The 1,090,023-nt window shown below is 51.2% G+C and overlaps 307 protein-coding genes and 6 non-coding genes across 313 annotated transcripts in view; 144 read left to right on the plus strand and 169 right to left on the minus strand.

Moving 5' to 3' along the window:
- Window positions 1-5,606: 5,606 nt before the first annotated feature.
- Window positions 5,607-7,739, plus strand: UHO2_03814 (putative urease; the record flags this gene model as incomplete). Its single annotated transcript, XM_041559771.1, has 2 exons — window positions 5,607-5,637; window positions 5,704-7,739. The coding sequence occupies 2 exons, from the start codon at window positions 5,607-5,609 to the stop codon at window positions 7,737-7,739; spliced, it is 2,067 nt and encodes a 688-aa protein (XP_041415705.1).
- Window positions 7,740-10,741: 3,002 nt separating this feature from the next.
- On the minus strand, window positions 10,742-12,461 carry UHO2_03815 (uncharacterized protein; the record flags this gene model as incomplete). Its single annotated transcript, XM_041559772.1, has 4 exons — window positions 10,742-10,920; window positions 11,021-11,349; window positions 11,455-11,542; window positions 11,630-12,461. The coding sequence occupies 4 exons, from the start codon at window positions 12,459-12,461 to the stop codon at window positions 10,742-10,744; spliced, it is 1,428 nt and encodes a 475-aa protein (XP_041415706.1).
- Window positions 12,462-13,719: 1,258 nt separating this feature from the next.
- Window positions 13,720-14,704, plus strand: UHO2_03816 (uncharacterized protein; the record flags this gene model as incomplete). The annotated part of the gene is made up of 2 exons (XM_041559773.1): window positions 13,720-13,941; window positions 14,024-14,704. The coding sequence occupies 2 exons, from the start codon at window positions 13,720-13,722 to the stop codon at window positions 14,702-14,704; spliced, it is 903 nt and encodes a 300-aa protein (XP_041415707.1).
- A 728-nt stretch (window positions 14,705-15,432) lies between these two features.
- Window positions 15,433-17,638, minus strand: UHO2_03817 (uncharacterized protein; the record flags this gene model as incomplete). The annotated part of the gene is made up of 4 exons (XM_041559774.1): window positions 15,433-15,816; window positions 15,901-16,614; window positions 16,663-17,555; window positions 17,605-17,638. The coding sequence occupies 4 exons, from the start codon at window positions 17,636-17,638 to the stop codon at window positions 15,433-15,435; spliced, it is 2,025 nt and encodes a 674-aa protein (XP_041415708.1).
- A 5,647-nt stretch (window positions 17,639-23,285) lies between these two features.
- UHO2_03818 (uncharacterized protein) lies at window positions 23,286-23,486 on the minus strand (the record flags this gene model as incomplete). Its single annotated transcript, XM_041559775.1, has 1 exon — window positions 23,286-23,486. One exon carries the CDS (start codon window positions 23,484-23,486, stop codon window positions 23,286-23,288), a length of 201 nt encoding a protein of 66 aa, XP_041415709.1.
- Window positions 23,487-24,842: 1,356 nt separating this feature from the next.
- Window positions 24,843-26,300, plus strand: UHO2_03819 (uncharacterized protein; the record flags this gene model as incomplete). The annotated part of the gene is made up of 1 exon (XM_041559776.1): window positions 24,843-26,300. The coding sequence occupies one exon, from the start codon at window positions 24,843-24,845 to the stop codon at window positions 26,298-26,300; it is 1,458 nt and encodes a 485-aa protein (XP_041415710.1).
- A 95-nt stretch (window positions 26,301-26,395) lies between these two features.
- UHO2_10247 lies at window positions 26,396-26,509 on the minus strand. Its single transcript, XR_005960755.1, has one exon. It is a non-coding gene; the product is annotated as a ribosomal RNA (ribosomal RNA).
- A 605-nt stretch (window positions 26,510-27,114) lies between these two features.
- On the minus strand, window positions 27,115-29,090 carry UHO2_03820 (putative exonuclease REC1; the record flags this gene model as incomplete). Its single annotated transcript, XM_041559777.1, has 4 exons — window positions 27,115-27,150; window positions 27,444-28,751; window positions 28,893-28,961; window positions 29,052-29,090. The coding sequence occupies 4 exons, from the start codon at window positions 29,088-29,090 to the stop codon at window positions 27,115-27,117; spliced, it is 1,452 nt and encodes a 483-aa protein (XP_041415711.1).
- Window positions 29,091-30,947: 1,857 nt separating this feature from the next.
- On the minus strand, window positions 30,948-31,814 carry UHO2_03821 (uncharacterized protein; the record flags this gene model as incomplete). Its single annotated transcript, XM_041559778.1, has 2 exons — window positions 30,948-31,530; window positions 31,564-31,814. 2 exons carry the CDS (start codon window positions 31,812-31,814, stop codon window positions 30,948-30,950), a joined length of 834 nt encoding a protein of 277 aa, XP_041415712.1.
- A 4,187-nt stretch (window positions 31,815-36,001) lies between these two features.
- UHO2_03822 (uncharacterized protein) lies at window positions 36,002-39,777 on the minus strand (the record flags this gene model as incomplete). Its single annotated transcript, XM_041559779.1, has 4 exons — window positions 36,002-36,366; window positions 36,397-37,076; window positions 37,155-38,276; window positions 38,861-39,777. 4 exons carry the CDS (start codon window positions 39,775-39,777, stop codon window positions 36,002-36,004), a joined length of 3,084 nt encoding a protein of 1,027 aa, XP_041415713.1.
- A 3,896-nt stretch (window positions 39,778-43,673) lies between these two features.
- On the plus strand, window positions 43,674-45,872 carry UHO2_03823 (uncharacterized protein; the record flags this gene model as incomplete). The annotated part of the gene is made up of 1 exon (XM_041559780.1): window positions 43,674-45,872. The coding sequence occupies one exon, from the start codon at window positions 43,674-43,676 to the stop codon at window positions 45,870-45,872; it is 2,199 nt and encodes a 732-aa protein (XP_041415714.1).
- Window positions 45,873-46,076: 204 nt separating this feature from the next.
- Window positions 46,077-46,174, plus strand: tRNA-Arg(ACG). Its single transcript has one exon. It is a non-coding gene; the product is annotated as a tRNA-Arg (tRNA).
- Window positions 46,175-48,420: 2,246 nt separating this feature from the next.
- Window positions 48,421-50,292, plus strand: UHO2_03824 (uncharacterized protein; the record flags this gene model as incomplete). Its single annotated transcript, XM_041559781.1, has 1 exon — window positions 48,421-50,292. One exon carries the CDS (start codon window positions 48,421-48,423, stop codon window positions 50,290-50,292), a length of 1,872 nt encoding a protein of 623 aa, XP_041415715.1.
- Window positions 50,293-50,636: 344 nt separating this feature from the next.
- UHO2_03825 (uncharacterized protein) lies at window positions 50,637-57,392 on the minus strand (the record flags this gene model as incomplete). The annotated part of the gene is made up of 1 exon (XM_041559782.1): window positions 50,637-57,392. The coding sequence occupies one exon, from the start codon at window positions 57,390-57,392 to the stop codon at window positions 50,637-50,639; it is 6,756 nt and encodes a 2,251-aa protein (XP_041415716.1).
- Window positions 57,393-57,994: 602 nt separating this feature from the next.
- Window positions 57,995-62,116, minus strand: UHO2_03826 (uncharacterized protein; the record flags this gene model as incomplete). Its single annotated transcript, XM_041559783.1, has 1 exon — window positions 57,995-62,116. The coding sequence occupies one exon, from the start codon at window positions 62,114-62,116 to the stop codon at window positions 57,995-57,997; it is 4,122 nt and encodes a 1,373-aa protein (XP_041415717.1).
- Window positions 62,117-63,009: 893 nt separating this feature from the next.
- Window positions 63,010-64,263, plus strand: UHO2_03827 (uncharacterized protein; the record flags this gene model as incomplete). The annotated part of the gene is made up of 1 exon (XM_041559784.1): window positions 63,010-64,263. One exon carries the CDS (start codon window positions 63,010-63,012, stop codon window positions 64,261-64,263), a length of 1,254 nt encoding a protein of 417 aa, XP_041415718.1.
- Window positions 64,264-64,755: 492 nt separating this feature from the next.
- Window positions 64,756-65,606, plus strand: UHO2_03828 (uncharacterized protein; the record flags this gene model as incomplete). Its single annotated transcript, XM_041559785.1, has 3 exons — window positions 64,756-64,956; window positions 65,050-65,127; window positions 65,226-65,606. The coding sequence occupies 3 exons, from the start codon at window positions 64,756-64,758 to the stop codon at window positions 65,604-65,606; spliced, it is 660 nt and encodes a 219-aa protein (XP_041415719.1).
- A 298-nt stretch (window positions 65,607-65,904) lies between these two features.
- On the minus strand, window positions 65,905-69,438 carry UHO2_03829 (uncharacterized protein; the record flags this gene model as incomplete). Its single annotated transcript, XM_041559786.1, has 1 exon — window positions 65,905-69,438. The coding sequence occupies one exon, from the start codon at window positions 69,436-69,438 to the stop codon at window positions 65,905-65,907; it is 3,534 nt and encodes a 1,177-aa protein (XP_041415720.1).
- A 1,138-nt stretch (window positions 69,439-70,576) lies between these two features.
- On the plus strand, window positions 70,577-71,468 carry UHO2_03830 (uncharacterized protein; the record flags this gene model as incomplete). Its single annotated transcript, XM_041559787.1, has 2 exons — window positions 70,577-70,645; window positions 70,740-71,468. The coding sequence occupies 2 exons, from the start codon at window positions 70,577-70,579 to the stop codon at window positions 71,466-71,468; spliced, it is 798 nt and encodes a 265-aa protein (XP_041415721.1).
- A 139-nt stretch (window positions 71,469-71,607) lies between these two features.
- On the plus strand, window positions 71,608-72,906 carry UHO2_03831 (uncharacterized protein; the record flags this gene model as incomplete). Its single annotated transcript, XM_041559788.1, has 1 exon — window positions 71,608-72,906. The coding sequence occupies one exon, from the start codon at window positions 71,608-71,610 to the stop codon at window positions 72,904-72,906; it is 1,299 nt and encodes a 432-aa protein (XP_041415722.1).
- A 357-nt stretch (window positions 72,907-73,263) lies between these two features.
- On the plus strand, window positions 73,264-73,761 carry UHO2_03832 (uncharacterized protein; the record flags this gene model as incomplete). Its single annotated transcript, XM_041559789.1, has 1 exon — window positions 73,264-73,761. The coding sequence occupies one exon, from the start codon at window positions 73,264-73,266 to the stop codon at window positions 73,759-73,761; it is 498 nt and encodes a 165-aa protein (XP_041415723.1).
- Window positions 73,762-75,664: 1,903 nt separating this feature from the next.
- On the plus strand, window positions 75,665-78,475 carry UHO2_03833 (uncharacterized protein; the record flags this gene model as incomplete). The annotated part of the gene is made up of 1 exon (XM_041559790.1): window positions 75,665-78,475. The coding sequence occupies one exon, from the start codon at window positions 75,665-75,667 to the stop codon at window positions 78,473-78,475; it is 2,811 nt and encodes a 936-aa protein (XP_041415724.1).
- A 1,831-nt stretch (window positions 78,476-80,306) lies between these two features.
- Window positions 80,307-83,717, plus strand: UHO2_03834 (uncharacterized protein; the record flags this gene model as incomplete). The annotated part of the gene is made up of 1 exon (XM_041559791.1): window positions 80,307-83,717. One exon carries the CDS (start codon window positions 80,307-80,309, stop codon window positions 83,715-83,717), a length of 3,411 nt encoding a protein of 1,136 aa, XP_041415725.1.
- A 736-nt stretch (window positions 83,718-84,453) lies between these two features.
- On the minus strand, window positions 84,454-89,326 carry UHO2_03835 (uncharacterized protein; the record flags this gene model as incomplete). The annotated part of the gene is made up of 2 exons (XM_041559792.1): window positions 84,454-89,101; window positions 89,235-89,326. 2 exons carry the CDS (start codon window positions 89,324-89,326, stop codon window positions 84,454-84,456), a joined length of 4,740 nt encoding a protein of 1,579 aa, XP_041415726.1.
- Window positions 89,327-90,496: 1,170 nt separating this feature from the next.
- On the minus strand, window positions 90,497-92,119 carry UHO2_03836 (uncharacterized protein; the record flags this gene model as incomplete). Its single annotated transcript, XM_041559793.1, has 1 exon — window positions 90,497-92,119. One exon carries the CDS (start codon window positions 92,117-92,119, stop codon window positions 90,497-90,499), a length of 1,623 nt encoding a protein of 540 aa, XP_041415727.1.
- A 533-nt stretch (window positions 92,120-92,652) lies between these two features.
- On the plus strand, window positions 92,653-93,663 carry UHO2_03837 (uncharacterized protein; the record flags this gene model as incomplete). The annotated part of the gene is made up of 3 exons (XM_041559794.1): window positions 92,653-93,138; window positions 93,211-93,242; window positions 93,324-93,663. The coding sequence occupies 3 exons, from the start codon at window positions 92,653-92,655 to the stop codon at window positions 93,661-93,663; spliced, it is 858 nt and encodes a 285-aa protein (XP_041415728.1).
- Window positions 93,664-94,395: 732 nt separating this feature from the next.
- UHO2_03838 (uncharacterized protein) lies at window positions 94,396-95,804 on the plus strand (the record flags this gene model as incomplete). Its single annotated transcript, XM_041559795.1, has 4 exons — window positions 94,396-94,522; window positions 94,615-94,916; window positions 95,037-95,468; window positions 95,643-95,804. The coding sequence occupies 4 exons, from the start codon at window positions 94,396-94,398 to the stop codon at window positions 95,802-95,804; spliced, it is 1,023 nt and encodes a 340-aa protein (XP_041415729.1).
- Window positions 95,805-96,410: 606 nt separating this feature from the next.
- Window positions 96,411-97,919, plus strand: UHO2_03839 (uncharacterized protein; the record flags this gene model as incomplete). The annotated part of the gene is made up of 1 exon (XM_041559796.1): window positions 96,411-97,919. One exon carries the CDS (start codon window positions 96,411-96,413, stop codon window positions 97,917-97,919), a length of 1,509 nt encoding a protein of 502 aa, XP_041415730.1.
- Window positions 97,920-98,164: 245 nt separating this feature from the next.
- On the minus strand, window positions 98,165-99,007 carry UHO2_03840 (uncharacterized protein; the record flags this gene model as incomplete). Its single annotated transcript, XM_041559797.1, has 4 exons — window positions 98,165-98,193; window positions 98,287-98,490; window positions 98,569-98,856; window positions 98,956-99,007. The coding sequence occupies 4 exons, from the start codon at window positions 99,005-99,007 to the stop codon at window positions 98,165-98,167; spliced, it is 573 nt and encodes a 190-aa protein (XP_041415731.1).
- A 450-nt stretch (window positions 99,008-99,457) lies between these two features.
- Window positions 99,458-103,615, plus strand: UHO2_03841 (uncharacterized protein; the record flags this gene model as incomplete). Its single annotated transcript, XM_041559798.1, has 1 exon — window positions 99,458-103,615. One exon carries the CDS (start codon window positions 99,458-99,460, stop codon window positions 103,613-103,615), a length of 4,158 nt encoding a protein of 1,385 aa, XP_041415732.1.
- Window positions 103,616-104,269: 654 nt separating this feature from the next.
- UHO2_03842 (uncharacterized protein) lies at window positions 104,270-105,484 on the plus strand (the record flags this gene model as incomplete). The annotated part of the gene is made up of 1 exon (XM_041559799.1): window positions 104,270-105,484. The coding sequence occupies one exon, from the start codon at window positions 104,270-104,272 to the stop codon at window positions 105,482-105,484; it is 1,215 nt and encodes a 404-aa protein (XP_041415733.1).
- Window positions 105,485-105,680: 196 nt separating this feature from the next.
- On the minus strand, window positions 105,681-108,767 carry UHO2_03843 (putative SEC26 - coatomer complex beta chain of secretory pathway vesicles; the record flags this gene model as incomplete). The annotated part of the gene is made up of 2 exons (XM_041559800.1): window positions 105,681-108,327; window positions 108,457-108,767. The coding sequence occupies 2 exons, from the start codon at window positions 108,765-108,767 to the stop codon at window positions 105,681-105,683; spliced, it is 2,958 nt and encodes a 985-aa protein (XP_041415734.1).
- Window positions 108,768-109,795: 1,028 nt separating this feature from the next.
- Window positions 109,796-111,001, minus strand: UHO2_03844 (uncharacterized protein; the record flags this gene model as incomplete). The annotated part of the gene is made up of 1 exon (XM_041559801.1): window positions 109,796-111,001. The coding sequence occupies one exon, from the start codon at window positions 110,999-111,001 to the stop codon at window positions 109,796-109,798; it is 1,206 nt and encodes a 401-aa protein (XP_041415735.1).
- A 104-nt stretch (window positions 111,002-111,105) lies between these two features.
- Window positions 111,106-115,143, minus strand: UHO2_03845 (uncharacterized protein; the record flags this gene model as incomplete). Its single annotated transcript, XM_041559802.1, has 2 exons — window positions 111,106-111,475; window positions 111,572-115,143. The coding sequence occupies 2 exons, from the start codon at window positions 115,141-115,143 to the stop codon at window positions 111,106-111,108; spliced, it is 3,942 nt and encodes a 1,313-aa protein (XP_041415736.1).
- Window positions 115,144-115,807: 664 nt separating this feature from the next.
- UHO2_03846 (uncharacterized protein) lies at window positions 115,808-120,034 on the minus strand (the record flags this gene model as incomplete). The annotated part of the gene is made up of 3 exons (XM_041559803.1): window positions 115,808-116,453; window positions 116,597-119,286; window positions 119,549-120,034. 3 exons carry the CDS (start codon window positions 120,032-120,034, stop codon window positions 115,808-115,810), a joined length of 3,822 nt encoding a protein of 1,273 aa, XP_041415737.1.
- Window positions 120,035-123,024: 2,990 nt separating this feature from the next.
- On the plus strand, window positions 123,025-126,105 carry UHO2_03847 (uncharacterized protein; the record flags this gene model as incomplete). Its single annotated transcript, XM_041559804.1, has 1 exon — window positions 123,025-126,105. One exon carries the CDS (start codon window positions 123,025-123,027, stop codon window positions 126,103-126,105), a length of 3,081 nt encoding a protein of 1,026 aa, XP_041415738.1.
- Window positions 126,106-126,403: 298 nt separating this feature from the next.
- On the minus strand, window positions 126,404-126,510 carry tRNA-Glu(CTC). The gene has a single exon. It is a non-coding gene; the product is annotated as a tRNA-Glu (tRNA).
- Window positions 126,511-128,276: 1,766 nt separating this feature from the next.
- On the plus strand, window positions 128,277-129,614 carry UHO2_03848 (putative ENO1 - enolase I (2-phosphoglycerate dehydratase); the record flags this gene model as incomplete). Its single annotated transcript, XM_041559805.1, has 1 exon — window positions 128,277-129,614. One exon carries the CDS (start codon window positions 128,277-128,279, stop codon window positions 129,612-129,614), a length of 1,338 nt encoding a protein of 445 aa, XP_041415739.1.
- Window positions 129,615-130,092: 478 nt separating this feature from the next.
- UHO2_03849 (related to ERV25 - component of the COPII-coated vesicles) lies at window positions 130,093-130,855 on the minus strand (the record flags this gene model as incomplete). Its single annotated transcript, XM_041559806.1, has 2 exons — window positions 130,093-130,214; window positions 130,300-130,855. 2 exons carry the CDS (start codon window positions 130,853-130,855, stop codon window positions 130,093-130,095), a joined length of 678 nt encoding a protein of 225 aa, XP_041415740.1.
- Window positions 130,856-131,381: 526 nt separating this feature from the next.
- Window positions 131,382-131,663, plus strand: UHO2_03850 (putative NOP10 - nucleolar rRNA processing protein; the record flags this gene model as incomplete). The annotated part of the gene is made up of 2 exons (XM_041559807.1): window positions 131,382-131,408; window positions 131,496-131,663. 2 exons carry the CDS (start codon window positions 131,382-131,384, stop codon window positions 131,661-131,663), a joined length of 195 nt encoding a protein of 64 aa, XP_041415741.1.
- A 473-nt stretch (window positions 131,664-132,136) lies between these two features.
- On the minus strand, window positions 132,137-133,933 carry UHO2_03851 (uncharacterized protein; the record flags this gene model as incomplete). The annotated part of the gene is made up of 1 exon (XM_041559808.1): window positions 132,137-133,933. The coding sequence occupies one exon, from the start codon at window positions 133,931-133,933 to the stop codon at window positions 132,137-132,139; it is 1,797 nt and encodes a 598-aa protein (XP_041415742.1).
- Window positions 133,934-140,115: 6,182 nt separating this feature from the next.
- On the plus strand, window positions 140,116-141,420 carry UHO2_03852 (uncharacterized protein; the record flags this gene model as incomplete). The annotated part of the gene is made up of 2 exons (XM_041559809.1): window positions 140,116-140,193; window positions 140,293-141,420. 2 exons carry the CDS (start codon window positions 140,116-140,118, stop codon window positions 141,418-141,420), a joined length of 1,206 nt encoding a protein of 401 aa, XP_041415743.1.
- A 653-nt stretch (window positions 141,421-142,073) lies between these two features.
- Window positions 142,074-143,069, plus strand: UHO2_03853 (uncharacterized protein; the record flags this gene model as incomplete). The annotated part of the gene is made up of 1 exon (XM_041559810.1): window positions 142,074-143,069. The coding sequence occupies one exon, from the start codon at window positions 142,074-142,076 to the stop codon at window positions 143,067-143,069; it is 996 nt and encodes a 331-aa protein (XP_041415744.1).
- Window positions 143,070-143,659: 590 nt separating this feature from the next.
- On the plus strand, window positions 143,660-144,215 carry UHO2_03854 (uncharacterized protein; the record flags this gene model as incomplete). Its single annotated transcript, XM_041559811.1, has 2 exons — window positions 143,660-143,845; window positions 144,093-144,215. 2 exons carry the CDS (start codon window positions 143,660-143,662, stop codon window positions 144,213-144,215), a joined length of 309 nt encoding a protein of 102 aa, XP_041415745.1.
- Window positions 144,216-145,032: 817 nt separating this feature from the next.
- Window positions 145,033-146,853, plus strand: UHO2_03855 (putative RLI1 - Protein promoting preinitiation complex assembly; the record flags this gene model as incomplete). The annotated part of the gene is made up of 1 exon (XM_041559812.1): window positions 145,033-146,853. One exon carries the CDS (start codon window positions 145,033-145,035, stop codon window positions 146,851-146,853), a length of 1,821 nt encoding a protein of 606 aa, XP_041415746.1.
- Window positions 146,854-150,041: 3,188 nt separating this feature from the next.
- tRNA-Ser(GCT) lies at window positions 150,042-150,161 on the minus strand. Its single transcript has one exon. It is a non-coding gene; the product is annotated as a tRNA-Ser (tRNA).
- Window positions 150,162-151,521: 1,360 nt separating this feature from the next.
- On the plus strand, window positions 151,522-152,571 carry UHO2_03856 (uncharacterized protein; the record flags this gene model as incomplete). The annotated part of the gene is made up of 1 exon (XM_041559813.1): window positions 151,522-152,571. The coding sequence occupies one exon, from the start codon at window positions 151,522-151,524 to the stop codon at window positions 152,569-152,571; it is 1,050 nt and encodes a 349-aa protein (XP_041415747.1).
- A 661-nt stretch (window positions 152,572-153,232) lies between these two features.
- UHO2_03857 (uncharacterized protein) lies at window positions 153,233-153,646 on the plus strand (the record flags this gene model as incomplete). The annotated part of the gene is made up of 2 exons (XM_041559814.1): window positions 153,233-153,468; window positions 153,514-153,646. The coding sequence occupies 2 exons, from the start codon at window positions 153,233-153,235 to the stop codon at window positions 153,644-153,646; spliced, it is 369 nt and encodes a 122-aa protein (XP_041415748.1).
- A 1,628-nt stretch (window positions 153,647-155,274) lies between these two features.
- UHO2_03858 (putative Protein VTS1) lies at window positions 155,275-157,449 on the plus strand (the record flags this gene model as incomplete). The annotated part of the gene is made up of 1 exon (XM_041559815.1): window positions 155,275-157,449. The coding sequence occupies one exon, from the start codon at window positions 155,275-155,277 to the stop codon at window positions 157,447-157,449; it is 2,175 nt and encodes a 724-aa protein (XP_041415749.1).
- A 1,837-nt stretch (window positions 157,450-159,286) lies between these two features.
- Window positions 159,287-166,354, plus strand: UHO2_03859 (uncharacterized protein; the record flags this gene model as incomplete). Its single annotated transcript, XM_041559816.1, has 1 exon — window positions 159,287-166,354. The coding sequence occupies one exon, from the start codon at window positions 159,287-159,289 to the stop codon at window positions 166,352-166,354; it is 7,068 nt and encodes a 2,355-aa protein (XP_041415750.1).
- Window positions 166,355-168,093: 1,739 nt separating this feature from the next.
- On the plus strand, window positions 168,094-171,057 carry UHO2_03860 (uncharacterized protein; the record flags this gene model as incomplete). The annotated part of the gene is made up of 1 exon (XM_041559817.1): window positions 168,094-171,057. One exon carries the CDS (start codon window positions 168,094-168,096, stop codon window positions 171,055-171,057), a length of 2,964 nt encoding a protein of 987 aa, XP_041415751.1.
- Window positions 171,058-171,260: 203 nt separating this feature from the next.
- UHO2_03861 (uncharacterized protein) lies at window positions 171,261-174,281 on the minus strand (the record flags this gene model as incomplete). Its single annotated transcript, XM_041559818.1, has 1 exon — window positions 171,261-174,281. One exon carries the CDS (start codon window positions 174,279-174,281, stop codon window positions 171,261-171,263), a length of 3,021 nt encoding a protein of 1,006 aa, XP_041415752.1.
- Window positions 174,282-183,432: 9,151 nt separating this feature from the next.
- UHO2_03862 (uncharacterized protein) lies at window positions 183,433-185,856 on the plus strand (the record flags this gene model as incomplete). Its single annotated transcript, XM_041559819.1, has 1 exon — window positions 183,433-185,856. One exon carries the CDS (start codon window positions 183,433-183,435, stop codon window positions 185,854-185,856), a length of 2,424 nt encoding a protein of 807 aa, XP_041415753.1.
- Window positions 185,857-185,991: 135 nt separating this feature from the next.
- UHO2_03863 (uncharacterized protein) lies at window positions 185,992-186,468 on the minus strand (the record flags this gene model as incomplete). Its single annotated transcript, XM_041559820.1, has 1 exon — window positions 185,992-186,468. One exon carries the CDS (start codon window positions 186,466-186,468, stop codon window positions 185,992-185,994), a length of 477 nt encoding a protein of 158 aa, XP_041415754.1.
- A 925-nt stretch (window positions 186,469-187,393) lies between these two features.
- UHO2_03864 (uncharacterized protein) lies at window positions 187,394-190,708 on the plus strand (the record flags this gene model as incomplete). Its single annotated transcript, XM_041559821.1, has 1 exon — window positions 187,394-190,708. The coding sequence occupies one exon, from the start codon at window positions 187,394-187,396 to the stop codon at window positions 190,706-190,708; it is 3,315 nt and encodes a 1,104-aa protein (XP_041415755.1).
- A 256-nt stretch (window positions 190,709-190,964) lies between these two features.
- On the plus strand, window positions 190,965-191,369 carry UHO2_03865 (uncharacterized protein; the record flags this gene model as incomplete). Its single annotated transcript, XM_041559822.1, has 1 exon — window positions 190,965-191,369. The coding sequence occupies one exon, from the start codon at window positions 190,965-190,967 to the stop codon at window positions 191,367-191,369; it is 405 nt and encodes a 134-aa protein (XP_041415756.1).
- A 329-nt stretch (window positions 191,370-191,698) lies between these two features.
- Window positions 191,699-194,198, plus strand: UHO2_03866 (uncharacterized protein; the record flags this gene model as incomplete). Its single annotated transcript, XM_041559823.1, has 6 exons — window positions 191,699-192,265; window positions 192,335-192,451; window positions 192,558-192,965; window positions 193,164-193,372; window positions 193,399-193,629; window positions 193,844-194,198. 6 exons carry the CDS (start codon window positions 191,699-191,701, stop codon window positions 194,196-194,198), a joined length of 1,887 nt encoding a protein of 628 aa, XP_041415757.1.
- An 8,133-nt stretch (window positions 194,199-202,331) lies between these two features.
- On the plus strand, window positions 202,332-207,812 carry UHO2_03867 (uncharacterized protein; the record flags this gene model as incomplete). The annotated part of the gene is made up of 1 exon (XM_041559824.1): window positions 202,332-207,812. The coding sequence occupies one exon, from the start codon at window positions 202,332-202,334 to the stop codon at window positions 207,810-207,812; it is 5,481 nt and encodes a 1,826-aa protein (XP_041415758.1).
- Window positions 207,813-208,127: 315 nt separating this feature from the next.
- On the minus strand, window positions 208,128-208,763 carry UHO2_03868 (putative NHP2 - nucleolar rRNA processing protein; the record flags this gene model as incomplete). The annotated part of the gene is made up of 1 exon (XM_041559825.1): window positions 208,128-208,763. The coding sequence occupies one exon, from the start codon at window positions 208,761-208,763 to the stop codon at window positions 208,128-208,130; it is 636 nt and encodes a 211-aa protein (XP_041415759.1).
- A 1,950-nt stretch (window positions 208,764-210,713) lies between these two features.
- UHO2_03869 (uncharacterized protein) lies at window positions 210,714-211,256 on the plus strand (the record flags this gene model as incomplete). The annotated part of the gene is made up of 1 exon (XM_041559826.1): window positions 210,714-211,256. One exon carries the CDS (start codon window positions 210,714-210,716, stop codon window positions 211,254-211,256), a length of 543 nt encoding a protein of 180 aa, XP_041415760.1.
- Window positions 211,257-211,461: 205 nt separating this feature from the next.
- Window positions 211,462-211,665, minus strand: UHO2_03870 (uncharacterized protein; the record flags this gene model as incomplete). Its single annotated transcript, XM_041559827.1, has 1 exon — window positions 211,462-211,665. One exon carries the CDS (start codon window positions 211,663-211,665, stop codon window positions 211,462-211,464), a length of 204 nt encoding a protein of 67 aa, XP_041415761.1.
- Window positions 211,666-212,217: 552 nt separating this feature from the next.
- UHO2_03871 (uncharacterized protein) lies at window positions 212,218-213,069 on the minus strand (the record flags this gene model as incomplete). The annotated part of the gene is made up of 1 exon (XM_041559828.1): window positions 212,218-213,069. The coding sequence occupies one exon, from the start codon at window positions 213,067-213,069 to the stop codon at window positions 212,218-212,220; it is 852 nt and encodes a 283-aa protein (XP_041415762.1).
- A 571-nt stretch (window positions 213,070-213,640) lies between these two features.
- UHO2_03872 (uncharacterized protein) lies at window positions 213,641-214,783 on the plus strand (the record flags this gene model as incomplete). Its single annotated transcript, XM_041559829.1, has 1 exon — window positions 213,641-214,783. The coding sequence occupies one exon, from the start codon at window positions 213,641-213,643 to the stop codon at window positions 214,781-214,783; it is 1,143 nt and encodes a 380-aa protein (XP_041415763.1).
- Window positions 214,784-215,214: 431 nt separating this feature from the next.
- Window positions 215,215-216,278, minus strand: UHO2_03873 (uncharacterized protein; the record flags this gene model as incomplete). Its single annotated transcript, XM_041559830.1, has 2 exons — window positions 215,215-216,162; window positions 216,255-216,278. The coding sequence occupies 2 exons, from the start codon at window positions 216,276-216,278 to the stop codon at window positions 215,215-215,217; spliced, it is 972 nt and encodes a 323-aa protein (XP_041415764.1).
- Window positions 216,279-223,150: 6,872 nt separating this feature from the next.
- Window positions 223,151-225,625, minus strand: UHO2_03874 (uncharacterized protein; the record flags this gene model as incomplete). The annotated part of the gene is made up of 1 exon (XM_041559831.1): window positions 223,151-225,625. The coding sequence occupies one exon, from the start codon at window positions 225,623-225,625 to the stop codon at window positions 223,151-223,153; it is 2,475 nt and encodes an 824-aa protein (XP_041415765.1).
- Window positions 225,626-226,624: 999 nt separating this feature from the next.
- Window positions 226,625-228,109, minus strand: UHO2_03875 (uncharacterized protein; the record flags this gene model as incomplete). The annotated part of the gene is made up of 1 exon (XM_041559832.1): window positions 226,625-228,109. The coding sequence occupies one exon, from the start codon at window positions 228,107-228,109 to the stop codon at window positions 226,625-226,627; it is 1,485 nt and encodes a 494-aa protein (XP_041415766.1).
- Window positions 228,110-228,552: 443 nt separating this feature from the next.
- UHO2_03876 (uncharacterized protein) lies at window positions 228,553-229,468 on the plus strand (the record flags this gene model as incomplete). Its single annotated transcript, XM_041559833.1, has 2 exons — window positions 228,553-228,633; window positions 228,722-229,468. 2 exons carry the CDS (start codon window positions 228,553-228,555, stop codon window positions 229,466-229,468), a joined length of 828 nt encoding a protein of 275 aa, XP_041415767.1.
- A 127-nt stretch (window positions 229,469-229,595) lies between these two features.
- UHO2_03877 (uncharacterized protein) lies at window positions 229,596-230,753 on the minus strand (the record flags this gene model as incomplete). The annotated part of the gene is made up of 1 exon (XM_041559834.1): window positions 229,596-230,753. The coding sequence occupies one exon, from the start codon at window positions 230,751-230,753 to the stop codon at window positions 229,596-229,598; it is 1,158 nt and encodes a 385-aa protein (XP_041415768.1).
- A 348-nt stretch (window positions 230,754-231,101) lies between these two features.
- On the plus strand, window positions 231,102-232,883 carry UHO2_03878 (uncharacterized protein; the record flags this gene model as incomplete). The annotated part of the gene is made up of 1 exon (XM_041559835.1): window positions 231,102-232,883. One exon carries the CDS (start codon window positions 231,102-231,104, stop codon window positions 232,881-232,883), a length of 1,782 nt encoding a protein of 593 aa, XP_041415769.1.
- Window positions 232,884-233,049: 166 nt separating this feature from the next.
- Window positions 233,050-233,815, minus strand: UHO2_03879 (uncharacterized protein; the record flags this gene model as incomplete). Its single annotated transcript, XM_041559836.1, has 2 exons — window positions 233,050-233,097; window positions 233,192-233,815. The coding sequence occupies 2 exons, from the start codon at window positions 233,813-233,815 to the stop codon at window positions 233,050-233,052; spliced, it is 672 nt and encodes a 223-aa protein (XP_041415770.1).
- A 1,136-nt stretch (window positions 233,816-234,951) lies between these two features.
- Window positions 234,952-236,409, plus strand: UHO2_03880 (putative ATP-dependent RNA helicase DHH1; the record flags this gene model as incomplete). The annotated part of the gene is made up of 1 exon (XM_041559837.1): window positions 234,952-236,409. The coding sequence occupies one exon, from the start codon at window positions 234,952-234,954 to the stop codon at window positions 236,407-236,409; it is 1,458 nt and encodes a 485-aa protein (XP_041415771.1).
- An 838-nt stretch (window positions 236,410-237,247) lies between these two features.
- On the minus strand, window positions 237,248-237,685 carry UHO2_03881 (uncharacterized protein; the record flags this gene model as incomplete). The annotated part of the gene is made up of 3 exons (XM_041559838.1): window positions 237,248-237,280; window positions 237,371-237,503; window positions 237,654-237,685. 3 exons carry the CDS (start codon window positions 237,683-237,685, stop codon window positions 237,248-237,250), a joined length of 198 nt encoding a protein of 65 aa, XP_041415772.1.
- Window positions 237,686-239,048: 1,363 nt separating this feature from the next.
- On the plus strand, window positions 239,049-243,089 carry UHO2_03882 (uncharacterized protein; the record flags this gene model as incomplete). The annotated part of the gene is made up of 2 exons (XM_041559839.1): window positions 239,049-239,910; window positions 239,941-243,089. The coding sequence occupies 2 exons, from the start codon at window positions 239,049-239,051 to the stop codon at window positions 243,087-243,089; spliced, it is 4,011 nt and encodes a 1,336-aa protein (XP_041415773.1).
- An 8,270-nt stretch (window positions 243,090-251,359) lies between these two features.
- UHO2_03883 (uncharacterized protein) lies at window positions 251,360-252,079 on the plus strand (the record flags this gene model as incomplete). The annotated part of the gene is made up of 1 exon (XM_041559840.1): window positions 251,360-252,079. The coding sequence occupies one exon, from the start codon at window positions 251,360-251,362 to the stop codon at window positions 252,077-252,079; it is 720 nt and encodes a 239-aa protein (XP_041415774.1).
- A 4,482-nt stretch (window positions 252,080-256,561) lies between these two features.
- Window positions 256,562-258,372, plus strand: UHO2_03884 (uncharacterized protein; the record flags this gene model as incomplete). Its single annotated transcript, XM_041559841.1, has 4 exons — window positions 256,562-257,252; window positions 257,559-257,704; window positions 257,870-258,258; window positions 258,321-258,372. The coding sequence occupies 4 exons, from the start codon at window positions 256,562-256,564 to the stop codon at window positions 258,370-258,372; spliced, it is 1,278 nt and encodes a 425-aa protein (XP_041415775.1).
- Window positions 258,373-260,584: 2,212 nt separating this feature from the next.
- UHO2_03885 (uncharacterized protein) lies at window positions 260,585-261,394 on the plus strand (the record flags this gene model as incomplete). The annotated part of the gene is made up of 2 exons (XM_041559842.1): window positions 260,585-261,013; window positions 261,179-261,394. 2 exons carry the CDS (start codon window positions 260,585-260,587, stop codon window positions 261,392-261,394), a joined length of 645 nt encoding a protein of 214 aa, XP_041415776.1.
- Window positions 261,395-266,604: 5,210 nt separating this feature from the next.
- On the minus strand, window positions 266,605-266,722 carry tRNA-Ser(GCT). Its single transcript has one exon. It is a non-coding gene; the product is annotated as a tRNA-Ser (tRNA).
- A 936-nt stretch (window positions 266,723-267,658) lies between these two features.
- UHO2_03886 (uncharacterized protein) lies at window positions 267,659-271,162 on the plus strand (the record flags this gene model as incomplete). The annotated part of the gene is made up of 1 exon (XM_041559843.1): window positions 267,659-271,162. The coding sequence occupies one exon, from the start codon at window positions 267,659-267,661 to the stop codon at window positions 271,160-271,162; it is 3,504 nt and encodes a 1,167-aa protein (XP_041415777.1).
- A 3,261-nt stretch (window positions 271,163-274,423) lies between these two features.
- Window positions 274,424-274,861, plus strand: UHO2_03887 (uncharacterized protein; the record flags this gene model as incomplete). Its single annotated transcript, XM_041559844.1, has 1 exon — window positions 274,424-274,861. One exon carries the CDS (start codon window positions 274,424-274,426, stop codon window positions 274,859-274,861), a length of 438 nt encoding a protein of 145 aa, XP_041415778.1.
- Window positions 274,862-275,399: 538 nt separating this feature from the next.
- UHO2_03888 (putative general amino acid permease) lies at window positions 275,400-277,124 on the minus strand (the record flags this gene model as incomplete). Its single annotated transcript, XM_041559845.1, has 1 exon — window positions 275,400-277,124. The coding sequence occupies one exon, from the start codon at window positions 277,122-277,124 to the stop codon at window positions 275,400-275,402; it is 1,725 nt and encodes a 574-aa protein (XP_041415779.1).
- Window positions 277,125-278,489: 1,365 nt separating this feature from the next.
- On the minus strand, window positions 278,490-280,067 carry UHO2_03889 (putative Ariadne-1 protein; the record flags this gene model as incomplete). Its single annotated transcript, XM_041559846.1, has 1 exon — window positions 278,490-280,067. One exon carries the CDS (start codon window positions 280,065-280,067, stop codon window positions 278,490-278,492), a length of 1,578 nt encoding a protein of 525 aa, XP_041415780.1.
- Window positions 280,068-281,566: 1,499 nt separating this feature from the next.
- On the minus strand, window positions 281,567-282,867 carry UHO2_03890 (putative RPL10 - 60S large subunit ribosomal protein L10; the record flags this gene model as incomplete). Its single annotated transcript, XM_041559847.1, has 2 exons — window positions 281,567-282,139; window positions 282,778-282,867. 2 exons carry the CDS (start codon window positions 282,865-282,867, stop codon window positions 281,567-281,569), a joined length of 663 nt encoding a protein of 220 aa, XP_041415781.1.
- Window positions 282,868-284,347: 1,480 nt separating this feature from the next.
- UHO2_03891 (putative RPL28 - 60S large subunit ribosomal protein L27a.e) lies at window positions 284,348-285,344 on the plus strand (the record flags this gene model as incomplete). Its single annotated transcript, XM_041559848.1, has 2 exons — window positions 284,348-284,498; window positions 285,052-285,344. The coding sequence occupies 2 exons, from the start codon at window positions 284,348-284,350 to the stop codon at window positions 285,342-285,344; spliced, it is 444 nt and encodes a 147-aa protein (XP_041415782.1).
- A 636-nt stretch (window positions 285,345-285,980) lies between these two features.
- On the minus strand, window positions 285,981-288,848 carry UHO2_03892 (putative MIS1 - C1-tetrahydrofolate synthase, mitochondrial; the record flags this gene model as incomplete). The annotated part of the gene is made up of 1 exon (XM_041559849.1): window positions 285,981-288,848. The coding sequence occupies one exon, from the start codon at window positions 288,846-288,848 to the stop codon at window positions 285,981-285,983; it is 2,868 nt and encodes a 955-aa protein (XP_041415783.1).
- Window positions 288,849-291,665: 2,817 nt separating this feature from the next.
- Window positions 291,666-295,611, minus strand: UHO2_03893 (uncharacterized protein; the record flags this gene model as incomplete). The annotated part of the gene is made up of 6 exons (XM_041559850.1): window positions 291,666-291,860; window positions 292,030-292,583; window positions 292,653-293,114; window positions 293,173-293,261; window positions 293,414-294,751; window positions 294,869-295,611. 6 exons carry the CDS (start codon window positions 295,609-295,611, stop codon window positions 291,666-291,668), a joined length of 3,381 nt encoding a protein of 1,126 aa, XP_041415784.1.
- Window positions 295,612-295,718: 107 nt separating this feature from the next.
- Window positions 295,719-297,155, minus strand: UHO2_03894 (uncharacterized protein; the record flags this gene model as incomplete). The annotated part of the gene is made up of 2 exons (XM_041559851.1): window positions 295,719-296,926; window positions 297,077-297,155. 2 exons carry the CDS (start codon window positions 297,153-297,155, stop codon window positions 295,719-295,721), a joined length of 1,287 nt encoding a protein of 428 aa, XP_041415785.1.
- Window positions 297,156-302,355: 5,200 nt separating this feature from the next.
- UHO2_03895 (uncharacterized protein) lies at window positions 302,356-303,285 on the plus strand (the record flags this gene model as incomplete). Its single annotated transcript, XM_041559852.1, has 1 exon — window positions 302,356-303,285. One exon carries the CDS (start codon window positions 302,356-302,358, stop codon window positions 303,283-303,285), a length of 930 nt encoding a protein of 309 aa, XP_041415786.1.
- Window positions 303,286-303,914: 629 nt separating this feature from the next.
- On the plus strand, window positions 303,915-304,402 carry UHO2_03896 (putative FMP43 - protein found in mitochondrial proteome, uncharacterized; the record flags this gene model as incomplete). The annotated part of the gene is made up of 2 exons (XM_041559853.1): window positions 303,915-303,978; window positions 304,074-304,402. 2 exons carry the CDS (start codon window positions 303,915-303,917, stop codon window positions 304,400-304,402), a joined length of 393 nt encoding a protein of 130 aa, XP_041415787.1.
- Window positions 304,403-304,810: 408 nt separating this feature from the next.
- UHO2_03897 (uncharacterized protein) lies at window positions 304,811-305,950 on the minus strand (the record flags this gene model as incomplete). Its single annotated transcript, XM_041559854.1, has 1 exon — window positions 304,811-305,950. The coding sequence occupies one exon, from the start codon at window positions 305,948-305,950 to the stop codon at window positions 304,811-304,813; it is 1,140 nt and encodes a 379-aa protein (XP_041415788.1).
- A 374-nt stretch (window positions 305,951-306,324) lies between these two features.
- UHO2_03898 (uncharacterized protein) lies at window positions 306,325-309,180 on the minus strand (the record flags this gene model as incomplete). Its single annotated transcript, XM_041559855.1, has 1 exon — window positions 306,325-309,180. One exon carries the CDS (start codon window positions 309,178-309,180, stop codon window positions 306,325-306,327), a length of 2,856 nt encoding a protein of 951 aa, XP_041415789.1.
- Window positions 309,181-310,050: 870 nt separating this feature from the next.
- Window positions 310,051-310,817, plus strand: UHO2_03899 (uncharacterized protein; the record flags this gene model as incomplete). Its single annotated transcript, XM_041559856.1, has 2 exons — window positions 310,051-310,191; window positions 310,287-310,817. 2 exons carry the CDS (start codon window positions 310,051-310,053, stop codon window positions 310,815-310,817), a joined length of 672 nt encoding a protein of 223 aa, XP_041415790.1.
- Window positions 310,818-310,846: 29 nt separating this feature from the next.
- UHO2_03900 (uncharacterized protein) lies at window positions 310,847-312,049 on the minus strand (the record flags this gene model as incomplete). The annotated part of the gene is made up of 1 exon (XM_041559857.1): window positions 310,847-312,049. The coding sequence occupies one exon, from the start codon at window positions 312,047-312,049 to the stop codon at window positions 310,847-310,849; it is 1,203 nt and encodes a 400-aa protein (XP_041415791.1).
- Window positions 312,050-313,440: 1,391 nt separating this feature from the next.
- Window positions 313,441-317,148, minus strand: UHO2_03901 (putative serine/threonine protein kinase B-related Ukb1; the record flags this gene model as incomplete). The annotated part of the gene is made up of 1 exon (XM_041559858.1): window positions 313,441-317,148. One exon carries the CDS (start codon window positions 317,146-317,148, stop codon window positions 313,441-313,443), a length of 3,708 nt encoding a protein of 1,235 aa, XP_041415792.1.
- Window positions 317,149-319,467: 2,319 nt separating this feature from the next.
- On the minus strand, window positions 319,468-322,188 carry UHO2_03902 (uncharacterized protein; the record flags this gene model as incomplete). Its single annotated transcript, XM_041559859.1, has 1 exon — window positions 319,468-322,188. The coding sequence occupies one exon, from the start codon at window positions 322,186-322,188 to the stop codon at window positions 319,468-319,470; it is 2,721 nt and encodes a 906-aa protein (XP_041415793.1).
- Window positions 322,189-327,880: 5,692 nt separating this feature from the next.
- Window positions 327,881-330,277, plus strand: UHO2_03903 (uncharacterized protein; the record flags this gene model as incomplete). Its single annotated transcript, XM_041559860.1, has 1 exon — window positions 327,881-330,277. One exon carries the CDS (start codon window positions 327,881-327,883, stop codon window positions 330,275-330,277), a length of 2,397 nt encoding a protein of 798 aa, XP_041415794.1.
- Window positions 330,278-330,705: 428 nt separating this feature from the next.
- UHO2_03904 (uncharacterized protein) lies at window positions 330,706-331,467 on the plus strand (the record flags this gene model as incomplete). Its single annotated transcript, XM_041559861.1, has 1 exon — window positions 330,706-331,467. One exon carries the CDS (start codon window positions 330,706-330,708, stop codon window positions 331,465-331,467), a length of 762 nt encoding a protein of 253 aa, XP_041415795.1.
- Window positions 331,468-332,049: 582 nt separating this feature from the next.
- On the minus strand, window positions 332,050-332,968 carry UHO2_03905 (uncharacterized protein; the record flags this gene model as incomplete). The annotated part of the gene is made up of 2 exons (XM_041559862.1): window positions 332,050-332,741; window positions 332,845-332,968. The coding sequence occupies 2 exons, from the start codon at window positions 332,966-332,968 to the stop codon at window positions 332,050-332,052; spliced, it is 816 nt and encodes a 271-aa protein (XP_041415796.1).
- Window positions 332,969-344,183: 11,215 nt separating this feature from the next.
- Window positions 344,184-344,651, plus strand: UHO2_03906 (uncharacterized protein; the record flags this gene model as incomplete). Its single annotated transcript, XM_041559863.1, has 1 exon — window positions 344,184-344,651. The coding sequence occupies one exon, from the start codon at window positions 344,184-344,186 to the stop codon at window positions 344,649-344,651; it is 468 nt and encodes a 155-aa protein (XP_041415797.1).
- Window positions 344,652-345,237: 586 nt separating this feature from the next.
- On the minus strand, window positions 345,238-347,733 carry UHO2_03907 (uncharacterized protein; the record flags this gene model as incomplete). Its single annotated transcript, XM_041559864.1, has 1 exon — window positions 345,238-347,733. One exon carries the CDS (start codon window positions 347,731-347,733, stop codon window positions 345,238-345,240), a length of 2,496 nt encoding a protein of 831 aa, XP_041415798.1.
- Window positions 347,734-348,218: 485 nt separating this feature from the next.
- On the minus strand, window positions 348,219-349,850 carry UHO2_03908 (putative Cytosol aminopeptidase; the record flags this gene model as incomplete). The annotated part of the gene is made up of 1 exon (XM_041559865.1): window positions 348,219-349,850. The coding sequence occupies one exon, from the start codon at window positions 349,848-349,850 to the stop codon at window positions 348,219-348,221; it is 1,632 nt and encodes a 543-aa protein (XP_041415799.1).
- Window positions 349,851-350,541: 691 nt separating this feature from the next.
- Window positions 350,542-351,390, minus strand: UHO2_03909 (uncharacterized protein; the record flags this gene model as incomplete). Its single annotated transcript, XM_041559866.1, has 2 exons — window positions 350,542-350,846; window positions 350,934-351,390. The coding sequence occupies 2 exons, from the start codon at window positions 351,388-351,390 to the stop codon at window positions 350,542-350,544; spliced, it is 762 nt and encodes a 253-aa protein (XP_041415800.1).
- Window positions 351,391-352,019: 629 nt separating this feature from the next.
- On the plus strand, window positions 352,020-353,384 carry UHO2_03910 (putative PRS4 - ribose-phosphate pyrophosphokinase 3; the record flags this gene model as incomplete). The annotated part of the gene is made up of 1 exon (XM_041559867.1): window positions 352,020-353,384. One exon carries the CDS (start codon window positions 352,020-352,022, stop codon window positions 353,382-353,384), a length of 1,365 nt encoding a protein of 454 aa, XP_041415801.1.
- Window positions 353,385-353,736: 352 nt separating this feature from the next.
- Window positions 353,737-354,795, minus strand: UHO2_03911 (putative MAP kinase Kpp2; the record flags this gene model as incomplete). The annotated part of the gene is made up of 1 exon (XM_041559868.1): window positions 353,737-354,795. The coding sequence occupies one exon, from the start codon at window positions 354,793-354,795 to the stop codon at window positions 353,737-353,739; it is 1,059 nt and encodes a 352-aa protein (XP_041415802.1).
- A 1,559-nt stretch (window positions 354,796-356,354) lies between these two features.
- UHO2_03912 (uncharacterized protein) lies at window positions 356,355-357,118 on the minus strand (the record flags this gene model as incomplete). Its single annotated transcript, XM_041559869.1, has 2 exons — window positions 356,355-356,640; window positions 356,742-357,118. 2 exons carry the CDS (start codon window positions 357,116-357,118, stop codon window positions 356,355-356,357), a joined length of 663 nt encoding a protein of 220 aa, XP_041415803.1.
- Window positions 357,119-357,979: 861 nt separating this feature from the next.
- On the plus strand, window positions 357,980-361,609 carry UHO2_03913 (uncharacterized protein; the record flags this gene model as incomplete). Its single annotated transcript, XM_041559870.1, has 1 exon — window positions 357,980-361,609. The coding sequence occupies one exon, from the start codon at window positions 357,980-357,982 to the stop codon at window positions 361,607-361,609; it is 3,630 nt and encodes a 1,209-aa protein (XP_041415804.1).
- Window positions 361,610-362,908: 1,299 nt separating this feature from the next.
- On the plus strand, window positions 362,909-366,699 carry UHO2_03914 (uncharacterized protein; the record flags this gene model as incomplete). Its single annotated transcript, XM_041559871.1, has 2 exons — window positions 362,909-363,361; window positions 363,505-366,699. The coding sequence occupies 2 exons, from the start codon at window positions 362,909-362,911 to the stop codon at window positions 366,697-366,699; spliced, it is 3,648 nt and encodes a 1,215-aa protein (XP_041415805.1).
- A 1,307-nt stretch (window positions 366,700-368,006) lies between these two features.
- On the plus strand, window positions 368,007-371,966 carry UHO2_03915 (related to SAP155 - SIT4-associating protein; the record flags this gene model as incomplete). Its single annotated transcript, XM_041559872.1, has 1 exon — window positions 368,007-371,966. The coding sequence occupies one exon, from the start codon at window positions 368,007-368,009 to the stop codon at window positions 371,964-371,966; it is 3,960 nt and encodes a 1,319-aa protein (XP_041415806.1).
- Window positions 371,967-372,347: 381 nt separating this feature from the next.
- UHO2_03916 (putative PFY1 - profilin) lies at window positions 372,348-373,172 on the minus strand (the record flags this gene model as incomplete). The annotated part of the gene is made up of 3 exons (XM_041559873.1): window positions 372,348-372,479; window positions 372,567-372,704; window positions 373,062-373,172. The coding sequence occupies 3 exons, from the start codon at window positions 373,170-373,172 to the stop codon at window positions 372,348-372,350; spliced, it is 381 nt and encodes a 126-aa protein (XP_041415807.1).
- Window positions 373,173-373,691: 519 nt separating this feature from the next.
- Window positions 373,692-374,546, plus strand: UHO2_03917 (putative TPI1 - triose-phosphate isomerase; the record flags this gene model as incomplete). The annotated part of the gene is made up of 2 exons (XM_041559874.1): window positions 373,692-373,800; window positions 373,909-374,546. 2 exons carry the CDS (start codon window positions 373,692-373,694, stop codon window positions 374,544-374,546), a joined length of 747 nt encoding a protein of 248 aa, XP_041415808.1.
- A 133-nt stretch (window positions 374,547-374,679) lies between these two features.
- Window positions 374,680-375,867, minus strand: UHO2_03918 (putative ERG10 - acetyl-CoA C-acetyltransferase, cytosolic; the record flags this gene model as incomplete). The annotated part of the gene is made up of 1 exon (XM_041559875.1): window positions 374,680-375,867. The coding sequence occupies one exon, from the start codon at window positions 375,865-375,867 to the stop codon at window positions 374,680-374,682; it is 1,188 nt and encodes a 395-aa protein (XP_041415809.1).
- A 1,327-nt stretch (window positions 375,868-377,194) lies between these two features.
- Window positions 377,195-378,664, minus strand: UHO2_03919 (uncharacterized protein; the record flags this gene model as incomplete). Its single annotated transcript, XM_041559876.1, has 1 exon — window positions 377,195-378,664. One exon carries the CDS (start codon window positions 378,662-378,664, stop codon window positions 377,195-377,197), a length of 1,470 nt encoding a protein of 489 aa, XP_041415810.1.
- Window positions 378,665-382,174: 3,510 nt separating this feature from the next.
- On the minus strand, window positions 382,175-384,919 carry UHO2_03920 (uncharacterized protein; the record flags this gene model as incomplete). The annotated part of the gene is made up of 1 exon (XM_041559877.1): window positions 382,175-384,919. One exon carries the CDS (start codon window positions 384,917-384,919, stop codon window positions 382,175-382,177), a length of 2,745 nt encoding a protein of 914 aa, XP_041415811.1.
- Window positions 384,920-387,411: 2,492 nt separating this feature from the next.
- Window positions 387,412-388,041, minus strand: UHO2_03921 (uncharacterized protein; the record flags this gene model as incomplete). The annotated part of the gene is made up of 1 exon (XM_041559878.1): window positions 387,412-388,041. The coding sequence occupies one exon, from the start codon at window positions 388,039-388,041 to the stop codon at window positions 387,412-387,414; it is 630 nt and encodes a 209-aa protein (XP_041415812.1).
- A 1,034-nt stretch (window positions 388,042-389,075) lies between these two features.
- Window positions 389,076-393,596, minus strand: UHO2_03922 (uncharacterized protein; the record flags this gene model as incomplete). Its single annotated transcript, XM_041559879.1, has 1 exon — window positions 389,076-393,596. One exon carries the CDS (start codon window positions 393,594-393,596, stop codon window positions 389,076-389,078), a length of 4,521 nt encoding a protein of 1,506 aa, XP_041415813.1.
- A 1,845-nt stretch (window positions 393,597-395,441) lies between these two features.
- Window positions 395,442-397,247, minus strand: UHO2_03923 (uncharacterized protein; the record flags this gene model as incomplete). The annotated part of the gene is made up of 1 exon (XM_041559880.1): window positions 395,442-397,247. One exon carries the CDS (start codon window positions 397,245-397,247, stop codon window positions 395,442-395,444), a length of 1,806 nt encoding a protein of 601 aa, XP_041415814.1.
- A 383-nt stretch (window positions 397,248-397,630) lies between these two features.
- Window positions 397,631-398,612, plus strand: UHO2_03924 (uncharacterized protein; the record flags this gene model as incomplete). The annotated part of the gene is made up of 2 exons (XM_041559881.1): window positions 397,631-397,742; window positions 397,843-398,612. The coding sequence occupies 2 exons, from the start codon at window positions 397,631-397,633 to the stop codon at window positions 398,610-398,612; spliced, it is 882 nt and encodes a 293-aa protein (XP_041415815.1).
- Window positions 398,613-399,422: 810 nt separating this feature from the next.
- On the plus strand, window positions 399,423-400,573 carry UHO2_03925 (putative DNA repair protein RAD51; the record flags this gene model as incomplete). The annotated part of the gene is made up of 2 exons (XM_041559882.1): window positions 399,423-399,509; window positions 399,599-400,573. The coding sequence occupies 2 exons, from the start codon at window positions 399,423-399,425 to the stop codon at window positions 400,571-400,573; spliced, it is 1,062 nt and encodes a 353-aa protein (XP_041415816.1).
- Window positions 400,574-401,971: 1,398 nt separating this feature from the next.
- Window positions 401,972-403,477, plus strand: UHO2_03926 (uncharacterized protein; the record flags this gene model as incomplete). The annotated part of the gene is made up of 1 exon (XM_041559883.1): window positions 401,972-403,477. The coding sequence occupies one exon, from the start codon at window positions 401,972-401,974 to the stop codon at window positions 403,475-403,477; it is 1,506 nt and encodes a 501-aa protein (XP_041415817.1).
- A 1,396-nt stretch (window positions 403,478-404,873) lies between these two features.
- On the plus strand, window positions 404,874-405,614 carry UHO2_03927 (uncharacterized protein; the record flags this gene model as incomplete). Its single annotated transcript, XM_041559884.1, has 1 exon — window positions 404,874-405,614. The coding sequence occupies one exon, from the start codon at window positions 404,874-404,876 to the stop codon at window positions 405,612-405,614; it is 741 nt and encodes a 246-aa protein (XP_041415818.1).
- A 116-nt stretch (window positions 405,615-405,730) lies between these two features.
- On the minus strand, window positions 405,731-408,385 carry UHO2_03928 (uncharacterized protein; the record flags this gene model as incomplete). Its single annotated transcript, XM_041559885.1, has 1 exon — window positions 405,731-408,385. One exon carries the CDS (start codon window positions 408,383-408,385, stop codon window positions 405,731-405,733), a length of 2,655 nt encoding a protein of 884 aa, XP_041415819.1.
- A 1,140-nt stretch (window positions 408,386-409,525) lies between these two features.
- Window positions 409,526-415,012, plus strand: UHO2_03929 (uncharacterized protein; the record flags this gene model as incomplete). Its single annotated transcript, XM_041559886.1, has 1 exon — window positions 409,526-415,012. One exon carries the CDS (start codon window positions 409,526-409,528, stop codon window positions 415,010-415,012), a length of 5,487 nt encoding a protein of 1,828 aa, XP_041415820.1.
- A 1,324-nt stretch (window positions 415,013-416,336) lies between these two features.
- UHO2_03930 (uncharacterized protein) lies at window positions 416,337-419,453 on the minus strand (the record flags this gene model as incomplete). Its single annotated transcript, XM_041559887.1, has 1 exon — window positions 416,337-419,453. The coding sequence occupies one exon, from the start codon at window positions 419,451-419,453 to the stop codon at window positions 416,337-416,339; it is 3,117 nt and encodes a 1,038-aa protein (XP_041415821.1).
- A 2,721-nt stretch (window positions 419,454-422,174) lies between these two features.
- UHO2_03931 (uncharacterized protein) lies at window positions 422,175-423,155 on the minus strand (the record flags this gene model as incomplete). Its single annotated transcript, XM_041559888.1, has 1 exon — window positions 422,175-423,155. The coding sequence occupies one exon, from the start codon at window positions 423,153-423,155 to the stop codon at window positions 422,175-422,177; it is 981 nt and encodes a 326-aa protein (XP_041415822.1).
- Window positions 423,156-429,663: 6,508 nt separating this feature from the next.
- UHO2_03932 (uncharacterized protein) lies at window positions 429,664-434,822 on the minus strand (the record flags this gene model as incomplete). Its single annotated transcript, XM_041559889.1, has 3 exons — window positions 429,664-430,998; window positions 431,077-433,321; window positions 433,906-434,822. 3 exons carry the CDS (start codon window positions 434,820-434,822, stop codon window positions 429,664-429,666), a joined length of 4,497 nt encoding a protein of 1,498 aa, XP_041415823.1.
- Window positions 434,823-437,509: 2,687 nt separating this feature from the next.
- Window positions 437,510-441,285, minus strand: UHO2_03933 (uncharacterized protein; the record flags this gene model as incomplete). The annotated part of the gene is made up of 3 exons (XM_041559890.1): window positions 437,510-439,779; window positions 439,878-440,086; window positions 440,369-441,285. 3 exons carry the CDS (start codon window positions 441,283-441,285, stop codon window positions 437,510-437,512), a joined length of 3,396 nt encoding a protein of 1,131 aa, XP_041415824.1.
- A 2,851-nt stretch (window positions 441,286-444,136) lies between these two features.
- Window positions 444,137-445,306, plus strand: UHO2_03934 (uncharacterized protein; the record flags this gene model as incomplete). Its single annotated transcript, XM_041559891.1, has 2 exons — window positions 444,137-444,412; window positions 444,524-445,306. 2 exons carry the CDS (start codon window positions 444,137-444,139, stop codon window positions 445,304-445,306), a joined length of 1,059 nt encoding a protein of 352 aa, XP_041415825.1.
- Window positions 445,307-445,782: 476 nt separating this feature from the next.
- On the minus strand, window positions 445,783-446,273 carry UHO2_03935 (uncharacterized protein; the record flags this gene model as incomplete). Its single annotated transcript, XM_041559892.1, has 2 exons — window positions 445,783-446,060; window positions 446,231-446,273. 2 exons carry the CDS (start codon window positions 446,271-446,273, stop codon window positions 445,783-445,785), a joined length of 321 nt encoding a protein of 106 aa, XP_041415826.1.
- Window positions 446,274-447,347: 1,074 nt separating this feature from the next.
- UHO2_03936 (uncharacterized protein) lies at window positions 447,348-447,958 on the minus strand (the record flags this gene model as incomplete). Its single annotated transcript, XM_041559893.1, has 2 exons — window positions 447,348-447,686; window positions 447,776-447,958. The coding sequence occupies 2 exons, from the start codon at window positions 447,956-447,958 to the stop codon at window positions 447,348-447,350; spliced, it is 522 nt and encodes a 173-aa protein (XP_041415827.1).
- A 360-nt stretch (window positions 447,959-448,318) lies between these two features.
- On the minus strand, window positions 448,319-449,614 carry UHO2_03937 (uncharacterized protein; the record flags this gene model as incomplete). Its single annotated transcript, XM_041559894.1, has 1 exon — window positions 448,319-449,614. One exon carries the CDS (start codon window positions 449,612-449,614, stop codon window positions 448,319-448,321), a length of 1,296 nt encoding a protein of 431 aa, XP_041415828.1.
- A 983-nt stretch (window positions 449,615-450,597) lies between these two features.
- On the plus strand, window positions 450,598-454,449 carry UHO2_03938 (uncharacterized protein; the record flags this gene model as incomplete). Its single annotated transcript, XM_041559895.1, has 1 exon — window positions 450,598-454,449. One exon carries the CDS (start codon window positions 450,598-450,600, stop codon window positions 454,447-454,449), a length of 3,852 nt encoding a protein of 1,283 aa, XP_041415829.1.
- A 293-nt stretch (window positions 454,450-454,742) lies between these two features.
- UHO2_03939 (putative TUP1 - general transcription repressor) lies at window positions 454,743-457,168 on the minus strand (the record flags this gene model as incomplete). Its single annotated transcript, XM_041559896.1, has 3 exons — window positions 454,743-456,507; window positions 456,601-456,682; window positions 456,796-457,168. 3 exons carry the CDS (start codon window positions 457,166-457,168, stop codon window positions 454,743-454,745), a joined length of 2,220 nt encoding a protein of 739 aa, XP_041415830.1.
- A 9,102-nt stretch (window positions 457,169-466,270) lies between these two features.
- On the plus strand, window positions 466,271-467,866 carry UHO2_03940 (uncharacterized protein; the record flags this gene model as incomplete). The annotated part of the gene is made up of 1 exon (XM_041559897.1): window positions 466,271-467,866. The coding sequence occupies one exon, from the start codon at window positions 466,271-466,273 to the stop codon at window positions 467,864-467,866; it is 1,596 nt and encodes a 531-aa protein (XP_041415831.1).
- Window positions 467,867-468,039: 173 nt separating this feature from the next.
- On the minus strand, window positions 468,040-469,428 carry UHO2_03941 (putative VPS74 - protein involved in protein-vacuolar targeting; the record flags this gene model as incomplete). The annotated part of the gene is made up of 2 exons (XM_041559898.1): window positions 468,040-468,740; window positions 468,828-469,428. The coding sequence occupies 2 exons, from the start codon at window positions 469,426-469,428 to the stop codon at window positions 468,040-468,042; spliced, it is 1,302 nt and encodes a 433-aa protein (XP_041415832.1).
- Window positions 469,429-469,994: 566 nt separating this feature from the next.
- UHO2_03942 (uncharacterized protein) lies at window positions 469,995-473,063 on the plus strand (the record flags this gene model as incomplete). The annotated part of the gene is made up of 1 exon (XM_041559899.1): window positions 469,995-473,063. One exon carries the CDS (start codon window positions 469,995-469,997, stop codon window positions 473,061-473,063), a length of 3,069 nt encoding a protein of 1,022 aa, XP_041415833.1.
- A 124-nt stretch (window positions 473,064-473,187) lies between these two features.
- UHO2_03943 (uncharacterized protein) lies at window positions 473,188-473,814 on the minus strand (the record flags this gene model as incomplete). Its single annotated transcript, XM_041559900.1, has 2 exons — window positions 473,188-473,598; window positions 473,674-473,814. 2 exons carry the CDS (start codon window positions 473,812-473,814, stop codon window positions 473,188-473,190), a joined length of 552 nt encoding a protein of 183 aa, XP_041415834.1.
- Window positions 473,815-479,464: 5,650 nt separating this feature from the next.
- UHO2_03944 (uncharacterized protein) lies at window positions 479,465-480,964 on the plus strand (the record flags this gene model as incomplete). The annotated part of the gene is made up of 1 exon (XM_041559901.1): window positions 479,465-480,964. The coding sequence occupies one exon, from the start codon at window positions 479,465-479,467 to the stop codon at window positions 480,962-480,964; it is 1,500 nt and encodes a 499-aa protein (XP_041415835.1).
- Window positions 480,965-481,270: 306 nt separating this feature from the next.
- Window positions 481,271-482,184, minus strand: UHO2_03945 (uncharacterized protein; the record flags this gene model as incomplete). The annotated part of the gene is made up of 2 exons (XM_041559902.1): window positions 481,271-481,321; window positions 481,417-482,184. The coding sequence occupies 2 exons, from the start codon at window positions 482,182-482,184 to the stop codon at window positions 481,271-481,273; spliced, it is 819 nt and encodes a 272-aa protein (XP_041415836.1).
- Window positions 482,185-482,685: 501 nt separating this feature from the next.
- UHO2_03946 (uncharacterized protein) lies at window positions 482,686-484,884 on the minus strand (the record flags this gene model as incomplete). Its single annotated transcript, XM_041559903.1, has 1 exon — window positions 482,686-484,884. The coding sequence occupies one exon, from the start codon at window positions 484,882-484,884 to the stop codon at window positions 482,686-482,688; it is 2,199 nt and encodes a 732-aa protein (XP_041415837.1).
- A 1,710-nt stretch (window positions 484,885-486,594) lies between these two features.
- On the minus strand, window positions 486,595-488,973 carry UHO2_03947 (uncharacterized protein; the record flags this gene model as incomplete). Its single annotated transcript, XM_041559904.1, has 1 exon — window positions 486,595-488,973. The coding sequence occupies one exon, from the start codon at window positions 488,971-488,973 to the stop codon at window positions 486,595-486,597; it is 2,379 nt and encodes a 792-aa protein (XP_041415838.1).
- A 735-nt stretch (window positions 488,974-489,708) lies between these two features.
- Window positions 489,709-492,714, plus strand: UHO2_03948 (uncharacterized protein; the record flags this gene model as incomplete). Its single annotated transcript, XM_041559905.1, has 1 exon — window positions 489,709-492,714. The coding sequence occupies one exon, from the start codon at window positions 489,709-489,711 to the stop codon at window positions 492,712-492,714; it is 3,006 nt and encodes a 1,001-aa protein (XP_041415839.1).
- Window positions 492,715-492,799: 85 nt separating this feature from the next.
- On the minus strand, window positions 492,800-495,498 carry UHO2_03949 (uncharacterized protein; the record flags this gene model as incomplete). The annotated part of the gene is made up of 2 exons (XM_041559906.1): window positions 492,800-493,717; window positions 493,798-495,498. The coding sequence occupies 2 exons, from the start codon at window positions 495,496-495,498 to the stop codon at window positions 492,800-492,802; spliced, it is 2,619 nt and encodes an 872-aa protein (XP_041415840.1).
- Window positions 495,499-496,407: 909 nt separating this feature from the next.
- Window positions 496,408-499,257, minus strand: UHO2_03950 (uncharacterized protein; the record flags this gene model as incomplete). Its single annotated transcript, XM_041559907.1, has 1 exon — window positions 496,408-499,257. One exon carries the CDS (start codon window positions 499,255-499,257, stop codon window positions 496,408-496,410), a length of 2,850 nt encoding a protein of 949 aa, XP_041415841.1.
- A 429-nt stretch (window positions 499,258-499,686) lies between these two features.
- Window positions 499,687-500,219, plus strand: UHO2_03951 (uncharacterized protein; the record flags this gene model as incomplete). The annotated part of the gene is made up of 2 exons (XM_041559908.1): window positions 499,687-499,842; window positions 499,932-500,219. The coding sequence occupies 2 exons, from the start codon at window positions 499,687-499,689 to the stop codon at window positions 500,217-500,219; spliced, it is 444 nt and encodes a 147-aa protein (XP_041415842.1).
- A 232-nt stretch (window positions 500,220-500,451) lies between these two features.
- Window positions 500,452-500,967, minus strand: UHO2_03952 (uncharacterized protein; the record flags this gene model as incomplete). The annotated part of the gene is made up of 1 exon (XM_041559909.1): window positions 500,452-500,967. One exon carries the CDS (start codon window positions 500,965-500,967, stop codon window positions 500,452-500,454), a length of 516 nt encoding a protein of 171 aa, XP_041415843.1.
- Window positions 500,968-504,922: 3,955 nt separating this feature from the next.
- Window positions 504,923-506,356, plus strand: UHO2_03953 (uncharacterized protein; the record flags this gene model as incomplete). The annotated part of the gene is made up of 1 exon (XM_041559910.1): window positions 504,923-506,356. The coding sequence occupies one exon, from the start codon at window positions 504,923-504,925 to the stop codon at window positions 506,354-506,356; it is 1,434 nt and encodes a 477-aa protein (XP_041415844.1).
- Window positions 506,357-506,628: 272 nt separating this feature from the next.
- Window positions 506,629-510,090, plus strand: UHO2_03954 (uncharacterized protein; the record flags this gene model as incomplete). Its single annotated transcript, XM_041559911.1, has 2 exons — window positions 506,629-508,902; window positions 508,954-510,090. 2 exons carry the CDS (start codon window positions 506,629-506,631, stop codon window positions 510,088-510,090), a joined length of 3,411 nt encoding a protein of 1,136 aa, XP_041415845.1.
- Window positions 510,091-511,723: 1,633 nt separating this feature from the next.
- UHO2_03955 (putative TRX2 - thioredoxin II) lies at window positions 511,724-512,367 on the plus strand (the record flags this gene model as incomplete). Its single annotated transcript, XM_041559912.1, has 3 exons — window positions 511,724-511,768; window positions 511,927-512,178; window positions 512,335-512,367. 3 exons carry the CDS (start codon window positions 511,724-511,726, stop codon window positions 512,365-512,367), a joined length of 330 nt encoding a protein of 109 aa, XP_041415846.1.
- A 1,089-nt stretch (window positions 512,368-513,456) lies between these two features.
- Window positions 513,457-515,217, plus strand: UHO2_03956 (putative malate synthase, glyoxisomal; the record flags this gene model as incomplete). The annotated part of the gene is made up of 2 exons (XM_041559913.1): window positions 513,457-513,484; window positions 513,647-515,217. The coding sequence occupies 2 exons, from the start codon at window positions 513,457-513,459 to the stop codon at window positions 515,215-515,217; spliced, it is 1,599 nt and encodes a 532-aa protein (XP_041415847.1).
- A 2,480-nt stretch (window positions 515,218-517,697) lies between these two features.
- On the plus strand, window positions 517,698-523,093 carry UHO2_03957 (uncharacterized protein; the record flags this gene model as incomplete). The annotated part of the gene is made up of 2 exons (XM_041559914.1): window positions 517,698-517,799; window positions 518,300-523,093. The coding sequence occupies 2 exons, from the start codon at window positions 517,698-517,700 to the stop codon at window positions 523,091-523,093; spliced, it is 4,896 nt and encodes a 1,631-aa protein (XP_041415848.1).
- Window positions 523,094-523,815: 722 nt separating this feature from the next.
- Window positions 523,816-526,236, minus strand: UHO2_03958 (uncharacterized protein; the record flags this gene model as incomplete). Its single annotated transcript, XM_041559915.1, has 1 exon — window positions 523,816-526,236. One exon carries the CDS (start codon window positions 526,234-526,236, stop codon window positions 523,816-523,818), a length of 2,421 nt encoding a protein of 806 aa, XP_041415849.1.
- A 227-nt stretch (window positions 526,237-526,463) lies between these two features.
- On the minus strand, window positions 526,464-526,578 carry UHO2_10248. The gene has a single exon (XR_005960756.1). It is a non-coding gene; the product is annotated as a ribosomal RNA (ribosomal RNA).
- Window positions 526,579-526,871: 293 nt separating this feature from the next.
- UHO2_03959 (uncharacterized protein) lies at window positions 526,872-529,226 on the minus strand (the record flags this gene model as incomplete). Its single annotated transcript, XM_041559916.1, has 1 exon — window positions 526,872-529,226. One exon carries the CDS (start codon window positions 529,224-529,226, stop codon window positions 526,872-526,874), a length of 2,355 nt encoding a protein of 784 aa, XP_041415850.1.
- A 517-nt stretch (window positions 529,227-529,743) lies between these two features.
- UHO2_03960 (uncharacterized protein) lies at window positions 529,744-533,085 on the plus strand (the record flags this gene model as incomplete). The annotated part of the gene is made up of 4 exons (XM_041559917.1): window positions 529,744-530,743; window positions 530,843-532,602; window positions 532,647-532,679; window positions 532,837-533,085. 4 exons carry the CDS (start codon window positions 529,744-529,746, stop codon window positions 533,083-533,085), a joined length of 3,042 nt encoding a protein of 1,013 aa, XP_041415851.1.
- Window positions 533,086-541,177: 8,092 nt separating this feature from the next.
- On the plus strand, window positions 541,178-545,728 carry UHO2_03961 (uncharacterized protein; the record flags this gene model as incomplete). Its single annotated transcript, XM_041559918.1, has 4 exons — window positions 541,178-541,190; window positions 541,306-541,486; window positions 541,769-541,977; window positions 542,076-545,728. The coding sequence occupies 4 exons, from the start codon at window positions 541,178-541,180 to the stop codon at window positions 545,726-545,728; spliced, it is 4,056 nt and encodes a 1,351-aa protein (XP_041415852.1).
- An 846-nt stretch (window positions 545,729-546,574) lies between these two features.
- On the minus strand, window positions 546,575-547,783 carry UHO2_03962 (uncharacterized protein; the record flags this gene model as incomplete). Its single annotated transcript, XM_041559919.1, has 2 exons — window positions 546,575-546,851; window positions 547,047-547,783. 2 exons carry the CDS (start codon window positions 547,781-547,783, stop codon window positions 546,575-546,577), a joined length of 1,014 nt encoding a protein of 337 aa, XP_041415853.1.
- Window positions 547,784-548,569: 786 nt separating this feature from the next.
- Window positions 548,570-552,629, minus strand: UHO2_03963 (uncharacterized protein; the record flags this gene model as incomplete). Its single annotated transcript, XM_041559920.1, has 2 exons — window positions 548,570-548,758; window positions 549,048-552,629. 2 exons carry the CDS (start codon window positions 552,627-552,629, stop codon window positions 548,570-548,572), a joined length of 3,771 nt encoding a protein of 1,256 aa, XP_041415854.1.
- Window positions 552,630-555,199: 2,570 nt separating this feature from the next.
- Window positions 555,200-556,606, plus strand: UHO2_03964 (uncharacterized protein; the record flags this gene model as incomplete). The annotated part of the gene is made up of 1 exon (XM_041559921.1): window positions 555,200-556,606. One exon carries the CDS (start codon window positions 555,200-555,202, stop codon window positions 556,604-556,606), a length of 1,407 nt encoding a protein of 468 aa, XP_041415855.1.
- A 1,040-nt stretch (window positions 556,607-557,646) lies between these two features.
- UHO2_03965 (uncharacterized protein) lies at window positions 557,647-561,810 on the minus strand (the record flags this gene model as incomplete). Its single annotated transcript, XM_041559922.1, has 1 exon — window positions 557,647-561,810. The coding sequence occupies one exon, from the start codon at window positions 561,808-561,810 to the stop codon at window positions 557,647-557,649; it is 4,164 nt and encodes a 1,387-aa protein (XP_041415856.1).
- Window positions 561,811-562,644: 834 nt separating this feature from the next.
- On the plus strand, window positions 562,645-563,616 carry UHO2_03966 (uncharacterized protein; the record flags this gene model as incomplete). The annotated part of the gene is made up of 1 exon (XM_041559923.1): window positions 562,645-563,616. The coding sequence occupies one exon, from the start codon at window positions 562,645-562,647 to the stop codon at window positions 563,614-563,616; it is 972 nt and encodes a 323-aa protein (XP_041415857.1).
- An 896-nt stretch (window positions 563,617-564,512) lies between these two features.
- UHO2_03967 (uncharacterized protein) lies at window positions 564,513-568,739 on the minus strand (the record flags this gene model as incomplete). The annotated part of the gene is made up of 3 exons (XM_041559924.1): window positions 564,513-566,989; window positions 567,131-567,640; window positions 567,740-568,739. 3 exons carry the CDS (start codon window positions 568,737-568,739, stop codon window positions 564,513-564,515), a joined length of 3,987 nt encoding a protein of 1,328 aa, XP_041415858.1.
- A 2,023-nt stretch (window positions 568,740-570,762) lies between these two features.
- UHO2_03968 (uncharacterized protein) lies at window positions 570,763-572,688 on the plus strand (the record flags this gene model as incomplete). Its single annotated transcript, XM_041559925.1, has 1 exon — window positions 570,763-572,688. The coding sequence occupies one exon, from the start codon at window positions 570,763-570,765 to the stop codon at window positions 572,686-572,688; it is 1,926 nt and encodes a 641-aa protein (XP_041415859.1).
- An 8,065-nt stretch (window positions 572,689-580,753) lies between these two features.
- On the minus strand, window positions 580,754-585,142 carry UHO2_03969 (putative xanthine dehydrogenase; the record flags this gene model as incomplete). The annotated part of the gene is made up of 1 exon (XM_041559926.1): window positions 580,754-585,142. One exon carries the CDS (start codon window positions 585,140-585,142, stop codon window positions 580,754-580,756), a length of 4,389 nt encoding a protein of 1,462 aa, XP_041415860.1.
- A 1,035-nt stretch (window positions 585,143-586,177) lies between these two features.
- Window positions 586,178-589,303, minus strand: UHO2_03970 (putative RAD16 - nucleotide excision repair protein; the record flags this gene model as incomplete). Its single annotated transcript, XM_041559927.1, has 1 exon — window positions 586,178-589,303. The coding sequence occupies one exon, from the start codon at window positions 589,301-589,303 to the stop codon at window positions 586,178-586,180; it is 3,126 nt and encodes a 1,041-aa protein (XP_041415861.1).
- Window positions 589,304-590,000: 697 nt separating this feature from the next.
- UHO2_03971 (uncharacterized protein) lies at window positions 590,001-597,509 on the minus strand (the record flags this gene model as incomplete). Its single annotated transcript, XM_041559928.1, has 1 exon — window positions 590,001-597,509. The coding sequence occupies one exon, from the start codon at window positions 597,507-597,509 to the stop codon at window positions 590,001-590,003; it is 7,509 nt and encodes a 2,502-aa protein (XP_041415862.1).
- A 1,130-nt stretch (window positions 597,510-598,639) lies between these two features.
- UHO2_03972 (uncharacterized protein) lies at window positions 598,640-601,447 on the plus strand (the record flags this gene model as incomplete). Its single annotated transcript, XM_041559929.1, has 1 exon — window positions 598,640-601,447. One exon carries the CDS (start codon window positions 598,640-598,642, stop codon window positions 601,445-601,447), a length of 2,808 nt encoding a protein of 935 aa, XP_041415863.1.
- Window positions 601,448-601,758: 311 nt separating this feature from the next.
- UHO2_03973 (uncharacterized protein) lies at window positions 601,759-602,471 on the plus strand (the record flags this gene model as incomplete). The annotated part of the gene is made up of 2 exons (XM_041559930.1): window positions 601,759-601,776; window positions 601,866-602,471. The coding sequence occupies 2 exons, from the start codon at window positions 601,759-601,761 to the stop codon at window positions 602,469-602,471; spliced, it is 624 nt and encodes a 207-aa protein (XP_041415864.1).
- Window positions 602,472-602,989: 518 nt separating this feature from the next.
- UHO2_03974 (putative MSW1 - tryptophanyl-tRNA synthetase, mitochondrial) lies at window positions 602,990-604,231 on the minus strand (the record flags this gene model as incomplete). Its single annotated transcript, XM_041559931.1, has 1 exon — window positions 602,990-604,231. One exon carries the CDS (start codon window positions 604,229-604,231, stop codon window positions 602,990-602,992), a length of 1,242 nt encoding a protein of 413 aa, XP_041415865.1.
- Window positions 604,232-606,247: 2,016 nt separating this feature from the next.
- On the plus strand, window positions 606,248-607,945 carry UHO2_03975 (uncharacterized protein; the record flags this gene model as incomplete). Its single annotated transcript, XM_041559932.1, has 2 exons — window positions 606,248-607,088; window positions 607,287-607,945. 2 exons carry the CDS (start codon window positions 606,248-606,250, stop codon window positions 607,943-607,945), a joined length of 1,500 nt encoding a protein of 499 aa, XP_041415866.1.
- A 1,121-nt stretch (window positions 607,946-609,066) lies between these two features.
- UHO2_03976 (uncharacterized protein) lies at window positions 609,067-612,675 on the plus strand (the record flags this gene model as incomplete). Its single annotated transcript, XM_041559933.1, has 1 exon — window positions 609,067-612,675. One exon carries the CDS (start codon window positions 609,067-609,069, stop codon window positions 612,673-612,675), a length of 3,609 nt encoding a protein of 1,202 aa, XP_041415867.1.
- A 539-nt stretch (window positions 612,676-613,214) lies between these two features.
- On the plus strand, window positions 613,215-613,940 carry UHO2_03977 (uncharacterized protein; the record flags this gene model as incomplete). Its single annotated transcript, XM_041559934.1, has 1 exon — window positions 613,215-613,940. One exon carries the CDS (start codon window positions 613,215-613,217, stop codon window positions 613,938-613,940), a length of 726 nt encoding a protein of 241 aa, XP_041415868.1.
- A 46-nt stretch (window positions 613,941-613,986) lies between these two features.
- On the minus strand, window positions 613,987-615,168 carry UHO2_03978 (uncharacterized protein; the record flags this gene model as incomplete). Its single annotated transcript, XM_041559935.1, has 1 exon — window positions 613,987-615,168. The coding sequence occupies one exon, from the start codon at window positions 615,166-615,168 to the stop codon at window positions 613,987-613,989; it is 1,182 nt and encodes a 393-aa protein (XP_041415869.1).
- Window positions 615,169-620,627: 5,459 nt separating this feature from the next.
- On the plus strand, window positions 620,628-626,945 carry UHO2_03979 (uncharacterized protein; the record flags this gene model as incomplete). The annotated part of the gene is made up of 1 exon (XM_041559936.1): window positions 620,628-626,945. The coding sequence occupies one exon, from the start codon at window positions 620,628-620,630 to the stop codon at window positions 626,943-626,945; it is 6,318 nt and encodes a 2,105-aa protein (XP_041415870.1).
- Window positions 626,946-633,745: 6,800 nt separating this feature from the next.
- Window positions 633,746-637,237, plus strand: UHO2_03980 (uncharacterized protein; the record flags this gene model as incomplete). Its single annotated transcript, XM_041559937.1, has 1 exon — window positions 633,746-637,237. One exon carries the CDS (start codon window positions 633,746-633,748, stop codon window positions 637,235-637,237), a length of 3,492 nt encoding a protein of 1,163 aa, XP_041415871.1.
- Window positions 637,238-637,757: 520 nt separating this feature from the next.
- On the plus strand, window positions 637,758-639,584 carry UHO2_03981 (putative 26S proteasome non-ATPase regulatory subunit p58; the record flags this gene model as incomplete). Its single annotated transcript, XM_041559938.1, has 1 exon — window positions 637,758-639,584. One exon carries the CDS (start codon window positions 637,758-637,760, stop codon window positions 639,582-639,584), a length of 1,827 nt encoding a protein of 608 aa, XP_041415872.1.
- Window positions 639,585-639,691: 107 nt separating this feature from the next.
- Window positions 639,692-640,795, minus strand: UHO2_03982 (uncharacterized protein; the record flags this gene model as incomplete). The annotated part of the gene is made up of 1 exon (XM_041559939.1): window positions 639,692-640,795. One exon carries the CDS (start codon window positions 640,793-640,795, stop codon window positions 639,692-639,694), a length of 1,104 nt encoding a protein of 367 aa, XP_041415873.1.
- Window positions 640,796-641,532: 737 nt separating this feature from the next.
- On the plus strand, window positions 641,533-646,263 carry UHO2_03983 (uncharacterized protein; the record flags this gene model as incomplete). Its single annotated transcript, XM_041559940.1, has 1 exon — window positions 641,533-646,263. One exon carries the CDS (start codon window positions 641,533-641,535, stop codon window positions 646,261-646,263), a length of 4,731 nt encoding a protein of 1,576 aa, XP_041415874.1.
- A 12,340-nt stretch (window positions 646,264-658,603) lies between these two features.
- UHO2_03984 (uncharacterized protein) lies at window positions 658,604-659,002 on the plus strand (the record flags this gene model as incomplete). The annotated part of the gene is made up of 1 exon (XM_041559941.1): window positions 658,604-659,002. One exon carries the CDS (start codon window positions 658,604-658,606, stop codon window positions 659,000-659,002), a length of 399 nt encoding a protein of 132 aa, XP_041415875.1.
- A 2,141-nt stretch (window positions 659,003-661,143) lies between these two features.
- Window positions 661,144-662,277, plus strand: UHO2_03985 (uncharacterized protein; the record flags this gene model as incomplete). Its single annotated transcript, XM_041559942.1, has 1 exon — window positions 661,144-662,277. The coding sequence occupies one exon, from the start codon at window positions 661,144-661,146 to the stop codon at window positions 662,275-662,277; it is 1,134 nt and encodes a 377-aa protein (XP_041415876.1).
- Window positions 662,278-662,410: 133 nt separating this feature from the next.
- On the minus strand, window positions 662,411-665,275 carry UHO2_03986 (uncharacterized protein; the record flags this gene model as incomplete). The annotated part of the gene is made up of 1 exon (XM_041559943.1): window positions 662,411-665,275. One exon carries the CDS (start codon window positions 665,273-665,275, stop codon window positions 662,411-662,413), a length of 2,865 nt encoding a protein of 954 aa, XP_041415877.1.
- A 370-nt stretch (window positions 665,276-665,645) lies between these two features.
- UHO2_03987 (uncharacterized protein) lies at window positions 665,646-667,702 on the minus strand (the record flags this gene model as incomplete). The annotated part of the gene is made up of 2 exons (XM_041559944.1): window positions 665,646-667,218; window positions 667,383-667,702. 2 exons carry the CDS (start codon window positions 667,700-667,702, stop codon window positions 665,646-665,648), a joined length of 1,893 nt encoding a protein of 630 aa, XP_041415878.1.
- A 4,149-nt stretch (window positions 667,703-671,851) lies between these two features.
- Window positions 671,852-675,850, plus strand: UHO2_03988 (uncharacterized protein; the record flags this gene model as incomplete). Its single annotated transcript, XM_041559945.1, has 1 exon — window positions 671,852-675,850. One exon carries the CDS (start codon window positions 671,852-671,854, stop codon window positions 675,848-675,850), a length of 3,999 nt encoding a protein of 1,332 aa, XP_041415879.1.
- A 219-nt stretch (window positions 675,851-676,069) lies between these two features.
- Window positions 676,070-678,061, minus strand: UHO2_03989 (uncharacterized protein; the record flags this gene model as incomplete). Its single annotated transcript, XM_041559946.1, has 1 exon — window positions 676,070-678,061. The coding sequence occupies one exon, from the start codon at window positions 678,059-678,061 to the stop codon at window positions 676,070-676,072; it is 1,992 nt and encodes a 663-aa protein (XP_041415880.1).
- A 609-nt stretch (window positions 678,062-678,670) lies between these two features.
- UHO2_03990 (putative SMC1 - chromosome segregation protein) lies at window positions 678,671-682,399 on the plus strand (the record flags this gene model as incomplete). Its single annotated transcript, XM_041559947.1, has 1 exon — window positions 678,671-682,399. One exon carries the CDS (start codon window positions 678,671-678,673, stop codon window positions 682,397-682,399), a length of 3,729 nt encoding a protein of 1,242 aa, XP_041415881.1.
- A 152-nt stretch (window positions 682,400-682,551) lies between these two features.
- On the minus strand, window positions 682,552-683,523 carry UHO2_03991 (uncharacterized protein; the record flags this gene model as incomplete). Its single annotated transcript, XM_041559948.1, has 1 exon — window positions 682,552-683,523. The coding sequence occupies one exon, from the start codon at window positions 683,521-683,523 to the stop codon at window positions 682,552-682,554; it is 972 nt and encodes a 323-aa protein (XP_041415882.1).
- Window positions 683,524-683,917: 394 nt separating this feature from the next.
- Window positions 683,918-685,051, plus strand: UHO2_03992 (putative KRR1 - required for 40S ribosome biogenesis; the record flags this gene model as incomplete). The annotated part of the gene is made up of 1 exon (XM_041559949.1): window positions 683,918-685,051. One exon carries the CDS (start codon window positions 683,918-683,920, stop codon window positions 685,049-685,051), a length of 1,134 nt encoding a protein of 377 aa, XP_041415883.1.
- Window positions 685,052-685,203: 152 nt separating this feature from the next.
- On the minus strand, window positions 685,204-686,727 carry UHO2_03993 (uncharacterized protein; the record flags this gene model as incomplete). The annotated part of the gene is made up of 1 exon (XM_041559950.1): window positions 685,204-686,727. One exon carries the CDS (start codon window positions 686,725-686,727, stop codon window positions 685,204-685,206), a length of 1,524 nt encoding a protein of 507 aa, XP_041415884.1.
- Window positions 686,728-687,325: 598 nt separating this feature from the next.
- On the minus strand, window positions 687,326-689,524 carry UHO2_03994 (putative acetolactate synthase; the record flags this gene model as incomplete). Its single annotated transcript, XM_041559951.1, has 1 exon — window positions 687,326-689,524. One exon carries the CDS (start codon window positions 689,522-689,524, stop codon window positions 687,326-687,328), a length of 2,199 nt encoding a protein of 732 aa, XP_041415885.1.
- Window positions 689,525-690,617: 1,093 nt separating this feature from the next.
- Window positions 690,618-693,815, plus strand: UHO2_03995 (uncharacterized protein; the record flags this gene model as incomplete). Its single annotated transcript, XM_041559952.1, has 1 exon — window positions 690,618-693,815. The coding sequence occupies one exon, from the start codon at window positions 690,618-690,620 to the stop codon at window positions 693,813-693,815; it is 3,198 nt and encodes a 1,065-aa protein (XP_041415886.1).
- A 370-nt stretch (window positions 693,816-694,185) lies between these two features.
- UHO2_03996 (putative 40s ribosomal protein s20) lies at window positions 694,186-694,659 on the minus strand (the record flags this gene model as incomplete). Its single annotated transcript, XM_041559953.1, has 2 exons — window positions 694,186-694,445; window positions 694,551-694,659. The coding sequence occupies 2 exons, from the start codon at window positions 694,657-694,659 to the stop codon at window positions 694,186-694,188; spliced, it is 369 nt and encodes a 122-aa protein (XP_041415887.1).
- A 592-nt stretch (window positions 694,660-695,251) lies between these two features.
- Window positions 695,252-695,750, plus strand: UHO2_03997 (uncharacterized protein; the record flags this gene model as incomplete). The annotated part of the gene is made up of 2 exons (XM_041559954.1): window positions 695,252-695,411; window positions 695,482-695,750. The coding sequence occupies 2 exons, from the start codon at window positions 695,252-695,254 to the stop codon at window positions 695,748-695,750; spliced, it is 429 nt and encodes a 142-aa protein (XP_041415888.1).
- A 1,777-nt stretch (window positions 695,751-697,527) lies between these two features.
- UHO2_03998 (uncharacterized protein) lies at window positions 697,528-698,757 on the minus strand (the record flags this gene model as incomplete). Its single annotated transcript, XM_041559955.1, has 4 exons — window positions 697,528-697,790; window positions 697,860-697,870; window positions 698,155-698,377; window positions 698,457-698,757. The coding sequence occupies 4 exons, from the start codon at window positions 698,755-698,757 to the stop codon at window positions 697,528-697,530; spliced, it is 798 nt and encodes a 265-aa protein (XP_041415889.1).
- A 711-nt stretch (window positions 698,758-699,468) lies between these two features.
- UHO2_03999 (uncharacterized protein) lies at window positions 699,469-700,219 on the plus strand (the record flags this gene model as incomplete). The annotated part of the gene is made up of 2 exons (XM_041559956.1): window positions 699,469-699,844; window positions 699,924-700,219. The coding sequence occupies 2 exons, from the start codon at window positions 699,469-699,471 to the stop codon at window positions 700,217-700,219; spliced, it is 672 nt and encodes a 223-aa protein (XP_041415890.1).
- A 3,260-nt stretch (window positions 700,220-703,479) lies between these two features.
- Window positions 703,480-704,599, plus strand: UHO2_04000 (uncharacterized protein; the record flags this gene model as incomplete). The annotated part of the gene is made up of 2 exons (XM_041559957.1): window positions 703,480-703,920; window positions 704,027-704,599. 2 exons carry the CDS (start codon window positions 703,480-703,482, stop codon window positions 704,597-704,599), a joined length of 1,014 nt encoding a protein of 337 aa, XP_041415891.1.
- A 793-nt stretch (window positions 704,600-705,392) lies between these two features.
- UHO2_04001 (uncharacterized protein) lies at window positions 705,393-709,772 on the plus strand (the record flags this gene model as incomplete). The annotated part of the gene is made up of 1 exon (XM_041559958.1): window positions 705,393-709,772. One exon carries the CDS (start codon window positions 705,393-705,395, stop codon window positions 709,770-709,772), a length of 4,380 nt encoding a protein of 1,459 aa, XP_041415892.1.
- Window positions 709,773-710,103: 331 nt separating this feature from the next.
- UHO2_04002 (uncharacterized protein) lies at window positions 710,104-713,025 on the minus strand (the record flags this gene model as incomplete). Its single annotated transcript, XM_041559959.1, has 2 exons — window positions 710,104-712,614; window positions 712,711-713,025. The coding sequence occupies 2 exons, from the start codon at window positions 713,023-713,025 to the stop codon at window positions 710,104-710,106; spliced, it is 2,826 nt and encodes a 941-aa protein (XP_041415893.1).
- Window positions 713,026-714,332: 1,307 nt separating this feature from the next.
- Window positions 714,333-715,445, plus strand: UHO2_04003 (uncharacterized protein; the record flags this gene model as incomplete). Its single annotated transcript, XM_041559960.1, has 1 exon — window positions 714,333-715,445. The coding sequence occupies one exon, from the start codon at window positions 714,333-714,335 to the stop codon at window positions 715,443-715,445; it is 1,113 nt and encodes a 370-aa protein (XP_041415894.1).
- Window positions 715,446-715,746: 301 nt separating this feature from the next.
- Window positions 715,747-716,240, plus strand: UHO2_04004 (uncharacterized protein; the record flags this gene model as incomplete). The annotated part of the gene is made up of 2 exons (XM_041559961.1): window positions 715,747-716,076; window positions 716,166-716,240. 2 exons carry the CDS (start codon window positions 715,747-715,749, stop codon window positions 716,238-716,240), a joined length of 405 nt encoding a protein of 134 aa, XP_041415895.1.
- A 2,526-nt stretch (window positions 716,241-718,766) lies between these two features.
- Window positions 718,767-724,367, minus strand: UHO2_04005 (uncharacterized protein; the record flags this gene model as incomplete). The annotated part of the gene is made up of 1 exon (XM_041559962.1): window positions 718,767-724,367. One exon carries the CDS (start codon window positions 724,365-724,367, stop codon window positions 718,767-718,769), a length of 5,601 nt encoding a protein of 1,866 aa, XP_041415896.1.
- Window positions 724,368-726,701: 2,334 nt separating this feature from the next.
- Window positions 726,702-727,682, plus strand: UHO2_04006 (uncharacterized protein; the record flags this gene model as incomplete). The annotated part of the gene is made up of 1 exon (XM_041559963.1): window positions 726,702-727,682. The coding sequence occupies one exon, from the start codon at window positions 726,702-726,704 to the stop codon at window positions 727,680-727,682; it is 981 nt and encodes a 326-aa protein (XP_041415897.1).
- Window positions 727,683-733,362: 5,680 nt separating this feature from the next.
- On the minus strand, window positions 733,363-736,542 carry UHO2_04007 (uncharacterized protein; the record flags this gene model as incomplete). The annotated part of the gene is made up of 4 exons (XM_041559964.1): window positions 733,363-734,287; window positions 734,345-734,520; window positions 734,554-734,863; window positions 734,954-736,542. The coding sequence occupies 4 exons, from the start codon at window positions 736,540-736,542 to the stop codon at window positions 733,363-733,365; spliced, it is 3,000 nt and encodes a 999-aa protein (XP_041415898.1).
- A 6,121-nt stretch (window positions 736,543-742,663) lies between these two features.
- Window positions 742,664-743,642, minus strand: UHO2_04008 (uncharacterized protein; the record flags this gene model as incomplete). The annotated part of the gene is made up of 3 exons (XM_041559965.1): window positions 742,664-743,166; window positions 743,260-743,354; window positions 743,458-743,642. 3 exons carry the CDS (start codon window positions 743,640-743,642, stop codon window positions 742,664-742,666), a joined length of 783 nt encoding a protein of 260 aa, XP_041415899.1.
- Window positions 743,643-744,231: 589 nt separating this feature from the next.
- UHO2_04009 (uncharacterized protein) lies at window positions 744,232-744,654 on the plus strand (the record flags this gene model as incomplete). The annotated part of the gene is made up of 1 exon (XM_041559966.1): window positions 744,232-744,654. The coding sequence occupies one exon, from the start codon at window positions 744,232-744,234 to the stop codon at window positions 744,652-744,654; it is 423 nt and encodes a 140-aa protein (XP_041415900.1).
- Window positions 744,655-745,485: 831 nt separating this feature from the next.
- UHO2_04010 (uncharacterized protein) lies at window positions 745,486-746,469 on the plus strand (the record flags this gene model as incomplete). Its single annotated transcript, XM_041559967.1, has 2 exons — window positions 745,486-745,804; window positions 745,883-746,469. 2 exons carry the CDS (start codon window positions 745,486-745,488, stop codon window positions 746,467-746,469), a joined length of 906 nt encoding a protein of 301 aa, XP_041415901.1.
- Window positions 746,470-747,446: 977 nt separating this feature from the next.
- On the minus strand, window positions 747,447-748,703 carry UHO2_04011 (uncharacterized protein; the record flags this gene model as incomplete). The annotated part of the gene is made up of 1 exon (XM_041559968.1): window positions 747,447-748,703. The coding sequence occupies one exon, from the start codon at window positions 748,701-748,703 to the stop codon at window positions 747,447-747,449; it is 1,257 nt and encodes a 418-aa protein (XP_041415902.1).
- A 1,199-nt stretch (window positions 748,704-749,902) lies between these two features.
- Window positions 749,903-750,244, minus strand: UHO2_04012 (uncharacterized protein; the record flags this gene model as incomplete). The annotated part of the gene is made up of 2 exons (XM_041559969.1): window positions 749,903-749,951; window positions 750,132-750,244. 2 exons carry the CDS (start codon window positions 750,242-750,244, stop codon window positions 749,903-749,905), a joined length of 162 nt encoding a protein of 53 aa, XP_041415903.1.
- A 3,626-nt stretch (window positions 750,245-753,870) lies between these two features.
- Window positions 753,871-754,404, minus strand: UHO2_04013 (uncharacterized protein; the record flags this gene model as incomplete). The annotated part of the gene is made up of 1 exon (XM_041559970.1): window positions 753,871-754,404. One exon carries the CDS (start codon window positions 754,402-754,404, stop codon window positions 753,871-753,873), a length of 534 nt encoding a protein of 177 aa, XP_041415904.1.
- A 2,047-nt stretch (window positions 754,405-756,451) lies between these two features.
- UHO2_04014 (uncharacterized protein) lies at window positions 756,452-757,320 on the minus strand (the record flags this gene model as incomplete). Its single annotated transcript, XM_041559971.1, has 3 exons — window positions 756,452-756,538; window positions 756,611-757,223; window positions 757,295-757,320. The coding sequence occupies 3 exons, from the start codon at window positions 757,318-757,320 to the stop codon at window positions 756,452-756,454; spliced, it is 726 nt and encodes a 241-aa protein (XP_041415905.1).
- Window positions 757,321-758,935: 1,615 nt separating this feature from the next.
- Window positions 758,936-759,220, plus strand: UHO2_04015 (uncharacterized protein; the record flags this gene model as incomplete). The annotated part of the gene is made up of 1 exon (XM_041559972.1): window positions 758,936-759,220. One exon carries the CDS (start codon window positions 758,936-758,938, stop codon window positions 759,218-759,220), a length of 285 nt encoding a protein of 94 aa, XP_041415906.1.
- A 3,042-nt stretch (window positions 759,221-762,262) lies between these two features.
- On the minus strand, window positions 762,263-762,697 carry UHO2_04016 (uncharacterized protein; the record flags this gene model as incomplete). The annotated part of the gene is made up of 1 exon (XM_041559973.1): window positions 762,263-762,697. The coding sequence occupies one exon, from the start codon at window positions 762,695-762,697 to the stop codon at window positions 762,263-762,265; it is 435 nt and encodes a 144-aa protein (XP_041415907.1).
- A 684-nt stretch (window positions 762,698-763,381) lies between these two features.
- On the plus strand, window positions 763,382-764,768 carry UHO2_04017 (uncharacterized protein; the record flags this gene model as incomplete). Its single annotated transcript, XM_041559974.1, has 5 exons — window positions 763,382-763,426; window positions 763,502-763,847; window positions 763,923-764,177; window positions 764,252-764,275; window positions 764,359-764,768. 5 exons carry the CDS (start codon window positions 763,382-763,384, stop codon window positions 764,766-764,768), a joined length of 1,080 nt encoding a protein of 359 aa, XP_041415908.1.
- A 1,512-nt stretch (window positions 764,769-766,280) lies between these two features.
- On the minus strand, window positions 766,281-767,924 carry UHO2_04018 (uncharacterized protein; the record flags this gene model as incomplete). The annotated part of the gene is made up of 1 exon (XM_041559975.1): window positions 766,281-767,924. The coding sequence occupies one exon, from the start codon at window positions 767,922-767,924 to the stop codon at window positions 766,281-766,283; it is 1,644 nt and encodes a 547-aa protein (XP_041415909.1).
- Window positions 767,925-768,295: 371 nt separating this feature from the next.
- Window positions 768,296-769,318, plus strand: UHO2_04019 (uncharacterized protein; the record flags this gene model as incomplete). The annotated part of the gene is made up of 1 exon (XM_041559976.1): window positions 768,296-769,318. The coding sequence occupies one exon, from the start codon at window positions 768,296-768,298 to the stop codon at window positions 769,316-769,318; it is 1,023 nt and encodes a 340-aa protein (XP_041415910.1).
- Window positions 769,319-769,533: 215 nt separating this feature from the next.
- Window positions 769,534-770,252, minus strand: UHO2_04020 (uncharacterized protein; the record flags this gene model as incomplete). The annotated part of the gene is made up of 2 exons (XM_041559977.1): window positions 769,534-769,625; window positions 769,733-770,252. The coding sequence occupies 2 exons, from the start codon at window positions 770,250-770,252 to the stop codon at window positions 769,534-769,536; spliced, it is 612 nt and encodes a 203-aa protein (XP_041415911.1).
- Window positions 770,253-770,998: 746 nt separating this feature from the next.
- Window positions 770,999-771,736, plus strand: UHO2_04021 (uncharacterized protein; the record flags this gene model as incomplete). Its single annotated transcript, XM_041559978.1, has 1 exon — window positions 770,999-771,736. One exon carries the CDS (start codon window positions 770,999-771,001, stop codon window positions 771,734-771,736), a length of 738 nt encoding a protein of 245 aa, XP_041415912.1.
- Window positions 771,737-775,662: 3,926 nt separating this feature from the next.
- UHO2_04022 (uncharacterized protein) lies at window positions 775,663-778,683 on the minus strand (the record flags this gene model as incomplete). The annotated part of the gene is made up of 1 exon (XM_041559979.1): window positions 775,663-778,683. One exon carries the CDS (start codon window positions 778,681-778,683, stop codon window positions 775,663-775,665), a length of 3,021 nt encoding a protein of 1,006 aa, XP_041415913.1.
- A 1,568-nt stretch (window positions 778,684-780,251) lies between these two features.
- UHO2_04023 (uncharacterized protein) lies at window positions 780,252-781,133 on the plus strand (the record flags this gene model as incomplete). The annotated part of the gene is made up of 1 exon (XM_041559980.1): window positions 780,252-781,133. The coding sequence occupies one exon, from the start codon at window positions 780,252-780,254 to the stop codon at window positions 781,131-781,133; it is 882 nt and encodes a 293-aa protein (XP_041415914.1).
- Window positions 781,134-781,783: 650 nt separating this feature from the next.
- UHO2_04024 (putative CDC10 - septin) lies at window positions 781,784-782,785 on the plus strand (the record flags this gene model as incomplete). The annotated part of the gene is made up of 1 exon (XM_041559981.1): window positions 781,784-782,785. The coding sequence occupies one exon, from the start codon at window positions 781,784-781,786 to the stop codon at window positions 782,783-782,785; it is 1,002 nt and encodes a 333-aa protein (XP_041415915.1).
- Window positions 782,786-783,153: 368 nt separating this feature from the next.
- UHO2_04025 (putative TOR1 - 1-phosphatidylinositol 3-kinase) lies at window positions 783,154-790,335 on the minus strand (the record flags this gene model as incomplete). The annotated part of the gene is made up of 1 exon (XM_041559982.1): window positions 783,154-790,335. The coding sequence occupies one exon, from the start codon at window positions 790,333-790,335 to the stop codon at window positions 783,154-783,156; it is 7,182 nt and encodes a 2,393-aa protein (XP_041415916.1).
- A 432-nt stretch (window positions 790,336-790,767) lies between these two features.
- On the minus strand, window positions 790,768-792,759 carry UHO2_04026 (uncharacterized protein; the record flags this gene model as incomplete). The annotated part of the gene is made up of 1 exon (XM_041559983.1): window positions 790,768-792,759. The coding sequence occupies one exon, from the start codon at window positions 792,757-792,759 to the stop codon at window positions 790,768-790,770; it is 1,992 nt and encodes a 663-aa protein (XP_041415917.1).
- A 656-nt stretch (window positions 792,760-793,415) lies between these two features.
- Window positions 793,416-793,706, plus strand: UHO2_04027 (uncharacterized protein; the record flags this gene model as incomplete). The annotated part of the gene is made up of 1 exon (XM_041559984.1): window positions 793,416-793,706. One exon carries the CDS (start codon window positions 793,416-793,418, stop codon window positions 793,704-793,706), a length of 291 nt encoding a protein of 96 aa, XP_041415918.1.
- A 513-nt stretch (window positions 793,707-794,219) lies between these two features.
- Window positions 794,220-797,579, minus strand: UHO2_04028 (uncharacterized protein; the record flags this gene model as incomplete). The annotated part of the gene is made up of 1 exon (XM_041559985.1): window positions 794,220-797,579. The coding sequence occupies one exon, from the start codon at window positions 797,577-797,579 to the stop codon at window positions 794,220-794,222; it is 3,360 nt and encodes a 1,119-aa protein (XP_041415919.1).
- A 740-nt stretch (window positions 797,580-798,319) lies between these two features.
- UHO2_04029 (uncharacterized protein) lies at window positions 798,320-798,805 on the plus strand (the record flags this gene model as incomplete). Its single annotated transcript, XM_041559986.1, has 1 exon — window positions 798,320-798,805. The coding sequence occupies one exon, from the start codon at window positions 798,320-798,322 to the stop codon at window positions 798,803-798,805; it is 486 nt and encodes a 161-aa protein (XP_041415920.1).
- Window positions 798,806-799,909: 1,104 nt separating this feature from the next.
- On the minus strand, window positions 799,910-800,263 carry UHO2_04030 (uncharacterized protein; the record flags this gene model as incomplete). The annotated part of the gene is made up of 1 exon (XM_041559987.1): window positions 799,910-800,263. One exon carries the CDS (start codon window positions 800,261-800,263, stop codon window positions 799,910-799,912), a length of 354 nt encoding a protein of 117 aa, XP_041415921.1.
- A 454-nt stretch (window positions 800,264-800,717) lies between these two features.
- Window positions 800,718-801,234, plus strand: UHO2_04031 (uncharacterized protein; the record flags this gene model as incomplete). Its single annotated transcript, XM_041559988.1, has 2 exons — window positions 800,718-800,828; window positions 800,983-801,234. 2 exons carry the CDS (start codon window positions 800,718-800,720, stop codon window positions 801,232-801,234), a joined length of 363 nt encoding a protein of 120 aa, XP_041415922.1.
- Window positions 801,235-802,696: 1,462 nt separating this feature from the next.
- UHO2_04032 (uncharacterized protein) lies at window positions 802,697-804,928 on the plus strand (the record flags this gene model as incomplete). The annotated part of the gene is made up of 1 exon (XM_041559989.1): window positions 802,697-804,928. One exon carries the CDS (start codon window positions 802,697-802,699, stop codon window positions 804,926-804,928), a length of 2,232 nt encoding a protein of 743 aa, XP_041415923.1.
- A 223-nt stretch (window positions 804,929-805,151) lies between these two features.
- Window positions 805,152-806,225, minus strand: UHO2_04033 (uncharacterized protein; the record flags this gene model as incomplete). Its single annotated transcript, XM_041559990.1, has 4 exons — window positions 805,152-805,229; window positions 805,510-805,708; window positions 805,803-805,847; window positions 805,987-806,225. 4 exons carry the CDS (start codon window positions 806,223-806,225, stop codon window positions 805,152-805,154), a joined length of 561 nt encoding a protein of 186 aa, XP_041415924.1.
- Window positions 806,226-808,825: 2,600 nt separating this feature from the next.
- On the minus strand, window positions 808,826-809,668 carry UHO2_04034 (uncharacterized protein; the record flags this gene model as incomplete). Its single annotated transcript, XM_041559991.1, has 1 exon — window positions 808,826-809,668. One exon carries the CDS (start codon window positions 809,666-809,668, stop codon window positions 808,826-808,828), a length of 843 nt encoding a protein of 280 aa, XP_041415925.1.
- A 2,155-nt stretch (window positions 809,669-811,823) lies between these two features.
- UHO2_04035 (uncharacterized protein) lies at window positions 811,824-813,611 on the minus strand (the record flags this gene model as incomplete). Its single annotated transcript, XM_041559992.1, has 1 exon — window positions 811,824-813,611. The coding sequence occupies one exon, from the start codon at window positions 813,609-813,611 to the stop codon at window positions 811,824-811,826; it is 1,788 nt and encodes a 595-aa protein (XP_041415926.1).
- Window positions 813,612-814,556: 945 nt separating this feature from the next.
- UHO2_04036 (uncharacterized protein) lies at window positions 814,557-815,264 on the minus strand (the record flags this gene model as incomplete). Its single annotated transcript, XM_041559993.1, has 1 exon — window positions 814,557-815,264. The coding sequence occupies one exon, from the start codon at window positions 815,262-815,264 to the stop codon at window positions 814,557-814,559; it is 708 nt and encodes a 235-aa protein (XP_041415927.1).
- Window positions 815,265-816,325: 1,061 nt separating this feature from the next.
- Window positions 816,326-816,682, minus strand: UHO2_04037 (uncharacterized protein; the record flags this gene model as incomplete). Its single annotated transcript, XM_041559994.1, has 1 exon — window positions 816,326-816,682. One exon carries the CDS (start codon window positions 816,680-816,682, stop codon window positions 816,326-816,328), a length of 357 nt encoding a protein of 118 aa, XP_041415928.1.
- Window positions 816,683-819,533: 2,851 nt separating this feature from the next.
- Window positions 819,534-822,721, plus strand: UHO2_04038 (uncharacterized protein; the record flags this gene model as incomplete). Its single annotated transcript, XM_041559995.1, has 4 exons — window positions 819,534-820,949; window positions 821,127-821,144; window positions 821,240-821,465; window positions 821,586-822,721. 4 exons carry the CDS (start codon window positions 819,534-819,536, stop codon window positions 822,719-822,721), a joined length of 2,796 nt encoding a protein of 931 aa, XP_041415929.1.
- Window positions 822,722-823,024: 303 nt separating this feature from the next.
- UHO2_04039 (uncharacterized protein) lies at window positions 823,025-824,752 on the plus strand (the record flags this gene model as incomplete). The annotated part of the gene is made up of 3 exons (XM_041559996.1): window positions 823,025-823,262; window positions 823,359-824,027; window positions 824,097-824,752. The coding sequence occupies 3 exons, from the start codon at window positions 823,025-823,027 to the stop codon at window positions 824,750-824,752; spliced, it is 1,563 nt and encodes a 520-aa protein (XP_041415930.1).
- Window positions 824,753-826,329: 1,577 nt separating this feature from the next.
- Window positions 826,330-826,926, minus strand: UHO2_04040 (uncharacterized protein; the record flags this gene model as incomplete). The annotated part of the gene is made up of 1 exon (XM_041559997.1): window positions 826,330-826,926. One exon carries the CDS (start codon window positions 826,924-826,926, stop codon window positions 826,330-826,332), a length of 597 nt encoding a protein of 198 aa, XP_041415931.1.
- Window positions 826,927-827,974: 1,048 nt separating this feature from the next.
- Window positions 827,975-830,980, minus strand: UHO2_04041 (putative SEC24 - COPII coated vesicle component; the record flags this gene model as incomplete). The annotated part of the gene is made up of 1 exon (XM_041559998.1): window positions 827,975-830,980. The coding sequence occupies one exon, from the start codon at window positions 830,978-830,980 to the stop codon at window positions 827,975-827,977; it is 3,006 nt and encodes a 1,001-aa protein (XP_041415932.1).
- A 605-nt stretch (window positions 830,981-831,585) lies between these two features.
- UHO2_04042 (uncharacterized protein) lies at window positions 831,586-833,618 on the plus strand (the record flags this gene model as incomplete). The annotated part of the gene is made up of 2 exons (XM_041559999.1): window positions 831,586-833,430; window positions 833,526-833,618. 2 exons carry the CDS (start codon window positions 831,586-831,588, stop codon window positions 833,616-833,618), a joined length of 1,938 nt encoding a protein of 645 aa, XP_041415933.1.
- Window positions 833,619-834,063: 445 nt separating this feature from the next.
- On the minus strand, window positions 834,064-834,660 carry UHO2_04043 (uncharacterized protein; the record flags this gene model as incomplete). Its single annotated transcript, XM_041560000.1, has 1 exon — window positions 834,064-834,660. One exon carries the CDS (start codon window positions 834,658-834,660, stop codon window positions 834,064-834,066), a length of 597 nt encoding a protein of 198 aa, XP_041415934.1.
- An 11,624-nt stretch (window positions 834,661-846,284) lies between these two features.
- Window positions 846,285-849,971, minus strand: UHO2_04044 (uncharacterized protein; the record flags this gene model as incomplete). The annotated part of the gene is made up of 1 exon (XM_041560001.1): window positions 846,285-849,971. The coding sequence occupies one exon, from the start codon at window positions 849,969-849,971 to the stop codon at window positions 846,285-846,287; it is 3,687 nt and encodes a 1,228-aa protein (XP_041415935.1).
- Window positions 849,972-850,914: 943 nt separating this feature from the next.
- UHO2_04045 (uncharacterized protein) lies at window positions 850,915-851,430 on the plus strand (the record flags this gene model as incomplete). The annotated part of the gene is made up of 1 exon (XM_041560002.1): window positions 850,915-851,430. One exon carries the CDS (start codon window positions 850,915-850,917, stop codon window positions 851,428-851,430), a length of 516 nt encoding a protein of 171 aa, XP_041415936.1.
- A 2,013-nt stretch (window positions 851,431-853,443) lies between these two features.
- Window positions 853,444-854,463, minus strand: UHO2_04046 (putative transposase; the record flags this gene model as incomplete). The annotated part of the gene is given in 3 exon segments (XM_041560003.1): window positions 853,444-854,112; window positions 854,132-854,316; window positions 854,376-854,463. 3 exon segments carry the CDS (start codon window positions 854,461-854,463, stop codon window positions 853,444-853,446), a joined length of 942 nt encoding a protein of 313 aa, XP_041415937.1.
- Window positions 854,464-855,468: 1,005 nt separating this feature from the next.
- Window positions 855,469-857,883, plus strand: UHO2_04047 (uncharacterized protein; the record flags this gene model as incomplete). The annotated part of the gene is made up of 1 exon (XM_041560004.1): window positions 855,469-857,883. One exon carries the CDS (start codon window positions 855,469-855,471, stop codon window positions 857,881-857,883), a length of 2,415 nt encoding a protein of 804 aa, XP_041415938.1.
- A 1,767-nt stretch (window positions 857,884-859,650) lies between these two features.
- On the plus strand, window positions 859,651-865,767 carry UHO2_04048 (putative chitin synthase 8; the record flags this gene model as incomplete). Its single annotated transcript, XM_041560005.1, has 2 exons — window positions 859,651-859,982; window positions 860,097-865,767. The coding sequence occupies 2 exons, from the start codon at window positions 859,651-859,653 to the stop codon at window positions 865,765-865,767; spliced, it is 6,003 nt and encodes a 2,000-aa protein (XP_041415939.1).
- Window positions 865,768-867,370: 1,603 nt separating this feature from the next.
- UHO2_04049 (uncharacterized protein) lies at window positions 867,371-868,884 on the minus strand (the record flags this gene model as incomplete). The annotated part of the gene is made up of 4 exons (XM_041560006.1): window positions 867,371-867,834; window positions 867,892-868,164; window positions 868,291-868,580; window positions 868,697-868,884. 4 exons carry the CDS (start codon window positions 868,882-868,884, stop codon window positions 867,371-867,373), a joined length of 1,215 nt encoding a protein of 404 aa, XP_041415940.1.
- A 3,283-nt stretch (window positions 868,885-872,167) lies between these two features.
- On the minus strand, window positions 872,168-873,817 carry UHO2_04050 (uncharacterized protein; the record flags this gene model as incomplete). The annotated part of the gene is made up of 1 exon (XM_041560007.1): window positions 872,168-873,817. One exon carries the CDS (start codon window positions 873,815-873,817, stop codon window positions 872,168-872,170), a length of 1,650 nt encoding a protein of 549 aa, XP_041415941.1.
- Window positions 873,818-874,699: 882 nt separating this feature from the next.
- Window positions 874,700-875,089, minus strand: UHO2_04051 (uncharacterized protein; the record flags this gene model as incomplete). Its single annotated transcript, XM_041560008.1, has 1 exon — window positions 874,700-875,089. One exon carries the CDS (start codon window positions 875,087-875,089, stop codon window positions 874,700-874,702), a length of 390 nt encoding a protein of 129 aa, XP_041415942.1.
- A 6,739-nt stretch (window positions 875,090-881,828) lies between these two features.
- Window positions 881,829-882,721, plus strand: UHO2_04052 (uncharacterized protein; the record flags this gene model as incomplete). Its single annotated transcript, XM_041560009.1, has 2 exons — window positions 881,829-882,096; window positions 882,225-882,721. The coding sequence occupies 2 exons, from the start codon at window positions 881,829-881,831 to the stop codon at window positions 882,719-882,721; spliced, it is 765 nt and encodes a 254-aa protein (XP_041415943.1).
- A 241-nt stretch (window positions 882,722-882,962) lies between these two features.
- UHO2_04053 (putative Rad51-associated protein Brh2) lies at window positions 882,963-886,007 on the minus strand (the record flags this gene model as incomplete). The annotated part of the gene is made up of 1 exon (XM_041560010.1): window positions 882,963-886,007. The coding sequence occupies one exon, from the start codon at window positions 886,005-886,007 to the stop codon at window positions 882,963-882,965; it is 3,045 nt and encodes a 1,014-aa protein (XP_041415944.1).
- Window positions 886,008-887,761: 1,754 nt separating this feature from the next.
- UHO2_04054 (putative GFA1 - glucosamine--fructose-6-phosphate transaminase) lies at window positions 887,762-890,002 on the plus strand (the record flags this gene model as incomplete). Its single annotated transcript, XM_041560011.1, has 2 exons — window positions 887,762-887,764; window positions 887,906-890,002. 2 exons carry the CDS (start codon window positions 887,762-887,764, stop codon window positions 890,000-890,002), a joined length of 2,100 nt encoding a protein of 699 aa, XP_041415945.1.
- A 265-nt stretch (window positions 890,003-890,267) lies between these two features.
- Window positions 890,268-891,878, minus strand: UHO2_04055 (uncharacterized protein; the record flags this gene model as incomplete). The annotated part of the gene is made up of 1 exon (XM_041560012.1): window positions 890,268-891,878. One exon carries the CDS (start codon window positions 891,876-891,878, stop codon window positions 890,268-890,270), a length of 1,611 nt encoding a protein of 536 aa, XP_041415946.1.
- Window positions 891,879-892,361: 483 nt separating this feature from the next.
- UHO2_04056 (uncharacterized protein) lies at window positions 892,362-895,234 on the minus strand (the record flags this gene model as incomplete). The annotated part of the gene is made up of 2 exons (XM_041560013.1): window positions 892,362-892,592; window positions 892,670-895,234. 2 exons carry the CDS (start codon window positions 895,232-895,234, stop codon window positions 892,362-892,364), a joined length of 2,796 nt encoding a protein of 931 aa, XP_041415947.1.
- A 943-nt stretch (window positions 895,235-896,177) lies between these two features.
- Window positions 896,178-897,348, minus strand: UHO2_04057 (uncharacterized protein; the record flags this gene model as incomplete). Its single annotated transcript, XM_041560014.1, has 2 exons — window positions 896,178-897,000; window positions 897,101-897,348. 2 exons carry the CDS (start codon window positions 897,346-897,348, stop codon window positions 896,178-896,180), a joined length of 1,071 nt encoding a protein of 356 aa, XP_041415948.1.
- A 1,273-nt stretch (window positions 897,349-898,621) lies between these two features.
- UHO2_04058 (uncharacterized protein) lies at window positions 898,622-899,704 on the minus strand (the record flags this gene model as incomplete). Its single annotated transcript, XM_041560015.1, has 3 exons — window positions 898,622-898,892; window positions 898,992-899,161; window positions 899,261-899,704. 3 exons carry the CDS (start codon window positions 899,702-899,704, stop codon window positions 898,622-898,624), a joined length of 885 nt encoding a protein of 294 aa, XP_041415949.1.
- Window positions 899,705-900,670: 966 nt separating this feature from the next.
- On the minus strand, window positions 900,671-901,987 carry UHO2_04059 (uncharacterized protein; the record flags this gene model as incomplete). Its single annotated transcript, XM_041560016.1, has 1 exon — window positions 900,671-901,987. The coding sequence occupies one exon, from the start codon at window positions 901,985-901,987 to the stop codon at window positions 900,671-900,673; it is 1,317 nt and encodes a 438-aa protein (XP_041415950.1).
- A 107-nt stretch (window positions 901,988-902,094) lies between these two features.
- Window positions 902,095-906,125, minus strand: UHO2_04060 (uncharacterized protein; the record flags this gene model as incomplete). The annotated part of the gene is made up of 2 exons (XM_041560017.1): window positions 902,095-902,313; window positions 902,838-906,125. 2 exons carry the CDS (start codon window positions 906,123-906,125, stop codon window positions 902,095-902,097), a joined length of 3,507 nt encoding a protein of 1,168 aa, XP_041415951.1.
- Window positions 906,126-906,152: 27 nt separating this feature from the next.
- On the minus strand, window positions 906,153-907,148 carry UHO2_04061 (uncharacterized protein; the record flags this gene model as incomplete). Its single annotated transcript, XM_041560018.1, has 1 exon — window positions 906,153-907,148. The coding sequence occupies one exon, from the start codon at window positions 907,146-907,148 to the stop codon at window positions 906,153-906,155; it is 996 nt and encodes a 331-aa protein (XP_041415952.1).
- Window positions 907,149-908,029: 881 nt separating this feature from the next.
- Window positions 908,030-909,139, plus strand: UHO2_04062 (uncharacterized protein; the record flags this gene model as incomplete). The annotated part of the gene is made up of 2 exons (XM_041560019.1): window positions 908,030-908,739; window positions 908,848-909,139. The coding sequence occupies 2 exons, from the start codon at window positions 908,030-908,032 to the stop codon at window positions 909,137-909,139; spliced, it is 1,002 nt and encodes a 333-aa protein (XP_041415953.1).
- Window positions 909,140-909,446: 307 nt separating this feature from the next.
- On the minus strand, window positions 909,447-910,067 carry UHO2_04063 (uncharacterized protein; the record flags this gene model as incomplete). Its single annotated transcript, XM_041560020.1, has 1 exon — window positions 909,447-910,067. The coding sequence occupies one exon, from the start codon at window positions 910,065-910,067 to the stop codon at window positions 909,447-909,449; it is 621 nt and encodes a 206-aa protein (XP_041415954.1).
- A 1,390-nt stretch (window positions 910,068-911,457) lies between these two features.
- On the plus strand, window positions 911,458-913,080 carry UHO2_04064 (putative ATP2 - F1F0-ATPase complex, F1 beta subunit; the record flags this gene model as incomplete). The annotated part of the gene is made up of 1 exon (XM_041560021.1): window positions 911,458-913,080. The coding sequence occupies one exon, from the start codon at window positions 911,458-911,460 to the stop codon at window positions 913,078-913,080; it is 1,623 nt and encodes a 540-aa protein (XP_041415955.1).
- Window positions 913,081-913,495: 415 nt separating this feature from the next.
- On the minus strand, window positions 913,496-916,811 carry UHO2_04065 (uncharacterized protein; the record flags this gene model as incomplete). Its single annotated transcript, XM_041560022.1, has 5 exons — window positions 913,496-914,735; window positions 914,827-915,265; window positions 915,331-915,737; window positions 915,821-915,969; window positions 916,053-916,811. The coding sequence occupies 5 exons, from the start codon at window positions 916,809-916,811 to the stop codon at window positions 913,496-913,498; spliced, it is 2,994 nt and encodes a 997-aa protein (XP_041415956.1).
- An 8,844-nt stretch (window positions 916,812-925,655) lies between these two features.
- UHO2_04066 (uncharacterized protein) lies at window positions 925,656-926,678 on the minus strand (the record flags this gene model as incomplete). Its single annotated transcript, XM_041560023.1, has 1 exon — window positions 925,656-926,678. One exon carries the CDS (start codon window positions 926,676-926,678, stop codon window positions 925,656-925,658), a length of 1,023 nt encoding a protein of 340 aa, XP_041415957.1.
- An 823-nt stretch (window positions 926,679-927,501) lies between these two features.
- Window positions 927,502-929,030, minus strand: UHO2_04067 (uncharacterized protein; the record flags this gene model as incomplete). Its single annotated transcript, XM_041560024.1, has 2 exons — window positions 927,502-928,182; window positions 928,269-929,030. 2 exons carry the CDS (start codon window positions 929,028-929,030, stop codon window positions 927,502-927,504), a joined length of 1,443 nt encoding a protein of 480 aa, XP_041415958.1.
- Window positions 929,031-933,087: 4,057 nt separating this feature from the next.
- On the minus strand, window positions 933,088-935,829 carry UHO2_04068 (uncharacterized protein; the record flags this gene model as incomplete). Its single annotated transcript, XM_041560025.1, has 3 exons — window positions 933,088-933,856; window positions 934,169-934,582; window positions 934,610-935,829. 3 exons carry the CDS (start codon window positions 935,827-935,829, stop codon window positions 933,088-933,090), a joined length of 2,403 nt encoding a protein of 800 aa, XP_041415959.1.
- Window positions 935,830-939,562: 3,733 nt separating this feature from the next.
- On the minus strand, window positions 939,563-939,949 carry UHO2_04069 (uncharacterized protein; the record flags this gene model as incomplete). The annotated part of the gene is made up of 1 exon (XM_041560026.1): window positions 939,563-939,949. The coding sequence occupies one exon, from the start codon at window positions 939,947-939,949 to the stop codon at window positions 939,563-939,565; it is 387 nt and encodes a 128-aa protein (XP_041415960.1).
- A 5,967-nt stretch (window positions 939,950-945,916) lies between these two features.
- On the minus strand, window positions 945,917-946,381 carry UHO2_04070 (uncharacterized protein; the record flags this gene model as incomplete). Its single annotated transcript, XM_041560027.1, has 1 exon — window positions 945,917-946,381. One exon carries the CDS (start codon window positions 946,379-946,381, stop codon window positions 945,917-945,919), a length of 465 nt encoding a protein of 154 aa, XP_041415961.1.
- A 1,375-nt stretch (window positions 946,382-947,756) lies between these two features.
- UHO2_04071 (uncharacterized protein) lies at window positions 947,757-951,383 on the minus strand (the record flags this gene model as incomplete). Its single annotated transcript, XM_041560028.1, has 1 exon — window positions 947,757-951,383. One exon carries the CDS (start codon window positions 951,381-951,383, stop codon window positions 947,757-947,759), a length of 3,627 nt encoding a protein of 1,208 aa, XP_041415962.1.
- A 107-nt stretch (window positions 951,384-951,490) lies between these two features.
- Window positions 951,491-952,915, minus strand: UHO2_04072 (uncharacterized protein; the record flags this gene model as incomplete). Its single annotated transcript, XM_041560029.1, has 1 exon — window positions 951,491-952,915. One exon carries the CDS (start codon window positions 952,913-952,915, stop codon window positions 951,491-951,493), a length of 1,425 nt encoding a protein of 474 aa, XP_041415963.1.
- A 1,809-nt stretch (window positions 952,916-954,724) lies between these two features.
- UHO2_04073 (uncharacterized protein) lies at window positions 954,725-955,431 on the minus strand (the record flags this gene model as incomplete). Its single annotated transcript, XM_041560030.1, has 3 exons — window positions 954,725-954,823; window positions 954,870-955,019; window positions 955,183-955,431. 3 exons carry the CDS (start codon window positions 955,429-955,431, stop codon window positions 954,725-954,727), a joined length of 498 nt encoding a protein of 165 aa, XP_041415964.1.
- A 2,319-nt stretch (window positions 955,432-957,750) lies between these two features.
- On the plus strand, window positions 957,751-958,651 carry UHO2_04074 (uncharacterized protein; the record flags this gene model as incomplete). The annotated part of the gene is made up of 2 exons (XM_041560031.1): window positions 957,751-958,022; window positions 958,135-958,651. The coding sequence occupies 2 exons, from the start codon at window positions 957,751-957,753 to the stop codon at window positions 958,649-958,651; spliced, it is 789 nt and encodes a 262-aa protein (XP_041415965.1).
- Window positions 958,652-958,916: 265 nt separating this feature from the next.
- On the minus strand, window positions 958,917-959,960 carry UHO2_04075 (putative delta(24)-sterol c-methyltransferase (erg6); the record flags this gene model as incomplete). Its single annotated transcript, XM_041560032.1, has 1 exon — window positions 958,917-959,960. One exon carries the CDS (start codon window positions 959,958-959,960, stop codon window positions 958,917-958,919), a length of 1,044 nt encoding a protein of 347 aa, XP_041415966.1.
- A 333-nt stretch (window positions 959,961-960,293) lies between these two features.
- Window positions 960,294-961,058, plus strand: UHO2_04076 (uncharacterized protein; the record flags this gene model as incomplete). The annotated part of the gene is made up of 3 exons (XM_041560033.1): window positions 960,294-960,424; window positions 960,507-960,635; window positions 960,719-961,058. The coding sequence occupies 3 exons, from the start codon at window positions 960,294-960,296 to the stop codon at window positions 961,056-961,058; spliced, it is 600 nt and encodes a 199-aa protein (XP_041415967.1).
- A 599-nt stretch (window positions 961,059-961,657) lies between these two features.
- Window positions 961,658-963,358, plus strand: UHO2_04077 (uncharacterized protein; the record flags this gene model as incomplete). Its single annotated transcript, XM_041560034.1, has 1 exon — window positions 961,658-963,358. One exon carries the CDS (start codon window positions 961,658-961,660, stop codon window positions 963,356-963,358), a length of 1,701 nt encoding a protein of 566 aa, XP_041415968.1.
- A 256-nt stretch (window positions 963,359-963,614) lies between these two features.
- UHO2_04078 (uncharacterized protein) lies at window positions 963,615-967,586 on the minus strand (the record flags this gene model as incomplete). The annotated part of the gene is made up of 1 exon (XM_041560035.1): window positions 963,615-967,586. The coding sequence occupies one exon, from the start codon at window positions 967,584-967,586 to the stop codon at window positions 963,615-963,617; it is 3,972 nt and encodes a 1,323-aa protein (XP_041415969.1).
- A 1,347-nt stretch (window positions 967,587-968,933) lies between these two features.
- On the plus strand, window positions 968,934-969,660 carry UHO2_04079 (uncharacterized protein; the record flags this gene model as incomplete). Its single annotated transcript, XM_041560036.1, has 2 exons — window positions 968,934-969,028; window positions 969,183-969,660. 2 exons carry the CDS (start codon window positions 968,934-968,936, stop codon window positions 969,658-969,660), a joined length of 573 nt encoding a protein of 190 aa, XP_041415970.1.
- A 1,080-nt stretch (window positions 969,661-970,740) lies between these two features.
- UHO2_04080 (uncharacterized protein) lies at window positions 970,741-972,120 on the minus strand (the record flags this gene model as incomplete). The annotated part of the gene is made up of 1 exon (XM_041560037.1): window positions 970,741-972,120. The coding sequence occupies one exon, from the start codon at window positions 972,118-972,120 to the stop codon at window positions 970,741-970,743; it is 1,380 nt and encodes a 459-aa protein (XP_041415971.1).
- Window positions 972,121-972,476: 356 nt separating this feature from the next.
- UHO2_04081 (uncharacterized protein) lies at window positions 972,477-974,927 on the minus strand (the record flags this gene model as incomplete). The annotated part of the gene is made up of 2 exons (XM_041560038.1): window positions 972,477-974,290; window positions 974,738-974,927. The coding sequence occupies 2 exons, from the start codon at window positions 974,925-974,927 to the stop codon at window positions 972,477-972,479; spliced, it is 2,004 nt and encodes a 667-aa protein (XP_041415972.1).
- A 1,759-nt stretch (window positions 974,928-976,686) lies between these two features.
- UHO2_04082 (putative clathrin-associated adaptor complex medium chain) lies at window positions 976,687-977,970 on the minus strand (the record flags this gene model as incomplete). Its single annotated transcript, XM_041560039.1, has 1 exon — window positions 976,687-977,970. The coding sequence occupies one exon, from the start codon at window positions 977,968-977,970 to the stop codon at window positions 976,687-976,689; it is 1,284 nt and encodes a 427-aa protein (XP_041415973.1).
- A 518-nt stretch (window positions 977,971-978,488) lies between these two features.
- UHO2_04083 (uncharacterized protein) lies at window positions 978,489-980,186 on the minus strand (the record flags this gene model as incomplete). Its single annotated transcript, XM_041560040.1, has 1 exon — window positions 978,489-980,186. One exon carries the CDS (start codon window positions 980,184-980,186, stop codon window positions 978,489-978,491), a length of 1,698 nt encoding a protein of 565 aa, XP_041415974.1.
- A 507-nt stretch (window positions 980,187-980,693) lies between these two features.
- UHO2_04084 (uncharacterized protein) lies at window positions 980,694-982,789 on the minus strand (the record flags this gene model as incomplete). The annotated part of the gene is made up of 3 exons (XM_041560041.1): window positions 980,694-981,872; window positions 981,938-982,127; window positions 982,203-982,789. 3 exons carry the CDS (start codon window positions 982,787-982,789, stop codon window positions 980,694-980,696), a joined length of 1,956 nt encoding a protein of 651 aa, XP_041415975.1.
- A 568-nt stretch (window positions 982,790-983,357) lies between these two features.
- Window positions 983,358-984,425, minus strand: UHO2_04085 (uncharacterized protein; the record flags this gene model as incomplete). The annotated part of the gene is made up of 2 exons (XM_041560042.1): window positions 983,358-983,628; window positions 983,710-984,425. The coding sequence occupies 2 exons, from the start codon at window positions 984,423-984,425 to the stop codon at window positions 983,358-983,360; spliced, it is 987 nt and encodes a 328-aa protein (XP_041415976.1).
- Window positions 984,426-984,713: 288 nt separating this feature from the next.
- Window positions 984,714-986,690, plus strand: UHO2_04086 (uncharacterized protein; the record flags this gene model as incomplete). Its single annotated transcript, XM_041560043.1, has 1 exon — window positions 984,714-986,690. One exon carries the CDS (start codon window positions 984,714-984,716, stop codon window positions 986,688-986,690), a length of 1,977 nt encoding a protein of 658 aa, XP_041415977.1.
- Window positions 986,691-987,359: 669 nt separating this feature from the next.
- On the plus strand, window positions 987,360-990,005 carry UHO2_04087 (uncharacterized protein; the record flags this gene model as incomplete). Its single annotated transcript, XM_041560044.1, has 1 exon — window positions 987,360-990,005. The coding sequence occupies one exon, from the start codon at window positions 987,360-987,362 to the stop codon at window positions 990,003-990,005; it is 2,646 nt and encodes an 881-aa protein (XP_041415978.1).
- Window positions 990,006-990,403: 398 nt separating this feature from the next.
- Window positions 990,404-992,221, minus strand: UHO2_04088 (uncharacterized protein; the record flags this gene model as incomplete). The annotated part of the gene is made up of 1 exon (XM_041560045.1): window positions 990,404-992,221. One exon carries the CDS (start codon window positions 992,219-992,221, stop codon window positions 990,404-990,406), a length of 1,818 nt encoding a protein of 605 aa, XP_041415979.1.
- A 278-nt stretch (window positions 992,222-992,499) lies between these two features.
- UHO2_04089 (uncharacterized protein) lies at window positions 992,500-993,750 on the minus strand (the record flags this gene model as incomplete). Its single annotated transcript, XM_041560046.1, has 2 exons — window positions 992,500-993,596; window positions 993,672-993,750. 2 exons carry the CDS (start codon window positions 993,748-993,750, stop codon window positions 992,500-992,502), a joined length of 1,176 nt encoding a protein of 391 aa, XP_041415980.1.
- Window positions 993,751-994,744: 994 nt separating this feature from the next.
- UHO2_04090 (uncharacterized protein) lies at window positions 994,745-996,415 on the plus strand (the record flags this gene model as incomplete). Its single annotated transcript, XM_041560047.1, has 1 exon — window positions 994,745-996,415. One exon carries the CDS (start codon window positions 994,745-994,747, stop codon window positions 996,413-996,415), a length of 1,671 nt encoding a protein of 556 aa, XP_041415981.1.
- A 442-nt stretch (window positions 996,416-996,857) lies between these two features.
- On the plus strand, window positions 996,858-997,602 carry UHO2_04091 (uncharacterized protein; the record flags this gene model as incomplete). The annotated part of the gene is made up of 2 exons (XM_041560048.1): window positions 996,858-997,055; window positions 997,159-997,602. The coding sequence occupies 2 exons, from the start codon at window positions 996,858-996,860 to the stop codon at window positions 997,600-997,602; spliced, it is 642 nt and encodes a 213-aa protein (XP_041415982.1).
- A 459-nt stretch (window positions 997,603-998,061) lies between these two features.
- On the plus strand, window positions 998,062-998,715 carry UHO2_04092 (uncharacterized protein; the record flags this gene model as incomplete). Its single annotated transcript, XM_041560049.1, has 1 exon — window positions 998,062-998,715. One exon carries the CDS (start codon window positions 998,062-998,064, stop codon window positions 998,713-998,715), a length of 654 nt encoding a protein of 217 aa, XP_041415983.1.
- Window positions 998,716-1,000,740: 2,025 nt separating this feature from the next.
- UHO2_04093 (uncharacterized protein) lies at window positions 1,000,741-1,001,226 on the minus strand (the record flags this gene model as incomplete). The annotated part of the gene is made up of 1 exon (XM_041560050.1): window positions 1,000,741-1,001,226. The coding sequence occupies one exon, from the start codon at window positions 1,001,224-1,001,226 to the stop codon at window positions 1,000,741-1,000,743; it is 486 nt and encodes a 161-aa protein (XP_041415984.1).
- A 487-nt stretch (window positions 1,001,227-1,001,713) lies between these two features.
- Window positions 1,001,714-1,002,875, minus strand: UHO2_04094 (uncharacterized protein; the record flags this gene model as incomplete). The annotated part of the gene is made up of 2 exons (XM_041560051.1): window positions 1,001,714-1,002,707; window positions 1,002,832-1,002,875. 2 exons carry the CDS (start codon window positions 1,002,873-1,002,875, stop codon window positions 1,001,714-1,001,716), a joined length of 1,038 nt encoding a protein of 345 aa, XP_041415985.1.
- Window positions 1,002,876-1,003,716: 841 nt separating this feature from the next.
- Window positions 1,003,717-1,009,569, minus strand: UHO2_04095 (uncharacterized protein; the record flags this gene model as incomplete). The annotated part of the gene is made up of 1 exon (XM_041560052.1): window positions 1,003,717-1,009,569. One exon carries the CDS (start codon window positions 1,009,567-1,009,569, stop codon window positions 1,003,717-1,003,719), a length of 5,853 nt encoding a protein of 1,950 aa, XP_041415986.1.
- An 869-nt stretch (window positions 1,009,570-1,010,438) lies between these two features.
- Window positions 1,010,439-1,011,401, plus strand: UHO2_04096 (uncharacterized protein; the record flags this gene model as incomplete). Its single annotated transcript, XM_041560053.1, has 1 exon — window positions 1,010,439-1,011,401. One exon carries the CDS (start codon window positions 1,010,439-1,010,441, stop codon window positions 1,011,399-1,011,401), a length of 963 nt encoding a protein of 320 aa, XP_041415987.1.
- A 107-nt stretch (window positions 1,011,402-1,011,508) lies between these two features.
- Window positions 1,011,509-1,011,940, minus strand: UHO2_04097 (uncharacterized protein; the record flags this gene model as incomplete). Its single annotated transcript, XM_041560054.1, has 1 exon — window positions 1,011,509-1,011,940. One exon carries the CDS (start codon window positions 1,011,938-1,011,940, stop codon window positions 1,011,509-1,011,511), a length of 432 nt encoding a protein of 143 aa, XP_041415988.1.
- Window positions 1,011,941-1,012,678: 738 nt separating this feature from the next.
- Window positions 1,012,679-1,013,911, plus strand: UHO2_04098 (putative 3-deoxy-D-arabino-heptulosonate 7-phosphate (DAHP) synthase isoenzyme; the record flags this gene model as incomplete). The annotated part of the gene is made up of 1 exon (XM_041560055.1): window positions 1,012,679-1,013,911. The coding sequence occupies one exon, from the start codon at window positions 1,012,679-1,012,681 to the stop codon at window positions 1,013,909-1,013,911; it is 1,233 nt and encodes a 410-aa protein (XP_041415989.1).
- A 112-nt stretch (window positions 1,013,912-1,014,023) lies between these two features.
- Window positions 1,014,024-1,019,750, minus strand: UHO2_04099 (uncharacterized protein; the record flags this gene model as incomplete). Its single annotated transcript, XM_041560056.1, has 1 exon — window positions 1,014,024-1,019,750. The coding sequence occupies one exon, from the start codon at window positions 1,019,748-1,019,750 to the stop codon at window positions 1,014,024-1,014,026; it is 5,727 nt and encodes a 1,908-aa protein (XP_041415990.1).
- A 716-nt stretch (window positions 1,019,751-1,020,466) lies between these two features.
- Window positions 1,020,467-1,021,747, minus strand: UHO2_04100 (uncharacterized protein; the record flags this gene model as incomplete). Its single annotated transcript, XM_041560057.1, has 1 exon — window positions 1,020,467-1,021,747. The coding sequence occupies one exon, from the start codon at window positions 1,021,745-1,021,747 to the stop codon at window positions 1,020,467-1,020,469; it is 1,281 nt and encodes a 426-aa protein (XP_041415991.1).
- Window positions 1,021,748-1,027,744: 5,997 nt separating this feature from the next.
- Window positions 1,027,745-1,029,112, plus strand: UHO2_04101 (putative platelet-activating factor acetylhydrolase ib alpha subunit; the record flags this gene model as incomplete). Its single annotated transcript, XM_041560058.1, has 1 exon — window positions 1,027,745-1,029,112. The coding sequence occupies one exon, from the start codon at window positions 1,027,745-1,027,747 to the stop codon at window positions 1,029,110-1,029,112; it is 1,368 nt and encodes a 455-aa protein (XP_041415992.1).
- A 302-nt stretch (window positions 1,029,113-1,029,414) lies between these two features.
- On the minus strand, window positions 1,029,415-1,030,141 carry UHO2_04102 (putative 1,4-Benzoquinone reductase; the record flags this gene model as incomplete). Its single annotated transcript, XM_041560059.1, has 2 exons — window positions 1,029,415-1,030,013; window positions 1,030,114-1,030,141. The coding sequence occupies 2 exons, from the start codon at window positions 1,030,139-1,030,141 to the stop codon at window positions 1,029,415-1,029,417; spliced, it is 627 nt and encodes a 208-aa protein (XP_041415993.1).
- An 826-nt stretch (window positions 1,030,142-1,030,967) lies between these two features.
- On the minus strand, window positions 1,030,968-1,033,013 carry UHO2_04103 (putative glycine--tRNA ligase GRS1; the record flags this gene model as incomplete). Its single annotated transcript, XM_041560060.1, has 1 exon — window positions 1,030,968-1,033,013. One exon carries the CDS (start codon window positions 1,033,011-1,033,013, stop codon window positions 1,030,968-1,030,970), a length of 2,046 nt encoding a protein of 681 aa, XP_041415994.1.
- Window positions 1,033,014-1,036,258: 3,245 nt separating this feature from the next.
- On the minus strand, window positions 1,036,259-1,037,374 carry UHO2_04104 (uncharacterized protein; the record flags this gene model as incomplete). The annotated part of the gene is made up of 3 exons (XM_041560061.1): window positions 1,036,259-1,036,650; window positions 1,036,726-1,036,883; window positions 1,036,938-1,037,374. 3 exons carry the CDS (start codon window positions 1,037,372-1,037,374, stop codon window positions 1,036,259-1,036,261), a joined length of 987 nt encoding a protein of 328 aa, XP_041415995.1.
- A 1,204-nt stretch (window positions 1,037,375-1,038,578) lies between these two features.
- On the minus strand, window positions 1,038,579-1,040,001 carry UHO2_04105 (uncharacterized protein; the record flags this gene model as incomplete). The annotated part of the gene is given in 4 exon segments (XM_041560062.1): window positions 1,038,579-1,038,875; window positions 1,038,888-1,038,890; window positions 1,039,027-1,039,928; window positions 1,039,956-1,040,001. 4 exon segments carry the CDS (start codon window positions 1,039,999-1,040,001, stop codon window positions 1,038,579-1,038,581), a joined length of 1,248 nt encoding a protein of 415 aa, XP_041415996.1.
- A 1,142-nt stretch (window positions 1,040,002-1,041,143) lies between these two features.
- On the plus strand, window positions 1,041,144-1,041,863 carry UHO2_04106 (uncharacterized protein; the record flags this gene model as incomplete). Its single annotated transcript, XM_041560063.1, has 1 exon — window positions 1,041,144-1,041,863. One exon carries the CDS (start codon window positions 1,041,144-1,041,146, stop codon window positions 1,041,861-1,041,863), a length of 720 nt encoding a protein of 239 aa, XP_041415997.1.
- A 680-nt stretch (window positions 1,041,864-1,042,543) lies between these two features.
- On the plus strand, window positions 1,042,544-1,045,219 carry UHO2_04107 (uncharacterized protein; the record flags this gene model as incomplete). Its single annotated transcript, XM_041560064.1, has 1 exon — window positions 1,042,544-1,045,219. The coding sequence occupies one exon, from the start codon at window positions 1,042,544-1,042,546 to the stop codon at window positions 1,045,217-1,045,219; it is 2,676 nt and encodes an 891-aa protein (XP_041415998.1).
- Window positions 1,045,220-1,045,826: 607 nt separating this feature from the next.
- Window positions 1,045,827-1,046,294, plus strand: UHO2_04108 (uncharacterized protein; the record flags this gene model as incomplete). The annotated part of the gene is made up of 2 exons (XM_041560065.1): window positions 1,045,827-1,046,155; window positions 1,046,240-1,046,294. The coding sequence occupies 2 exons, from the start codon at window positions 1,045,827-1,045,829 to the stop codon at window positions 1,046,292-1,046,294; spliced, it is 384 nt and encodes a 127-aa protein (XP_041415999.1).
- Window positions 1,046,295-1,047,888: 1,594 nt separating this feature from the next.
- UHO2_04109 (putative CAR2 - ornithine aminotransferase) lies at window positions 1,047,889-1,049,280 on the minus strand (the record flags this gene model as incomplete). The annotated part of the gene is made up of 1 exon (XM_041560066.1): window positions 1,047,889-1,049,280. One exon carries the CDS (start codon window positions 1,049,278-1,049,280, stop codon window positions 1,047,889-1,047,891), a length of 1,392 nt encoding a protein of 463 aa, XP_041416000.1.
- A 548-nt stretch (window positions 1,049,281-1,049,828) lies between these two features.
- UHO2_04110 (uncharacterized protein) lies at window positions 1,049,829-1,052,636 on the plus strand (the record flags this gene model as incomplete). Its single annotated transcript, XM_041560067.1, has 1 exon — window positions 1,049,829-1,052,636. One exon carries the CDS (start codon window positions 1,049,829-1,049,831, stop codon window positions 1,052,634-1,052,636), a length of 2,808 nt encoding a protein of 935 aa, XP_041416001.1.
- A 238-nt stretch (window positions 1,052,637-1,052,874) lies between these two features.
- Window positions 1,052,875-1,054,058, minus strand: UHO2_04111 (uncharacterized protein; the record flags this gene model as incomplete). The annotated part of the gene is made up of 2 exons (XM_041560068.1): window positions 1,052,875-1,052,985; window positions 1,053,075-1,054,058. 2 exons carry the CDS (start codon window positions 1,054,056-1,054,058, stop codon window positions 1,052,875-1,052,877), a joined length of 1,095 nt encoding a protein of 364 aa, XP_041416002.1.
- A 730-nt stretch (window positions 1,054,059-1,054,788) lies between these two features.
- UHO2_04112 (uncharacterized protein) lies at window positions 1,054,789-1,056,200 on the minus strand (the record flags this gene model as incomplete). Its single annotated transcript, XM_041560069.1, has 3 exons — window positions 1,054,789-1,055,721; window positions 1,055,822-1,055,894; window positions 1,055,989-1,056,200. The coding sequence occupies 3 exons, from the start codon at window positions 1,056,198-1,056,200 to the stop codon at window positions 1,054,789-1,054,791; spliced, it is 1,218 nt and encodes a 405-aa protein (XP_041416003.1).
- Window positions 1,056,201-1,058,898: 2,698 nt separating this feature from the next.
- UHO2_04113 (uncharacterized protein) lies at window positions 1,058,899-1,059,764 on the minus strand (the record flags this gene model as incomplete). Its single annotated transcript, XM_041560070.1, has 3 exons — window positions 1,058,899-1,059,207; window positions 1,059,310-1,059,606; window positions 1,059,702-1,059,764. 3 exons carry the CDS (start codon window positions 1,059,762-1,059,764, stop codon window positions 1,058,899-1,058,901), a joined length of 669 nt encoding a protein of 222 aa, XP_041416004.1.
- Window positions 1,059,765-1,062,159: 2,395 nt separating this feature from the next.
- On the minus strand, window positions 1,062,160-1,063,125 carry UHO2_04114 (uncharacterized protein; the record flags this gene model as incomplete). Its single annotated transcript, XM_041560071.1, has 1 exon — window positions 1,062,160-1,063,125. The coding sequence occupies one exon, from the start codon at window positions 1,063,123-1,063,125 to the stop codon at window positions 1,062,160-1,062,162; it is 966 nt and encodes a 321-aa protein (XP_041416005.1).
- A 473-nt stretch (window positions 1,063,126-1,063,598) lies between these two features.
- On the minus strand, window positions 1,063,599-1,067,765 carry UHO2_04115 (uncharacterized protein; the record flags this gene model as incomplete). Its single annotated transcript, XM_041560072.1, has 2 exons — window positions 1,063,599-1,066,792; window positions 1,066,913-1,067,765. The coding sequence occupies 2 exons, from the start codon at window positions 1,067,763-1,067,765 to the stop codon at window positions 1,063,599-1,063,601; spliced, it is 4,047 nt and encodes a 1,348-aa protein (XP_041416006.1).
- Window positions 1,067,766-1,068,825: 1,060 nt separating this feature from the next.
- On the plus strand, window positions 1,068,826-1,071,405 carry UHO2_04116 (uncharacterized protein; the record flags this gene model as incomplete). The annotated part of the gene is made up of 1 exon (XM_041560073.1): window positions 1,068,826-1,071,405. One exon carries the CDS (start codon window positions 1,068,826-1,068,828, stop codon window positions 1,071,403-1,071,405), a length of 2,580 nt encoding a protein of 859 aa, XP_041416007.1.
- Window positions 1,071,406-1,071,778: 373 nt separating this feature from the next.
- UHO2_04117 (uncharacterized protein) lies at window positions 1,071,779-1,072,630 on the plus strand (the record flags this gene model as incomplete). The annotated part of the gene is made up of 1 exon (XM_041560074.1): window positions 1,071,779-1,072,630. One exon carries the CDS (start codon window positions 1,071,779-1,071,781, stop codon window positions 1,072,628-1,072,630), a length of 852 nt encoding a protein of 283 aa, XP_041416008.1.
- Window positions 1,072,631-1,072,822: 192 nt separating this feature from the next.
- UHO2_04118 (uncharacterized protein) lies at window positions 1,072,823-1,075,282 on the minus strand (the record flags this gene model as incomplete). The annotated part of the gene is made up of 1 exon (XM_041560075.1): window positions 1,072,823-1,075,282. The coding sequence occupies one exon, from the start codon at window positions 1,075,280-1,075,282 to the stop codon at window positions 1,072,823-1,072,825; it is 2,460 nt and encodes an 819-aa protein (XP_041416009.1).
- A 2,157-nt stretch (window positions 1,075,283-1,077,439) lies between these two features.
- On the plus strand, window positions 1,077,440-1,080,721 carry UHO2_04119 (uncharacterized protein; the record flags this gene model as incomplete). The annotated part of the gene is made up of 1 exon (XM_041560076.1): window positions 1,077,440-1,080,721. One exon carries the CDS (start codon window positions 1,077,440-1,077,442, stop codon window positions 1,080,719-1,080,721), a length of 3,282 nt encoding a protein of 1,093 aa, XP_041416010.1.
- Window positions 1,080,722-1,088,842: 8,121 nt separating this feature from the next.
- The window catches only part of UHO2_04120 (uncharacterized protein), a gene marked incomplete at both ends in the record, with an annotated part of 5,610 nt that continues 4,429 nt past the window's right edge, over window positions 1,088,843-1,090,023 (plus strand). Inside the window, one exon of the mRNA XM_041560077.1 lies at window positions 1,088,843-1,090,023. This exon is cut by the window's right edge and continues 223 nt beyond it. Within this exon, the coding sequence (XP_041416011.1) occupies window positions 1,088,843-1,090,023 (1,181 nt within the window).

The following is a 1,090,023-nucleotide window of genomic DNA, read 5'->3' on the forward strand; positions in this document are numbered from 1 at the left end:
AACCCTAACCCTAACCCTAACCCTAACCCTAACCCTAACCCTAACCCTAACCCTAACCCTAACCCTAACCCTAACCCTAACCCTAACCCTAACCCTAACCCTAACCCTAACCCTAACCCCGCTCCTTCGATTGGGCTTCTCCAGCAGAGTGAGCCCTCCTGTCGATTGCGATCCTCTTAATTGCACTCGCTTTGATTGCGCTCCTGTCGATTGCACTCCTGTTGATTGCACTGCTGCAGCAGAGTGAGCACTCCTGTCAATTGCGCTCCTCACTGCTGCTCATCTCTCGATTGCGCTCCTCTTAATTGCGCTCCTCTCAATTGCGCTCCTGTCGATTGAGCTCCTCTGAATTGTGCTGCTCCAGCAGTGGAGCGCTCCTCTCTCCGCCTCTGCTCTCGATTGCGCTCCTCTCTACAGCGCTCCTGTCAATTGTTCTGCTTTTGATTGCGCTACTGTCGATTGCTCTTCTCTTGATAGCACTCCTCTTGATTGCGCTCCTCTTGATTGTGATCCTCTTGATTGCGCTCCTCTTGATTGCGCTCCTCTCTGCTGCTCTTCACTCGATTGCGCTCCTGTCCATTGCGCTCCTCTTGATTGCGCTCCTGTCCATTGCTCTGCTCTCGATTGCGCTCCTATCCATTGTGCTGCTCTTGATTGAGCTCCGTGCTGTTATCAATTGCGCTCCTCTCTCTTCCTATGCTCTCGAGTGAGCTCCTGTCGATTGCGCTCCTCTCGATTGCGCTGCTGCAGCAGAGTGCTCGCTCCTGTCGATTGCACTCCTCTTGATTGTGCTCCTGTCGATTGCGCTCCTTTTGATTGTGCTCCTGTCGATTGCTCACCTCTCTCTTGCGCTTCTTTCTCTTGCACTCCTGTCGATTGCACTCCTGTCAATTGCGCTCCTCTCTCTTGCTCTGCTCTCGATTGAGCTCCTCTCGATTGCACTTCTGTCGATTGCGCTCTTGTCGATAGAGCTCCTCTCTACTGCTCTGCTCTCGATTGCGCTCCTATTGATTGCTGTCCTGTCGATTGCGCTCCTGTCGATGGGTCTCCGGTCGATTGCGCTCCTGTCGATTGGTCTCCTGTCGATCGAGCTCCTCTTGATTGGGCTCCTGTCGATATAGCTCCTCTCTCCTGCTCTCCTCTCAATTGCGCTCCTGTCGATTGAGCTCCTCTCTGCTGCTCTTCTCTTGATTGCGCTCCTCTCCATTATGCTCCTCTCCAATGTGCTCCTGTTGATTGCGCTCCTCTTGATAGAGTTCCTTTCGATTGTGCTGCTCTTGATTGTTCTGCTCCAGCAGAGTGAGCGCTCCTCTCGAATGCTCTGATCTCAGTTGCGCTCCTGTCAATTGCGCTCCTCTTGATTGCCCTCTTTTCGATTGCACTCCTCTCTCTTGCTCTGCTCTCGATTGCACTCATGTCGATTGTGCTGCTCCAGCAGAGCAGGCGCTCCTGTCGATTGCGATCCTCTCTCTTGCGCTCGTGTTCATTACGCTCCTCTCTCCTGCTCTACTTTCGATCGCGCTCCTGTTAATTGCACTCCTCTCTCTTGCGCTCCTCTTGATTGACTCCTGTCGATTGCTCTGCTCTCCATTGCGCTCCTCTCTCCTGCTCTGCTCTCAATTGAGCTCCTGTCGATTGCGCTCCTGTCGATTGCTCTGCTCTCAATTGCGCTCCTCTCTCTTGCTCTGCTCTTTCTTGCACTCCTGTCGATTGCGCTCCTCTCTGCTGCTCATCTCTCGATTGCGCTCCTGTCGACTGTGCTTTTGTCGATTGCACTCCTCTTGATTGCGCTCCTGTCGATTGCGCTCCTCTCTCTTGCTCTGCTTTCGATTGCGCTGCTCTGAGTTGTGCTTCTGCGACAGAGTGTGCACTGTCAAGCAGTGTGCTCCTCTTAATTACGCTGTCCAGCAGTGCGCTGCTAGCTGTGAGGCACGAGGAAAATATCAGTCACGGGTGGTAGATGTTAGATCAAAAAGGGGTTACATAACACAGGTCACATGCCAAAAAGGTTAGATCGAAACAATGATTTCAAAGTATCAGTAATGTGCGCAAAATACTTGATCGAAACAAAGAACACATATTTAACAAAAGGTGCGAAAATATTAGGTCAAAATAGAGGTCACAAAATGTTAGATGCGTCTCAAGAATGTTAGATTGTATTTGATGTCAAAAATGTCGGTCAACATGCTCCAAATGTTAGATCGGGTTTGAAATGACGGTTAGTCTTGTGCTCCTTCGACTTGTGCTCCTCCAGCAGAGTGAGCGCTGTCCAGCAGTGCACTCCTCTTGATTGTGCTGCTCCAGCACAGTGTGCACTGCTCTCGATCGAGCTCCTCTAGATTGTGCTGCTGCAGCAGAGTGAGCGCTCCAGTCGATTGAGCTCCTGTTGATTGTGCTCTTGTCGAATGAGCTCCTGTCGATTGCTCTGCTCTCAATTGAGTTCCTGTCAATTGCGCTGCTCTTGATTGAGCTCCTGTCGAATGCACTCCTGTCGATTGCGCTCCTCTCAGCTGCTGGTCTCTCGATTGCTCTCCTGTCGATTGCGCTCCTCTCTCCTGCTCTGCTCGTGATTGCGCTCCTCTCGATTGCGCTGCTGCAGCAGAGTGCTCGCTCCTGTCGCTTGCACTCGTCTTGATTGTGCTCCTGTCGATTGAGCTGCTGTTGATTGCACTTTTGTCGATTGCGCTCCTGTCGATTGCGTTCGTCTTGATTGCGCTCATGTCGATTGTGCTGCTCCAGCAGAGTGAGCGCTCCTCTCGATTGCGCTCCTCTCGATTGCGCTCCTCTCAATTGCGCTGCTCTCAATTGTGCTGCTCCGACAGAGTGTGCGCTGTCCAGCAGTTCGCTGATGAGATTGCGCTTCTCAGATTGCGTTGCTCCAGCTGTGCGTTGCTCTTGAGCTGTGCGTTGCTCTCGAACAGTGCGTTGCTCTCGAGCTGTGCGCTGCTCAGATTGCGTTGCTCCAGCAGAGTGTGCGTTGCTCCAGCTGTGAGTGCGTTGCTCCAGCTGTGCGTTGCTCAATTTGCGCTGCTCCAGCAAAAATAAATTTGTTTGCGTTGCGGCACTTGAGCAGTGTAAATTTCGAGTGCGTTGGGGGTCAACGCAGTCGCGTGAATTTCGATTTTGGCAGAGCGCAATTGTGTGTTGCCCGCAAGCAAGACACACCGGCTAGGGCTAGGGCTAGTGTTTGCTCCTTCGATTGTGCTTCTCCAGCAGAGTGAGCACTCCTGTCGATAGAGCTCCTCCAGATTGTGCTGCTCCAGCAGAGTGTGACCTCCTCTCGATTGCTCTGTTTTTGATTGCGCTCCTGTCCATTGTGCTCCTGTTGATTGCACTCCTGTCGATTGCACTCCTCTCCAATGAGCTCCTGTCGATTGCGCTCCTGTCTCTTGCTCTGCTCTCGATTGGGCTCCTCTCGATTGCACTTCTGTCGATTGTGCTCCTGTCGATTGTGCTCCTGTCGATTGGTCTCCTGTTGATTGAGCTCCTCTCTTCTGCTCTTCTCTCGATTGCGCTCCTGTCGATTGAGCTCCTCTCCAATGAGCTCCTGTCGATTGCGCTCCTGTCGATAGAGCTCCTGTCGATTGCACTTCTCTCTGCTGCTCTTCTCTCCATTGCTCTCCTGTCGATCGAGCTCCTCTTGATTGAGCTCCTGTCGATTGCGCTCCTGTCGATTGCGCTCCTGTCGATAGAGCTCCTGTCGATTGCGCTGCTCTTGATTGTGCTGCTCCAGCAGAATGAGCGGTCCTCTCGATTGCGCTGCTGCAGCAGAGTGAGCGCTCCTCTCGAATGCTCTGATCTCAGTTGCGCTCCTGTCGATTGCGCTCCTCTTAATTGAGCTCCTGTCAATTGCACTCCTGTCAATTGTGCTCCTCTTAATTGCGCTCGATTTGCGCTCCTGTCAATTGCGCTGCTCTAGCAGAGTGTTTGCTCCTTCGATTGTGCTTCTCCAGCAGAGTGAGCCCTCCTGTCGATTGCGATCCTCTTAATTGCACTCGCTTTGATTGCGCTGCTGCAGCAGAGTGAGCACTCCTTTCGATTGCGCTCCTCACTGCTGCTCGTCTCTCGATTGCGCTCCTCTTAATTGCGCTCCTCTCAATTGCGCTCCTGTCAATTGAGCTCCTCTGAATTGTGCTGCTCCAGCAGTGGAGCGCTCCTCTCTCCTCCTCTGCTGTCGATTGCGCTCCTCTCTACAGCGCTCCTGTCGATTGTTCTGCTTTCGATTGTGCTACTGTCGATTGCTCTTCTCTTGATAGCGCTCCTCTTGATTGCGCTCCTCTTGATTGCGCTGCTGCAGCAGAGTGAGCACTCCTGTCGATTGCGCCCCTCTCTGCTGCTCTTCACTCGATTGCGCTCCTGTCAATTGCGCTCCTCTCCAATGAGCTCCTGTCCATTGCGCTCCTCTTGATTGCGCTCCTGTCCATTGCTCTGCTCTCGATTGTGCTCCTGTCCATTGTGCTGCTCATGATTGAGCTCCGTGCTGTTATCAATTGCGCTCCTCTCTCTTCCTATGCTCTCGAGTGAGCTCCTGTTGATTGCGCTCCTCTCGATTGCGCTGCTGCAGCAGAGTGCTCGCTCCTGTTGATTGCACTCCTCTTGATTGTGCTCCTGTCGATTGCGCTCCTTTTGATTGTGCTTCTGTCGATTGCTCACCTCTCTCTTGCGCTTCTTTCTCTTGCACTCCTGTCAATTGAACTCCTGTCAATTGCGCTCCTCTCTCTTGCTCTGCTCTCGATTGAGCTCCTCTCGATTGCACTTCTGTCGATTGCGCTCTTGTTGATAGAGCTCCTCTCTACTGCTCTGCTCTCGATTGCGCTCCTGTCGATGGGTCTCCGGTCGATTGCACTCCTGTCGATTGGTCTCCTCTCGATTGCGCTCCTGTAGATTGCTCTCCTGTTGATTACGCTCCTCTCTCTCGCTCTGCTCTCTCTTGCACTACTTTCGATTGTGCTCCTCTCTCCTGCTCTGCTCGTGATTGCGCTCCTCTCGATTGCGCTGCTGCAGCAGAGTGCTCACTCCTGTCGCTTGCACTCCTCTTGATTGTGCTCCTGTCAATTGAGCTGCTGTTGATTGCACTTTTGTCGATTGCGCTCCTGTCGATTGCGTTCGTCTTGATTGCGCTCATGTCGATTGTGCTGCTCCAGCAGAGTGAGCACTCCTCTCGATTGCGCTCCTCTCAATTGCGCTGCTCTCAATTGTGCTGCTCCGACAGAGTGTGCGCTGTCCAGCAGTTCGCTGATGAGATTGCGCTTCTCAGATTGCGTTGCTCCAGCTGTGCGTTGCTCTTGAGCTGTGTGTTGCTCTTGAGCTGTGCATTGCTCTCGAACAGTGCGTTGCTCTCGAGCTGTGCGCTGCTCAGATTGCGTTGCTCCAGCAGAGTGTGCGTTGCTCCAGCTGTGAGTGCGTTGCTCCAGCTGTGCGTTGCTCAATTTGCGCTGCTCCAGCAAAAATAAATTTGTTTGCGTTGCGGCACTTGAGCAGTGTAAATTTCGAGTGCGTTGGGGGTCAACGCAGTCGCGTGAATTTCGATTTTGGCGGAGCGCAATTGTGCGTTGCCCGCAAGCAAGACACACCGGCTAGGGCTAGGGTGCAGGGGCGATACAGTTATGTCCAAACAGAGAGAGGGTGAATGTGAAAGTAACAAATATGGGAGATAGACTGATCCAAGTTGGATCGCATTATCCTTTCTCGAAACGAATGCAGCTTTGTCTTTCCCGAGATTGTTGGCTTTGGGCAAGAGGTTGGATATTGCGGCAGGCACCGCGATTAGGTTCGAACCGGGTGATAGTAAGACTGTTACACTGGTGGGAATAGGCGGGACGAAGATCCTCGCTGGTGGAAACAATCTAGCTTCTGGACCCCTCGACCAGTTTCTCACTACGAGCGAGAGCAAGCAGGCCTTGGTGAAACGAATCGAAGCAGCAGGATTCTCCAACGAGCCTATCCCAGAGATGGCAGACGATTCCAACCCACCACCACCATTCGAACTCAGTCGAGATGCGTATGCCGCATTGTATGGCCCAACAGTAGGCGACAAAGTTCGTCTAGCCGACAGCCCGCTCTGGTTGGAAGTGGAGAAAGATTACACCGTGTACGGGGATGAGCTTAAGTTCGGTGGTGGAAAAGTCATTCGTGATGGTATGGGTCAAGCTTCTGGTCGACCCGATAAAGCCGTGTTGGACGTGGTAGTGATCAATGCGCTGATTGTTGATTGGTGGGGGATTGTCAAAGCAGATATTGGCATCAGAGGTGGGCATATTGTGGGGATTGGGAAGGCAGGTAACCCGGCGATAATGGATGGAGTGGATCCGAACCTTGTGGTTGGGTCTTGTACCGAAGTTATTGCTGGTGAAAAGTATATCGTTACCGCGGGAGCGATCGATGCTCATGTGTATTACATTTGTCCGGATCTACACGAGGAGGCACTAGCGACGTGGATTACAACTCTCATCGGAGGAGGCACTGGTCCGACCGCGGGAACTAGTGCTACGACTTGTACTCCGGGACAGGATCAACTCAAGAACATGATGATTGCAACGGACAACGTTCCATTGAACTTTGCGTTTACAGGTAAAGGCAACGATTCGGGTTTGGCGGGGTTGGAAGATCAGATTAAAGCCGGTTGTGCAGGGTTAAAAATTCACGAGGATTGGGGAGCAACACCTGCAGCCATCGATGCATGTTTGACGGTGTGCGATAAGTATGATGTTCAGTGTAACATTCATACAGATACGTTGAACGAGAGTTGCTTTGTGGAAGGGACTCTGGCAGCATTTAAGGGGAGGATGATTCATACTTATCATTCGGAAGGTGCCGGTGGTGGGCATGCTCCCGACATCATCCAGGTTTGCGGAGAAACCAACGTCCTACCCTCCTCAACGAACCCCACGAGACCTTATGCGAAGAGCATCCTGGATGAACATCTGGATATGCTGATGGTGTGTCATCATCTCAGTAAGGATATCGTGGAGGATGTGGCGTTTGCGGATTCGAGGATTAGGGCGGAGACGGTGGCTGCCGAAGACGTGTTGCAGGATAGTGGGGCTATTTCGATGATCAGTAGCGATTCGCAGGGTATGGGTCGGATTGGGGAGGTTGTTTCGAGGACTTGGAGGACTGCTAGTAAGATGGCTGGCTTGATTGGACCATTGCGAGTGCCGGAAGGGGGAGTGCGGGGGGAAGGTGAATTTAGGGTGCCACATCCGAGTGAAGCTGTTTCGGACAATCTGAGGATTAAGAGATACGTGGTGAAGTATACGATCAATCCGGCTCTCGTTCATGGTTGTTCGCATCTGATTGGGTCGATCGAGCCAGGCAAGCTGGCTGATCTGGTTTTCTACTTGCCGAGCAAGTTCGGTGTCTGCCCGGAATTCGTTTTGAAGGGTGGACAGGTGGCGTGGGCGCAAATGGGTGATGCAAATGCTTCCATTCCAACGGTGCAGCCGATCTATGGAAGAGGCATGCATGGTGCGAACGCCAATGCTGCGCCGCACAATTCGGTGCTTTTCGTCTCTCAACTTTCCGTTAAGCATGGTATTGTGAAGCGTTACGGAGTCACCAAGAGGGTCGAGCCGGTGAAAGGATGCAGGAAAGTTAGTAAGAAGAATATGAAACTCAACACGCATACGCCTGATCTCAAGGTCGATCCGGAGACGTATGAAGTGACGGACGCGGGGATATTGTTGACTGTTCCGCCTGCGGAGGAGCTGCCTTTAACTCAGAGTTTGCATCTGTTCTAAGCGGCAATACGGAATGTAATGGAACTGGTTGGATAATGCGTTATGGCTGTTGTACAGATGTGTGTGTGTGTAAGTCTAGGCTGTGTGGCGTGGTGAGGAGAGCTTGCGGTCGAGGGCAAGCGACCCTCACCAGCGACCCTCACCAGCACAGCAAGCGCCTACAGCATGAACAGCCTGGTCATGCTCGAAGAGTACATCGAAGACGTCACCGAGCTCCAGCTTGAGGGAGCTCTCAAAGATCATTCCTGAGATTTTGCTCAGGTATGACATCAAGAAGCCGATTGTCGCACCCACAGTGCAGAGGTATGGTGCGACCGCTGGCCTTGGAAAGAGCGCAAAACAGCCGTCGTTCCAGGAGAGAAGCTTGCTGGTTCCTTGAAGCACATGTAATTTCATCATGCCCACTTTTCCTTTCGTCGAGTAGTATTGAGATCGGTATACTGGTTCTTAATTGCCCTTGCTGCCTTCTCATCTTGAAAGAATCTTTATGTCGAGCTTGTACCACTCAACACAGTCTAATGCGTGGACTGTATGTCGCTCTGTATGAATATTCACACGAGACCGGCTAGTTGAAATCGCAAGGATGAGGAATGTGATGCATTGCATTCAAGACAGTCGACGACAGACAGCGGTGAATGGGGATGGGTGGTAGTTCTCATTAGCTGTTGAGACGCACGGCAAACGAATGAAATTCGAATGAAGAGATACCAAATGGGGGTGAGGAATATTCGAAGCAGAAGTAGCGGGCGCAAGGAGCCTACGCCTTGCTAAGGTATGAACCGAAGTTTTCGAAAGACACCTTGCCCTTTTTATCTAATGCGAAGCCGAGCAACTTGTCATGTTCTGGATCCTGAACTTTGAGGTAGTTTTTCTGGTGGAGGAGATTGTGCAGATGGGTTAACTCTGTGTCTCCCAGATTGTACCCGGTGCTCGTTTTTACCTTATTCCATCGAGGCACACTATAACCAAAGAAACTTGTACTTTGTCGTTTGGGGAACGGAAGCCCGTACCTAAGGTGCTGAACTATTATACCATACTTATTCCCGAATTTTTGGACTCCGCTGAGATGCTTACGAACTTCATTTTTCTGGTCAATGTATACCTTGGGGTTTCGAACATCGTTTCCAAATATCTTTATGAAACTGTAATCATCTCCAATAGTAGGGCGGCCAACAAGCCAGACCTCCTTGTAGGTGCTCATAGCGTCATGCACTTTGGTTGTAGGAACTCTTCCTGTAAAAAGCACCGGTATGCCATTATAATGTATTTCAGTGCCGAATTGCCGATGCAAATCACTGCCTGTCAGGGGTGGTCTGTTTGGATCGAAACCGACCTGGTTAGTAGTGTAATAAAAAATTCCCCTGGTTTCAGGTGGAGCTCCAGAGCTAGAAGAAGCACCAGAGTCCATCGGCGCTGCATAGCAAAGTAGGGCTGGGAGAAGCAATAGGACGAGTGCTGAGAGCAGCACCATCCATTGCTGAAAGGTTTGACGCATTGCCAGCATTACTCGAGAGGACGAAGTGGCAAGGAGAGGTCGATGAGGGAGAGACCCGAATGAGACAGGGATACGCGGGTCTTCTTATACCTTCTGAGCCCTCCTTCCAGAAGGACAAAATTTTGCTGTTACATGGCCACGTGTGGCGATAGCTCTCTCACGTCTTTGCGTTGTGTTGCGCATCTCGGTCAGCCACCTTTGTGGAGCCTTCATTTTCCCTCTTTGTCTGAGATCAAACTTCAGCAACATTGCGCCGTGGTCCGTGGCACCGATTGATCTGGTGCAGGTGCGAATTTGAGTCGGTACAGTACATTTAGACACCAACACATGAAGGTACGAAAGTGCTGTGGGGCAAAGTGCTAAAGCTATCGACAAAGAGAGTATGCCAGCAAACAATGCTTCATTCCACCAGTACAATGTGGATGTGTTGCCCTAGGAGATTCAACGTGTGATTTAAGGCAACATCAGAAAAGCTTACCGCATCGACATTGTTAGGAGTAACTATCCTGACTGTGCATTCGTTATCGACTGGCAGACACCTTGGAGGCGAAGCTTGCTTTGCTGTTCGACCTCTTTCACTCGTTGATGTCTTTTCATAACAGTCCGAGTCAAGAAGAAATGTAGCATTGATGCATAGTGTGGGATCTCTACGCCACGAAGGAAGTCCTCATTTAGACTTCTGTCGTTCCTCTTTGCCGTTCTTGTTCTTTGCAATGATAAAGTATGAAGAAGTTTGGTCCCGATAACTGGCGATCGGGGAGAGTCTGAGTACGATGTCACTACTGTTTTAGGGCAGAAACATATATACTCGATTGACTGAACGAACGTGGTGAGAGCCTAGTGCTCTCAGCTTGATATATATACATCTATGTGGCACATGCCGAATGTGGGAGTAACCTACTTAATGATCTAGCTTGACAACGAGCGGGGCTGTGTTATACCCGACCTCTGGTCAGATCGGCACTGCCAGATCTCCGATTAGGTTGGCCTTGTCTGATCTCTTCCGCATCGGCTTATGTCAGCTTTCGTCATCATATTGGATCGTTACCTTCGGCATCCTTAACCTGCGACATTTCGGGTTGCAGCTGTGAACAATTTGGGTAGAGAGTCACCTCCGTGATCTTGGCCTTTGCCCCGCCCTTGAAAGTATGAGTGAGACGCTCAGCGAAGGATGTCAACGCAATCAGCAGACATAGTCAGGATAGTAGATGATTGTGTAAGAGATGCCAAGTATGCGATGATCTCTCGGTACTGCAGGCCAATTTCGAGTGAAACGGGACGGTCTAATCTCGCGGTGGGTTCTTCAGCGTCGAATCAAAGTCTATTGACGGTTCTGTATGAGTATGCAGTGGAGGGGTATATGGGATGAGATGCAACTGTGCCAAAGAGAATACGATGAGAGAGCAGCGGCTGTTCAGAGCCAAATGATAAGGTGCGCCGCCAATGAGCCAGGAGTGGCGAAAGGACCCTTGGGCAATCGAGGAAGAGATGAACGGATGCACAATTCCTACGCAGCTTTCCACCCGCCTCGGAGAGCGTCTGCACATTCATCCGCTTTGCGACCCATTTCTGCGAAGAAGCCGAAGAGAGAATGGCTGATCAGGTCCTGCCAGATGCGACTCCAGAGGTTGACGATGTTCGATCGCATGATCACGTCGTACATGAGGTAGTCCCGGTATTGGTAAGCTTCGAGTTTGCGAACAGAGGTAGGAGGCCGTGAGTACTTCAGCCCAACAGAGACCAGCGGAACGAGGAGGGAAACAAGAGCAATATGCAAGGAACTCACTGGCTACGGCTCTTGGATTGACAAAGATGAGGGGCCGCTCTTTGCTGCGGATGTGAATGTCGTAGCTCGGAAGAAGACACTCGGAGACGAGGCATTCGGGATGCGTTCGAAAACGGAGGGGACCGCCATCTGGACCAGGTATTGGCGTAGTGTTGGCATCTGTCTGGAGAGTCGGAAGGAACCACTTTGCGTCGAAGATCGTGATGCCGTTCCAGCAGCTGTTCACGAGAATGGGCTCGCCTCTGCGCAAGCTGGCAACATCTTGTTCGCGCTTGAAGTAAGGCCACAATGGAGTGGGTCGAAAACCGTCTACATCTCGCATGACCCAGCTGATAGTGGACATGACCAATGACAGGAGGCGGTTGCGCAGCATTTCACGTAAGGGTCAGCGAGCCATTGAAGACCGTCGCAATGAGGTATTGAGCTACACTTACGTATCATAGAAGCCGAGAGGCAGGTAGTCGAGAGCGCAGACTTGATCGAACCGCCCTTCGTTGGTGGACAGGAGCTCCAATACCGATTCTGTGGCATGATGCAACCGTGAATGCTATGTTAGCGCTATATTGACATGGTGGGCATATCTAGAAGGAAGGCGTTCGTGACGCTTACCAGGACGGAAGAAGATGTCGTTCAGCCAAACGAGCTTGGAAAAAGTACGGTTGTGGAGACCGTAGATGCCGTCACTTATCGGACTAAGAGCCTCATTTCTGATGATGGCGAGGCGATGAATGCGTTCGAGATCTTGTCTGCGAGTATTGTCCAGCATGCGAACGCGATTCTGAATGCCCCGTTGATTGAAGCTGTGTTGGAGCTGCGAGAGATGCTGTTTTGTGTGATCCTCAGAGTTGCTTTCATAGATAGAGAAGAAGACATTGTCCTCACCAAGTTGATGAGCAAGTTGGAGAAGTGAGTTTGAGAAGGCAGGAAAGAGGTGCTCTGAATTATAGAGGTTGATGGCGACGAAGACAGTCTGATTATTGGGAAGCGGTAGTAATGCGGGAATCGAGAGGCCACGTCGGGAACTGGTTGTGAAAGTTCTCCAAGCGACGGTGCCAAGAAGAGCTAGCAGTACCGTTGCTTTAATGTGCTGTCTTGGTCTGTCGCTTTTGCTGTGACGTCGAGAGGCAAGAGAGATCAGCATGGAGGTGGTTGCTGTAGGAAGACCGATCCAGACGAGAGCAAGATAGATGTGCAGTGTCGAGAACATCTGAAAGTAGAAGTGAGCTGCGATCGAGCAAAGGATAGGCAAGCCGACAAGCAAAGGGACCAGCCCAGAAGATGATTCGTCGGCGAGAGACCCTAGACGACGTGCCCATGGTGGCGTGCTCCATGCATGCTTGTTTGTTGACAGATGCGCATCGAGAAGCTCGAGCCCAGCGATATCATGAACCTCTGCCTGCAACGGAAGCAGAGGAAGCTTCTGGGGATGCTGATGAAGCATGGACTTGGATGAGAGGGTATGAGGATGGTGGAGGAAAGCAAGATTGGCAAGACGATCCGGAAGAAGGCCATGCAAGAGTCGAGACAGCTATCGACCGAACAAGCATGAGAAGGATAAAAAGTCGGCATCAAACGAGAGGAGCGAAGCTGTAAAGCTTGCATGTGTGCGCACGCCTAGCAACAGTATGCGTCTTGATGCAAGTAGGCCGGAGCTTGGAAAAGGGAAGAGGCTCACATCAACAATGGCATGTATGTACAAGCTCGATGGAAGAGCAGAATTGGACAACGGGTGGGAGCGTCGTTTCATTGTCGACAGGGTCCTGCATGTGTGAGGCTCGAGCGGCCAGGGGAAGGGGATGAGGTGCATACAATTGAAAACTGTGGATAAGACAGAAAGCTGTGCGTTGACATGACAACGGTTATGAAAGGGGGTTAGCCACTGTTGGAGTTATGCAGGAAAAGATAGTCGACTCAACTGAGACAACTCGACGAGTGTCAGTGGCGGTGTTAGAGTATATATATATATCGAAGGGAGCCAGATTGTGGCCCTAACGAAGTGGTGTTTCTACTTTCAACTGGACCTGGAGCAAACGATCTACTCTCAGAAGCACCACCAGCCCTTTGCTGAATGTCGAACAGAATTCAGCAACTCTGATCTGCTCTGCGTCGGCGCAGGAGTTGACCGTCCTCAGCACTAAGCGAGGGCATGAACCAGAGCCAAAGCCAAAGCCAAAGGAAAACGCAAGAGAAAGCTGTGCTGCTCGGCAAGAATGGGAAGGTGCAGCAAGTCTGCTCTCGGCTAAAAGGGTGTTTGGCGATCGTTGAACCTGATATGCCTTGCAAAATTCAGAGCTCAATGTAGGAACAAGGCCGTGTGCTTGGGAGCTCCGCACAGTAGCGGATCACTGCCTGAAGAGGAAAAGAAAAGGGGGTCTCGGCTCCTGCAGAACTGGCGAGGTCTTGCGCCAAAAGGTAGGAGCGTCGAAGAGCTGGAGAGACCACGATGGCCTTACTCGCTTACAGGAAAGCTCGGGTGAGCGACGCCCTCGAGCTGCATGCTCTTTTCCCAGCACGAGTCCACCTCGCTAACAGACGCTCTTTTGCGCCTTCCGGGGTAGAGACTCAGTCTGATCTTTCCTCGAGTCGAACACTTTCGAGAGTGGGGCTAGACACTCATATATGGAGCAGTGTATTCCTGGATCGAAGACAGTCCCCAATTCAAGCACTTCGCTCCCTTCTCAGGCCTTCCTCACCCTATCATGCGTACCCGCCCCTTTGCCTTGCTGGCTTCAATCTTGAAGCTAGTCGCCCTGGTGTCGTCCGCTCCAACATCAACGGGGAGCTTGAAGGCGGTCACTATGAATGTCGCAGGCCTTCCTGCTATCTTCAACAACAACGGAGATGGAGACAAAAAGGAGAATTCGATCACCATTGGCAAGAAGTTCGCACAATACAACTTCGACTTGATCAATGTGCAAGAAGTAAGTTTCAGCAAGCAGAAAGAGTGTCATCAAGAGTGTCTTCTCCCAGCTGACACAGAGACCACATTTCTCGTGTTTCTAGGACTTCAACTATCACGCCTACATCTACGACCACGACGATCATCCGTACCGCACCCCCACCTCCGGCGGCGTTCCCTTCGGTTCTGGGCTCAACACCTTGAGCACAATCCCCTTTAGGGACCTTCTCCGTGTCAAGTGGAGCAAATGTGACCTCAGCCAAGGCGACTGCCTCACACCCAAGGGCTATACTGCCGTCACACTGGAATTGCCGTCAGGAGGCGAGGTGGATGTGTACAATCTGCACATGGATGCCGGCGACCACAGCGGCGATTCCAGTGCTCGCAAATCCAACTTCGATCAGCTCGCCAAAGCCATCGCCGACCGATCGGACCCAGCCGGAAGAGCAGTGATCGTAATGGGCGATACCAACAGCCGTTATACACGTCCTCTAGACAATCTATCACAGTTTCTCTCTCAGACCAAGCTGATCGATACTTGGGTCGAACTGGTAAGGGACGGTAAAGCTCCTGCTTCCACAGACCCTGCTCTGTTATGTGCTGACCCCATTCCGACAACGACCAACTGCGAAGTGGTGGATAAAGTGTTCTACAGGAATGGCAAAAGCGTCACATTGCGACCTAGCGACTGGCAGTACCTGGCTGAAGAGTTCGTCGATAGTTCGGGCAAGCCTCTATCTGATCACGCGCCTATCTCGGTCAATTTTACTTATATCACTGCTTGAATGTCACCTTTATCTCTCTCAAGCATCGTGTTAGCAATGGTCAGGACAAAACGGATGATATGGGGAACAGAGGTTGGCGTGCCCTTAATGAATGTTGACCAGACTGAAAGATGTCCTAGAATGAGCTTTGCCTGAGCACTCGAGCAGACAGAGAGACCGGCGGCGATGACCAGCCGATTTGATTTGTGCATCACGTGATTTCATCGAAAAGGAGTTGAAGAGCGTCGTCGAGATCAATCGGAGGTGTGTCAAAGTCAGTGATCACAAGTGTTGATTGCGATGAGTAATGCTATTCTAAGTACATGTTGAATTGGGTGCTTATATATGTCTCAATCCTCCTTATGTGTGCATGTTATGCTAGGGGCCAATGAGGCAACATCATGGATAGTGAGCATGAGATTTGGGAGGAAAACACTGGCTGCCTGGTGACCAGTGTCTTTGGCTTCAGTGGTTGGCCTGGGCAATGCACTTAATCCAAGCAAGCAATGTTGGTGATTATTGTGTGGGCTTGGTGAAGTTTGCATTTGCATGCATCTATCACTGAAGTATCACATGCTTCAACTCCCCTCCTTGCCAACAGAGCAACCATACAGTCCTGCATTAATGATTCCAAGGTGGGTACTGATCTTTGACAGGAGTTTCCCCAAGACAGGCTTCATGAGGAAATTGGTGATGTTGTCTCCAGTCTTAACATACCTAATCATTATATCCCCTTCTTGCACATGGTCTCAGATGAGATGGTATTTAGTATCAACATGCTTGAGTTTTGAATGCATGGCCTGGTCCTTTGCCACCTGAATACATCTGGTGTTATCCATAAGGATGACAGGAATGTGATTGCCAAAACCAAGTCCACAGAGGAGGTGCCTATGGAATAGAGCCTCTCTAGTGGCAGCTGATCCAGCAATGTATTCAGCCTCAACTGCTGAGCTGGCTATGCACTTCTGGATATGAGAGTTCCAGGTGACAATGCTGCCAAAGACTTTTATGATCAAACCTGAGGTGCTTTTCCTATCAACATTAGGGTCAGAAGCCCAGTTCATGTCTGTATAGGCTTCTATGATGTTTCTGGTAGTGTCTGCTCTGCCAATGCACAATACATTGTCTTGAGTCTGGTTCAAGTACTTAACAATGCATAGTGCCACTAGCATCATTTCTTCAGTTGGTTGAAACATATGTCATGTGAGGGTATTGACCATGTAGCTGATGTCTGGGTGGACAGTATTTGGTACCCAGAGTAGCTTTCCAATGAGTGTGGGGTAGGTCTCCTTTAGTTTGCCACTGTTTGTGAGGCCATTGGTTGCTTTTGTGGGAGTGGTTCTCATTGGTATCCAGGTCTTTTCATCAGGTTTGATCCATTCCTTGATGATTTCCTTGATATATGCTCTTTGATCCAGGTCCATAGTGTGTTTTGCCTGGTCCCTTGTGATCTTGATCTTCAAGAATTCTGTCACTGGTCCATTGTCCTTGATCTTCCATTTATTGAGGATTGCTTGTTTCACTTCATCTACCTGTGATCTATGCAGAGCCATAATGAGCATATCGTCTATGTACATGACAATGATAACCTGTTCCTGTCCTGCTCCCTTAGAATATATGCATGGTACTCCCCAGACTGGAAAGAATCCCATGTGTCGCAGATGAGAATCCATTTCCTTGTACCACTCTTGTCCAGATTGCTTGAGGCCATAGAGGCTCTTAAGCAGCTTATACACCTTTCCAGGGCGGGCATTTGTACCTTCAGGTGGTTTAAGGTAAATATTGTGTTCAAATCTTGCATTGATGTATGCCTGCTTTACATCTATGGAGTCCAATTCCCAATCTAGTTTAGCTGCTATTACAAGTACTGTCCAAATCACATCTCTGGGTACTACTGGCACAAAGATCTCCATGTAGTCCAAACCCTTCCTCTGTGAAAATCCCCAAGTGCAAAGTCATGCCTTGAACTTGTATGGCACCCCATTCACATCTGTTTTGACATTGAGTACTAGTTTTGAATTGATGAGGTGTGCTTTCAATGGCATATCAACAACTTCCCATATGTTCATGCTTTCAAGGCCTTCCAGTTTGGCATGGATTGCTTCATGCCAATGAGATTGATTTGGTCCAGCAAGTGCCTCTTTCACTGTTGGTTTTAGGTTTGTGACACTGGCCATGTTTTCACTTGTCATGTGGTGTGCAATGTGTGGCGATCCTGATATCTTTCCTTGATGCCAAAGTTTCTGTTGGAAATGGTACAGTTCACCTGGTGAAGGTAATTGCGATTGTGTCTTCAGGGCCACTGCAACTGTCATCAGTTGGACCCAGGGATGCACTTGGTTGATTTTGCTAATGATGTCATTGTTCCTCATTTCCATTGGTTCTGCAGTTGTTACCAGCATGTGCTGATCTCTCAGATTTGTTTGATCACTTTCATTTTTCAATTGATGTATATCTTTGATTGGTCCCCATTGCTCCTCATCATGGATGTCTTGCTCAGTATAACCCATATCCTCAATATCTCCCATATGATACTTGGAGTCCATGTCTAGACTTGGTATCACTTCTGTACATTCCTCCCATGACTTGCTTTCCAGGAATTTAGCTGCATTAGACCAAAAAACTGTTGGGTTGTGCTTTGGGGATATGAACTTCCACCCCTTATGTTCCTCATCATATCTGATGAAGATGGCAGGTATAGCTGGGTCATCAAGTTTCTTTCTTTTCATCTTAGGCACATGTACCCAGGCAAGACATCCAAAAGTGTGAAGCATATTGAATGGTTTCTTGGGGTCTCTATCATAGAATACATGATACAGAATGTGGCCTTGGACATTTGGTATCAAGTTCTTTGTAAAGACCACTGCTTTGACTGCAAACAGCCAGAAAATCTGGGGCAAACTGTGGGACCACATCATTACCATCATCATATTCTTGATTGTTCTTATCATCCATTCTGCCTTTCCATTTTGCTCACTGTTGTATGTTGATGTCTTCTGCCATCAAAATCCTGCATCATTCTGCCATGCAATCACATTTGCATTGATCCATTCTGATCCATTGTCAGACCAAAGAGCCTTGAGTTTATATCCAGTTTGGGTTTCAGCATAGTTGATCCATTCTTTCAGTATTTGTAATGCATTGGCCTTTGAACATAGGGGTTTAACATATGTGAAACTGGATGCATCATCCACTGCCACCAATATGGAGGTGAATTCTGTCTTAGTCAAAAAGTGTGTTGCCAAGTCAATGTGTATGAGCTCTAATGGGTACTTGGCACATTTGCCAATGCTTTGCCCCATCCATTCTTTCATCGACTTGCTTACTATGCAATCTTGACATTCATATGGCCTAATCTTGATATTGTATATGTTTTCTAGCATGTGGCTCTTGTCTTGGCCAGGGTGACCACATCATTCATGAATGAAGTCCCTAGTGAAACTTCATGGTTTTGGTGGGTCATTGGCATTGAGTCATTCTGGTAAGTTGTTCATTTTGTCATCTATCATTGATATGAGGGCTTCTGGCTTTGTTGGGTGGATTTCCCAATGCCTTGTATGGGTATTGGTATATCCTTTTACTTCATGACCATTGGGCCACTTAAGGTGTGTGTCACAGGGCCAGCGGGCCAGTGTATGAAGGGTGCGCCAAATTGGCTGATGGCATTCATGGTAATGTCACAGGGTCAGCAGATCAACATATGAAGGGTGTGCCAAATTGATCAGTGCCAAATCATCAGGAATTGACAAAGCTAATCAGGCTGGTAGCACATATGATTTACAAGATCAACTGAACTCTGGGTTCCAGCTTAATCTCATGAGGATCAATTGGGATCAGCTGGATCAGCATGCCTCAGCAAGTTGGCTGACATGAGCAAGTGTCAGGAGATTCAGGAAAGAAGATACCAGCATTAGAAGGAGAAGCATATGGAGATAACCACATGTAGGAGTGGGGGACCAAGCTCAGCATCATGTGGACAGTTACCGCTCGAGGGGTATGTGCATATAACTGTCAGCGGTCGCATGCCCAAAACCTGAGATCGGTAATAGAGTCTCGTCTATTACAGATCCTGTCGAGTTATGTGGCAGCACTTGTGGTATTGCAATTCTTGGCGAAATATGTAGTAGAGCCATCTCTATCACTTTCCTCACTTGGAACTGCAGTAAGGGTTTTGCTATTGCAGGTTTTGACTGACCACTGTGGACACTCTATCCAGAGGTAGCTTGGCACGATCAATAACAATGTGAACTTGTACTGACACCAAGGTCTGGTGTAAATATGATTGCTGGTGATGTCAACATGAGTGTCCAGTGTGTCAACTATTGCTTGAAGTGATCCCTGGACTGCAGTGGACTACTGCCTTTGGTTCTATCTTTATCTGGACTGCTGGTTTGCTATGAACTGCCTTTGGACATCAGTGAGCAGTGATACAACACATGTGCTACAATGAGAAGCAATCTATTTCATTGCAACTATGCTGACTGAAACTAATGAGTACTTATGCTTTTGAAGTAATACTAGTTATATGGTGTAGAGTGGATGGGGATCCACTTGACCACTTATGGTGAGGGGGTATGGTTATATACATCTTCGCAGTGTTGCCAGTGACACTGCTCTGGCTCTCCCTCCAGAGAGTACCCTCTTCGCCGAGTGCTGTACAGGAGTCCCTGATGAGGCGCCTCCTCCTCATTGAGCCCTGCTTGCTTATTGCTCCTGTCTGTCCTGAGCTATGTGTCGACTTCTTTGACACTGCTCCTCCTCCTCATGACCTGTTTGCCAGTGTCCTTGATACAGCTTATCCTCCTTCCACCAATGATGGTTCTTCAGGTCTTTATCCTGTGACCCCTGAGTGGTAACCAGCTGCATGCTCCTGAGCTTGGTCCTCTTCTTGGCGATGCTTGGTCCTGCTCCTCACATGTGAAGTTCATCGCACTATTGTCCTTGCCACTGATCTCTGCAGAATCTGCCACATGATCATGTCTACTACAGATCCTGGTGGAAATCGTGATACCACCTTCACACATACTGATCTCACTGAGATCTGTCATAGAGCCGATTCTACTGCAGATCTCAGTGAACTCTGCCACAAATCCTACAATTTGCCTGATCCCCTGATTCCTGCGCTCCCTCCATATGAACCAACGGGTCTTCCTGCTTCCTGCGCATTCAGGCCCATGACAATAACCACACAGGACCAAGCACAGGGGCGACCACATGACCAAGGGGTTTGGTCACAAGGTCCAACAAGTGGCTAAAGGGATTCACAAGATAAGGTCAAGAAGGTGGTTGCTGGTAAAGAGAGAAGGAGCTGTGAATGGAGATTGGTTAAATGAAGAGGAGGAGCTGTGTCGAAGGGGTCATCACACATCATCAGGCAGAAAGAGAGCATGAAGGCAAAAGGGCAGTGTTGCATAACCATTATGCTGTGCAAATGGTAGGGGCACAGCTCTTAGTTATGTATCATTGCAATAGCAGTGCTTTTGCAATGACCCTCAAATGTGTGTGTTGTATCACCATTAGGCATCAACTGTAGGCGGTGTTCTCTGAACACTTGCAGTCCAGTCCTTCAACTGTAGGTGGTGTTCTCCAAACACTTGTGGTCCAGTTCTCAACTGTAGGCAGTGTTCTTCAACACTTGCAGTCCAGTCCCTTACTGTAGGCAGTGTTGCTCGACACCTGCAGTCCAGTCAGTTATTGTAGGCAGTGGCTCACACCTGTGGTCCAGTAACTCCTGTCCTCTGTAGGCAATAAGTATATCATGGTCCAGATGACATCCTAGAGCATTATCAACAGTACTGCAAACACTTGTACTGTAAGGAGAGGGTATCACTCACTCTCCAATGAACAGCAAATGTGCTGCACAACCTCTGAATGGAGTGTTAAAGGTGGTCAGTCGAGACTTACCAGTCAGAGATGTCTGGTTACATTTAGTCAAAACATACCAAGTAGATCTTACTCAACCAATCTCATCTATACCAATCAAATAACACCCAAAACTAGTCTCTGGCGCGCGACCACTTACAGTGTGCATTATCTGGATTAAACATCACACATACACCATCATTCATTAGAGCTTGCACTGACATTAGATTTACACTTGCTTCTGGAATGTAAAGTACATTGTTGAGATATACTTTGTGTCCATCAACATTGACAATGACTTGGCCTCTAGCCTTGATTTCAAATTTCATTCCACCAGCAGTTTTCACAAATCTGGTGCATGGAGATGGTGAAATGAGAGTCATATTGTCATTTGTAATATGGTCAGTTGCCCCTGAGTCTATAACCCATGAGTTGGGTTGTTGTCCCAAGGGAGTGCAATATGCTGATGCAACAGTGCACCAGATTTCCTAGATGGGTGTTTGATTGTTCTTTGATCTGGCAGCTGGGTCAGTGATGTTATTAGTTTGGTATTTGCCATTCAGGTTCTTAGGGCAGAAACAACTAATGTGGTTTTCTCCCTGACAGTAATAACATCTTCGACAGCCATCAGGACCTGGTTTTCCCATGCTGTATGCATCCTGGTTTGTGATTTGCCCATTAGCGATGAAAGCTTGTGTGGTCTTGCCTTCAGTTCTGTGGCTTGGTTTCATTGCCATGTCATCTTGTTGTTTAAATAGGGCTGCACAAATCGCATTGTAGTCCATTCCTCAACCATTGTCTTGCAAGTTCATGATGCATGTGTTGTAGGCAGTCACAAATCTCACCTGATCAATAAGAGTCTTGATCTTGAGAACTCTCATCAGATTGAAACCCATGGCTTTGGCCTTGGCCCAATGCTTGTTTAGGTTGGTGGTGAATTTACAGACATCTGCATTAAACATGTGGATCCTTCTGGCCTTGTAGAGAAGGGTTGATTCAGCAATGTGTTCCATCTTGGTGAGGTCTTTCTTGAGTCAGGCATACAATTCATGGGTCCTCCATGATTCAGTATTTGCAGGTCATATGAACAGATAGTTCATGTTATCTTGACCAATGAGCTTTGCATTGCTCTGGATGATCATATGGAATTTTGCATCCAATTTCCAGTCATACTTCTTATCACCTGGTTTGGTGGTGCCATCAAGGTGCTTGAGAGCTGGGGACCATGAGGCCAGTATGTCCCAGAAATGAGGGTTCCAGGCATACCAGTTCTTTGTGGTTAGTTTGGGAGTATCCTTTATGTAAGCGGTCGCGCGCCAGAGACTAGCTGGGGTTGATTGAGTAAGGACTACTCAATATGATTCACCTAAATGTAACCAAGCATTGTCGCCTAGTGAGTCTCGACTGACCACCTTGAACACTCCATTCAGAGGTTGTGCAGCATGGACATTGTTTGTTGGTGAGTGAGTGATACACCCTCCCCTACAGTACAAGTGTTCACAGTACTGTTGATAATGCTCTTGGATGTCGTCTGGACCATGATATGCCAATCGCCTACAGAGGACATGAGTTACTGGACCGCTGGTGTGAAACACTGCCTACAATAACCGACTGGACCACTGGTGTCGAGCAACACCGCCTACAGCAAGGAACTGGACCACTGGTGTTGAAGAACACCACCTACAGTGATGAACTGGACCGCTAGTGTGAAGAACACCACCTACAGTTGTTGACTAACGGTGATACAACACACACGTTGAGAGTCATTGCAAGAGCACTGCTATTGTGAAGATACGTAACCTAGTAAGTATAGAGTAAGTAGTTGAGTTTCAGAGTGGATGCCCATCCACTCGAAAGCTATGGTAGAAAGAGAGTATTTATATGTTCAATCGGTGTTTTCCCTCGACACCTATCCTGCTCCTCTTGAGGGGCCTTTGTCCCCTGTTAGGCACTGCCTTGCCCTGCTGGCATCATCCCCTTCGATACTGCACTCCTACTGTTTGCTCGGCATAAGGGTTATGCAACACTGCCCTCTCACCTTCATGCTCTCCTTCTATCTGATGTGTGATGCCCCCTTTTGGCACAGCCCCCTTTCAACTTAATCTTGTGAATCCCCTTTTGAACCTCGTGACCATACCCCCTGGTCATGTGGTCACATTGGCTCAGTTCCATCTCGACTTGTTCAGATCAGCCAACTAGTTGAAGCATGCTGATTCGACTGACTCTGATGTCGGCACAGCTCCGAATACTTGTTTGGATCGGCTGACTAGTTGAAGCATGCTGATCCGACTGACTCTGTCATCAGCACAGCTCCGAATACTTGCTCAGATCAGCTGACTCATTGAAGTGTACTGGTCTGGCTGACTCTGACTGATCCCATGAGATCGATCTGGATTCCCAGGGTTCAATCGATCTCGTAAATCATGTGTGCTGCCAACCTGATTAATCTTGTTGATCCCTGATGGTTTTCGACTCTGATCAATCTGGTGCACCCTTCATATGTTGATCTTCTGCACACCCTTCATATACTGCTCCGTTACGCGACATTATCATAACTGCTGCTGATCATTTGGCGCACTCTCTTGCGCAGGCCAGCCGTCCCTGTGACACTTTAGTGCATTGTTGAGTTGGGTCACCTCATGGAGGAAACCTTGGCATTTGGAAGGTAGCTTGTACAAGGAGGTCTTGGCTCATTTGTGTAGGGTGGATTGTGTGATGATGTTCCAGAGGGTGTTAATATTCATTTTGTTGATGTCATGAGGTCGAGCAGGAGTTCACTTAGTTTGCTGTCATTGCTGTCAGAGTCATTGGAGGAGTCAGAATCAGATTCAGTGATTCTTTGATGTTCTGCAGGTACCAGAATCATTTCGGCCTGATCATCAGAGGGTTCCTCATGTGAGGGGTCATTGGTGGGATGCAGATCATTGGGTTGTGAAGGCATGGTGTCGAGGATTGTGTGGCAAGAGCATTCAGACTCTTAATCAGTTGAAGAGCATTGTCAAGATCAATCAGAGGTGCATCAAAGTCAGTGATCACAAGTGTTGATTGTGATGAGTAATGCTATTCTAAGTACATGTTGAATTGGGTGCTTATATATGTCTCAATCCTCCTTATGTGTGCATGTTATGCTAGGGGCCAATGAGGTGACATCATGGATAGTGAGTGTGAGATTTGGGAGGAAAACACTGGCTGCCTGGTGACCAGTGTCTTTGGCTTCAGTGGTTGGCCTGGGCAATGCACTTAACCCAAGCAAGCAATGTTGTTGATTATTGTGTGGGCTTGGCGAAGTTTGCATTTGCATGCATCTATCACCGAGGTATCACATGCTTCAACTAAAGGCAAACCGTGTCTGGACTGGACTCAGCCATCGCATTGCTCTTTCTCCGCTCCGCTCTTCACAACACCAGTCCGCTCTTTGCTCCTCTCTTCACTACCATCGCCTTCTCCAAAGCCAGGTACACCATAACCTGGTTAGTCGATTCTTTGCCCTCCCTGTACTCCCTCCCTTGCCACTCGTTTCTGCGCTCGACCGGCCCCTGTTACGGCGGGCTGGGAGCCTCCTTGTCGAGCTTCGAGGACCTCACGGGTCTTTGCCTGCAATCCACCCAGTTTATCTGCACATTATTTTTAGTCGTTTTTAGTCTCTCGTGCGATTGAGTCCAGACGGGACGGCCAACCTTGACAGGCTTCTCAATTTTGCGGTTTCTTGCTCGCGTTTTGGCAAGGAGGACGACAGGGGAACCTCGACAAAATACTATGCAGGGCGGTGGGCAATCAGAAGCTCTCCGACATGCACACTGGTGCGCACGTTCTCAAATCTTGCTCAAGTCACAGGGTAGACTTGAACAGAAGCGAAGAGACCAGGTTGCCCCCGCTTGGGCGTGAATCGTCATGTGGTCGTACAAGCCGGTGCTAGACAAATTGGCCGAGACAGAAGGTGTCGATCTTGTTTCTTTCATCCCAACCTCGGCTCCTGCGAGTAGTCGTGCCATTGATACCGGTGGATGTCTTGCAAACCTTCGGCTCGTGCCGCGAAGGGTTGATTAGAGCCTCTTCTCGTCGGGCCACCGGTCCATACTTGTCTCCTGCCGCGGCCTGGTGTTCAAGCTGTCTCTGCTATCTGCTTGTGTCAATACCCTTTTCTGAAGCGAACGTGTGCACATCTATATAGACCTCTCTTCAACTGCTACAGCTGATCTGACCCTTTACTGAGGTCACACACTACAAGACCCATAGAGTAAGGCTCGAGAGCTCAACCATTATCGAAGAATCCAGGTCAGGTCGTCTATTGTTCAACATGCGTCAATGGAAACCAGCGCTGCTGGCGCTTGCCAGTACGTTGGGATACGGCACATCACTTTGGCCAACAACGCAACAAGGACAGGCAGTCGATCCTAGTATCCTCACCAGTCTTGGCGCCTGGTCGTTCTACGTGCCAAACGGCGACATCGGTCGCTACGACATCCCTGATGCGGTCTTCCCCGGCTGCGAAGTTGACCAGGTCAATCTCTTCATGCGACACGACTTCCGTGGTCCATCAAAAGGCGTTGGTTCTGGCATCGCGACCATGATATCTAACATCGTCAACGCCAGCAACGCCGAAGACTCCTCTTGGAATTTCGCAATCGGCGATGGACAGAGCCATCCCGAGCTTCACTTTTTATCCGGTCTGAAAGATAGCTACAAGGCAGTTCCCTCCGAATTGCTGACAGCGTACGGGGAACAAGATGCCCACGCGAGCGGTTATCGTTTCAAGAAGATGTACGGGTATCTGCTGGGACACATGGACTGGTACAACACTCCTGTCAACCAGTCTCTACCAGTCTTTGTGAGGACCACAGATCAAAGTCGTGTCAATGTGACCAGTTGGACATTCTCCGAGGGCTTCATGGGGCCAGACTGGCGCAACCGTCTTGCTGCACCGCTCTTGACCCTTCCAGATAGCTCGAAGGCCTACAACGATTCCCTTGCCGTTGGTACCTGTCCATTCTCCCAGAACGATACCTCATCGGATGATGCTTTCGCGATTTGGAACGACGTCTATCTGCCCAAGGTCGTTCAAAGGCTTCAGCGCGCTCTTCCGAACCTCAACCTAACCACATCTGACGTGCAAGCGATGCAAAATGCTTGTCCCTTCCAGTCTGCCTATCTCAGTCACCTTTCGCCCTTTTGTGCCATCTTCAACCTGCATGAATGGGAGTTGTATTCGTACGGACAGGATCTTCAGCAGTTTGAAAATGCCGGATACGGCGGGCCATTCGGTCGTGCCTGGGGCGTCGGCTGGGTCAACGAGCTTCTGGCTCGATTGACTGATTCGCCTGTCACAGATCGAACTTCGACCAATACGACGCTCGATGCTGACAAAATCACATTCCCACTTGGCCTTCCTGTCTACCTCGACTTTACGCATGACACCCAGTTGGCTTCTGCAGTTGCCGTGATGGGTCTGCTCAAAGACGGTCGCAAGCTCGACCCTACCAAATATCCCAGCAAGGACAGACTATGGAACACAGCTCACATTGTGCCCATGGGAGGCCGTATGGTCGTCGAGCGACTGACCTGCAGGGGTAAGCCGCAGAAGTACGTGCGCATACTCCTCAATGATGCTGTTCTTCCAGTTTCTGGTTTGAAAGAATGCGGCGTACAGGCTCAGGGAAGGAAGCATGCCGCTGCCGGGCTTTGCAAGCTGAGCGACTTTGTCACCAGCCAAAGCTTTGCTCAAGCAGGCGGGGACTGGAGGAACTGTTATCTTTGAGCGCATCACGACACTTGATCGGCGTTGTGCCACGTTCAAGCTTGATACGTTCGCAAGTCGAAAAGAGGAGCAGGGGGAAGAAAGGACGAGAAAAGCACAGCAGCACCTAGGATTGTTGCAGTTTCCCACACCCCAGTGTTAATTGAGCGACACCTTGCGTAACTTTTCAGATCAGACGGGATGCGGTGCTCACAAGGTTCTATGTCCGCAGGAAGTCATTTGCGGAGGCACAAGCCCTTTGAAAACACAAACCATCAATCGGTCATTCTTTACTTGCATGATAATGCGATTACACTGTCTACGCCTTTGCTCTGACTTATCGCAAAGTCAGAGCTGGCCTGCAACTTGTCCACCGGCTGCCATGGATGCGACAAAGATCAACAATTCCTTCAATGGATCGTCTTGAGGCACGCTGCAGTGCCAACACAAGTCCTTCTGATCTTTCGACGCAGCCGGCTTAGCAGCAGCCAGGATGGGTCCGCCATCAACTATACCACCAGTGGAGAATGCACGGGAATGAAGCACACGGAAGAAGACTCGCGTCATTCTCACCCTCGGGGTCATGGTGCTCTCGCTCACCTACAACCCTAAAACGGCACAAATGCAGGCTGCCGAACTGTTTCGCTTTGCTAATGCGTTCGAGGAGGATCGACTCTTCCGTGTGGCAAAGTGGGCAGGAATGTTGACGAATCTCACACGAGGAGCGACCAAAGCCCAGAGGTGAAATCGATTCTAGGAGGCCGTGACACACAGACTGCAGGCACAAGTAACCAAGTAGTGATGGCTGCGGCTCGGCCATGAAGGCTATTTGTATTCATACAATTAAGGTGCTCGTGTCGAGTGGGCAACACTGTGGACCAAATAACGAAGGTTAGATGCAAGATTCCGAATGTCGAGCAAATCAACAGATCAGTTGTGCCGAATTCCGAAACCAAACCCGCAGAATAATAGGAGCCAACGTTCGCGTTGTTGAAATTTGGACGAATCGAAGAAGCGACAAAGGCAAGACGTGGTCAGGAGAAGGACAAGGTCGGAGCAATAGAAGTCAAAAGAGAGTTCAGGCAAAGGACAAGGGTCAGTGCCGCGGATAATGTAAGGATAAGTCAACGCAATAGTTGTGTTATCACATGCTCGAGTACTTACGAGAAACTCGCAGAAAGCATCTTGTTCTTCTTCGAGCGCCGCCTGACCCGCGGCTGGGCCGGGTGCGGCGAATGCGGCCGCTTGAACCGCAGTGCGTCGATACTTTGGCATCATGAACTGAAAGCTAATGAGGCCGGCCTCATCCATTCGCAGGGACGTCTTGATCGAAGATCGGAGGACTGTCATGGTCCTTGAGAGTAGAGTAAAGTCGTACCACTGCTCGGTACTGCCAGGAAGGGCTATGAACTTTTCGATAACGCCAGTAGGATCGGCAGAAGAGAGACTGGCCGGGAAGTCCATCTCAGAGGAGCCTGTGTCCGAGATGGCCTTGAACCTGAGCATGCTCGCCGACTTTGGCCTGTTCGAACCACGTATGGATCTAAGAGAATTGCTGAGGTCAGCATCTTCGTCATTAGTTGACGAAGAGTGCGGCGAAGTCATGAGAATCGAGAGCTTTTTGCAGCTGGCATCGATCTCGGAGAAGGCTGACTGCATGAGATCAGATCCGACGATGACTTGTGCGACCATACTGCGCGGGTCAAAGATCATGTCAGTCAAGAAGCTCGGCTCGTACGTGGATATGGAGCAACGCGTTACTACGTTGGCTTCTTGCTCGAGCTCTAGGACGAGTGGATGACCGTGACCTTGATAGCTGAGTTTCATGCGAGTAGCCTTGGGTGTAGATGAAAAGTGATTTCGGTCAAAGCCTCGTTCGACTGATCCACCCCTGTCTCCGCCGCCGTAGGGTTCGACTGTGCCGTCGCGTGTTCGGCCATAACCTCGGCCTCGGTGAGATGCGCTACTTCCAACACCTGCTGCGTCGTTGCGCAGATTGGAGTGACCTGACCCGGTGCCGTGGGGTCGCGAAGGTCCTACGCCGCCAAAGATGTTGAGACAAGAGATCCAAGTCTGTAGATTAACCTCGAAGGAGACGCTAGCTGGCTCGTCGTCGTTTGCGTCACCATGGTGGCCGTATTCATCTAGGCCTGCTGCACGTTGTGAGCGGTTTCGAGCTGTTTCTGGAGTTGGAGAAGCATTTGGCGTTCGCTCATCCTGTTGATTGTCCGAGTCGGCTTGCGATTGCGCATCAGCAATTTCATCTTGATCTCTTGAGGTTCTGGGAGGCTTTCTACATTGCGGGCGCTTTGTCCTGGGGCGTGATGAGTTGCCGTTCTGAACGCTAGTAGTGGGCTTGCTGAAGGTGTAAGAGTCGAACATGTGAGAATAGAGATAGGCATGGGCTTGCAAGGTTCGATTGAGTTCGGTCACGATTTCCAGCCCTGAGCTTGACGCAATGATGACAGCATGCTAGCGAGTTGAGACAATTGCCATTAGCCGCGCATAGACACGGAGACAGATCCGTGATGACGGGAGAAGGGAGGTCAGCCCATGCAAAGCTTGGCGAGGCATATCGAACGAAAGAAGCTGCCGAGCCAGATCGATACTTACGGTCTGGATTGCGACAGATTTGAGGAGATTAGCGAGACCTGTCACATCGGAAACGCTAGCGAAGAGTGTCTGACGAGATAACGTTGGAAGCGTGCAGAAAGGCCGGAACCCTGAGTCAGCCCGAGACTATGATGGGAATGACCATGAGCGTGTTCTTACCAAGGCGGTAGCCTCGTGCGGTGGTGCTTCTACCGGCATTGCAGAATCCTTTGACCTGACGGGCCCAGCGAGGATGGCGGGGAGAGGATGCGATGATGTGTTTGGCAGGTAAGGAGGAGTCGGAAGAACAAGTGTTGAACTCAGCCAAAGATCTGCAACAGCACAGGACGCGCACAATCGGGGTGTGAGTGTTACTTTGGACCCTGAGACTCTCTCCCAATTGAAGATAACAATTAATACGCGGCATTATCGGGGTCATGATCAGACTCCCTTTAACAACAGTTGTATGTTCTATGTAATGCTTAGTTTTCATAGTGTGAACCTAAATGACAAACACATATATATACTCCATTCGCCACTCTAGTCCTATCCGAGGCAGGACATGTCACTTCATTCATACTCCTATGTTGCTATGATACTGAGTGCCACTGAGCTGTCGCCATGACAACAATCATGTATCTCATTGTGCTTCTCACTTAAGTAAGCCTCCTGTGCCTCAGTGTCTCAGCCATGACATGTGCATCTTGCTTGAGTTGCCAATGCATCTTCAACTCCCCCCTTCGGCAGGATCTCCAGCCCTATCATCCTAGCCAATTGTGAGGTGTTGAGACCCTGTAAAGGTTTTGTTAAGACATCTGCAATGTTGTTTGCTGTCCCAACATGTTTGATTGCCACATCGCCCTCTTGCATGTGATCATGGACAAAGTGATACCATGTGTCAATGTGCTTTAACTTCCAGTGTTTGGCTGGATCTTTACTCACCTGCATGCATCCCTGGCTATCAGTGTATAGTATGGGCCAAATGTCTGTGATCTCCAAATCCCAGAGCAAATATGAGAAGAACAATGCTTCTCGTACCGCTTCGGAAGTGGCAACAAACTCTGCTTCGACTGCTGACAATGCTACACATTTTTGAACATGAGACTTCCAACTCACTGGACATCCATACACATATGTTATTGACCCTGAGGTGCTCCTTTGTCCATTTGTGGGGTTGGATGCCCAGTTTGCATTGGTATACATCATTACCAGTGTATCTGAGTGCTTGTTTGCCTCCCCTCCTAAGTGTAACTGATATTCATTCGTCTGGTTCAGGTACTTTACCACGTGAATAGCTGCCTTCCATGCACTGTCAATTGGGATCAACATGTATCATGATAATACACCAATGGTGAAGGCAATATCTGGTCAGGCTGTGTTGGAGACCCATAATAGTTGGCCGACCAACTCTTGATATTTCTTTGCTTGCTGAGGGTCACATCTCTCACCTCCAGCAACATTCACTATGCTCAGCATAGGTACCCAAGATTTCTCATTTGCTCCTCCTAACCATTTGTTCACCATTTCTTTGATGTATGCCATTAGACCCAGAGATATCTTCCTCTGTCTTCTATCACATGTGATCTTGATACCCAGAAATTCTTTGATTCTCCCATTGTCTTGCATCTCCCATTTGTCCATGATCTCTCACTTAGTGTGGTCTACCTCATCACGACTGGGTGATGTTATCAGCATGTTGTCCACATATGCTGTGATGATCATGATCTTGTCACCTGTCCCTCTTGAGTATAGGCATGGTGCGCTTGGCATGCAGTGAAATCCAATCATCTGGAGATGTGAGTCTAACTCAATGTTCCATTCTCAGCCTGATTGTTTCAGACCATACAGTCCTTTCACTACCTTCAATACTTTTCCAGGTGGTATCTTGATTCCTACTGGGGGCTTTAGATATACATCATGGTGTATAGTAGAGTTCAGGTACACTTGTTTTATGTTAATAGAGTCTATTTCCCAGTCTCATATTGCTGCAATGGTGATCACCCCTCAAATGGATTGGATGGGTGCTACTGGTGCGAAGACCTCTGTGTAGTCGATGCCCTCATGTTGGGTGAAACCTCATGCCATGAGCTGGGCTTTGAACTTTGTCGGCACAAGGTTCGCATCGGTTTTGATCTTGAGTACCCAACACATGTCGATGGTGTTTGCACCCTTCAGGAGGTCGGCGATCTCCCATGTGCCCATCGCTTCTAACCCATCCAGCTCCTTTTGCATGGCTTCTTCCCAGTGCTTTCTGTCTTCTCCATTCATTGCTTCATGTATGGTTGGGTCCAGGTTCTTTCTCCATTCTGGTTGCATCGCCACAAGTCCAAAAGCTTTACTGTCAATCTGGGCTTCAGCAATTGGTCCTTGTTCCATCACCTCCACCATTCCTCCACTTAATCTTTCTTCTGAATCTGTCTCCATATCCATGTATTCTTGTAGTGGCCCTTCATCTGTTTCGTCGAATATATTTTCTTTGTTATATCCTAGATCTTCAAAATTCTCTTCTGTCATCATCGCTGGGGGCACCTTTGTGTCAACCAGTTGCCACTCCATTCTGTCTGACCAGCACTTTGATTCCATGAATTTTGCTGAATTGCTCCAGAATATGTTCAGATTATAGTCCAGGCTGTAGAATAGCCAGCCCTTTCTCTCTAGACTGTATCCCAAGAAAATGGATGTGACAGCTCACTGGTCCAGTTTCTTGTTGTCCCGTTTGACTTTGGGTATGTTTACCCATGCCAGACAACCAAACACTTGTAGGAGTCTTAAAGCTTGCTCCAGTGACTTGCCAAACATGGCTTGATAAGGGAATTCATTATCAACACTCAGAGTGAGGTTTATTTTGAATGCTGCAGCTCTGATCGCATACAGCCAGAACTTCTTGGGTAGTCTCCTCTGCATTAGCAATGTCCTTGTCTTTTCTCCAAGGGTCCTGTTCATTCTCTCTACCCATCCATTTTGTTTACTGTTGTATCCTACAGTGGTTTGCCACTCTATGCCCCTTTCTAGTGACCATTCCAATGCATCATTGCTTCTCCATTCGGTTCCTTGATTGGATTGGATCACTTTTAGCTTCTGATCTGTCTGTGTTTCCAGGAATGAAACAATCCTTTTGAGTTGTGTAAATGCATGACTCTTTCATGTCAATGGCTGTGCATACACATACTTGCTATGGTTGTTGACCAGCACTAATGTGCATGTGTACTCTGTCACATGGGACGAATCTATTATTAGATCAATATGGATAAGATCCAGGGGCCCTATGGCTCTTTCGCTGCTACCTTGCCCCATTCGAGTGCTTGTGCTCTTGGATCGTATGCACTGCTCACATGTCAGAGTGGTGTTTGGATCCAATTCCATGGTATGCTTATCTTTTAACTTGCTCATGATCACCTTAGTTTTATCCCTCCCTGGGTGTCCGAGATGCTCATGCCATAGTTGTTGCTTCGAAACTTTTGGCTCATTCTCAATATGCTCGAACTCCTCATCAACACCTTCAAACAATGGTGTTGATGTGGCCATTGCACTTTCTTGCCATGTGTCACCTCAGAACTCCAAAAGTCCTCACTTGCGATTCTTTGCAATCTTAAGTGTCATGCCATTTGTTAGGAAAATTTGACTGCCGGTTGTGTCCAATATCACTCGTGCTCCTTCATCTGTTAATGAATTCGTTGACAGAAGGTTAACATTAAGGTGCTTCACATATAATACATTCTGTAGGGATATTTCCCCATAATCTGTTGATATGCTTGCATCTCCTATAGCTGCCACTTCCAAGACCTCGCTTCCAGCAGTAATTATCCGCTTTTGGCAAGTTCTCAGATGGATGAGCATGCTATAGTCATTCACCATATGATAACTTGCCCCTGAATCCAAGATCCAATGAGCTGTCTCTTTTGTGTTTGGGGGGTCTTGCCACTTCAATGGGAGGGTGAGGGAGCACCACGCTTCCTATTTAGGTTTAGCAAGGTGGGAGTCTTTGGGGATGGTGACCGAGGCGTCGCATTGGCTAATACCATGCCCAGGTCACTTGCAGATCCAGCATCAGATTCGGTGTGGTCTGCCTGTGTTCCTCGAGCTCATGTGGCTGTTGTCAGCCTCAGCTTTGGTCCCTCTGGTCCATTTGTTTTGATCATCATTGCCGGCAGTTCTAGTGCTGGCTTGTTGGGGGTCAATCTTTTGCATGGGGATGCTCTCGACAGTGGTCTGCTGGATGCTTAGTGCAGTGGTGAGGGTGTTGAAGTCGATTTGATGGACAGTAGTGACTGTCTCCTTATACACTGGATGCCAGATCATGCATTTCTGCAGAGCCAAGAACAATGTATCATTGGCAAATGGTTTGCCGAGGAGGCTGCTTTCAGTCTGTATGGACTGGATCTCTTGAATTAGCTTTCTGACATCTGAGTGAAACATCTTTGTATCATTGAGCTGCAAGATGAGCACAAGTCTGTGAGATATTTTGGTGGTGTCAGGGGTCTCGCGCCTGAAACCCAGGTCGGTCTGTCGAGATACTCGGTGACTATCAAACTGTGCGACAGCTATTGTCTCGGTATCGGTGACTATCAAGTTGTGCAGTGACAGCAGGTGGCATTCGTTGTATATTCTATCGTAGGTTTCGGCTGACCTCTGTGGACACTCCGTTCAGGGGTAGCTCAGCACGATCAATATCAATGTTATGATGACACCAAGGTCTGGTGTGAGTGTTGATGATGATGAGGTTGATGGTGTTGGTGATGAGATTGGTGATGTCGATGATAATGAGGTTGATGGTGTTGGTGATAAGGTTGGTGGCATCAACACGAGTGTCCCGTGTGTTGACTTGATGCTTGAAGTGATCCCCGGACCGCAGTGGACTACTGCCTTCGGTTCTATCTTGATCCGGACCGCTAACCTGCTATGGGCGCCTTCGGACGTCAGGTAGTGGTGATACAACACACACACTATGATGAGGAGCAACCTTGATAGATTGCTGCTATGCTGACTGAAACTAATGTATACTTATGCTGAAGTGATAACTAGTTATATGGTGAGTAGAGTGGATGAGGATCCACTCGACCTATGATGATGAGAAAGCATGGTTATATACCTCTACTCAGCATCGCCAGCGATGCTGCTCCTGCTCTCTCTCTCCAGAGAGTACCTTCTTCATCGAGTACTGCTCAGGGGTCTCTCCTGCTTGGCACCCCTGTGCCTCTTGAGCTGTGTCGACTCCTTCGACACTGCTCCTCCTCCTCATGACCTGATGTCAACTCCTTCGACACTGCTCCTCCTCCTCATGACCTGGTGTCAACTCCTTCGACACTGCTCCTCCTCCTTTGATCAGTGACAGTTCCTTTGGCTCTTGTCTCTCGAGCCCCTGAGTGGTAACCATCTGCATGCTCCTTGAGCTTGGTCCTCTTCGTGGCTGTGCCTGCTCCTTGAGCTTGGTCCTCCTCGTGGCTGTGCTTGGCCCTCCTTTGCATGTGAGTCCATAGGAGTCCATGGTCTCCATGGAGACTGCACTACAACCATGCTTTCTACTGATCTCGACTAGATCTTCGATACCTGTGCTCCTTCCATATGAACCCGTGACCCTCCTGCTTCTTGAGCATCCAGGCCCATGACACTACCCCCCTCTTAAGAGCCGAGCTCCGTCGAGGCATGCTCTGATCTGGTCCATGCTGACTCCTCCTCCTCCTCGACAACATCACCAACATCATCCTTCCTCCTTCTCTTCAACGTCATCCTCCTTCCTCTTCCTCTCTCTACTCCTCCTGTTCTCTCCTCCTTTCTCTACTTTGTCTACTCACTCGTCCCCCCTCCGACACCTCATACTCCTGGATGAGGTCGGGACAGTTGAGGTTCTCTACTGGTTCCCATGAAGCAGCTTCCTCTGAGTACCCTCTCCACAACACCTTGTACTCTGTAGTCCCATTGTGTGAACGCTTGTCGATGAGTGCTTTGACTTCGAAGTCGAGGTCCTCATCTGGAAGTGATGGTATGGTGGGTTGTTCAGCACGTTGAGGAAGAGAACTTGTTCTTGCTGGCTCGAGCATGGAGACATGGAACACATCATGCACCCTAAGGTTTGCTGGCAATTTGATTCGATAAGCTTGGCGTCCTACCCGTTCCTGAACTGGGTAGGGTCCTGCAAACCGGGTATCTAACTTGGGTGTGGGTCTCCGTGTCTTCCAGTTTCGACAGTTGATATAGACCATATCACCCACCTTAAACTCGATGTCCTTGTGCTTCCTGTTATACTGGTCTACTGATCTCTGTTGTGCCTCTCTGATCTGCTCCTGGAGGTACTTGCAACGCTCCTTTCCATCCATGAGGTACTCGAAGTGACCTGGATCATTGACTCCTAGTCGTCGAGGGATGTCAGGATGAGCTTTGGGGTTCCATCCATAGCATGCAAAGAATGGTGAGACACCAATGCTGTTGTGGACCGTGTTGTTGTACACAAAGGCTGCAGTGTCCAGCAGGTTGACCCAGTCATCCTGCTCATAGTTGCAGTACATCCTGAGGTATTGCTCTATGACCTGATTGACCCTCTCTGTCTGACCATCGGTTTGAGGATGGTAAGCCATGCTAAGTGAGTGCTTCACACCCATTTGCTCTGCAAATGCCTTCCAAGCTCCTGATATGAACTGCCTGCCTTGGTCCAATACCATGTGATCTGGATATCCAAAGAGTCTAACCATGTGTCCATATAGCAATACTGCAGTCTGTTTGGCCGTGACTGTCTTATGGGTTGGAGCTAGTATGGCAAACTTGGTTAACCTGTCAACAATGACTAAGATAGAGTCATAGGTCTTGGAGTCATACTTCTTCGATGGTGGTAGTCCTTCGATGAAGTCGAGGGATATGGAGCCCCAGGGCCTGTCTGGTGTTGCTAGTGGCTGTAGCAAACCATATGGACGATGACGAGGAGCTTTGTACCTAGCACATACAGGACAACTTGCTACATAGTCTGCAATCCAAGCTGTCATGTTTGGCCACCAGTAATGTCATTGAGCTGCCTTGATGGTAGCATCTCTTCCTACATGTCCAGCAGTAATACCATCATGGCATTGGGTCATCACCATGAATCGCAGATGCTCTACAGAGAGAGACTGTCCATCTACCTCTTTGGCACTCCTTGAGTGTCAGTTGTTGGTCCTCCCTGGCATGATCACTTTGGGGATAACCAACCTTCCTCCACTGTACCATAGGTTGTCCCTGACCTCGAAGGGCTTCTTCCTATGTATCTCCTGTAGCTCTTGGTCTAAGGGCTGGAAGATCTTGACCAGGTCTCTGAGACCTTTTGATGCTATGGACTCCATCGAGATCATGGGGGCCACTAGGAGCGAGTCATGGTCTGCTGTCTCCTTGAACACTCGAGGAGGCAGTAGTTGCCTCACATTGTGATCCTGCTCTTCACCAGCTGGTTGCATGTCTGTCCTTCTGGTGAGAGCATTGGGTTCACCACCTTTGTCTCCTGGTCGATACTGCAATATGAAGTCGAAGTCTGCTAGTAGTATTGCCCATCGAGCCTGTCAACCTGTGATGCGTCTCTGTGACTTGAAGTACTTGAGGGCTTCATGGTCAGTGAGGATGACCAGTTGGTTCGGTAGTCCAGCTAACATGTGTCGCCACTGAGTGAGGCAGGCGACCACAGCTAGGAGCTCCTTATCATGGATCTCATAGTTCTTCTCGGCAGAAGACATCTTCCTAGAGTAGAAGGCCACTGGATGCCATCGTCCTTCATGCTCCTGCTTGAGTACTCCTGCTATAGCAAAGTCACTTGCATCAGTCTCCAACCTTGTTGGAAGGTGGTAGTCGAAGTGCTGAAGCACTCCTGCTGATGTGAAGGCCTGGATGAGCTTGTGGAAGGCCTGTTGGGCCTCCTCTGGTAGCTCGAACTTCTTGAACCGTTCTATAGGCTTTACCAGTGCTGTCAAGGGCTTGGCTATGCGAGCAAAGTGGGCTATGAACCTTCGATAGAAGTTGGCAAAACCCAGGAACCTCTGGATGTCATGGATTGACTCTGGCATTGGCCACTCCTTGACAGTGCACACCTTTTCTGGGTCCATCTCTATGCCCATTGGCTTGATGATGTACCCCAGGAACTCGACTGTCTTGGTGTGGAACTCACACTTCGACAGCTTAGCAAAGAGCCTGTTGCTCCTTAAGCGAGTGAGGACCTCAGTGACATGCTTCACATGTGCTTCTTCAGTGTCACTGAAGATCAGGAAGTCATCTAGGTATACTACCACATATATCCCAATGATGTCTCAGAAGATGTCATTGATGAATGACTGGAAGTGAGCCAGAGCATTGGCTAGGCCAAAGGGCATCACTAGGTACTCATAGAGTCCCAACTGAGTGCCAAAAGCTGTCTTCCATTCATCTCCTTTAGCAATCCGGATGAGGTTGTATGCTGCTCTAAGGTCTAGCTTGGTATAGATCCTTGCCTTCCTGAGTAAGAACAGCTGCTCCTCGATGAGGGGCAATGGTGCCCTGTTCTTGACAGTGATCTCGTTGAGACCTCTGTAGTCCACACAGAGTCTGAGACCTCCATCCTTCTTTGGTACGAAGAGCACTGGTGATTGTGCCAGGCTCTTCGATGGTCTTATGAACCCCTTCTCGAGGTTCTCATCCAAGTACCTCCTCAACTCGGACATCTCCTTGGGTCCCTTAAGGTATAGGGGCCCTTGAGGTGGCTTACCTCCTTCCATCAACTCGAGGTGGAGATCATGCTTGGTATGATGGGGCAGCTTGTCTGCTTCCACCTCATCAAACACATCTTGCAGGTGTTGGTATGGCTTTGGTATGTCTGCAGCCATCACCACCTTGTCTACCTCCACCTCCATCTTGACTCCTTTGTCTGCACCTGTAGGTACAAAACCAAAGGCTGGGAGTGATGATGGTGGCTCCTCCAACAGCATGAACCCTATGGGTCCATCTTCCAGAGCTGCTCGTAGTATGCGCTCTGCTGAGACAAACTTGTTACCATGAAGGGTTGGTCTCCTCATGGTTAGGTCCCCTGCTCTTGCTGCCTCAGGGGGTCTCCTTGGGGGTTGGTCCTGCTCCTGAGTCTTGAACTCCAGCTGGCCTGTATCCCATTGTATGGTGGGTTTGAGCCTCCATAGCTCAGTGAACCCCAGGATGAGGTCATAGTCCGCAGTGTCAGCCACTGAAGCTTCGACCACACCCAGATTGTGTGTACCAATAGATACCTGCATGCTCGCAGAACTATTGATGGAGAGTTGGTGCCCGGTGACACCATGGATCGATCTTGTTTTTATGGGTTTTGTGGGTATTTGGTACTTACTAATGAAAGAATCTGAGACTATGGACAAACCAGCACCGGTATCAGCTAGTATCCGAGCAGGATGGTCTTGAACCATTCCAGAGAGCTCCAGTACTGCTTTGCCTCCACTGGTAGAGAAACATACTTGACAATCTTGATATATACAGAGTGATGGCGAGGAGGTTTGTAGAGCAATGCATGCCATCAGTGCATCACCCCACTGATGTTTCCCTCATCGTCATCATCATCATGCTCCTCCTCGTGATCAGGGTCCATGGGTTGCTGGTATGAGCTGAGGTCCATGGCCTCGGGGTCACCCGTCTCAGTGCTGCCTGTGTGGCCATCTCCTGAGTTGGTGGCCTCCTCAAAGGGGTCTGCTGTGGTGACCATAACCTTTGGTCCCATGGGTCAAGAGCTAAGAGGGTCTACCCTCCTGCTGGGGCAGTCTCTGGCCCAGTGGCTGATACCCTTGCATACATGACAGGTGTTGATACCTGATGGAGCAGGGCTTCCTTGCTTCGAGGGTTGGGTGGGATGATGAGGAAGGGGTCAGTTTAGGTTTTGTATAGTTGCTTGTGTAGTTGCTTGTGATGGTGATTGAGCTGGATAAGGTTGAGTGGGTTGTCGGATGGGGATCGAACTTTGATTTGGCCGAGACCCAGTTCTTAGTGGAGGTGACGTGGCATTTGGGAGTGAGTGTCTAGCCGAGGACTGCTGTAGTAGCATCCTCTGTCGATCGATCTCCTCAACCTCTCGGTACCACTCCCATCTCTTCCCAGGTGGGTTCCTCTCGAACTTCTCCTGTATGCTGCGAGTGAGACTTCCTCTGAAGAGATCCATCACTAGCTCATTGTCATCTAGATTGACCTGTCCCTCCAAGTCTCTGAACCGCTCTACATGATGTGTGGCGGCACCAGGAGCATCACTTGTGAGTCTGAGAGCCAACAGCTTGTTGTATGCCTCCATCCTAGCATTGCGTGGGTTGAACTGCTCTGACAGTCGCTCTGTGAAGTAGTGCCAATCATTGAACAACCTTCCTTCTCTAGCTCTATCAATACAGAGCTTGGAGGTCCACCACTCTCTTGCTGTCCCTTCCAGTTGAGCACCCATGTGGTTGATCATCCTAGTCTGCTCATACACCTGGTTGAACTTAAACCATGCTTCGGCTTCTAGAATGAAGATCTCCATGTCTCGGGGATTGAACTTTGGGAAGGGGGTGGCGATGGGCTTTGACCGGTTAAGCTCTGCCATGATGCTGGTGTCCTCCTCATGGTCCAGGGGGTAAGGGTCCATCCTAGTCCTGCTGTAGGGGTCCACCTTAGTCTTGACATATCTTGGCCCAGTAGGTGAAGCATACTTCTCGTAGTTGATGTCCTCCTGCTCATCCAGGTTGAATGAGACTGATTGTCTTGGTCGTGGAGCTGGAGTAGGAGTCTGTGGGTCTCCTATCATAGACTCATCTCCTCCTCCTGCTTGGTCTTCTGAGTGAGAGAGGTCCATTGTCTCCTCCCTGCTCAGTTGAGCTCGTTGTAATCGTTCCTCTCGATGACCCTGTCTGGTAAGCTCTAGCTGTGCTTCCAATAGAGTGAGTAGTCTATCGAGCTTATTGTTGAGGTCTGGGTCCGTCATGGTGATCGTGAGGAGCTGTGTCATGGGCCTGGATGCTCAAGAAGCAGGAGGGTCATGGGTTCATATGGAAGGAGCACAGGTATCGAAGACCTAGTCGACACCAGTAGAGAGCATGGTCGTAGTGCAGTCTCCATGGAGACCATGGACTCCTATGGACTCACATGCAAAGGAGGGCCAAGCACAGCCACGAGGAGGACCAAGCTCAAGGAGCAGGCACAGCCACAAGGAGGACCAAGCTCAAGGAGCAGGCACAGCCACGAAGAGGACCAAGCTCAAGGAGCATGCAGATGGTTACCACTCAGGGGCTCGAGAGACAAGAGCCAAAGGAACTGTCACTGATCAAAGGAGGAGGAGCAGTGTCGAAGGAGTCGACACCAGGTCATGAGGAGGAGGAGCAGTGTCGAAGGAGTCGACACAGCTCAAGAGGCACAGGGGTGCCAAGCAGGAGAGGCCCCTGAGCAGTACTCGATGAAGAAGGTACTCTCTGGAGAGAGAGCAGGAGCAGCATCGCTGGCGATGCTGAGAAGAGGTATATAACCATGCTTTCTCATCAATAGGTCGAGTGGATCCTCATCCACTCTACTCACCATACAACTAGTCAATACTTTAGAAACACAAGTACTCATTAGTTACAGTCAGCATAGCAGCAATCTATCAAGGTTGCTCCTCATCGTAGTGTGTGTGTTGTATCACCACTACCTGACGTCCGAAGGCGCCCATAGCAGGTTAGCGGTCCGGATATAGATAGAACCGAAGGCAGTAGTCCACTGCGGTCCGGGGATCACTTCAAAGCATCAAGTCAACACACTGGACACTCGTGTTGACGCCACCAACCTTATCACCAACACCATCAACCTCATTATCATTGACATCACCAATCTTATCATCAACACCATCAACCTCATTATCATCGACATCACCAATCTCATCACCAACACCATCAACCTCATCATCATCAACACCCACACCAGACCTTGGTGTCATCATAACATTGATATTGATCGTGCTGAGCTACCCCTGAACGGAGTGTCCACAGAGGTCAGCCGAAACCTACGATAGTATATACAACGAACGCCACCTGCTGTCACTGCACAACTTGATAGTCACCGATACTGAGACAATAGCTGTCACACAGTTTAATAGTCACCGAGTATCTCGACAGACCGACCTGGGTTTCAGGCACGAGACCCCTGACAAGCTGCTTGAACGAACCACTCTAATGTCAGGGGTCTTGCGCCTGAAACCCAGGTCGGTCTGTTGAGATACTCGGTGACTATCAAACTGTGCGACAGCTATTGTCTCGGTATCGGTGACTATCAAGTTGTGCAGTGACAGCAGGTGGCGTTCATTGTATATTCTATCGTAGGTTTCGGCTGACCTCTGTGGACACTCCATTCAGGGGTAGCTCGGCACGATCAATATCAATGTTATGATGACACCAAGGTCTGGCGTGAGTGTTGATGATGATGAGGTTGATGGTGTTGGTGATGAGATTGGTGATGTCGATGATAATGAGGTTGATGGTGTTGGTGATAAGGTTGGTGGCATCAACACGAGTGTCCCGTGTGTTGACTTGATGCTTGAAGTGATCCCCAGACTGCAGTGGACTACTGCCTTCGGTTCTATCTTGATCCGGACTGCTAACCTGCTATGGGCGCCTTTGGACATCAGGTAGTGGTGATACAACACACACACTACGATGAGGAGCAACCTTGATAGATTGCTGCTATGCTGACTGAAACTAATGTATACTTATGCTGAAGTGATAACTAGTTATATGGTGAGTAGAGTGGATGAGGATCCACTCGACCTATGATGATGAGAAAGCATGGTTATATACCTCTACTCAGCATCGCCAGCAATGCTGCTCCTGCTCTCTCTCTCCAGAGAGTACCTTCTTCATCGAGTACTGCTCAGGGGTCTCTCCTGCTTGGCACCCCTGTGCCTCTTGAGCTGTGTCGACTCCTTCGACACTGCTCCTCCTCCTCATGACCTGGTGTCGACTCCTTTGACACTGCTCCTCCTCCTTTGATCAGTGACAATTCCTTTGGCTCTTGTCTCTCGAGCCCCTGAGTGGTAACCATCTGCATGCTCCTTGAGCTTGGTCCTCTTCGTGGCTGTGCCTGCTCCTTGAGCTTGGTCCTGCTCATGGCTGTGCTTGGCCCTCCTTTGCATGTGAGTCCATAGGAGTCCATGGTCTCCATGGAGACTGCACTACAACCATGCTTTCTACTGATCTCGACTAGATCTTCGATACCTGTGCTCCTTCCATATGAACCCGTGACCCTCCTGCTTCTTGAGCATCCAGGCCCATGACAGGTGGCTTCGTTCATGAGACTGTTTTTGATCTTTCTCCATACTTGATTGAAAGTAAGGTACTCTTTGATTACATCTAGAATGAGGTAATTTACATTGTGTTCTCCGGTAGTGTCAATTGTTCCATGCAGGGTGTTAATTAAAGCATCATCGAGGGAGTGGCTCCATTTCGGGTGCTTCTTGTCATATGTTCCCTAGAGATGTTTCATCACATGGGGCATGGATCAGAGGAAAGATTTCACGTGAGCGCTCCAGCTATAATGGCTGTGTGACATGAGCTTTGGCACAGGTTCAAGGAGTTTTGCTAGGGTGCGAAAGTTATATCACTTGTCGCCATCATCAAAGTTGGAGTTGGAGTTGGTGTCTTCATTGGCTTCATTGTTGATGACCTCTGGCTCATTCTCGTTCATGGCATCATTGTCTACCCGAACCTGGGTGTTCTTGCCTTTTCTGCTTCCTTTGATCCTTATTTCGGTGTCTTCTACCATTGTTGTTGATGAGTTTTGGTTGGCTTGGTGATAGCTTCTTCAGACTCTTAATCAATTGAAGATAACAATTAATATGTGGCATTATTGGGGTCACAATCAGACTCCCTTTAACAACAGTTGTATGTTCTATGTAATGCTTAGTTTTCATAGTGTGAACCTAAATGACAAACACATATATATACTCCATTCGCTGCTCTAGTCCTATCCGAGGCAGGATGTGTCACTTCATTCATACTCCTATGTTGCTATGATACTGAGTGCCACTGAGCTGTCGCCATGACAACAATCATGTATCTCATTGTGCTTCTTGCTTAAGTAAGCCTCCTGTGCCTCGGTGTCTCGGCCGTGACATGTGCATCTTGCTTGAGTTGCCGATGCATCTTCAACTCTCCCTCACTTTCACTCCACAATGATGGATTTATTCGAGTCCCGCCTGGAACTCAATCGCACGAAACAAACCCAAAATTGTATATACAAGACCGACAAATCTCGACGGTCAAGGCGGCGGTGAAAGACTTGGCACACACGACTATGTCGGCATTCACAAGTCTTCAAACGTTGCCAAAGCCGCCATGGATGCATACGAGCAGAAGAGTGCAGACGAGATCATTGGCCTGAACAACAAGCTTCTACGCCTGGCCGAGGTCCTGCCGTTCAATTCTTGTCGTTGTTGTCCACTTATCTCGGACTCCGAGTCATCGTCAAAGACCACATCTCCTATCACATCAATGAAACGCAGACTACTGTGAGGAAGCGTTCCGTGCCATAAAGCTGCGTGGAAGCGTCATAGCCGCTACTATTTTGTCAGACTTTGCATAGTTCTTTTCTTCTTATGCGAGCCTTTTTTCCGTTCTCCGCTTCTCGTTTCGCCATCAGCATTACGCTAAGCGAATCTTTTTGTCGATTGAGCCCCCTTGTCATTGAAGACACCGACGAGAAGTGTGGGAGAGGGCTCGCTGCTGATGAACGCGTCCGGTCACGGTCGTAGCCCTTGGCCATCCTACGCCATTTAAGTCGCTCAGACGACGTCGACGAGGCTCTTCCAGTCATCCATATGCTCCGCATGCACCTCTAAGCTGGCAGATGTTCATCATGTCAGGCATCGACCTCACTCAAATTTTGCGAGGACTGGCTAGCAGTGCTCTCTCAGCGATGACCGAGCCTGCTCTCCTCTGGTCCGCCCCCATCACTCTGCTCATCTTGCTGGTACCGACAGCAAGGAATCTTGCTGTCGAAGCAGTCTGTCAGGTCTATGTGACATTCGTGCACCGTCCATTTCAATTGGCTCCCATCGACTATCTTTTCTCTGGCGAGGAAAGGCCGCTTCCTGCCTCTAATTCGCTTTGGTCTAGCCTTCTGGCCGCAACTACGCTTAGATGGCGCGTCCTCAGGAAAGGGGGTTTGAGGCATGAAAAGGAGATCAATTGGGATGATCCTGACGCTGTCAAGGATGGCGACATGATTCAAGCGTGGGATCAAATCGCCGAGTGGGACCAACAATGCCTTCATCCGAGCAAGCTCGAACGGTTACGTCGCGTTGGCGATCCGATCGCCGACAATGCACTGGATCGAGTTGACTCGCCGTCATCCACGCGGTCGACCGATATACTGCGTAACATCTATGACCAGGCATGCACCGACGCCTCGTCACGTGCAGAGCCTGATGCATGCAAAACCTTCTGGAAGGCAGTTGATCGGAGGCCACCGCCAGGTGCAGGTGCTCTTGGTTTGGACTGGTATCGTGCACGCTACGGAGCACAAGCAGCAAGCAGTCTCGAGCTATGGCCACAGCACCCATCCACAAAGCAAACAGAACCGAGTTCCACCGTACCGATCTGGTTGCCATCTAACGACGATTCGATCGATGCTCAAAATAGCTCGGAAGAGCTTGAGGCCGAAGCTCAAGTGATTCGAAGAGGCCAGGACGTTTTCTATCGTTATGCAGGACCCATGCTCACTGTCCTACTTCACTTCAGTCTCGCTGGTGGCTTTGCCTCGCCAAGGATCACAGAGGTGCTCAAGCAGACTGCCTATCTTGTTCCCACGGCTGCGGCCTCTCGTGCCAAGGGTACAAAGCCATCTACCGCATCCCTGCTCCCTACCGTCAAGGATCTCCAGCAGATGTTTCACGTCGACAAAGCACGAGCAGATCGAACGTGGAGTCGCCTGCTCGAGACGACCCAGTTTGTGCTAGATGTCGTGGAGAACGCGGACAGTCTTCGTCCTCCCTCTGCGAACATGCCTGCACCAACATCTTCCGCAACATCAGCAAACGTGGACGAGGCTGCACTCTCGCCGCCGGAACGAGGTGGGGAGGGCTGGCAATCCGCAGTGCGCGTTCGCCTCCTGCACACCAACGTCCGACGCCGCGTGCTCAAACTCGCTGAAAAGCGACGCAACGACGACTCGAATACCAGCGAAAATGTGTACGACGTCGAGAAGAACGGCGTCCCGATCAATCAAGAGGACATGCTTGGTACGCTGTGTGCGTTCTCAACAGCTCCTCTGGCCATGCTGCAAAGAATCGGTGCAACGCCCACTGCCCAAGAGCGCAAAGACTTCATCGGGCTCTGGAGACACGTCGGGTTCTACATGGGCCTCGAGCCTGCCCTCTTGCGGCGTGCTTTCGGTGATCCGTATGCTGCTGATCGCACTCTATGGTGTACTATCTTGCATCTCTTCAACAAGGTCGAGATCCTAGGCGACCAGCAAGGTGACGTGAAAGGTGCTGTGGGCCCAAGGATGCAAGGACCGACGATTCCAGTGCTGATTGCATGTGCGAATCGGCCACCTTTCCACACACCATTGTCTGCACATGTGGTCATCTCTCGACGCCTGCTTGGCAAGTCGTTGGCTGACGCACTGGCTTTGCCAGCACCTTCGGCTAAGCGAGAGGTGCTGACAGACATTGCTTTCCTCGGCATGTGTATTCCTATTCGGTTTGGCTCGATCTATCCACGTTTGCGTTGGGAGAGGCGCAAGCTCGAGCTGTCGCGGCCTCTGCTTCGACGACTGATCGTGTTCAGCCTTGGTAACAAGCGAACCAAGTTCGAAATGCCTTTGCACGCTTCCAAATCCAGCGCAGAAACAATATCACTCCAGGGTGAAAAGGTCAATGTCGAGACGCAATCGAGCTCTCACTTGGATGTTCCCGAGGACAAGGAGCACAACATGTACCTCGTTCGTCAGTGGAAATGGCTGATGCGCGAGATGGTAGCCGTTGTTGCTCTATCCGCCTCGAGCGTGGCTGCTATCGTGGTGTCCGCTTACGTCTACGTTCCACTGCATTGAGGGTTCTCCCTTCATAGGATAAATGCAAAGGATGTCAATCGGATAGCTTCCATTCGATCAAGTACAGCGTACGTGATGCGGCACCGAGCCTCTCAGAGAGCGCCACGGAGCAGCGATGTGAGAGGTGAGGTTCGATGTTTATGAGAAGAGGTTCACAAAAGGTGGCATTTGTTTAGATAAACGTTCTTTCACTTTGGTATTAATGGCCGGTTGGCCCAATGGTAAGGCGTCTGACTACGATTGTTAAAACCTCGGTTTGGCCTGTAATCAGGAGATTCTGGGTTCGAGCCCCAGGCTGGTCAATTCTTTTTGGGCTTTTTCTTTTCTTTTTTTTTTTTTTTTTTTTTTTTTTTTTTTTTTTTTTTTGGCCTTTCCGTTTCTGCTTGTGTCTTCATTGCAGGATAGACGGGCGGCGTTCGTCTGATCTATAGCGTTCGCTTACAAGGTCGCTTCCAGTAGCGCCACTCTCTCACGAACCACAATGGTATCAAAAGAAGGGTCCAGACGTTTTGAATCAAAAGCCGAAACCACCGAAGCTGCAGCAAGACATCTGCTGTGCACGGTATCGACACCCTTTCTAGGCGAATGAGGCGCAGACAGCGGTGAAGGTGGCTTTCAATTCGGCCGTTGAGATGAAAGGGAGGCCGTCTCAATTTATCGGCGATGCATCAGCAATTGCCGGGTCACGTCAGATTGCAACATTCATCAAGCATTCACAAACGTCGATGTCAAAGCGACGGCTCACACGCTCTCAAAACAACGTCGGCGTGAATCTGGCGAAAGTGCCGGACGAGGTTCGCGATCGGGTTGGGTCAGCCTGACGACTTTCATGCCGATTTGATGCTTTGCAACTCTCTGTATATCCCGTTTTAGCCGTGTTCCATTGCGCTGGATCCCAAGCGGAATTTTTTGTTGTTGTTGATGTTGTTGATGGTTTTTTCTTTCTACTCTTCTCGATTCCTGGTAGGCAGGGAAAAAGCGTTTGCTTCGCTTCGGACGCTTTGCATCCATTGGGTAGCTTGATAGAGGTAACAGGCAGCACTTGCTTGATACTGATTTTCTTCTTGGATCCACGTCTCTGTCTCCCAACACCCTTGCTTTCAGCCTATCCACTACGGTGTTTGTTGATCTCGAGGCAGCTGTCGGTGCTTTTGAATCTTGTGTGTCCCTCCAAATCTCAACATGCTTTCAGTCTCTCGGCTCCCCGCTGAACCGCTTCCACGCCTCTGTGTCTCGCTCTCGCTTTCGTCTCTCGACTCTTTCTTGACGGCCGTCGTATCCCAATTGCGAACCTAACTTCTTGTCGTGTCCGCGCTCTAGTGCCCCCCGTGTACCACACACTCATATACTCGTATTTCACCATTGTTTCGGGTCGGTCCGCAATCACGCTACGAATCGAGACATGCAAAATTAGCTTTGGCGATCTTCGCTGTTCCTGTCGACTTTTGGCTCTGTTTGGAGCAATATCATTCGGTGCACCTCATGCAGGAAGTTAGAAGGTCCATCTGGGGGGTAGTCTGTGCAAAAAAAGGCATGAATGGTCAGTCTGTGCAACTCGAATTGCATGAGTGGCATCCTGTGTGAGCTTCCGACATCTGTGTAACGGCTGTGTTCCCCTCATCACCGGGATCTTCTCTCAGAGCAGGAAGCAACAGACGTTGGGAGTGGAGTACAGAAACTTGATACACCCTATCTTAGCCGCTCATGGCAACCACCAACACATAGATGCTTATTTCCATCCTCTTGGATGACACCGAGGCGCTGTAGCTCGATTCGCTCGCCTGCTTGCCTGTTTGCTAGCTTGCTGCAGACTCTTTATCAGCCGTGGACCTTGCGCAGCTTGAATCTTGCTCTGTCCGCCTCGTGTCCCATCCCGAGCTTCCTGTCCTACCTCCCACTGATTCCTTCGCCTCTTCCTACTCTGCCCGCTTCTGATCGTAGCCCTTGCGTGTTCACGATCCAGCTTGCCTGTGACCGGCTAGGGACGTCCGTCAACGCTTCACACCGTCGCACGAAGCAGTTCATGCATTGCTAGGCCAAAAGTACCTTTGTCTATTCTCATCCGGTCGCCAGACGTCGCATACTCGGCACTCCCTTCTCTGATCGCCCATACCTTTGCTCCATTCAGCACCCTCGCATCCTCAAGCCTTTCTGCTCGCGACAAACGCTTGCTCCCGCACCTCTTCCCTCGGTGCAAATTGTGCAGGAGTTCACCAAGATCGTATAATCCAACGGTCCTCAATCCAGCCGAAGAGGCGTCAGACCAATCGGTCTTCACTCGACGCTCGCATCGACAATCGAATCGCCTGGTGTCCCATCATCGACCTTTCAGTAGCTTGGACTCTCGCCCAAATCTGCTGTTGGACAGCCAGCTACTCGTCGTGACTCTGTTCTGATCAAGCCTTCGCGCCTTTCATCCAACATCTCGGCGTACAATCTGTGATCATTTCTCATGGTCAAGGGGCCAAACCAGAGCTTGTTTCAGGTAGTAGGCTTTCTTGGCACAGATCAGCATTACCCTTGAGACAGGTACCTCAACCTCGCTTTGATGAAGGTCGCTCTGCCCCTCGAGCTCGTGGATCTCATCCTACAACATTCACTTGGGCATCGGGACAGCTCTGTCGAGAACAATGACTCCCGTTACAGCCGAGAGTCGCAAGCATTGGATAGCCCGACAGCACTATCAAGCACAACAAGGAGCAATGTGGATGGTCTAATCAATCTCCAACACGCCATAGCCATTAGCCCCTTGTCCAAGCATCATCAGATACGCTTTCAGCCAGAATTGTATCGACATGTAACACTACAAAACGTACAAGCTATCGACTTGTTCGGGCGCACCATCTCGGCCCGTCCCGATCTCACGAATCAGCTCTCCTCCCTTGCTATCTTCAGCGACGATACCGTCGATGGTCGTCCTCGCCAATTTTCGTCCCTACCGATGTCAGCCAACCGTAACCAAGCTACAGTCAATGTGAACGACGCGACAGCGGACGCCATATTGTCGGCCTGTCCGAATGTGACGCACTTGTTGCTCTCCTGCACCCAATTCAGCAACTTGTCGGCAAGCTTTTATAGCTTGTTGCGGCCTAAAGAGGTCACCTTGATCAACGTGAGCAAGCCGGCCGATCTCAACGGTATTGTCACACGCCATCGTGACCTTACTGCTGCCGCTCTGCAAAACGACCCCAGAATTCAGGCCGCCCTGGGCAACGTCACAGCATCACAGACCGAACAATCGCCCTCCTCGTCGAGCCCATCAGCTTCAGAGCCACCAGGGAATCTAGCGGTTGCAACAGCGTCGCCGCGCATAGGCGAACGCGAACCTTCACTCTCACACTTGCATCTGGTCAACTTCGATGGGCGGTTGATACATCATTTGGCCACTGTCTCTTCCTTGACCCATCTCGTGCTTACATACCCCCTGCTCCCGGAAACCAGACCGGGAGTGCCTGGGCTGTCGATCATCCCTCGCTCGCTTCTGATCTTGCTCCTTGGCTCGGGCAACATCGTTCGCATCATCATCCGTGCTCCTCTCTCGACATGCATTCGGATCATGGAGGAGCTCGCGCCCATCGAAGATCGCAATCTCGTCTTTCGACCTATCCGCACAGTCGCTGATCCACTCTTTCCTGCAGACCCAGCTCGACACCCGACCACTATGGCAGCGCTCGGCGAACGAGCCTCGGCCCTCTTTGATGCGCTTGCAGCGAGCGGGCTCGATTTACTGGCAGAATTTTACAACCGTGTTCGCCTCCATCTTCATAAATCGCGATCGCCTTCGCGAGCACCCTCTTCGTTGGATGGAGATCCAGATACCAGTCGTGATTCGTCGAGACGACGGAGTCACAGCCGTTCATCCGACAGCACTGGCTCAGGAAACGGCGCCACGTCGTCTGGATGGGGAGAGGAGGAGGACGCTGAAAGGCCTCCGCAGACGTACGAAGACGCATCAGACGGCAACAGTGAAGATGACTTGGACGAGTCCGGTGAAGAATTCCTTCTCGGCCCACAACCTTCCTCGACAAGGCTTGCGGGCGTCAGCATTGATGCACCACCTCTCAACATCCCCATCGAGGAGCTGTTACGTGACGAAGGTTTCACACACGCCGGCCTTGCCGGCCAGCTCGGTGGTCGCCGCAGCGGCAGTAGCAACGAAGCTAGTACGAGCACCGGAACCGGCAGTGGTAGCGGCAGCGGTAGCATCTTGACTTCCTCGTCATCCGCTGCCTCCTCGAGCCATTCTCGGAGACAGCGACAGCAACAGGACTGTCTACGTCAACGCGTTCGTCGAGATCCCTACTCCGTCCGTCCAACAGACCTCCGCGGCGCAACGCAAGCCAACATTGACGTCTGCGCGCAAATCTATGAAGCATTGGCTTCAAACGCTGGCATCGAACAAGAAATGGGCTTCTGGTAGGACAACAAGATTCCAGGGTAATCATGTCACATTCACTCATCACCAAGGTTTTAAGGTAGGGTAATACAATATGCTGTTTCTCAAATTTCTGTGTAGCATGTCCGAAGATAGGGCGATTGCCGCCAGTGCCAGTCAAGAGAGAGTGAAGGAACAGACGTCGACAGCGATGCTTCGGTGCGCCTGGTGCCTGAATTCAAGCGCAAGTCTTCACTGTTTGCCTCCCTTCGTGATTGAGGTATCGATGGATGCTCATGTACACATCGAGTTGCTGCTCTATGATTGAGAAAACAAGTGCGAATGTATTGCTGCATTCCATGTGAAATCCGTGAAGTGTGACGTGCGCACTACGTGAGGTAAGACTCGAGACTTTCACCAAGTGCACCTTCGATCTCAGTTCGGAACTCGTTGGCATGCTGAACGATCTCTTCGTCGTCATCCTCGAGCAATTCAGACAATTGAGCAATGGTCTCGGGCACCAAAGCGAGCAAGTGGTCCTTCTGAGCGTGCCACATCTGCGTGAGCAGCTGCGTGGCGGTGGAACGAATGAGCAAGCTGTTGGTTGTGCGTGTCGCTGATGCACGCTGCAGCAACTTCGAATTGAACAGCTTGAGCGTCGCTTCATCGTTGACGTTCTTGAGCAGACCGACAAGAACAGGGCCAACAAGCGAGACAAATTCGTTCGACTCGACGAAGCGAGTTTTCGTGCCGTTGAGGAGATTCATCTGATCCAGGAGCGGAGAGACAATCTTGGCAACGCGCGTAGGGTTCCAGAACACACCTTCGTCGTTCTTCGCCGAGAGTTGGATCGATCGGATGACCTGGCTCCAGAGCTCTTTCTGCAAGGCTTGCGTGCTGCCGGAGACGCGAGTGGCCTTGCTCCAAGTGTTGAGCAGCTCAATCACCTGATCCAAGAGCACAGTGTAGTACGAAGAGACTAGGCTACGAAGCGTCTCGGAAAGCGAGTTGAAGGTCTTGAAGAGCACAATCTGTCGAGCGACGATACCATCCGCTTCTGCAGCCGCGTTCGCATCGTCGTCGTCAACCAGGTCAAGAACCGCCCAGTCGAACATGCGCATAAACAAGGGTCGGAAAGAAGCCTCGTTGAGCTTGAGCACCATGCGCATGAATGCAGATCCGACAAGACTCGATTCGATCTGACCAATCGAGGCGGATGAGAGCTTGTCGTCCTGAGAAAGGCTATTGCGGCGAAGGTCGAGAGCGCGAAGTAGGAAGCGGTAAACCAACTTATAAGTGGCGCTGATAGCTTCTCTGTCGCTTTGTCGCAGAGCTCTACCCAGGAACTCGGAAACACTGACGAGTCGCTCTGCCCTGACATCGGCTTCGACCTTATTCGAAGCGAGCTCCTCATCCCAGACCTTGAATGTAGCCTCAAAGACCTCCTTGGCAGGAGTCTTGCGAATGAGGGTCGAAACAAGCAAGTTAAGCGAACGTTCACTCGCGGTCGAAGAACCCCTGACACTTGATATGGCCTTCTTAAGCTCCGGCGAGATGGACATGCGAAGAACCTGGGGCACGTGCGATGTCATGAAAGTCGATACGGAACTGAACAGTCCAGTGATAGTGTCAAGTGCACCGGTGCGCAAGGACGAGATAGTCGAGCTGGCGGAACCTGCAACACCAACAATGTCGGTTCCGTCGTCATCGGTCGTAGCAGCGGTAACGGCTGCAGCGAACGAAGGCTGCGAAACGACCGACAAGCAGAAGGGTACCAGTGCGGCGATGTGGGGAATCAGACGAGGGCCCAACTTCGTGGTGAGGCGGCGTGAGATCGAGAAGACGCTGATGCGTGCAGCTGACGGCACAGCGCGATGTCCACCTTCGGCCTCGGCACCAACCTTGCCCAGCTTGATCAAGACGGGAAGCGTCGAGGCCAGAGAGCCATGCTCGTCAGGCTGAGCTGACGACGAGAGAGTCTTGAGGGCGTCCAAAGCTGCTTGGCGCAAGGCCTCTGCATCGCTGCCCCCTGTCGAGAATGCGAGGGATGACTGAATGACTTCGATCGCTGCCTTGACGATGGTAGGTGTGAAGGTGGTGACAGTGGCGCGGTCCGTGGACGTGGGCTGCATAGCAGCAACACGACTGGCAAAGAGGGAGAATCCGCTGGTTCTGTGCGGAACATCTTCGCCTTCGACGAGGCTGGCAACAACGGTGAGAACGTTGGCAACGGGTGCAAACGGCATGGCACTGTCCAAAACCTCCAGAGCGAGCCCAGCAATAGTAGGGTGACTGGAGCGGGTCCTCGCAACAGTCTTCAGGGCTAGCTTGATAAATGTCTCGAGCTCGGGACCTATCTGGCTTGCCGGAAGCCCCTCAACCTGCTTGGCAAAGGCCTTCGATCTGAGAACCTGGCGGATGAACATGATGAGCGCCTGAACCTGTCGCAAGGGTTCAGATTCGTGGTCAACATGCTCTTTGTCAAGACGTCCAGCGCGGTCAAGAAACACATGCTCACTAAGCGATCCGGTCTCGTCGCGATGAGTGAAGATACGCAGAACCTCTTCCCAAATGTGGTGGAGGACACGCACCTGCACCAAGGCGCCGTGCGGCGATACAACAGCAAGCGGCAGCTGCAGCGTCTGCTCGGCATCCGATCTTGGCTGTTTGACAATCTTATGGGCCGAACGGTCGACGAGGAGCATAGCGACAGCAGCAGCAAAGTCATCGGGGCCAAGGATGTCGACGAGGAGTTGGAAGAACCTCTGTCTTCGGTGACGGGGAACATGAGCAGCGGCGTCGGTGAAGATGCGCACAAATGCACGCGCTTCGCAGAGCAGGGCAAACGTGTCCTCCTTTGCAGCGTCGCTGGCCTTGAGAGAGAGGACCAGTGCCGGGACGATGCTCTGCAACACCTTTTCGACCACTGAGAAACTGAAAGCATCGTCGCGTTGCAGCACCGTCGAGCCAACAAAGGTGAAGATGGGCATGACGTTGTGAAGCACTGCCTCGGGAGCAAGATTGGCGATCTTGGAGAGAAGAAGCAGAGCATGCTGGAACGTCTGCGGGTTGTTGGAACACTTGACGACGCTAACGATGATATCGGCTCGAAGCGCCTGAGTGACGTCAGTGGCCATGAGTGCACCCTGTTTGAGCAGGCCTTCAAGCAACTTTTCAATGCAAGCCATGGCAAGCTGAAGCATCTGCTCTGCATTTGCGGCCAGGAGACCAGAGTGCAGGTCGACGGCCAGACGAAGCACCTCGAACAGCTCGTAGAGGAGGATGCCGGAGGGAGCAAGCTTGTTGCTGACGGCTGACTCGAGCACGGCGACCAAGATGGCGCAGGTGCGCTTCATCGTCTCGTCGGAGCTGAGCGTTGTGCGAGCTCGCTTCGCCTCGGGTCCACTGAGAGCCTTGGAAGTGATCACCTCACGAAGCTCGGAGAAGATGGCCACGAGGATGGCGGAGTCCACTTGTAGCTCGCGCAGAGCCGAAGCGACTTCGGGCGAAGCAGGCAACGAAGGATCAGCGACGATGCTGGCGAGGTGAAGGTAGATCTCCTGTCGCATCGCGGGCGCCAAAGCGGAAAACAGGCCAGCTTTGTCAAGCGCTCTAACGGCAGCCTTCTGAACGAGGCGCTTACCGTTCTTTCCGGACACCGCTTCCAGATACAGCGACCATGCACCAGTGGAAGCATTTTCAATGACGGAACGGCAACTTGGATCGTACGATGCAAAGAGAAGCTCAATGTAGAGCTCGCGGTCTTCGATGGTGCGCAAAGCCTTGGTGGCTGCGGCCGCGTTGCCCTCAACCACGGTTCGAACGAGTGGCAGAAGCATCTCGAGCTTGGCTGCGTTGCTGACAGCTGCAAGCGACTGCAAGAGCACAAGACGACTGCTCAATGAGTCGGCGCACAAAACGTGCGAGAGGAGGAAACACACCATGGCATGCTTGTGACCGATCTCCTTGCGTCCATCTAGGCGGTTGATTTGCAAGAACTCGGCGTGGAGCTTGGGCAAGATGTATGAATCGTTTCGGAATCCAGATTTGCGCTCGACGAGGTGGTCAAGGTAGTACATCAGCGAAACGAGATCGATGTATTGCATGTCAGCTGAGCCAGCCATACCATGGAAGGATTCATAGCCGAAAATGTCGAGCTCCTTGCCCTTCTTTTTGAGGGCCTTTGCGCTGTCTCCGATTCGCTTGCAGATCTGGTGGATACGTTCGAGAGCAGAAACAGCCGACATTCGGATGGCAGACTCTGCGTCGGTGAGAGCGATGAGCAAGAATGGAACAACGACTTGGAAGTCCTTTGGTTCCTGCTGCGCGGCAGTTTGGGCCTGGGCATGCAGGTAGGCGTCGGCGTGGCGAAGGGCAGCAAGGCGTACAGGCGCGCTATATGGAGCTAAAGTGTTGGTCCAAACAGAGGCCAAGAACGGCAGGCTGGAGTCGCTGATCTTAACGAGCAGGATCTGCAACAGCAACTTTGGCAGTGAGCTTGGCAGAGGCGAGGTATTGACCGCCGAGTAGAGATTGCCCAACAACTTTTTAGCGTGCGTGACCTCAGCCGGCACGTGGGAGGTGAGGAAGGTGTCGAAGGCAGGTACTTCAATGCGACGCACAAGCTGGATGAGGAGGAAGTACACCAGAAGTTGAGCACACTGCTCGGTTCCAGCCACTCGGTAGAATGTGTCAAGCTGCTTGACGTGCGGCGAGACCTTCAAGGTGTCCTGCAAGCTGAGGAGCGACAACTGCTTAATTTGCTCCGAGGAGAGAGCGCCAGATGTCGAAAAGGACGGCAGCACAATGCTTTCAAGGGTGTCATCAGAGAGAGCTACAAGACTTTCTCCTTCCAGTTCTTCGGCCAAGTAAATCAGAGACAGTAGGGCCAAGTCTCGGGACATAGCGGTCGACGTTGAGCCTAAGTTCTGAGTGTTGCCATGCGTGGTAGAACGGAGAAAATCGATCCAGCTCTTGCGGCCGTCTTTCGAGATCGATGCAAGGTGGGATGCGACGGTTCGGGCAACAGCATCGTTGGCTTGGGCAGGACTCATTGACTCGATGCCAACAGATGCGATGGAACGGAGCAGCCCACCGACCTTTTTGCTCTGTGAGACCGCCTTGATGGTCGAGCTCACAATCGCGCGACGAGCGGATTCCTGAAGCAAGTAGGGCCACACAGCCCGTTGAGCAACGTTGTCCTGTGCATCGCTGTAGCGATCCAAGTATGCATCGAGGAGGAACGAGAGGTGCAGGTCGAAGCGCTCTACAGGGATATTGTCTTCTTCCAGAGACTCCACGACGAAGGTGAGGAGGTCGCTTTGGTCGAAAGCATCAAGCAAAACGGTAGGCTGAGAGTACAACACCTGAAGAACGTCGACAGCAGAGTCTTGGATACGGGCATGAAGAGCTTCACGCACCATGGTGTCCTGTGGAAGGGCTCTGCCGTCTTTGATGTCCTTGAACAGCTGCTTGACCGCAAGCGAACGCTGCGAGGCTTCGGCAGAGTGAATCGAGAGCCAGAGAATGTCAGCCTGACCATCAGCGTTGAGCTGGCCGTTGGAGGCTTGGTCGAGCGAGGTACCCGACTCGATTGCTAGAACAGCCTGCACGATCTGCCAGATGGCTGCAATCTGTGCTTCGGATTGACCCTTTCGAGTACAGTTGCGGAGGGCTGCGTCAAAGACGTAAGGCTTGCGGCCACGCACAGTGTGTAGGGTCCGGAGCCGGTTCTTGTGCGCTTGATCCAGAGCCTCGCTGGCAAAGTGAGCTTCAAAGGCAGTCTCGGGTGCCTGAGATGAGCCGACTGGAGCCCCGAGACGGAGACGCAGGAGAAGTTCACAAGTTTGGATGCAGAGTTCGTCGTGTACTACCTGACCTCGTAATAGCGTACTTAGAAGATCGGCCGAAAGGGTGTGTGGAAGACGAGCAGTCAAAGCTGCGAGGAAATGAGCAAGGAAGGCTCGGGCATCGTATGCTTTGGCGAGCGAGAAAATCGAGCTGCCTGCCTCGGGCGATGAGACGAGAAGAGCTGCCAAGCTGTCGGGAATCAGTCGAGTGGCGGATGTAGATTGCGTCGTCAAGGCGTCCGTGATCGCGTTGGAGCTTGCACAGAGTACGAAGGCGCACGAAAGAAGGGCACGGGTGATGGCCGAGGTCATTTGAGAGGATGCAAGCAGCTTTGCAAGACTAGTGAAAATGCCTTGGATCGCCTCCTTGCTGAGCGGGAACGACTGAGCGATGGTGCACAACAGCATATAACCTCCAATCTGAGCATCCTGTCCAAGCGAAGCAGTGCCGGCCACGCGAACGGCAGAGGGTAGCAAGACTGTGAGAATGGCTTGAGCATCTGCTGCGCGTGACTTTGCCGACTTCTTAGAGTTACTGGCGGATTTGGAGAGACCAGCAACGTGCTGGGTGTCGTCCATACGAGAGCGAGCGGCGCACACCTGAACTAAGGTCGAAGTCCAGAAATTGATAAGCGCACGGTGTGGAGCGACTCCAAGCTCGAATGAAATATCGTTTGCGATGAGCCCAGAAATCCAACGAAGGAGGTCCAAGCTGGCTGTGGTGGTGGCGGGAGCGAGAATAGCGGCGTGCAAGACACCAGCAGGTAGAGGGCTGGCAGACTTCTTGACGGAGAGTAGAAACTGAAGATGGGGCTTTCCGTCGAGCTTGCAGATGGAGAGCATGCGCGCAAACTGCTGAGTATCGTGGTATGGTAGGAAAGCAGCAAGAACATCCTCTACGCTGAACTCGTGGATACGGAAGCGGCGTACGAGCCATTCAAGACACTTGGATGCACCTTTGCTGAGAAGAAAAGGCGATGCGAGGTGAAGGAACTCCTTGACTGCCTTGTCGATCGTCTCGTTCTCTTCCTTTGGTAGCATGAGGCGATCCATGCTCCTGCTCTCCTCGCTAAAGAGGATTGAAGAGCGGGGCCACTTTTGCAACGATGCATCCTGTGATGAAAGTTCGGTCCAGCCGCTGGCACTGAGAGCGTGAACGGTATAGAGGTCCTGCTGAGCTGCAGTTTTGGGTGGGAATAGGTACGATGTGTGCTTGACCAAAGAGGCAGCTGATGTGAGTCGCTCAGCATTGTGCGAACGCACATTAGCGAGTTGCGCCGCGAGGGAAGACGCCATCTTTCAATCGTGATGAATCTGATTCTTGAAGTCGTTGAACCAGAGTCGAAAAATGAAGGGGGTGTCAGAGTGCTCAGATGGTCTACGGTGTCGCCGATAGCATTCTAAGCAAGTTTGGCGAGGTGTGAGGTGAGCGAGTGGTAGAGAGACATGGTGTTCTTCGCATACTGATGAAGAGCAGACAACGACGCTGAACTCAATTCAGTTTCTTCTCATCTTCTTCTTCTTCTTCTTGACTGTCACTTTTTTTTTTTTTTTTTTTTTTTTTTTCGCGTTCAAACTCTCTTTTTGCTGCTTCTGTGCCACATCCTTAGAGCCGGAAAGGAGAAGACAGAGAAAATCAATCAAGAATCACAAATTCACAGAATGACTTCCGACATCCGAATAACTTTGGCATGGTCCAACTCCACTTCTTAGCCTCACTCGCGCGAATGGCTGAGCTCACAGGCCTGGTGTGTCCACACACACTCTCTCTCACTATTGCGGATCAACACATCCAGCATTCAAGGTCTGGGTTTTGATCCTCCTCTGTCTAACATGATGTCTGATAAGATTGCGCTTCAACAATGTCTCTGAGCATGTGGAACATGTATATTTGACGCTCAGTCATCGGCAGGCTCTGGCTCGCCTTTAAAGTAGTTGCGATAGATGACAATGGACTGACCTTTGCTCAACTTGGGCGACGTTCCGGTCGGAACCTTGTTGCCCATCCTGTCCAGCTCGTATTGAATGGGCTTGAGCGCTGGCTTAGAGTCACAAGCTCGAATGCCGTAATGTGCTCCCTTGCCAACAAACAGCGGACGGTACCAGCGGACACACTTGTGGCCATCAGCTGGGCCGGTTTTAGCCGCAGTTGAGCTCTTGACAGGGGTCGAGTAAGGAGACACGTCACCTTTGCCCTGTCGATGACTGCTAAAGTCGTCAATAATCGTGCATGCCTCAGGCTCGTGGTCGTGACGGTCAGGACTGGGTGGACGCTCATAAGGTCGTTGGATCTTGGTGACCTTGTACCGCGCAAGTGTCTTCTCGTTGTGCTTCTTGTTGACTGTGTCTGCCAGTCTAAGCTGATCCGTCAGCGAGAGAGGCACGTCAATCTTGCGCGCTGCAATGATATCGTTCAGGCTCAACGCACGTCCTCTCGAAGGGGCAACGCGTGTTGCTGAAGGCGTCAGTTGCCGAGAGACCGTTCGGGCGGATCGCAAGGGTCGTCCTGTAGTCGAAGCAGCAGCAGCAGGTGTGGCTGCGCCTGCCATTGTATTGCCGAGTCCACTCTGGCCCATGATGCCGCTGGGTGCAGCTGTCGCTGACCCGGCATCTTGGCCGTCAAAGTGGCTCGTCGCGAAAGCTGCGCTGACACAAGCATCGTCGCCAGGCCCTACGGAGGGAGTAGCTGAGGCTTGAGCATGCTCCTCTGGGCTAGCCAGTGGTGAGCTTTCGTCAGGTGCGACTTCACTCGAAGGAAGTTCCTCGACATCTGAGCTGGTGGCTGCGCTGACACTCGAGCTGATCTTCGGCGCACGGTTCCTTGCTTTCTCCTGCATGGCCAGACATCGCAGTCGTTGCTGTTCAGGGTCCAGCATCACTGGAGGAGCTGGGCGCGTAGAGGAGGGCATTCGGGTCGGAGGCGCAGCCATGTTCGGACTTGACGAACGAACGGGCGCTACATTCGCCGTCTTTGTGATCGGCCTCACAGGTCTATACTGAAGCGTCGGACCGGATGCTACCGGCTGAGGTTTGACCCCACTTTCAACGGCTGGAGTCTTGGACACTGAGGCTGCTGTTTGAGCATGCGGGTCTAGTGACGTGGCATGGCCCTCCTCGATGTCCTTGACTTCAGCTCTGTCCGCTGCAATGGTTGTTGCAACAGCGGAGGTCGCAGCCTCCAACATTGTCTCTTCGATGACTCCTGCCATGATCACATCAGATTTCGTATCTGCATCTGAAGCTGACAACTCGGAGGATGAAGGCACAGAGACAGCCTCGTCGTCTGCATTCGCCACAGCAATCGAGGCCTCCGCAGCTGTCAAACCAGTTGCAAAGCGTTGCAGCGGCTTCTGGGAAGGTGCAAGTCTAGCAATTGCCATCGGCACTGGCCTCGACGTGGGACGAGCTGCAGTCGTCGGAGCGACAAAAGTGGCAGGCCGCGGAAGACGTGATCCGGGACCAACTGCGGAAGACAGAGGAGCTGTTGCAGATGCTGACTTTGGCCGAGGTAGACCGCTGAGCGACCGAGCTTGCTTTGTGGGTGAGGGCTGTTTAGAACCGAAGACGGCTGAAGCTGGACGTTGTAGACGAGATGCCTTCGATGCTACGGAATGCCCCTGAGTTGCAGACGTGGGTTTTGATCCAGATTGCTTGGCAGCTAAGTTCGAAGCTTGCCCAGATATCGAAGAAGCATTAGTAGCTGATGCTGCTCGAGAAAGGGCGGCAGGAGGAAGAGATGTGTTATGGCCGCCGATTCTGCCCGAACCTATGCTGACTACACGTGCGGTCTTGGAGGCTACACTTGCGAGTCTCATGCCGCTTGGCGCTGATGCCTCTCCTGACTTTGCTGTATTCTGGCGCGATACGACTGCTGGCTGAATAGGCACGCGGCGAGCAGGTACTCTCTCTGGCTTGACGCCAAAGTCATTGCTCCTCGCTGAGCTATTAGCGTAGGTTCGACGTGGCGAATAGGAAGGCTTTTCGGGTGAAACCTTGACACCGAAATCGGCTTCGTGCTGATGGATGGGGACGCGTCGAGCCGTCTGTCGGAAGACTGGACAAGGGGTTTCTGGCTTGAATTCAGCGACCTTCCTCGGCGGCGTTGCTGCCATCCCAGCCTCTGCCATTGATGGGCTGCGAGCTGAAGACGACTGTGCTGCAAATTGCGATTCTGTACGTCGTGGAGATCTGGACATTTCCGGGAACAGTTGCGACTTGATGGGTGAAGGGGTGCAAGCGCTGTGCAGCTCGACGCTGATTATCTGATCAGGTTTGCTGGGGGCCTCGCATGTTGACTTTGGCTCAGCGAATCTGACTGATGGTGTATCAGGTGCCTGGACAGCCTTTGAAGGTAAAAAATTCCTTCGTACCTTGGACTCGTCCATTAGAGGCGTAGTGATATTCTCGACAAGCTTCTGAGGAGACCGGGTTGGTTTGGCGGGACTCGGCGTACGCATGGACCTTGATGGCATACGAGAAGGGCTCGCATGCACATCGGCGACGCTGGGCCCAACATTGAATGAAGTACTGAAAGCGGAAGAAGAGATGAAGGGAGAAGGCAGGATCGTCTGGTGGGTCATCTTGCTCGAAAGAACTCTAGTTGAAGGCGTTTCAGGTACGGCTTGGAGAGGTGCGAGGCTCTGTAGGCACGCAAAACGCGAAAGACCTGTGCTAGGCGGAACCGCTGGAGCTGCGGTTGGTTGCTTGAAAGGCGTAGAGAGCTGCAAAGGTGTGGTTTTCTGTGCTGCTGCAAGAGATTGCTGAAAGAGTGTGGTCGGTCCAAAGAAGAGACCCCCGTCAATTGACTTGGTCGGAGACGTGGACAGCTGAAGTGCTTGCAGGGACAGCCTTGGCGAGCGCCTCGGCGAGCGCATGGGAGAGACGAAGTCGCGGTTGTGAGCCATTGTAGCGCCAATGAGCGTCTCAACTGAGCGGATGGGGCTCTGCGAACGCCGTGGAGAATCCTGAGGCTGTTTAGAAGGACTCTTGGCCTGTAAGCCACTTGGTATGGTAGTCTGTGAAGCAATGAATGGGTTGATTGCGGGCTTCTCGCAACTCTTCTGGTCCGGCTGCCCTTGGTCGAGCAATTCGATATCTGACGTCCCTCTTAGCTGAACCACCGTTTGTTGAGACTTGGGACTCGACAATTCCTGCTGATGTTCGTTTGGAGGCTCCATGTCAGCAGCAGCCCCGCTGACACTGATAAGTTCAGAATTTTGATGTGCTTTCTTTCCATCATCTCCACTTGAATTCGGGTGCAGGGCGAGAGTTTCAGGCGAGGAAGGGCGAGTGCTGCTAGATCGACTCTTTGTGGGAGACTCTGGGGCACTTGGCGATAGTGCTGGTGATGATAGCAGCATCATCCGTGTCCGCAAAGGAGTAGGTGTGGGTTTAGACCAAGACCAACCGTGCGTGATCTGGTCATTAACAAGCATGGTGTCGTCCGGATTGAAATTGATGGATCGCCGCCTGGCGAGATCAAGACTATCCTTGTGCTTTAGACGCTTCTCGAGCACTCTCTGTTCGTAATGCATGCGCTTCTTCTTTTCCGCCGAAGATGGCTTTCCAAAGAAGACGAGAGTGGAGTCGTCCGATTCGTCTGAGGAGGATGCGATATCATCGCTTTGAAGGATTGGATCGCGACGCGAAGGGGAAGTTTTACGAAGTGGCGAGCTTTGAGAGCGCAATGGAGAAGGATTGCGAGCTGCGCTGCTGCTGAACGGAGAGTTGAGTCGAGAACTGCTGAGCTTATCATCTTCGAAAAGGCCGACATCAAGCGTTTTAGCAGATGTTGAGGCCTGGTTGATGGGTGAGTCGCCCAGATTCTCCTTGTTCAACGCATGCTGTGGTGTCAGGCAGGGAGCACCCGAGAGTCGAAGGCTTCGGCGCAAGCGACGAGGACTGGCATTAAGAGGTGATGCTCTTACTTGGAAAGATCCAGCATGGTCGGTAAGGAGCGACTTGCTCGACGGACTCAGAGCATCCAGCGCTTCCGGAGGCGTGGGTGTTTCCACTTGCATGATGGCCGATCCGATATATACAAGGGGTAAGTGGAGTCGATGATCTAATGGCTAACGAGCAACATCAAGCGCGTGATAGGGTATGACGAGCGTGGCAGGGTGATGGTCTTCACTCGACAAGAGATGAATGAATGCTGTAGGCAGCTCGCTGATGTGTCCAAGTGTAGATTCAAATCGATGAAGTGATGCGTAATCCAAGAAGGGAAAGGTTCGGGTCCAAACGATAGAGAGGGAGCGCGATCGGTGGAGATGGTGATGGTGTCAAGACCCTGCAATGGAAGCAAGTCAGCCGACTCAAGCCAAAGCCCAAAGATGCACCAAATGTAGCGGAACCGAAGAGGATGATGAGGGATTGCCTTAACAAACCGCAAAGCCCGATAAAGTTCAAGGAAGAGCATCATAGATTTGCATTGCAGTCTTCAGAGTATGCAAACACATACATACCATCAGGCGCTTACACCCTCTCGGAATTTCAACAGCTTTTCTTTGACGCTGCAGCCTTACCTTCACGCGTCCCTTGGCTCAGGTCAATTCAGCGCGTGGAAAAGGTCACGTGCAATGGTCACGTGCAATGGTCAAGTGCATAGGTCACGTGCAATTGATTTTTCTGACCAAGTTCCCCGATCCTTGGCCGATTCGCTCACCTCCACCTTGGGCCTTGATACATTTTGGCTCTCGCTTCGACCAACCCAAAGAGGATTTCGCAAGCTTGCATTGATTGACGGCAGGCCGCATGACTGAGTCTGATTCAGGTGCAACTGAGCCTTCGAGGCCTTCCCACACTGCCAGACAGCCCCACTTCTCCATCTCTCCATCGCCATCCATCTTCAAACATGTGGCCATAAGGCTGCTTCGACCATGCCCATCTCCACCACAATACTGATTCATACACTATGAAAGGATCAAAGCTCTTGTTCCGATCAGTTGACAAGTCAGCCGTGCGAGCGGTATCGCAATCCTCAAGGCGGTGTGTACATACCGTCATCCCTAGCTCAAGTCGTTGCACCCTGCCAACTAAGGTGCAACCTGTCGGCAGATCATGTTTACTTTCCCAGCCCGCCGAGCTTTCGAGAGCGATCTGGCCTGGCACACATGTGAAGCTTACGAGTGGCAAACATTCTCTCCTCCTCTCGGAAACGCAAGATTCGGGAGCGCCAGAAACACCGCGTGGCGCCAAGGAGGGAGGTATCTCGGACCATGAATATCAGACCAGGGTCGGAAAAGCCTGTCGAGTGCTGGTCGATAGCTTGCCTGACTTTATGCAAAAGGGTGTAGTCGATCTCGAGGACCTGGACCCTAACTACGAGTCTTCCCACTCTCCAGGAAGGCGGTCAAAATGGAGCGCCAAGGGCCTTCTTCCCAGCCTGTCGCCCTTCCTAGGACAGAGCTTACTAAGACGCTCGGCATGGTCACAGAAGGGCAAGGTCAAGGTGGCGGAAGATGAAAACGTATTCGACAGTCTTTACCATCCTTCCATCGCATTCGAATTTCGACCGCCAATTCCGCACATCAGCCTCGGCAAGTCAGAAGGATCCAAGGTAGACAAGAGCTCCCCACGCAAAGCTAGGACGCAATCCGACGAGTCCGATGATCGAAGAAGCAGCTCAACCTCGCTCGAAGTGTACGAAGAGTACTCGCGCGGCGGACCCACGATATGCTTTAACGGCCGTACCATGTACGTCGCCAGCTCACACCTGCTCAGACATGCTTTATCGGCCCTGTTCCACGACACTTGCCTCCATCTTGAATCTGCCCGCTTCGAAGGCCGTTCCAAAGCAGGCAGCTCATGGCCAGGGATCAGCCCTTACATCAAACGCAGCACCCAGCCAGGCACAGATGCCGACTCGTCTCATGGCGGCTCTTGGCAGGACAAGCTAGTCGTCAGGCTACGGTTCGAGGGAATCTCCCGTGTCTCCTCGCATCCGCACACGTACACTGTCATCTTCAAGTACGAGTTTGATCGTGCCACCGGTATGATTGCTCGTCACATCGTCGACAACATTCAGCCTGTGCCTGGTAGCAAGGTTTGGGCTGGACTCAGCAACGCCTGGGGAACACTGAGCCCGTATGGCGTTGCGGGTGGCGGTGCAGCACCTGGTGGAGGTCCTGCCGCTTGCGCTCCAAAGGTCGCCGACAGAGGCGATTGACTCCACGCTGCAGTCATTTCAAGTGTGCTTATGATTCTACCCTTATTTCAGTCTCCCTCCAATTCGATGCTGGTATAGCAGCTTGTCGCAACCCTCAAATGTACTTTAGTCTCGCTCTCTGAAGGATCTGTGACGGCATACCACACCTCTCATCAATCATTATGTTCCACCATCATGCTTGTCATTCAGCGTCAAGCACGAAACTTGGCCAAAGTTGGGCGGAAAATCGGATTGTCGAAAATGCTGGTCTAACATGTCAGGAAATTGAGTTTTGAGACGCGCGCGTTGACGCGCCAACTTGGCTGCTTTGTGCGTAGAGAGCAACACATGAGCAGCTCAGCTCAAATTTCCGAACAAGCCTGCAGCTTGTGTTGGTCTCCCTTGTCTCCACCTCGCAGGATTAGCGGTCACTCCTTTCGTCTACACCACCATCTCGCTCCTCATCTCTTCACCATTAACCAGCGGTGAAGCTCGCATAGCGGCCCTTGTATCATGTTGATGCCACGACAGTCTTCATATCCGCAGCATCCGATGATGCAGCAGCAACAGCAACAACAAATGCAAGGGCAGCAACAGGCTCAATACGATGCCCAATACGCTGCTGCACAGATGCACATGCCTCCGCAACCATCACAGCACCTCATCTCATCTTTGCAGCATTGCGTATCATCCGCCGCGAGCTGTGTTCAGACCGTAAGCATATCACTTTAGCATGTCGAGCAAAACGCGTCGATCTGTACTGACCTTATCTGGTGCCGATTTCTCAATGTCCTTGATTGTGTACAGATGAAGGAGGCGATCGACACACTGGAGTTTGCGATTCAAGACCATCCACGACTCATGACTGTACTCAAATCTCAACGCGTAAGTCGTTCTCCCTGCTCACCCTCATCCTCGCCAGCCGTCCACACCGAGCCGTCCATACTGAACTCAACCTTTCACTTCTCTCTCTGCACCTGTAGCACTTCGACCTTGTCTCGCAAAGAGACATTGAAAGCGCCCGAGAGCACGTTGCCACTGAAGTCCGACCTTACGTCGAAGAGCTCTGTCGCAGGGCAACAGCCGAAATCCAACGTCAAGATCGTCGTGCAGTCGCACTCAAGAACAAGTACGAAGCTTTGCAACAAAGGATCCAAAACATTCGCTCTATTGACCTACACCAGTCCAAGCTAACCTCAGCAGCGGCGGAAGAGAGCAAGGAAAAGGAGGCCGAGACGGAAGAGAAAAGGCAGGCGAGGGAAGAGCTTCAAAACCAACAGAGAACAATGGCACAGTTGAAGGCCAGGAAGGAAGCCCTGTTAGCGAAGGCAGACGAGTTGGAGAGCGAGGCTGGCATGTCTTAGAGGCGGAAGGAAGGAGTTGTTTCGATGCGGTCGCATGGCCTTCTTGTACTTCTATCAACGTGATTTGCTAACCACCAGAGTCCTATCTGCGCATGGCTGAGTCCGCTTGATTGGCGCCCGGTGTGTCTGGCGGAACAAGTCTGCTCAGAGACCATCTCTAGAAAGTGCGCTCGCAGGCGCCCATGCGAAGGCCCCACAGTCAAAGGCAAAGGAGAGATGATAGTTTGAGATGAAAGTGCTTAGCAGCATCCCTTTACAAAAGCATCCGAGCGAGGTTTCCGCAAGTGGATGAGAAGATCTAGAGCTCAACCTTGGCTCCTTTCTTTCCGGCTACATCCTGGTTGATAGCTTTCAACCTCTTCTCCAGCTTATCAATATGCGCTTCCGCTTCAGCAAACATCCTCTTCACCGCCTCCGGATCATTCACTGGAGCGGCAGCCTCCCTAAACCGCTCTGCATTCTGCTTATACAGTCTCTCCAACACTTCCGTTACAGTTTTTGCGATCATATCCGGCGTCGCATCGTTTCCGCCTGGCGGAGTGATGTAGACGTTGGGTGCAAAGATGCGTTCGTAGCTCGGAGGTGCATCACCTGAACCACTGCTGCGGCGGGGAGAAAGAGGACCGTAGTAGCCCTCGTCGTTGAAATAGCCACGATTGACACCATCTGTTTGCATGCGGTCCAGATGACGGACCATTCGAGCGGAAGAGGCGAGCGACGCAGAGGCTCGTCGATAGGTGTAGATGTTGGAGAGCAGGAGAATGAAGATGATGCCACCAAAGACGAGGGTTTTGAGGTTGACTCCGCCTTCGATGCCGACCATCTCGAGGGCGCCACCAATGAGATCGCTGACCATTCCAAATGCGTCCATGACCGTGTCCAAGATTCTGCCACTGCCGCTGGCGTCGCTGCCAGCACCTCCACTGCCAGCGCCGCTCGAGCCGGCAGCGTCATCATTTGCACCGCTGGCAGAACGCTCTCCTGCAGCAGCAGCGCCTTTGCGACTGTTCGGCCCGGGCGTAGCAGCACGAGCGATCTCCTCCACAGCAGCGGCATCATCACCTTCCTCCTTGAATTCAGACGTGTGGTCTGTCAAGTACTTCCTCACCGCCTCATCAAGCTCCTTGTAGTACTGCTTTTGGCCATCCAGCGAAGCTCTGTCAATGATACTCTTCAACATGCTGCGTCCCGACCACTCCACCTGACACGTCACATAAACTCTCGACACATTACCGGTTCCTTCCCAGGTGATACATGTCTTGGTCTTGACACAGAAACTGCCACCACTTGGCACATCCGGCGTGCGCGTTGTTGTCAGAGTGACGACATAGTTGTCGAAATCAACGTGCAAGTTCTCGTCTTGCAACACACACTTGGTCTGCTTAGGTCCAAATCCACCGGCAAGAGGCTTGATGTACGAGATGTTGCGCGTGAGAAGGTTGCGGTTGTCCGAGCTGGGGTTCCATTCGGAGATTTGCAGATCCATGAGCTTTTGATCGTTGGTCCAGAACTCTTTCATGAAGCCAGAGGTGAAGAGGAGGTTGTAGATCTTCTCGGGAACGGCGGGGTAAGTCGTGTCGAGTACATTCGAGGAGAAGTGTTCTTTCTTTTCTTCGCATGGGCAGGTGGTTTTGCGATGTGCGGCCCGCTTGCCGCCGGGTGCTGGCGAACGACTTTGTGGGATAAGAGGTGTGCCTGACCTTGCGGCTGCAGCGGCGACTGCGGCCAAATTTTCATCTCGAACGCCAGTCTTGGTGCCCTTGAGCTTACGCTTGAGTCTGGCTCGCTTTGATTGCTTGGAGTCACCGCCATCCTTGCCCTGTTGTTGCTCGGAATCACCTCCCTTGCCCTCACCTGCGCCGCCGGGAAGGGCGGACGAATCGGCATCATCCTCAACCTCTGAGTACTCGTCAGAGAGCTCAGCTTGATCGGCAGCAGCGATTGGCACACCGGGATGCGACAGCTTCCAAATATTGACGATGAGGTCGTAGGTGGCATCTCGTGAGAGGAACGAGGTGAAATTGTGCTTGGATTGCAATGTTGCGATCTGGATGGCATTGGGAATGACAAAGGCAGTCATTCTCTTTTCGATCGAGATGACCTCTGAGAAGGGCATGACGACGTTGGTGACCCAGCCAAAGATGTTGGCTTTGAAGCAGAGGTGGTTCTCCGAGATGTAGAGTCGGCCTTGGATGAGAATCTCACGGACCAAAGCGCAGCCGTAGTCTTCGATGAGGTAGTCATCCTCAGGTACTTGCGGGAAAAGCTGGTGGAATTCGTGGTTGCGCTTCGAGCTTGCCACAGCGAAGCCGGTGATCTGTGGGCCCATGTCTTCGGGCCATGTCGTCTCGCCGTCGATCTGATCGCCTCGGCCGCCAGCTCCACCGGCCTGTGGTGGAACGAGACCTCCACCGCCAATGGGATGGGCTCCGTCCGGTGTCATCAATGGCGATGTGATGGGCATGCCTGGTACACCACCGATGGAAGAGAGGAGAGCAGCTGATGCGGCACCAAAGCCGGCAGCTGCACCGAGTCCACTGACCGAGGATCGATCGCTGGTGACAGAGCCGTCGTAAGACATAAAGCTACTTGTGCTGCGATCGCGTGTTGGTCGATGCGGTTGAAATTGGTTGCCATCTTGGTCTTTCTCGATCATGGTGCCTGTCGAGGGGTCGCGATAGATGCCGCCTTGGAAACCCGATACATGTCCGGCCGCGCCTTCCTCGCCTAGATCCGTGCCTAACTTCTTAGTCTCTTTCTTCTTCTTGGTTGATGGAGGCTCGGCATCGGCTAGGGCGGCTTGACCATGCTGCAGTACGGCCGCATGACCGACCCCCATACCAGCCATTCCGCTTGCTGCCAATGCACCAGCGATACCATTGGAAGGCGCGTTCTTCTTACCCTTGCTGGCTTTGCTGATGGTGCTGCTGTCGCTGTTCTTGCGAAGTCGCAGGAAGGGCACGGGAGCAAGGCCGCTGGATGAGCCTGCATCCGATGGTCTACGTGGACTGCCATCCGTAGTTGCTGGGAGATCCCCGGGCCGGAGGAGAGCACCACTTGATGCGCTCTTGGACATGGCCTGATTGTGAGTGGGCGAGATTCTGCCTTCCATCATGGTGCTAGCACGTTGTGGTCCGCCCCTGTTTGCGTCAGCATTGGGTGTGAGAGCAGAGTCGGAGCGCTGCATGGGGGCGTAGAGGTTGTCCTGGTTGATGATCTCTTCGAGCGAGTCGGATCGAGGCAGTTCAGCACGGATGGGTGCAGGTGTGACCAAGGTGGGCATAGTAGACGAAGCAGTCAAAGAAGGCGAGCTCGGTGCGTTGACGCCAGGCTGCTTGGTTGCTGGAGAAGCTGTATTGTGAGAGAAAGAGGACACCCGTGCTTGAGCAGGAACGCGTGGCGTAGTTGGACCAGGACCGTTAGCATTTACGACATTGGACTGACCAGTGCCGAAAGCATCTATCGAGAGGCTGCCATCGCCTGGACGATTGGAGGGAGTGTCATGCTGTGGAGCTTGCCGGACAATGACAGGGTTCGAATTGGTGGGATGTTGTGTGTGAGAATGGTGTGATGTGGACAGATGATCATGGTCATCGTCAAGGACACTACCGCTATCGTCGCCGTCCTCGTGATCATCTTCATGGTAGTCTTGTGCGGTAGCCATCGCTCTTCTCATGAGCTCATGTCGGTTGAGCGGCTCTGACTTGCCATGGCCATCTTCGCTCCTGTCGATCTTTAAGCCTCGTCGAGAGGTTTTGCCGGTGCTGGGAGCGAGAGCGCCAGTAGGCTCACTTCGCCATTGACTGTGGTTGGAAGAGGATGGACGAGCCATGTTGCGCTGCAAGTTAGATGCAGATGCGGACAATGTACTGTTGGGATCAGATTATCGGATGATGGATGTCACTCGTCTTTGAAGATGGTATAAGCGATAAAGGACCAAGGTGCTGTCGTTGCTGCCGTCAAAGAGTTGTCCCGGATGGCTGGCTGTTCTTCAGGAGGCCTTGCTGCTGTAGCAATGATGCATCACGTGATCAGTAATGAAGGCGTGCGCGTCTAGGCTGGACTCAACAATCGACTCGCTCCGCTTCTCCCCTGTTACGGCGGGCCGGAAGCCTGCTTGTCGAGCTTCGAGGACCACACACGGTCTTTGCCTGCAACGCACTTAGTTTGTTCGTGTTAGGTATATACAATTTCGGTCTTGTTTCGTGCGATTGAGTCCAGACGGGACGCTCAAAAATGAAATCACCGCACGAGCCCGCCTTTCCAACTTTACACGCTATGCGATGCTGAAGATTACAATCCAGTGAGACGCTAAAGGATGACTGATGCAGAGCCGATCTGGTCAGAGGACCGATCTGAACAGAGATCGGGTACAACACAGTCCCGCTCATTGTCAAGCTAGGTCATGAAGTAGGATACTCTCACGTTCGGTATGAGCCTCATAGATGTATATATATCAAGCTGAGAACACTAGGTTCTCACCACGTTCACTCAGTCAATTGAGTATATATGTTTCTGTCTTAAAAGCAGCAGTGACATCGTACTCAGACTCTCCCCGATCGCCAGTTATCGGGACCAAACTCTTTCGCTTTGCAACAAAACGACGCTCAGACTGTGACTGTGGTGTCAGAGCGAGCCTCAGGGGAGTTCGGATGTGGAGCGAGTCCAGGGTGGCGCTTTTGTTCGCCTTTTTCACACGGGCTCGGCATCGTCTTGATGAGGCACAATCAGTGGAGAGAATGTGAATGGACCATGACCGCATCGGCAGTACCGACTGTCGACTGTCACGTTGCTTTCGGCATCGATCCGACCAGGATTCAAAGACGAGAAAGTGGGTAAGACAGCAGCTGAAGACGGTGTGTGAGTGATATGATAAAAACCTCACCGATCCAACCAAGCAGCTCGCAACGCTGAGACATTATTCCTGCATCCCCACCACCATCTCAAGCCGGAAGCCCCATAGAGCCAGTATGAGCCATGAGAACGAGCCTCTCGTCGTCTCGACACCAGAAGCCTGTCTACACCAGTCGGATCTAGACGTAAGTCTTTCCCTCTTGCGAGCATTATATGATGCATAAACTTACGCGCAACCTCTCTATCTGGCCTCCGTTGGGGTGGTCTTGGTACTTGCAGACCTTGAAGCATGACGAGTGGCTTGGCGACAATGTCCTAACTTTCCATGCCGAGTGGCTCAATGCGCTCAGCGGGCAACTCGACAGAGGCAGCTCCTTGTCTCAGGTTAAGATGTTTCCGCCTTCTGTCGTAGAAGTGCTGTGCACACTTGATCATGCCTCTTTCGAAGACGTTGCGGCTATTGTACCAAGACCGAAGGAAGGCTACCTACTTGTGCCTGTCAATGACCGCTATAGCCCATCAAGTCCAGGCCACGCATCTTTAGGAAGTCATTGGAGGCTTCTGCTAGTGGCTGCAAGTAAGCCAGTCGCCCATCATCTAGACTCTCTCGGTGATTGCAATCAATCCGCAGCCAACGCAGTATACGCCAGCATACTCAAGCTCATACAGCCAGGAAAGAATCACAGCAAAGCTACTGCCGTTCCTAGAAAAGTGCACTGTCTTCAAGGACAGGTCAACGGCAGCGACTGTGGCATCTATGTCCTTCTTCTCTCTAGCCTTTTGCATCGTCAACTCAACAAGTCATCATCAGATCCTTGCGACGTCGACGCTGTTGTCGAAGCAGTTTGCGCAGACGCCACACCAGACAATGTCGGTCGCTTCCGTCAGGCATATCTTGACTGGCTACAGAAGTGGGGGGATATCACGCACCATCAAGAGCATGTCGAGCCAAGTCAACAGATCAAGGCTCGTTTTCTAAAGCTTTTCTCGGATCTCGGTGTGGAGTAAATAAAGTTGGCCATATTTAAAGCACGAACTAAAGAGATCATTGAATACCTTGAGTGACCTGTGTTGCTTTCTTCTTGCTTGTGCTCAGCCATCGCCATTCCTCGAGTCCCCACAAGCTCTCATTCGGTCGGCGGACACGATGGCCAAGACGGCTGATCCAGTGCAGGCTGCACGCAAAGCTGCCATCAAGCGCGAGGCCAAGCGCAATCGTGAGCGCAAGGAGCAAGCACAAGAAGCGCGTCTCTTGCGCCAGGACACCACTGCGCTCGAGCGTCAGATTCAACGACTCGAGTCAAGGCAGGGCACACTCGATGCAGAGGAACAAGAGGAGCTTAAACGACTACAGGCAGAAGCTGCAAAGGTCAAGCGCATCAAGGAAGAGTACATTCGCAACCATCCCGATCATCGCAACTTTGTTCGCGGCTACCAAGACGGTGCGAGCAGCTCAAACGGTCAGAAGACCAATGATCGACCTCACATCCCCGCCGCCTCGCAGTTTCGAGCGGCCCTTCCAGCAGCGCAATTGACTCAGCGAGATCCACGATGGAGCATCTACTACGATGCCATCTTCAACCCCTATGGTGCGCCACCGCCGGGCATGCCTTACCTCGAAAAGTCGCATGCACAGCTTGTTGCGGAGGGTCTTCTAGATGATTCCAAACCGCCACCGCTGCCGGAAGAGACTGCCGAGTATCAATGCCTTGGCTCGGATAATGACAGCAACGACTCGAGCATTGATGAAGATCTGAAAGACATTGTTATGCCTGCAGGGCCGCCTCCCATCAGGCTCCTTCCTGATCACCAAGACATGCAAAGAGGGTTCACCGTGAACAACAATCCATCTAGAGGCAGAGGGCATGGGCCCAGCGGTGGTGGCAGGGGCCGAGGCATGGAGGAGCCTCGCCATCAGAGCGGAAGGCAAGGACGTGATCCCAACCAGCAGGGTAGTGCAAGGCCGAATCGCAATCCTTCCGGTCTACCACCACGACCGCTAACTGGACCTTCAGCACGACCAGCTCCACCGATGGCGTCTGCTAAAGCATCTTCATCACGCCCGCCAGTTCCAGGATCTGATCCACCAAGACCTCCAGGACCCCCGCCATCGATACCGGACGGCGTTGTCATTGCTGCAGAGCCTCAGCTGCGTGACTTGAAAAAAGAGTCGACCGCCTTTGTACCAGCCGCATTACGTAAGAAACAACAAGAGGAGAAGGCAAGAATGAAGCGAGGTCTGCCAGGAAGGATTGATGCAGCACCCATTTCGGAGGACATGTCGAGCGAAGCTTCGGCAGCGGCTTACAAGGAGAAGCCGGACCTACTCAAGTCGGTGCAGGCGCATCTGCCGCCAAAAAGCACGGGTGGACAGTCAGAGTCGAGTGGCAACAACAGCAAGAAAGAGTACGATGAATTTCTTGACGAGGTGGGGGACTTGCTGTGATCTATTATCTTGGTCAGAACAAGGTCTGATTGAATAAGTGACATTTTACGAGACTCTGCTGCATGTCATTGGCGATACCACTTGCCCACTTCATTTCAGAGATGGCGAAGTCGATGCGGCCACAATGGTGGGGCGATCATGAGATCACTTCAGCAAGGGAAGTTTTTCGGACACGGCATCAGATGAAGTGAAGACCTTGTGTGGGTCTAAGGGGCAGGAGGAAAGGCAGGAACAGTGACACACTGTAACGTGCTGTAGGGCATATATACTCTCTGCGTTTTGCATCACCTCCAAGCCGTCGCCCGTAATCGGCCCAGCCTGCAGCCCAACGTCACTCAGCAACACTCTTACATCAAAATGAGGATCGCAAGCATCACCCTGTCTGCCCTCGTCTTCGCCTCAGCATGTATGGGCGCTGTAACAAGAACTATCTTTAAAGATGTTTGCAAGAGCGTGCTCGAATGCAATGTTACCGGTGACGATTCACCAGAAGCAGCCCTTCGGCAAGTGGATGAGCACGCGCTGTACTCCATGTTTTGCAACACAGGCTGCGATTACGCCGTCAACAAGGCCATTTCACACGCATTCGGCACCAAGGTTAGCACGATCTGCAGTGTCAAGAAGGTGGAACTCAACGTCAAGCAGGAAAAGTACACGGCAAAGGACAATGATGAGTCGAAACGAGAGAGTCAATGGTTCTCAAGAACAGCAGAGATTGCTAGGAGGGATATCAATGCGTACACGGTGGGAAGCGCTCAAATCTCGTTTTGCTGCATGGACAAACGTGGTGTGGACTACACGGAGGATGCGGCAAAGAGGCTCAACCTAGAGATGTCGATATGCAAGTGGTTGTGAACGTCGAGACGGAGAGGTAAGTGATACTACTTGTAGCAGAGGCCAACGGCTCCCTCATCCCGAGCCCGATGCAATGCACCCGATTGAACGAAGCCATTACGATGAACATCTCAGCACTTTGACCGAGAAAAGTCTGTTGCGGTGCGACTATGTCAATTGCACAGAGCAGGTGCAAAGTTAAAAGAAGTGTCAGCAGAAGTGTATGGTGGGAGAGCATCGCACAAATACGACGCTTGGGTTGCAGCCGTCCCAACAAATCCGCCCACTTTCATGCCGCTTTGATGCAACACGTCAGCACCTTACCTGTAAGTTACTTGTCAGCTTGGCTGCGTTGATGTCAAGCCAATCGATGCTCATGCATTAAATATCGATGTGATGCTGTCTCTCGGAAAGCGTCACCCATAATCGAGTTATGGTGATGTTCCGAGGCAGCGATGATGTCGAGCCCGACGGACCCACAAGAGAGACGCGTGCGCGAGTGAATGATTAGAGAGAGCCTTGCGCTGGAAGCAACTGGAAAGAAAAGAAGGGCTTCAGGAGCCGCTCTGTGGGGGGAAGAGATGCGATTGTGATTTCCGGTAAAGGAGAAGGACACACAGCTGCTGCTGCTGGTTCGTGCGAGCTTGAGTGTGTGTGTCTCTCTGTTTCCTCTTCTCGAGAGTGTGGCTTTTTTTTTTTTCTTTTCTTTTCTTTTCTCTTTCTTTTTTCTTTTTTTTTTCTTTTCTTTTCTCTTTCTTTTTTCTTTCTTTTTTCTTTCTTTTTTCTTTCTTTTTTTCTTTCTTTTTTCTTTCTTTTTTTTTTTTTTTTTTTTTTTTTTTTTTTTTTTTTTTTTTTTTTTTTTTTTTTTTTTTTTTTTTTTTTTTTTTTCCTCTCCCCCTTCTGCTGCTTGTGCGTGCACAGACATTTCAGCGAAAGCTGTCAAAATTCGAGTTCAACAGCAGCGCGCTCGCTCGCTCGCTCGCTCACACATCAAAGTTGCAATCTCAACTTTGTGTGGCTTCACAGAGGCGCTCTCTCTCTCTGAATCAGCTCCACTCCATTGCTCAACGGTAGAGTTGCGACGAGAAGTCCAACAAGGAAAGGGGTTCCACTGGACCTCCTCTTCAGCAACGACCATCATCTCCATCATCCATAGCGTCAAACTTTCACTGTGGGCTCATTCAACAAGATCTGCCGAAGCATTGCGCCCCAGACGTAGTGAGGCCCCGCTAATCCAACTAGGCCCCCTGCGCCCACCTCTCACTTCCTCCTCCACCAGGAAACCCGGAGACATCGTCACGCACCGCTTCTCTCATCAGCTTTTTACGCGAGCTAAACGGCCACTCGCACCGTCTTGAACGTTCGGTCCTGTTACTGCAAATCCTTTCTTCGGCGCGATTCCTCCGTCTTTCCCAGCCGCCCCTGCGAACGCTCTTTTCTTGCGAAACTCGCTTCACTCACGCCTTGGACTCCCTTAATGACCGCCACATCCGACCCATCGACCGCAGCTTGTCAAGATCCTGCTGCCAATCGCAATTTCACGCCATCATCGGCAACACATCCGCACAACCTCACTGCATCCGCATCAGCTGCGCCATCTGGCCCACAGCCGCCATCAATCGACACGGATCCGACCCACTTGCCTAGCAACGAGGCTCTAAAACAACATCCCGGCACTGCTATCGCTCAAGGAACCGCCGCTGAGATCGGATCAAAGCAGAAAGAGTACCAGCGCAGAGCCAAGCATCTCTCGCTCTCCACATCCAAGCTAACACCCTACTCCCGCCAAGGAGACTCGCCCAGCTTCCAAGCTGTCCTCAAAGACTTTGATCGTCTCCTCAAGTCGCTTCCCATCCCTATCCACCCTCTCGTACCTACCATCCTCGCTAGGCTCATATGCCGCATCTTTCGATCGCAAAACATCATGGCCTCCAACATTGCATTCGACATTGCGCTCTTCTTCTGGCGAATCATCATCAGCCTCTTCTTCCGTGAGATCCGTCCCCGTTCAGCATGGAGAGTGCCACGCCAAGGCCCCGTCATCTTTGTTGCCGCACCACATCACAACCAGTTCCTTGACCCACTCTTGCTCGCCTCCGAGGTGCGTCGTGCTTCGGGACGTAGGGTCGCTTTCTTGATCGCAGAGAAGAGCATCAAGCGTCGCTTTATCGGTGCAGCTGCTCGTATCATGCAGTCCATTCCCGTCGCGAGAGCTGCCGACAGCGCAAAGGCAGGCAGAGGCTTCATATCGCTTCATCCATCTGGCGATCCTCTTCGTTTGCAAGGACACGGCACAGCATTCAAGTCTCAACTTCAGCCTAAGGGTCAGATCATGCTGCCCAAAGCCTGTGGTCATGCTACCGTCGAGGTGGTGCAAGTCATCAGTGATACCGAAGTCAAGCTTAAGAAGGAGATCAAGGACCAACGTGCTCTCGACATGCTGCGAGGCAAAGTCCCGCAACCCGACACTTCAAAATCAGCCAAGAGTAACGCTAAGGCGATGGACAAGGTGACTCACGATCTTTCCGAAGACAAGGGCTGCAAGTACTCCTGTCTTCCGTTTGTCGATCAGACCCAGATGTACGCCAAAGTGTACGAGAAGCTCGCCGAAGGAGGCTGTCTCGGTATCTTTCCCGAAGGAGGCAGTCACGATCGTACCGATCTTCTCCCGCTCAAAGCCGGTGTCGTCATCATGGCTCTCGGCGCCATGTCCGCAAACAAGGACCTCAACGTTCGTATCGTGCCCGTTGGTCTCTCGTACTTCCACCCACACAAGTTCCGCAGTCGTGCTGTAGTCGAGTTTGGCTCCCCGATCGATGTTCCTCGTGAACTGGTCGGTCTCTTCGACCAAGGTGGAGAAGGTAAGCGCAAGGCTGTAGGAGAGATGATGGATATCGTCTACGATGGTCTCAAGGGTGTCACGCTTCGTGCGCCCGATTACGAAACTCTGATGGTCATCCAGGCTGGTCGCCGACTGTACCGAGCTCCAGGTCAGTCGCTCAGCTTAGGGCAAACGGTCGAGCTGAACCGCAAGTTCATCATGGGCTACCTCCAGTTCAAGGACGAGCCGCGAGTCGTCAAATTACGCGACGAAATCCTTCGATATAACAAGAAACTTCGTTATGCAGGTCTGCGTGATCACCAGGTTGAACGGGCGACAAGGGCAGGATGGCGCAGTCTCGGCCTTTTGGCCTACCGTCTCGGGTTGCTCGGTCTCTGGGGTGGCTTGGCGCTTCCAGGTGCCATTCTCAACTCACCCATCATCGTGCTGGCCAAGATCATCAGTCACAAGAAGGCCAAAGAGGCTTTGGCAGCATCACAGGTCAAGGTGGCTGGACGCGATGTGTTGGCGACCTGGAAAGTGTTGGTCTCGCTTGGTGTTGCACCGATTCTCTACTCGTTCTACGCAGGCCTCGCTACCTACATCGCACACAAGGTCGACGTCTCGCCAGGCACACGTGCGCTCATGCCACTATACGCCCTCATTGTGTTGCCGACCATGTCGTACTCTGCGCTCAAGTTTGCTGAGGTCGGAATTGACATCTACAAGTCGCTGCCTCCCCTCTTCGTCTCGCTGATTCCCGGCAACCACAAGGTGATCCTCGATTTGCAACAGACGCGAGCCAAGATCAGCGCCGACATGCACGCACTTATCGACGAGCTCGCCCCGCAGGTATGGGAGGACTTTTCCGAAAACCGAATGCTGCCGAATGCCACTGCGCCACCGCCGCCCGAGCGAGAGGCATTGGTGTGGAAGCAGAAGGCAGCGACGAGTGGTGCAAGCAACGACGCACTCAGCCACCCTCTTCAATGGATGGACGAACGACTGTTTGGCTGGGGTCGTCGACGTCGCTCTTCGACACGTCGTTCGATGACGGCGGAGGATATCAAGACTCTGCGTAGTGCCAGTGCTGCACGCGAAGCCGCTGGTGGCGACAGCATTGCAATTGACGAAGAGGAGGAGAAGTGCGAGGACGAGGAGGGAGAAGGGTCATGGGACGATGCTTCCGAGGGCTCAAGCTATACGGAGAGTGGCGAGGAGGACGAGGGCGACTACGAAGCTGTGTTCTCGATGCTCAACCCACAGACCTTGATGAATGGGCTGCGTGGTGGTGGACGAAGCCCAGGCACACCTGGATCGTCGGGTCGACGCAGCCGCACGCACTCTCGTTCACGCAGTGGAAGCCGTGGCAGTCTCGGTGGTAGCGGTGAAACGTTCGCTGAGAAGCGCAATAGGAGCAACCAAGATCTGCGAGCACTCATGAGGGAAGGTGGCGCCATGTCGCCTACCACTACGCGCTCGGGCAGTATCCTGGATGGTGCTGGCAGCAGGACGTCGCAATCGAACAGAAGCTCTGCACTGCCGGCCAGTCTCACGACTACCAGCATCAACGGCAATGGTGAGGGCAAGAGATCAAGAGCGGACAGTGGAGCTACTTGGCGTAGAAACCGCACCCACTCGTTGTTGGAAGACGTGCACGTGGCGGAGCTCAAGAATGCTGGGCCTGCAGCAAAGAAGTTGCCATTCTCAGCGGCATCGCAGGCATTCGAAATGCAGCACGAAGGCGGAGCCAAGCAAGCCGGGTTCTTGCCCAAATTGGAGGATATGAAGAGCGCCGAGAACACGCCGCTATCCACACCCAAGCCTGAAGCTCAAAGGACGCTGTCTTCGGCCACGCAAGCCACACGAAGGACGGTTAGCGCGGCTACCGATCGTTCCAACAAGGAGGCTTAAGAGAGTCTCGCTGATTCAATATTTTCGTCATCGGGTCGTCTGTGCACAGCTATGACCACACAAAAAATCAATCCATCAGAGACAGATGCGACGCAGTCGTGCATCCATTTTGCAATTTTTGATTCGCCGTGGAAACGAGAAACAAGGCCTGCTGCCCTTGTGCAGCAAAAAGAAAAAAAGAAAAAGAAAAAGAAAAAGAAAAAGAAAAAGAAAAAGAAAAAGAAAAAGAAAAAGAAAAAGAAAAAAGGCCCTTCTTTGAAATTTGCAGCTCCGAATCCGCTTTCTTGCTGCTAGCTAGCCTTTTGAAGAGAGCTGATCTTGCCCTTGGCAACCCGGAAGGGCGTCTTGGCTACTATGGGCTTCTGTGTGCCTAGCTTACTTTTAAGAATTGTGTGCCCTTTTGTTTCGCTTCATTTTCCTGCTTTCGTGCTCTCTCATGATGATATTTTCAGACGTCCGCAGCAGCACTAGTTCACGACGCCAGCAGCAGTCGTCGAAAATCCACTGATCCATTCATTCATCCATTCATTTATTCATTTGTCTGTCTTTTCCTTTGAAAAATGCCGTCTTCCGGTCGGTCAGCTCTGTCTGTCTTTGCGAGTGAACGTCAGCAATAGTGTGAGTGTGAGTGTGAGTGTGAGTGTGAGTGTGAGTGTGAGTGTGAGTGTGAGTCACGTTGAACTGAACAAGAAAGAAAGCAGCTTTGTTTTGGCTCACGTTGTTTTCTGCTTCAAATGCCAGCTCAGCTTCCATGAAATTGATTCTCATTATCGCGGATTTGGTGAGATTTGTGATTTCTGCGTTCCTTTTGTGGGCTCACATCGCCCTTCATCTCTCTTGTTGATCGGAGCAGCCCTTGTTGAGCAGTATTTGTCGAGCAGCCCTTCTCACTGGCATCTCCCTCCTGCCATCCCATTCCATTCCATTCAGTTTGCGCGCCACTCTCGGCTGCTCCGCTTTTGATCACTCGGCGCCTCAACGGCTCTTCCGACGTCGAGATACATGATCGTCAGCACAAGCGTCTCGCTCTCTCTTTTCTTTCTCTTTTCTTTCTCTCTTTTCTTTCTCTCTTTTCTTTCTCTCTTTTCTTTCTCTCTTCTTTTCCACTCGATCCTTCTTGCCGCGTCCATCCACCGCACTCCACCGCCTTTGTCTCGGCTCAGAACGGCTTATCGGTCCGGCAATCTCATTCGCACCTCCGTCTCCATCTCCGATTCACTGAGACACAATCAGCACGCGCACTCTGACGCTCCATCTCGCTTTGGTCCACCATCATCCTGCGTCCATCCTGTCAATTTATTTTTTTTAACCCTCCAGTTCCTGGAGCTTACCCGTCCCCGGATCATCATCTCATCCAATCGAGTCTCCTTGTCCTCACCATCAACACAACAACACTCCTTCCAACACCATCACGCAACAGCATCGGCCCATCCTCATCAACTCGGTCATTCTCGCAGTTGACACAGAAAAGCATTGTATACTATCCCGATCCATCGACTCAATTCAGGCAGCCTACAATCTCACAGGCTTTGCACAACGCGCATCTACAGACGGCTCAAACCAGGCATCTCACCGAATCCAGCTCGCCTGCTACAGCATTGCATCCACAAACAGGCCTCAGTGACTCACCGCAGTCGACAAACCCATGCAAAGCTAGAGCGCATCATCCAGATAAGACTGCCAAGGATCACGCCCATCATCTCAGCCCCAAGGACTAGCAACCCCTACAAGTCCAAAGGAACAAGGAGACAGTAGACATTGCCTTTGCTTTTCTGGGTGCTCACGTAGCTAGGAGCAGAAGAGGTCCTAGTTCAACGCCAAGTGCCAAGGCATGTCACACTCACATGTCCCAACATTAGCCATGGCCTCGCCCTCTCCTAACACCTCGACTGCTTCTTCAATCCGAGCCGGCTCCACAGCAGCACTCCTCAACCCTGCACGCAGATCCTTTCTAGACGAGTCTGCGCTCTCACCTCAAGAATACATCGTCTACCTCTCAAGCTTTGCAAGTATCAAACCTGCTCCCAGTAATCAACCAGATCTCATTGACGAGCAAGATGGTTTGCGTTACTTGCGCCAAGAATGTGGCATGTCAATCGCCGACGAGCTCGAGATCTTGCCTCTCTTTGAGCGTACACCGCTAGGCCTGGCATCTGGTCATTTTTTCGCCATGCTTCGTCTGGTATCATGGGCTCAACAAGGCAAGTCTGCCACCAAGGATCTCGTCTTCACTCAGACCAAGCCTGCTCGCATCGCCCGCCCAAAAAAGATTTCGACACCACAGAGTGCTTCGGCAGCCACTTTTGGCAATGTCCAACAAATCACTTCCCCCGGACCAAGGAGCCTCACTGCCGGCCCATTACCGCTCCTATCGGCGTCTGCACCACCGACCAAGATTCCACCACAGAAGCCAGACTCCAGCACTAAACCGCTTCTGACGCCAGTACGTGAGGAATTCAGTTTGAATTTCAACGAGCAACCTGATTCTCCGCGAGACGCTTTCAAGCCTCCACCTGCCGTTCCAGCCAAGCCGCAGATGCCCAAGTTGGTCGCTCCCAAACCCAAGTTCGCCAACCCCAACATCCCACTTAACCTCGAGCAGTCGCAACGCAAGCCAGTGCCTATCCCGCCATCCTCGAGCGCAAATCCATTCCACGACGGTGCAACATCCACAACTAGCTACGCAAGCGGTTCTGGTTATGCTGTCGCAGTTGGAGCCGCCTCAACACTGCCTACCAACATCTCGACCCCTTCAGGTGCATTGCTTGGCTTCGATCCGGCGCCAAATCCGTTTAAGCAGAGCAAGCCACGCATTGTCAAGCCTACGCCCGTTCGCGCTTCTTCACCAGCATCCAACCCCTTCCGAAACGGTACACCAGCAATGGCAGCCCAAACTCACTTCCCCAAAGTGGTCTTTGACCAGGCAAACGACGCCTCTTCCCAAGCCAGTAGCTCTCGCTCACGTCAGCAGCATCAGGCCGATCGTCTTGGTGCCTCGTCGCCTCCACTCCCACCCCGCCCTGGAGACCGCAACCCTCCTCCTCTGCCACCGAGACACATCAGCCCACTCATTCAAGCAGGTCTCAATGCACGGAGCCAAGTGCGCAGAGCCAAGGAATCGCTCCCACCCAAAACATTCACCGTCTTGCAGTCGTCAGCAGCCAAGCACGGCGGTCATCCACCAGCAAAGCCTCGTCTGTTGAACGGTCAAACAGCACCACCAGAGATCGCTGCTGCCACTTCGCACGCCAAGAAGCGTTCCATGTCGGGCACAAAGTCGTTCTTGGGTAGCAGCAGTGCACTGAGTCACCCATTGCAGCGTCGTGATTCGGAGCAATCAGCATCGGACGTAGGACGCAATGATACCGAGTTGGGCACTGCAGCCCGTCGTACGTCTAGCCAATTGCAGCCTGGTATTAGTGGCGATAGCGAGGTCGGCGCCGGAAGTTCTATGGTCTCGCACGGCGTTTTGCATCAGCAACGGCAACACACAGTCCCTACAGTAGCGCCCAAGCCCATCTATGCAAAGAAAGCGGGATCAGCCAGCGGCGGCGGTGGCCAAGATTCATCCTCCTCCGTCTCCAAGGTGAAAGCTACCCTCCCATCCTGGTTAAAGGAACAGGAGGAGCTCCAACGAGAAGCGCTCGCATCGGGATCAGAACCGCCTCCGCCACCACCTATCCAGCCTACAGAGGGTGGCGTTCGCGGCAGGGCATCACGCACAGTAGTAGACAATCTCACAGACTCGGCTGAAGCCATGTCAGACGAAGCCGCCGCTGCCAACGCCGCATCCATCGACCGTCACAACCCTTTCTTCCCTCCTCATCGCCGAGATGAAGGTCGCAGTCCCCATCCCCGTGCTGCCGGTCCTGACGTGGAAGGATTCGACGACAGCCAAGTGAGCAGCAACCGTCCTCTCGGTCGTTCGAAAACTACTGGTGCATCCGCCAATCGCCCTCCCCCACCTCGCCGCCCACGCCCAGCAGGAGCCACCGATGCAGATATTGCTGGAGAAGAAAACGGATCCGCCGTCTCTTCCAACGCTCACTGGGGCCACTCACTCGAATCTGGCACCTATGCAGGCTTCAAACCCAACAAAGAACCCAAGAACTCGGGCGGATTGCGGCTAGTCCCGCCCTCCAAGCAAGCAAGGATGCTCAACATCGCCAACGCAGAACAGTTGGAGAAAGAAGGTATTCGACCTGCCCAGGACCTGCGTAAGGTTAGCATCACTTCCACTTCCCAAGATGACGCCAATAATGCCGGACAGCAGCAAGGCGGGGGTGGAGCGAATAGTGAGAATTCCTCTGGGAATGCTCCGATGAGTCCGACTACGCCTAGTGGAAACTATCCGACATCGCACCAGATCCAACCTAGTGGATTGATGCGTCGTCAGGGCTCGCTGGGTTCGACGATTCGGGAAAAAGTGTCGGATATACTCAGACTGCAAGATCAACCACCGAAGGGTCAGCGTGGGGTCGATCTGTTAACGCAAGATATAAACAGGTTTGTGGATAAGAACGAATGGCTTGCTCGCAAGCGCGACTCTTTCGTTCGCTCGACGAGCGGTAATGCTGCACGAGAGAAGGAGAGATTGCTCAACAGCAGCGAAGAAGACCGCATGCACTCCCGCGGTGAGGTTGAGGAAGAGGAGGATGATGGACCGCACCCCGACACCGACCCTTCGCAGGATTTTAAAAGACATTCCTCCTCGCATCACAGATCGATCTCTGGTAGTGATGGCAATCGAGACCCTTTTTCCTCACCACCTCCCAAACCTCACTCACCAAGCGTAGTGCAGTCACACCAACACGAACATAACCCACACTTGCATCAACCTCCTCCTCAACACCCCGCCACCACCAAACAGTTCGATCCTCAAACTGGAGGACTGCGTAGAAGTGGATCCCTAAACCCAAAGAGATCGAGTTCTTACAATTACCCTGCCGCGCCAAGTCCGCCTGGTTTTGGAAGGGACGGTAATCAGACTTCCGCCGCATCAGCAACAGCGGCGGGGGGAGGCAGACGTTGGAGCTCGTTCCATCAACCGCATAACTCTTTCTCGCAGTTGCAGTCTCACTCTAGCCAATTCTTGAATCAGCACCCGCATCAACACGAGGCAAGAAGAGACTTGAGGGGTTCAGCAGTTGATGAAGAAGATGCGGATGAAGATGTGGATGAGGTGATCGTTGGCGCTAGGGGTGGCACAAGCGAACTTCACAGTGGATACGCTCAGCTTTGAGAGTGAAGGAATAGTATTTCATCGTATGGAACCCCTGTCTAATTCAATACCATCTATATCCAGCTTCCATCAGAATTGGTTGTGTGAGCTTGCTTGTAGATGATAGAATGTGAAGAAGTTTTAGTCCCGATAACTGGCGATCAGGGAGAGTCTGAGTAGGATGTCACTGCTGTTTTTAGATAGAAACACATATACTCAATTGACTGAGAAAAAGATTGTGGCGGGAGCCTCGAGCTTCCCGCTTGATATATATACAAAGTGAGTGGCACTGGGTACATCCTACTTAATGACGAGGTCTGACAACGAGCGGGACTAGGTTGTACCCGATCCTCGATCTCCGATCAGGTCGTCCTTCGCCCGATCTCTTTTGTATCTGCTTACGTCAACCAACATCATCATATTGGATCGTCATTCTCAATAGTAGAAGCGTTTGTGAGCGTGGTCCGGAAGCTAGAAAAATAAGAATGCGGGCCAAGTCGGCAACCTTGCAAGTGACCGCTTGGAGGACTGGGCATCCCTGTACTTTGCTCATCTTGCTCTCCCTGTCAGCTGGCTCTCATGCATTCATAAGCTCAACAGGACCTTCAACATCACTTCTCATCCAACTTGAGAGACCAGGAAAGGTTGCAAGTTTTGAAAAAGATACGATGCCATGAAAATCATAAAAATGTTTGCAAAGGGAAGATTATATAGATAGAAGCATAGTTTATACCATGCCTGCGTAGACAAAGCACAATCACATCTTGCCGCGAGGGTCGTCTTTCTTAACGCCGTTGTTGGTTCCAGCACTGGAAGCACTAATGGCAGAAGAAGAAGCAACACCCATTCCATGATGAGAGATCGACTGACGTTGAGCCATTGACAATCTTGCCATGACACCTGGTGGGGGTGGAGGTGGGTGGCTGCCATCTCTTCGAGTGAGCTGAACACCAGGGCCTTTGATTCCCATACGTTTGTTGTATCTGTCGATCTCCCATTGTGCAAGACCGTCCGGACCCGACCAATTTGCAGACGAAGTTCGTGGTCGACGAATGCGATTGGCAGTACGTTCACCCGGAAGAATCTTTTCGAGTTCAACTGGTCCTTGTGGGATACCAAAGATCTCGTCAGCATCCACTGTGAGCTGTGCCAGCAAGGCAGAATCCAAAGCATCTCCCTGAGTCCACGTTGGCATAGCAGCTCGCTTTTGAATAGTCTCTTCATCCTCCGAGTCAGAATACTCCGAAGCAATGTCAGGCAAGACCTCATCGGCTGCACCGCCACCTTGCTGAGCATCATCGCCCCATTCTTCGAATCGACCACCTGCTGCATTCTGCATTTGAAATTGGAACTGAGCGGCACGATGCAGCTCTTGCTCTCGCATCGCTGCAGTGTTTGCGGCGTTCTGAGGTTGAGCAGCGTTCGAAGCCGCAGCTGCAGCTTGGTGCTGCTGTTGTTGCTGTTGCTGCATCTGGAGCTGCTTTTGTTTCTGCATCTGCATCTGCAACTGTTGCTGCTTGGCTTGTTGGAAGGGATTCGACGACGAGAAGTTGACATTTGCCATCGACTTGGCTCCAGCTTGAGGTGCTGCCGAAGAAGCAAGCGATGCCTTGTTGGCAGCAGCCATCATTGAAGCTGTTGCAGCACCATTGCCGGCCATCGCGCCCGCTCCTGGAATACGAGGTGCGGCTCCAAAGCCTGCAGCAGCAGCAGCTGCTGCTGCTGCGCCCGCCTTCATTGTAAGCTTGATCTGCTGCGGTGGTTGTTGTGTGTTGGCCTGAGATGGCTGAGCGCGCTGCTGTTGTTGCTGAGGAGCAGCTTGCGAAGTAGGGCCAGCTCGAATAGAGGGCTGGCTGACAGTGCGAACCATCTTTGGAGCACCGATCTGAGATGTAGCTGCCAAAGTGCCTGGACGAGCTCCAGTAGCAGCAGCAGCAGCAGGTTGCTGTTGTTGCGGCTTGCTCTGTGTCTGCAACGCGGCAGCTCCACCTTCCCTATCGTTGGTGACGCGACGCTTCTTGTTGCTCTCGTCCGCCTGCGCTTGGTGTTGCTGCGCCGATGTCTGCATGTACCGGCTCTTGACGCCAGTATAGCTTCCGTTGAGTGCACTTGATGGTCGAGTAGGGGGTCCGCTGCTGACGGTGCTGACCGCACTGGTCCTCGAGCTTCCCGTGCTGTGTGCGGTACTTGAAGCTGAAGAGCCTCCGCCACCGACAACAATGTTTCCGAGCAATGCTGCAGGTATAGCCGCAGGTGCTCCGACAGATGAAGCAACACTAGCGTCGGCTCCTCGCTCGGTTTGTTCTCGAGCACGCTTGCGGTTCTCCTTCTCGAGCTCCTCCTCGGCAACTGCCTTGGCACGCTCTTCCTTTTTGGCCGTGAGCATTCGTCGACGTTCTTCCTTCTCCTTGGCTTTGCGCTCTTCCTCCTCGATCTGCTTTTTGCGGAGCATCTCTGCTCGGGCGAGACTGCTGAGTTTGCCGTTGGTGGTGGAAGAGGCAGCGCTGCTGGACGGCGTCGAGTTGGCCTGTGGTGCCTTGGAAGCCGGTGGAGGGCTGGCGAGCAAAGCACCTGGGATGGCAGGAGCAGCATTTGCTGGTCGTGCCGCTGCTTTGGCCTCTGTCTGGGCAGCACTGGCAGTGCTGGTGGGAACGCCATTTGCTCGTGGTTGGAAGGTGCTGGATGCCGAAATCTTGGTTTGAGCGGCAGCAGTGGACGATGCATGCAAGCCAAGGAAGCCCTTGATCTTCTCGCCAATGCCCCACGTCCTTGATGGTGAAGTGGAGGAAGCGGGAACACCAGATTGTTGCGTTGTTCGTGATGTCGACTGAGCCTTGAGTTTGGAGGGCGAAGCGGCGTTGGCGGCAGCTCGAAGTGCGCTTGCTTTAGTCGGTGATGTTGGACCTGACTTGGCGAGCGCCTTGGCTGCCGCTTTCTTCGGCGATAGTGCGGCAGCCTTAGCAAGACCTGACGATTTCGTTACAGCATCTGGAATCGATGCAGGTGCAACCGTCTCCTTGCTTGCTACGTTGTCAAGTCGGGCCACATCTTTGCTGGGCACGATCGCCGCAAGAGCCGCAGGAGCAGTCTCGATTGGCTCAGGCGTGTTCTCCCGTGACCGTGCATCAAAGAACTGGCTGTTAAGCTCGACCTTGGAGGTGGAAAGGATCGTCGAGGATGTCGAGACGATGCGATCTTTGCTGGCCGGCTCAAGCTTCTCCTCAACAGGAGTCTCAGGCAGCGACTTGTCGGCCTCACGCGATGCATGCTGCGGCTGCTGCTGCAAGTGGAAAGATTGCGCAAACGGCAACCGGCTGCCTTGCCAATTTTTGGGTGGCGAGTGAAGTGGTGTAGTGCTTCCGGCTGCAGCGCTCGAGAGTGTTGGAAGCTTTGTTCCCTGCTTCGGGCTGCCAAAGAGGGCGGCAAGACTTCGCGTTTGTGTTGTCGGGCTGCGTGGTGCTTGCATACTGCTGGCGGACTGGAACAAGCTTGAGCCATTCTTGGACTTCGGACCAGGCGAAGCAGCACGAGCATCTTCTTGGATCTTCTGCTGCTCAGCCAGCTTACGGGGAGACTTGCGCACACTACCAGTGCGAGGCGGCAGTCTCACGGGTGAAGTAGCAGCAGCGCGAGAAGGGGAGCGTGTCGGAGATCGAGGGGTGGATGAAGCCTTGATGGTTGATTCACCGCTTCTGCTGCCTGGCGCGATCTTCTCTGTCGAGTCAGAGCCAGAATCGGAGGATCGCGGGTGTGCTTCTTGAACGACGTCATCAGACGTTGAAGCTGCATCTGACGATACCGGGGCAGTTGTCGCGACAAGAGCAGGCTCGGCAGGCTTGACAGGAAGGGGAGCAGCTATGGTTTCCGCCAGCGCAGGAGAAGCGACTGAGCTGATCGATTGTGAGGCTGAGCTGGAGCTAGCTCCACTCCCAGTGCTTCTTGCGACGTGAGCTAGATTGTTGCGGAATTGCTCGAGCTTGGACGCAGGACCGACTGCTGGCGCTTTCTTGACAGCAGGAGTGATCGCGGAAGATTGAGACTTGGCAGCGAGCATAGCAGCACCAAGCTTTGACATCTTGTTGGGTGGAGCAGCCGAACCGAGACCAGCTTCACTGGCGACCGGCAGGGCCTCGTCACTCTTGCGCTTCTTTCCACTGATACCAGCGTTGGACGAGAGAGCGGCGTGCTTGCCTGTAGCTTCGCCTGCGTTGGCACGAGTGTTGGCCTGTGTATTGGCAGCCGTCTTCTTGTACATGGCCGCAAAAGTGGCGCCAGCGACAAGGCCAGCTTCGTCAGCATCCGAGTCGGATTCCGAATCTTCATCGCTCTCAAGTGCCTCCTGGTCGGCAATCTGCTTGCGCAGGCTCTTGTTGAGGAAGCTGGAGCGGAATCCAGGACCAGCAGGGGTGGAAGCAGGATGCAAGGTGGTGGTCACATTGCTCGGGCGGGCATCGAGTGCAGCAGCGGGCAAGCTCTTCTTAGCTCCGTAAGAGGCAAGCGTGCGCTTGACAGGCTTATCCGTGTTGCCATCCTTCTGTTGTTGGAGCTTACTCGTCAGAAGCGCAGAGGCAGCTAGGCGAGCATTCTCGAGCTTCGGATCAGTTAGCATGCCAGAAACGGTGTTGTCGTTGGAACGAATAGTGTCGTTGGTATCGGATCGAGAAGACACCGAGGTGAGATCGCTGCCAGACACCTGCGAAACGGCTATGCTTGTGACGTTGGACTCGGTTTGCTGAGTCTGAGATCCACCCTGCTGTGCATTCGCAGCAGAAGCTCCAGCGTCCGAGTCGCCGTCATCTTCCGAAACCTCCTCTTCCGAGTCGATGATCGAGGTTGCGTCCGCAGTCTCCTCCTTGGTAAACTCTTTCGTCCCCTGTGTAGATGCAGATTTGGGTGGCGAAGCATTGAGGGGTGGAGTAGAAGCCCTGGGAATGGCCTCGATTGGTGATGCATCCTCATGTATTGAGGCATCGATAGCCATGCTGTCGTCCTCGATTGCAATATCTTTGCGAGCACCTTTCTTAGTTGGCGCAGTCTTTGTTGATTGCGCATTTTGCTTCTGAAAAGCTTTCCCTGCATTCAGATCGCCGAGCACTTTTCGCGTTGGTCTCGGCGCTGGAGACTCAGGCGCTTCATTGACGACCTCAATCGTCTTGGCCTTGGCCTTGGCCTTTCCTTTGCCTTTCTGTGGCTCTATCGTGGAAGGTGTGCGCAATCGCGAAGAAGGTGCTGGAATGGGTGCGTTCTCCTTGTCAAAGACATCGGCTGCATCGATGAATGGATCGCTACTGGTGTTGAGAGGGGCACGACTTTGTCCTGTTGCACCGCGCGTACGAGTGCGAGTGGGCGACTTCAAGAGTTCACCGGCAAGCTTGGAAGGAGATGCAACGGTGCGCGACGTGGTGCTGTTACAAAGTTGAGTTACAAAGATGAGGTAGATAAAAAGTTGACGGTGGGTCGCGATCGTCAGTCAAGGTTAGCCTGGATTGTTGTGAAGCTAGGGCAGGACATAGGTCAGCGGGCAAAGAGGATACTCACGCATACTTGGCAAAAATGTCGTTGGCATGCAAAAGGCTGTCTGCGATGAAGTCGACGCCCTGCTCTTGTAAGTTCTTGTAAAATAGGGACATGTCACAGCATTTGCGCATGTTGTTGACGTGGCCGAGAAGGTTCGCCTCGGGTGTCGAAGGGGAGGCGTTGCTACTGCTGCTGGAAGAAGCTGGTCCATTCAAAGACGGCTCGAGAGCAGGAACGCGGCGCGAAGCCGCACGTACGCCAGGCATGTTTGTAGACTGTAGACGTCGTATTGCTGATGTCGAGTTATTTACGCTAAGGGTTTGTCGGTGTGACTCGGACGAGGTTGTTGGACCACTTTGGTCAAGAGTGAACGACGTGCGAACTCCTGGTGCTGGGGGAGGACGAGCTGAGTATTTGTAGCTGAGCAGCAGGTTATATGGACGTCGTCTCAGGGGCTGAGATGCCAGCAAGTGGTAGGTGCTGGCTAAGAAAGGGACGAAAATGCGATGCACTGCCTAGCCAACATCTGGATGAGTATCCGGAATCCACAAAGGAATAGCTATCCGCCGTATATGGTGATGAAGGTGATCTTGAGGCAACGATGGCTAAGATGGAGAGCGGATGGAGGAAAGGAAGCCGCCAACCAGAACGGCGAACAGACTCGCTAGCTAGCTGTCAAATGGTCAAGCCCAAAGCGTCACCCTGGGACAGGCGCACACACCCTTACACCAAAATACAACAGCAGAGAGCAGGCAAGCAAGCAACGCCGAATGAACGCAGTTGAAATCCGCCAAAATTGGCTGCAGTACCTTCCAAACATGTACCTTCCAAACAGAACACTCTTTTGTACAGCAGCAAATCGCGACTTGTGCTTCCTCAGCCTCGCACAAGGATGCCACCTCTGAACACCTAGGTCACGCCTCGAAAAGTCTGCCACTTTCTGCTATCGAAGCTTGTCATAGCAAGCAGCAGCGTCACACGGTCATCGCTTGCAGCTCAGCATGCTCTGCACAGAGGCATAACGCGGCTCGGCTGTGTTTCGCAAAGATGCACCAGAAAAACTGCACCTTTTCAAGCGCGCTCCAAGATGGCTTCACGCGCTGGAACCGCACGTGATTTCAGGTGCTATAGATTTTAAAAGCTGGTCTTTCACTGTGACACATGTCGATCTGACATCGGCCAAGAAAATCACAAGCCTCTAACTGCTCCAGAAGTTTGGGCAACTTGCATCAAGTGTGCGATTTCGAAGGAAGTTGTGCGGCATGGTGCGTGTATTGCGATCTTCAGAAGCCTCTACCTAGATCCTCCCGGAAGCACAGCGTTGTACCAAGTCTTGACTCGCCTACATTCCAAGCATCCAGCCCTTCCGCCGTACGGGACTCGCTGTGATATGGAAGAACCGCAATCTCGCAAACGCGCTCGAACAGCCGCTCGATGACAGAGCTCAGTCTAGCACCGGTTTGAGCAAAGTCTGGTTGCGCATTAACTTCGAGTAGCCACACCTTGAGTTGGCGCCCTTTTGCATCTGTCTCGTCGTCGTATCCAACCATAAGATCGACACCAAAGACCTCGAATGCATTCGGCCACATTTGCCAATGAATGCTTCCAGCTTTAGCAGCAGCTTCAAACGAGGCACCAATCACTTCTGCAGCTTTGCAGCGCACATCTTCCATCATCTCCGGGGATAGTGTTTGGGCAGGCGAGTCTGAGGCCTTCGCACCTGGATCTCTGAATGACGACCCTCCTAGGTCTGACCAGAGAAAGACGTTCTCTTCCTTCGGTCGAGCATCGTTGCCTACTGCGAGCCTTCCATCCTCTTGCAAGCACGTGTTGGTCAAGTGGCATTCAAGCTCGTCCACTGTAGCTTCGCTTGGCTCTCGGTATGCTAGGGGAGCAAAGAGCGCAAGCATGTCGTCATGCAGGTATACAGCCAACCCCGCGACGCACAGCACATATGCACGAAGATGGAATTTGCGGGTGTTTGATCCTCTCCTATCGCCAATGTTGAGCTTTTCTGACGCTTGCGCAGCTTGTAAGTTGCTGTCGACAGAGCTGACGGGATCAACTAAAAGTGGAGATCGAATGTATTCTTGTATCACAAAGTGTCGCAACTGGCTTGCCATCACCGAAGTGTCTTTGCCAGCATACCCAGATCCATCCTGGTCAAAACTGCTGCTCGTGCCAGCCCTTTTCTCGCCCTCTTCGTCGCCGTCGTCGTCCTCCTCTTCGTCCTCATCATCAGATTCGGGCTGAAACTCCTCAAAGATGGTCTGCAATTGCTCTAGCGTGCTGAAGATGCGAATGCCATTCCCTCGGTCTGCCATGCCCGGCTTGAGGATGAACCATCGCACATCGTCTCCTCTGCCTTGATCGATACAGCTATGATTGGTCTCGAGGAGCTCGGCTAGGTCGTATAGATCGTCCATCAGAAGCTCGTCCAGCTCGTCTGCGAATTGGATCTCGAGGTGCCATGTCTTCGGTGTACATGTGCGAAAACGCTTGGCTGCGGGACCGGGCGGAAGCTTGACGGCATATGTATTGAGTGCCGATGCAAGGTAGTGCTTGCGGATCAACGCTTTCCTGATGACGTAGCTGGAGCACTGAGGCTGCTTGCCCTTGGTAGACGAGCAAGAACTAGGAAGCAGCTCCTCGAATGGAAGCAGATCGTAGTCGGCCAAGTAGAGATCCTTGCCCGGTGGAGCGACAGGCGCTCCTTGAGCATCATCGGCATCACGTTCGCCTACGCACCCTCCAATGCCGTCGCCGACTTCGATTTGCCAGCCATGTCGGGCAAGCACTTTTTCGGTAGCTCGCACCGCTGAAGTCTGGGTATAGTCGGCTCCTGGAAAAGATACAAACGCCTTCTTCGTGCCTACATCGGCCGAATAGAGCGCAGCTGAGGCCATCGCAGCAGCTGTATGATCTTCTGGAAGAAGTTCCGGTCGATACGATGTCATTGAAGAGTTCAGAAGAGAAGGAGGTGTCCAGTAGTAAGCATGAAGAAGACTCGCACGAATCTCGAGAAGATTTGACATTTTCCCAAAAAAAAACAAAAAAAAAAAAAAAAAAAAAAGGAAAAAAAGAAAAAAGAAAAAAGAAAAAAAAAGAAAAAGAAAAAAAAGGACCGAGAAAATGAGCGTGCAAAAAGGGCCGAAATTCGAGATCTTGCTTGAATCGGGGAGAGGATCGCCATTCGACTTTAGGGGGTATCAAAGTTTTTGCATTTTTAAAAACCCGGGTTTTTTCAAGAGCGCATTTTTCAAAAAAACGCAAAAGCTTACATAAGCTCCACAAAGGGGAAAGAAAAACCGCATTTTCAAAAATGCAGCTCAGGAGGTGTGTTTGTGAAAATGCGGTTTTTTTATCACTCCACATCTTCTCTCCTTTCCTCACTCTCATTGCACTTTTGCTCACTCCCTCTTCCTTGCACTCATTCAACATGACCTCCTCCACTGATGATTCTGGTGACATCTCTGCAGAGTTGTTATGCCAATCCACTACACCTACAAGCTCTGCAACTCAGACTGAAAGCATGCCTGTGCTGTCTCAATCTGGTTCTACAAGTGCTCCTGACATCCACACTTCCTGTCCAACTCGAGCCTCTAGATCTGCCACAGGCAAGAAGAACTTGACATGGTTGGGTGCCAATGTTCTTCACCTTGTCACGATCCTCTACAACAATGACTCCTACCAGCACACTCTGCTGCCATCTCAAGAATCAGCTGAGAGTGATCCAGCCCTCAAACTTTGCAAACATCCCATTTTTCAGGATATCTCCAAGATGATTTTCCCAGGCACATCTGTCGATCCCAATTGCATCAAGTCCAAGCTGAGGTGGCTGCTAGAGACATACTACAGGAAGAAGAAGAAGCTTTCACCCACTGGAGCTGGTACACTGCTGGAGGACATGGATGCATCCAACCTGGTAAGTTTTGGTGATCTTCGTTGCTTGCAATAGTATGCTTGGATGCTGATTCATACTTTCAATTTTAAACAGTCCTACATATCTTGCATTGCCCTGTCAACAAAGTATGCTTGGTTTGAAAGGATGCACAAGATGATGAATGGCTGATTCAATGCTGATCCCACAGCACTTATCACAACTCCCAGTCTTGACTTCACCAGCAATGATGAGCCTGACATGCCTTCGAATGGCTCAGCTGACATACCCATGGATATTTGTGGCAGCGAGCTGTATGATCACAGTGCTCATGGCTGTGGTTTGCCTCCTATTCTCAACTTGATTGAACCCACCAACCCCCTGGCTGCTGTTGCATCCACTTCTGGTGCATCCTTTGCTGGCACTGGTGATGATGACATCTTTAACACATCTTTGCCTCCACCTTTGCAGGCTCAACCACCTTCCTCCACTGCTGGTGGTTTGGATGTCTCTGATTCCACCTCTTCTCAATCTTCAGCCCAGCTCTCTCCCAGCACCAAGTGCAAGTGAGGTGCCCTTGATCACAAGTGCAACACACTTGCTGAAGCTTTCTATTGTTCTTCCATTGATACCCTTCAGATCCACCTGCAGCTTGAACAGGAATGCACCAGACATGAGAAAATACTGGAGGCTGAGCATACCAAGCACGAGGAGATGCACCTGCATCACGAGAGGGAGGAGAAAGAGTACAATGAATGTGTTCATGCATGTGATCATGAAATGGTGATGGAGATGGTGCACCTCCTTGCTTCTCAGGCCAGTGTCGAACAGGATGCTCATCAGAACACCAGCAACAACAACAACACAGACTCTTCATTCAATCTTCCTGTCTTGTAGCATTACATGTACTATCATCCAGTCTCAATGCAAAGTCATTTCTGAGTGTTTTTCTGTAGAGTGCAAGTATGAGGTGAATAAAAATGATGTGCAGCACAGTCACATAATGAGCTCAAAAGCATTTAAACAAAATTTTTCACTCTCACACCTCTTCCATTACTACCACCACTCCACTCTGCAACCTTTTGGCATCGCTCTTGCTGCCATCCCCCCTCTCCATCCCCCCTCTCCATGCTCCCTCTCCAACTCCCTTCCTCCTTCCAGCCATGGTGCACTACAGCAACAAGCAAGTAATTCTCAATGACATTGTCTGCACTCTCGAGCTCTCTATACCTGCAGAGGTCATCCAAAACACCAACAGAGTGCAGCACTCCTGCAGCACTGACATCGACAACTTGGACAATGATGGCAACCCAATTCCGCTCTCATGACACCTTGTCTGCTTGTACACTTTCATATGCAAGCAAAGGTACACAATCACACGTTGCACTCCTCTTGGCTGCACTGATAAGCTTATCCACCTTCTCAACAGGTATGAATCAAGCAATCATAGGATGTATCATGGACTTGTTCATATGTTGCCTGAAGCATTCAACAATCTCGCCATCTGACTCCAGCAAACAGAGGCTTTCCAGTGGAACTACAGCAGCTCAGGTGTGATGTCTCTCAACAAAGTGCAAGAGATTCTTTCAGTGGCTCTGTACAGACTTGGCCATTCTGGAAATGGAGGTGGTGAATGTGATGCTGCTTTGCAATGTGGTTGCGGTGTTGGGAGCATTGTTGGATACACCAATCACACAGTTGCTGGCCTCCTCGAGCTAAACAATGAGGTCATGCAGTTTGCTTCAGAGGGAGAGAGACAACATGCTTCTGCCTGGGTGCACAATACAACTGGGGTTGAAGAGTGGGGTAAGGGCTGGCTTGTGGTGGATGGCACACACATCCCTCTTGCCTGGAAGCCAGGAGTGCTCAGTTGAGAGCACTTCTGCTACAAAGGCTTCCACAGCATCAATGTAGTGCTGGTGATCCTGCCACACTCACTGCAGATTGTCGAATCAGTTGTTGGACAGCCTGGCAGTGTTCAGGATTCGAAGGTTTGGGCCTCAGGCAGCAACATCCTGAAGAAGCCTCGCCTGTACCTTGACGAAGGTGAGTTCATCTGGGTTGATGGTGGATATGGCCATTCTGCCTTCACAGTTGGACCATTCTCTCACATTGCTGCCAACAAGAGTCGAGACCTTCGACACTTCAACTACATGCTCTCTCGAGTCCAAGTACAAGTCGAACATGCCATTGCATACCTGAAGAACCGCTTCCAGTGCCTTACAGGCTATCATGGTAACATCTACCATTTCAAGGACTGCATCACTGCTGCTGAGACGATCCAAGCCTGCATTGTTGCCCACACCTTTGCAAGTCAATATGACTGTCCTGCTGATATTGCTGACCTGCTGTTGCCCTCTTTCTCTGAGGATGAGGTGAGTGAGGTTGTTCAAAGCCTCCAACTTGATGCCAGTGATACACAAGAGCTCAGGAGGACAAGACGCACAAATCAGCAGGAATACGAACTGGATCTTGCCACTGCAACACAAGGAATGTCACAGTATGCAGTGTCAAGACTTTGAAGTTCTGCTGCACATGATCTTCGAGAGGGTTTGTTCCAGGCACTGTTCAGATCCACTGGGCACAATGAGGAAGACACTACTGCATTGTCTCGACATCATGAGAGGACTACTGTGGACTACATTGCCATGACTCAAAGCACATCAGCTCGGAGACAGGAGCAAGTCTTGACACAACCATTCTTGATCTGACAGGCACTCTCTCTTCTTCTGTTCAATACAATTCTTCTCACCACCATATGAAACATTACATTGAGTGCATTGTGTGAAGAGGAAAGCAAGATATAAGCAAGCAATGGGTAATAGCGATGAGAGTGACAAGTAACATGACCACTGTTAGGTTACGTATTTTATCGGCCATATGATTTCATTGCATTTTTGGAAACCCGCTTTTCCTTGGGGGGGGTTCAAATTCCCTCCAAAAACGCGCTCTCGAAAAAACCCGCGTTTTTAAAATCGCAAAAACTTTGATACCCCCTTTTGGCTTGTATGACTTTCGCGAATCTTCGGCACTTTGTTCTCGCGCCTTCACGAAGCTGTCAAACAGGAAAAGTGCCTACAAAAAGAGCGCATGAGCCAACTGCTTCATGCCTGCTAAGCGCCCCTTGCGCACCATGACGTCTACAGCTGTAGTCTCGGCTGAGTCGCTTCAAAAGACCCTTGAAACATACACAAAAGGAGCTCCAGATCCAATCTCACCTTTCCTCTCCCCTACACTACCGCCGAGTAGTATCGAACACATCCCCAGCCGCACTCGTGGCCATCGAAGCCAGGCACCGCGGCGCTGACTCCACAAATATGAGCCACAACGCAGTTGTGTTCAGCACGATCAACTTCGAGGAGCTGCCGCTTCACTTCGAACATCACTCCACTCAGTCTCTTCGACCATCATCAATCGAAGATGAAGACGACCCACGATCATTGCTGTACCTCTTCGATGACAACAACTTCGAGCGAGCAGCCGCCTTCCTGGCCATCGAAGAGGCGCGCCGTCAAGCACAGGCTAGGGCAGAAGTCTTGGCGGAGGCCGAAGCTCAGCAACGCCGACTCCTTCAGCAACAGAGAGCTAGAGCACTCGCTGCTCGTCTCGAACAGCTCCTTGAGGAGGATGAAGAGCTAATTGATATGCTCGGCAGGCGTATCCTTGCTACCCGAGGTTATCAGGTTCCGGACCTCTGGCGACCTCAGCACTACCACCATTTCTACCAAAGTCACGGTCTACAGTATTACCACGGCATGGCCTCCGACATATACGGATCACAGTATGCTTCAACTTCTGCCCCAATTGCCGCCAGCACCCCTCGCCGCCCTCGAGCCTCTGACATTCACACAGCATGGGATCACTTTGAGGACCACGCCAGTCTCTCTGACTATGCTAGAGCAGGCCCTTTCATCCATTCAGCACCTCTTATCCTCCAAGGACATGCTCCGTATCCACCACGACTTGCCCAGCCATCTGCTCTAGCATCTACACCCCCTCATGGGCAACTCTACGCTTCGATAAGTGACGTCCCAAACCATCCTTATACAAGGATTGCCATTCACCCTCTCACTGGTGTTCCTATGCTTCTCGTCGAGCAGGACACGGAGGCGGAACGACCTCCACAAGCAGTGCAAGCTTCCTCAAGCAAGGACTTCGAGCCCAGCGGCGCTCGTTCTGAGTCCGACGACGAAGCTGACGACTGGCCCATCGAAGATGAGTCCGACCTAGACTGGCTTGGTCGTGAACTGCTGCGCCGTCAAGGTGGCGCAAACGTCTGGATTCTAGGTACAGATGACGGCAAAGGCAAAAACGCTCAGCAGCCTCAATCTAAGTCGAAATCCCAAGAAACGGCACAGAAAACACTGCCTACCGTCTCGGAACCTACCACGTCAAACCCTCTCAGCACTGCATCTGCGGTGGCAGCAGGTCTCGCTCAAACTACTAGCTCAACAACACCAACTCTTCCCGTCGAGGTAGAAGAAGTCGACAGCGACCACGAGCTGGCCGGTGCTACTAGCGCACTCGATACAAGCGGAGACGACGTCGCTTGCATCTTCAGTAACCCATCGCAACGTGTTGCTGCCGCGCTTGCACGGGCTGCGTCGGACCGTCACCATTCCTCTATTGCCTCGAACACGGAGGCAGACGGCAGCGCTAAGCGTTCAAGTAGACAGAGAGAAGCTACGGTCATGTCTGAGTCGGAAGAGGAAGAGCTCGAGACTGTTGGTATTCCTGTCAGCGACGACAAGGATGGCAAAGGGGATGATGCGAGCAGTTTAAATGACCGGCCTAGAAAGTCGGTGAAGGTGGTCGATTTGCGCTGATCTGGTCGATTTGGTATTGACTTTCCACGCCTCGAGGAGGCTCAGCTTCCTTTTCAAGAGGTGGCAGGTGTTCTCTACTTTGCAAGAGCAAGAGCATCAGAAGAAACGTAGCAATCTAACGTTTATCACCCACCTTGTTCGATAAGGTGCGTTTGTTGAGTCAAGTTTCCTCTCGGTCGAACGATGCTTGATTTGAGTTGGGATTGCAAATCAGTTGATCACTTCAGTCTATATGGAACGCATGATTACTCTTCTGATGGTGTACCTTCGCTTCCTGCAAGGGAGAGGCGGAGTCCAAGCAAAATGTAAATGTGTTCGTCAGTGCAGTGCATGGCACATGTAGTTGTGTCCGCGTCAATGGGCTTACCTTCACCATCGTCAGCCACATCATCATCATTGGCGATGTCGCTTGCATTGATGTTTATCTCGGCCTGTCCTCGCTTCAATCTCGCCAAAAGATCCTGTCCGAGCTGCGAGCGAGACTTGGTGCCGTACGAGAGCAAGTCTGCTGGCAAGTCACCGTCCTTGTTTGGGATGGTTGGGTCGGCTCCTGCTTCCAAAAGCTCGTTAACTGCACCAATGCGAGAAAGATGACAGGGTCAGCTTCCAACATCGTTAGCATGTTGCATAGATGGGATCCCGGGCTTACCAATCCAGTTCCTGATCTCCTCGACTTCCTTCCCTGCTTCACCATCTGGGATTTCGACATTAACAGCCGCGTGCAAAGGAGTGTCTGCGTTGGTTCGATCTTGGTGGTCGACGTCGATCTCCAGGTTCAGAATCTCTGGAAGGACCTGTGTGGACTGCGAGGAGGCGGCGTAGTGAAGTGCATTGCGGCCTACTCCGTCACTATGATTGGCATCAAAGGCGCCAGAGGAGACGATCTCTTGAAGAAGCTCGAGGTCATCCGTTCGAGCTGCATGTAGCAACCTCTTGTCTGATCAGCAGAAGCGATCAGATTGAGCGAAAGGGACACTTGAAGATCGGTTAGTCTTTCAGTCGTTAGCATTGTTGAGGTAATGGAAAGCGCGCTTACTCTGAACATCGATCTGCTGGATAGCGTCGTCGTGGTTCTCCTGATCAGCCATGGTTGCAGCCCGTTATGTGTGCTGTTACTGGTGCGACTTAGCCGATGAATGCGTGGGAGGACGATGGAGCTGATGGTGAGAGGTTGCTCGGAACAAGAATACAGTATCAAGTGTTGATCATGCACACGCACAGCTAAGCAACAAGCCGAGTGTTGGACTGTGCTGTTCTGCATCAGCACCCGATGTAGTGCGGACAATCGGGGCGGCAAAAATTCGGGTTGCGGAAATGGTTTAATGTGGATTCTCTTGAATTTTTTCTCTGTTTCCAAGCGCGTTTGTTGGCTACAGAAAAAAAGTTTGGATTGGAAGAAAGTGCTCCACACTCGGCCTCCTCAACTTGAGTGACACTGTTCACACCCTGACACCGACCTTCACCTTCATCCACCCTCTCTTCTCTACCATCTCAAAGGTCAGCCCGAGTAATCGAGCTGAAGGAGGCGAAACCCCAAAATGCCCGGCGTCAAGAGAAAGGCCGAAGCCTCGACCTCCACACCTTCATCTTCAAAACATACAGCCAGCCCATCAGCACGATCCAGACCACAGTCGACGCCTACTTTGTCACGTAAGCCCAACAACGGAACCATTTACATGGATGATAGCGATAACAATGATGGCTTCGATGATGGCGAGGACTTGCTTGATTCGGCCTTGCATGGAACCGGCTCAGCTGCTCTGCCAGATGCATCAGACGATGATGACGAGGACAGCGAAGAGGACGATGAGGAGCACGAGGACGAGGAAGCTTCTGAGGCCGCATCACAGGACGAGGTTGAGCTCGCCTCAGATCAAGATGATGACGATGATGATCAAGTTGACAGCGATGATGAGGAGGAGGCAGAGGACAGCTACGATCACGTGGAGCCTGGCGAGGCTGAGCTCATGTCAGACGAGGACATGGACGGCGGTTTCGAAGATCTCGAAGCTGATGGCGACGACAACGGTACAGCCGGTGCACAAGCTGCTTCAGCTTCTGAGAACGCAACTGCTGCAGCATACGAGTCTCGCAGAACCGCTAAGAGCGCACTCTACGCTCTCCCGACAACTGCAGAAATGCAAGGACTGAAGGAGACTGGCGAGCTGTTCAAGAACAATGTCTTCAGGCTCAAGGTCGACGAGATGCTTCCCGAAGTGCGTCCCGCATATCACAAGGCCAGCGCGCTCGATCTTGTCCTCCGCAGGCTGCATCAGCTTTTCGAGTCTCTCGCTCCCATTGACCCCAAGCCCGTTGGCGAGGCGATCAAAGGCTTCCAAAGGCACACTTCCGGCTCTAAAGTCCGCATTCCCTTTCCCGACCCAGCTCCCAAGACCGACGCCAACTACAAGCTTGGCTTTGAGAAGCCTTCCGCCATGCACCTCGTCGGCAGCTGGCCACTCAAGTCCGCTGCTAAACGCCCAGAAGGGATTGACGTCGACGTTGCCGCTGTCATGCCATCAAGCCTCTTCCAGCCCAAGGACTACGTCAACTTCCGATACTTCCACAAGAAGGCATTCTACCTCGCAGCGCTCGCACACGCCATCCAGACCGCAGAGGACGAGCATGACGTTCACCTCGGAATCACTGCCTCGTTTGCGCTAGTCGACTCGGATCCACGACGACCCATTTTGATGCTCAAGCCGATTCACGACAAGTCCGAGACGGATTTCTCCAAGCTCAAGTGCAACATTCGTATCCACCCTTCCATAGAGCCGGACACCTTCAAGCCTATTCACCTAGGCCCTCTGCGCAGTAACGTCCGTGTAGCCGCCACAGACGCTGCAGAATCCTCTACCGGTGCTGCTTCGAGCGCAGCCGCAGCTACACCTCGCTACAATGCCGCGGTTCTCGCCGACACACTGCATCTTCCCCACCTCGTCTACTTACACAAGGTAGCACAAGCTTGCCCTGCTTTCGCGGACGCATGCCTGCTGCTCAAGACATGGGCCTTCCAGCGTGGATTTGGTTCTGGTGGACGTTCCAACCCAAAGCGCTCCGAAGAGGACTGCCGTCGACTTGTAGCCGGTACTGCCTCTTTGCGCTTCATCCTTGCCATGATCCTTGCTCACCTCTTACAAGGCGAGGAGAAACGTGCTTCAGGCAAGCGAGACACGACCAATGCGGGACGAAGCAAGCTCGCCAACAGCTTCTCCAGCTACCAGCTCTTCCGTGGTGTCATGGACTGGCTTGCAAAGCACGACTTCCGCGTCAATGCTTCGTTCATGAAGTCTATGCCAGAGGCTGGTCTCGTTTCAAGGTCAGACAAGGTGCCGCGAGAGGACTTCAGCAAAGTCTTCGACCGTGTTCTGGTTGACCCTAGCGGAACACTGAACCTGTTTGCCTTTGTCCCTACTGGGTCGGTTGACCTGCTGCAATACGAGGCGAGGAGGACGTTCGAAATGCTCAACGATCCCAGCTCGGATCACTTTGATGCCCTGTTCTTGCAAGATCGAACTGCCGCACCGTTCACTTTCGACGAAGTAGCCCGTATCGATCTGCCTGTCTCTGCTGCCAAGTCCACCGTAAAGGACAAGAGCAACGGCGTCGGTGTATCAACATCAACACCAACCCAACGCGCAGACTTCGGCACTTCGTTCCAAGCCGCTATGATCCAAGTCAGCACCACCGCTTCGCGTGCACTCGAAGGTCGAACCAAACTCGTTGCGCTCCTGCATCCAGCGACAGGGGGTCTCGCTGGAATCTGGCGACTTGACGGCTCCAGGCCAGCAGCCTCGAGCGATGCTGAGATCGGTCTCGTCCTCGACGGCGAGCAGGCTTGGAGGATGGTCGAGCACGGCCCTTCAAGCCAGGAAACCGAGAAAGCGGAACAATTCCGTGCATTCTGGGGTAAGATGTCTGAGTTGCGTCGATTCAAGGATGGTCGAGTGCTGGAGAGTGTGGTATGGCCCGTCACCACGCAAGCTTCGCGCTTTGCCATCCCACGACGCATTCTCTCCTACGCACTCTACCGCCACCACGCCATCCACGAGTCGCAGATCCATTTTGTCTCTTCCAACTTCGAGTCGCTGCTTGAAACCGACACAACCCTCGCTAGGACCGCACATTTGGTCAGCACCGAAGATAAAGGCTTTACCCTCGTCCAATCCGCATTCGACCAGCTATCCAAGGATCTGCGCGCGCTTGAATCTCTACCACTCTCCATTATTTCCATTTCGCCTGCTTCTCCCGGCTTGCGAGGAACAAGTACATTCGTCCCAGCTCCCATCAACCTTGAGCTGCTCGGCGATCGCATCCCCGACTCTGCATCCTACTTGCCCGTCCAGGACATTATCATCACCTTCGAAGGCTCCGGCAAGTGGCCCAATGAGCTTGCCGCGATTCAGGCTATGAAGGCTGCCTTCCTCGAGCGCATGTGTCTCGAAATCAGCAACAAGATCGCCAGCACCACTTGCCGCGTTGTCTTTGACCCGAACGCCACATCGAAGATGGAGGATCAGTGCAGTTTGGAGTTGATTCTTGGGAACGGCTTTGCTTTCAGGGCAAGCATCATGCACAACAGGGAGAAGGTGTTGCTCGAGCGCATCCTGGCTGACCGATTCGAGTCGGCCGGTGCCAAGCGGCGCGCAAGGAAGATCCTTCACGAGTGGCAACGTCGATTCGAGGCATTGCCTTTGCACCATTCCTACATTGCCTCGATGGGTCATCGTTTCGCCTCATTCGGTGGAGCAGTGCGATTGACGAAGCGTTGGCTGGCTAGTCAGATGCTCTCGTCGCCCGCCATCCCAGAGGAGCTCATTGAGCTTGTGTGCGCTGCAGCATACCTGTCTCCGGAGGAAGGAGCGCCAGCTTCGGCAGTAGCAGGTCTTTTGAGAATTCTGCGACTGCTAGCCAACTGGAGATGGAAAGAAGAGCCTTTGATGGTCCCCATTCAGGCAGTCATTGATTCAGCCGAAGCCAAGTCCATCTACACCTTCCCCGCCGAGATGCGCACCGAAGTCGAAACTCACTTCAACGCCGCACGAGGCAGTGACCCTTCCATGATGCATCGCGCATGGTTTGTCGCCACCGAGACAGATCTTGAAGGCCTTGCATTTGGCCGCAAAGGTCCGGTAGGAGGCATAGCGGACGGAGTCAAGAAGCTCGCCAAAGCAGCTGTCTGCGTGCTCGAAGAAGCCACGTCACTCACCGAAGAGGAAGTTCTCGCTCTCTTCACTCCTTCCCTCGACCACTACGACTTTGTCATCCACCTCAAGCCCTCGGTGCTCCCTCGTTACAGCGAGAATGTTCGCGCAGATCCAAGCGTGTGGGGCGGCAAACGGACCAAGTATGCTAACGACGCAAATGCGAGCGTCAACGCCGGTGATACACGGCTCGGTTCAACGCCCAAGCCAGGCTTCGATCCAGCTGAGTCCTTCCTCGCTATACTTAGAGGACTCTACAGCGATTCGTTCAGGTTGTACCACGACAAGCACGGTGGTAGCGTGATCGGCGGCCTGTTTAACCCTTCGCTGGATAGGGAGAGGGACTTCAAGGTAGGACTTGGATTCTCTTCTTGCCCCACAAGCTCAAAGGCTGAGAAGACGCAGGTGCAGTTGAACAAGGTCGCTATTATGGCTGAGATCGAGAGGCTGGGTGAAGGGTTGGTTGAGAAGGTCGAGGTTAGGAACGCTTAGACTATCCATGCGCATTTGTAGGAGATTATCTAAGTGCCCACATATCATGACTTTCTCCGTCGCTATCACCCGCAAATCTGTGAAGTGAGCAAACGTTCTTGATTGAGCTGACAGCTTGAGCTGTCGAGCACAAAGGGCCTGAGGATGATGGATCTGGGTGAAGGGCCGTGGGCGCACCCATTCGACGCCTGACGCACAGGAGAATCACAATTTTGCATCACGTGATCAGTCATGAAGGCGTGCGCGTCTGGGCTGGACTCAACAATCGACTCGCTCCGCTTCTCCCCTGTTACGGCGGGCCAGAAGCCTGCTTGTCGAGCTTCGAGGACCTCACGGGTCTTTGCCTGCAATGCACTTAGTTTGTTCGTGTTAGGTTTATACTTTCTCGGTTTTATTTCGTGCGATTGAGTTCAGACGGGATGCTCAGCTTGTGCATTGAAGCGAAAACCTCCACCTGGTCCCGTGCAGCGGGAACAGAGACAGACACGAGAATTGCGCGTTCTCGACCCTGCATGGACGCACAGACATCATCCCCTCCCCGCTCTCTTTCTCGACACCATCTGAGTCGTTTCCTTGACACCGCTTGCACCCTATCCACACTCAACGAACCATCCCATCTTTTCAATGGCAGGTAGTCGTCTGCAATCAACAACAATGACCGACCTTCTCGACCCATCAGCGCTGCTGCACGTCCTGCAGCAGCTGCTTCCTTCTTCCGAGCCGCAACTCCGCTTGCCATCCGATGCACTTTCCGCCATAATCCATACCATCATGACCCGTCTGGACTTCCGACTCACCGGTCTCTCTGAAGATGATCTTCTGCTGCAACCTTCCTCAGACGAGTCATCTTCTTCCTCCTCAGGCGCAACCTCAACCAACAAGCTCCCCGCAGAATGGAACAGCAAAGGGCCCGACCACTACTCGTTCCGCTACAAGCACCACCAGTCCTCCCTCGACTACCTCGTCAAAATAGTCAAACTCGGCAACAAGGCTGTGATACATGGCATCGCCATGCAAGGAAGTAAGACGAGTACGATGGAAATCCCACTGAGCGATTATCTCTCGCCTTCGTTCTTCCCCTATCCGCACGCTAAGAAGGAGGGTGAGAGAGATGAGCCGTTGGTGAATGGATTCATTGGAAGTTCGAGGCTGAAGGATCTAGTGATTGCGTACAAGACACAGATCCTGCAGACACTCGTGCCAGGGTTGAGGAAGGATGGGTACACCGAAGAGTCGAGCTCTAACACTGGCGATGGTCGCAACAACCCTTCATCCTCTTCGTCCTCGACTCAGCCAAACAGGCCCAACCAACCTCGTCCGCCCTTCGCAGGAGACGAAGACGATCCGACATACCCCTCTCAACCGTCCTTCCGTAATCCACTCACCATCGGTGATCGAGACTTGGACCCACTGGGAGGCTCACTCTTAGCCATGCCCCCACGTTTCGGCGGAGGAGGAAGTAGTGCTCCCCCGCCCCTCTTCCCAGGCGGAGACACGGGTGGAGGCATGTTCGTCGGTCCCGACCATCCCATGTTCCGCGATCGATTCCGACCTAATCACCCAGAGGCTGGTCCTACAGGGCTGCCTCCTGGTGCTGTGCCACCGGGAGCTAGGTTTGATCCGATCTATCCTTCAGGTGGAGGACCGTTTGGTCCAGATGGTAATAACCCGGATGTTGGCGGAGCAAGGCCTCAGGGTGGGAGAGGTGGTCCAACGAGTGGTGAGCCTGATTGGGATGAATTAGCGCCTCCGCGAGGTGAGAATCCCATTGGTGGTGGAAGGGGAGGTAGAGGTGGATTTGGAGGCGGGTTCGGCGGACTCGGCGGTGGTGGAAGAGGAGGTCCTCCTCCTGGTGGATGGTACTCTTGATCCCAGCCGCTGATCGTCGCTTCAATTCAATCACTGTCCTGCAGCGCTGTTCACGTCCACAATCACAATCACAATCACGATTGCACTAAGATCCACATTTTAGTCCCGAATCACGTTCTTCACAATTATGCAGATCTCTGAAAAAGCTGGTAAACGTGTGCTGATATCATTGAACAATGTGTAAAACTGCTATCATCTACTCCTTCGAAGCAGCCTTCTGCGCCAAAGTAATCTTATCACCCAAACTCAAAGCAATACCCTGCGTCTTACTCCTGATCCTGACATGTCCCTGAATTGTTTTTCCATCCGGCAACAACTCGATACTCAAGTTGGCCAATGCATCTTCTCCGAACAACGACCTGGCATACATGTTTGCAGACAAAAATCCGCATTCTCCCGCCAAACTTGCCTCGGGGGTGAGACAAGACATGTTGGTGCTCTTCATGATATGCGCGAGGTATTCTCGCAGATCGGTGATGGAAGTGTTGACGTTGACCTTGTTTTCCCATTCGAACTCGGTCCACATCGCACGGAACTGAGCTTCGTTGCAGTATGCGGGTGCGATGTAGTCCATGATGTCGATATGGATGTCGTTGAGAACAACGCACTTGGCGTCACCGGCGGATTGGGTGCCTGTGCCTGCTGCGCCTTCGTAGATGATGTTGCCAAAGATGACACCAGTCTCGGTGGAAGAGACCTTGATTGTGGCTTTGATCGATTGGTACGAGTAAGGGGCGAGAGTGTAGTTCGAAGGTCGCTCGACGAGCTTGAGATCGCCGAGGGTGGCAAACTCGATGGAAAGGTTCTGCAACGTCTCGGCAGTCTGATTGACCACAAGGACATCGAGCAAGATGTCGAATTGGTGCACGTTGACGTAGGCCTCAGCGTAGACTGGATCTGAGAAACCAGTGAGCTGAACGACACGAGCGAGCTTGCTGATAAAGTCGTCCTTCACTGCCTCAGCTGCACCCGTCGCCTGCGTCAACTCTCGCTCGTACTCTTCTGCTGCATCATCTGCTGCTTTCTTGCTAAATTGACGGAATGAAAGCAAGTCATCTGGCTGGACCTTGACCACTTTGGTCTCCTTGGCGAGCTTCTCTGCAGCCTTTGCCTGCTCGTGCTCGACCATCTTGGTGTACGCCGCTTTTGTATCATGCAAGAAAACCTCTTTGGCCTCGGCACTCTCCGGCTCGACATCCTGAATCGACGAAGCAAGAGTCTCGACACAAGCCATGATACGCTCGGTGGAGTCCTCGTCAATAGGCGAAGCTGCGAACTTGGATTCACCAACACGCACGATGCTGGTCATGAAGAGCATCGACTCGGCACGCATGCTGTTCTTGGCAGTTGCATCGGATGAGAGTTCCGCGAAGCGCAGGACGAGCTTGGTGAGCGTCGAGGCGAGAACGGTACCTGTGTAGAAGTCACCAAGCAAGAGCAGCGATCGAAGAGGAGGCTTGGATGCGTTCTTGACGGCTTCAAGGCGTGCAGCCTGGTTGGCTTCAGAGCTGAATGCTGTCTCAGTGGCGTAGGTGCCGTCTGCACGAACTCGGTTGGCAGCCGACGAAGGCACCTTGGCAGCACCGCCAAGCGCTGACGAAGACGAAGCAGCATCCGCCTCCTCCTTGCTGGTACCGTCCGCTGCTTCGGCCGTCGAAGACTCTAGTAGACGCTCTTCTGCCGCCAAGATAGGCACCTCGCCGATCACCTTTCGAATCTGCTGCATAGCCTCCTTGATATCCTCGATGCTAGCGCAGTATTCTCCGACGATCCACAATGCGCCACGGAAGACCTTGCCAGACTTAATGTCCGCGAATGTGCGGAGCAGCTTGTCGACAATGCTGGATCGCAGGTCGGGGAACTTCTCGACTACCTCGCGGACGAAAGCAATGACATCGACAGCAGAAGGGTTGTTCGAGTCGCCAAGAAATTCCATGAGCACGTGAACGACGTTGGAGGCGACTTCGGAGAACTTGATGGCGCAAGTGTGAATGGACTGGATGAGAAGCTGGCGGTATTCAAGGTTCTTCTCCTGCGATTGCGATGAGTCGGTGGTCTTCATGAGCTCCTTCTTGAGAAGCAAAACGACTTCTTCGATGTTGCGGCTGGAGACCATCTCGAGTGCGATGCGAAGCGCTTTGCGACGGACGTCCATGTCGGGGCTGCTGAGAACGCGGAGGAGATCCATTACGAGAGGGTCGATGACGTGCTCATGCTTGGTTCGGAGGGCGTCGAGACGGTCGAGGACGATGAGCTTGACGTTGTTGTCGCTCTCCTTGACAATGAGTTCGATGAGGGCGCTGGCGGTCGCTTTGACTGCAGCTGCGTTCTGAGTGAGAGTGGTGAGGGTGGTAGCGGCATCGTACTTGACCGAGTGGCTTGGAGCAGCAAGGAGCTCAGAGACTGCGCGGATGTAGCGAGGGCGGTTGGGCGAGTCGCCGCGGCAATCTTTGCGAATCAGCTCAATGATAGCAAGCTGCATGAGCTCGTCTTGGGATGCGACTTGGTCTCCGAGGCCGAGGAAGTACTGGACGGCGCGTTCTGGTGCAGTGTGACAGAGGAGAACAAAAGCATTGCGCTTGCAGGTGGTGTCGGCTTCAGCAGCAAGGAAGGTCTCCATGAGCTCGGGTGCGTCGACAATGAGGTTCTCGTTCTGCTGGAATATCGAGTAGACGCAGAAGACGGCGTTCTTGCGGACATAGCTGTGACGGTGCTCGAGACACTGGCGAATGGTGGGGATGAGAGGTTCGAGAAGTTCGGGCTCCTTGACCTTTTGAAGGAATCGCAATGTGGAGCCTCGGATGTATTCATTAGGGTGTTGCAAGTCGTTTCGGATGGCGTTGCTGCATAGTCAAAGCAAGATACAGAAGGGTGAAAGTGTATAGGAGAGAGGTCAGTAGGCTGCGTGATAAAAGATGTCCGCGAGACATCCAGCATGCCATAAGCCGTAATTCGGCGAACTATCTACCTACCAAACAAGAATCATCTCCTGCTTGAGGTTGCCCTTCTCATCGAGCTTGGGGCAGACCTCCCAGTAGAAGTGAAGCATCTTTTTGAGCTGCTTGTTTCGGCTTGGAAGAACATATTGGATGACTGGCATAAGCAAATTGGGTTGCGGTGAGCCATTAAGGGTCGAGACAATGATGCGTCGGAGAGTCTCGAGCTTGACCTCATCAGAGCCGCGCTGAAGGTTGTTGCGCAGATCTTGCGTCGAGAGCTCGATACCGTCGCTGCTAGGGTCGGGAGCAACGACGGTGTATGCGATAGCCTCAGAGGATGACATCGTAAGTGGGCAGCGGGTGTAGCGGACTACACGTCAGGCACCTGGATTGAGTGTTGATATGTCTTTTGTTGCCTGGCTGGTAGAGGAGGGGTGAAGTTGGTCCGCAATCGCGCCTATGTCGAGGGGTTCGGGCGCCAATCTATCTTCGCAGTCCAATACAAGCCTGTGCTGCTGTGGAAGGTGAAAGCAGACGAAGCGAAAGGTGAGGTGACGTACAATGAACGGTGAGACGATGAGATGCGAATGTGTGGATCTGCAGACGTGTTGGACTCGGAATGCTTTGCTTGCTGCGTGGCAGCCAAAGCAATCTTCCAGCTCAACACCGCTCGGATCACTTCTCTCCCTTTGGCTGCTTGCTCGCTGTGTGTGCTTCCCGCTCTGCGCGTCTGTTACGCTCTGCAACCGCGTTTCTTCCATTTTTCCCTGCAAGACCCTTCAAAATTTTCAATTCCAACAACGCATGTTGTATTCCAGAGTTTGTATTAATTGTTATCACTCGCACGACAACTTCGGGGACCTTGAGCACCATCAGATATGTTCAGTTGTTAAAACGTGAGGAAGACGGGTCCCGATGATAAATGATCGGCGATGGTCTGAGCACAGTATCGCTGCTGTTTTTAGAACAGAAACGCATATAGTCAATTGACTAAAAGAATGTGGTGAGAGCCTAGTGCTCTCAGCTCGATATATATACATCTGTGTGGCACATGCCGAATGTGGGTGTATCCTACTTAATGACCAAGTCTGACAACGAGCGGGACTAGGTTGTACCCGATCTCTGGTCAGAGATCGGGTATATGACCAGATCGGCTTACGTCAACTTGCATCATCATATTGGATCGTTCCCTTCAGCATTAGTATGATGTGGTTCAGAGGATTATGAGTCCGTGCCGGAACGGAGCGGGAACCTTTGTAACCTGAACAGGCTTTCTCTCCGGTATTGAACGGAACGCGTGGGTATCATTGCTAATGTAAGTGAAGAGGCGTACAGGTATCCACGACGATTCTGTCCAGAAATGATGTTTCCATCAAGCTTCAAACACGACCAGTCGAGCTGAAGAAGTGCTCGCTGACGTTCCGTCCTTCCGAATCCAAGCTTCCGCCAGCTTCCTTCCTGCTTCTGTAGGTTGGCTAAATGCAACCGACCTTGCTCTGCTGCCGTACATGTTGACCAGTCCTGCCAAGTCAAACCCATAGACACTGTTGTCTGCTGCTGCCTCTAGCATTGCGCTTGCCAATCCTGTGCGTCGCCAAGTGGGAATGACATGGATGCGGAAAACGCCCACGGGCGGTGTCTTGGACGATGGCAAGGCGTCGGAGACGAAGATGGCGTCTTCCGCATCATTCCACACCGTACCTACCTTGACTTTGGTAGCCTCCGTGTCAAGGGTATCAACACCGCCTTCATTTTCCTTATTGCTTTTTGACGCCAGAACTTCTCTGGCTTGACCTACTGGCACTCGTCCGACCACAGCAGCTCCTGCTGCCCGGCCTGAGCATACAGCTACCAAAACCTTGCATCCCTGAATCTCCGCAATGTCCACCGATGCCGCGCCCAAGGCATCATCAACAGTCTGCAAGAGCTCGTTGACCTTGAGCGTCGCAACGCTGTCCTTGAGCGTCGCCATATCATAGCATCGGATTTCAACCGACTCCGACTGATCAGATGTCTCGCTTCCTCCGCCGCCGTTCTGCTTTCCGCGCAGTACCGACTTGCCGCGAACGAGGTTGCGTCGTGTGAAGTTGAGCTGTGCCACCATCTCACTGCACGTGTTCAGCGCTTTGGCACTCCAATCAAGTCCTTTGACCGTTCTCTCGTGGTGTCGTGCATGCAACGTACAGTCTTCAGCCGATGAAGTGTCGTACTGCATATCGCAATCGTTGCATCGGATACGGATGCGCTGTCCGAGATCGAGAATCAGTTGTTCTGGCTCTCGCAGAGTCGCAGATGCTGATGTCGATTTGGATTGAGACTTGCGTGTCGCTGGTTTGGCATGACGAACCGTAGGGAAGAGCGGTGTGTGGACAGAAGCGAGGATCGGACTGCTCCGTGCTTTCTGCATCGCCTCGTCATCGTCCGTTCTGCTGGAGAAGGGCAGCGGCTGTGGGTGAACGTCCTCCGTCATAGCACGGCGACTGCGACCAGCGTAGGTCGTCATCTTCTTGGCGGCTGGTCGGAGCGGTCCAGGCGCTTCCTCCGTAGCTTCTTCGGTCACTTCGTTGTAAATCTGCATGGCTGTTCATGATATCAAGTGAATGTGGGAGGGGACACGCAAGAGTGGTCAGAATGTTGTTGCACTGAAGTACTTTGGAATTGACACGCAAAACGACAGCACTACTACGTACAAGTTGGAGTTGAGGGGGGAGGGCTAACGAGTGACTTGGCGCGTGAACTTCCCTTGGCTGAAGCTGCTACCTGTGAACGAATGATGTCGAGCTGCGAAAGCGTGGTTAGTGCCTTGGCCTCCGTATTGCGGTCGCTTGACGCAGGCAACTTTTCTCCAGCAAGCTTGAAGAGGTGGACAAAGTCACTGAGCAAAGCAAGGGGGATGGCGCTCCTGTTCTTTTCGGCCTGGCTGACTTTCGTCGCTTCGGCGAACTGCTTGGAGACAACGGCGGCGCGATCGCAAATCTCGTGCGGCACGCCAGCAAGCGCTGCCACCTGTGTGCCATATGACGACTCTGCAATGCCATCCACAAGGCGGTATCTGTGATCATCAAATGCAGTGATGAATGGAAGAATAAAGGTTGGTCAGTTAAAAAGTCTTTGGATGATAACGTCTTTCTTTGAGGGTGCTACTCACGTGAAGATGACCTCGCGCTTGGCGTCGTCCACAAGCACCTGCATGTGCTTGTTGCTGACTCGCGAGTACGAGTCGAAATCGTAGGCCAGGTTGGTGTAGTGTGTGAGGAAGAAGGTCAAGCATCGCGTTCGGCTGACCAGATGATGCAGCACTGCAAATGCAATAGCTTGTCCATCGAAAGTGCTGGTGCCTCTGCCCAACTCGTCCATGATGACCAGCGAGCGCGGTGTGCATTCGTTGATGATACGGGAAGCCTCGAGCATCTCGACCATGAAGGTACTGTTGTTGCGGAAGATCTGGTCATTGGCTCCCATGCGCGACGCGATTCGGTCGACAGGCGAGATACGGGCACTCGCGGCAGGCACACGGCAACCAAGCTGGGCAAGGATCACAGCAGTGGCGCTAGTTCGAGCTGTCGTGCTCTTACCAGCCATGTTACCACCAGTCAATATGATCACCTCATCATTCTTGCCACCCAGTCGGATGTCGTTGGGAATAAATTCAACGTTGTCACCAGCGATGCAGGGGTGTCGAAGCTCTTCAAACTCGAGCAGAGCGGTCTCGTTGTCGACCAGCTCAGGTCTGCATGAAGGTTCGCCAATAGCATATGAGGCTTTGGCGAGCGAAAGCAGGCAGTCGATCTCGGCGACTGTCTTGACGGCCTGCAGGAAGACATCGCTCTTCTCTGAGAAGCTGGCAAAGAGGCTCTGGTGGAATTGCTTGAGCGCAGCAAGTCGCGTCTCACGAGCCTCCTTGATGTCCTGCACCAGGTCCCGCACCTTGGGCGAGTACCAGCGGTTGCGGTCCTTGGTGCCGCTCAGCTTGGTCCAGTTGCTAGGCACCTTTGTGGAAATGGGTACCTCAATCTGAAAAATGTCCTTTGTGCCGAGATGCTTCCAGGCGCACTTGGCGGCGGTGAGCTTGAGCTGCTGGCGGTACGACTCGATCTCGCTCTCGAGCTGTGCTTCGACCTCGGCTATGGCGACTTCCGCACGGTCATACGGCTCGAAAGCGCCTTCGATGGGAGTGAAAGAGCCATCCTCGGCGACTTTGAAGCTGGACTGCAAGTCCCGGGCCATCGAAGAGACAGATGGAATAGATTGCAGAAGGTCGTCGATGACCTGAGTCTCGAAGTCCTTGCATTGAGCTCTGAGCTGACGGACAGCCTTTTCGAAGCAAGCAATCGCTTTCAGCACAGCAGTGAAGTCTCGTGGTCTGCACTTGCCAGCACGGACGCGAGGCACGATGCGTTCGATGTCGGGTAATGCTTTGCCAAAAGTCTCGAATTCGTCGCCGAAGCCTTGATTCTTGAGCAGATCCTCGACAGCGTCTTGACGAGCACGAATCGCATCGGCTGCAGCGAGGGGGGCCACGAGCCAAATCTTGAAAAGACGTTTTCCGAAGGGTGTCACGCAGCGGTTGAGTAGGCGGTGCAGAGTGCCTTCGTCGGTCCCTTCGTCGTTCTGCAGGACATTGAGATGCGTGAGTGACTGGGCATTGAGCACGAGACACTTGTCTTGACGCAGTGGATCAAAGATGTTGAAGTTGCGGCTCGAGCACAAGTCGCGATCGAGGTTGAGCTGAGCCAAGTAACAGAGCATGCCACCCAAGGCTGACATTCCACATGGCTTGTCGACCATGGAAGCGATGCCTTCCGGAAGCAGCGATGGGTCGACAGGATCGAGCGACTCGACTCGGGCATCGGCGTCTACCTCGGGGTTGAACAGGGCGTTGAGCTTGCGCAAGGTAGTGTCCGGCTCAAAGAATTCGACACCAGGCTTGAGCATGGTGATCTGAGCTGTTGTAGGCACCGTGCTTTGGAGGACTCGCAGGGTAGGTGCAGAGAGACCTGCCTTTTCATGAAGCACTTCCTTGAGTCGTAGAGAGCGGAGCAAAGTCTCGAGCCGAGTTCGCGACTCGTCGTCTTCAAATTCGGTCAAGTTGAACTCGGCGGTGGCAGCGTCGAGCGTGCACACGCCAAAGATGGGGCCGTTGCGTCCAGCCTCGCTTGACTCTTTGATCGAGACACAGTAGCTGTTGAGGTCGTCGGGTAGCGAGGCTGCATCGACAATGGTACCGCTTGTGAGCACGTGTCTCAACTCGCGGTTGACAATCTCGGAGCCACCGCCGCGCGAGCGCTCTCCTACACGCATGCCTTTGGCCACAGCGGTTTCGGTCTGATCGACACGTCCGACTTTGTAGCCAAGGGCGAGGAACTTGGCTGCAAAGATGTCGAAGGAAGCTTCGGGAACGCCGACCATCTTCATCTTGACTCTGTCGGTGAGCTTGAGATCGAACTCGCGGTGGCCGATGAGCGCATCTTCTTCGTAGAGCTCGTAGAACTTGCCCTTCTGGAAGAACAGCACAGTATCCCAATGGTTCTGTTTGATGCGCCAGAACTGCTCCTCGAAGGGCGTAAAGTCCTTCCAAGCCGACTTGGGAATGTAAACGGTGCGAGAGTCGTATTCGCCATCGCCTGGACGGTTGCCGTCCTTGTCGCGCAGATCGACCAGGAAGCTGTAAGCCTCCTCGTTGGCGGCTTTCTTGCGCTTCTCTTCGATAACTCGTCGCTCAGCTTTAGTGAGGTGGGACAGGGATGCTAACGAGGGTCCATTGCGAGCCACGTCACTGCTTGCACCAATCAGTGAGCGAGACGACAATGATCGCGGGGGGGCAGTGCCCATCTTGAAGGAGGACAAGGCTAAGTTCGAGCCTGCTGGCCGTGATGAAGAGGCGACCGGAGATGAAGATTCGCTGACCTTGCTCTTCTTGGTCGTGGTCTTGCTGCATTTGGATGACTTGCCGAAGTCTTGAGCATCGCTGTCTTGATCGGGCGCAGGCTCATCATCTTCGTCGGAAACATTGGCGGCGTCCACAGGAAGCTCTTCGTCGTCCTCGTGGTGATCATCAGGAACGATGAAGTCGTCTTGATCGCGTGTCTTGCGTGCTCGTTTGGCAGCATTGCGTTTGCGACCTTTTGAAAAGCTCGGAGCTTCATCTTCACTGTTGCTGTCGACTGCTGCGGCGCCATCCGAGTCGGACTCGGCGTATGTGACGGGTCGCTTTGTTGCAGCCCTACGTCGAAAGAGTGGCTGTTCCTGCTCCTCTTCATCATCCAGGTCCATGTTGTCAACGTCGCTGCTTGGGGGTGGGGTCAGATTTTCAGAGTCAGATGACTTGGTCTCCTTGGCAGGCGCCTGTGTAGTTGCTTGGGGGCTGTTAGTGGAAAGGGAGCTGGAGCGATGATAAGTGGGGGAAGATGATGGCGGTCGGTAGTCACCCTTGTCGGCAGCAGCGTTGCTAGTCGGTTTTGAGGCGCGAGAGTTAGACCTGTCTTTGCTAGGTGGAGGCGTATCGAGCGGCTGGGCTTTGCTTGACTTGAGCGAAGGCGAAACGTCTTTAGTCTTGCTGTTCGAGCCAGATGCGCTCTGCTCCTGTGTTGCTGGTGATGGCTGAGGGACAGCTTTCTGCTGTTGGGTCGGTGTGGCTTTTGGAGTGGCTTGTGAAGCTGGAACCTTGGAGAAGAATCCCAGCAGCGAAGACTGCTTGGCTCCCGCCTTGCTTGGAGGCATCTTGGGCGTGGGAAATCGGAGAGAAGCCGAGCCGTTGTTTGCGTGATGGTGAGCTCGGTCCAGTGGATCCCCTTTTGTTGAGCCGAACCGATTCGCCCGTGGGTATGTGTTTTGCTGATAATGTGATGCTGAGTGCTGACGGATACTGAGACAAGGAAGAGATGCTAGAACTATGCTGGGAGAATCTTGTGAATGGATAGATAGAAGATGGTCGAAGAACAAAAGGCACGTCGTATGTTCCGAAGGCCCCTTATGATAGAGAAGGTCAGGCTTCGTCGGTTGGCTTGGCTTGGTCTGAGCTTCGCAATTTTTGGCTCAGCTCGCGTTCCCTTCTTCTGTCTCACCTCCACGAAGCCACGGTCCTCTCTTCGATTTGTGCGTGTTGCTCTTTGCGCGACGCGCGACGCGGTCACCAACCTCATTTTTTTATTTTTTTTATTTTTTATTTTTTTATTTTTTTATTTTTTATTTTTTATTTTCTTCCTTTAATTTCTTCCTGTGGGTTGGAAGCTGTCTTATACCACAGACTCTTCACACGCTTAAACAACCCTTTGTTGAAAGGAGGCCAAGAGTCACAAGATTCAGTAGCATTACTATGGCCGCGAAGACACTCGAGCCAAAAGTCATCAGGTTGTTAGGGAGTTGGAGCTTCCTGCCGCCCGCTTCAATTAGGTACATCAGAGTCGGTACGCCAGGAAGGAGGGTCTAGAGATTTCAGGAAGCGTCTCTGAGGAGGTCTCTCATTCGTCACTGTCGGACATGGTTGAGGACGCTCGTGAGGCTTGTCGGCAAGCGCAGATCTTGTACCCGAGGCTTGTGGCCATTGATGGCCGCCGAGCAAGGATGTGCGAGTCGCTTCTTGTGTCAAATGTTGGCTGTAAGAAGCGTCGCGGCCAAGCTCATCATCCAGCGCTCGAATGCGTCCGCGCGATTCTGTAGCGCTCGCATCTTTGCTCGCACGTTCGCCTCCCATGAAGCCACCCCCACTGTGTTCTGGCACCTGAAGCGGCATTATCGTACCGGCCGTTCTTTCTTCCGCTGCGGTTAGTCGATCTAATTGACTCAGAAGATCCTGCGGCCCGTCATAGTCCTCGATGATGGTCTCGCTCGCTTTTCGCTTCTGCGAGATCAACGACGATGCGCTTGTCGGCATCGCGAATGATTCATTCCTGTAAGCCCCCAAGCTCTGCATATCGTTGCCCAGAACCCGGCTCTGGAAGCGGTACTCTCTCGGCTTGTCAGATGCTTCCTGCTCCCTCGCGCGTTGACAGCAGACATGTCTGCAATCGCTTTTGCACTTATGCTTGCACCTGAAAAGTGTGATGATAGCACCCGGAGAGAAAGGTTCCAAGTTCCGGCGTCGACGTTGGAGCATTTCGATGAAAAGAATTAAGGCAGCATGTCAATTTCTATCCCCTTGTTGCGCCCAGTAGCATTTGTGTCATGTACTCACCTCTTCGGACTAGCACTGTCGTTGTTCGTTTCTCGCATCAGCAAAGTGTCCGCATTGCCATGAAGATGTTGCTTTGTTGAAGGGTCGTCCCCATGCATGCTAGGAGCAGCGTCAAAGTCACCCATGCCACCTTCGCGGTGTTCAACGCGTGCAATACGGGTCCTGTGGGAACCGCTGGCCATGTCGACAGGGATCAGACTGGCCTGCATCATGGTGCCAGCAATCTCATCGCATGCTGCAAACGTCAAGATGCGCATGAGCGGATCCTCGAGCTGCACATGCAGGGTGAAATGCTTCTCCCTGTCGAATCTCCAGATGGGCATACGACGGAAGTCGACATAGCCGCTATCGGATGTGAGTGTGAGAATGCATACACTCAGAGCCATCTTCGAGACCTTGCTTTTGAGCATGCATGTCGCTCGATTCTCCACTCGCACCGTGACATCAAGAACAATCTTCATACCGACAGGCGATGGTTGAACACAGTCGCTAGAGCTTTGTCCATCCCCTCCAGGAACGACGAGAGATCTTGTCGAGGTCAAAGGTGCCGATGAGCGTTGCATGACCTCGAGACCGATGCGCGGCACAGAGCGAGCAGCATTGATCACCTTGCTGCCGAACGGTGGGTTGCGACCAAGGATCATCTCCACCCTTGCCGGAGTCGTGCTGGCTAAGCTTTGCCAAGTCGTAATGCCTGCGTTGGCCAGTGCCTTCACCGAACGTTCGCCGATCTGATCGATTTGTCGGAGCATCGCCGGCGAGCCGTCCCACGCACCTGCAGCGATAGATCTTGCCAGATCGAGTGACGCTTTGCATGCTGTGCCGTCTCGACGGTAGATAGCTACATCAACCGCAGCTTTCACGATTCGAGTGGCGTGGGGAATGATTCGCCTGATGTCACCGGTGGGATTGACATCGCCTCCGGCCGACTTTGTCAGCTGGGACAAGTTGATCGCAGCAAGATGGGCCTGTATCAGTAGCGAGACCTTGTCTGCTACCCTGGCCACTTGACGCGGAGGGAAGCGGATCTCTATGTGCGTTCGTAGGGAAGCGAGGATGCCCTTTTCTCCCTGTCTCATCCTTTGTTCACCAAACTCTTCCGCTTCCGCCACGGCTTCGAGTACGGCCTTTGTGTTGGAGCTGTCTGGCATCGACATGATTGCCAGCATGGTTTTGTAGCGTAGGAAGAAGCGCGACATGATATCGCCGTACTCAGTGGAGATGATCTCCGCAGAGTCTTCGGGGCATGAGATCAGCGACGCCACTTGAAGAGCAACGAGCGTCTTGGTGCAGAGATGTTGCAGGATCTCTTCGACGCTGTCGAGACCGATGCCTTCATCTTTGCTGAGGTAGTAGGTCGGATTCTTCTGCAGTCGAGTCCACATGAAGCTTTGTCGGATCCAATCCTTGATCTGCGCCTCCGTCGTTCTGCCACGCAGGCCGACCTCGGCGTTGACATGCTCGACCAAATCGGGTGCCAGGCTGGATTCGATGTCCCGGCTGCCGCTCACAAGCTCGCGGTAGTGAGCCTGGACGGTGTCTTCGCACATGATCACAGCTACGCCGCTGCGGTCGAATTGAGGTCTTCCGGCACGGCCCATCATTTGAATGAGATCGAGCTCAGACATCTCGCACCAATGTCCATCGTACTGCTTAGTACCTCGAATGATGACGCAGTAGGCAGGCAGATTGATACCCGTTGCAAGGGTCGTTGTGCAGCACAAGACCGCTATTTTGTCACTGAGAAAAGCTCGCTCGACGGTTCGTCGATCGCCGGCAGACAAGCCGGCATGGTGAAAGGCTACACCAGATGAAGCGAGCTTCTGCAAGTCTTCGTCGTCAAACGTCGTTGCCTCGAGGCTTCGGTGGCCTCCGCCGGCCAAGGATGGAGCGCGCCCTCCATTTTCTCTGGCTTTCTTGCATGCCTCGACAATGGTGTTTGCTGCTTGCACAGTGGAACGTCGGGTGGCGCAAAAGATCAAACACGGTCGACCTGCGGCGTGTGTCTCAATGAGCTCGAGCAGCTTATGGTTGAGGTATGCCTGGAAAGCAAATTCATCCTTGGCCTTCGGATAGCTGTATACGTGCTTCTCGAGCTGACAAGGTCGATACGCTTCGCCGAATTGAAACATCTCCGCTGGCGGGCTGTCTTTCAGCGGCACCGCCGCGGCTGCTGGCCGCATGTGCTTGTTCGATCCGATCCAAGCTGCCACATCTGCGAGGTTGGGAACTGTTGCCGAAACAGCCACGAATCGTACGTGGTGGCCCCTATTCTTGATTCTGGTCACGACGACCTCGAGACGAGCACCACGTTGAGCTTCGTTCAGGATGTGCACCTCGTCGATCAAGACGAGTCGGATAGTGGAAAGGATGCCCGACTGCTCGTCCCATTTACGAGTCAGGCTATCCCACTTTTCGGGCGTTGTGACGATAAGTCGGCTCTTGCGAGCTACGTGAAGACCATGCACGGAATCTCCAGTGAGCTCAGTGACGCTGCAGCCGACGGGACCGAAGCGTGCAGACCAGTCGCGTGTCCTCTCGGCGCACAAGGCCTTAGTCGGAGCCAGGTAGACGGCTCGGGCGCTTTCGGCCTCTCTGGTGAGCATACGGATCAGTGCCAGTTCGAAGACGACGGTCTTTCCTGATCCAGTCGGGGCAGACAGAACAACGTTTTCGCTTGTTTCGAACACCTGAAAGATCACGCGATCGAGTATAAGGGCATTCTGGCCGTCAGTTTCGACGAGCTGACTCAGGCTCATGGAGCTGCAGCCTACATACCTTTGGAAAGCAGGTTGACTGCACCGCATTGAAGAAAGGAAATTTGAACAGAGGCCGATAGATTGCCGCTAGTATCTCGCACAAACATCAGCGAGATCGAAGCAACGTCAGCGGAAAAGTCCCAACAGCAGACCGGGGATTTCAATTCTACTCACGCAAAGAAGAGTTCGGTACCAGACGAATCCTGTTTCCGGCCTCAGGCTCAGCGTAGAACTCTTGCGATTCCCGGCGTAAGGGTTGAGGCCTCCGAGCTTGGAATGGGTGTGTCGGTCCCGCTTCGATGTTGCGGCTCCATTGTTCAATGTTCGGTATCCCTTGACCCAGGTGTGAAGCGGGAGGATAGATTGGAAGTGCTGGTACAGGTGGCACTGGAGGCGAGCCTGCTAACAGACCAGCAGCTTGTGCCCTTTCGAAGTCGAAGTTATGTCTGATGAACGCAGCATCTTCGGGTGAGATGTCTTGTTCTTGATCAGTAGGTGGAGGAGACGTCTGCCAGAAGGGCACCGCCAGCGCGTTGGCCTGGATGCCCTGAGCATGTGGGTCGCCGTACTGAATGGAACCCGTATAGCCCCGAAGGTCGGCGACGACAGCATCTCCATATCTGTAATCGTTGAGCTCGTATTGCTGCTCTAGGTTTTCGAAACTGTACTGATTCGCCATATTGTGTTCTGACACCGCCCGAAAGGATCTGTAATGATACTCGAAGGTGCTCGTCGACGATTTGAACAGCCCACAGATGCTGATGTTGGTGGTCAGAAGGAACGACGAATTCGCCACTCAGCTTCATCCTGTAAATTAGGGTCAAACTCTCCAACGTGTACCGCATCCGTGGAAGCTCAGCTCAGCTGGCCTTCTTCGAGTCAGAGGAGGATTGTCGGCTTTTCCGAAGAAGCGTCCGTGTCGTTGAGCAGCATCGGATCGACTGCGCTTCTTCTATCTTCGGTACCTCGATGCTTCACTAAGCAATCAGCGTCGGGCTTTCCGACGGGCAGTGCGTGTCGGCGAGGCGAATGATGTTCGAAGCTAGTCCCCTTCTTTCACATCAAGTCGGCAGCTCCGAAAGCCTTTCCGCTCGGCATGATAGATTCTCTGCCTGCTCAGCATCAGGTGCAGGAACCAAGCTCAACATTTGTCGAGCTCCTTCTGCTGCGTCGACACTCGTCGCGAAGGTTTGCAAACGAATGCGACTGTATCGTTACAGTAATTTAGTCAGGTCAGGAAATAAGGAAGCCTTTGGATACGAAGCTTTCTTCAGTGCACTTGGTCAAGCTTGATCGACTCTGAAAGCACCGATATCAATGGCTACAGCTCAACAGACCAAGGCGAGCCTAGCTGTCAGGCTGCGCAAGGTGGACTCCCCGATACTCGAGCAAGGATCGAGATCGGTTGTCGTCTGCCGGTAACTCTTTACGCGTTGAATACGCAGAAACAATTTTAAAAAATAACAATATTAAAAACGAAAGGAGCTTCATCCTTCACGCGAAAGCTGTACGAATTCGCTTCATGATGGCTGCAGGCTGTGTCGGTGTGTGTGTGTGTGACTGCAGACTCTCGCGGTGATAGGATGGGGCAGTATCGAAGACCTTTCTGCTTCAATTGGACTCATCGTCTGCGAAGGTCGATGCTCGCGATGAAAGACGAACGTGGTCCAAAGTGTTACAGCGACGCGCCCACATTCGCTAAATCTTGATCACTTTGCCTTGTCACTCTGTCTGCGAAGCTTTGTGCACAAACTATGACTGTGATTGTCGGAATGGCCGAGCTCCTTCAACATCAGAGTGTATCGAGGCGGAATGAAAGGAACCAAATCGCTGCTTGACAATGTGTTCCTTTGGGAGATCCGAACAAGAAGCCGAAGCCCCTTCTCAAGCCATACTTCTGTTCCCCTTCAAGATCACAGACAGCTATCGGCTCTCCCGCATGCTGTTCCTGCTGCTGGTGCTGCTGCTTGCTTCTTTCTATCAATGGTAATGAGACGGATTGGAATCAGAAAGGAACCAGAAAAAGGAGACGCCTGGTGAATCAGCAGTTTGCAGCGGAAGGGGCATTGAATAGCAGCTCAGCTTGAATCGATGCATAGATCTGCTTGCGCGCGACGTTCTGCCCCAACTTGTGTGAGAGAAAGCAACACGTGGCTAGCGTCGCTATGTATCGTGTCCCTCTGGACTTGTCCTCCCCCCCCCTCTTGGGGGTTAAGCGCGGGGCAGACACATTTGGCGTGTCTGATCTGTATCTCTGCGAAAATGTCGTTAGACGGTTCTGTTGACCAGAGGGATCCCAGACAGCACGCGTAAAGAGCACCCGATGTCAAAGGCGGCTTCGATCAATTTGACCAACGTGCTGGGCTGCTTCGGCGTCATTGGGCTGGGCCTCGAGAAAGCCAGGTCTTGGAAAAGCCAAAAGAAGGTCATCTTGAGGCCCGCGGGGAAGAAAGAAGGGTGGAGGTACCAGAGAGGATATCAGTCGACCATAGGTTGCGAGATACCATATTTGCTCGTTGCAGACAAAGAATTGAACACAGGGTTATAGGGCTGCGAAGCGAGAGTCTCTCATGTTCAGGTTCCTCGGTCACGGTCACGCTTCATTGTAGACGCCTGTGCCTCAACCAAGCGTCACTGTTGAAGGGCGTGCGATTGATAGCGTTGATCACGAGTATCGATTGCGATGGTAAGCATCAAGTAAGTACAAGATGGTTCGAGTGTATATATATCTCCTCCAGCGTTCTATGTATGCGTGTATGATACAAGGAAGACAAGACTGAAACATAACGGGCAACTATGTCAGATGTCTGATAGCTGGTATGCCGATGCCCATCGCGACAGTCAATCCAGGTAAATATAATGCGTATCCGAGTGAGCCAAGTTAGGCAAAGTGTGAGATCGATCTCATCTGATTTCTTTTATTTTCTTTTTCTTATTCGATACTGCTCACCTGGTATGTCCGACTGATGACAGCTTGCTGCTGTCTCTTAGCCTCACAACAGGGGTCGTGTCGCTCTTCTGTATTGTTCGCTTCTCGCGGTCCCGCCTGTGTGCGTTCTGTTTGGCGTTGAGCTCTGTCGAGCCTGCAGCTGCAGCTCCATTCATTCACTCTGGCTGCCGGTGTTCAAGCTCTACGGTTCATTCTGTTGGTGCCTCGCCTTGACGCTTGTCCTTCAAGGTGGGTCGTAGAGATCTCCGCCTCCACGCAGCTTGTTTTCCTCTCTGCTTTTCGCATTCTCTACCTTTCTGCCATCTCATCAACAACCGGTTGCCGGTGGGCTAGCAAGGATCCAAGGCTCAGGCTGACCGTAGCTGCAAGACCTCCGTACGTCGGTGCTCCTCACCATCTTCACGCAATTGCCGTAGCTGCTGCTACTTTGTTATACATTCGACGAACAGCGGCCATTGAGACGATTGCGACGTTCGGAAGGAACTGCGACTTCCACCTGATTGCCTTTCACAACTGCTCCGACACCGTTTCACCTTGTTCATCCTCCAACATCCATTCCTGCGACAACTTCGACCGGCTGGAAACATTATATCATCACCTCACGTCGGATTGACGCTATCGGCTTCTTGTGACACGACATATCCGACATGCTTCAATAGTCGCCGCCACACGTCACCTGTCTCTCCTATCCCTTGCGAGTTCTCCTGACGGCGTTCACGATGTTCTCACGCTCACGGCATTCCGACTCCAAGAGGCTGAGCGCCTCCCGACCCAACGCCGATAGCCGCAGCTCGGTCTCGGATGCAGCCCTCAACGCAACGTCACACCAACAAGCGGCTGCCATCCCGACACAGCAGAGCGCAGCGCTACCCGTAGAGATGCCTTCAGCCGATGTGCCGACAATAACAACCACGAATGGAACTCCACTCGCAACGTCCTCTGCCACATTCTCATCTTCCATGGCTGCAAACACGGCTCGACCCGAATACTATCAGCACAACACAGCCGCGCAGACCTCAAACTGGACCTCACCACTACATCGCTCGCATGCCGCTATCATCGAACCCACCGATGTCACAAACAGCAGCTTTTCGGTCACGTCGCTCGACAGCTTCGGTGCCATCTCGATGGCAGGATCTACCGCGGCAGCAGAATACGGCAGTCAGAACGGATCACGCTATGGGATGAGTCCACCTGGCTCTACGCTCGTGGCACCTAGAGGCGAGCTCTCATCAGCCTCGATACGTAGTCGAAGGAACTGGGACGAGTTCGAAGGCAAGCCTGTCTCACCACTACCTAGTCCTGCCGTCCAAGACGAACAAGCCAGAGACATGTTTGATGTTCCCGTTGCCTCTTCTTCCAGACTCGCCACCAACAACAGCCCTTCTACTCCATCCGCTCCTACCACCCCTGCCAGGAACTTCTCAAATGAATCGCTACCGAGCATGGGGGGCGATGCAAAGACCATGTCCTCCCCAAGAGGCGGGACACAGAACGAGGTTGCAAGTCGAAACTGGTCTTTCTTCAACTCGAATCCTTCTGCTCCATCTGTCACACGTGCGCCCAGCATCAAGACCGCCAACCTCACGAGACGAACGGATCATGTTGGCGGCAGCGAACCTGCGGAGCCATCTACGCCGCTCAGTTCAACTGCACCAAGAAGCGCATCCAGTGCCAACAACCTCGCTCACGGCCTCGCAGCAAGGGTGACCTCTGCAGACCTTTCCAGTCGCATCCGTTTGCCTTCCAGGTTGCCCACTCTACCCACAGACAGCGGAAGCATTGGAGGTGCCGGTACAACCAACGCCAGAGCCACCTCGGCCATCTATTCGCAACCGCAGCACTTCGGCTATCCGCGGCACACACGCATAAGCAGCGGAGAGTCAGCGTTATCTGCCGAAGTGACCATGTACTCGCCACTCTCGGCCCTTGACCCACATACGGGAGAACTCTTCAATCTCAATTCAACCTCGCAGCTTTCCCTGTCAGCCATCTCGGATGCACCCAGCGCCACTCTCGAAGGCTTACCACCAAACATACCATGGGCACCCGACAGTCCTCATCGTGCACGCAGTCGAAGCCAGCTCTTGCTAGATGACGAACACCGCAGCGCACAGTCGTCCCCGGCATCTGCTGTGCCTTCTCGTATTGAGTGGCAGAGACCATGGAGAGAGGCTGGCGATGCCTCCACCGACTCTATCAGCGCCCTCATGCCAAGTGCAGCGCAAAGAGCAAGTCCCCCACCCACACGATCCGAGCTTCATCCTCCCTCTTCATCGTCGATAGCCGGCCCGAACGGCACAGTGGCATCGCAGGACCAAAGCTCAGATGAAACAACAAGGAATCAGGGACACTCAAGGCGTCGGCAAGGACCGTCTGAATCGGCAACGGGTAGCAGCATCTCGCCTGTCCCTTTGAGCCGTGAGAGACCAAATCAACCTGCGATCGTAGAGTCACGAGAAGAGGAGGAAGACGGAGACCAGATTGGTCCGTATCGCATCGAGAAGACGCTGGGTATGGGTGCATTCAGCCGTGTCGCTTTGGGACGCTTAATACGCAGCTCATCGGGTACTTCTGCGTTGCGATCTGATCGAATGATCTCGTCGCTTCCCGCGTTGCGGCAACGAGCTCTGCAGAAGAGCCACCAAGGTCAAGTGGAGGGCAACGACAATGTGGTGGCGCTCAAGATGCTCGACCGTGAGCCTTGCAACAACAACGAGCGTCTCAAAGTCAGTTGGGTCCGTGAAGTTGAAGTGCTCAAGCACATCTCGCACCCGAACCTGGTCCGGTTCATCACTTCATTCAGCACACCCCTCCATCATACGCTCGTGCTCGAGCGAGTTGCAGGAGGCGAGCTGTTCGATGCGCTCATGTCCAACTTTGATCAGCTTGCACAGCGCGAATGGCTCGTTCGTGTCATCTACACCGAACTTGCCAATGCGATCGGCTGGATGCATCACATCAACCTCGTGCATCGTGACATCAAGTTAGAGAACATTCTGATGACGGTCGATCTGTTTGCAGCAACTGCTGCCGCAGCCACTTCAGCAAGCTCCGGAACGTCTTCAGAGCCATTACGCCCTCACCATCTGCCTGCTCATGGCCCTTTGATCAAGCTGACTGACTTTGGTCTCTCAAGATTCATCGACCCGTCCAATCCACTGCTCGAGACACGCTGTGGCTCGGAGGAGTACGCTGCGCCAGAGCTCATCATCGGGAAGAAGTACGACGGTCGCAAGACGGATGCTTGGGCTCTTGGTGTCGTGCTGTATGCACTCATCACCGGATCACTGCCATTCATGGAGGAAGTCAATGTTGGTGTCAACGGCGCACGAGAGGGTCACGGCGAAGAGCGCGATCCAAAGCAACGCAAGCGACACCTGCTTCGAATCGCAAAAGGCGACTTACGATGGCCATCGCCTGCCAATGACAGCAGTGCTGACCAGCCTGATCCTTCGACGTGTCCTGCCAACATGCGTCTCGTCACCCCGGTGGCCAAAGCGATAGTAGCTCGACTGCTTCGACGTGACTCGACCAAGCGAGCTACGCCATGGGAGACATGGGACGAGCAGTGGCTTCTGGGAGGAAGCTTCGGATACGCTAATCTGGCCTCAACACATGGAGGCAGCGGGGTAGGTGGCTCAGCTATGCCTCCTCGCCAAGTGCCAAATGAGGCCTCTGCCGGCGGCGAACCACTCGATTTGCACCCGGATCCACGCTCGCAACAAGGACAGAGTTGGTTGGAAGCAAATGCAGCTGTGCGACAGGATGATTTAGACCCTGTTGCCCGTGACGATTGACGATGCTCGAACGGCTCTTCGCACCTTGCAACAGGTGCAATTCTCAGTTGAGAGTTCGATCCAGCATTGAGTGCTAGCCACAATCATTTCTTTGTGACCGACCTGTACTCTAGAAATAATACATACGCACATTGAGGAATCTTCCACTATGCTTATTCTTAGTAGACGATCGGCAGCACTGCGTGCAAGCTTTCTAAGGTGATACGATGTGCTCATAATCATAGATGTACCCGAAAAAAATGGTAGTTGTATTGACGGATTCGACGTTGAAAACAGGTCAATCTAAGAGGAAAAAGAATTCCCGGCCAGGGAATCGAACCCTGATCTGAGCAGAACAATCGGACAGCTTGGTATAACTTTTCGTCAAGTGAGAGTGCCCTATACTAACCATTGTACTAACTGGGATTGGTTAAAAAAAATAAACATGGTGTGTAACATATATGAATCTGAGTTGTCTCCAGGCAACATCCAAGATCAGGATGTCACTCCTCGTTGTGGCAGTACTCAAGCTACAGCACCCAGAAACGGAGGCCGAGACGAGTACGTTCGGCTGAGGGACGCAGCAATCCCAACCGCCTGGTCCGTAGCCGTATGCTACATGTTCAATCAGGTCGTTAATGCGGAATAAGCGGACGTGCCGGCGTGTCAATGACGAACGGAGAGATCCGCGTCTGAAGTTAGATACAGCATGTCCACGACTATGAGTGCTGTGCTCAAGATGCTGAGTGTTTGTGTTCAGGGAAAGGAAGGCAATCAAGGCAGAAGTCAAGACCTGGAACACAGAAGTGACTTTGCATGTGAGTTGTTGTGGGTAGTCAGAGTACGACACCGTGTGATGCACCGCGCCGATCCGTGAAAGCCTTTCTAAAGGTGGAGCCATACTTTCAAGAGCCTAGATTGCGGTACGAGCTCGGACCCATCGGCTTTCGCATGGTCGGGCTCGTGCAGAAAGATGTTAGCGTTGGGCTCGTTATGGTTCTTTTCCTCTGGCGAGGCCTGCTCCTCCTGCGTCTCCTACTCGTCCCGAGTGGTATTGTTTGTACGGGCGAAACCGGAATAGAGCTGCTTCCGCGCACCTTGCCCGCCGCCCTCCCCGCCTGGTACCTGGCACTCTCAACTCTGGTCATCCGACCTGACCCTTAAGCTGTCACTTTGGGAAAGCAACCCCGCAAAGCTACCTGACTCTTCTGACGCTCGTACAGGCAGACGCTGCAACTGTCGATGCCCTGCATACCCCGTCATCGAGCAGCACAGCCGCTATGCCGCTTAGCTTGAGGCTTCGTCGGTATTGTGCTTCCCTGCTGGACGTCGTTGTGCACACGATGCGCAGGGTGTAGCGAAAAGTTGAGATGGTTTGATGTTACCCGATCCCGCCCACTGCCATCGGTGGCTTTCTGCCCCCGATCTGAAGTCGATCGCATGTCTGAGCTCTTGCACGTCGCTGCCCACTGACTTTTCTCCCGTCTGCGGCATTGCTCGTCCGTTGCGACCGATCCAGTCATTGTTCGTGACTCGCTGCCACTTGTCATCCCGTCTGCCGATGCATGGTCAAGACTCTCGTCACCGCTGCTGCATAGAGTCACTTTATCGATCAGAGGCCTAATCACCGAATCAGCAGCGAGACAACGAAGGCAACGCGTCTCTGACTGCAAGAGGGAGTGTTGGACTTGAGGCAAGAAGATAGGGTCGAAAAAAAGGGTACCAAAAATGCAGATCTTTATCGAAGCGCAGAGAACGTAGCTTGACGCAAATAGTTCCTGCGTATGGCTACACATCGTCTGTCTTTCTGCGTGGAGGCAGCGAACGGAACTTCTGACTCGCTTGGCCCATGCCCACACAAAGCGCACGCACGCACGCACGCACGCACCTTTCCGTCGTTGTGTGTTGCTGAGAGCGTGCGCAATATTTTTTGGCTTCTGCAACGCAGAGAGAGAGAGCGCAACATCCTGCGAAGGCCAAGGAAGCAGCGCAAAAGCCAACACCTCGGCCATCGATCCACAGAAGGCAAAGAAGATGAATCTTCTTGGTCCCGCAGGCTGGGAGCTGTGTCGACGCCTGTTCAGGCAAAAGCTATATGCCGACCCTGCAAGCCGGTCTGCCTTCTTCTTTTGATTCACCATCATCCCAATCTCTCTCTTCCTCCTTCCGCATAACAACACATCTTCTTCAAAATGGCTATCCAGAAGATCCAGGCCCGCATGGTCCTCGACTCCCGAGGCAACCCCACCGTCGAGGTTGACCTCACCACCGAGAAGGGTCTCTTCCGCGCCGCTGTCCCCTCCGGTGCCTCCACTGGTATCCATGAGGCCGTCGAGCTCCGTGACGGTGACAAGTCCCAGTGGATGGGCAAGGGCGTCAATAAGGCCATCGACAACGTCAACAACGTCATCGCTCCCGAGCTCATCAAGGCCGGTATCCCCGTCACCTCGCAGAAGGAGATCGACGACTTCCTCATCAAGCTCGATGGCACTGCCAACAAGGGCAAGCTCGGGGCCAACGCCATCCTTGGTGTCTCGATCGCCGTTGCCAAGGCTGGTGCCGGTGAGCAGGGTGTTCCCCTCTACAAGTACCTCGCTGAACTCAGCGGTATCAAGGCTCCTTACGTCCTCCCCGCCCCTGCCATGAACGTTATCAACGGTGGTTCGCACGCTGGTAACGCTCTTGCCTTCCAGGAGTTCATGATTGTCCCCACTGGCGCCAAGAGCTTCACCGAGTCCATCCGCATCGGTACCGAGGTCTACCACAACCTCAAGAAGGTCATCAATACCAAGTACGGCATTGACGCTACCAATGTCGGTGATGAGGGAGGATTCGCACCTAACGTTCAGTCTGCTGACGAGGCTCTCGAGATCTTGACCGAGGCCATCAAGAAGGCTGGCTACGAGGGTCAGGTTCACATCTCGCTCGATGTTGCCTCATCCGAGTTCTACAAGGACGGCAAGTACGACCTTGACTTCAAGAACCCCAACTCTGACTCCAGCAAGTGGCTCACCGGTAAGGAGCTTGCCGACGTCTACCTCGGCTTCATCAAGAAGTACCCCATCACCTCGATCGAGGACCCCTTTGACCAGGACGACTGGGAGGCCTGGTCGCACCTCCGTGCCCACGCCGGTATCACCATCATCGGTGATGACCTTACCGTCACCAACCCTCTCCGTATCAAGACCGCCATTGAGAAGAAGGCTTGCAACGGTCTCCTCCTCAAGATCAACCAGATCGGTACCATCTCCGAGTCGATCCAGGCTGCTCAGCTCGCTCAGTCCGACAGCTGGGGTGTTATGGTTTCGCACCGATCCGGTGAGACCGAGGATGTTACCATCTCGGACCTCGTTGTTGGTCTCGGTGTCGGTATTATCAAGACTGGTGCTCCATGCCGATCGGAGCGCACTGCCAAGTACAACCAGCTCCTCCGCATCGAGTCGCTCGAGCCCTCGGCTGTTTACGCCGGTATCGACGGCTTCACCCAGGGCGAGACCGCTCCCAAGGTCATCACCAACAAGTCCGCTTAGAGCGCAGGATCGTGGTGAAAAAGCTCGTATTCCTGTGATGACATAGCCTCAGTGTAGGCACATGCAATTGTAGATCTAAAACAGATAATCACGGATCAGTGTGGCCAGCGTGATGACTCAAAGTAGCAGAATTGGCTCAGTCGAGTGACATGTGAGCCGGCAATGAGTTTCAGATGCGAGTATGAGCGAGAGTTCATCGGAACCGCCGTGCAAGGTTGCGAAGCGAAAGCTATGCTCCCAAGGTTGATGGCATCTCGGACCGCGGACAAGTGCAAACTGTACAGATACAATCGTTTCAATGGTTCCAGCCGTTTCACCCGTTTCGTCAGGGTCGTAGAGCGCGCAGACTTTCAATTGTGTGAGAGCGTCTTGGTCTGATGATGCGTTGCATTGCTGTTGGAAGGATCTCCGTCCTCCTCATACGGCTTCTCGCCTTGTTCGGCTTTAGTACGGACTCAAAGACGACAGAGGAGTAGCACTAGTCGATGAGGTATTTGCGCTTGAAAAAGTTGCGCAAGTGGAAGACCTGCCATACTCCCAATGCTACCAATGCCACCAATGTGAGAATGGCAAAGTTGGTTACTCGCATGTTGGTCGACACTGCGCATCAGAGGAAAGAAAAGGTACAGAGGTCAGTTGCTGGTTCTCGATTTGACTTCAAACTGTCTCTTCTTCTTGTACATACGATTTGTGTCTGCCATCCTCAACTCTCGCTTCTTCAAGTACTCCATCTCGTTCACAATCTCATTTGCTACAGCTTCCAACTTCCTCACCTCTGTTTCCAACCCACTCAAACTCTCCTGATTGGCAATGGCATTGTAGTCCACTGCATCTGCTCCAATGTCCACATCCAAATCGATCGTCATCACTGGCACATCCGACCCGGTCTTTGATGTTTGCGTGTTCTTGAAGCAGACGCCAAGGTCGGCGTGAGAGTGAGTGTTGATCGCCAACCGGGTTTCACCTTTGATGTTCTTCTTGGAGAGGTAGACGTTGTTGTGTTTGCTTCCGTCGACGACTTCCACATCGACTCGTTGGGAGGAGAAGTCAAAGGGCTCCTTAGCAATGGTAGAGGCTGTGATGATCACGAGCGAATCGGAAAGCGCGTAGTTCCAGATGCATTTTGTGTGTGGGTGTGTTGCTGCGGGGAGGTCGAACTTGATTGCTGAGACAAGGGTTGTGGAGAGGAAAAGGACGAGAAGCAGACTCGCTGCCGAGCAGAAAAGGTGCCGCAACATCATTGCTGTGGTGTTGGAAGCGGGTCGAAGGATGCGTGCAGAATTGAAGGATCGTAAAGTGGTCGTTAGCGGGATCGAAGAAGGGCGGTGAGGGCCTTGCAAGATCTCTCAGAGAGCCAGGTGAGAGTGATGCAGACAGAACGAGTATGCTGCTGCTTTGTCGGTGCCGAAAGTATGACGGCAGGGATTGCGTTGAGCGACGAAGATTGATGATGATGACCAGAATGACAGATTTAGGCTGGATACCACGCTCAGACCCCAAATTGGTCGGAGTGGACACGACACACGGCCTTGCTGGAAGGTTACAGACAGCTGTGTGCTTCGTGCATGTCTCAACTAACATTGGGATAAAAATTCCGACCCAACGTTCAAGTTCTTCTCGTGCGATTGAGTTGCAAGAAGAAAGCAAAATGTGGACTGTCGGCGGCAAATCAAAAAATTCCTCTGCAGCCAACGTCAACTTTTCTCGACACCATCCAGACTTCTCCATTCATACCCGCCATCACCAAACCCACAACATCTAGCCAAGATGCATCTTATGTTCACTGAAGACAAGGTACGTTCTGGATACCAACTAACGAGCTCAAGATATAAAGTACAGGAAGCTAACGTTTCTCTGACTTGTTTCTTTGGATAATGATAGGACGGCAAGCGTATCTACACTCTCAAGAAGAAGACCGTCGAGGGTGTCATCACAAGGTCGGCTCACCCTGCCCGCTTCTCGCCTGACGACAAGTTCTCTCGACACCGCGTCACTATCAAGAAGCGCTTCGGCATCCTCCCCACTCAGCTCCCAGCAAAGCCCATGTAAAGTGGCCCATTCCGACATCCGACTGCGCAACCCAAAAGCTCATAATGAGCCCGACCAGCCCTGCTTCTTTCGATCACATCCGCATTCGTTCCACCTTATTTCTTTATCGCATATACCCGTCAGCGCAGATCTAGCCTCTGCATAGGCAGCTGTAGCTGACATCAGGTCAGGCCGACATTTGAATAGCGGCCATCTTACGACGAAAAGCCGATTCCGCAGCGCGAAGCATACCTCTGCTGCATCGCAAGGTCGTCTCTCGTTTCGTTGTACACCATGTCTGCTCGCCGCCTGATTTGACAAGTCTCCTTCCCACTTCAGCAGGCTTTCGGTCTGCTTTCAGTCTTCATCTCAATCTTGTAGCAGTATCCAACTCGTTCTCAAACTCTTCGTGCAAGTTCTACGATCTCTATGTCTGTGTGATTTGGATTGGATTAGAGGTGCTCGTGTGAAAATGATATCAAAGCGATAGGCCATCACCCAAACCGTGCCAATCTGCGACGACGCATCTCTTCAGCGCTCACTTCTTCGGCTTCTGACTCTTCGTCCTCATCTTCATCTCCCGCGCCAACACTCCCGCTTCCTTTCGCAGCCGTACTCGACTCGGGCTTTTCCTCCTCTGCGATCTCTCCTCTCGCCAGTCTTTCTTGCTTCTCCTGCTCTTCTCTGGCCTTCTTGCGTGCCTCTTCACGCATCCTCGAGATACGGTCTACATCTTCTGGAATGACCTGCTGCTCACTGCAATCGCGATGCGTCGGATTGCGATAGTTTGGGTTGTCCGCGGCGAATCGGGCTGCTGCTTCTGTGTCACCAAGACTCGCCGCTAGTGCAGCCTGTAGTTCCGCATCCTCATCATCGTAGTGTCGATCTTGACGCGGTCCGATGACAGCACTTGCCTCGGGAGCTCCAGGTATACTGAATGGATCCACGTGCTCGTCGTCGCTTGGAATCTCTTCGTCATCATCGACGATCTCCTCGACGTCTTCGTTGTTACGATTGGCTGCAACCATGGCTGGACTGAGAAAGGGTGAGCGATGTGATAGCGAAGAGGGACGGAGCTCTTCGACATCGCTTGAGAGGTTGTCATCGCGTGATTCATCCAGGTCAATGGCCTCGTCGCGGGTGAGACCGGATTGTCGCTGTTGAGCTCGACGTTTTCTTCGTCCGACAAGTCGAGAGGATGAAGAGGACGAAGACTCGGCTGCGGAGCTGCCTGCAATGTTGACTGAGCTGCTGACTCTTGAAGACCGATTAGAACTGGACAAACTCGCTTCCATCGCTCTTCGCAAGTCATCGTCTACAGGATCGCTGGAACCGGTGCGATGACGACGTCTTGACGGTGCAATCGCATCAATGTCGGCATCTGTCTCGAGCATAGAGCTGTCCCCTTCTGCGTCGGCTTCGTTGCTCGATGTTCTGACCTGACGCACCCGCGATCGGCTAGGTGTGTCGGGTGCATCTCCGCCAGCATTGTGTTGTGCGAGGCTGGCACTGAGAGCTGCTTGCAACTCAGCGTCTTCCTCCTCATCGCCAAATCCGAACATACTTGATGCACCGCCAAAGTCGCCAGCGCTCGGTAGAGAGCTGCCGGAAGGCTTGTTAGACTTCGTCTCGGGACGAAGACCGAGACTGGTGGAGTTGACAGTGCTTGAAGCTGATGCTGCGCCTGGTGGCGGAAGGTGGCCTGCCATCTGATCTGCATCCGACTCGTGGAGACCCTGGCCCGCACTCCCTTCAGCAGCCTGGACGACAAAGACTGTGTAGCCCTCTGACTCGGCGGTGTGAAGCAGCGTGCCGAGGTAGTTGTTGCCGATCCAGCTTGGTTCTGCGAGGAAAGAGTTGAGATTATACCAGAACTTGCTTGTGGTGCCAAACGAGCGGATAGTGAACCAGTGACTGTCGAGGTTGAGGACGAAAGCCTTTTCCTGTTCTGGTGCATCGTGGCGTGATCTGTTAGCTGCGGAACGCCAGTTGAAGATGGAGATTCCCCAGACCTGGAGGGCTCTTTCAAGTACTGATGCGCTGAAGAAGCCGGTATCGTCCATATTCAAGCTGGAGCGATCTCGCGATGCAATGTCGGCTTGGCTGAGTCCGAGTTCGGAAGCCTCGAACTGGTCAAGCTCAGCTGCAATCTGAGCTAGTTGTGAAGCATCGTAGTATTGTCCCTGCAGCAGCGCATTGAGTGCGTGCTGGGCACAGAGCATGCTACCGGACTCCTGCCTTTCATGGTGGATGTAGGCAATGAGCTGCTGTTGCGGCGTTGACGAGGACATCGCTGATAAGTGCGCGATACGGCAATGGTTTTCCTCGGGTGCCGTACAATACAGCTGCTTCGATCCGCTTCCAACGAGTGATGATGGGTCTGAGCATGGAAGGTAGATACATACACAGTCCGATGATTGCGCGTCGCTTTTGCTCAGCGTTTATCTGATTCATTCGAACCTGTCTCAAATCGAATCTGTTCTGCTGTTGGTGTGGAGGCTTCGCAGCTTCAAAGCGCGTGTGTATTGCTGAAGGAAACGATCCAGCAAGGCACGAGAGGTGACATGAGTTGACATAACGAAAGATCGGGCAGATCGGATAGGACAGATCTGGAGACGAATCGGGCAAAGACGATCTGATCGGAGATCGGACGGAGCTGATGTAACAGGGATCGGGGACTATTGAGTCACACTCGTTGTCTTAGCTTGTCATTAATTAAGATGCTCCCACTCCTGGGATGTGCCGACACTTTGTATATAGATCAAGCGGAGAGCTCAAGGCCCTCGCCACACTCTTCTCTTAGGTCAATATAGTATAGTGTTTTAGCTCAATAGCGTGAACACTGTGCTTAGATTGACATCTCCCGATAAGCGTCGATAAGAGCCAAATCTAGTTGAAGTAGATAAAAGCTACACAAAGTGTAGAGATGGTGAAGGTAATGCTTATGGCCGAGTAAAAGGCTTGAGCATCTGAGCACGGACCACATGTGTCACAACCTACTCAAGACAAATGCTTTGTTATGCTCCGCAGTCGATGCGGCTCTCTGCGGCTCTTCTTTTGTATATATAGACTCCTTCTCTCTCCTCGCTCTCTCTCTCTCTCTCTAATTATCATCATCAATCACACGAAAACTTCAACTGGCTCCCAACGTGGGGCTCGAACCCATGACATTCATACATCAAGAGTCCGACGATAAGCATAATGCTGCCATCGACATGAGCAGGACAGACAGGAAGGGAGGAGAGAGATGATGATCAGGTGGCAGTGACTGTGGGCAATGGTTGGGAGGAGGGTTGGCTTATGCAGGTGGTCAGGATACTACAGTTAGCGAACCCAGCACTGACAGCAGAGGAGGCAATTGTATGGGCAATGGGTCTTGTCAGCATTAGCAATCAAGCTCCAAGAGGGGAGGCAGAGAAGATTCCCAAGGATGTCTCGAGTGCCATTGCACACATTAAGAAACTTAGTGATAACAACTGGCACACCTGGGAGCCCACCTTTATTGACTGTCTGCAACGGGTGTGTAGTGCAAAGGAAATCTTATATGGCAAAATAGCACCTGGAAGCGAGGGATATGATGAGGACCTGGACAAGGCACTGGTAGGTCTTATCCACGCTTGCTGTGATGACAGCCCAGAAAGCCACATTGACACATACACTGTCAGGGGTGTGGATGAGGAGGCCCAACTTGTAAGTATGCTTTATGCTAAGCTTAGGAAGGCACTAACATTGAATGATGCAGTGAAGTGAGTGGGCCTGCAGGACTGCATCCACACTGTATGCCTGTACAATTGGGATGTTGTCAGGCTAGGCAAGGAACTTGATGTCATGGGCCTGGATGCTCAAGAAGCAGGAGGGTCACTGGTTCATATGGACGGAGCACAGGTATCGAAGACCTAGTCGATACCAGTAGAGAGCATGGTCGTAGTGCAGTCTCCATGGAGACCATGGACTCCTATGGATTCACATGCAAAGGAGCACTGAGCCCATATGCGAGGAGGACCAGGCACAGCCACGAGGAGGACCAAGCTCAAAGAGCAGGCGCAGCCATGAGGAGGACCAAGCTCAGATGGTTACCACTCAGGGGCTCGAGAGACAGGAAGTCGACACAGGTCATGAGGAGGAGGAGCAGTGTCGAAGGAGTCGACACAGGTCATGAGGAGGAGGAGCAGTGTCGAAGGAGTCGACACCACTCAAGAGGCACAGGGGTGCCAAGCAGGAGAGGCCCCTGAGCAGTACTCGATGAAGAAAGTACCCTCTGGAGAGAGAGCAGGAGCAGCATCGCTGGCGATGCTGTGAAGAGGTATATAACCATGCTTTCTCATCATCATAGGTCGAGTGGATCCCCATCCACTCTACTCACCATACAACTAGTCAATACTTTAGAAACACAAGTACTCATTAGTTACAGTCAGCATAGCAGCAATCTATCAAGGTTGCTCCTCATCGTAGTGTGTGTGTTGTATCACCACTACCTGACGTCCGAAGGCGCCCATAGCAGGTTAGCGGTCCGGATATAGATAGAACCGAAGGCAGTAGTCCACTGCGGTCCGGGGATCACTTCAAAGCATCAAGTCAACACACTGGACACTCGTGTTGACGCCACCAACCTTATCACCAACACCATCAACCTCATTATCATTGACATCACCAATCTTATCACCAACACCATCAACCTCATTATCATTGACATCACCAATCTTATCATCAACACCATCAACCTCATTATCATCGACATCACCAATCTCATCACCAACACCATCAACCTCATCATCATCAACACCCACACCAGACCTTGGTGTCATCATAACATTGATATTGATCGTGCCGAGCTACCCCTGAACGGAGTGTCCACAGAGGTCAGCCGAAACCTACGATAGTATATACAACGAACGCCACCTGCTGTCACTGCACAACTTGATAGTCACCGATACCGAGACAATAGCTGTCACACAGTTTAATAGTCACCGAGTATCTCGACAGACCGACCTGGGTTTCAGGCGCGAGACCCCTGACACTTGACTCCATTTGGAATGATGCTGCACGTTTTGGGAAGCGCCTTGATGAGGACCTAAAGAAATCCATGCTCTACCATTGCACGGCACAAGATTGGTTCTATGCCAACTCCATTGATGCACTCAAGATGGCCAAACCAGACTGTAAGTATGATGAAGCCTACCATGCACTCGCCAAGAAACAGCAGGATGGTGAGATTTCAGGTCATATCAGAGGAGCAGCCAGGGTTGCTACAAGCATGGAGCAAGGGGGTACTGGTCAGGTGGAGCAGGGGCCCAGGGGCAGGCATGATCTGCGTAATCCCTCAGCTCCTCCAAGATGCTATGCATGTGGGGGACCCAATCATATTGCTCATAATTGCACAAACACCAACAACCACCCCATACCAAACATGAGCGAACCTGCTGCTCGTATGACACAGGAGGCGAGTCACTAGGAACTTGGGTGCACCTTCCTAGCGATCGACAGGGGGGAGCAATCAGCATACAACACCTGGATTGTTGATTCAGGTGCAACTCATCATATGGTAAATGATGAGAGAATGCTGCTCACCTCGATGAGCAAGGATGGTCAGATCAGTATGGCAGGGGATGAAAAGCTTCAGGTAAAAGCCATAGGAGATGCCTCCCTTTGGGTCAGTGAGGCTGCCATCCAGCTATTGGATGTGCTCTATGTGCCGAAGCTCAATTCTAATTTATTGTCCATACAAGGCTTGATCGAGAATGGTGCATGAGTAATCTTTGATGAGTCTGGGACTACCATAAAGCAGAACAATGGTACCCAAGTGCAATTCAGGAGGAACAGGAGACAAGGCCACTTCGACATGTGAGGACAAGCACTGGCTTTGGAGCTGGAGGAGACAATCAACAATGTCCCAGAGGACAACCAGAACACAGGAAACCAAGACAACAACTCGAAGGAAGATAAAGATAGCTACCTCTGGCATGAGGTTCGGACACCCAGGACAAGATAAGACAAGGCAAATCCGGGCACACTACCTTGGCACTGATGAGAGAATGGAGCATGAATCAAAGCACTGCAATGCATGCAGTCAAGGGAAACAGACCCAAGTGCAGATGAGCCAATCGGAGTCGAAGAGAGTGGAGGCACCACTAGAGTTAGTACATGTAGACTTGATGACAGATCTTAAGGGCCATGCCAACTACCACTATGCACTAGTTGCTGTGGATGACTTCTCCTCCCTGATCTACATGGAACCACTCTGCACTAAGAGTGCTGCACTCCTGGCGCTGAGAAGGTGGATTACCAGGATGGAACAAGCAACAGACAGGAAACTCAAAATGCTCTGCAGCAACAATGGAGGAGAGTGGTGCAGCTTAGGAGCTGAAGACTGGCAAACTCAAGAGGGTTTCAAGTGGCAAAAGAGTGTCCTGGGGATCAGTGTCCAGAATGGATGGGCAGAGAGAGCAATCAGATCAGTCCAAGAAAAGATGTGCTCAATGCTCATTGGTCAAGCTTGCCCCAGAGAGTTGTGGCCATATGCAATCACAGCAGCAGCACATGTGATGAACCTTACCCCATCAGCCACCAAGACCATTCCCCACGAGGCCTTTTATGGAACCACTGTGCACAAGCTGGCCCAGCAGCTGCAAGTCTTCAGATGCTTGGCATGGGTCCATGTTCAATGGAAGGACCAGCAGGGCAAGTATGGGGCTAGAGCAAAACCAGCCATCATGATTGGATATGACGACAAGCACAAAGCATGGAAGTTTTGCAACCCGGACCAGCCTGGATCAATTCAATGGAGCAACTCAGCAATGTTCCATGAGGATAAAGGATGGAGTGATCACCAACAGGAGGCAGTCCAGCCCATGGTGACCATGGAGGTCGAGGAGGAGGGTGTCATGCCAGCCATAGTGGAGGAGGAAACCAGATCAGAAGCCACAGTGGAGGATCTCCTACCAGCTGTAGACAGCACAGTGTCATGGGCCTGGATGCTCAAGAAGCAGGAGGGTCATGGGTTCATATGGAAGGAGCACAGGTATCGAAGACCTAGTCGACACCAGTAGAGAGCATGGTCGTAGTGCAGTCTCCATGGAGACCATGGACTCCTATGGACTCACATGCAAAGGAGGGCCAAGCACAGCCACGAGGAGGACCAAGCTCAAGGAGCAGGCACAGCCACGAGGAGGACCAAGCTCAAGGAGCAGGCACAGCCACGAAGAGGACCAAGCTCAAGGAGCATGCAGATGGTTACCACTCAGGGGCTCGAGAGACAAGAGCCAAAGGAACTGTCACTGATCAAAGGAGGAGGAGCAGTGTCGAAGGAGTCGACACAGCTCAAGAGGCACAGGGGTGCCAAGCAGGAGAGGCCCCTGAGCAGTACTCGATGAAGAAGGTACTCTCTGGAGAGAGAGCAGGAGCAGCATCGCTGGCGATGCTGAGAAGAGGTATATAACCATGCTTTCTCATCAATAGGTCGAGTGGATCCTCATCCACTCTACTCACCATACAACTAGTCAATACTTTAGAAACACAAGTACTCATTAGTTACAGTCAGCATAGCAGCAATCTATCAAGGTTGCTCCTCATCGTAGTGTGTGTGTTGTATCACCACTACCTGACGTCCGAAGGCGCCCATAGCAGGTTAGCGGTCCGGATATAGATAGAACCGAAGGCAGTAGTCCACTGCGGTCCGGGGATCACTTCAAAGCATCAAGTCAACACACTGGACACTCGTGTTGACGCCACCAACCTTATCACCAACACCATCAACCTCATTATCATTGACATCACCAATCTTATCATCAACACCATCAACCTCATTATCATCGACATCACCAATCTCATCACCAACACCATCAACCTCATCATCATCAACACCCACACCAGACCTTGGTGTCATCATAACATTGATATTGATCGTGCCGAGCTACCCCTGAACGGAGTGTCCACAGAGGTCAGCCGAAACCTACGATAGTATATACAACGAACGCCACCTGCTGTCACTGCACAACTTGATAGTCACCGATACCGAGACAATAGCTGTCACACAGTTTAATAGTCACCGAGTATCTCGACAGACCGACCTGGGTTTCAGGCGCGAGACCCCTGACACACAGTAGGCGCCACCAACACAGCAGTACTGAACCTGGACCCAATGCTTGGGGAAGCAATGAATGGTGAGGATGCCCAGCTCTGGAAGGAGGCAATACAAAAAGAGCTGGAAGGACTTGAGGCAATGGGGACTTGGGAGGTGGTGAATCACCCACCAGGAGCACCACTCATGGACTCTAAAGTCATGCTTCAGCTAAAGCTCGATGCTGATGGTGTGCCCATAAAGCACAAGGCATGACTGGTGGCGAGGGGCTTCACACAGAGAGTAGGAATCAACTACCAGGAAACCTTCTCTCCCGTAGCACCCCTTGGAGCAATCAGAGCTATCCTAGCACTAGCAGTACAGAACAACTGGGAGGTGCATGCACTGGATATCACAATGGCCTACTTAAACTCCAGGTTAAAAGAAGCGATCTATATGAAACCACCAGAGGGATCAGGAGTAGCACCTGGACAGGTATACAAAGTGGTCAAGGGCCTGTATGGCCTAAAGCAGTCTGGGTGAGAATGGAACCAGGAGTTCGACAGGTCTTTGTGATGCATGGGATTCTTCCAGGTAGAGTGTGCTCCCTGCATCTACACCAAGGGATGGGGCAAAGATATGGCCATTGTAGTCATCTATGTCAATGATACATTAGTCATAGCACCACAGCTGGAAACAGTCCTAAAGGTTAAGAAGCAGATCAGTCAGAGATGGAAGATGGAAGATAGTGGCGAGGTCTCTCACTTCCTCAGCATCAAAATCAGTCGAAACCATATGATGTGCACCATGATGGTTGGTCAGTCAGGGTACATTGACCAAGTGCTGGCTAAGCACCTGGACAAATGCACCAAGCCAACCATGGTTCCAATGCAGAGCATACCAGAGGGAACCCTTGTCGCAAGCACAGCACAACAGAAGGAGTATCTGGTGAATGTTGGCAAGCTGCTCTGGGTTGCCAACAGCACCCAGCCCGACCTTAGCCTCACCATGAGTGTCCTCACTAGACACATGCATGAACCATCTCAAGAGCATTATCAGGCAGCACAATGGGTCTTATGCTACCTCAAAGGCACAAAGAATGTTGGATTAGTGTATAGGGGAAATATGTTGCAAGAGCCACTGATTGCGCATAGTGATGCAAACTGGGCAAGTGATGCCACCATTCAGAGAAGGAGTACATCAGGGTCAGTGGCATTAGTGTATGGGAACCTAGTAGCCTGGAAGTCAGCAACACAAAAATGCATATCATTGTCTGCTGTTGAGGTGGAGTTCATTGCAGCCATGGAAGCAACATGTGAGGTGCTCTTCCTCAAGCAGCTGCTATGCTCGATTGGCATTGCCACAGGCACCCCAATGGTCTACTCAGATAACACTGGTTGCATACAGGTTAGTAAAGACCCAGCACAGCACTGGAAGCTTAAGCACATCGACACCAAGTATCACTTCATCTGTAACAATGTTCAAGAGGGAAGGGTGCAAATCAAGTACATGGACACCACAAGGAATTTGGCAGATGTACTCACCAAGCCAATTGGGAGACAGGCAATGCAGCAAGCAAGATCTGGGCTACACCTGCAAATACTGGCAGTGGCGTACAAAACAGAGTCCCCAAGCTATGCAATGATGTTAAAGAATGGAGGATATACCTTGAAACAACAGCATAATGAACAGGGTACATATGCTGTTGAGGGGGGGAGTTGAAGTAGATAAAAGCTACACAAAGTGTAGAGATGGTGAAGGTAATGCTTATGGCTGAGTAAAAGGCTTGAGCATCTGAGCACAAACCACATGTGTCACAACCTACTCAAGACAAATGCTTTGTTATGCTCCGCAGTCGATGCGGCTCTCTGCTGCTCTTCTTTTGTATATATAGACTCCTTCTCTCTCCTCGCTCTCTCTCTCTCTCTCTAATTATCATCATCAATCACACGAAAACTTCAACTAATCTTTCAACATGTATGTCTGCTTCGCTCGGCAGAGTGTAAGACCCATTTTTATTTTTATTTTCCTCTTCTTTTTCCTTTTTCCTTTTTCATTTTCATTTTTTTTCTTTTCTTTTTTCTTTTCGGTGTGATGAACCCTGGGGATCACGACTCAATTTCGACAGTGCGCAGATGTGACGCAACGCAAAGACCATCATCATCATCAGCATCGCCACAGCCTCCTATCCACATTCTTTGATATCGTATCAACAAAGCTTTACAGTCACACACCCTTCGATCGCCTTAAAGTGAGGATCGGACATCTCCAACCAAGCGCTCGGGTCCAATCTACTTCTCAAGTTGAGCATCTGTCAAATTCACATCGTCAAGTTGAGCCACAGCAGCTTCTTCTTCAAACGGAACACTCACAAGATGCCGACCTCTTCCATTGTTCCAGGCAGAACGCATGAGAAACGCAACCTGGCGATTCTGGCAGCATCTCTGCTGCTGCTGCTCCAGCAGACAGCTTTTGTCTCTGCTTCGAAACAGACCCTCTCTCCATTCGACTGCGGGAATGTCGCCGTCTCATCGAAACAGTCATTCGATCTCTCCAAAATTTCCTATCCCATCCGCACTTCCAACACCGAGTCAACACCTCCATCAGAAACAAAGACTTCGATCGACATTGATCTCTGCAAGCCGCTCGATGCTGACCCAAATCGTGACGAGAAAGATCAGTGCCCGCGTGGAACAAGGATATGCATCACAATCGAGACCATCAAGGACGGCAAGACCATCGTGACGCAAGCAATCCCAGTAGCTTATTCCGGCGAGTCAGGCGGAAGTAAGATTGAAGCCAAAGTAGAATGGGGCGAAGAGCTCGAAGGTGGAGAGAAGAGCATCGAGCTTCAATTGCCAGGTGCCACGTACGCTGGCCGTGAGCAGAAGGCGGAGCTTGAGCTTGTTTGCGATCCAAAAGCAGACGCTGACTCTCATCCCACTGCTCGAAGCTATGACCGTTCAGATGGAAAGCTGAAGCTTCGCTGGCCGACCAAGTTCGCCTGTTCTTCTGCTGCCAGCAAACCAGGCAGTGGAGGTGGGTCTCCGTCCAAAGGCGGCTCTGATGACGGCGACAAAGGCAACAGCGGAAGTGGATCAGATGCTTCAAGCGGATGGGGCTTCTTCAGTTGGCTCTTCTTCCTGCTTTCTGTCGGCTTCGTTGCTTATATGGGTATTGGAATGTACAACAACTACAACAATTACGGTGCAAGTGGCTGGGATTTGGTTCCGCATAAGGACTTTTGGAGGGAATCTCCTTACATTGCTCGCGATGCTGCTTCTCATGTCTGGCAGACAGTTTCAGGAAATCGCGGAGGCGGAGGCGGGTTCGGAGGATCTGGCGGTCGCGGAGCCTACGAGCCGATTTGAGCAAAGCATCCCGACTAGACACATTTCCGTTGTACGCATGCTTATCATCGTCAATCCTAGTGTTGTCGGATCACTCGAGCGGAGAAGGAGCAGGATTGCATGCATCCTCAGTTTTGCGAGCTCGGTTCGGACGGAACTATCGCAAGGGAGTGCCTGTGCGCGATAGGGACTTCATCCCGACGCTTTGTGAGACCTGTGACGAAGCTGATCGGCAGATTCTTCTGCTCCGAAGACGAACGCAGCAACAGCTCTGAACCTTGTTTGAGTTCAAGAGCTCTCAAGGGCTGATGCAGAGTGCGGAAGCCAACTGTGGAAGCTACGTTGAAGCCTTCCCGCACTCGCACGCTCCCGCACACTTGAACTTCGCTGCCGACAGGACAGAGCAAGACAGGGCGAAGATAGATATATTGTGCTCTCCGCTTCCAAGATCCAAGCTCCACCCCATCTCCTGTCACAAACCACTCTACGCTAGCTCATCAGACCAGCTCAACATCCCAACCTCCCTCCATCAAGTCCCCCGCAGGCACCTCAGCTATCTCTACTCCGATTGCAATCACACTCGATAGAGGCACAGCTTACTCACCGCGACCATGAAGAACGAGGCTCCGCAATTAAAGAATGAGGGCATTGATCTGCTGAAGGAGGAGAAGGAGGTGAAGAAGGAGGCCCAACATATTCTCACTCACGTACTTGCCAATGCTGGCTACGGTAGCATCTCCAGAGAGCTGGGGGGCATCCTGGCCAGGGAAGGCTTTTTCATCCGCAACACCAAGGCTGTAGGTGTTCTTTCCATTCGTCATGACTTTCGTCTGTTTGCAGTTAGGTGGATTGGCAGCCCTACGAGGACCGTGCTGGATGCAGTTGCCTCCCTCGACTCCAAGCTGCGATGCCTTAGACTCACGAGGCACTGACAGCCTCTGCGTCTCTCCATTCCCCCCCCCCCCCCCCCCCCCCCCGCGCAACAGTACAACGACCAAAGGCGTTATAAGATTTGCAAAGACGTTCTTGGTATCTACAGTACAGTACAGCAACGATGCCCCATCCTCGCTCAGGTCTCCTGCAAAGACTCCCAGCCCCTCCAAGGCTTCTGCAGAAAGCCCTTCAAAGCGAAAGCGTGTGGCCAAGAAAGGGGACGCAGACGAGTAGAATGCGTATGTGATGGATCGGAAGTCTACGAGAATTGCTCTAGCTTTTCGACACGCATCCATGGCGACCGCAACCGAATCTATTTTGCTTGCAATATACCGCTTTCCTATCCCTATCAAACCAGCGAAGCGTTCAAGACATATTGTCCTTGAGTGCCTCCATCCTGTCGTTACGCTTGCCTTCAATACTTGATCAATTTATGATAACAACATCGTCATCATCTTTGACAGCTGCAATGCTGTAGCTGTGTCGTACTGTAGCGAGCAAGTCGCCTTGCTTGACGCGGTATCCACTGAGGTCACTTTGATTTCAAATCAAAAAGTCCCTTTCGGAGGCAGCTCGCGTGCCAGACCGTCACATCGGCGAAAAGCCAGGCTGTTCCTCCTCTCTTCCTTCTCTGCTGCACTGAAATTTGTATTTAGCGAGACATCAGCTCGAGTCCGCGCCAGCTTTTTTCAATTCATCTTATTGTTACATCGCGCAGATCCCATTTCAAAACTTTTGAAAGTCTGTATCCAGTTTTTCTCCCTTTCCTCCTTGCCTGGAATTTGACGTTCTTCTTGCTTGCTGAGTTGGAGGTAACAGCAAAAAAGCACAGTACAGCACAGCGCAGTGACAGACGACCTCGACCTCTCCCTTTTGAGCAAAAGCAAAACGCAATAATGACGGCGGCAAGGCGGGCTTCAAGCTCTTCCATTGGGTAGTCTGTTACTTCATTTCCACCTTCTCTCTTTACCATCCTCTCTTCACCCTACCACGCCTCGATCTTTCGCTCTGCACAGCAAAGAGCAACGAGGTGTCAGCCACAAAGTCCACCATGGCGCCCGTACAACAGGAAAAGGAGACCCGTATTGCCATCGTCAACTCGGACAAATGCAAGCCTAAGAAATGTCGTCAGGAATGTAAGAAGTCGTGCCCCGTCGTCCGTATGGGTCGACTCTGTATTGAGGTGACACCGACCAGCAAGATCGCCTTCATCTCCGAATCTCTTTGCATTGGTTGTGGTATCTGCCCCAAAAAGTGCCCCTTCGACGCCATCAACATCATCAAGCTTCCCACCAATCTCGAGAACGAGACCACCCACAGATACAGCGCCAACTCGTTCAAGTTGCATCGTTTGCCAACACCACGTGCTGGTCAGGTTCTTGGTCTTGTCGGTACCAACGGTATTGGAAAGTCGACAGCACTCAAGATCTTGGCAGGCAAGCAGAAGCCCAACTTGGGCCGTTACGACGACCCACCCGACTGGCAGGAGATTCTCAAGTACTTCCGTGGTTCCGAGTTGCAGAACTTCTTCACCAAGGTGCTTGAGGACAACATAAAGGCGCTAATCAAGCCTCAGTATGTCGACCACATTCCCCGTGCCATCAAGGGGAAGGCTTCCGTCACTCAGCTCTTGGACGGCAAGCTCGAAAAGGACAACAAGCAGATGGTCATCGACATGCTCGACCTTAAGGAGGTCCTCGAGCGAGACGTCCAGCAGCTGTCGGGTGGCGAGCTTCAGCGATTCGCCATCGGCATGTCGTGCATTCAAAACGCCAACGTATACATGTTCGACGAGCCATCGTCGTATCTCGACGTCAAGCAGCGTCTCAATGCCGCCCGAATGATTCGCTCCCTTCTCGACTCCAACACCTACGTCATTGCCGTCGAGCACGATTTGTCCGTTCTCGACTACCTTTCCGACTTTATCTGCTGTCTCTACGGTGTCCCTTCCGTTTACGGTGTCGTTACCGTCCCCTCGCCCGTTCGTGATGGTATCAACATTTTCCTCGATGGTTACATCCCCGCCGAGAACATGCGTTTCCGTGAGGAGTCGCTTTCGTTCAAGATCTCCGAGACTGCCGAAGACGAGGTGCTCGACAGGACACCCAAGTACGTCTGTCCACCCATGACCAAGACTCTCGGTAACTTCAGCCTCAACATTGAGGGTGGAGAATTCAGCGATTCCGAGATCATTGTATTCCTCGGTGAGAACGGTACCGGTAAGACTACCTTTGTCAAAATGCTTGCTGGCAAGCTCGAGCCTGATCCGGGTGCCAAGAAGCCTCCTCAACTCAACGTGTCAATGAAACCCCAGACCATCGCACCCAAGTTCCAGGGTACCGTCCGCATGCTCTTGCTCAAGCAGATCAAGGCTGCCTTCATGCACCCTCAGTTCCAGACCGATGTCGTCAAGCCCATGTCGATCGAGCCCATTATCGACAACGATGTTCAGACCCTCTCCGGCGGTGAGCTCCAGCGTGTTGCGCTTGTCCTTGCCCTCGGTAAGCCTGCCGACATCTACCTGATCGACGAGCCATCCGCCTACCTCGACTCGGAGCAGCGTATCATCGCTTCGCGTGTCATCAAGCGTTTCATCATCCACTCGCGCAAGACCGCCATGATCATCGAGCACGATATCATCATGGCCACCTACCTTGCTGACCGTGTCATTGTCTACGAGGGTCAGCCATCCGTCAAGGCCACCGCCAAGCGTCCCGAATCGTTATTGACTGGTATGAACAGCTTCTTGGCCACTCTCGAGGTCTCGATGCGTCGTGATCCTACCAACTACCGTCCACGTGTCAACAAGTTCAACTCGATCAAGGATAAGGAGCAGAAGGCCGCTGGCAACTACTTCTTCTTGGAGGATTAAGCGCGTGTTGCGTATAAGTCCTCTGCACTGCATTGCATCATGCCTTCTCCCCGTTGACAGAGCGAGAAGGCCCAAAAAGGAGGGTGATCGTCCTAAGTTATCTTCACTGAGGATATCCTCTAAGCGCAAGCGTTTTTGAGAGCTTGTGTATCTCTGCGACGCATGTCGTCTGTACATATACCGTTGTTGCAACTTCATCCTACATTCTGTAATCCATCCTGTCAGTGTGTCACGCTCCTTGTATCCACACAGTGTCTTGCGAGTGAAGCTTAAGTCAGGACCAAGGAAAGAGAGTAAGTCCAGCTTTGCATTGCTCACGCGAAACTGTTTTGTAACAATTGCTCGCTCTAAGCTCGCATTGCCTTTGCATTCAAAAGGATCGTGAAAGGATATAGGTGTACAAGAAGTAAGGGGGAGTTGGGAAATGGTAATCAAGGTAGGTTCCCATACGTTTGAAACCCAAATCAACCAGCATCACAACTCGTCGTGATACAACAGCGAAAGTGTGCTGAGAGGAGAAGTGCGGGGTTAAAAGAGAACAGGGTATCAAAACCAAGCCGATTTGAGAGAGGAGGAGGAGGTGTTTCGACCGGTGCGCGGGGAGGATAGGTTGGCGTGTTCAGCTATGCAATATAGTCAGTGCGTTTGCTTTTCACGTTGGCATGCGCAGTATGCCAGGCTACTCAGCTATCGCTTCGGTGGTCCAGACAAGGTCTTCCTCGCCGTTGTGGACGCCACCAAGAGTCAGGAAGGACGCTTTCCCGGTTGTGCATCCCAACTCTTTGGTGCCGTATCTCCAAAACGGCTCGGTCGATGATGGTCCTAGCGGTTCGAGGGGATGCCCCTCTTCGTCGGGAGTCGTATGGCGGGCTCCTTGATGTCGTCGGCAAAAAATTGACGTCGTCACCGTCAATTTTCCACTTTTCACTTTATTATTATTATTATTATTATTATTATTTTTATTATTTTTTTTAATAACAATGCATTCAATGCGATCATGGATCAGAAACTAAATACTGCTGGAGATTGCGATCCAGTGCGACGCCAAAGGATGACGTGGGGCCAATCTAATCAGAGATCAGGCAGGGCCAATACAGTTATATGACCGATATGATCAGAAATCAAGCCAAGCTGGTCTCACCAGAGATCAGGTGCAACATAGTCCTGTTTGTTGTCATGGTAGATCATTAAGTAGGAGTACTCCCACCTTTGGCATGTGCTGCTCACATGTATATATATCTCAAAGAGAGCACTAGGCTCCCACCACATTCCCTTAGTCAATTGAGTATATTTGTTTCTGTCTATAACTAGCAGTGACATCATACTTAGACTCTCCCTGATTGCCAGTATCAGGACCCAAACTTCAACAGGTTATGAGCCCAATCAGCCAATATGCTACCAAATTTGATATCAACAAGAGGTTTCACCATCAACATGTTGAACCCTGACTACTCATTGTACAAATACTTTGTCGAGGTGATCGAGGAGCTCCTCCCTTGCCTTCCAGACATAGTACAAAACCATTATTGTCAATTGATCAATGAAAATACCTATGGTACACCAAAAGAACCAAAGGCTGGGCCGATCTTAAAATACACCAGAAAGACAAATGTCAAGCAAAAAGTGACACCCCTGTAAGCAGTCGTGCGCCTGAAACCAGATTGGGTGTTTCTGATTGATTTCGGTGAGATCGATTGAGTAAGTTCTACTTGGTAGGTGTCATGGGCCTGAATGTTCAAGAAGCAGGAGGGTCACTGGTTCATATGGAAGGAGCACAGGTATTGGAGATCTAGTCAATACCAGTAGAGAGCATGGTCATAGTGCAGTCTCCATGGAGACCATGGACTCCTACAGACTCACATGCAAAGGAGGACCAGGCCCATATGCAAGGAGGGCCAGGCACAGCCATGAAGAGGACCAAGCTCAAGGAGCATGCAGATGGTTACCACTCAGGGGCTTGAGAGACAAGAGTCAAAGGAACTGTCACCAGTCAAAGGAGAAGGAGCAGTGTATAGGGAACCAGCAAGCAGGTCCTGAGGAGGAGGAGCAGTGTCGAAGGAGTCAACACAGAGGCACAGGGGTGCCAAGCAAGCAGGATAGCAAGGAGGACAGGAGTGGTGCTAGAGGGGCCCCCTGTACAGTACTCGATGAAGAAGGTACACTCTGGAGAGAGAGAGCAGGAGCAGTGTCACTGGCGACACTGTGAAGAGGTATATAACCATACCTTCTCATCATCAAAGGTTGAGTGGATCCTCATCCACTCTACACACACACCATAACTAGTTATCACTTCAGCATAAGTATATATTAGTTTCAGTCAGCATAGTAGTAATCTATCAAGGTTGCTCCTCATCATAGTGCATGTGTTGTATCACCACTACCTGATGTCCGAAGGCAGCCCATAGCAGGTCAGCAGTCCAGATATAGATAGAACCAAAGGCAGTAGTCCACTGTGGTCCAGGGATCACCTCAAGCATCAGTCAACACACTGGACACTCATGTTGATGCCACCAACCTTATCACCAACACCATCAACCTCAGTATCATCAACACTCACCAACCTTATCACCAACACCATCAACCTCATCATCATCAACACTCACACCAGACCTTGGTGTCATCATAACCTACATATTGATATTGATCATGCTGAGCTACCCCTGAGTGGAGTGTCCACAGAGGTCAGCCAAAACCTACAATAGTATATACAACAAACACCACCTGCTGTCATCACACAACTTGATAGTCACCAAGCAACTAACTCATTGAGACCAATACCAAGACAATAGCTGTTGCACAGTTTGATAGTCACCAGGTACCTTGACAGACCGACCTGGGTTTCAGGCGCGAGACCCCTGACACTTCGTTCCTTAAGATGGGTCTTGAAAAGGTCAATCAGTTTGCATCAAAGGTGGTCTTAATTGTACCCAGGAGTTCAGGCACATGCCAGCATGGAAGACAAGGCTTCACATCACTGCCATCACCATCCCCAGAGGCTGAGATTGATAGATTGCCTGACAAGTGGACATCCCAGCCAAAGGGGGCAGTAGTTCAACAACAGCATGATCAGTCCTTGCCCAAAAAAAGGTTGAGGGATTGCCCTCATCGTCGGCTTTCGTATGGTGGGCTCCTTGACATCGTTGCCAAAAAGTTGACATTGTCACTGTCAAAAATTCGGCGAAAAAAAACGACGCCTGTGAGATTCGAACTCACGCCCTCAAAGAGGATATCCTTCCACCGGCGCTTGCTGGTTGCTATTTTCACTAATAGGTAGCAGGGATACGTGTTAACCACTCCACCAAAGCGTCCTGTATTGATATTCTGGGTTATCATCGATAAAATAAAGCTTCGCACGTTGTTTCACGCCGAAACTCAACTTTAATGCGAAGCAACTGATCCCTCGACGTTCATCCGACGTTGCGATAGAGATTGATCCGGTAAAGCTGCAGTTAGCTTACACTGACGAAGAGCTCAGCCTGATCGCTGCTGCTGATGAGTGCAGGGAGCTACACGAGGATGCCAAGGTGGCAAAGCTCGATGTCGGTGTCTGGACTCGTGAGCAAGCATGCTCGATGATTCCTGATTGCCTCGACCTGGATTGCATCCTATCGTTGAGCTCAGCCTTCTGTCCTAAAGTCAAGACGTTGGCCTCCTTTGACATGAGACACACCATGAAAAGGTGAAGCAAGAGGCTGCCGAGATTGAGGACAGACCGGCGGAGGAGATGAAGCTTTCTCGACTGAGGGTGGTATGAGTTCGTGTCCTGCTTCGACCACGGCTGGTGGCATGACAACACAATAGACTCAGGGTTCAGAAGTGTTGTTCTTTTTGTGTCGCTTAACTTTTCAATGTTTCAGATGGATGCGCACGCTCTGTCGTTCTATGCAGCTCGAGCTCGCAGGAATTCCTACGACCAAAATTAAACTCACCTTTCTTCACTGCGCCTCAGCTTTGAGTTACAGTTGTAGCATAAGCTCGGTTGAATGCGACCGATCGTTGTACACCTTCATTATTAAATGGCCGACGCAGTGAGCGCCGTCGACTAGTGGCGACGTCCGACTCCTGACGCTCGACGACCGGGAACAATGAAAGGAGAAAGGAGGCAGAGTGACGGAGAATGTGAAGCCGAGTTGAACGAGGAGACTCGAAGAGGAAGAGAAGATGAAGGGCCGAATGCCATGGCTTTTCTGTACCGACAGCCCAGACACAACACCTCCCGCTCGCTCGACTAGGGCTGTTCTGGGCCCCGTTTGTAAAATTGTGCACAGGAGAGAGTGTGTGTGGAATGCCGCCCCCCTGTGCGCTTCGCCTTCCTCATTGTTGGCGTAGGCTGTGTCGGACATGAGCGCCCGTGATGTTGGACAAGGAGCAGGATCCTGAACATCCATTCTATTGAGAGATCGCCGTTGGTACGTCCGTGTGAAGCAGTCCAAGCCCTGAAAAGACTTGAAACTTGCTGGCCCCGACGGATGCGCAGAATGTTGATGGTTGATGTCTGCCTCCCTTTCTCCTTTGCATGCCGAATAGTCAGTCCACTTCCTCAATCTTTGTCTCCTCAGATTGGTCCTCCCTTACTGACCTTGCTTATCAACCACCGCCCATTACGACCAACCAACGTCAATTCTCCTTTCGAGTCGATTCTCATCCTTCGACACTGACTCGTGCAACATGCGTTTCGGTGACTTGGCTGCGGCTACAGCCGCGCTCGTCGGTCTTGTCAAGGCTCAGTCCTCGAATTCAATCATCAGCGGTGATGGACCGTCCGCCCCCAGTCTCACTCGCACTGCTGCCCTCGGTAGCTGGACGCCCAAAGCTTCTTCCGACGGACTGACACCACCCTCTTTGGACGGCGAGGGTCGAACGATCAACATCAACAGCGCCAGCGACTTTTGCTTGCTCATGCCTCCTGATCCGACCAAGGATAACGTGGTAGATGCTGAAGCTATCGCCGTCGCCTACTGCATCAACCCTACCAATGGAACGCGACCCATGCCCGACGGCTTCATCAAGACGGCACACTTCCGTCGCACACCTCAATATGTGCAGATCTCAGGCGTGTACAACCCCGCTGTGATGAATCTCGGCAACAACGACTGCGGTGGCGAGTACGACTCGGAAGGTGCGGAGGGTGTCGGCAACCCTGTAGGAGTGACGATGCGAAACGGCAATTACTTTACTCAGTTCGTCGGAGCATGCGATATCCCTGGAAGCCCCCTGTTCTGTATGCGCATGTGCCCCAACTACGAGTACTGCAAGAACACGTACGACATGATGGGATGTCTTTGGAACCAGCCGGGAGACTATGACCAGCCTGAAGCGTTCACCAACTGCGACGCCGATGCTGATCGGCCCATCGGCGTGTACAATAGCAGCTACACTTTCAGGCAGGGTATGAGCGTCACTCCTACGCCAGTGGCCGCTCCAGCTTCGTCCAACTGCCGCACTGTCGCCTCGCCTACTGCTAGCGGTGTCACTTACACTTGGAACCAGCAGGCTGCCGCCTCGATTTCTGCCTCGTCCAAGTCCGGGTCCGGCTCCGGCGGTGGCAGCAGCAGCAGCAGCAGCAGCGGCGGCGGTGGCGGTGGCGTCGGCTCTTCTTCGGGCTCATCGAGTGGCTACAAGAGCGGTGCTGCTTCCACGTCTGGCATGATCAACGTCTATGCGCTTGGTGTCACTGCTGTTCTTGGTGTCATCGTCGGCGGCGCTCTGCTCGTCTGAGCCCATCACCCTCACTGTTCGCAGCTCATCTGCTTTCTCCCGTCGTCTCGTACAGCTTCTGCGTGTAAGTTTGAAGTGTTCTTGCTTAGTATGATGGTGGTGCTATTGCTCAACGACGATGACGACCCGAATGAGGGGTATCCGGCTAAATTAGAAACTTACCCGATTGTCCTCAAACACCAACATGGTCCGTGGCAATCTGTTCATACTCTCCCCTGCAATGTCCTCTGTCAAAGCAGCATATGCTTTGTCCAATCTGTCTAATTAAACACTATGATGATGAGCTCAAGCCAGTCTGCTTTTTTTTTTCCTGAATGAAGAGCTTTGGGCAGCACAATGAATGAATGCGATGTTGAAAAGTGAAGACGTTTGGGTCCCGATAACTGGCGATCGGGGGGAGTCTAAGTACGATGTCACTGCTGGTTTAGACAAAAACATGTATACTCAATTGACTAGATGAACATGGCGAGAAGGTAGTGTTGTCAGCTTGATATATATACACCTCTGAGGCTGATACCGAGTGTAGGTGCTTTCTACTTAATGATGATGTCTGACAACGAGCGGGACCTAATCTCCGATCAGGTCTGCTACGCCCGATCTCTCTCGCATCGCCTCATGTCTGCTTAGATCACCATGTTGGATTGTCTATTTTCGACATGCGATGACCCGATTTGACGATGGCTGGGAGAGCCGATTAGATGCCATCTGGATGAGGAGCCGTACGGAAAAGAAGGGTGCAGCATCTCAAAAGGGATTGGAGCTGGGCGCAGTTGGAGAGCGTTGTCGTGCTCTTCTCCAAGCGAGGCAGAAGCCAAGGTGTCTAGCCGAGAAACGCGCCAAAGAAGGGTCAGAAGACTCAAGAGGCCAGCGTGGCCAAGCCGACAACGAGGCGCGCAGGTAAAGTTGCATAGCTTGGCAAGCTCAAGGTATTGGTGATTCTAGCCTAGCTGAAGAGCCACCTGATATTTCTCGTCAACAGCCGTTCGCATTGCAGTGCAGTCAAAGCCTTGCCTATCACGATGAGAGAGGGAGTGAAAACAAGGGCACCATCTCACACAGACTTGCTACTGTGTGAGGCCTGAGAATGTGGTTCGGCATTGAGCCGAAGTGAGCGAGTTGCGTGGGAATAAAAATGAGGAAAAGAGTCGGGATGGCAAGCGAGAGTGAAGAGAGCAAGCAAGCAAGGAGGATCGAGTTGTTGTGCTGCTTTGTTGTGCTGCTTTCCTTGCCGCTCCTCGATGAATTGATGACACTCTGTGCTCTGCTGCAAGTTACACGGGTTGGCTGGCCGTCAGCAGCTGCAGCCCTTTTCCTGTCGGCTTGTCCCCGCCTTCCCGGAATTTGTCGATCGCCACTGGCCATTCTGTTTGCACAAGGCGATTCTATCATCTCGAAGCGAGGAACCAAAGTATCAATCAGCCAAGCTTGAGTTTTGGATTGCTTTGTGTGCGTGTATGGAAGGCCGTGCCTGTGTGCTTGTGTGCTTGTGTGCTTGTGTAGATCTGCGAGCTGCTTCTGGCGCTGTTGGCTCGCTGCTCACCTTTCGTATCCGCGTTAGACTCGCCTGTAAGCTCTGATTTTGTATTTTGTATTTTTATGCTTTTTCTGGCTTTGCTGTCTCATTCGTCACAACTTCAGCCACGCATCTTTTGCTAGCGAGAGACAACAGCTGTCGCAACCTTGAGCTTCTTCTCTTACCCTTTCTTCCACCATCCCATTTCCTTCCTTCCCTCATTCAAACGTACGCTTGCACAGCTTGATCCTCGTTCTTTTGCCCACCCTCTCCTTCCACCAGCCTCGTGTGCTTTGAAAGCCCTGGCTCAAGAGGTCATCATCCTTTCTTCTTTCTCCACACTCCCTTCCTTCGATCTCGAAACCTGGCGTTGTCAAGTAACACCATCCTGGCGTCCTTTCAAGGATCAACCTCGCCCCTGACCCGGTCAGAGTTCCGGTTTTTTCTTTTTCTTTTTCGAACGAAGCCTGCTTCCCCCCCCCCCCCCCCCCAAAGGAACCACTCCTGCTTGATTTTTGAAAAGTGTAGGCAAGTAGCATCTCAATCAACGCACCTCTGGTAAACCTTGTCGAATCTCTCCATCTCTCAGTCCAAGCATCGCTCGACTCTTCGGAGCAAAGTGGAACCATATTAGCTCTCAGTCTTTGTCAAAGGACAAAAGGAAGCAACAGGCGCCCCCACCCAAGCCCCCTCACATCTTCATCTTCGCTCGCACTTTCAGGCAACAGCCCAGCTAGTGTTGCCCATTCGATCGGATCGTGCATCGTACCCATTCTTGTTTCTACCGCAACGGATCCGTACTACACCCTCTTCCGCTCAAGGATAACCAATTTTTGCAACATCGCCCTCGTTTCTCATCGGGAAACTCTGCCAGTTGCGACCAAATAGTCTGGCTCGTCAAAGGTACGTGCTCCCTAAGCCCCTCTTTCTACAGAATGATTCTCGTGATCCGACCGGACGCCTGTAGAGGCGTAAAATGAAGTTGGACATCACTGACAATCCTCCTTTTCTCTCTGATCCAATATCCGCCCACTTTGTGCAACTTTTCTCACGTATGCAATCGCTCCACGATCTTCATTCCTGCTGTCACGCGATCCCATACCGACACCGAACCGTTGGGTGCAACCCCCCACTCTCGTGATATGCACATCCGCCACGCCTTACAACATCACTCTTACCCTTGTGCAGGAATGTCCGACTTTGGCCTTTTGCGATCTCCTTTGACACCTTCAAACAACTCTATCAACCGCGCCAGCTCTCCTTCTGGAAACCGTCCCATCACCATGAACCCTCACGGTCGCTATTCGCTCGGCAAGGGCGCAACGACCGAACAGATGATGCGTCTCGCCCAGCAGGGCAACGCCGGCCACGACAATGCCATTCGCAGCCCTTCCATGGGCGGTAATGCTGTCATGTCTGGCGCTTCTGGCTCTCGCAATCTTCGTCCCAGCTCTGAAATGCTGCCCACCATGAACCACCACGGCACCCCCGAAACCGAGGCCATTGATCGCTGGTTCGAGGACTTGCAGCACTACGAGGCCACTCTCGAAGAGATGGCAGCTGCCTCGCTCGACCAGAACTTCAAGGAAGAGCTCAGTGCCATCGAGCAGTGGTTCCGCGTTCTCTCGGAAGCTGAACGTACTGCTGCTCTCTACAGTCTGCTGCAGGAGTCGACGCAAGTCCAGATCCGCTTCTTTATCACTGTGCTTCAGCAGATGGCTCGCAGCGACCCCGTCTCTGCCTTGCTCTCGCCCAGTCACCATAACTCCTCTATGGCCGACCAGATGGAGGCCAAGCTCGCCAGTCTCGGTCTAAAGTCACCTAGTGCCATGAAGGCTCCTCCGTCGCCTGGCGGAAACCGAGGCTACCGTCAATCTTCGGATGCCGCGGGCTTCCTCTCGCCCAACGTTGCTGCCATGTATAGCCCTGGCAATGCTGATGCCGCTTCCACCCTCGCCGCTCAGCGAGCCAAGCTGAAAGCCAACCGCACCTCGGCTCCCGGTACTTTGCTTGGCGAGAGCCGCAATTCCTACTCGGGCGGTCAGCTCGACCAGGTGCAGGAACGAGGCGGCTCGCCTAACCCGCAGCAACAGCAGCAACACACGCTTTCGGGCGACCACTCGCGTCCCAAGTCGACCGATCTGAGCAACAGCGTCGGCCGTTCGCCCCGAGCTAGCGGTCCCCTCGACGATCAGCTCTCCCCCATCACTGCCACGGGCAACTGGTCGAGCATGGTCAACACCCCACTCGTGCCCATGTTCAGCGACAATGACAAGGCCGGCACTGGTGAAGCCAACGTCAATCTCGAGACCGCCGCGGCTCAGCTTGCGAGCCTGCAACAGCAGCAACACCAGGGCAGTGGCAACGGACGCGTCATGGTCGACCCCGATATGCCTCGATACCGTCGTAAGAGCAACCAGAACCAGGCTGGTGGTGCTTACGGCCAGGGAGGCAACATGTACGATCAGACCAGCCCTGGTGTCTCGCCTAACATCGGCATGCAGTCCGGCTGGGGCCAGAACGACAACTTTGGTCGAGGTGGTCTCAATGCTGGCTCCTCCGCTTTTGGTGGGAACAACGGTGGCAACCAGTTCAACATCCCACCCATGAGCCCTAACGCGCTTGCAGGTCTGCAGAGCCCCTCGGGCGGTCTTGCCAACCCTCTCAACATGCAGATGATGAATGCCATGGCAGCCATGGGTGGCTTCAACCTGAACAACATGAACGCTGCCCAGTTCCTCGCAATGCAGCAGCAGGTCCTGCAGAATCAGCAGACCTTGTCTGTGTTGGCACAACAGCAGCAATTGCAGCAGCAGCACGGTCGCAACCTCCGTTCTTTCGGTGGCGGTGCTCTCTCCCCTGGCATCAGTGGCCAGGCTGGTGGACGAAAGAGCCCTCGAGGTGGAACCTCGCCCTCAGGTCGACCTGTTGCTTTACCCGGGTCTTCCAACAGCGGCGGAGTTGGCGGTGCAGGAGCTAGCAACAACACTGCTGGCGGAGGAGGAGAAGAGGAAATCGCAGACTTGGCTACGCTCGAAGATGTGCCTGCTTGGCTGCGCCAACTGCGTCTACACAAGTATACCCCGAACTTTGAGACGAGCAACTGGAAGGAGATGGTGCTCATGGATGACAAGAAGCTGGAAGAGAAGGGAGTCGCTGCTCTGGGTGCTCGACGCAAGATGCTCAAGACGTTTGAGCTCGTTCGAAAGAAGTACGGCATCAAGATGGATGGCGAGAACGAGCCTGGGTCTGGAGTTGCCGGCAGTCACAACGGCAAGGAAGCCGATGGTGAGGATGCGGGAGAGAGCAACGACGCCAATGAGGTTGATCGTGAACTTGGAGGTGGAGCGGCCAGCAAGGAGTAGGCCTTTTATCTCGCCTGTATCGCCATGCCCCTCGTTCCTGGCCTCACCCACACTCTTTTCAATGTAGTTTCGTCTTTGTTCTTTCTTTGTACATTTGCAACCACAATGATGCTATCTGATCTTCATTCCGCAGCAAAGATTTCTGGTCGGAGGCTCTATTAATCGAGGTTCGAAGTGAAGGCAAAATGGTGATGCTGCCTGTCACGTGATATGACCGCGCCGACAAACGTCAGATAGTTGGCTCTGTTGACTGTGAATTTGAGAACGCGCTATATTTGAGCCAAACAGCAGAGTATCTGACCACGTCCCACTGCAACTCAGTCCAAGTGTTGGTCTTTTGACTTACTTTTCCCGGCGCGTGGTTCGATAGGCGCGCGTCGAAGCTTGAGAGAGCAACACAGCAGACACTGAAAGAGACAAAGACCTGACTTAGACTGACATCGGATAGCAGAATCTTATGTGAGCGCAGCGGAATGAGAGAGAGAGAGAGAGAGATTGAGAGAGAGGGCAACAAGAGGACGCCTTGCAGGATGCATTGCGTTGCTTCTCATGCTTGCTCTCTATTTGAGCTTTTCACCACCATCATCACCTCGACACCTTTCAACTGCGACTTCGTGCCCGTGTCTTGCTGTTCCATAGGCCTTTTCACCCTGCGTCACAACAGCCGTGTTCCTTGACTTGCAGCAGACACCAAGGACAAGAAGCGAATACTTCTCAATCCTAACGACCTCTGCCTCCTTACGAACTGTGTGCCAACAACACATACGACAGACCACGACGACACCTAACGACACTTTTCTGCACACGGTCAGCCCACAACTTGCCTAACAGATTCAACAATAGACTGATCTCAGACTTGATTCGCTCAGGTAAGTTGCGCTTTGTTCCCCTACCTCTCACACCAAAGCGGTACCATGGGCGGTGAACGTACACAAGGAAGGCATCGGCAGACCAGCCCACCTTTTAGGATGAACGTGGATGCGTGACCTACAGAGACAAGTAGATTGCGACACAAGCTTAGCTACTGTGCGTCGTTGGAAGCGTGAAACCAACACTCTTTCACTGCTCCTAGACGGCGAAGACTTGAAAGTATAGCAGCACAGCAAGTCAGAAAAATTTGGGCAGCAGCTCCAGTCAAACTCTGTCGCCAGCCTGGCAAAAAGCGAAAGGGTTTCCAGGAATTCCCCGTTCTCACTCAAACAGACTGCCGAGCAACAGCAGCGGATCCGTCCTAGCGTCCTGGCTCGCAGTACCTGTAGCAACAAGGCTATTATGCTCAACCTTGTCAACGGTATGAGCAACACGGGGCATCATCAAAATCTTCCCTGTTGTGCCCCTGCAAACACGCGCGTGCTTTGGTCTTGTTTCATCTTGCACCACATGCACGCACACGCAGAGATACGCACACGCAGAGACACGCACACGCAGAGTCTCACGTCTTGTTCTGTTTGCCCACCTGTCAGCTATCCGATCCTCCCCGATACGCTTCTCACTCCATTACCAACACCGTCATACCCTTTTCCTTTTCCTTTCCCTTTTCCTTTTCCTTTCCCTTTCCCTTTTCCTTTCCCTTTCCCTTTCCCTTTCGACGCTTCATTCCGCTGACTCGCCTCTTCATTCACATTCTTTTGTTCCCGCTTCGATTCGCTTCCGCCATCACATTCTTTACTGCTTCCGGTTCTTAGCTTATAGCTCAGCCCAGGTCTCATTAGCGACATCGCAGCTTCGACAAACACTCTGCGGCAACAAAGTCCCATCCGCACAAACACAGCAAGTTCGACACCGCTTCACCGTATCTTAGCCCCCGCAGCGGCTTGAGCTGCCCACATACGCAAACATGGACCCCTCAGGTCCCGACAGCAGTTCCGAAGGGCTGTTCGAAGGCAACCTTCCTCCCTCGCCCTCACCCGCTTCAAGGCTGACATATCCCGCTTCACCCAACGACGTGCCCACATCTTCCAGTCTTGCCTTCCGACCACCACCTCGACCAGGTTCGTCCTTGCGCAAGGGCAGGAAGAGTGACTTCAACACTCCCGCACCGCCTCCGCTTCCCACAGCACCCATGTCTGGCTACGAGCACCGCCCTCTCGCCGACGCTACCAACTTCGGCTCGCTTCACAACAGGATTCGCGACGCACCCATGCTTTCTTCACCTTCGAAGACCGCCGTCCATTCCGGTGGATCTGCTACCCCAAGTCGCCAATCGTCCGAAGCCGGAAAGACTGTCGACTTGACACGTGTGGTCCGCGAACGTCTGCAGGTCTTGCGCGAGGAGAATGAGAGTCAAGTCAACTCCGCCGGTCTCCTGGGTCAAGGTCTACTAGAGCTGCGCGGCAAAATCGAATCGCTGATGGATGAGCTCGCTGAAGAGCTCAGCGCGGCTGAAGACCAGTCCGAAGACAGCCATGGTGGCAAGCCAGGCAATGCAAGGATCCGTGACCTCGGCGAAAAGATCGAAGCAGAAATCGAGGACCTCGAGAGGCAAAAGCAGAAGCTCTTCTCCGAGATCACTGCTCACAGCGCCGACGTTGCCAATGGCCATGTTGACGACACCTCCGTGCTCAGCCTTTCCGAGACTCCCTCCAAAGCTACACGCGTCGCTGATGCCATTCGCCACCTCACCGCCACTCCCGGCAAGTCGCCAGCCGCATCTACAGGTTCGACACCTCGACAGACCGACCGTCGCAGCCGCAACGCTGCTGCCCGTCAGGCCAAGGCCGACACTGACCTCATCAACGAGATCCAAGCCGGTCTTGTGCAGGAAGTGCGTCGACTCCAAAGCTTGCTCAAGGAGCGTGACGACCAGCGTGTCTCCCTCGAACGGTCTCACACCGAGCTTGAAAAGCAGCTCGACCAGTACAAGCCTCGTGTCATTCAGATGACCGAGACTGAAGATGCACTCAAGCAGGAGAACTGGGATCTCAACGTCTCCAAGCAGAACCTCGAGGAGCAGCTCTCTCAGATCAAGTCGGCACTTAAGAAGGCCGAGCTCGACAATGCCCGTCTCAACAAGCATGTTACCAAGGCGCGTGAAACTGTCGACTCGCAGCGTCTGCAGATCGATGGCCATGTTGCCGAGATCGAACGTCTCAACAAGTCACGCGAAACCGAAATCGCTCTTGCTCGAAGAGAGCGTGCCGGCATGCAGCGAGATGTGTCGGACCTTCAGAGCGAGCTGCACAAGTTCCGCAACCAGCAACCAAACAACGGCGGTGTTTCTCGCAGCGTCTCCAACAGCTTCATGTCCGATGTAGCCAACGACGATGTCAACGGTGATGCCGATGCCCTTGCTGCTCGATTGCGTGCTGCTTCCGGTGAAGCACCCCAATCTCCTAGCGAGTCCATCTACTCGACGGATGGTGCGGTTCTCTCGCCTCTCGGCAACCGTCTTGGCCGGGACAAGGAGACGCAGGACTTGCGTGCCAAACTTGCCATGGCTCAACGCAAGGCAGGCAAGGATGCTGCCGAGAAGCGACGCGTTCGCGAGAAGAACGCTGAATTGTCCAAGCTGCTCGTCAAAGCTGGTGTCAAGGTCCCACAAGGGCTCGTCGACGATGCTGAAACCAGTGAGGACGAAGAACTGCACTGGGTGGACGAGAACGACGTCCACAGTCCCTCTGCCAAGCGTCTCTCCACTCTTCGTGTCAGCCGCCCCGCTTCCTCCATCCGACCTCGCTTGGGTCGCAAGATGGGCATGGTCTCGAGCAACTCGACCGACTCTGTCGTCGAGTATGCCGAGTTCGAAGACGACTCGCACGTTGGCACACCGCCTGGTCCGGATGATGCATCGCCCTCGCGCGCCAGCCTCGAAGGCATGGACCCGGCCTTTGCGGATTTCAATCGATCCGACCCTGCCAATTCCAGCATCGACAGCATCACTTCTCGTAACGCGCCGCGAGGCCACCGCTCTCGTTCTTCTATTGGAAGCAGCCCTCTCGCTCGCAATGCTCACTTGCCGCAAGAAGGCGACGAACAGGAGAGCCCCTCGCAACAACGTGTTTTGCCGAAGGGTGGACGACGAAGCGGAGCCGCTGTTCGCCTGGCTTCTGCGGAGTACGAGCCAAGCGCACTCGGCAACGAGCTGGGCGGTCTTGCAGCTGAGCTTGAGCAGCACGACATCCGCGAGATGCTCGAATCGAGCATGCAGACCGATGATCTACCAGACCTTATCGCTCCAGCACTGGCCAAGCGCGAGGAGGAACATAAGGCGCAGATTGCATTGATCCGAAGCGAGCACGACGACGCTATCAAGGCCATCCACGCCGAGCACTCTGCAAAGGTGTCAGCATTGCAAGGTCAGCACACCGAGGCAATCACAGTACTCAAGCAGGCGCACGAGAAGGAGATCGACAATTTGACCTCTACCCACGAGAAGAGCTTAGCCGACAAGGACGAGGGCCACGCCGCGCAAATGGAGGCAGCTCTCGCAGAGCGTGCCAAGGTCCACGACGCAGCCCTTGCAGAGGCCCGTTCGCGTCACTCGCATGCGTTGGCAGAGCAGGTGGCCGCCTCTAGCGCCGCCCTTGCCGCCGCTGTAGCCTCTCACAAGACCTCCAGCGAAGAACACGAGCGCAAGGTCAAGGAGGAGAGGGAACTCAAGGAAGCTTCTCACACCTTTGCCCTCTCCCAAAAGGACCGTCAGCATCAGGAAGCCCTCGATGCGCTTAAGGTATTGCATGCTGATGCGCTTGGACGTCTTCGTGAAGAGCACAAGCAGATCATTGCCATCCGTGAAAAGGCGCTTGAGGAGGCTGATGCACAGTTGATTGAACGGGAGAAGGCGAGCAAAGAGGCCTCCGAGTCGCATGCAGCCGAGATTGCCGCTCTGCAGGAGTCTCTCAGGCAAGCAGTTGCCAAGCATGAGAAGGCGAAGAAGGAACTTGCTGAATCGCACGCAGCGGCTATCGCTGAGTTGCAGCAACGTCATCAGGAAGAATTGGGCAAGCACGAGGCGTCCAACAAAGAGCTCGCTGCTTCGCACGCTTCCGAACTCACCAAGCTTCAAGACAATCACCGAGATGTGCTCGCCGAGCATCAGAAGACCAACCAGGAGCTCTCCGCTTCGCATGTTGCCGCTGTTGCCGCCCTGCAAGACAGCCACCGCGAAGCTCTCGCTGACCGTGACGCTCAGCTGGCCACCTCCAAGCAGCAGCTCGAGGCACGCGACCAGGAGCTTCGCGCCGCCAACGTCGAGATCGAGGAGCTCCAAAAGAGCATTGCTTCGCTCCGTACCGAGACCGAGCAGCTCAAGCAGCAGCTCGCCGAGCTCCAGAAGACGCACACTGCTACTGAGCGAGAGCTCTCCGAGACCAAGTCCAACCTCGACATGATCAACGACAAGGTCCGAAGGCAGGAAGATCAGGCTCGTGAACTGGCCCATCAGCGAGAGGCTGAAGCCACTGCTGCAGCTGCTGCCGTCGCAGCTCGATCTGAAGCATTGACCGCTACCGAGACGCAGAAGGAGCAACTCGAAGCCGCCCATGCTGTTGCTGTTGCTCAGAAGGAGCGCCAGCATCAGGACGCTGTCAAGGAGCTTGAAGACCGACACGACACTGTGGTTGCTCAGATCCGTGCCGAGCACAAGCAAGCTCTCGAGGGCCGTGACGAGTCTGTCCAGAGGCACAAGCAGCTCGTTGCTGAGCGAGAACAGGAGCTCGAGAAGCAGCGAAGTGAATTGCAGAAGACGCAGAGCAAGATCCAGGCTCTCGAGCAACAGCTTGTCAGCGAACGCGAGCGTGCAGCCGAGGCGCAGCGAAGCGAAGTCGAGAAGGCCCAGGCCAGGATCCAGCAGCTCGAGCAACAACTCGTCACCGAGCGAGAACGTGCAGCCGAACAGCAACGCAACGAGGTCCAAAAGGTACAGGCTCAGATCGTCGTGCTCGAGCAGCAACTTGTCAGCCAGCGAGAACAGGCTCTTCAGGATCACAAGAAGGAGGTCGAGAAGATCCAGTCACAGCTGCAGACTCGGGAGCAACAGCTCACCAGCGAGCGCGAGCTGGCAATTGGACAGCAGCGTGGCGAGGTCGAGAAGGTTCAAGTTCAAGTTCAGTCTCTCCAGCAACAGATTGCAAAGCTGCAAAGCGAGGCCAGCACAGCACAGCAATCTCGTACGACCGCCGAAGCCAACTTCAAGGGATCTCAGAATGCCTACTCGGTCCTCCAGAAGCAGCACGACGAGGTCAAGGCCAACGTCACTTCGCTCCAGTCCAAGGTCCGCTACCTCGAGTCTTCCATCGCTGCTCAGCGCTCTTCTACTGAGCAGAACCGTATTGCTTCTGACAAGGAGCTGCAGACTATCCAGTCGGCGCTCAACACGGCTCAGAAGAAGGTGCGCGAACAAGAGGCTACCATTGCCAAGGCTGAGGCTGCTGCCGCAGCTGCCCTCGCCGCAGCTGCTGCCGCCGAAGCACAGTTGCAGGCCAAGAACGAGGCGGCGATGGACACCGAGAATGAGGCTGACGATTTTGAGGATGCTGTCGAGGCTGCTCAAGCTCCGACGCCCGAGGTCGTTCAAGAAAGGGAGTTTGCAACACCGAAACCTCCCGCCATCGAGCTGAAGGAGTCGTCATGTCAAACTGACGACGAGGCTTGGCAACGCTTCCAGCAGCAACGCAACGCAGCCGTTGCGAACGAGCCTGTCTCGCCCCTCCAGCCTACGAGCGAGGCCGTTGCTGCTCAGAAGAATCTGGTCATCCTCGGTGGGTCTTCGAATCGCCCTCGTGACTCGGTCGGCACTTTTGGAGGCGAACACGCTTCCTCGCCTGCCGCTGTCATGTTCGGTACTGACGCCTTCGCTAGCCAGAACCAGAGCCGCAGGCCCTCAGTCGACTCCACATGGTCGCGACACACGGACAGGAACGAAGCTATTCCTCCCGTCCCGCCTCTCCCTGACAAGACCAAGGCACCGATCATGTCGATGCCACCACCGCCCTCGATGCCTCCGCCTTCGATGACGAAAAGGAATGTTGGCCAAGCACCGCCGCGGCCCACATCGCCCCCTCCCGCGGACTTGTTGACGCGCGCTCAGCAGCGTCACCTGCAGGTGCCTCCCGGATCGAGCGAGCAATCTCGATCTGTCTCACGAGCTTCTGGCCGCAGTGGCCCACCGCCCAGCGCCTACCCGTCCAGCAGCCGTGCTCGTCAGCAGAGCTCTGGCACTGGCAGCATGCGATCGCGAACCTACTCGAATGATTCGCAAGCCAACACAAACCCTCTCGATGCTAGCATCTACAGCAACTTGGCTTCCGGTCGCAAGAGCGTCGGCTCTCGCAAGTCAGCTGCTCGCCGACCTGCGACGGGTCCTCGCCAGTCCTCTGCCGCTTCGTTCGTGTCGGATGTCACGTCGGAGGTCAGCCGTCGCCTGTCGACGATGTCCTCGCGTGCTTCTGAGGCCGATGCCGGGGACGAGACCTTTGTGGCCCGCGGTCAAGGTGCTGGCGGCAAAGCACACGCTCAGCGCGGTCTCTCCGAGTTGGGCGCTGACGCGACGGACCCTGCTATCATCCACGCCATCACTCAGACCATGATTGGCGAGTACATGCACAAGTACACGCGCAAGTCAATGGGCCGAGGCGGACACTCTGAAAAGCGGCACCGTCGCTACTTCTGGCTCCACCCTTACACCAAGATGCTCTACTGGACTATCAGCGATCCTGGTGGGGCCAAGGTGTCAGAGGGCACCAGCAAGAGCGCTTCGATCGAAGCCGTCCGGGTGGTGGAAGACAGCAACCCCAATCCGCCCGGCTTGCACCACGAAAGCATCATCATCACCACAGCTTCACGTGAGGTCAAGGTCAGTGCACCTAGCCGCGAGCGACACGATGCCTGGCTTGCCGCTCTCGAGTACCTTGTACACCGACCTACGATTCAGGAGGCAACGGTGATCGCCAGCAATGCTGCACCCGAGCTGTTGAGCGATGCTGAGAACGACGCCACATTGATCGCTCGAAGTGCAGGAGGCAGGACGAAGCCTCATGCTTTAGCAGCGACATTGGGCAGCTCATCGATTATGGGTTCACGGAGACTTTCGGCTCAACGCAGCTTCTTGACTCGCCGATCGTCGGATCAGGTTTTGCGCACCGAGTCAACCCCGCGTCGACGCCAGGGAAGTGTTGGAGCTCAAAGCGTTCTCTACCCTTCGCTGGGCAAACGTCGTGATGTTGCCGCCAAAGAATGGCTGCAGCAGCACGAGCACGATCGAGAGATGTCGGTCTCGATGTCTCCCAGTGAGAGTCTGCGAGGGGCCATCTACTCTGCTAGTCTCCGAAGCGCCGAGGCAGCTGAAGAAGAGTACGATTTTCTCGATCTCACTGCGACTCAGTCAGCCATGCGACGTGCACTCGCCAACGATGATCCTCGACTCAAAACAGCAGAACAAATGCTGGAAGAAGACGAACCAGAAGACTGGGATGGACTGACCAACGTTCGTGCCTGTTGTGATGGCAAACATGACGTCGGATCACTCGCTCACAACCACACTCACCAGCACAGACCAGGAAGTGCTACAGGCAGTCGTAAATCTACCCGTCTGCATCGACGCGAGTTTTCGGGTGGATCGAGATTCTCTTCTGTCGGTCTGAAATCGAAGCTTGATGCTGCTGTCAGAGCTGCAGAGGAAAGAGAGGCTCAACAGCAACCACCTGTACCACGTCTTCCTGCTTCATTGTTGCCCAACGGCGTAGGGACGGGGAGGATCGTGAGGGAGAGCATGGACAGTCAAGCTTCCGTCTCAATGCCTACGAATCAGGCTGGAGATAGGTTGAAGATTGTCGATGCCAACTTTGCGAGTGTGTTTGGTGAGCCTGTTGCGGCTAATGCAAAGGCGAGTGGGAGTGGAGCGCCGAGTTACGGAGAGAGAATTGGTCAGATTAGGAAAGCGAGACAGTCTGCTGGTAGTACCAAGTAGCGAGTTGTTGTTTGATCGAATGTGATTTCTTGTTTCCCTGTTCTGTTCTGTTCTTAGCTGTGCTTGTGAGTGTGACTGTCTGTTGAGATGATGTCAGTCTAGGCTTGGGCCACAGAATGTCGGCAGAACACACTATCCAAATTTGGCTGTAAGCTGGCTACCTTATCCGGTTCAAGCTGGCATGGTGGACAAGGTTTTTCTTGTCTGGCGTAGAAGCTTAGCTTGTTCGAAGACTTAGGTTTGAGTTGGTTCAGGGTCCTGTAGTTGCACGTCGCTAAGATGAAGCGTGTGTCGGACCCATACAATGTGAAACGCTAATCATTTGTCATATCTTGATCCTGAACGGCAGATTTGGAGAAGGTGAGGCTGTGATGTCCCGTCATTCGGCGGCAAGGAAAGTGGATTGCTGAATGGCGGCAGCACCGCTATCAGCATACACGCTACGTGAGAAGAGCTTCTTTGCTGGTGACTTTAGAAGGTCGTCTCTTGGCCGTATTGTGCCTGTCTGTGCTGTTTTACTGTCGTGGGAACGCGTGATCTGCTAAGAAGCAAGAAGCAAGGGTGGAAAGATGCCCTCGAGACAAGATTGACTTGCCTGCTTCCGCTGCGGGAACAAATCCGGAATAAAATCCGCATTACCTCTTCCGCTTCCCCTGCTGTTGTTGTTGCTGCTGCTGTGCCGCACGTCGCTCACGCCTCTTTTGTGTCAAAAAATAATTTATTATTTTCTTTGACTGCTTCTGTTGTGCTCTCATGGCTGTCGCGCGCTCACTCGGCATCTGCCCCCGCCTTTTCTCAGCCTGATCAATTAATTCTTCGCCTTTGACTGCCTTGCTCTGCCCACTTTGTGTCAGCTTCTCAGCCGCACCGCCGCCGCCGCCGCCCTCTTCGCGATTCGGCACCGATCTGGCATTTCTTCATCATTCGTGATTATTGATTGTTGCCTTCTCAGTCTCTCGTGGTTGATTCGAAAGTTGCCGATTCCGCCTTTCCCTCCCCGTTCTCATCCTCACCATCCATCCTCTCTTCCTTCTTTCATTCCAACAACCCACCCTGCTTGTTTCGACAAGATTGCCTTTCGGCTCTTGGCTGACTCTAGACCATCAGAACGATTTCTATCCGACACTTCTCGTCTGCCAGCATTCACGTTTGCCTTCGGCTCATCCGTTTCCTTTCGGAACACCTCCGTCTCCTTTCGGAACACCTCCGTCGAATCTCGGCTCGCTACCTTTACCCTCGCCTCTCTTCCAGAACCAGACTCAGCACTAGCGACCGTTTCATACTTGGCATCTCCTTTCGTCAACAGTACTCTCAAGATCGGTGGCTGAGCTCTCAATTAAAACGCGGGCTTTCTGTAAAGTCACTCGTATCATCGGCCGCGTCTCCGAAACGTTTTTCCTTTTTTTTCTTTTTTCTTTTTTCTTTTTTTCTTTTTTCTTTTTTCTTTTTTTCTTTTTTTTTCTTTTTTTCTTTTTTTTTCTTTTTTTCTTTTTTCTTTTTTTCTTTTTTCTTTTTTTGCGTTCACATCCACATCGGCTTTTACGACGGCTCGCCACCCTTTTTTCGAGGCTGGTAAACGCTCCTCGATCGCAGCGATCACGCGCCCTCAAGCTATTCTGGCTGACGACCGCGCCACAACCTTCTGAAACCTCCCCCGTTACGCAATATATGATCTAGCTCAGCCTATATTGGCTTCATCACGTCGAGAACACGCTGCCGCATTTGCTACCGCACACACAATGTCGAATCATCCACATTGGCACGACCAGCAAGCTCAATACTCGGGCCAGCCTCAGTCACGCCATCATCCTAACATGGGCCCTTACGCAGGTCCTTCTCCTTCATTACAGCAGCAAGGCACTCCATACTCCAACGTGCCACAGCACGGCGGTCAATATCAGCAAGCACACCTTCCGCCTTCTGTCGGTCGACAACCACCTCAGCAGCAGCAGTGGACGTCTTCCGGCGGAGGAGGATCACAGGATTATGGTGGTCCCAGTCCTGGCAATTCGTCAGGCGCGCGCTCGTCAGCACCTTATGCCTCTGGCTTTGACGGAGGTAATCCTTCTGTAGGCAACACTAACAGTCCTATGCGACAGCACGGTACTCATCCATCCCCATATGCATCCACCTCTCCTTACCCACCGCCTCCATCCGATTCGCAGATGCATCTAGGCACAGGCGGTGGTCTGCCTAGCCAGTACGATTACAACAACAATCATGGTCCAGGTCCAGGTGCATACTCGCATCCTCATCATCCTTCATCACAGTCCCAGCAACAGCAGCACCCACCACCACAGCATGGCCACCCTTCACAACAGCAGCAGCACTGGAACTCTAGCCCCTTACCATCCGTCTTGCAGCCTCAGTCGATGGGACCAGCCTCAGGTCCAGGTGGCCCCAGTGGCCTCCCTGGTCTTCCTCCGCAGCATGCAATGGATCGAGCCTATGGCGTACCCAAGCAGGAAGACGACATCGACGACGACGACGGCGGCCCATACGACGACTACGATGCAAAGGGCAAAGCACGCGGTAGCGATGCAGCTCAGACAGCCAACAAGGCCACCAGCGACTTTGTCAAAAAACTCTTCAGCATGCTCGATGACAAAGCCTACGAAAGCGTCGTCGCTTGGTCTCCTTCCAGTGACAGTTTCATCGTCAAGGACATGAACGATTTCACAAAGCATGTCTTACCACGCAACTTTCGCCACTCCAACTTTGCCAGTTTCGTTCGTCAGCTCAACAAGTACGACTTCCACAAGGTCAAGAATCCCGAAGATGGTTCCGCCACTGTTGGCGAGCATGTATGGGAATTTCAACATCCTCACTTTGTTCGAGGGCGCGAGGATCTGCTCGAGAATGTCAAGCGAAAGATTCCCGCCAAGAAGAAGCCCAACGTCAAGGGAGGACTGTTGGAAGCTGATCGGGATGACAGCCCTTCAATACCATTGCCTGTCGAAGCCGGAGCTGACAGGTCCGCCGAATCGAATGCTGATCTCAGAGCACAGGTGGCCAATCTTACAGCCGTACAGGACCACATGCAAAACCACATCTTGGCACTCACAAAGCAGTATCAAAGTGTCATTGGTGAGATGCTTACGTTCCAGCGGAACATGGTACAACAGGATCAGTTGATGCAAAATTTGATCCAGTACTTGATGAGTTTGGAGCAGGATCGAAAACCCCATGGTATTTCGGCGGCTACCTTTTCGCCACAGAACCATGGCAGTGGTGCCAATCCTTCCAATGATGGTTCCTCGTTCATGGCTCCGGATATGCCTGATAAGCTCGCTAGATCGTTTCGAGATGTAAGCGGCTCGAGGTTTGGCCAGATGAATCGAGGTGATGGATCCGGGAGCAGCAACAGCAACAACAACAATTTGAAGGCGACACAAGGCCCCTCTTCGGTCGGCTCATCGGGCCCTGGTGCATCCAGCAGCACCAACGCTGGTTCTTCAACACGATTATCTGGCATGACAAGCGCACCTTCCACTGCTGCTCCCTTGTCTCCCAAGAGCGTTGCTTCGCCAATGGACGGCAACACTGGCAGGACTCCCGAATCATCTCAGCAACTCACATCGATGACGATGCAGCCGCCGCCTCGTCTCAGTGGTAGTGAAGCAGCAAACAACAGCCTCGCCAACGCCAACGGACCCGGCGACACCAGGCCCAAACTCGACGCTCGCAACGGCTCCCCCAACTCTGTCCCTGGCTCCTTTGACAGCAGCAACCAAAACAAAGAGAATTCGTTAGCACCAATGGACAAGAAACGCTCCCAGTCAGGTCCCGCCAACCTCCTTCGCGTCCGTCGCAACACCTTTGTACCGGGTTGGACGGTCCCCCCTCGAGTCCTCTTGGTGGACGATGACGAGGTTTGTCGAAGACTGTCGTCGAAGTTCTTGCAGGTGTTTGGCTGTTCTATCGACTATGCAGTCGACGGAATGTCAGCGGTGAACAAGATGAACCAGGAAAAGTACGATTTGGTGTTGATGGATATTGTCATGCCCAACTTGGATGGTGCTTCTGCCACATCGCTGATCCGACAATTCGATCCGAAGACACCGATTATCTCGATGACGTCGAATTCTGGACCGAGCGAATTGATTAGCTACATGTCTTCCGGTATGACCGACATCCTGCCCAAGCCATTCACCAAAGAAGGCTTGTTGAATATGCTAGAGAAACATTTGTTGCATCTGAAGACGGTACAACAGCAGCACAGAGGCTCAGGACTGGGAGATGGAAGTGAAAAAGGTCTACACCAGGCGCTCAACATGAGCATTAAGCAGATCTCTCCCACTCCCGCTCCTTCCGGTGGTGCCGGCCATCCTTCCGGTAGCACCCCATCTAAAGGGGCTATGAGCAGCGGAGCCGCAGGAGGTGATGGAAGCCTAAACCCACTCGCAGGAATGGGATTCACGGATGAAGAGTACGTAGCGATGCTACAAAACTTGATCGCTGCTGGAACGGGGAATGACGATGATCTGTTCGGAATGGGCCCGCTTTGTAGTGCCAGTGACGATGCAACGCCAGGTGGAAGGTGTTCATTCGGTGCGACTCCAACACCGGGATTGAAGAGAACTGCGTCTGGCAATGACGGTCAGCAACAGTATTACGATCAGGGACAGCAACATGGAAATGGAAACGGAATGAGGAATCAGTTGGACGGGAACAAGAGGAGGCGGTATAATGAGATTTCCTGATCCCTCCGGCCCACTCTCTGTGCTATGAAGGTGAGCTTTGGGTATTCATCCACACACATACTACTCGGAAGGGAATACCACTGTAACTAAGTAGGTTTTTGACTAATTTGTATTTGTTCTCTCTCATCATGACTTCTCTTATTACCACCACAATCTGTGCGCACAACCTTGAGCCACATACTTGACGTCTCCGTCCATTACGACTACTCCAGCGCAGCGACCAGAGTGGAGATAGAAATCGGTTCCCACTCCCCTTCCCCCTCTCCCTCTGTGTTGAGGCGGTGAAGGAACACAACATCATCATCGATAAACACCTTGACCGACTTTTCCTTCCCCTTTCCACCTCCTCCAGCTGCACCAGAAGGACTCTTCGACACTCTCCAAACAGCCGTTGTAGCAGTGGGAGAGATTCGATGAACCTCTGAGGTCTTCAACAAGAACATGTCGTGTGTCGCGAGTTCGTCGATCAGGACGCTGCGGAAGGTTGCCACTTCCTTCTCGCTATCGTCCTGAAGTTCTGGTGTTGTTGCTTTCTTGGGTGCGGAGGAACGATGTCGAGAGGGTAGAGTAAATGCTGGTGGTCTGAGCTTACCGCGTTGATCAAGAGGATGGTCTAAGGCAGAGTTGATCAGGTTCAGACCTAAGCAGAAGCCGATGTTCGCCGCATCTTCTTCCCTCTCCCCTTCCTCAACAAGATGGTGGTGGAGAAAGAATGAGCGCCAGAACTCGTACCATTCTGCCACCTCGCCTAGCTGCACTTGAGGCTGTTTCAGCCAGTCGCACAGGACTTGGAGCCATTTGGGAAACAGATCCGCCACAACCACTCTCTTCACCGTCGACCGTCCAATCACGCCTTTCCAACCTAGTGCCACGTTCAGGGGTTCCAGGTTCTGATTCACAGGATCAACCCTGAATTGTCTTTCCAGGTACGAACTCAGCCTGGGCACGAGTGTGGATAGCATCAACCCTTCCCATTCTCCCCTGCCACCTTCTTTTTCGGTGTAAAACTTTCGCCACTGACCCAATCCTTTGCTCGGACCTTTATTTAGACTAAGCACTTTAAGGCCGGATCTGAGGCGTCGTTTCGCTTCATCCAGCACTTCCTGCATCCGCGGTATACCGAGTAGTGGTAGCCAGGGGAAGACCACATGCTCTAGTCCCCACGTCGAGGTTCTTGCATCCCACATGGCGATACCGGCTCTGAGTTTGGGTAGGAGAAGTTGTTGGATAATGTTATCGAATATGAAGGTGGGGAGGAGTGGGTGCCAGGTTTCGAGGAGTACAAGAGCTGAGGAAGGATGGTGCGGTTTGAAGGCATTGTTGAGTGAAGAGCGGATGGAGGGCATCCAGAGGGTCCAGAGGAGTGATTCGTAGGATGTCATCACTACCGCTGTAGCAGTCTTCTTAGTCGAGGTTGGTGAAGGACGGATTACCGCAAGCCACTGCTTGAGATAAGACACCCCAGCATGAGGTTGTCTCAGCGGAGTCCACGAGCCAGAGCTCCATAGAACCCGGAAGATGGGCGCAACAGCTCCAATCACCGCTTCGTCCAATCCTAACTCCAAGATCTCATCTGCGAAATTTGCCCCCAGCTCCTGCACCAATGGCGTGAACCCATCCAACACCTCCTTCCCCCTGTCTTCCACCTCTACACTCGCTCTTCCACTCCCCTCCTCTAACTTCCTCACCAAGACCAAAACTTCTCTGATGCGCTGCGTCTTTGCCACCTCCGCAACCTGCTTCCGTTCCTCCATCTCGCTTTCCCTCTTCAACCACCTCCTCCTATCCATGATCTGTCTTCCTTCCCTCGCCAACGCAGCCAGTGTCTGCCCATTCGCATCGCATATCAACCTCAAATTATGCTGCAACTCCGGCAACACGCTCTGACTTGCTGTCGGAACACCCTTCTTCCTTCCAAGTGCAGAAGCCAAATCAGTAACTTCTCGAAGTTGGCCGCTACTAGCATCGTAAATCTTTTCTCCTCCCGCCGGAGCCGGGGCTGCACCGATCTCAGAAAGGATCTGCTCGTAGGTTCGATGTTCGATTTTTGGCTTGCGAGGTTTCTTTTCCCTCTCGGGTTGAGTCCATACTGGTCTCTTCTCTTTCTTTCCCTTCTGCTTCTTCCCTGAAGGAGGGGGAGAGGGGGAGCCTTGTCCGCGCCGCCTAGCTTCATTGCGAGCTTGCTGAGTCTTCTCTTTAAGTCCACCATAAGCGATACCTGCACGTTCAGGTCGAAGTTGGACCTCGATGGGAGCAACAATGCCTTGACCGGACTTGCCAAGTCCTCCTCCCGTCCATCCCATGGACGCTAGATATGCGGACGGATCGAATTTGCTCCCAAACTTGATGCTTGTGGGCGGTATTGAGGGAGGTGGTGTAGGCTTGGAGGCGCGTTGGAAAGCGGAAGATGGTGCAAGAGTGGGTTTTGGGGCGGCAAAGGCGGTAGGTAGACCTGCTGCTGAGAGTTGTTCTTCCATTGCAATTCCTTGTGGAGGTGCAGTTGAGGGCGCTGCTGTTGCTGTTGTCTTTGCTGTTGAGATACTGGGAGCGACTTCGTGAGGCGGCACCTTAGTATCAGACACCTTTGATGCACCTGCAGAGACGAACATCGATAGTGAAGTGAGGCCACTTTTGCGTTTTGATGGACCCCCTTCTCCCTCTTGGTCATTGATGGATCTGCTTCCGATTCCTGCTCGTGCACCAATGCCTGCTCTTCCGCCTGCATTTAGAGCCTTTGGTGGTGTTGGCTCACGTGGCTCGCGTGATATCTGTGATCCTGAGCCTAACCCGCCCCTATGCTGTCGAGAGGAGTGAAACGAGGTTGGTTGAAAGTCGTCCACTACCTCTTTCTCCTCGTCTGCCTCTTCCTCTTTTGCTTGCAAGGTTTCGGCTTCTGCATCGTCCTCTGAAGCATCCTTCCGTTGTGTCGTGCTGCTCGAGGCGGGCACAAAGGCCTGTCCAGCCCGGTAATCCACCTTCCTTCCCTTGGCATCTCTCGCTCTAACCGTGCTACCCATCCCACCTTCTGCTTCATTCGCCGCGTCCTCGTCATCCCCGAAGATACCGTATACCGCATCATCCTTGCTTCTTCTCATCCTCTTGCGTGCGTGAGAGCCAAGTCCAGAAGAGGAACCTACGTCGAGATCATCTTCGGGTGCGGAGGAAAGGTCGCTATCATCGTCCAAAAAGTCGTCTGCGAAAGGGTCTTTCCTGTGCCGTGCCATGTTCTGTTCACCGCAGCTTCTGAGTACTATATGAACGCATTGGGAGGTTTGAGGCGGTGCTGGTGTTGTTTGCGATGGGAGGGTGGGAGTTGGAGTGGAGTAAGAAGGAGGGATGGAAGAACTGAGCGTTGGCTTGAAAGGGTGCAAAAGAATTTAAGATAACAATTAGTATACGGCGTTATTGGGGCCACGATCAGGCTCCCTTACTACAGTCATATGCTTCTTGTAATGCTTGGTATTTTCATAGTGTGAACCTAAATGACAAATGCATATATATACCTTGTTGCCACTCTGATCACATTTGAGCAGAAAGAGTCACTTCCCTCATACCCCTATGTTGCTGCTTCATGAGGTGCCCTATGAACTGTTGCTATGGCAACCTTCATACATTTCATTGTGTTTCTTGCTTATGCAGGTGCTCAGTACTATGGTGTCTTGGCTGCAGCTCATGCATCCCTCTTGGGATGCTGACACATCTTCAACTCCCCCTCTCGGCAGGATCTCCAGTCCTATCATCCTAGCTAATTGTGAAGTATTAAGACCCTGTAAAGGCTTCATTAAAATATTGGCAACATTGTTTGCTGTTCCAATGAATTCAATTGCCACATCACCTTCTTGCACATGGTCATGAACAAAGTGATAACATGTGTCGATGTGTTTTAACTTCCAGTGTTTAGCTGGGTCTTTACTTACCTGGATACATCCTTGACTATCTGTGTAGAGTGTTGGCCAGGCATCCATGGTTTCCAAATCCCAAAGCAAGTATGAGAAAAATAACACTTCTTGTACTGCTTCGGAGGCTGTGACAAATTCTGCCTCAACTGCAGACAACGCCACACATTTCTGGATGTGAGACTTCCAGCTGACCAGACATCCATATACATATGTTATTGCTCCTGAGGTGCTTCTCCATCCATTTGTGGGGTCCAATGCCCAATTTGCATTGGTATACATCATTACTGGTTTATCTGCATGTTTGCCCGACCCTCCTCCTAAGTGCAATTGGTACCTGCTCATCTGATTTAAGTACTTTACTATGTGAATTGCCACCTTCCATGCACTGTCAATCAGGCTTGACATGTATCACACCAATGTACCCACAGTGAAGGCAATATCTGGTCAAGTGGTGTTGGAGACCCACAATAGTTGGCTGACCAACTCTTGATACCTCTTTGCTTGTTGAGGATTGCATTTCTTGCCTCCAGTGATGTTTGCCACACTCAACATAGGTATCCAGGATTTCTTATTTGCTCCTCCTAACCAATTGTTTACCATTGCTTTAACATATGCCATTAAATCCAGGGATATCCTCCTCATTCTTCTGTCACGTGTGATTTTGATACCCAGGAACTCCTTGATTTCAAAATCTTCTTCAGTCGTCATCGCTGGAGGTGTCTTTGTGTCAACCGGTCACCACTCTGTTCTGTCTGACCAACACTTTGACTCCATGAACTTTGCTGAATTACTCCAGAATATGTTCAGATTGTAATCTGAGCTGTAGAAAAGCCAGCCCTTTCTCTCTAGGCTGTATCCCAAGAAGATGGATGATACAGCTCGCTGATCCAGCCTTTTGTTGTCTTGCTTGACCTTGGGTACATTCACCCATGCCAAGCATCCAAATACTTGTAAGAGGCTTATGAATTGCTCTGGTGACTTTCCAAACATTGCTTGGTAAGGGAACTCATTGTTGACACTTGGAGTGAGATTCATCTTGAAAGCTGCTGCTCAGATCACATACAGCCAGAATCTCTTCAGCAGTCTCCTTTGTGTCAAGAGTGTCCACATCCTTTCACCCAGGCTCCTGTTCATTTGCTCCACTTGCCCATTTTGTCTGGTATTGTACCCTATGGTGGTTTTCCACTCTATACCCTTTTCTAGTGACCATTCTAATGCATCATTGCTTTTCCACTCAGTCCCTTGATTGGATCGGATTGCCTTTAGCTTTTGATCCATCTGTGTTTCCAGGAACAAAACAATCCTTTTGAGTTGTGCAAACATGTGGCTCTTTTGCAACAATGGCTGTGCATGCACATACTTGCTATGATCATTGACTAGCACCAGTGTGCATGTATACTCTGTCATGTGGGACAAGTCTATTATCAGATCAATGTGAATAAGGTCTAGGGGCCCCATGGCTCTTTTGCTGCTACCCTGCCCCATCCAGGTGACCATACTTTTGGATTGTATGCACTGCTCACATTTCAGAGTGGTGTCTGGGTCCAGATCCACAATGTGTTTGTCCTTCAGTTTGTCTATGATTGCCTTTGACTTGTCTCAGCCTGGGTGTCCTAGGCATTCATGCCATAATTGTTGTTTTGAAATTTTCAGCTCATTCTTAATATGTTCGAACTCTTCATCGACACCTTCAAACAATGGTGTTGATGTGATCATTGCACTCTCTTGCCATGTATTGCCTTGGAACTCCAAAAGTCCATGCTCATAATTCTTTGCAACCTTAAGTGTCATGCCATTTATCAAATAGATTAGTCCACTGGTATTATCCAATATCACTCATGCTCCATCATCTGTCAATGAATTTGTTGACAGGAGGTTGATGTCAGGGGTCTCGCGCCTGAAACCCAGGTCGGTCTGTCGAGATACTCGGAGACTATCAAACTGTGCGACAGCTATTGTCTCGGTATCAGTGACTATCAAGTTGTGCAGTGACAACAGGTGGCGTTTGTTGTATATACTATTGTAGGTTTCGGCTGACCTCTGTGGACACTCTGTTCAGGGGTAGCTCGGCACGATCAATATCAATGCTTTGGTTATGATGACACCAAGGTCTGGTGTGAGTGTTGATGATGATGAGGTTGATGACGTTGGTGATAAGGTTGGTGAGTGTTGATGATAATGAGGTTGATGGTGTTGGTGATAAGGTTGGTGGTGTCAACACAAGTGTCCAGTGTGTTGACTTGATGCTTGAAGTGATCCCTGGACCGCAGTGGACTACTGCCTTCAGTTCTATCTTGATCCAGACTGCTAACCTGCTATGGGTGCCTTCAGATGTCAGGTAGTGGTGATACAACACACACACTACAATGAGGAGCAACCTTGATAGATTGCTGCTATGCTGACTGAAACTAATATATACTTGTGCTGAAGTGATAACTAGTTATGATGTGTGTAGAGTGGATGAGGATCCACTCGACCTATGATGATGAGAAAGCATGGTTATATACCTCTTCTCAGCATCGCCAGCGATGCTGCTCCTGCTCTCTCTCCAGAGAGTACCTTCTTCATCGAGTACTGCTCAGGGGCCTCTCCTGCTTGGCACCCCTGTGCCTCTTGAGCTGTGTCGACTCCTTCAACACTGCTCCTCCTCCTTGCTATCCTGCGGCTTGCTTGGCACCCCTGTGCCTCCTGAGTGGTGTCGACTCCTTCGACACTGCTCCTCCTCCTCATGACCTGGTGTCGACTCCTTCGACACTTGTCTCTCGAGCCCCTGAGTGGTAACCATCTGAGCTTGGTCCTCTTCGTGGCTGTGCCTGCTCCTTGAGCTTGGTCCTCTTTGTGGCTGTGCCTGCTCCTTGAGCTTGGTCCTCCTCATGGCTGTGCCTGGCCCTCCTTGCATATGGCTCGGTCCTCCTTTGCATGTGAGTCTGTAGGAGTCCATGGTCTCCATGGAGACTGCACTACGACCATGCTCTCTACTGGTATCGACTAGATCTTCGATACCTATGCTCCTTCCATATGAACCAGTGGCCCTCCTGCTTCTTGAGCATCCAGGCCCATGACAGTTGACATTGAGATGCTTGACATACAATATGTTTTGTAAGGGAATGTCCCCATAATCTGTTGATATATTAATGTCTCCTATGGCTGTCACCTCCAGAACCTTGTTTCCAGCAGTGATTACATGCTTTCAGCAGGTTCTTGGGTGGATGAGCATATCATAAGAATTTACCATATGATAGCTTGCACCCGAGTCCAAGATCCAATGCACTGTTTCTTTTGCATTTGGAGGTTCTTGCCATTTCGATGTGTGAGTGATGGAGCACCACACTTCCTATTTAGGTTTAGTGAGGGGGGAATCTTTGGGGATGGTGACCAAAGCATCACACTGACTGATACTGTGTCCTGTTCATTTGCAGATCCAGCATTGGATTTGTTGCAGTCTGCTTGTGTTCTTCAGGTTCGCATTGCTGCTACTGGTTTCAGGTTCCCCAGTCTGATCATCTTGATCATCATTGCTGGCAGTCCTGGTGCTGGCCTGTTGCAGGTTGACCTTTTGCATGGGGATGCTCTCGATGGCTGTCTGGCAAATGCTCAATGCAGTGGCAAGAGTGTTGAAATCGATCTGGTGAACAGTGGTGACTGTCTCTTTGTACACCAGATGCCAGATTGTGCATTTCTGCAATGCTGAGAACAATGTGTCATTGGCAAATGGCTGTCAGGGGTCTCGCGCCTGAAACCCAGGTCGGTTTGTCGAGATACTCGGTGACTATCAAACTGTGTGACAGCTATTGTCTCGGTATCGGTGACTATCAAGTTGTGCAGTGACAGCAGGTGGCGTTCGTTGTATATACTATCGTAGGTTTCGGCTGACCTCTGTGGACACTCCGTTCAGGGGTAGCTCGGCACGATCAATATCAATGTTATGATGACACCAAGGTCTGGTGTGGGTGTTGATGATGATGAGGTTGATGGTGTTGGTGATGAGATTGGTGATGTCGATGATAATGAGGTTGATGGTGTTGATGATAAGATTGGTGATGTCAATGATAATGAGGTTGATGGTGTTGGTGATAAGGTTGGTGGCGTCAACACGAGTGTCCAGTGTGTTGACTTGATGCTTTGAAGTGATCCCCGGACCGCAGTGGACTACTGCCTTCGGTTCTATCTATATCCGGACCGCTAACCTGCTATGGGCGCCTTCGGACGTCAGGTAGTGGTGATACAACACACACACTACGATGAGGAGCAACCTTGATAGATTGCTGCTATGCTGACTGTAACTAATGAGTACTTGTGTTTCTAAAGTATTGACTAGTTGTATGGTGAGTAGAGTGGATGAGGATCCACTCGACCTATTGATGAGAAAGCATGGTTATATACCTCTTCTCAGCATCGCCAGCGATGCTGCTCCTGCTCTCTCTCCAGAGAGTACCTTCTTCATCGAGTACTGCTCAGGGGCCTCTCCTGCTTGGCACCCCTGTGCCTCTTGAGCTGTGTCGACTCCTTCGACACTGCTCCTCCTCCTCATGACCTGGTGTCGACTCCTTCGACACTGCTCCTCCTCCTTTGATCAGTGACAGTTCCTTTGGCTCTTGTCTCTCGAGCCCCTGAGTGGTAACCATCTGCATGTTCCTTGAGCTTGGTCCTCTTCGTGGCTGTGCCTGCTCCTTGAGCTTGGTCCTCCTCGTGGCTGTGCTTGGCCCTCCTTTGCATGTGAGTCCATAGGAGTCCATGGTCTCCATGGAGACTGCACTATGACCATGCTCTCTACTGGTGTCGACTAGGTCTTCGATACCTGTGCTCCTTCCATATGAACCCATGACCCTCCTGCTTCTTGAGCATCCAGGCCCATGACAATGGCTTCCCAAGAAGACTGCTTTCTGTTTGAATGGTCCAGATCTCTTGAATTAGCTTCCTTGCATTGGAGTGGAACATCTTTATGTCACCAAGCTGTGAGATGAGTGTGAGTCTATGAGATGTCTTGGTAGCTTCATTCGTGAGTCCATCTTCAATCTTTCTCCACACTTGATGAAAGGTAAGATACTCTTTGATTACATCTAGAATGAGGTAGTTGACATTGTGTTCTCCAGTAGTGTCAATTGTTCCATGGAGTGCATTGGTCAAAGCATCATCAAGGGAGCAATTCCATTTTGGGTGCTTCTTGTCATATGTTCCCTTGAGGTGTTTCATTGCATGAGGCACAGATTGGAGGAAAGACTTCACATGGGCACTCCAGCTGTAGTAGCTGTGTGACATGAGCTTTGGTACAGGTTTGAGAAGCTTTGCAAGGGTACAAAAGTTATATCACTTGTCGCCATCATTGAAATCTGAGTTGGAGTCAGCTCCTTCATCAGCTTTGTTGTTGATGGCCTCTGGCTCATTCTTGTTTGTGGCATCATTGTTGGCTTGTACCTGGGTGGTCTTGCCTTTCCTGCCTCCTTTGGTCTTTGTGCTGGTGCTGACCTGGGTTTTGGTGTCTTCTACCATTATTGTTGATGGGTGTCATGGGCCTGGATGCTCAAGAAGCAGGAGGGTCACTGGTTCATATGGAAGGAGCACAGGTATCGAAGATCTAGTCGATACCAGTAGAGAGCATGGTCATAGTGCAGTCTCCATGGAGACCATGGACTCCTATGGATTCACATGCAAAGGAGGAACGAGCCATATGCGAGGAGGGCCAGGCACAGCCACGAGGAGGACCAAGCTCAAGGAGCAGGCACAGCCACAAAGAGGACCAAGCTCAGATGGTTACCACTCAGGGGTTTGAGAGACAAGAGTCGAAGGAGTCGACACCAGGTCATGAGGAGGAGGAGCAGTGTCGAAGGAGTCGACACCACTCAGGAGGCACAAGGGTGTCAAACAAGCAGGATAGCAAGGAGGAGGAGCAGTGTCAAAGGAGTCGACACAGCTCAAGAGGCACAGGGGTGCCAAGCAAGCAGGAGAGGCCTCCTGAACAGTACTCGATGAAGAAGGTACTCTCTGGAGAGAGAGCAGGAGCAGCATCACTGGCGATGCTGTGAAGAGGTATATAACCATGCTTTCTCATCATCAAAGGTTGAGTGGATCCTCATCCACTCTACACACATCATAACTAGTTATCACTTCAGCACAAGTATATATTAGTTTCAGTCAGCATAGCAGCAATCTATCAAGGTTGCTCCTCATTGTAGTGTGTGTGTTGTATCACCACTACCTGACATCCGAAGGCACCCCATAGCAGGTTAGCAGTCTGGATATAGATAGAACCGAAGGCAGTAGTCCACTGCAGTCCAGGGATCACCTCAAGTATCAGTCAACACACTGGACACTCGTGTTGACGCCACCAACCTTATCACCAACACCATCAACCTTATCACCAACACCATCAACCTCATCATTGTCAGCGGTCGCGCACCTGAAACCTGAGATCAGTAGTAGTATCAGTACTATCACCGATTCTGTCGAGTTATGCGACAGCGCTAGTGGTATTACGATTCCTAGTGTAATATGCGACAGAACTGTCTCTGCCACTTTTCTCGTTGGAATCTGTAGTTGTATTGATGTTGTGACAGATTTCGACTGACCACCATGGACACTCCGTCCAGAGGTAGCTCGGCACGATCAAACTACAATATGACTCTAAGTGAACTTGATGTTGACACCAATGGTCTGGTGTGAGTATGGATAGATGACGTCAACACGAGTGTCCAGTGTGTCGACTAATGCTTGAAGTGATCCCTGGACTGCAGTGGACAACTGCCTTTGGTTCTATCGATATCCGGACCACTGGTTTGCTAGAACCGCCTTCGGATGTCAGGAAATGGTGATACAACACACACGCTTCAATGAGGAGCAATCTGTTGATTACTACTATGCTGACTGTGAACTAATGATACTTATTGCTTGAAGTAATACTAGTTTGCTTGATGAGTAGAGTGGATGAGGATCCACTCGACCACTTAGTGACGAGAAGGTATGGCTTTATACCTCTTTGCAGTGCCACCAGCACCACTGCTCCAACTCTCTCTCCAGAGAGTACCTCCTTCGTCGAGTGCTATGCAGGAGTCCCTGTAACCCTACTCCTGTCCCTCTTGAGCTGCGTGTTGACCTCCTCGACACAGCTCTTCTTCCTCATGAACTATATGCTGGTGTCCTTGACACAGTTCTCCTTCCTCCTAACCGGCAACTGTTCTCTTGACTCCTATCTTGTGAACCCCTGAGTGGTAACCAGCTGCAATCTACTGAGCTCGGTCCCCGTCTTGGCAGAGCTTGGTCCTCTGCACATGTGAATTCATCGTACAAACATCCTTGTCACTGATCTCTGCGGAATCTACTATACGACCTCTCCTACTACTGATCTCATCAGAATTCGTGATATCATCCTTGTTCATACCGATCTCACTGAGATCTGTCATAGAGCAGATTCTACTGCAGATCTTGGTGACTTCTGCTGCAAATCCTACGATCCTACGATCCCCTGATTCCTGCGCTCCCTTCATATGAACTGGCGGTTCTTCCTGCTTCCTGTGCACTCAGGCCCATGACAATCATCATCAACACTCACACCAGACCTTGGTGTCATCATAACCTATGCATCGATATTGATCGTGCCGAGCTACCCCTGAATGGAGTGTCCACAGAGGTCAGCCGAAACCTACGATAGTATATACAATGAACACCACCTGCTGTCACTGCACAACTTGATAGTTGCTGAACAACTAGCTTGTCAAGACAGATACCGAGACAATAGCTGTTGCACAGTTTGATAGTCACTGAGTATCTCGACAGACCGACCTGGGTTTCAGGCGCGAGACCCCTGACAATGGGCTTCGATTAGCTCAGTTGGTAGCTTCTTCAGACTCTTAATCAATTTAAGATAACAATTAGTATACTGCATTATTGGGGCCATGATCAGGCTCCCTTACTACAGTCATATGCTTCTTGTAATGCTTGGTATTTTCATAGTGTGAACCTAAATGACAAATGCATATATATACCTTGTTGCCACTCTGATCACATTTGAGCAGAAAGAGTCACTTCCCTCATACCCCTATGTTGCTGCTTCACGAGGTGCCCTATGAACTGTTGCTATGGCAACCTTCATATGTTTCATTGTGTTTCTTGCTTATGCAGGTGCTCAGTACTATGGTGTCTTGGCTGCAGCTCATGCATCCCTCTTGGGATGCCGATGCATCTTCAACTAAAAGTGACCGACTTCCGGAAAAGTGAGACTCCACTTTTTGGCGCTGTTGGACCCCGCGCTTTGACCGTACATGGCGTGGTTATCTTTGCTCTCTTCTTGATCTTCTGTTCATCACTCAACATCTGGCAAACTCCGGCATCCACCAGTATCAGCTGATGCAGGCATAGTTGAACCTCTCACAGGCCTGGGTTCAGCTTCGATGATGTTATAACGATCATCAAGCTGGCTCAGCAGCATCCTTCTCAGATAAACGGGTCGTTTGGCCCCTGCCTAGCGTCTAAATCAGCAACGATGCGCGGACATAGCTCATCAGCCTTGGTTTTGGCTGTGATCTTGCTGATAACGCTTCCAAATTGTATCCAAGCTTCGTTCCTAGGTACGCTACTCTTCGGCAAAGACACACTCGAACCGGTCCGCAACGCAATCCAGCAAACCGAGCAGCTCCGCCAAGAAGTCTATGGCTGGTATAAGCACAATGCTACCCAACAAGCCAACTTTACCGTCACTCCAGATCCCGCCGACGTGTACAAGCTTCTACCAGCAGAATACTCAGGTCGCAGCCTGGTAGCTCCGGATGGATCGTATTACAAGGATGTCGAGGGGTACTACAAAGGCGAATGGTCAGGGTGGGATTTCAGCACGCAAGCCAATCGCTCGCTTGCTACCGATTCGAAGCTTAGTCACACCCTCGCTGATAAGGCACCGAAGGTGAGTGACGAGCCGAAGTATGTTGAAGGCGTAGATCCGGAAAAGCTTAGGTTGGATCGCGGCTCGTTCAATTGGCTCACTACTGAGCTTAGCCATGTCGATGTGCATCTGCGGGAAGAACATCTTTTGCCGGGAAATGTCTCGCTCATCACTGGCAGTCTCAGCTTCAATCAACCAAAGGGGTCCCGAAGCGAGGAGGATTCGGTCGACTTCTCACTCGAAGGCCTCCACTTCCTCCCCACAGGCAGTCTCTTTCTACATGCCCTCGCGGAGGAAACACCACATTCCACCGACGTCCGTACATCACTCAGTCTGATCCCAGAGGGTAACAACGAGACTAGGAATGCAACAATCTCTGCGATCAACAAAGCTTTTCAACTGCGCATAGATATGCTCCAACGTATCATCGACAGTGGTTCGTACGATGGCGACGACTCTCCCTCCGTCTCTCCTGCTCTCAAGCACAACTGTTCGCTCCATGTTTACGGGCAATTCTCTTCCGCTGGGCCCTTTGCTGAGGTGCAACCTCAAATCGATGCGCTAGAAAGCGAAGCAAAACACAGTACAGGCATATCCACCATCCCTCGCCCACAGCTGCGCCTTTCGTTGACAGCTTTCTCACCAGAATGCCAAGTTGTCCTCGCCACTCACCGGGCAGCACCGCTGACGGGTCTGCTACAAATACGAATCTGGAAAAAGGCAGTCAACTACGCGATCATCTATTTCCTCGTTCTCCTCTTGCAGACGTATCTGCTGGTGCAGCAGATGGAAGCAACCGCCACCCCAAGCGGACTTCTAAAGGTCAGCGATAAGACTTTCCTGGCTCAGTCCGTACTGGATGCTTATGGATGTCTGATACATCTGAGCGTGGCGGTGGCGTTGAAAAACGAGACGGAAAAGCCACTTTTGGCGTGTGCATTTGTTAGCGGCGTTTGTTTCTTGGGTTTTGGTTACAGGTACACGATTACAGTGTATAGAGCTCAGGCTGATGCTGGGCCTTCGCTACCGACTGCTGCAGAGCCTGGGGCTGGGGAGGGTGAGAACACGATCTTCAACGCAACGCTAAACACGATCACCCCTACCACCAACACCAACACCGCCACCGCCAACGCAGAAACCACAGCAGAAGCAGACCGTGCACGACGTCGCGGAAGAGTCATCTTGGCCACCGGTCTGTTCCTGTTCATGGTCGGCTTCTTTCCAATCTTTACCATCACCCTTCTCCTTCCCGTCCTCTATTCGTTCTGGATCCCTCAAATATACCGCAACGTGATGAGAGGCACTCGAAAGGCGATTCTCAAGCGCTGCGTGGTGGGTATAACGCTAACGAGACTGTTCGTACCGATGTATTTGCTGTTATGTCCAGACAACGTGTTGATGTCGGAGACGAGTAGATGGGGGTGGGTGTTAGCCGGCTGGTTAGGGTTGCAGGCGTTCGTGCTGGCGGGTCAGGATTTGTCAGGGCCGCATTGGTTCTTGAGGCAGAGCTGGGTGCCACAAGGAGCGGAGGTTGGGGTGTGGGAGTATCATCCTCCCCTCTCTGGCGCCGAGGAGGATGGGGAGGAGGGGAGAGTCTATGGAGATTGTCCCATTTGCCTTAACCCCATTGAAAAGAGGCAGAAAAAGCAGCGGAGGCCTGCGGCGAAGAGCAAATCTTGGTTCGGCTTCAGCGGTTCAAATCGTGGATATGACAGATTGGAGCAGGCGGAGGAATTTGATTTGCCTTATTCTGTCGACAAATCTTGCTCCCGGCACCAACCTCGGCCAGGAAGGGAAAACAGAACTACAGGAGTAAGTGGTAGGGTAAAGCACCATCTAGCGAAGACAGTACACCGGATGCTGGCATGGAAAGAGAGTTTGGGAGCAGCTAATGAAGCGATAAGGGGTAAACGCATGGATGTAATGATTGCACCTTGTTCGCATGCCTTCCATACAAAATGTTTGGAGAGATGGTTGGGGATTAAAGGTGAATGTCCTAGTTGTCGTAGCGCTTTACCATCTGTGTAGGAGTTCAGAAGCAATGTTACACGAATCAGACTTTGAATGCAATGCTAAGTGCTGAGTGCTGTATTGCGAGTGCATGTGATCTGCGGGTATCTGTATGAGTGTCTTTTGTAGCTGAACTTGGAAGGTGGTGGTGAACTAGTGGAAAGCAAAAGAAACACTCTTCCTTGCTCCCTTCTGCCCCTGCCCCTTGCCTTTCTCGCCTACTGTCTCTGCCTGCACAGCGCCATCTACCATGTTCTCCCTTGCTCTTCTGGCCTCCTTGCGCGCCTTCGCCTTGCCGCGCAAAGCCTTCTTCAATTCCATTTTGATCTCTGCTTTGCTCTTCACCTTCCCCGCTAAGGCCCCTCCTCCCTTCGCACCAGGTTGTAACGTAGACTTTTCCTTGCGTCTTTGCGCATCCTCACGTTTCTTTTGCTGGATCGCTGCCACTTGTGATTTTTTCTGTTGGATTTGTTTCGTTTGGGACTCTGTTTTGGCTGAGACAATGGATTCAGTGAGGGAGAGGAGGTGGGATAGACCGGAGTCCTCGGCGAATTTCTTGCGTTTTGGTGGGGTAGGGGGGGCGGCGGCGGCTTTGCGGGCGACCTTTAGGGGCTTGGCGCTAGCAGCCATTATAGACAGTATGAAACGGAAAGATGGTGGATGGTTTGGGTTGGAGATGGTAAAGAGGAGGGGGAGAAAGGACTTGTGTGGAGAAGAAGCAAGTGAAATTTTTGGCGGGGCTCGGGAGTCGGGGCAAGAAACAGGGTCTAGGACTGATCTTGGCAAATCGCCGATGTCAACAAGGTCTCACTCAGCATTCCGATTTATGGTTGGCTATGATTTTCCGAAAAATCCACGGCAAACTGAGACTGCTGCTGCTGCAATACTCTCTCTCTCTCTCTCTCTTTCTCTGGGTGGCTGTAAGCGTGACTTGGAGCGAGTCAGTTCAGCCACCTTCCTCTGCTGCTGCTGCTGCTGCTGCCAATTTCCGTGCCTGTTCGGATCTGAGAGCCGAGCTCTGTGTGTGTGTATTCCACGCGCAAAATGGCGACTTTGGTTGGAATGAGCCTCTCTGCTTGTGCGTTGCAATTGGTAATTGGCTGTTGGCTTCTTTCTCTTGATTTAACCCCACTCAGCGGACTGCACTGCACTGTACACGCTGCTCTGCACTCTCTCTGTCGTCGATCGACTATCTTTGCCTTTGCTCCCGTCACCACACATCCTTTTCGTCGTCTTGGCCATCAATCGGAGGTGTCGCAATCCCTGCTTCTCACTTGGCTCCAACTCATATTGTCAGCCTCCGATATTGGCTCTCTCGACTAGACCCACCGAAAGCAATCCTTCGAGATCATCACCCTAGTATTTCGCCCGGCTTCCAGCGGTTGCAGCGGCACTTTCTCATTGACCGATCTAGAGCCGACAGGACAATTGACACAGTCGCTCCCAACTTTTGCTCATGTCCGCATCTCGTCTGTAGCTCGCTCCACTTTGCCACGAGCTAATTGCACCTCATTCAGCATATCCAGCATAACGAGCTTAGCGGTTGCTACGCCCCATGTCGCCACCTCCTGCTGCCGACAACAACGCCTCCTCATCTTCGTTAGCCAATCGAGCCGACGCTGCATCCCCGCCACGAGCTTCATCCTTCTTTGCACGTCTCGGCGCTCGTCGTCCCAGAACAGCCAGCAGGATCCATCAGGTCTCATTTGCTGCTAGCACTTCCAACCTCTTATCACCCTCTGCTAACGGTTCCAGCTTTTCAGATTTACTCAGAAGCTCGTCTTCGTCGCAGGTGCATCTTGCTTCCTCTCCTCCTGCAACCAACTCTCCTCGACCTACTCGCATCTCACTGCAGACCACATACACCTCGCCCACTCTCGAGAGAGTCCCTCAAGGAAGGAATAGTGGCAACGCCAACATGACCAGCACCAATGCCTCTTCGCCACAGGCTGGCGGTAGCGCCCTTGGTCGGATGTTTCGTCGATACAGTCAGGGTGGTGCTGCACGTAGTGATTTGCAAGCTAGACCTTCGACCCGCGACCGTGATTCTTTCAGCGTCTCCCGCAACACTAGCTCTTCCGCGCTGGACAGGGACATCGGCAGTCCATTGCGTCCATCCACTCACGCAGCCGTATCTTTGCCCTCTGTCCCTCGCTCTAACTCGGCCATCCTATCCACAGTTCCCTCAAACGACAGTGGTGCAGGCATCCCTGCTTCTCGCACTCTGCCAACTTTGGCTGCCGCAGAAGCCCCAGCTTTCCCTTCTCCCGTTATCGCATCAGCCATCACCAACACGCAAGCCTTGGACAGCTCCTCCGGCGCCAACACGCTATCGTCAGCAAATGCCGTAATTGCTCAACCCACCTCCACCGTTGCCGACACTCCTCTCGCCGCAACGACGGGCGCTTCAGGCACACCCACAGCCTCACGCCCACTGAACGGCATGCATCGCATTCGCCTCGTCCCGCATCTCGAGGCGACAAGATCGCTCCACTTCGAACCCATCGAGCGTGATCTCAAAGAGGGCGCGGGAGCGGTCAAAGTCGGTCGCTTCACTGATCGTCAACCTTCGCAGCGTGATCAACTCGCAGCCACTCTCGCAGACGCAACTGGTGCAAATCACGATGCCTCCTCGTCCGGAGAGTTCGGATCTGTTCTGCAAACCCAATCGAGTCGAGGTCAGCCAGGCGCTCGTGGTGGAGCGATCCCCATCAGTGGCAGTCGCGGCGGCGGCGGTCGCATCGACTCGTCCCGCATCGCATTCAAAAGCAAAGTCGTCAGTCGAGGTCATGCCGAGATCTGGTGTGAAGCAGGTGGCAAGTTCTTCATTCGCGACACAAAGTCATCTTCGGGCACTTTCCTCAATCACATTCGCCTGTCGGGCCCAAACATGGAGTCAAGACCATTCGCTATCAAGGACGGAGATGTGGTGCAGCTCGGTGTCGACTATCAAGGAGGCACAGAGGAGATCTATCGTTGCGTCAAGATGCGTGTCGAGCTCAACCGAGGCTGGCAGCGCGAAGCTAGTCAGTTCAACGTCAATGCTCTGCGACAGTTGCGAGCGCTGCAAGGTACTCCCATCTCGCCGCCCGAGGACAAGGGCAAGACCGCCTCGGCAGCAGCGCTGCTTCCCACCAACAGGCAAGGCGTCAGTGTCACCGACTGCTGTATCTGTCTATTCTCAGTAACAGTATGCCAAGCGTTGTTCATTGCGCCTTGCTCGCACGTCTTCCATTACAAGTGTATTCGACCATTGCTCAACTTGCATTACCCAGGCTTCTCGTGTCCTCTCTGCCGCACCTTCGCAGACTTGGACGCAGACGTTGAGGAGGACGAGGCGTGGCAAGAGGCGCTCTTGCAGGAAGCCGCAGCGGCCGAAGCACGTCTAGCGCAGGGTAAGCAGCCTTTCGAAGTTGGCACTCCTGCGGTCGAGCTAGATGCACCCATCACTGCAGCTATGCTGCCATCTCTGACGAGTGCACTCACGAACGGCGCTAGAGCTGATGGCCCAACGACAGGCTCTGCTCTCGGAAGACTGCCACTGGCCACAGGCTCTTCGGCATTGCCTGCTGAGTTGCACGCCGCACATGCCACTGCCAACCCATTGTTGGGTAGGGGCACAGCAGCTTTAAGCAAACGCAAGAATGATTGGGCTCGACCCGACACGGCAGTCGGATCAAGTGTCGGTCCTTTGGGCGGTGACAAGACCTTCGCTATGGATGATGCTGCGGAGCCAGCGGGCGTATCAAATGATGCAACCCATATCACTGCCGAATTGGGCGAGATGGTAGTTACCGACCGACTTCTGAACGAAGATGCCACAGTCTCTGTCGACCCAACAGCGTTAGTCCCCAGTGCAGCTTTGCAGCGCACCGGTCCTGGCGCCGGCGACGCTGGCTCTCCTGTCCGTCGAGGCTCCGGACCGATCGCTATCGGCAACGCACACCGAGCCATGCCCTCATCGTCCAGCCTAGCGAGACCCACTGGGCTGGGCAGCCTGGAAGAAGGTTGGCCCTCTGTGGGTGCAGTCGGAGGCTTCTCCCCTGGTCTCGAGGAATCAGGCACACCCCTCAACCATACCTTCTTGAGCACTTTAGCAGAAGCTCCGCAAGTCAACACCTCTTCACCTTCAGCAACAACAACAACAACAACAACAACAACAACAACAACAGCAGCAGCAGCAGCAGCAGCGCGGAATTTTCCGCCAGGCCGATCGGCACCGGCCCAGATACTAGTGCCGGCCACCATCCATTCAGCGGGGATGAGCCGTCTTCGGACCACCGCTGAGCATGGTGTGTGTGAAGGCGCCGTAGGTGAGTATGGTGGAAGAGGAAAGAAATCTAGTGACGGTGGAGAGGATGTGGACACGGCCGAGGAAGAGATGGGTGGTGCTTCTCTCGGTGCTGCTTTTACCAACGCAGCTGCTCATCAGAAGGGCAAGGCGAGACTCGATACTCAGGTCGGCGAGTCTCAGCACAATGTCGCCCTGGGAGGTGACGGATCGATCAAGCTACCCATCGATGCGGTCGACCGATCGCCGAATGCCATTATACCAACAGGCGCACGGGGCCGTAGTCGAAGCCGCAGTCGCAGTCGAGCAGGCAAAGAAGCCATTCCATCGGACTCTGATGACCCTTTCCAACCCTGTGAACATCCTCCAGTCCCTCGCACCGGCCCTAATCTCAACGCTAGCGCTTACATGTCGCATCAGCAGAGCACCCACGGCGCAAGGCAGGTCAGCACCGACCGCTCTTTCAACCCCAGCCCCAGTGGAGGCAATGGCAGTGGAGACAGTGTATCGTCCCCAACTTCGCCAGCTTCGGAGTCGAAGATGGCTCGTTTCAAGAGACGTATTTCGCATGCTATGTGATTCTTTTACGCTACGCAGGGCAGTTTGTGTTTCGTTTGCATTTTGCTTCTTGGTCTCTCTTGTTTTCCGACAATCAAGCATTCTTTCATCCCCTCAGAACAGCCTTGCCGGCCTCTCTGATAGCATCAAAGCCCTCGGCAATGAGACTAAACTGTCGATCGACGAGATCAACAGTAAGCTGGGTGCTTTCCCTACTCATTTCACTCAGGCCATTGACAACAGGTTCACTCAGCTCTCCTAGCAGAATGAGCAACACATGCATGAGATTGTCCAGGAGTATGCTGCCCCTCAGCTGCCTGCTGAGGGTCAGCTGCCTGCTGAGGGTCAGCTCCCCTCCAACGAAGTAATGCCCTTGCCAGCCAAGCAAGAGGCCTTTGCCACCAACAAACAGGATGGCAGAGAAGTTGGTCTAGCCCAAGTGACCAAAGACAAGATCAACTGGTCTGAGGATTTCAACAATGCCACCAACAACCACAAGATCTTCAATGCCTCTAAGGATGCTCGCATCCCCAAATTTCGTCCCTACAATGACTCAACTGAGGAGACTGCTGGCAAATGGCTTCAAGATTTCATCAAGGTACTAGTCAAGGGCAGAGCCAGTAAGAGCAGGTGGTCAGTTGCCATCTCTAGCTGTCTGGAGGGCTCCCCACTTGGGTGGTAGCATGCCTTCAGGAAGAAATACACCTCCTTCCTGTGGACTGTGTATTGACAAGCCTTCCTGGAGGCTCATGAAGAACAGAACCCAGCCTTCACAGCAAGGCACAAGATCAAGGCACTTGCCTTTAAGGATATGGACAGCTATATAAAGGACTTCCACAAGCTTGTGTTCTTGCTCCACTGGACAGCTTCACAGACTCTGAGTGGGTCAATTGCTTCTGCGAGAAACTCCCCTCTAGGTACCATGACCTCATCCATGATATCCAGCAGAAAAACATTGTCAACAACTTTGAGGAGGTTGTGCAAGAGGCTTGTAACTTTGAGAACAGCAACATGGCCATGCAGAGCCAGCTTGCTGATCACACAACCAAGGACCCTTCCAGTAGACAGCCTACCCATTTTGGTGTGTGGAAGAAAGTGGAGTGCAAGCCTATGTTGCTCCATGCTGCTTCCCTCAAGTCCACCCAGAACAATTGGCTGAAGGGTGCTCACCAACCTGGGCCAAAGAAGCACACACCTACTCTTCTGGTTCCACTTGTGGACAAAAACACCAAGTGTTATCATTGCCACAAGTTTGGTCATTTCTCTCGCAACTGTCTGCAGAGGACTAAGTGCATCAGCATGCACACACTGCACACAATGACTGCAAAGTTGATCACTTGCCAAAAATCAATTGTCCATCTTCCTGACAGCTTATGGGTGTTCATGCTTGCAGATACCAGCTCTTCCCACAACTATGCTGCTGGAGACTTCCTCGAGTTTCTGCAAAGGAACAGTAACCAAATCACAGAGCACAAGCATGGTTCAGAGGTCATCCAGACTGCCTCTGGCAAGATCACAACTGCTTTAAAATTGGTCACATTCCTGTTGACCATTGCTGGACAATGGGTGATGCTCAAGGTGTTTGCCCTTGATCTCCACAAAGGCTGTGACTTCAGTCTCATTGTGGGATTACCCTTCCTATGACAGACCCAAGCTGAATTTGTCTGGCACAATGACAAGCCTGCCCCCAGTTTGAAATTGCAGATCAATGGACACATGGTACAGGTCAGCTGTGACATGAGCACTGAGGACTTGCCTACGAAGGTAATTAGTGTGCTCAAGACTCAGGTCGGAACTCTCCAATCGCCTGATCCCGCGATTCCTGGGCGTGGTCTCTTCTCATACAAATCCAGTTCTTCTGCGCATCCAGTCCTATGACAACCCCCTCTACGAGTTGACCGAAGGAAGCCCTCGGAAGGGAGCAGCGATTAACATGAAGGAGCCTCAAAAGCACATGTTTAACGAGCTAAAGGCGGTGGTACAGAATATGGTTCTTGGTCTTCCCCAGCTTGGCAAGCATTATTACATTGAGTCAGATGCATCTGACACCACAATTGGTGCTGTCCTATCACAAGTTTGTTGTGATTGGCAGGGCCAGCAGTTCAATGACAAGGAGTTGCCCCCCAAGTCAGCCCTACAGCCAGTCGCCTTCTTCTCCAAGCAACTATCCAAGATGGAGAGGAACTACTCTGCCAGGGAGCGAGAGTTTCTTGGTGGCATTGCCAGCATGACTCACTTCTGCTGTTACATTGACAGAGCACCTGGCAGGTTCACTTGGGTAATGGACCACAAAGGTATTGTCTATTTCTGCACCCAATGCAAGATCACTCCACACAAGTACTGCTACCTTGATTGCATCAAGCAGTATGATCCCCACATCATCTATAGAAAGGGTGATGAAAACATAGTGGCAGATGCCCTAAGTTGACAACCTGGTTTGGCTGACAACAATGAACCCAGCAATGACTTAAAGTAGGTTCTGGTCACAAGAAGAAGATCAGCTCTCATTGGTCCTTCTGGGCCTACCACTCTTAAAAGGCTCACTGCCAAGGTGACCAACAGCGAGCTTGCTATCAAGCCAGGCATGGCAGAAGCAGTCACAGAGATCATAGCTTGTGAGAGCCATCCCACCTGGCTCTACAACGAGCAGAAGGCGCTGTCCATTGCAGAGACCACTGTCAGTCAGTAAGCGCCAAAGAAGCCCTACCCAGCGTGGACACAGGTGGACTTGATGATGGTGACATAGCCAAGGCATTACAGAAAGTGGAGCACTGGGTGCTAGAGTTGTTTGTCAAAGATGGCCACCTATTCTGCCTCAACAAACTTGGTTCTCAGGTAGTTGTCATCACCTTGTTTGAGAGAGCTTGCTCTCTGACAAAGGCCTTACACAACAAAGGAGGACACCAAAAGCAGAGCACCCTCAAGAACCTGGTAATGGATTGGTATGCCTTCCTGGTCATGCTTGCCATCTGCAGAGCAGTGGTACGCTTGTGCATTGAGTGTCAGATTGCAGCAAAACCAGGGAGAAACTATGGTCCCCTCCATCCCTTTCCCAGGATGGACGCTTTTGAATGATGGGGGCTGGATTTTCTGTCCCTGCCCAGCTTAAGAGAATACAGCCGATGCACTGCGTATGATGGAGAATCTGATCTACAGGTATGGAAAACCGTCATCCGTCGTATGCGAAAACCGGTCTCATTGGTTCCCTCGACCACCTCCTCAGCAGAGCTCCTTCATCGGAGAGGCCGACCTTCGTCGCTGGGATGCCATGGAAGCAGGGGATACGCAGTCACCATCCAACAAAGGTGATCCTCCTGCATCTCTGCCACTGCAGACGAAGACAATGCCTCCCCCAAGCAGCTTGATCCTCCATCATAATCCCCTGCCCACAGCCAAAGCAACGACGATGACTCCAGTTCCAAAGGAAAGGGTGTCAGCAGTCATGCGCCTGGAACCCGAAGTCTATCATAAAAGCCTACTAAGAGCTTTCTCGGCAAAATCTATCATATAAGCCTTTTAGGACCTTTCTTGCTAGAATAGATTGTAACTATTCTTTAGAACAGATTCTGACTAACTGCTGTGGACACTCTGTCCAGTGGTGGCACAGCATGAACAATGTCCAATGGTTTCCTTAGATAACACCAAGGTATGGTGTGAATACATCTGACTCAACACAAGTGTCAGCAGTCGTGTGCCTGAAACCTGAGATCGGTAGTAGTATTGATACTATTACCGATTCTGTCGAGTTATGCAACAACACTAGTGGTATTATGATTCTTGGTGAAATATGCAATAGAGCCATCTCTATCACTTTTCTTGCTCGAATCTGTAGTTGTAGTAATGCTATTGCAGATTTCGACTAACCACTGTGGACACTCTGTCCAGAGGTAGCTTGGCATGATCAATATCAATACTTCAGTGGTGAACTTGATGATGACACCAAAGGTCTGGTGTGAGTGTGGGTACTGGTGGTGTCGACACGAGTGTCCAGTGTGTCAACTATCGCTTGAGGTGATCCCTGGACCACAGTGGACTACTGCCTTCAGTTCTATCTTTATCCAGACCACTGGTTTGCTATGAACTGCCTTTGGACATCAGTGAGTGGTGATACAACACATGCACTACAATGAGGAGCAATCTATTGATTACTACTATGCTGACTGAAAACTAATGTATACTTATGCTGAAGTGATAACTAGTTTTATATGGTGTAGAGTGGATGAGGATCCACTTGTCCACTGATGATGAGAAGGCATGCTTTTATACATCTTATGCAGCGTCGCCTGTGACACTGCTCCGGCTCTCTCTCTCCAGAGAGTACCTTCTTCGTCGAGTACTATCCAAGGGCCCCTGATAAGGCTCCTCCTCCTCCTCGAACCATGCTTGCTTGTCACTCCTGCCCTCCTTGAGCTGTGTCGACTCCTTCGACACTGCTCCTCCTCCTTCGATCAGTGACAGTTCTCTTTACTCCTATCTTGTGTGCCCCTGAGTGGTAACTGTCTGCATGTCGCTGAGCTTGGTCCCCATCTTGGCAAAGCTTGGTCCTCCCCATATGTGAGCTCAGTCCTCCTTGCATGTGAAACGTCGTATGAACATCCCTATTGCTGATCTCTGTTGAATCTGCCCTATGATCATGCTTACTACCAATCTTGGCAGAATCTGTGATATCATCCTTGCTCATACCAATTGCACTGAGATCTGTCATAGAGCTGATTCTACTGCAGATCTCAGCAAATTCTGCCACAACTCCTATGATCTGCCCAATCCCCTGATTCCTGTGCTCCCTTCATATGAACTAACGGGTCTTCCTGCTACCTGCGCATTCAGGCCCATGACAACAAGCATCCAGAGTGTTGATGGTTGATTGAGTTGATTGATCCCTGGACCACAGTGGACAACTGCCTTTGGTATGAGATTGAGAGAGCCAGACCACAGTATGAAACCACCTTCAGTGTTGATCGATATCCAGACCACAGAAGAGTACTGCCTTCAGATGGTGTCAAATAGTGGTGATACAACACACATGCTAAGATAGATGTAATGCTCTGCAATTGCAACTTGTTGATGGAAACTACTAAGTATACTTATGTTGAAGATATAGCTAGTAATATGTAGAGTGGATGAGGATTCACTCAGTCACTACAACAAAGAGAATGTATGTTTTATATAGACATTCCTGCAGTGTTGCCTGCAACACTGCTCTTGCTCTATGAGGCCTCTTTTGCCCCTGCCCCTCCTCCTCTTGTCTCTCCTACCAATCCTGTCTTCCTTACAATGTCCCTCTTCTTTTAGCATTGCTTCCCCTGCTCCCTGCAGATGAGGAGACCTTGTGCTGTTTCATCATTGATAGGGGCCATTCCCACTTCATCCAAGTGGCAAAGCACACCCTCCTTCATCTTGCCCATCCTCTTGCACCGAGTTCATTGTTGTGTAGGGCCCCTGTGTCATAGGAGCTGGATGCGCAGGAGGTAAGAAGAAGTTGAAGTCATATGAAGGAGCGCAGGAATCGCAGGATCGGGCTACACGAGAGCTTAAGGGAGAGTTTGCTGAGATCAGTAGGAGAAACGATCCTATGGTATAACTTGTCAGGATCAGTAGGAGAAATGATCCTATAGCATAACTCATTGGAATCAGTAGGAGAAACGATCCTATGGCATAATTTGTTGGGATCAGTAGGAACAAAGTCATTACCACAGAGTTCAGTGGAAATTGTAATATTATGCTGAGTACAACAGGTCTCATGAGAATCAGTCAGAGAGGCACCCCATCACTGATATGATGAGGGGAGGATACCCTACAAGGGGAGGACACCACCAGATGAAGTAGGGGTCTGGCACGATGATGAGGTGGTGCCAACAGGTGGGTGCCGACAACCAGAGGGCAATGAGAGGGGGTGCGAGTTGCCACTCAGATGAAGTGGGACTGGCCCCTAACAGAGATGAGACAGCACAAGGCCCATCCATCTGCAGGAGGCAAGGGAAGCAATGCCAACAAGTGGCATCACAAGAGGGATGGGGAGGATAGTAGGGAGGAGGAGCAGCAGCAGTGTCACAGGCAACACTACAAGAAAGGTATATAACCATGCTCCCCATCATAGGAGAAGAGTGGATCGCCATCCACTCTACACCATACACAACTAGTTATCACTTCATTCAAGTATACATTAGTTACAGTCAGCAAAGTCACAATCAAATAGATTGCTTCCATCATAGTACATGTGTTGTATCACTGCTCACTGATGTCCAAAGGCAGTTCATAGCAAACCAGCAGTCCAGATAACAATAGAACCAAAGGCAGTCATCCACTGCAGTCTGGGGATCACTTCAAGCATTTGGTCAACACACTGGACACTCATGTCAACAACATCAACTATCTCAATCACACCAGACCTTGGTGTCTTGCAATACCATCAACATTATTGATCATGCTGAGCTACCTCTGGACAGAGTGTCCACAGTGGTTAGTTGAAACCTGCAATAGCAAAACCATTACTGCATCTTCAGGTGAGAAAAGTAATAGAGATGTCTCTACTACATATCTTGACAAGAATTGTAATACCACAAGCATTGTTGCATATCTCAACAGGATTCATAATAGATGCATTTCTACTACAGATATCAGGTTTTGGGTGCGCAACTGCTGACACCCTGCTTCATCAGAGTGGCAGACCCAATGTCATCACCATATGTCCCATTGCAAGATCTGTGGGAGAGGCATCCTCAACCTGGTTTTCTGCAAGGTCTGTCATACAATCATGAAACTACTGATCCCAGCGGGCTTCATTGTAAGATCTCGCTTGTACTGATTTGGACAAATTCTGTCATAGGACCTCAATACTACCAATCTCAATGAACTCTGTCATAACCCTTCATTTTGCCTGATCCTACAATTCCTGTGCATGGTCTCTCCTCCTATGATTCCAGTTCTTCCTGCTGTCACAGGGTCAGTGGGTCAGCGTATGAAGGGTGCGCCAAATTGATCAGCAGCAATCATGGTAATGTCACAGGGTCAGCAGATCAGCACATGAAGGGTGTGCCAAATTGATCAGTGGCAAATCATCAGGAATTGATGAAGCTAATCAGGTTGATAGCACATATGATTTATGAGATCAACCAAACTCTGGGGTCCAGGTTAATTTCACATGGATTGATTGGATCAGCCTGATCAGCATGTCTCAGCAAGACAGCCAACATGAGCAAGTATCAGGAGATTCAGGAAGGAGGATACTGGCATTAGAAGGAGAAGCATATGGAGATAACCACATGCAGAAGTGGGGACTGAGCTCAGCATCACACAGATGGTTACTGCTCAAGGGGTATGTGCATATCGCCACACAGGACCAAGCACAGGGGTGCCATGACCAAGGGGTTTGGTCATGAGGTCCAACAAGTGGCTAAAGGGATTCACAAGATAAGGTCAAGAAGGTGGTTGCTGGGGAAGAGAGAAGGAGCTGTGTCAAGAAGACTGGAGATTGGCTAAATGAAGAGGAGGAGCTGTGTCAAAGGGGTTGTCACATATCATCAGGCAGAGAGAGAGCATGAAGGCAAAGGGGCAGTGTTGCACAACCATTATGCTGTGCAAATGGTAGAGGTGCAGCATCAATGGGATTGATGCCAGCAGGAGAGACAGTGTCAAAAGGGGATGAAGGCCTCTCAGGAGGAGCAGGATAGGTGTTGCAGGCAACACCAATTGAATGCATAAATACTCTCATTCTACTATAGCATACAAGTGGATCCTCATCTGCTCTACTTACTATATACTTACTCTTTACTTGACTCTTAGCTACATATCATTGCAATAGCAGTGCTTTTGCAACAACCCCCAAATGTGTGTGTTGTATCACCATTAGGTGTCAACTGTAGGTGGTGTTCTCCAAACACTTGTGGTCCAGTTCTTCAACTGTAGGCAGTGTTCTTCAACACTTGCAGTCCAGTCTCTTACTGTAGGCAGTGTTGCTCAACATCTGCAGTCCAGTCAGTTATTGTAGGCAGTGGCTCACACCTGTGGTCCAGTAACTACCATCCTCTGTAGGCGATAAGCATATCGCAGTCCAGATGATGTCCAAGAGCATTATCAACAGTACTGCAAACACTCATACTGTAAGGAGAAGGTATCACTCACTCTCCAGTATCACTCACTCTCCAATGAACAATGAATGTGCTGCGCAACCTCTAAACAGAGTGTTCAAGGCAGTCAGTTGAGATCTACCAGTACGAAGTCATCTGGTTACATTTAGTTGAAACATACCAAGTAGATCTTACTCAATCAATCCCATCTATACCAATCGAATAACACCCAAAACTAGTCTCTGGCGCACGACCGCTTACACCACTGTATAAAGCAGGGACCTTGCACAACGATGAAGTTGGTGCTAGCAGATAGGTGCGGGCAACAGGAGGGAGATGAAAAGATGCAGGTTGCCACTCAGATGAAGTGGGAACTGCCCCTGGCAATGATGAAGTAGCATGAGGGCTGTCCATCCACAAGAAGAGAGGAAAGCAGTGCCAATGAGCAGCAGCCCAACATGGATGGGAAACAGCAGGAGGGACGAGGAGGGGACATAGGGTTGAGGGGACCTCACAGAACAGGAGCAGTGTCACAGGCGATGCTGTGAGGATGGTATATAACCATGCTCCTTGTCATAGCCAGTGAGTGGATTGCCATCCACTCTACACCATAAACTAGTTATCACTTCAACATAAGTATACATTAGTTTTCAGTCAGCAAAGTTGCATTCACAAGTAGATTGCTTTCATTGTAGTGCATGTGTTGTATCACTGCTCACTGACATCTGAAGGTGGTTCATATAACCAGCAGTCTGGATAATGATCAACACTGAAGGCAGTTCATAGCAACCTGTGGTCCAGCTTGCAATCATAGAACTGAAGGCAATTGTCCACTGCAGTCCAGGGATCACCTCAAGCACTCAGTCAACACACTGGACACTTGTGTTGGCACCACCAACCATCTCATTCACACCAGACCTTGGTGTCAGTACAAGTTCATATAGTCATTGATTGTGCCAAGCTACCTCTGGACAGAGTGTCCACAGTGGTCAGTTGAAACCTGCAATAGCAAACCCACTACTACTTCTTCAAGCAAGAAAAGTCATAGAGGCTTCTTTGCTACATATCTTGACAAGAACAGTAATACATAACACATTGTCACATATCTCAACAGGATTCATAGTAGATGCATTTCTATTACAGATATCAGGTTTCAGGCACGAGACCTCTGACACACATGTCGGAAGTCCCTTGCAGACCCCTTTGATTCTCTCGCATGAATCCTCACTGCCTTTTGTTCGTTATCACTCCCCTTTGATCACCATTGTTCCCCTTTGTACTTAAGGAGCACCCTTCAGACGATTAGCAGAACACAGTCAGACATGTAAGATATACAGCACATGCATAAACTGTCCCATAATTTTACATGTCACCATACATCACTCTAATGCTCAATAGCTATAAGTTGTATTGCCACACTGTCTGATATCATCTGAAAGCCCTGCTTCTTCTCTCCAAGACTGGGTAATTGATATTGACATTGACTAAAAAAATTGTGCTATGAAGAAGAGCCGATTTTTTTATTATTGTGGGACAGTTTATGGAGCACTCCTTGAGAACACCTTAGTACTTTGTATTCCCTCCTTTGGCCTTCAGAACCACCTTGATGTGGTCTGGCATGCTCTCTATTAGCATCCTACATGTCTCTGGAGTGATTGCTTTCCATTCAGCTTCACATCTCTTGAGCAGTTCATCCCTGGACTTTGCAATCATACTATACTGTGAAAGTCACATTTTGAGATGGTGCCAGAGGTGTTCAATCAGGTTTAAGTCTGGTGACTGCACCAGCCATTGCATAACCTTAATGCTATTGCTTTCCAACCATGTTGTTGTCTTCTTTGACATGTGTTTCAGGTCATTGTCTTGCTGAAATGTGATGTCAGTGTATGCATGCTGAAGCCACAAATCTGAGATTGTTTTTAAAAGCTTGTCATTCAAGATATCAATGTATTGGTCTGAATTCATTGAACCCAGCACCAAGCACATACCTCCCACCCCTTCCCACATCATACAGCCTCAGATCATGATGGAGCTGCTGCCAAACTTGACTGTTGGCCTGACAAGCTTGCTGTTGAAGCTGGCATTCTTAATCCAACAGAACTGCTTACCATTCAGTCTAAAGAAGTTGATCTTCATCTCATCGGACCATACCACATTCTTCCAATCCTCAACAGTCATGTCCTTGTGCTCATTAGCAAATTTGAAATGGGCTTTGCAATGTCTCTTGAGTAGCTTCAGTTTTTTCACTAACCTTCATGCTTTGTAACAACAGTAATGAAGTGCTTTTCTTACTGTGGTTGGGCATGTTTTGATTTGAAATGTCTCCTGCAGTGCATGACATGCTTTCCTGACCATGGAGGTTGAATTGAGCTCAAAATAGTGATCCAGGAAGCAAACATGATGAGGCTGGAGTTTTCTTGGCTGGCTGCCCTTTGACTTTGGAACATCAGCAGAGGTGCTTTTGCTGATGTGATTCACTGTAGACTTGCTCATACCAAGTTGTTCTGCAACTGAATGGATAGATTCCCCAATTTGGATGTGAAAGAGTGCCAATTGGTGCCTCTCTGGGGTGGTTTTTGGCATGATGGTATAGATATGATGGTGTCAGACTGGAAGTGCTGCTGGATCGCTCACAGTCATCTGATTGAGCTGAAACTTTCCATGTCACTACTTTCGATGTGTATTAAGGTGCCCACCAAGTTACATTGCAAGTTTCATTGTAGTCAAAAGCCCACAAGGTCAGGAATGGAGTGGTGTCACTATTTGGGAGCATGCTCCATAAACTGTCCCACAATAAATAAAAATTTGGCTCTTCTTCATAGCACAGTTTTTTTTAGTCAATGTCAATATCAATTACACAGTCTTGGAGAGAAGAAGCAGGGCTTTCAGATGATATCAGACAGTGTGGCAATACAACTTATAGCTATTGAGCATTAGAGTGATGTATGGTGACATGTAAAATTATGGGACAGTTTACATGCATGCTGTATATAGAGGGGATTCACATTTCCCCTCCACTTCTGAAATTCCAAGCTTCCCTTCTAACGCATCTGAAGGCCCTAGGAAACATGTGTGACTGCTCAGGGTCCAACTCAACTCCATGGTCCCAATCGTGAAACTGAGCCTTTCAACTCTTCTGTGATCACCTCACCTGCTTGGCTAACGACAGCAACTTAGCATTAGTTCTCAGCATCATTACTCCCACCGTCCTTCTTTTTTTTTTTTTTTTTTTTTTTTTTTTTTTTTTTTTTTTTTTTTTTTGGACACCACATCTGTACTCGCTTAACAGGCTTGAACAACGACGGCCTTGGTTCATACTTGTCAGCATTTGCATTCCAGCATTCGTCGTGTCCTCGGTTCGGACTTCTACGCCTCTCTAATTAGCCTTCGATCGGCCAGGTCCATCCTTCTTCTCATTCGCCAATCACCAACGGCTTGAACAGCGAGCGGCCAACTAATCCGACACAAATCAATCAGGAGGCTCAGACACTTTCAAAGCTCGACATGGAACAGTGAGCGAGAAGGAGGCGAGCTAAACTACAGCCCACAGCTGTGATTGTGACCACTTTCAGCTAGTCATGAGGGTCATACGAGCGTATGATGGTCGCTCCATCGTCGTCAACCAGCCTTTATCCCAGTTTGCCTCGCTCGATGATCTCCTCGACACTTTCTCCTTAGCCACGGAGATCCCTTCCGATGCCATCATTTGCATGACCTCCGATGGCAGTCAGCTCAAGCAAGAACTGCTCAATCGCATCATTCACCAATCACACAATTTCCCATTTGCATCTTCCTCCACAGCGGTCGCAAAGCCACATCCGTCAAGCTCAACACATCAGGACACACACCGAGATGGCAGTCCAAGCGAGTCGCAATCGCAAGAGTTTTTCGTCTACAATCGTGACTTTCTCTACACAGATCCAACAGAGTTAGCTGCCGAGCTGGCTGAGCATGCGACTTTCGAACCCGTGCCGTCGCTGCCAGATGTTGAGCTGTCGTTTCCACCAACGCCCAAGTCTCTCGAAGCCCTCGTCAGCTGGTCCGCAGAGATCGCCAGTCTTGTCACAAATCACCAACTTACCTGCCATGCCTTGCTCGAGAGGATCACGCTCATAGCTCGCAGTCTTCAAGTCGCTCTCTCCAATCTTCGGGATCATGCCGACAATATCGAAAAGGGAGCCAAAGCGCTGATCGATGACGTCGCTCAGAAGGAGCTGACGAGGATGCAGAGTCTGTTGCAAGGCTACGAGCGTGATCTGCGCATCCTCGGAATGGTTTCCATTCATCCTCGTCTCCAGTCGGTCAACGCTGCTGCAGCATCTTCGTCTTCCAGCTCAGCGCAGAACGGCTCGAACAACGGTCAGGCAGCGAAGTCAAAGCACAGAACTCTCGGCGACTATATCAGCAAGTCCAAGATGAGCGCTGTGGCTGATGCTTGTCATCGCGTCTACACAGAGCTGCGGGAGCGTATCGAAGGCATCGAATCGGAACTTTCACTCGTTCGTAACGATACTCAAGGTCTTTCAGATGAGGTGCAGTCCACGACACCTGAGGTGGCAGATGAAACGTATCAGCGTGTCCTGGAGGCAGAAGCAAGGACTCGTCAGCTGCATGCATTCATCCAGTCGACATGCTCACCTGATGCACAAGGGTGGCCAGTTGCAGACAAGATCGATCGCGAGACCTTTGATGAGATCGTCAACAGCTCCAACGAGCTCCTCCTGCTGGACGAAGTGGTACGAGAGGGTGTCCAGCGCTTGACGCAGGATCGAAATGACATTCTCGAACGCAGCTTGCATCTGCTCATCGACATCTCTGGGATTCAATCCGAATTCACAGAGACTGGATCTCTGCTGGCTGCTGTCGACGCGGATCTTCACTCGAATAAGCTCGATGGTTTCAAGCATCTGCATCGCCTTAAGAACATGCTCTGGGCCTATGGTGCCACTGTGGTTGAAGTGGTCCGAAGACGTGAGTTTGCGAAGCACTTCCTTGGCAAATCTCAGTCGCTGGCTGAGATTATGGCGAAAGTTTCGGCTTCGGAGTGGAAGCGCAGACAGTTTTACCGCAGCGACATCTCCTCATTGTTGCCATGGGAAGTCAAAGGCATGGAAGACAAGCCACCGAGCCTGGAGATCACCACACCGCGTGTCAGCAGCGAAGGAATGGCTGATCTCAGTCTTCCAGATCTCGAAGCGTTTTACGAGCTGCTGGACCACGTCGACCTGCGACTGCGCGAGGAAGAGGCGGAGGGTGCAGATGGCGTTACGAGCCCAATACCTGAGGTCAAGGCTGCTCTACAAGCTCTAGCTGCAGCTCTGCAAGACCTAGACGACGAGTTCGTCAACCTCGTCAACCAGCAACTACTAAATCAAAACAACGAAGTGGAAGGCTCAGACGAGGATGAAGATGAAAGTGGATCTGATACTTCCATCCGAGCAAGGAAACGAATGCGACGCCGTCAGCGCCTCACTGTTTCGCTCGCGGCGGCTAACAGCGAGGAGATGGCCCAACTTCGAAACGAACTTGCTGCTGCTAAAGCTGCAAAGGAGGAAGCAGAGAGGACTCTGAAGGCTGATAACGAAACCCGCATATTGGGTCTCAAGGCCGAGATCGAGACATTGAAACGACAGATCGAGACAGGCAAGTCGGACGTGTACAAACTGGAAGCAGAGAAGCGCGAAGCACAGAGCCGAATCGAGACGCTCGATGCTGATCTCGAGCTAGAGCGCGAGCGCCGACTCAACATGGTTGATGAGGTGAGTCAACTGCGCCGTGACTTGGAGCAGAGTCATCGTACTGAGGCGGAAGCCAGGCAAGAAGCTATGGAGGATGCCGATCGAGTGGCTGAGCTCGAAGCACAGGCACATGAGCTTCATCTTGAATTGGAGGAAGCCAAGAGTGCACGCATTGACGCCAGCAATCGCATCGAGGCCTTGCTCAGCGAAGGATCAAGCGTCGAAGGCGAGCTGCGTACCGCTCAAGCCCGAATCGATGAGCTCACCGAGCAGCTGTCGAATGCGCATGCGGAAGCTGCAAAAGCACGAGAAGCAGCGGCAGAGGTGGAAGCCGTCAAAGAGCGACAGATCCGGTCCTATCGCGCTGAGGCAGATGGCGACCGTGCCATTCTAGAAGAGAAGGTGCGGGCGCTCAAGGCTGATCTGGATGCCAAAGAGCAGCTCCTGGAGAAGCAGACCGCCATTGCCAACCGGGCGGAGCAGAGTCGCATTCCTGACCGTGAAGCTATCGAGCTTCTGCGTGGACAACTGCATGCTGCCGATGTGGCCCATGAAGAGATCGTCAAAGAGATGGACCGCGCCAAGGAGCTCGCTGACGAGGCCGAGGCGGCTCGCAGAGAAGCAGAGGCGAGTCGTCAGCAGTTGCTTGAACGCACAAGGGGTCTGCTCGCCAAGACAAGCTTGTTGCGAAAGACGGTGCGAGCGATGCCGACTCATTCTTCGTCTCGTCAAGCATCGTCGCCCAGCGTTGCGCCGAACAACGGCAACAACACCGCGTCGACTTCGGGGGGAGCCGTCACGGCACAGCGCGCGATCGCAGCTTCTACGGGCAGCCTCTCGGTATCCGAAATGTCCGACTCGCAACGACAGGCTGCTCTTGAGGCCTTTGAAGCCGAAGCCGAGGGCGCCAACTTTGATACTACTCTCGAGGCATTGCGAGCATTCGATGTTGCCGAGATGTACGAAGAGGTGAAGGGCAAGCTGGACTCACTCAACGTCTTGGTGCGCAAGTGGCAGAAGGCGTGGAAGTCGGCCAACGAAAAGGTCACCAAAGCCAACGCCGCCGCTCGGGAGAAGATTGCTGTGCGCAACTTCAAGCCCGATGACCTGGCTTTGTTCTTGCCAACGCGAAACTCGAACCTTGCCTCGAAACCTTGGGCTGCGTTCAACATCAGCTTCCCTCATTTCTTCCTCAATGCTCAGGGACCCCTTGCTGAGCAGCTGCGCACGAAGGAGTGGATCGTAGCTCGAATCACAAAGATCACAGATAGGGTCGTACCTGTGGCTGATGGTGCAAAGAAGGACGACAAGAGCGCTGCAGACTCGGACGATCCGAACCCGTTCAAGCTGCCTGAAGACGTGCGATATTTCCTCCTGGATGTGGAGACGTACACTGGCCACAGCTCGGCGCCGCCTTCGTTGCGCAGCAGGAAGAGCTCTTCGGCTGCGATCGGTGCAAGCACCAGCAATGTTGACAACAACCATGCCGATGGCAAGAGTGCGAACGGACACCATGTGGATCGTAAGGAGGCCCAGAGCCATCCGAGGAGTCAGAGTGTGAGTGCCTTGACTGGGGTCAAAGGCTTGTCAAAAGGTGATCAGACCGGATCCGTTGCTGAAGTCGCACGCCTCACTGAGGAGCCAGGCGAGCTGAAACAACAAGCTATGCATGAAGCAAGGGGTGCTGGCGATGCACAGACGGGACCAGACGACGATCTGGCAGCTCAGGCATCCGGCTTCTCTCTTCAATCCGTTGAACAGTCAACTCCACCCATGCAGACGCCTGAGTCCTCGCCACATGTTGGATCCGCCGCGGTCTTCTCGGGACCTACCTCCACCGAAAAGAGCAAGTCCGCTGGTCAAAGCGAAGACAAAGCTCAGCAAGCCACCTCGACTACAGAGCCGCGATCTGCTACAACAACGACTTCCGCACTGACACGCGCATTGCGTAGTGCTTCACCCGCCTCGTCACTTCGAGCTGAGAGCGCTCTGAGCAGCAGTGGAGCAGGTAGATGGAGGGCTGGCTCGTCGGCTTCGGCCAATGCGACGCAGTGGCCTCCACGCAGCATCACGGGCATTACAGAGGAAGCCGATGCACGCAGACGTGACGGTGCTGTTGGAAATGACGGGGACGCTGCCTCAAGTACGACTGGCTCCACGAGTCATCGCTCGACGCTGATCGAGCATGCTACGATGGTACCCGCTTTCGGTCGCACTCCCAACAAGCGCCGTGGAGATATGGCGGGACGAGTGCAGAATGCCTCTCCGTCCGGACGTGCCGCGAGGCGTCAAGGAGGAGGCGAGAGTTCGGATGACAGATCGTTTGACGGACGAGGTGTCACCTCTGCACCAGCGTCGCAGAGCCGATCGGACGGTATCGCCATTCGCATTGCACGACCTGCGTTGCAGTCTGACTTGGTCGATACAGCCGTCTCGAATCCCTTCTCACAGTCTCCTGGCCCTGCATCGCTGCCAGCTGATCGTGATGGTATGGGTACACTTGGGCGCGCTCAGGCACGACGCAAGTCGAGCCTTTACATCAGCTCGTCTGCGAGTGGAGCCGAACAAGGGGAACAGCGCCGTGACGAGCCTACGCCAAAGGTGCAACGTTGGCCTAGCGATGCCGCTTCGAAGGCATCACAGCGCACGGCGTCGTTGGCTTCAACTGCGTCCGCATCGAACCAGGGCGGTAGTATCCGGATCAATGGGCGCAGCATCGTCTTTGACACGCTCGGTACGTCGGGTCAGCACCGCAGACAAGCCTCGTCGTCGTCGTCTGCGGCCACTACGGTGGTAACCACTGCACATGCCATCCCCGGTGCTTTCCCGTCGTCCTTTTCTTCATCTGGCTCGCTCGCCGGACCATCTTCGCCTCATGTAGGTGCCGATCAGTCTGACGAGGCTGCTCCTTCGACTGCGAACAGGTCAGCGTTCCGCTCCCCGAGCTTTGGCACAACGACTTCATCTCGTCCGGCACTCAATTCGACACAGAAGCCGTCATTCCTGAGCCAGACACTGGGCAGATTCACTGGTGCCGCAGCACATGCTGTTCAGGGACCACCGTTCGGGCCAACGCCAGGTGGTGAGAGTGCACGAGAGGCAATCACGATAGGCAAGCAGACGTATGGACGCAATTCTCAGTCTCGACCTTCGCTATTCCAGGCTATTGTGCCGCTGCAGGATGGACAAGGTGAGCAGAGGGAGGGGGGGAATAAGGGAACGCCAGAATCTGCAGGAGGCGTTTCGGGGTTCTCGAATGTTTCTGGGTCGAGTGCTGAGGGGATGTTGAAGCGCTTGACTGGTGGGTCGCTGCAGCGCTAGTCATTAAGCTTCGGGTGTTCAGCCAAAGAGCTGATTGCATCGCATGTATCAGTACAACCCAGAGTCATCTTCAATGCTGAGCAAATTGATGACGATTTTCATCTTGCCGGATGCTGTGTGAGGGTGAGGCACAGACCAGAAGCAGGCGCCGTGAGTTGTATGCTGAGTGAGTGCCGTGCCAACCAAATGTGATTGACAGAGACGGCAAAGCTAGAGATCTAATGTACAAAATACTGGAAACGTTGAGTCGCTGGAGCCGAGAGAGGTAAGAGAGAATGCAAGATAATGGTCGATGAAAGTGTGGGAGAAGGAAGGTTAGACAGCAAGAGCGACCTGATCGCTCAAAGTCTGAACCTGCTTGTGCAAACCAGCGTAATCCTCCGAGTAATCCTCCTTTGCCTTTGTTGCGTCCTTTCCCTTTGCTGCAGCCTTCTTTCCGCCTCCTGGAACGATCATAACGCAGCTCGTTGGTCTTTTCGTTGCGCTTGCTGCTCCCAAGGCCTCCTTGCTGTCAACAAAGATGTATGGGTTGCTCGTATCTTCGCACAGCACCGGGATATGACTGAGGATATCAACAGGAGAAATATCGCCTGCGAGGATAACAAGGCCTTTCTCTCCCTTTCGCAAAGCTTTTACTACTTCCTTAACACCACGTTTAACGTGACCACGAGACTTGGAGGCTTTCTTGGTAAGCTTAAAGAGTTTCTTGCTCATCTTGGGTTGAGCGAGTGGCTGAGCGATTTCGGAAATGTTTTGGGCGGTTGAGGCGGATAGGTCTTCGTCATCAGAGGCGTCGGCGGCAATGTCAACTTCGACTTTGATCTTCTTCTCTTTCTTGTCCTTCTTGGAAGATTTGGAAGGGGTGGAGTCAACGTCGGTGTCAAGGTCCATAGCGGCAACTTCGGATTTGCGCTTGGACTTTTTTTCCTTTTTGGATTCGTCTTTGGCCATCTTTGCGATAGGACTGGGGGTGTGAGGAGGGTGACGATGGTGACGATGGTGGTGGTGATTGTGATGATGCGCGGGTGTAGACCATGATTGGCAAAGCGCAGAAGAGGACTCTTCTCCGCTTTCCGGTTTGGAGACTTTTTTTTCTTCTTGTTATCGAGCAGCTCAAAATTTGACCGAGACTTTAAATTTCACTTTCCTTTTCGATTTCCTGTTCTGTCCTGAAGAGCAGTTACGGTTTAACAATTCAATCTTTTTCCCGATGGCCGATCACGAGACCTGAAGCAAATTTCTCGTGCGAAATTGCGGTAAAAGCGCCTGTCAACCGCAGTTTTTCTGCTTCAGCAGAGCGAAGAGAAGGAAGGAAAGCCCAAAAAAAAAAAAAAAAAAAAAAAAAAAAAAAAAAAAAAAAAAAAAAAAAAGCAAAAAAGCAAAAAAGCCTAGCTGAACTGACAGACTCTTGTTTGGCTACCCTTCTTCTCTCACCACAACACACCATCTCCATCTTAGTGATGGTTACAGCTATGCTCCTAGGTCGGTGCATCCTCACCTACCTCTCTGCATCGACGTAGCAAACAATCCCTCTATCTTCTTTCCTTCTCGTAAGTGTCTTCGCAAAGAAGGCTTTCGTTCCGAAGGATTACAAAACAACCCACGCATGATGTTCGTGATTGCGTATCCAATCAGAAATTTCTATACACGAATCAGATGATCAGAACATCGCAAAGCCTCTTCGGACCTCGCCAAGAGCATCAGAACCGTCACTGACTGTTCTTCTGGCTTCTTGTTGGTGACCCGGATCGGTAGAAGCGCAACTATACCCCTCTCTCCTCACTCTTGAGCGCAAAGGCCAACTTGGACCGTCATCCCTAGGTGTGTATCCAACGTTCAAGAGCATCTCATAGAAAGTAGACATCATCGCTGCAGCTGGCATTAACTCGACGAAAGGATGCTACAGCATTTTACAAACTAGAGTCTCGCGGTCTTGGTTCGCGTTAACTTGGCAAAGCTTTCTGATTATACGTCGAAACATATGCCTTAGCTGCGCTCGCGATCGTTGTTGTTCTTCAAGATGCGTCTTTGCGGCTACTCTGACTTGGTCTCAGTCTAGAGCTCAAGTTGCTGACTTGCAATCTCGTTGGCGTTTACAGACGGCTCAAGTTCTGTTGCGGACACAATGCAATGCGTGCGTTCGGTCTCCCAGTTGGTGCGCGCTCCTAGACCAGCATCATCATTGTTGACGGCTTCAAGTAGAACCGTTTCATCGCAGACCCCTGCACCTGACCGTAGGATTCTGGTAAGCATCACTCCCAACGTAATCCCTTTTTATCCATTCTTTCCCCCCATCCGTCATCTTCTGTGGATGACTGGCGCCGGTGCATGTGGTGCGGTTGAGTCTTCACGGATTCGTACCGCGTCCCTAGCACAATATCGTCTGATTGGGAGCGACATCCTCGACACATGAGGAAGCCATGAGCCTGTCCCAACCGACGGGCGAGTGGAAGTGTAAAAAACGCGATAACCCTGGCGGCGGCTTTGCCTAGATCCATGTGCCCTTGTCACCTCTTCGCCTGTGTTTGCGCTTTCCCCATCTTCCCTTGTTCCCCGAAACCCTTTCTCGAAAGGGTGGAAGGTAGTTTGGCGAAAGGGGTTAGTGCCGGGATGAATGTACTTGGGCTGGCACCCTAATTTCATAGCACTTGGAGTGAGGTACTATGTACCAATGCTCGTTTGAGGCTACAACCTAGGGTTTTGGCCACATTCCCTTCCTCCTTTCTCCCCTTACTTTTTCGATAGTACAAATGGACGAGGATTACTGACATACATGCTCGCATTTGTTCATTGTGTGCTGTGTAGGTGAAACCATTACCTCCTTCAAGTTTGGATAAAACCGCCGAAAGTTTTTTCGTCCCGAATCGACAAGATCCGAGTTTTCATTGCGAAGACTTTACAATGGTGCTCAAGGGTTTCCCTCGACATCTTACGGACCAGCTGGGACGGTTGGATGAAACGAGGTTGATGCCGAGTTGGTTGCCTTTGCCGATCGATCCTGCTACTCATCAGAGGAGGCATCTACGTTCTCCCCTTTACCAACCCTCCGCTCCTTCAAAGGAGGGCGATGCAGATCGATGGGAGCCAATCCCGAACCCAACCCCTCTGTCGGCGGAAGGTCGGCCAATCTTGCGCATATTCGTAATGTCATCCAAGAAACGAATCCACAAACTCGCCGTTATCCGACACCGTACCCGCACCCGTCTCGTCTCTGCCCTCCGTACCGCCATTTTTCGTCTGCAAGACTCTGATATCGATGCAGCTCAGACGCTTGATCTGCGCAAACAGGTAATCATGCTTATCGCCAGCCCAACCGCCTACAGTCGCAAGATGGAAGTATTGGTCAGCGGAATGGAAAAAGCTCTACGACGAGTCACTTCCACTCCAACCCACAAATTCACCCCCATCGAAATGAAAAGTAGCGACCAGCGCTACGATAAATAGTGAGTCCCCCCTCCCCCTAACATACCTAGATAGAGGGTGTGGTGTAATGTGGTGGGAATGGTCAGCCAAGATTACATTTTGTATCACCTCCTTCGGGAGGGATGCTGGAAATTACCGTCCGAATTTTGCTTCATGATGGATACTTTTTAGGCTGTTTAATGAGCTACCAACCCCCCTTTCTCCTCGTTCCACAACTCGCCATAACTCAGCCGCTGGTGATAGGTCTGCTAACCACGTCCGAACTTGTTTTATTGGTTCGTTGCTGTAGTACCTTCAGCTCTTCACCTCGTACAAGATAGAGGAAGAAAGAATGTGAGTAAGACAGTAAAAGCAATGGAGGAGGTGGTGGGTGGTATACTCGAATGATGAGCCCTATCAACATATCACGACGGTCTTCGTACAAAGCCATGGCGAATCCGCCCTGCCACTAAACCCATTTTCCAGGGCATTAATCTGAACACAACGATATACACACCTTGCTCGACCTCAAACCTTGTGCTTATTGCTTCTTCGAGAGAGGAAAGGAATAGGATGCTGACAACGATCTTGGTTGTTCTTGTCGGCGCTATTAGGTCTTTTGATACCCTTGGCTTTGATGATACGCTCCGAATACAAACGTTGACGGCTTACCATGCCAGTCCTATCAACTCTTACCATGATGTTTGCTGTGACTGTGATGAGGGGAAAGCGGTTGTTGAGAAGAAGACGGCTGGAAGTGTGATAAGAAGGTCTTTGTTCTGCACATGAGTTTGGAGCGGGCGTGGACATCTCGTCTTTGGTTCACTTGTGCTCGCTTCTCATCTTCACGCTGTCTTGATTCTGCCTGTCTCTTGCGAATCGTCGCAACAAAACACATGACACCCTCACTCTCACAGCCATTTATCATGATCGATGAGGAACATCAAATCTTCGTTCTACGATCCAAGAACAAACACAATGTACAATTCATGCTTCATCCTTTTCAAAGATCCTTATGGTTCAGAGCTTGCTTCGTCTCCTTCGGCACTCCCACAAGAAACGGCAAACCGAGAGCATTCAACCGTCTAAACGGCCACCTGATATACCCTCCAAGAGGCTTATGATTCCACCTATCCTCGAACCTAGTAATCTTATTTCCCGCGTCTCTTTCCATTACCACGGTTGAGATTATCTCTTTAGTCATACCTAAACCTTTCACCTTATATCTTTGCTTCTGCGCATACTGGACCTCACCTGGTTCTTGCTTGACTAGTTTCCAAGCTAGCGTTTCGGACTCGGAGAAGGCTGCAGGCACACCGTACCATTGCGCGAGGTACTGGCGGCTACCTTCAGCATGACAGATTGGATCAGCAAAGATAGCGCTCGGCGACCAAGAGCGAGCAAAGATGGCAGGGGATGGTTTGGCGGAGGCTAAATCTTGAGCATCACGAACGAGTTGAGCGGTTTCTGGGGTTGGATCAATGTGTGGGGTCGACTTGTACTGGTCGAAGTCATTGCTCTGAGGCAAGGTGGGTGTGGTGGAGGAAGACATGGTGGAATAAAGCGCTTGTGAAGCTCTTTTGATATCTGCGGCAGGTTTGCCTAGACGAAAGATCTTCTGTTTGACGTTCACGGGTGCAGCGGCTGCTACGTATGTGGGTGGCAAATTTGCAGAGACGAGTGCGGCACTGCTAGCTGCCAAACCAAGCGTGGGGATAAATCGAGGCTGCAGAGCTAGAGCAGAACCAGCAGCAGGAGCGACGGTGATTCCGGCGAGAAGAGAGATGAGGGTTGTAGTGGTAATAGCAGAAGTGGAGCCTTGTTGACGGAGTAGAGAGATAGGCCAGAGTTGCATCGTAAATCTTTGAGGTCGTTGCGATGGTGCGCGGATGAAACGAGCGAGTGGGTGGGGAAGGGTGCATAGATAAAGCTTTTCCCTATGCTCAAGGGGCGACGTTGCACAAGATACATCCTCATGCTGTGAAACACACGCGGGGATTCGTGACCAGTTTGTGATTCATCCTTGTCCCAAGCCAGCCACCTCTTGGACTATGTGTAGGATTGTGAATCATCGCCATCATACATCGGCTCGGTTTCGATGAAGGATGAAATGGTGAATATGCCTCCACACTCGCACACACACTGACACGCTCACGTCAGCTTTACGTTCCGCGGAGTGACCAGTGACCAATTTCCCGCATTTCGAGCTTTGTTACATTCTACCTTGCCGACAAATGCTCCCGAAAAATCACTGGAGCGGGCGACGTTTCTCGTGCGGTTGGAAGGACGTCTTCTGTCTTTGCTATCCGACTTTTTTCCGACCGCTTGACCACTTTTTCCACACTCCTTCGTCCAACTCATCTGTCCAACACCTTTAAATCATCGTCTTCGCTACACCAACGCCGCCTGTTCATCAAAACATAACGATGACTTCCGCTTCAAGGACAGCATGTAGAACTATCCTGCGTGGCGCCCCCACCCCCACCTCAAAGCGCAGCATCTTACACTCTGCTCGAGCAGCCGCAGCCGCAGCTTCTTCATCTTCTTCCAGCACCTCCTCTTCCAGCACCTTCTCTGAGACACCATGGCAACCCTTACTCAAACCCGGCATACTGCCAGCATACGACGAAGCACTCTCCTATCTCTCCTCCCACTCCTCCCACCTTCGCTCACGCCTCTCCACCATAGACACCGACTACGCTTCTCTTTCCCCTGCCGACCGCGCCCTTCTTAAAGAATCGTATCAAATCGCAGCTAGCATCAACGACCCTTCTCTTCTCGCTGCATTCCAATCCTCCTCTCCCACCACATACGATGCTTCCAACCCTGCCTTTCGACATCTTCGAGAGCGAGTTTGGCGTAAGGACTCCGGTGTACTAGCGAAGCTGATGGAGAGGTGTAGATTGATGCATATCTTTCCGGATGTTTTGTCGGCGATTACGCCCGTGGTTGATGTGCAGTTGAGCTTTGGCGAGGGAGGAGGGTATACGGATCATATCAGTCAAGGCGGGGATGTGTTGGCCGGGGTGTTTGTTCCCGTGGCAGATTCGGTTAAGGCTCCCAAAGTTGAGGTGAACGTCTTCCACACCGAGCCTAAAAAGTACACACTTGCAATAGTGGATCCCGACCAACCGAACGAAGAGACACAGAGCTATAAGACGAGCTTGCTGGCGCTCAAAACCGATATTAGTCTCTCTGCCACGAGCTCCCCTCTGATTGATTTGGGTAAAGATATGGCAGTAGAGTACATCCCCCCCCATCCACAACAAGGAACAAACTATCACCGCTACACAACCATCCTTTTCGAACAAACCTCTACCTCCTCCGGTGGAAGAAAGGTAGAGGTGGGTGATAGAGATGACTTCAACCTAAAAGACTACGTGGAAAGGAAAGCATTGACCCCGGCAGGAATTCACTTTTGGCGAGCCAAATGGACTCCCGAATCCGCCGAAACGGTCAGCAAGGTATACAAGCAAGTGTTGAAGAGAGATGAACCGAAATATACAAAGCCTCCTGCGCTGGATAAGGTGAGGAAGGTTGTTGGTGATGCTGGAAGTAAGTGGTTCTAAACCGTGGAGCTAGCGAAAGAGAAGATAGACTTGTATTCTTTCTGCTATACAACCATTCGAATTGATACCTCAAAGATGTGTGAGAACGAAGTGTTGTGATGTGAGAAGAAAGCATCCTGAGGTCTAAGAACACACCGTCAATGCATCGGCTGTGAGAGATCGCATCTCATCGACAAAAGCCTCTCTCCCTCCGAGATCACTCTCAAGGTCGTCTCGTCCGATCACAAACGCACACCCAACAAGCGCTTTGCTCAAAAATCACATGCGAGGTTCATTCTTCGCTGTCCATACGCCTGATATTCAATTCCGCTTCGCAATTCCGCTTGGCAGCTAAGTACATCGGACAGCGGTAATTGTCACTTGGTTAGAATGGTGCGCTCCGCTACTGCATCCCATTTCCACCACCATCATTACCTGGACTGCGAGGAGGATCACGTCCACAATCCATACTTCTTACTAGGCCAAGTCTGCCAAAGTCTAATAGTCCCGTCTTCACTTCCACTAGCTGCCAATTCACCGTCCGGAGAATAACTGACTGCGTGAGCAGGACCATGATGACCCTTGTGCAACTCTCTTTCCTTCCCTGATTCGAAATCGAATATTCTGACCCAACCGTCTCCGCTGCTCCCTGCTACAAATCTATCTGCGAGAGTTGGGTGGAGTGATGCTGATGAGACTGGGACTTGGAGTGTGTGTTTTTTCCTCATTTCGCGGGTTAGTGCGTCGATGAAGTAAACTTCCTTACCGCTGGTTACGGTGAGGAGTTCGCCCAAGATGCCGGATGAGCGTTCCATAGAAGTAATAGGATCCGAAAAAGACATTTCGTGAGTCTTGGAGAGTGTTCGAGTGTCCCACCATCTAATCACCTTATCCTCCCCTGCACTAACCACTGTACTCTCTCCTGCGGGACCTCTATGCCAAACAGAAGATTTAATCACACCTTCATGCGCCAACCCCCCTTCGCCGATACTAAAAAGTTGCGCCTCCGCATCCGGACGATTCAAATCAAACAATCGCAACTTCTTCTCATGTCCAGCTGTAACAACTCTCTTCCCTTCCCCATTGATAGCCACTGTTCGCACAATATGGTTGTGCGGAAAAGTGTGCAAACAGTCGCCCGCGAAGGTGTCCCACACTTTCGCACTAAAATCAGCAGATCCAGTAACAGCGATGGATGCATCACCACCAGATAACTTGCCACACCAAACAGCACCTTTGTGTCCAAGGAAGGTTCCAACCCAGTCTCCGAGCCAATCCCGAAGCATGGGATTGCCATCTTTGCAGGAGGAGAGGAGGGAGTATGTGCCGTCATCCTGCAAGTCGGAGAATTCGAGATGGACTACTGGTCGGGTGTGGCCTGAACATGTGAGTGGGACCGACTATCAAAGGGAGATGGATAGAGAATACGGTAGTTGTCAGTATCGAATGAAAAGGGTTTGATCCAGGGAGGGTGGAAGGGGTGAGAACGTACCTTTTGAACTGGTGTAGAAGTCATAATGAAGTACAACTGCTAGCCGGGTGTATCGGTAATGAAGAGCGTAGTCGATTGCTGGTGTTCGCGTTAGGTCGTTGAAGCTTGAAACAGAATCCTATCTCCAGAGCTGAATCGTGGTTCGATTTGCAATCCGAGGAAGGAAGCCAATGCTGCAATCAATGCGATGCTTTTTTTTACAGGTGCTGGTCTTGTGTCGAGACAGGCGACGGAACGTTGCAATGGGTACAAAGTGAGCCAGACGATATGAAGAGGTGGGAAGAAGACCAAACAGGGCTGAAACAAGTGACGCCGTTGTTGTGAAAGATAGTTTCCTGAAATTGATTGCCAGAACGTCAACTATAGATGCTGATAAAGAACTCAGATGCCGAGCTGCGAAGATTGGGGAAAAGCGAGGCACGAGACTGTCTTTCAAGAAGCCTGGCCCGTCACAGGGACGGTGACTGCTGTGATTCTCGTTTCGCACCTGCGAAGAGCTTAGCTTAAAAAATGATTTTCGTTGGGAATGCACAAGTCGTCGACGTTGTTTCGCTGTGTTTCGTCAGCTTCGGATCGTGTTCGTTAAAGAGATGCTAGGAAGAGTGAAAGATGGGTCAATCAAAGCACGGCAATTGTGAGCCAGAGCTGAAGATGAGTTGGTGTGGAAAAGAGAAAGAGTGCAAGAATCCTCGGGACTCGTTGTTGGTTGCAAGGAAAGTTAAGTTGTTGGCTCCAGCGTCGTCGTGAGTTGAAGAAACATCGGAAAATTTCCAAGGTTCATCCAGAATGCTGATAGAGCGAAGCTTGTGAAAGCAAACACTGCTTATTCACAAGCTTCACCCAGACACATGAAATGCATCAAGGTTGACATGACAACAGCTCAGGAGCTCTGCAGGAGAGACACTCAACTCACCTGAGGCTGCTCAATGTTCTCAGAGATGATGTGAAGATATATATACTCATGTTTATGGCCTTAGTTCACTTGAATATGATAGGCATTGCAGTTGCTACATGCCTGTACAAAGATAGCCTGATTGTGGCCTCAATGAAGCGGTGCATATATTTCAACTTTGTGGCTTCTTTTGTTGCTCTTTCATTAAAATTCAACCCTGCCAAGAGGAAGCCAGAGTTGAGGCATTCAGAATTGCTGTAATGGTGTTGTTCTAAGTACAAGCTCAAGTCCGGAGGGGGACTTGAGGGGGTATTAAAGTTTTTGCGTTTTTAAAATCGCGGGTTTTTTGAAGAGTGTGTTTTTCAAAAGAAACACAAAAGCTTACATAAGCTGTGCAAAGTGAAAAAGAAAACCGCATTTTTTAAAAATGCAGGTCAGGAGACAGTATTGTGAAAACATGGAAGGGAATTCACTCCACATCCCTTCTCTCCTCTTGTCACTCTCATCACTCTTTTGCTTACTCCCTCCTTCCTTGCACTCATTCAACATGACCACCTCCACTGATGATTCTCTTGACATCTCTGCACAGTTGTTCTGGCAGTCCACTACACCTACAAGCTCTGCAACTCAGACCAAAAGCATGCCTGTGCTGTCTCAATCTGGTTCTACAAGCACTCCTGACATCCCCACTTCCTGTCCAACTCGAGCCTCTAGATCTGCCACAGGCAAGAAGAACTTCACATGGTTGGGTGCCAATGTTCTTCACCTCATCACAATCCTCTACAACAATGAGTCCTACCAGCATGCTCTGCTGCCATCTTGAGAATCAGCTGAGAGCAGTCCAGCCCTCAAACTTTGCAAACATCCCATTTTTTGGGAGATCTCCAAGTTGATTTTCCCAGGTGCATCTGTTGAGCCCAATCACATCAAGGCCAAGCTGAGGTGGCTGCAAGAGACATACTACAGGGAGAAGAAGAAGCTTTCACTCACTGGAGCTGGTATGCTGCTGGAGGACATGGATGCATCCAACCCAGTAAGTCTTTGCAATCTTACTTGCAACAGCATGCTTGAATGCTAATTCTATTGCAGTATCCCATTGTATGTTCAAACAGTCCTACATATCTTGCCTTGCCCTGTCAACAAAGTACACTTGGTTTAAAAAGATGCATGAGATGATTAATCACTGATTCTATACCAATCCCACAGCACTTATCACAACTCCCAGTCTCGACTTCACCAGCGATGACAAGGCTGACATGCCTGTCATGGGCCTGGGTGCGCAGGAAGCAGGAAGACCTGTCAAGTCATATGAAGGGAGTGCAGGAATTGAGGAATCAGGCAGATCATGGGAGTTGCAATAGAGTTCCCCAAGATCTGTAGAAGAAACAGCTCTATGACAGATCTCACCTAGATCAGCACAAGCAATAATGGTATCACAAATCCTGCCAGGATCAGTAGTAAACAGGATTGTATGACATATCCCATGGAGATTAGTGGCAAGGATGATTGTACAACAGACCCAGTGGAGATTAGTGGCAAGGACATTTGAGGTTGCCACCAGATGAGGGAGGGGCCCTACATGATGATGAAATTGGCACAAGAAGATGGGTGCCAAAGTCAGGAGGTAGATGAAAGAGGGGGCATGCACTGTCATTAGGATGAAGTGGGGTGACCCCTATCAATGATGAGATGGCGCTGGCTCTCCTCGACACAGGAGCAGGAGAAGCAGGGCTCGGCAAGGAGGATGTAAGCGGTCGCGCGCCAGAGACTAGTTTTGGGTGTTATTTGTTTGGTATAGATGGGGTTGATTGAGTAAGGTCTACTCGATAAGTTTTGACTTAAATGTAACCAGATGTCTTTGACTGGTAAGTCTCAGCTAACCACCTTGAACACTCCATTCAGAGGTTGCATGGCATGTACACTGTTTGTTGGAGAGTGAGTGATACCCTCTCCCTACAGTATGAGTGTTCACAGTACTGTTGATAATGCTCTTGGACATTGTCTGGACCATGATATGTTAATTGCCTACAGAGAACAGGAGTTACTGGACCACAGGTGTGAGACACCACCTACAATAACTAACTGGACCACAGGTGTCAAGCAACACCACCTACAGCAAGGGACTGGACTGCAAGTGTTGAAGAACACCACCTACAGTTGACACCTAATGGTGATACAACACACACATTTGAGGGTCATTGCAAGAGCACTGCTATTGCAATGGTACAAAACTAAGAGTCAAGTAAGTAAGTAAGTAAGTAGCATGTAGAGTGGATGAGGATCCACTTGTATGCTATGGTAGAATGAGAGTATTTATGCATTCAATTGGTGTTGCCCATGACACCTATCCTGCTCCTCCTGAGGGGCCTTCATCCCCTGTTCAACACTGTCTCTCCTGCTGGCATCAATCCCATTGATGCTGCACCCCTACCATTTGCACAGCATAAGGGTTATGCAACACTGCCCTTTTGCCTTCATGCTCTCTTTCTGCCTGATGATGTGTGATGACCCCTTTCGACACAGCTCCTTCTCCCTTCACTGGCGACCACCTTCTTGACCTTATCTTGTGAATCCCTTTAGCCACTTGTTGGACCTCATGACCAAACCCTTGGTCATGTGGTCACCCCTGTGCTTGGGCCTGTGTGACTATATGCATGCACCCCTCGAGTGGTAACTGTCTGTGTGATGCTGAGCTTGGTCCCCCACTCCTACATGTGGTTATCTCCATATGCTTCTCCTTCTAATGCCAGTACCTTCCTTCCTGAATCTCCTGGTACTTGCTCATATCGGCCAACTTGCTGAGGCATGCTGATCCAACTGATTCCAATTGATCCTTGTGAGATTAACCTGGAACCCAGAGTGTGGTTGATCTCATAAATCATATGTGCTACCAGCCCAATTAGCTCTGTTGATCCCCAATGATTGGCACCAATCAACTTGGTGCACCCTTCATATGTTGATCTGCTGATCCTGTGCAACATTACCATGAATGCCGTCGATCAATTTGGCGCACCCGTCTTGCGCTGGCCCGCTGGCCCTGTGACAGAGGAGACACCCCAGTAGAGACCTCTACCACAGTACTCGACGAAGATGGTACCCTTTGGAGAGAGAGCCAGAGCAGAGTCGCTGGCGACACTGCAAAGATGTGTATAACCATACCTTCTCATCCTAAGTGGTCAAGTGGATCCCCATCCACTCTACACCATATATTACTAGCTATAACTTCACATAAGTATACTTAGTATTCAGTCAGCAAAGTTGCAATCACAGTAGATTGCTTCCATTGTAGCGCGTGTGTTGTATCACCGCTCACTGAGGTCCAAAGGCAGTGTAAGCGGTCACATGCCTGAAACCAGATTGGGTGTTTCTGATTGATTTTGGTGAGATCAATTGAGTAAGAACTACTTGGTATGTTTTGATTGAAAATAACCAGACAGCTTCATTCTGGTAGGTTTCAGCTGTCCACCTTGAACACTCTGTTCAGAGGTTGCATGGCACATCTGTTACTTCCTGGGGAGAGTGTGTACACTCTCTTATACAGCATGAGTGTTCATAGTACTGTTGCTTATGCTCTTGTCATTGCCTGGACTGCAATATGCCTATCACCTACAGAAGACAGGAGTTATTGGACTGCAGGTGTTAGACACCACCTACAATAACTGACTGGACCACAGGTGTTGAGCAACACCACCTACAGTGATGGACTGGACTGCAGGTGTTTGAGAGGAACACTGCCTACAGTGCTGATGTCTGATGGTGATGCTACACACACATTTGAGATGTTGTTGCAAAAGCTTCTTGCTATTGCAATGGTACATAACTAAGTAAGGGTAAATAAAGTAAAGAGTAGAGTGGATGAGGATCCACTTGTATGCTATGGTGAAGTAGTAGTATTTATGTGTTTGGAGGGTGTCATCCATGGCACTGCTCCTGCTCCTCTTGGAGGAGTGTCCTTGTCCTCCTCCTTCTCCTCATGTGCCATTCCCCTTGATGTTGCCTGTCCTCCTCATGGTACCAATGTTGGTCCTTTCAGCCCATCCCCCTCTCCTCCAATCTGTGGCCATTCCTTTGGCCCCTATCTGATGGCTCTCCTTGGCCTTGTGACCATCCATATTGTTCCACTCCCATCCATGCAGTCTACCTTGTGACTGGGTTATGCAATCAAGAGCATGTCCCCCCTGTGGTAACCTGCCACCTGCTCTTGAGCTCAGACCTTCTCTTGGCTGAGCTCAGACCTTCTCCTCTCATGTGAAACCTTTCCCACTGTCCTGACCTCCCCCTTGACCAAGGAGATCTTCCCTACCAAATCTCCCATTGTCTCCTTGTAGTCCAGTGGTTTGTTCCAAGCTGGTGGCCACTTCTTGCAGTGTGATTGGTGAAATCAACTGGATAGTCATATTCTGATTGATTTCAGCAGAATCAACCAGACAGATGTGACATGGTCATTGTCAGGTGAGAACAACTGGAAACCCATGATCTGGTTGGTTTCCCAAATTTGTGTGCAAAAGGCTCCTCATATCTCATTTTGGATCTTCCTGTGCAGCCTCTATGACAGGCAGTTCATAGTAACCAGCAGTCCGGATAACGATTAGAACCGAAGGCAGTCATCCACTGCAGTCCAGGGATCACCTCAAGCACTCAGTTGACACACTGGACACTTGTGTTGGCACCACAAACAATCACACTCACACCAGACCTTGGTGTCAGTACAATGTTCCTATAGCTATTGAACATGCCAAGCTACCTCTGGATGGAGTGTCCACAGCAGTCAGTCAAAACCTGTAATAGCAATCACACTACTACATCTTCAAGTGAGAAAAGTCATAGAGGCTCTTCTATGACATATCTTGTCAAGAAAAATAATACACAGCACTCTACCACATATCTCGACAGGACCTGTAATAGATGCGGTTCTATTACAGATATCAGGTTTCAGGTGCGAGACCTCTGACAACACCTTTTTGAGTTGATATGACCATCCTGCTGATATTGCCGACCTGCTGTTGCCCTCTTTCTCTGAGGATGAGGTTAGTGAGGTTGTTCAAAGCCTCCAATTTGATGTCAGGGATACACAAGAGCTCAGCATGACAAGACACACAAATCAGCAGGAACATGAACTGGATCTTGCCACTGCAACACAAGGAATGTCACAGTATGCAGTGTCAAGACTTTGAAGTTCTGCTGCACATGATCTTTGAGAGGAAATGTTCCAGGCACTGTTCAGATCCACTAGGTGCAATGAGGAAGACACTACTGCATTGTCTTGACATCATGAGAAGACTACTGTGGACTACAATGCCATGACTCAAAGTGCTTCAGCTAGGAGACAGGAGTGAGCCTTGATGCAACCATTCTCAATCTGACAGGCACTCTCTCTTCTGCTGTTGAATACAACCCTTCTTACCACCATATGAAACATTACATTGAGTGCATTATGTGAAGAGTAAAGCAAGATATAAGCAAGCAATGGGTGATAGCAATGAGAGCAGGACAAGTAACATATGCTTACTGTTAGGTTATGTCTCTTATTGGCTGTATGACTTCATCACATTTTTGGAAACCTGCATTTCCTTGGGGGGTTCAAATTCCCTCCAAAAACGCGCTTTTCAAAAAACCCGCATTTTTCAAAACGCAAAAACTTTGATACCCCCTTTGGCTGTTTCTGCAATTTGAGTCCAGAAACTCCCAAGTCCCCCTCTCCATTTTGGGAATTTTTACCTTGTCGCGTCTCCCTCAACTGCCAGGCAGAGCGAAGAAAATGCACACTCAACTCTCTCTCTGTTTGCTTCGAAACATACACATGGAAGGCTTGTTGGGTGGACGCGTAGAGGAAGATCGCTTAGCCCGATCGTCTCCCCGCCCGATTCCGTGCTCTCGGTTTCTTCAAAGACTTCAATGACACACCCCTCTCTCTGTGTTGCTGCTTGAATCGATATCGGGCTGGATAGGGTTGATAGAGGTACACGGTTGACAAGAATGCTGAGTGTGAATATGGCCGGGGCGATTAGAGGGTAGGTCTCTCCCACTGAGTCTTCTTCGTCTCAGTATGGACGTAGTACCAGCTACCCAAGTTTCTCGACTTCCTAGGGACCCATCCTGGTGCTAAAGGCGGTTCATCTTCGGACGAAGGCGACATTTCAACATCCGCACCTGCCCCACCACCGCCTCCAACTTGTGTTGGCTGTGAAGCCACTTCTTCCGTCTGTGTCGGTTGGGTCGACTGTGCAGCCTGACTAGTCGCCCCAACAGCAGCCTGCTCAGAAGGCTTAACCGGAGTCTCAATCGCTGCTGTTTTGGCCTTCTTCTTCGCCGGAGTCCTCAGCTTATCCTCCACAACTGCCTCTCCCTCCTCATCGAAATCACCCGTCAAAGCCCTACTCAACCTATCCCTCGCCATAGCCAACGCCCCCTTGAACGCCGCCGTCCTAGTCCAAGCATGAACCGTAACCCGCATCGCCTTCACACATCCACTCAACAAACCCGCTACACTCAACCTAGCCCTTAGCTCCACCTGCGTGTCTTCATCCGCTGCCAACTTTTTATCTTCCGGCTTCTGCTTCATCTGCTCCACCACCCTTGGTCCATCCGAGTGCATACCGAACGAAGGATAGATTCTTCCTGCTACATGTCCAATACTGAGCGTCGTTTCTTTCGGAATGCGCGACTGGAGCCTATCGCTGAGCGAAATCATCACGAATCCTTGAGGAAGGGGTGGCATGGGAGGGAAGCCCGGTTTGCCAACCAGAATGCTCGGCTTGGGCAATCTAGCCTCCAACGCTTTCGCCTCTTCCTGTCTCGCTGCTGCATCCAAACTGTCATCCTGATCAAGCTTTCTGATGCTAGCTTCGATCTCCGCTTTGACAGCATTGTACTTGGCCGCGGTCATAATCTGACAGATCTCCCCTGAGACACGAACGGTTTTGGGCATCTTCGGATCTTCGTAAATAGCTGCTAGTTGGAGGACGTACGATGCGTCTTCATCCAGGATGATTGCGGGCGGGTCTGGTGCGCCAGTTTGCTTTTCCGCCACGACGGCGGAATTGAGTTGACGTTGCAGTTTTTTGATGTCGCTGTTGGAAAGTTTGAGCCGGACAACGTCGCCCACCCAGATACGTTCGAGACCGAAGTAGATGCCTTGGTAGTAGCGCATCCCCTGCGGTGCATCGCCCGACGCACCGAGGTCTCGAAGCACACCTTCCGGAGTGTCAGATCCAGAATAGGCGTCGGTCAAGTTGTATAGCTGACGCAAACAGGCCACTGACTCGACCGCAAACCCGAATGCAACCATTGACTTGGTGTAGTCTGGCGGGGGAAGATGCGCTTGCCTCGACAGATTCATATTCGGATACTCGTTCTGCTTGAACAACCAAGGATGGTCGTCCTTCGTACCCAAATCACTTTCGATCAACTCCTGCGAGATCAATCCCATCAAATACGGCGTCAATGAAGAACCAGGCACCTTAACCTTCTCCGTTGTCCCAGCGAATGTGATTAGATACGACATCTTCTGTTCCGTCTCCCCACCCAGCGTCGGCGGCGAGACCGCACGTCTCGTCGGCGCCGTCATAGCTTCCAAACTCGTCTTTTTCTTCACGTCATCGTCATTATCGTACCCTAGCATTCTCATAAACTCGATCGTAGGATCCAACACCACCGCAGGCCAAGCGGTAATTCTTCTTGCCGCATTGCTCGGATCAACAACCGGCTGATCCAATTCGCACCAGACCACCTCTCCAACCCTGAACCTTTCCTTCTCGCCTCGCTTATACTCATGCATCACCTCCTGATCGCGTTGCGGCACCGAAGCAATACTGACTCCTGGCACAAGACGACTCACCTCCGCCCCGCGAACAATGATCGAAGATTGAGTCTGCACCTCCGCTTCCTCTCCATTCTGCGACTTTCTTCCCTTCCGACCAGCGTTCGCAGCAGCAGAAGCAGTCGCAGGATCCTTCTTCCTCTTCGTCCCTCCCGCAGCCTTCTTTGGTGTACTAGTACCCCCGGTCGATGCACGTGGCCCCTTATGACAGTACCTACACCGACAGTTAGCAGTGTTCATATCAGGATCCATCAACAACCATACAAGGTGATCCACCGTCTCTTTTGTCGAGCGGAACCGATGCGCTTGACTGCCGAAAAGATACGGATCAGTGCGTGGGTCGTTGGCTGGACCTTTCCGCTGCTCGGTGAAGGTGTAGTGCGTGGGGAAATCGTAGAGCTTCCATTTGGTCTTGTTGCGGGAGGTTGGGGGAAGTTTGAAGTGCTGGGCTAGCTGCTCGCCTAGTGCGGCACGCCAGTTGTCGTGCCGCTTCTCTTCACGTTTGAAGATGTGGTGGTAGTTGACTTCCACTTCGTCTTTGCTGGGGATGGCAGTGTTGGGTGGGCCGTAGTTGGGATCGCCATCGGAGCGGGGGATCTTGATGAAACCGTCCGGACGGAAAATCTCTTCGTCCTGTGCGACTTGTTCTGCGGACAACATGGTGGCTAGTGGACGAGATGGTGCAGGTCGGAGAGCGCCTGTGCTGGTGTTGGGTGTAGTGTAGTTGCGGATTGATGTTGAAGACAAATTGCGGAGGTGCTGCTAGCGTATTGTCCGGAAGGTTGGAAGTTCCCGCTTGCGAAAAGGCGTGATGATGCAGGAGACCTGTTGGACTGCTGTCGATGAGAACGCTAAGCAACACAGCACTTATCGGGCGTTGGACCAAGTGCGGAAGTGGAGGGTGACCCTTAAAGTCAGAAGAGGCGGACGCTAGGATGTGTGTGTCTGTCGATGCTGCGTACGGATGGACGCAGGTGAGATTGCTGCGGAATAAGGGTTCGAGGATAAAGTGATGCGGGTAAGAAGAGTGAGGTTTCGCGACGCAACCAGTATTGCTGCGCTTCTTTTATGCTGGCAAGGAGCGTGAGTGACTTGAGCCTCCAAATGTGGCTTGCTTCGATATGACAGCAGCGTCAGAAATTGTTAGAGTTCAGCCACCTATAAGCGGCAGATGATGACGGCAATGAAGGGAGTGAATCAAGGTCGTGGCTTGAAGAAAGCAAGAAAGCAAGAAAGCAAGATGAAAGCCTCTTCTGAGCGTGGCTTTGCTGGTTTTCGCGTTGGACGCTGAGCAGCCGACGCGCAGCCGAAAAAGTCCAAAATGGCCGAGAAAGAAGGACCCTCTTCTGCATCACGTGATCATCCCAATTTGGTTATGTTTCGTGCGATTGAGTCCAGGCGGGACTGCGATTTTCTTCGCAAAGCTCTTTCAACCAACACCACAAAAGCTGCGCCTTGGCTTTCTAATCTTGATCTGTGCTCGTTAGGCTGGCTAAGCCTGCTACTTTCATTCCGCAAATTCACATCTGCTGACAGACACAGAAGGCCGGGCCTCGGCTTTCTGAAGTGGAGAGGGATCGATATCATCAGGTCAAAGCAAGTGAGTGATACAAAGCAATGCGGAATAAAGTGGCTGTGTGCGCGGGTATATGGTCGTCTTCAGAAGTCGGTAGCGTTCTGTTCCTGCTGAGCTCTCCTCAACGCCCTTGTCTCCTTAGCAATCGCATTGCAATGCTTCTCGAACAGTTGAACAAAGGGCTTCAAGCTTGTCTTTTCCCAATCTTGCTTCACTGTTGCTCCCAACCCATCAGCTGCGGCTCCTAGCTCGTTCTTATAGTTGCTCTTGACTGCTGGTAATGCATCCTTGTGCGATGCCTCGTACGCGTTGAGCTCGCGAAGCAGCTGTGCGACGGTAGGACAGCCGTTCTCGGGGTCAAAGTCGAACACTTTGCTTGGCTCGAGAGGTACACAGACTCGACCTGTGGCTGGGTGAACGACGAAAGGCGACTTGAGCAAGTGGTTGAGATGTTTCGAGACTTCGGCGTCGATGCGAGGGTAGGTGTATTGGAGGATGATGTCTTCGAGACAAGGACGCCAGATGCGTTCGCTCTTGTATTCGCCGGCTCGTTGGGCGGCTTCCATAACATCTTGCCACTTTTCGAGACTCGATCGGTTGGATGACCTTTCCCATTTCGAGCGGAGCTTCTCGATTGCTTCGGCTTCGGGTGAGGGCAGCAGCTGGAGTAGAACACCCCACTGTTCTGGCGAGCGGAAGCAGTCCTGGTCCTTGAGCACAGTGTCGACGAAAGCAAGCTTCAACGGACCACTCTCGCTTCCCTCTCCATCAATAGCACGTCGCAAGCTCGGATGCAAACTCCTTCCACCAGCACTACCCATCCAACCAGCATCGACTTTCTTGACTTGGTTAGCGCCTCCCTTGATCACCTCGAGCCAGCCCACGATAGCCTTCCTCGCATCATCCGCCAGTTCAAACGCTTCTTTATCCGAGATCCAGCAATGGATACCACGACGACCCGAGTACACCCAGAGCAGATGCTTGAACCCGAAATCTTCCCTCAGTGCCTCATCCAGCACCTGCACCGCGACAGCAATGAACGCCCAGCATCTTTTGCAGATACCTTTGCCCGAACAACACGTTCGCACTTCATCGTAATCGGTCATATCGATATCGAACACAAGCTCCCGTTGGACTGGCTTGAAAGAAGCTTTCTGGACGGTTTTCCTGTCTTTGGGCTTGGCAGTGTAGACAGGTCCGATTTCGAAACGGGCTGGGTTTAGACGACAGACTTCCTTCTTGAGCTCGTCGGCTGATGCGAAAGAGTTGTAACGGAGGTAAGCTTCATTTTGGAGTGTAAAGGCGAACTCGCGATGGGTGAAGCATTTGGTGGCCGACATGTGGGGGAGATCGTGGTTGAGCCAGGCGAAAAGCTGTTTCCAAGGAAATAGTCGACGGTAGAAGCTGAGCATCGACATGGGATCGGACGAATCGCGTATCTCGATGGCTCGCTCGTCGATCGACGTGAAGGCGTTGTCGGGGAGATTGTCGTCCAGGTCCATGTCAGGAGGCGGGGGTCGAGCGGCAGGGAGCGCCGAGGAAGACGCCATGACTGCTGCCGAGGCCATCTTTGTCTAGAAGCCGGTGTCAGGGAATTGTAGAAGCGAAGGCAAGTAACTAGTGAGCTTCAAAATGGTGTGTCCGCTAGAGAAGAGACTTGATGGTTAGCAAAAGCAAGGTCTGAAGCTGCTCGTAAACGCTCTTGAAAGAGTGTTGTTCGCCATTCCAAAAAAGGCGCGTTTTGGTGTTCGTCGAGTAAATTGACGTCTTCTTCGCTTTCTTCGCGAAGACGCGTCGATCGGATCGGATTTGGATCTCGCTGTGGGGATGCTGTAATCGGGCTGTTCTCCTGCGTTGATGCAAGCTCGGGCCACGCTGCATATCGGTCAATTCTCCAGCGATGCTTCCTTTCTCCACAGCCGAGGTTGCTCAACCTCGAATGCATCTTCTGTACTTCTCTCACTAATACCATCATTGCAGCTGCAGACCACACATCCGCTGTCTCACCATCATGGTGCCATACAACGGAGCTCGCACAAAAGTGCAGCTCAAGCTGACCATCCAACGATGCAAGATGCTACAAGAGAAGAAGGTGAGTTCGCACAGCTTCTAAGCTTCCCGTGCACATGCCCGGCTCAGACACTAATCCGCATCATCCTTCGTCGCTTGGCGCTTTGCAGGAAGCCATGGCCAAACAAGCTCGTCGAGACATCTCCGCTCTCGTCGAAAAAGGTAAACTCGAAACAGCCCGTATCAAAACTGAAGGCATCATCTCCGAAGACATCCATCTCGAACTTCTCGAGCTCATGGAACTCTACGCAGAGACTCTTCTCACTCGTTTCGCACTCGTCGATCTACCCACTCGCGAACCGGACATCAGCATCCTCCCCGCCCTATGCGCCATTGTTCACGCTGCGCCACGTACCGAGCTCAAAGAGCTGCACGTACTGAGAGAGATGCTCATGGCAAAATATGGTCGAGAATTCGCACAGGATGTGATGGATAACAAGGACGGCTGCGTACCAGAGAGGGTCATATCGAAGTTGTTGGTGGATACACCGGATGCAAAGTTGGTGGATCTGTATATCTTTGAGATTTGTAAGGCGTATGATGTGGCTTTTTCCTCGCCGCTCTTGCCCGAGGCAAAGGTGGAGGAGCCTGAGGAAGAAGAGGAGGAGAAGGAGGTGGAAGAGGAGCTAACTGGCGATGCAGCAGATAAAGAGAAGGGCGCAGATGGATCTGCAAAAGTCAAAACGGAGAACAAGGCAAGTGATGCAGCAAAGTCAGATGGTGCAACAACCGATGGAAAGGGAAAGAATGGTACAGCTAAGCCAGCAGAGATAGCGGCGGTACCACCAAAGAAGAAGACGGACAAGGAAGAGTACGATTCATTAGAAGCACGATTTGCTGCTCTCAAGCGTCACTAAGCAGCCATGCAAACATGGTCATCATACGGAATAACACATATCGTTGAAAAAGAGGTGTGATGTTTGCTAAGGACCATCGGGTATAGAGTGTTACACACTGGTGATAAAAGTACATGACGTTGCTGTTCTATTGTGCTGTTTGAGGTTGAGCTTGCGACGTCGAATGCAAGCTTTGCTTCGCTGCTTCGCGAAGCCTTTGAAGCGTCTGCGCTTCGTAGGCTTTGGAATACACTGCCGCCGCCGTCGATGTTCCGCCATTTGTCTTCGATGGGCCATGCTCTTCTTTTAAAACTTCCGCTTGGGCAACATGCGATCTTCTCGATGGTTGTACACGGCCAACGTTGCTCGGCCGCAGGATCCCATGCTCCTTGTACCACTTGACTCTCTCGGGCTCTACAAAGACTTTGTCCTTGCTTTCGCTTCCATCTCCTCGCTGCACCTTTGTATAATTTGCCCACCCGATGTAGCATTCTTCCAGCAGCCCTGTGCATCGCATCTCGCCGCCGGTCACTACCGCTTGCCATGCATCTTGAAGAGTCTTGAAGGTAGCCAGCGCCATCAACTCTCTCTTCGTCTTCTTCGCCGAGGAAGATAGCTGGAACTGCAGATGCTCTAGCTCTCCAAACTGATTCGCCAAGGTGTTCGCCATTGGCGTTGACAGCGGTGCATCCGGTGCTGAGAGAGATCCTTCCGGTGTACCGGCAAGGTGGGAGAGTTGAGACGCAGGAAATTGCACCCTGACCGTCTTGTCTAGCGGATGAAGCTCTGGCTCCCTTTCAGCCTTTGCTTGCTCTTCATCCTTCCTTTTCTTAGCCGCTTTTGCATCGTGCTTCTGTTTCGCCTTTGCATCGATCTCTTCCTGCTTCAGCTTCACCAATCGCCTAGACTCTTCTTGCAGTTCGGCGATCTTTGTTATCCTCTCTCTCGCCCTCTTGTCAGAATCCTGCCGCTTTGATAGGGCCTCCTTCTCACTGCGCTCGAGTTCATCCGCCATTTGCCGGCGCTTGCCTTCGTACTGCTGCTGTCTTTCTCGCTTGGCTGTGTCCTCCGCATTTCGCTGCACGGCCCGCGCTCGGGCAGCGGGGTCCATAAGCGTCTCATAGGCGAGGTTGATTTCGTGGAAGCGAGCTGCAGCTTTGATGGGGTCGACATCTTTGCCTGCTTTATCGGGGTGGTAGCGCAGGGAGAGCTTGCGGTAGGCTTTCTTGATCTCTGCTTCCGTGGCTGTGGGTGGGAGGGAGAGGACACGGAACGAATCGTCCATTTCGGAGAGGGAGAAGGACATCTTGATTGCTGCCCGAGCAAGGTGCTCTCTAGGCTGGCCTCTGATTGTCGATCCTGGCGTGGTATGATGATGGCTCAGAGGTGAGAGTAGAGAGTGAGAGGGAAGAAGGTCGAGTGCTGAGTTGCGTGGAGGCAGGCAAAGGGTTCAAGGCTTGAGTTAGACTCCGTCTTCCGAGAATTTGGCCCACTTTTTCGAATTTCGAATTTGTGCGTAGAGAAAAGCAGAAATCTTGATCAGAAATTCCTCAAAGAAAGCGTTACGAAATGACTATACCTTCCACCTTTACCTTCGACTTCGATCTTTACTCCATCAAACACTGAGCAATAGCTTTGAGGGAAAGTCAACAAGATGGTTTCGATAGCCCGAACGACAAGAGCTTCGATCGTGGAGCTGGCAAGCAGCTTTCGAAGCGTTGTGACCGTGAGCAGCTCAGCACGAGTAGCAGCTCTGGCTCAACTACGAGCTGGACCTTCCCCTAGGACATTTCGAACGTCTACCACCCTGGATTCGGCATCTTCAATCACTATCGACTCAACGAAAGCTGCCAGCCAAGGCTCCAGCGAAACCAAACCAGTCAAGCCAAAACGCAAGCGTCGCACGACGGAAGAAATGGAAGCCATCCGTTTGGCCAATCAAGCTCTTGGCGTCCCAATTCGTAGTCGAAGACGAACAAGGCGAGCTGTGGGAGCTGCTATTGATTTAGATGTTACAGAATCAAGTGTGCAGAAACCAGAGAAGACGGGAAAACCCGGACGACGAAAGAATAGTCAACTGTCGGAAAAAGGGGCAGCAAGACTAGCAAAGAAGGAAGCGCTTGCAGCAGCAAGAGCAGCAGCTGCAGCAGCAGCTGCAGCGAATGATAGAAAAGTCTTGACCGCAGAAGAGACGGAGTATCTGCTGTCAGAGATGACGTACGACCACCTCCCACCACGAGGCCAATGGAAGAAGGCATTCCCCAACTCCAAAGCATACGAGACCAGCTATCGATACTTTATCAGCAATCGTTCAACGATCAAAGACATAATCTCAAAACTTGGAATTACCTCGGAGGAACGCAAGGGGGAAAAGGTGACCATTATCGAAGGGTACCCCGGACCAGGAACGTTTGCTGACGAAATGCTCAAGTTGCCCAAGGTGGAGAAGGTGATTGCGCTCGAATCGACGCCTTGCTACGTCAGCAAGCTTGGACTTCTTAAAGCTCAAATGGAAGAAAAGCAGCCAGGATCGGGTGAGAGATTTGACATTCTCGAGTCGTCTGCGTATATGTGGACTACGTACAATAAACTTGTCGATTCAGGCAGGCTTGCACACCTCAACAACCGGGTTACGACTTCGGATGGCTCATTTGTGGATTTCTCCACTTCAGATTTCATCTCGCTTCCTCATTCCGATGCAAGCTGGCAGAAGCTTTCGCCGATCATCTTCTTCGCTCAACTTCCCAACACTGTGTATGGTGAGCAGCTTTTTGCGCAGATCATCACAGCTATCGCCAATCGAATCTGGTTGTTCCGACACGGACGTATCCAGCTCAGTTTCATTTGTGGAGAGTCTCTTGCGAAACGATGCTTAGCTGAAGCAGGAGACAAAGCTTCGCGTGGTAAGCTTGGAACAACGGTACAATGTCTCGCAGATGTTCAAGTTGGTCGTTACGCACACGAGTTGCAACCGCACGGCCACCACTTTTTCCCACCCACAATGGCCATGGGTCCCCGAGTCACAGTTTCGGGAACTTCGCTGATCCCGAACAGCAACCCATCCACCGGCTTGACACGTACAGGGATGGTAATGATGACCGTTACACCCAAGCAAGAACCGCTGGTGAAAGCAAGCGAGATCGAAGCATTCGAGTTTGTCACTCGAAACCTCTTCATTCTTCGCACAAAGCCAATTGGGGATGCTCTGACACACGTAGCTCCGGGAGGACAGAACGTGCTCAAGATGACCAGCCCAGAACAGGTCCAGAAGGGATTAATCAAGAAAGAGGAGGTAATATTACCAGATCATGTCGTGGGAGAGCTGACGAACGTGCAGTGGGCATGCTTGGCTCGGATGTTTGAAAAGTGGCCTTTCAGACCAAGAAATTTGTTCGAGGAGGGGAGAGTCAAGGTTGAAAAAAAGCACCGCCACTAAACAACGACACATCTCGCAATTCACCAATCCATCATATACTATCATCAAGTCATCGTGCTAGACCGCGCTTGATGAACAGGCTCGTAGCAGGAAAGGGCTTAAATGTCTGGGAGTGTGTCTGAGTAGTGGGAGATAGCATTCCGTTATATAGCTACAGTTTTGAGATTCATGCATCTTGCTCGAGTCCATGTGCTGCTTTGCGTCGGAATGCGGCCTGTGAGAGGAACGAACAGAGAGTGAAAAAAGACAATGTCAGCTAGATGGCCTACAGATGTACTTAAGTCTGGGCAAAGAGAGTTGGAACCTACCTGATCACGCAACCACTGCCTGTACTGCTTAATACTGCCAATCTTTTCTCCATAGTAGTCCGGCACTGGGTTCTGCACAGATTGTCTTGTCGGATCCACCCTGTTCCTCTTGATGTGCTCATAGAAATCGTGATCCTTCTGCGCGATCTGCTTTGCATTCTTCCTGTGAAGCAACGCCCAAATCGAAGCGCCAACTGTGGGGCCTGTAAGCCAGCCGAGACCTGTGCATGCAAGAGTCAAGCCGGCGTTGATGTAGATTGGATCTAGACCAGCAATGGAGTTGCTAGGGTCGATTTCGAGAGTGAGAAAGTAAGATCCGGCTGCAGCACCTGCGAGAAAGGTGGTGGGGATGGTGGTGACCATGCCTGCGAGACGACGAGATCTTCGGAGTTGAAGGTATTTGCCCCAGCTGAGGCAGTCGATGTTGCTGGGTGTTGGAGATGTGGAAGTGGTGGAGGTGGAAGGTGTTGTTGCCTTGAATGGGCCGTTGATGCTGCTGTTGGAGGAAGAGGAGGAGAGGGCTCGAGAGCTGCGAGTGAGTGCTGAATGACGGAAGGCGCTGGCCACCATGCGAGACGATGATGCGCCTGCGGTGACGCCGACGTTTCTTGCTGCTGCCGACATGCTGTTGGAAGCTCGTAGCTGTGGTGAGGAAGTTGTGAGAGCAGGGAGACGATGTCAGAGAGGTGTGTCGAGAAGGATAATGAATGTCTGAGCGTCGAAAGGTCGAGTGGAGATAATACTCGGCCGTGAGAGAGAATGCGCTGGAAGGCTGATCACAATAGAGCTCAGAGAGCTCAAATTGAGGCAAAAGAAGAGAGAACAAAGCGCTCCCCAATACAATTAATTGTTCCTGAGAAAGAAAGGAAAAGATAGGAAAAGTGAAAGAATTGCGATTATTAGATCGGGCAGAAAAGGTGGAAAAGCTGTCGTCGGCTGTCGATACGCTCGTCGCCTTCCCTTCCCCTCTCACCTCATCCTTCTTCTTCATCATCATCAACGAAGCAGCTCTTGTAACAAAGCAACCAACATTCTCATCCAGCTCAAATCACTCGCAAGAAGCTGCACAAACCCTTGACCCAGCCTTGACTATATTCGGCTGTCACTCAACCTCTTTGACAGCAAGCAATACCACGACAGAGCGACTCTGCGTTCCAAACAATCGCGCTCGCACTCGCACTCGCACATCCTACCTTCAGCGCCAGCATAGTCTTTTGTAGTGCTCTCATAACTTGCAAAACCATCGCAGTTCCTCCTTCATCCCGTTGTCGCTCTCGTTGAATCATCGGCAGCAACAACTCGAGCCTACACTGCCTACAAATATCTGTGCACGTACGGCTCTCGCACCTCATCTCGTCTCGCAGCGCACTTTCGACCTCTTCGAGCAACAAGGTCTGCCCTGCAACACCAACACCAGCAATCTCCCACAAACTCCATCTCTGACCCAATCTCGTTGCTTCACGCAATTCACCTTCCTTGCTACACTAGTGGGTCAATCTACAATTGCAGCAGTCGTCACTCCATCTCATTGGAATCCTGTATTTCTAGACCAGACCGCAGGCTATTCCGTCGCATCTCAACCCGAAGTGCAACACACAATCGACGCTCCTCCAAGTCCCTAGTCGATTAGAAATCACATCTTTGAGCAACGAAGCATTTCAGCTCGCATACCCATACCGAAGACCATAACTTGCACGAGTCGCCCTCCCACAACACACACACACACACACATATATATATATATATATATATCATACACAATGTCGTCAGCAGGGCCAGCGTCAGGACAATCCGAAGCAGCTTGGAAGCAGCAGATCGCTTCCAAGATCGCCAAAGATGAACGTCCTCAAACTGAGGATGTCCTCAACACCAAAGGCAACGAGTTTGAAGACTACTTTCTGAAACGGGAACTTCTCATGGGTATCTTCGAAGCCGGTTTCGAACGTCCTTCCCCCATCCAAGAAGAAGCTATCCCTATCGCCCTCACCGGTCGTGATATTCTTGCGCGTGCCAAAAACGGTACTGGCAAGACCGCCGCCTATGTCATTCCTTCGCTCGAAAAGCTCAACACCAAGAAGAACAAGATCCAGGCTGTTCTCCTTGTGCCCACTCGTGAGCTTGCTCTTCAAACAAGTCAGGTCGCAAAGACACTTGGCAAGCACCTCGGTGTTGAAGTCATGGTCACTACTGGTGGTACCACTTTGCGAGATGATATCTTGCGTCTAGGACAGACTGTTCACATGCTTGTCGGTACTCCTGGTCGTATCCTCGATCTTGCCGGTAAGGGTGTAGCTGATCTCAGCCAGTGTCATACTTTCGTCATGGACGAGGCCGACAAGCTTCTCTCGCCCGAATTCACCCCTGTCATGGAGCAGCTTCTCAGCTTCTTGCCCAAAGAGCGACAAGTCATGCTTTTCTCCGCCACTTTCCCTCTGATCGTCAAGGACTTCAAAGATCGCAACATGGTCAAGCCGTACGAGATCAACCTCATGGACGAGCTCACCCTCCGTGGTGTCACCCAATACTACGCCTTTGTCGAAGAGCGACAAAAGGTGCACTGTCTCAACACGCTCTTCTCCAAACTCCAGATCAACCAATCCATCATCTTCTGTAATTCCACCAACCGTGTCGAACTGCTCGCCAAGAAGATTACAGAGTTGGGATACAGCTGCTTCTACTCGCACGCCAAAATGCTTCAATCCCACCGAAACAGGGTTTTCCACGACTTTCGTAACGGTGCATGCCGCAACCTGGTCTGTTCGGATCTTTTGACGCGCGGTATTGACATTCAAGCGGTGAATGTGGTGATCAACTTTGATTTCCCGAAGAACGCAGAGACGTATTTGCACAGAATTGGTAGGTCGGGTAGATTCGGTCATTTGGGTTTGGCGATCAACCTAATCACGTACGAGGATAGGTTTAATCTGTATAGGATCGAGCAGGAGTTGGGGACGGAGATCCAACCGATTCCGAGCAATATTGATAAGAGGTTGTATGTTGCCCCGAGTCTTATTCAGGAGGGGGAGAAAGGAGGTCAGAATGGGAATAGGCAGGAAGGTAGACCGGTGATTCCGCCGGGTCAGCAGGCTATGCATGCAAGTGCGATTCCGCAGAATCAGAACTTCAGTAATAGTGTACCGCATAGGCATAGGGGTGGTGGATCACGAGGCGGTGGTGGTGGTACGGGTAGGGGACAGGGTGCCCCGCCTGCGCAATAAGACGCCCAGCACAGCGCCCATGTTCATTGCGAATGTCGAAGCTTGCCTGACACATGCAAGCCGTCGAGATCGTTCACTCTTGACATCTCACCCTGGCTCTGTCGTCGAGGCATCTTTCCGAGATCCTCTTGCCACTAGCCAGGAATGGTCACAGATTCATCTTTTCTCGCTCACGGAGCACCCAACCTCAAACACATCCTTCATGAGCGCAGTCATCAGCATCACTCAACCACATCTCGCTTGCCTTCGATACTCTCCTAACACCTCACGTATCCATTTCCCTTTCGCGACTTCCATCACCTTTCTTTATCGTCAAACACGTAGGCTGGCAAACACATCCCTCGCTATCTGCCGATTGTCCTCTCTTTCACCCATCTTCACATCTCTTCCCTCATCAAATCCCATCTGTTTCGTTCACATAGCTCGTCTTCGTCCTCTCATTCCCGCCATCCTCTCACTCTATCTTTTCGCACGTCATCACACCCCCTCTATCCCATCTCGTTCCGACGATCTCCTTCCGTTCACCTCACTCCCCTCCACACACATCTCCTACTCTCGTCACTATTCAATCCTATCGCCATCATCCCCACAAAAACATCATTCTTGTCTGTTTCGAGCCTGAGACTGTGCTGAATTGAATTTGATGTGCTGTTGTACATGATTTGTGCGGCGCTTGTTCGAAAGCGATGCGGGTATACTGCAGAATTGCGTGGGTTGTTTTATGCTGGTAAAAGCTCTGCTTGCTGATGCTTTCACATTTCGTGCCCTGTATCTGATCTAGAAAGGTACCGAATGATGTCTGTAGCTGGCTGAGCGTTTTCATTCGTCTTGGCTACGGCTATGCTTCGAGAGTATAAGTATTTTTCTCCAACTACCATCAACCCAATCCCAAATGCAAGCATTTTTTTTTTTTGTCAGCTACCTTTTCATCTCAAACAAAGACTTGGGAGGTGACACTTACCTCGACTTCAAGCTCAGACCGCAACCAATCTATGCGATCAGGAGAGATCAAGAGATGGGTTTCGTCTAGATCCATGATGATGAATCGATTACGTTCGTCTAGGGACAGGATGAGTTGTTTTACTGCTGCGTCGCTACGATGAGCGATACGGGAGGAGAAATAGCGAAGTGCGAGGAGCAAGAGTCAGCACTGGAGAAGGGAGAAGGAAGAAGGGAGAAGGGAGAAGGGAGAAGGAAGAAGGAAGAAGAAAGAGGGTGTGGGGAGACGATAGGTGGGGACTTACCAAGTCAGAAGCATTCCTTTGTACGCTTTCATCCTCAAAACACCTCTACAGCTGGGGAGAAGAGAGCAGATGGAGCGTGTTGGCAGCGAGTATGAGCCTGTGTGATGTAATAGACTGAGCTGGTGGGGTGGTGGGTTCGTGGGTTGGTGATGGAAGAAGAAGAGCAGATGGGGAAAATGCTGGTAAGGAGGAAGGGGCTGAGTTGGACGATGCGTTCTTTGTGCTGGAGATAACGATCCAGCAGAACACGATCTGGTGACTGATTGGGGAGGGTTAATCAGATTGGAGATCAGGCAGGCCCACATGATGATGATCGAGGGCAACAGTGACACATCTGTTGTCACAGATGGTCATTAGGTGGGATATTCTCACAGACAGCCACAAACCAGAATGTATATAGATAGTAAACAGAGAGCTTGAGCTACCACAGTGTTCTTTCCCAATGTCAATATAGTATAGTGTTTAGCTCGATAAGCTTGGACACTGTACTGTGACTACTACCTCCTGATAAGGGTCAATCGGAGTTCTATTTTCCAGCAGGTTATGAGCCCAAATTGTCATTTTCACTACCTCCAATCAGACACTTAAAATGATGTCTAACATCAGCTACTTTCTATATGACAATTTCATCACCCTGGTGCAAGATCTCTTGCCCCAGTTACCAAAAATCCTTCAGAATTGCTTCAACCAAGTAATGGCAAATGAAGTGTATGGTACCCCAAACTCCCCAAAGGAGGACCACCTATTGGAGTTTGCCATCACTGGTGATAACAAACAGGTGATTACTCCAGTCTCCATTATGGTCAAGTGTGTTAGTGCACTCTACTATGGGTTGCACAACCTCAGCCCATTCACCAGCCAAATCAAGCTTGGCAGACAGATGCAAGCTAGGGTAAATCTCTTCCTCACTAATGAAGGATGGGATAGTTGAAGTAGATAAGGCTACACAAAGCGTAGAGACAGTGAGGGTAGTGCTTACGGCCGAGTAAAAGGCCTGAGCAACTGAGCACAGACCACATGTGTCACAACCTACTCAAGACAAAATGCTTTGTTATGCTCCGCAGTTAATGCGGCTCTCTGCCACTCTTCTTTTGTATATATATAGACTCCTCGCTCTCTCGCTCTCTCTCTCTCTCCCACCATCATCATCAACAAGACGCCTCAACTCCAACCACTGACGAATGACTTCAACGCACTGACGAATGACTTCAACTGATTAAGAGTCTGAAACTCAACGCAATGCCGCCATCGACAAGAGCTGGACAGACGGGAAGGGGCGATGATGATCAAACGACCACAGGCAACGGACAGGAGGAAGGATGGCTCACGCAGGTAGTCAGGATCCTCCAGCTGGCGAACCCAGCACTAACGGCCGAGGAAGCAATCGTATGAGCTATGGGTCTCATCAGCATTAGCAACCAGACCCCGCACAGGGAAACTGAGAAGATCCCCAAGGAGGTGTCGAGCACCATTGCGCACATCAAGAAGCTCAGCGACAACAACTGGCACACTTGGGAACCTACCTTCATCGACTGCCTCCAAAGAGTACATAATGCGAAGGAGATACTGTATGGCACGGTAGCGCCTGGAAACGAGGAATACGACAAAGACTTGGATAAAGCCCTCATGGGCCTCATCCACGCCTGCTGTGACAACAGTCCAGACAGCCGTATCGACACCTACACCGTCAGGGGAGTGGATGAAGAAGTCCAGCTCGGTAGCACACTCTATGCCAAACTCAAGAAGGCACTAACATTAAACGACGCTGTAAAGCGAGCAGGACTGCAGGATCGTATTCACACAGTGCGCTTGCACAATCGAGACATTGTCAGGCTAGGCAAGGAACTCGATTCGATCTGGAACGATGCAGCACGCCTGGGAAAGTGTTTCGACGAGGACCTCAAGAAATCAACTCTCTATTGCTGCACGGCCCAAGATTGGTTCTATGCCAACGCCGTCGACGCACTGAAAATGGCCAGACCAGACTGTAAGTATGACGAAGCCTACCACGCACTCGCCAAGAAACAGCAGGATGGTGAGGTCACCGGCTGTATTAGAGGAGCAGCAAGGGTTGCCACAAGCACGGACCAGGCGGAGCAAGGACCCAGAGGCAGGCGCGATCCTCGCAACCCCTCGGCCCCTCCAAAGTGCTACGCTTGTGGAGGACCTAATCACATTGCTCGAAACTGCACGAACACCAACAATAACCCCGCACCTAGTAGAGACGGACCCACCCCCAATCCAGCACAAGAAGCGAGTCAATAGGAACTCGGGTGCACCCTCCTAGCAATCGGCAGGAATGAGCAACCAACATCGGACACCTGGATCGTCGATTCGGGTGCAACGCACCACATGGTAAACGATGAAAGAATGCTGCTCACCTCGATGCACAAGGACGGTCAGATCTGTACTGCTGGAAATGAAAGGCTTCAAGTGAAGGCCATAGGAGACGCCTCCCTTCGGGTTGGCGATGTAACCATTCAACTATTGGATGTGCTCTATGTGCCGAAACTTAATTCTAATTTATTATCAGTACAAGGCTTGATCGAGAATGGTGCACGGGTAACTTTTGATGAGTTTGGAACCATCATTAAGCAAAATGACGGTACACGAATACAATACAAGAGGAACAGAAGAAAAGGGCAGTTCGAAGTACAGGGAAAGGCACTAGCCCTGGAGTTGGAAGAGACACTTGACGATGTCCCAGAGGACAACCAGAACACAGGAAAACTAGATAATGCCCCAGAGGGCAATAAGGACACGAAGCATCAAGACAGCTACCTATGGCATGAGAGGTTCAGACACCCAGGACGAGACAAAATGAGGCAAATCCGGGCTCATTACCTAGGTACCGATGAGGAAATGGAACATGAGTCGAAGCACTGTAACGCGTGCAGCCAAGGAAAACAGACTCGAGCACGGATGAGCCAATCAGAGTCGGAAAGAATGGAGGCACCATTAGAGCTGGTACACATAGACCTGATGACAGATTTCAAAGGACATGCCAACTACCACTACGCACTAGTTGCTGTGGACGACTTCTCCTCCCTGATCTACATGGAACCACTCTGCACAAAGAGTGCTGCACTCACGGCGCTGAGGAGGTGGATAGCCAGGATGGAACGGGCAACGGGCAGGAAACTCAAAACACTCCGCAGCGACAATGGAGGAGAATGGTGCAGCATAACAGCCGAAGACTGGCAAACTCAAGAGGGTTTCAAGTGGCAAAAGAGCATCCCGGGGATCAGCGTCCAAAATGGACAGGCGGAGAGAGCAATCAGGTCGGTCCAAGAAAAGATGCACTCGATGCTGATTGGTCGAGCTTGCCCCAGAGAGTTGTGGCCGTATGCAATCACGGCAGCAGCACACGTGATGAACCTTACCCCGTCAGCCACCAAAACCATTCCCCACGAGGCCTTTTATGGAACCACCGCACACAAGCTGGCCCAGCAGCTGCGAGTCTTCGGATGCTTGGCATGGGTTCATGTTCAACAGAAGGACCAGCAAGGCAAGTATGGGGCTAGAGCAAAGCCAGCCATCATGATTGGGTATGACGACGAACACAAAGCATGGAAGTTTTGCAACCCGGACCAGCCAGCGTCAATCCAATGGAGCAACTCAGCAACATTCCATGAGGATAAAGGATGGAGTGATCGCCAACAAGAGGCAGTCAGGCCCGTGGTGACCGCGGAGGTTGAGGAGGAGGGTGTCACGCCAGCCGCAGTGGAGGATCTCCTACCAGCCGAAGACAGCACAGTAGGTGCCGCCAACACAGCAATACTGAACCTGGACCCAACGCTTGGGGAAGCAATGGACGGTGAGGATGCCCAGCTCTGGAAGGAGGCAATACGAAAGGAGCTAGAAGGACTCGAGGCAATGGGGACTTGGGAGGTGGTGCACCAACCGCCAGGAGTACCACTTGTGGACTCTAAGGTTGTGCTTTGGCTGAAGCTTGACGCTGATGGTGTACCTGTTAAGCACAAGGCGCGACTGGTTGCAAGGGGCTTCACACAGAGAGAGGGGATCGACTACCAAGAAACCTTCTCTCCAGTAGCACCCCTTGGAGCGATCAGAGCCATCTTAGCACTAGCGGTGCAGAACAACTGGGAGGTACATGCTCTGGACATCACTATGGCTTACTTGAACTCCACGTTAAAGGAAGCAATCTACATGAAGCTGCCAGAAGGATCAGGAGTAGCACCTGGCAAGGTGTACAAGGTAATCAAGGGTCTATACGGCCTAAAGCAGTCTGGACGAGAATGGAATCAGGAGTTCGACAGGTCTTTGCGACGCATGGGATTCTTCCAGGTAGAGTGCGCTCCCTGTATCTACACCAAGGGACAGGGTGAAGATATGGCAATTGTGGTCATCTACGTCGATGATACATTAGTCATAGCACCATGGCTGGAAACGGTCCTAAAGGTTAAGGAGCAGATTGGCCAGAGATGGAAGATGGAAGATAGCAGTGAGGTCTCTCACTTCCTGGGCATCAAAATCAGTCGAGACCGTGCAATGTGCACCATGACGATTGGTCATTCAGGGTACATTGACCAAGTGCTGGCAAAGCACCTGGACAAACGTACAAAGCCGACCATGGTTCCAATGCAGAGCATACCGGAGGGAACCCTTGTTGCAAGCGCAGCGCAACAGAAGGAGTATCTGGTGATTGTTGGCAAGCTGCTCTGGGTTGCCAACAGCACCCAGCCCGACCTTAGCCTTACCGTGGGTGTTCTCGCTAGGCACATGCGTGAACCATCACAGGAGCATTACCAGGCAGCACAAAGGGTCTTACGCTACCTCGAAAGCACAAGGCAGGTTGGATTGGTTTATAGGGCAAGTGAGTCGCAAGAGCCACTAGTCGCACACAGCGATGCAAACTGGGCGAGCGATGCCACCATACAGAGAAGGAGTACATCGGGGTCAGTGGCGTTAGTGTACGGGAATCCAGTAGCCTGGAAGTCAGCGACACAAAAATGCATGTCATTGTCCGCTGTCGAGGCAGAGTTCATTGCAGCCACGGAAGCAACACGTGAGGTGCTCTTCCTCAAGCAGCTGCTATGCTCAATTGGCATCGCCACAGGCACACCGACGGTCTACTCGGACAACACTGGTTGCATACAGGTTAGTAAGGACCCAGCACAGCACTGGAAGCTTAAACACATCGGCACCAAGTATCACTTCGTCCGTAACAACATTCAAGAGGGAAGGGTGCAGATCAAGTACGTAGACACCATGAGAAACTTGGCAGACGTACTCACAAAGCCCATTGGGAGACAGGCAATGCAGCAAGCAAGATCTGGGCTACACCTGCAAATACCGGCATCAGTGTACGAAACGGGGTCCCCGAGCTATGTGACAGTGTTGAAGAATGGAGGTCACACCTTGAAACAACAGCATAATGAACAGGGTACATATGCTGTTGAGGGGGGGAGTTGAAGTAGATAAGGCTACACAAAGCGTAGAGACAGTGAGGGTAGCGCTTACGGCCGAGTAAAAGGCCTGAGCATCTGAGCACGGACCACATGTGTCACAACCTACTCAAGACAAAATGCTTTGTTATGCTCCGCAGTTAATGCGGCTCTCTGCCGCTCTTCTTTTGTATATATATAGACTCCTCGCTCTCTCGCTCTCTCTCTCTCTCCCACCATCATCATCAACAAGACGCCTCAACTCCAACCACTGACGAATGACTTCAACGCACTGACGAATGACTTCAACTGGGATGTGACCCATATCCTCAATCTCAAGATTGAGGGACCAATTGAACTCACCTGTGACATCAAGACATGTTGACCAGTTAAGGGTGAAGCTTCCATGTTGGTTAGAGGGAGCACACCTGCCTTCGACCCAAACAATTTCGATCACCACCTCTGTCTAACTGGTCATGATGCTACACCAGTGCCAACCCTGGAGCTCAACAATCTAGCAAACCACCATTTAAAGGTATTGTCTGGGTTAAATGACAAAAAGAGGTGGGATGAACATGACCTCCTAGACCTGAGGATAGTTTCTGTCCATGCATGGCAATGTAAACTACTTGTGACCTTGTCTGTCATCCCTTTCACTTGGAACATTCTTGACTGGAAGGTAACAACCTTCGAGGACACTGACTCACTCCCAGGTTGATCATAATGCATAGCTTCTCAAATAGATTGTGCACCAAGTACTTTGCCAAACATGGAGATTGGCTGGTACTGTTCACCATGGACTTGTTTGACTGGGTGGTGAAGAAATGTACTGCACACTCCATTGCTAAGGAATATGAATTACTTGCTATTACATATGCCTTGTGTTGGGATCAGATCAGGAGTCATGCATATGATTTCTTGAACAAATGGGAAGCACATGTTTCTGAGCTACATGCCTATCTGCAGGAACCTTGGACACCCATACACTGGTATCGGACCTTCAAGCAAGCCATCAGAGTGCCTATGAGTGGTGACAGCTATCCTGCTGCCACAATGATCATATGGGATGACAGCATGCCAGAACCTGCTGTCTCCTTAGCCTTCGCCGCCACATTGGCAAATGTGGGCCGCCTGCCTGAGTCCTGTAGTAAAGCAAGTCTCTGGCATTGCCAACTAGGTCAAGCGGTCGCGCGCCAGAGACTAGTTTTGGGTGTTATTCAATCAGTATAGATGGGATTGGTTGAGTAAGATCTACTCAGTATGTTTTGACTAAATGTAACCAGATGTCTCCAACTGGTGAGTCTTGGCTGACCACCTTGAACACTCTGTTCAGAGGTTGCACAGCACATTTGCTGTTTGTTGGAGAGTGAGTGATACCCTCTCCTTACAGTACATGTGTTTGCAGTACTGTTGATAATGCTCTTGGACATTGTCTGGACCATGATATACTTATCACCTACAGAGGACAGGAGTTACTGGACCACAGTTGTGAGCCACCACCTACAATAACTGACTGGACCACAGGTGTCGAGCAACACTGCCTACAGTAAGGGACTGGACCACAAGTGTTGAAGAACACTGCCTACAGTTGAGAACTGGACCACAAGTGTTTGGAGAACACCACCTACAGTTGAAGCCTAATGGTGATACAACACACACATTTGAGGGTCATTGCAAAAGCACTGCTATTGCAATGATACATAACTAAGAGTCAAGTAAAGAGTAAAGTATAAAGTAAGTAAGTAGAGTGGATGAGGATCCACTTGTATGCTATGGTAGAATGAGAGTATTTATGCATTTGATTGGTGTTGCCTGTGACACCTATCCCACTCCTCCTGAGGGGCCTTCATCCCCTGTTTGACACTGTCTCTCCTGCTGGCATCAATCCCATTGATGCTGTGCCCCTACCATTTGCACAGCATAATGGTTATGCAACACTGCCCTTTTGCCTTCATGCTCTCTTTCTGCCTGATGATGTGTGATGACCCCTTTGACACAGCTCCTCCTCTTCATTTAACCAATCTCCATTCACAGCTCCTTCTCTCTTCACTGGCAACCACCTTCTTGACCTTATCTTGTGAATCCCTTTAGCCACTTGTTGGACCTCATGACCAAACCCCTTGGTCATGTGGTCGCCCCTGTGCTTGGGCCTGTGTGGCTATATGCATGTACCCCTCAAGTGGTAACTGTCTGCATGATGCTGAGCTTGGTCCCCTGCTCCTACATGTGGTTATCTCCATATGCTTCTTCTTCTAATGCCAGTATCTTCCTTCCTGAATCTCCTGACACTTGCTTGTGTTGGCCAACTTGCTGAGGCATGCCGATCCAGCTGATCCCAATCAATCCTCATGAGATTAACCTGGAACCCAGAGTTTGGTTGATCTCATAAATCATATGTGCTACCAGCCCGATTAGCTACATCAATTCCTGATGATTTGGCACCGATCAATTTGGTGCCCCTTCATATGTTGATCTGCTGATCCTGACATTACCATAATTGCTGCTGGTCAATTTGGCGCACCCTTCATACGCTGGCCCGCTGGCCCTGTGACAACTGCCTCCCCGACTCAACAACACACAGACAATGCCTTTGTCGAACAGGCGATCCAGACCATCCAGAAGATTGCTTGGAGTCTGCTATATGACTTGAAAGTGGATGAGCAATGGTGGCCACATGCTATCACACAGGCAACTTTAATTCATAATCAATTGGCAGGAAGTACATGGGGAAACATTATGCCATTCGAGCTCTTCCATGGCAAACACGCTGAACTCCACAACATTTGACACTTCGGCTGTATTGCTTACATTGTCCTCTGAGGCAGTACCTGCTCAACATGGTTGTGCAACCACCCAATGGTCAGCAAGCATCTTCAACCATGTGCTCTCTGGGGCATCTACCTGGGTTTTTCAGATGCACCCCATGCTGTCAAAGGCCATAAGGTGTGGCTCCCTGCACTGGATCGCATCGTTGTCACAATAGATGTCTGTTTCTCTGAACTCACATGACCAGGAGTCGAAACCACCCCTCCTGAGTGCCAGGTACTTGCAGGAGATAGTGAGCTCCACCAGTCCTACACTTGGCTTCCTGTCAGCAATGCCAGTGATGACACTGAACCTGAGGATGCAACCCCACTCTCTTTGCAACCATACTCTCACCAGCAGGATCCCAGATGAAATTCAAGTAATTCCTCAGATTCCTCAAGCTATGGTTGTGACTGGGACAGAATGATGTCTGAGTTTGAGGACACCAGTGAGATAGTCATGGATCTTGATGCCATTGCTGCTGACTTGTGTGCTGAGCTGGATGGGGTACTGTCTGAAAGGGGGACTGTTCAGCAGGCCCCAACTCACACCAATACTCAAGAAACTGTGTCCCTGCTCAGGATGCCTCGGAGCGATGCTCTGACAGATGTCTATGATGGTGTCTCTGTCCTTGGATCCACTCACACCAAATCACTGGACCCATTGAATCTGTTCAGATATACAGCCTTTGCTGCAATGTGCTCTGGCACCCAGGCACCCACTCTTGGCAATCACCACCTGGATTGCATGGCATTTGCAGTTGCAGTCATGAATGGTACTGCACTCATTGCAAGTGGCCAGCAGTTGTGGAGCACTGATGGTATTCTCCTAGAACCCCTTTCACTTAATGAAGCTAAAGCACATGATGATTGGGGCAAATGGGAGGAGGCAATGACTAATGAGATGGCCAGCATGCACAAGATGAGCATCTTTGTGTTGGCTGACATTCCTGCCGATGGCAAGCTCATCAGTGCTTGCTGGGTGTATAAACTCAAACTCAATGCCCAATGTCAAGCCACATGATACAAAGCCCACCTTGTCACTCAGGGGTATGCTCAATGCCAGGGCCTTGACTATGACCAAACCTTTAGTCTGGTCATCCATTTACAAACAGTCCACATACTACTTGCCATTGCACAACTATATGGACTGTATGCCATTCAACTCAACATCAGCACAGCCTTTCTCAATGGCAAAATCAACAAGGACATGTATGTCCAAATACCACTGACTTTCGAAACAGCCAAAATGGAAGGGAAATGCTACAAGTTACAGAAGGCCCTATATGGTCTCAAGCAGGCCAGATGACTATGGCACACAGCCCTTGATGAACAACTTCAAGCTTTCAGTTTCAAGCATTGCCATGCTGAACCATGTGTATACACACATGGTTCCAACAATGCAATGGTATTACTCACCATCTATGTCAACAACTTGCTGGTTATAGGAGCAACTGCATCATGGGTCAAGGCAGTACAACAACAACTCTCAAGCACCTTCAGTATCATGGACCAAGGTAACATGTCCCACATCATTGGTTTCAACATACATTACAATCAGGAAGGATGTACACTTATGATTGATCAAAGGGGATACATCAAAGGGGTTTTGACAAAGTTTGGTATGGATGAGGCATGGACAGCCCCAATGCTGGCAATGGAAATGATCAATACCCTTGGACTGCAGGAAGGTGATATGGCCAGCACAGAAGAGGTGCATCATGTCATGGGCCTAAATGCTCAGGAAGCAGGAGGGTCGCTGGTTCATATGGAAGGAGCACAGGTATCGAAGATCTAGTCGACACCAGTAGAGAGCATGGTTGTAGTGCAGTCTCCATGGAGACCATGGACTCCTACAGACTCACATGCAAAGGAGGACCGAGCCATATGCGAGGAGGGCCAGGCACAGCCATGAGGAGGACCAAGCTCAAGGAGCAGGCACAGCCACGAAGAGGACCAAGCTCAAGGAGCAGGCACAGCCACGAAGAGGACCAAGCTCAGATGGTTACCACTCAGGGGCTCGAGAGACAAGAGTCAAAGGAACTGTCACTGGTCAAAGGAAGAGGAGCAGTGTTGAAGGAGTCGACACCAGGTCATGAGGAGGAGGAGCAGTGTCGAAGGAGTAGACACCACTCAAGAGACACAGGGGTGCCAAGCAGGAGAGGCCCCTGAACAGCACTCGATGAAGAAGGTACTCTCTGGAGAGAGAGCAGGAGCAGCATCGCTGGCGATGCTGTGAAGAGGTATATAACCATGCTTTCTCATCATCAATAGGTCGAGTGGATCCTCATCCACTCTACTCACCATAACTAGTTATCACTTCAGCATAAGTATATATTAGTTTCAGTCAGCATAGCAGCAATCCATCAAAGGTTGCTCCTCATCGTAGTGTGTGTGTTGTATCACCACTACCTGATGTCCGAAGGCGCCCATAGCAGGTTAGCGGTCCGGATCAAGATATAACCGAAGGCAGTAGTCCACTGCGGTCTGGGGATCACTTCAAGCGTCAAAGTCAACACACTGGACACTCGTGTTGATGCCACCAACCTTATCACCAACACCATCAACCTTATTATCATCAACACTCACCAACCTTATCACCAAACGTCATCAACCTCATCATCATCAACACTCACACCAGACCTTGGTGTCCTCATAACATTGATATTGATCATGCCAAGCTACCCCTGAACGGAGTGTCCACAGAGGTCAGCCGAAACCACGATAGTATATACAATGAACGCCACCTGCTGTCACTGCGCAACTTGATAGTCACCGATACCGAGACAATAGCTGTCGCACAGTTTGATAGTCACCGATTATCTCGACAGACCGACCTGGGTTTCAGGCGCGAGACCCCTGACACATCACTATGCATCGCTCATTGGATCACTGCTGTGGATTGCCCAAGGCAGCAGGCCTGACATAGCTTTCACTGTAGGTTGCTGTGTGCAGTTCATCACAAACTTGTTGGGGGAACACCTAGTGGCAGCCAAGTGCATGCTGAGGTATCTCAAAGGGACAGTTGGGGTTAGTCTCATGGTGCACATGCCAACCAGCAAATGGATACTTACAGGATGGGCCGATAGTGACTGGGCCAGGTCATGCAACTGCAGAAGGTTGACATCTGGGTACATCTTCACTATTGGAGGACTGATATGTAGTTGGTCTTCCTGACTTCAGCTGACAGTTGCAAACAGTTTGGTAGAAGCAGAGTATGTAGCATTAGCAGCAGCAGCAAGAGAACTGTTGTGGACCTCAATGCTCTTGCAGGAGCTGGAGCAACCAGTGCCAAGGACAGCTGAGATCCATGTAAGTGTTGAAACTTTGACCTTCCACTCCCACAATGGGGAACTTGTCTATGATCAGAACATACCAATCCTGTACAGTGACTCATCAGGAGCATGCACAATTGCAAATGACCCCCAACATTTCAAGAGGACTAAGCACATCAACATTGTTCATTTCTTTCTGCAGGACAAGATCACTAATTGACGACTCATGGTGGCCCCAGTCCAAAGCAGCAAGAACCTTGCCAACATACTGACTAAGCCACTTACAGCACTGACACTCCTACATGTCCAAGGACTATTTGGCTTGACAACATCACAAATGCATACTGGATTGAGAGGGGGTGCTGGAGATAATGATCCAGCAGAACATGATCTGGTGACTGATTGGGGAGGGTTAATCAGATTGGAGATCAGGCAGGCCCACATGATGATGATCGAGGGCAACAGTGACACATCTGTTGTCACAGATGGTCATTAGGTGGGATATTCTCACAGACAGCCACAAACCAGAATGTATATAGATAGTAAACAGAGAGCTTGAGCTACCACAGTGTTCTTTCCCAATGTCAATATAGTATAGTGTTTAGCTCGATAAGCTTGGACACTGTACTGTGACTACTACCTCCTGATAAGGGTCGATCGGAGTTCTATTTTCCAGCACTTTGAGGGTTGGTTGGGCCACTCCTTGCCCCAAGTTCAGCTTTGTTGGCTCGCTTGGCCTAACAGACTACGTTCATGCCACTTTCTGTCCTGAGCCCGTGCATCAGACACACCCAAAACAAGCAGAGACTTGGAATACAGTTGAAGATGCGCCGGCATCGGCATTCCAACAGGATTCACAGGGTCCGCAGAGCACAGGCGAGACATCGATGAAGCGAAGTCATGCATAGATGGTGTGCATGTGGGATGCATAAGCATTGCCATAGCAACACTCAGGAGTATTACAGGAGGCAACAACTCAGGAGTGATACGAGGAGTAGCTCATCACAGTCCAGCATGTCTAGGAGGCAATGATCAAGTATATATACCCTCACATACATAGCATCCATTGATAGAAATAATAAGCATTCGAGAAGTCATATGCCTGTGATCAGGAGCTTGTTAGTAGCTCAGGACAAGCGTACCACACGTCGTAATCTTCAAATAATACGACTGCTGGACCATTCGAAAGCAACTTTGGTCAACAGCTCAAGACTCCTTGACGATGCTCTTCGAGGTCGAGCGAAGCTAGCTCATCGAGAAAGACGAAAGCTGAACGTGGTGGAAATAGAAATTGACTTCGAAAAGGCAGCACCAAAATTGAAACATACCAAAGAGACAACCTGCCTTGGTATCGAGCAATCTTCTTCCAACCTGCACTCCTACACAGTTTGTTTCTTCCTGTAAGATCCAGAGACGCTGGGTGCCGGGAGGTGAAGAGTGGTCGAAGGAGCCCAGCATGAGCCAGAATCAAATGCAGTAGCGAGTTGAATATTGGCCACATTTGAAACAAAATCCCAAACGCCTAAACAATGGGCAGGAGTTGCAGATGTGTCGGCACTCCAACCTGTATACAGGAGCATTAGCCGAGACACCAAGGGGCTGAGAACATGCATAAGCAATGAAGACAATAAAGCACATGAGGGTTGCCATACCAATGGCTCATGTGCTCCACTGCAGAAGGTGGCAACTCAGGGGTCTTATAGGAGGTAGCTCAACTCATTTGAGCATGATCAAAGTTGGCAATAGAGTATATATATGTCCACTAAGGATGCAACTGATGAACAAGAAATACAAGCTTTTTCACAAGAACATATGCCTGTGGATACAAGCTTGTTAGTAGCTCAGGACAGTGTACAGTCTTGGTAATCTTCAACTGATTAAGAGTCTGAAGCTCCACCAACTGAGCCATGGAACCCATCAACAACATGGTAGAAGAAACCAAAACCTAACCTGGCACAAGCAGGGCCAAAGGAGGTAGAAAGGGTAAAGCAGCCCAGTTGTGAGTTGATAACAAGGCCATCAACAAGATGGAAATTGAGGTGCTTGACAATGATGCCAATGAAGGAACCAACTCCAACTTTGACCTTGACAGTGGCAGCAAGCAACACAACTTCTGTACCTTGGCAAAGCTCCTCAAGCCAGTGCCCAAACTCACATTGCACAACTACTACAGCTGGAGTGCCCACATCAAGTCCTTCCTCTGATTGGTGCCACACACAATGAAACACCTCAAAGGAGCTTATGATAAGAAGCACAACAAGTGGAATCACACATTTGATGATGCCCTAACTAATGCCCTGCATGGTACCATCAACACCACCATCAAATACAATGTAAACTACTTGATTCTCAACATCATCAGAGAATATCACACTTTCCATCAAGTCTGGAAGAAGATTGAGAACAGCCTGACTAACAAAGCTACTGCAATCTCACATCAACTCACACTCATTGCTCAGCTAGGCAACATCAGGATGTTCAACTCCAATGCTCAAAAGCTTATCCAAGAAATCAGATCTATTCAGATGGAGAGCAGCCTCCTGGGAAAATTGTTTGCCAATGACACTCTGTTCTTGAACCTGCAGAAGTGCACAATATGCCACCCCATGTACAAGGAAACAGTTGCAACCATCAGTCAGCTCAACTTTAATGCCCTCACCACTGCTTTGACCATCTGTCAGTCTGCAATTGAAAGTAACCCCACCCAGAAGATAGACCCCTGCCAGGCCAGTGCTAGAATCACCAGCAGTGACAATCAGGACAAATCAGCCAAGACAGACAAGAAGGACAAGAAAGATGATGGTTGCACAAGTGTGAGGGTTGCAGCCAGACCCAAAAAGATCCAATGCTGGGTGTGCAAGCAATCTGGACACAGAGCCAGGCAGTGTGATGCTTCTGTAACCATTCCCAAGAATTCTCCTCTCACAAAAGCAGACTAGGAGGTCTGGTGTTCCTTCACACTGAGTTGGCAGAAGCCCCTGAATTCAAAAGAGACATGTTGTTGGATCTTAGACTCAGGGGCCAGCTATCACATGGTTAATAACTATAGCATGCTCATTTGCCTAAGAACTTGCTGTCAGCGGTCACTCACCTGAAACCTGAGATCGGTAGTAGTGTTGATACTATTACCGATTCTGTTGAGTTATGTGACAACACTAGTGGTATTTTGATTCTCAGTGAAACATGCAATAAAGCTGTCTCTATCACTTTTCCCACTCGAATCTGTAGTTGTAGTATTGCTATTACAGGTTTTGACTAACTGCTGTGGACACTCCATCCAGAGGTAGCTCAGCACAATCAATATCAATACATGAGTATGGTAACACCAAGATATGGTGTGAGTATCTTGTTGGTAATGTGATTGGTGGCATTGACATGAGTGTCCAGTGTGTCAACTATTGCTTGAGGTGATCCCTGGACCACAGTGGACTACTGCCTTTGGTTCTATCTTTATCCAGACTGCTGGTTTGCTATGAACCACCTTTGGACATCAGTGAGCAGTGATACAACACATGCACTACAAGGAAGAGCAATCTATCGATTACTACTATGCTGACTGAACTAATGAGTACTTATGCTTCTGAAGTAATACTAGTCATGGTGTGTAGAGTGGATGAGGATTCACTTGACCACTTATGGCAAGAAGGTATGGTTATATATACCCCTTCACAGCGTCGCCAGTGACGCTGCTCCAGCTCTCTCTCCAGAGAGTACCTTCTTCACTGAGTACTTGTGCAGGGGTCCCTGATGAGATGCCTCCTCCTCATCAAGCCCTGCTTGCCCATTCTCCTGTCTGTCCTTCTGGAGCTGTGTGCCAACTCCTTTGACACTGTTCCTCCTCCTCATGGTCTGTTTGCCAGTGTCCTTGACATGGCTCTTCTTCCTTCAACTGGCAATGGTTCCCTTGACTCCTATCTTGTGAACCCCTGAGTGGTAACCATCTGCATGCTCCTTGAGCTTGGTCCCCTTCTTGGCAGTGCCTGATCCTCCTCGCATGCGAGCTTGGTCCTCCTCACATGTGAATCGTCATATGAATATCCTTATCACTGATCTCTGCAGAATCTGCCATATGATCATGCTTACTACAGATTCTGGTGGGATTCGTGATATCAACTTCATTTGTGCAGATCTTGTTGAGATCTGTCATAGAACTGTGTCTACTACTGATCTCACTGAATTCTTCTGTAATTCCCATGTTCTGCCTGATCCCTCAATTCCTGCGCTCCCTTCATATGAACTACGGGTCTTCCTACTTCCTGCGCATCCAGGTGTCAGCGGTCACGCGCCTGAAACCTGTGATCGGTGGTAGTACTGATACTATTACCGATTCTGTCGAGTTATGCGACAGTGCTAATGGTATTTCGATTCCTAGTGAAATATGTGACAGAGCCACCTCTGTCACTTTTCATGTTGGAATCTGTAGTTGTATTGACATTATGACAGATTTTGACTGACCACTGTGGACACTCCATCCAGGGGTAGCTTGGCATGATCAAAATACAATACAACTCTAAGTGAACTTGATGTTGACACCAATGGTCTGGTGTGAGTATGGATTGATGACATTGACATGAGTGTCCAGTGTGTCGACTAACACTTGAGGTGATCCCTGGACCTCAGTGGATGACTGCCTTCAGTTCTATCGTTATCTGGACTGCAGGTTTACTATGAACCACCTTCGGACATCAGTGAGCAGTGATACTACACATGTGCTACAATGAGAAGCAATCTATTGATTACTACTTGCTGACTGAAAACTAATGTACTTATGCTTCTGAAGTAATACTAGTTTATATGGTGAGTAGAGTGGATGGGGATCCACTTGACCATTTGTGACAAGAAGGTATGATTATATATCTCCTCGCAGCATCGCCAGCAACACTGTGTCATGGGCCTGGATGCTCAAGAAGCAGGAGGGTCACTGGTTCATATGGAAGGAGCACAGATATCGAGGATCTAGTCAATATCAGGAGAGAGCATGGTCATAGTGCAGTCTCCATGGAGACCATGGACTCCTACGGACTCACATGCAAAGGAGGACCGAGCCATATGCGAGGAGGACCAGGCACAGCCACGAAGAGGACCAAGCTCAGATGGTTACCACTCAGGGGCTCGAGAGACAAGTGTCGAAGGAGTCGACACCAGGTCATGAGGAGGAGGAGCAGTGTCGAAGGAGTCAACACCACTTAGGAGGCACAGGGGTGCCAAACAAGCAGCAGGATAGCAAGGAGGAGGAGCAGTGTTGAAGGAGTCGACACAGCTCAAGAGGCACAGGGGTGCCAAGCAGGAGAGGCCCCTGAGCAGTACTCGATGAAGAAGGTACTCTCTGGAGAGAGAGCAGGAGCAGCATCGCTGGCGATGCTGTGAAGAGGTATATAACCATGCTTTCTCATCATCATAGGTCGAGTGGATCCTCATCCACTCTACTCACCATACAACTAGTCAATACTTTAGAAACACAAGTACTCATTAGTTACAGTCAGCATAGCAGCAATCTATCAAGGTTGCTCCTCATCATAGTGTGTGTGTTGTATCACCACTACCTGATGTCCGTAGGTGCCCCATAGCAGGTTAGTGGTCCAGATATAGATAGAACTGAAGGCAGTAGTCCACTGCAGTCTGGGGATCACTTCAAGCATCAAAGTCAACACACTGGACACTCGTGTTGATGCCACCAACCTTATCACCAACACCATCAACCTCATTATCATCAACACTCACCAACCTTATCACCAATGTCATCAACCTCATCATCATCAACACTCACACCAGACCTTGGTGTCATCATAACCGAAGCATTGATATTGATTGTGCTGAGCTACCCCTGAATGGAGTGTCCACAGAGGTCAGCTGAAACCTACAATAGTATATACAATGAATGCCACCTGCTGTCACTGCACAACTTGATAGTCACCGATACCGAGACAATAGCTGTCACACAGTTTGATAGTCACCGAGTATCTCGACAGACCGACCTGGGTTTCAGGCGCGAGACCCCTGACACACTGCTATTGCGATGATATGTAACCGAGTAAGTAAAGTATAAAGTAAGTAAGTCAAGTCAGAGTGGATGCTGATCCACTTGTATGCTTGTGGTAGAATGAGAGTATTTATGTGTCCAGTTGGTGTTTTCCCTCAACACCTATCCTGCTCCTCTTGAGGGGCCTTTGTCCCCTGTTAGGCACTGTCTTGTCCTGCTGGCACCAATCCCTTTGATACTGCACTCCTACTGTTTGCATGGCATATGGGTTATGCAACACTGCCCTCTCGCCTTCATGCTCTCCTTCTGCCTGATGTGTGATGCCCCCTTTCAACACAGCTCCCTCTTGACTTTATCTTGTGAAACCTCTTTAGTCACTTGTTGAACCTTGTGACCATACCCCTTGGTCATGTGGTCACATCAGCACAGTTCTGTCTCGACTTGTCTTGTGAAACCCCTTTAGTCACTTGTTGAACCTTGTGACCCAACCCCTTGGTCATGTGGTCACGTCGGCACGACTCTGAGTACTTGTTCATATTGGCCGACTAGTTGAGGCATGCTGATCCAACTGACCCTGACTGATCCCATGAGATTGACCTGGATTCCCAGGGTTCGATCGATCTCATAATTCTTATGCACTGCCAACCCAATTAATCTCATTGTTCCCCTATGGTTTTTGACTCTGATCAATCTGGTGCACCCTTCATATGTTGATCTTCTGTGCACCCTTCATATACTGCTCCATTATGCGACATTACCATAACTGCCACTGATCATTTTGGCGCACTCTCTTGCGCTGGCCAGCCGACCCTATGACAGCAAGCAGGATAGCTCAAGGAGGACAGGAGTGGTGCTAGAGGGGCCCCCTGTACAGTACTCGATGAAGAAGGTACTCTCTGGAGAGAGAGCAGGAGCAGCATCGCTGGCGATGCTGTGAAGAGGTATATAACCATACTTTCTCATCATCAAAGGTCGAGTGGATCCTCATCCACTCTACACACCATAACTAGTTATCACTTCAGCATAAGTATATATTAGTTCCAGTCAGCATAGAGTTGAAGTAGATAAAAGCTACACAAAGCGTAGAGACGGTGAAGGTAGTGCTTACAGCTGAGTAAAAGGCTTGAGCATCTGAGCACAGACCACATGTGTCACAACCTACTCAAGACAAATGCTTTGTTATGCTCTGCAGTCAATGCAGCTCCCCGCCACTCTTCTTTTGTATATATAGACTCCTTCTCTCTCCTCGCTCTCTCTCTCTCCCTATCATCATCATCAATCATACGAAAACTACAACTGGCTCCCAACGTGGGGCTCGAACCCACGACATTCATCATGACATTGACCCATCAAGAGTCCAGCAGCAAGTACAATGCCCCCATCAACACGAGCAGGACAGATGGGAAGGGAGGAGAGAGATGATGATCAAGCGGCCACCACCATGGGCAATGGTTGTGAGGAGGGTTGGCTCACACAGGTAGTAAGGATCTTACAGTTGGCAAACCTGGCATTGACAGTGGAGGAAGCAATTGTACAAGCAATGAGCCTCATCAGCATTAGCAGTCAAGCTCCAAAAGGGGAGGCAGAGAAGATTCCCAAGGACATTTTGAGTGCCATTGCACACATCAAGAAGCTCAGTGATAACAACTGGCATACCTGGGAGCCTACCTTTATCAACTGTCTGCAACAGGTACACAATGCGAAGGAAATCTTATACAGCAAAATAGCACCTGGAAGCAAGGGATACAATGAGGACCTGGACAAGGCACTGGTAGGCCTCATCCACACTTGCTGTGATCACAGTCTGGAAAGCTGCATTGACACATACACTGTCAGGGGTGTGGATGAGGAGGTCCAACTTGGAAGTACACTTTACACTAAGCTTAGGAAGGCACTAACATTGAACAACACGGTGAAGCGAGCGGGCCTGCAGGACTGCATCCACACCATACGACTGTACAATCAGGATGTTGTCAGACTAGGCAAGGAACTTGACTCCATTTGGAATGATGCAGCACACCTAGGGAAATGTTTTGACAAAGATCTCAAGAAGTCCACCCTTTACCGCTGTACAGCTCAGGATTGGTTCTATGCTAACTCTGTTGATGCACTCAAGATGGCCAAACCAGACTGTAAGTATGACGAAGCTTACCATGCACTCACAAAGAAACAGCAAGACAGCAAGCTATTGGGTCGCATCAGAGGAGCAGCCAGGGTTGCTACAAGCATGGAGCAAGGGGCCACTGGTCAGGTGGAGCAGAGGCCCAGGGGGAGGCATGATCCACGCAACCCCTCAGCCCCTCCAAGATGCTACACCTGTGGAGGACCCAATCACATTGCTTGAAATTGCACAAACAATCCCACATCAACCACGAGTGAACCTGCTACTCGTGCGACACAAGAACCGAGTCACTAGGAACTTGGGTGCATCTTCCTAGTGATTGATGGGGAAGAACGATCAGCATGCAACACCTGGATTGTCGATTCAGGTGCAACCCATCATATGGTAAATGATGAGAGGATGCTGCTCACCTTGACGAGCAAGGATGGTCAGATCAGTACAGCAGGGGATGAAAAGCTTCAGGTAAAAGCTATAGGAGATGCCTCCCTTCAGGTCGGTGAGGCTACCATCCAGCTACTGGATGTGCTCTATGTGCCGAAGCTCAATTCTAATTTATTGTCTGTACAAGGCTTGATCGAGAATGGTGCATGAGTAACCTTTGATGAGTTCAGGACTACCATAAAGCAGAATGATGGTACCCAAGTGCAATTCAGGAGGAACAGGAGACAAGGCCACTTCGAAGTGCAAGGACAAGCACTAGCCTTGGAGCTGGAGAAGACTCTCAGCAATGTCCCAGAGGACGATGAGAACACAGGAAGACACAATGACATCCCAGAGGATGGTAAGAACACAGGAAACCGAGACAACAACTTGAAGGAAGACAAAGATAGCTACCTCTGGCATGAGAGGTTCGGACACCCAGGACAAGATAAGACAAGGCAAATCTGGGCGCACTACCTTGGCACTGATGAGAGAATGGAGCATGAATCAAAGCACTGCAATGCATGCAGTCAAGGGAAACAGAACCAAGTGCAGATGAGCCAATCAGAGTCAAAGAGAGTGGAGGCGCCACTAGAGTTAGTACATGTAGACTTGATGACAGATCTTAAGGGCCATGCCAACTACCACTATGCACTAGTTGCTGTGGACAACTTCTCCTCCCTGATCTACATGGAACCACTCTGCACTAAGAGTGCTGCACTCCCAGTGCTAAGAAGGTGGATCACCAGGATGGAACGAGCAACAGACAGGAAACTCAAAATGCTCCGCAGCAACAATGGAGGAGAGTGGTGCAGCTTAGGAGCAGAAGACTGGCAAACTCAAGAGGGCTTCAAGTGGCAAAAGAGTGTCCCAGGGATCAGTGTCCAGAATGGATGGGCAGAGAGAGTGATCAGATTGGTCCAAGAAAAGATGCACTCAATACTCATTGGTTGAGCTTGCCCCAGAGAGTTGTGGCCATATGCAATCATGGCAGCAGCACACATGATGAACCTCACCCCATCAGCCACCAAGACCATCCCCCACAAGGTCTTTTATGGAACCACCGCACACAAGCTGGCCCAGCAGCTGCAAGTCTTCGGATGCTTGGCATGGGTCCATGTTCAATGAAAGGACCAGCAGGGCAAGTATGGGGCTAGAGCAAAGCCAGCCATCATGATTGGATATGACGACAAGCACAAAGCATGGAAGTTTTGCAACCCGGACCAGCCTGCATCAATTCAATGGAGCAACTCAGCAATGTTCCATGAGGACAAAGGATGGAGTGATCACCAACAGGAGGCAGTCCGGCCCATGGTGACCATGGAGGTCGAGGAGGAGGGTGTCACGCCAGCCATAGTGGAGGAGGAAACCAGATCAGAAGCTGCAGTGGAGGATCTCCTACCAGCTGTAGACAGCACAGTAGGTGCCACCAACACAGCAGTACTGAACCTGGACCCAACGCTTGGGGAAGCAATGAATGGTGAGGACACCCAGCTCTGGAAGGAGGCAATACGAAAAGAGCTAGAAGGACTCGAGGCAATGGGGACTTGGGAGGTGGTGAATCACCCGCCAGGAGTACCATGTCATGGGCCTGGATGCTCAAGAAGCAGGAGGGTCATGGGTTCATATAGAAGGAGCACAGGTATCGAAGATCTAGTCGATACCAGTAGAGAGCATGGTCGTAGTGCAGTCTCCATGGAGACCATGGACTCCTATGGACTCACATGCAAAGGAGGGCCAAGCACAGCCACGAGGAGGACCAAGCTCAAGGAGCAGGCACAGCCACAAGGAGGACCAAGCTCAAGGAGCATGCAGATGGTTACCACTCAGGGGCTCGAGAGACAAGAGCCAAAGGAACTGTCACTCATCAAAGGAGGAGGAGCAGTGTCGAAGGAGTCGACACCAGGTCATGAGGAGGAGGAGCAGTGTCGAAGGAGTCGACACCAGGTCATGAGGAGGAGGAGCAGTGTTGAAGGGTTGACATCAGGTCATGAGGAGGAGGAGCAGTGCCGAAGGAGTCGACACAGCTCAAGAGGCACAGGGGTGCCAAGCAGGAGAGGCCCCTGAGCAGTACTCGATGAAGAAGGTACTCTCTGGAGAGAGAGCAGGAGCAGCATCGCTGGCGATGCTGAGAAGAGGTATATAACCATGCTTTCTCATCATCAATAGGTCGAGTGGATCCTCATCCACTCTACTCACCATAACTAGTTATCACTTCAGCATAAGTATATATTAGTTTCAGTCAGCATAGCAGCAATCCATCAAAGGTTGCTCCTCATCGTAGTGTGTGTGTTGTATCACCACTACCTGATGTCCGAAGGCGCCCATAGCAGGTTAGCAGTCCGGATCAAGATAGAACCGAAGGCAGTAGTCCACTGCAGTCCGGGGATCACTTCAAGCATCAAGTCAACACACTGGACACTCATGTTGACGCCACCAATCTTATCACCAACACCATCAACCTCATTATCATCGACATCACCAATCTCATCACCCACACCATCAACCCCATCATCATCAACACTCACACCAGACCTTGGTGTCATCATAACATTGCTATTGATCGTGCCAAGCTACCCCTGAACAGAGTGTCCACAGAGGTCAGCCAAAACCTGCGATAGTATATACAACGAATGCCACCTGCTGTCACTGCACAACTTGATAGTCACCGATACCGAGACAATAGCTGTCGCACAGTTTGATAGTCACCGAGTATCTCGACAGACCGACCTGGGTTTCAGGCGCGAGACCCCTGACATATACCTAGATGACTTCCTGATCTTCAGTGACACTGAAGAGTCACATGTGAAGCATGTTACTGAGGTCCTCACTCACTTAAGAAGCAACAGGCTCTTTGCTAAGCTGTCGAAGTGTGAGTTTCACACCAAGATAGTCAAGTTCCTGGGATACATCATCAAGCCGATGGGTATAGAGATGGACCCAGAAAAGGTGCGCACTGTCAAGGAGTGGCCAATGCCAGAGTCAATCCATGACATCCAACAGTTCCTGGGTTTTGCCAACTTCTATCGAAGGTTCATAGCCCACTTTGCTCGCATAGCCAAGCCATTGACATCACTGGTAAAGCCTGAACGGTTCAAGAAGTTTGAGCTACCAGAGGAGGCCCAGCAGGCCTTCCACAAGCTCATCCAGGCATTCACATCAGCAGGAGTGCTCCAGCACTTTGACTACCACCTTCCAACAAGGTTGGAAACTGATGCAAGTGACTTTGCTATAGCAGGAGTACTCAAGCAGGAGCATGAAGGACAATGGCACCCAGTGGCCTTCTACTCTAGGAAGATGTCTTCTGCCAAGAAGAACTATGAGATCCATGACAAGGAGCTCCTAGCTGTGGTCGCTTGCCTTACTCAGTGGTGACACATGCTAGCTGGACTGCTGAGTCAACTGGTCATCCTCACTGACCATGAAGCCCTCAAGTACTTCAAGTCACAGAGATGCATCACAGGTTGACAGGCTCGATGGGCAATACTACTAGCAGACTTCGACTTCATATTGCAGTATCGACCAGGAGACAAAGGTGGTGAACCCGATGCTCTCACCAGAAGGACAGACATGCAGCCAGCTGGTGAAGAGCAGGATCACAATGTGAGGCAACTACTGCCTCCTTGGGTGTTCAAGGAGACAGCAGACCATGACTCGCTCCTAGTGGCCCCCATGATCTCGATGGAGTCCATAGCATCAAAGGGTCTCAGAGACCTGGTCAAGATCTTCTAGCCCTTAGACCAAGAGCTACAGGAGATACATATGAAGAAGCCTTTTGAGGTCAAGGATGACCTATGGTACAGTGGAGGTAGGTTGGTTATCCCCAAGGTAATCATGCCAGGGAGGACCAACAACTGACACTCAAGGAGTGCCAAAGAGGTAGATGGACAGTCTCTCTCTGTAGAGCATTTGCAATTCATGGTGATGACCCAATGCCATGATGGCATCACTGCTGGACACATGGGAAGAGATGCTACCATCAAGGCAGCCCAACAACATTACTGGTGGCCAAACATGACAGCTTGGATTGCAGACTATGTAGCAAGTTGTCCTGTATGTGCTAGGTACAAAGCTCCTTGTCATCGTCCATATGGTTTGCTACAGCCACTAGCCACACCAGACAGGCCCTGGGGCTCCATATCCCTCGACTTCATCAAAGGACTACCACCATCGAAGAAGTATGACTCCAAGACCTATGACTCTATCTTAGTCATTGTCGACAGGTTAACCAAGTTTGCCATACTAGCTCCAACCCATAAGACAGTCACAGCCAAACAGACTGCAGTGTTGCTATATGGACACATGGTTAGACTCTTTGGCTACCCAGATCACATGGTCTGGGACCGAGGCAGGCAGTTCATATCAGGAGCATGGAAGGCATTCGCAGAACAAATGGGTGTGAAGCACTCACTTAGCATGGCTTACCATCCTCAAACTGATGGTCAGACAGAGAGGGTCAATCAGGTCATAGAGCAGTACCTAAGGATGTACTGCAACTATGAGCAGAATGACTGGGCCAACCTGCTGGACACTGCAGCCTTTGTATACAACAACATGGTCCACAACAGCATTGGTGTCTCACCATTCTTTGCATGCTATGGATGGAACCCCAAAGCTCATCCTGATATCCCTCAATGACTAGGAGTCAATGACCCAGGTTGCTTTGAGTACCTCATGGATGGAAAGGAACATTGCAAGTACCTCCAGGAGCAGATCAGAGAGGCACAACATAGATCAGTAGACCAGTATAACAGGAAGCACAAGGACATCGAGTTTAAGGTGGGTGATATGGTCTATATCAACCGTTGAAACTGGAAGACAAGGAGACCCACACCCAAGTTAGATACCCAGTTTGCAGGACCCTACCCAGTTCAGGAATGGGTAGGACGCCAAGCTTATCAAATCACATTGCCAGCAAACCTTAGGGTGCATGATGTGTTCCATGTCTCCATGCTCAAGCCAGCAAGAACAAGTTCTCTTCCTCAACGTGCTGAACAGCCCACCATACCATCACTTCCAGATGAGGACCTCGACTTCGAAGTCGAAGCACTCATCGACAAGCGTTCACACAATGGGACTACAGAGTACAAGGTGTTGTGGAGAGGGTACTCAGAAGAAGCTGCTTCATGGGAACCAGTAGAGAACCTCAACTGTCCTGACCTCATCCAGGAGTATGAGGTGTCGGAGGGGGGACGAGTGAGTAGACAAAGTAGGGAAAGGAGGAGAGAACAGGAGGAGTAGAGAGAGGAAGAGAGAACAGGAGGAGTAGAGAGAGGAAGAGGAAGGAGGATGACGTTGAGAGAAGGAGGAAGGATGATGTTGGCGATGTTGTTGAGGAGGAGGAGGAGGAGTCAGCATGAACCAGACCAGAGCATGCCTCGACGGAGCTCGGCTCTTAAGAGGGGGGTAGTGTCATGGGCCTGGATGCTCTAGAAGCAGGAGGGTCATGGGTTCATATAGAAGGAGCACAGGTATTGAAGATCTAGCCGATACCAGTAGAGAGCATGGTCGTAGTGCAGTCTCCATGGAGACCATGGACTCCTACGGACTCACATGCAAAGGAGGGCCAAGCACAGCCACGAGGAGGACCAAGCTCAAGGAGCAGGCACAGCCACGAGGAGGACCAAGCTCAAGGAGCATGCAGATGGTTACCACTCAGGGGCTCGAGAGACAAGAGCCAAAGGAACTGTCACTGATCAAAGGAGAAGGAGCAGTGTCGAAGGAGTCGACACCAGGTCATGAGGAGGATGAGCAGTGTCGAAGGAGTCGACACAGCTCAAGAGGCACAGGGGTGCCAAGCAGGAGAGGCCCCTGAACAGCACTCGATGAAGAAGGTACTCTCTGGAGAGAGAGCAGGAGCAGCAACGCTGGCGATGCTGTGAAGAGGTATATAACCATGCTTTCTCATCATCATAGGTCGAGTGGATCCTCATCCACTCTACTCACCATACAACTAGTCAATACTTTAGAAACACAAGTACTCATTAGTTACAGTCAGCATAGCAGCAATCTATCAAGGTTGCTCCTCATTGTAGTGCATGTGTTGTATCACCACTACCTGATGTCCAAAGGCAACCCATAGCAGGTCAGCAGTCCGGATTAAGATAGAACTGAAGGCAGTAGTCCACTGCGGTCTGGGGATCACTTCAAGCATCAAGTCAACACACTGGACACTCGTGTTGATGCCACCAACATTATCACCAACACCATCAACCTCATTATCATCAACACTCACCAACCTTATCACCAATGTCATCAACCTCATCATCATCAACACTCACACCAGACCTTGGTGTCATCATAACCAAAGCATTGATATTGATTGTGCCAAGCTACCCCTGAACAGAGTGTCCACAGAGGTCAGCCGAAACCTACAATAGTATATACAACAAACGCCACCTGCTGTCACTGCGCAACTTGATAGTCACTGTTACCGAGACAATAGCTGTCGCACAGTTTGATAGTCACCGAGTATCTCGACAGACCGACCTGGGTTTCAGGCGCGAGACCCCTGACACTATCCTGCTGCTTGTTTGGCACCCCTGTGCCCCCTGAGTGGTGTCGACTCCTTCGACACTGCTCCTCCTCCTCATGACCTGCTTGCCAGTGTCCTATACACTGCTCCTTCTCCTTTGACTGGTGACAGTTCCTTTGACTCTTGTCTCTCGAGCCCCTGAGTGGTAACCATCTGCATGCTCCTTGAGCTTGGTCCCCTTCGTGGCTGTGCCTGCTCCTTGAGCTTGGTCCTCCTCGTGGCTGTGCCTGGCCTTCCTTGCATATGGCTCAGTGCTCCTTTGCATGTGAGTCCATAGGAGTCCATGGTCTCCATGGAGACTGCACTACGACCATGCTCTCTACTGGTATCAACTAGCTCTTCGATACCTGTGCTCCTTCCATATGAACCAGTGACCCTCCTGCTTCTTGAGCATCCAGGCCCATGACAAGAGGCCAGCCAAGTCGAAGATGTCCAGAGGGAGGAGACGAGTTGAGGTGCCAGAAGGATAGACATCAGTGTGGAGACAAGGCACGGCATTCCAGTCACTGCCAACAATTGCAGCAGCATTTGAGGAGGTGATGGTGTTGAGTTGCAAGAATCTGGCAATGTCCTCGCACCAGAAGGATTCAAACTCGCTGAGTGTCGGGGGGGCATGGATGCTCCAGATGTGCAGAAGGTGAATGTCATCACCTACAGCTGGGCTTGAGTCTGGGATGCACATGCGAGCATGAGTGGAGCGTTGCATGTGGACTACATCTTCAATGGCCCAGTCAGTATGGCAAATGATAATGCCAGTATCAGATGATAACATGCTGAGGTGTGGTTGAGGTTGAAAGGTGGCATGTGGGTGGAGAAGAGGATTGTGAATGTTGTGCATCATGTCATGAAGGATTCTTGTTTCTTGGAGAAGGATGATGTCAGCTTTGCCAGGAAGGGTGGTCTTGTCATGGAGGAAGTGGCAGTGGTCCAGTGGCGAGAGTGTCGTGCAATTCCAGGAGACAATGCTTAAGAGCCCGGCCATGCTGTAAAGTGGGCAGCTAGGGGCTGGGTGATGGGTGTTTCGAAGGGTGCAGGGTCATTGGGGTGTCATCGCTCACAGAGGCCTCTTTCTGAGGGCATCTGTCAGCTGTATGACCCCATTCTTTGCAGTGAAAGCATTCCAGTGTCATGGGCCTGGATGCTCAAGAAGCAGGGGGGTCACAGGTTCATATGGAAGGAGCACAGGTATCGAAGATCTAGTCGAGACCAGTAGAGAGCATGGTTGTAGTGCAGTCTCCATGGAGACCATGGACTCCTACGGACTCACATGCAAAGGAGGACCAAGCTCAAGGAGCAGGCACAGCCACGAAGAGGACCAAGGTCAAGGAGCATGCAGATGGTTACCACTCAGGGGCTCGAGAGACAAGAGCCAAAGGAACTGTCACTGATCAAAGGAGGAGGAGCAGTGTCGAAGGAGTCGACACCAGGTCATGAGGAGGAGGAGCAGTGTCGAAGGAGTTGGCATCAGGTCATGAGGAGGAGGAGCAGTGTCGAAGGAGTTGACACAGCTCAAGAGGCACAGGGGTGCCAAGCAGGAGAGGCCCCTGAGCAGTACTCGATGAAGAAGGTACTCTCTGGAGAGAGAGAGCAGGAGCAGCATCGCTGGCGATGCTGAGTAGAGGTATATAACCATGCTTTCTCATCATCATAGGTCGAGTGGATCCTCATCCACTCTACTCACCATACAACTAGTCAATACTTTAGAAACACAAGTACTCATTAGTTACAGTCAGCATAGCAGCAATCTATCAAGGTTGCTCCTCATCATAGTGTGTGTGTTGTATCACCACTACCTGACATCCATAGGCACCCATAGCAGGTTAGCAGTCCAGATATAGATAGAACCGAAGGCAGTAGTCCACTGCAGTCCAGGGATCACTTCAAGCATCAAGTCAACACACTGGACACTCGTGTTGACGCCACCAACCTTATCACCAACACCATCAACCTCATTATCATCAACATCACCAATCTCAACACCAACACCATCAACCTCATCATCATCAACACTCACACCAGACCTTGGTGTCATCATAACATTGATATTGATCATGCCAAGCTACCCCTGAATGGAGTGTCCACAGAGGTCAGCCAAAACCTACAATAGTATATACAACAAACACCACCTGCTGTCACTGCGCAACTTGATAGTCACCAAGACCAAGACAATAGCTGTCACACAGTTTGATAGTCACTAAGTATCCCAACAGACCGACCTGGGTTTCAGGCGCGAGACCCCTGACAGCAGGCATCCCAGCCAAAGAGGGTGATAGCTCAACAACAGCATGGGCAATACTTGCCCAAAAAAGGTTGAGGGAATGCCCTCATCATCGGCAGTCATATGGCAGGCTCCTTGACATCATCAGCAAAAAATTGGCTCATCACCACCAAGAAAATATTTTCACAACGACGCCTGTGAGATTCGAACTCACGCCCTCAGAGAGGATATCCTTCCCCCAGCGCTTGCTGGTTGCTATTTTGAACGAAGTAGCAGGGATACGTGTTAACCACTCCACCAAAGCGTCTGTTGTGTGTACGTTATAAAAGTGCTAGCATATAGCTTTGGAAGGTTCTTGCTATGATCTCATAGGTCCAAAAAACAAAAAGTCAAGTCCGAGATAGAAGCTGTAGAAGATCATTAAATTGTTGAAGATTACGATCCAGTGACGACGCTAAGAGGTGACGCCAAGACGACGAGATCGGGGATCGGGGATAACCGGTCCTGTTAAGGATCGGGGATAACCGGTCCTGTTAAGGATCGGGAATAACCGGTCCTGTTAAGGATCGGGTACGCCCAAGTCCCGCTCGTTGTCAGGCTAGATCATTAAGTAGGAGTACTCCCACCTTCAGCATGTGCCGCTCAAATGTATATATATCTCACAGAGAGCACTTGGCTCTCGCCACATTCCTTCAGGTCAATTGAGTATATGTTTCTGCTGTAACAAAGTAGTGACATCGTACTTAGACCATCCCCGATCACCAGTATCGGGACCCGAAACGACTTCAGTTTCCAACAGAAATAAGCCTAGACGCCCTCTTACAAGCACAAGCAACAAGCAACAAGCAACAAGCCATTCGTTCTCGCAGTGAAATATCGCTCGCTGTACGATGAGTCCGCTGCTATGATAGCAAGAGGAGATGTTGTGTGCGGTGGTGGCATTAGCGCTGGTGTTGCTCGGAATAGCCACATGTCAATAAAGTGTGTGGAGGTGGAGGTATGCTTACTGAACTCAACCCCTTTTTTCTTGACACGCAAACGCTCATCACTGCACACCTAACTCACTCTTCACCATCATCAACCACGTCAAGACCATTTCCTCGCCACCCCTTTCCAATCGAGCCTCGAGCGCTCTTTGCTCTCGCATGCATTCACCCTAATCGTTGCTGGTGCTCTAGCGCCATACACAACACATCAAACAATCAAATTTGTGCTAGCATCGCCTTGGCACTCTTTGGCCAGCATGGCTTCTCAACTCCACCTCCACTTCTACACCTACACCCACGCCGTCGCTTCAGCTGCAGCCACCACCATTCTCACCTCCAGCTTCCCTTTCGACAATAACGCCCCTGGCAATCCAGGTAACGGTGGTGGAGGCGGCAACAACAACAACAACAACAACGGATCAGACGATAACCCCTCCATCCCACTCCCCAATCAACGAGCATTCGAAGGCCCATGGTTCTCCCAACAACTCAGCTTGTCCATCTTTATCGGACTCCTATCCTTTTCCATCTTCATTTTCGTCCGTCGTCGTAATGCCGCCCTCTTCGCACCACGTACAAAACTCAAAGGGTTCTCTCCACTTGACGACGCTCATGATGCCGGATATTTCGCATGGATTATGCCAACGCTCAAGACGGAAGAAATGCGGATCCTCCAAACGGTAGGGCTGGACGCTGCGATCTTGCTCAGCTTCTTGAAGATGGGCTTTTGGCTATTCTTCGGTTTAAGCTGTTGGAGCGTGGTTGTGTTGATGCCGGTGAATTATTGGCAGAACGGTGTGCTGGATGGAGTCAGTCCTGCGGAGGATAGGGATAATGCTACCGCCCCCAACAATAGGATAGATACAGTAACGGGTGTATGGACACAGTTGATCTTCGACACGCTCAAAGAAAAGCACGATGATCCACAGCAGCCACTACCGCAGTTACCGTTACCGGCAAAACCACCGCAAGCACAACTGTATCATGCCGTCCATCTGCTGTCGACGTATCTGTTTACGTTGTTGGCGATGAGGGCGATTTGGATCAATTATCAGCGATTTGTCCGGTCGAGACAGTTATACATCCTAGAGATTCTGGAATCCATCCCAGCAAGAACGGTCGAGATTAGGGACTTACCGACGCATCTCAGGGACGATAAAGCGCTAGCGGAGTACTTTGAGAACATGGATATGCCTGTAGAATCCACAGCGGTGGTGAGGAATACGGAAGGGTTATCGAGATTGTTGAATCAAAGATCGGATGCGTTGCATAGATTGGAAAAGACGTGGGTGAAGTGGCTGGCGAATCCAACGGATGCGGAAGGGTATGATCCGGAAAAGATTATGTTGTTGGCTGCCGGCGCTCATCGTGATGATCTGCCGTCTAGCGACGTTACCGATGATTTGGTGCGGATCAGTGTCGATGATCAGCGACCTTCGGGTGATGACCTCGAAAGCAGCCGTCTTCTCCCCTCCTCCAATACAACTGCCACAGTCTTCACCGGCGCAGACACCATCCACACGCACCGACCTCGCCCTACCATGCGCAAAACATGGTGGAACCCTCTCAGCGAAAGAATCGACGCAATTGACGAACTCACCCGTCAATTCAACGCTATCGATCGTGCCGTCCGGCGTCGACGCAAAACCGGTCGTTTCCCAGGCGGAAATGTCGGTTTCGTCACATTCTCCTCCGCCGCTTCGGCTCAAATCGCATCCCAAACAGTCCACTACCCCATCCCAGCATACTGCGCTACCAGCATGGCTCAAGAACCACGCGATATCATCTGGTCCAATATCAACCTTTCCAACAACGATCGCAGAGTTCGTCAGGTGTTAGTATCCATCTTTATCGTAGCAGTGTTGGTGTTCTATATTCCGCCACTGGTGTTTCTGGCGAGCTTTGTCTCGCCGGGTGCGATAGCAAAGTATGCTCCATGGTTAGATAGGTTGTTGGATACAGATGAAAGGCTGAGAGCGTTGGTTCAGAATAATTTGCCCTCGTTGGTGGTTATTGGTTTCAACGCACTTTTGCCGTTGGTGTTGGAATATAGTAGTTATTTGCAGGGCTTGAAGGCGAGGAGTTTGGTCGAGTACAGTGTGTTGAAGAAGTATTATCTGTTTTTGATGGTTTCGGTGGTGTTCATCTTCTTGATTGCAACGACGGCATGGGGTGTCTTGCAAGAGTTGGCGGAAAATCCAATGCGGGTGATTGACAAATTCGCTGCTTCCCTTCCCAAAGCAAGGTTCTTTTCGCTCTCATACGTCATCCTTCAGGGTATTGCGCTGCAGCCGTTACAGCTTCTCCAGCTGCCCACTTTGATCCTTCGCGGATTTTACCGATTGTTCTTAACCAGAACTCCGAGAGAATTCGCAGAACTCAACGCACCCCCAACCCTAGCTATGGGAAACGTCTATCCTCAAGCCCTACTCATCTTTACCCTTTGCATCCTCTACTCTATCGTCTCTCCTCTCATCGTCATTTTCGGTGCGATCTACTTCGGTATAGCGTACATTGTTAACAAGTATAAACTTCTCTACGTTTTCTACAAGCCTTACGAATCGCAGGGTCAAGCATGGCCTATTTCGGCATCAAGATGCATATGGGCACTCATTCTGTTCCACATTTTCCAATTTTCGCTGTTTAGCGTAAGGAAACAGTTACTGATGAGCACACTGATGCTGCCGTTGGTGATGTTTACGTTTTGGTTTAGTCAGCATTTGGAAAGTACGTTTGGGGGGTTGACAGAGCATGTTAACCTGAGTAGTGTGGTGGAGGTACTGAAGGAAAGGGAAGCAGATCCGGCGTTGGAAGGGTTAGCTCAGAATGGGCCACCGGCTGCGGCGACTAGTGGTGTTGCGAACCCCAGCGGCGGAGCAGGGGGTTCTGGGAGTGTAACGCCGAGTAGAAGCAAGCAGCTGTTATCGTTGGATCCGAGTCATAAGATCGATCCAGAGTTTACCAAACTCGCAATAAAGCGTTACTCCCACGACGAGGAGGATGAGACGCTGTTTGTCGCTCAAAGGGATACCAAAACTGACTACAGGGAGCCTCCAGGAGCGGGATACTACCCCGGAGTGCTGAATACGGGTAGAAGGAGATATGGGCATCCAGCGATTACAGGGATTTTGCCCGAACTGTGGTTGCCGATCTCGAAACACAGGTTGGAGGAGGGAGGAGAAGATGTCACCGCCCCTGATGATTTGGAGTCTAGAGCGACGGGAATGGCTTCTGCTACCACCTCCGCCCTTGGTGGCCCCCGCAGTTCGAGAAACGAAGAAGTGGGAGGAGACGCAGCCCAAACAGCAGCTAGAATTAGGGCCAGGGCTTTAAGTAAAGCCGAACCACTCATTCTTTCTCTTCGTAAGCGGAAGAGTAGCCTCATGTCTTCTCGACCCAGCTCTGCTGCTTCGCCCACACGTAGGGCTGGAGGACTACCACCCACTTTGGATGATGGAACTAGTGTAGATCGCTCTCAGGACTATCTGGACGAAGGAGATGCGGAAGGTTTCGGTGTATGGTCAGACGGTGTGTCGGGACCTCAAGGTAGCAGTTCTTCTGCTGCTGTAGGTGAAGCTCTGAGTGGAGGTTATGCGGTTGCTCCCGCACGAACACTGATTAAGCAGCAACAGGAGCAGGCTAGGCAGGGAGAAGATGGGGAATATGAGGGTGGTGGCGTGGATGAGGATGCAGAGGAAGGAGTGTACATTCATAGGTCGAATACGGCGAGAAGTAAGGGGGGGTGGGGGGTGGAAGGATGAAGTCGAGAAGGAGCGGTGTTCCTGGTGTTGGCAGTAGTGCAAGTGGGACTGGACCCGCCTACCACGACTGAGATCACAACTTTGCGCTCGACACAAATGAACAGTTTTGATGTTTATGGTCTCGGATAATTTACGAACCTATTCAAGAAGATGGAGTGTGTGTGCCAGCTGATGGCATTTTCACAGAGATTCAAATAAGACACACCAAATGTGTCTGCCCCGCGCTTAACCCCCAGAGGGGGCAGGACCCCATGCCCAGGGCCCCATGATAATGATATGCAATGCTACATAGAAGATAAAGGAGTCCTACAGATAGCCTTGATAAGCATATTGAAAGTGCTGTTGTGGTCCCAATCTGCTGAGTAGACACAGGTTGGGCATCAGAATTGTTTACTTGCACCTAGTCTTTGGTTGAGATTGCCACACTGAGAGCAGGTCTTTGATGTATATGCTCCTGGTTGTAAAAGCACTGTTGGCCACCCATGTTTATGCAGATAGCACAGATTGTGAGCAACATCATGGCATTTGACCAGCAAATGGTTGATGAAGTTGCAGTGTCCCCAACCCAGCAGCCTCCAACAGGTGTTTTGGTTCAAGTTCCCATTCTTCCTTTGTATCATCTTGTGAACCTCCATCCTTGGCATGATCACAATGTCAGATGAGGTTGCTAGATAGTTTGCCATCCAGCAATGTAGATCATCGATAAGCTGCTGCAGCTTTTTGCGGACCTTCTTTGAGCGCTTTGTCATAGGGTCTGCGCAGAAGACCCGAAATAGTTGAAGATGCGACAGAATTACCAGGAGCTTAGCCGAGATGCGAGAAGGCCGAGTCACCGAGAGGCCAAGGGATGTGCATGCATGATTGATGCATGGTGACCAATTAGGAGATGCTTGTGGGAGACAATGCCAAGACATGAAGGAGACAACACCAAGACATGAAGGAGACAACACCAAGACAACATGTGGTGCACACAGTCAGTAAGGCAGTGATAGGATATCTCATGGACACTTGACACTGTCTATAAACAGGCATCTTCATAGCCATAGTTCACAAGGAATCTCAAGCATTGCATCTACTATACACCTGTGCAAAAGGAGCTAGAACGTAGCCTGGATGAAGTGGTGTATTGCATAACTTCAACTGATTAAGAGTCTGAAGCTCTAAACCCTCCCCCTCACAATCACTACAGCCAACCATGGTGGATGAAACCAAACCTCAAGCCAGCACCAGTGAAACTGCCAAGAGATCCAAGAGAGTAAAGAAGGTGACAGTCATCTGACAGACACAGCCTGAAAACATAGCCAAAGATGACAATGAAATTGAGGATGAACTAGAATACAAATCTGACAACAACAATTTCGGCAAGCAATACAGCCTCTGTACCCAGGCTAAACTACCTGAGCCGGTGCCGAAGCTCACGTCCCAGAACTATTACAGTGTCAGCGGTCTCGCACCAGAAACCTGATATCTGTAATAGAACCATGTCTATCACAGATCCTGTCAAGATATGTGGTAGAGTGCTGTGTATTATTATTCTTGTTGAGATATGTTGTAGAAAAGCCTCTATGACTTTTCTTGCTTGAAGATGTAGTAGTGTGTTTGCTATTACAGGTTTTGACTGACTTCTGTGAACACTCCATCCAGAGGTAGCTTGGCATGATCAATAGCTATAGGAATGTTGTACTGACACCAAGGTCTGGTGTGAGTGTGATGGTTGGTGGTGCTGACATGAGTGTCCAGTGTGTCAACTGAGTGCTTGAGGTGATCCCTGGACCACAGTGGATGACTGCCTTTGGTTCTAATTATTATCTGGACTGCTGGTTACTATGAACCACCTTCAGACATCAGTGAGCAGTGATACAACACATGTGCTACAATGGAAGCAATCTACTGTGATTGCAACTTTGCTGACTGAATACTAAGTATACTTATGTGAAGTTATAGCTAGTAATATATGGTGTAGAGTGGATGGGGATCCACTTGACCACTTAGGATGAGAAGGTATGGTTATATACATCTTTGCAGTGTCACCTGTGACTCTGCTCTGGCTCTCTCTCCAGAGAGTACCCTCTTTGTCGAGCACTGTGGTAGAGGTCTCTACCAAGGCGTCTCCTCCTTGCTGGCCCCTGCTTCTCCTGCTCCTGGGTCGAGGAGAGCCAGCGCCATCTCATCGTTGATACTTCATCGTCGTGTAGGGCCCCTACCTCATCTGGTGGCGACCTCAGATGTCCTTGCCACTAATCTTTATCATGTGATCCACATTACTGTCATCATCCTACTGATCTTCTGTGAGATCTGCCATGTGATTATGATGCTACTGGCTCCAGCAGGCATTGCCATAAAGTCCCACTTGTGCTGATTTGGCTGAGACCTGCCATAACCCAACTCTACTACCAATTCAGCTGGGACCTGTTGTAACCCATCTCTACTACCAATTTGGCAGAGACCTGTCATAAACCTTCCCTACTACCAATCTCATTGAACTCTGCTGTAGACTCTCGTTTGGCCTGATTCCATGATTCCTGCACCACTCTTCAGGTGATTCTAGATCTTCCTGCACATCCGGTCCTATGACAAGGAGCAGGAAGGACAAGGGATGGAGTAGGAGCCAGGTAGATAAGGGTGGACAGAGAGGCCACACCCCTGCAAGGAGGAAGGCTGTGGTGAAGTCGACACCATGGCACCAAAATATATATATGCCCCTCCATCATAGTGAATGAGTGGATCCAGCATCCACTCTATTCTTAACTAAAGTATACTCTACTGTAACATATACTTAGTTGCTCTGTCACATAGTGCAATTGCAGGCTGTTGCTACTAAACCAAGCAGGTGTGTTGTACCACCCCTCACTGATGTCATCTGTAGGCAGTAGTTACTGTGGTCCAGATATCTATCTCACTGAAGGCAGTACTCATACTGCAGTCTGGGCTTTCCTCACCAATTTGCCATCTGATTGTCAACACCTTGAACACTCATGTTGAGTCAACAATTATCATCATGTATACTAAGTGTTCTGCAGCAAGCAGGAGCTGACTGTGCTGTGCTACCACTGAACTGAGTGTTCACAGTGGTTAGCCAAAACTCATCAAACAAACAACCCTTCAAGCAGTCTCAGTGAAAGTGGCTGACAGGTGCATACTCAAGAGCACTCACTGAAACTGGTTGAAATCAATCAAGCCAGTAGATTTCGGGTTCCAGGCACGCGACCGCTGACACATGGCTCCTCAGTTGCCATTGACTGCACTATCCACAAGATCATCATGCCTGCCGTCAAGCGATCTGTCATGATTGCTTCCATCTCGACCCGTGAACTGGTTACCAAGGACTTTGCAATGGAAGGAGACGAAGAGAAAATGCCAGCCTCGGCTCATCAGATGGCCCAGAACCTTGCCGGCATCCTCGCTTTGGTTACCTGCAAGGAGCCTCTGCGCATCAGCATGATCGCCAACGCCCGCATTTTGCTCCTCGCCAACGGCTTCACCGAGCAGAATTTGCCTGAACAGGCAATCATGGTCATCATGCAGGAGAACCTCGACCTGGAACGTCTCAACGTGACGATGCCATCTCTGTGGAAACCATCGACGTCGTCTTTGCACCGCCTACACATTCCATCTGGCTTTTCGCAGCACGGCCACCGCCCGATTGCCTTGGAAGTCATCACTGACGGCCAGCCTGGCGAGTTCGCTACAGCAACTTGAAGTGCTCCCAGTATGTGCTACCGGGGGAAAGAAACAGACCTGCGAGTAGGCATGCAATACCAACAAGCTCGGGGTGAGGACACTGTAGGACTCATGCACACTCGCAACGCCGATCGATCTCTTGACGTTTCAACTCGACGAAGCCAGCCTCACCCTTCGCAGCGGTGGCTTAGGTGCACCGGCTCAGCAAGCCGATTCAAAATCAGATGAGATGGGACATTTCCGTCCGTGCAACAGGATTACTTTTGTGTCAAGGAAGTATACCAATACATGCTAGAAAGGGGGGGATGGGAGGGGGAATCACTGGGTTGGACCAGTCGAGGTATCAAATGTGCAAAGAAACAATGCTAACCAAGAGAACAACAAAAAAACTAGGTGACGGGGAGGTGGGGGGGAGGGGGGGATGTTGAACCATTACTTTTATGCGAATGCGTGACGATGACTATAGGAAGAGAGTGAAACTTCATGAGTTGCTTTGAATGTTTGCGCTGGGCGCAGCAGAAGTTTTAGCATCCCTCCCCTCTTAAGGGGAGGGGGCTTAGAACAACCAAGCGACGAACTTGCCCCACTGAGTAGTCGGAACCTTTTCCTGCACCTCATCTTTTGGATTCAACCTGCCCGAATCCAAATCGACCTCTGACAACTTGACCACTTTCGTCTTATGCCATAGTTTCCAGCCCAGCCATGGTACAAAAAAGGCGGGTATGCCGATGTAGCTTGTCAAGAATCCGCTTGCTGTGAAGTGCAGGAACGTCGACCATCCTGAGAATATGATAACTAAGCCGCACATGATTATACTAAACCAACTTGCATACGGCTGTAACCTCGCTCGATATGGGAGGGCATTGCGATCGTATCCTTGCAGAACACATGCCTTCCGAAAACGGAGATATGCAACGCAGCTTGTGCCCCAAGCAAACAGTCCTGCTACTGCTGACAATGCGGACAGCCAGGAAAAGACCGTTCCACCCCCTTTGCTGACTCCAAGGAATGCGAGGGCGCCCAGCAGCCAAGAAAATAAAACCGCGACATATGGTACTCCCCTCCTGTCAACCTTGCTGAAGATAGCAGGGCTCTGGCGGTCCAGGGACATCGCGTACAGAGTTCTCGAGGCCACGTAAATGTAGGATGATCCTGCCGAGAAGGCCGAAATCAGCACGACGGCATTAAAGATAGAGGGTAAGGTGTGGATACCAGCCTTTTGCATCGCTATTACCCACGGAGAGGCTCCAGTGTAACTGCCCTCGTTCTGAAGTCCGGGATCGTTGAAGGGGACAACGAGGCCCATAATTGCGATGCCGAGGATGTAGAAAAACAGGATGCGATAGAGTACTCGTCCAGCCGCTTTTGGGATCTGAGTAGAAGGGCTTTTTGCCTCGGCTGCGGTCAAGACGCAGACCTCCGTCCCAATGTAGGTGAAAGCCGCTTGGATCAAAGCCGAGAAGAAACCAAGGAAGCGACCTTCACTACCCAGGATAGCATTATACTGGTTGAACGCACCCGGATCCTTCCAGTACCTGAATCCCAACCTATCCTTCGTCGGACCTCCACCCAAATCGATCACCAGACCGAAAATGATCAACGCTACAAATGCCATCAGCTTAATCGTTGACGTGACTACTTCTGATTCACCATAGATGTTGACTCCAGCAAAGTTAAGTACTGCACCGGCAACCATCATGATACTGATCCATGCGGCAATGTTGATGTCTGCGTTCCAGTAGCCAATGACGGCTGAAGCGGCACTAAGCTCGGAAGCCCAACCAATAGCGTAGCACCACCAGTAGTTCCATCCGAGAGCCATTCCAAGCGAAGGGTCGACGAATCGGGAAGCAAAGTGCATGAATGAACCTGAGACGGGGAGGTAAGAGGACATCTCTGCGAGACCTTCCATAACACCGAAAATCATCATACCGGTGATGATGTAGGCAAGGAGAACACCGACGGGACCAGCGTTGGCGAGGGCGATACCGGATCCGACGAACAAGCCAGTGCCGATACCTCCACCGATACCAATCATTTGGATGTGGCGCGAGCTAAGCTTACGAGAGACAGCACCGACGCCGGATTGACCAGCGGGAATGTCGAAGGGGGAAGGATTGCAGGTGGATTTAGCTTGCTCGCCACCGGCAAGAGAGGCTGTTTTAGATGCATCGCCTTCGTTGCAAGGTGTGGCGGCGGCGGTGGAGGCGGCGGTGGAGGGGTAGGACTTGGGAACGCTAGCGATTGCGTCGTTGTCAAATGACTGTTTGGCGGACGACATTATGAGAAGCTCTCCTCCTGACACTGGGGGTGACAGATCCTTGGAGAGTTGACGAAAGGAGGGGGTAATGATGTGGAGAGGAGGAAGGATGGGGATGTGAAGGGAAGGGCTAGTTTTATTCAATTGGCCCTCACCCAATCAATCTTTCCTCGAACCTGGGGGAGGAAGAGTCGCACAATCACACCTAAGACTATCCACATGGCAACATGATTCGGATTTGGATTCAACCGGCAATCCATCAACACCATGGCGCCATATCCAGCATGAATCCCACCTACTCAAAAGAAGAATTAGGATGCATTGATGATTGGTCCAATCCTGGTGGGAGGCAAATGGCGCAAAACGTAGGGAAGGGGATCACGACATTTCGATCCAATCGAAACACAACATCACAAAAAAAGGTTTGCACGGTCCAGAAAAGAAGATTTCTCGATGCATCTTTCTCCCCCTCCGGTTGTCCGGTTCTTTACCGAATCTTGGACATGCCTCCTCAGCTGGGTTGCAATGCAGCATTGACATTCGACTTGCGAGGTGACTTGATACTGAAGCTCGATCGTCGTGCTAGAGAAATTAGGAGATGGCTTTCTCGCCTCTCTTTGCGAATTTTTTTTGCCTTGGTTTATTTCCCGGGATCGGAGAATTTTCTCCTTGCTCGCCCTTGACCCTTCCTCTCTCCATTGATGATGTCCTTGCTACTTTTCATGCCCGTATTTGCAAGATCCGCTTGGAGTATCATCAAATAAGCTCCTTTGGTCTGACCAGATCATCTCCAGAGGACAAGCAAACGTGGGGACAATTGATGGCGAGTAAAGTCCATCAATGGAAAGAATGCTGAATTTAGATCTCCCTGCTCGTTTGGTAAAAGTTTTCGGAAATTTTTTCCTCAGCTTGGCCGGGTAAGCCATGTGTCGAATAATGCGCCGCCGTTCTTCTCTTCCGCTCAAACCATCGAATCCGGAACATCGGGCATCCCGATCGTCATCGCATCATTCACGATGAAAAGAGCTCAAATGACGCAAAGCAGCCCACTTGTCCACCAGCTCAATTGGAACAAGCACGTCTTGGTTCAAAAGCAAGGTCGCAAGGTCTCATTGCATGTGTCCATGTGTCCGTAAGGGTAGAGACGCCACACACGTTCCTGAAAAGCACGGGTAAGCAGTGATGCGAAAACAATGAGATTGAGATTGCTGATGATGAGAATGCGGTTGCTGCGAGAAAAAATTAATGCTTTGAATGGTACATGGAACAATGATATGAGCAAGCCGAGAAGAAAGGATCGCCGCGGTATACTGGAGAGAAAGTTGGCAATCAAAGCGAGGACGGCGACAAGAAGAGACCGGAAATCGAAGTAGGTCGAATTCAACTTCAGAAGGAAACATTCCACTGCCATCGATCCTCCTGGAACCCTTCTGCCGTATCTGACAGCAGAATTTGACGACGCTTCTGCACGTACACCGTCAGATCTGTCACCTTTTGGCGCAACTCCGGAATCGTCTTTGGCTCCACCGGCTTCTCCAGCTGCTCTGAGAGATCCTCCACCGCTTTCTCCAAATCACGCTGATTGTCTTCAAACAACTCAGTCATATTGTCCCTCGCCAAGTAATACGCCATGCAATACGTCCATTTGAGCGTCATACGACACTCGGTCAACGTATCCACCGCCTTCTTCAGAAACTGCACCTCGATCCACGTCAACCCAGTGGAAATTTGCATCTCTTCCATCTTCTTCTCCGTCCTCCCGTACAGATCACGGTCCAACTTGGCCGACTGTTCGTGGTTAGCATATCGGTTGAAGTAGTGCAGGTATCGTTCGAGCTGAGCCCTTGACTTGGCCTGCGAATCGCGTGCTTCGGAGCCACTCTTCTCATCGTATCGGTTGCAGTTGTACCACGAGTTTCCGTGTTCCGACCAGGGTCCGGCACAGATCCAGCACCATTCGTACTTGCACTTGCGGCAAGTCATGTGGTTGCATCCACCGTTCTTTTCGATGGTCGACGTGCATTTGGGACACTCTTTCGTGTTGGCAGAGATCCAGTTGGCTGTTTCGCTATCGTCTTCGCACTTCTTGAGCCAAAGCTTGGCGACGGGACAGATGGCGGGAGCGTGAGCTGCATTGCCGCAGCCAAAGCAGAAAGCATGGCCGCAATCGCATGCTACCGAAGGAACAATCTTGTTGAGCGATTTGTTCGAGACGTGGCATTCAACTGCAAGCTCGCAGTTGGGCGCGGGACACCAGCGAAGGATGGCGCTGTCGTCGACATAGGTGCGGTTGAGCAAGATCTTGTAGCGTTCAAACACCTCTGGCCTGACAACCAGTCCGACAGTGCGCTCGTCCACAACCAGGTTGCACTTCTCGCGCATACACTGGACACGCCTCGACTCGCCCTCTTCTCGGATCTTCTGCCCCAAGTATTGCCCATAGCAGTCGCGGCAAAAGCGGTGGCCACATGCAAGCGCCAGCGTCTCCATCTTGCCACTCGGCTCATCGCCCGAACTTGTGAAGCACACTTGGCAGGTGAAATCGGGCAGCATCTGGAGCTTGGGTCGCGATGGATCCTCGAGCACGCCAGCTTCGAGTTTGACCTTGTCCGGTGAGTCCATGTATCGTTCGATGAGGCGCTCCTTGTTCCAGCCAAAGTGACGTAACAGGATGGCCGCGTCGGTGTCTTTGATCATGAACATGCTGGCGACGTGCTCGACTTCTTTCTGCTGTGCTTCTTCGATCGAGCCGACCGTATGGGACTTGTACTCGACCTCGTAGCTCTTTGCCCGATCGGCTGCTGGATCGGCGCCGGCGAAAGCGTCATCGGCTACGCCGAAGCCAAGCTCCTCATCTTGCTCTTCCTCATCCGAGTCGCCAGCGAAGTCGCCGTATGTCGAGTCCTCGTCCATGGTATCCTCGACATCGTCGTCGAGGAGGTACTCGTCGCTGAGATCCGACATAGTGTATGCGTTGTTTGCGTCGTTGGACGCTATGAAGTGGGCGTAGGAAGGCTGGTGAGACGGCCTGAACGAGACCTGGGTAGAGCTCTGAGTTGAACGCTTCGTCGCGAGGGGATGTAGACCGTTTCTCCTTCGTATAGCTGTTTCGAATGGCGCGCTTGAGCCAGATCGTCGCTAAAGGCGATGACTGCAGCTCCAATATCGGGAGCGCGAGAATGGGGGATTGATGGGATGCGATGCTGAACTATTGCTGAACTTGCTGAGTGCCGTCTAGATGATCGAGACTATTGCGAGAGCTATGCTAGGCTGTGATAAAGCGATGACTTGCTGGAGGACGAAGCTCGTTGATGCGATACAATATGCGGTAAGATCCGACCTGTGCTTACTGCTGCAGTATGCGATGATGACTTTTGTAAGAAGTATGCAATGCTAGTTGCAGGATTGTTATGGATCGATGCAGGCAGCTATATGCGATGTGGCGATAAGGTGAGAAGTGCGACGCGGATTCGAATGCCCAAAATGCTGAGAGAGTGATGAAAGTGCTGAGTCAAGAGCAGAGTCGAAGCCAGGAGAGCGGGTGAAGGTGGGTTGAATGCAGGATTCGTGGACGAGTGAGAGAGGGTGTGTGTGTGAGAGAGTGAGAGTGAGAGAGAGTGTGATTGAAGGTGAAAGGAGATCGGCTGGGCGCAGCAAGTCAAGTGGAGTTAAGCTATCGAGGACCTCATCGAAATCATGAAATCCGACAGTCAGTCACGCTTGAAAGACGCTTGAAAGATACGTGAGCAGCTGCTGCTGTTGCGCTCAGCCAGCCAACGGTTGGTGACTGACTCTGTGACTGAGTTACTCAAAAGTGTCACTCTGACGCGCATTTTCATGCATACTGATCCAGCGTCAATCTTACATCCTACGCAAATCCATATAGCAACTCCGCTACAGCGCATACGATTCGTGACCGTATCTCATCGCTGGCTATCAGTGCTGTCGCTTCACTGACCCGGCATCACGCTATCTAGATAACATGAGCGCTACCATTGAAACAGTATCTCTCTCCACGCTCAAGCATCGTCAACCCGCAACGAGTGAAGGCACGTCAAGCAGGCATACATAGCAAAGTCACACAAGGTCAGGCTGCTGTTGCGGTGGTGTAAGAAACCATCTGTGCTGATACTGGTACGGCTTCGACAAGCTCGCTCATAGACGTGACCAACACTGATCTCAAAGAATATTCGAAGCGACAAACAGCACACAGAGCAAAGACGATAGATGGTACAGCAAGGCATGGATTTAGATCCGTCTCTAAAGCATGATGTTTTTTTGAGGTCAAACATGAGGGGTACGGTTAATGAGAGTACACAGTGCATCGGCGCAAATGCACAAGCCAGAGTTTCCACTTGAGCAACGTTATGGATTGCTTGCTTAGTGAATGCAACTCGGGATCGCGCCTACACCACTGAGACCAAGGATGCAAAACTAAAGATAAACAGCCGAGAAAGGGCGATTTACTTCTGAGCGGCAACACGGGCCTGGAGACGGAGGTTCTGCTCGAGCGGACCGTGGTTGTTGATGTACTGGAGGTAGCAACCGTCCTTGAGGATACGGTTCGACTGCTTGGCCTCGGCGTACTGCTCTCGGTTCATGTTGGTGAAACCCCACTTCTTCGAGATGATGATCTTTTGACGACCAGCGAACTTGTATCGCGATCGACGAAGAGCCTCGAGAACGACGGCCTTGTTGCTGTCACGCGAACGGACGGAAAGCAGGATCTGGCCAATGTTGACACGCGCAACGGTACCGTAGGGCTTGCCGTAAGCACCACGCATACCAGTCTGGAGCCTATCGGCACCAGCGCACGAAAGCATCTTGTTGATGCGGATAACGTGGAAGGGGTGGACACGAACACGAAGGTGGAACGAGTCCTTACCCGAGGTCTTGGTGATGTACTTGTTGGCACAGATACGGGCAGCCTCTAGGGCCTCTGAAGTAATCTGCTGGTGCTCATCGCAGACAAGGTGAGCGCAGAAGGGGAAGTCATCGACCGAAGCCTTCTTACGGCCAAGATCATAAATGCGGATCTGTAGAGGAGAAACGATGGCAGCAGAGCGTCAATGCAAAATGTCAGTGGTGAGTTCACGCGGAAATGGTGTCGAGATGCAATAGCAGAAGGGACCAGTGAGATCCAGCGTGCCAGCAGACGGTTAGCGTGATCGCCAAACCAAGGTCAAGGACCAGATATTCGTGATGATTCCCCTCCTCGTCATGCCCTGGTCAAATCGATTACGGGTTGTCCACCGTACAGACCCAGTCCGGGTGAAACCCAAACCATTTACATCATCTACAGCTGATACGTCATGTATACCTGACAGGGCTTTGTTGATGTCAATCGATGCCATGCAGTGCTGTGATGTTTCTTCCCGTTCTTCGGCTCCTTGTCTGAGTACGTATCAAGCTGTGTGTCCAACTTCAAGGCTGCATCTCTCCTATCCGCTCCCGACAGCTGATGTTGGGTCCATCTGATGTCCTGTTCATCAACATCAACTTGTATCAACCAGCAATGTTGTTGCCGTGCTTTGCTTGTCGATCTGTTCTCTGACTTCAATTGTCCACATCCATGCCATGTCATGCTTGTTGTGTTTGGATCCAGCGCTGCTGATACAGCTGACACGTCTGAATCGTTTGGTTTGCTAATGCTGATGCTGCGTGTTATACATACCTTGGAGTCGGGGACACCACGGTTGTACCTCGACTTGGGGAAGGGCTTGTTCTTGCAGTAGCGATAGCAGCGGGCAGGTCGTCGTCCCATCTTGAATACTGTTGTCGATTGAAGTTGGTGGGGCGATGAAGGTTGTAAAGAGATGAAGGGAGCCGGTTGCAAAAGGTCGAAAGGGATACCCAAAGTCAGTTGACTGTTGCAGTTACTGATTTTGGAGCTAATGTCTCGATAGACTGCGCGGGAAGCCGATATCAGATCGAGAGATAATGCGTCTCTGTCTTTATATAGTGATGCTGAATTTCGGGCGGTGTAGCATGTGTTGTCGGCGATAACTTACCTTTCTTGAGGGGTTGATGAGTCGGTGGAGGAGAAGAGGCAGGAGGATGCAGGCGGTTCAGCAGTGGCGACAACCTCGAAACGCTCTCACTCTCTGCTTGCTGATCGCTGCCAACCAGTCTCTCGCAACTCAGCCTCAGCGCAGCGCTTCTCCAGCGAGATACAGGCGCTGCTGCCTCAAATTGCATGCCATGCCTCTCTTCCAGTCTTTGCTGTGTTCGTCCAACTGGAGCCCACGGCCTTGTGTGTGACCTCACGGCTCCTGGTGCCCACTGTCCTTATATCCGAGCCATTGAGCCTGTTATCGAATCGGCAATCCAATCTCTATTGTGACTGTTCTGCAGCCTTATTATTCTCAGTCCTAGCGTGAATACAAACATTATAGCTGTTTGGGACATCGGCCGAGTCTACTTCAGGTCTTTTTCTATTTTTTCAATATTTTTCGATTTTCTTCGGCAGCGACGAATAACGAATTTGTATTCCTCCCTCAGCCAGACTCAATGAGCGTGGCACTGATTTCCACAAGATGAGAGATTCAGCGAGAGGCAACAGTTCGTCGATTCTTCGAGAGAGTTGTGAGCAGGCAAAGACGGATTGCGGATGCGAAGGTCAGTTGTGTGTTAGGAGAGTGCCTGCCAGTGTGAGTGCGAGTCCGGTGAGTGTTGGCGCCGATTCGAGATTGAGGTCGACATCGCTAGTCGCTATCGCTTCTTCCGCCTTACCATCAAGGCCACCCCCAATACATACGTCAAGGTTAGTATCAGCATATTCAACATGCTCTCGACTTGCAAACAAGACGCACGCACGCAGGATTCGTTCAATCGCATCCTCCCAATGGCAATGACAGACGGCACTTGGTGGACTTGACACTTGGACACAGCAGTCAAAAGGTTGTTACTTCTATCATGGATATGATGATGCTCTGGTGGCGAGCATTGCAGTCGTAGAGCTCTTTTCGTTGCGGCTTTGATGAGACTTGTACTGACTTCATCGATCCTTTTTGCTACACCTATACTGAAACCTTGAATTGAATCGCACGCAAAATCTCTGCACCTAACTCGACTCGACTTGGCTCTACTCTGCACCCAACCTGACATCTGCATCACCTCACACCGCACTCTCGACCTTGTCCTTCTACCATCGCCAATTCGCACACTTCACATCGCATCGCATCACCCCGACTCTACCATCCCTCTCGCACATCCCGACTCTTGACTCCGTTGCACACCAAAAGATGCCTACCCACCTCTCCAAGACCCGAAAGCACCGTGGACACGTTTCCGCCGGTAACGGTCGTGTCGGCAAGCACCGCAAGCATCCAGGTGGTCGTGGTCTCGCCGGTGGTCAGCACCACCACCGTACCAACATGGACAAGTACCACCCTGGTTAGTATCTGCCATTAGAAAGCATGCAGTATTCACTCGATGACCGTCCACCAGCGATACAGCGACACAACAGGAAGAATCGAATACTGTCAGGGCGGTCAGATAATAGGAAGGAGAAGCAAATCAAAGACTGGACGGTTTGGCTGTCGAACGGATTAGACGGAGTCACGCAGCATCATGTTCGCATGGGCAGGACATGGCAGAATCTTGATCAAAAGCCCATGGCACATCGCAAGCAGGATTAGGAGGTGGCATTGTCGATCTGCCGCAAGCTAGATCATGCGTTCGTTGCTTGCTTTCACCTTTGATAGTGTAGCGAAGACAATCAGGACACGTTGAAGGTGGCTCACGGCGACCTTGGAACGAGTTTCGGGCAGAGAACCAAGAAGGTGCAGCTTCCGGACTATTGCTGCTGGAAATTGGCTGGCTCAATCTGGCTGCTGGACGATCATCGTTGAGAGAATGCTATTTTGACGCATCGCATACGCAGTACGAACATCCTTATTGATAACTCGTCTCCTCGCCTTTTACACTCTCACCTCCACTCCAACAGGTTATTTCGGTAAGGTCGGTATGCGTCACTTCCACTTGACCCGCAACTCCTCCTACCGTCCCGTTGTCAACCTTGACAAGCTCTGGACTCTTGTCCCCGCTGAGCAGCGCAAGGGTTTGACCGCCTCTTCCACCGAGGTCCCCGTCATTGACACCCTCGCTGCCGGTTACGGCAAGGTTCTCGGCAAGGGTCGTCTCCCTGCTCTCCCCTGCATCGTCAAGGCTCGTTGGGTCTCGTCGCTCGCCGAGAAGAAGATCAAGGAGGCTGGCGGTGTTGTCAAGCTCGTTGCCTAATTTTGGACAACGATGGACTTGGTAGCATTCTCTTTCTCTCCCTTTTTCTCGTCTCGATCTATTGTAACACTTCCCGATAGGCATACACCGCGGATATGATGGTGTGATGCAGCGTCTTTCGCGGTTTTTACAGATTTGTTCAGCTTGCTGCATCAGGGTAACGTTAGCTAGCGAGTTATCTTCTTTTTGCAAATGAAACTCGTTAGCTTGCTTGCCATACACATGTACCTTTACACTCACACAGAGCTTCTTTCCTGAATGGGAAGGAGTGCAACACCCAAAATTATCAGACCACGATATCATTTTGCACTGAACCAAACCTCCACTGCCTGCTGTCTGTCCGTGTCCCTTGCATTCAACTCTTGTTCAAGAGCCAGATCCTGAGTTCTTGCCTCAACGAGTTGCTCAAAGAGTCAGCTAGCGTTGTGTTTTACTGAACATCCACTTGAATCATTCCTCAGGCACGCCATACGAAGGAACGTATCAATGGGGGGGTGGTAATATTAGAGGCGGTTGACGCCTGGGATGCGATATGATTCTACAGAGACAAGGGACGAAACAACGAGGAAAAGCAGTTGAATCCAAAGCGAGTTGCGATAGAGAAATGAAAGACTACCTTCGCCCCACAGTAGGGGCTTAGGACAAACCAATGACCTCGCCGTCCTCGGTAAGGTCCATATCATAGTATCCAGGTCTAGTGTTCAAACCAGGCATCTTACTCATAGCACCGCACATGACCACCAACAATCCTGCTCCCACCGAAGCATAAACCTCCCTAACGGGAACAGTGAATCCAGTCGGAGCGCCCTTCTTGCTGGGATCGGCGGAAAGGGAGAGATGAGTTTTAGCCATGCAAATCGAAAGATTACCAAAACCATTCTTCTCGATCGTTTGGATCTGCTTTTCGGCTTGTTCGGAAAGCTCGATCCCATCAGCACCGTACATGTCCCTTGCGATCGCTTCGATCTTTTGTGTGATGGGAAGCGTGGGCTCGTAGAGGAAGTTAAATTGGGAAGCTTTTCCTTCAAGTTGTTCAATGACAGCTTTGGCAAGGTCGACGGCTCCTTCGCCGCCCAAAGCCCAGTGGTTGGCGGGGACCGCATCGTCAGCACCTGCCTCCAGTGCCTTCTTGCGGACCAGTTCGAGCTCGGCAGGCGTGTCGGTGGTGAACTGGTTGATCGCAACGATAACCTTCAAACCGAACTTCTTGGCGTTGCTGATGTGTTTAGCAAGGTTAACACAACCTTTCTCGAGAATATCCAAGTTCTCTTCGAGGTAAATCTCGCTGAGAGGCTTACCTGGAGTAACCTCCGGTCCACCACCATGAGTCTTGAGCGCCCTAACAGTAGCCACAATAACCGCAGCATCCGGAACAAGCCCCGACTCACGACACTTGATGTTACAGAACTTCTCCATACCAATATCCGCACCAAACCCAGCCTCCGTAATCACATAACCCGTCCTCTCCACCGGCTCCCCCTCCTCAATACCAGCCAGCTTCAACGCAATAGCATCGGCAAGAATGGACGAGTTACCATGAGCAATGTTCGCAAATGGCCCCGCATGAACAAACACGGGAGTCCCCTCCAACGTCTGCATCAAATTCGGCTTAATCGCATCCTTCATCAAAATAGCCAAAGCACCACCGACTCCAATATCGTCAGCGGTAACTGGATCACCAGCACGCGAAGTACCAATCACCATTCGTCCAAGACGTTCTCGCATATCCTTCAGATCCCTACTGAGCGCTAAAACAGCCATGCACTCCGAAGCGACTGCGATATCAAACCCGGTCCTTCGAGTAATACCCTTTTCAGTCGCAGCTTGACCAACCGTAATATCACGCAAGTAACGATCATTGGTATCCGTAACACGTCTCCACGTAACCGTCTCCGGATCAATGTCCAATCGTGCAAACTTGGCCTTTTCTTCATCCGTCAGATCATCAGGATTGGCCTTTTCAATGCCCAACTTGTTCAACCTTCGGAACATGATCGGTGCGAAAGTCCTAACCCCCTTCTTCTTCGGACAGAGACGGTCGAACAAGGCAGCATCCTTCTGAGTCGCCTCATGGAACATCCTAGTATCGATAGCGGCAGCGAGAAGATTGTTTGCAGCCTGAACAGCGTGGTTATCACCAGTAAGATGCAAGTTGAATTCTTCCATAGGGATGACTTGGGAGTAACCTCCACCGGCAGCACCACCTTTGATACCGAAAGTAGGACCTTGGGAGGGTTGACGAACACAAGCGAAAGCCGATTTGCCAAGATGAGCGCCAAGAGCTTGTGCAAGACCGATGGTGGTGGTGGATTTACCTTCGCCAAGGGGGGTAGGTGTAATACCGGCAACGACGATGTATTTGCCGTTCTTGCGATGAGCGAGACGCTTGAGAACGGAAAGATCGACTTTGGCTTTGACAAATCCGTAGGGTTCGAGCTCGGAGGAGATGAGACCGATTTCGCGGGCGATGGTGGTGATCGGCTTGGGTGTCTGGGAACGGGCGACCTCGATATCGGAGGGAACCTTGGCGAGGGGCTTGATGGGGTTGGGACGAACAACGCCACGGCCGATACCGAGGGCACGGCCATCGGCAAGGCTGCGTTCGGCACTGATGAGAACGTTCTCCATGAGCATGGCCACAGTCATGGGTCCAACTCCGCCAGGAACAGGAGTGATGGCAGAAGCGACCTTACTAGCGGCTTGAAAGTCGACGTCACCGACGAGACGGTAACCCGACTTCTTGGAAGCATCGTCGACGAAGTTGGTACCGACGTCGATAACAACTGCGCCCTTCTTGAGCCATTCGCCCTGAATGAAGTGAGCCTTGCCCATAGCGGCAATGACGATATCAGCCTGAGCAAGATGAGCCTGGAGATCGGCAGTACGGCTATGGCACTGAGTCACAGTGCAGTCCCTGCTACGAAGAAGAGAAGCGACGGGGTTACCGACAATGTCACTTCGACCAATGACAACAGCACGAAGACCCGCCATGTTGGTAATGCCAGCCTTCTCGAGCAGTTTGATGCATCCAGCAGGAGTGCAAGGGAAGAAAAGAGGGTTGCAAGCCTTCGATGAGAGATGGCCGATGTTAAGAGCGTGGAAACCATCAACATCCTTCTCTGGGCTGATCGCCTCCGTTACACGTCGCTCAGCATCCGAGTCGATGTGATCACCAAGAGGAAGCTGCACAAGGATACCATCCACACTGATATCCTCGTTGAGCTCACCGACACGCTTGATGATCTCAGCCTCGGGGGTGCCCTCGGGCAGCTGAACGTGGGTGTATCGCATACCACACTCTTCAGCAGCGAGCTTCTTCATGCGAATATAGGTGGAAGAAGCGTTCATGGAACCGACTTGCATGATGCAAAGGTGAGGCTGGAAGGAAGAGTGTTGCTGCTTGAGCTCGGAGATTCGCTGTGCGACGCGAGCGCGCACTTCTTTGGCGAGGGCGGTACCATCGATGAGCTTGGCACCGCCGGGGGTGGTTGCGAGATCAGCCATTGCGTCGGTGAAAAGCGAGCGGAGGGAAAGGCTGCCGGAACGGGTGGTCGATGTTAGTGCTCGTAGGGAAGAGTGAGTGGTGGGACGACGAACCGAGGAGAGGGAGCGGATCGTCGGTGTGACGGTGAGGACGGTGGAGATGCTTCGCTGCTGCTGTTGGGAGAGAGAAGCTAAGTGTCTGCAAGCCGAGCGGCGGAGGAGCATGCCAACGACAACGACTTTGGAGGTGGCAAGTGAAGGAGCGGATGAGGGTGGGGGGTGAGTGCGAGGTGTTTGTTGAAAGGGCGGCGAAGATCGTCGACGTCGGCTATTGACAGTAGCTAAACCAGCAGAGTCCAAGGTACGTGCGCTGAGAAGAAAAGTGTCATGTGGAGTTGCGGACAAGCTTGAGCCGAGTGAGAGCAAAGTCGGTCTTTCTGTTACACAACCACAGCAGCGGCGGGGCTGACCAAATGAGATTCTTCTCAACAGCAGTTGAAGATTTACAGGTAAAACGCGACTGTTTAGGAGCTACTAGCAAGCTCAACTTTTCAGGCATATAACGGTTGTGTGTCTTTGTTAATTGATAGGTGCTACAATGTGAACATATATATACTTGATTGCTATCTTCAGCCCATACTAGATCATAATGAACTATTTTTCATATCACCCCTGTGTTGTCACCTCCTGAGCATTGCCATCTCCTGAGTGTTATTGTTGAAGTATTTATATGTCCCACATGCATATCGATGCATGTTGACATGCAGCTCTGACTCACCAGTGTCTCACTTGTGCTCTGTGAACCATGTGGTTCAGTTTAGGATGCCAACGCATCTTCAACTCCCCCCCTCGATGGCATCATCAATCCTATTTGGCATGCAATCCAAGATGTGGCCAAGCCCTTTAGCAGCTTCGTGAGGATGTCTGCGACGTTGTCTGTTGTCCCGACGAAATCGATTTTGACTTCTCCTTCCTGAACATGGTCTCTGATGAAGTGGTACCTTGTGTCGATGTGCTTCAACTTCCAGTGCTTGGCGGGGTCTTTGCTTACCTGGATACATCCTTGACTGTCTGTCCGCAATGTCGGTGGTTGGGCCTCAACTCCCAGGTCCCTGAGAAGGTATGAGAAGAAAAGAGCCTCTCTTGTTGCCACCGAAGCAGCTACGAATTCGGCCTCGACTGCTGACAATGCCATGCACTTTTGAACATGTGATCTCCAGCTAACCGGGCACCCATACATGTATGTTACTCCCCCTGATGTGCTTCTTCATCCGTTTGTTGGGTCCAATGCCCAATTTGCATCAGTATATGTAACGATTTGCTGTCCCGAGTGTTTGTTCGCTTCATCTCCGAAGAGTAACTTATATTTGCTGGTTTGATTTAGGTATTTCACCAAATGTAATGCTGCCTTCCATGCATTGCTTGTTGGGCTTGACATGTATCTTGCTAGTGTTCCTATGGTGAATGATATGTCAGGCCATGCTGTGTTAGATACCCATAAAAGCTGTCCAACTAATTCTTGGTACTGTTTTGCTGCCAATGAGTTGCACTTGTCACCACCCGTAATACCCATCAGGCTCTGCATTGGTACCCATGACTTCAGATCAGTTGTTTGTAGCCACTTTCTCACCATAGCCTTAATGTAAGCTGTTAGATCGAGTGTCATCCTTCTCCATATTCTGTCTCGATCTATCCTTACACCTAAGAACTCCTTCACAGGTCCTTTATCTTCCATTCCCCATTTTGCCATTATCTCATCCTTAGTGTGGCTTACCTCCATGCAACTGGGTGATGTTATAAGCATGTCATCTACATAGGCTGTGATGATTGTCATGCTATTGCCTGTTCCTCTTGAGTATAGGCATGGAGCACTTGGCATGCAATAGAAACCTATCTTTCGTAGGTGTGAGTCTAGTGTCAGGGGTCTCGCGCCTGAAACCCAGGTCGGTCTGTCGAGATACTCGGTGACTATCAAACTGTGCAACAGCTATTGTCTCGGTATTGGTGACTATCAAGTTGTGCAGTGACAGCAGGTGGCGTTCGTTGTATATACTATCGTAGGTTTCAGCTGACCTCTGTGGACACTCCATTCAGGGGTAGCTCGGCACGATCAATATCAATGTTATGATGACACCAAGGTCTGGTGTGAGGGTTGATGATGATGAGGTTGATGGTGTTGGTGATGAGATTGGTGATGTCGATGATAATGAGGTTGATGGTGTTGGTGATAAGGTTGGTGGCGTCAACATGAGTGTCCAGTGTGTTGACTTGATGCTTGAAGTGATCCCCGGACCGCAGTGGACTACTGCCTTCGGTTCTATCTATATCTGGACCGCTAACCTGCTATGGGCGCCTTCGGATGTCAGGTAGTGGTGATACAACACACACACTACAATGAGGAGCAACCTTGATAGATTGCTGCTATGCTGACTGTAACTAATGAGTACTTGTGTTTCTAAAGTATTGACTAGTTGTATGGTGAGTAGAGTGGATGAGGATCCACTCGACCTATTGATGATGAGAAAGCATGGTTATATACCTCTTCTCAGCATCGCCAGCAATGCTGCTCCTGCTCTCTCTCCAGAGAGTACCTTCTTCATCGAGTACTGCTCAGGGGCCTCTCCTGCTTGGCACCCCTGTGCCTCTTGAGCTGTGTCGACTCCTTCGACACTGCTCCTCCTCCTCATGACCTGGTGTCAACTCCTTCGACACTGCTCCTCCTCCTCATGACCTGGTGTCAACTCCTTCAACACTGCTCCTCTTCCTTTGACCAGTGACAGTTCCTTTGACTCTTGTCTCTCGAGCCCCTGAGTGGTAACCATCTGAGCTTGGTCCTCTTCATGGCTGTGCCTGCTCCTTGAGCTTGGTCCTCTTCGTGGCTGTGCTTGGCCCTTCTTTGCATGTGAGTCCGTAGGAGTCCATGGTCTCCATGGAGGCTGCACTACAACCATGCTCTCTACTGATCTCGACTAGATCTTCGATACCTGTTGAACCCGTGACCCTCCTGCTTCTTGAGCATCCAGGCCCATGACACTACCCCCCTCTTAAGAGCCGAGCTCCGTCGAGGCATGCTCTGGTCTGGTACATGCTGACTCCTCCTCCTCGACAACATCGCCAACATCATCCTTCCTCCTTCTCTCTCTACTCCTACTGCTTCCTCTTCCTCTCTCTACTCCTACTGTTCTCTACTTTGTCTACTCACTCGTCCCCCCTCCGACACCTCATACTCCTGGATGAGGTCGGGACAGTTGAGGTTCTCTACTGGTTCCCATGAAGCAGCTTCTTCTGAGTACCCTCTCCACAACACCTTGTACTCTGTAGTACCATTGTGTGAACGCTTGTCGATGAGTGCTTCGACTTCGAAGTCGAGGTCCTCATCTGGAAGTGATGGTATGGTGGGCTGTTCAGCACGTTGAGGAAGAGAACTTGTTCTTGCTGGCTCGAGCATGGAGACATGGAACACGTCATGCACCCTAAGGTTTGCTGGCAATGTGATTCGATAAGCTCGGCGTCCTACCTGTTCCTGAACTGGGTAGGGTCCTGCAAACCGGGTATCTAACTTGGGTGTGGGTCTCCGTGTCTTCCAGTTTTGACGGTTGATATAGACCATATCACCCACCTTAAACTCGATGTCCTTGTGCTTCCTGTTATACTGGTCTACTGATCTATGTTGTGCCTCTCTGATCTGCTCCTGGAAGTACTTGCAATGCTCCTTTCCATCCATGAGGTACTCGAAGCGACCTGGATCATTGACTCCTAGTCATTGAGGGATGTCAGGATGAGCTTTGGGGTTCCATCCATAGCATGCAAAGAATGGTGAGACACCAATGCTGTTGTGGACCGTGTTGTTGTAGACAAAGGCTGCAGTGTCCAGCAGGTTGGCCCAGTCATCCTGCTCATAGTTGCAGTACATCCTGAGGTATTGCTCTATGACCTGATTGACTCTCTCTGTCTGACCATCAGTTTGAGGATGGTAAGCTGTACTAAGTGAGTGCTTCACACCCATTTGCTCTGCAAATGCCTTCCATGCTCCTGATATGAACTGCCTGCCTCGGTCCGAGACCATGTGATCTGGATATCCGAAGAGTCTAACCATGTGTCCATATAGCAATACTGCAGTCTGTTTGGCTGTGACTGTCTTATGGGTTGGAGCTAGTATGGCAAACTTGGTTAACCGGTCGACAATGACTAAGATAGAGTCATAGGTCTTGGAGTCATACTTCTTCGATGGTGGTAGTCCTTCGATGAAGTCGAGGGATATGGAGCCCCAGGGCCTGTCTGGTGTTGCTAGTGGCTGTAGCAAACCATATGGACAATGATGAGGAGCTTTGTACCTAGCACATACAGGACAACTTGCTACATAGTCTGCAATCCAAGCTGTCATGTTTGGCCACCAGTAATGTCATTGAGCTGCCTTGATGGTAGCATCTCTTCCTACGTGTCCAGCAGTAATACCATCATGGCATTGGGTCATCACCATGAATCGCAGATGCTCTACAGAGAGAGACTGTCCATCTACCTCTTTGGCACTCCTTGAGTGTCGGTTGTTGGTCCTCCCTGGCATGATCACTTTGGGGATAACCAACCTTCCTCCACTGTACCATAGGTCGTCCTTGAGTTCGAAGGGCTTCTTCCTATGTATCTCCTGTAGCTCTTGGTCTAAGGGCTGGAAGATCTTGACCAGGTCTTTGAGACCTTTTGATGCTATGGACTCCATCAAGAGCATAGGGGCCACTAGGGTCGAGTCATGGTCTGCTGTCTCCTTGAACACTCGAGGAGGCAGTAGTTGCCTCACATTGTGATCCTGCTCTTCACCAGCTGGTTGCATGTCAGTCCTTCTGGTGAGAGCATCGGGTTCACCACCTTTGTCTCCTGGTCGATACTGCAATATGAAGTCGAAGTCTGCTAGTAGTATGGCCCATCGAGCCTGTCGACCTGTGATGCATCTCTGTGACTTGAAGTACTTGAGGGCTTCATGGTCAGTGAGGATGACCAGTTGACTCGGTAGTCCAGCTAGCATGTGTCGCCACTGAGTAAGGCAGGCGACCACAGCTAGGAGCTCCTTGTCATGGATTTCATAGTTCTTCTCGGCAGAAGACATCTTCCTAGAGTAGAAAGCCACTGGATGCCATCGTCCTTCATGCTCCTGCTTGAGTACTCCTGCTATAGCAAAGTCACTTGCATCAGTCTCCAACCTTGTTGGAAGGTGGTAGTCGAAGTGCTGAAGCACTCCTGCTGATGTGAAGGCCTGGATGAGCTTGTGGAAGGCCTGTTGGGCCTCCTCTGGTAGCTCGAACTTCTTGAACCGTTCTATAGGCTTTACCAGTGCTGTCAAGGGCTTGGCTATGCGAGCAAAGTGGGCTATGAACCTTCGATAGAAGTTGGCAAAACCCAGAAACCTCTGGATGTCATGGATTGACTCCGGCATTGGCCACTCCTTGACAGTGCACACCTTTTCTGGGTCCATCTCCATGCCCATTGGCTTGATGATGTACCCCAGGAACTCGACTGTCTTGGTGTGGAACTCACACTTCGACAGCTTCGCAAAGAGCCTGTTGCTTCTTAAGCGAGTGAGGACCTCAGTGACATGCTTCACATGTGCTTCTTCAGTGTCACTGAAGATCAGGAAGTCATCTAGGTATACTACCACATATATCCCAATGATGTCTCGGAAGATGTCATTGATGAATGACTGGAAGTGAGCCAGAGCATTGGCTAGGCCAAAGGGCATCACTAGGTACTCATAGAGTCCCAACTGAGTGCCAAAAGCTGTCTTCCATTCATCTCCTTTAGCAATCCGGATGAGGTTGTATGCTGCTCTAAGGTCTAGCTTGGTATAGATCCTTGCCTTCCTGAGTAAGAACAGCTGCTCCTCGATGAGAGGCAATGGTGCCCTATTCTTGACAGTGATCTTGTTGAGACCTCTGTAGTCCACACAGAGTCTGAGACCTCCATCCTTCTTTGGTACAAAGAGCACTGGTGATCATGCCAGGCTCTTCGATGGTCTTATGAACCCCTTCTCGAGGTTCTCATCCAAGTACCTCCTTAACTCGGACATCTCCTTGGGTCCCTTAAGGTATAAGGGCCCTTGAGGTGGCTTCCCTCCTTCTATCAACTCGAGGTGGAGATCATGCTTGGTATGATGGGGCAGCTTGTCTGCTTCCACCTCATCAAACACATCTCGCAGGTGTTGGTATGGCTTTGGTATGTCTGCAGCCGTCACCACCTTATCTACCTCCACCTCCATCTCGACTCCTTTGTCTGCACCTGTAGGTACAAAACCAAAGGCCGGGAGTGATGATGGTGGCTCCTCTAACAGCATGAACCCTATGGGTCCATCTTCCAGAGCTGCTCGTAGTATGTGCTCTGCTGAGACAAACTCGTTACCATGAAGGGTTGGTCTCCTCATGGTTAGGTCCCCTGCTCTTGCTGCCTCAGGGGGTCTCCTTGGGGGTCGGTCCTGCTCCTGAGTCTTGAACTCCAGCTGGCCCATATCCCATTGTATGGTGGGTTTGAGCCTCCGTAGCTCAGTGAACCCCAGGATGAGGTCATAGTCCGCAGTGTCAGCCACTGAAGCTTCGACCACACCCAGATTGTGTGTACCAATAGATACCTGCATGCTCGCAGAACTATTGATGGAGAGTTGGTGCCCGGTGACACCATGGATCGATCTTGTTTTTATGGGTTTTGTGGGTATTTGGTACTTACTAATGAAAGAATCTGAGACTATGGACAAACCAGCACCGGTATCAGCTAGTATCTGAGCAGGATGGTCTTGAACCATTCCAGAGAGCTCCAGTACTGCTTTGCCTCCACTGGTAGAGAAACATACTTGACAATCTTGATATATACAGAGTGATGGCGAGGACGTTTGTAGAGAAATGCATGCCATCAGTGCATCACCCCACTGATGTTTCCCTCATCATCATCATCATCATGCTCCTCCTCGTGATCGGGGTCCATGGGTTGCTGGTATGAGCTGAGGTCCATGGCCTCGGGGTCACCCGTCTCAGTGCTGCCTGTGTGGCCATCTCCTGAGTCGGTGGCCTCCTCGAAGGGGTCTGCTGTGGTGACCATAACCTTTGGACCCATGGGTCGAGAGCTAAGAGGGTCTACCCTCCTGCTGGGGCAGTCTCTGGCCCAATGGCCGATACCCTTGCATACATGACAGGTGTTGATACCTGATGGAGCAGGGCTTCCTTGCTTCGAGGGTTGGGTGGGTTGATGAGGAAGGGGTCGGTTAGTTGGTCTGTTTAGGTTTTGTGTAGTTGCTTGTGTAGTTGCTTGTGCTGGTGATCGAGCTGGATAAGGTTGAGTGGGTTGACATATGGGGATTGAACTTTGAATTGGCCGAGACCCAGTTCTTAGTGGAGGTGACGTGGCATTTGGGAGTGAGTGTCTAGCTGAGGACTGCTGTAGTAGCATCCTCTGTCGATCGATCTCCTCGACCTCTCGATACCACTCCCATCTCTTCCCAGGTGGATTCCTCTCGAACTTCTCCTGTATGCTATGAGTGAGACTACCTCTGAAGAGATCGATTACTAGCTCATTGTCATCTAGGTTGACCTGTCCCTCCAAGTCTCTGAACCGCTCTACATGACGTGTGGCGGCACCAGGAGCATCACTTGTGAGTCTGAGAGCCAACAGCTTGTTGTATGCCTCCATCCTAGCATTGCATGGGTTGAACTGCTCTGACAGTCGCTCTGTGAAGTAGTGCCAATCATTGAACAACCTTCCTTCTCTAGCTCTATCAATACGGAGCTTGGAGGTCCACCACTCTCTTGCTGTCCCTTCCAGTTGAGCACCCATGTGATTGATCATCCTAGACTGCTCATACACCTGGTTGAACTTAAACCATGCTTCGGCTTCTAGAATGAAGATCTCCATGTCTCGGGGATTGAACTTTGGAAAGGGGGTGGCGATGGGCTTTGACCGGTTAAGCTCTGCCATGATGCTGGTATCCTCCTCGTGGTCCAGGGGGTAAGGGTCCGTCCTAGTCCTGCTGTAGGGGTCCAGCTTAGTCTTGACATATCTTGGCCCAGTAGGTGAAGCATACTTCTCGTAGTTGATGTCCTCCTGCTCATCCAGGTTGAATGAGACTGAACGTCTTGGTCATGGAGCTGGAGTAGGAGTATGTGGGTCTCCTATCATAGACTCATCTCCTCCTCCTGCTTGGTCTTCTGAGTGAGAGAGGTCCATTGTCTCCTCCCTGCTCAGTTGAGCTCGTTGTAATCGTTCCTCTCGATGACCCTGTCTGGTAAGCTCTAGCTGTGCTTCCAATAGAGTGAGTAGTCTATCGAGCTTATTGTTGAGGTCTGGGTCCGTCATGGTGATTGTGAGGAGCTGCTTGAATGATCCACTCTAATGTCAGGGGTCTCGCGCCTGAAACCCAGGTCGGTCTGTCGAGATACTCGGTGACTATCAAACTGTGCAACAGCTATTGTCTCGGTATTGGTGACTATCAAGTTGTGCAGTGACAGCAGGTGGCGTTCGTTGTATATACTATCGTAGGTTTCAGCTGACCTCTGTGGACACTCCATTCAGGGGTAGCTCGGCACGATCAATATCAATGTTATGATGACACCAAGGTCTGGTGTGAGGGTTGATGATGATGAGGTTGATGGTGTTGGTGATGAGATTGGTGATGTCGATGATAATGAGGTTGATGGTGTTGGTGATAAGGTTGGTGGCGTCAACACGAGTGTCCAGTGTGTTGACTTGATGCTTGAAGTGATCCCCGGACCGCAGTGGACTACTGCCTTCGGTTCTATCTATATCTGGACCGCTAACCTGCTATGGGCGCCTTCGGATGTCAGGTAGTGGTGATACAACACACACACTACAATGAGGAGCAACCTTGATAGATTGCTGCTATGCTGACTGTAACTAATGAGTACTTGTGTTTCTAAAGTATTGACTAGTTGTATGGTGAGTAGAGTGGATGAGGATCCACTCGACCTATTGATGATGAGAAAGCATGGTTATATACCTCTTCTCAGCATCGCCAGCAATGCTGCTCCTGCTCTCTCTCCAGAGAGTACCTTCTTCATCGAGTACTGCTCAGGGGCCTCTCCTGCTTGGCACCCCTGTGCCTCTTGAGCTGTGTCGACTCCTTCGACACTGCTCCTCCTCCTCATGACCTGGTGTCAACTCCTTCGACACTGCTCCTCCTCCTCATGACCTGGTGTCAACTCCTTCAACACTGCTCCTCTTCCTTTGACCAGTGACAGTTCCTTTGACTCTTGTCTCTCGAGCCCCTGAGTGGTAACCATCTGAGCTTGGTCCTCTTCATGGCTGTGCCTGCTCCTTGAGCTTGGTCCTCTTCGTGGCTGTGCCTGCTCCTTGAGCTTGGTCCTCCTCGTGGCTGTGCTTGGCCCTTCTTTGCATGTGAGTCCATAGGAGTCCATGGTCTCCATGGAGGCTGCACTACAACCATGCTCTCTACTGATCTCGACTAGATCTTCGATACCTGTTGAACCCGTGACCCTCCTGCTTCTTGAGCATCCAGGCCCATGACATCTAGCTCCATATTCCATTCTCTACCCAATTGCTTTAATCCATATAGGCCTTTCATTAGCTTTAGGGCCTTTCCAGGGGGTACCTTCATTCCAAGTGGTGGCTTTAAGAAGATACTATGATGTAACATCAAGTTCAGGTATGCCTGTTTAACATCGACACAATCTACTTCCCAGTCTCATATGGTTGCCATGGCTAGAACTCCTCGAATTGACTGGATGGGTGCTACAGGGGCGAAAACTTCTGTGTAATCAATACCCTCTCTTTGAGTGAAGCCCCACGCCACTAACCTTGCTTTGAACTTGGTTGGGATTAGGTTGGCATCCGTCTTTATCTTTAGTACCCAACACATGTCGATGGTGTTCATACCCTTCGGGAGATTGGCAACTTCCCATGTGCCCATGGCCTTAAGCCCATCCAGCTCCTTACACATCGCTTCTTCCCAATGTTTCTTGTCCTCTCTGGATAGCGCCTTGCTAATGGTTGGGTCCAGGTTCTTTCTTTCATTGTCATTGGTCGCCATAAATCCATAAAGTTTATTATCATTCCATCTATTGGCAATGGTATTGTGTTCAATCACTTCCTTGGCAACTTCATCTGAGGTCTGTCCTCCATCTGTTTCATTGACATTATCCATGTCCATGTATTCCTGCAATGCTTCCTCTTCCCTCTCGTCAAAAAGGTTCTCATCTGTGTACCTCAGATCACCAAAGTCTTCCTTGTTTGTTAACACTGGTGGTGGCTGTGTAATCACTGGTCACCACTCCATCCTATCGGACCAGCATTTGGTCTCCATGAACTTTGCTGAATTGCTCCAGAAAATATTTGGTCTATAATCTGGGCTGTAGAAGAGCCAGCCTCTTCTCTCCAAACTATATCCTAGGAATATGGATGCTACGGCCTGTTGGTCGAGCTTCTTATTGTCTCTTTTAGCTTTAGGAATATTTACCCATGATAAACATCCGAACACACATAGAAGCTTCATAAGCCATTCCGGCGATCTCCCAAACATAGCCTGATATGGGACCTCACCATCTATACTCGGGGTGAGATTCATCTTGAATGCCGCGGCCCATATTGCATACAGCCAGAACCTCTTCGGCAATCATCTCTGCATGAGTAGGGCCCGCATCTTCTCACTTATGCTCCTGTTCATCCTTTCTACATGTCTGTTCTGTCTGCTATCATATCCTACTGTCATTTGCCACTCTATGCCTTTATCATGTGCCCATTCATGGGCATCGTTGCTCCTCCATTCAGTACCTTGATCAGACCGTATTGCTTTTAAACTCTTTCCTGCCTGTGTCTCTAGGTATGCAATTATTGATTTTAGCTCCTTAAAAGTGTGGCTCTTTCATAATAGAGGTCATATGTACACATACTTGCTGTGGTCATCAATCAAGACCAAAGTGCATGTGTACTCTGTTGCATGCGATGAATCAACCATCAAGTCGATATGAATGAGGTCAAGCGGAGAGACAGACCTTTCTCTGCCACCCTGACCCATTCGAGCTGCCATGCTTTTAGCTCGGATGCAATGCTCACATGTCAAAGCAGCATTTGGACTTAGGTTTACTGGGTGGTCGCCTTTTAGATGGTTGATGATGGCTCTCATTTTGTCTCGGCCTGGATGGCCTAGACGCTCATGCCATAATTGTTGTTTGGATATCTTGACTTTGTTCTCAATATGCTTGAAATCTTCATCAACACCTTCAAATAATGATGCTGATGTGATCATTGCATTTTCCTGCCATGTGTCGCCTCGGAACTCCAAAAGTCCTCACTCACGATTCTTGGTCATCTTGAGTAACATGCTGTTTGCTAGGTATATTTGCCCTCCAGTTGAATCTAGTATCACTCGTGCTCCTTCGTCTGTCAGAGAATTTGTTGACAATAGGTTAACATTGAGATGCTGAACATACAATACATTTTGGAGAGGAACATCTCCAGTGTTTGTTGATATGCTAGCATCTCCTATAGCAGTCGCTTCCAGAACCTCACTTCCAGTGGTGAGTATGCACTTTTGGCAGGTCCTCGGACCAATGAGCATGTTATAGTCGTTTACCATGTGATAGCTGGCACCTGAGTCTAAGATCCAATGAGAAGTCTCTTTTGAATCTAAAGTGCTCGGCCAACTATGTGTGAGGGAGCACCAGATCTCCTATTTGAGCCTGGCAAGGGGAGAATTTTCTGGTATAGTCACTGATGCATCACATTGACTGATCCCATGTCCATGTCTTTTGCAGACCCAACATCGAAGCCTTTGGGGTCTGGCGGCGACCTTGGTGCTGGTGCTGTCGGCATCCTTTTCATCCTTCTCATCATCTCCGGGTGTCTCATTCTGGTCATTGCTGCTGGTGACTCTGGCACTAGCTTGGCAGGGATCAACCCTCAAAGCAGGGTTGTTCTCAATCACTGATTGCCAGATGGATAGGGCGGTGGCAAGGGCACTGAAACTAAGCTGGCTTATGGTAGCAACAGTTTCTTTGTACATTGGGTGTCGGATGGTGCACTTTTGTAGATTTGAAAACAGGGTGTCATCAGTGAATGGCTTTCCCAGTAAGCTGCTCTCCGTTTGGATGGTTCTTATTTCTTGGATGAGCTTTCATACATCTGAGTTGTACATCCTGAGTTCTCCTAGCTGAGTGATCAATGCAATATGACGAGATATGGCAGTGGCCTCATTGGTGAGTCCATTTTCAATCTCCTTCCATACATTATGGAATGTATGATGTTCCCTGATGATGTCAAGAATCAAGTAATTTATGTTAAACTCTCCAGTGGTATCGATGGTACTGCGTAGTGCATTCGTTAAGGCATCATCGAACATGTGGTTCCACTTGGGATGTTTCTTGTCATATGCTCCATCGAGATGCTTCATAGCATGGGGGACACATCATAGGAAAGACTTGATATGGGCACTCCAACTATAGTAGTTGTGTGATGTGAGTTTTGGAACTGGCTCAAGTAGCTTTGCTAGGGTATGAAAGTTGTATTGCTTGCCATCATTGTCATCGTGGTTCGAGTCAGAGTCAGTTTCTTCATCAGCATTGTCGTTGATTGCCTTGGTGTCTGACTCGTTGGTGGCCTCATTATCAGCGACATGCAGTTGTGTTGCCTTGCCCTTTCTTCCTCCTTTGACCTTGCTTGCTACGGCTTGAGCTTCAGTTTCTTGTACCATGTTATTGATGGTCCCGGCTAGCTCAGTTGGTAGAGCTTCAGACTCTTAATCAGTTGAAGATTTACAGGTAAAACACAACTGTTTAGGAGCTACTAGCAAGCTCAACTTTTCAGGCGTATAACAGTTGTGTGTCTTTGTTAATTGATAGGTGCTACAATGTGAACATATATATACTTGATTGCTATCTTCAGCCCATACTAGATCATAATGAACTATTTTTCATATCACCCCAGTGTTGTCGCCTCCTGAGCATTGCCATCTCCTGAGTGTTATTGTTGAAGTACTTATATGTCCCACATGCATATCGATGCATGTTGACATGCAGCTCTGACTCACCAGTGTCTCGCTTGTGCTCCGCAAACCACGTGGTTCAGTTTAGGATGCCGACGCATCTTCAACTACAGCACAGTGCAGTCGAGCCAATCCGAGCGCGGATTTCAAGGATGTTAGGCCAGGATTGAGTCCACAATCACTCGATTTTTTCTTCCTGCTGCGAACAAGTGGAGAACAACACCCGTCAAAAAATACATTCACCATAGTGTTGGTCTCTACACTTCTTTCATCTTTCACCCACCTGCGCCAACTCGAACGTCACGACAAAGGGACAAAACACGCTATAGTGTCTGAGCCGTGCGACTGTATCAAGGGCCTGCTCTGATCGCAGCTTACAGTCGCAAAAGGAGCGGGCGAAACAGCCACTGCACGGACCTGGTCGCCTGTCATGCCACCTCTGTAAGTCTCATCTTTTTCAACATCATCTCGACGTCTCTGCAGCAACACCATCACACCTGTTGAAACTTTACAGATACATGCTGAACAACCGTTGCGATCATGTCGCTGCTTCGAGCTCTGCAACGTCAGGGCGTGCTCTCTGACCTGCCTCTTCCTTCTCGTCCTCCTCTCGATGGCGTCGTCCGTCTTATCCCACAAACACCCACTGACTCCTCTGCCGGCCTACCACCCTCCTCCTCCACCTCCGATGCCTTCTTTTCCACCTCCTCAACCACCACTCTCGCATCAACTTCCCCCTCCTTCTCCTGCAGACGAGACAACCTCACAGTAGGCACCCGTGTCATCATCGCCCAAGACGCAGACCTTCGAGGTGAAATTTCTGTAGGGAGCGGCACACTCATCCACCCCAAAGCAACTATCCTGGCCCTTCAAGGTCCCATCTCGATCGGCTCGAATTGCATTATCGAAGAGACTGCCATCATCGTCAATCGCAAATCTACGCCTATCAGGATCGGCGACAATAACCTCTTTGAAGTAGGATGTCGGGTGGAAGCGGCTTCGGTCGGGTCGTACAATGTTTTTGAGATGAGAAGTAGGGTGGCGCAGAATGTCAAGGTTGGGTCGTACAGTGTAGTGGGTGCAGGGTGTATGGTGCTGCCTAAGCCGGTGAGCGATACTCAACTGCAGAGTTTATTCGACAATGATGATGATGAGGAGGAGGCAGAGTCAATACGAAAGCTCAGCACAGATGGAGAAGGGGTAGAGAATGGTGCAGAAGAGGAGAAGAAGGGGGAACAGGGAGAGGAACAAGTGTTTGAAGAGCTACCAGATCAAACCGTAGTATATGGAGCAGATAGCAAAAGAAGATTGTGGAGCGGACAAGGTGCACAGCAGCAAGCAGCGTTGCATGCAAAACATCTCGATTATTTGAGAGATGCTATTCCACGCGCGCACAAGCTCAAGATCATTCAGGGTGTCAGAGCTTCGAATCCTGCACCGGCGTCGCAAAGCACAATACAGACACAATAATATTGAGCCCCAACCGGGCGACTCTTTTGTGTACCAAGACGTGGTGAAAGCGAGGAGAAACACCTTTCGTGCGTGCGAGCGAACAGCGTCAAAGCTTTGAAGCATTCAGGCCAAGTCGGCAGCCAACAGGATCGACTCTGCGCCGATATATGTGAAGCTTCTCTCTATCTCTCTCTCTCTCTCTCTCTCTCTCTCTCTCTCTCTCTCTCTCTCTCTCTCTCTCTCTCATGTATGCATTTCCGCTCCAACAAAGGTTAGAAATGCTATTCCAGGGAGCATTAACCTGCAATGTATGTTAAAGCCAACTCTCGAGAGACAAAGAGCGAATAGTGTGAATCTCGATTTGCGTGTTTGGTGTGACGCGCCCGATCCCGATCCTGATCCCGATCTTGATCTTTGACTCGACCCGAAGTTGGGAGCGAGCAAAGGTGGGGCACAGACTCTGTCGCTCTGGCCTCGAGAATTCTGACACCTTGTCATAGCCCCACCTCACCACCACTTCTTTATCGACCGTCCTATCTCTCGCCTCGTCTGTCGTTCATTCTCTTCAGGACTACGCGCAACACCAACGCCAGACACTCGAACACTTATTACTCTTATCATCAACCGCCCCCGCACATACATTCAAAATGGCTTCAGCAGCAGGCTCCCGCTTCCAATCATTTATGAACCACCCTGCTGGGCCCAAGACTGGTAAGCTTCCCTTCCTCCCGCTTCCCCCTCTGTCCCTTCTTCCCGCACTACTAGTACCCCACTTACTAACCCTCTTCTCCCCCCTTTTGGCGAGGTAGTGTTCTTCTGGGCCCCCCTAATGAAGTGGTGCTTGGTAGCAGCAGGATTGAAAGACCTTTCTCGACCAGCCGACAAGATCTCTGTCTCCCAAAACGTCGCTTTGGCAGCAACCGGAATGATCTGGGTTCGATACTCTCTCGTTATCACCCCGGTAAACTACTCTCTCGCTGCGGTCAACTTCTTCGTTGGTTGTTCCGGATTGGCGCAGCTGTATAGGGTTTGGGATTTCAGGAAACAACATCCTGTTCAAGCTGCTGTGGCGGATAAGGCACATGAAGTGGGAAGTAAGGTCAGCAATGAAGCTCTGCCTATGACTACCAAGTAAACAGCCCTCCGCGAAACGCAAACGATGATGGCGTTAGTCAGACTTTCAGCACAGCATCAGCCGCACATCTTTCAATATGGGCGTGCGAGGAGGTGTGTGACCTTTCGATTTTCCGTCTCTTGTAACATATTCCATACAGCTAGCGTTTGATCCCGATGCATTGATTCGTATTCTCCCGTTTGGTTTAAACGCTTCAACAAGCCTGTAAGCGATTCTGCTTTCGAAGTGGCCTCAGTATCAGCTCAGGCTTCCTCGATAAAGTCGGAAGGTGCACGTCATACACTCACACTCGCAGCCTTTAAACGTACCAGGGCGGCAGGAAGCATCGCATCACCTCGTTCAACACTTTCATCTTGAATGCTTTCTATTTCTATCCTCTCTACGATCTCCCTCGAGTCCGATTTGCTATCACATGTTCGTCGTCGGCAACCCCCCCATCAGAGTCACATCTTCCACCGGCCCCACTCCAGTACACCTCAGCACCTCCTCCACACCTCCTTGAACCCCCTTCAGCGCCTCTTGCTCTTCAATACTCCTCGTTAGCATAAACCCAGCATAAGCTAGGGAGTTGATCGAAAGATTGCCCACTTTCCCCTCACTGCCTTCCTTCCCTGGTAGCCCTTCGAATTCTTCTTTGCTTCTTGGGATTAGATGCATGGCGCGTTTAGTGATGAGGATGTTGAAACTTGGTCTACCCTCCTTCTTTTCCCCCTCCGGCGCGAACATACGCGCGCGGAATAGAGCGTCTAGGAGACCCATGAACTTGTTCCCGATATACCTTTCCATGTCAGCCTCCTCCTTAGCTGCAGCTGGGGGTTGTAGGAGAACGACAAAGTGTTGCCAAGGCAAAGGAAGGGCGTGGACGCTGTCTTGTTCCTTTCCATCTCGCTCTATTCTATCTAGTAATACTTCCACTGGAACCTTGTATTCGCATTCGGTGATCTTTTCTTGTTCTTCCTTCGTCAATCTTCCACTTTCTTCCGCCTCTTCAGTAGTAGTGTCGAGCGGAGGACACTGTACGAACTGCAAATGGCGATGAGGCTGACTCGCACCCGACGTAACACCACAGTTGTAAAACGCCAATAATTCCGTTCTCATACTCTCCCCCTTGTGGGCTGCTACAATCCTGTACGCCAAAGCCAACGTTCCTGGCGCCGGGGGTAAATCCTGAGAAGCAAACTCGCGTGTGACCATTAGAAAGTGCTGTGGGACAACACAGAATTTGTTCAACAACACTACATGGTCTTGACCAAGATCCTTCACGTGTAGGTTCGGGACGTAAGGTGGTGCAAATACATCTTGCCTGTTCTGTTCTGCTTCGCCTTTCTGTTTCGCTTCCTCTTTGGGCGGCGTCGAATCGTTAGCTTTTGGCTTCTTTAGGAGAGCGGGTACGGTGCGAATCTGCCACAAGATCCCGGTTTTGGAAGATTCTTGAAGAGTGATTTTTTGGGAAGGATAGAAGAATGCATCGCTCTCAGTTATGGCGGTTGTGAATCGCTTCTTGACTTCGGAAGAGAGAGACTTGAGGTCTGAGTCAATGATGGACATTGTTGTGAGTGTTCTTCTAAGGAAGGGGTGCCACAGGGTGAAGAGGGAGATCGCGGGTCGGCGTAGCAAAGGAAGGAAGGGGGTGCGTGGAGCAGATAGCATGTACAGCCGGTATGCAGGTTGAGGAAAGGAGGACGAGCAGGTTGGTGGTGATCAGAAGAACCGAAGTGGGAGAACAACACCTTTGGCAACTCAAGCTCGGGATGACGGTTTGTGCGCTGAAAATTGCTCCAAATGTTAGCTCACCTCTCACCACAATTCAATTTTTTTTGGGCCGTGTTCTTGTCACTACGAGTGACCGCCTTGTTCCCTCGGCCACTCATCTCCTTCAGGCAGTATTTATACGAGCACTGTCAAGAGTGTGTAATCGAGTGCTACCAAGCATAAAAAGGAATGGAATGTGTTGAAGGTATCCTTTGCTGTTGCTGCTGCTGTTGCTGCTCCACCTTCGTTGCCCCAGTTGTGTCTGCAAATGAGTAGCTTTCGCTCCTCGCCATCGTTCCATTTTCTTCCCCAGTTGGACCTGACCGAGTGAGATGCACCTCAGTAGACCGGCTACTATCGGCCTCACCCTCATCGCCCCTGGTGGAGGGATGGGGAAGCGGACTCCTCCCACCCATCCAATTCGTTCCTTTTGGCAGCAAATCCAACGTCTCTCGACATCTCCTCTCCTTATTTACCTCCACCGGCGCTGACATATGATGCGCAAATTGAGAGGTTGTAGGAGAAGCAGCAGGAGAGCATCCAAACAGCCGTTGAAATCGATCTTCTGCCGCCGTCCTCCGTCTTTCCTCAGTTGCTGCATTGTCGGATGTGGCGAGGGTCGCAAGAAAAGACAGCCACGAGCTGTGAGAGCTTCTGCGGTCCTCCGATACTGGTTGGGCGGGGTGGGAGGTGGATAGGGTTGAGTTTCGGTCTGGATTGGCGGTAGGGGTGGTGGTGATGGTTCTTAGTGGAGTAGGTTGTCGTGCTTGGGAGGAAGTTTTAAGGAAATGATGAACTTGGAATGGATAGGAGATGCTTTCTTTGGCAACATGTGTGCGGTTTGATCGGTTGGAGTGGGTGGGTGAACTTGGGCGTAGGACCAGATCTCGAAGTTGGTGTGGTGTGGTTGAGGCTGGCTCCTTCTTCTCCTTGCGAAAGCGGAAGAAATTTGGCCACCTCTGTACACCAGGGGCAGCGGTGAGATCGTCTTGAAGCTTCTCTTCCACTTCCTCGCCCCCCACTCCCTCTCCTCCCTCTTTTACCTCTTTTTCCAGTCTCGAATCAATAAGTGTTGCGTAGAACACAACCAACAAAGCAACCAGTAGAATCGCTAACCAGATCCCAACCAGAACGAGAAAAAGGATTCTCTCGTCCCTTAACCTTTCCTTATAACCCTCGATTGCCCTCCCTACCACCCCCTTCCCCTCTCCATCCGCTCCCCCAACCAACGCCTCTCTCACCGGCCTCAACAGCACCTCACCCCTCTCCGCTCCCACCATCAGCACGTCCTCCGGTACTCTATCAAATTCCACATGCGAGTTCTCCTGAATCCAAGTGAACGCCTTTTCCACCCCTCTAACTTTTTGCCCTAATATACACTGCACGAAAGTCTGTAGTGGAGCATTAAAAGGTGTTCCGCCGAAAGTTGTGGTGAGTGCATCGGTTATGCCATCTAGAAATTCGTTAAGGGTGGTGTTCAGGGTGTTGGTTGTGGTGTTTACCCAGGCGAAGACGTGGGTGTTTAGTTCGGTTTCGATATCTGATATGATTGCATTTGTTGAGCGGGAAAATGTGGCGGATGCGTTGGCGGTGTGGGAGTTTACGAGAGATATGACGTCGGAAGAGAGATGGGTGAGGGAGGTGTCAATGTTGGAGGCGTAATTAGCTGTCATTCGATGGAGAAGGAAAGATTGCAGCGAAACCGAAAGCAACCCTAATAATCCTGTAAAGAGACATGCGAGGGACGCTGGATGAGTTAGGAAACAAACCAACCACGAAATCCTATCTTGAGCTCTCGCCGTCCTGAACCCTAGCCTACCACAAAAGGTTTGGGCGAAGGAAGAGATGAGAGGGTGTCGAGAAATAGTTAAGAGCTGGGTGAGATTCTCCTTTTCCAACACTTTGCCTTTTTCCCCTGCGTACCTTGCTAAATATACCTCTTTGGTCCTTTCCACAGCTCTCACCTCCCTTCTATACCTCCACCATTCCCAACCAACACTAACAAGCACCACCAGCATTGCAACCAGAGCTATAAAAATTAGTCCCCACTTTGCGACCCTTTCAAGTTGCATGCCCAGCTCATCAAGTGGCTCCATATTTACCCGATCGCAAAAAGTTATGTTCTCCATCCGAGGTGGTTCGAGCAGGCTATCATTGAATGTCCACCCACCCAAAGTTTGGTTCACTTCCAACTTCATCCGTTCAAACGGCCCTTGGATGATCGCATCCATCTTCTGCCTGAGCTCGTCCAGTGTTGGAAGTGTTGCATTTAGCTTTAGCAAGCCATCCTCGATCTCATGTGGCAGGGTTATATTCGTCAACGCTTGCAAATTCGGAACCGGAATATTGGGCGGGGTAATACGTTGTCCGAACACCCCTACAACATCATTTATCCCCGATATAGCTGTAGAGAGGAGAGTGTTTGCTCCAGAAACAGATTCTTGTATAGCCGCACGTATGCCTTGCCCAGCAGCAGTTATTGCTTGGGATATTAATTGGACTGCTTCAATAAGCACTGCGAGCGAGCCTCGGACTAGGAGCTCCATAAAACATAGGAATAGGGACCGGTAGGAATCGATAATATAAGTCAAGACTTTTTCGATGGCGGTTAGGGAGAGGGAAAATACGCGAGCTGCACCATGTACGCTGGATGTGATAGATTGAGATAAATGGACGTTCGCGGTTGTAGCGAGGAAGTGCGGGAGCGAGGCGGTGAGGGAAGCGACTGATTCGGCGTTGTGACATGCTGAGAGCAGGGAGGCTTTTGTCGACGCGACAGAGTCTGAGGCGTTGCGAGAGGAGGAGAGGAGACGGAATGCGACAAAAAGGAGGGAGATGAGGGGAATGGATAGTGTTGATAGGAGGAGGCGTGAGGGGAGACCGAGGAATGGCTTCAGGGTTGGTGTTTGGGGAGGAGGAGGGGCCATGGGGGCGAAGCTGTGTTGTCTGTAGGGTGGACTAGGTATTGGTTGTTGCGGTTGATATGATGGTGGTTCGTCTGTGTGTTGTTCTGCTGTGATTGGCATGATGTGATGTAAACAGCTCTGACTAATTGGACGAGAGATATGCTGATAGGTAATAGGGACGGTCAGTAACGATTGTAAGTGGTCAAAGAGTTGATATGGTGTTAAGAGCCAGCCTTGGAGGAACGTCGAGAACCGGCTGAGTAGCCTTGACGACCTTGTACAGACACCTCCCCAAGTCTACTCACCCCTTTCGACGAGACTCGAAAGGCATAGCAGTACAAAGGGGAGCTACAGCCGGCGACCCCTCCTTGCGCCTCCATCGAAGCACAAAGCTTGGCCCAAACCACACATGTCCAGAACGAGCTGTCGAGAGTCAAAGGGGTTTTGCGAAGGTTCCCTTTGTCGTTGGTAAAAGCGAAAATGCTTTGTTGGACAGCTCGGGTCATGAATTCCGTTCGTGCGTAGGGAACAAAGGGCCCATTCGTTGCCCACCCCATCACCACCATTTCCACTGGACACTCCTTGCTTTGTTCGTCTATCCTAGCTTGGCTTCTCAAACCTATGTGCTTTCGTGGGAGAAGCAGTGAGCAATCGTCGTGAAGCATCCACATGCAAGTAAGATCAATGTACCACAGCCAGGGCGCTGTTTTTTTGTTTTGTTTTGTTTTTTTTTTTTTTTTTTTTTTTTTTTTTTTTTTCCCGGAGAAGACGCACATACATATTGATTGGACCCTCCCTATATACAGCTTGGGCCGAGGCGGATTTCGAACTCAGCTGCATTCTTCCTAACAACCACCACCAAGCATCTTTCTCACCCCACACTATCCCTCCATCACCTCAGAATGCTTTCTTCTCCCGGTCTACCGCACTCAAAGCATAGCATACGATGATCACAGCTCCCCAAGCCCACACCCTCTCTTTTCAGCAAGAATGAAATCCTTCTCGGCAACCCTGACAATCGAACAACAACACATCCAGCAATGCGCATACGCAATCTTGCATCTAATCAGCTTCGACCGCTTATTGGGGACCGTAAAGCCAGCATATGTCTCTGTGTTGGGATTGCAGGTTGTAAGTCATCCTCACCCTGCCTCCTCCTACTCTTCGCTCACATCCGAGGAACTAATTCAAGCATTGCATTTTATGTGCCGCGGGTATGAGTGTAGCCAGCGATCTCAGATCCTCAACTAGACGCAATTCTTCTTTCCCGGGCTGCGGAGCTAGCTAGTTTGGTCAAGGGTTCAGAAGGGTCGAGGAAGGTGGAATTGAAGGTTGAATTCAGCATACCCACTCATCCGAAAGCACGCACAAGTGGGGGTGGTGGTGAACATAAGGGAGCTGGAGAGGCTGGAGGAGGTGGTGTAGGGGGGATGGCAACCAACGCAGCATCCTCGATAAGAGCTTGGGCAACTCCGTGGTTAGCCTCAGCTTTTTCTGGGGGTGTTGGACAACCCGCACACCCATACACTTGCTCTCCTACACCCATTCCTGAGGGTAGTGAGGTGTTTGAATCTTGGTCTATAACTTTCCAGCCCTCCTCTCCAAAAACACAAGACAGCTCACAAGAAGCGCAAAAAGAACTCGCACGAATCACAAATCAAATCCTAACCTACATCACCAACCACAACTCTCATCTGCCAACCACATCCTCACCCTCACCCTACCCCTTTCACATCTCGCTTCACACTACACCCTAACGCAATCTACTACAATTCTCATGTCTATATCATAGCCACAACTCTTTCTCAACCCGCGCTAGAACCTTTGGCAACCTTGCCTTATACAACGCAGTCAACGTTTCTGTTTCTCTCCATAATTTCTTCCCATCCTTCTCCTCCCCTTCCACCGGTTCCATATCTAAATCAATGAGAAGAGCGCTCTGTTCGCCACCATAAGCGCGACTAATCCCTGTATCTATGAGTAGAATACCGGTATCGCATCTTGTGACGAATCCGTCAAAGTGTGGTGTATGGCCCATTACGAGATGTCGTACTCCCAATCTCTCCCTTGCTTGTTGTGAGGTAGTGCAAGCGAAGGGTTCGGCGTCGGTTGCATAGCCACGGTACCACAAGGGGCCGTGCTCTGACCAAAGATGTTGCTCCTCCTCTGTCGTGTTTCCTGGAAGTGACGAAGAAGGGTTTTGCTCTGATAGTCCTTTGAGTAGAAATCTTTTCCCGACCTTATTAATGTAGTCTACACCCTTGCTAGCGTACTCGGGAGTTATGCCTCCATGAACAAACGACATCTTTGGCGGCTTATATCCCTTCGGCAAGCCAGGATGTGATTCGGGTAGAAGCGAAACAGAAGCGGTGACGTTATAGTTCTCTAGCCAATCTCGTCCGATCCAACCCTGATCAGAAATAGCATGTCTTCGTTCCATCAGCCCACCAAACGACTCGATATCTCCTTTAGTAACGTACCTCCAATCACCAATCCCGTTCATGACTTCATGATTCCCCAACAAATTCACTACCTCTCCACCAGCAAGAGATGCTTGTGTGCGAAGAGAGATGAATAGCTGGTAGAGGGGGATCGTGTCGTCGCCCCTATCAACTATGTCTCCGGTTGATAGTAGGACATCGTGCCCTCCGGTCCATGCTACTGAGAAGCCGGAGGCGGAGGAGAATGAATCGGAGGCGCCGGACATTGGTGTAGTAGAAACGACTCCAGCCATGGACAAAACGTTCAATGCATGTTGCAAATCCCCATGTAAATCAGCAACAGCTATTGTTCGACGTGAAATGCGCATCCTCCCATCCGCCAGAGGAGAGGTTGGACCGGAGGATCCATATGTGTGACCCTTCTGCATTGGAGAGAGAGCAAGGTTCGGGATGGCGCTGGTGGAATAATAGTATCGATAGGAAGAGTAGAAAGCCATTGCTATCAATCCGTATAGGATGAAGCGTGGGGCTGGGGAAATAGGTGGCATCCCTGCTGACTGGGGTTTGATGCGATTGAGTTGGGGCGGAGAGCTGGTTTTCCTGGTGAGTGTTGCTATTGGAGGTGGTGCTTCTACCGTTATGAGCAGTTACGTGCAAGATCGTTCTGATGTATGCTAGTGGTTGGTGCCGTGAAACGGGCGCAAGGTGCTACGGGAGCGAAGGAAGTGTATGCCTCTGAGTAGTCACTGGTAGTTTTGTGGACAGCGAAAGTGCGTGTTCTTGAAGAAGCCTTCCAGTCGACCAGATCAAGGAGACTCCTGTAGCGGATTCAAGAGAAATATGTGCAGAAAGCTGCACCCAACACCAGCTCCAAGTCCAGCTGTCGAAGGTTGAAACGATGGTCAGTTGTGGTCGGAAGGAAGAACCAAGGGTCCTCAACACACGTGTTGCTGTCACGTCTGGTCACTTTCTCGTGCGAATACATGCCGCACGAGAGAGTTCGGATTCCTATCGTTCCTTTGTACGGACTCCCTCTAGATCCTCCTTGCCGCATTCCACTTGGTCACTCCCTTACAACGTCCATATAGCCTGCACATGTAACAGTTGCTCTCTCAAAACGAAAATATAAGGCTCGTAGTTAAAAATTATAGACACCACTTTGTTGAGGCCACGATCAGGCTCCCTTCGTACAGGTGTGTAGCAACTGCAATGCCTATCGTATTCAAGTGGACTAAGGCTACAAACATGAGTATATATATCTTTACATCGTCTCTGAGAATATCGAGCAGCCTTAGGTGAGTCGAGTGTCTTTCCTGCAGAGCTCCTGAGCCGTTGTCAAGTCAACCTTGATGCATTTCACATGCCTGAGTCAACTCGTGAAGAAGCGGGCGTTTGCTTGCACCAGCTTCGCCCTGTCGGCATTCTGGATAAACCCTGGAAATTTTCCGACGTCTCTTCAACTCTCGTGCACGCGCCGCCCGCTTGCAATGCAATCCTCTCAATTCTCCCCACCCCACACACATCACACAACCGACGTCAATACGGATGATGAAAAGCACTGTCAAATTGCTCGGTGACTAATACCAACAAGATGTAGGAAGAAGGAAAGTGAATGGCAAAAGAGTGACTATTGGAGTTGGACCTAACCAGAGTGATTGTTTTTCAAAAGAGTGTGTCTGTGTCTGTGTGTGTTGTGTGACCGGTGAATAAAGAAAGTGACCCTGAAGAGAATGTAGCGAGTGTATGTGTGTATCTACGCTAGAGTAAGGCACAAAGGAGTGTTATTAGAGGAAGCCAGTGTGGAGGTGATGATGTTCGAGTCGAAGCGAGGAGGCGAGAGAGTCCATTTCGGCGCAAAACTTGGGGTATAGCCCTCTGCCCAGTCACTGTAAAGCGAGCGATGGACAAAGGTTCTGAGAGCGAGCGGGAGGTGTGGTGCTCAACGATGTGAAGCAGTCTCAAAAAACGTCGTGAAACGCTTGATCTTCTTCAATCGAGCTTGATGTTTGTTCTCTTCGCTTCCCGACAGACTCGGTGAAGCAGCAGAACGACGGTTCAATTCGGTGTTCGAAGATGCGGAGAGAGCTGACAGCCTTCCACTGGGAGCTGAGAGTTTGGCGGCTGCTTTCTCGATCGCATCTTTCTCGCCCTCGCCTTCTTCTTGAGTTGGAGAAGCGGTGATGGTGGTGGTGTTACTGGGCGCATTGGCACGAGCAACCGTGTTAAGACTGCTAGCTGTTGTAAGCTCGCCAGTGGAAGCTTTCGAACGCATCGATACACCGCCGCCGCCTTGACCGTTACGACGTTTACCGAGACGGTTAAAGGGGCGGCTGGAAGTCGAAGAAAGAGACGAGGATGGCGGGATACGAGAAGATTCTTGACGTCGCAACAAACGATAAGTGTCAACTACGCCACGAGCAAAGAGGTTGGTACCCTTGCCGCCATTCAGCTCAGACTTTAGAACGCCATCAGGACCGGAGAGTTCGACCATGTCCCAATCGTCGTCCTCATCACTCTCACGAATAGCACCATTGCTGGGACGTCCGACGGCAGAGGGAGCCATCTTGCGTGGAGCTGCGGATCGACTGGCGTAGGAGCTGGCGGGTGAGCTTTGGACTTGACTTGCTCCTGAGTGATCACTCTGCGAGTCGGAGGTGTTGGTAGTGCCATCGCGGCTGTGAGATTGGGCGGGGTCGTTCTGGATGGCGCCTGCCGTAGAGGAGCCGGCGATCGAGACAGCCTCCATACTGGCCTCGTGTTCCAAATGAGCAAGCACAGCAGCAGCAGCACGAACTGCAGCTTCGTCGTCTTCCTCTTCGGCAATCGAGACGTCGGCGATCAAAGGCGGGGAAGGTTGAGGGGGTGCAGTTGTAGCAGCAGTACTGGGCTGTTGTCGCTCCACTTGCGCAGCTGACTTACGATCAGAGGCAACAGCACCAGCAGCGACACCAGCTACAGCAGTCGTCAAAGTGGCTGATGATAAGCAAGGCTGATGCATGGTCTTCTCTGACCCAGCCGGCTTGACAGGTGATCCCGGCACGGCAGCGGCAGCATCGATGACACCATCATCCGGCTGATCAGTCGATAGAATGGAGATGATCGACTCCGAGTCCTTTCGCCCTCTGAACGAGTAGCCATCAAACAAATTGCTATGTTCCGACGCCTCCCTGTCGTCCATGCTCTGATCCGGTGTCGCCGCAGCCACCGCACCGCCTTGACTGAAGGGAGCATCTGCAGTGATGAATCCATTCTCTGCATCACCGGTGCCACCTTCTCCTGTAGCTACTGCCGCTGAGTCGGTGCTGGCGTCGACCTCATGTGCAACAGTCGGCTGCATCTCCAAGAAAGTCTCGTCGAAGTTCTGAGTGTCAATCTCGTTATCAGGATCGATGGGCGGGATGTAGGGTGGGATGTATCGCTTATGGAAAATGTGGTCCCACTCGATCATGCTGAAGTAGGGGTGCTTCTTAATTCGAGGCTCCTTCATACGCAGCTGAGGGTTCCTCTGCAGCAAACCACGAAGGATGCTCTTTGTGTCCTGATCGAGCACACGGTCTTCAGGGAAGACGAGGGGATCTCGAAGCACCTTGGCATACATGTCGGCATGCGTGTCGGCCCAAAAGGGAGTGATGCCAGTCAACATCTCGTAGAGCATGGTTCCAAAACTCCACCAGTCGACCTCGTACGAGTAGGGCTGCCCTTGAAGCACCTCGGGAGCCAGGTACTCAGCAGTGCCGCAGAAAGTTGTGGTCGTCTCGCGTTCGTCCATCCAGCGAGTGGAAGGAGATCTCGAAGGCAAGTCTGATACATCGTCTGAAGCCGACATCCAATGAGGTGATCTGGACTTGGGCACGTTGGTGCTCGAGTGCGAGCGACCAGGCGAAGTGGGAGGAGGCGTGACACTGCCAATGGAACGGTTGCGACTGCTGAACTCTTTCGAGAGACCAAAGTCTGAGAGCACAATGTGACCATCGGCACCGATAAGCACATTCTCGGGTTTGAGATCACGGTAGATGACACCGGCCTTGTGTAAGCCTTCGACACCTTCGACAATCTCAGCAGCATAGAAGCGTGCACGATCCCTACCGAGACGACCCCATCGCGAGAGCTGTGTTGCCAAATCTCCACCTGGATGGAAGTCCATGACAAGGTAGAGGTTGTTGCGATCGTGGAAGGACCACCAGAGACGCACCACAAAGGGATCGAGCACATCCTTGGCCATTCGCTTGAGGACAGCTTGCTCTGTCAGCGTGTGCTGCAACTCTTGGTGTGCCAGCACGTGCCTCTTGTGGATCGACTTCATGGCATAGAGACCACGCGATGACGAGTGTCGCACGAGCAAGACTTTGCCGGCACAACCTTTGCCAAGGACGCGAATCATCTCGAAGTCATTGACGGTCACCTTGTTAGAGCCTTTGCGACGACGGTGAGAGCGGTTACGATTCGACTTATCTACACCACCTTGCCTTTCGGTATTGGCTTCCTCCGAGTCGTCAGCATTCTGCTCCTCGGGGATCATCTCGATGTTGGTGTTGGTAGAACGGCTGTCATCAGCAGGAGCACGCTTATCAGATGAGGCAGTGTCCATCGAGCCAGATGGTGATGTGACAGTAGCACGGCTCAGTCTTCCTGCTGGTGTGGCCGAGGCGCGTGAGGACTCGTCAGCAGAATCGAGATCCAAGTCGTCTTCAGTGGGAGCACCATCTTCGAGATCAGATTGAGCCGGAGCGAGGCCTACATTGGTGTTTCTGGGTGCGACGGAGGACATGACATGCTCGGCGAGATCGCTGCGTACTTTGCGAACGCGGCGTTCCACTCGAACACTCTGGAAGTCATCGGCGTCAACACGAACAAAGCGCTTCCAAGCCTTGTGCTCTCGTGTGACAGGCTTGTTGGCGAGAGCAGTAAAGTAGGTGGCGAGTTGAGTTGTGGTGGAGTGGGATGCAAGCTTGGACATCTCTTCCGGCTGAGGCGAGAGTGGAGCTGAGGGTGGCGGTGATGCAGCATCAAAACCACTGTCGCCAGGTGCAGGCGAGGTAGGCTCGCCAGCAAAGTTGGCGAAAGTGGCACGACTCTTGGAAGCGCCGGGGGACAAGGTACGAGAGATGGTCTGGAAGAACTTGCGTCCACTGAGCTGGGGTGCAGATGATGTAGGCAGAGCAGGCAAGGCGGGAAGGGAAGTGTTGGTTATGCTTTCACGAATCTTGCTGTCCATATCGGTGATATGGTTGGCGGAGCGAATGAGGGTCAGGTTGTGTGTGGGTGTTGTGACATAAAGGGCGTAGGTGGCAAGGACTTGTTTGCGCTTTCGCCCTTCCCGCTTGTCCTTGGCTTCGGCTACACTGATGCTCCACGGACCATCAGCATTCCGACCGAGTGCAGCAGCAGCTGCAGAGTCTGTCAAGCCGGCATCGGCGTCAAGGTCAGGCAGCCTTGGACTGGCATTGAGCGAGGTAGAGTTACCATGTTGGTCAAAGAGACCGCGAATGCTGGTAGGATTGCTGGCCGAGTTGCCAGAAGCACCATTTTGGCTAGGACCGCGCGATGAGAGCTCTCTCAAGCCAGCAAATGTGCTGAACTTGTTGTGGCTAGTGATAGGAGAAGCAGGGCTGGCGGGATTGGCCGCTTGAGCTACCGAGGTCGGCATTGTGAAGGAAACCTGCGCTGGTCAATGACAGGTGCTGAATGGCAGGAAGGGGGCTAAGAGTGGGTCAAGAAGGGGGATGCAGAATGCAATGTAGAAGCTGGCGAGCGCGCAGTGATGAATGTTACGGAAAGACGTGGAAGCCCACACCAACTTGGAGGTCGATATGCTAGCTTGGCGGAAGTTCAAAGAGCCAGATGCATCAAGAGTCGAGAGAGAGAAGGCTCGAAGACGGACGAGCTGGAACTGGAACTGGAGCTGGAGCCTGAATGCAGCGCGGGGCCAAAGCGGATGAGAGAAGAAGCTCGGGCAAGATCGAGGAGGGAAACGCAATGAGAGGTATACGAAGCGGCTGGAAATGCAAAAGGTGGTGAAGCGCTGAAGGTATCGAACGGGGTCAAGAAGGAAGCTGAAACGGTCGGTCTGTTTGGGCGATGAGATTGGTAAGCAAACAGAGCTTGAATCGCTGCGGGATTGTTGATTGGAAAGAGGCGAGTCGGGTCGATGAGAAAGGGTGATGAGCAGCTCTGGGCGCTTGCTTTGTATTGGTTTGCAGGCCCGCTGGAGCTCGTCCCTTTGTGTTTTGAGACGGTGTCTGAGAGGGCGGGTTGAAGAAGATGCTGGTCTGTTGCAAATACCAAAGAGGAAAAAAAAAAAAATGGCAAGATAGAGTCGGAGAAGGGGGCGGCGAGGATGGTGAGATGAAGGGTGATGAGGATTGACTAATGAGGATTGACTGATGAGAATGGAGAAAGGCAATGCGTTGCGTTGCGTGCAGTTGCAATCAAGAAAGCAGGAGCAGAGAGAGAGAGAGAGAGAGAGAGAGAGAGAGAAAGAGAGAGAGGCAGAAATGCGTGTGTATGATTGTGATTGTGAAGAGACAAAGGGGCTCGAAGCAGGCAGTGTGTGAGTCTAGGCGAGAAATAATAAATGATTGAGATTCGGGCCGTAGGTCACAGTTCTTTCGTTCTCCAAAAAGTGTGTGGGCAGATGGTCAGTCAAAAGAGCGGGCGCAAGCTGCAAAAAAAAAAGTGGCCTGAGCTGCCAATAAAATCAACACACACACACACACACATACATACATACGCCCAGCAGCAGCAAGCAGAGAAGCGCAGTGCAGTCGCTCTGTCTCACACACACACGCCGTCCACACTCTTGACTCTCTCTGCTCAGAAGAAATGCTTTTCCCCTTCTCCTTAACTTGGCGTCTTGGTCTGGGAGATATTGTCAATCTGAACGCAATTCGGCACCGTTTGCCGTCCCTCGAGCCATCTATCGTTCTCGCATCCTTTGAAAACACCTTTCGAGAGTCGATCGGGAAAGGTGGCTCTGTTGCAAGGCAATGCATCGATCCAAGGTTCAAAGGGGAGAACGCGGAAGAAGAGCGACAAAGTCAAGTGAGATGAGATGCGGAAAGCGGACGGCATCCTTCCATCTTGATTCGCACTCTCTCTCTCTCTCTCTCTCTCTCTCTCTCTCTCTCTCTTTCTCTCTCTCTTTTGACTGGCCTGGCTGATGCACTGCGTTGCCTTGCGTGTGGGCGATCTAAAGTGCATTCACGATCAAGAAGGGTCTGCAGAGGTGCAATCGGTCGGTCATCATTCGGCCGGTCGAAAAGCTTGTGTCCACGCTTGCGGCAAGACGGTAGTGATAAATTAACGCTGTAGAGATGTATGAGACTGAGAGGGCAACGTGAGATCTTGGCTTGCACCTGTTGTTCTCCTCTTCTCTGTGACGCTCCTTCTGAGCAAAGCTTTGATATTTGCAACCAGCCTGGCTTCAGCTATGCTTCCATGTGGGAGATCGCGCCTTGCGAGTTGGCTTAAGATAGCAAGTCTTGGTCAAGTCGATCACGCTCAATCCGCCGGTCAGAGAGCCTTCCCTGCGGAAATGCCTCTTTCCTTCGCCTCGGATGTGTGACAAGCGAGGCGAGAGAACAGATTGTCGCTTTTTCGTCGCTTTTCTTCTTCTTTTTTTTTTTCGCACCAAAAATAAGGTTTTGAAATTCGTGCCAAAATTCCTTCACTTTCTATAATCACACTTCTGTGCACGACGCATGCATCCAACCCAAAGCACGCCTCTCTATCATCACACTTGACTCACATCACATCTTCAAACTGTCACTGAAGCGTTTTGGAAATCGCCGAGAGTAGCAAGTATACAGAACGTGTGAGAGAGAAAGAGTTGCGACTGACGACAACAAAGACCAAAGCAAGGGAATGTCTCCCTAACAGGAATCTTCCCTTCAACTAACTGGAGCGATGGGTCCAAGGAGATATATAAAGGGCGCATCATCAACGACGCTGTCCATGTTGCGCCACCTCAAAACCCATCCAAAGCAGAAAGACAACTGGTATCAGCATCGCCAAAGCTTTCGCCGAACAGCTTCTTTTGTCTTCCTCTCGCCTGGTCTCGCTCCCATTCTCGATCTCGTTCGCGCTCCAACTCGCGCTCTTTATGCATCTTTTTCTTCATCCGCTCCTTCTCCTTCTTCTTGTTGCACGTACACATGGTGGGCAAATTGACTGATTCCAAGTGTGGCGACTCGGAACAGCTCTCACCTGGAGAGTTGGTCGATTCGCGTTCGTGCAACGCGTCCTTAGCGATCGCCAAGTGTGAGAGTACCATTCCATCTCGAGACTGCGAGCGAGATGTGCCAGAGGTCCACTCGTCCATGCTCAACGATCGTACACTAGCCCGCAGCTGTGAGATGGATGAGCGCGAACGAGAAGCGTCCTCATCTTCCATCTCGGACACTTCGGCCGAGCTGGTCGGATCACGATGATGACCGAACCCCTTCTGCGCCTCAGAGCGAGTAGTGGCTGATGATGCTTTGAGTTCGCAATCCATCTCGCTCTCAGCATCCGTCATCTGTGCTGAACCCCCCGAAGAAGTGGGAGCCGAAGAGTCTGTGCTTGACGCCTTGATGCGCTGTCGCAACGATCGGCAGAACCGACACTTGCTCGACTTCTTCTTGGCATGTCCATCTCTGCTCAGCGATCGCACTTGCAGCTTGTTCGAGTCATCTTCATCAAGATGATCCGCAACAGCATTTTCGCGCTCACCGAAACTCGATCGCATCCTCGGCGACATGCGATGCGAGGGCATCTCTTGATGGTGGAAGCTGGGTCGACGAGACGAATCTGGCGTTGTTGCTTCCGACATCGAAATCTCGCCGCTCGAAAGTCCACCAAAGAGACCAGCTGTAGTTTGAAGCGGCATGTGCTTTTGCTCCCAGTTGACCGTGTGCGCCGTCTCAACAGAAGACGAGAAGTTGGCCTCATCTGCACAGTCGGTGTTCTTGGGCATGTTGAGTTCATGATCCAAGTCATCAACTTCATTGACCGACACTTTGCCCAGCTTGGATCCGCCGTTGGGTTGCTGCTGTGCCAAGGGCCGAGAGCCAGGTCCGGAAGAGGTAGCTGAGCCATTCTTCTGCTGGTGGAAACTTTCGACCATTTGCTCAAAAGGGCCCAGCTCAGGGCTGGTGCAGTTGCTGCTGATCCAGCTAGTCTCGTTGCCAGGTGACTCGGTGTCATCGCAATCGCCATCGCTGCTCAGACTGCTCCAAGGGTCGACCGAGGAACATCGCGAGGAGAGAGGAGAAGAGGTGATACCCACAAGACCAGACCAGCCAGGAGACGATGCAGAGGCGCCGTTGTTGCTGCCACTGCCGATGCCTGTACCATTCAATGCTGCCGTAGTCGGGTGAAGGCTCGAGATCCGCGAGGCATCCTTTTCAGCCGTCCTCCTTTCCAAGCCTAAGCGACGTGGCGTCGACTGTGCACTGGCGTCAGCAGCGTTGACCAGGATAGGCACTGGCTTGGCCCATGTTGGACTGCCAAGACCATTTGTTGTCAGGACAGGCTGTGTCCTGCGAAAGTCGCGCGTTGCTTTCCATGCCGATTCGGTGGGAGGAGATGCATCTCGCAACACTTCCATAGCATTGTGTGCATTCTCAGATGCCAGTGTTGCGTCGATGGACGACGCATTCGTTTTACGTTGCTCTGCTGCAGAGTCCGAGCCGACAGCAAAATAGTTGACGCTTGACAGGGCACCTATTGACTTGTGCAGGCTGGGGCTGGGCATGGGCGTGGCATCGGGTGAAAAGTTGCCCAAGGCCAGAGGAGTGGTTTCAGCGCTGGAAACAGTCTCCTGTGAGGAGAGGGGAGCGAGGACGAAAGTGACCTCGGGTGCCAAACTGTTTTGAAGACCACCAAAGGAACGAAAGCCGTGGACTGGCAAGCTGACCTTCTGAGACGAGACAGGCGATTGAGAACACGGCGAGTCGAGACCGAGAGCAGATGCCTGCTGCAGTGACGACAAAGCTGAAAAGTGGAGCGACCTGCCACTAGCCATGAGACCCGACTGTTGCTGGCGAGGCTGATATCCGATGGCGGCGGTATCCGTGCCATTCTTGATGCATGCCCAGTTCTCCAGGGAGGGATCACGGAAGAAGCCAACATCGGGAGCAGGCTCTTCAGCCGACTCCATAGCGACATAGCCATCGTCAGTAGAAGAGGCGTCCTCGTCGTTGGCATCATCACCGTTGTAAGACGAGCAACGAGGAGGGAGACTCATGTCGAACTCGGATCCTCCCTGTGTGCACTTGATAGGACGACGGTCATACGATTCGCCTGAGAGGACATAGAACTCTTCGGGAGGTAAATCGTCGAAGTGGACATGGCGAGAGCTGTCGTGCAAGACGAGGCTGCGGGGAGGAGCAAACGATGTTGGCAAAGAGTTCGATGCAACACAGTCCTGGATGGGAGCGGGCTCGAGTCGGCTAGCGGCCAAATTGGTGGTGATCGACGAGATGGGCACTGAGGCCTGTCGCTTCAAACATGGTGCACGAACACAGGTGGCGGTGCGAGCGGGAATAAGGTGATGACGGATTCGGTCCACTTTGGGTGAGAGCTGAGCAGCTTCGACAGCGGGGAGCTCAGGATCAGCATCGGCAGTGTCGATCGGTGTCAAGATGGAGGTGCAAGTTTCGATGCGAAGCTCGTTTGGAGGAGCAGCTGGAAGCAAAGATGACTCCATGGCGAGCGAAGAGGTGCGAGAGACCCGACAAACGTCGACGCAAGAGATGAGAAGCGGTGATGATTGCTGGTGTCGTTTCGCTCAAGGAAGAGTAGACAGCGACTTGATGCGTTGAAAGCGGTACGAGCTGATGCGTGCGGCTAAGGCGAAAGGCACAAGGCTTTGTCGAGATGTTCTCAGAAGCAAGACAAGTGCATCGTGCCTGTGTTACAAATGTCGTGGGATCAAGGTAGGTCGAAATTGTTATGCTTTCGGCACGTCACGACGGCAAGGAGGAGGAGTGGTAATGAGAATGCGAAGGAAAGGTTCTTGAATGCTATGCAAAGGGGATTGGGGGGAAGAGATCAAGCTTCAGAAGCCGTAGCTATTTGGTCGGCGTCACAAATCGTCGGACATGGTGGGCGGTGAAGTGTCGATGACGGGGCAACAGGGGCTGTGGGTGATGAATGCGAGGTGATGAGAGAAGCCTCAGGGCGACCGGAGGACAGTATGAGGCAAGGAAACCGATTTGAGCCAGTTGATAGTCGCCCGACACTAGCAGGTCGATTTTTGCGGATGCTGCGGTTGTTGTTGTTGTTGTTGTTGTCGTCGTCGTCGTCGTTGTCGAAGCGCGAAGAACGCGAATCGTTTGTCGACGTCGATAGAAACAAACGAAGGATGAGATAGGAGGAGCCGGAAGGTGATGTTGTGAGGGAAAGGTGAGGTGAGATGAAGTAGGCTGAGAAAAAGGAGCGACAATGCGAAGAGCTCTCGGAGGGCCGCCGACAAAAGGAGGAGGCATCAATCAATCGATGGCAAGCATTTACACACACACACACACACACACACACACACACACGCGGAGAGAGGCACACGAGAACCAACTCACAGAAAGCGATTAGTCAAGGCAATTGGCATCGACGGCAGGGATGTGTGCGGCCAGGTTTGCTTTGAATTCGAAACAACCGCTTCGGGATATGAAAGATGGGCTAGAACGTCTGGCCGAATTTTGCGCCGTTCTGCCATCAGATCGTGATCTTCGAAAGTGGGTCAGCCCCCGATCGATTTTTTTTCTTCACAGTTGGCTGTTACACCCTCTTTAAGTTGAAGTTTTCGTATGATTGATGATGATGGTTAGAGAGAGAGAGAGCGAGAAGTGAGAAGGAGTCTATATATATACAAAAGAGGAGTGGCAGAGAGCCGCATTGACTGCAGAGCAAAACAAAGCATTTGTCTTGAGTAGGTTGTGACACATGTGGCCCATGCTTGGATGCTCAAGCCTTTTACTTGGCCATAAGCACTACCTTCACAGTCTCTACACTTTGTGTAGCTTTTATCTACTTCAACTCTCCCCCTCAACAGCATATGTACCCTGTTCATTATGCTGTTGTTTCAAGGTGTGTCCTCCATTCTTTAACACTGTCGCATAGCTTGGGGACTCCATTTCATATGTTGCTGCCAGTATTTGCAGGTGTAGCCCAGATCTTGCTTGCTGCATTGCCTGTCTCCCGATTGGCTTTGTGAGTGCATCTGCCAGATTTCTTGTGGTGTCCATGTACTTGATCTGCACCCTTCCCTCTTGGACATTGTTACAGACAAAGTGATACTTGGTGTCGATGTGCTTAAGCTTCCAGTGCTGTGCTGGGTCTTTACTAACCTGTATGCAACCAGTGTTGTTTGAGTAGACCATCAGGGTGCCTGTGGCAATGCCAATCAAGCATAGCAGCTGCTTGAGGAAGAGCACCTCACATGTTGCTTCTGTGGCTGCAATGAACTCTGCCTCGATGGTGGACAATGATATGCATTTTTGTGTTGCTGACTTCCAGGCTACCAGGTTCCCATACACTAATGCCACTGACCCTGATGTACTCCTTCTCTGTATGGTGGCATCACTTGCCCAGTTTGCATCACTGTGCATGATCAGTGGCTCTTGTGACATATTTCCCCTATAAACTAATCCAACTTTCTTTGTGCCTTTGAGGTAGCATAAGACCCATTGTGCTGCCTGATAATGCTCTTGTGATGGTTCACACATGTGTCTAGCAAGGACACTCACAGTGAGGCTAAGGTCAGGCTGGGTGCTGTTGGCAACCCAGAGCAGCTTGCCAATGATCACCAGATACTCCTTCTGTTGTGCTGTGCTTGTGACAAGGGTTCCCTCTGGTATGCTCTGCATTGGAACCATGGTTGGCTTGGTATGTTTGTCCAGGTGCTTAGCCAGCACTTGGTCAATGTACCCTGACTGACCAATCATCATGGTGCACATCACATGGTTTTGACTGATTTTGATGCTGAGGAAGTGAGAGACCTCACCACTATCTTCCATCTCTGACCAATCTGCTTCTTAACCTTTAGGACTGTTTCCAGCCATGGTGCTATGACTAATGTATCATTGACATAGATGACCATGATGGCCATATCTTTGCCCTGTCCCTTGGTGTAGATGCAGGGAGTGCACTCTACCTGGAAGAATCCCATGCATCACAAATGTCAGGGGTCTCGCGCCTGAAACCCAGGTCGGTCTGTCGAGATACTCGGTGACTATCAAACTGTGTGACAGCTATTGTCTCGGTATCGGTGACTATCAAGTTGTGCAGTGACAGCAGGTGGCGTTCGTTGTATATACTATCGTAGGTTTCGGCTGACCTCTGTGGACACTCCGTTCAGGGGTAGCTTGGCACGATCAATATCAATGCTTTGGTTATGATGACACCAAGGTCTGGTGTGAGTGTTGATGATGATGAGGTTGATGTCGTTGGTGATAAGGTTGGTGAGTGTTGATGATAAGGAGGTTGATGGTGTTGGTGATAAGGTTGGTGGTGTCAACACAAGTGTCCAGTGTGTTGACTTGATGCTTGAAGTGACCCCCGGACCACAGTGGACTACTGCCTTCGGTTCTATCTATATCTGGACTGCTAACCTGCTATGGGCGCCTTCGGACATCAGGTAGTGGTGATACAACACACACACTACAATGAGGAGCAACCTTGATAGATTGCTGCTATGCTGGCTGTAACTAATGAGTACTTATGTTTCTAAGTATTGACTAGTTGTATGGTGAGTAGAGTGGATGAGGATCCACTTGACCTATGATGATGAGAAAGCATGGTTATATACCTCTTCTCAGCATCACCAGCAATGCTGCTCCTGCTCTCTCTCCAGAGAGTACCTTCTTCATCGAGTACTGCTCAGGGGCCTCTCCTGCTTGGCACCCCTGTGCCTCTTGAGCTGTGTTGACTCCTTCGACACTGCTCCTCCTCCTCATGACCTGGTGTCGACTCCTTCGACACTGCTCCTCCTCCTCATGACCTGGTGTCGACTCCTTTGACACTGCTCCTTCTCCTTTGATCAGTGACAGTTCCTTTGGCTCTTGTCTCTCGAGCCCCTGAGTGGTAACCATCTGCATGCTCCTTGAGCTTGGTCCTCTTCGTGGCTGTGCCTGCTCCTTGAGCTTGGTCCTCCTCGTGGCTGTGCTTGGCCCTCCTTTGCATGTGAGTCCATAGGAGTCCATGGTCTCCATGGAGACTGCACTACGACCATGCTCTCTACTGATCTCGACTAGATCTTCGATACCTGTGCTCCTTCCATATGAACCCGTGACCCTCCTGCTTCTTGAGCATCCAGGCCCATGACATTGGGTACCATCATTCTGCTTTATCATAGTCCCAAACTCATCAAAGGTTACTCATGCACCATTCTTGATCAAGCCTTGTACAGACAATAAATTAGAATTGAGCTTCAGCACATAGAGCACATCCAATAGCTGGATGGTAGCCTCACCAACCTGAAGGGAGGCATCTCCTATGGCTTTTACCTGAAGCTTTTCATCCCCTGCCATACTGATCTGACTGTCCTTGCTTGTCGAGGTGAGCAGCATCCTCTCATCATTTACCATATGATGGGTTGCACCTGAATCGACAATCCAGGTGTTGCATGCTGATTGCTCTTCCCCATCAATCACTAGGGAGGTGCACCCGAGTTCCTAGTGACTCAGTTCTTGTGTTGCACGAGTAGCAGGTTTGCTCGTGGTTGATGCAGGGTTGTTCATGCAATTTCGAGCAATGTGATTGGGTCCTCCACAGGCATAGCATCTTGGAGGGGCTGAGGGGTTGTGTGGATCGCGCCTCCCCCTGGGCCTCTGCTCCACCTGACCAGTGGCCCCTTGCTCTGTGCTTGTAGTGACCCTGGCTGCTCCTCTGATGTGACCTGATAGCTTGCCGTCTTGCTGTTTCTTCATGAGTGCATGGTAAGCTTTGTCATACTTACAGTCTGGTTTGGCCATCTTGAGTGCATCGACAGAGTTAGCATAGAACCAATCCTGAGCTGTACAGCAGTAAAGGGTGGACTTCTTGAGGTCTTCATCAAAATGTTTCCCTAGGTGCACTGCATCATTCCAAATGGAGTCAAGTTCCTTGCCTAGTCTGACAACATCCCAATTGTACAGTTGTACAGTGTGGATGTGGTCCTGCAGGCCTGCTCACTTCACTGCATCGTTCAATGTTAGTGCCTTCCTAAGCTTAGTGTAAAGTGTACTTCCAAGTTGGACCTCCTCATCTGCACCCCTGATGGTGTATGTGTTGATGCAGCTTTCCAGACTGTGATCACAGCAAGCATGGATGAGGCCTACCAGTGCCTTGTCCAGGTCCTCATCATATCCCTCGCTTCCAGGAGCTATTTTGCCATATAAGATTTCCTTCACATTGCATACCTGTTGCAGACAGTCAATAAAGGTAGGCTCCCAGGTATGCCAGTTGTTATCACTGAGCTTCTTGATGTGTGCAATGGCACTTGAAATGTCCTTGGGAATCTTCTCTGCCTCCCCTTTTGGAGCTTGACTGCTAATGCTGACAAGGCTCATCACTTGTACAATTGCTTCCTCCACTGTCAATGCCAGGTTTGCCAACTGTAAGATCCTTACTACCTGCATGAGCCAACCCTCCTCGCAACCATTGCCTGCAGTGGCAGCTGCTTGATCATCATCTCTCTCCTCCCTTCCCATCTGTCCTGCTTGTGTTGATGGAGGCATTATACTTGCCATCAGACTCTTGATGTGTCAATGTCATGTTGAATGTCATGGGTTTGAGCCCCACGTTGGGAGCCAGTTGAAGTTTTCATATGATTGATGATGATGGTTAGAGAGAGAGAGAGTGAGAAGTGAGAAGGAGTCTGTATATATACAAAAGAGGAGTGGCAGAGAGCCGCATCGACTGCGGAGCAAAACAAAGCATTTGTCTTGAGTAGGTTGTGACACATGCGGTCCGTGCTCAGATGCTCAAGCCTTTTACTCGGCCGTAAGCACTACCTTCGCAGTCTCTACGCTTTGTGTAGCTTTTATCTACTTCAACTCTTTAGTGTTGCTCTCAACTTTCTTTTTCACCGAAATGTTTCTCAGAAGAATGTTAAAAAGTTGCGCACGCATTGCACGCTTTGCTAGCATGTGTCGTACAGATAGATGATCTGCAATTTTTGAGCGTTTTGGCCTTTCTTCAGCTGTGGTGTGACTGTAAGAAAGGACTGTGCAGCATGGGACCGAGCAAGCTTGAAAAGCTCGGATACACTCTGGAAGAAGCGTTCTGCGTGGGCTGATGGCCATGTGACTTTTGCCCCGTAGCAGCCTTTGAATCGCTGTCATCGCCCTACTCAGCATTCAACTACCATGATCAGTTGGCATCTCGGTTGACGACTACCATCATCACTGCTGCGCAACATCAAGATGGCCGACTCCATCTACGCTCCTCACAATCAGCAGAAGCTCGAGGCATCACGAGCTGCCGATGCTGGTGCTTCCGACACCGCCTCGCCTACCAGCCCTTCTTCACAAGACAAGAACGGCTCGAATGGATCCCCTCAACAGCCAATCAAGGAGGACGAGGAAGAGAACGACGTCCAAGACAGCGACCGACCTCATCCTCATCTCACACGTCCTTTGCTCCACATCAGCGGCGTCGACCCCACCATGACCGACAAGCATCTCGCGGGTCTCGTCTTTGAAAGCGTCCTCCCCGTCCGTCTCAGGATCGATCGCAACGTACCTGAAGGTCAGAGAGCCAACGGCACCGTCGAGTTCCAAACCCTTTACAAGGCCGAGAAAGCATACGCCATCGTTCGACCTCCCATCGTGCTTCGTATCGAGCAGCAGACTGCGCCCACCGAACCAACAGCCAATGCCAAACCAAGACTGGTCAAGCAGCTTCCCTCTACTACTGATGATGCTCTCGTCTACGACCTCTTCCGTCGCTTTGGTCCACTTCGACGCGCTCAATGCATCCTCACCAACCCTGCCGGCATCCATTCCGGCTTCAAGGGTATGGCCTTGCTCGAGTTCTACTCCGAGCAGGATGCTCAGCGCGCCGAAACCGAGATGCACTGCGCTGACGTAGGAGGCAAGACCATCTCGGTTTCCATCGACACTGCTACTCGCAAAGTCAGTGCTAGTGCAAGCGAGTTCCGCCCCTGTACCACCGCAACTCCCTTTGTCCCCACTACCAACGCCATGAGCCCATCTGCTCCCTCCTTCTCTCCCCTAGGCCCCACTCCAGCCTCTCGTTCCGTCTCAGCAGGCTCCTCTGCTTCCTTCTATGCTACTCCTGGCGCATCCTCCTCTCCCAACGATATCCACTCCCTCAGCCGTCAAGCTTCCCGGGCCACCTTGCAATACTCCAGCCAAGCATCTACCTACGTCGACCCTTGCAACCTCTTTATCAAGAATCTCGACTCTGAAATCGAGTCCAACGGTCTCTTTGACACTTTCAAGGCTTTTGGTCACATCGTCTCGGCACGTGTCATGCGCGACAATGACGGCAAGAGCAGAGAGTTTGGCTTTGTCAGCTTCACTACGCCGGAAGAAGCTCGTCAGGCATTGACAGCGATGGATGGTGCTAAGTTGGGGAGCAAGAAGATCACCGTGAGATTGCATGAGCCCAAGACGATGCGACAGGAGAAGCTCGCTGCTCGTTTCGCTGGTGCTAATGGTGAGGGTGCAGACGCTGGTCCTGGTGCTGCTGCTAGCGGTGCTTCTCCCTCAAACGGTTCCACCAGCAAAGCAGACAAGCGTCAAAGCAGGAGCTACTTCAAAGCTGGTGTGCCTGCCGATGCCAACGGTCTCGCCGACGAAGAGCAACTGCGCGCTCTCAGCAATGTCGTGCGAAACGAGCTGCTCTCCGGCGAGTTCACACGCAGAGTCCAGCAGTTGCCCTCCATCAAAGCAGCCCAGGTGGACAACATTGTCAGCGAACTCGTCAAGCTCAAGCTTGACAAAGCCGTAGATGCACTCAACAACCCTATCTCTCTCATTCAGCGAGTCAATGATGCTCGTGATCGTCTCCCTCAATCGCCAGTCTCAGCAGCGCAACCGGGCTCGTCGTCGACAGGGTCCTTGTCTGCAGAGAAGCCCGCGTTGCTCGGTGTTCAGACCCAACGCAGTGTCTCCAGCACAAGTTCGGTCGGTGAGGGAAGCGCATCTGCCAAGGAGCGCGTGAGGCTGCTCAAGGCTATCATCTCGGTCTCTGAAGCAGGTGCACCTGTAGAAGACATCACTGACATGCTCGCCAGCTTGCCCAAGAAAGACCGAGCATTGGCGCTGTTCAACCCCGAATTCCTCAAGCAGAAGGTTGAAGAGGCTAAAGACATTCTCGACATCACTGATGAGAGCGGAGAAGATCTGCAGCCATCAACACAGAGCAAATTTCTTAAGGACTCAAGCAGTAGTCAGTCGCCCAGTCCTGCTCCTGCTCCGGAGGAGTCCGAATCGACAGCCCAAGTCCACACCCTATCCTCACTTGCAGCTTTGCCTGCGGAGGAGATCATCCGTCTCGCCACTTCACCCACCAGCTCTGGTCTGCCGTTGCCAAAGGCAGATTCCGAAGTCGTCAAATCTACCGACGCATTCATCGACTCTCTTGCAGCCAAAGCAGCGCACGATCAGAAGCAGAAGTTGGGAGATCAGCTATTCAAGAAGGTCCGCAGCTTTGGTGTCAAAGGCGCTCCCAAGCTGACCATCCATTTGCTTGATACAGAGAATTTGAGAGCGTTGGCGCATCTGATGGACTCGTACGAAGTTGTGTTGAAGGAGAAGGTGCAGCAGAAGGTTGCGGCTGGGTTGAACAAGTAAATAGGTAACACTCCTTAGCGTCACCTTTCTTCAATTTCCAGATACACTCTTGAAATTCACACTCTTTCGATCTCTAGATACACTCTCTTAGTCGCACATATAGCTCGTTACTCTTTCAAGAAGATACCTTCGTTTACTCTACTGCACCGAATGTGGTATATGCGTGGTAGTATGATGAGAAGATGTTGATGAGCAAGGAGGGAAGCTTGACACGGCTATGCATAATAATAAGATTGGAGGAAAAAAGGACCACGTGTTTCCGCGGAGACAAATGTCGCGATTGTGATGCTGTGCGCCAGCGATCCAACCGGCGGACTTGCTTCGGCTTCAGCTTCCTTCTTCCTTTTCCCCCCCTTTCTCCTCTCCATCACCATAAACTTCAACTTGCGTCGCCATCCTCGCCATCTCGTCGGTGTCTGATCCGCACCATGTCACAACCTCCCAGCGTCAGAGAAGAAGCCTCAGAACCCTTTCTCCCATCTACCACTACCGCTTCATCCCACGAAGAATCGCCCATCACACCAATCGAAATGATTCGACACGAAAACCTATCTCGGCACTCCATTTTGATTCAAGCTTCCGCCCTACTCTTTGTTGCTGCTGTATGGTCAATCGTCTTCAGCTCTTTCTCTTTCACTTCCTTGCCTTTATTCGGCTACCATCCGCTTATTCAATCACTCACAATCCTCCTCCTCCTCCAAGCGATTGTCGTTTTACAACGAACCACCCCATCGCAACCAACCGAAAAGAAATCTGCCTTCACCGCACATCAAACTATCAACCTCCTTTTCGCCCTCCCATTGTTCACTGCAGGAGCAAGTATTATGTGGTATCTCCACCACAAGCCTAATGCGGCACATTTTATCAGCTATCATGGAATTTTAGGAACGGGAGTGGTGGTTGCGGCGTGGATTCAAGCTGCGTTAGGGGCTGCTAGCGTCTGGTGGAAAGGGAAACTAGTGGGTGGGGAAAATAAGGGTAAGGCTTTGTGGAAGTGGCATAGATTAAGCGGATACGTTTTGGTGGGGCTGTTTTTGACAACGGCGGTTCTGGGAGTGCTGGAGGCGACCTGGGGAAAGGGAAACGCGGGAAATGTGCAAAAGTTGCTGGCGGTGGTGGGGTTGGGGTTGTCAGGGTTTGCGCTGTTAAATAGGGTCAGGGTTGGCAAGTTGCCCAAGTTGAGAGGTTGAGGTGGGAGGAGTGATAGGGGAGTTTGTAAGATACTGTGCGATGTGCTCGCAATGAAGTTGAAGAAGGGTGAAGAGAGATAAAGAAGTGGTGAGAGGTGATACTGTTTGATGCTGGAGTACCGGGGTGAATGCCTACCTGCTGTTTTCTATGTTACGGAGAACCTATTAGGCCATCGAACTGATCATCTCGTTGAGCCGCAGTAAAGGCGAGCATGTGCCAAGATCCAACCACGAAATATGACGGGTCCCTTAGGAGCTCAGAGAGACAGCAGCCTATCCTGAGCTGACCTGCCGGAACGGACGCCTTCTGACCTCCTGCCTGCATTGCAGCACACAAGGCCATCTTTGCAATTGGTCTTTGGCGACAGTCTTCGCCTCTCTCGTAATGACCAGCTTTGACAGTCAAGGCGACCTGGACGATCGAAATCATCCTACTCATCAAGCTTCCAATCTTTGCTCAATCAAGATCAGATACAACGCTATTTGACATTCATATAAGGATAGCTATTGTATGAGCGAAAGGAGAGATTACAATCGGATAACGAAGGCGTACGTCGAAACAAGACTGGTAAAGGAAGAGCATCACTGCTGCTTATTGCCCCACAAGTGCGCAAGATCGAACAGAGGGATGTTGAAAGGGAAGTCCGTCGCAGCCAAGCACAGGTGCAGTAGAATATAAAACCCGCCCATGCAAGCAGTAAAACCGCAGGCACCAGCCGCAGTAACCAGGTTACCCGCCATAGCGTTTGCTCCCTCTCCAAACTTGAGATACGCGGCACCCAATGTACTAAATGCGAGCGCAACAAAGAGCAGAATCCACACCAATACAACATTAGTCCTGAACGCGGCGAAGGTGAGGAAATAGGTGTAGACGGCCCAGAAGACAAGGTAGAACCCAAAAGGAACGTAGTATACTTCTGGAGAGCCACCTTGAGCGGTGAGAAGGGTAGATTGAACCGCGAATCTAGGGTCTAGATAGCCGCCTAGGGTGAGCCAGAAGGTGCCAAAGGAGGTGAATACGAGGGCGGGGAAGGTGTTGCCAATGATGAATTCGAGGATTCCGGCTACGTAGAGTGCCATACCGCCCATGAAGTAGTATGCGCCGATAAGAGCGAGGAGCGAATTGGAGGTTGCACCTCGCCAGCCCATGAGACAACATGAGGTGGGGGCAAAGATGAGAAGGAATGAGACGATGCCGAGGGCTGTAGGGTTGCCGAGCGTTTTGACCAGGCCCATTTGACCACGGGACTTGATCGAGGGTTGGAGGTACAGTTCTGTGAAGGCATAGCGAAAGTGAAAGTATGGGGATCAAGTCAGGGGTGGTCAGTAAGTGCTATAACGAGGATAAAGGTGATGTAGAGGGAGGTGTGGACGTACCTTCGAACTGCTGCGGGGTCAGAGTGACCGAAATCTGACGACCGAAATCATGACCATTGGTTCCGTCAGGGTTTTGATAGGTAGGATGCTCGTTTGAAGCTGCTTCGGATCCTTTTGTCGCCATCTTTGCAAAACTTTACTCTCTGTCTCTCTCTGTCTCTCTCTGGAGGAACCGTCTTTGATGTATCTCTTGTAGTGGGAGGTATTGCGGATGCCGTGATTTGGCTGTACTGCACAGGAGGATGTAGAAGCTGGAATCGGGTGCGGGGGGGCGAAATCTACCACAGCATCAAGAGGCTATTATACATCTGGCCCTGGGTCTGCAGAGTGCAAGACTGAGGCTCGAGCGTAGAACGAACAGGGTCAGGTGGTCCAACCCTCTCTCGCTTCAGGAGCCCAGCGGCATCTAGCGTCAACGGGGCAAATAACACAGACGCAGACAGAGAAGACACGGAAGCGCTTAAACCAACATATGCTCAACAAAACCCTTTTCTTGTGACACAGCGAGGCGCGCGAGGCGGTCGACCCAACCCAGCAGCAGCGAGAGCATTCCTGGTTCTCGGTGCGAGTGGAGTTGGACTTAAGGCGGGATAGACTAGCAGCAACAGAGGCGGCGGCTATGCGCTGTAGCGCCATTCTCGACCTTGTTCCAGATGAATTAAAGAAACGCGCGCACTCATTAAGAGCCAAAGTTTCTTTGAGCTGTCACTCGTGCAGCATCGAAAAGAATGCGGGGTAAAAAGCAAAGGTCAGCTGGTCTTGCAACTTCCCTTCAACGCCTTTGGAGTGGCGGTCCCCTTCCTCGATGGGATTCATCTCTCTCTGTCTCTCCAGCTTTGAGATTAGGCATGTATACTCCGCTCCGAGAGCAGGAAAGCATTGTTTAGTCTCAACGGGCTGGACGCAATCTTTGCAATGTAGCTTCGGTGTGTCGTTCTTGCCCGTCCTCGGCTACGACATGGGATCTCGCGCGGTTTGCTGCGCCCTCTAAGGAATGACATCTGGTGGATCCTGTAGCATGGTGCGGCTTTTGAGAACTGGTTGGGTATGCAGTCACTACTGCAGCTCTGTTCTCTCAATCGAACAGAGAGTCTTGTGTCGTAGTTAGTTAGGGTCTACGTGGACTAAGCGCGTAGTCTGCGGGAGGTTGCCGCGAGAGCCATCCAGCGGGATGCTGCCACTCACACCTTCTACAGCCTCTGCACTCTGATTTGTGGCTGCTGAAGACTAGCGCCATCACTACTCTTGCTTGATAAGAAGACGGGTGGACGACCTTGTGGCGAAGAGAAGGTTGATGCACATCACCTCGTAAACGGCATTTTCGCAGAGATTCAGATCAGACACGCCAAACGTGTCTGCCCCGCACTTAACCCCCAGAGGGGGCAGGACCCCATGCCCAGGGCCCATGATGATGTTAGAGGGAGGCAGGTATATTGGCTCGAGCCAGACCAATCACCCAGTATTGCACCAGCATACCAGCTAAGTAGATGTCTGAGGAGGGAGGAGGTAGCTTTGCCACTGAGTTTCCCCATCATGCTCTGCTCCACTGCTGTAGATATATAAGAAGTGGTACTTAGTCATAAGCCCCTGTAGAGAGGACTATCCATCTGTACTTATGTTCATCATTGTCACCATATGTAATCAAACTGCATCCTACCATCTAAGCCTGTCAACCTTCAACAGATAATGATATGTCATGCTGCATCAAAGATAAAGGAATCCTATGGATAGCCTTGATAAGCATATTGAAAGTGCTGTTGTGGTCATGATCTGCTGAGTAGACACAGGTTGGGCATCAGAATTGTTTACTTGCACCTAGTCTTTGGTTGAGTTTGCTACACTGAGAGCAGGTCTTTGATGTATATGCTTCTGGTTGTAAAAGAAGCACTTTGGCTGCCCATGTTTATGCAGATAGTGCAGATCATGAGCAACATTGTGGCATTTGACCAGCAAATGGTTGATGAAGTTGCAGTGTCCCCTGTCATGGGCCTGGATGCTCAAGAAGCAGGAGGGTCACGGGTTCATATGGAAGGAGCACAGGTATCAAAGATCTAGTCGAGATCAGTAGAGAGCATGGTCGTAGTGCAGTCTCCATGGAGACCATGGACTCCTACGGACTCACATGCAAAGGAGGGCCAAGCACAGCCACAAGGAGGACCAAGCTCAAGGAGCAGGCACAGCCACGAAGAGGACCAAGCTCAAGGAGCATGCAGATGGTTACCACTCAGGGGCTAGGAGAAGGAGCAGTGTCGAAGGAGTTGACACCAGGTCATGAGGAGGAGGAGCAGTGTCGAAGGAGTCGACACCACTCAAGAGGCACAGGGGTGCCAAGCAGGAGAGGCCCCTGAGCAGTACTCGATGAAGAAGGTACTCTCTGGAGAGAGAGCAGGAGCAGCATCGCTGGCGATGCTGTGAAGAGGTATATAACCATGCTTTCTCATCATCATAGGTTGAGTGGATCCTCATCCACTCTACTCACCATAACTAGTTATCACTTCAGCATAAGTATATATTAGTTTCAGTCAGCATAGCAGCAATCTATCAAGGTTGCTCCTCATCGTAGTGTGTGTGTTGTATCACCACTACCTGATGTCCGAAGGCGCCCATAGCAGGTTAGCGGTCCGGATATAGATAGAACCGAAGGCAGTAGTCCACTGCGGTCTGGGGGTCACTTCAAGCATCAAGTCAACACACTGGACACTCGTGTTGATGCCACCAACCTTATCACCAACACCATCAACCTCCTTATCATCAACACTCACCAACCTTATCACCAACGACATCAACCTCATCATCATCAACACTCACACCAGACCTTGGTGTCATCATAACTGAAGCATTGATATTGATCGTGCCAAGCTACCCCTGAATGGAGTGTCCACAGAGGTCAGCCGAAACCTACAATAGTATATACAACAAATGCCACCTGCTGTCACTGCACAACTTGATAGTCACCGATACTGAGACAATAGCTGTCGCACAGTTTGATAGTCACCGAGTATCTCGACAGACCGACCTGGGTTTCAGGCGCGAGACCCCTGACATCCCCAACCCAGCAGCCTCCATTGGGTGTTTTGGTGCAAGTTCCCATTCTTCCTTTGTATCATCTTGTGAACCTCCATCCTTGGCATGACCACAATGTTGGTTGAGGCCACTAGATAGTTTGCCATCTGGCAATGTAGATCTTTGATAAGCTGCTGCAGCTTTTTGCAGACCTTTTTTGAACACTTTTGAAGCTTGTGGTGTTGCACAGATGACAAGGCAAATGGCAGGGCTGGACAGTGTTGGCAAGCTTCCTGTGGCTGAGCTTGGACTTGCTGAGACAATTGAGGATTGGAATTCATTTGTGGTGGTGGCAGTGACTGTTGATAATGTGATTGATGTCTCCAATGACAACTGCTTTGGATCTTGTCATTACATCTGCAGAGTTGCTCCAAGTGGATACCATTGTCTTGAGAGCCTACATCAAGCATGCAGCCATCAGAGGAATACACAGCAAACAGGGTCCTGACACCAGGATTGACAGACTTGACAACAATGGCTTGCTTCAGAGATTGCTCTTGTGGAACAACAGAAGTTGGCACACTGTAGCAAAGAAGGAAGTACCAATTGCCATATTGGTCCAGCTGGATGCCCCACTTGTGACCAGCTTTGAGCTTGGTTGTATGCAATTGTGAAACAGCCTTGCAATGGTCCTTGAGGAAGTGGCATCCTCTTTGGCTGTGCAGGCAAATCTTAGCCCAGGTATTCTCCTCACAACCAAGGGTATTGTCCTGGCCCCCACTGCAATGCTTGACAGTCTTGGGTGCAATCCTCAGCTTCGGGGCACCAAGACTCCTGTCATGGGACCAGATGTGCAGGAAGCAGGAAGAACCAAAGTCATATGAGGAGAAGGTGCAGGAATCGCAGGATTGGGCAAAACAAGGGGTTACAACAGAGTTCATTGAGATAGGTAGTAGTGAGGCTCTACAACAAGATTTGTCCAAATCGGTATGAGCAGGATCTTACAATGAAGCCCACTGGAATCAGTAGTATCATGATTGTACAACAGATCTCACAGAAACTGGTGAGAGGATGTCAATATCATGGATCTCACAATAGGACATGTGGTGATGATATCTGGGTCCACCACTCCAATGGAGCAGGGGGCCTACTCAATGATGAGCTCAGAGCAGGAGGATGGGTGCAATGAAGAGGGGGGTGAGTCACCACTTGGACAAAGTGGGAGTGGCCCCTATCAATGATGAAGCAACACAAGGACCTTCCTGTCACAGGACTGGATGGATGCGCAGGAAGTGGATTCATATGAAGAGACCTTGCACAATAATTGTGGATTGGGTAAAAGGAGAGTTCCAACAGAGTTCAGCAAGATTGGTAGGACCAACAGCTCTATGACAGAACTCATTGAGATCAGTAGGAACAAGGCTGCTACTACAGAGTTCAGTGGGAATGGTAATATCACACTTGTACAACAGACCTCACAGGAATTGGTTAAAAGATGCATCTATTGCCAATGCCACAAGAGGATGATGATGAACATGGGAGAGGTCACCACCAGATGAGGAAGGGGACCTTGCACGATGATGAAATTGGTGCCAAAGATGGGTGCTGGCACCAGGAGGTAGATGAAAGGGGGGGTGCACTGCCACTAGGATGAAGTGGGGCAACCCCTGTCAATGATGAAGTGACAGTTGGCACTTCTCAACCATGAAGATACAGGAGGAGCAGGGCTCAACGAAGAAGGCACTCTTTAGAGAGAGAGGGAGCCAGAGCAGAGTTGCAGGCGACACTGTGAGGTTGTATATAACTGTCATGGGCCTGGATGCTCAAGAAGCAGGAGGGTCACTGGTTCATATGGAAGGAGCACAGGTATCGGAGATCTAGTCAATACCAGTAGAGAGCATGGTTGTAGTGCAGTCTCCATGGAGACCATGGACTCCTATGGACTCACATGCAAAGGAGGGCCAAGCACAGCCACGAGGAGGACCAAGCTCAAGGAGCAGGCACAGCCACGAAGAGGACCAAGCTCAAGGAGCATGCAGATGGTTACCACTCAGGGGCTCGAGAGACAAGAGCCAAAGGAACTGTCACTGATCAAAGGAGAAGGAGCAGTGTCGAAGGAGTCGACACCAGGTCCTGAGGAGGAGGAGCAGTGTCGAAGGAGTCAACACCACTCAGGAGGCACAAGGGTGCCAAACAAGCAGGATAGCAAGGAGGAGGAGCAGTGTCAAAGGAGTCGACACAGCTCAAGAGGCACAGGGGTGCCAAGCAAGCAGGAGAGGCCCCCTGAACAGTACTCGATGAAGAAGGTACTCTGGAGAGAGAGCAGGAGCAGCGTCGCTGGCGATGCTGTGAAGAGGTATATAACCATGCTTTCTCATCATCAAAGGTCGAGTGGATCCTCATCCACTCTACACAACCATCGTAACTAGTTATCACTTCAACATAAGTATATATTAGTTTTAGTCAGCATAGCAGCAATCTATCAAGGTTGCTCCTCATCGTAGTGTGTGTGTTGTATCACCACTACCTGACATCCAAAGGCGACCCATAGCAGGTCAGTGGTCTGGATATAGATAGAACCAAAGGCAGTAGTCCACTGCAGCCCAGGGATCACCTCAAGCATCAGTCAACACACTGGACACTTGTGTTGATGCCACCAACCTTATCACCAACACCATCAACCTCATTATCATCAACACTCACCAACCTTATCACCAACACCATCAACCTCATCATCATCAACACTCACACCAGACCTTGGTGTCATCATAACCTATGTATTGATATTGATCGTGCTGAGCTACCCCTGAACAGAGTGTCCACAGAGGTCAGCCGAAACCTATGATAGTATATACAATGAACGCCACCTGCTGTCATCACACAACTTGATAGTCGCCGAGTGACTAGCTCATTGAGACTGATACCAAGACAATAGCTGTCACACAACTTGATAGTCACTGAGTATCTCGACAGACCGACCTGGGTTTCAGGCGCAAGACCCCTGACACTATCCTGCTCCTCTTGAGGGGCCTTTGTCCCCCTGTTTGACACTGTCTTGTCCTGCTGGCATCAATCCCATTGATACTGCACCCCTACCATTTGCACAGCATAAGGGTTATGCAACACTGCCCTCTTGCCTTCATGCTCTCTGTCATGGGCCTGGATGTTCAAGAAGCAGGAGAGTCATGGGTTCATATGGAAGGAGCACAGGTATCGAAGATCTAGTTGAGATCAGTAGAGAGCATGGTCGTAGTGCAGTCTCCATGGAGACCATGGACTCCTATGGACTCACATGCAAAGGAGGGCCAAGCACAGCCACGAGGAGGACCAAGCTCAAGGAGCAGGCACAGCCACAAAGAGGACCAAGCTCAAGGAGCATGCAGATGGTTACCACTCAGGGGCTCAAGAGACAAGAGCCAAAGGAACTGTCACTGATCAAAGGAGAAGGAGCAGTGTCGAAGGAGTCGACACCAGGTCATGAGGAGGAGGAGCAGTGTCGAAGGAGTTGACACCAGGTCATGAGGAGGAGGAGCAGTGTCGAAGGAGTTGACACCAGGTCATGAGGAGGAGGAGCAGTGTCGAAGGAGTCGACACAGCTCAAGAGGCACAGGGGTGCCAAGCAGGAGAGGCCCCTGAGCAGTACTCGATGAAGAAGGTACTCTCTGGAGAGAGAGCAGGAGCAGCATCGCTGGCGATGCTGAGAAGAGGTATATAACCATGCTTTCTCATCATCATAGGTCGAGTGGATCCTCATCCACTCTACTCACCATATAACTAGTTATCACTTCAGCATAAGTATACATTAGTTTCAGTCAGCATAGTAGCAATCTATCAAGGTTGCTCCTCATCGTAGTGTGTGTATTGTATCACCACTACCTGATGTCCGAAGGCGCCCATAGCAGGTTAGCGGTCCGGATCAAGATAGAACCGAAGGCAGTAGTCCACTGCGGTCCGGGGATCACTTCAAGCATCAAGTCAACACACTGGACACTTGTGTTGATGCCACCAACCTTATCACCAACACCATCAACCTCATTATCATCGACATCACCAATCTCATCACCAACACCATCAACCTCATCATCATCAACACTCACACCAGACCTTGGTGTCATCATAACATTGATATTGATCGTGCCGAGCTACCCCTGAACGGAGTGTCCACAGAGGTCAGCCGAAACCTACGATAGTATATACAACGAACACCACCTGTTGTCACTGCACAACTTGATAGTCACCGATACTGAGACAATAGCTGTCACACAGTTTGATAGTCACCAAGTATCTCGACAGACCGACCTGGGTTTCAGGCGCGAGACCCCTGACACTCTCCTTCTGCCTGATGATGTGTGATGCCCCCTTTTGACACAGCTCCTTCTCAACTTTATCTTGTGAATCCCTTTAGCCACTTGTTGAACCTCATGACCAAACCCCTTGGTCATGTGGTCACTTTGGCACAGCTCCTGTGTGACTTTACACATGCACCCCTCAAGTGGTAACTGTCTGCATGATGCTGAGTCTACTAGTACTTGCTCATATCAGCTGACTTGTTGAGGCATGCTGTTCTGACTGTATCAGCTGACTTGTTGAGGCATGCTGATCTGACTGATTCTGACTGATCCCTGTGAGATTAATCTGGGACCCTGGGGTTTGATTGATCTCATAATTCATATGTGCTGCCAGCCCAATTAATCTTGTTGATCCCCAATGGTTCAGCACCGATAAATCTGGCACTCCCTTCATATACTGCTCCATTGCGCGACATTCCCATGACTGCCATTGATCAATTTGGCGCACTCTCTTGCGCTATCCTTCTGACCCTGTGACAACCTTCTTGTCATAAGTAGTCAAGTGGATATCCATCCACTCTACACCATATCTTACTAGTTCTAGCTTTCACATAAGTATACATTAGTATTCCATCAACAGTTGCAATTGCAGAGCATTGCTTCTACAGAGTGCATGTGTTGTATCACTGCTCATTGACATCATCCAAAGGTGGTTCATTCTATGGTCTGGATATTGATTGGCACTGAAGGCAGTTCATACTGCAGTCTGGCTCTCTTAATCATTAGAACTGAAGGCAGTTGTCCACTGCAGTCTGGGGATCACTCAGTCAATCAGTCAACACACTGGACACTTGTGTCAGCATCAACAACATCATCAGCACCAGACCTTGGTGTCATTGCATCATATCTAAAGTTATTGATTGTGCCAAGCTACCTCTGGACAGAGTGTCCACAGTGGTTAGTCAAAACCTGCAATAACATTCAAGCTATCACATATTTGAGCAAGAAAAGTCATAGAAGGCTTCTATGGCAGATCTCAGCAAGAATAATAATAAAGGCCTTTTTACCACAGATCTCAATAGGATCAGCAGTAGTTGCAATTCTACTACAGATTTCAGGTTTCAGGCATGCGACCTCTGACACTTCCATCTGCAGGAAGAAAGGGAAGCAGTGTCAATGAGCAACATCGCAAGGTAGGCAGGACAAGAGAGGAGGAGCAGTGTCTGAGGAGACCTCCTAGAGTAAAAGCAGTGTCACAGGTGACATTGTGAGGACATCTATATAACCATGCTTCCTCATCATAGTAGTTGAGTGGATTGCCATCCACTCTACACTTTACCTTACTAGCTATAACTTACACACAAGTATACTTAGTAGTTCCATCAACAGTAGCAATTGTAGGGCATTGCATCTACTTAGCATGTGTGTTGTATCACCACTTCTTGATGCCATCTGAAGGCAGTACATACTGTGGTCCAGATATCAATTGGCACCAAAGGCAGTTCATACTGTGGTCCAGCTCTCTCAATCTCATACTGAAGGCAGTCATCCACTGCAGTCTGGGGATCAATTAGCTCATTGACACACTGGACACTTGTGTTGAACCAAACACATTTGCACCAGATCTTGGTGTCATCTCAGTTAACTATTGGACATTGATTGTGCCAAACTACCTCTGGATGGAGTGTCCACAGTGGTCAGTCAAAATCTGTGATAACCTTGAGTTACAATCTATTTGAGCAAGAACAGTCATAGAAGGCTTCTACAGCAGATTCCAGCAAGAACAACAATAGAAGGCTTTTACAACAGATCTTGCTGAGATTAGTAGTAGTTGCCTTTTACTACAGATTTCGGGTTTCAGGCGCATGACCTCTGACAGCGATCCCTTTGCTACACCACGGCTGGAACTACTGCCAGAAGCCAAGTTCAACCTGCTAGTTGCAGCCAAACTGACAGTGCTTGTACTTAGTTGATTTGAGTTATCTGTCATGGGCCTGGATGCGCAGGAAGCAGGAAGATCCATCAACTCATATGAAGGGAGTGCCAGAATCAAGGAATTGGGCAGATCATGGGACTTGCAGAAGAGTTCACTGAGATCTGTAGAAGAAATGGCTCTATGGCAGATCTCACCTGGATTGGCATGAGCAAAGATGGTATCATGAATCCTGCCAGGATTGGTAGTAAACAAGATTGTATGACATATCCCATGGAGATTAGTGGCAAGGATGATCATACAACAGATCCAGTAGGGATTAGTGACAAAGACATTTGAGGTCACCACTGGATGAGGTAGGGACCCTACATGATGATGAAGTTGGCATAAGGAGATGGGTGCTGAAATCAGGAGGTAGATGGAAGAGGGGGTGTGCATTGTCATTAGGATGAAGTGGGGCAGCCCCTTTCAGCGATGAGGTGATGCTGGCTCTCCTTGACTCAGGAGCAGGAGAAGCAGGGCTTAGCAGGGAGGTGATGCATTGGTAAAAGACCTCTATCACAGCACTAGACAAAGAGGGTGCCCTCTGGAGAGAGAGAGAGCCAGAGCAGAGTCACAGGCAACACTGTGAAGATGAATATAAACCATGCCTTCCCATCATAAGTGGTTGAGTGGATCTCCATCCACTCTACACCATACAAACTAGTTATCACTTCTACACAAGTATACATTAGTTTTCAGTCAGCAAAGTAGCAATCACAAGTAGATTGCTTCCATTGTAGCATGTGTGTTGTATCACTGCTCACTGATGTCCAAAGGCAGTTCATAGCAAACCAGCAGTCTGGATAATGATAGAACCGAAGGCAGTCATCCACTGTGGTCTGGGGATCACCTCAAGCACTCAGTCAACACACTGGACACTTGTGTTGGTGCCACCAACAATCACACTCACACCAGACCTTGGTGTCAGTACAAAGTTCCTATAGTTATTGATTGTGCCAAGCTACCTCTGGATAGGGTGTCCACAGCAGTCAGTCAAAACCTGCAATAGCAAAACCACTATTACATCTTCTGGTGAGAAAAGTCATAGAGGCTTCTCTATGACATACCTCAACAGAATCAGTAATACACAGCATGTTACCACATATCTTGACAGGATTTGTAATAGACACATTTCTATTACAGATATCAGGTTTTAGGCGCGAGACCTCTGACATTATCCCTTGTCGTCTGCCATGTCTTGCCATTCTTTCCTTGTGGTGTCACATCCATGTTGCAAGGAAAACTTGAAGAACAGTAGCCTGCTCCAAATGCAAGACGATAGTAGAACTGCTGGTCTTCTGCTGGCAAGTCCAAGATCGACTTGATTCGAGGTCCTGGTAGTGGCGATGATGGAGGTGAGCATGTTGTCTTGAACATGTCGTCAGCAACCACCTTGTCAGCAACCACCTTGTGAATCTCCTCTGCTGTTGCTCTCGCTTTTCCATTTGTCTTGGCACTTTTGCTCAGCCGCAGTGGCTGACAAGCATCTGTTGTTTTACCACCTGCCTGAACACTCGATCCACTGGAACGTCCTCTTTTGCTGCCCAGTTTGCGCGTCACCCCAAGAATCACCTCAACTTGGGTTGGTGATGATGGCAGTGGTGGCGTTGAAATGCCATCAAAGGCATTGATGGGATCATCAAGTTCTTCCCAGAGAGAGGCATCACTAGAAGCCTCTCTGGGCCATTGATCTTGCAAGCCACACCAGGCCATCTGATGTGATATTGCAAGCAAGTAAGTGGATGCTGCAAGGGGAGTTTGCAGAAGGATGGGAAGATGCATTGGAGGCTCAGTCGTACTTTATAGCACAGAAAGCTTGCTGCATAGTCGGACATTGCATGCCAGCAGAGTGGAGCGGCTTGGTGTGCAGAATCTTTCTTCTGCAAGAAGGAAACACCTGCTTCTGTCTTGCTTTTGCGCTTACTATGGCTCAACTTCATCAGCGGCTGCAGGAACATCATCAAAAGCTTGACACTACAGAGTGCGTAGGTCAGTGATGAGTCAATTTGTGCAGTGCCGTGTATCAACGGACTGGTGTTTCCTGGCTGAACAATGACAAGAGGGTTCAGTCGATGCAGGAGCACAATCTGCTCAAGAACCTGGGTCCGTGGCTTAGAAGCCTCGCTCTGGCCTGGGACAAGCCCATCCATCACAGCAACATCGTCTCCAAAGATCTCCTCATCCAAGGCTATGACAGCAACCAACTCATTGTAGCCATTCCCTTTGTCTGCAAGGTCATGGAGCAGTGTGCCAAGTCCAACGTCTTCAAGCTGCCCAACCCATGGCTCATGGTGGTGCTGCGCCTCATGGTCGAGCTCTACCAATTTGCAGAGCTCAAACTCAACTTGAAATTCAAAATCAAAGTCCTCTTCAAGGGTCTCGATGTTGAACTCAAGGAGGTGCCTCCCACCACCATCCTCCACAACCAACCCAGTGCCAAGCTGCTGCAACAGCAACAGCAGCAACAACACCAGCAGCAGCAGTCTTTGGGTCAACTTCAGCATCTCAGCCAACAGCAACAACACCAGGCCGCTGTATAGATGCAGCTGCAGCAGCAATGTCAGCATCAGCAACAGCTCTCTCAGCAACCTGCCACCAACATTTCCCAGGGTCTCAAACGCCTCTTGATTGCTGGCGGATATGGTGCTGCAGCTGATGGTTGCATGGCTCCTCAGTCACCATTGACCGCGCTATCTGTGAGAACATTGCGCCTGTCGTCAAGCAATCTGTCATGATTGCTTCCATCTCAACCTGCAAACTGGTTACCAAGGACTTTGCAATGGAAGGAGACGAAGAAAAAATGCAAGCCTCGGCTCATCAGATGGCCCAGAACCTTGCCGGCAGCCTCGTTTTGGTTAAGAGCCTGTTCACAAACAAGTCCACCTACTCCTCGAAGGAGCAGGAGCAACTGGCAATGATCAGAGACAACGTGGACACCCTGACGAATGGATCTAGCAAAGGAGCAATCGAAGCGAGGGATGCAGAAAGGAAAGCACGTCATGCACAAAGCAATGAAGCGCCTGATGCTGAGGAAGAACCAAGACGAGACTCGGGCTGGAACTCTCGATCTGCAAAGTCAATGCTTTTCTTGATTGCTACCCGGAAAGGGATGGCGAAGGGAGACATCTACATCAAAACCAAAACCTCCCCAATAATCTGTCCAATTCTCTCCTCCTTCCCCACGCCATCCTTCATAATATCCTCAATAGCTAATCTCGCCTTCTGCAACGAACCCTTATTCAATCCAGCCCCGGCCGACGAACAGATCAAATTACCCAACGCCACAAGAATCCTATATAGCGATTCACTATCCTCTCTCCCCCCTTCCAACACTTCATTCACCAACCCCAGCATCACCCCCGCTACACTTCTCCCCCCTCCTCCACCACCACTGACGAGTTGAGCAGTAGCATTATACACCACAGTAGCGTAAGCAATTCTACCATTCTTACTCATTCTCCCATAATGTGTGTCGCTGAGACTACCTAGCAAACTGATTGCGTTAAGTTCTAGCTCAGCTAGTGCGCGCGGGTCGGACCAGAGATTGGCAATGGTTCGAAGCGCTAACATTGAGTTCACGTCTCGTTGTTTTGCCTCGGGCGAGTTGGGAGAAGGCCAATCGGAGGCCCAGGAAGAAGCTTCGAAGACTTCACGAGCGATTTCGAGGGGTGGGGTGGTGGTGCCGTATGCTGAAGCTACTCGGATTAGGTCTAGTGCGGGTAAGCGGGATGGGGGAGACCAAGAGGTGAGGGCTTGGCGGAGTGGGTCGATGTTGAGGTTACCGGAAGAGGGGTTGTTTTCGAGGGTGCTGATGAGAGTGTCGATTTGGTTGAGTTCGGAGGCGGTAAATTGGGTTGATTCGGTGCAGTTGAGTTGGGTGAGCTTGTTTTTGATCGCTGCAAAATTGGCGCTCTTGAAAGCTAGGAACGTGCGCTGGGGAAGAATCCTCGCTCCACCTCCCACCGCTGCAGCAGCACCAAAAGAGGTGCTGGCGTGGGGAGCAGAACTTGTATACGGATCGACATTTCTCGCACCAGTATATCTACCTGTATCCTCCATCCCAGCCCCAGCACTTGCACTTGCACTCGCACCTACACCCGCACCAGCACCTGCGTTGCCGCTGCTTCCACCAAGCTGATACCTACTCCCTCCAGTATATGGATCCACATACTCCGCCCCACCGCCTAAACTAACCCCCTGCGTGTTTGTCTCAATAAACTTCACCACCTGATCAATATACTCCTGAGCCAAATCATTCTTCTCCAAAAACCTCTGTGCCGCCGCATACGGATTCTCGCTCAAATTGAACGGCAACTTCAGCGGCGGTACACCATCCGCAATATCCACATCAAACACATAATCATACTCCTTACCCTCATACAACTTCTTCGACCCCGATCCTACCCCTCCGACCACTTCACCGATCTTCACCCATTGCTGACCCGAAGCGGACCACTGGTGCGCTTCAACTACATCACCATTCTTCACCATCTTCGTCTGTCCTTCTTTTGTACCCGGTTGAGAAAGGGCTTCAGGACCCGGAAGGTCATCCTTCTTGATGTCGCCCACTTGGGTTTGGTTGAGAGTTTGGGTGGAGATGGCATGGTCGAAGGCTGCGAGGGTTGCTTCGTCGGCGATGAGGGATGGGTTGCGGGTGAAGACGCGTGCTGCTGCATCGGAGGATCCAGCTACGATGTCACCGTTGGGGAGCACGGAAACGGACCAGACGGAGATGGCGGGTAGAGTGATGGTTTGAACCAAAGCTCCGTCACGCCAGATGCGGACACTTCGATCCTCGCCAGAGCTCACTAGCTCGCCTTGACCGCCTGGAATGGTTGCAAGGCTGTAGACGAAGCTAGTGTGACCTGAAAGCACCCGTACCGGCTGAATGGGTGCTCCAGCAGACGCGCCGTGTAGCGAGTACAGATGAATGTTGCCGTCGTTGCCACAGCTAGCAAAAGACTCTCCGCCCTCTAGCAGTGTCAAACCGCGCACTGCATCCGTGTGCCCACCGAACACAGCGAGCGGCTTGGCCGGGCTCGAGATGGACCACAGTCGAATGGTCTTGTCCGCCGACGCGGTCAACACGCGGTCGTGGTCGACAGCCAGCACCGCCCAAACGGATTGCTCGTGCCCTTTCAAAGTAGCCACGCACTCCCAATTGCGCCAGACTTTGGCAGTCTTGTCCCAGCTGCCACTGACAATGTACTGTCCATGCGGCCCGATGTCGAGCGTGCAGACGTTTTCTTGGTGTCCTACCAATGTACGTGTGGGCTGTGGCTCGGCTGTCTTTGCATCCAGTTGGACCGAGATATCACCATCAGCAGCTAGGAGCTGATATGCATAGATGATCTTGTCCTGACCAGCAGTGATGGTATAGGGTGCATCACTTCGGAGTAGTGCGCATGCGTTGACGAAGCCTTCGTGATTCGCGAGGTTGAGAGCGGAGCTGAACTGATTGCCAGATGATCGACGCCAGATGACAGCGCGACGATCTCGTGAGACAGTGAGAACGATGTCTCCGCGACAGTCTTTGCTGAGCTCGGGACTGCTAGCCGCTACACAACGAACATCCGCTTCGTGTTGCTCCAGAGTGGCGGAGAGCTTGTACATCGACGCCATTCTGAGGTTCGGCGAGTGTGGCCTCGGCTGTTCGAAGTCCCTGGCGAAGGATAGCTTTTTGATGTGTATCAGATGCTGTTCTCTTTCGTTTGCTATTGTAGGGCTTTGTGCGCCTTTGTTCGAGACCGGCTTGATGTAGGAGGAGTTGATGAAAGTGCGGAAGGAAGCTGAGCACAGACCCTGGAAATGAAAGTAACAGCGCACAGACACGCACGCCTCGATCACGTTTCCCCCGCAAAACTTCTACACACGCACACGCGCTTCTACCCGGCTTCCGAAATTTCTTGCACCCATCACTTCATACAGGAAACAGTAACACCATTCCTCTCATGATGTTCCTTTAGCAGCTCACAGATAACACAAATGATTTCGATGCAGAAGCTCAGAAAGCACAGATACATACATATTTCCACTGAGATGGCGATGCCCGCAACAAAACTTTATTCCTCGTTCTAGGCTAATGTACAATCCTAAAGTGACGCTTTTTAGTTAGCCTGAGCAGCAATACGACGAGCGAACTCAATAAGCGCACGAACAGGACGACCAGTGAAGCCCTTAGGCTGGTAATCGTTAGTCGTAGTAGGAGTAGCCTCCATGCTACCAGCGATGTCCAAGTGAGCATACCTCACGCTGGGAGCAGCACCACCACGCTCGCCCAAACCCACAACGAACTGCTTCAAAAAGATGGCAGCGGTGGAAGCACCAGCAAGACGACCACCAGTGTTGCACAGATCCGCATTCGAGGTCGAGATCTGCTTGAGGTAGGCATCGTTAAGAGGCAAGCGCCAGAAGAGGTCGTTCTCGGCTTCACCAGCGACGCGTAGCTCGTTCCAAAGACTGTCGGACTCGGTGAAAGCGGCGGAGTAAACGTCACCAACAGCAATCATGCAGGCGCCGGTAAGAGTAGCGACATCGACAAGAGTGTGGGGCTTGTAAGTTTCGGTTACATAGGTGAGGGCATCGGCGAGAACAAGACGACCTTCGGCATCCGTGTTGTCGACTTCAATGGAAAGGCCGTTGCGAGCAATGATGATGTCTCCGGGCTTGGTGGCTTTACCGGAGGGCATGTTCTCGGTCAAAGGAGTAGCGCAAACGACGTTGATAGGAAGACCAAGCTTAGCGATGGCAAGAGTGGTAGCAACGACAGCGGCAGCACCACCCATGTCGGCACGCATGGCCTTCATACCAGCACCCGGCTTCAGGCTGATTCCTCCCGAGTCGAAAACGATACCCTTACCGACATAGCCGACGCTGCGAGCCTCGTTGGCAGGAGCACCCTTGTAGATGATCTCGACGAACTTGGCGGGTTCGTCAGTACCAGCAGCAACGGAAAGGAACGAGTTCATGCGCTGCTCGCGGGCCCAGTCCTCGTCGTGAACGATGACGGTAGTGTTGGGGACGTTCTTAAAGGCGGCGGTGACACGCTGGCCGAAGATGGTAGGGGTCATGAGGTTGGCAGGGGTTTCCTTGAGCTCACGGGCCCAATTCTGAGCCTCGGCGTAGACCTCACCAGTATACCAGGAGAGAGGAGCGACGCTGGGGATCTCGTCACCAGCATCCTTGAGCTGTTTCTTGGCGGTCTCGTCAGCAGCACCGTCGACGGGGACAACGTTGATCTCCTTACCACCCTGAACGGTGGCGTCCTTGCCGTGGGCAGCGTTCTTGCCACGAGTCTTGAAGTGGTTGACAGTCCAGAGACCGAGGTTAGCACCGACAGCAGCGGCATGAGGGCTGGACATGGAGTCAAGAGCGATGGTCCTCTGAACGGGAGCATCACCCTTGTCTTCGGGGCCGGCACCGAGGTCACGAATAGCTTTGACACCCTTGGCGGCAGCGAGGCGGACACGCTCGAGCTGCTCGTTGCGGAGGAAGGTCTTCTCGGTGGGGTGGAGGTCAGGAGTGGTGGTGGGGGCAGCCTTCTGGTGACCTAGCGAGACGGCGGCGACAGGGGAGCTGTTGTCTGGGTAGAAGATACGAAGCCCGTTAGCACGCGAGGAGGAGGCACGCGAAGCCTTCCACTGAGCAGAGACGTCGACGTTCTTGGCGGTGGAGGCGCCGGTGGTGTCGACACCGACGACGACACCGGCGATGGACGAGTTTGCGGAAGAGGACGACATGGTTCTTTGTGCGACGATGATGGTAGTGGTCCTGAGGGTGGAAGGTGTGTAACGCAATGCTAGACGACAAGGCAGCATTGCTGAGAGGAGCAAGTTGGGCGAGCAGAGGGAAGCTGCAGCACACTTCGCTCACACTTTTACTCTGCAAGCACGGCATGAGAAGGATGCTCAGCTCAGAGCAACACAAACACACACACACAACGGCAGCATGAGCAGCAGAACAACGCACTGTCCAACGCTCTTTTTTTTTTTTTTTTTTTTTTTTTTTCTTTTTTTCTTCCAACGGCGACCTTCTCGGTGCTTCTCACTCTGCCGGCTCTCAGCGCTCCGAATGCAGACACGAAAGCTTTGACTACTTGACCAATGGTTAGCCAGCTTTGCACTCTTGATTTCCTTCTTCGTCTCAGACACATGTGCTGCCGGGGACGGCGGCGCAGGCCCTTCCGAGATGATCTACCTTTTCAAGAATGCTCTTCTGAATTGCCAATGACGAGCAGCCCCTCGCTAATTAGCTGAAAAGCTTGCCGCGTGTGGCCGTGAGAGCCATAATACCCAAAATGCGTTGTGAGACTCTCGCTTGGCGTCTTTGCCGGACTCTTCAACCTCATCGCTGCTGCCATGCAAAGCGGTCACATGGACGGAACCTTCACAAAAGTCGATATCTTCTTTGCTATGCGTTTAGTATTGTCTGTCATGGTGACCAACGAGACGATGTCGGCGGCAACATGGTACGGTCTGGCGAAATGATTCCGTCGAGAACACGATCGCGCTCATCAGCAGGTACACGCTCCGACAAAGGCAGCACCTGTTCTCGCAATGCCAGTGCTACTGTCACAGGACCCTTGATACCTCTACGGGATGCCCATTCGTCTGCTTTTGTCAAATATCGATCGTAGTAGCCTTTGCCATGTCCTAGTCTGCCGCCAAGCTGGTCGAACGCAACGCCCGGTGCAAGGATAAGATCAAGCCCATCGCCACCTGTTGTCTCGTCCAGAGCTACATGACATCAGCAAGAGGATGTTAGTGTCATTGTCATGACCAAAGCACCACTGCCTTCTCTTCGAAGCTTAGCCCTCTACTTACCTTCCTCACGAATCGTTCCATCAGCATACGTCAGTGGAGGTTCACGAATCCCCCACCGATTCGCCGCCATCGACTCGTACTCCGCCACATCTCGCAGCCGCAACATGATCATATCCGTCGCAAACTCAGTCTTGATGTCGGCTGATGCGGATGCCACTGTTGGTCCTGTTGCTGCTGCTGGGTTTGTTGGTGATGCGAACAATGGCACATAGAGCTTCTTGCCATCCTTGAGAGCTGATCTGCAGATCTCATCGGTCATGACTTCTCCTACGCCCATATGGATGTATACGCTGATGGAACGTGCTCGTGTGTATGTTTGCGACTGAAGCACTTGCTCGGCGACTTTTTGGGACTGTTTGGCGATTTCTTCCGGTCGCATGGCTGCAAGGGTGATGGTCATGGTTTTGCGAAGTTGCCGCTTGGCTGCTCGAAGTGCTGTTGCTGATGTCGAGGCCATGGCTGCAGCTCGGTCGAAGTGATGTGATAGTGTTTTCCCACGGTTGAGAGGTAAGTTGAAGGGTTGTGAGAAAAGAAGTGTCGGTTGGATGATTGATTGATATCAAAGCCGGCGTTGTTGCGAGAAATTAAGGGTTCAACACACTTTTTCCCGATACGCCGATCTGGGAGTAGGAACAAGCCGATTAGTAGGTGAGAGTGTGGGGACTGTGCGAAGAAAAAAGCGGGGCAGCAGAGCGCAAACCTTTCACATCGGCCCCGAAATGATAAAAAAATTAAAGGGAAAATGTGAGATTCCTTCTTTTAGGGCTCGAAATTGGAACAAAGTCTGTGTTGCTGTCACACACACACACACACACACGAAGAGGAGAAAGCGGATTTTGTGCTGCTGCCAAATGAAAGATTTCATATTTGGCTGGCACAGCATCAATGCAGCATGACTTGCAACCAAGCCTTTCCTCCTTCTTCTTTCCGACCGTCATCGACCACCACCACGTCTTACCCCCACCCTTCCTTTCAGGTCGGACAACTCTCGCTGGCACCGCCTCGCAACTATCTCTGCGTCGGCGCAACACCACCACCCAACCTTAGCATCTCGAACAAGTCCTATCCTTGGGCTAACGAAGCACAATGCCAGGCGTCAACTCCATCAAACTCCTTACGGGTAACAGCCACCCTGAGCTTGCTCAACAAGTAGCTGCTCGCCTCGGCATCCAACTCACTCCCTGTGTCGTCAAAAAGTTTGCCGATCAGTCCATCGATGTGCGTATCGGCAGCTCTGTGCGTGACGAAGACGTCTACGTCCTCCAAACCGGCAACTCACCCTACATCGACCCCAACGATTCTCTCATGGAACTTCTCATCATCCTTTCCGCCTGCAAAACCGCTTCGGCTCGTCGCATCACCGCTGTCATCCCGTCCTTCCCCTACTCTCGTCACGACAAAAAGGACAAGAGCCGTGCACCTATCACCGCCAAACTGGTAGCTAATATGCTCACCGTTGCAGGTGCTGACCATGTCATCACCATGGATCTCCACGCATCTCAGATCCAGGGCTTCTTCGATATTCCAGTAGACAACTTGACTAGCGAGCCTAGTGTAGCCCGATGGATCCGAAGTAAAGTGGAGAATTGGAGGGATGGGATTATTGTCAGCCCTGATGCAGGTGGTGCCAAGCGTGCTACTGCTCTTGCTGATTCGCTTGGGGTTGACTTTGCACTGATCAACCGAAACCGACGTAGGGAACAGCACAAGCGTATTCGTGCAGCACAAAAGACAGCATTGGGTCTCTCCAGTCGTTCTTCGATGGAAGACCTTCGTTCAGGTGTTAGCACGCCCATGTCGAGCTCTTTCCTTCTCGACGGAACCGGACTTAATTCAAAGAGCGCTGTAGGACAAGCTTCGGAGAAACTCAGCGCACTTAGCGTCTCTGCCGAATCTCAATCCTCTGCCCAATCTCACACCTCGAAACACGTCTACTCTGACGTAGCAAACGGAATCAAGTGCGCCGGAACTGGCGAATGGATTATGACCGATGAACAAGGTCACCGCGTCCGCTCTGGCAGATCTAAAAAGGATGCAGCAGAAACCAGCACAGAAGCAGACGACGATTCGGAAGATGAAAACTCCTCGCGTATGGAGATCCTCGTCGGTGACGTCAAAGGTAAAGTGGCGATTTTGGTGGATGACATGGTTGACACAGGCAGAACGCTCGCTCTGGCAGCAAAGACGTTGGAAGCTGCAGGTGCGGCGAAAGTGTATGCGATCATCACGCATGGATTGTTGAGTGGACAGAGTATCGAGTTGTTGAAAAAGTTGAGTTTGGAGAGGCTGGTGGTGACGAATACGATTGCTAACAAGGAGAAGGCGGAATCGAGCGATGACAAGTTGGAGATTATGGATGTAAGTGCCGTGATTGGCGAGACGATCAGGAGGTCGCATCATGGTGAATCTATTTCGCAGCTGTTTAGGCAGGATGCTGAGATCATGTTTTAGACATATCGTATCGACGCGCATCGTATTCTTTCTTCTCTGCAACCTTTCATGTGTAGTTAGCCGTCTTGAGGCCAACTTGTTTGAGTGGAAGTAAGGGAGCGTCAGTGTCCAAGGCGGGAGCTCTAGTAGGCTTGTATTAGATAGAAGGCGAAAGTGCACCAGTTACTCTACAAGATTGCGATTCGAGTTGGCACATGCAATTCACAAGCTTCCAGAAGCCAAATATAAGAAATACTGCATTGCAAGGGACGAGACAATGACCGACCAGCAACAAGAAAACATATATAAAAAAAGTCGACCGTGCCGTCCTGCTCAAGCAGGTTCCAGGCAAAGTCCCGACGCTTGCTGGTTTCTAGCGCATGATCTCGTTATAAATCAACCTCTTCAACTCGGACCTGGACAACTGTTCTTTGCAATAATCAAAGTCAAAGAAGCTAGGATCTAACGGCTCGGCTGTCGGTTCATCTTCCGGATCATGGTACGGTTCCAGATAGGGATGTGCGAGAGCTTCTTCCACCGTAATCCTCTTCCTTGGGCTGAAGGTAAGACAACGTTCCATAAGATCAACTGCCAAAGGATTGGCGTTGGGGAACATTTGACTAAAGTTTCTCTTTTTTCTGAACGGCAGCGCGCGAATGTAATCTCGGGATCGAGTCGAAGTGATTGCGTAGAAATCGTCCAGTGAAGGAGTGCCCAAGATCTCCAGAGTGAGGGAAAGTTGATGATGGTAGTCACGACCGGGGAAGAGAGGTTTACCGGAGAGCATTTCTGCCAAGATGCACCCGACAGACCAAACATCGATGGCTTTGGTGTACTCTTTGAAAGTAAGCATGATTTCAGGAGCTCGGTACCAACGGGTAGCGACGTATTCTGTCATGAAACCCGTTCCTTCTGCTTCGGGTTGGTTTGCAGATCGTGCCAGACCAAAATCGCAAATCTTGAGATCGCAATTGGCGTTGAGCAAGAGATTCGATGGTTTGAGATCACGATGCAACACCTGAGCCGAATGCAACGCTTTCAAACCCCTCAAAGTCTGATAGATAAAGTACTGACAGTGGTCGTCGGACAATTCTTGAGTTCGGATGACACGGTGCATATCGGTTTCCATGAGTTCTTGGATGAGGTAGACTTCGGAGAAGCTGTCGTAGTTGTTCGGTTTGACAATGTCGAGGATCGAGATGATGTTTTCGTGGTTAAAGTGACGAAGAAGTTTGATCTCGCGGAGAGTGCGGAGACAGAACATGGAGTGATCGAAAGGAGTGATTTTCTTGATGGCTACTCGGGATGAGGAGGGAACGTGGACGGCAGAGCAGACGACACCGTAGGCTCCTTCACCGACCACATCGACGATCTTGTACGTCTCGCCGACGTTGAATGAGGCTGATTGGTTGGATTGTTGGCCGTGCGCCATTTTTGGAGCTTGAGTGGCCTCAGCTACGGATGCTTGTTGCCAGGAATGCGTGAGCCTTAAAGACTACCGCTCTAGAATCTGCCGTGAAGCGTGGAGGAGGATGACGCTTGAGTAGGGTGTCGACGTCGATCGGAACCGGTCTGATGGTTCAGGATGGTATTAGCAGAGCGAAAGGATCTTGACCTCGACGCTAGGGATGGTGAGAAAGAAAGATGCGAACGGCCCCTTCTTGAAGGATAAGGCCAGCTACATGCAACTACACAAGAGCGAACTGGTTGGACAAAAGCATCAGCACCTCGAACGCTAGCATGCGTTTCACTGCGGGGTTGGGTTGGGTTGGGTTGGGTTTGAGAGAGAGTTGGAAGTCTCGCGCACCAAAATTGTCGGACATGCAAAAGGTCGAGTGGACCGTTCGCGCTTGCAACACGCACAGCACGCACAGCACGCACAACACACACCAAAGAGCAACACACGCACACAGCTGCAACGCAACGCCCCATGAATTGAGGAAAATGGCAGAGATCTAGAAAATTTAGGCGTTTTTCTTGCTCGAAGCGAGGCAGTTGGACAGCGCCTATCGGATGCAGAAAAAAAATAAAACACAGCAAAAACAATAATAATAATAATAATTTCCAAGACAAGTGACAGAGAGAGAGAGAGAGAGAGAGAGAGAGAGAGAGAGAGAGGCCTTTTCCCCTGTTTTCTGGCTCGGATTCGGTCGCTTAGAGTTGTGTGTGTGTGTGAACGAGAGGAGACGAAAGCTCTGGATTGGTAGACGCTCTTCTGTATGCGACGAAAGTGCCCTTTGTTGCTTGTTCAAAGCATCGTGGCAATTTCTGAGAGGCACATGTGCTAGTCTTGTACAGCTGAACAGGAGAGTCACTCTTGTTCTCGTCTCGCCACTGACTGGAAAGATGACGGTATTGCCCACAGCCGTGGTGCTTAAGCCGCGCCTCTTGCTCGTATATTGTCGTCCCTGCTTCAACACTCTGACCGCCAAAACAAAGCTCAGACCCACTTCCCCTGGTCTTGTGAGTATCTTGCGCTTGATGCTTCACCTGGTGATGCCAACTGTCTTCCTCGGCTGCATAGATATGAACTTACCCCGGTCTCAGGCCCTTTCTATATGACCCACTTAGTTGCAGCAACATAGTGCACCAAACACCCTCGGGTCTGTTGCGTGACATGACCAGCTCGATAAGGATAAGCTTGTTTGCCAGAGAAGCTTTCACGCTTGCATCCTCTGAGCTGATAGTCGCCTGACCCGAGTTGACTGTTGTTCTTCAAGCTCTGGTCCGTCTTTTGCTTTTCTACACTCCGCTCGCTCGTGCTCAGCTCACGGTCTCTTCCCGCGTGCGATACAAGCAATTCAAAGCGTCCGGCACCTTCCAATCTCAACCCCGACCAGATGTCGTCAAGATCTCCCGATCCATCTTGTCCTAGCTGAACAACGTCAAGCCGCCCGAGACACAGGCCTTCCCGAACACAACTGAGCAGAAACAGATGATGCCTCTTGTTCAACTTGATATGGTTGCAGCAATATGCTTATGACAATCTTCTTACTTGCCGAGCATGCTAGCAAGGGCACCCAGACCACCCGAGTTGCCGCCACCAATGAGACCTGCAAGCATCGAAGGGTTCTTCATGGCAAGCGACATGGCCATCTGAGCAGCCTGGTTGACAGCATCCTGCTTGTTGCCCTGGGCCTGACCCTGACCGTCCTTTTGGTCGTAAAGATCAGCGGCGTGGCTCATAGCAGCACTGATAAGCTTTGACTTGAAATCTCCTCCACCAGAGTTGTTGTTGTTTCCACCACCGCCAAGCACTGACTTGATAGCAGAGAGGCTGATATGGTCATGGTCAAGCAGCAGGACGAGATCAAAGGCAATCCACTCGTCAGCCTCACAGTCATATATCGAAATCATAGATGGGGAAACGACACTTACGCAGCAGCGTTACCGATCTGGCCAGACGAGTTGGAGCCTGACTGGTTGTTGACCTCGTCGTGGTCCTGGAGTAGCCTCCGCTCGTCGACGTTCTGGTTGTCACCCTGGTTCTGCAAGAACGAAGCAGCCTGAGAGAAGAGCGAGCTGTCGTGGTTGCCCGAGCTGTTGCCCTGTGCGAGGTTGATGAGCTGGCTGAAGTCAAAACCGCCGCCGTTTCCACCGCCCTGGTGCTGGTTGTTGTTTCGGTTCTCGTCATTGTTGCCAAAGTTGTTGTTGTTGTTGTTGTTGTTGTTGTTCTCACCCTGCTGTTGCTGGTTGTTGTTGTTCAGGAAGCCCTGGGCCATATTGCCAATCTGGTTGAGGTCGAAGCCGGACATTTTGAGTACGAGTGTGCAATGAGTGATTTGAAAGGATAGTGTTGTATGGGGAAGAGCTGCAAGATGGAGTGTGGCGCCGAACACAAGTCTTTATATCTTGTAACTGTTCAACGCCTCGGCTCAAGAAGCTCTTTTTCTTTGCAAGCAACACTTGAGCAAGGTGAGACATAGCGAGACATGCGTGACGTCTGTTTGCTGCTGCTGCCTTATCGGCTAAACATCCTCGCTTCGCTTCTTCCCACACAGAGAAAGCGAAAGAATCCACAGACTCACTTCAACGCGCACGGCCCGGTGAACCTGTCACACTATCTTCTCAACCCTGCTTCTTTCGACGTTTTGTTCGCACAGCCTGTCGAACAGCACAAGATCTAGACTTGCAAAGCCGCAGTCGTGCATGATATGCTGCAGTCGACTTTTCAAAAGTTGCTTTTCGAGCCAAGTGTTCCTCAGTTTGCTTTCGCCGTGCAAGAGAGTAAGTCAGTCGATGCACTGCAGAGCCCAAACAGCTGCACGGAGTAGTACAACGAGCGACCTTGCTCTGTCAGAAACAGATTGAGCTGTGCATGCCAAGAACGGCCAGTCCGGCTTGAATATTGCGCACAGACCATTTTGCTGGAACAAGTGTCAGCTTTGAGGTTGATTGTGAAGTGAGTGAGATCTGACATTTTATTTACGCGCCTTTGGGACGCGTTGAATAAAAAAAAGTGTTGTTCTCGCGCTCAGTCAAGTTCTAAAAAGCAACTCACACTTGGCATGACGGTATCGACAGCATTGGTGCCGTTGCAGCCGATACCTTCATGCTGAGCATCATCCCAACCCACAACAGTCAACCAAGGATTTGACCTGGCTGCCTCAATAACCATGTCATCCGTCGCTGGCCCTTTCAATGGTGGCGGCTTAGCCGATCGAGCAGCCAAAGCCACTACGCAGAGGATAGCCAGCAGGTCGAAAACCAACAAACGTATCGACCAGGAGCGTATCCTCGACCGTCTCGTATCAGTATTCCTGCAAGATACCGAGCCATCGAGCTCAAGCAGAGCAGCACAAAAAGCCAAGGCGATTCAGGTCGTCAAAAGGGACACATGGTCACCTGCTGACGTGGACGAGATTGCCGCCGCAGTCCAAGGTCTATCGCTCAAACACAGCATTCATCTTGATCACCAACTTTCAATCGCCTTGCGGAGATGCTATTCCGAGCTACTAACCTCATGCGAACGCTCAGTACGGATAACGGATCAAGCTCGAGATGCGTATAAACGTCGCGGACTCGACGCTCGCAATGTGCCAGACCCCTCAATACGACCCGACAACGTCTCTGATGCTGTTCGACTGCTCTTGCAGCTCTCAAAGCCAGCAGATGTCACTGCACGCACAGCCGCCAACTTGATGCTCAATGCGACCCAAGCGAATCGTGCGCAATATCTGACGCCCGAACAGCGAAAGCAGGCAGAGAAGCGAGAATGGCTTGGCATCTTGGTCGACGAGCCATTGGAAGGTGATGCTTGGGTCGAGGGTGGAGGAGAGGAGGATGGCTCTGAGCTGTCAGATTGGAGCCTCGACTCGGATGACGCTCATCGCAAACAGATCGAGGAAGGATACGACAGCGATCAGCAAGTGCGCGAACGGAGGAATCGACTCACAGCTGTCTCAGCCTCAATACAGCCGACGGTCTCCGCATCAGCCGACTTTGAAGGACGTGAGACATGGACGAATCACCGGCAATCACGATCACAAGAGCTCAGTGATGCCGTCGACGAAAGTGTTCGCTCAGCAGCAGGGCTGACAGAAGCGGATGCCGTTCGAGAGTGCCACGCAGCGCTAATGGGTGGTTTCAGTGTTCTCTTCGAGAGGGATCGTGCTGGCAAAGTCACACTGGCAGACCTTGCCTTCGAGGGGCAGCGACGCGCTCTAGCTGGACTGTCTGAGCAGCTGCAAGAAGTCGCCACACTCGCCAGCACCTTTGCATCACTCCGCACCTTCGTCAACGCGACAATAGCGCAAAGTATCCAGGCAGTCGATGCTGTCACAAGAACACCAGCAGTCGAAGCCTTTGCAGAACAGCTACAGATCCTACTTGAACGACTGTCGCTACAGCTATCTGAGCTGGACGCAGATATTGCTGTTGCTTCAATGCCAGGCTTCCGAGCCGTCATCCGCACCGATAGATACGCGACCCTCACGCAATTGCTCCAGTTCGTTCAACGCGAGGCAGCTTCTGTGCTGCTGTTGGCCCAGCTGCTACGAGCAATGGGCTTCATCCCTTCGACTGGAGACGGCGATGATGCTTCTGTCGTCAGCCGTGCCTCGAGCGATCGCGCCCTGATCGATGGCCTGCAAGCACTTCTGGGCTTCGTGCATCAGCAAGACCAAGTAGCGCACTCCGAAGTCATTCTCGCTGATTTGAGCACATGCTTGCTTGCTGCGTGTCGCCCTGCTTGGCGGTCCGTCTGTCAGCTCATCCGGCGAGGTCTCAGCTTTGCCATCACACGTGACCACGACCCTATCTTTGATGACCGTCTCGTCCAGCACTTGCTTCGACACGATACATCCCTGCCCACTTCAGATCCAACATTCTGGACTCACGGCTACGTGGCACGTGGAGTAGAAGGAGATGTTGGCGACGAGCTTGGTGCTGATATGGGTTACAACCCGCCTGTCTTCTTACAATCCATCATTGGGGATGTTCTCACCACTGCAAAGGGTGTAGGTCTGCTCAGAAGCTTGGGGGTCGACGCATTCGGCGTAGTTCAGCTGAATGCTGATCTGGATGAGATCCTCGGTCTTCACGACAAGACCTCGTCCATCGCTCATGACGATGATCATGAAGATAGAGCCAGTAGCGAAGCCGAGTCACACGCTCCTCTTGAAGAACAGCAAGCTCCCATGACATCCTTGGAGGCACAGAACAAGCTACGACAACTGCTTTTCAAGAACAAGGCTGGATACACGGAAGGCCAACAGCACCTTGGAAAGCAGCAAGCACCAGAGGTTTTGCCGCAGACGCCGCTCTCACAGCCCAACGCGGAGCTGCTCTGGGGCATGGTGCCGTCACCGCAAGCCAGACGTACACCACACCGCCTGTTGGAGCCACTACTCGGTCGATCGCTGCAAGAGCACCTTGCACCTATCTCTGCCATCGTTCGCAAGCGCCTCACCGAGGTGCTGTCATCGTCAGCATCAGAAGGCGGCTACGCTCTTCAATCCCACCTCAGGGCATGCCACGGTCTCTTCTTCATGCAGCGAGGAGCCGAAATGACGAGCTGGACCGTGTCTCTCTTCCTCGACCTCGGACGACGACACGGCACCTTCCGAGCCCTGCAGCAGCACCGGCTCAACTCCATCTTCAGCGATGCACTCGAAGCACACCAGCAAGGGACGATGGACCAAGCATGGATCGACGCCAACCTCGTTCGCTTGTCCACAGGAGATGATGAGCTTGAAAGCATGGCAGCCATTCGACAGAGAACACGCCTTCGCCGCCTTGCTGATATTCGGGTCCACTACGAATTGCCTTGGCCACTCACCTTTGTCTTCCCTCCACGTTGCATGCGCTTCTACCAGTCAGCGTTCACAACCCTACTGCAGGCCAGATATGCACAGTGGAAGCTTGCAAGCACGCTCAAGCAAGCCAAGCCGGAAACGATGCACATGCGCAAGTTCTGGGCTTTGCGTCGTCAAGCACAATGGCTCGTTCGTACGCTCATGGAGTTCGTCCAACGAGATGTGTTGTTGAACGGTAGCGAGCAGCTTTGTGTGGGCCTGGAAGGAACAGTGTCGCTGGATGGTGCGATCAAGGTGCATACAGAAGCACTAGACAGGATGGAAATGCTATGTTTCCATCGAGTGGAGCAAGCAAGAGTCAAAGGTCTCATGAGCTTAGCATGGCGATTGGGCGTGGAAGTGGCCAACAACTACGAGCAGTACATTGGCGCTAGCAGCCGTGAAAAAGATAGACAGGCCCGAAGGAAACGTCGCGAACGACGCAAGAAGCGCAGAGACAAGGCAAAACGTGATGGCGCGCCACTTGGCATCATTGCTGAGGAAGACGAGGAGGAGGACGAAGAGGACGAAGAAGAGGACGCTGACGACGCAGCGGAAATGGACGAGGACGATGGTGCTGGAATGGGAGACTACGACACAATCGCACGGTCTGCAGCAGTCGACATTGATGGTCGCACCTCGGACATCTACGATTCAACCTCGGTCGACGCCTCGATGAGCGCGGACATGTCGGCTAGCTGGATGGAATCAGAGACACACAAGAGAGAGCGCTTCCGTATCGAATGCGAACGCCAACGCAAAGCTCTGCACAGATTGGTGGAGGAGCTCAAGATCAGCATCGACGATCAGATCGGTCGTGTGGCGGCGAAAGCAGCAATGCGAGCCCAAGATGCTACGCAGGCGGACCGAGCGTTGCAGGAGTATGATCAAACTAGAGAAAAGTGGCAGGCTCTACTTTACGCGCTTGCTTGGTCGGATCTCACCTATTGACCTCCTAATTTGGACCCTTCCCCCGCTCCTCTCGTCGACAAGGAGCGCTCTTCAACATGCACACCAGCTCGCAAGCTCCCCAGCGAAGAGTACACAATCCAAGAGCCCGCATTTTGTTGCTCGTTGCAGCAACATCCTCGACATTTTCCTATTGTGTTAGACTGCGTGAAAATCGAGACTTTGCCGCCAGCGCGGAAAATGAAAGGAAAAAAGGTGACTCTGCGAGAGAGAAAAAGGTGTTGAAAAGTGAAGACGTTTGGGTCCCGATACTGGCGATCGGGGAGAGTCTAAGTACGATGTCACTGCTAGTTATAGACAGAAACAAATATACTCAATTGACTAGGAAGAGAACATGGCGAGAGCCTCGAGCACTCTGCCTGGCATATATACAAAGTGCTGGTACATCCCATAGGTGGGAGTATCACCCTCAATGACAGAGTACAACAACGGGCGGGACCCAATAGCATCCATTCTCTCTCTCTGATCGGCTCTGTCTGATTCCCGATTAAATCAGATCTATTCTCTCTCCGATTAGCTTGGATCCATCGGCTCCCCGAATAGATCTGCTGGATCGCCATCTTCAGCAAAAGGGTCCCATTTCTGTTGTTGCTGCTGCTGCTGCGCGTGACGCGAATTTGCGACTCAGTTTGGGCCATTCACTCTGCGCTGTCTGCCGTTGGCTGATTTTAGGCCGTCTAAAAGCCCTCTCAGTCGCGCACGGTCAGAACTCGAGAGTGACTTTATGTGAAGGTGGAGAGAGAGTCGCGATTCTCACTTTGAGTACTGTCAAACTCAGCTTTTTCTAACTGAGCATCTCCTTGATCTTGACCACACTCCTGTCTGTATTATACCCGCCTTTGGCTGTTGAAGCAGCAGCATTGGTATCCCTACGAGCTACGGCCATCCACAGCGCCATCCTACTGGTCCCGATCGTCTCAACAACGTCGCGTTCGGCTAGCCTCGTCAACTTGACTATTCATCGATTGTCGGCTCTCCAGCTTCCAAGCCGATCCACTTATCAGCCCAGTCTGCACAACGGCCGAATCGACGACGACTCGGCAACTGCTGTACATCTCTCCCGAACTCAGCCACGTCGTAAATTGGTAGAAGGTGCCTTGCTTCATCATTACTATCATCAGCATCAGCAACAGCAACTCCTGACATCTCTCGACAAGGTGTCTGTTTGAGAAGGCGACTCGACTACACGAACGCAAGCTCCGCTCTCGATCGGACAGCAAATGGCAATCGACTCACCATGTCATGCAACCTGATCGCTCCTCTTCCAACCTCAGGGCGATGATGACCATTCAACCACTTAGCCCGGCAGCCGCTGGATCTCTACCAATAGGACCAGCTTCGTCGAGGCGCTCTGCATCGCCATCCAAGCTAGCAACTCGAGTCAAGCAGCAACAGGTGGTAGATGCATCTGCTGCCAATCCTGCAAAGAAGCGAAAGCTCGAGCCTGCATCTGCTGTCAGCAAACGAACACCATCCGGATCGGCGCCAACTACAGCACGCTCAAAGCAACGCGCGGCACCACACGACGTCTGTGCTTTCTGTTTGCGAACCGCTGAACATCCGAAAGGAGACACACCCAAGCTGCTCGTCTCATGTCACGAGTGTGGGAGCAGCGGGCACCCTTCCTGCCTGAAGTGGGGTCGCAACCCAACCAAAGTCCGTCAAGCATTGTCCTACGACTGGAGATGCATCGAATGCAAAAAGTGCGAGGTCTGCCGCGACAAAGGTGACGACGTAAGTATCGATGCTGCAAAAACGGCCCGCACAAGGGCAATTGAAAGCCGCGGCTTGCACATGCAGGTCCCCGTCAGATCTCATTTCATGACAGCGCAGACAGTCTTGCTGACTCTTCTTTCCTTCTTCCGTCCACTCGACAGGCTCAACTCATGTTTTGTGACAAGTGCGATCGAGGCTGGCATCTGTATTGCTTGTCGCCTCCACTCTCGAAGCCTCCAAAAGGACAATGGCATTGTCCGACGTGCGAATCCGACGACCAGACTCAGAAGGGGTCGCCAGCAGCATCACCTTCATCACAGCCTCTGGCACCACCAATAGCCTCGAGCTCCGCACGGCAATCTACACCACTCAGGAACGGAGAGAGCAGCAGCAGCATGCGCGCCTCGAGCTCTGGTAGACTGAAGAAGCCGTCAAATCCAGATAGGAGTATCGACTCACTTCTCACGGCACCGACCTCGATGCACAAAGGCAAAGAAGCTCAAAACAATGCCAATCACAACTTTACTGCCTTCAGTACGCTCAAAAACGGCCTCCTCGACGCTGCCGGTTCACTGTTCAGCTTGAGCCCTGGATCACCCTGGTCTTCGAAAGTTAACTCGACAATGCAGAACGGCGCGCTGTCAATGTCAATGACTGGGTCGTCTAGAAAGTCAGCTGCTACAGGAGGTGGCGGCGCAAGAGGCAGCAACAAGCGAGGTCAACCGCGAAAGTCGGCAGGCTTGCCACGGTCGAACAAGAAGTCGAACGCCAACACGAATGGTGCCGAAGGGCATGCCAGCGGCAGCAGGAACGCAATCGAGGGGGATCGAGATGGATCCGGTTCATCTGACGGGGAACATCCGTCGGAGCGTGCCGTGCACGATGAGGAGTTGATACAAGGGGCGGGAGAGGAGGAAGACGAAGATGTAGAAGGTCGTAGTGATGCAGCAGCGAAGAGCTCAGAAGAAGAGGATCCTTTTGGCGGGGTATTGGAGGGCACGGATGCCATCACACTGCCCTACAAGCCCACACCACAGGACACGGAGCGTTTCCAACGAGCACAACGAGCCGCTGAAGAGAAGTTGGGAGGAACACTGGCTAGTCTGCCGAGCATGTCGGGCAGTCGTGTCATCAGACGACCAGGTTTACCAAGTGCTGGAAGTGGCAGCTCGTTGGCAGCATCACCGCGGCATCCGAGTTCGGCCGCGCTGGTCGACACACCCGTCAGTGTATCTCGCATCTCGCGCGCACAGTTTGTACCACGTCACTCACCATCGGGCACACCAGGGCCTTCCCCGCTTGCAGCCTCGCAAGTTGAGATCACCACATCCGCTTCCAGTGCTGAGACCGGCACCGCCTCTCCGATCAAGTGCATCCGCTTTGGCGAGTTCGATATCGACACCTGGTATCAGGCTCCGTATCCTGAAGAGTACAGCATGGTCCCAGATGGACGCCTTTGGATCTGCGAGTACTGTCTCAAGTACATGAAGAGTCGATTCATGGCGCAGCGTCATCGGCTCAAGTGCAAGATGCGACACCCTCCAGGCGACGAGATTTACAGGGACGGCAACATCTGCGTCTATGAGGTGGACGGCCGTAAGAACAAGATCTACTGCCAGAACCTCTGTTTGCTCGCCAAGATGTTCCTCGACCACAAGACGCTTTACTACGATGTCGAGCCCTTCCTCTTTTACATCGTCACGGAGGGCGATAGCAGCGGGGACCATTTTGTGGGCTACTTCAGCAAAGAGAAACGCAGTCCGATGAACTACAACGTGTCGTGTATCATGACGTTGCCGGTCCGTCAAAGACGAGGATGGGGCAACTTTCTGATTGATATCAGCTTCCTGCTGTCGAAGAAGGAGGGACGGACGGGATCCCCGGAGAAGCCACTCAGCGATTTAGGCTTGCTTAGCTACCGCAACTACTGGACGTTGGCTGTTTTCTACTACTTGAGCATTGCACCCGACGGGGTGACGATGGAGGACATCAGCCGTGGGACGGCGATGCAGTTGGAAGACATCTTCTACGTGCTTCGAGAGCAGGACATGATCATCGTCTATGACGGCAACAACGCAAACAGCAGAACGCCTGCTACGAGCAAGTATCGGGCTCGAGATGGCAACCCTTCTGCTGGCGCCAATGCTGCATTGCCAACCAAGGCGCCTGGTGCTATTGAGCAGTCGTCTCGAAAACGTGGTCGACCTCCTCTGCATCCCAGAGGCGCTCCAGCAGCAGATCTGCCTTCTTACAAGGACCGAGACAAGAACGCGGCCGACTACCTGCCTCGAAAGTACAGCATTCACGTTGACCGCGACTACATTATTGCTCACCTTAAAAAGTACGAAGCGAAAGGATATCTCAAGGTCAGAGCTGACAAACTCAAGTGGACGCCCTTCCTTGTTTCGCGATCGTTCCCGCAGCCGATTGCGACGCTGACGAATGGCCAAGGTAGTAGTAGTGGCGCTCATGTTGGATCGACGAATGGTACTCCTGTTCCATCGGGTTCGGGTACGTTTACGCCGGCAGAGATGATGGCGAATCTGGGTTACTTTGTGCTGAGTCAGGTGCAGAAAACGCCGGGCCGCAGTGACGGGGCTAGTGCACGGGCAAGTCCAGCTGCTGCGGCTGGGAAACGCACTCTGTCGCGAACGAGCTCGATTCCTACGGGTGCACCGGCATCGAGTGCGGTTGGAAGCTCGAACGCAGCTGAGGTGAGCAGTCCGGGACGCTCTTATGTTGCAACACCCACACCTTCGCCGCAGAAGAAGCGATACCGGCCTGCTCCGCAAGCTGGAAGCGCTCCGTATGCGCCAGACTTTGGAGCTGTCAAGAACGAATCAGGGACTTCGGCTTCGGAGATTGGCAGGGTCGGTGGGTCTGGCTCAGCAGAGACAGCTTCAGTTCTTGTAGCTTCGAAGGCAACTCACTCAAGCCAGGAGGACGCCATTGCAGCCGCTGGAGTGCTATGGGATGTCGACAGAGACGCAGATGCCGAAGCCGATGCAGACGCAGATGCAGATGGTGACTACGAAGCTGATGAGTATGCCGCCGAAGCTGCAGCCACCGCCTCTGTCTCAGCGCAGACATCTGCAACGAAGCAAGAGTTCGGACGGCTCCCTATCGACCACAAGTTACTTCAGCGTGCGCTTGCAGCAAGCTCTAGCGGCTCCTCCAATTCGTCGACACCAGCACAATTGGAAACGAGCACGTCCACGTCCAGGACATGCGCAGCACAGGATGAGGCGAGGGCTACACCTGGTTCATGTGATCCCAATGATCTCGGAGACGAAGATGCGGATGGGAGCGATGAGGATGCTCCTGGCAGTGATGATCCTGAGCTGGAGAACCTCTGACGTTGTGATCTCTTTTGCTAGCTAGAACACTGGCGCCAAAACCCTTGATACCTATTCTTACCTCTCATGTACCATTACTTTCGCCGCAGCAACAAACATGCTTTGCATACGAAGAGAGTGCATACGAAGAGAGAACACCCCCTTGTGAGGCAGTGGTGATTGACTCAAGCATAATGGCTATGAACATGTTCCTTGTGAGGTATGCATAGTATGACGCTGCTGCCTCGGGAGCTGATCGACCGACGCGCGACAAAACTGCGCGTAGGTTTGAGAATGTGCGTTTGACTGCGGTGGAACTTGTATGCGCTTGGCTGCTGATCAAAAAGAAGCAAGAAAGTGTCTCTAAGCCTACGCACGCGTTGTTTGAATTCTCACTCACATTTCTCGCTGTCTAGCAATAGAAACGCATTCTTTGCGGAAGGAAAGGTTGCTCTGATCGCCTGGCACGAGCCGCCATTTTCTTTTTTCTTTTTTCTTTTTTCTTTTTTCTTTTTTCTTTTTTCTTTTTTCTTTTTTCTTTTTTCTTTTTCTTCTTCCTCGCCAGCACCGCCTGTCAGTCACAGAGTGTGGGAAGAGGACCCTTTATTGGTGTCTCTTCCTCGGCACGAATATCGGTCTCAGCGAGCGAGCGAGTGAGCGAGTGAGGCGAGACTGACTGACTGACTGACTAATACTGTAGGTTTCAGATTCTTTGTCGTTGGCAGTCTCTTGCTTCATCAACACCTCTTGTTCTCCCATCTGGATCGTTCCTGCTCAGCATTAGGAGCATCAACTCAGCTCCGATTCTTGTCGCAGGACGCCAGCCTACGCTCAACTTTCCAACTCGGTCTCGTTTCTGTCTCGCATTCAATCCAGCCCTTTTCTTTGATCGACAAAGATTGCTACAGAAGATCGTCCATCTGTAGGTCCATCTCGACCCGACCAAACGAGCCAGCTCGAATCGACTTCAGCAAGGCAATTCGTCTACCCTGACCCATCTCGCATTCTGGCTTCGTTTCGATTTCACTTTCGCTTCATAGCACTCGGCATTTCCACTTGGTGCTTGCTCCTTGATAAGCTTCTCTCGAGCAAGGCCTGCGTTTCTACAAATCGCGCATAGTCTATCAGCTCTTGTTTCGACATCGCGCCTTTGGCCTTGTTGCGTTGTGAAAGCTTCGGAGGCTTCGCACGGCTGCTCCACATAGCACATCATGTTTGTAAGTATATAAGCTTGAGCCGCTCCCTCAGCGTACGGCTTCCGCGCGTGGCCCTCGCATGATCACCAGAGCGGCATCACTGACCTTCTTTCTCTATCCCACAATGCTTGCATGCACACTCCGCAATCACAGTGGAGGTTCGGCTTCTCGTCAGTCTCGACGCTCGAGACGCTCCTCGATAAGCCCAACGTCACCCTCGAAGATGTCCTTGACGAAGATGACCTGCTTCAAGAATGCAAGTCGCAAAACCAAAAACTCATCAACTTCCTCTGTCAACCACGCATCATCAAGAGGTTGATGGAACATGTCGTCGGTACAGCAACCGTTGGTGGAACTGGTGGCAAGGAATGGGAGGAAAAAGTCAAGTTCAAGTACCCTTATGTCGCCTCTGAAGTTCTCAGCTGCAGCGAAGTATGGCCCATCATCGACGCTATCTTTTCCGACCCCAACGAGTATTTGGTGCCCTTCTGGAATGCAGTTCTCACATCGAACCCTTCGGCATCGCAAGCACCTTTGCCAATGCACTCGCATCCTCTATTCGCCGAAAAGGACGCATCTACCTCCAACGGCTCCTCTGCTTCGACTTCGCCTTTGCCACATCTCAGCGTTACCAACTTTACCGATTACTCGGCTTCTGCCTCCGGAAATGGGGGCAGCTCGCGGTCGTCCTCTGACTCTGAATCTGAGACCGAGGGTCGATTGCGTGCAACAAGCGCTCTCGAGAATGGTCCTGGACGTGGCGTGCTTGCCGGATATTGGGCCAAGGTCAATGGTGCTTATTTGGAACGCAAGCCGATTGAGATGCTCGAATTTATCAAAGAGCAACCTCGGGTTGTGGAGCGCTTTGTAGCTCATCTCGAAACACCAGCTGTCGTCGATCTACTTTTCAGGATCATTCAGATGGAGGAGACGATGCGAACACCCGTTCAGACCACCGACATTATCGATTGGCTTTCGTCTCAAGACTTGATATCTCGCACCGTTGATCTTCTCGCTCCCAACTACTCTGTCGACATCCACAACACCGTCTCTGAGCTGCTCAAAGCGATCATCGCACTTTCGGCTCCTTCGCCCGCCGCACTCAACCAAGGTCAGAGTCAGGAGCTCGGAGGTGGTCTAGGTGAATCGCAAGAGAATGCGGCTGGTATTAACAACCGGCTTGTACGCGAGTTGGCAAGCGAGTCGATCGTGCGCAAGATGGTCGGGTATATGCTGGATTCTCAGCTGCCACGACAACTGCATAGACGGTTGACAGATGTCGCTGATGAGCAGTTGTCGCAGCTTTCCGTGCAGGATCTTAAGAAGCCATCGCAGCGAGCGGACGCATCGTTGTCGACGTTGGAGGAAGATGTGGTTTCTTCTTCTGCCTTAGATGATGATGATGATGACGAGTCGTTTGCTAGGCCGCTTAATCCTCGGGAATTTCCGGCTTCGGAGTCAAGGTCGCCTGGTCAGTTCGATCACAGGGGATCAACGGCTACTGTGAGGCCGGATAACTTGTTCCCTCCGGTTTCGGCGCCAACTGTGCCGATTACTTCGGAGACTTGCAGTTCAACACTGGTGACCTGTATCGGGGTCTTTATCGAGTTGATCAGGAAGAACAACAGCGACTACTTTGAGCAGCATCTGCTACGTACTCTTCACAATCACCTGGTGAAGAGGCAGAGCGAGTTGACGGAAAAGCGATTGCAGAAGAAGGAGGATGAGGAAGCAGCCAAAGCCAACTTCAAGCAAGAAGGCGGTGAGGGAGAGTCAAACGATGCGGAGAAACAGGAGGATCCAGAAGCAGCGCAAAAAGCAATGAACGCTCTGGACGAGGAAGAGGAAGACGTACAGGGAATGGAAGAGGCCATGGTTGAGATTGTTGATAAGATGGGACTTGTGCATTTGGGACCCATGCTTCGTGTCTTGTCGGAGCGGTTGTCGGATTTCCAGCAATTGGTGAACGAGCCTAGGGAGAGGGATGTTACGATCCCAACTTCGGTGGGTGATGTGGCTCCGTTGACCTTCGAGAGGTATCGTATTACGGAGCTGTATGCGGAGCTGTTGCATTGTTCGAATATGGCACTGCTCAATAGGGCGCCCGGGGAGGGACCGCAGTATTCGAACGATGGTGTTCTGATGGGTGGTCTTGAAGGTCTGCAGACGCTGGCGAGGACGTTGCAAGGTGGAGATGGTCCTGAAGTCGGGGACACACCGACTGGCGCAAATGATAATGGCGAGCAGAGTAAAGATGCTGCCAAGAAGGATGACGGCGCTGATGCTGCGGGTGCAGGTGAAACCAGCGCAACTGGTCAGGCGGCTTCTTCTCCGCAGGCCTCTGGACATGGACGAGACAAGTCAAGCACGGCTGCTTCGACCGACTCCACCGACGAAGCGGACGACGAAGCGCTGCTGAACGAAGTGTCGCTTGGACATAAGCCCAGCTCTACCATCGAAGGCAGCACCTCTACTGCAGCGGCAGTCGACTCCGAAAAGGACACGAAGCGCGAAAGTCAAAGCATCACAACCAGCGACTCTCTCGAGGAAGACAAAGCCGACTCAGCCTCCATCCGCTCCGCACTCTCTGGTCTATCTCTCGCCGAACTCACCACCCCCAAGCTGTCCGGTCCACCAAGCCCTATCGACGATACCAAAGAGTACGTCGTTGGAGACTTCCTCAAGCGCAAGTTCCTCGAATGCGGCATCCTCCCTTCCCTCCTCGATTTATTCTTCGACTATCCATGGAACAATTTCCTCCACAACGTAGTCTACGATATTCTCCAACAATGTTTCAACGGATGTATGGATGTTGGTCTTAACCGCAAACTCACCGTTGCTGTTTTTGACCAAGGTCATCTCACCTCTAGAATTGTTGAAGGTAGGAAGCAGAATGAAGAGTCAGTTGCTGGACCGAGGAGGATTAGGTTAGGTTATATGGGACATATGAATTTGATTGCTGAAGAGACGGTGAAGCTTTTGGAGAGGTATCCATTGGAGGTTGCTAGGCCAGTGGAGAGGTTTACTGAGCGAGAAGAGTGGAGGCAGGTTGTGTCGGAGACGTTGGAGGAGATTAGGGAGAAGGAAGGTGGGCCGTTGGCGTTCAACAGGGGTCATGAGGGGATGTCGATGTCGTTCGGGTCTGGGGCAGAGGATGATGATGATGATGATGTTGGAGGGATAGGTGGGGCTGGAAGTAGTAGTTTTGCTAGCTATTTGAGTAGTCAGATTGGAGGAGGGGCGGGAGGGTCAGATGATGACGACAGTGATGACGAAGCCAGTTGGTTGAGTAGTGAGATGAAAAGAGGAGGGAAGGGGGGGAGTGGATTTGATGATGCGTTTGCTCCAGGGCATGGGAGTGGTGGGGGTGGAGAGTTGGGGGATGAGGATGAAGATGATGATTGGGGACCGTTTGCTGATCCGAGTGATGCGAACGGTGGGGAAGGGGGAGGTGGTGCGACGCAGAGTTTCGATTTCACATCGGGAGCACAGGGCGGAGGGAACAACAACTCGAATCCGTTTGCGGAGAACTTGACTTCTGCTGATTGGTCCGCCCAGTTCAGGAGGGAGTATCATGATGATGAGCAATCTGGTGCGGTAGATGATGACGATTCGGACGATGATAATGAGGAGGACGAGGAGGATAAGGATGAAGATGAGAAAGAGACCATTGGCGAGAACAAGCTCGCGGTTCCAGCAACACTCGACACTCAACCCCCATCCTCATCATCCGCACTCAGCTCAAGCTCCCTCTCCCCCACAGGCTTCGACCCATTGACACTTCCCGACGTAATCTCCAAAGCTCACGCCCGTCGACTTTCCTTCGGTCATCTGGAATCAGCCGCGCTCCCCTCCACCCCCAGCAATGCCAGCGGCAAAGAATCACATCGTCGACGCGGCTCCCTCGGCTCATCCGGACCAGAGATTTCTGAAGTAACCACGTCCGAGGACCCGCTTGGTCCAGGAATTGCCACTTCTGTCTCACAGACAGAGGAGGGCAAGCTGCAGAGAACCCTAGCTGATGGTACGACGGTGGTTGTGCCACTGGATGAAGCTGCATTGGGGGCTGCAGTTGGTTCTCCGCCCAAGTAAAACGTATGGACTATGCTCATACAAGTAGAAGCATTCCATGCATCACACACACAACCATAAGATGCAGTAACGCAGGATCTTGTTATAGACTATTTCACCATTTGCCATTCTTTGAAGACGGTCTGGAAGTGTTTGAGATGTGCTGCTGCGAGAGTAGGACGAGATGGGTCACCGATGAAGGAAGCTGGTCGCAATTCACGCTTTCAGAGTCTCACAGACTTTGCTGTGGCCACGTATTCGGCACTGGAATGTGTTTGTTGAGCACTTGAGGGTTAGCACATTGGCAAGTGACAGTTCATTCACAACGCTGCGATGCATTTTTGTTAACTTATAGCATTGCTCGATTGCTGTGTATAGATACGGTCCTTGATAGTGCAGATTTCAGTAGCCAACAGAGATCAAATAATCACCCAGACCTTCAGCAACCTTGTTAGCCTCGCCAGGCACAATAGGAGCAAGGTAAACGCAAACCAGGACAGCTTGGTTCGTCTTGACTGCTACCAATCCATCACCCTATCAACAGCGCACAGAATGCAAAGTTTACAGTCATTAGGCAAACGAAACGAAGAGGGAAGAATGCGGAGAAGGGGGAAGACTTACACCTTGTTTACCATAGATAGTCTTTGGTGTGACTCCTAGGGTGAAAAACTTTTTGCCGTTTGCACGGACACCGCCTGCTTGGAGGCCTGAAGGATCGTCGAAGCCGGCGATTATTGCTTTTTGTTCTTCGGGAGCGACCTGTAGGAACAAGAAGGGGAGGAAGGGACGGTTGGATCGAGGTCGATGCGGTTCGTGTGAGGAGTGAGATGCAGGTACGGTTGAGGTTAGCATTCGTTCCTGCAGAGAGAGAGAGAGAGAGAGGATCAAACAGAAAGTTGGCTCCATGTGTAGCTGAGTTTCGTCGTGCTAAGACGATCGATTCCGTCGAGGCCAGTTCATGTGTTGCTCCCAACCATTTTGTGATTGCAAGGATGACATCCGATATCGTCCTGTAACACCTTTGAAAATGACCCTGCATCAGGTAGTTGTCCCGCTGATGCTATCTATAGCATTCTCGCATAGCGATCGGATGCGCTCTAGCAACTCAATACTTACATTGAAATCAGAACTAGTAGCCCAAACACCTCCCTTCAAACCAATGATGGCAGCTTGACTGATCTTGCCGGTGCCGACCAAATTGGTGTCTACGTATCCTTGCCAAGACATGTTGCAATCAATATTTCGTACTCGTGTAGGAGATAGGGTGATGATGTAGCTTGAAAGAAAGGTGGAATGCGTGCATGCGTGTTTGTGTCTGTGTCTGTGTCTGTCGATGTCATACAGATCAGGGGTTCTTACGGACGAAAAGCCTGGGCCCATGCGCTTTGTTTGAGCTTGGTCCAAGCGTTCGAGCCAAGGCTGACGATTACTGTCTGTTGGGCCGAGTGGAGAATGTGACGCGTGAGACTACTGAAGTTTTGAAAATCGATGCTTGAAGTTGGCTTTTCGTACGCAACATCCACGCAGCCAAGACAACAAGGCTTCCTCCGGCAATTTTCCGCGCTGTTCCGAGATCAGAAGAATTCACGATTGAAATCACTCACAGACCAAGTCTCGTGTGTTTTGCCTCGCTGCGCAACAAGGAACAAACGAATGCTTCCAAGTCTCATTGCTTTCTTCTCCACCAACACATACACATACACAATTCTTTCTCCCTTTCGATCAGCATCCTTGAACATCGCCAAAATGGCTCGCACTTTCTTCGTCGGTGGTAACTGGAAGATGAACGGCTCCCTAGAGTCTACCAAACAGCTCACCAAGACTCTTAGGGAGGCTAAGCTTGACTTGAACGTTGGTGAGTAGGCCCATTCTACACTCGAAGCAGACTTGTTCCCCATGACAGACTCACTGACAAGTCTCTCTTCTCTGGTCGGTTTCGTGCTATTGCTGTGATGCAATGTAGAGGTCGTCGTTGCACCCCCCGTCCTCTACCTCCTTGCGGTCCAGGAGCAGCTCAGGGGATCCTCCGTCTCCGTCGCTGCGCAGAACGCCTACCACAAGGCCAGCGGTGCCTTCACCGGTGAAGTCTCTGTCTCTATGCTCAAAGAGGCCTCCATCCCCTGGGTCATCCTCGGCCACTCGGAACGTCGCACTCTTTTCCATGAATCCGACTCCAACGTAGCCGAGAAAACCGCTGCTGCTCTCGCCGAAAACCTCTGCGTCATCCTTTGCATCGGTGAAACTCTTGAACAGCGTGAGGCCAACGAAACCGTCAACGTCGTTGTCCGTCAACTCAACGCCGTAGCTGACCAGGTCAAGGACTGGAGCAAGATCGTTGTCGCTTACGAACCTGTTTGGGCCATCGGCACCGGTAAGGTCGCTACTTCGCAACAGGCTCAGGAGGTCCACGCTGCTATTAGGAAGTGGGCGAGCGAGAAATTGGGTAAGGATACTGCGGAAAAGTTGAGGATCATCTACGGTGGTTCAGTTGCGGCTAAGAACTGCAAGGAGCTGGCTCAGCAGAATGATATCGATGGATTCTTGGTTGGCGGTGCTAGCTTGAAGCCCGAGTTCGTGGATATTGTTAATGCTAACAACTGACTAGCTCGTCAGTCGGCTAGGATTTGAGCGCCGATGAAAGGCGGCAGAGATTCTGGTTTCAGGCTACCCACGAGATCATACATCAATGTACATTCTATCTGAACGAGATCATTGATTCAATTACCATCAAGGTTCAGACACGCTCAATAACAATCGCAATACCCTGACCACCGCCAATGCAAGCTGCACCCAGAGCGTACCTCTTATCCAACCTGATCAAGTTGTGAGTTAAGTTGGCCATGATCCTTGCACCACTAGCTCCCAATGGGTGACCGAGGGCGATAGCGCCACCGAAAATGTTTGTCTTTTCGTTAGGCAACTCCAACTCCTTCTGGACAGCCAAGAACTGAGCAGCAAAAGCCTCGTTAACCTCGATCAAGTCCATATCCGATACCTTCAATCCAGCACGGCTAAGAGCGAGCTTACTAGCTTGAACAGGACCAATACCCATGATGCTAGGCTCGCATGCAGTGACGCCGTAGGAGACGATGCGGGCCAGGGGTTTCATGCCGAACTTCTTCACAGCTTCTCCCGAGGCGACGACGTTGGCTGCTGCACCGTCACAAATGCCTGAAGCGTTTCCTGCAGAGACAGTGCCCTCTTTCTTGAAGACAGAAGGGAGCTTGCCGAGGGATTCGACGGTGGTTGTGGCACGAGGATGTTCGTCGGCTTCGAACGATTCGGTGGCTTTCTTGGACTTGATTTCGACGGGGACGATTTCGCCTTTGAAGGCGCCTTCCGAAAGTGCCTTTTGGTAGCGTTGCTGGGTCTGCAGTGCGTATTCGTCACATTGTTGACGAGTAATTCCGTATTTTGCAGCCAGGTTTTCAGCAGTGACACCCATAGGAGTGGGAGTGGGCACTTGGTCAGTCAACGCAGCAGCCAGCGAATCGACAAGCTTAAGATCCTGTCCGTAGCGGGTGTTGCCGAATCGAACGCCATGCAGGGTGTAAGGTGCTTGAGACATTGACTCTGTACCACCGGTGAGCACGACGTTGGAGTCACCGACTCGGATCTCGTGAACAGCATTGATGATAGACTGGAAACCAGATCCACACAATCTGTTAACCGTCAAAGCAGGAGTGGTGACAGGCAACCCAGCATGATGTCCAACATGACGAGCAAGGTAAGCAGCTGTGTTGTCGGATGCCTGTACATTGCCGAAAATGGTAGCATCGACTTGGGTGTTGGAGGGAAGTTCAGAGAGAGCAGCTTTGGAAGCAAGACCTCCGAGTTGGGATGCGGTGAAACGGGAGAGTTTGCCTCCAAAGGCACCGAAGGGAGTTCGCTTGGCTGCGACGATGAATGCTTGGCTTGCCATCTTGGGAGTGTGTACGTAGATTGGGGACCTTTCCGGACTTGGCAGATGATGGTGAGGGGAGAAGCAGAAGCAGAAAAAGGCTGAGCCTGGTTATTCCCGGCTCAGTGCCCTCTTTCAACACCAATTTTCTTGAAGTCCGGCCTGGCTCCCACCGATTTGCCGATGCAGCGTAACGCGGCGTCAATATTTTTGTCCACAGCAAGAGTCGCTCTAACATTACTACCCAAATTCGCCACATCCAATAACGCAGACCTCGAAGCCTCGGCAATTCTATCTCCCGAGCGCAAGCCCGAGCGCAAGCCCGATCGCGAGCTGTGATCGTATCTTGTCAACTTCGGCTATCCACCTTTGATGCCTTTCGACGCAAGTGGCGTCCACCACACCCTCTTCATGTGACTCCTCTATCGGCAACGGCCTTTACCCTGGCCGACATCCCAGTTCAACAAGATCATCAGGCCAATCCCTAAGATCACCAAAGACGACACAATCACAATGAAATCACATTCGTTTAAAAGATGAGAGGAAAATCCTAGGCTGCAAGCTTGCAGCGTCCCTTGGCGAGTATGATTAGAGACCTATGCAAAGATGCAGTGTGATGCGAGTGTGATATAAAAGGACTTCGGAAATACGACGAGGGGGACAATGCGATGGTGTGCGTGCATAACCCCAGATGAGCAAATACAAAACAAAAAATACAAAACAAAAAAACGAGTGGAAGCCGAGACAGAGACGAGGACGAGAAGAAAATGACGACGAGCGCAGAGCAGGCTTGTGCGAGATGAGAAGTTTCGAGTATGCTTGGTATAAAAGTACAGATGCTGCTTTCGGGCTGTGTGGAATGACCCACGAACGGACCTCGGGAAACAAAATGCAACGAGAACAAGAAAGAGAAAGTGGTTGTGACCACACTGGCGTCGCCACGCGTGTTGATTGACGATGCCAGCATTTCAAGTTGGGTATTGGGATCGACTTCGGGGTGTTTGGTACCCGAGTGATCACCCTTGAGGTCGCGCGCAGGCAAAGAAGTGCAAGCTCGGACGACCTCAATCCACAGGCAAGGTTCTGATTGCGAGCATTTGATGATGAGCTCTCCACCAGTCAAAAGCCAATCGTGCAGATCTGAGAAAGAGGATAGAGCTGGAGCAGGTAGCGAGATTAGAGGGAATGCTTGAGGATGCGACGTTAGAAAAAAATGCTTGCGAGTATCGAGACGCGTTCCAAGGAAAGCCAGTTCCGGTAGTTGATGGGCAATTGGGAAAGAGAATGAGCCGTTGGGACTGTCAGGGAGTATGCGGAGACGCGCTCGTGTGCTGCGCCGTAAGCATCCTTAGTTAGCCCGTGATTCGAGCTTGAGGCTTCCCGAGAATCCGCGACGACTAGCAAGCGAAGTGCGGCTGTCGAAAGCCATGGCGCTATCCATACGTTGAGTCTCGGTCTTCATCTGCGAAGAGGAGTGCTCCATGTCAGTCGAACCACCTGCCGCAGAAGGAGTCTGCGCCATGTTGATCCAAGGCGAGATGGACCAGCCGTCACCTCCCTGACCGTTGCCCGGCATCATGTTGCTCAGACCAAGAGCACCAGGAGTCATTCCAAGAGGCTTGGGCATGTTAGACAGGTCTTGACGGAAGTCAGGCAGAGGGAGCTGACCGTGTACATCGTTGGACAAGGACATCCAAGAGGCACCGCCGTCAAAGTTGATTTTTTGTGTAGCGTTCTTGTTGGCGTCAGCGCCACCGGCCATAGGCGACGAGTGGATGCTCTCGAGGCAGCTTGCCATAGGCAGCGAGTGGATGCTCTCGAGGCAGCTTGTCATGACGTCGTCAGACGTAGGAGGCATGTTGGGCAACGCTGCCTTGGCACCGACGTTGTTCTGTTGCTGAATAACCGCAGTCTGTGCCATGGACCCGGAAGGAATAGCAGCAGAGCTAAGCGAAGACGATGGCGAGGGAGCCATCGAAGCTGTAGTGTGGACAGAGGGAGCAGCAGAGACACCCTGGATCTTGGTTGAGTGTACACTCTCGGAGTCAGAGTGGTCAGCGGAAGGCAGAGTGAGATCTGTCTGGCCGCTTCCGTGACGAGAAATGGTGCCTTGAGTGTCGAAGATGCTGTCCCTACGCTGCGAGTGGGGCGAAAGGGAGCTTCTGCGACTACCGTTATTGGAGCGAGCCATGGCGACGTCCTCCATCGACTCGTGCTGTCGCAAGGGGAGACCGCCTGGGAAGGTGTATGCTCCTTGCAGAGGTGATGCTGACGTCATGGGAAGACGATGGGTGGCGCCGGGAGCGATGCCGCCGACAAAGTGAGGCGGGTGCATTGCCGACACGGGATGATGAGAAGAGGTGGCTGACCAAGGGGCAGCTGCCGCGCTGAAGTTAAAGTGAGGCAAAGTCGAAGCAGTGACGCTCTGAGATCGGTTTCGGTTACGGTTCAGTGCGGATGTGTGTGCAAAGAGGTCGATACCGAGATCGATCGAGGCGCGTTGTGGAAGAGGATGCGAAGTCTGAGTGGATGGAACTACCTGGTGGATCATGGAGATCTGCTCAGCAAGCGTCTGGTTCTCAGCTCGCATGCGGGCAAGTGCTTCACGAAGGAAGCGACTCTCCTCCTCTTGGCTCTGAGAACGGCGATGCAGGTCGGCAAGTTGCGCCTCCAATTGCATCGTATACTCTTCTTTGCGCTCGCGAAGACGTCGTTGTGCGTTGCGATTCTGTTCTTTGCGTCGAGCGATCTGACGAAGGCGCTCGGCATCGAGTACCTCGTCCTTGTTCCTCGTTGAAGGTCTCATGACGACTGGCATGAATGTGTTGGTAGTGTTGGTGTTGGTGTTGGTGTTGGTGTTGGTGTTGGTGTTGGTGTTGGTGTTGGTGTTGGTGTTGGTGTTGGTGTTGGTGTTGGTGTTGGTGTTGGTGGTGGTGTTGGTGGAAATGATGATGTTGATGCTGCGAAGTGAGAAAGGCGCTTGACGAAAAAAGGCAAAGATCAAGCTTCGATGCAGGCGGCAGTGGTTGGTTGGTATCAAGCTTGCAGGGGCGGCAGGCACGACGATGTGATGAAGAATGCACGTAGAGACTGAAGCGTCAAAGTGACAGTGATGACGGTGCAAAGCCAAGGAGCGGGTGGACGGAAGATGCAGTCAAGAAGTTGCTAGAAAGATTGGAAGGGAGCAAGGGAAAAGAGCAAGGGGAGGAAGGTCGGAGTGGCCGAGGATCGAAAGCGAAACCTCAGGTTATAAGGGTGTCGAATGAATACGACAGTTTTAGGGGCGTATGAGAAAAGCTGCTCCGATCTTGCTTCGATCGAAAGATGTTTGACAACAAGAGCGTAGAGGGAAGAGAGAGAAGGGGAAGGGCGGGACCAGTATGGTCGGTTTGGTGGAAGGGGTGGCGTTTTCAACCAGCAAGAGAAGGTCGAGGGACAAGGAAGGCTGAAAGGCAGGCGCTGAAGTGAGAGCTCTGAGGAGAGGCAACTGGAGTGTTGTCGTCGTTGTCGAAGACGAAGAGATTGCGGTGGGCGGTTTGGCTGTCAGTACGGGAGAGCAAGGTTGCAAGTGAAAGTAGCAAGGTTTGGGTAAGGGTTGTCGAAAGGGTGATAGAGTGCCGTCGACTTGGGTGAAGATGAAAGGAGAGGGAGAGGGAAAGAGGAAAGGCAAGCAGAGTGAATGCCGTAGGAAGCTCAAGGTTCAACCAAACTGGCCAAGCAAACGAAAGCCAAAAGGAAAGGCAAACACAGGTAGTTAATGGCAGCAAGACCCTTTTTAGACGCCGTAGCGAGTGATGAGTGAGGGTCTGTGTGCCCGCCTGTGATCCCGTTCCGTTGTGCGCAACGCAAATGCAACCCTGCAAGTGAAGAACGGAAAGGAGCCGTATTTCTCAGGAACGTCAGAGGTAGGTGCTTTGCGTGATTGACAACCAGATCGTGAGATGCTTTGAGAAGTCTTGGCAGAAGCGAAAAAGCAGCAGAAAAGGAAGAGTCGAAACTGTAGCCGAATGCCAGCTCTGAAGTTCGATAGAAAGTAGAAGAGAAAGAGGAGCAGGAGTTAGGAGGACGAGGACAAGGACGAGGAAGAGGACGAGGACGAGGAAGAGCAAGGTTCGACGGCGCCGTGTGTGTGAGAGGGAGAAGGAGAGTGTGATGAACATCCGTTCAGGAGGGGAGCGTGACCTCCAGAAAGTGCCTAGGCGAGAAAACCCGGATGGGAATCAAAAAGAGTGTCTGTGTCTGTGGACGTGGCCACAGAAAGGCTCAGCAACAGAGGAAAGAAGGTTTGGAGTGGAGGTTAGGCGCTTGAGGAGAGGGTGAAATCTATGGTACCGAGAGGGTTTTGCCAAGGCGGAGTTTGCGGCAAGGGTTAAACTTTGAAAGCAAAGAGAAGGGGGGAAAGGCGAATCTTCCGACATTCCAACGGACAATGAAGAGGAAAAGGGATCACCCAAGGGTCTAAGGACAGCTGAGACAAGTGGAGGCAAAGGGAGGAGGAGCTGGGAAGAAGCAGAGAGGGGATCGGTTGCACCGCATCTCACTCCGACGTTGTGGGTGAAGAGCCCTCGCTTTAGCCGAGCATCACCATGTGCCAAACCAACTTAGCAACATAGAGCTTGCAAAGCTTCAGTAGCTGGGCAAGCGAGGGAAAAGAGGTTAACGAGTGTAAAGTCTTGAAAGCATGAGCCAGCGACAACGTCACATGGCGTCATGGCTGACAGACTGGCTACAAGAGCAACGGAGACACGAAATGAGCTCGATCGCTTGCTTGTCCTCTCTTTGTCGGTAGCTTTCGCACTTTGCACCACAGCAACTTTTGTACCTTCATAAGCCGGTGTCTAAAAAGCACCAACTCAAGTTTGCAACTGCACCAGATCAATCTCGTCACTGTACAATACCATTTCATTTTGCATTTCTTGCAATCAAAACAAAATTCAAGCCAGCGCCCGCGGGTTGGCAAAAATGCTCGTCATTCAAGGCAGGAGCTCGGGTGCCAGCCATCTTCTTTGGCTCAACCTGACCAGTGTGTTGATAGTGTTGGAGATAACTTCTTGCAGTTGTGTATGGTACCATGAGACGCCTTGTAGCCACAGCAACAGACTGCTTCTCCTCATTGACAGCATGGAGGAGCTTGTTTCTAGTCTCCAGAGAGTGTGTCACGAGGCATGGTGGTCACAAAGCACAGGCAAAAAATTAACTCGGAACTGCAAAATGAAATGGTACAACGCCGAGATTGATCTGGTGCAGTTGCAAACTTGAGTTGGTGTAGCGATGCATATCTTACATGAAGGTACGAAAGTGCTGTGATGCAAAGTGCGAAAGCTACCGACAAAGAGAGGACAAGCAAGCGATCGAGCTACATGAAAGCCTCGAAACCTGAGCACTGGAGCAGTATCGTCGTTGTGGAGCGCCAAGTGTCACAGAAGAAGGAGATACGATAGTACCAGGACTTTTGAACCATGAATTCCAAATTGACCTTCCGAAGCTGCAAGCCGGGAGGCACACGTGCCATGTTTTGCTGCTGTCGTCTGCTGCAGCCTGTGATCCAGATGGAAAATGCAGGCGCCACCTGATCTCCTTTTGATAGCGGCGAAGTCACACACACACACACACACACACACAAATCGCCATCGGTAGTCACCTCAGCAGAGTCATGCTGCAGTCTCTACATGGTCAATTCTCTACCAGGCCTCTCGAGACGAGCGGAAATACGCACCGCCTTCAAACCATAGTCATCGGAGGATTCTCGCCGCCGTCATTGTAATGTCAAACTAACATGAATTGCGGCTGCACAACACCAGATTGAGCTCCGGTCAAAGAAAAAAAACTGAAAAGGGTTCTGTGCGGCAGGATGCCGGATCGGCACAGCAAGACCAGTCATGGGCTCATCAAACAAGGCAACTGCAGGCGGATAAGCGATGAGCATGTAAGTAAGCTTTTCTCGACGTGGGTTTCAGTTTGTGTTGCACTAGGCATCCGCTCCGAGCTTCGTAGAGCCGTACGACAGACTCGACCCAGTCCAAAGAGAACACAAGCTTAGGCTCAAGCTTGTCATTTGGTCGGCGGCTGCCGATGTTAGGATAAACCTGTCGGCAAGCCAAAGACACCGGTTTGATCCTTGGTCGGCGACTATCCGCTTTCATCTGAGTTCTCCTTGGGCACCTTACAATCACAAGAAGAGGCCAGGAGACGGATAAATTGATACAGCGAGACAGACAGTGCTAGTAGAAAGACAGTGCTAGTAGAAATACAGTTAGGTTGATACTAAAAACATAGATATGAGAAGACCAAGAAGAGAGAGAGAGAGAGATCATCGCGCTATCCGATTTCACTTGCCAACAGGCAAAGCAGCAGCATTACCGCCACCTCTCGTCGTGAATTTGCGCAAGTTAGCAGCCCATTCATCAGCTCTTGAGTTTGCTCTCTGACGCTTAGGTTTGGCAGCGGGACTGTTGTCCGGGATGCATTTGCTGGATTGTCCACCATTTCCAGTAGCCGTGATTGCTACTAGATCAGTGCCGTAAGAGTTGGTCGGGGTGATATTGTTCCCCGTCACCACTGGCCCCATGGGGGTGGTGTCCTGAGGCATCAAAGGCCAAGGCTTTGTATAAGCCAAACTCGAGTCGGAACAATCAGAACCCATGCTAGCCCTGGCACCCGCCTTGCCGCTACCATCTTGGCCCGATTGAATCGCAACAAGGTCCTTCAGGCTACTAGATCGAGGGGTGATGGTTGCGCTTCCTGCTGAACCTGGCCTCTCCTCTAACGATATAGGAGCAAGCATGTGAGACTTGGACGGGCTAGTAAGAACAGCGTTAGAGGTATGTTCACGACGCAACTCCGGTCGGATGTTCTGGCGGGGTGTAGTTTGGCTCGAGTAGTTAGGTCGCGTGTCGCCTTCGTCACCTCCATCGTTGGAGCTAATGCTTTCACCGCGCAGACGTGAGCCTGTCCGGAGACGAGGTTCATCGAGGAGAGGCAAGGTGGCAGCATTGTCCGAGTACGCGCGGACCATCTTGCTTGGCATGAGGCCAAGTGCGGAACCATGCATCATGGGTGCTGCGTGGTGATGGGATGGCATGCGATGATCTCGGGGTGGGCTAGCACCTTGGTTTCCTCCTTCTTGAGAGACGAGGGGAAGTCCGCGTAGGAAGGTAGCTGAGTGCGGAGTGGGCGGGAGAGATTCGCTTCCTACTGAGGAACCATATGACTCGCGGGAGGATGCGGCAAGTAAAGGTGGAAGAGGCACTGGTCCGCCAACAGGTGATTGCAGGGAAGAGTGCATGCCCATCCGACAGTCAGCCCCTTGTCTCGCACCGTATTGCTGCCGAGAACAAGTGGAGAAGCCGGTGGAAGAGGCTGGATCCATATCGCTCACAGTTGCAGCTGCGCTGTTGAGCATTCGCAATGCACCGCTCAAAGTCCTCGGTACCAATCCAGGTCGCTGTGGCTGGGATCGTGCTCCAGCAGAAGCGGTATCGTGACCGACACCACGCTGCATAGCAGCTGATCCTACTTGCATCTCCGCTACACGACTGTGCATCGTCGCCTGAGGAGGGAGAGGTGCATGGTTGCTTGGAGGAGATCGCATTTGCTGCGCACGCTCTCGACGAGGATCCAACGGATGCACTGCGTGTTGCCGACTCATTGCTTGTTGTGGGCTCAACATGCCCTGTTGCTGCGAGCTTGGCTGGAAATGCTGTACTTTCGGGATACCAATCGTCAACCCTGCGTTGCCTCCGTACCCAGGAGGCATAGGTCCACCTACACTCCATTCTTGTTTCTGTCGACGACGAAGCTCCGCAGGGTTGTCGAAGGATTTCTGCTTTCGAAGTTGACGCATGCCTGCAGGCGGGACCATGTCAGCACCGTTGATGCTGCTCTTCGGTGTAGGAACGGCAAGACTAGCAGGCTTGTGGTGGATGTCATCAAGTGTAATGCCGCGCATCATGGGTGAAGCTGCGCTTGGGAAGCCATAGCCTCCGGAACCGAAAGAGGGAGGTGCAAGACTGGGTGTCGATGCAGTCGAAGTGGGAAGCGCAAAGTTGGGCATCAGTGGCGAGATAAGTGGTGGGGAAGGAAGGCACATTCCTGACTCATTTGAGGTGGCGGCGCTTTGTGCTGATGCAAAGCGTTGCATTTGCGATGGACGGGGAGTGGTGAAGTCGTAGGCGCTACAAGCCAGTTGGCGGTCCTCCTCGTTTTGCGGAGTTCTCAGCTCGAGGCTGGTGTCCGCTGAAGAGTTGTCCCAACCTGACATGGCTTCGAACGAAGAGTCTGGGCCTGAGTTGAATGAGGACAATGACGATGAAGAGCGGTCGCCGGTCTCACTCTCGTCCTCGGTGGAGCCACTGCGCTCTACAGGTGCTGGAGTGGGACAGATGATGGAGCTGAGATCCAAGAAATGCGGCTTGACAGATCTTGTCGGTGCTCCACCCTTCTGGTTTGCTCCCTTTTGGGGTGCACGATATTTGGCACTGAGTTTGTTAAACGTCGTATCCAGCCATGCTTGCTTCTTCTCCAGCGATTGTGACTGTCCGTAGGGATGGGCCTTGCTCATGCCGCCAACAGAGCTGGGCAGGTCAGGAAGTGAAGCATTCAGTGAGGCGACGTTCGTCCTCTGACGGTCGAATTCTTTGCTGAGCGAGCAGGTGAAAGATATGACTGAGGCTGTATCCGATGCAACTGCTGCACCTGACTCCATAGCCGCCCTGCGTGCTGCCGCGGACGCTGCCAGGATGTGCATATAGCTCTCATCGCTCGCTGTGCGCATCATGTCATATGATGGACCACCGAGAGGACTTGGTAGAGGGAAGTGGCAAGTTACGGGCGAGGTGACGGTGCTGCTGTGGTTGCTGTAGCTCCGGTTGGCTTCGTTGAAGTTTGGTCGCTTGGTAGAGCTGGCTGCCGAGGGTCGGCGCAAGCGTTCCCAACGACTCATTGTCGGCTGTTGCTGCGGCTGTTGGGAGCTGGAAGCCTGCGCATGACCATTGGAGCTGGCGCGTGTGCCGAACTCATTCTCCGAGCTCGAGTTGGAGCTCTGGGAGAGGTTGGGTTTGTGTTTCGCAACCATCCTGGGAGTGGGATCGTGGGGTGCTGGGTCAGAGAGACCGGCACTGATGCGCAAAGGTAATTATATGCGTGTGTATCAGGATGACATGCAAGGGGTGTATGCGCTGTTACTCCGGAGGCTGATGGGCAAGGTCTGAGGTAATGGCAGGCCAGAAGCTGAGGGTGATGAGGTTGACTTGGGCCTATGCGCCGAACCTAGAGTCTAAAGCTGGCGTTCTTTATCGTTGTACGAGCAGTAAGTTTGCTGGATGTTTCGTCGTCTCGTGTGGGACAGAGTTGGACAGTTGGAAGGTGAGGTGGGAGATGAGTGAAGAAGGAAGTCAAGTCGTGGAGTTGAAGAGGTATTGGTTGATTGAAGGGGCGCTTGTTTGGGATCCAGAGCGCTTCGGTGTGAGGAGGAGAGGGTGAGACTAGTAGTGAAGGAGCGAAAAAGTTGTCCTTGACCCTTGGAGGCCTCACGGACGAGACAGAAGCCGAAGGCGACAGAGTACAAGCGCGAGGACCGGGGATAAAGGAGAAGCAAACTGTCGAAAGAGCGGGGTCCGAAAACGAAAGGTATGGCTCCAAAGGTCGAAGTCAAGCCGGTTGAGTGTAAAGATGGTGGATGCCAGAAAAAACGTTGCACAGAGTAAGTGGGAAAAGTTTGAGGGTAGTGCAGCGAAAAGTGGAAAGGAGCGGAGTGTAGCAGCGACATACATGCATAGCTGTATCTCAATCAACGCGCAAGGCAGAGGAGAGGAGAGGAGAGGAGAGGAGAGGAGAGGAACGCAGAGAGAAGTAGCCAAGTGGTGAAACGCACCTCGCTCCTCTCATTAGCAACGGCAAGAGCATCAGCAGCGAAAGCAGCCTTGTTACTTAGTTTATGCCATATTACAACACGAATTGAAGCGGGAGCTAGATCATTGCGAACCAAAGCCATCTCTGATCATGGCGAGGAGCATCTCATCCTGAACGCGCGGATCGAGAAGAGCGTTTAGCAAGTTAGATTTGGGCCTACACTGTCTAACCGCCTTGAATTGTAGAAACGAGAGGACGGGATATGCAAGACTGCTTTTGCGCTTGAGCTCGTCAGGAGAATGGTTCATCAAGCCCTCGGGAATGTGACCATGCCCCTTCTCAATGAGAACAATGAGAGAACATGTCAGACAGGAGAGACACAAAACAAATTTGACTCCGGGATGGGAGAAAACTTGAGTCAAAAAATCAAAAAAAAAAAAAAGAACAAGAACAACACCTCTGTGCGCACAAGAATTGTATTTGTCACTTTGAACGAATTTTGTAGTGGATGTATTGACATGCCAAAGAACGCCGAGGCCTCCTGTACAACTTGCTCGCTGTCGCTTTGATCGCAACGGTCGCAACGCAGGAAAGAAATTTCTCGATGGTCACCAAGAGCCTCGATCGTTTTTCGCTCTTACTTTCTAAACCCTGTGCTTACTATGTTCCACAGAAGCTTCCTCGACATCGCTGCTTCCATCGGGACAATCTGAATCAGGATCAAGCTTGATGTTTCGTATTGTTATACAACGCCATGCGTGGGGGAAGCAAAACGTGCGCTCTGCTGCTCAGACATGCTTGCAAGCGCCGGGTGGCGGATGGATTGGGAAATGGTGAATCCGTCATGCTTCGCATCCTGCAAGCCCTCAATTTGTTTTGGCGCCAAGCAAGCGCTTGCACCACAAAGTGGAGATACGCACAGAGAGTGTGAGTGGCGGCCCAGCCATCAATCAATGCATACCGTTTGTCACGATTGGTTTTTTTACAAAGCAAAGTGAAGTGTTCAAGTGCATAGAGAGGCTCCCACAGAATGTATGCTCAAGGACACCGCCCGTTGAGTTAACCTCTCGTCGCCCTTTCATGCTCCATGATCTAGACTCAAGCGCCAATCTGGTTTGAATGTTCCTTCGTCGGTCTTGAGTCGGAGACTATCATGACACCATCCTGCGCAGATTGAGTTCGGGGACTGGAAGGTGTCCTTATCGGCGGGTTGGTAGGACGACACGGCTGATGTGTCAGACAGGCCAAAAGGAGGACGAAAGTGTTGGTTGGACAGTTTGCACAACTGAAAGCGTTATTTCTGAACAGCTTTGGGACGCGTGAGACGCGTCAACGCGCAAACACAGGTCGTGACCATCGCCTACGGCTAGAGAATCGCAAGCAGGCGCTTGAAATGCTGCACTGGCTTCCACTCCGACCTCTGTCTCAAGAAAGTCAGCTCGCGTGGCATGCATGCTCTCTTCACTGCACGAAATGTGGTTTGAGGCACAGTCTCACCCTCGGTATCTGTTAAAGTATGCACGTTCGGAAGAATCAAGGCCAGATAGGCCACTGCCCGCATAGCCGCATAGCCGGGACACTTCTGACTGTAACGACGATGTGAGAGGTAACTTGATTCTCACATTGCCTAAAGAGAAATGGAACGAGGATACGAGAAAGAAGTCGAGTTGCTACATTAAAAACTGATCAAGTTGCGTCGTCATGGGTCTCCTAAATTTAGGCATTGACGAGCATGACATAAGTCAGCGCCGTCTGACCTTCTCCAATCTGAGAGCCCGAAGCTCGCTGTTGCTTCTTCTTCTTCTTCTCTTGCTCCTGCTGCTCTGTACTTCCACCCTTGCCGTCGTCCCTCTTGATCCAGAATCCATTCCAATCACGCGCAGCACCATCACGCTTGTTGATCTTCTTGTCGTCCAAATACTCCTCCTGTTGGCCGTGAGCACCCTTCTTCTGGTAGTCAATAGCCACTTCGGCCTTAGTCTTAACACCTGGAGCTATGCCATTGTTCTTATCGGTGACTTCCTTACCCACAACGTAAGTCTGGCAGCTGAAGCTCTCCTGCTTCTGAACTAGTTCATCATAACGAGATACAAAGGTTTCTTGACAGTCGGGTGTAGCAGAGAAAGCCAATTGAACCGCGGGTTCCATATCGCTGAGTCGCGAAATGATGAAAGCACCAGTATCTGAGATCTTCTGGCAGCTGGCATCAGGTACGATGGCGTGCGGCTGATTTACGCTGCCTTTGCCGCATGGAAGGAGAATGGTAGGGCCAGCCAGAGCGCAAGTAGTCAAGAGTGTAGCGGCGCCAACCAGGGCGGCTACGTTGGATGATTTGGTGAAGAGCATCCTTGTCGGAAGGGTGCCGAGATACTAGTACTGGTCAGTGAAGGGAATATGTGGTGAGGAAACGCAACAGAGCGTGGAGATGAAAATTTTGCAGTCTACTTTAAGTACCCTGTGAGGAATCAGCGAGCTCCTCCAACCCCACCTTTATGACTTGCTGTAGCCAAGACAGGAGCCTTGTGGCTGTGCTTGAGCCTCAATGCTTGAAACCGGTGGGGTCTGAAAGGCAGAGGGCCGGCAACATAGTAGGGTCAAGGTGTTGGCGCCCTTGATACAGACCTCATTTCGTGCTTGTTGCTCGTTCACTTGACGCGCACAACCACCACTTCATTTGTTACTTTCACCATCCCGACCTCAGTGTCTCCATCTTCTCCCCTACAGCCGAGCACTGTGGTCGATTCGAATGCAAACGAGTGCTGGTGAAGGCGCCACTTTTTGATCCTGAGTCGGTCCGCGGTCTCATCATGACGGTACAACAGCAAAAAGCAACATGTTAAGATCGGGGTTGCGAACTTCAAGCCATTCATCTGTGAGAGGCCCACCCTGCGCCACCAACGACGGCCGGTTACGAAGGATTTCGACTGCATCTGCTCGGCAAACTGGTCGGGGCACAGTACGATAAGTTAGAGGTCACTCAAGTCATCTCCAAATACCTCAAAGAACGTGTTCGTGTTGTTGCCTGTAGTTCGGCCAACATCATTGACCGAGCAATGTTAGGCGTCGTCGAACGACGATGTTGTAATCAACTTGAAGAGGGGCTCGTACACAACCAATATTGAGCTCTTCACGACATTGACTCAAAGTTGACGGTCCCACGTCTCGGCTTCCCAGGACGCATCCCATCCTCACATTCATCAAGCAAACAACGACGCATGTGTATTGTATAATGCAATCCAATTAGAGGCGAATGTAACCGAATGAGAATAGCAAAGTGTACAGAGGATCGAAAGGGAGTGTTCTGAAAGGAGTGTTCTGTTGTTGCACAGCAAGGGGCACGGATATCAAGCTCGAACGAGAGTGGCAATAGTAGCGGGTTCTTATGATATAGTGGCGCCGTGCACACCGTGCTCGTCAACCGCCTCGTCCTCTTCCTGGTTGACCATCGTCAAACGCTTACGCTGTTCCTTCTTGCGCAAGCTCTTTTTGAACAAGTCAGGCACGAGACGGTCCTTGACCGTCTTCTTCTTGCCAGCTGCGGGCTCGTCCGACGAGTAGGTGTAGCCACGGTTGGGTCTTGCCTCGCCTGTAAGCATGTCGTAATGTGTGCTGCTGGCACGAGAAGCGGTTCGACCGAGCTCGTGCATCTGCACACCGCCCGCTGATGCAGATGTGTTGGCATTGTTCTCCAGACGAGACTGCGAGGTGGCTGCACGTACGAGCGGCGCAAAGGTGTGATGTGTCATGCTCGTGCGGCCAACGCTGGTGTCGGCATACGTGCCATCATCATGTGCGTGAGGAATGGCAGGGTCACGAGTAAAGTCGTGGTCGTTGTCCTGCTTGTCGACGTATCGCAGGATGTCGACATCCGTTGGGTAGTACGACTGGCGGAAGCACTTGGCCAACAAGCGTGGCAAGAGACACAAGAAGCAAGTGAGGAAACCGAGAACCCAGAATTGGATCGAAGGGTAGAGGAATGAGTTGTTGCCGTACGAGTAGGTCGAAGAGAATGCAGCGTAGATGGGTGCAAAGCAGAACATGACAACCGTGCCTGCCCAGATACCCACAACGATGAACCAGTTCCAAGCGCGCGTGTTGAGTCCGACGAACAAGTTAGCAACAAACACCGAGGCGATCGCCATTCCCGTCGTCCACTCGTACAAGTTGATGTCGTATCCATCACTGCGTGGCGTCGTCGTGTTGTAAGTGTAGGCAAAGAAGAAGAACAGTATCACCGATTGGTAAATGCCGTCTAAGAAGTAGACGATAAATGGCTTGAGACCGAAATAAGCGCCCTTGCGCGACTGGTGATAGAGCTCAGGTACTTGCATGAGCACCTTGTCGTTGATGTTGCGATCAAAGATACCGACAAAGATGACCGCAAGTACGGTCCAAACGGCGTTCCAGAGCAAGATGTAGACGTAGTCGATGGCCTGTGTGGTAGACCAAGCACAGTAGATCTGGAACCAGAAGAGCGTGCCGACCTGGATGAACTGCTTGTAGAAGAAGTTGGTGATCATGACGGAATTGCGGTAGTACGACCAGTGTCCGTGGACGAGCACCAACCTCTTGAGGAAGCGGAACTGGGCAATGGCGTAATCGGACGAGTTGACAGCTTGAAGACCTTCCTCACCAGCAATACCAACACCGACGTGGGCTGCTTGAATCATACTGACGTCATTGGCACCGTCACCAATGGCCAAGGTCATGACTCCGAGACCATCCTTGATGAGTTGAACGATGAGAGCCTTCTGCAATGGGGATACACGACAACAAATGACAGCCTTGCACTGCGTAGAAATACGAAGCAGCAAGTCCTTGCTGAATTCTTCGCTGAGCGCATGTCCGAGTGCTGTACCGTCGATGACAAGTGCGAAACCTCCTGTGCGCTGTCCATTGTCCTCGCCGACAAGTGAGACCTGACTAACACTGCTGCGGCGATTCCTGTTGAGAGAAGGCCTGCGCGACATTAAGGAAGAACGACGGCTCTCAGACTCGCCACCGGGAGGCTGGTGATCCATCTCCCTGAGGACTTCGGGTCCGCCAAAGAAGCGGACGACGGCCTTTCGAAGCTGCTCGTAGGCTGAGTTGGGCTGACCGTATTCACCTCCACGCACGACAACGAGGTTCATGTCCTCGGTCAAGAGCATAGTCGAGTATCCAATAGCAATCGCAGTCTCGAGCTTATCACCTGTAGCAACCCAGACGTTGATGCCGGCGCGCTTGAGATCAGCGATGGTCTCGGGGACACCGTCTTGCAGCTTGTCCTCGATGGCAGTAGCGCCGTACAGGTCGAAATCGCGTTCGAGCTCGCCAGCCAGCTCTTCCATCTTCTCCTCACGATCCTGAATGGAAACCGAGGCGTTGTGGAAGTGATGCGACCAGTCCTCGTAGTACTCGTGGGTGAGCTCTTTACCACCGAGACAAAGCGTTCGGAGACCCTTGTTGGCGAACTCTTCCAAAGCAGCATCGGTCTGTTCCTTGATCTCCTCCTGACCAGCTCGGGCGCGCTCAAACATGATGCTATCGGCACCCTTAGCAAGCATGAGCACTTGTCCATCGGATTCGCGACGTACGATAACACTCATCCTCTTGCGTGCAGACGAGAACTCGTTGACCGTGAGGAGCTCGTAAACCTCAGGCTCCTTCGAGAAAGGTGTAAGGATGCGGAGCGTTTGACGTTCTTTTCCGAGGAAGATGAAGCCAGCATCGGCAGCGGCCTGTACAAGGGCTTGCTCATCGGGACTCTGGGCCTGGTATTCGATACAGCCCTCCTCGAGATTCTCGACAAGCACAGTGTGGCAGAGGGCAAGACAGCGGAAGAAGTTGGTGAGGTGCCTGTTATGCTCCGAGTCAGTGTCGCGCAAAGCCTCAGAGAGACTCTGGTCGCTGAATGGTGGAACATCCGGGTTGACGGGCTTGACGCGGACCTTGCTAGAGCTATGTCCATGATAGGATCCGGTGCGAGATCCAGCAGATCCATCGTTGCTCGAGTAGCCGTCCTCCTCGGCGGGTAACTGCGTCGCTGTGCTGTCGGAAGTGCCAACTTGAGGCGACGAGGCTTCACCGTGATAGATAATGCCTGAGACTGCACATTCGCGGAAGATCATAACGTTCTGCGTCAAAGTACCGGTCTTGTCACTGAAGATGTACTCGATCTGACCGAGGTCGTCGGACAAGTTCCATGACTTGGCAGTGGTGCGGCGATTAGTCTTCTGGTACCAGATGTCGTAGTCGTCGTAAATGAAGTAGGCTTGAGCGAGACGGACGAACTCGAAGGAGATGTAGAGCGAGATAGGAACGATGTTCTGGAAGGTGATGAGCGAGTTGGCAAATGCGACGAGACCGTTGATACGCGGATTGTCGTCGCTGTGAACGGCTCCATACTGCCAGTAAGCGGTACGGTCAAAGTAGTACTGCTCTAGCAACGAGTCGGCAATGGCACAAGCCACGGAAACGCAAGCAAGAACGACCAGGTTGAAGTAAACCATTGGATTCATCTGCTTTTCAACCATGGAACGCTTGCTTGGTGTGACACCAGAGTTGGCGATGATCTTGGTGTCCCAACCGGTCATGAGTACGACTCCGACAATCCACTTGGTATTGCGGATGTTGCATCCACGGAGCAAGATCTGGTTGAGGGTGACGGGACACTGAAGTGGATCGCCGTTCTTGTCGAAACGATCGTTGAGAACGACACTGGCGTTGAGACGGTACATGTTGGTGTCCTGAGGTTCGGCATCGATGCGGAGCGAGGCTCGAGCACAGTCTTCGGGTGTGCGTAGGCAAGTGAGCTCGGGAACGGCGTGACGGGCCTTGAGGTTGGTCTCACCGTCGAGATTCTTGGTCTCGATGAAACAGCTGTCTTCTTCCTCACTGGTAGCGCAAATGATGATGTCCGCAGGGATGGCCTCGTTGTTAGCGAGGTAGACGAAATCGCCGACGGCTAGGTCCTCCCAGATCTTTTGCTTCCAGCACGGTGGCTTCTTCTGGAAGAAGACGTTTTCTTCGTCTGCATTGAGAATGCGACCCTGGTGCTTGATGCGACCGTCGTCAAGTTGCTCGTACTCAGATTCGAATTGACTGTGGCGTGTGGTGCTGCGTCGAGGAAGCTGATGCGAAACGCGGCCGGGCAGATTGGCTTGGCCTGGGACAGGGAGATTGGCAGCTGCATCGGTGGTGCCTCCTCCGCCAGGAGCATCGGCAGGAGGAGACATGGGTGAGGTGGGATGGTGGGCATGACCTTCCTCAGCAGCTGCTTCGGCCTTGACAGCCATCTGCTGCTGGAGCTGAGCGGACTGCTTCTTCTTGCCGCCGAGGAACTTGGACTTGACCGAGCGGAAAAGGGCAGAGAAGCTTCTAGCCTTGGCTTCCATCACATTGGGATTTTGCCAGCCACCACCTGTAAGTGTCTTGACCCTGAGACGGTTGATGTGACGATCGGATTGATGACGCTTGATGTCCTCGTAGCCGTCCTTGGCCATGGTGATGGCCAAAACGGCAAGCAAGGGCAGCATGGAGACGCCTGGGTTGATTGTAGTGAATTGAGGGAAGAACTGAAGAATAACGATAAGCAAAAAGAAGAGGTTGGCAACACGACGGAACTGTTCAAGCAAGTTCTTGAAGACAAAGTTGTAGATGGTATATTTGGCGGTCAAGACTTGGTTGCTGGCGAAGAGGTAGGGGTATTGGGGATGCCCCTTTGCATCAAAGGCCTCTTGTGGAAGGGGCTCATTGAAGTAGACGGAGCGAGGAGCCGGTGGTGGTCTCTTCTTTTTGAATACGGTATCCGGATCAAGACTGAAGTTTTGGAACTTGGCGCGCAAGGCTGCAAGCTTGCCTGGTTTTGCCGAAGAGTCAGCTTTAGAGGGAATCTTCTTGGATGCCGACTTGCCAAACATGTTGGGCGACAAGCGAGGCGCGGGCAAGACTCGCTGTGCTCAAGTTGGGCTGGTTGCCGGAACTTGGCTGACGGCCACCGTACGTGGTATTGCGAGGAAGACCTTCAGTTACAGGAAGGATAGGGTCGAATGATGCAGCAGCAACGAATGGATATGAACTATAACTCAATCCTGATGCGGGCTAAAATGAAGTGCAAAAGCTGCGCCTTTTTGGGTGATGAAGTCCGTGTCACTGGGGGGGGGTGACAACAATGCAGCGATGATGTCTTGATGATGATCTGTTGCAGCTCAAGATACCAAGCTGTCTGATAGATTTTCGCGTTGTCGGACGGTGTGCTGTGCTACGCTAAGCGAGCGTGTCTATTGTATGACCAGCGGCGTTGATGGTGTTGATGTTGTTGTTGATGGTGTTGTTGTTGTTGTTGTTGTTGTTGTTGATGATGATGTTGGCCACATCAGACAGTCACGTGTTGTTGTAGTCCGATGCGGTCGTCGGAAGGACCAATCAAGAAAGGCAGGGAGAGAGTCGGAAGACGGCGAAAGGGTGCGGATGGTGGAAGCCAAGAGAGAGAATGATGGTGAGGAACCTCTTTGATAGTGAGGCTTGAACCAGTTGAGCGTAGAGAAAATCAGCATTCGAAGAAGGGAAGGCTTGCCCAATCAGTGCAACTTGTGTGGGTGGCAGTTAAGCGCGGTTGGAAGCCACACAAAAACAACAGCCGAAAGGGAAAAGAGACACAGCGACGGTCATATCAGACAGCTATTTCCGTGACACTCGAGAGACACTGGCAGGAGAGACCCAACTGATTCTTGATTCTTGATTCTTGATTCTTGATTCTTGATTCTTGATTCCTGATTCCTGATTCCTGATTCCTGATTTCTGATTCCTGATTTCTGATTCCCGCTTCCTGCTTCCTGTTTCTTCGTCTGACAGACGAGCGATGAAAGAGAGGCACCGGAGGTTGGCTGCCGTGGAGTTAGTTGTAATTGAGTCTTGCGCTCCAGAGGGTCGGAATTTGCGGGCCGGCAAAGGCTCTGTCTGTTTCTTTGTCAGTGGGAACGACACACACACACACACACGCGCACACTCGCACGTTCAACAAGACAAACAGCTGTTCACATATCTTATGACCGTCTGAGCACCGGCAAAAAATAACAAATAATAGTGTTGTATTATTGACTGCAGCAGCGGATCTGATGCCCGAGTCGTCTCGTGGCGGTGTGGGAACTTTCTAATTGTTTTCTTTTTTTTTTTTTTTTTTTTTTGGGCAGGGAAAATGATCCGAGTTGCAGACACCACACGGGAAGCATCTTCCATTTTGTACTTCAAAATATTAATACAACTCTGCTCGGATCTGCCAAGCATACTCTAACATTTTGGCAAGCCGAATACAACTCTAGATCTCATCACATCTACGTGCATGCTGCCTGTTTGCCTTTTTGCCTCTTTTGCCTCTTTCGCCTCTTTCGCCTCTTGGACCATTCATTTCATCCGCGGCATTTCCACATCCAACGGTCTCTATTCAAGAAGGCTAACCACGCCAATGCTCAATCTGATCAGATCTACTTCGCCCGATCCCTTCGGGAGGCCAGTTCCCGAAGCTCGGGTACATGCTTGTCAAGCCTCCAACGTGGCAGCCATTCTCAAAAGCGTCTTCAACGTGATACCGCTCATCTCTTCTGCGACAGTGGACTCACCGACAAGAGCCAGGTCTCGTACCATTCAACAGTACCAATTCTCACCCATCATCACGGCATAGATACTAGCTTCGGAAGTATGGTTGCGGCAAGACCTGAATTGCGTGCTGTGAGAAGGATCAGTCCATGTCTACGGTCCATGTCTCTTTACTGATCCGGGTTGAGCTTCTTCTGGAAGAATGCACGTACGTCCTCCTCGCGTACCATCTTTCCTGTCCCTGCAAACGGCTTGAGATGCTCCCACAAAGCGTCTCGGAACTTGCTATACGCATGCAACGAGTTGATCATCTTTTCTCTCGGCATCGATCGAAGCGCTGCCATGCCCAAGTCGTACGTCGAAGATGTGATCGATGCAGCATCATCCTCTCGCACCGAAGCTTGAGGGTCGGATGGTGGTGCATACGTCTCTTCGGCCTCCAAAACGTGCGGCAAATGAGACCATCTGGTGAGACAGTCGGCGCATCGGCAGATCCTATCGCGGAAGTCTTCACCAAGGAAGATGTCGTGCCGCTGTTGTGTCGGTTGCAACTCTCCTTCTTCACTCAGAGCCGGTGTCCATTCGTCAACTTTTGATTCGGGCAGACTGGCAATGATGGCAAGAACCTCTGGTAGCGTGCAGGCTTGTTCCTTAGGCTCAGCCTTCACCTGAGCAGCTGCGTTTGGCTTCTCCGCATCCTCCATCTTGGTCCGCTTGCTTCCACCTGCTTCGGCACCTCCATCAACCTCGATCTCGTCAGCACGTCGTTTGCCCTCTCTCCTTTCTTCGCTGGCGGCTTCAGCTGTCAAGGATTTGGCTTCGGCTTGATTTCCTTCTTCGACCTTGGGACTGGTATCGGTGCCTGCTGCAGCAGTAGCCATCGTCGATCGAGCCAACTCGGCGACAGAAGATAAGAAAGCTCCATCAGTAGCAGCACTCATCTCTGTCTCTCTAATGCCTCTCTCCTGCTCCATTGCCAGCCCGAAGATCTGCCAGCTCCGGCCGTTGCAATACGGACCGCCTCCTTCGCCTAGCTCCTCCTCCGTTGGCACCTGGATCTTTGCCAAACCGTCATGTTCCTTGACCTCCGCTACATCTTGAGTGGCAGCCAAGACCATCCAGCTCCGCGCACCTGCATATCGCCGCAGAATCTCATTGCCAGGCTTGCGAACACAGGCATCGCAGATCATAAGGTCGAACAGGTCGTGGTCAATTAGCGGCACTTCAGTCTCAGCTGCTGTGCTTCCAGGCTTGACTTCCTCGGTGATGATTGGGTCTGTTGGTGCAGATGCCGCTGCTGATTGGTTGAAAGCATTACCAGAAACCGGTCGCAACGAAGTGCAGCCCTCGTGAAGCCACTCTTCGCAGACGATACACTGGAACATGGTCTCGTCCTCCTTCTCAGGATCGTACCTCTTGCCCCGTTGGCAGTAGCAGAACCCACCTTCAAAGTTGTGGTTGTAGGCGTTGGCATCGTTCTGAGGGTCGAAGCCTGGCTGTCGCAAGGTACATGGCTTGGCGTCTTTCGGGTATATGAGCTCTTCTGTGAGACGAGTGCAACGGCTGGCACTGTTTGGCTCGCGCTGTCGATACAAGTTTGGAGTGCCGCAATCGCATCGGAACTTGCGTTTGTTGAAAAGCTCAACCAGCTCGTGCTCGGCGTGACATGAGACACTGCAACCGGCGCAGACACCTCCACCGCCGCAAGTCTTGCAGGCATAGACAGGCTGTCGAATGTAGCCCTTGTCGTGCGTACAAGTGTCGAATTGGAATGGGATCGCTTCATTCGCCTGCGCCTCGAGTTTAGCCTGCTGAGCGATCAAGTCGACCGCTGTGAATCCCTGATCGTCTTCGCCCAAGTTGGGTGCCGGAAGTGAAGGATCTGGGAGCTGCGCTGCTGGTGGCGAGGCGACCTGTGGACTGGACCCCGGTGCCAGTTTCGATGATGACGAGGAAGCCTGATCATTCTCGCTCATCCTGCGTTGCAATGCGTCGTGATGAAGCTGATCGGCCAAGTGTTGCAGATGATGGAGGCAAGCAAGCAAGAAGGATGGAGAAGTGTTGTTGTTCTCTGCGTTTCTACTTCGCGGCTGCTTTCCTGCGCGTGCCGTCCGACAGGCCAATTTACACGTCGTCGACCCTCACGGTTGGTTCCGCTCGAGCCACACAACCTCGTAGGCGAAAGCTTACAGGCGATTTTTGAATCCCCATTTATTATTATTTTAATCAGATTACGGGAAATGCATGACGGCTTTTTCAACCCTTACCTCATCTTACCTCCCTACAACCACACGAGACATCGCCCACACCGTCCGCTCGAATGCTCTCAGCACCCAGTGTTCATAGCAACGCAACAACGATGGCTTCTGTTCGTGCGAAATTCAGACAGCTACGAGGGAGCTTGTTGGCCACCGCCGCGCTGCTCGTTCTGAGCATCACCGGAGGCGCTGCATGGGAAACCAAAGCCGAAGGTAAGCCCCGAATCTCACCGCCCTCACCGGATTGGGAAGGTCAGGACTGAGCAGCTGATATACATTTCTTGCATCGTTGCTGATGACACTGACCCCTCAGCCCTAAAACAGGCAGTCGAGTTGGTTCATGACCCCAACGTATACGGCGTCTCGACACTTTCAACACAATACCCATCCGATCATCCTGTCACCGACTTAGCTGGCCATGTCATCACTGGACCTGAGTACTTTGCACCATGTGACGGAGAAACAGGGTCACTGCTGTATCTAGGACTGACGGTCTCGCAGACATGGAGGAACGTACTCAATAGCGACAGCAAGAACGGCACTGTCAGCATTGCCTCGAACGCAAATCCAGCAGTCGTTGACCCGCGACATGGCTCCCACAAAGACTCTCGTCACTGGAAAGACAGTCGACCATCCTGGCGACGCGGGATGCCTTCCAAATCGCGCATCACCCTCTTCGGCCACTTTGACATTCTCAATGTCACCCAACATCCGGAGCAAGCCGAAAAGGCCTCGCGCTGCTATCTCCACCACCACTTAGATGCGAGTCATTGGGCACCCAACTCGACCGAGTCTCCACACATTCCCTTCTGGGCTACCTTCAACGTCGACAAGGTCTACTGGGTAGGTGGATTTGGCGACGAACACTACATTGGTTGGTTCAGCAGCGACGAGTGGAAGAATGCTTCAAGAGAATATCACTTCTTGCCTGCAACTGCGCCGAAGGTTCAGCCAAATGGCGCGTCTCTGCTCAACGTAGCGTCCATGAGCCATGGAGAGCTACCCTCGCAACGGTCTCTTGAATTGCATCAAGTGATGCAGGACCAACGAGATTCGGCAAATCCGATACTTGCATTTCAGTAAGGATGAAGACTTCTCCACAATGATGATTGGATGCCGAAATATTAGAAGTAAGCTCAATGCTACCACGCATGTCTGCCTAAGCAGTTGGAGGAAGAGGTGCCCCTCCTTCATTGAGCTTCTCCCAGCTGGTGCCTATATGGTTTCCTTGTTATACTGAACGGAACAAGTCGAGCAAAAAAGCATATTGTTGAGCTTACACATCACACAAACTGAGTAGGCGAGAAAAAATAATAATAATAATAATAAAAAAAAGATTTCAAGGCTGAGTCGGTCACAGTGAGAGAGGGAGAGAGAGAGCAAAGGCTTCGTAAAAGCCAGCCGACCTCTTGGCTGCTTTACGCGCTTCGCGTCTCAAGAAAGACCAACACCTTTTTATTTATTTATTTTTGAAACCTGCTGCTGCTGAGCATGCGAGAGGCGTGAGTTGCGTGCAGCATCGGATCCTCCCCGACGAGAGGAGCGAGGCGTGAGAACGAAGAGAATGCGATCCACCATTCACAGCGTTGGCTGAGTCGATGGACTTGACTTGACTTGGCTTGCCACCCACAAGCTCAGCGGCTCCTTTCTTCATCATCAAGTCTCGCGGCAATCGCAACGGCGAACAGACTTCCCGCCACACGACGACCATCTTTACACCTGCTCCTGCTCCTGCGAACACGTCTAGCCTGCTCTCGCTCCCACTTCTCACCCCACCAACCTACCTCCTTCAAAGCTCAGCACTTGCGAGTCATCCCCTCTTCTCTTGTCCACATACATCTCCTTAGCATCGGTCGCCTTTCCCTTTCTCTACCCAAAGCCAGAAAAATAAAAATGTCGCAAAACGGTCAAGACCCCGCTCAGAATGGCGAAGAAGAGATGGGCGAGGCATTCGGCCCCCTTCCCGTCAACAAGCTTGAGGTATGTATTCCTTCCACCTCGTCGCTTTCTGGCGCGAGCCCATTCATTGACCCCTTTACTTGTCCCCCTGAAACCTCTTCGAATGACAGGACTTTGGCATCTCGAGCTCTGACTGCAAGAAGCTGGCCGAAGCAGGCTACAACACTGTAGAGGCCATCGCATTCACCCCGAAGAAGAACTTGCTGCTAGTCAAGGGTATCTCGGAGGCCAAGGCAGACAAGATCCTCGTCGAAGCTGCCAAGCTCGTGCCTATGGGTTTCACCACTGCCACCGAGTTCCACGCACGCCGAAACGAGCTGATCTCGATCACCACAGGATCCAAGAACCTCGATGCCATTCTTGGCGGTGGCATGGAGACCGGAAGCATCACCGAGCTGTACGGCGAGTTCCGAACAGGAAAGAGTCAGCTTTGCCATACTCTCGCCGTCACTTGCCAGCTGCCCGTCGACATGGGCGGAGGCGAAGGCAAGTGTCTTTACATTGACACCGAGGGCACTTTCCGACCGGTGCGTCTCCTTGCTGTTGCCGAACGATACGGTCTGAACGGTGAAGAGGTGCTCGACAATGTCGCTTACGCACGAGCATATAACGCCGACCACCAGCTACAGCTGCTGATGCAGGCTTCTGCCATGATGGCCGAGTCGCGTTTCTCGCTTTTGATCGTCGACTCGCTCACTTCGCTCTACCGTACCGACTTCTCCGGTCGAGGTGAGCTTTCAGCGCGACAGATGCACCTTGCTAAGTTCCTTCGAGGCCTAATGCGCTTGGCCGACGAGTTTGGTGTCGCTGTCGTCATCACAAACCAGGTGGTCGCACAGGTGGACGGAGCGACCGCCTTCACTGCTGATGCCAAGAAGCCCATTGGTGGTAACATTGTAGCTCACGCTTCCACGACGCGATTGTCGCTGCGAAAGGGTCGTGGCAACCAGCGTATCTGTCGTATTGCTGACTCGCCCTGCCTTCCTGAGGCCGACGCTGTCTTCTCCATCGGACCCGAGGGCATCATCGACCCCGTAAGTAGGATATTCTCGCTCATTTCGTCATGTGTTGCATACTTGAAGTGAAGCTGACTCTCTTGCGTTTTCTATCGTCACAATGATGTTCAACCCTTTCAGGTCGACTGATCATGGTTATTGGCATCGCCGGCTTCTGGACGAGCCCATGCCCTTCTCTATGCGACAATGTCCATCTCTGTCATTGCCACGTTTTGTTTATATATCTTGAAGCTCTCGACATCGTGCCTTCGCATCGTTTTCACCTACTGTACATTATCATCTTCAGAGTCATCGCAAACTTGGCATCTTTGAATTACTTGATCATGCTTTGCTGAGCGCTGAGGCTGTTGGTCGGTTGTGTGGCCGACTGATGTACATAGCAGCTGTAAGCTCCCATCAATGCTGCGCCCCTTCTTTTGAAGTGAAGCTCGTCTGAGAAACAAAGCAAAGGTGCACGGCCCTTTGTTCCCCTTCTGAAGAGGGACTTGCCGCTTGAGAAGGCTTCATCACTGTGCAGTAGGCACCTCTGTGACGCGGGCCCTACTAGCAGTTGCCCAGCGTCTTAGTCATACAGTATGTTGAGAGAGAAATTACCTCAAGTCCGAGGCGAGATGGAGTATTGGTGTTCTGTTTCTGCAGATCAAGGAGTGAATTTCTCGTACGAGTGAGGATTTGATTTGCGTACACTGTTCGCAAGCCATCTCATCTCAGAATCTCACACGAGGAAAAGCAAACGAATTTGCAAGCGTGCGCAGAAAATCGACGGTGTGAAGTCAGTGATGACGGTAAGATGGCCTTACAGATTTCAATCTCTAATTTCCCGCATTCGAAGGCGTCAAAGCTGAAGCTCCTGCTCTCCTTGCTCGACTCGGCCAAAGGTCATGTATAACTAATCAAAAAAGCTGCACCTCGGCAGTGTGGACTGTCAACTCTCAAAGCTCTTGAGAGAGTGTTCAATCTACAGATTGCGCCAGCTGCCACTCATTTGGTCAATGCTTTGAGCTCTTCTTTCCTTTCATACGACCGTATACTCCATATTTTCGACTATCGACACTATCCCCTTTCACCTTTCGACCCGTCTCTTTTCACTTTTCCTAGCATTCAGCATCTCGGCCAACCTCCCTGAGCTCGCACGTTTCGTTGTTCCTTCTCGCAATCCATCGCTTCGATTCATCGCATATCACGGTCACCGTTCGTCCGAGCATCTACGCAAACTAGCAAGTTTCTTACCGCTCCACTATCTTATCTAACAACAACAGAACTCTTCGTACCGTACCCTACATACAACAACGACCATCTAGGTGCTGCCGCCCTCTCTTGGCACTCGTCAACAGAGATCCGCATACACCCTTACCCAAGCCGTATTCAGCTACTCAAAAATTGTTCTCATCCAGCAGGTAGCTCCCCGCTGCACCAGCCCCATCATCCATTTCACACATTATATTTCCTTTACACACAGGATAAGCAATGATCGCTGCGATGAGGCCATCACATGCGCATTCTACTACGCCTTCAGTCCATTCCAGACCAAGCTCTCGCAACTCTTCCCACTCCAATGCCGCCGCCGCTCTAGCTTCACCCTCAACACAATTCAAGTCCGACAAGCTTGCCGCAAAAGCTGCCGCCAACGTCGCCAACGGTCTCTCCGGCAAGAAGGCCTCCGCGGCCAAGAAAACTGCCAAAGCTCAACAGCAAGCTGAAGCTTCCAGCATCAACAACGACAAGCCTTCCACCACCCCTGGTCTCATCACTCTCACCAAACCGATGTCTGACGAGATGAATGCATCCAAGCAGTCAAACAGTGTTTCAAGGTCCAAGAAGGGCAAAGAGGCCAAGTTTGCAATCGAAGAGGCTTCAGCAACTCCTATCAAGGCATCTCGATCGAAAAAGTCCAAATCGTCACCCAAAGCAGACACATCCGAGATGCTTCTCTCCAAATCTGCTCCCTCTGCACCTATCACTCATGTTCAGCGACCTCTACCAAACAAGCAGGCTGCCGACTCCAATGCAGTCGAGCAGTCCTCGTCGGCACTCACTTGGCAACAGGAGATGTTCAAGCAGCAGGCTTCCAGATCTAATCTTGACCTGTCGCAGAATGGCAACGGCTCCAGACGCTCCAACAAGAAGGTGAATGCCGCTGCCTCCAAGCACGATGGCAACCTTGCTCATCCTCAAAGGGTGCAGGATGGCCGCGGTTCGCCTGCCTTGACCTGGCAGCAGGAGCTCCTCGCAGCCAAGAAGCGCGCCGGTCCCCACTTTGACGTCTTTGCTGACGCACGCGACGTCGAGACCTTTGGCGCCGACGATGGCCCAGCCAACGGCAACGTCCACTCGCAGAGCAAGGGCGGCAAGCGAGGCAAAAGTGCTAACAAGGGACGCAACAACGACACGCCTCTTCACATCGATGATCTCTTTGAGTCCATCAATGGCGATGGCATGACCAAGTCCAAATTGCCACAATCTCAACGCAACAACCACGCTGCCAATCTGCACACTCAATATCCCCAGCACGGTGCTCCCATCCACATTGCTCCATCTACTCCGGTCAAGAAGCCCGCCAATGGCGGGCAGCAGCAACATCCTGCCGTCGCTGCAGCTAGTGCATATGCTGGACCCAACTTCCACAATTCTCCCTCGCCTGCCAGCCTCCCTGCGCCCAAGTTCCAAAACCGTCTGGATAAGAACAGCTCCGAGCCTGATCGGGGCATTCAGCGTCCCTCTTCACTCGCGACTGGCAGCAGTAGCGATGACTCTGGCTCTAGCGATGACGAGGTTCTTTTGAGCCGTGGCGTTCGTAGTACCACTGCGCCTCCCGAAGTTGCTTCTACTCCTTCCAAGTCTCCCGCGCCCGCAGCTGTTCCCTCGACGAAGGTTGCAGCAGCTGTGTCGCCTGCTCCCAAGCCTTGCGTCCAGCCTGGCGCTACTGTGGAGAGCCTCCTCGCTCGAATGCTTGGCGGTGCCAAATTCAACTAAGTGTAATCACACTCGGTCATGATCGGCAAATAGCGGCGTCCGTAACGTTCTCCAGCTGGAACATTTCCCCTCCCGCCGTCAACCGTAGCCGTTTGGCTCATGTCGTTTATCCGATTCTCGTTCTCGTTCTGTTCTGGTCCTTTCTTCATAAGCCAGCGCGTCAAATTCTGAAGCGCCCTGGCTGCAAGCTTGCATCTTTCTGTCTTGCCTTGGTGCAGACATGGTCAGAGCTTGTCTCTTTGGTTTCCTCGTTCTATCTCCTTATCACCTACGTCCTTTGCAAGTCACGCAAGGCACCTCAACATCACTTTCGCTTCTCCGTCGCTCCTCAACGTCGTGCCACCGAGTGGCCGTGTTCCGACTTCCGCATCGCATGTTTTCTTGTACTAGTATTGTGTCTTTCTATTGGGATTCAACTGTCTCACAAGCTCACACGCGAGCTTCTGCAAGTATAATTGCGAACATCAAATATTTACCCGTCATTCAACGTTCACCCGTCATTCAACGTTCACCGGTCATTCAACGTTCACCGGTCATTCAACGTTCACCGCCGACAACAACGCCTCAAGACTGGTTTACCCGCGCGAGACTTGCACTGCGCCATCAAGTGCTCACCCGAGCTTTACAGCAGGCTTTCTGCTGTCATGTCAGGATAATAATGCTCAATTGAATTTCCTGTGCACTCTTCTGCTTTCCTGAGCAGATCAGAACACCATGATCACTCAAACCATTCTGACTGCTGATCGTCTTGATCTGCGATCAAATGCGTCTGCAGGCTTCTCAAGCCATGTAGACTTTCCCAGCCCGTCCTATGCTTTCCCTCTTCCTCTTCCCTGTATTTCTCTATCTTTCACTTCTGCTTTTTTTTCTTTCTTTTCTTTTCTTTTTTCCCCCAACCCCCTACGCCTTATGAATGAGGTCTCTGTCCCATCGTACCTCTTTCGAGATGTAATAGGCATTCATCCGACATTCTATCCAGTCTATCTTCTTCTATCCGCTTCACTTGGCTGTGTATGCGCATTGTTTGAGGTGGCCGGAGATGTGTTCTTGGAGGTGTGCGCAACAGAACCTTGAGATGTAACAAAGTCCGTAGACGCGCCTGAGAGGAGTAAAGAGTCGCGCTTGGTCGCGTAAAGCGGCACTTTTCTGGAGGTGTGGCATTGATTGATTTCATTCGTGTTTCATGTCTTGTTTCTTGGAAAGTGGAAAGCGGAAAGCGGAAAGCTTCTTCACGCTCCTGTGTCACCCACCACCTTCAAGTTCTTTGGCATGGTACAGCTTTTTCCTTTTCACATCTTGCATCAATAGCTCGCAGTTGCCGGAATATTGCCTTGCTACGTTTGGCGTTTACATTTCAGTCTTCTCACGCTGGGCGAAGCGGTAGAGCTTCTCGACAATGCCAAGAAAATCAACAGGTGCAGTCTCAACTTCAGCCTCATCTGCCGGTACATCTGTCTCTAAGCCATCTGGACCACGCAAATCCATTTCCACCGTCGACGATGCCGAATCCGGCCCTTCTTCTGCACTCATTATCGACGCTTCGACAAAAGTGGTATTGAAACAACAGGAAACAGCATTAAAATCATCCGGTATTGAATCATACGAGTTACCACGTACTCAGGTGATAAAGGTGGCCAAATCAGATATCCCCGATACAGTTCAGCTGCGCAAAGAAGTGCAACAGGCACTTGTCAAATCAGCGTCAGTGTTTATCAGTTATTTGACTGCAACCGCTCATGATCGCGCGACGAAGAAGGGAGGAAAGATCATTAGTGCTCAACATGTGTTAGAGGCTTGGAACGAGTTGCAAGTGGGCGACGAGGGAAGTGTGAAGGTATTAAAAGAGCAGTTGGGGGAATATAGGAGAATGGCACAGAGGAAGAAGGATGCGAATAAGGCAAAGACGAAGGATGCGGATGGGAATGAAGGCGATGTGTCTAGAGCAACGGGTCATGGGGAGGATGATCAAGATGGGGAGGAGGGAGATGAGACTAGGGCCGGTAATGATGATGAGGATGAGGGAGGAGATGGGAGCATGTTAAAGAGAACTTTGCAGAATGGTCATGGAGGTGCGGATGAGGATGAAGAAGGGGAGGAGGATGAGGAAGGGGAGGATCAGTTGATGGACGAAGACTGAACCATGCTCTCACGCACTCGTTCGCAGCATCATCACACACTTGCAATCAACACAATCAAAGACACAACCGTCCAAAAAAAGCTTGCTGCGTTGCATTGAATGTGTTTGCGCTAGACTTAACCCTCCTGAACAATCCCAACCTGAACCTCAATCCCGGCTCTCAATAACACATCGATCCAAACTTTCTGGCTTTCACTCAACCTATCACCGGGTCCCTTCACCTCTACAAACCTAACGGATTTATCTTGCATTCTCCAAATCACCAAATCCGGCATTCCACTAGAACAATGATGCCATTCCTCCACCAACATCTGACACACCACCGCTAAACTCTGCCCACCTAAACATTCGGCTACTTGCAGCAGATCTTGTTTGGAGAAGAGATCCCATCTGCACCCTACCGCCCAAGTCTTATTTGGTCTTTCTCGGTCGTCTACTGTTGCGATAAGATCCAGGCCACCGGTTCGTTCGATGTGATCGAGACGAGTGCGAATTTCGGTAGAGCGCACGATTGGGAATGAATCAGACCCAAGGTCGAGTGGAGCAGATTGATAGGGTGTTTCGAAGGATCCAGCGATGCCGTCTGTGAAGATCACATCCCAGAGGAGAAGGACGAACAACATGGTTAGCAGCTTGCCTTCACAGTGGTAGCCTTTGAAGTTTTGTAGAGCGTAGTGTTGGAGGCATAGTTGTTCGACGTGACAGGGCTGGTTGTCGAGGCCTCGCCAAATGGTACGCATGCTGCGACGGGGGTTGGAGATGGTGGTTGATGTGGGCGAGTCAGAGCCAGAGATGAGGGAGAGCGTGGTTGGATCTGGTGCAGGAGCGAGAATGTCGTCGAGGGAGATGTCGGATAGGTCTTCTTCCTTTTTCACCTGAGGGAAGTCGGGAGTGATACTGCGAGAATGGGGATCGAGTTTGGTTGGTGACACTGGATCAGGCTTGACGGAGAGGCCAGCAAAGGACTCGACCTTGACCCGTTTGAACAAGGGTTTACGGATCTCGAAGCGGCTCGATGAAGAGCTGCGTTTGATCGGTGATTTGCTCAGGCTACGGTTCGGCGGTGTGTTGCCTTTCGACGCTGGCAAAGCATCCGGAGAGCTGGGCGGACTGCCCTTCAAAAACCTAGACATAGCGGTCATGGCTTGATTGGTGCTCTCATCCGTCTCCACCATGGCGTCTAACCTTACACCCTTGAATACCACCTCTGTCGTCTTTTTGAGTTTGGTGTATGAGAAATCGTGCTGTTCGGATTTGGGAATTCTTAGTTGCGACTCCAACCTTGCTATTCTTCGTTGTAGTGTGTCGTGGTAGATGAGGTGCGTGTCGGGATCTTGGATTGCCTTGACACTGATCGCTAATGCTTCACGCTTGCCTTTGCGCTGATCATCAGAGTAGAGCGCTGTGATGAGCGCTAGTCGATTGTACCAATCCCCTCTCCTACCACGTCGGAAAAGCTTCTGATCGAGCAATGCCTGCAAGACCTCCTTCTCCCTCTGGCGCATTTTGAAACGGGCGAGCACAGTTGCGCCTTTGTACACGACCCGAGTAAGCACCCAGCCGGGATGAAAGCGCATTCGATGGTAGACCATCTTATCGATGCCATCAGGATGCGCCGCAACACATTCTGCAACACACGACTTCCACTCGTGCCATACTGAGTCGAAGAGGGCAAGTGCAGCTTTGAAATCCGCCTCGCCTTTGCCAAACTGAATGAGGTCCTGCATCTCAGCTTCAAGGCTGAGAGCGCGTTGGAACGCAATGAGGTGGTCTCGGGAGGGGAAGAGAAAGCTCGTTCGTCGACATGTGTAGTTGGGGTAATTGCGGATACGGGAGCGGGACAAGATTGCTGTTGTCAATGCTGCGCTAGCGAGCAAGTTAGCGCGATAGTAGACGAGTGCTACCCTGTCAACGAGCGATCGAAGAGCGGGTAAGACCTGTATACACCCTCCACCAAGGAGGGCTGAGAGTTGGTCTTTGAGACGTGAAGCCTGTGCCTGTGGACCAGTTTTGGTGGGGCTGAAGTCAAGTGTGAGTTGCTGCTGCTTAGTATTCGGAGACTGCTTGGACTGCTTGGTGGGACTTGTAAACAGCATCGATTGAGACTTGGTCGCTGATAGAGCCGCGAGGATTTGCGCACGAGTCGTGCCGATCTTGGCAATAGCCATGTTTTTGGCGATGACTTTGAGCTCTTCAATGGTGAGAAGGGAGAGAGATTCGGCGATGCCGCCTCTCATGTCTCTCTCGGTCATGACGAATCGATCGAGAAAAGGCTCTTGGGGCGGCGCTGAAGGCTGCTGCTTTGCACTCTTCGGAAGCGGACCATTGGCTTGAAGCGAGGAGCCTGCCAGTGGTTGCTTATCGCGGTAGGTGGGCGGGCGAGGCAGACGCGTCTCTTCGTCCAGCTTGCCTCTGTCTTGCTCCTCGACTTTCGCTCCTTCCGAAGGCGGTGCAGCAGATATCGGTTTGGCGAGTTCCTCAGTGGCAGACCTGAGATCTTGCACTTCAGAGCGGTAGGCTTGGAGACGGTCGAGCCGATACCAGCTATCCTTCCTGCGTTGTAGGAGACGGACAAAGAGGTATCGGGCCGGGTAGGAAAGCATAAAGAATGCCGACAGGATATCGAGCTCTGCCTTGGAGAAGAGATAGGACTCGGACTCGAGGACGGCACACACCATCTGCTGGAAGAGCTCCGGATAAATTGATGTGCCTGAGCCTGGCCGGTAGGTGTCTCTCATGGCTTGGGCTGTAGATGACGTCTTCTGCTTCATCGACGTCGATAGCATTCGCTTCGTCTTGGCCTATCTCGCTCTCTATGATGGCAGCTCGGAGGAGCGAGAGCCTGTATGCAGGGTCCAGCGCTGCCTCCAGCATGCACTTTCCCTAGAGGAGGAGCAGCAAAATTTGAGGCTTGAAAGAGAGGAGAAGCAACAGAAGGTCGAGGTTGATATTATTTTGTGCCTTTCCGTGCGGTAGAGCCTGAAGAAAAGGAGGTGTTGGTTGGTCACACGTTCAGCTTCGACTTGAGACGCGTCTTGATCTTGCTGTCTGCAGTGACATTGATTTTTTTTGGGTCAGGCTGAGGCTTGAGTGTTGGTCTCGCTCCCTCGCTTGTCTGGTGTGGGGCATAGAAACACAGCCTGGTGTCAGCCGGCATTCAAATGCATTGACCTCGTTACTCTCATCACTCTTGTTCATCCAGTCGCCATTATGACAGTGAGAGCAGCGGATCGGAAATGCCGCACTTAGGGGCGATGATGAGAGCAAAAAGGGCCCCTGACCTTGAGAATCATGTTTGGTGTTGTTTTCGCTGATTTCAAATTATTTTGAAATGGGTTTAATTCGAGACAGACATGGGGGTGGGGGGGCGTGACTTTGAAATGAACCCTTTTCGTTTTCGTTTTCGTTTTCGTTTTCGTTTTCGTTTTCGTTTTCGTTTTCGTTTTCGTTTCTATTCCACTTTTGGACTCTCTCGCTCTTCAACAAGCGGCATTTCAAAAGTGGAGCTAAGAGTAATTTGGCAGCACAGCAACGCAGACTCTGTGTGGGAGCAGCTCAAGTGTTGTTCTACGCTTTGGCTGCAGCTCCACGCAGCTCCAATGGAAACAACGAAGCAGACACTCACTCGCACCATTCAGCTTTTGCTCGTCAGCCTTCGCGTCTTGGCGTTGCTTATCTTCCTCAATCACTTCCACCATCAACGGACGCCAACACTCAAACCGGAACCCTCTTGTCGAGCATCTTTGTCTAAATTCTACATCGCACCTCTCCAATCCTTCGGACGCTCTCTTCATACTATCCACTCGTGTGTCAGAGATAGCTATCAATAGAACCTTAGCTAGCTCCAACCTAGTATCATCCCCTCTTCCCAACCCTTGCATACACGCCACGCCTCAACTACTGTTGCCATCATGGTCGACGTGGTTCGAACCAAGTCGCACCTCTTCCGTCCATCACATCGTTCCTCACCTTCCACAGATGCAAACAACGCAGCACAGCTAGCCGCCGCGATGCCTCGTCCATCAAGGGGTGTAGGGCAGTCTGCTTCCGATGCTGCTTCGGCTGCTGAATTCGCATCAAAGAAGTACGTCTGGATCCCAGACCCCAATGCCGGCTACGTCTCTGCCTGGGTCATCAAAGAGCAACGCGAGTCCTCGCTCTGCGCTTTGCAAGATGGAACCAACCGTACCGTCCCCATATTCGAGCTCAGCAAGATGAATCCGCCCAAGTTCGACAAGGTAGAAGACATTGCCGACCTTACCTTCCTCAACGAAGCCAGTGTTGTCCACAACTTGCGCCAACGATACTTTAGCTCCCTCATCTACACATACTCCGGTCTCTTCTTGGTAGCTGTCAACCCCTATCACTCCTTGCCCATTTACACAGATGCCATCGTCGCAGCATACAAGGGTCGAAGGCGGGAGGAGAATGCTCCACACGTCTTTGCTCTCGCTGACGAAGCCATGCGCAACATGATCGACAACCGCGAGAATCAGAGCTTGCTCATCACAGGTGAATCAGGGGCTGGAAAGACCGAAAACACCAAAAAGGTCATTCAGTATCTCGCAGCTATCGCCGCTGATCCTACCGCGCACAGCTCTCAGTCATCAGCCAACACTCTCACCGCATCTTCCTCTCGAGAGGTTCTCGACCGCATCAATGGTGTTGAGCCAGTCACAGCCAAACGTCTTGGACTCCTCGAGCGTCAGATCCTGCAAGCCAACCCAATCCTCGAAGCATTTGGTAACGCACAGACGATCCGCAACAACAACTCGAGTCGTTTCGGAAAGTTTGTCCGCATCGAATTCACCTCGGTCGGCGCCATTGCCGGTGCCAACATTGACTGGTACCTCTTGGAGAAGAGTCGTGTTGCCATTCGCAGCGAGAACGAGCGCAGCTTTCACATCTTCTACCAGCTTCTTCGTGGTGGTGAACCCGAGCTCAAGCAGAAGCTGCTGCTCTCCAGCTCGCCAGATGACTATGCATACCTCAAGGGCACCCGCAAGGACGTCGAGGGAGTCGACGATAGAGCTGAATTCAACCTTCTCCGTGATGCCATGAACACTGTCGGCTTCACTCCCGAAGAGCAGCTCAACCTATTCCGCGTCGCTGCTGCCATCTTGCAGATCGGTAACATTCAACTCGCAACCGACCGCACCGATCAAGCCCGAATCACCAACATGCCTCAGATCGAAAAGGTCTGCCATGTTCTAGGCCTGCCCGAGCAAGAGTTCTCCAAGGCCCTCTTGAGACCCCGTGTCAAGGCTGGTCGCGAATGGGTCACCTCCGCCAGGACCATGCGTCAAGCTTCTGAAGAGATGGCTGCACTCAGCAAGACATTGTACGAAAAGGCATTCGGCTGGCTCGTCGATCGCATCAACAAGGCGCTTGATCGACCTACCAGCAAGAGCAGCTTTATCGGTGTCCTCGACATCGCCGGTTTCGAGATCTTTGAGGTCAATAGCTTCGAACAGCTCTGCATCAACTACACCAACGAGAAGCTCCAGCAATTCTTCAACCATCATATGTTCGTCCTCGAGCAGGAGGAGTACGCCCGAGAGAACATCGAATGGGATTTTGTTAACTTTGGTCTCGACTTGCAGCCTACGATCGACCTGATCGAGTCCACTACGCCTATTGGTATCCTCTCATGCTTGGACGAGGAGTGTATCATGCCCAAGGCCACCGATCTCACCTTCACCGAAAAGCTCAATCGCACTTGGGCCACCAACAAGGATGGCTCTGCAACCGATGCTGCCGAGAAGGCTCTCGCCCACGGCTCCACCAAATTCGCACCCACTCGATTTGCTCAAGGCTTCACAGTCAAGCACTACGCCGCTGATGTCACCTATCGCACCGATGGATGGCTCGACAAGAACAAGGATCCTCTCAACGACAACCTCACCCGTGTCATGTCTGAGTCCGCTGACCGCTTCATCGCCTCGCTCTTCGCCGAGTACGCCGAAGTTGACGAGCAGACTGCTCTCGCTTCCGCACCCAAGCGTCGCGTCAAGCGCGGTGCCTTCCGCACTGTCGGTCAGAGACACAAGGAACAACTCAACTCGCTCATGACTCAGCTCTCCTCCACTCAGCCCCACTTTGTCCGTTGCATCGTTCCCAACGCCGAGAAGAAGCCAGGCAAGATGGACGTTCCCCTTGTTCTCGAGCAGCTCCGATGCAACGGTGTACTAGAAGGTATTCGTATCGCTCGTCTTGGTTACCCCAACAGACTCCTCTTCTCCGAGTTTAGGAACCGTTACGAGGTCTTGACCCCGGGTATCATTCCTCCTGGCTACATGGATGGTCGCAAAGCATGTCAGCGCATGGTTGAGGCACTCGAGCTCGACAAGTCGACCTTTAAGATCGGCACTTCCAAGATCTTCTTCAAAGCCGGCCTACTTGCCGAGATGGAAGAGCGTCGCGACTCTCACCTTTACGACATCTTCAGCAGATTCGGCGCCGCTTGTCGCATGTACACTGCTCGTCGGCAGATGAAGAAGATTCTCAACCGTGCCGCAGCCGTACGGACGGTACAAAGAAATGCTCGTCTTTACGTCGATCTTCGCGAATGGCCATGGTGGCAGCTCTACACTCGTATTCGTCCTCTACTTACCGCTACGCGACACGATGAGGAGCTCAAGCGCAAGCAGCTCGAGTTGGCCATGGTCACCGAACGTGCCGAACGAGATCAGAAGGAGCGAGAGGCACTCCAAGTGCTCAAGTTCCAGCTCGAGGCGGAGAAGCGTAAGATCGAGGAGCAGCTCGAATCCGAACGAACACTCCTGCTCGACAAGGACCAGCTTCTGGCTAGGTCCAAGGAGCGCGAGTCTGCACTTGAGGATGACTTGGCTGCGCTGCAAGGCGATGTTGACTTGCTTGAAGGTCAGCTCGAGAAAGCGATTGCATCTCAGAAGGCAACAGAGCAAGCACACACGGAGCTCAAGACTGCTTTCGATCAAGCCGGCGACCATCTCCTGCGCCTCGAGGCTGAGCAGAAGGTCTGGAAGGAGAAGGAAGACACGTTCATGCGCGACCTCAGCAAACACAGCACCAACGCCGAACAGTTCAGATCTGAACGCCAAGCCTTCGTCGCCGAAAAGGATGAGCTGCAACGCAAACTCCAGGAGAAGGAACAAGACCTTGACCGAGCTCACAAGCGCATGCTAGCTGCTGTGCAGGAAGTCGAGGCCAAGCTCATGGCTGAAGCTCAGAGTCGCCAAGAAGAGCAGAAGCGGGCGCTGCAGCTCGAGGATCAGACTCGTCAATCTTCTTACCAGCTATCGGAGCTTCAACGTGTCGCGGCTAGCCACGAGAGTCGCGTCAAGGATAAGGAGCAGGAAATTTCCCAGTTGCAGAAGCAGCTATCCGACCTATCACGCGAGCGTGAGGGACTGACGAAGCAGCTTGCAGACCTCAATCTCAAGCTTAATACGCTTTCCTTCGATCTCAAGTCGTCCAAAGACGAGCATGCTAAAACCTCAGAGGCCAAGTCTGCACTTCAGAAGGAGCTCGACGAGACTCGTCATCTGATGGAAGCCAAAAGTTCGGAAGATGTCAAGACAAAGGAGATTCACCGAATGAAAGAGCAAGAGCTTCAGACGTTGCGCGAGCAGATGGCTTCCGTTCAGAGGGAGTTGAGTGAGGCTAAGCACACCAGTCTCGAGCAAATATCGGCGCTGCGTGCTGAGATCTCGGCCGCGCAGAAAGAAGCGAACGCTCATGCTGCGGCTCGTCAGGAAGCAGAAGAAGCTGTTCGTGCAGCCGAAGTTCGAGTTCGCGAAGCAGACGCCAAAGTCGCTGCGGCTGAAAAGGCAGCTCGTGAAGCGGAAGCCTCACTCTCCGAGGCCCAGTCCAAATCTACTGTGATCAACCGCGGTCTCCAAGACGCCCTCCGCAATCGCGAAACGCTCGAAAAGCAACTCTCCCTCGCCGCTACCAAGCACCAGGACCTCGAAGATGCCCTTCTCGAACTCGAACGTCGCGAGACAGCCTCAAAGCACAAGGTTGATAAGCTTGCTGCCGAGCTCTTTGCCGAGTCCAAGCGACGCGAACTTCTCGAATCTGCGCACAAGCAGGCTGAACGTAATGCAAACAGCTTGCAACAGCTCGTGGCGGGCAAGGATAAGGAGATCAGCGGTCTCAAGCATGAGCTGACTCTCGCTCAGCAAGAGATGCGCAAATTGCAAAGCATGCAGAACAAAACGATTGTCGAACACGTACATGTTCTAGAAGAGGCCAAGAAGTACACTGATCGACAACTGTTGGACGCACAATCCAAGCTGCAAGAGCTGGCGCATTATACAAAGACGTTAGAGAAGAGCAAGGCAAGGTTGGTGAGTGAGAACGAGGATTTGACGAGGGAGTTGACGAGGGTGCAACGCGCGGGTGGTGCTGCTGTAGCTGCTTCTCCGACGGTCAGCAATGGGTTGAGAGGTGCGGTGACTACCTATGGTAACGTCGCGCCGTCAGCTGCTAATGGCGATGCTAAGAGTCTGAAGAAGCTAGAGGACAAAGTTGCAGAACTTAGCTCAAACCTTCGCACAGCGCAGCAGCAGAGGGACGAAGCATTGTCCAATACCCGTCGCAAGGACCTACAGGCAGACGAAATGGTCTCTCGCACTCGTAGACAGTACGAGCAGCACATCCAGGAACTCGAACGCCAGCTGAAGAACTCTCAGATTGCACGTAGCACCACGATGAACAATCTCGAAGAGCTTGTTCTTGCCGGTCATGGATCACCACAGGTCACAGGTGGGGCTTCCGATGGGCTTCGGCATCAAATCCTGGACGAGTTGAGGAGGGGACATGAGGAGCTAGAGCATGATATCGCGCTCAAATCCGAGCAGTTGCGTTCTCACAAACTACCCACCTCCAACGGATCGGTTGCTCCACCTGCACGCGGTTCAAGCTCGTACTACGTCTATGGAAACGACACCAAACGAAATGCTAACGGCAGCTCATCATCAGCCTCTTCCTCTAACAATGCCGAACTCGAATCCAAGCTCGCCGAAATGACTCGGCTATACCAAGAGAGTATTTCAAGCCAGCGCAACTCTCAAGCCCAAATGACAAACCTCGTCACTCAAATCCGAGACCTTCAAGCCGGTTTGGACGAATCAGAGTTGAAGTACGACCATCTAGCAGCAGCCTATCAATCTCTCATCCAAGAAGCAGGCGTAGATGAGAGTTTGATTAACTCCCTACAGCAGACGCTGGAGAGGTATAAAAGTCAGGCGGACAAACATATGGAAAATTGGAGAAACACTACAAAGGAGCTAGAGTCTCAGGCCAAAAGCTTGAGTCTAAGGAATGGGGCTGGTGGGAGGAGACCGGGGAGTATCCCTCCGGAGATGGTTGGAGGAATGAGTCCCACCCGTACGCAACTCAGTATGAGATAAATGTGAGAGGGAGAAGGGGGGGAGGTGATGATGATGGTTTCGTTTGTTTTTGTATACATATTATGATCCGAGTACCTGTTGTAGAACGTGCAGCAAATAGCGTTGATCACAAGTAGCGATTGCGATAGTATGTAAGAACTAAGTACAAGATAATGACTAGTATACATGTGTGTCTCCCAGCACTATGTGTATGCCTGTACGAGACAGAGGTATGCTACCCCGTGGACAAGGCTGAAGCATAACGGGGCAATTATCTTCTCCTCCTCGGGTATCGTGTAGCCGGTATGCCTGTCGCCACAGTCGGTCCGGGCCTAACATGGTGCATATCCGAGTGAACGAAGGTGGCGACTATGTGATATAGTTGAAGATGCGTCGGCATCTCAAGCAATATGCACGCGTCACAGCCGAGACACCAAAGTGCAGGGAGCTCACATAAGCGAGGAACACAATGAAGTAAGGGGTAGTCGTCATGGCGATGGTCTGGTGGCACCCAGTATCATAGCAACACAGGGGTACAGATGAAGTGACACATCTTGTTTTGGACATCACTAGAGCGGCGAATGGAGTATATATATGTGTTTGTCATTTAGGTTCACTCTATGAAAACTAAGCATTTCAAGAAGTAACATGGCTGTATAATTGAGCTTGCTAGTGGCTCCGATCGGTCGCGTTTTACTTGCAATCTTCAATTGATATCGAACTAGAGTTCACATGCTTTCACTGTACCGTTTTAGTTTGACGACAATGTTATGCTTTATTTACACACAAACAGTTGAAATATAGAGAAGTATAAACACCAACTTCGGGCCACGATCAGGCTCTCTTCGTACAGGTGTATAGCAACTTGCATACTTGGCATTTCTATGAAGAAGTGAAACTACATGAGCATATATATTTATATATCTTGGCACTATCTCTGAGAATGTTAGACTGATTCAGCTCGTGAATAAGTGGCGTTCGCTTTTTACGAGCTTCGCCCCACGTTGGATAAACCCTGGGAATTTTCGGCGTATCTTCAACTCAAACACATACATGATGATTCGCCTAATGTGCCTTGTGCTAGATAGTGACGGACTTGGGTTGGTAAGACACGGTTTGATTGCATATGACAACAACGGACGGTAAGTACAGATGGATGATTTCTTCTACTGGAGCTATCGACTAAGCATCACTTCTTATATATCGACACTATGGAGCAGAGCATGACGGGGAAACTATCTAGCCCGTATGCCGGTGCTTTATCAGGCGGCCGACTTGACGCGAGTCGGTATACCTGCAGCCTTCTAACACCTTACAGCGAAAATATTGTATGATGGAAGCCAAACTACTCGCTCAATTCGCGATCCAACAGCCTCTGAAGTGTAGATTGCTTCCACCAACTTTGCTGAGCCTCCAATGTTTCAAACACCTGCTCTTCTTTTATGCCGTATTGCTCGTAGATGTAGTCTCTCGGCACAATCTCTTGGTATGCAATCGAATCATCCACGTGTGGATGGTTTCCAAAGTTGTCGGCGCTGGTGGTCTTGGGTAGTGAAGTTGTGCGTTGGGGCGGTGTGGCTGATGGACCCGAAGCTGGTGGTGGCGAAGAAGGATAGTCTGCAGGCGTAGCTTCAGGAGTTTGCTTAGTACTTCTGGAAGAAATGGAGGATCGGCTATGAAGAGGAGCCATCAGTGGTCGTTGAGCGTGCACTTCTAATTCTCCCGATGCTTCTTTGTCTCTTCTCCAGATGGATAGTGCTGCTTTGTTGGTGCCTTTCAGCGCCGATTCTAGCTCCGCTTGATCTGGCACGTACAGCCGAGACTCAAGCGTTTGTACTAAAGCTAAGCAGACCCTGTAGATCATCGAATCCGTCTCGTCCAGCAGGACAACATCCCAGAGTCGCATCACTGTGTCTACGTCCAACCACCGCGTCCAGAGGGTCGAGACCCAGTCGCGTAGCACAACGCAGTAGAGCTTGACATTCCGCGCCAGAAGATTCGCATACACTTTTGGCATCTGATCGGCAAGCAGTGTCTCAAGGACACGCTCGAAGCCCCGGATGCTCTTTTCTTTAGGCGGGAGGGTGTAAGCGGAGCCTGCTTTGCGTGTGGCGCTGGTGAGACTGGGCTTGGCGGTAGTTGCTGCAACACTTGGTGGCAGAGTAGTGGGCAACAGCGAGTAAAGTGCTTTGAGCCATGGTTTGGAGTGAAGCAGGTTGAGTAGCGCGATGAATGCAGTGTTGATCGACATGTTGATCAGCAACACGCCGGCGAGACTGGCAAGACCGGGCTGATAGATGTCGATTCCTCGTCTTTCGTATTCGTCTACAAATTCTGGTTGCTCTCCTGTAACATCCTCGCCCGAGATGGATGACAGGTCTGCTTTGCGTGTTGCTGGGCTTGCGTTCTGATGACGGCTAGCAGCCTTGTCGGCATCGCCGGCCCCATCGAGCTCCGCCACTTGCTCCATGCGCACTAAAACAAATGCTCGGCAAATGTGGACCAGGTCATCATGCAGCGGCCCATTGGCTTGGAAGAACTTCAGACTTGGCAAAGTGTCTTGGACGTCTTGGTCAATTTGATAAAGGACACGAGGTGGGATGATCTCTTCGATCAACCTATTGTCACTGCCAGCCGCCTTCTTCTCTGACTGCTCAAGCAAGTTGCGCGGCAGCATCAGAGGGTTGCCGATCGCCAGCGCCCAGACTCTTCCTCGAATGCTCGGAGGAGCTCCTTTCCACCACAGTTGACGCAGTTCTGGATCCTTGCGTGCTCGCGACCACGACGGCAGGATCTCTTTCTCCCATCGCCCCAGTGCTTGCCTCTGTTCATCTTGACGTCGTCGTTTACGCTCTTCCTCCTCTTCGCGCTTCTTACGTTCTACCTCCTTTGCGGCCATCATCATGCGTTCAAAGTCAGCCCTGTGCTTGATCTCTTCCGTCTTTGGCTTTGCAGGCAGCGTCGTCATGCGGGTCCGCGACTCGACGGGATCGTTTCCTGAGGCGCTGGCAAAGGACGACTTGCGACGCGCTTTGCCGTCAACTTGGTCAGCTTTGTCAGACAGACCTGGCGAAGTGCTCGTGCCAGTCGCTTCACCATTAGTAGCTGGCACGGAGAGCGACGAGTCTGCTGCCTCGTCTTCCGTGGATTCTCGTGCTTTGCTTGACTGGGCGGCTTCGGTGGCTTCCACCTCGTCAGATAACGATGTTCCAGCACGTCCATTCTGGGCAGACTTGCTTTGCTGTTCTGTCGCCGACTCGTTGTGCTGAGCGTCCGCAGGCTGCCAAGTTTCGCTTCTTGCTGCGGCGTCCCCTTGTGGTAGCGGATGCGACATGGTCCTCGGACTGACGGGAACATTCGACACAACACTGATGTTGCCATGTTCGTCAGCTGCTAGCAAGACAGGTGCCGGATTCACCGACAGTGCTGTCTGAGAAGACGCAGAGGCTGTAGGCTGTGTAGAGGCAGGTTCTTTTGATTGGGCAAAGGAAGCGCGACATGAGGGTCCTGGGCTGGGGGATCGCGAAGGACTTGCAGCTCTGCTTGAGGCGGCGCTCCTTCGCCCTCTGTATCGTCCCTCGACACTTTTCCTTGGATCTGCATCTTCTGTCGACAATGACTCGCCATGATCTGGGCTGTGGGGTGGGCTCAATGCCTGAGACGAGCCGGTGTTGCTAGGCGAAGGCTCTGCGGATGGCGTGGCTGCTGTGGAGCTCTGCTTCGAGATCTTCTGACTAGAGACGCTATCGCCACGGATCTGTTCGGCAGTCCTGCTCGATCCAGCCAGGGGATTTGATGGATCTAGATTACTACTGTCCAGAGAGACATGCTCTGAGGGGGCGTCCAAGGTGATGTCGACAAAACTGAGGTCGGCTTTGTCAAGCGTAGTCGGAGTGAGGATCTCTAGCTCATTCTGCGGTTGTGGGGGCGGGAAGTGCATCCCGAAGGAATGGAAGGGCGTTGGAGTGGCAGGGCTCAGTTCGGATCGAAGTTCACCGTCATGATGAGGAAGTGAGATGTCCACTTCTTCCTCCTCGATCGTGGACTGCAGTGAGGTCGTGGCGAGGGTGGCAGTCAAGCCAGACGAGGCATGGGCGGTAAGAGCATACTTCTGCGGCGGAACTGAGTCGATACGGCGATGGGAGGATGGCAACGACGAAGCCTCGTTCTTGGATCTTGGCGATGCTACAAGGGAGATATCACCGTCATCGTCTTCCTGGTCCGAGGCATGCGGTGTCTCATCGATGTCATGTTGGACGTCTACAGGTCGGCTCTGTTGCTGCGAGTCTAATACTGCATCATTCCTGTTGGGCGATTCGAGCTCTTCTGCAATCTCGGGAGATGTTGCCTGGTCTACTCGGTCGCTGCTGCTTGCGTCAAGGCACATCTCATTATGTTCTGGTTCTTGGAGAGCCTGCTCAGCTGGTTGTGAGGAGTCAGATTTGAAGTCCACAGATGACATGGTGATGTTGTGGAGTGTGAGAGGTCACCTGATCGGACGAGTGCCCCCTGTTGCTATCGATGTGATCAGTATCGAGGAAAGGAGCGCCTTGGAAACTCTTACGGCTGAATTTCAGAGGGCATCGCAGCTCCTTCGCTGCTCAACGCACTGATGGTCGGATGTCCCGTTGTTTTTGGTCAGCAGCCTGCTAATCGGTCGAGAATGGGTGATATGGTGTAGGTGAAGGTAGAGACGAAAGCAGTGCCGTAAGGCGTCCGTGCTTCTACTAACTTTGTTTACAGCTTCTGCATCACACGCCGCTCATTCGTGTTGGACCCTTAAATACACCTTGGTGCTTTACGCCATGTCGGCTCCTTCGGATGCCCCCTCGGCTAACAGTTCCGTTCTGAGTAAAGCTTCCTTCAGACCTTCTCAACTCACCTCATCCTTATCAGGAGCAACCACAGCATATGAGATGTACATTCGACAGAGACTTTTGTTGCTGCAGCTATGATTGCCGAGGGTATGTGATTGCAGAGGCCTGTGTGCTTGTCGCGGTCGGTAAAGTAAGTGCCTTTGAGTTCAAGTTCCGAAGCCGAGCAACTTGACGTAGGCTATAAAAGTCAGAAGAGAGCGGCCTGAGAGATCAAGTCTCAGCTTTTGGCTTTGCAATAGTGAAAGCACATAACTTCTACTCCGAGCATGCAACTTCTACTCCAACCTCACACTAACACCAACTTCACTCACTCAATATCACATTACCGAGATTGACCACCGCTGTCGGCATCGGCATGCCGGACAACAGATAGCCAAGATAAAATTCCCGTAGCCTCCACACTATGCTTCAGTCTCATCGTCCTTGTAACACACATGTATACACAGAACACTGGGACATATATATATATATATATATATATATATATATATATATAGAGGTAATCATCATGTACTTAATGAAAGTTGAAGTCGTTTGGGTCCCGATACAGGTGATCGGGGATAGTCTAAGTACGATGTCACTACTCGTTATAGCAGAAACATATACTCAATTGACTTGAAGAATGTGGCGAGAGCCTAGTGCTCTCTGTGAGATATATATACATGTGAGTGGCACATGTTGAAGGTGGGAGTACTCCTACTCAATGATCTAGCCTGACAACAGGTGGGACTTGGTTGTACCCGATCTTTAACTAAATTGGTTCAACTTGATCTTCAATCAGATCTGATCGGCTCCACTTGACCTTTGATCAGATCGGTTTGTGTCATCATGTTGGATTGCCAGTCTTTTTCAACACCCCCTCTCAATCCAGCATGCCCCTCCATCAGAGTTAGTCCAGAGAGTTGACGGAGGAGAAGCAGCATAGGTGCTGCCAGCAGTTTGGTCATCATGTTGGCCAGATTCTCGCTACTTTGGATCAGAGCGATTGCTAGTCATTGGCTTGCGACTTTGTCCCATAAGAAAAAGTGTGCTATATCGATGTGTTTTGTCCTTTTAAAGTGTTGTGGGTTACTTGCGATAGCACAAGCTCCAGATGAGTCACTGTACAGAACTGGTACATTCCAGTCAAAGCTTAACCTTCTGTCATGGGAATGAATGATCGACATCCCAGCGCTTACTTGTATCCCTGTCGTTGTTGGTGCAGATTGTCTTAATTCGCTTAAGAACATCATGGTCCAGATTAATTCCCTTGCAGCTCCTGCCAGTGCTACATACTCTGCTTCCACTGAGCTGTTTGCCACTGTCAGCTGAAGTCTTGACAACCAACTGCATATGAGTCCATCTATAGCAAATATGTATCCTGAAGTCAATTTGCGACAATTACGTGATCCTGCCCAATTGCTGTCTGCCCAACCAGTGAGTATCAGCTTGCCGATTGGCTCCCTCGCCGAGAGATTGATTCTCATTGTTCCCTTCAGATACCTTAGAATTCGCTTTGCAGCTGCAAGGTGTTCTCTGGAAGGGTTTGCTACAAATTGTGCACAGCATCCAACGGCGAAGGCAATGTCAGGCCTGCTACCTTGTGCAATCCACAGTAGTGACCCCACCAGCGACACATAGTGACGCACCTCTTCAGCACTGGCAATGTTGGCTTCCCATGGGCTGAGTGAGTTGATTGTCTCTGTCGCTGGTGTTGGGGCTGTCCAAGCTTCGCTCATCCCGAACTTTGTTAAGACACCATCAATATACCCGTTCTGATCTATTGACAGTGTGCGGGCTTTGCGATCATATTGTACACTCAGTCTGATGATATGCGATATGTTGCCCTGGTCCGTAATACTGAAGACACTTGAGAGTTGTTGCCTTACAGCTTGGACCCTTAATGCGGTTGCTCCTATCACAAGTAGATCGTCTATGTAGATTGCAAGGAGTATCATTGCATCACTTGTCCCATGCATATAGATGCACAGTTCGGCTCTGCAACGTTTGAAGCCAAAGGCTTGCAGCTGCTCATCAAGTGCTGCATGCCATAGGCATCCAGCTTGTTTGAGACCATAGAGGGCCTTTTTGAGTTTGTAACACTTACCTTTGGTTTTGTTTGTTTCGAATGTCAGTGGTATTTGGACATACACATCCTTGTCAATCTTCCCATTCAAGAATGCTGTGCTGACATCAAGCTGCATCATGTATAGTCCGTATCATCTGGCAATCACGAGTAACATGCATATGGTCTGCAGGCAGATGACTGGACTAAATGTCTGGTCATAATCCAAGCCTTGATGCTGTGCGTACCCTTGTGTGACCAGTCAAGCCTTGTACTGGGTTGCCTGTCTCTGAGCATTGAGCTTGAGCTTGAATACCCAGCGAACTCTGATGAGCTTACCATCTGCTGGAATGTTTGCTAGCTCAAAGACACCCATTTTACTCATGCCACCCATCTCACTCTCCATTGCTTCTTGCCATTTGTGCCAATCATCATGTAACTTTGCCTCATTGAGTGAAGAAGGTTCCAATAGGATACTGTCAGCACTTCTGAGTTGCTGACCACTGGTGATGAGGGTGGTCCCATTCATCATGGTGACTGTGTATGCCATGCGATCAATGTGATGGTTGCCGATGGTAGTCATGTGGGTTTCCGAACATGTCGTGGCAAAGGATGCAAACTCATGTTCTATTACAGAGATGTTATCATATATATCAGCAACCGCATCACTAGGAGGCATCTCGAGTAGTGGCGCCATGTCCAGGGTGTCGATGTGTGGTGATTCTTGCATGACATCCCCCCTTTTGGACTGTACAGCATCCAGCTCTGCTTCGAGGTCTGCAGTGATTGCATCAATATTGATGATGGTCTCGCTGGCCGCTTCGATTTCTGCCATCAAGCGATCCCATTCCCAGTCATAGCTTGGTGTATCTGATGGTGCTGGCTGTGATGCTTGTCTGTGCTGACAGGAAAACTGAGATAATGAGGGTGGTATGACGTTGTCCTGTTCAACGCCCCCATAGTTGTCAGTCTCTGTTGGTGGAAGCCACATGTATGAATGAAGTAATCTGTTGTCCCCTGCAAGGATGGGTGTGTGCGAGGGAGCAGCGTCAGGTTCTGGATGGTCTAACTCTGAGAAGTGAACATCCTTGGTGATGACAATCTGGTCAAGATTCAGGAGCCACACCTTATGTCCCTTAATAGCCCATGGGGTGTTGGAGAAGCCTAGATAGGTTCCCCAGAGAGCACGTGGGCAAAGGTGTTTGCTGACCATTGGATGTCCATTCAGCCACATCAAACACATGTTACCTCGAAGTACAATGTATGCAACACATCCAAATCTCCATACCTGATGCAGCTCAGGGTGCTTGCCATAGAATAGTTCAAATGGTGTTATATGACCACAGGTAGCCCCTGCCAACTGGTTGTGGATAAATGTCGCCTGTGAGATGGCGTGGGGCCACCAACGTTCATCTGTGTTGGAGTCATAGAGCAAGCTGTGAGCAATCTTCTGGATTGTCTGGATTGCTCGTTCTGCAAAGGCATTGTCAGTGTGTTGTTGAGTGGGTGATGCAGTGATCTTCACACCTGCTGATGAACAGAGGTTTCAGAAGGCAGTGGACCAGAGCTCTCCTTGATCTACATGGACTTCTTGAACGCCTTGGTCGATGATCACTTCATTGGGTTCCTGATGTATATTGGTGCGCACTTCCGATAACCACCATGCTGCCTCTTGGGATGCTTGGCCTTTGCTCGTGAGACCTCATGCCCAAATCATGCTGGAGTAAGCGTCATGGATGATGAGCACATATGTGAACTTGGTGGCACCACGCAGTGGGCCCATCACATCCATTGACACTAACTCAAGCGGCCTTTCGACACTTCTGGGGAAGGCTATGTTCCGAGCAACAGCCTTACTACATACACAAACATCACAGAGTATACCTGTGGGAGGTGTCGGACTCGATGGGATGTCATGGGATAGGGTCACTGGCTGTGTGTGTTGAATGGCATCATGGCTTGCATGACCCAATCTGTGGTGCCAGAGCTCTGCCTTGCTGCAAGGCTTGTGTGCATGGTCCATGACATTCATCGTTGCAGCAAAAGCCATGGAGACTGCAGGCTCAGGCATTTCATCACTCCAAATCATCATTGCAGCAGCTGGATAGCCATCTCCACTTGTATGTACATGAATCACATTACCATGCCTGTCCTGGACCATGACAAGTTGGTCCTCGAAGATCACTCGACTGTGGTTCTGCATGACTGACTTCATCCTGATGAGGTTTGTCACCAGACTGGGGATGAGTAGACAGTTTAGGTATGTCATCTGCTCCCATTGGCGTGTCTTTGGGCTGAAACTGAGCAGACTGACTGTACCACCCATCTTGGTAGTGTCAAGCTTTCCTCCATCAGCAGTGGTGATGCTGATTGAGTTATCCATATCACGCCACCCTTTTTCATGGTGTGAGGAGTTTACCATGACACAGGATGCTCCTGAGTCAAACACAAATGGTACAAACCATGGGGGGAGTTCAATTGGTGCCAGCCTAAGTTCCATGAAGAAGGCTAAGACCAGCGATGCATCCTATTCCTCTCACATGTCTGTGAGTGGCAATACAATACATGTGTTTGCCCAACCTTTTGGGATGGCCTTGATCTTACTCTCCTTCCATCAGGCATGTGCTGTGTCATTCGGACAGCAGTTGGCAGTGTGCCTGATGTCGCCACATGCCCAACAATTGATGAGTGTGGCAGCTTGTAGTGCGATCAGCTCTGATTCCTCAGTTGTGTTATGCATGCTCACTGAGGTGCTGTCAGCAGCGAGCTCATAGCATTGGCAGAGGACATGAGCCACACTTTCCATCGTTTCCTCCCTCCCATGGAGTTGCTCATGTAGAATGAATATCGAATTGAAGAGGGCATTCTTATCAGATGGTAAAGCCCGTTTGAGCATTCTATACCTGTGGTCCAGTGTCCAGGGTTCATGCAGGTATGCATGTAGCTCTGACATGAGTGCCTCCCATTTGATGAGGAAGTCATATGCATTGCTACTGACTTGATCCCAGCGAAATGCATAAGCTGCACTAAGGAGTTCATATTCTCTAGCGGCCAAATGCTTCTTGCATTTGTCCACTGCCCAGTCGAAGAGGTTGACAGCAATCAGCATTGGCTGATCTCCATGTTCTGTGAAGTATTCAGTATGTAATTTGTTTGAGAAACTACACATGATGATTGAGCTAAGCATTGAATTGGCATCCTCAAATGTTGTCGCCTTTTGGTCTAAAACATTCCATGCAAATGGGACAACAGCCAGCATTGCAAAGATCCTGCATCACCATGCATGTATCGAGACTGTCCTTGGGTTGAGGAGATCCTGATCATCCCATCTCATCTTGTCATTCAAGCCAGAGAGCACCTTTAGATGATGATTCGTGAGCAGGCTAAGTTCAGGTGTGGGCCCTGGAGTGGCATCACACCCAACTAGCCACCTATTGGGTCCATCTGGGTCAGAATAGGAGGGATCGCCTCCAACAGATGTGGGGGTATCCATCTTCATTGGAAGGTTAGTCTGTTTGGGTGCAAGTTCTGGTTGTCCTTTGATCTTGAGGTCAAGTATGTGAGATGCATCCCATTCTTCGTTTCTCATGAAGAGGTTCACTCTAGTTTGCATTTGTTTACCAAGCTCTATTTGGTTTGCAAACAGGCCGAGACCATGTGTTCCTTTGTAGAGGGCACTAACGCACTCGACCAGGATGGTCAGGGGTGAGATTGTTTGCTCTTCATCATCGTCAATAATGTATTTCAACAACTGGCCATCCTTCGGAGTGTTAGGCATGCCATAGACCTCATCTTCCATGACCTGATTAAAGTGGTCTTGGACCATTCTAGGCAGTTGTGGCAGGAGATTCTGCACAGTGATGACAAAGGAGTTGTAGATAGAATAGTTTACTTTAGACATACTGGTAGTGTTTCAGCAGATTGGGCTCATAACCTAATGAAAGTTGAAGTCGTTGTCATGGGCCTGGATGCTCAAGAAGCAGGAGGGTCACGGGTTCATATAGAAGGAGCACAGGTATCGAAGATCTAGTCGATACCAGTAGAGAGCATGGTCGTAGTGCAGTCTCCATGGAGACCATGGACTCCTACGGACTCACATGCAAAGGAGGGCCAAGCACAGCCACAAGGAGGACCAAGCTCAAGGAGCAGGCACAGCCACGAAGAGGACCAAGCTCAAGGAGCAGGCACAGCCACGAAGAGGACCAAACTCAAGGAGCATGCAGATGGTTACCACTCAGGGGCTCGAGAGACAAGAGCCAAAGGAACTGTCACTGATCAAAGGAGAAGGAGCAGTGTCGAAGGAGTCGACACCAGGTCATGAGGAGGAGGAGCAGTGTCGAAGGAGTTGACACCAGGTCATGAGGAGGAGGAGCAGTGTCGAAGGAGTCGACACAGCTCAAGAGGCACAGGGGTGCCAAGCAGGAGAGGCCCCTGAGCAGTACTCGATGAAGAAGGTACTCTCTGGAGAGAGAGCAGGAGCAGCATCACTGGTGATGCTGTAAAGAGGTATATAACCATGCTTTCTCATCATCATAGGTCGAGTGGATCCTCATCCACTCTACTCACCATAACTAGTTATCACTTCAGCATAAGTATATATTAGTTTCAGTCAGCATAGCAGCAATCCATCAAGGTTGCTCCTCATCGTAGTGTGTGTGTTGTATCACCACTACCTGACATCCGAAGGTGCCTATAGCAGGTTAGCAGTCCGGATCAAGGTAGAACCGAAGGCAGTAGTCCACTGCAGTCTGGGGGTCACTTCAAGCATCAAGTCAACACACTGGACACTCGTGTTGATGCCACCAACCTTATCACCAACACCATCAACCTCCTTATCATCAACACTCACCAACCTTATCACCAACAACATCAACCTCATCATCATCAACACTCACACCAGACCTTGGTGTCATCATAACCGAAGCATTGATATTGATCATGCTGAGCTACCCCTGAACGGAGTGTCCATAGAGGTCAGCCGAAACCTACGATAGTATATACAACGAACACCACCTGCTGTCACTGCACAACTTGATAGTCACCGATACCAAGACAATAGCTGTTGCACAGTTTGATAGTCACCGAGTATCTCGACAGACCGACCTGGGTTTCAGGCGCGAGACCCCTGACATTGAGCACCCATGTGGTTGATCATCCTAGACTGCTCATACACCTGGTTGAACTTAAACCATGCTTCTGCTTCTAGAATGAAGATCTCCACATCTCGGGGATTGAACTTTGGAAAGGGGGTGGCAATGGGCTTTGACCGGTTAAGCTCTGCCATGATGCTAGAGTCCTCCTCCTGATCAAGAGCATAGTGTTCTGTCCTGCTCTTGTTGTATGGATCCACCCTGGACTTGACATATCTTGGCCCAGTGGGTGAAGCATACTTCTCATAGTTGACATCATCCTGCTCATCCAGGTTGACAAATGAGACTGATCATCTTGGTCATGGAGCTGGAGTAGGAGTATGTGGGTCTCCTATCATAGACTCATCTCCTCCTCCTGCTTGGTCTTCTGAGTGAGAGAGGTCAATCGTCTCCTCTCTGCTCAGATGAGCTCGTTGTAATCGTTCCTCTCATTGACCCTGCCTGGTAAGCTCTAGCTGGGCTTCCAATAGAGTGAGTAGTCTATTGAGCTTATTGTTGAGGTCTGGGTCTGTCATGGTGATTGTGAGGAGCTGCTTGAACGATCCACTCTAATGTCAGGGGTCTTGTGCCTGAAACCCAGGTCGGTCTGTCGAGATACTCAGTGACTATCAAATTGTGCAACAGCTATTGTCTTGGTATTGGTCTTGATGAGCTAGTCGCTCAGCGACTATCAAGTTGCGCGATGGGTGGTGTTCGGGTATATACTATCGTAGGTTTCAGCTGACCTCTGTGGACACTCCATTCAGGGGTAGCTCAGCACGATCAATATCAATATGAAGGTTATGATGACACCAAGGTCTGGTGTGAGTGTTGATGATGATGAGGTTGATGGTGTCAGTGATAAGGTTGGTGAGTGTTGATGGTAATGAGGTTGATGGTGTTGATGATAAGGTTGGTGGTGTCAACATGAGTGTCCAGTGTGTTGACTTGATGCTTGAAGTGATCCCTGGACTGTAGTGGACTACTGCCTTTGGTTCTATCTATATCTGGACTGCTGGTTTGCTATGAACTGCCTTTGGACATCAGGTAGTGGTGATACAACACATGCACTACAATGAGGAGCAACCCTGATAGATTGCTACTATGCTGACTGCAACTAATATATACTTATGCTGAAGTGATAACTAGTTATGATGTGTGTAGAGTGGATGAAGATCCACTCAACCTTTGGTGATGAGAAAGCATGGTTATATACCTCTTCACAGCATCGCCAGCAATGCTGCTCCTGCTCTCTCTCCAGAGAGTACCTTCTTCATCAAGTACTGTTCAGGGGGCCTCTCCTGCTTGCTTGGTACCCCTGTGCCTCTTGAGCTGTGTTGACTCCTTCGACACTGTGTCAGGGGTCTCGCGCCTGAAACCCAGGTCGGTCTGTCGAGATACCCGGTGACTATCAAACTGTGTGACAGCTATTGTCTCGGTATCGGTGACTATCAAGTTGTGCAGTGACAGCAGGTGGCGTTCGTTGTATATACTATCGTAGGTTTCGGCTGACCTCTGTGGACACTCCGTTCAGGGGTAGCTCGGCACGATCAATATCAATGTTATGATGACACCAAGGTCTGGTGTGAGTGTTGATGATGATGAGGTTGATGGTGTTGGTGATGAGATTGGTGATGTCGATGATAATGAGGTTGATGGTGTTGGTGATAAGGTTGGTGGCGTCAACACGAGTGTCCAGTGTGTTGACTTGATGCTTGAAGTGATCCCCAGACCGCAGTGGACTACTGCCTTCGGTTCTATCTATATCCGGACCGCTAACCTGCTATGGGCGCCTTCGGACGTCAGGTAGTGGTGATACAACACACACACTACGATGAGGAGCAACCTTGATAGATTGCTGCTATGCTGACTGTAACTAATGAGTACTTGTGTTTCTAAAGTATTGACTAGTTGTATGGTGAGTAGAGTGGATGAGGATCCACTCGACCTATTGATGAGAAAGCATGGTTATATACCTCTTCTCAGCATCGCCAGCGATGCTGCTCCTGCTCTCTCTCCAGAGAGTACCTTCTTCATCGAGTACTGCTCAGGGGCCTCTCCTGCTTGGCACCCCTGTGCCTCTTGAGCTGTGTCGACTCCTTCGACACTGCTCCTCCTCCTCATGACCTGGTGTCGACTCCTTCGACACTGCTCCTCCTCCTTTGATCAGTGACAGTTCCTTTGGCTCTTGTCTCTCGAGCCCCTGAGTGGTAACCATCTGCATGCTCCTTGAGCTTGGTCCTCTTCGTGGCTGTGCCTGCTCCTTGAGCTTGGTCCTCCTCGTGGCTGTGCCTGCTCCTTGAGCTTGGTCCTCCTCATGGCTGTGCTTGGCCCTCCTTTGCATGTGAGTCCATAGGAGTCCATGGTCTCCATGGAGACTGCACTACGACCATGCTCTCTACTGGTGTCGACTAGGTCTTCAATACCTGTGCTCCTTCCATATGAACCCATGACCCTCCTGCTTCTTGAGCATCCAGGCCCATGACACTACCCCCCTCTTAAGAGCCGAGCTCCGTCGAGGCATGCTCTGGTCTGGTTCATGCTGACTCCTCCTCCTTGACAACATCGCCAACATCATCCTTCCTCCTTCTCTCAACGTCATCCTCCTTCCTCTTCCTCTCTCTACTCCTCCTGTTCTCTCCTCCTCTCTCCACTCTGTCTACTCACTCGTCCCCCCTCCGACACCTCATACTCCTGGATGAGGTCGGGACAGTTGAGGTTCTCTACTGGTTCCCATGAAGCAGCTTCCTCTGAGTACCCTCTCCACAACACCTTGTACTCCGTAGTCCCATTGTGTGAACGCTTGTCGATGAGTGCTTCGACTTCGAAGTCGAGGTCCTCATCTGGAAGTGATGGTATGGTGGGCTGTTCAGCACGTTGAGGAAGAGAACTTGTTCTTGCTGGCTCGAGCATGGAGACATGGAACACATCATGCACCCTAAGGTTTGCTGGCAATGTGATTCGATAAGCTCGGCGTCCTACCCGTTCCTGAACTGGGTAGGGTCCTGCAAACCGGGTGTCTAACTTGGGTGTGGGTCTCCTTGTCTTCCAGTTTCGTCGGTTGATATAGACCATATCACCCACCTTAAACTCGATGTCCTTGTGCTTCCTGTTATACTGGTTTACTGATCTACGTTGTGCCCCTCTGATCTGCTCCTGGAGGTACTTGCAACGCTCCTTTCCATCCATGAGGTACTCGAAGCGACCTGGATCATTGACTCCTAGTCGTTGAGGGATGTCAGGATGAGCTTTGGGGTTCCATCCATAGCATGCAAAGAATGGTGAGACACCAATGCTGTTGTGGACCGTGTTGTTGTATACAAAGGCCGCAGTGTCCAGCAGGTTGGCCCAGTCATTCTGCTCATAGTTGCAGTACATCCTGAGATATTGCTCTATGACCTGATTGACTCTCTCTGTCTGACCATCAGTTTGAGGATGGTAGGCCGTGCTAAGTGAGTGCTTCACACCCATTTGCTCTGCAAATGCCTTCCATGCTCCTGATATGAACTGCCTGCCTCGGTCCGAGACCATGTGATCTGGATATCCGAAGAGTCTAACCATGTGTCCATATAGCAATACTGCAGTCTGTTTGGCTGTGACTGTCTTATGGGTTGGAGCTAGTATGGCAAACTTGGTTAACCTGTCGACGATGACTAGGATAGAGTCATAGGTCTTGGAGTCATACTTCTTTGATGGTGGTAGTCCTTCAATGAAGTCGAGGGATATGGAGCCCCAGGGCCTGTCTGGGGTTGCTAGTGGCTGTAGCAAACCATATGGACGATGACGAGGAGCTTTGTACCTAGCACATACAGGACAACTTGCTACATAGTCTGCAATCCAAGCTGTCATGTTTGGCCACCAGTAATGTCGTTGAGCTGCCTTGATGGTAGCATCTCTTCCTACGTGTCCAGCAGTGATACCATCATGGCATTGGGTCATCACCATGAATCGCAGATGCTCTACAGAGAGAGACTGTCCATCTACCTCTTTGGCACTCCTTGAGTGTCAGTTGTTGGTCCTCCCTGGCATGATCACCTTGGGGATAACCAACCTTCCTCCACTGTACCATAGGTCATCCTTGAGTTCGAAAGGCTTCTTCCTATGTATCTCCTGTAGCTCTTGGTCTAAAGGCTGGAAGATCTTGACCAGGTCTTTGAGACCTTTTGATGCTATGGACTCCATCGAGATCATGGGGGCCACTAGGAGCGAGTCATGGTCTGCTGTCTCCTTGAACACTCGAGGAGGCAGTAGTTGCCTCACATTGTGATCCTGCTCTTCACCGGCTGGTTGCATGTCTGTCCTTCTGGTGAGAGCATCGGGTTCACCACCTTTGTCTCCTGGTCGATATTGCAATATGAAGTCGAAGTCTGCTAGTAGTATTGCCCATCGAGCTTGTCGACCTGTGATGCGTCTCTGTGACTTGAAGTACTTGAGGGCTTCATGGTCAGTGAGGATGACCAGTTGGTTCGGTAGTCCAGCTAACATGTGTCGCCACTGAGTGAGGCAGGCGACCACAGCTAGGAGCTCCTTATCATGGATCTCATAGTTCTTCTCGGCAGAAGACATCTTCCTAGAGTAGAAGGCCACTGGATGCCATCGTCCTTCATGCTCCTGCTTGAGTACTCCTGCTATAGCAAAGTCACTTGCATCAGTCTCCAACCTTGTTGGAAGGTGGTAGTCGAAGTGCTGAAGCACTCCTGCTGATGTGAAGGCCTGGATGAGCTTGTGGAAGGCCTGTTGGGCCTCCTCTGGTAGCTCGAACTTCTTGAACCGTTCTATAGGCTTTACCAGTGCTGTCAAGGGCTTGGCTATGCGAGCAAAGTGGGCTATGAACCTTCGATAGAAGTTGGCAAAACCCAGGAACCTCTGGATGTCATGGATTGACTCCGGCATTGGCCACTCCTTGACAGTGCGCACCTTTTCTGGGTCCATCTCTATGCCCGTTGGCTTGATGATGTACCCCAGGAACTCAACTGTCTTGGTGTGGAACTCACACTTTGACAGCTTAGCAAAGAGCCTGTTGCTCCTTAAGCGAGTGAGGACCTCAGTGACATGCTTCACATGTGCTTCTTCAGTGTCACTGAAGATCAGGAAGTCATCTAGGTATACTACCACATATATCCCAATGATGTCTCGGAAGATGTCATTGATGAATGACTGGAAGTGAGCTGGAGCATTGGCTAGGCCAAAGGGCATCACTAGGTACTCATAGAGTCCCAACTGAGTGCCAAAAGCTGTCTTCCATTCATCTCCTTTAGCAATCCGGATGAGGTTGTATGCTGCTCTAAGGTCTAGCTTGGTATAGATCCTTGCCTTCCTGAGTAAGAACAGCTGCTCCTCGATGAGGGGCAATGGTGCCCTGTTCTTGACAGTGATCTCGTTGAGACCTCTGTAGTCCACACAGAGTCTGAGACCTCCATCCTTCTTTGGTACGAAGAGCACCGGTGATCGTGCCGGGCTCTTCGATGGTCTTATGAACCCCTTCTCGAGGTTCTCATCCAAGTACCTCCTCAACTCGGACATCTCCTTGGGTCCCTTAAGGTATAGGGGCCCTTGAGGTGGCTTCCCTCCTTCTATCAACTCGAGGTGGAGATCATGCTCGGTATGATGGGGCAGCTTGTCTGCTTCCACCTCATCAAACACATCTCGCAGGTGTTGGTATGGCTTTGGTATGTCTGCAGCCGTCACCACCTTATCTACCTCCACCTCCATCTCGACTCCTTTGTCTGCGCCTGTGGGTACAAAACCAAAGGCTGGGAGTGATGATGGTGGCTCCTCTAACAGCATGAACCCTATGGGTCCATCTTCCAGAGCTGCTCGTAGTATGCGCTCTGCTGAGACAAACTCGTTACCATGAAGGGTTGGTCTCCTCATGGTTAGGTCCCCTGCTCTTGCTGCTTCAGGGGGTCTCCTAGGGGGTTGGTCCTGCTCCTGAGTCTTGAACTCCAGCTGGCCCGTATCCCATTGTATGGTGGGTTTGAGCCTCCGTAGCTCAGTGAACCCCAGGATGAGGTCATAGTCCGCAGTGTCGGCCACTGAAGCTTCGACCACACCCAGATTGTGTGTACCAATAGATACCTGCATGCTTGCAGAACTATTGATGGAGAGTTGGTGCCCGGTGACACCATGGATCGATCTTGTTTTTATGGGTTTTGTGGGTATTTGGTACTTACTAATGAAAGAATCTGAGACTATGGACAAACCAGCACCGGTATCAGCTAGTATCCGAGCAGGATGGTCTTGAACCATTCCAGAGAGCTCCAGTACTGCTTTGCCTCCACTGGTAGAGAAACATACTTGACAATCTTGATATATACAGAGTGATGGCGAGGAGGTTTGTAGAGCAATGCATGCCATCAGTGCATCACCCCACTGACGTTTCCCTCGTCGTCATCATCATTGTGCTCCTCCTCGTGATCGGGGTCCATGGGTTGCTGGTATGAGCTGAGGTCCATGGCCTCGGGGTCACCCGTCTCAGTGCTGCCTGTGTGGCCATCTCCTGAGTCGGTGGCCTCCTCGAAGGGGTCTGCTGTGGTGACCATAACCTTTGGTCCCATGGGTCGAGAGCTAAGAGGGTCTACCCTCCTGCTGGGGCAGTCTCTGGCCCAATGGCCAATACCTTTGCATACATGACAGGTGTTGATACCTGATGGAGCAGGGCTTCCTTGCTTCGAGGGTTGGGTGGGATGATGAGGAAGGGGTCGGTTTAGGTTTTGTATAGTTGCTTGTGTAGTTGCTTGTGATGGTGATCGAGCTGGATAAGTTTGAGTGGGTTGTCGGGTGGGGATCGAACTTTGATTTGGCCAAGACCCAGTTCTTAGTGGAGGTGATGTGGCATTTGGGAGTGAGTGTCTAGCCGAGGACTGCTGTAGTAGCATCCTCTGTCGATCGATCTCCTCAACCTCTCGATACCACTCCCATCTCTTCCCAGGTGGATTCCTCTCGAACTTCTCCTGTATGCTGCGAGTGAGACTACCTCTGAAGAGATCAATCACTAGCTCGTTGTCATCTAGGTTGACCTGTCCTTCCAAGTCTCTGAACCGCTCTACATGACGTGTGGCGGCACCAGGAGTATCACTTGTGAGTCTGAGAGCCAACAGCTTGTTGTATGCCTCCATCCTAGCATTGCGTGGGTTAAACTGCTCTGACAGTCGCTCTGTGAAGTAGTGCCAATCATTGAACAACCTTCCTTCTCTAGCTCTATCAATACGGAGCTTGGAGGTCCACCACTCTCTTGCTGTCCCTTCCAGTTGAGCACCCATGTGATTGATCATCCTAGACTGCTCATACACCTGGTTGAACTTAAACCATGCTTCGGCTTCTAGAATGAAGATCTCCATGTCTCGGGGATTGAACTTTGGAAAGGGGGTGGCAATGGGCTTTGACTGGTTAAGCTCTGCCATGATGCTGGTATCCTCCTCGTGGTCCAGGGGGTAAGGGTCCGTCCTAGTCCTGCTGTAGGGGTCCAGCTTAGTCTTGACATATCTTGGCCCAGTAGGTGAAGCATACTTCTCGTAGTTGATGTCCTCCTGCTCATCCAGGTTGAATGAGACTGATCGTCTTGGTCGTGGAGCTGGAGTAGGAGTATGTGGGTCTCCTATCATAGACTCATCTCCTCCTCCTGCTTGGTCTTCTGAGTGAGAGAGGTCCATTGTCTCCTCCCTGCTCAGTTGAGCTCGTTGTAATCGTTCCTCTCGATGACCCTGTCTGGTAAGCTCTAGCTGTGCTTCCAATAGAGTGAGTAGTCTATCGAGCTTATTGTTGAGGTCTGGGTCCGTCATGGTGATCGTGAGGAGCTGCTTGAACGATCCACTCTAATGTCAGGGGTCTCGCGCCTGAAACCCAGGTCGGTCTGTCGAGATACCCGGTGACTATCAAACTGTGTGACAGCTATTGTCTCGGTATCGGTGACTATCAAGTTGTGCAGTGACAGCAGGTGGCGTTCGTTGTATATACTATCGTAGGTTTCGGCTGACCTCTGTGGACACTCCGTTCAGGGGTAGCTCGGCACGATCAATATCAATGTTATGATGACACCAAGGTCTGGTGTGAGTGTTGATGATGATGAGGTTGATGGTGTTGGTGATGAGATTGGTGATGTCGATGATAATGAGGTTGATGGTGTTGGTGATAAGGTTGGTGGCGTCAACACGAGTGTCCAGTGTGTTGACTTGATGCTTGAAGTGATCCCCAGACCGCAGTGGACTACTGCCTTCGGTTCTATCTATATCCGGACCGCTAACCTGCTATGGGCGCCTTCGGACGTCAGGTAGTGGTGATACAACACACACACTACGATGAGGAGCAACCTTGATAGATTGCTGCTATGCTGACTGTAACTAATGAGTACTTGTGTTTCTAAAGTATTGACTAGTTGTATGGTGAGTAGAGTGGATGAGGATCCACTCGACCTATTGATGAGAAAGCATGGTTATATACCTCTTCTCAGCATCGCCAGCGATGCTGCTCCTGCTCTCTCTCCAGAGAGTACCTTCTTCATCGAGTACTGCTCAGGGGCCTCTCCTGCTTGGCACCCCTGTGCCTCTTGAGCTGTGTCGACTCCTTCGACACTGCTCCTCCTCCTCATGACCTGGTGTCGACTCCTTCGACACTGCTCCTCCTCCTTTGATCAGTGACAGTTCCTTTGGCTCTTGTCTCTCGAGCCCCTGAGTGGTAACCATCTGCATGCTCCTTGAGCTTGGTCCTCTTCGTGGCTGTGCCTGCTCCTTGAGCTTGGTCCTCCTCGTGGCTGTGCCTGCTCCTTGAGCTTGGTCCTCCTCATGGCTGTGCTTGGCCCTCCTTTGCATGTGAGTCCATAGGAGTCCATGGTCTCCATGGAGACTGCACTACGACCATGCTCTCTACTGGTGTCGACTAGGTCTTCAATACCTGTGCTCCTTCCATATGAACCCATGACCCTCCTGCTTCTTGAGCATCCAGGCCCATGACACTACCCCCCTCTTAAGAGCCGAGCTCCGTCGAGGCATGCTCTGGTCTGGTTCATGCTGACTCCTCCTCCTTGACAACATCGCCAACATCATCCTTCCTCCTTCTCTCAACGTCATCCTCCTTCCTCTTCCTCTCTCTACTCCTCCTGTTCTCTCCTCCTCTCTCCACTCTGTCTACTCACTCGTCCCCCCTCCGACACCTCATACTCCTGGATGAGGTCGGGACAGTTGAGGTTCTCTACTGGTTCCCATGAAGCAGCTTCCTCTGAGTACCCTCTCCACAACACCTTGTACTCCGTAGTCCCATTGTGTGAACGCTTGTCGATGAGTGCTTCGACTTCGAAGTCGAGGTCCTCATCTGGAAGTGATGGTATGGTGGGCTGTTCAGCACGTTGAGGAAGAGAACTTGTTCTTGCTGGCTCGAGCATGGAGACATGGAACACATCATGCACCCTAAGGTTTGCTGGCAATGTGATTCGATAAGCTCGGCGTCCTACCCGTTCCTGAACTGGGTAGGGTCCTGCAAACCGGGTGTCTAACTTGGGTGTGGGTCTCCTTGTCTTCCAGTTTCGTCGGTTGATATAGACCATATCACCCACCTTAAACTCGATGTCCTTGTGCTTCCTGTTATACTGGTTTACTGATCTACGTTGTGCCCCTCTGATCTGCTCCTGGAGGTACTTGCAACGCTCCTTTCCATCCATGAGGTACTCGAAGCGACCTGGATCATTGACTCCTAGTCGTTGAGGGATGTCAGGATGAGCTTTGGGGTTCCATCCATAGCATGCAAAGAATGGTGAGACACCAATGCTGTTGTGGACCGTGTTGTTGTATACAAAGGCCGCAGTGTCCAGCAGGTTGGCCCAGTCATTCTGCTCATAGTTGCAGTACATCCTGAGATATTGCTCTATGACCTGATTGACTCTCTCTGTCTGACCATCAGTTTGAGGATGGTAGGCCGTGCTAAGTGAGTGCTTCACACCCATTTGCTCTGCAAATGCCTTCCATGCTCCTGATATGAACTGCCTGCCTCGGTCCGAGACCATGTGATCTGGATATCCGAAGAGTCTAACCATGTGTCCATATAGCAATACTGCAGTCTGTTTGGCTGTGACTGTCTTATGGGTTGGAGCTAGTATGGCAAACTTGGTTAACCTGTCGACGATGACTAGGATAGAGTCATAGGTCTTGGAGTCATACTTCTTTGATGGTGGTAGTCCTTCAATGAAGTCGAGGGATATGGAGCCCCAGGGCCTGTCTGGGGTTGCTAGTGGCTGTAGCAAACCATATGGACGATGACGAGGAGCTTTGTACCTAGCACATACAGGACAACTTGCTACATAGTCTGCAATCCAAGCTGTCATGTTTGGCCACCAGTAATGTCGTTGAGCTGCCTTGATGGTAGCATCTCTTCCTACGTGTCCAGCAGTGATACCATCATGGCATTGGGTCATCACCATGAATCGCAGATGCTCTACAGAGAGAGACTGTCCATCTACCTCTTTGGCACTCCTTGAGTGTCAGTTGTTGGTCCTCCCTGGCATGATCACCTTGGGGATAACCAACCTTCCTCCACTGTACCATAGGTCATCCTTGAGTTCGAAAGGCTTCTTCCTATGTATCTCCTGTAGCTCTTGGTCTAAAGGCTGGAAGATCTTGACCAGGTCTTTGAGACCTTTTGATGCTATGGACTCCATCGAGATCATGGGGGCCACTAGGAGCGAGTCATGGTCTGCTGTCTCCTTGAACACTCGAGGAGGCAGTAGTTGCCTCACATTGTGATCCTGCTCTTCACCGGCTGGTTGCATGTCTGTCCTTCTGGTGAGAGCATCGGGTTCACCACCTTTGTCTCCTGGTCGATATTGCAATATGAAGTCGAAGTCTGCTAGTAGTATTGCCCATCGAGCTTGTCGACCTGTGATGCGTCTCTGTGACTTGAAGTACTTGAGGGCTTCATGGTCAGTGAGGATGACCAGTTGGTTCGGTAGTCCAGCTAACATGTGTCGCCACTGAGTGAGGCAGGCGACCACAGCTAGGAGCTCCTTATCATGGATCTCATAGTTCTTCTCGGCAGAAGACATCTTCCTAGAGTAGAAGGCCACTGGATGCCATCGTCCTTCATGCTCCTGCTTGAGTACTCCTGCTATAGCAAAGTCACTTGCATCAGTCTCCAACCTTGTTGGAAGGTGGTAGTCGAAGTGCTGAAGCACTCCTGCTGATGTGAAGGCCTGGATGAGCTTGTGGAAGGCCTGTTGGGCCTCCTCTGGTAGCTCGAACTTCTTGAACCGTTCTATAGGCTTTACCAGTGCTGTCAAGGGCTTGGCTATGCGAGCAAAGTGGGCTATGAACCTTCGATAGAAGTTGGCAAAACCCAGGAACCTCTGGATGTCATGGATTGACTCCGGCATTGGCCACTCCTTGACAGTGCGCACCTTTTCTGGGTCCATCTCTATGCCCGTTGGCTTGATGATGTACCCCAGGAACTCAACTGTCTTGGTGTGGAACTCACACTTTGACAGCTTAGCAAAGAGCCTGTTGCTCCTTAAGCGAGTGAGGACCTCAGTGACATGCTTCACATGTGCTTCTTCAGTGTCACTGAAGATCAGGAAGTCATCTAGGTATACTACCACATATATCCCAATGATGTCTCGGAAGATGTCATTGATGAATGACTGGAAGTGAGCTGGAGCATTGGCTAGGCCAAAGGGCATCACTAGGTACTCATAGAGTCCCAACTGAGTGCCAAAAGCTGTCTTCCATTCATCTCCTTTAGCAATCCGGATGAGGTTGTATGCTGCTCTAAGGTCTAGCTTGGTATAGATCCTTGCCTTCCTGAGTAAGAACAGCTGCTCCTCGATGAGGGGCAATGGTGCCCTGTTCTTGACAGTGATCTCGTTGAGACCTCTGTAGTCCACACAGAGTCTGAGACCTCCATCCTTCTTTGGTACGAAGAGCACCGGTGATCGTGCCGGGCTCTTCGATGGTCTTATGAACCCCTTCTCGAGGTTCTCATCCAAGTACCTCCTCAACTCGGACATCTCCTTGGGTCCCTTAAGGTATAGGGGCCCTTGAGGTGGCTTCCCTCCTTCTATCAACTCGAGGTGGAGATCATGCTCGGTATGATGGGGCAGCTTGTCTGCTTCCACCTCATCAAACACATCTCGCAGGTGTTGGTATGGCTTTGGTATGTCTGCAGCCGTCACCACCTTATCTACCTCCACCTCCATCTCGACTCCTTTGTCTGCGCCTGTGGGTACAAAACCAAAGGCTGGGAGTGATGATGGTGGCTCCTCTAACAGCATGAACCCTATGGGTCCATCTTCCAGAGCTGCTCGTAGTATGCGCTCTGCTGAGACAAACTCGTTACCATGAAGGGTTGGTCTCCTCATGGTTAGGTCCCCTGCTCTTGCTGCTTCAGGGGGTCTCCTAGGGGGTTGGTCCTGCTCCTGAGTCTTGAACTCCAGCTGGCCCGTATCCCATTGTATGGTGGGTTTGAGCCTCCGTAGCTCAGTGAACCCCAGGATGAGGTCATAGTCCGCAGTGTCGGCCACTGAAGCTTCGACCACACCCAGATTGTGTGTACCAATAGATACCTGCATGCTTGCAGAACTATTGATGGAGAGTTGGTGCCCGGTGACACCATGGATCGATCTTGTTTTTATGGGTTTTGTGGGTATTTGGTACTTACTAATGAAAGAATCTGAGACTATGGACAAACCAGCACCGGTATCAGCTAGTATCCGAGCAGGATGGTCTTGAACCATTCCAGAGAGCTCCAGTACTGCTTTGCCTCCACTGGTAGAGAAACATACTTGACAATCTTGATATATACAGAGTGATGGCGAGGAGGTTTGTAGAGCAATGCATGCCATCAGTGCATCACCCCACTGACGTTTCCCTCGTCGTCATCATCATTGTGCTCCTCCTCGTGATCGGGGTCCATGGGTTGCTGGTATGAGCTGAGGTCCATGGCCTCGGGGTCACCCGTCTCAGTGCTGCCTGTGTGGCCATCTCCTGAGTCGGTGGCCTCCTCGAAGGGGTCTGCTGTGGTGACCATAACCTTTGGTCCCATGGGTCGAGAGCTAAGAGGGTCTACCCTCCTGCTGGGGCAGTCTCTGGCCCAATGGCCAATACCTTTGCATACATGACAGGTGTTGATACCTGATGGAGCAGGGCTTCCTTGCTTCGAGGGTTGGGTGGGATGATGAGGAAGGGGTCGGTTTAGGTTTTGTATAGTTGCTTGTGTAGTTGCTTGTGATGGTGATCGAGCTGGATAAGTTTGAGTGGGTTGTCGGGTGGGGATCGAACTTTGATTTGGCCAAGACCCAGTTCTTAGTGGAGGTGATGTGGCATTTGGGAGTGAGTGTCTAGCCGAGGACTGCTGTAGTAGCATCCTCTGTCGATCGATCTCCTCAACCTCTCGATACCACTCCCATCTCTTCCCAGGTGGATTCCTCTCGAACTTCTCCTGTATGCTGCGAGTGAGACTACCTCTGAAGAGATCAATCACTAGCTCGTTGTCATCTAGGTTGACCTGTCCTTCCAAGTCTCTGAACCGCTCTACATGACGTGTGGCGGCACCAGGAGTATCACTTGTGAGTCTGAGAGCCAACAGCTTGTTGTATGCCTCCATCCTAGCATTGCGTGGGTTAAACTGCTCTGACAGTCGCTCTGTGAAGTAGTGCCAATCATTGAACAACCTTCCTTCTCTAGCTCTATCAATACGGAGCTTGGAGGTCCACCACTCTCTTGCTGTCCCTTCCAGTTGAGCACCCATGTGATTGATCATCCTAGACTGCTCATACACCTGGTTGAACTTAAACCATGCTTCGGCTTCTAGAATGAAGATCTCCATGTCTCGGGGATTGAACTTTGGAAAGGGGGTGGCAATGGGCTTTGACTGGTTAAGCTCTGCCATGATGCTGGTATCCTCCTCGTGGTCCAGGGGGTAAGGGTCCGTCCTAGTCCTGCTGTAGGGGTCCAGCTTAGTCTTGACATATCTTGGCCCAGTAGGTGAAGCATACTTCTCGTAGTTGATGTCCTCCTGCTCATCCAGGTTGAATGAGACTGATCGTCTTGGTCGTGGAGCTGGAGTAGGAGTATGTGGGTCTCCTATCATAGACTCATCTCCTCCTCCTGCTTGGTCTTCTGAGTGAGAGAGGTCCATTGTCTCCTCCCTGCTCAGTTGAGCTCGTTGTAATCGTTCCTCTCGATGACCCTGTCTGGTAAGCTCTAGCTGTGCTTCCAATAGAGTGAGTAGTCTATCGAGCTTATTGTTGAGGTCTGGGTCCGTCATGGTGATCGTGAGGAGCTGCTTGAACGATCCACTCTAATGTCAGGGGTCTCGCGCCTGAAACCCAGGTCGGTCTGTCGAGATACCCGGTGACTATCAAACTGTGTGACAGCTATTGTCTCGGTATCAGTGACTATCAAGTTGTGCAGTGACAGCAGGTGGCGTTCGTTGTATATACTATCGTAGGTTTCGGCTGACCTCTGTGGACACTCCGTTCAGGGGTAGCTCGGCACGATCAATATCAATGTTATGATGACACCAAGGTCTGGTGTGAGTGTTGATGATGATGAGGTTGATGGTGTTGGTGATGAGATTGGTGATGTCGATGATAATGAGGTTGATGGTGTTGGTGATAAGGTTGGTGGCGTCAACACGAGTGTCCAGTGTGTTGACTTGATGCTTGAAGTGATCCCCAGACCGCAGTGGACTACTGCCTTCGGTTCTATCTATATCCGGACCGCTAACCTGCTATGGGCGCCTTCGGACGTCAGGTAGTGGTGATACAACACACACACTACGATGAGGAGCAACCTTGATAGATTGCTGCTATGCTGACTGTAACTAATGAGTACTTGTGTTTCTAAAGTATTGACTAGTTGTATGGTGAGTAGAGTGGATGAGGATCCACTCGACCTATTGATGAGAAAGCATGGTTATATACCTCTTCTCAGCATCGCCAGCGATGCTGCTCCTGCTCTCTCTCCAGAGAGTACCTTCTTCATCGAGTACTGCTCAGGGGCCTCTCCTGCTTGGCACCCCTGTGCCTCTTGAGCTGTGTCGACTCCTTCGACACTGCTCCTCCTCCTCATGACCTGGTGTCGACTCCTTCGACACTGCTCCTCCTCCTTTGATCAGTGACAGTTCCTTTGGCTCTTGTCTCTCGAGCCCCTGAGTGGTAACCATCTGCATGCTCCTTGAGCTTGGTCCTCTTCGTGGCTGTGCCTGCTCCTTGAGCTTGGTCCTCCTCGTGGCTGTGCCTGCTCCTTGAGCTTGGTCCTCCTCATGGCTGTGCTTGGCCCTCCTTTGCATGTGAGTCCATAGGAGTCCATGGTCTCCATGGAGACTGCACTACGACCATGCTCTCTACTGGTGTCGACTAGGTCTTCAATACCTGTGCTCCTTCCATATGAACCCATGACCCTCCTGCTTCTTGAGCATCCAGGCCCATGACACACTGCTCCTCCTCCTTGCTATCCTGCTTGTTTGGCACCCTTGTGCCTCCTGAGTGGTGTCGACTCCTTTGACACTGCTCCTCCTCCTCAGGACCTGGTGTCGACTCCTTTGACACTGCTCCTCCTCCTCAGGACCTGCTTGCCAGTTCCCTATACACTGCTCCTTCTCCTTTGACCAGTGATGGTTCCTTTGACTCTTGTCTCTCAAGCCCCCTGAGTGGTAACCATCTGCATGCTCCTTGAGCTTGGTCCTCTTTGTGGCTGTGCCTGGCCCTCCTCGCATATGGGCTCAGTCCTCCTTTGCATGTGAGTCCATAGGAGTCCATGGTCTCCATGGAGACTGCACTATGACCATGCTCTCTAATGGTATCAACTAGATCTTCGATACTTGTGCTCCTTCCATATGAACCAGTGACCCTCCTGCTTCTTGAGCATTCAGGCCCATGACACCGAGCTACCCCTGAATGGAGTGTCCACAGAGGTCAGCCAAAACCTATGATAGTATATACAATGAATGCCACCCACTGTCATTGTGCAACTTGATAGTTGCTGAGCAACACAGCTTGTCAAGACTGATACTGAGACAATAGCTGTTGCACAGTTTGATAGTCACCGAGTATCTCGACAGACTGACCTGGGTTTCTGGCGCGAGACCCCTGACAGTATGTTTCTTGAAGCCAGTGTACCTTGAACTTGATGTGAGAGGGATCAACAGCCCTGGTGGGGAAAAGTGGCTTGCAGAGATCACAATAGACTGTATCCTTGCAAAGCTTGTTGGCAGGCTTATTGGCTTTGTTGCAACAAGAAGGGAGAATTGTGTGCTGGTATGACTTGTTGATGTAGATAGTGTCTACAAGGCACTCAATGCCCTGAGCCTGCCAGACAAAGTTCTTCTTTACTCCATTGTTGGTTGGCCTGGTGGATTGGGCAGAAGGCATATCAGACATCCGATTAATTGGGGTAGTGACACGTGTTTCTAAAAACATTAAAACACTCAAAGTTTGATAGCTACTGCGCGATCTGCAACAGGAATGCACAGGCCCGCCTCCACGACCAAGGCGAGATAGGCGAATTGGGGCAGCATATTTCCCGATCGAAGCGCAGAGATCGGGCTTTCCAATCGCATCGTGACAGAAACGGGGAAAGAGAAAAAGAGGCGCGCCTCGACTTTAGAGACTTCGCGTCGTGGAGTTGAAAGACAAAAAAGAACTTGCAGAACCGCGGCGCAGAAAGGGTAAGAAGGAGAGAAGGATGGAGCGGAAGCTCGCAACCCTGTCTACTGTCGACACTCCCTTCCTGCCTTCTTATCTACATCCACTCCTCCCGCTCAGACATAGCGACGATCAATTCTTCGAGCCAAGGATTGTCGTCTACGCCGACTTCGAGCTTCGAGATAGCTTCAGCGACCTTCACCCTCCACCTGTGCAAGTACGGAAACGACCGTGTCTCGCCAATCTTGGCGACGCCTTCACTTCGAGAGCCTATAGCAACAACAGGACGTCGCTATACACTCTTCCGCACTAGCATCCGCTCTACGACGCCCTTCGTTCTACTAGGCCGTCGTCAAACTGTTTTCCGCAATCCTCGACGCCGTCTCGCCTTTCCGAAGGAAGCCCGATTCGGCAACCCAAACGTCAAGCTCTTCGAAGCTCAACAACACATCACCCTCGGGATCTGAAAACATGCCAGTCACTCCCCGAAGCAGGACCGCTTCCGCAAGCGGTTCTCCAGCCAAGGCCAACGGCCGCAGACAATCTTCCCGCATCTCGATCACTCTTTCTGATGAAGAAGAGCCCGAGCTCAAGAAGAAACTCCGCAGTCGCCCGCCCAAAGCAAAGGTGCCAATCGAGGTCGTTGACGATGAAAATGACGATGAGGATGATGATGACGAAGAAGCTAGTGACGAGTTCGAGGTGGAAGTAATCCGTGACCATCGCCCGCACAAGGGCCCACAATCAGTAAGTGGTGAATCCTTCCCGATAGCATCCTCACCTACTCTTGGCGTGGCGTCTCAGACTCGGACCGTTAGCTGACTATCATTGATTCCATCTTTCTTGGCCACGTTGCAGTGGGATATGGAGTATCTCATCAAGTGGAAGGGTTGGTCTGAGGCTGACAACACCTGGGAGCCAGAGACAAACCTCCCGCAGAATCTCATCGACGACTATTGGAAGAAGCAGCCTTCCAAGTCGCAGCCAAAGAAGTTCGAGCAGGTGGGCAAACAAAAGGCACAAGACGATGTGGAGACTGATGAAAACGACATCGAGGAGATCGAAGCGGAGAGCGATGAGGAGGACGAGAAGTCGCCCAGAGGCAAGGCTAAGAACGGCCGTGGCTCAACAGCAACAAAACGTTCGAGCCCTTCAAAGTCGACACCCAAGCGCGGCGGTGCCAACAAGCGCCCACGTACTTCCACATCTAGCCGACGTCGAGCATCGTCCGATGAGGAGGAGGTGGAGGAGGAAGAGGAAGAGGAGGATGAGGAGGATGAGGAGGATGCCGCTTCAGTTGAATATGAAGAGGCGGCTAAGACGGCATTTGCCATGAAGAAGATCTCGGATCGCTTCCTCGACCATTACCTGAAGAAGTACGAGAGTTGGGAGAACCAGGTGAGGGCAGTCAACAACATGCAACGCAACGCTGACACCTCGCAGTTAGAGTCAGAAGTCGAGTTCAAAGAATCATCGGCATGGACTCGGGCCATGGAACAGATTAACGAAGAGCACAAGTACGTCGGCAAGGGTCCTTCCATCTGGATCGCCAACGACATTGTCAACAAGCGATGCCCCCAAAAGGTTATCAAGTTCTACGAGCAGCATGTCCGCTTCTCGAACCCTCGCTCCGCTCATTAGGCATGTCCTCCTTGCAGACAAATTTTTCTAAGGTCGGCCACCTCGTTACATGACACTCATCCACCTCAACAACATCATGTCTCGCCTTGAAGCGATGGCATCAGAGCTCCGCGTCCCATGAAATTGTATAGTATCTCACGCTCTTGCTTTGGAGCGTCTTGTTTCGCCATTGTCATCAATGGATTGTGCTTGTTCTCAGAGCTGCTGCCTGATCGTGAAATCGTGACGTCGACAACCTCGCAAAGCAACACCCGAGTCAAAACTATTCAATAACACAAGAGGAAGAGTGGACGACTTGCCTCAGCGAGCAGCTTCGGGGGATATCTTCACGTCAAACAACGAGGGAATTCAAACAGCATTCTCATTCTGCGTTCACCTTCCACGCGCTTCATCACGATACGTCACATCATTTCAAACTTGAATCATCATTGCTTAGGTATACTGGCCAGAGTGCGAAGTCGATGTCGGCTTGAGGCTTAGTTACCGTACTGGTTGTCGTACAGCTGCTCTGCCTGTTGACGAGCGTGACGCTTAGCCTCCTCCCGGTCCAAGAAGTCAAGACCCTTGGTCTCGAAGAGCTTGTCGACCTCTGCACCAGCGATACCGGCGAGCATCTCCTTGGCGAACTCGTGCTTGGGGTGTTCGCCCTTGGATTCTTGAAGCTTCTCGTACTCGCGCATGGCGACGAAACCGGCACCGAAACCGACGGCTTCGTGGGAGAACTTGGCCTCGTGCTCGCGGGGGTCCTGGTTGTCTGTTGGCAGGAGGCGGAAGCAGGAATACGGAGGCGACCGAGGGGGTTAGAGCGAAAAGAGAGAAAGAGAAAGGAGAGAGAGAGTGAGAGGAGGTCAGCGAGGGTTCAAAATGGTTAACGGGCAAGGAGATGGAAGGAGTTCGAGATGGGAAAGGAGTGCTTTCACGTACAGACAAAGTCAGCAGCCTCTTCGTGGTTACCGAATCCGATCATTTTGACGGTTGATTGACTTGGTGTTGGAGATGCGAGTGAGGATGAGGATGAGGATGAGGATGAGGATGAGGATGAGGATGAGGATGAGGATGAGTATGAGTATGAGTATGAAGGTGGATCCGAAATAAGTTGGAAAGGTTCGGAGAGGGCTATATGTATGTCTTGGAGGAAGAGCGGCGGCTCCGTTGGTCTCACCAGCTGGACCCAACTCACTGGCTGGACAGTGCGACCTTCCACAATTGTGATGCTGAGGACTGAAGGGAAGGCGGTGCTCGTACAAGCTGCGTTAGGTGCATGCGTGTCACAGTGCAAGCGCCGAGGATTCCAGCTTGCAATGTAGCCTCACCGCACAGTCCAAGCTTGACGTCAAGTTCAAGTGTTGGTGTCTAACAATGCAGACAGGCTGTGTCAGCCTTCCGGCTCTGTGGGAAAAGAGGTGTGATGTGAAAGACAGCGAGCGGTCCACAGCTGGTTTGAATCTTTCGCCATACTTCGGCTGTATCCTTCTGTTGCTTGTTCTTTTCCGCAGGTCTCGCTTTCTTCGTCCGCCGGTCCCGGTTTAGGGGTTCCTCTTTCGGCTTCAATGTCTCCCGCTCTACTGCCTGATTACTCGACTGCCTGACTACCCGACTGCCTGACTACTCGACTGTTTGGTCAGCCGAAGAGATGCCACCGGCGGTCCAGTCGGAACGAATCTAGCCCACCATGTTGGGTTGACAACCACAGCCCCAGACTGCACTTTTGGCCGCTCCAATCACGAGTGTCCGTGTTGCCCCTCGATTTAGCACTGGTCACGCTGCAGCACAGAGAGACAAGCATCGGATCTTCTATCGTGTTCGCTGTGGTCGATCCTCCGATCAGCTGCTACATCTGCTATCGGCGCATGTGTCGACAGATTGCTTGTGATGGCTGCCATGCAGATCCACCTCGTGTCAAGCTTGCAGCTTTCACTCAACACCACTTTCAACACCAATGGCTTATCCGAGAATGCAGCCCCGTACATACTTTGACGATACTTGAAGAGATTGTACAGTGTCAAACTACTATAACAGGTGAAAAGCATTATGAAGGGCTTTACTTTCGCTTTCCACCCTTCGACCCGCCAGCAGGCCCACCAGTGCTTCCACTCTGAGCCTTGACACTTGCCAGTGAGGCTTGCCACCACGAAACAGTCAAGAGCGACAACAATCCATGTGCCACACCAAAGACTGTCTCCACCCTAACACCTTGCTTGGCGAGCTTGTCCGGGAAAGCAAAGTCCACAAATGGCTCAGCATTGAGCAGCACAGAAGATGCGACACCGTGGTAAAGCAGCAGAAGAATAGCTGCGGCACGCTTGCCTGGAAGGTAGTCGGGAAGACCGTAAAGCAAAAGCGAGACAATAGCTAGGGAGAGAGCTAGTGTTGCATACATCTGTTCGAATCACAAGAACAAGGAGCAAGTAAGCATAAGAAGATGTACTTGGGCAGAGAAGACAAGAAAATTTGGTGGGCCAAACGTACCTTGATGACAACAGCCATAGTGTTGGTGATCTCATCCTTGAATGCGAGTCCATCGGTGAAGAAGAGCGCAATGAAAGCCAAGGGTCCTTCCATGGCTGTGTGGAGTAGCCAGAGGATGTTGAGCGGCGAGTAGCCTGAGTTGCCTTGCGCTTGGGATGCGAATGCTGTTTGTGGGTGCGCCATCACTGCGATCTCTCCAGCAGGGTTCTAGTCGTTGGTCTTAATGAGTGGTTGAGAAGAAGAGAGCTTGAATGTTCACAGGATAGAGATAAAGCTCGAAGCTTGGAGCCAATCAAGCTGTCGGTTCTGTCGGCGCTTGCTGCTCCGAGAAATTAAGACGTGTTCTTCTTGGTGGCGAAGAAAATAGCAAACTTTGTTAGGTCGCCGTAGCTGACAGCATCAATCGAGTTTCAACTTTGTTCTTTGCACCAGCATCAAACTACTTGGCAAAGCATTCAACTCAGTGCAAGCTCTCAACGCTACCTATCTAGCCTCTGAGGGTTTGACATTGATGCTGTCTATGATGGATGAGATGTACAAGTATTAGTCTTTCATTGAGCCCATAGGCACCCTCTGCCGCAACAGTCGCATTCTCACCTCGACCGTGTGACCATTCCACAGCTCCTTTCCATCCCGAACCTCAAAGCTCGGCAGACCATGTTGCTCTATGATCAATGAAGCAGAGACAGAGCCATGCATCGCCGCCTCTCTGATTCTGGCCGTTTGATCTATTGATGTATAAGCGTCAGTCTGTGCAAGATAGGCTGTGAGCCCACCGAGGAAAGAGTTACCTGCTCCCGTCACGTCTTTAATCTTGCTGGAGCTGATCTCTGGTAGTTCTAACGATCCTGCTTGGCAGTCGGATTCAGCGCCCAAAGAAGAAATGCGAGTGTTCGCTGCGGGGTCGCGAGTATGTGTCGGTGGAACGTCGGTGTGCCATGCCGGGATATGGTGCCAGCCGGGGGCGAACATTGTGCCTATCACCGACCCGCGAGCTCCACATCTGATGCAGATGATTGGTCCAAATGGCTGTCTGTTCATAGCTCTCTCTCTTGCCTCGGGGTCTCGGTTGAGCAGATGATCCAGAAACTTAGCAGCAACCTTGTCCCTAATAAAAGTCATGATCTTCTTTTCCAACCGCTTCTTTCGACCATCTAGCAGCTTCTCCCACTCGTCTTGCAGGCCTAACAGCGCTATTGCTTCTTCGTGATTCGGACTGAACACCTTGAGCTTCGGCAATACCTTGATGCAGCCATCGAGATTGTCAAACTCGCAAGAGTCTGGTATTGGCTCAAAGACCAGCTTTGGCCAATTCTTCTTTACCTCTCCTTCCTCTTTGCCAAGTATGTCTTCAATCTGAGCTACGGTCTCGAGCGCTCTCGCAGGCGAACATATCAAGTGGATCCATTCTGGCAACTTGGGGGGCTTGACCGTGCTGCATTGCAGCAAATCCTTGGGCTCGAGTCGAATCTTGGGCGAGAGGTAGTCGAATCCTCGATATTCACCCGTGTATCTGTTAACTGCTCGAGTTGTCTTATCCGGCCTTGACCTGTAGCGCCACATCGAACCATGTTCTCCAGTGGAAGAAGAGGGAGTGCGATTGAAGCGATCCAACACAGCTTGATCTGTATCCTTCCAATCACAGCCCCGATCGACGATCATCTGAATGGACGAAGGCAGAAGAAAGGGACGAGCACCGATAGCAAAGTAGCAGCCCCCGCCGCCGATCTGATCTGGCAGCCCTTTGTTGCCGAGATCCTTGCCTGTTTGATGATGGATGAATTGAAAAGTGTCGATGATGAACATTCCCATCGTTGCGAGCTTGATCGGTGACGCCATGTCTGATTGCGCCTGGGTACCGCTCATCCTTTGCAGCAGACACCCGACGCTCTCCCAGGAGAGCGTATTCGAAGCTGCCCAGAGGCTGCTGAGGCTGCTGAGGCTGAAGTTCGGATCGTCTGCAGTCGAAAGCAAGCTGTGGAGACATGGTATGGGGGGGCCTTTGCCTGGAATCCACTTGGTTTTTCTTCTTGTTTCGTGCGATTGAGTCGTGGATGTTGCTGTATGGATTCGTGTTTAGGGGCTCTTCAACCAACACGAACCCAGCAGATTGAGTTAAAGTTTTCGTGTGATTGATGATGATAGTAAGAGAGAGAGAGCGAGAGAGCAAGGAGAGAGAAGGAGTCTATATATATACAAAAGAAGAGCGGCAGAGAGCCGCATTGACTGCGGAACATAACAAAGCATTTGTCTTGAGTAGGTTGTGACACATGTGGTCCGTGCTCAGATGCTCAGGCCTTTTACTCGGCCGTGAGCACTACCTTCACTGTCTCTACGCTTTGTGTAGCTTTTATATACTTTAACTGATTGCACGCATTCTTCTCACAGACAGGGGTCATGACACCAAAACTCATCAGCTAACTACAGCTGCTGCTCGGTTGAATGGCTAGAGTTGACTTGCATCTCCATCCTCCTACCTCCTACCTCCTTGTTCTTCTTGCTGAAGCCTTGTGCCACTGTCGCCCCTGAGCTGATTTGAGTCGCGGTGCTGAGTTGCAGGCGCTTGGCGGACCCGGCTTGCTTGCCGATTGTTCCCTCTCCGCATTCATTTTTGTCCCCTTCATCTCGTATCCTTCTTCCATAGCCACCACCACCATCTTCCAACATCCTCAGTCCACTCTTATAACGACTCTTTGACGATTTCCCAACGGCCTTGATTCCAACTTGACGATATCTTCTCCCTGCTCTTGCAGTGATAGCATCAGACCGCCAAAAAGCAACAAAACATAGCTTCTTTGGCATCTAAAGCAACGTCTTCCATCATGGCCAACATCGACCCGCCGGCCATCTCTACGCCATCACGACCCAGGTACTCGCTCAAACCAAAGCCAAGTGGTAACCTCACTTCGGCCACTAGTAGTCCCAATGTCGCCGGGTTCAGCCCTGGGGGTCAAGTCTTCGAAGGCTACTCCTACCTCTCGCGATCCACATCCATGTCGACCTCGACTCGATCGCGTCCTAAGGGCTTGCAGAGCCGCACACCATCCGATGTCCACCTCGCGAGCCCTCCTACCGCCAGCCGCAAGCTTCCTTCCACACCCTCCTCCCCGATCATCCCTCGCCTGGCTGCTTCGTCCACCACCAGCCCTTTCACCAACACCACCGACCTCCCCAAGCGCAGATCCACCATTCATCGCATGCCTTTCTCGATCAGCACACCCGAACTCCAAACCATATCGTTCCTTCAGCCTCACTCTGCCCATTCAGATTCCGAAGCAGAACGTCTAGCTGAAGCAGTCGCCAACCTCCCTCACAACCCCAAAATCTGGCTCCCTTCCCAAGTAGCACTCTATCTCACCCATGTGCTCGGCCTAGTCCCTCGACCGGTAGTCGAAGACGTGACCGCCTACGTCAGGTCTTCCCGCATGGGAGGTCGTGCTTTTCTCAGATTAAGTGAGAAGGATCTTGAGCGTCAAGGGCTTAATCTCAAATGGAGAAAGTTGATGATTGAAGCTGTTCGAAAGCTCAGGAGGGATGCTCTCAGGGGCAGAATCTGGGGTAATGGCACCGGATCAATGCGCTGGCCCAAATCTGCGTCGGATCTGGAGCGAGAGGAAGCCGATGAACAAGATGCAATGCTCGAGGACGAAGAGGCTACTTTTGATCAGGATGGTATCGTTCGCAGCTCCAAGACTACAAGCAAGCTTACGCTCAAGCGAATGCGTGATAGCCGCAAAGTCAGAGGCATGATTCGAGCTTTCCAGACATCTCCTGAGCAAGATGATCTGTCTCTTGCTTCACCCCACCACTCCACCGACGCTGTCTACGCTCCTCATGGCTACGTACGCGAGCAAGCACAGCAGATCTTATCCGAGGCCGAACAGAAGAAGCTCTCCCTCCGCCGTCCCCTTCGTCCTCGCCGATCCACTGCTGACTTCCCATGGCTCGAGTCTCAGCCTGAAAAGAGCAAGTGGGAGGATATTGAGGCGCTGCTCGCCTCACTCACCCAGCAAGAGGCCAATGAGCTTGCCAACAAACTTGGCATGCTCGACTTGCTCGACACTGACGCTGTCAGCCGCGCTCTGAAGCAAGAATCCCATGACTCCAAGGCTAACTTCGTGCAACGCCGTGCGCCTTCGGCCGAAAGCGCAGACGAAATCGCCATGATGCCCACACTCGTCCGTCATGGCTCAGCGGACAGCTTCTCAGTCTCGGAGTGTAGTGGCACCGAAAGTGAGCTCGACTTCGCCGAAGAAACCGCTACCGAACCTCGCGGCCACAAACCTCGATACAGCGTGCTGGATGAAGATATCATCAGAGCCATCCTTGCTGAAGAAGACAACACTGCCACAATCGCCAGCCACGAATCTAGCCCGAAGACCGAGCTCACTCGCTCTCAGACCACAGCCTCCATCCTTCGCCCTTCCCGACCCTACCGCGCTTCTATGTACACCGATGATGAGCTGGCTGCGCTTAAGGACAACGAACAGCGCTTGCACACCCGCACCGAAAGCTCTCGAGAGCTCGTCGAGGTGCTCATGTCCTCCGGTCCAGCAGTAGAGGACGCTGTGGCAGAACCTGACTTTGGCACTGCTAGACTGCGCACCGAAGAGACTGCCCCTTCTATTCCCAGCTTCGATGCCACCACTCCACCTCCACAGGCTGCAAAACAGGATGAGGAGTACATCTTTACCCTCCCCGACAGCTCTCCCTCCGACAACACCGCTTCCATCCGCCGCAAGACCTCCCGCAAAGCCACATTCGGCAGCAAACGCGGAAAAGCAGTTCTCTCTCTCCTCAACAACTCCGACACCGAAAACAGCGACCTTTTCGCCTCACTACCTGGTGCGACGATGCTTCGTCAGAAATCTAACGAGCCACGCGCCACTCCAGGTGCTACCACCACAGCAGAGGACGAAAAAGGTTGGGGTGGAACTCTCGGCCGCAGTTTGAGCAGAAAGAGCTTGAACAACGTCTTTGATGCTCAACCAGCAAGCAGGTTTGCAAGTGTGAGGGCCAAGACTGGAAAGTTTGGAACCAGGAGGGGACTGGACAGAGTGGCATCAGAAGCTGAGGGTGAGGGTGAGGGTGAGGGTGAGGGTGAAGGTGAGGGTGAGGGTAAGGGTAAGGGTGAGGGTAAGGGTAAGGGTAAGGGTGAGGGTAAGGGTGAGGGTGAGGGTAAGGGTGAGGGTAAGGGTGAGGGTGAGGGTGAGGCGTTCGCTGCTCGGTTGGAGGCGCTGGAGCTGGACAAGGACGTTGATGCTCCAGTGGAGAGGTACGAAGAGACAGTGTTGTCTGAGGTTGAGGTTGAGGAGGAGGAGAGTGAACTGCATCGCAGACCTTCGGTTGAGCAGCGATTGTCTTCGTTGTTAGGTGCAGGTATGGTCGAGGTTGGAGACGCACCCGCCGCAGTACCTGTCAAGGCAGTCAAGCAGGTCGAAGAGGCAGCAGCTGATGTCGAGGCTGTTGCAGCGGAAGACCTTGGAGTCGTTTCGAAGGCAACTGAAGCCGCGGCCGAGGTTGAGGTTGATGCACAAGGTCCTCCACCTGCCGAAGATGCCGTCGCCCTCCTTGACACAGCCACATCTGATGATGCTCACGCTATCAACAAGGAGTGCTCTGCAGCCGAGCTAGAGGTCGTGGAAGATGCTCCCGTTAAGGCTGAAGTAGCAGAGCTTTCCAACACTCCGAGCGAGCTTGTCGAGACCGCCAAGACGGTCGAAGACACTACTCCGGCCAAACAACTTCCGACGATCGCCGAGACAGAAGATCGAGAAGAGCTCGCCTCTGTCGTATCTACCGAGCCAGAAACGCAACAGGATGCTGTTGCCGATAACGTCGCTCCAATCGAGGTCGCTCTCGGGGCTATCGAGGAGGACTACGTCGAAGTAACATCCCTCTCTTCAACCCCTGCCGATTCGATCGCCTCTCAACCAGCCGAGCCCATCACCACCGCCCTTGACTCCACTCCCGCTCCAGAAGGCCACTCACAGCTCCTCGTCCCCCTTACTCTCATTGAACCGCACCCCTCGGGCACAGGCAGCATCAAAAAGCGCTCCATGGTACTCGTCGATCGTAAAAGGTTCGAAAGTCTTGCTCGACGAATGACAGACCTCGAGCAGCAGTTGGAGACTCGCGCTTGCTCGTTTGCCAGCAGCTCTACTCCAGCTACGAGTGGCGGGTCTGGATTGCGAAACATGTTCTCTGCTCCTTCCGCTCAGGAAGGAACAGAAGAGAGTGTGATGGGCGATGAAGAAGGTGATGCTGTACTGGACGCAGTACTTGCTGCCTCCATTCCACCTGACTCTCAGAAGGCGAAAGAAGGAACGGAGGTGTTGAAAGTAGACGAGACGGTCGAGCAGTCTAAGCCTATTCAAGGTGGATGGTGGAACCCTTCCTTATGGGCCACCTACCTCTCTTCCCTCAATCCGTATTACTCTCAACCCTCCGCTTCACCTTCTTCCACTACTTGCTCCTCCGTTGGTACCTCAAACACCTACGATGGAGACGAAGAGCTCAATCTATGGGCATTGCTTGGACGACCGGAAAGCGAGCAAGAAGCACATCTGCTATCCATTGGTGCTATTCCAGCTTACATGCTGGGGTTGGGCGCTGGTGTCGGATTCGTGCTCGTACGAGAGATGTTGGGAAAAGGTGTTCTTGGTCAACACTAAGAAGTGGCTTCGTGGTTCATGTGATATTGTTTTAGCTTTCGTCTGGGACGATGATTTGTTTTGTTCGAATTCTCTTTTCTTTGGTGTGAACCGGTGTGTGGTTGGAATGAGTCAAGCGATTACAGCGAGCAGACGATGGTGTCTGAGCATATAGATACCGTTTTCATCTAGAGACCGTTTTCATCAGATTACAGAGTGTGAGTTCGAACAATACGCCTAATCGTGCACAACAGAAAGTCGCGTAGAAACGCTCAGGGAGCATAACTACCTTGACGCTACCTCCTGAGGGAGGATTAGTTGGGACTACGATCATAGCTCCAGATCCTAGCATTAAAGTCACCGCTACCGGTTGCCAATAGTCCACCTGCAGGACTCAAGTTGATCGCAATGACACTGTTCTTGTGGCCCTGCAATACAAACTGCGCTTGCGCCGTCTTAGGATCCCAGAACTGTACCCCGCGATCCTTACTACCACTTGCAACCCATTGTCCATCTGGACTGCAAGACACCGACAGGACATAGTCCTTGTGTCCAACGAAAGTGGTTGCGCAATTTGCATGACCACCCTTCTCCTCTGCTCTGTTTTCTTGTACCGCCTTGGCAGTGCCGGTCAAGTCCCAAAGTTTCAGAGTCTTATCCAGCGATCCCGACACAAGAGACTTGCCATCAGGAGCAAAGCTGACCGAGTAGATGGAGTCTTTATGACTCTTCAACCTCTCCAACTGCTTACCCGTCTGCGCATCCCACACCCTCACGAGCGTATCTAAGGCACCAGCAGCAACCAACCTGTTATCACTACTTATACTAACACTTGTAACTCCAGCCTCACTAGGTCCGTGCTCCAATCCAGGCGAAGTATACAACGTATGCAAAAGTTGCCCATTCTCCACATCCCAAATCCTGACCGTCTTATCTCCACTACCACTAGCAATGATCCTACCGTCCTTACTGTAATCCAACGAGTAGATCTCCTGCTTGTGGCCAGAGAAAAGATGCTTGACCTTCTTTTTACTGATATCCCAAATCCTGATCTGCCTATCCTCTGCTCCAGTAGCCAAGCACTTGCCATCTGGAGAGAAGCAGACGGAGCGGATGTAAAGGTCTCCCTTGGAGTTGGCAGATTGGTCGGTCAAAACACAAGTCTTGGCGCCCGTTTTGGTGTCGAAAATCTGAGCAGACTTGTTGCAACCCGTAGCAAGGTATTTGCCGTCAGCGGAGAAACGGACGCAGCAGACTACGGATTCGTGGAGGAAAGTGTGAACGAGGTTGACGTCGAGCGTTCGCTTGACTTTGGGATTGAAGATGGCCAGCCAGTCAGGACCTTCCTTCTTGAGCTCTTTTGGGATTTCATCGGGATCCATGTCGCTTAGGCTTGCAAGCGAAACATTGCCAGCGGCTGCAGCGGCTGCACCAGGCGATTCAGCACCTTGAGCAGCTTCGCTAGCACGATCGCCACCAGGTCCACCACGCTCGCGATCACGATGCTGCATCTCACGGTTGTACGAGTTGGGCGGTGGAAGGGGCGGTGGAAGGGGCGGTACACCGTGTGGCGATTGAGCCGGTCCAGGTCCAAGAGGTGGACCACCACCACGGTGTTCTCTGTCCCATTTTTCGTCGCGCGGCGCTCTGTCGCGTTGCTCTTCCTTCTTGATCCAGTCGGCTCGCTCTCGTTCAACGCCAGGGCTAGGTGGTCCACTGTAGTGCGATCCAGGTCCATCAACGCGCATGCGCTTCGAGTCTTTACCGCCAGGTGTTGGACCACGAGCAGGATCGCGCTCGCGGTCAAAGCCGTTTGGGCCACGTGCACCGTACTCGGAACCAGGGCCGCCTGCAGCACCGCTGCCGTTGGGACCAAGCATGCCTGCAGAGCCAGGGCCGCCAGGGCCTCCAGGAGGAGGAGGACCACCAGAAGAGGCGATTGGCAATGGACCCGAAGCACTAGATGCAGGGAGATGAGGTGGACCACCCATGGGACCGGATGCGGGAGCTGCGCCGTGCTCTGCCGAGAGACCTCTGGAGTCGAGAATGCTGCGGAGTCGCTTGACTTCTTCTTCGTATCTGTTTGCGGTGTTGAGAAAATTGGAGATAAGAAAGCGTCAGAATGGATAGGATGGACAAGGATGTAGAAACCATACTTGTGGTGCTACTTACTGCTGGATGACCCGAGTGTGACGCTTTTCGAGCTCGTAGAAGTGATTTTGCATCATGTTGACTTCGCTGACTTGTTGCGTAACTGTGGCAAGCGACAGAGTGGATGACAGAATGTTAGTCAGCTGCTGTTTCGAAAGGAACCGAAAAGCGATCAGGTCGGTGGGATGTTGCGATGCTCGGTTACTATCAACTTACCTCTGTGTTCCATTTCATCGCGCTGCGCTTTGAACTGTGCTGTGTCGTTGCCGAGAAGGTCGAATTCATGTCGTACAAAATCGAGAAGGTCGGCGAGTCTCGCCGAGCTTGTGTGAGGGGCTCCAGCAGGTGGAGCTGCACCGGGAGGGCCAGCTGCAGCACCAGGAGGGCCTGTAGGCGCTGGGCCACCGGGAGGGCCAGCTACTGGGCCTCCAGGATGAGGACCTCCTTGTGCTGCTGCAGCTGCCTGAGAAGGACCGGGGCCACCTGGGCCAGAAGGAGGTGGGCCAGAAGGAGGTGGGCCAGAGGGAGGTGGGCCAGAAGGAGGACCTTGGGACCCACCCGAGGGTACGATAGAACGGTGATTGTACATGACTGTACTGCCGATGCTATGGGAGCAGGGACCTTTGAGGATCGGATGCTGCTATTACGAGGTTCGCGCTTCGACGTGAGGTGCACAAAGAGGATGGTCGGGGAGGCTTGCAGTCGAGTCGAGCAACAAGCAAGGCGGCCGTCCGGCGATTGGAAGTCGAGCTCAGAAGGGGTAGTCTGATGCGGAAGCGCTGTGTCGCCGAAAAATGGGCCTGTATAGATGATTCAGAGTACTATCTCGAGACCTTGCACAAAGATACGAGGGTGGATGGCAAGTCGTAGGATGGAAAAGATGAGCTGGATTCTGGCCGCCACTGACACGCGCGAATCTGGTGCAGCTCGAAGGATGCTGCTGGTGATGGAGACCAAGAGGAGATGCCGAAAAGAGAAAGAGGCTCGGTGAACAACGAAAGAAAAAGGTAGGAGAAGGCAGGTGATGATGTTGTGTCGACGATGAAGAGAAGGATGAGGTGAAGAGAGATGAGGCAAATGAAGACGCGCAAGGTGAATTTGAAAGGGAGGAATCCAAAGAGCGCTCGAGAGTTGCGGATGCTGTAGTGCGATGCGATCAGATCGCTTCTGCCGCTGATACGCGCCAAAACGGAGAGAGAGAACCTCAGAGTGGTGACAGACGGTGGAACCGGATTCGTGTCCGAAAAGACAAGTGTACTGTGTACCGTGTTGCTGTGTACCGTGTTACTGTGTACCGTGTTACTGTGTACAGCAACAGGGCCTGACTTCTATACCAGAGTGCAAGATGAAAGGATGAACCGGAAAATTGCACAAATAGAAATAATCTAACAAAGGGGGGGAAAAAAAGAAAAAAGAAGAAAAAAGTTAAAATTAGATACACCACTCAGGAGGCCACGGTCAGGCACTCCTTTTTAATCTGATGCTCTATGTGTAAAAGGCATGTGTTGTGTAAGGAGGTAATGACTAAGCTAAGAACATATATATGTATTCTCTGCACCTGACTGTGCTCACTTTGTTGAGTCATTCCCATGTGCCACATATCTTCTTTCATAAGCATTGTCATATCAACATGTCCCCTCCATACCATGGTGTCAACCCTCATGCATAGGCTGCATTAGCTCCCACTAGCCTTGCATCTTGCCTGTCCTCCTCATCTCCTGATGCCTTCCCAATTCCCTGATCCTGTGAGCTCCCATTTACTATGTCATGTGTTGGTGATGCCAGTGCCTCTTCAACTCCCCCCCTCAATGGCATATCCAACCCTATCATTCTTGATATCCTTGTTGTGTTGAGTCCCTTGAGTGGCTTTGTGAGTATGTCGGCCACATTGTTGGCCGTTCCGATGAACTTGATTGATATGTCACCATCTTGCACATGATCCCTAACAAAATAGTATCTGGTATTGATGTGTTTGAGTTTTCAGTGTTTGGCCAGATCCTTACTGACTTGTATACACCCCTGGCTATCAGTGCGTAGTGTTGGCTTGACTCCGAATACTCCTAGATCCCTAAGTAGGTATGAGAAGAAGAGTGCTTCTCTTGCTGCTTCAGAGGCAGTGACCAGTTCTGCTTCCACTGCCAATAGTGCCATGCATTTTTGTACATGTGATTTCCAACTAACTGGGCATCCATACACATATGTGATTGCTCCGGATGTACTCCTACATCCATTTGTAGGGTCAGAAGCCCAATTTGCATTGGTATATGTAACCACCGGTTGGTCTGCATGACTCCTGTGCATTCCTCCTAAATTCAAATGGTAATTGCTCATCTGCTTCAGGTACTTCAACAAATGCATCACAGCACTCCAAGCATTGTCAATTGGTCCTGACATGTATCATGCTAAGACTCCTACTGCAAATGAGATGTCTGGTCTCACTGTGTTGGATACCCACAAAAGTTGCCCCACTAGCTCTTGATATTGTTTGGCCTGATCTGGGTTGCATTTATTTCCTCTGGCAGTTCCTGCTATGCTCTGCATTGGGATCCAGGTTCATTCGCTTGTTCTTTCTAGCCACTTATTTACCATGCCTTTGATGTATGTGGTCAGGTTGAGTGTGATCTTGCCTTGTCTTCTCTCTCGAGTGATTTTGATTCCTAGAAATTCTCTTATGGGTCCATTGTCTTCTGTTCCCCACTTGTCCATGATCTCGGCTTTAGTGTGGTCGACCTCCCTTCTGCTAGGCAATGTGATCAGCATATCATCCACATATGCTGTGATGACCATGAGTTGGTTGCCTGCTCCCCTTGAGTAAAGGCATGGGGTGCTCAGCATGCAGTGGAAGCCATTATTTTGGAGGTGGGTGTCCAGTTCGATGTTCCATTCCCAACCTGATTGCTTCAGACTGTAAAGCCCCTTTATGAGTTTCAATACCTTTCCTGGAGGTACCCTGGTTCCTACTGGTGGCTTTAGGTAGACATCATGATGCAGGTTTGAATTGAGGTAAGCCTGTTTGATGTCGATGGAATCAACCTCCCAGTCCCATACAGCTGCAATGGCCAGCACTCCCCTTATCACCTGGATGGGGGCCACTGGTGCAAATATCTCTGTGTAGTCTAGGCCCTCTCTCTGGGTAAACCCCCATGCTACCAATCTTGCCTTGTATTTTGTGGGGACCAGGTTTGCATCAGTCTTGATCTTGAGCACCCATCATGTGTCAACTGCATTCATACCTTGTGGTAGATCAGTCATTTCCCATGTTCCCATCACTTTGAGTCTGTCCAATTCCTTGCACATTGCTTCTTCCCAGAACCTCCTATCCTTTCTGGCCAGCACCTCACAAACAGTTGGGTTCAGGCTGTCCTTTCCCTCCTTGACCTTGGCTACCATTAGCCTGAAGTAACTCTTCTTTACCCAGGTCTCTGGGTTGCACATGTTTCTAGCTGGCTTCCAGTTCAGCCAAGGGCCTCTATCCTCTGGTGGCACTGGTGCATACTCTTCCCTCTCCTCTGTCATTCTCCCTTCCTCCTCGAGGGCTAATTCCATGTCCATGTACTCTTCCAAAGGCTCTCGCTCTCTCTCATCAAATAGGTTCTTGTCATGGGCCTGGGTGCGCAGAGCGAGGAAAGACCGAAGTTCATATGAAGGTAGTGCAGGAATCTTGGAATCAGGTAGAATGTAAGAGTTGCGGCAGAGTTCACCAAGATTGGCAGTAGAATCAGTTCTATGGCAGATCACAGCGAAATCGGCACGAGCATCGTCGATATCATGAATCCCACTGGAATCTACGACAAGCGAGACCTTGTGGCAGATTCTGCGGAGATCGGTAGCAAGGTTGTCCATACGACAATTCACATGCGAGAGGGACCAAGCTCAAGTGATATGCAGACGGTTACCACTCAGGGGCCCACAAGACAGGAGTAAAAGAGAACTGTCGCTGGTCAGAGGAAGGAGAGCTGTGTAAAGGACACTGGCAAAAGGGACATGAAGAGGAGGAGCAGTGTCGATGAAGTTGACACAGCTCAGGTAAGACAGGAGGGACAAGGTCTGATATGGAGGAGGTGCCTCCTTGGAGACACCTGTACAATACTTGATGAAGAGGGTACTCTCTGGAGAGAGAGAGCAGGAACAGTGTCGCTGGTGATGCTGCGAAGAGATATATAGGCATACCTTCTTGTCATGAATGGTTGAGTGGATCCATCCACTCTACACTCATCAAACAAACTAGTATTACTTCAAGCAATAAGTAACATTAGTTCACAGTCAGCATAGTAGTAATCAACAGATTGCTCCTCATCGAAGTGCATGTGTTGTATCACCGTTTCCTGACATCCGAAGGCGGTTCTAGCAAACCAGTGGTCCAGATATCGATAGAACCAAAGGCAGTTGTCCACTGCGGTCCGGGGGTCACTTCAAGCATTAGTCAACACACTGGACACTTGTGTCGATGCCATCTATCCATACTCACACCAGACCATTGGTGTCAACATCAAGTTCACTTAGAGTCATATCGTAGTTTGATCGTGCCGAGCTACCTCTGGACAGAGTGTCCACAGTGGTCAGTCGAAATCTGTCACAACATCAATACAACTACAGATTCCAATGAGAAAAGCAGCAGAGATGGTTCTGTTGCATATTACACTAGGAATCGTAATACCACTAGCACTGTCACATAACTTGACAGAATCGGTGATAGTACTGATACTACTACTGATCTCAGGTTTCAGGCGCGCGACCGCTGACAGTTCTCTTCTGTGTATCCCAGATCGTCAAGGTCCTCTTCAATAGTTGGAACTGGTGGAGGTCGAATACTTATTGGTCACCATTCTGATTGGTCTGACCAACACTGTGTCTCCATGAATCTTGCTGAGTTGCTCCAGAAAATGTTTGGAGTGTAATCAGGGCTATAGAATAGCCATCCCTTTCTTTCCAAGCTGTACCCTATGAATATGGCTGCAACCACTTGCTGGTCCAGCTTCTTGTTGTTTCGTTTGGCTTTTGGAATGTTTACCCAAGCTAGACATCCAAATACACACATGAGGCAGATGAATCATTCCAGTGATCTATTGAACATGAGCTGGTATGGAAACTCTCCATCAATGTTGGGAGTGAGATTGATCTTGAATGCCACTGCTCATATGGCATGTGGCCAAAATCTCTTTGGTAAACTCCTTTGCATCAGCAGCATTCACATCTTTTCACCCAGGCTCCTGTTCATCCATTCTACTCATCCATTTTGCCTGCTGTTGTAACCGACAGTAGTCTGCCACTCTATGCCCTTTTCTAATAACCTGTCAGGCGTCTCGCGCCTGAAACCCAGGTCGGTCTGTCGAGATGCTCAGTGACTATCAAACTGTGTGACAGCTATTGTCTCAGTATCAGTCTTGACGAGCTAGTCCTTTGGCGACTATCAAGTTGCATGATGACAGCAGGTGGCATTCGTTGTATATACTGTCATAGGTTTCGGCTGACCTCTGTGGACACTCCATTCAGGGGTAGCTCGGCATGATCAATATCAATGCATAGGTTATGATGACACCAAGGTCTGGTGTGAGTGTTGATGATGATGAGGTTGATGGTGTTGGTGATAAGGTTGGTGGCATTGGTGATAAGGTTGGTGGCGTCAACACGAGTGTCCAGTGTGTTGACTGATGCTTGAGGTGATCCCCGGACTGCAGTGGACTACTGCCTTCGGTTCTATCTTGATCTGGACCACTAACCTGCTATGGGGCGCCTTCGGACGTCAGGTAGTGGTGATACAACACACACACTATGATGAGGAGCAACCTTGATAGATTGCTGCTATGCTGACTGAAACTAATATATACTTATGCTGAAGTGATAACTAGTTATGGTGAGTAGAGTGGATGAGGATCCACTCGACCTTTGATGATGAGAAAGCATGGTTATATACCTCTTCGCAGCATCGCCAGCAACGCTGCTCCTGCTCTCTCTCCAGAGAGTACCTTCTTCATCGAGTACTGTTCAGGAGGCCTCTCCTGCTTGCTTGGCACCCCTGTGCCTCTTGAGCTGTGTCGACTCCTTTGACACTGCTCCTCCTCCTTGCTATCCTGCTTGTTTGGCACCCTTGTGCCTCCTGAGTGGTGTCGACTCCTTCGACACTGCTCCTCCTCCTCAGGACCTGCTTGCCGGTTCCCTATACACTGCTCCTTCTCCTTTGGCCGGTGACAGTTCCTTTGACTCTTGTCTCTCAAGCCCCTGAGTGGTAACCATCTGCATGCTCCTTGAGCTTGGTCCTCTTTGTGGCTGTGCCTGCTCCTTGAGCTTGGTCCTCCTCGTGGCTGTGCCTGGCCCTCCTCGCATATGGCTCGGTCCTCCTTTGCATGTGAGGCTGTAGGAGTCCATGGTCTCCATGGAGACTGCACTACAACCATGCTCTCTAATGGTATCGACTAGATCTTCGATACTTGTGCTCCTTCCATATGAACTAGTGACCCTCCTGCTTCTTGAGCATTCAGGCCCATGACATAACCATTCTAACACTTCGTTACTCTTCCATTCAGTTCCTTGATCAGATTGGATTGCTTTTAGCTTTCTGCCCATCTGTGTCTCTAGGAATGAAACTATTCTTTTGAGTTGCATGAATGCATGGCTCTTTCATAAGAGTGGTTGTGCATGCACATACTTGCTATGATCATCGACCAGCACTAATGTGCACATGTATTCTGTCATGCAGGATGAGTCTATGATCAGATCGATGTGGATAAGATCTAGGGGCCCTGTGGCTGTTTCGCTGCTACCTTGCCCCATCCGGGCAGCCACACTTTTGGACCACATGCACTGCTCACATGTCAGAGCTGTATCTGGGTCCAATGCTGCTACAGGTTCACCTTTCAATTTATCAGCAATCACTCTGGACTTGTCTCGACCTGGGTGTCCTAGATGTTCATGCCAGAGCTGTCTTGTGGAGATCTTTGGTCTCCAGTCGGCCAGCTCAAACTCTTCATCAACTCCTTCAAACAGTGGTGTTGATGTAGTCATCATGCTTTGTTGCCATGTGTTGCCTCAGAACTCTAATAGTCCATGCTCACAATCTTTTGTTATTCTCAATAGCATACTGTTTGCCAAGTGTATTTGTCTGCCTGTCATGTCTAAAGTCACACATGCTCCCTCATCTGTCAGTGAGTTGGTTGACAACAGGTTAATAATGAGTCTTTTAACATACAACACATTTTGGAGATAAGTGTCTCCATATTCTGTTGCTATGTTGGTATCTCCCACAGCAGTTGCCTCCAGCACTTTGCTTCCAGCAGTATACACACACTTTCTGCAATTTCTTGGATGGATGAGCATGCTGTGGTCATTAACCATGTGGTAGCTCACTCCTGAATCCAAGATCCAATGTGTGGTTCCTTCTGACTTTGGGAGCTGCTGCCAACTTGGGGTGAAAGAGCACCAGACCTCCTAGTTGGTCTTGGTGAGTGGAGAATTTTCAGGAATGACAACAGAAGCATCACATTTGCTGGTGCTGTGCCCATAGCACTTGCATACCCAGCAATGAATCCTCTTTGGTTTGGTTGTGGTTTTTGTGCTGCCTGTGTCTGACTCAGTGTCATCAGCCTGCTCTTTGTTGCCCCCAGCAATTCTAGCACATGCTTGGCATGGGTCCATTTTCTGACCGGGTACACTCTCCATTGCAGACTGGCATGTAGTCAAAGCTGTTGCTAGAGCATCGAAGCTAACCTGATGAACTGTGGTGACTGTCTCCTTGTAGACTGGGTGTTGAATCATGCACCTCTGGAGCATGGCATATAGTGCATCATTACTAAATGGGGCACCTAGGAGGCTAGTTTTGGTCTGCATGACCCTGATCTCTTGGATCAGCTTATGGGCATCAGCATGAAACATCTTTGCCTCATTGAGCTTGGCAAGTAATGCTATCTGTCGCAAGGTTCTAGCTGCTTTGCTGGTAAGACTCCTTTCAATTCTCTTCCAAGCTTGATGGCAGGTCAGGTGATTCTTACTGATGTCAAGTAGGAGGTAAAGGATGTTATACTCTCCTTCAGTGTCTAGGGTGCTTTGTAGGACACCCACTAGGGCGTTCTCAAATGTTTTATTCCATTTCAGGTGGTCTTTGTCATACATGCCCTCTAAGTGTCATGTGGCATGGGGAACTACTTGTAGGTTGGCCTTGATGAGTGTGCTCCAACTATAATAGTTGCATGACATGAGCTTGGGAACCATCTCCAAGATTTTAGCCAAGGTGCGGTAATTGTATTGGTCATCATCATTGTCCGATTCTGATCCTCCTTCATCCTCATTGTCAAAATACTCGGTCTTGTTACTGTTGGTGGCCTCTTTGTCGATTTGTACTTGTTGTGGCATTTTACCTTTTCTTGTCCTCCTGGCTGCTTCACCCATGCTGGCTTGGCAGTCATTGTCTCCCACCATATTTGAATGTCAGGGGTTCGAGCCCCCTATTGGGAGCCAGTTAAAATTAGATACACCACTCAGGAGGCCATGGTCAGGCACTCCTTTTTAATCTGATGCTCTATGTGTAAAAGGCATGTGTTGTGTAAGGAGGTAATGACTAAGCTAAGAACATATATATGTATTCTCTGCACCTGACTGTGCTCACTTTGTTGAGTCATGCCCATGTGCCACATATCTTCTTTCATAAGCATTGTCATATCAACATGTCCCCTCCATACCATGGTGTCAACCCTCATGCATAGGCTGCATTAGCTCCCACTAGCCTTGCATCTTGCCTGTCCTCCTCATCTCCTGATGCCTTCTTGATTCCCTGATCCTGTGAGCTCCCATTTACTATGTCATGCATTGGTGATGCCGGTGCCTCTTCAACTAAAAAAAAAAGAGTCTACAGAAGCGGAGAGCATGAAGGCGGGCAGCAGTTGGTTGCGGACCGACCAGATAGCTTGGACAGCTCTGAGACTCAGTTTCGTGGAAGCCGATTGGCTGGCCATGCTTTTTCCTTTTTCCCCACCTTTGCTACTCATCGTTTCCTGGCTTGTCAGCTGAGCTCTGACGCGGTCGGTAGGAAGGCTGTCTCTGTCGGCGGTCAGACGGTGGAATGTCGACCAACAGACAGCCTGACGATCCTGTCCGTGTGGCTGCCTGCAAGATTCAGATGAGATCTGGCTGTTGCGCAGTGGAACCAGCGTAGTCAATACTGGTCCAGTCTCTCGGAGGAAGATGAGATCAACAGTCCCACGCTTAGCAGCCCAATGGACCCGTCTGTTGAGCCTTTGTCTGCTGGTCCAGCTGCAGGGGAGCATTAGGCGTGTCAAAGCGCAGAAAAGCTCTTTGCCAAGTGACCTTCGACTTCATCAGCGGTGAGAGATTATGTATGTTGTTCGTGAGGGCAGGCAGGCCAGGATGAAAAAAGGCTATCCTGTTAACTCTTGGCCGACAACACATTCAGAGAGTAAATCAATTCACTCGTTTGCTCGGCTCTCGGATTACTCGCAGCGCCTTCGCAAACAAATTTTGAGAATTTTCTTGCTCAACCACACCCTGCTCAAACACGGCTGTGGAGAGCAGGTTCCACCAACACCAGCTACCTTCTGACCTCCTCCGCACACTTGTTCTAACTAAATCTTCACAGCCGCTCGCTGCTCGCCAACAACATCAACGTTTCACCAACTTGGCTCATACCGCATCGACATAAAACCAACCAAGCTTTCATCACGCAGGATAGAGCATCGTCACCATGCCTCGCATTCCAACGGCCAAGCTGGCCAAGAACGGCTCTCAGCGCCACAACCCTCTCCCACAGCAGCTGCAAGAAGACCAGCTCACCAACAAGTTCGGCCTCGTATCCGCACCTGGTCGTAGGAACAAGAAGATCCATAAACCACAATCCGCTTCAGACGACGACGAGGACCAGAAGCAGTATGCTGCCCCCACAGGCATGGTCATAGGAGGTAAAGCCGGTGGCAGCAACAAGGAGAACAAGTACATCGACCCTAAGCTTTCCAGAAACATTTTACGACTTGCCCGGCAGCAGCAGGAAGAGATCGAGCGCGAAGAGATGCAGCTTCAAAATCCATCAGCAAGCCTTGAAGCCTCTTCCTCCTATGCTGCTAACCGCATGACTCCACGCGATCGTCCAAGAGGGTCAGCATCGGCTGCCATGCCAGACGACTCGGATGACGAGCGAGCAGACCTTGACCATTTGGGAGAGTTGGACGACAACGAGGCCGAGATGGGCGCGAATGGCTGGGCATCTTACGATGCTAACCTCGAGATTGACCCATCCGATCGCGCACTTCTTGACAAGTTCGAGGCAGAGCACCGTGGTGATGACGAGCATGGCGAACAAGGTGCACACATGCGCGCAAGCGGCCTCGGTGGTCGAGGCAACAAGACCCTCGCCGATCTCATCATGGAGAAGATCGAAGCGGCTGAACATGCAGGTGACGGACCAAGCCAACAGGAACTTGAAGAGCGAAGGATGCCACCAGGCATCAATCCAAAAGTCATCCAAGTTTACCGCAAGGTTGGAGAATTGCTCTCTCGGTACAAGTCCGGTCCGCTTCCCAAGGCATTCAAGATCGTCCCATCCTTACCAGCATGGGAGTCGATTCTCTACATCACCGACCCTGCTTCTTGGACTCCTCACGCCACTCTTGCTGCAGTTCGCATCTTTGTTTCCACTATGAAGGCTGACCAGATGCAGCGATTCTACGAACTCGTCTTGCTCGATAAGGTTCGAGACGAGATTCAAGACGACGGCAAAGTGTCCTACCAGACATACGAAGCTATGAAGAAGGCCATTTACAAACCCGCCGCATTCTTCAAAGGTTTCCTCTTCCCTATGTGCCAATCTGGAACTCTCACTCTCAAGGAAGCTGCGATTGTTTCTTCCGTTCTTGCCAAGGTCTCGATTCCCGTTTTGCACTCTGCTGCTGCCCTTCTGAGGCTTGCAGAGATGGAGTACTCAGGTCCCACATCACTCTTCATCCGAGTGTTGCTCGATAAGAAATACGCTTTGCCGTACAAGGTTGTCGACTCGCTCGTCTTCCACTTTTTGCGCTTTGCTGAGCCCAACTCGGGTGTCGAATTGGACAAGATCACCAGAGAGCGAAGAATGCCCGTGTTGTGGCATCAGAGTATGTTGGTGTTTGCTCAAAGGTACAAGCAGGACTTGACACCGGATCAGAAGTCTGCCTTGTTGGATCTGTTGAGAGTACAGAAGCATCAAGCTATCTCACCAGAAGTCAGGAGAGAGCTCTTGACAGCCACAGCGAGAGGAGAGATGCTGCAAGAGCCTGTTGATGAGGATGATGATATGATGTCGGTCTGATCTCGTTGTCTTTCAGTTATGTTTTCATTCATTTGTCATTGCTGTTCGCAAACTCATACACATACCCTTCTCAGGGCATTGCGCGATTTGATTGACACACGCGACTTGCGCTGAGCATATGATGTAAGTTGGCCATTACGGGCCAAATAGGTGATGTAAGGCTAGTTGCACCTCTATAGCAGCGAGTCCATTCTACTGAGTACGCTCAAAACAGCAGCAATGCATTCAAACATAAACGCATCTCCCTCCTGTTCCAGCTCCTTCTGCAATGCTTTCGCCAGCTCTGGCACTGAAGCTCCCACATTCCCTTCATCGTAGGATCGCTCCTTGATCATAGATCCTTCACCAATTCTCGCCCCACCGTTTGCTTTCCCCTTTGGCCCATTCGACGAGATCGAAGTCGGCACACCCCCTGATCCACCACCGACACCTCCACTTGCCAGTCCTGAACTTGGCGCCATCGGCCAATTTGCAAACTCCTCCAAAATGTCATCTGCTTTTTGGAAGGCTGATTCTCTTGCTTCGTACGAAAGATGGTTGAGTGCATTCTCCAGGACGTTAGCTGAAAATGAGCAGCAAAGGAGACACAGTGCACGTGTTACGCGGAGAGCGACCGGTCTCCCTGAGGACCAAGAGTCTTCTTTGTAGAATGTGTTGGCGTGGACGGTAGGTGAAGTGGATGTGAGAAGGGCGAGGACACGCCGCAAGACAGCATCTTTGACACTGGAATCGTTGAGCGGATGCGTTGCCATATCAAAGAGGAGGAAGTTGCGCTTCTCTGTGCGGAGGATGCCTTTGTCGACGAGACCTTTTGCTAGACGCTCGCGCACTTGTTTGAGTTGGTATCCGATCTTCATGACGTTCCATGTCTCGCCTGCGCAGTTCGATCGTTGATATCGGCAGTCATCGAGGTCAGCTCAAGATCATACCAGCGGGAACCTGGCTTAAAAGGTCTACTTACCACTCATGAGATCAACCCATTGGCCGACGGACATAGGATCGCTTGCCTTCATCATCTTCAGCGCCTCATCTAGCAACACCTCTCCAGTCATCTTCCCATCAATCACATCGATCACCCTCTCCGTCAGGCCGAACCTCTTTCGCATTGGATCTTTGGTAATTGCAATCCTACGACGAAGCGCGAGCTCGATCAGGATGCAGCCGCGCAGGGTATAAGAGATGTTGTCGTTCCAGAAGGAGAGGTAGCCTTGTCTATCTTTCAAGCCGAGGAGAAGGATCTCTTCCATAAGGGTCAAACGCGGGTTCTCGACAATCTCCTTCTCGTCATTCAAATCACGCGGATCGTAAGCAACGCGATGCCCTATCGATTCGTCGTATGTTGTCACCGAGCCGGTAGCTGAGCGTGAGCCATAGGCTGAAGCGGGAATGCCAGCCGGATTTCGCGATGAGGTGGGTGTAGATGCGCCAGCGTTTGCGGGCGAGGCGATGCGCGAAGCGAAGTCGTCATCATCGATACGTGCTGCAGAAGTGCTCGGCCCCGCTGATGAGGTTGCAGCGCCAGCTCCTCGACGCCTCTGCAGGCCACCTTGTGTTGAAGCCATGCTCGTCGAAGAGGGTTGATGAGTCGAGGCTCTTATTGGTCGATAGCAAGTGTAAGCTTATGAGGTCGTCCTTTCAGCAATCTCGATACCCTTTCTGCCCGCGAAGGTCGCGAATGCTGTGCTGAAGGAGGAGCTGATGGTGGTGGTGGGTAGTGGTGGGTGGTGGTGGGTGGTGGTGATCGCCTGTGTTGGTGTTTCTCCACGCTGCGGCTCGGCGACGGAAAGTGTCATTTCTCTTGCTTTTGGATTTTGAGCTTTCTTGGGCTGGAAGATGTTTCGCCCCTGACTTTGTTAGGCGCTGTTGCCCTGTGCGTTCCATCTTCTGACGGGCAAAACACGCGACTCGACTGTCGGCCGGAAAGACAACCCAAATTGGACCCTGTCTTTTGCTCCACTTTCCTAAAATTTGATTCAAGATGCTTTCTTCCAAAGTTGCACGACATGCTTTAGTACTACGCAAACAAACACCTTACTCGAGCAGACTCTGCAAGCCCTTGTCTCGTCTTGTCAGACATCAGAGAGCTTTGAGGTGTGCTTGTGGCCGCGAGCTGTAAGATAAGGTGATCATGCCGGCTCAGAAGCGGACAGCGCCTTCCACGGCCTCGTCTTCCAAGACCACATCAGCTGCAGATCGGGTCGCAAGTCAGGGCCCTAACTGGAAGAAGCGCAAGCAAGAGCGCGCTCACACAGCTCGCTTCATCGAGACTCAGACCGTTGGAGCGTCTTCAGCAAGCAGCTCACGCACTGCCTCTAAGTCTTCCACACCAGTACCGGGGCAATCTGCGAACGGGCCCGCAGGACAACCGACAAGCATCGAGCTGGAGTCGCTTTTATCATCTCGCGCCTTCCAGATCCAGAGCTTCATTCGGTCCATCAAGTCAGCCAAGTCAGCAACCACAACCAGAGCATGGCAGCTTCTTCCTCGACATGCGCGCAGACGAGCTGCCTCTCACAACCTTCTCCGCTTGCCATCTCGACTCCGTTCCAAGGCACTAGCAGAGCTTCGCAGCAGTACAACACAGGCACGATCCCGATCCGATATCAGAAAGCGTCTTCCGAGCCATGGCGTCATCCGAGCAACACTCAGGCGAAAGAAGCTGGCCGAGCGTGCTTCTCATCCGCAACGGCGTTGGCTCGAGACACATCTTTGGCATGCGAAGAGGTTCAGAATGACAACGGAGAAAGGCAAGGCGAAAGAGAGGGATCAAGGTACAGAGTACGGGAGATGGGGCTTCGTGTTGCCGGAGACGACCATGATGAAAAGTCATAAGGCAAGTTGGAGAAGTGCAAAAGAGTTCGTGACTGTTCATGATGCAAGCTATACCACAGTCTTTCGAGTAGGCCTTAGAGTGTCGGCCTACGAATCGTCGTCAAATCAACAGGTCGAAGAGATTTTGCGACAGCGCCTACTGGAGCACCTCATCAAGGCTGGCATCGCGAATCGCTCGGACTTCACTGGTTCAAATCGGGTTCGTGACACGGTCTTGACGCAGACGAAAGTAGATCCACAAAGTAGCATCATCAACGGCTCTCACCCACCGATTTCCATCGCAGACGCCGCTCTTGCACCCATTCGCGTCGTGCTTCTTTCCGGCGTTCGACGCTTCAAACGCCCAACAGTAGACCAACAAGCCTACACATATGACTGCAAGGAGGCCTTAGTATTCGCACATCCAGCAGCGGATCTTCACATGCGACGCGCCATCAAGTCAGCCGGCTTCGTGATGACAGATGAGCACAAGAACGCTCTCTTCGAGCTCGAAGCACCATCTGTAAATGTCTTCGAAGCGTACGCAATTCAGCTTGACTCCACGCCAGATCCGTGGCTTGCAGCAGGAGGCAAGGACAGCTCTCTGTCCAAATACGAAAAAAGACACCGGCGTCAGGCGTTTCGAACTGGCAGCGCGAAGGGTGGAAAGGGCGATGCGACGGTCACGTCGATGGATACGGAGTCAAATGCTGTGATGCTGGACGACAAGGCTGTATTGAAGCGGAAGCAAGGCTACAACATCTTCGAGCTTATTGGTCCTAGAGCTGCTCCTCTGTTGCAGAGCGTGCTCAAGATGCACGGCACCAGCAGCGAGAAAGACGATGGGTACAAGTTGCGGCAGCTCCTCAGCAATCAAGGCAAAGATGGTGTTCTTATGGTCGAAGCGCGAGTCAACGACCCGCGGCTCTCGTATCCGCCAAAGATCAGACCGCTCTCTACAGCACAGGACAGCAAAGCCGACGCACCAGATATCCCCACATCACAATCAGTACCTCGCGACGAGCTATTCTGGGCCGGGGCCAAACCTCCGCGCTTCAGCAAAGGCGAGATCGACTCTCGGCGAGCGCTGAACCCCATCCCAGGAGCACGTTTGACCCCAGACTCACGCGACGATATCATCCCCGTCGTCGTCCTCCGTGACATACTAGTCCAGAAACCACAGATGGACCGCTACACCTTGATTGTCCCGCGCGGATGGGGCACAGCCTTCTTCCTCTCCCTTGTCGCCACGCATCAGTCCGGCGCCAGCAGTGGAGCACGTGTCCTTGGTCAGCACCAGCTCAAGCATCAGAAGCTCGAGCTCGCAGCTCTGTCTTCCTCTAGCGGCACACAAAAGATCGGAGTTGAAGCAGGCATGCTCAGCTACCCTCACAATTGGCCTGGAACACAGGCCTATGCAGTGAGCGAGAAGCAGGCCGCTACAGCGAGGCAGGAGGAGTGGAGTAGAAGACCGAAGGGGAAGAGGACAGAGTACCTTTTCGCTTCGCACAAGGATTGGTGTGCGTTTGTGCAAAGCAGGTCGGAAGAAGAGGTGGGGTCGAAGCTGCAAAGGGATCGAACGGGAGTGGCTAGGCCGTACCCTTTTGGAGGGTCTCATTATTGGAAATGGATCGTTGCGAATTCAGAACGACTTTACGGTGACGCAGGGAATAGAGGCAGCGAGCCATGGCTGGTAGCAAATGCAGACGCAACGATGTCGCGCATTCCAGCAGCAGACTTTGCCCTCTCGGCCTCACACCTAGCAGCAGCCATGGTAGCAGTCAAGCTACACGCAGTACGAAAAGGCACCGTCATGCCACTCAGCAGCCTCATGCTCCCCCTAACCACCTTTGAAGACCATCTCAGTTGGATCCACCATCTCGACTCGACCTACCATCCTGCACTTGTCGCCAACCGCACAGCCACCGGATCAAGCAAGATGGACAAACAGCATCTCAAATCACTCATCGATCGACGCTGTGAGATCATGCAACTGGGTCGCAGCGCTCCTCCTTCCAACTCTGCGGCCAAGCAACGAAAACCCCTGACCCACGGTGTTAACGTTTGGAGCGAGTACGCAGCGCGTGCTTTTGACCCAGAGGAGATGCACGATCGTAGTGCAGACTGGAACAATGCTGTCGGGACTGTGCTAGATGGTGATTATTCGTTGGGGAACGGAAGCGGATTTGGGATCGGTGCGGTCACGCTGCGTGCCTGGTTGGAAGTAGTGGAGAGGCAGAAGAGGTTGAATGCGATGCAAGAGGAGGATAAGGGTAGGAGGAGGCGGAGGAATCCAATTCAGACGACGAATTTGTTGCTGATGCGCGAGCCGGGTACAGACGTCGTTCGTGCTGTTAGCGCTAGTGATGTTATGTCCCTTTTGTAGTGTGCGAGATGCTCTCTCCTTACTATACATCCATCTGACAACGCGACTGTAGCACTCTGCACTAGTGTTGTGTGGCTTCTATTGTCATTCCATTGCAATCTTGTGTGGGCAGGAGTGCGACTCGTCATGTTGAGCTTCCTGCTGCTGGTGAAGATGCTGCTGCTGGTGACGCTTTCTCTGATTCTTCCAACTGTCTCAATAATGTCTCTCTTCTTTGTCTGCGTTCCTCGAGCTTCTGTTGGATGTACTCGTCTTTCCATTTCTCGATCTCCTTCTCGCTTGCTACGATGCCCTTCTTTCCCAGCTCTGCTCGTGCTCGACTGCGTACCATGTTCTCTTCTGACCGTTGTTGTGATTCGTGGCTGAGAAGAACGGTGTCTGCTCCGACAACGAAGCCGAAGATGGTGAAGCCTGATGTGATGAATCCTTTGAGAGCTAGTGTTTGGCGTCGGAAGCCGGGGAAGAGATGGTGTGCCATGATGCAGGATGATGCGCCGAGAGCTGTGTAGAGGAGGGCGCCTTTCATTGCTGCATTCTGTTCGACAGAAGAAGTGAAGGGTCAGTAGCTAGCCGTTAAGGGGAGATCCAGGGACAAGATCGGATGACCTACTCTTTGAAGCTCGTACGCAGACTCGATCTGCTCTTTTCGGTGTCTTATACGCTTAGGTGTCGAGCCTAGCGCCGAGGTGCTGAGAGCCGACAACGGAGCCGCAGCCTCGTTGCTACCTGACCCTGACGTTTGGTCCGACATGATTTCGGTTCCGCAACGTCGGGCTCCAGGATGGCTTTCGACTGCGTCTTGCCCGAGCGTATAGGAGCGACTTCAGCTGGGTATGGAGGAATCGACAAGGAGATAGCCAAGGCAGTGCGTTTCGGTAGTGTTGGTGTTGGTCTGAGGTTAGGGCACGTCCCTGATCTGGTCGGAAGATCCTGTTCAATCGCGGTAATCAAGCGTATCGCCTGTGTGGAGGCATCATCGGGCGGCCAGCCGGCATCGGGTTTCTGGCGCGCACACGTAATAATCACTAATCAAAGCAATTGAAGATAACAATTAATACGCGGCGTTATCGGGGTCACGATCAGACTCCCTTTAACAACAGTCATATGTTCTATGTAATGCTTAGTTTTCATAGTGCAAACCTAAATGACAAACATGTATATATACTCCATTCGCCACTCTAGTCCTATCCGAGGCAGGATGTGTCACTTCATTCATACTCCTATGTTGCTATGATACTGAGTGCCACTGAGCTGTCACCATGACAACAATCATATATCTCATTGTGCTTCTCGCTTAAGTAAGCCTCCTGTGCCTCGGTGTCTTGGCCATGACATGTGCATCTTGCTTGAGTTGCTGATGCATCTTCAACTCCCCCCTTCGGTGGGATCTCCAGCCCTATCATCCTAGCCAATCATGAGGTGTTGAGACCCTGTAAAGGTTTTGTTAAGACATCTGCAATGTTGTTTGCTGTCCCAACATGTTTGATTGCCACATCACCCTCTTGCACGTGATCACAGATGAAGTGATACTGTGTGTCAATGTGCTTTAACTTCCAGTGTTTGGCTGGATCTTTACTCACCTGTATGCAACCCTGGCTATCAGTGTATAGTATGGGCTGAATGTCCATGATCTCCAAATCCCAGAGCAAATATGAGAAGAACAATGCTTCTCACACCGCTTTGGAAGTGGCAACGAACTCTGCTTCGACTGCTGACAATGCTACACATTTTTGAACATGAGACTTCCAACTCACTGGGCATCCATACACATATGTTATTGACCCCGAGGTGCTCCTTCATCCATTTGTGGGGTCAGATGCCCAGTTTGCATCAGTATATGTCGTTACCAGTGTATCCAAGTGCTCGTTTGCCTCCCCTCCTAAGTGTAACTGATATTCATTCGTCTGGTTCAGGTACTTTACCATGTGAATAGCTGCCTTCCATGCACTGTCAATTGGGATCGACATGTATTGTGATAATACGCCAATGGCGAAGGCAATATCTGGTCAGGCTGTGTTGGAGACCCATAATAGTTGGCCGACCAACTCTTGGTACTTCTTTGCTCGCTGGGGGTCACATCTCTCACCTCCAGTGACATTCACTACACTCAGCATAGGTACCCAAGATTTCTCATTTGCTCCTCCTAACCATTTGTTCACCATTTCTTTGATGTATGCTGTTAGACCCAGAGATATCTTCCTCTGCCTTCTATCACGTGTGATCTTGATACCCAGAAATTCTTTGATTCTCCCATTGTCTTGTGTCTCCCATTTGTCCATGATCTCTCGCTTAGTGTGGTCTACCTCATCACGACTGGGTGATGTTATCAGCATGTTGTCCATGTATGCTGTAATGATCGTGATCTTGTTGCCTGTCCCTCTTGAATATAAGCATGGTGCACTCAGCATGCAATGAAAACTGATTGTCTGGAGATGTGAGTCTAACTCAATGTTCCATTCTTGGCCCAATTGTTTCAGACCATACAGTCCTTTCACTACCTTCAATGCTTTTCCAGGTGGTACTTTGATTCCTACTGGGGGCTTTAGATATACATCATGGTGTATAGTAAAGTTCAGGTACGTGTCATGGGCCTGGATGCTCAAGAAGCAGGAGGGTCATGGGTTCATATGGAAGGAGCACAGGTATCGAAGATCTAGTCGATACCATTAGAGAGCATGGTTGTAGTGCAGTCTCCATGGAGACCATGGACTCCTACAGCCTCACATGCAAAGGAGGACCGAGCCATATGCGAGGAGGGCCAGGCACAGCCACGAGGAGGACCAAGCTCAAGGAGCAGGCACAGCCACAAAGAGGACCAAGCTCAGATGGTTACCACTCAGGAGCTCGAGAGACAAGAGTCAAAGGAACTGTCACCAGTCAAAGGAGAAGGAGCAGTGTATAGGACACTAGCAGGCAGGCCCTGAGGAGGAGGAGCAGTGTCGAAGGAGTCGACACCAGGTCATGAGGAGGAGGAGCAGTGTCGAAGGAGTTGACACCAGGTCATGAGGAGGAGGAGCAGTGTCAAAGGAGTCGACACCACTCAAGAGGCACAGGGGCGCCAAGCAGGAGAGGCCCCTGAGCAGTACTCGACGAAGAAGGTACTCTCTGGAGAGAGAGCAGGAGCAGCATCGCTGGCGATGCTGTGAAGAGGTATATAACCATGCTTTCTCATCATCATAGGCTGAGTGGATCCTCATCCACTCTACTCACCATAACTAGTTATCACTTCAGCATAAGTATATATTAGTTTCAGTCAGCATAGCAGCAATCTATCAAGGTTGCTCCTCATCGTAGTGTGTGTGTTGTATCACCACTACCTGACATCCGAAGGCGCCCATAGCAGGTTAGCAGTCTGGATCAAGATAGAACCGAAGGCAGTAGTCCACTGCGGTCCAGGGATCACTTCAAGCATCAAGTCAACACACTGGACACTCATGTTGATGCCACCAACCTTATCACCAACACCATCAACCTCATTATCATTGACATCACCAATCTCATCACCAACACCATCAACCTCATCATCATCAACACTCACACCAGACCTTGGTGTCATCATAACATTGATATTGATCATGCCGAGCTACCCCTGAACAGAGTGTCCACAGAGGTCAGCCGAAACCTATGATAGTATATCCAACGAACGCCACCTGCTGTCACTGCACAACTTGATAGTCACCGATACTGAGACAATAGCTGTCGCACAGTTTGATAGTCACCAAGTATCTCGACAGACCGACCTGGGTTTCAGGCGCGAGACCCCTGACACATGTGTACTCTGTCACATGGGACGAATCTATTATTAGATTGATATGGATAAGATCTAGGGGCCCTACAGCTCTTTTGCTGCTACCTTGCCCCATTCGAGCACTTGTGCTCTTGGATCATATGCATTGCTCACATGTCAGAGTGGTGTTTGGATCCAATTCCATGGTATGCTTATCTTTTAACTTGCTTGTGATTGCCTTAGTTTTATCCCTCCCTGGGTGTCTGAGATGCTCATGCCATAGTTGTTGCTTCGAAACTTTCAGCTCATTCTCAATATGCTCGAACTCCTCATCAATGCCTTCAAACAATGGTGTTGATGTGGCCATCGTGCTTTCTTGCCATGTGTCACCTTGGAACTCCAAAAGTCCTCACTTGCAATTCTTTGCAATCTTAAGTGTCATGCCGTTTGTTAGAAAAATTTGACTGCCAGTTGTGTCCAATATCACACGTGCTCCTTCATCCGTTAATGAATTTGTTGACAGAAGGTTAACATTAAGGTGCTTCACATATAATACATTTTGTAGGGAGATTTCCCCATAATCTGTTGATATGCTTGCATCTCCTATAGCTGCTGCTTCCAAGACCTCGCTTCCAGCGGTAATTATCTGCTTTCAGCAAGTTCTCAGATGGATGAGCATGCTATAGTCATTCACCATATGATAACTTGCCCCCGAATCCAAGATCCAATGAGCTGTCTTGTTTGTGTTTGGGGGGTCTTGCCACTTCAATGGGAGGGTGAGGGAGCACCATGCTTCCTATTTAGGTTTAGCGAGGCAGGAGTCTTTGGGGATGGTGACCGAGGTGTCGCATTGGCTAATACCATGCCTGGGTCGCTTGCAGATCCAGCATCGGATTCGGCATGGTCTGCCTGCATTCCACAAGCTCATGTGGCTGTTGTCAGCCTTGGCTTTGGTCTCTCTGGTCCATTCGTTTTGATCATCGTTGCCAGTGGTTCTAGCACTGGCTTGTTGGGGGTCAATCTTTTGCACAGGAATGCTCTTGACAGTGGTCTGCCAGATGCTTAGTGCAGTGGCTAGGGTGTTGAAGTTGATTTGATGGACAGTAGCAACCATCTCCTTATACACCGGATGCTGGATCGTGCATTTCTGCAGAGCCGAGAACAATGTATCATCGGCAAATGGTTTGCCAAGGAGGCTGCTTTCAGTCTGTATGGACCAGATCTCTTGAATTAGCTTTCTGACATCCAAGTGAAACATCTTTGTATCGTTGAGCTGTGAGATGAGTGCAAGTCTGTGAGACGTTTTGGTGGCTTCATTCATGAGACCATTTTTGATCTTTCTCCATACTTGATTGAAAGTAAGGTACTCTTTGATTACATCTAGAACGAGGTAATTTACATTGTGTTCTCTGGTAGTGTCGATTGTTCCATGCAGGGCATTAATTAAAGCATCATCGAGGGAGCGGCTCCATTTCGGGTGCTTCTTGTCATATGTTCCCTCAAGATGTTTCATCGCATGGGGCACGGATCAGAGGAAAGATTTCATGTGAGTGCTCCAGCTATAATAGCTGCGTGATGTGAGCTTTGGCATGGGTTTGAGGAGTTTTGCTAGGGTGCAAAAGTTATATTGCTTGTCGCCATCATCGAAGTCAGAGTCAGTGTCAGTGTCTTCGTCGGCTTCATTGTCAATGACCTCTGGCTCGTTCTCATTCGTGGCATCATTGTCTACCCAAACCTGGGTGTTCTTGCCTTTTCTGCTTCCTTTGATCCTTATTTCAGTGTCTTCTACCATTGTTGTCGATGAGTTTCGGTTGGCTTGGTGATAGCTTCTTCAGACTCTTAATCAATTGAAGATAACAATTAATACATGGCATTATTGGGGTCATGATCAGACTCCCTTTAACAACAGTCATATGTTCTATGTAATGCTTAGTTTTCATAGTGCAAACCTAAATGACAAACATGTATATATACTCCATTCGCCACTCTAGTCCTATCTGAGGCAGGACATGTCACTTCATTTGTACTCCTATGTTGCTATGATACTGAGTGCCACTGAGCTGTCGCCATGACAACAATCATATATCTCATTGTGCTTCTCGCTTAAGTAAGCCTCCTGTGCCTCGGTGTCTCGGCCGTGACACATGCATCTTGCTTGAGTTGCCGACGCATCTTCAACTAAGCTTTATCTGGCTGATTCAGAAATCAAAATTCTAGCCAGCCGGCCTTCTTTTTTTTTTTTTTCTTTTTTTTTTTTTTTTTTTTTTTTTTTTTTTTGTTTTTGGGGGTGCGCAGCGCAAGCGGTGAAAGTCAGGAAGAAGATTTGGAAGTGGCAGTGAAGGCTTTCTTTGGCCGGCGTCCCGAACAAAGCGTTGTCGAGGCGCGTTTAAAGACTATCATCGCAAGAAAGCAACTCGTATGATCAGGGAGTCAACATCTTTCTTACCCTTCACTTTGCCATCAGCAACACTCCTATCAAGGCGCACTTAACGACCAGCTTACCCTCACCCTACCTCGCCGACTCGACGTACGGTTTCCGCCCCTTCCTGCAAAGCCTGATCAGGCGCTCGACACCGCACACAGCGCACCCAACAGACATCAAGTCTCGTTGGCATAAAGGTAGCGAATAATACCCTGGCATAGAGGTAGCGAATAATACCCTGACATAGCCAACATGCCTGCTGTTCCCACCGCTTCCGATGCGGCTCTCCGCGACACCTTCCAGATCGTCCACGCTTTCTTGTCCGAACATGCTCCTCAGGCCGCCCAGCAGCTGGCCTCGACTATGCCTTCCTCTCCTGCTCCGCCCAGGACCCTCGCTTCGGCACTCGTAGACCACGTCCGCAACTCGCCAAGACGCTCATGGCCTGGTCTTGTAGCTCAGCAGTCGTCTACTACACCTATGGATGAAGACGCCGATTCCGACTCTGGCTCTGATTCTTCCTCCTCTTCCTCATCGTCCTCGTCTGGCTCAGACAGCGACGGCTCCAGCTCCAGCTCCGACTCCGATTCCTCGGACGACAGCGACAGTGACTCAAGCTCGGATGACGACTCGGACAGCAAAGAGGTCAAGAAGGTCAAGGCTGCTAAGCACGATGCTCCACACCAGGACAACGAGGCTGCTTCTTCAACCGTCGTGTCTGACTCGCAGGATGAGGCAGAGGCTGAGCTCCCTAGCAAGGGGATCGCTACCCTGACACCCGCTTCTTCTGTCGGTCCTTCTACCACAACTGCTGCTATCACACACAAGCGCAAGCGTGCAGCTTCGACTTCTTCTTCGGAGTCTGACTCGGACGACAGCGATGACAGCAGTAGCGATGAGGACAGCGATGACGAGTCCAGCGACTCTGATAGTGGTTCGGTTGACAGCGATAGTGACGATGAGGAGAAGAACAAGGCTACCATCAAGAAGGCTGGGGTGGAAGTGAACGAGGCGGTCAAGAAGTCGGATTCTGAGTCTGACTCTGACGCTGACTCTGACAACTCCAGCTCTGATTCCGATTCTAATTCTCACTCGGATTCCGGCTCCTCCAGCGACGAAGAGGAGGACAAGAAGATCGAGACTGTAGCTGTTGCAGCTGCAGGTGGTGACGACGATGACGACTCCTCTTCATCCGACAGCGACGACAGCAGCTCCGACTCTTCTGATTCTTCCGGCTCTGACTCTGATTCCGGATCCTTGTCTTCCAGCAGCAGCAGCAGCGGTTCTTCTTCCTCCTCGTCTTCCGACTCTTCCTCTTCATCCTCTTCATCCTCATCCTCCAGCTCGCCCTCAACAAAAGGTCCTCCACCTAAACGTCAACGCACAGAACCAGAAGAACCCGCTGCACCTTCCACACCTGCCACACCTGCTCCCGCACCATTCAAGCCCGTCGCGAGCAGCGCCTCCACCCCAGGCTCACCCCGCAAAAACAGCCCTGAAACAAACACTCCCTTCCAACGAGTCAAAGCGGATCAAGTCACATATCTTCACGAAGGAATGAAAGACATGTCTTACAATGGCAAAGCAGGTGTCAGCGGTGACGAATACGGTGCTCGTGCCAGCAGAGATCTCATCGTGACGAGGGGTAAAGGTTTCACGAAGGAGAAGAACAAGAAGAAGAGAGGTAGTTACAGAGGTGGTGCCATTGATGTATATGGTTCGCACAGTATAAAGTTTGACGATGATGATTAGGTTGACCATCGGCATGGTAGGGGTTTGATGAGAGGTTAGAATAGAGTCTAGATGATAGAAGGCTTAAGGCGTTCTGTTTCTTTACAATGCATTTGTTCTGTTTCGCTTTTTTTAAATTTTGCTTGTGCTTTCACTGTTGGAGCTTTCTGTCCGTTTGAAGAAAGTCAGAATCTGGTCTTGCTCATGCTTCACATTCTTGCTAGTGATCCCAAATCATCGCATTTTGGGATCACAGACGACGGCAGCTTTTCGGATGAGATTGTTGTGAACATTTCCAAGACTGGCAATGACTGTAGCGTTCGAACTCTAGAGCTTGCCGAGACGAGAAGCGCCATCCAAACGAATGTATGAGCCGTTCTATTTCGCCAGACAACAGGGTCAAAGTGTGTCAGTGTAACGTTCTGCCTACCCACCAATTCTTCCATAGTCTTTGAAGGGTGATGGATACTTACGAGCATACTATTCTCAACAACCCCCTGCACAGCCAGTGCGAACTCCTCCGGATAACCAAACCTCGCTGGAAACTCGCATGTCCTCAAAATGGCCTCTCTCGCTCTCTTTGGCAATTGCGCCATCATGGGTGTCTCAAACAACGTCGGGACCAGTGTCATCACCCTGATACCAAACCACGCTAGATCCCTCGCCATGGGTAGACTCAAAGACAAGACACCACCTTTGCTTGCGCTGTAGGGACATTGACCAGCCTGACCCTCCAATGCAGCCGCTGAAGCAGTGTTGATGATGACACCGAGATCCTTTGTCGCTTCTGTTGGTTTGGCAATTGGCTTTGGCAAGTCGCGGACAAGACGTGCTGCGGTGAGACGAGAGACATTGAATGTTCCGATAAGGTTGATTTCGACGGTCTTGCGGAAGGTGTCGAGATCAAATGGTTCACCGTTTTGATCGATGGTTTTGCCTGCCATACCGACTCCACCGCAGTTGACGCAACCTCCGACAGTGACGTTGGGCCAGAGTTTGTCGGACCCTTCAATGGCGGTTCTCATCGCCTCTTCGGAGCACACATCAACTTCGAAGGCTGCTGCGCGCTTTGCTCCGCCAGAAGAGGAAGAGTTGAGTTGTTCGGCGAGTTTTTGACCAGCTTCGAGTTGCAAGTCCATAATCGAAACGTAGGCACCGAGAGCGTGGAGATGCTGGATCGTGGCAGCACCGAGGCCGGACGCTCCACCAGTGACGTAGAACACGTGATCTTTGATCTGCATCGCAAATGCAGAGTGAGGCGATGGATGGTGGATGGTGGATGGTGGGAGGTGTGAAGTGAGGAAAGTCGGAAGTTGGAGTCGATGAGGTGTGTGTGAATGCGGAAGATGCAACCGGCGCGTGTTAACAATCTGGTCCGGGGCGTTTCGGCTATTCGAAGTTTGACAGTTCCGGACCCTTATTTGTCGCTATCGTTTTCCAACTTCTTCGGCCTTCAACCACCTCAACTAGCTTTGACAAGTAGCTACTCAAGGCCAACACAACAAACACTCGATGCAAACAAACACAAACCAATCGCATGAGCAAAGAGAGGAAAAGACTGAGCATTTTGAGGGAAATGGAAATGGTGAATGAGGGGAAGAAAAGTCGCCGGCCGAGATACAGCAAGTGAAGCTTTAGAAGCTACAAACGAGCCATACTTAGCCGACAAAAGAGCAAAAAGGATCAAGACAGAACGAGCAACAAAGTCTAGAAAAAGGAACAAGCAGAGACGTAAAGTCCACTTAACGGCGGCGGCGGCGATCGTTTGGCCTGTCACTCTTGGCATCCTGCGAGTCAACGGTAGACTTCTTGCCGCCAGTGGAGTTGTCCTCGTCCGTGGTGTAAGTGCCATCGTCCTTGCCGTAAGAGTTGGCCCCGTAGCCAGTGGAGCCGTCGTCGCCCGTCTTGTCAGCGTCATGGTTCTCGCCGTAAGGCTTGGTCCCGTAGCCAGTGGGGCCGTCGTCGCCCGTCTTGTCAGCGTCATGGTTCTCGCCGTAAGGCTTGGACCCGTAGCCAGTGGGGCCGTCGTCGCCCGTCTTGTCAGCGTCATGGTTCTCGCCGTAAGGCTTGGTCCCGTAGCCAGTGGGGCCGTCGTCGCCCGTCTTGTCAGTGCCATCGTCCTTGCCGTAAAGGTTGGCCGCGTTGCCATCAATGACAGGCTTCTTGTCCTTCTCGCAGTCTTCAGTAGAGTCTTTGCCCCCAGCACCAGAGGATCTGCCAGTGTCATTGTCATAGGTGTTGTCGTCGTGACCAGGAGTCTCGTCGTCGTGACCAGGAGTCTCGTCGTGACCAGGAGTCTCGTCGTGACCAGGAGTCTCGTCGTGACCAGGAGTCTCGTCGTCGTAACCAGGAGTCTCGTCGTCGTGACCAGGAGTCTCGTCGTGACCAGGAGTCTCGTCGTGACCAGGAGTCTCGTCGTGACCAGGAGTCTCGTCGTGACCAGGAGTCTCGTCGTGACCAGGAGTCTCGTCGTCGTGACCAGGAGTCTCGTTGTTGGTGCCGGTAGAGCCTTCTTCCTGAGGACTAACCTTACTGCCAGGGTTGTTGTCATAGGGGTTGTCGTCCTCACCAGGACGAGTCTCGTTGCCGGCACCGTACTCGTCGTTGTCACCCTCCTCCTCGCACTCGTCGTCGTCGCCGGCGTCGTGGTCACCATAGGGGCTGTCACTGCCAGTCTGACCTCCGTAGCCAGGATTAGCCTGGTTATCACCATGCTGACCATTGTTACCGGGACCCTTGGAACCAGAGTTGGCATCGCAACCGAACTTGTGAAGGTTGCTGAAACCCATGTTCTGGTAGAAAGTGCAGCTGTTGTCCAAGCCAATGTCGCACTGCCCCTTCTTGTTGCAGGCGTGGTCGGAGAAGTCCTTGGAGTCCTCGCTGCACTCGTCGTCAGTACACTGGACAGCCTTGGTGTCAATACCGAACTGCTTCAAAGCAGAGCAGATTTGCTTTCGGTCAGCATTCTTGGCGAAGCAAGGGGCCTGGGCGGCATCACCGCCAGCCTGTAAGGGGAACTGGGGGCAGTTGTCGGGAGCCTGAACCTGATCACCGTTCTGTCCGTAGGAGGACTGACCTCCATCCTGCGGTTGCTGCTGTTGCTGCTGCTGCTGCTGCTGCTGCTGCTGCTGCTGTTGCTGCTGCTGCTGCTGCTGCTGCTGCTGCTGCTGTTGCTGCTGCTGACGTTGCTGCTCCTCCTGCTGACGTTGCTGCTCCTTCTGCTGACGTTGCTGCTCCTTCTGCAGACGTTGCTGTTCCTCCTGCTGACGTTGCTGCTCCTGCTCTTGCTGCTTCTGCTGATCCTTCTGCTGACGCTCCTGATCCTTCTGCTGCTGCTGGTCCTGCTGACCCCCAGGGGAACTACCGTAACCCTCGGGCTTTTGGCCGTTGTCTCCAGTGCCTCCGTAACCACCGTAACCCTCGGGCTTTTGGCCGTTGTCTCCAGTGCCTCCGTAACCACCGTAACCCTCGGGCTTTTGGCCGTTGTCTCCAGTGCCTCCGTAACCACCGTAACCCTCGGGCTTTTGGCCGTTGTCTCCAGTGCCTCCGTAACCACCGTAACCCTCGGGCTTTTGGCCGTTGTCTCCAGTGCCTCCGTAACCACCGTAACCCTCGGGTTTGCCCTTGTCGGCATCCTTACCGCCGCTGTTCGAGTAGTCCTGAGGTTCAGTAGCTTCTTTGGTATCAACACCTGAAGGCTTGGTAATGTCGCCATCATCGCCGGCAGTGTCGGCATCCTTATTTTCAGCAGGGTCGTAGGCACCATCACGGCGCCAGAAGCGGTTGGCGAAGCCGAAACCACGCTTCTGAAGAGCAGCCTGCTCGTCACGTCGGTTAAGGCTGGAAGGACGCTTGGCCATGTTAGGGGCCTTGGCGTCAGCGACCGAGATGGCGGCGCTGACGATGACCAAAAGGGTCACGAACGAAGCCTGGAACTTCATAGTGAATGTGTGTTGGGAGGAAAGGTTTGAATGCTTGCCAGAAGATTCGAGAAAAAGAAAGCTGTGGAAGGGACCGTGTGGATAAAGAATTGAGGTTGGGAGAGTGTGTGGTTGAGGATGGGGCAGAATGTCTTCTCGTCTCGTCCTTTTTATCTCATCAGAAGGACACTTGGCTGGCTTAGAAGAGGCTTTGGGACTCACAGCACATTCTCAGAGCCCACCGTGAGTTTGTGCTGTCGAAGTCGAAGTCGCTTTTCGACAGAGCTTGCTCTTTGTCTGCGAAGAAAAGAGAGTTGTTGTGGGCCCCATCTCATTTGGTTGAGCAGCGTTGTGGCTGCAGTGGCACAGCACCGCCTGACTTGCCAACGAACGCCTCGAGCCGGTGCAAAAGTCCACTGCGGTGTGGGATAATTTGCAGGGATGATTGATGCGTGTGCTCCTGGACCACTTCATCTGGCCGCAGTATCGAGATGGGAGACTAAGAACCAAGGCTTGTTGGTGGGACAATACAGTCCGAGATGAAGCTCGAGTAGCATGGGCGTCGAAGCAGCCACCCTTGGAGTGAAGGGAGGGCAAGTACAACCTTGGACGGTAAATGTTGTCGTTCGTCTTGCCTGAAATGATTAACCCATCCCAGTAAAGGGGCCACCAGGGACTCGTAGCAGTTCAACGCGGAATCATTACTCCCACTCTTGTGGTAGACCAATGGCGTCTTGACAACGCATGACGTGACTGCCTTTCGATCTCAGCATAAGCTGAAGCAGCAGCGCTAGGACCATGGCAACTCAGGGTGATGATTCTTGGGTACTACCTTGTGACAGGTCCTTGACAGCGACGCGTAATGATGCTTCGAACAGGCCACGTTGCACCCTTGGATTTTGCCTTGCTTGCTGCGGACAGAGCTGTACCGCAAAGATCCCACTTGTACGCAAATTTGCGACACCGCGGTCGTTGCATCTCCGTCACCCACCCATGGAGCAATGAATTTTGCAACCAGGCAAGCTGCTAATCGGCTGGAGCTCGGAGCAGAGAACCGAGTGCATTCGTATAGTCCTGCGGCTATCCATTTGCCCCACACAACGTAAATTAACTACCGATATTGCCGTATGTGATGACAGTCGAACAGCTTTGGTCTGGCTTGAGTGTCTGTGCTGGACTGCAAGCGTGCCACGGGATGAAGTCAGGGATCAAAGCGTTCGCAGCAGCTTGGCGTAACGTGCTGACGATATGCAGCCCACATTGACGGAAGCACGTCGACCAGATCAACAAAGTAAAGGGAAGGCGAACAACCTCGTTGTTGCCGCATCAATGTTGCGTGGGTCGTTCAACCGTCATGCACAAATCCGGCGGCGATAGGAATTCGAGCACGGAGAAATGGCATTGCGAGTCAGCCGAGTGCGCTGGACTTTTCAAAGCCGGTGACGCCGATGGTCGGGTTCTGCGCGTAAGCAAGGCGGCAGAGAACGAGGTCTTCATCATTGCCCACCGCCGCTGGGCAAAACGCCGAGCTGTCACCACTGCTAAGCACGTTCACAGCCACACATTGAACGCCGATGGATGGGATGAATTTGCAATTGAGCCGCAGTGAATGCAGGGGCTGCTGACTGTGGGTATCAAAGTTGGGATGATGCTGTGGCGTCGAAGTTGCCAACAAAATCGCATGCAATTGTTTCTGCTTGAGATCTGTGAGAAGAGCTGCGGTGGGTTGCTTTACTCTTCGTCATCGAGCTCGACGCTGAAGCTTGTGATCTGCGGCAAGTAAGCACATGCGGCAAGGTCAAGAAAGTGCAAGTCATCAAAGATGTCCTTACCGTCGAAGCCTCCGTGGACAAAGAGCCTAGAATCTCGCAGCCAAGCCTGGTGATAACCTCTTCCTTGCGGCTTCTTGCCACACACCTTACGTGGCTCCCACTGCAAATTGACAAGGTTGAGAGTAAGCAGCTCGGACGTGTAGGTCTTGCTATCATGACCACCAAAGATGAAGAGATACGAGCCGACCTGTGTCGCAGTGTGTCCGAGACGGTTGTGAATCTCATCCGTCTTGACCTGATACCAAGTCTGCGTGTCCAGCCTGAGGATGTGAATGTCATTGAATGACATGTGGCCGTCGCTGCCGCCAATCACAATGAGCTTACCGTCAACAAGATTTGAAGTGTGGTAGCCACGACCGATGGGCACTTTTCCGCCACAATCCATCTTGCGCCACTCCAATCTTGACAGGTCACTGACATCGAGTGTGTGGACGTCATTGAGCGCACCCACGCCATTGCCTCCACCAAAGACGATGAGCTGACCTTCGTAATAATTGCAAGTGTGAGCTCGTCTCGGGCTTGGTGCAGTGCCCCCTACCTCAGGCTTAGACCATCTGAGCGAGACTGTATCGAAGACATACAGATCATTGAAGTAGTGGGGTCCATCACCGCCAGCGAACACGAAGAGACGCTTGTTGACCATGGTCGCTGAGTGCGCTCGGCGAGCAGGCGGCATGTCTCCCGTCACCTTGGGCTTGGACCAACACATGGTCTCGGTGTCAAAGCACCAAAGGTCTCGGAAGCATCCACGATTGTCGCATCCTCCGAAAAGCCACAGAACTTCGTCGCACAGGTTGGCGGTGTGTGCACGGAAGCTGCGACGAGGCACGCTGCCGTGAACAGGTGCTTTGGACCAGTACATGGCCGGAGGAGGCGCAGGTTTAACGCTGAATGCTGAAGGCAGCTGCGGCAGAGTGCGATGAGACGTCTTGAGAGGGCGAGGTGCGCTACTGCTGGGATCGGCACGAGCCGAGCTGGAAACCGTCGCAGGCTCGCGAGAGCTCCTGGAAGTGGGCTTCCGGCTGGTGGAAGCGGAGGCCTTGTCCTGGTCACTCTTCTCGCGTAGGTCCTTGTCTCTGCTTGAAGCTTCCGGACCCACTGCGCTCGATGACGGCGCCGGCTGGCGCACGTCTCTAATGCTCGCCGAGGGAGTGATTGAATCATCGGCATCATGAGCGCTGGCTTTCGAGGCGAGTGGGGTGGAGGAGGAAGCAGGTGAGCGTTTGATGGTGTTGTACTCAGGCAAATCGAGCGAGTCCCTGTCGCTGCTGGAAGGATCGGTGTAAGCTTTTAGCACTTGTCCTTGTTGTGCAGAAGGTGAGCGTGCTGTCATGCTAGGGTCCTGCTCGGTAAGATTGTGCGCCAGCGCTCTATCGAAACTTGTTGCAAAAGTTGTATCCGCAGGGTCTTGTGCAGGGTCTTGTGCTGGGTCTTGACCGCCATGATTTGACGCAGCTTTCGCAGCAGCAGAAAGAGCCGAGAGAGCGTGCAAGTTGCCATGACTTGGAGATCGGGCCTGCTGTCTCTCCGAATGTGGCAGGTCTGTGCAGGCGGAAGGACGTCCTAGAACTTCGACTGGCTCTGTCAGGTCAGACGCCTCGCTGCCTTGTGCTCCACTTGTGTCTGCCCGCCGCCGATGTGTCGAGAGAGCAAGACGGTTGTGAGCATGATGGGCTGGCCGAGAGAGTGAGATGTTGCGATGATGGCTGTCGTAGGATCTGTCGCCAACTTGAGCATCAGATGGTCTCTGCCAAGGAGTTGTGCGAGAGAAGCTAGGAGCCTCATCAGCGGATTCTGAGCCCAAGTCAATGCCTGCGTTGATTGCATACGAGCCGCCAAAAGAGTCCTTGTGACTCAAGATACAGTTACCATGATTGAATTGAGATCGGCGCGATGAAGACTCGGGGGCATTCGCAAGTCGCAGCGTGGATGACTCGTATTGGTTGGCAGAGCGAGAGGGAATGGAAGCCAGCTCCTCGTGGGCCTCGCTACTGACAGGACTCTGTGAGGTTGCTGTGCTAAAAGAAGATTGATTCTGCAGACGCGAGGAGGTGTAGCGGTGCGATGGAATGTAGGTGCGTGTTGCGGCATAGTCTCCAAGTTGATGAGGTGTCGTTGCGCCCGATGCAAGGGACGAGTCACTGGCACCGGAAGGATTACGAACAAGAGGTTGTGATTGGGCAACATCCATACCGAGCACTTGCACCGACGTTGAGCCTCGCACCTCTTGCGCAGCCACTCGCATCGCTGAAAGAGGTGGAATAGGTGGCGGTGACATTGTTGTCTCCCGATTCGAGGTGTTTTGAGTTGTCGGGCGAATGTGTGATGGATCTTTCTCGATTTCCGACGAGAACAAAGAGGAAGCTTTTGGAAATCAGCAGCACCCTCTTATCTCGAAGAGAGGATAAGAGGGCCCAAAGAAGCGAGGGCGGTTGAACGAAGCGATCAAGGCTATGTATGCTCGCTAGGGAAGAGCTGATTGCGGATCATGATAGGATCATGACAAAGGCGCTAAAGTTGGATGGCGATGAGGATAAAGCGCGTCCACGCTTTCCAAGATGCTCGCTCGCACCACGCACAGCAACGCCTTTTGCGACAGCGATAGAGACTCTCAGCTTCTCGGACATGTCTTGCTCGGGCCTTTTGATTGGCTCAGCCTCAAGGCCAACTAGGTTCGGGAGCTTTCTCCGTTCAAAGAAGCAATCGCAACCAATCGCTTGAGCAGGTTACTGTACATTTCAAAGCAACTGTTGCGAGCGCACGAGACTGTAGGCTCGACGGTCCACGCAGACGACTCGACTCAGCTTGACTAAAGCTGACATAATCCCCCCCCTCTGTCGGCTTCTCGGCTTGGTCAAGACCCGTATGTTTGCCTCCAACTCCCGACCAATCGGATCCGAAGATCGGCTCATTCCAGAGCCAAACCTCCACCAAGGCAAGAACAAGACTTTCGCAGCTTCCTCTCCCGTCATCATTCGCCCTGCTTCGAGGCATAAAGCACTCATCGCCCCTCATGAGTGCCGCCTACTCGAACTCGTCACGGGCGCTTGCCTTGCTCTCCGAGGCCTCTGAGGATGCCGTCGCTGCGCTCAAAGGTCTCGTAGGCGGTGTCGGCTCCGCCAAGTACCTCGACACTTCGGAAGACAAGCTGTCAACCATCGCAACACAGATTGACTCCAGTCAGGATGAGCACCGTATCGCAGCGCTGACCCGAATCGTGGCCATGATCTCGAAAGGTCGAGATGCATCCTCCTTTCTACCCGCCGTCTTGAAGCTCACCTCTGCTTCCAACCTTGATGTTCGCAAGCTCGTCTACATTGTTCTGCTACGATATGCCAACAACAACCCTGACTTGACCCTACTTAGCATCAACAGCTTCCAACGAGACCTGTCAGATCCCAGCCCTCTCATCAGAGCAATGGCGCTGAGGGTCCTCAGCAGCATCAAGGTCTCAATGGTCGCACCTATTCTCACAATCGCCCTCACAAAAGCGTCACGAGATCCAAATCTGTATGTGCGCAAGATCGCCGCCTTGGCCATTCCAAAATCTCACCAGATCGACCGATCTCAGCTCGATAGTCTCCAAGACGTTCTCCGCACCCTTCTGTCCGATCGTTCGCCTTTGGTTCTCGGTGCTGCTCTCTCAGCATTCCAGCGCATGTGTCCGGCAAACTGGGATCTCATCCACCAGAACTATCGCAAGATCTGTCACGCGCTTGCAGACATGGATGAGTGGGCTCAGATTGTTGCACTGCAGGTGCTCTCTCGCTACTCAAGAGCAAACTTGTCCCAACCTAAGGCAAAGCAATCTGGTCTGGCGCCTCCTTCTCTGCATACACCCTCTTCACCAGCTGTGCCAACACCCGAGTCAGAACCAGCTGCCGAGCCCACTACATCCAGAAACAAGTCGGTCCATCTCGAAGGTCTCGAAGCCTTCCTCTCCAGCCAAGCCTCAGCATCATCCAAAAGCATTCGTCTCAGCAAAGCAGCCTCGCCGGCAATGTCAGCCACACCCTCCCGCTTACCTTCCAACATGGACCGCGACCTTGAGCTTCTCCTCACCAAATCGCAAGGTCTCTTACATAGCCGCAACCCAGCTGTAGTCCTTGCAGTCGCTCGACTCATTCTCTACCTTGCACCTGCCTCCGATCATGGCATGCTCACCCGCCCCCTAGTGCGATTGTTACGCTCCACCCCAGAAGTCACCTATCTGGTCTTGCTCAATATCCTCGCTATCTCTCGCCGACGACCTTCTCTCTTCGCACCCTACCTGACGTCTTTTTCCCTTGGCGCGTCTCACGAGGAACCTATCTTCGTCTCGCTGCTCAAGCTCGACCTTTTCGTTACGGTCTGTAACGCGGGCAACCTCAGTTTGGTGCTCACTGAGATCGGCAGTCATATGCGCTCAGCTGATGCAGCCATTGCTTCACATGCTGTTTCGTGTCTTGGAGAGCTGGCGTTGAGGAAGGATCTGGATGCGAGTCCGAGGTGTCTTGCCTCCTTGTTGGATCTATTACGGAAGAAGAAGACTGGGCCGCGAGTGGGTGATGCTACTATCGCGCGGGCGGTGTTGGTGATCAAGAATCTCTTGCAACTCGATGTAGTGGGTGGAGCTGAAGCCGGTACAGAGTCGAGAAGAACAGCTGCTATCGTATACCGTCTGGCTGCATTGCTTTTTGGCACAGTTCCCAAAGCTGCTGGAGCAGGAGAGAAGCAGAAACGCAAACCAAAAGTAAAGGTCGTTGGCAAAGGAGCTATCCTACACCCTGAGGCAAGAGCAAGCATTCTCTGGCTGTTGGGTCAACACGCGCGCCAATCCATCTCCATCTCCGAACCCAGTTCGTCACGTAATCAGGAACAAGAAGGTCGAACACTAGCAGAACTGATCGTACCAGATATCTTGCGTCAATGTGCGGTCAACTTTGCCAACGAGTCTTCTATGGTCAAGCTTCAGATCTTGACAACGTCGAGTAAAGTATTCGCCTTTCTGCCGACTGCATCAACCCCTACGCCGACGTTGGAAGAAGGAGGTCAAGGGAGGTCAGAGCGCTTGATGGCAACAGTGACTGTTTTGCACTTCTATTTGTTGAAGCTGGCTAGGTACGATGCGGACTTTGATGTGAGGGACAGAGCGAGGTTTTTGAAGGGGCTGACAGGGCCACTTACCACTCAAAAGCTCAAAGTGACAGCGACGACGAATGCTGGCGAAGAAGCTCCTTCAATTAGTGGACAGAGCGTGGACTCGATCCAAGCAGCGATAGAAAGAGCAGCACGATCCATCGGCGAGACAGCAAACGAAGACGATGCGGATCTAAAAGGTGTCCGTTTGCGTCGAGAGCAAGTCATTCATGTTCTGTTCGAAGGCAAGACTCTTCCAACCTCCGTCGATGCACCCATCATCGAAAAGGCTGAGACGGACAAAGCTGCCCTCAACGCCGATGGCCCAGAAATCGCATCTCTATCCCTCGTTCTCGGTGGAAAACTCATCAAAGGATGGCTCGATACAAAGCTTCCACCCTGGACCGAAACCCCAACTTCAGCAGACATACGAGAACCACCCACAGTCACAGCACCCTCCCATCCATCACTGCAGAACACAACACTGTCCAACCTCAAATCCTTCTCTTCGAGCGACTTTGCCGCTTCCTCTCCCCTCTCCAGATCACCGGTCGTGTTGACACCGGGCAAGGGAACAGCTACCCCGCCAACGAGAGGCGCTACACCAATCGAGCTGGAAGCATCGACCACTTCAGCTCAGGCTCAACAGAAGTATAAGGACTTGGATTCGTTCTTGGATGAAAGCGATGAGGAGCAGGAGACGGAGGAGGCGTATCTGGACGACTCAGCGCCTGAGGATGACGACTTCCGTGGGCAGAACGACTGGGATGATCAGGGTGAAGATGACAATGATTCAGACAATGATGATGATGATGATGATGATGATGATGATGATGATGACGACGATGAGGAAGAAGAGGAGGAGGATGAAGATGACGAGAGCACAGAGGAGAAAGACTAGACGGAATGAAATTGTATTGCACTGCTGCTGATCTTCTTTCCGTGTTACCTTAGTGTCGGAGCATGTGATGGCTGTGAGCTCGAGATCATGAACGCCGCGATTGAGCCCAGCTGGATGCTGCTCTGGAGTCGTAGCCGTGATAGTGTGGCTCATCGTACTGATATCGATGTGAGCGAGACGACACATGCTCGTCATCACGGCGATTAGTGTGCCCATAATAGTCGTCGCGATACGAATCAGACGCATGTGGATCACCGAAATCATGGCGAGCGTACAAGTCTCTGCCACCACAGCGTGGCTCGTCTTCGCGTCGATCGAGGCGAGCAAAGAGTGAGGGCTCCGGTCGATACACATCGGGCTCCCGTTCTGCAAGCCTATCATCGGCCCGACTCGCTCCACGAATTGAGATGCCACATTCGGGACGGGGAAGACCTGATGGCGTGGGAGGGCCTTTGACATCCCAAGTATCTGCGTTGGAGTCGTTATTGGCGCGAACTACGCCTCTCCCACCCACCCGTCTCTCCTGGACGGAGCTGGCGTCTCTGTATCGCTTTTGACCTCTCGAGCCGCTTTTGCTCGACGTAGCTGGCTCTTTGGCCATTTCCGGCTTCGATTTCTCCCAAGCAGGCAAAGGTAGAGGCTGCATCAGCCACTTCGGCATAAGGGTGTGGGTGTCGACGCTTGATCGAACTTTGAAGAATGCGCTGCCCAGTGTCCGCACGACCTTTGCCGCCTCCAGTACCTCCATGGAGCCAGACTGCGCTTTATCCACTTGCTGTGCAAGTGCTGTCAGGGCTTTGACCCTTTCCCGAACCTGGACATCGTTTGTGATATTCGCCAGTCCATCGGCAGTGGTGAGCAGATAGCTCTCGCACATGTGGATGGCGATCAGCAGCGCTTCGGCCGCCAGCAATGAGTAGGCTTCGCGTGCTTCAGCGATGGCCGTGCTTTCTTCGACGCTACCGCTGCCCTGAATCGTCATCCCTCCTACCGGGACGTGGGTCTGGTGGCGACAACGATTAGAAAAGCATCAGTATATGTAATTCACCCTTTCAAATCCCGTAGTCTTTCTCTCCTACTTACCATGAGCGCTCTAGTGGTCACTTTTGTAATGTCGATTGCCGTCGACTGCCCTGGATAACCGAGCTCGGCCGGAATTTCCTTGGCTGCAGAAGCCACTTTGGTTGACAAGTTTGCGGCAGAACGAAAGAAGGCAATCCGCTGAATGGGCGTGAAGTGATGGATCGCGGAAGCTTTGTTGCTCGTGTTGCGCTCATCGACGGTGTCCCCGGGAGGGAGAAGGCAGAAGAAATAGCGGGTCGATACTTCCAGCTCGTTGAGAAAGATTTTGGCTTCAGACAGCTTCTTGAAACCATGGTCGACCTCGTGGCATTCCGGAACGCCCATACCTAGCGATAGCTTGACTAAATCGTTGAACAGAGCCGCTCCACCCGCAATAAAAACACCCGCAGAATTCAGCGGAATTAGTCTGAGTAGTTCCGAGGTCTTAAAGGTAAGTAAGGGTACATCAGCAGGACCAGGGACGAAGGTTTTGCTCTGGCCCATCAAGACCAGGTATAAGTTCCAAAGCACAGCAGCTCCAGCATCCCGAGCCGCATTCTTTTCCTTCATCGAACTTGGGTCGTTTGTGTCTGGCCAGACATTCTGCAGCGAGTGCAGGATATTGATGATCACCTCGTACTGATCTCGATCGGAGATCGGCAAAACTGGGGCAAGGTGCAGAGCCAGCTGGGCTTCCTGCGGACCGTTATCGATAATGCCTTCGAGAGCCTTCTGTCCGAAAACAGATGAGAAAAAATCGAGCACAACGCCTCGAAGATCGCCAAAGCAGATGTCATCGATTGCAACTTGAAGCCACTCGGAGAGGGACAGAGACATGTGCTGTGCAAAGATGTCTTGAACCAACGCCAGCTCGCCTTCGCCGTCGTTGTGAAGTAGCTGAGCAAGGATGGACGTATGATGCTTGACGACGGTCAGATCGGTTTGACTCATGCGAAGCAGCGCCGGGTAGGCTCTCTTACGAACATGCGTTTTAGCATCCTCGCAGAGGTCGAGGATGATGTGTTGGACGCCCTCTCGAAGAGCGTCAATCGTGGGCTCCTCAACTTCGGGCTCGACGCGTTTGGCGCGGTAGCAGTCGATGAAGACAAAGAAGCTGGCTAAGGCAGTGTCCATCGCCCTGACTCTCATGGAATAGCCGCGGTGCAGTGTTTTGTGCTCTGAGACAAGCTTCAGCAGAAGCTCAGAGTCGTGGCGCGTCCAGCACCGCGAGATTGTACGGTCTAAGGTGATCCGCTGCTCAATTGTCCTCAACAGGAATTCGAGCTTTCGCTCCTCGCTGGGGATTTCGAGCTGCTTCGGAGCCGGTGCTATGTGTGAGTGTGGGACTCGCGGGTCCGTGGGGACAATATGCGAAGGTACTGCAGGTGTGGATGGTGTAGAGGTCAAAGCACGATTCGCCCAGGCCAGCTCAGCCGGGATAGGGTCGCTTGCAGCTCGCACGATGCTTGCAGAGGCATTGGTCGTCGGCCGAGGCGGACTGTCAGATGGTAAATACGTAGCTTGGCTAGTCGAGCGGGCACGTCGCGACGCCCATCCATTGTCATGACCCGCCGAAGGACCAGAGAGGGAGTCATCGGGTAGCGAACTTGCCGAGGACCGGCTCGATTGGCCTGATACTGCGGTCGGGGGTTGCTCGTACGACGGGCTTTCATTCGACTCCTGAGAGATCATCTGCAGACGATCTGGATGGATGCGGCTCATCTTGGCACTTGTCGCTGCGTGGTTGAGCTGTGCTAGACCCGGAAGAGATGGCGCAGAGGTAGGACTAAGAAGTATGTTGCGTTTTGGCGATGGCGATTGGCCACTAGCGCAGGATTGGAGGACTTTTATTTTGAGTATTGCTTGCAGAAGAGGTGGAGACCAGTGGTCGACAGACGAGCTGTGACTATAGTCGAGGCCGTATGCGAGTCGACGAAGCTCTTGTGGAACACGTAGGACGTCGGTGCGTTGAAAATGATGAGAACCGCTCTGACTGTGCCCTTCGAGGATGCTTGAAGTACCTTCTAGTCCTTGACTGACAGCTTCTCAGGGCGACAACTAGCTGTAGATCGTAGAGCTGTCTGGACCAAGTCAGCCGAGGAGTGTTTGAAGAATCGGTTTGTCGGAGATTAGCTAGAGCGCAAGATGCTTCGATGTGACGATAATACCGGATAGATACAATGATGGAAGAGGAAAGAACGCAAGATGAAACCAAGTAGATTTGCAGCACAATGATAGTGGGAAGCGAGAGAGACGAGAAGAAGCAAGCTGGGGACATCGTCGACGTGCGTCGCTGCAATTCAATAGTTGGTTATGGAACAAAGGAGCAATGTGACGCAGGGTCTCTGCAAGCTTCTGCGCCAACTGGAAAAGTTGAGCATTCATGTCCCTTTCATCATACTCAAAGCTTTCATTTCATAGCGCTACGACTTCCGTCTTTGTATTGTGCTGCGTGACGCCATGCCGCCGAAGGCGCCCGTGCGTGTGAGCTCAGCGATGCAACAGAGCTCAGTTACAGTAGCCTTCTTGTTTGGCCGCTTCCAGATGGCAGCTGCTCGAAAGACGATCAAGTTCCTCGACAAACCTCTACGCCCTTAGCAGTGCTGTACCGTATGAGGTTGTATGCCAGCTCTAGCTCTGCTGCCGGTTGTTGTTCTTCATCAATGGGCTTCGCGGATCGTATCCATCCTGACCTTGTGGTGTGGCAGGAGTTGTCACGGCAGTGGCAGCAGCAGCGGAGGCATGTGCAGCTGATGCACCATATCCGTAGGCACTGTATGAATCTGCACCGGCAGGCTGACCTGGATAGCCACCGTATCCGTAGGCTTGAGCTGATGTAGCATAGTGACCTCCAGCAGCATTCTGATACGAGGGATCAGCATAGCCTGGATAATGAGATCCAGGATATGTCTGAGCGTTCCATAACGGACCCGCTGGAGCACCATAGCCACCGTGGGAGCCATCATAGCCGCCACGCGTGCCATATGACTGAGGATCCATCGCTCCTGGAGCCACTTGCATTGGTGGAGAATGGTAGGCTTGTGGCGCATTCCAAGGCATCCCTGCGGCCGGGTATGTTGGTCGAGCTTGCTGCCAGTGACCAGCATAAGCAGGATTGTAGTGGCCACTTTGCGCAGGTGGTCCCACTGCCGCAACACCTCCTGGATTGTATGCGGAACCTGCTTGTCCGGCGTGCCTAGATGATGCAGCCGGCGAGGCAGGTGTACTTGAGGGCGCTGAGCCTGCACCACCGTACCATCCGGAAGAGCCCTGGTGTCCGTACGGAGGGTGTGTCGCACGCCCTATGGAGGCAGGACGAGATGCTTGTGTTGGCGACGAGGCACCGCCCATGGAGGGTTGAGTGCGATGTTGTTGCGCTGCGGCTGATGCGGCTGCATCAACAGGCTTGGCTGGAAGACTGCTTGCAGCCGCGCTGTGCATCCTGCTATGGCTCTGACCGCCAGATGTGCCCTCTGCGGTGCTCATCCTTGATCTGGGAACAGAGTCAGGTGTAGCATCTCCATTGCCGTACTGAAGAGGCGATCGATTGGATGACGAAGATGCCTCAGGCTGAAAGTTGGGTTTCGATGGCAGGCCAGCGATAGGCTTCGGCGGCAAGGATGCCAGGCCGTGCGGGAAAGCCGGCACAAGGGACGCAGGGCCAGCAGGCACAGGAGGCCGAGGCAGACCTGGTCCTCCAGCATTGCGTGTTAGCTGTGGCACGGAAGTGTTGTTAGTTGGACGCTGGAGTGGAGTGTACTGGCTGCCGTTACGCTGCTGTTGTTGTTGATACGCTCCATTCGAAGGGTGCTGACCTGAAGACGAACCTTGTCCTGCGCCTTGCTTCTGACGCTTGTTGCCACGGTTGTATGCAGCGCCAATCGGATTACCCTGTTCATCGACCTTGCCGGATCGGATTGCCTTGGCCCGACGCTTGGCTTCCGCCTCCTGCTCGTCATCAGAGTATTCAATCTCGTCCTCCGCTACTTCTTCGTCCCACATGTTACTGGCGTCGCTGCCTTTCATCGACCGAAGCAGCTGAGTCATCACATAGGTGCTTCGTGCAGGTAGGTAGAAAATTGGCTTTCCTGCCTTGACGATGTCACGATCGATGCTGGCGGCTGAAGCGAAACGAATCGAGTACATCGGGTTGTGGATTGATCCGAATGTCTCAAAGACAAAACCCAGCACCTTTCCATCCTCGAAGCAAAGCAAGCTGCCTGTATCGAGTACGCTGTATTCGCCTTCGCGCTCGCCGCGACGGCCTGTGCTGTCAACAGGAACGGAGCCTGCGTTGGCAGAAGTCGATTCTGCTTGCCTGGATTGCTGTACATCCTGCTCGACCACGACGACGCTATCAACGATCGAATGTACCTTTCCGAGCTTTCGCATCGTCTGCTTTTCTTCTTTTGCGAGCTCCTTCACGGCAGGTTGTTCGACGTCTGGAGCAAGAATCTCGTTCTTTGTAGCAGGCACAGTACTTCCGCCGGGTCCTCCCTCCTCTTCCTCTTCATCCTCCTCCTCCTCATCTCCAGCCAACGCTAGTCCGACGTTGCGAGCATCATCATCTTCGTTCTCGTCGTCTGAGGTATCGCCGCTCGATGAATCTGATTCTGAACCTGAATCCGAGTCGCTATCGTCGCTAGAAGCAGCTTCATCACCATCGGCTTTCGGGTGCACCTGTGATGAGACGTTGGCTTGCTCGGAAGGTTCTGATGTTGATGCTGCTGCTACTGTTGTTTCAACTTTTGGGCGACGCGAGACAAGGCCAGAGATAGAGGACAGAGCTTTTTGAAGCAAGGTCTTGGTTTCAGGATGTTGGCTCTTCTCTGCCGCTGCTTTGACCTCGTCAATACCAGAACTTGATTGAACAAGCTCTTCCAGCTCGGCCTCAGCCTTGCGCTTCTCCCCTCGTCGTGCTTGTGCTGGTGGTAAAGAGCTTGCATCCTCTTCGGCTTCATCATCATCGCCAAATCCAGGGGGAAGGGCCTCTCTCGGCTGCCCCGACGATGCTCTCGCCTGAGCGACCAGCTCTCGTAGCGCTTGCATGGATGCTGCGCCATCTTGTGTCGCTCCAGTGTTGACAATGTGTTCCACGTCGGGTGCGATGAAGTCGGTGTCGTCTTTCTCTGCTGACGCTGCCGGCCGTTCTGCTCCTGTAGACGGTGCAGCCCCTTCCTCCTCTACAGCAGCTGTAGCTGTAGAAGAGTCAAGCCCTTCAACTTCAGTTCTTGCTTTGAGGACGCCCTCCGTGTTGTTCAACGAGCCTGCTTCCAGCACCTCGGCTTCGACTGCCGTTGCCACTTTTGCAACAGTTGCTGGGTTATGGCTGCCTCCTGAGGTGGCCTCATCCTGAGCCTCTGTTTGCGCTTGCTGCTCCTGCACTTCTGTCTCAGCCGTCGTGTCGTTAACCAGCTGGTTGGCCTTCTCGGGTGATTCGACAGGACTGGCAGCATGTGTGGCCGCAGCTTCTTCTGACATGATTGCGCGGCTCTTGCACCCTTTCCCGAGGAATGAGGTTGAAAATTCTATTAGTTGTGCGTTTGTGAGGGTGAAGGATGTGGTTGGAGAGGAGGAGGAAAGCCAATGTCATCTGGTAACCGACTGCATCAGACGTTGTGCCACAGAAGAAAGCGGTTGCGCTGCATGCTGCCGCCGAAATTTTGTGTGCTCTTTCATGTTGGATTTCTTGAAAATTCCAACTGTCCACGCCGGGTTTCGGAACCCGGAAGAAGGGAACACCGCAAAGACCCTTCCACGCTGGAGTTGACTGTACACGCTCCGCCTTGACCTCCACGAGGATACCAACATCAAAGACTGTCCGGTTCTCCTCAACGACCAAAGCATACGAAACTTACGCAGCTGTCTACAAGTTCTATACCGCCACACCCTTGCGAAAACCGGTTCGGCATGTCGAGACTGCTCGCATACGTGCCGAGGTTGGCGCTGCTTGTAGCGCTGGAGCTACTGCTGCTCATCCCAGTTCAGGCTCAATTCTTCCAGCAGTTCTTTGGAGGAGGCGGGGGTGGATCCATGTTTGGTCACAGAGAGCAGGAGCCACCACCGGTAAGTTTGCGCAGCTGCGCACTCGATACATTTCTGATTTCTTCAAACACGACTTTTTGACTGACTTTTGATGTTTCGCCTTGATCCAGTCCGGCGACGTGAGCTGGTTCGAAGCAAGGGTTGACGCAGCACAGTGCACGCAGTATCTATGTCCTCGAACGCTCTCGTGTGTCTCCAAGCCATCACATTGTCCATGTCCGTTCCCGCAACAGATCCGATGCTCCTACCAAGACACGGATTCAATTTCACAAGACCAAGCGAAACGAGCCGGCGGCACGTTTGACGGGGTCGATGCAGCTCTTGACCTGGGCGGTACATTCTGCGTTACTGCCGACAGCTGCGACGAGGTCAACAAAATCCTACATGCCAAGGCATAAGATCGTCCTCAGAAGTCATTTTCATCACGCTACTGCAATAGACACATTTAGCCGAGTACGTAAACAGAGTTTAAAGATGGCAAGACTTTTTGCAGTGTCATGCTAATTGTATGCAGATTGAGGGGTATATTAGATAATGTGAAGGACCTGACTCGTGTTTGGCGCCGTGAAGCTGCCGGTGAATAGATTGACATGTAAATGCTGGGTCGATTGCGAATCTGCTGCGCACTTGTCATGCCTTGCGATTTGGAAAGTGCTTAGCAAGCACAGCTGCTGCTTTCTTCTTACGATCTTGCATGGCTTTGAGCTTCATCTGCCCTTCCGTCATGGGTGCAGCAGCGGTACAGCCATGACTGGTGGCTGAGCGGTGGGTTGCGCAGAAGAGACCTTTGCATCTCTCGCAGCGTGGCGGTGCGTGTGTGAATGCTCTTCCTGGTGCCGTCGTGGATGAATGGCAAGTTGAATTAGAAGAGGCAGGAGCAGTTGCTGCTAGACCTTGCACCCCAAAGCTGACCTTCTTACAGCCTCGCTTCTGGCATGGTAGACGTCCAGATGATCCTGAAGATGCGAGTCGCCGTATGAGCTCGTCGTCACTGAGCACTTTACCGGTGGAAGCAGCTTTTGCGCAAATGTGCTGTTCAGGTAGGAAGTGTGACTCGCAGAAGTTGGTGGTGCAAAGTGGACAGGAGACGGGCAGGAACGAGAGTCGGCCGCAAGTCGAGAGTGCGCAATGTTCGCCGACTTCCATGATGGGCCTCGTTCCAAGGCGCCGCAGATCCTGAAATGGTCGATCGTGTTCGGATTGTATGTCCGATATAGAAGGACCTGGATGCGATGGAAGCGATGAATGCGATGGATGCGATGGACACTGACAAGACAAGGGCCGGCTACAGAGTTGATATCAAAGTTCGAAAGCTCTTGCGCAATCGGCGATACGGTATGGTGGAGCTTGAACAGAGATGTTTTCCGTCCGAGCTCCACTTTTTTATTCACACACACACACACACACACACACACACACACAGAGATAGATAGAGACACGACGGCAAGCTTCTCGACGGGGGCCATGCAGACGCTTCTCGGTCTTCTGTTTGAGTCTCTAATGTTAAATTGCCAAGCGCAACATGTTGCCAAAGTCTAACATCCAACGCGAAAGTTTTTTTGGGAAGCTAAAGTCCGCGCGGTTCACCGCATCTCTGACGTGCTTTTGTATGACTCTCTCTCTCTCAGTTGAAGATGCGTCAGCATCCCAACGGGATTCACGGGGTCCGTGGAATCATATGGGGTCCACAGAATTTAAGCAATCTAATAATTAGGTAAAGGTGCATACAGGTGGCGACACATGTGGGATGCATAGGAGTTGTTACAATAATGCACAAGAGGCAACAACACAGGAGTAACACAAGGAGTGACACATCGCACATTTGCACAGGCTGAAGGAGATCACTAAGTATATATATGACCATGTATATAGCATCACATGAATATAAGATAAGCATTCAAGAAGTAATATGACTGCATACAAGAGCTTGCTAGTGGCTCCAATCGGTTGCATTTTATCTGCAATCTTCAACTGATTAAGAGTCTGAAGCTCTACTGACTAAGCCAACTGGGACCATCAACAACATGGTACAAGAGGCCGAAGCTCAAGCTGTCACAAGCAAGGCCAAAGGAGGAAGAAAAGGAAAGGCAATGCAACCACGAGCTGTTGACAATGAGGCCACCAACAAGTCAGACACCGAGGTGATTGACAATGACGCTGAAGAAGAAACTGACTCTGACTCAGATCACGACAACAACAGAAAGCCATACAATTTTTGTACTCTAGCAAAACTACTTGAGCCCGTCCCAAAACTCACATTGCACAACTATTATAGTTGGAATGCCCATATCAAGTCCTTTCTACAATGTATTCCTCATGCCATGAAGCATCTTGATGGAGCATACAACAAGAAACATCCCAAATGGAACCACACATTTGATGATGCTTTGACAAATGCATTACACAGTACCATTGACACCACCAGAGAGCACAATATCAATTACTTGGTTCTTGACATCATCAGGGAGCACCATACGTTCCATCATGTATGGAAGAAGATTGAAAATGGACTCACCAATGAGGCCACTGCCATATCTCATCGTATTGCATTGATCGCTCAGCTAGGTGAACTAAGGATGCACAACTCAGATGTATGAAAGCTTATCCAGGAAATAAGGACCATCCAAACGGAGAGCAGCTTACTGGGAAAGCCATTTGCTGATGATACTCTGTTCTCTAATCTACAAAAGTGCACTATCCGACACCCAATGTACAAGGAGACCATCGCCACTGTCAGCCAGCTTAGTTTTAACACCCTCGCCACTGCCCTATCTATTCGGCAGTTGGCGATCGAGAACAACCCCACCCTGAGAGTTGACCCCCATCAAGCAAGCACCAGAGTCATCAGCAGCAACGACCAGGATGAGACACCTGGAAAGGAGGAGAAAGACGAAAAGGACACTGACAGCACCAGTGCCAAAGTCGCCACTAGACCTTGAAGGCTCAGATGTTGGATCTGCAAGAGGCCTGGACATGGGATCAGTCAATGTGATGCATCGGTGACCATACCAGAAAATTCCCCCTTCGCCAGGCCCAAATAGGAAGCCTGGTGCTCTTTCACACCAAGTTGGCAGAGCCACCCAGATTCAAAAGGGAACCATCATTGGATCCTAGATTCGGGTGCCAGCTATCATATGGTAAACAACTATAGCATGCTCATTAGTCCGAGAACCTGCCGAAAGTGTGTATTCACCGCCAGAAGCAAGGTTCTGGAAGTGACTGCTATAGGGGATGCTAGCATATCAACAAGTCATGGAGATGTTTTTCTCCAAAATGTATTGTATGTTCAGCATCTCAATGTTAACCTATTGTCAACAAATTCTCTGACAGACAAAGGAGCATGAGTGATGCTAGACTCAACTGGAGGGCAAATACACTTAGCAAATGGTATGCTACTCAAAATATCCAAGAATCGTGAGCAAGGACTGTTGGAGTTTCAAGGCAACACATGGAAGGAAAATGCAATGATCACATCAACATCATTATTTGAAGGTGTTGATGAAGATTTCGAGCATATTGAGAACAAAGCCAAAATATCCAAACAACAACTATGGCATGAACGTCTGGGACATCCAGGTCAAGATAAGACAAGGGCCATCATCAACTGCTTAGGAGAAAATGACACAGCAGACCTAAACCCAGGGACTGCTACAATGTGTGAGCCATGCATCTGATCCAAAAGCACAGCAGCCTGAATGGGGCAAGGTAGTGGAGAGAAATCTGTCTCTCTGCTTGATCTCATCCACATCGACTTGATAGTTGACTTGTCACACATGATGGAATACATGTGCACATTGGTACTGGTTGATAACTACAGCAAGTATGTATACGCGCAGCCTTTGCTATGAAAGAGTCACACATTTCCCAAGCTCAAAACAATCATATCGTATCTCGAGACACAGACGGGAAAGAATCTGAAAGCAATACGATCTGATCAAGGTACAGAATGGAGAAGCAATGACATGCTCCATGTCATGGGCCTGGATGCTCAAGAAGCAGGAGGGTCATGGGTTCATATGGAAGGAGCACAGGTATCGAAGACCTAGTCGACACCAGTAGAGAGCATGGTCGTAGTGCAGTCTCCATGGAGACCATGGACTCCTATGGACTCACATGCAAAGGAGGGCCAAGCACAGCCACGAGGAGGACCAAGCTCAAGGAGCAGGCACAGCCACGAGGAGGACCAAGCTCAAGGAGCATGCAGATGGTTACCACTCAGGGGCTCGAGAGACAAGAGCCAAAGGAACTGTCACTGATCAAAGGAGGAGGAGCAGTGTCGAAGGAGTCGACACCAGGTCATGAGGAGGAGGAGCAGTGTCGAAGGAGTCGACACCACTCAAGAGGCACAGGGGTGCCAAGCAGGAGAGGCCCCTGAGCAGTACTCGATGAAGAAAGTACTCTCTGGAGAGAGAGCAGGAGCAGCATCGCTGGCGATGCTGTGAAGAGGTATATAACCATGCTTTCTCATCATCATAGGTCGAGTGGATCCCCATCCACTCTACTCACCATAACTAGTTATCACTTCAGCATAAGTATACATTAGTTTCAGTCAGCATAGCAGCAATCTATCAAGGTTGCTCCTCATCGTAGTGTGTGTGTTGTATCACCACTACCTGACGTCCGAAGGCGCCCATAGCAGGTTAGCGGTCCGGATATAGATAGAACCGAAGGCAGTAGTCCACTGCGGTCCGGGGATCACTTCAAGCATCAAGTCAACACACTGGACACTCGTGTTGATGCCACCAACCTTATCACCAACACCATCAACCTCATTATCATCGACATCACCGATCCCATCACCAACACCATCAACCTCATCATCATCAACACTCACACCAGACCTTGGTGTCATCATAACATTGATATCGATCGTGCCGAGCTACCCCTGAACGGAGTGTCCACAGAGGTCAGCCGAAACCTACGATAGTATATACAACGAACGCCACCTGCTGTCACTGCACAACTTGATAGTCACCGATACCGAGACAATAGCTGTCACACAGTTTAATAGTCACCGAGTATCTCGACAGACTGACCTGGGCTTCAGGCGCGAGACCCCTGACATTAGAGTGGATCGTTCAAGCAGCTCCTCACGATCACCATGACGGACCCAGACCTCAACAATAAGCTTGATAGACTACTCACTCTATTGGAAGCACAGCTAGAGCTTACCAGACAGGGTCATCGAGAGGAACGATTACAACGAGCTCAACTGAGCAGGGAGGAGACAATGGACCTCTCTCACTCAGAAGACCAAGCAGGAGGAGGAGATGAGTCTATGATAGGAGACCCACATACTCCTACTCCAGCTCCACGACCAAGACGATCAGTCTCATTCAACCTGGATGAGCAGGAGGATATCAACTACGAGAAGTATGCTTCACCTACTGGGCCAAGATATGTCAAGACTAAGCTGGACCCCTACAGCAGGACTAGGACGGATCCTTACCCCCTGGACCACGAGGAGGATACCAGCATCATGGCAGAGATTAACCGGTCAAAGCCCATTGCCACCCCCTTTCCAAAGTTCAATCCCCGAGACATGGAGATCTTCATTCTAGAAGCCGAAGCATGGTTTAAGTTCAACCAGGTGTATGAGCAGTCTAGGATGATCAAACACATGGGTGCTCAACTGGAAGGGACAGCAAGAGAGTGGTGGACCTCCAAGCTCCGTATTGATAGAGCTAGAGAAGGAAGGTTGTTCAATGATTGGCACTACTTCACAGAGCGACTGTCAGAGCAGTTCAACCCACGCAATGCTAGGATGGAGGCATACAACAAGCTGTTGGCTCTCAGACTCACAAGTGATGCTCCTGGTGCCGCCACACGTCATGTAGAGCGGTTCAGAGACTTGGAAGGACAGGTCAACCTAGATGACAATGAGCTAGTGATTGATCTCTTCAGAGGTAGTCTCACTCGTAGCATACAGGAGAAGTTCGAGAGGAATCCACCTGGGAAGAGATGGGAGTGGTATCGAGAGGTCGAGGAGATCGATCGACAGAGGATGCTACTACAGCAGTCCTCGGCTAGACACTCACTCCCAAATGCCACGTCACCTCCACTAAGAACTGGGTCTCGGCCAAATCAAAGTTCGATCCCCATCCGACAACCCACTCAACCTTATCCAGCTCGATCACCAGCACAAGCAACTACACAAGCAACTACACAAAACCTAAACAGACCAACTAACCGACCCCTTCCTCATCAACCCACCCAACCCTCGAAGCAAGGAAGCCCTGCTCCATCAGGTATCAACACCTGTCATGTATGCAAGGGTATCGGCCATTGGGCCAGAGACTGCCCCAGCAGGGTAAACCCTCTTAGCTCTCGACCCATGGGACCAAAGGTTATGGTCACCACAGCAGACCCCTTCGAGGAGGCCACCGACTCAGGAGATGGCCACACAGGCAGTACTGAGACGGGTGACCCCGAGGCCATGGACCTCAGCTCATACCAGCAACCCATGGACCCCGATCACGAGGAGGAGCATGATGATGATGACGACGAGGGAAACATCAGTGGGGTGATGCACTGATGGCATGCATTGCTCTACAAACCTCCTCGCCATCACTCTGTATATATCAAGATTGTCAAGTATGTTTCTCTACCAGTGGAGGCAAAGCAGTACTGGAGCTCTCTGGAATGGTTCAAGACCACCCTGCTCGGATACTAGCTGATACCGGTGCTGGTTTGTCCATAGTCTCAGATTCTTTCATTAGTAAGTACCAAATACCCACAAAACCCATAAAAACAAGATCGATCCATGGTGTCACCGGGCACCAACTCTCCATCAATAGTTCTGCGAGCATGCAGGTATCTATTGGTACACACAATCTGGGTGTGGTCGAAGCTTCAGTGGCCGACACTGCGGACTATGACCTCATCCTGGGGTTCACTGAGCTACGGAGGCTCAAACCCACCATACAATGGGATACGGGCCAGCTGGAGTTCAAGACTCAGGAGCAGGACCGACCCCCTAGGAGACCCCCTGAAGCAGCAAGAGCAGGGGACCTAACCATGAGGAGACCAACCCTTCATGGTAACGAGTTTGTCTCAGCAGAGCGCATACTACGAGCAGCTCTGGAAGATGGTCCCATAGGGTTCATGCTGTTAGAGGAGCCACCATCATCACTCCCGGCCTTTGGTTTTGTACCTACAGGCGCAGACAAAGGAGTCGAGATGGAGGTGGAGGTAGATAAGGTGGTGACGGCTGCAGACATACCAAAGCCATACCAACACCTGCGAGATGTGTTTGATGAGGTGGAAGCAGACAAGCTGCCCCATCATACCGAGCATGATCTCCACCTCGAGTTGATAGAAGGAGGTAAGCCACCTCAAGGGCCCCTATACCTTAAGGGACCCAAGGAGATGTCCGAGTTGAGGAGATACTTGGATGAGAACCTCGAGAAGGGGTTCATAAGACCATCGAAGAGCCCGGCACGATCACCAGTGCTCTTCGTACCAAAGAAGGATGGAGGTCTCAGACTCTGTGTGGACTACAGAGGTCTCAACGAGATCACTGTCAAGAACAGGGCACCATTGCCCCTCATCGAGGAGCAGCTGTTCTTACTCAGGAAGGCAAGGATCTATACCAAGCTAGACCTTAGAGCAGCATACAACCTCATCCGGATTGCTAAAGGAGATGAATGGAAGACAGCTTTTGGCACTCAGTTGGGACTCTATGAGTACCTAGTGATGCCCTTTGGCCTAGCCAATGCTCCGGCTCACTTCCAGTCATTCATCAATGACATCTTCCGAGACATCATTGGGATATATGTGGTAGTATACCTAGATGACTTCCTGATCTTCAGTGACACTGAAGAAGCACATGTGAAGCATGTCACTGAGGTCCTCACTCGCTTAAGGAGCAACAGGCTCTTTGCTAAGCTGTCAAAGTGTGAGTTCCACACCAAGACAGTCGAGTTCCTGGGGTACATCATCAAGCCAACGGGCATAGAGATGGACCCAGAAAAGGTGCGCACTGTCAAGGAGTGGCCAATGCCAGAGTCAATCCATGACATCCAGAGGTTCCTGGGTTTTGCCAACTTCTATCGAAGGTTCATAGCCCACTTTGCTCGCATAGCCAAGCCCTTGACAGCACTGGTAAAGCCTATAGAACGGTTCAAGAAGCTCGAGCTACCAGAGGAGGCCCAACAGGCCTTCCACAAGCTCATCCAGGCCTTCACATCAGCAGGAGTGCTTCAGCACTTCGACTACCACCTTCCAACAAGGTTGGAGACTGATGCAAGTGACTTTGCTATAGCAGGAGTGCTCAAGCAGGAGCATGAAGGACGATGGCATCCAGTGGCCTTCTACTCTAGGAAGATGTCTTCTGCCGAGAAGAACTATGAGATCCATGATAAGGAGCTCCTAGCTGTGGTCGCCTGCCTCACTCAGTGGCGACACATGCTAGCTGGACTACCGAACCAACTGGTCATCCTCACTGACCATGAAGCCCTCAAGTACTTCAAGTCACAGAGACGCATCACAGGTCGACAGGCTCGATGGGCCATACTACTAGCAGACTTCGACTTCATATTGCAGTATCGACCAGGAGACAAAGGTGGTGAACCCGATGCTCTCACCAGAAGGACAGACATGCAACCAGCTGGTGAAGAGCAGGATCACAATGTGAGGCAACTACTGCCTCCTCGAGTGTTTAAGGAGACAGCAGACCACGACTCGCTCCTAGTGGCCCCCATGATCTCGATGGAGTCCATAGCATCAAAAGGTCTCAAAGACCTGGTCAAGATCTTCCAGCCTTTAGACCAAGAGCTACAGGAGATACATAGGAAGAAGCCTTTCGAACTCAAGGATGACCTATGGTACAGTGGAGGAAGGTTGGTTATCCCCAAGGTGATCATGCCAGGGAGGACCAACAACCGACACTCAAGGAGTGCCAAAGAGGTAGATGGACAGTCTCTCTCTGTAGAGCATCTGCGGTTCATGGTGATGACCCAATGCCATGATGGTATCACTGCTGGACACGTAGGAAGAGATGCTACCATCAAGGCAGCACAACGACATTACTGGTGGCCAAACATGACAGCTTGGATTGCAGACTATGTAGCAAGTTGTCCTGTATGTGCTAGGTACAAAGCTCCTCGTCATCGTCCATATGGTTTGCTACAGCCACTAGCAACCCCAGACAGGCCCTGGGGCTCCATATCCCTCGACTTCATTGAAGGACTACCACCATCAAAGAAGTATGACTCCAAGACCTATGACTCTATCCTAGTCATTGTCGACAGGTTAACCAAGTTTGCCATATTAGCTCCAACCCATAAGACAGTCACAGCCAAACAGACTGCAGTATTGCTATATGGACACATGGTTAGACTCTTCGGATATCCAGATCACATGGTCTCGGACCGAGGCAGGCAGTTCATATCAGGAGCATGGAAGGCATTTGCAGAGCAAATGGGTGTGAAGCACTCACTTAGCACGGCTTACCATCCTCAAACTGATGGTCAGACAGAGAGAGTCAATCAGGTCATAGAGCAATATCTCAGGATGTACTGCAACTATGAGCAGAATGACTGGGCCAACCTGCTGGACACTGCGGCCTTTGTATACAACAACACGGTCCACAACAGCATTGGTGTCTCACCATTCTTTGCATGCTATGGATGGAACCCCAAAGCTCATCCTGACATCCCTCAACGACTAGGAGTCAATGATCCAGGTCGCTTCGAGTACCTCATGGATGGAAAGGAGCGTTGCAAGTACCTCCAGGAGCAGATCAGAGAGGCACAACGTAGATCAGTAAACCAGTATAACAGGAAGCACAAGGACATCGAGTTTAAGGTGGGTGATATGGTCTATATCAACCGACGAAACTGGAAGACAAGGAGACCCACACCCAAGTTAGACACCCGGTTCGCAGGACCCTACCCAGTTCAGGAACGGGTAGGACGCCGAGCTTATCGAATCACATTGCCAGCAAACCTTAGGGTGCATGATGTGTTCCATGTCTCCATGCTCGAGCCAGCAAGAACAAGTTCTCTTCCTCAACGTGCTGAACAGCCCACCATACCATCACTTCCAGATGAGGACCTCGATTTCGAAGTCGAAGCACTCATCGACAAGCGTTCACACAATGGGACTACGGAGTACAAGGTGTTGTGGAGAGGGTACTCAGAGGAAGCTGCTTCATGGGAACCAGTAGAGAACCTCAACTGTCCCGACCTCATCCAGGAGTATGAGGTGTCGGAGGGGGGACGAGTGAGTAGACAGAGTGGAGAGAGGAGGAGAGAACAGGAGGAGTAAAGAGAGGAAGAGGAAGGAGGATGACGTTGAGAGAAGGAGGAAGGATGATGTTGGCGACGTTGTCAAGGAGGAGGAGTCAGCATGAACCAGACCAGAGCATGCCTCGACGGAGCTCGGCTCTTAAGAGGGGGGTAGTGTCATGGGCCTGGATGCTCAAGAAGCAGGAGGGTCATGGGTTCATATGGAAGGAGCACAGGTATCGAAGACCTAGTCGACACCAGTAGAGAGCATGGTCGTAGTGCAGTCTCCATGGAGACCATGGACTCCTATGGACTCACATGCAAAGGAGGGCCAAGCACAGCCACGAGGAGGACCAAGCTCAAGGAGCAGGCACAGCCACGAAGAGGACCAAGCTCAAGGGGCATGCAGATGGTTACCACTCAGGGGCTCGAGAGACAAGAGCCAAAGGAACTGTCACAGGTCATGAGGAGGAGGAGCAGTGTCGACAAGAGGCACAGGGGTGCCAAGCAGGAGAGGCCCCTGAGCAGTACTCGATGAAGAAGGTACTCTCTGGAGAGAGAGCAGGAGCAGCATCGCTGGCAATGCTGTGAAGAGGTATATAACCATGCTTTCTCATCATCATAGGTCGAGTAGATCCCCATCCACTCTACTCACCATAACTAGTTATCACTTCAGCATAAGTATACATTAGTTTCAGTCAGCATAGCAGCAATCTATCAAGGTTGCTCCTCATCGTAGTGTGTGTGTTGTATCACCACTACCTGACGTCCGAAGGCGCCCATAGCAGGTTAGCGGTCCAGATATAGATAGAACCGAAGGCAGTAGTCCACTGCGGTCCGGGGATCACTTCAAGCATCAAGTCAACACACTGGACACTCGTGTTGACGCCACCAACCTTATCACCAACACCATCAACCTCATTATCATCGACATCACCGATCCCATCACCAACACCATCAACCTCATCATCATCAACACTCACACCAGACCTTGGTGTCATCATAACATTGATATCGATCGTGCCGAGCTACCCCTGAACGGAGTGTCCACAGAGGTCAGCCGAAACCTACGATAGTATATACAACGAACGCCACCTGCTGTCACTGCACAACTTGATAGTCACCGATACCGAGACAATAGCTGTCACACAGTTTGATAGTCACCGAGTATCTCGACGGACCGACCTGGTTTTCAGGCGCGAGGCCCCTGACACAACACAGGAGTAACATGAGGAGTGACACATTGCACATTTGCACAGGCTGAAGGAGATCACTAAGTCTATATATGACCATGTATATAGCATCACATGAATATAAGATAAGCATTCAAGAAGTAATATGACTGTGTACGAGAGCTTGCTAGTGGCTCCGATCGGTCGCGTTTTATCTGCAATCTTCAACTTTCTCTCTCTCTCTCTCCGTTGCGGTGGTGTATGATTGGCCGATGAACTCAAATTTAGCTGCGCCTCTCGTTGCTCTTCACAGCTGAGGCCGGCGACGGGTCCGTGAGCGCCAATTTGACCGAACCGCAACGCAACACCAGACGGTTGCAGCGACAAGATTAGCATGCACGTTGTCACTAGTATATAACCTTCCACACCCTCTAAGATCATCTTCTATTGGACCATACACAAGCAAACACATACACATTCGCCCTTCCGTACATCTTCACAATGGTTGTCAAGTCTATCGAGTCCTACGAAGAGTTCAAGAGCCTCGTAAGTGTTGCAGATCTTTGCTCCTTCGGCGGTACTGTGGTTTCTGTGCTGCGCAGTAGCTAACATCATCTTTATCTCATGCTGCCACCTTGCTTACATCATCACAACGCTCCGATCGGATTGCACGCACCTACTATCTTGTCCTTTGACGTTGCTAGATTGAGGGCGACAAGGCGATTGTCATCGACTTCTGGGCCACCTGGTGCGGTCCTTGCAAGGTCATTGGCCCTATCTTCGAGAAGATCTCGGCCACCCCTGCCGGTGAGAAGCTTGACTTCTACAAGGTCGACGTCGACACCCAGGAGAAGATCGCCGCCGAGGTCGGTATCCAGGCTATGCCCACCTTTGTCTTCTTCCACAAGGGCCAGGCTGTCAAGAAGGTTGTTGGTGCCAACCCCTCTGCTCTTCAGGTAAGTGGTTCTACAATCCTCAGCATGACGACGCTAGATTTCTCCGAGAATGTGGCGCTGCCTCTCGATCGGAGCTCAGCTCGTTCATATTATGTGTCGCACTGTTACTGACCCCCATCTTGATGTTGCCTTCTCTACTCGCCTGTTCGAACACAGTCCGGCATCAGCGAGGTTTCCAGCTCCCTCTAAATTCATCCTGTGACATGCTGAGGCTATCCGCACTTGTACCAACACCATCTAAGAATGTCGATTTTTATAAAAGCTGTCAAGTTTGTCGTGTCCATCTAAGGACCTGCGAAGACTTGTTGCCAAAGAGGTTCGAGGAGCCCCGGCAGCGACGTTTCCAACAACCTCTATTAAGACCGTCAAGCATGGATTCTTCAGAGACGATTCTGTCGTTCTTTTTTCAAGTAAAATCCGTTGTGCTGGCCAAGGAAGTTCATGATCAGATAGATCATTGATCGCTGCCTTGTCGGAGCCATTCGCTATGACACAAACTCCGTCGGACATATGTCACGTGAATTATAAAAAAGGTTTGAAGCTTATCTGAATGGAGGTCAGTATCGTCGTCTTGAGTGTACAATGTCGACATTTGCAGCTGTTGTGAGCCGATTGAAGGAAAAGAGAAGAAAGGAGCTCCTCCTTCAAGGCAATCGGGACGATCGGGACCTAGAGAAATTGGATTGAAGAGATTGTGGTTCTTGTCGGATATTCGCACGAGAATAAGGCTGTGAGCGGTTCTTTGCGGAGAAGCAACGCTGGCGGTCAAGACGGAAGTGGACTTTCAGCCGCAAAGTCCTCGCCTGCTTTTCTAGGCCGATTTCAGCTTTTTGGATAGGCTGGCTCTACCGCTTGCCGCTCTCTCCCTACTTTGGCGCCTCTTTCAGCATTTCACGCTCGCTTCACTTTTCCCTCGAGAGTTGCCGATTCTGGCCGTCTGGACCGGTACAAGGAGGGCACTTGCGCCGTGATAGCTTGCATCTACTGTATCTCCCCTCCACCTTCGCTCTCTGTCACTGGCCCCCGCACCGGAAGGCGACGCAAAGAAATCCAGAGAGACTGTTCACCTTGTCCACACTTTTGCGGGCGTCAGCTTGAGGATCGCCTCTATCTGGCGCTGAGAATATATAGACCAGAACCGCTTCCTTGGCTGCTGTATCATCATCACCCCTGCACCTCTACCGTCGCTCCCGCTTCACCTCTCTAGTCTCCTCTACAGCTCATCGTCAGAACCGGAAATCACCACGATCCCCACCAAAAGGCAATCACATATTCACCATGTCTGTCGAAGGCGTTCGCGTGCTCGGTAGGTTTCATAGCGCAGTTGTTCCAGGCTTCGATTGTCCGTTCGAATGTGTCGAGGAGCAGTATGCTGACCATGTATCCTCTTGTAATCCTTCTCTGTGCTCCATCGTGAATATTGCTTGGCATGTTTGCTCTGCTGTTTTGCTGTTTCATCCTCACACAGGCAAGATCGAGGGTGAGCAGGCCTCCATTCTCACCCCCGAGGCTCTCAAGTTCTTGGCCGTGCTCCACCGATCTTTCGAGAGCACTCGCCAGTCGCTCCTCAAGGCTCGTCAGCTTCGTCAGGCGAGGTTCGACGGCGGTGCTCTTCCCGACTTCCTCCCTGAGACCGCTCACATCCGAAACAACGCTACTTGGCAATGTGCTCCCCCCGCTCCTGGTCTCCGTGACCGACGTGTCGAGATCACCGGCCCCGTCGACAAGAAGATGGTCATCAACGCTCTCAACTCGGGCGCATACACCTACATGGCTGATTTCGAAGACTCGACTTCGCCTACCTGGGCCAACCTCATGGACGGCCAGGTCAACATGCGCGCTGCCATCAACCGCACCATCGACTTCAAGCAGAGCAACGGCAAGGAGTACAAGCTCAAGCCGCAGGGTCAGACCGCCGTTCTCCTCGTCCGACCTCGTGGCTGGCACTTGAACGAAGAGCACATTGTCGTTGACGGCAAGCCCATGTCCGGCTCGCTCGTCGACTTTGGTCTCTACTTGTTCCACAACGCTCACGAGCTCGTCCGATCCGGCTACGGTCCTTACTTCTACCTCCCCAAGATGGAGAGTCACCTCGAGGCCCGTCTCTGGAACGACGTCTTCAACCTCTCGCAGGACTACATCAAGATGCCCCGCGGCACCATCCGCGGTACTGTGCTCATCGAGACCATCACGGCCGCTTTCGAGATGGACGAGATCCTCTACGAGCTCCGCCAGCACTCGTCCGGTCTCAACTGTGGTCGATGGGACTACATCTTCTCGTTCATCAAGCGTCAGCGTTACAACAGTGGCTCGATCCTACCCGACCGATCTGCCGTCACGATGACGGTCCCCTTCATGCAGGCCTACGTCAACCTGCTCATCCAGACCTGCCACAAGCGTGGTGTTGCGGCCATCGGTGGTATGGCCGCCCAGATTCCTATCAAGGACAACCCGCAAGCCAATGAGGCCGCTATGGAAAAGGTGCGTGCCGACAAGCTCCGCGAGGTTCAGGCGGGTCACGACGGTACGTGGGTTGCTCACCCTGCTCTCGTCAAGATCGCTCTTGAGATCTTCGACAAGCAGATGCTTGGCCCCAACCAGTACCACGTTCGTCGCGAGGAAGTCAAGGTTTCGGCTCTCGATTTGCTCAACTCAAACGTTCCCGGCCAGATCACCGAGGCCGGTGTCCGTGCCAACGTCGCTGCCTTGCTCGTCTACTGCGCCAACTGGCTCAATGGTCTTGGCTGTGTTCCGGTCGCCAACATGATGGAGGACGCTGCTACCGGTGAGATCTCGCGTCTTGGTCTGTGGTCGTGGGTCTACCACAAGCAAAAGACGGCTGAGGGTAACGCCATCACGCCTGCCTACGTTGACCGCATCCTTGACGAGGAGGCTGCCAAGGTCTCCAAGATCGGTGCCAGCGTCGAGAAGGCCAAGCGCTACATCGCCGACCAGGTTCGTGCTCCTGCACCGGATGAGTTCTTGACCACCGCTCTGTACTCGCACCTTCCTCACCAGCACGCTCCTGCCCGTATCTAAGCGATGCCGAGTGAGAAGTGCAGCTGTCATTCAGCCTTTTGTTCCGTCTTTTCACGTCCTTTGTAATGTATGCAACGTCCTCTTTGCCAAGCATCCAGCATTCTATCAAATACTCGGCCTGATTCAAAGGAAGCCTTGGTTGGGTGAAAGCTTGGGGGAGAATGTTTTCTCTGACAAGGTGGACGTCTGATCATAGTCGTGCATGAAGGTCTTCCCTGGAGCCAAGTGGACTGCATTGCATTCTAAGAGCAGTGATCTGCACCGTACAAGCATCAGAGCAAGGTCGAGATTGAAGGCTATAATGGTCTATTTCTGGCCCTTGCAAGCCGGTCAAGGTCGAGAGGCTTGATGGATGCGACTTTTTCCCTGGTCAATACACGCGTTGCTGCCGTTCAAGACGAGGTGGAGAGCCTTGTTATCAGCGTCAGTTAGGGATTCTGTTTCTGGATTGCATTCGCCCAAGCCGCTCAAAACGTGTCTCATGCCGCGACCAGAAATGCGCTTGCGGATAGCAGCCGAGCGAACGACCTTGGCTAGGATAGCTTGCCATCGTTGATTGCTCCTTGATCTTCTTGGCCATCAGCATCTATTGGATTCTTTGCAGCCTTGCAACAGCATATTTCTCTCAATCCAAAGCAGCACGCCAGCTCGCTTTCAACCGCTCAAATGCGGAACCAGCAACAAAGACTGTCCAAACTCGGTCTATCCTACTAGCCGCACACACACACCAACAAAGCCGAGACTCCTCCGGCACTCACTCTTACTCGCCCGATCAGCAAATACATTGACTCGCCTCGCAGTTGCCATGTCAACGCACCGCACGGCATACCTCATATCTCGGGTGTCAAGCCTCGAGAGTAAGCTGCATATCTTCCCACGAACTTGGCCCTTATCTCGGTCGCGCCAACACCGCGCTTGATTTCGGTCTTCCGGTCTTCCGGTGCCGAATACTCCGACCTAACATGGTAGACCCTGGAAATATCGACGTCGATCTGATAGCTTTTACAGAAGCCAAGTCGCAGATTGTGGCCCGCATTATTCCTTTTTTTTTTTTTTTTTTTTTTTTTTTTCCCAGTCCCTCTTTTTCCAGTCCCTCTTTTTCCAGTCCCTCTTTTTGCGGAAATAAGGAGTCACTCAACAGCGATGATCGGGAGATATCAGTCACAGTACGGTGTTCGAGCTAAGGAGCAAAAACACTATACTATATTGACATGAAGAAAAGAATGTGGCAGGAGCTTCGAGCTCCCCGCTAAGTATATATACAAATGTGTGGCACATACCCAAGTGTGAGTGCATCCCACCTAATGACAATGTGTAACAACGAGTGGGACGTCGTTGCACCCGATCCCCCTCTCCCATCGGCGCTGCCCGATGTTTTTAGCTGAGATCGACTTTGTTTGATCTCAGCCAGGATCTGCTCTGCCCGATAGATTTCAGGGTCGCGCTGGATCGTCCTCTTTAGCACTTTTCACTTTCTTTTTCTTTCAATTTACTGACACTTTTTGCAAGCGTCTGGTGACACACAGAACTGCGGCCCTTGATCACGCTACTGGAGCATCCTCTTTTGCACTTGGTGAGTATTGATCAAAGAGAGAGAGAGAGAAAAAAAACTGCTCAGTGACTGGCTTGTCCACTTCAGTCTCCTGAAGCACGCATCCATCCGACGGCGCCGAGCGAGCTTGTGCCAAACAATGAACGGGACATCCTTCTTTGCCTTCATTGGAGGGTCACGCTTTGATGCGATGGTGCAGCAATCATTCGGATAAGCTTCGATATTGGCGCACAGACATCCGATGGGGACGTCATGAGTTGATTTAAGCGCTCGCAAGGATCTGCCCAGCCAGTCGGTTCCGATTGAGCATCTCGCTTGGAAAGTGCAGGTGTCTCGCTCTGGCCCCCCTGCCAAAGTTCAAAATACGAGCCTGCTTGTCGCAGCGGCTCAACTCGTTTCCAGGTAGGTTATTTGCTCCTGCTACTTTTTTCCAGCTCCGTTCGGTATAGTTCAATGGAGCCTCAGCTTCATTGGATGGAAGTCAATGGCAGGAGTTGCACCAAAAAGGGCTCGACCTCGGATGACCAAGTCTGAAGCAACTTGGTGGCGGTCAAATCGCGGGTTGGCATTCTTTGCCAGTGCTTCTCTGCCCATCGAACCCTTTTTCGAAGCAATATGACAGGCATCCGAGGCAGGGGTGACGTGGTGAACTGGATTTATTTTTTTGAATTCATTTTTTGAATTCATTTTTTTGGATTTTTGGATTTTGGTGTCCAATTTCGAATTTTCGACCAGAGAGAGAGAGAGCCATCTGGTGCCTGAAGCAACGATCTGTCACCTGGATCGCACCGCTGACCCTCCCCTTTTTGTTTTCTTTTGTTTTCTTTTGTTTTCTTTTGTTTTCTTTTGTTTTCTTTTTTAATAACGTTTTTACGCCTGTTATGTCATCCTTTCTTCTTTCTCCCCTTCCTCTCTGTCGCGATTCTCGATGCTGCGCATTGTTGCCGTGCCTGCCTTTGTTCGTCTCTCTCTCTCTCTCTCTCTCTTTCTCTTTCTCTTCCCATCGACATCCACCAACCAACTAACATCCGTGAGCTCCGGACCCCGGCTTCGGTTCCTCGGTTTTTCTTTCCCTTGCTCTGACTATGCAAACTTGCATTGGCATTGCTGCGTACCCTGTTTCTCTCTCTCTGCCTTTCTCTCTCTCTCTCGACCCCCTTTTAACCGTCCATCGCGCCTCACTCTGCATCACATCGGCTGCCTTTTGCTGCCCTTCTTGTCTCGTCCCTTCTCTACTGCTGCTTCTTCTTCCTCACTGCCGCCTCTCACTTCTCCCTGGATCTGCTCCGACGGTTCGATTGCGCTTCGCTTGTTCTCCTTTTCGGTGGTGGACGCATTCTCTGGCTCTGGTTTTGGCTGTCTCTTCGTCATCGCTCGCCATCATCTACGTTCACCATCTCTTTCCTTCCCTCTATCTCTCCCTCTCCGTTACCGATCATCGTTACTGCGGCCGCCTGCGAACGATTCGAGCGAGCAGGAGTTTCACGTTCATCCAATTCCAGCCTCATCAGGCTCTCAAAAGCTCTACAGATCCCGCTCCTAGTGTTGACATCCCTTCTCGACTTCATTTCGACTTGCCCAACAGCACACATTAGGTTCGCCTTTGTCGTCCTCGCTACCACAACTCACTTGTCCTGCATTGCGGTTCTCTCAGTTCGCATCCAATCATTCGCAGAGTTAGATTTGTTTGCTCTGTTCTCTCTTCTATCTCAACCACTTCTTCACCAAAGATACTCCTGTTCTCTAGGGCTCTCTTCCAGCGAGTCCCAGAGCCGTCACGGAGTGTCTTCAAAGTCTGTCACCATTTCAGATCAACAAGCCCGCCAAAACTCTTTCCAGCCCCCTTTGTCACGCAAACGACCCGTGACAGAGGCAGACTCCAGTACTTCGGCCCATTCAGAGTCGCTTGCGGAATCCAACAAACCCGCTCAGGCGGCCGCTGCTGCTGGCCCCTCCCCTTCTCCCAAGAGGGCGCGTTTTGAGGACACAAGCAGTGGTATCCTCTTTTCCGCCTCCGCCTCTGGCTCCATCGCCTCGGCCGCTGCTGCCTCGGTACCTCTCACTCCCTACTACGAATCGGTGCCACCCCATTACACGCCCTTGCCACCGACTCGCGCCATCTCTTCACCCCGTGCTTCCGTAGCGCCGCGATCCGGTAGCAGTCTAAGTTTCCAGAACATCCCCGCCAGTGGTCTAGGTGCTGCTCACAGTGATCCTAACTCGCCTTCCACTTCCAGCAACAGCGCAGCTCCGCGTCGATCCAACGCGCCAGCTTACAGCGCAGCTTCCACTCCAGTTAGCTTGGTCCCCTTCCCACAAGGTTCCTCCTACTTCTCCGATTCCTCATCTGTCAGAATGTTTGATCTCGACGAGTCCGTTCGGGCGCTCTACTTTGCGCCCACCCCGATCCTTGTGCTCGATCACAACAGGAGAATTCGCATGATGAATCGCCCGTGCGAGAGCATCTTCCTGATGACCGGCGTAAGCTGTATGGGTCAGACCATGGAGAAGTTGGTTGCTGATAAGCATCGAGGCGAGTTTACCACTGCGCTTAATGAAGCCGCACAGGTCAGAGCAACCGCCGCTTGGGCACCGCCCGTTTTGACTCGCCTCACATTCTTGCAGGACGACCAAAAGATGTTCTCGGCAGACATGTCGATATCCGCATGGCATCCCACCGACGAAGTCTTCTCTGAAGTGTTTAACAGCCACTATGTCAAGAACATGAATACCGAGACTGACAAGCAAGCCTGGCCACAGGAACAGGGCATCACGCCCATCACCTCGCATCCACAACCTCACCGCACCGACTCCATGGAGACGCGTAGCACCTCCTCGCTGCTCCCTCACGAATCCTACTTCACTATCAGCATTGTACCCACCCGTATGGCTGAAAGACGCATGAGTCCCGCAGACTTGCACCTCAATAAGGTCGACCAGCTCAAAGAGGCCGTCTTCCACACCATCGAAACCCCACTCATGGCCTTGTCTGCTGATGGCTCCACCGTCATCCGCAACCGCGCTTGTGACGAGGTGCTCAAGAACTTTGAGAAGAAGAATCCCCAGGACAAACCCCAAAAGGAGTTGCCCAAGCCCAAGAAGGAAGACGTCGAAGTCGACCTTTCTTGGCTTTCTGATGTCATGGAATGCTACACTGAAGACTTCAGCGAGCCGTTCCCAGAACAGGACTGGCCCATCTACCGAGCTGCCATTCTTGGCCAATTTACCAAGCCTATTCGAATCGGTTGCATGGCTACCGACACCGGCGCACGCAAGGTCTACGAGATCAGTGCCAAGCCAATGCGTGACGCCGGAGGTTTCGGAGAGCACATTGGTGGAGTCATCACACTTGTCGACGTCACCGATCAGGACACAAAGCACAAGCTCGAGGTCGAGAAGAAGGGTGAAGAATATTTCCGAACCATCTGTGACAGCATGCCCCAGCTGCTGTGGACCACAAGACCTGACGGTCATCACGATTGGTACAACGAGGGCTGGTACCGCTACACAGGTCTTGATCCCAACGACTCTTCCGGTGTTGGCTGGCAGCGCGTGTTCCACGAAGATGATATGGTCGAGACCAACAAGCGCTGGTCCCACTCGCTGCGCACTGGCGAGCCCTACCAGACCATGTACCGATGCAGGAGATACGACGGCATGTACAAGTGGATGCTTGGCCGAGCGCTGCCTCTCCGCGACCAGTCTACGGGCAAGATCATCAAATGGTACGGTAGTTGCACCGATTGTGACAACGAGGTCAAGGCGCTCGAGGCTTCTCGCAAATCGCAGGCCCAGCTTACGAGCGTCATCAACCATGCACACGTCACCATCTGGTCCATTGATCGAGATGCCATTATCACCATTGCCGAGGGTCCCGGTGTTCGTACGCTTCGCCTTGCTCCTGGCACACCTAATGGATCGGATGGCTCCGGCTCCGGCTCCGGCTCCGGCTCTGGCAACTCGATGTCTGGCTCCCTCTCCGCCACCGGCACTGCCAATGCACGCAGCGAGGATATCAAGGATGCCGAATCCCAGACCAACAGTCAGAGCGCAGTCAGCGGTCATGGCAAGCGCAGCAACCAGCGCACCATGATCGGTCGCAGCATCTATGAGGTCTGGGACTCGCCTGGTATTCGCGAAGCGATCAGCCGTGCTCTCAACGGCGAGTCTGTTGTCCAGGAGATGGAGATCGAAGGTCGCTGGTTCCGCACACAATACACGCCCCAGCGCGAGGAGTCGTACGAGCATGATGCAAACGAGGGCCCCATCATTGGTGTCGTGGGTGCGTCCATGGACATCACTGATCGCCGACGCGCTGAACTCAAGCTCGAGGAGTCGATGCATGAGCGTTCGCGAGCTCTCGCCGCTGAGACAGCTGCTAAGGAAGCCAGTCGCATCAAGTCCGAGTTCTTGGCCAATATGAGTCACGAGATCCGAACACCCATTGCTGGTGTCATTGGCCTGTCGGAGCTGCTCTGCGACACCCCGCTGTCCAAGGAGCAACGAGATTTTGCCGAAAACATTCAGCGATCTGCCGATGCTCTGCTAACGGTGATCAACGACATCCTCGATTTCGAGAAGCTTGAACTCGGCAAGATGGATCTCGAGAAGGCTGCTTTCAACCTCAACGTGGTCATCATGGATACGCAAAAGATGCTTACCTTTGCAACCCAGAAGAAGGGTCTCGAGTTCCGCAACGAATGTCAGCTCAACTACACTGGCCAAATAACAGGTGATGCAGGCAGGTTGCGGCAGGTGCTTACCAACTTGCTCACCAACGCAATCAAGTTCACAGCCGTAGGCTCCATCACTCTTCGCGTCATCGAGACCTACGAGGATGAGAAGAGTCTCCACGTTCACTTTGAAGTGCGCGACACCGGTTGCGGTATCTCGCAGATGACGCTCAAGAAGCTCTTCCAGCCATTCAGTCAGGCCGATCCATCCTTTGCCCGTCGCTTCGGCGGTACTGGTCTGGGTCTGTCGATCTGCAAGAACCTGGTCGATCTCATGGGGGGCACCATCGGTCTCGAGTCGGTGGAGAACAAGGGCTCGAACGCATGGTTCAGCATTCCCTTCGAGAAGGTGCGATCGAGCGAATCGAGCGGCGACTCGTCGCCGGATGAGGAGGCAATCCCAGAAGTGCAGATGGACGAAGCGACCAGCAGCCTTGGTGTCAGCGAGAACCCACTGCAGCGACCCAGGAAGGATATCTGGATCTTGGTCGCTGAGGACAACCTCATCAATGCTCAGATTGCGCTCAAGACGCTCAAGAAGATGGGTTTTAGCTGCAAGGTTGCCAAGGATGGTCTCGAGGCCATTGAGGAGGTCGGCAAGCATCCATACGACTTGATCCTCATGGATTGCCACATGCCCAACTGCGATGGCTACGAGGCCACAAAGCGATTGCGCAAGTCGAACAGCGTCGACGTTCGCACGACTCCAATCATCGCTATGACGGCTTCGGCCATTCGTGGTGATCGTGAGAAGTGTCTTGCCGCTGGCATGTCCGATTACCTTTCCAAGCCGGTCAAGAGTGTCGCGCTGGAGACGACCCTGGTCAAGTGGCTGTTCGACCCTTCGACCCGACAGAGTCTCTCGAGGTACGTTGCTGCACCCTCTCATGGCGACTACTTTGGTCTCAAGAAGCCTGAAGGTGGACTCGAAGTGACGATCCCAGCGCCCGGTCAACCAGGATCTCTGCCTCAGCTGATTGAGCGAGACTCGACCGAGACTGTGATGGGCCCTCGCTCGATCCAGTCGGGACGCCGTGGCTCCTTGAACCCGATCTCGGAACGCGAGAAGGTAGCAGCCGAGATCGCTGCAACCCCTTCACCCGTTGTGGCGTCTCAATTATCGCAGTCGTCGTACTCGGTAGCATTCGCCGGCTTGGATGAAAAGGACGGCAACAGCCTCGAAGAGCTGACTGCCGAGGGCTCGAACCCAACCTCTCGCGCCGAGAGCGACGATGATGTCTCCTCTGACGCTAGAGTCTCTTCCAAACCTAGCAAGAACAGCAAGCGTAGGCTCTTACGGCATGGCCCTGTCAAGGTGAAGGCCAACGATCCCATGCCTGCCAAGTTCAAGCCTGCACCCAAGGTTCTCTCGGCTCCCGAGCTGGCGTTGGCGGATAAGCCACCTATTTTCATTCGTCGTTCGTCGCGCGAACAAGGCGGTCTTGGACGTGATTTGGAGGGTGAGGTTGTCCGAGCGATGGAAGATGGCCGCGAAGGATCCTCGCTCGGTGTTTCGATGGAGGAGGCGGCCGAAGATGGTGCTGAGGCCATTGCTGAAGACAAGTCCGCCTCGACACGTATTCAAACATAACTTATATGTTGGAGCGAATCACGGACTTGATTGGTAGGAGGCGGTTTATTACGTATGACTGATACGATCATTGGATAGACCGAGGCATCCGGCCTGATACGAACATCGGTCATCCCGACGACCGACCTGATAGAAGCCGATACAAGCACAGCCTTCCTACATTATAGACGACTTGTTTTCCTATCTTTCCCAGTTTACCGGTCTTGGCTTTCGGCTTGTCATCATGTACTTTTTCTCTTGCAAACGTTATGGGCTCGTGGTGAAGTACGTGTGTCAGATATCGATGATTACAAGTATCAATTGTGATGATCATCATGAACTAAGTACATGGTGATTCAAGTGTATATATATGTCTCCTAGCATTCTATGTAAACGTGTATGATACAAGAATAATGAGTCTGAAACCTAACAAGGAAGCTATCTTGGCTATATCTTAACTCGTGTGCCAATGCTAGTTGCAATAGTCGATCCAGGTAATCAGGTAATGTGTGATGTATACCCAAGTGAGTGAGGTTGGCGTTAATGTGAGCTCCGAGTAGAAGTTGCATGCTTCAAGTTGAAGTTATATGCTTTCACTATATGGTGGTTTTTTTTTTTTTTTTTTTTTTTTTTTTTTTTTCCCACTCGTTCATTGATCAATCTGGATTTGCATTTTTCTGGCTTTACACTGCTGGATGAAAGTGCGTGTCTGTGATTGCGGAATACAGGGTGTGTCTGTGAGTTTACAAAACAAAGAAAGGTTCTTCATCCTTCTCCCCTCCTCCGCCGGCCATCTCGTCGCTATTCCCATCGTCATTGTCATCATCACCGCCTGCGAAGCCAAATGCATCTCGATTAGCTCCGCGACGTTGTTGTTTCTTCTGCCTTTTCAGTTTTCTATACTCTTGATCCCAATCTTCATCCTCCTCTTCCTCTTCCTGATCTTTCCTTCCCTTTTTCGACTTCTTGCTATTTGTATCAGCCTTCTTAGCCTCGGCCTCAGCTTGCTCTTGCTTCTTCACCTCATGAGCCTGATTTTTGAGGAACTTGCGTTTGGCCGCGCGCTTTTCTCTCTTCGCCTCTCTCAACTCCTTCTTTTCTCTTTGAGCTGACCATGCTCCCTCCGTTATACCATCGCCAAATTTCTTTTTGCGCTTCTTCTTCTCCCCTGCAAAGCCCAGTAATCTTGCTCCGGTCGAAGAGGCATCTGATATATCACTATCGCTATCACTGTTCCCCTCCTGTTCCTCTTCTTCCCTCGCCTTCACCGCAGCAGCTTTCGCTTCTCTCTCCAATCTGTGCTGCTCCATGTTCGCCAATCTAGCTTTCTCCTTTGCTTTATCCTTATATGGAACAGCAGCGAAATCAATGCTTTCCTCTGGATAGGTCATGTCAAAAGCTTTCCTAGCTTTCAATTCTGGCATAGCCGGTAGCCGAATCAATGCAAATGCATGTGCGACAGCTGCGAGGTCCAGGTCGGTGATGCGGAAGATGTACGACATTTCGTGTTTGGAGTATGCGCGGATATAGGATACGTATCCTCGAATAGAGTGGTCAAAAATTTCCCTATCACTTTTTGCGAGGTTGCGGATCGAAGATTCGAGTTCTCGTGCGGCGATATCGTTGCTCAGTGCTGATGGATCATCAGTGGGTGATGTAGGTTCGGAAACCCCTTCGAGTGTGGAGGAAAGGTAAGGATAAGGAGCGAGTGGAATACGTTTTCCACCCATATATGCAACGAAATCTTCCTCTCTACCAGAATGCAGCATTACGATGGCTCTGCCGCGTCGACCTGCTCGAGCTGTCCTACCGCATCTGTGCGAAAATACTTTTGGGTCCGTTGGAGGGTCGTATTGCACCACCACTTCCACGTCTGGTAAGTCCAACCCCCGAGCGGCGACATCAGTACAGAATAACACGGTCGACCCCATTCCGCCTTTAGTAGGGTCGAGAGAGGTGGATGTAACAAAGCCATCAAACATACTCTTACGTTTCGAAGGAGTCTGTTTCCCATGTAACGCAAACAATTCTATCCCCTTTTGCTTGAACGACGGCAACGCACTGAACACCGAATAGAAATAGTTAACCTCGGCGCAGGTGGCAAAGTAAACAATGAACTTTTTCGCCCCACCACTCATCCCCTTCTCACTCGCCTCAAATAACAGTATCCGCACTAACTGAGCAAGTTTGTTCTCCGGCCTACACACTTGAAACAGATTCTGCAACGTTGCCGGAGTTCTCCTGAATCCATCCACCGCCTTATTGGAGTGTTTGGATTTCGCTTCGACCTTCACCACCACTCGTACGGGGTTTCTAAGACCCATTCGCACTAGTTCAGAGAGAGCTTCGGTCATTGTTGCGCTGAACAATCCCGTTCTGCGTTGTTTGGGAAGAAGGGAGAGGATTCGACGTAGGTTCTCGGTAAATCCGAGATCGAGTAAGCGATCTGCTTCGTCGAGGACGAGGAGGTCGAGTTCGGATTTTTTGACTCCTTTGCGGGTGAGTAGCTCTTCCAATCGACCAGGGGTCCCGACTAGAATGTCTGGTCCAGAGTCTCGGAATGTTCGGTAATCGTCCAGTGGGGTCGACTTTGAACCACCGACGATGAGTTGTGCTCCGGAGATACGAGTTGTTTTGCGAGATATGGTGGAGTGGGTGAGCTTTGGTTCCTTGCGTGGTGCGTCTGAGTCCGAATCTGAGTCGGGGTCACTTTCTTGCTCTTGCTCTTCTTGCTCTTCTTGCTCCTCAGCAGCAGCTTCAGCGCTGCTCTGTGCATCCAAAAACATCTGTATGACCTTGTAAATTTGCTCAGCCAACTCCCGCGTGGGACTAACAATCAACGCTCCCACCTCGTCCTTTTTCAACTTTGTCGTTCTCCGTAACAGCATCTCCAAAACTGGAATTACGAACGCTAACGTCTTACCCGACCCAGTAACCGCTTCAACAATCACATCCTTGTGAGCCAAAAAGAGCGGTATCGTGGACGCTTGAACAGGAGTCATTTGAGCAAATCCGAGGTCGGAGAGTAGGGAGGAAATGAATGGTGTTATAGCGGGGTTCAGTTTTGACCATCTTCCAGCGTAGGATGGAGCTGTGCGGAGTTTTGATGGTCCTGCCATCGAAGTTGGTGCCGATGGCGGAATAGTGGTGTTTGTGCCTCTCATGATGGAATGCGTGCAGCTGTAGAGCTGCTGATGGGTGGCGAGAAGAGTTGGTATGGCATGAGGTCAAGAAGAATGTCGGGAGGAAGTCTGGAGGTGCATTTCGAAAAATTTGAGTCACGTGCATGTAGTGAACCCTTGTTGCAGCTCAAAACCTCCACACTTCAGAGCAGCACACAATAGCAACAAAAATAAAGGGAGAAAAAGAAAAAGAAAAAGAAAAAGAAAAAGAACTGCAGCACCTAGGATTCCCGCGTGGTCCCCCACCGCAGTACTGACTAGGCGATACCTTGCTTAACTTCGCAGATCGGACGGGATGCGGTGCTTTCAAGGTTCTATGGCCGCAGATGTTAACTTCAGTTTACTAGCACATCAATATCTGTATTAGATACTGCCAAAATTGAAAGATTCACAGACCACAAGAGAGTAGTTGCACACTTCTGGGTTAGGATGGGGGCTGAACTCGCTGCGACTAGATAATAAGTTCTAGCCGGACCATTACTATAACTGAAATAGAGAGCGGTATGGGATACATGTAGCAGAGACAAAACTGCTCAAAGAAGCCAGGCAAAGCAAGTATGGGTTCAAGACCAACGAGAGCCAGCTTTGAACACATGCAGAAACGACAAGTGACGCTGTTACATGACAAGGCACTTCTCATCACGCTCTTTGAAGCCCATCGCCTCCAGTTCCTCGGCTCGACGTTCCTTCTCGTTGTCCTTGTTCTTCTCCTTGACCTCCTTTGGGAACCATGTTTGGAGATACTTGTCGGATTCTTCGTCCATGTTGCGTTTATCGGCTGACTTGACAACACCTGGAGCTCTGCAGAGCGGACAGTCGTCTTTACCCTGTCTCTGGAGCTTGACTAAGCATCGCAAGCAGAAGAGATGCGAGCAGTCAAGACGAACAGGTCGCCAGGCTACAGAGGTGCAGATCGCACAGCTGTAGTCGTCTACCGATGGCAAGATCGGGAGCAGAGTCGTAGTGACTAGGGAGAGAAGGATGTGTGGCAGCGATTCTGACAGGATACCTGTGGTGGCCGATGGCAAGAGTGCAGCGAGGGAAGGATGGGCAGCTGAAGAAACAAGCCCAGTCGAGTTGCCGTTCAATAGCTCAGGCGTTTGCTGCAATGCCGATGCTGGCAGATTGATCACTCCACCCGACCCGACAGGATGGATCGCCATAGCTCGTCTCGAAGCCTCCTGTTGAGCCATAAACGTCCTCAAATCATTACTCGCCGTCAACGCCGTCCTTTTATCGTGCTTCTTCAGGATCTTCCTCGCCGCCTCTACATTGACTCGCTGGAACTTCTTGACATCCAACAAAGCAAAGTTGAGACGCAAAAAGTCCTCAATAGCCGCTGCACTAGTCTGGTTGTTCAATCCTTGACTACTAGGTCCTGTTCCGAGCTTGAGCTTGACCAATCTACCCTTCTTATTCGGAGCTGGGGCGGCATTTGGATCGTGGATCCATCCACGCTTGGCAAGCTCAATCGCAAAACGTTTCAGTCGAGCTTCAGTTTCGTCGATACTTAGCTCGCCGCGATCCTTTTCGCGTTGACTTTCAAACACCTGCGTGTCGACCCAAAGCCCGAAGATCTCCCTCCACACGTAGAGGTCGTTCTTCGATGCGAATGGGCTTGACGCGCGTGCGATGGAAGAGCAAAGCGACTCGGTCTCGGAGACAAAGTTGTCGCGTTGGTGGGACTGGATGTTGGACAGGTTCTGAAGTGCGTGTGTGAGGGTATCCAGGAATTGCGTATCGGCGGTGAGAGGGATGACGATCTCGCGAGATCGCACTCCGCGCTTTCTGCGAATTTCGCTTTGACGTTTGGCTTTTTGCTCCCGGGTCTCGCCTTCGGGTCCGTCTTCGGGGATGGTGGAGAAGCGTCGTGTGGGTATGGCGGAAAGCTCGATGATTTGCTCTTCGATGCTCTTGCGGCTGCTGGCGTCGTCTGAAGCGCTACCGGCGTCGTCCTGCTGGCCTTCATCGTCACTTTCATCGTCGGAAGGAAGAGGCGATTCGATGTAGAGTCGGATACGAGGTACTGGATGATCCGGTGTTCCGCCGAGCTCGTACTCTGCACGTGCACGTCGACCGAACTTGCCTTCAACCCAACGATGCTTGGCTGGACTTGTGCTGCGTTCGGTGCGAGAAGCGGAGGGTGATGCTAGTGATGCGCGACTAGGCCTGACAGGGGTTAAGCTGGGATCCCAATCGAGCTTTGCCTCTTGCCTCCACTTGCTGGCAGACCAATCGTGGTGTCCTGGGCTTGGGTCATGGGAGTAGCTTGCTCTTGTCTTGCCGTTGACGTCGGGCGAGCTGCTCCCTTGTCGCATCGCAGCGAGAACTTTACGACCGATGCCTGCCCATTTGGTCGGATCGGGTGCCGAGCCAGCATTGAAGGAGGCTCGTGTGCGCGAGCCGGACTGGAGATGCACATGGTCGAGTGAGGTGCTGAGCTCTTCGACACCGTGACTGTAACTGCGTGGCTTGGGAGAGGTGGGAATAGCAAGAAAGTTTGATGGGGCTGGTGACGCGGATGCCTCAGCTTTTCGGTTAGAGCTAGACGAAGCCTCATCGAGATAGATCCCTTTCTTGTGCCCAGGCGAAGGGGCTCTGCGAATCATGTCCACCGAGAAGTCGCTGACCCACTTGCCAGCCGGAGTGAGCTCCTTTTTGGTTGTTGGCTCATCTTGCTGTTCCGAGCTGTTGCCGGAATCATCTGCTACTGCTGAGTCGAGGTCGTCCAAGTCGGCATCGAGTGACTGGGGTTTCGTCTTTGGCGGAGAGGAAGTTGGTGAGTCGGTTTCATCCTCGGGGCGGATAAGAAGCTCCCGAAGGACGTCAGCACCCAAGCCGATGGATTCGAGTTCAGCAACAACACCATTGATGAGCTTCTTCAGATGCTTGTACTCCAATGCTCCATTTCTCCACTCCTCCGGAAAGGAAGAATCGGCCATGGTCTCCATGTAGGTCTTGCCGAACTTCATCTTGGCTGCTGCGTGGCGCCCCGCGCTTCTACGGTGATGATAACGTCGTTGTGGTCAGAGCGACAAGGCGCTCCGCAGTAGTTCACCGACGGCCTGAGTGACGGTGGTGCTGGGACAGGAAGTTGCAGAAAGATGAGAGCTTCATTGAGCCAAAAAAAAAAAAAAAAAAAAAAAAAAAAAGGTGAAGAATGGGGATCGCTGTCGTGCGAGGTCGAGTGAGTTGAAGTAGATAAAGCCGCACAAAGCGTGGAGACAGTGAAGGTAGTGCTTACGGCCGAGTAAAAGGCCTGAACATCTTAGCACGGACCACATGTGTCACAACCTACTCAAGGCAAATGCTTTGTTATGCTCCGCAGTCCGCCGCTCTTCTTTTGTATATAAAAGACTCCTAGCTCTCTCGCTCTCTCTCTCTCCTACCATCATCATCAACAAAGACACCTCAACCCCAACCACTGACGAATGACTCCAAGACGCTGACGAATGACTTCAACTGATTAAGAGTCTGACACTCAACGCAATGCCGCCATCGACAAGAGCTGGACAGACGGGAAGGGGCGATGATGATCAAACGACCACAAGCAATGGACAGGAGGAAGGATGGCTCACGCAGGTAGTCAGGATCCTCCAGCTGGCGAACCCGGCACTATCGGCAGAGGAAGCAATAGTACGGGCCATGGGTCTGGTCAACATTAGCAACCAAGCTCCACGCGGGGAGACCGAAAAGATCCCCAAGGACGTATCGAGCTCCATTGCTCACATCAAGAAGCTCAGCGATAGCAATTGGCACACCTGGGAACCCACCTTTATCGACTGCCTCCAGAGAGTGCATAACGCGAAGGAAATCCTGTATGGTACCGTTGTACCCGGGAGCGAGGAATACGATGAAGACCTAGACAAGGCACTCGTGGGCCTCATCCACGCCTGCTGCGATAACAGCCCGGATAGCCGCATCGACACCTACACCGTCAGAGGGGTGGATGAAGAAGTTCAACTTGGTAGCACACTCTATGCCAAACTCAAGAAGGCACTAACACTAAACGACGCTGTAAAGCGAGCAGGACTGCAGGATCGTATCCACACAGTGCGCTTGCACAATCGAGACGTTGTCAGACTAGGCAAGGAACTTGATTCGATCTGGAACGATGCGGCACGCCTCGGAAAGCGTTTCGACGAGGACCTCAAGAAATCAACTCTCTATCGCTGCACGGCTCAAGATTGGTTCTACGCCAACACCGTCGATGCACTGAAAACGGCCAAACCAGACTGCAAGTATGACGAAGCCTACCATGCACTGGCCAAGAAACAGCAGGATGGTGAGATCACTGGTCGTATTAGAGGAGCAGCAAGGGTCGCCACAAACGCGGAACAGGGGAGTGCCAACCAGGCGGAGCAAGGACCCAGGGGAAGGCGCGATCCTCGCAATCCCTTGGCCCCTCCAAAGTGCTATGCTTGCGGAGGACCAAATCACATTGCTCGAAATTGCACAAACGCACGAGGCACAAGCGAACCTGTCGCTCGTACGACACAGGAGGTGAACCACTAGGAACTCGGGTGCACCTTTCTAGCAGTCGACAGGGGCGAGCGATCAGCATGCGACACCTGGATCATCGATTCAGGTGCAACCCATCATATGGTAAATGATGAGAGAATGCTGCTCACCTCAACGAACAAGGTCGGCCAAATCAGTACGGCAGGGGACGAAAAGCTTCAGGTGAAGGCTATAGGAGATGCCTCCCTTCGGGTCGGTGAGGCCACCATCCAACTATTGGATGTGCTTTATGTACCGAAACTGAATGCTAACTTATTGTCCGTACAAGGCTTGATCGAGAATGGTGCACGAGTAATCTTCGATGAGTTTGGAACTACCATAAAGCAGAACGATGGTACCCAAGTACAATTCAAAAGGGACAGAAGACAGGGCCACTTCAAAGTGCGAGGACAAGCACTGGCTTTGGAACTGGAGGAAACACGAGATGGCGTCCCAGAGGACAACCAGAACACAGGAAAACTAGATAATGCCCCAGAGGGCAATAAGGACACGAAGCATCGAGACAGCTACCTATGGCATGAGAGGTTCGGACACCCAGGACGAGACAAAACGAGACAAATCCGGGCCCATTACCTAGGTACCGATGAGGAAATGGAACATGAGTCGAAGCACTGCAATGCGTGCAGTCAAGGAAAACAGACTCGAGCACGGATGAGCCAATCAGAGTCGGAAAGAATGGAGGCACCATTAGAGCTGGTACACGTAGACCTGATGACAGATTTCAAAGGACATGCCAACTACCACTATGCACTAGTTGCTGTGGACGACTTCTCCTCTCTGATCTACGTGGAACCACTCTGCACAAAGAGTGCTGCACTCACGGCGCTGAGAAGGTGGATAGCCAGGATGGAACGGGCAACGGACAGGAAACTCAAAACACTCCGCAGCGACAATGGAGGAGAATGGTGCAGCATAGCAGCCGAAGACTGGCAAACTCAAGAGGGTTTTAAGTGGCAAAAGAGCGTCCCGGGGATCAGCGTCCAAAATGGACGGGCAGAGAGAGCAATCAGATCGGTCCAAGAAAAGATGCGCTCGATGCTGATTGGTCGAGCTTGCCCTAGAGAGTTGTGGCCGTATGCAATCACAGCAGCAGCACACGTGATGAACCTTACCCCGTCAGCCACCAAAACCATTCCCCACGAGGCCTTCTATGGAACCACTGCGCACAAGCTGGCCCAGCAACTGCGAGTCTTCGGATGCTTGGCATGGGTTCATGTTCAACAGAAGGACCAGCAAGGCAAGCACGGAGCTAGAGCAAAGCCAGCCATCATGATTGGGTATGACGACGAACACAAAGCATGGAAGTTTTGCAACCCGGACCAGCCTGCGTCAATTCAATGGAGCAACTCAGCAACGTTCCATGAGGACAAAGGATGGAGTGATCGCCAACAAGAGGCAGTCAGGCCTGTGGTGACCGCGGAGGTCGAGGAGGAGAGTGTCACGCCAGCCATAGTGGAGGAGGAGACCAAATCAGAGGCTGCAGTGGAGGATCTCCTAACAGCCGAAGACAGCACAGTAGGCGCCGCCAACACAGCAATACTGAACCTGGACCCAACACTTGGGGAAGCAATGGATGGTGAGGATGCCCAGCTCTGGAAGGAGGCAATACGAAAGGAGCTAGAAGGACTCGAGGCAATGGGGACTTGGGAGGTGGTGCACCAACCGCCAGGAGTACCACTTGTGGACTCTAAGGTTGTGCTTCGGCTGAAGCTTGATGCTGATGGTGTACCTGTTAAGCACAAGGCACGACTGGTTGCAAGGGGCTTCACACAGAGAGAGGGGATCGACTACCAAGAAACTGTCAGGGGTCTCGCGCCTGAAACCCAGGTCGGTCTGTCGAGATACTCGGTGACTATCAAACTGTGCGACAGCTATTTGTCAGGGGTCTCGCGCCTGAAACCCAGGTCGGTCCGTCGAGATACTCGGTGTCTATCAAGTTGTGTGACAGCTATTGTCTCGGTATCGGTGACTATCAAGTTGTGCAGTGACAGCAGGTGGCGTTCGTTGTATACACTATCGTAGGTTTCGACTGACCTCTGTGGACACTCCGTTCAGGGGTAGCTCGGCACGATCGATATCAATGTTATGATGACACCAAGGTCTGGTGTGAGTGTTAATGATGATGAGGTTGATGGTGTTGGTGATGGGATTGGTGATGTCGATGATAATGAGGTTGATGGTGTTGGTGATAAGGTTGGTGGCGTCAACACGAGTGTCCAGTGTGTTGACTTGATGCTTGAAGTGATCCCCGGACCGCAGTGGACTACTGCCTTCGGTTCTATCTATATCCGGACCGCTAACCTGCTATAGGCGCCTTCGGACGTCAGGTAGTGGTGATACAACACACACACTACGATGAGGAGCAACCTTGATAGATTGCTGCTATGCTGACTGAAACTAATGTATACTTATGCTGAAGTGATAACTAGTTATGGTGAGTAGAGTGGATGGGGATCCACTCGACCTATGATGATGAGAAAGCATGGTTATATACCTCTTCACAGCATTGCCAGCGATGCTGCTCCTGCTCTCTCTCCAGAGAGTACCTTCTTCATCGAGTATTGCTCAGGGGCCTCTCCTGCTTAGCACCCCTGTGCCTCTTGTCGACACTGCTCCTCCTCCTCATGACCTGGTGTCGACTCCTTCGACACTGCTCCTCCTCCTTTGATCAGTGACAGTTCCTTTGGCTCTTGTCTCTCGAGCCCCTGAATGGTAACCATCTGCATGCTCCTTGAGCTTGGTCCTCTTCGTGGCTTGTGCTTGGCCCTCCTTTGCATGTGAGTCCATAGGAGTCCATGGTCTCCATGGAGACTGCACTACGACCATGCTCTCTACTGGTGTCGACTAGGTCTTCGATACCTGTGCTCCTTCCATATGAACCCATGACCCTCCTGCTTCTTGAGTATCCAGGCCCATGACACTACCCCCCTCTTAAGAGCCGAGCTCCGTCGAGGCATGCTCTGGTCTGGTTCATGCTGACTCCTCCTCCTTGACAACATCGCCAACATCATCCTTCCTCCTTCTCTCAACGTCATCCTCCTTCCTCTTCCTGTCTCTACTCCTCCTGTTCTCTCCTCCTCTCTCCACTCTGTCTCCTCCTTCGTCCCCCCTCCGACACCTCATACTCCTGGATGAGGTCGGGACAGTTGAGGTTCTCTACTGGTTCCCATGAAGCAGCTTCCTCTGAGTACCCTCTCCACAACACCTTGTACTCCGTAGTCCCATTGTGTGAACGCTTGTCGATGAGTGCTTCGACTTCGAAGTCGAGGTCCTCATCTGGAAGTGATGGTATGGTGGGCTGTTCAGCACGTTGAGGAAGAGAACTTGTTCTTGCTGGCTCGAGCATGGAGACATGGAACACATCATGCACCCTAAGGTTTGCTGGCAATGTGATTCGATAAGCTCGGCGTCCTACCCGTTCCTGAACTGGGTAGGGTCCTGCAAACCGGGTGTCTAACTTGGGTGTGGGTCTCCTTGTCTTCCAGTTTCGTCGGTTGATATAGACCATATCACCCACCTTAAACTCGATGTCCTTGTGCTTCCTGTTATACTGGTCTACTGATCTACGTTGTGCCTCTCTGATCTGCTCCTGGAGGTACTTGCAACGCTCCTTTCCATCCATGAGGTACTCGAAGCGACCTGGATCATTGACCCCTAGTCGTTGAGGGATGTCAGGATGAGCTTTGGGGTTCCATCCATAGCATGCAAAGAATGGTGAGACACCAATGCTGTTGTGGACCGTGTTGTTGTATACAAAGGCCGCAGTGTCCAGCAGGTTGGCCCAGTCATTCTGCTCATAGTTGCAGTACATCCTGAGATATTGCTCTATGACCTGATTGACTCTCTCTGTCTGACCATCAGTTTGAGGATGGTAAGCCGTGCTAAGTGAGTGCTTCACACCCATTTGCTCTGCAAATGCCTTCCATGCTCCTGATATGAACTGCCTGCCTCGGTCCGAGACCATGTGGTCTGGATATCCGAAGAGTCTAACCATGTGTCCATATAGCAATACTGCAGTCTGTTTGGCTGTGACTGTCTTATGGGTTGGAGCTAGTATGGCAAACTTGGTTAACCTGTCGACAATGACTAGGATAGAGTCATAGGTCTTGGAGTCATACTTCTTTGATGGTGGTAGTCCTTCAATGAAGTCGAGGGATATGGAGCCCCAGGGCCTGTCTGGGGTTGCTAGTGGCTGTAGCAAACCATATGGACGATGACGAGGAGCTTTGTACCTAGCACATACAGGACAACTTGCTACATAGTCTGCAATCCAAGCTGTCATGTTTGGCCACCAGTAATGTCGTTGAGCTGCCTTGATGGTAGCATCTCTTCCTACGTGTCCAGCAGTGATACCATCATGGCATTGGGTCATCACCATGAATCGCAGATGCTCTACAGAGAGAGACTGTCCATCTACCTCTTTGGCACTCCTTGAGTGTCGGTTGTTGGTCCTCCCTGGCATGATCACCTTGGGGATAACCAACCTTCCTCCACTGTACCATAGGTCATCCTTGAGTTCGAAAGGCTTCTTCCTATGTATCTCCTGTAGCTCTTGGTCTAAAGGCTGGAAGATCTTGACCAGGTCTTTGAGGCCTTTTGATGCTATGGACTCCATCGAGATCATGGGGGCCACTAGGAGCGAGTCATGGTCTGCTGTCTCCTTGAATACTCGAGGAGGCAGTAGTTGCCTCACATTGTGATCCTGCTCTTCACCAGCTGGTTGCATGTCTGTCCTTCTGGTGAGAGCATCGGGTTCACCACCTTTGTCTCCTGGTCGATACTGCAATATGAAGTCGAAGTCTGCTAGTAGTATGGCCCATCGAGCCTGTCGACCTGTGATGCGTCTCTGTGACTTGAAGTACTTGAGGGCTTCATGGTCAGTGAGGATGACCAGTTGGTTCGGTAGTCCAGCTAGCATGTGTCGCCACTGAGTGAGGCAGGCGACCACAGCTAGGAGCTCCTTATCATGGATCTCATAGTTCTTCTCGGCAGAAGACATCTTCCTAGAGTAGAAGGCCACTGGATGCCATCGTCCTTCATGCTCCTGCTTGAGCACTCCTGCTATAGCAAAGTCACTTGCATCAGTCTCCAACCTTGTTGGAAGGTGGTAGTCGAAGTGCTGAAGCACTCCTGCTGATGTGAAGGCCTGGATGAGCTTGTGGAAAGCCTGTTGGGCCTCCTCTGGTAGCTCGAGCTTCTTGAACCGTTCTATAGGTTTTACCAGTGCTGTCAAGGGCTTGGCTATGCGAGCAAAGTGGGCTATGAACCTTCGATAGAAGTTGGCAAAACCCAGGAACCTCTGGATGTCATGGATTGACTCTGGCATTGGCCACTCCTTGACAGTGCGCACCTTTTCTGGGTCCATCTCTATGCCCGTTGGCTTGATGATGTACCCCAGGAACTCGACTGTCTTGGTGTGGAACTCACACTTCGACAGCTTAGCAAAGAGCCTGTTGCTCCTTAAGCGAGTGAGGACCTCGGTGACATGCTTCACATGTACCTCTTCAGTGTCACTGAAGATCAGGAAGTCATCTAAGTATACCACTACATATACTCCAATGATGTCTCGGAAGATGTCATTGATGAATGACTGGAAGTGAGCCGGAGCATTGGCTAGGCCAAAGGGCATCACTAGGTACTCATAGAGTCCCAACTGAGTGCCAAAAGCTGTCTTCCATTCATCTCCTTTAGCAATCCGAATGAGGTTGTATGCTGCTCTAAGGTCTAGCTTGGTATAGATCCTTGCCTTCCTGAGTAAGAACAGCTGCTCCTCGATGAGGGGCAATGGTGCCCTGTTCTTGACAGTGATCTCGTTGAGACCTCTGTAGTCCACACAGAGTCTGAGACCTCCATCCTTCTTTGGTACGAAGAGCACTGGTGATCGTGCCGGGCTCTTCGATGGTCTTATGAACCCCTTCTCGAGGTTCTCATCCAAGTATCTCCTCAACTCGGACATCTCCTTGGGTCCCTTAAGGTATAGGGGCCCTTGAGGTGGCTTCCCTCCTTCTATCAACTCGAGGTGGAGATCATGCTCGGTATGATGGGGCAGCTTGTCTGCTTCCACCTCATCAAACACATCTCGCAGGTGTTGGTATGGCTTTGGTATGTCTGCAGCCGTCACCACCTTATCTACCTCCACCTCCATCTCGACTCCTTTGTCTGCGCCTGTAGGTACAAAACCAAAGGCTGGGAGTGATGATGGTGGCTCCTCTAACAGCATGAACCCTATGGGTCCATCTTCCAGAGCTGCTCGTAGTATGCGCTCTGCTGAGACAAACTCGTTACCATGGAGGGTTGGTCTCCTCATGGTTAGGTCCCCTGCTCTTGCTGCTTCAGGGGGTCTCCTAGGGGGTCTCCTAGGGGGTCGGTCCTGCTCCTGAGTCTTGAACTCCAGCTGGCCCGTATCCCATTGTATGGTGGGTTTGAGCCTCCGTAGCTCAGTGAACCCCAGGATGAGGTCATAGTCTGCAGTGTCGGCCACTGAAGCTTCGACCACACCCAGATTGTGTGTACCAATGGATACCTGCATGCTCGCAGAACTATTGATGGAGAGTTGGTGCCCGGTGACACCATGGATCGATCTTGTTTTTATGGGTTTTGTGGGTATTTGGTACTTACTAATGAAAGAATCTGAGACTATGGACAAACCAGCACCGGTATCAGCTAGTATCCGAGCAGGATGGTCTTGAACCATTCCAGAGAGCTCCAGTACTGCTTTGCCTCCACTGGTAGAGAAACATACTTGACAATCTTGATATATACAGAGTGATGGCGAGGAGGTTTGTAGAGCAATGCATGCCATCAGTGCATCACCCCACTGACGTTTCCCTCGTCATCATCATCATCGTGCTCCTCCTCGTGATCGAGGTCCATGGGTTGCTGGTATGAGCTGAGGTCCATGGCCTCGGGGTCACCCGTCTCAGTGCTGCCTGTGGGGCCATCTCCTGAGTCGGTGGCCTCCTCGAAGGGGTCTGCTGTGGTGACCATAACCTTTGGTCCCATGGGTCGAGAGCTAAGAGGGTTTACCCTCCTGCTGGGGCAGTCTCTGGCCCAATGGCCGATACCTTTGCATACATGACAGGTGTTGATACCTGATGGAGCAGGGCTTCCTTGCTTCGAGGGTTGGGTGGGATGATGAGGAAGGGGTCGGTTTAGGTTTTGTATAGTTGCTTGTGTAGTTGCTTGTGATGGTGATCGAGCTGGATAAGGTTGAGTGGGTTGTCTGATGGGGATCGAACTTTGATTTGGCCGAGACCCAGTTCTTAGTGGAGGTGACGTGGCATTTGGAAGTGAGTGTCTAGCCGAGGACTGCTGTAGTAGCATCCTCTGTCGATCGATCTCCTCGACCTCTCGATACCACTCCCATCTCTTCCCAGGTGGATTCCTCTCGAACTTCTCCTGTATGCTACGAGTGAGACTACCTCTGAAGAGATCAATCACTAGCTCATTGTCATCTAGGTTGACCTGTCCTTCCAAGTCTCTGAACCGCTCTACATGACGTGTGGCGGCACCAGGAGCATCATGTCATGGGCCTGGATGCTCAAGAAGCAGGAGGGTCATGGGTTCATATGGAAGGAGCACAGGTATCGAAGACCTAGTCGACACCAGTAGAGAGCATGGTCGTAGTGCAGTCTCCATGGAGACCATGGACTCCTATGGACTCACATGCAAAGGAGGACCAAGCTCAAGGAGCATGCACAGCCACGAAGAGGACCAAGCTCAAGGAGCATGCAGATGGTTACCATTCAGGGGCTCGAGAGACAAGAGCCAAAGGAACTGTCACTGATCAAAGGAGGAGGAGCAGTGTCGAAGGAGTCGACACAGGTCATGAGGAGGAGGAGCAGTGTCGAAGGAGTCGACACCACTCAAGAGGAACAGGGGTGCCAAGCAGGAGAGGCCCCTGAGCAGTACTCGATGAAGAAGGTACTCTCTGGAGAGAGAGCAGGAGCAGCATCGCTGGCAATGCTGTGAAGAGGTATATAACCATGCTTCTCATCATCATAGGTCGAGTGGATCCCCATCCACTCTACTCACCATAACTAGTTATCACTTCAGCATAAGTATACATTAGTTTCAGTCAGCATAGCAGCAATCTATCAAGGTTGCTCCTCATCGTAGTGTGTGTGTTGTATCACCACTACCTGACGTCCGAAGGCGCCCATAGCAGGTTAGCGGTCCGGATATAGATAGAACCGAAGGCAGTAGTCCACTGCGGTCCGGGGATCACTTCAAGCATCAAGTCAACACACTGGACACTCGTGTTGACGCCACCAACCTTATCACCAACACCATCAACCTCATTATCATCGACATCACCAATCCTATCACCAACACCATCAACCTCATTATCATCGACATCACCAATCCCATCACCAACACCATCAACCTCATCATCATCAACACTCACACCAGACCTTGGTGTCATCATAACATTGATATCGATCGTGCCGAGCTACCCCTGAACGGAGTGTCCACAGAGGTCAGCCGAAACCTACGATAGTATATACCACGAACGCCACCCGCTGTCACTGCACAACTTGATAGTCACCGATACCGAGACAATAGCTGTCGCACAGTTTGATAGTCACCGAGTATCTCGACAGACTGACCTGGGTTTCAGGCGCGAGACCCCTGACACATCACTTGTGAGTCTGAGAGCCAACAGCTTGTTGTATGCCTCCATCCTAGCATTGCGTGGGTTGAACTGCTCTGACAGTCGCTCTGTGAAGTAGTGCCAATCATTGAACAACCTTCCTTCTCTAGCTCTATCAATACGGAGCTTGGAGGTCCACCACTCTCTTGCTGTCCCTTCCAGTTGAGCACCCATGTGATTGATCATCCTAGACTGCTCATACACCTGGTTGAACTTAAACCATGCTTCGGCTTCTAGAATGAAGATCTCCATGTCTCGGGGATTGAACTTTGGAAAGGGGGTGGCAATGGGCTTTGACCGGTTAAGCTCTGCCATGATGCTGGTATCCTCCTCGTGGTCCAGGGGGTAAGGATCCGTCCTAGTCCTGCTGTAGGGGTCCAGCTTAGTCTTGACATATCTTGGCCCCGTAGGTGAAGCATACTTCTCGTAGTTGATGTCCTCCTGCTCATCCAGGTTGAATGAGACTGATCGTCTTGGTCGTGGAGCTGGAGTAGGAGTATGTGGGTCTCCTATCATAGACTCATCTCCTCCTCCTGCTTGGTCTTCTGAGTGAGAGAGGTCCATTGTCTCCTCCCTGCTCAGTTGAGCTCGTTGTAATCGTTCCTCTCGATGACCCTGTCTGGTAAGCTCTAGCTGTGCTTCCAATAGAGTGAGTAGTCTATCGAGCTTATTGTTGAGGTCTGGGTCCGTCATGGTGATCGTGAGGAGCTGCTTGAACGATCCACTCTAATGTCAGGGGTCTCGCGCCTGAAACCCAGGTCAGTCTGTCGAGATACTCGGTGACTATCAAACTGTGCGACAGCTATTGTCTCGGTATCGGTGACTATCAAGTTGTGCAGTGACAGCGGGTGGCGTTCGTGGTATATACTATCGTAGGTTTCGGCTGACCTCTGTGGACACTCCGTTCAGGGGTAGCTCGGCACGATCGATATCAATGTTATGATGACACCAAGGTCTGGTGTGAGTGTTGATGATGATGAGGTTGATGGTGTTGGTGATGGGATTGGTGATGTCGATGATAATGAGGTTGATGGTGTTGGTGATAGGATTGGTGATGTCGATGATAATGAGGTTGATGGTGTTGGTGATAAGGTTGGTGGCGTCAACACGAGTGTCCAGTGTGTTGACTTGATGCTTGAAGTGATCCCCGGACCGCAGTGGACTACTGCCTTCGGTTCTATCTATATCCGGACCGCTAACCTGCTATGGGCGCCTTCGGACGTCAGGTAGTGGTGATACAACACACACACTACGATGAGGAGCAACCTTGATAGATTGCTGCTATGCTGACTGAAACTAATGTATACTTATGCTGAAGTGATAACTAGTTATGGTGAGTAGAGTGGATGGGGATCCACTCGACCTATGATGATGAGAAGCATGGTTATATACCTCTTCACAGCATTGCCAGCGATGCTGCTCCTGCTCTCTCTCCAGAGAGTACCTTCTTCATCGAGTACTGCTCAGGGGCCTCTCCTGCTTGGCACCCCTGTTCCTCTTGAGTGGTGTCGACTCCTTCGACACTGCTCCTCCTCCTCATGACCTGTGTCGACTCCTTCGACACTGCTCCTCCTCCTTTGATCAGTGACAGTTCCTTTGGCTCTTGTCTCTCGAGCCCCTGAATGGTAACCATCTGCATGCTCCTTGAGCTTGGTCCTCTTCGTGGCTGTGCATGCTCCTTGAGCTTGGTCCTCCTTTGCATGTGAGTCCATAGGAGTCCATGGTCTCCATGGAGACTGCACTACGACCATGCTCTCTACTGGTGTCGACTAGGTCTTCGATACCTGTGCTCCTTCCATATGAACCCATGACCCTCCTGCTTCTTGAGCATCCAGGCCCATGACATGATGCTCCTGGTGCCGCCACACGTCATGTAGAGCGGTTCAGAGACTTGGAAGGACAGGTCAACCTAGATGACAATGAGCTAGTGATTGATCTCTTCAGAGGTAGTCTCACTCGTAGCATACAGGAGAAGTTCGAGAGGAATCCACCTGGGAAGAGATGGGAGTGGTATCGAGAGGTCGAGGAGATCGATCGACAGAGGATGCTACTACAGCAGTCCTCGGCTAGACACTCACTACCAAACGCCACGTCACCTCCACTAAGAACTGGGTCTCGGCCAAATCAAAGTTCAATCCCCATCCGACAACCCACTCAACCTTATCCAGCTCGATCACCATCACAAGCAACTACACAAAACCTAAACAGACCAACTAACCGACCCCTTCCTCATCAACCCACCCAACCCTCGAAGCAAGGAAGCCCTGCTCCATCAGGTATCAACACCTGTCATGTATGCAAAGGTATCGGCCATTGGGCCAAAGACTGCCCCAGCAGGAGGGTAGACCCTCTTAGCTCTCGACCCATGGGACCAAAGGTTATGGTCACCACAGCAGACCCCTTCGAGGAGGCCACCGACTCAGGAGATGGCCTCACAGGCAGCACTGAGATGGGTGACCCCGAGGCCATGGACCTCAGCTCATACCAGCAACCCATGGACCTCGATCACGAGGAGGAGCACGATGATGATGACGACGAGGGAAACGTCAGTGGGGTGATGCACTGATGGCATGCATTGCTCTACAAACCTCCTCGCCATCACTCTGTATATATCAAGATTGTCAAGTATGTTTCTCTACCAGTGGAGGCAAAGCAGTACTGGAGCTCTCTGGAATGGTTCAAGACCATCCTGCTCGGATACTAGCTGATACCGGTGCTGGTTTGTCCATAGTCTCAGATTCTTTCATTAGTAAGTACCAAATACCCACAAAACCCATAAAAACAAGATCGATCCATGGTGTCACCGGGCACCAACTCTCCATCAATAGTTCTGCGAGCATGCAGGTATCTATTGGTACACACAATCTGGGTGTGGTCGAAGCTTCAGTGGCCGACACTGCAGACTATGACCTCATCCTGGGGTTCACTGAGCTACGGAGGCTCAAACCCACCATACAATGGGATACGGGCCAGCTGGAGTTCAAGACTCAGGAGCAGGACCGACCCCCTAGGAGACCCCCTGAAGCAGCAAGAGCAGGGGACCTAACCATGAGGAGACCAACCCTTCATGGTAACGAGTTTGTCTCAGCAGAGCGCATACTACAAGCAGCTCTGGAAGATGGACCCATAGGGTTCATGCTGTTAGAGGAGCCACCATCATCACTCCCAGCCTTTGGTTTTGTACCTACAGGCGCAGACAAAGGAGTCGAGATGGAGGTGGAGGTAGATAAGGTGGTGACGGCTGCAGACATACCAAAGCCATACCAACACCTGCGAGATGTGTTTGATGAGGTGGAAGCAGACAAGCTGCCCCATCATACCGAGCATGATCTCCACCTCGAGTTGATAGAAGGAGGGAAGCCACCTCAAGGGCCCTTATACCTTAAGGGACCCAAGGAGATGTCCGAGTTGAGGAGGTACTTGGATGAGAACCTCGAGAAGGGGTTCATAAGACCATCAAAGAGCCCGGCACGATCACCGGTGCTCTTCGTACCAAAGAAGGATGGAGGTCTCAGACTCTGTGTGGACTACAGAGGTCTCAACGAGATCACTGTCAAGAACAGGGCACCATTGCCCCTCATCGAGGAGCAGCTGTTCTTACTCAGGAAGGCAAGGATCTATACCAAGCTAGACCTTAGAGCAGCATACAACCTCATCCGGATTGCTAAAGGAGATGAATGGAAGACAGCTTTTGGCACTCAGTTGGGACTCTATGAGTACCTAGTGATGCCCTTTGGCCTAGCCAATGCTCCGGCTCACTTCCAGTCATTCATCAATGACATCTTCCGAGACATCATTGGGATATATGTGGTAGTATACCTAGATGACTTCCTGGTCTTCAGTGACACTGAAGAAGCACATGTGAAGCATGTCACTGAGGTCCTTACTCGCTTAAGGAGCAACAGGCTCTTTGCCAAGCTGTCGAAGTGTGAGTTCCACACCAAGACAGTCGAGTTCCTGGGGTACATCATCAAGCCAACGGGCATAGAGATGGACCCAGAAAAGGTGCGCACTGTCAAGGAGTGGCCAATGCCGGAGTCAATCCATGACATCCAGAGGTTCCTGGGTTTTGCCAACTTCTATCGAAGGTTCATAGCCCACTTTGCTCGCATAGCCAAGCCCTTGACAGCACTGGTAAAGCCTATAGAACGGTTCAAGAAGCTCGAGCTACCAGAGGAGGCCCAACAGGCCTTCCACAAGCTCATCCAGGCCTTCACATCAGCAGGAGTACTTCAGCACTTCGACTACCACCTTCCAACAAGGTTGGAGACTGATGCAAGTGACTTTGCTATAGCAGGAGTGCTCAAGCAGGAGCATGAAGGACGATGGCATCCAGTGGCCTTCTACTCTAGGAAGATGTCTTCTGCCGAGAAGAACTATGAGATCCATGATAAGGAGCTCCTAGCTGTGGTCGCCTGCCTCACTCAGTGGCGACACATGCTAGCTGGACTACCGAACCAACTGGTCATCCTCACTGACCATGAAGCCCTCAAGTACTTCAAGTCACAGAGACGCATCACAGGACGACAAGCTCGATGGGCAATACTACTAGCAGACTTCGACTTCATATTGCAGTATCGACCAGGAGACAAAGGTGGTGAGCCCGATGCTCTCACCAGAAGGACAGACATGCAACCAGCCGGTGAAGAGCAGGATCACAATGTAAGGCAACTACTGCCTCCTCGAGTGTTCAAGGAGACAGCAGACCATGACTCGCTCCTAGTGGCCCCCATGATCTCGATGGAGTCCATAGCATCAAAAGGTCTCAAAGACCTGGTCAAGATCTTCCAGCCTTTAGACCAAGAGCTACAGGAGATACATAGGAAGAAGCCTTTCGAACTCAAGGATGACTTATGGTACAGTGGAGGAAGGTTGGTTATCCCCAAGGTGATCATGCCAGGGAGGACCAACAACCGACACTCAAGGAGTGCCAAGGAGGTAGATGGACAGTCTCTCTCTGTAGAGCATCTGCGATTCATGGTGATGACCCAATGTCATGATGGTATCACTGCTGGACACGTAGGAAGAGATGCTACCATCAAGGCAGCTCAACGACATTACTGGTGGCCAAACATGACAGCTTGGATTGCAGACTATGTAGCAAGTTGTCCTGTATGTGCTAGGTACAAAGCTCCTCGTCATCGTCCATATGGTTTGCTACAGCCACTAGCAACCCCAGACAGGCCCTGGGGCTCCATATCCCTCGACTTCATTGAAGGACTACCACCATCAAAGAAGTATGACTCCAAGACCTATGACTCTATACTAGTCATCGTCGACAGGTTAACCAAGTTTGCCATACTAGCTCCAACCCATAAGACAGTCACAGCCAAACAGACTGCAGTATTGCTATATGGACACATGGTTAGACTCTTCGGATATCCAGATCACATGGTCTCGGACCGAGGCAGGCAGTTCATATCAGGAGCATGGAAGGCATTTGCAGAGCAAATGGGTGTGAAGCACTCACTTAGCACGGCTTACCATCCTCAAACTGATGGTCAGACAGAGAGAGTCAATCAGGTCATAGAGCAATATCTCAGGATGTACTGCAACTATGAGCAGAATGACTGGGCCAACCTGCTGGACACTGCGGCCTTTGTATACAACAACACGGTCCACAACAGCATTGGTGTCTCACCATTCTTTGCATGCTATGGATGGAACCCCAAAGCTCATCCTGACATCCCTCAACGACTAGGAGTCAATGATCCAGGTCGCTTCGAGTACCTCATGGATGGAAAGGAGCGTTGCAAGTACCTCCAGGAGCAGATCAGAGAGGCACAACGTAGATCAGTAAACCAGTATAACAGGAAGCACAAGGACATCGAGTTTAAGGTGGGTGATATGGTCTATATCAACCGACGAAACTGGAAGACAAGGAGACCCACACCCAAGTTAGACACCCGGTTCGCAGGACCCTACCCAGTTCAGGAACGGGTAGGACGCCGAGCTTATCGAATCACATTGCCAGCAAACCTTAGGGTGCATGATGTGTTCCATGTCTCCATGCTCGAGCCAGCAAGAACAAGTTCTCTTCCTCAACGTGCTGAACAGCCCACCATACCATCACTTCCAGATGAGGACCTCGATTTCGAAGTCGAAGCACTCATCGACAAGCGCTCACACAATGGGACTACGGAATACAAGGTGTTGTGGAGAGGGTATTCAGAGGAAGCTGCTTCATGGGAACCAGTAGAGAACCTCAACTGTCCCGACCTCATCCAGGAGTATGAGGTGTCGGAGGGGGGACGAGTGAGTAGACAGAGTGGAGAAAGGAGGGGAGAACAGGAGGAGTAGAGAGAGGAAGAGGAAGGAGGATGACGTTGAGAAGAGGAAGGAGGATGACGTTGAGAAGAGGAAGGAGGATGACGTTGAGAAGAGGAAGGAGGATGACGTTGAGAAGAGGAAGGAGGATGACGTTGAGAGAAGGAGGAAGGATGATGTTGGCGACGTTGTCAAGGAGGAGGAGTCAGCATGAACCAGACCAGAGCATGCCTCGACGGAGCTCGGCTCTTAAGAGGGGGGTAGTGTCATGGGCCTGGATGCTCAAGAAGCAGGAGGGTCATGGGTTCATATGGAAGGAGCACAGGTATCGAAGACCTAGTCGACACCAGTAGAGAGCATGGTCGTAGTGCAGTCTCCATGGAGACCATGGACTCCTATGGACTCACATGCAAAGGAGGACCAAGCTCAAGGAGCATGCACAGCCACGAAGAGGACCAAGCTCAAGGAGCATGCAGATGGTTACCATTCAGGGGCTCGAGAGACAAGAGCCAAAGGAACTGTCACTGATCAAAGGAGGAGGAGCAGTGTCGAAGGAGTCGACACAGGTCATGAGGAGGAGGAGCAGTGTCGAAGGAGTCGACACCACTCAAGAGGAACAGGGGTGCCAAGCAGGAGAGGCCCCTGAGCAGTACTCGATGAAGAAGGTACTCTCTGGAGAGAGAGCAGGAGCAGCATCGCTGGCAATGCTGTGAAGAGGTATATAACCATGCTTCTCATCATCATAGGTCGAGTGGATCCCCATCCACTCTACTCACCATAACTAGTTATCACTTCAGCATAAGTATACATTAGTTTCAGTCAGCATAGCAGCAATCTATCAAGGTTGCTCCTCATCGTAGTGTGTGTGTTGTATCACCACTACCTGACGTCCGAAGGCGCCCATAGCAGGTTAGCGGTCCGGATATAGATAGAACCGAAGGCAGTAGTCCACTGCGGTCCGGGGATCACTTCAAGCATCAAGTCAACACACTGGACACTCGTGTTGACGCCACCAACCTTATCACCAACACCATCAACCTCATTATCATCGACATCACCAATCCTATCACCAACACCATCAACCTCATTATCATCGACATCACCAATCCCATCACCAACACCATCAACCTCATCATCATCAACACTCACACCAGACCTTGGTGTCATCATAACATTGATATCGATCGTGCCGAGCTACCCCTGAACGGAGTGTCCACAGAGGTCAGCCGAAACCTACGATAGTATATACCACGAACGCCACCCGCTGTCACTGCACAACTTGATAGTCACCGATACCGAGACAATAGCTGTCGCACAGTTTGATAGTCACCGAGTATCTCGACAGACTGACCTGGGTTTCAGGCGCGAGACCCCTGACACATCACTTGTGAGTCTGAGAGCCAACAGCTTGTTGTATGCCTCCATCCTAGCATTGCGTGGGTTGAACTGCTCTGACAGTCGCTCTGTGAAGTAGTGCCAATCATTGAACAACCTTCCTTCTCTAGCTCTATCAATACGGAGCTTGGAGGTCCACCACTCTCTTGCTGTCCCTTCCAGTTGAGCACCCATGTGATTGATCATCCTAGACTGCTCATACACCTGGTTGAACTTAAACCATGCTTCGGCTTCTAGAATGAAGATCTCCATGTCTCGGGGATTGAACTTTGGAAAGGGGGTGGCAATGGGCTTTGACCGGTTAAGCTCTGCCATGATGCTGGTATCCTCCTCGTGGTCCAGGGGGTAAGGATCCGTCCTAGTCCTGCTGTAGGGGTCCAGCTTAGTCTTGACATATCTTGGCCCCGTAGGTGAAGCATACTTCTCGTAGTTGATGTCCTCCTGCTCATCCAGGTTGAATGAGACTGATCGTCTTGGTCGTGGAGCTGGAGTAGGAGTATGTGGGTCTCCTATCATAGACTCATCTCCTCCTCCTGCTTGGTCTTCTGAGTGAGAGAGGTCCATTGTCTCCTCCCTGCTCAGTTGAGCTCGTTGTAATCGTTCCTCTCGATGACCCTGTCTGGTAAGCTCTAGCTGTGCTTCCAATAGAGTGAGTAGTCTATCGAGCTTATTGTTGAGGTCTGGGTCCGTCATGGTGATCGTGAGGAGCTGCTTGAACGATCCACTCTAATGTCAGGGGTCTCGCGCCTGAAACCCAGGTCGGTCTGTCGAGATACTCGGTGACTATCAAACTGTGCGACAGCTATTGTCTCGAGATACTCGGTGACTATCAAGTTGTGCAGTGACAGCAGGTGGCGTTCGTTGTATACACTATCGTAGGTTTCGACTGACCTCTGTGGACACTCCGTTCAGGGGTAGCTCGGCACGATCGATATCAATGTTATGATGACACCAAGGTCTGGTGTGAGTGTTAATGATGATGAGGTTGATGGTGTTGGTGATGGGATTGGTGATGTCGATGATAATGAGGTTGATGGTGTTGGTGATAAGGTTGGTGGCGTCAACACGAGTGTCCAGTGTGTTGACTTGATGCTTGAAGTGATCCCCGGACCGCAGTGGACTACTGCCTTCGGTTCTATCTATATCCGGACCGCTAACCTGCTATAGGCGCCTTCGGACGTCAGGTAGTGGTGATACAACACACACACTACGATGAGGAGCAACCTTGATAGATTGCTGCTATGCTGACTGAAACTAATGTATACTTATGCTGAAGTGATAACTAGTTATGGTGAGTAGAGTGGATGGGGATCCACTCGACCTATGATGATGAGAAAGCATGGTTATATACCTCTTCACAGCATTGCCAGCGATGCTGCTCCTGCTCTCTCTCCAGAGAGTACCTTCTTCATCGAGTATTGCTCAGGGGCCTCTCCTGCTTAGCACCCCTGTGCCTCTTGTCGACACTGCTCCTCCTCCTCATGACCTGGTGTCGACTCCTTCGACACTGCTCCTCCTCCTTTGATCAGTGACAGTTCCTTTGGCTCTTGTCTCTCGAGCCCCTGAATGGTAACCATCTGCATGCTCCTTGAGCTTGGTCCTCTTCGTGGCTTGTGCTTGGCCCTCCTTTGCATGTGAGTCCATAGGAGTCCATGGTCTCCATGGAGACTGCACTACGACCATGCTCTCTACTGGTGTCGACTAGGTCTTCGATACCTGTGCTCCTTCCATATGAACCCATGACCCTCCTGCTTCTTGAGCATCCAGGCCCATGACACTACCCCCCTCTTAAGAGCCGAGCTCCGTCGAGGCATGCTCTGGTCTGGTTCATGCTGACTCCTCCTCCTTGACAACATCGCCAACATCATCCTTCCTCCTTCTCTCAACGTCATCCTCCTTCCTCTTCCTCTCTCTACTCCTCCTGTTCTCTCCTCCTCTCTCCACTCTGTCTACTCACTCGTCCCCCCTCCGACACCTCATACTCCTGGATGAGGTCGGGACAGTTGAGGTTCTCTACTGGTTCCCATGAAGCAGCTTCCTCTGAGTACCCTCTCCACAACACCTTGTACTCCGTAGTCCCATTGTGTGAACGCTTGTCGATGAGTGCTTCGACTTCGAAATCGAGGTCCTCATCTGGAAGTGATGGTATGGTGGGCTGTTCAGCACGTTGAGGAAGAGAACTTGTTCTTGCTGGCTCGAGCATGGAGACATGGAACACATCATGCACCCTAAGGTTTGCTGGCAATGTGATTCGATAAGCTCGGCGTCCTACCCGTTCCTGAACTGGGTAGGGTCCTGCGAACCGGGTGTCTAACTTGGGTGTGGGTCTCCTTGTCTTCCAGTTTCGTCGGTTGATATAGACCATATCACCCACTTTAAACTCGATGTCCTTGTGCTTCCTGTTATACTGGTTTACTGATCTACGTTGTGCCTCTCTGATCTGCTCCTGGAGGTACTTGCAACGCTCCTTTCCATCCATGAGGTACTCGAAGCGACCTGGATCATTGACTCCTAGTCGTTGAGGGATGTCAGGATGAGCTTTGGGGTTCCATCCATAGCATGCAAAGAATGGTGAGACACCAATGCTGTTGTGGACCGTGTTGTTATATACAAAGGCCGCAGTGTCCAGCAGGTTGGCCCAGTCATTCTGCTCATAGTTGCAGTACATCCTGAGATATTGCTCTATGAGCTGATTGACTCTCTCTGTCTGACCATCAGTTTGAGGATGGTAGGCCATGCTAAGTGAGTGCTTCACACCCATTTGCTCTGCAAATGCCTTCCATGCTCCTGATATGAACTGCCTGCCTCGGTCCGAGACCATGTGATCTGGGTATCCGAAGAGTCTAACCATGTGTCCATATAGCAATACTGCAGTCTGTTTGGCTGTGACTGTCTTATGGGTTGGAGCTAGTATGGCAAACTTGGTTAACCTGTCGACGATGACTAGGATAGAGTCATAGGTCTTGGAGTCATACTTCTTTGATGGTGGTAGTCCTTCAATGAAGTCGAGGGATATGGAGCCCCAGGGCCTGTCTGGGGTTGCTAGTGGCTGTAGCAAACCATATGGACGATGACGAGGAGCTTTGTACCTAGCACATACAGGACAACTTGCTACATAGTCTGCAATCCAAGCTGTCATGTTTGGCCACCAGTAATGTCGTTGAGCTGCCTTGATGGTAGCATCTCTTCCTACGTGTCCAGCAGTGATACCATCATGACATTGGGTCATCACCATGAATCGCAGATGCTCTACAGAGAGAGACTGTCCATCTACCTCCTTGGCACTCCTTGAGTGTCGGTTGTTGGTCCTCCCTGGCATGATCACCTTGGGGATAACCAACCTTCCTCCACTGTACCATAAGTCATCCTTGAGTTCGAAAGGCTTCTTCCTATGTATCTCCTGTAGCTCTTGGTCTAAAGGCTGGAAGATCTTGACCAGGTCTTTGAGACCTTTTGATGCTATGGACTCCATCGAGATCATGGGGGCCACTAGGAGCGAGTCATGGTCTGCTGTCTCCTTGAACACTCGAGGAGGCAGTAGTTGCCTTACATTGTGATCCTGCTCTTCACCGGCTGGTTGCATGTCTGTCCTTCTGGTGAGAGCATCGGGCTCACCACCTTTGTCTCCTGGTCGATACTGCAATATGAAGTCGAAGTCTGCTAGTAGTATTGCCCATCGAGCTTGTCGTCCTGTGATGCGTCTCTGTGACTTGAAGTACTTGAGGGCTTCATGGTCAGTGAGGATGACCAGTTGGTTCGGTAGTCCAGCTAGCATGTGTCGCCACTGAGTGAGGCAGGCGACCACAGCTAGGAGCTCCTTATCATGGATCTCATAGTTCTTCTCGGCAGAAGACATCTTCCTAGAGTAGAAGGCCACTGGATGCCATCGTCCTTCATGCTCCTGCTTGAGCACTCCTGCTATAGCAAAGTCACTTGCATCAGTCTCCAACCTTGTTGGAAGGTGGTAGTCGAAGTGCTGAAGCACTCCTGCTGATGTGAAGGCCTGGATGAGCTTGTGGAAGGCCTGTTGGGCCTCCTCTGGTAGCTCGAGCTTCTTGAACCGTTCTATAGGCTTTACCAGTGCTGTCAAGGGCTTGGCTATGCGAGCAAAGTGGGCTATGAACCTTCGATAGAAGTTGGCAAAACCCAGGAACCTCTGGATGTCATGGATTGACTCTGGCATTGGCCACTCCTTGACAGTGCGCACCTTTTCTGGGTCCATCTCTATGCCCGTTGGCTTGATGATGTACCCCAGGAACTCGACTGTCTTGGTGTGGAACTCACACTTCGACAGCTTAGCAAAGAGCCTGTTGCTCCTTAAGCGAGTGAGGACCTCGGTGACATGCTTCACATGTACCTCTTCAGTGTCACTGAAGATCAGGAAGTCATCTAAGTATACCACTACATATACTCCAATGATGTCTCGGAAGATGTCATTGATGAATGACTGGAAGTGAGCCGGAGCATTGGCTAGGCCAAAGGGCATCACTAGGTACTCATAGAGTCCCAACTGAGTGCCAAAAGCTGTCTTCCATTCATCTCCTTTAGCAATCCGGATGAGGTTGTATGCTGCTCTAAGGTCTAGCTTGGTATAGATCCTTGCCTTCCTGAGTAAGAACAGCTGCTCCTCGATGAGGGGCAATGGTGCCCTGTTCTTGACAGTGATCTCGTTGAGACCTCTGTAGTCCACACAGAGTCTGAGACCTCCATCCTTCTTTGGTACGAAGAGCACTGGTGATCGTGCCGGGCTCTTCGATGGTCTTATGAACCCCTTCTCGAGGTTCTCATCCAAGTATCTCCTCAACTCGGACATCTCCTTGGGTCCCTTAAGGTATAGGGGCCCTTGAGGTGGCTTCCCTCCTTCTATCAACTCGAGGTGGAGATCATGCTCGGTATGATGGGGCAGCTTGTCTGCTTCCACCTCATCAAACACATCTCGCAGGTGTTGGTATGGCTTTGGTATGTCTGCAGCCGTCACCACCTTATCTACCTCCACCTCCATCTCGACTCCTTTGTCTGCGCCTGTAGGTACAAAACCAAAGGCTGGGAGTGATGATGGTGGCTCCTCTAACAGCATGAACCCTATGGGTCCATCTTCCAGAGCTGCTCGTAGTATGCGCTCTGCTGAGACAAACTCGTTACCATGAAGGGTTGGTCTCCTCATGGTTAGGTCCCCTGCTCTTGCTGCTTCAGGGGGTCTCCTAGGGGGTCGGTCCTGCTCCTGAGTCTTGAACTCCAGCTGGCCCGTATCCCATTGTATGGTGGGTTTGAGCCTCCGTAGCTCAGTGAACCCCAGGATGAGGTCATAGTCCGCAGTGTCGGCCACTGAAGCTTCGACCACACCCAGATTGTGTGTACCAATAGATACCTGCATGCTCGCAGAACTATTGATGGAGAGTTGGTGCCCGGTGACACCATGGATCGATCTTGTTTTTATGGGTTTTGTGGGTATTTGGTACTTACTAATGAAAGAATCTGAGACTATGGACAAACCAGCACCGGTATCAGCTAGTATCCGAGCAGGATGGTCTTGAACCATTCCAGAGAGCTCCAGTACTGCTTTGCCTCCACTGGTAGAGAAACATACTTGACAATCTTGATATATACAGAGTGATGGCGAGGAGGTTTGTAGAGCAATGCATGCCATCAGTGCATCACCCCACTGACGTTTCCCTCGTCGTCATCATCATCGTGCTCCTCCTCGTGATCGGGGTCCATGGGTTGCTGGTATGAACTGAGGTCCATGGCCTCGGGGTCACCCGTCTCAGTGCTGCCTGTGGGGCCATCTCCTGAGTCGGTGGCCTCCTCGAAGGGGTCTGCTGTGGTGACCATAACCTTTGGTCCCATGGGTCGAGAGCTAAGAGGGTTTACCCTCCTGCTGGGGCAGTCTCTGGCCCAATGGCCGATACCCTTGCATACATGACAGGTGTTGATACCTGATGGAGCAGGGCTTCCTTGCTTCGAGGGTTGGGTGGGATGATGAGGAAGGGGTCGGTTTAGGTTTTGTATAGTTGCTTGTGTAGTTGCTTGTGATGGTGATCGAGCTGGATAAGGTTGAGTGGGTTGTCGGATGGGGATTGAACTTTGATTTGGCCGAGACCCAGTTCTTAGTGGAGGCGACGTGGCATTTGGAAGTGAGTGTCTAGCCGAGGACTGCTGTAGTAGCATCCTCTGTCGATCGATCTCCTCGACCTCTCGATACCACTCCCATCTCTTCCCAGGTGGATTCCTCTCGAACTTCTCCTGTATGCTACGAGTGAGACTACCTCTGAAGAGATCAATCACTAGCTCATTGTCATCTAGGTTGACCTGTCCTTCCAAGTCTCTGAACCGCTCTACATGACGTGTGGCGGCACCAGGAGCATCACTTGTGAGTCTGAGAGCCAACAGCTTGTTGTATGCCTCCATCCTAGCATTGCGTGGGTTGAACTGCTCTGACAGTCGCTCTGTGAAGTAGTGCCAATCATTGAACAACCTTCCTTCTCTAGCTCTATCAATACGGAGCTTGGAGGTCCACCACTCTCTTGCTGTCCCTTCCAGTTGAGCACCCATGTGATTGATCATCCTAGACTGCTCATACACCTGGTTGAACTTAAACCATGCTTCGGCTTCTAGAATGAAGATCTCCATGTCTCGGGGATTGAACTTTGGAAAGGGGGTGGCAATGGGCTTTGACCGGTTAAGCTCTGCCATGATGCTGGTATCCTCCTCGTGGTCCAGGGGGTAAGGGTCCGTCCTAGTCCTGCTGTAGGGGTCCAGCTTAGTCTTGACATATCTTGGCCCAGTAGGTGAAGCATACTTCTCGTAGTTGATGTCCTCTTGCTCATCCAGGTTGAATGAGACTGATCGTCTTGGTCGTGGAGCTGGAGTAGGAGTATGTGGGTCTCCTATCATAGACTCATCTCCTCCTCCTGCTTGGTCTTCTGAGTGAGAGAGGTCCATTGTCTCCTCCCTGCTCAGTTGAGCTCGTTGTAATCGTTCCTCTCGATGACCCTGTCTGGTAAGCTCTAGCTGTGCTTCCAATAGAGTGAGTAGTCTATCGAGCTTGTTGTTGAGGTCTGGGTCCGTCATGGTGATCGTGAGGAGCTGCTTGAACGATCCACTCTAATGTCAGGGGTCTCGCGCCTGAAACCCAGGTCGGTCTGTCGAGATACTCGGTGACTATCAAACTGTGCGACAGCTATTGTCTCGAGATACTCGGTGACTATCAAGTTGTGCAGTGACAGCAGGTGGCGTTTGTTGTATATACTATCGTAGGTTCCGGCTGGCCTCTGTGGACACTCCGTTCAGGGGTAGCTCGGCACGATCAATATCAATGTTATGATGACACCAAGGTCTGGTGTGGGTGTTGATGATGATGAGGTTGATGGTGTTGGTGCTGAGATTGGTGATGTCGATGATAATGAGGTTGATGGTGTTGATGATAAGATTGGTGGCGTCAACACGAGTGTCCAGTGTGTTGACTTGATGCTTTGAAGTGATCCCCGGACCGCAGTGGACTACTGCCTTCGGTTCTATCTATATCCGGACCGCTAACCTGCTATGGGCGCCTTCGGACGTCAGGTAGTGGTGATACAACACGCACACTACGATGAGGAACAACCTTGATAGATTGCTGCTATGCTGACTAAAACTAATGTATACTTATGCTGAAGTGATAACTAGTTATGGTGAGTAGAGTGGATGGGGATCCACTCGACCTATGATGATGAGAAAGCATGGTTATATACCTCTTCACAGCATTGCCAGCGATGCTGCTCCTGCTCTCTCTCCAGAGAGTACCTTCTTCATCGAGTACTGCTCAGGGGCCTCTCCTGCTTGGCACCCCTGTGCCTCTTGTCGACACTGCTCCTCTTCCTCATGATCAGTGACAGTTCCTTTGGCTCTTGTCTCTCGAGCCCCTGAGTGGTAACCATCTGCATGCTCCTTGAGCTTGGTCCTCTTCGTGGCTGTGCTTGGCCCTCCTTTGCATGTGAGTCCATAGGAGTCCATGGTCTCCATGGAGACTGCACTACGACCATGCTCTCTACTGGTGTCGACTAGGTCTTCGATACCTGTGCTCCTTCCATATGAACCCATGACCCTCCTGCTTCTTGAGCATCCAGGCCCATGACAGAAACCTTCTCTCCAGTAGCACCCCTCGGAGCGATCAGAGCCATCTTAGCACTAGCAGTGCAGAACAACTGGGAGGTACATGCTCTGGACATCACTATGGCTTACTTGAACTCCACGTTAAAGGAAGCAATCTACATGAAGCCGCCAGGAGGATCAGGAGTAGCACCCGGCAAGGTGTACAAGGTAGTCAAGGGCCTATATGGCCTAAAGCAGTCTGGGCGAGAATGGAATCAGGAGTTTGACAGGTCTTTGCGACGCATGGGATTCTTCCAGGTAGAGTGCGCTCCCTGCATCTACACCAAGGGACAGGGTGAAGATATGGCCATTGTGGTCATCTACGTCGATGATACACTAGTCATAGCACCACAGCTGGAAACGGTCCTAAAGGTTAAGAAGCAGATTGGTCAGAGATGGAAGATGGAAGATAGTGGTGAGGTCTCTCACTTCTTGGGCATCAAAATCAGTCGAAACCGTGCGATGCGCACCATGACGATTGGTCAGTCAGGGTACATCGACCAAGTGCTGGCAAAGCACTTGGACAAACGCACGAAGCCGACCATGGTTCCAATGCAGAGCATACCGGAGGGAACCCTTGTCGCAAGCGCAGCACAACAGAAGGAGTATCCGGTGATTGTTGGCAAGCTGCTCTGGGTCGCCAACAGCACCCGGCCCGACCTTAGTCTCACCGTGGGTGTTCTCGCTAGGCACATGCGTGAACCATCGCAGGAGCATTATCAGGCAGCACAAAGGGTCTTACGCTACCTCGAAAGCACAAGGCAGGTTGGGTTGGTTTATAGGGCAAGTGAGTCGCAAGAGCCACTGGTTGCACACAGCGATGCAAACTGGGCAAGCGATGCCACCATACAGAGAAGAAGCACATCGGGGTCAGTGGCGTTAGTGTACGGGAACTTAGTAGCCTGGAAGTCAGCGACACAAAAATGCGTGTCATTGTCTGCTGTCGAGGCAGAGTTCATTGCAGCCACGGAAGCAACACGTGAGGTGCTCTTCCTCAAGCAGCTACTACGCTCAATTGGCATTGCCACAGGCACACCGACGGTCTACTCGGACAACACTGGTTGCATACAGGTTAGTAAGGACCCAGCACAGCACTGGAAGCTTAAGCACATCGACACCAAGTATCACTTCGTCCGTAACAACGTACAAGAGGGAAGGGTGCAGATCAAGTACGTAGACACCACAAGAAACTTGGCAGATGTACTCACGAAACCCATTGGGAGGCAGGCAATGCAGCAAGCAAGATCTGGGCTACACCTGCAAATACCGGCAGCAGTGTACGGAACGGGGTCCCCGAGCTATGCAACAGTGTTGAAGAACGGAGGTCACACCTTGAAGCAACAGCATAATGAACAGGGTACATATGCTGTTGAGGGGGGGAGTTGAAGTAGATAAAGCCGCACAAAGCGTGGAGACAGTGAAGGTAGTGCTTACGGCCGAGTAAAAGGCCTGAACATCTTAGCACGGACCACATGTGTCACAACCTACTCAAGGCAAATGCTTTGTTATGCTCCGTAGTCCGCCGCTCTTCTTTTGTATATATAGACTCCTAGCTCTCTCGCTCTCTCTCTCTCCTACTATCATCATCAACAAAGACACCTCAACCCCAACCACTGACGAATGACTCCAAGACGCTGACGAATGACTTCAACTGAGTGAGAGGTTGACAGGCAGGAAAGAAGAGCGGAGATTACAGCGACGGTGCCAGGGTGAACGAATACAACAAATAGCAAGGCGGAAAATGCCGAACGAATAAGAAAAAGAAAAAAGAAAAGAAAAAGAAAAAGAAAAAGAAAAAGAAAAAGAAAAAGGTTGCTTACTTACCGTGATCTTGGGAAAAGGTTCATTTTTGGAAGAAAAAGGCTCCGAAAAAAGGCACACTTACCTGCAACTGTGACTGATTCGCGATCAACAACGGTTTCTGCAACTCTGCACATCCACTGAACAAACTCAGTCAAAGTCAAAAAGATGCTGCACTGGATGAGTCGGATCGGTACAGCTACGACACCACAACCGCACTGCAACACTCTTGATCACTCTGCGTATCGACTGACACACACGCTCTCGTTCTCGGCAACGGCAAAAGTTTCCCCGCCAAGGCTGTTCAGCTTCACGTCAATTTCAATTTCAATTTCATTTTCATTTTCCTTTTTCATTTCTTCCACAGCGGCAGAGCACGACAGTGCTTCTATGGAAGCTAGTTACTGTAAGGGTCTAGCGTAGGCACGTTCTTCCTTTCTTCTCAGAGCTTCCCTATTTGGCTCATCTTCTGATGCTCTGGAGCGACTTTGCAATCATTATTTGACCTCGATTGAACCTTACGATTGCGACAATACAGCTCGTCATGCTCAAGCGCACTCACGATCAGAAGCTAATCAAGCCGTGACAAAGGTTCGATTGCCAAGAGTGCAAGCGCGTGACGCTGCCTAGAAGAACATCTTGTTAAGCTTGTCTTTAGCCGCACCTTTGATCGCTGCTTCTCGCGTGCTTTTCAAAAAGTTGCTCGCTCCACGTTCCAGCGATGTGAGACCGTCTTCGATACCGCTGACCATAGCACCGCGTGCTTTGAGAAGGTCGATGTTCTGATAGCCTGTTGTCCACGCCGATTCGGTAGATGCTGCTACTGCTTTTGCCTTGCTTGCATCTCGTTGGGCTGCGGCCAGACCTGATGTTGGTCTTCCTTCTTCCGGCTTGGCTCGAGAAGATGAGGCTTCTGGCTGCGGAGCAACAGGTGGTCTGTAGTCACGTGGTCGGAGCACTTCACCTAGCTTGAGCGCGTCTGGTCGCTTGGGTCCAGCAAGTGCTGCGTCCATCTGTGCTCCGATTGAGAGTGCTCCTGTAGTCTTGGTGCCGAACCAGCCTGCAATGCTGGTTGCAACTCCTGCTGCTGAGCCCACTGCGCCCGGATGCAAAGGCATCGCATGCGTCAAAGCCGCATTGAAGAGCGTCAGATTCGGCTGACCTGCTCTGCGCAGAGATGCAAACATGGTCCACAATCTCACGTCGAGGCTGCTGCAGACTTCAATAAAATCGCCATGCGCGTCAAAGCAGACCGATGGCCGTACGCCTCTTGACTCGCCAAGCTCGCGATAGTGACGTTGAAGACGAACGATGGGCTCCAGCTTGGGCAAGCTGAATAGCCGGATACTCGTTCGAGTTGCTATCGAGGCCACCTTGTCTTGCGCCCGTTCGATGACGCCGCAGCCAAGGACACCTTCTCCAACGTCTGCACGTGAGACGACAGGGCCTGTAACACCATATCGCAAGCTCACTTGGCGATCGGTGAAACCGAGCAACACATCAGCCTCCGGAACGGTAGCCTCGGAAATAGATCCGATGGGTCCATACTCTTGCTCGCGTAGAGCCTGTTGCAGCTCGTTAGGCAAGGCAGATCGAGCTCGGCCTTCGAGGTCCAGGATGTGGACGGCTCGCACATCGCTGAGCTCCTCCAACTTGTGTGTGCTCGTGCGCTCGATCAGCCACATGTCCAGCGTTTTCTGAAGCGTCCAAACGGTGGTCAAGCCATTTACCCGGATCACAATCAGACGCGGTGCTAAGCTGGGATCTTCAGCAACACGGCAGATACTGAAGCTAAGATGCATTATTGGGCTCTTAGACTCGGCTTCCAGCACCTTGCGAAGCGCACGAGCGTCGCTACTGTCGCCCATCGATGAGTCCTGCTGACCGCCAAATCCTTCTTTAAGGATCAGCTCTGCGCTGCGGAAGTCCATCACCGCTAAGGCTGTACCGTGAGCGATGGCCAGGAAGCCGATATTACTGCAAGCGAAAGCTGACACTTCTCCTCGCATCAGGTCGATCATGACGTTCGGCTTGAAGCCATCGTGTCGTGGATCTGCCAGGTGCTGGAGCATCACAATCTCGTCATATTCCTGCATGGCTGCGATTGGCGGCATCGCCGCGCTGTGCCTTGGTCCCGATGCTGGCGGCATGGCACCTGGGGCTTCATGATCGAACGAGCCACTGTGAGCATCAAAGTCTTGCATGCCATGTGCGCTCAGCCTCTTCGGGTCGCGACGCGGACGAGGCGGCGGCACACCTGCAGCGTGAGGGGTGCCCATCTGGGTCGGTAACTCTCCTTGGTCGTTTTGGCCGACTCCAAGCTCATGCATGGCCTGCGACATCTCAGCATCAAGCTGCTTTGCGGTTCCCATACCGTGTTCGGATCGCGGCGACGCGAGTGAAAGAGATGACCTGCCAGCTCCACGAGGGCTCGAGACTGGTGGGATCGCGAAATGGGATTGTTCCGCTTCCTCTCTGAGCGTTTCTTCGACTTCTTCTTGAATGGCATCGGTCTCGCTGAGCTGGGCGAAACCAAAGCGCATGTTAAGCAACTGCCCTGTTGACAGCGAGATTGTCGCTTCGAGCACTTCGGCAGCAAACTGCACAACATGGACTCTGGCTCGACCACGCGTCCTGTCAAAGGATGGATGTCCCATCATCGAAGGATCTCGCAACACGTTCCTCACGTCAATGGTCAGATGAGGCAAGGGTGACGGGAAGCCAGTCTGCAGCCAGATCCGAGGAGAGGGAGACTGACTGCGCAAGTCACCGTCGTCTACTTCACCCATCAGAAGCAAGTGCGGGCTAGCATCATAGAAGCGCACCGTGCCGTCGAGATGCCAAGAGAATAGGATGCGGAATGAGCTCGAGCGCAGCACTTCTGGAATGGTTTCGGTGCCCTCTCCTGACAGAGACGCAGATGCTTTACCTCCTGACAACTCGACCGGAGGCTTTGTTTCATTGTACGAGGAGCGGAGCGCGGAGCCTGAAGCTTCCTGCTCCTGCTTCTGGTTCAAGCCAGTGACATCTAATGGCCCTACCAACTTCCTGTAAGCATGTGGGGTCAAAGTTTCGAGCTTCGCGCCTAGGATGGCACCTCCACCAGCTAGAGTCAGCGGCAAGGGAAGATGCAGCTCTTTCTGCGGCACCAAAGGATATGGAGCTGAGCTTGGCCCAGCACCGGCGTATCGCGCAGCAGACGTGCCGGTCCGAGGGTGAGGTGGAAAAGCAAAGCATGCGAGGCCACGCGCAGCAGCAGGTGGCGGCAGAGTTGGTAGCGCAGGGTCTGCGGCAAGGAGTATAACTACAGCTGAAGGATCGTAGTGACCAGAATAGTGTGGGTTGCTGCGCGGCAGCAGGATGAAGTCCTCGACAGCACTTGACGTGGGATACACGACCTCAGAGCTGGGTATAAGGGAGTCATGCAGAGCGACTCGAAGCTTGTGGTTGGCTTCGACGGTGCCACCTCCCCACAGAGAGAGGGCTGCAGCATATGGCGGTAAGCTGACACAGAAGAGGCCAGGCGTGTCAAGTCCTAAATTGGCTCCGCCAAGGATAGTGAGAACGGTGCCCTTGAGAGGTTCTTGAGTGTACTCGGTGGTAGAGGTGCTGCGTTGGCGTTGTTGAGATTGCCAGCTGGCTGCACTCTCACTTGCCTTGTCGATCCATCCCTTCTCTGGGAAGCCAGACCAGGCAAGCTTGAAGACAGGTTCTTTTGGCGGTCTCGGGGTCTCCATTAGCGCCGGATCTGTGACTGGCTTCTCGACATCAAGGCAGTCGAGTGTGCGGACCATGATCGGCTTGTCATCATCACGCACGTGCCAGAAGGAGATGCAGCCATCTTCGTGTCCCATGGCAAATACTTCTCCATCGGGTCGCCATGCTACACAAGTGGCCGGCGATGCTCGCTCTGTCCAGATGAGCTGCGGGTTTCCACCAGAACCGAGAGCACCGGGCAGCAAGCGGAGCTGGAACGTCTTGAGCACAGCACGCTCGCGTACATCCAGAAGGATTGCACCACCCTCGTACGCCAGAAGCAGCTGATTGATGTCCTTGGGATGCGTTTTGATATCGATGATCAGAGGCACGTGACGGCGATTTGGTGCATCTGGCACCCCTGATTTGCGCAGAATCTCCTCCTCTTCCCACCAGAGGTTCGGCACGCGATAGGGCGAATGACTCATTCTCTCAAGGTCAAAAGTGTCGACGGTTCCATCGCGCAGACCGAGAAACATGTGAGAATGAGCCGACGAGACCTCGATAGAAACGACCTTGTTGCGTACGGTGTGTACGCCAACCCTTTGAGGGGTGTCTGGGTGTGGTGGACCTGTGATGCTATGCCCAGTCGAGGCGGTCGAAGCGCGATACTGATTGTTAGACGATCCTTGAGCTGCTCTGATTTGAGGATCTGGTCGTGAAAGGTCGTAGATGCTGATGTTATCTTTCTCATCTATGCAGATCAGCAGGCCTGTGTCGGACTTGAAGGTGAGGTGGCTGACTTTGTGGGCTGGCCGAAGCGAGAACGATATTTGCACTGCGGGCGAGCCGAACAGGTGGATAGTACCGAGCGTGGTGCCAACTGCGAGGAACCCCTGTACAGGCTCGAAAGCCATAGCGGTGACCTCGCCTGGTAGAGCGAGACCAGACAGTAGGCCTTCATTGAATGTGCCTGCGCTGCTGAGCTGTGCATTTGCAAGAGATCGAGACCAATCGGTGTGATAGGGAGTTTCGGGTACCTTGGAACCACCAGCTTGAGCTGCGCGATCGCGCAGAGACTTGATCCAAGACATGGTGTTTGAACCTCGGACTTGCCTAGTGCCAGGGCCGGCAATGTCTTTCACCACATCAGCGGAGCAAGGTTGATGTGGTCCGAAGCATCGTACGGTTTCATCACAAGCTTCGGTTTAAAGCCTTACATCGAGTGCATTTCGACATCACCTTTGTGAAGGCCTGTGCCAAACAAAAGGCATGGCGCCAAGATAAGCCGATGTTGAAATATAAAGAAGTTTGGTCCCGATAACTGGCGATCGGGGAGAGTCTGAGTACGATGTCACTGCTGCTTTAAGACAAAAACATGTATACTCAATTGACTAAGAAGCATGGTGAGAGCCTAGCGCTCCCAGCGTGGTATATATACATCTGGATGGTACATGCCGAATGTGGATATATCCTACTTAATGACGATGTCTGACAACGAGCGGGACTAGGCTGTACCCGATCCTCGATCTTCGATCAGATCGTCCTTCACCCGATCCTCGATCTTCGATCAGATCGTCCTTCACCCGATCCTCGATCTTCGATCAGATCGTCCTTCACCCGATCTCCGATTAGGTTTATGTCAGCTTTCATCATCATATTGGATCGCTTCCTTCGGCATGTCATTCTTCTTGTTGCTCTCAGCACGGACCGCACTATGTCGAGCTTCCACCATCTTGAGACGGCTCGAATCAGACACGGCAGTAAGCTCTAGATTTTCGACGACGAATCCGACCACATAATCCCCATGGCGGCAACGAACAGCTGAGGAGACGCTGCGATAGCGACACACAGCAAATAACACCTCTATCACGACAGAAAGGGAAGCGCGGGACACCAGACAGCTCACGACACATATCGGCATCATCATGGCTTCCAAAAGGGCGGGAGATACGATGGCGGCTACCGCCGGCCCGCCAACGCTGCCGAGAGTGCAGATAGCTGCAGAGCACTTACAGATCCTGCAACAACGCTTCGAATCGCTGCTATCTTCAATCGTGGGTCTCAAGGAAGAGATCGCAATGGTGCCAGGTATGGACGAATGGCCAGCACTGCTCCATCGATACACCAACCTCCTCTCGCATGCCTACTCGCTTGCCTCATCACTGTCATCGGCATCGCCTCACTTTCTGCCGTCACAATTGACTTCGTTCAACAAAGTGCTTGAAGCCGAAGCCGAGAACTCGAACTTGTATGCTGATGTCTCTGATTCTTCTGCACTCTTGGGCGGCATCATGGGAGGCGGTACTGGCAGCTTCACTGATGACGGCGTCAAGGCCACTGCATATGGCTTACCCGAGCTTAACTTTTACGACCGCAACAATCCCTTGCCATTGCTGTTAGCGCACCCAGTTCTTCCGATACCAGAAGAGAACATCAACTTTCTTGGTGCTCTCTTGCGAACAGCACCAGAGGCTGAGATCATGAAGGAGGAAGCAAGCTTGGTAGAAAGCTACGATACAACGTCAGCGGCCGAGATGCAAGGTTTTGGCAGCGATGATGTGGACGCCAAACTGGAACGCATTCAGGACGAAATCGCACAGCACGACATGCTGGCGATGCGTGCACTCCGCATGTGGTATCACCTCAGATATGCTCCAGATGAAGAAGGTAATGTGCTGAATCCGAGAGAGCGTCTGCCTGCTACTGACGATGGCGAGGGCGATGCGGAAAAAGGCGAAGAGTCGGAGGCGAGCGATGACGATGATGACGATGCTGAGGATGGAGCAGAGACAAAGAGAATGCAACAGGAGCAAAAGTATCGACGCAAGATGGAACGAAGCTGTTGGGATGCTAGAGCGGTCTCGGCTTTCCTGCGCGGACATACCTCGAGTCTTTGAGACGAGGCCTTGGTCAGCAGCTGGTCAAGGAAAGCAAGATTATCTCGATTCACATTGTACTGTACCTACACTACCACACACCACATCGCAAAGGGGACCTCGCTGCTCCTAATCCCATTCTCTCACCTTGCGCTCGGTGTCACCATCCATTTCCAGTGGTTACGGAGCCAATCGGCGCAGATCGGGAAAGTTGCAATTGAAAATTGGGTTAAAGAGATGCCCGATCGGCGAGCAGCGGATATTTTCGATCGCCAACACCAAACATGACCATCAGCAGCGGCTTCTACGCATCACATGGGCCGTAGATCCAATCTGGCTCCGAAGGAAGATCTGGTTTGAGAAGAGAGAAGCATGCTCGCAGATGGCGCTCCGAGAATGGGGTCGGAATATCAGATGGATAATAGCTACAACACAGCCTGGGCTTCCACTTGGGCTGGATGGCAGACAAAGAAGGGCCCAGCTCTTGGGAAAGCCACTTTGAGAAAAAGAAAAAGGTCTGGACCTGCGCAAAATGTAACGAGTATTAGAAGTTGGTCAGGCGTGTTGGTATCTGGATGGTGGACAGCTCATTGTTAGACCAGAATGTCGTAAGCGGCGAGGCAGTGGCGACAATTGGATAAGCGAGGGGAGTTGAAGTCATTCGTCAGCGTCTTGGAGTCATTCGTCAGTGGTTGGGGTTGAGGTGTCTTTGTTGATGATGATGGTAGGAGAGAGAGAGAGCGAGAGAGCTAGGAGTCTTTTATATACAAAAGAAGAGCGGCGGACTGCGGAGCATAACAAAGCATTTGCCTTGAGTAGGTTGTGACACATGTGGTCCGTGCTAAGATGTTCAGGCCTTTTACTCGGCCGTAAGCACTACCTTCACTGTCTCCACGCTTTGTGCGGCTTTATCTACTTCAACTCCCCCCCTCAACAGCATATGTACCCTGTTCATTATGCTGTTGCTTCAAGGTGTGACCTCCGTTCTTCAACACTGTTGCATAGCTCGGGGACCCCGTTCCGTACACTGCTGCCGGTATTTGCAGGTGTAGCCCAGATCTTGCTTGCTGCATTGCCTGCCTCCCAATGGGTTTCGTGAGTACATCTGCCAAGTTTCTTGTGGTGTCTACGTACTTGATCTGCACCCTTCCCTCTTGTACGTTGTTACGGACGAAGTGATACTTGGTGTCGATGTGCTTAAGCTTCCAGTGCTGTGCTGGGTCCTTACTAACCTGTATGCAACCAGTGTTGTCCGAGTAGACCGTCGGTGTGCCTGTGGCAATGCCAATTGAGCGTAGCAGCTGCTTGAGGAAGAGCACCTCACGTGTTGCTTCCGTGGCTGCAATGAACTCTGCCTCGACAGCAGACAATGACACGCATTTTTGTGTCGCTGACTTCCAGGCTACTGGGTTCCCGTACACTAACGCCACTGACCCCGATGTGCTTCTTCTCTGTATGGTGGCATCGCTTGCCCAGTTTGCATCGCTGTGTGCAACCAGTGGCTCTTGCGACTCACTTGCCCTATAAACCAACCCAACCTGCCTTGTGCTTTCGAGGTAGCGTAAGACCCTTTGTGCTGCCTGATAATGCTCCTGCGATGGTTCACGCATGTGCCTAGCGAGAACACCCACGGTGAGACTAAGGTCGGGCCGGGTGCTGTTGGCGACCCAGAGCAGCTTGCCAACAATCACCGGATACTCCTTCTGTTGTGCTGCGCTTGCGACAAGGGTTCCCTCCGGTATGCTCTGCATTGGAACCATGGTCGGCTTCGTGCGTTTGTCCAAGTGCTTTGCCAGCACTTGGTCGATGTACCCTGACTGACCAATCGTCATGGTGCGCATCGCACGGTTTCGACTGATTTTGATGCCCAAGAAGTGAGAGACCTCACCACTATCTTCCATCTTCCATCTCTGACCAATCTGCTTCTTAACCTTTAGGACCGTTTCCAGCCGTGGTGCTATGACTAGTGTATCATCGACGTAGATGACCACAATGGCCATATCTTCACCCTGTCCCTTGGTGTAGATGCAGGGAGCGCACTCTACCTGGAAGAATCCCATGCGTCGCAAAGACCTGTCAAACTCCTGATTCCATTCTCGCCCAGACTGCTTTAGGCCATATAGGCCCTTGACTACCTTGTACACCTTGCCGGGTGCTACTCCTGATCCTCCTGGCGGCTTCATGTAGATTGCTTCCTTTAACGTGGAGTTCAAGTAAGCCATAGTGATGTCCAGAGCATGTACCTCCCAGTTGTTCTGCACTGCTAGTGCTAAGATGGCTCTGATCGCTCCGAGGGGTGCTACTGGAGAGAAGGTTTCTTGGTAGTCGATCCCCTCTCTCTGTGTGAAGCCCCTTGCAACCAGTCGTGCCTTGTGCTTAACAGGTACACCATCAGCATCAAGCTTCAGCCGAAGCACAACCTTAGAGTCCACAAGTGGTACTCCTGGCGGTTGGTGCACCACCTCCCAAGTCCCCATTGCCTCGAGTCCTTCTAGCTCCTTTCGTATTGCCTCCTTCCAGAGCTGGGCATCCTCACCATCCATTGCTCCCCCAAGTGTTGGGTCCAGGTTCAGTATTGCTGTGTTGGCGGCGCCTACTGTGCTGTCTTCGGCTGTTAGGAGATCCTCCACTGCAGCCTCTGATTTGGTCTCCTCCTCCACTATGGCTGGCGTGACACTCTCCTCCTCGACCTCCGCGGTCACCACAGGCCTGACTGCCTCTTGTTGGCGATCACTCCATCCTTTGTCCTCATGGAACGTTGCTGAGTTGCTCCATTGAATTGACGCAGGCTGGTCCGGGTTGCAAAACTTCCATGCTTTGTGTTCGTCGTCATACCCAATCATGATGGCTGGCTTTGCTCTAGCTCCGTGCTTGCCTTGCTGGTCCTTCTGTTGAACATGAACCCATGCCAAGCATCCGAAGACTCGCAGTTGCTGGGCCAGCTTGTGCGCAGTGGTTCCATAGAAGGCCTCGTGGGGAATGGTTTTGGTGGCTGACGGGGTAAGGTTCATCACGTGTGCTGCTGCTGTGATTGCGTACGGCCACAACTCTCTAGGGCAAGCTTGACCAATCAGCATCGAGCGCATCTTTTCTTGGACCGATCTGATTGCTCTCTCTGCCCGTCCATTTTGGACACTGATCCCCGGGACGCTCTTTTGCCACTTAAAACCCTCTTGAGTTTGCCAGTCTTCAGCTGCTATGCTGCACCATTCTCCTCCATTGTCGCTGCGGAGTGTTTTGAGTTTCCTGTCCGTTGCCCGTTCCATCCTGGCTATCCACCTTCTCAGCGCCGTGAGTGCAGCACTCTTTGTGCAGAGTGGTTCCATGTAGATCAGAGAGGAGAAGTCGTCCACAGCAACTAGTGCATAGTGGTAGTTGGCATGTCCTTTGAAATCTGTCATCAGGTCTACGTGTACCAGCTCTAATGGTGCCTCCATTCTTTCCGACTCTGATTGGCTCATCCGTGCTCAAGTCTGTTTTCCTTGACTGCACGCATTGCAGTGCTTCGACTCATGTTCCATTTCCTCATCGGTACCTAGGTAATGGGCCCGGATTTGTCTCGTTTTGTCTCGTCCTGGGTGTCCGAACCTCTCATGCCATAGGTAGCTGTCTCGATGCTTCGTGTCCTTATTGCCCTCTGGGGCATTATCTAGTTTTCCTGTGTTCTGGTTGTCCTCTGGGACGCCATCTCGTGTTTCCTCCAGTTCCAAAGCCAGTGCTTGTCCTCGCACTTTGAAGTGGCCCTGTCTTCTGTCCCTTTTGAATTGTACTTGGGTACCATCGTTCTGCTTTATGGTAGTTCCAAACTCATCGAAGATTACTCGTGCACCATTCTCGATCAAGCCTTGTACGGACAATAAGTTAGCATTCAGTTTCGGTACATAAAGCACATCCAATAGTTGGATGGTGGCCTCACCGACCCGAAGGGAGGCATCTCCTATAGCCTTCACCTGAAGCTTTTCGTCCCCTGCCGTACTGATTTGGCCGACCTTGTTCGTTGAGGTGAGCAGCATTCTCTCATCATTTACCATATGATGGGTTGCACCTGAATCGATGATCCAGGTGTCGCATGCTGATCGCTCGCCCCTGTCGACTGCTAGAAAGGTGCACCCGAGTTCCTAGTGGTTCACCTCCTGTGTCGTACGAGCGACAGGTTCGCTTGTGCCTCGTGCGTTTGTGCAATTTCGAGCAATGTGATTTGGTCCTCCGCAAGCATAGCACTTTGGAGGGGCCAAGGGATTGCGAGGATCGCGCCTTCCCCTGGGTCCTTGCTCCGCCTGGTTGGCACTCCCCTGTTCCGCGTTTGTGGCGACCCTTGCTGCTCCTCTAATACGACCAGTGATCTCACCATCCTGCTGTTTCTTGGCCAGTGCATGGTAGGCTTCGTCATACTTGCAGTCTGGTTTGGCCGTTTTCAGTGCATCGACGGTGTTGGCGTAGAACCAATCTTGAGCCGTGCAGCGATAGAGAGTTGATTTCTTGAGGTCCTCGTCGAAACGCTTTCCGAGGCGTGCCGCATCGTTCCAGATCGAATCAAGTTCCTTGCCTAGTCTGACAACGTCTCGATTGTGCAAGCGCACTGTGTGGATACGATCCTGCAGTCCTGCTCGCTTTACAGCGTCGTTTAGTGTTAGTGCCTTCTTGAGTTTGGCATAGAGTGTGCTACCAAGTTGAACTTCTTCATCCACCCCTCTGACGGTGTAGGTGTCGATGCGGCTATCCGGGCTGTTATCGCAGCAGGCGTGGATGAGGCCCACGAGTGCCTTGTCTAGGTCTTCATCGTATTCCTCGCTCCCGGGTACAACGGTACCATACAGGATTTCCTTCGCGTTATGCACTCTCTGGAGGCAGTCGATAAAGGTGGGTTCCCAGGTGTGCCAATTGCTATCGCTGAGCTTCTTGATGTGAGCAATGGAGCTCGATACGTCCTTGGGGATCTTTTCGGTCTCCCCGCGTGGAGCTTGGTTGCTAATGTTGACCAGACCCATGGCCCGTACTATTGCTTCCTCTGCCGATAGTGCCGGGTTCGCCAGCTGGAGGATCCTGACTACCTGCGTGAGCCATCCTTCCTCCTGTCCATTGCTTGTGGTCGTTTGATCATCATCGCCCCTTCCCGTCTGTCCAGCTCTTGTCGATGGCGGCATTGCGTTGAGTGTCAGACTCTTAATCAGTTGAAGTCATTCGTCAGCGTCTTGGAGTCATTCGTCAGTGGTTGGGGTTGAGGTGTCTTTGTTGATGATGATGGTAGGAGAGAGAGAGAGCGAGAGAGCTAGGAGTCTTTTATATACAAAAGAAGAGCGGCGGACTGCGGAGCATAACAAAGCATTTGCCTTGAGTAGGTTGTGACACATGTGGTCCGTGCTAAGATGTTCAGGCCTTTTACTCGGCCGTAAGCACTACCTTCACTGTCTCCACGCTTTGTGCGGCTTTATCTACTTCAACTAGGGGCAGCTCGGTCGACAAGCGCTCAAAGGTCTCGACTCTCTCACATCGTAACAATGGATGAAATAAAGAGGGAAGTGTTTCCAACTGCGCTCTGTCGAACGCGCGCTACGCTCTAAAAAAATTTACGAGAGCCAAAAAAAACCTCTTCCGTTAACAATAATAATGATAATAATTCACCCCTTTGCTCAGACCGCCATCGGTTTTAGCCAGAGATTCGGTCGATGTCACTTTGTGCACTTTGTACACTTTGTGCACTTTGTACACTTTGTGCACTTTGTACACTTTGTGCACTTTGTACACTTTGTGCACTTTGTACACTTGATGCTGACTGAGACTGAGCCTTGGGTGTGCGCGCTCGTTTCTTTATGACAAGTCGCCACCTTTCTTGATTCTATAGCCTAGTTCCTGCCTTGCCTTTCCCTTGCCTCGCTTGTCTCTGTCTCTCAAGCCTCCTAAAATTTGGTTCGCCGCCATCATCTCCGCCTGTCGCCTTCTGTCCAATTCTAATGTGGTTCTCTTCTCTTCTCGCCCGCCTTGGCACAGCTCAAGTCCTCGCTTCTGTCGGCAACGCGGTCCTAGAGCTACTCAGCTTTCAATGCTACCACAGGATGCGCGCCATGCATCTGGCTTGCTTGTACCAATTTTGTGGTACCGCTCGCCACCAACACCTGATGTCTAAGCCTCCTTATCTCCGGCAGGGCCTTTGGCTCCTTTCCGGGCACCCTCGGCGTCTCTCTTACATGGACTGCGCTGTCTACTTACTTTTCCTTTCTCTATCTGATCGTTTGACACTCCTCCCCCTCCTCCTCCCTCCTCCCTCCTCCTCCTTCCTCCTCCTCATCGTCGTCGACCCCCCACTTTGGCCTGCTTTCTGCCTGTTGTCCATCATGGCCTTTCTTCGGTCACTTAACCACTCACCTTGCATCATTGTTTCTTTCCTTGCAACTGCTGCCGCAGAAACACCTGTCGACAGATCCTTTCTGACACCAAACTCAGGACCCTGTTCTTTTCAGATGCCTACATCGATGTGCCTCCTCGATCGATCAACACAAAAACCCTATGGTTCATGGCACAAGCCTGCCAGATCCAGGCGCCTATCCACCTAACCTCTACCGTCAACCTGCGCTCACACACTCCCGTCTCTTTACTGACATCGCCGCAGCACCGCTTCGCCACATCTCATTCACCGCTCTCCAGTATAGTACCATTGTGTACCGCTCACCAAAGTGCTGAGAACCGAGCTGAGCTACCCTTCCTGCCTTTCGATCAATTCCTTTTGGTAGACAGCCTGGCCTACCTTTTCTTCACACCACACCTTGTTCCATTGCTCAGCTAGGCATTCTATCCTCTTCCCCACATCTCATCATTGTTTTGTGCTACACTCGTTCTTTCATTACCACCACCACATCTACTGCTACATACTCAGAGCTCATCTCGACCTTGATGCCAGTAGATCCTCGAGCCTATCTTGACCACTCTCATCTACGCCTACTATCAACCAACCTTGATTAGAGTTCACCACCGCCACGCCAACCTCAGCCAATCCTCTCGATCATTTCATCGACATCTTTGCTTGCTGATCAACACCCAACACCTCTCTAAACTCTACTAACAAGCAGGTCGCAGAACGGCGACCTATTGGTCACCATCACCGCCGTCCTCTTGTCGAGCCAGCTTCCTAGCTGGTCTTACGGGCTTTCAAAGTCTCGGCGCAGAGATCCGATGGATGATGATCGGTACAACAGCAGAGGCAACTTTCGCTTCTTGGCACGAGCTGAACCTGAGCAACACCTCGCCTCTTCAGCCTCGTCGTCTATACAGCCTCGTGTCGCTCACTACGACCGACAACAGTACGACTCTTACACTACTCACTCTTTAGCACACCCTGAATCGAGCAGACATGCCCAACAACAGTACCACCAGAAGCCTGCACAGGTCTACCCTCAGCAACAACAACAACGAGAGGCAGAGTGGGCTTACAACTCGGCACCTTCTCGCTCGCCACCTTCCGCACACGATGTCGGTGCCAGATCTGCCTACCACATGTCGTACCGTGCCCCAGCAGATGCCCCAGCCCCAGCAGCACCCAGCCTTCCCAACCGATCCGAATGGCTCGTCTTGCCCAGTGTCAGCCATGCTCTCGGCATGTACGGTGACACTCGTCGCCAAGAACCTCGCTTCTCTCTCGTGATTCGACAACAGCCCCGTCGCGGTCTCGCTATCGGCAACAGTCAGATGTCTCTTCGCACAGCTCGTTCGGTCCCCATCGACCCACCTCCCGTCTGTGAGCTTCTCATCGACCGTAGTGGTGACGAGCAGCTCCTCTCACTCCCCGAAGTCTTCATCCGAGCTCAACTCGTTCGAGGCGATTCACCCATGGACGAGTGTCTCCCCGACACAAGACGCATCGAGCCTTTGGTCGGCGACACTCTCCAAAGCCCCTTCAACTCTCGTATTGACACACGCGAGGACCAGAGCTTCTTCGTCTTCAAAGAGCTTGGTGTGCGCAATCGTGGCATCTACAGTCTTCGATTTGATCTGTTTGATCGTGTCGGTTTGCGCATTTTCAAGATCGCTTCCATCTACAGTGATGCATTCGAAGTGCAGGGGCGAAGGAAACATCCTGGTCTCTCAGCTTCCTCCGCGTTGATGGATGCACTCGTGGACCGAGGAATGAAGTACAAGCTGAGAAAGGCAAACGACAAGGCAAACACAAAGAAGCGCAAATTTCCAGAAGACTTTCATTACCGAGATGAAAGGTCGATTAACGCAGCTGCACACCGAAGACAGAGCTATGCTGCGGGCGAATACGATGCTGCTCATCGACACCATTACGATGCTGCGGCCAGCTCCTCTCGCTCGCCATATGCGGATGCAGTTACGCAGCAAGCACAGAAGCAACAGCATCAGTTGACTAGACCCATCCTTCACCGTGCACACTCAGGTGAAAGGGTTCACGGTTTCTCAGCTGCTAGCTCGGCAATGCTCCCACCTCTTGCGACTCAGCTGGGAAGCCCCAGACTCAGTCCGCCTGGTCGAGCTGATAAGCCACCTCAACTCTCCAGTTTGTCGCGATTGGGTGTTGCCCCCGTCTCACGTGCTTACGCTTCGCACCTTCCTGCTCATCCACAGCTTCACACTTCACGCCCAAATTGGCAAGAGGAGGAGTACCACCAAAACCCCACCTCCACAAGCAGAGCTAAAGCTTCAGGCCGTCGCCTCTCCCCACACACATCGTCCGAGATGGACCGAACTCGACCCTCGTTGGAGTTTCGAACATCCTCTTCATCAGTAGCTACTTCCAACTCCACCGGTCAAGCTTCTACCGGATCACACTCCACTCCTAACTCTTCCACCACCGAAGGCACCCCTTTCTTGTTCAACAAGTCCAAAACCAAACCTGCTCTCGAAGATAGAAAGAACTCCGGTGGTTACCTCAGCGGCGGTGGTGAACTTGCCCCATCCTCCTCCGGTTCCTCCCCGGGATCGCTCCAACAACAAGCCAGACCAACTCTCCCACCTATCTCCAGCCTCTACGCTGCTTCCACAGCAGGCAGAAGAGCTTCAGCGGTAGCTCAAGAAGGTTATTTCGCTGGTGTCAACGCTCCCTCCCCACCTGGTTCTGCTCATCGTTCTCCCCGACACTAAAAATTGCTTTTTAGATCTCAATCGCAGTTGTATTCTCCTCTCTTGCTCATACTCCTAGCTTCTTCACTCGCTTCCGCTTCGGCTTCGGTTCGAAATAATATAGACGCCCCCGAACTGTTAGAGGGCTGCGGGTATATCGGCTCGCGTCAGGCCGATTATCCGATAATTCGCCGGCATACCGGCTATTAGGTGCCCGAGGGGGAAGAGATAGTTTCCCCGTCATGCTTCGCGGGGTAGATACATAAGGGGCAAGATTTAGTTGTTTCGCTCTTCATTAGCATGAAGTCCATCCATCTGTACAAACTGTTTGTCATCGCCATCTGTCGCCATACATAATCAAACCGTGTCCTACCATCCTAGCTTGTCACTCCCTCCAACAGATTATGAGACCTAGCGGTTACTAGGTCCCTCGACACCATCGAACTTCAACATTTGGACTAGCTCCTGGGAGAACAACCTCAGTCGCAGCAGCGGGCTCACCAACAAGGTTTGAGACCACCAAGTAGCTCGCCATCGAAAGGCTCAAGCAGTAGCATCATTGACAGTGCGGTCAGCAACACCAGCAGCAAAATCGACCAAGATGGATACGACAATGTCCATGACAGCGCCACCAGTGCTATGAGGTAGGAGCAATTACTACACCTGGCAAAGGCAACTGCGAATCTACGTTGACAGAGTCAACCCAATGGTGTGGGAGGCAATCACAGGAGTAGCGTTGTGTCAGAGGTCGCATGCCTGAAACCCGAAATCTGCTGAGTGAGCTTGATCCGACCGATTTCGGCGAAATCTGTCAAGTGAGCTTCTTCTGACAGATCTCAGTGAGATATGCTGGAAGGCTGTCTTCCGGCAGTTTTTGGCTGACCTCTGTGAACACTCTGTCCAGAAGTAGTGTGGCACATTCAGAGTCCTTGGATTACTTTATAGAAGGATGATGCCTGTCGTTGCACAGGTGTGTCACAGGGTCTGCGCAGAAGTTGAAATTTGATAAACCACTCTAGAGGCCACAATCAGGTGCCTGTCATAGGACCACATGTGCAGAAGAACTGGATCTGTATGAGAGGAGACCCTGTGCAGGAATCACAGGATCAGGCAAGTGGTGGGTTCAAACAGAGTTTGTCAAGATCAGTAGGGTCTAGGTCCTATGACAGAATTCATTGGGATTGGTAGGAGCAAGACCTTACAACAGGATTTGTCAGGATCAGCAGGACCATGACTTTACAGCAGATCTCAATGAAACTGGTTAGAGGGTGCCACTCCCCACTGATCTTACAAGGGGACATGTGAAGGTAGTGCTCGCCACTCAGATGAGGTGGGAGAGGCCACTATAGGAAGAGGATAGTGGCACAAGAGGGTTGTTGCGCCAGCAATGAAGCATGGGAGGTGTCATGGGTCTGGATGTGCAGGAAGCAGGAAGACCCATCAAGTCATATGAAGGGAGCACGGTGTCATGGGCCTGGATGCTCAAGAAGCAGGAGGGTCATGGGTTCATATGGAAGGAGCACAGGTATCGAAGACCTAGTCGATACCAGTAGAGAGCATGGTCGTAGTGCAGTCTCCATGGAGACTATGGACTCCTATGGACTCACATGCAAAGGAGAACTGAGCCACATGCGAGGAGGGCCAGGCACAGCCACAAGGAGGACCAAGCTCAAGGAGCAGGCACAGCCATGAAGAGGACCAAGCTCAGATGGTTACCACTCAGGGGCTTGAGAGACAAGAGTCATAGGACACTGGCAAGCAGGTCATGAGGAGGAGGAGCAGTGTCGAAGGAGTCGACACCAGGTCATGAGGAGGAGGAGCAGTGTCGAAGGAGTCGACACCACTCAAGAGGCACAGGGGTGCCAAGCAGGAGAGGCCCCTGAGCAGTACTCGATGAAGAAGGTACTCTCTGGAGAGAGAGCAGGAGCAGCATCGCTGGCGATGCTGTGAAGAGGTATATAACCATGCTTTCTCATCATCATAGGTTGAGTGGATCCTCATCCACTCTACTCACCATACAACTAGTCAATACTTTAGAAACACAAGTACTCATTAGTTACAGTCAGCATAGCAGCAATCTATCAAGGTTGCTCCTCATCGTAGTGTGTGTGTTGTATCACCACTACCTGACGTCCGTAGGCGCCCATAGCAGGTTAGCGGTCTGGATATAGATAGAACCAAAGGCAGTAGTCCACTGCAGTCCGGGGATCACTTCAAGCATCAAGTCAACACACTGGACACTCATGTTGACGCCACCAACCTTATCACCAACACCATCAACCTCATTATCATCGACATCACCAATCTCATCACCAACACCATCAACCTCATCATCATCAACACTCACACCAGACCTTGGTGTCATCATAACATTGATATTGATCATGCCGAGCTACCCCTGAACGGAGTGTCCACAGAGGTCAGCTGAAACCTACGATAGTATATACAATGAACGCCACCTGCTGTCACTGCACAACTTGATAGTCACTGATACCAAGACAATAGCTGTCGCACAGTTTGATAGTCACCGAGTATCTCGACAGACCGACCTGGGTTTCAGGCGCGAGACCCCTGACACACGGGAATTGAGGAATTGGGCAGATTGTGGGATTTGCAGTAGAGTTCACCAAGATCTGTAGAAGAAATGGCTCTATGGCAGATCTCCCCTAGATCAGCACAAGCAATGATGGTATCACAAATCCCACCAGGATCTGTAGTAAACAGGATCATATGACATATCCTGCAGAGATTAGTGGCAAGGATGATTGTATGACAGATCCAGTGGAGATTAGTGGCAAGGACATTCAAGGTCACCACCAGATGAGGTAGGGGCCCTACATGACAATGAAATTGGCATAAGAAGATGGGTGCTGAAGTCAGGAGGTAGATGGAAGAGGGGGGCATGAACTGTCATTAGGATGAAGTGGGGTGACCCCTATCAACAATGAGATGGCACTGGCTCTCCTCGACCCAGGAGCAGGAGAAGCAGGGCTCAGCAAGGAGGAGACACCTTGGTAGAGACCTCTACCACAGTACTTGACGAAGGTGGTACCCTCTGGAGAGAGAGCTGGAGCAGAGTCGCAGGTGACACTGCAAAGATGAATATAAACCATGCTGTCATGGGTCTGGATGTGCAGGAAGCAGGAAGATCCATCAACTCATATGAAGGGAGCATGGGAATCAAGGAATCAGGTGGAACATAGGACTTGCAGAAGAGTTCACCAAGATCTGCATGAGAAGCAGCTCTATGGCAGATCTCACACAAATCAACATGAGAGAAGATGGTATCATGCATCCTGCTGGGATTGGTAGCAAACAAGATCATATGGCATATTCTGTGGAGATTAAGTGGCAAGGGTGATCATATGACAGAACCAGTAGGGACTAGTGACATGAACCTTTGAGGTCACCACTGGATGAGGTAGGGACCCTGCACAATGATGAAGTCAGTGCATGGGATGGGTGCCAACATCAGGAGGTGGATGGAAGAGGGGGCAAGCATTGTCATTGGGATGAAGTGGGGCGACCCCTATCAACAATGAGGTGACATGGCTCTCCTCGATCCAGGAGCAGGAGAAGCAGGGGCCGGCCAGGAGGGGACACCTCGGTAGAGACCTCTACCATGTGTCACAGGGTCAGGGGATCAGCGTATGAAGTGTGTGCCAAATTGATCTATGGCAATCATTGGGAATCGATGATCTAATTGGGTTGGTAGCACATATGGCTTGTGAGATCAACCAAGTTCTGGGATCCTGATTAATCTCACAAGGATTGATTGGAGTCAGCCTGATTGGCATGTCTCAGCAAGCTGGCTGTCATGAGCAAGCATCAGGAGATTCAGGAAGGAGGATACCAGCAATAGAAGGAGAAGCATATGGAGATAACCACATGCAGGAGTGGGGACCAAGCTCAGCATCATGTGGATGGTTACCACTCAAGGGGTACATGTGTACAGCCACAGGGGACTGAGCACAGGGGCAACCACATGATCAAGGGGGCTTGGCAACAGGACTCAACAGGTGGTTAAGGGATTCACAAGATAAGGTCAAGGAGGTAGTTGCCAGTGAAGAGAGAAGGAGCTGTGTCAAGCAGACTGGGGATTGTCTACAAGGAGGAGGAGCTGTGTCAAAGGGGTCAACACACATCACCAGGCAAAGAAGAGTATGGAGGCAAAGGGGCAGTATCACACAAACCAATATGCTGTGCAAGCAGTAGAGGCACAGCATCAAAGGGAGCAACACCAGCAGAAGAGAGAGTGTCAAGAGGAGGTGAAGGCCTCTCAGGAGGAGTAGGAAAGGTGTTGCAGGTGACACCAAGCAAATGCATAAATACTCTCATTCTACTATAGCATACAAGTGGATCCTCATCCACTCTACTCTATACTTTACATACTCTTTACTTGACTCATAGTTATGTATCATTGCAATAACAGAGCTTTGCAATGACACCTCATACATGTGTGTTGTATCACCATTAGGTGTCAACTGTAGGCAGTGTTACTCAACACCTGCAGTCCAGTCCCTTACTGTAGGTGGTGTTTGCTCAACATCTGTGGTCCAGTCAGTTATTGTAGGTGGTGTCCAACACTTGCAGTCCAGTAACTCCCATCCCCTGTAGGTGATAAGCATATTGCAGTCCAGACAATGTTAGAGAGCATTAGCAACAGTACTACAAACACTTGTACTGTAAGGAGAGTATACTACTCTCTCTCCAAAGAATAAACGGATGTGCCATGCAGCCTCTGAATGGAGTGTTCAAGGTAGTCAGCCGAGACCTACCAGTACAAAGCTGTCTGGTTACATTTAGTTGAAACATCCTGAGTAGATCTTACTCGATTGTCCTCACCAATACCAATCAGAAACACCCAATCTGGTTTCAGGTGCATGACCGCTTACACCATGGTGCTCGACAAGAAGGTACTCTCTGGAGAGAGAGCCGGAGCAGAGTCGCAGGTGACACTGCAAAGATGTATATAACCATACCTTCTTGTCATAAGTGGTCAAGTGGATCTCCATCCACTCTACACCATAAGCTAGTTATCACTTTGACAAGTATACATTAGTTTTCAGTCAGCATAGTTGCAATCACAAGTAGATTGCTTCCATAGTAGCGCATGTGTCATATCACCACTCACTGACATCTGAAGGCAGTTCATAGAACCAGCAGTCCAGATATGATCAACACCAAAGGTGGTTCATAGCAACCTGCAGTCCAGCTTGCAATCATAGAACTGAAGGCAGTCATCCACTGTGGTCTGGGGATCACCTTATGCTATCAGTCGACACACTGGACACTTGTGTTGACAACATCAACTATCTCAATCACACCAGACCTTTGGTGTCATGCAATACATTCAAGTTATTGATCATGCCAAGCTACCTCTGGATGGAGTGTCCACAGCAGTTAGTTGAAACCTGCCATAACAAAACCATTACTGCATCTTCAAGTGAGAAAAGTAATAGAGACATCTCTACTACATATCTCAACAAGAATCATAATACCACAAGCATTGTCACATATTTCAACAGGATTCGTAATAGATGCGATTCTATTACAGATATCAGGTTTTGGGCATGCAACAGCTGACACATGCCTTCTTGTCATAAGTGGTCAAGTGGATCCCCATCCACTCTACACCATATATTACTAGCTATAACTTCACATAAGTATACTTAGTATTCTGTCAGCAAGTTGCAATCACAATAAGTTGCTTCCATTGTAGCACATGTGTTGTATCACTGCTCACTGACATCCAAAGGCAGTTCATAGTAACCAGTGGTCCAGATAATGATCATAGAACCAAAGGCAGTTGTCCACTGTGGTCTGGGGATCACCTCAAGCACTCAGTCGACACACTGGACACTTGTGTCAGTGTCAACAACATCATTCACACCAGACCTTGGTGTCTTTGCAATACATTCATTGTTATTGATTGTGCTGCACTACCTCTGGACAGAGTGTCCACAGCAGTCAGTCAAAACCTGTAATAGCAAACCCACTACTACACCTTTGAGTGGGAAAAGTCATAGAGTCTTTTCTATGACATATCTTGACAAGAATAATAATACACAGCACTCTACCACATAACTCAACAGGACCTGTAATAGATGCAGTTCTATTACAGATATCAGGTTTCAGGCATGAGACTGCTGACACACAGCTTGTTTTGCATGAACTCATGGTGTCAATAATGACTGTATCTACTTTGATTGTGTGACAAGAGTGTCAAAGATGGTGGGGCTACAAGGTGGTTCAGATTCTGGAACTGCTTCATTTTCCAGCCAGCACTTCATGTTCTGGCTGATACTACCTTAACCCTTGGTTGGCTTTGAAAATTAACCCTCTAAAAACACAGCTTACATTTGGGGGCATCAATTTCCTGAGCTTTTTTGAGTATTGGAATACTCTAGTTTTCGAGGGCAAAAAAAAAAAACTGAAACCCCCTACTGACTCATACTCAAGCCAAGATGTATAAAGACACTCAAGTTAGTTATTTTGTCCCTGTTTCCTCATCCATCAATTTGTACATACTGTTCAACGTCGATACAAGAAATACAACCGTGCCCTACCTTCTGTTGAATGATAGTGGACTCTTTGTGGCAGGACACGGTTGTATTGTGTTCTTGGTGTTTGATGAGTAAGTACAACTTTGGATGGATACAAGTGACTGGGACAAACTAACTAACTCGAGGACTATATATACCTCTTGACACTGACATAAAGATAAGAGGACGAAGCATGAGAGACAGGGCATGAGAGACAGGGCATGAGAGCCCCTTGGATGAGGAGACTGTTTCTCTTGAGGGAGTTTGCCACCTTGGTGAAAGGTGATGACAAAAAACTTACCTTGAGAAGGGAGACCTGTCGACCACCTCATCGGATGTGCCAATCACCCTGATGGAGGCTGCCTGACAGAGAGGCCGATGAAAGCTTATCATTGTGAGAAGATTTGTCGGCCGTCCCGTCAGATGCACTGATCACTTTGACAGGGATTTCCTGACAGAGAACCTGACAAAAGCTTACCATCGTGCAAACTTTCGTCAGCCATTCCGTCTTAAGGCAGGTGACCTTGTCGGACTTCCGGTGTAAGTCGATACCCCTCCTTCACCTTCGAAGTCCATCATCACTCCAATACTTCCGACATTGTGTAGAAGCAGCTACAAGATGAAGTGGCAGCTGCGAGAGGCTGCATAAGTTGTGGTGGGTTCATTGTCCAAAAGTGTTTAAATGAGCCAAAAAATCGAACCTGTATGATGGAATTAAAAAGTCATGCTATTGAACAATGAGCTATGCCATTGCATAGCTGGGATCCGTAGCTTTCTATCTATGTATGGTGAGATGGGGCTTTTTATTGCAGAATGAAGTGAAAAATGAAGATGTCTAGTGACAGCAGATTTATTTGATCACATTACGCGCGCATTGTATCTCGATGTGTAGCGACGTTTCCGCTTGTCTGTTTCACATTTTTGTTCCGCTCCGACTGTCAAGTGCGGAACAGAGCTGCGGAACACAAGTGCGGAACACAAGGTTGGCCCGCTTCCGTGATCACACAGAGTCATCAACGTTGAGCAGTTGCTCTCCTTGCTATCACAAAAACTTACTCTTCCGCTGTCACACGGTCATACGATCACACATATTCACTTCAGAGGAGTTCAAGAAATTCGAAGACTCCGTGTCCTACTGATATAGTGTCGGGTCTCGGACATTGACTTCAATGCATTCGCGATCAGGCACGTGACCTGTACAGGTGTCACCCAGCGGGAGCGCAGTTTAGAGCACGCTCGCTCAAGCATCTCTTTTCCTTTACGACCATCATCTCTCTTCGCGCTGGCCACAGGCAGCGCTTTTTGTCTCACCCACCACGCCCACCCAATTTCTTTGTTACTTAGGTCTCACGCGCATTCCGCCTCGCTCTCACGCGACGTTCGACCACCTGTGGCCCTTACGGCCACGGTTGGGAGCTCGCAAGCGACTCACACGAGTTAGGAAATGAATTCTTTCCCATCTCTGATATTGTGGATCAGTCAAGTGACCAGCGAAGACGTCGATTAAAAAATTCAGTGCCCTACGTATGATACAAAGTGAACTAAGAAATAGCAACGAAGAAAGGCTTCTCTCCGTCCCTTCTGGGCGTAGTCTCCTTCGCTAACTCCACAAGCGGATCACCGATTGCTACCCTGATCCTCTCCGCAGTGGCAGGGGACACCAGATGGAACGAATCCTTCAACACCGCAGTCTGCTCGCCTTTCGGTGCCAAATATTGCACTCTAGCGGCAGAGATAGCAAGTTTAAGCGCAAAGAACACCGAAGCACCCAAGAAAAGCGGGGGTTCACCAATACCTTTGCTCGACTGGATGGTTCCCAAATGCTTGTTGTGCTTCGCTACCGCAGGATTTGACGGGTCTTGTACCTTGAGGAACGAGATCCGCATGTCGGTCGGGGTATCGAGAAAAGCAGGGATCTTGTAGTTGCCCGGACCACGAGTAGCAAGCTGACCATTGTTCATGTATAAGGTCTCTTCGAGTGTAAACAGGCCGAATCCTTGGGTGAAGGCTCCTTCGATCTGACCGACGTCGATCGAAGGGTTGATAGAGCGACCAATGTCCATGTGTACATCTGCACGGACGATGCGGTGGTCACCAGTGATGGTGTCCAGTTCCACTTCCGAGATCGCTACACCTTGAGTGAAGTAGTAGAATGGTGTGCCGGTTCCGTCCTTCCAGTTGTATCCGATACCAGGTGTACGGTAGTGACCGATGGCAGACAGCTGGACACGGTTGAAGTAGGCCATGTGGACGGCATCCTTCCATGCCTCGACACCAGAAAGACCCTTGGCTGCTGCGTCTTTGCGGAACTTAGCCAACGACTCGTTGAGCTGCGTGCAGGCGTTCTTCAGCGCCATACCATTGAGGTCCGAAGATGCCGAAGCCGCAGTGGCCGATGTGTTCGATGCCTGAGCAGTGTTGGTCTCGGTTAGATGCACCATCGACACCGGGATGTCGAGCTCTGTTGCCACCACTTGAGCCATCTTGGTGTGCAGACCCTGACCCATCTCCGTACCACCGTGTGAGAAAAGCACACTACCATCGTGATGGTAGACATGCACAACACCGTATGCCTGGTTAAGGAAGATGGCAGTAAACGAGATACCGAACTTGGTAGGAATCATGCTGATACCCCTCTTGCGGTAACGATGTTTGGCATTGAATTCGTCAACTGCCTTGCTACGCCTCTCAAAATCACCCGAAGACTTGAGCTGCTCCCAGAGAGTCGGCACGTTCCAATCGACAAGCTTCTGCCTGAAGTGCGTCTCGTCGTTCTCGCGGTATAGGTTGAGCTCACGCATCGCTTCGGGTCGCATACCAATCACAGCGGCAGCTTTGCTGACAAAGTCTTCAGTGAAGAACATGCCTTGAGGACCACCAAACCCACGGAAAGCGGTGTTCGACATAGTGTTGGTCTTGCAAATGTATCCCTCTACGTGCAGATGCGGGATCTGATAGCAATTGTCAATATGGAACATGGCACGTTCGAGCACGGCCTGCGAAAGGTCCTGACTCCAACCACCATTGTTGTATACCTTAGCGTGCAGGCGTTCGAGCTTACCAGACGAGCTGAAGGCCAGCTTCCACTTGCACATGAAGGGATGACGCTGACCGGTGGTCAGCATGTCCTCGTCACGGTCAAGCATGACACGCACCGGTCGACCAAGCTTCTTGGCAGCCAAGGTCAAAGGAGCAGCAAAGGCAATGGTACGCGACTCTTTTCCTCCGAATCCACCGCCGAGTCGCTTGACACGCGTCACCACGCGGTTGTTCGGAATACCGAGAATGGAAGCACAGAAGACTTGCGTCTCGGAAGGGTTCTGCGTCGATGAGATGACCTCGATCTCGGAGTCCTCCTTGCCTGGAATCACCAAACAGGCATTAGTCTCCAGATAAAAATGCTCCTGGCCCCCCATGCGAGTCTCTCCTTCCAAGACATGGTCGTGCTGGCTCCAGCTTTCATCCAACGAGTCTCCGCGGTGAATGACGGGACGAGGCTTAAAGAAGCTCTCTGCCACAATAGCCTCGTCGATGGTGAGGATGTGCGGCAGGTCTTCATACTCGATCTGTACCTTGTGGGCAGCAGCCTGAGCATTGCGTTTGGTGTCGGCTACGATAACACCAACGATCTGACCCACAGTGTAGACCTTGCTCTCGGCGAAGAACGTCTCATCCATTGAAGGCGGGTTCCACACGTTGCTGCCACCTTCAGGAATGTCCTTGTAGGTGACGAAGTCAACGACGCCAGGCATCTGCAAAGCTTCGCTCGCATCGACCTTCTTCAAGATGGCATGAGCGCGCTGCGAGAGCACGAAGCCGGCATGAAGCTCGTTGGCAACAGGTGGCATGTCGTCAATGTAGACCGCCTCACCAGTCACCTGCTTCATTGCAGACAGATGCGGGATCGAATCGCCCACAGGCTGCTTGATAGCGACGTTCTCGAGATCTTGCAGACCAGATGTGACAGGTCGCTCGACAGTGCTGGTTGCCAGCTCCTCGAGATCAGGCAGAGTTGCATGCGCCGATTTAAGTTTTGGCAAACCAAGGTGTGGCGCAGCCAGACCCCAGAATCGTGTCACGAAACCAAGAGCAAGTGTTTTGCGGAAGATCGGCATACCACCGGGCACTCCGTAAGACAGCGGGAAGTCCTGCTTCGCAAGAATCTGCAACGTCTCGGAGAGCGACTCAGGTGCACTGAACTGCTTGCCTACCAGGAACTTCTGCACTTCAACGCTCTGCATCGTGGTGGGTCCCATACCTCCAAATGCGAAGGTTGCATTGGTGATCTTGTCCTCCCGGACCGACAAACGGAGACAGGCGTTGACAATAGCAATGTCATCATCCTTTCGCTTGGACTGCTTGAAAGCATGCACGACACTACCAGCGTCGTCAGACCAGGGAATGTAGAGCTTAGTAATGACAGCACCTGCTGGCAAAGCGGTCTTTCGGTAGCCGAGGAAGAAGTCACGCATGTTGACCGACTTCTCTGCCGACGAGGTCGTGTCGATATATGACAACTCGGCACCGGTTGCGACCCAAACAGGGTTGAGATCCGAGATGGGCGATGCGGTGGCGATGTTACCTGCTAGCGTGGCAACATTGCGGATTTGATTGGATGCAAAGTAGGCTAGGTTGTCGAGGATCGCACGCTTGACCTGCTGTGCGTAAGGTGCAGTCGGACGTTCAGACTTGAGTTGACGAACAAGGTCAGTGAGACTCAAGTTGGCGCCAACAGTGATACCGCGCTCATCGGACTTGTAGAAGGCGAGATCCTTGATGTGGTCAGAGACAAAGATCGAGACGCTGTACTTGAGGTGCTTGAACTTGACTTCGATACCAGTCTCTGTGTTCCCACTACGGATCTTGCCGCCCGGATCGAGACCGTACAGCTTCATGCACTGAACAAGAGACTGAAGCGAGCCTGGTCGCATCCATACCTGACGTGCCGAGATCTGTTTCTTGGGTTCAGCATCAATTTCGAGCTCATCGGCTTCAGGCTGCTCCTCGATGAAGACCAGATCTTGTCTGTCAAAGATGTCCTTGGCGAGGTAAGGTGGGAAAATGAGCTCGGAAGCTGCGTCATATGGCTTGAATTGGTTGGCGTCGAGCACCTTTGCGATTACGTCTGCTGTGGTAGAGATGCCTGGGGCGGTAGTGGTGGCTGGTGCACAGCCTTTTGACTTGCCATTGACCATGCAGCAGTCAGCACCTTTTGCACAGGGCGTTCGTGTGATGAGGTCGGCCTCAGGGGTTGTGGTGGGTTCAGCATCGTCCGAGTGGTCGCTGTTGTTAGCGCTCGAGCTGGTGCCGTTAGTGCCGTTCTTGGTGCTCTTGACGGTTGCGAACGACTTTGCAGCGTCAAGGATGGGTCGGTAACCGGTGCATCGGCAAAGACAGCCATCGAGCGAGTGTTCAATGTCTTCCTCTGTGAGGTGGCCGAATCCGTTGCGAACAGTAGCGTAAAGAGACATGACGATGCCTGGTGTGCAGAAACCGCATTGCGAGCCAAAGAGTTTTCCAATTCGTTCCTGAATGGGGTGGGGGTTGGACGAAGAGCCGATACCTTCGACTGTAAGGACGTGGCATCCGTGCACGGCAACGAGTGGCAGCAGACACGCGTTGACGGACTTGTACCTGTATGGTGCCTTGGAGGCCGAAGAGGAGGAAGATGATGCGGGCGCCTGGGTATCATACTTGCCGACAACGACAGTGCAGGCACCGCAACCACCTTCACCACACCCGAGCTTGGTACCGGTGAAGCCTTTGCTTCGGATGAACTCGAGCAGAGTCAGATCAAGGTCATCGCCTTTTGCTGTGGAAAGTTGAAAGCGAGTGTTGTTGACGGTGAAGACGAGCTTGGAAGATTCGGCAAATCGGCTGGGCATCTCGAAACCCTCGACCACTTTGGTCGCTGCGGCGGGGACTGGCATGCTGACTGATGAGAGTGAAGTTGATGAGAGTGAAGTTGATGAGAGTGAAGTTGATGAATTGTGCCGTTGTGCAGTTCTCAGTAAGATATTGACATGGGGGGTTTGAGGAGGCAGGAGAAGTCCGAAGGCGAGAAAGACGGTGTTCAGGATGCTGCTAGGGATGCAAGCGAGCGATACAAGGGGTACGAGTGGTGTCGGATGAGAGTAATAAGGATGGAGATGGGCAAGAAGAGATGGTGAGGAAAGGCAAGCAGGAGGGTGGCACAAGAGACAGGCGTGAGGGAGAACTCTCAGTCTGGCAAAGGGTTGTTTCGCGGGGAAGTGTTGGACAGATAAGCTTCTCTTGGTTGCACAAGCGCTCCCTCCCAACTCTGGTTGGCTCTCAGGGTTCTCGATTGATTTTGCCACTCCACGCCGAAGACCCACTTGGTCGGCCAAATCCGAAGCTGTTTTCCAACCTGACCTCGCATTCGAGCTTCTGGCTCGTCAACCTGTCCGTATCACGGACCGATTCGTATGATTCTTCTTGTGAACACTTCAACCCTTCATTCATCATGCATCTCGACTCGAATGCAGGACTATGAGCAGACAAAGCCTATACTGAATGTTTGTTGAACAGCAAGCTGAGCTGAGAATGTTGCCTGTCAAGATCCGGCTATTCCAAGCCAATCAGCGCTTTTTTTGGAATTTGCAAGCCATATCTGCCGAGGGCGATAAAGTGGGAAAAAAAAAAAAAAAAAAAACATTTCGCGCCTGTCGGTCTGCCAACACACGCTCGGAGAAGGCCGAGATTTCACCTCACTTCACAGCGAGCAACCTCATCTCTCTTCAGAACTGAGCTTCAACGCGTCACGAACCATACGAGCAAGAAGCCAGTAAGCTTGAAATGACATTGCGTGATACTTGAACGTGACATTCGATGCGGACGGAACAAAAACAAGAGACATACGAGAATTCGATCAGGAAGCGTCGCTTGTGAGTGTAGCAAGTCGACGACATGCAAGAGCGTTGATAAATGATGAAAATGTGTGCTGCTTAAAGCGTGAACAAAAAGCGCAAGTCGGAAACACTGAGACGACCCATGGCGCCATCGTCCTTGCCAATGGCTGCCTCGATCATGGCGCTCTTCTTGTTCTGAAGCTCGATAATACGAGACTCGATACTGTTCTCAATCACCATTCGCTTGACGACAATGGGTCGATGCTGACCAAGACGATGGATACGGTCCATCGCCTGCACCTCAACCGATGGATTCCACCACGGATCCATCAAATAGACTCGCGACGCTTCGGTCAGGTTGAGCGCAACACCACCAGCCTTGAGGGAGACCAAGAAGACGGTGACATTCGGATTTTCCATAAAGTGCTTGATGGTACGGTTGCGTGCTTCAGGTGACATGTTACCTTCCAGCCGGCAGATGTGGAATCCGGCACGTTGCAGTCGGAACGCGATGAGATCCAAGAAGTTGACAAACTGCGAGAAGACGAGCGACTTGATCGTCTTGTCCTCGCTTCTCAGCTGCGTCAGCTCCTCGACGAGAGCTTCGATCTTGGTGCTCGATCGCCATTTGTCCATGTCAAGTCGTGCAAGGATACCCTGGCGACCTGAGTCGTTCATTCGGATTGAGCTCTGAGGAGGCTCGAGCGCCTCGGCTTCCAGGTCGATCGAGAGTGTGGCGTGGCAGTAGGGACAATCCGGAACCATGCCGGGCACAATCTCGGAGTCGAGATACTGGCGAACGCACTCTCGGCAGAAGATGTGCTTGCATCGCGACATGATCGCATCTTCCGCTTCATCCGTGCAAATCCTGCAGACATGAATCTCGCTGTGTGCATCACCGAGCAACTTCGAGACAACACCCGTCTTGGATCGGAGCACCAAATCAGGATGGTTGGCAAGCTGCCTCATTCGCGTAAGCAGCGTGAAAATGTTCGAGTAGTTGTTGAGCACCGTACCCTGGTCAAGGTAAGTGCTGAACTTTCGAGTCGTGTCGGTGTACAATGAAGTGTAGAGATCCTCCTCCTCTTCATTGAACAGGTCACGTCGCACCTCGATAGTTCGAGGCGGCAGACCCATGTCATCGGCACGCTCGAGCTTGGTTCGCCTGAGCATCATGCGCTCAAGCAGAATGCGCAGACGGCGGAACGCATCTCGGCCTTCGCCATGCTGGGCACCACTGCGCTGGATAGGCTTCAGAATCTCATTGTTCCAGTAGCAGGTATGGTGCATGGGTGTGTGGCCACACATGTCACAGTTGCGCTTGTCACTGAACGCCCAGTGCAACGACTTGCAAGGACACTTCTTGCAGAAGTAGTAGGCGAACGGATCACCACCCAAGAAGCGGATCATCGAGTACAGTTCACCAACACGGTTCTGCAGCGGTGTACCACTGAGACACCATCGGAAGTCTCCCTGCAGAGCGAAAGCGCCTTTAGCCGTGTTGGTGGAACGCTCCTTGATGTTGTGCGCTTCGTCGAGGATGATGCGGCGCCAGTGGACGGCGTGCAAAGCCGACTTCTCCTTCAAGATCTCGTTCTTGCGGCGGAAACCCGACTCCTGCTTACGGAAGCTGCTCTCGAGCACAGCGTAACTGGTGAGCACGACATCGGCTGCCTTGAGCTCCTTGAGGTTCTGCGTGCGATTGGCTCCGTGCCATATGAGCACCTTGAGCTTAGGCTGGGTGTATGCTTCGATCTCGTTGCGCCACTGCATGATGGCGACGGTAGGGGCAACTACGAGACAAGGCTTCTTGCGATCAGAAAGCATGAGACTGATCATTTGGATGGTCTTTCCCATACCCATCTCATCGGCAAGCATACCACCTTTCCAAGTGCCTTGTTCCTGTCGTGTCATCCAGTAAAGACCTTCACGCTGGAAAGGCAGAAGCTTGATATTAAGGCCAGGTGGCTGCTCAGCCTCTTCAGGCTTAATAACGGCAACAGTCTTTTGCAGGTCCTCCCAAACTGTTTCGAGCTTGGGATGGTGCTTGATGAGCGCCTGAAAGTTCTTGTCGTACTGAGTGCGAAGGTCCTTCTTCTTAAGACGAGCCTGGTGTTTCTCGCTGCGGAGTCGTGCTTTGCGCTGCCTGGCTGTCTCGTATTGGGTGTCTTCGGCATAGTAGTTGCCGGTGGTGTTTTGCGGCTCAAAGTTGTTGTCGTCGTTGGTTGCATCGGGGTCCGAGTCGAATCGCATGTCCTCTAGGGTAGCAAACGTGCTTGGACCGGCTTCAGCAGCAGATGGACGGGGCCTGTTTGCCTTGCGCTTCATGGACAAAGGCTCTTCGTCGCTGCTGATGTTATCGAATGAGGCATCGGACTCGCCTTCGAAGTCAAAGTCAAGATCGTCGAGCTCATCCGACTCGGCCACGTCGGTCTTGAGCGGCTTGGAGGCGGGCGCGGCGCTGCGACGAGGCTGACGACGCGAGCGAGGTGTCAGATTGACATCGTCGAGCACGTCATCGCTATCTTCCTCTAGCTTTGCTTTACCTTTACCTTTGCCTTTGGCACTAGGCTTGCTGCCCACCTGCGTCTGGGTCGCAGGGGACCAAGGTCCAAGCTCCTCGTCCAGCAAGGCGTCGAGGGCAGCATCGTCGTAGGTCTTCAAAGCAGTGTTCGAAGATGCCCGACCACGAGCCGAAGATCGTCGAGTAAGCGTCGATTCTTTCGGTTCGACCTTTGGTGCCTTGGAAGTGGTGCTGGCGGCATCGGACTGTTTTCGTTTGCGCGAGTCGCTCGGAGTTGACAGAGTGGCAGGGTAGGCTTCAGCTTTGATCGCGCTGCCGCTCTTGAATGAGGCAGACCGGCTAGCCCTAGTACTGCGCGTAGCTGAGGCAGGGCGACCAGACTGCAGAGCCTGAGCCTCAGCGGCGACATCGAACGGATTCTTGAGGTTGTCATCATTGTCGCCGCCGTCTTCAACTGAAGTGGCGGGAGTGTGACTGCCAGAGGTGAAGGTCGAGTTGGTGCGGGACGATCGTGCCGTGCTTGGAGTGTCAACAGACGAAGCAGCAATGGAACTTGGAGCGCGACCTCGAGTTAGGCGTTTCAGAACAGGTGTTTCTGGCTGAATAAAGATGCCCTTTTCGTCATCAGAAGAGATCACAATGAAATCTTTGCTCGGGGTGGGCGCAGCCGACTGCCGAGATGAGCGACGAGGCGGCATTGCGACGTGAACTGCGGTGCTGATAGGGATGATCTAGGTCAAACGTACGGGAGATGAGGGAGCAGAACGAGCTGGGTTATGCTGAAGGAGTAGGGTGGCAAGGTCAAGAATAAGAAGAAGGATGAAACCAGGTCGAAGCATACCCAAACCTTGTGGAATCGACTCAGCCAAATTTCGCCACCAGTAGGGAAAGACGCGCCAAATTCCTAATCGAGGCAGCAGAGCAACAGATTGCGGAAACTGAGCTTTGTGTGTGTATGTGTGTGTGTATGTGTGTGTGTCTGTGTGTGCGCTGTTATGAAATTGTGACATCTGTGCTGCACGCTTGGCTTGCCCTGCATTGCACTCTGCAGAGAGCTAGCCGCGGAAGACTCACAAAGCGCTTTCAAAGCATTCAATTTTTTGCCAGAATTTCTGGCCAATTTTTTCAATCAATTTACGCGACAAGAAAACAGATTTCTTTTCCTGTGTTTGACACGCAAGACGCGCTCCTCTCAAACTCAAGTCCGCTTTCTATGCTGTGTGAAGCGAAGCCTCTTCGACCTGCTCAAGATTCGAGGTGATGAGGAGGTTCACCGCTTTCATCTGCTATCACACCTAAGCTACTCGGTTCTGGCGACGGTTCAGACAGACCATACACAGGGATGATACAAGTTTTCGTGATGAACAGATTGAGATTTGGTCAAAATCCAGCCTTCTAATGATCATTCCAATAGACAGGCACACCATAGACAACAGTGGCAGCGCCAGTGAGGTAAGGCAATCTGCAGTCATTGCGGCTTTCAGCGACGGCACGAGCAAGTGACATCTCGGTCGGTGGTCGACTTGCCTCTAGATTACCTTGGCTGTCCACTTTGATGTTGCGTGCCGATGAGCCAACCTGGCCACGTTCGCGAGCTTCCATCAATCCAAGACGACCAAAGACACCTTCGCACACCGAGTCGAGCTCTCGGTCCGTCATGTCCCACAGGTTGCCGACCATGGCGGGTGCACCGGCGCACATGTAGTTAAGCGGTGTTCCAGTGGGATCAAAGTCGCCGTTGTCTTGAAGCTCAGCCGAAGAGCAGCCCCAGAGCATGGTGACGGCGCATCGTTTCAGTTCGCGAATTCTGGATGAACGAATGAATTGCTCTGCACCACCGTGCCCGAAGTAAAGCACCAGATCTGACGAGGAAAGCGCACCTGGCAGCTCATCCACGATGGGTTGTCGACCGATGATGCCCTTCCATCCGTGCGTCGCACCCCGCCCTTCAAGCCACGGCTGGAACCGACTTTGGCTCTGCTGCAAATCTCCGCTCGGATTGAGAAGATAGAATGTCTTGCGCTTAGACATGCTGAAGAGCTTGCCGTTGCGCAACGCTACTTGCCACGCTGACATCTTGGCTGCATCGTCCAAGCCATCCTGCTGCGTAGCATTCCTATTCTTGCCGACCAATGGTTGTCTCGCAGTTTGCGAGGCTTTTGTGGGCGAGCGCGAGCGCGATCGAGAATGTGCTTGCTTGCCCTTCTGTAGCGGGCTCAACTCGTGGTCATCCATATCGACATTCTCCTCCTCATCCGCATCGCCTGCGTGGCAGGAGATCTTGGCCATCTCGATGCGATCTTGAAGAAATGCCATCGACGGGATACGACTGACGGCTTTGCCACGTAGGATCGGCATTGACTCCCAAGGGAAGATCGAAGCGTCCTTGTCGAGCACCAAGAAGATATGATGATCTTGCACCTCTTCCTCCTCATCCACTGCGACGTAAGCCATGCTGGTCTTGTTCGGCGATGACTGCGCCTTCTTTCCGTGGAACTCTTCTAGAGCTCCGCGCAGGTCCATCGCCGTCTCGTCCAGATCGATCTCATCCACTGCCACCTGAAAGCCGCTGAACTGTAATGCATCCATGACATAGTGCACCAGGTCCTCCAGATCCTCATCTGTACAGTCGGCGGGAAGACCTGCAAAGCACTCAAAGACAGCGTCGTCCAACTTCAGCTTACTTGGCCGCTTGTTGGCAGTCGGGAAGCAAGCACGGCGAACGATCTTCTCGAATCTAGCTCGTAGTGCCGTGTTGGCTCGAGCATCCGACGTAGGCTCCGAGAAGACGCCCTTGAAGCCGCCAAGCCATGTATCTTGAATGCCTTGGAGCAGGTCTCGCAGCTCGTCGTTGATTCGCTGTCTTTCACTCCACCACTGTCGTCGTGCCTCAATGCTCTGCACCTCCTTCATGCCGTGAATGCCGTCGTTGCTGAGACGCACGAGCTCAATAAGCTTCTCCTGCGCCGCCTTGAGCGTCAGCTCCTCCTCCTCCTCCTCCGTGCCGTCTCTTTGACTGCGACGATTCATTGGCAGGCTGTACAATACCGCCTCCTTGGCACTGCAGCCGTCGATGCCGCCACCGCCGTCCTGTCGCGTCAGAACGAGATTCTGATTGTCAGTATGTCGGATCGTGATCGAGATGACAGTCCAATTGCGTGGAAGCAGATTCTTGACGGAAGCAGGATCATGCTGTGCTTGCTGATGGCGCGCTAGAACGGACTGCCAAAAGGCGGACAGTGGGCTCGCCGATGGGGCGATTGGTTCCTTAGAGATGCGCTTGGTCTTGTTCAGCGAAAGTTTAGCGAGGCGACTTGGTAGCGCTTCTTCCTCGTCGTCCTCAGAGTCACCATGACTCTCTTCAACACGTCCCCGCACCATAAGTGTGCCTCTGGCATTAATCTGATCGTCGCCGCCCAGGCTCGGCCATTCCTGGTCATCCACTGCGAAAGTCTGAGGCTTCAACTTCGCAGAGACGGAGGTCAGCAAGGTGCGGCGGACGGACACGCTCGAAGCCCAGTCAAGCAATGCAGCAGCAGTGTTGGCTGCCATCTTGATGTTCCTACCCAAAGCTGCCTGCGTAGTGTAGACTTGTGCGAGACTGGCGAATGCTTCACGCAACACGAGCGAGTGCGAGTGCGATGTTCCCAGAGAAAGCGCTTCACGGAAGGCCGAGTCCGCCGGCGTCAACATGCCGAGCGCCGTCTTGACGGTCTCTTCCGAGATGGCCTGATTCGAGCCTGGTATGGCTGCAAGTGTGCGTACGCTGACCGAAGGGACCATAGGGATTGAGATGGCAGCTTCGGGAAGCATACTGAAGAAGTGGTCGTCTTTAAGATGCTCGAGTGCCCTCCGCAGTGAAATTCTGCCCTCCAAGACGAACTGATCAACACGAGTGTCGATGCTAGACAGCCCATCCTTAACAAAGGCTGCTTTCTCAGCGACCTCTTCGCATTTTTCGGAGTCGCCCATCAGGTGCAAAGTCCAAGCCTGTTTCTGCAAGAGTCGCAATTGCAGATCGGGAAGAACCGCCTCAATGCTCGAGCCATTGCTCAGTCTGGCACGCATCTGTGCAGCAGGCAAAGTTGTGCTGGACTTTCTGCGGTGATGCATTTGAGCCTTGGGCGAAGGCATTGCGACCTCAGTATCGGCGAAAGCCGTGCTGAGCGATCGGAGTGTGGCCTCGCCAGCGACATAGGAGCGAAGTGCCTCGCCGAGCTGCTCGATTCGCATGAGGCAGTCGCCCTGGACAGAGGACAGCGAGATGGCTTCCGGGATCCAAGTGTCTTGCAGGATCTTGAGACACCGGGACAAGTCTTGCTGACCCCGCTCGGTCTGGTTGAGTTGGAGTCGCAGCTCGCCACGATAGATGAGAGCACAAGCAAGCGGCAAAGCAAAGCCCATGCTAGTGGCAAAGTCGATGCCTTCACTTGCAAAAGCCTCGGCATCAAGGGCCGTGCCGCGAACGCTGTGCAACCTGCTGAGGCGCATATACGCGTCCATCAAAGCGCTACTGGCTCTCCAGAAGAAGCTGGTGAACGTAGGTCCGCAGAACTTGGGAAGCTCCTGCTGCTCTTGTTCTTGTTCTTTGCTCTTTTGCTTTTTCGTCTTGTCGATTAATTCCATCACAACATCACTCGAGGGCGCCGGTGGATCAGAAGAAGCTGCTTGAATCTCGTCGGAGTCATGTGTTTGTGTCTTTTGCGCAATGCGGGAGAGGAGGGTGCAAAGACGCACAAATTGGCGCACCGCCAAGTTGGTCGACTCGAGGCTGGATGCGAGGTCACCTCGTGCCAGTTGCAGACGGGCGCAGACCGCGAAGGCCACTGCTTGCTTGTCTTTCTGTTCGAGGCGTTCCATCGTGTTGAGGCTCGTTTTGTCACTTCTGCTTGGTGTTTTGGCAAGCTTGAGTGCATCACTGAACCGCGCCTGTGCACCAACAAGGTCACGCTCATGACAGAGAAGCTCTGCTTGCACCATCAGGCATCGGAAGCGAATGTTTTGCGACACTAGCACCACTTTGTTCGTGGGAAAGCTTGAGATCTTGCCCTCTGAAAAGACGTTGAGAGCAGATCTTAGAACGGTGTCCGCCCGGCTGATCTTGCCGAGGCCGAGATAGGTTTGTGCGAGGTCGGCAGATGCACGACAAAAGACCTCTTCGGACCCTGGCGCCACTGGGCTGCCGTTGCAAGTTGCCTGACGAACAGCTCTGAGAATCTGGATGCTGCAATGAGTCAACGCAAGAGCAGAGAAAGCCTCGTGGAAGGTTAGGAGAGACTGAAAAAACTGATGCATTCGGTCGAGATTGCTGACACGAATGCTTGAGGTCGTCTGGGGAGATTGGCGAGTCGTAGAAAATGTAGACGTGCTGAAAGCAAGCTTGCCAGTCTTGGAGGGCGGCGTCTTGGGCTCAGCAGCAGGCGTCGCTGCAGCTTGAGGAGGAGCCGAGCGCTGTCCAAGTGGTTTACGTGTCGAAGTAGCAGATTTGGTAGAAGCAACTGCCGTTCTGCGAGAGGCACTAATGACGGTTGGTGTCACTGAAGCCGTCACTGCTGCTGCTTTGGGCGAAGTGCGCGACGCTTGTGGCGTGGCTGGTTCCTTGCAAGATGCAACCAGAGCGGAAGCGAGACCTTTGCAGGCGTCTTCCACTCTGGTCATCACAGCTTGGGGGTCCTCGAAAGGTTTGCGCAAGCGAAGATGCAGGGCAGTTGATAGTAGTACGGAAGTGCGATACTGCGGTAGGAAACGACGCAAACCTTCGTCTTGCTCGAGTTGTTGGCGGTCGAGGCAAGCCGTTGCTTCTTCTTCCATCTGAGCGACACGTTCTTCCGAGAGCTGCAGCGTGTGTGACAACACATCCACCTCCAGTTGTTGGGCTAGTGTCCTTGCGCGACGAAGTGGGAATGCGTCGGCGTCGTAGATCTGCAGTAGCGCTCGATGAACGTTCGACAACGCCTTAGCTGAACCTGAAAGATGCGAGCGCTCACCCAGGAAGTGAGCTGCTTGCTCCAGGATGGCACCTTTGACGCCTGGTTCGAGCTTCGTGCACCTCAGCAGCCAGTTGGTCATGCTGTGTTCCTGATCGTTCAAGTCGAGGTCATAGGAAAGTTCATGAACGGAAATATCGACGACAGCTTTGATGGCGTTGTTGAGGACCTTCAATTCTGCAAACTTGAAACACTCGACGATGCTGTCGTTGCCAGCGAGTTGAGCGATTTGCTCTTGGACAGCAGGCGTAGTCCAAAGCAGCACTTGCCTGAACGTCTGCAACGCTTCCAGCTTCGAGCCAGCGAATCGGTATGACACCGCGGTGTAGCTGAGTTTCTTGCTGAGCTCTCCTTGCCGTTGAGCCAACTTTTGCTCGAGCTCCTGCTGAGTAGCCGGCGATAACGAGCTGTCACAAGCAGCTTGCTGAAATAGTTGTATCGAATCGTGGTCACAGTCGGCAGCAAGACGGAGGAACTCGACAGCTTCGACGTAGTTTGAGGCGTTGTAGAGAATACCTGCAGGATTTTGGAAGCTGCTGCTGAGGAGACGAAGTTGTTCCGAGAGCGTCTCCCTTGGCAGGGATTGGGCCAGGTCGCTTTGCAGCAAGTCCCGACCTTTCTTCATCTCGTTAAGTGCTTCGTCGCGGGCACTGCGCGACGACATCAAGAAGAGCTTGTTGCCGAGCACTCTCAAGCCGTAGATGATGTCCGTCAGGCAGGCTTCCTTACTTGGGAGGCTTACGGTTCGCGCTGGTGTAGACTTGTGATTGGAAAACAGATCTGCCGAAGGGGATATGTTGGAACACTTGCATAGGCTGGTCAAGAGCTTAAAACAGGCGCGTGCGAGTTGGTCGACATTTGCTGGCGCTGTAGTGTCGGGCTTCGGCTGACCTTTGCTGTTGGTGCCTTGGTGGCCCAATTTGCCGCAGCAACGACGGTAAAGCTGATCTAGAACACGATATAGCTTGAGTTGTGATGCCATCGATACGGTGTCAGGCCAGGTGCCAATTTGGAACTCCAGGATTGAGGCAGCATCGTCGAGCTTGGCTTGCGTATCTGCTCCACAGGTGCCTGCCAGAATCTTGTCGAGCGTAAGTACGCTGCCGGTGAGAATCGCACAGAAACGGACGATGTCTTTGTCATTGGTTTGCGAAATCGTAGCCGGTGCTGGACTTGCTGAGCTTGCTTCTGGGTCGGTCACATCCAAGTCCTGTGATGCGATAGGAGAATCTGCTGATCGAGCATCTTTTCTCCTTGCGTCATTTGTGTCGGCACCCGCCATCGCAGCGGCGGCGCGTTCTACGCCAGCTGCGCTTCCAGCTTTCCGGGCGATGTTGAGCCAGAGCTCGCAGAAGCGCTGGAATCCCTCGCCTTGGATCTTACTGCTTACCTGTGAGTTGTCCATGGCGTTGGCGGCTGTGGCTAGGATCATTTCGAAAGTGTCTTGAACGACATCGTACGTGGCTGCAATGTCTTGACCCGCGTTCTGAGCCAACTTCAGCACGGACGCTCCAGCACGGGCGACACGCTCCCAAAAGGCAGAAAGGTCGATGTCGCTGACTTGGACGAGCATTTGCAAGGCAAGCGTGCGCAACGGAAGGTAATCCTGACTGTGTGGCGCTTCTAGACGCTGCAAAGCCTTGGAAATGGCACGTTCGATCGAGAATGCAGCGCGATCCAGACTTCGAAGTTCACCTCCATGGCGTCGAGCGTACATTTGCCAAGCTAATGGGCCGTTTTCGTGATTCAAGTCTATCAAGATGGAATCAAGTGACGACAAAGATGCAGTTTCAAGGGCATAAATTGCGCTGCTGCATTGTAGATTGACGAGGAAAGTGATGCGTGTCGGTAGAGGCTCTGACGTAGCGGAAGCGTCATCAGGTATTGGCGGAAGCAGCATGTTTGAAGCCACGATTTCGCAGCCGAAGCTGTTCCCGTCTGTTCCTGCTGTGATACGTCCGAGGTAGCAGCAGTCTGCATGAGCAGTCTCGGCGAAACCCAAAGCTTTGATTTTGTTGCAGGAGCGAAGAATGACGGTTTCGACTTCGAGCTGCTTCTGCTTTGCCGAGCTCACATCGCGGGGAAGCAGCAGGAAGCGCGTCGCGATGCGGAAGGTTTTGATGGCTGAAAGAACGTGAGAGGATTCACTCGGAGTTTCGACAGTAGCAGTCGACCAGCTTGAGCTCGTGAGGTTTGAGAGAAAAGCAAGACTAGCGTTGACAAGCTGCTTCGAGAAGTAGACGCTCCGAGCAGACGAAAGCTTCTCTGGAGCAGTCGCGAGGTTCGGAGAAGAGCCTATCTCAGTATCGAGCTGGAGCGTGTCGGCTGTTGTCCCCAGCTGGAGCAGCACGTAGTGGGGCAGGGACAACGGAAAGGTCTTAGGTTTCGCAAGCGCTTCGAGAATCTCCGCTTCAGTCCAGGTCTCCTTAACGATTGTTGCTGGTGCCCTCTTTGGAGCTGGTACAGCATTGACGGAGGAAGGCATCAGAGCTGTTCGAGCACGAGCAGATCTAGCCGTTGAAGGGCCGCTCATGCTTGTCAAGGAAGATGGCCCGCTTGCTGGTGTGATGGGGGAGCTGAACGCAGTGCGAGAGGAAGCGGTTGTGGTGGTGGTAGTGGTGGTGGAGCTAGCTCGAGTGGAAGAAGACGCGGAGGCTGTGGACGTCGAGCGTCTCGAAGCTGCTGAAGACGTCGCTTTCGTTGTTCTCGATGCTGTCGTGGCTGAAGTCGTACGCGAAGTGCCTGTCACCGCGGTCTTCGTCGTTGCTGTCGCGGACGCTACTGGCCTTGCTGAGGTTGAAGCACTGACGGCACTTCTTTTTGCCGCTGTCCGGGTCTTTGGCAAAGCTTTTGTGGTGGCAGCAGGTGTAACAGCTTTGCTGATCGCAGGTGTTGCCGAAGCTACCCTGGCTGGCATGGCGATAGTTTATTGTTGGGGGAGTCCAGCGAAGAAAGCTTTTTAGGAACGCATCTGCGTAGCCTACGTAGCAGCTGTCGTGATGGCGGGCACAGATGAGTCGACGTTGAGCTGAAGGCGAACAGAAGAGGCCGATATCGAAGTGAAAAGAAAGGTGAAGGCAAGTCAAGAGGAGGTAAGGCGTCGTCGGCTTAAGTTACACAACACATAAGGAAAGAGACACACAAAAATGCCTTCAGGCTCTGTCACGTCACCGAGCAAACGCGGATGCACCGTGTTGACTCACGTGACTTCACCCAACTAACATAGGAAATAATGCGACCAGAAAATCCCAAAGCTCAAATTCCGAAACAGCAACACGCCGTCTTTTTGGAACTGCTTATTGTAATGTGAAGAAGTTTTGTCCCGATAACTGGCGATCGGGGAGAGTCTGAGTACGATGTCCTATTGTTTAAGGGCAGAAACATATATACTCGATTGACTGAGTGAACGTGGTGAAAACCTAGTGTTCTCAGCTTGATATATACATCTATGAGGTACATGCCGAATGTGGGAGTATCCTACTTCATGGTCTAGCTTGACAACGAGCAGGACCGTGTTGTACCCGATCTCTGGACGGATCTGCTCCGTCAGATCCCCGATTACGTTTATGTCAGCATGTATCATCATATTGGATCGCTTCCTTCGGCAGCATTTTGACAGTTGTCTGTGTGTTGCATGCACAAGCCAGACGGAAAGAAAGCTCGTTCAGGGTTCACTCTGTTGGTTCCAGGCGAAAGAGCCGATCGAAGAAGGAAGTCTCGAGTTCAGACTCACGACCTTGTATCTCTCTATCTTCACCACAAGCTCTGTCATCCCTCAAGGCAAAGCGACAGGCCACAGGCTATACGTAGTACGCACGAGCGAGTGCATCGCCACTGACATCATCCTTTGGACGTGGCGCTCGCGATGCTGGCTCACTGAACACTGAACAACAACGAGTTGGCTCGGACCGCTTCTGGCCGCTATTTGCACTTGATAGCACCCTGCACGCCAGCTCCACGCTGATACGGTCACCTTCACAGCGCTTCCATATTAACACACGCCTTTGCTCAGCATGGCCAATCTCGGCCTTGAGATAGCCTTACACTATGTCGATCACCGATGCTCGCGATGGTACCGCCGCGGCTGAACTAACGGCGGCGATAGCAACGGCAACAAACAAGAGCGGCAGTGGCTACTGCGCGTTTTGCATGCTTGCTGAGTTCGATATCGATCGCGGATCTACTCTATCGCACCAGTACCCTGCCCCGACCGGCTATGACGAGCACATGCTGGCGGAGCTCATGCTCCCAGATGGTGTCCATGCAAGAACCGAAGATTGGACCTTCTTCTTCCTTAAGCCGCCAGGTACACAGCGCCCAGCACTTCGAGATGCTGCCGAAGACGACGCAACCTCGCAATCACACGCTTCCACCGTTCCTTCTTCATGGCTGTCCCACGATCTGACGTACGTCATCAATCTTGTACGCACCAAGCACGACAACTCGGTCCGTCGTGGAGCCATGGTCAAAGCCATGGCTATCGGTACTCGGCATCCTTTCATCGAGATTTTTAAGCCCGCCCTTTTGCTCGCCCTTGACGACTACTTCAAGGAGCCCGGACTAGACTGTCTTGCCCGGCTGTACGAATCGATTAATCGTTTGGATTTGTCCGCGGCACCATCATTCAGTCGCGCCGAGAAGCTTGTTCTTCGTGGCTCGGATCGACGCGATCTGTTCGAAGAGCGCTTTGTGGCTGCGTCTCGCAACGAGCTCGAAGCTAACGCAGCAGCAACAACTGGCACAGCAGCAACGTCAACAGCATCGACGGCCGCACCAACGACACCAAGCGAGGAGATCGAGACAGCGCACTCATCACCAAGCAGCGTTGGCGGAGTCGAGATGATACGGCGCCGTACAGACAGCACATCGACTTTCTCATCCGAGACCAAGTCGCTCAAGAAGAAGCTTAGCGCAGCATCGCTTCGGCCCGCACTAGGTGCACGCAGGGCATCCACAGCTAACTCCGTTGCTGGCATGGCCGGCTCACAAGGCAGGAGGTCTATATCGACTTCAACAAGTCCGCTCCCCGGCGCGAAACCTCGTGATACTCACTTCTTCGATTCCGTTCTGACGTATCGCTCAGTACCATTGCCTATTCGTGTCCCGCTGACAACGTTCCCCGAGGAAGTAGGCGAGTACTCGTTGATCAAGCTCATTCAGACCTTCTCGGGCCCTCAATCAACCCCCACGGGTCCGATCCATCCTCACTTGCACACTAACGGTCCATTGACACATCCGATCATCGTTCTATTCAACGCCCTCGTCACGCAAAAGCGCGTTATCTTTCTGGGATATGGTCAGCCGGCGAACCTAGTTTCCAGCTACGTGCTTGGCGCTTGCGCACTCGGCTCGGGATGTGGTGTTGTGCTGCAAGGCTTCGCAGCAAGAGCGTTCCCGTACACCAACCTGCTCAATCTAGACGACCTTGAAAAGGTGCCAGGCTACATTGCTGGTGTCACCAACCCACGGTTTGAGGACCTGCATGCATGGGATCTCTTGCTCAACGTCGAGACTGGTCGTATACAGGTGGCTAAGGATATTGCTCCTGCTGCATCGCCCGCGAGTGGACCTTCACAGTCGCTGCTGCGGTCCGCGACTATGCCGCGTGAAGGCGTGGGCGCTGTCTCTGCATCAACTACATTTGGGAGCGTCTCTTCTGCCACGAGTCATGATCTGAAAGCAGCTGCTGATGCCGAGCTTGCGCAGTTTGGTGCTTTGCCGACAAATGCTTCTGGAACCGTCAGCAGCTCATCTATGCCGAGCAAAGGCTCTAGTCTGGGCGGCGCATCAGCCCGCGACCGCTCCAACACTGCTCAACAAGATGCTCGCGGCGACCCAAGCAACACCTTGTTTATGGAGGAATTGCAGAATGCTATTGCTGCGCACTTTGGCGAGCGTTTCATCCGATCGCGCGTCCAAGAATACGTCTCCCTTTTTGTTCAGCGTGTTGCTCGGCACGAAGAGCATTTCTATGGCCGCACATCGCTTGCGCCGACATGTCAGCCTTTCTTGAACGGCCAGCTTGGGTCAGGGCCGGTCTACGTGGATCGTGATGCGGAGATGCGCGAGATTATCTCGAATCAGATGCGGATCGAGGGTTTTCGTTCGACCATCGCGTACCATTTGCTAGCGGAAGAGCTGCAAAAGTACGGAGGCTATACACAGGCGATCCGAAACTTTGATGTTGCGCATCAAATTGGTCGCTTGAGGAGGGCAAGGAAGCTGTTACCGAGAGAGTCGGATTTGATCTTTGAGATGATTGCAAAAAGTGTGGTGACGCACGATCAGATCATGGAGGTGTTGGCGCTGCTACCACCACATACTGGCGGGTTGTTGCCGTTGGCGCTGGGGCTGTTCCATCCGTCGCAGGCGGCGAGGGATTCGGTGGTGGACTTCTTCCTGAGGCTCTGTAGGGACTCGGTCGGACGGAAGTTCGTGCAGAGTATGCATACTTTCCAGCGTCTGGCGTTTGCAAGGCTTGCGCAGGAAAGGGCTCAGCTCGAGATGAAGACTGCGCAAGAAGGAGATGCAGAGGTGCAAGAGATCAGCTTGAGGGGCTCGACTCAGGCGCCTGCGTCAGGGTCGCTACCTTCGAGTCAGGCCGTCGATACAGATGGCTACGGAGAGATGCGCTCGCCGACGGATCGTACTTCTTACTCAACGCCGGCTGCGCCGGAAAGAGAGCATGCTGGAGACGCGTCAAAAGCGTCGGCTGATGAGCTATCGTATATGTCAAGTCTTCGCAACATGAGCCATCCCTTCAAGTCGTTCGGTCCTGCAAAGGAGACCGCTTGGACCTCGTCCAAGAAGACGGCCGAGGCTGAGACAGTGGCGCAGAGCCACGCTGGAGCCTGATGCATCCACTTCCTGATGTCGATTCCTGTACTCATATGATACCCTGCTCTCGTTCTGCAGTATATCTTAGCTCAGCCATCTGGGAGTGTGTGTGTCTGTGTGTTGAAGAAGACATCGACAGTAAAGGATGAGAGGTTTTCCATTAGTGATGTTTGATCGACAATACTAATTTGACCAAATTTTCCGGAACTCGGGCTGTGGAAAAACAGAAGCATTTCAACTTGATTCCTCGTACCAACACTCCACCATCTTCGACAGACACACGACCACAACTCTATCTTGCAGCTTCTGGTCAGGATTGTAGAGGCACGATGGTGTCGACAGAAGAGGTAAGCCACCATACCTAGCACTGGTCGACCCATATTTGTTGCATGAGCCATGACTGACTTTATTTTCTTCCTCTTCGTATCATCTACAGGAGCTCAAGCAAGCTCTAACCACACTCTCTAAGCTATCCGACCTCAAGACCCCAACTGACGATGAAATTCACACACCAGAGTCCCGTCAGCAGGCGTTTCAGCTCCTTACCGCCTCTACACCGCTCTTCTCGACCCTGAAACGACTCAATCGCATAATCTACACCGATGTCCAGTCGCAAAAAACTCGCGTTGCCGAAGAACGTTCCAAAGTAGATATAGCCCGACTAGCCCTGCAGAACTTGAAGTACGAAGAAGCAATGCTCGAACTTGAAGTCAAAGTCTGTCAAGAATTCCAGTCCATCTTCCAAACAATACCCCTTCACTCCCTGGAGGAGTTCAACACTTTACGGAAGAGTTTGGGTGAGGAGGAAGGAGACGAAGAGGAGGGGGAGCAAGATGATCACAAGTTGATGTTAGCAAGGTTGAAATTTGAGCTGAAGGAGAGGAAGAGGTTGGAGACGGAGAAACAGAAGTTGCAGCAAGATAAGACGGAGGTGGCGAGGGAGAATAAGGAGAAGAAGGTGAAACTGGAGGAGACGGAGAAACAACTGAAGGATTTGTTGGCTGCTGCGCTTGCCGTACAAGCTAAGCTCGAGAGCTTTTAGAGTGATGCTCGCCTATCCATTGTACAGCGATCTCCGTTCATTGATGAAGGTGATCCTGGACTCGTCGATCTCAGCAAATGTTTTACTTTGTCAAAACGCGGAAGCTAAACGATATTCTCGACCTCAAGAAATGCTAGCCTTCCGTCTTCTGACGGGACCTTCCATCATGGTCTCCATCATAACAAGGCTTGCCTCCGTCAGGAGCCGGAAGCCCCCTCACGATCGCCTTGTTCACGAACGGCGACCGTCACCAAGAAGGGAGAACTTCGTCACGTCACCTACCTAGACTCTCGCTAGCCTCGGTAGACGAGCGGAAGCTCTATCCATCCGTTCAATCCAACGAACACTGTCCCCCCGTCAAGCTTTAGAGTCTCTCTCCAGCTTTGAAACGCGCAAGACCTGCGCACGCATACCCTGTATTTGTACGAACACACTGAATCAATCACAGATCGACATATTATCTGTGCGAGTGTGAAGGATTGAATCTTTTCCGGTGACTGATTATTTGATAAAGGTGCCTAGTCAAAGCCAACGCTTTTTCGTACCTGAGCCATCGTCCGTTGTGCAACTGTCTGTGCCTTTTCCTTGCCAAGTTGTTCCATTTGCTGCAAATACCCTGGATCGTTCCTTAATTTCTCTAGCTTGACTTGTATCGGTCTCAAGGTCTCCACCACGACTTCTGTTAGCGTTGCTTTGAGATGCTGACCTGAAGAAGCGCCCGTAGCCTCGATCTCTGCATTGAGTCTTGCAGCCCATTCTGATGGCCCTCCCTCCTCCCCTGCCTCCGTCTTTGAATTAGAGCTGTCGGCTGGCTTCAGAGCAGCCAGAATCGACAGCAGATTACTTACTCCCGGCCGATTCTGTGGACTGTAAGCTAGTGTTCTTTCTGCATCAGTGACTGCTTTCTTGATCTTCCTCTCTACTTGTTCCGGCGTATCGGTGATCAATATTCTCGAATTGACATCCGGTGCGCTCTTGGACATCTTACTTGTCGGATCTCTTAGCGACAAGACCCTCTTCGTCGGAGTGCTTATATGTGCTGGTAGCGGAAAGAACTTGTTGCTGCACTTTCGATTGTACACATCAGCCAAATCTCTACTCAATTCCAGATGCTGTATTTGATCTTCTCCCACCGGCACATGGGTTGCTTTATACAACAGGATATCTGCCGCCTGCAATACCGGATACGCAAACAATCCCAAGCTGAGGTCTTTATCATCCACCTCGCTTCTCTCTGCAACATTCTTCGCTGTGGCGATTTTGGATTTCCAAGTGGTCATGCGGTTGAGTTTGCCAAACGAAGTGATGCAATTCAGGATCCAAGCCAGCTCGGTATGTTGTGGCACCTGGTCTTGGTGGAAGATAGTGCATCGGTGTGGGTCAAGACCGATGGCCAGGAGGGTCGCCATCATTTCTGATCGTTCTGTGCGAAGACGAGAGGGCTGTTGAGGCATGGTAATGGCATGATAGCCGACGATGCTGAAGTAGAGTTCGTTGGAGGTGGAGAGGGAGGCGTTTTGGAGGTCGACCCAGTTTCGGAGTGCGCCGAGATAGTTACCGAGATGAGGAATGCCCGTGGGTTGAATACCGGAGAAGATCACTTTTGGTCGAGGCTTTGGTGCGGCTTGTGGTGAAGCAGAGGAGACAGGGCTATCTTGTGGTGCTTTCGAAGTGGAAGCGAAGGCTGAAGATGGTGAAGTGGACAGGCAGCGAGGTTGAGCTCGACTCGCCCTCAAAGCATCAAGAGCTCGACGCCGCATAGGGGATGACAAAATCGTTGTAGATAGAGATGCGAGTGCTGGGAGCTGGAGGTGCAAGCAAGGCCTTCAAGAGGTTTTGGAATGAGAAGATGTCGAAGGCCATGAAATTTGGTGTCCGAATCCCGAGGTGGAGGCGAAGGCCAAAAAAATTAAGGATCTTCGTGTTAACTCTAGAAATCTAACAGCAGCAGTAGTCGCTTTGAAAATGCCTGGCACCCTCGAAAGCTGCAGTGGTAGAGACCCCATTGATCAGCATGCACAGCATGCTTGCACATCGCTGCTTCAGGGCTGCAATCGGCCCTGGCACTGCCAATCAGGAGGAATATGAATAATCTAATGTTCTTAGGACAGGACGACGGCTTGACATTGTTGCTCGAAGTGAGTGTGGTGAGAAATCCATAGCTTATCAGAGCAGTTTCCGGTGAAAGGGAAGCGGAGACACTCTGAGTAGTTAGAGCTGCAACGGCGATGAGCGGTGTAGCACAAAGTCAGTCTACCTTCGGATCGCGAGACCTGACAGACGGGACACCGAACCCGCCAGTCTTATCGAGACTGAGGTCAGCTGGCTTAGCCCTGACTGGTCTGGTTGCCACAAAGATTGCGGAGTTGGAAAGGCCACCCGGTTTGCCACTCACTCGCTCATTGCGCATTTTCCAGTTCGCTTCGCTCTCACTGCTGCATTGCGGTAGGCGCTTCAACAAAAGCCACAGACGTCGATCGAATTGGGAATAGAACTGGGCAGAAGAGCAGTCTTGCTGACTCTGTCGTCTTGCGACAGGGATTGAGTAGGATGTCGTGCTAGTGAGGGAATGTGACTTCTAGTCCGATCTCACACTGACGCCAACTTGGCTCTACTCGGATATGTATCATGCCGGTTAACGAATACCATTACATAGTTGCCCCCGTCCTGTTTTAGCATCATATACTGGGCAACACATCTCTGTAACATACATGTATGCACAGAACGCTGGAACATATATATACTAGTCCTTATCCTGTGCTTAGTCCTCACATATCATCGCAATCGATACTTGTGATGATCGCAATTTGCTGTACATCCTACAAGAGTGCTCAATGCATCATTGATGGTCAATTGTTTTCATGGATGACGAGCTTGGTGAAAATGAACATTGCAGGCAGCAGATCCTCGCTTGGGGAGCCGGATTCATCTGGGCAAACTTTTGGTGCAGAGCTGCTGTGGAATGACGCCAGTCTGCTGCTTTCAAGGCGAGCGAGAAAAGATTATTATTATTCACGGGCGGCTTTTCTTAGGACTTTCAGACCCCGGCCCGCTCTCCCGTCAGTACGGCTGTTATGACCGCAGACAAAGCCACCCCCGCCCGCTAGCACAATGGAACTGCGGCCGCTTTCTGCTCGTCGGTCTGGCAGAAAATTGCAAAGTTTTCTGACGTCGGTTGGCAACTGATACTCGCGCTTTTCAACTTCAGCCGTCAGTCTCTTCGCATTGCGCAGTGCAGTGCTGTGCTGTGAGTGTGGGCAACCACAGGCAACGCCAATTGCACAAAAGGGGGAACCCTTCGCTGCAGGTGAAGTTGGGAAGGACCCTTTTTGCCTCTGAGCCGTTTCCGTTGCTGAACCGGTTGTCCACTTGTTGTTGATTGCTTTTGTTCAAGCCATGTGACCGGTGATCCTCCTCAACCCTGAAATGAAACTCAATGCATCGTCCGCACAGCTTTGACCACATTTGTTGTTCCAAGCACATCATCTCTGTTCAACCGGTTTTTGCTGAATGCAAGTATCTCGCCAGTCTTCAACGCTGCCTCGCTACCGTCTTTGTCGCCGGGATCGCCACTTGCGTACACGCCTGATTGAGTCGCTCTAGCGGATCACGCTAAGATTGTGATTGTTCCTGGTGTTAATGTGGTCAAGACCCTCCGAGCCTTCAGAACCCACGCTTCGTCTGTGCGATCTACCTTTCTAACCATATCCACCTCTCGCCGCCAGCGTGATCGAGCAAGCATCATTTCAACCTCCCCTTCTACATCAAATCTGAATATGTCCGCGGTCGGACAACTCAACGAGAAGGAGGCCCAGTTGCCTCCTCGTCCCGAGTCGAATGGCTCGTCATCCGATGATCTCGAACGTTCACCAAAGCCCTTCAAGAAGGAAGGCGATGCAACCGATGATATTGTAGAAGTCAGCAGCAACGCCGACTCCGAGGAAGCCCTCGCCGCCGCTCGTGTCAAGCAGGCACAAGAAGGTGGTACCATTGTTTACCGTACACTCTCTTGGCAAAAGGCAGCCATTCTCCTCTTCACCGAGTACGTCTGTCTCGCAATCTTGTCCTTCCCATGGGCTTTCTCCTACCTCGGTATGGCCGGTGGTCTCCTCGCCACTTTCGGTATCGGTCTTGCCGCTCTATACACGTCTCTCACTCTCTGGAGATACTGCCTCCGCCACCCTCATCTCCTCAACATTTGTGATATCGGATACCAGATCTTTGGCAAGAGCAAGATTGCATACGAACTCACTGCTCTTGCGCTCATTCTCAACAATGTCTTCATCATGGGTCTCCACACGCTCACTGGCTCCCAAATCCTTAACACCCTCTCAAACCACGGTACCTGCAGTCTCGTCTTCTCGCTCGTCATCATGATCCTCTCGATCATCCTTACCCTACCAAGGAAGCTCGAGCAGCTCACCGGGTTCGGTATTGTTTCGGCAATCTCCATGTTTATTTCGATTATGCTTGTCATGATTTTCACCGGCATTCAAGGTCCCAACCCCGCCGTCAAGGACTTCGACGAGCCCGTATTCATCACTGCGTTTGCTCCCAAGGGCACCGGCTTCGTCAACGGTTTCTCTGCCGTATTGAATATAATCTTCACATGGATCGGTATTTATCCAGATAGGCCTCTCCTCCGTCTCAGCATCATCCATAGACTCGCCAAAACCAGCGATGGATGGTGTTGTTTCAGCATCGCAAGGAAAGGAGCAGTTTACTGACATCGTTTTTTTTTTTGTTTTTTTTTTGTTTTTTTTTTTTTTACGTGCTCTGCTGCCGCTTTTTTTTCCGTTCGGCCCTTTTCAACAGGGCACATCATGTACCCTACCTTCATCGCCGAGATGAAGGATCCTCGAGAGTTCCCCAAGGCTCTCTACGCCGTCACCGTCGCCGAGTTCGTCCTTTTCAGCATCACCGGTATTGTCGTTTACCGATACACCGGCCAGTACACCACAGCCCCTGCTGTCGGAACCCTTCGACCTGTCTTCAAGAAGATCGCTTTTGCTTTCGTCCTCCCCACTACTATCATCATCGGTGTCCTCTACGCTTCTGTTGTCGCCAAGTACTTGTTCTCTCGAATCTTCCTCGGCACAAAGCACTACAACAACCACACCGCCGTTGGTTGGGCCGGCTGGATTGGATGCGTCGTCGTCACCTGGGTTCTCGGCTGGGTCATCGGCGAAGCCATTCCCTTCTTCTCTTCTCTGCTTTCGTTGATGAGTGCCCTTTTCGACTGCTACTTCGGTTATGTCTTCTGGGCCTTCGCTTTCTTCGAGCTTTACAAGGGACAGCTTTGGGTCGGTCAGTCTTGGGTCAGAAAGATCGAAACCGCCTTTCAGTTCGTGCTCATTGCTGCGGGGCTTTTCATCCTCGGTCCAGGCCTTTATGTCAGTGTGCAGTCGATCATTGACAACTACGATACAGGCAGTGTCAAGTCGCCTTTCACTTGCGCTGATAACTCGCTTTGATCGATCGAGAGAAAGCTTCGATATGATGGTTTTTGTTTCTCTCTTCCCTCGATTCACGTTTTGGAACACTTGTCTCCCTTTTCAACGCCAAAATAAGGTGTCAGGTATTCCCTGCATTGTACATTATCACATTTGTCTTCGAACCAACATCATTTGCCTGCGATTGACGATGTGATATTGATATGACTTCCAGTGTCAGTGGGAGTGATGTCGAGCAGCGCGCTCCGTGGAGAAGCGGACTGTTAGATCCGCTAGTGAACAATGAGAAAAAATAAAAATCAATCCAAGTGGCGAACCCTTAATCTGAATCGGCACTGGAATGCTAAAGATAACGATCCAGCAGGAAGTCTAAGTAACGAAGGATCGGGCAAGATCGTTCTAGGACGTAATCGGGGAAAGCAGATCTGATCGTGGAACAAGCGGAGCCGATCTGACCAGAGATCGGATACAACACAGTCCCGCTCGTTGTCAAGCTAGATCATGAAGTAGCATACTCCCACGTTAGGTATGAAATGTATATATATCAAGCTGAGAACACTAGCTTCTCACCATGTTCACCAGTCAATTGAGTATATTTGTTTCTATCTAAAACTAGCAGTGACATCGTACTTAGACTCTACCCGATCGCCAGTTATCGGGACCAACCTTCCACATGGAATGGCCGGAAGTTTCAAGATTTTCACTGCAGCTCGAGCTCCGGCTGAGCACGGAATCGGGAGGCTTACGTGGCTACAGTAAGCAACAGCGCTCGACCCAGGAACTGCAAAGCATTCACTCCGATTTCTGTACATCTTCCCTTTGTTTCACCACACGGACTACACGTTCACCGCATAGACTCTCGTCCCTACAAGAACGGAGCCCACATCAGACTCTTTCGTACAGAAACGGAGCTCGATAGGCTCGCCCAGCACGACTCTCCTCATTCCCTTTCATTGTCCTGCGCACACCTCGTGGCTCCGTGACAGCTTTTTCATTTCACGCTGTCCAACCTTCGACTGCTGGCAACCCTCTTTCTCCTCTTACTCTTTCTGAGACCCGCCCATCGCTCCAACTCTTCTCTGCTTTCCTCCACAACAGCCAGCGGGGGGAATCAGTCCGGAGACGACACGCACTCCACTTGTATGCTGCCCCTTCGCCGTGCAGTAGTCCGCTCAGCTCTGCGGAACTCGTCTGCTGCTCAGCGCTCTCTCCTCATTGCTTCTTCTTCTCCCGCACGACCAGTCTCCGCTGCCACCTGCAAGCTTCTTCGTATTCCAGCAACATCCAACAGCGCCCGTCACATCTCCTCCGCTACTCTCCCTAGCATCAACAACAAGATGGTCGTGGCCACTTCTTCCACCACTGGCGTCCCTGGCTCGTCTCGCCAGCTTGCAGCTCCGGCATCGACTGCAGTGACGACGGGCACCGGCTCGTTTGAAGGCTTGCCAGCTGGCTATGAGATCCGCGATACTCTTAACGGCTCCCAAGCCGCAGCACCGTTCGCCGTCTTCACAAAGGACCTTGAGATCTCTGCTCAGGATGACATGCGCTACCGTCTCGTACGCCTTGCCAACGGTCTCGAGGCGCTTGTAATTCAGGACCCCAAGACAGACAAGTCCAGTGCTGCCATGGACATCCGTGTCGGTCACCTCAGCGACCCTGAGGAGCTTCAGGGCCTTGCTCATTTCTGCGAGCATCTCCTCTTCATGGGTACCAAGAAGTATCCCCGAGAGAACGAATACTCTGAATATCTCTCCAATCACTCCGGAGGCTCCAATGCATACACCGGCATGGACAATACCAACTACTTTTTTGATGTCTCTCCAGACCACTTCGAGGGTGCATTGGATCGATTCGCCCAATTCTTCCTGGAACCTCTCTTCGACTCATCATGCTCGGAGCGAGAGATCAAGGCTGTCGACAGCGAGCACAAGAAGAATCTCCAGAGTGACATGTGGCGCAGTTTCCAGCTCGACAAGACCTTGTCCGACCCTTTGCACCCCTATTCGCACTTTGGTACCGGCAACTACCAGACATTGTGGGAGGAGCCCAAGAGCAAGGGTATGGATGTTCGCGACGAGCTGCTCAAGTTTCACGACCAGTACTATTCGGCCAATGTCATGAAGCTTGTTGTTCTTGGCAGAGAAGACCTCGACCAGCTCACGAGCTGGGTTATCGAGAAGTTCTCGGGCGTCCGCAACACCGGTCGTGAGCCTCCTCTCTTCGACCGCAGCCCATTGACACAGGAGCAGCTGCAGAAGCAGATCTTTGCCAAGTCGGTCAAGGATGTTCGCAAACTCAAGATTGCGTTCCCCATTCCTGACCAAGGACCTCATTTCCGATCCAAGCCCGGCTCTTTCCTTTCCCATTTCATCGGACATGAGGGTGAAGGCTCGATCTTGTCGCATCTGAAGAAGAAGGGATGGTGTGACCGTCTATCTGCTGGTGCGACAGGCGATGCTAACGGTTTTGAGTTCTTCAAAATCTCGATCGACTTGACTCAGGAAGGTTTGAAGAACCACGAGAAGGTGCTCGAATCGGTTTTCAAGTACATTCACCTTCTCCGCAACAGCAACCTCGAGCAGTGGACTCACGATGAGGTGGCTCGACTCAGCGAGCTCATGTTCCGCTTCAAGGAGAAGATCGACCCTGCCGACTACGCTTCCAGCACCGCTACACAGATGCAGATGCCATACCCTCGCGAGTGGATCTTGTCTGGAGGATGGCTCATGCGTGATTTTGACCGCGATCTGATCAAGCACACCCTTGACCACCTCACTCAAGAGAATTGCCGTGTTGTTGTCATGGCCAAGACCCTCCCCGATGGCAGCACCTCGTGGGAGAGCAAGGAGAAGTGGTACGGTACCGAGTACTCGATCAAGCCACTTCCTTCTCAGCTCTTGACACAGAAGCCAAGCGAGTTTGAAAACCTGCGCTTGCCTCAACCCAACTCGTTCATTCCTGCCAATTTTGACTTTAAGGCTCCCTTGGCAGAGGAACAGGGTAAGAAGCCGACACCGCGACCTCAGCTTGTGCTCGACAACGACAGCATGCGTGTCTGGCACAAACTTGATGACCGTTTCGGCCTGCCCAAGGCTAACGTGTTCTTCGTTCTTCGCAATCCTCTGATCAATGCAACACCGGCCACGTCGATCAAGACTCGTATGCTGATCGAGCTCATCTCGGACTCGCTTGTCGAGTACTCTTATGACGCTTCGTTGGCTGGCTTGAGCTACATGCTTGACTCGCAGGACCAGTCATTGGCTCTCTCGCTCAGCGGTTACAACGACAAGATCCCTGTCCTTGCTCGCAGCATCTTGGAGAAGCTCGCCAACTTCCAGATCGACCCCCGTCGCTTCGAGCTCGTCCAAGACCGCGTCAAGCGATCGTACCAGAACTTCGCCATCGAGGAGCCCTACCGTCACGCCACCTACTACACCACCTACTTGCTCCAAGACAAGATGTGGACACCACAGGAGAAATTGCGTGAGCTCGAGCAGTTGACGGTTGCCGAAGTACAGCAGTTCCTGCCTGAGTTGTTGCAGCGTATGCACTTGGAGGTATTGGCTCACGGTAACTTGGCCAAGGAGGAGGCCGTAGAGTTGTCCAACATGGTTTGGAACACGATCAAGTCTCGTCCTGTCAACAAGACCGAGTTGCTATCCAGTCGATCTTTGTTGTTGCCCGAAAAGTGCAACAAGGTGTGGAACTTGCCAGTGACCAACGCTGCTAACATCAACCACGCTATCGAGTACTACGTTCAGGTTGGAGAGCCGACTGATATTTCGGTTCGCGCTCCGTTGTCGTTGTTTGCTCAGATTGCCAACGAGCCAGTGTTCAATCAGCTCCGTACGAAGGAGCAGTTGGGATACCTAGTGTTCAGCGGTATCCGACGCAGTATTGGCAGCTTGGGATGGCGTATCATTGTTCAGAGTGAACGCGATGCTCCTTACCTTGAAGGCAGGGTGGATGCTTTCTTGGATCAATTCAAGACGACCCTCGAGAAGATGACTGATGCCGAGTTTGAAGGTCACAAGCGATCCATTATCCACAAGAAGCTCGAGAATGTCAAGAATCTGGTTGAGGAATCCCAGAGGTTCTGGTCTCCTGTCTTTAGCGGCAACTACGACTTTACCGCCCGATACGCTGATGTAGAAGCTATTGCCAAGACAACGAAGGAAGAGGTGGTGGACTTGTTCATGAGATACATCCATCCCAGCTCGACATCGAGGAGCAAGCTTTCAGTTCACTTGAACTCCACTGCTGCTCCTTCGCTCAGGTTCTCCTCCAAGGCCGTCGATGCTCTTGAGCAGGCTGTCAACGCTCAAGGCCTGCCAGTTCCCAAAGAAGCCTTCGATGCTCTGAGGGCACAGCAACCAGCCATCGAGACCGTGAAGGACATGGCTAGTGGCGCAATGGCTCAATCGCCCACGCCTCTGCCCGCTGAAGCTGCCAAGCAGATGTTGGGTCTTGTTGACTCGCTTGCTGCTCAATTCCCCTACACTGACGGTGCAGCGGTGGAGAAGAAGCTGGAGCAGGTGAAGAAGGTAGAGAGTGCGATCCCGGCGGAGGAGGTCAAGGATGCTACATCATTCAAAGCTAGACTCAACCCAAGTAAGGCAGCTGTCCCTGTGAGGTCGTTTGCTGAATTGGCAAAGGATCCGAGCGAGGAGGCTGAGGAGGTTGCGAAGATTGCCGAGGCAATGCTGAAGGGTGGGAAGTCGGTGGAGGAGCCTAAGGCTAACCTCTAAAACTGGTTGCAGATGGATCTTAGACTTGATAGTGGATGAACCTGTAGAATCGTAGATCTGATAATGTACGCTCCACTCTCCTTATCTTGGTGTGACCGTGATGTGATATACTGTGAGTGCGAGGTGTGGATGGGTGTGTTCAGTGAGCGAACGGAGCCGAGCAGCATGAGGTCCGTCTTGCCGAGGAGGAAGCTTTATCCTTGGACCCTGAGCAGTAGACATGGCGCACAGACCGAACACCGCTTCTCAACTCCCGACCTCCGTCTCAAAGCGGAGGGATAACGAGATGTGCTCAACTCGACCACGTCTACACCTTGGTCCATTTGCACATTCTCTATTGTAACGGTACAACAAGGTCCTGGCATCGGCAACGGCCACTGCTCCGGCTGAGATCTCTCAAGCGTCCTAGACCTCGAAGAAGTCAACAGCGTCGACCGTTTCTTCCGACATTTGTTCTCGCGAGAGAGCGACAATGGTTCACACATAGACATCATAGCGATTCGTCTGATAGTTGTCGAGCACTCGTTTTTCAGACAAGGATGAATTTCAACACCAACGGAAGAGTCATCCAGCTAGACAGCTACACCGGCATCTTCCTGCCACCCCACGACTGGTATTCCGACTCCGTCAATCGATATTCCCTCCTCATCCCTTCGTCGAGCTGGAACCCTCAAACTGAAGAAGATGTAAAATACACACACAGCCTAATCTTCCTAACACACCCAATCACCTCTTCTCTGCTTCTCGGCCTCAAGAAACGAGGATTTGGTAAAGGCACATACAACGGTATCGGTGGCAAACTCAATCCTTCCGAGACAGCCCGAGAATCAATCATCCGCGAAGCAGCTGAAGAAATCAACGTCAACCTTCTCTCCGAACAGATAAGCCCGGTCGGAAGGGCGAAAATTGATGTCGAACAAGGAGAGAAAGTCTCTATGGCTGTGTTCGTGGCACGATTGACAGAAGAGCAGAAGGGACAGGTGAAGGAGAGTGAAGAAATTGAACCACACTGGTTTGGGCTGGACGAAGGAGGGGAAACAGAGGGTCTGCCTTGGGAGTTGCTGAGGCCTGAACATCATATTTACCTGTCCCTTTTACTATATGGGATTCAGAGGGGATACCAAAAGAGGAAAGAAGGGTGGGAGAACAGGTTTGATTTGGAAGTGAAGTTCCATCCAGAGCCAAAGAAAGAGGACCAGCGACCGGAGAATGAAAGAACAGTGAAAGAATGGCGACTCTACGTCTATGACTCAGGCTTTTCTTGACAACCAATCAGGCTATGTTACAAATGCACTTGAACGTGGTTCAGCATCACAGCAAACCCCTAGCCTCGTCCCAATCCCCCTGCGCATCCTGTACATACTTTTCCAGTGGCAGGTCCTCCCTCTCCAACCCAAAAGGCTGTCCTAATGCGGCCGCGAAACTATCTACACCGTACAACATACCGGTAACTACCCCTGTAATACCCAAACACAACCACCATCTTTCATACAATTTCTGCACAACCACCACCGCCAGCAAGCTCGTCTGAATCGCAAGCAGCCTCGAGAAGTGCTGTGAGACTGAGAGGGGGATCGGAGTGTCCCGTACGCGTTCGAGTTCGGTCATGTGTGAGGTGAGTGAGTTGACCAGGCCGATGCTGTGGGCGTATACGGGACTAGTGAGGAGGGAAGTTGAGTGGAAGGCGTCGAGTGATTGCTGTAGGTGGAGTAGGGATGACAACGCGAGATTTGGAGATGAATTGCCGGAGGTGGCATGCGAGGGCAAAGGGGAATGGATGGTGCGAGGGCTGTTGAGATTGGCGATTTGCTTTTGTTTTTCTGTTTCTGCTGAACGGAGTGGTGAAGATGATGCAGAGGAGAGTTGCTGTTGACGATGAGCTGCTGCAACGAGTGCTGGAGGGAGTGACTCGATCAGATCGTCTCGCAGAAGTGATGGACTTTCGGTCGGGAAAAGCTCCATGGAACGACCTCGCATCTCATACATCAAGCTGATGCTGAAGAACGGGATCGTGGCTAAAGTTGCTTGTGCTTCTTTTTGTTTTGATTGATGGTGTGCAAAGCCTTGCATGGTTTCTGTACCCCGAGAAAGAGGCTGTGAGAGTAGAGTTGGTGCTAAGAGCCGCAGCAGTGATCTTGAAGTTGCCTGTACATCTGACCACTTTCTTCGCGCTGTACTCCAGCGGTCGATTGCGCTGTTGGACCTGAAAGCCAGGAGCAGCCCAGTCACTGTCGAGAGCGAAGCCATGACACGGTATGAAGCCCAATCAACATCTTTCCACACTTTGTCCCAATCCAGCGTCTGTGTTTCAGCTTCAGTTGTGTTATGGTAGGATGCGTCGAGAGAAAATCGTGCACGTGTTGGCCATGTAGACACGGTCAGAGTGTTGCGTTTGAGGATGAGGAGAAAGACACACCAGATGACAGCGAAGAGCGTTGGTCGGAGTGTATCTCTTGCTTGCGCACCAAGGTGCGACAGTAGTGGCCGAAGCATCTTTGCCTCCAAAGACTCGATGCCTAGAGGCTATGATGGTGGTATAGCAGGATGAAGTCTGAGCAGGAGCCGGGTCGTGAAAGGTGTTGGCTCGAACGTTGTTGCTCAGCAGGTTGGACCCTGAATGAGACGGCCAAAAAAAAAAAAAAAAAAGAAAAAAAAAAAAAAAAAAAACGCCGACACCTCCACTTTTTGAACTGTGATTTTGTGGAAAAGAAAAAGAGAAAAAATAAATAAATATAAAAAACAGTGCCTCTGGGTCACGAACGGTTGCATTTGATTATTGAGAATGACGTTCTAATATGATGATGTTGATTGACGTAAGCAGGTACGAAAGGGATCGGGCGAAGGACGATCTGATCGGAGATCGAGGATCGGGTACAACCTCTCGTTGTCAGACCTCGTCATTAAGTAGGATCTACCCATGTTTGGCAAGTGCCACTCACTTGTATATACAGCGCATGCATAAACTGTCCCATAATTTTAAATGTCACCATACATCACTCTAATGCTCAATAGCTATAAGTTGTATTGCCACACTGTCTGATATCATCTGAAAGCCCTGCTTCTTCTCTCCAAGACTGTGTAATTGATATTGACATTGACTAAAAAAAATTGTGCTATGAAGAAGAGCTGATTTTTTATTTTATTGTGGGACAGTTTATGGAGTGCTCCTCAACAACACCTTAGTACTTCATATTCCCTCCTTTGGCCTTCAGAACTGCCTTGATGCAGTCTGGAATGCTCTCTATTAGTGTCTTACATCTCTCTGGAGTGATCACTGTCCATTCAGCTTCACATCTCTTGAGCAGTTCATCCCTGGACTTTGCAATTGTACTATACTGTGAAAGTTGCATTTTGAGATGGTGCCAGAGGTGTTCAATTGGGTTTAAGTCTGGTGACTGCACCAGCCATTGCATAACCTTAATGCTATTACTTTCCAACCACATTATTGTCTTCTTCAACATGTGTTTTGGGTCATTGTCTTGCTGAAATGTGACATCAGTGTATGCATGCTGAAGCTGCAAATCTGAGATTGTTTTCAAAAGCTTGTCATTCAAGATATCAATGTATTGGTCTGAATTCATTGAACCCAGCACCAAGTGCATACCTCCCACCCCTTCCCATGTCATACAGCCCCAGATCATGATGGAGCCACTGCCAAACTTGACCATTGGCCTGACAAGCTTGCTGTTGAAGCTGGCATTCTTAATCCAACAGAACTGCTTACCATCTGGTCCAAAGAAGTTGATCTTTGTCTCATTGGACCATACCACATTCTTCCAATCCTCAACAGTCATGTCCTTGTGCTCATTAGCAAATTTGAAATGGGTTTTGCAATGTCTCTTGAGTAGCTTCAGTTTTTTCACTAACCTTCATGCTTTGTAATGACAGTAATGAAGTGCTTTTCTTACTGTGGTTGGGCATGCTTTGATTTGAAACATCTCCTGTAGTGCTTGACATGCTTTCCTGACTGTGGAGGTTGAATTGAGCTCAAAATAGTGATCCAGGAAGCAAACATGACAAGGCTGGAGTTTTCTCAGCCAGCCCCCCTTTGACTTTGGAACATCAGCAGAGGTGCTTTTGCTGATGTGATTCACTGTAGACTTGCTCATACCAAGTTGTTCTGCAACTGAATGGATAGATTCCCCAATTTGGATGTGAAAGAGTGCCAATCGGTGCCTCTCTGGGGTGGTTTTTGGCATGATGGTATAGATATGATGGTGTCAGACTGGAAGTGCTGCTGGATCGCTCACAGTCATCTGATTGAGCTGAAACTTTCCATGTCACTACTTTCGATGTGTATGAAGGTGCCCACCAAGTTACATTGCAAGTTTCATTGTAGTCAAAAGCCCACAAGGTCAGGAATGGAGTGGTGTTGCCATTTGGGAGCATGCTCCATAAACTGTCCCACAATAAAAAAAATTTCGGCTCTTCTTCATAGCACAATTTTTTTTAGTCAATGTCAATATCAATTCCACAGTCTTGGAGAGAAGAAGAAGCACTTTCAGATGATATCAGACAGTGTGGCAATACAACTTATGGCTATTGAGCATTAGAGTGATGTATGGTGACATGTAAAATTATGGGACAGTTTATGCACATGCTGTATATCAAGTGGGGAGCTCGAGGCTCCTGCCACATTCTTTCTCTTATTCAATTGAGTATACATGTTTCTGTCCTAAAACAGCAGTGACATTGTGCTCCGACTCTCACCGATCACCAGTCTTGGGGACCCATGCGATCCACTTTTTCTCATTGATGACTCCTCGTGTCTCATATCCGGCGGGAAGGGCGCTCGCGGCTGTCAACACGCAATCAGGCATGAAGTCGTTTGACTTGTTCCCTCCACTCGGTCTCGTACTCGTGGGCGAGATGGTCATGCGATCCGTGTTTTGAAATTCATGCAACCATTTGCTGCTGGCAACAAAGGCAACACACAAATGTCATCGGCAAGACAAAAGGCAGTGCTTTGTTGACCTTGTCGACCATGTGGTTTGCGGCGACTTTTCTTTTGTTACAATGTTGGAGTTTTTTTTAACCGTGCTGAACAGGATGATTGATTCGCTGACGTCTAGTGCAGACTGCGGATAAAGAGGAGGTGTCTTCTTTGGCTGTTATTGCCGTTATTGTCCAAAGCGACCGCACTGTTCGCAGGTCGGAAAAGTGATCTACAGAAGGACAAAGCAAGCAACATAACCCAATTCACACAACACTGAAGTATAAGCATTTTCACTCCCAAATGCTCCGGACTCGGAGAACGGAACCATTCCGGTGACAAGCGCCTCCTTGACATTGTGTCAGAGGTCGCATGCCCAAAACCTGATATCTGTAATAGAACTGCATCTATTATGAATTCCATCAAGATATGTGACAATGCTTGTGGTATTACAATTCTTGGCGAGATAGGTAGTAGAGACATCTCTATCACTTTTCTTGCTCGAAGATGCAGTAATGGTTTTGCTATTGCAGGTTTCGACTAACCACTGTGGACACTCTGTCCAGAGGTAGCTCAGCATGATCAATAACTTGAATGTATTGCATGACACCAAAGGTCTGGTGTAAGTGAGATGATTGGTAGTGCCAACACAAGTGTCCAGTGTGTTGACTGAATGCTTGAGGTGATCCCCAGACTGCAGTGGACAACTGCCTTCAGTTCTATCTTTATCTGGACTGCTGGTTTGCTATGAACCACCTTTAGATGTCAGTGAGCAGTGATACAACACATGTGCTACAATGGAAGCAATCTACTTGATTGCAACTACACTGACTGAAACTAATATATACTTATGCTGAAGTGATAACTAGTTATGTATGGTGTAGAGTGGATGGGGATCCACTCGCTTGCTATGATGAGGAGCATGGTTATATACCATCCCAGCAATGTCACCCACAACACTGCTCCTGTCCTGTGAGGCCCCTTCAGCTCCATGTCTCCTCCTCCTCTTTCTCACTGCTTTTCCATCCACACTAGATTTCTGCTCATGTTGTATCCCTCAACCTTTGTGGACAGATGGCCACTTGCTGCTTCATCTCTGTCAGGGGCCATCCCACTTCATCTGAGTGGTGACTTGCCCCCCCCCCCCCCCCCCCCCTCTCATTACTTGCTGTTGTTGGTACCCACCTGCTGGGACTGACTTCCATGTCATGTAGGGCCCCTACCTCATCTGGTGGTGACCCCAGGTGTCCTCCCCTTCTAGCCTTTTATCATATGAACATCCTTGCCATTGATCTCCACAGGACCTGTCATATGATCCAGTTTATTGCAGATTCCAGTGTGATTCATGATACCCTGAGTGCTCATAACAATCTAGATGAGATCTGCCTTAGAGCCACTTCTCCTACAAATTTTGGTGGACTCTATTACAAGTCCTACAATCTGCCTGATTCCTTGATTCCCATGCTCCTTTCATATGTCTTGATGGATCTTCCTGATTCCTGCACATCCCATCCCATGACACATTGCTCCTGCTCCTCCTGCTCCACCTTGGTCATGTGGACATCTCCTTGACCTGTGTGCACCCGTGACCTTGTGTGGACACCTCCTATGTCCCGCTCCATGTGAACACTACTAGTGTCTTACTTTTGCCCCATGTGGACACCTCTATTGTCCTGTTCCCACTCCATGTGGATCCTTTGACATATGTGTGTAGTGGCAGCCCCACCACATGCTCCTATGCTTGGACCCCTTGTTTGCATATGGTCTCCTTCCGTATGTTTCCGCTCACCACCGACAATGGCAATAAGCCTCCTCCAGCTATCCTGTTGCTTGTATGCAATTGCTCGACTCACAATGCATCAATGGGTCCTTCTCGCTGGACATTTGGCAAAATCTGCTGGATGGGCTTGTTCTGACCGATTTCGCATTTCGTGCACACAACGTGCCCAATGCCTGTCTAGGGTCTTCTGCGCAGGCCCTGTGAGACAGAGCTCCTGGACCGTTGCCATGTCATCCTTCGTGCGTCTCACGTGTCTGAGTCAGCTCGTGAATAAGCGGCGTGTGCTATCACGAGGTTCGGCAATTGGCTAAACTTTGGAGATTTTCCGATGTATCTTGAACTAAAACGACTCTTTGCTTTTTGTTTCATTTTTCCACAATTTGGCGAAGCTGAAGATCGGAGTGAGAAAAGCGCAAAAAAAATAAAAAATAAAAAAAATAAAAAAAAATAAAAAAATAAAAATAAAAGGAGGAGGACCGTAGACGAGAGTATAATGCAATGCAATGCAAGCACATGAAGTGAAGTTAATGTCAAGGTGGAGGTAATAGTACGGGAATGAAGGGAGAAGGTATAAGCTACTGTGAAGCTAAATGCTCTTGCTACCCCTTCGGCTTTGGCTAACTTAGCGTAGTCTCTCACCTTGACCCCAGATTTCTTGTGGTGTGAGCTTTACACTTTTCAAAAACACGCCGCTCGAGCTTGCTCTCGAACAGTTCGGTTCAGGGGTCTTCTTTCGGCACTCTGTCAACTCGGCTTGACCGAAGCTGACATAATCCCCCTTGTCGGCTCCTTGGCTTCATCAAGAACGGTTTGTTTCCCTCCAACTCCGGTTGGTCCAGAGCATTGGCCTCTTCTCACATGACCAACTATCCGTACTCGATCCCTCAAATCTTCGAGCCTTCAAAGACGTGGACGGAAGCCGATCAGGCAGGCTATTTCGATTCCATCACAACTCGATCGCAACCTCAAGTGCTTTGTCTAAGGTCCAACGGCAACTCTAAGCGCCCCGAGGCTGGTAGCTCTGCCCTCCACCTCTGAGCACTTACTTGATTAAGGGGACGACAGCCAGCCTACTTGCTGCATACATTCCTCTGAACTCAGCAGTCATCCACAAACGTCCAGGCAGTCATCCACAAACGTCCAGGCAGTCATCCACAAACATCCAGGCAGTCTTTCCCTATCAACCTGCAGAGCCGGCACGACGGCAGGTATCGCTGACCGAACCTGAACTCGACAACAATGGCGTCGTCCAAGGCTGAGTTTGTCCCAGGTGGAGAGGCACCTGCTCCTACTCTTCTTTCCGGCTCAGGTGGTCTCAGAGTCTCATCAGCTGCCGCTGCAGCTCGACCAGAAGCGCAAACACGCAAGCCGAACAGGTCAAGAACCTCAGCTTTCCTCAGCAACACGATTCTCCGACCACGAGGCAAGTCGGTCTCGAACACGCTCGTCAATGACTGGGGTCGACCTGTCGGTGGCAGTGAAGGGCTTGGATCGATCTACAACTCTGCTATGGACTCGCGAGAGAGGAGCCAGGTGCTGCGAAGCCTTACCACCTTGGAAAAGGACAGCGAAAACGATGTTACCGGAGCTGCGGCAGAAGCGTTCTCTGGCAATGCCACACCAAGCACAGCAACGAGGAATCGATTCTTTGCCAGCTTCCGTACCGACAGCTCCAGCAGCGCACAAAGTGGCCAGACAATAGAGGCTCCTCCGAGCTACCAGACCGACCAACGTCCTGAACCTCGACGAGGCAGTGAAGGTAGTGTCGTCTCTCACATCAGTCTGCCAAGCCACGAATCCGCTTCATCTCGCTCTAGCATTAGCCAGCATTGGACAAGTCGTCGGGCCTCTTTCTACTTTGGCTCAGCAGCTTCGTCGTCCGTTCCTTCATCAGCCACTTCCAGCGGGAGCATCTCACTTGCTGCTAGTCCAGCTCCTGGCTCTGTTCTTGCCAAGCAGCAACAGCAGCAGCAGCAACAACAACAGCAACAGCCACAATCACAACGACGAAGCTCGGGTCAATTTAGCGCAGCAGCTCGTCAGGCTTTTCGGCCTTGCCGATCGTTCTTGGCGTTACCCAACGGTATTTCGGAAGATGATGATTGGGATGCGATTCACAGGTATTTTAGCAACGGCTCTTCCGATGGTGCTGATAACAATACTCTTTCCATCACAACGGAATTGCCGACCAAAGCAAAGGCGTCGCCAAAGCGTGAATCTCAAACGCATCAATTGCCACATGCAGACGTGGCGAGCAACGCAATCAAGGCTATAGCAAGCACCACTGCTGTTGTTGACAATGACAAAGAGGATTGCATCTCTTCTTCGCGTTCAAAGGCTCGTTCGCACGATGCAGGTGGAGGCGAAAATCTGACAGCAAACGCCAAAGCAACAGCAACAGCAACAGCAACAGCAACAGGCGCAGGCGCAGGAAAGCAACTTCCTGCCGAGGCGGGTCATGATGCTGTTTCTAGATCTGCTGCTTCTTCGCTAGCGTCGAAATTCGAAGCTGGAAATGGTCGTCCGATCGGCAACGCAAATTTGACAAATCGCCGCGAGAAGGCAGAGAAAGACGACACTTGTTCTTTGCCTTTGATTTTGAACAATTTGTCACGCGTGCAAGAAATCCCTGGAGATGTAACTCCGGCATCTGGTCCGTCAGCTTCCAAGCAGCAGCAGCAATTGGAGCAACACGCTGCCGAAACTCATCAGAAGCAGCAGCATGATGCTCTTTCTTGTTTCTCCGACTCTGCTGCTCCCAGTGCTCTTTCGGCTGCTTCTTCTGCCGCTGCTTCTTCTGCTGCTTCTGCTGCTGACTCGTTTGCCCCCTCGGACGTTTTGTCTGACAGCTTGTCCCAAGCTAAAACCCTTTCTCTTTCTCTTTCTCTTGGCCCTGGCTTTGGCTCTCCTGTCCTTCGCCGTTCCCATTCACAAGCAGCAGCAGCAGTAGAACCAGCTGCACAAGCTGAGCCTGAGTCGTTCAAGTTGCATTTGCAACAGCAGAATGCGCAGTCCACTCTGACTGCCGCTCAAGCGCCATCTTCCTCCTCCACTGCTATCGCTGCTATTGCTGCTATCGCTGCTATCGCTACTGTCACTGCCCACGCTGCTTCTCCGTCCACACATCGTTTGAGCTCTTCGGCTTTCACTGCCGTCCCTCCTCCTCCTCCTCCTCCTCCTCCTCTTCCTCCTCCTCCTCCTTCTCCTCATTGTTCTTCCCCCCCACCTGTTGCCTCCTCCTGTACATCTTCATCTTCGGTCCTTGGTGCCGATATTGCTCCGATCTCGCTTGTTCCGATTCCATCTTTGTCTACTTCCTCTTCCACCACCAACGTCACCACCACTGCTGCTACCATACCTTCCCAGAGCACCTTGAAGCTTGCGTATATTCCCAACCTTTCCTCATCACAACTAGCAACGACTCAGCTTGACCACATTGCCTTGCCAACAACTGCTCCATTCAGCTCTCAGCATGACTTGTCTTTGCACTCCAACCCCCATCTGAATAGCACTGACCAGTCGAGTCGAACTCAGCTCAGACGAACCCAGCCTCAAGCGGTCTCCTCGTCCACGGCTGTCGAGCCTTCTTCTTCGCTTACAGACTCTGACAACCATCGTTGCTCGCTTCCTCCGACGCCTCCCACCTCGTTGGGTCCGTGCATCTCACCGCGCACATCTGTTAGTGGTGCCCGCGATTCTCGCACCGGTCTTCCTTCTCCCGCCTCTTCCGCTCACGGCAGCGCAACAGGTCTAGCTAGCCGTCGCGGCAGTGGCAACGAGCCAACAGGCATTCTCGTCAACGGTTATCTTTTCAGTGCAACCGGTCCATCGCCGAGAACATCTGTGGCATTCACTGACGACGTAGGACCTAGACCGACAGTTCAGTCAGCCACCTCTCCACCCTCAAGCACCGGCCGAGTCTCCTTTGATCTTCGACACATCTCCCTCTTCGGCGGCTCATCAGCAGCGACCAAGATGTCTTCCAACGCGGTTTCAAGCGCATCTTTTGCCGGCATCGGCAACGGACAGCCACCTAATACTTCCGATGCTAATGGTAGGCACCAAACCTCTTCGCAATCAGGCTCTGCCTCCAAGTTCTTCTCCCGCATTAGCCTGCCTGGTAGCAGTCGTCGTGGCAGTGCCGCTGATGGGTCGCCCTTGTCATCACCGCAAGCAAAGCCTCGCTCCCGTTTTTCCAGCTTTGGCCGTCTTGCTAGTCGAGGCAGCGATGCTCCAACATCATCACCCAACCGCAACCGTGGCTTGCCCAACTCGATGCAGCCTTGGGCTTCTGCCTCCACAGATGTGCTTGGCATGCGTCCCGCCGCCAATCAAGGACGCAACAGTCTCGCCCTCGCTCGTGAAGAGGCGACTCGACCGCGCAAGAGTTTGCATCTACCACGCACCAACCTCTTCGACTTGGACTTCGAGGACAACTCGAACACAACAGCAACCACCAGCACGGCTACACATCGCATCGAACCGCAAGCGCTGCCACCAATAGAAACGACGGCGACCACGGCAATTCTCAACAAGCCAGAGAAGCCTGCCTCACCTTCACTCAATTTGGGTCGCCGTCCGAGCTTCAACTTCTTGCGTCGTGCCAGTGCTACCAGCACCAATCCGAACGTCGACAATGTCAATGGCGAGCGAAGAGGATCTAGAGGCTCCACCCACTCGTTTGCACGCACCTTCATGAACAGGACGCTGTCTCGCAACAGCAAGACATCCGATACTCCACCAGCCACGGCACGAGGCATCCCATCGCCCAATGGCGATTCAGCCTCACCAATCTTCCGCCACGGCATCTTTGACACGCGGTCTTCAGTCACACCTGGCACTGTCGCATATCCAGGCATGTCGTCGACCGTCAATTGGAACGCTCCCGGCAACGCTCGCAGATCGAATCAGGCAGAGCTTGCCCCCGGCGAGGTCGATCCTACTGTCGCCATTCCACTTTATCCTGAATCGGTCGCAAGTGGGGCTGTACCAACGCAGCCAAAAGCCGTCGCTGACTTGGCTACTGGAGTCCTTGCCAAGCCTCGTCCTTCTCACGGCATCGACCAAGAGCAGGATGCTGGAGAAGCCAGTGATACTATCCCTGAACCTTTGTCTCCGACCGCAGCTTCCACGACGACAACAACAGCACCAGCAACAACTTCTTCGCCAGGGCAAAGCACCGATTCGCTCCCCTCGCGTCAGAGACCGGCACGCTCGTGCAATGCCCTTTCGCATTTGCCACGACTCAACTCGATGCGCACCGTTGCAGGCACTACCAGCAGCTCCCAGGGAAACTCGAATGGACACCGTGTTGCACGCACTGGTTCCGAAAGCACCACCGACAGCACCACCGCGGGAGAGACAAGTGAAGGGGAGCAAGAAGCTAGCGAAGACGAGGACGAGGACGATCTTACAGGTCAGACTTCTGATTATCACGATATGGGCACCGAGACCGATGACGAGACGGACGATGACCCTTCGCCTGCTGTCAGTCGCCGCGTATTGGCAGCCCACATGGCTGCTACAGGTAGCTCAGGCGGCCTCAATCGCAACCGACCCACGGAGTCGCTCATCCTGCCTCCCGCTCCTTCCTTCATTCCCAACCCTAGTAGCTCACTCGCGGAGCAAGATGCGGACGCTACGCCTTCGACATCGAGCGCACCAGGCACGAGCAATGGGCTCTTCAATCAGAACGTAGGCCGAGACTCCTGGACAAACTTCAATGCGGCCGGTTTCACGCCCTTCGAGACGCCTACACCCAGTTACGGTGGCAGTCGCATGTTCGCTGCACCAACGCCCCGTGCTCGTCAGGAGCAATCCGAGTCGTCCTACTTTGCCGCTCGTCCAGTTACCAGCAACAGCAACCGTGCCACGACAGCAGGTACAATGAGCGGCGATGCTCCTCCGCCTTCGCCTTCCATCATCAGCCGCTCTCGTGCCCCCTCTTCAGCCAGCATGCGAACAATGCGAACGCCCGGTTCAGGTAGCATGACTTCAGGTCCCGTTCCCACCCGAACCATGCCCACGCCTGGTGGCGCTCTGCCACCTTTGGTCTTGCATCGACAGATCCAAGCTGCTTCGGGATCGACGAGGTCCGGAATCGATCGCAGCAAGTCACCCGGGCTTGCCGCCGGTAGCAGTCGACCAAGCACTTCTGGCATTTTGACTCCACACCAGACACCAGCAGGCGATCGAACGAGGAGCCGAGAGCCTAGCATTGATCGACCTGCATCTGAGAGGCCCTCGTCTCCGGCTGCAGCCTCCATCAAGGCGAGCACTAGACAGATCGTCGGACTAGACGGCATGGCAGTGTCCACTGCGGCGCCACCCAGCCTCTATCAGCAAAAATCCAAGTCGCTTGTTGACTTGCTGGGTCCAGCATCGCGCCGCCTCGAGATCGACACCGCAGCTGCTTCTCGTCCGATCATCGTTGAGCCTTCGCCAATCGAAGCGCAGCGCACGCCGACCACGCCACGCCTGCCATCAGAAACTCCAGCTTACAGTAAGAAAGATGGGTTGGCACCGATCAACACGAGCGGAACGTCTGCGGCTTCGATTGCCTCGCCCAGCCTCGGCCGTCGACGATCGATGTTCGAGATGCGAGCTGAACCTCCACCGTACTCGATCATTCACAACCGACCCGACGGTCCTCAGGTCATCTTGCCGCGAGAGGAGGAAGGCAAGGAGAAGCTGCCCATGTATTACTGTGGCGTTCACATCGAAGGATACCTGCCACGCAAGATGGAATTCTCGGCACCTGGTGTTCAGGCTAAAGACCGTAGCTGGAAGCGACAGTACTTTGTTCTGCACGGCACGAGTCTGCGCGTTTACAAGAACGATCTTAGTGTGGACCGACATGCTGCCAGTGGGTCATGGGGTGAGATGATGGGTGTTCATGTGCATCTTGAGCCTATGAACGAGGATGGATCTAATGGATCGGGTTCCGGTATTGGACTTGGCGCTGCTGCGCGTGAAGCCATCTCGCACACTCCCTTGGGTAACCATCGCAACGAAGCATTCAAGAACAAGGAAGCCGGCACACAGTTTGATTCCAAGAACGGTCTGATCCGCAACTACACTCTTCAAGGTGCCGAGAGCGGTCTCGCAGCCGACTACCTCAAGCGTCGCCACGTCGTGCGTGTTCGTGCTGAAGGAGAGCAGTTCTTGCTCCAAACACGCAGCGATCGTCACGTTGTCGACTGGATCGAAGCATTGCAGGCTGCAACCAACGTTGCCATGGACCTGGAAAAACGACCCATGCCCAAGTTCATCACACTTCCACGTAGACGTCGTCGTCGTCGTCGCAACGCAGACGGCACCGTTATCAGTCCGGAAGAGCAAGAGAGGCGAGATCTGGCCGAAGCGCAACGACAATCGATCGCAGAAGCTGGGGGACGACTCAATGTTGGAGAGGAAGCAACGCCACGAGAAAGCATTTCACAGTCGGGTCGAGCAAGTATGAGCATCGAGAACGAGCTCAATCCTAGTGCGGCATTCGAGCGAATGCTGAGGGAAGATCAGGAAAAGGGTGGAAGACAGTCTGCGGAAGTGTTATGACTTTACGAGATAGAAATGTACACTAGATACACTCAACATGGATTTGACCATGCTTGCTACAAAGTTAAAGCAACAACCATGGTCTAGCTGGAAAGAATGTCGGATGTATAAGTAGAATTGACAGCAGATGGAAGCAGGGCGTCTGAGATACATAAGCTTACAGTGATGATGAGTATTGACGAGAAAAGAGAGTTGAAAATCCAGGGTCAAGAAAATCCAGTAGGGGGTTTCAGTTTTTTTTTTTTTTGCCCTCGAAAACTAGAGTATTAATTGAAGAATACCAAGGCTATATGCTGTCCGGAGCTACTAACAAGCTCGTATCCACAGGCATATGTTCTTGAGAAAGGTCTTGTATTTCTTGTTCATCAGTTACATCCTCAATGAGCATATATATACCTTATTGCTATCTTTGATCATGTCCAAATGAGATGAGCTATCTCCTATAGGGCCCCTGAGTTGCCACCCTCTGCAGTATAGCACATGATCCATTGGTATGGCAACCCTCATGTGCCTCATTGTCTTCAACACCTGTGCATGTTCTCAGCCCCTTGGTGTCTGTCATGGGAATGGATGCGCAGAGGCCAGAAGATCTGTCAAATTCATATGAAGGGAGCACAGGGATCAAGGGATTGGGCAGATCATGGGATTTGAGACAGACTTCACTGAGATTGGTAGTAGTGCCAGTCCTATGACAGATCTCACTGAGATTGGCAAAAGGAAGGATAGTACTACAATGACAAGATTGGCATGAGAGAGGATGGTACTATGGATCACACTGAGATCGGTGATAGAAGAAAGGGTATGGCAGATTCTGCCAGGATCAGTAGTAGGAAAGATCCTATCACAGATTCCGTGGAGATCAGTGGTAAGGATGATAGTGTGGTGAAGCTTCACATGCAAGTAGTGGGACCAAGCACCACCAAGAGGGGACCTAGCTCAGGAGCATGCAGCTGGTTACCACTTGGGGGCACACAAGATAGGAATAAAGGGGGACTGTCACCAGTCCAAGGGAGGAGAGCAGTGTAAGAGAAACCAGCAAGGAAGACATAAAGAGGAGGAGCAGTGTTGATGGAGTTGGCACAGCTCAAGAAAGACAGACGGATGGCACAATGAGGAGGAGGAGCCTCATTGGAGACTCCTGTGAGGTACTCGATGCAGAAGGTACTCTCTGGAGAGAGAGCAGGAGCAGTGACGCAGGCAACACTGCAAAGAGGTATAAAAGCCACACCTTCTTGTCACTAATGGTCAAGTGGATTCTCATCCACTCTACTCACCATACAACTAGTCAATACTTTAGAAACATAAGTACTCATTAGTTTTCAGTCAGCATAAGTTGCAATCAATAGATTGCTCCTCATCGAAGCACATGTGTTGTATCACCATTTCCTGATGTCCGAAGGCGGTTCTAGCAAACCATTAGTCCAGATATCGATAGAACCAAAGGCAGTTGTCCACTGCAGTCTGGGGATCACTTCAAGCATTAGTCGACACACTGGACACTCATGTCAGTGTCATCAATCCATACTCACACCAGACCATTGGTGTCAACCTCAAGTTCACTTAGAGTCATATCGTAGTTTGATCATGCCGAGCTACCTCTGGATGGAGTGTCCACAGTGGTCAGTCGAAATCTGTCATAAAATCAATACAACTACAGATCCCAACGAGAAAAGTGGCAGAGACGGTTCTGTCACATATTTCACTAGGAATCATAATACCATTAGCGCTGTCACATAACTCGACAGAATCGGTGATAGTACTGATACTACTACTGATCTCAGGTTTCAGGTGCGCGACCCCTGACAGTGTCTTGGCTAATGCTCACATATCCAGGTTGGAATGCTGACACAACTTCAACTCCCCCCTTTGACAGCATCTCCAGCCCCAGCAACCAAGCAAGGTGAGCTGTGTTGACACCCTTCAGGGGCTTTGTCAGAATGTTGGCTATGTTGCTTGCCATTCCAACAAAATCAATTGTGACATCACCCTCCTGGAAGTGATCCCAGACAAAACAGTATCAGGTGTCTATGTGCTTTAACTTCCAATGCTTGGCTGGGTCCTTACTCACCTGGATGCACCCTTGGCTGTTGGTGCAGAGTAACAGCCCTGCATCCAAGATCTCCAAGTCTTGTAGCAAATATGAAAAGAACAATGCCTCTCACACTGCTTCAGAGGCTGTGACAAATTCTGCTTCTACTGCCAAAAGCACTATGCATTTCTGCACATGTGATCTCCAGCTGACTGGACACCCATAAACATATGTGATCACCCCAGATGTGCTCCTTGTCACAGGGTCAGCAGGCCAGCACAAGAGAGTGCGCCAAATTGATCAATGGCAGTCATGGGAATGTCATGCAATGGAGCAATGTATGAAGGGTGCGCAACAGATCAATATATGGAGGGCACACCAGATTGATTGGTGTCATGGGCCTGAATGCTCAAGAAGCAGGAGGGTCACTGGTTCATATGGAAGGAGCACAGGTATTGGAGATCTAGTCAATACCAGTAGAGAGCATGGTCATAGTGCAGTCTCCATGGAGACCATGGACTCCTACAGACTCACATGCAAAGGAGGACTGGGCCCATATGTGAGGAGGGCCAGGCACAGCCATGAAGAGGACCAAGCTCAAGGAGCAGGCACAGCCACGAAGAGGACCAAGCTCAAGGAGCATGCAGATGGTTACCACTCAGGGGCTTGAGAGACAAGAGTCAAAGGAACCATCACTGGTCAAAGGAGAAGGAGCAGTGTATAGGAAACTGGCAAGCAGGTCCTGAGGAGGAGGAGCAGTGTTGAAGGAGTCAACACCACTCAGGAGGCACAGGGGTGCCAAGCAAGCAGGATGTCAGGGGTCTTGCACCTGAAACCCAGGTCAGTCTGTCGAGATACTCGGTGACTATCAAATTGTGCGACAGCTATTGTCTCGGTATCTGTCTCGACAAGCTAGTCATTCAGCAACTATCAAGTTGCGCAGTGACAGCGGGTGGTGTTCGTTGTATATACTATCATAGATTTCGGCTGACCTCTGTGGACACTCCATTCAGGGGTAGCTCAGCATGATCAATATCAATGCATAGGTTATGATGACACCAAGATCTGGTGTGAGTGTTGATGATGATGAGGTTGATGGTGTTAGTGATAAGGTTGGTGAATGTCGATGATAATGAGGTTGATGGTGTTGGTGATAAGGTTGGTGGCGTCAACACGAGTGTCCAGTGTGTTGACTGATGCTTGAAGTGATCCCCGGACCACAGTGGACTACTGCCTTTGGTTCTATCTATATCCGGACTGCTAACCTGCTATGGGGAGCTGTGTCGACTCCTTCGACACTGCTCCTCCTCCTTGTTATCCTGCTGCTTGTTTGGTACCCTTGTGCCTCCTGAGTGGTGTTGACTCCTTCGACACTGCTCCTCCTCCTCAGGACCTGCTTGCCAGTTTCCTATACACTGCTCCTTCTCCTTTGACCAGTGATGGTTCCTTTGACTCTTGTCTCTCGAGCCCCTGAGTGGTAACCATCTGCATGCTCCTTGAGCTTGGTCCTCTTCATTGCTGTGCCTGCTCCTTGAGCTTGGTCCTCCTCGTGGCTGTGCCTGGCCCTCCTCACATATGGGCCCAGTCCTCCTTTGCATGTGAGTCCATAGGAGTCCATGGTCTCCATGGAGACTGCACTACGACCATGCTCTCTCCTGGTATCGACTAGATCTTCAATACCTGTGCTCCTTCCATATGAACCAGTGACCCTCCTGCTTCTTGAGCATCCAGGCCCATGACACCTCCCACCTACATGCACTCCTTCTGTCTGATGTGTGATGCCCCCTTTCGGCACAGCTCCCTTTCAACTTAATCATGTGAATTCCCTTTGAACCTTGTGACCATACCCCCTGGTCATGTGGTCATGTCGGCACAGTTCCATCTCGACTTGTTTGGATCGGCCAACTAGTTGAAGCGTGCTGATCCGACTGACTCCGATGTCAGCACAGCTCCGAATACTTGTTTGGATCAGCCGACTAGTTGAGGCATGCTGATCCAACTGACTCTGATGTCGGCACAGCTCCACATACTTGTTTGGATCGGCCGACTAGTTGAGGCATGCTGATCTGGCTGACTCCGATGTCAGCACAGCTCCGAGTACTTGTTCGGATCAGCCAACTAGTTGAAGCATGCTGATCCAGCTGACTCTGACCGATCCCATGAGATCGATCTGGATTCCCGGGGTTTGATGGATCTTGTAAATCATGTGCACTGCCAACCCGATTAATCTCATTGATCCCTGATGGTTTTTGGCTCTGATCAATCTGGCACACCCTTCATATGTTGATCTTCTGTGCACCCTTCATATACTGCTCCGTTACGCGACATTACCATAGCTGCCGCTGATCATTTGGTGCACTCTCTTGCGCAGGCCAGCCGTCCCTGTGACAGGCGGCCCATAGCAGGTCAACGGTCCGGATATAGATAGAACTGAAGGCAGTAGTCCACTGCGGTCTGGGGATCACCTCAAGCATCAGTCAACACACTGGACACTTGTGTTGATGCCACCAACCTTATCACCAATGCCATCAACCTCATTAACATCAACACTCACCAACCTTATCACCAACACCATCAACCTCATCATCATCAACACTCACATCAGACCTTGGTGTCATCATAACCTATGTATTGATATTGATTGTGCTGAGCTACCCCTGAACAGAGTGTCCACAGAGGTCAGCCAAAACCTATGATAGTATATACAATGAATGCCACCCACTGTCATCATGCAACTTGATAGTTGCTGAGCAACTAGCTCATCAATACCAATACTGAGACAATAGCTGTTGCACAGTTTGATAGTCACCGAGTAACTCGACAGACCGACCTGGGTTTCAGGCGCGAGACCCCTGACACAAAGCACCTGCAGTCCAGTACCTCTTGTCATCTGCAGGCAGTAGTCTTATTGCAGTCCAGATGATGTCAAGAGCATCAAGCATTACAAACACTTGTGCTGCAATAGGAGAGTTGTGTCTGATACCACTCTCATACCCAAGTGTTACAGGTGTGCTGCATAGCCTCTGAATGGAGTGTTCAAGGCAGTCAGCCAAAACCTACCAGAACTCAACTGTCTGGTTACTTTCAACTGAAACATACCAAATAGATCATACCCAATTGATCTCACCAAAATCAACTGGAAACACCCAATCTGGTTTCTGGCATGCAACTGCTTACATCCTCCTTGACCAAGAAGGAATGAGAGGAGCATTGCTCGACGAAGAGGATACTCTCTGGGGAGGGAGAGCCAGAGCAGAGTTGCAGGCAACACTGCAACAAGGTATAAAACCATACCTTCTCATCATAGTAGCTGAGTGGATCCCCATCCACTCTACACCATATCTTACTAGTTATAGCTTTCACATAAGTATACATTAGTATTCTGTCAACAGTTGCAATTGCAGAGCATTGCTTCTAACATAGCACATGTTTGTATCACCACTCATTGACATCATCCAAAGGCAGTTCATTTTGTGGTCCAGATATTGATCAACACCAAAGGCAGTTCATACTGTGGTCCAGCTCTCTTGATCATTAGAACCAAAGGCAGTTGTCCACTGCAGTCCAAGGATCACTCAGTCACTTAGTCAGCACACTGGACACTTGTGTCAGTGGCAACAACATCAGCAGCACCAGACCTTGGTGTCATCACAGCACATCTATAGTTATTGATCATGCCAAGCTACCTCTGGATGGAGTGTCCACAGCAGTTAGTCGAAACCTGCAATAACATTCAAGCTATCACATAATCAAGTGAGAAAAGTCATAGAAGGCTTCTATGACAGATCTCAGCAAGAATAATAATAACAGCCTTTTACCACAGATCTTGATAGGATCAGTAGTAGTTGTAATTCTACTACAGATTTCAGGTTTCAGGCATGCGACCTCTGACACTATGTACAAGGCGATGACTAGTGTATGTCTCCCCAGCACTCTGTGTATGCGTGTACGACACAGGGGTATGCTACCCTGTGGACGAAGCTGAAACAAAACGGGCATCACCTCCTCCTCGGGTATCGGATAGCCTGTATGCCGATGCCTGTCGTGACAATCGGCCTAGGCCAACATGCTACGGATCCGAGTGAGCGAAGGCGGCGAAGGTGTGAGATCGAACTAGAGGTCACATACTAACCCTATGTTCCACCACTAAGGTTCCACCACTAAGCATCATAACGGCTTGTTCGCCGTCTTCGTTCATCATCTTCCGCTCATCCGCTCATACTTCCTCTTTACTCTCTCCCTCCTCCTCTCCATCATCGCGATTCCGTTTCGGCCATCTCGTGTTGTCGATTGATACACTGACGAGCTGCAGTCCTGCACGCGCCTCACAACGGACCTCCGGGACACACATTCGGCTCCTCATCAAGGATCCGTCATCCCGAACAAGCGGTCTCACCCTCCTTGCCTTGACGTGAGGCTTCCGTGGTGGCCCTGTCCCCGTCGATCCATCCCATTCTATAGCTCGGAAACCCTCGTCACGGATCAGTATTTTTCGATACATTGGTCCAGAGCTTTCTTCCCATCCTTCCATCACGTTGTCAACCCTAATCAATCACAGTGCCGATTCAGACCAACCGCTCATGAGCAAGCCTCTCGCCAAGATGAAATCTGTCGATTGACAAGCCTTCAACCCTCACCACGTATCTACTTCCAGCTTACACAGCTTGTCGACTCCGACTCGACCATCTTTACGCAGCGGTCGCCGACAACGGCTAACGACGACGTGTTGCGACAAACCCGTCAGTAGTGCGGATCAGGACTTTGGCCCGCCATGTCGCTGCTCGCACCCTTCGGATTTGGACAGAAACATGCCTACTTCCATGTCCAACTCACCATACACGAAGTCAGCAACGTCCCACTCGTCACTGGTCTCTTTGCGTGCAAGTGGAAGATCAAAGGCTCCCATTCGCTAGCCAGTCTACAACACTCTGCAGCCGCTGCCGCACACCAACAGGCCTCGCGCGTCGTCTCCACTGCAGCTCGCAAAGGCAAGGATGTCGTCTCCTCCAAGGAAGCCGCTAAGGACATCCAAGCAACAGACCATGACTCGGGCGCTTCCAACAGCTTAGCCATTGGTCCTCCACATGAATACGCTCAAAGACAACCCATCGACCCCAACAGCACCGACGCAGCTTCGTTCATCAGTGTATCTAGCAGAAGTACATCTCACCATAATCTTCACAAGCCCGCCTTCATCAGCAACCTGCTTCGTCACAAGGATAAGGACCATGGCAAGATGAAGGATGACGATTCACAATCACAGTCTAGCGTGCCTGTTCTGTCATCAGATCCTACCGGTCTCAACAGCGACCGTGCATCTCTCGCTCCAGAGGAGGACACCGATGCCGCCTCGTCATCCAGTCCAACCTCGCGCAGGGACAGCACCACCAGTCGCAAAACATCTGCTTCTCGCCCAAAGTCAATAAAGGATGTCGCGCGGCAGAAGGCTACCGAGACACATGACAACAACATAGACCCTTTCCTCTTTTTCACACAGGAACCCAAAGGCGAGACCGACTTTACAAAAGTTCATGAGCACCGGGTCGAGTGGGGACGTGACATTCAGATCGGAATGCGCGTCGGTATCGGCAAGCCAAAAACTTCAGGACACAACGACACTTCCCACAGTAACAGTCGTAACGACAGTCCCGCCTTGTCATCCAAATCCAGTGCCAAGGATCTTCGAGCGCGCTCTCACCGTGAGCAGCATCTTGAAGATATCACTACAGCGTGGGGTCGTCTGATGAACTCGGAGCTCAAGCTCACCATCAAGCAAGAGATGCCCGCCAACACAAAGTCGACCACACACCCTTCCGTGCTTGGTCACGTCTTGATCGATCTCTCCGAGTTTGCTCCCGAACCGCCAAGCTCAAGCTCCGGCAGCCGCCATCATCACCATCACCACCACCACCACCATCATCATCATCGTCACCATCACCATGGTCCAGGGGGCGAGCACTCGTATCGCGAACGCACTCAGCGAACAGAGACTAGGAAGTTCTTGCTGAACGACAGCAAGACCAATGCTACCGTCAAACTCACCATCCAAATGACCTTCCTTGGTGGCGCGCGAGAATACTATGTTCCACCGATTACAAACGGTCTCATGGTCAATGGTCTCGGCTCCATCATGGCGTCTAATTTGCTCGAAGCTGTTTCGCGGGACAGCGCTTCAGGTACGGCTGGGAACGGCTCTGGCTCCTTGGATAGTGGAGGCACCTCTGACGAGAGCAGTCTACGTAACGAGCCCGTTCGCGCTACTGCTCACATCCGCAATCGAGAGCTCATAGGTCAAGGTCTGCCCAGTGCTAGCAGTCTATCGTTGGGACACATGTCTTTCTATTCACAGCACAACATGTATGGACCACCACTCAAGTCCATCTACACCAAGCAGAAGTGGAATAACAAAGTCCCGACTGAGAATCTTGTCGCTGGCACTCCTGGCTCGGAAGGTGCCAAGAAGAAGCCGCTTCGCACCTCAGATACTTCCTTTTTCTCAAGTCGCAACCCGGCGGATCAAAGACCTGATGATCTCATGGAAGCTCTCTTCAAAGGCATCGCTGTGGGCGGCCGTCAGAATGGCCAGGTCCAGGATAATACTGTAGCTTCAAAGCCGGCCGCAGCTCCTGCGCAGAACTCCGAACATCTGGTAACTGCGGTCGACTCACAGTCGTTACAACTTGAGCACAAGGCAAGCCACTCGCCTGAAAGGACGCGAGAACGTCCACGCACCGTGAGCACTACGTCCAACGTCTCGAAGAAGTCGGATCGTTCCTTCTCTTTCGCCTTTCACAAATCTAAGGACAAGGATAAGGACAAGTTCGCAGACAAGGACAATGAACTCCGCAAGCAGCGTCTGGCACAGGGCAAGGAGAAGGCAAAAGGGAAGAAAAGCAGCTTCATGGCTCGCAGCAAGAGCGCGTCCAGCCTCGATGTGGTCAGTCTGCCTGGCGACAAGGCCAGGAGTACTCATCTCAGCGTTCCCGCTTCGGATGGCGGCAGACTGACGCCCGGGCTTCTAGTAGAGTCACCTTCTGCATCGACAGAGGCTCATTCTCGTCCAAGCAACGAAACCACATCCACTGGCGCTTCGCCCACTGCCACACGTGCGTCAACCAAGCGTCTTTCGTCTGTCAGATGGAACCTCGGTGATGAAGTTTCGTCAGCAGTCCCAACGCCACCGACACCGTCACAGGAGATTACGCCAGTTGGTGAGACGATGGACAAGGAAGCACTCGATCGCGCAGCAATGCCGCCACCACCCTCTGTTGTCGTAGACCACGCCTATATCCCAATCCGTGCAGGCGGCATCACTGCTGCTTCTTCATCTGCTCTCAACTTGACCGGTTCACAGACATCCCTGCCCGATGCGACTGCAGCAGCCGCAATTGGCGACGATAGCGCCCCCGAAGACGGCAGCAACCCTCTTCTCACTCCTCGCGCAGAGCCCCTATCCTTGCAGCCTCCCGTTTCAGCGTCAACAGGTTCCAAAAGGGACGCCGATGCGGCAAGCATCCGCACTTTCTCTTCGGTCACGAGTGCGCCAGGCGACGAGAAGAGAAAGATTTCCTCGAATGACCTGAAAAGTCTCTACCAAGCTGGCTTGTCGATTCCTCAGAGCTTATCAACCAACACATCCGTCGGCCTTGATCGTCTGAAGAAGACCAGCCGCGCCATCGGTCAATTCGCCAAGGATGCCAAAGAAGCCGCAAAGGCGAGCCGTCCATTCTCGCGACCCAATTCGAGCGCCGATGTAGCCATGTCTTTCCGCGACAGTCAAGGTGTCTCTGGCCGGGAACGTCGCTCGAAGGGCAATCGCGGGATTGAGCCATCCGAGGCTGCTTCCAAGGGTTGGTCTGGTGCAGGATGGCTTCGACCCATCTCAACGGCACCTGCGCCGCTGCCGCCATCTTCTCCCGACCTGTCATCGTCCGAACAGGATGATTTCGAAGAGGTAGATGGTCTCGACTCGAGCGGTGTAGATCGATTCGGATCGCTTGCTTCGCGGAATTCGGACGGTCGACGCTCGTCCGCCACTGATCAGACCGCTTTTTCGGATCTGCTGAACACGCCAAACACGGCTGCGACGAAGAGTTTCCGTTCCGACCGTCCCCAACACAATCGCAGTGACTCGTTTGCGTCGGTGTATCATGATGTTCAGGATGATGACAATGTCTGGCTTGAGAAAGCTGTCAGGTTCGATGCAAAGGCTGTCAACACTACCACCATTCCGATGCAAGGCCAGGCCTTCCGATTTCACTAACTCCGCTTACCACCACATTCCACTAGTATCCTCTCCGCTTTCACAGTTCAACTTATCTCAGCAACTACCGCTCTCTGTATTTGTACCGTATCTATCGCTATCCCACAATATGTATCGCACCTGGTTCACTGGAAAGATCAGAGCCTGAGATAGGAGCCTTGTGTGTTTCAAGCTGTCTGCCATGGACTAAACATAGTCTAGGCTGTGAATATTGACTATCTGTGTTAGACCGACGTCTTGTTTAAATAAAATTGGAATTTTTTGGTGGTGGAGGTCTGACCGCTTCAAAAGGTCGCGAAGGTGGAATGTGTGATCGACCGACCGCGCGTCTCAGCAAAAGAACAGTGATGGGTGTTGCACTCAACACCGTCCACTGTCCCAACCATCATCGAGCAACCGATAATCTTCTAGCCATCTTCACCCCTTTATCGAAACCTTCTCAGGTATACCATCACTCATCCTCCGAATCCACTCTCGCCTCGCCGCAACTCCCTTCACATCTCCCGAAATCGAACCCATCATGCCTGAGCCTGTCAAGGCCTCCAAGGAGGAGGAGGTACCTGTCACCAAGGCAGCTGAAGCTATCCCTGTCAAGCCACCAAGCGAGAGGGAACAGCTTCTTGCACTTCTCCGACACAACTTCATGCTGATCGAGCGCAGTGTCTCGCACATTGAACAGCGTTTCACTGCTCGTGTTCTACGAACACTCCCTTACGTCAGGAGAAAGGTCAACACCTACCCCGAAGTGCTGGCCCTTGCCGTGCAGGAGGGCATCCTTGCAAATGGTCAGGATGAAGCCACTCAGAAGCATCTCTTGACCTTGTTGCCACAGCCTTACAAGCCCGAGCCTTCCTCCGCTAAGAACGCTAGCACAACCGCCGCTGCTTCTTCGGATGCCATGGACGAAGACAGCGCCGAGCCCAAGGCTGAAGGCGAGAAGGATTCCAAGACTGCCGCTGCCACCACTCCTGCCGCCGCAGCGCCCACATCGAAGCTCGCTCAGAGGCAGCCTGAAGCTCAGCCAGAGCTTGTCGCTTACTTGCGCCTTCTCACGCTTGTCCACCTCATCGACAACAAGAAGCTCGACGCTGCTTCTGACGAGGCTGTTGCTTCCATCTCCACCATCACCACTCACAACCGAAGGACACTCGACCACCTTGCTGCCAAGACCATCTTCTACTTAGGCAGGGCTGAGGAGCTCAAAGCAGAGCAAGCCAAAGCCAAGGGTGCCCGTGTCGAGGGCGGTCTCACTGCGATTCGCAGTCAATTGCTTGGCCTTCAGCGCACAGCATCCCTCCGACATGACACCGAGACGGAAGCGACTATCATCAACTTGCTGTTGCGATCGTACATCGTTGAAGCCAACTTGTATGATCAGGCTGACAAACTTGTTGCTCGTGCTCCTTTCCCGCGATCCAGCGCCAGCAACCCTCAAGTGGCCAGGTACGACTACTATGTCGGACGTATCCGTGCTGTTCAGCTCGACTACACTCAGGCACACGTGCATCTTCAGCAGGCTATTCGACGTGCACCACAAGCCTCGCTGCCGCAGGAGACCGGAGCTGGAAGTGACGGTGCAGCAGCTAGCACCACTGCCGCCACTGGTGCAACTGCTACTTCTGCTTTCAAGGCCGAAAGCAAGGAGGCTGCTGCCAAGAAAGAGTCCAACCCTGTCGGACAGTCGCAGACCGCAGCTGGCTTCTTGCAAACTGCGTACAAATTCCTCGTTGTCGTCGAGTTGTTGATGGGTGAGATCCCCGAGCGATCTATCTTTCGCACCCCTGTCCTGCGCAAAGCCCTCGCACCATACATGGAGATCGTCCAAGCCGTCCGTGTTGGTGACCTGCAACGATTCCAATCTACCCTGCAAAAGCACACGTCCCTCTTTCAAACCGACAAGACCTTCTCCCTCATCGTCCGACTTAGACACAACGTCATCAAGACGGGTATTCGCATGATCTCACTCTCCTACTCGCGCATTTCTCTTGCCGACATCACGCACAAGCTCCACCTCGAATCGGAAGAAGACGCGGAATACATTGTCGCCAAAGCCATCCGTGACAACGTGGTCGACTCAAGAGACACAAGGGTAGACCACGAAAAGGCAGAGGTGGTCAACCGAGAGACGAAGGATCTGTACGAAACGGACGAGCCGATGCAACAGTTCCAACAGAGGATTCATTTCTGTTTGCAATTGCACAATGAGAGTGTCAAAGCCATGAGGTATCCTTTGAACGGTCACAAGGCGGAGCTGAATAGTGTAGCGGAGGCTCATGAGAGGGAGAGAGAGTTGGCCGCCGAGATTGCTGATGGTGATATGGATGACGATGATGACGATTGGGCTTAGAGCGTCCTCTTTCTCTCATTATCGCACACAGTAATCGTAGATCAATGCACAGCACCGAACGGCTTTGGAATGTGTTAGAAGCCTGAGATTGAGTTGCGGTGTGAGCTTCATTGCTGATGAAAGGCTGGTGGCGGCTGACGCTCGTGAATTTGTTGCATCTCGTCCTCTTCCTGTGCGTATTCGCCTTGCTGTTCGCTGCCTTGTCCATGAGTCTGTTCCTGACCATGTTCCTGGGCCATCGCCGCAGCCTCCTCTTCTTGTTGCTGTTTGATATGCTGCTTCGCCGCTTTCCTGATCTTCCTCTCTGCAGCCCTAATAATCTGTTCCTCCTCCGACACTTGCTTCCTCTTGTACTTTCCTTTCCCTACTCTCCTTTGGGGCGCATCACCTGTCGCAGTCAGATTGCCCAAACTTGCCAACGGTACATCATCATCATCATCATCCTCCTCGTCTCCTGGTGCTTCGACATTGATCTGGCTCGGATTCTGTTTAATCAATGCACGAAGCGCGGTTAGATTCGCATCGTTCTCCTCTGCATTCTCCCTTTGTTTCGGGTCGTATATGGGTCTGAAGAGAATTCGTTTCCGCGTTGAGCTGGATTGCGTGTTTGCTCTTCTCTCGTTTATCGATGGTGGAATAGGTCTGAGCCGGTGCTGATTACCTCTAGGGCGAGTAGGGTCAAAGTCATCAGCCAAGACTATCTCTGTCCCGAACAAGTCCATTCTTCTGCCCCTCAAAACAGTGTCATCGATCTTCATCAGTGGTGTGGGAGTGTCGAGACCGGTAATGCTGAGCATCTTGCCTGCACCCATATGTGGGCCTGCACCTCTGCTCTGGGCGGAGGAAGTCTTTGTGGCACCGCCACGGGATGGAGCGGACCTTTTGTTCTGTTTATCAGCTTCAGCACCACGATAACCACGGATGGAACGTGCGCTGCCTGAAGCCACACTGCCACTCTCAGCTTGGTAGTCTAACCCAACAGAATGGCCAAGAAGTGCACGACGAGCAACACGCTCAGGCCCAAGATCGAGAGTTATGAGCTCTTCTGTGTCTTCAAAGGACCAATCTGATTCGTATTCTTCGTCGGACGGGGAGGAAGGATGGTGGGAGGTGGATGAGCTTGGATCGAAAGGTGTGCTGGATGATGGGCCGGGGCCGAATTGGTCTTCTGGCATCCGATGCCAGGAGGCATCGATGATGGATGCTACCATAGTAGCTGATAATGCGACTACTCTTGCGCCTGCAGAGCTCGAACAGCTCCTTCCTTCGGCCTCGTCGCGATGATGGTATCGACAAGGTCAACGACGAACATCACAACAGCTCATGATCCAAAAGCAATGCTTTCTTTTTGGCTTTTCTGAAAATCATGCCTTTTCTCAACATTTTCGAAGTGGTTTTCTTTGTGCGGTGTGCTTTCAGCGGGCTGAGTTCAAGATGTGATGTGGAGGAGCGGGAGGGCACAAATTAATTCACTGTTCTGAAGCATGCAGGGTGCTGGTGTGCTGGTGTGCTGGTGTGCTGGTGTGCGGGTGTGTGTGTTGGCCTGCCGGCTGCACCGACAGCTAGAATTGGGCAATATTTCACAGGCTTTCAACCCTAACCGGATCAGAGCCTTTGTGTTGCTTTATATCTGTGAGCACGCACCGCCTAGACTAACCCAAGAGACTTGAGATATCACAACATCACTAGCTCAGCCACCTTCCTTCTAGTCCGAACCATCGGAAGAGCCGCTCTCTAGATGTACTTCCTAGTATCGGAAACGCCGACAGCTGCCATTGCGCAAGATCAGCAGTAAGGCTCTTGCCGCAGACTTGTCCAAAAGCGGGCTTTTCGAGCTGGTCTGGGAGTAACGAGATCTATTGACGAGCAGCCCTGCTCACCTATAGTTGCAGCATACAAGTGCTCAATCGCATGATCGGAGCCTCAAGCATAGGCATAACCTTGCACCATGCCCTTCGCCTGGACTCAAGATCGCGCAGCAGCGCCACAGACCACATCGGCAGCGCCGTCAGGGCGGATCTCGGCCTCTCCGACACAGTCAAGAAGCCATCGTCGTGGACTTGCTCCCTCTGCATCGATCAGCTCCGTCAGCACCAGCAGGCGAAGCGCTTCAGGCTCGCAGCTACCACCGCCACCTCCTCCCTCTTCTTTGTCTCTTCCAAAGGCTTCCACTTCTGCAGCCCTTACCAATGCAGATGAGAGTGGCGACTTCCGACGCTTTCTGGACGAAGCTCAGGCCAAAGATCAACGACAAAGGCTGCCACAGGCCAATGCGGAAGCTGCGACTCTAACTCCTGATTCGCATCGCCCTCGACGACCAGCCGCGGGTGCCGATGCTGCCGAATCACTCCGTCGCGTTGCGAGCTCCTCAACGCTCAGCAGTATGCACAGTCGGCGTGCAGCTACTATCGCCGGCACGAGGGCCGACCAGAGTGCTACCCCAGCTGGCAGAGCACGCAAGAACTCGACCATCTCGACTGCATCAAAAGCGCAAAGGTCCCTTTCGAATTACTCGGTCACTTTCCGCAATCCTACCTGCCAGTTCCTCGAACAGCTCTCAGTCGAAGCACAGACGCCCGAGCTCGGCATCGATGCTACTCCCATCATAGGCCGCACTGTCGACAACAAGAGTCATCTTACTGCACTCGGTCATGCGGCACAGCTGCAGAGCAGGAGCACCTCTGGTAATCAGTCTTCACCCAGCTCGACAAATGAGGGCAAAGCACCAGCAGCTTCTCATCCCACACCCGTCCGATCGTCTACTATCGCGGTGGAGACACCAACTGCTACTTGCTCTAGGCTGAGCACATCAAGATCTCCTACTCCTGCTCAGCCGACTCCTGCTGCTCCAGTGCTCTCGCCTACCGCTCGCAGCCAGCCTCTGTCTTCAAGACACAGACCGCAGAGCTACATCCACAAGCCTCCCACGGAGCCATCCGGCGTTTTGTCTCGGCGCAAGCTAGGTGCCACCGGGCTTGGCAATGGTCTCCCCACTTCTCCAAGTGCCTCTTGGACACAATCGAAACGTAGTGCGGCTGAGATGGAGCGCAGTTCATCCTTGCAGGTTGGCGCCAAGCTTCAAGAAGCGACGCGAGGGTCGGAGGCTGTGCCATTGCAGCAGAGTCCCAGTCAGCCTGCTTCGAGGAGAAAGTCTTGGTTCGGGCTCGGCTGGGCTGGCGAGGCGACGGATGCAGCCGCAGAGAAGGAGCAAAAGGTCGACACTGGAGCTGATGTGAAGGACGAGCCGATGGAGGATCAGCCGCCGCCGTCGATGAGTGAAGAAGAAGCTGCCTTTCGGAGATCGTTGGGTTATGATGACGCCTATGATCCCAGTGCTAGTGTTACCACTCTCAAGGCGGCTGCGCGTACTGCCAATCCGCGGCGCTTTCCTGCTGGTCGTGATTTGGACGCTACACCCAAGGTCCAGCCGAGTCATGCGCAGATTCCGCATAGGGAGAGAAGGGTGTCATGGCTGCCTTGGCGCAATATAGCGCCGCCAGCTGCGGATGAGGTTGATAATCCAGCAAACAATCTAGCGGAAGCTCCTGCTCAACCATTACCTGCGAAAGCGGACGATGTTGTCCCACACGAAAGTCCTGAAACTCAGCTAGCCAACGCAGCCCCGTCATCTGCTGCTGAAGAGCTACCGCCCACAGTGGCGAGCGCTGATGGCGAGGACACTGTCACCTACAGGACCGTAGTCAAGCGTGGCTGGATGGGCGCACGTTACAAAGTGCAAGAGCCAATACAGAGCTTGAAAGATATTTTCGAACCTCCACAGGCAGAATCTTGGCGAGCTCAAGAGGCTGACGGTGCTGCCAGCGCGAATGACAAAGCTGCCGAGCAAAGCGTTCAGAATCAGTCTAACGGGGCCAATACCTCCTACCCTCCCGCATCGAACTCTGGCGAAGATGCTAGACAGAACAGCGGCACATGGAGATGGCCATTCTGGTCAGGGCACGAAGGTCAGCCTGAGCCAAGTCGCGACTCAGCCGCACAGCAGCTCGAGGTGCCAGCGGTTCCGACAGACAGCTCCGCTCAGCCCGCAACCAATGTCGATGCAGCTGAGCCTATGGACATAGACCAGAACGGACCCCCTGCCGATGCGCCAATGGCTCCAGAGGGCGGTTCGTGGACTTACTCGTCCTACGTCGCTAGCTGGGTGCCTACCTGGGTGTACAATGCTCAACAGCAAGCCGCTGCGTCCAACAACGAAGGAGGTCAGAATCAGGTTGAGGCTACAGCGTCGGCCTCTGCTACTGAAATGCCGCTCCCGCGCACACCTGCCGAACAGGTCAAAGCAGATGCTCTAGCGTGTAACTCTGCAGCGTCCGCTGCTGCTACCGTCTTTGACGCTAATAAGGCCGTGCTCAACAACTCTACCAAGAGTGGCTGGATCAAGTTCTTTGGCTCTCGCAGTGCCAATCTTCCTGAGAAGATGGCAGAGGCTATCACAGCTGATGACGGCCTGGAAGTGATGGACATCAGTGAGATGGAGGGCTCTGCCAGGCCAGCGGCTACGGCTCGCACTATTGCATCGAACAATGGACGTCTGACTCCGGATGTGGTCAGAGCGACTCGTGCACGAACGACAACCGGCGGCAATCTGGCGGGATCTAAGGCGTCTTCACTTGCAGGAGATGGCGAAAGGGCTCGTACAAATACGCCGCTTTCGACTAGCAAGGACAGCATCAAGAATCTTAGCAAAACTACGATCACCAAAGCGGCGAATGTCACTGCTGCTTCGACGCTGGGACTTGGCAAAGGGAAGCGCACCAATGCTCATAATGGTGGCGGAACGGGTACCAATGGCGGTGATGGCGGTAGCAACTCTCAGCAGCCGGCTAAAGACATTAGTAAAGGCTTGGCACCCGGTGGCTCAGGGCCGTCGAGATCCGGTGCGTCGACACCAATGAAGTCAGCTGCAGACCCTGTAGCTTCAGCACCGCCCAACCTGGTGCTGCCATCCTTTGAAGACACTTTCACAAGAGCGCCAAGAATGTGGCCACCCAAAGTGAGTGTACTGGAGCGGACGCTCAGTGCTGTCAACAGCTACTTTTTCAGCAAGGTGCCGGATCTGGAGCGCATGAAACGGCCAACTCGCTACTCGACATATGGAGAGTCGAGTCTTGGTTCCGGAACATCGCTCGCTACGGCGGCAACGATCAAGCCGACGCAGCGACTTGCAGGGAAAGCCAAGGCCACTGGTGCAGGATCGAGTAAAGACAAGGGTGTCGAGACTGCATTGAAAGAAGTTGCAGAGTCTGCTCAGAGACTGCCACGCGCCTGGTCCACGGTCGGCATGCATGACAGAGCGCAGACGAAAGGTACTGCGGGGATTGGCAAGATCGTTGTCATCGGTGTGCACGGATGGTTCACCCAGAGTATCTTCAAGAACATGATCGGTGAGCCAACCGGCACATCTGCCAAGTTCGCGGCTATGCAAACGGAGTCTATCCGGCGGCACTTTTTGGAGGCTGGTCTCGAGTTGAATCCGGAGGCAATCACTGCAATCTCGCTGCAGGGCGATGGCAAGGTGGCTGATCGCGTGGATCGGCTCTTTGCGGAGCTGATCAGTAGGCCGAACTGGGTGAGCGATATGAAGAACTGCGATGCACTGTTCCTCTCGGCTCACTCGCAAGGAGCGATCGTGGCGACGCAATTGTTGGCCCGCTTGATCGAGCAGCGACATGTTCATGCCGAACACACTCGCATCTGTCTCCTCGCCATGGCAGGTATCCATCACGGCCCTTTCGCTCATCTGAGGTCAAGCATCACAGCGAGCTACATCAGCTACTTCGAGACCGCCGCTGCCAAGGAGCTATTCGAGTTCCAATCTTCCACCACCGCCGTCGCTCAGCAATACACAGCAGCGCTCAAGATCATCCTCGATGCCGGAGCCAAGTGCGTCTACGTCGGATCAACTGATGATAATGTCGTACCCATCTACTCGGCGCTGAACTCGAGCAGCAACCACCCGTCGATCCTTCGTGCGCTGTACATTGACGGACAGGCGTTCCCAAAGGTTGACTTCTTGACGAATTTGTTGGTGCTCTGCGTGGCGATTAGGAATGCTGGCCTGAGCGATCATGGGTTGTTGACGTTGCTTTCGGCCAGTGTGGCGGGAAGTCTCTATGGTGGGAGGGGACATTCGTTAGTGTATGAGGAGAAAGCGGTGTATGATCTGGCAACAAGATATTTGTTTGAGGTCACGCATCCGCTTTCGGATCCCACCTTGGTGCCTGGACCACCAGGAGCTACTTCTAGCAGCTTACACACGACGCAACACGCTTCTTACTCTTCTTCCCCTGCTAGCGCCCGCAAGGTCTCCGGCTCAGAATCCGCCCCAAAAAAGACAGTAATGCTGGTATCAGAAGCATTCGAAGCTCAACGTTGGAATCCTTACGAATTGCCATGGGCCCTTAGAGGGCTGTTCGAGGACAAACATGTCAGGAGTTTGTTTGCGGAGGATATGTTGAATCTGTTGAAGAGCTATGAACAGTGGAGGCCAGACCCGAAGAGTAAAGCTCTGAAAGACTTGCAGTGGAGATTGGCGCCAATGAGGAGTATTGCGCCTCCTCCGATCGATGAGGGGTTTGATGGGGAGGATGAAGCGGGTGGAAAGGAGAAGGACAAGGCGAAAGATGATGGGGGGAGTGGGAAGAGTTCTAAGCTTTGATACGACGCTAAGACTTTGTAGAGACGGCTTAATGTCATAGGTACAGCATGCAAATCGGTTCCATGTGTGATGCTGTGAGAAGTGTGTGGTTTTGACATGGTGTGAGTAGCGAGCTGGGCTGGCGCGTCAACGCGTAAATTGCAGCAGCCGCGTCATTGCAGCCAAAAAAAAAAAAAAAAAAAAAAAAGAAAAAAAACAAGTTTTTGTTGAAGATTACGATCCAGTGACGACGCTAAGAGGTGACGCAAAGACGACGAGATCGGAGATTGGGGATAACCGATCCTGTTAAGGATCGGGTACAACCAAGTCCTGCTTGTTGTCATGGTAGATCATTAAGTAGGAGTACTCCCACCTTTGGCATGTGCTGCTCACATGTATATACAGCTCACATGTAAACTGTCCCATGAATTTACATGTCACCATACATCACTCTAATGCTCAATAGCCATAAGTTGTATTGCCACACTGTCTGATATCATCTGAAAGCCCTGCTTCTTCTCTCCAAGACTGTGTAATTGATATTGACATTGACTGAGAAAATTGTGCTATGAAGAAGAGCCAAGAATTTTTTTTATTGTGGGACAGTTTATGGAGCATGCTCCCAAATAGCAACACTGCTCCATTCCTGACCTTGTGGGCTTTTGACTACAATGAAACTTGCAATGTAACTTGGCAAGCACCTTCATACACATCAAAAGTAGTGATGTGGAAAGTTTCAGCTCAATCAGATGACTGTGAGCAATCTGGCAGCACTTCCAGTCTGACACCATCATATCTATACCATCATGCTGAAAACCACCCCAGAGAAGCACCAATCAGCAATCTTTCACCTCCAAAATGGGGAATCTACCCATTCAGTTGCTGAGCAACTTGGTATGAGCAAGTCTACTGTGAATTGCATCAGCAAAAGTGCCTCCACTGATGTTCCAAAGTCAAAGGGGGGCTGGCCAAGAAAACTCCAGCCTCATCATGTTCACTTCCTGGACCACTATTTTGAGCTCAATTCAACCTCCATGGTCAGGAAAGCATGTCATGCACTGCAGGAGACATTTCAAGTCAAAGCATGCCCAACCACAGTAAGAAAAGCGTCAGGGGTCTCGCGCCTGAAACCCAGGTTGGTCTGTCGAGATACTCGGTGACTATCAAACTGTGTGACAGCTATTGTCTCAGTATCAGTCTCGACGTGCTAGTTGCTCAGCGACTATCAAGTTGCACAATGACAGCAGGTGGCATTCGTGGTATATACTATCATAGGTTTTGGCTGACCTCTGTGGACACTCCATTCAGGGGTAGCTCAGCATGATCAATATCAATATGTAGGTTATGATGACACCGAGGTCTGGTGTGAGTGTTGATGATGATGAGGTTGATGGTGTCAGTGATAAGGTTGGTGAGTGTTGATGATAATGAGGTTGATGGTGTTGATGATAAGGTTGGTGGCATCAACACAAGTGTCCAGTGTGTTGACTGATGCTTGAGGTGATCCCCAGACTGCAGTGGACTACTGCCTTCAGTTCTATCTATATCTGGACCACTGACCTGCTATGGGTCGCCTTTGGACATCAGGTAGTGGTGATACAACACATGCACTACGATGAGGAGCAACCTTGATAGATTGCTACTATGCTGACTGAAACTAATATATACTTATGCTGAAGTGATAACTAGTTATGATGGGTGTAGAGTGGATGAGGATCCACTCGACCTTTGATGATGAGAAAGCATGGTTATATACCTCTTCACAGCATCACCAGCAACACTGCTCCTGCTCTCTCTCCAGAGAGTACCTTCTTCATCGAGTACTGTACAGGGGGCCTCTCCTGCTTGCTTGGCACCCCTGTGCCTCTTGAGCTGTGTCGACTCCTTCGACACTGCTCCTCCTCCTCAGGACCTGGTGTCGACTCCTTCAACACTGCTCCTCCTCCTCAGGGCCTGCTTGCCAGTTCCCTATACACTGCTCCTTCTCCTTTGACTGGTGATGGTTCCTTTGACTCTAGTCTCTTGAACCCCTGAGTGGTAACCATCTGCATGCTCCTTGAGCTTGGTCCTCTTCATGGCTGTGCCTGCTCCTTGAGCTTGGTTCTCCTTGTGGCTGTGCCTGGCCCTCCTCGCATATGGCTCAGTGCTCCTTTGCCTGTGAGTCCATAGGAGTCCATGGTCTCCATGGAGACTGCACTATGACCATGCTCTCTACTGGTATCAACTAGATCTCTGATACCTGTGCTCCTTCCATATGAACCAGTGACCCTCCTGCTTCCTGAGCATTCAGGCCCATGACAAAAAGCGCTTCATTACTGTCATTACAAAGCATGGAGGTTAGTGAAAAAAAACCAAAGCTACTCAAGAGACATTACAAAGCCTGTTGCAAATTTGCTAATGAGCACAAGGACATGACTGTTGAGGATTGGAAGAATGTGGTATGGTCTGATGAGACAAAGATCAACTTCTTTGGACCAGATGGTAAGCAGTTCTGTTGGATTAAGAATGCTGGCTTCAACAGCAAGCTTGTCAGGCCAATGGTCAAGTTTGGCAGTGGCTCCATCATGTTCTGGGGCTGTATGACATGGGAAGTGGTGGGAGGCATGCACTTGGTGCTGGGTACAATGAATTCAGACCAATACATTGATATCTTGAATGACAAGCTTGTGAAAACAATCTCAGATTTACAGCTTCAGCATGCATATGCTGACATCACATTTCAGCAAGACAATGACCCAAAACACATGTCAAAGAAGACAAAAATGTGGTTGGGAAGCAATAGCATTAAGGTTATGCAATGGCTGGCACAGTCACCAGACTTAAACCCAATTGAACACCTCTGGCACCATCTCAAAATGTGACTTTCATGGTATAGTACAATTGCAAAGTCCAGGGATGAACTGCTCAAGAGATGTGAAGCTGAATGGACAGTGATCACTCCAGAGACATGTAGGACCCTAATAGAGAGTATGCCAGTCTGCATCAAGGTGGTTCTGAAGGCCAAAGGAGGGAATACAAAGTACTAAGGTGTTGTTGAGGAGCACTCTGTCATGGGCCTGGATGCTCAAGAAGCAGGAGGGTCATGGGTTCATATGGAAGGAGCACAGGTATCGAAGACCTAGTCGACACCAGTAGAGAGCATGGTCGTAGTGCAGTCTCCATGGAGACCATGGACTCCTATGGACTCACATGCAAAGGAGGGCCAAGCACAGCCACGAGGAGGACCAAGCTCAAGGAGCAGGCACAGCCACGAGGAGGACCAAGCTCAAGGAGCAGGCACAGCCACGAAGAGGACCAAGCTCAAGGAGCATGCAGATGGTTACCACTCAGGGGCTCGAGAGACAAGAGCCAAAGGAACTGTCACTGATCAAAGGAGGAGGAGCAGTGTCGAAGGAGTCGACACAGCTCAAGAGGCACAGGGGTGCCAAGCAGGAGAGGCCCCTGAGCAGTACTCGATGAAGAAGGTACTCTCTGGAGAGAGAGCAGGAGCAGCATCGCTGGCGATGCTGAGAAGAGGTATATAACCATGCTTTCTCATCAATAGGTCAAGTGGATCCTCATCCACTCTACTCACCATACAACTAGTCAATACTTTAGAAACACAAGTACTCATTAGTTACAGTCAGCATAGCAGCAATCTATCAAGGTTGCTCCTCATCGTAGTGTGTGTGTTGTATCACCACTACCTGACGTCCGAAGGCGCCCATAGCAGGTTAGCGGTCCGGATATAGATAGAACCGAAGGCAGTAGTCCACTGCGGTCCGGGGATCACTTCAAAGCATCAAGTCAACACACTGGACACTCGTGTTGACGCCACCAACCTTATCACCAACACCATCAACCTCATTATCATTGACATCACCAATCTTATCATCAACACCATCAACCTCATTATCATCGACATCACCAATCTCATCACCAACACCATCAACCTCATCATCATCAACACCCACACCAGACCTTGGTGTCATCATAACATTGATATTGATCGTGCCGAGCTACCCCTGAACGGAGTGTCCACAGAGGTCAGCCGAAACCTACGATAGTATATACAACGAACGCCACCTGCTGTCACTGCACAACTTGATAGTCACCGATACCGAGACAATAGCTGTCACACAATTTAATAGTCACCGAGTATCTCGACAGACCGACCTGGGTTTCAGGCGCGAGACCCCTGACACACTCCATAAACTGTTCCACAATAAAAAAAATTCTCAGCTCTTCTTCATACACAATTTTCTCAGTCAATGTCAATATCAATTACACAGTCTTGGAGAGAAGAAGCAGGGCTTTCAGATGATATCAGACAGTGTGGCAATACAACTTATGGCTATTGAGCATTAGAGTGATGTATGGTGACATGTAAATTCATGGGACAGTTTATGTGTGAGCTGTATATCTCACAGAGAGCACTAGGCTCTTGCCATATTCCCTAAGTCAATTGAGTATATTTGTTCTGTCTATAAACTAGCAGTGACATTGTACTTAGACTCTCCCCAATCACCAGTATTGGGACCGAAACGACTCAAGTTTCTAACAGTTTTCGCTCGGTTAGACCACGTTGAAGATATGTCGGCTTTTCAACTGGCATTCATGAGGTTTACCCGAGACACCGATAGAGCGAAGCCGTGAATAAGCGATATGCAGGAGAAGTGTATGAAGGTTGCCATGGCAACCAATCAGGAGCACTGCAGGAGGCACTCGACTCATCTCGGTCCAACATGCTCAGAGATAGTCCAGCGTGCTCAGAGATAGTGCTATAGAATGACGAAGAAAGCGATCCGACAAGATAATGTACTCTGATTTAAACACAATCAGTGATCAGATGGGATGGATCAGTCTGGAGATTGGGTGCAATGTAGTCCCACTCATTGCCATACTATATCATGAAGGAGGATACTCCCACATTCATCACACATCCCACAATTGTATATATATCAAACTGAGGATGCTAGGTCCTCACAATGTTCTTTAGTCAATCAAGTATAATTGTTTCTGTCTATAACTAGCAGTGACATCATACTCAGGCTCTACCTGATCACCAGTATCGGGACCAAAACGACTTCAGTTTCTATTAGGTTATGAGCCCAACAAGCTGATACACTACTGATACACTATCAGCAACAATAGCAGATATGCTACCAAATCAAATTTGATATCAACCAGAGGTATCGCCACCAATATGTCTAATCCAGACTATTTGAACTATGACGACTTCATCGAAATGATGGAGGACCTTCTGCCACAACTACCAAAAATCCTCCAAAATTGGTTCAATTGAGAGATAGCCAACAAGACATATGGTACTCCTTCAGCACCGAAAGATGGTCAACTACTCAAGTATGCTATGAGAGAGGGTGATGAGTGTCACAGGGACGGCTGGCCTGCGCAAGAGAGTGCGCCAAATGATCAGTGGCAGTTATGATAATGTCGCGTAACGGAGCAGTATATGAAGGGTGTGCAGAAGATCAACATATGAAGGGTGTGCCAGATTGATCAGAGTTGACAACCATCGGGGATCAACGAGATTAATCGGGTTGGCAGTGCACATGATTTACGAGATTGATCGAACCCTGGGAATCCAGATTGATCTCATGGGAATGGTCGGAGTCAGCCAGACCAGTATGCTTCAACGAGTCGGCCAATCCGAACAAGTACTCGGAGCTATGCCAATGACGGAGGCAGTCAGATCAGCACACCTCAACTAATCGGCTGATCCGAACAGGTATTCGGAGCTGTGCCGATGTCAGAATCAGTCAGATCAGCATGCTTCAACTAGTTGGCTGATCTGAGCAAGTATTCAGAGCTGTGCTGATGATGGAGTCAGTCGGATCAGCACACTTCAACTAGTCAGCCGATCCGAACAAGTATTCAGAGCTGTGCTGATGTTGGAGTCAGTTGAATCAGCACGCTTCAACTAGTCGGCCAATCCGAACAAGTCAAGACAGAACTGAGCCAACATGACCACATAACCAGGGGGTATGGTCACGAGGTTCAAAAGGGGATTCACAAGATTAAGTTGAAAGGGGGCTGTGCCGAAAGGGGGCATCACACATCAGACAGAAGGAGAGCATGAAGGCGAGAGGGCAGTGTTGCATAACCCTTATGCCAAGCAAAACGGTAGGAGCACAGTATCGCAGGGGATGATGCCAGCAGGGCAAGGCAGTGCCTAACAGGGGACAAAGGCCCCTCAAGAGGAGCAGGATAGGTGTCGAGGGAAAACACTGATCGAATGTATAAATACTCTCTTTCTACCATAGCATTCGAGTGGACTGGCATCCACTCTGAAAAACTCTACTACTTACTCTATACTTACTAGGTTACATATCTTCGCAATAGCAGTGCTCTTGCAATAACTCTCAATGTGTGTGTTGTATCACCGTTAGTCGACAACTGTAGGCGGTGTTCCTTACACTAGCGGTCCAGTTCATTACTGTAGGCGGTGTTCTTTACACTAGCAGTCCAGTTCCTTGCTGTAGGCAGTGTTGCTCGACACCAGCGGTCCAGTCAGTTATTGTAGGCAGTGTTTCACACCAGCGGTCCAGTAACTCCTGTCCTCTGTAGGCGATTGGCATATCGTGGTCCAGACGACATCCAAGAGCATATCAACAGTACTATGAACACTCATACTGTAGGGGAGGGTGTATCACGCACTCACCAACAAACAATGTCCATGCTGTGCAACCTCTGAACAGAGTGTTCAAGGCAGTCAGTCGAGACTTACTAGATGACGACACTTGGTTATGTTTAGGCAAATCATATCGAGTAGTCCTTACTCAATCAACCCCAGCTAGTCTCTGGCGCGCGACCGCTTACAATGAGGAGCAGACCATTTCACCCATGTCAATCATGATCGGATGTATTGGTAACCTGTACAAAGCAATGCACAATCTTGGTCCATTTGCCAGCTGAATCGAACTTGGTAGAGCAATGAGAACCAGGGTGAACAACTTCCTCACCAACAAAGAATGGGATGCAAGCCACATCCTTGACTTCAAGATTGAGGGTCCATTTGAGCAACAACACCATATCAAGATGGAGACGCCTGCCTCAGTTAGAGCCGACACCCCCATCTCCAATGTGAGCAACTTCAATTGCCATTGTCTGGTTGGTCATGACACTACTCCAGGACCCACTCCTGAACTTAGTGCAATCACAAACCACCATCTCAAGGTCCTCTCAAGCTTGAACAAAAAGATACAGTGGGATGAACACAACCTTCTTGATCCAAGAGTGGTCTCCATGCACACATGGTGATGCAAAATTTTTGCAATGCTATCCATCATTCCTTTTGTGCAAAATGTCCTTGACTGAAAAACAACTACTTTTGAGGATGCCAACTTGATACTCAGCTCAATTATCATGCAGAGCTTCTCTAATAAGTTATGTATTGAATACTTTGCTGAGCATGGGGACAAGCTGATACCAATCACTGTGGACCTCTTTGATTGGGCAATGAATAAATGTAAAGCACATTCTACCATCAAAGAGTATGAACTATTTGCAGCAACTCTTGATCTGCACTGGGACCAAGTGGGAAGCCACACATACAACTTCCTTGTCAAGTGGGAAGCTCACATATCAGAGCTGCACAAGTACCTACAAGACCCCTGGAAGCCAGACTACCACTACAGGACCCTCAAGCAAGCACTCCCTTTGGACTGAAATGCCTTGTTCAACTCTGTGTTCATCTTACATGAGAAGGTCTATGGCAGGGAACAGACTGTCAAAAGCATCTCTGACATCCTATGCCAGTGTTACAAACTCACTGCTGAAATCACCCCTATGAGTCACTGCCACATGACAGAGGAGTCTGAGCTCACTGCATTGCGAGCCGCCACCCTTATCAACTGTTGGGTGTGTGGCAAACTGGGTCATGCAGCCAACCATTGTCCCAATGACATGGCCCATGCATGCTGGAAAGAAGGCAAGGTTAAGATACCACTGAAAGGTCATGCCAAAACATGTATAGTACTACCACTTACAAGTTCTTGGGAAGAATAGGATGCAGCGCTGGTCTTGGCCTTCTTTACAGAGGTCGAGCCAGCACCAATCAACTTACCACCTTGGCTTGTACCATTTGTGTTTGACTCTGGTGCATCTTGTGTTATGGTCAATTGTGCTTGCTATGGGAAAGGTTGGCAAGACATGGAACAAAGAGTTAGTATCACCACTGCTGACAGTGGGCAACTCTCGGCATCTAAGATGGGAGGTACAGTTAGTCTACTGAGCTTTAGTCCCAAGATGTGGCGATGGGAGCAGATGATGTACCAGAACTGCCTCCTCATTCCCAATCTGGTGACAAACCTCATTGGAACCAAATCCATCACACATGCTCAGGGTAAAGTGATCTTTGAGAATGAACTTGTTACAGTCCAAGACAAGCATGGTCATGCCATTCGAGTGCCAATGACTGGAGATGGTTGTAAGCGGTCGCGTGCCAGAGACTTAGTTTTGGGTGTTATATTGGGTTTGATTGAGTAAGGTCTACTTGATATGTTTTGACTTAAATGTAACCAAACATCTCCAACTGGTAAGTCTTGGCTGACTGCCTTGAACACTCTGTTCAGAGGTTGTGTGGCACAAATGCTGTTCATTGGTGAGTGAGTGATACACCCTCTCCTACAGTATGAGTGTTCATAGTACTGTTGATAATGCTCTTGGATGTCATCTGGACTGCAATATGCTAATCACCTACAGAGGACAGGAGTTACTGGACCACAGGTGTCGAGCAACACTGCCTACAGCAAGGGACTGGACTGCAAGTGTTGAAGAACACTGCCTACAGTAAGGGACTGGACTGCAAGTGTTGAAGAACACTGCCTACAGTAAGGGCACTGGACCACAAGTGTTGAAGAACACCACCTACAGTTGTCAACTAACAGTGATACAACACACACATTGAGAGTCATTGCAAGAGCACTGCTATTGCAATGGTACATAACTGAGTAAGTAAGTAAAGTAGATAGAGTAAAGAGTGGATGGGGCTCCACTCATATGCTATGGTAGAGTGAGAGTATTTATGCATTTGATTGGTGTTGCCCACAACACCTATCCTGCTCCTCCTGAGGGGCCTTTGTCCCCTGTTCAACACTGTCTTGTCCTGCTGGCATCAATCCCATTAATACTGCACCCCTACCATTTGCACAGTGTAAGGGTTATGCAACACTGCCCTCTTGCCTTCATGCTCTCCTTCTGCCTGATGATGTGTGATGACCCCTTTCGACACAGCTCCTTCTCAACCTTGTCTTGTGAATCCCTTTAGCCACTTGTTGAACCTCATGACCAAACCCCTTGGTCATGTGGTCACCCCTGTGCTTGGGCCTGAGTGACTTTATGCATGCACCCCTCAAGTGGTAACCATCTGCATGATACTGAGCTCAGTCCCCTGCTCTCTCCTATGGTTATCTCTGAGTGCCTCTCCTCCCAATGCCAGTACCTTCCTTCCTGAGTCTCCTAGTACTTGCTCATATCAGCCAACTTGTTGAGGCATGCTGATCTGACTGATTCTGACTGATCCCCATGAGATTAATCTGGAACCCAGGGTTTGATCGATCTCATAATTCATATGCACTGCCAGCCCAATTGGTCTCATTGATCCCTGATGGTTTGGCGCCAATCAATCTGACATGCCCTCCATATATTGATCCATTGCGCACCCTTCATACATTGCTCCATTGTGTCAGGGGTCTCGCGCCTGAAACCCAGGTTGGTCTGTCGAGGTACTCGGTGACTATCAAACTGTGTGACAGCTATTGTCTTGGTATTGGTCTCGACAAGTTAGTTGCTTGGCAACTATCAAGTTGCGCAATGACAGCAGGTGGCATTTGTGGTATATACTATCATAGGTTTTGGCTGACCTCTGTGGACACTCCATTCAGGGGTAGCTCAGCATGATCAATATCAATATGTAGGTTATGATGACACTGAGGTCTGGTGTGAGTGTTGATGATGATGAGGTTGATGGTGTCAGTGATAAGGTTGGTGAGTGTTGATGTTAATGAGGTTGATGGTGTTGGTGATAAGGTTGGTGGCATCAACACGAGTGTCCAGTGTGTTGACTGATGCTTGAGGTGATCCCCAGACTGCAGTGGACTACTGCCTTCAGTTCTATCTATATCCAGACTGCTGACCTGCTATGGGCTGCCTTCAGATGTCAGGTAGTGGTGATACAACATACTCACTATGATGAGGAGCAACCTTGATAGATTGCTGCTATGCTGACTGAAACTAATGTATACTTATGCTGAAGTGATAACTAGTTATATGGTGAGTAGAGTGGATGAGGATCCACTCAACCTTTGATGATGAGAAAGTATGGTTATATACCTCTTCACAGCGTCGCCAGCGATGCTGCTCTTGCTCTCTCTCCAGAGGGTACCTTCTTCATCGAGTACTGTTCAGGGGGCCTCTCCTGCTTGCTTGGCACCCCTGTGCCTCTTGAGCTGTGTTGACTCCTTTGACACTGCTCCTCCTCCTCAGGACCTGCTTGCCGGTTCCCTATACACTGCTCCTTCTCCTTTGACCAGTGACAGTTCCTTTGGCTCTTGTCTCTCAAGCCCCTGAGTGGTAACCATCTGCATGCTCCTTGAGCTTGGTCCTCTTCATGGCTGTGCCTGGCCCTCCTCGCATATGGCTCAGTGCTCCTTTGCATGTGAGTCCATAGGAGTCCATGGTCTCCATGGAGACTGCACTATGACCATGCTCTCTACTGGTATTGACTAGATCTCTGATACCTGTGCTCCTTCCATATGAACCAGTGACCCTCCTGCTTCTTGAGCATTCAGGCCCATGACAACCAGCTCGAGTGGTGCCTCGACGTGTCTGGGGTGAGTCGGTGTCCTGGTGGTGGCTTTGCTCCAGATGCAGATGTCGCAGAGTATGTCAGGATGAGTGGGTGAGGATGACGGGATGTCATGGGCGAGGGTGACAGTTCTCATATGCAGTGTCGCATCATGACTAGCATGGCCCAGACAATGGTGCCATAGGGCTGCCTTGTCTCGAGTCCTGCATTGCTGCCCTGGGCCTGCTGTTTGAGCCGCAAAGGCAAGCGAGATAGCTGGCTCAGGCATTCTATCGTCCCATATGAGCATGGCGGCAGCGGGGTAACCATTGTCACAGGGTCAGCAGGCCAGCGCAAGAGAGTGCACCAAATTGATCAATGGCAGTCATGGGAATGTCATGCAATGTGTCATGGGCCTGAATGCTCAGGAAGCAGGAGGGTCACTGGTTCATATGGAAGGAGCACAGGTATCAGAGATCTAGTCGATACCAGTAGAGAGCATGGTCATAGTGCAGTCTCCATGGAGACCATGGACTCCTATGGACTCACATGCAAAGGAGCACTGAGCCATATGCGAGGAGGGCCAGGCACAGCCATGAAGAGGACCAAGCTCAAGGAGCATGCAGATGGTTACCACTCAGGGGCTTGAGAGACAAGAGCCAAAGGAACTGTCACTGGTCAAAGGAGAAGGAGCAGTGTATAGGGAACCGGCAAGCAGGTCCTGAGGAGGAGGAGCAGTGTCAAAGGAGTCAACACAGCTCAAGAGGCACAAGGGTGCCAAGCAAGCAGGATAGCTCAAGGAGGACAGGAGTGGTGCTAGAGGGGCCCCCCCTGTTCAGTACTCGATGAAGAGGGTACTCTCTGGAGAGAGAGAGCAGGAGCAGCGTCGCTGGCGACGCTGTGAAGAGGTATATAACCATACCTTCTCATCATCAAAGGTTGAGTGGATCCTCATCCACTCTACACACATCATAACTAGTTATCACTTCAGCATAAGTATATATTAGTTTCAGTCAGCATAGTAGTAATCTATCAAGGTTACTCCTCATCATAGTGCATGTGTTGTATCACCACTACCTGACATCTGAAGGTGGCCTATAGCAGGTCAGCAGTCTGGATATAGATAGAACTGAAGGCAGTAGTCCACTGCAGTCTGGGGATCACCTCAAGCATCAGTCAACACACTGGACACTCGTGTTGATGCCACCAACCTTATCATCAACACCATCAACCTCATTATCATCAACACTCACCAACCTTATCACCAACACCATCAACCTCATCATCATTAACACTCACACCAGACCCTGGTGTCATCATAACCTATGTATCGATATTGATCATGCCAAGCTACCCCTGAATGGAGTGTCCACAGAGGTCAGCTGAAACCTATGATAGTATATACAATGAATGCCACCTGCTGTCATTGTGCAACTTGATAGTCACCAAGTGACTAGCTTGTCAAGACCAATACCAAGACAATAGCTGTCGCACAGTTTGATAGTCACTGAGTATCTCGACAGACTGACCTGGGTTTCAGGCGCGAGACCCCTGACACTGGTTTCAATGGACGTCATGGGTCCCTTGCATGGTGCAACCAAGTTCGCCTATGTACTGTTCATCCATGACACCTACTCTAGTATGATCTGGGCGCGAGGCCTCACGAATAAGAGTCAAGCATCTCAAGAAGCAGCGTGGATGGCATTCGCAGCGATGGTAATGGATGGGGCTGCGCTCGTTGCCAGCGGCCAGCAACTGCACAGTGCCAATGGAATCTTACTAGAACTGCTCTCACTCAACAAAGCTACATCACACAATGACTGGAACAAGTGGCAACAGGCAATGATTGATGAAATGGCAAGTATGAACAAAATGGACATTTTTGAACTTGCAGATATCCTGCTGGATGGGAAGCTCATAGGTGTCCACTGGGTGTTCAAACTCAAGCTGGATGCCCAACAACAAGCAATGTGATACAAGGCTCAACTGGTTGCACAAGGGTATGCTCAATGCCAAGGCCTGGACTATGACCCGACCTTTAGCCCAGTCATTCGCCTACAGACCATCTGAATGCTGCTCACCCTTGCTCGACAATACAGACTACACATTAGTCAGCTCAATGTCAGCACCACATTTCTGAATGGGAAGATTGACAAAAACATCCATGTTTGGATACCTCCAACATTCGAAGCCAAGGAGAATGATGGTAAGTGCTACAAGCTGAAGAAGGCATTATACAGCCTCAAACAAGCAGGATGATTATTGCACATGGCACTTGACAAGCAGCTGCAAGCCTTTGGTTTCAAGTGCTGCCAAGCAGAACCATGTGTATATACATGAGGCTCTGGCAATGCAATGGTACTCCTGGCAGTATATGTTGATGACCTGCTAGTCATTGGAGCATCCACCTCATGGATTCAGTCAGTATGACAACAACTTTCAAGTGTGTTTAGCATAACTGACCAAGGCAATGTCTCCCATATCATTGGATTAAATGTAAGGTACAAGCATGAAGAATGTACACTCTCAATCAATCAGAGTGGATACATCAAAGGGATTCTGATCAAGTTCAGAATGGAGAAAGCATGGACAGCTCTAATGCCAGCAACCAAATCAATAAACAACCTCAGACCATGAGAAGGTGACACTGCAAGTGCAGAAGAGGTGTGGTACTATGCATTGCCCATAGGATCATTGTTATGGGTTGTGCAAGGCAGTAGACCTGATATTGCTTTTGCTGTTGGAAGGTGCACACATTTTGTGGCAAACCCATCCAGGGAGCACCTAACAGCAGCCAAGCACATATTGAGATATCTCAAGGGTACCATAAAGGTAACTCTCATGGCAGCAACACCAGTCAGGGGGCAAATGCTCACAGGGTGGGCTGACAGTGACTGGGCTGGCTCACGAGATTGCAGAAGATTGACATCTGGATACATCTTTGCTATTGATGGACTAGTATGTAGCTGGTCTTCCAGGCTCCAACCAATGGTAGCAAACAGTTCGGTGGAGGTAGAATACATGGCACTAGCAGGGGCAGTAAGGGAACTACTGTGGACAACAATGTTCTTACACGAACTCAAGCAACCCATGTTGATGACAGCCAGAATACAGGTGAGTGCAGGGACATCTGTCCTGCACTCCCATGATGGCAAACTCATCTTTAACCATAATGTACCTATCTTGCACAGGGACTCATCTGGCACCCAAGCAATTGCAAATGACCCACAACACTTCAAAAGGATGAAACACATCAACATAGCTCACTTCTTTCTACAGGATCAGATTGCAAGTTGGCAACTCACAATTGCTCCAGTCCAGAGCAGCAACAACTTAGCCAGCATCATGACCAAACCACTCACAACACCAACACTCTCACACCTTAGGCATCTGATCAGTTTGATGACAATGGAGAGACATGCTGGATCGAGAGGGGGTGACAAAGAAAGCGATCTGACAAGATAATGTACTCTGATTTAAACACAATTGGCAATTGGATGGGATGGATCAGTCTGGAGATCAGGTGCAATGTAGTCCCACTCATTGCCATACTATATCATGAAGGAGGATACTCCCACATTCATCACACATCCCACAATTGTATATATATCAAACTGAGGATGCTAGGTCCTCACAATGTTCTTTAGTCAATCAAGTATATTTGTTTCTGTCTATAACTAGCAGTGACATTGTACTCAGGCTCTACCCGATCGCCAGTATCGGGACCAAAACGACTTCAGTTTCTATTATAGAAATAACAAGTATTCAGGTAGTCATACACCTGTGGTAAGGAAGCCTGATAGTGGCTCCGAAGTTATCACACTTGGTTATATTTCAACTGCCCAACACCAGCCGCTTCTCGAAGAACGGGTGCTCGAGCCTTGTCTCTTTCCAAGTGATGTCGCATGCTTCTCATCACGAATACTTGTTGTCATCCTTTAATCGACCCTCATTGCCCATCATAATCGCCATCTTCTTCTACATACAAACATCTCTGAACTACTTTTCTAGCGGCTTCCAAGTCTTCGAAGCAAAACTTGGCCAACCTTTCGGCGGATCTCCTTTCTTTCTTCACAACCTGACATCACAGCACGTACGCAGTCAACTCGATCGCGATGCTGATAGCACTCATAGGCCCGCCCGGCGCAGGCAAGGCCTCGGTCGCCTCCTACCTCGGCACTCAACTTGGCTTTCACCTTCTCACCCTTACCTCTGCAACCACCCCGATTCGTCCACTTTCCAACCTCAACGCTTCCACAGACATGACCGCACTATCATCCTCGAAAGAGATGTTGGACTATGTCACAGATCGATGGAATCAATGCTTCGTAACCCTCGACTTGGACACATCAGCCGATATGGAAGCATTCATCAAACGGCCATTCTTCTTGTGCGTCGAAGTAGGCGGTCCCTTGTTGACCAGGTGGAGCAGGTGGAAGGAGAAGCATGGTGAGATTCGTTTGGAGGAGTTTGTTGCGTTGGATGATCGGGTGAGCTTTGGTCCGGGAACGTCGACACCCACTTCGCCGGCGACTGGTATCAAGCCAGGCTCTTCAGCCATGGCGTCTAGCAAATCTTCTTCTTCGCTGCTGACAGGTGGGGATGGAATTTTGGACACGACGCTGTCCCACACTCACACTGAGCATACCTCTGCATCATCATCACTGGGCCTCTCCGCTCTGCGCCGATACGTACATCTCAGCATAATGAACGACCACCTCACCCTACCTGCCCTCCACTCCCACCTCTCCTCCCTCCACCTCCCTTCCGAAGAAAGACTCAGACCAGGATGGGACACCTACTTCCTCAAACTATGCAACCTCGCCTCCCTCCGCTCCAACTGTATGAAACGTCGTGTTGGCGCAGTCCTCGTCTCCTCCAACCGCATCCTGGCTACAGGCTACAACGGTACACCCTCAGGCCTAGCCAACTGCAATCAAGGCGGATGTCCTCGCTGCAACAACACCCTAGGCAACAGCGGATGCGGTCAGAACTTGGAAGAATGTTTATGTTTACACGCTGAAGAGAATGCACTTTTGGAAGCAGGTAGAGCTAAATTAGCAGGAGGAGTAGGGGGTGGAGCAACAATGTATTGCAATACTTGTCCATGTTTGAGATGCGCAGTCAAGATTATCCAAACGGGCATAAAGAAGGTGGTTTATCAATTGGAATATAGTATGGATGAAAAGACCAAAGGCTTGATGAGGCAGGCTGGCGTTGAGATTAGACAGATTCATCTCGATCCGTGACATTCACATGATCAATCTCACAGGGTTTTGCTCCGCTGAGAACAGGAGAAAGAGACTCCACCGTTGTGAAGCATTTTGCATGTGTCATGAAGATATGTTTGCGGATGTGATTGCAAAGGAAGGACGAGTGAATTCAAGATGAACTAGGTTTGAGCAGGTGTTGAATGAGTTCTGATGTGCTAGCGTCAAGATCATTCGGTAGATTCTGCTGAATGTGTTCAAGCAAGAGCTCTTCTTTACCACCATTGCTCGATACCTCCTGCAAGATCCATGACACAACCTCCGTTTTTGCACCTGCACCCTTGCCTTTGACTGAGCCAATCTTGGCCAATACAGAGCCTACTGCCCCAGCACGAGCCACGAGATGCAACACCAAAATCAACCTTGGCAAGTCTCCTCTACCTACCTTCTCACCATCCTTTTCCATCTCCTCTAGCGACTGAAATAGGATCCGGCGGAACGCCTTCAGTGTGCCACTCACCTTCTTTGCATCCACTGGAGCACCGATCAAGGTCTTTCCTTCCTTCTCCTCTACCCAACTCTTTCCATTCGCAGTTGATGCAGACGGGGACGGTGTATCACCAACAAGCTGAGTCAAAGCAAACTCCACCTCGGTCATATCGGTTGCCAGTCTTAGCTTTGCCCTGTCCGCTTCCCCTCCGCCCTGCGGCAAGGCGAGTATCGCCGTATGCAAGAGGAAGGACTCCAATGTTGTCCTGGCCAAGCTTTGTACGAGATGGATAGCAATAGATGGAGGGTATAGCGGAAGGGTCCGATCGCGTAGCGACCAGAGGAGATCGCATGTCTCGGTGGCGTAAGATGATGCCCCGGAAGAGGAGTCGATTGAGATTCTCCCCTTTTCGGGGTTGGATTTGGGGGTAGAGTGGACAGAAAGCTGGGCATGCATCTTTGCGAGAGCGGTGGAGATCGCAGTCTCAGTCTGAGTTCGGAATGGGGCGATGATGCTAAAGCGGATAGTCGAAGTAAGGAGATTGGAAGACATGAGAAGTCGAGTAGATACGTAGCTCGATCCACTACCGACGGCAGAAGCAGCAGTTGAGACTTGGGTTAGATCCTGCTCAGCTGCCACGCTTCGCAATCCTTCTGCTAGGGTATACGAAAAACGTACAAGACTAGCATTGTAGCTCCGCCCCGCCGCATCTTTGGCAACTGTGCTATCTACCCTCCCTGCAAATTGATCTGCCAAGCCCGTACACCTCTCCACCGCAGCCCTTGAGAGTAGCGGATCGAACCGTGTCGCATCTAAAACATTCGCTATCAATCTCACAATCCCTTCTGCTTCCTCTTCTCCCATTCCTGCCCTTCTTGCTGTTGCTTGAGGTAGGACCTCTGCGATTCTTCCAGTGCTCCTATCCAGATACGTCTTTTCTAATCCGCCTAGGCTTTTGACGAGAATGACCGTCTCTGCACTCTGATGCGCTGCCGAGTACTGGATATCCGTATACACGCCTATCTTGCCAAAGAATTCTTGCACAATTCTTAACAACCTCGTATACCCTTCTCCAGCAGCACTCGTTCCCGATGAAAGCAATTGCGCCAACCATGCGCTCTTTTCTGTTGCGAGAGCTATCTGCTGCTGCAGACTCTGTGAGAGGGTGAGCCAGAAAGTTGTACTCGGCTTGTCACCCAGCACTTGCAGCGCCGCTTCAAGGAAGTTCGCCCCACTATCCGATGTTTTTAGCTTCAACACCTTCTCCAAGAGATAGACTTTACTACAGACCGCACCCATCTCCACCACCAATAATGATTCGAGTCTCTTCCATATCACATCGCCCCAAATCATCCTCTGTTGATCTGCTGCTACTCCTGCATCTGCTGTACCTTTGCGTCTGTATGCAGAATAGTTCGTTGGAGTGTCGAGCGTCGGTACCGGGCTGTTGAGTTGACGAGAGAGTGTGTCAAGGTTGAAAGCGGCCGCAGTCCTTTCCTTCACAACTTCAGTAAGGTCGTTGAGTAGGTCCTGAACAAGTGTCGGAAGAGTACCCAAATTGAATGCTGTTTGAAGACTCGAACCGAGCATCAAAGGGGATAAATCACGGAGACCACGGACGATCATATCTTCCATATAGTCCACTACCGTTTCCTTCGAACTTTCTATCGCTGGGAGCAGATCTTGCACCATCTTCAATTGCGTCAATGCAGGCTCGTCTGGTGAAGCTGGTGGAGAGTTGAGCAATGATGTAAGCTCCGAAATCAACAGGGCAGCTCTGGAGAGATCGCCACCATGAACTTGACCCACAACCGCATCTTCTCCGTCGCCTTTCTTCTCTCCAGCTGCTTCCTTTTTAGAGAACAGAACCTCCATTTGAACTTCCAACCGTCTCGCCAGTTCAACCACTTTTCCTGTACGCGAGAGAAGGTCTCCTGCAGAATCATAGATCTTCATTCTCCCCTGCAATTCTTGTGCTCGGATGAATGGATCATGGATCTTCCTTCTCAGATTCGCCACCTCAGCATCCAAAGCCGATATACCCTCCCTGATAGCCCCCACACCGCTCTGCATCGTGCTCAGCGCAGAAGTCCGCGATAGCAGTGCTGGTGCATGCGAAGTGACCTGCGTAGAGATTGAGCGATCAAGCTCCTCAATAGCGAGATTGAGTCGAGAAATAGCGAGCGACAGATCTATATCTTCTTGCGCTTGCTCTTGCTTTCTGCTCGAAGTGTCAGGGTTGGTGGGGGAGATGGGGGAGAGGGAGATACCTTGTTTTCTCCCCGAACTTGTGGCTGGTGGGAGATGCAGGTGCGATCCACTGGCACTTTTTGGTATGGAGGCAGCAGCATTTCGAGGTTCCAAGGAGGAGTCGACGGCGGAGAGAAGGGACGAGACGTAGACGGAAGCGTCAAATGACGGTTGGAGGAATTGAGATAGGTCTGTGCTGCTGGATGCTAGGGCTGTGTGAGATGGTTCTGCGGAGGAAGAGGCGGAGGGGAGCAGCCCTGAAGCTGCAGCTGTTGGAGTGCTAGCTACAGCCTGCATGTTCTACCCTATCCCTATAGTCGAAGTGATGGACAAGGGGGGACGAAGAGGCTGAGGGATGGTGGTGTTGGTTGTGGTGTTGGAAGCAAAAGAGACACGCCCAGGCCAAGTCACGAAGGAAGAGTTCAAATTCCATGTTCCGAGAAATCACAAATTAGGGTTCAAGTAGAACTCCCTCCGCACTTTTTGACATGTCCAGCCAACACCCCTCTTCGCTCCTCTCAAACACTCGACAAGATGATCTTCAATTCAGATATGACATGCAGAGGAGATCACAATGAAGCACCTAAGAATCAGAATTCGTTCCAGAAAGAGGGGGGGGGGGAAGAAAAAAAGACTACCGACACAAAGCTAGCCATGCTTTGGTCGCCTACTTGTTAGCAGCAGCAATAATATCCGCAGCCCTCTCAGCAATCATATAACAAACCGCCTGTGGATGTCCAGGCAACAGCCTTGGGAATGCACTGGCGTCTACTACCCTCAATGCATCAACACCGAACACCTTGAAGTTGCTGTCCAGTACACCGGTCCTGTCGGTCTCTGCCATTCTGCAGGTACTTGCTGCGTGCCAGACAGTCATAAGATTCTTCCTGATGCTAGCCAGGATCTGGTCATCAGTGGCAACTTCGAATCCGGGGAATGTTTCCTTCTCGCTTGTACGGGTAGACTTCATTGCGTTAGCAGCGAAGACTTGACGTGTGCGCTTGAATGCAGCGATAGCCACCTTCTGGTCGATGGGATCGCCGAGCCAGTTAGGTCGGATAGCTGGAAGATCAGCAGTGTCGGCAGACTTGAGTGTAACTGAACCCTCCGAGACAGGAGCGACGATGGCCACGAGGAGCGATGCGAACTGTTGAAGAGTGAGACCGTTAACGATGTTGTTCACGACGAGGTTGGAGAAATCACCAATGTAGCCAGGACCAGAAAGGTATTCGATCTCAGGCCAGTCACTTGGGTTTTGCTTTAGGGAAGAAGCTTGGATCGAGTCCAGGTAGGTGTTGTTCCACTTCTCGAAACCGATGAGATCGGCGACGTTGTTGGTGAAAATACCTTGATTTTGGAGGTTGAATGCGGCAATGGAGGAAGCGAGGAACACGGGGTCGTTGGCTTCTTTAGTGGGAGTGTCAACGTTAACGGTGTATGTTGGACCGAAGAATACGTGATCTTGCATGTGCTGTCCCACGTTAGCATTCTCCACCAACACAGGGATATTTTCCGCCTTAAGCTGATCAGCAGGTCCAATACCCGACACCATCAGCAGTTGGGGGGACTGGAAAGCACCAGCGCTGATGATAATTTCCTTCCTCGCCTTGATAGTCTTCTTCACACCAAAAGGCAAAGTGTAGTCTACAGCGACAGCTTTAGGTCTGCGACCAGAAGTGTCGAAGACCACCTTCTTTGCGAGAGCCTCGAAGATCACTTTGAGGTTGGTGCGCTTTTGGTCGAGTGCCTGTTGGTAGAAGGAGCGCGAAGTAGCTCGTTTTCCATTGCTAGCCTCGATGGTGAGGGTGGAGTACTGAGCTCCGAGGATGTTACCGGAACTCATATCGGTCGTGGTGGGCACACCGACCTCATTGAGACTGTTCAGCAAGGGCCCAGAAAATGGTTGAGCGTAGTTGGGGAATCCAATGCTAACCGGGCCGTTTCCGGGGAACGCAGCAGGGTTGTACTGTGCGGGAGGATCGTCTTTACGGAATTCGTGTCGGGGGCCGAAGTCAGTAAACGTCTTCTGGTAGTAGGGAAGGACATTGTCGAACGACCATTGGTCGTCGCCGGTCAACTGGACCCATGTTTGTTGAGCCTGTTTGGGAGGGCGATGGTAGAGCATGAAGTTACGAGCAGAGGAACCGCCGATGCATTTTCCACGCGCGTACTTGACTTTGCGGCTGTCATAGCCTGGTTCTCCCTCGGTTACGAAGCCCCAATCGATGTTCCCATTTACCCTATAGAATGGAGAATCGATTCAGAAGCAGTGTTTGAAGATTAAGGATTAGAGAGGATGATGAGAAGGTGAGTATAGTTTCGAGTAATGGATATTTTGAGATGGTGTTGGTTGAGTTGTGCGTAAAAATTGCGCGGTGGAATGAAATGATTTGAGTTTACTTACCAGTCGGAAGGGGAAGATCCAACACCGAACGTGTCATAGCCGGGAGTGTCGACGAGCTGTTGATTGACGAGGTTGGAGCGGTAGTCGATACCAGCTTCGAGAACAGCAACAGTGACGCCTTTGTTCTCCGAGAGACGGCCAGCAAGGGTCATGCCCGAAGTACCACCACCAACGATGACATAGTCGTAAGTGTCAGTAGTGGGGCCAGAGGGAAGGAGACGACGTTGGGACTGCTCACGCGGAACAGGGTGAGTGAGAACTTCTCTGAAGTAGGCGACAATGCCAATCACAACGGCCAGGCGGAGAGTGAGGGGGGTCATGTTTAATGAAACGTCTGGCTGTCAAAGAAGGAAAGATGGGAAGAGGGACGGGTGCGAATCAAGTCTGAAAATTTGGGAGCAGAGCTTGCAGGGGGAGGGGAGGGTCGGGAATAGGCAAAGCTTCCAAAGGGGTGGTACACAAAAGGGAAAGAAGTGGAAGGGGCGGTAGGGTAGGGCAAGGGATCTTCGCTTTGCATACCAAGTCCAGGCCTTGCTGGCCTATTTATATAGGAAATGGTGGACTCGAAACACTCATTACAGAGCCGCTCGTAGGAGGAAGAAGTCGGTTGTCAGCTTTTTCCGTCGCAAGAGCCAAACTTTGTTCAGCTGGTCGTTGTACAACGAAGCACAACTCAAAGGCAATCACAGAAGCAACACTGCATTTAGCCCACACGAGGTCTCATTACTTGCCGACATTACGGTGACGTTAGGGCTCATGAGCTCGATGCAAGGTCAGGAGGTCCGTGTGATCGGAGCAACACGTTGTCGCTCCTCTCGTGCATCTTCTTAGCATCGTTTCACAATGCGCAAAGATTAAGGGCGTGCGGTCAGACCCATCCAAGCGGGGCCAAATCATGAAGAGAGGGCAAGCTAGACAGTCGATCTCGCCGGAAGGAGGAAGCCGAAGTCGACCAGTGACTAGATGGACCTTACCCCTTGACAATGAAAGCCCAAAGGACGCTAGTGAGGCGGAGTATCGTTCTGAGATGGAATCTCTCATGTGAAGATTTTGGCTTCCGATCAAGGTTCAGCTTCGGGTGAGAATCAGGAATCGATGGATTGAAGGAATCTCCAGAAGGAGGCATCGTTCAAGACAAAGGACCTTGTCGTGGTTCCTAGTGGCTTGCTGCAAGCTATGACAATATTGTTCGCAATGATCTCCGAAACCAGATCGAACAATGGGGATGGTGGTCGGGCGATGCTAGCTGGAGAAGACAAGAAGCGGTGATTCGCCTGAGGTTATAGTCGATTTGCAGTGGCCTTCGCCTTTCCGAAGTGAATGGGAAACGCTCGGGTGCCCACAGGGCGTGCAGCACATTGTGGTCGCAGACACTTGCAAGCGCTGCTCCTGGACCTGTCGTACCGCCTTAATCCTAAACCATGCTTTGTTCGAATCTAGCCTGTGATGAAAATCCCGCCTGAACATGTGTATGGCTGTCGCAGCACGGTGGCGAGGCTTTCGCTATTTGACAGTTGCGAGACCTCAAAAGCAAGAAATGGCGTGAAAGGAGAGAAATCTGCACGATCGCAACAGGCATGGGCCAGAGGAACAAGAACGATGGAGCCGAAGGACATCTGTAGCCGAAGAGACCGCCAAGCTGTCCGAACCAAGGTTTTCTGTTCCGCCGTTTCGTCGACGACTTTTGCATGACTCGGATGCTGAGGAATCGCGACTTTTGCATGTCCGCTCCATCACAAACTGGGGGGAAGCGTTGAGGAATCCGAATGTGAAAGTGTTCCTTATTTGGTTAGCGCGGTTTGGCATCGTGTGCACAAAAGCGCTTGCTGCTTCTCCCGGTTCTCATCGATATGAAAGTCTTGGCGGCGATCACATCGAGACAATGTTTCCCTTGATTCCGCAAGGTACCTTTGTACTAGCTTGGTCGACAATGCATCCGAAGGCCGAACGCTTCGCTTCAGCCACGTTAGCGCAACGTGCTCGCTGCCATCAAAGGGTCTATGGCATGGGAATTTCTTGCAGTCAAGGAGCTGTAAGGCACAGCCTGCTCCGGGTGTGTGGGGGGAAGACCACGATGTTTCACGAATATCAAATATAAAACCATAAAGGTTGGCCCGCGTTTAGTCGTGCCGTTTAGCTCAGACCCACCGCAGATGGATGCTCTCCGTCGTCCAATTGTGCTGCAAAGACCCTTTCTTCCGATTCGATCTGTCATCCCGATCGAGCATCGAAGCCAACGCCAATAAAGATCGTTTCTCGGTCAGATCGGCTAACAAAGCTGGTGCGTATGGCGGTAAGGAGGCATCTGCCAAGACATGGTTCGCGGAGATGATCGTGGAGGAGGATTAGAGATTGTGAAGTATAGCTCCACTTCAGTACATCCTCACTCGTTATTAGCATAAGCCTGGAAGCTCTGCAATCAAGATTATTTACGATGCTCTACTTGGGCAAGTCAAGACCATGAGCTCTGTACGGGCGCCGTCCTGGTCGATATGACTTTCTAGCGATAAAGGAAGCTCTCGGCTGGAAGCAAGAAGAGAGTGTTAAAAAGTGAAAGAGTTTTGTCCCGATACTCGACGATCGGTGAGAGTCGGAGCACGATGTCACTGCTGTTTTAAGACGGAAACATATATACTCAATTGACTAAAGAACGTGGTGAGAGCCTACTGCTCTCAGCTTGATATATATACATCTGGGTGGCACATGCCGAATGTGGGTGTATCCTAGTTGAAGATCACAAGTCCTATACACTGATCTTCAACTACTAACAAGCTCTAGATCCCAGGCATATGTCTACTTGAAATGTCTCTTGACCATTCAATTGATGAACTACTATCTACATAGGCATATATATACTTGATGATTGCCTCCAAACACATGTCAATCTGTGATGAGTCACTCTTCATGTCACCCCTGAGTTGTCACCTCCTGTGTGTTATTATGGTAATGCTTATGCATCCCACATGCATGCCACCATATGTGGTTTCGCTTCATTGATGGTTCGCTTATGCTCTATGGACCCCGTGAATCCCATTATGATGCCGACGCATCTTCAACTATCCTACTTAATGACGAAGTCTGACAACGAGCGGGACTAAGTTGTACCCGATCTCTGATCAGATCGACTACGCCCGATCCCTCACGCATCTTCTCATGTCAGCTTACATCACCATATTGGATTGTTTACTTTCAGCAGAGAGCAGACACGTTCGCTAAATTACAAAGGCTGTCAGACCGCGAATTGGTCACAGTTTCAAACAGCCGCCGATTCGGAACGCCAGACAAACCGTGTCGATCAACAGCAGCAAGCAAGCATTGTACTAAGTTAGTTAAGCATCACAGCAAGCAGCTTTAAAGAGACAGTCCAGGGTCAAAAGAGCCGAGAGAAGGTGATTCCTTTGCCTCTTCCCAACACGTCTCCTGTCATCAGCAGCAGGCATGAGTGGGCTGGAAAAAAAAGAACTTACACTCGAGGGGCAGAGAGAGCAAGCGTGTGACGACGACAATGGAAATTTTGGAAGCTGGCCTGAACGCGCTCTTTTCTTCGCTGTTCGTTCACGAACTTACTGATCCTTCTCGCAAGCTCTTTTCTCGACTCTTCTTGGCTCTGCCACTGCTTTTTTGCTAAAAATTTCAATGGCACCAGAGCAGCACATTTTGATCAACCGCGATAAGACATGATCTGGGTGGGTCTGAGTATCGGCCTCGGCATCAACGACGTCAGCATTCATCTTGCACCGAAAGTGTGAGTCCACTCCAACGATGCTTCTAGAAGATAGAAGAGTGCGTGACTTTCTACCACACCCAACACCGTCTCCCATCACACAATCAGTCTAACATTGCAGCTGCAGAAGTTTTGCTTTGCATCGACGGCTTCGCCTGGCTTCCACACACATCTCTCCATTCTTCTCTGTGAGCCTGCACAACCAGTCACGCGCTGACTGATAATCAAGTCGAATTCGGAAAGTGGCTGGGCTGTCTTCCCACTAACAACAGCAACAACACATCTCAAAGCTTCCAGACGGCTGCAAGCCTTTGTGATCAGGCTCGATTCGCTCATCCTGCACACTTTGACCATCTGCACCCTGCAAGCGCCACAAGGGAACGATCTCAGCAGCTCCTCGATACAAAACCTAGCTGCTGATCTGCTTCGGAACACACGCCGACTCAAGCAAGCGTTTGAGCACTCAACAGCAGCAGCGATCCGATCTGCTCTCTTTCGGCAAGTGACACTTTACATCGTCACATCGGCGCTTCTTTGCCCCAGTCTGCTCCACTGCCTCCACTGCTCCACTGCTGCCGCTGTTATCGCTGCCGATCTAGAAACTTGTCTTAGTCAGCTTGTTGCCTCGAATTGCAGCTTTTCTGCCTCGAGCTGTTTTTTTTTTTTTTTTTTTTTTTTTTTTTTTTTTTTTTTCTTTCCCAGGCTGAAGCTCCAGCCCACACTTTGATAAGAGCGCAGCACAATCATGGAAGACAGCGCAGGCACAAGCAGTGACGCTACTTCGGCGCAACGCTCAACAACGCTTTCCCCCCATCAACCACCATCACTTGAGCCTCGCCCTTCTCTCACTCCAGGCGTCTTTGCGGAAGAGCCGCCAGCTTTCCAAGCAGCTATTGATGGTGCTTCAGCCTCTGTAGCGACCCACCCTTCCATCAACGTTTCATCTTCTCCTCACACCTCTTCATCACAGCAATCCAGCGTCGACTATTTCAAGGGTGCCGCACCCTCACAATCTGGCTCGGCCGTCGATTCAATCTTACAACCCAGCTCGCATGGTCCCAGTCCAGCACTCAACTTGAACCAGACTCCATCTCTCGCTTCTACCAGCGTCCAACCGCAGAGCGAGATTGAAAAGGCTGAGCAAGATATCATCTCGGCTTCCCTTTCCACCTCGTTTTCCCACTCCCACTCAGCTTCGACTTCCAACGAAGCTAGTGCTGCCACTGCTCCTCAACGCACTTTGATTGGCAACGGCAATAAGGTGGTCGCCTCGCCCTCTTCTTTCGCTCCTGCTCAGAACAATATCTCGATGCGACCAGATGCTATTGGCGGCATGGGTCGCGGAACTGCTGCTACAGATCATCTCGCTGCTCAAGACGAGCTCGAGACGCTCGACGATATGCGCCAAGTTGTTAAGCAGCTCGAAGATGATTTCAACGCAAAGCATCCCGAGATGCCTTTGAGCGGTCGTATCATCCATGTCAGCCATTACATTCCTTTCGAGATTCGCCCACTCGCTGAAGTCGACTTTGAACGTCAACGCGAGGAGAGGATAGCCGCCACCGCTACTGTTGCCACAATGGCAGCAGCTGCTCGTGTACGCAAAGCGGCAAAACTCGCGGCAGAGGCTGAGAAGCGCGAGATGGAAGCTCAGCGTGAGCTACAGCGTCAAGCCGGTCAGCAGCTCGAAACAGTTTCCCGCAAGAATAGCTTCCGTGTCAGTTCACGCAGGTCTTCCTTTGCAACCGGCTTCGGCATGACTGGTCTAGAAGGACAGGACTTTGAAGCGACACTCCGAGAGAATCAGGAGCGTGCCAAGCGTCGAGCAGGACGAAGAGCATGGATGTTGACTGAGGTGGTCGATGACACCAGCGAATGCTCCGAAGAGGATCGCTTCACACCTGTTGGATCAAGACGAGGTTCCACGTGGGCTGCATCCAGCCGTGGAAGTTTCAGCAGCATCTATCAGGAGCCATGGAGACAGTGGGGTGCCATCAGCGATGCTGTCAGTCCCTTTGTCAACTCGCCACCCACAGCACCGCCTCCGCCGCAGTGGGTCTTGAAACCACGACGTGGACACACTGCGCTCAACAGCGGTATTCGTAGCTTGTGCAGTACACATCGCCAGACCTTCATCGGATGGCCCGGCGACGTCCGTTTTGCTGTGCAGGCCTGCTCCGACCACCGCTCCGACCCTTCAGAGACAACCAATAACGAGAAGCGCCAAATCGAACAAGTTTTGGCTTCTCTCGACCAGGCCAGCGCATGGGTTCCTCAACAGGCTCCTGTCGCTGGTGCACCGATCAACCCCGAAAACAACCAGCCTCCCATTGGCAAAATGCCAGTGCCCGTGATGAACGGTGCAGAACCTATAGGATCTGTCGACCCTACCACTCGTCCCAATGGTAATTCCGACCCCAACGGCGCCTCTGCTGCTGCTGCCGCCGCTGCCACCACCAGTCGTTCAGCTGCCACCAAGAATTTGGGAGACCAGGAGTACGGCATCAAATACGTGCCTGTCTGGCTCGACTACAAAGTCGCCCATGGTCACTACGAAGGCTACTGCAAGGCCACCCTCTGGCCTCTGTTCCACTATCTGCTCTGGCAAGACGTCCACTCGGAGCGCCGTGCATGGGAAGAGTACAGCTGGGATGCATACTACGCCGCCAACGAGGCCTTTGCTAAGCGCATCGCCGAAGAATACAAGCCAGGCGACTTGGTATGGATTCACGATTACCATCTCTTGCTTGTCCCGCTCATGCTGCGAAAGCTGGTCCCAGAAGCGATCATCGGTCTCTTCGTCCATGCGCCTTTCCCAAGTAGCGAAGTGTTCCGTTGCTTGCCCAAGCGTAAGGAGATCCTCGAGGGAATGCTTGGTGCTGATCTTGCATGCTTCCAAGCATTCAGCTACTCGCGCCATTTCTTGTCGTCATGTGTCCGTGTCTGCGGCTTCGAAGCCTCGTCCAATGCAGTCGAGTCGCCCAATGGGCACGTCACCAACATCACCTACAACCCGATCGGTATCGACTCGGTCAAGATTGCCAAGGACAGCTCGTCACCGGGCGTGCTGCCCAAGATCGAGGCGATCCGCGAGATGTACAAGGGCAAGAAGATCTTGGTTGGCCGTGACAAGCTTGACGTCGTTCGCGGTGTAGTGCAGAAATTGCAGGCATTCCACAAGTTCCTCGCCGAATACCCGGAATGGCGAAACAAGGTCGTCCTTATCCAAGTCACTGCTCCTGCGCTCAACGACTCGCCCAAGCTCGAGAGGCAAGTGTCTGAGCTCGTCTCGCACATCAACGGCGAATTCGGCTCGCTCAGCTTCACGCCCGTCCATCACTACCACCAGATCATCGACAGGGACGAGTACTTTGCGCTACTCTCGGTTGCTGACTTGGCTCTCATCACTTCGGTGCGTGACGGCATGAACACCACCTCGATGGAGTACATCATCTGCCAGAACCGCTTCAACAAGAGTCCTCTCATCCTCAGTGAGTTCACGGGAACAGCAGGTCGCATGCGTTCTGCCATTCAGGTCAACCCGTGGAACATCTTCGGTGTGGCCAAAGCGATTGATTATGCGCTGCGTCTTACTGACGAGGAGAAGCGAGCTCGACACGATCAGCTCTACCACCAGGTGGTCATGCACACTTCGCAAACTTGGGCCGCTGGTCTGGTCAAGCAGCTCCTCACACGCCTCCAATCCGAGCACTCAGTGCACTTGACCCCGCCGCTGGACCGCAAGCAGATGGTCGACAACTTCCGCAAGGCGAAGAAGCGTCTCTTGCTGCTCGACTACGATGGAACGCTCACACCCATTGTCAAGGTGCCCGACATGGCCTTACCCTCTGAGCGACTCCTCAAGGCGCTCGACGTTTTGTCGCAAGAAGAGCGCAACGTCATTTACATCATTTCTGGCCGAGATGGCGGCTTCTTGGGCAAGCACTTGGGTCAATTCAAAGGTATTGGTTTCTCCGCCGAGCACGGTGGATTCGTCAAAGAGCCCGGTCAGGACGAGTATCGCAACCTGACTGAAAGTCTAGACATGACTTGGATGAAGGACATTCGCAGCGTCTTCGAATACTACACCGAACGAACCGCTGGCAGTTTCATCGAGCAAAAGAAGAGTGCAATCACATGGCACTACCGCGGCGCCGACCCTGACTTCGGCTCATTCCAGGCGAAAGAATGTCAGGCACACCTCGAGAATCTGAGCTCGCAAAACAAGCTCGCTATCGAAGTACTGGTTGGCAAGAAGAATCTAGAAGTGCGGCCACTCGCCATCAACAAGGGCGAGATTGTCAAGCGTATCCTGTACGATCATCCCGATGCAGAATTCGTCTTCTGCGCGGGAGATGATAAAACAGACGAAGACATGTTCCGTACATTGTTCAACCTCGCTCCTTCTTCGCCGGAAATCGAGGCGAACGACAACACTCTCGCTCCACCTCGACGCATTGATCTGGAGGTGCGCAAGAATCAGGCTTTGTTGATCTCTCCTCCGACGCCACTGAAGAGCAACTCGCCAGTTGGCAGTCCGAAGAAGTTGAAGTTGACCAGGTCTGGGATCTATGCGACGATGATCGGGCCCAACAATCGAAAGACTTTGGCTGAATATCACGTAGATAGTTGCGAGAGGATCATTGATGGGCTAGTAGAGATGGCAGGGTTGGCTGATGTGATGGAGGATGCTCCTTCTGATCAGGCCATGGAGCAAAATGGTGGTGAGATGGAAGAGGATTGATCGAAGATAGCTGCGGTGTAGTTTTGGCTCAACTCTAGATTGAAGACTCGTTTGTTACACGTTGCTCTGTACATACTCTATTGTCTCTTGCTTGACGTGTTGACAATGCATGAGATTTGATTTTGAACCATCGCTTCGATTGTGCAAGCCAGAGAAATGAACAAGAGCTTTGATGAGTGACAAACACAAGTACAAGGAGATGCGGAAGTGCTGGTGAGGCTACGGCTTGATCCCAACCCCTTTCTTAAACCCTGGCGGTTTATGTTTTGCATTCGGCGGAACACCCATCCCTTCCCCCTTCCATCCCTTGGGGGCACAAAAGCGACAAAACCACTCGTTTTTGGGTTGACTGCTCAAACCAACGCAAGCATAATGAAACCATTCGATGGTGCAATCTTCGTTATCGCATGCGACCATTTCATCGAAAGAGATCTGATCGCAGTAGCAATACTTGGGCTCCGTAGGGTCGTAAGGCATTTCGGACGTATCAGGACCGACTGTTGCCATTGGTGTTTGAGATATGTTTGAGATGAGAGATTGAGGTGCTGAACGACGACCACCTTTTTGTGGTGAGAGTGGTCTTGGTTTTCGCTTTCTTGTGCCTCTGGGAAGTGGGGCGGTGGTGGTAGATGGTGAGGCGGTAGTTTTGCGTGCTGGAGCTGCAGATGTGGATCTTGAGCGAGATCGTGTTCGAGATCGGACCGAGGTCTGTGGGGAGAGGGGAGGGAGTTGAGCTTGACCACCCATTTTAGGGGTGGTGCGAGCACTTGGTCTGCCAGAAAACGGGGCGCGATTGGCAGCTCCAGCAGCTTTCGCGAGGGACGCGGACTCGGCTTCTGCACTGATACCTTCCACTGCTTCGCGCTCCTCCCCGTCTGCTTGTTTTGCAGCTGCGTCGGTGGTGGCTTGGTCGTCAACTGGCAAGCCAAGCGCCTCTCTTGCACCTCTCGACTCTTCCGTTCCTGTCCGAAGACCAAGGAGGATACTGCTTTCGAGCTTGGAAATGTCAGCATCAAGACGTCGAATATGCCTATCAATCCAGTTGTAGGCCGTAGCAGCAAGACCCATCTTCTCTTCTGCTGATTTGACGGACTCGTTCGCTGATGCTGAAATCGATCTAAGTAACTGCACGCGCCCCTCCTTATCCAGTACTCTCTCCTCTTCTTCCACCATGACAACAACATCATCATCACGAGCAGGTGTTTCTTGCGACCCACCCGACAGGCTTTCCGCTTCATCCTCACTCGCTGCTTTCTCGTTACCTCGTTTGTCTCCTTCCTCGGGCTCGGAAGTTGTAGCAGAGGGAGTAGGCGCATCGATCCGCTTCTGCAACTCCACCCTGGCATCTCGATACACCGTCATATCATTCACCATCCCACTCACCCTCGTCTGCATCTGGCCTTCCAGCTCCCTCATCAATGCGAAGGTTCGATGCACCTCGAGAGGAAGTTGCTCGACGATCTCGAAATACTCTTCTGTCCAACGAGATTGCAAGTCCTCCGCCTCTTTTTGAGCTTTTGCGTGCGCTTTGGCTTCTTCTGTCATTGCAGGCTCTTCGGATGGTTTGACACTTGGTTTTCGAGTTGTTTCCTTCGCTTGCTGCCTCGGTGCTTTTGCCATAGGCTGCTTCGCTGAGGTAGCTTGTGTTGTGGTGACAGCCGGAGGAGGACCTTGATCAACATCGTCCACGTCAGACGTGGAAGCAAGCTTAGCCTTGCGTACTCTTCTTCGTTTCGATGGTGTTTCATCTTCGCCTTGCTTCTCTTCATCGGAAAGGTTGGGTAAAGGTGCATAGCAGTTGGTTGGATTAGCTCCTTTTGGCCTTGCCGAGCGACGTGCTGGGGCTACTGCGCTGGGTAGCACTTGCTCATCCTCCTCCTCTCCTGCCTGTTCTTCTACAGCAGCAGCCTCGCCCTCAGCGTCCTCTAGAGCAGCTGCATCCTGATCAAGATACTCTTCATCCTCCTCTGCATCCGCATCCAGCTCTTCATCTTGGTCGATGTCGGCTATCTGAAAAGTGCGCGTCGAATGGCGGCTGTTGCGCCGGGATGTCGAGCGTTTGACCGGCGATGGGGTGGAGGAAGATGCGTAATCGGCATATGATGGACTAGATGAAGTTGATGGTTCAGCAACAGCATCGGCGCTCTCGGATGCTGTGCGCTTGTGACCTCGAGATACAGCCTGCTTGCGCGGCGAGGATGGCGCCGACATGCTGACTCGTATGGGTGATAGAAGAGCGAAAGAGGGTCCTGCCTCGTCTGTGTAGCCGTTTTGAGTGGCTATTCAGGCTCGCATGGTGGTCGAGTTGCTAGAAGCTGAATCTGCTCGGAATGTCCGAGCTGATGATAGGAGCGTCGGAAGGATGCCGAAGGCGACCGCCGCTGTTCCGATGCTGAAAGAAGAAGCCACTTTGGCCCACACTGTGACTTGGTGGGCCAAGTGTTCAGCTCGAATAATTTGCCGGTCCGTGCGCAGCAAGAGTGGAGGCAAAAATGGGAGAAATCTCAACGCGTCTCAGCTTACCTGCAACGATCAGCAACGCTCAGTCGGCCTTGGCGTAGAAGTGAACAAAAGATAGACGCGTCCTTTTGACGACGCGTTGAGTGGCAGAGGGCGTCGCGTCTCGCTCTTGGACCCGACGCAGCATAATTATCACCCACTCCTCTTGCCTGCGCTTTCCTACTTCACCATCTCTGTCGCTGATATCCCTCCTATACCCACTCCGATATCGACCAGCTTTGCACTTCCGCCTCCGGCAGATACCTGCACCCCTTTTCGATAGAGGTCTCAGGCCCCTCCTCCTAGACTGCCTCCTTCATCATGCCTCTCAAACGTCTAGAGATCGAAAATTTCAAATCATACCGCGGCCATCAGGTCGTCGGTCCCTTCAACGCCTTCACCGCCGTCATCGGTCCCAATGGTAGCGGTAAATCCAACCTCATGGACGCCATCTCTTTCGTGCTTGGCGTCCGGTCCGCACAGCTTCGTTCCAGTCAGCTCAAAGATCTCATCTTCCGTGGGCGTAAGATGGCTCGATCCGGTCAAGACCCGGAAGACGAGGATGCTCCCGGATCAGACGAGGACGAGGACGACCAGGGTGAAGGCACCGCCACCAAAGCCAGCGTCACTGCAATCTACGAAGATGGCAAGGGCTATGAACACCGTTTCCAACGAACCATCGCCATCTCTGGCTCAAGCGAATACAGATACAACGGCAGGGCCATCCAATATGCACAGTACAATACCAAGCTAGAACAGTTCAACATCCTCGTTAAAGCTAAAAACTTCCTCGTCTTCCAGGGTGATGTCGAAGCAGTTGCCTCTCAGGGCGCCAAGGAGCTCAGTCGTATGATCGATCAGATCAGCGGCTCGCTCGAGCTCAGAGACGAGTACGAACGTGCCAAAGAAGCGCAGGAGCGAGCAACAGACAACTCGACCTTCAACTTCAACAAGCGCAGAGGCATCAACTCCGAGCTCAAGCAGTTCCGTGAACAGAAGAGCGAGGCCGAAAAGTTCGATCGTCTGCAACAGGAGCGAGTCCAACACATCCTCAACCACACTCTCTGGCGTCTCTTTCACATCAACCAAGACATTGAGCTCAATACAGACTTTGTGAAAGGTCAGGCTAAGAACATGCGTCCATTGCGAACCGAGCACAAGAAAGCCGAAGAAGCAGTGCAGAGAGCGAGACGAGATCAGGGACAGACACAGACCGAGATCTTACAAGTCGAAAAGGCGATCAAGCGCAAACAGCGTGATGTCGAACGCCTTCGACCAACGCTCGATGCTTACGAGGAGAAGATCGCCATCTCGCGCAAGAAGATTGACAACGGAGCTCGTATGACAGAGCAGATCCAGCGAGATTTGGAGCGACAGCAGGCCACACTTTCAAAGCTCGAGCGCGATCAGGAAACCGTTCAACGAGCTGCTGATCGTGCAGCTGAGGAGCAGCGCCGCGCACTTCAGTCGGCAGGTCTTACTCTCAGCGAAGCCGACCTCGGCGAATACCACAACCTCAAAGCACAAGCCAACCTCGAAGCCGTAGCTGAGCGTCAGGAACTCGATGGACTCAAGCGAGAGGCAAGAATCAAGACTGACGCTGTCAATGACTTTCAAGAGAAGCTCGAGCAATTCACCAAGCAGAAAGACAAGCTCAAAGGCGAAGAGTCGACACTCTCCGAACGACACTCCGCCCTTGAAGCTAAGCGAAATCACATCGACACCGACCTGCAAGCTGCTCGTGATGAGCTCAACAAGACCCAAGCCAAGCAGACAGCCATCAACCAGCGCGAGACTAAACTCAACGATACCCTCCAAGTCTGCTACAACAAGCTCCTACAAGCTGGTAACGATCTGAAAGAGGTCGAGCGCGAGGCGGCGATGAAGGAGACCATGGCCAAGCTGCAACGCATCTTCCCTGGTGTTCGTGGCCGTGTTGTAGACTTGTGCAAGCCTGTACAGCGCAAGTACAACACTGCCATCTCGACTGTGCTCGGACGCAACACCGACGCTATCATTGTCGACCAGGAGAAGACCGCCATCGACTGCATCGAGTATCTCCGCAACACACGAGCTGGCCAAGCCATCTTCTTGCCACTTGACCGCATTCAGGCCAAACCCATCAACGATCGTCTGCGCAGCATTGCAAGAGGCGCTCGTCTTGCAGTCGATGTCATTCAGTTCGACGCTTCGATCGAACGTGCAATCCACCACGCGTGCGGCAATGCACTCGTTTGCGACACTATGGATATTGCGCGAAACGCCGTCTACGAGAAGAAAGTCGAAGCCAAAGCCGTCACACTCGAAGGCACCGTCATCCACAAGAGTGGTCTCATCACCGGTGGTCAATCCAGTTCTTCTGGCGGCAAACGCTGGGAAGAGCGCGAAGTCCAAGGTCTCACCACACAGCGTGACAAGTGTCTTGCCGAGCTCAAAGAGCTTCAAAAGGAAAAGCGCGCGCTTACAAGCGATGAAGAGATGGTTGCCAACATCACTCGTCTCGAAGCCGATCTTTCTTCGGCCCAGGAGGAACTTGCGGCTGTCAACACGCGTCTAACAGGTATTCGCGATGAGCTCAAGAATATCGACAAGCAGACCAAGGAGATTCAGCCCAAGCTGCGCACAGTCAAGGCTGAGCTCGAGAAGCTTCAACGCAAGATGTCTACCCTCGAGACCGTGGTCAATCGCGAAGAGGACCGCATCTTTGCCACTTTCTGCCGTCGTATTGGCGTCGACAACATTCGAGAGTACGAAGAGCGTCAGGTGCGGCTGATGGAACGTCAGAGCGATGCCAAATTGCAGTTCGAGTCGCAACTGGCTCGTCTCAACCACCAGGCCAACTTCGAGAGACAGCAGATCCAGAGCACGCAAGAGCGACTCGAGACGGTTCGTCAAGCCATCGTTCGTGAGCGCGAGAAGCTGCAGTCATGGCAAGCGCAGAAGCAAGGCAAGCAAGACGAACTCGATGGCATGCTGGAGGAGATCGAAGAGATGCAATCCCAACTCTCGAGGCTGCAGACCAAGAACGAGTCCAAGAAGGCCACTCTCGAGGAAAAGCGCATCGATCTCCAAAAAGCCGCACGACTGCTCGATTCTTTGTCGAAAGAAATTGCTGCGAGAAACGACGAGATCGAGCGTCTTGGTTCCGAGCGTGCTGCTATTTACCGACGTTGTCGACTTGAAGAGATTGCTCTACCCCTTATCAAAGGCTCTCTTTCGAAGGTGGGCTTGGAAGAGACCATCGACGTTGATGCCCCAATGGATATTGATGATGATGATAACACTCAAAAGCCCATGTCTGCACCTGACTTTGGCATCCAAGTTGATTTCAGCAGTCTTGACGAAGAGGCTCGTGAGGACGGCGGTCCCTCAATGGGCAACGAGCTGCAAACCCAAATTGAGAGCATCACATCAGAGATCGAGAAAATGTCTCCCAACATGAAAGCGGTCGAACGACTAGACGACACCGAAGCTAAACTCGCCGAAACCGAAAAGGAATTCGACCGTTCCCGACGCCAAGCCAAAGAAGCTCGTGACGAATTCCACCGCATCAAAAAGCGTCGATGTGATCTCTTCAACAAGGCTTTCTACCACATTTCTCAATCGATCGATCCTACCTACAAAGAACTCTCTCGATCCAAAGCTGCACCTATGGGCGGCTCAGCCTATCTTTCCGTCGAGAACACTGAAGAACCTTATCTCGGCGGTATCACTTATTCGGTCGTACCACCAATGAAGAGGTTTAGAGATATCACAGCGTTATCGGGAGGAGAGAAAACAATGGCTGCCCTAGCACTGTTGTTTGCGATTCACTCTTTCCAGCCCGCTCCGTTCTTTGTGCTGGATGAGGTGGATGCTGCATTGGATTCACAGAATGTTGCTAAGGTTAGTAACTATATTCGACAACATGCGAGCGATCAGTTCCAGTTTATCGTTATTAGTCTCAAGGCGAGTCTGTACGAGAGGAGTCAGGGTCTGGTGGGAATTTATAGAGATCAGGAGGTCAACTCGAGTAGTAGTTTGACGTTGGATTTGGAACAGTATGCCTAGGTCTTCCTTCTCCTTTCCCTCGGTTCGAAGAGGTTTCTGGTGGGTATCGCTCCTTGTGTTTGTTTTCTTGTAATCGTATCAGTTTCTAGCAATGTGATATTCCTCCTTCACACACATGTGTAAACAAGAGTAATTGCTTGTATTTGTTTGCATCAGGATTCGAGTATACCAGTCACAATCGAAGCAGATTCTTTCAGCCTTTGTCTCCTATCGAACAGTTCCTTTGCTTTTTGTTGCAATTCTGATATCTGCTCTTCTAAACTTGGCCCTGTTGCGGCATCCTTGTTTGTTGTTGCGTCTGGGTCTTCCTTTTCCGCTGCTTCTTTTGGTGGTTCTTCTTTCGCTCTTGGTGCGTCCACTGTTGCTGCTGCTACATTGTCTTTCAGTGCACCTGACATTGAGCCCGTACCTGGATCGGGGAGAGGGAGGAGAGGTATACTAGCCAAACCATTCTTCTCCACCCAGCTCAATACGGTGTCCAACGCCTCTTCAAACGCTTTTGCTTTCTGCGCAACAACCCTCGTATCTGCTTCCACCGAAAGTGAGCTATCGACCGCGTCAAAGTATATTTCCGCCTCAGCCTCCAGCCTCGCTAACAAGGTCGTTTGTAGATGCTGTAGCGCAAATTTCAGGTACTCCGGACTGCCTGGTTGTGGAGCCGTCTGAACCTTGCTCCCCGCACCATTCTGTTGTTGTTGCGCTTGCTGTGGTTGTATAGCGAGCCGTGGGGGATAGAGCTGATTCATCATCATTGGAGTCCCATACATCGGTGAAGCTTGAATGTTGGATAGCACCCTTGATCCGTGTGCTAGAGCAGCAGAGATCGGGGATGCTGCTGTCATTGCACCATGTGAGTTACTTCCATAGGCGGGAGAAGTGGTATTGTATGGTGTAAAGCCTGAGAGAGCATATTGTTCGGGGTGAGAGGGGGATAAGGCGTCGACGGGGGACATGCCAAGACCGATTGCGGGAGCGAGATTGGACGTGCCGCTGGGACCAACAGATCGTGGGCCGGGAGGGGGGCGGGCGTAGGGGCCAGTTGGGAATGGGGAGGCGGTTGCGGATGGGACAGTCGATGCCGTGGGTAGGCGGGCTCGCTTGGATGGTGATGGTGTTGTCGACATTGTCGATATCCTTCTCACACCCTCGTCCTTGAACGAAGTGCAAGAGATGAAAATGAGTAAAGGAGGGGCAAGGAATGACGGTCGAGGGTCCAAGCCGAGAGACTATCCGAATTCCGAGACGTAGACCCCGATTTTCAGATTAGAAATTGAATCGCCGATGAAAATTTCCTTCTGAACGTGGAGAAGATGAGATTTCTAGAATTTTTCCCCGGCTGCTGCTCAGCTTCTTCAAAGTTTGCCGATTCAAGGACCCTTCTTTCTTCGCTCCACCTCACATCCTCGAACTACACCCTCCATCCTTACATCCTTGATCGCACACTAGCATTACCTCTCCACGCCCTCGACACCATCAGCTGCGCTCCTAGGACTCGCAGCAACACAGAGTGTCGACATCATGTCCGACACCGAACCAACCCACACCTCATCCGCCGCAGTCTCCAAAAACAAAAAACATCGCAAAGACAAACCCTGGGACTCTGACTCCATCAACCATTGGGAAGTTCCCCAATTCCTCCCAAACGAAATCAAAGGTACCTTTCTTGAAGAATCTTCCTTCGCTACTCTTTTCCCGAAATACCGCGAACGCTACCTCAAAGAGGTTTGGGGACATGTCACTTCTGCACTCGAGAAACACGGTATTGCTTGTACGCTCGATCTCGTCGAAGGTTCTATGACGGTTAAGACAACACGCAAGACTTATGATCCTTATATCATCTTGAAGGCAAGGGACATGATTCGGCTACTGAGTCGGTCAGTACCTTTCCCACAGGCGGTGAAGATTCTAGAGGATGGAGTGGAGTGTGATGTGATCAAGATCGGACATCTTTTGCGGAATAAGGAGAGATTTGTGAAGAGAAGACAGAGGATTATTGGGCCGAATGGAAGTACGTTGAAAGCGATCGAGCTCTTGACGGGGTGTTATGTTTTGGTGCAGGGTAACACTGTTTCGGCTATGGGTCATTTTAAGGCTCTTAAGGAGGTGCGAAGAATTGTTATCGACTGCTTGAAAAACATTCATCCGATCTACCACATTAAGGAGCTGATGATTAAGCGGGAGCTGGCGAAAGATCCAAAGCTAGCAGAGGAGAATTGGGATCGTTTCTTACCGAAGTTCAAGAAGAGAAACGTCAAATCTAAGCCCGCCTCCACTACTACTGATTCAGCGAACGGAGTTGCTACCGGTGCGAATGCAGTCGGAGAAGGAAGCTCGAAGAAGAAAGAGATCAAGAAGAAGACATATACACCTTTCCCACCGCCCCAACAGCCAAGTAAGATTGATCTGCAACTGGAGAGCGGTGAATACTTCCTCAAGCCAAGGGAGAAGAAGAGAGCGGAGGAGGAGAGGAAGTTGAAAAAGCAGGCTGAACACAAGGAGAAGAGGGAGGCGGAGAGGCAGAAGATGTTTGTTCCTCCCACCGAAGACGATGGGGAGGCGGAGAGGAAGAAGAAGGAGAAGAAGGAAAAGAGGAAGAGAGATGAGGAGGAGGGAGAGAAGAAGAGGGAGAAGAAGAGTAAGAAGGCCAAGTAACGCTGTAACGCATCCTGTCTTGATTCCTTGCGTTCATTCTCGTTTTGTCTTGCAATGCATGCATTTCAGCCACACAGTTTGTTTAGTGTCAGACAAAGTGTATGTGTGCATGTTCGTTGTGGTTGCAATATGTAGTACGATGTTGTGCAAAGTCACTTCTTCCCTCGTGACAACCCAAAGTAAGACCCCAATCCACCACCACCACTCTTGTTCGCACCATCCGCATCGCCATTCGCTCCAGCTTCACTCTTCGAAGGCGAATTTGGCCCACTAGCACCGCCAAAATGAGACTTTGTCGGACTCAACAATTTGCTTGGAGTACTAGGCGCAGTCGCTCCTCCTCCCTCTCCTCCGTCCCCGCCTTTCCCCTCCTTCCCTCTCTCAGCCTCACTTAGCAAAAACTCAACAAAGAGATTCGAAAAGCTTTCGTCACCCCCTACATTCCCTTCCCTCTCCCTCATCTCCCTTGCTCCTCCTATCCCCGACACGCTTCTTGCCGAAATGGACGGTCTGGCACTCCTCTGACCACCACTAGACCTCTGCAACCCGGCCAATTCCCTCTCTTCTTCTTTCCACCCGAGCACCCCCGCTATCAGGTTCAGCATCTCGTACCTCTTCCCGTCTGCTCTTGGTGTTGTGATGAATTGAATCAAAAGATTGGTGACTAGCCGTTTGTCTACGTTGCTATCGCTTTGATCGTTTCGTAACCTCCGCAAAGCTTCCGTGAGGTGTTCGTTGAGAATGACTGCCTCGTGTCGAAGTTTTCCTATCAGCAGATTCTTCTCTTTTACCTGTCCAGCGAGTTTCTCGGATTGTGAGGCTAGGTCTTCCGTTTCCTTTAACTTGGACTCTGCCGCCTCTGCTCTGCTCTTGTACTGCGCGAGTGAGCTAGAGAGAGAATCAAGCTGAGACCTGTAATCTCCTAACGCACGTTGCAGTTCAGACTCTTGACTAGACTGAAACTCCCCCAACACAGCACTGAGTTCTGCAGCAGAAGCACTCTCTCTCTCCGCCAAAACCTTCCAATGTTGTTCTCCCTGCCTCGCCAGTTCCTCACCCTGTTGGGCTTCACTTAATCTCGCCTCTGCATCCTCCCTCTTCGCTCTCTCTTCCAAACAAGCAGACTGCCAACCATGAGCATCTAATTTCACCCTTTCCAACAACTCACTCAATTCTCTCTCCCTTCCTTCTCCACCTCTCCCCTTTCCTTCCCCTACCTCCGCCCTCAATTTGGTGACTTCCTGGTCGAGTCGTCCTGATTCTTCATGTGCAGTCACCAACTCGGATTGGAGGGTGGTAGTAAGGGTGGTAAGTTCGTCGACTTTGGAACCTAGGGTTTCAATTTGAGTTTCTCGCCGATCTAGTTCTTCTGCGTCTTGACGTAGTCTGTCGCCGAGGGTAGCACGCATGGTGGTGAGTTTGGAGAGGAGGGATCGGTACTGGGATTCGTATGTATCGCGTTCTTCGCGGACGCGGGTCAGCTCGGTGCTGATTTCGGCGAGAGACATGTCGGTGATGGGAGGCCAACTCCCTTCTTCTTCGTCGGAGGATGAGGCGGCATCGTGAGATTTGCCGTTTGGTGTGGGTTGAGAGGAGGAAGCGGTGGTGGAGGATGGGCCGTCAAGTGATGGACGACCCGCTGATGAGGAGGATGATGCTGTAGGTTGGTCCGACATTGCTCCGCTCCAACCCCGAGGTTGCTATCGGACGATATGCTTAGACAAGTTGCCTTGCTACTGTGTATGTCAATAACGATCTCTATTGCAGAGTAGATGTCATGATCCTTTGTCAAGTGTTGCAAAGATTGAGCTCGATTAGAATGTAGAGTTCGTGCTATGTTGTGCCCTGCCTTGATTGCAGCAGTGGATCAGAGCTTCCAAGCGGGATAGGACATTCGTGGTGAGGCTGTAGAACCGTCGGCGGTGATGGTGTCAGATGACAGTTGAAGCGAGAGAGGTGTAATGGGAAAGTCTATGTGTCTGTGGGGAAAGAGTTTGCCGCGTGTCTTTCTCGGCTTCGTGTCGGTGGGTTTGTGTGACACTCATCACCCCGATGCCGATCGATGTCTGGTTTTTGGCCCGATTCCCGACATAAATCCCTCCTGACATCATTCCGTCCACCTCATCGCCCTCGCTTACTCGGCGTTGCAGGCGGCGAATCGAAGCACGTTCTTCAACGTATCTCACAAACGCACACGCTGTCATCACACTCGAGAAGAGAAGCTACAAAACGCCATCAATTGCAAAGAGAAACGATAAAAACACGATTGCGAAACTAGTTCTTCTTAGGAATAGGCTTCAAACTGGGATGAACGATCAGTTCATGCAATCCCGCACTTGCAGGGCAGAAAGGATACACGTGCTCATTCTTGGTGATCCTCGCTTCGAACAAGATGGGCTTGTTGTTATCGTATTCGATGAATTCCTTCATCTTTGCTGGAAGGTCTTTGAAGTTATCACACCTGATCGCCTTTACACCCATACTTTCTGCAAGCTTGACAAAGTTAGGGTTGTGCATCTCGGTATGGGAGTAGCGCTTTTCGTAGAAAAGATCTTGCCATTGGACGACCATTCCTTGGAACTCGTTGTTGAGGACGAGGACTTTGACTCCAATATTGTACTGTGCGGCAGTAGCAAGTTCCATAGCGGTCATGCTGAAGGATGCGTCACCGTCAATGTCAACGACGATCTTTTCTGGTGCGGCAACTTTGGCTCCGATACAGGAGGGAAGACCGAAACCCATGGTACCTAGACCGCCGGAAGAGACCCAGGTTCGGGGGTAACGCCAACGGTAGTGTTGAGCGGCCCACATCTGATGCTGCCCTACACCGGTGGAGATGATCACGTTGTCCTTCTGATCGGCAACGGCGGCGTCGAGTGCTTCGATCACCTCCTGGGGCTTCATCAGCTCGCCCTCTTTGGATGGCTCGTAGGTGAAAGGGTATGCCTCTTTCCAGCTCTTAATCAGCTCGTGCCACTCGTTACGATCAGGCGCCTTGCTCTCAAGGTAAGGCATCAGCTTACCAAGGTTGGCAACAACATCACCTTCGATAGCACAAGTAGCCTGAACGACCTTGTTGATGTTCTTGGGCATCACTTCAAAATGAATGATGCCACCCCTGTTCTCCAGCGCAGCAGCCCTAGCGTGAGGAGCAAACTTGTCAACACGACCGGTCACACGATCATCGAATCGTGCACCAAGGGCAATGATCAAATCCGCATCCTGCATTGCCAAGTTCGCATACGCCGAACCGTGCATACCCAACATATGCAGCGAGAGAGGATCGAGCTCATCGAATGCACCAAGACCTTGAAGAGTGGTGGTGACAGGAATGTTGTGTTCCTTAGCCAACTTGGCAAGAAGCTTAGGTCCATCGGGGGAAGAAAGAATACCTTGACCAGCATAGATGATGGGTCGTTTAGCGATCTTGATGAGACGAGCGGCTTGTTTGAGTTGATGAGTGAGAACGTCTTGTTCGGAGGAACGGATTTGAGAGTTCTGCTGGAAAGTAGCACCTCGACGGTTGCGTGCGACTTGACGAGAGGGGAGGTTGGTGATCATGTTCGGCTGGGTCTGGCTGTAAGGAATAGCCTGACGGAGGATACCCGCTGTAACATCCTTTGGCAGATCAACAAGAACAGGACCAGGTCGACCAGAAGTAGCAATCTTGAAAGCCTCGTTAATACGACGAGGAAGTTCGGCGATGTCCTTCACCATGACATTCCACTTGGTGCACGATCTCGAGATACCAACGACATCAGCCTCCTGGAAGGCATCGGAACCGATAGCCGAAGTGGCCACCTGACCACAGAACACAACAAGCGGCGTACCGTCGCTCATGGCATCCTGCATCGGCGTAATCACGTTGGTGGCACCAGGACCGGAAGTAACAAGAATGACACCAGGCTTACCCGTCACACGAGCATAACCTTCAGCCATATGTCCCGCACCATCTTCTCTCCTCGGCAGCACAAAGTCAAAGTGCTTCGAGTTGTAGATAGCATCGAACACGGGAAGGATAGCTCCACCAGGGTAACCGAACACATGCCTGACATCGTGCCTAAGCATCATCTCGTGGAAGATGGCACCACCGGACATGCCGACGAACGACTCATCGAGTGCATTTGCATCGTAGCGGGATGAGAGAGGAGCGATGTTTTGAGGGGATTGCTGGAAAGCAGGGCTTGGTTCGGGTCGGACACCAGCAGCGGGTTGGGCAGCAGCTTGCTCCTTGGGCTGGTTTGTGGAGATGTGTCTTGTGAGGTGCGATCGTGCGAGCTGGGCAGAGCGGGTAAGGTTGTTGCGGGCCGTGGAGAAGGCTCTTGAGGCTGTGGGTGTGGAAGCATAAGAGGAAGCGGAAGCGGAGCCAGCGACGATGTTAGAAGTCGAGGCAGCAGCGGAAGAGGAGAATTTGGAGGCAGCCTGAAAGGCATGTCTCTGTTGACGTGCGAATTGCACGGCGAAGCTGGTCATGATGGCGATCCAGGCTTCTGTGTGTGTGTGTGTGTGTGTGTGTGTGTGTGTGTATATGTATGTATGTTACGTGCTTAGAGCAAGCGCTTTTGAGGGGTGCTTCTAGGTTCGGTTTCCTTGAGGATTCTTTGAGGTGGCAACGATGAGCTCGGTGGAGTTGAAAGTTGCAAAGAAGTGCGATAGAGTCGAATCAACTCTTTTTGGGCAGTAACGAGAAAGGAGGTTAGGTGGCGCGAGGGAGGGAGTCTACGGATAAGAGTCCGATACAATAGGAGCTTACTGGTGGTGGGTGTGAGGATATAGGGTTCCAAGCGCGCTGCTTGCTCTGTGTTTCACTGGTGACTCGTTCAAGCCAAGGTCTTCTTCATTCCTCGCCGCCGCCCTTGAGAAGAAGTGCAGTTGCAGTTGCAGTTGTAGTTGCAGTTGCAGCGCAGTTCTTTTTTTCGCCCTCTCTGTTCCGCTGCTCTTGAATTTCCCTTACCTACGCTTTGTCGCCTGTCTTGTTCTTGAAAGGACCATATTTGCCCTTCCTTAACAAGATTGTATTCCAAATTCCTGCCAGCTTCCAAAAACGGATTCAGCCACCGGCCGTGAAAGAAGAAACAAATACAAAAGTCGGCTACAAAAGTCGGGTTATTGAATCGAGCTTTAACCGAAATTGCCCGCTTTGTTTTGCCCGCCTTGTTTGGCTTAAACCCGCACAGAGAAAGCCAACTCTGCGTGTTGCAACTGCAAAATTATTTCTTGTCCGACAGTCAAACAGGACTCGAGTCACAGACAGCAACAGCGCAGCAATTCTCAGCTCTCAGCATGTGTTGTGGTGGTTACCCCGCTCTGAGAAGATCGAGTGTGTTGTGAGTTGACAGCTTACCCCATGTCTCTCCAACGGCCGAACATGTCCAGTCTGCAGTCTCGACCTCTACCCTTTCATAGCCACTGGTTTTTTGGTGCCCGACAAGAATGTTAGGTTCCGACGCGTTCGCAAGCTCGGAACTCGGGCCAACACTTTTGGGTCAATGCTGTTCGACGGTCTCTTGCTCCTCTGCCTCTCCCGACCAGCAAATCATCTGTGCATCCATCATTCCTCGGAAAGATGGTTGCGCCCCAGCCTCCGAGCTCACTAACTTCCCTGATCCACCATGCCGCCTCACACGCTGAATCACCCATCTCAGCAGAAGCGCTCTCCACCAAGCAAGTCGCATCCTACATTCGCTCGCTTTCCAACTTCAGCCTCTCTGATCTTCGCAATCAACCTCAGCAACTTGGCACCAAATCAGAGGCACTCCATCAGCAGCTCTCCGAGCTCTGCATCTCCCAAACAGACGCCTTTATCGACATCCATCAGGCCGAGCAGCAATTCGCTCCTTCGCTCGATACCTTTGCTACACACCTGGCCGACTTAATCAACAATACCCTACCAGACCTGCACAAAGCCGTCGATGCCTTCGCCGATGCCAGCAAACCTGTACTTGATCAACGTCAACGGGTTCAGAATGTCGCAGATCAGTACGAGCGAGGTCATCTGTCCGACTTACTCGAGATTCCTCCTCTAGTGCACACTTGTGTACAGGCAGCACACTACTCAGAAGCGATACAGCTCACAGAACATCTTACAGCTCTACTCAAGCCAACGTCAGTCGCCACTTCGAAGACCAAAGCGGATCCTGCATATGCGCAGGCTGGCCAGAGAAGCATCTATCTCTCCCTTCTCCTCGAAACACTCTCCCATCTAGCCAATATGAAAGCGGACCTCATTGCAAGCTTTTCAAGGACCGGATTGAAGCTTCCAGCAGCTCGCAAGTCCATCACTGTCCTTCGCAAACTCAATCATATCTGCTCTCTCCTTTCTCAGATTCCAGACTGCAACACACTTGTCCAGTCATCACCCCAATCGAGCGCACTCATTCCTGAGCTCGGTCTGACAGAAAACCAACTCTGCCTAGCTTTTCTCAAGGCTAGAATACGATCCTTCCACTCCGCGCTTGATGCTATCGGCTCACCATCTTCCTTCTCCAGCGAAACCTACCTCCGGAGGTATATCGATCTATGGCCCGAGGAAATGGCAGATTCACTCAGCATGGTCTTCTCTCTCTTCATCGACGATGCTCCTTCCTCCCAGACTCAACCCGAAAGTAGCAAGTCAGAGATGGTAACACCATCATTCCTGATCTCTTCCTTCGCACACTCCGGTTTCGAGCGTCTACGCGATACAGTCTCACTCCAGCTCGTCTCTGCAACCAACCGCGTTCGCTCCTCTTCCGATTCCGGATCTTTAGAAACGTTGGCTGAGCTGTATAACAACGTTCATACCCAACTTTCCTATGCTTCCGCCTCACTCAGTCGATTCGGATTCGATTTTGGTAAACTTCTCCTCGCTCCTTCTCTACTGTCCACCCAGAGTCCAACAACGGCTTCGCTAAGTACGATAGAATCGACTTGGTTAGAAGCTCTCTCTTACTCCCTAGACCAATCTTTTGCTTGGTTGAACGATCAACTTGACCATCACCTCGCCGCTGCCGATGGGTCATTGCCTTCCCGATGGCTTCTCTCCCCTCAACTCCCCGAGTCGGCGATAAAGGATCTTTACACCCCGTCATCCCATGCGGGTGATGAAGGCGGTTACGTAGATTTATCGAGACCAAACATTGAACTTGTTGATTATCCCCTACTGGCCAAGTTGCTCAATCGGCTACTGGAATGGATCAATGCCATTCAAGTATTCGCACCCACCTCTTTGGGTGTGGTGCTGCTCGAAAAGCTCGATCGACATTTTGCAAAGATTTCAGAACGACTGTTGGAAGGAGTACCTGCAACAATCACCAAACTTCAACACAACACGCCATACGCTGATCGGCTGCTAGCCGACCAACACACACGAACGATCCTCGAACACGTCGAAGATCCAGACTCAAGAAATGCGTTACAAACCGAGCTGGCGAGGAATAGGGAGAGTGTTATCCTCTGCAAAGTTTTAAGGATGTGGCACCAGTCAGTTGCATCATGGACGCTACGAGTTGTCCAAACGCAAGTGTTTGATCTGAAGGATGGAGAAGCAGGGAAGAGTAGTGCAGAGGTGCGGGGTAAGGCTGAGCACTGGATACAGGAGACGGCAGCACGGGTCAGGGAGGAGGAGAAGAGGAGAATGGGCGAAGCAAAGGAGAGGAAGAGGGTTGTTGAGGAGGCGACTGCGATGGCTGAGGTACGAGCAAGGCAGAGGGAAGAAGAGAGGAAGAGGGTCGAGGAGGAGGCGAGGAGGAAAGCCGAGGCTGAAGCGAAAGCAAAGGCGGAAGCCGAGGCCAAAGCCAAGGCAGAGGAGGAAGCTCGAAAACAGGCGGAAGCAGAATCCAAAGCGAAGATTGAAGAAGAAGCGAGGATCAAGGCACAGGAGGAGCGCAAAAAGGCTGAGGAAGAGAAGGAAGCCAGAAAGAAAGCGGAAGCTGAGAAGGCCAAAGTCGAAACTCAAGCTCAAGCGAAGGCTGAAGCTGAAGCAGCACGTGTCAAAGCTGAGGACGAGGCAGAAGCAAAGGCCGAAGCAGAAGCCGAGGCGAAGGCTCAAGCAGAGGCAGAGGCAGCTGAAGCCAAAGCGCAGGAGAAGGAGGAGGCTGCTCGAATCAAGGCAAAAGAAGAAGCCGTAAAGGCAAAGACCGAGGCTGAGGCTGAAGAGGAAAAGCGAAAGGCAGAGGCAGAAGCAAAGATCAAGGCGGAAGAGGAGACGTCAAAGCCTAAAGAAGCTGCTGAGGCGGCAAGAGAGAACACGACCAAGGCCCCAGAACAAGCCACCGCCTCGGGAGCAGCATCAAAGAAGTTCAGCTTGGCCGAAAAGCTTCGTCTGCGGAAAGAGGAGAGAGATCGAGCTGCTGCTACCGCCGCCGCTGCTGCTGCTGCTGCTTCGGCTGATAATAGTAACGAGGCGCCTACGACCGAGGATAGCACAACGGCTGAAGCTGCTAAGGAGGCTGCGCCCGAAGCGACCTCAACGAAGGACGAATCAGCTCGAGACACTGCCCAGACTGAAGAGGTGCAAAAGGCGGAAGAAGCGAAGGACGAGGCCGCTGCTGAACCGAACGAAAAGGCGGAAATGGCCAAGGAGCCCAAGTCAACCAAAGGAAACCAAGAATCAGAGGAGCAAGGAGCAGATGATAAGGCAGACGACGAAGGAGCGGATGATGACGAAGGAGAGGAGGACAAAGTTAATGGAGCGAACACTCCGACAAGGCCAGCAACTCTTACCACGCCGAACCTAGGAGGCCGCGGAGGCAAGAAGAACAAGAACAAGAACAAGAAAAAGTAACATGCTCTCTGACACCTGCAACAACAAATCAACCTAGCGTCAGTTGCAACACGATGCACAACCCAACGCTGAATTACACCACATCCGAGGACACAGTCTGCACATTCTAAGCCGAGGTTGATGAGGAAGAAAAAGGAGTGTTGTGATATTTCGTAAAAAGACTCTTGCAGGCCAAAGTGTGTGGGCAGCGATCCTCGAACAGCGCCAAAACCGAGTATGAACCACGCACAGTAAAGACGTATCCACCATCGATTCTGACACCTGATCGCTGAAACCCGTTTGAAAGCAACATTAAAGAAGCACTCGAAACGTAACGGACACAACATCCTCCAAACCTCCTCACAACAATAGCGAGAGCAAGAGCGCACGCTTAGTTGGAGGAGAGGATGGTAACCTCCACCTCAACTCCGGGCTCAAGGGAGATCGAGGTGATCTGCTTGACGATCTCAGAGGGGGAGTGAAGGTCGATGAGACGCTTGTGGATGCGCATCTCGAAGTGGTCCCAGGTCTTGGAACCCTCACCACAGGGGGACTTTCGGGTGGTGTGCGAAAGAACCTTGGTGGGGAGACGAACGGGACCCTTGACGCGGAGTTGCTTGTCCTTGGATCGGTTCACAAGGTCAGAGCAGACTAACAAGACAAAATGCAAAAAGGATAGAAGATATCGCGACAAATGTCAGCTTGATGATCGATGCACGACCATGTTAGGAAAGTTGGCGTGGAGTCGGTGCTTACCCTTCTCGAGGTTCTTGACGTTGCGGGAAGTGAGGGTGATGCGGATCTTGTGGATCTTGGCAGCAGGGGCCGAAGCATCGACATCCTTGTCCTTGGCGACGTAGCTCATCTTGTTAAAAGTGTAGATGGGGTTGGTAGTCGTGGTGGTGAAAAGATGATACCAGCGGTGACCAAGGTATACTAAACAAAAAGAAAAAGAAAAAAAAAGTAGTATGAAGAGAGAAGAGAAGAAGGTTCGTTTGGGCACTGGAAGAACAAAATTCGAACATGCTGCAAGCGCTCTGCTCGGAGCCGATTCAGGCGCGTATTCCAACAGCCAATCAAGATTCGATTGCCGCAGCAGCACAGATCGTAGGCGGATTACATCGGGAACATGGAATCGGGAAAATATATGCGATCTGAAGCTTGAGTCGACACTCTCCAGTGAAGCAAGGATGCTTGGAGTCACTTTTGTCTCCGCTGCGTGTTTCGTTCTCCTTATTATTAGGAGCAAGCTTGGTAAGGAAACATTGATCAATGCTGTCTTGGCGAGCAAAGAGAAGGTGACTGACATGTCTAGGGATGAGCTCGCCCACAACAGAGTGAAGCATCAGAACCAAAGCTACCAGAAGGAGGCCAAAGTTGGCAGCGGAAGTAGAAGCTCGAGTCATCTTGCTCGAAGGTTGTCTGAATCTTGAAAGAAGTGAGGGAGAACTTTCGAAATGAGTTTTGGGAGATCTGTATTTGAGGGCCCAGCCCTCAGCTCTTGTTCGCAAACATGTGTCAACTGGTCTGGCGATTTTACTGCCGTGGCCGTTTGCGGCCTCGTTGATCAATTGAACGTCAAGGAGAGCCTCTTCTTCAAAGACGAACAGAGGAAGGGTAAGTTGTTTCACCTTCAGCCGTAAAATTAATAGCAGATGCTGACCTTTTGTCTTCAATGCCCCTGCAGATTTCACAATAAAGGACGCTACTAAGTCCTTCGTGATCAAGTATCCCCAGTTCGGAGCTGAACTCCTCTACTTTAACTACGATCATAAAACCGGATGCAAGGACATCACACTAAAAAGGGGTAGCGACGAACGCTTGAGGATCTGGGTCGCGGACGAGGATGGTAATGGCAGGGACATCGATACTTGGAATCATGCGGAGACGACCAAGAGACTTTGCACAAAGTGGCTCCGCATCCACATCAAGTACGATGGTAAAAAATATTATTAGGACGTGTGAGTGGTGAGACCATTCCCGCATTTCTCGTATGATATAGACTCTCAAGATGTGCAGTTTTCTCTCATCGCCGAGACGCACGTAAATCGACCTCTTCATACAAATTTTACCTTTGCCTGATGCAATGTATGCACAAAGTAGTCGTTCCGCTCAAGGATGTGAAGCAGTGTGCGGTCTACGCATTAGAGATTCAGCATCTGCTGCTGCTGTGACACAACCTTGTCGCGACAGGACAGCAGCTGGTAAGATCGAAAGGGCTCGTGAGCACTATGATCACACACAAATAGTCTAGCAATTACGTCTGCAGAACAGGAACATAGCGGCAGAAGTGTAGGAGGCCTATGCGGCGTATCGGCCCACATCAGGCCGATTATCGTGATGGGCATCGGCATATCGACTGTCCGATGCCCAAGGAGGAGGAGCTGGGGCCTTGGGCCCCGTCCCTGCATGTTTCAGTCTCGTCCACAGGGTAGGCACACAAAACACACAAGACTTAATTTTATCTTCATCTCTACATACCGTCCATCGTCGCCACACGTAATAAAATTGCATCCTACCATCCAAATCTGTCACTCGATCCGGTGATCATTGAGCAATCCTTGGCGGAGGTGGTTAACGCATTGAGGAGGCTCAGGTCCAGGGAGGAGGGAAGAGAGGCAGATTGAGATCATCTTGATTTCGTTTGGAGGAACCGAGCTCTAAGATCCGGAGGGGAATGAGGACGGATGAGCACGAAAGGTTTTTTTAGGTAGTTGAGTAGCGTGACGCAATCTTACTGTAATTCGATAAGTGGAACAAGGGTTGTCGTCAGCTTGGTGGGTCGAAGAAAGGAGCACTGTCCATATTTTAGCTTCATATGGTAGCGAGACTGTGGCTAAATGGTGGGGAGCGATGGGGAGGCTACTTAGTCTCTTGGTGGGAGAATAGTGTTAACAAGCTCCGCCTTCGGAAAAAGACGATGTAACCAGGATTTGTCGGTGGGATCAGTTCATGTCATCAAGGTCAACTCAGACGCTCTCGCTGGTTTGCACAAGCTTAGATACCCTCGCTCCCTCATTGCTTCAATGTGCTACCCGGCCTTTTCGGGTTAACAGCTTTGTGTGGGTCAGACTGGATCAAAGATCTGTCCTAGTCTCGCCGCTTCAGGGTCCTATTGCGGGCACAAATGGTGGTGCACAAAACTGGCAATGATCGAATTCGGACAGGTACGAGGATGAGATTGGGATAGAGTCCTGCAAACCAGTCGCAGTAGTAAGAAAAGATGAATGCGAGTCACTTGCCGAGCATGACAGCACTCGAGAAAGTATGGTGTATACAATCCTCCGTCGGCGCGCAAAACGGATGAGTATGGGACAGGTAGAGGCATAAATGCATCATGCTCAAGCCCTAGCCAGCCGAAACAAGCCCCTTTGCAGGATCCAGCTTTCTTGTCACATCGTCATTCCTTCTCCAACCAAAGATCAACATAACGATCGCAAACCTGGAAAGGAATAGTACTGGCATCGCTTGTTTCAAATAACTTCTTTCCGCCTTTTGCCAAAGCCCTTCTCATCTTCCAGTCCCAGGCCTTATCACTATTGTAGTTCCAGACTAGATGAAAACAGTTATCCCTGGCGCTGGGTCGGTACTGCAACCCTATGCCTGCTTCCGTATAATTGACATAATAACTCGCAGTAATGTTGACGAAGGTGAAGTCTGTCAAGAAACCGTCTTTGACGATAGGGGCTCATGTATGATCGAATCCTGGATAGGAAGTTGAAGTGGCGTTGACCTAGTGAAGCGAGCCAGAGACGTGATGAAAGCAAGGAGACTTGGAGGCGGAATTGGCAGAACAAGCTTTGTTGAAGTCCGAGTTGCGAGGGCGAATTGGGGTCAACTTCAGCGGACAGTCTTGGGCAAAGGCCGCAGAAAGGGCGCTGAGAGTGCTGAGGAGGAGAATGAGCCCAAGTGAGTTCATTTCGGAAGCAAACTTGATGATTGGTACTGGAAGATGGAGGAAGGCGAAAGCTAAGTAGGATGGGAAGGTAGGAGTTGCTATCATTGAACAAAGAGGGAGCTTCGAATTGTTGGGATGGCGAGCCTCACGAGCCCTTTCGATCTTACCAGCTGTTGTCCTGTCGTGACAAGGTTGTGTCACAGCAGCAGCAGATGCTGAATCTCTAATGCGTAGACAGACCGCACACTGCTTCACATCCTTGAGCGGAACGACTACTTTGTGCAGACATCTCATCAGGCAAAGGTGAGATTTGTATGAAGAGGTCGATTTACGTGCGTCTCGGCGATGAGAAGAAGCTGTACATCTTGAGAGTCTATATCATACGAGAAATGCGGGAATGGTCTCACCGCTCACACGTCCTAAGGACTTTTGCCATCGGACTTGATGTGGATGTGGACCCACTTTGTGCATAGGGTCGTGGACGTCTCCCCACGATTCCAGGTGTCTAGATCTCGCTCTTTGCTGTTCTCGGCAGAGACCCAGATACGGAGACTATCGTTATCATAGTGCTTCAGCGTGATCTTGAAGCAGCCCTTCTCCTTGTCGAAGTCGGAATAGCTCATCTGAACGCTCCCTTGGTACCACTGCACATTGAAGTCCTTGGTGGGGTCGACAGTTGTAAAGTCTATCACAGAGAGAAAGTCAGATTGAAAGTTAGTACCGGGAGTCAAATTTCAGTGAGAGCCCATGCACTTGATGCATACCGTACTTGTAGCCATCTTTGATGAGGAGGAATTCGTGGGGAGCTTTGCCTGAAGCAGACGTATCGGCGATCACATCCTTCAAATCTCCGCTCCAGAAGGTGAAGCAAGGCCACTTGGGATCGGCACCGTCAGGGCCAGTCTCAGCTTCGCATCGTTTCCTGTAGTCGGTGTTATGAGGTAGTACCTTCGAGCGGGGTGGGCATACGTGCTTGTTATTATACCCATTCCTTGCATAGAGGGTTTCAGCACAGAATGCCAGCACGAGAGCGACGCCGATGAGTTGTGACTTGAGTGCGAGCATGTCCAATGCGTTCTTGAGTACTTGGAAGTCGAAAAGGGATGTCTCCTTGGGAAGTGAGAGATAAGACGGATTTCTGTTTTTCTGTGTTGAGCTGTGTCTTATCAGCAGATATTAGGACACCTGTAGTAGACGAACGAGGTAGGATGGCCCGCCGACATCCGGCATCGGTGGGACAGCCCACTGGTTCTTGTGCCTTCAACCGCCCAATCATGGTGTGCAGGCATGTTCAGTGCTGTAAACCCAATTATGAAGCCAAGGAAGTGAAGTGTGGCGACATCGCATAGGCAAGTCTCGCCTCACTGTGGTACGGCGGGACTCAGCCATAGTCATGGCTTCATTTTTCGCAGCCCCTTGTGCTTGTCGACGCTCGTACATTGAGTGGAAGCAGTTGTCTCCTTTGCGACACAACTCCACCTCAGTTGCTGGGCAGGGTCTAAACAGGGGGGAAAAATCGCTTCAGGGTTGCCTTGCAATCGTTCCCGTTCGTTCGGTCCCACCTGTGACAAGGACGAATGACAAACCGGACCGTGCTCAAGCTACGATTCCGCTCTGTTCGCTCTGCTCGCTCTGGAACAGTCCTGTGTAGGGTCGGTCCTTCCTCGCTTTTGAGTGAGACAGTCCCAACAAGCTATAAGCGTCTCAACTCATCCTTACTACCTACAAAAGATAGTGTCTACCCTCCGCCTACCATTCAGAGGCGCAGGAACCATGATGGCCCCATGCTTTGAATTGTTCTCAATGCTCTCGATTACCCTCATTGCACTCACTTCTCTCCAGACCTTTCCTGCAGTTTTGTCTGCAAAGATGCCTCAATGGGGCGGCCCCGGCCCGCAGGTAACACAAGATTTGGATCGATCGCCATCAGCTCGACCACTTACGCAGGAGATCCCCCCTTTGCAGGATTATGATTGCACCTTGACACCTTTGCAGATCGATGCCGAAAAGTACAAAGCCCGATGTCTTCCTGGGAAAGGGCCTTGCTTCACTCATAAAGGTGATGGCTCACTCAAGGCCACAAACATCGAACCGTGGCTCGAACCACTCAACATGACACAAGAGATCTTGCTCATGGACGAAACTGCTAGAGGTAGGGTCTCCAAGGCCATCGTGAATCTGAAGAGCTAGAGGAAGGCTCACTGACACTTTTGCTGCTGATGCCATCATAGATTTCACCGTACGCGACCCCTCGACACCGTTCGAGATCACTTATCTGGCATATGGTGACACCAACTTCCGCTATTCGAAATTCAATCCTGAAACTCGATGCTACGACATTCTAATCAAGGCAGGGAATAGCTTTAACGGCATAATCTCTGTTGGGGAGAGCCCCGATGGCACGTCCCTCTCGAGCAAATCTACCCGTAATTTTGGTGATGAGCTCAGTCATACTTTTTGCGCTGAACATCTCTACATCACTTTGAAGTTTTCGAATTTTTTGTGGACAGCTCATCGTCATCAATAGAAGATCCATATTCTGAGACCGAAACACTGTGTCTGAACCGGATTTCGAGTTTTCATCTCCAGCTCTGATGAAGATGATCCCTCAGTCTACCCTTTGCAGCCAAAGATCGATTGATACCGAGAGTCGTGCCACTCGAATTAAGATAATGATTGAGCTGACATTGGTCGTCTCGGCTGGTGCTGTCCGAGCTTTTGCGTCACCTACTCGACCACTCGAGAGCGAGCATGAAGACAGGATTATGATGTTGGAGGTTTAGGTCCCGATACTGGCGATCGGGGATAGTCTAAGTACGATGTCACTACTTCTTTATGTTGAAGAATTTGGCTCTTTGACGTCGTTTATCGGGAGATGTCAATCTAAGCACAATAGGAGGTATCAAAGTTTTTGCGATTTTAAAAACACGGGTTTTTTGAAAAGCGCGTTTTTGGAGGGAATTTGAACCCCCCCAAGGAAAAGCGGGTTTCCAAAAATGCGATGAAATCATACGGCCGATAAAATACGTAACCTAAAAGTAAGCATAGGAAGCATGAATCATACGGCCGAAAGGAGGTGTAACCTAACAGTAATCATATGAAACATAAATTATACGGCCGATAAGAGACGTAACCTAACAGTGAGCATATGTTACTTGTCCTGCTCTCGTCGCTATCACCCATTGCTTGCTTATATCTTGCTTTCCTCTTCACACAATGTAATGTTTCATATGGTGGTGAGAAGAGTTGTATTGAACAGCAGAAGAGAGAGTGCCTGTCAGATTGTGTAGTGGACTGGCATAACAATGAGAATCATCAGTGGAGGAGGTCATGTTGAATGAGCGCAAGGAAGAGGGAGTGAGCAAAAGTGTGACGAGAGTGAGGAAAGGAGAGAAGATGTGGAGTGATAAAAAAACCGCGTTTTCGCAAACACGCCTCCTGAGCTGCGTTTTTGAAAACGCGGTTTTTTTTTTCCCTTTGCGGAGCTTATGTAAGCTTTTGCGTTTTTTTGAAAAACGCGCTCTTGAAAAAACCCGGGTTTTTAAAAACGCAAAAACTTTGATACCCCCTAATGTTCACGCTATTTGAGCTAAAACACTATACTATATTGACCTGAAGGAAGTGTGTGGTAAAAGCCTGGAGCTCCCCGTTTGATCTATATACAAAGTGCCGGCGCATCCCATGTGTGGGAGTATCCTACTTAATGACAAGCTATGACAACAAGTGGGGCTCTGTTGTCCCCGATCCTCGTAGCATTGGCTCCAGACGATCTACAATCAGATTGTCTTTGCCTGATTCATCGTCGGATCTATACTACCCAATCTGATCGATCTCTTGCTATGTCGACTTACGTCACCTTCGTGCCTCGTCGGTGGCGACATTACATAGGCAAGCCTCGCCTCACTGGCTCCCATCCCTCTCCACCTCACCTCCCCTTCCCATCTTCGGAGCATGGGTTGGTGGCGAAGTTGGGGCTAATTGGCGGGGAGCGATGGGGAGGCTATTTGGTCTCTTGGTGGGAATATAGTGTTGACAAGCTCTGCATTCGGAAAAAAACGATGTAACCAGGATTTGTCGGTGGGATCAGTTCATGTCATCAAGGTCAGCTCAGACGCTCTCGCTGGTTTGCACGAGCTGTAAATATTGAAATGTGAAGAAGTTTTGTCCCGATAACTGACGATCGGGAAGAGTCTGAGTACGATGTCACTACTGTTTTAGGCAGAAACATATATACTCAATTGACTGAACGAACGTGGCGAGAGCCTAGTGCTCTCAGCTTGATATATATACGTCTTGAGAAAAAGTGGATCGCGCGGGTCCCGATGACTGGCGATCGGTGAGAGTCGGAGCACGATGTCACTGCTGTTTTAAGACAGGAACGTGTATACTCAATTGACTAATGAAAGGAGTGTGGCGGGAGCCTCAAGCTCCCCGCATGATATATATACAAACTGGGTGGCATACGCCAGGTGTGGGTACATCCAACTTAATGACGAGGTCTGACAACGAGCGGGACTAGGTTGTACCCGACCTCTGGTGAGATCGGGCCTCTGACCAGATCGGCTCTGCGTCATCCTTTAGTATCTTACTGGATCGTAATCTTCAGGAGTAAATACCCTCGCTCCCTCATTGCTTCAATAGGGGTTTTCAATACTTTTTTATTTTCGAAAACTCAGGTTTTTTTTGAGTTTTCAATTGCGTCAGATATTCATTACTTACGTAAGCTCTGCTATTTTGACAAATACCCTAGTTTTTGAGAACACTGCTTCAGCAATACTCATGCGGCAGTGCTTTCAAAATTGGACCTGAGTTTTCACTCATGTGATGTTGCACCTGATGTTGCACCTGATGTTGCACCTGATCTGCTCGCGCGAATGCCTCCACTTTTTCTGCACAGATTGTTTTGCATGAACCCATGGTGTCAATAATGACTGTATCTACCTTGATTGTGCGACGAGAGTGTCAAAGATGGTGGAGCTACAAGGTGGTTCGGATTCCGGAACTGCTTCATCTTCCGGCCGACACTTCGTACCCTAACTCTTTGTTGGCTTCGAAAATTAACCCTCTAAAAACACAACTTACATTTGGGGGCATCAATTTCCTAAGATTTTAGAGTATTGGAATACTCTAGTTTTCGAGGGCAAAAAAAAAATTGAAACCCCCTAATGTGCTACCCGACTAGCTTGCGTACAAAGCAACGATAGGAATTCGAATTCACTCGTGCGGCAGCTATTCGTACGAGAAGGTGCCAATTCAAACGCTTCCAATCGAACGCTCTCGTGCGGCATGTATTCGCACGAGAAAAGGCCCAGGCGTTACAACACATCACTGCATATAAGACGCATCGCGAAGTCGACAGTGCCACCGCGGGCCTTTAGCCACCTTTGATCTGACCCACCAGTCGGCTGAATTTGTCTACTGTACTGTATCAAATTGATGCGACGAGGTGTGGCGACTGTTTCACAGCACCACCAATGACAACCCAACCTGACTTGATCGCGAGATCCGAGGGTCAAAGAGGTGCACGCATCAAGCTTCAGGCTCGGCAGGGAAGTGTGCAAGCGCACGTATTTCCATTGTAATTTAGAAGAATTGGCTTCCACCCTGGCAGTCGAGAGCGGAGACGGCTGTTTCGGCACACCTTTTCTGGCGTGCACGCGCCATCGCCGAAGCTGACATCTGACATCTTGTTGTTGTGCCTTTGCATTTCAGCCTTCCTTCCTTCACCGAATCATCCCAACACCTCATCTCACCCTTCTCCGGTTTCGATTTGCGAGACTAGCAAAGATGCGGTCAATAGCGTCTCTCCTTTCTGTGCTGGTCCTCAGCCTGCTCCTAGTCATCGGGTCAAATGCAGCACTCTCTGAACCCAAGTTGAGCTACGTCCTCAAGTCGGCCAAGCTTGCACTCTCCACGGTCGACGGCTCTTCTCGACTCTCCAAGGACTTCTCGACACAGTCGGACTACTCTAAAAACACAGCGCCATTCGATCTTTCCGGCCCGACTCAGCTCGAAAACGATGATGTGATCCGACTCACCTTCAGCCTTGGTGTTGAGGACGCATCCAGCAAGAAGGCGGCCAACAAGGACGGTCCTGCACTCGGCAAGGAGCATGTACCTCATCAGGCCTTCGTCGTGCTTGCAGCCGATGGCAAGGAATCTGATCCTCCTTCGCATGCTTGGCCCGTCACTGTCAAGCCTAGCAATGGAAAGGTCTCGTGGAACTTGGTAAGCATTCTCCTCCGCAACTTGGTCAACATCCATCCTTCTTGCTGTGTATCACTGACTTTCATCCTGCCTCTTTCACGTAAATTGTGCTTCGTACTCGCAACAGAGAACGGATAGGATTCCAGCACCCCTCCTCCGCGCCTCGCCGCCACTGACACTCTCGCTTCTCATCGCCAACTTCCCCGCAAACTCGGCTTCAGAAGGCGCCTACTCACCGCTCTCTTTGCCGCTTGTCTCGCTCACCCCACCTACCAGCCTCGTAGATGCAGCACTCGAGTCAGCTTCCTCCTCTCTCTCCGCCCGCGAGAAGGCTGAACGAGAACAAGGCTTCCACGGCCTTCCCGAGCACAAGCACACCTTCGGCATTCCACCGACCGAGACGATGCCCAGCACCAAAGTCAGCGGTCTTGCCTCGATCGTCACTGCTGCTGTGCCTTGGGTCTTCCTGCTCGGTGCTCTTGGCATTATCGAGCCGGAGATTCAGACACCGTCATCCAAAGCATTGGTGCTGTTTGCGGCCTTGGCAGCGTTGGAGGGTCTGGCGGTGAGGTACTGGATCGGATTGACATTGTTCCAGATGCTACCCCTGCTGTTGGGCGCAGTATTGGTGACGATTGTTGTGGGCAGGAGTGCATTGGTGGAGCTGCGAAGGAAGAGGCTTGCGATTTCGTCGTCGTAGGCTTCAAACACGAATGAACCATTTAGATTGTAGCTCCTGTAACACTTGACCTGCACACTGCACATGTTGCTCCGGGGCTCGAGCGACGATCGCAAGGCACACACGTAGTCCATGCCTGATTCGAGACAGAGAAGCACAAGGAAGCCGATGTCCATTGATGCATCATGGTCGTAAGCATCTGAGTGGCAAGAAAGTGGAGCGTGCGGTATCTTGCGCGTGTATTGGCGGGCTTTGGAGAATTTTGAGAACTGAGCCTCGAGAATACCAACAGACGGACACGCTCTCACGCTTCTCGAAGCCTGTCTGTGTGTGCATTCCAAATTTGCTTGGACTCTTTCTCCAAGGTTTGCTGGAAATCGCCTTTGTTTCAGTCACATCCTCATCCTATCACTTTGCCTCGACAACACCAGAGACTCCACAACGGCCGTAGTGTGAGGCTGCTATCGGAAGTACTCCGACAAGCGGTCGCCGCTCATCCGCATACCTTTCCCACGGTCATCGGTCTGATTCCGACAAACAGGCATTTCAACATTGTCAAGCAAGATAGGCTCAACTGCATTCGGCATCGTTCTCATCACTCTCATACCCATTTCGGCACAGCATTGCTCAGCCAGAACCGCAACAGACACGACTCACGGCCAGCTTACCTTGCTGCCGCCTCGCCAGCCTGAAACCACTGCCCTTGATGCCAAACCTACCACCGCCATCATTCGAGACGCCGACAGAACAGTATTGCGAGCTGCCATCGCCATCAACGGCCAACTCGTCGTCTCGAACATAGACATAGGCCATCATGTCTGGCTTCGCCGCTACTGGCGGCCGGCCAGGACAGTCTAGTCGTGCCACTGGAATGGCGGCCCCTGCCCCTCCCAGCAGCATCAGAAGAGATCGTCCAGGCGCACCAAGATCCTCTATCTCAAACGAATCAATAGCGGGGCCTTCTAGATCATCCACAGCTGGAACTACTCGCCGCAACACAAGCGATGACCCAGTCCGCGCTGCTCAGAATGAAGCTACAAGGGTGTGGAGAGATGATTTGTGCAGGCTACTCGAAAGGGCAGAGGAACGATTTGCCGATGTCTGCTGGACCACTGCCTCATCGACCGATGCCCAGGACAACGGCGACTTCGACTCAGAGCTAGGGCACGTCACTTTCACTGGTACCGATAGTATCGGCCATGGCTCCTCCTTAGGACACGGCAGCACTCTAGTACCCTCATCGCTCACGTCAAGCTCACCTTCAATACCCAAACCTTCCGCTACTACCGACACATTGATATGGGCACACAAAGCTATTCTCTACGCACGCGCACCCAACACCTTCCAGACTCGCTTTCTCCATCTTCGCTCACCTGCTGCTCAGCTTCAACACATAGGCTCGACAGCAAGTCTCGTCTCTCTGCCCCTCCATCGAAGCGAATCACAGCTTTCGATTAACTCCAACTTTTCTTGTTCGACACAGACTGGAGTGCCACCACCAGCACCATCCAACACTGCCTCAAACGGCAACAGTGTATCATCACCGCCTGCCTTTGCGCCCAAGCAACGCAAATCAATTCGCGGAGCAGCACCCCCAAGTAGCTTCTCTATGGCAAAACCTTCCTTGCGCAAACCCATCTCACGCTCCAGCATCTCCAGACCCTTACGAAAACCATCGGTCGATGAAGCTGGCTCCTTCGCAGGCTTCATGACCAGTGACAGTGAAGGTGAAGGTGGGCCCGCGACAAGTTTGAGGGCTTCTCGCTTGATCAACGCCCGCAACACGCCAACAGCAAACGGAGCATCTCTCACTTCACCCTCCAAGGTATCTCAGACCTCCTCGTCAGGTCACCAAAGTTCGAATGCGCCTGCACGCAAGTCGTCATTCGCCTCGGTGACTTCAGCTGCAGAATCGCGCATCACGGACAATCGTTCGTTAATCAGCGACGCAAGCACCCTTCGTGCACCCATCAGCTTGGGTGGTGTCAGTCAAGCTTTCTTCGAAGCAACTCTACAATACCTCTACACTGGTGAAGAAGCCATGGTGGACGCATTCGAGTTCTTGTTCGAGGACAGACTAGCATCCGACTCGGAAGTAACGTTGGAGGAGAAGCTCGACAAGCTAAGATCAGATCTTACGTTCATGTGGCGCAGCAAACTCTATTCGGACGTCAAGATTGTGCTTGGCGAAGACGATGACAGCGACGATATGGATCGTGCAGCTCTAGGAGGTCAACGGAAAGGGAACTCGGCAAAGTTTGTTGACATTCCTGATGCGAACATGTCCGTTATCTCACTGGCGCAGACCATCGATACGGATAGAGTCGACGATTCGGATGCAGAAGACGATGAGCTCACGTCCTTTTCAACGCATCGAATGATTCTTGCGTCTCGATCGCAGTACTTTGCCTCGATGCTGCTGTCTCCCTATGCCGACTCGACTGCGCCGGTGCTACACTTGCCTTATCCACCCTTCACACCAGCATCGTTTCACTTCACGCTTGGCTTCCTCTACACCGGTACGCTTTTCTTCTCCAATCGCACCTTCGACCTATCTACCGCCTTCTCACTCTGGCGTGCAGGTGCATATCTACAGATCGAAACACTCCAGGCTCTCGTCACCGCACTGATCGACCGCGAATTCTGCCATGGCTTCAAATGCTCACCACCCTGCCGGAAGTGCGCCAAGCGCGTACCCCGAACACTCGCATTCGCCACTGACCCCGACGTCAGCGAGCAGGCTCTGCAGGAACCAGCCATTGCCGCCGTCTCAGGCCCTCACTTTGGAATGTACTGGGCTAAAGACGTTGGCAATCTCGATCCCATGCTCCAAGACCAGATCGTCGATGCCATCTCTACTCGTCTCACCCAAGACCCCACGCTGGTAGTTACTGTGCTCCGTCAGCTATCGATTGTCGGGCAGCGCATCGACACAGAACGATCCAGTCGGTGGGTTGAATCACTCCGCCTCATGGCCGAGACTGTTGAGAACCGTCTCATGCCCATCCTCCACGCCAACCTCGAGAAGATAGTGCAGAGTCCTGCTTGGTCTGACTTGCTAGATGGTGTAGGCTCTCTCGATGACGTACTGGAGAAGAGTCTAGTGATGCTCATTGACGGGCTGACCGAAGCTAGAGTCGCACAGATCTACCAGATTCTCGTTGGACAGGTGTTGCTGCGTGAGCAAGGATTCGAGGTGCCTCAGTCACGGCAGGCGGTGGAGAATGCAAGAGCAAGCATATTGAGGTATTTGAAGAAGAGATGGATTAACGTAAGGGCGCTCGGCGGGTTCGATAAGCTGGAGAAATGGTGTTTGAAGGAGTTGGCCGATGACTTGGACGTTGCGAGTGCAGATTTGGTGTTGACGGATGAGGCGCCGGTGAAGATGGGTCCGCTGCCAAGCAGGTTATTGACTGGTCGGAGGACTAGTGCGGTTGCAGGGGTGGCTAGGCCAAGGTCTTCGCTTGGTGCAGCTGCAAGTCCAGGTTCGTCCGGCAGAGTGAGGACTGCATCGACGGCGTCCACCGGATCGGCAAGCGTTGCTGCAGCAAGAAAGGTGGTGAGGGACGAGGGTGAATGTGAAGCTGGACCGAACAATATGCGCGCTGCTGTACTCAACCGGAATGCCGCACGAACTTCGGTGGTCAATGGACATTGTTCGTTGTCTACTACATCGACTGCTTCCACTTCCTCTCCCATTGCCGCTCGGCCAAGATCAACAGCAGGCACAGCTTTCCCCACGCCTAGGGTTGCAGGCACGGCGTCATCATCGCCAAGAGTGAGCAGCATCAATGGTGCTTCACCACGATCTGGCACTCCTATGGCGACTGCGGCTGGAAAGGAGCGACTTCGCACGACGAGTACAGCAAGCGTTGCTAGTGTCCCAAGCGCGCGTTTGTTGAAGGGTAGACAATCAGCTGTTGCCTCTGCGCAACGCCCCGCGACCGTTGCGGCGAACAAGGGTGCCGGACAAGAACCGAAACGTCAGGCCTTCCCATCTTCCAACACCGCTGCTATCTCTTCCTCTTCCGCAGCAGTCACGCCGAAGAAATCCACACCACGCGTCCCAACACCACCCGACGCAGACAAAACACCCACTAAAGCAGTCCGCACCGTTCGATCAGCTGCCAACCTCTCACCTCGCACCAGCGACGCCAAACCCCCTTCTTCCTCTCTCGACTCTTCTACTGCTAAGCCGAAACAGCCTACGCTTGGTGCCAAGTCTTCTTTCATCCGTGCTACGCCAGGGCCAGGTGGGACATTTTCCTTGTCGTCGACTCATTCTGGTCGTGGGCTTCGGCCTAGGACTTTGAGTTCTAGTTCCACAGGTAAGAAGAGTGCTGATCAAGGGTCGCAAACCACTGCAGGTGCTACGGCGGGGAGACGGTCAGTTGCTCCAACAAGGAGAATCTCCGGTGACAGCGCACAACCAACCTCATCAGCAAGCAAAGCACCAGCAGGGCCGAGGGAAGCAATGCCGACAGACGCCATCAACAACGTGCGAAAAGCGTCGCAATCAAATAACATGCCTCGGTCAGATTCCACAAAGACTATCGTATACTATTCTGCCTCTACTAGGGGCGGTGATGCAGCTATATACCCAGATAGCAATGCTTTAATGGGCGGGATACGATTGATCGTTGGCATACCTTGCATTGTTTGCCTCCCCCTACCCTCTGCTTCCATTGTCAAGAAACCGAGCGCTTCATCAGCGCAGATCAGGCGACCCAGCCCAACTAGTTCGGCACCGAGTCGTATCGCGGCGAGGGCCTCTCCTGCTGCCTCTACTGCTCCTGCTGGTGGAGGAGGCAGGAAGGTGCGCGCTACGGTACGCTACCTCGGCCCAGTAGCAGGAACCAAAGGCTTATGGGTTGGCATCTTGCTACACCTTCCACCTAGCGTCAGTGATAGTTTGCCGAGTACGAAGGTGTTGAGGCTGAGAAATGGGTCCTATGATGGGGTGCAGTACTTCGCCGCGATCAAAGGAAAGGAAGCGGAAAAGGGAGAGAAAAGGGAGGCGGAGCATAGAGTCGAAAGAAGGAGGGAGCTTTGGCGCGCTTTGACGCCTGATTTGCCTTTTCCCGAGGAAGGAAAGGGAAAGGACGGAAAGGGAGAAGAGGAAGCAGAGGTGAAGAAGGTAGCTGAAGTGCAACTCTTTGTGAGACCAGAGGACGTGGTTTGGGTTGTTCAGTGAGTACATTCATAGCATTCTGCAACAGCAGCAATCATGTCGAACTCATCTTTGAAGCTCAGTCTGTGCGAATTCGAGTTCGCCCCATCTATCAGCGCCTCGTTGAAGTCAAATACACGAGCGGACGAAGTTTGGAGCCATGAACGGAGAGATGCATTGGAAACTGGACGAAACTTGATATGTGAAATGGACACGAAGCATGAAGCTGAAAGCCATAAGAATGATGTGTAAGAATGATGTGTTGAAGATATTGTTGATGAAAGAAACCGAAAAAGATGATGATACGGAAGCATAAACACCGGAACTAGATTGTTCTTTTGACCGTCCCTGTAGCTCACTGCGCAGCGGCAGTGCTAGTGGCTGACCCACTCCTACTCTGCACTGTAGTATGCAACACCTCCATCGCATACCTCAACTTTGTCACCAGACCCCTTACCTTCCTTCTCTCCGCCGGTCTAGTCTTGTATACCCTCTCCTCACCTTCCGCGGCGCCTAGGTTGAATCTTCGCCTCTCCTCCTCTTCCGCCTCCCTCGCACTTCGATCGGTGCAGGCGATAGAAACGAGCTCTGCTAACGTCCAACTTGTCATCCTCGGCACACCTCCAGTCTTATCTAGTGGTTCGATAACGCTTACCACCTGACCACCATGCGTGAGGAACACCTTTGTGTGGTCGTAGAAATTAAGCTGGACCGTACCGTTTGAAAGGCGGAAAACGATCGCATCTTTTGTTTTGTACCATTTATGAACGAACGTCATCCCCGTGGTCTTCTCAACGTCGGAAAAGGTTAGGGGAGAGTCGGCGCCGTATAGACGATCCATGATTTCTTTTTCAAAGTATTTCATCACCCTCACCCTCGAATGCAGCTCTTTGGGTACTGTACCGTTCTCTTCACCCCCAGGAGTCGAGTTTTGAGCAGGGATGATGAAGTTTTCTCTCTTCAACTGATCCGTTCTCCCCCCTACTGCGCCGTTGGCGGGCTTGGGTGTATTACGAATCGTTGAGATGTAATCAACATACTTTTTGCTCGCTGATAACACCATAGATGTAGCATCGCGGAAGTACACACCAACAGTACCGTCACTGAGGGCATAACCGAGACCGTAGCGTTCGGAATGGTCTAGCCAGGAGATGAGGAATGTCTTGGGCGATTCGGGGTGGATGCGTGTTCCGTTGAGTTGGCAGGATTTTTCGATGAAGCGGATGGATTCGGCTGCGGAAGTGGGAGGTGGAGTGTAGAGTGTGTTGGAATCGAGGGAGAGAAGGGCAGATTCGAGATGGGAGATAATGACTTCGATTGAGGTCTTTGTTTTCTTGGCTCCAGGTGCGAGGGCGGTTGAGCTTCCGTTTGAAGCGAGCGTCGCACGGGAGGATGAGGGAGGGAGACCACTACCACACTGCTGCTGGGGATCGTGGATGGAAGAGGCAATAGAGAGGGGGCGAGTGAGACCAGCGGTAGTGGTAGCAGAAGAAGTTGAAGTAACAAGAAGAGTCTTGTGTTGCAACGCCGCACTATCCTGCTGCTGATGTTGAGGCATCGCGTTTCCGTTCCTCGAATACATCCTTCCGAACTCAGCCTTCCCCACAGCAGGAGGAGGAGGAGCCATTGGATTTGCATTCTCTTTATCCCCCACCGCTCCACCCATAGCTCCTGTTGGTTCCGAGCCTCGTGAGAGAGTCAAGGAAGAGAGTTGTTTGGCGAGAGAGTTGGCCGCCCCTCTTGCAAAACTCTGCGGTGGAGCAGTGGGAGCCTTGATCAAAGGTTGTCTACCCGCCTTCAACAAGGCACTGATGGGCGACTCTGGTTGGATCGCATGATGGAACTCTCTATCCATCTTCTCCCTCCTCTCTTCGGCCATTTCAGCTTGTTCCAATTCGCTCCTTGCATCTGCCAAGACCTCCACCGGCTCTTGTTGTGCATCACTGTACACTTCTCCACCAATGGGAGAATCTTCGATAAGATCATCCGCCCTATCATCCCAGCATGCCTGTCTCTTCAACAGCTCCAAGTTGCGAGCGGACTCTCGCGCAGTAATGGGCGGGAGGAAAGGAGTTCCCTCAATCGCCGTCGACGGGATCGTGAGTGGAACAGGACCGCACTGGAACCAAGCATGATGCATGATCTGCACCAACGTAGGTCTCTGTGCTGGGTTATGCGTAAGGATGCGGGTGATAAGATCAATCGCCTCCGTACTAAGCCCAGCACTGATAGGAATCTCGTAGGCGTTTTGACGAATGCGTTCGTAAATCTCGTCGACTTTCGGCGTCTGAAACGGTGGTTTCCCCACCAACAGCGTATACATGATCACCCCCACACTCCAAATATCAACCTCGAAACTATGTCCTTGTCCCTGATCATACAGGATTTCGGGTGCGATGTAGTTCGGGGTACCACAAACCGTCTTCTTCCTCTCCTCTGGATGCTTGAGCAGTGCAGCCAAACCAAAATCTCCGATCTTAACGTGCATGTTCTCATCCAGGAAGATGTTACCCAGCTTCAAGTCTCGATGAATAATGCTATTCTGATGGAGGTTCTGGGTTCCAGCGAGGATCTGAACCATGAGATATCTCGCTTCGGGCTCAGTGTAAGGCCCGCGCTTTTTTACAATATCGTTGAGGGATCCGTTTCGGCAGAGTTCCAAGCGGAAATAGACGTTGGAATCGTCTTCGAAACAGTCTTCGAACTTGACTACGTGGATATGGTCAACTGATTTGTGGATCATAATCTCGGCGAGGATCTTTTGACGATTCTTGCGAGACTTGATAATGGCAGATTTGGCAATCACTTTGAAAGCTTTATGGTTGCCGGCGGGGTCTGTCGCTTGGTAGACTCTTGCGAATCCTCCCTATATTACAAGTCACAATGGATTGATCAGCTTCAATATGGAGAAGACGAAATAAGAGAAAGGGAGGGGGAGGGAGAGAGGACGGGGGTGACTCACCTGTCCTAACAAATCACCACGTTTAAACGCTCTTCCTTCTGAATCGATGATGACTTTCGGGGGAGGTGGAAGAGGTGGTTTCTTAGACTTGCTCGTTGTTGTTGCCGCCGCACCGGAAGTTTTGGTAGCAGCTGCCGAGGTGGCGGTGGTGACAGCGGGTTGCTTAGATGCAATGGTGGAAGCTGGTCGCGGTCGAGAGGGGAGAGTGGAGGTTGCTGTGGTGGGGGCGGAGGTGGTACGAGCATAGCCAGGGTGTGCTGGAAGTTGGTGGTGCCCTGCGAGAGAGGAGGGGCCGGTGGCCATTGTTGATGCCATCATTGCCAGACTTTCTCCGAGATAGATTCGCGGTGATCGGGGTGAATATGGATGATGCTACAAGGGCAGCTACACAATGCAGCTATCTATATGATCTAACAGTGAAAAGGCTATGAGATATGCTATATTTGTGCGGCTTGCTATACGGTTTATGCTCTTGTTGTTATGGTGTTGTCGAAGAGCCTTTCCTTGTTGGTGACGGACGAGACGGAGTTCTCGCTAGGGGTGAGGAGCGACTGCTCTTACTCTATCGTTACGAGAACGAGTAGAAGTGAAGGTGGTGAAGAAGACGAAGAAGCTTGAGGAAGTAGGTGTAGGAAAGGCCGTTGATGATGTAGAGGTAAAGGAAGAGAAGGGAGGAGTAATGTCGAATTCGAGTAGCATCTCTCAGCCTCACTCTGTGTGCGCGGGCGAGGAAGAGAAAAACACGGCAGGAGAAGGGTTCTGTGAGCGTCAGACTCGAATGTTTGTGACAGTCAACTTTGGCTGCGTCAACTTGACACCCTCGCGCTCACTCGCTTGCTGGCACAGAGCGGAAGGAGAAGTCATGCATGTGCTCCTGCATCCAACGTCCACAAAAGAAAGAAAGAGAGGGACACAGACGGGCCCGCGTACGGTTCGACAGGTGTAGATACTCAACACAACATTGGACCGAACTGTTTTTTGTGCTACGCCTCCCAACCCAGCTCAACCCTTTCCCCCGCCAACCCTAACACTGTGATTCCTTGTTCAGGTATACGTCCGACACCAGCACTGTCTACTCATTCGCTCCTTGTCGTTCCAGAGGCGTATGCTAGCACGTAAAAGGACAGCAATAGAGAAGCAAGGGTGAATTAGGCGTTATGCTATGTTTGACAGCTACACAACACAAACAGCGCGACTCCCTTGTTTGTGGTCTGAGCGGCAGTAGCATACAGACGCGACACTCAGAATTAGCCATCACGTGCAGCATCAGAGGGCTTTTATTTTTCTATGGGGATTTTGACTCGATTTAACAAATCTTTGCAAAGCGCCTCCACCTCCACCTCCACCTCCATCTCCCCGCCGGTTCTGCGCCTCCGTCCACTCCGCGGTTAAGCAATTGGAAAGTCGACCTGGCGTCGTCATATCACTCTTCTCTGTCACCGTCTTCTGACAGTAAGAGTTACGACCTCGGCTCAGCTTCAGCGTCTTCCACCTCGCTAAGAAGGGATAGATATTCAGCCGCCTTCTTCCTACTTACCACATTCCTCCAAAAGGCGACAACAACGCAACGCATGCTCCTCTGAAACCTCGTTCAAACTCGAACAGCAGCAACATACGCAAACATGTCTTCCCCCATCCCCCAGATCCCTCTCGGCGGCACCGCAAGCCACATCAAAATCGGTCGTGTAGCATTCGGTTGCATGGGCATGTCTTGGTGTGACCCCTCCCTCCAAACCCCCGATTCTCAAGCTTTCGAAGCCATCAAAGCAGCCGTCGATGCAGGAAGTAATTTCCTCAACACCGATGCATTCTACGGTCCCCCCACCGACCCTTACGCCAACCTTAAACTCCTCAAGCGATTCTACGACGCTTACCCGGAGTACAAATCCAAAACTATCCTCTCCGTAAAAGGCGGTCTCTCCATCGATCTTTACAGAGAGAAAGGCATGGCTGGATTTAAGTTCGATTCCTCCCTCCCAGCTCTCGAGACCGATCTCCGTGGAATTCGAGAACAACTCGGCACTGATCAAGGCGGAAAAGAGATCGACGTGTACGAAATGGCTCGTCGTGACAGTAAAGCCTCTGTAACCGATATCATGTATAATATGCTCTCACTCTCCTCCGAAACCTACACGGATAAGCAAGGGAAGGAGGTTAAGGGTAAAGGATTGTTCGGGCACATTTCGTTGTCGGAATTGGGATTGACGTCAATTCAGGAAGCTGTCAAGGTGGCTCCGATTGCATGTGTCGAGTTGGAAGTCAGTCCTTGGGAGTTGGAAGCGTACAAGTTGGGTATTGTTGATTTCTGCTCTCAGCACAAGATTCCCATCCTTGCTTACTCGCCAACGGGTAAGGGCCTGTTGACTGGTACAATCAAATCGGTGGATGATCTGCCAGAGGGAGATATCAGGAAGCACATGGATAGGTTGAACGAGGAGAATCTCGAAAAGAACCTCAGACTAGCAGAGGTGTTTATCAAGGCAGCGAAGGAGCAGAAACCGAAGGAGGCGACTCCGACTCAGTTGGGTCTAGCTTGGCTAATTGAATCTAGCGACGTGATGGTACCGCTGCCAGGAACGAGTAAGTCCTCGAGGGCAAGGGAGAATGCAGAGGCAGCAAACATCAAGTTGAGCGAAGAGACCAAGAAAGAGTTGGATGAAAAGGTGAAGAAGTTTCAAGTTGCGGGCGGAAGGTATAATGAGAACGCTAGGATGCATACTCCTCTCTGGGCATGAGCAGGTTTCCCTCTACGTACAATGCTTTGTCGTCTCGTCACTCTCTCGCTTTGAATGGCCATCCTCGCCTTTAACCTCTTGCTGTTCGTGATGATTGTGAATTTTGTGTGCTTTTCATGACCCATTTTTATCGCTCTTTTTTGAGCTGTGGTTTTTTTTTTTTTCGTCTTACAAATTGGCATTTCTTCGGAAGTCGGCCACTTCCTCCAGCCCACATTTTTCTTCTCATCGTGTGGAGAAACAACACCCCTTCCCCTTTCCCCCCTACCACCAACCCTTCCCCCCGGTCCTCGCTACCACAATGTCCAATTCAGGTTCACCAACAATATACGTCGGCAACCTACCTTCAAATCTCGACGAAGTCACTCTTTCCTCCTACTTCCTTCCATTTGGTGACATCATCTCTATCTCCGTTCCTTGCACAACCACTCCCGCCGGCAAACGAAATAAAGGGTTCGGCTTCATAACCTTCTCCAACCCGGAAGAAGCATTAGATGCGTTAGATAATATGGATCTGAACTCGATCAATGGGAGAACGATTAATGTCAACTTGGCTGATCCAAATAAGGTCAAGGATGCCCCAGGCGGTGGTGGTATGGGTGGAAGGGGGAGGGCTGTTTGGGATTCTGAAGTAAGTTTCTTCACTCACTATCACTAAGAGGAGTTAGGGTGTATACTGATCCTAGTCTCTTCATATTCGTATCTGTCGTGATGCTGTAGGAATGGTTGAAGCAACATGCAGCAAACGAAGAAAACACCGCCGAAGCGACAACACAGGAAGAACAACAAACCTGAACACCGCCTCCTCCTACAGCACGCCTACCAAGAGCTTTGCATCAAGCAGCGGCATCAAAGATAGGAAACGTCTGAGCATACCGCTGAATAGCAACATCCAATAACTCGCTCTCCACCCCCAGCACCTCTAGTGCTTTTTCAAACTTTATCTTATCCTCCACTCCCAGTAAACCCGTCAGTCTCTCCAAATGGGCTGGATTCTCTAGCATATTAAGCAACTGGGTATACTTTGTCAAAAGTTGTCCCAGCGGGTACCTATGCTGCGCTTTTATGTTTTCTGGATGGAGTGGTATTTGCAACTCTTTTTTTGCCTCCACTGTTGCTTCTTCGAATAATCTTACGAATCCACCTATCCAAAACCCCAAAAATAGCATGGTTAGTGGCAGTAAAGAGTTAAAAAAAAAAAAAAAAGGGGGGAACAGAGGCGAAAACTCACGTTGGTCAACTTGAGTCGGAGGACTTTCTTCATCGCGAGTAGTAAGATTTATCATCCGCGACAAAACGGGATTTAATCGGTTGGCTGTGGAAGGATGTATATAGGCTGGATGGTCAGATAGGAGCATTTCGGTGTATAGGGGGTTGAAAGTGTGGCTGTTGCTATGGGCAGATGTGATTTGAGCATAATTTAAGGGGTCGCGACGGTAGAGGTTTAAAGGTTCGAGGTATGATAGATATAAATTCTCGTAATGGCTTCGATGGGGTCTGCGAGTTGAAGGTGGCATTGGCAGACACCCTACCACCGACACCAGGAGCAAAGCCAAGAAGGGAAGGAGCGGATGGAAATGCATTGCGACTCAGCTGTAGGATGCATTCCTGAGCTGATTAGGAGGGTTAAGGAAAGGGTGGAGCTTATATCTTCGAAATACCAAGACCTGGAAGTGTACTTTTCGGCTTTCGTACCCAAGACACCGTTTATGAAAAAGGGCATCCTTATCCTTCGTTCCGTCGCTGACCGAATGACCGGCTCAAGAGGATGCGGTTCTGTAGATGAAAGCAAACCATCACTTAAAGACGGTTGTCGGAGTTCTAAGGTTGACACATATGGAAAGCCAAGGACGAATCGATTCCTGCGGATGCAATTCATCTCAGAAGCGAGCGCCCTTTCTTTGTAAGGTAGTCTGGACGCCGCACATTGTTGTTGCCGCTAATGTCGGGATTGTTACCGGTGGTTGAAAGAGGGAGTGAGGGTCGAGTCCGACAACGAAAACAAATCGCAAACAACGACGTGTGACCTTGCTTCCAAGTCAGTCAGGCCTTTCTCTCGCTGTCAACCAATTGTCTTGTTTGCTGCTGGAGCGTTGGGATTGACTCACTCGTAATGAATTCTGGACACTTGCCACTTATTGCTGTGGTACGGAGAGAAGTTACCGCCGGATTGAGTAACTGTCCCCCACCATTCAATAAGAGCTGTTGACGGTGGAGAAGTCGAACCTCTGACTATCAGCGTCGATGTCTGTTACACGGTCGCAAGTCTGTAATCGTCGCCTGTCGTCATATAGTTTCATGTGTTCGAATGCAAACCCCACACCAACGCTCACATCATGAGAAAATTGCAAGTCAAGGTCGAACCCCGCTTCCTTCTCCCACTCCCTCTAACAATGCCTGGGATAATCGCTTGACGGTGTTTACTGTAACCCATGTGATACCGATCTCGGGTCGTAGTGAAACAATGGCTGCTGAAGGGACACACATTCGTGCCGGCAACTTTGGTTTCGATGGATCGGATCGACGCGTCTCCACCCGCTGAACCCGCTCTCAATGATCATTTGGCCGAACTCTTGAGCAATCGATGATGCATTGCGTCTCCACAATGTCCCTGTAGCATTGTCTGTGAGAATTGCCGATCCCAGGACATGATCTCCCAGGTTCAGGTACAGTTGCCTTCCTGCAGATGCAATGAACTGAACGAGTGAATATACGTGGCGACAAAAACCAAGCACTGATCCTCCGACCCTATCAAAACTGCTCACTTGCACCTCAAACTCACACCCACCTTCACTGCCAAACACAAACGCAACCAGTAAGGGCCAAAAAGGCATGAAAAGTCCATTAATCATCAAAAAAGTCGTTACAAAAGAAAAAGGAAAAAAAAGAAGAAGAAATCAAAAAACAAAAACAAAAACAAAAACCAAGACTGAAAACAAGAAGAAACAACTAAAAAGAACAAGAGTGAAATCCCAGCTTGACTCACGCGGCCGCACAAATGAGGATTAGTCGGACGATACAGAAGCCATGTTAGATTTCGGGTCAGCGAGGTGGCTCGATGGTTCAAAGGCTTCCAGCCCGCCGTAAGGGGGCCGATCGAGGGCAGAGAAGAGCGGGTCGTACAGGCGGAACGTAAGGGAGGGAATCGGGTGGGAAAAGAAGATTGGCAAGGTCGATGTTGAAGCGACACTTGCCAAAATGAGAGATGATGGTGGGAAGGTGAGAGGAGTGGGGAGCAAACAAAGCTGATTAAGCGGGTTGCGACGCGTGTGGTCCAGCTCAGATGCGCACGCCTTGTCACGTGCAGCAGATGAAGAAAGGTCAAAGAGCGCTCCATTTGGAACTATTTCTCTGATGTTCATTCTGCGAAGCTTCAGCAGTATGTGCAGTATGCCAAGAGATTTGTGATGCTCCTGAAGGTTCTTGCGAGTGACCCCTCCCTCCTGCATGGGTTGGGCTAGGAGCTGACAAGCTCTGGTCTGACAGAGATGTTTGCATTTGAGTTGCTTCGCCAAACTGCGGTTGAGAGGGGGAAGGAGTCTTAAATCGATCATGATACCTTGCTCCTGCTGACTTTGTCGGTGTTGTTGACCCAGAACCCGGCGCTGCAGCGTTAGTTTGAGTTGTATTGAAATCGTAACTAGAGTTCGAAACGGACCTTGAACCAGCAGGAGCATACCCGTTCCCAGTAGCAGCCGGGTAAGGGTAAGATTCGAATTCAGAACCGAATTCTTCGTCGAATGCTCGGGCGAAGCCGTCTTTGCTCATCTGTTTCGACAGACCTCCCTTCCCTCCGTAATACGGTTCTCCACGCGGCGATTGTTGCTGTTGTTGGAAAGCAGAAGCGTGTTGAACCTGAATCATTGGAACATCAGGTCTTGGAATTCGACTGGGATCCTCGTTCCTCTGATAATAGTTCTGAATCGCAGCCTGATCGTTCATCGGTAAGGCATCTGGATCGTAGAAGCTCAACCCCGATACAGCACCATCGTTCCGATCAAACGCGGAATTGGGACTGTACCCCGCTGGAGGCTGGAGTTGAGGTGTGGAAAGCATCCGACCTCCCCGTCTGGCATACTGATCCTCGTACTCTCCCGCCAGAGGATCAGCCGAAGTCTCCGATACATCATCCTCTTCACCCACCGCAGACAGACCAAACTTCTGCTGACGACGTTGTCGCTCCGTAGATCGCTTGGCATCGAAGAAGAGCTGATTACCGTTCTGTCCTTCGAGATCGCGACCGCTCTTGCGCGAGTAAGAGTCGTCGTAGTGTGCATCGCTATCGTCGTACCTCCCACCACCGGCGTTGGCTTTGACAGTGGCAGCGGCGGCACGTTTGGCTTTCTTCTTGCTCTGATGCAGGATTCCTAATTGATCCTTGAGATCGCCTCGCGTCCATGCTTCACGGAGGATATCGTGCTCGTTAGGGTGGAAAGACGCTCTCCAAGCACGTGCGAAGAACCTAGGCAGCAGCGATACGACAGTAATCAACAAGATGATAGCCCAAAAGTTGACAGTCTGAACCAACCAAAACCCAACATCCTGGAAAGCAAAGACGGGAAAAGCCGAGTACAACAAAGTCCAAGCATACACGCTGAGCAACGAGATGATCTCGACAAACCAGAAGATACCGGTCCAATGCTTAGCGATCAGACCAGCATACAAGTTCGCCGTCGTCACAGCCCCCGCCGCAATCGTCGTACCGAATAAGGACAAACTACCCATCTCCTGCCCATTATGTCCAATCATAGGTCCGTAGGTGTAGAACCACCAAGGAATAAAGTAGCAGACCGCACCTTGAAAGGAGGCATCGAGCATGCTCATGTAGAAGAGGAACTTGGTATACTCTGCACCCTTGATACCTCGCTTGTACGTTTCCGGGAAAGCCAGTAGAGCCTTGATGTTGACGACCTGATCGAGAGCACCGATGACGATAACGCAGAGCGAGCTGAAGATGAGGTTGTACAGCAAGATGTAGGTGTAGTCGAAGATGTAGGAACCAGTGAAATCAGAGTCGATCTGGTAGAAGAATAGGATGGAGGTCCAGATGATGTTCTTGTAGAAGAACACCTTGTGTAGATCCGAGATACGGTGGTAACACAACTGACCGTGAACCAACAACAGACGAGTGAGGAAACGGAATTGACCAACGGCGTAATCAGCACTCATCGATGCTTGAGCACCTTCGAGACCTGCGATACCGACACCAACATGCGCCTCCTGGATCATAGCAACGTCGTTGGCACCGTCGCCGATAGCAAGCGTCATTGCGTTCTTGCCATCCTTGACTAGCTTGACCGTCAGAGCCTTTTGTGCGGGTGAGACACGACAGCAGACCACAGCCTCGCACTGAGTAGTAAGAGCCAAGAAGAGAGGACGGAGGTTCGAGTCAAGAGCATATCGAAGTGTCTCACCGTCAATGACAACCGCAAAGCCATCCTTGGGTGCCGCTTCGGTACGTTCGACCGTAAGACGGTTCTTGCGTACCTTGCCACTCTTGCCCTTCCCGACTGGCTCTTCTACAACCACTGGCCTTCCAGCAGCGGCGATCTTGTTGCAAGCCGCCTCGAGCTGTGCCCGTGTACCCGTCTCGTGATCGGCAGAAATAATCATGATCTCCATATCCGACGTCAACAGGTTGCAACTGAATCCAATCTCGATAGCAGTCTGCAGCTTGTCACCAGTCAAGATCCAGAGCTTGATACCGGCCTTGTGCAGTGTCTCGATGGCTTCGGGCACACCGACCTGTAGCTTGTCTTCAAGCGCAGTGGCACCAAGCAGAGTGAGGTTGACTTCGATCTTCTCGTTGGCCTCATCGATGGCCTCTTCGCGGTCGGTGAGACTGGCACTGGCTTCGTCGTGAATTCGAGCCCATTCCATGTACTCGGCTTCATTGAGGTAGCGATAAGAGATGCAGAGCGTACGAAGACCAGCATTGGCGAAAGCCTCCAGGTCGCGGAAGGTGGCCTGCTTGAGTTCTTCAGGATGATCAGGGCGGAGACGTTGGTAGATGACCGAGTCGGCACCCTTGCAGATCATGAGGAGCCGACCATCAGGTTCGCGAACGATGACCGACATGCGCTTACGCGTACTGTTGAACTCAAGCACCTTGAGGGGCGTGTATTGCTCCGGCTGACCCAGCACCTCGATGTCGATCGTGTTGTTGTTCTTGGCGATGAAGACGGCGCCGGCATCACGTGCAGCTGCAACGAGTGCGGCCTCATCAGGCGACTCAGCCTTGTACTCGACAGTGTAAGGATCGTTGCCATCAGGTCGGTCGGCGAGGGCAGTATGGCAGAGCGCAAGAGCACGGAAGAAGGTGACGATGTTCTTTCGCTGTGGGTCTGAGGAGCTGGCAGCCAAAGTCTCAGCCATAGGCGGTGAGATGAGGGTCATCTTGTTGGGTCGCAAGTAGCGGTTCTTGAAAGCGCGGTTCATGATCTCGACCATTCGCTTCTTAGATTCGGTCAGCTCAGCCTCCTGCTTCTCCATGCTAAAGCCAGAGATGTCCTTACCCTCGCGCTTCATAGCACCAATCATAGCCTCCGTGACACCATCACCATATGAAACACCGTTGATGGAACACTTCTTGAACTCCATGACATTCTGCGTCAGCGTACCCGTCTTGTCCGAAAAGATGTACTCGATCTGACCCAAGTCATCCGAGATATTCCACGTCTTGGGCATACAGGGATAGTCAAGGGGCGCATAATACATCTCGATATCCTGGAAAATGAAGAAAGCCTGGATGGTCTTGACGATCTCGATCGAGATATAGAGCGAGATGGGCACAATGTTCTGGAAGACGACGAGACAAGAACCAAAGATAACGAGAGCATTGACGATGTTGTTGGTGCTGAGCTCGGCGCCGACTTCATAGTACGCACGGCTGGTGTTACTGTTACTGAGACGAAGACCGCCGATGACAGCACAAATGGTGCAAAGAGCCATGAGGATGAGGAAGTTGACGATAACGTTGAAGTTGGTCTCGACCTCGATCTTGGATCGCTTCGAGGGTGTCTCGCCGGAGTTGAGCATGATCTTGGTGTCTTCGCCGGTGAAGAGAACGACACCGATGACCCACTCGGTGTTGCGGAGCGCACAACCTCGCAAAAGCAGCTCGTTGATGGTGATGGGTTCGACACGGCGTGTGCGAGCTTCGGCGGCAGCATAGGCACTACTGTCAGGTGGTAGCGATTCGAGTGTTTCGGTGAACTCGTCCTCCTTGCTGGGCTCGTCAACGGTGTACTTGAGAAGACCATTGTAGCTGTACAGATTGGCGTGTGGTGCCTCACTGTCGATGACAAAGCGAGCATGCTCGAGATCCTCTTCAGACTGGATACCCATGGTAGCCTTGAGCGACTTGCGAACCTTCAAGTTGGTCTCACCGTCGAGGTTCTTGGTCTCGATGTAGGCATTGCCGTCAGGGTCGGACGTGTTGAGCACAACAATGTCGGCAGGAACCTGTTCGTCTTCGCGGAGCATGACAATGTCACCGACTTCTAGCTTCTTCCAGAGGGTACGCTCCCAGCGTGCAGTGCCAGGCGTGTGACGGCGGTAGTCGACAACACCTTCGACCATAGTAATGGTGCTGGGACCTTGTTGCTGCGAGTTGGTCTGGAGCGGCTTGTTGACCGAAACGGTGCTGGAGTTGGCATCGACAAAGTTGCTAGAGGACTGATCACGGAGGAAGGCGGTGTTGGATTGGTTGTAACTGGCGCCGTAGAAGCTGGTGTTGTCGCGCTCGCTTTCGCTAACAATGGTGCCGAGAGCATGCGAGCTGACAAGGCTGTCACTGCGACCACTGCGAGTGCTATTCTGGGCGCCGAAATCTTCGTTACCACGGAAGCCAGCATTGAGACCAGTCGGTCGGCGCGAGCTGCCGTTGACCTGACGCAAGCCGATCGCATCCTCCTTCTCACGCAGCTTGCGAACACCTTTCGAGACCTTGCCACCTCCTCGACCCGAAAGGCCAAAGAGCTTCTGATACCATGAGCGTTGATCCTTAGCCTGGTTGAGGTTGCGCCAGCTTCCAAGACGAGTGACGGCCGAGTTGTTGACCTCGTTGTCGAGAACATGTCGACGATGGTCTTCTATGGAATCCTTGATAGCTGTGATGGTGAGAATGGCAACGAGGGGCAACATGGCAATCTGTGGGATCGTTGCACCGAAAGTGGGGAAGACTTGCAAGATGACGAGACCCAAAAAGTAAATGTTGGCGACTCGACGGAACTGTTCGAACAAGAATCGCGGCAGGAAGGTGACGATGGTATACTTGGAGGTGCGAACCTTGTTACGTGGATAGTCGACGTCTGGATCACCATTCTTCTTGAGCTCGGATCGCGGTGGAGGAACATTGACATGGACGTTTCTACGTTTTTTGGGTTTCATCTTGCGCATGGTGGGACCAGCGGGTTGAGATGAAGACTCTTGAGCTTGGGGTAGAGGCTCCTTCTCATCGGCCTCATCGGCAGTCGCTGAATGAGGGACGTTGCCTTGCTGTGCAGAGGCAAAGGCAGCATCCGAGTCATGTTGGAAGCCAGAGACAGCTTGAGAGCGACGATTCTTGACTTCCTCTGTGACCATATTGGCCAGCGTGGAGCCCTTCTGTTGCTGCCTCCGGAGCGTTCGCCCACGGAAGAGCTTAGAAGAGAGACTGTTGGCACGTTTTGCTTTCCTACGGTCATCTCTGCGTTGTTCGGAACGATGGGATTCGGCGATGGAGGCAGCAGCAGTTCTTACAGTCTTGAGCTGGAGGTTGGGATCTACCATGGGATCGTAATCTGGATGGGTTGGGTCCGTCAGCCAGGCCGAATCGGAAGGCCCTGGTTGGTAGGGCAGTTGGTTGTTGGGATCATAGTGGTGGGCGGCCTGATCGAAGCCATTGGGGCCAGGATATGGCTCGGAGCGACCAAAGATCATGTTGAGCCAGTACTACTGGTGCTCGAACCAGCGAGCTATCGAGAGGGATAGGTATGCAAGAGCCGGTCTGGGCAGAGGAGACTTATTAGAGCTGTTGCAATGCGAGCATGCAGACGGCGGAGAGTAGTGCATATGCGTATGCGTGCGTGCTCGGGGATGACAATCCGAATGGTGATGAGATAGGACGCAGATGGAGCCAGCCGATTGCGTGGGTATTGATAGGAAGAAAGCAGATCTAGTCAGCGATGTGGCCAGCGAGTCGTAAGTAGTAGTATTAGGTAGAAGGCGGAGCTGGGCGGTGGAGATGAAGAATGACGCCGTTGCAAGAGGGTCGTGAGTGGGAGTGGCTGGTAAAATGTGGGGTGATAACGAAGCAAGTGAAGAGGCAGACGAACGTGCAATGCAGAGGCGTGATATGCGTAAATGGCGTCAGAAGCAGTGTCGAAAAGTCACCGAGTCGAATGCTCTATGTGGAACGACGAGCCACCCGTGACGTAGAGCTTGGAGGAGTATAGAAGCAAACCGAAAGAGATGGCACTGGTGAGGGTTGCGACGATGATGACCAAGGTGGGAAGGAGAGCAGGGAGGCAATGAGAGATGATGGAAGAGTTGCCAAGTCTGATGGCGTGGCGGAGCAGCAAGCAGCAATGAAGGCAGCGAGCAGGCAGAATGTGAGCTCGTGCGTGTGAATAGGGGGGGGGGGCAAAAAAGGCCAATTGCAGGCACAATTGGGCACAAAGTAGTGCCAAAGTGGGCGGAACTCTGTCTGTTTCGGGTGTCCGAGGCCGAAAGGAAGGGTCCTTCTCCCTCTCTGTCTCTTTCTCTCTGTCTCTGTCTCTGTCTCTTGTGCCTGCTGATCTTTCTGAGTCTAAAACGAGTCTTTCTTGGCCAACACACACTCACTGTCCGGCACTCAATTCCCACTGCAGCTTTCTGCAGCTCTATTGCATCTGCTCGGCCATCCTCTCTCTCTCTCTCTCTTTCTCTCTCACACACATACACTCTACACGTCCCTCTTTCGCTTTTGCTTTCTTGCCGACGCTGCTCTTTGCGATCTCTATTGCATCGGAGTTGCCGACGACGCCATCTATACACACACTCAAACGCTCAGCTCACGCCTTGGCAGCAGCAACAAAGCCACGCTAAAGCTTGTTAGTTCGTGGGAACAGTTGATGAGAGATGAATGAGCCCTTTCGGCCCGACCGATTCTCCACCTGAACATATATGAAGGCCAGTTGACAGAGAAGAAGATCATGAACACTCTCATTCGCTGCTGCCGTTTCCCATGGGTCGGATAGATGTCGGTCATTCCGAACCGAGATATCCATCAGAAGCTCCCTCTCTAACTTACCCGCTATTCTGTGCTTGTCGAGTCAGGCGTCAAAAAAGCAGATACGACGATCACACATCTTACTTCTCTTGTGCTTCTCATTGAAATGTAGTGTCGTACACACTGCCTCACAGTCGTCCATCATATGCCACTCTCCGACTAATGAAAGCCAATTGTGCTGCAGTTCACGGACCGCTGCGAGGCACTGTCAAGATCGTGGAAGTTTCTAGGTTCAACAGCAAAGAAGAAGAGCTGCTATCCGAGCTCGGGCTTGCACCAAAAAAAAAAAAAAAAGGGAAGAAAGAAAAAAGTAGAAAAAGCAACACTTCTTGACAGCTCAGCCAAAAGGGGCTTCCAGCTGGGCTTGGCAGGAGTCCAAAAGGGCCAATACAGTCCAACAGGGTCCAAACCTATTCAGCCAGCTGAAACACGCGCTCGCGGTCCACCCAACGCGAAGCGCCGCGTCGAACCATAGGGGGTATCAAACTTTTTGCGTTTTTAAAAACGCGCGATTTTCCAAGGGCGCGTTTTTCAATTGCAGAGCATTAGGGCCGTTCAACGCGTGTGCTTTTGTAGATTTACCCTAAAGTGTGAGTTGAAGATGCACCGGCATCGCCAGCACGTGACACAGTAAAAGGGAACACACAGGATCAGGGAATTGGAAGGGTATCGGGTGATGAGGAAGACAAACAGAATGCAAAGTTAGTGGGAGCTAACACAGCCTATGCACGAGGATTAACACCATGGTATGCAAGGAGCATGTTGCTATGACAATGCTTATGAAAGCAGATATGTGGCATATGGACATGACTCAACAAAGTAAGTACAGACAGGTGCCCAGAGCATGTATATATAATACAAGTCATGTCGCTACCATACAATGAAAATACATGCCTTTTTAACCTAGACTACCCAATTGTGAGAGTGCCTGCTAGTGGCCTCTGTATCGGTGTACCTAAATTTAACTGGCTCCCAACGTGGGGCTCGAACCCACGACATTCATCATGGCAGGAGAAGGAGATCACCAAGCTGGTGAGATGGCCAAGAAGACAAAAGGAGGAAGGAAAGGAAAGGTAGTCCAACAAGTACAGATTGATGATGAGGCCACTGACAGTAACGAAACCAAGTTCAATGAAGCAGAAGAAGGGTCAGACTCCGATGATGACAACAAACGGTACAACTACCGCACCTTAGCCAAGATCATGGAGGCAGTCCCCAAACTCACGTTGCGAAACTACTATAGCTGGAGCACCCTCATCAAGGCCACTCTCAGAGTTATTCCCCATGCCATACAGCACTTGGAAGGCACATACAATAACAACCATCCAAAATGGAACAGAAACTTTGACGACGCTTTAGCGGGTGTGCTATGTAGCACTTTAGATGCTGAAGGAGAGCACAACATCCTCTACTTATTGCTTGACATTAGTAAAGCATATTTGACTTTCCACCAAACCTGGAAGAAAATCGAAAACAGCCTGACCAGTGAAGCTACTAGGATCTCGCGACGAATTGCACTCCTCGCACAACTCAATGAAGTCAAGATGTTTAATGCCAATGCATGGAAGCTAGTCCAAGACATTAGAGTCATGCAAACAGAGACAAGCCTACTGGGAGCACCTTTCAGTGATGATGCCATATATGCAGCACTCCAAAGGTGCACGATCCAGCACCTGGTCTACAAAGAAACAGTTGCCACTGTCCATCAAGTTAGTTTCAATGCACTCGCCACAGCATTAATGATGCGCCAATCTGCAATCGAAAGCATCCCCGCCCAAAAGGTGGATCCACAACAGGCAAGCGCTCGGGCAGCTGGTAGCAATGAGCAGGACAGTGACACTGATGAGGATGCTGAAAGCTCAAAGGCTAAGACTGGACCAAGGAGGATTCACTGCTGGGTGTGCAGATGTTATGGACATGGTGCCAGAAAGTGCGATGCCACCGTCACCATCCCTGAGAACTCCCCCCTCGACCAGACTAAATAGGAAGTCTGGTGCTCACTCACTCCAAGTTGGCGAAGGCCCCCAAAATCAAACCAATCGATCCATTGGGTTCTAGATTCAGGAGCAACCTTCCACATGATTAATGACTACAGCATGCTGATCCATCCAAGAAAGTGCAGAAAGTGTGTGTATACCGCCGGAAGTGAAGTCTTAGAAGCGACTGCTGTAGGGGATGTTAGCATATCAACAGAGTATGGAAAGATACTGCTCCAAAATGTTCTTTATGTTCACAGTCTCAATATTAATCTATTGTCCACCAACTCATTGATGGACAAAGGAGCACGTGTGACCCTAGACCCTAAAGGGGGACAAATATATTTGGCAGATGGCACGATACTAAAAATAGTAAAGAATCACAAGAGTGGATTGCTGGAAATACAAGGTGATACATGGTGACCAAATGCGATGACTGCATCAACACTGCTGTTGGAAGGGGTGGATGAAGAATTCAGGCTAGCTGAACGGAAAACAAAAGTTTCCACAAAACAGCTCTGGCATGAGCGACTGGGACACCCAGGTCGAGATAAGTCCAGGGCAATCATCAACAAATTGAGAGGTGAACCTGTAGAAGCATTGGACCCAAACACAGCTCTGACATGTGAGCCATGTATACAATCCAAGAGTACGGTTGCCAGGATGGGGCAAGGTAGTGGCGAAAGAGCTGCAGGGCCCCTGGATCTCGTCCATATCGATCTAATCATCGATTCATCCCATGTGATGGAGTACACATGCATATTAGTACTGGTCGATGACTATAGCAAGTATGTGCACATACAGCCACTATCACGAAAAGGTCACACATTTGTGCAGCTCAAGAGAATCGTTTTATTCCTAGAAACAAAAACAAATAGAACATTGAAAGCAATTCGGTCTGATCAAGGGACTGAATGGAGGAGCAACAAGGCACTGGAATGGACACTCAGGAAAGGGATAGAATGGCAGACCACCATGGGATACAATAGCAGACAAAATGGACGAGTGGAACAAATGAACAGGAGTTTAGGTGAAAAGATGCAGACATTGCTGATACAGAGAAACCTACCAAAGGTCTTTTGGCCATACACAATCCAGGCAGTGGCTTTCAAGATGAACCTAACTCCTAATGTTGATGGAGAATTCCCTTACCAGCTAATGTTCAGAAAGTTGCCAGAACGTTTCATACATCTCATGCGTGTATTTGGATGTTTGGCTTGGGTAAATGTCCCAAAAGCCAAGAGACGCAACAAGAAATTGGATCAGAGAGCAGTCCCAGCCATATTCATAGGATACAGCTTGGAGAGAAAGGGATGGCTGTTCTACAGCCCTGGTTACAGCCCAAACATCTTCTGGAGCAACTCGGCCAAGTTCATGGAAACCCAATGTTGGTCAGACCGAACAGAATGGAAGCCAGTGAACATTCAACCACCTCCAATTCTGAATAATGAGGAGGACCTAGCTAACTTGGGGTACATGGAGGAGGACCTCTTTGATGAGGACAATCAAGATCCCTTGAGTGAATACATGAGCATGGAGACAATCTTGGGGGGAGGGGAGCACAAGGAGCCAAGATATGAAGCACAAAATTCTTTTGGGCTAGTAATGACAGGGTTTAAGAAGGAGGAAAGGAATCTCAACCCAACCGTTCGGGAGGCACTGGCTGGAGAGGACAAGAGGTTCTGGGAGGAAGCAATGTGCAAAGAGCTAAAAGGGCTAGAAGCAATGAATACATGGGAGACCACTGACTTACCGCATGATATGAACACAGTCGACATGCATTGGGTATTGAAAATTAAGATGGACGCAAATCTGATACCCATGAAGTACAAGGCGAGACTAGTAGCACAAGGGTTCATGCAAAGGGAGGGGATAGATTATACAGAAATCTTTGCACCTGTGGCACCCATTCAGTCGATCAGAGGAGTACTAGCGATTGCCGCCATGCGGGACTGGGAGGTCGACTCGATCGATGTCAAGCAGGCTTACTTGAACTCCAGCCTACACCATGATGTCTACCTCAAGCCACCCATTGGAACGAAAGTGCTGCCAGGGAAGGTACTAAAGCTCATGAAAGGGCTCTACAGTCTGAAGCAATCAGGCTGTGAGTGGAACATAGAGTTAGACACACAATTGTGAAAGATTGGCTTTCACTGCATGTCAAGTGCCCCATGCCTGTACTCGAGAGGGACAGACGATTGACTCACAGTGATAACAGTGTATGTGGATGATATGCTCATTGCATTGCCTAGCCGGAAGGAAGTTGATCACACCAAAGCAGAGATCATGAGCAAGTGGGAGACAGAGGATAATGGACTGGTAAAGGAATTCTTAGGTATAAAAATCACACAAGACAGGGGCCAAGGCAAAATATCGCTCAACCTAACAGCATACATTAAAAGCATGGTAAGTAAATGGTTGGAAAAGCCAAATGAAAGGTCATGGATACCGATGCAAAGCATTGCAAACACTGTCGGAGGAAGCAAATGTACTCCAGAGCGAGCTAAATGATATCAGGAGTTGGTGGGTCAATTGCTATGGGTGTCCAACATGGTATGGCCAGACATCTCATTCACAGTTGGAGTCCTAGCATGACATATGTCAGAACCAAATGATAGTGCATGGCAAGCGGGGATACATCTGCTGAAGTACCTGAACCAAACGAGTGAATATCACCTGGAGCTTGGAGGGATGCATAGGAAGCATGCAAAACAGCCGGTGGTCACGTATACCGACGCAAATTGGGCTTCAGACCCTACCAATGGACAAAGGAGTACGTCCGGGGCAGTCACATATGTATATGGATGTCCAGTCAGTTGGAAATCACATGTACAGAAGTGCATAGCATTGTCAGCAGTGGAGGCAGAACTAGTCGCTGCATTGGAGGCAGCAAGAGAAGCCCTTTTCTTCTCGTATTTACTCAGGGATTTAGGGATCACAGAAGTCGAACCAGTCTTGTACACTGACAGTCAAGGATGTATACAGGTCAGCAAGGATCCGGCCAAACATTGGAAACTTAAACACATCGACACTAGGTATTACTTCGTTAGGGACCATGTGCAAGATGGCAACATATTGATCGAGTATGTTGAAACAGCCAATAATGTGGCTGACATACTTACAAAGCCTCTCAAGGGATTCAACATGACAAGGATGTCAAGAATGATAGGATTGGGCATGCCGTTGTGGGGGGGAGTTGAAGATGCACTGGCATTGCCAGTGCGCAACACAGTAAAAGGGAACACACAGGATCGGGGAATTGGAAGGGTATTGGGTGATGAGGAAGACAAACAGAATGCGAAGTTAGTGGGAGCTAACACAGCCTATGCACGAGGATTAACACCATGGTATGTGAGGAGCATGTTGCTATGACAACGCTTATGAAAGCAGATATGTGGCATATGGACATGACTCAACAAAGTAAGTACAGACGGGTGCCCAGAGCATGTATATATAATACAAGTCATGTCGCTACCATACAACGAAAATACATGCCTTTTTAACCTAGACTACCCAATTGTGAGAGTGCCTGCTAGTGGCCTCTGTATCGGTGTACCTAAATTTAACTGTGTGCAGTACCAAAAAGCAAATTTGGCAGAGAGTTGCATCAATCCTGTAAAGCACTCCAAGAGAAACTTTATGCTACTAACTCTTCAGAAGCAGTATCTTTGTTGTTCCCCACACTGCAAACCATAACCATGCCACAATACAGTCAGACCACTCTCAGTTGGCAGTCAGCCCTTGCAAAAGTGACAAGTCTCCTTCTTTCCAGCTCACCTGCCATTCCATCTGTCTGCTCTGCTGCACAGCAACCCAACTCAATTTCAACTGTTGCAACCATCAGACACATTGCAGATCAGCTATGGAGCACACAGTATCTTGCAGACCAAAGGGTGTGTCATGGGCCTGAATGCTCAAGAAGCAGGAGGGTCACTGGTGTCAGGGGTCTCATGCCTGAAACCCAGGTCGGTCTGTCGAGATACTCGGTGACTATCAAACTGTGTGACAGCTATTGTCTCGGTATCGATCTCGATGAGCTTATTGCTCAGCAACTATCAAGTTGTGCAATGGGTGGCATTCGTGTATATACTATTGTAGGTTTCGGCTGACCTCTGTGGACACTCCATTCAGGGGTAGCTCAGCACAATCAATACCAATACATAGGTTGTGATGACACCAGAGTCTGGTGTGAGGGTTGATGATGATGAGGTTGATGGTGTTGGTGATAAGGTTGGTGAATGTCGATGATAATGAGGTTGATGGTGTTGGTGATGAGGTTGGTGGTGTCAACACGAGTGTCCAGTGTGTTGACTTGATGCTTGAAGTGATCCCCAGACTGCAGTGGATTACTGCCTTCAGTTCTATCTTGATCCAGACTGCTAACCTGCTATGGGCACCTTTGGATGTCAGGTAGTGGTGATACAACACACACACTATGATGAGGAGCAACCTTGATAGATTGCTGCTATGCTGACTGGAACTAATATATACTTATGCTGAAGTGATAACTAGTTATATGGTGAGTAGAGTGGATGAGGATCCACTCAACCTTTGATGATGAGAAAGCATGGTTATATACCTCTTCACAGCATCGCCAGCGACACTGCTCCTGCTCTCTCTCCAGAGAGTACCTTCTTCATCGAGTACTGTTCAGGGGCCTCTCCTGCTTGGCACCCCTGTGCCTCTTGAGCTGTGTTGACTCCTTTGACACTGCTCCTCCTCCTTGCTATCCTGCTGCTTGTTTGGCACCCCTGTGCCTCCTGAGTGGTGTCAACTCCTTCGACACTGCTCCTCCTCCTCATGACCTGCTTGCCAGTGTCCTATACACTGCTCCTTCTCCTTTGACCGGTGACAGTTCCTTTGACTCTTGTCTCTCGAGCCCCTGAGTGGTAACCATCTGCATGCTCCTTGAGCTTGGTCCCCTTCGTGGCTGTGCCTGCTCCTTGAGCTTGGTCCTCCTTGTGTATGGCTCAGTGCTCCTTTGCATGTGAGTCCATAGGAGTCCATGGTCTCCATGGAGACTGCACTATGACCATGCTCTCTACTGGTATCGACTAGATCTTCGATACCTGTGCTCCTTCCATATGAACCAGTGACCCTCCTGCTTCCTGAGCATCCAGGCCCATGACACTACCCCCCTCTTAAGAGCCGAGCTCCGTCGAGGCATGCTCTGGTCTGGTTCATGCTGACTCCTCCTCCTCCTCCTCGACAACATCACCAACATCACCCTTCCTCCTTCTCCTTCCTCCTTCTCTCTCTACTCCTCCTGTTCTCTCCTCCTCTCTCTACTTTGTCTACTCTCTTGTCCCCCCTCCAACACCTCATACTCCTGGATGAGGTCGGGGCAGTTGAGGTTCTCTACTGGTTCCCATGAAGCAGCTTCTTCTGAGTACCCTCTCCACAACACTTTGTACTCTGTAGTCCCATTGTGTGAATGCTTGTCAATGAGTGCTTCGACTTCAAAGTCGAGGTCCTCATCTGGAAGTGATGGTATGGTGGGCTGTTCAGCTCATTGAGGAAGAGAACTTGTTCTTGCTGGTTTGAGCATGGAGACATGGAACACATCATGCACCCTAAGGTTTGCTGGCAATGTGATTTGATAAGCTCAGCATCCTACCCTTTCCTGAACTGGGTAGGGTCCTGCAAACCAGGTATCTAACTTGGGTGTGGGTCTCCTTGTCTTCCAGTTTCAATGGTTGATATAGACCATATCACCCACTTTGAACTCGATGTCCTTGTGCTTCCTGTTATACTGGTCTACTGATCTATGTTGTGCCTCTCTGATCTGTTCCTGGAGGTACTTGCAATGCTCCTTCCCATCCATGAGGTACTTGAAGCAACCTGGGTCATTGACTCCCAACTGTTGAGGGATATCAGGATGAGCCTTAGGGTTCCATCCATAGCATGCAAAGAATGGTGAGACACCAATGCTGTTGTGGACTGTGTTGTTGTATACAAAGGCTGCAGTGTCCAGCAGGTCGGCCCAATCATTCTGCTCATAGTTGCAGTACATCCTTAGGTACTGCTCTATGACCTGATTGACCCTCTCTGTCTGACCATCAGTTTGAGGATGGTAGGCCATGCTAAGTGAGTGCTTCACACCCATTTGTTCTGCAAATGCCTTCCATGCTCCTGATATGAACTGCCTGCCTTGGTCCGAGACCATGTGATCTGGGTATCTGAAAAGTCTAACCATGTGTCCATATAGCAACACTGCAGTCTGTTTGGCCATGACTGTCTTATGGGTTGGAGCTAGTATGGCAAACTTGGTCAGCCTGTCCACAATGATGAGGATGGAGTCATAGTTCCTTGATGGTGGTAATCCTTCGATGAAGTCAAGGGATATGGAGCCCCAGGGCCTGTCTGGTGTTGCTAGTGGCTGTAGCAAACCATATGGATGGTGACAAGGAGCTTTGTACCTAGCACATACAGGACAACTTGCTACATAGTCTGCAATCCAAGCTGTCATGTTTGGCCACCAGTAATGTCGTTGAGCTGCCTTGATGGTAGCATCTCTTCCCACATGTCCAGCAGTGATGCCATCATGGCATTGAGTCATCACCATGAATCGCAGGTGCTCTACAGAGAGAGACTGTCCATCTACCTCTTTGGCACTCCTTGAGTGTCAGTTGTTGGTCCTCCCTGGCATGGTCACTTTGGGGATAACCAACCTTCCTCCACTGTACCATAGGTTGTCCTTGACCTTGAAGGGCTTCTTCGTATGTATCTCCTGTAGCTCTTGGTCTAAGGGCTGGAAGATCTTGACCAGGTCTCTGAGACCTTTTGATGCTATGGACTCCATCGAGATCATAGGGGCCACTAGGATCGAGTCATGGTCTGCTGTCTCCTTGAACACTCAAGGATGCAGTAGTTGCCTCACATTGTGATCCTGCTCCTCACCAGCTGGTTGCATGTCTGTCCTTCTGGTGAGAGCATCAGGTTCACCACCTTTGTCTCCTGGTCGATACTGCAATATGAAGTCGAAGTCTGCTAGTAGTATTGCCCATCGAGCCTGACGACCTGTGATGCATCTCTGTGACTTGAAGTACTTGAGGGCTTCATGGTCAGTGAGGATGACCAGTTGGTTCAGTAGTCCAGCTAGCATGTGTCGCCACTGAGTAAGGCAGGCAACCACAGCTAGGAGCTCCTTGTCATGGATTTCATAGTTCTTCTCGGCAGAAGACATCTTCCTAGAGTAGAAGGCCACTGGATGCCATCATCCTTCATGCTCCTGCTTGAGTACTCCTGCTATAGCAAAGTCACTTGCATCAGTCTCCAACCTTGTTGGAAGATGGTAGTTGAAGTGCTGAAGCACTCCTGCTGATGTGAAGGCCTGGATGAGCTTGTGGAAGGCCTGTTGGGCCTCCTCTGGTAGCTCGAACTTCTTGAACTGTTCTATAGGCTTTACCAGTGATGTCAATGGCTTGGCTATGCGAGCAAAGTGGGCTATGAACCTTCGATAGAAGTTGGCAAAACCCAGGAACCTCTGGATGTCATGGATTGACTCCAGCATTGGCCACTCTTTGACAGTGTGCACCTTTTCTGGGTCCATCTCTATACCCATTGGCTTGATGATGTATCCCAGGAACTCAACTATCTTGGTGTGGAACTCACACTTCGACAGCTTGGCAAAGAGCCTGTTGCTCCTCAAGCGAGTGAGGACCTCGGTGACATGCTTCACATGTACCTCCTCAGTGTCACTGAAGATCAGGAAGTCATCTAGGTATACTACCACATATATCCCAATGATGTCTTGGAAGATGTCATTGATGAATGACTGGAAGTGCGCTGGAGCATTGGCTAGGCCAAAGGGCATCACTAGGTACTCATAGAGTCCCAACTGAGTGCCAAAAGCTGTCTTCCATTCATCTCCTTTAGCAATCTGGATGAGGTTGTATGCTGCTCTAAGGTCTAGCTTGGTATAGATCCTTGCCTTCCTGAGTAAGAACAGCTGCTCCTCGATGAGGGGCAATGGTGCCCTGTTCTTGACAGTGATCTCGTTGAGACCTCTGTAGTCCACACAGAGTCTGAGACCTCCATCCTTCTTTGGTACAAAGAGCACTGGTGATTGTGCCGGGCTCTTCGATGGTCTTATGAACCCCTTCTCGAGGTTCTCATCCAAGTATCTCCTCAACTCGGGCATCTCCTTGGGTCCCTTAAGGTATAGGGGCCCTTGAGGTGGCTTACCTCCTTCTATCAACTCGAGGTGGAGATCATGCTTGGTATGATGGGGCAGCTTGTCTGCTTCCACCTCATCAAACACATCTCGCAGGTGTTGGTATGGCTTTGGTATGTCTGCAGCCGTCACCACCTTGTCTACCTCCACCTCCATCTCGACTCCTTTGTCTGCGCCTGTAGGTACAAAACCAAAGGCTGGGAGTGATGATGGTGGTTCCTCTAACAGCATGAACCCTATGGGTCCATCTTCCAGAGCTGCTTGTAGTATGTGCTCTGCCGAGACAAACTCGTTACCATGGAGGGTTGGTCTCTTAATGGTTAGGTCCCCTGCTCTTGCTGCTTCAGGGGGTCTCCTTGGGGGTCGGTCCTGCTCCTGAGTCTTGAACTCCAGCTGGCCCATATCCCATTGTATGGTGGGTTTGAGTCTCTGTAGCTCGGTGAACCCCAGGATGAGGTCATAGTCAGCAGTGTCAGCCACTGAAGCTTCAACCACACCCAGATTGTGTGTACCAATAGATACCTGCATGCTCGCAGAACTATTGATGGAGAGTTGGTGCCCAGTGACACCATGGATCGATCTTGTTTTTATGGGTTTTGTGGGTTTTTGGTACTTACTAATGAAAGAATCTGAGACTATGGACAAACCAGCACTGGTATCAGCTAGTATCCAAGCAGGATGGTCTTGAACCATTCCAGAGAGCTCCAGTACTGCTTTGCCTCCACTGGTAGAGAAACATACTTGACAATCTTGATATATACAGAGTGATGGCGAGGAGGTTTGTGTCAGGGGTCTCGCGCCTGAAACCCAGGTCGGTCTGTCGAGATACTCGGTGACTATCAAACTGTGCGACAGCTATTGTCTCGGTATCGGTGACTATCAAGTTGTGCAGTGACAGCAGGTGGCGTTTGTTGTATATACTATCATAGGTTTCGGCTGACCTCTGTGGACACTCAGTTCAGGGGTAGCTCGGCACAATCAATATCAATGTTATGATGACACCAAGGTCTGGTGTGAGTGTTGATGATGATGAGGTTGATGGTGTTGGTGATGAGATTGGTGATGTCGATGATAATGAGGTTGATGGTGTTGGTGATAAGGTTGGTGGTGTCAACACGAGTGTCCAGTGTGTTGACTTGATGCTTGAAGTGATCCCCGGACCGCAGTGGACTACTGCCTTTGGTTCTATCTTGATCCGGACTGCTAACCTGCTATGGGCGCCTTCGGACGTCAGGTAGTGGTGATACAACACACACACTACGATGAGGAGCAACCTTTGATGGATTGCTGCTATGCTGACTGAAACTAATATATACTTATGCTGAAGTGATAACTAGTTATGGTGAGTAGAGTGGATGAGGATCCACTCGACCTATGATGATGAGAAAGCATGGTTATATACCTCTACTCAGCATCGCCAGCGATGCTGCTCCTGCTCTCTCTCTCCAGAGAGTACCTTCTTCATCGAGTACTGCTCAGGGGCCTCTCCTGCTTGGCACCCCTGTGCCTCTTGAGCTGTGTCGACTCCTTCGACACTGCTCCTCCTCCTCATGACCTGATGTCAACCCTTCGACACTGCTCCTCCTCCTCATGACCTGGTGTCGACTCCTTCGACACTGCTCCTCCTCCTCATGACCTGGTGTCGACTCCTTCGACACTGCTCCTCCTCCTCATGACCTGGTGTCGACTCCTTCGACACTGCTCCTCCTCCTTTGATCAGTGACAGTTCCTTTGGCTCTTGTCTCTCGAGCCCCTGAGTGGTAACCATCTGCATGCTCCTTGAGCTTGGTCCTCTTCGTGGCTGTGCCTGCTCCTTGAGCTTGGTCCTCCTCGTGGCTGTGCTTGGCCCTCCTTTGCATGTGAGTCCATAGGAGTCCATGGTCTCCATGGAGACTGCACTATGCTCTCTACTGATCTCGACTAGATCTTCGATACCTGTGCTCCTTCCATATGAACCCATGACCCTCCTGCTTCTTGAGCATCCAGGCCCATGACATGGGTCTCCTATCATAGACTCATCTCCTCCTCCTGCTTGGTCTTCTGAGTGAGAGAGGTCCATCATCTCCTCCCTGCTCAGATGAGCTCATTGCAACTGTTCCTCTCGTTGTCCCTGTCTGGTAAGCTCTAGCTGTGCTTCCAATAGAGTGAGTAGTCTATCGAGCTTATTGTTGAGGTCTGGGTCCATCATGGTGATTGTGAGGAGCTGCTTGAATGATCCACTCTAATGTCAGGGGTCTTGTGCCTGAAACCCAGGTCAGTCTGTCGAGATACTCAGTGACTATCAAACCGTGCGACAGCTATTGTCTCGGTATCGGTCTTGATGAGTTAGTCACTCAGTGACTATCAAGTTGCGTGATGGGTGGCGTTCGTGTATATACTATCATAGGTTTCGGCTGACCTCTGTGGACACTCCATTCAGGGGTAGCTCAGCACGATCAATATCAATGCATAGGTTGTGATGACACCAAGGTCTGGTGTGAGTGTTGATGATGATGAGGTCGATGGTGTTGGTGATAAGGTTGGTGGCATGGGTGATAGGGTTGGTGGCATCAACACAAGTGTCCAGTGTGTTGACTGATGCTTGAGGTGATCCCCGGACCGCAGTGGACTACTGCCTTCAGTTCTATCTTGATCTGGACTGCTAACCTGCTATGGGGCGCCTTCGGATGTCAGGTAGTGGTGATACAACACATGCACTACGATGAGGAGCAACCTTGATAGATTGCTGCTATGCTGACTAAAACTAATATATACTTATGCTGAAGTGATAACTAGTTATGGTGTGTGTAGAGTGGATGAGGATCCACTTGACCTTTGATGATGAGAAGGTATGGTTATATACCTCTTCACAGCATTGCCAGCAACGCTGCTCCTGCTCTCTCTCCAGAGAGTACCTTCTTCATCGAGTACTTGTACAGGGGGCCCCTCTAGCACCACTCCTGTCCTCCTTGAGCTATCGACTCCTTCGACACTGCTCCTCCTCCTTGCTATCCTGCTTGTTTGGCACCCTTGTGCCTCCTGAGTGGTGTCAACTCCTTCAACACTGCTCCTCCTCCTCAGGACCTGCTTGCCGGTTCCCTATACACTGCTCCTTCTCCTTTGACTGGTGACGGTTCCTTTGACTCTTGTCTCTCGAGCCCCTGAGTGGTAACCATCTGCATGCTCCTTGAGCTTGGTCCTCTTCATGGCTGTGCCTGGCCCTCCTTGCATATGGGCTCAGTCCTCCTTTGCATGTGAGTCCGTAGGAGTCCATGGTCTCCATGGAGACTGCACTACGACCATGCTCTCTAATGGTATCGACTAGATCTTCGATACCTGTGCTCCTTCCATATGAACCAGTGACCCTCCTTCTTGAGCATTCAGGCCCATGACATTGCGCACCTGAAAACCGAAATCTATGGTTAAGGTCAATTAAAATCAACCTTGGCGAAATCTACCGTAAAAGCCTTCTATTATCTTTCTCGCTGGAATCTGCTGTAGAAGCCTTCTAGGATCTTGTCAGGGGTCTCGCGCCTGAAACCTGATATCTGTAGTAGAACCACTTCTATTACAGATCCCATCAAGATATGTGGTAAGATACTGTGTATTATTATTTTGGTCAAGCTCTGTCATAGAAGGCCTCTATGACTTTCCTTGCTCAAATATGTGATAGATTGATTGCTATTGCAGGTTTCAACTGACTGCTGTGGACACTCTGTCCAGAGGTAGCTTGACACAATCAATAATGATGGATGTATTGCTATGACACCAAGGTCTGGTGTGATTGATGTTGTTGGTGCCAACACAAGTGTTCAGTGTGTCAACTGAGTGCTTGAGGTGATCCCCAGACTGTAGTGGACAACTGCCTTTGGTTCTATCATTATCCAGACCACTGGTTTGCTATGAACTGCCTTTGGACATCAGTGAGTGGTGATACAATACACACACTATGATGGAAGCAATCTACTTGATTGCAACTTTGCTGACTGTAACTAATGTATACTTATGTGAAGTGATAACTAGTTGTGTATGGTGTAGAGTGGATGGCAATCCACTCTCCTCCTATGATGGGGAGCATGGTTATATACCTTTCTTGTAGTGTCACCTGCAACACTGCTCCTTCTCCTCCTCCCTACTGTCAGCGGTCGTGTGCCTAACACCCGACTCTCTGTGGAAGGGGCCATCTCAGCAGATCTCAACGAGTTCTGGTAAGGAGAGTTGACTGAGTGTATTTCTCGGAGAACTGGTGAGGAGGCTCCTCTCAAATGGATAACCATGATACCCGATGAGTGTGGCCTGGGGAACAGATATTGACTAACTGCTGTTGGCACTCTGTACAGAGGTAACATGGCAAGTTCAACTCCTAGCGATGGTGTAGTACAATGCTGGTGCAAGTGTCGAGATGTCAACATAGTACTGAGAGTGACAGAGCTAGTGCTCAGTCAATGTTGTTGACAGTGGTTGGGTTATAGGTACTGGTGGAAGTTCCAGGCCCATGGTGGAGGTTCTGCCTGTAGTTGTGGTGCTACAGCATTGATGTAGGTGTCAATGATGTTGTATACAATACTCTTCACTTGATGATGAAGACTCAAACTTGTAATGATTGCAATAGATGATATTGCAATGTGCGATGTATAAGGAATGTTACTGTTCATGTAGTATAACGTATGGTTATGATATCTGTGTAGGTATAGTAGAGTGGATGAGCAGAGGCTCATCCAATAGCATGAAAAGACAGTATATATACAGACCTGTACTGAGCCAAAACCACAATCTAGTGCTACCACACAACCCACATGTGACACTGCTCAGGCCTTTGCTTGGTAATGCTGACTTCGGCACCTTCCTGAGCTGCCAAGCCTACTACACTTCCAGAGTGATTGTTCCCAAGCAATATATCATGTGTCCAATCGATTTCGATCAACAATGTTGACACCCCATGTGTACAACAGGGTGGTGCTGCTCTCCAGCCCTCCCATATGTTCCTGCCACCAGCAGTCCCCAATGTCCAGCAAGCTGCAGTCATTCACCAGATCTCCCTGGGATCCACCGAGTTGGGCTCTTTCACCAGCCCTCAGCCGATTCACCTCCCTGTCTGTGCAGGTGGCGCAGACTCCATTTCGGCTGACTGGCTCCCGTGACACCTACTATCCTCCCCATCCCTCTTGTGATGCCACTTGTTGGCATCACTTCCCTTGCCTCCTGTGGATGGACGGGCCTTGTGCTGTCTCATCTCCATTAGAGGGCAGTCCCACTTCATCTGAGTGGCGACTTGTGCCCCCTTCCATTGCCCCCTGGTCATTGGCACCCACCTGTTGGCACCACCTCATCATCATGCCAGACCCCTACTTCATCCAGTGGTGTCCTCCCCTTGTACAGTATCCTCCCCTTGTTGTATTGGTGATGGGGTGCCTCTCTGACCAATTCTCATGAGACCTGTCATACTCAGCATGATATTACACGTGCGATAACTCACCGTTGATTCTTCTGTAGGCAATAATTCTATTGTGGTCTGGATACCTTTCACTATTATCAAGTGACTGTTGGCATTACAAACACTCATGCTATGACAGACATCACATACTATACTTTGGTATAGATACAGCAAGACATCTCCAACTCATCAAACATGCCACATTGCCTCTGAACAAAGTGTTCACAGCAGTTAGTCAAAATGCATCAGAAGTCAGTCTTCTGATATTTCCCATCGGAATCCTCCAGAAGGACCTTATTTGATAGGTTTCACTGAAATCAACCAGAACTAGCTTTTCCAATCGAGTCTGGGGTTCAGGCGCATGACTGCTGACAGCTAAGTGGCTAGGAAGAAAAACCTTTGCAGCTGGGAGGGGGAAGCAAGGAGCATATAGCTAAACAGGCCATCTGATGTTGCAAAGTGAAGATGTTTGGTCCCGATAACTGGCGATCGGGGAGAGTCTAAGTACGATATCACTTCTGGTTTAGACAGAAACATATATACTCAATTGACTAAGTGTGGCAAGAGCCTAGTGCTCGCAGCTTGATATATATACATATGGGTGGTACATGCCGAATGTGGGAGTTGCTATACTTAATGATCCAGCCACACTCGTCTCCGTTTTCCGATGCCTTTCGGAGCATTAAAATTCATTTGCATGTAGCCAAATGTGCACTGAATGATTCATCACCATCACCACGACTTTCCGCTTCATACTCACAGTGCGGAAAGCGATCTTCAGCAACATGCTGTTCAATTCCACCATCTCCTCGAGACGGAAATGTCGGACTCCAGGTTGAATGCCGGCGTAGTAGGTGCAGGCAAAGTGAGCCAAGTAGTCCATCTCCCTATCCTCAAGTTGCTTTCCGGACATTCCTGAAAGTGCTGGCAAAGACAAGGCCGCACGCGCAGAGGCTATTCGCAAAGAAAGTGGCAGATTACTAGCGGGTGAAGCAGGTCGGAGACAGCATTCAGCAAGCCCCAGTCCAAGCCGTTTGCCTTTGTCTTCCGCACCCATGCCTTCAGCTCGGATTCGTCCCGCAGACACCAGATCTCCGCTCAGCAGAACCGTAGTGAGGAACAATTCAATTCCACACGTTCGGTCTGACATTCATGGCGAGCGCAGCGACTCTTCTTCAGATGTCATCTTACGAACGAGCTCAGTGCGAACATCATCAACCTGGAACAGGCCGCACACGAAAGCGCTTCTGGTAGCAAGCTTTTGATGCATCGCAATCGGTTACAGCCACGGCTTACACATCAAAAGCAGAACAAGAGATGGTATATGATGTAGCATTGTTTGACAACCAATGAGACCTTTTTGTCCCTGAGAGGAGATACGAAGCCCAGCCAGCCGACAGCTTACTCGAGCCTGGGCAGAGGGAAAACGGGCAAGAGCTTCCATCCTTCCTCGGCCAACATCACCGAAGTAGCGGCATAGAACAGCGACACGCCCACCACGATGAACAATGCACCGGACGCCTTTGCAATCACCAAGTCCTCCACTCCCTTGATGTAAGCTCCACCGAGACAGCCAAGTGCGACAACGATGAGGAGTGCTGCACCAGCGACAGGGCCTGAGGTACGGAAGGAAGCGAGGAAGATCAAGAAGATAGGGATGAGCGAGATGAAGAAAACCATGGCAGAGGCTTTGTAGAACTCGGCTACACCTGCTGCTTGGTTGGCTCCACCGAGAACGTAGGTTGACTGAATACCGGTCCAGGGAAGGAAGAGCAAGCCAGTACCACCGATCAATCCAGCAAGAGTACCAGAGATGGTGGCAAGGTAGGTAGAGCCCTCAGCGTAAGAAAACATGCACGCGGCAAAGTTGCCGATCATTCCGAGCGGGAGAGCGATGGCCATGTCTGTAATAAACAGCCCGTTCAAGAGAAAACAGAAGTCAGCAAACAGCATCACTGGAGGAGGGACCGTGCCGATCAGTGTAGGTTTACACTCACAGATAGCAGGGTTGGTGATACCGCGGTGTCGAATCAGAACGAAGCCAAGCATCAGCAGCGAGGCGCCAGTAGCGATGCAAACCAATGGGAACGGGCTAATACCACAGGCAACAAACAGAAACAGAATACAGTCATTGTTAGGTACACTCTTTCGCCATCGAGCATCTCTACGCGAACGCTGTTGGAGCCATTACTCACTTTGCGATCCTTCGGTGGTAGATAGGGAAACCAGGCTGCGACGAGTCCACCTCGTGTCCACCAGCTGTCAATGTTCGTGTCAATCGGTGACCCTTTGAAGTGACAACATGGTCGCTGCCGTTAGGGTCCTCGACGAGACCCCACTGCTGCTTGAGGTTTGGGTGCTTGTAGTTGTTGATCGACATGTTGGCGTGCTTCTTCGACGGTTGTGATGGAGATCAGAAACGAATGATGATGGAGATTGAAAGATGGCGGTGGTAAGGTGAAACGGAAGGAGGTCTACGGGAACTCGTAGCGATGAGAATGGAGGAGAAGCTGACAAGGTGAAGAGGGCGAGAGGTGTGTTGATGAGCAAGACTTGACCGAATCGCTATAGCTGGGATTTGACTTTGCGGGGAAGTTGCGGGGCAAGCACGTCGACAGACGCTACTGGCACAGTCAGGCTGTTGCTATCGGACGCCAGATGAACCAAACCTTCGTATGTGCAGCAGCTCAGACTCGCCTACAGTGTAGCAGCTATGGGCAGGGGGCTCTAAGGTACGACGCTAGTCTCGGCAACGCAGACCAACCTCGCGGACGCTGAGTTACTCTGATCTTTCGAGCATGAACACATCCATCACCCAGGCACACTGCACAGAGAATTGCAGCTTTGCAGTGACAACACCGAACGGGACAACCTAGTGTGACCTTGTTTCACTCCGGCAACAAAAGCGGGGTAAGGGAGAGTTGTCTACGGCATGTCATCGTGGCGAAAGTGCGCGGAGGTCGGTTGGAATGTCAGCAAGCGATTGTGTTGCGTCGAGGTGCATCACATACCTGCCGAATTTGAGCGACGAAGCTGGCCGCGGCGGAAAACAAGGCGAGTTTGAGCGAACAACATCGTTTGCTCTACGCAAGGAGACCAAATCAAGTGACAACAACGACGAAGTTGGCTGCTCCGTGCACTCCAATCCTCGTGCTTGTCATGGTGCTTGGCTTGTTTGTGCCACCGAGTCATTCTCAAAGATTGACATTCGAGCACAGATAGGAAATGGCGTAGGCCAAGCCCTCGGAAGAGTGGAATTGACGAATCGATCGGATCGCGATGGAAGCAGAGATGTTGGCGACAAAGGAGAGGAAGCAAACATGAACTCCGTCATTGACGTACAATATGTTACCCCGCATTCCTCTTCCGCCGCGGCCGGCATGCAGGCCTGACACTCCGACAGCCGCTTCAACAGTCAGACTCACAGTCATGGTGTTGTGTTGTGTTGTGTTGTGTTGTGTTGTGTTGTGTAGCGTTGCGTTGCGAGTCAGCTTATTTCTCCGCGGCTCGGCCACATCATTGTTTTGTGTTCTGCTCGAACACTCGGGTGGTACAAAGGGCATGCGGTCACAACAACAGAGCCAAGCTGACCATTCCCCACATTCGAGTTAGAGTAACTTAGACTAAGCATTCCACCCGGGACAAGACAAGGCAAGTTTTTGGATCTCCTCCGCCCTTTGCTTGATCTTCCTACCTGCGTCCTCTCTTTCTTGGACGTACACTGAGATTATGGCACTACCGAGGGTGACTGGTAACTCGGCTCGGGGCGATGTGTCATTCTTGCCCCGTCATGTTGACCATTCTCTCCTGCGGCTAAACCAACATACCATCACTACTCTCTACCCCTCTTTCCCGTGCATCAAGCCGAGAGAGAGCGTGCGAAAGTGTGTGAGCGTCCTATACTCGGCTCTGCAAATATCCCTGCGCTTTCCCCGCATTGTGCAAGGAACCTCACTTGGTCTGTTCTCATCGAGGCAATACACCGTGCAGTCGTTGCTCCGCATGATAACGAGCGAGAAAGTAGGCATTGACTGGTGTAACATCCCCACACACGAGAATCTTGCTCGAGCCCTGGTTGTTGTCTATCCCGCATCTCATCACTGGATATCCCTCAGCCTACCTTTCCCTTGCTCTTGCTTCCCATCCTGATTATTATCTCTCTTATCACCATCACCTCCTTCTCGCAATCCCGAATATCAAAGACTGTATAGAGCTCAACAACCATGTCGCAGGCCGTCAACGCAAACAGTCACCAGTTGACTGCAGCTACTCCTCACTCCGCTGACGGTGCTGCTACCGCCAACGGTCACTCTTCACCCGTCAACAACGGCAATGGCTACACCAACGGCCATCGCAACGGACACCAAAGCTTTGACAACGAAAAGGGAACCATGGCTCATCAGGCACCCATGTACAACGGTGCTGGATTTGGCGGTCCCACTATGAGCCGAACTCTCACCCCTGGAGGTCACTTTGCCGATGATGACTTGCTTGCTATCGCAAACTCTCATCGTCGTATTGGTAACCCTCTTCCTCTCGGAGGTAAGCATTCACTCACCTTACAATCTATGTTTCTCTCGCTCGAATACTGATGCCTCTGCTTGTTCTGTGAATATATAGTGTTTGGCTTCTCGACCACGACTCTCCTCCTCTCCCTATACAACATTCAAATCCGAGGCATCGAGATGCCCAACGCCGTTCTCGGTTTCGCTCTCTCCTATGGTGGTCTCGCTCAATTCCTTGCTGGCTTGTGGGAGTTTGCATCAGGCAACACTTTCGGTGCTACCGTATTCTGCTCCTTCGGCATGTTCTGGTGGGGATATGCTGTCATCCTTATCCCTTTCTTCGGTTTTGAAGGCACTTACAACGGTGTCCCTGGTATCTACTCAAAGGGTTCTCCTTATGCGGCTGAAGCGGAAAGCGCCATTGGTCTCTACCTCTGGATCTGGTTCGGTATTACTACCATCTACCTCATCGCTTCTCTTCGTGGTTCGGTCTCGCTTTTCGTATTGATCTTCCTCCTCTGGATCACTTTCATCATGTTGGGAGCTCACGCCTACACTGGTATTGCTGCACTGCAGACCGCTGGAGGTGCATTTGGCATTGCGACTGGATTTGCGGGATACTATTTGGGTATCGCTAGTTTCTTGAGCCCTTACAACAGTTTCTTTACCTTGCCGGTGATTCCGCTTGGAAAGAAGGATTAAGGAAGACATCCAAAGTGTTCTTTGTAGAGGCTCTTTGCATTTGTGGAAAAGATGCGCCAAGGGTCGCTTTCTCTCTCCCTTTTAATCGCTCTCCCTGTACTGTAACGTATTATCTGCCGCTCAATGGAGTGATACCTTAGGTACTTGATGGTTGTTCCTGCCGTGCCAAGCTTGCCCTTCCTGGGACAGGCTACATTGATGGAAGCATCACTGTTTGTCTGCTCTGAGGACATATCCCGATGCACCGAGATCGCCGATTCAAGACCATCAGCGTTGGCTGGCGATCCGTGCAAGAAGGCTCTTTAAAGTTGAAGGACGTACAGCAAATAGCGATGATCACAAGTATCGATTGCTATGATATGTGAGGACTAAGTACAAGATAATGACTAGTATATATATATATATGTGTTCCAGCGTTCTGTGCATATGTGTATGATACAGAGATGTGCTGCCCAGTATATGATGCTGAAACATGACGGAGGCAACTATGTCGGCTATCTGTTAACCGGGCATGATACAGATCCGACAGTGTGAGATCATATCGGTCCGCCCGATCTCCGATCAGATCGTATTTCCCCGATTCATCGTCAGATCGTGTTCTACTGGATCGTCTTTTTCAGCAACTTCTGCTTCCGAGCTCACATTAAACACCAACCTCACTCACTCGGATATAAACCACATCATCCGAATCGATTACCGCGATCGGCATCAGCATGCCAGCTGATAGATAGCCAACACAGTATCTCGGTAATCTCCATACTATGCTTCAGTCTCATTGTCCTCGTAAGACACATATATATACACTAGGGATCGTCATGTACTTAGCTATGCTCCTCATCGCAATCGATACTTGTGATCATCGACATTTGACGCACGCCCTTCAACAGAGCACACAGACACAAGCGTCCGTTCCATCCACTGGGCTTCCATTTTGTCTTTGAGGACAGTAATACACTTTATGCCGTTTACAACGCTCACTACTGATGAATGTTCTCCTCCCGATTCCTATACTCCTTAGCATAAACCAAGAAAGTATCCATTGCTCCCAACCCCCCTTGCACCGACCTCAACAGCCACGCAGGCAGCACTTTACTCAAATAACTCATCCCATACATCGCCCTTGGAATGTAAACAATTCTACTCTTATCCCCCTCCAACACTTGCACAATTTTCCCTGCCGCTTCCGGAATAGTCAACGTCGGCAGCATGAATTGATCGCGGGTATCGATCATCCTTCCCTCCGTCATCTTACTTTCGATCTTCAGCGGGCAGATGACTGAAGCTCTGACATTATCCACCCTGTGATAAGCCTGCAACTCACTCTGCAGTGAAGAGTGGAGGGAAAGAACGGCTGCCTTAGAGGCGTTATAAGCTGCATTTGCTGGGAGTTCGATGTACGCCGCTCCAGATCCGATGGTTAAGATGTGACCTCCCCAACCGTTTTTGGCTTGCTTGTAAGGTCGATCTTTGACTCCGCCATCCGGGAGCATGTGCTCGCCGAAAGTCTTAAGACAGGCCAGAACACCGTGGTAGTTGACCTCTGAAACTTGCTTGGCCAAATGGTACGGGAACTGTTCTTCTGTGTCGAGCAAGAATGAGTGTCGAGCGATACCTGCACCGAGGACGAGCATTGTAGCGTATCCCACCTTTTCCTCAATTGTCTTCTTTGCTTTCTCCAAGGACTGGATGTCAGTCACGTCGGTTTGGACATATAACGTTTCCAATCCGTGTTCTGACTTCTCTAGGAGATCCAACACGACTACAGTGGCTCCTTTTTGTCGGAGCATTTTGGTTATGTGTCCGCAAATCCCACGTGCACCGCCGGTGATGACTACTACATGTTCGTGCCATCGAACATTTCTCCTCCCTTGTCGGTTGATCAAGAGTCGGTTACCAATTGCGTTGACCGTTTTCAGTAGCCGAATCAGGAGGTAGTATTTAGCGAGACGGTTGCCGGGGTCGCTCCAGCCAGCAACAAAGTCTGTGAAGAGGGAAGCGAGTTTTTCCCTTCGACTCAGATCTTTTCTCTCTCGCAAGAATTGAAGGTTGTTTAAACCACCGACAATTCGAACGAAAGAAAGGATGGTAGCTATGAGAGAGAGGGTAGGAGAGTGGAACAAGGGCCGAAAAAGATTGTTGATGACGACATCGAGAGTAAATGCGTTGGGTTTCGTACGACGGTTGATGGCCGTTTTCAGCTTGTCGTTGAGTGGGATAGCTGTCGGGTTAGACATTTTGGGTGGTGCAATGATGTCAAAGAGAAGGATTGTAGAAACTGGTCACGCAGAAGGAGAGAAGAGGGGAGTACGAGGCTGAGCCTAAGTATAAGAACGAGGATGGTAGGCTTTACCCCGCATCTCGTACTCGGCGGAAACTATGCACTGACTGGGCGGAGACCTCTTTTCACGTACTCCAACAACCCTTGGCGGCATAGAGCGGGTACCATTTTCGAGTCCAGAGTTTCCCCACACGTTTTTGGACCTTTTCTTTTTTTCGTTGCTCATCAAATTCTCTCTGAGAGACAGATGTCAATCGCCGCCGATCGACCTGGAGAGAAGATTTGACGTGTGACGGATGTCGACAAACTACAATTTGCCTCGAGCCCAGGATCAACTGTCGCATCTTAATGGGGACCACACACACGCAAGTGGCGGTCAAGGTCGAACTACAGACACTCTGCACGTTTCGTGCTGTGCTCAGAAACAGCGATCATATTGAACAAATCGCTAATCTTCGATGATTAGTAACAAAAGCGACGCAGAGAGACGGACAACGAGCACAGTCTTCAGCCAGCTAGATTTCTAAGGTTCGATCAGAATCATTATCTTGACTGCTCAACCCTCACAAAATCATCCCCGAGGTCTGCAGTCTTGGTGTCTTGAAGTCTGGCCCTAATGCAGTTTGGATTATAAACGTAGACATAACAGTTGCGTCCGTCATAAAGGACAAAGATCAGAAAACAGCTCGAGACTACGACCCGCAACTTCTGCACTACTCACAAGGGGCTGTAACAGCAGGCTGTAGTGGGGGGCAGGAGCTGATGCTGTTCGTATCAAGCCACGATCGTGCTTTGACATTGCTTACGCGTTACGCTCACCTTGTTTGTATCCATAGTAACAGATCAGGAAACTGTCATCGACGTGCTGGGCATGCGCGCGGCCCTCGCGAGTCGCGACATCTGACAGCACAATCGAAGGTCGAAATAACCCAGTCTTGAAATAAAAGGACGCCTCTGAAGATGGTTGAGTGTGATTGATTGCGGATGTATCAGTAGTGCGTAAATTTCAATGACATTCACCGTCCGCCTAGAATTGGATCGGTTGAGCGCAAAGGCGAGTGGCAAGAATGGTGGATAATTATATCGTGAAAAGCAACAGAAGCTAGACCAGCATTCAGAGAAAACGATCACATATGCAGTTGAAGTCCGTCCACCTCAGTCCGTGCCATCATCCTTGAAGGCCTTCTCGAAACCTTCGTGTGAGCTATCAGGCTAACCAGAGCGATTCAACTCATAACCAGGAGGACAGTTTTTGTCACAGGAACAGCTGCTATAGTGAATGCTACCGCACCAACATCATCATCAACCCGGAGAGGGGAAATTTTGTCAGCAATCAGCAATCAGCAAGCTCCAATCTCTTCGTTAGAAAGAATTTGTTTCTTACGAATTACCACAGCAGCGTGAACCATTGGGGCATTTGCACTCGTCGGCCTTGACAGTGGCGATGAAAATGACCATCACGGCGCAAAGAGCGAGGATGCCGGAGAAAAGCTTCATGATTATTGCGTGGTGAGAAGGTGGCTTTTGGTATGGGATGAGATACTTGTTCGAGGGAGAAGTGAGTTTGAGAGTGAGCGAAGGAGCGGATGGAGAAAGGGCAATGGACAAGCCGTTCTACCGGCTTCTTATCCACTTCTTCTCCGGCATAAGTAGGCTCCGCTTTTCTCTCGGAGCTGGAGCAGAGCTTATGGGACTACAAGAGACATCGACGTGGAAGAAAAGTTCGTTCTGTTGGAATGTGAAGGTTTGATGGTAGGATGCGGTGTTTATTACGTGTAGCGACAACGAACGTAAGTACAGATGGATGGTGAAAACTACTGGAGCTACTATCTGAGTGCCGCTTCTTATACCTTTCATCAGGGTACGGAGGCCAACGAAGACGACCCTCTCCTTTCTAGAGGCTTCCATTCTAGAAGCTTCCTCTTGACCGATATGCCCAAGCCTTATCGGGTTACCGGTCTTAACGAGCCGATATGCCCGATATCTCCTAACACGTTCTGAGTGAGAATCTCTTGTATCGAGTCATGGCAAGAATAAACATTCTGATGAGATGGGGGGTCTCGTGACTATGATACGTTGTGCCATCTGGCGTGGGCGTTTATACAAGAAACGTATCAGGGGTATCAGCTCAGTGCCCCACCGTTGTAGGGGCCTGGCTGCTTTCGTATCGAAATTGAGGTTGGAGACTGACAAAAAATGAGATTAGGGAATTTCATTTTTTTCTTTTCTCGAAAACTCAAGTTTTTTTTTTTGAGTTTTCAATTGCATTGAATATTCATTACTTACAATTGAAGATAACAATTAATATACGGCGTTATCGGGGTCACGATCAGACTCCCTTTACCACAGCTGTATGTTCTATGTAATGCTTAGTTTTTTTTCATAGTGTGAACCTAAATGACAAACACATATATATATACTCCATTCGCCACTCTAGTCCTATCCAGGACAGGATGTGTCACTTCATTCATACTCCTGTGTTGCTATGATACTGGGTACCACTGAGCTGTCGCCATGACAACAATCATGTACCTCATTGTGCTTCTCACTTAAGTAAGCCTCCTGTACCTCGGTGTCTCAGCTGTGACACATGCATCTTGCTTGAGATGCCAACACATCTTCAACTCCCCCCTTCGGTGGGATCTCCAGCCCTATCATCCTAGCCAATTGTGAGGTGTTGAGACCCTGTAAAGGTTTTGTCAAGACATCTGCAATGTTGTTTGCTGTTCTGACATATTTGATTGCCACATTGCCCTCTTGCATGTGATTGTGGATGAAATGATACCATGTGTCGATGTGCTTTAACTTCCAATGTTTGGCTGGATCTTTACTCACCTGTATGCACCCCTGGCTATCTGTGTATAGCATGGGCTGAATGTCTGTGATCTCCAAGTCCCAGAGCAAATATGAGAAGAACAATGCTTCTCACACCACTTTGGAAGCAGTGACAAACTCTGCTTCAACTGCTGACAATGCCACACATTTTTGAATGTGAGACTTCCAACTCACTGGACATCCATACACATATGTTATTGACCCCAAGGTGCTCCTTCATCCATTTGTGGGATCAGATGCCCAGTTTGTGTCAGTATATGTTGTTACTGGTGTATCTGAGTGCTTGTTTGTCTCCCCTCCTAAGTGCAACTGATATTTGTTTGTCTGGTTCAGGTACTTTACCATGTGAATGGCTGCCTTCCATGCACTGTCGATCAGGATTGACATATATTGCAACAATACGCCAACAGAAAAGGCAATATCTGGTCAGGCTGTGTTGGAGACCCATGATAGTTGGCTGACCAACTCTTGATACTTCTTTGCTCACTGAGGTTCACATCTCTTGCCTCTGGTGACATTCACTACACTCAGCATGGGTACCCAAGATTTCTCATTTGCTCCTCTTAACCATTTGTTCACCATTTCTTTGATGTATGCCATTAGGCCCAGAGATATCCTCCTCTGTCTTCTATCATGTGTGATCTTGATACCCAGAAATTCTTTGATCCTTCTGTTGTCTTGCATCTCCCATTTGTCCATGATCTCTCACTTAGTGCAGTCTACTTCATCATGACTGGGTGATGTTTGTCAGCGGTCGCGCGCCTGAAACCTGAGATCTGTGGTAGTATTGATACTATCACCGATTCTGTCGAATTATGTGACAGCACTAATGGTATTTCGATTCTTAGTGAAATATATGACAGAACCATCTCTGCTGCTTTTCTCGTTAGAATCTGTAGTTGTATTATCATTATGACAGATTTCGACTAACTGCTGTGGACACTCCATCCAGAGGTAGCTTGGCACGATCAGACTACAATATGACTCTAAGTGAGCTTGATGTTGACACCAATGGTCTGGTGTGAGTATGGATTGATGACACCAACACAAGTGTCCAGTGTGTCAGCTAACGCTTGAAGTGATCCCCAGGCTGCAGTGGATGTCTGCCTTCAGTTCTATTGTTATCTGGACTGCTGGTTTGCTACAAACTGCCTTCAGACATCAGGAAACAGTGATACAACACATGCACTTCGATGAGGAGTAATCTGTTGATTACTACTATGCTGACTGTGAACTAATGATACTTATTGCTTTGAAGTAATACTAGTTTGTTTGATGAGTAGAGTGGATGAGACTCCACTCGACCATTTGTGATGAGGAGGTAGGACTATATACCTCTTCGCAGTGTCGCCAGCGACACTGCTCCTGCTCCCTCTCTCCAGAGAGTACTCTCTTCGTTGAGTACTGTACAGGGGTCTCCAAGAAGGCACCTCCTCCATATCAAGCCTTGTCCCTCCTGTCTTTCCTGAGCTGTGTCAACTTCATCGACACTGCTCCTCCTCTTCATGTCCCTTTTGCCAGTGTCCTATACACAGATCTCCTTCCTTTGACTGGCAATGGTTCTCTTCTCCTCCTGTCCTGTGGGCCCCTGAGTGGTAACTGACTGCATGTCACTGAGCTCGGTCCCTCTTGCATGTGAATCATCATATGGACATCCTTACTACTGATCTCTGCGGAATCTGCCACACATTCTCGCTTGCTGCAGATTCTGGTGGGATTCGTGATATCAACGATGCTCGTGCCGATTTCGCTGTGGTCTGCCATAGAGTTGATTCTACTGCCAATCTCAGTGAACTCTGTCACAGCTCTGACGATCTACCCGATTCCACGATTCCTGCACTACCTTCATATGAACTTCGGTCTTTCCTCATTCTGCGCACCCAGGCCCATGACAATGTTATCAGCATGTCATCCACATATGCTGTAATGATCATGATCCTGTTGCCTGTCCCTCTTGAGTATAGGCATGGTGCACTCAGCATGCAATGAAATCCAATCATCTGGAGATGTGAGTCTAACTCAATGTTCCATTCTTGGCCTGATTGTTTCAGACCATACAGTCCTTTCACTACCTTCAACACTTTTCTGGGTGGTATTTTGATTCCTACTGGGGGCTTTAGATATACATAATGGTGTATAGTGGAGTTCAGGTATGCTTGCTTTACATCAATAGAGTCTATTTCCCAATCTCATACTGCTGTGACAGTGATCACCCCTCAAATGGATTGGATGGGTGCTACTGGTGTGAAGACCTCTGTGTAGTCAATGCCCTTGCATTGGGTGAAACCTCATGCCACAAGCCAGGCTTTGAACTTTGTCAGCATGAGGTTTGCATCAGTTTTGATCTTGAGTACCCAATGTGTGTTGACAGTATTTGCACCCTTCAGGAGGTCAGCAATCTCCCACATGCCCATTGCTTCCAATCCATCCAGCTCCTTTTGCATGGCCTCCTCCCAGTGCTTTCTGTCTTCTCCACTCATTGCTTCATGTATGGTTGGGTCCAGGTTCTTTCTCCATTCCAGTAGTGTTGCTACAAGTCCAAAGAATTTGCTGTCAATCTGAGTTTCAGCAGTTGATCCTTGTTCCATCACCTCTGCTGTTCCTCCGCTTAACCTTTCTTCCAAATCTGTCTCCATATCCATGTATTCTTGTAGTGGCCCTTCATCTGTTTTGTCAAATATATTTTCTTTGTTGTATCCTAGATCTTTGAAATTCTCTTCTGTCATCATCACTGGAGGTGCCTTTGTGTCAACTGGTTGCCACTCTGTTCTGTCTGACCAGCACTTTGATTCCATGAATTTTGCTGAATTGCTCCAGAACATGTTTGGATTATAGTCTGGACTGTAGAAAAGCCAGCCTTTTCTCTCTAGACTGTATCCCAAGAAAATGGATGCGATGGCTTGCTGGTCCAGTTTCTTGTTGTCCTGTTTGACTTTGGGTATGTTTACCCATGCCAGACAACCAAACACTCATAGGAGTCTTAAAGCTCACTCCAGCGACTTGCCAAACATTGCTTGATAAGGGAACTCATTATCAATGCTCAGAGTGAGGTTTATTTTGAATGCTGCAGCTCTGATTGCATATGGCCAGAACTTCTTTGGTAGTCTCCTCTGCATTAGCAATGTTCTCATCTTCTCTCCAAGGGTCCTGTTCATTCTCTCTACCCATCCATTTTGTTTGCTGTTGTACCCTATGGTGGTTTGCCACTCTATGCCCTTTTCTAGCGACCATTCTAATGCATCATTGCTTTTCCATTCCATTCCTTGATCAGATTGGATTGCTTTTAGCTTCCAATCTGTCTGTGTCTCCAGGAACAAAACAATCCTTTTGAGTTGCATAAATGCATGACTCTTTTGTGTCAATGGCTGTGCATACACATACTTGCTATGATTGTTGACCAGCACCAATGTGCATGTGTACTCTGTCACATGGGACAAATCTATTATTAGATCGATGTGGATAAGATCCAGGGGCCCTATGGCTCTTTTGCCACTACCTTGCCCCATCTGAGTGCTTGTGCTTTTGGATCGTATGCACTGCTCACATGTCAGAGCAGTGTTTGGATCCAATTCCATGGTATGCTTATCTTTTAACTTGCTCGTGATCACCTTAGCTTTATCTCTTCCTGGGTGTCTGAGATGCTCATGCCATAGTTGTTGCTTTGAAACTTTTGGCTCATTCTTAATATGCTCGAACTCCTCATCAACACCTTCAAACAATGGTGTTGATGTGGCCATCATGCTTTCTTGCCATGTGTCACCTTGGAACTCCAAAAGTCCTTGCTTGCAATTCTTTGCAATCTTAAGTGTCATGCCATTTGTTAGAAAAATTTGACCACCAGTTGTGTCCAATATCACTCATGCTCCTTCATCCATTAATGAATTTGTTGACAGAAGGTTAACATTAAGGTGCTTCACATATAATACATTTTGTAGGGAGATTTCCCCATAATCTGTTGATATGCTTGCATCTCCTATAGCTGCCACTTCCAAGACCTCGCTTCCAGCAGTAATTATCTGCTTTCGGCAAGTTCTTGGATGGATGAGCATGCTATAGTCATTCACCATATGATAACTTGCCCCCGAGTCCAAGATCCAATGAGCTGTTTCTTTTGTGTTCAGGGGGTCTTGCCATTTCAATGGGAGGGTGAGGGAGCACCATGCTTCCTATTTAGGTTTAGCGAGGGGGGAGTCTTTGGGAATGGTGACCAAGGCATTGCATTGACTAATACCATGTCCCAGTTGCTTGCAGATCCAGCATCAGATTTGGCATGGTCTGCCTGTGTTCCTCGAGCTCATGTGGCTGTTGTTGGCTTCAGCTTCGGTCTCTCCAGCCCATTCATTTTGATTGTCATTGCCAGCGGTTCTAGTGCTGGCTTGTCAGGGGTTGATCTTTTGTGCAGGGATGCTCTCAACAGCAGTCTGCCAGATGCTTAGTGCAGTGGCAAGGGTGTTGAAATCGATTTGATGAATGGTGGCAACTGTCTCCTTATACACCAGATGCTGGATCATGCATTTCTGCAGAGCCAAGAACAATGTATCATCAGCAAATGGTTTGCCAAGGAGGCTACTTTCAGTCTGTATGGACCAGATCTCTTGAATTAGCTTTCTGGCATCTGAGTGAAACATCTTTACATCATTGAGCTGCAAGATGAGTGCAAGTCTGTGAGACATCTTGGTGGCTTCATTTGTGAGACTGTTTTTGATCTTTCTTCATACTTGATTGAAAGTAAGGTACTCCTTGATTACATCTAGAATGAGGTAATTTACATTGTATTCTCTGGTAGTGTCAATTGTTCCATGCAGGGCATTGATTAAAGCATACTAATGAAAGAATCTGAGACTATGGACAAACCAGCACCGGTATCAGCTAGTATCCGAGCAGGATGGTCTTGAACCATTCCAGAGAGCTCCAGTACTGCTTTGCCTCCACTGGTAGAGAAACATACTTGACAATCTTGATATATACAGAGTGATGGTGAGGAGGTTTTTAGAGCAATGCATGCCATCAGTGCATCACCCCACTGACATTTCCCTCGTCGTCGTCATCATCATGCTCCTCCTCATGACCGGGGTCCATGGGTTGCTGGTATGAGCTGAGGTCCATGGCCTTGGGGTCACCCATCTCAGTGCTGCCTGTGTGGCCATCTCCTGAGTCGGTGGCCTCCTTGAAGGGGTCTGCTGTGGTGACCATAACCTTTGGTCCCATGGGTCGAGAGCTAAGAGGGTCTACCCTCCTGCTGGGGCAGTCTCTGGCCCAATGGCTGATACCCTTGCATACATGACAGGTGTTGATACCTGATGGAGCAGGGCTTCCTTGCTTCGAGGGTTGGGTGGGATGATGAGGAAGGGGTCGGTTAGTTGGTTGGTTTAGGTTTTGTATAGTTGCTTGTGTAGTTGCTTGTGATGGTGATCGAGCTGGATAAGGTTGAGTGGGTTGTCGGATGGGGATCGAACTTTGATTTGGCTGAGACCCAGTTCTTAGTGGGGGTGATGTGGCGTTCAGGAGTGAGTGTCTAGCTGAGGACTGCTGTAGTAGCATCCTCTGTCGATCGATCTCCTCAACCTCTCGGTACCACTCCCATCTCTTTCCAGGTGGATTCCTCTCGAACTTCTCCTGTATGCTACAAGTGAGACTACCTCTGAAGAGATCAATCACTAGCTCATTGTCATCTAGGTTGACCTGTCCCTCCAAGTCTCTGAACTGCTCTACATGATGTGTGGCAGCACCAGGAGCATCATGTCATGGGCCTGGATGCTCAAGAAGCAGGAGGGTCACTGGTTCATATGGATGGAGCACAGGTATCGAAGACCTAGTCGATACCAGTAGAGAGCATGGTCGTAGTGCAGTCTCCATGGAGACCATGGACCCCTATGGATTCACATGCAAAGGAGCACTGAGCCCATATGCGAGGAGGACCAGGCACAGCCACGAGGAGGACCAAGCTCAAAGAGCAGGCGCAGCCATGAGGAGGACCAAGCTCAGATGGTTACCACTCAGGGGCTCGAGAGACAGGAAGTCGACACAGGAGGAGGAGCAGTGTCGAAGGAGTCGACACAGGTCATGAGGAGGAGGAGCAGTGTCGAAGGAGTCGACACCACTCAAGAGGCACAGGGGTGCCAAGCAGGAGAGGCCCCTGAGCAGTACTCGATGAAGAAAGTACTCTCTGGAGAGAGAGCAGGAGCAGCATCGCTGGCGATGCTGTGAAGAGGTATATAACCATGCTTTCTCATCATCATAGGTCGAGTGGATCCCCATCCACTCTACTCACCATACAACTAGTCAATACTTTAGAAACACAAGTACTCATTAGTTACAGTCAGCATAGCAGCAATCTATCAAGGTTGCTCCTCATCGTAGTGTGTGTGTTGTATCACCACTACCTGACGTCCGAAGGCGCCCATAGCAGGTTAGCGGTCCGGATATAGATAGAACCGAAGGCAGTAGTCCACTGCGGTCCGGGGATCACTTCAAGCATCAAGTCAACACACTGGACACTCGTGTTGACGCCACCAACCTTATCACCAACACCATCAACCTCATTATCATCGACATCACCAATCCCATCACCAACACCATCAACCTCATCATCATCAACACTCACACCAGTCCTTGGTGTCATCATAACATTGATATCGATCGTGCCGAGCTACCCCTGAACGGAGTGTCCACAGAGGTCAGCCGAAACCTACGATAGTATATACAACGAACGCCACCTGCTGTCACTGCACAACTTGATAGTCACCGATACCGAGACAATAGCTGTCACACAGTTTGATAGTCACCGAGTATCTCGACGGACCGGCCTGGGTTTCAGGCGCGAGACCCCTGACACATCACTTGTGAGCCTGAGAGCCAACAGCTTGTTGTAGGCCTCCATCCAAGCATTGCATGGGTTGAACTGCTCTGACAGTCGCTCTGTGAAGTAGTGCCAATCATTGAACAACCTTCCTTCTCTAGCTCTATCAATATGGAGCTTGGAGGTCCACCACTCTCTTGCTGTCCCTTCTAGTTGAGCACCCATGTGGTTGATCATCCTAGTCTGCTCATACACCTGGTTGAACTTAAACCATGCTTCGGCTTCTAGAATGAAGATCTCCATGTCTCAGGGATTGAACTTTGGAAAGGGGGTGGTGATGGGTGTCAGGGGTCTCGCGCCTGAAACCCAGGTCGGTCTGTCGAGATACTCGGTGACTATCAAACTGTGTGACAGCTATTGTCTCGGTATCGGTGACTATCAAGTTGTGCAGTGACAGCAGGTGGCGTTCGTTGTATATACTATCGTAGGTTTCGGCTGACCTCTGTGGACACTCCGTTCAGGGGTAGCTCGGCACGATCAATATCAATGTTATGATGACACCAAGGTCTGGTGTGAGTGTTGATGATGATGAGGTTGATGGTGTTGGTGATGAGATTGGTGATGTCGATGATAATGAGGTTGATGGTGTTGGTGATAAGGTTGGTGGCATCAACACAAGTGTCCAGTGTGTTGACTTGATGCTTGAAGTGATCCCCGGACCGCAGTGGACTACTGCCTTCGGTTCTATCTATATCTGGACTGCTAACCTGCTATGGGGCGCCTATGGACGTCAGGTAGTGGTGATACAACACACACACTACGATGAGGAGCAACCTTGATAGATTGCTGCTATGCTGACTGTAACTAATGAGTACTTGTGTTTCTAAAGTATTGACTAGTTGTATGGTGAGTAGAGTGGATGAGGATCCACTCGACCTATTGATGAGAAAGCATGGTTATATACCTCTTCTCAGCATCGCCAGCGATGCTGCTCCTGCTCTCTCTCCAGAGAGTACCTTCTTCATCGAGTACTGCTCAGGGGCCTCTCCTGCTTGGCACCCCTGTGCCTCTTGAGCTGTGTCGACTCCTTCGACACTGCTCCTCCTCCTCATGACCTGGTGTCGACTCCTTCGACACTGCTCCTCCTCCTTTGATCAGTGACAGTTCCTTTGGCTCTTGTCTCTCGAGCCCCTGAGTGGTAACCATCTGCATGCTCCTTGAGCTTGGTCCTCTTCGTGGCTGTGCCTGCTCCTTGAGCTTGGTCCTCCTCGTGGCTGTGCCTGCTCCTTGAGCTTGGTCCTCCTTGTGGCTGTGCTTGGCCCTCCTTTGCATGTGAGTCCATAGGAGTCCATGGTCTCCATGGAGACTGCACTACGACCATGCTCTCTATTGGTGTCGACTAGGTCTTCGATACCTGTGCTCCTTCCATATGAACCCATGACCCTCCTGCTTCTTGAGCATCCAGGCCCATGACATGAGTGTTGATGATGATGAGGTTGATGGTGTTAGTGATAAGGTTGGTGAATGTCGATGATAATGAGGTTGATGGTGTTGGTGATAAGGTTGGTGGCGTCAACACAAGTGTCCAGTGTGTTGACTGATGCTTGAGGTGATCCCTGGACTGCAGTGGACTACTGCCTTTGGTTCTATCTATATCCAGACTGCTAACCTGCTATGGGGTGCCTTCGGATGTCAGGTAGTGGTGATACAACACACACACTATGAGGAGGAGCAACCTTGATAGATTGCTGCTATGCTGACTGAAAACTAATGAGTACTTATGTTTCTAAAGTATTGACTAGTTGTATGGTGAGTAGAGTGGATGAGGATCCACTCGACCTATTGATGAGAAAGCATGGTTATATACCTCTTCTCAGCATCGCCAGCGATGCTGCTCCTGCTCTCTCTCCAGAGAGTACCTTCTTCATCGAGTACTGCTCAGGGGCCTCTCCTGCTTGGCACCCCTGTGCCTCTTGAGCTGTGTCGACTCCTTCGACACTGCTCCTCCTCCTCATGACCTGGTGTCGACTCCTTCGACACTGCTCCTCCTCCTTTGATCAGTGACAGTTCCTTTGGCTCTTGTCTCTCGAGCCCCTGAGTGGTAACCATCTGCATGCTCCTTGAGCTTGGTCCTCTTCGTGGCTGTGCCTGCTCCTTGAGCTTGGTCCTCCTCGTGGCTGTGCCTGCTCCTTGAGCTTGGTCCTCCTCGTGGCTGTGCTTGGCCCTCCTTTGCATGTGAGTCCATAGGAGTCCATGGTCTCCATGGAGACTGCACTACGACCATGCTCTCTACTGGTGTCGACTAGGTCTTCGATACCTGTGCTCCTTCCATATGAACCCATGACCCTCCTGCTTCTTGAGCATCCAGGCCCATGACAATGGGCTTTGACCAGTTAAGCTCTGCCATGATGCTGGTGTCCTCCTCGTGGTCCAGGGGGTAAGGGTCTGTCCTGATCCTGCTGTAGGGGTCCACCTTAGTCTTGACATATCTTGGCCCTGTAGGTGAAGCATACTTCTCGTAGTTGACATCGTCTTGCTCATCCAGGTTGAATGAGACTGATCGTCTTGGTTGTGGAGCCGGAGTAGGAGTATGTGGGTCTCCTATCATAGACTCATCTCCTCCTCCTGCTTGGTCTTCTGAGTGAGAGAGGTCCAATGTCTCCTCCCTGCTCAGTTGAGCTCGTTGTAATCATTCCTCTTGATGACCCTGTCTGGTAAGCTCTAGCTGTGCCTCCAATAGAGTGAGTAGTCTATCGAGCTTATTGTTGAGGTCTGGGTCCGTCATGGTGATTGTGAGGAGCTGCTTGAACAATCCACTCTAATGTCAGGGGTCTCATGCCTGAAACCCAGGTCGGTCTGTCGAGATACTTGGTGACTATCAAACTGTGCGAAAGCTATTGTCTCGGTATTGGTGACTATCAAGTTGCACAGTGACAGCAGGTGGCATTCGTTGTATATACTATCGTAGGTTTCGGCTGACCTCTGTGGACACTCCATTCAGGGGTAGCTTGGCACAATCAATATCAATGCTTCGGTTATGATGACACCAAGGTCTGGTGTGAGTGTTGATGATGATGAGGTTGATGATGTTGGTGATAAGGTTGGTGAGTGTTGATGATAATGAGGTTGATGGTGTTGGTGATAAGGTTGGTGGCATCAACACGAGTGTCCAGTGTGTTGACTTTGATGCTTGAAGTGATCCCCGGACTGCAGTGGACTACTGCCTTCGGTTCTATCTATATCTGGACTGCTAACCTGCTATGGGGCGCCTATGGACATCAGGTAGTGGTGATACAACACACACACTACGATGAGGAGCAACCTTGATAGATTGCTGCTATGCTGACTGTAACTAATGAGTACTTATGTTTCTAAAGTATTGACTAGTTGTATGGTGAGTAGAGTGGATGAGGATCCACTCGACCTATGATGATGAGAAGGTATGGTTATATACCTCTTCACAGCTTTGCCAGCGATGCTGCTCCTGCTCTCTCTCCAGAGAGTACCTTCTTCATCGAGTACTGCTCAGGGGCCTCTCCTGCTTGGCACCCCTGTGCCTCCTGAGTGGTGTCGACTCCTTCGACACTGCTCCTCCTCCTCAGGACCTGGTGTCGGTTCCTTTGACTCTTGTCTCTTGAGCCCCTGAGTGGTAACCATCTGCATGCTCCTTGAGCTTGGTCCTCTTCATGGCTGTGCCTGCTCCTTGAGCTTGGTCCTCCTCATGGCTGTGCCTGGCCCTCCTTGCATATGGGCTCAGTGCTCCTTTGCATGTGAGTCCATAGGAGTCCATGGTCTCCATGGAGACTGCACTACGACCATGCTCTCTACTGGTATCGACTAGATCTTCGATACCTGTGCTCCTTCCATATGAACCAGTGACCCTACTGCTTCTTGAGCATCCAGGCCCATGACATCTCCATCTTGATAGGGTGTTGTTGCTCAATCAGACCCTCAATCTTGAAGTTGAGGATGCAGCTTGCATCCCACTCCTCATTGGCGAGGAAGAGGTTCACTCTGGTTTGCATCACTCTACCAAGTTCAATTTGACTAGCAAATGGACCAAGGTTGTGCATTGCTTTGTAAAGGTTGCTAATGCATTTGATCATGATGGACATGGGTGAGATGGTCTGTTCTTCATCACCCTCTTCCATGGTGTACTTGTGTAACTGACCATCTTTTGGGTCCATAGGAGTACCATAGGTTTCATTGGCTATCTCTTGATTGCAATGATTTTGGAGGATTTTCAGCAATTGAGGCAGAAGATCTTGCATTGTTTCAACAAAGTCATCATAGCTCAAGTAGTCCAGATTAGACATGCTGATGGTGAATCAGCTTGTTGGGCTCATAACCTGATATAAATAAAGAAGTTTTGGTCCCAATACTGGTGATTGGGTAGAGTCTGAGTATGATGTCACTGCTAGTTTGTAGACAGAAACAAATATACTCAATTGACTGAGTGAACATGGTGAGAGCCTAGTGCCCTCAGCTTGATATATATACATTGTGGTGGCACATGCCAAGTGTGGGAGCATCCTACCTCATGACGATGCCTGACAATGAGTGGGACGGTGTTGTACCTGATCTCTGGTGAGATTGGTTCTCCCATATCCCTGATCAGATCGATCCGTCCCGATCTCTCCACCATCGGTTCCAGTCATTTCTTCATAACTTGTTGGATCGGTACCTTTGTCATGCAAGGCAACCCTGATGCGATCTTTCCCCCCCTGTTTCGACCTTGCCCAGCAACTGAGGTGGAGTTGTGTCGCAAAGGAGACAACTGCTCCCACTCAATGTACGAGCGTCGACAAGCACAAGGGGCTGCGAAAAATGAAGCCATGACTATGGCTGAGTCCCGCCGTACCACAGTGAGGCGAGACTTGCCTATGCGATGTCGCCACACTTCACTTCCTTGGCTTCATAATTGGGTTTACAGCACTGAACACGCCTGCACACCATGATTGGGCGGTTGAAGGCACAAGAACCAGTGGGCTGTCCCACCGATGCCGGATGTCGGCGGGCCATCCTACCTCGTTCGTCTACTACAGGTGTCCTAATATCTGCTGATAAGACACAGCTCAACACAGAAAAACAGAAATCCGTCTTATCTCTCACTTCCCAAGGAGACATCCCTTTTCGACTTCCAAGTACTCAAGAACGCATTGGACATGCTCGCACTCAAGTCACAACTCATCGGCGTCGCTCTCGTGCTGGCATTCTGTGCTGAAACCCTCTATGCAAGGAATGGGTATAATAACAAGCACGTATGCCCACCCCGCTCGAAGGTACTACCTCATAACACCGACTACAGGAAACGATGCGAAGCTGAGACTGGCCCTGACGGTGCCGATCCCAAGTGGCCTTGCTTCACCTTCTGGAGCGGAAGTTTGGATGATGTGCTCGCCGATACGTCTGCTTCAGGCAAAGCTCCCCACGAATTCCTCCTCATAAAAAATGGCTACAAGTACGGTATGCATCAAGTGCATGGGCTCTCACTGAAATTTGACTCCCGGTACTAACTTTCAATCTGACTTTCTGTAATAGACTTTACAACTGCCGACCCCACCAAGGACTTCGATCTGAAATGGCAGGAAGGGGACGTTGAGATGAGCTATTCCGACTTCGACAAGGAAAAGGGCTGCTTCAAGATCACGCTGAAGCACTCTAGTACGGATGCTTACCGTATCTGGGTCTCTGCCGAGAACAGCAAAGAGCGAGACCTAGACACCTGGAAACGTGGGGAGACGTCCACGACCCTATGCACAAAGTGGGTCCACGTCCACATCAAGTACGATGGCAGTGAATAATAGGACTTGTGAGCGGTGAGACCATTCCCGCATTTCTCGCATGATATAAACTCTCAGGATGTACAGCTTCTGCTCGTCACCTAGACGCACGTAAATCGACCTCTTCATACAAATCTCACCTTTGCCTGATGAGATGTCTGCACAAAGTAGTCGTTCCGCTCAAGGATGTGAAGCAGTGTGCGGTCTACGCATTAGAGATTCAGCATCTGCTGCTGCTGTGACACAACCTTGTCACGACAGGACAACAGCTGGTAAGATCGAAAGGGCTCGTGAGGCTCGCCATCCCAACAATTCGAAGCTCCCTCTTTGTTCAATGATAGCAACTCCTACCTTCCCATCCTACTTAGCTTTCGCCTTCCTCCATCTTCCAGTACCAATCATCAAGTTTGCTTCCGAAATGAACTCACTTGGGCTCATTCTCCTCCTCAGCACTCTCAGCGCCCTTTCTGCGGCCTTTGCCCAAGACTGTCCGCTGAAGTTGACCCCAATTCGCCCTCGCAACTCGGACTTCAACAAAGCTTGTTCTGCCAATTCCGCCTCCAAGTCTCCTTGCTTTCATCACGTCTCTGGCTCGCTTCACTAGGTCAACGCCACTTCAACTTCCTATCCAGGATTCGATCATACATGAGCCCCTATCGTCAAAGACGGTTTCTTGACAGACTTCACCTTCGTCAACATTACTGCGAGTTATTATGTCAATTATACGGAAGCAGGCATAGGGTTGCAGTACCGACCCAGCGCCAGGGATAACTGTTTTCATCTAGTCTGGAACTACAATAGTGATAAGGCCTGGGACTGGAAGATGAGAAGGGCTTTGGCAAAAGGCGGAAAGAAGTTATTTGAAACAAGCGATGCCAGTACTATTCCTTTCCAGGTTTGCGATCGTTATGTTGATCTTTGGTTGGAGAAGGAATGACGATGTGACAAGAAAGCTGGATCCTGCAAAGGGGCTTGTTTCGGCTGGCTAGGGCTTGAGCATGATGCATTTATGCCTCTACCTGTCCCATACTCATCCGTTTTGCGCGCCGACGGAGGATTGTATACACCATACTTTCTCGAGTGCTGTCATGCTCGGCAAGTGACTCGCATTCATCTTTTCTTACTACTGCGACTGGTTTGCAGGACTCTATCCCAATCTCATCCTCGTACCTGTCCGAATTCGATCATTGCCAGTTTTGTGCACCACCATTTGTGCCCGCAATAGGACCCTGAAGCGGCGAGACTAGGACAGATCTTTGATCCAGTCTGACCCACACAAAGCTGTTAACCCGAAAAGGCCGGGTAGCACATTGAAGCAATGAGGGAGCGAGGGTATCTAAGCTTGTGCAAACCAGCGAGAGCGTCTGAGTTGACCTTGATGACATGAACTGATCCCACCGACAAATCCTGGTTACATCGTCTTTTTCCGAAGGCGGAGCTTGTTAACACTATTCTCCCACCAAGAGACTAAGTAGCCTCCCCATCGCTCCCCACCATTTAGCCACAGTCTCGCTACCATATGAAGCTAAAATATGGACAGTGCTCCTTTCTTCGACCCACCAAGCTGACGACAACCCTTGTTCCACTTATCGAATTACAGTAAGATTGCGTCACGCTACTCAACTACCTAAAAAAACCTTTCGTGCTCATCCGTCCTCATTCCCCTCCGGATCTTAGAGCTCGGTTCCTCCAAACGAAATCAAGATGATCTCAATCTGCCTCTCTTCCCTCCTCCCTGGACCTGAGCCTCCTCAATGCGTTAACCACCTCCGCCAAGGATTGCTCAATGATCACCGGATCGAGTGACAGATTTGGATGATAGGATGCAGTTTTATTACGTGTGGCGACGATGGACGGTATGTAGAGATGAAGATCAAATTAAGTCTTGTGTGTTTTGTGCGCCTACCCTGTGGACGAGACTGAAACATGCAGGGACGGGGCCCAAGGCCTCCAGCTCCTCCTCCTTGGGCATCGGACAGTCGATATGCCGATGCCCATCACGATAATCGGCCTGATGCGGGCCGATACGCCGCATAGGCCTCCTGCACAATCAACCCTCTTTCCTCATCTATCAATTGCTGAGCTGGGATTCGTGCTTTACTTGACTGTAAGCTGGTTACGAAACTACGCAGCATCCACTCGAACGACCCTCTGAACTTCCTTTCTCCTCTTCTTCTTTCTCTCTCCCTTCATCCTTCTCCTTCATCCCTTCATCCTTCTCCTTCATTCCATCTGCCACCAACTCCCCCTTCTCCTCCACTCCCTCTGCTCTCGCTCCTGGCGTAAGATAACAATCCGGAAACCCCCCTTTTTCCCTCCACTGCCTCCCATCGATCTCAGCCATCACCATCTCCGCTACGACCTCCGCACACCCGTACGCCCTAGTCATACCATGTCCACTATATCCCGCTGCAATCCACTCCCTTCCCATGCTTCCCCCTATGGTCCCCACAATCGGATTTTTAGTTTTGGTATAGCCCATAATTCCGGTCCATTCTCTCTCCACCCCTTTCCCGCCGTAGGAATTCGGGAAAACTTTTCCCATACACGGATGTAAGAACTCGGACACGTCGGAGTTGAGAGTTGTATCATCTGCCACACCCCATTCTCGGGAAGGAGCATATTCTCGACCACCACCGAGGATGTATAGTGGAGGTTCGGGGGAGGGTCGTTGATGACCATACTCGTATCCGCGGCCGGCGGAGAGACCCATGCCCCAAAGATAGGAAGGGGAGGAGGGAGGGAGGGCTATGACTTGGGCTCGAGTGGGGGTGATTCCGGTGGTTGGTGTGGAGAGGGAGGGAAGCAGGTGCGAGGCGTAGCCGTTTGTTGCATGAACCACGTACCCAGCATCAATTGCTCCGTTCGAAGTTGTGAGCTTACTACCATCAGTAGTTGGAGCGACGGAGTGAACAGGGCATTGGGTGACAAGGTTTAGATTGATTCCTTTCTGCTTGGCCAACCGTTCTGCGCGGCGATAAATGACAGCGACTAGCGCACGAGGATGCAATGTTGTTCCTGGAATCTCAAACACGCCTACGACACCATGAGGATGGTTCATTTGGCTATCCACTTCTTCCTTGCCCACCCTCCGCACTTTGTCCACGAACTTTTTCATCCGCTCATGTTCCCCCGCCTGTGCAAGGGAGTCTTCGAAAGCCTCTACTTCCTCCTGAGTAAAGCATAGATGCCAGTTCTTTTCGTCCGTAAAGCCAATATCTTTCTCTACTGCCTCTTGAGCGATGAGACGGCGGATAGCATTGGCGGTATCCTCCTCGAACTGGAGTATTTCTTGCACTGCTTTCCCTATCGCATCCTTCCTCTGGGCTTCGGCGAAATTGGCGCAGGCTTGGCCAAGAAGATGGTCCGGATTAGCAGCAATATCCGTATACGCCAGTGCAGAAGCAGCGGTTAGATGGCCTCCATTGCGCCCCGTTGCTCCGGAACAGAATTGCCTCGCTTCTAAGATCGTTATTGTCCTCACACCACCCTCTGCTTTCTCCAAGGAGGAGGAGGAGGAGGGGAGAGAGTTGATCAGGTGCAGAGCGCAGGAAACGCCGGTAATTCCTGATCCGATGATTACAACATCTGACTGCGAAGGTGGTGCATCCAGAGATTCTGGGAGGAGATGAGCGGGGGTCGTGGCAAGCCAGTAGCTGACGGTAGCTTTGTCGGAGGCGGAAGGAAGTGGTGAGGGGGTAGGAGGGATGGCGTCGAGACCTATGGTTGATACGTCTATGTATTCCTGCTTGTCTGTCATTGTACTAGAGACTGGAAGGGTGTTGCGTTTGATGCGAAGCGAAGGTACGAACACGCTGAGTTGCTTGTTGCTATGCTGGTGTGTACGTGAGGAAGGGGTGGTAGTGTTTGACAGGTGTCGTCAGCGTGTGTTCAGGGTTCAACATTCAGCTTTAGCCGGTCAAAATACCGGTCAAAATACCGATCTCTTTCGGCCGGAAGAGACGAATCAATTTCACGCACAAAGGACCCTTGAGGTTAAATTGGCTCAATTCCGGTTATCACTTTCCCTTGTCTTGCCGGTCCTACCTTAATCCGCCATGCAGCTTTCACATCCCTCCCTTCCTCATCCTTCCTCCTTCCTTCCTTACATCCATCAACATATACATTTGGATGTTTCGCTCGATCCTCTCCCCACTAAGAACCATCACCTCCTTTTCCTCCTTCTCCTCCTTCTCCTCCTTCTCCTCCACCACCACCACCGCGATCTTTAAGACGCACACCATCCTCACCCACACGCCTCTCCGCAACTTCTCAACCAAACGTTGGTTCAGCGACATCTTCGACATCTCCAAAGTTCCCCGCTACAAGCCTTCCACCCTTTCCCCCACAATGCAGTCGTACACCAAACATTTTCCCTCCGAATCTGAGCCTTTGGTCTCCCTCTCTTTCAATGGCGAGTCCCGTATTTTCATCCTTACCATGCTGGGTAAGGAGACCCCCGACAACCGACTAACCCATAAATTCATCGGTGAAGCTCTCCTCCCCGCAATCGCCCACGTTGAACATCAGTGGGACGAGATGCTTTCTTCCGGCCAATCCGATCAGGGAGCTGCCCTGGTCACTACCGCTGGAACGTCCGACTCTGCGAAAATATTCAGCAATGGTTTAGACTTGGAAAAAGCTATCGCCGATCCCCTCTTTTTCGACACCCACTTGAACGAACTCTGTGAAAAACTGCTCACCCTCCCAATCCCTGCTATCGCCGCCGTTAACGGTCATGCGTTCGCTGCTGGTTTCGGATTAGCCTGCGCTCATGACTATAGAATTATGAATGCTAAGAGGGGATACATGTGTATGAATGAAATCGACTTTGGCGCTCCTCTCCCGCACGGACTTCAGATGACTATAGCGAGTAAAATAAGTGATCAGAAAACCATGAGGAAAGTCGTCTTGGAGGGACATAGGTTCAGTGCAGAGGAAGCATTCCAGGCTGGATTCGTGGATGCATTGGCAGACAGTCCCAAAGAGACGTTGGAGAAGGCATTGCAGTTGGCGGAAAAGCTCAAGGGAAAAGCAAAGATGAATGCCTGGGGAACAAATAAGGAGGTTATCTATGCCAATGCGGTCAAGGCGGTTAGGATGAAGCATGACGAGGCGACCAGGTTGTTGTATGCTCCTAGGGCTAAGATGTAGTGTGTTGCTTTTTAGTGTGAATGGAGTGGATTGTGTCTGCTCGATTGGCTTGTGCCGTGTGCGGTTACCGGGTGGATTGGGAGGATGAGGATGTCGCCCAGCCTTTTGAGAGAAGTGATTTCTTCAACACAGACTGGTCGAGGGCAAAATGCTAGTTCTGAGTAGGGTATTCCATTGCATTTGTGGGAGAAAAGGAAAGGCGGTGGTGGGGCAGGTTAGAGATGACATCCTAGCCCAGCATCATCTTCGCCCAATGTAGCAGCAGTTTTTAGGTCACGGTTGAACCAGTAATGTCCCATTCCGGCGCCTACATAACCCCGAAAAGATCCAGAAGAATTCATCTGTCAGTGCTGGTTCTCTCTCGGTGTAGCGAAAGTTGGCATAGCTGTTGAGGTTGGGTAGACTTGTACTTACCTATAACAATAGCCCCCACTACGAAGGCGTTGAACGTCATCCCGATCAACATTAACAAAAAGCTTATCCCTACCGAACTCGCATACAGACCGCTTCTCCACAACTGCACCTTTTTGCTCGTTTCTAGCTCCTTTACCCATCCATTTCTCCCTCCATTATCCTCTCTACCCACCGTAGCGGCTCTTCTTTTGGAGGTACCAACACCCCTCCTTTCTGATCCACTGGAAGAAGACGAGGTTGAGGTTGGGAGGAGAGAGGTTCGGCGGCGATGTATGCCAAGGGAATTGGAGGGGTTGTTGCGTGCAAGCCGAGCGTCGAATCGACGAATGTATAGACGAAGGTATTCGTATAGGATGGAAATAAAGGCGATGAAAGTGAGGGAAAGGTAGAGGGAGAACGGGGTTGTAATGCGCCAAGAGGAGGTTAAGATGCAAATGTTGGTTGTGTCGTAGTTCCAGATCATGTTCATGCTACACATTGGCATGTCCATACCGCCGTGTCCGCTCCCGCCGTGATCCATTGCGGTGAAGATTTGTTGCTGAATCTTGATCCTAGCCTAGAAGTAGTGATCAGCTGAAGTTGGTGCACCCAGTAAAAAGTATTCGCGCTAACAGAGCTGAGAATGATCCGAGCCGGAGTTTCGCCGAGATTGTGAACGATGATTGGGTGGGAAGAGAATGAAGCTGAAAGCTGATGATGGTGGTGGTGGTGTTGTAAACCAGAGTTGAGAATGAGTTGTCAAGACCAACACAAAATTCAACTCGGCTCTCCAACTCACCGCGCGCCCGTGCTCGCACCCTTGAATTGGCGCATTTCAGAGAAACCGCGCGACCGTGGGAAAAAGAAGGCTCCGAATTCCCCTCTCTCACTTACCCTTTCAGTTGAAGATGCGTCAGCAACTCAAGCAAGATGCACGTGTCACGGCCAAGACACCAAGGCACAGGAGGCTTACTTAAGCGAGAAGCACAATGAGATATATGATTGTTGTCATGGCGACAGCTCAGTGGCACTCAGTATCATAGCAACATAGGAGTATGAATGAAGTGATATGTCCTGCCTCGGGTAGGAGTAGAGCAGCAAATGGAGTATATATACATGTTTGTCATTTAGGTTCGCACTATGAAAACTAAGCTTTACATAGAACACACAGCTGTGGTAAAGGGAGTCTGATCGTGACCCCGATATCACCAAGTATTAATTGTTATCTTCAATTGATTAAGAGTCTGAAGAAGCTATCACTGAGCTAACTGAAACTCATCGACAACAATGGTAGAAGACACTGAAATGAGGATCAAAGGAAGCAGAAAAGGCAAGAACACCCAGGTTCGGGTTGACAATGATGCCACAAACAAAAATGAGCTGGAGGCCATCAACAATGAAGCTGATGAAGACATTGATTCCAACTCTGACTTTGATGACGACAACAAGAGATATAACTTTTGCACCCTAGCAAAGCTTCTCGAACCCATGCCAAAGCTCACATCATGCAGCTATTATAGCTGGAGTGCTCATGTGAAATCTTTCCTCCAATCCATGCCCCATGCAATGAAACATCTCGAGGGAATGTATGACAAGAAGCACCCAAAATGGAGCCGCTCCCTTGATGATGCTTTAATCAATGCCCTGCATGGAACAATTGACACTACCAGAGAATACAATGTAAACTACCTCGTTCTAGATGTAATCAAGGAGTACCTTACTTTTAACCAAGTATGGAGAAAGATTGAAAATGGTCTCACAAACGAAGCCACCAAAACGTCTCACAGACTTGCACTTATCTCGCAGCTCAATGACACAAAGATGTTTCACTCAGATGTCAGAAAGCTAATTCAAGAGATCTGGTCCATACAGACTGAAAGTAGCCTCTTCGGCAAACCATTCGCCAATGATACATTGTTCTCAGCTCTGCAGAAATGCACGATCTGGCATCTGGTGTATAAGGAGATGGTTGCCACTGTCCATCAAATCGATTTTAACACCCTCGCCACTGCACTAAGCATCTGACAGACTGCTGTCAAGAGCATCCCCATGCAAAAGATCGACCCCTGCCAAGTCAGTGCTCGGACTGCCAGCAATGATGATCAAAGCAAATGGACTGGAGAGACCGAAGCCAAAGCCAACAATAGCCACATGAGCCCGAAGAATGCAGGAAGATCATGCTGAATCCGATGCTGGATCTGCAAGCGACCAGGACATGGCATTAGTCAATGTGACACTTCAGTTACCATCCCCAAAGACTCCCCCCTCACCAAACTTAAATAGGAAGCATGGTGCTCCCTCACCCTCTCACAAGACCCCCCAAACACCAAGGAAACAGCTCATTGGATCTTGGATTCGGGGGCAAGTTATCACATGGTAAACAACTATAGCATGCTCATCCACCCGAGAACTTGCCGAAAGCAGATAATTACTGCTGGAAGTGAGGTTTTGGAAGTGGCAGCTATAGGAGATGCAAGCATATCAACAGATTACAGGGAAATCTCCCTCCAAAATGTACTATATGTGAAGCATTTTAATGTTAACCTTCTGTCAACGAATTCATTGACAGATGAAGGAGCATGAGTGACATTGGATGCAACCGGCAGCCAGATTGTTCTAACAAACAGCATGACACTTAAAATTGCAAAGAATCGCAAGCAAGGACTTTTGGAGTTCCGAGGCGACACATGGCAAGAAAGCACGATGGTCACGTCAGCATCACTGTTTGAAGGTGTTGATGAGGAGTTCGAGCATATTAAGAATGAACCAAAAGTTTCAAAGGAACAACTATGGCATGAGCATCTTGGACACCCAGGAAGAGACAAAGCCAGGACGATCATGAGTAAATTAAAGAATAAGCATACCATGCATCTGGATCCAAACACCACTCTGACATGTGAGCAGTGCATATGATCCAAGAGCACAAGTGCCCAGATGGGGCAAGGCAGCAGTGAAAGAGCTGTGGGGCCCCTGGACCTCATCCACATCAATCTAATAATAGACTCATCCCATGTGACAGAGTATACGTGCACTCTGGTGCTAATCGATGATCATAGCAAGTATGTGTATGCACAGCCATTGGTGTGAAAGAGTCATGCATTCATGCAACTCAAAAGGATTGTTTCGTTCCTGGAGACACAGATGGATCGGAAGCTAAAAGTGATCTGTTCTGACCAAGGAACTGAATGGAAAAGCAACGATGCATTAGAGTGGTCATTAGAAAAGGGCATAGAGTGGCAAACCACTGTGGGGTACAACAGCAAACAAAATGGGTGGGTGGAGAGAATGAACAGGACGCTTGGAGAGAAGATGAGAACATTGCTGATGCAGAGGAGACTGCTGAAGAGATTTTGGCCATATGCGATCAGAGCTGCAGCATTCAAAATCAACCTCACTCTGAGCATTGATAATGAGTTCCCTTATCAAGCCATGTTCGGCAAGTTGCCAGAGTGAGCTTTAAGACTCCTATGAGTATTTGGTTGTCTGGCATGGGTAAACATACCCAAGTCAAACAGGACAACAAGAAACTGGACCAGTGAGCCGTCACATCCATTTTCTTGGGATACAGTCTAGAGAGAAAGGGCTGGTTATTCTACAGTCCAGACTATAACCCAAACATGTTCTGGAGCAATTCAGCAAAATTCATGGAATCAAAGTGCTGGTCAGACAGAACAGAGTGGCAACCAGTCGACACAAAGGCACCTCCAGCGATGATGACAGAAGAGGATTTTGAAGACCTAGGATATAACAAAGAAAATATATTCGATGAAACAGATGCAAGGCCACTACAAGAATACATGGATATGGAGACAGATTCAGAAGAAAGATTAAGCAGAGGAACAGCAGAAGTGATGGAACAAGGACCAATCGCTGAAGCCCAGATTGACAGTAAATCTTTCAGACTTGTGGCAATGCGACTGGAACAGAGAAAGAACCTGGACCCAACTATACATGAGGCAATGAATGGAGAAGACAGAAAGCACTGGGAAGAAGCCATGCAAAAGGAGCTGGATGGGTTAGAAGCAATGGGCATGTGGGAGATCGCCAACCTCCCAAAGGGTGCAAACACCATCGACACATGTTGGGTACTCAAGATCAAAACGGATGCAAACCTTGTGCCAACAAAGTTCAAAGCCCGGCTCATGGCACAAGGTTTCACCCAATGCGAGGGCATTGACTACACAGAGGTCTTCGCACCAGTAGTGCCCATCCAATCCATTCGAGGGGTGATCACCGTTGCAGCAATACAAGACTGGGAAATAGACTCTATTGATGTAAAACAAGCATACCTGAACTCTACTATACACCATGATGTATATCTAAAGCCCCCAGTAGGAATCAAAGTACCACCCAGAAAAGCATTGAAGGTAGTGAAAGGACTGTATGGTCTGAAACAATCAGGCCAAGAATGGAACATTGAGTTAGACTCACATCTCTGGATGATCAGTTTTCATTGCATGCCGAGCACACCATGCTTATATTCAAGAGGGACAGGCAACAAGATCACGATCATTACAGCATACATGGACGACATGCTGATAACATCACCCAGTCGTGATGAGGTAGACTGCACTAAGCAAGAGATCATGGACAAATGGGAGATGCAAGACAATGGGAGAATCAAAGAATTTCTAGGTATCAAGATCACACGTGATAGAAGGCAGAGGAAGATATCTCTGAGTCTAACAGCATACATCAAAGAAATGGTGAACAAATGGTTAGGAGGAGCAAATGAGAAATCTTGGGTACCTATGCTGAGTGTAGTGAATGTTGCTGGAGGTGAGAGATGTGACCCCCAGCAAGCAAAGAAGTACCAAGAGTTGGTCGGCCAACTATTATGGGTCTCCAACACAGCCCGACCAGATATTGCCTTCGCCATTGGCATATTATCACGATACATGTCGATCCTGATCGACAGTGCATGGAAGGCAGCTATTCATGTGGTAAAGTACCTGAACCAGACAAATGAATATCAGTTACACTTAGGAGGGGAGGCAAACGAGCACTCAGATACACTGGTAATGATGTATACTGACACAAATTGGGCATCCGACCCCACAAATGGATGAAGGAGCACCTCGGGGTCAATAACATATGTGTATGGATGCCCAGTGAGTTGGAAGTCTCACATTCAAAAATGTGTAGCATTGTCAGCAGTCAAAGCAGAGTTCATCGCCACTTCTGAAGCAGTGCAAGAAGCATTGTTCTTCTCATATTTGCTCCAGGATTTGGAGATCATGGATGTTCAGCCCATACTATACACTGATAGCCAGGGATGCATACAGGTGAGTAAAGATCCAGCCAAACACTGGAAGTTAAAGCACATTGACACATGGTATCACTTTGTCTGCAATCACATGCAAGAGGGTGATGTGGCAATCAAACATGTTGGGACAGCAAACAATGTTGCAGATGTCTTAACAAAACCTTTACAGGGTCTCAACACCTCATGATTGGCTAGGATGATAGGGCTGGAGATCCCACCGAAGGGGGGAGTTGAAGATGCATTGGCAACTCAAGCAAGATGCATGTGTCATGGCCGAGACACTGAGGCACAGGAGGCTTACTTAAGTGAGAAGCACAATGAGATATATGATTGTTGTCATGGCGACAGCTCAGTGGCACTCAGTATCATAGCAACATAGGAGTACGAATGAAGTGACACGTCCTGCCTTGGGTAGGACTAGAGCAGCGAATGGAGTATATATACATGTTTGTCATTTAGGTTCACACTATGAAAACTAAGCATTACATAGAACACATGGCTGTGGTAAAGGGAGTCTGATCGTGACCCCGATATCGCTGAGTATTAATTGTTATCTTCAATTCTTTCTCATAGCCACTTGCTTCTCACAGCCACTTGCTTCTCACACTCTCCCTACCTCTCAGACAGTCTACTCAATTGCACCTTCGAGCTAGTATCTGCACTGATAACGACATTGCATTCCTGACTAGCAGAAGAAGATAGAATATCTCTCATCAGGAATCCCTTGCAACTCGTTTGCCTCAACTGCAGGTTTAACGTTGATCTCAAGCACATTGATCCCTCTCTTCGGCAAGAGTCGAACTTTGCAATATGAATAACCCAGCTCCTCCTCCTCCTGTAGAGCAGATTCGACGAGGGAGTCAGCAGCAACCCAAGTAGCGGTGGTTTGTTTGCCGTTGAAGGATAGTTCTGGTCGCCAAGGGTAGGTGAGGATTCTGTTTTTCTTCGCCTCTTCTTCTGCTGCATCCCCGCTGGTTGAGTGAGTGTCTCGATTAGCAACAGCATTGTTGCAGCTTGGTTCGGACATCGATACATCTTCTTCACCATCAGCAGGAGCATCCTCTGCTTTTGGCTTTTTGAGTATGCGGAGCGGAAATTCGATAGTGATGCTAGAAGCGTTCGGTGGAATCTGCAGGGAATGTTGAGTAGTAAAGCCGTTTTTAATCTCCACTGAAGGCACTGCCAGCGTCTGCCCGTCGGGAGCTTCGACTTCCATATCGATCGCAAAATTGCTAATCAAAGGCGTACGACTCTCCAACCCTTCAAACGCCAAAGATCTGGGCGCTTGAGCCGGCAGAACCGCCTCTTTCCTCTTCGCTGGCGAAGCAGCCTCCACCGCCATCCCCGCACCAAATGGAGCAGGTGCACCTCCTCCCGGCGGCAACATCTGCTGTTGCTGTTGCAATCTCTGTTGTTCCACATACGCCTGTTGCTGCTGCAATTGAGCTTGTTGAGCAGCTTGTTGAGCCCGACGTTGTTGCTGTTGTTGTTGACGCTGTAATTGCTGTTCCTGCTGTCTCTGTTGTTGTTGCAAGTAGAGCTGCTGTTGGAGTTGTTGTTGCTGAAGCATCTGTTGTTGACCCCATTGCGGGACGGATTGGGCGGCAAAAGCGGCAGCTTGTTGTTGTTGTGACATTTCATCTTGTTGGTTTTCAAGGGCCATTTTGCGAAGCATTTCTTCGTGGGCTGCAATGGCGGCTTGTCGTGCTGCTGCTTCGTGTTTTTTTGGTCGACCAGGACCGATACGACGTTCGAGGAAGGGGTAAGGGTTGGAGCGTGAAGGAGTGCTTTTGCCGGGGGGTCGACCGACTGGGCGACGACCTTCGCAGGTAGGGGTGGGTCGGGAGGGGGATGCGGAGGTGGGTGTGCCCGGATAGGGCAAGGCTCGACCGGGACCGGGGGAGTTGAGCATTCCCATTGGTGGTGCAGTGCCGGGCATACCAGGCGCAAGGGGAGACATGGACGCTGAACCAGGTGTAGACATGGGTGGTGGCATGGAGGGCATCGACATGGGTGGCATCGACATGGGTGGCATCGAGCCTATTGGTGAGCCCATCATTGGTGCAGGGCTTGCACTGGGGGTTCCCATCATAGCAGCAGCAGTAGGGTTAGGCTGTGCTGCAGGTGAAGGCGAATCAAAAGCACCAGCACCAGCACCAGCACCAGCACCAGCACCAGGAGCAGGTGATCCAAGTGGCAACCCGGGTGCAGCCGACAGCGCTGGAGAACCCACAACACCGGCCGAACCCAACCTCGACCGGGACGAAGGCTCCGGACTCTGCGAAGCACCACCCATGGCCTTGGACACGATCATCTTGTACGCTGACTTGTGCGCCTCAATCGTACTATTCGCGGCCAGATGAAGCGGCAGCGCCGACTGCCTAACATCGTCCTTCTCGAGCGTGAAACCATCTTGGAAGAGGGCGGGGATGGCTTCTCGTTCAAAATACTGTCGGATCTCCTGTGCGTCTTGCCAGATGGGCGAGTCTGGAGGGTAGAAAGTGATTGCGTTGGTAAGCATAAGCTCGAGGTCAGAAAAGAGTGCATGGGCGTTGATGTAGGACTTGTGGAAGACGCGATGTTCGATGTCACGCAAGCAGATGGGTTTCTGGATAACCTGGTAGTACTGCGGTACTTGGTTTCGGTCGGGGAGATAGTCAAAGTGCTGGACGATGGGATAGCCACGTGTGCCGATGACGCGGCGGAGATCGTGAACAAGTTGACGGAGTGTAGCTTTGAGACGCTTGCCACGTTTGCCGGGACGTTTGCGACCATCGAGTTGACCGCCTTTGGTCAGTCTTGAGGAATCACCGTCGTTCTCCCATGCATCGTCGTCATCGTCGTCGTCGTCGTCACCTGCTTGGGTACTGGGTGTACCAGCGGCTGTGAAAGGGCCTTCTGGTGGTTGTTGCATGCCTGCGCCCAATGCTAGAGGCTGACTCTGCTGTCCATCGTGTTGTTGTGGTTGTGGTTGCTGCGGGTGCTGCTGCTGCTGTTGTTGTTGTGTCAGTATTGGTGGTTGATGTTGCTCAGGTTCCGCTTTTGGCTGCAATTGATCGTTAAGCTTCTGTGACGATTGCTTCGTTCGAATAGTAATGCGCTTTGACCGCGTCGGTGTTGATTGCGCACCTGCCGCAGATGGGGGTGGAGGAGGATTAACACTCGGCTCGGGCAAACTCTGGAGAATGTGAACGTAAGTGATCTTGATCAAGCTATGCAACTCTTTCGCCTTGAGCCAAACAGGCGTATCGCGAAGGTTGTAGCGTTTGGCGTTGTTGCAGATGGTCTCGAAATCGTGTTTGACGTCTGGCAGAGCGGCGTACGAGTGTTGATCGAGCTTTTGTTGTATCTCTTCGAGTGCCATAGGACGTTTGATAATCTCGTAGTAATCGGGATATTCCTGGGCGTCGGGAAGTTGGAGGAAGAATTCGTGGAGAGGTGCGCGATCGGAAGGATCGATGGCCTGGATGACGGTGTCCATAAGCTTCTGACCATACTGCGTCACTTGCTGGACGGATAGACTGTGAATCTTGCGCTCGATGGTCCCCATGGTTGCTGTGCTGCTGCCGCTAGAAGAGAAAGCAGCAAAAGCAGCAGGTGCGTCGTGGTTAAAAGTTGAAGCGTCGTTGTTGCCTCTGAGACGCTTGCGTGGACCTTGGAGGACGTTGGTGGATTGAATACCGCCGCCTCCGCCACGTCTGGACATGTTGGCTGTAAGCTTTGAGCTTGCAAGATGAGGATAGGAAGTGCTGCGAACACACTGCTCGACGCGGGAATGTCGGAATAGAGTTCAGGGCTGAGTTAAGATGAGAGACGGGCGAGATGTGAAAGATGCAAGCAGTGCAAATGAAGGTGCGAGACAGGCTAGAATCTGTGTATCGAAAAGTCGCAGGGTGGGCTTTGAAGAGCAACGTTAGGCTCAGTCGCGGTGCATCGCAATGCGTTCAAGTGCGGAATGAGATCGTCGAGCAGAGCAGACCGAGTGTTGCAGTGCGAGGGATCTTCTTCGGTGAGCAGTGTGTGAAGAAGACGGTCGACCTGAAGCTTCCTCCTCGATGAGGGCTTCGTACGATTGAATGTGTCCGCTGTAGCTTGTGACAGCAGCTTGAAGGAGTGTCTTCTTGCCCACTTGTTCAATGGCAATGATGCCGAGCCGATACTGTATAGAGTAGGAGTGCTTAGTGAAGGACGATGCTGCATCTACTCGTGCTCGTTCCTAAAGGTTCCCGCGATCAGCTGTCACAACCAACTCGAGAATCAGAGCTTGCTTCTGGCTTGCTTGCTTGCTTGCTTGCTTGCTTGCTTGCTTGCTTGCTTGCTTGCTTGCTTGCTTGCTTGCTGTTGTGCGTGTGCGTGCGTGTGTGCGTGTGTGTGTATGTGTGTGTGTGTGTGTCCGAACCATTGATTCATACCATAGCAAAGACAATCGGAGAGCATAAAGGGAGGTTAAGATTGCGGGATGAGCGTGAGTGTGCTCACAGGCTTGAGAGGCTCCCGGACCGCCGTTACGGGGACCGGATGAGCGCAAGAGAGCGTGAAGGGCGGGAAAAACACTGGAAGAGACGGCGAGATCCTGCTAAGCGAGCAGCTGCGAGAATGGTGGGGAATGGAGAGAGAGAGCATTCTGCTGCTGCGCGATGACTTGGTAGAATCTCTGAACACGGATCACATCACCTGACCGCTGTCACGTGATTGCGGTCATGTGAGTTAGGTCACGTGATTAACTGTGTGTTGGCTTTGCGGTGCGTTGCCGTGGCGTTGCGTTGCCGTGGCGTTGCGTTGTTAAGGCGCGAAATTTGCAAAAGACACGATAGAATGGACAACGACACTTTGTAGCGCGCAGAGAGCAACCCGGACGCGATCGGACACGCGTTGAATGTAGTAAAACTGTATCGATCGGGGTTGATCCAAAATCGGGCCAGTGGGCGAAATTGTTGGAAAGGCAACGTGTTCTAGCGCAGATGAAAGGCGCCAAAGAGGCCACGCAACCAACACAGCCCGATTTTACCTCGTTTTTACCTTTTTCTCGCTCTGCTGTCTGTGTGTGTCTCTCTGGGAATGATATTGGGCGCGCGTTGAAAGCTCAGGCCACCACCCTTTCTCATTTGACGCTCTACAACCATCATCGTTCGCCAGCATCATTCACAGCGTCACGCTCAACTTGACCGACCACGGCGGGTCTTGCTCATTCTGACCCACATCCAAACGGCTCGATAGGACAAGGCTAGAGCAGGCTTCAACAAAACACACTCGACTCGAGTAGCATTCGTCACCATGGCATCACAAGTCGACCCTTTCGCCGACCGCAATACGTTGGATGCCAACCCCTTCGCCGACCCATCTGTACAAGGCGCACTCAACGACTCCTCTCGCATGTACGCCGGCGGTGACGACGATGTAGCCTCCACCTACAAAGGCGCCCAATCCTCCACCGTCGACGAAACGCCCGCCTCCCAATCCGAGCTCAATCGTGCCGAAGAACTTGGTCGTCGAGAGGAGCAACTCGCTCGTCGAGAACGCGAACTCGAGAATCGTGCAGCCCACATCCAAAGACACGGTCGAAACAACTGGCCTTTCTTCTACCCGCTCATCTACCACGACATCGACGTCGAAATCCCACCAGACAGCCAACCTATCATGCAGAACCTCTACAAACTCTGGCTGCTTCTCGTAGCCACCCTGGTCGTCAACATGGTTGCCTGCATCTTCCTGCTCATCCAAGGCGCATCCGATGGAGGGAAAGACATGATTTCCGGTATTGTGTATTTGCCGGTGATCACCGTGGCTAGTTTCTTGTTGTGGTATCGGCCGATCTACAATGGATTGATGAAAGAGCATTCCTTGTTCTTCTACGTTTACTTGATCTTTGCCGGCTTCCATCTGGCGTTTTCGGTGTATGTATTTTTGGGCATCCCTTCGACAGGGTCGGCTGGCTTGATCAATACGATCCAAGCGTTTGCCGGAGGCAGGTTGGTCGCCGGGATTTTGGGTGCGATTACAACGGCTGGATTTGGATTGCAAGGCTTGGGTAATCTGTGGTATTACAGGTTGATTTGGAAACATAACAACGACAAGGGTCATACTTTTGCCCAAGCAAAGAATGAGTTGGCGACACATGGAATGAAGGCTTACTTTACCAGAGGCTCCCAGGTGTGATCACCCGCCTTTTTGACGACAGGCAAGCTCTCATCGGGCTTGCAGTTGTACTGTACTGTAATGTCCATATCTTTGAATGTCAGACTGAAACGAAGCGGCTCGTTTGCCACTCTGATGTCGCTCTCATGGGCCTGTATGATGCACTTGCAACGAATCTCAGTCCTTCCAAGGCCTCAACTGTGAATGTGGTCAGCTGATTTGCAAAGCTCAAGTCTGTTAAATCGCATAGAAGACACAGACGAAAATCCAGCAAAAAAAAAAAAAAAAAAAAAAAGAAAGAAAAAAAGGGTTTGAATTGCAAAAGGTCGAATAGGAAACGAATTCAGCAAGTGCAACTGCGCTCTGCTGGCAAGTTGCGAATTGAATACAAATTCGGACAAGGATGGATTAGAAACATGCGCAGCGCGTGCGTGCGTGTGTGCACGGGCCATCCCTTGGCTTTGTACGCACAGCGCTTAACTTCTCTCACACCATCCCTCTCTTGTCCACTCTTTCTTCTCTTGGCACATATATATCTTTCCTTGCTTGGTCTCGTCATCGAAAGACGTCAGTCGCAGCATCTACCCTCAAACGCGACCGCTTTCACAGACCGTCTTGCACACCAAAGCACGACCGAATCCGTTGGTGTAACGAAACTACCTTAGGCCATCATGGCAGCCGTCGCCTCGCAAGACCCCCAGCTGGGACCGCAATCTTCCAGCCAACAGGACCACACTCCGCTTCAGTCCTACGTTGGATTCGACTCGATCACCAAGCAGATCGAGTCCAAACTTCTCAAACGTGGTTTCCAATTCAACGTCATGGTCGTCGGCCAGACTGGTCTTGGTAAATCCACTCTTATCAACACCCTTTTCGCCGCGCACCTTATCGACACAAAGGGCCGTTTCGCCTCCGACCAACCCGTCCGCCAAACCACCGAAATCCATCCTGTTTCCCATGTCATCGTCGAAAACGGCGTCAAATTGCGACTCAACATCGTCGACACCCCCGGTTACGGCGACCAGGTCAACAACGAAAACTGTTGGGACCCCATCATCAAATACATCAAAGACCAACACTCGGCATACCTTCGTAAAGAACTCACTGCGATGCGAGATCGATACATTGTCGACACTCGTATCCATTCTTGTCTTTTCTTCATCAACCCGACCGGTCATGGATTGCGTCCGATTGACGTTACGGTGATGAAGAAACTCAGCGATGTTGTCAATGTTGTCCCCGTGATTGCTAAATCCGATTCTCTTACGATGGACGAAAGGGATTTGTTCAAGGAAAGGATCCGGGCGGAGATGCAGTACAATAACATCCGTGTCTATCCTTTCGACAATCAAGATTACGAAGAAGAAGAACGCGAACTGAACGAACGCATTCGTACGCTTATCCCTTTCGCTATTGTCGGCAGCGAGAAAAGCGTGGTCATCGATGGAAAACAGGTGAGGGGCAGGAAGAATAGATACGGCGTTGTCAATGTGGAGAATGAAAGCCACTGCGAATTCGTACATCTAAGAAACTTTTTGACTAGAACGCATTTGCAGGATTTGATCGAAACCACCGCCCAGATTCATTACGAGGCCTTCAGGAGCAAACAGCTGCTGGCGCTCAAGGAGAGCAGTACAAAGCAACAACAGCAGGCTCAACAGGCTCAGCACTAACCCCACAGTCATGCATTGATGTATGCTACCCTTCTTTCCAGCAGTAATCAAGCTTTTCCAGATGCTGTAGAAATGTGTGGTAGAGGTTATGCGTATGCCATGTGAGTTTTGTCTACCAGCCTTGTTGCTGAGGACAGGGCTGGAAGAGCTTCAGTCTGAAAGCATGGTGGAGAAGATTGCCGCTTCACCTCCTCTTGCCTCGCTCGCATCACTTGGTCAGCCTCTGTCGTCGTCATCTCCTCTGTCCTCATTCTCACCATCCCACTCACACCGTCACAACCACAAGCCGAAACCAACTGAGACGGAACCTCGACATGCAATGGCATACAACAGACAATCACCATCTCTTCTGAACCAAGGCAAGGCTTCTACCAAAAACTACACCAACCAACAAAAGCAACACATAGATTCTCCTTACTCGTCGCATCCTGTACCAACCTTTCTATCTGAGCAGCTACACCCAAGCTCTCCTGTGGATTAAAGTCTCTACCGGACAGCTTGTTTTGAATCCTCCTTACTACCTCCAATGCACGCTGGTTGCGCATATCGCCGCCTGTAGCTGCGATTGCACCACCGTTACCGCCAGCTACACCAGCACCTGCATTTTCCGCACCTGCCCGACCTCGCATCTGTTCTTGTCTCTGATTCGGTGCTACCTTTGCGCTCGCACCGGGATTAGCAGCACCAGTAGCAGCAGCGGCCGTGGCAGGAACAAGAGCTGCTTCGTTCTCTTGTGCATCTGGAGCCCTACCTTCACCTTGATCTTCGGCAACCAAACGCCAAGAGATCAACGGATCATGAACAAACGCTTCCAGTAGAGCAAGTACCGACTCTTTGTTGTCGCGCAAAACGCGCATAGTATTCTCGGCTGTCACTTTAAAGGTTCCTTTGATCCCGCCAACCTCCATGGCATTGACCAACATCCTAGTCAACCTGAACGGCACCTTCTCCGGAAACTTGGGCCGGTGACAAGCAATTTCAAAACAATCTCCAAAATCAATATGCACTATCTGGCCAGTCAACCTATCCAACAAGAGATTGCTCGGATGTCGATCACCCAACCCGAGAATATACCCAGCTACACTGGACACGGCTAAGGATCGAGTATATGCAAGTCTCCGTTCTAGCCACGACTCGGAATGTCGCGATTTGAGCCACAGAACCCGGTACAGGTCTTGACCAGGAGTATTGTCGAGTGCATATTCGAACACTTCCACTTTCTGCATCAGTGTAAGATGGTCGTAGTCGGGAGCCATTTGGAGCATCAATCGATGTTCGATGTTGAGCAAGATCTTGTGCTGTTCGCGATACTCTTTGATAAGGACGTGAAGTGTGTCTGTGTTTTCCACCCATCCCAACATGCCCGTGTTGGGAGAAAGAGGGATTACGGGGAATCTACGAATCTCCAACCTCCTCTTATAACTCTCGCTATCGATGGAAAGAAGCGTATTGACCAGTCCAAAGAGTTGCATGACTCTTTCATCCTGTCTCAAATCCTCGTGGCCTTTCAACAGATACTGATACGTTTTCCCATCACTACCCTTCATCTTCAATCTCCTCGGATTCTGTTTACTAGCAATCACCAGAACAATCTGTTCGAAAGCCCTAATACAAACGATTGCTTTGCCCGACTGATAAGTGCCCGGAACGGCCAACTCCAAATCCCGCATAGCCAAAAGCTTGGGAGAAACGTATTGTAGATCCAACTGAACCGAGTTTCCAGTCGGAACTTGCTTTGCAATCTTCTTAAACACATGGTAGTATAGATCCCAAGCCTGATTCAAATCCGAAATATCTCCATACTGTCTAAACCTCCTCCCGCATTCCCTTGCCTCTGCCAAATCTCTACCATGCGTTTGCGCAAACGAGGTCTCGCGCAAAGTTTCCGGTCCCTTTTCAAGCGCATCATGCAGTGGCTCGAGAGTGGCAAACATAGCATCGATGTTGTGTTCGGTGAAATAGAGACGAGAAGCTTCTTCAAGTCCTTCGTGCCACATTTCGTGCCATAGGATAGCAACTCGGATCAGCTCGTTAGAGACAAGGAGAGCTTGTTCGACCAGAACCGGTGAATGCTCTCGAACGTTTTCCATGATTCCCATCGCTGCTTGAATGCGCATGTGACTAGGCGATTTGGCTGCGACGGTGAGAGGATAGACCAAAGCTTGCGGATGCGCTAGACCAACATCGGAAAGCAGATTGTGGATCAGCCTGCGAACGCGAGGTGAGGGAGCAGTAATTCGAGCAATGATCTGAGGAATAACTTCTAGCCAAGTATCAACGATTACACTAGCAAAACCTTCGCTTACTGCTTGCGAAACATCCTCCTGGTGTCCGTACTTAAACCATAACGTCAACAACCTCAGCGTGTCCTGCAACGAATTGCCACTAGCCAAAGCAATCGACCGGAAAAAGCCTTGGACGGAAGGCACGATACTAGCAGCGATCATCTGTGGTGTGATCTGCTCGTTGCGCTCTTCGTGATGCGAGATGATTTCGAAATTCGCCAACGCCCAGGCGTGCCATGCTTTGTACCAGTTCCGATCGAGTTCCGTCGCACGACGATAGCTTTCGATAACATTGCTGTTCTCGTCAGTGACCCAATTCTCGCGCAATGACATTTGCCATTCACCTTGCTTGAAGAAGCATCTTGCCAGCAGCCGTGCGAATTCTCCCAAACGTGGTGAGCACTGCCAATCTTGCGTGACAAGATTACCATGCTCGTCGACCGAGTGCACGCCGAGATCTTCAGCAAGGTTGAGCGTAAACTCTTGCAAATAGCTCAACGATTCAATCCTTGCACCCGAAGCCCACATGAACTTCAAGTGGGCATAGATGACCGGAGGAGGTGCTCTCGGACCAATCGGAGACCTAGGATCGCTATTCGCCCGTTCAGGTCCAAGAAGCGAATTGAGCGTCTTCTCAGCCAACACCATCCGCCCTGACTTACGGCACAAATTGGCCAACTTGATCCACGTCTCGGTATCGTCTGCTGGAGTCAACACGATCGAACGCACCGAAAGAATGCGCTGCCATACCTCGACTTCCGGCTGACATCCCTTCAATCGCTTCATCCACGTCGAACGGATCGTAGCTTGACGATCAGGCTGTTCCTTATAGTCGAGCTTGTACGCCAAAGCCTCCTCGAGCTCGGAAAGCATCTGCGTGCGCACCATAAGATCGTATGCGCGACCATAGCTCTCGCTGATAAGAGCAGTGAGTTCGGCATCGAGCGATTCACGAGCTTTGGCGATTTGCTTGTTCGCTGCAGCTCGTTGCGACCGATGCGTATGCAGGATAGCGCGGTAGAAAGAGCGCTCGGAAGAGTCGGATCGCATCGCCGAGATGTAGTCATCCATCGTATCCCATTGACCCAAAGACCAAGCGGCGGCAGCAGCCAGCGGCGCCATATGTCGACGATCCTCCATATCCGCCCTGCCCCACTTTTGCTGTACCAGGTCCGACAGATGCTCCCACTCTCCCAAGGCATGGAGACAACGCATCTTACCAAACGCAACAGGGTAGTCATCAGGATCGAGCATCGCCTTGCGATCATACGCAGCCAATGCTTCTTCCCAACGATGCAGCTTCTCGTACCATTCTTCGTGATGGATGATGTCGAGATGCTCTCTCGCATACGTCAGAGCACCGAAAGCAGCATCCGACTGCTGAAGCTTGGTGTTGATATCAATAAGACTCTCGACGACTTGTGGCGAAGGATCGGTGAGAAACTCGGCTTCCTTGTAGTGCAAAGCTTTGGCGTAGCTGTGGAACTTGTAAGCGCGGTCACCAAGAAGGCGGATGTTGATGGGTAGCGCCTTATCGTCGTGCTCCATGAACTCGGCCAGGTTGAGCAGCATATGGACTACATCTCCCGGCACCTCGGGGGCGTCGAAAGCCGTTTCCAAGGCCTTGACCAGATCGCTCTGGTACTGTTCATACAGCTCCGTCCAGCAAGAGACGAAAGCGACATTAAAGAGACCGTAAGCCAAGGCAGGATAGACATCCGCCAAACTCCTGCAAGCACGCAAAGCATGACTCGGCGATTCACGCATGAACTCGACAGCCATCCTTCGCAGCCACTCCTGCCAGTCTTCGCTCGTTGAGACCTTGGAGGTGTCCCAAGCTTGCTTCAAGTGTTGCTGGTTGACGGTCATCTTGTTCGCCTCGGCCTGAGGAGACTCGTCGATCTTGCTACCGAGTGCATTATCGTTCGCGGACAAGTCCTGAGGAAGGCGTTCGCCATTGAGCAGCTTAGTGATGAGCTGATCGTACGTTGCATGCTGAATACGGTTCTGCACCAATACCTTGTTCACTACAGGAATGAAAATGGCGTACGAAGGACCGAGCTGCACTACCAAGGCCGAGAGCGTTTCCATCACTGCATTGCGAATATCACTCGTACCTGTGGGCAGCACGCGCACCAGTGGGTGGATGACACGCGAGGCATGATCGCAGAAGCTCACCTTACTCGAAAGCTTACCCACCGTAATGATTGCCGTGCGACGAAGCGTTTGTGAAGCATCCGGTCTCTCGAACATCTTGACAATTACGGGCAACACCAAGTGCAGATACTCTTCGATGTTCGAACCGAACACGTAGAAGGCCTGCAAGATACGCAGCAACGTCGGCTGACGCTTGCTAGTGATCTCGCCATCAAGGGTCTGTAACATGTTGGGCAACAAGATGGGCAAGTACGACTTGAACTCGCCCTCGAGCGCCTTGGCCACAGCCTCGACGAGCGAGACGATAGTAAGCTGAATGCTCGAGTTAGGATTCCAATTCTCCTGCACGAGTTCAAAAATGGGCTCGAGGTAGCTACGAACGTGCTGCTTGATGATCGAAATGAGAATGGCTAGCTGCTGGAAGTAGAACTCGGATAGACCAGTAGCGCAGGTGCGAATAACGTTGAGGAACGCCGGGATGATCTGTGGCAGGAACGTGACACACTTGAGACCTTGCGTCTTGAACATGTACATGATGGCCTCAATGACGGCATGGTGATGTGTCGAGAGCGAAGGATCCTTGAGAATGGTAATGAGCGCATCAATGGCAATGTTTTGGTAGTAGTCGTCTGTTGAGGTGCCGATAGCCAATGCCAGCTCGAACAAGTCAGTTCCGCTTCCTTTCGATGTCTCGTCTTGCCCTTCATCGCCGTTCTTCTCGAGCAACTTGTATCTGTAGGGATCCAAAGCACCAAGGATGCCCATAACACGGATGGTCTCGCGACGCACCGGCTTGGACTGCTCGGTCTTCAAGATCTTGACAACAGTGCCGAGCAGATTCCTGTAGGTGAGGTAAGGGTTGACGACGTGACCCGTGTTGGATGCGACAAGACCAAGAGTCTTGAGTGCTGCATCGCGCTTTGCTGTCAAAGAGCCAGGTGCGGTGCTGGAAAGCTGATCGATGGCAAGTCGCATAAGCTGATCGACATTTGGCGCTAGATCTTCTCCTCCCACCTTGGCCAGCTCACCGAGACACTCCATGACTCGGGCCGCTACACCGACACTCGGGTCGTTTGCTTTTGGCAGGAGCACTTCCAGCATCGGCAATGCATACGACTTGACGAGCCTTTGCGAAGCTCGCACGACTTCGGTCAGCAGCTTCGCTGCCTCCTCCTTGTGTCTGCTGACAGTCGAGTATTCGAGTTCGGTAAGGAGCTGGATGAGCGCCTTTCGTAGCGATGGCATGACGTAAGCGGGGTTATGCTTGGCCAGACGACCAATGATGACGATTGCCACTTCACGCACTTTGAACTTTTCGTCGTTGAGCGCGATGAAGAGAGATCGAACGTATTCTGACTGCGCCAAGTGGCGATCGAATTGCTCTTGCACACCGAACTTGCTAAGCACTGTCCATCGAAGCTCGGGATCCGGATCGGCGATACCGACAGTCATGAGCTTATCCAGAACATCGTTGACGACTTCGATAGCGTGCATACTGGTCTGTCGGCAGATAGGATCGTTGACGAACAGGTCTGCACACGTCTCTGCAGCAGCTTGACGGACCGCTGCATGGTCGTCCTCGAGGTATGGGAGCGTGCAATTGCGGACGAATTCGTTGAGGATGTGACCTTGAAAGTCAAACCTGCCCAGTGTCTGTAAGGCAACAGTGATGGTCTCGACACCTTTCGACTCGATAGTCTGAGCAGGCGCGACATGGCGACTAGCATTCGCTGATGGCCGCAAACTAGCAGGTGCACCGAGAGGGCGGTAGGGCTGACCAATGAGCGTCATCGAGAGCATATCCAACAAACGATCCTGCACCACCTTGATCAGGGGTGGAATGGCCTTGACGATGCCATCGAGTGCTGTTACAAGGGGGATGCTGAGCCCGCAGGAGAACATCAAATCGAGCAGGTCGTGCATGTATTTTGTAAGATGCGGTCCGACTGCAGCGGCGAGATTGCCGACGCACAAGAAGATAGGACCTTCTGGTGGAGCGTTCTTCTTGGCTCGCATCTGGAGACCTTCCTTGACACAGGCGAGGACGGGCTGGATGAAAGGCTTCATGCTCGGCCCCATCGCTGCTGCCACAAAGCCGATCGTCTCGAAGGTCTGGGCTGACTCTTTGGGCGAGCGGTCCTTCTCTTTACGAAGCTGCTCGGTAAGAATGGTCATGACGGCGCCAAGGTGCTCCTCTGCAAAGTAATGTGGGTCGTATCGTGCAAGAACAGGGACGAGGTTTGTGATGGTGCGTCGAATGAGTGGATCCCTGTGCTTGTGAAGTCGAAAGACGAGCTGGCATGCTCGCTGAAAGCGGTTGCGCATGAACGTCTTGGAGTGTTGAAGGAGTTGCTGGACGGCAAGCAGACTGCCGTGAATCGCCTCTGGAGCGCTCATCTTCAAGCCCTTTTCAGCTTCTTGGTATATGGACTCGAAGAAGTGGCTGCCCATCTGCTTTTCCCTTGCAGCAATGATACCGAGGCAGGCACCCATGGCCTCTGCAGCACCTTCCCTGACAATGACACGGACATCACGCAGAGCGACCCATATCCTATCGAGCACCCTTGGAACATATGGATGGAACTGCTGAGGCACCTTGTTTGCCATCTCTCGGATGATGAGCACAGCTGCGTATCGTCCGGACTCGTTTCGGTCGCCGGCTTGCAAAAAGTCGAGGGCACGAAGCACTTCGTATTCGATAAATTGTTCTCCGAGCGATTGCCCACCATGATAAGCAACTCTGCCGAGCGCACGGGAAGCAGCGATCATGACCGACGCATCGTTGCATGGCAAGTTGGGCTTGAGATACTGGTAGAATCGGTAGAGACGTGCACTGTTATCTTCGCTCTCCTGCTCGATAAGATCCTCGATGGCGACGATGCCACCGAGCTTTTCGTGGACATGCTGGCTGTGTGTGAGTTCGAAGATGCGGCGGTGGAGATCGTTATTGAAGGTGGAAAGGCTGTCACCTTTGAGTTCGGAGACGACAAAGGCGACGTGGGATTTGAGCTCTTCGCCTGCCGCTTGGCGTGAAGACTCGTCTCTGCTCTTGAGCCCGACGAAGATGCGATTGAGCGCATCGCTCTGGTGTACGCCGAGGAGGGACATGGCCTTGATGAGCCGCTACCCTCGGTGCGTCGCTGTGTGGTGGAGAGTAGGGTGGAGAGTAGGATGGAGAGTAGGATGGAGAGTCCAATGAGATTCGGATTGCTGCTCAGTTGCGAGTGCGAAAGCTCGCGTTTGTGCGCTTCAAATCAACTTCTTCAGCCAAAAGAAAGAGAAGAAAAACAAAAGAAAAAAGGGGTCCGTGCGTGGTGAGCTCGGCATATTCCTCTGTTCGCAAATCGGCCCCGATTGCCCCCCCCCCCCCCACTCCCCGATTTCTCCCCCGATAACATCGCCTTTCTTCGCGCTCTTATCATCATCATCCTCAACTGCACTCACTCGTCACTTGTACATGCACCATTCGACACAGCTTCACACTGAGATCGATCGTATGTCACATCAGAAATATGCACTTCTAACAAACAGTAGGAGGACTTACACAACACGAGTCTTGTCGGTCTTGGAAAAATCCCGATTGGCGGCATTCTCGTTTGCTTGCAACACCTTAGCCGCTCTTGAATCACCAAAGAGCTTGTTGGTCTTTTCCTTGATCTCCAACTTGATGTTGGGCACCTGCTTAGCTTCGTGTAGCAACTCGTGTGCCTTTGCCACCTGCTTCTCTCCCGCTGTTGCTTTCTCATCCTTGCTTGGCGCAGTGGGAGAGGGAGCAGCAAATTCGAGTCCCAAAGCAGAGTGTGCTTTTTCGATCAAGTCGTAGTAGCTAGCATCCGATTCTCGTGTGGGAAGGAAGCTTTCTAGCCTTTCCTCGGCCCATTTTTCACGCAGACCTTGGAGTTCGAGTTTGACGCTAGCAACGCTCTTTTCGAAGGCAGCATCGCTGAGTGGGTGGAAGCCGGTGGCAGTTTCGCCGGCGTTGGGCGTGGAGCTATACGTTTTCGAGACATCGAAACCGGTGCCGACGACTTGTTTCCAGGTCTTGCCTTGCGCTTTCAAAAGTTCGACCAGCTCGTCTTTGATACGACGGGGTAGACCAACACCTTGGTAGCCGAACGAAGTGTAGAGCTCAATGGCGCTGGCACCTGCCTTGGCATAGTCGAGTGCATCTTGACCAGAAGCGATACCACCACAACCGATGATGGGGAGCTTACCTTGCAGACGTTGGTTGACGATGGTCAACGCTTTGAGAGCGAGCGGCTTGAGAGGAGGACCGGAGAGACCACCCGTCTCCCGCACATTCTCCGAGGATCGAAGCGTAGCAGGACGAGAGATGGTGGTGTTGCTAATCACCAATCCATCGATACCGCTCTTGAGTGCTGCATCAGCCACATCCTGCAGTTCCTCCTCGCTGAGATCCGGAGCGATCTTGACAAGCAGTGGCACGCTCACCTTTTTGTTCGAGAAACCAAGATGAGACTGCTCCATTCCGTCGCGAGCGTTGACCACCTTGGTGAGCAAGTCTTGCAGCACGTCTCGACGCTGCAATCGACGCAAGCCAGGAGTGTTGGGACTGCTGACATTGACGATGATCATATCCGCATAAGGACCGAGACGCTGGACACCCTTGATGTAGTCTTGGACACTTTCCTCTGGGCTTTCCTTGTTCTTGCCCAGGTTGATACCAAGCATCTTGGCAGGTCGCAAACTTCGTGGCAGGTCGGTAGCATCGACAAAGGCAGAAGTGCTCTTGGGATGCGTTGCAATCAACTGTCTAGCATCAGCTCTAGCCGAGTCAGGGTGCGCAACAAGAGCATCTTGCAAGCTTGCTACACTGGAAGGGTGAAGCAGCCATCGTCGAATACGGTCTCTGAGACGATTGAGGATGACATTGTGACCTTGCGAGTTGAAGCCAAATCGGTTGATGCAGGCGTTGTCCTCGATCAGACGGAAGTAACGAGGTAGAGGGTTACCAGGCTGGGGCTCGGGTGTCACACTGCCGATCTCGATAAAGCCGAAACCAAGGTCGAGCAGGCCATCGATGGCTTCTGCCTGCTTGTCGAATCCAGCTGCAAGGCCGATGGGGTTGGAAAGCTTCCTGCCAAAGAGCTCGGTTTCGAGCACGGCGTCATCATCGACCATGTCGCGAGGAGCCAAGCCAGTCTCGAGCACCTTGATCGCTAGCTTCTGTGCCGATTCAGGATCAGCAAAAGCCTTGAGAGCAGGGATTACGATCCAGCGATGAATGGCAGATCGAGAATCGGCATAGTAGGCGATACCAAATGTACCAGCTGCAAGGGCAAAGACGAGGTAGATGAACTGCTTGGTGCGAGCCAAGGGCGTTGGTGGTGTGCGGGTGAACAAGGTGCGTTTTCCGATTTGGTCGAACGTTGTAGCAGAGCGAGCTGCGAATGGTGATGATGTGCTGGTGCCGGTCGTGAATGCAGCGGCGGTCCTCATCAGCGATGAACGAGCTGCGATCGAGGTGCGCATCGACGCCGCAGCGGCACAAACGCTACGAGAGACGAGCATTCCTGTAGCTGCTACTATTCTGATGCTGCTGCCGAATCGAGAAGGATGGTGATGTCGATCGTGAAGCCAACAAGGACGACGGTAGCTGTTGTTGAGGTCCTTTGTGTCGATGATCCATTCGCATTTGTTGCAATTCCATTCCACATTCTTCCGAAAGCGATTCATCTCGCCCAAATCCGAGATCATCATCTCTAACCATTGTTGGAATCTGGAATCTGACATCTTGCTCTCTAAAAACAATTTCCCGAGTTCCGATTCAAGTTGGCTGCACGTGACCCGTGATGTTGTCCACTTCTGAGGACTCTTGCATCCTCTTGGAGCAACATTGTCACCACCATCGATCACCCATCTCCAACCTACCAGCAGTTGTTTACAGAACAGACCTCCGCTCGACCTTGCTCAGCACGATTAGAAGCTCATCGGGTCCAAGAGGTCAAATCGAGCAAGTCCACGAGACATCTGTTTGCTCAGAACGAACCCTTGCACCCACCGCATCAGCCACACCAAGTCCATGCTTCTCAGCACATAGTCCAATCTACCCTCTTGCCTCATCGAGGTCCGATCTGGCTTCACCCCAAGAGGGCTACATCCGAAACCTTTGCTCTTCAAGCCACACCTCTTGCCTGTCGCACAGGTGCAGCCTGGTAGTAGCAAGGATGTCCGCCATCCAACAATATCACAACCAAACCGTCCTCGTTATCACCCAAGATGGCCGGGTCATAGTCGGTCTTCTAAAGGGCTCCGACTCCGTGGGTAGTATCATCTTAGCAAATTCGGTGGAAAGAATATTCAGTTCTGATCAAGGAGTAGAAGAGCTTCCCTTAGGCTTGTACATTTTAAGAGGAGATGGTATATCTTTGGTGGGTCAATTGGATGTTGAAAAGGATAAAGAGGTCGATCTGTCCAGTGTTTTGGCTGAACCTATACCGGAGACTAGACATACTTAGTTGCTACATGGTTGCTATAGAGATCAACAAAGCTTGGCAAACGTTGGCATCATGGTGAGAGATGCACGGGTGTCTAATTTTCAATTAAGACCAGCAGTCGCAATGGACAGGTTGGCCGATTTTGGGACTCAGGATTATGCTTCGCGATGGCAAGTAGTCCAGCAGCATCACAGGAAGCAATGTTGTTGAAAGGCATCAGCAGAGACGCATTCATCTCACAAGATCCTTCCTTTTCAACGCTCACACAGTCGCAGCGCAATCCGAACACGCACTTCACAGCAGCGGACAAGTGGACACAAACAGCAAACGCAATCACAACAAGGCATCAGAAAGGAATTGTTCAAACAAAAATACCAACATGTGTGGAAAACAGACATCGACTGGGGGATGTGCAGTGAGTGAGAGAGAGAGAGAGAGAGAGAGAGAGAGAGAGACAGAGTCTCGAATGAGAGAGATGGTGCGTGAGACAGATTCGACTGTCTCTTTCTACAAAAGCCAAGAGCGGTGTGAGGATTAGGACCTTGCAAACCAGCCTTTCTTCTTTTTCTTGCCGTCATCACCCAAATCAGCTTTTGCTGGAGCGGCAGAATCGGGAGGAGGGGGACCGTATCCCGGTCCGCCTTGAGAACCACCGCCGGGACCGATACCAGGACGAGCAGCGTACTGCGGACTAGGTCCAGGTCCAGGTCCAGATCCGGGAGGCCCAGGAGGCAACAATGGGTTGTGAGGCCCCTGAGGTCCGTTTGCGTGTTGCTGCCGAGGAGCAGTGCTTGCGCTCATCGGGTAGGAAGGATACGCTTGCGGCTGCGAGAACGGCATCTGTGGCTGCGATGGCTGCGATGGCTGCGATGGCTGCGCTTGTGGCGACTGCAGCTGTTGCTGATGCTGAGGTGTTGGTATGAAAGGTGGACGAGGCAAGCCCGTGGTAGGCGAGCCTGCAGAGATAGGAGAGCCAAACTCTTGCTGCGATGGCGAGCGTGGGAGCATCGCACGTGCCTGTGCACGCTCGTTGGCAGCAACATTGGCCATGTACTGCTCTTGGCGCTGCGCTGTTTGTGCTTCTCGCATGGCAAGCGGCGAAGGATAGCTCATCTGGGTGCTCGGTGTCATGGAGCTCTGCGTGACACTGGCAGGGAAAGGTGCCGAGGTAGGCTGAGCGCGTCGACCAAACTCGTGCATGCTTTGGCGCTGCTCCTGCCTCTGCTCCATACGCTGCTGTTGACGGTTGACGGGAGCAGCGGCATTGGCATCAGCGAGACCAGTCGGACCACCATGACCTTGCAATGCAGCAACACGCTGGTTGGCGCGCTTGTCGCCGTGGTCAGCAGCCCTCTTGTACCAAGCCTTAGCTTCAGCAAGATCCTTGACAGTGCCGATGCCCATCTCTGTAAAGTAGCCAACTGCGTATTCAGCCTTAGCGAGACCTTGCTCAGCCGCCTTCTTGGCCCACAGGTAAGCTTCCGTGTCGGATTGAGGCAAGATTCCGGGAGCACCAACAAGATACCATGCCGTGAGGGCAAAGCAGGCCTCCTTGTGATTCTGCTGAGCAGCAATGTTGTACATGTGGATACTGAGACCTCCGTCCTGAGGACAGCCCATGCGACCGTACTCGTAGTTGACACCAAGCTTGTAGGCACTCGGAGCATAGCCCATCTCTCCAGCCTGTGCAAGCAACTCACAGCTGTATTCGGGGTCAACAAAGAGGACGTTGTCGATACCGCGCTCGTGGAGCAGAGCGAGCTCGTGAAGTGCATGCGGGAACTCGGGTGTAGCAGCTTCGGCAGAACGCTTGAGCCACTTGACGCCTTCCTTGGCGTTCTTCTTGAGACCAAGTTCGCCGTTGAGTTCAGCAGTGGCGAGGCGGTACATGGCACCGGGATGGCTTTGGGCAGCTGACTTGCGGTAGAACTGAAGCGCCTTGCCTGCGTCCTTGCGACATCCCCAACCCTTCTCGTAGCATGTACCGGCACGGTAAGCAGCATCAGGATGACCGTGCTTGGCAGCGAGTACAAAGTAGGTGTATGCCTGGCCAAAGTCTTGCTTACCTGTGCGTGTGCCGATACCGTTGGCGTAGCAGTCGGCCAAGAAGTACTGCGCATCGGGATGACCACGATCAGCAATCTTCTTGAGCAGACCAGTGGCCTCTTTGGTAAGTTCCTCCTTCTGCGTGTCGACCTTGTTGGGTCCGTTGAGGGCGGTGGGAGGAGCGTTGCCTTCTTCTTCGGTACCCATCGTCTTGGCAGCGTCGATCATAAAGACAGCCAGCTCGTAGATCAAGTTGGGGTCGTTGGTCTTCTTTGCATTCTGGCGGTAGAGCTCAAGCGTCTTTCCGTGACTGAGCAAGGAAGCCTTCTGGCCAACCTTGAGATGGCTGTGGTCGAGCAGTGGACCGCTTGCAACGGAGGGAGCGATGCTGGCAGGACGGTTGGTGCCTGCAGGGCCGAGACCACCAAATCCGCCCGAGGATGGCATGGGACCATTGCCTGTGCCGCCGGCAGCGGTGGAGATGCCTCGGGGAGCGATATCAGCGCGGAAGGAGGATCGAGGCGTTCCTGGTGCGCCAACATGGCTGGCAGGTGTCTGTGCAACAGCCGAATCGGATGGCAGGCTGGAAGCCGAGTCGCCTTCCACACCGAAGAAGGAGGAAGGGCGGGGACCTTGGTTGATGGCATCCTGGTTGCGTTGCTGAGGCTGAGGCTGAGGCTGAGCGAGAGCGTTGGCCTGGTCAAGGTGCTGCTGATCCTGGTAGAAGCCATCATGGTCAGCAAGCATACTGGCAGGGACAGGCACTTGGTGACCGGTTGCGTTGAGCGCTGCAGCGGGTCTCTGCATACCAAAGAAGCTGCTAGGTCGGATGGAGTCCTCATTCTCGGCGCGGTCGTCAGTGGAATGGTGATCAGTGGAATGGTGATCAGTGGAATGGTGATCAGTGGAATGGTGATCAGTGGAACGCTCTCCATCGTTGAGGCGAAGTGCAGCCATGGGCAGCGAATCTGGATTTGTCTGTGGGGACTGCTGTTGTGGTGACATGGCATGCGGAGGCTGCTGGGATGCAGGTCGAGCTTGATGTCCGGCAAAGGCAAAGTTGGCTCCTGGTTGCGACAGAGGGTTGCGCGATGGCGATCCTGGTGCGAAAGGGCCACCGTTGGTGTGTGCGGACTGTGAGGGGGGCGAGGATGGCAGAGTTGGAGGCTTGGGGAGGGGACTGCGATGGCTGGAGTGCGAGTGATGCGAGTGATGCGAGTGGTGGGAAGGAGCTTGCGACTCGCTGCTGTTTTGCAAAGAGGGCTGCTGGGCATACGAGCTGGCCGAGGAGAAAAGAGGCTCGAGCTGTGGCTGCTGGTACAACTCTGCTGCTGGTTGCTGCGGCAATGGCTGGTGGTGGTGGTTGTGCTGATGTTGCGCTGATGTCGGTGCCAGTTGTGCTGCTTGGGCGAGAGGCTGCTGCGGCTCGGCAGCTGGGACTACAGACTGTGCCGAGGCATCTTGGTGCGCTGCTGGGGATGTAGAGGTGAGCTGTTCAGAAGAGGGGCTTGCCTCGATCTGTGCGGACTGAGGCTCGACCAAAGCAGCCGAGGCGGCAGGATGAGGTGCGTACTGCTGAAAGAAGTTGTTGTTCTGGAAGAGTTCGGATCGGTCATCGAAGCCCTTGAACTCGGGGAAGTCTGGCAGTTTGGACATGGCTGGGGCGGGGGCAGCAGCACCAGAGTGATTTGAAGCGGACGAGTACAAGTGGCGAGCATCGAGGTCAGGATAGGAGAAGCCTTCGGAGCTCAAGCGTGGATTGTCCTTTGCGGTTGGGTTGGCTTCCTTGTCGGGGAGGGCATCAAAGCGATGATGAAAGGCATGCCCCGAGGTTGCTGGGGCGGCCATGATGGTGAGGTTGCGACGCTTTCAAGCGCGCGGAATGGTATGGAATGGAAGCGGAGTTTGACTGGCTGCTGGGAGGAGAAGAGCGGAGCGTTGGTGTTTGCAGTGGTAACGAGGATGGTTAAAAGCTATAGATCAAGCGAGGTGTCGCTGTTTCCTACAACCCTCTGTCAACGGTCCTGCCGCGATGAATGGCGATGGAAGCGAGTGGTGTGGGATCGAGGTCAGACGAGGCCTTTGCAGAATGGCGTTGCGGCTCGAACGAGGTGGTATGCAAATCAAGTCGAGGCAGGAGTGGTGTGCGAGATGAACGCTTGCCTATGTTGACAATAGCGGCGGTGCGTGTCTCAGGATGGTGGTGCAGAAAAGACGATGAAGAGAGAGAAGGAGGAGTGCGGATGAAGAGCCGGAAAGCGAGGTTGACAAGAATGGGAGGGAAATGAGACGACGACAGTAGGAGGGAGGCGAGGAAGGATGAGGAGCAAGGGCAAGGAGTAGCAAAGTGCAAGTGTAGCGATAGAGGCGATCTGAGCGACGAGACTCGCCAGCCAGCCAACCAGCCAGTCAGCCAGCCAGTCAGCCAGCCAGACACGATTGACTGACGGTTGCCATGCGATTTTGCCCAAAGACCCGACCCTGATTTCACGCTTGGCCTTGCTCAGCCTCATAAGGGACCGTAGCTCGTCACATAGCAGCCTGTGTGTTGCCAGAAAAATAAAGGTAAAAAGGGGCCCAGCTCCAATATGGAACTTTTCTCCTCCTTGGCCTCGGTTGTTTTTCTTTTCCTGGCTACCTTACCGGCCGAAAGGCTCACAGCCGCTGTACAAATCGATAGTTTAGATTTCGACTGTCAAGTTGACATCACATCGCGTCGCGTCGCATCCCATCCCATCCCATCCCAACAGCTTCAAAGCGCTGAGAAGAGAGAGAGAAAGAGAGACGACGACCACGACGACCACGACGACCACGATGACCACGATGACCACGACGACCACGACGCCTTTCTTCTCCTTTTGCGCACTTCCTCTCTCAGCAATCGATCAGCAATCTCGCCCTTTGGCATCGTGTCAGAGCCGCCGTCGATCCGATCCGTTGACAGTCGATTGGCTCCTCAATGTTCCGATCTGACTAGCAGGTTGGGTGCGATCTCAACCCGATTTTGCCGATGGGACTCGGAGATCTGTGGGAAAACGGTTCTAGATCTCAAGCTCCTCTTCAAAGCTTGTTAGAGCGCAACATGCTCTTTCGAAAAACTCGAGGAAATTCTGCAACAGGAATGTCGCTTCCAAATTCAGACACAGAAAACCGGCCATCAACGAAAGCCGATCGGGGAAATCTCACACACAGTATTCACCTTATCTCAAGATCACTCTCGGTGCATCAACATCGTCCCCTCAAAAAAAACACCCGAGGCGAGAGATGTTGAACTCGATGCTCTCAGAATATCGAATTGCCCTTGGGACGCTACCGACCCGCATCGAACCTCAGCTTTAGAGTGTAAGGAAGGGAGCAAGGTCCAGCGATCAACTGTCACCCCCCTTGAATTTCCAACCGAGCTTTCAGTCACGGGCATTTTTTACTGCGAGCAGATGCTGAGCAGGCCCAAGGTGCTGCGGTAGGTCGGTCGGGTAGATGGAGGTGAAACTGGGGTGCTTGTCCAAACTTGGGGATTGGTCATCATGCTTTCCACCCTAGTCCACGCGAGCAAAAGGAGAACGATCTTCTGAGACATGTTTTCAGCCTTCTGCACTTCTTGCGCCTCGTGCGAATACAATGGAAGCGAAAGTGATCATGTCCCTCCCGCGCCGGTTTGCAAGCAATCATAGGCACAATAAGACTCGAAAAAAGTGCCAGTGAGACTTTGGATCGACCACATGGAATGGGTGTGTACCGCGTGGCTGTTGGATGATAGCTTCTCTAGATGGCACGGCTAGTCCGTGTGCCTCTCTCTCTTGGTTGTCGCACTGCCGCAAGCAAGCCTTCGATTCTACTCGGTCAGACAAGTGGTGTTGCACAACTGAGTCGCGGATCGACCTGGTTGAAGAGTGCAAAGAGTAAGAACCATGCTGCGGCCCACCGGTCTGAAGCGGGAACATAGCAGCACCGTGCGACCAAGATCTTCAATTTCCCTCCTTTTCTTTTTTTTTTTTTTTTTTTTTTTTTTTTTTTTTTTTTTCTTTTTCTTTTTCTTTTTCTTTTTGTGGTTTTTCTTTCGGGTTTTCTTTGGTATGAAGAATTTGCGCCTGAACCCACACCCACACCCAACCAAAGACAATTTCGAGGGTGGTCACCACCTGCCAAATTTAGGCCCTTTCCTTTTCAACGTCATCCACTCACTCGCAAGCTTTGGTTTTCTTCTCGATGCTCTGCAATCTGCAGCCGGATGAGTTCGCCTTGGGTTCCGGTCCGGTCGTGGATTTCAGGGATGTGTAGATGCTAGCTCCGATGCTCGCTTCTGCACATTGATGAATGTTCAACGCCTCGCCGCGCTTTCCGAGAAGCTCTGCTTGAAGTTGGTGTCGATCTTCAGAACAAAGCCCGCCAATGGTAATGGCAAATTCGACAGGCAGGTTAACACTCATCGTTTCAGATCCGGCGCCGAATGGCACAGGCTGAGCAGGTGTGAAGAAAGTTGAGGGTTGGTGGCATGTACCCTCGTTGACAAGCTGCCGTTTGGTGTTTGTCATGCCGGTGTATGCCTGCACTCTTACACCGAGCGAGGTCCGCAAATGTCTCTCTCTGCCCAGCTTGGTGGGTCAGTTGGACACCCCACTTTTTAACTTGTACCGTATGCGATCGTTGTGCTGACGTCGCTGTACAAAACTTTTTTCTTTTTCTTTTTTTTTTTTGGTTGCAGACTGCAGCTGGTGTTGGTTTCGCTAGGTCGTCGCTAGACTGTGTTCCTACACCAGCAGATGTTCCTACAGCATCGAGATCTGACTGTGGATCTGGTAGAGCTTACCTCGTAGCTTGCTGAACATCCCTGGCGTACCTGTGGGAGGACGTGTCGAATGGTATAAATTCGACCAGCTTATCTACCCCTACTATCCTTTTCTTCTCACCAAAACACTTTCTCTCACACTCCATACCAACTCTTTAGACACACTTTCCGAGTCCCACACTCTCTACACATACACAAAAATGCAGTTCACCACTCTCGCTGTCTCGGCTCTCGCCGCTGTCTCCGCCGTCGCTGCTGCCCCCGCTCAGAAGCGAGCTGGCGGTTCCGGTCAAGCTACTTACTACTACCAGGTACGTATTGCCACCCACCACCCAGGACGAGTTGATTTCATTCGACACCCACATCGGTCATACTTGGTTTCCGTCGGCGGTAATCATTTCTCGTCATCTATAAACCATGTACTGACTTTCTTCGCTTGCTACCACCATCTCCTCTGTACAACAGAACGGCAACCCAGGCTCGTGCGGAAAGTACCACAACGACCAGACCCCCATTGTTGCTGTCAACTCTGCTCAGATGAACAGCGGAATGTGCGGTCAGAAGGTGTGGATTCAGGGTAACGGAAAGACGATCGAAGCTACCGTCGCCGACACTTGCCCTACTTGCTCTTGGGGCTCTCTCGACCTTTCCGTTGGCGCTTTCCAGCAGCTCGGAGGCCTCGATGCTGGTGTTGTCCCAATCTCATGGTGGTCTTAGACTAGGCGCTTGAGCAAGTGAGGATGCTTTACAACATCATTAGCTTCGGGCCCGTCATATCTTTGGCCGGGGCCCGCTGATGACATGGACACTGTTTCCGGGTATGGCTTCTTCTTGGTCCAGTCGGCTCTTGCTTGGTCCTATTTGTATTTCCCTAGGGTCTTATTATTTTTTTTTTTCCCTTGGATAGCGTAATTGCTGCTGTATACTACTACTTGTCTCATACCACACCGACCGAGAGAGGTGGTGTTGGAATCCCAAAAAGCAACTCCTTTTCCTACTGCACTGCACTCTTTTCGTCTCGCTCACTGAAGCACTGATTGTGACGATGATGTCTTCTCGTGAAAAGGTGCTTGGCAGCTGGCACTTCAGATAGTGCGGTGTCGGCGAGAATCAAGATTTTTGGCCAAGTTCGAGCATGTGCGATCGCGAGGTCTCACAACCTCACCAAAATAATAATAATAATAATATAATCCAGCCTGGATGAGGATCGATCTTTTCGCAGATCTCCCGATTTGCTCTGCTGCTGGTTTGGGTTGTTCGAATGGAAAGTGCAAAAGCACCATGAAAAGGCAAATTGAAGGACCGACGCAGTCGAATCTCTGTTCAGCGGCGAAACAGCAGTGTCACAAAGTTGAAGCGAAACATCTGAAACCTTTGTCTGGCATTGTGTAGACGTCATGTAGACGTCAGCATTTTCCCTTGAACCCATGCTCTGGCTTGTATGAGATCAAGTCCTGCCATCACTGGTCCAAGGTGGGTTGCGGGGGGTTGAAAGCAAGTTCCTGGACGGCCCAAACTCAGTATAGGCGTGGCTGAGTTGGTACAGAAGAAAGGCTGCTGGAGCAAGGCCTTTGAAAAGAAGCCAGAGTCACGAGGGCGAGGTTCGAAACAAGATTTGGCTTGCCGTTGCTGGTGTCTGCGGTGTACCTGCATCATTGAGCAGCAGCAGCAGCAGTCTTCTTTTCACCGAGTCCCGCCCCCTCGTTGGAGCCTCTTGAGAAAGGCTCTCTTGTCTTGGTCATGCCATCTTGCCATCTTGCCATCTTGCCGTCTTGCCGTCTTGCCGTCTTGCCGTCTTGCCGTCTTGCCGTCTTGCCGCTTTGCCGTCCTGCCGCCTTGCCGTCTTGCCGCCTTTCATCATACAACGCCGCCTGGCTTCGGAAGGAGAATAAAGGAGACTATTGCTTTGGTAAGATTCGGACTTTAGCCCGATAGTTAGGCTCGGATTCCATAGAAAGCGCATTTGGCTTGTGTCTGGTATAAGAACGCAGCGCCGGCACATCCGAACCCCTGCTAGTCAGCATCCTTCTCACATGCTTTCCAAGTGATTCTGCCCTCGGCTTTGGTTCGATCGCAGTCTGACCGACCGTGGGAATAGGCGATTGTGGCTTCATCTCAGCACATCCGACAATATCCCCCCAGCCAGCCAGCCAGCCAGCCAGCCAGCCAGCCAGCCAGGATGCCCCTTCTCCCGCGAGTAGGAGCGTTCCCCATCGCTGGCGAACGAAGCATGCTCACCGCCGCCGGCTCTGCGCTCAAAATCCCCGCGAAAGAAGGCGGATCGCCACTCATCAACCACCTCGCCCCCGAAATCATCGCAAAGGATCATCTCGGCCGAACAGTCTCGCTGCATTCCACCATCGCACTCGGACGACCGATCGTACTCTACTTTTTCCCCCTAGCCGGTTCGCCTCACTGCACCAAACAGTCTTGTTCCTTCCGCGATGCCCTTGGAACCTCACCAGTCTTCAACGACCTCAATGCAGTAGTCATCGGTATCTCCCAAGATCCTCCTTCTCGGTCCAAACGCTTCGTAGACCAACATGATTTGCCCTTTACAATATTGCACGACGAGAACCGTCAGATTATGAACACCTGGGGGGTCGGCAGAGCCTTGTTCGGCTTGATAGATGGTAGATGTACATTTATCATAGATCACCATGGCCGAGTGAGGGCTATGTTCGATGGAGTTTGGGACTATCAAGGACATCGGCAGTTTGCTGAGAAATGGTTGTGTAGGATCGAGCATGACTTGTCCCCCAGAAAGAGGTTTTATTTGCAACATCAGGCCGAGCAGGCAGCCGCATGCGATGCTATCACCAGCAATGTCAAGGTTGTCTATGGAGATCTAGTGCCCGGCAGAGGCATAGCTGCTGCACCGAGGTTTGGTGCTGCTTTGAGTGCCGACAAGGTTAAGAAGGCTAGCTCCAAACAGTTACCGTCACCAGCATCAGGAGACAAGGATGCAGGTGCCTTGTCGATCGCCGCCGAAGCAAATGCTAATGGTTCCATTAGAAGCCATAAATCCAAGAAAACCCTCAAGGCTTGGTTGAGACCTTCCCCCTCAAGCACAGGTGTCTACGATGAACCATTGCACGTCGACTACAAGTTGGCAAATAGGAGCTTCGACCATGTGCCAAGAAAGAGATGCGTTAGTCCCAATCCGGCTGCAAGGTCGACAGACAAAGTGGCTGCAAGAGTTCGATCTATGCGATTAGACGATTTGACGACGCAACAACAAGCCAATGCGAGCGAGTATGCAGATCGCAGTCCACGTTCCAGACAAGAATCAGGTTCCGGATCTGGTTGGGCTACTCCTTCCACCATCTCTGCTCGATCCATTTCTACCGGTGAAACGAGCCACACCTCACCCGGCCCTGACTCGAGAGACTCTGGACATGCAGCCACCCTAGTAGCGGCACTCAAGAATGCCAACAAGAGCGAGTTGCAACGCTCGAGTGCAACTTGTCGCCGCATCGCTTCGCAAGGTGCAGTTGCGGTAGCAACGGTGATTCCAAGTGCTAGATCCAGTTCCTTGCTCAACAAGGTATCGTTAGAAAACGCTTCTCAAACATCCAAGGAGCAAGATTCAATAACCCTCTACGCGAACGGCAATATCGCCAGAATGCCATTAAAGCCAGCTGTGAATGGAGGCGAGACAAGTGCAGATAGCATGCTTACAGTCTTGGATCGTCGTAATGGTGCAGGTGGGCAGCGGTCGAACGAGGTTTCGAATGATAGCAAATATGCTTCTTCTACATCGTCACTTCCTGTTCCGCCCAGATCGACTACGAGGAATGGTGGTGCGGGAGGAGCAGTAGCTGCAGCCGCTAGTGCTAGGTTGCAGAAACAATCTCGTTTTCCCCTCCACCCCTCCTCTACTTGCCCTGATCATGATAATGATCGCGAGGAGGAAGAGGAGGGGTATGCGACCGATCGAGCCACCACCACCACCTCCACCACTAATCCTGGTCTAGGAATTAGACGAGTGACCCCTGACAAGCACCAAAACACAACTTTCGGTCGCACCTCTTGCTCTTCCTCACCCAATCCCAATCGCAGAACTGCAATCAAACATCGCAACCTACCACAACAATCTCGAGTTCCCTCATACGCTCCTCCCCCCCTACCCACCTCGAACTGCACCTTGACTAGATCCCTAAGCGGAGCAACAAACGGTCATGCATCACCATCTGCTTCATCTGCTTCAACAAACCCACACGATTCCCCCACAGCCGGCGGAATGGATGCGGAAAACGGCAAGAGGAGATCAAGCAGTACGCCCTCTCCCGCACCTAGTGCCATGCCGACGTTCAACGATGGTACGAGCATTGCAGGTGCCAGTGAGTATTGCGATTCCAGTCCTAGTATTGCTGGGTCTACCCATACTTTCGGAGGTTTAGAGGAGTGACTGCAATGAGAACGGAGCAAAGGGGGGGGGGGGAATGCTCTTTGGTGTACTGCACGCTTTCTTTGATACACATCGTACTCTCGACTCACTTGACGCATCAGTAACGCTGGAATATGACTTTGGAAATCGTTGCGAATACATGAAAAATGTCACTAACTGCCTCGAACGAGCTTTTGCGCTTTCCGCCATCTCGCGCCTTTCGAATGCGTGCAGAGGTGCAAGGTTACTTTTTCCCATTCGCCTGCTGTGCGTTGCTGTTGCTGTTGCTGTTGCCTTTGATCTCTGCTTGTTTTGCTTCGACCTCGGCTTGTTCTGCTTTGATTGCGGCTTGTTCTGCTTCGAACTGCGCTCGTTCTGCTTTCATCTGGGCTTTATATGCTTCGATCTGTTCTCGATACTGTTGGAAGGCACAAGATCGCAAAGAAAGAGAACGAGAGAACGGAGTTAATTTGGGTCAGTATCGATTCTGCCCGCAATCTCAAACCCTGAGTTCCACCTTGCTGATTCGCTCATTTTCCCGTTCCTCTGTGTAGTAGGCATTGCCGTCATGAAAGGGAAGCAGTTGACTACCTTACCTTTACCGAAAAGTCCTTCTCTCTTCTGAAAAGTAAAATGTGAGGTTCGGGAGCATGGACTTCGTAATGTTCCCAACCCATTGATTGGTTGATCCCAATATCTCTCCATTCCTTTACGGATAAAATGCGCAAAACACCGGGTTCGGAAGGATCGAAATAGGACTCTGGGAAAAGTTTGAGCATTGGTTTGGGCAAAATCACATGCCTACCACAACCAAAAAACCACAGATGCAGCAGGGAATCGAGGTGGGTTAGTGTGTGTAGATACGAGCCTGTGATAGAAGCGGTTGTGGGCATACCTGTATTCCCATTCATCATCGTTGTATTTGTCGCTATAGTGGATTCTGTTAATGTCGATCCCCGTCCAGAGACCGAAGGGCCATCATAGAGTGGAGACGGTGAGAAACCTGTCAGTTTCTGCCCAACCTGGCTTGACGTAGCGGCAGCTTAGGGGGGTTGAGGTTGTGAAGGGGGAAAACTTACCGTTCGAGATAATCCTCGTAAGTAGGTTCTTGCTTTTCTTGCTTTTCTTGCTTTTCTTGCTTTTCTTGCTTGTCTTGCTTTTCTTGCTTATCATGCTTTTCTTGCTTATCATGCTTCTCGTGCTTCTCATGCTTCTCCAGCTTCTCGTGCTTCTCCAGCTTCTCGTGGTTTTCGTGGTTTTCGGGCTTTTCGTGCTTTCCGTACTTCCCGTGCTTCTCGTGCTTCCCGTCTTTCGACATTATGACTCTTCTTGCTTTCCAAGCCTTGTTGCGCTGCTCTCTTTCCGCCTTCTGCGTCGTTCTCCAAAGCTGTTTTGCTTGTCGAAGCTGTGCTGTTGTAGCACTCGGTCTTGAGCGTGATGATGTGCTGTTCTGCACGTTGAAATGAGTTGTTGGAGATTGCGATCCAGATGCTTAGTCTTTGCCCGATACAGTCCTGCGAAATGCTGTTCGTCGTTTGATGGCTCGATAGAGGTCAAGATTGCGTTGTTGAAGGTGGTGATCAGGTAGATGATGATGAGAGTGACAGTGGAGGATGCGCAAGAGTGAGCAATGCGGAAAAACAGGAGCAATGCTCGGACGTGGAGCGACCGAAACGCAGAAACATCGCGCGCGCTCTTTCTCTCTCTCTCTCTCTCTCTCTCTCTCTCTTTCTCCCTTTTCTTTTTATTCACCGCCTCTCTTTCTGGAAAGGGTTAAAGTAAAAGTATGTGAGCTCTAGTTCGATCTCACATCTTCCCCGCCTTCGCTCACTCGGATCTGTAGCATGTTGGCCTTGTTGAGGAAAGCACAATCAGGGTGGTCAAGCAAGCAGCGAATTTGTTAGCATTCTTCAAAGAGCTAGATACAAAGGGATATCATGAGTATATATATGCCTCTACTGTCAATCAATGTGTGTATGTAGAAGAGGTGACACATATGAGGGTGTACCATTCTCAGATAAGATAGGGGTGTTGGTGGGTGATGTTGAGCATTGGTGGGAGTTGACAGGTGGTGATGCCAAGTGAAGTTTGTGGTCATGTTAGAGCATGAACATGCAGTCATGTGATTTCACTGTCCCCCTTGCATACTGAACAGTCACAGGAGTTGAGGTCCACCATACCAAGACATTTCTGGGTGTGCATGAGGAGGTGTTGGGACACTGGCTTAGTGAGGTAGTCCATATTGTTGTATTTGGTCTTAATGTATCACATGATAATGTCATGCTCCAGGACATGATTTTGGATGAGGTGATACTTTGTGTCAATGTGTTTGAGCCTCAAGTGGAGTGCCTGGTGTCAGGGGTCTCGCGCCTGAAACCCAGGTCGGTCTGTCGAGATACTCGGTGACTATCAAACTGTGCAACAGCTATTGTCTCAGTGTTGGTCTTGATGAGCTAGTTGCTCAGCAACTATCAAGTTGCACAATGACAGCAGGTGGTGTTCATTGTATATACTATCGTAGGTTTTGGCTGACCTCTGTGGACACTCTGTTCAGGGGTAGCTCAGCATGATCAATATCAATGTGTAGGTTATGATGACACCAAGGTCTGGTGTGAGTGTTGATGATGATGAGGTTGATGGTGTTGGTGATAAGGTTGGTGGCATCAACACAAGTGTCCAGTGTGTTGACTGATGCTTGAGGTGATCCCTGGACCGCAGTGGACTACTGCCTTCAGTTCTATCTATATCTGGACCACTAACCTGCTATGGGGCACCTTCGGACATCAGGTAGTGGTGATACAACACACACACTATGATGAGGAGCAACCTTGATAGATTGCTGCTATGCTGACTGTAACTAATGAGTACTTATGTTTCTAAAGTATTGACTAGTTGTATGGTGAGTAGAGTGGATGAGGATCCACTCAACCTTTGATGATGAGAAAGCATGGTTATATACCTCTTCACAGCATCGCCAGTGATGCTGCTCCTGCTCTCTCTCCAGAGAGTACCTTCTTCATCGAGTACTGTTCAGGAGGCCTCTCCTGCTTGCTTGGCACCCCTTTGCCTCTTGAGCTGTGTCAACTCCTTCGACACTGCTCCTCCTCCTTGCTATCCTGCTTGCTTGGCACCCTTGTGCCTCCTGAGTGGTGTCGACTCCTTCGACACTGCTCCTCCTCCTCAGGACCTGGTGTCGACTCCTTCGACACTGCTCCTCCTCCTTCGACACTGCTCCTCCTCCTTCGACACTGCTCCTCCTCCTTCGACACTGCTCCTCCTCCTCAGGACCTGCTTGCCGGTTCCCTATACACTGCTCCTTCTCCTTTGACCGGTGATGGTTCCTTTGACTCTTGTCTCTCGAGCCCCTGAGTGGTAACCATCTGCATGCTCCTTGAGCTTGGTCCTCTTTGTGGCTGTGCCTGCTCCTTGAGCTTGGTCCTCCTCGTGGCTGTGCCTGGCCCTCCTTGCATATGGCTCGGTCCTCCTTTGCATGTGAGTCCGTAGGAGTCCATGGTCTCCATGGAGACTGCACATGCTCTCTAATGGTATCGACTAGATCTTCGATACTTGTGTTCCTTCCATATGAACCAGTGACCCTCCTGCTTCTTGAGCATTCAGGCCCATGACACCTGGTCCTTTGCAACTTGGATGCATCCAGTGTTGTCCATGAAAACAATTGGCATGTGGTCCCCAAAACCAAGCCCTCATAGCAAATGCCAATGGAAATGCACCTCATGCATAGCAGCCAATCCTGCCATGTACTCCACTTTGATGGCTGAGTCCAAGATGCACTTCTGGACATGTGAACTCCAGGTCACTACACTGCCAAAAACCTACATGATTGAGCCCAACATGCTCCTTCTATTTGTGTTCAGATCAGAGGCCCAGTTTGAGTCTGTGAAGGCAGTAATGGGTGGCTCATCTTTGTTTCCACCACCAAGCCTCAAACCCTTGTCTTGTGTCTGATTCAGATACTTCACACATTGCTCCTTTGGTGGGGTTGGACATGTGACGGGCCAGGGTGTTGACTGCATATGAGACATTTGGTTGGGCAGTATTCAAGATCCATAATAGCTTTCCCACCAGGACTGGGTATCTGGCCTTCAGTTTGTCATCTGTCTCCTCATTGCTGGTTGCCTTCAACAGGGTGTGAACCATTGGTGTCCATGTCTTCTTGTGCAGCTGGATCCACTCCCTTATGATTTCCTTGATGTATGCATGCTGATCCAGGTTGATTGTCCTCTTCTCTTGGTCTTGTGTGATCTTGATCTTGAGGAACTCTGTTGCAGGCTCATTGTCAGTGATTTTCCACTTGTCAATGATGGCCTTATTTGCCTGATTGACCTGGTCTCTTTGTGGGGATACAATGAGCATGTCATCCACATATACTGCAATGATCACTTGCAATGCACCTGTGCCTTTAAGGTATACACAGGGTATGTTGAGGAGTGGGAAGAAACCCAGCCTTTGTAGGTGTGTGTTGAGCTCCTTATGCCATTCCCAGCCAGATTGTTTCAGTCCATATAGGCTCTTGATTAGCTTGTACACCTTCCCCATCAGGACTTCTGCACCCTCTGGCAGTTTCAAGTAGATGTTGTGATGCAGGTGGGTGTTGAGGTATGCTTGGGTGACATCAATGGAATCCACTTCCCAGTTGAACTTGGCTGTGATTGTGAGAATGGTCCAGATAGTGTCTCTGGGCACCACTGGTGCAAAGATTTTGTCAAAGTCTATCCCCTCCTTCTGAGAGAAACCACACATGCAGAACCTGGCTTTGAACTTATATGGGATGTTGTTTGTGTCTGTTGTCATGGGCCTGGATGCTCAAGAAGCAGGAGGGTCACGGGTTCATATGGAAGGAGCACAGGTATCGAAGATCTAGTCGAGATCAGTAGAGAGCATGGTCATAGTGCAGTCTCCATGGAGACCATGGACTCCTATGGACTCACATGCAAAGGAGGGCCAAGCACAGCCACGAGGAGGACCAAGCTCAAGGAGCAGGCACAGCCACGAAGAGGACCAAGCTCAAGGAGCATGCAGATGGTTACCACTCAGGGGCTCGAGAGACAAGAGCCAAAGGAACTGTCACTGATCAAAGGAGGAGGAGCAGTGTCGAAGGAGTCGACACCAGGTCATGAGGAGGAGGAGCAGTGTCAAAGGAGTCGACACCAGGTCATGAGGAGGAGGAGCAGTGTCAAAGGAGTTGACATCAGGTCATGAGGAGGAGGAGCAGTGTCGAAGGAGTCGACACAGCTCAAGAGGCACAGGGGTGCCAAGCAGGAGAGGCCCCTGAGCAGTACTCAATGAAGAAGGTACTCTCTGGAGAGAGAGAGCAGGAGCAGCATCGCTGGCGATGCTGAGTAGAGGTATATAACCATGCTTTCTCATCATCATAGGTCGAGTGGATCCTCATCCACTCTACTCACCATATAACTAGTTATCACTTCAGCATAAGTATACATTAGTTTCAGTCAGCATAGCAGCAATCTATCAAGGTTGCTCCTCATCATAGTGTGTGTGTTGTATCACCACTACCTGACGTCCGAAGGCGCCCATAGCAGGTTAGCGGTCCGGATCAAGATAGAACCGAAGGCAGTAGTCCACTGCAGTCCGGGGATCACTTCAAGCATCAGGTCAACACACTGGACACTCATGTTGACGCCACCAACCTTATCACCAACACCATCAACCTCATTATCATCGACACTCACACCAGACCTTGGTGTCATCATAACCTTGATATTGATCGTGCCGAGCTACCCCTGAACGGAGTGTCCACAGAGGTCAGCCGAAACCTACGATAGTATATACAACGAACACCACCTGCTGTCACTGCACAACTTGATAGTCACCGATACCGAGACAATAGCTGTCGCACAGTTTGATAGTCACCGAGTATCTCGACAGACTGACCTGGGTTTCAGGCGCGAGACCCCTGACATCTGTCTTTACTTGCAGGACTACTTTTGAGTCCATGAGGTTCATATCCTTGGGCCAATCCATGGTCTCCCAGATGTGCATACTCTCAAGTCTGTCCATCTCTGCTTTGATTGCCTCACACCAATGGATCTGGTCAGGCCCAGTGAATGCTTCTTTCACTGATAGTATGAGATTAGTGACCAAGAGTGTATATACATTTGTGTTGTATTCTGGAATGGGGCCTATATCCGCTAGTTTGCCATTGCGCCAGAGTTTCTCTTGAAACTGGTGCATCTCTGCTGCAGATGGGAACATTCTTGTGCTGCTGCGCAGTCATATGATGAGGTTGTGAATCGATGGTATTCTCGAAGGAAGCGAGGTTTGGTGACTAGAAGAGTGACATCTTGTCTGACCACAAACATCCTGGCCGAGAGACCAAGATGAGCATGTCACAACAGAGTGAGCTCGCCTTGCACTGCGAACATCCCAGCCGAGAGGCCAAGGTGAGCATAGGTGCAATACATCCCCCCTCTCAACAGATGATTTGTATGTACATGAAATGAGACTTTGAGTGAAACTATGAAGGATGGTTGCTGGGGAGACTATGTTTGGCTGGTAGGCATGAAAGGGTGTTGACATTGGAATGATGCTTGCCAGGCTTGTGAGTAAACTCCATCAAGTTGAGGAAAGGCATCAAATAGGCCTGAAATCGTTCGATATGAGGGGTGAATTGTTGCAAGCTTGGCAAGTTGCCTCAAAGGACTGTGCCAAGTGGAGCATGATCAGTTACAACTGTGATTTTACTCACACCTTCAAGAAAGTGTTGGAGGTGGTGAAAAGCCCATGCCAAGCAGGAGATCTCGAGTTCGAGACCAAGAAGCTTTGCATCAGCTGGGGATGTGGTCATAGAGATGAAGGCGATGGGATGCTTGCAAAGAGAGGGGTTGAGCATGTGAGCAATTGCAGCAGATGATGAGGTGTTTCTGCTGTTCCAATCTCAGATAGCTGCTTTGCAGCCATCCTCGAGCAGATCCTCTTCGAACTCCCACATGGTGTGTGGATCACTGCACCACTTGATGCAGTATTGGACATAGTTCCTGAAGGTTTGTTGGCCCACAATGGCTTCAACCTCAAAATGCATGTCACCTCGACTGTCTATAGTGATAGGTGTGTCTAATGAGCGATTAAACAGGTTGTGCTCCTTGGGAGCAGGTTCCAGCTGTGAGGTGTCAAAGAGATTGTCAGAATACAAGTTGGGAGGTAAACCAAGCTTGAAGCAATGGCAAGAAAGAACTTGCTTGATTGGGAAAGGACCAACCTTCTTTGGATCAAGTTTGGCATGCCTCTGTGCACCTGGGACTGGTTGATCATTGGTGCATATGAAGACACAATCTCCAACATGCAGGTTGTGTAGGGGCTTGTGTTTCACATCATACCAAGGCTTGTTCTCCTCTGTGTGTTGAAGTATTGTCTGCCAAGCAGAGTCAAGACAAGCCTTGGCAATGGTGAGGTGGTCCTCTATGTTAACATTAGAAACAGATGGAAGGAGGGGTGGATCTGGCTGGACCATGTATACAAGATCAAAGGGTGTCTGCTCCATTGTCAGAGAAGGAGTCAAGTTGATTGCCAACTCTGCAGCTGGGAGAACATCAACCCAATCTTTTGCAGACTCCATGGCAAAGGCTCGCAGGACATGTTGTAGTGTTTGGATGTGGCATTCAACTGGGTTTGCCTGTTGATGATATGGGGCCAATGGACACAACTTGGCTCCTATGCTGGTGGCGAACCTCTGGCTGGTGACACCAATGAAATGCTTGTCAGAGTCCATGATGATGATTTTGGGCCTCCAACCCTTGTGGAGGATGAGATCAGCAAGGGAGTTGAAGAGCTGGGAGCTCATGATGCTACTGCTGCATGGAGCAGTGAGCATGAGCTTCAAGAAGGTATCCATGATGACCAGAGCAGCATCTAAACCCTCGCAGTCCAGAAGGCCAAGAAGCAAGTCCACCAATATGGTGTGGAAGGGTCTGTCAGCTGACAAAATCCAATCCATGCTGAGTTCTCCAACACAATGGCCTAGTTTTGTGCATAGGCAAGTCAGACAGTTATCAATGTATGCTTCGAGTGTGGTTGACAGATGTGGGTGGTTGATTGATCCAAGACACAGAGCAGTCTTAGCAAAGCCAAAGTGGCCTCCCAGGTTGTGTGCCTTATGGAAGAAGATATGGAGATCAGAGAACAGGACACAAAGGCAACAGGCAGTGCAGTGTGGTCCCACATACACCAGAATGTCGTCCTGCATCTCGTAACCGACTCTGTTGTGTCCTGCCATGATGGTGTCCATGATGGACTTCAGCATGCTATCCAATTTCTGTTGATGTGTTGGCATGTTGTTGATGTTGATGTTGTTTGCTTCTGTAAGTGAGGCTGCGGCCATCTTGTCCTGGGTGCACTTGGCCAAGGGCAGATGTTGGTGGAGTGTGGCTGTGAAGGCTTGTTGTGATGCATCAACATAGAGGAGGAATGGACAGTCGAAATCTGGGTATGCCAACATTGGCAGGGAAGACAAGGCAGCCTTCAGTTGGGCAAGGGCCTTGTTTTGTGCTGCCCCCCAATTGAATTTGATGTCTGTGGCTCTCATTGTCTTACCCTCTTTATCGACCAGTTGCCACATGCCCTTGATGGAGCATTGATACTTGTGGCCCCTGAGCAAGTTTGTGAGAGGGGCAGCAAGGCCAGCATATTTGGGAATAAAATCGCGATAATAGTTGAAGAGACCTACCATGTGGTAAAGGTCCTGCAGTGTCTCTGGCAGAGACAAACTGTGGACGGCTTGAGTGCAATTGGTTAGCACAGAGATTCCTTGAGTGGAAACTCATTGGCCCAAAAGAGTTAATGAGGACAGAGCAAAGTGGCACTTGGTGGGTGAGAACTTGAGACCAGCTTTGCAAGCTGCTGATAAGAGGCAGTCTAGCGATTTGGCATGTTGTTCCAGGGATGAAGAAAAGACCATGGTGTTGTCAAGATACACTAGGGCTTCTGTCCATCTCATGTGACCAAGGAGATGATCCATGAAGCATTGGGAAAAGGCCAGCACATTTTTGAGGCCAAATGGAACATGTTTGTATTGGTACAGCCTGTGATGACAAACAAAAGCTGTCTTCCAGTGATTGTCTTTGTCTACATCACGTTGATGATATCCCCACACTGCATCAAGTCTGGAGAAGAATTTGTGGCCACAGAGGGCTTGAAATACATCGTCAATTTGTGGCAGTGGATATCAATTGGTGATGGTGGCAGAGTTCAGTCCTCAATAATCCACACAAAATCTCCACTTGGTGCCTTGTTTAATGAGAAGGACTGGATACAATACTGGTGAATTGGAAGGCTCAATGATGTCCCAGCTCAGAAGCTGGTCCAGAGAGTCATCAATTATTTGACATTTGTTGGGGCTGACTCTGCATGGCACTTCAGGTCAAAGGGCATCCAGGTGGGTCAGTTCAAGCTGCATTGCAATGTTGGAGACATGCCCAGGCCTTCCATTGAGCGAGAAGGCTTCCAAATTGTTGTGGAGTATGGTGACAATGGTGGGGTGTGGATGGCCTTGAGCATCTCGACCCACCTGGAACACATTGTCCACAAGGGTGGTCCCCAGGTCAATCAGTTCTGGAGATTGTACCAACAGGTCATCCAAGAAGTCGAGTGGTTGGGCATCATTTGAGAGTTCAGTTCAGGTGGAGGTTGACACTGGGAAACAACTGACTCTGGGCCAATAGTTGTCAAAGGAGTAAGATCTTTTGCATGCATTAGAGAAAGGAGTGGACTTGGGAGAGGAGAAAGAAGCTTGGTGCAGTTGAGGGTTGGTGATGCTTGGCCAAGGTTCTACTGCTATCTGAATCTCATTTGGTTTGATTGAGGAAAGGTTTGGCAAGGGATGCACAGAATTTTTGATTAACTCCACAGGGGCCTCCCCTGTCAATGTCATGTCAGAGACCAGAGCATACCACTCAATAGCTTCGGCAGAATCTGCTGTTGCATCATCAAAACAGAATGAGCCTGTGGATGCAGCGATATCATCAGGGGCTAGTGGTGTTGCTTCAGCAAGTCTGGTGTCACTCTGGATGTCCATCGAATTTGGGCCAAAATTTACTACCCAAAGGCCCAGGTTGTTGTGATCAATAATCATGGAGGGGACTACTAGAGGCCCTGCTTTGTCAGGAGAGGTCCAGAGTGAGCTGTTGATGGTGTATTGTACATCCTGTAACAAGCTGTGGCAAACTTGCATGAAGAAGTGGCAGTGAGGCAGTATGGAGGAGGTGTGCCAAATGATGAGAGCTTGGCTGACATTCTTGGCAGACATGGTCTTGCCCCTTGTATCATAAATGGGAAAGGAGACATCCTGGACCTGTGCTCTGCCAGAACGAATGTCAATGACCATGCTGGTCAAATGAATGATGTCAAGGCCCAAGAGTATGCCTGGACTGAAGTTGCTGAGCATGTGGAAGTCTGCTGAGGATTGAAGTAAGACCAGTTCATTATCTCGTCTGCCTTGAATAGAGAATGCCAGCATGGCAAACCCAAGCAAGCAGTCATTTCTGACTCCATTCACCTGAATGCTGGGTCCTTGTAGGGGGAGGAGGTGAAGGTCTTGAGCCAACTTTTCATTGAGGATGGAGAGTGTCACACCTGTGTCAATGAGAGACAGGTGGGGGTCAAGGGTGTCAAGGCTAACAAAAGCTGTGGTTGGAATGTGCCCAGCGAAGGCCTGACCTGAACCAGTTGCATGTGCTGGGGTAAGGTCAATGGTTGTGGACAATGGATTTCTTCAATGACAGAGGAGTGGAATTTGTTTTGAACAGATTTCTGGGTCCAGGAGGAAGACTACGTTCACTAGTCCCTGGGCTGCAGAGTCACATTGGAGTGAATCTTTCATGTTCTTGTGCTGATCATCATTCTCCAGTCATCCTAGTTTCTGGACATTTTGGTCCAGTCCCCCCCCTGGAAGGGTAGAATGTGATAGCCCATGTCTTCGGTGTTGTATAGAGGTGTTTCTGCACTTGTTGGATTTGGAGAGGTAGTCATCACCACCAGAGCATCCGAGTTTAAGATGTACTTGCCTGGAGCATGGATTGGTTTCTTGCTGGTGGTTGAATATCCATAAGCCTGGGTGAGGTCCAATTCGGCTTGGATGATGTAGGCCTCGGACTTTGGTTGTCATGACAAGAATTCATGCTTGAAGTTGAAGTGATCTTGAGAGCACAGTCTGCATGGGTATCCCAAAGTGATGACCTGTCACAAGTTTGGGAGTTTATATGTCTGAATGCTTCAACCATCCTTGTCAATGTATGATATGTTGGCCAGGCTGTAGTTTGCTGTGAGTCCATACTTGGTTGTAGCCCTGGTATCTAGATGGGAAGGGGTAACATTGTCTCATGAGGGGTTCACTGAACTTGAAGTTGTTCTGGTCAGAGTGCTGAATGTAAGGGATGATGTAAGTGGTCAGGGCAGCAAGTCATTGTGTTGGTCATAGCAGCTGCCAGAACATAGAGTTGCTTTCCAAGGCCCCTCCAAGTTGTGAAGTTCAGTGAGGAGTTCATCCATGTTTGGCCTGGCAAGAAGATGTGTCCAAACATCGAGCTGCAAGGATGCTGGCAGACCATACTGAATTTCGTTAAGCAGATCTGTTTCTTGACATGTTGGGAAGGCTGCATGGAGGAGAGAGAGCTTGGTATAGAAATAGGAGGCAATGGATTCCTTTGCCCATTCCCACTTTTGCTCTCCTGCCAAATGTTGGATCTTGCTTGCATCTGGCTGGAAAGCATTGTGGAGCGACATCTCCCAGATCAGCCAACCCATGTTGAGTTCAGTGTGCCAGTGTGATCCTGAGACCTCGTACCACTGCAAGGCAGTTTCTTGGAGGCAGAGCGGAAGAGTTTCGATGATGACACTCTCCCAGGCAGGGTCCCATCAACTCTCGATGAGGGATTTTATGCAGCTGAGAAAGAACTCAAGGTTGTTGGCATTGCTGTCATATGTGCCAATGTCCTCAGGCTTGATTGTTGGGCAGCATGTCATGAGTGGGGCTGAGGACTCTGATGTCCCTTGTTCACCCATGGCTTGTGGTTCGTCGGAGGGCTCAGGTGGAAACCTGTGGCATTGAAAAACTCTGCATCTGGCAAGGTTAGCAGCTTTGGATGCTTTGGCCTCCACTTGTTGATGTCATCATGTGTCAGATTCAGTTGTTGCTGTGGGAGGAGTTAAAGTGATTGCTAACTGTTGAAAATGTTCTTTGAATGTTTGACTGAGTTGAGCTGTGATTGTTTGGATTATAGTTTTGATGTTTGAGGTGTTAGATAAGGTGGTGTTGCTGATTTCAGGATCAGGTTTGTGCCTCTCCCCCAGATTGGAAGTGGCATCTGGGTTCCAGGATGAGTGAGTTGAAGGTGGCATAGTGGAAATGAGTGGCATATAGTGGAGGGGAGATGAAGTTGGAATATGGCAAAAGAAGCAAGATGAGAAAAGAAAAGTATATGAGGTAGGATGGAATTGAGCAGATGGAAGATGAAGTTAGAAGTGGAAAGGTTGACAAGAGGAAATGAGGGATTGAATGGAGTGGATGGATGAAGAAGGCGAAAAGGACGGATGATATTGTTTGTTACAACTGTCAGGTGTTAGCAGCGAGGTTGAAAGGGTAGAGAGAACTTCGGGTGTGGCATTTGAACGACTCTTGTCACCATGTGCTGCTGCACAGTCATATGATGAGGTTGTGAATCGATGGTATTCTCGAAGGAAGCGAGGTTTGGTGACTAGAAGAGTGACATCTTGTCTGACCACAAACATCCCAGCTGAGAGACTGAGATGAGCATGTCATGACAGAGTGAGCTCGCCTTGCACTGCGAACATCCTGCCCGAGAGGCCAACGTGAGCGTAGGCGCAATACAATTCTCAGGTAAATATGAAGCAGTTCAGCAAGTGTCATTGGATGCAGCCAAGGGAACATCTCATGTGTTGTGGCAAACTTGTTGTGATAGTATTGTGCATTTTGTATTGACGAGTGTTCGGAGAAAACGGAGCCTTGAGCATGGGGGTGAGTGTCAGGGGTCTCGCACCTGAAACCCAGGTCGGTCTGTCGAGATACTCAGTGACTATCAAACTGTGTGACAGCTATTGTCTTGGTATCAGTCTTGACGAGCTATGTTGCTTGGTGACTATCAAGTTGCATGATGACAGTGGGTGGCATTCATTGTATATACTATTGTAGGTTTCGGCTGACCTCTGTGGACACTCCATTCAGGGGTAGCTCAGCATGATCAATATCAATATGTAGGTTATGATGACACCAAGGTCTGGTGTGAGTGTTGATGATGATGAGGTTGATGGTGTTGGTGATAAGGTTGGTGGTGTTGGTGGTAATTCGGTGGCATCAACACGAGTGTCCAGTGTGCTGACTAATGCTTGAAGTGATCCCTGGACCACAGTGGACTACTGCCTTTGGTTCTATCTATATCTAGACCGCTGACCTGCTATGGGCTGCCTTTGGATGTCAGGTAGTGGTGATACAACACACACACTACAATGAGAGGCGACCTTGATAGATGTCATGGGCCTAAATGCTCAGGAAGCAGGAGGGTCACTGGTTCATATGAGAGGGGCACAGGTAGAGATCTAGTCGATACCAGTAGAGAGCATGGTCGTAGTGCAGTCTCCATGGAGACCATGGACTCCTATGGACTCACATGCAAAGGAGCACTGAGCCATATGCGAGGAAGGCCAGGCACAGCCACGAGGAGGACCAAGCCCAAGGAGCAGGCACAGCCATGAAGGGGACCAAGCTCAAGGAGCATGCAGTTGGTTACCACTCAGGGGCTCGAGAGACAAGAGTCAAAGGAACTGTCACCAGTCAAAGGAGAAGGAGCAGTGTATAGGACACTGGCAAGCAGGTCCTGAGGAGGAGGAGCAGTGTCGAAGGAGTCGACACCACTCAGGAGGCACAGGGGTGCCAAGCAGGAGAGGCCCCTGAACAGTACTCGATGAAGAAGGTACTCTCTGGAGAGAGGGCAGGAGCAGCATCGCTGGCGATGCTGCGAAGAGGTATATAACGATGCTTTCTCATCATCATAGGTCGAGTGGATCCTCATCCACTCTACTCACCATAACTAGTTATCACTTCAGCATAAGTATATATTAGTTTCAGTCAGCATAGCAGCAATCTATCAAGGTTGCTCCTCATCATAGTGTGTGTGTTGTATCACCACTACCTGACGTCCAAAGGCACCCATAGCAGGTTAGCGGTCCGGATTAAGATAGAACCAAAGGCAGTAGTCCTCTGTGGTCCGGGGATCACTTCAAGCATCAAGTCAACACACTGGACACTCATGTTGATGCCACCAACCTTATCACCAATGTCATCAACCTCATCATCATCAACACTCACACCAGACCTTGGTGTCATCATAACCAAAGCATTGATATTGATCGTGCCAAGCTACCCCTGAACGGAGTGTCCACAGAGGTCAGCCGAAACCTATGATAGTATATACAACAAACGCCACCTGCTGTCACTGCGCAACTTGATAGTCACCAATACCGAGACAATAGCTTTCGCACAGTTTGATAGTCACCAAGTATCTCGACAGACTGACCTGGGTTTCAGGCACGAGACCCCTGACATTAGAGTGGATCATTCAAGCAGCTCCTCACAATCACCATGATGGACCCAGACCTCAACAATAAGATCGATAGACTACTCACTCTATTGGAGGCACAGCTAGAGCTTACCAGACAGGGTCATCGAGAGGAACGATTACAACGAGCTCAACTGAGCAGGGAGGAGACATTGGACCTCTCTCACTCAGAAGACCAAGCAGGAGGAGGAGATGAGTCTATGATAGGAGACCCACATACTCCTACTCCAGCTCCACGACCAAGACGATCAGTCTCATTCAACCTGGATGAGCAGGAGGACATCAACTACGAGAAGTATGCTTCACCTACTGGGCCAAGATATGTCAAGACTAAGCTGGACCCCTACAGCAGGACTAGGACGGACCCTTACCCCCTGGACCACGAGGAGGATACCAGCATCATGGCAGAGCTTAACTGGTCAAAGCCCATCGCCACCCCCTTTCCAAAGTTCAATCCCCGAGACATGGAGATCTTCATTCTAGAAGCCGAAGCATGGTTTAAGTTCAACCAGGTGTATGAGCAGTCTAGGATGATCAATCACATGGGTGCTCAACTGGAAGGGACAGCAAGAGAGTGGTGGACCTCCAAGCTCTGTATTGATAGAGCTAGAGAAGGAAGGTTGTTCAATGATTGGCACTACTTCACAGAGCGACTGACAGAACAGTTCAACCCACGCAATGCTAGGATGGAGGCATACAATAAGCTGTTGGCTCTCAGACTCACAAGTGATGCTCCTGGTGCCGCCACACATCATGTAGAGCGGTTCAGAGACTTGGAGGGACAGGTCAACCTAGATGACAATGAGCTAGTGATTGATCTCTTCAGAGGTAGTCTCACTTGTAGCATACAGGAGAAGTTCGAGAGGAATCCACCTGGGAAGAGATGGGAGTGGTACCGAGAGGTTGAGGAGATCGATCGACAGAGGATGCTACTACAGCAGTCCTCGGCTAGACACTCACTCCCAAACGCCACGTCACCTCCACTAAGAACTGGGTCTCAGCCAAATCAAAGTTTGATCCCCATCCGACAACCCACTCAACCTTATCCAGCTCGATCACCATCACAAGCAACTACACAAGCAACTATACAAAACCTAAACCGACCCCTTCCTCATCATCCCACCCAACCCTCGAAGCAAGGAAGCCCTGCTCCATCAGGTATCAACACCTGTCATGTATGCAAGGGTATCAGCCATTGGGCCAGAGACTGCCCCAGCAGGAGGGTAGACCCTCTTAGCTCTCGACCCATGGGACCAAAGGTTATGGTCACCACAGCAGACCCCTTTGAGGAGGCCACCGACTCAGGAGATGGCCACACAGGCAGTACTGAGACAGGTGACCCCGAGGCCATGGACCTCAGCTCATACCAAAAGCCCATGGACCTCAACCATGAGGAGGAGGAGCATGATGATGATGACGATGAGGGAAACATCAGTGGGGTGATGCACTGATGGCATGCATTGCTCTACAAACCTCCTCGCCATCACTCTGTATATATCAAGATTGTCAAGTGTGTTTCTCTACCAGTGGAGGCAAAGCAGTACTGGAGCTCTCTGGAATGGTTCAAGACCATCCTGCTTGGATACTAGCTGACACCGGTGCTGGTTTGTCCATAGTCTCAGATTCTTTCATTAGTAAGTACCAAATACCCACAAAACCCATAAAGACAAGATCGATCCATGGTGTCACCGGGCACCAACTCTCCATCAATAGTTCTGCAAGCATGCAGGTATCTATTGGTACACACAATCTGGGTGTGGTCGAAGCTTCAGTGGCCGACACTGCGGACTATGACCTCATCCTGGGGTTCACGGAGCTATGGAGGCTCAAACCCACCATACAATGGGATACGGGCCAGCTAGAGTTCAAGACTCAGGAGCAGGACCGACCCCCTAGGAGACCCCCTGAAGCAGCAAGAGCAGGGGACCTAACCATGAGAGGACCAACCCTTCATGGTAATGAGTTTGTCTCAGCAGAGCGCATACTATGAGCAGCTCTAGAAGATGGACCCATAGGATTCATGCTGTTGGAGGAGCCACCATCATCACTCCCGGCCTTTGGTTTTGTACCTACAGGCGCAGACAAAGGAGTCGAGATGGAGGTGGAGGTAGACAAGGTGGTGATGGCTGCAGACATACCAAAGCCATACCAACACCTGCAAGATGTGTTCGATGAGGTGGAAGCAGACAAGCTGCCCCATCATACTGAGCATGATCTCCACGTCAAGTTGATAGAAGGAGGTAAGCCACCTCAAGGGCCCCTATACCTTAAGGGACCCAAGGAGATGCCCGAGTTGAGGAGATACTTGGATGAGAACCTCGAGAAGGGGTTCATAAGACCATCGAAGAGCCTGGCACAATCACCAGTGCTCTTTGTACCAAAGAAGGATGGAGGTCTCAGACTCTGTGTGGACTACAGAGGTCTCAACGAGATCACTGTCAAGAACAGGGCACCATTGCCCCTCATCGAGGAGCAGCTGTTCTTACTCAGGAAGGCAAGGATCTATACCAAGCTAGACCTTAGAGCAGCATACAACCTCATCCAGATTGCTAAAGGAGATGAATGGAAGACAGCTTTTGGCACTCAGTTGGGACTCTATGAGTACCTAGTGATGCCCTTTGGCCTAGCTAATGCTCCAGCTCACTTCCAGTTGTTCATCAATGACATCTTCCAAGACATCATTGGGGTATATGTAGTAGTATACCTAGATGACTTCCTGATCTTCAGTGACACTGAAAAGTCACATGTGAAGCATGTTACTGAGGTCCTCACTTGCTTAAGGAGCAACAGGCTCTTTGCTAAGCTGTCGAAGTGTGAGTTCCACACCAAGACAGTCGAGTTCCTGGGGTACATCATCAAGCCAACAGGCATAGAGATGGACCCAGAAAAGGTGCACACTGTCAAGGAGTGGCCAATGCCAGAGTCAATCCATGACATCCAAAGGTTCCTGGGTTTTGCCAACTTCTATCAAAGGTTCATAGCCCACTTTGCTCACATAGCCAAGCCCTTGACATCACTGGTAAAGCCTACAGAATGGTTCAAGAAGTTCGAGCTACCAGAGGAGGCCCAGCAGGCCTTCCACAAGCTCATCCAGGCATTCACATCTGCAGGAGTGCTCCAGCACTTCAACTACCACCTTCCAACAAGGTTGGAGACCAATGCAAGTGACTTTGCTATAGCAGGAGTGCTCAAGCAGGAGCATGAAGGATGATGGCACCCAGTAGCCTTCTACTCTAGGAAGATGTCTTCTGCCAAGAAGAACTATGAGATCCATGACAAGGAGCTCCTAGCTGTGGTCGCTTGCCTTACCCAGTGGCGACACATGCTAGCTGGACTACCAAGTCAACTGGTCATCCTCACTGACCATGAAGCCCTCAAGTACTTCAAGTCACAGAGATGCATCACAGGTTGACAAGCTCGATGGGCAATACTACTAGCAGACTTCGACTTCATACTGCAGTATCAACCATGAGACAAAGGTGGTGAGCCTGATGCTCTCACCAGAAGGACTGATATGCAACCAGTTGGTGAAGAGCAGGATCACAACGTGAGGCAACTACTGCCTCCTCGAGTGTTCAAGGAGACAGCAGACCATGACTCAACCCTAGTAGCCCCTATGCTCTCGATGGAGTCCATAGCATCAAAGGGTCTCAGAGACCTGGTCAAGATCTTCCAGCCCTTAGACCAAGAGCTACAGGAGATACATACAAAGAAGCCTTTTGAGGTCAAGGACAACCTATGGTACAGTGGAGGTAGGTTGGTTATCCCCAAGGTAATCATGCCAGGGAGGACCAACAACTGACACTCAAGGAGTGCCAAAGAAGTAGATGGACAGTCTCTCTCTGTAGAGCACCTGCAATTCATGGTGATGACCCAATGCCATGACAGCATCACTGCTGGACACATGGGAAGAGATGCTACCATCAAGGCAGCCCAACAACATTACTGGTGGCCAAACATGACAGCTTGGATTGCAGACTATGTAGCAAGTTGTCCTGTATGTGCTAGGTACAAAGCTCCTCGTCACCGTCCATATGGTTTGCTACAGCCACTAGCAACACCAGACAGGCCCTGGGGCTCCATATCCCTCGACTTCATTGAAGGACTACCACCATCAAAGAAGTATGACTCCAAGACCTATGACTCTATCCTAGTCATCGTCGACAGGTTAACCAAGTTTGCCATACTAGCTCCAACCCATAAGACAGTCACAGCCAAACAGACTGCAGTGTTGCTACATGGACACATGGTTAGACTCTTCAGCTACCCAGATCACATGGTCTTGGACCAAGGCAGGCAGTTCATATCAGGAGCATGGAAGGCATTCACAGAACAAATGGGTGTGAAGCACTCACTTAGCATGGCTTACCATCCTCAAACTGATGGTCAGACAGAGAGGGTCAATCAGGTTGTAGAGCAGTACTTAAGGATGTACTGCAACTATGAGCAGAATGACTGGGCCAACCTGCTGGACACTGCAGCCTTTGTATACAACAACACAGTCCACAACAGCATTGGTGTCTCACCATTCTTTGCATGCTATGGATGGAACCCCAAAGCTCATCCTGATATCCCTCAATGACTAGGAGTCAATGACCCAGGTCACTTCAAGTACCTCATGGATGGGAAGGAGCGTTGCAAGTACCTCCAGGAGCAGATCAGAGAAGCACAACATAGATCAGTAGACCAGTATAACAGGAAGCACAAGGACATCGAGTTCAAGGTGGGTGATATGGTCTATATCAACTGTCGAAACTGGAAGACAAGGAGACCCACACCCAAGTTAGATACCCAATTTGCAGGACCCTACCCAGTTCAGGAATGGGTAGGATGCCAAGCTTATCAAATCACATTGCCAGCAAACCTTAGGGTGCATGATGTGTTCCATGTCTCCATGCTCAAACCAGCAAGAACAAGTTCTCTCCCTCAACAGGCTGAACAGCCCACTATACCACCACTTCCAGATGAGGATCTTGACTTTGAAGTTGAGGCCCTCATCGACAAGCATTCACACAATGGGACTACAGAGTACAAAGTGTTGTGGAGAGGGTACTCCAAAGAAGCTGCTTCATGGGAACCAGTAGAGAACCTCAACTGCCCCGACCTCATCCAGGAGTATGAGGTGTCGGAGGGGGGACGAGCGAGTAGACAAAGTAGAGAGAGGAGGAGTCAGCATGAACCAGACCAGAGCATGCCTCGACGGAGCTCGGCTCTTAAGAGGGGGGTAGTGTCATGGGCCTGAATGCTCAAGAAGCAGGAGGGTCACTGGTTCATATGGAAGGAGCACAGGTATCAGAGATCTAGTTGATACCAGTAGAGAGCATGGTCATAGTGCAGTCTCCATGGAGACCATGGACTCCTATGGACTCACATGCAAAGGAGGACCAAGCCCATATGCGAGGAGGCCAGGCACAGCCACGAGGAGGACCAAGCTCAAAGAGCAGGCACAGCCACGAAGAGGACCAAGCTCAAGGAGCATGCAGATGGTTACCACTCAGGGGCTCGAGAGACAAGAGCCAAAGGAACCATCACTGGTCAAAGGAGAAGGAGCAGTGTATAGGGAACTGGCAAGCAGGTCCTGAGGAGGAGGAGCAGTGTCGAAGGAGTTGACACCACTCAGGAGGCACAGGGGTGCCAAGCAAGCAGGATAGCAAGGAGGAGGAGCGGTGCTAGAGGGGCCCCTGTACAGTACTCGATGAAGAAGGTACTCTCTGGAGAGAGAGAGCAGGAGCAGCATCGCTGGCGACACTGTGAAGAGGTATATAACCATACTTTCTCATCATCAAAGGTCAAGTGGATCCTCATCCACTCTACACCCATCATAACTAGTTATCACTTCAGCATAAGTATATATTAGTTTCAGTCAGCATAGTAGCAATCTATCAAGGTTGCTCCTCATTGTAGTGCATGTGTTGTATCACCACTACCTGATGTCCAAAGGCAGCCCATAGCAGGTCAGCAGTCCGGATATAGATAGAACCGAAGGAAGTAGTCCACTGCAGTCTGGGGATCACCTCAAGCATCAGTCAACACACTGGACACTCGTGTTGATGCCACCAACCTTATCACCAACACCATCAACCTTATCACCAACACCATCAACCTCATCATCATCAACACTCACACCAGACCTTGGTGTCATCTTAACCTACATATTGATATTGATCATGCCAAGCTAGCTCTGAATGGAGTGTCCACAGAGGTCAGCCAAAACCTATGATAGTATATACAATGAACACCACCTGCTGTCATCATGCAACTTGATAGTCGCTGAGCAACGTAGCTCGTCAAGACCGATACTGAGACAATAGCTGTTGCACAGTTTGATAGTCACCGAGTATCTCGACAGACCAACCTGGGTTTCAGGTGCGAGACCCCTGACACCCCCTACTTCATCTCTCCCATCCTCCAGCTCTGAGTTCATCATTGATCTGGCCCCCTGCTTCATCAGGGTGGTGAACCCAATGCTCCCACCATCTTGTCCTAGTGCTTGAGCGTCCTGTAGCGATGGTCCGGCATCCTGGGTTCCTGCAGGTATGTAAATAGCTCCAACACATGGGCTTCCCATTTGGTAAGGAAGTCATAAGCATGGCTTCTGATCTGGTTTCAGTGTAACCCATAGGTGGTGGTGTGGAGCTCATACTCCTTAGCAGTGGAATGTGCAGTGCACTTGTTTAATGCCCATTCAAATAGATCTATGGTGATTGGTACTGGTTGATTGCCATATTCAGCAAAATACTCTGTGTGCAACTTATTAGAGAAGCTATGCATGATGATTGAGCTGAGCATAGAGTCAGCATCCTCAAAAGTTGTTGTCTTTCAGTTGAGAACATTTTGTGCAAAAGGAACAACCAAAAGCATGGTGAACATCTTGCATTGCCAAGCATGCACAGAGACCAACCTTGGGTCAAGAAGGTCTTGCTCATCCCATTTCATTTTGTCATTCAGGCCCAAAAGCACCTTTAGGTGGTAATTCATGAGTGTGCTGAGCTCAGGGGTAGGGCCTGGCATAGCTTCACAACCAATCAAATGACAGCTGGTGACATTGGTGACATTTAAGTTGAGGGTGGGAGTGTCACTTCTAGCTGACACCAGGGCTTCCCTCTTAACCAGGTGGTCAAATTGCTCAGTATTTTGGATGACTTTGACTGAACCTTTGATCTTGAGGTCAAGGATGCAAGCAGCATTCCACTCTTTGTTGGCAATGAAAAGGTTTACTCTAGCATGCATTTGCTTTCCAAGCTTGGAACAGTTGGTGAAAGGTCCAAGGTCATGCATTCCTTGGTAGAGTACACTAACACACTCAATCATGATGGACAGATGTGAGATTATCTGCTCCTTGTCATCATTGAAGGTGAACTTTAGTAGTTGGCCATCTTTAGGTGCATTAGGGGTGCCATAAGTCTCCTCTTCCATGACTCAATTGAATTGGTCTTGGAATACCTGGGGCAGCTGTGGCAGGAGGTTTTGCATGGGGGCAGCAAATGCACTGTAGATAGAGTAGTTAATGTTTGACATACTGTTGTGGTAGTGTATTGGCTGCTTGGGCTCATAACCTGTTGAAGTTTGACATCATTTGGGTCCTGATACTGGCAATCAGGGATAGTCTAAGTACAATGTAACTACTCTTTTCAGGCAGAAACATATACTAAATTGACTGATGATCATGGTGAGAACCTAGCATTCTTAGCTTGATATATATACATTCGTGAGGTTGATACCTATCATGGGAGTATGCTTCTTCATGACCTAGCCTGACAACATGTGGGACTGTGTTGTATCCGATCTCTCGTCAGATCGGCCCCGTCTGGTCCATGATCAGATTTCCTCTCCCGATCGGACCCTTTAGATCAACCTTGCCCGATCCTTTGTCACCTTTGAACTCCACTGGATCGTTATCTTTAGCAGATATATATACATTGGCGTGGCAACTGCCAAAGGTGGGAGTACTCCTACTTAATGGTCTACCATGGCAACAAGCGGGACTGTGTTGCACCCGATCTCTGGTGAGATCAGCTCCGCGTCATCCTTTAGCGTCGCACTGGATCGTAATCTTCAACATGAACCTGTTCCCTGCCTTGCCTCGCTCAAATCCATACCCTCTTATACATAAAGCACAGAAACAAAGATCTGGGCTGCAATCCTATCATAGATGGTCACAACAGGAACCAAGTTAATCCAAGTCAAGTGAAAGGAGAAGGACAGAAGAGGTGGCAAGAGGCTGGGTAAGTGAGAAGGCGGAGAACAGTGTTGGTCTCGAACCAGCAAAAAGCTTTGAAGATTCAGCTGCGTCTCTGTGCTGAGCTGTTGCAACTCTCACACGAACTCGGGAACGGCCTTACTTAAACAGCTCTCGACAACATCATCTCAATCGAATCTCTCACACAAAGGCACAATGCAAGCGAACCAATCTGGTATTTAACAACAACAACGACGACCCAAAGACAAAGTCATAATATCCGCCTTACGATCCACCATTAACCTTGTTCCTCAAATCACCCAAAAACTGCGTATAACTCGGCGTCTGCTCAAACCTATCCTCGATCAACAAACTCAGCGCCCATAGTCTCAAACTCGGCTCTCCATCCTCCTTGACCACATAGAGATGAGGTCTGTAGGGTCCCCTTCTACTCTCCCTGATCGTTTGTACGATGGCATTCACCCTCTGATTCATACTATTCTCCAACTTGGGCAAGGTAAGTTTGCCACCCCTAAGCGCACCGTAATTAGCTGCATCAAAGACGTCCATACACAACTGCGGAACTGCCTCTCGACCAACCCACAGGAAGATATTCTGCCCATCTTCGATCAGGTACAACCCATGACGTTCGAACCTTTCCGAAGTGAGGTTGAGTTTCGCCGGCATGATAAAACCACCTTTGTCCGGGAGGCTGGTGCCTGCTTCCGGGGGCATATTGTGAAGACAGTAGAAATTGGGGTGTAGATAAGGCAGCAATTGTTGAGCAGGGAGGGTTGTGAGTAGTGCCTGAGCGTATGCACGTAGGTCGGAAGGGATCGAGGAGGATTGTCGAATACCAACATGCTTGAGCAAAGCAAGAACGAGCAAAGGGAGTTGAGCCATGTTCTGTGCGATGCTGAGCTGCGGGCTTGCTCCACTACCCGCAGAAGTCATGGTGGATTTGTAGGTCGAGAAGATGTCCACTAGCTTGTTGAACAGTGCATCACGCGCGTCTTCAAGACGAGAGTGGATCGAACGCTCCACCGCCTTGTCTGCGAGCAAGGTAGCGATGGCAACCTGATCAGCATTGGCATAGACTTCCGACATGGAGCTGGTGGTAGGCAAAGCCAAGTTGACGACACGAATACGTCGTTCGCCCGAGCTAGTAGAGTGCAGAACGACGGACTGGAAGACGACAAAGGGTGCGTTGATGGTCTCTTCAATCTCGCACTCGATGGCGTAGCTCTGGTCGAGAGGAACAGCAGGCAGAGCGAGCAAGTCGGTAGATCGAACGAAAAAGTTACCGTGGAATGCAGTAGCTCGGATACCTTTGGTAGCACGAAGACGCAACACAGCTTCGTAACTGATCGGGCTGGAAAGCACTTGCGAAAACTCGTGAGAGAACTTGACTGCATCCTCTGAGCGACCGGCGTGGAAAGCAGGGTAGAAAAAAGTCTGACCACCAGTGTAACGAGGCAGGCAGGAAAGCGTGGCAACGTCGGTGTACGAAGAGGCAAAGAGGAACATGTCGACCGAGACCTGCGATCGCGAGCAGTCGATGGGGAAGGTCTTGTAGAAGGACGAAGCTGCTGCGAGAAGCGTGCTCTCCTTGGCAGTACCGAGCAACTTGGGATCCTCTCGGTTCTTGAGCGCACCAGGCCCGACGCTGGGAAGGGAAGCGGTGAGAACCATGATCTTACCACCGATGGGCGAGATGAGCTTGTATGCAGCTTGCAAAGCAGCACCAAGGGCAGAGCCAGTGACGAGCGAGTCCTTGTACATATCACCCAACCTGTGAAGCAAAGCCTCAATACCAGCCCTGCACTCGGTCAAGTTGAGGAGCAAGTCGTTGGGCTTGGGAAGGAAGACGTCGTCCAGATCGCTAACAACGAGCATCTCAGGCTCGGTGCTCTCCGGGGTGATGCTGAAGAAGTGAAGGCTGGTGTCGACACCGATGATGCAGATCTTAGCGCGGTCGTCCGAGTTAGGCAAACGGTCGAGGGTCTCGAGAATGGTGCGAGCAGCAGTGGCGACCATACCGCTGTTGATAGCCTGGTAGCTGACGTCGATGAGCAAGGTGTAAACGGGAGGCTGAGGAGGGCGAACCATGTATTCTCGGGGAGCGATGAACTCGACGACACTGTGGTTAAGTTCGGGACGCTGCCATCGGTCGGCGGGCTGGTTGGTTTCCGAGTTCCAGTCAAAGAGTTGGGGCACTTCGTTGCTGATGTTGCACATGCAGCATTTCCAGCGATTGCCGTTCTCGATGAAGGTGACGTAAGGGTTGATGTAGGTTCGGCATCTGCGGCAACGTGCGATGACAGTATCGCTCACTACGGGGACGGGCTGATCACCATCAGCCTCGCGAACGGAGCGGTAGGGGGAAAGAATGAGACCGAGAGGGATCTTGGACTTTTGGAGGAGCGAAGAGGTGGTAGGGATGGCGTTGAGAGTACATCGCTGGTAAGAAGGGTCGGCGTTGGCTTCGGGGTTGGAGGAGATGCATGCGTTGGGAGGCAGACGAATCTCAGGAGGGGGACGCTCGAGGTCGTTGACGTTGGGTTGAACACCACTGATGTTGACAGTTTGCAAGGTGCTCAACTTTTGAGCCATACCACCGGCCACACCGCCGCCCATGCCCATGCCCTGGAACTGGTTGGTGAGACCCTGAACGGCGCTTCCTGGGTAGCCTGGAGCAGCACCAGCAGGCATAGCGGATGCAGGAGCCATAGCCGGAGCAACAAGAGCGGGCTGAGCGGCTGCGTATGGTGAAGGAACTGGCTCAGGAGCACCGGGAGTAAAGAGCTGAGGCTGTCCAGCACCGTGTGGGCCAGGGTATCCAGCACCGGCACCAGCAGCAGTGGTGGCAGCAGTGGTGGCAGCAGCACCTGCATCGTAGCCACCGGCATAGCTGATGCTGTTGGCAGCAAGATGGGCGGTGGGGTAAGCTCGCCTACGGCTGGCACCAGGACCGATAGATGCAGGAGGAGGGCCACCAGCGGCGGGAGGGCTGAGAGGAGCACCTGGACCGTGCGAAGGGATGGGGCTCAGCGAAGGGCCTCGCATCCCTGGTGGAGGCTGGATCTGTGGCATCGACATCCGGGCCTGCCCTTGAGGGTGGGTGGGACGCTGCTGCTGCTGTTGCTGCTGAGGAGGAGGAACACCATTGGCAGCGTTGGGCGGCTGCCAGCTAGTGCGACCTGTAGCGGTCTCGATGTAGACCTGACGACCGGCATTCTGGTCCCATTGAGCAGCCCAGCCAGGTGGAAGCTGAGGAGGTGGTTGAGCCATGCTTTTACGTCGAGTCGAGATGGTCGGCGTTAAGGGGGGTTGGTATCGTAAGTGGAGAGAGAGAGAGAGAGAGAGAGAAGAGAGAGACCGACTTGACTGTGTACAGCAACAGCCAACAGGCGCTTTGGCGGTCGAGCCATCTCTCTTTTCGCTGATTCGCTTGCTGAGCTGCACTTGACACGTCTCAGCTCTTGTCTGCCGAAGGAAGCGATCCAATATGATGATATATGCTGACATAAACGTAATCGGGGATTGGACGGAACCGATCTGTGTCCAGAGATCGGGTACAACACTGGCAGATTGGCCTGTGGCCTCTTTCCTTGCACGCTGTAAAGCAGACACAGCCACTGCTTGGATCTGGTTCGTGTTTAGATCGGCGCCCGATTCACGGAAACGCAGGTTTAGGGCTCTCTCTTTTGCATTTAACGGCAAAGCCGAATTGAATTGCGAATTGAATTGCGAATTGAATTGCGTATCGCCCATCTTTGCCGCCTGAGCTTCTGCCATTCTCTCTCTCTCTCTATCTCTCTCTCTCTCTCCCATCAGGCACTGATCGATCTCAAGACCCCGGGTGGTTCGGATTTGCAACAGCGAGTGACGCCAGGATGTCACGTCGAGGCCATGGCTCCAACTGGCAGGGCTCACATAACCCAAACATGGCCCCTCTTCCACCGCGACCTCGAGGAGGCATCGGCAGTTCGAACCACTTGAATCACTCTGGCTCTGCTCATTCTGGCTCTGCTCATTTTGCCTACGGCGATAGAGGCAGTCCTGCCCCTGAACCTACTTGTGGTACCTCCTCGACCTCGTCTTGTTCTGTCGGTGCTGAAGTGGCGTTGACTGTTTTCGTCGGTAGCATTTCTCCCGGCATCTCCGACGCTTGGCTCAGCAAACTGCTCGAAGCATGCGGAAAGCTTGGCTCGCTCAGGCGCGCCTCGAAAGCTTTCGGATTCGCCGAATATTCGGATCCGGACTCGGTATTGCGTGCTATCCAAGTGCTGCACGGCCGAGAGTTGCCCTCGATGGGAGCGGAAGCATCGGCTGCACCGAACAGGCTTCTGGTCAAGGCAGACGAGCGGACAAAGCGCTTCCTCGACCAGTACCAACAGACGCGTCTCCCTTCGGCCGACCAGAAAGCCAGAGAGAGCCGTGCTTTGTCAGCCGTCAAGGATATCGTACGGCAGATGAACGATCCGAATGCAGAGATCCTCTTGGATCCCTCCAAGCCAGGCTATGTTGTTCCGGATCATTTGAAGGATTTGCCTCCAGAAGAGCTACCAGAAGATCAGAGGGCAACAGTGCTCTCTGAGATCCACCAGTTCCGTCAAGCAGCCGCAGCAAGAGATGCAGAGACAAGAAGACGCGAAGCCGAATTCGAGCGACAAAGAGCGATGGAGCGTGCTAGAAGAGCTCATCTCCAAGCCGCAGCTCCCTTCTCCTCTTCCCCCTCCTCCTCCTCCTCCCCCTCCTCCTTACGCAACGCTCCTTCAGCAGATGATCCACAGAGCTATCGACGTCCTCTCGACTTCCACTCCGCCAGCTCCTACGACGCAAAAGCTGACATCCCCCGCCAGCCGGAAGAAGCAGACCAAGTGGAAGAACAACAACGTCAAGCACGCAAGAAAGCTGCTGCTGCCGATGCAGAGCGTGCTTATCTCCTCCGCGAACGACAACGTCTCGCACACTGGCAGAAGCAACAGGATAAGGAGCAAGCAGAGAATGCAAAATGGCAAAGAGACGGCCTTGCACTCCTCAAACGTTGGTCTGATTGCCGACACGATACCGCAACACGCAAAGAGCTTTTCTACACCGATCGACAAAGATGGCGACAACTCCGAGCACCAGCTCGAAAAAGAGAAGAGCAAGCAGACCAACGAGATCGTGCAGCAGAACAAGAGGAAAAAGCAAAAGCACAACAAGAAACTGACAACTTCCTCGCACAACAAGCTGCAGAAATGGCCAAACTCGCCGAACAGCAACGCAAGTCAGGTGTACTCGTCCAGTCTCAGGGTGGTACGCTTGCACCCATCAAACTCAGTTTCGCTAACAAAGCCGACGCTGGAGATACTGCTGCTACCAGCAATGGCGAGATCGGTGGAGCAGCACCAAACAAGCCAGCAGTTTTGGGCGAATCAGAAGAAGACGAACAAGCCAAACGCACAGGTCGACTCAAGCATATCAAGCTCGGTACAACCATGTCTGAAGAAGAGAACAAGGCGAAATTGGCTCAGATTGAACAATCCTTGCCCAACGACACAGCAGCGTTGTTCGCACAGGAACCAAAGTGGGAGTATGTGGATGAAGCCTTTATTCAGAACAAGTACAGACCTTGGGCAGATGCAGAGATTGAACAGAGTCTCGGCGAGAAAGTTGAGGAATTGGTCAGTGTGGTGATCCAAGGTTTGCAGGTTCATTTGCAAGCCAAGGAGCTGGTGGAGTCAGTTGAGCCGGTAAGTTGCTTTCAAAATCATGTCGACTGTTTGGTGTTGAGTATACTGACTGTTTTTGCTTTTTTTCTTGGGTGTGCGGATGATGCGGATGGCAGGTTCTGGCGGAAGAAGCAGAAGCGTTTGTCGAAAAGCTTTGGCGATTGGTCATTATCGACTCACTCGCTGCTGCCAAGGGCATTCCTATCTAAAACTCTATACACACACACACACACACACTACAAGTGCTCAAAGCAACTCAGTGCAAGCTTCAAGACACACCCAATCGTATCAAAACGAAGCACAAGATCACAGATGAGTTCGACTCAATCAACCTCAGCCATACACATGGTCTCTGTCACTGTAAGAATGCATGTTGCTATCTCATACATACTCATTCACTTTGCCTTTAGCAAACGCAATCCGCCCTTGCAGTCGCCGATGTTCGGCTCGAATCCGCATCATGTGAGTGCATTCGAACCTTGCTTGCTTTGCTTGCTTTGCTTGCTTTCCAAAGGATCAAACCTGCTGTTTGCTGTGTATCGGTGAGTGGGAAACGAGTCCATAGGCTTAACTTGATTTCTACCATCCCTGCAATCTATCTACACGATCAACTCCTCTGTTCGCGCTCTCCTGTATTGCTTCCACGCTTGGCCTTTAGTGAAGTTTCTCCACCTTAGTCTCTACCAACTCGACCACTCTGCCAGCCTCTTGTTTCACCTTATTCCCGCCTCCAGCACTTTTGATACTCAAGAATGTATTCCAAAAGATACTGACGACATTAACGAACAACAATCTGCCATTTACCGGAACCAAAGCCATGTTGATCGCTTGCACTGGAATCCACAAAGCCCAAGCTGTTTTAAGAGTTGACCACCAATTATGTTTCACCTTGAGTTTTGCTTGTTCCACTGTCTTTCCTTGCATCAGGGAAGTTACTGAAAAGAACATTGCTACGAAAGCAGGTGAAGCGATTCCTTGATCCAATGCGACTTTTGTTACGATATTTGCTGGTTTCCAACCAAATTGCACTCGTTCCAGAACTTTTCCAAACCACATTGAGGCGAGTGGCGAGAATATACAACCTCCGTATAACGCTAGGCGGAAGGTGCGAGGAATGTCATGGGCAGAACGACGTTTTTCCACCAACTGTTGAGCAATTGTATCCCCAGTTGCAAACAGGACGCCGCCAGTCAAACATTGTCGTGGCAACGTCGATGACGTAGCCGCCAGGAAACGACCAAAAGCTGACATCTTGAAAGAGGCCACTTCAAACAAGAGCTGTGTCTGCAGTGCCGAAGATGCGTATAAACTCAGCAAGGTCGTAGCGAGAAGAGGAGAGACAAGAAGAAAACAAGAGGACCGAGGTAAACGCATATTACCTGGCGGGTCCGATTCAGACGAGTGTTTGAGCTTTTGGTAATGTTTTTTTCGTGTGACCTAACAAAAACAAAAACAAAAACAAAAACAAAACAAAACTCGGGCCGAGTGTTCGTCCGTGTATGCCTGCGTGAGAGAGAAGAAAGAGGAGCAATTTTATGATATAAGTAAAGAAGTTTTATGGTCCTGATACAGGCAATCAGGGATAGTCTAAGTATAATGTCACTACTCGTTAAGGCAGAAACATATACTCAATTGACTAGTATGAACAGGCTGAGAGCCTAGTGCTCTCAGCTAGATATATATACATCTTTGTGACATCTTCCACAAGTGGGAGTACTCCTATCTAATGATTTACCATGACAACCAGCAGGACTGTGTTGCACCCAATTTCTTCCTAGATTGGTTCTCTTGAATCCCTGATCAGATCGGCCTATCCCAATCCCTTCACCATTGGCTTGCATCACCTCTCCTTATCATGTTTGATTGTTACCTTTGTCACCCCCTCTTGATCCAGCATGTCTATCTGATGTTGTTAACCTGAGTGAATGACAGTGGTGCAGAAGTGTTGGTGCTGCTAGCAGTTTGGTCATGATGTTGGCCAGGTTTTCACTACTTTGAACTGGAGCAATAGTGAGCTGCTGACTCACAATTTTGTCTCTCAAAAAGAAGTGTGCAATGTTGATATGCTTCGTTCTCTTGAAGTGTTGAGGGTCATTTGCAATGGTGCAAGTGCCAGACAAGTCACTATGTAGTACTGGGATGTCTCGATTGAAGATGAGATCCCAGTCATGGGAGTGTAGGACCAATGTTTCAACACTTACATGAATCTCAGTTGCCTTCAACATGGGTTGTTCCAATTCATGCAGGAACATTGAGGTCCATAGCAGCTCCCTAGCTGCTGCTGCTAGCGCCATGTACTCTGCTTCCATGGAGCTGTTGGCTACCATTGGCTGGAGTCGAGATGACCAGCTGCACATGAGCCCATCAATAATGAACACATACCCCAAAGTAGACCTCCTACAGTTGTGTGATCTGGCCCAGTTGCTATCAGCCCACCCCATGAGCATCTGTCCACTGGCCTGAGTTGTTGCTGAGAGACTCACCGTTGTAGTTCCCTTGAGATACCTTAAGATGCGTTTGGCTGCTGCCAGGTGTTTGTCACAGGGTCAGCAGGCCAGCGCAAGAGAGTGCGCCAAATTGATCAACAGCAGTCATGGGAATGTCATGCAACGGAGCAATGTATGAAGGGTGTGCAATGGATCAATATATGAAGGGCATGCCAGATTGATCAGTGCCAAACCATCAGGGATCAATGAGATTAATCGGGCTGGTAGCACATATGAATTATGAGATCAATCGAACCCTGGGTTCCAGATTAATCTCACAGGGATCAGTCAGAATTAGTCAGATCAGTATGCTTCAACAAGTTGGCTGATATGAGCAAGTACTAGGAGCTGTGTCAAAGTGACCACATGACCAAGGGGTTTGGTCATGAGGTTCAACAAGTGGCTAAAGGGATTCACAAGATAAAGTCAAGAAGGAGCTGTCTCAAAAGGGGGCATCACACATCATCAGGCAGAAGGAGAGCATGAAGGTGAGAGGGCAGTGTTGCATAACCCTTATGCCATACAAACAGTAGGGGTGCAGTATCAATAGGATTGATGCCAGCAGGACAAGACAGTGTCAAACAGGGGACAAAGGCCCCTCAAGAGGAGCAGGATAGGTGTCATGGGCAACACCAATCAAATGCATAAATACTCTCAATCTACCATAGCATATGAGTGGATCCCCATCCACTCTATACTACTTACTCTATCTACTTTACTTACTCAGTTATGTACCATTGCAATAGCAGTGCTCTTGCAATGACTCTCAACATGTGTGTTGTATCACTGTTAGTTGACAACTGTAGGCAGTGTTCTTCAACACTAGTGGTCCAGTGCCCTTACTGTAGGCAGTGTTCTTCAACACTTGTGGTCCAGTCCCTTGCTGTAGGCAGTGTTGCTTGACACCTGTGGTCCAGTCAGTTATTGTAGGTGGTGACTCACACCTGCAGTCCAGTAACTCCTGTCCTCTGTAGGCAATTAGCATATTGTGGTCCAGACAATGTCCAAGAGCATTATCAACAGTACTATGAACACTTGTACTGTAGGAGAGAGTGTTTCACTCACTCACCAATGACCAGTGTCCATGCTGCACAACCTCTGAATGGAGTGTTCAAGGTGGTCAGTCAAGACTTACCAGGCAGCAATGTTTGGTTACATTTAGGTGAAACATACTGAGTAGACCTTACTCAATCAACTCAATTTAACACCCCAAAACTAAGTCTCTGGCGCGCGACCGCTTACAGTGTTCTCCTGACAGGTTCGCAACAAATCTTGCACACCTGCCAATGGCGAAGGCGATGTCAGGTCTGCTCCCTTGTGCAATCCACAATAATGATCCTATGAGTGAAGCATAGTACCTGACTTCCTCTGCATTTGCAAAGTCTCCCTCTCATGGTTTGAGGGTGTTGATTGCTTTGGTCATGGGTGTTGAGGCTGCCCAAGCTTTGCCCATTCCAAATTTCACCAGGATTCCTTCGATGTACCTGCTCTGGTTGATTGAGAGTGTACATTCTTGTTGGTTGTAGTTTACACTTAGGCCAATAATGTGAGCTACCTCTCCCTGGTCAGTGATGCTAAATATGCTAGAGAGTTGTTGTCAGACCAATTGTACCTGTGTGGCAGTTGCTCCAATAACGAGCAGGTCATTGATGTAGATTGCCAGAAATACCATTGTGTCGCATGAACCATGTGTGTATACACATGGTTCTGATCAACAGCATTGGAAGTTGAAGGCTTGTAACTGCTCATCAAGTGCAGCATGCCATAGGCACCCCGCTTGTTTGAGGCTGTAAAGTGCCTTCCTTAGCCTGTAGCACTTTCCATTAGTCTCCTTCATCTCGAATGTTGGAGGTATCCTGACATAAACATCCTTGTCGATCTTTCCATTCAGGAACGCTGTACTGACTGTCATGGGCTTGACAGCGCAGGAAGCAGGAAGACCTGACAGTTCATATGAAGGTAGCACAGGAATCGAAGGATCTGGTGGATTGGTGGATTTATAGAAGAATTCAGTGGAATTAGTAGTAGACCTGGTTCTATGACAGATCTCATTGGGATCTGCATGAACAAAGTCAATATCACAGATCCTACCAGAATCTGCAGTAAGTATGATAGTATGGCAGATTTTGCTGAGATCAGTGACAACAACATTCATACAACAATTTCACATGCGAGAGGGACTACATTCACAAGCGAGGAGGATCAAGCACTGCCAAGACAAGGACTGAGCTCACAAAGCATGCAGATGGTTACCGCTCAGGGGCTCAGGAGATATGCAGACAAGAGAACCATTGCTGGTTGAAGGAAGAAGAGCTGTGTGGTGGACACTGGCAAACAAGTCATAAGGAGGAGGAGCAGTGTCAATGGAGTCGATACAGCTCAGGAAAGACAGGAGCGACGAGGCTCGTTGAGGGGGAGGAGTCTCAGTGGAGACTCTAGCACAGTACTCGGCAGCGAAGGTACTCTCTGGAGAGAAAGTTGGAGCAGTGTTGCTGGCGATGCTGCGAAGAGGTATATAACCATACCTTCTCATCACAAATGGTCGAGTGGATTCCCATCCACTCTACACACAACATAACTAGTATTACTTCAGAAGCATAAGTATTCATTAGTTCAGTCAGCATAGTAGTAATTGATAGATTGCTCCTCATTGTAGTGTGTGTGTCATATCACCACTCACTGATGTCTGAAGGTGGTTCATAGCAAACCAGCAGTCCAGATAAAGATAGACCCAAAGGCAGTCATCCACTGTGGTCCAGGGATCACCTCAAGCATTAGTTGACACACTGGACACTCATGTTGATGCCACCAAGTATCACACTCACACCATACCTTTGGTGTCATCATCAAGTTCACCAACATCGTATTGTTATTGATTGTGCTGAGCTACCTCTGGATGGAGTGTCCACAGTGGTTAGTCGAAATCTGCAATAGCATTACTACAACTACAGATTCGAGTGAGAAAAGTGATAGAGAAGGCTCTATCACATATCTTACTAAGAATCGAAATACCACTAGCATTATCACATAACTCGACAGAATCGGTAATAGTACTGATACTACTACTGATCTCAGGTTTCAGGTGTGCAACCCCTGACACTGACGTCGAGCTGAATGATGTGTAGCCCATATCTGCAAGTAAAGGTGAGTAGCATGTGGATGGTTTGGAGGCAAACCACCGGGCTGAAGGTTTGATCATAGTCCAGAACCTGCCACTGGGCATACCTGTCACAGGGTCAGAAGGATAGCGCAAGAGAGTGCGCCAAATTGATCAATGGCAGTCATGGGAATGTCATGCAACGGAGCAGTATATGAAGGGTATGCAATGGATCAATATATGAAGGGAGCACCAGATTGATTGGCACTGAACCAACAGGGATCAACAAGGTTAATCAGGCTGGCAGCACATATGAATTATGAGATTGATCAAACCCCAGGGTTCCAGATTAATCTCATGGGGATTGGTCAGAATCAGTCAGATCAGCATGCCTCAACAAGTTGGCCAATACGAGCAAGTACTAGTAGACTCAGGAAGGAAGGTGTCAGGGGTCTCGCGCCTGAAACCCAGGTCGGTCTGTCAAGATACTCGGTGACTATCAAACTGTGTGACAGCTATTGTCTCAGTATCGGTCTCAATGAGCTATGTCGCTTGGCAACTATCAAGTTGCACAATGACAGCAGGTGGCGTTTGTTGTATATACTATCATAGGTTTCAGCTGACCTCTGTGGACACTCTGTTCAGGGGTAGCTCAGCACGATCAATATCAATACATAGGTTATGATGACACCAAGGCCTGGTGTAAGTGTTGATGATGATGAGGTTGATGGTGTTGGTGATAAGGTTGGTGGCATCAACACAAGTGTCCAGTGTGTTGACTGATGCTTGAAGTGATCCCTGGACCACAGTGGACTACTGCCTTCAGTTCTATCTTAATCCGGACTGCTGGTTTGCTATGAACTGCCTTTGGACATCAGGTAGTGGTGATACAACACATGCACTACAATGAGGAGCAATCTTGCTGGATTGCTACTATGCTGACTGAAAACTAATGTATACTTATGCTGAAGTGATAACTAGTTATGGTGTGTGTAGAGTGGATGAGGATCCACTTGACCTTTGATGATGAGAAAGTATGGTTATATACCTCTTCACAGCATCGCCAGTGACACTGCTCCTGCTCTCTCTCCAGAGAGTACCTTCTTCATCAAGTACTGTACAGGGGGCCCCTCTAGCACCACTCCTGTCCTCCTTGAGCTATCCTGCTTGTTTGGCACCCCTGTGCCTCCTGAGCTGTGTCGACTCCTTTGACACTGCTCCTCCTCCTTGCTATCCTGCTTGTTTGACACCCCTGTGCCTCCTGAGTTGTGTCGACTCCTTCGACACTGCTCCTCCTCCTCAGGACCTGCTTGCCGGTCTCCTATACACTGCTCCTTCTCCTTTGACCAGTAATGGTTCCTTTGACTCTTGTCTCTCGAGCCCCTGAGTGGTAACTGCCTGCATGCTCCTTGAGCTTGGTCCTCCTCGTGGCTGTGCCTGGCCCTCCTCGCATATGGGCCTGGTCCTCCTTTGCATGTGAGTCCATAGAAGTCCATGGTCTCCATGGAGACTGCACTATGACCATGCTCTCCACTGGTATCGACTAGATCTCCAATACCTGTGCTCCTTTCATATGAACCAGTGACCCTCCTGCTTCCTGAGCATTCAGGCCCATGACACTTGCCATCGGTTGGAATGTCCACTAGCTTGAACACATCCATCTTCTTCATGCTGTCCATCTCACTTATCATCGCTTCTTTCCACCTGTCCCAGTTGTCACGAATCTTTGCTTCATTGAGTGACAATGGTTCTAGTAGTATTCCATCTGCACTGTACATCTGTTGGCCACTTGCAATTAGTGCAGTACCATTCATTACTGTGACCACAAATGCCATGTGGTCAAGATGATTGTCCATGAGAGCAAGTGCCTGGGTTCCCAAGCATGTCACAGCAAAGGCCAAAAAACTATGTTGAGTTGGTGTCTCTGTGTGGGTCAACCCAAGGACTGAGACATTGTCATATATGTCCACTGTTGTGTGGCTGTCTGGCATTCGGAGCAGAGGCACCATTTCTGGATCATTTAGAAGTGCCAGGTCCTGATTTGGCAAGGTGATGTTCTCCCCCAGACAGAGCCATGTCAAGTTTGGCATCCAGTTTGGCAGCAATTGCATCGAAGTCCACCATGACCTCGCCTGCTGCTTCTATCTCTGCCATCATGCAATCCCATTCCCAGTCATACCCTGATGGGGTTGGCAAGGGCAGCCACGAGCTTGAGTTTCTCTGGCAGGAGTAAGGTAGCATGGACAGCAGGGCATTGTCATCAAGGTCTGCCAGATCATGGTTGTCACTGTGAGGGAGCCACATATAAGAATGTAAGAGCTCACTGTTGCCAGCGAGGATGGGTGGATGAGCCAGAGCAGTTCCAGGTTCTAGTTGTTCGAGCTCCAAGAACCATATGTCTTTCGAGACAACAATGCAGTCTAGCTCTGGAAGCCATACCCAGTGGCCCTTGACTGTGCATGAGGCATCAGAGAAGCCCAAGTAGATACCATGGAGGGCTCATGGTCAGAGGTGCTTGCTGACAATTGGGTGGCTTTGTAGCCATGTTGTACAAGTATTCCCTCAGAGGACAACATAGGCTATGCACCCGAAATGTCAGATCTGGTGAAGCTCAGGGCATTTCCTGGAGAAGAGCTCAAGAGGGGTGACATGACCCTGGGTCATTCCTGCCAGCCTGTTGTGGATGAAGGTGGCCTGAGAAATGGCAAAGGGCCACCAGCATTTGGCCATGTTAGCATCATAGAGGATACTTCAAGCAATCTTTTGGAGAGTTTGGATTGCTCATTCGGCAAATGCATTATTGGAGTGTTGCTGAGTTGGTGAGGCAGTGACTTTCACACCTGTGGAGGAGCACAGATCACGAAAGGCCATTGACCATAGTGTCACAGGGACGGCTGGCCTGCGCAAGAGAGTGCGCCAAATGATCAGCGGCAGTTATGATAATGTCGTGTAACGGAGCAGTATATGAAGGGTGTGCAGAAGATCAACATATGAAGGGTGGGCCAGATTGATCAGAGTTGACAACCATCGGGGATCAACGAGATTAATCAGGTTGGCAGTGCACATGATTTATGAGATCGATCGAACCCCAGGAATCCAGATCGATCTCATGGGAACGGTCAGAGTCAGCTGGACCAGTATGCTTCAACGAGTCAGCTGATCTGAACAAGTACTCGGAGCTATGCCAATGACGGAGGCAGTCAGATCAGCACGCCTCAACTAATCAGCCGATCCGAACAGGTATTCGGAGCTGTGCCAATGTCAGAATCAGTCGGATCAGCACGCTTCAACTAGTCGGCCGATCCGAGCAAGTATTCGGAGCTGTGCTGACGATGGAGTCAGTCGGATCAGCATGTCGGCCGATCTGAACAAGTATTCGGAGCTGTGCCGACGTCAGAGTCAGTCGGATCAGCACGCTTCAACTAGTCGGCTGATCTGAACAAGTCGAGACGGAACTGAGCCGACATGACCACATAACCAGGGGGTATGGTCATGAGGTTCAAAAGGGGATTCACAAGATTAAGACGAAAGGGGGCTGTGCCAAAAGGGGGCATCACACATCAGACAGAAGGAGAGCATGAAGGTGAGAGGGCAGTGTTGCATAACCCTTATGCCGAGCAAAATGGTAGGAACGCAGTATTGAAGGGGTTGATGCCAGCAGGGCAAGGCAGTGCCTAACAGGGGACAAAGGCCCCTCAAGAGGAGCAGGATAGGTGTCGAGGGAAAACACCAATCAAACGTATAAATACTCTCTTTCTACCATAGCATTTGAGTGGACCAGCATCCACTCTGAAAACTCTACTACTTACTCTATACTTACTAGGTTACATATCTTCGCAATAGCAGTGCTCTTGCAATGACTCTCAATGTGTGTGTTGTATCACCATTAGTCGACAACTGTAGGCAGTGTTCCTTACACTAGCGGTCCAGTTCATTACTGTAGGTGGTGTTCTTTACACTAGCGGTCCAGTTCATTACTGTAGGTGGTGTTCTTCACACTAGCAGTCCAGTTCCTTGCTGTAGGCAGTGTTGCTCGACACCAGCGGTCCAGTCAGTTATTGTAGGTGGTGTTTCACACCAGCAGTCCAGTAACTCACATCCTCTGTAGGTGATTGGCATATTGCAGTCCAGACAACATCCAAGAGCATATCAACAGTACTATGAACACTCGTACTGTAGGGGAGGGTGTATCAGGCACTCACCAACAAACAATGTCCATGCCACGCAACCTCTGAATGGAGTGTTCAAGGCGGTCAGTCGAGACTTACTAGGCAACAACACTTGGTTACGTTTAGGCGAATCATATCGAGTAGTCCTTACTCAATCAACCCCAGCTAGTCTCTGGCGCGCGACCGCTTACACATAGCTTGCCTTGATCCACTTGTACTTCCTTAATGCCATGATCAAACACTACCTCCAAGAGTTTCCAATGTGTGGTGATGTGAACTTTGGAGAACCACCATCCTGCCTCTTGAGCTGCTTGACCCTTGCTCATTAGGCCCTGTACCCAGACCATCCCTGAATATGCATCATGGATGATCAGGACATAGGCGAACATAGTTGTACCATGCAGTGGTCCCATTACATCCATGGACACTAGCTCAAGTGGCTCTTTGACATGCTGAGGATGAGCCATGGTTCTAGCAGTTGCTTTGCTTCAAACACAGGTGTTGCAGAAGGTGCCAGGATGGATGGCAGGGGTCGAAGGGATATCATGGGAAAGTGTTACCATCTGTGTTTGCAGGATTGAGTCATGACTAGCATGGCCTAGTCTGTGGTGCCACAGGTTTGCCTTAGGACATGTTCTGTGAGTGTTCCCCATGCATGAGGCAGTGGCCATGAAGGTGAGTGAGATGGCAGGTTCAGCCATTCTGTCATTCCATATCATCATGGCTGCAGCCAGGTAACCATCTCCACTTGTTGGCACATGGATCGCACAACCATGTTTGTCCTGTACAGTAACAAGTTCATTCTCAAATGTCACCTTGCCCTGAGCATGCATGACTGACTTGGTTCCAATGAGGTTCATTACTAGGTTAGGGACAAGGAGACAGTTTTGATATGTCATTCATTCCCAGCACTGCATCTTAGGGCTGAAACTCAGAAGACTGACCATCCCTCCCATCTTGGTCACTGAGAGTCATCTGCCATCAGCAGTAGTTATGCTGACTGCTTCCTTCACATCTTGCCAGTCCTTTCCATGATGAGCAGAATTGACCATTACACAGGACACACCCAAATCAAACACAAATGGCATGAGCTGAGGTGGTGTGTTAAATGGTGCCAGCTCAACTTTTGTAGAGAAAGCTAAGACCAGCATTGTATCCTATTCCTCCCAAGAGTTTTCAAGTGGTAATACAATACATGCATTAGTGCGACCTTTTGGCAGTACCTTGACCTTGCCTTCTTTCCAATGAATGTGAGCAGCATCATTAGGGCAGTGGTTAGCTGCATGGCCGAGCTTGCTGCATGCCCAACAGTTGATGAGGGTGGTGGCTCACAATGTGACCAGCTCCAATTCCTCAGTTGTGTGATGGCAATGCATGGAAGTGTTTTCAGCAGCCAGCTCATAACATTGGCAGAGGACATCAGAGACACTCACAATAGTCTGGTCTCTACCATGTACTTTCTCATGCAATATGAATACCAAGTTGAAGAGTGCATTTTGGCCAGAAGGGAGGGCACATTTAAGAGTTCTGTAATGGTAGTCTGGCATCCATGGATCCTTTAGGTACTTGTGCAATTCTGATATGTGGGCTTCCCATTTGATGAGGAAGTTGTATGTGTGACTCCCCACCTGGTCCCAATGTAAATCAAGAGTTACCACTAGAAGTTCATACTCTTTGATGTTGGAATGTACTGTGCATTTCTTTAGTGCCCAATCAAAGAGATCTACAGCAATGAGCACTGGCTGATCCCTGTGTTCAGCAAAGTACTCAGTGTGTAACTTGTTGGAGATGCTTTGCATGACAATTGAACTAAGCATTATATTGGCATCTTCGAAGGTTGTTGCCTTTCTGTCGAGCACTCTTCTTGCAAAAGGGACAATGGATAGCATTGCGAAGATCTTGCATTGCCATGTGTGCACAGAGACAACTCTTGGATCCAGGAGTTTGTGTTCATCCCATTGCATCCTTTCATTCAGGCTTGAGAGTACCTTAAGATGATGATTAGAGATGGTACTAAGTTCAGGAGTAGGTCCTGGAGTAGCTTCACAACCAATTAAGCGATGATTGGGATTGCTCATGTTGAGGGTGGGAGTATCACCCCTAGCCAACATGGGAGTTTCAGTCTTGATGGGGAGGCACATCTCTGGGTTGCATGCATGCTTGATCAGACCTTCAATCTTGAGGTCAAGGATACAAGTTGCATCCCACTCTTCATTAGCTAGGAAGAGGGTCACTCTAGTTTTCATTGCTCTACCAAGTTCAGTTCGATTGGCAAAGGGACCAAGGTTGTGCATTGCTTTGTAGAGGATTGCAATACATTTGATCATGATAGACAATGGTGAAACTGCTTGTTCCTTGTCATCATCATCCATCACATATTTCAATAGGTGACCTGTCTTTGGAGCACTAGGCACACCATAGACTTGATTTATCATAACCCAGTTGAAATGGTTCTGGACTATCGTCAGCAGGTGTGGGAGGAGATCCTGCATGGAGTCAATGAAGTCATTGTAGGTTGAGTAGTCTGGTTCAGACATTGTGGAGTTCAAGGGTGAGGTAGGGCTTATTTGGGCTCATAACCTGATATAAGTAAAGAAGTTTGATGGTCCTGATACAGGCAATCGGGGATAGTCTAAGTATAATGTCACTACTCGTTAAGGCAGAAACATATACTCAATTGACTAGTATGAACAGGCTGAGAGCCTAGTGCTCTCAGCTAGATATATATACATCTTTGTGACATCTTCCACAAGTGGGAGTACTCCTATCTAATGATTTACCATGACAACCAGTGGGACTGTGTTGCACCCAATTTCTTCCTAGATCAGTTCTCTTGAATCCCTGATCAGATTGGCCTATCCCGATCCCTTCACCATTGGCTTGCGTCACCTCTCGTTATCATGTTTGATCGTTACCTTTGTCATTTTATTCGTCGCTTCCTGCGTCACTTTTTTACCAGATCTTTCTACACCATCATAATTGAAAGACACTCTCAAAACCTCTGCTTTGATAGACGAGGACAAGCTTAAAGTTGCACTTCCAGACTCATCTCCAAGATTGTGTATAGAAGATTTTATTGTAGTGCATGCTATGGCTGAAAGCCCGACTATTGTTCCAAAAATTCTATGGCTGCTGTTGCTGTTGCAACCGGCTCAAACCATCATCTTTACTCCTCTGCGTCCTCAATCCAGCCGATGGAGTTGCAATCTCTGATCTTGTCGTCGAAGGATAAACAGATCTACCAGCAAATGCACCTGCCATCTGTGCAGCAGAACGTGCTCCAGGCCAACGGCCACCACCGATCCCCGGTACAAACGCCTGTTGTCCTCCTGCATTCGGACAAAACATCGGTTGACCATACATCTGCTGTGGTGGTTCATAGTACTGTTGTGACAAACTAGCCCTTCTTGGTGACCCAGCAGCAGACACGCTACCATGGCAAGCTGGAGGAGGAGCCATCATCATTGACAACATTGGTTGCTGTGAACTTGCTGGTGCTGATACTCGAGATGGAGCATTTGAAACCGGCATTGTGTTTTCCAACAACGACCCCGATGAAAGAGTCTGTTTGTGAGTAGACCTCATTCTCTCTCTCTGTACATTCGTCGATGTTCTCGAACCATCAACCTTGCTCGCTTCATTCGTCTGTGAAGGTACTGCTTTAGAAGTGGGCTGCATGAAAGCAGCCAACGGAGGCCCACTACCGGGTTGAACCCCATTCCCATTCGCACCCGCGTTCGCACCCATATTGCTTACACCAATAGCACTCGCCGCTCTTCCATAATACTGCTGTTGATGTCGTTGTAGCATCATCTGATAGTGCGCTTGTTGTGCTAGCATGGGGTTGGCCATGATGGCCATGTAATTTCGCATGTATTGTTCTTGTAATTCTGCTTGACCTTGTTGTGCGTTTAGCATGGAGAGGTGCTGGGCGTTGAGAAGACTGTTCGGGTCCGAGATGTTGGCTTTGCTAGGAGGAGGAGGTACAGGGGCGGAGAAGGAGGGTGTCGGGTATACGTAGTCTGTAGAAGTAGCAGGGGCGGCACTGGCTGAACGAGTGATGGGTGGTGCCATGGCGATGGAACTGCGTGATGAGTTCGTGATGGCGGGCGAGGCCGTGCGTGCGGCGGGAGAGACGATCGAGGCTCGAGGGTCTGCGGAGGAAAAGGAGGCTGCACGCATGCCCAAGGGGGATGCAAGAGGTCGGTCTGCTCCAATCGCTGGTGTTGTAGGCGAAGAGAGGGATGCACCTTCAGGGTGAGCGTTGCTGCCAGATTGCACTGTTAAACAAGTTTGGCGAGGCACCATGTTCGGTTGGGCTCCACTACTTGCAATCGTCGGTAGCTGAGATACGCGGCCCTGGTCTGTGCTGAGTCGCACTCGTCCTCCTTGAGCAAGCGATGAAGGATAGCCATCTGCCGGGAACTGCGTAGTGGTGGGCGAGACAGACTCGGCTGCAGCTGAAAATGATCGACGGTGATCAGACCATGCAGTTTGCTGTGATCCTGGTTGCTGCTTTTCGAGCTCTCCAATCACATCGATCAAAGTTCGCCGCCTGCCGTTGCCATCGGTATGCTTGCCAAGCACACGAGCAGAGTCGAAACCTTGCCCACGAGCTGCATTGACAGACGAAGGTCCATCTGCCTCAGGTTGCGCAGAAGGGTTCTGTTGGTCCAGTGCCGCATTTGATCCGCCGAACAAGCCAGAAAGCGTTCCGGCTGCAGCGGATCTCACTGTTGCGAGTTGTTCCGTGTAGCTGAGAGGCGAGCCAGAGGGATGAGAAGCAGGGAAAGTTCCGTTGGTGTTGGCTGGGTTGACCTGAATGCGAGGCTGGTCGAATGAATTGCCTCTTGGCCCAGAGTCTTCTGAGGACAACGAGCATCTCTTCACGTTTGGGATGACAGCGACGGGTGGGAAGAGCTCGCTGCTACAAGTTGCACGCTGATTAGCAGGCCTTTCGGAGACGAAGAGTTTGCCTAGCTTTGCTCCAACCCGATCAATCGACGAGGTGACTCTCTGCACTGCCTTCTGAATATCGTCTGTAACCTGATCCAGAGTCTTGCTTGCGTCAATAGTGACCCATCTTGCGCCATGCGACTTGACATCTTGCGAAACCCGAGTGAAAGCTTCACGAACTTTGGCCTGGAACTCTAGCTTTTCGTACCTCTCCTCTCCATACCCACCTCTAGCTGCCGCCGTCTGTGCATCGAGATCGAGGAACATGGTAAGATCTGGAAGTGGGAGTCCAACATCGGGGTTGCGAGACCAATCATAGGATAGACCTTTAGCGACAGAATAGGCAATGCCCGAGAAAGCGTATCGATCGCAAACGATGCTCTCGCCTGCCTCGAGCGTGTTTTTGATCGAAGCGACGCATTCCCAACGGTTGGCGGAGAAGAGGAGGTGAATGGCCTGATCGTCAAGATCGCTTGTTTGGGCAAGGTAGGAGTTGATCATCTGACCAATAGCAGTGGTCCTTTCAGGGAATTTGATTGCTTTGGCTTGAAGATGCTCGGCAAGCCTGTCGACCTGTGTGCTCTTACCTGCTCGATCCAGTCCCTCGACAACAATGAAGAAACCGCGCTTTCGAGGCTGCGAATCGTCCTTGTTGATGTTGGCAGCTGAAGCAGCAGCAGTCAATGATACAGGGTCGGCGCTCTTTCGACGTTCAGGATCGGTAGGGCGGTAGTTGCGTGTGTGCGTCTGCGCCAACACAGCTTCCATAGCAGCCAAGTCTTGCGAAGGTGTCCTGGATCTTGGCGGTCGAATGAAACCTGATCCACCTTGGATCGTGTCGATAGTGGGTATAGTGCCGCTTTCGCCTCGCTGTCTTGCGGCTTGGCGGAATTTGGCAGCGGAGATGCTGGCTGGCTTGGCGTTACTGATAGGACTGGGACTGGTAGACTGAGCTCTGTTCGCATCGGACAAGTTGGTCTGAGCCCCAGTGGTGGCCAGAGTTGGCGCGGGCTTGGTGTCGTGGAAATAACGAGGCTCGGGTATCTCTTCTCGAGGAGTCACGTATTCGTCCAAGGAGACGATGCTGTGGACCCTGGAATGCGTTTGCGTGCTCGGGTCGTGGGCATTGGAGACATCGCTGGTGGAACGGACATTGCGGAAAGAGTGCAGACTGAAACTGCTGTTGACGCCGTCTACATTGGGACTTGCTGAAGGAGACTGTGCGCGTGAGTGAGAAGCGGAGCCAAGGTTGAGGTAGGAATCCGAGGTGCGGCGGGTGGAGTTTCCGGCGGTGGGGTTGCTGCTGAGTCTGCGAGTTCTTGTGGTGGAAGGTGGGTATTGCGAACGAGTGTTGAGTGCATTCTGGGATTGCTCGGTCAAAAGAGCATCCGTGTTGGAAAGCGTCAGCTGCGGCAATGGATCCGGATGAGGTGCTGACAAGGAAATTCTAGGAGCAGGCTCGGTGGGGGCATCTGGAGGGTTGTGAATCGAAAGACGGCTGACGGGTCGCAGGATCTCGACTTGTGGAGATGGCTGATTGGTGGAAGAGTGAAACGAGGTGGTGCTGCGATTGGGAGGTTTGCGGACCACTTCAAAGGAAGGCACTGGCTTTCGAGAGGGCTTGAAAGCATGGAGCAGCCTCGAGGTTCGTTTCGAGGTTCTCGAGTCTGCCTGCTCTGAACCGTTCGAGCTGCGAGCCAAGTTGCTCAACCTAGAGAAGGTGTTACTAGATGGTATGGTATCGGATTGTTGAGATGCGTCTTGGTCCGGCTTGCGTAGAGACAAGGAAGAAGGAAAGTTCTTGATTCGCCTGAGATCCATCGACACTTTTCTCCTTGGACTGGAGCTCGACATGATTTCTTTTCCGCTCCGATTGCTCCGATCGCTCCGATGGACTTGGCGGGACCAATGTCTGAATTCGAGTACGATTGGACGGAGGGCGAGGTTGCCCGTTTGCATTTACAAGGTGAATGTCATCACGGATGTGTTGGAGAGATTAGGAAGCGATGGTGGGAAAGGGGCCGATGGTGGGAAAGGGGCCGATAATGGTGAGTTGCGATGGAATGTTGGAGATGAACGATGTCAAATGGACCGGCGTCTGCTTCTTTTTGCCAAGATCGCACCTCTCAAGCTCGCTTGCAAGAGTCAGTAACTAGAGGGTGAGCGTATGAGTGAGTGAGTGTGAGTGTGTGTGAGTGAGTGAGTCTAGAGAGGTTTCGGTTACTTAGCTACCAAACGACGAACTCGTAAGCGAGTAGGTCGGAGAGGTGAAGAGGGTGGTGGTTCGGAAGCAACGACATTGACGACGACCAACTCGGGTTTCGGACTGCTCAATCTCAGGGGGAAAAAAGGAAAAAAACCCACGTGACGCATCTGTTCGATTAATAAGCATGAGCTCACCAACCCTCGGCCCTCGACTGTCACGCCTGGGCACTTTCTCGTGCGAATAGATGCCGCACGAGAAAGTTCGATTTCTTGGGTTGCTTTGTATAGACTCCCTCTAGATCCTCCTTGCGACAATGCACTTGGTTGCTCCCTTACAACGTGCATGTAGCCTGCGCATGTAACAGTCGACCTTATCAACAAAGACGCCACCAGTGGCGCATTTCCCACCGTTGTCAACCACAGCACGACATTGCGGCTGACCAATCGAATTGAAGCCAGTTTCGGATATGGCCCACCTTCTGGCCTCGCCAGCCATGTAGCATTTAAAGGCTTGCCATCCCAACAGTTTTAAGCCCCTTCTTTGTTGAATGATAGGAACCCCTATCTTGCAATCATCAAGTTCGCTTCCAAAATGAACACACTTGGGCTCATTCTCCTCCTCAGCATTCTCAGCTCGCTTTCTGCGGCCTTTGCCCAAGACTGTCCGCTGAAGTTCACCCCAGTTCTCCCTCGCAACTCGGACTTCGAGAAAGCTTGTTCTGCTGATTCGGCCACCAAGTCTCCTTGCTTCCATCACGTCTCTGGCTCGCTTCGCTTGGCCAACGTCAGTTCAAATTCCCTTCAGGAAAACATTAAAGAAATGCTTTTCGTCAAAGACGGTTTCTTGACCGACTTCACCTTCGCCTACTCTACTAAGGGTTATTATATCAATTATTTAGACGGAGGCGTAGGGCTGCAGTACACACCCGTCGATAGTAACAACTGTTTTGGTCCAAGCTGGAACGCCCTTGGTGCGAGGTCTGGGGCTTATAGGTTGAGCGGAGCTGTGGCAAATGGCGGAGAGAAGTTGTTTGACTCAAGCGCTAATGGTTATGGTACTGTCCATGTTTGCGATCGTTATGTTGATCTTTGGTTGGAGAAGTATTGACCATCTGACAAGAAAGCTGGATCCTGCAAAGGGGCTAGAGCTTCGGCATGATGCATTTATGCCTCTAACTGTCCTATACTCTCATCCGTTTTGCTCGCCGACGGAGAATTGTATACACCATACTTTCTCGAGTGCTGTTACTCGTGGTCGCGATCAGGCACGGGCCGGTAAAGTTTAAGGTTCACCATTTCTCACTATACTTTCACATTCCACTCATCATTAGTAAGCAATATATGTTACATTTCTCTCCAAAAACATGCCAACGCCCAACTGCTACTAATGGAAAAGGGCCTTCTTTGGGGCCGAGTGCAGCATGGACGTTGCTACCGAAACCTCACTAGTAACTAGAGTGTTGGCATATGAGTGTATGTGAGTGTGTGAGTGTGTGAGTGTATGTGAGTGTGAGTGTATGTGAAACGATTTCAATGTTGCAAATTAGCAATCCAACATGACGATGCGAAGTAACATGAGACGATACGGGAGGGATCGGGCAAAGCCGATCCAGTCAAAGATTGGGTGGAGCCAATCTCATCAGAGATTGGATACAACATGGTCCCACTCATTGTCATGCATTGTCATGAAAGAGGATACACCCAGATCTGGCATGTACCATGTAGATGTATATACAGTGTCATGGGCCTGGGTGCGCAGAACGAGGAAAGACCGAAGTTCATATGAAGGTAGTGCAGGAATCATGGAATCGGGTAGATTGTAGGAGCTGTGACAAAGTTCACTGAGATCGGTAGTAGAATCAGCTCTATGGCAGATCACAGTGAAATTGGCATGAGCATTGTCAATATCATGAATCCCACCAGAATCCGCAGTATGCGAGATTGTGTGGCAGATTCTGTGGAGATTGGTAGTAAGGAGGTCTGAATGATGATTCACATGCGAGAGGGATCGAGCTCAGTGACATGCAGTCGGTTACCACTCAGGGGCCCACAGGACAGGAGTAGAAGAGAACCATTGCTGGTCAAAGGAAGGAGAGCTGTGTATAGGACACTGGCGAGAGGGACATGAAGAGGAGGAGCAGTGTCAATGAAGTCAACACAGCTCAGGAAAGACAGAAGGGACAAGGTTCGATATGGAGGAGGGGCCTCCTTGGAGATCCCTGTACAATACTTGACAAAGAGGGTACTCTCTGGAGAGAGAGAGCAGGAGCAGTGTCGCTGGCAACGCTGCAAAAAGATATATAGGTGTACCTTCTCGTCATGAATGGTCGAGTGGATCCTCTTCCACTCTACTCACCATACAACTAGTCAATACTTTAGAAACATAAGTACTCATTAGTTCTCAGTCAGCATAAGTTGCAATCAATAGATTGCTCCTCATCAAAGTGCATGTGTTGTATCACCGTTTCCTGACATCCGAAGGTGGTTCTAGCAAACCAGCAGTCTGGATATTGATAGAACCGAAGGCAGTCGTCCACTGCGGTCCAGGGATCACTTCAAGTGTTAGCCGACACACTGGACACTCGTGTCGGTGTCATCAATCCATACTCACACCAGACCATTGGTGTCAACAACAAGCTCGCTTAAGAGTTGTATTGTAGTTTGATCATGCCGAGCTACCTCTGGGCAGAGTGTCCACAGCGGTTAGTCGAAATCTGTCATAACAATAATACAACTACAGATTCCAACGAGAAAGGTGACAGAGAAGGCTCTGTTGCATATTTCACTAGGAATCGAAATACCATTAGTGCTGTTGCATAACTCGACAGAATCGGTGATAGTACTGATACTACTACTGATCTCAGGTTTCAGGTGTGCGACCGCTGACATACAGCACACGTGTAAACTGTCCCATAATTTTACATGTCACCATACATCACTCTAATGCTCAATAGCTATAAGTTGTATTGCCACACTGTCTGATATTGTCTGAAAGCCCTGCTTCTTCTCTCCAAGACTGTGTAATTGATATTGACATTGACTAAAAAAAAATGTGCTATGAAGAAGAGCCAAATTTTATTATTATTGTGGGACAGTTTATGGAGCACTCCTTGACAACACCTTAGTACTTTGTATTCCCTCCTTTGGCCTTCAGAACCACCTTGATGCAGTCTGGCATGCTCTCTATTAGTGTCCTACATGTCTCTGGAGTGATCACTGTCCATTCAGCTTCACATCTCTTGAGCAGTTCATCCCTGGACTTTGCAATTGTACTATACTGTGAAAGTTGCATTTTGAGATGGTGCCAGAGGTGTTCAATTGGGTTTAAGTCCAGCGACTGTGCTGGCCATTGCATAACCTTAATGCTATTGCTTTCCAACCATGTTATTGTCTTCTTTGACATGTGTTTCAGGTCATTGTCTTGCTGAAACATGATGTTGGTGTATGCATGCTGAAGCTGCAAATCTGATATTGTTTTCAAAAGCTTGTCATTCAAGATATCAATGTATTGGTCTGAATTCATTGAACCCAGCACCAAGTGCATACCTCCCACCCCTTCCCATGTCATACAGCCCCAGATCATGATGGAGCTGCTGCCAAACTTGACCATTGGCCTGACAAGCTTGCTGTTGAAGCTGGCATTCTTAATCCAACAGAACTGCTTACCATCCAGTCCAAAGAAGTTGATCTTTGTCTCATTGGACCATACCACATTCTTCCAATCCTCAACAGTCATGTCCTTGTGCTCATTAGCAAATTTGAAATGGGCTTTGCAATGTCTCTTGAGTAGCTTCAGTTTTTTCACTAACCTTCATGCTTTGTAATGACAGTAATGAAGTGCTTTTCTTACTGTGGTTGGGCATGCTTTGATTTGAAATGTCTCCTGCAGTGCATGACATGCTTTCCTGACTGTGGAGGTTGAATTGAGCTTGAAACAGTGATCCAGGAAGCAAACATGACAAGGCTGGAGTTTTCTCAGCTGGCCCCCCTTTGACTTTGGAACATCAGCAGAGGTGCTTTTGCTGATGTGATTCACTGTAGACTTGCTCATACCAAGTTGTTCTGCAACTGAATGGATAGATTCCCCATTTTGGATGTGAAAGAGTGCCAATTGGCACCTCTCTGGGGTGGTTTTTGGCATGATGGTATAGATATGATGGTGTCAGACTGGAAGTGCTGCCAGATTGCTTGCAGTCATCTGATTGAGCTGAAACTTTCCACATCACTACTTTCAATGTATATGAAGGCTCCCACCAAGTTACATTGCAAGTTTTATTGTAGTCAACAGCCCACAAGGTCAGGAATGGAGTGGTGTTGCTATTTGGGAGCATGCTCCATAAACTGTCCCACAATAAATTTTTTTTGGCTCTTCTTCATAGCACAATATTTATTTATTTTTAGTCAATGTCAATATCAATTACACAGTCTTGGAGAGAAGAAGCAGGGCTTTCAGACAATATGAGACAGTGTGGCAATACAACTTATAGCTATTGAGCATTAGAGTGATGTATGGTGACATGTAAAATTATGGGACAGTTTACATGCATGCTGTATATCTCACAGAGAACACTAGGCTCTTGGCACATTCCTTTAGTCAATTGAGTATACATGTTTCTGTCTTAAAGCAGCAGTAAGATCGTACTTAGACTGTCCCCGATCGCCAGTTATCGGGACCAAAAGGTCTTTACTTTGAACATTTCAATGTTGCACGCTCTCCAGTCAGCAGTCCACACAGCCGCATTCAGGGACTCGTGTTTTCTCTCGTTTTGGCGTCTTAAACGCGTCCACGATGGATGATGAGCATTTTCGTTTTCCTGGCGTGGCACGTGCGATCAATTCTGTATCTCAGCCCCATCGGGCGATCGATCCGTACGAGAAGCAGAGAGCATTCAAGCGAAGAAACAAGTGGAGAAACTCAGCTGTTCTGAGAAGCGAAGCTCACACACACACACGCTCTCAGCAGAATCTATCTTTCCGCTCACCATCAGCATCCAACTTTCTCACTCGTGCATTCACTCTCTCCATCTTCCGGACTGACATCGCTAGACTCGCGCCCATCTGGTAGCTACTTGGGCATCTTGGCTAGACGGCAGAGCTAGCACCTGGGATTCACATCGTAGAGGATTGCGACAAGGTGCGACCAAGTATGCCTCCTGTCAAGCCAGAGCCAGGCAGCGTCAAGACCGAGAATGCAGGAGGCTCAGCACAAGGACTGCGACCTGCTAATGGCAGTGCAAGGTCCAATCTCAAGGTCGAACAAGACAAGAACGACATTTCACCACCGCCGCCAACAACATACAGAGACATTCCCTTGCTCTCGACCAACTGTGGAGAATGGCTCACGCATCTTATGAAGTTCGCCCATCATACTCGTGTCGACCCCAACGATACTAGGCAGTTCATTCCGCCACTCAAGCTCAACCGGAAGAATCCACCGAGGCTCAAGTTGCCTCGTCCCAACCCAGGCGATCCCATCACGGACAAGTACAATCGACCTATGATGGGCAAGGATGGTGAGCCGCTTACATGGCCTCGTCCCAATGACGACCTGCAACGTATTGAGGAGGCTATCCAGAAGCAAGTTGCTTCCAAAGGTCCCGGTGCAGATCAAGCTTTGGTTGCACCAGGTGCAAGTGCCAGGCCAGCCAAGAGCAAACTGTTCAAGAAAAAGGTGCGAGAGATTCACAAAGCAGCGGACAGTGCTAGAAAGACGATGAAGGAAGAACACTTCCCCTGGGTTCTGGAGGACTTTGAAACATGCGAGGAATGGGAAAGCATCCGTACTCCCATCCCAACTGGTGCACGCGCCCTGCAAGATCACATAGACGAGCTCAAGAACAAGGGCGGCAGAAAGGAGAGCACTGATGTAAATGGTCATGTCAAGATGCAAGATTCGTCGAGTAGAGTCAAGTGTGAAGCGGGTGTCAAGCAAGAGTCTGCCGCATCTGCCACTTCGCATGCACCTTGGATCGGAAAGCTGGAGGGTGACTCTAGCTCGGAAGCATCTTCGCTTCACGTGCTCTTTGTGTTTGACGAGCGGGATGCAGGTGGTTTCAAGGTGGTCCCTGTCTCGCGCATGTACAAGTTTCTACAAAAGCCAAAACACTCGACGTTGACCAACGAGCAGGTGGAGCAAGAGTACCAAAAGTATCAGAAGACTAAAGAGATGGACCGATGGGCACTCCGCAACAAGCCGGTTGCGTCCGGCAGCTCAGTGTCAAAGCAGCAAGACAGCGTAGCCTGGCGCAATTGGCCGCAAGTGAACCAGCTTTCGTTGCCTACGGGCATGTCATTTGGCGCAGCTCGTCGTCGTAACCTCATGGCTGTTCACGGTGGTGAGCTGTTGCGTGATGATGAAGATGATGATCATGCTAGTCGGCCAGGTCGAAGCAAGAGGCAAGACAGTCCCGGTGCTGGCTACGACGAACTCGACTATGAGGAAGAATTTGCAGATGATGAAGAGCTGCACCATCCCGAAGCCGATGTGGCAGATGACGAGGAAGCCAAGGAGCTCGAAGAACGTCTGAAACGTGAAATGGCTCGTGCCAACCATGTCGGTGACGCAGAGGATGCAGGCCAAGAGGCGAGCTCACCGGAGGATGAGGATCAGATGCTGACAGGAAGCGGCAAGCAAATGATGAAGATCATGCGGGCACTTGCCAAGCGTGACGGCAACGAAGCCTACCAGAAGGACGACGATGGACGCAATCCTTATGCCTCGGATGATTCAGATGAAGAGGAAGAGTCCTACGTTGCCAATCCCGAAAAAGCGATTCAGCTGGCAAGAGAAGAGCGTGAACAAAAAGAAAAGGAAGCAGCCAAGAACAAGGGCAAGTCGACTCCAGGCACCGCCTCTGGTTCCAACACACCTACCGACCGTGTCGAGAAGAAACCTGCCACACTCGGAGGAGGAGGAGGAGTAGTAGTAGTAGTAGGAGGAGGAGGAGGAGGAGGAGGAGGAGGAGGAGGCAACAGTCAGACTCAACAGCGACCAGGAGCTGGGCACGCCAGCCTTGCTCAGCGTGCCACCAGTCCGACTCGGGGTGCTTTCAAGATGGGAAGCAAGCCAGTCAGTCGAGCTTCGAGTCCGGGAGGTGGCGACTCGCCTCCTCTGGCTTCGGGAGGAGGATCTGAGGGCGTTGCTGGCTCTGCTGGCTCTGCTGGTTCTGCTGGTTCTGGTCTGAAACGTCGAGCTGACTCGCCTGGTGCAGGTAGCGCTGCAGGATGCAAGGGAAGCCATCGACCGGATGCCAAACGGGTCAAGACGGGCAGTACTGGATCTCGTGCAGGTTCTCCCTCGGGATCGTCGCCGGCCGGATCGAAAGCTGCTTCGCGTGCTGGTAGTCCTGGTGCAGCACGTATTCCTGCAAACGCAGTCGAGGCTGAGATCATTCAACTCATTCGAGAGGGCAAGATTGCCAACACGAGTGAATTGGTGCAGCACTTCCGAAAGAGATTGAAGTCCGAACCGCACATCAAGGATCAGCTGAGTGCAGCGGTGCGTAAGGTGGCAGTGATGGACAAGGCTACCAACCGACTCAAGCTCAAGGATGGCTTCTGAGAGCAAACTGCCTCTCAGCGACCTGGCAGTAATGTGCAAGAGATGGATGCTCTTGTAATGCGTCAAAAGTCTGTGTATATATGGCTCACACGGTGAAGGCCATGGGAGACGAAACGAGTCTGAATTTGTGAGAAAGGAAAAAATCTAACACAAGGCGTGCAAATTGAGAAACCAAGTTCCATGACTGAACTCGGCCGCAAGGATGACAGCGTGTTGCTGTCATGAGCATAAGAAGATCTGTTGAGAGGAGCAAAAGAAGGGGGTTCAGGTGGACAGCATGGATGAGAAAAGAGATGCACAAGGAATTCAGTCTGCAAACATGTTTTTCTCACACAAAGGATCTCGCTGGCAATTTCCATCAAAGGAAGCAATCCCATATATGATGATACATGCTGACATAAATGTAATTGGGACATGGAGGAGCAGATCTGTACAGAGATTGCCTACAACACAGTCCCACCAGTTATTGGGCCGCCTAGCGTGATAAAAGTAAAGATGTTTTATGGTCCCGATACTGGTGATCAGGGATAGTCTAAGTACAATGTCACTACTTTGTTACAGCAGAAACATATACTCAATTGACTGGACTTGTGTAGCAAGAGCCTAGTGCTCTCTGTAAGATATATATACATCTTTATGACACCCCCCCACCAGGTGGGGGTACGCCTATCTACTGCTCTACCATGACAACGGGCAGGGCTACGTTACACCCGATCTCTTCCTAGATCGGTCCTCCTGAATCTCTGATCAGATCTACCTGTCCCGATCCCTCCACCATCGGCTTGTGTCATCTCTCATTATCATGTTTGATTGTTACCTTTGTTATAGCAGTCTGTGTTGTAAATCCATCCTGCTGATTTTTCTGAGTCCAACACTTTTTCCATTTGCGTGCAACCAACGCTCAGACCCTGACTTTCTTTTTTCTTTTTCTTTCCCTTTTTTTCTTTTTCTTTTTCTTTTTCTTTTTCTTTTTCTTTTTCTTTTTCTTTTTCCTTTTTGGCCTTTTCTTTTATTAATCGAATCCTAACGCTCGTCACCACCGACACAAGCTGCTTCATAGAACTTAAAGATATTCGCTTGCCATAAAGCAAAGGCCCGGACAGAGGATGAAAGTCGACCTGAAACTGACGGCTGGATGGGATCTAAGCCCACTTTTACGCCATGCTGCGTCGAGGGGAAAAGGGGGAAAAGGCAGCTGAGAAAGGCAAGCGAGATTATGAAAGGATCTCAGCTGTGCCCGCGCCAAAACTGGATTATTATTTTTTGCACAAAAGCACGCACCCACACGCTGCACAATAATCCAAAATAAATCCAAAACAAATCCAAAATAAATCCAAAATAAATCGCAAAAGAAAGAAAGAACAATTTATTTTACTCAACTTGAGATGGAAATTCGGCTGTGCTTTCCCCTAAATGCTTGTCGCCACCCTGCTTGTTTGGTGATCCTTACATGCACACCTCTTCTCGTCATCTCTTCTCCCTCTCCCTCCTCCCCCTCTCCTCTCACATTCTCGTTCACATCTCCCCCTCAGCGTTCACATCTCCCGCCTCTGCTGGTGTCGAGGCAACCAATCCCCATTCGACAATACTGGACCTTCTCTGCCCCTCTGCAATCCATACTCGCACCATCACCCCCGGAGGATAGTCATCATCAACCCCCCGATCTAGTCGGTAGCTGCGGCTCGTCTGCGCCCAGCTGTGGACATTTTCCACCTAGACACCTTCTACCTAGACACCTTCTACCTAGACACCTTCTACCTAGACATCATGTCCGCAGTCAATCCCGCCCCCGAGCAAGTGGCCAAGCTCTCCCAGCTGCCCAACATCACTCTTGATACCATCTTCTCCCTCCTTCGTGATCGCTTCTACTCTGGATTGCCCTACACTGCTCTTTCAGATTCCATCCTCATCTCCGTCAACCCGTACGCCTCTTCTGGAAACCGCAACAGCGATGACACCCTTCGCGAATACACCAGAGAGTACCGTGAAACCAACAAACAGCTTCGCGGTGCCCCTCTCCCACCACACATCTTTGCACACGCTTGCAATGCTTATTTCTACATGCGACGTACTGGCCAGGACCAGAGCTTGCTTATGGCGTGAGTACATTCTTCCCCACCAGTACTTTTGCCTCTTCCACCTTGGCTGCATACACATACTCACTCAATCTATCTTTGACGCAATTCTTTCCCACCCTCTTGCACCTCAAACAGCGGCGACACCTCCAGCGGTAAGAGCCAAGTCCGCCGTCTCGCTATCCGGGCCCTCATCGACCTCAGTGTAGCAGCTCCGGGCAAAAAGGGCTCCAAGCTTGGTCTTCAGATCCCCTCAGCAGAGTACATTCTCGAAGCTCTTGGAAACTCGCGCACCCTTGAGAACAGCAATGCATCCCGCTTTGGCAAGTACACTGAGCTCCAGTTCTCCGACTCGGGCAAGCTCCTCGGTGCCAAGACCCTCGACTACTACCTCGAAAAGAACCGCGTCGTCAGTGCCGCCTCCAGCGAGCGCAACTTCCACATCTTCCACTACATGGTTGCTGGCGCTTCACAGGAGGAGAAGGCATATCTCGGCATTCACGATGCTGCCTCCTTCCGCTACCTCGGCCAAGCCTCACGCAACAGGGACAGCGAGGACCCAGCCAGCTTCTACAGGCTCAAGCTGGCTTTCAAAAACGTCGGCTTCTCCAAGCGTCATGTTGCTTCCATCTGCCAAGTCCTTGCTGCCATTCTCCATCTTGGTAACATCGAGTTCCACTACGACCGACAACGCACTCAGGACTCGGCCACAGTACGCAACCCTGAAGTGCTCGACAAGGTCGCTGAATACCTTGGCATTTCATCAAAGTCACTCGAGGAGGCCCTCACCTACAAGACCAAGCTCATCCGCAACGAGGTCTGCACCATCCTCCTCGATGCCGATGGCGCTTCCGACCACCGCGACGATCTCGCCAAGTCCCTCTACTCGCTTCTCTTTGCTTGGGTCAACGAGTCTCTCAATGAGAAGCTTTGTCGCGATGACTTTGACACCTTCATTGGCCTTCTCGACTTGCCTGGCTTCCAGAACCTCTCTCGCGGCAACTCGCTCGATCAATTCTGCGTCAACTTTGCATGCGAAAACTTGCATCGCTTCATGCTCCGAAGTGTATTCGAGAAGCGACGTGACGAGTTCACCGACGAAGGCATCAGCCACCTTTCCCCCGAGATTCCATACTTTGACAATGCAGAGACCCTTCGTCTCATGACCAATCAGCCCGGTGGTCTCATCCACATCATGGACGACCAGGCACGAAGGATGCCCAAGAAGAGTGACCAGACCATGATCGAGGCTTTCGGCAAGCGATGGGGCAACCATTCTTCCTTCAAGCTTGGTCCTGCCGACCGCAGCGGCTTCTCCAGCTTCACCATCAGCCACTACAACAGTGCTGTCACCTATACCAGCGAGAACCTGCTCGAGAAGAACAGCGAGGTTGTCAGCCCCGACTTTGTCTCGCTCCTTCGTGGCAATCAGCCAGAGTCCTCCGCCAAGCTCGGTGCCGACCCCAATGCTACTTCGGGCTCCACCATTCCTTTCATCCGCGGCATCTTCAACACCAAGGTCCTCAAGACTCAGTCACATCCTAAGAACGAGCAGACCATCGTCGCAGCTCAGCAGTCCGTCAAGCCCATGCGTGCTCCTTCCACACGCCGACCTAACCGCTCCGCAACGCTCAAGCGAAGCAACACCATCAAGAAGGGCAACAATGACGACGACGACGACTCGGAAGACGATCTTGCTGACAACTCCATTACCAAAAAGAATGCCGTTCGATGTGTTGCTGGTGAATTCCGTGGTGCTCTCGACTTGCTCTTGGAGACTCTCGAGGAGACCAAGACATGGTTCACCCTCTGCATTCGTCCCAACGACAACCAGCTGCCCAACCAGTTCGAAGCTCGCGTCGTCAAGCAGCAGATCAACACCCTCGGCCTTTCCGAGATGTCCCGCAAGCTCCTCAACGAGTACAGCGTCAGCATGACCTACGACGAGTTCTGCCAACGCTACGCCCACATTCCCTCCCTTGAGGCTATCCAGATGCGCGGCGCTGTTTCTGGCGAGGCCAAGCAGAAGTTCTCGGCGGCACGAGAAGTCATGGCATGGTCTGAAGAAGAGGCTGCCTCCGGTCGTGTCAAGGTCTTCCTCTCTCATAGTGCATTCCGCGAGCTTGAAGATGAGCTCCGTGCTGCTGACCCTGAAGAAGTTAAGAACAACGAGAGGCGAGCCATGCTTGATGCCGATGCGGCTGCACGTGGCGAGTCAGATCCCTTCTCGCCCTTCGCTGTGTTGACTGACGACTTTGCTCGTAGCCGCAGCAACGACTTTGTCGGTGCCTACGGTGATCCCTTCAAGGAATCCTCCTCCGTGGTGCTTCCTCTGGTTGGAGGTGGAGCCGCAGCCGACCAAGAGCTCGAGGAGGTCAAGAGCCAATACTCGGGTGTGTCGGGTACTCTGCCTCGTCGCAGCTACGGTGGTGGTCTCAGCGGTGCTGGTTCCGTCATCGGTTCCGAGGCATACGCCCCTTCACGCAACATGTTTGCTGACATGGGCAAGAATGGGCTCAACGAGAAAGCTGGTACAGCTGCTTTCACCGAAGAGCCGCTTGGCGAGGTAGCCGAACAGGTCGGCGTCTCTGCCACTCGTCGCAAGTGGGTCGCCTTCACCTGGGCCATCACCTTCTTCGTCCCTTCGTTCATCCTTCGCCGTTTCCAGTCGCTCAAGAGACCAGACATTCGCATGGCATGGCGTGAAAAGCTCGCCATCAACTTGGTCATCTGGTTCATCTGCGCTTGCGCCGTCTTCGTCATTGTCATTCTCGGCAACCTTATCTGCCCCAAGCAGCACGTCTACAGTCCGAACGAGTTTGCCACCCACAAGGGTGACTCTTCCTTCACTTCGATCCGTGGCGAGGTCTTCGATCTCAGTAAGCTCGTAGCCAGTCACCGAGGTATTGTCCCCGTCGTGCCTTCCAACGCGATCCTCGCCTACGCTGGTGAAGATGCCACCCCGATCTTCCCAGTTCAGGTCAACGCGCTCTGCAATGGTGTTGACGGCGAGGTCAGCCCATGGGTTCAGCTGTCCAACGAGAACTCGACCGACAAGAATGCTCAGTACCACGACTTCCGATCCTTCCACATTGACGATGCCCGACCTGACTGGTACTACGAGACCATGTGGCTTCTCCGTTCCAATTATCGTGTCGGTTTCATGGGCTATACTTCCGATGGCATTCGTGACATCTTGTCTGAAGGACGAACCGTTGCAATCTACCGAGGCGATCTCTACGAGATCACCGACTACATCAAGCAAGGCAATCAGGGTGTGCTCAAGGCGCCTGACGGCTTCCAGGCTCCGATCAACACGAACCGCAAGTTCATGAGCGATGCCATCATCAGCCTTATCGCACAAAACCCAGGCAAGGACATCACCAAGCAGCTTGACAGCTTGCCTCTGGATCAGGATGTTCTCGACCGCCAGCGAGTCTGTCTGCGAAACCTGTACTTCATCGGTAAGATCGACCACCGTAACTCGCCCCAGTGTCGATTCTCGCAGTACATTCTCTTGGCTCTGTCGCTCTTCATGGTCGCCATTCTTGGTTTCAAGTTCCTTGCAGCTCTTCAGTTCGGCCGTGCACGCAAGCCCGAGGACCACGACAAGTTTGTCATTTGCCAAGTGCCTTGTTACACCGAAGGCGAAGAGTCGATGCGCAAGACGATCAACTCGCTCGCTGCTCTCAAGTATGACGACAAGCGCAAGTTGCTCTTCGTCATCTGTGACGGTATGATTGTCGGTTCCGGAAACGACCGTCCCACCCCGCGTATCGTGCTCGACATTCTCGGTGCCGACCCTAACTTGGAACCAGAGGCGCTCAGCTTCCTTTCGCTCGGTGAGGGCAGCAAGCAGCACAACATGGCCAAGGTCTACAGCGGTCTGTACGAGCACCATGGTCATGTCGTCCCTTACATTGTTGTCGTCAAGTGCGGTAAGCCTTCGGAGCGCTCGCGTCCTGGTAACCGTGGTAAGCGTGACTCGCAGTTGGTCCTCATGCGTTTCCTCAACAAGGTTCACTTTGGTCTGCCCATGAACCCAATGGAACTCGAGATCTACCACCAGATCAAGAACGTCATCGGTGTCAACCCAAGCTTCTACGAATACATCTTGCAAGTTGATGCCGATACCCAAGTCGAGGCTCTGTCGCTCAACCGCTTCATCTCGGCATTCATTCGCGACAAGAAGGTCATCGGTCTCTGCGGTGAGACGGCGCTTTCGAATGCCAAGGCGAGCATCATCACCATGCTTCAGGTGTACGAGTACTACATTTCGCACTACCTCTCCAAGGCGTTCGAGAGTCTGTTTGGCTCGGTCACCTGTTTGCCCGGTTGTTTCTCCATGTTCCGAATCCGCACTCCCGACACCCATCGACCCTTGTTCATCGCTTCTGCTATTGTCGAAGACTATGCAGAGAACCGCGTCGACACTTTGCACACCAAGAACTTGCTCCACCTCGGTGAAGATCGATACCTGACAACACTTGTGCTCAAGCACTTTGGCAAGTACAAGACCATCTTTGTTCGCGATTGCAAGGCTTGGACCATGGCTCCTGACGATTGGAAGGTGTTGCTTTCCCAGCGTCGACGATGGATCAATTCGACAGTGCACAACTTGGTCGAGCTGATCTTTACCCCTGGTCTTTGTGGCTTCTGCTTGTTCTCGATGCGCTTTGTTGTCTTTATCGATTTGCTGTCGACGATTATTGCTCCCGTTACGGTTGCTTACATTGTCTATCTGATCGTGTTGGTGGCTACGCAGAATGGTACTGTGCCTTTGACGGCCATTATCATGCTTGCTGCCATCTACGGTTGTCAGGCGCTCATCTTTTTGCTGAACCGTAAGTTCGAGATGATTGGATGGTTGGTTGTTTACATGATCGGTATTCCCATCTGGTCGCTTTTCTTGCCGCTCTACTCTTTCTGGCACATGGACGACTTCTCCTGGGGTAACACGCGTGTCGTTATGGGTGAGAAGGGTCAGAAAGTCGTTGTCCATGAGGAGGGTACCTTCGACCCAAGCGAGATTCCTCTGCAGACATGGACAGACTACGAGAACGAGCTTTGGGAACGCAACTCGGCACGATCAATCGGTTCCATCATCGAGGCTGCTCGTGCGGAGAACAAGTCGCTTGGATCGCGAGCTGGATCACAGTATGCACCAAGTCTTTACGGCCAGCCTATGTTGCCCAATAATGGCAGCTTCGGTCATCATAGCCCTTCACCTTCATACGGTGGGACACCTTCGCAGTTCGGTGGCCCTACTCGTCCTGGTTCGCAGATCGGTGCCTACTTGCCTCAATCCGATCCTGCTCGTCAATCCACTTACAGTTTGGCTGGCTATGGTGCACAGGCCATGTCGATGTATGGTATGCCAACAGGAGCAAGCGGATTCATGCCTCAACCTTTTAACACTACTGCAAGCATGTATGGCTACCCCCAACAGCAGTCACAGCAGATAGCTGCTGCCCAATCGATCTACGGCGGTTCTCAACTGGGCTTTGGCGGTTTTACTGATGGCCAACATCAGCATCAACAACTTGAGCAACAACAACAACAGCAACAACAACAGCAAATGAGATCGTCAGGTAGCGTTGGAACTTCAAGTCCTCCAAGAGAAGCTGGTATGCTTCCATCAGATAGTCAGATCAGGTTGGATATTCGAAGTCTTATTGCTGAATCCGATTTGACGACAATCACTAAAAAACAGTTGAGAGGAAAACTGGAAGCGAAGTACAACACTTCGATCGATACAAAGAAACAGTTTATTAATGCCCAGATCGAGCGGGTTTTGGCTGAAAACTGATCTCCTTCAAGCACTCCTTGGTTTGGTTAGAATGCTCAGTGGTTCGCTTGGCAATTTCGTTGGTTGGCAATTTTATATGGACTCTTTTCAAAAATAGTCTTGCTTTCATCAATGTCTCTGTGTATGTTTGACTTGGTGCAATCTTGCAGATTCTTGGAGTGGTTTGAGAGGCAATGTTGCTATAACTTTAGTCTTGGGCGAGAATTGGTCTCTTTGAACCGGATCTCAGAGCATTTTGCATCTTGATTTTGAAAAGTTTTAGGTCCCGATACTGGTGATCAGGGATAGTCTAAGTACAATGTCACTGCTGCTAAAAGACAGAAACAAATATACTCAATTGACTAAGGGAATGTGGTTGGAGTCTAGCACTCTCTGCAAGATATATATACAAGTGTGCAGTGCATGCTATGAGTGGGGGTACTTCTACCTAATGATCAACCATGACAACTGGCTTGTACATGTTGCACTCAATTGTGACAATGAGCAAGACTGTGTTGTACCCAATTCTCTGTTCCCAATCAGGCCATCCCTTGTTCCATCCCTTTTTGTCTGCTTATGTCAACCAATGTCATCTCATCAGATCATCAATTTCAATACCCCCTCTTGATCCAGCATGCACTCCCAATGTTGACAGTCCAAATAGTTGATGGAGGTATGAGAGTGTCAGTGCAGCTAGTGGTTTGGTGAGTAAGTCAGCTAGATTCTCACTGCTCTGGACTGGAGTGATTGTGAGCCATTGACTTGCAATTTTGTCTTGTAAGAAGAAGTGAGCAATATCAATATGTTTCATTCTCTTGAAGTGTTGGGGGTTGCTTGCAGTGGCTCATGCTCTGGAGGAATCACTGTGCAAGATAGGCACATTATGATTATGGACAATTTCACCATTGTGTGAATGTAAGGTTGAGGTCCCAGCACTTACATGGAGTTCAGCTGTCTTTGACATGGGCTGTTCTAGCTCCTGTAAGAACATTGAAGTCCATATTAGCTCCCTGGCAGCACCTGCTAGCACCACATATTCTGCCTCCATAGAACTATTTGCTACCATTGGCTGGAGTCGGGATGACCAGCTACACACAAGTCCATCTATCATGAATGCATACCCTGATGTTGACCTCCTGCAAGCCCATGAGCTGGCCCAGTCACTGTCTGCCCACCCAGTGACTATCTGTCTTCCAACTGGTCCCTTCACTAACAGACTCACTCCTATGGTTCCCTTCAGGTATCATAGGACACACTTGGTGGCTGTGAGGTGTTCCCCTGACAGATTTGCCACAAACCTGGCACACCATCTGACTGCAAAGGCAATATCTGGCCTACTACCTTGAGCAACCCATAACAATGACCCCACAATTGATGTGTAGTGACATATCTCCTTGGCACTTGCATTGTCCCCTTTGCATGGCTTGAGGGTGTTGATTGTGTCAGTTGCCAGTGTTGATGCTGCCCAGGCCTGGTCCATTCCAAATTTCGTTATGATCCCTTCAATGTATCCACTTTGGTTTATTGAGAGGGTGCATGCATCACAATTGTAATGAACATTCAGACCAATGATGTGTGAGATGCTTCCCTGATCTGTGATGCTGAACACAGTCAATAGCTGTTGTCACACTGATTGAACCCATGTGTTGCTTGGTCTGATGATGAGCAGGTCATCTACATAGACTGCAAGAAGGACCATTGCATCATTGACACCACACATGTATACACACAGTTCAGCTTGACATTGCTTGAAGCCAAAGGCCTGAAGTTGCTCATCAAGGGCAGTGTGCCACAGGCACCCAGCTTGCTTGAGGACATATAGTGCTTTCTTCAGTCTATAACACTTCCCTTCAGTCTTGTTCATCTTGAACATTGGTGGGATTCGGATGTAGACATCTTTATTGATCTTTCCATTCAGGAATGTGGTACTTACATTGAGCTGAATGATATGCAGGCCATACCAGCACACTATAGCAAGCAGCATTTGTACTGTTTGTAACCACACAACTGGACTGAACATCTGATCATAATTGAGTCCCTGACATTGAGCATACCCTTGGGCAACTAGCTGAGCTTTATATCTCATTGCTCGATGTTGGGTGTCAAGCTTGAGTTTATATACCCATCAGACACTGATTAGCTTACTGTCCATTGGGATGTTAGCGAGCTCAAATATGTTCATTTTGTCCATACTTGCCATTTCACTGTCCATTGCTTCCTTCCACTGGTGCCAGTCATCATGTGCTTTGGCTTCATTGAGTGACAGTGGTTCCAGCAAAATACCATCAGCACTTTGCATCTGTTGCCCACTTGCAATCAGTGTGGCACCATTCATAACAGTGGTTGCAAATGCCATTTGATCAAGATGGTGATTGCTGATCATGATTGTTCCTGTGCCAGAGCACATCACTGCCAAGGCTGTGTATCCAAGTGTGCTTATTCTGTCCATCGGTCCTGCATGATTGAGGTCCAGTATTGAGATGTCATCATACACACTTGCCATTGCGTTGCTTCAAGGTGTCTCAAGTGTTGGTATATCCACACATGTTGGGTCCTCTGTACTGTTCTTTGCTTGGGACGAGGTGATGTCCAGTTCAGCATGTAGATTGGCTGCGATTGCATCCAGGTCTATAATGATTTTGCCCATGTTTTCTATCTCAGACATCAACTGGTCCCATTTGCGGCCATAGCTGGAGGAGTCAAGTGGACTCTGTTGTAGTTCCACACCACGTTGGTGAGAGTATGGCCTCACAGTGGGTGGTGTGACGTCATCAGGTTCTGGTTCCTCAGAGGCATCATCATGTGGTACCCAAGTATATGACTGGAGAAGTGGGCTGTTCCCAGTGAGTACAGGCATATGAGAAGTTGGTGTAGCAGCCCCCAGGTGCTCAAGTTTGGAGAACTGGATGTCCTTGGCGATGATGATTCAGTCAAGTTCAGGAAGCCAAACCTTGTGGCCCTTGATGCTTCATGGGGCATCAGAGAAGCCAAGATATGTTCCTCTGAGAGCACAGGGGCAAAGGTGTTTGCTGACAATGGGGTGATGTTGTAGCCACATCGATCGAGTGCTGCCTCTGAGTACGACATAGGCAGTACAACCAAATCATCACATGTCATGTAGATCTGGTTGCTTGCCATAGAAGAGCTCAAATGGAGTGATGTGCCCTTGTGTAGTGCCTGCTAGTCAATTGTGTATGAATATGGCTTATGTCATTGCATGAGGCCACCAGCACTTGTCCATGTCTGAGTCATATAGCAGACTTCAGGTGATCTTCTGGACCATTTGGATCACCTGCTCAGCAAAGGCATTGTCAGTGTGCTGTTGAGTAGGGGATGCAGTGTTCTTCACTCCCTTTGATGAGCAAGCATCTCGAAAGGAAGTAGACCATAACTTGCCTTGGTCTACATGAACCTCCTTGAGTCTGTGAACAGAGTTCACCTCTTCCAGCCACCATGTTGCCTCTTGGGATGCCACACCTTTGCTTGCAAGACCACACACCCAGATCATACCAGAGAAGGCATCATGAATAATGAGTATGTATACTAACTTAGCATTACCATGTAATGGACCCATTACATCCATCAAAGCTAGTTCAAGCGGTTTTGTGGTATGATGGGGGTGTGCAACATTGTGTGCAATGGCTTTACTTCATACACAAACATTGCAGAGGACTCCAGATTGAGTGGCAGGGCTTGCCAGGATATTGTGAGCATGAGTCACTGCACATGTATACAAGATTGATTCATGACTGGCATGTCCAAGTCTCCAGTGCCATAAGTTGGCTTTGCTGCATGGCTTGGGTGAGTGTGCTGTATCAGCCATTGTTGTGGCAAATGCAAGGGAGACAGAGGGTTCTGGCATGCTGTCATCCCATATGATCATGGCAGCCACAGGGTAACCATTCCCACTGGTTGGCACTCTGATTGTATGGCTGTACTTGTCTTGTACAGTGATGAGCTCATCCTCAAAGGTCACCATTCCCTTAGCCCATGTGACCAACTTTGTCCCTATGAGATTTGTCACTAGATCAGGCATGAATAAGCAGTCTCAATAAGTCATTCATTCCCAGTGATGCAGCTTGGCATTGTAGCTCAAGAGACTTACTATCCTGCCCATCTTTGTGGCTGAGAGTTTGCCACCATTGGCGGTGGTGATTCTGACCGAATCCTTAATGCCCTTCCAGTCCTTTCCAAGTCATAGGGAGTTGACCATAATGCATGATGTGCCTGAGTCAAACATGAATGGCACAAACTGGGGCAGAAGGTCAATTGGTGCCAGCTCGACTTCTGTGAAGAATGCCAGGGCTGGCACTGTATCCTACTCTTCTCAAGCATCTTCAAGTGGTGGCACAATGCATGTGTTGGCATGATTCTTGGGGGGAACTTTAACTCTGTCACATTTCCATTGGCTATGTGAAATGTTGTCTGGGCAGTGGTTGGCTGCATGACCAAGTTCACCACATGCCCAGCAATTGATGAGTGTGGCTGCCCACAGAGCGATTAGTTCGGAGTCCTCAGTAGTGGAGAGTATGTGGGCAGGGGCACTCTCAGCAGTGAGCTCATAGCATTGATGTAGAACATCAGCAACACTCATAGCAGTTTGGTCTTTTCCATTGAGTTGTTCATGCAATATAAACACTGAATTGAAAAGAGCATTTCTGTCCAAGGGGAGAGCACACTTGAGTGTCTGGTACCTGTAGTTGGGTGTCCAGGGATCCTGCAGATATGCATGGAGTTCTGATACATGTGCTTCCCACTTGGCTAGGAAGTCATACACATGGCTTCCAACTTGATCCCAGCAGAGGGCATAAGTGGCAGCGAGGAGCTGATACTCTTTAGCCACAGAATGTACCATACACTTCTTGATTGCCCAGTTGAACAGATCAACTGTGATAGGTACCAGTTGATCACCATGTTTGGTGAAATACTCCATGCACAGCTTGTCAGAGAAGCTGTGCATGATAATTGAGCTGATCATGGAATCTGTGTCTTCAAATGTCGTCACTTTTCTGTCAAGGACATTTTGGGCAAAGGGGACTACTGACAACATTGCAAGCATTTGGCATCACCATGCATGAACTGAGACTGATCTTGGGTCGAGGAGTTCTTTTTCATCCCATCTCATCTTGTCATTGAGGCCTGATAGCACTTTTAGGTGATGGTTGGTGATAGTGTTGAGCTCAGTAGTGGGTCCCAGTGTAGCATCATGGCTGAGTAGTCAATGGCCTGAGTCGCTCAGGGCGAATACTGGAGTATCACCTCTGCTCAATGTTGTGAATTCATTTTTAATGGGGTAGGAGTGTTGTTCCACATCACAAATTGACCCCATTGGGCCTTTGATCTTGAAGTCAAGGATCTTGGCTGCATTCCACTCTTTGTTGCTGACAAATTGGTTGACTCTGATTTGCATCTGTCTGCCAAGTTCAATTCTGTTAGGGAACAGACTGAGATCATGCATTCCATAATAGAGTTCACTGACACACTCAATCATGATGGAGAGAGGTGTAATGACTTGCTTGCTATCACTGGTGATGGCAAACTCTAGTAGGTTTCCCTCCTTTGGTGCATCTGGTGTGCCATAGACTTCATCAGTTATCATCCAATTGAACCTATTTTGAAGGATTTTCAGTAGCCATGGAAGGAGGTTTTCCATTGGAGTGACAAAATCATCATAGAGGGAGTAGTTTACTTCTGTCATCATTGAAGGTGAGTTCAAGGATGAGGTAGTGCTCTGAGTTGGGCTCATAACCTGAAAAGTTTTAGGTCCCAATACTGGTGATCAGGGATAGTCTAAGTACAATGTCACTGCTGCTAAAAGACAGAAACAAATATACTCAATTGACTAAGGGAATGTGGTTGGAGTCTAGCACTCTCTGCAAGATATATATACAAGTGTGCAGTGCATGCTATGAGTGGGGGTACTTCTACCTAATGATCAACCATGACAACTGGCTTGTACATGTTGCACTCGATTGTGACAATGAGCAGGACTGTGTTGTACCCGATTCTCTGTTCCCAATCAGGCCATCCCTCATTCCATCCCTTTTTGTCTGCTTACATCAACCAATGTCATCTCATCGGATCATCAATTTCAATAGATTTGAGTTGCGACTTGCATTGAGAGCACCGTCAGAATAATTGTGGTCTCGGTATTGCAAAAATCGGTTATCATGGCAAACCAACGCTTGGCTGTGCTGTGGCAATTTTAGCTGGATGGGTTATATAGCTTGCGGTTGAATTTGGGTGTGGATCGACACTTGCAATTGTCACATGGAACTCGTTTTAGTCGGAAGCTTTTTTCGGGAAAGACGATCTTTAGTTCTTGTGGATAGCATTACGGATAGGTTACAAAAGAGTATGTTAATGTCCAACGTTTGCTCGGCCTCTTCAAGATTGACATTTGAAGGGTGGACGTTGAAGTTTAAGATTTGAATCCACCAATACCTCCAGCAAACATCCTCGCACTAGCAGCTTTGTTCAATCTAGGTTGGATCGTAGGCTGTTTTAATGAAGCTAGAGAAAAGTTGAATGAGTGTCGTTTGTGACGTGCGACTTTAGCATAGTCTGTTGTTTGGTTTTCTTTTTCTCCTTCACTCTCGCCACCTCTCTCTGCCGAAGTTGGTATGGGGCGAAGAGGTTTAGCACTACTGCTTGGCGAAACGAGACTGGTATTGTTGTTGGTAGTGTGGGGGAGGGAAGGACGAGTTCGTGCAAGTGAAGCTTTATTCTGTCTAGGGATCATTGAAGGCGTAGCTAAAGAGGGAATCGAGAGGGAAAGCGAGGTGCGTTTGTGTCCTGGTGTTTGGTCGAAGGAAATTGGTTGACGTTCTCTCTGACCTTCCCCGAAGGAGCAAGTAAGGGATGTTGCTCGACCTCGACCAACGAGGTTGCATCTGTATGCTGAAGGTGGACCACCTCTTGTTCCACTGCTGTTAGTGGTGGTAGAAGAGGAAGGTGTGGAACCAGAAATACGGCTCAAACTAGCTCTGTTCTGTCTAGGAGCGATACTCGGAGGAGCAATTGAAGCGACACTCGACCCTGCCAGAGAGAGACGTTTATGGCCGGGAGTGTTGGAGAAATCAACTTGTTTCCTCATTCTCCCCCCACTTTCACTCCCGGAAGCTGTGGTGGAAGAAGGCAAAGATTTGCGCACACCAGCACTCGTAGTACTCACAGCACCAACACCTTCCCCAGCAGGAGCACCACCCTGTCGAGCAACAGCAGCTTTATTTAACCTGGGAGCAATACTCGGCGCTTTTAAGGAAGCTGGTAGCCCAACCGGTCGTTTTACTACTCCGGATATACCCACATTCCCGGCATCCGCGGTTTTGGCAGGGCTAGAGGTGCCGCGAGCTGGCGATTGAATCTCGACTCCCATCCGTAGCGCTGCTGCTTTGCTGAGACGCGGCTCGATCGACGGTTTGCTGCGAACAGTGGAGGGGATTCGGCCGGCTCTGAAGGTGGAGTGGGAGGGAGCATGATTTGATGCTCGAGATTGAGGATGGATGGAGGTGCGGGCTGTTGAGGCGGAGTGTGTGCTAAAACCACTAGCGCTTGCTTCACTGGAGGTGATGGCGTGGGTCATGAGTGGTGCTTCAAGTGCAGCTGACTCGAGTCGACTGGCCATAGCGTCTACGGAGTTAGTGGAGTGTAGGTCGGGAAAGAGCAGGCTGATCTGTAACTCTGCAGTCTCGCGGTTGGGCGAAATATAGATTTCATCCGTTCCGTAGGTTTCCCTCAGCGCAGGTGCATGTTCCTTCTGAACCAGCTCAAACAGATCCGCACTCGGGGCATCGGTGTTGAGCTGAAGAACCAAGAAAAAGTTGGTAGTCGTCGTAAACTTGGAGGCCCATTTGACGAGAGTAACGGCTTCGCCTTCCGTTTCGATCTCGTATGCTAGTAGCGAGCGCAAGAGTCCATCGTCTCCGGGAAGCAATAGGCGCAGGGATCGCTCTGAAACGATCTCAAAGGAGGACGAGAGTCGGTCGAGGATGGTAAGGCGGCGGGTAGTGGATGCTCTGTTGAGCAACGCCACTAGTAGACGGTCTGGTTTCGTGGGAGCGAGCGACATGTATTCCCGCGCAAAGAATGAGGTTGGTGTGTGTAGGTGACGATGGAAGATGGTGTTCGAAGGCTGGGGAGGGTGGTGTTGTCAAGGCAGACTCTCACTCGCACAAAGCTTTGATCAAGATCAACACTTGGTCCAGTCTCGCCCACAACAATCAAGGGTCCAACAGCAACAACAAATACTCAAACACCGCGCTCGGCGCTATTTTGGCGACGCGTCGACGCGTCGACGCGTGTTGCATCGGTAGGAGGTTCGTGCGGTATATCGGCTCGCATCGGGCCGATTATCGCGATAAGGCATCGGCATATCGACTCTCCGATGCCGAGGAGCTAGGAGTCGAGACCTAACCCCCTGTATACTCCATGCTCGAGCCTCGTTGACAGGATAGCATGCCCCTTCCTTCCCGTTGACAGGGTAGAGGTAGAAAACACACAGGATATAGCCATCTTGTTGTTCCATCAGAACCATCATCCCTCCGCTGTTTGTACATACAGTTCGTAGTCGCCACACGTAATAAAACCGCGTCCTACCATTCAAGTCTGTCGCTTTCCAACAGCATCATGCATTCTTGCTTGTCGATTTCTAAGACCAAGAGTGCCAGCTGGGTGGCTCCTGCTTTGTGACGCCTTTCTCAAAGATTATCTGGGCTCCTGTTGGGGGCTGCTGTGGTCAAGGCCCCGCTGGCGCCGTCTCAGAAAGGCACGCTTCCACCTCAGCGCACACGTTATCACTTTCGTTATGACAGCTTCGGGTAGGGTGAGAGAAGACAGTATATTGAAAAGTGCCTCGCATTAAGTGCATCATCAGAAGCGAGGCCCGGGATGACCAACATGAACCACACTTGCATCAAAGCAGAGCGATCTCGACCAGGTTTACGAGGTAGAGTTAAATGTCCACATCTTCATAAGCCTTGCACTGGATATAGTTACTGATCTTGGTAGAATAGTAATAACCCATTATCTGAGGACTGCAATTGATGCAGTTGACACCAATGTGGTTAGCGTCAAACTGCTGGAATTCGAAGTCTCTGTTGTTGACAAATACATTCGAAAAGACATAGTCACGGTTTTCGGGGAACTTGGCCTTGCACTTGTGGAAGGTAGGCTTGACAGTTCGAAGATCAGTACCGTGGGGTTGAGAGTAGAACTTCCAGTATTTAGCCTTCTTGTGGTGGATCCGAGTCCAGGGGACAGGCTTCTGGACTTGGGCCGCTTCGGTGAGAAGAGCACCAGCGACGATGCAGGAGAGGGCGATCAAGATGGTAATGAACTTCATTTTGGGTGTGTGTTTGGAGTAAGGCGGGGTTGAAGGAAGGAGGGTTTTATTGAGTGAGGCTTGGAGGTGGTCTTGTTGGATGATGTTTGGTGGTGCTGGTTTTATATCTTGCAGGCTGGACCAGGCGGCTAGCTTGAACTGAGAAATCTCTAGAGGCTGCTAGGATTTAGCTTCGGTGCGTGGGAACCGGAACGACGTCGAACAGCAGGCTGTGCAAAGTTGATCTAAAAGGGGCTTCAGCCACAGCCGAAGATGAGAGCAAGTCGAGGTGCGTTAGACGCAAACTTGAGGCCCCCCCCCCAACATTACTGCAAGTGGCATGGCGTGCGCATCTGAGCTAGGACCACACGTGTCACAACCCGCTCAATTGACTTTGTTTGCTCCCGACTCCTCTCACCTTCCCACCATCGCCTTCCCACCATCATCTTCTCATTTCGGCAAGTGTCCCTTCAACATCGACCTTGCCCAATCTTTCTTTCAATCTTTCCACCTCTCTCCTTGACCACATCCTTCCCTCTCCTCTTTGCTCGATGTCAGAATTTTTTCATAGTACCACCTTCCCGACACGCCATAGACCTCAAGGATCGCAATAGACCCAGTACTCCAGCCTTCACATTGCTCCTGCTTCGTGTCATGGGACCCGATGTGCAGGAAGCAGGAAGAACCAAAGTCATATGAGGAGGAGTGCAGCAATCACAGGATTGGGCAAAGCAAGGGTTTACAGCAGAGTTCATCAAGATCTGTAGTAGAGAGGCTCTACAACAGATTCTGTCCAAATTGGCACAAGCAGGATCTTACAATGAAGCCCACTGGAATCAGTAGTAGCATGATCATACAACAGATCTTGCAGAAACTGGTAAGAGGATGCTGATTTCACAGATCTCACAACCATAAAGATGTCAAAGACATTGGGGTTGCCACCCTGATGAAGCAGGGGCTGGCTCAATGATGAACTCGAGAGCAGGAGGATGGGCGAGATGAAGGGGGGTGTGAACTGCCACTCAGATGAAGTGGGAAGGGCCCCTGTTGATTATAAAGCAACACAAGGACTGCCCATCCACAGGGAGCAAGGGTAGCAGTGACAATGAGTAGCATTGCAAGGTGGACAGGACTAATAGGAAGGACAAGGGGAGGAGGAGCAGTGTTGAAGCAGGCTTCCCAGAGCAGGAGCAGTGTTGCAGGTGACATTGCAGGAATGGTTATATAACCATGCTCCTTGTCATAGTAGTTGAGTGGATCCTCATCCACTCTACACCTTACCTTACTAGCTATAACTTTCACACAAGTATACTTAGTAGCTTTGTCAACAGTAGCAATTGCAGAGCATTGCTTCTATCATAGCATGTGTGTTGTATCACTGCTTCTTGATGCCATCCAAAGGCAGTTCACACTGTGGTCTGGATAACAATCAACACCAAAGGTGGTCCACACTGTGGTCCAGCTCTCTCAATCTTAGAACCAAAGGCAGTCATCCACTGTGGTCTGGGGATCACTCAATCAACTCATCAACACACTGGACACTTGTGTTGAAGCAACCACATTAGCATCAGACCTTGGTGCCACCTCAGACAAAGCAACTATTGTACTTTGATTGTGCCAAGCTACCTCTGGAAGGAGTGTCCCCAGTGGTCAGTTGAAATTCATGATAACTGTCAGTTATAACATATTTGAGTGAGAACAGCCATAGAAGGCTTCTATGACAGATTCCAACAAGAACAATAATAGAAGGCCTTTACTACAGATCTTGCTGAGATTAATTGTAGTTGCCTTTTACTACAGATTTCGGGTTTCATGCACGTGACCTCTGACACTTCGAAATCTGCTGGAAGAGCTTGTTCCAGCAAATGTCAGCGAGATGTGTCGAGTGAGCTCATTCCGACCAATCTCAGTAAATTGTGTTGAGTGACTGTTTTCCAATAGATTTCGGCTGACCACTGTAAACACTCTGTTCAGAGGTAGCATGGCACATTCAAAGTTCTTGGATACTTGAGTTGATGTGTGATTTGACTATACCAGATGTATGGTACAACTACACCTGTCTTAGCACAAGTGTTTGTGATGCTTCAACAGTCATATGATGATACTGGTTGAGGTGCCAGGACCGCAGTGGAGGTGCTGCCTACAGTTGAGGGGCTGTAGCATCGATTGAGGTGTCAACAACATCTAGGAGCGGTGATACAACACACACATGTGGAGTAGTTGCAATGCCCTGCAATTGCAACTGAGATGATACTTAATGGAAGGACTGTGATACTGCGCTTATATCACGAACCAGCACGACGGTTGAGAGGACGACGACGAGGGCGAGATCGAGAGGCAGAGGAGACTACCAGACTTCGGAAGGGCTAGTTGTGAGTTGATTGAGAGTGACTTATTGTCAGAGGTTGCGCACCTGAAATCCGAAATCTGTGGTAAAAAGCAACTATGACTAATCTTGGTGAGGTCTATTGTAGAAGCCTTCTATTGTTGTTCTTGCTGGAATCTGCTATAGAAGCCTTCTATGACTGTTTTTGCTTGAATAGCTTGTAGACTAAGAGTTATCATGGATTCCAACTAACCACTATGGGCACTCCATCCAGAGGTAGCTCAGCACAATCAATATCCAATGGATACTTTGAGGTGACACCAAGATCTGGTGTGAGTGAGTTGGTCTTTGACACAAGTGTCCAGTGTGTTGATTGATTGATTGATTGATCCCTGGACTGCAGTGGACAACTGCCTTTGGTTCTAAGATTGAGAGAGCTGGACCACAGTGTGGACCACCTTTGGTGTTGATTGTTATCCAGACTGCAGTGTGAACTGCCTTTGGATGGCATCAAGAAGCAGTGATACAACACACATGCTATGATAGAAGCAATGCTCTGCAATTGCTACTGTTGACAAACCTACTAAGTATACTTGTGTGAAGTTATAGCTAGTAATGTAAAGTGTAGAGTGGATGAGGATCCACTTGACTACTATGATGAGGAGCAAGTGTGTATTATATAGATGCCTTCATAGTGTCGCCAGTGACACTGCTCATACCCTATGTGGTCTCATCCAACACTGCTCCTCCTTCCCTTGGCTCTCTTGCAAGGTCCTGCCAGGACATCCCCCTCCTCTTTTAGCACTGTTTCCCCTGTTCCTGGCATCCAGGAAGACCTTGTGCTGTTTCAGCCCTGATAGGGGCCTCTCTCACTTCATCTGAGTGGCAGATCACCCCCTCCTTCATATTGCCCATCCTCTTTGTCCAGTTCATCATTATGTAGGGCCCCTACCTCATCAGGTGGCAGCCCCTTCCCTGCCTATTGTCTTGTTATTGTGGGATTGGTGAAAGAAGCACCTTCAAACCAGTCTCCATGAGATCTGTCATATGAGTGTGGTACTACTGTTCCCACCAAACTATGTAACAAGACCTTTGCTCTTGGCGATCCTGACAAGTTATGTCATAGAGTCCTTGATCCTACCGATCTTGCTGAGCTCTGTGTCACAGGGTCAGTGGATCAGCATATGAAGTGTGCACCAAATTGATCTGCAGCAATCATCAGGAATCAATGATCTAATCAGGTTGGTAGTGCATATGGCTTGCAAGGTCAACTGAGTTCTGGGATCCTGATTAATCTCACAAGGATCAATCGGAATCAGCCTGATCAGCATGTCTCAGCAAGTCAGCCATCATGAGCAAGCATCAGGAGATTCAGGAAGGAGGATACCAGCAATAGAAGGAGAAGCATACAGAGATAACCACATGCAGGAGTGGGGACTGAGCTCAGCATCACACAGATGGTTACCACTCAAGGGGAATGTGTGTACAGCCACAGGGGACCAAGCACAGGGGCAACCACATGATCAAGGGGGCTTGGCAACAGGACTTGACAGGTGGTTAAGGGATTCGCAAGATAAGGTCAAGGAGGTAGTTGCCAGTGAAGAGAGAAGGAGCTGTGTCAAGCAGACCAGGGATTGTCTATGAGGAGGAGGAGCTGTGTTGAAGGGGTCAACACACATCACCAGGCAAAGGGGCAGTATTGCACAAACCAATACACTGTGCAAGCAGTAGAGGCACAGCATCAAAGGGAGTGACACCAGCAGGAGAGAGAGTGACAAGAGGAGACAAAGGCCTCTCAGGAGGAGTAGGAAAGGTGTCACAGGTGACACCAAGTGAATGCATAAATACTCTCATTCTACTATAGCATACAAGTGGATCCTCATCCACTCTACTCTATACTTTACATACTCTTTACTTGACTCATAGTTACATATCATTGCAATAGCAGAGCTTTGCAATGACACCTCATATGTGTGTGTTGTATCACCATTAGGCATCAACTGTAGGTGGTGTTACTCAACACCTGTGGTCCAGTCCCTTACTGTAGGCAGTGTTTTCTTGACATCTGTGGTCCAGTCAGTTATTGTAGGTGGTGTCCAACACCTGCAGTCCAGTAACTCCTGTCCTCTGTAGGTGATAAGCATATCACAGTCCAGACAATGATTAGAGAGCATTAGCAACAGTACTATGAACACTTGTACTGTAAGGAGAGTATACTACTCTCCCTCCAAAGAATAAACAGATGTGCTGTGCAACCTCTGAACAGAGTGTTCAAGGTGGTCAGCTGAGACCTACCAGTACAAAGCCATCTGGTTACATTTAGTTGGAACATCCTGAGTAGATCTTACTTGATTGTCTTCACCGATACCAATCAGAAACACCCAATCTGGTTTCAGGCACATGACCACTTACACTCTGTTGGAACTTTCTTAGCCCGATCCACAATTGCTGTGCATGGTCTCTTCGTATGATTCCAGTTCTTCCTGTGCATCCATCCGGTCCCATGACATTTTGGTCCCGATAACTGGCGATCAGGGAGAGTCCAAGTATGATGTCACTACTACTTTAGGGCAGAAACATATATACTCGATTGACTTAAGTGAACATGGTGAGGACCTAGTGTCCTCAGCTTGATATATATACATCTATGAGGTGTGTGCCAAATGTGGGAGTATCCTCCTTCATGATCTAGCTTGACAACAAGTGGGGCTATGTTGCACCTGATCTCCAGACAGATCTGTTCCATTGGATCCCTGATTGTGTTTATGTCAGCATGCATCATCATATCGGATCGCTTCCTTCGGCAACACATCGCTCAAGAGGAGGAAAGGCAGTGTCAAGGAGATCGACACACAGCTCAAGAAGAAGAAGAGCAGTGTCGAGGAAATCGAAACACTGTTCAGGAGGAGGAGCAGCAGCATCAAGGAAGTGCTCACACTTCTCAGGAGGAGCAGGAGCAGTGTCGCAGGTGACATTGCACAAACACATATATACTCTCATTTCATCATAGCATACAAGTGGATCCTCATCCACTCTATCTACTACTTAGTTTACTCTTTACTTGTTCCATATCATTGCAATTGCAGAGCATTGCAAAGACATCTCAAGCACATGTGTTGTATCACTGCTAAGACAACAACTGTTAGCAGTGTCTCCACTGCAGTCCAGTCATTCACCAAAGGCAATGTCTCTACTGCAGTCCGGCTCAAACCCCATCTGCAGGCAATAACTCTATTGTGGTACAGACACCTCTCAACTATTGTTGAGTGACAGTCAGCATTACAAACACTTGTGCTATGACAGATGTCAATGTCCTATACTTGGTGTAGTCACAGCAAGAAAACTTTATCCCACCAAATGTGCCACATAGCCTCTGAACGGAGTGTTCACAGTGGTTAGTCAAAACCTACCATTACATGACCTTACAGCATATCTTGTGGAGATCAAATGTAAGGAAAACCTTGTTGCACTTTTTGTGGAAATCAGTTATACTAGGTTTCTACAACAGCTTTCACGTTTCTGGTGCGCGACCGCTGACATCGAGGTGTGTGGATTGCCTCGATTGTCGGATAGGCGGAAAGGACTTGGCCATCCCGTCGGAAGGCGCCGGTCGTTCCGTCGGAGACATCGATCATTCCCGGCAGAAGGCGCCGGCTATCCGGTCGACCAGCGTGATGCGAGTTGATACAAAGGCACCCCTCATTCATGTTAGAGGGCTGCGGGTATATCGGCTCATGTCAGGCTGATTATCCGATAAGGCGCCAGCATACCGGCTATTAGATGCCTGAGGAGGAAGAGATAGTTTCCCTGTCATGCTTGGCAGGGTAGATACATAAGGGGCAAGACTTGGTTGTTTCGCTCTTCATTAGCATGAAGTCCATCCATCTGTACATACCCTTTGTCGTCGCCATACGTAATCAAACCGCGTCCTACCATCCGAGCTTGTCAACTGCCTGCAACAGAAAGGCCTTGGCGACAATATCGTCACGCAAAATCCCACCCGGCCGCCACCGACAACCCTGCGTCTGTATCTCAGTCTAGTTGCTGATACGAGTCCTTGGCCGTGGGCATTCACGTGTGGGGTGACGAGAAGGCTTGGCTCTTTTGGTTAGCATCACTTGCTGATGCCGAGTTCCGACAGTATCGTCGCTCAGAGAGTACTCGTCCAATGATGATTGACTGAGGACCGAAGCGGGCCGACAAGTGGGGTGCATCCCCACCACTCGCTCTTGAATAGTTCACAACCCGTTTCATGTGGCACGCTCTCAAGAAGCTCCTCGGACGATTAGGAACACTACTCGCTGAGAACGCCACATGAAGGATCTCTCTCGAATCCATGACTTGCACTCATTCTCGTACCATTCATCCTTCCTCACCGTCACCTGTTTTACTCCCCTCAAACCTTCAAACCGGCTTCTCTTAGGATTCGGCAGGATGCTCTTCACTCTGCTGACCCTTGTGCTCGCCCTATCGCTGCTTGCGACCTGCGCAAGTATCCCAGCGGCACAACCTCAGCCTCAGTCACCTCCTTCTTCCACCACCCCAATCCCAGCCTCCGCATCAGACTCCACCGATGGTCTACAAACCGTCAACCCTGTCGACATGGGTCAACTCTGCCAACAACCTGCCTACTATTGTATCTACGTAGACCAAGTTCGAGCAGGCATCGTCCATGCTTCACCTGTAAACGCTACTGATCGTCGTAAGTATCCTGCAGGCCTCCGTTCTTTTTTTCTTTTTTTTTTTTCTTTTTTTTTCTTTTTTTTTTTTTTTTTCCTCCCTTTATTCGCATTCAAAAACACTTACATGTTCCCATTTCACATCTGACAGAGGGAGGCTTTCTATTCGAGCGCAAAGCATACCTGGATCAAGCCTTCCACGTTTGTTTCGGCGGTTCTTGTATCGACCTCGACTTCAAATCGCGACCAGGCTGTGTGACGATGAACTACGTTGCAAGAGAGAGCGAGATCAAAGGACATTTGTTGGCTAGATTTGCGGATAATGTACAGAACATTATTGGTCCAAGACAGGATATGTTGCAGATGTTGATCGCTTGTCCTAATAATGATCAGCCTCTTCCCTATGCTGTCATTGGACCTAGAGGTGGAGCTAAGAAGCAGGATCAGAAGCAGGATAAAAAGGAGGATAAAAAGGAGGAGAAGAAGGAGGAGAAAGAGGCAAAGGAAACAGATACTGGAGTAGCGGCAAAAGCTGCCGTAAAAGAGAACAAGTCCGCTTTTCCTCCTACGGCTGCTAATATTACACAGCCAGGCAAGTTGGGTCATAATTACTTTGACGATGTCACTGTGCCTTTGGTTGATGCTTGATCTCGAGCGCATCCCTAGATCGTCTTTCCCAAAATCATACTACATCTCTTTTTCGTTTTTGTCGCCGCTTATAAAGAATCTACTCGTACCATTCAGTCAGATATCTGACACTCCTGCACAAGAAAGGCTTGTGCGTGTGGCGACGTTGCTTGAATGAATGTTGTAAGAATTGCGTTTGCATGCAGAAAGTAAGTCATGAGTGGCTGACACGTCCCAAAACAAGTGTTTGACAACGAGTGGGCTACGAGACAGGACGCCACTTAGTATCGCGCCTCGTAGAGAGAAACACATCCGCCACTTCATCTGGTTTACGCCATGCCGACTTAGAAGACGGCGTCAGATTGGTGACGCAAAATCGACGCCCTTCTTGCAATTCTTCGCCTAGCTGAGCTGCGTCCCACACTGTGAGCTGGACGGTTCGTGCGTGCGGATTCCTCTTCTTTGCCCCTCCTGCACCTGCTGATGCCGTTGCTGACGCCGCTGCTGCTGTGGGTGGACAAGGTGGGGGTAAGCGAGCGTCTCTAAACCGCACCACCCTAAATTCGCGCACCTTCCTTGGTGGACATGCACGGTCCAAATCTGCCGCTAACCTTGCTCCTAGCCCACCCATGTCTTCTGCCAACAAAGCACTCTTGGCTATCCCATGCAGCCACGGTGCTAGGTTTGAATGCCCTTTTGCAATGACTAGCTCTTTCACCGCTGATGCAGGATCTTGCTTCGCACGTAGCTGATCGAACAACTGCTGCGCACTTGCTTCCAGCCTACCCATCGGATCATCGGGAATGGAAGGCAAGAAGCTATCACTAGCCAGATCCGACAACGCTTCGACAAGATCGAACAACTTGCTGTTCTCGCTTTCAAGATTCATCTCGAGTTGCTGCATTGCATCTTCTCTTCGCTTCAGCCAAACTTGTTGCTCTTCGGCCTCTTCTTGTTCGCCCCTTGGAGCAGACGGGCTTCCGTTCCTCTCCGTATCAACATAAGCAAGCGGAAAGACTTTGGTGATGACGACATCCATCAACGACACCAGTCCGCCTTCTGGCGTCAAACTTCGCAAGCTCGCAAAGAATCTTGTTGATGTGAAGCCTAACTTGGCGTCCCAACGAGCTAGAGAGACAGAGTTGGAGGAGAGCACGAGACTGGACATGTGATATGCTGTCAGTACTTCGTTGCCTTCACCGTGCGCGTCAAGGGTTGCGCCCATAATCGCGAGTTTCTGTCCAATGCGCACCCGACCGCGTCGACAAGCAGAGGCCAGAACAGGATCGAGTTGCGCTTGAATACGGTACCATCCATCGGATAGCTCGAGAAGAGTGTTTTTCCGGACAACCACTTGGCCAGATCGATCTTGGATTTCCTTCTCTTCCTCCATGATCTTGGAGACGAAGAGCACCATCGGTCGTGCGGGGGAGGAGTCGTGCTCCTGTATCCTCTTCAGACATGATCTTCGCGCGCGGTTAACCTCGCGCTCATACCGATAGAGAAGTTGACGGATCAGCTCATCCCAACTCCAACGTTCTGATGCTGAGCCAGGATCCAGTCGGACGATGGCGGCAAGCTTCCATAAGATCAAAGTCCAGTGGTTGCTCACCCAAGGAAGCGTAGCAATGTTGCAAGCCCGGGCGCGAAGCTGGTCATAAGCATTCTGTTGCATGAGGAGCTCACCGTTGGCTGCTTCAAAGGCGTACTGCGATGCGCGGGAGGCGTCGTTGAGAATGACCAAGACTTCGTCCGGTACACCTTTTGCTATCATTTGCAGTGCAGAGACTTGTTCTGGTCGCCCTAGATCGGCAAGCTTCTGACGAGGTGTGCTGGAATGCAGGTGGAATACTGTGGGTCCTTCTGAGGAGGGACCTGCCTTTGCCAGTCTCTGAGGAGGCGGATAGTAACGGTTGGCAATAGGTGATGGAGGATGCAGGTCATGCGTGAGACCGTTGTTGGGCCTGCGTAGGGGTGAAGCGAGCTCCTGCTGCTCATCCGTTTTTGGACGCTTGCCGTTTTTGAAAGGCGTAACGAACTTGGGCAGCGTTCGCTTCCTGCCTGTGCTACCACCGATGTCGACCCTGGGCATGAGGTTGATACGCTTGCTCGGCTGTGGTGTGGTGAAGCGTGACGGAGAAGCGGCAGCAGCAGCTGCAGTCCGCACAGGACTTGCTAGGCTGGTAGCGCTGGAAAAGAGGCCGTTGCGTATGGGCTTGGGCGTGGCGAAAGGCTGACGCTCTACTTGGCTGGTTGACATTGCTTGTGCTGCTGAGATGACCTGGGATGATGCAAGTTTGCCTTTCGGTGGAGGAGATTGGCTTGCGTTTGGCATGAGACTGATCTGTTTGGGGACTGCCTCCTGCAACGGCGTTCTGTCGATCGTTGGCCTTGTAAAGCGACGCTTCGGTGCTGTGAGACTTTGCTTAGAAGGCGAGTCGAATGTTCGCGGTCGCAGCTGTGGCGACAATGCCTGGGAAGCTGCTGGCGGCAGCAGCGGATCGTGCAACTCTTGCAGATCAAGAAACAGCTTTCGTGCCGCTTGCAAAGACTTTTCACTCGGTTTGGCATGCTTTCCATGGCCCGTTTTGAAGCCGGCAAACTGTGGGTCGAGGAAGGAGGCCATCTGACTGGCTTCTGGCAGCTCTTCAGGCGGTGCATCCTTTCCGGCTGGAGTCAGCTCAAGTGGGTTGAGGGGCTGTGATGCTTGAAGATTTCCGTTGCGAGTTGGCGAGGCTGGAGATTGAGCGTGAATGGTGCTGACAGGGGCATCTATCGAGGGCAAAAATGCTTGCCGCCGGACCGGGGGGCTGAGTTCGATATCACTGAAAGCGCCGGCATCGATGCCGTCGAAGAGGTTGGTGTGGTCAAGATGGGGATCAAGATGGGAATCAAGCTGACCGTCCATGGTGGTAGGAAGCTGGGTGACTGCAAGTGCAGTTTCTGTCGCAATGGCTTGGATGAGCAGCTGCTGCGCGTTGTCCACAAATGCTTCCTGGAGCTGCTCCGACTCGGGTAGCAGAGGGATAGAAGCTGATGTTACTGTCTCTTGCACCTTGTGCACCTCTGATGTACTTGGTTCGACTGCGACCAGCTGGCCATTTGTCGGTATGGCATGGGCCGCTTGCTGTGCAATCGCTTGGGTGCTGAGGCTGTCTGGATGTGGGTTGTGCATGATTGCTTGCTCGCTAATTGTATGCAGCTCCTCTAAGATGGACTGCTGGGTGGCGGCCAGCTCGTCATCCTGCAATTGGTCGAGGCTGGCAGGCGGAAGCGCTTGAACCGGCGAGGATGTGTTGTCGTGCATCGTGACAATCTGGCCTTTCCTGCTGGATGTGTGGCGACGTTGAAGGTAGCTGGAAAGGAAGAGTGAGCCGAAGGCGCGGAAGGAGTCAGGTATTTGTATAGAACGGGCTAGGAGCTGTTCATCCTGGTGGCTTGTAGGCTTATCCGAACCGGCCAGAAGAGCCTTGTCGGATGTGGCGATGAAGGCGCCAGGTCAGTAGTGCTGCGGATGGTGACATCGGAAGAGCCGAAGATAAGGTCGCAGTGTAGAGTCGACAAGAGGCAGAGTCGAAAAGTGGCAGAGTCGAAAAGTGGCAGAGTCGAAAAGTGGCAGAGTCGAAAAGTGGCAGAGGGGAGAGAGGATCAAAGTGCTTGTCGTCGTCAGTCGGAAGTCGTTCCGATTCGTGTCAAATCGCTCATCAAAAAAGATTCGACAAGGCCGACACCCTTCGCTTTTGTCACCCTCGCGCTCACCCTCACGCTCACTCTCACGACACGCGTAGCCTAGCCTCAGCCTCAGCCTCCACACCGAGACTCTTGTATCTGCCCGATCTTGCAGGCGGGGGAAAGCAGCTGCATCGGGGTAAATCCCGATTCAGGAATGCTGGAAGCTTTCATCATGGCCGGCGGTTTCATCTTTTCCAGCAGTTGCTTACCTTGAAGTGCGATTGCCTTGCCAGCTTGTTTCGCATTTGGGAAAGCAACTGAGAGCATTTTTATTTTCATTTTTCGCTCAAGCAGGAATAGCTTGTCATGACGAGCGAGTGAACAGGAGCATACACTCTTGCGAGGGGAGCTTGTCTTGTATAGCCCCAAGCAAGACTGGAATCAGCCGTCCAAGTGCGGAGCAGTCGAAATCAAGTGACTGTAAAAAGTGACAGTAAAAAGTGACAGTGGAGAGTGAGAGTGACAGTGGAGAGTGAGAGTGACAGTGGAGAGTGAGATAGTGACAGTGGAGAGTGAGATAGTGACAGTGGAGAGAGCCTGTCAACGGAATTCCAAGGCTCAGGAGTCGATCGGCGTCATTGACCCAAAGCGTCAAAAGAGAAGAAAGAGAGAGGCGCCGCCATCTTGGAGAGGGATGAGAACAGTGTCGTGAATATCATCTCGAAAGTCATGTCTCGGCCTTGTTTCCTTGCAGTCGAATTTCCTGCACAATTTCGCTCAGCTCTTGCCACTCCTCTCAGCGCTTGTCCGCCTGTGCGCTTGTGCGCTTGTCCAGTCTGTTACTTTTGGCGCAGCAGATTGGCAAGCAGCAGGAACGAGAGCAACAGCCAACAACCAACGGCACAGCCGACACACAGACACAGTCCGCCAGACAAACCAGAACTCCAAGAGGCCTTTGGCGCGCTGCCCAATTCGCCTCGTTTCTCGCTCAAGCTTTCGCCTAGCCAAGCCACACAACACAGACACTTTCTCTCTCTCTCTCTCTCTCTCTCTCTCCTCTCGATTTGGCCACGTCTGCTTTCAGTGTTGCCTTTTTAAACTCGCCCTATCATCTCGTCGACATCGTCGCTTCTCCTTACCTCCCCACCATCATCCATCCTGCTTCATCCTCTCCTTTCCTTTGCTCCCTTTCTTACTGCTCCCTTTCCGTTTGCTCCCTCTCCTATTGCTTTCTACAATCTAGAGACGTAGCTTTCCTTGCTTTCCTTCCCTTTCCTTTCCTTGCTTTCCTTTCCTTTCCTTTCCCCCTCCCCCCCCCAACCCCCTTTTCGTTGATCCCCTTACACCCTTGCTGAGCATCGGATCCTTTCATATACACTTGTCGTCAAAATGGTAAGCATCTCTTCTTTCAACGCGCAGACTTGCTAGCTAGTAGTACATGGCCGATTGCTGACTCGTTTTGCTTTGGACGCAAACCGATGGCGCCCAACCACATATGCCACAATTTCACCATCCTCTCTTGCATTATAACAGTGCGGCATTTTCGCTTACATCAACCACTTGGTGGAGAAGGACCGCAAGGAGGTCGTAGACATTCTTGTCAACGGTCTTGCTCGTCTCGAATACAGAGGTTACGACTCTGCCGGTATTGCCATTGATGGTGACACAGAGAGGGACACTCTCGTTTTCAAGCAGGTCGGCAAGGTCGCTGCTCTCCGCAAGCACATTGACGAGTCTCCCATCGACCTCCGCAAGGTCTCGATCTCCCAGATGGGTTTGGCCCACACCCGTTGGGCCACTCACGGTCAACCCAGCCCTATCAACTGCCACCCTCACCGATCCGACCCAACCAACGAGTTCACTGTCGTCCACAACGGTATCATCACCAACTTTAGGGAGCTCAGGATGGTTCTCGAGAAGCGCGGCTTCAAGTTTGAGAGCGAGACCGACACTGAATCCGTAGCCATTCTCTGCAAGTACCTCTACGACTCGGCTCAGGGCCGCAAGCCCGACTTTACCTCGCTCATCAAGAGCGTCGTCAAGGAGCTCGAGGGTGCCTTCTCCTTTGTTTTCAAGTCTGTTCACTTTCCCGGAGAGGTTGTCGTTGCTCGTCGAGGTTCGCCCCTTCTGATCGGTGTCAAGACCGAGAAGAAGCTCAAGGTCGACTTTGTTGACGTCGAGCTCGGTGGTGCTGTTGAAGAGACGGGTTTCGGCGATGCTGGTCTCCTTGCTCCTCCGGGCACCGACCCCTCTGGCCCTGGCTCTCTCACTGTCCCCAACGCCAACAACAAGCTCCTCCGCTCTCAATCCCGTGCTTTCTTGTCCGAGGACGGTCTCCCCCAGCCCATCGAGTATTTCATTGCTTCCGACGCCGCCGCTGTCGTTGAGCACACTAAGCGTGTCCTCTACCTCGAGGACGACGATGTCGCCCACATTGCCGAGGGTGAGCTCCACATTCACCGTTTGCGAAGAAACGATGGCCTTAGCTCCATGCGTTCCATCGAGACTCTGGAAATGGAGTTGGCCGAGATCATGAAGGGCTCCTTTGACCACTTTATGCAGAAGGAGATCTACGAGCAGCCCGACTCGGTCGTCAACACGATGCGTGGTCGTGTCGACTTTGACAAGCGTCAGGTCAAGCTTGGCGGTCTTACTGCCTTTCTCAACACAATCCGTCGTTGCCGCAGAATCGTCATGACCGCTTGTGGTACCTCTTACCATTCCTGCTTGGCTACTCGTGCCATTTTTGAAGAGTTGACCGAGATTCCCGTCTCGGTCGAGCTTGCCTCGGATTTCTTGGACCGCAAGACCCCCATCTTCCGTGATGATGTTTGCCTTTTCGTTTCGCAGTCCGGTGAGACGGCCGATACCATCCTTGCTCTTCGATACTGCTTGGAACGTGGTGCCCTTTGTCTCGGTGTCGTTAACACTGTCGGTTCCACCATGTCCCGAGAGACCCACTGCGGTATCCACATTAACGCCGGTCCCGAGATCGGTGTCGCCTCCACCAAGGCATACACTTCCCAGTACATTGCCCTCATCATGATGGCTGTCCAGCTCAGCGAGGACCGAATCTCGATGACCGAGCGAAGAAACGCCATCATTGACGGCTTGCATGCTCTCCCACACCAGATCAAGTCCATTCTTGCCCAGGACAAGGCCCTCCAGGGTCTTGCTCACAACACTCTGGCCAAGGAGCGCTCCTTGCTCATCATGGGTCGAGGCTATCAGCACGCTACCTGTCTCGAGGGCGCCCTTAAGATCAAGGAAGTCTGCTACATGCACTCGGAAGGTATCCTTGCCGGTGAGCTCAAGCACGGTCCTCTCGCTCTCATTGACGAGTCGATGCCCGTCATTTTGATCATGACCAAGGACTCTTTGTACCCCAAGGTTCAGACCGCGCTCATGCAGGTCACAGCGCGAAAAGGTCAGCCCATTATCATTTGCAACGACGACGACCAGGACATCAAGCCGGATATGAAGACCATCCGTGTCCCCCGCACCGTCGACTGCCTTCAGGGTCTCTTGACTGTCGTCCCTCTCCAGCTCCTCTCTTACCACCTCGCCATCGCCGCAGGCGTCGACGTCGACTTTCCAAGGAACCTTGCCAAGTCTGTCACCGTCGAGTAAATATTCCCCCCCCCCCCCCCCCCCCTCCCCCTAGCTTTTGCATCTGTTGTCTTGAGGACACCACCTCTTTGTAAATCATGGCTGTTGTGCCATTCTAACCAAGTTACCAAAGCCAGAGCACCTCTCTTGAGCCATCAGAACGTTTGTGCAATCAAGTCTAAGGCTATTCCTTTCGTTTGAGATGTGGATGCAGCCCTGAGATTGCGATGATTCTACAAAGGACGAGTGAAAAATGCGATTCGAGTTGTTGTTGTCCGAAGAAGGGTCAAGCCAAGAGACCAATCCAAAGCGACGGGTTTTCTACAAGATGTTTCCAACGGTTAACCAGACGTGCAAGATCTGCACCTTCCACCACCCTATGATCAGCAGTAAAAGAGACAGACATAATAAGTCTCCTTACGATCTTATCCTGATCCGAGACACCAAGCGAAGGAATTTCGGATGCAAACCTAGGCAAGATTCTACTTCTACCCAACGCACCAATTACAAGCTGACCCGTAGGTGGCAAAAGAGGATGAGTATACGTTCCTCCACCCACAGCACCAACATTACTCAAAGTAACAGTTCCTGTCGCCCTAAGATCCGAAGGCGACAAACCCCTAGACGAAAGTGCAAGATTCTGTAACCTAGCGATACAACCTGAAAGATCCAAGACCGACTTTACCTGACAATCCATAATACAAGGTGTAAGCAGACCTACTTTGCTTGTAATAGCAATTGAAATATCATGTGAAGAACGACGAACTAACTTCTGATCCCCATTAACTGTCGATCGAAACATCGGATGATCCTTGAGTGCCAAACTCATTGCTTTGACAAGAAAAGGAAGGAGTGTAAGCTTGCTAAACGAAGAATCCCCAGCAGAAGTATAACGGTCTGGGATAGACTTGGAAAGCACCTGACGCACTTGGTCGAGATGAGTAACATCCACCTCGTCTGAATAGGCAAAGTGTGGAGTAGCAAGTGTAGCTGTCATTGCTTTGAACATTGATCGTTGGACGGGTGTGAGGTCGATGACTTGCGTGGTTCTTTCTGGTTCCTGAGCAGAGGTGGAAGCAGTGGAAGCAGTGGAAGCAGTGGAAGCAGTGGAGGGAGTGGAGGGTAAAGAAGAGGCAGCAGTGCTAGAGGACTTGGTTGAAGCTTCTCTGCCATTCTGGACAAAGTTGAGCACGTCTTCCTTGGTGATTCTGCCATCTTTACCTGTGCCAGGAACGTGGGCGAGGTCAATGTTGTGATCGCGGGATACTCTTCTCACAGCTGGTGTTGCCAGTACATGGTTGCCATTTAAATGGCTTGCTCCCCCATTGGAATGCTTGCTTTCTGCCGAGACAAACGCATCCATATCCACCGCCTTGAACTGCTCGTCCTTTGATACACACTTAATCTTGACCTCCTCTTCCTTCTTCCCTGCCTCTTGGACCTCGTCAGCCGTACCTTGGGATTCCATCTCGATCTCGCACAAAGCATGGCCAACTTTAGCTACATCTCCTTCCTTGTACATCAACCTCTTGATCTTTCCAGCATATCTCGAGGTGATCTCAACAGAAGCCTTATCCGACTGAACCTCACAAATCGGATCGAACTCTTGAACAACAGCACCAGGCTGAACAAACCACTTGATCATCTCGCATTCGGTGATACCCTCTCCAACATCGGCCAGAAGGTAGGGTATGATTTCAGTTGCTAATCTTCTCGGTGTCGTTGCAAAGCTTCGAAGCGATGTGCAAGAGCTTCCCATAACAGTTGGGATGGATGTCGATGAAGATGACCATTCAACGTAGGATCGGGAGAGGCTATGTGGTGAGCGAAAGGCGCGAGTGCTACTGTGAGCAGCTAGGCCAATGGTCTGACGGAGAACGGTTCTTGCTACGAGCATCGTTGCTATCCGCTGCAATATCAACAGGAGTTTGGCTTGGATGGATGTAAGGTGTTGCAAGAGAAGCTACGGGCTTGAGGGATGAGATAGATGCAAAGGCGAGAGCGAGCGAGGCCTCTTTCGTGTGGGGCCCACCTCAGCTGTCAGCAAGAAAGGAATGATTTTCGTCGGTTTTGACGGTCTGTCGGCATCCAATTCTTCACTCACGCTACTACTGCCAGCCGAGATTCGATAGAGACACGTGACTCCATCAGCCCACACAGTGAAAGTTGTCCACTTGCCACACGTCGGCACTTTTCGCGGCAACTTGGCTTGGACGTGTGTGATTGTGCGAATCTAACACCTCCGTTTTCAGTTTTTACCCTCCTGAGGTGTGTTGAGAAAGATACACTAGACACACCACCTCACACAACATCGTCACGCATCGGAGAAGAGACAGTAGCGAGCCTCTATGGATTGTGCAGAGATACAACGAGACTTGTTTCAGGTGTTTCGGTTCTTGAAGAATGCCGCTGTTTGCTGTATCATACCACCGAAACGCTCGGCGACGGTCACTTGGTTTCGAATCCACGCTGGAAGACGTTGCCTGATCTCAGGTCGGCCGTATCTTCTATCGAGCAGGATCAGTGCTGCGTAGTCCTTCTGGTGCCGTACTGCTCGACCAATGGATTGGTTGACAGCCTTCATGCATAGATTTGTATATAGCTCATCGCCCTGCGATAATGGAGAGTAACAGGAAGCATATTAGCGAGAGAATGCTTCATCGGTGAAAGGGTGCCAGGGCCACTTACGGGATCAGCCACTTTCGGCATTGACAAGTTGCTTGTCGTTCTTGCTTGCTTGGCCAAATCTCGCACATACTTGATTCTTTCCGCCAACTCTGGGCTGTTGATGTTGGCGAAAGGCATGCCTACCATCACCACGCCTCGTGCGAGATCATCTGAGAAGTTGATACCTTCCGACAACTTTGCTCCGACTACAGCCAACATAATCGCGCCGCCACCTCCTCTCCCCTGCTCCGCTCGAATGGCTGCCGTGTACTCTGCCAGCACCTTGTCTACTTGCATCGTCGTCTTAGGCTCGATAAAGATTTTCTTTTTTGCACTTAATCTCTGCAACACTTGGCCTGAGGCTGCATCTTTCCACCTTGCCATCAGCTTGTCTAGGAATGCATATGACGGAACAAAAACAACCAGACCTGCAGGTATGATATTGCAAAGGTTAACAAGCGTCTTGCCTAGTTGGTCAAGCATATCAGTGTTGTCACGCGAATCCAACTTGAATTCGAATGGCAAGCCTTTCGGACTAGAGGAGAGGACGGAGACCATGAGGTTGCTCGGTGGGATGACGTGACCGCATGAGAAGGTGACAAGTCGGTCAGAAGGCAGGAATGGAAGAAGCTGTTGACGAAAGTCTGAGATAGGCTCCATCGTTCCACCAGCCAGAATGACTGAGCGCGCCTCGTCGACGAGCGATTTGAAAACGTGTGATGGGTTGAGAAGCTGATACTTGGCACGCACGATAGTCTCACCAGTATTGCTGTCAAGCGTGCTGGTAAGGACTACCCGACCATCTTCGGATCGATTGGCAAGCGACAGGATGAAGGCTTCGATCGCGTGCATGCTCGAAATGCCACTTTGACCTATGCCACTTTGACTTGTGCAGGCTCCTTGCTCGAGATCAGCTTTCTTCGGTAAACGCTTTGTCGTGGCACGATTCTTGCTGGCGTTCTGATTCGTGTTGGCTAGCATGGCTGCTTCTGCTTGCTCGGCTGTCTTCTTCTTGCGTTTCTCCGCATAGCCACTTATCTTTCTTGCGATCTGCGTCTCCTTCAACCACGTCTCGAGCGTCACAAGGTTAACTTGATCTACACTGCCCATCATTGCTCCTAGCATGTCTGTGAGCGACATGACCACGTCAGAATTGCCTTTCCCTTTGGTGGCGTGCTTAGAGAAGAATGTCGACAATGCTGAAAGCACTTTCTTGACTTTACGAAGATTTTGCTCGTTGTTTCCTTTCAACCGCAGTGCGAAACGGTCGAGGTACATTTCGATCTGTTTTGACGCTTGTATGATCTGCCGCGAATCGATCGTCACTGAATGCGTGGAGAGGATGGTGTCAATGAGGTTGTGTGCTTCGTCGATGAGAACAATACACCCCTTCAGGCTGATACCAAGAGACTGACGTGCGTCTTTTTGCAGGAGCAGATTGTAAGGAAGCGTAACGAGCTCTGCTTGCTTAGCACTACTACGAGCTGCAAAGTATGGACAGGTCTTTGTACTTATACCCAACTGAACGAGATCTTCAATATCGCCAACTTCTGCCATAGCTGCATCGCGGAACTCCAAAATTTCAGCTCTGCCAACTTGATCAAAGGTAGGCAACAAGGCACATCGACCCTTGCCCTTCTTTGCCTTGATCAGTTCTAAACATCGCTCGTTCATGGCTTCTGAACCTTTGATGCTTGCTATGCGCTGAACGTCTTGGTTGATGCACATCTGTTTTCGACTTGCCAAAGCAATTGTTCGGACGGGCATCTTCTCTGCATCCAGCACATCTACTTGGCCGAAAGAGGTCTTTTTGAGCTCGGCGACGAATTGCGAGAGCTGCGAATGTGTTCTACTAGCGTATATAATCCGTGGCAAGGTTTCTGGTTCCTCTTGCTCCTCTTGACCACGGTTGTGGGTCTGTTCGTATTTCTGCATGAGAGCCCGCACTGCTGGTGAGAGGTTGCAGTCGAGATCTGAAGACTTTTCCCACAGCGCAGTCTTGGAGTAAGTAGCCATACGAAGCGCCTGTGCACCCTTTGCGCCCTCGCTTTCTTCGATAAGAAGATCATCATCCGAATCATCATCCTCGTCCCTATCATTGGCGCTGGAACGTTGTCGCTTAGCTGCTCTTGCATCTTTGGCGAGCATGCCATCACGACGACTTTGCTTCAGAGCAGCTTGCTTTGCACGTGCAACTGCTATACGCTCTCTAAGGTCGATCTGATATGCTTCGTGTTGCTTTCTCTTGCGCTCTTGTTCATGCTGAACGACCCAATCTGGCTCATCAAGCGTCCCTACACTATTCCTCTCGTTACTGCTGCCACTAGAACCCTTAACCCCCCTCTGTTCATTCTGCCGCAACCATGTAAAAGCAGCACATATCAGCGATAAAGACTTTCCTGTTCCAGTAGGACTCTCGAAAATACCGACTTTTCCATCCTCGATCGTTGAAAACACCTGCCGCATCAGATCCAGCTGAATCGAGTAGGCTTCAGGGAACGGAAACTGAAACTGGCGCGATGCGAGCTCAGCATCGCTGCTGGATCCAGGTGTTGCGAGTTTAATCTCGTTGTTACGGGTCGTCATGCCTGGCAGTTGCCAAGTGATTCGTGTGTTAGGCAAGCGATGGTATCACCTTGCTTACAGCCAGAGTGTTGGTTGGCGCAAAGAGAAGCAAAGAGAAGAAAAGAGAAGCAAAGAGAAGCAAAGAGAAGAAAAGAGAAGCAAAGAGAAGCAAAGAAAGTTGAAGTTTCGTATGATTGATGATAATGGGAGAGAGAGAGAGGGCGAGGAGAGAGAAGGAGTCTATATATATACTAAAGAGGAGCGGCAGAGAGCCACATCGACTGCGGAGCAAAACAAAGCATTTGTCTTGAGTAGGTTGTGACACATGTGGTCTGTGCTCAGATGCTCAAGCCTTTTACTCGGCCGTAAGCACTACCCTCATGGTCTCTACGCTTTGTGTAGTTTTTATCTACTTCAACTAAGAAAGAGTGCATTTCAGGGTTCAGCCTGGCGCGTCTCTTTCGCGCATTGTTTTCTGTCGCGTAAATGGCCGACGCTCCACATTTTTGCACGTGACATCTTCTGTGTGTCTTGTCCTCACACGGCCTTCTCATCGGACAGTCGTCTTGGGTAGACACTGTCGAAGGCGAACTGGTCAAGGCACACCTATCCTACACGTCATACCCGGAAGAGAAGGGTAAAAACATTGAATTGAACAGAGTACAGTGGAACACATCTATCCTGAATCGGGAAATACAAATGTCGGATGGTCTGGTTGAGACAGCGTGCAAAGAGCCATTGTGGCCTGTCGAATCGCAGATAGCGAGTCAAGGCGAAGAGCTGCGAGGAAACTTGGTCCAAAAGCAGATTTGAGACCTCTGAGAAGGGCGAGATTGGTGAACAGTAAAGAGCGTGAGGGAAGATGGTGGGATGTCTAGGTGAGAGTTGAAAAGCGTCCAAGGTGAGAGAGCATGAGAGCTGCATGGCAGCTTTGAGGTATCGAGGTTGCGACCGTGTGCTGCGTTTAGCCCTTGTGTGTCTTGAAAGCAACCAGACCAGCAAGAGCGATACCGTAACCGAAGAATTGTAGCCCGCTCACTGTATCGCCGAGGAGCAGCATGGAGCCAAGGATGAGGAGAATGTCCTTGATAACACCAGCGAGAGTGAGGGTCAAGGAGCTGGCGGCGCCGATGAGGAAGACGGCGGCGATGTTGAGAGCGAAAGCAACACCGGCATTTGTGAAAAGTACAAAGGGTCCCAGGTTGGAGATCTGGAAGAAAGGAACGAGACCCTCGGTGAAGGGGAGCACAAGAGCGTTGATAGCAGCGCAAACAGGTGCAAAATAGTAGAGCGAGACGAGCGGATCCATCTTAAGGCCCTGGAGAAGGACTTGGATCATGACGAGACGCGAAGACTCGAAAGCGATGGCAAGAACCTGACAGATGAAACCAGACATGGCAAAGTCGCCCTGACCGTAAGAGGCGAGAGCAACACCGAAGGAAATGCAACCGACGATCATGGTAAGGGTGCCGGAAAGCTGCTTGAGACCGAAAGCAAACGAGATGAGGAGAACGGCAACAGGAGTGAAAGCCTTGAGCATCTGGATGAAGCTGACACCAAGGGTGAGGTAGGCCATGTTGCTGAAGATGAGCGAGCAGGAGAAGAGGGCGCCGATGGGAAGAATGTTCTTTAGCCATCGATCGTTGGTCATTTCGACGTTAGCCAGACCATCAAGGAGGTGAGTGTATCTTGCCAAAAGACGGGTGCCGAGGGTTGCAAAAGCCATGTGAAATGTTGTGAGGAAGACGGGGAAGGGGAAGTTGAGCTGGTTGGGATCGAGAACAAACCTGTTAGGAGAGAGGGGGGGGGGGGGAGAAAAACAGATCAGCAAGCGGACCAGAAGAAAGGCACGCTTGAAAATGGCAAGGTGGAGCAAGCAACACTTACTTGTTGTAGACAATGACGCTACTGGAGAGGGCAATCCAAAGGATAATGATGACAGCAGGGTGAAGCTTCTTCTTGTCTTGCTTAGAGGCGCCACCAGGGAGGATGCCACCGTTGGTGGGCTGTGCGCCCATACCGCTGTGACCGGGAGTGCCCACGGAAGGAGTACGGTGGCCTGTGATAGGGTCGTGGCCGGCCTTCTCGTCGATTGAGAGACTCTGCATAGGGAGTGATGTGTGATCCTTCGACATCTTGACGGTGTAGCTTGACGGTGTAGCTTGACGGTGTAGCTTGACGGTGTAGCTTGACGGGTGCGAAGCAGCGAGCGAGTGACTGAGAGGAATGGACAGTTAGGGAGGTGGTTGGTGGTGGTTAGGTGGTTGTGGTTAGGGTGATCGTGGTAGGTGAGGTGGGGTTGGCCTGTCTATGATTTCCTCCTCACCCAAATTTAATTTTGACTGTATTTTGCAATTTCAAGTTTCGACGCGTGTGTGCGTGCGTGTGTGCAAATACTACATTTTGCTTTGAAATGGCTGTGCGCGAGAGGAGAAGAGACAAGTTTCTAGTTTCGATTTCTCCTTTCTCGCCTGCCCCTCGTCCCTACGTCCCTCTGTGCCTTCTGTGCCTGATAATTGACAGCTCCCAGCATTCGGCGCCAATCAACCAGGGATTGTATTGATCAAATACATTATTCAGGGTTTCGATTCAGATCTGCAAAGTCGCTACGCTTGTCCGGGGTTGTTGCTCGACGATAATTGTCTCAATCAAATTACAGTATTTTGTATTTCAAATGGAGCAAGAGCCCAAGCTACTTAGTTACTACTCTACCTGGACAACGTGCTCTCCAACGATCCAGCAAGATCTTGACGGGGATATGAGCCGATACAGTAAGAGATCGGGCAGAGCCGATACACTAAGAGATCGGAGACTCCTGGCTCCTGCTCGTTGTCACACTTCATCATTGAGAGGCATACTCCTACCTTTGGGTATCTGCCGCTACTGTACTGATATCGCTCGATAAGCGTCGCCAACTGTCGTACTTTCTATTATCCCCCACATCATCATCATCATCATCATCATCATCATCATCATCATCATCATCATACCCCTGCTCTTGCTTCCGCCAGTAAGAAGCTGTTGTCAAACCTGCATTCTTCTTGTCTTTGCTATCGTGTCTGATGAACTGCAGAAATACTCAGAGTCGCCAGGCAGATATCAGAGCGTTGGTCGCTTTGCATGGAAGCATCGCATGGAAGCATCGCATGGAAGCATCTTCTATGGCCGGAATGCTCGCCCAGAAAGGTTCTCTTCAACTGTACAGCTTTCCATCGGGCATGGTCCATGTTGATCGTCAATGCATTAGCCAAGGGAGCAACGACCCAGATTGTCTCCAGTGGTCCTGTGTTGGCCTTTCGAGGATTTGTGCTTGAACCCTATTCACACACATCGATGCGTCGATAGTCGTGTGTGTCGCCATGAACGCTCCCGGCACGTGCTCCGGATCTATCTTGGCAAATGCGTCCATCATGGGTCTGTTGCCCGACAGAGTGGTGCAATGTACGCCTGTTGTTCGTGCGCCAGGTAGACGTCCTTCTCGATCGCCTCGGCTGCCTGGGCCGCTTCTTGCTCGTCAACATCGAACACATCTTGCCATCCCAGTTGTCGCTCTTCTTCGCCCTTGCTCCATTTCGCCGTAAACTTGGCCGGATCGAGGTTTGAAGTCTTACACGCTTGATGGAACGCTCCAGCTGCGAGCACTGCTGCTTCGAACATGACGCACGTCGAGTCTCTTAAGCTGTGTCGTAGCATCCCATTGAAAAAGCAGGGAAAGCATCGATATCAGTGTCTGTTGCCTCCTCTGCGCGACGTTCGTCTTGCATTCTTTGCCACTTACCTGTCATTCAGAATGGTCCATCCCAGGCGCACCAGCCAAGCATCGACAGTCAACCGGCTGCATGCTTTCACCAGGATCTCGTGAGGGTGCTCCACAATCAGGTCAAAGCACAGCGTTTCCAGCAATGTCTCTTCCGACAACAGAACAATGTCTCGCCATCTCGCATACTCCTACCGAGCAAAAGAAATAGAGCATACAAGCAACGCGATCAGTGTCAGCTAACAGAATGCTTTGTGCAAGACGTGAGACATACAGGGGTAATAGCTTACTTTGCTGGAGGGATCTGCGCGAAAACTGCGTTCTGCCCATCTCTGATTGCCAGCTGGACTCTTATCGAAGGATGCCATTGCAGCATCTATGACACTGGGCAGCTTTCTATGCGACTCTTCCACTTTGCATGCCAAAAAGACGCATGTGGCTGCAATCTCGTAGTGTGAATAGCCAAGCTTGTTTGGTCCATACTCGAGCGGCTTACGCATGAAGAAGCGGTGCAGATAGATGCAAGCCGTGTTCATCACATGCTGCGAAAGCCGCATGTATTCTCCCATTCGATAGATGGCATTGATGCCCTTGAAGCGTCGATGCTTTTCTTCGCTCGGATCCAGTCCTGCTAGCAGCACTGAAGGAGTCAAGGCCAGATCTGCCTTTGTGAAGAGCCATTGATCCTCCCGTGCTTGCCCAGCCGATGGGAGAGAGCCGTTGGATGCGGTCATTTTGTGTTGATCATGCTTGATTGTTGCTCTTTGTGGCTGTCAGTCGAGCAACAGCGATGGTTGTGTGCAAAGAAAGCTGTGAGCCTCTTGTTTGCTTTGTCGAAACTCAAGTCACTTTGCTTCGGAACTCGGGCAAGTTCGCTCCACATTCTTCTTATGTCGAAAAACAAATCACAACATATAATGTTGAGTTTTGGTCCCGATAACTGGCGATCGGGCAGAGTCTATGTACAATGTCACTGCTGCTTTAAGACAGAAACATGTATACTCAATTGACTAAGTGAACCTGCTGAGAAGCTAGTGTTCTCAACTTGATATATATATACATCTATGACGCTCATACCGAACGTGGGAGTATGCTACTTCCTCACCTAGCTTGACAATGAGCGGGACTGTGTTGTACCCGATCTCTGGTCAGATCGGCTTGGCCCGATCTCTTTCGGATCCGCTTACGTCAACTCGCATCATCATATTGGATCGTTTCCTTCTGCAATAAATCAAGCTGCAATTCCCTGCCAAGAAAAACCGAACGAAAACCAAGAATCAGATCTGATCGCCATGAATATCAAAACATCGTAGCACAAGTGCGAGCAAACCAGCCATCCAGCCCTCTGTACGACAAAATCAGCATTGCGCATATCTTGCTCACAAGACCATGGCGGTGCAAGATAACAGCCTGGACAGAGTCAAAAGAACAAATATGCTGTCATTGCGGAAGCTTACATTAAGGACGTGGGTATATAAAAAAAAAAAAAAAAAAAAAAAAAAAAAAACACACACAAGTTGCAAATGCGTGACGAGACTCTGGGAACTGCAATGTCAGTTTCTTGCGTTGAACTATGAGCGGATCGCCTCAGCCGCAAGATGAGAGCATGTTGCTGCAGAGCATTTTCGAAAGAGGAGGACCGCCTGCTGGGTATAATGGGCAAGATCAATGGTAGGAGGGAGCAAAGATGGAAATCTGGCTCATAGAGGATCTGTTAGCTTGCCTCCCATCCAGCCTTCGCCAGCCTCGAGCAGATTGACCATGCCCGTGAACAATGCGGTAGTGGTAGGACCCAGGAACCCGACGCGCAGTTCCTTGGTCTCTTGATTTGGCAGGGCAGCCGCTCCTTGTTCGCCGCCAGGTCCATTGTCCGACCCTGGATCGCGACGCTCGGCTGCTCGTCTAGAGATCCGGGCGTCTCTTGCTCGCACATACCGCAATCGTGCATGCTCGTCAGAACCAGGCGCATCACCGTCGATCTCGCCCTGGAGGCCAAATCCTTGTTCGGTCCTGCTTCCTCCTCCTCCTCCTCCTCTTCCTCCTCCCCCTTCTTCTTCTTCTTCGCTTGAGCTGTAATCCAAGGATTGGGCACGCATGTCCTCAAACCACCGACCAAACTCTTTGCGATCGTAGTTTTCCGGGTTCTGCATAACTTGATCGATCGCCAATGGGATGCTGAGCGTCACTCGCGCAAGCTGCAACGTCAGCCGAAGACGACCAGGAATGTCAAAGTAGGAGAGGCCACGCAAGTCCTGCTGGATCTCATAGAGACGTGACATCTCGTTGAGCAAGACGCGCGAATACCTGCGTGTAGCTCGCATGAGGCGCGAGAGTGTTCTGAACTTGGCCTCGATGCTGCTGATGTTGGCGTCGCTGTAGGTAGCCATTCCGCTGTCTGCGAGAACCTTGAGTAATGCTTTGACGGAGGTGAAGTCACCTTCGAAGAACTCGACATATACGGTCAAGAGGACGTCCTGGAGCGTAGCATCTGCGAACGCTTGGCCAAACTCATCATCGAAAGCATCATGAGGCGATTTGCCGTTGAACATCGAGTGGGTAGGAGGGGAAAAGTCGTATGCCTGTCGCGATGCTGGCTTGCAGAGTGTCTCGTATGCGAATGCAAGTTTCTGAAAGGCGATGGTCGAATTGGGATAGTCAGGAAACTTGTCTGGATGACATGATCGACTGCCAGTGAGGAAAGCTCGGCGGATGTCTTCGTTTTTGGCATTGCTCTTGATACCTAGCACTTTGTAGAGGTTGTCTTCTGCAATAATGTCTTCGATGATCTGAATCTTGCTCTGGAAGTTGTCGGGATGGGAAGGATCGATTGTGGGGTCGATTGTGGGGTCGAATAGGTTGGAGTCTGCATTGGCTTGACCGGCACTGCTGGAGCCCTCAGGCGGGACTCTGCCTGCTCTAGACCCTGGACACTTTGCTCGAGGGACTTTACCGATGGGAGCTCTCCTAGACTCTTGACTAACTGCGGCTCGATAGAAGATGGACGAAATGAACGACATCTTGCTGACCAAATCCGGGCTGAGCAGAGATTCGATGATACCGAGTGTCTTGGTGGCGGTGCCAGTTCAGGCAAGCTGTATGGAAAGCTTGTTTTGAAATGAGCAGATCAATTGACTGCTGCTTGGGTAGAGGGTATGTTGTTGTTGTTGTCGTCGTCGCAATGTACCAGTGGCGAAGGTGGTAGCAAATCGTAGAGCTCAACGTTGCGATACCATGGTCGAGGACGTGGATCGTGAACAGGCTCGGCCACCGAAAGACTGCTGTATGCTATCGGCTCGAGGCCCTCTGTCTTGCCGAACGACAACGGATTGCGATCGTATCGTGACTGTTGATGGCAATCAAGTCAGGAATGTGTCCCGGGTAGTGTGCAGAATGCGAGAGAAGCGAGCGCCAATGCGGTGTGAGGCTCTGAAACGAACAGTACAGAGGTTGTAGCTGTACCACGAGACGATGGAGGAGGCGTGATGGCCGAGATCTTGGAGGTATGTATGCAAGTGTGGGCGTCGAGAAGATGGTTGTTACACAAGACCACCGAGTTGAGACAGGTTTTGGTCGGTGGAAAAGAGACAAACAGACGTGACACAGAGAAGCGCCCTCTAAAACACACTCAAATGAAGATAACAATTAATATACGGCGTTATCGGGGTCACGATCAGACTCCCTTTACCACAGCCGTATGTTCTATGTAATGCTTGGTTTTCATGATGTGAGACTGAATGACAAACACATATATATACTCCATTCACTGCTCTGGTCCTATTCGAGGCAGGATGTGTCTCTTCATTTGTACTCCTGTGTTGCTATGATACCGGGTGCCACTGTGCTGTCACCATGACAACAATTACGTACCTCATTGTACTTCTCGCTTACGTGAGCCTCCCGTGTCTCAATGTCTCGGCCGTAACATGTGCATCTCACTTGAGATGCCGACGCATCTTCAACTCCCCCCTTCGGCGGGATCTCCAGTCCTATCATCCTAGCCAATCGTGAGGTGTTAAGACCCTGTAAGGGTTTTGTCAAGACATCTGCAACGTTGTTTGCCGTTCCGACATATTTGATTTCCACATCGCCCTCTTGTACGTGATCGCGAACGAAATGATACCGTGTGTCGATGTGCTTTAACTTCCAATGTTTGGCTGGATCTTTACTCACCTGTATGCACCCCTGGCTATCTGTGTATAGTACGGGCCGAACGTCCGTGGTCTCCAAATCCCGGAGCAAATATGAGAAGAATAAGGTTTCTCGTACCGCTTCGGAAGCGGCGACAAACTCTGCTTCGACTGCCGACAATGCCACACACTTCTGAACGTGTGATTTCCAACTCACTGGACACCCATATACATATGTTATCGACCCCGAGGTGCTTCTTCGTCCATTTGTGGGGTCGGATGCCCAGTTTGCGTCGGTATACGTCGTTACCGGTGTATCCGAGTGCTCGTTTGTCTCCCCTCCTAGGTGCAACTGATATTCGTTCGTTTGGTTCAGGTACTTTACCACGTGGATGGCTGCCTTCCATGCACTGTCGATCGGGATCGACATATATCGCGCCAATACGCCGACGGCAAAGGCAATATCTGGTCGGGCTGTGTTGGAGACCCATAATAGTTGGCCGACCAATTCTTGATACTTCTTTGCTCGCTGAGGTTCACATCGCTCGCCTCCGGCAACGTTCGCTACACTCAGCATGGGTACCCAAGATTTCTCGTTTGCTCCTCCTAACCATTTGTTCACCATTTCCTTGATGTATGCCGTTAGACCCAGAGATATCCTCCTCCGTCTTCTATCACGTGTGATCTTGATACCCAGAAATTCTTTGACCCTTCCATTGTCTTGCGTCTCCCATTTGTCCATGATCTCTCGCTTTGCGCGATCTACTTCATCACGACTGGGTGATGTTATTAGCATGTCGTCCACGTATGCTGTGATGATCGTGATCTTGTCGCCTGTCCCTCTTGAGTATAGGCATGGTGCGCTCGGCATGCAATGGAATCCGATCGTCCGGAGATGTGAGTCTAACTCAATGTTCCATTCTCGGCCCGATTGTTTCAGACCGTACAGTCCTTTCACTACCTTCAACACTTTTCCGGGTGGCATTTCGATTCCTACTGGGGGCTTGAGGTATACATCATGGTGTATAGTGGAGTTCAGGTACACTTGCTTTACGTCGATAGAATCCATTTCCCAATCTCGTACTGCTGCGACAGCGATCACCCCTCGAATGGATTGGATGGGTGCTACTGGTGCGAAGACCTCTGTATAGTCGATGCCCTCGCGTTGAGTGAAACCTCGTGCCACGAGCCGGGCTTTGAACTTTGTCGGCACGAGGTTTGCATCGGTTTTGATCTTGAGTACCCAACGTGTGTCGACAGTATTTGCACCCTTTGGGAGGTCGACTATCTCCCATGTGCCCATCGCCTCCAATCCATCCAGCTCCTTTCGCATGGCCTCCTCCCAGTGTTTTCTGTCCTTTCCACTCATTGCTTCATGTATGGTTGGGTCCAGGTTCTTTCTCCATTCCGGTCGCGTCGCTACGAGTCCATAGAATTCGCTGTCAATTTGAGTTTCGGCGATTGGTCCTTGTTCCATCACCTCCGCTGTTCCTTCGCTTAATCTTTCTTCCGAATCTGTCTCCATATCCATGTATTCTCGTAGTGGCTCTTCATCTGTTTCGTCGAATATATTTTCTTTATTGTATCCTAGATCTTCGAAATTTTCCTCTGTCATCATCATTGGGGGTGCCTTTGTGTCAACCGGTCGCCACTCTGTTCTGTCTGACCAGCACTTTGATTCCATGAATTTTGCTGAGTTGCTCCAGAAGATGTTCGGATTGTAGTCCGGGCTGTAGAAGAGCCAGCCCTTCCTTTCTAGACTGTACCCTAAGAAAATGGATGCGACGGCTCGCTGGTCCAGTTTCTTGTTGTCCCGTTTAACTTTGGGTACGTTTACCCATGCCAGACAACCAAACACTCGTAGGAGCTTTAAAGCTCGTTCCGGCGACTTGCCAAACATCGCTTGATAAGGGAATTCATTATCAACGCTCGGAGTGAGGTTTATTTTGAACGCCGCAGCTCTGATCGCGTATGGCCAGAACTTCTTCGGTAGTCTCCTCTGCATTAGCAACGTTCTCATCTTCTCTCCAAGGGTCCTGTTCATTCTCTCTACCCATCCATTTTGTTTGCTGTTGTACCCTACAGTGGTTTGCCACTCTATGCCCTTTTCTAGCGACCATTCTAATGCATCATTGCTTTTCCATTCCGTTCCTTGATCGGATCGGATCGCTTTTAGCTTCCGATCCGTCTGTGTCTCCAGGAACGAAACAATCCTTTTGAGTTGCATAAAGGCATGACTCTTTCGTGTCAATGGCTGTGCATACACATACTTGCTATGATCGTCGACCAGCACCAACGTGCATGTGTACTCCGTCACGTGGGACGAGTCTATTATTAGATCGACGTGGATAAGATCCAGGGGCCCTACGGCTCTTTCGCCGCTACCTTTCCCCATCCGAGCGCTTGTGCTCTTGGATCGTACGCACTGCTCACACGTCAGAGCGGTGTTTGGATCCAATTTCATGGTATGCTTATCCTTTAACTTGGTTGTGATCGCCTTAGCTTTATCTCTTCCTGGGTGCCCGAGACGCTCATGCCATAGTTGTTGTTTTGAAACTTTCGGCTCATTCTCAATATGCTCGAACTCCTCATCAACACCTTCAAACAATGGTGCTGATGTGGCCATCGCGCTTTCTTGCCATGTGTCGCCTCGGAACTCCAGAAGTCCTCGCTCGCGATTCTTTGCAATCTTAAGTGTCATGCCGTTTGTTAGAAAAATTTGGCCGCCGGTTGTGTCCAATATCACTTGTGCTCCTTCATCCGTTAATGAATTTGTTGACAGAAGGTTAACATTAAGGTGCTTTACATACAATACATTTTGCAGAGAGATTTCCCCGTAATCTGTTGATATGCTTGCATCTCCTATAGCTGCCGCTTCCAAGACCTCGCTTCCGGCGGTAATTATCCGCTTTCGGCAAGTTCTCGGGTGGATGAGCATGCTGTAGTCGTTCACCATATGGTAACTCGCCCCCGAGTCCAAGATCCAATGAGCTGTTTCTTTTGTGTTCGAGGGGTCCTGCCATTTCATTGGGAGGGTGAGGGAGCACCACGCTTCCTATTTAGGTTCAGCGAGGGGGGAGTCCTTGGGAATGGTAACCAAGGCGTTGCATTGACTGATACCATGTCCCGGTCGCTTGCAGACCCAGCATCGGATTCGGCGTGACTTGCTTGCATTCCTCGAGCTCGCGTGGCTGTTGTCGGCTTCGGCTTCGGTCTCTCCGGCCCGTTCGTTTTGATCGTCGTTGCCGGCGGTTCTAGCACTGGCTTGTCGAGGGTCGATCCTTTGTGCGGGGACGCTCTCGACAGCGGTCTGCCGGATGCTTAGTGCGGTGGCAAGGGCGTTGAAATCGATTTGATGGACGGTGGCAACCGTCTCCTTGTACACCGGATGCCGGATCGTGCATTTCTGCAGAGCCGAGAACAATGTATCATCGGCGAATGGTTTGCCGAGGAGGCTGCTTTCGGTTTGTATGGACCGGATCTCTTGAATTAGCTTTCTGGCGTCCGAGTTAAACATCTTTGTATCGTTGAGTTGCGAGATAAGCGCAAGTCTGTGAGACGTCTTGGTGGCTTCATTCGTGAGACCGTTTTCGATCTTTCTCCACACTTGGTTGAAAGTAAGGTACTCCTTGATTACATCTAGAACGAGGTAATTTACATTGTGTTCTCCGGTAGTGTCGATTGTTCCACGCAGGGCGTTGATTAAAGCATCGTCGAGGGAGCGGCTCCATTTCGGGTGTTTCTTGTCGTACGTTCCCTCGAGATGTTTCATCGCATGAGGCACGGATCGGAGGAAAGATTTCACGTGGGCGCTCCAGCTATGATAGTTTCGTGACGTGAGCTTTGGCACGGGTTCGAGGAGCTTTGCTAGGGTGCGAAAGTTATATCGCTTGTCACCATCATCAAAGTCGGAGTCGGAATCGGTGTCTTCGTCGGCTTCATCATTGATGGCCTCCGGCTCGTTCTCGCTCGTGGCATTATTATCGACCCGAACCTGGGTGTTCTTGCCTTTTCTGCCTCCTTTGGTCCTCGTTTCGGTGTCTTCTACCATGGTTGTCGGCGAGTTTCGGTTAGCTCGGTGATAGCTTCTTCAGACTCTTAATCAAATGAAGATAACAATTAATATACGGCGTTATCGGGGTCACGATCAGACTCCCTTTACCACAGCCGTATGTTCTATGTAATGCTTAGTTTTCATGGTGTGAGACTGAATGACAAACACATATATATACTCCATTCACTGCTCTGGTCCTATTCGAGGCAGGATGTGTCTCTTCATTTGTACTCCTGTGTTGCTATGATACCGGGTGCCACTGTGCTGTCACCATGACAACAATTACGTACCTCATTGTACTTCTCGCTTACGTGAGCCTCCCGTGTCTCAATGTCTCGGCCGTAACATGTGCATCTCACTTGAGATGCCGACGCATCTTCAACTCACTCTCTCCCTTTTTCACAGCGAAATCGAGCGAGTTGGCAAAGGTGAAATCACACTCTTTTTTGCCTTTCACGAGACACAGCCAAGGACGCGTTGCTCTTGTTGTGAAAAACGAGATTTGGTCAGGATGCAAGATGTTACCCAGTGTCGATCTCACAATTAACAATGCAAAAAAAATAAAATCGGTTGGTCTTCCTCCACCTTGTTCCCTTTGGCCTGTGCGTGAATACATTGATTCCTTCAATGCTGTTCCTTCCTGTTGCTTCAATCCTGTTCCTTCAATCCTGTTCCTTCAATCCTGTTCGCTACCAATTGGCTTGGAAACCCTCGGGAGACATCAAGAGCTCTTTCCTGACCAACGGATCAGCTCCAGCCTGGAGCCAAGGATGACAGACTGGAGTCTGCGCAGCGCCAGACTTTGATGCAACGGCCTCTGTAATCGACAGCTCGGCGACTTGTGTGTGTGATTGGGTCGAACGTGCAAAGGCTCAAGCATGTTGTTCAATCCGCTCGCAACCCGAGAGCAGCTCGCCCTGGCTCCGTCAATGAGCGATGGACTCTCGCACAATCTCGAGATGGAGCTCAGAGCTCTTGGCTGCCAACTGATCCAGCAGATCGGCATACTTGTTCGCCTACCTCAACGGACCATGGCGGTAGCTCAAGTCTTCTACCAACGCTTCTGGTATACCTCGTCCATGTGCGACTTGTCCGCCAATGAGACAGCGCTGGCTTGCTTGCTCTTGGCAACCAAGCTCGAGGAGACGCAAGTCAGTCTACGGCATCTCGTCAACGCCTTCCATTTTGTCCTCTTCCGTTTGAGTGGCAGGAGGACCGCACCGAGCAATGGCACATCCAACCAAGCCAGTGCTCTACCCTCAGCTTGGCAGTCTTGCTCATCAGCTTCGGTGATCTCCCAGTTTCGCCCTCTGCCGTATGACTCGGCCGAAGTGAATCACATTCGCGAGGCTATCATCCTGTCGGAAATGCAGGTTTTGAAGCGGCTCGGCTTCCATGTACAAGTGATGCTCCCATATGCACTCTTGGTCAACTACCTACAGGCCCTCGGGCTTACAGATCCTCAACTCAAGGTGACCATCAAGCCGCATAGCAATTGGCACACCTATGATGATCACCCTACGATTGACAACGTCACACCACAACAGGTCTCGGTGGCCCAGTGCGCATGGTCATTCCTAAACGATGCGTAAGTGCGCCAGCTTTCTTCTCCAGTGCCCTACTCAAACATGCTGACTGACTTGCAACATTGACACGACCATCCAACGTCTCATCTTACTCACTCTTCTCACATCAGCCTTCAGACGCCTGTGTTGTGCATCTTTGGCCCTCACATCGTTGCTTGCGCAGCCATTGCGCTGACCACAGAGATGGGCGATCCACAGATTCAGTTACCTATCGAGCCCCACCCGTGGTGGTTGCTCTTTGACGCGACCGAGCCCGAGATCAAGATCGCAGCTTCTCATCTTCTGTGGCGCTACCATCACGAGCCTACAGAACTGGATACACCAAAGTTGATGGACCGCCACGAGCTGCGCAGGTACATCGAATCGCTTCCGTCAAACCCTGTCGTTCAGACAAGTCGCTAGGCTGTCACTGCTGTCTCGTTATGCTCCGCTTGGAAGCAAGGCGTCTGTTTTTGATTTTGATTCTGGAATGTTGTTGAGTTGCTTCTCCTGTGATTTACATGCTTGACAAGAGAAAAGCAGTTGCAACGCTAGAGGCCAGTATGCTCGCGCAGAAGAAGCGGATGAGGTGCACAGGTTTGTGCCTTGATTGGCATTGACAGATGGTTGAAAAGTCGGCCAGGAACCTCATCCCCGCCCCTGTGCCGAGTGGAGCTGCTCGATGCAAGAGTCTAGCAATTGTTGCGCGTCAAGTTGAGATGGTGCATATCTACTCGTCGTCGGATGATGGCTCGTTGGCGGTGGCAGCCTCAGCCTTGGCGGTGGCCTTCTCCTCTTTGGCGATCTTAGCGGCTGCGACGACGGACTTGGGATCGGAAACAGGGTTGCCGTCCTTGGCAGCAGCAACGCCGTGCTTGAAGGTAGTGTCGTCGTGAGGAAGCGAGCGTTCACGCTTGACCTTGGCCTGCTTCTCGAAAGCGTGCTCGTCAGGAATCTTGTTGGATTCGAGATGCTTGTCACCCTCAGGTGCGTCGTGGCGCATCTCAGGGCGCTTCACCTCGACGAAGCCTTCGGGGTGCTCGATGCTGCCGTCGAGAAGTTCTTGTGGTTCCTTGGGAGGCTCACGCTCGGATTCCTGGTCCTCCTCGGCGTCATGGTGTTTGGAAGCGTGGTGACCGTGGTCGTGCTTGTCGCTACCAGGAGCGGTGAGGTAGACAAAGAGACTACCAAAAGTGATGACGGATGCGATTGCCCAAGGAGCGTCGGACTTGTTCGGCAAAGGAAGCGGCGAGTTGGAAGCGTATCGTCGAGCAGCAAGACGAGCGAGCGAGGGGCCGACGGCGGAACGAGCCAATGGACTGGCAGACCGAGAGATGGACCTAGCAATCATGATGATGGCGTCTATCTGTCGTTCTTGAGCGACAAAGGCTTGTGTGGTTGGCTTGGCTTGGCTTGGCTTGAATGAAAGGGCGTTGATATGGAGTGAGTAAGAGAGCTCCGATGAATCATTCATCCGTCCGCTGCTTGTCATCTGTGACGCATTGGTCCGTGCTCATTCCAGACAGAAAGACTCGTCGGACACAGAGGAGAGGCCAAATCATCAACTGGCGATTTTTGCGGATCTCTTTTCGATGGCCTCTGTCTGGCTGGTTGGCCTGAGCCCGATCGATCTGATTGATCTCTTTCAGATTTGGCCTCGACGTTTTCCATGTTCATTTCAAAGGAACTTGCCATGTCGTAATCTCGCTGCCATAAAACACAAATTTGTCACCAACATGTTAGAGTTGACGAATTAATTTGTCGCTTTCTTCATCTCTCTCGCACGTGTCGGCGGAGCGGGTTGAAACGGATCTGGCAACCCCATACCCTAACCCTAGCTCTCACACCTTCTCTTGTCATGACGGACGTTTTCTCTCATCTAGTCTTTACAACGGCAGATAGTCTGAGCTACTTGACCGTGTTTACGCCTATTCGGCCGTCTGAAGCCTGAAATCCATCTCAATGCACAGATGGGAGAGCAGCTCATTCCAAGAAAAGCTTCAGACCTGTAATATCGCAGAGCACGGAAGACAGCGGAAGCAAGTTGGCGGGCGAGACAAGACTCTTCCTCCCGGATCCGCACAGGCCCAATAGAAGCCTGCTTGTCAGTCGCAGAGCAGAGAGCTTGCAGGTTGGGCGATCAGATTTCGTCACTGCCTGAGTATTCAAAGGAGCGTTACTTGTTTTTTACTGATCTTCTTTATCAATTCAGGCAATTTCAATTTCAATTTCAATTTCAATTTCAATTTCCATTTCATTTTCAATTTCATTTTCAATTTCATTTTCAAGACTTGCTCTCATTTTGTAATCGAAGCATTGGTTTTCCATGTTGGAGCACCAATAGAAAGATGATTTCCTTCTTCTCCCTCTTCAAAACTAATACAAAGCAGTTCTAAGCCCAAGGTCCTGTTTTGTATTTGGCTTTATATTTAACAAAGAAAGGCATTTTCTTTTCCTCGCGAGGTTTTCAAGTCTGATTTTGTTCGCGAATTACAGAATCAAATCAGTCTTTTCATTCGTCGATGGATGATCGAGAGTGTGTCTCTGTGTGTCTCGAGTAATCTCTCTCTCTCTCTCTCTCTCTCTCTGGAAAAGGAGAGTGCGATCACAACCTGGATTTCTTGGTCTCTGCGTCGGAACCTGTGTCGACCCTCTTTGCTTCTGACCCTCTTTGCTTCTGACCCTTTCCTTCACACCTCTTCGTCGTCATCAACACCCTATCCAATCCTTTCGTCGCCAGAATGCCCCTCATCCAGCGCACCGCCGTGCGCGCTGCCAGTCGCTCCGCTCTCCGTGCTCGCCAGAATGCTGCCGCTTTCTCCTCCGTAGCTCGCGCCGCTGTGAACGCTTCTTCCAGCGTCCGTGCTGCCGCCCCCAAAGTCGCCGTCGCTGCCCTCAGGCCTGCCGTTCAGGCCCGCTCTCTCGCCACCGAGGCCTCCCCCAAGGGCCAGACCGGTGCCGTCAAGGCCGTCATTGGTCCCGTCGTCGACGTTCAATTCGACACCGAGCAGCTCCCTTCCATTCTCAACGCTCTCGAAGTCCAGGATGTCCAGGGTGGCGGTCGTCTCGTTCTCGAGGTCGCCCAGCATCTTGGTGAGAACACTGTCCGTGCTATTGCCATGGAAGGTACCGAAGGTCTCGTTCGTGGCCAGAAGGCCGTTGACACTGGTCTCCCCATTCAGATCCCCGTCGGCCCCGCTACTCTCGGTCGTATCATGAACGTCATTGGTGAGCCCATGGACGAGCGTGGTCCCATCAAGGGCAACAAGCTTGCTCCCATTCACGTCGAGCCCCCCGCCTTCGTTGACCAGTCCACCAAGGCCGAGGTTCTCGAGACCGGTATCAAGGTCGTCGACCTCCTCGCCCCTTACGCCCGTGGTGGTAAGATTGGTCTCTTCGGTGGTGCCGGTGTCGGTAAGACGGTACTTATTCAGGAGCTCATTAACAACGTCGCCAAGGCCCACGGTGGTTACTCGGTCTTCACTGGTGTCGGTGAGCGTACCCGTGAGGGTAACGATCTCTACCACGAGATGATCGAGACCGGTGTTATCAACCTCGAAGGTGACTCCAAGGTCGCTCTCGTTTTCGGTCAGATGAACGAGCCCCCTGGTGCCCGTGCCCGTGTTGCTCTTACTGGTCTTACCATCGCCGAGTACTTCCGTGACGAGGAGGGCCAGGATGTGCTTCTTTTCATCGACAACATTTTCCGTTTCACCCAGGCCGGTTCCGAGACCTCGGCTCTTCTCGGTCGTATCCCTTCCGCCGTCGGTTACCAGCCCACCCTTGCCACCGACATGGGTGTCATGCAGGAGCGAATTACCACCACCAAGAAGGGTTCCATCACCTCGGTACAGGCCGTCTACGTGCCCGCCGATGACTTGACTGATCCTGCCCCCGCCACCACCTTTGCCCACTTGGACGCCACCACTGTGTTGTCCCGTGGTATTGCCGAGCTTGGTATTTACCCCGCTGTCGACCCTCTGGACTCCAAGTCCCGTATGCTTGACCCCGCAGTCGTCGGCCGGGAGCACTACGACATTGCCACCAGTGTCCAGAAGCTCCTCCAGGATTACAAGTCGCTCCAGGATATCATTGCCATTCTTGGTATGGACGAGCTTTCGGAAGAGGACAAGCTGACCGTCGAGCGTGCCCGTAAGATTCAGCGTTTTATGAGCCAGCCTTTCGCTGTTGCCCAGGTTTTCACTGGTATCGAGGGCAAGCTCGTCTCGCTCAAGGACACCATCTCGGCCTGCAAGGAGATCCTCCGCGGTGACCACGATGCCCTCCCCGAATCCGCCTTCTACATGTGCGGTGGTATCGATGACGTCAAGAAGAAGGCCGAGGAGATCGCCCGCAGCACCTAAGCATAGAGTTGATTCATGCTTGTTTATCTCTTCAGTCGTGCTTCGGGTCTTGACCCCGGCTTCCAGTTCACTTGGTGGTCTCCGGTGTCATCTAAAATCCCCACATCTTCATAAATATAAATGATTGCTTGACATTTTCCCTCTGTGATCAACATCTGCTCTTGCAAAGATGCAATTCAGAGCGACGCGTCCTTGCCCACAGCAACACGCGATTCTTGAATCAAGCCGTGATTGTCTTCGGTCTAATATGGCACACTTTGGCCACACGTGCACGCACAATCGCATTCTCATCCGCAGCGAACAAGGTGTGCTGAGACTGACACTGGTTCATTCTAAACGTGCAAAGCAGACACACTCGAAGACACTCTGTTCTGCTCAGAGCTATATTGTAATGCCAATTGACGATTGTATTGAATCAAAGGCCTCTCTCGATGAAGCGTGTAAGCTGCCGAGCCGGTTGCACGCCTATCAATTCACTCAGATCTTCCGCAGACATCTCGCATAGGTCAGAAATGTCACGTACCTGACTCATGATGTAGCGGAAGTTCTTAGTGTTGACTCCTGGCAAAGCACGAAGCAGATCTTGCGGTCCTAAATTGAACGAGTGTTCGCTCGACGACTGCCAATCTGTGCGCCTGACCATCTCGCTAGTAGTGCTACCTTCAGCTTCTAGCATATCATCCAGACCTACCAAGGCCACCTTCGCCGCGTCTGGCTCGTCGAAATTCTGCTTGAGATCAGCGAATATCTCCGAGGTCGCAAACGGAGAGCTCGACCAAATCATGCGCAGTCTCGGGAATGCTAACGTAAGCAAGACGAGCTTGGCTTGCATGTCGAGCTCTGACGGAGCTGTGCGTCCGCTCGGCTTGACGTCGTTGATCGATTTGAGCGAGAAGGACTTGTCCTGGTCGAATTCGATCAGAAGGATGGGGTGTTGGTAATAGACACACATAAGCTCGCACTGAGTGTACAAACGTCCAGAGTTAAAACTCTGTATCAAGTCGCTAAGACTCTTGCGCTCGACACACATAGTTGGTGTCAGGACGTAATCACCCACCTGCAGAGTACAGGGAATCACCTGGATGTCTGCCGCATGCAGCATAGACGGCAAGCTCGATCGAAATTCTCGCATATCCACAATGATTCGAGGCGGCTCCGCTGTGGCTGATCGCTGTCCGCCTGCTACTCTGCTGCTGATCGTCCGCAAGAAGCGTTGATCAGCATCTTCGGCGATTGGTCGACCATCTGCTGAAAGTGGAAGCGCCATCATGGACTTCTCTCGGATGAGTCTCTCGAAAGATTCCTTTTCCCTTCGCAGTGCGCTGAGATATCGTTGTTCTTCCACCGAGTCGGCGTAGATGAGGAAATATACTCGCACACCCACACCAGGGTTTGTACTGCGGTAGATCTCGACCCGACGCACAAATGCTGGGTCTGGGTCGTACATGATGACGAAGCGTGGTCGAAGCTCTTGTAGGACTTTGTCGTCTTGGTCACCGCGGTAAGAGCGGACTACAACGAGATTCTCCATGCTGAGCATTCCGAAGAAAGCGTCGAATTCAACCTCATCGATCTCGTCAGAGATCTGTTCCGCATCGATGGGCGCTTCTAGCGTGGACGAGCCGTTTTCGCCGCTTGCCGCTGCAGATGCGATACTGGTGTCAAAGAAGAAGTACAGCGCGGAATGTGCGGATGTCAGTAACAAGATCTTGCCAGCTTCGTGTCGGTGTACTATCCTATACTTACAAGTCGGAGACATGCGCAGCCTCGGCATGAAGGCTCGCTTGCCCAGCAGCATCCGTGGCACTGCTGAACCTTCCTGCCGCATGCTGCGCAGAGGAACCGCCACGCTGTCGCCTTCTCTTGTTTGCAGCAGACTGCTGACCCTTTTGATATGCCAATTTCCTCTTAAGCGCTTCGTTGATTGGTCCAGACTGTGGGGAGGATCCCTGTGCTGCGTTCGTAGACGACCCTGGCTGTTGATTTCCTTGACCCTCTCTCTGGTCAGCGTTCAGCTTTCCGAGACCGCCTTTCCAAAAGAAATAGGATCGCAGCAGCTGATGCATCAGCTTCTTGCCTGGCTGACCGGGGGGACACTCGTCCATCGTCGATATAATCTGACGCAGCTGCATGCTTGTCCTCTCGGACCCACACATAATCAGGATCGTGTTGGCTGCTCCTGAATCTGTCGGGTTGCAAGGAAATGTCAGCACTGTCGTCGCAGAATGATGTTGCGTAGTCGAAACTTACCAGATGCATCAATATTGAAGTGAATCTCCTGCTCGACCTCGTCTAGGACTTCCTGCAGCAGGTGCCACTTCGGGTTCTCCTCAAGCACGGGCTCGACCTCTGGAGGTATTGGGCCCTCAGCACGACTGTCCGATTGGACCGTGTGTCCAGCTTCTGCTTGCCGTAACGCCTCCTCATCATCTGCGTATTCTTGTTCTCCTGGGCCTGTGGTTGGCACTTGCTGATCTCGAGCATCGTCCCAGATGTACGCTCTCTTCTTCGCCTCGTGAAAAATGACATTTGCTGCATCCATGAAGAGCCATGCAGACTGATTCTGTCGGGTTGTTCCCTTCAGTGTTGTCGTACTTGATGCCAGTATCGTCTCTAAATAAGAGTTGAACGTCACGCAGTCATACGTCAAGAGATAGCTGAAGAATAGGATCAGAGGAATCAGTGCATTTCAGTAAGGGGCGTCCGCTGACTTTAGCTGAGATAGCGGCCAATCACTCACTTGAGCAAGTTGCGGAGTGTCGTTAGATCGCCCACAAGCTGCTTCGTCTTGGGACTGACTCGATGCCAGATGGGATCTAGCTGCCTCCGTACCATGACATCGAAGGCTCTGAAGATGGCATGCTCGATGGAAAAGTCGTCCGTCTCGACCTAAAGGAACACGTGAATCGAGATGATCCATGTCAGCTACGCTTATCTTTCATGTCTTCGGCTTCCCGTCTTTTCCAGCTTACATTTGAGTTGCCTCGTTTGAGCTCGGAGAGAGATGCGTCGAGACACTCAATGATGGCTGTCTGAATGTTGCGCATCGATCGACTCAGAGGTTGATGGAGCTCGATGACGTCTGCCTTGCGTTGACCAAGGTCTTTGCTCGTTTGTTGATGAAAACGTGGCCAAAGCTCCACCTTCCTGACATGCAGCTGGCTCAGAACTGTCTGAAGTGGGCTGATGCCCATCGTGAAGTGTTCTGGATTGTCAGAGAATGCCTTGAGAAACCCTTCTTTGTTCTCTTGACGATAGATCCTTGCGATGAATGCTTCGACCGAGGTTGGCGTGACCTTCTCAGCATGCAGCACCACCAGTCCAGTGATCAAGCCAGTCGGTATCCTCTTGCTCAACATATCCACCACCAAGATACGCGATGTGACGCTCATGATGCCGCCGGAGAGATACATCTCGGATCTTTGCTTCGCTGGCATTTCGTGGTGAATGGCACGAAGCCCGGGCTTTCGGACACCAAGCGTCGTCAGTTCCTCGCCGATACCGCTCTCTTCCTCGGACGTAGCATTAACCAGAATAACAAGGCTATTGGGCGAGTCGTATATCCGTAGGATCGTGCTGACGATCCTGCGAAGGCCTAGACCTCTTGCGATGATGACCAGGGCATCACCCTCGTCCGGGCTGTCATCTTGGCTGGGAACCAGAGAGTTGACGATCTGGCAATGGAAGGGGAGGAGACCGGCCCTCTGCAGAATGCCACGATGCGACGCCATCGTTCAAGATGCCGTGTTGGCCTTCTTTCGTATAGCAGAGATGATTGGTATGATGCTGAGTCACTTGATGTTGGACGGTGGTGGTGTTACTTGGAATGCGCAGTTGGTCATTGTGGAGGTTTAGGGTCCAGTTTGTATCCCGAGTTCCGAACACCGTTGCAGATGAATCGGCACGTGACCTTTCCTCGAGACTCGCCAAGCAGGTCTCAGCTCTTGCCGGGCCGAAGTCCTCTCACACAAAAGAGCTCTTCGAGACCGCGGGCTATCGGACACCACAGCTCCTGCCTTTCACAGCGTATGAGATGCTTTCATATCTTTTGCTGGGCCAAAAGTATGCTTGTTTCCTTCTGAATTATGCTAGCCCAATTATAGCCTCTCAGACAAAGAACAAGCATTCTCGTCAAAGTGTGACTAGCGACACAAAAAGAGACCTTTCCGTTGGCACAACGATACCTTTATCGTGAGATTAGTCTCCTAACTTCTCGATTTCGATACTCAAGAACACGAACAGCCTGAATGATGTCACAGGGTCTGCGTAGAAGGTTGTCAGCAGTTGTGTGCCTGGAACCCAAAATCTATCATAAAGGCCGACTAGAATCAACCTTGGCGAAATCTACCATAAGAGCCTTCTATTATCTTTCTCACTGGAATCTATCATAGAAGCCCCTTAGGTTCTTTCTTGCTCAAATAGATGGTAACTATGGTTTAGAACAGATTTTGACTAACTGCTGTGGACACTCCATTCAGAGGTAGCACAGCATGATCAGTGTCCAAATGGACTCCTTGAGCAATACCAAAGTATGGTGTCAATATGTCTGTCTTGACACAAGCATCCAGACTGTTGATGGTTGATTGAGTTGATTGATCCCCAGACCGCAGTGGACAACTGCCTTCGGTTCTATGATCGAGAGAGCTGGACCACTGGATGAACTGCCTTCAGGATGTCGATCAATGTCAATGAGCAGTGATACAACACATGCACTATGATAGGAGCAATGTCTTACAATTGCTACTGTTGACAGACTACTAAGTATACTTATATGAAAACTATAACTAGTAAAATATGGTGTAGAGTGGATGGCCATCCACTCACTTGCTATGACAAGGAGCATGGTTATATACCATCCTCACAGCATTGCCTGTGACACTGCTCCTGTTCTGTGAGGCCTCCTCAACCCTATGTCTCCTCCTCATCCTTCCTACCATTTTCCATCCACATTGGGCTGCTGCTCATTGGCACTGCTTTCCTCTCTTCCTGTGGATGGACAGCCCTCATGCTGCTTCATCATTGTCAGGGGCTGTTCCCACTTCATCTGAGTGGCAACCTGCATTCTTTCATCTCCCTCCTGTTGCCACATGCCCATCTGCCTGCACCAACTTCATCATTGTGCAAGGTCCCTGCTTCATTCAGTGGCAACTCCTCCCTTGTTCTCTGTCATCCCCTTGCCATATTGGCAATAGAGGTTTCTCTCTAACTGACTCCCATGAGGCCTGTTGTAGCAAGCATGATCCTGCTGATTCTACTGACTCCTGTAATAGGACCCATGTTCCTACCAATCACAATGAGTTATGTCATAGAGTTGTTGATCCTACCAATCTCACTGATCCCCATTGGAACTCTACTTTCCTGCTGATTCTACTCCTGTAACAAGACCCATGCTCCTACCAATCACAATGAGTTATGTCATAGAGCTGTTGTTCCTGCCAATCTCACTGAACTCTGTTGGAACTCTACTTTTGCCTGATCCATGATGGTTGCACCAGATCTCTTCATATGAGTTCCGTTCTTCCTGCGCATCCATCTGGTCCCATGACACGGCTCTCTCGATCATAGAACCGAAGGCAGTCATCCACTGCGGTCTGGGGATCACCTCAAGCACTCAGTCGACACACTGGACACTTGTGTTGGCAACAACAAGCATTACTCACACCAGACCTTGGTGTCATAGCAACCTGTCCATTGTTATTGATTGTGCCAAGCTACCTCTGGACAGAGTGTCCACAGCGGTCAGTCAAAACCTGCAATAGCAAATCAACTATCACATATTAGAGCAAGAAAAGTCATAGAGGCCTTCTACAACAGATCTTGATCAAAATAATAATACACAAGACTTTATCACATAACTTGACAGGATCTGTAATAGAAGCAGTTCTACTACAGATATCAGGTTTCAGGTGCGAGACCTCTGACAAGGGTCTCCTTTGGCACTGCCCCTCCTCCTCTCATCTCTCCTACGGCCCTTGTTGCTTTTAGGGTGTATACTCTTTGTTGACACTGCTTCTCCTACTCCTTGTGGTCAAGGAGACCCAGTGCCGCTTCATCGTTGATAGGGGTCACTCCCACCTCCTCCGAGTAGTGGGACACACCCTCTTTCATCTGCTCCTGCTGACAGTGTCCATCTCTTATGCTGAGTTCATTATCATGTAGGCCCCCCCCCCCCCCCCCCTTCATCTGGGTGGTGAACTGTCCCTTCACTTGTCCCCTTGTGAGGTCCATGGGAGTGGCACCCTCTGACTGGTTTCATTGAGATCTGTTGTAATGTCTTGATCCTGCTGATCCCAATGAATCCTGTCATAAGGTCTCATTACTACCAATCCCAATGAATTCTGTTGTAGGATATAGATCCTACCAATCTTGCTGAGCTTTGTTGGAACTCCTCAGTTGCCTGATCTTGAGATTCTTGTGCATGATCTTTTCTCCTTTGGGTTCAGTTCTTCTGCGCAGGTGGTCCTATGACAGGTGCCAGTTTGACATCTGTGAAGAAGGCCAAGACCTGCACCATATTGTATTCTTCCCAGGCATCTTCAAGGGGTAACAGGACACATGTGTTTGCTCAGCTCTTGGGTTGTGCCTTGACCTTGCCTTGTTTCCATTTGGCATGCACTGTGTCATCCAGACAGTGGTTGTCTGGGTGTCCTAGCTTGCCACAAGCCCAGCAATTGATGAGCATGGCAGCTCATAAGGCAGTGAGTTCAGATGTTCCAGTCATGGAGGACAAGCATACTGGAGTGCTCTCAGCAGCAAGCTCATAGCATTGCTGTAGGGCATCAGCAACACTCTTGGTCATCTGTTCCTTTCCATGGAGCTGCTCATGCAATATAAAGACTGAGTTGAAGAGAGCATTCCTGTCTGAAGGTAATGCTCACTTGAGGGTCTTATATCAATGTACAGGTGTCCAAGATTCCTGTAAGTAGGCATGGAGCTCAGACACATGGGCCTCCCATTTGGTTAAGAAATCATATGCATGACATCCTACTTGATCCCAATGCAAGATTTAACCATCCAATAGCATACCTTCCATCTGCTTGGAGGACTGATCTCTCATAAGTGTCAGACTGAGCAAAACACACAGTGAGCAAGCTCAAAAGAAGAGCTTTCGATTGCAGTGAGTCTTGGAGCTGACTAATATTTGAGCAGACCTCCTTGCTTAGTAAGCACTTGCTCCACATGATGCTCCATCAACTCAATCACAGGATTGATATGTTCAAGCATGATCTGGGTGTTTCACACTTCCTCTGCAGCTCTGGCAAGTTCATCCTGGGTTTTTGGTACCAGCAAGTGCTTACCAAGCAAGTTTTTGAATACATACCATATGTTCTCAATAGGGTTAAGGTCTGGTGAAGCTGGTGGGTGTTCCTGCATCTGTATGTTGTATTCTGCCTGCTGTTGCTTGCAGATAGAGCCTGATGACAGCTGCTGCTGTCTTTGAAAACTGACAGGCTGTCAGGATATGCACTAACAGCAGTTACAGCATCCTGGAGCAGAGTGTCAATGATCCAATCATGATACCTGACAGCTGTGAGGTTCTTGGCAGGATCCCATTGATTAGCTGACCCCAGTTGCTTCTTCCTTGGAGCCAATGGGAGCACAACCAAGGGGGTTTTAAGGTTGAATTCAATGCCAGCCCATACCTGGATGCTGAAACAGCCAGAATGGAATGTTGGAACCATGTTGTTGATGTCTTCTTGAGTGTTTTTCCAGCAACTTGTCACAGGGCCAGCGCAGAGATATCTAATGAGGATATATGGCAACAGATGGGTCCCAGCAGCCCTCAATCTCCATCATGTGGGCCCGCCCGATCTCCGATCAGATCGACTCTCCCCGATCCGTCATCAGATCGCGCTCCACTGGATCGTTATCTCCAACAAGGAGGAGGAGAGGCAGGAGCAGTGTGTAAGCGGTCGCGCGCCAGAGACTTAGTTTGGGGGTGTTAAATTGAGTTGATTGAGTAAGGTCTACTCAGTATGTTTTGCCTAAATGTAACCAAACATTGCTGCCTGGTAAGTCTCAACTGACTGCCTTGAACACTCTGTTCAGAGGTTGTGTGGCACAGACACTGGTCATTGGTGAGTGAGTGAAACACTCTCTCCTACAGTACAAGTGTTCATAGTACTGTTGATAATGCTCTTGGATGTTGTCTGGACCATGATATGCTAATCACCTACAGAGGACAGGAGTTACTGGACTGCAGGTGTGAGTCACTGCCTACAATAACTGACTGGACCACAGGTGTCAAGCAACACTGCCTACAGCAAGGGACTGGACCACAAGTGTTGAAGAACACCACCTACAGTAAGGGCACTGGACCACTAGTGTTGAAGAACACTACCTACAGTTGTTGACTAATGGTGATACAACACACATGTTGAGAGTTGTTGCAAGAGCACTGCTATTGCAATGGTACATAACTGAGTAAGTAAAGTAGATAGAGTAAGTAGTATAGAGTGGATGGGGATCCACTTGTATGCTATGGTAGATTGAGAGTATTTATGCATTCAGTTGGTGTTGCCCACAACACCTATCCTGCTCCTCTTGAGGGGCCTTTGTCCCCTGTTTGACACTGTCTTGTCCTGCTGGCATCAATCCTATTGATACTGCACCCCTACTGTTTGCATGGCATAAGGGTTATGCAACACTGCCCTCTCACCTTCATGCTCTCCTTCTGCCTGATGATGTGTGATGCCCCCTTTTGAGACAGCTCCTTCTTGACTTTATCTTGTGAATCCCTTTAGCCACTTGTTGAACCTCATGACCAAACCCCTTGGTCCTGTGGTCTCTTCAGCACAGCTCCTTCTCAACCTTATCTTGTGAATCCCTTTAGCCACTTGTTGAACCTCATGACCAAACCCCTTGGTCATGTGGTCACTTCAACACAGCTCCTAGTACTTGCTTGTATCAGCTGACTTGTTGAAGCACACTGATCTGACTATTTCTGACTGATCCCCATGAGATTAATCTGGAACCCAGGGTTCAATCAATCTCATAATTCATATGTGCTACCAGCCCAATTAATCTCATTGATCCCCAATGGTTTGGTGCTGATCAATCTGGCATGCCCTCCATATATTGATCCATTGTGCACCCTTCATACATTGCTCCATTGCATGACATTCCCATGACTGCCGTTGATCAATTTGGCGCACTCTCTTGCGCTGGCCTGCTGACCCTGTGACACAGTGTCGCAGGCGACACTACACAAAACACATATACTCTCACTTCACCATAACATACGAGTGGATCCTCATCCACTCTACTCTACTTAGTTTCGTACCATTGCAATAGCAGGGCGTTGCAACGACATCCAGCGTCGACCAACTGAGTGTCGACACACGTATTCTTATTATACTTTCAACAGGGTCGTATTCTTCAGCAGCCAGCTGTCATCTTTTCTTAAAAACAAGTCAAGCTAAATTAACACAGAAGGCAACGTCCGAAGTGTCATAAATCTGTGGCGCCCACAAAACTTGGCGTTTGGGCCCAGACTTAGCCCTGCGGTTCGGAACAACAATGTGGCTATCCGCTCGGGTGTCGTGAGAGGTCTTGTCAGAGTGCATTAAGTTAGCTGCCAGATAACAGCAGCTTAATTGAGAACAGTTTTCTGTCGTTTTCGGCAAATTTACCATTAGGGGGTTTTAATTTTTCCGAGCTCTCGAAAACCCGAGTATTCCAACACTCAAAAAAGCTCAGGAAATTGGCGCCCCCAAATGTAAGCTGAGTTTTCAGAGTGTGGATTTTCGAAACCAACCAAGGGAGGGCAGTGTTGGCCGGAAAATGAAGCAGTTCCGGAATCGGAACCACCTTGTAGCTCCACCATCTTTGACACTCTCGTCGCACACTACTCAGATACAGTTATTATTGACACCGTTCATATTGCATGTATCGCGCGACACGATATTGATTGTATGTTTTCGTGCGGCATGCATTCGCAAGAGAGAGTACACAGGCATGACAGTTTTGCTCAGAAGAATGGGTTCACGCGAAGAAAGCTGCGCAGGAAAAGTGGAGGTATTCGCGCGAGTAGATCACGAGCAACATCACGTAAGTGAAAACTCAGGTCTAATATTGAAAACTCTGCCGCATGAGTACTGCTGATGCAGTGTTTTCAAAAACTGGAGTATTTTTCTAAATGGCAGAGCTTAAGTAAGTAATGAATATTCAACGCAAGTGAAAACTCAAAAAAAAAACTTGAGTTTTCGGGAAAAAAAAAAATTAAAAATTTGAAACCCCCTATTGAGAAATCATGACATGTGCGCACAAGGCTTGATTGCGCTCTGCGCGGTGGTTGTCAAGTTGCAGCCATCATGTGTCAAAAACAATCATTTCAAAGAAATGGCTGATGAAAGGTATGACACTTAGCGATGCTTATCGAGCAATATCAGTCAAAGCACAGTACTGTTGCTATTAGGCAGAAACACGATTCTATGTTGAATGAAGAGTGACACTTAGCGACAGAGCTTATCGGGAGATATCAGTCTAAGTAGCTAAAGAGCAAAACACTATACTATATTGATATCAAGAAAGAATGTGGTGTGTGCCTCGAGCTCTCCGCTTGTTATATATATACAGTGGTGGCATGCACCCAAAGGTGGGAGTATCCCTCTCAATGATGAAGTATGACAACGAGCGGGACCAAGAAGTACCCGATCTCTCACTATGTCGGCTCCGTAATGAAATGAGAAGGACAGGTGTCGACGCTTGACGGTCGATGTCAGTCAGAGCACAGTGTTCAAGCTATTGAGCAGAAACACTATACTATATTAACCTGAGGAAAGAACATGGTGGCAGCCTCGAGCTCTTCGCTCGATATATATACATGGTAACGGCACATGCCAAAGGTGGGTGCATCCTTCATAAGGACGGAATGTGACAACAGGGGAGACTAAGCTATACCCGATCTCTTTTCACATCGCTTTATGTCACTTTTAACGTCTTGCTGGATCGTAACTTTCAGCAACTTTTAGTTTCTTTGCTGGATTGTTATCTTCAGCAGTCGACGCTCAGTGGTCAATGTCAGTCAGAGCACAGCACTGCTGCTATTGGGGCAGAAACACTATATTCGATTGACTTTGAAGGAACGTTGTGACAGCCTGGAGCTCTCAGCTCGATATATATACATAGTAGCGCCACATCTCAAAGGTGGGTTGATCCTTCTCAATGACGAAGTTTGACAACGAGCAGGGCTAAGCAGCACCCGTTCTCCGATCAGATCGGCTCTTACCCTTACCATATCGACTTATGTCACTTTTAGGGTTCTGCTGGATCGTTACCTTCAGCAACATGTTTTATGACAAAATCAGCAGCTTTTATGTGCATCATGAGCGCGCAAAAAATGTGGGAAACTGATTAACAATGTTTTGCTTAAGATAATCCAGCAGGGCACGAAAAGTGACATAAGTCGATGTGACGAGAGATTGGGTAGAAACGATCTGCAGACGAATCGGGCAAAGCCGATCTGATTAGAGATCGGACGGAGCCGATACAGTAAGGAATCGGGTACCGCTTAGTCCCGCCCGTTGTCATACTTGGTCATTAAGTATGCGCCCATCCTTAGGCATGTGCCACAACTTTTTTCATATATCAAGCAGGGAGCTAGAGGCTCCCGCCACACTCTCTTTATATCAATATAGTATAGTGCTTTGCTCTTCAGCTTGAACACCGTACTTAGACTGATATCTCCCGATCTCTGTCGCTAAGTGTCACTCTTCTTTTCTCAGGTTCTGAGCCCAAATAGCTGATACACTACCAAACCAGCCGCTACGCTATCAACAAAAAGTTTCACTGTCGACATGTCAGACCACGACTCAGCGTACGAAGACTTCGCTCAGGATATCGAGGCCATCATCCATCGCCTCCTAGCCAAGTTACAAGGTCGTTTCTATAGGATGATCAACAATAAGACGTACGTGATAAAAAGAGTACGACATTTAGCGACAAGGAAGATCAGGAGATATCAGTCTGTGTACGGTGTTCAAGCTTTTGAGCTAAAACACTATATTATATTGACATGGTAGGAGAACATGGTGAGAGCCTTGAGCTCTCTGCCTGGCATATATACAAAAGTTGGCACATCCCATATGTGGGAACATCACCCTCAACAACAGAGTAGGGGGTTTCAGTTATCTCTGAGTTTTGAAAACACAATACTTTGAAAATATGTTTGGGCCCAATTTTTGATGCCCCAAGAAACTGCACAGGCCTGTGACACGTGCATCTTGGAGTTTCACTTGACTCGCCCAGTAAAAACAATCTCTGATTCCCTACACCAGGTCAAGATCAAAGTGATCATATCAGACATTGTTGAACACTATACTGAACAATGCCAAAACCTTTGATTGAAAAGCTAAAGCAAATAGCTTACATCACACCTGTTCTGATCGCTGTCTTCTGCGAGCCTCATGCCATTGGTTTTGTCTCTCCTGCCATTTGGCGAAGGCCAATGTTGTCATTCCCATCCTTTGAGATTCTGCTGTTGTGTCCTCAAAAGGGCGGCCATGAGAAGCAAAGAGTGCAGTGAGCATCTCCTCCCTAAGATCCAGTGCTTTCTCCTGCCTGAACTTCTGGACTCAGTTCTGAGACATGCCCTCCATGGCAGCAGCCTGTTCCTGTTTGTATTGCTGCTGGTTTTCCCTTCGTTGTATCCTTGCATCTTTGGTAGCCTGCTGATATGCTTCCATCCCTGACATGGTCTCCAGCACCTCAGCTTCAGATAGAGTTTCTGATGCCTTAAGGTATTCTGCCACCTCATCTGGTCGATCATAACAGCTTGCAAATGTATGTGCAATGATACAAGCCTGGACTGTATGTGCAGCTTTCTCATGGTCCTCTTCTTGATACAGGTTGCCTCGAAATCCCATGAGACATTGGAAGCAGTTCTTGAGGTAGGCAATGCCATGTTCAGCCTTGACACGAATGTGGGAGAGTGAATAGTTGAAGTAGTGGAGATCTCTGCTCTTTGCAGCTGCAGTGTTGCTGTACAGTCCAACTGTGTAGCTGGAGTAGCCATAACCAGCATCAACCCAGACAAACTCGCCTTCATCAAGATGCAAACGAGGCTTCGCAACAATACCACTGCCTGAAGCCCAGACTTGTGCATCATGTGATGACCCAGGATGTCCAACCACCGACTTGACAATGCACAAGGAATGAGGGAGGAAGACAAGGGCAATGTTGAATGTATAATCACCCTTGTATGAGTAATGCTTGTGAGCATTGAGTACTGGCTTCCAAGCAAGATTGATGTGTGTACCATCTACCACCAACCATCCTCTAGACCATTCCTCAACTCCACTCTTATCAGCAACCCATGCTTTTGCCTTAGCATGCTCGTCTTCAGTTGCAAAGGTTACTACCTCACTGTTCAGCTTGTATAGGCCTGCAATAGTCCTATCTGTCCACACATGAACTGAGCCCCAACTGCAACTGCAGGCAAATGCAACATCACAAACTCCACCACCATTTCCTGACTGTCCAAGCTGATATAGACCAACTGCCACTTGCTGCTGAACATGCCGAAAGCTTGATATTGATCTGAAGGCATTGGTTGTGCTGAGTCTGTAAGTGAGAGCTTGGAATGCATCTGGGGTCATGCGAACAGCCCCTCAAAAGAGCTTGCAGTTGATGACAGCATATCAATCAAGCATGTTGATGAGGGGATCCTTTTGTTGTGGCAGTTGAAGGCATTCAACTGTGTATCGAGACTGGCTGATGATGTCGTAAGTCCTGATGAGTGCGAATGAGATAGCATGATCGAACATGTCATCATCAGAATCTTCAAGGTCATCATTAGGGTGCCAAGTGGCATTGACATCCATCAGATCAAGTTGCATCTTGGATTCCACCATCAATGAGTGCATGATGGTGGTCTCAATGTCATCCAGGAGGTGCTGTTTGTTGGAAGTGCACACCATGGTTGAAGTAGAGGGCCAGAAATAGGAGAGGATGATGTGGTCTGAAAGAGAGTCCAAAGCTACAAACACAACACAGCTGAGTTCTGCACAGCTGGGTTCTGCGCAGCTGATTTCTGCACAACACACATGCTCGGAACCAGGGCTACACCAATCAGCATCTTGTATGTGGAACAATTCATCACATTGAAGCAATCTACATTTGAGAGATTACACAGAAGACTGGGTATGGGGTATGCTAGTCATACATATTGAGAGCTAGCTTTACAGAGAGCAATGGTACAACAAGTCAGAAACACAGGAACAGAACTTGGAGAACTCAAAAGGAACACCATTCTTGCCAAATGGTCTACTCATGAGCTGAATCACTATTGTCCTGCTGATCCATGGCAAGAACCAGTGGGTCAAGATCAAGATTGCTTTGACTACTTCCAGTGATGTTGCCAAAGGGTAGATTAGGGTTCATCATCTGCACCATCTCCATGAGCCAACCATGCTCTTCAGTTCACATGTGCTCTTGTCTCTCACTTTCTTCCCTGGCAAATTGAATGCACATTTCCTCCCTCTTCGTGCATTCCTCCTCAACCTTGATTCGTGCCTGAAGCGTGTCTTGGGTGCAGGCCCACACAATTTCTGACAGCTCTTCTCGCTTGCTCTTGGAAGTGAAGGGTCGAGACTTCTTGGGTGTTGTACCTGTGGCTGGAGAATGGTAAACAGAGTCACCATCACCATCGTCCACTTCATCAGCCTCAAAAGCGGTGCTGGATGAGTGCTGGTGGGTTGGAGTGTCTATAGGGGTAATGGTGAAGGGGGTGGGGCCAATCGAAGATGGGTTGGATGAGGAAGAGAAGGGCGAGTGGGATGAAGATGAAGCAGCAGCTGGGGTGGCTGCAACCGAAGAAGAAAAAGATGAGATAACTCTTGCTCCAATGGGATCATTTTGCAACTCCTCAAGAATGGATTCCATGCCAGGAATGTTGCGTCGCTGAGGGTAGTGAGCATTGCTGGCATCATCCATGTTCACATCAGCATCAACCAAGTTATTCTGAGAGGAGGCAGGGGTGGCATCATATGGGTGACCAGTGAGAAGAACAACTGGACCAGTCTGTGCACGGTTGGTCATCATCTTGTGCCAGTGCTCAAACCAAGGGCAGCTTTGAGCAATCGATTCACATGTGGCATAGTCCTGCAAGTTGATAAAGAAGCATAGACAGAGATATAAAGTATAAGAATGTTGGCATACTTAACATGAATCAACTAAGTTGTACTTACCAAGCTGTTGTGATCCATGTCTTGAAGAAGTACTCCAGCACCGGTCTGCTGCAAGATGGTCTTCTTGATGTTGTTGTATTGTTCAGTGAGCCAGCAAATCTTAGTCTTTACTCGACCAGCACCACCAACAGTAGACTCATCTGGGAACAGCTCCTGCCATATCTGCCTGCAGATAACATCTTTGTTTGTCTTCAGACCCTTTTCCTGTTCCACAGTCAAACGTCCTGGCAATAGAACATGTTGGTAATGATCATTATTGTAGATGATATCAATGAGGTTATTTATGTCGCTAGGCAACCAATTGAAGTAGGCAATATGATCTGTTTTGTTGAACCTGCTGCCATGAGTACTGGCTTGATGTCTGCGAGTTGCAGAGATTCGAGTTGGCCAGGTAGAGGTTTGGTGAGGCAAAGAACTGGCAGATGTGGTGGTGTTGGAACCAGAAGGAGTGGAGGAGGACAAAGGGGAAGCAGGAGAGGTTGCTGGCTGAGTTGACTCAGCCCCAGCCAAGGTGCTGGAAGTTGCAGAAGGGTGGCACTGACGAGAGCAATCAAGGTTGGTCTGAGCTGACATTATTGTGTTGTGCTGTGAAGCAGTTGAAGACTGCTCTGATGCTGGAGCCAATCCAGAGGCTTGCTGCAAAGCTGTGAATAGTGTAATGTTGTTGATATGGTTGTGAGGGGATGGCATGTCCATGTCCTGGCACTGACAGGGAGGAAATGCTACTGGAGATGGTGATAGAAGTGAAGCAAGGACAGACATAACTCAAAGTGTGAGAAAGTGTAGACAGTGCAGAAAGTGGAGGTCAAGGGTTGTGTGCAGAATTGTGTTAGAATCACGTGATATCAGCACATGACAAAAACTCCTGCTGAAAACTCAAATATTCAGAAACCTGGGCTCATGGCAAAAATAAGTAGGGGTTTTCAAAACTTCCAAGCTTTTCTTTCCTGGCAGAGCTTACTTAAGCAGTGAGCTTTCAAAATCCAAAAAAACCATGAAAACTCGGAGTTTTGAAAACTCAGAGAAAACTGAAACCCCCTAGTGTGACAACCAGTGCGATCCAATAGCATCCAATCTCTTCTCCCAGGCCGTGTCTGCCCAATCCCCAATTAGATTGGCTCTACCCAATCCCAATTGGAATTGTTCTGTTCAATCTCTTGGAGTCATGCTGGATTGTCATCTTCAGCACCCCCTCTCGATCCAGAATACTCTTTTGGTGTCATCAAACCAAATAGTTGTCGAAGATGCAAGTGTTGGCACCATGAGTGGCTTCATCATGATATCAGCAAGGTTCTCACTGCTTTGTATTGGGGCAATTGTGAGGCAACCATTAGCTACTTTGTCTCACAGGAAGAAGTGTGCAATGTTGATATGCTTCATCCTCTTGAAGTGCTGTGGGTCATTGGCAATTGCATGCATGCCTGAAGAATCACTATACAGTTTTAGGATAGTTGGGTCAAGAACAAGATCCCTGTTGTATGAATGCAGTGCTGTAGTCCCTTCTGTGATGTGGATTGCTGACATCTTTGGTAGCAACTGGTCCAGCTTGCACAGGAACATGGATGTCCACAGCATTTCCCTTGCTGCGGCTGCCAATGTGACATATTCTGCCTCCACTAAGCTATTTGCTACAGTTGGTTGGAGGCATGAAGACCAGCTGCAGATGACACCATCAACTGCAAATACATATCCTGATATCAAGCAGTGGCAGTCTCACAATCCTGCCCAGTCAGAGTTGGCCCATCCTGTTAGCACCTGTCTGTCACATGTTCCCTTTGCAATCAGACTGATGTTGATGGTTCCTTTCAGATACTTGAGTATCCGTTTGGCTGCAATTAGATGCTTGTTGTCATGGGCCTAAATGCTCAAGAAGCAGGAGGGTCACTGGTTCATATGGAAGGAGCACAGGTATTGGAGATCTAGTTGATACCAGTAGAGAGCATGGTCATAGTGCAGTCTCCATGGAGACCATGGACTCCTACAGACTCACATGCAAAGGAGGACCAGGCCCATATGCAAGGAGGGCCAGGCACAGCCATGAAGAGGACCAAGCTCAAGGAGCATGCAGATGGTTACCACTCAGGGGCTTGAGAGACAAGAGTCAAAGGAACCATCACCAGTCAAAGGAGAAGGAGCAGTGTATAGGAAACCAGCAAGCAGGTCCTGAGGAGGAGGAGCAGTGTTGAAGGAGTCGACACCACTCAGGAGGCACAGGGGTGCCAAGCAAGCAGGATAGCTCAAGGAGGACAGGAGTGGTGCTAGAGGGGCCCCCTGTACAGTACTTGATGAAGAAGGTACTCTCTGGAGAGAGAGCAGGAGCAGCGTTGCTGGTGATGCTGTGAAGAGGTATATAACCATACTTTCTCATCATCAAAGGTCGAGTGGATCCTCATCCACTCTACACACACCATAACTAGTTATCACTTCAGCATAAGTATATATTAGTTCCAGTCAGCATAGTAGCAATCTATCAAGGTTGCTCCTCATTGTAGTGTATGTGTTGTATCACCACTACCTGACATCCAAAGGCAGCCCATAGCAGGTCAGCAGTCCAGATATAGATAGAACTGAAGGCAGTAGTCCACTGTGGTCTGGGGATCACTTCAAGCATTAGTCAGCACACTGGACACTCGTGTTGATGCCACCAAACTACCACCAATGCCACCAACCTTATCACCAAACACCATCAACCTCATCATCATCAACACTCACACCAGACCTTGGTGTCAACATAACCTACATATTGATATTGATCATGCCGAGCTACCCCTGAATGGAGTGTCCACAGAGGTCAGCCAAAACCTACGATAGTATATACAATGAATGCCACCTGCTGTCATCATGCAACTTGATAGTTGCCAAGCAACATAGCTCATTGAGACCGATACCAAGACAATAGCTGTCACACAGTTTGATAGTCACTGAGTATCTCGACAGACCGACCTGGGTTTCAGGCGCGAGACCCCTGACACTTGTCTGACAGGTTGGCAAGAAATCAAGCACACTGACCAACTGCAAAAGCTATAATGGGACATGTTCCTTGTGTGATCCAAAGTAGTGAGCCAACTAAAGAGGCATAGTATTGTGTTTCCTCTGCACTAGCTGTACTGTTTTGTCATGGTCCCATCACATTGATTCCTTCTGTAGCAGGTGATCAAACTGCCCAGGCATTGTTCATACCAAATTTCTCTGAGGTACCTTCTGTCAGGGGTCTCGCGCCTGAAACCCAGGTCGGTCTGTCGAGATACTCGGTGACTATCAAACTGTGCAACAGCTATTGTCTCGGTATCAGTGACTATCAAGTTGTGCAGTGACAGCAGGTGGCATTCGTTGTATACTATCGTAGGTTTCAGCTGACCTCTGTGGACACTCCATTCAGGGGTAGCTTGGCACGATCAATATCAATATGTAGGTTATGTTGACACCAAGGTCTGGTGTGAGTGTTGATGATGATGAGGTTGATGGTGTTTGGTGATAAGGTTGGTGAATGTCGATGATAATGAGGTTGGTGGGGTTGGTGATGAGGTTGGTGGCATCAACACGAGTGTCCAGTGTGTTGACTTGATGCTTGAAGTGATCCCCAGACTGCAGTGGACTACTGCCTTCGGTTCTATCTTGATCTGGACTGCTAACCTGCTATGGGCACCTTCGGACATCAGGTAGTGGTGATACAACACACACACTACGATGAGGAGCAACCTTGATAGATTGCTGCTATGCTGACTGAAACTAATATATACTTATGCTGAAGTGATAACTAGTTATGGTGAGTAGAGTGGATGAGGATCCACTCGACCTATGATGATGAGAAAGCATGGTTATATACCTCTTCACAGCATCGCCAGCGATGCTGCTCCTGCTCTCTCTCCAGAGAGTACCTTCTTCATTGAGTACTGCTCAGGGGCCTCTCCTGCTTGGCAACCCTGTGCCTCTTGAGCTGTGTCGACTCCTTCGACACTGCTCCTCCTCCTCATGACCTGGTGTTGACTCCTTCGACACTGCTCCTTCTCCTTTGATCAGTGACAGTTCCTTTGGCTCTTGTCTCTCGAGCCCCTGAGTGGTAACCATCTGCATGCTCCTTGAGCTTGGTCCTCTTTGTGGCTGTGCCTGCTCCTTGAGCTTGGTCCTCCTCATGGCTGTGCTTGGCCCTCCTTTGCATGTGAGTCCATAGGAGTCCATGGTCTCCATGGAGACTGCACTATGGCCATGCTCTCTACTGGTATCGACTAGATCTTCGATACCTGTGCTCCTTCCATATGAACCCGTGACCCTCCTGCTTCTTGAGCATCCAGGCCCATGACACTACCCCCCTCTTAAGAGCCGAGCTCCGTCGAGGCATGCTCTGGTCTGGTTCATGCTGACTCCTCCTCCTCCTCCTCCTCCTCAACAACATCGCCAACATCCTCCTTCCTCCTTCTCTCAACGTCATCCTCCTTCCTCTCTCTACTCCTCCTGTTCTCTCTTCCTCTCTCTACTCCTCCTGTTCTCTCCTCCTTTCTCTACTTTGTCTACTCACTCGTCCCCCCTCCGACACCTCATACTCCTGGATGAGGTCGGGACAGTTGAGGTTCTCTACTGGTTCCCATGAAGCAGCTTCCTCTGAGTACCCTCTCCACAACACCTTGTACTCTGTAGTCCCATTGTGTGAACGCTTGTTGATGAGTGCTTCGACTTTGAAGTCGAGGTCCTCATCTGGAAGTGATGGTATGGTGGGCTGTTCAGCACATTGAGGAAGAGAACTTGTTCTTGCTGGCTCAAGCATGGAGACATGGAACACATCATGCACCCTAAGGTTTGCTGGCAATGTGATTCGATAAGCTCAGCATCCTACCCGTTCCTGAACTGGGTAGGGTCCTGCAAACCGGGTATCTAACTTGGGTGTGGGTCTCTGTGTCTTCCAGTTTCGACGGTTGATATAGACCATATCACCCACCTTAAACTCGATGTCCTTGTGCTTCCTGTTATACTGGTCTACTGATCTATGTTGTGCCTCTCTGATCTGCTCCTGGAGGTACTTGTAATGCTCCTTTCCATCCATGAGGTACTCAAAGTGACCTGGATCATTGACTCCTAGTTGTTGAGGGATGTCAGGATGAGCTTTGGGGTTCCATCCATAGCATGCAAAGAATGGTGAGACACCAATGCTGTTGTGGACTGTGTTGTTGTATACAAAGGCTGCAGTGTCCAGTAGGTTGGCCCAGTCATCCTGCTCATAGTTGCAGTACATCCTTAGGTATTGCTCTATGACCTGATTGACCCTCTCTGTCTGACCATCGGTTTGAGGATGGTAAGCCATGCTAAGTGAGTGCTTCACACCCATTTGTTCTGCAAATGCCTTCCATGCTCCTGATATGAACTGCCTGCCTCGGTCCGAGACCATGTGATCTGGGTATCCGAAAAGTCTAACCATGTGTCCATATAGCAACACTGCAGTCTGTTTGGCCGTGACTGTCTTATGGGTTGGAGCTAGTATGGCAAACTTGGTCAACCTGTCGACAATGACTAAGATAGAGTCATAGGTCTTGGAGTCATACTTCTTTGATGGTGGTAGTCCTTCAATGAAGTCGAGGGATATGGAGCCCCAGGGCCTGTCTGGTGTTGCTAGTGGCTGTAGCAAACCATATGGACGGTGACGAGGAGCTTTGTACCTAGCACATACAGGACAACTTGCTACATAGTCTGCAATCCAAGCTGTCATGTTTGGCCACCAGTAATGTCGTTGAGCTGCCTTGATGGTAGCATCTCTTCCTATGTGTCCAGCAGTGATACCATCATGGCATTGGGTCATCACCATGAATCGCAGATGCTCTACAGAGAGGGACTGTCCATCTACCTCTTTGGCACTCCTTGAGTGTCAGTTGTTGGTCCTCCCTGGCATGGTTACTTTGGGGATAACCAACCTTCCTCCACTGTACCATAGGTCGTCCTTGAGTTCGAAGGGCTTCTTCCTATGTATCTCCTGTAGCTCTTGGTCTAAGGGCTGGAAGATCTTGACCAGGTCTTTGAGACCTTTTGATGCTATGGACTCCATTGAGAGCATGGGGGCCACTAGGGTCGAGTCATGGTCTGCTGTCTCCTTGAACACTCGAGGAGGCAGTAGTTGCCTCACATTGTGATCCTGCTCTTCACCAGCTGGTTGCATGTCTGTCCTTCTGGTGAGAGCATCAGGTTCACCACCTTTGTCTCCTGGTCGATACTGCAATATGAAGTCGAAGTCTGCTAGTAGTATGGCCCATCGAGCCTGTCGACCTGTGATGCGTCTCTGTGACTTGAAGTACTTGAGGGCTTCATGGTCAGTGAGGATGACCAGTTGGCTCGGTAGTCCAGCTAGCATGTGTCACCACTGAGTAAGGCAGGTGACCACAGCTAGGAGCTCCTTGTCATGGATTTCATAGTTCTTCTCAGCAGAAGACATCTTCCTAGAGTAGAAGGCCACTGGATGCCATCGTCCTTCATGCTCCTGCTTGAGTACTCCTGCTATAGCAAAGTCACTTGCATCAGTCTTCAACCTTGTTGGAAGGTGGTAGTCGAAGTGCTGAAGCACTCCTGCTGATGTGAATGCCTGGATGAGCTTGTGGAAGGCCTGTTGGGCCTCCTCTGGTAGCTCGAACTTCTTGAACCGTTCTATAGGCTTTACCAGTGATGTCAAGGGCTTGGCTATGCGAGCAAAGTGGGCTATGAACCTTCGATAGAAGTTGGCAAAACCCAGGAACCTTTGGATGTCATGGATTGACTCTGGCATTGGCCACTCCTTGACAGTGCGCACCTTTTCTGGGTCCATCTCTATGCCTGTTGGCTTGATGATGTACCCCAGGAACTCGACTGTCTTGGTGTGGAACTCACACTTCGACAGCTTAGCAAAGAGCCTGTTGCTCCTTAAGCAAGTGAGGACCTCGGTGACATGCTTCACATGTGCTTCTTCAGTGTCACTGAAGATCAGGAAGTCATCTAGGTATACTACCACATATATCCCAATGATGTCTCGGAAGATGTCATTGATGAATGACTGGAAGTGAGCTGGAGCATTGGCTAGGCCAAAGGGCATCACTAGGTACTCATAGAGTCCCAACTGAGTGCCAAAAGCTGTCTTCCATTCATCTCCTTTAGCAATCTGGATGAGGTTGTATGCTGCTCTAAGGTCTAGCTTGGTATAGATCCTTGCCTTCCTGAGTAAGAACAGCTGCTCCTCGATGAGGGGCAATGGTGCCCTGTTCTTGACAGTGATCTCGTTGAGACCTCTGCAGTCCACACAGAGTCTGAGACCTCCATCCTTCTTTGGTATGAAGAGCACTGGTGATCGTGCCAGGCTCTTTGATGGTCTTATGAACCCCTTCTCGAGGTTCTCATCCAAGTACCTCCTCAACTTGGACATCTCCTTGGGTCCCTTAAGGTATAGGGGCCCTTGAGGTGGCTTACCTCCTTCTATCAACTCGAGGTGGAGATCATGCTCAGTATGATGGGGCAGCTTGTCTGCTTCCACCTCATCAAACACATCTCGCAGGTGTTGGTATGGCTTTGGTATGTCTGCAGCCATCACCACCTTGTCTACCTCCACCTCCATCTCGACTCCTTTGTCTGTGCCTGTAGGTACAAAACCAAAGGCTGGGAGTGATGATGGTGGCTCCTCCAACAGCATGAACCCTATGGGTCCATCTTCCAGAGCTGCTCATAGTATGCGCTCTGCTGAGACAAACTTGTTACCATGAAGGGTTGGTCTCCTCATGGTTAGGTCCCCTGCTCTTGCTGCTTCAGGGGGTCTCCTTGGGGGTCAGTCCTGCTCCTGAGTCTTGAACTCCAGCTAGCCCATATCCCATTGTATGGTGGGTTTGAGCCTCCGTAGCTCAGTGAACCCCAGGATGAGGTCATAGTCAGCAGTGTTGGCCACTGAAGCTTCGACCACACCCAGATTGTGTGTACCAATAGATACCTGCATGCTCACAGAACTATTGATGGAGAGTTGGTGCCCAGTGACACCATGGATCGATCTTGTTTTTATGGGTTTTGTGGGTATTTGGTACTTACTAATGAAAGAATCTGAGACTATGGACAAACCAGCACCAGTATCAGCTAGTATCTGAGCAGGATGGTCTTGAACCATTCCAGAGAGCTCCAGTACTGCTTTGCCTCCACTGGTAGAGAAACATACTTGACAATCTTGATATATACAGAGTGATGGCGAGGAGGTTTGTAGAGCAATGCATGCCATCAGTGCATCACCCCACTGACGTTTCCCTCATCGTCGTCATCATCATGCCCCTCCTCATGATCAGGATCCATGGGTTGCTGGTATGAGCTGAGGTCCATGGCCTCGGGGTCACCTGTCTCAGTGCTGCCTGTGTGGCCATCTCCTGAGTCAGTGGCCTCCTCGAAGGGGTCTGCTGTGGTGACCATAACCTTTGGTCCCATGGGTCGAGAGCTAAGAGGGTCTACCCTCCTGCTGGGGCAGTCTCTGGCCCAATGGCCAATACCCTTGCATACATGACAGGTGTTGATACCTGATGGAGCAGGGCTTCCTTGCTTCAAGGTTTGGGTGGGTTGATGAGGAAGGGGTTGGTTTAGGTTTTGTGTAGTTGCTTGTGTAGTTGCTTGTGCTGGTGATTGAGCTGGATAAGGTTGAGTGGGTTGACAGATGGGGATCGAACTTTGATTTGACTGAGACCCAGTTCTTAGTGGAGGTGACATGGCATTTGGGAGTAAGTGTCTAGCCGAGGACTGCTGTAGTAGCATCCTCTGTCGATTGATCTCCTTGACCTCTCGATACCACTCCCATCTCTTCCCAGGTGGATTCCTCTTGAACTTCTCCTGTATGCTGCGAGTGAGACTTCCTCTGAAGAGATCAATCACTAGCTCATTGTCATCTAGGTTGACCTGTCCCTCCAAGTCTCTGAACCGCTCTACATGACGTGTGGCAGCACCAGGAGCATCACTTGTGAGTCTGAGAGCCAACAGCTTGTTGTATGCCTCCATCCTAGCATTGCATGGGTTGAACTGCTCTGACAGTCACTCTGTGAAGTAGTGCCAATCATTGAACAACCTTCCTTCTCTAGCTCTATCAATACAGAGCTTGGAGGTCCACCACTCTCTTGCTGTCCCTTCTAGTTGAGCACCCATGTGGTTGATCATCCTAGTCTGCTCATACACCTGGTTGAACTTAAACCATGCTTCGGCTTCTAGAATGAAGATCTCCATGTCTCGGGGATTGAACTTTGGAAAGGGGGTGGCAATGGGCTTTGACCGGTTAAGCTCTGCCATGATGCTGGTATCCTCCTCGTGGTCCAGGGGGTAAGGGTCTGTCCTGATCCTGCTGTAGGGGTCCACCTTAGTCTTGACATATCTTGGCCCTGTAGGTGAAGCATACTTCTCATAGTTGATGTCCTCCTGCTCATCCAGGTTGAATGAGACTGATCGTCTTGGTCATGGAGCTGGAGTAGGAGTATGTGGGTCTCCTATCATAGACTCATCTCCTCCTCCTGCTTGGTCTTCTGAGTGAGAGAGGTCCATTGTCTCCTCCCTGCTCAGTTGAGCTCGTTGTAATCGTTCCTCTTGATGACCCTGTCTGGTAAGCTCTAGCTGTGCTTCCAATAGAGTGAGTAGTCTATCAAGCTTATTGTTGAGGTCTGGGTCCATCATGGTGATCATGAGGAGCTGCTTGAATGATCCACTCTAATGTCAGGGGTCTCACGCCTGAAACCCAGGTCGGTCTGTCAAGATACTCGGTGACTATCAAACTGTGTGACAGCTATTGTCTCGGTATCAGTGACTATCAAGTTGTGCAGTGACAGCAGGTGGCATTCGTTGTATACTATCGTAGGTTTCAGCTGACCTCTGTGGACACTCCATTCAGGGGTAGCTTGGCACGATCAATATCAATACGTAGGTTATGTTGACACCAAGGTCTGGTGTGAGTGTTGATGATGATGAGGTTGATGGTGTTTGGTGATAAGGTTGGTGAATGTCGATGATAATGAGGTTGGTGGGGTTGGTGATGAGGTTGGTGGCATCAACACGAGTGTCCAGTGTGTTGACTTGATGCTTGAAGTGATCCCCGGACTGCAGTGGACTACTGCCTTCGGTTCTATCTTGATCTGGACTGCTAACCTGCTATGGGCACCTTCGGACATCAGGTAGTGGTGATACAACACACACACTACGATGAGGAGCAACCTTGATAGATTGCTGCTATGCTGACTGAAACTAATATATACTTATGCTGAAGTGATAACTAGTTATGGTGAGTAGAGTGGATGAGGATCCACTCGACCTATGATGATGAGAAAGCATGGTTATATACCTCTTCACAGCATTGCCAGCGATGCTGCTCCTGCTCTCTCTCCAGAGAGTACCTTCTTCATCGAGTACTGCTCAGGGGCCTCTCCTGCTTGGCGCCCCTGTGCCTCTTGAGCTGTGTCGACTCCTTTGACACTGCTCCTCCTCCTCATGACCTGGTGTCGACTCCTTTGATACTGCTCCTCCTCCTCATGACCTGGTGTCGACTCCCTCGACACTGCACCTCCTCCTCATGACCTGCTTGCCAGTGTCCTATGACTCTTGTCTCTCGAGCCCCTGAGTGGTAACCATCTGAGCTTGGTTCTCTTCGTGGCTGTGCCTGCTCCTTGAGCTTGGTCCTCCTTGTGGCTGTGCCTGGCCCTCCTCGCATGTGGCTCGGTTCTCCTTTGCATGTGAGTCCATAGGAGTCCATGGTCTCCATGGAGACTGCACTACGACCATGCTCTCTACTGGTATCGACTAGATCTTCGATACCTGTGCTCCTTCCATATGAACCAGTGACCCTCCTGCTTCTTGAGCATCCAGGCCCATGACACCTGCTTGCTTGAGTCCATAGAGAGCTTTCTTGAGGCAATAGCATTTACCATTATTCTTGTGTGGCTTGAACATTGGGGGAATTTGTATGTGAACAGTCTTATCTATTTTCCTGTTCAAGAACACAGTGCTCACATCAAGTTGAGTGACATGTAGCTTGTATCTGTGAGCAAGAGCAAGGAGGATGCACACAGTTTGGAGGCAGACAACTGGGCTAAAGGTTTGATTGTAGTCTAAGCCCAGTCATTGTGTGTATCCTTGAGCTACAAGTCTCACCTTGTATTGCATGGCACATCATTGAGTATCAAGGTTTAGTTTGTATACCCACCATATGCTGATGAGTTTACTGTCAGTGGGAAGGTTGACTAGCTCAAAGACATCCATCTTTTACATGCTGTCCATCTTGGCAATCATTGCTTCTTTCCATTTGGTCCAGTTGTCCCAATTCTGTGTCTCTGATAATGATGATGGTTCTAGTAGGATACCATTGGCACTAGGAGTTGTTGGCTGCTGGCAGTTAGGGCTATGCCATTCATCACTGTGGTTGCAAATGCCATTTGGTCATGGTAATGTCCAAGAGATGTCATTGCTGGCTTGACAGTGCATCTCATAGTGAAGGCCATGAAGCTGAGCAGGGCTAGTGGATCTGAGGACTTGATACTAGGTGGTTCAGGCAATGACAAAGTGTAGTTGCTGTAGAGACCAAGTTGGGGGGATTCAAGTTGAGAAGTGTTGTTGGAGACATATAGGTCTGTGCTGATGCCCCCCTTGGCTGACACGTCATCAAGCTGGTCATTGAGGTCAGCACAAATGGCATCCATATTGATGGTGATCTCTCTGGCTGCTTGAATCTCCAACATGGTGTGATCCCTCTCTGGGTAAGAGTCCCAATCATCATTATCATCAGCAATGGGGCTGGCCTCTCTTTGTTGGGAAAAAGGAGGCAAGGAAAGGGGGAGATCATCTTCATTGCCAGAATTGGGTGAAGTGTCACTGATGGGCAACCAGTGGTACAACTGCAGTAGTTGACTGTCATGGGAGAGGACAGGCGTGCGTGAGGGATGGGTGCTCGAGTTCCAAGAAGTGTATGTCCTTGACTATGACGATTTGATCAAGTGCTGGGAGCCAGACACAGTGTCCTTTAATGGTGCAGGTTGCATGAGAGTAGCCAAGGTATGTCCCATGGAGGGCTCATGGGTGTAGGTGCTTACTCACAATGGGGTTGTCACAGAGCAATGTGGTTCTCATGTTGCCACATAGGACAATGTAAGTGGTACATCCAAAGTGATGGATGTCTCAGAGGCTTGGGACCTCAGCATAAAAGATCTTGTATGGTGTCTTGCCACTGTCATGGGCCTGGGTGCGCAGAACGAGGAAAGACCGAAGTTCATATGAAGGTAGCGCAGGAATCGTGGAATCGGGTAGATTGGAGGAGCTGTGACAAAGTTCACCAAGATCGGTAGTAGAATCAGCTCTATGGCAGATCACAGCGAAATCGGCATGAGCATCATCAATATCACGAATCCCACCAGAATCTGCAGCAAGCAAGATCGTGTGGCAGATTCTGCAGAGATCGGTAGTAAAGATGTCCGTACAATGATTCACATGCGAGAGGGACCGAGCTCAGCGACACGTGGTCGGTTACCACTCAGGGGCCCACAGGACAGGAGTAGAAGAGAACCGTCGCTGGTCAAAGGAAGGAGATCTGTGTATAGGACACCGGTGAAATGGACATGAAGAGGAGGAGCAGTGTCGATGAAGTCGACACAGCTCAGGAAAGACAGGAGGGACAAGGCTTGAAATGGAGAAGGTGCCTCCTTGGAGATCCCTGTGCAGTACTCGACGAGGAGGGTACCCTCTGGAGAGAGGGAGCAGGAGCAGTGTCACTGGCAATGCTGTGAAGAGGTATATAGTCCTACCTCCTCATCACAAATGGTCGAGTGGATCCTCATCCACTCTACTCATCAAACAAACTAGTATTACTTCAAGCAACAAGTATCATTAGTTCACAGTCAGTGTAGTAGTAATCAACAGATTGCTCCTCATCGAAGCATGTGTGTTGTATCACCATTTCCTGACATCCAAAGGCGGTTCTAGCAAACCAGTGGTCCGGATATCGATAGAACCGAAGGCAGTCATCCACTGTGGTCTGGGGATCACTTCAAGCGTTAGTCGACACACTGGACACTCATGTTGATGTCATCTATCCATACTCACACCAGACCATTGGTGTCAACATCAAGTTCACTTAGAGTCATATCGTAGTTTGATCATGCCGAGCTACCTCTGGATGGAGTGTCCACAGTGGTCAGTCGAAATCTGTCACAACATCAATACAACTACAGATTCCAACGAAAAAAGCGGCAGAGATGGTTCTGTCGCATATTACACTAGGAATCATAATACCACTAGTGCTGTCGCATAACTCGACAGAATCGGTGATAGTACTGATACTACTACTGATCTCAGGTTTCAGGCACGCGACCGCTGACAGCCACCTTGTGTTGTGCCAGTAAGGTGATTGTGGTTGTAAGCCACCTGTGAGACTGTGTATGGCCACCATCTTTCTGCAGTGTTGGTGTCAAACAGCATGCAGCATATGATCCTATGTAAGGTTTGGATAGCACACTCTGCAAATGCATTGTCAGTGTGTTGTTGCATTGGGGAGGCAGTGATCTTGATGCCAGAGGACAAGCAGAAGTTTCAGAAGGATGTTGTCCAGAGTTCACCTTGGTTGACCTGGATCTCTTTGATGTCACATCTGCTTGCCACATTGGTGGATTGGCATTGAGGGAGTTGATGAGTCTTGGAGACCCAGTATGACACCTCTGTGGCTGCGCAAGCCTTGTTGTGCAGTCCCCAAACCCAGATCATCATGGAGAATGCATCATGAATGGCAAGAACATAAGAAGACTGGGGGTTCTTGTGCAGTGGTCCCATGACATCCATGGACACAAGTTTGAGTGGTTGCTCAACAATGAGGGGGTGTGGTGGAGTTCTGGCTGTCACCTTGCTGCTTATGCATGTGTGGTAAAAGGCCTTTATTATTATTCTTGCTGAAATCTGTTGTAGAAGCCTTCTATGACTTTTCTTGCTCAAATATGTTGTAACTGATAACTATTGCAGATTTCAACTGACCACTGGGGACACTCTGCTCAGAGGTAGCTCAGCACAATCAATTAACCAATAGAAACTTTGTGAAGACACAAAGGCCTGGTGTGAATATGCTTGCACTGACACAAGTGTCCAGTGTGCCAACTGAGTGACTGAATGATCCCTGGACCACAGTGGACAACTGCCTTTGGTTTCTGATGATCAAGAGAGCCAGACCACAGTATGAACTGCCTTTGGTGTCAATCATTATCCAGACTGCAGTTAATACTGCCTTTGGATGAAGTCAATGGGTGGTGATACAACACACATGCTACAATAGAAGCAATGCTATGCAATTGCAACTTGTTGATGGAATACTAAGTATACTTGTTGTAAAGCGATAGCTAGTAATGTATGGTGTAGAGCAGATGAGGATCCACTCAATGGCTATGACGAGGAGCGTGGTTATATAACCATTCTCGCAATGCCGCCTGCGACACTGCTCCTCCTCCTCGTCCTTCCTATCCTTTCTATTCATCCTGCAATGCTGCTCGTTGGCACCGTGTCTCTCGCTTCCTGTGGATGGACAGTCCTCGCATTGTTTCATCATTGAAAGGGGCCATTCCCACCTCATCTGAGCAACAGTTCACACCCCCTTTCATCTCTCCCATCTATCAGCCCTGGGTTCATTACCAAGCAGGTCCCCTGCTTCATTGGGGTGGTGGACCCAGATGTATTTGCCACCCATCCATGATATTGACATCCTCTTGCTGGTTTCTGTGAGATCTGTTGTACAATCACAATACTACTGATTCCAGCAGGCTTTGCTTTAAGCTCCCACTCATACCAATTTGAGCGAGATCTGTTGTAGAGCATCTCTACTACCAATCTCGATGGATTTGGCTTTAGAACTCTTGTTTGGCCTGATCTGGCAATTCCTGTGCCACTCCTCATATGCTTCCAGATCCTCCTGCGCATCCGGTCCTATGACAGAAAGCCAGTTTGGCATCTTCCAGTAGCTCAAACTTCTTAAAACACTCCATGGGTTTTACCAATGATGTGAGTGGTTTGGCAATGCATGTGAAGTGGGCTATGAACCTCCAATAGAAGTTTGCGAAGCACAAGATTCATTGGATGTCATGTATCAATTCTGGCATTGGCCACTCCTTAACTGTTTGTACCTTCTCTGGATCCATTTCTATCCCTGTGGGTTTTATGATATACCCTAAGATTTCAATGGTGTCTGTGTGGAACTCACACTTTGACAGCTTGGCAAACAATTGGTGCTTCTTCAGGTGTGTCAGGATCTCAATGACATGTCTGATGTGCTCTTCTTCTGTATTGCTGAAGATTAGGAAGTCATCCAGATATACTACCACATATACCCTGATGATGTCACAGAAGATGTGGTTAATAAACAACTGAAAATGAGCTGGCACATTGGCTAGTCCAAAAGGCATGACCAGGTACTCATATAGTCTGAGTTGAGTACTGAATGCTGTTTTCCATTCATCCCCACTGGCGATGAATATCAGGTTGTATGCTGCCTTGAGATCTAACTTTGAGTAGATCTTTGCCTTGTGGAGTAGGAACAGTTGTTCTTCAATAAGTGGTAAGGGAGCATGGTTCTTGATGGTGATCTTTTTGAGGCCCTGGTAGTCCACACAGAGTTGTAAACCTCCATCTTTCTTGGGTACAAAAAGTACTGGAGATCATGCCAGACTCTTCAATGGCTGTATAAACCCTTTGGCCAGGTTCTCATCAAGGTACTTGTGTAACTCAGCCATCTCCTTAGGTCCTTTGAGATATAGCAGGCCCTGAGGCAGTTTACTGCCTTTGGATAGTTCTAGTCACAAGTTGTGCTCCATGTGAGGTGCTAATTTATCTGCCTCTACTTCATTGAACACTTCCTGTAGATGTTGGTATGGCTTCAGTATGTCCTTGGCTGTTACCAGTTTGTCTGCTTCTACCTCCATCTCCACACCTCAATTGTTGTCTGTGGGCACAAAGCCAAATGATGGGAGAGATGAGGGTGGTATGTCCAACAGCATGAACCCAATAGGGCCATCCTTGAGAGCTGCTTGGATTAGGTGTTCTGCTGATATGAATTCATATCTGTGGAGTTTGATAGGCTTGTAGTCTTTATCAGGGGGGACCCTATTAGCTGATCGTGGTTTCTTCCTGCCACCAGAATGGAATTCCGTTCTCCGAGCCCGGAGCATTTGGGAGTGAAAATGCTTATACTTCAGTGTTGTATGAATCAGGTACACCAGCTAAGGGACTAGCTGGTGTAGTGGCTTTGCTGCTCACTATGTTTCGGTTTGGTTACCCGATTCCTGACCCATGACACTTCCCATGCACAAGTTCCGACCCTTCTGTTCGGACCTCTTGTTCTTGCGCCCTGAACTCAAGCTGACCAGTGTCCCATCAGATGGTTGGTCTCAGCCTTCTAAGTTCTGTGAAGCCCAATATGAGGTCATAATCAGCAGTATTGGCTACTGACACTTCAACCATTCCTAAGTTATGGTTACCAATAGCTACTTGCACTGTGGCAGAGCTGTTGATGGCAAGTTGGTGTCCCATGACACTGTGTACAGATTGTTTTTTTGTGGGTTTTGTGTTTAACTGATACTTATGGACAAACAAATCTGAAACAATAGACAGGCCAGCACTGGTGTTGGCAAGGATACAAGCTGGGCAGTCTTGGACCATCCCAATTAACTTGAGTACTGCTTTACCTTTGCTGGCTGAGAAACAAAGCAAACATTCTTGATATGTACAGATGGATGGCAATGAGGATTGTAGAGCAATACATGCCATCAGTGCATTGTCCCACTGGCATTTCCCTCATCGTTTTCCTCATGATCCTCTTCAGGGTCCTCAGCAAAAGACATATGGGCGAGGTCAAGGCCTTCTTGGTTGACTGAGTAAGGGTCATGTGGTTCCTCCTCAGTCAGGTTGTTGTCTTCATGGCTTGTCTCTTCTTTGGGGTTATCTTCCATGGTTACCATGACCTTTAGACCACTAGGTCTGGGAGTTGATGACACAGCTGGTTTCCTGCTTGGGCAATCTCTTGCCCAGTGTCCTGTGCCTTTGCACCAATGGCATGTGTTGCCCTCTTGAGGCATAGTGTCCCATGGCCTTAGGTTCTGTGTCAGATGAGGAGGCAAGGGCTGGTTGCCGAATCAATACAGAGCTCTAGAAGTTACCAGTCCAGGTGGTCAGACTTGTGGTGACAGAGATGGTGTTGGCCCTGTGACTGGATTTGACCAGGGTGTAAGTGCACCAGGGTGCCTTGAGGTGGACTGTTGCATCACCATCTGTTGGTGGTCAATGTCTTCAACCTGCTGGTACCATTCCCAAATGCTTGCAGGTGGGTTCCACTCAAACTGCTCCTGTAGACTGTGTGTGAGGCTTCCTCTAAATAGGTCAATGACCAAGTCCTTATCTTCCATATTAACTTGGCCTTCAAGGTCCCTAAATCATTTGACATGGCAGGTAGCCATACCTGGTACATCACTTGTGAGTTGTATATTGAGAAGCTTATTGTATTCTTCCACTCTGGGATTACAAGCATTATACTACTCAGTAAATCGCTGTTTGAAGTACTGCCAGTTGTGGAATAGTCTTCCCTGCTGTTCACAATCAACTCTTATCTTGGAAATCCACCATTCACAAGCATTGCCTTCCAGCTGAGCACTGGTATGATGAATCATGCTCTTGTGATCAAAGACTCAGTTAAACATGAACCAGGCTTTGGCTTCAATCAGAAAGATCTCCACATCCCTCAGATTGAACTTTGGGAAAGGAGTAGCAAGTGATTTAGGTGGAGTAAGGGAAGTTTCCCTTGTAGCCATTGTATCATCCCCTTCCACATCCTTGGGTGTCCCCATAGAGGTTTGGTTGTACCTAGGCCTGGTAGGGATTGCATACTTTTCGTAGTTGGAGTAGAGTTGTCCGCTCTGGTCCATGAACGACATGGACCTTTGTGGTCTTGGAGCTGGGGTTGGGGTGCTGGGTTCCTCAATCATTGATTCTTCAACTTGATTCTGGTATTGGGCCTCCAAGCTTTCCAGTCTTATGCGGTGGTATTTGAGGTGTTCTCGATTCCTCGTCTGAATCCTTTCTACCCTCTCCTCGGCTCTTTTCAAGATCTTCATCATCTCCTCGAGTTTTTCCTGTAGAGTAGGCTCCGTCATCTTGGTGTGGGGCACAGCTTGAATGATCCACTCTAAATGTAAGCAGTCACATGCCTGAAACCAGATTGGGTGCTGTCAGGGGTCTCGCGCCTGAAACCCAGGTCGGTCTGTCGAGATACTCGGTGACTATCAAACTGTGCGACAGCTATTGTCTCGAGATACTCGGTGACTATCAAGTTGTGCAGTGACAGCAGGTGGCGTTTGTTGTATATACTATCGTAGGTTTCGGCTGACCTCTGTGGACACTCCGTTCAGGGGTAGCTCGGCACGATCAATATCAATGTTATGATGACACCAAGGTCTGGTGTGGGTGTTGATGATGATGAGGTTGATGGTGTTGGTGATGAGATTGGTGATGTCGATGATAATGAGGTTGATGGTGTTGATGATAAGATTGGTGATGTCAATGATAATGAGGTTGATGGTGTTGGTGATAAGGTTGGTGGCGTCAACACGAGTGTCCAGTGTGTTGACTTGATGCTTTGAAGTGATCCCCGGACCGCAGTGGACTACTGCCTTCGGTTCTATCTATATCCGGACCGCTAACCTGCTATGGGCGCCTTCGGATGTCAGGTAGTGGTGATACAACACACACACTACGATGAGGAGCAACCTTGATAGATTGCTGCTATGCTGACTGAAACTAATGTATACTTATGCTGAAGTGATAACTAGTTATGGTGAGTAGAGTGGATGGGGATCCACTCGACCTATGATGATGAGAAAGCATGGTTATATACCTCTTCACAGCATCGCCAGCGATGCTGCTCCTGCTCTCTCTCCAGAGAGTACTTTCTTCATCGAGTACTGCTCAGGGGCCTCTCCTGCTTGGCACCCCTGTGCCTCTTGAGTGGTGTCGACTCCTTCGACACTGCTCCTCCTCCTCATGACCTGTGTCGACTCCTTCGACACTGCTCCTCCTCCTCATGACCTGTGTCGACTTCCTGTCTCTCGAGCCCCTGAGTGGTAACCATCTGAGCTTGGTCCTCCTCATGGCTGCGCCTGCTCTTTGAGCTTGGTCCTCCTCGTGGCTGTGCCTGGTCCTCCTCGCATATGGGCTCAGTGCTCCTTTGCATGTGAATCCATAGGAGTCCATGGTCTCCATGGAGACTGCACTACGACCATGCTCTCTACTGGTATCGACTAGATCTTCGATACCTGTGCTCCGTCCATATGAACCAGTGACCCTCCTGCTTCTTGAGCATCCAGGCCCATGACACTACCCCCCTCTTAAGAGCCGAGCTCCGTCGAGGCATGCTCTGGTCTGGTTCATGCTGACTCCTCCTCTTCCTTGACAACATCGCCCCCGTCATCCTTCCTCCTTCTCTCAACGTCATCCTCCTCTCTCTACTCCTCCTGTTCTCTCTTCCTCTCTCTACTCCTCCTGTTCTCTCCTCCTTTCTCTACTTTGTCTACTCACTCGTCCCCCCTCCGACACCTCATACTCCTGGATGAGGTCGGGACAGTTGAGGTTCTCTACTGGTTCCCATGAAGCAGCTTCTTCTGAGTACCCTCTCCACAACACCTTGTACTCTGTAGTCCCATTGTGTGAACGCTTGTCGATGAGTGCTTCGACTTCGAAGTCGAGGTCCTCATCTGGAAGTGGTGGCATGGTGGGCTGTTCAGCACATTGAGGAAGAGAACTTGTTCTTGCTGGCTCGAGCATGGAGACATGGAACACATCATGCACCCTAAGGTTTGCTGGCAATGTGATTCGGTAAGCTCGACTTCCTACCCGTTCCTGAACTGGGTAGGGTCCTGCAAACCGGGTGTCTAACTTGGGTGTGGGTCTCCTTGTCTTCCAGTTTTGTCGGTTGATATAGACCATATCACCCACCTTAAACTCGATGTCCTTGTGCTTCCTGTTATACTGGTTTACTGATCTACGTTGTGCCTCTCTGATCTGCTCCTGGAGGTACTTGCAACGCTCCTTTCCATCCATGAGGTACTCGAAGCGACCTGGATCATTGACTCCTAGTCGTTGAGGGATGTCAGGATGAGCTTTGGGGTTCCATCCATAGCATGCAAAGAATGGTGAGACACCAATGCTGTTGTGGACCGTGTTGTTGTATACAAAGGCCGCAGTGACCAGCAGGTTGGCCCAGTCATTCTGCTCATAGTTGCAGTACATCCTGAGATATTGCTCTATGACCTGATTGACTCTCTCTGTCTGACCATCAGTTTGAGGATGGTAGGCCGTGCTAAGTGAGTGCTTCACACCCATTTGCTCTGCAAATGCCTTCCATGCTCCTGATATGAACTGCCTGCCTCGGTCTGAGACCATGTGATCTGGATATCCGAAGAGTCTAACCATGTGTCCATATAGCAATACTGCAGTCTGTTTGGCTGTGACTGTCTTATGGGTTGGAGCTAGTATGGCAAACTTGGTTAACCTGTCGACGATGACTAGGATAGAGTCATAGGTCTTGGAGTCATACTTCTTTGATGGTGGTAGTCCTTCAATGAAGTCGAGGGATATGGAGCCCCAGGGCCTGTCTGGGGTTGCTAGTGGCTGTAGCAAACCATATGGACGATGACGAGGAGCTTTGTACCTAGCACATACAGGACAACTTGCTACATAGTCTGCAATCCAAGCTGTCATGTTTGGCCACCAGTAATGTCGTTGAGCTGCCTTGATGGTAGCATCTCTTCCTACGTGTCCAGCAGTGATACCATCATGGCATTGGGTCATCACCATGAATCGCAGATGCTCTACAGAGAGAGACTGTCCATCTACCTCTTTGGCACTCCTTGAGTGTCGGTTGTTGGTCCTCCCTGGCATGATCACTTTGGGGATAACCAACCTTCCTCCACTGTACCATAGGTCATCCCTGACCTCGAAGGGCTTCTTCCTATGTATCTCCTGTAGCTCTTGGTCTAAGGGCTGGAAGATCTTGACCAGGTCTTTGAGACCTTTTGATGCTATGGACTCCATCGAGATCATGGGGGCCACTAGGAGCGAGTCATGGTCTGCTGTCTCCTTGAACACTCGAGGGGGCAGTAGTTGCCTCACATTGTGATCCTGCTCTTCACCAGCTGGTTGCATGTCTGTCCTTCTGGTGAGAGCATCGGGTTCACCACCTTTGTCTCCTGGTCGATACTGCAATATGAAGTCGAAGTCCGCTAGTAGTATGGCCCATCGAGCCTGTCGACCTGTGATGCGTCTCTGTGACTTGAAGTACTTGAGGGCTTCATGGTCAGTGAGGATGACCAGTTGGTTCGGTAGTCCAGCTAGCATGTGTCGCCACTGAGTGAGGCAGGCGACCACAGCTAGGAGCTCCTTATCATGGATCTCATAGTTCTTCTCGGCAGAAGACATCTTCCTAGAGTAGAAGGCCACTGGATGCCATCGTCCTTCATGTTCCTGCTTGAGTACTCCTGCTATAGCAAAGTCACTTGCATCAGTCTCCAACCTTGTTGGAAGGTGGTAGTCGAAGTGCTGAAGCACTCCTGCTGATGTGAAGGCCTGGATGAGCTTGTGGAAGGCCTGTTGGGCCTCCTCTGGTAGCTCGAACTTCTTGAACCGTTCTATAGGCTTTACCAGTGCTGTCAAGGGCTTGGCTATGCGAGCAAAGTGGGCTATGAACCTTCGATAGAAGTTGGCAAAACCCAGGAACCTCTGGATGTCATGGATTGACTCCGGCATTGGCCATTCCTTGACAGTGCGCACCTTTTCTGGGTCCATCTCTATGCCCGTTGGCTTGATGATGTACCCCAGGAACTCGACTGTCTTGGTGTGGAACTCACACTTCGACAGCTTAGCAAAGAGCCTGTTGCTCCTTAAGCGAGTGAGGACCTCGGTGACATGCTTCACATGTACCTCTTCAGTGTCACTGAAGATCAGGAAGTCATCTAAGTATACCACTACATATACTCCAATGATGTCTCGGAAGATGTCATTGATGAATGACTGGAAGTGAGCTGGAGCATTGGCTAGGCCAAAGGGCATCACTAGGTACTCATAGAGTCCCAACTGAGTGCCAAAAGCTGTCTTCCATTCATCTCCTTTAGCAATCTGGATGAGGTTGTATGCTGCTCTAAGGTCTAGCTTGGTATAGATCCTTGCCTTCCTGAGTAAGAACAGCTGCTCCTCGATGAGGGGCAATGGTGCCCTGTTCTTGACAGTGATCTCGTTGAGACCTCTGTAGTCCACACAGAGTCTGAGACCTCCATCCTTCTTTGGTACGAAGAGCACTGGTGATCGTGCCGGGCTCTTCGATGGTCTTATGAACCCCTTCTCGAGGTTCTCATCCAAGTACCTCCTCAACTCGGACATCTCCTTGGGTCCCTTAAGGTATAGGGGCCCTTGAGGTGGCTTCCCTCCTTCTATCAACTCGAGGTGGAGATCATGCTCGGTATGATGGGGCAGCTTGTCTGCTTCCACCTCATCAAACACATCTCGCAGGTGTTGGTATGGCTTTGGTATGTCTGCAGCCGTCACCACCTTATCTACCTCCACCTCCATCTCGACTCCTTTGTCTGCGCCTGTAGGTACAAAACCAAAGGCTGGGAGTGATGATGGTGGCTCCTCTAACAGCATGAACCCTATGGGTCCATCTTCCAGAGCTGCTCGTAGTATGCGCTCTGCTGAGACAAACTCGTTACCATGAAGGGTTGGTCTCCTCATGGTTAGGTCCCCTGCTCTTGCTGCTTCAGGGGGTCTCCTTGGGGGTCGGTCCTGCTCCTGAGTCTTGAACTCCAGCTGGCCCGTATCCCATTGTATGGTGGGTTTGAGCCTCCGTAACTCAGTGAACCCCAGGATGAGGTCATAGTCTGCAGTGTCGGCCACTGAAGCTTCGACCACACCCAGATTGTGTGTACCAATAGATACCTGCATGCTCGCAGAACTATTGATGGAGAGTTGGTGCCCGGTGACACCATGGATCGATCTTGTTTTTATGGGTTTTGTGGGTATTTGGTACTTACTAATGAAAGAATCTGAGACTATGGACAAACCAGCACCGGTATCAGCTAGTATCCGAGCAGGATGGTCTTGAACCATTCCAGAGAGCTCCAGTACTGCTTTGCCTCCACTGGTAGAGAAACATACTTGACAATCTTGATATATACAGAGTGATGGCGAGGAGGTTTGTAGAGCAATGCATGCCATCAGTGCATCACCCCACTGACATTTCCCTCATCGTCATCATCATTGTGCTCCTCCTCGTGATTGGGGTCCAAGGGTTGCTGGTATGAGCTGAGGTCCATGGCCTCGGGGTCACCCGTCTCAGTGCTGCCTGTGTGGCCATCTCCTGAGTCGGTGGCCTCCTCGAAGGGGTCTGCTGTGGTGACCATAACCTTTGGTCCCATGGGTCGAGAGCTAAGAGGGTCTACCCTCCTGCTGGGGCAGTCTCTGGCCCAATGGCCAATACCTTTGCATACATGACAGGTGTTGATACCTGATGGAGCAGGGCTTCCTTGCTTCGAGGGTTGGGTGGGATGATGAGGAAGGGGTCGGTTTAGGTTTTGTATAGTTGCTTGTGTAGTTGCTTGTGATGGTGATCGAGCTGGATAAGGTTGAGTGGGTTGTCGGATGGGGATCGAACTTTGATTTGGCCGAGACCCAGTTCTTAGTGGAGGTGACATGGCATTTGGGAGTGAGTGTCTAGCCGAGGACTGCTGTAGTAGCATCCTCTGTCGATCGATCTCCTCAACCTCTCGATACCACTCCCATCTCTTCCCAGGTGGATTCCTCTCAAACTTCTCCTGTATGCTGCGAGTGAGACTTCCTCTGAAGAGATCAATCACTAGCTCGTTGTCATCTAGGTTGACCTGTCCCTCCAAGTCTCTGAACCGCTCTACATGACGTGTGGCGGCACCAGGAGCATCACTTGTGAGTCTGAGAGCCAACAGCTTGTTGTATGCCTCCATCCTAGCATTGCGTGGGTTGAACTGCTCTGACAGTCGCTCTGTGAAGTAGTGCCAATCATTGAACAACCTTCCTTCTCTAGCTCTATCAATGCGGAGCTTGGAGGTCCACCACTCTCTTGCTGTCCCTTCCAGTTGAGCACCCATGTGATTGATCATCCTAGACTGCTCATACACCTGGTTGAACTTAAACCATGCTTCGGCTTCTAGAATGAAGATCTCCATGTCTCGGGGATTGAACTTTGGAAAGGGGGTGGCAATGGGCTTTGACCGGTTAAGCTCTGCCATGATGCTGGTATCCTCCTCGTGGTCCAGGGGGTAAGGATCCGTCCTAGTCCTGCTGTAGGGGTCCAGCTTAGTCTTGACATATCTTGGCCCAGTAGGTGAAGCATACTTCTCGTAGTTGATGTCCTCCTGCTCATCCAGGTTGAATGAGACTGTTCGTCTTGGTCGTGGAGCCGGAGTAGGAGTATGTGGGTCTCCTATCATAGACTCATCTCCTCCTCCTGCTTGGTCTTCCGAGTGAGAGAGGTCCATTGTCTCCTCCCTACCCAGCTGAGCTCGTTGTAGTCGTTCCTCTCGATGACCCTGCCTAGTAAGCTCTAGCTGAGCTTCCAATAGAGTGAGTAGTCTATCGAGCTTATTGTTGAGGTCTGGGTCCGTCATGGTGATCGTGAGGAGCTGCTTGAACGATCCACTCTAATGTCAGGGGTCTCGCGCCTGAAACCCAGGTCGGTCTGTCGAGATACTCGGTGACTATCAAACTGTGCGACAGCTATTGTCTCGAGATACTCGGTGACTATCAAGTTGTGCAGTGACAGCAGGTGGCGTTTGTTGTATATACTATCGTAGGTTTCGGCTGACCTCTGTGGACACTCCGTTCAGGGGTAGCTCGGCACGATCAATATCAATGTTATGATGACACCAAGGTCTGGTGTGGGTGTTGATGATGATGAGGTTGATGGTGTTGGTGATGAGATTGGTGATGTCGATGATAATGAGGTTGATGGTGTTGATGATAAGATTGGTGATGTCAATGATAATGAGGTTGATGGTGTTGGTGATAAGGTTGGTGGCGTCAACACGAGTGTCCAGTGTGTTGACTTGATGCTTTGAAGTGATCCCCGGACCGCAGTGGACTACTGCCTTCGGTTCTATCTATATCCGGACCGCTAACCTGCTATGGGCGCCTTCGGATGTCAGGTAGTGGTGATACAACACACACACTACGATGAGGAGCAACCTTGATAGATTGCTGCTATGCTGACTGAAACTAATGTATACTTATGCTGAAGTGATAACTAGTTATGGTGAGTAGAGTGGATGGGGATCCACTCGACCTATGATGATGAGAAAGCATGGTTATATACCTCTTCACAGCATCGCCAGCGATGCTGCTCCTGCTCTCTCTCCAGAGAGTACTTTCTTCATCGAGTACTGCTCAGGGGCCTCTCCTGCTTGGCACCCCTGTGCCTCTTGAGTGGTGTCGACTCCTTCGACACTGCTCCTCCTCCTCATGACCTGTGTCGACTCCTTCGACACTGCTCCTCCTCCTCATGACCTGTGTCGACTTCCTGTCTCTCGAGCCCCTGAGTGGTAACCATCTGAGCTTGGTCCTCCTCATGGCTGCGCCTGCTCTTTGAGCTTGGTCCTCCTCGTGGCTGTGCCTGGTCCTCCTCGCATATGGGCTCAGTGCTCCTTTGCATGTGAATCCATAGGAGTCCATGGTCTCCATGGAGACTGCACTACGACCATGCTCTCTACTGGTATCGACTAGATCTTCGATACCTGTGCTCCGTCCATATGAACCAGTGACCCTCCTGCTTCTTGAGCATCCAGGCCCATGACAGGTGCTTCCAGTTGTTTTTGGTGAGATCAACTGAGTAAGCTCTATTTGGTATGTTTTGATTGAAAGTAACCAGATGCTTGAGTTCTGGTAGGTTTTGGCTGACTGCCTTGAACACTCTGTTCAGAGGCTATGCAGCACATCCATAACATGTTGGTTTGAGAATGGTATAAGATACAACTCTCTAATACAGCACAAGTGTTTGTGGTGCTGCTGCTTGATGCTCTTGTTGTCACCTGGACCACAATAAGGTTATTGCCTACAGATGACAGGAGGTACTGGACTGCAGGCATTAGACACTGCCTTCAATAATTGACTGGACTGCAGATGTTGAGCAACACTGCCTACAGTGATGGACTTCTGACAGTGATACAACACACATGATTGAGAGGTTATTGCAAAGCCCTGCTATTGCAATGAAGCTAATCATAACTATGAGCAAGTAGATGTAAAGTAGAGTAAAATAATGATCCACTTATATGCTATGGTGAAGTGATAGTATTTATGTGTTTGAAGGGTGTTGCCTGCAACGCCACTCCTGCTCCTCTTGAGGAGTGTTGATCTCCTTGACACTGCCCTTCCTCCTCATAGTTCCCATGCCAGTCCCCTTGGCCCAGCTCCCTCTCCTCTCAATCCATGACCATTCTCTTGGCCCCTATCTGGTGGCCCTCCCTGACTGTGTGAACACCCTTATTGTCCCACTCCTGTCCATGCAGCCTCCCTTGTGACTGGTTCCATGTGATCATGAGCACATCCCCCTGTGTGGTAACCTACCACATGCTCCTGAGCTTGGTCCTCTTCTTGGCTGAACTTGGACCCTCTCTTTGCACATGAAACCTTTCCTGTTGTCCTAACCTTACCCTTGACAATGGAGACCTTCTCTACCAAGCCTCCTGTTGCTTCCCCATAACCCATCGGCCTGTTCTGTAATGATGAGAGCTTCTTGCAGCATGTTTGGTGAAATCAACCAGAAGCACACAATGTGGTTGTTGTCAGTGAAATCAACTGGAAACCTGTGATCTGGTGGATTTCACATTTTGTGTGCACAAGGCTCCCCATAACTCATTTCGGATCTTCCTGCGCAGACCCTATGACATGTCCAAGCGTCGCTCATACTGAACTTTTCCAAGATTTCTTTGATGTACCTGCTTTGATCAATTGAGAGTGTATGTGCTTCATGATCATACTTGATGTTCATGCTGATGATATGCAAAAAAAAATTCCCTTGATCTGTTATACAGAAGACACTAGATAGTTGTTGTCTGACAGACCTAACATGAGACATTGTTGTGCCAATGACAAGTAGATCATCTATGTATACAGCCAGCATTACCATGGTGTCTTTGGTTCCTCATATGTAGACACATGGCTCAGTATGGCAGCATTTAAAATCAAACACCTGTAACTGTTTGTCAAGGGCAGCATGCTAGAGGTGGCCTGCCTGCTTGAGACTGTAAAGTGCTTTCTTGAGGTGGTAATACATTCTGTTGTTCTCCTGTGTCTTGAATGTAGGGGGGATCCATACATGTACAACCTTGTCTATTTTCCTGTTCAGGAATGCAGTGCTCACGTCGAGCTGAGCGACGTACAATCAAGATGGGCCAATGCAGCAAGATCTCGGACCTTGCTTGGTCCTGCTCAATGCCACACTTCAACTCGAAAGGTCTCAGGAAAGTTGTGAGAGACCAATATACCTGTCAGGGGTCTCGCACCTGAAACCTGATATCTGTAGTAGAACCACATCTATTACAGATCCCATCGAGATATGTAGTAAAGTCCTGTGTATTATTATTTTGATCAAGATCTGTCATAGAAGGCCTCTATGACTTTTCTTGCTCTAATATGTGATAGTTGGTTTGCTATTGCAGGTTTCAACTGACCACTGTGGACATTCCATCCAGAGGTAGCTTGGCATGATCAATAACTGATGTGAACTGGTACTGACACCAAGGTCTGGTGCAACTGAGATTGTTGGTGGTGCTGACATGAGTGTCCAGTGTGTCGACTGAGTGCTTGAGGTGATCCCCAGACCACAGTGGACAACTGCCTTTGGTTCTATGATTGAGAGAGCCAGACTGCAGTAAGAACTGCCTTTGGTGTCAATCAATGTCAATGAGTGGTGATACAACACACACACTATGTTAGATGCAATGCTCTGCAATTGCAACTGTTGACAGAATACTAACTATACTTTCTGTGAAGCTATAACTAGCGATGTAAGGTGTAGAGTGGATGAGAATCCACTCACTTGCTATGATGAGGACCATGGCTTTATATTTACTCCTGCAATGTCATCTGCAACACTGCTCCTACCCAGGGAGGTTTCTTTGACACTGCTCCTCCCCCTCACCCCTCTTATCCTGTCCATCTGCCTCACAATGCAGTCCATTGACATCACTCCTCTCAACTTATGTGGATGGCAGAACTTATGCTGCTTCATCATTGACAGGAGCCCTTCCCACTTCATCTGGGTGGCAACTCACCTCCCTGTCTCATCTTGCCCACCTTTGTATTCCAAGTTCATTGTTGGGTTGGCCCCCTGTTTCATCAGGGTGGCAGACCCACTGTCCATGATGTCTTGTCCTGCTGTGACTTGTGAGAATCAGTGTGATCTCACCAGCTCTGGCAAGATCTATCCTACAATCAAGATACTACCAATTTTGGTGGGATTTGTAGTAACCTCCCACTTGTGCAGATTTGGGTGAGATCTGTCATAGAACCACTTCTACTACAGATCTCGATGAACTCTGCCATAACCCTTATTTTGCCCAATCCTATGATTCCTGTGCTCCTCTCATATGACATCTGTTCTTCCTGCTTCTGCACATCCAACCCTATGACAATACGCACCTCCAAGAGCCCCTTGATACTGTATATATATCTCAAGCCAAGAGTTGGAGTCTGCAACACTCTTTCTCTCAGGTCAATTGAGTATTGTTTTTCTGTTGCCAAGGCAGCAGTACAGTACTTTGACTTTGCACTGTCTACAGTTGTAATGAGTTGTGGATCGAGGTGGCATGCGAAAGTTGGCTGTGATTGTTGCTGATGTGGGAAGGGTTGAGGATGTGCCAAGGTGCTAGCCAACACGGGAGGTGTAAAGTGTTGATTAAGACTTGTTGAAAGAGTGAGAGGTTCTTTGGTTGAAAATAGCAATGCAATATGATGATGTAAGATGACATGAGACGATAAAAGAGGGATCGGGCGAGGCCGATCTTAGCAGAGATCGGGTTCAACACAAGATCGGGTTCAACACAAGATCGGGTTCAACACAGTCCTGCTCGTTGTCAGGCATGGTCAGTAGGGAGGATAGACCGGCATTTGGCATGTACCAGAGATGTATGTATATCAGGCTGGGAGCGCTAGGCTCTTAGCATGCTTCTTAGTCAATTGAGTATGTATCTTTCTGTCTTAAAGCAGCAGTGACATTGTACGGAGACTCTTCCCGATTGCTGGTTATGGGTAGGAAAACTTGTTTATATTTCAACATGTTTGGGTGCCGAGTAGCCGTCCAAGATAAACTTCTTGACTTGTGGTGCGCGATCCTCGTCGAACTTGCACCTGACTCTCACCACTACCATCTTCAGTGGATGAGTAAGCCTAGAGGCCATTCTGACAGGCCATTTTGACTCTGACTTGACAAGGTTCATGGTACAAGATGGGCAAGCTGAGCTTAGCGATGGTGGCAGCCATGTCGCTGGCCAATGGTATCGGCAAGGACGGTGGGCTGCCTTGGAGGTTGAAGGGAGAGATGGCATACTTCCGAAGCGTTACAAGCTACGTTGCTGAGGATGGAAGCAGGCAAGGAACTCGGAATGCTGTCATTATGGGAAGGAAGACGTGGGCAAGCATCCCTGCAAAGTTTCGACCACTAGCAGGCCGCTTGAACATTGTCATTAGCCGTACACAGAGCTCTAGGGACCTGGGAGTGTGAGTACAATCCGCTTTGTTCGTTCAGCGGACGAGTGCTTCTACATGTATTGAACGAGTTTGACTAACCCTCCCTGCTGGTTGATGTCATGCCTCGCACACGCTTTTGTAGGGACCCGGAATGGGAGGATGTTCGAGTATTCCCATCAGTCCAAGAGGCTTTAACGCATCTCTCTGCACCTCGCGAAGAAGAAAGGATCAATAGGATCTTTGTGATTGGAGGTGCACAACTCTACACGGACCTTCTCAATCTCGACTCGAGCTTGGCTACAGTGGACAAGCTATTGGTGACACGAATCCTTGCACCTCGATACGACTGCGATGTATTCTTCCCCGAATTTCGAACCGAAGCTCAGTACGAAGCTGATGCCGAACATGCCCGCAAGATCCTGTTACAATCAAGCAAGACGAGTGACAAAAGCTCATCCGATGAGCGACCGTCGAAGCTACTCAGTCAACAAGAGTGGACACCAGCCTCGACGGATTCATTGCGAGAGTATCTCGGCGATTCGTTCCCTTCTGCACTGGCCCACTGGTCGGATAGGGTAAGGAGCGAAGGCGAGACGTGGTACGAGTACCAGTTGTGGGAAAAGAGGGAAAAGAGGGAAAAGAGGGAAAAGAGGCATTGATATGTGAGAATGGCATGCGAATCAAGTCAATTTGCAAGCAATGTTTTCTTCTTCTACTTCTACAACAGGGTTCCGCGAAGCGACAGTGATAGTGTGAGCAGGCCAGAAGCGAGGAAAGTGTGTGTGTGTGTGTGTGTGTGTGTTAAGATGCAAGGAGATCTGATGGGAGTGCAGCGTGCGTGCCTGGCCGAGATGGTTAAGCAATGATATGAGAAAGGGATGCGGATCATGTCATGCACTTCTCTAGGTCAATAGGCCAAGACATTCACTTGCACTCGGGCTTGCGACAAACGAAGAGCATCATTGGTGTAAAGAGCTTGGTGCGGCCACCATCGACAAGAGCGTCGGCGGCAGTGACGAGTGATGCACCAACCGAGTGAGTACCCTGGGGTACGAGGCGAAGGGTTTCGAGAACCTTGACGGCACCCTGTGTGGCAGCACGACCGATCTTGGTCATACGTGCAACGGTAAAGTAATCCCAAACCGTCTGGCAGTGCCTCAAGCTACCGGCAATGGGGTAGTACCAAGGGATAGGGTCGTCGCGGTCGGCAAGGTCCTCCTCGTGAAGGATCTCGAAGCCGACCGTGGTGAGGGCATTGCGGGCATTCTTGATGGAGCGCATTTCGGGAATGCCATCACCGACTTCAATGCCGTGTGCAATGCGCTTGTGCTCGGGGTTACTGCCATCCCAGGCGTCAGTCATGCACCACTCGTAGACACCAAAGATTCCTCCAGGCTTGAGAACCTTGTGGATCTGAGCGTAGATGCCCTCGAAGTTGGGAGCGTGGCAGGTAGCCTCGATGGCATAGACGGCATCGAAACTGTTTTCGCCGAACTGCTCGTCGAGCTTCATGAAGTCAGCCTTGACGAACTCGACCTGAGCGGAGAGGCCGGCTTTGACGGTGTACTTGCGGGCACGCTGAACCTGGTACTCATTGTTGTTGAGACCAACGATGTTGACGTCGGCGAAACGGGCAATCTCACGAGCAGGACCACCGACACCGCATCCGACATCGAGGACGCGCATCTTGGGCTTAAGACCCATCTGGTGAGCGAGGTAGTGCTCGTGACGAGCGATGGCCTGCATAAAAGCCTCACCAGGGTAGTAGCGGGCAAAGTGGAAGTTCTGACCCCAACCGTACTCGTAAAGGTCGGTGGCGCCGTCATAGTAGCCGTTCACAACCGATGTGTACTCGGAGAGACGGTTGGCCATGTCGGTAGCGGAGTCATCCTTGGAGTCCTTCTGCCAGAACTTGGTGTAGTTGGCAATGCCGTCGTTATTGCGGACGTCGGTAGCGGCAGGAGCCATGTCTAAAGGTAGAGCAGCAGGGGATGAGGGGATGAGGGGATGAGGGGATGAGGGGATGAGAGAAGAGATAAAGCAAGGCGTACACAGACACACATCGCAGACAGGCCAACTAAGCGACCTAACAGGCACGACCGATTTTATCACGTGACACAACTAGAGGCAAAGTCCAAAATCAGCTGAGCTTGGCACAGCCCGATTTGGGATGATTTGGGATGATTGAAATCGCGATCGATCAGAAATGATGACAGTGGATGACAAAGCAAGGGTGGTGTGTGTTAGCCAAGCTTGTCCGACAGTCCGAGAAGATCCTTGTTTCTTTCCAGAACAACAACAATGACTCCAACCACAACAACGACAACGACAACGACGACGGCGACAACGACAACGACGACTACATTAGAAAGGAGAGAGCTCTTTGGCGGTGCGATCACGGTGGAGCTACCAAAAGGCTTCATTGACGCAAGGTGTGTGTGCTCTGGCTTGACTCCTGTGTTCTCTTGCTCTGACATGCGATTGTGTCTTACTTGTGTTGCTTGCGACCTACAGCGACTTTCGACAGGTACCGGATCATCAAGAGGTGCTCGTAAGGGATGACTCGGATGTCAGTCTCATTGTAGAGGTTCTGCAGCTAGCAAGAGACGAGGGAGCAGACGAGACTCTTGACAAGGCGCTCAGGTGAATAGTCAGGATTGCTTGCTTCACACCTCGATGGAAGGGAGCAGCTGACATGCCTTGCACCACCCATCAATGTACTACAGATTCCACTTCTCATCATTAGCGCACGACAACGCCGCAAGCAGCTCCACAGTTGACGAGACACAAGCGCCACCACAAGATGCTCAACCGCCGGCAACACCTGCACCCGCTCTGCTCACAGGAACTCAGCTGGTCAGCAAGTTCGGCAAAGCGTGCCAGCCCGAAGAGGCAGTGACAATCAGAGTGGCACTTTGGAGACTTGCTTCAAAGAACATCGATCTCGTACTGAGCCTCAACGAGCCAAGCAACTCGCAGCAACCCACACCGACCTCTGAAGCACAAGCCACCTTCCAGCTCGCAGCCCAGTCGCTCCAGATTCGAGATTGGAGTCTGTTCGCCTAGAGCATACATGGATGAGAGCATACATGGATGAGAGCATACATGGATGAGAGCAATGCAAGTCAACTGAAGTACATCCACCCCTGCATGTCGAGACATTCGCTTTGAGAGCATCGACGCCTAATCTTGACCATGTGCTACTTGACAAAGATGTTGCTGTTGGCCTGTTGCTGTTTGTGCGAGTGTGAAAGCTATCTGAATCAGCCTTTGATTACGCACTGAGTCTTGTTGGTCCAGACAGACAGATAGACAGATAGACAGATAGATAGATAGATAGATAGATAGATAGACAGACAGAGAGAGAGCTGCGATCACATTCATTCCTACCTTTCCAACCAACACGCAAAGCCAACACTTGGACCCATCTAGGTGCACTCCCACCACCATCCACCCATCCACATCTCAACGCTCCTCATTCTATGCCAATCCTTACTCACTCTTGGCGCCTAGAGGAGCATGAGATTCGCATCGCCGTAATCCTGAATGCACTACGACCAGATACTGTGCGCAGCAACACCTCCGAATGGCTCGCTCGCATCGATGAGCCTCGCCAGCAATTGGCTCCCTGAAACTGCGCTACTTGCCAGAGATAGCTATCGACCATGTCGCAATCCACTCCCACCGCTCTTACAAAACGCAAGGTCATGGCCCGCATGGATGCTGGTCCATCCGAATCTCCTTCCAGCTCTGTGACACCCAATCCTCGTCCTCGCATAGTCAGAGCGCAACATGGCTGTTCATCGCCCTCTCTCTCGACGCCGACAGCGAGTCGCCCCATTCCCGGAACTGGTCGAGCCCGTGTCGACATGTCTGCCTTTGCAAGCCCTTGGCCAGCTGCATCCAGCCCAGCCATGTCCCCTTGCATCTCCGGCCGGCCTCTCTCCGCTTCGTCAGCCGCATCGGCTACCATCACCGCTAGATTATCGAGAGCTTCTCCATCCCTACGCTCGACACCAACATTCCACGCCAGATCAGGCTCCATCGTCGGGTCCAGCGCATCTTCTTACAAACTTACAGAAGCAAGAACAGATGGTCCAGTCGATCCAAATCTCGCCCCACTACGCTCACCAAAGATCAGAGGTGCCAAGGGCAGTGTCGATCTGACCGTCTCGATGGCCATAGCATCAGCGAATGCAAGCGTGTTTGGCAGCTTACAGCTCGCTGATTCAGTATCGCTTACATCACCGGCGCCTGTAGCAGGAGCGGATGAGTCTCGTTTTCAGAAGCCGGCAACTCCATCTTCAGCGGTACCTGCTCGCCATCTTTTATCTCCACAACGATCGCAGGAAACCTTCCAAGGTGGCGCTCTCCTTCCCAAGAGTAGATCGCCTGAGCCAGTTTTGCCAGCTCCGTCACTGCCAAATCATGCTTCTTCTGGTTGGCTGCAATTGAGTCCTTCGAAGCAGGTTCCGACGCATCACTCATCCCAACTGGTCCTGTTGGATAGGCAAGCATCCATGGCTGTCCGCGTCTCGACTTCAGTTGCTGAGGAGAGACATAGTCTTGCCTCGAACAGCTTTTCGTCCTACTCAGCAAATGTGCCATTGTCTTGTTCGTCAGAAAGTCCACCTTCTCCCAGCCATGTGGCAGAGGCTGAAGAGGCACGAGTTCATCGCAAACTTCTCGACCTAGAGATTACCAACAAAAGTCTTATGGCCATCAACTCGGCACTTGAAGTGTCCAAGTTGAAGCAAGCCAAAGAAATCCGTCAACTCAAAAGGCGTCTCAGAGATGGCAGAGGTCTTCTTCTTGTTCCAGCCACTCGAGATTGCACGGCCACTGCAGGTTTGAGTGACGATGAGAATTTTGAGACAGACAGCGACCAGGATGACGATGGTTTGGTAAGAGATCATGTAGAACTGCAAGATGCATATCAGCGTTGTAAGAACTTGGTGGATGATATGCTTCAACGTGCTCGCAATGCTATCTTGCACGTACATCTCCAATCCCCAAACACCACAGCCAAAGTCTTACATCCCCTCGAAGTCCAAGAGAGACAACGCCAGCTTCAACAAGACCACAATACAGAGCCTCCTACCACCCTTCCTACCGATCCCTTGGAAACATCAATATCCTTCGATCAATCTATCCCAGATACCAGCACCAAGTTCGGCATGAGATCCACCTCATCTTTGGAATTCGCTGATACTAGTGACGAACAAGCTTGCTCGTCACATGTACTCCCCAACCAGGCCGAGATGTTAGAATCTACATGCAGCCTTGACGAGTGTCGTTCAAGTCGACATCCCAACTCACCGAAGCCTGCCAACGTTGCATCTCATGCCGACCTATCGATCGACTGAATACCATGTTCGAAATGGCCTCGTGTCAGTGCTCGTGATTGGTTTTGCAATGATACCCATTTTCCCATCTCGTCCCCGTGCAAAGCTTGGTCTATTCCTTTCACTGTGCTTCTCCCATTGGTTTCTTGTTGCAAGTTTGCAAGTCCTTCATGAGGTCAAGGTGACATTCAGACAAGTGCAACTCATTGCAATCGCTTGAGATCAGCATACACACCTCATCGTCGCTGGACACCAATGTTAACACTCGTGAATTGCATCAATCCGTCATGGATGCAACAGCAAGCACCTCTTGCACCACAACATCCAGCAACCCGTAAATCAAATGCTTGTTGAGTCTCTTATTCTGTAAAGCTGCAAACACCCTTCTTGTCCCCTTCCTTGCATTTTCCCTTCCCACAAAGTTGGCAGCCAGCTCTGGTATTAAAGTGGCCAGCTTAGCATTAGCATTCTCTCGCAATGCATCTTTCTCTGCAGCCGTCCTTGGCGGCGTCGGCTCTTTAAGTACTCCGTTGGGCCAAAGACTTGCCTTGAATGCTGTTAGGTAAGAGGTGATAGATGGAGGCGAGAGAGCCATCGACAAGGTTTCCCGGATTTTCCGTTCGACTGTTGAGCCAAACAGTTGCTGTAGAAGAATCACGATGGCTTGACGTCGAAGCCAGTTGTTCTTTTCATGCAGCTCGAATAATTCGGTAAAGAGATCACAGATGGGTTCGGTCCAGTAGGTAGTGCCTGCTCCCGCAGCTTCGCGAAGTTCGGCGGGGGTAGCATCTTTGTCCATCGCTTGGGAGACCGTGTCGATGTCAGCGATGCCTTGCACTAGCCTTGCTCCGGATTTGGTCTGTATTTGCGTTGAGAGACGTTGGACGACGACGTCGAGCATCGAGGGTCCCATGCCGATCAGGTCGTCAAGCCCTTCGGCAACTCCAGTCACGCCTTTGAATAAGGTCTTGACCAAACCACCGCCGCGGAATGCGGCGGATGACTGCTTGCCTGGCGTAGCTGCACTCGAGCTGCCGAGCGACGGAGAGGTAACAGCGTCGTCAGAAGCACGCGAGATCAGGCTCGGTATAGCTGACGTGGGCGTCTGGGACAGGAAAAGACGGAGCTCCTCGCTTTGGCAGGCCATTTTGAGCTTGACAAGAGCTTGCAAGTACTTCTCCAACGCTGCCTTTCTCGCGTCAACAAAAGGGGCGTGGACCAGACCGACCAGCCTCTTACCCGGAAAATCGGACTCAAGCGCCCGTACCTCAGCGAAGCGTTCCTTCAACGCTTGATGCAAAGACCAGAACTCTGAATATCTTCTCCCGACAATCCAGCCTCGTGCTGTTGGGACGACAGCTTCCTTACCTCTCGCGTAGCCGCCGGGCTTGCTCTCCTCCTGCTCCAAAATGCCAACTTCGATGAGATAGACTGCGTACTCCTTGCCCTCTTGATCGACCGAGATCATTGTGCCCTGTATGGAGACCTTTGTGTGACCCGGTACGAGCTGAGTGGCGGCCATTTGCTGTTCGAGTTGACTGCGCTGCCAGCGAATCTCTCGCGCTTCTCTTTGCACTGCTTGTATGGATTGGGCAAGAAGGCGCATCTCGCCACTTCTGGCACCGGTGAGCTCGGCTTTCCTTGCAAGGGCATCCAAGATGTCGGCTTGTGCCTCGAGCTTCTCTAGTTGGGCATCCATCTTTTGAATCTCCTGCCGCAGATTGAAGCCAGGCAGAGCGGTAAATGCGCCATTCGATACGCTGTCCTCAGCGACAAGTCGGACGTTGGAAGCGCCTGGCGTGTTCGGCTGGCTGGGAGAGTTTGAGCCTGACGATTGGGGATGTACTTCTTGGTCGCTCACGCGTCGGATCTTGTTGCCAGAATTGGCAGCGAGGGAGGCGAGGCCATTCGGACGCTTTCGTGTCTTGTCCAGGTCGTCATCAATGATGCTCTGAAGCACGCTTTGTAGTTCGTCCATCTTCTCAACGTGGATAAAGTCAGAGCTGTTGTCGCCTTGGTGGTCTTGGTGGTCGGTTTGACCGTCGTTGTCATCCATCTCGTCGAACAGAGGATCCTCTCTGAAAAGAGGCGTCCTTCCATCGGGACCTGCGTGCTGTGTTCGTCCACCGATGAGAATGTCAAGATTGTCTGACTTGGCGCTCGCTTTTGATCTGCTGCCGTTGAGGGAATCGCCGAAGAGATCGGCGTGCTTTGGTTCTGATCCCCTAGGCTTGTCTGTGCCAAAGAGGTCTGCATGTTCGACATTTGGCTTCGCTGGGCGAGCAGGTGGACGCTGCGGGGCTTGGCGCACATCCGCGTCCTTGGATTGCACAAACGGTTGCATGTCTGCACCGAGCGATGCGACACTCGAGGCGAGACCTGCAGCAAGATGAGGATTTGGAAGCAGATCCTGTGCTGCCTTGAGGAAAAGCTCGCTCTGGCGGAAGCTTGGCCAATCTTGCTCCTCCATCTCGTCGTACACTTGTCTCTGAGCTCGTAACACATCTCGTCTGACGCGCGAGACCTGTAGTGCTGTGATAGGAGCATCATCGGAGGACTTGAGGAACTGCTTTGCGCTGTCAACGTACAATCTAGAAACCTTGATAGCAGGCGAGGAGTAGTAAACACTGTCGAACATGCGAAGGGCTTCCTTAAGAGTCTGGATGGCCGAAAGAGAAGGCGGTGGAGCCTTGGCAGCGGCGTTGAGCTGTTCACGTTCAGCAGCTGGGTCGGCGTCTAGGTCTTCGAGAGGGTTCTTAAAAGACTCGACGAGAAGCCAGAACTGTACCAAGATGGATCTCTTACGGCGGTCCATGAACTCCATCAAGAAGGAAAGGCTGGAGGGGTTGAGCAGGATATCGTGCAGCTTGACACGAGAAGCATTCGGATCTGCACCGGCGGAAGCTTTGGCCGAGAGGGCAGGAAGACGCTTGTCAGATCCAAGCTGGGCGATCTTGTGCTCAGCAGCAGCATAAGCGGACTCGAGACGATGCAGATATGACTGGAGCTTTGCTCGGGAAGAGTTGGAGGACACGTCTGACAAGCGTTCTAGGTTTGTTTTTGTCTTTCTGATTTGGACAGCAATGTCATTCTTGGTTCTGCGAACTTCAAGGAGCGAAGTAGCATGTCGGATGGAACGTAGAAATGCGTCGAAAGACTTTTGATCTGGCTTCTTGGTGGCATGTGTCCATGGAAGGAGGTTTTTGGCATCAATGTCTACGAAGGGCACGCTTGCTGCTTGGCGCGGCTTTGCGGTCGATAGCGATTCTTGCCTGTCGAGAGCATCACGCAGCCTGCTGACGAGGATCTGCTCGTGAATGACGGCACCAGCCTTTTGCTCGAGGAGATGGTTGCAGAAGTCAGGGTCGCTGATGGACTCGATGGTAGCAAAGAGGATTGTGCAACTGAGCAACTCGCGAACGATGATGGCAACCGAGGTGCTCTCGCTTTCAGGATAGGGCAAGAGAGCATGAAGGAGGCGAGAGCTGATGGATCGGAGGAAAGCTTGCTCAGCGGGCTTGGTATGGAGACTGCTCATATCTCCCACCGCTGGATGGAGACGACCATTCTCGAACTTTCTGGCTAGGAAGAGGTCCGTCTGATCGCTTCCGAAGCTGGTGAGCTGAGCGTGTTCGGAGGAGCCGCGAAAGTCGGCTTGAGCCCTTCGAAAGGATTCAAGATGGGCAGTGATCTTGGGAATCAGCCGACGGACCACAAGGTCGGCAAGATCGATCCGTGTGGCGTGGGAAACAAGCTTGTCGAGTGCAGCGCGAATCGTCTGCTCAACTGCCTGCACGAATTCGGGCGCAGCATCCTCACGGCATGGCTCGAGCGAGCCAGTAGCTAGAGGAGTATGCCATTTGCAGACAAAGTCTCGAAGGATCAGCTGCACCACTTGGTCTATCACTCGCGCCACGGGAGCAGAGTCGGAGCCTTTCCGAGCCGAGCCGGAGGTGCCGTGTGGTTCGCGAGCCCATTGCAACCGTGTCCGTTGTGCTGACCATGCTGCCTGGCTTAAGAATGCCAGGCGCGGCAGAGATCCAAGGCCGCCCGGGGAGAGACGCTGGCGCTGTGTCGACTTGACATGTGCGACGTGGCAGGCCAAGAGGTAGCCTGCAAACAGCAGCAACGTCCACACAATGCTCAGCAGCAGAGATGCCCAGAGCAAGCTCGACCAGTGCCATCGCAGCAAAGAGCCGTCAAGTAGCAATGGCGGCACCACCATGAAAAGCGCAGCCAAAGTCACCATCTTGTAGCGTCCCAGTCGAGTCCAAGGCTGTACTGCTCTCCTCCTCTCAATCCCTGCCATCCCCTCCTTCCTCTCGAGCTCTGATGACCGGTTCGGAAGGGCCGATGCTGCGTCGAATCGCCTTACTGCGGCGAGAAGAACATACTACTAGGGCTTATCGCTGGATCCGATCGATCGCGCCGTCAAGCTCAAGTTGGCTAGCGTGGTGAAGATGAGGACGAGAGGAAGCGAGACCTTCAGGGTCCAAACGGCCATTATAAAAATTAAAAATAAAAGCCATTTTGGCAAGCGCAGCCCCTGACAGTGCACCAGTGTTGTGTGTGTGTGTGGGGGGGGGGGGGGGGGGCGTGACGCGAGAAGCGGATGGGCGCGTATCGGCTTGATCTCAAAGAGCAATTGCCAGGGCGAAGAGCTGCCATGCGGCTATTCCGATACTAACTCTCAAATCTGAGGCTGCTTGCCATCTCGAAAGACAGCTGCCGCACAGCGCTGTAGCATTCCTCTCCTCTGATCCAGGCATCAAGAAAGAGCATCGTGGGCAGGGAAATGATATTGGGTCGGCTTCGCCGAGCGCCAATGGCGAATTCAGCCCCCCCGTTCCCACGCTTTTTCACTTTCCAGAGTCACATCACTCTCTCACATCACTCTCTCACACCTGCACTTGTCACCTCTTGTTCGGCAGCGGCCCGACCGAAAGCCTTGGTCGTGGCCTTCGGAACCTCTCACGCCACAGAAAGTGGTAAGCATTTGCTGAGCTACTGTGGGCGTGGTGGGGATCACATGCTCCGGGCATCCAACGCCTCTCCTGTTAGCCTCAAGCCAACTCAAGTTTATCCATGCCGCTTGATTTCGAGGTGCCAGCCACGGCAGAGTGCTTGCGAGATTGCCAACCTCGAGTACCTATAGCCTTCGGCTCGACTCCGAAACGAGGCACCAAAGCCTTTGCACCTCTCATAATACAGCCTGGGAACAAGCGCGGCGCGCACTACGAAAGTTCAGGAGGATCACAATTGTGGCCCTCAGAGGCGCCCTGAGAGGTGCCCTGAGAGGTGCCCTGTTGAGTAGCAGAACGACAGGCGTGGTAGCAGACAGGCGTGGTAGCAGACAGGAAGGAAGCAGTCAGCATAACTACTTGCTCGAACGGCGTTCGGCATCATCTTGTTGAAAGCATATAAGGAGCTGACCATTCGCCAAGTTGGAAGCAGCGTTCTCCCAGTCCGTTGACCAACTTCACTCATCATACACGCAACACACCATCTTAGTCTTTTCTTAGATTATCTTTAGATCGTATTCATCTCGCATCCAAGTACCACTCTCCTTAGAACTCTCCTTAGAACTCTCCACGCCATGGTTCACCTCACTTACCCCTTCAAGGCTCTTCTGACCTTTGTCGTTCTGGCTCTACCTGCCTGCGTCGAAGCTCAGCCTATCGTCGACTCCAAGTCTCTCATTCGACTCGAAGCACGCTCTCTCGTGCCTCACACCGACCATGCCGGCAGCTGGATGAGTAAGCTCAAGCCTCGCTTCTACGACATCATCCTCATCCCTGGTGGCAAGGGCAAAGACGACTTTTCCGACCTCCATTAACGGCATTAGCATCGAAAACAAGGCACACGGTCCTCCCCCTTTTGCTCACAAGAAGGGCGGCCCTGAGGAAGGTGCAAAGGGCTACGGTGGCAAACCCAAGGGCGACGAGAAGGGTGGCAAGGAAGAAGGAAAAGGCAAGCCCGACGGTGTAGAGGAAAGCGGCAAGCCTGGCGGAGACGAGAAGGGAAAGAAGGGTGGTGATGAGAAGAGTGGAAAGCCCACCGGTGTGGAGGAAGGAGGCAAGTCTGGTGGTGGTGACGAGAAAGGAGGCAAACCTGAGGGCAAAGAAGACAAGAAGGATGAAAAGGCCAAGGGTGGCTCAGGCTCTGGTTCCGAAAGCGGCGAGTCTCACGGTGAAGAATCCAAGGGCTCTTCCAGTGGACCTTCCGGCGGCGCTGGTACGGACTCTGGCAAGGAAAGCCAGGGTGGTTCGGATGGCCAAGGTGGTCCCGAGAGCTCCAGCGGTAGTCAGGGCCCCTCCTCTTGAGAGGTCGGCCTTGCTTTGCTGCTGATCAGAGAGAAGCTCGGGTTCTTACCCGACCGTCGGTTGTGTTGACAGAATAGCATGTCTGGCGCTGTTCGACATGCTATCCTGCTCACACACAAGCCAGCTCTGCCAGCCATCTAAGTCTTGCTGCTCGGTCTTTTCCTCATACTCACAATGCCTTTGTCTGTCCAAAATCTCGTATAGGCAATGTCACTCTGTTGCCCCTCTTGCTCTCACCTATCTGCACTGCCACCCTTGCGCCACAGATTAGCATTGGGCCTTTTCTTTCCAAGGCTCTGTTTTTTGATCTTGCAACTCGGGCGGTGGGAAATGACGCCTATCGTTCCTATCATGGCTGGACCCTTGGCAATTCCATCCAGCGCCAAGAATCGGCAACTCAAGAATCGGCAACTCAAGAATCGGCAACTCAAGGAGCAACAACTCAAACCGCACTCGGTGGACAAGGACCAGGCTGCTGCAACATCCCAACCAAAGACGGATTAGAGCAGCATCCAGCATACGACAGCTGGGAAGAGGTGCAAGTTGGCAGTGTTCAAGCGCCGAGGCAAGTGTCGAGCTACAACAAGACCAGCAGAGATGGATGCGTTGCTGATAGGCACCGAAGATCGAGTAGAGCAAGCCGCACTTCTTGGAGCAGTTTCATGACTCGACAAGAGGCGACTCGCAGTTTTGCTCCCAGCGCATCTTGGAGTCCTGTCAACCGAGTCGGTTGGAGAAAGATAGGCGCGCATGTATCGCCTGAACCACCTCGTCAATGTAGAGAGCATGGTATGTTTGCACACGAGTTCTGGATGCCAAGCCTTGGCGCTTCTCCCTTGTAGCCCAGCATCGCAAGCAAGCACAACGAGGACACACACACACACACACACACACACACACACACACACACACACACACACACACACACACACACACGCAATCCTTTCTTGCCTTTCTCCAATCTTTGAGCAACACTGCGAAGGAGGAGGAGTGATGGAACCAACCGTCGGCGTATGTATCGTTGCCAGGAAAAGGTAGCACACCCCGATCATCATTCGAGCCAGTCTCTTCCTCTTGGTCTTACTGCGGCGGCCATTCAGGCTGACCCAAATTACACCAGACGCCATACTCGACATCACCCTTGACACCCAAATCCTTCAGGGTCGCCTTATCTGTCCCCGCACCCGGTTTCACCCCACCCCCCTCCCTCAGCTCGGCTGCCTGCCCTCCTGGCCAGCTACGGCTATCCATCATCCTCCCGTAGCTCATCAACGCCGCTCTCACGTAGCACGCCGTCGCAGCGGGCGTCAGATATCTATCCGTTAGCGTCCTCTTGGCATTCTTTGCGATCTTTTCCCCGGTAGTAGCCATGCGGCTTAGAATGGCACCTTCTGCATCGATCTCCTCTCGAATAAGGTTCTGCATTGTCTGCGCAAGGTTTTCAAAGTAGGTCCCGGGGAGTTGGATGTGATTCTGATCTGGGGAAGAAGGAGAAGAGATCAAGGCCGGATGGAAATGTTGTTCCCACTCGAGCTCGTGCGTTATCACGGTGCTATGGCAGCCGAGGATGAACTTGCTTCTACCGGAATAAGCTACACCTTCCGAATGGATCAGGAATCTATGCCGGCAGTGTTCGGGGGCAGAAACGATCTTGTCTATTCCTGGGCCTTGTTCCCAGAAGCTTGTTCGTTTGACATCTGACCATTCTTCTGTCCCAGGGCCTGTGGCGACGGATAGGAGGCTATTTCTGGCTTGGATTGCGCTGTTGAGCAGAGCATCGCCACGCCAGAATGCTTTGTTGGCTTTGCTTCTCCAGGGGGTTTCTGCGTTGACTTGCTCTGCTGCCCTCCTGAATTCTGGGTACGAGGCGATTCCCGCTTCGGGCCAAGAGGCAAAGCTGAAATCTGGGAACAGATATTGGCCATCAGTCTCGTTGACCTTTTTATCCAACACCCAGCCAGCTCCTTGACTGCCGATGGGATCTGTGAATCCATCAAAGTCAGCAGTACTAATCACCAACTCTATCCCTTCCATCATCGACCTCTCCTCCTCGCCCGCCCCTTTGTAGGCATCAGTCAGCAACTGCAACACCGACCTTACCCTGCTCTGCCAGTCCTTGGCCTGTTGGCGAATAAATACCTGTCCGTGCTTGATAAGCACATGCACACACCCATGCCTACAACTGCTCGCAGCACTTTGTACATGATGATATCCAATGCCTCCCTTCTTCTTCCAAGCTATTTCATTAGCAGCAAGTTGCGGATAGAAGCGTGGGAATTCCATCCTACAAACCTCCTGCCTCATATGCAAATCCTCTCTCCGTCGCACATCCAGAGAGCCTTGGCCATCATTGGTGGAGGCCCAAGGGAGAGTGGATTTGTAGTTAGGCAGAACCGTGGCTAGGGGAATGATGGAAAATATCAGACAGAGCGAGACGAAGATGACTCCAAAGCCTGCCATTGGCGCCTGTGCTGGGCCTTGACGGTTTGTCGGTGGACGAAGAGACATGTTGGTTGCTGGCATGGGCCGTTCGATGGTGACGATGATGGTCAAGGTGCTGAAGAATGGATCGAGAGTAATTTTGGCGTTGGTAACCGCTGAAAAACGGCTGATTTCATTCAGCTCGAAGATCGCCGATGCAATCAATGTCATTGCGCCTGGCTTAAATCTCGGTTTTCACACCAACAGCCTCAGAGAGATACATCTCCCGTATATACGAAAAGACAATACGATGGCATCCTTGCCAATGCTAGGATTACGACTGGATGCCAAACACGACTGGATGCCAAATACGACGAGATGCTGAAATGCATCGTCTAGAAAGATAACTGCCTCTTGCCACCTCCCCCCGCCTGCGCTGCACCCGTACTTGCCTGCTCCACAGGCTCGGAAAACCTAAACCTGTCAAACAAGCCTTCAACTTTGCTCCCCTCCCCTGCACTCCCCTCTGCTGCACCTGCTGCTTCTTGCTCGCGCAAAAGCAGAGTGGGGCTTCGTTTGGGCATCTTACGCGGCTTAAACGCTCCACTGCGCGCTCCTGCTGGTGTGCTGATGCTTTCCCAGGAAGCAAGTTTAAGAAGAGAAGGCGAGAGGCCCGGTTTACCAGCTGTGCGAGTGGCCAACTCGGTGGCTCTCCTCGGCAGCGTTGTTCTCCCTCGCTCCACTCGCTCTACTCGCTTCTTCTGCTGGTGCTGATGTTGAGGAGTCGCTGCAGGATATCGGAATGCTTCCACTTTAGACCTACTGGCACTGGTATTAAGCATCGCTTTACTCTTGACCATCAAGGGCGTAACTGGTTCAACCACCATGTCATCCAACAACGGCGAGCTAGGCAGAGTAACCTCCTCTTCGTCTTCCTCCTCTTCTTCTCCCCCATTGCCTCTGTAAGCTGGAATCTTTCCACGACCACAAACGCTCGAAGCAGGGGAAGAAATAAAGCCGCTCTCCATCGCACTCTCTGGCGACGAAAGCACCGGCGCCGCCTCTTGCGATCTCATTCTTTTCCTCGACGGTGTCTGAGGTACAACCACGGCCGCACTCGTCCCACTCTCCCCAGAGGCACCTGTACTCTGCAGGGATTGCGTTGGAGCGACACTCGCCTCGCGTTGCTCTCGAATATCCGCTGTGCTGCTCGCAAGGCACAGCTGCTGAGTATCCATAACAATCCGCTGTGACTCGTTGAGCTCTATCTGCGGAGGACTACTAGACGGAACAAAGTCGTGCAGATCATGACACTCGTCTTGCCAATACCCCGAGTCGTTGGCTTTCGGTGGTGTCAGTTGGCCTCCCAGGTGGAGGTATGCATGGTCTTGCCTCACTTTCGGCGTCTTGCATACCGTAGTGGGGTGAGGGGTGGTGTTGGAACGAGTCAAGAGCTTGCTCTGTGTTGCCTTCACCTCTTTTACCGGCTGCCAGGGTGGCCGTGCGGAGGGCTGCCAAGGTCGATTGGTATCACGAGGAGCCAGCGCGATTCTCTCCTCCTTCTTTTCGCTCTTCTCTCTGCTCTTCGGAGCACCAAAGAAGATCTTCAAACTCTGCAAGCCAGTTTCTTTACTAACCACCTTTTTCTTGCCTCCTCCTCCAAACGATCCCGACGCTGTACTCACTGAGGACTTATCAAAGCTGCTTCCCGCCAGCCCAGATCCACCGCCCAAGCTTATGGGAGCAGTGGTACTCCTATGCAAGGTATTCAACCCACTCGAGCTGGCAGTGAGATTACTCGCACTCGAACACCTCATCCCCAACCTGGCAACTCTATCCAATATCCTCTCCCTTGTAATAGGATCAACGATGCCATCTGCAATCGCTCTCGCCATCTCATCCTCAATATGAGCGCCAATAAAGGGCAGCATATCATCATGCGTGCCACTGGGCAAGGGCGTAAGCGTGACCACCTTGCTACTGGACGGATCGAAAACCCTCTGATGAACAAAGGTCAATTCGGCCTTTCTAAACTCGCTCGGATAGGTCGGAGGAATGCTCATCTTGCCCTCCAGCCTAACTACCTGTAGCACCTTATCCACCGTCTTATGCCTTCTCAACAAGCGGTGTGCGTTTTTCAGGCCCATCCCCACTATACTGGGCAAATAGTCGCAGCCACTGAGGATGGCCATCTGTCTAAACTCGACCGCTGTCCAGCCTGACAAGGCTATCTGCCTATTTGTCTAAAACCTCTCTTGCTTGATTTCCACTGCGTTTCCAGCTTGGTCGAGCTTAAAGAGCACCGTGTTGCATCCAAAGACTAGCAGGTCCGAATCTTCCATTAGAACGGCATCGATGGCACCGCACTTCTCCAGATAGGCCAGTTGTGCATCTGCTTCGTAGGGGGCTACAAGATAGGGTATCGCTTGCTCTTTCAGCACTTTAATGAGTTGGTAGGCCATTTCAGGGGTGATATCTACGCACTTGGCATAGAGGTCTCGAGCTTGCTGAAGGTTTCCTTCTGCTTCGAGTTGCTGTGCACGGGCGAGGTTTTCAGAGCGTTTCGATTCTCAATCGTCTTCGGTATGGGTTTTTGCGGGGAGTTTGTCGCCGTCGAAAACGAGGTATGGTTTGATACCGAAGTGTTGTAGCATACCAATACGGGAGAGCGCGTAGGAGATGTATCGTGGATTGGGGTCGCCTAGGACTATCTCGCGTGCACAACCGTAGGCACCACGATGAAGCCAAACGTAGGTGTCGATGCCGAGTGTGCGACCGGAATAGGAGGAAATGTGGATGGGGAGAGAAGCATCTTTGAGTAGCGGCAGAAGGCCTTGGATGCCCATTGTGGGCAAACAACAGATCGCCTTTTGATCAGTTGGTCGAGGATGGAGAATGCTTCATCTTCTGTGTCGCTATCCTCCCAGTGTTGGTGGCAGGAATGAATGATCGAACCAATGCTCAACTCCGAGTCAGGCTTGGTGGAGCAAAGAGTGACGAGAGATTCGCGTCTCGCCTGCGCGACTCGCGAATCGCGACTTGGCTTGCTTGCCTGCTTCGTCATCATTCCCCGATTGATTGGCTAGATCGGGACCAAAAGGACGCCTGATCGAATCGTCAGAAGATTCCTTTGGTCGAGGTGGACATTCCCACCTACGGCCCAATTGCTAACTTGCACCTCATTCACCATCAACACTTGAACGCATCCACCACACTTGTCGCTCTAGAAAACGGCCGGACTCCCTAATCACAAGCTATTCACCGAGGATAGCTCTTCCCAGGGTCAAGGCGCACATCTTTGCTACATAGCGTCGAATTGTATCCAAGATGAAGCTCGTCAGGTAAGCCTGGCCTACCCGCTGTTGCCGTCTGCAAAGCTCCTGCTGATCCTCACCCCCCCTTTTATTTTGTGGCAATGCAGGTTTTTGATGAAGCTCAACAATGAATCAGTGACAATCGAGCTTAAGAACGGCACCGTCGTTCATGGAAGCGTCACCGGCGTAGACATCCAGATGAACACGCATCTTAAAACCGTTAAAATGACCCTTCGTGGACGACCGGCTGTAGCTCTGGATACGTTGAGCATCAGGGGCAATAATATCAGGTATTGGATATTACCGGATGCTTTGCCCTTGGATATGTTGTTGGTGGATGATGCGCCGAAGCCAAAGGGGAAGAGGAAGGAGCCGGTTGCGAGGGGAGCGAGGGGGGCGAGGGGAGGAGGGATGATGGATAGAGGTAGAGCAAGGGGTAGAGGCGGTGGCGGTGCGGGGATGAGGGCAGGTGGCGGGGGGAGGGGTAGGGGTCGTTAGAAGCAGCATCTCGCGCTTCAACCTGCAACATTAACTCCTCCTCACTCTTCAACAAGGCCTCAGCCCTAAGCGGAGCTTCCTCAGGGCATTCGATTGGATAGTCCAGCCTTGTCACTTGCCCACCTCTCAACAGTAGCGTCATGCTCTTAAGATACCTCCTTCCCGGCTCTTCCTTCGCTAAGTGTCATTGTGGCAGTGTCTCTATGGTGGTTGTGATGTGATGATTGCCGCTTGCAAAGGGGTTGATGGGGGGTAAGTTGGAGTCTGTGGTCTTGAGACTGCAACTCTATCTGGCCGAGTTAGAGCGCTTTTTTTTTTTTTTTTTTTTTTTTTTGAAGTGGCCCTAACTTTACCTGATCGCCGATTGAATCTGCTAAGCCCGATCCTCTACAGATCTGATTTACATTATTCCTAGATCGGACTAGATCGCAATTTCCAACAATATTTAGTTGCTCCTCAAGAATCATGTTTGCTTTTCTTCTTACCACCAACATCACAACCTCGTAAGTATTCGCATTCTCATCAACAGTGACGGGAACAAAAGCAGCAGCAGCAGCAGCAGCAGCAGCAGCGGATGGGGCAAAAGCGGATGACGAACATCATAACAAACCAATATATATATATATATAATCTGTCAATCCTCCGACATCTCCCCACATTCAAAGGGTCGACGATGGTGTGGATAAAGTTTTTTTTTTTTAAAGCTTGACGGACGCTATACACCCCTTGCCTGGAATCGCACTTTGATGGCTGCTGGAGATGGCTGCTGGAGATGGCTGCTGTCCATGGACCATCAGAACCTGATCAGATAACTACCATTACTCCTAGTCAAATACCTAACCCATTTGACACTCTGATAATTGCTTTTCTCGAAAACCTTCAGATACCTTACCAACAAGCCTGAACTTGTAAACATCAAAACCTGAAAATCCACCTCTATCGGCGGCCTACTCCAAGCCTTCCTGAGGGTGGTGCTGCTCAGCTCTGCATCTGCACCAAACCTTGCTTCCCCCCCGCCTTGGATTCTGGCTATCTTCCACACTATGTGATTCTCTGCTGGCACGTATTTTGCTTTTCCCATACTAACCTGACACTTGACCGTACTTGCATTCAACGGGGTTGGGATTCGCAGGACGACGTTGGTTGCGTTGAGCTTGCAATCAAAGTTGGCCTTTAGGTTGAGCGTGTATTCGACTTTGGATTTGGAGAGTTCTTCTACAATAGCATGCACTTTAAAGGGCAGGTTGATGTTGCTTGTCGAACGATAGCGCATCAGTTCGAATTCTCCGTCCGGCGGGATGAAGGAGATGGAACGGTCGCTGTCGTACTTTGACAACTTGACGCATTGGTGGAATTGACAATCGTCCAGTTCTACCGCATCTACTTTGCCTTTGTTCTTGTCGTTTTTTTCCAGCACTAGTTTGTCGTTTAGGCCGAAACGACATTCTGGCATACCGCTAAGATAGGCTCTCATCAGGATTGCTCCATCCACATCCGCGCGTAGAATGGTTCCTTTGTTGCTCATCAACAGGTTCACCGTCTCGACAACATCGACAAATGCTTCGTTCTTTCGATACTTTACATCTGCTCTTCTCCAACTTGTCGCACCCGTAGCTTGAATTGTGATTTTGCTGGAATCCTCTCGTACCGCTTGTTCCGACTTGACTCCTTCGGTAGTAATGTACATCTTGAGTGTCTCGATCTCTGAGTTTTGAGGATAACCAAAATCGAGGATCTCGTCAAGAAGTTCGTAGATGAGAACAAAGTTGTTTTTCACCGCCTCTTCGTCCAATTTCCCACCGAAATACGATCGTCCGATGCTGATCACCCGATAGCAAAATTCAAAGACGAGTGCGGCGTTGGCGTTGCACTTGGTGACGGCGACAATGTAGAGGTTTTCGTGACGAACGTGGAAGAAGGATGTGGAACCGAGAGTGATGATGGGAGAACGAACGTCTGCGTTCGACACCACTTGGATACGAAAGATGTCTGCGATCGATCGTCGGAGATCGTTGCGAAAGAGACGCGAGATGAGCACTTCTCCTTTTAGGTTGAAGATGAAGAAGGCGGAGATCATGGTTTCGAGGAATCCGTGGGGGGGGGGGCTCTACTTGTATGTGACGAGGTGAGGAAGGAGAGGCGCCAAAGTGCCCAGCGACCTTCCTTTCTTTTGCTAGCGAGGTGGCGTGGGTAAGCGCGTTTGATCTGCAGATTGCAAGTAAGCAACCAAAGGACCAAGTTGAAAGGGGACTTGGTTGAGATGATGGAACAAAGGGAGAGAAAGCGTGTGTGGGTCAATGTCACGCCTGGTCACTTTCTCGTGCGAATACATGCAATTCCGCACGAGAGAATTCGAATTCCTATCGTTGCTTTGTTCTTAAATTAGCTTCCCTCTTACTCCCTTACAACGTGCATATACAAACAATTGAAGATAACAATTAGTATACGGCGTTATCGGGGTCACGATCAGACTCCCTTTACCACAGCTGTATGTTCTATGTAATGCTTAGTTTTTCATAGTGTGAACCTAAATGACAAACACATATATATACTCCATTCACTGCTCTAGTCCTATCCAAGACAGGATGTGTCACTTCATTCATACTCCTGTGTTGCTATGATACTGAGTGCCACTGAGCTGTCGCCATGACAACAGTCATGTACCTCATTGTGCTTCTCACTTAAGTAAGCCTCCTGCACCTCGGTGTCTTGGCCGTGACACGTGCATCTTGCTTGAGATGCCGATGCATCTTCAACTCCCCCCTTCGGCGGGATCTCCAGCCCTATCATCCTAGCCAATCGTGAGGTGTTGAGACCCTGTAAAGGTTTTGTCAAGACATCTGCAATGTTGTTTGCTGTTCCGACATATTTGATTGCCACATCGCCCTCTTGCACGTGATCGCGGACGAAATGATACCGTGTGTCGATGTGCTTTAACTTCCAATGCTTGGCTGGATCTTTACTCACCTGTATGCACCCCTGGCTATCTGTGTATAGCACGGGCCGAACGTCCGTGATCTCCAAGTCCCAGAGCAAATATGAGAAGAACAATGTTTCTCGCACCGCTTCGGAAGCGGCGACAAACTCTGCTTCGACTGCTGACAATGCCACACACTTTTGAACATGAGATTTCCAACTCACTGGACATCCATACACATATGTTATCGACCCCGAGGTGCTCCTTCGTCCATTTGTGGGGTCGGATGCCCAGTTTGCGTCGGTATACGTCGTTACCGGTGTATCCGAGTGCTCGTTTGTCTCCCCTCCTAAGTGCAACTGATATTCGTTCGTTTGGTTCAGGTACTTTACCACATGAATGGCTGCCTTCCATGCACTGTTGATCGGGATCGACATATATCGTGACAATACGCCAACAGCAAAGGCAATATCTGGTCGGGCTGTGTTGGAGACCCATAATAGTTGGCTGACCAACTCTTGATACTTCTTTGCTCGCTGAGGTTCACATCTCTCGCCTCCGGCGACGTTCGCTACGCTCAGCATGGGTACCCAAGATTTCTCGTTTGCTCCTCCTAACCATTTGTTCACCATTTCTTTGATGTATGCCGTTAGGTCCAGAGATATCCTCCTCCGTCTTCTATCACATGTGATCTTGATACCCAGAAATTCTTTGATCCTTCCGTTGTCTTGCGTCTCCCATTTGTCCATGATCTCTCGCTTAGTGCAGTCTACTTCATCACGACTGGGTGATGTTATCAGCATGTCGTCCATGTATGCTGTGATGATCGTGATCTTGTCGCCTGTCCCTCTTGAGTATAGGCATGGTGTGCTTGGCATGCAATGAAATCCGATCGTCCGGAGATGTGAGTCTAACTCAATGTTCCATTCTCGGCCCGATTGTTTCAGACCATACAGTCCTTTCACTACCTTCAACGCTTTTCTGGGTGGTATTTTGATTCCTACTGGGGGCTTGAGATATACATCATGGTGTATAGTGGAGTTCAGGTACGCTTGCTTTACGTCAATAGAATCTATTTCCCAATCTCGTACTGCTGTGACAGCGATCACCCCTCGAATGGATTGGATGGGTGCTACTGGTGCGAAGACCTCGGTGTAGTCGATGCCCTCACATTGGGTGAAACCTCGTGCCATGAGCCGGGCTTTGAACTTTGTCGGCACGAGGTTTGCATCGGTTTTGATCTTGAGTACCCAATGTGTGTCGACAGTGTTTGCACCCTTTGGGAGGTCGGCTATCTCCCATGTGCCCATCGCCTCCAATCCATCCAGCTCCTTTTGCATGGCCTCCTCCCAGTGCTTTCTGTCTTCTCCACTCATTGCTTCATGTATGGTTGGGTCCAGGTTCTTTCTCTGTTCTGGTCACGTCGCTACAAGTCCAAAGAATTCGCTGTCAATCTGAGTTTCGGTGGTTGATCCTTGTTCCATCACCTCCGCTGTTCCTCCGCTTAACCTTTCTTCTGAATCTGTCTCCATATCCATGTATTCTTGTAGTGGCCCTTCATCTGTTTCGTCGAATATATTTTCTTTGTTGTATCCTAGATCTTCGAAATTCTCTTCTGTCATCATCACTGGAGGTGCCTTTGTGTCAACCGGTCGCCACTCTGTTCTGTCTGACCAGCACTTTGATTCCATGAATTTTGCTGAATTGCTCCAGAACATGTTCGGATTATAGTCCGGACTGTAGAAGAGCCAGCCCTTTCTCTCTAGACTGTATCCCAAGAAAATGGATGTGATGGCTCGCTGGTCCAGTTTCTTGTTGTCCCATTTGACTTTGGGTACGTTTACCCATGCCAGACAACCAAACACTCGTAGGAGCTTTAAAGCTCATTCCGGCAACTTGCCAAACATTGCTTGATAAGGGAATTCATTATCAACACTCGGAGTGAGGTTTATTTTGAACGCCGCAGCTCTGATCGTGTATGGCCAGAACTTCTTTGGTAGTCTCCTCTGCATTAGCAATGTTCTCATCTTCTCTCCAAGGGTCCTGTTCATTCTCTCTACCCATCCATTTTGTTTGCTGTTGTACCCTACAGTGGTTTGCCACTCTATGCCCTTTTCTAGCGACCATTCTAATGCATCATTGCTTTTCCATTCCGTTCCTTGATCAGATCGGATCGCTTTTAGCTTCCGATCCGTCTGTGTCTCCAGGAATGAAACAATCCTTTTGAGTTGCATAAACGCATGACTCTTTCGTGTCAATGGCTGTGCATACACATACTTGCTATGATCGTCGACCAGCACCAACGTGCATGTGTACTCTGTCACGTGGGACAAGTCTATTATTAGATTGATGTGGATAAGATTCAGGGGCCCTATGGCTCTTTCGCCGCTACCTTTCCCCATCCGAGCGCTTGTGCTCTTGGATCGTATGCACTGCTCACATGTCAGAGTGGTGTTTGGATCCAATTTCATGGTATGCTTATCTTTTAACTTGCTCGTGATCACCTTAGCTTTATCTCTTCCTGGGTGTCCAAGACGCTCATGCCATAGTTGTTGCTTTGAAACTTTCGGCTCATTCTTAATATGCTCGAACTCCTCATCAACACCTTCAAACAATGGTGCTGATGTGGCCATCGCGCTTTCTTGCCATGTGTCGCCTCGGAACTCCAAAAGTCCTCGCTCGCGATTCTTTGCAATCTTAAGTGTCATGCCGTTTGTTAGAAAAATTTGACCGCCGGTTGTGTCCAATATCACTCGTGCTCCTTCATCCGTTAATGAATTCGTTGACAGAAGGTTAACATTAAGATGCTTCACATACAATACATTTTGTAGGGAGATTTCCCTGTAATCTGTTGATATGCTTGCATCTCCTATAGCTGCCTCTTCCAAGACCTTGCTTCCGGCAGTAATTATCCGCTTTCGGCAAGTTCTCGGGTGGATGAGCATGCTGTAGTCATTCACCATATGATAACTCGCCCCCGAGTCCAAGATCCAATGAGCTGTTTCTTTTGTGTTCGAGGGGTCTTTCCATTTCAATGGGAGGGTGAGGGAGCACCACACTTCCTATTTAGGTTCAGCGAGGGGGGAGTCTTTGGGAATGGTGACCAAGGCGTCGCATTGACTAATACCATGTCCCGGTCGCTTGCAGATCCAGCATCGGATTCGGCATGGTCTGCCTGCGTTCCTCGAGCTCGCATGGCTGTTGTCAGCTTCGGCTTCGGTCTCTCCGGCCTGTTCATTTTGATCGTCGTTGCTGGCGGTTCTAGCGCTGGCTTGTCGGGGGTCGATCTTTTGTGCGGGGATGCTCTCGACAGCGGTCTGCCGGATACTTAGTGTGGTGGCAAGGGTGTTGAAATCGATTTGATGAATGGTGGCAACCGTCTCCTTGTACACCGGATGCCGGATCGTGCATTTCTGCAGAGCCGAGAACAATGCGAGTGAAACATCTTTGTATCGTTGAGCTGCGAGATGAGCGCAAGTCTGTGAGACATCTTGGTGGCTTCATTCGTGAGACCGTTTTCGATCTTTCTCCATACTTGGTTGAAAGTAAGGTACTCCTTGATTACATCTAGAACGAGGTAATTTACATTGTATTCCCCGGTAGTGTCAATTGTTCCATGCAGGGCGTTGATTAAAGCATCATCGAGGGAGCAGCTCCATTTCGGGTGCTTCTTGTCATACGTTCCCTCGAGATGTTTCATCGCATGGGGCACGGATTGGAGGAAAGATTTCACATGAGCGCTCCAGCTATAATAGTTTCGTGACGTGAGCTTTGGCATGGGTTCGAGGAGCTTTGCTAGGGTGCGAAAGTTATATCGCTTGTTGCCATCATCAAAGTCGGAGTCGGAATCGGTGTCTTCGTCGGCTTCATTGTTGATGGCCTCCAGCTCGTTCTCGTTTGTGGCATTATTGTCGACCCGAACCTGGGTGTTCTTGCCCTTTCTGCTTCCTTTGGTCCTCGTTTCGGTGTCTTCTACCATGGTTGTCGACGAGTTTCGGTTAGCTCGGTGATAGCTTCTTCAGACTCTTAATCAATTGAAGATAACAATTAGTATACAGCGTTATCGGGGTCACGATCAGACTCCCTTTACCACAGCCGTATGTTCTATGTAATGCTTAGTTTTTTGTAGTGTGAACCTAAATGACAAACACATATATATACTCCATTCACTGCTCTAGTCCTATCCGAGACAGGATGTGTCACTTCATTCATACTCCTGTGTTGCTATGATACTGAGTGCCACTGAGCTGTCACCATGACAACAGTCATGTACCTCATTGTGCTTCTCACTTAAGTAAGCCTCCTGCACCTCGGTGTCTCGGCCGTGACACGTGCATCTTGCTTGAGATGCCGACGCATCTTCAACTCAAACACACTACAGCGCAGCTCAGACCACGCTCAAATTTTCGTTCGTGTTGTTTCTTTCGATGTAACAATTGTACCAAGTTCCAAAATCTAGCTTCCACTGCAATCGACGCACAGGCGAACGGACACCAACACAGACTGGATGTTGCAAGATGCTTGGCTAGTATGACAGTCTGTATGCGTCAAGCGATCTGAGCAACAACACGCTTGTGTAGCGCCGTTCGCATAAAGCCAACGACAGCAGAGCATGCTTTGAAAGCCAACTGGCGTGCTCTTTCCAGATCTTGCAGATCTACTGCACCTTCTGACTGGGCGAGGATCTGCTCCGAAACCTGTGTCGGTGCTGCCTTTTTGTCTCTATCGTCCAGCGCTTGTGAGAAGGAGAAAGCAAACACATGTGTGCTGAGCGCATAGTCCAGTTCCACTGGGGTCGGGTCGAGAAGAACAACAGTGCTGTTGCAAGGGGGGGAAAAAAAAAGGTCGAGTGTCAGCGTCTTTCCTCCGATAAGACACCTTTTAGAGGCTTGTACTTACTCTCCAGTATAACGTGTACGAGACCTGCTCGGCTCATCCTCCGCCTCCCCATTCTCTTGCTTATACTGGCGCAAAAGACCCGCCAACTGTGCCTCTCCGATCTCGCTGAGATGGCTGTTCTGTCTCAACACCGTCCCCCGTGCTGCTGGAAGGATAGCACAGGCGCAAGCAGCCACACTCCCCCTTGCCGGAATGCCTGCATCTAACAACGCCAACGAAGCTGCATTGATCAGTGCCGCCAGTTCCGAGACACTTGGTGGCTTGTCCGGTCCCAACAACAACGGCTGTCTCGCAACAACTCTTTGGCTCGCCTGTACATCACTGTGCACTACCTGTGCAGAAGTTTGTGGTAAGGTCGGGCAAGATAAGGTCTGCAGAACGACCTGTATCAATGATCGTGGGTAGTGATGCAATAAGAGCACAGAGGAGAAAGCGGTGAAGAGTGAATCAGATACAGCCTGGCTTGCGATCCCTGCCACGCCGTGTTGAGGCTGAAAGATGACATCAAGCGTGGCTCGATCGGTGAGCTCGTCGCGAATGCGTACTTCCGTCGGACCGGAGACGGAAGCGACGACGTTGAGGGGGCCAAAGGAGAAGGATGCGCTTGCGTCGGCTCTTGCTAGTGTGCCTAGTTGGGCGGATAGAGGTCGAAGTGCGGTTGGCGACGTTCGTCTTGGAGCTGAGCAGCTGTGTTTGGTCAATATTGATGAGGACATTCTGTCTGCCACTTGACCTTGTGCTTGCAAGAATTGGTCGTTGGTCGAGGTGAATCAGTGAATGAATACCAAAACTTGCAAACGTCAAACAGCTCCGAAAAATTCGAGTCCGACTTCCGGCTTCCGGCTTCCGGCTTCCGGCTTCCAGCTTCCGAGTTTTTTTTTGGTGTGCTGCGATCTTCCGAAGTTGAGGAGCGGAAAAAAAAAAAAGCGCAACACTCAATCCTCTTCTTGCTCCTCCTCCTCTTCGACGACCACCAACATTGTGACTGCAACAACCTAGCAGTCATGAGTTCGACACCACCAACCCCGCCTTCCAGCTCAACAGCATCGACTACTCCGGCTGCTGCATCAACATCTTCTTCCACAACCGCAGCGTCCACATCAACAGCGACCGTCAACAATGCAGCCACAAAAGCCAAGCCTATCCCTCGCGAGATCCCTCCCGTCCTCCGTCCTCTGGAATACATGGGCATTCCCAAATCCGTCTTGGCCTGGAAACCACGCCTTCCATCTCGCAACTTGTCCATCTTCCTCGTCACCGTCGGAACCCTCTCTTACCTCTACTACGACGATCGTCGTCAATGCCGTCTCATCCGTCAAGACTATATTGACAAAGTCAAGCATCTCTCCAACGAGCCCATGAAGCCCGGTGAATGGCCACGCAAGATCACCGTCTATGCTACACGTTCCCCTGGTGATGACGACTACGACAAGGCGCTGCGGTACTTCAAGAAGTATGTCAAGCCTGTCCTTGTCGCAGCTGGTGTCGATTGGGAGGTCACCAACGGCACTCGTCACGGTGGACTCGCGAGGGAGCTGCAGAGTAAGATCCACGAGAGAAGGAGCAAGTTGTTGGGTCTGCAACCTTGGATGGATGAAGCTACGGCCATGTCGCAGACTCAGTTTTCCTTGACACCGCAGCAGGAGTTGCAGAGGGAGATCGATGGCGGCTTGGTGTTGGTCGGTAGACCAGCGTATAAGGAGTGGGCTTGGGCGTTGAAGCATGGTTGGTGTACTCCGTTGGAGGTGTTGAAGCGTGATAGGGATCACGAGCTTGCCCAGGTCCTTGCTGAGGATCATGTGTTTGATGAGTTACCTGCCGAGTCAACCTCCACCACCTCCACCACCACCACCACCACCTCCTCCTCCTCCTCCTCCTCCTCCTCCTCCTCCTCCTCCTCCTCCTCCTCCTCCTCCTCTTCTTCCAGCTCTTCTTCCACCGCAGCTGCTGCTTCAACACCGAGCGAATTTCTGGACGAGAAAGAACGGGCAATCGCAGCACTTGCCGAATCAGGCGGTGAAAAAGATGGAGCAGGTGCCCCCCTCCCCTCTCGCTACGGCCCCGGTGCAAAATTCGCCTCTTCCCCCTACCCCAACCTCGGTTCCGACGCTAAGGCATTCAACTCCATGCTCGGTCCCTCGCCTTCCTCCGCCGCCCAAGCCGAGAAAACCCGTTTACGCACAGAAGCCGAAGAGGCCGCCTCCCGTCTCGATCCCAACCTCCTCCAACCTCCTTCCCAGATCCCCGCGCAACCTCCCATCTGCTTTGTCGACTTCACCAACCTCGTCGGCTGGCGCAACATCCCTCTCCGAATGTACCAGTTCTTCCGTCAAAGAGACAAAGTCCGCCACGGTGCCGAACTAGGCCTAACGATTGTCTATGGCACTAAAGAAACCGCTCGAGACTTCCAACCCGGCCCTCCCGGCACTTTCTCCAACGAAATCCCCACCACGCCACCCCAAGGCGGCGATCTCGATTGGGGCCTTCAAGGCGAGGAGCGGTATCCACCCTACTTTCGTAAATGCGACCAAAACATCGCCGATTCTCGCGCTGCTTACTACAAAGCCCTTCCGAAACATCTCAAAGATGCCCGGGATCTAGCAAGGGGTTTCAGAGAACCGAGCAAGTTGGAGAAGAACGATCCGAGCAAGACCGAAGCAGAGTTGAGAGAGCAGAGGTTCAACAAGGAGAAGGAATGGAGGAATGCAGAGATGGGCTTTGAGATCATTAGGCCCGAGAAAGGGGTCGAGTGGGATGAAAGGTTTAGAGGTAGTCTCAGGGTGTTTGAGTTGAGTAGCGAGCTGAGGGAACAGATTGATCGTCAGCAAAGCTTGAGGATGGAAAGAGCCAAGGAGGAGGAGAAGAGGAGGGTGGAGGAGGAGGAGAAGAGGAGGGTGGAGGAGGAGAAGGGCTTGATGCAGGAACAGATCAAGAGACAGAACGAGTTGGAGAGTCAGCCACTGGAGGCGCTCGAAGGATGAATTCAAGCAACACAACATGTGCTATTGCTGCAATGCACACATCTATCTCATTCTGGTCGATTTGCAAGCTTGTATATGTGTGTGTATATGTGTGTGTATATGTGTGTGTATATATGTGTGTGTGTATATTGCGAGCTCTGAGGATGCTATGTCGTCTGTTAGGAGTTGATGTTGCTGTAGTAATGGTTTGGTGTTAAGTTTCGAAAATGTCGACAGATGAGACAAAAGAAAGCAAAAATCAAGTCTCGAAAAAGGCATGCTGGAATCGGGCTTGATTCTCGATTTTGTCTCGATTTTGTCCCGATTTTTGTCCCGATTTGGAGGTGGAGGAAGACGGAAAACCCAACACTTGGAATTCAAGGCACAGACGAGAGGGCTACTTGCTTCTTGTTGCTCAACAACCACCATCACTCTCCCTAGCTGCTCCATAACGCCTTTGCGACAAAGCCCGAGAGGCAGAGTCGCCTCATTAGGACCTCTCAGGCAGCCTTTTTGGTCTGGAACACTCTTTTCGCATCGTCGTCCACCTAGCAATGCCAACTTTGGTATAAGGATCGCCCTTCTCCCTTCCCGCACCCGTGCCTCAAGTCGACACTCGACTCTACACCGCCAATCAACTCCAACTACAGCCGAGTGAAGACCTCCCTGCTTACCGCACTCATCATTGCCATGTTCGAACGCTCCCTCTCAGCCCTCATCAAAGGTCTCCGTTCCCACCGCGGGAAAGATGAACCCAAATATGTCGCCCTCATCCTCGACGAAATCCGTCACGAAGTTCGTTCTGGCGATCTCCAAGTCAAAGCCGAAGCCATTCTGAAACTAACCTACCTCCAAATGCTCGGTTACCCCTTTTCCGGCGCCAACTTTCATGTGCTTGAAACCATGGCTTCTTCCAAATACCATCATAAACACGTCGGCTACCTAGCTGCTGCCCAATGCTTTTCTGCCGATACAGACCTTCTCATCCTCTCCACCAATATGATCAAAAAGGACCTCCAGTCCTCTTCACCCCTTGATGTAGCGGTTGCGTTGAATGGGCTATCGCACATCGCAACCCCGGATCTAGCAACTCACTTGGGTCCCGATGTGATAAAGTTACTAACGCATAGCAAAGCGATCGTAAGAAAGAAAGCATTATTAGTGCTCTATTCCTTGATCATCAAGAGTCCAGATCTGCTCGAGACTAGTTGGGAGAGGTTAAGGGAGAAACTGGAAGATGTGGATTTAGGAGTCGTTTCGGCAGCGGTGAATATTGTATGTGAGTTGGCCAGGAGGGATGCTAGGCCCTTCTTGCCGTTATCGCCGCAATTGTTTAGCTTGTTGACGACGAGTACGAATAATTGGATGCTCATCAAGATCATCAAGCTATTTGGATCTTTGACGCCCTTAGAACCGCGGTTGGTGAAGAAGTTGGTCCCGCGGATAACGTCGATTATTTCTACAACTCCAGCTATGTCGTTGTTGTACGAATGCATACATACCATCATCATTGGTGGGATGCTAGCTCAACCTGGAACTGGTGACGAACTTGCCTATGTTTGCGTCGAAAAGCTTGCTGGCTTTCTGACGGATACGGATCAGAATCTTAAATACATCGCCCTACTTGCGTTGGTTAAGATTCTACCGACGCATCCTGCCTTGGTTGCCGAGTACCAGGAGGTGATATTCGAGAGTATAGAGGATGAGGATTTGAGTATCAGGTTGAGGGCCTTGGACTTGGTTAGTGGAATGGCAGTCAGGAGGAATCTGGAGAGTATTGTTCAACAGTTGATGTCGCATTTGGAACCTCGCACCTCTTCTCAAGCCCTGGGTGGCGCAGCTGCCGCTCTGAAAGCAAGTCTATCTGCTGTTGGAGCGGGAGCGGATGCTGATCCTACATCAAGCTCTCTTGCTGCGATCACAAGTGCAAACAACGCAACTCTTTCCCCCTCTTACCGGCTCGAAATCGTCCAACGCATCCTAGCGTTGGGAAGCTACGACACATATGCAAACGTCAGCGATTTCAACTGGTACCTCGATACACTCTTACATCTCTCTACCCTCTCCAATTTACCCGATGCGAATAGGGTGGGGTCGAAGATCAGAGATCAATTAATCGATATCACTGCAAGAGTGAGGGCTATCAGACCACACGCAGCACGGAAGATGATATCCGTTCTTCGCGATGGTCGCCTTCTGCCCCCTTCTTCACCCTCTTCCTCGGCTGCTGCGTGGGAAGGGGAAGGGGAAGGGGGAGTGGGAGGGGAAGACATGAAAGAAGCCCGTAAAGTTCTTCACGCCTGCGCCTGGATCTTGGGGGAATACGCAATCGATCTCCCCTCTTCACCCTCTTCCATCCTCCCCCTTCTTCTGCAACCGCAGATCTTCGACGCGAGGATATGCGATCCAAGTACAGCAGCAGCTTGTGTCCACGGCGCAGTGAAAATGTACGCCTTCTGGGCCTCTTACCTCTCTTCACACTGGAGTGATGATGGTAAAAACCGGCCAGCAGAATTGGCTGAATTGCTCCAAACATCCAAAGAACTCGCTAGACAGTTGCAAGACATACCACCAAGAACTATGCATCCCGAGCTTGCCGAACGAGCTGTTGAGTACCAACAACTCTTCCTCCTCATCCAGAAAGATCTTGACTCCTACATCCACCCTGAAACAGCCAACCAGGCGGAGAAAATGCAACATGTTCCTCCCAGAAGTTTAGACCTTCTCTCGCCATTGTTTTTCAACCATGCCTTGGGTCCTTTGGGTGCTAATGCCCAGTCCAAGGTTCCTGAGCCGGTCCATGTTGATCTGCACTCCTCCATTGTTCCTACGGAGAGCTATGTTGTGTTGGACAGTATCCATTTCGGCTCTTTTCCAGATCTGGTTGATGAGCCATCTCAAATCTTGACCGCTTCCCCCCTGGCTTCAGCAGCAAAGACAAGCAGGAAGCAGAGAGAAGCAAGCTTGCCCAAACAGAGAGAAGATGCGTTTTACATTGTCGACTCTGCTGTACGACGGACAGGTAGGAAGGGAAATAAGGAGGAGGAGGTGCAAGTGCAAGAGCAAGTGCAAGAGCAAGATGTGGATAAGATCCCCATTGTTCGTTTGGACGAGCTTTTAATTGCAGACAAAAAGACCGAAGGCAGCAAAGTTCAAGTACCCGTATTAGAACAAGAAGAAATGCCAGAATGCATACTAGCAGTTAGGAGGAAGAAGAAAGTCAAAACCCCCGCCCTTCAACACGAACATGGAGATGCAGTGACGAAAGTAGTACGGGTGAAGAAGAAAGATGCTGGTAGTGGCAAGAAAAGTGTTTCTGGTGTTGTTATCGACTGATCGCCACTGATTGCAATGCAGAAGCTAGTGGAACTTGTAAAAGTATTGCCTGGCAGAGACTTGTCTACTAGCTCCTCGGCGGCGGTTGTAGATGTTGCAATCCTACGGCCAAGATTTCGGGGGGTGGTGAGCAAGTAAGATGAAAGCTACGAGGAAGAGGTGAAGGATTTGATCATGCCTGTTTTAATGCATTGAGGTCTGTTTTGACTTATGAATGTCTTGGATATGGAGTTGCAATGCAACATATATGTTGATTTGCAATCCAATGCTGAATCAAACAAGAACTGCACATCAATCCCCATCCCCCTCTCGATAGAGTAGCCAGAATGACAGCCACATCCAAAGCACAAACATCATTGTAGTTTCGTACAAACTCTGCATTCCTTCCACACTCAGCCCTACACCACCGTCTCCAAAGTAGCCCGACTACGACTAGCAGCATCCAACACCCTCTTGGCATCTCTCAGTACTCTCCCCGCTACTAAGGCTACTTGTTTATCTTTCTTCCATTTCTCCCCTAACTCAACCTCGCCACCTTTCTCCCCTCTCCTTTCTCCTTCCAACTCCTGAACCACGCCTTGGGCTTTGATGGTCGCCTCTTGGATCCAACCCAAGCTCTTCTCCCCTTTCTTTCCCTCTTTCTTCCAGCTTGACCAAGAAGGAAGTGAAGATTTCCCAGAATTGCGCGTTAGGCCGTAGATTGTCTCTGCTACGTGAAGGTTTAAGATCGATTCATGGTGGCTTAGCCATAGTTTGTGCAGTTCGGCGGAGGTGGAGGTGATGGTGGGCCGGCTAGTGGATGACGAAGGGGAGAAGGAGAGACGCGAGAGTTCGGCGTCTGTGAGTTTGAGAGCGGACATTTGAGTCTGGAGTGCTTCATGGAGCGAGGCGGATGTAGCCTGGAAAGCTGATTTGGAGAGGAGGGCTGTGATGAGTGCTCGGGTGAGTGCCGGGGTTGCACTTGCTTCTACTTCCGTTTGTGGTGTAGTCTGCATTGTATCAGTAGCAAGGGCGGGTGTGGGTGTGGGGGTTGGGTTGGATTTCCCGAACCATGCCCTCACACCACCTTTCTTTCCTTGCTCCTCTACCTTCACTCCAACACTGTCGCTGATGGAAGAGTTCTGTAGCTCAGGCGTACGAGCTCCAGCCAGAGCAGCAATCCCCACCGCTCTACCCAACCATCTTTCAGCTTCTTTTCTCTCTCCCAACGCCATATGTAGATCCGCCAATTTCGTCGCCAATCTGACCAACTTTTCCCCCTTCTCCCCTCTGTCCCCTTTCTCCCCACCACCTCCGCCTGTCAAGGTTGCTATATCATAAAGTTTCTCGTAACTCCCAATCGCACTCTCCAACGCCCCCCTACTCCCTTGTCTCTCTTTCACCGCCGCCAATCTGGCCTCTAATGCGACAGCTAATGGATCTATGCTCTTCAACTGCTCCTCTGCTGCTTCTTTACTAACCAACCCGGCCCGAATCGCACCTGTATCTGGAAGAGAGATACCCTTGTCGTTTGCGATTTTTACGGCGAGATTGAGATATTGCATAGCCAAAAGCATCCCATCGTCCACTTTCAACATCTTTGCAGCCGACATTGAGGTGATGGCGGTACGTCCTAAGCCTGAGTTCCCGGCTGCTCCACCTTGGAATAGTAGAGAAGGAGAGATTCCACCTCCCCAGTTTACACACATCCATGCTGATCTTACTGCATGGCGACCTTTGATTCCCAGGCGCGGGTCTGTGCCGGGGTGGGAGAGAGAGCCCGACCAAGATTCTTGGAGAGCGAGCTGTTTCCAGCCATACTCGTCAGAGGACGAGGAGTTTGAGGAGTTTGAGGAGGGAGAGGAAGCAGGCATAGCAAAATGTTCGACATATTGATGAGTAGCTTCGAACGATACCACTCCAATCGTACCCACTCCGAGAGCTGTGAAGGTGATGATCCGTGCGATTCGGGATAGGGTCAAGATGAACTGGGCGAGAGGCGTTCCGAATGATTGGAGTACTTGGTGTTGGTTTGGTGCCGTAGAATATGTTCGCTTTACTAGTGCTGGTGGTGATTGGTGGCTGAAGGTTGGTGCGGACGATGATAAGAGCGGGCGTGGAGAAGGTCGTAGTGTTGTCATTGACCGCCTTGCTGCAGCGGATGAGAGAAGTGCTCTGTGCATACTAGCCAACGCTGGCATCCTCGTTGCCGCCGTGCTATGTAGTAGTGACTTCATGGTGATCGATGTCAAGCGAATCGTAAGATGGTGCCGACAGCGAGGATGATAGTCAAGAAGCAAACCTCGGTCGAACAGTGGAGGAAGAGAAGAGTTTCACTTGTTTAGCCGATTTCAGAATCGGGATCGGGTCGATTTTGATGCCCGATTGCTCACGATCTGCCCCTTCACTCCCATCATAAGCCTTTAAGACAGACTCTCGAATCATGCTCTAATGTGTGTAAGGCACTCTATCATCTACACTGTATGACTGTGAGTATAAGACTGTGAATGTAAAACTAAGCATCTTTACCAAGCGCCCCCTTGTTCTTGGCCAACCCCTCCCTCCTCTTCTCCCTAGCCTCAATAGCAATGCCGGCAAACACGACAACAACCCCCAGCCACTGCGCCCTACTCAACTCATGCTTATACACGACCACACTGAGTAACATAGTAAACAACTTTCTCGTAACCGTAATCGAGACCAGCGTCAAGCTTCCGAACCTTTGCAACGTCTCAAAGATCGACACTTGCCCCACTGCGCCAGCTAGTGCGTATGCGATGATATCTCGCCATACTTCCGGGTGCTTCTCTGTGAACTCTAAAGCTCTTACCAACTGAGTCGGTTGCCCTGGAGTCGAGAGAAAAGGGAGGGGGATGGAGAGGGTAAAGGACATAAGGAGGAAAGAAATCATGTTCATAACCAGCATCATCTGTCCTGCGCCGACCGTTTTCCTGCCGAACTTTGAAAATACTTGATCTTGAGTGCTGTTGGTTGCTCCATCCAACACAAGGTTGAGGAAGCAGAGGAGGAGGCCGAGGAGCGAGCTTGATTCTGGGCCTTTCGACTTCTTGCCGGGTCTAGGGGGAGCGAAAGCCATAAAGAGGTAGATACCGAGGGTTACCAGTACAACGACGGCATATTTGTAAGGGGCGAACTTGCGTCGGTAGAGAAGAACGTTGATGATGAGGACCGGGACGAGTTTGCACGATTTGGCGATCGTGAGGGTTGGGTAAGAGATGTAGCGAAGGGAGAGAAAGCCGAGTTGAGAGGCGGTGGATTGAAGGGCTGCGATTAGAACGTAGCGTTTGAGGAGGGGTGAGATCCATCCTGAGCCAGCAGGAGCGCCAGTGTCGTTGGAGGCTGGAGTGAAGCCGTTCTTCTCTGCCTTGGCAGTCGTTTGCTGGGGGATTGCGTTGGGTGTGAGGGTATGCAAACCTAAAATCTGAGCAACCGGCTTGCTGCTCCCCCTATTCCGCAGCAACAGATAGACGCATGCTACGATGCAAGAGAAGAGCGCTTGGATCGTATTCAAGAATAGCGGAGAGCGGAAGTACTCTGGCTGCGGGTTAGGGTGGAGAAAGCTGGCTGGTGTTGTATATGGCGTTTTGGTCACTGCAAAGTAGCAATAGACGATGGTCAGTACACCTCGAATTCGGATGGTGGAAAGTGGGGTGCGGAAGGACTTACATCGTTCTTGCAAAAGACCCCATATTAAGAAGGTGGTATAGATCGAGCCTGCACAGAGGCCCAATTGAACGAGCGTCATGATGGCTAGCCGCGGGTATTGATGATGGTGTTGGGAGAGAGAGTGAGAACAACACTTGAGTGCGGCGAAATTAAGCCCGCGTTTTTGGCCACGTCGACCGGTGCAAGATCTCGCGGATCGGGTCCCGATTTGCTATCGTTTCCCACGTTCAAAACATTTCATCTGACTGCATCGGGGAGGACTTGTTTCCAGCCGATCACTCGGTCTTGCCTTGGCGTTTCGCGCGCCGCGTAACACTAGCGACGATGGACTTTATGGGATCAGCAAGCGCCCTAGGCAAGCCATTTCTCGCTATATATATCGCCACGAGTATAAACAGCACATCGGCTATCAAGAGCAGCCATGGCTTCCATCCTGCCTTTTCCGTTGTGCTGCTATCTGGTGTGGAAGGAGAAGCGGAGTTCAGACCGGCAACTTTGGGATGACCTGGTGGTGGAGTGCCTTTGAATCCTAATGGGCATTGAGACATTGTTGCTTGAGATCGAGGAAGGCGAGGATATGGCGGTATTGCTTGTAGTAGTGACGATGATGGTGGTCAAGTGATCGAGATAGGAGGATAGATGAGTTGGAGCAAGAAGGAGGAAAGCAAGAGGATCGATCGAGTGTGGAGGAGCGATTTGAGGAATAAAGTGGAAACATGTGACTTCTAGTCCGATCTAACATTCTCGGTTATGTATCATGCCGGTTAACCGATAGCCGACATAGTTGACGTATAAGTTACACAAGAACGCTGGAAGATATATATATACTAACCCTTATCTTGTACTTCGATACTTGTGATCAACGTTGTTTGACGCATCTACTTTAACAATCCACTAGAACAAAAGCAGTCCATTCCTAGCTCCATCCTTTTCTCTTTCATCATCGACCACCACCCTCGACACTAGGGACCACCTTCCCTCATTACCCCCTTCCTCCTTCCTCCTTCCTCCTTCCTCCTTCCTCCTTCCTCCTACCGAACACCAGCTTTCCGGCTGGTAGGACCTTGTACAAGATGACGACCCTATACACAGATTCGATATGTGTCTTTTGCGGCTCCTCACCCGGCACTAAAGGCGAATATATGGCTGCAGCAGCCTCTGTAGGACGAGCCATCGCAAAACACAACTATCGTCTCGTCTACGGAGGTGGTTCTCGTGGTTGCATGAGCGGTGTTTCGCAAGCCGTCTTTGAAGCGGGTGGACACGTTCTCGGTGTTATCCCGCAAGTGATGGCAACCACTGTACCCTCTGGACACCCTGGTCAGAAAGCCGCTTCCACCATCCTTGTTTCGAAAGAGGGCGTTGGACCTACAGTGCTCAACCCGGACGCTGGATCTGGTCAAGTCGAGACAGTGGTCGTTCAGTCGATGCACGAGAGAAAACAACGTATGGCTGCCGAAAGCAATCTTGGCTTCATCGGTCTGCCCGGTGGATATGGTACTTTTGAAGAAGTGATGGAGATGGTTACCTGGACTCAGTTGGGTATTCACAGGAAGCCGATGGTGCTGTTGAATGTAAATGCGTTTTATACGCCGATCAAGCAGCAGATTGAGTTGGCGGTGCAGGAGGGATTCATTTCGGCCGCAGGCAAGGAGTTGGTTAGTTTTGTTGATTGCGATGCCAACAATCTTGCCGGTTGTGGTGATGCTGTTCTGGCTGAAGCTGCTCGTTTGAGCAAGGTGGTCTCTGCGAGCGCTGCGGGTTATTGGGATTGGAACAAACCTCAGGGTGCCATCAGCACTGCTCAAGGTGGGATCATTGATAATGCCGCTTCCAAGTCTATTCAACTTGCTCAAGGCCAACATCTTGCAGTTGAGGTTTCCGATCTCACGTTCACCTTCAACCCAGCTATCCCGCCTTCGCTGCAACACTGCAACTTGCACCTCAAGCCTGGCTCGAGATGCTTGCTCATCGGTGCCAACGGTGCAGGCAAGTCTACTTTGCTCAGGTTACTGGCAGGCAAGAAGTTGTGCGATTCAAAGCTGCGTGTTTTCGGCAAGGATGTCTTCCGTGACTCACCCAGCGGAGTTACCTACTTGGGTACCGAATGGGCCATGAACCCGGTCGTCAGATCCGACATTCTCGTATCCACCTTCTTGGATTCGGTTGGTGGATACAGGCACAAAGCGAGGAGGGATCGATTGTTGGATATCCTGGATGTCGATCTCACTTGGCACATGCATGCCATTTCCGATGGCGAAAGGAGACGTGTTCAGTTGTGTATGGGATTGATGGAGCCTTGGCATCTCCTCTTGCTTGATGAAGTTACAGTGGATCTTGATGTTCAAGTTCGAGCCGACCTTTTAGATTTCCTCCAGCACGAGACGGTGGAGAGAGGAGCGACGATCATCTACGCAACACACATTTTCGATGGCTTGCAGAACTTCCCCACCCACCTAGCTCATATCAGGCTGGGTACGACTACGACCACTTTGCCGATCGATTGGCCTGCGACGAACCCAGCCGATATCGCAGCTCTGCCTCCAACGACCAAGGCGGATAAGGGTAGAGACCTCAGCCCGTTGCTCGAGGTGAGCTTGGCTTGGTTGAGAGAGGATAAAGTGCTTAGAGCCGAGGAAGAGGCCAAGAGAGGGAGCAAGAGAGGTGCCAATAGGGATCAGGTGGAAACGGATAGTGAAAAGTTCTTTAGTAAGTATGATTATAGCCAGACTGTTCCGCGCTAAACACTATCAACATCATACCTCAGCTCAACGCTGTTAAAATAGAGTAGCTTGCTACCATACCCACACAACCCACATAAAAGTTGGAAGAATAAACTTGTAGACCTCATCCGATCCTCAGAACAAAGCAATAGAAAAACAAACTGTTCAACCAGCCAAAATCATAACTCCCACACAGATTGCAAGACGGTCACAAGGTACTTTGTGGTTGTCATCGATCGCCGTCGTGCGTTCCGGCGGAGGTGGGGAGAAAGGATCTCTTCCCGTTCACATGCACTTTATTTTGGGGTGAGCTATGTTCTTGGCTTACGTCGGGCTTGCGTTTGCTAAAGACTGGATGAGTTTCGTAGGCTTTGTTGAGATGATATAAAGAGTGGTCTTGTGTGGCGCAGGGTTCAGCTTCTTCGTAGTAATTTCCCCCCGCTGGTTCGGAGAAGGGTAAGCGATGAGGACGGCATTGCTGATCAAGACAGCAGCCTTGGTGGTAGCGGGAGGGGTGAGGGCTGCGCCAATGCTGAACGGGGCGGCGGTAGGGGAAGTGGTGTCGCACGCACCAGTCTTTCAATCCGAGATTGTGGAAGAAGCAGCGTCTCACCCCCACCTTGCACAGTACCCGGAAGGGTGGTCGAGCGCGTCGTCAGATGTAAGCATTCCCTTGTCTCTTCCCACTTCGATCACTCCTATCCCCATTCCATCCGGCTTCGCAAGCTGACAAGCTACATCTCGTTCTTCTTCATGACTTGCAGGAGCATCATTCGCACATCGATTGGAATAGTGCACAACACCCCTCCGAACCAGACGGGTCACCGCCACACCCCTTCCCATCCATGCAAGAAGGCGCTTTTGAGCATTGGGCAACTCTCTCCCCCCGCGTTACACCACCTCAACATACCCCTTCGCCAACGTCGATGCTGCACACACACTCGATTGCCCTCCCGACAAGAGAGAGGGTAAGGGAGGAAGACGATCCTCTTCGCCTCACCTCCACCCATTCCTTCCGAAATCGACCTTCATTTGCTTCGACTGAAGCGTCCACCTCGTTCAACGAGATTGGAGAAACCAGTATCTCCAGTGATAACAACACACCAAAAGCAAAGGGAAGAAAGCGGAACTTGGAAAAGCTTAAACAAGTGCTGAGGAGGTTCTCGCTGGGTAGTGGTAGCCGAAGAAGTTTGAGTGAAATCACATGACTGCTTAGTAATGTTCTAACATTTCCGCAAACCTCGCTCAGCGTCGCCACCTGTCAACTCCCACCAATGCTCGTCGCCACCCACCAACGAACCCTATCTCACTCAACAACAGCACGCAGCCACACCTGAGCGAAGGAGGTCCCACAAAATGAGGTCCCGCAGACTGCATGCCAAGAAGTTATAAGCCTCGCCCACAGACGAAGGGCCTAACTCCGGGTAAGCAGCAGAAGTTGTCGTGCAAACATGCTGGATCTGAGTCAGCCTCAGTCCTGCAGCCCTTGTTGACGTGACATGGTATTAAGTGGGCGCTGACATTCTTCATACGTCAAGAGACTTGCATCTTGCCTGATGCTGTATAAAGGGGCGCTTCAAAGCAAAACTCAGCTGCAAGTTGCTTCACCCTTCCACACCGGCCACAAGGCTTCCATTTTATCCTGCTCCTCGTGATCATCGTTGAATATGACTCGCCCTCTGCAGTGCCTTACTTCCCTGGTGGTGTTGGCCTTAGTGCTCAGCCAGTCAGGCCATTGTGCTGTAGTCAAGCAGTTGTCAACCCCAGGATCCAAGACTTCCCTCTACGGCCGAAGCTGGGAAAGTCTTTTGCGAGGCTTTTGTTACATCACGCCACTGGACATTAATGAAGTCGAATATGAAAAGCGTTGTGGCGAGAAGTCAGATAGCAAATGGCCATGCTTCAAAGGTTTGGGAAAGTACACTTTCGCGGATGTCAAATTCGAACCTTGGCTTGAACCTCTGGATATGTCGAAAGAGATCTTGTTGATGGACGATGAAGCAACCGGTAAGCTACCAGACCAGGAATGCGAACTCTTGGCTGGCCCTCTGCTAACCTGTTCAATTCTTTCTTCAGCTTTCACTTTGAGAAACGCCTCAGATGCTTTTACAATGTGGTTCGTGTTTGATGGTGTCAGACTAAGGTACTATGACTATGACGACAAGACCGGATGCTACAAGATTGAGCTGAAAAGTAAAGGTTACAGGAGTATCTTCGTTTCAGACGGAAACGGAAAGGATCGAGACCTTGACACCCAGAAGCATTTGGAAACGGGCACGCAACTGTGCTCCAAATGGATCACAGTCGGTATTCGTATGTAACGGGCATACCGGTTTGTTGGGACGGGTGACCCAACAATGCACCAAACCACTGGATAAGTAGATGTTCGAGGAGGAAAAAGGAGGTTTCTGTTGTGCTTCGTCCGCTGCTGTAGACATATAAGAAGCGGCACTTAATTAGCAGTCCTCATAGAAACAACCATCCATCTGTACTGACGTTCGTCGTCGTCACACGTAATCAAGCCCGCGTCCTACCACGAAAAGCTTATCATATTCCAACAGATATTAAAGACGGGAGCCGTTATTGCTCCTTGCAAGAGAGTGACAATCGGGACATCTGAATGCGTCCAGCCCTCTTCCTTTGGCCGTTGGGCGTTGAAGCGTTTTGGTGAAAAGCGAAATCGCTTGCGAAGCTTGAAGCGCACTTGCGAGCTTGTCACTAGTGAGACTCAGCCATGGCCGCTGCTACTGCGGGACCTCAATTTGTGGGACCTCATTCGCTCTGTGCGGTCTCCTGACGAAAGGAGAAATCATTGTCCTGTGGTGGAGAAAGTAGAAGCCGGCTCGATCGACTTGTGGCTTTGTCTCGAATGAGATTGTAGAGGGGCTAGCTCTACCTGTTGCCAAGGTTGTGATCCCACCAGTGGATAGTTGCTCATCTTTCGAGCCGTTGTTGCTCGGTGGGTGCCTCAATTAGAGCAGCCTGGGACAAATCAAGTGGGTAAGCAGCAGAAGTTGTCGTGCAAACACGCTGAATCTGTGGCAACCTCTTGTTGACGTGGCATAGTGTTAAGTGGGCGCTGACATTCTTCAAATGTCAAGAGACTTGCATCTTGGCTGAAGCTGTATAAAGGGGATCTTCAAAGCAAAACTCAGCTGCAAGATGCTTTACCCATCCACACCGACCACAAGGCTTCCATTTTATCCCGCTCCTCGTGATCATCGTTGAATATGACTCGCCCTCTGCAGTGCCTTATTTCCCTGGTGGTGTTGGCCTTAGTGCTCTGCCAGTCAGGCCATTATGCTGTAGCCGAGCAGTCGTCAGCACCAGGAAGCAAGACTCCCCTCTACGACGAAAAGGAAATATCTTTCGGCCACCTTTGTAATGTCACACCACTTTTCGTTAACAGAGCCGAATATGATATTCGTTGTGGCACGGATTCCCATTCCAAAGGGCCATGCTTCAAAACTTTAGAAGGCGCCTCTCTGCAGTATAACACGATCGAACCTTGGCTTGAACCTCTGGATATGTCGAAAGAGATCATATTGAAGGACAACACAGCAACCGGTAAGCTATCAGACGAGAACTGCAAACTCTTCGCCCGTCCTCTGCTAACCTAATCATTTCTTCCTTCAGCTTTCACACTTAGGGACCCCTGGGCGGCGTTTGTAATCAAATTCACCGATGCCAATGTCAGTCTAAGGTACTATGACTATGACGTCAAGACCGGATGCTACAAGATTCACCTGCAAGGTGCAGAAAACTTTCGTATCTACGTTACTGACGGACTGGCAACCGAATTCCACATCGACACCCTACACTATCAGCACACGGGCAAGCAACTGTGCTCCAAGTGGATCTCAATCGGTATTAGACACAGGGATGGTGATTTTTTTTGGCATGACAGTGACTATCGCGGCATCTGAATGCGTCCAGCTCTTTTCCTTTGGCTGTTCGACGCTGCAAGTACTCATTCAGTCGATCTGTCGCTCTGCTTCGTGAGGTGGCAATCGATTATATAGCTTGACACAAATCCCATCTGTTCTGTACATTTGATGATCATTGAATCAGACAGGCACGTAATAGCGAACCACTTGAGCAGTACTTGCGGGCGCTAGCTTGAGCTTTGTTCTGATTGCAAGAAATGCAAAATGAAATCGTACAACGACCAGATTGATGTGGTTGCGGTTGCAAACTTGCAGCCAAACTTTGCAACGGCAAATGCTTCGTCAAAGACAAGATTCCGATGAAACGTCTGTGTGTATCTCGAACAGTATTGAGCATTTACCACACCACACATGGACATGCGAATCGATGGTTTACGTGATTTCAGATGCGATTCTGCTCTAGATGTCGACAGGTTTCGAATGCAACTGAGACCAAATCCCCCTAGCACCTTCGCTTCTACTTTCCACTGGTCTTCTCTTCAAAGCCTTTATTTTTGCACCACTTGACTCTACAACGTGCCTTAACTTCTGTTCTACCTGGTTCGCGTCTAGGTTTGCGAGGTTAATATCCTTCCTCCTCTCTCCTCCCGCCTTTGACGCGTCCTTGAGGGTGGATCCGTAGAAGCCAGTGACGAGGGGATGTTTTTCACTGCCAGCTTCGCTGACGACGAATTCGATGGAAGGATATCTGGAAGACAAGGCAGAAAAGCGGGGAGAAAGCAAAAAAGCTCGAAGACCAGAGGAGGATGCGTTGTACTGCGAATAGCGTAAGACGAGTTTTCGTACAGGGAGGTGAAAAGATCCTGGTGCACCAGCGGCTGGAGAAGAGGGGGTGGTGGAAAGCGAGCCTCGGAGCAGTTGGGTTATTCGTTTCAGGTGGGACATTTTGTGTCGTGATGCCAAGTGCGGAAGGGAAGACGAGCAAGGTGTCGAATGATGGTGGAAGGCAAAGATGCGAATGAGAAGAAATGGTGTTTTCAGAAAACAGAACCGCCTCGGTTGAAGGGTTCCGAGTTCCGAGTTCCGAGTTCCGAAAAATCTCACGTAACCCTGAAATGGGAATTTTATCGCACGACAAAAACCTCCAGCACTCGACTCACACCAGGCTCAAATCTCACTGCCTGGGTGATAGCATGATACAGGTCGAGAACTTGGTTTACACATCTCATCGAAACGAAAGACAAAAAGGATCGAAGCAACAAAGGAAAGCAAAGAGTGTGTGATGTGCTGTGTGTCTGGCTGGAGCACAAAGAAGGGAAGGAAAAGAGTGTTTACAAAGTGAGGCTTGGAATGAATCGATGCCTCGAGGTCGCGGGTCGCATCGGGAATGGGTATCGACGGGTCAGAAAGAAAAGCAAGCTTGAGTGGCGCTTTAAAGCAACTGCATATAGTTACTAGGCACGATCCCCGTCTCACCATTACTCTTTCTCGCCTGCCACCATTTTCCCGAGTTATCAACGATATCCAGTACCTCTCCTTTACTGAAACCAATCTCGGTGGGGTCGTCTGCATTGGCTTGGTACGCGTAGAGTGCACGAGCTTTGTAACCGTAATCTGGCAACGTGCCAGCTTGGGTGGGGCTAGCAGGTGCACCATGACTTGCAACGCTGGGTGCTGTACCATCCTGCGAGACACCTCCAGCTGCACCGGTTTCGTTAGCGGCGGCGTTACGAGAAGGAATGGAAGTAGAAGACAACTTGGGAGCGCCCAAACCGGTGGCGTTGGAGGTGGTGATGTCAGCAGCGGAGGGAGAGTTGCCGTATGCAGGTTGATAAGCTCCACCTGAAGCGGTGCCTTGGAAACCACCAGAGTAGACTGAGCCATTGCCTGGGCCGTATCCGCCTCCACCGATGGCTCCTCCTCCTGCATTGCGCATCGATTGACCTCCACCACCACCGATAGCTCCAGCGATGTACTTGCCGGCAGACCTACCGACAGCGCCTGAAGCAGGAGGTGTGACACCTTCGTTTGTCATGTTTAGGATGGGGTACAATGCAGAGTCCTCCTCGGTTGTGAGGAAGAGGAGCCAAATGACGTTGGTGATGGTGATAAGGAACCATCCGGCTGCGACGGCTTCTTCGGAAGAATTGTCCGAGTAGATACCCGAGTTGATACCGATGACGGAAAACACGAGAGCGACGGCGGTGAAAGTGACGAGTTGAAGCCGAGAGGTGGAGAGGGAATCCGTCATTACACCAAGATACTTGGCAACGATGAGGAAGAGTTGAAGGAAGATGGCGAACCAAAGAACACCTTGACGACCCGCCGACCCGGCTTCGGCGGCACATTGACCGATGAAAGCGACGATCCAACCGACAGTGCTGAGCAGAAAGAGGACTGTGAGGATTTTATGGGCGAAGATCATCCTACCGTTGCAAATCCAAGAGGTGGGGGGGGGGGAAACAGGAGAGATGAGATGAGATACAAGACAAGGTTAGGAGTCAGCGTCATCAGATCAAATGTGTGAGAAAGCAAGGCTGCGAAACTCACCCAATGTCAAATCCTCCTCCACCACCACCGCGTTTGCCTGGCATCTTGGATCGAGTGCGGTTTGGAGAGGTCTGCCCAGGTTAGATGCGTGATGGGAGGGACGATGATAAGCCTGCCGGCTATTGCAACTCGAGGGCGAGGGAAGGCGAGGGAAGGCGAGGCGGAGGATGATGAGGCGGAGGATGGTGATGAAGGATGGTGATGAAGGATGATGGTAAAAGTAAAGGTGGATATGGATGGCGATGACGATGACGGCAACTTGTCTCAAGCCAAGCGAATCGGGCTAAGCAATGGCCATGTCTCGGTGGCAAAAGAGAGAGAGAACTCAGCCGAGATTATTTAGGCCTTGAGAACACGCCGAATTCACGAGCGTTTTTCTTAGCCCACATCGAAAGCCTCGGTCGGATGCCTACAATAACCAACCAACCCCTCTGGTCTCCACCATTCCATCCGACGCCCCCAATCCCACGACACAAGCTCGAATAACTACACACAGTTGAATGCAACGAACAAGGTCATCTTCTTTCACCAGTGATGCAGATGAACACCGATCGACCAAACCATGCCTCTCCCTATCCGACTCGGATCGGAGTGCTTTTTTTCCCCTTTTTTCCCCCTTTTTTTCCCTTTCTTTTTCTTTTCTTTTTCGTTTCTTTTTCTTTTCTTTTTCTTTTCTTTTTCTTTTCTATTTTGGGGGCTGCCTTGACTTTTGGATAGCGTTGGCTGTGCACAGCCCAGCAAGGATACTCTGGTGGCGATCATGTGAAGATCAAGGTGACGGTGACAAAAGAGAATCTTGATTGATAAACATGTGTTGATGTACAAAGAGTCGTAGATGTAGCATTGCTCTCTTTTCGCTATCAAGAGAGCATTCCGCAGGCTCAGTTATAGGCAGAACAACTTGTTGTTCTTCCGCTTACTAACTTCTTCCAATCTCGCCTCCAACGCCTTCCTTGCCCTCTCTTTGGCCTGTCTCTCCTCTTCTATCTTACTCTCGTATCCTTGCTTCTCCAGCATAACGCTGTTTCTGACATTCTCCACTTCGGATTGTGCCGAATTCAACTGAGCGCGCATGGCGTTGGCCTCTGCTGCGTACCTTTCTCTTTCCCTCGTCACTTCCGCTAGCTGAACACGGCTTTTGCGCAGGTTACGCTCGCTGTCGTTCAGTGCAGCTTCCAGCGTAGCAACCAAATCGATGTTGGCTTGCAGATCCGCTTCGCAGTGGTTGAGCTGTTTAGCTAGGTTCTTGATTTCTTCCGCTTGTTCCGAGAGGAGACGCGTGAGTTTGACGTCCGGCCCGAGACTGATGCCATTCCCCATCATGTGTCCTGCTGGCGAGTGCACCGAAGTTAGAGAGGAGGAACGAGTCATCATTCCCGTTCCCGCGTTGCCCGGAGACTCGGGACGTGCTACTGCCGACGGTGTCGAGGTGCGGACTCCAGCTGATGTGCGAATCATGCTACCCGACGCACTACGGTCTCCAGCTCCGGCAGGTGTCGGAGGCGGAGGCATATTTGGCGGAGGAGTGGGAGGAGGTGCTTTCACCGCGCCCAAACTAGGGCGGTGACTTCTGAAATCCAACAAGCTAGCTTCATAGTCCGAAACACGTCGGCCGTTGATAGGCGAGCGAGCTCCATTCGCCAACGACGCAGCTGCAGAGGCCGCATCGTGTTCGCTCTGACTCTGCTGTCCAAAGCTGCTGCTACCATGAGAACGAACAGATCGAGTCTCCGAAGTCGCCAATCGGAGTTGTAGATCCTTGACCGAATGTTCGTGCCGTGTGCACTCGTCTCGAGCAGCTTGCAGTTCCGCCTTGAGCTTGCTCATATCCCCGCGAGTCTTGGAGAGCATGGATTTGTGAGATTCCAACTCGCGCTTCAAGATCGCATCCACTGGACTCGATGCAGCTGCACTACGCACAGCACTGTCATTCGATACGATCGACGCATCTTGCTGTTGCGCTTCAGCTTCCTGTCGGATCGTCTCGATCTCGATCAACAGGTGATCACGCTCTTCCTGCGTCTCGGTCAATGCAGCTTCCAGCGTGACCAAGGCATCGCTCGTGTCGTTCAACTCGGCACGCAGCGTTTCCACCTCGTGCGGATCGATGTCGACTTTGCTGAGTAGATCCTGATGCTTTGCCTGCAGCTCTTCGTACGCTTGTCGAGTCTCGTCCCGATCCCCACTGACGATTTGAAGATCTAGCATGGCTCGGTCCAGCTTGGCTGCATGCTCCCACTTGACTTTCTCGAGCATGCTAGCGTGTTCTGCCTTGAGCGCAGTGAGTTGCTCCTCTGCCTCCGTGGCCGAGCCAGAACGTTGCAGGTGCATCTTTTCAAGTTCAGCAGCATATCTGGCAGCCGCAGCCTCTTCAGCTTCACGTACAGCAATCGAGAGAGCAGAGAGATGCTGGGCCTCCAACTTCATCTTGAGCTCCTCCGATGATTTGGCCTGGCTGTCTCGCATAGCGTCGAGTTGCGATGCATGCTCTGCCCTGACTGCTTCCAGCATCTGCTTTGACTCAACATCCTGGCTGGCCAGCTTGGCTGTATCTTCGGCGACGATGCTCTCGTGCTGAGCGGCTTGTGCTGCGAGTGCCTTGGACAGGCTAGCGTCGGATTCTTCCTTGAGCTTGGCCAATTGACGTGCATGCTCTTCCCGTGCATCCGAAAGAGCTTTGCTGTGATCAGCGACAGCGGCGTCGTCGTCTTCATCTGCACCGAACCCACCAGGAATAGATCTGGACGTGACAATGGCAGCGGCAGAGGGAGCCTGAACCTTGCTAAGAGCCTCAGCATGTTGCTGAACGAGCTGCTCGAGACTCTTCTCGTGCTCCTGCTTGAGGCTCTCAACAGCCGAGGCATGCTCAGTCTTGAGCTGCTCGAGTTGAGTCTGGGCTGCAACGTTGGCGTCCTCCTGCTCAGCCACTGTTGCGGCATTGAGCTCGTCAGCAAGGCTGCGACGGCTCGATTGGGATCGAGTCACCTCCGCTCCATGAGTTGCTGCTGCGCCATTGGTCTTGGCATCAGCGAGTTGAGCACGCAGCTCCTCAATCTCTTGCGACATGTTGGCCATCTGATCCCTTGACAAAGCTTCGAGCGTCTCGTTCTGTTTGCGGAGCGTGTTGAGCTCTGCTGACATCGACTCGACAATTTCACGATGTTGGGTCTCTTTACGGGCCATGGATCGCATCAGGTCGTCGAGCATCTGCGTTCCGGTAGCGTTCCAGTCGGTTGCTGCTCCAGCTGTAGCGTTCTCCGCCATCAGGCGTCGAATCGCGTCGAGATCCTTTTCTGTCGCTGCCTCGACGCCGTTCACTCCAGCGCTCGCAGGAACGAGCAGCTTTGGATCGGTCTCGCTCTCCCGCGCCGTGACAGTATCCGTCGAGGTCCCATGCTCACTGCCTGCAACAAGCGTAGACTGCCTTCGACTCCTCAGTGACGTCTCCATCGCCCTTAACTCCTCATCGCTCTCCCTGAGCGCCTCTTGCAACCGCATCGTCTCCTTCTCGAGCGAAGCGACTTTGCGTTCATAGTTGACCGCCGAATCGGGCTCGAAGGCCTTGAGCGTGGGCGAAGGCGGTACAGAGCCAGTCAGCGACAATGGCCTGGGTCCCCTCAAGGTCTGCGTGAGCTGCGAAGGCAAGGCCGATGCAAAGTCCAGCGATGAAGACTGCGAGATGGAACGCGTGCGACCGTGAGCAAGCGGAGAGATCGCGTTGGACCTCGTCCCGTCGCTCTTGTTGTAGCCTAAAAAAGAACCGGATGATCGGCGAGTAAGACGGTTGGAAGATGGGCTAGGCGTCGGACGGTTGGTGGTGTCGATGAGAAGACTGCCGGGTCGGCCACGGTTGGTGATGCTGCGCTGATGATTGCCGCCACGTTGTGGGGTTCCGGGAGGTCGGTTCTCGTCTCCTTGTGAGTCGAGGACTTCGAGCTGCTCATCGTCGGCATCGTCCTTGTCAAGCTTGAAAGAGGAGTCGGACTCGAGATGCGAGGGTACGCCAGCATTGAGCTTGATCTCTGTGAGTTGCGTGTTGAGGTCGTTGATTTCGGAGAGAGACTCTTTGTACTTCTGCTTGGTCAACTCTAGCTCGGCACGAATGCTCGACTCGGAGTCGCGTACTGCACGCATCTCTTCTTGCAGGCTGGTCAGTCGTTCCTCGAGCTGCTTGGTCGCTGCGTCAGCCTCGACCCCAGCAGCAGCAGAGGTTGTAGCCGTATTGTGCGCAACCGCCCTGTCAGCAGCAGCGTGCTTGCCATCATGGTCGCCGCCATTAGCCTTGGCAGCAGCAGTAGCCACTTGAAGCTGCTTGATCTTCTCGGCGAGACTGTGCTTTTCCTGCTGATGTCCATCACTGAGCTGAGCGAGCTTCTGGTGCTGTGCAGTGAGGCCGTCGAAGCGCGAAGCGAGATCGTCGTGCTTAGCAGTAGCAGCAGCCAGACGACTCTCCAGGCTCTGCACCTCGACATTCCTTGCCTCGAGCTCAGCGGCAATCGCTTGCGTCTCTTTGCCGCTGTCGAGCAGCTGGAACCTTGAGAGCAAGTTGCGATAGTCTTGATCGCGTTTGTCGATGTCCGCCTCCATCTGTGCCACTTTGCTGGTGAGACTGGTGGCCGACTCTTCCGATGAGGCCAGCTTGGCCTCGAGATCGCGGATGTACTGCTCTGACGAGGTCTCAACCTGTTTGAGTCGTGCAAGCTCCTTTTGCAGTTCGGCCAAGACAGCCGAGTCGGTATCGCGGCGGGTGCCTACTGCTTCAAGACGTTGCTCCAACTGGCGAGCGTACACCTCGGCAGAAGACTGGCGCTCTTGTAATTTGGTGAGACGAGACTGAAGCTCTGCAAGGGTTGCCTCCTTCTCGTCGAGTTGCCTGCCGATGATCTCGAGCTGGCTGCTCTGCTGTTCGATCTGTGCTTGGCGTTCGTTGGCGAGGTCCTCGACATAGGCGAGTGCAGCTTTGGTCAAGTTGAGCTGACCCTCGAGGGCATCGATGGATTTCTCGTATTCGACAATGATGGGCTCAGCAGCACGGAAGAAGTCTTGCTCGCTGCCGTCGGACTTGCTTGGGTCGAGCTGAGTGCGGAGTTGGGTGACTTGGGCAGTGAGCTGGCTGTGTTTTTGACTGAGGGAAGCGTACTTGTCCTGCCATGCGAGGATCTCGCGTTGTGTGGTGCGGGTAGCATCCTTGTTGCGCGGGTCGTCGAGGTCGATAGCACCCTTGCCGAGGCCCTTGATCAGGCTGAGCTCCTTGCGCAATCGCTGAACAAGTGTCTGAAGGTAATCGACATCGTCCCAGCCGACTTCGACCTGGTTGAGTTGGGCCTTGTTCTTGATATTGCGTGCACGGTTGGCGTACTGGAGTGTGTTGACGGTCTCGCTGACGTTGTATTCGGTAGGCGAAACGCAAGCGATCATGAGGGTATGCGCGTTACCGCCGAGACTGTCTTGCAATAATCGGGTGAGCTTGCTGTCACGATAGGGGATGTGGGTGGCACGCTTAGCTTTGGCAGGATCGCCGAGGGCAGAAATGACGTTGCCAAGTGCATGCAATCCAGAGTTGATCGAGATACCTTCCTTGACACGATCGCCCTGTGCTGCTGTGCGCTTTAGACGCTCTGAACCTGCCAGATCGACAAAGTGGAACTTGCTGGTGACAGTGTGCCATTCGCCATCGAGAGAGGCACTGTTGCGGGAGAGCGAGTCGTCGGCCATATCACCTGCGACGCTTGCAGGGCGGAGAGCGATGGATGAGCTGCGTCCACCGAGGGCTGGAATGCCGCTGGGCGTCCTGCGACCGAAGCAAGGCGATGCAACACGACCAGCCATGGGAATGCCGGAAGCACGTGACAAGCTTGAAAGAGTTCTGCCAGCCGGCGTTGATCTGCCGCCAAAGCTAGAAGGAGGGGCAGCGTTGGGTGGTGGGCCTGAGCCGACCCACTTGTTCTGGGTGAGAGTGATGGAAAAGATAGCGTGGGATCGAGAAGACTGAGCATTCATATCGGTTTCGTTGGTTCTACGGACGGAGCTACCTTGCAAGAGGTAGTTCATGACCTCAGCGACATTGGCAACCTTGAGCTCACGGAGGCCGCTCCAGATGATCTGACCGTTTTTGCCTTCTCGGATCTGTACGTGTGGTGTGGACTCGCCATCTGCGGCATGAGCGAGCAAGTCGATGAGGTCTTCGTTGTAGATCTCGATAAAGCTGACTTTGGCGCTATACTGGGTGCCGGAAGCCTTGTTCTGAGGCATAGAGGAGAAGATGCGGGCAACAGCGCGTGGGATGATACCCATCTGAGGATCAGTAGAACGGCCAGCGACGAGACCCTCGTAGTCGACTTGGTCAGCGGCCGAGGTGCCCATGGTATATGACTTTCCACTCGAGGTCTGACCGTATGCGAGGATAGTGACATTGTAGCCCTGCATGAAGCGGTCGATGAGGGGTTCGGCGACAGTGAAGATCTCGGATTGACCATGTGCGGGAGAAAAGACACGATCGAAGGTGAAGGCCTGACGCTTTTCGCGGGTTGCGAAAGCAGAGGACGCGGCGCCTGGACCTGCTGGCGGTGCGGATCCAGGCTCGACAGTGACGCTGCTAGGGGAAGAGGCGGTGAGAATGCTCTTTTGCCATCTTGGCGGGATGCTGCTCTGATCTGCGGATGTGACGGGACGAATGCGGACGGCGACTTGGACTGAGGTCGTATTTGAAACGGCGCTTGCCTCTCTTGTTGTTGACATGTTGACGGAAAGAAAGAAGAAGAAGAAGAAGAAGAAGAAGAAGAAGAAGAAGAAGAAGAAGAAGAAGAAGAAGAAGAAGAAGAAGAAGAAAAAAAAAAAAAAAAGAAAAAAAAAAAAAAAAAGACAGGAGAGATAATATGGTGATGGTGATGGTGTGTCTAGTTGACAGTGTGGTGCGGCGGAAGCAGTTGGACTCAGTCGAAAGGGAAGAGGGAGGAGTTCTTCGAGGGAAGCTTGCGTGGCAGTGACTGCGGCTGAGTCGGACTGGACCGTGATGAAGCGATAACGTGCTCAATAGTAAATCGTCCCGGACGAAAAGAAGATGAAAGGCAACGCAAGGCTTGAAAAGCAAGAGAAAGAGCCGGCTGCGACGCACCGTTGCGCAGTATAATTGTCGTGGAAGAGGAAGCGGAGAAGCGGAAGCCAGCCAAGGGAGCAATGTGGAAGGATGAGACGAGCGACCGAAGAAAGTACCCAGGGGAAAGGAACCAAGGGGTCGTCGTAGAAGGGATGGTGGGGGTATCCAGGCAAGTATCGAGCAAACAAGGGCTCTCTTGTCTGCGCTGTCAGACTAAGTTGACTTGCGTGCGTGTTACCTGTTCCCTGTTCCGTGTTCCGTATTCCGTATTCCGTGTTCCGTGTTCCGTGTTCCGTGTTGCGCGTTTTGTGTTGCTTGTTAGATTTGGAGTTGCAATCATCTGTCAATTTAATGGCAGCTCTCGTGGCCGCGAGGACCGTGCGCGCGAGCTCCTCTTCAGAAAGAAAGCGCCAAGTTGAGCGCGCACTGGACACCATACTCTTGCCACCATCTGCCTACCAGCTCGTCTCGAGTATTCTGCAGCTCGCTCTGCAGGTAGTCGTCACCGAGGATGACATGGACAGCCATCAACCCGCATCCGCGGGTCGCTGACCTTGATCTCTCCATCTTGGATTATTGCACCTATGCATTTGTCGACATCAAAGTCAACCTCCGACCTGATGGAATTGCGATTGTCACTCTCGACCGAGCCGCGCAGTACAACACCTTCACTGGACCCATGTGCTTCTCGATGGTGTTCGCTTTCGAACTCTTTGATGCTGATGACCGAGTGAAAGTAGTCATCATCACTGGATCGGGCAAAGTGTTTTGTGCGGGCGCAGACCTAGCTCAGGGATTTGGAGCATTCGCAGACCATGCACAAGGTCATCGTGATGGAGGAGGGCAGGTTGCACTGGCCATCTTGCGATGCAGAAAGCCAAGCATAGCTGCGATTAACGGAAACGCAATCGGTATCGGTGTCACCATGACTCTCAGCTGTGATTTCCGCCTGGTCGCACAAGAGGCCAAAGTGGCCATTCCCTTTGTGCAAAGAGGGATTGCTATGGAGGCCTGTTGCTCGTATCTGCTTCCGCGCTTGGTTGGCGTGTCGAAAGCGATGGACATGGTTCTTTGTGGTGATGTCCGTTCGCCGAAAGATGAAAGCTATATGGCGCTCTGGACTCGCTCCCCCCTGCCGCAAGATGAGGTTTTGTCAGAGTCGCTCAAGTTGGCCGAGAAGTTGGCCAAGAACAGTTCCGTTTCGATGGCTTTGTGCAAAGCACAGATGTGGAGGCAGGTGCATTCACCAGAAGATGCGCATCTCTTGGAAAGCCAAGGGATCTGGGAAACGGCTCGGTTGGATGGTGGAGAGGGAGCCAACAGTTTCTTGGAAAAGAGGCAGGCTCGGTTTCAAGGCAAGATGAAGGATTTGGACAAGTTTGCTTTTTGGCCTTGGTGGAGACAAGCTGATGTCAACCTATACGGTCGTGGGCCTGAGGCTCTACGTGCTGCCAAGGAGAAGAGTAAGCTATAGGCGCATGGACATCTGTAAAGCAGTGCTCAGATACAATACAATACAGTAGAGTACAGATGGGCTTGGAGATGATAAATAAAATACACAAGGATGGGATCAGCTGCTGCTCAGTTTGAGGCCTCGAACCTAGCCTTGCTGGCTGCGAAGAGTAACTCCTGCTGTCTTTGCAACTCTTCTTGGCCCAAGCCGCTTTGTTCCATTCGTGTTGTTTTTCTCTCCCTATCCTTCTGGGCTGCCTTGTGTTCGAGGAGTACACTTTTCGCCTCTTGGACAAAGCCAGGGAAACCCAAATCGTCCAACGCTTTCAACACATGTTCTGGCGCTATCGTCTTTTTGCCATCCTTTTCGCAGACTTCGTTCGACTCTGAGGAAACAAGGTGGATGAATTCGACACAACATTCGATCAGCAGATCTCGAGTTTCTTTTGAACACGAGATTTCTTTGCGCAGCAGTTCGGAGATGAGTTTTTGAACGGTTGCTTTGGGCAACGAAAGTTCGTCGTCGGCTGTGCCGGGTGTGATTCGCTCGTCGTCGGACATGCTGGTGCAATATATGTGACGTGTGTGTTGGACGAGGATGTGTTGCTTGAGGACGAGTTAAGATGAATATTGGGGGTGAGAGAGTGTTAGATCCTGCTTTGTCACCTGAAAAGAGAGAAAGAAAAAAATCCAAAAGGGAGAGGCTGAAAATTGGGGGGAAATTTGAGCAAAGAGGCCAAGAGGGGCATTCGCTTTTATTCCGTCAAAACTCTGCTGCTGGAAAGCTTTGATTGGACGCCGCTTACACGGGCCAAATGCAGTTAATCCTAAGGTGAGCAAGGAGCACACAAAAGCGCAAAAAGAGAAAGAATTTCCATCAACCACCGGATCTCTCTGCTTTTCATCACCAAGCAATCGCACGCATCCACGCTCAACCTCGCTCACTCTCGCTCACTCTCTCGCTCACTCTCTCGCTCACTCTCGCCATCGCTTTGGCCGCTTGAATCGCTTGCATCAGCAGCAGTCGTGCGATCATAGAGATAGCAAGACATCTTGGCAGCCGGCTTAACATGTGCGGCAAGGCTGTGATCTCGTTGCTGATTAAAAAAGGGATATCGGGATTCAGAGATATCGGGAAGAGAGGGGGGGGGGAAATATCGGGGCCATCGGGCTTAATAAGGATTAGATAATCTTTCTCTGTTAGAGCTTTGCGGAAGTCTTGTCTTGGCGTCGGTGCATGGACCAGGGTTATGTTTACCTTCTTGGCCGTCACCACCTTTCTCATAGCATCGCGACAAGATGACCTCTCTCACCTACAAAGAAGCTCTCAACGAACTCGACGATCGTCGCATCAAATCCATCAAACCTCTCATTCCTCCTTCGATCCTCATCGAAGAATACCCTCTCTCTCTTGACGCAGCTCAAACCGTCGCTTCAGGTCGCAAGTCAGCCGAAGAGATCGTCAAACAGCAAGATGATCGTCTCCTCGTAGTTGTTGGTCCTTGTTCCATTCACGATGTTCGTTCTGGTCTCGAGTATGCACGTAAGCTCGCTGCTTATGCCGAGTCGGCAAAGCAGGATTTGCACATTGTGATGCGAGTCTACTTTGAAAAGCCACGAACGACTGTCGGTTGGAAAGGCTTGATCAATGATCCCAATCTGAATGGAAGCTTCCAGATCAATAAGGGCTTGAGGTTGGCCAGAGGTTTCTTGTTGGAGGTCAATCTTTTGGGTTTGCCTGCCGCAACAGAGTTTTTGGATACCATTTCTCCACAGTACACTGCTGATTTGATCAGCTGGGGTGCCATCGGTGCCAGAACTACCGAGTCGCAGGTCCACAGAGAGTTGAGCTCGGGCTTATCCATGCCGATTGGCTTCAAGAACGGTACCGATGGTTCCATATCCATTGCCGTGGATGCGATTAAAGCCGCTTCCAGCGAACACGTTTTCCTCTCTGTTACCAAACAAGGCATTTCGGCTATCGTCGAAACCAACGGTAACGACGCTTGCCATCTCATTCTACGAGGAGCCAACACTGGTCCCAACTACTCTCCGGAGCACGTCGCTTCCGTATCTTGCAAACTCACCTCCGCTGGTCTCCCAGCCCGTATCATGATCGATTGCTCCCACGGCAACTCAGAAAAGAAACACGAGAACCAAATCAAAGTCATCGACTCCATCTCCTCTCAACTCGCAAAAGGCGATCAGTACGGATGCAACATCTTTGGCGTCATGATCGAATCCAACCTCGTCCAAGGTAAACAATCAATCCCCCCTCAAGGTCCTACCGCCTTGAAATACGGTCAGAGCATTACAGATGCTTGTGTCGACTGGGATACTACTGTCCAGGCCTTGGAAAAACTGAGACAAGGTGTTAGGAAGAGAAGGCAGAGTCCCCAAGCGAGCAAAGTGTTCCAGGCTAGATTGAGCAGATGTTCGAGTAGTCAAGGTGTAAACGATCATTTCTTACAACAGCAGGATGGTGGCAAGGCGTTCAATGATGATGCGCTTGCTACGCTGGGTAACAAGTAGATCATTCTCATCTGCTCAAAAGTATACTCTTTTCCTTTCTCGGCATTGCAATCACACACGCATTTGCACATCGCTTCTTGACTGCATTCCCATCCATCCATCACTCTTGAGGCTAGGCAGCACTTGTACGACAAACACCGCACCTATCCGTTCTTCTAAACAATTCCCTTCCGCACACTTCATGCATAATATGTCCACAGTTTAAAATCACCGCTCTCTGTCCTTCTCTGAACTGCGCAATGCAGATCGGACACTTGTCCACTCGTACACCTACGCAGCTGAGTTTCTGTTTGACTTTCCCCTCCTTTGTGACACGACGCGAATCGCATTCGATCATGCCGACGGAGAGGGACGAGAGTTGCGAGGCAGATAAAGACGTCCGTTTCGCTGGTCCGAGGAAGTCTGAGATTGCACACAGTCGGTCGTAGCTGCGTCCGCCAGAGGAGGGATGATCGAGTGAGGCGACCAGTAGGTCAAAGTCTGTTAAGCCTAAGGAGCCATCTCGATGAGCAGTGGGGCGGGTGTTGGTGCTGCTCCATGGTTCGCCTTCGGCTGCCGGCGGAGAAGCAGCAGTGGTGATGGTGGTGGGAGAAGTGGTGTCTTCGACAGCGGCTGCAGGGGGAGCGTTGGTGGTGGAGGTGCTGGATGTTGATACGATTGCACTGGTTCCTTCAACGGTAGGTGAAGATGACACGGCTTGACTCAAAGATATGCCCGCTGTTGACACCGGCACACGCCGACCATTTTGCCCTGTGCCACCAGAACCAGAGACAGATCTCGCAGTGGGTATACTAGGCAGCATCCTCCTCACTCCTGACCCACTCGCCCCTGATACTGATCCTGATCCACTACCAACCTCTTCCCAAACCCGATCTCTAGGCCGCGTCGGCAATGGAGGAGGAGCCATCGCTCTTTCCCCACCGTCACTTCCGCCGCCTCCATTCCTCGCTTCGTCGCCACTAATCCCCAACCCACGCACAAAGTTCGGTAATGCCGGCAGTGGTCTCGCTCCCGGCTGTGCGCGCACCGCACCACTATTCGATCTCGGCAAATCACCTTCCTCCGCTCCATTGTTCCTTCTCGCTACCTGAGCATCAAAGCTACTTGAATTCGAATATCTCCCATCCCGTCGTGCAAACGCAGCAGCCTGAGCAGCAGCAATGCTCGCTCCGAGCCCGTTCCTGCTCCCACTGGCAAAAATCTGTTCTGGTGTGATGAGCGGGGATTTCGGTGGTCGCATAGGCGGTGTGGTTTCAGAAAGATCGTGCTCGCGTCGAGTGAGGCTATCCATTGCTTGTGTGCGTGGTGAACGGGGTAGCGGTCCGCCTTGTACAGCAGACGGTGCAGTGGTAGGCGGTGCAAGGAGAGAAGCTCGAGCATTGCTTGAGACCTGAGATGAAGGCCGATGCAGAGACTCGGACGTCCATCCGGAAGCTGCTTCTTCGATCTGTCGCGCCAAGGCTTCTATCGATGAAGACGAGGGTACATGAGAGTCATCGCTGTTCTCAGATCGACGGAAAGGATTGGTGTAGGTTCGCCTGGACGGTAGGGTGGGTGGTGGAGGCGGCGGTCTTCGCTGTATGCCACTGACTCCTATACTCCCGTCAGCGCTTCCGCTACTTTGGGTACGCGAGAAACGTCGAAATACAGTCGGCTCAGCCTGGCCCATCCCTTCGCCCTCACCTGCATTCGAAGTATTGCTCTGGTTGGACTCTGACGCTGGCATCCTTCCGAACTCTGGCGCTGTCTGCTTCGTGGTGGATCCCGGGGTTTGTGACTCGTGACTTGGCGCCTCGAACCGAGAAATCATAGCAGAAACCCTGCTCCCAGGCGCCCGTGCACCAAGGCGTTGCGGCTCCAACGGCGCAGGTAGCCTTTCCCTCTCCTCCGAGGGGATGTAGCTCAACCAAGAAGGTGCTACACCTGGACCTGCAGATGCTGAAGGCGGGAAGTGTCGAGTAGCATCCGTGATGGCTGGTAGACGACCACGTGGCAACGGAGCAGCAGATGAGCGCGGGTTCACAAAGGATACTGGTCTAGTAGTCGATGCTGCCCTTGACAGTGCGGATGGAGGAGAGGGCAGTGGGCCACGGCATGGCACTTCTGGACAATTGCGAATGATTGCTCCTGAGCGAGAGAGGCGGTTTGTTGGAGGAGGTGGACGCTCGTTCGTGACCGAAGCAGTGTTGTTGCCGACTTGAGAAGCGGATGAGGCAACATCGGTGGGCTGCTGAAGACGGCCGCCGAGCTCAGCACGAGACATGGCGCTGGGTGGAAGCATGGACGTAGGTCGACCGGTCTTGGCAAGAAGCCGTTCAAGAGCGGCGAGATAGTTTTGCCTCTGTGAGGTAGCATTAAGCTGTGCGATTTGTGCTAGAGCTTCATCATGTGCTTTTTGCTCTGGTGGCATGGATGACGACGACGATGACGCTCTGGCCACGTCGGAGCTCGCGGATGGAGCAGCAGCAGCTTTGCTTTCGGCACTTGACTTTCGGCGCAGAGTCGATGCTCTGGAAGAGGCCATCGAAACGTTGTCGTCACGTCGTGACGGAGCATCCTGAGAGGTCGACAGCTCTGCCTTGACAGCGTCAGAAGTGCGTCGCACGGTGTTCGCCGCTGGGGCTTCTGTCTCTCTCTCACTACGACTCGACAAGCGACGATGGCCGCTGAGCGGGCGTCGGCCTTCCAAGGCATCCGACGGCAGAGCCTGTGTCGCAGCCGCAGCAGCAGCATGAGCCGATAAGCTTGCCGGCATTTGGCTCGAGGGTCCATCAATAAGCGACTGACCGAACAGACCTTTGAGGCGGTTGCCGACGTCAGTTCGTCCGTAGCCCAACGGCTGCAAGAGCGGGTCAAGCGAAGCTCTTCTCCCGCTCATTGAGGGAGGGACCATACTGGCGAGGAGAGGCGGACCTGTTTTTGTGAGCGAGACCGCATGGTGGCGGTGAGTCACGTCATTGCCGTTGCCGAGCGGAGCGGACGTTGGAAGACTCGCGGTCAATCGAGCGAAAGAAGCTGTGATGTCGTCTGCATCGGAGAGATCACGGCTGCTAGATGTGTCTTCCTCAAAGTCTCCTGCGCGTGTGTCAGGTTGCTGTTGTGCGGTCGGTGCTGGATCCCTCTCGGGCAGCTTCCCCTTTGCTTTCAAGCTTAAGCTTCGAGTAGGAGCATCTGAACCCGAGCTCTGAGCTTCGACGATACGAGTGCTTCCGCTCTTCGGCCGAGGCACCGGTGCCAAGCTCCGTCTCGATACGGAGGATTGAGTAACATCGTCGTCCAGGATGCTCAGGTTCGGCGCTGAAGAGGTGTTCTGAGCATGGACCGGCTTGTGAAAGTTGACGAAAGGGTCATTCGCTGGACTTTGTCCTCCTCCAAAAGTATCGCGAGCCGATGCTCCGCGGAAAGCTCGGTGCTGCTCATCATCTTCATCGCTCGACGAGTAGTGATCTAGTAGTTCATCCGTATCTGTCGAGTCTGACGAGGAGTCGGAGAAAGCAGCACCGCCGCGTGAGCGTCCAAGGACCAACGGAGGAGGTGCTTTGGGCAAAGCTTGGTCCATCAAAGCGAGATTAACTGGATCCGGCACCTTGCGAGCTGCGTTGACTTGTCTGCGATGCGTTGGTGATGCATGAGTGAAGGACCCTGGCATCACATCTTGATCGTTGTCATCTCCGTCACTGTCGGAGAATGGTGGCTCACGCAAAGCTTCAAGTCTTGCCGCTGCTTCTTCCTCCCTCTTGCGCAATGCATCGAATGCAGCGGCTTCAGAAAGCCACTGCTCGATGGAGGAATCAGATTCGGCGCCGTCATCTTCGTCGTTTAGAGCTGCCGAAGCGTCGCCGACTGCGTCGTCTTGCCTGACAGGGCCTGCAGCTTCGCCGCGGCCCATATATGGAGCAACTACCTCGCCTTCGCTTGACCATGTGTCATGAACGGCAGGCGGAGGAGCCGAAATGACATATAGCGTATCTTCAGGTCGGTGGCTGAGGGGAAGATGCGAATCGCTGTCATGTCCTCGAACGGCTTGTCCTCCATGCAGACGACGACCAATCAGGCCGCTAAGCGATGCGCGATTGCTGCTTGCTGAAGCAGCTTGGACATCTGTGGGTCGTGGGTCCGAGTTAGTCTTTCGATGGCCTGAGATGCGACGGGGAGCTGCTGACGAGGATGACTGCTGAGCGGACACGGGGCGTCTAGGTGCGGGCGCATTGCTGGACATGGGCGGCAAGCCGAGACGAGGCTCGTTTGCAAGCATTCTTCTTCCGCTCGTGTCGGTCTCGACGGGGGCTGCGCTGATGCAAGGTTGTTCGGGTTGAGCTGGAGCAGCTGATGGGATCTGGAATTGGCTAGCTTGTGATTCGGGTTGACTTGTTGTGTTTGGAGAGGGCAGAGCTGCGCTGGTGACAGGCTCTAGGGATGGCGTCTCAGCGGATGGTGCTTCCGTGCTGTCCAGAGGTCGAGCTGGCTGTTCTGTAGTGACTTGAACATTGCCTGCTTGCTCAGCAGTATCTTGTTCAGTCAAAGCTCCGTCATCTGTCGGAGGTGCTGCAGTCTGCTGACTCGCTACGATAGGTGCTGACAGCGGCTGATCAGCTTCCACTGCTGCAATAGCCTCTGCTTGGGTCTCGACTTGAGCATCTACCGTCGCAGGCGCTACCACATGTGCGCTTTGCTCGTCATCAGTTGCTTCCTCTTCTGCGCTCTCGTATTGCTCTTCCATCTCCCTTGCTCTCAGCGCAGCAGCCCGTTCTCTTGCCACTCTACGCTGCTGCTCTCTGAGCATCCTCACCTCAAAGCTGAGTCCGTTCTGGATGTCTGCCTCCCATGCCCGCCTCTCCTCCGTCAACTCGACACTTTCGTCCCCGCTGGTAGCAGAGGCCGAGCCAGTCGAGGCGCGACTCGATGGTCGACTGACAGTGGTTTCTTCTTGCGACTCTCTGGGCGGAGAGTCATGTTCATCATCGCTCACGAAGGGTGGTGGTGGACTGGTTGGAATGCGAGCATGTGGCTGTGAACCAATCAACTGAGCGTCGTTTGCTGCTTCAGCGTGAGTTGGGGCAAGTGGAGGTGTTGGAGGTCGAGGTGCACCTTCTGGGAAGGGTGGAGGAAGGTCGTCCGTGTCTGCTTCTGTGATGTCGTTCCAGACGTTTTGGCGATGTAGAGATGTGATCCGGCTGGCTCTGGAAGCAGGTCTGCTCGATTCTTGTCTTGCTGCCGCAGACTGTCTTGTTCGCCTCTGCCGTGTGGTGGTCGTGGAAGGTGGTGTCTGCAGATGCGAGGTGGAGGCCAAGGTTGGAGTCTGGTTGCCGCTGTAAGCTCTTCGCATGGCCGTGTGCTGCGCTGGTGATGGAAGAAGCAAGCCGGTGCCCACTGGAGCGTCATCGAGCGTGGTGTGATAGCGACGACTCGAGTCCAACAAGTTGGATGACGAAGCTGCAGCGTTGCGGCCAACACTTGATGTGAGGGCATTCTGAGTAGCTCCTGCTAGCGCTGCAGCTGCTGCTTGTGCGTTCTGTGCCTTCTTCTGTCGGAGCTTGTGCTTCTTCTCCTTGGCTGCCTGCCTCCTTAAGAGATTGTCTGGAGCTGTAAGTGTAACCCTGCCAAAGTGAGATTCGAGATTTGTAAGATAGGGCGCATCAGAGGCATCCACTGCCCTGTTGTTGGCCATGTTGATCGCAGTAGCAGATGTGGCTGCGGATGTCGAAGCGGCATGAACATCAGTCGACCTAGGGAGCAAGGAGCCGGAGGAATGAGCATGTCCTGCGAGGCTGTACATGCGCGAACGGTTGGCGCCGTTGGCTTGCGTCCGATCAGCTCTTGGTTGCGTCGGTGGTGGCATGTTGGGGGTAGATCATGCCGAGTGAGCAGCTGGACCAACAGGTTCCAATTTACGGATGACGGTGCTGTGCTTTGATTCGCTCCCGTCGAGCACTTTGCTGGTTAGCGGGTCATGATAGAGGCTATCGGATGATGGTTAGAGATGATGGAGTAGAGATGATGGAGTAGAGAGAGAGAGAGAGAGAGAGAGAGAGAGAAAGAGAGAGCAGAGATGTCTGAGCGAATGTGCTGCCAAAGTCGGGTGGAGGCCGAAATTACTGGTTCGAGCGTGGGAAAGTAAGACACTCGATGAAATCACACCAACCAAGCGGCAATGCCGAGATATGACTGTCTCTATCTTGGCTTCGGCTTCTCCGATGGTTCGAGCTAGATGGAGGAGGAGGATGCTGTTTTCGGATGTGATCCGAACGTGCCCTCTCCTTGCCCTTTTGCCCTTTTGCCCTTTTGCCTCGTTCACATCGGGCGTTTGCCTTTTCAGCCATTCGGCTCTTCCGAGAGGCGCTGACAACCCAAGGATCGGCCTTTCCGACGACCATTGGCAATGCCGTGTTCAGACAATCGCAATCACGCACGCCAGGCCTTAGACAGTTCCGCTAGCAAGGAGAGGCCTTTCGTTGGTATCGCAATGAGAGAGAGAGAGAGAGAGAGATCAGTAGAGTAGAGTAGAGTAGAATTACAAGATACCGTTCTGCGGCTCTTTGCCTGGCTGTGACAATGTCATCTCGCCTTGACAGTCGCCGGTTTGGCAGCTGTCTTCTCGGCCGTAGTCGCCTCTGTCGTCTTCTTGCCACCAGTCGCAGTCCCCGCAGAAGCAGCTTTAGCAGCTTTAGCAGCACGCTCTTTGGCCAACTCGAATGACTCAACATATGTACTTGGGAACCAACCGATACGACCATCTCTCGTCCTTCCTCTCCACCAAGCGCTCTCGGCGCCAGTCTGAGGATCATGCTTGCTCAGCACCGCGACAATATCGTTTGGCTGCAAGCTCAACTCCAATGGATCAGCCGCAGGGTAAGCATAGAGTGCACGAACAAACGTCAACTTGCTCGGATCGATCGCTTGGTCATTCTCATTGGCCGAGATCATGCCACCTCCATGCTGTCCTGGCAACATACCCGCTTGGCCTGGATTGCGATTTTGCTGCTCGAGACGTTGGCGTTGAGCTTCTTGTTGGGCGGTGATGAATCGAACAAGCTTGCCCATGAGGTAGGGAAGACCGATGACGGCCATAAAAAAGACAATCAGAGGTCGCTTACTGGGTCGAGCTGCTTTGCCGGCTTGACCGCTGGGAGCGTGCGCTGCGAACCCTTTGAACTCGTGGGCATCCAGCTCGACAGGCGGTGCTTTGCCAACGAGACGCAGACCGAGGTTCTTGAGGTATCGTGCGAGGGCAAAGATGCTGAGCACTTGTCCGAGGTATGTGCGAAGGTGTGCGAATTGGTCGGCGACACCAACCATGGCGAAGAAGCTGCTGTGTGTCGCCATGAAGGTGCTTTCCAGCATCTGAGCGAAGCCACCGAAAGCACCGACTATGCTGCTGATCAGTTCGAATGTGGCTTGTGTTCCTGCTTCCATTCGTTGTGTCAGCGATACATCGCCAGGTTGTCCTGGCATACCAGGCATGCCTCCCATCCCCATGCCCATACCCATGCCCATACCCATTCCCATTCCGTAGCCTCCTCCGTAACCACCACCACCGTATCCGCCGTAGCTTCCGTAACCACCGTATCCACCGTATCCCATGCCGCCCATCGTTCCCATCCCTCCGTAGCGCGAGTAAGGTGAGCCATACGATGTGCCGTATGTTGAGCCCATGCCGCCGTATGTGGATCCAAGTCCGCCCACAGTGCTGCGATATGGAGAGTTGTATGCAGATGTGCCGTATGCATCCGAGCCGGCGGTACTACTCAGTGTCGACGGGCGATCAGGCAAAGCTGGTGCAGATGAAGTGGTCGTAAGCGCCGTCGACGACGTTGTGGATGGCGTTGTGGATGGCATGCTGCTGGAAGAGAGGGCAGCGCCTGCGCGTTCCCAAGGTTTCGGTGGTGATGGCATCGATAGAAAGCCGTGTTGCTATATGTCAAGACTGTAGGTCAAAAAGCCCAAGTTGGCGCTGATCGTGTCGAGTATATGTTCCTATGAGGCGATCGTGTAAATGATGTATTGATGAAGAGGTTACGAAGGTGAGGATGGACGTGATGGATCAAGGAGAAAGGTGTTGCTCAATACGAAAGTGTGGGGATGATTAGCCAAGCAGGCAAAGCAGGCAAAGCAGGCAATTGAAGATTTACAGGTAAAACGCGACTGTTTAGGAGCTACTAGCAAGCTCAACTTTTCAGGCGTATAACAGTTGTTATGTTTTAATTGATAGGTGCTACAATGTGAACATATATATACTTGATTGCTATCTTCAGCCCATACTAGATCATAATGAACTATTCTTCATATCACCCCTGTGTTGTCGCCTCCTGAGCATTGCCATCTCCTGAGTGTTATTGTTGAAGTACTTATATGTCCCACATGCATATCAATGCATGTTGACATGCAGCTCTGACTCACCAGTGTCTTGCTTGTGCTCTGCGAACCACATGGTTCAGTTTAGGATGCTGATGCATCTTCAACTCCCCCCCTTGATGGCATCATCAATCCTATTTGGCGTGCAATCCGAGATGTGGCCAAGCCCTTTAGCAGCTTTGTGAGGATGTCTGCAACGTTGTCTGTTGTCCTGACGAAATCGATTTTGACTTCTCCTTCCTGAACATGGTCTCTGATGAAGTGGTACCTTGTGTCAATGTGCTTCAACTTCCAGTGCTTGGTGGGGTCTTTGCTTACCTGGATACATCCTTGACTGTCTGTCCACAATGTCGGTGGATGGGCCTCAACTCCCAGGTCCCTGAGAAGGTATGAGAAGAAAAGAGCCTCTCTCATTGCCTCCAAAGCAGCTACGAATTCAGCCTCGACTGCTGACAATGCCACGCACTTTTGAACATGTGATCTCCAGCTAACCGGGCACCCATACATGTATGTTACTCCCCCTGATGTGCTTCTTCATCCGTTCGTTGGGTCTGATGCCCAATTTGCATCAGTATATGTAACGATTTGCTGTCCCGAGTGTTTGTTTGCTTCATCTCCAAAGAGTAACTTATATTCGCTGGTTTGATTGAGGTACTTCACCAAATGTAATGCTGCCTTCCATGCATTGCTCATTGGGCTCGACATGTATCTTGCTAGTGTTCCTACAGTGAATGATATGTCAGGCCATGCTGTGTTAGATACCCATAAAAGCTGTCCAACTAATTCTTGGTACTGTTTTGCTGCCAATGAGTCGCACTTGTCGCCACCCGTAATACCTGTCAGGCTCTGCATCAGTACCCATGACTTCAGATCAGTTGTTTGTAGCCACTTTCTCACCATAGCCTTAATGTAAGCCATTAGATCAAGTGTCATCCTTCTCCATATTCTGTCTCGATCTATCCTTACACCTAAGAACTCCTTCACAGGTCCTTTATCTTCCATTCCCCATTTTGCCATTATCTCATCCTTAGTGCAGCTTACCTCTGTGCAACTGGGTGATGTTATAAGCATGTCATCTACATAGGCTGTGATGATTGTCATGCTATCACCTGTTCCTCTTGAGTATAGGCATGGAGCACTCGGCATGCAATAGAAACCTATCTTTCATAGGTGTGAGTCTAGCTCCATATTCCATTCTCTACCCAATTGCTTTAATCCATATAGGCCTTTCATTAGCTTTAGGGCCTTTCCAGGGGGTACCTTCATTCCAAGCAGTGGCTTTAAGAAGATACTATGATGTAACGTCGAGTTCAGGTACACCTGTTTAACATCGACACAATCTACTTCCCAGTCTCATACGGTTGCCATGGCTAGAACTCCTTGAATTGACTGGATGGGTGCTACAGGGGCGAAAACTTCTGTGTAATCAATACCCTCTCTTTGAGTGAAGCCCTGTGCCACTAACCTTGCTTTGAACTTGGTTGGGATTAGGTTGGCATCCATCTTTATCTTTAGTACCCAATGCGTGTCAACAGTGTTCATACCCTTCGGGAGATCGGCGACTTCCCACATGCCCATGGCCTTAAGCCCGTCCAGCTCCTTATGCATTGCTTCTTCCCAATGTTTCTTGTCCTCTCCGGATAGCACCTCACTAATGGTTGGGTCCAGGTTCTTTCTTTCATTGTCATTGGTCGCCATAAATCCATAAAGTTTATTATCATTCCATCTGTTGGCAATGGTATTGTGTTCAATCACTTCCTTGGCAACTTCATCTGAGGTCTGTCCTCCATCTGTTTCATCAACATTATCCATGTCCATATATTCCTGCAATGCTTCCTCTTCCCTCTTGTCAAAAAGGTTCTTGTCTGTGTACCTCAGATTGCCAAAGTCTTCCTTGTTTGTTAACGCTGGTGGTGGCTGTGTAATCACTGGTCACCACTCCATCCTATCGGACCAGCATTTGGTCTCCATGAACTTTGCTGAATTGCTCCAGAAAATATTTGGTCTATAATCTGGGCTGTAGAAGAGCCAGCCTCTTCTCTCCAAACTATATCCTAGGAATATGGATGCTACAGCCCATTGGTCAAGCTTCTTATTGTCTCTTTTAGCTTTAGGAATATTTACCCATGATAAACATCTGAACACACATAGAAGCTTCATAAGCCGTTCTGGCGATCTCCCAAACATAGCCTGATATGGGACCTCGCCATCTATACTCAGGGTGAGATTCATCTTGAATGCTGCGGCCCATATTGCATACGGCCAGAACCTCTTTGGCAATTGTCTCTGCATGAGTAGGGCCCACATCTTCTCACTTATGCTCCTGTTCATCCTTTCTACATGTCCATTCTGTCTGCTATCATATCCTACTGTCATTTGCCACTCTATGCCTTTATCATGTGCCCATTCATGGGCATCATTACTCCTCCATTCAGTACCTTGATCCAACTGTATTGCTTTTAAACTCTTTCCTGCCTGTGTCTCTAGATACACAATTATTGATTTTAGCTCCTTAAAAGCATGGCTCTTTTGTAATAGAGGTCGTATGTACACATACTTGCTGTGGTCATCAATCAAGACCATAGTGCACATGTACTCTGTTGCATGCGATGAATCGACCATCAAGTCGATATGAATGAGGTCAAGCAGAGAGACAGACCTTTCTCCACCACCCTGACCCATTCGAGCTGCCGTGCTTTTAGCTTGGAAGCAATGCTCACATGTCAAAGTGGCATTTGGACTTAGGTTTGCTGGGTGGTCACCTTTTAGATGGTTGATGATGGCTCTTGTTTTGTCTCAGCCTGGATGGCCTAGACGCTCATGCCATAATTGTTGTTCAGATATCTTGACTTTGTTCTCAATATGCTCGAAATCTTCATCAACACCTTCAAATAATGATGCTGATGTGATCATTGTGTTTTCCTGCCATGTGTCGCCTTGGAACTCCAAAAGTCCTCACTCATGATTCTTGGTCATCTTGAGTAACATGCCATTTGCTAGGTATATTTGCCCTCCGGTTGAATCTAGTATCACTCGTGCTCCTTCATCTGTCAGAGAATTTGTTGACAATAGGTTAACATTGAGATGCTGAACATACAATACATTTTGGAGAGGAACATCTCCGGTGTTTGTTGATATGCTAGCATCTCCTATAGCAGTCACTTCCAGAACCTCGCTTCCAGTGGTGAGTATGTGCTTTCGGCAGGTCCTCGGACCAATGAGCATGCTATAGTCATTTACCATGTGATAGCTGGCACCTGAGTCTAAGATCCAATGAGAAGTCTCTTTTGAATCTAAAGTGCTCAGCCAACTATGTGTGAGGGAGCACCAGATCTCCTATTTGAGCCTGGCAAGGGGAGAATTTTCTGGTATAGTCACTGATGCATCGCATTGACTGATCCCATGTCCAGGTCTTTTGCAGACCCAACATCGAAGCCTTCGGGGTCTGGCAGCGACCTTGGCGCTGGTGCTGTTGGCATCCTTTTCATCCTTCTCATCATCTCTGGGTGTCTCATTCTGGTTGTCGCTGCCGGTGACTCTGGCACTAGCTTGGCGGGGATCAACCCTCAAAGCAAGGTTGTTCTCGATCACCAATTGCCAGATGGATAGGGCGGTGGCGAGGGCACTGAAACTAAGCTGGCTTATGGTAGCAACAGTTTCTTTGTACATTGGGTGTCAGATGGTGCACTTTTGTAGATTTGAAAACAGGGTGTCATCAGCAAATGGCTTTCCCAGTAAGCTGCTCTCCATTTGGATGGTTCTTATTTCTTGGATGAGCTTTCATACATCTGAGTTGTACATCCTGAGTTCTCCTAGCTGAGTGATCAATGCAATACGACAAGATATGGCAGTGGCCTCATTGGTGAGTCCATTTTCAATCTTCTTCCATACATTATGGAACATATGATGTTCCCTGATGATGTCAAGAATCAAGTAATTTATGTTAAACTCTCCAGTGGTATCAATGGTACTGTGTAGTGCATTCGTTAAGGCATCATCGAACGTGTGGTTCCACTTGGGATGTTTCTTGTCATATGCTCCATTGAGATGCTTCATAGCATGGGGGACACATCATAGGAAAGACTTGATATGGGCACTCCAACTATAGTAGTTGTGTGATGTGAGTTTTGGAACTGGCTCAAGTAGCTTCACTAGGGTACGAAAGTTGTATTGCTTGCCATCATTGTCGTCATGGTTCGAGTCAGAGTCAGTTTCTTCATTGGCATTGTCGTCGATCGCCTCGGTGTCTGACTCATTGGTGGCCTCGTTATCAGCGACACACAGTTGTGTTGCCTTGCCCTTTCTTCCTCCTTTGACCTTGCTTGCTACAGCTTGAGCTTCGGTTTCTTGTACCATGTTATTGATGGTCCTGGCTAGCTCAGTCGGTAGAGCTTCAGACTCTTAATCAATTGAAGATTTACAGGTAAAACGTGACTGTTTAGGAGCTACTAGCAAGCTCAACTTTTCAGGCATATAACAGTTGTTATGTTTTAATTGATAGGTGCTACAATGTGAACATATATATACTTGATTGCTATCTTCAGCCCATACTAGATCATAATGAACTATTCTTCATATCACCCCTGTGTTGTCGCCTCCTGAGCGTTGCCATCTCCTGAGTGTTATTGTTGAAGTACTTATATGTCCCACATGCATATCAATGCATGTTGACATGCAGCTCTGACTCACCGGTGTCTCGCTTGTGCTCCGCGAACCACATGGTTCAGTTTAGGATGCCGACGCATCTTCAACTCAGGCAAAGCAGGCAAAGCAGGCAAAGCAGGCAAGCAGGAATTGGCCGGCTGAGCTCAATGAGCGACCGAGCTGAGACTCGTTTCACGCCTCGAAATGCTCAGCTCTGCTCTTGGCACCGGTAAAAGGCAGTCGAAGGAGGCCGCCTTTTTCCAAGCCGATGATGATGATGATGATGATTTTGTCGGTGAATGTTACATTTTAGGTGCGGATTCTGTCGGCCGGATTGAGACTTGCGGTGGAGAATGCAAGGCAGGAGCCGCACGCAATGTCCAACTTGGACCCTCTTTGACCAACACATATCCGCATGTAGCCGCGTTACCATCACCTCGGCACGTCGAATACCTTGACATCCACAGTAGACCACGCTACAGGAGCGCGACCTCTGCTACAGCATCCTCCGACAGCAAAACGGCACTCGACCCATCGATCAGGCGAGGAAGGAGCATGAGCTCTTGCAGTTGAAAGCATCTACAGCAAGGTGCTTCGAGCTTGGAACAGACCAGCGTAATACGAGCAAGTCGGTCAGTGCCACTGTTTTAGCCACCAAGGGCACCTATCCCATCGCCACATTCCCTTCTCAGTCGACCGCAGCACGTGGTAATTCGCACGATCTCTTCTGGCTTCAATCTCTCGGCTCGCGTGGAAGGAGCTGCTGAAGACCAGCTTTGGGGATAAAGAAGCCGGCCGACTGCCTCATCGCAGCCCTACATCTCGCCTCTCACCACAATGTCGTCCCTGAACAGCACCAGCATGCTCTCCGAGAGACAAAAAGACGAGCTGCACAAATCCATCCTTGACTATTTCAAAAGCAACAATCTTCACGAATCCTACGCCACACTCCTCCGTGAATCGGGCCAGGAAGGCTTTGTTCCTGACCCAAAAGCCAAATATGCCGGTCTACTCGAAAAGAAATGGACCTCTGTCATCCGACTGCAAAAAAAAATCATCGAGATGGAATCCCGCCTAAGCTCACTGCAAGAAGAGCTTGCCTCGGCGCCGTCGGCCAAACGATCTGCATCCCTGAACGACTGGGTACCGCGTGGATCAGCAAGGCATACAATGACAGGTCATCGCTTACCCGTCACCAAAGTTGCGTTCCACCCTATCTTCAGCCAGGTCGCGACTGCTAGTGAGGATACGACGATCAAACTTTGGGACTGGGAGACGGGGGACTTTGAAAGGACGCTCAAGGGGCATACCAAGGCGGTACAGGATGTTGATTTTGATAGCAAAGGGAATTGGGTCCTTAGCTGTTCCAGCGATCTTAGTATCAAAGTGTGGGATGCGAATAACGATTATAGGAACACAAAGACCTTGCATGGTCACGATCATAGTGTTTCAAGTGTAAAGTTTTTGCCCGGCGATGATATGATAGTTTCCGCTAGTAGAGATAGGACCATTAGGATCTGGCAGTTTTCTACTGGCTTTTGTACCAGGACCATACATGGGCATGCCGAGTGGGTTCGTTCTGTGATACCTTCCGATGATGGAAGGTGGTTAGTCAGTTGTTCGACCGACCAAACAGCCAGGATATGGGAATTGTCAACCGCAGAGACAAAGGTGCAACTTCGCGGTCATCAACACGTCGTTGAAACGGCCATCTTTGCCCCACCTTCTGCCTATCCCGCGATTCGAGAATTGACGGGATTGGTCACACCGAAAGACAGCTCAGCAACAGCACCAGGCCAATTTGTCGCTACAGGATCCAGAGATAAGGCTATAAGGATATGGGATAATGCCGGCCAATGTCTCAAAACCCTCATCGCTCATGACAATTGGGTCAGGGGTTTAGCCTTCTCCCCGAATGGGAAGAACCTGTTGAGTGTATCAGACGATAAAACGGTGAGGGTATGGGATTTGAAAACAGGTCGATGTACAAAAACCATCGATGCACATGCACATTTCATCACCAGTGTCGCTTGGGGTAAGGCCAAGATCGAAGCTCAGATACCACCTGCTCAGGATGGCGCCAGTGCCGTTATTGGTGCAGGAGCAGGGGGAAGCAATGGACAACTCAAGGCAGGCGAGTCAAGGACGGTCAATGTTGTTGCAACGACGAGTGTTGACTTGACGGTGAAAATATGGGCGCCATAAGCGCAAGCAAGCAAGAAGTATTCGAGTTTTTGTTGGTTGGTTTCTTTTTTTCGTTTTTTTTTTTTTTTTTTTTTTTTTTTGTTTCCCCCTAGACAGTAACACAATGATCTGTTTTGATACCCTCGTTATCGTACCTTTGCCACACTCTGTTGTGAATCATACGCTCTTTTTCGAATGACAGGCTCTTTTTTTTTCCAACTGAACTTACACCCTTTTGCGTGTGGTTGGCTGCAAAGAGATGGAATTACGCCATCACCGAGATCGGCTGAGGCTTTTTATGCGATGACAAAGAACATCTCGGCTTAAGCAGCGTTCTTGCCGCGGACATAGGTGTTAACGACCTCAGTGAAATATTTGCCGTGAGCCTTGGCGATTTTAAGGTCGAGCTCAGGAGGTTGGCGGCTACCATCACCGCCTGCAATCGTGCCGGGACCGTAAGCGCTAGCACCGTGGATCTCGGTCAAGTTGGACTGATCGGGAGAACTTCGGTATCCGTGAGGGACGTAATTGATGCCGTGGTGGACAAAGAAGGGGATGGTAGTGAGGTGTGTAGTCTCATTGCCGCCGTGCTGGGAAGCGGTGGAGGTGAAGGTAGAGGCGAATTTGCCAATCAGAGCACCGGAAGCCCAAAGGCCACCAGTCTTGTCAAAGAATGCAGAGACCTGTGCCGGGGCGCGGCCGTAACGGGTGGGAAAGCCGAAGATGAAGCCGTCGTATTCAACGAGCTTTTCGGGAGTAATTACGGGGTAGTTCTTGATAGGTTCCTTGTTGGCGTGCATCTTGGCAAGGACTTGTTCGGAAAGAGTCTCCTCAATTTGGTAGACATCGACGGTAGCAGCACCGGCTTCTTTCGCTCCAGCTTCGATCTGCGTCGCTAGCTGTGCAACGTGGCCGTAGAGGGCTGGAGAGCCGTGAAGATCGAGAGAGAGAGCGGAAGAGGATCATGTCAGTACAATCTTTCGAAGAAAAGTGATTTTTTGGGGGGGGGGTGAAAAACTTACAGAAAACGATCACAGCGATCTTGGACATCTTGACAGGAGCAGCAGGAGCAGCAGGTGCAGCAGGTGCAGGTGCAGGAGCAGTTGCAGGAGCAGGAGTGCCAGTGTTGGTGTTGGAGGAAGCGGAAGAGGATTTGGACTTGGTGCTAAGGCTGCTTAGCTTCTTGATCAAGCTTGACATGGCAAGAAGGGAGCCTATATACCTCTGTTTGGCTGTAGCATGGATCGCGTCGGTCAACTGTCAGAGAGGGGGACGGGGACATCTTATAGCTTTTTTGCGCACGTTCCATCTCTATCTCTCTTTCCGCCAAACAGGCCACTCTGCAACAAGCGAGGCGAGCAAGACTCGGGCGTAAGAAAATCTCAAAATCCGAAGCTTCCAGCCAAGAAGAACAACACTTTATCTTTCGGCTCCAGGCACTAGACCAGTATCGGATTTAAGGAGATAAGAAATAAGAATCATTTTCCAAATCATTTTCCAAATCATTTTCCAAATCATTTTTCAATTCATTTTTCAAAACATTTTTCTGTCGCTTTCGCCCAGGTCAACACGATGCACGTGATTCTGGTGGGTGGAAAACGCGATGGCGAATTCGACTGATTCGACTTTGATCAGGATCAACTCGACTTTGCTGCTCATGCTCTTCAAGACGGCTTCTTCAGGTCCTTCTGTCCGCCCCTGATCACTCGATAGCTCACTCCATCGCTCACACACGCGCAACGAGAGGATCCAGATTGCAAAGCTCGAGTCGCAATCCATCGATTACACAAGTGTGCCGGATGGCTTCATGACTGTAATGTCTGTGTCTACATATACTTTGCAGTACAGCTTCTGTTTGAAAGAGAGAGAGAGGTGATCAGGCCTCAACGTCCTGCTGACCGCTGTATTCGGGCAAGACCTTGCAAGCCCCCTGCCAGTCCAAGCTACCGTCGCAAAGCTGTCGGATCACTTCGATCACCTGGTCGATAGGACCGATCCTCTGTGCAGTCGAGTCACGCTCTCGCAACGTCATGGTGCCCTTGCTCAAACTGGCAAAGTCAAGCGTGCAAGCAAAGGGTGTTCCCAGTTCGTCGTTTCGTGCGTATCGTCGACCAATCGAAGCGTTCGAGTCGTCGGCCCTACAAGCAAGACCAGCGGATCGCAACTTTCGGCTCACCTGCTTGACCAAGGGAGCCAACTTTTCGTTCGAGCTGATGGGCACGATCAGCGCTTTGATAGGTGCAACGAGTGGTGGCAAGCTAAGCACACCACGGTCCTCGTCCTCTGCACGAGTCCAGAAACTGTGTTCCAACAACGAGTAAAAGATACGGCCAATGCCGAACGATGGCTCGATGACGTTCGGAGTAAACTCGCGGACCGTCTCGCGAATCGTCTTCATCTCGACCGTAACAACGTCGGTGGTCAATTCGAAAGTCTGACCAGTGCAGATGGTGAGAGAAGCAGCACCCTTCTTGAGCTGCGACTCAAGTTCAGCGAGCTTGTTCTGGTCCATCTCGAGAATAGCCTCTTCGACCATCTTGGCATCCTTCTTGAACTTGGGTCCGATGTTCTTCTTGACAATTGTGGCGACCAGCTTGTCATATACCTTGGCTTCCTTGTGTGCCTTTTGCACCACCAGCTCCTTCTTTGTACGTTTGCTGTGAACAGTCAAGTCGTAGGCACTGCGGTCCGCACACCCGACACACTCGATCCAACCGTACGAAGTCTGGATCTCGGCATCCCAACAGTCACTGGCGTAGTGAGCCATCTCGTTGCTCATGTGCTGACGAAACCGCAATCGGCTAGGGTCGATACCGATCTTGACGAGGAAGAGGTAGATACGCCCGATAAAGTATCCCAGCGTCTGATTGTCGATGATGCCGGCAGAAACGGCCTCGCCGATAGTCTTGGCAGTGATCTCGGTCTTGCCCGACTCCTGAACATCCTTGGCGAGGAGGGGAACCTTGATCTCCTTGACCTCGTCGAAACGCTCGTGGTTCTTGTCCTCTGGGTCGACAAAGTGCTCGATCTCGGCCATCGTGAACTCTCGCACACGCAAGAGACCGGCACGAGGGCTGATCTCGTTACGGAACGACTTGCCGATCTGAGCGCTGGCGAAAGGAACACGGCCATTGTTGAACTCAAGAAGACGCTGAAAGTTGACAAAGTGACCTTGAGCTGTCTCGGGTCGAAGGTAACCTTTGACCTGACCAGTGGGACCGATGCAAGACTCAAACATGAGGTTAAACTCAATAGGTTCCGAAACCTCGTTGCCGGACTCGGGCGATCGAATGTCGTACTTGCGAATGAGCTCGCCGAGCTGTTTGCCGTCAAAGTTGTCGATCTGGGCCAAGGTGGAGGTGTATTCTTCGACAAGAGCATCGTCGAGCTTGACGGCGGTCGACTTGACCTTTTTCTTTTTGCTCTTCTTGTCATCTCCGCCGACGGCTTCGGCGGGGACAGCGAGAGTCTCACCAGCCTCCTTGGCACGAGCCTGCTTGTCACCTTGCAAACGAGCCTCGAGCACACCTTCAACAAGGTGGTCGGCGCGGAAAATCTCGCCGTTCTTGGTGTCCTTACACATCCAGTCGGCAAACTTGTCGACGTGGCCTGAAGTCTTGAGAACGTCGGCAAGGGTCATGATGGTGGTGTCGAGCTCGAGCATCTCCTCCTCGATGATGAAATGGTTTCGCCATTGGTTGATGATGTTTGCCTGGAGTGCAGCACCAGTGGGGCCGTAGTCGTAGAGACCACCAACACCACCGTAGATCTCAAAGGCCTGGATGTAGAAGAATCGCTTTGTCATGAGACCTTCGAGCTGACTACGCGAGAAAGGGTGGGCATCGCGCTTAACATCTGGGCGGTTTGAGACGGCCGACGGAGCCGGAGCGTCGGGAGAGACGCCGGGAGCAACGTTGGACATGGTGCGCAAGGCTAAGCTAGTAGCTGTGATGGGTTTCAGGAGGAATTGGGTTCGAGGTAGAGTAGATCGTAGTAGTACTGCCGAGACCTTCCTTGGGAGTGATGGCAGAATTGAGCGAGAGGCAACGAGCATAAACTGCCGCTACGCCTATGACGATGGGGATGAATGCGAGGTTCTGAGAGCAGCAAGTTGGGGGGGGGGGTCGAACCTTTAGGCTGTCTCCAACGTCTATATCGTGTAGGAGGTGAAGTGGATAGTCGGATGGTGGAGACGAGTCTGATAGAACAACCGCTGAGACGACTCTTGTGACCAGTCTCACTGGCCGGCGCAAGCGTTCAAGGTGAGAATTTTGAGACCTCAAGAGGCTCTTGCTGCCGAAGGAAGCGATCCGATATGATGATACGTGCTGACATAAACATAATCGGGATCTGAAGGAGCAGACCCGTACAGAGATCGGGTCCAACACAGTCCCGCTCGTTGTCAAGCTGGATGATGAAGTAGGATACTCGCACATTCGGCATGTACCTCATAGATGTATATATATCAAGCTGAGAACACTAGGTTCTCACCATGTTGATCTAGTCAATCGAGTATATATCTTTCTGCCCTAAAACAGTAGTGACATCGTACTCGGACTCTCCCCGATCGCCAGTTATCGGGACCAAACTTCTTCACACTTTCTTACTTGCTCCTTCTTGCGCCTTGCTTTCCAGGAAGAAATGCAAAATTGGTTTGAGTGTTAGAAGCTGTCTTTTCTTTCGGTGACTCGATGTTACATCTCGTTCTTTATCGCAAGTGTGTTACATGGGACTAATCTCACACGCTCCGGGGAAAAAAATCAAAAATCAAAAATCAAACATCAAAAATCGAGGGTCCAAGCTGGGCTGTGCGCGGCGAAAGAGCAGAGAGCATGGGCCTTTTTTGTGCTTCATCTCATGCACAGCGAATGGGCCATCCACATCACGGCAGAAAATTCGAAATTCGAAATTCGAAATTCGAAATAATTCAGAAAAATTCAGACTAGAAAACAATAGAAATGAAATCCCGAAAATGAGCGAACTGTGCTCTGAATTGGACCCCTGTTTCCCTCATCCTGCTCGCGGCAAAGCAGGATAAAACAGTTAAAGTTTTCGTGTGATTGATGATGATGGTAAGAGAGAGAGAGCGAGAGAGCGAGGAGAGAGAAGGAGTCTATATATATACAAAAGAAGAGCGGCAGAGAGCCGCATTGACTGCAGAACATAACAAAGCATTTGTCTTGAGTAGGTTGTGACACATGTGGTCTGTGCTCAGATGCTCAGGCCTTTTACTCGGCCATAAGCACTACCTTCACTGTCTCTATGCTTTGTGTAGCTTTTATATACTTTAACTCCCCCCCTCAACAGCATATGTACCCCATTCATTATGCTGTTGTTTCAAGGTATATCCTCCATTCTTTAACATCATCACATAGCTCGGGGACTCCATTTTGTATGCCACTGCTGGTATTTGCAGGTGTAGCCCAGACCTCGCTTGCTGTATTGCCTGTCTCCCGATTGGCTTGGTGAGTACATCTGCCAAATTCCTTGTTGTGTCCACATACTTGATTTGCACCCTCCCCTCTTGAACATTGTTATGGATGAAGTGATACTTGGTGTCAATGTGCTTAAGCTTCCAGTGCTGTGCTGGGTCTTTACTAACCTGTATGCATCTGGTGTTGTCTGAGTAGACCATTGGGGTGCCTGTGGCAATGCCAATCGAGCACAGCAGCTGCTTGAGGAAGAGCACCTCATGTGTTGCTTCCATGGCTGCAATGAACTCTGCCTCAATGGCAGACAGTGATATGCATTTTTGTGTTGCTGACTTCCAGGCTACCAGGTTCCCATACACTAATGCCACTGACCCTGATGTACTCCTTCTCTGAATGGTGGCATCACTTGCCCAGTTTGCATCACTATGCACAATCAGTGGCTCTTGCAACATATTTCCCCTATAAACTAATCCAACATCCTTTGTGCCTTCGAGGTAGCATAAGACCTGTTGTGCTGCCTGATAATGCTCTTGGGATGGTTCATGCATGTGTCTAGCGAGGACACTCATGGTGAGGCTAAGGTTGGGCTGGGTGCTGTTGGCAACCCAGAGCAGCTTGCCAATGATCACTGGATACTCCTTCTGTTGTGCTGCACTTGCAACAAGGGTTCCTGTCAGGGGTCTCGCGCCTGAAACCCAGGTTGGTCTGTCGAGATACTCAGTGACTATCAAACTGTGCAACAGCTATTGTCTCGGTATCGGTGACTATCAAGTTGTGCAGTGACAGCAGGTGGTGTTTGTTGTATATACTATCGTAGGTTTTGGCTGACCTCTGTGGACACTCCGTTCAGGGGTAGCTCGGCATGATCAATATCAATGTTATGATGACACCAAGGTCTGGTGTGAGTGTTGATGATGATGAGGTTGATGGTGTTGGTGATGAGATTGGTGATGTCGATGATAATGAGGTTGATGGTGTTGGTGATAAGGTTGGTGGCATCAACACGAGTGTCCAGTGTGTTGACTTGATGCTTGAAGTGATCCCCAGACCACAGTGGACTACTGCCTTCGGTTCTATCTATATCCAGACCGCTAACCTGCTATGGGCGCCTACAGACGTCAGGTAGTGGTGATACAACACACACACTACGATGAGGAGCAACCTTGATAGATTGCTGCTATGCTGACTGTAACTAATGAGTACTTGTGTTTCTAAAGTATTGACTAGTTGTATGGTGAGTAGAGTGGATGAGGATCCACTCGACCTATGATGATGAGAAAGCATGGTTATATACCTCTTCACAGCATCACCAGTGATGCTGCTCCTGCTCTCTCTCCAGAGAGTACCTTCTTCATCGAGTACTGCTCAGGGGCCTCTCCTGCTTGGCACCCCTGTGCCTCTTGAGCTGTGTCGACTCCTTCGACACTGCTCCTCCTCCTCATGACCTGATGTCAACTCCTTCGACACTGCTCCTCCTCCTCATGACCTGGTGTCGACTCCTTCGACACTGCTCCTCCTCCTTTGATCAGTGACAGTTCCTTTGGCTCTTGTCTCTCGAGCCCCTGAGTGGTAACCATCTGCATGCTCCTTGAGCTTGGTCCTCTTTGTGGCTGTGCCTGCTCCTTGAGCTTGGTCCTCCTCGTGGCTGTGCTTGGCCCTCCTTTGCATGTGAGTCCGTAGGAGTCCATGGTCTCCATGGAGACTGCACTACGACCATGCTCTCTACTGGTCTCGACTAGATCTTCGATACCTGTGCTCCTTCCATATGAACCCGTGACCCCCCTGCTTCTTGAGCATCCAGGCCCATGACACCCTCCTCCTCGACCTCCGTGGTCACCACGGGCCAGACTGCCTCCTGTTGGCAATCACTCCATCCTTTGTCCTCATGGAATGTTGCTGAGTTGCTCCATTGAATTGATGCAGGCTGGTCTGGGTTGCAAAACTTCCATGCTTTGTGCTTGTCATTGTATCCAATCATGATGGCTGGCTTTGCTCTAGTCCCATACTTGCCCTGCTGATCCTTCCATTGAACATGGACCCATGCCAGGCACCTGAAAACTCGCAGCTGTTGGGCCAGCTTGTGTGCAGTGGTTCCATAAAAGGCCTCGTGGGGAATGGTTTTGGTGGCTGATGGGGTGAGGTTCATCATGTGTGCTGCTGCTGTGATTGCATATGGCCACAACTCTCTGGGGCAAGCTCAACCAATGAGCATTGAGCGCATCTTTTCTTGGACCGATCTGATCACTCTCTCTGCCCGTCCATTCTGGACACTGATCCCTGGGACACTCTTTTGCCACTTGAAACCCTCTTGAGTTTGCCAGTCTTCAGCTCCTAAGCTGCACCACTCTCCTCCATTGTCACTGTGGAGTGTTTTGAGTTTCCTGTCTGTTGCTCATTCCATCCTGGTGATCCACCTTCTCAGCGCCGGGAGTGCAGCACTCTTAGTGCAGAGTGGTTCCATGTAGATCAGGGAGGAGAAGTCATCCACAGCAACTAGTGCATAGTGGTAGTTGGCATGGCCCTTAAGATCTGTCATCAAGTCTACATGTACTAACTCTAGTGGTGCCTCTGCTCTCTTCCACTCCAATTGGCTCATCCATGCTCGGGTCTGTTTTCCTTGACTGCATGCGTTGCAGTGCTTTGATTCATGCTCCATTCTCTCATCAGTGCCGAGGTAGTGTGCCTGGATTTGCCTTGTCTTATCTCGTCCTGGGTGTCTGAACCTCTCATGCCAGAGGTAGCTATCTTTGTCTTCCTTCGAGTTGTTGTCTCGGTTTCCTGTGTTCTGGTTGTCCTCTGGGATGTCATTGATTGTCTCTTCCAGCTCCAAAGCCAGTGCTTGTCCTTGCATGTTGAAGCGGCCTTGTCTCCTGTTCTTCTTGAATTGCACTTGGGTACCGTCATTCTGCTTTATGGTAGTCCCAAACTCATCAAAGATTATGTCATGGGCCTGGATGCTCAAGAAGCAGGAGGGTCACTGGTTCATATGGAAGGAGCACAGGTATCGAAGACCTAGTTGATACCAGTAGAGAGCATGGTCGTAGTGCAGTCTCCATGGAGACCATGGACTCCTATGGACTCACATGCAAAGGAGAACCAAGCCACATGCAAGGAGGGCCAGGCACAGCCACAAGGAGGACCAAGCTCAAGGAGCAGGCACAGCCATGAAGAGGACCAAGCTCAGATGGTTACTACTCAGGGGCTCGAGAGACAAGAGTCATAGGACACTGGCAAGCAGGTCCTGAGGAAGAGGAGCAGTGTCGAAGGAGTCGACACCAGGTCATGAGGAGGAGGAGCAGTGTCGAAGGAGTCGACACCACTCAAGAGGCACAGGGGTGCCAAGCAGGAGAGGCCCCTGAACAGTACTCGATGAAGAAGGTACTCTCTGGAGAGAGAGCAGGAGCAGCATCGCTGGCGATGCTGTGAAGAGGTATATAACCATGCTTTCTCATCATCAAAGGTCGAGTGGATCCTCATCCACTCTACTCACCATAACTAGTTATCACTTCAGCATAAGTATATATTAGTTTCAGTCAGCATAGCAGCAATCTATCAAGGTTGCTCCTCATTGTAGTGTGTGTGTTGTATCACCACTACCTGATGTCCGAAGGCACCCCTAGCAGGTTAGCAGTCCAGATATAGATAGAACCGAAGGCAGTAGTCCACTGCGGTCCAGGGATCACTTCAAGCATCAAGTCAACACACTGGACACTCATGTTGATGCCACCAACCTTACCACCAACACCATCAACCTCATTATCATCAACACCCACCAACCTTATCACCAATGTCATCAACCTCATCATCATCAACACTCACACCAGACCTTGGTGTCATCATAGCATTGATATTGAACGTGCCAAGCTACCCCTGAATGGAGTGTCCACAGAGGTCAGCCGAAACCTACAATAGTATATACAACGAATGCCACCTGCTGTCACTGCGCAACTTGATAGTCACCGATACCAAGACAATAGCTGTCGCACAGTTTGATAGTCACCGAGTATCTCGACAGACCGACCTGGGTTTCAGGCGCGAGACCCCTGACAGATTACTCATGCACCATTCTCGATCAAGCCTTGTACGGACAATAAATTAGAATTGAGCTTCGGCACATAGAGCACATCCAATAGCTGGATGGTAGCCTCACCAACCTGAAGGGAGGCATCTCCTATGGCTTTTACCTGAAGCTTTTCATCCCCTGCCATACTGCTCTGACTGTCCTTGCTTGTCGAGGTGAGCAGCATTCTCTCATCATTTACCATATGATGAGTTGCACCTGAATCAACAATCCAGGTGTTGTATGCTGATTGCTCCCCCCTGTCGATTGCTAGGAAGGTGCACCCGAGTTCCTAGTGACTCACTTCCTGTGCCACACGAGCAGCAGGTTCGCTCATGTTTGGTGTGGGGTGGTTGTTGGTGTTTGTGCAATTATGAGCAATATGATTGGGTCCCCCACATGCGTAGCATCTTGGAGGAGCTGAGGGATTACATGGATCGCACCTGCCTCTGGGCCCCTGCTCCACCTGACCAGTACCCCTGCTCCACCTGACCAGTACCCCCTTGCTCCATGCTTGTAGCAACCCTGGCTGCTCCTCTGATATGACCTGAAATCTCACCATCCTGCTGTTTCTTGGCAAGTGTGTGGTAGGCTTCATCATACTTACAGTCTGGTTTGGCCGTCTTGAGCACATCAATGGAATTAGTGTAGAACCAATCTTGTGCCGTGCAATGGTAGAGCATGGATTTCTTTAGGTCCTCATCAAGGCGCTTCCCAAAACATGCAGCATCGTTCCAAATGGAGTCAAGTTCCTTGCCTAGCCTGACTACATCGTGATTGTACAGACACATGGTGTGGATGTGGTCCTGCAGGCCCGCTCGCTTCACCATGTCATTCAATGTTAGTGCCTTCCTAAGCTTAGTGTAAAGCATACTTCCAAGTTGGGCCTCCTCATCTGCACCCCTGATGGTGTATGTGTTGATGCAGCTTTCTGGGCTGTGATCACAGCAAGCATGGATAAGACCTACCAGCACCTTGTCCAGGTCCTCATCATATCCCTCACTTCCAGGTGCTATTTTGCCATATAAGATTTCCTTTGCATTATGCACCTGTTGCAGACAGTCGATAAAGGTGGGCTCCCAGGTGTGCCAGTTGTTGTCACTAAGTTTCTTAATGTGTGCAATGGCACTCAAGACATCCTTGGGAATCTTCTCTGCCTCCCCTCTTGGAGCTTGATTGCTAATGCTGACAAGACCCATTGCCCGTACAATTGCCTCCTCTGCTGTCAGCACCGGGTTTGCCAACTGTAGTATCCTGACCACCTGTGTAAGCCAACCCTCCTCCTGACCATTGCCTGCAGTTGCAGCTGCTTGATCATCATCTCTCTCCTCCCTTCCTGTCTGTCCTGCTCATGTCGATGGTGGCATTGTACTTATCATCAGACTATTGATGTTGAATGTCGTGGGTTCAAGCCCCATGTTGGGAGCCAGTTAAAGTTTTCGTGTGATTGATGATGATGGTAAGAGAGAGAGAGCGAGAGAGCGAGGAGAGAGAAGGAGTCTATATATATACAAAAGAAGAGCAGCAGAGAGCTGCATTGACTGCAGAACATAACAAAGCATTTGTCTTGAGTAGGTTGTGACACATGTGGTCCATGCTCAGATGCTCAGGCCTTTTACTCGGCCGTAAGCACTACCTTCACTGTCTCTACGCTTTGTGTAGCTTTTATATACTTTAACTAAAACTGCTGACCAACCTTGATTTTTTTTTTTTTTTTTCTTTTTCTTTTTCTTTTCTTTTTCTGTTTTTTCTTTTTTCTTTTTCTTTTTCTTTTTTGTACCTGGCCCGTGCGTGCTAGATGGCCCGGGCTCACTTTCATCGAAAAAGAAAAAGAAAAAGAAAGTCCAGAATGTGAACTTTCTCAGCAGCAGCAAAGCGGCTTACCAACGCTGTTTTCTACCAAAAAAAAGAAAAAACCGCCTCTTCAATATCGAAAAAATCAAGGCTCGAGCTGAGTCAAAAGGTGCTGTCCTGGTGCTGCTTTCTGGATACAGTTGTTGAGCTCCCGCCACTGTTGGACCTTAGCATTTGGACGAGATCGGCTTTTCTCTTGACCAAGACACCATCATCTCATCACCTCTGATGCTCGTCAATCGAGTCGCTGTCACGGAATCCAGCCTTGGAACGCGTAGCTTTCACTTCCGCCTGTGAACGGAGCTATCTGCACAAAGGAACCGGTCTGCATTGCCGACTGAACCCTCCCCCCTTCGCAATCGACCTCTAGCATTCAATTCTCCTGGCTGCCAGCCATCAGGTACATTCTTGTCCATTCCATATCGACGCATTCAGCATGTTCAGAGTCTGATCGGTTAACGAAGCATCCGCCTGGACGTCGTTGTTTTGTTCTTGATTATCCCGCCTGGACGTCGTTGTTTCGTTCTTGATTATCCCACTGCGGCACCCTCTCTTATTCGAAGCAAGCCTTTGCAAGATTCTCATCTAGAACCGCTTTCTCTTGCACACCTAGCAGCAGCGACCACATCTGCAAGCATCATCATCGATAACTTTCACTTTCGAAGCTACCGCGCCCATATCGGAGATGAGCAGAGCACCGCCACTAATGCCTAGCTCTTCGAGCTCTCACTCCTACTCATCACCCAAGCTGGGTCCCGCTGCCATCTACAGCACCCACTCTCCCACTGGATCGCCTCGACCCCTCTTTGCTCAGCAGCTTCCTGGCACCCTATCGCCATATCGAGATGCTTCAGCTCGCTATGCTCATATTGGCAGCCCGAGGATCAGCTCGTTGAGCCGTGAGGCTACCGCCGCTCTCACAGGCAGCAACTATCCCACATCCTTGTCTCGACCCACCTCACCAACGCCAGGCTCACCTTCGCACTCGCCGAGCAGCGACAGCGGCGAATCTAGCGGCTCTTCTTCTCGAGGTTCTTCTTCTCGAGGCTCGCGTGGCCTTGCCTATCATGATGGTCACGACAATAGTCAGCCTCTTCTAACTCGGAGCGACTCGTCCAGTCGCATAGCTGGTCCTTCGCGTCATGCCGATCCTAACGATCCTGACGATCCTGACGATCCTGACGACCACGGCGGTTCCACGTCAGCTGGCGGTCCAGGCGGCGTCAAGACTGATTCCCCAAGTGGTCTCAAGCGTGTTCACCAGTTGCAACCAATAGATACCAAAAGTGAGTATATGCCTCCCCCCTTCCCCTTGCTGTTCTGGTTGAGCGGCCATGCATCCTTGTTTCTCTCCGACTCTTTCCGACTGCAACCAGCAAGCTTTCGATCATCAGCACAGGCGTCATTCCGACTCAGCTTTCCGTGATGCTCACCGACCAGGCCAAAGACAAGGAAGCTGCCCTGCTCTTTCCTCGCTCGCTTCCATGCTTGCTTACTGTGTGCGAGCTGCGAAGAAAGAGAGGTGGTTGAGAGGTGGTTGAGAGGTGGCGTTGGCCTTCGGGCAACTTTGGCTTGGCTCTAGCTTTTGGCCTGGCTCTCTTCTAGCTTTGTTTGGCCTTGGCTCTGGCCCATTTCTGGCCCATTTCGGGCCCATTTCTGGCATTTTTCTGGCATTTTTCTGGCATTTTTGGTGCGGGTGCGTTTTGGCGGGTGCGGTTGTGTGGGCTCCTAATCCAACTTGGGCTCAGGCTTGGAGCGGGCGCAATTTCCTGGTAATTTCGCCTTGGCCAGCTGGAATCACACAGTAGCGACAAGTGGCGCCGCTTTCCTCTGCTCTCCTGCCTATCCTTTCCCGCTGTTTTCCCTCTGAACAGTGGGCAGATTGACCGCGCTTGGCTTTTTGCTTGGCTTTTTGCTTGGCTTGGCTTGGCTTTCTCTTTCTCTCTCTCTCTCTCTCTCTCAGTTCCTCCACCCACACAACCAACTTGCCTCTCTCCCTCTCTCTCCCTCTCTCTCTCTCTCTCTCTCTCTCTCTCTTGCCCTTTCTCGCACCGACCAACCGGCTCTGTTGTTCTAAACGCCTCTACGCCGACAACAAGGATCATCATGGCCGCTTCACCCGAACTGATCAGCTTCACCAATAGCTTGCTCAATACTGACAATATGCTATCGCCTCTTCACCACTCCTTTGCCGCCGCAGACGCTGCTACACGAAGAACCTCTGCCGGCGAACCATTGAGCGCTAGCTCGCCGCGTATTGCTGAGGCCTACGTCAACAGCCCCAAGCGCGACCCACTTCGCGATGGATACCGAGCTACTCCACCATCCTCTGCATGGAGACACTCCAACTCATACACTGGGCGCGACGCATCTCCATGGTATACCGACCCTCGTTCTTCGCCCTTTGCATCGTCAGCAGCCCGCGACTATGCCACTCTGGAACTCGAGTCCAGTCTAGGCGCTCCATCACATCCTCCTGGCGATCCTTCTCTTCATTACGGCGATACCAGCAATGCTGACAGCGTCGTTGCTCTCCTCCACGCTGCCGCCGCCGCCAACGAGGCTAGCAAGTCCACCGACCGTTCCAACGAGAACCGTTTCCCATCCCCAAGCGCCTTCTATCAGCAGGGCATGCCTACCTACGGCATCCCACCATACTCGGCCGCTTACCGATCCAACTCGTCTGCGCTCGCATTCACCAACTCACCCAATCTCGGCTTTGCCCGCCCTTACCGAGGCCTCGATGCCTCTTTGGACGGCGCATCACCCTATGCTTCGGCTACTGCAACCATCCAGCCTTCGGCCACTGACCAAGACAACAAAGTGCAAGTCAAGTCCGAGCCCGACACACAACAGTCTCTGGCACCGCCACCACCCACCAACAAGGCACCTGGTCGAGGCCGCAAGAAGAGCAACCTCAAGCAAGGGGCCCAAAAGCAAAGAGTAGCCCAAGAGCAAGCCGCCAACCTGCCTACCGCCAACCTGCCTACCGCCAACCTGCCTACCACCAACCTGCCTACCACCAACCGTCCAAGTGCTCTCGACAGCGTTGTCTCGGCCGCGCTAGCAGCTTCCGAAGCTCCGACAAGCTATGCCGATCCAGCCTTTTCGCAGTACGGATACCCCGACTACAATGCCACTGGCATGCCTGCCAACGCCTTCTCGAGCAACCCTCTCGTTTCGCTAGCTGCTCAGGTTGCTGGTGCTATGGCTCCTACTCCTGCAGCCGCGCCTCAAGCAGCCACCTCAGCTGAACCACTTGAAAAAGTCGCACCTGCTCCTTCAACTTCACCGAGAAGCGCTGCTGCTGCTGCTGCTGCTGCTGCCGCCGTCTCTGCAACCTCACCAACTTCGCCAGGTGGCACCAAGGGCAAGACTGAAAGCGATGCAGGTGGACCCAAGTTGCACGAATGCGAGACCTGTGGCAAGTCGTTCAGTCGAAGATCCGACTTGGCACGCCACAGACGCATCCACACCGGTGAACGACCTTACCCATGCGACTATCCCGGCTGTGGCAAGAGCTTCATTCAGCGATCAGCTCTCACAGTTCACTCGCGTGTCCACTCCGGCGAGCGACCCCACAAGTGCGAGTTCGAAGGATGTGACAAAAGCTTCTCGGACAGCAGTTCACTCGCTCGTCACCGCCGTACTCACACTGGCCGACGTCCGTACGTCTGCGACTTGCCCAAGTGCGGCAAGATGTTCACTCGACGCACTACACTCAACCGTCACTCGCGATGCCACCAGCCTGGTTACGTCAAGCCCAAGAGCCGCGGAAAGGGTCGTGGCAAGGGCAAAAAGTCGGCCAACAAGGATGATCCTTGTGCAGCCAACCATGACGATGATGACGACGGCGACGACGACGATGATGATGATGATGATGATGATGATGAAGAAGATGACAGCGAGGAGGAGGATGAGGACGAAGATGAGGACTCTCAAGCCGAGTCTCGATCTGCTTCTTCCGAGCCCGCTCAATCTCTCACTCCTCCCGAAACTTCGGCTCAGGTTGCCAAGGGAGCCAAGCGTGCTGGCCCCAATGGCGGTCGCGGACGCAAGAACTCCTCGGCAAAGAAGGCCAACACTGGCAGCAACAGCAACGCTGCCGGTGTCGTCAACCGCATGAACCGTTCTGCTAGCGACGCTGAGGCTGCCATGACGTTGGCTCAGGCTGCTCTTCAGGCTCAGTTCAACCCTTACTACACTGAGCAGGTGAATGGTGGAGGTGTCTCTGCTGCCGATGCACAGCAAGGTGCAGCCGCCGCAGCGGGCATGTCCTGGCCAGGCTCATCCGGCTTTGGTGCTTACCCTATCTCAGCCCAGGACGGCACAGCTGCTTTGCTTGCTGCTAGCAACCACGCCAGTTTCTCGCCAGGTATGGGCAGCAACGACTCGAACGAGGCTATGGAAGCCGCTGCTGCTGTACTTGGTGGATTCGCCAACTCGCCTAATGCCGCCAGCAACGGTCAGGATAACACACACTCGACCAGCTCGCTTTCCGAAGCACAATTGTTGCTCGATGCTGCAATGAGCCCCGTGCCTGGACATGCTACCATCCCAGGTACCAGTGAAGATGCTGCTGCCAAGGGTGCTATTGCCAAGGGTGCTGCTGCCAAAGGTGCTGCTGCCAAGGGTGTTATTGCCGCTGCATCAGGGGCCGCTACTCGTGGTCGAGGTAGAGGTCGTCCTCGTGGCTCGGGTACTCGAGGTGGTCGCAAAGCTGGTGGTGATCGTCGCACCAGCAACCTTGCTAACGAGACCAATGCCGATGCTGCTTCTTAGGAGCAGAGTTGCTTCTACCGAGGCCTCGTGCTAATCGCCACCTGAACTCGATTTGGCCTCTTATGATTCGATCATGCCGGAGCGCAAATATCTCTTTCTCCCCACTCGAGTAGTCGTTCACTTTAACTCCACACTCGCTCGCTCCTCTGCTTCTCTAGTTTGTCTCGAAACTTTGCTCGAGATGATGTACTTGTATCCCCATTTTACCCATCCTCTCCTTCCACTTGCATGGTTGGCTGTTGTTTCTTTCTGTTTGTCAGGCCTCATACTTCTGACGGTGCTGACTTGTAACTCATACATCCCATTGCCACCCTCCTATGCGTGCACAGTGTCTCAAGTGAGACCGAGGATCTGGTCTCGAAGCCAATCAAAAGCCATAGCGATCTTCCCGATATTACCACCGGAAAATTATCGGGCTTTCGCCAGTGAGATCTCCAACCCGATTTGAGTTTGCAACGCGAACGCGAGCTCTAGCAAAGACGACGCTTGCTCGCTTTTCGCATTTGCTTTCTCTCTTCCACCATCCCTCTTCCACCATCCCTCTTTCACCATCCCTCTTCCACCATCCCTCTTCCACCATCCCTCTTTCGCCTCATATCTTGACTCGATGTCAACTGCAACCCAATACGAGACCCTCCTCACCGAGGAAATAGCATACCAAAAAGCCTCGAATCCAATCTCAGACCTACCATCATGCACAAACTTGTTCGATAAATGGGCTCAATGTTTTGCCCTCGGACCCCAACTCCAAGCGGTTTATAGGTATGGTGGCCTTCAAGATTGCAAAGGCAAGTTGGATGATTTCAAGTATTGTTTGACTCAGAAGGGGATGGGTAGAGAGGAGAAATATGAAAGTTGGATCAGGAGGAGGGCGGAGAAGGTGATGGATATGAGACTGGGCAAGGGCAGTAGTGAATTGGTTTGGGAGCTGAGGAGGTAAGTTCTTCACTCAACCTTTGCGATTTGGTGCATTGAGGTGCTGACTCGCTTTGCTTCGCTGTCGCTTGATGCGCTCGCTAGGGACCCAAATGAACCTGTCCAAACAAAATCTCAAGTCGCAAGTACAATCATCTAATCTCCTCACAACACCGTCCAATTCGCTCTTGTCATCCTCGCCTTTCCTCAAGAAAAGTGTGCAGCTTTTGGGCACCTCCCGAGACGGTGCGCCCGACTGCACACCTTCAGCAAAAGTGAGCAACAAAACTTACATCCCTTCGACAGTTTCAGCAACATCAGAATCTCTCGCTCCCAACAGGGGCTAGGGTGGAGGAATGTAATTGACATGCTGTCCTACTACGTTGGGAATCATGAAACCCCCTTTTGCGCATTTGCATACGTCTTCGATTTGATTGATTGTTTTTTTTTGATTTTTTTTAAAAAGCTCACCGTCTCTTCTCCCTTTTCTTCTTCCGTGGGAACAGGTTTGAGTCGAGACGGCCATCCAAACTTACTCTCATCATCTCCATTGCCGATGACAGAAGCCAGAAATTGGGCTGTTTTACAGTCCAATAGCACAAGAACGAAAGAAAGGAGAAAGAGGAAGAGGGAGGGGGGGAGGGGGAGCGAACATCTGCAGCATTCAACCTATATTCGATCTAGCGCCCGCCTTCTACCACCGCAACCGTATTCAGATTCCTTGACTTGTTACAAAGCCCCCTTCCGTCTTGTGGCGGTAGCGCGGGCTGGTTTCTTGTCGGTTTCAGAAAGCGGGATAGGGGGAGAAAAGGTAGCCTATTAAAGGGCTTTAAAGTGGTGATGGACGATCCTAACCCTAAGTTGTTTCATGTAGAACAGACTACCTTTTCCGCCTCGAGCCCGATTTCGGGGTTGGAGGCGGGAGGGTGGTAGCCCATCCGCATAAGCTGCTCTTTTTGGAGCGTAGCTTATGGGTTTGTGCGGACTCTACACAATCGCATACCCTTTCTGAAGGGGCAATGCGATGGACATTTGATTGATGCTATATGGTTGTAGCTACAGAACGGGGAGCTTTGTTATGGATGTTTCTTTGCCCACCAGAAAACGGGGAAAACAGAAAGCCGAATGCCCAGATAGCCACCCACCTCCTCCCTCCTCCCTCCTCACCCCTTCTCCTGTCCTCCTCTGTTCGCGTGCGGTTCTTGAGGCGCCACCACAACCCAATCCTTACCCTTGGTCTTCTCCCCACCTCTTCTCAGCAACAAGCCAACGCTAGAGGGATGGAGCAAACACAGCTCTGCGGAGTCCAAATCCCCTTGCCTAACTTTCAGAAGGGAGGCAGGGGATTGAAGTGTATAGAGCTTTGTGCTCGATTCTTCCATCCCTCATTAGCGTTGATGAAAGCTGCAGCGAGGATGATACGGGGGGGGGGGAGGGGATGAATAGGGGGATGGGAGGACGGTGGAATATGAGAGATATGAGAGTAGATAATTTTTCTTGCTTTTAGGATACGAGGTGCGGATACTCGCTGAAAGGTCGATCGAGGGATTGTTTGGAGAACTTGACCTTGGCGTACCGTTTTAGCAGGAATGAGTTGCGCACTTCGGACTTTGTTTTGCAATGCATGTATTCCTTCTCAGACCTGTTGTTCGATTCTGGATTGTGAAGATGCTACAAATACAACATGGTACTGTAGGGTACTGTAGGGTACTGTAGGGTACTGTAGGGTACTGTAGGGTACAGCAAGAAAGAGCTTAATGGTGCTCATCATCGCCAGGAATAGCATCGAGCGAGTCCAACTGGTGCAAAGCCTCGGTAATAATCTCGACTGCCTTTTGCAGATCCTCTTCACTGATGACAAGAGGGGGAGCTAGTCTGATGATGTTAACATGAGTTGGTTTTGCCAGTAGACCTTTGTGCTTCAGTAGCAAGCACAATTGCCAAGCGCCTCTGCCCTTCGTAGACTTGTGTTGATCAATGACAATAGCGTTTAGCAAACCTCGACCTCGAACACTGGCCAAGAGAGGGTGTTGGATTTGCGAGAGTTGCTGACGGAACTTGGCTCCTAGTTCTTGGGCTCGTTCGGACAAGTTTTCGTTGACCAGAACGTCGATTGCTGCACTAGCAACTGCACAGCCTAGTGGGTTGCCTCCGTAAGTGGAACCATGTTCTCCTGGCTTAATGCATAGCATCACCTCCTTGTCTGCAAGGACGGCCGATACGGGGTATACTCCTCCCGACAGAGCTTTGCCAAGCGTGACAATGTCAGGTCGAACATGATCGTGTTGATGGCACAACATCTTTCCTGTCCTTGCCAAACCCGTTTGGATCTCATCGCAAATGAACAAGACATTGTGTTTCTTGCACAACTCTTCCACTCGCTTCAAGTATCCATTATGGGGAACAACAATTCCAGCTTCACCCTGAATCGGTTCCACAAGGAAGGCGGCTACCTCTTCACCATACTTGTCCAGCACCTTTTCGAGGTCATCGGCGTTGTTATAACGAATCTGAAGATCCTCTACTCCAGGTCCTACTCGGTCAAGGAAAGGACCGAATCCATCCCTCGATTCAGGATCGGTAGACATGGAAATCACACCCAACGTCCTTCCATGGAAGTTTCCCTCAACAGACAGAAGCCGCGCTTTGCCTTGCGGGATTCCTTTCTTCATGTAACCCCATTTGCGGGCGAGTTTGAGCGCGGTTTCGACAGCTTCCGCACCCGTGTTCATGGGGAGAACCATTTCGTAGCCGAACGTCTTGGTGACCTTTTCAGCAAAAGGTGCAAATGCAGAGTTGTAGAATGCTCGAGAGCTCAACGTTAGCTTCTGAGCTTGAGCCACGAGTGCGCCGACAATGGCAGGGTGACAGTGTCCTTGGTTCACGGCCGAGTAAGCCGAGAGGAAATCGAGGTATTGCTTTCCCTCAGGGTCCCAAACGTGCGCACCGGAGGCTCGGTCGAAGACGACGGGAAGCGGATGGTAGTTGTGTGCTCCATACTCGGCTTCCTTTTGGATAACCTCCGAGGTGCTAAGGGTGGTGGTGGAGGTGGAGGCGGTGGAGATCGTAGCGTTGACGGCGGTCTTGATGGTGGTGGGGATGGAGGGGATCGCTGCTGCGATTGGGGCGGTGGCTGTTGGTGCCATGCTTAAGAGATGGCTGATGCTATGTGATGCGGGATGAGGACAAAGAAAAGGTGCGATGAGGGGTGAGCTTATATCTCTTGGTTGCTGAGCAGAACAAGGAAAGAACAGCGCCACCTCGATCTGAGTGGATAAAGCGCTCATCTCTCACACAGATATCCTTTCTCCACAATCACGCCGAGGCGGGTGAGCGGATATCATACCGGCAACTTCATCAAGCGCACTTCCCAACTCAACCGCGCAACCATTGCGCCAGACCCTCTAGCGGAAGCTCTGGCGCAAGGTTCAAAGACGTCTCCGGCTACTTGTTCGGAATCCATTCTCACGCAACATAGCCAGAATCTAACATCGCATCCACCGCTCCCCGATTTCAGATCCTTACGTGGCAACGATCGATCTACGATCTGCTCCGTCTGGATTTTTGGCGAAATTTCGACTTTTTTGCCTCGACATTCTTTTCACTTTCTTCTCAGCGAGCTCAACATCTTCTCAACCACATCAGCTAGCTATCCAGTAACCACCTCTCTACCTGAGGCATCCATATCGCCAGCATGCCAGCTCAGCAACACAAGCCGAGCACGGCGACAAAGCGCAAAGCCAACGCTACACCCGTTTCCACACCACCACAAAAGAAAAAGCCCACCCCTTCCACCACACGCAACAACGACGACGACTTTATCATGACTCTCGACTCTGATGATGAGGTGGAAGATCTTGATGCTCTCGTCAACCCCGCCTCTGCCGACGTTGAAGCATCCGAATCCGAACCCAGACCCGAGCCAGAACAAACCGCCGAGGACAATTCCAAACTCACCAAAAACCAGCGCAAACGAAAGGAAAAAGCCCATCTAGCAGGAAAGGACAAGATCGTCGAATCCGTCTCTTTGCACAAAAACAAGAATGCAGCTGGAGCGGATGGAAAGGATGGTATGGCGCTGGATAAGAATTTTGAGTTTGATATCTTTGGTGATGGGTCAGGTGCAGAGTATGCCCGTGGCATGGCCGAGGGAGAGAAGGCGGGCTGGGATATGAGTGTAAAGGGTACAAGAATGCATAACAAGTTGAATGTCGACGATATCATTGAGAAGAGGAGGAAGACGAGGCCGGAGTTGGTGTTGCCTTTGGATGATCAAGACGATGAGGAGGAGCATCACAGTGAGGCAGAGTCGGATGGCTTGGATGATGATATCAAATTTGCCGAGTATGGCGATAGTGAAGACGAAGAAGAGGAGGATGGGTTTGGTGGTGGCGATGCTAAGATTACTGCTGGTGATGATGAGGATGAGCAAGAGGCAGCTGGCGTCGATGCTCAAGAGGATCCACTCAGCAGTGAGAATGGCCAATCTGAATCCGAAGGTGAGGACCAAGAGCAAGCCAACGCGGAGGATGTCCAAGAATCAAACTCCAGCCAAGATGATTCCGACGAAGAAACAGAGCAAGAGAAAGCAAAGAAAGCCGCTTTCTTCGCCGAAGAACCGACGACAACCATCTCCAAGTCCAAATCCTCGGCCACCACCGACGCCGATTCCTCATTCACATCCTTCCAGCTCTCTCGACCGCTCCTTCGCGCCCTCACAACGCTCTCATTCCACAAACCCACGCCTATCCAATCTCGTACCATCCCCATCGCTCTCGCCGGCAAAGACATTGTCGCAGGCGCAGTGACAGGTTCAGGTAAAACGGCCGCCTTCATGATCCCTACCATCGAACGGCTCACTTGGCGTGCCAAATCGCGTACCCCACTCCAAGCTAAATCCCGAGTCCTTATCCTTGCTCCCACCCGAGAGCTCGCCATCCAATGCTACTCTGTCGGCAAAAACATTGCCAAGTTCACCGACATTCGATTCTGTCTCTGCGTCGGTGGTCTTTCCGTAAAATCGCAGGAGGCCGAGTTGAAGTTGAGACCCGAAGTGGTGATTGCCACTCCAGGAAGGTTGATTGATCATGTTAGAAACTCGGCTAGCTTCACACTGGATGATATCGAGATTCTGGTAATGGACGAGGCGGATAGGATGTTGCAAGATGGATTTGCCGATGAATTGAACGAGATTGTGAAATCTTGTCCAAAGGGCGCCAGACAGACGATGCTCTTCTCTGCTACAATGACAGATGATGTTGAGCAGTTGGTAAGGTTGTCCTTGAAGAGACCCGTGAGGTTGTTTGTCGATCCGAAGAGGACTACAGCCAAGAAGCTCGTTCAGGAGTTTGTTAGGGTTAGAGGTACTGCTTCTGCTGGTGTTGCTGGTACCGTTGCAGACGAAGCTCCCTCAACCTCAAACGCTGAAACCTCAAGCGCTGAAACCTCAAGCGGTGGGGGAAGGAAGAGTGAAGACGCCCAACGACCAGCTCTACTCCTCGCACTTTGCACGCGCACCTTCACTAGTCAAGTGATCATTTTCGTCCGATCCAAGAAACTCGCTCATCAGCTCAAGATCGTTTTCGGTCTCCTCGGTCTCTCTGCTGGCGAACTTCACGGTGATTTGTCGCAAGAACAGCGCATCGATGCTCTAACAGCTTTCCGTGATGGTAAAGTGGATTTCCTCATTGCCACCGACCTTGCTTCGCGTGGTCTGGACATCAAAGGAGTCCAAACGGTGATCAACTATGATATGCCAGGACAATTCGAAGCCTACCTCCACCGAGTAGGTCGTACTGCTCGTGCAGGACGCAATGGTCGAGCAGTAACGCTTGTTGGAGAAGCCGATCGACGAATGCTCAAACTAGCTATCAAGAAGAGTACTGCCGAACAGATCAAGCATCGTATCATCCCCGCTCCCGTTGCTTGTAAAATGCTGGCTACCCTCGAAGAGCTCAAGCCTCAAGTGGATGCAGTGTTGCACGAGGAGAAAGAAGAACGAGCACTCCGCATAGCAGAAATGCAATTGAAGAAGGGAGAAAACATGATTCGACACGCAGATGAAATCTTTTCTCGTCCCAAGAGGACTTGGTTCCAGACTAGTGCGGATAAGACTCAGGCTGCTGAGGTTAGTAAAGCTAGCTACGAAGCAACTATGACTTCGGACAAGAATAGAAACAAGGAGCGCAGCGATCAATACGCCGGGCTCAGCAGGAAGAAGAGAAGAAGCAAAATGATGAAACAAGAGATCGAGAACGAGAGAAAGCAAGCCAAGCTTAGTGCTGGTGCAAAGACGGCTGTAGGCGCAAATTTGAATGCCGCTGTAAGGGCCGCCAAGAAGATGCAAAGGCCGACCAAGTTGGGTATGGCTCCCGTGAAGGTGGCGAATAAGAGTAAGGCAAACAAAGGAAGAACTGGTGGAGGGGGAACAGTAGGCGGTGCTGCGGGTGGAAACAAGATAAGAAGTTCGTTTAGTAAAGATGGCGCTTATAAGAAGCGTTGATGCTCTCGTAGACTTGTTCTCAAGGCACTGCGTCGTTTGTTTGTCTTTGGTCCTAACATTCACTGCAAGTCAAAGGGTTGTGCCTGTTGACTCCTTCTCATTCTCACTTCTGACCAATGCACATACACCAACCAACTCGCTTTGATCAGACTCTTTACGACGACAAACAACGCAAAGCGTGCTCGTTGCTTGATCTATGACTTTCACATCGCAAATCCTCTTGAGTCCAACAAAAGATTCAGTCGGCACCACCATAAACAGCCAAGAGCGCATCTCCAACACCGGATGGCGTCAGCACACCAACATCACTGAACAGAAACGTCACCAAATCCGGTGTTGTATAATCGATCTATACTCGACCATCGCAAACAAACGCAAATTGGTCAGCACTCTCTCTTCTCTCTCTTCTTCACAGGGTTAAGGATAGTAGCAACTTACAGCGGGATTAAGCAACTCTTGTTGCCTACTCATCACCTTTTCTTCACTCGAAGCCAACTTTGGCGTTTGCTCCACCTCAGCTTCCTTCACTGTAGCTTGTTGTGAATCTAAATCTGGAAACGCAAGTAGATTTCGGCCCTTGTTGGGTGGAAGATCGTACTGATTCAGAGGAAACATGCGTAAAAACTTAAAGCTTTCTGCCAAGGCAAAGAAAGGTTTGTTACACGCTTTAGCAATGATAGCCATACCGTAAGTTCCAACGGCGTTTAAGAAGCCTCCTGATTCGACTACACCTTCTGCTCCGGTTAGGACTAGGTCTACTTTCGGCATGGTGTATGCTACTGCTGAGTCTAGGATGAGGGTGCAGGGGATTCCGTATCCGATGAGTTGGCGGTATGTTTTGAGACCGAGACCGTGTGGACGAGATTCTGTGACATAGACTGAGATTCGTTTGCGTTGGTTGAGTGCGGCGAACTTAAGCGCTTGCATCACTACCCTCGAATAGGAGTGAGTCAGGAGGACAGAGTCATCTTTGATAAACGGCAGGACTAACTCGCAGATCTTTTCTCGACAAGAGGGAACGGTATGAGTAGCAAATTGGTGCGCCAGAGAAGCAAGGGATGCTTTGTGCGCTTCAAAGTCGTCCCCTGTATCCCAACTTTTGGTTACGACGAATCGAGTAAACAAATCGAGACCAGCGGTAGCGGGGACAGGATTTTCGAGAGAGGATTTAAGACGTTGTGATGCTGAACGAATGTTCTCCATAAGCTCGGAAGTGGTTGCTGCTTTAGACCTGGAGACTAGTTCGGATAGGGCGAAGATGGCTGCAATGGGAAATGGAAGTTCAGAATCGGAGGAGAGGAGGGAATGGTAGCAGGAGATGATGTCGAATTCCTCTCGGGCAAGAGGCGTGAGAGTGCTAGAGCTGCCACCGGAGGGTGCAAGTAGGCATGGCACCGCGGAGGTTGATGCGATTGGAGCCATGGCGAAGAAGTGTTGAATGCAAAGACAGGGCTTTGTCGACCGAAGAGCGCTGTGAATGTCGAGCAAGATGGTGTTGCAGTGTCAATCTTCAACAAGGAGAGAAGAGTGAGGTGACACCTTGACGAAGAGCAAAAAAAAAAACAGCTCAGCTGCTTGCTCCGAGAGCCGAGATTTTTCCGACTTAGCTAAGCTAGCTTGTCAGAAAGTCGCGCTCTAACACGCCCGAGAAAAGGTTAAACTCTCACGCCTGCACGCCTGGGTAACTCTCTCGTGCGAATACTAGCCGCACGAGAATGCTCGATCGATATCATCGTCCCTCTCTATAGCCTGTGCATGTAACACTCACACCTTCAAGTCCATCGATCTTTTACAAAAAGCAATGCAATTAAACGCTTCCACAAAGTTGATAAGAATGAGTGCTAGGATAACAAGACAAGTGTGTCACGTGTATAGGCGATATGCAAAGAATGGACTGGACATGATAGGGGAACAAGATAGGACAAGCGAGTTCAAAAGCGATATACAAGACAAGGCGTTGCAATTAAAGAATCCACCAAAATATTTGTGCAGAAAAGATTCAAGACGACGAGAGAGGAAAGGCGAGATCACAAACCTCGCATACGAGCAACCTTGAGGGTTCTAAGCAGGGTATAAAAGAGAGTGCACTTGCAGTCGCAAGATGGGATGTGACCAGAGCGGGAGCGGGCTGTGTTGAGAACCAACGAGGCGATCATGATGAAGAAGCGACTTGGTGCTGAGTCGCAGACCTGAGAAAGTAAGGACCGAATCGTTCGTTGCTGGTTGCATGCTCCTGCGAAAAGTCGGTGGCGCTCATAGGTCGCTGCTGCTGCTGCTGTTGTTGATGCTGCTCCAAGCTCTGCCTCGGCTGCATGTTCTCGTAAAATTGAGACCCAACGCTCGAAACGGGCCCACCGGCAGAAGCACCATTGTTCCACAGGTTGGGGTCAATGTTGCTGGCATCCTTAGTATCAACGACACAACCGTTGGCCATCATAGAGAACTGCTGAGATGCAGCCATTTCACCACCGTGGAAGCCCGTCGCGGATGGGTGAGCATCTGAGCCGTAAGGACCACAGGACATGGTAGCTACAGAGAGATGGTTGAACTGAGCACGACCAGAGACGGACGATTCAAAGGTCCTAGTGTCGCGAAAGTCGGGGGTGCAAGGGAAATGCGACATTTCGGAAGCAGGTGTGAGTGTGTTGGGCGTAGGGCACATTCGGCTGCTGTGGCTCGTAGGGCCGTGAAAGCCGTGCGAGCTGCTCGAGAGGTAGCCGGACATGGCGCTGGCTCTTCGCTGCATGTCAAAGCCATCGTAGCTGGCGCTAGATGAAGGGCAGGAAGACATGGCAGGGGCGCTGTAAGGTGTGCTGGGATACTCGTGCATCTGGAAGCCCTCATAGGCAGGAGGGGCAGACATGGGGTCTTGTTCGACTTTGAGACCTGCAAAGTAGTGGTTCTCCAGGCCTTGCGGGAAGGTGGAGCGACTGTGAGGCGGCAAAGCGTATCGGCCGATGGAGAGCGAGTTGCTCAGGATGGTAGCGGACCCGCCATGGCCAATGTACGTCCCCTCTGCGTCAGCGTGGTTGCGGCGCGTGTGTTTGGTCAGCGTGGTCTTGCGACAGAAGGATTTGCCGCATCCCTGTTGTAGCGATGCCATGATGATGAGTTGTGTCAAAACAAGAAGTCAGACTTGTGCTCTTCTCCGTCTGTAGCCGAGCTATAGCAGTTGTAACACTTACTGACACAAGACACTTGTATGGACGTCGGCCAGTGTGAATCCTCCTGTGACGTGCGAGCGAGCTCGAGTCAGAGCTGTAAAGACCAAGAGACGAGGGCCAGGCGTTCGGATTGTCAAACACAACCTTCTGGCACAGTGAGAAAAAGCATGCCTGAAAGAAGCACTTACAATGCTTTGCTGCAGGATTCGCAGACGTGAGGGCGCTCGCCAGTATGAACACGGATGTGGACCGTCAACGCCGAACGTTGGATGAAAGTCTTGCCGCATTCGCGAAAGTGGCAGATGAAAGGGCGTTCCTGGCTGTGGATGCGAGCGTGTCTACAAAGAGCGAAAGGACAAAGGGAAAGCCGAGAGACAAAGGGGAGAGAGGAACAAGACATTTTGCAAGAGTCAGTCTTACGTTCAACAGCGCCCAAGTACAGAGCCATTGCTTCTTCAAGACAAGGATGCTTTCGTGATCACTTCCACCAGAGCTGCGAGCAGAGGAGGACCGAAGCTGATCTCAGCCAGACTTGGGGATCCCTGACGACAAGGGCCAAATTCCCACGTGGCCCTGTTCGACAGTGTCCATTTTCGTGCTCCGCCAAGCCGAATTGGCGGGCGCAATCGTGTGGAGATGCTTTGTATGTTGCCGACAATTTCTCCCTCCTAACAACTAACAGGTAGCAACACCCATGTGCCAGCACCGCCAAACTTACCTAGCCAAGTCTGAGCGCCTGTTGTGCATGAGTAGCAGGTCGGTTCAAAGAGAGCAGCAGCAGAGGGTTGTGTTGGTGTATCGATCGTGTCGAGGTCAAGAATATGGAAGAGCGTCAGAAGTAGGTCCAATGGGTCAAGGCAGATGATCATGTGTGGCATACATACCTTGAGAAGGCTTTGGGGCAACCGGGATGCTTGCAGTCGAACGGTCGACACTCCTTGCGTTGGTCTTCGTGAACAAGCTCTGCAGGATGACGATCATCATGTGCTGGTCAGTAGAGCTGCCTTTATCTCTAAGAAATCTATCATCCACTGGTGCTCACCAAGGATATCCATGTTGATCGTGACCGACGAGCGTCGATGGCAAGGTGTGCGCAAGGCTCCGATTTGTTCTTGTTGGACTGTGCGGAACAATGTCAAGTTAAGGCGCTAAGATAGAAGTGATAGGCAAGAAAGCAGCTCGTAGTTGTTTGCTGGCAGGATGATGCTGGGCTTAAGAATGAACGGGGTTAAGGTGGATAGGTTATCTGATGAAGAAGGAGACAGAGACGAAGGGGGACAGAGACGAAGGGGGACAGAGACGAAGGGGGACAGAGACGAGGGTGACAGAGGCGAGGAGGACCGAGAACGATAGTCGCTTTGTCCCTTATGTAGGTTCGAGGAAGGGCAGGGAGCAACAAGCCAAAGGTACGGCGAGCAGCTAGAATGGAGCAGATGGGTCAGGCAGCGAGAGAGAGAGGGACGGACAGAAGTGAAGCGGTACCATGGGGTTAGCCTTGCGACATCGGAAGGGAGACCGTAGGATGAGGCAGCAGCCAGAGTGAGAGGTCTACTCCTGGCCTGAAAGGGGCTCTACGCTACAACAGAGGGGCAAAATTCGATTTGACTAAACGGCTAACTCGTCAAAGGCTAATGACACAGTCAAGGCAATCCATCAAAGGGAAGGCACAGAAAAAGCAGAGCGTGGCGAGCAGCTGATGGAGACCAAGGCTCTAGTTCCATTTGGCGCATCAGACACCTGTCAGAAGGCTACTCGACAGCAACATCTGCAGGCTGTGCAGCTGAGCGCCAGGAAAAGCTGAAAGCCTGAAAGCCTCCGAGCAAGTAGCGGAATCAGCGGCAGCAGCAACAGCAGCAGCAACAGCAGCAGCAGCAGAAGCAGAAGCAGAAGCACTTTGTCGTTGTGGTGTGCTTTTCCGTAATAGCCGAAGTCTGGACTGCCAACATGGCGGTATCAAACTTGGGCAACGCACCAAATACAGCCCCTCCAACCCATTTTCTTGTAAGCGCTGTGTAAACAATTCTGGATGGGTTTTAGTCGGACTGATGATCCATCTCTCTATCTCTGTCCCTCTCTGTCTCTCTCTGTCTCTCTCCTTCCTTCTGACATTCGATGGTTGAGCTTGATGAGACCGGAGACTGACTTGGCCGCCTTCCGAGCAAGAGCCTGGCCGTGATACGGTGGCAATGATGGGACTCTATTACATTGCAGCATGTTGCCCTTGTCATGTGTCGCCCCTTCTCTGTAAGGCATGAACCACACCGGACTCGTGAAACAGGCACCACTTGAAACACACAGCTGGAGAGCAACACACAGCTGCAGGAACGCACAACCAGCTCAAGAGCAACGCACAGCTTGAGCAACGCACAACTGCAGCATCAAGAGCAACGCACACACAGCTCGATCAACACACAGCTTGAGAGCAACGTACAGCTTGAGAGCAACGCACAGCTTGAGAGCAACGCACAGCTCGAGAGCAACGCAGGAGATGAGAGAAAATGAAGCCGACTGATAGCTCCAACGTAATCAAGCTCGAAAGGGCTGCCAAAGTGTGGCAACATTGCGACAGAGTGGTTGCTTTCGAAAGCTTGGGCAAGACTCGACCTTCGATGTCGCTTCTGAAATGCAAGGTGGGCGAAGCAGATGCTCACGTCCCTCCATCTTTCGAAGCAAACACTTGAAGAACGATCAACCGGTCATTCGAACGATCCAGAAGGCAGTCAGACGCCAACATCTCATTTGCTACCTCTGAGCTTCTTGCTCTCTTCAACTGCTCTCTCTCTCTCTCTCTCTCTCTCTACAGGCTGATTCGAGCGATTCGTCAGTCTAGGGGCTTAGGAGTTTTGCTGGGCTGGGAACAATGGGACGACCTCCCCGAAGGAACCTCCCCCGAGAAAGCAAAACAAATGGTCCTTTTTTCTTTTTTTTTCTTTTTTGGCAAAAAAAGGGACGATTTTGCAAGCCTCCCGAGAAAGCGCAAACGAAAGAAAAGGAAAGGGAAATCAGGAGCTGAGATCGAGAAAGTGTCAAAACCCTCATCCAAGGAGATATCGGCCTTGTCGATGTGTGCAACTATACTCCGACGAGCATCTATTACATCACAGTTCGAGCTCCAATGCTAGCCGAGTCGGACGTGAAACCGCTCTGACACTGCCGAAGAACCCAGCTGCCATGCCATCCTCTTGTGTAACGGCAGAAGTGCAAGGAGCCGGAGCCGAAAGTACTGAAAGTAGCACGGCAAGGCCTCGAAACAATATCATTTCTCTAGCTGCGCTCGGGTTGCCTCGAAGTGCATTGATTGCATATCGCTTCCGGTAGACAAGCCCGGCGCCCGGGAGCAGGACGGCAAAGGAGGAGCTCGAGTGTCGAGGCTTAGGAGTACGTTCGGCAACGCAAACTGCCTTGCCCTGGGTGTGTTACAGGAACAGACTCGTCCGCTTCTCGTCGCTGCACCCTGTCCCAAGGTTGACAGAAACGCACAAGTTTACGACGACCAAAAATTGACCCACAGAGTACCCCGCTGCTTGGAAATGTACTGCATTCGCCACTGTCGGTGCCAAGAGGCCAGGTGCTGTCTGAAGCGCGTCGACATGCATCGACCTCCATAACGCTAACCAACGAGGTTGTGTGGGATCAAGTGTCGAGGCGCAAATTAGTGTCGTCAGCCCCGAATCCTCGGGCTTCATTTCGCTTTGATAAACAAGTACGGAGCGGACTGCAAAGTATGGCCCTCGAGCCGTTCGAGCCAATACAAGCTTGCTGCCGTCGGACAAAGTGAAGCTTGGCGCAAGTACGGGGTCTGAAACCTGCATCAGGCTATAGAAGAAGCGCACTTTCTGCGTATATCCGTCGATCCATGTTCCGAGCGATAGTCAATATAGTCCAGTGACGCTGTGCATACTGTACAAGCACAAACGGTCAAGCCTCTCCACATGCACTCGGCCAGTGCGAGTGTGCAGCGCATGATCGCTAAAGTCCAAGAAAGCTCTCCGGTACCAAAGCAGATGCACGTCGTGTACAAGCACAGCAGCGATCATAGTCGCCAAGTGGCAGATTGAGCTTCAACGACGCCTAGATCTGATTGTGGATAGGGGCTAAGCTCGATGGCGCCAAATTTTAGCCGACTCTGGCCTGACGGGAATCGTTGGCCTAGGCTGAAGGGTGCAACTGCGTTCAGTCTGTCGCTGGTGAAGCAGAGTAGTTGACCCTTAGTGTTAGGCGGTATGATTATGGCCGATCTCAGATCGCTTCATACCTGTGGCGTGCCAATCATTTCGCAGAGATCCGACCATATATTTGGAGCTCGAGCGTAAACAGCCGCAGAACGAGCTGAACAAGAAATCAGCACCATTCAATCAGACACCAATCTGTCTGATGTAGGCATGGAGACCTCCGCCAAAGAACTCAAGCATCTTTATCACTCTGCTCTGGCACCCTGCAGCGGCTCATCGGAGTGCCGTGAAACCGTCTTCTAGCTTGCACGTCGTCGCCTCTTCCTCTGTACCATGCTAGGTGTCTGGCTTCTCGAGCTACAAGAGAGCGGAGAGAACAGCCCACATGCGTTTCCCCGGGGTCGTTGATTGTGTACAGCTTTGTTCACTTTTCATGCAACAACAGTTTTCTGGTTGTTTCTCCAGGTTTTTTCGGGAAAAAAAAGAAAAAAAAGAAAAAAAAGAAAACGAGATTTGTTTGCCTTTATTTATATTTTTGGGGTGGCGGTAGCCGAGGTGTCTTTTGTTTGACATCTGTGATTAGGTTTCTGACAGGTTCGCTCCCCAGCTCGGCCTTGGCGTTGGCATGCGCGATTGTGGAATGGCGTGAAAACATGCTGCAGACGAGTTTGTCAAGCACTTCATGAGCAGCAGTGCACTGGATGTTGTTCTACAGCAGTGACGTGCTGTGTGCAGCTACTGAGGAAGCAAGGGTGCCATTGATCGGCTGCAACCAAATCGACCTACGGCACTGCAACGACTTGAGCACGTCTTGCATCTTGCTGTTCCATCACCGGCGGTGGAAGCTCCGCACGAGGCAGCCAAGACAGTAGACCGGGCGCTCAGTTCGCCAACCATCGCCACCGTCACAGAATCTAGCTACTTTCGCTGTAGAGGTGGGAGGTGGGATTGATGTGGGTGTTCCACAGTGATTCCCGCTGCCGCGGCCAAGCTTTGGTGGCGTTCGAGTACAGTACTGTGCTCTGGACAGTGCAGTAGACGCTAAGTCTGAACAACGGCAACAAGGGCACATTCTTTGTGAGAGTCCCCGCTCATCCAGCTACCCGTGCGTCAAGATAGATCTCTCTCTATGCTATAGCAAAAGTAGAGAAGCCTGAATACGCTACTGTGCCATCCACCAACCGATCGTAGACGTGCTACACCCAACCAGGGCCGCAGAACAACAGTTGAAGAGCGTCGTTCTAAGTCAATCAAATCGTGCGTCAAAGTCGATGATCACAGGTGTTGATTGTGATGGAGAGTGCATGCTAAATACAGGATGATCAAGCTGCTTATATATGCCTTGAAACCTTCTGTCTATGTATGTAGTGATTGGTGTGGAAAGACTAACAGCATGAGCAAACTATGAGGAGACTACACCGGTTATTTACCTACCGGCGTCTTAATGTCTGAGTGTTGGTCCAGATAACGCGCTGAGGCCGAATGAGCGAGGTTGGTGATTGGATGTGGTATCTCGGCGGTCAGAGATTGCATGCTCCGAGCGACAGCATACTCCGAGTGGTTGTATGCTTCTTGGCCGAGACACTACATGCTTCAACTACAACGATCGTTTCCTGAGACAGCAGTGTTGCTCCATCATGTGCTGGATCTATCTTAGCGAGATTAGGCTAACCCCTAAGTGGTGACCGAGAGCGTGGTTCAATTGGGAGCTTGAGCCATCCTTGCGGCTGGAGTAGCCTAATTTGAACGCATCGGCTGGCGAAGCGAGTGCCGTTTGCGAAGCTCGCTTGGTCTTCGGCTCAGGCGACCCAAAGAAAGACAATGGTGCACATACACATGCATGGACAATGAAGAAAGGCCCTTGACATTAGAGAAAAGCACGTGTGCTGAGGTATGATGAAAGTGGCTGGTGACAGCAAGTGTATGGCTGATGCGCTTCCAGAGCACGCCAAGTGCAGGGGTGCCCTGGTCGCAGAGCTTTGGCGGTAGACATGCGCTTTAGAAACCGTAGGTCTGAAAGTATCAAGCAGCCGTCGGTCGACATTGATGAGTGAAAGTCTCAGGCCAGGTTTGACAGAGAGTGGAGCGGATATATTGGCTGTTTAAGAGGGTGGCGACGAGCTGATAAGGTGTTGTTGTTGAGTGCCAATCGTGTATGCAGCCAAGGGAATCGATGATGTTTCCGTGTCAGACAACTTGCAAAGTGGGGTGGTCAATGAGGAGATTGACAAGAGGCTGGAAGAGGGGAGCGCCTCGGGCAAAGTCGTCAGCTTCAGCCCATGCGACGGCCTCATGCGCACTCATTGCATAGCCACTGGCGTCGTTGTTCTGAAGAGCCGAAGATGATGGACGTCTTGTGCGGTTTAAGAGTGAAGCTGACATGGTAGGCGCACGTATTGAGACAGAGGGATCCGCGTCGTCGGCATCTTGGAGTGCTTGGGCGAGGCTTTCGGCTTCGAGCAGCTTGTCTATCGAGACAGGAAGCGAACGACCTTCGGAAGCAGCGGCGTGTTGGAGAAGCTGAAGCTGATGTTGACGGTCGGCTGCTTCTCGAAGATATTTCATGGGAATCCAGAACCATCCCAAGCACTTGTTCGGCTGCATGATACGAGGTTGCGCAAAAGGCTGACAAGGATCCGACCTGAGGCTAGCCTTCATGAAGATGGTGACGTAGTGCTTGCCCTCGCCTTTCTCTCCATGATCCTTCATGCGCACCGAGTTCTGCGCTGTAAGGAACTGCAGCGGGGTAGGCGGGATGGTGTTGGTAGACAAGAGTGTCGAGGAGTTTGCGACAGGGGATGGAGTAGATGCGGTGGAGGAGAGGATGGGTTGTGAGGGAGATTGCGGTTGCAAGTGTGTTTGTGTTGGTAATGGCGATGGCGATAAGAGCTGCGACTGAGCGAGGGTGTGAGGCGGTTCGAGGATCAAGCCTGTCTCTTGATACACTTGTCGAGCTGCGCAATCTTGAAATGACTCGTGAAGTTCGAGATGGCCTCCAGGAAGAGCAAGTGTGCCTGCTCCATGACATCCCGTACGCTTGCCGACGAGAACGTGACCTTTCTCGTTGATCACAAAGACGGCGACGCCAACACGAGGAATCACAGTGGCATCCGATATTGGCCAAGCCGAGGCCAGTGGTGGATGTGATTGCATTTGATAGGGTTCGCCGTTGAGGCTCGAATCGAAGGGGCAAGCCGACTAGGATGAACGATCAAGGTAAAGTTTTGTGAGCTTGTATATGCTACGCTTTGGCAGCAAAAGGAGCGGTGGCGATGATGGAGAGCAAAGTGGCTAGAAACGGTTTTATTCCTTTTTCAAGGGTTTGCTGAGGATGACGATCCAGCAGATCTAATCGGGGATCGGATAGACCCAAGCTAATCGAAGATAGGATCGTTCTAATTCAATCGGGAATCGGACAGAGCCGATCGCAGAGAAAGATTGAGTTGAGGAATCTGATTTTCTGCGTAGATAATGATTGGTAGGAGAGAGAGAGAGAGCGAGAGAGCTTGGAGTCTATATATACAAAAGAAGAACGGCGGAGAGCCGCATTGACTGCGGAGCATAACAAAGCATTTGCCTTGAGTAGGTTGTGACACATGTGGTCCGTGCTAAGATGTTCAGGCCTTTCACTCGGCCATAAGCATTACCCTCGCTGTCTCTAGGCTTTGTGTAGCTTTATCTACTTCAACTCCCTCAACTGCCTCCCTCAGTGGCAAGGCAGGAGACTGCCGAGCCACTGCATCATGCTGGGCTTTTAGTCCCAGTCCCTGTCGCGCGCACTGTAGTATAGTCTTTCCCACCGGTTTGGTAAAGAGGTCTGCCAAGTTATCTGCAGTGTTAATGTACTTGATCTTGACCTTTCCATCTTGCACGTTATCTCTGATGAAGTGGTATTTGGTGTCAATGTGCTTTAACTTCCAGTGTTGCGCAGGGTCCTTGCTAACCTGGATGGTACCAGTGTTGTCTGAAAAGATTGTAGGGATACCAACATCGATTCCAACAGCCTTGAAGAGGTGTTTGAAGAACAGGACCTCTCGTGCGGCTTCTGTCGCAGCTACAAATTCTGCTTCCACCGCCGATAAGGCGGTGCAGCGCTGTAGTGCTGATTTCCATGCTACCAGGTTGCCACATACGAACACTGCTGAACCAGATGAGCTTTTGCGTTGTGCTGTAGCGTCGCTTGCCCAGTTTGCATCGCTGTGCGCCGTCAGAAAGTCTTGTTGCTTGTTGCTGCCATATTGTAAGCGGATATCTCGTGTGTAGTCCAAATATTGGAGTACTTTCTGTGCAGCATTGTAGTGCTCCCTTGACGGTTGTGTCATATAGCGTGCAAGGACGCCAACGGCTTGGCTGATGTCTGGACATGTTCCATTAGACAACCACAGGAGTTTGCCAACGATCTGTGGGTACTCCTTTCGTTCTGCTATGCTTGCTGCCGTTTCTGGGACTGGAATGTCTTGGAGTGGTACGCTAGACTTCCTTCTGCACTTGTCCAAATGTTCATCCAGAAGCTGCTTAACATAACTAGTTTGCTCGAGGTCCATGGTTTTCGCTTCTCGATCCCTGGTGATTTTGATCCCGAGGAAGTGGGAGACATTGCCACCATCCTCCATCCGCCATCTTTGGCCTATTTCCTCCTTGATACACCTTACTGTTTCTAGGGTTGGAGCTATAATTAGCGTGTCGTCAACATAGATGACCACTATTGCAAAGTTATCTCCTTCTCCTCTAGTGTAGATGCATGGTGCGCAGTCGAGCCTGTGGAAGTTTGAGCATCGCAGGAACTTATCAAACTCCATGTTCCATTCCCGTCCCGACTGTTTAAGGCCATACAGTCCCTTGATGACTCGGTAGGCTTTCCCTTTCGGCACTTTGGCACCTTCTGGTGGTTTCATGTAGATCACATGGTTGAGTGTGGAGTTGAGGTAAGCCATTGTGATGTCAAGCTGATGGACTTCCCAGTTGCGCTCCACTGCCAAAGATAACAGGGCTCTTATTGCGCTGAGCGGTGCCACAGGTGCAAAGGTTTCTTCGAAGTCGATACCCTCCCGCTGTGTGAAGCCCCGTGCGACGAGTCTCGCTTTGTGCCAGACTGGTATGCCATCGGCATCCAATTTGAGCCGAAGGACTATTTTGGAGTCGACAAGTCTAGTGTTTGGTGGAACGTCCACAATCTCCCATGTTCCCATTGCCTCAAGTCTGTCCAGCTCCTTGCGTATGGCTTCCTGCCATTGTTGTGCATCATTGCTGGCGAGTGCTTCCTTTAAGGTCGGCATGAGGTTCAGGGTGGCTGTGTGTGCTTCTCCAATTATCTCTTCAACATCGAGCTCCAACCTGTTGTCATCTATAGGGTCGGCGGGCAGTGCAGTGTGTATTTTGGGAAGTGGGTCCTCCATGTCGAGTACTTCCACCTCCAATTCGGGCTTGTTGCTATCTGTCTCGGGTCTAGTATCTTCTGCTTCAAGGCTCTCGAAGCCGAACTGCAGTGGGCTCTGCACACTGGGGCGATCATGCCAACCTTTGGCTTCATGGAATGTGGCTGAGTTGCTCCACCGTATAGATGGGGTGTGGCCAGGGGTAAAGAATTTCCAGCCCTTGTGCTCGTCATCGTAGCCGACCATGATTCCTGGGATTGCTCTTACGCCGTGCTTTCCTGTATGATCCTTCTTGGGGAGGTGGACCCAAGCAAGGCAGCCAAAGACACGCAGCTGCTTGGCCAAGCCATGTGCAGACTTGTGGTGGAAGTCCTCATATGGGATCCTATTTGCTTCGGTAGAGGGTGTCAAGTTCAGTGTGTGCCCTGCAGCCATGATGGCATAGGGCCACAGCTCCTTTGGTACTGATCTCTGGACAAGCATTGCATGCATCTTTTCTTGAAGGGATCTGATCATGCGCTCTGCTCTCCCATTCTGGGCACTGACGTAAGGTGTGGTTTTCTGCCACTTGAACCCTGCTTCTCGTTTCCATTCTTCTGCTCCAAAGCTGGACCACTCTGTTCCGTTGTCGCTGCAGATGCACTTTAGCGTGTGGTCCGTTGCTATCTCTGCTGCCTTGATCCATGCCTTTAGGGCGGGGAATGCTTCGGTCTTGCTGAGGAGTGGTTTCACATATACATAGGATGACGAGTCATCTACAACTACCAGTGCATGGTGGTAGTTGGGATGGCCTTTCAGGTCCGTCATCAAGTCAATGTGTACCAGCTCCAAGGGTGCCTGGGCTCGCTCTGTTTTGCTACTTGTCATTCTTGCGCGTGTTTGCTTTGCTTGGCTGCAACAGTTGCAATCCCTTGCGTCATGTCCAAGCTGTGTTTCTTTTCCTAAGTAGTGGGCCTGGATTTGCTTGGTTTTGTTCCTGCCAGGATGACCGAATCGTTCGTGCCATAGCTTGCTCGTCGTGTGGCTTGCGGGTTTTGCTGGTGTTGTGGTAGCATCAATGCCCTCTAGGGGATCATTGAGCTGTGCTGCTAGGGAGTCACCGTAAACCTCCCATCTCTTCTTGCGCCGGTTGGTCTTGCTCTTGACCATGCTCCCATCATGCTGGAGGATAGTAGCTCCAGACTCTTCAAATATCACACGTGCACCATTTTCAGTCAGCGCTGGGATGGACAATAGGTTCTTGCTAAGGTTTGGAACGTGAAGTACATCAGTGAGTGGTATCTTAACGTCTCTTACTCGCAAAGTTGCGTCGCCTATTGCCTGTACTCGCAACCATTCATGTCCAGCAGTATCTATGGATCCTTGCTTCGGCGTCGGAGCAATGAGCTTACCCTCATCATGTACCATGTGATGTGTAGCTCCAGAGTCGAGAATCCACGTACTGTCTTGTTTGCGGTTGCCAGTGTTGCTTATGAAAAAGGTGCACCCAAGTCCCTATCCCTGCTGAGTAGGAGTTTGCTCCTGACTGTTGGTGCAGTTGATGGCAATGTGCCCGGGTTGCCTACACTTATAGCACTTGGCCGGTTCATTAGGGTTTGCGGGGTCGCGCCTGCCCCTATTGTAGCCCTCTTGGTTAAGAACCTGCCTATGCTCGCCAGCTTGGCCTGTTGAACTTCTATTGCTCGCGGCTCTGGCCGTGGCTCGGATACGACCTGAGAGCTCGGCTTCTTGGTGCTTCTTAGCTAGTGCATGATAGGCATACTCATAGCTGCAACCAGGTTGAGCAGCTTTGAGGGAGTCTACTGTCTGGGTGTAGAGCCAGTCGTCTTTGACGCAGTGGTACAGGGTAGACTTCTTGAGCTTTTCGTCCATGCGGCTACCGAGCCTGGCTGTGTCATTCCAGATTTGACCGAGCTCCTTACCAAGGTTGGCAATGTTGTGCTGGGCTAGCTTGACTTCGTGTACCCGGTCGTGAATGGCGGAGAGCTTAACTTCGTCGTTTATTGTGAGGGCGGCTTTGAGCTTCTTGTAGAGTGTAGAGCCGAGCTGCTCCTCCTCACCTTGCTCCCGCACAGCGTAGGTGTTGATACGGCTGGTGGGTCCGTGGTCACAGGAGGACAAGATGAGACCCAGCAAGTGGCTGTCTAGTTCCTCATCATAATCGGTATGGCCACTGGGAATCTCCTCAGTGAGGATCTGCTTGGCGTTCTTGATTGGGCGGATGCAGTCCATGAACATCGGCTCCCAGATGGCCCAGTTGTTCTCGTTGAGCTTGACGATTTGCGAGATGATGCTGAGCACCGACTTGGGGATCTTCTCTGCTTGGTTGGTGTTGGGTTGGAGGTTTATTAGCGAGAAGGCATGCTCCAAGACTTGGTCTTCGTCCCAGTTGGTGTGAGTTTCCCTGATCATCTGCATGGTGCGTTTGAGTAGTGCTACACTATCTACTCTTGGTGGCATCCTGGTGGCGAGGCGCTAGAAGCTGCTGAGCTTCAGACTCTTAATCAGTTGAGGAATCTGATTTTCTGCGTAGATAATGATTGGTAGGAGAGAGAGAGAGAGCGAGAGAGCTTGGAGTCTATATATACAAAAGAAGAATGGCGGAGAGCTGCATTGACTGTGGAGCATAACAAAGCATTTGCCTTGAGTAGGTTGTGACACATGTGGTCTGTGCTAAGATGTTCAGGCCTTTCACTTGGCCGTAAGCATTACCCTCGCTGTCTCTAGGCTTTGTGTAGCTTTATCTACTTCAACTCCCTCAACTGATTGGATGCTATTCAACTCGACTAATTAATTTTTTTTTCTTTTTCTTTTTCTTTTTCTTTTTCTTTTTCTTTTTATCAGAGTGTTGAAAGGACGAATAGCGTGGCGTTGTTGAGGCGTGGCGCTTTTGGTGTTAGAGTCGATTATGCTAACATTCTTTTCGCAATTCACGGTCTCCAAATCTCTCCTCTCACATTCCTGATCTCAAGTCGCGTTGCTGGCAGAGGCAGTTGCCAGAGTGCACGAAGCGAGCGCGTGTTGCTGTGCCTCTTCTCTCTCTTATCATGCAGGTTGTGGATCAGACAAGCGCTTGGGAAAACGATATTGACGATATCTGCCATACCTCCTTTCAGACTTTTGATGTGAGCAGCGACAAGGGAGAGGAGGAGGATGAGAGGAGGAGGAGGAGGATGATGATGATGATGTGTGCAGAGGTAAGTTGGCGCGTCTTTTTTCTCTCTCTCTCTCTCTCTCTCCTATTGTGCTTTTACTGCTTTGCTTCGCTCCCATCCATATCAGAGCCGCTCCAGTCGGCTCATCCGAAGCAGCAACACAGCCCCCAAAAGCGAATCGGCGTCTCCTCTCATTTATACGGACATTGTCGATTTGCAACTTGAACCTCGACTTGAACTTTCGGCCTAGCCGATAGTCTATCGGAAGCACCGAACTTGCTGCCTCACCTCCACCACAAGGCTCAGTCGATATTCCCACGGTCATGTCGGGCATTCCGCCTCATCTGCCCATCTTGCCCGCTGGCTTTGGCACTGATTCATCTTATCCACCAATACCAGGGAGCACTCGAATCACAGCATCGCAGCCCAAACCATCGCGCCCGCCTGCCATGTCACCAGCACCAATCCTAACAGGCTCACATCGTCCAGTCGCTCCCCCTTTGCCACCACTACCACCAGGAGCGTTGCAAAAGGAGCACCACCACCAATGGCGACGACATCAATCTGCTTCCTACTCGTCTTCTCCTAGCTTCAGACCAGGTTACTTGGTCCATGCTCCAACACCAACACCACCACCTCCTCCACCACCTCCACCTCAGCCTCCGTCCTCTCGCCCTCACTTTGTTGGCGGCTTCACATCTCCACCACCACAGCATGCCCAGCACCGGACAGGAACTCCCGTCGCAGCAGCAGCAGCAGCAGCAACGCGACCTCCCCAGGCCATGCCAACCCCAAACTATGGGCGCTTCTCTGCTCACGCACCACCACAATCACCTCCAAGCTCAACGAGCCACTCTCAGAGCCTCGCCAGCAACATGCAAAACCCGTCCGTTCAAAATGACGCTTACCCTTCGTCTGCACGGAGGGCGAGTGCAAATGACGCCTACGCAGCTGGTCCAAGCTCCTTATCGCGTCCGCCTCAACCTCCTGCTGCAGGTGCAGCCTCCTCTTCTAACTCGAATCGCCCTCCGAGCCTGTCTGCCCCTCTTCCCGACATGGGTTCATTGGCAGCCTTGCGAGATCGAGCACGAGACGACAAGCAGCGCATAAATTGGGCCAAACAGATGCTCAAATTTGTCGAGCGCAACTATTCCGATGGCAGCAAGATCAGCGAACCCTACTTGGTCAGATGGACCGATGAAGCCATCTCCATCATCACTCGCAATGCATCTTCGCAGAACCCTGAGCCCGAAGCCCTCTACCTTCGAGGTGACTTGCAAGCTTCTGGCGCTTTCCCCGCCTACATTGCCAAGAGTCTTAAGGAGGCATTCAACGACTTTGAACTCTCTGCTCGCATGGGTTGGGCTCCAAGCTGGTTCCGAATCGGACGTGACTATGAGGTGCTGGCAGATCTGTCCCGTGCCGTTCACGCCTACGATCGAGGTGTACAGGCAGGAAACGTGGGCAGCATCTACCGAATGGCAATGGCCAACTTGCTCGGCCAGCTGGATCTGCCTGTCAATCGCGCCAGAGCGATCGCCATGCTACGTGATGCGGCAGACAAAGCCGACCTCGACACACCGCAGCCACCCTACATCTATGGCATGCTGCTCGCTCGTGAGTTCTCTCATGTCGACATTCCGCCTCACCTGCTCAAGCCTTCCAACGTACAAGACTCGACCGAGGACGAGGCGCGTCGACGTATTCAGCGTGCTGCCTATCTCAACTTTGCACCGGCTCAGTACAAGTGCGGTTGGCTATACGAGTATGCCCAGCTTGGATGTGCTTTCGATCCACTGCTCAGTGTTCAGTACTACAGTCTGGCATCGCAGGGCGGCGAGATCGAAGCCGATATGGCTTTGTCCAAATGGTTCTTATGTGGTGCAGAGCAGTACTTTGAGAAGAACGAGACTCTTGCATACACGTTTGCCGACAAGGCAGCACGCAAGGGGCTTCCATCGGCCGAGTTCGCATTGGCCTACTATCACGAAGTAGGTGTCGGAACGGAAAGAAACGTTGACGTTGCAAGGAAATGGTATAGGAAGGCAGCTGCAAAGGACAACGCCGATGCGAAAGAAAGATTGCAGGCACTGCAGGGTCCGCAAGCACACGGAATGTCGCGTCAACAACACGAAGCAGTCATGGATGATAAGTTGGTCCGCAAACGTACGCAAGCCAAGATGCTTTCGGACCGAGCCGGACGTAGTCCTATGCATGAGCATGATCAGTACTTTGGAGTGGGCGATGGCGGTGGAGGACGTAGACAGAGCGGAGCGGTGCTGGCCAGCTCCGCTGCTGCTGCTGCCAGTGCCGGTCCGAGCAACACCAACGGTCGCTTAGGTGGCGGCGGCGGCGGCAACCTGGAGCTGTCGAGAAAGAAAACAATGAAAATGGTGGAAGAGACAGCAGCAGGTCGACAAAGACCCAATTATGGCGGATTCGACTCTCGACCAGCCCAGCAACAGCAACAACCTCCACCACCACCAATGCCACCGATCACTCAATATCAGCCTCCCCAGGTCAGACCGATCGGTGCTACTCCTCAGCCTATTGCTATCTTCCAGCCCAGTTCTACTCCGGGTCCTGCAGGTCGGATCACCTCAGGCACACACCATTCTCAAACGCCCGGGCGACATGGCGCTGGATACACCCTTCAGGACAGTAAGCCTCCCCCATCTGTTTCAAACTCCACATCATCATACTCAACACCGCATCATACCGCAGCTTCGTCCTACGCCAATGCCTCATCGAACCCGTCCACCACAGCGTCCAGCAATGGCGGCTCGGACGATTCAGCAGGAGGAGGAGGAGGGGTTGGAGGTGGTAAGAAACCTTACAACACCTTCGCCGAGATGGGCTTTGCATCTCAGAAGCAGAAGAAGGAGGAATGTGTCATTGCCTAGTCCCCCCTCTTGCCTTTCTTCGTGCAACATTCTTGTATTCCAGCATCACATTTCCCCGGATCTCAGTCATAGAAGAGATAGCCGATCTCACATGCTTGACCACATCCGTTCGTCTGTCTATGCGAGATTGCATTGCAAACTGAATCACTTTCTTCTTCCCACCAGCCCTCTGTTTCAGCTCCTCAACAGTTCTCTGCAACATGTCAGGGCTTCGCTGAGTCGAGCCGAGAGGGGCACGCCTTCATGACTGATCACGTGATGCATAATTTCTTCTCATTTCTTCTCGACGTCGCATCTTCCGACATCAACCATCTCGGTTGCCGACAAGTAGCGACTCAGCAGTTCGGCGGATCCGAAGGCGGAGCAGCCAACCATGGACGGCACAGCCGAAAGCAGTCGGTCGCCGTGCCGAAGCAGTTCAGCCTGGCGGCAAGGATCCGATGCTTCAATGTCGAGCCGTTGCCACTCTCGCTCACCTACACCACCACCACCACCACCTCTGCAGCGCTCACTTATACCCTCTCGAACCGAATCCCACACACTTTCCCACAGCTCCGGCCCAGACATGAGAGTCGACAAAACAGCACTGCGCATCAACCATCTCACCTCCAACGTTGGCGAATCACACCTACGTCATATCTTTGGCTGGTATGGCGACGTGGTTCGCGTCCACCTCACCCAAAGCCGACCAAATGGTGGACAAGGGAGAGATGCATCCGCACACGTCCTGATGGGTTCGGTAGAACATGCCGCCAAAGCAGCGCTCTACATGGGAGGAGGACAGATCGATGGCGCGATCATAACCATCAAGACTTGTGAGGCACCCGACCTTTTACCGCCTCAGGAAACCAGGGCAAGAGTCGGAGGGAGAAATGGAAGAGATGGACAGCATCCAAGAGATGGGTTCGAAGACAGGAGAAATAGTGGGAGAGCGGCGCTTCCTCCGCCGCGAGAAAGGGAATGGCCTTCAAAGGGATTGCATCCAGATCATCAGCGCATGTTTGGCGGTGGTAGAAGCAGGAGCAGGTACCATGATGGTCACAGTCGAGATTCTGGAGGTGCCAGTAAGATGCGTCCTTGGGGTCAACGCGCTCAAGGGTCTACATCGAGGAGGAGGGATATTGGGGACCGTCCAAGGGAAAGATCTGTATCGAGATCCAAATCACCGCCATCTCAAGGCAGAAGGCGTTCTTCGACCACAACGCGGGCTTCACCAACTTACTGAGCTGTAATCCTTGTCACATATCCACACTCTGTCTCATGCATCCGCTTTTGCACACTTGTCACTCTGCACATCTGTACTTCTTCTCAACACACACACACACACACAATCAAGAGACAATAAAGCAGATTCTGAGCAAAAGAGTGAATCATCATCATTCCAGGTCTGGATTGCGTTTATGCGCGAGGGGCAAGCTCAACGCTTCTTCCTCGAACCTCCGCTCTTCCCGCTCCTACTAGAAGTCTTCGCAGGAGGAGGTCCATCAGCATCGCCCTCTCTGTCTCTATCTTCGGGGGCGGACCTCTTCCTACTACCTCTCCCTCCTGCACCACTGCTCACACCAGCTGCTGGACCTGTTGGAATAGCAGGCTCGTCGACATCTCTACCCGCTCTTCTTTCGGATCTAGCTTGACTCCTCGCCTCTCTTTCCCTCTCCTTTTCTCTTTCTTTCTCCTTCTCGCGCTCTCGATCACGATCTGAACGGTGAGAATCACGATGGTGTTCCCTCGAGCTACCACTTTTGCGCTTGTGACCCGAAGTGGAGGATTGGGATGCGGTCTCGTCGTCCCAGTCTTCCCCACCTCCTCCACCGCGTTTTGAAGATCGCGAGCAACTGCTCTTGTCACGACGTGATGAATATCCACCCTCGTCGTTATCCCGACCATTGGTGCTTGTGTGATCCTGCGTACTTTCTCTTTTACTGCGACCACCGCGTCGACTCTTGTCTTCTGCGCGAGGCGGACTGTCCCACCCGTTTGATTCACGGGTTTCGCGTGGAGTTGAATCCCATTCGTCTGCTGCATCTGCACCTCCACCACCTGTGGCGCCGTAGTCGAGCGAGTCGGCTGCACCAGTGCCTGTGTCTCGATCATTGTATCGCTTGCCCGGATTCTTGGGTCCAGATGGAACATTGGGTGGCAGGGTCGGCGAGACAGCTCGAGGACGAGAAGAGCTGATGGAAGCAGCGGCGGCGGCGGCACGACCGCGGATCGAAGTGCCTTTGATTACTGCAGATGGTCCAAGAGGTGCTGTCTTTGGCGGTGGACCTGATGATTGGCGAGCAGCACGTCCAGTAGTCGACTTCTTGTTAGCAGCGCAAGTTGGCTCGGCTGTTTGACTGTTGTTGTCGTTGGTGGCAACAGGGATACCAGCAGCAGCGACTTGAGAAAGATCGACACCAGAAGCGCCAAAGAAAGCCGACATGTCTGCTTCAGACATTGGCCTCATTGACATGTTGCCGCTGTCAGCGGGGCCTGTCGGTGGTTCAAGACCGGTCGGTATGTCTTCCTCTTTGACTTTTGGTGTGCTGTCATCGTGTTGTGAGGCTTGACCTGTGGGTGCATCCCAGTCGTGTTCCGTGTCTTGTTGATCTCCTGTCTGGTCATACCCTTGCGACTGAGGGTATGATGAGTTGGAACCATCTTGTTGTCCTTGTCCTTGTCCTTGTCCTTGACCTTGACCTTGACCTTGGCCTTGACCTTGACCTTGACCTTGACCTTGGCCTTGAGGGAAGGGAGAGTTGCCGAATCGCTGTTGCTGTTGTTGCTGATTGCTGGGGCCGTTGGGTGGCTGTTGACCACCAAACATGCCTGACATCATCATGGGCGGCATACCAGGAGGCATGGGTGACATTCCAGGCATGCCGGACATGCTCGCCATCATAGCCATCATCTGCTCGGGTGGCATGGGTGGCATAGCCATCGGACCGGGTGGCGCGCCTGTGTTCTGCCCCATCTGGCCCATCATAGCCTGCATAGCTTGTGGTGGTGGCATGATTGAGATCATCTGCTGCATCATGTCATTAGCGCCGTTGTTACCATTGCTCGCGCCGCCAAAGAAGGTGCTCTCGGATTGTTTGCGTGCATCAGTCATGCGTTCCTTCTTACCTCGCCATAGACTCCATGTTTCCTCGTTGAAGCCGTAATTGAAGTAGTCGGTGAGATCGGCACCGTAGCGTCGCCAAGGCTTCTCCGGAAGAGCTTCCAGATCAATGTCAAAGATGTCTTGCGCTTCAGCCTCTTCTTCTTCGACGGTATCTTCTGCTTTGGGGTATGCGCGGTCTTCTGGGCCGGGAGAGAGATTGAGGCGAGGTGCAGTGGAGGGGACGCCAGGAGGTCCACCTTCAGGACCGAGGCCATCGAGCGCGGTCTGGGGCTTGGCGGGAGATGCACGGGGAGGGGTCGGAAGGAGGGAGGAGAGGCCGGCTGGTTGAGAGGCAGCGCCAGCAGCGGTCGTTGAAGCTGGACTGGTGTTGGCTAGAAGCTGGGATCGAGAGAGGGGCGTGTACTCGGATGTGAGGGTCGACTGCGGGCGTTGAGGTGTGCTCTGGTTGGGAAGAGGACGTGCACCTGATCTCTGGAAGCCAGACCGTTGTGCTTGTTGCTGCGCTTCTGTGTTTGCGTCGATAATGAATTCGATGTCTGAGTCGCTGTCCTCGTCTTCGTCCTCGTCCTCGTCCTCGTCCTCGTCATCGTGATCCTCAGCTTGACCTTGGTTCCCGTTGTTGGCTGCGACGTCGGTTGACGCTTGCTTTCCATGAGAACCAGCAGACGTAGCTCCAGGAGCTGTTGCGCTGTTGGCAATATCATCAGGCTTTAAAGAGGTAGGAGCGGCTGGCTCGTCGCCGTACAAGAAAGCGTCGTCGTCGTCCTCCATTCTGCGAGTGGGTGCCGTAGCGAGTAGCTCTGGCTCCGAACGAGTGTTGTATGGATCGGTGAAAGAGTGTACAAGGTAGAGACGGCTGAGTGGGAGGTTGGGCAAGCTGGGCAAGCTGGATTGAGTTGTGAAGAAGGAATGGCGATGTTGTGGTCTGAGCGTCGACGGTCGACTTGATTTGATCTGCGAGCGAGAATTGCTTTCCCTTCCATTTTTGCCTTGGTCACGTGGATCAACAATATCGGGAGAAACTCCCCACTGGGCTGCGAAATCGGCGATCGATAGACACTAGGATAGCCGTGGATCGGATCTCGTGCGAGTTATTGGCTGTCGTGGATCGGAATCCTCGAAATCTAACATGTCAGGCGCTGGAAAAGAACTGCCGACCTATCTTGAACAAACCTGACGCAAAATCGACGCATCGCCTTGACCATGAAATTCACGACCTCGAAAGGGCGTTTGGCCAGTGTAAGAAGTTGATTCCTCTTACGCTCTCTCGAGGCGCAAGGAAATGAAGATAACAATTAATATACGGCGTTATCGGGGTCACGATCAGACTCCCTTTACCACAGCCGTATGTTCTATGTAATGCTTAGTTTTCATGATGTGAGACTGAATGACAAACACATATATATACTCCATTCACTGCTCTGGTCCTATTCGAGGCAGGATGTGTCTCTTCATTTGTACTCCTGTGTTGCTATGATACCGGGTGCCACTGTGCTGTCACCATGACAACAATTACGTACCTCATTGTACTTCTCGCTTACGTGAGCCTCCCGTGTCTCAATGTCTCGGCCGTAACATGTGCATCTTACTTGAGATGCCGACGCATCTTCAACTAAGGTACCAGCTGAGAGGAGAGGGCAAGTTGCAAAAATCTAACATTGTTTTGACAGCACGGGAGCAGAGGTGAGAGGCCGGTTAATAATCATTCCCTTGAATCGAACCTTCTCACAGTGCTCCAGTGCCGTGCCAACTGAGCCTTGCGCGCCGAATCAGTTTGCTTTCCTTCTCAGGCGCAACAGCAGAGTCGATCGCCTTATCCTGAAATTGGCCACCGGCGCATCCTTCCCTCTCCACCACCATCCATCATCATTCTATCACGACCATAGTCTGATGTTACATCATACACAGTAACTTGCTCGCCACACCATCCCGCCGCTCTTCCGGCTTTCCATCTATATAGCCTCCGATATCGCTAGGCTCTCATACATCCACACTTGATCAGCTCCATTCAGCTACCATCATCTCGACCAAACCCAAGTTCATCTACCTCTTTGACATCATCATCATCGTCACCGCCAACATCCACAACATCATCGGCACTGCTCTGCGACCCTTTGACATTGGCGTTTCCAGTTCTTCACACGACCTTTGCCCAAATCATCGAGAATCTTGCATGTCTGATTGGCTTTGATGCTGCTCAACACCGAATCGCCTCCATACACAGTCAACCTTCCCAAACAGCCTCTATCCTCAGGCTTGTTTCACCCCTCTCGACTATTCGTCAGAGCGCAACTTCCGGTGGTTTTTCACTCCGAACCTCGTCTCCTTGCCTATCCAACCTCCCCTCTTTGCAGCATCTGATCAAAGTCAGTTGCGAGCTGGTTGATAGCTAGGCCTCGACTCTTTGGCGCCTGTCGCGCTTCGCGACCACCATTCCTTAGCTCCAACAACTCCCCTTTCCCTCCTCGGCAGCCGACATCGCCCTGCCATCTTCTCTTCACTACTTTCTTTCCTCCCTTGACCACTCTCTCTTCGTAGCCGTCAACACCTCTCTACTTCTCCTTTGCCAAGATCATCTGAGCCAAAGACAGCCAGTTTTTTTTTTTTTTATACATCTAGCTCGTCCTTCCGTTTGTTTTAAGAGCATCAGCCAGCCAGCCAGCTCTTCTCTTCAGCGCATTATTTCTTTCGGCGTCCGATTCGTTACGCCAGTGCTCTCTTCTGATCGTCATCAAGGTCTTTTTTTTTTTTTTTTTCCTTTCTGCTTCGTCTCGCGACCGATACCTATCGACCCGTATACCAGCCTCTCTCTCACACACACGCAGACGGGCTCTGTTTCTCGAACCTCCCCCCCCCCCCCCCCCCCTTTTTTTTTCTCCTTATCATTGCCACCTTCGTTCTTCGTAGGCAGCAACTCAACTCCCGATCATGGCCGGCACCTTCGACTTTGAAGCCTTCATCTCCTTACCCTCTCAGGGAGAGGTTGTCCAGTCTATCGTTCCGAACGGTGCCAATCCAAACGCCATTACCACCACCACCGATAGCCTCGGCAATCCAATCATCACCAATGCCAACGACAACTCGTTACTTGGCCCTGCTAATGACATGATCTCTTCCTTCCCTGACCAAGGCATGAGCAGCGGTCTCGAAAGCAGCAGCCATCAGTACAATGGAGGCATCGACATGATGAGCAGCTCCACCCTCATGAGCCAGTCCAACTCCATGATGTACTCTGGCAGCAACTATGGCGACTCGTTCGGCAATCACAACATCAAGTCTTGGGATATGGGCAACAATGCTGGCGCTGCAAATGTTGCTTCTTCCTTCGACTTCGGCGGCGTCGGTGCATCGGACCCTACAGCCAACGTCGACGGCGGTGCATCCACAGCTCAGCTTCAGAACGGTCCAATGGCCGCGCCCGCTTCCTTAACTTCGGACCCCATCACCGCTCCGCCAAGCGGCGCGGCCGAGAATGGCAACAAACGCGCTCGCGACATCACCGCCTCATATCGCGACCAGATCGCTGCTCATCATTCACACCTCATGAACATCAGCACTGCGCTTGGTCCCAATGGTTCCGGTAGTCGCAGCACCTCTTCCATCCCTCGCGTGTCAACCTTTAAGCACAATCCCATGAACCGTTGCATCACTACTTCCAATGCAGCCAAGTTGAACCTTAGCCTACAGGAACGTCGACGACTCTCACGACAGGCAGCCAAGCACGGCCCCAACACCGCCCAGTCTCAGCAAAACGCAACAGCCCAAGGTGCCAATGCCTTTGCTCCCCTTGCCGGCCGAGGTGCCAAGCGTGGTCTTAACGGCGTCAGTGGTCAGATCAGCAGCACTCCCCAACAGTCCCTGCCTCTACCATCCCGCAGCGTCTCGTTCATGAACGATTCGTCAGGCTCGTCTGTATCCTCGTCCAGCACGTCACCTCAAAAGATGCTTGATAGCCGCTCGTCGAGCTTCATGCAGTCCACTTCCAGCAACAATGTCGCTAGTCCCGGTGCAACCGGTAATGGTCTCGGTGCACCTTCATCAGTGTATCAGGGTAGCTTCAGCACCACATCGGGCGAGGCGGTTCCCACCTCGAACAAGTACTCGACCTCAGGCATCGATGTGCTTGGCATTTTGTCCCGCGCCATCACGCGTCCCAACCCCAGCATCGCGCTTGGTCCTGTGGATCTGTCTTGCTCCTTTGCCATCTCTGATGCTCGTCATCCCGACCAGCCTCTTATCTATGCCAGTGAGACCTTCTGTCACTTGACCGGTTACACTTTGCACGAGATCCTTGGCAAGAACTGTCGCTTCTTGCAGACACCCGGCGTGCCCTTGGAGGCCGGCGCCGAGCGTCTGCACACCGACAATCGCGCCGTCGAGCATCTCAAGCGACACAACAGTGGCTTCCGTGAATGCCAGGCCAGTCTCATCAACTACCGCAAGGATGGCAGCCCGTTCATCAACTTGGTCACCGTCGTGCCTGTTTCCTGGTCCGACCCTACGCAGGTCGACTTCCTCGTTGGTTTTCAAGTCGACCTGGTTGAGCAACCTGGCGCCATCCTCGAGCGCAAGGAGGACGGCTCGTACCTCGTCAACTATCGTTCCATCAATGATCCTCCCCCTTCGGCCATCCTTGGCGCTGACGAGCCGGTCAAGGACGCTGACGCCGAGGCTTCGAAGCAAGCTGCTATCGCCGCCGACATCCTTGATCTGATCCATGGCGTTGGTCCTTGCGATTCTAAACAGTGGTCGCGAGTTTTGCTCGAGAACTCACACGATCTCATCTATGTGCTCTCGCTTAAAGGGACCTTCCTCTACGTCTCGCCATCGATTGAGCGTATTCTTGGCTTTACCGCCGAGGAGGTCATCGGCAAGTCTATTTCAGAGTTCTGCCATCCTAGCGACGTTGTCCCTGTCTTCAGAGAGTTGAAAGATTCGACGAGCAATGCTAGTATCGCGGCTGCTGCATCGCGCAACATCCGCACTGAAGGTGTTGCCAACCCGCTCACCAAGGGCGGTGGTGGCCAAGCTGGTCCTCGTGTCAACTTGAACATGCGTATGCGTCACAAGCATGATGGTCATCGCTGGATCGAGAGCACCGGTAAGCTGCATCTCGAGCAGGGCAAGGGCCGCAAGGTGGTCATCTCGAGCGGTCGACCCCGTCCAGTCTACAACCTGGCATGGGAGCACGTCCGCCGTGGTGCCGAATCGGCACAGCCCTCGTTCTGGTCTAAGCTGTCGATCGATGGTGTCTTCCTCTGCACCACCGGTCCCGTAGCTGATGTGCTCAACTGCGATGGTAGGGACATCTTTGGTCGTCATGTGCTTGAAGTGACCAACTACGAAGCTGCGCCTTCCCTTTTGCAGGCGCTCCGTAGCAGTCAGGCCATGACCGTCTCACATTTGATGGGTGATGGTGTCAACAATTCGGTCCCCGTCTTCACATCCTTCTACCCTTCGTCTGCAGCCGCTGGTCCTGCACTGCCTACCGTGTTCGTGCACGTCCAGCGTGCATCGGCCGAGAGCTCCTGGATGATCCCCAATGTGGCTTATCCCAAGGGCGGTCCTCAGCCTGCCTTTGACTCTACAGGGACCAGCGTCGACTCGCTGACGTCGGTATTTGCGGAACTATCAACATACCGCAGCAGCTCGTGGGTATTCGAGATGCACCAGCTCAAGAATGTCAACCGCCGTCTCAAGGACGAGATCCGAGCACTGCGTCGCCAGTCAAGAGATCACTTTGCTCTGGGCCAGCAAGGCATGTCGGCCAACGGCGTCAAGCTTTCTACACCGCAGAGCCCCACTATGGCTGGTGGTCGACGACACAGCGGTCACATGGATGCCTCGCCGTTTGGCGTTGGAATGGGTCAAGGGGCAGTAGTTGCTCGCATTCAAGCACCCAGTCCTATCCGACGACGACCCGATCACGGCCACGGTCACCGCCAGCACTTGCGTCCTACAGCGGCTTTGCAGTACCTGCATACGGGCAGCAGCACCGATCGTGGCAGCAGCAGTTGCTCGGGATCCGAGATCTCGCCCTTCGGCAAACGTGCTCCCAACGAGCGTCGTTCTGGCTCGGGCAATGCTTCGGACGAGACAGGTGCTACCACCACATCGGGCGACACTTCGGAGAAGGATGGCGCCTCCAACAACGGCAATAGTACAGGCAGTGGCAGCTCAAGTCGTCGCAGCTCAGCCGAAGCCTGCTGAGCCTCTCATTCTCCCTTGACAGGTGGACATTCTCTTTCTCTCCCTCGTCTTGCTTCATTCCGTTTGTGGTCTTTATTGTATATACACATGTTCTGCTCTGTATTTTGTTTCTCGCAAGGCCTGGCGCCCCTCTCAGAATGATTGGGGCACATTGTTTTATCTGAAAAAGCTACAGCTAAGGGTAGATCTGCAGATCTTTTAATCGTAGTGCTCTAGTTCAAAACTTGTCATTGGTGTGATCAGAGTCTGACGGTTCCGAGGGGGAAGCCTCGCTGGCAAGTCTCGAGCATGTGAGGATAGCGTGCGCGAAATGACATTGTTTCATCATCCCGTCTGGACTCAACCGTGCGAAAAACACAACAAAAAACTAAGGCAAAAAAGGACAACTAAGTAGATTGCAGGCAAAGACCTGTGAGGTCCTCGAAGCTCGACGATGAGGCTCCTGGCCCACCAACAGCTGCAGTGTCGCCTGCACAGCAGTCAGCAGTCACAGCAGAGGGGCCAGGGCCCCACCAAGGTCAAGTTTAGAGGACCGGGTCCTGCCAAGAGGGACCAGGAGGGATGAGGGGTCCCTGACAGGATGAGTAGAGGGCTGCCGCAACCATGGTGCACCTCTTGGATGCTGATCAGGCAACATATCAACAATAGCAGTCCGAGTTCCAGCACCCAAGAAGCTTAATGGTATCTGTGTCAATGCCCTGCGACGCAGCCCAAGTGGCTGCCCCTCGATGGAAAGAGTGCCCTGCATAATGAGACATGTCCAGTCTGAGTCGAGAGAGAGCTGAGTGGAGGTGCTGGAGGAAAGCAGAGCAGGAGAGCAGCTTGTACCCATCATGCAACCCAAAGAGGGGGGCATCCAGCCAGTGGACAGAGGGGCAGAGGAGGCAGAGGGCGGCATATGGGCACTCCACCCCACCAATGTGGGGGACCATGAGTGGGGTTCCAAGTCAGAAGGGATTGGTCTTCGATGCTGGGAGGAGAAGGATGGCATAGTCATCCTGCCATGTGACCAACCCAACCAGCAGAGTGGCTGGCAAAGCCTGGCTCCAAGTGACCTCCCCACACCATAGGAAACAGGAGAAGGAGATGGCAAAAGCTGCAGCAATGACCTGGTGGTCCCAGGCACCAAGGGGGAGGGTCTGGAGTTGCCCCAGGATGGCCTGGAGGAGTGGGAGAGTGATGGGCAGCTTGGGAGCTGCTGGCCAGAGGCCATGGGTGCATTTGATGCCACAAACTGCATGCTCCAGGCAGCTGTGGCAGAACCCATCGAGGGTGAAGCCGAGATCCACATGCCAGGAATGGAGAGCATCGAGCTTGTGCTGGACACTGTGGAAGGAGCAGGACTGGGCCAGGTCACAGACCCACTCAGTGAGGAGCAAGTCAGAGGCTGGGAATGGTGGGGTGCTGGGTCCGAAATGGTGATTGATGAAGGCTCGATAGCGGCCAGGGACACCGGTGCTATGGCTGCAGCTGAAAGCAGCATGGCCCTGCCATATGTACATAGTGGCAAGGGGGGAACAGCCAGTGGCAGCGACAAAGGCTGTTGGGGCTCTGCAGAGGTGGGAGGGAAGAGGAGCCGATGTGCCACTGGGAAGTGTGTCTGTATGGCAAGGAAACGTTGGTGAGAAAGGAGGTCAGCCAGGTGGTTGTCCTCCGAGGCAATGCAGACTGGCTGCAGGGTGATGTGCCACCGAAAGCAAATCCCAAAGATCTCGTGGAGCAGGGTCTGGGTTAATGGGTCGCAGGAACGGCCATTGCGGAGACTGAATTTGACATTGGTGTTGTCCACATGGAGGACTACCAGGTGTGGACCAGACCAGAGAGGAAGGAAAGTGTGGAGTGCCTCCAGAACAGCAAGTGCTTCCAGAAAACAGATATCCTTCGACCAGTGGTGATGGGGGACCTCCCAGGAGAAGGCCGCTTCAGGGGCATGCATAGGCCTGAGGTGGGCTCCAAAGCCTCACTTGGATGCATCAGTCCAGACATGCTTAACAAAGAGTGGTGAGGGCTGTAGGAGGGAGTGACCCAGCCAGGCCCAAAGGGTGGACCTCCACCACCTGAGCTCGAGTGCTGCTGGCTGGGAGACATGCCAGAGGGACAGGGGGCAATGATGGGCAGTCTTGATGGCATCATATAGCTGGCGCAGGAATGCCTTACCATGGGGAACAACTTGGGAGACAAACTGGAGAAGACCGGTGATGTGTTGCCAGTTGAGGAGGCAAGCAGAGCACCAGTGTGGGAGATTGCCAATGGCCTCCAAGATGCATATGCACTGTTCGGAGGTGATGCTGACACTCTGCTGGACAGAGTCAATCTGGATGCCAAGGATTTCCAGCTTGGTGGTGTCCCAGAAGGTTTTCTGTGGGGCCAATTGGAGACCTAAAGCTGAGCAAGCCAGAGCAAGCACATGCAGCAGTTGGCCAGGGTCTGCAGAGGCTGGGACTGCCCCAAAGAAGTCATCCAGGTAATGGTTGACAGGGTGGCCCATAGCCAACTGCATGATCCAGTGCAGGGCCTCAGCAAAGAGGTTGAAGATCCAGGGGGAGCTGCGGCCCCCAAAGGTGAGGCCAGTCTCCATAAAGAAACGACCATCAAAGGAGAAGCTGAGCAGACGAGCATCAGCAAGGGTGGTGACGACATGCTGGAAAGCATCAGTCAGGTGTCATGGGCCTGGATGCTCAAGAAGCAGGAGGGTCACGGGTTCAACAGGTATTGAAGATCTAGTCGAGATCAGTAGAGAGCATGGTCGTAGTGCAGTCTCCATGGAGACCATGGACTCCTACAGACCCACATGCAAAGGAGGGCCAAGCACAGCCATGAGGAGGACCAAGCTCAAGGAGCAGGCACAGCCATGAAGAGGACCAAGCTCAAGGAGCATGCAGATGGTTACCACTCAGGGGCTCAAGAGACAAGAGCCAAAGGAACTGTCACTGATCAGGAGGAGGAGGAGCAGTGTCAAAGGAGTCAACACCAGGTCATGAGGAGGAGGAGCAGTGTCGAAGGAGTCGACACCACTCAAGAGGTACAGGGGTGCCAAGCAGGAGAGGCCCCTGAGCAGTACTCAATGAAGAGGGTACTCTCTGGAGAGAGAGCAGGAGCAGCATCGCTGGCGATGCTGTGAAGAGGTATATAACCATACTTTCTCATCATCATAGGTTGAGTGGATCCTCATCCACTCTACTCACCATATAACTAGTTATCACTTCAGCATAAGTATACATTAGTTTCAGTCAGCATAGCAGCAATCTATCAAGGTTGCTCCTCATTGTAGTGTGTGTGTTGTATCACCACTACCTGATGTCCGAAGGCGCCCATAGCAGGTTAGTGGTCCAGATCAAGATAGAACCAAAGGCAGTAGTCCACTGCGGTCCAGGGATCACTTCAAGCATCAAGTCAACACACTGGACACTCGTGTTGATGCCACCAACCTTATCACCAACACCATCAACCTCATTATCATCGACATCACCAATCTCATCACCAATGTCATCAACCTCATCATCATCAACACTCACACCAGACCTTGGTGTCATCATAACATCGATATTGATCGTGCCGAGCTACCCCTGAACGGAGTGTCCACAGAGGTCAGCCGAAACCTACGATAGTATATACAACGAACGCCACCTGCTGTCACTGCACAACTTGATAGTCACCGATACCAAGACAATAGCTGTCGCACAGTTTGATAGTCACCGAGTATCTCGACAGACCGACCTGGGTTTCAGGCGCGAGACCCCTGACATTAGAGTGGATCGTTCAAGCAGCTCCTCACGATCACCATGACGGACCCAGACCTCAACAATAAGCTCGATAGACTACTCACTCTATTGGAAGCACAGCTAGAGCTTACCAGACAGGGTCATCGAGAGGAACGATTACAACGAGCTCAACTGAGCAGGGAGGAGACAATGGACCTCTCTCACTCAGAAGACCAAGCAGGAGGAGGAGATGAGTCTATGATAGGAGACCCACATACTCCTACTCCGGCTCCACGACCCAGATGATCAGTCTCATTCAACCTAGATGAGCAGGAGGACATCAACTATGAGAAGTATGCTTCACCTACTGGGCCAAGATATGTCAAGTCTAAGGTGGACCCCTACAGAAGGACTAGGACGGACCCTTACCCCCTGGACCATGAGGAGGACACCAGCATCATGGCAGAGCTTAACCGGTCAAAGCCCATCGCCACCCCCTTCCCAAAGTTCAATCCCCAAGACATGGAGATCTTCATTCTAGAAGCCAAAGCATGGTTTAAGTTCAACCAGGTGTATGAGCAGACTAGGATGATCAATCACATGGGTGCTCAACTGGAAGGGACAGCAAGAGAGTGGTGGACCTCCAAGCTCCGTATTGATAGAGCTAGAGAAGGAAGGTTGTTCAATGATTGGCACTACTTCACAGAGCAACTGTCAGAACAGTTCAACCCACACAATGCTAGGATGGAGGCATACAACAAGCTGTTGGCTCTCAGACTCACAAGTGATGCTCCTGGTGCCGCCACACATCATGTAGAGCGGTGTCATGGGCCTGGATGCTCAAGAAGCAGGAGGGTCACGGGTTCATATGGAAGGAGCACAGGTATCGAAGATCTAGTCGAGATCAGTAGAGAGCATGGTCGTAGTGCAGTCTCCATGGAGACCATGGACTCCTATGGACTCACATGCAAAGGAGGGCCAAGCACAGCCACGAGGAGGACCAAGCTCAAGGAGCAGGCACAGCCACGAGGAGGACCAAGCTCAAGGAGCAGGCACAGCCACGAGGAGGACCAAGCTCAAGGAGCAGGCACAGCCACGAAGAGGACCAAGCTCAAGGAGCATGCAGATGGTTACCACTCAGGGGCTCGAGAGACAAGAGCCAAAGGAACTGTCACTGATCAAAGGAGGAGGAGCAGTGTCAAAGGAGTCGACACCAGGTCATGAGGAGGAGGAGCAGTGTCGAAGGAGTTGACATCAGGTCATGAGGAGGAGGAGCAGTGTCGAAGGAATCGACACAGCTCAAGAGGCACAGGGGTGCCAAGCAGGAGAGGCCCCTGAGCAGTACTCGATGAAGAAGGTACTCTCTGGAGAGAGAGAGCAGGAGCAGCATCGCTGGCGATGCTGAGTAGAGGTATATAACCATGCTTTCTCATCATCATAGGTCGAGTGGATCCTCATCCACTCTACTCACCATACAACTAGTCAATACTTTAGAAACACAAGTACTCATTAGTTACAGTCAGCATAGCAGCAATCTATCAAGGTTGCTCCTCATCGTAGTGTGTGTGTTGTATCACCACTACCTGACGTCCGAAGGCGCCCATAGCAGGTTAGCGGTCCGGATATAGATAGAACCGAAGGCAGTAGTCCACTGCGGTCTGGGGATCACTTCAAGCATCAAGTCAACACACTGGACACTCGTGTTGATGCCACCAACCTTATCACCAACACCATCAACCTCATTATCATCGACATCACCAACCTTATCACCAACACCATCAACCTCATTATCATCGACGCCACCAACCTTATCACCAACACCATCAACCTCATTATCATCGACATCACCAATCTCATCACCAACACCATCAACCTCATCATCATCAACACTCACACCAGACCTTGGTGTCATCATAACATTGATATTGATCGTGCCGAGCTACCCCTGAACGGAGTGTCCACAGAGGTCAGCCGAAACCTACGATAGTATATACAATGAACACCACCTGTTGTCACTGCACAACTTGATAGTCACCGATACCGAGACAATAGCTGTCGCACAGTTTGATAGTCACCGAGTATCTCGACAGACCGACCTTGATTTCAGGCGCGAGACCCCTGACAAGCGGTTCAGAGACTTGGAGGGACAGGTCAACCTAGATGACAATGAGCTAGTGATTGATCTCTTCAGAGGAAGTCTCACTCGCAGCATACAGGAGAAGTTCGAGAGGAATCCACCTGGGAAGAGATGGGAGTGGTACCGAGAGGTTGAGGAGATCGATCGACAGAGGATGCTACTACAGCAGTCCTCGGCTAGACACTCACTCCCAAATGCCACGTCACCTCCACTAAGAACTGGGTCTCGGCCAAATCAAAGTTCGATCCCCATCCGACAACCCACTCAACCTTATCCAGCTCGATCACCATCACAAGCAACTACACAAGCAACTATACAAAACCTAAACCGACCCCTTCCTCATCATCCCACCCAACCCTCGAAGCAAGGAAGCCCTGCTCCATCAGGTATCAACACCTGTCATGTATGCAAGGGTATTGTCAGGGGTCTCGCGCCTGAAACCCAGGTCGGTCTGTCGAGATACTCGGTGACTATCAAACTGTGCGACAGCTATTGTCTCGAGATACTCGGTGACTATCAAGTTGTGCAGTGACAGCAGGTGGCGTTTGTTGTATATACTATCGTAGGTTTCGGCTGACCTCTGTGGACACTCCGTTCAGGGGTAGCTCGGCACGATCAATATCAATGTTATGATGACACCAAGGTCTGGTGTGAGTGTTGATGATGATGAGGTTGATGGTGTTGGTGATGAGATTGGTGATGTCGATGATAATGAGATTGGTGGTGTTGGTGATAAGATTGGTGGCGTCAACACGAGTGTCCAGTGTGTTGACTTGATGCTTGAAGTGATCCCCGGACCGCAGTGGACTACTGCCTTCAGTTCTATCTATATCCAGACTGCTGACCTGCTATGGGTCGCCTTCGGACATCAGGTAGTGGTGATACAACACATGCACTACAATGAGGAGCAACCTTGATAGATTGCTGCTATGCTGACTGAAACTAATGTATACTTATGCTGAAGTGATAACTAGTTATGGTGAGTAGAGTGGATGGGGATCCACTCGACCTATGATGATGAGAAAGCATGGTTATATACCTCTTCACAGTATCGCCAGCGATGCTGCTCCTGCTCTCTCTCTCCAGAGAGTACTTTCTTCATCGAGTACTGCTCAGGGGCCTCTCCTGCTTGGCACCCCTGTTCCTCTTGAGTGGTGTCGACTCCTTCGACACTGCTCCTCCTCCTCATGACCTGTGTCGACTCCTTCGACACTGCTCCTCCTCCTCTTGACCTGTGTCGACTTCCTGTCTCTCGAGCCCCTGAGTGGTAACCATCTGCATGCTCCTTGAGCTTGGTCCTCTTCGTGGCTGTGCCTGCTCCTTGAGCTTGGTCCTCCTCGCATGTGGCTCGGTTCTCCTTTGCATGTGAATCCATAGGAGTCCGTGGTCTCCATGGAGACTGCACTACGACCATGCTCTCTACTGGTATCGACTAGGTCTTCGATACCTGTGCTCCTTCCATATGAACCCATGACCCTCCTGCTTCTTGAGCATCCAGGCCCATGACAAGCAGTACTCGATGAAGAAGGTACTCTCTGGAGAGAGAGCAGGAGCAGCATCGCTGGCAATGCTGTGAAGAGGTATATAACCATGCTTTCTCATCATCATAGGTCGAGTGGATCCCCATCCACTCTACTCACCATAACTAGTTATCACTTCAGCATAAGTATACATTAGTTTCAGTCAGCATAGCAGCAATCTATCAAGGTTGCTCCTCATCGTAGTGTGTGTGTTGTATCACCACTACCTGACGTCCGAAGGCGCCCATAGCAGGTTAGCGGTCCGGATATAGATAGAACCGAAGGCAGTAGTCCACTGCGGTCCGGGGATCACTTCAAGCATCAAGTCAACACACTGGACACTCGTGTTGACGCCACCAACCTTATCACCAACACCATCAACCTCATTATCATCGACGCCACCAACCTTATCACCAACACCATCAACCTCATTATCATCGACATCACCAATCTCATCACCAACACCATCAACCTCATCATCATAAACACTCACACCAGACCTTGGTGTCATCATAACATTGATATTGATCGTGCCGAGCTACCCCTGAACGGAGTGTCCACAGAGGTCAGCCGAAACCTACGATAGTATATACAACAAACGCCACCTGCTGTCACTGCACAACTTGATAGTCACCGAGTATCTCGAGACAATAGCTGTCGCACAGTTTGATAGTCACCGAGTATCTCGACAGACCGACCTGGGTTTCAGGCGCGAGACCCCTGACATTAGAGTGGATCGTTCAAGCAGCTCCTCACGATCACCATGACGGACCCAGACCTCAACAATAAGCTCGATAGACTACTCACTCTATTGGAAGCTCAGCTAGAGCTTACTAGGCAGGGTCATCGAGAGGAACGACTACAACGAGCTCAGCTGGGTAGGGAGGAGACAATGGACCTCTCTCACTCGGAAGACCAAGCAGGAGGAGGAGATGAGTCTATGATAGGAGACCCACATACTCCTACTCCGGCTCCACGACCAAGACGATCAGTCTCATTCAACCTGGATGAGCAGGAGGACATCAACTACGAGAAGTACGCTTCACCTACTGGGCCAAGATATGTCAAGACTAAGCTGGACCCCTACAGCAGGACTAGGACGGATCCTTACCCCCTGGACCACGAGGAGGATACCAGCATCATGGCAGAGCTTAACCGGTCAAAGCCCATTGCCACCCCCTTTCCAAAGTTCAATCCCCGAGACATGGAGATCTTCATTCTAGAAGCCGAAGCATGGTTTAAGTTCAACCAGGTGTATGAGCAGTCTAGGATGATCAATCACATGGGTGCTCAACTGGAAGGGACAGCAAGAGAGTGGTGGACCTTTATGCTCCGCATTGATAGAGCTAGAGAAGGAAGGTTGTTCAATGATTGGCACTACTTCACAGAGCGACTGTCAGAGCAGTTCAACCCACGCAATGCTAGGATGGAGGCATACAACAAGCTGTTGGCTCTCAGACTCACAAGTGATGCTCCTGGTGCCGCCACACGTCATGTAGAGCGGTTCAGAGACTTGGAGGGACAGGTCAACCTAGATGATAACGAGCTAGTGATTGATCTCTTCAGAGGAAGTCTCACTCGCAGCATACAGGAGAAGTTTGAGAGGAATCCACCTGGGAAGAGATGGGAGTGGTATCGAGAGGTTGAGGAGATCGATCGACAGAGGATGCTACTACAGCAGTCCTCGGCTAGACACTCACTCCCAAATGCCACGTCACCTCCACTAAGAACTGGGTCTCGGCCAAATCAAAGTTCGATCCCCATCCGACAACCCACTCAACCTTATCCAGCTCGATCACCATCACAAGCAACTACACAAGCAACTATACAAAACCTAAACCGACCCCTTCCTCATCATCCCACCCAACCCTCGAAGCAAGGAAGCCCTGCTCCATCAGGTATCAACACCTGTCATGTATGCAAGGGTATCGGCCATTGGGCCAG

This window comes from Ustilago hordei (assembly GCF_900519145.1).
Source record: "Ustilago hordei strain Uho2 genome assembly, contig: UHO2_contig_07, whole genome shotgun sequence".
Taxonomy (NCBI): domain Eukaryota; kingdom Fungi; phylum Basidiomycota; class Ustilaginomycetes; order Ustilaginales; family Ustilaginaceae; genus Ustilago; species Ustilago hordei.